The 1,153,433-nt window shown below is 41.3% G+C and overlaps 5 protein-coding genes, 4 long non-coding RNA genes, 3 other non-coding genes and 2 pseudogenes across 21 annotated transcripts; 6 read left to right on the top strand and 8 right to left on the bottom strand.

Annotated features, from left to right (window-relative positions):
• Positions 1-179,213: 179,213 nt before the first annotated feature.
• On the bottom strand, positions 179,214-211,440 carry C2H6orf118 (chromosome 2 C6orf118 homolog). Its single transcript, XM_063623559.1, has 10 exons — positions 211,384-211,440; positions 206,701-207,386; positions 205,512-205,634; positions 204,326-204,385; positions 202,873-202,997; positions 198,140-198,198; positions 193,899-194,080; positions 185,630-185,683; positions 183,996-184,096; positions 179,214-181,961 (listed from the first exon to the last, which is right to left on the bottom strand). The coding sequence occupies exons 1-9, from the start codon at positions 211,406-211,408 to the stop codon at positions 184,028-184,030; spliced, it is 1,383 nt and encodes a 460-aa protein (XP_063479629.1). The 5' UTR covers positions 211,409-211,440; the 3' UTR covers positions 179,214-181,961; positions 183,996-184,027.
• Positions 211,441-211,530: 90 nt separating this feature from the next.
• On the top strand, positions 211,531-214,430 carry LOC129476435 (uncharacterized). The gene is made up of 4 exons (XR_008654929.2): positions 211,531-211,772; positions 212,027-212,175; positions 212,832-213,141; positions 214,208-214,430. It is a non-coding gene; the product is annotated as an uncharacterized lncRNA (long non-coding RNA).
• A 17,628-nt stretch (positions 214,431-232,058) lies between these two features.
• PDE10A (phosphodiesterase 10A) lies at positions 232,059-899,529 on the bottom strand. 6 transcript variants are annotated; one of them, XM_055269337.2, is made up of 23 exons: positions 899,037-899,529; positions 616,737-616,871; positions 444,163-444,291; positions 381,440-381,468; positions 345,427-345,547; positions 344,116-344,165; positions 330,928-331,068; positions 328,989-329,144; positions 327,529-327,579; positions 326,399-326,457; positions 324,764-324,815; positions 314,577-314,719; positions 312,145-312,237; positions 309,455-309,641; positions 293,118-293,260; positions 291,977-292,060; positions 289,455-289,605; positions 285,121-285,276; positions 275,805-275,977; positions 244,588-244,699; positions 240,625-240,705; positions 237,814-237,902; positions 232,059-234,726 (listed from the first exon to the last, which is right to left on the bottom strand). In XM_055269337.2, the coding sequence occupies exons 2-23, from the start codon at positions 616,852-616,854 to the stop codon at positions 234,624-234,626; spliced, it is 2,421 nt and encodes an 806-aa protein (XP_055125312.1). In that variant the 5' UTR covers positions 616,855-616,871; positions 899,037-899,529; the 3' UTR covers positions 232,059-234,623. The 6 variants fall into 6 exon arrangements, with proteins under 6 accessions (XP_055125312.1, XP_055125330.1, XP_055125301.2 ...); XM_055269355.2 differs by lacking the exons at positions 616,737-616,871; positions 899,037-899,529 and adding exons at positions 481,129-481,256; positions 504,193-504,495; XM_055269326.2 differs by lacking the exons at positions 616,737-616,871; positions 899,037-899,529 and adding an exon at positions 567,727-568,582.
• Positions 574,536-597,229, top strand: LOC134733565 (ATP synthase subunit a-like). 2 transcript variants are annotated; one of them, XR_010117151.1, is made up of 2 exons: positions 574,536-587,358; positions 593,298-597,229. XR_010117151.1 is itself a non-coding variant. In XM_063623521.1 (2 exons), exon 2 carries the CDS (start codon positions 583,662-583,664, stop codon positions 584,643-584,645), a length of 984 nt encoding a protein of 327 aa, XP_063479591.1. In that variant the 5' UTR covers positions 574,536-580,813; positions 581,714-583,661; the 3' UTR covers positions 584,646-589,693. The 2 variants fall into 2 exon arrangements, 1 of the variants encoding a protein (XP_063479591.1); XM_063623521.1 differs by lacking the exon at positions 593,298-597,229 and having other exon boundaries at positions 574,536-580,813; positions 581,714-589,693.
• LOC129477811 (U6 spliceosomal RNA) lies at positions 623,555-623,658 on the bottom strand. Its single transcript, XR_008655998.1, has one exon. It is a non-coding gene; the product is annotated as a U6 spliceosomal RNA (small nuclear RNA).
• LOC134733566 (uncharacterized) lies at positions 683,306-697,493 on the bottom strand. The gene is made up of 2 exons (XR_010117154.1): positions 695,834-697,493; positions 683,306-694,419 (listed from the first exon to the last, which is right to left on the bottom strand). It is a non-coding gene; the product is annotated as an uncharacterized lncRNA (long non-coding RNA).
• Positions 802,882-805,196, bottom strand: LOC134733569 (uncharacterized). The gene is made up of 2 exons (XR_010117156.1): positions 803,814-805,196; positions 802,882-803,745 (listed from the first exon to the last, which is right to left on the bottom strand). It is a non-coding gene; the product is annotated as an uncharacterized lncRNA (long non-coding RNA).
• Positions 822,650-854,479, bottom strand: LOC129476421 (putative transcriptional regulator encoded by LINC00473; annotated as a pseudogene).
• A 330-nt stretch (positions 899,530-899,859) lies between the features above and the next one.
• Positions 899,860-906,896, top strand: LOC129476428 (putative uncharacterized protein FLJ36797). Its single transcript, XM_063623579.1, has 2 exons — positions 899,860-900,173; positions 906,186-906,896. Exons 1-2 carry the CDS (start codon positions 899,873-899,875, stop codon positions 906,257-906,259), a joined length of 375 nt encoding a protein of 124 aa, XP_063479649.1. The 5' UTR covers positions 899,860-899,872; the 3' UTR covers positions 906,260-906,896.
• Positions 906,897-972,219: 65,323 nt separating this feature from the next.
• On the top strand, positions 972,220-973,269 carry LOC129463527 (glyceraldehyde-3-phosphate dehydrogenase-like; annotated as a pseudogene).
• Positions 973,270-1,005,167: 31,898 nt separating this feature from the next.
• LOC129478161 (small nucleolar RNA SNORD45) lies at positions 1,005,168-1,005,239 on the top strand. Its single transcript, XR_008656316.2, has one exon. It is a non-coding gene; the product is annotated as a small nucleolar RNA SNORD45 (small nucleolar RNA).
• Positions 1,005,240-1,010,696: 5,457 nt separating this feature from the next.
• LOC134735909 (uncharacterized) lies at positions 1,010,697-1,015,853 on the bottom strand. The gene is made up of 2 exons (XR_010119498.1): positions 1,015,634-1,015,853; positions 1,010,697-1,010,929 (listed from the first exon to the last, which is right to left on the bottom strand). It is a non-coding gene; the product is annotated as an uncharacterized lncRNA (long non-coding RNA).
• Positions 1,015,854-1,053,786: 37,933 nt separating this feature from the next.
• On the bottom strand, positions 1,053,787-1,064,038 carry TBXT (T-box transcription factor T). Of its 4 annotated transcripts, none has more exons than XM_055244175.2 (8): positions 1,063,453-1,064,038; positions 1,062,659-1,062,923; positions 1,061,775-1,061,909; positions 1,060,872-1,060,933; positions 1,060,679-1,060,740; positions 1,058,649-1,058,822; positions 1,057,027-1,057,156; positions 1,053,787-1,054,818 (listed from the first exon to the last, which is right to left on the bottom strand). In XM_055244175.2, the coding sequence occupies exons 1-8, from the start codon at positions 1,064,016-1,064,018 to the stop codon at positions 1,054,545-1,054,547; spliced, it is 1,668 nt and encodes a 555-aa protein (XP_055100150.2). In that variant the 5' UTR covers positions 1,064,019-1,064,038; the 3' UTR covers positions 1,053,787-1,054,544. The 4 variants fall into 4 exon arrangements, with proteins under 4 accessions (XP_055100150.2, XP_055100144.2, XP_055100153.2 ...); XM_055244169.2 differs by having other exon boundaries at positions 1,058,649-1,058,825; XM_055244189.2 differs by lacking the exon at positions 1,053,787-1,054,818 and adding an exon at positions 1,056,385-1,056,413 and having other exon boundaries at positions 1,058,649-1,058,825.
• A 44,557-nt stretch (positions 1,064,039-1,108,595) lies between these two features.
• LOC129477690 (U6 spliceosomal RNA) lies at positions 1,108,596-1,108,699 on the top strand. The gene has a single exon (XR_008655884.2). It is a non-coding gene; the product is annotated as a U6 spliceosomal RNA (small nuclear RNA).
• Positions 1,108,700-1,153,433: the final 44,734 nt, after the last annotated feature.

Consider the following 1,153,433-nt stretch of genomic DNA (forward strand, 5'->3'; position numbering starts at 1 on the left):
GCAATTTCAGAAACAAATGAAAGAATGAGCGGCATATTGTAAGAGAATGGAGTGTAAGTGACAGTTCTTTTATTGCAGTCTACGGGAGCTGCCTGGTGATGTGAAGTCTGAAGGAAAAAGGAAGACCCCCAGGAAGGTACTCGGGCTCATTCCCTGTCAAGCCTCTCCTGGATAAAGTCAGGTCATATATACTGCAAAACAGTTTGGGAAATTATTCTCAATTATCCTTTCATTCTCTAAGTCCCTCCAAAAGGAAGGTGCTCCTTCCTGTCTTCAAAGATATCATTGAGTTAGCATTGAGCTAGGATTGTGCACGAATTAATTATGAGCAGAAATCCATGCTTGAGACTCAGAAAATGCAGGAAATGACTTGCTTTATAACAGGGAAAGAAAGAGCAATAAACTGACAGGAAGAGGGAGCCACAAAAGTCATCAAAGTGCAGTAGCAGCGCCAATGTCTGTAATTGAAGAGAATCTTTCCCAGGGAACATGTGTTGCAAGGAAAGGGTGAGCTGGAGCCACACAGGCTGTGGTTTAAATGAAAATACTTATTAGACAATCAAGTCAGTGAAATGGTCTTGACATGCCATGAAGTGCTTTGCTCCGGGCCTCTCCTTCAGGCTGAAGTTCACATTAGCCTTATGGTCACAAGAGCATGACTTCCATGGAGTGAAAATGCGCCAGAACAAGTCAGATTCCTACATGTTCTGTGTGTGTGAACCTGCACATGCTCATGAAGCTATGCCCGTAAAGATATAGCATGTTATATCTATACACACCAAACACACACACACACACACGCACACACACACACACTTTTTTTTTTTTTTTTTAGACAGAGTCTCACACTGTCACCCAGGCTGGAGTGCAGTGTTGCAATTTCGGCTCACTGCACCCTCCACCTCCTGGGTTCAAACGATTCTCCTGCCTCAGTCTCCCGAGTAGCTGGGATTGCAGGTGTGCGCCACCATGCCTGGCTAATTTTTGTATTTTTAGTAGAGACGAGGTTTCACCATGTTGGCCAGGCTGGTCTCGAATTCCTGACTTCAGGTGGTCCTCCCACCTCAGCCTCCCAAAGTGCTGAGATTTCAGGCGTGAGCCACCGCGCCCGGCTACACACATATATATTATGCATAGTATGTAATATAAATGGATTGAGAGATTGAGAGTTTACCTCTTTGGAGAGCTTCTGGTCAAGTTTGTGAAGCCTTGATATGGTTCAGAATAGTTTCCCTTCCACCAGAGTTTAAGGTGATTCATTAGGGAGACTAAAAATGTCTAATTTACTAAACAAGGTATTTGTTAAATACTCCTAAGTGTCAAGCACTGTGCTATGTACAAAGCACACAATGATGACAGGAGACAGATGAGGTCTCTGATCTTATGCAGCCCACTGTCTAGGGGGAAGTAAGTAATTATTAATCACATAAATAAGAGCTCAATTGCCTCAGTCATCAGTGCACAAATTAGAAAGGTGTCATAAACACACATAGTAGAAGTGTTTAACCTATGCAGGGAGATCAGCTAAGACCTCCTCAAAGAAATTAAGAAATTACCATGGAGGTGCAATCTGTACCATGAGAATAAATTTCCTAAGTGAAACAGGGTTTGGGTGGGAGGAAAAGGGGTAACAGTCGGGGGACTGCATGTTTAGGAGCCTAGTGAGGGACAAGGTGGAGTTTTGGGGTAGTGAAAGTTCAATGCAGAGCACAACACAGAGAATAATGTGAGATGGGACCATGGAGGTGGGGAGAGGACAGGCTGGCCAAGGCTTAGTAAAGCCATGGTACAGATTCTGGATGGCAGCCAATGAAGACTTTATAAAAAGTGAACTTAAACAGACTTGATGTTTGAAAAGAACGCTGGCTGCAATGTAGGAGACAAATTGGATAAGATTCAAAACCAGTTGCAGGAGAACAATTAGAGGGTGCCATAGGAATCAGAGGGTGAGGGACAAATATAGCTTGTCCTAGCAAAGAGGTGAAGAATGTAGGGGTCCAGTCAGGCTGGTGGGAAAAATTTTAGTTTCAATAGTCATGAACCCTGTTGGAAGGCCTGAGAGTTTGCATAACTTTGATAATAAATCTGGCTGAAGGCAGCCTAGTCCCCTTACTTTAGTTAAATAAATTAGAGTAGAAACAAAGGAATGTGGGGAGTTTATCTAACTAACTTGTTTACTCATGTGGTCTTAAGACTAACCATTGTTCTACTGTGAGTGCTTAATTGCATTCTACTCAGGAAGTCCACAATGTCAGTTACCCTCTAGTGGTGTTGACTCAAGCCTTTGTCAATTAATTTTTACTGAATAAATGCAAGTCTTGCTGGCTGGTCGTGGCCATGGTCACAACTGTTTACAGGACTCTGCATGGAGTCTGTAAGCAGCCTGGATGTTCAGCTGGACTGGCAAAGCAGACTATCTATGTGTCAGTGTATTTTATTCATTTGTTGTTGGGTCAGGGTCTGCAGGTCAGACCCCCACAAAGAAAATGGAAAGAAGAAGGCCTATTTTAATAAATTTAGAATTTACTTAAAGATAAACAGTTTCTTCCTCATTTTATTTCTCTCAAACACCAAGGCTTCAGAATATGCCTTTCTTTATTGATAAGATTTATGTAACTGTCCTTGATGGTGCAAATTCAGAGGCACCTACCTAATGTCAAACTCTCTGTTATATCACCATTTTCCAAACTACGTTCCACTCAGCAATTGTGTATCACAAAATATATGCACCATAAAAACAGTCCAGGTGATACAACCTTTGGGAAACTGCACAGTAAATCCCCCTTTGTATACAGAAAGCTTCAAGGTATCCTTCAGTAAAGCAAAATGCATTTGATCCAAAACCAGTTGTCTTTTGTTTGGTTGTTTGTTTTGGAAACCTTCATTATGCTTCTTGAAAACCCATGAATACAGTTTTGAAAATAGCACCATAATAATTTATCTCAAGTTCAATGAGATGGTGATTTAAAGTCTTAATTGCTACCCACTCTTTCTTAAATCTTCTTTAATAACACAAAAGGTTTATAAATGACTCTCAAAACTGTGAGAACTAGGGATTCACAACTTCTGTAGAGGGTGAATTGATGATAGCTAGCTTCATGGTTTCACATGCTTTCTCCAAATACAACACTGAAATTTCTCTTTCTGAGGAAAAAAAAATACACCTTACCATTTCAGTGACTACTTCCCACCTGTAACACTTGCTGTCTCAGTGAGCCCAGTGCTTGTTAAGCTATTAGCTGTGAGCTTGTCTGTTTTACAATGAATTTTCCACCAACAATATCACTAATAAACTCACTCCTTGAATTTCACTCCAACATCTCCAACTTCATAAAACGAATGAAAAACTTACTGAGGGGAAATAAGAAAATTTCAAGCTACAGGGAAAAAAATGCAACATTAAAATTTTTTTTCTCATCTTCTAAAGTGAAAAACTTTAAAAAGACAAAGTACCTATTTTTAAGCATGTTAAAGCTATTTACCTAACCAGGCAGCACAAAGAGATTTTCAGAGATTATTTCTTTAATTTTCACAGGCCTTAACAAAAAAAAAAAAAAGATTTTTTTTCCCCAAGTAGGGAAATACATGAATACATGACTCTTTTTTAAAAATCCAGTTTATAGAAAATGTTTACAAAAACTACTATTCTTTTCTCCCAGCAGCATTGTCTATTGACAATATTCCTTTGCAAATGGACTTATTTTCTTTATTCCATTTCAGAAAGCACCAACATATCAAAGGAGCTAAACACATACATTGCTTTGTTAGAACTGTCTCTCATTTTCTGCTTCTCAATGTTGGCTCCCATTTCCTGATGCTGAGCAATCTTTCAAGAAACACTTAGTGGGGAAGCAGTAATGGCAGGGAAGCAGTAATGGCAGGGAAGCAGTAATGGTGGGAAGCAGTAATGGCAGGGATAACAAGTACCAGCACAGACTGAGTTTCCTCTACAGTGCAGGCTTCACACACACACATAATCTCATTTCATCTTCACTATTAAGATTTAGAGTAGGTAATTTTTAACTATTCCCATTTCACAGATACGGAAACTTAGACTAAGACAAAATCCAATATAACTTCAAGATCACATGGCCAAGATTCTGACCCAGATCTGCCCACCTCATTCCTTCCTTGCCCAGCTTGTCCTTCCTCAACCTTCCAGTGTTGATAAAGACCCAACAGTGTATGAATTTATGCTTTTGGGTTTGTGTTTTTGTTTTTATTATTATTATTGGCCTGCAATCACATCATCAAACTCGCAAAATGATTTTATTACTTTTCTGTTATTTAAAATATATTTAGCATTGTTTTAATTTCAAATGTATTCAGCATCTGATTCCTGCCCTTTTTAACCACTGCTTTGCTGAGCCATTAAACATTTTTCCACACAGAATAAATTTCAAATACTACTCCATTGTCTTCTCTTTCTCTAAGAAGATATTTAATGAGTTTTTTTTTTAAATAAAAAGCTTTACAGAGAATCAAGTAATTACAACAAAGTAGCAAGAGGAGACAGACAAATTTCTATGCAGACAGAGACAGGTCCCCAGTGAAACCTGACCTTCAAGCCAAAGACAGTTTAAACCCTGAAAATTGAGCTTCCAGTTCTGAATAGAGTCTACGACCGGAGTGAAAACTTCTATTCCTGTTTGCCCACTCTTCACTCATTGGTTCTTTCTGAATAATGCTTTTTAACCAATCAAATATTCCCTTTTCCAAGGCTACCTATAGCCCACACCTCCTCATTCCAAACATATAAAAACCCTGCAATCAGCCTCACAGATGGCTACCCACTTTGGGTCCCCTTTTGCAGTTGAGAGCTTTCCCTCTTTCACTCAATAAACTTCTATTCTGCTTTGCTCGCTCTCTAGTGTCCACATACCTCATTCCTCTTGGTCATGGGACAAGAACCAGGAACCCACTGGACTGTGGGAACAAGAGAGCCGTAACACACCCCTGTTCACCGAGCTGTGAGTGATGGAAATAAAAGAGCTTGTAACATGCTCCCACTTGCAGAGCTACAGGAGTGAAGAGTTGTGACACTTCTGAGGGCCCAGATAATGGGACTTCCCAAACAAAAGCTATAAGACTCCTTGGGGTGCTGCAATTGCTGACATCTCTGAGTTTTTGGGTGCCATCATGTTCTCCTCATCTACATGCTGGCACCCAATGTGGATGCCCAGTGTGGCACTCACAGCATGCCTGGCTCAGCCACGGGCTAAGTTTGGAGCTGTGGTGGGCACAGGATCCAAGCGGGTGTGAGCTGAGCACAGTCTGCTGGGCCAAGTGGGCAGAGTGAGCCCAGTGGGCCCAAGAGAAGCCCTGGACAGAGGTCACTGTGGCCACAGGGATTTTTGGCTGGCAAAGTGGCACTGAAGGAATCCTGTGTCATTTCTGGGATCTTATCCGGGATCTGCAGAAGGGTAAGTGCAAACCTATGACTCTTTACTGTCATTCTGAGGCTTGTTGTCTTCAGATTTCTTTTTTCCAAAAGCAGGTGAAACACCAGGTCTCTGTCCCCCAGTTAAGATTGAGTAGTATGGCTGCCAGGTTTACAAGACTCAGAGGAGAGGTTTGCTGGGGAGGACTTTGTCAATACCCCATCACCCTTGGGTGTTGGGAATGTTGGCTTTGTTTCAATTCCGTTTCCTTTCATGGAGGTCCAGCTGTTACATGGGATCAGAATAAGGTCCTGGGACAACTGAAGGTATCTGGCCAAGGTCACACCTTGGTGTTATCCAAAGGCCGTCAGACCAGCTCCAGTCCCCAGCAACCTGTTATGGTGTTGGCACCAAGACTGACAATCTTTCATAGTGCATTTTCTTTCTTTTGAGAATGCCATGGCTGCTACCCCTCTTTACATACAATGTAAGAGTGTTGCTGCAAACCACAGAGATAATATTACTGGATAGAATAAGCACTTGGCTTAGTCATCTGAAGTGTAATTCAGAGCAGTATTGTTTCTGTCTATTCTTAGAAACAAAAAGATGTAACATTTAAGAGAGTTTTATTTCCCCGTTGAAGAAATCCGTTAGCATAGGGCAAGAGGCTACTTCACCCAGGTGCTTTCCCTCTTCACCATTTAAGTTGTTGTTGTTGTTGTTGTTTCCACCATGTCAGGAGTAAACATAGTTCGGCGAATACAGGAAGTTTTCTATATGAGGGATTTTTTTTTTCCTTTTGGCAGGGCATCTCATTAGGCCAGGTCCCCAACTCCCATGACTCCCTTTATCTCCTTTGCTTCAGGAGGATCTGGTTTCACAGCTTCATTACTCCATTGGTTTTTCCAAGCTTTGGTTTGGAGCCCTAAAAGCAAAACTAGATCTGAGGGACCCAGAGACAGTTGACAGAAAAAAGCTAGGGCACAGCATAAATGAGCGTGACTGTCCCTGTCGACTAGGCCTTCACTCTTCATAGGTGGAGGACTCATTCACATCCATGGCATAGATGAAGTCTAAGGAACCCAAAGGTCATGGGACCAGACAGTACTTTAGAGAACTTCCTGAAAATAGCCACCCCATTCTTTTAACATAGGGATTGGGAAGAGGCCCAAGACAGGAAAAGGAGGCACAAGAAAAAGGCAGAGGCTCTAATGGCCACCTGGCAGGCTTACAAACCCCAGAATCCCTGAGATGCACCTGTTAACTGCTGTACATGTGGCAAGCCAAGAAACTTTAGGAAGGATTGCCCAGGCAGCGTGATGAAGCCACATCGACCCTGCCCAATCTGCAATGGGCATCACTGGAGGGTTGACTGTCCTCAGAGACAGAGGTCACTAGGTAGCAGAACCAGTGTCCCAAATGGTCCAACAGGACTGATGGGTTCCAGGACTCCTCTCTCTGGCTCTGATGGTTCAGACCACCATTACCTTCCAGGATCCCAGAGTGATTCTGGAGGTCAAAGGGAGGAAGGTAGACCGCCTCCTGGATACCAGAGTGGCCATTTCAGTTCCTCCAATCCGGCCCTCCCCTCCTCCCTTAGCATGATTGTGAGGGGCATCTCAGAAAAGCCTTTAACCTGATATTTTTTCCAACCCCTTAGTTGTAGTTGGGGAGACCTCTTGTTTACTCATGGCTTTTAAATCATGCCTGAAAGCCCAACTCCTCTGCTAAGCAGGGATATTTTAGCTCATGTGGGAACCACCATTCTTATGGCTTCAGGACAGATTCTTTGTCTCCCCCTGGTGGAGACCAATATTAATCCAGATGTTTGGGCAATTCAAGGGAAATTTGGCCAAGCCACAACCGCCATACCAGTCTGCACCAACCTTCAGGATCCCATCTCCCTTCCTAACCAGAGATGATATCCCCTAAGACCAGAAGCTAGGAAAGAGCTAGAAGCCATCATTGATAACTTGAGGATGCAGGGCCTCCTCAAACCTTGCAACAGTGCTTGTAATACCCCAACATTTGTGGTACAGAACCCAATGGGAAATGGAGACTGGTCCAGGACCTCTGCCTCATTAAGGAGGCTGTGTTTTCAGTTCACCTGGTGGCTCCCAATTCTGTAACCACTAACTCAAATATCTGAGGGAACTAAATTGTTCATAGTCGTGGAGCTAAAGGATGCCCTTTTCTGTATACTGTTATACCCCAAATCCCAGTATTTGTTCATATTTAAGAATCTCTCCAACAAGAACACCCAGCTAACCTGGACGGTGTTATCTCAGGAATTCCAAGACAGCACCAAGAAAAAGGCAGAGGTTCTAACGGCCACCTGGCAGGCTTACAAACCCCAGAATCCCAAAGATGCACCTGTTAAGTGCTACACATGTGGCAAGAGTTTGGGCAGGAGTTGTCAAAAGGTCTCCCTGAGTTCCTTTATCCTTATCTATGTTAAAGTCTTATCTATGTTATGTTCCTTATCTATGTTAAAGTCTTACATATATAAGTGACATTACCCTTTGTGCCCCAACTGAGGAAATGAGGAAGTCTCTCAGGAGAACAGTAAGGTTCCTCTTAATTTTTTGGCTAACAGAGGATATAAGTTCTCAAAATATAAGGCTCAGCTCCATCAGATTTCAATGAAGTACCTAGGTCTAGTTTTGTCAGAAGGAACCAGGGAACTAGGTGAAGAAAGGATTAAGCCCATCTCCTCCTTTCCCCTCCCCAAAACCCCTGGCATTACAGGATTCTGCAGATTATGGATACCTCAGTATGGTGAAATAGCTCGTCCCTTATATCACCTAATGAAGGAGAGTCAGGCAGCTAAGACTGACTCCCTAATTTGGGAATCAGAAGCTAAAAGGGCCTTTGACCAATTGAAACAAGCCTTGCTTGAGGCACCAGCCCTTAGTCTTCCCACAGGGAAGACGTTCAATCTTTATGTATCGGAATGGAAGGGAATGGCCCTGGGAGTTATAACCCAGGCCTGAGGTCCAGCCCAGCAGCCTGTAGGCTACCTAAGCAAGGAGCTTGATTTGTCGTCTAAAGTATGGCTGGCCTGCCTCTGGATAGTTGCACTGGTAGCTTTGCTGGTGCCAGAGGATACTAAGTTAACTATCAATAACTTAACTGTTTATGCCCCACATAATGTGGCAGGACTGCTGTCTTCTAAGAGGAGTCTCTGGCTAATGGATAACCACCTCCTTAAATATCAAGTGCTGCTAGTAGAGGGATCTGAAGTCCAGTTAAGAAGCTATTCCTCCCTAAACCTTCTAGGGAAGAAGCTGGGGATGGGGAGCTTGAACATGAATGCAAATAGAGAATAGTGCAAACCTATGCAGCCAGGGAGGACCTCAAAGAAACCACCCAAGAGAAACCAGACTGGATTTTTTTAAATAAATGGTTGTTCTTTTGTAGAACAAGGGATTCATAAAACAGCATATGTAATAGTCACCCTGAATGGCACTACTGAGAGTGTGTTCTTCTCTCCTTGGTCACAAGTGCTCAACTAGCTGAGCTAATTGCCCTCATGAGGGTGCTTGAATTAAGCAAAGGAAAAGCAGTTAACATCTATACTGACTCTAAGTATGTTTTCCTAGTCCATCATGCCTATGCCACAATCTGGAAAGAGGGAACTAATGAGTCTCCCATTAAATACCATCAGGAAATTAACAGACTGTTATCCTTGGTTTTCCTTTCACAGGAAGTGGCAGTAATACATTGTAAAGGCTATCAAAAGGAGATAGATGAAATAGCTGAGGGGAATAAGTTGGCAGACCAAGCAGCTAAATCAGCAGCAAAAGGGACCCAGATTTCCAATCCGCTTGAGCCCCCTCTAATCTGGGAGGGCTCCATAAAAGAAATATAACCTCAATATTCTCCTGCAGAAATTAAATGGACCACCTCTTAGGGATACACCTTTCAGTCCTCAGGATGCCTGCAATCAGAGGATGGCCAATTTCATCTATCAGCCTCCAGCCAATGCTAAGTTCTTCAAGTCCTTCACCAAGTCTTCCACATGCATAAGGACAAAACTATCAATTGGCCCAAAGGTTGTTCTCATGTAAAATTCTGCTAACAATGGTCAAACAGGTCATTAATGCTTGTGAGACTTGATTTAAAAATAATCTCCTCAGTCAATGGTTTCTGCCCACCAGAACCCAAAGAATGGTAGGCTACCTGAAGGAAGACTGACAGATGGATTTCACACGTATCCCAAAGACAAGGGCCATCCAGTACCTCCTCGTATGGGTAGATACCTTCACTAACTGGGCAGAAGCATTTCCTTGTCAGGCAGATAAACCCTCTGAGGTGATAAAAGTTCTAATTAATGAGATGACCCCTCACTTATGACTCCCTAAGTACTTCCAGAGTAATGATGGCCCCTTGTTCAAGGTGGCTGTCACCCAGGGGGTCTCAAGGGTACTAGGCATACAATACCATCTTCATTGTATTTGGAGACCACAATCCTCGGGAAAGGTAGAAAAGAAAAATGATATTATTAAAAGGGATCTCAGAAAACTGTCTCAAGAGACTCATCGCCCCTGGATTACTCTTCTCCCGATAGCCCTACTGTTTGTTAGGAACACCCGTTCAAAGCTGGGTTTAAGTGCCTTTGAAATGTATGGATGGCCTTTTCTCACCAATATTTCTTGCTAGACCAAGAAACCTCTGATTTGATTAAACATATAACTTCTTGGCCCATTTCCAATGGGAACTGAAACAACAGTTGGAGGTCCAACACTGTGAACTAGGGTCACCCCCATTTAACTGAGGGGATTTAGTACTGGTAAAGCCCCATCCTTCTTTTTCCTTCTCTAGGTCCAGAGTAGGAGGGACCTTACACTGCACTTTGTTATACTCCTTTTCCAGTGAAGGTCACAAAAATAGATCATCAGATTATACTTGAATACAGGCCTGGGAAGCTGATGGAATTACCTGTTGACCCACAAGAGCCCCTGAAGCACCAGTGTGAGAAAATCAGAGACCTCAAGCTAAAGAACACAAAAGATAAATGTCAATAATTAACCTTCCATGGATGTCCTCTTTATAGTCTTGCCTACGCTTGCTGTTCTCATCTTTATTCTGTTCCTCATTGTAAGGTGTCTTTGCCAAGGACCACTTAATACCAAAGGCCTATGATATTATCTACTCCCTTAAACAGCTATCTCTCTTCTGAAGTTTAACTTCCCTTCCACATATGAAATTTAATATCTTTCATTGAGTGAAACAGCTCTGGCCACAACATTGTTTTCAGAATGGTTAGGCTATTTATTTCCTATTTCTGTTATCTTTGGCACTAGGTATTTTTCCTTTTAGCTCCTCTTTGTATAATACTCATATTTGGTTTATTCATAGTTAACCTCCTTGTAAGATTTGCTTCTTCTCACCTAGAGGCCATCACACTCCAAATGGTCATGCAAATGGAGCCTCAGATGATGGATTCTTTTTACCAGGGACCCTTAGATAGGCCTCTGAGAGAGACCTGACTGCCATTTTCCCAAACAATGCCTCTGTCAGCATGAAGCAGTGAGAGCAGTCCCCATTCCTATCCTAACAGCAGTTAGATGTACCTCTTCAGAGGGGGGATCATAGTGATAGGAAACAGACAGATTCCTAGGTATACAGGGATGGTTCCCTGGTGAAACCCAACCTTCGAGCCAAAGATAGTTTAAATCCTGAAAACCGAGCTGCTAGTTCCAGATAGAGTCCATGACTAGAGTGAGAACTTTACGTGTTTGCCCACTCTTTCCCAATTGGTTCTTTCTGAATAATGGTTTTAAACCAATTGAATGTTGCCTTTTCCAAGACTACCAACAGCTTGCACCTCCTCATTCCAAGCCTATAAAAACCCCAAACTCAGCCTTACAGATGGCTACCTGCTTTTGGTCCCCTCTCACAGCTGAGAGCTTTCCTTCTTTTACTCAATAAACTTCTATTTTGCCTTATTTGCTCTCCAGTGTCTGCATACCTCATTCCTCTTGGTCACAGGACAAGAACCTGGAACCCACTGAACTGTGGGAATGAGAGAACTATAACACACCCCCGTTTACCGAGCTTCAAGCAGTGGGAATAAAAGAGCTTGAAACATGCTTCCATTCGCCAAACTATGGGAGTGAAGAGCATGACACTTCTGGAAGCCCAGACCTCAGGACTTCCCAAGCAAGATCTGTAAAAAAGTGCTGGCATCTCCAGGTTTTGGGGAACCACCACGTTCCATCCATCTACACACTGGTACCCCGTGTGGAAGCTGCTCATGGCACACCCAGCTCAGCCATGGGCTGTGCATGGAGCCATGGTTGGTGTGGCATCCAGGCAGGCATGAGCTGAGCGCAGAGATTTCCAGCTGACAATACAGCACTGAAGAATTCCTGTTTCAATGGCAGGAAAGAGTTAATTAATTAACTCAGTAGATATTGAATAAACATCTCTTTTATCCAGGCACTGCCCTGGGCACTGCACATAAAATAGTAAAAAAGATCTACATTTTCTCTCAAGGAACTTGTAATGAAGTAAGAAAGGCTGACAAAAAAGGAGAAATTATAACGTGAAATTGTGCTACTGTCGATGAAAAGAGTCAAACTCTGTAATTTATTCTGAGCCAAAGATGAGTGACTATGACCGGTGACACAGCCCCCAGGAGGTCCTGAGAACATGTGCCCAAGGTGGTCGGGCATAGCTTGCTTTTATACATCTTAGGGAGACACGAGACTTTAATCAAATAATTTTAAGAAATACTTTGATTTGGTCCAGAAAAGTGGGACAATGTGAAACGGGGGGGGGGGGGGTGGGTTCCAGCTCACAGGTAGATTTAAAATTTTTCTGGTTGACAATTCATTAAGTTTATCTAAAGACCTGGAATCAAAAGAAAGAGATGTCTGTGTTCAGATAAGAGGTTGTGAAGACCAAAGTTCTTATTTGTTGAGGAAGACTTCAGGTAGCAGGCCTCAGAGATAATAGGTTGTAAAGCGATTCTAATCAGACTTAAAATCTGTGTTGATGTTAATACTGGAGATGTATAATGAGGCCTGTCAGAGCCCCCTTCCCATCATGGCCTGAACCAGTCTCTCAGGTTAAATTTTAAAAGGGTCCTGGCTGAGAAAGTCCATTCAGATGGTTGTGGGGGCCTTTGATATATACATATATTTTTTTTTTGAGATGGAGTCTTGCTCTGTCTCACAGGCTGGAGTGCAGTGGTGCAATCTCAGCTCACTGCAACCTCCTCCCGGGTTCACATGATTCTCCTGCTTCAGCCTCACAAGTTGCTGGGACTACAGGTGTATACCACCACGCCCAGCTAATTTTTGCATTTTTAGTAGAGATGGGGTTTCACTATGTTAGCCAGGCTTGTCTTGAACTCCTGACCTCATGATCTGCCCCCCTTGGCCTCCCAAAGTGCTGGGATTGCAGGCGTGAGCCACTGCGCCTGACCAGGGCTTTAGAATTTTAATTTTGGTTTACATTATCATAAGTAAGGGCAGGCGCTCTGGAATTTAAAAATTCCAAGTGAGCCTGTTTTGGAGAATCTGGAATAGCTACTGGAGGAAGTGATGCCTCATCTAAGAAAATGAGTAGAACTGAACCAAATTATTTGAGCAGTAAGAGTGTCCCCAGGAGGAGACAACGATGCATTGAAGGCCTATATGCAAAAGAGATACAGAGCTGGAATGCACAATGTGTGTGGAAATTTAATAAGTGTTTATAAATTTAAGCAGGGGCTTTGTTTGTTGTTTGTTTGTTTGTTTTTGGAGACAGAGTCTCACTCTGTAGCCCAAGGTGGAGTGCAGTGGTACCATCTCAGCTCACTGCAACCTCTGCCTCCCAGGTCCTGCTTCAAGCAATTCTCCTGCCTCAGCCTCCCGAGTAGGTGGGATTATAGGAACGCACCACCATGCCCAGCTAATTTTTGTATTTTCAGTAGAGATGGGGCTTCACCATGTTTGCCAGGCTGGTCTTGAACTCCTGACTTCGTGATCCACCCCTTTTGGCTTCCCAAAGTGCTGGGATTACAGTCATGAGCCACAGCGCCTGCAAAGCATGGACTTTTGACTCTGAGTTTAATTATAAATTTAAGCAGGGGCTTTGTTTATTGTTTGTTTGTTTGTTTTTGGAGAGAGAGTCTCACTCTGTAGCCCAAGGTGGAGTGCAGTGGTGCCATCTCAGCTCACTGCAACCTCTGTCTCCCGGGTCCTGGTTCAAGCAATTCTCCTCTTTATGCAAGGAAATTGCTTTTTAAGGAAGAGAATGACATGACAGAATGGCATAGAAAGGTGGCTTTTCAGCAGGGATAATAAATTGGGGATGATGAAATCTGAGGCTGGGATTTGAGTTAGAGGCTGTTGCTGCAGGAGGTGAAGTGTGGTCCAGTGTTGAATGTAGTGGGTTAGAAGTATCCGTGGGTCACACAAGTGGGGAAATTCAGTAAATCAGTATCCACAGAGGTCTGGAAAATCTATCCAACAAGAAAAAGATATATGCGAGAGAAATCAGCTTGGAAACAGTAATTTAGAGTATTGATATAGAAGAAATTAATAAATAATGTATAGATAGTAAAAAGAATGAGGCCCAGGACAAAAGCGACATGTACAGGACAGAAAAAGTGATTGCTATAAAGAAGACTCAGGAAGATGGGCAAGAAAAAAAACAAGAATAACATACCATGAAATTCAGGCTGGAAAGCATTTCAAGAAGATGAGAGCAGTCATCATTGCTACACTCTGTCTCGGAAGGTAAGAATAAAAATTGACACTTGTATTAAAAGATGAGGATGTTTGAGAGTAGAGAGGAGATGTGGAAGCCAGAATTTGCTAGAATAAGGAGAGAGGAAAGGGTGTTAGAATGCATAAAACACATAAAGACAACTGCATAAAGGACTTGGAATATAAATTGTAAGAGCTGGAGCAGCTAATGATTGAGATACAGAGTTGAGGGTTTTTAAGAGAATGAAGATATGTTAATGAATGTGAATTGCATGCTTGCATTATTCAATCACTGATAAGAGCTATTCAATTTCTAGGGAGAGAATGGAAAACACAGAGAGGGGAAAGATCAGGTGAGGGATGTCCCTGGGGGTGGGCGCAAGTGGATATTGGATCCAGAGACAAATAGGACAATCAGCTTTAGACAGGAGAGGGGACACCTCTTGTATTGTGACATAGACAAACGAAGAAAACTGTGGAAGACAGAGGCAGATATTTAAATTGGATAGCATGAAACAGAAGGATTTCTGATATTAATAGACTGCATTTTCTCTAAGCAGCGTGCAGCAGGTGGAAGAGAACTTTGAGGAAAGTGCAAAAGTTTACTAGAAAAAAAAATCAAAGCTGCTACAGTCCAATGCCCAGCTGAAAGTGGATATCAGGTGATCTGGGCATCAGATGCAACAAAAGCTGCACAGCAAGGGAGCTCAGGCCATTGGAAAAGAATGCTTATAGTGCTGGGCTAAAGTCTAAATAAGACTCCAAAGGAAATGAAGACAGGTGGAAGACTGACAAACCTGAAGAAAAAAATAGGGAACAGGGAGCTGGAGATCCTGAAAATCTAGATGAGCAACTTTACTAGGGAAGGTTTTGTGAGGGATCTTAAAATATAAGTGAAAATTGAATGAAAACCACCATCTGGGAAAGTCTGGAAACCCATAAGGTAGAATTTGATTGCATCACAATTTGACCATACAAGAGATACCAGGCTGGTGGGAAGACTCAGGGGGAAAAGACACTTGTGAGGTTGCCTCCAAGATCTCCAATGACTGGTGGGGCTATGGATCCCAGGAGATGATGAGAAGGAAGAATAGAAAGGATACAGTGTGTGCCTTGGCAAAGCCGAGGCTTTTTGTGTGTTTTGGGGAGTAGCTGTGTTTCACTTACTTTTTAAAGAAGTAATAGTTTGTATGTAGCAATCAGGCTGAAGGAAAATGCAGCCTCTCTGGAATTTGACACAGGTGAATGTGAGAAGCAATGAGTAACTGCCTCTGGGGGAGCCCTCCAGGTGTGGCAGGGTCCCCATGGCACAGCTGAGGCAGGTATTAAAAAAGCAGCATTAAGTCAAGGAGTCAAGATATCATGAGTTCAACTTGGTAGTAAGACACGTTTCGGCATAGAGAATTATTTGGAGATGGAGTTGGGCAGTAGGACATAGAGATGTGAGTAAGCAGAAAGAAGTACGGGGTGGAACTGTGGGGAATGAGAGGCAGCTGATGTGATGGTGGCTGAGGGTATGAGTGTAGGCAAAGTGAGATTACAGCAGTGGCCCCCAAACTTTTTGGCACCAGGGACCGGTTTCATGGAAGACAGTTTTTTCACAGACCCTGAGGAAGTTGGGGGAGGATGATTTGGGATGATTCAAGCACATTGCATTTACTGTGCACTGTATTTCTATGATTATTACACTGTAATGCACAATGAAATAATCCTGCAACTCACCATAATGTAGAATCGGTGGGAGTTCTCAGCTTGTTTTCCTGCAACTGGATGGTCCTAGCTGGGGGCGATGGGAGGCAGCGACAGATTATCAAGCATTAGATTCTCATAAGGAGCGTGCAATCTAGATCTCTCCCAAGCACAGTTCGCAATAGGATTTGCGCCCCTATGAGAATCTAATGCCGCTGCGGATCTGACAGGAAATGGAGCTCAGGTGGTCATGCAAGCTCTAGCGGGCGGGTTGTAAATATAGATGAAGCTCTGCTTGCTCACCTGCTGCCCCCCTCCTGCTGTGTGGCCCGGTTTTTAACAGGCCACCAATGGGTACCAGTCTGTGGGCGACGGGAGGGATCCCCTGGATTAGAGGACAGCAGGGTTTTCAATGTGATTCCTAAAGTCCCCAAGTCAATTCGTGAGAGTGAGAGGAGGCACTCAGGACCCCGAGAGAAGTCAGTTAGCCTGGATTGACTGACCTTTCTCAAATATCCTAGTCCTAGTAAGCAAGCCTGGACTGGAGTGGCATTTTCTGCAGTCCAAGACCTGTGGCCTCCAATGAAATGGACTATGGCATCTTTTAATGAAGATACATAGGCTGACACTTCTTTTGAATTCTTGCTTCTCAAAATTATTCCAACCTCCCTTCTTCTGAGGGCAGGCTCTTACTTAGTGATACCCATGCCACGAGGCCAACATAAATGAACACATCAACAGAGAGGATGTGAGCCCAGAGTCATGATGAGAAAGCCATGCTGGCCAAATGTGAGATGATCCACTGCACCACCATGACAGGTGAAGTGGAACAGGGAAAATGATATCATTTCTTTTAAGGGGAGTGATCTGTTTCAGTAACTGGATGATAAATTCACCAGATGTAAGAACCAAGGAATAGGAGTGGAGAACTGACTGAAGCTGCAGAGCTGAAAAGTGATCACAGTGTCCCATTTTCCACTTGTTCCCATTTTCTACCCCCTGTTCCACCATTGCACTCAGTTGCCCTCTTTTGACTTGTCATTTATCTATTCCCCATCACTGCCTTTTAAAAACAAGCTAGGGCACAGTGGCTCACGCCTGTAATCCCAGCACTTTGGGAGGCCATCCAGGCCAACATGGTGAAACTCCATCTCTACTAAAAATTCAAAAATTAGCTGGGCATGGTGGCATGCACCTGTAGTCCCAGCTATTGGGGAGGCTGAGGCAGGGGAATTGCTTGAATCCAGGAGGCAGAGGTTGCAGTGAGCTGAGATTGCACCACTGCCCTCCAGCCTGGTGACAGAGAGAGACTCCGTCTCAAAAGAAAAACAAAAATAAAACAAACAAACAAAAAACAAAAAAATCAAGCTATTTTATGTATACATATATATTAATCAAAACCCCATATTGTGCACCATAAATACATGCAATTTTTGTCAACTATGCCTCAAAAAAGTTGGAAAAATTTTAATTAACAAACCAAAACAAGCTATTTTTTTCACAGACTAATAAAACATTGAAGGTATTTCAGGTATCATTTAATAGGACATTACATTTTATACGTGAGAATGCTGACTTCAAGGGTCATTACGTGAATGTCACACAGGGATACATAGCCAAAACCAAAACTCATGTGTGCTAACTCCCAACACAGTACTCCTTTCAAATGCAGTCTAAATATTTTATCAATTTTTAAGTGTTGTAATTTTCCCTGATAATCAAGTCACATGTATCTATTATGTTTTAGAACAAAATTGTTGTCTATTTAATGCAAATAAGAGCTGTCCGTTAATTTTTCCAAAGTCTTTACTCAGTAACCAAGTCTTGATAGACGATTAGATCATTTTCTACATACAAAGTATTGTGTATATGTGTATATGCACATGTGCATGTGTAAGTTTTGGAGAGAAGAAGGAAATATGCTGGAGAAAAAGGGAAACATAATTTATAAATGCAAAATAAAAAGAGGACAAAGTCCCTAACCTCAAGGAACTTAAAATATTTTCAAGGAGATGCAATGTGAAATGACAGGACAATTACAAAACAATTTATCAAAATTACATAGAAAATATTGAATACATAAGCTTGAAGATGATGAAAGGTCAAGGAGTGATTCTAAATAACTTTGTTCCAAAAAGCAATATAAAAATCACTGCTAAGAAATCCTGCCTCTGGTCAGTAGCAGCCACATATAAATTAATCACAGAAAAACTTTAACGAAACTCATTCAATCTAACTTACTCTGGCATTACGCACCGTTCTCATAGGCTTCGGGTCCAGTTTGAACAGGAGAACAATATAGAGACTGTATTGTTTTCAGAGTCAAATAGTGTCTGTCCTTAAACTTCATGGACTTAATATCATTAATATCATTTGACCCCATTGTTCCTTGTGCTTTGGCTGTTACTTATTCTCCAATAAAGACTTTGTGTAATATGAGTCTCCTCCATCTAAACTTTTTTTTCTATTTATGTAATTCCTCCTAGATTGTTCTACAGTTTCAGCAATTATTTTCCAATAAGTTTTCTTTGACTTTTCATTGACTGTGGGCTTTAGGGAGGCATCACATATTTGCTTCCTGTATTTTTGAATATGCCTTCATCCCTCTTGTTTATCTTCATTATTTCCATTTCCTACCTACCCCACCCCGCATCCAGCTTCTAATTCTTTCTCAGGCCTCTGCCACAACCCCACTCTGTCTATCTTAACATTTCTCTTCTGGGCCTGGCACAGTGGCTTACGCCTGCTATCCCAGCACTTTGGGAGGCCAAGGCGGACGGATCACCTGAGGTCAGGAATTCAAGACCACCCTGGCAAACATGGTGAAATCCCATCTCTACTAAAAACACAAAAATTAGCCAGACGTGGTGGCAAATGCCTGTATTCCCAGCTACTTGGGAGGCTGAGGCAGGAGAATCACTTCAACCCGGGAGGTGGAGGTTGCAGTGAGCCAAGATCGCACCACTGCACTCCAGTTCGGCCTGGACAACAGGGTAAGAATCTGTTTCAAAAAAAAAAAAAGACTCTTCTAATCTTATTCTGCCTCTCCCTTTCCCTGTCCCACAGTTAGTCACCTCAATATTTTCCCCAGGTTTATTAAGGTATAATTGCCAAATAAAAATCATATAGATCTATGCTGTACAATGTAATATTTTGATATATATATACATTGTAAAGTCTAGACAAAGCAAATTAATATATTCAGTAACTCACATACTTAGTATTGTTTTATGGTGAGACTTGAACATCTATTCTCTAGCAATTTTCAAGGATCCAATGCATTGTTACAAACTATATTATTATTAACTGTAGTCGCCAAGCTGTACAATAGGTCTCCAGAATTAATTCCCCCTGTTGAACAGAAACTTCGTACCCTTTCACCAATATCTCCTCATTCTGCCCCCACTTTACCCCGGCCCCTGGCAATCACTATTCTATTCTCTGCTTCTATGAGTTCAACATTTTTCACTTCCACATATAAGCGAGATCATGCAGTGTTTGTCTTTCTGTGCCTAGCTGACTTCATTAATGTAATGTTCTCCAAGTTCACCTATGTTGTTGCAGATGGAAGAATTTCCTTCATTCTCAAGGCTGAATAGTATTCCGTTGTGTATATACCACATTTTCTTCATCAGTTCACCTGTCCATGGATACTTAGGTTGCTTCCATAGCTTCATTATTGTGAACAATGCCACAATGAACATTGGAGTGCAGCTATCTCTTCAACATATTGTTGAGAGGTGGTTTTAATTTGCATTTCCCTGATGATTAATGACACTGCATAATATCCCAAAGAATACACTCCACTTGTGTATATAATCTGAAAAATGGAAATATATACATTTCTTAACCATGTTGACTAAAGAAGAAATATCTTGTTGAGAGAGAAACATGCATGTTTAAGCACTTCACTATAAGAGGTTAATTACTCAAATGTTTCTACATTCAAGCCACTGCCCAAATCTACAATCTTAAATCATTATGTATGTATACAGTCATCCCTCCGTATCCGTGCTTCTTCCTCCATGGATTCAACCAACTGCAGAATTTACATTCCCACCAACGGTGCATAAGGGTTCCCATTTCTCCATATCCATGCCAGCGTTGTGTTTTGTTTTGTTTTGTTTTGTTTTTTATAAGAGTCATTCTGATGGAGTGAGATGGTATCTTGTGTGGTTTTGGCTTGCATTTCCCTAATGATTAGTGATGTTGAGCATTTTTCTTGGACATTTGTATGTCTTCTTTTGAGAAATATTTATGTCTTGTGCTCATTCTTTAACCAGGTTATTTTTTTTTTTTGCTACTAAGTTGTTTGAGTTTCTTGCATATCCTGAATACCAACCCCTCGTCAGATTGATAATTTCCAAATATTCACTTCCATTCTGTAGGTAGTCTCTTTACTCCATTGATAGTTTCCTATGTTTTTTGTGTAGAAGCTTTTTATTTTATGTAATCCCAGTTGTCTATTTTTGCTTTGGTTGCCTGTGCTTTTAGTTTTTTTCCCAAAATATCCTTGCCCAGACCAATGTCATGAAACATTTATCTTTTCTAATAGTACTTTTGTAGCTTTGGGTCTTACATTTAAGTCTTCGATCTATTTTAAGTTAATATTTTGTATGTGAGGAGAGATAGAAATCTACTTTCATTCTACTGCCTACGGATATCAGCTTTCCCAGCACCATTTTTTGAAGAGGATGTTTACTCTCTAATGCATGTTCTTGGTGTCTTTGTTGAAAATCAGTTGCCTGTAAATATGTGGATTCACTTCCAGGTTCTGTAGTCTGTTCTATTGGTCTATGTGTGCATTTTTATACCAATACAATGCTGTTTTGGCTACTGTAGACTTGCAATATATTTTAAAGTCAAGTAGTGTAACACTGACAGCTTTGTTCTTTTGTTTAATATTGCTTTGGATATTTGGTGTCTTTTGTAGTTCTATAGAAATTACATAAGTTTTTTTCTATTTCTGTGAAGATTGTCATTGGTACTTCAAAAGAGATTGCATTTAATCTGTAGTACAGTCATTTTAACAATACTAATTCTTCCAATCAATGAGAAGGGGATGTCTTTCTACTTGTTTGTGTTCTTTTCCATTTTTTTGTTTTATTGGTGTTTTGTAGGTTTTCTCATAGAGGTCTTTTACCTCCTCAGTTACATTTATTCCTAGGGTATTTTTTTGTAGCTATTGCAAATGGAATTACTCTCTTGACTTTTTTTCAGCTAGTTCATTACTATGTTGAATAAAAGTAGTGAGAGTGTAGCTACTGATTGTTGCATGTTGATTTCGTAATGAATTTTTTCCTCAGTTCTTAGTTTTTTGGTGGAGTCTTCAGGCTTTTCTATATATAAGATCATGTCATTTCTGAAGAAGAGCAATTTTACTTTCTCTTTTCCAATTTAAATGCTTTTTCTTTCTTTCTCTTGTCTGATTGCTCTAGCCTAGACTTCCAGTACTATGTTGAATAAGAGTGGTGAAAGTGGGCACTCCTGTCTTGCTTCAGTTCTTTGATGAAAGGCATTTAGCTATTCTCAATGTAGTACAATATTAGCTGGGGGTTTGTTATCTATGGCTTTCATTGTGTTGAGGTATGTTTCTTCTATACCTAATTTTTTGAGAGTTTTTATCATTAAGCAATGTTGGCTTTTATGTATGGTTTTTTAGTCACTATTTTGTTTAGTTCTGCTATGACTTTATTATTTCTTTTCTTCTATTAATTTTGCTTTTAACGTGTTCTGTTTTGTAGTCACTTGAGATGCACTATTAGGTTATTTATTTTAAATCTTTCTCATTTTCTGATGCAGACATTTATTGCTACAAACTTTCCTCTTAGCAGTGCGTTTGCTGTTGTGTTTGGTATGTTGTGTTTCAACTTTCATTTGTTTCAATAAATGTTTTTTATTTTCTTCTTAATTTCTGTATTGACCCAATGGTCATTGAGGAGCATTTTATTTAACTTCCTTGTATTTATATATTTTCCAAGTAAAATGGAAAAGTACATTTTTACATTTTCCCTTGTTATTAATTTCTAGTGTTCTTGTTATTCATTTTTAGTGTTATTTGCTTGTGGTCTCAGAAGATATTTGATATGATTTCAATTGTTAAAAGTTTGCTGAGATTTGCTTTGGGACCTAACATATGGTCTATCCTTCAGAATGTTCCACGTGCCAGTGAAAAGAAAGCATATTCTGCATCTGTGGATAAAATGTTCTGTAACTGTTAGGTCCATTTGGTCTAAAATGCAGTTTGAATTCAATGTATCTTTGTTGATTTTCTGTCTAGAGGGTCTGTCTAAAGCTGACAGTGTGGTGTTGAAGTTATCCATTATTATTGTATTGAATCTTCTCTCTCTCTTCTAAGATCTAATATTATTTGCTTTATAAATCTGGTGCTCTAGTGTTGGGTGCATATATATTTAGAGTTGTTATATCTTCCCAAATAGACCCCCTTATCATTCATCACTTCATTGTCTTTATTTATAGTTTTTTACTTAAAGTCTATTTTATCTGATGTAAGTATGGCTAATCCTACTCCTTTGGGTTTCCATGTTCAGGGACTATCTTTTTCCATTCCTTCACTCTTAGCTTTGCAACTCTGAAATTTTAAATATTTGGTTATTTTATGGTGTTCCACATGTCATGTAGGCTTTGTCCAGTTTTTCTCCTTTTTGTATTTTGTGTATTTGCTCTACCAATGAGTGTTACACTTTTGTGTGTTTTCATGATGGTAGAGATCATCCTTTTGTTTCATGTGTCTTTACAGGCAAAGTCAATTTCTTATAGGCAGCACATAATTTGAGTCATTTTTTTTTCAATGCTTTCAGCCCATCTGCACTTTTTAAGTGAAGTAATTTAATCCATTTGTATTTAAAATCACTATTAATAGGTGAAGACTTATTTTTGTCATTTCATTAACCACTTTTTGTTATTTTATATATCCTTTATTCCTTTCTTCCTCTCTTGTTGCTCATCATTGCAGTTTGGTGGTTTTCTGTGGTGGTAACACTAGACTCCGTTCTCTTCCTAATTTGCGTATTTGCTGTACCAATGAGTGTTATACTTTTGTGTGTTTTCATGATGGTAGATATCATCCTTTTGTTTCCAGATGTAGTTCTCCCTTATGCATTTCTTGTAGGCCAAGTTAGTGGTGAAAAAATCCCTCCATTTTTGCTTGTCTGGGAAAGGCTTTATTTCTTTTGCATTTTTCAGGGATAACTTTACTGGAGATAGTATTCTTGACCAGCAGGTTTTTTTTTTCTTTCTTTTTTTTTTTTTTTGGGGGGTAATCCTTCAGCACTTTGAACATACCATCCAATTCTCTCCTGGCCTGTGAGATCTATACTGAGAAATCTGCTGTTATTCTAATAGGGACTCCCTTATAGTTAAATTGATGCTTTTTTCTTGCTGTTTTTGAAATTCTCTCTGCATTTTGACAATTTGACTATAATGTGCCTTGAGAAGACCTTTTATTTGGGTATTGTTGAGTCTATTGGAGGATCTTTGAGCTTCCTGTGCCTAAATGTTTGTATCTCTTGCAAGACTTGGGAAGTTTTCAGCTATTATCTTTTACATAGATTTTCTGTCTTTAGCCATCTAGTCTCCTTTTGGAACTCTGAAAATTTAAATATTTGGTTATTTTGTGGTGTTCCACATGTCATGTAGGCTTTGTCCAGTTTTTCTTCTTTTTGTCTTTTGTTTATTTGTTTGTTTGACTGGGTTATTTCAAAGGATCTGCTTTGAAATTCAAAAAAATCTTCCCTCTGTTACACAGACTTTCCTTTTCACTGCTCCATTTGAATATCACTTCCTGGGTCTTATTTTTAAGTAAAATTTGAAGTAAAGTTGCTCAATTATTACATAAATTAAAGAGCTAAAACCATTTAAGAGTGCAGCAAAATCGATACTGCACAAATAAGCATGCTCATGCACACACACGCCCCCTAATCATGATAAAAGAATCACAAAGTATTATATAATAAGTGGCACACGTATGAATGGAAAGGTCTGGGTTTAGATGAAGAGAGGGTTATTTGAAAACGTATTGAGAGGAAACGCGGGAACAGTGAACTTTGTGCCTCATACCAGAGGCGGCAGCATTGAACCCCTTCACAGGCATCTCTACTTATTTTCTTCCTGGGACTCTCAGAAGTAGGGCTGACCCTTTTCCAGATGTAACATAATCTTTTCTTCCTCCACAGGAAAAAATAAAATAAAGCAGCAAAGCTACAACAAATCAAAAAAATCCACTACCAACAACAACACCAAAAACTATACAAAGGTCCTGAGTGACTCTGACTACAGGATATATTCTGAGAAATATCTTTATTTTTACTACTCTTCAGTTGGCTCAGTTCTACAATTTTTCGTCTTGTCTGCTTTCACACCCTTGGTATTATTCAACCAATATTTAATTTTAAATGAGAATTTGGCTAGGCAGACCATGGTGAGAGCTTACAGTTTCTGACTTCTAGCCCTCTGGCCTCTTTACAGAACTACACTAGTTAGTGATTTATAACAATAACACTACAGTGGTATAAATTATTTTATAAAGTAAAAACGATCATACCATAATATGTTTAATAAATCACTAAAATGTTGGCTTTTTCTGTTTAAAATTCATGCATTTCAAGATTACTTCTTGTCCAAAATGTTACACATATTTAAAATCTGATTGCCCTACCTAAATATTTAGGGAAGGTATAAATATAAAATAAAAATAATCCCGCCTGGCCACAGTGCCACCAGTTTTAACTGTAGAGGCAACACTGTTCAACACAAACATGAAACTCCTTGGCATATTATTGTCACAATGTGCCTGGAAATGATTCACAGAAACACGTGCAAATCTACCTCCATCTTTTCCATACTGTAGAGTATTCTTCAATGTGGATTCCCCGTGATACAGTTAACCAATGCCCTATTGAGGTGATTTGTTTTCACATTTTTGCTAGAGAAATGCTAGAGTAAGTATCTTTGAACATGCCTCTCTGCATACTTGGAAGCCTAGGAGCAGAATGTACAATTTTTATTGTTCTTTTATTTTTTCCAGGGCTTGATTCATTGTTTGACTGTATAGGCTTAAAGTGTTGGGGAATACACTAACAGTACAGATGAAATTTAAAAGTATACCACATCTGTACCTTTACATTGTGACAAGCACAAAAATTTGATAAAATATTCTTCTATTGGCCCATTTACAGAATAAGTCATTGACATCTCTGACAAATGTATGAAGTTCTAACATTTAAAAATATACAGGCAGAATATAGGAATTTACACTTGACTAAAAAAGCTTTGTGAGTTACAAATAAACACATCAAAAAATGCTCAAAACCATGAGTCATTAGAGAAATGTTAGTTAAAACACAATGAAGAACTAATACAAACTAATACACACCTATTCAAATGGCAAAAAATTAGAAGCAACTACAAAGGAAGTTTTAGGTAAAGATGTTTAACAACTGCAACTATTTTATATTGCTGTTGGAAACAAAATGGCACAAACACTTTAAAACACAGTAGAGCAGCTACTTCAAAAGATAAACATTCATATATTCTGTGAGGAAGGCATTGCACTATTAGATTTGAAGTCAAGAGAATGAGTGTATATATTCATAAAAAAGCCTATAAAATAATGGTCATAGCAGCTTCAATTGTAAAAGTCAAAAGCCCATATGACAATTAACAAAAATAGATTAACTGTGGTACATTCATTTTATAGAATACTACTCAGCAATAAACTGAATGAACTATTCACTCACATTGCAAAAGAGAATCTCAAAATAATTATATTGTATGAAAGAAATCAGACAAGAGTTAAATACATTCAGATTCTAGAGGAGGCAAATAATTCAACAGTAAAAGAAAGTAAAGCAATGGTTTCTTGGGGACATGGGGCTAGGGAGAATACAGAAAGAGCCATTTTAAAGGTATACAGGGTAACTCTGGGGGTAATTAATATGTTCCTTATTGTGATTGTGGTGACAGTTTCACTTGTGTGTATATATTTCTAATTTTATAAAATGGTATACATCAGAGCTATAGTTTATAATATGTCAGCTATCCTCCAATAAAACATTAAAATAATGTATTTCATATGAAAAAATCTAGATTTTCCATTTATTTTAGAAAAGAAAAGAATTTGGTAAACCCATATTCATTCCACCGTCTTTGTCCTCAACCTTAGCAGCAGAGACTAGAAAGCAATGAGGGCCATTTCCACCTGAGTCATCAGACAAGCTGTGCCACAAATGCCACTGCACTGAGTGGTGGAAGCTATTTTCCCTCCACCCCCATTTCTTGCCTCTGCAGCAATGCATTGAGGTGAATAGTCCATCCATACAGGCTGCAGTAACCCACAAAAGCCTTAGATTATTTGCTCTGCCACTAAGATTTAGCATAGGAGAGGTGCTGGTCTGGAGGTCCTGAAAACTTCTGCAAAACCTTCATCCTGTGGAGCCATGTTTATAGGAACATCTGTAGATGCACCTTCAGGATAGGCATCCTCACTCTAGTTTTCTATAGCCCAAGCTCCCTATTAACACTCCCAGTGTTTCTGTACAAAATATGATTTCCATCTGTACCCTGTAGGTCTTGTAGTCAATGAGCTCAGGCCATTCATGATTCTCTCCAAGGACTGGAAAGAGAGAATAGAGGTCTGTATGGGAACACAAGGGCTACTGATCAAACCCTGGAGAGCCAACAGCAGGTAGACCTAAGATGGCTTCAGCCACAAGCCCTGATGGCAACCAACATGGTAAAGTCCATGAACAAGCCAAAAATGGCAACACAGCTCCAGAGCTTCTGACATACCTAGCGCTCATAGAAAATCGTTCCATGTGGATAATTGCATGAATAGGATTCAACACCTGCCCAATATCTCTGTAATGAAGATAAGTTCCAGAGCTTCTCTCTGTTGTTAAGTCCAGTTGTTAGAAAAAAGAAGAGAGAACATTCTCTGCAATATAAGGTCTCTCACCAGTGGGAAATTTCTGGTGTTGAAAAAGTCAGGTCTTTGTCTAAAGGCTTTCCCATATTTGCTGCCTTTTAAAAGCCTCTCTGTTATTAGATTGGTGCAAAAGTAATGGGGGTTTTTGCCATTACTTTTAATGGAATTTGCATTACTTTTAATGGCAAAAACCACCATTACGTTTGCACCAACCTAATAGGTTGTGAAGTTTCTGGTGCTGAACAGATTAGACCTTTGACTGAATGCTCTGCCACATTCATGGTGGTCCTGAGAGCTGTATCTGTTTTGAACTTGTATCTATTTTTGTTGGCAGATGAGCTGGAAGCTGGTACTGAAAACTTCCCCACATTCGCTGCACTTATAAGTGCACATCCACCCATGTGAACCTTCAATGCTTAATGAAGTGTTTAAAGAATTTCCCACATTTGTTGTCTCCGTGTGGCCTTACTCCACGGTGGATTCTCCCATGTTTATGAGACTGGAGATGCAGCTAAAGAATTTCCCACATCATCTGCAGTCCTAAGACCTTTCTCCAGAGTGGATTCTCTGGTGCTGAACAAGTATGGATTTGTGGCCAGAGGCTTGCACATGTTCACGCACTTGTAATGCCTTTGTACAGTGGGAAAGGCCACCACACACTCAGTGCTCCTGTGTGACTTTCCCCTGTTGTGAGTGACTCAATGGCGGAGAAAGTCTGAGCTGGCAAGAAAGTCCTTTCCAGCCCCCACAAGCAAGAGGATTACTCTGACTTGCGGTCTGTGCACCTCTTTACAAACAGGGTCCTGCTCTCTTCACTTCCGATGGGCTTCCCTTCCTTCCACTGCACCTGTTGCTGGTTGAAGGTTTGCCTTGAACCAGAGTCCTCTTTCACATGCCCTACACACACATGGTTTCTTCATGGCCAGTGTTAGTACTACCCCTGCCTTGGTATTTATGGTACCAGAAGCTCATTCTAAAGAAACACCATGTTCACAACATAGTCTTCTAGTTCTCTGTTCCTAGCAAAAAAACTTCCGTGTAAGTGCCTTTCAGCAGAGCCTTGGCTGCTGGTAATGCATGACAGCTGTGCAATAGGATGAGTCCAGGTTCAGAAAACTCTGATTGCAACAATGCACAGGACCCCTGTGACTTCCACTATGACTGGAGTCATGTCTAATCTGTCAGTCATAAAGGATTCTTCTCTATGCAGTACCTAGAAGATGTATTGGGCAAATGCTTTAGGACAAATGACTCTTCACCAACCTGCCAGTTACCCAACAGGTAGCCCAGCTGTGTCTTGAGAACAGGACACCCTCGTGAGACCTGCACACCACAGATATCCAGCCTCACCCCTACCTAAGGGTGTCCTCTGGGTTAGCCGAAGCTGTCCCCACTCCTTTTGTATGAAGATAGCAGTCACACTCCAAATGGTCACAGACTTGGTCCTGGGGCAATTGTATGTGTGGAGAGAGCTAGTCAGGAGGCAGCAACCTAGGATTCCCGAGGGCCCAGCCCAATGCTGTCCCAGGCCTAAAAAGGCTTTGAGGCAGGTCCCATTGTAACCACCCAATGGGTTCTTTTTGTTTGCTTCTCAAATAGTGCCAATTTATCAAAAGATGGGTGAGCTAGGAAGGGGAACATCACACTCCGGGGACTGTTGTGGGGTTGGGGGAGGGGGGAGGGACAGCATTAGGAGATATACCTAATGCTAAATGATGAGTTAATGGGTGCAGGAAATCAACATGGCACATGGATACATATGTAACAAACCTGCACATTGTGCACATGTACCCTAAAACCTAAAGTATAATAAAAAAAAAAGAAAAAAGGAGGCACTTCCCACTGTCATCTAATATTTGAATAAAACTAATAATATCACAAAAAAAAAAAGATGGGTGATATGGTTTTGTTGTGCCCCCACCCAAATCTTATCTTGAATTGTAGCTCCCACAATTCCCACGTGTCATGGAAGGGACTTGGTGGGAGGTAACTGAATCAGGTGGGCAGGTCTTTCCTGTGTTGTTCTCATGATAGTGAATAAGTCTCACAAGATCTGATGGTTTTAGAAAGGGGAGTTTCCCTGCACAAGCTCTCTTCTCTTGTCTGCTGCCATGTGAGATGTGCTTTTCACCTTTTGCCATGATTGTGAGGCATTCCCAGCCACATGGAACGGTGAGTCCATTAAACCTCTTTCTTTTGTAAATAGCCCAGTCTGTGGTATGACTTTATCAGCAGTGTGAAAATGGACTAATACAAGGGGAATTGCAATAGAGAAAGAGCTTAATACACATAGAGTTGGCCAAAATGGAGACTGCAGTTTTATTATTACTCAAATCAGCCACCCTGAAAATTCGAAAAACTACTTTAAAGTTCATATGGAACCAAAAAAGAGCCCACATCGCCAAGTCAATCCTAAGCCAAAAGAACAAAGCTGGAGGCATCACACTACCTGACTTCAAACTATACTACAAGTCTACAGTAACCAAAACAGCATGGTACTGGTACCAAAACAGAGATATAGACCAATGGAACGGAACAGAGCCCTCAGAAATAATGCTGCATATCTACAACTATCTGATCTTTGACAAACCTGACAAAAACAAGAAATGGGGAAAGGATTCCCTATTTAATAAATAGTGCTGGGAAAACTGGCTAGCCATATGTAGAAAGCTGAAACTGGATCCCTTCCTTACACCTTATACAAAAATTAATTTAAGATGGATTAAAGACTTACATGTTAGACCTAAAACCATAAAAACCCCAGAAGAAAACCTAGGCAATACCATTCAGGGCATAGGCATGGGCAAGGACTTCATGTCTAAAACACCAAAAGCAATGGCAACAAAAGCCAAAATTGACAAATGGGATCTAATTAAACTAAAGAGCTTCTGCACAGCAAAAGAAACTACCATCAGAGTGAACAGGCAACCCACAGAATGGGAGAAAAATTTTGCAATCTACTCATCTGACAAAGGGCTAATATCCAGAATCTACAATGAACTTAAACAAATTTACAAGAAAAAAACAAACAACCCCATCAACAAGTGGGCGAAGGATATGAACAGACACTTCTCAAAAGAAGCCATTTTTGCAGCCAAAAGACACATGAAAAAATGCTCATCATCGCTGGCCGTCAGAGAAATGCAAATCAAAACCACAATGAGATACCATCTCACACCAGTTAGAATGGTGATCATTAAAAAGTCAGGAAACAACAGGTGCTGGAGAGGATGTGGAGAAATAGGAACACTTTTACACTGTTGGTGGGACTGTAAACTAGTTCAACCATTGTGGAAGTCAGTGTGGCGATTCCTCAAGGATCTAGAACTAGAAACACCATTTGACCCAGCCATCCCATTACTGGGTATATACCCAAAGGATTATAAATCATGCTGCTATAAAGACACATGCACACGTATGTTTATTGTGGCACTATTCACAATAGCAAAGACTTGGAACCGACCCAAATGTCCAACAATGATAGACTGGATTAAGAAAATGTGGCACATATACATCATGGAATACTATGCAGCCATAAAAAATGATGAGTTCATATCCTTTGTAGGGACATGGATGAAGCTAGAAACCATCATTCTCAGCAAACTATCACAAGGACAAAAAACCAAACACCACATATTCTCAGTCATAGGTGGGAATTGAACAATCAGAACACATGGACACAGGAAGGGGAACATCATATACTGGGGCCTGTTGTGGGGTGGTGGGAGGGGGGAGGGATAGCATTAGGAGATATACCTAATGTAAATGACGACCAACATGGCACATGTATACATATGTAACACACCTGCATGTTGTGCACATGTATCCTAAAACTTAAAAGTATAATAAAAAATTGTTTAAAAAAAGATAGTTTGGTAGGCAGGGGGCTAGGGAGGGGGAATGCTGATTTGTTGGTTTGGGAGGAGATCACAGAGAGTCAAAGCTGTCTTCTTGCTCTAAGTCAGTTCCTGGGTGGGTTCCACAAGACTAGAGGAGCCAGTTTACCAGTCTGGGTGGTGCCAGCTGATTCATCAGAATGCAGGGTCTGAAAAATCTCAAACACCAATCTTAGGTCTTACAACAGTGATGTTATCCATAGGAAAAATCAGGGAGGTTAGAAATCTTATCGCCTCTGGCTGCATGACTCCTGAACCATAATTTCTAATCTTGTGGCTAATTTGTTAGTTTTACAAAGGCAGTCTTGTCCCCAGGCAAGGAGGAGGTTTGTTTCAGGGTGGGGCTGTTATCACCATTGTTTTAAAGCTAAACTATAAACTAAATTCCTCCCAAAGTTAGTTTGACCTACTCTCAGGAATAAACAAGGGTAGCTTGGAGGTTAAAGGCAAGATGGAGCTGATTATGTCAGACCTCTTTTGCTGTCATAATTTCCTTATCATCTTTGCAAAAGCGATTTCACCATTCTCCAATTGTCCTTCCCTGCTTGGCCATGGAGCCGCACGGTTCCAGCAACTACACAGACAGACAACCCCACGCAACAGCTGAAAGCCTGAAAAAACCAAACGCCCTGCAAAAATGGAAAGCCCAAAAGGATGTTGCCGGAAGTCCTGCCCCCACCCATGGAGCCACAGCAAATACTCTTTTCCTGTAGCATACAGATATATTTTTAATTTTAAAGACTTTGTGCATTTGTGGCAACTTCATGATTACACATAAGATTTTTCAACTTGAAATAAAAATATAAAGAGAGTTGGATCTCCAAGCTAAAAAGATTTGTTTGGGAATAAATGAAGAAATAGGACTGCAGTCTGGTACATATGCACAGACTGGTTTGGTCTGTGGCTTGTCCTGAGAACAAAGGAAGTTTAGGATTTCCTTGGAGAGAAAGGGGGTTACACAAGTTGTTTTGGAAGAAAGCCTGCTGCCACCGGCAGCTTCTTACAAGTGTTGATTGGCAAGGGTTAAGAGTTGTTAGGTAAGACTTTCAATCTTGGCATTATAAGGCCCTTGTAGTACTGCACTGGGTTTGTGAGATTATGTGCCAGGCAAATGTTCTTGCATGAGTGGCTAGCTGTCATTGTGCTGCTAGCTGCTTTTGTGTGACCCAGGTAATAAGCTGCTGTTTGGAAACATATCTTGAGCTAGTTCCTGTTATCAGGCGAAGTGTGTTTGTGTGTGTTTGTGTGTGTGTGTGTTTGTGTGTGTGTGTGTGTGTGAGAGAGAGAGAGAGCCCTCTCTTCATGGTCTTCCTCAGCTCCATTTGCCAGAGTTTGACACGAGTGACTGTATTTCGAATCTTACAACTTTCACAGATTACATATATTTTAAGAAAGTTCCTACTTAAGCTAGATGAGCTTTCTCTTTCAGAGGTCCTGTGACAATTCGTAAATTTAATGTTCGCATTTAAATCTTACTTGCTTATTATGAGCATTGTTTCAAACATAGCCTACATAATATTCTTAATTAATCTTTTACTTACCTGAGATTTTCCAAAGAATTTTAATGTGTTACCTTTTCCATGTCCTTATCCTCTGCAACCTATACCTTACAATTCTTTTTCTTTTTCTTTTTATGGAGGTCTAAAGAAAGGGAAATTATCCAATACATTTATGTGCCTATAATAACATTTTGGTCAAAGGCAGACCACACATATGAGGTTGGTCACATAAGATTATAATTCTTTGTTTTTACTGTCCCTTTTCTATGGCTAGATGCACAAATACCATGTGTTACAATTGCCTGTAGTACTCAGTACAGTAACATGCAGTAAAGGTTTGGAACCTAGGAGCAATAGACTTTTCCATAGAGCCAATATGTGTAGTACGCTGTACCATCTAGGTTTTCAAAAGTACACTCTGTGATGTTTGCAAAGGACAAAATTGCCTAAAGACACATTTCTCAGAATGCATCCCCATCATTAAATGACCCCTGACTATATAGTATGATTTACCCAAAATGCATCAATAGTTTTAAAAACTAAGGTTTTCAAAAAAATTTGTTAAGTTGTTCAAGCTCAACTAATCTCCCCACCAAGAAAAGGGTGTTATATACCTTTCTTTAAGGAACTGCAGTGGCTTTTGTAAAACAGCACTCCTCACAAAAAGTTTCATTCCAAAATGGTTAAACCAGTGGTCCTCAACAAAATGTACCTTAGGGGGCACTCCCTGCTTCAGACTTATTAACTAATGATTCTTCCACGCTGAGAAAGGAGGTGAAGAATCAAAATTCCCTGAGGACATATGCAGTCTGAAACCCCACCTGGCTCTGATATTAATTCCCAAGAGATATCCCCATCTCCCCCATCTCTTATCCTTGCCAAAATCAACAGTTTGCACATTCATTAGGCAAATATATATTGCTCTCCTAATTTTCCCATACATATATAAAAATGAAGAAGATTTGGCCAGGCGTGGCAGCTTGTGCCTGTAATCCCAGCACTTTGAGAGGCCGAGGCTGGCATATCACAAGGTCAAGAGATTGAGACCACCCTGGCCAACATGGCGAAACCCCATCTCTACTAAAAATACAAAAATTGCCAGGCGCAGTGGCTCACGCCTCTAATCCCAGCACTTTGGGAGGCTGAGGCAGGTGGATCACGAGGTCAAGAGTTCAAAACCAGCAGGTCCAAGATGGTGAAACCCCATTTATAATAAAAATACAAAAATTAGCCTGGCATGGTGGCGGGCGCCTATAATCCCAGTTACTCTAGAGACTGAGGCGAAGAATTTCTTGAACCCAGGAGGCAGAGGTAACAGTGAGTGGAGATAGCGCCACCGCACTCCAGCCTGGGCAACAGAGAGACTCCGTTTCAAAAAAAAAAATACGTATATATATGTGTGTGTGTGTGTGTGTATATATGTACATATATACACATATATACATATATGTGTATATATTCATATGTATATATATATGTGTGTTGCCCTAGCATATAATCTGTGTGACCAACAGAAATGTATGATGTGTGAGCTGAGCACAGATCTGTGAGAGGCAGTACTAGATGTCCCATGGTGCCAGGTATGTGAACAATATTGGTCTATACCAATTTTCCCAGAGTGATTATTAAGTAGTTATTAATAATGTCCCTTTCACAAGTGTCCTGATTAGTAAAATTAATTGCATGGTCACCTTATCATAATAGAGAAGATTCTTACCTTTAATTTCAGACGGATCCTGCTTTGAACCCCTATTATTTTACTCACTCGATAGGTAAACTTGAGCCAGCTATTGAACTAGGCCTCCTGTATGGCAGAGGCATCTGACAGCCGTAAGTGAAGCATATCTCAAGAACAACTCCATGGTCTAAGAAGAGTATTGGTTCAAAGTTCTTAGCTAAGGAATCCAGGATTGGCCAATGTGGAGCTCCACTCCTTATCTATAAAGAAATACAAACCCCTCACCCATCCCATGGAACACAGGCCATGCAGGGGATCAAGGCTCTTTGTTTTGGGTTAAATGAAGGTTGCTAGGTGGAGGATGCTGTGTGAAAATGTTATATACACTGCATGCTTTAAACCAACAGCAATGGTGTTCCTGTCCAGCCCACCACCGTTAGACTGCCCTGTATGGAAGTACCCCCATTAAAACCTATCTCTCATCCACTGGGTGCTCTCTTTGGCCTCTAGGACACAGTGTTATTCCTACTGGAGTCAATAGGCAGTCTAGCATGACACCTCCATTTTCTGATCTTGAAATAACATATGTGCCTCATATGATTGTTACAAATGATCAATGAGATGGTATAAAACTTTTATGTTCATAATGTGATATCTTCTATATTAGTAAGTGGTAGCAGTTTTATGAAAGAACATTATAGATATCCACAGAAGTAACTTTTACACATTTTATGTATTAAAGTTAGTGAATAATAAGATGGGTGGCATAAACACCAAAAATATTAATCTATTTGCTGCCCTCAAATTTATTTTTGTTTAGGGTTCTTACTTTTATACAAAATCTGGTAGCTATTCAAAGCAAACTCTAGGAAAAGTCAGGGTTTCTAAAAGTTCAGTACTTCAATTTCTCCAAAATAGTTTTCATGTTATTAGCAGTAACTGATACCATTATAGAAAATTATAAGAGAAAAATAAGGATCTATGTCTTATTTTATTTTTACCTTTACCCTCAATATCACCAGGTATGTTGTAATTACTCAATTAATTTTTAAATAAATTAACTCGGATAATTGAGACCAAAAGATCAAATATGTACGTGAGAAAAACTTTCTAAGTACAACACTCATAAGCCTCATCTCAAGTGTAAGACACCTTCACACCCCCTCACGGTATTGCCTATCCCAATCTCCTCCCACTCTTACATTCATGGGATTAAGTGTTGCTAGAAAAAATTATTTGTAAAGGCTCAGATTTTTAATTACTATTCTTCCAGGTATTATTAGGGGTTGCATGTGCTATGCTTCCTCAGCACCTTACGAACCTTTAATACAGCACTTTCACATTGCATTTTAAATGTTCATGCTTCCTTCTGAGTATCATATTATGAGCTCCTTGAAGAATCATATTAGGTTTGGTTCATATTTTTATGCCCAGCAAATAGCACATTGTCAGTTCATCATAGGTGTGAAATAAAATACAAATGAATATTTGAAAAAGTGTATCGATAATTGCTTAGTGACACTTGAAAGTTTGCTTAAAAATTCAGATCACAAGAAATAGGCCAACATAGTATTCGAAGAGGCTCGATTAAGGATCCCTATTGTCTCCATAAGATTTGTAGCCTCTCAGATGTCAATAGCATGATCTGCCTATTGTAGGTTAAATTTCATGGTAAAATTGTACACAATGGTCTGCTGAGCCCTGTAAAGTTGACTGTAAAATGAACTTTTTTGCTAACTCAACTCTGTTCAGTGGGAGGACTGAGAAGGATCCCCTCTGGCACCAACTGCTTTAACACTAAATATCAGACGTACACCAGATGAATTTCAGAATAGAGTGTCCAGGTCAGGCAATCTACTTAAACTTTAATAGAAGTTAATTATTCATTGATCAAACTCATTTATATCTAATTAGAGTTTTCCTGCATTAGAAGGTACAAGGTAAAATGGTCTACGTTCCACTCCTTGGAAGAGAGTACCTGATGCAAAAATAAATGGAAAATGGTGACATTTGTGTGATACAAATACGTATTTGACAACTGAATTATCAACTTTAGGCCTAATCCATTTAGGTGACTTTGCTATGTAAATATCGTCTCCAAAATGCTTCCAGAATTTGGTAATTTTTGGAGCCAGAAGAACATAGCCTGTCAAGGAACAAAGCCTGTGTATGCTTAAAAGAAATCTCAGGGTCTGAATTTTATGTAGGTAACTATTTCCGTTTCATGAAGCATAATTAATTGTGCTCTTTACCATAAATATTTACGACAATAAAAATCTAAAATCTTGAGGCTTAGTATGGAAATGCCATTTTATAATCTATTTTTATGCCATTCTCTCTGACAGCCTACAAAATGGCAGGATTTTCTATGGAGTGGTAAAGACTGGATGCTTTTTGCTGGAAAAAGAACATATGTTTATGCTAAAAAAAGTTTCCCGTGCATTTTACTTTTAACTGTCATCAGTTACAACATGCTGCTTGAAATATGTTGCTTTCTTTTATGGAGTGTTTTCTAATATTGAACATATTTCAAATTGTAGATTTTTGCTTTGGGGATATAATTTCTTCTCTAAAGGCATATCTTTGAATGTTGTGTTCTTTTATGATAGCAAGATTGACAGTTTTATTTCCTAATACCATGCATCCTCAATTAAAACCACTGTGTGAAAATGTCTATTGCCATAAATAACCCATTATAAATACATTTCATATGAGTCCTAAGTTTCCAAGGCTAAATGTTAAATCTCTCTTTAAATCCATAAAATGCTTTCCAACTTTGTTATCATTTTTTATTCATCGTGATTACTATTAATCTAAGATTTTAGATGCAGTGTTCATGTTCAGTATACACAAAATGTCCCCACTCCCTGGACCTATAAATACGGTAAGTGGGTATGCTTTACACGCATGCTTTACTTTTTCTTGGGGAAAACAAAAGATTATTTCTTTAAATCAAATTTCTGGAAGGGATTTAGGCAGAACAGGACCTCCTCATGTTCACACATTACTGATTTGGGTATTTCATATATTTTGTATAGTTTTCTAGAATTAAACTGCACTATAATTGTCTGTTTATGTTTGTCTTCCCACCAAACTGGAAGATTTGTGTGTTACTTTTCTTTGTACCCAGAAACTAACAAAAACTCCTGTGCATAGAAAGCTTTCAATGTTTGTTTGTTGAATAAATAAAATAACAAATGAATGGATGGATGGATGTATTGATGGATGGATGGATGGATGAATGGACAGATGGATGGATGGATGGATGGATGGATGGATGGATGGATGGATGGATAGATGGATGGATGGATGGATGGATGGATGGATAGATGGATGGATGAACAGACGAATGGATGGATGGATGGATGGACGGATGGACGGACGGACGGACGGATGGATGGATGGATGGATGGGCAGATGGATTGATGGATGAATGGGCAGATGGATGGACAGACGGATGGACGGATGGATGAATAAGTGCATGAAGTTTCCACAACATGCCACCTGATGCCATTTGCATGTTAACCGACAGATATTGGGCCATCCAGCCCTATTGCCCTTTTGAAGATAAGTAATGGCCTAAAATTAACTTTTAAAGGATGTGACTATATGTGCTACTTGAAAACCTTCAGGGTATCTTCTGAAATCTTCCTTGAGCAACACAAAACACTTTCCCTGGAGGAGACAACCAGTCATTGTTGTTTCTCCTAATGAAGTTTTATAATCCTGAAGACAAGTAACTTTCCTGTACATAAGCACAAATTGCAATGCCAGAGAGTCATCAGCATTTTTTCGACATTGGTATCTAAATACACCAGAACTGGCCAGATAGGATTAATTACTTGAGGTTAAGAAAATGTCATGTTGGGGTCTTTCAAATGCTTATGAGCCACACAAGAGATATGGTTTCAAATGCACAGGAAAGATGCAGATCAAATCACTTAGCTCTCAGGTAGCCAATCTATTGGTCTGAAATCACTTCCGCTTATAGATGGAGACTGCACTACCTTAATGCCTTTCCTATACAATTATTTCTTCTTCACTGGACTCCAGATAAAAATAAAAGAGCTTTCAAATTGATACCAATGAGCCACAGTTTGCCTTATTTTATCATTAGTTCATTTTAAAGTTCCTTTTACCAGGGAACACAGACAACACCAACTTAGAATCCAGCCCGAGCTGCCTCCCTGAAGACGACAAGCAGGAAAGTTGTACAGTACTTTTCCCCCTTTTGAAAGCTAATCCACCTTATTTTGAAATAGTTTCAGCTTGTCTAATAGGCAGCATTAAAGAAAATATTTCCTTTTAGGGCTTTTTAAAAGACAAAAAGAATGTTAATTTTTAAAGATTTGGTAAAGAAAAGGAAAAGGACTTTCTTAACTAGAAAAGGATTAGATATTTAGGCTTTAAGGAAGAAACGCAAGTGCATAACGGCATGAAAGTTCCATCCTATCATGAGAATTGGCAATCAGTGCCCAATTTTGGAAGAAGTAAAGGCACAATAATTGGCAGCCACTGCAGATATTTTTCTTCGCCAGCTAACATCTCATGTATCTTTCGTTAAATGGATTAAAGCCAGCTGCTGTACATCCAAAAACAGAACTTTTTCACACAGAGAAGCAGAATGGTAATAGAGATGTTTACTCAGTATAAAAGAGACATGCACCACACTCGTGTTTATCACTAACATTTAGAAAATGTTTTTTATTATTAAAATTAACTGAGATTGACCTGTCAGGAATTTTCGAATAATTAAAGTATGAACACAAATACACTCTAACATGAGGCACAGTGGGAGGTGTCCAAAAAGCCCATCGGATGGTGCCCACTGGCACATGTGGAGGGGTGAGCACTGCTCCCATCCGGCCCTGTGCAGGCACAGAGGAAGGTCAAGCTGCTGCAGCCACTGACTTTTCACTAAGGATCCCTCTGGACATCCAAGTCGTCCATAAAAATACCAGCATCTCCACTTTCAAGGGCATGAGGGTTTAGATTATATTTTCACCGATTCTTAAAACTTCCGTTGAGGCTGCTTTTTAGATAAGTTCTTTTTCTTTTTAGCTTGTTCCCCGGTTTTAAATAAATGTAGTGTTTGCATTCCCTATGTGTTCTCCACTCCCCCCCAGCATTCCTCCAAGCCCAGAATATCCCCTGTGTGATATTCTTTGCTGGGAAATCCATGGACATCTTTAAAATAGTTGTTGAAAAGGAGGATTTCACTGACATTGTAGATGCTATGGGATAAACTGGGCAAAATTGCTAAATATTTTGCTAGTATAGGTCAAACAGCCATTTCAACAGCTAGAGATCATCATCCCTGTAAATTATCTGCTCTTCTTCCATTCCCGGTCATCTCATTCCATAAAGCAAAAAAGAAGTGAAACAGAAAATAACTCCATTGTGTCTTATGTCTTAAATGTGCTTTTAAAAAAGCGGTACGGTTGGAAGCATGTACTTCATACAGCCTAAAGTGGCCCTTTAATAGTATCAAGGAAATCGTATCATAGGTTTGACTGTCACCCTTAATTGGACATAATTATACTGTTGCCTTCTGATAAACACCAAGTTTTAAATTATTTTAAATATCTTTCGGAAAACTGTAATAATATGGCAAGGTCACTAGCATGTTATTCTTCCTAATCGCTTATTAGCCTTAACACAGTGAAAGACTCCCTTCTTCTGAACTTTCCACGGCAGCCCATGCTCAGGTAACTTTCCACTCTCCAGCTCTTTCTCCGTCTTCATTGATGATACGTTCTCTGTTTCACCATGAAACTTTGGCAACACTCAGCCCTCAGACCTCAGCCTTTCTCTTCTCACCCTGTGCTTTCACAACCCAAGCTTCCTTCTCCTTAAACCTGTCTCCTCAGTGCCCTCATCGAAGTAGATGAATCCTCTATCCACCCAGGTGCTTCCATAAGAAACTAGGTAGCCAGCAACAACATTCTCTCTCAGTTCAAGAAACTAAAAAAAAAAAAAAAAAAGAAACTAATAGATGTTCTCTCAAACCTGTCCAGACTCTGCCAGCTTCTAACTCTGCCAATTTGCCCCATGCACAGTTCTGCCCTACATCCTAATCCTCTCACCTGGATCATGACCATGGTCCCCAAATGACTTTCTGCAGCCGCCCCTGCTCTCCTGAATCTCCTCCCTGGATGCCATCCTCTCACTTGGCTGACCACCTTCCTCAGTAGTGTTGTTCACACTAGCATAAAATTTTCCAGAAACCAGACATTGCATCTTGATTCTACTCATCACATGTAGCTTGTATGTGTCAGGGGCACCCATCCAACACGTTCTCCAAGTCATCTGCCTATTCAGGTTTCTTTCACTCAGCTAACTGCACCTTTCCTGGCACCCTGGCCATCTGTGTTATACAGCTCAACTCTTTTGGTACATCCCTTAAAGCAATGCTATTGAATAATACTTGTCAATGATACATCATAATATAAAACAAACATTAAACTAACAGAATGCATTTGAGGCTGAAAACTGCCTACCCCACCAAAATCTTACTATTTTTCAATTCTTTCACCCCACTCATAATGGATGAAAAGGCAGGAGGATTCAGATCACATCTTCCCAATGGTCTTTGCTGCACCTTCTGGTTTCTAGTTCTAGGACTTCGTTTGATTCATTGGACCTTCCTTTTTTCCTTTTTGTCTTTTGTTGTTGTTTTAATGTAAAAGCATTGTATCATTCTTATTAGCAGCATTTTTTCTCTTTTTCAGGTATAAAAAAATGACGCATCTTGCAATCAGTGGAGTATTACGTAATAATCAAATACTGTAAATGCCCAGGTTTTAAAATTATTATTATCCTACTATTCTAAATACTTCAATGTTCTCTCTTTACACCATGTACATTTTCCCATAAAATTTGGTATCATTACTGTATATCAGAAAGTTAAAAATACTTCCATGATGCCACCTAAAATCCCTCACACTCAGATTACTCCAGTTGTCCTAAGAATATCTTATATGGTTTGTTTCTCCTTAACCAGCAGGCAATTAATTTACATGTATTGTATTTCACTATAAATGGTAATATTATTAATACTGTGTACCTGCTACTCACTAGAAAAATTATTTTAATAAAAAATATTTTATAGGCATTGTTGTCGATTTCATTCTCATCCTATTTTTGTCTTTTGGGCCTCATTTTAAAAATAACTTTATTGAAGCATGTTTTACACATCAGAAAATTCATCTATTTCAAGTAAAAATTCAATGACTTTTAGTAAATTTACCAAGTGGAATTATTTACTTAGGAGGGATCAACAGCTGACCTAAAGGGGGATTCAGATTGGTGAGGGGGTTCAGTATGACTGGGCTGTATCCCCAACACATGGTATAATATCAAGATTTGGGCTCTAGAGAGATAGGTAGAGTTAGAGACATAGAGCTGATAGAGATGGAGATAGAGTATTAGTCAGCGTTCTCTAGAAAGACAGAACTAATAGAATATATATATATATATGAGTTCATTAAGAAGTACTGACTCACATGATAACAAGGTGAAGTCCCACAATAGGCCATCTGCAAGCTGAGGAGCAAGGAAGCCAGTCAGAATCACAAAACCTCAAAAGTAGGGAATCTGACAGTGTAGACTTCAGTCTGTGGCTCAAGGCCTGAGAGCCCCTGGCAAACCACTGGTGTAAGTCCAAGAGTCCAAAAGCTGAAGAACTTAGAGACTGATGTTCGAGGGCAGGAAGCATCCAGTATGGGAGAAAGATGGATGCCAGAAGGCTCAGCAAGTCTAGTCCTTCCACGTTCTTCTGTCTGCTTTTTTTGTTTGTTTTTTTTTATGGAGTCTTGCTCTATCATCAGGCTGGAGGGCAGTGGTGTGATCTTGGCTCACTGCAAACTCTGCCTCCTGGGTTCAAGCAATTCTCCTCCCTCAGCCTCCCGAGTAGCTGGGACTCCTGGCGTGTGCCACCATGACCAGCTATTTTTTGTATTTTTCATAGAAACGGGGTTTCACCATGTTGGCCACCTTCTGCCTGCTTTTATTCTGCAGCTGATTAGATTGTGCCAACCCAGATTGAGAGTGGGTTTGCTTCTCCTAGTCCACTGACTCAAATGTTAATCTCCTTTGGCAACACCCTCACACACACGCCCAGGAACAATACTTTGCATCCTTCGATCCAATCAAGTTGATAGTCAATATTAACCATTAGAGATAGAGAGAGAGATAGAGACACAGAGAGAGAGAGATAGAGATAGAGATACACAGTTCCATCTCCTCTCTTTCCCTTCAGTGCTTGACTCATTTCCTTTGGTTATCTTTATTCTTAGGTAGCCTCCCTGAACATAGGATAATCTAGTTATCTTATGAACTTAGAAAACAAAAAAATCATTAATTGAACAAACATGCCATTATCAAAGGTCCTGAATTGGCCCAAAGTAAACAAAGTGCCCCTTCCTGAACTCTAATTGTCCAAGGTAGGGACAGGTGCCTATTCCTGGAGCTGGAGCATAATTGGACCAATCAAAGAACATGGACTGGGATGTAGGAGGTTGGTTCCGAAGGGAAAACAGGAGCTATTACCAGAAAAAGAAAAATTGGATGCTGGACAGGGAAAAATGGTGCCCTTCCACTACAATCCTCTGTATCAGAGCAGACAATCATTTTCTGGAAAGGTCCAAGTAGTGAGTATTTTAGGCTTTGATGACCATGCAGTCTGTGTCATAACTATTCAACTCTGCCACTACAGTGCAAAAGGAGCCATAGACACTATGTAAAGGAATGAGCATGGCCATGTTCCAAAACTACTTTATTTACAAAAACTTGCAGCAATCCCAGTTTGGCCCGCAAGCTGTGGTTTGACAATTCTTGCTCTATGTCATCAACAGCACTGCTATGATCTGAATATTTGTGTCATCCCAAAATTCATATGTTGAAATCTTAACCCCCAAGGTAATGGTATTAGAAGATGTGGGCTTTTGGATGTAATTGGAGCCCTAATAAAAGAGGTCCAAGGAAGTTCATTTACTCATTCCACTGTGGGACACAGAGAAAAGGCACCATCTGTCCACCAGAAAGTGGGCCCTCATCAAACATTGAATCTGCCAGTCCCTTAATCTAGGAATTCCCAGCCTCCAGACTAAGAAATAAATTCCTGTTGTTTATAAGCTTCCCAGTTTGTGGTATTTTGTTATAGCAGCCCAAAAGGACTAAGACAAGAACCCATATCCAGTGACAAGAGACATGGTTGTAGCTGTCTGCTAGACAGCCTGCCATATGCTTTTAAATAGTGTATCTTAGCCATATGGTGTTTTAAAAGCCAACTCAAAGTTCTCCTTCAAATATTATCAAGAAACTGAATTCCCACTAATGACCAGTTACTATGAATATAATAACAATGATAAATCTCAAATTAAAAGTACTATCAGAAGCTAATGGGAATTATAAAAATCTTTGTTTTTGTGATGATTTAAACACGACAAAAATTAGATGATATTGAAATAATCTAATATTTCATTGCAAATATTCATACTTCACTATAATTAAATTTCTGACAGTTGTTAAAATTGTCAAGCATCAGTATTTCTTTTATCTAGGCAAACCACATTTTTCCTGCCTTACTAAATAAGAAAGCTAATACTCATAGAGACAAATGAACAATTTTGTCCCTCACATCTAACATTTAAAATCAAATTTAATAACTCATATCTCTAAGACTTTTATAACAAAATTATAGTAGTAGAGTTGTTAAACTACATAAAACTCTAGAGTTCAAAAGTTGTTTAATTATGACAATAAATACAAATTTTTCATGGTCTGTTATTTGTTTTTTATAGCTTGAATGCATTTGCAAACATGATCTTTATTACGGTTTTTGTACTGGCACTACTTAATTATATTTTTACTATATTCATTTTTCATCTCCTCCTATATCTCTAAATTTAACTTTTATTGTATTGGTATCATAATTTGCCAAACATGCATGATGAACACCATTCCCAATCCACACAGTTTAGTTAAGTCCCTCCCAACATCTGTGTCATAATTATGTCAGTGTTTCTGATAACTTCTGTTAAATAAAAAACTTTAGACAAGTTACTTTTAGCAGTTTCTTTGAGCAAATAACGACTCATAAAGTGGGCAGCACCCTAACCAAGCAGAGGTCCAGATAGCTCCATTTAAGATTGTGGGCTGGTCGTATTTATAAACGGAAAAGGGAAGTGACATAGGAAAGCAGCTTGATTGGTAATAGTTCCAGCATTTGCCTTATATGGACATGGTCTGATCAGTTGGCAGACTGTAATTGGCTGAAGCTCAGCTGCTGTGATTAGCTGAAACTCAAATATTTGTTACAAAAATATACTGTTAAGTTAGCATTTCGTTTACATACTCAGGTTGCAGTTCACTATGTACAGAGGCAGCTTTACACCAAATTCAATTTAATTTAACACTTCCTGGATTATATCATTTGGATCTGTGTCCCTACCCAAATTTCGTATCAGACTGTAATCCTCAATGCTGGAGATGGGGCCTGGTGGGAGGAGATTCGATCATGGGGGCAGTTTCTAATTGTTTAGCACCATCCCACTAATGCTGTTCTCATTACTGAGTTCTCACAATAGCTGGTTGTTTAAAAGTGTATAGCACCTCCTCACCCTTCCTCTTGCTCTGGCATGAAGATGCCTGCTCCTACTTTGCCTTCCAACATGAGCAAAACTCCCCGAGGCCTCCCCAGTAGCAAATGGTTTCATGTTTTCTGTACAGCCTGTGGAACCATGTACAGAACCAATTAAACCACTCTTCTTTATAAATTACCCATTCTCAAGTATTACTTTATAATAGTGTAAGAATAAACTGATACAAAAAATTAGTACTGAGGAGTGGAGCATTCCTAAAAAGACACCTGAAAATGTGGAAGTGATGTTGGAACTGGGTAACAAGCAGAAGTTGGAAGAGTGTGGAGGGCTCAGAAGAAGACAGGAAGATGAGGGAAAATTTGGAACTTCCTAGAAACTTGTTAAGTTGTTTTGACCGAAATGCTGTTAGTGACATGGACAATGAAGTTCAGGCTGATTAGGTCTCAGATGGAGATGAGAAACTTATTGAGAACTGGAATAAAGGTAACTTTTGTTGTGGATTAGTCAAGAGCCTGGCTGCATGATTTCCTGCCTTTAGGAATCTCTGGAACTTTGAACTTGACAGTGATCATTTAGGGTATCTGGTGGAAGAAATTTCTAAGCAGCAAAGCATTCAAGATGTGACCTGGCTGCTTCTAACGGCCTGTGCTTATATGCATGAGCAAATAAATGGCCTGAAACTGGAACTTATATTTAACAAGGAAGCAGAGGGTAAATGTTTGGAAAAGTTGCAGCCCAGCCATGTGGCAGAAAATAAAAACCTGTTTTCAGGGGAAGAATTCAATCTGGCTGCAGAAATTTGCATAAGTAAAGATGAGCTGAATTTTAATAGCCAAGAGAATGGAGAGACCTCAAAGGCATTTCAGAAATCTTGGTGGCAGCTCTTCCCATCATATTTCCAGATGGCTAGGGAGGGAAGAATGGTTCTATGGGCCATCCCTAGGGCTCTACTGACCTGTGCAGCCTTGGGACATTGCTCCTGACATCCAGGCTATTCCAGCTTCAGCCTTGGCTAACTGGAGCCCAGGTACAACTAGGGCCACTGCTCCAGAGTGTGCAAGCCATAAGCCTTGGCAGCTTCCGCATGGTGTTAAGCCTATAGGTGGATAGAGTGCAAGATGTAAGGTTTGTTAGCCTCTGCCCAGATTTCACAGGATGTATGGAAAAGCCTGGATATTCAGGCTGAAGCCTGCTGCAGGGTCAGAGCCCTCATGGAAAGCATCTACTAGGGCAGTATAGGGGTGAAATGTGGGATTGGATTCCCCACAAAGAGTCCCCACTGGGACACTGTCTAGTGGAGCTGTGAGAAGAAGTCCACCATCCTCCAGACTACAGAATGGTAGATCCACTGGCAGCTTGCACCCTGTGCCTGGAAAAGCATAGTCATTCAATGCCAGCCCAAGAGAACAGCCATGGGGGCTGAACCCTGCAAAGTCACAGGGGTGTGTGGAGCTGCCCAAGGCTTTGGGAGCCCACCCCTTACATCAGCATGCCCTGGATGTGGGACATGAGTCAAAGGATGTCATTTTGAAGCTTTAAGATTTAATAACTGCCCTGTTGGGTTTAGGACTTGCACACAGCCTGTAGCCTCTTTCTTCTGGCCAATTTCTCACTTTTGGAATGGGATGGGAGTATTCACACAATGCTTATACCCTCATTGTATTTTGGAAGTAACTACCTTGTTTTTTTATTTTACGGGCTCATAGGCAGAAGGGACTAGCCTTGACTAAGATGAGAGCTTGTACTGTGGACTTTTGCGTTAATAATGGAATGAATTAAGACTTTGGGGGACAGTTGGGAAGGCATGATTGTATCTTGCAATATGAGAAGAACATGAGATTTTGGAGGGGACAGGGGCAGAATGATATGGTTTGGATCTGTGTCTCCACCCAAATCTCATGTCAAATTGTAATCCCCAGTGTTGGAGATAGGGTCTGGTAGAAGGCAATTGGGTGCTGTTTTTAATGGTTTAGCCATCTCCCTAGTGCTGTTCTTGCTATAGAGTTCTCAATATTTGGTTGTTTAAACGTGTGTAGCACCTCCCTACTCCTTCCTCTTGCTCTGGCCATGTGAAGTTCCTGCTCCCACTTTGTCTTCCACCATGAGTAAAACTCTCTGAGGCCTGCCCAGAAGCAGATGTTTCCAGGCTTCTTGTACAGACTGTGGAATCATGAGCCAATTAAATCTCTTTGCTTTATAAATTACCCAGACTCACATATCTCTTTATAGCAGTGCAAGAATGCACTGAAAAACTGGGACAGAAAATATCCCTCAGAATAAGGGAATTTCTTTTTTAGGTGACATTAAAAGACAAAAATGAAAGTGGCAATTTTGGTAAAATATGATCTTGTTTTCATGGGAATAGGGACAAAATAAACACTTTAATTTGCAAACAGAGTAGTGAGTTCTACCAGACAGATAAAGGCTCCAGTGAAGTTAAGTAATCTGGTCCAAATCAAACAGCTTATAGTGGAGTGAGTGTGTTTGTCTCTGACCTCAGGAACTACCCATCCTTTTATATCCTGTGGTCTGACCAACGTGTTAGTTATCTAAGTTGTGGAAAGTTGTTTTTCCTTTATTTTTATTTTGTAGAACTGTTGTATGCTATAATTAATACCCCAGAGAACATCAAGATTGTAGTTATTTGTGTTATGCGTATTTGGATAACTTCCTCACCCCTATAAAGTGGACACTCTTGCATGAATTCTTTGCTCCTGTGGAAAGCCTGGTGCAGAGATGTAGAGATGTTGGCATCCAGTTTTGCTTCTGGTCTTCACCAAATAACTGCTCAAGTTGGTAAGCTTTCCTGAAATTCAGTGATGTGGTTAGGCTTTGTTTCCCCACCCAAATCTCATCTTGAATTATAATCCTCACGTGTCGAGGGAGAAACCAGGGGGAGGTAATTGAATCATGGGGGTTGTTTCTGCCATGCTGTTCTCATGATAGTGAGTGAGTTCTTACAAGATCTGATGGTTTTATAGGAGTCCTTCCTGCCTCCTTGTGAAGAAGATGTCTTGCTTCCCCTTCACCATTAGCCATGATTGTAAGTTTCCTGAGGCCTCCGGGGCTATGCTGAACAGTGAGTTAATTAAACCTCTTTCCTTTATAAATTACCCAGTCTCAAGAAGTTCTTTACAGGAGTGTGAAAATAGACTTAATACACTGTTTCTTTTGTATCCCCTCTGTAGATTACATATGAAAAGTTCTGGATAAATAGTAGTTCATTTTTATTTGAAATTGTACCTTGTACGTAGCAGACAGGACAATGTGAGTAGTGTTATGAGGTACAAAGAAGCATAAGCCACGGTCTTTATAAACAGGAGGACTGCCAATTTAATTGAAGAAATGAGACACATAAACATGATATAAACAATGCTACCAATCACCATAAATTAATGATACAGTAGGTACCTCTGGACAGAGTTTTCCAAGGTGTGAAACAGAAATCCCTTTTGTGGGTCTACACAATCAAACCTGAACTCAAAAGCAAATCTAAAACTCTGGACACGGTAGACCCCACTTGACTATTCTAAATGCAGATTAGGATATTAAAAGTGCTGAGAAATCCTGTGGTAAAGAAATCTAATTAACTTCATATAAATCAGCAACTCCCAGTGTATTTGACCACTTATCCCTGTTTTAATGAAGAAAAAACATCATAAAACCCCAAGCCAAGTGTTCTTTAGACCATGTTTGTAAAATGCCACCCCAGAAGCTGCAGGTTGAGTGAGGGCCTGATGAATGGGCATGATGTTCCTGGGGAGGCAGAATACAATGGGAGAGGGTGAGAGGTAAGACAAGAAGCAGCCTTTCCAAGTCTGGGATGACACAGAGACTGTGGACTCTTAATAGGTGGAGTGACTCCCACACCCTCATGTCCATCAAAATTCCCATCCTGGTGTCTTCACTATGGTGGTTCTTCAATGTATATTTGATGAATTAACTTTGCATAATTAGAAAACTGAAATTCCTATTTGGAGGGTAGAGAGTAAACCAAACTGAGTACAGCAGAGAAGCAGAACTAAGGCTGGGAAGGAAAGGGAAGGAAAGATCCCAGAAGAACAGAAAATCAATACCTAGGGTTGGGCACGGTGGCTCATGCCTGTGATCTCAGCACTTTGGGAGGCCGAGGCCGGTGGATCACTTGAGGTCAAGAGTTCAAGACCAGCCTAGCCAACATGGCAAAACCCTGTGTCTACTAAAAATACAAAATAAGCCGGGCATGGGGCGGCGCATGCCTATAATCCCAGCTACTCAGGAGGCTGAGGCAAGAGAATCGCTGGAACCCGGGAGGCAGAGCTTGCAGCGAGCCAAGATCGTGCCACTGCACTCCAGCCTGTGTGACAGAAAGAGACTACATCACAAAAAAGAAAAAAAGAAAATCAATACCTAACTGAGAATAATGTGTGGGATCTGTGCTGCAGGTATTTCATACCCTGTCTCATTGAACTCTGACGATTACCTAAGGCAGAGAGGGATTATATTTAGAGAGAAAGACACAGGTAACAAAGAAAGGAAAGAAATTCTGCACAGCAAAGAAATAGAAATGACAAAGCAAAAGATGGCCGGTGGGGGCTGGAATCACATGCAGGCAAGAGTGCAAATGAAGGAGAGGGGAAGCAACTTCCTCCAGAAACATTATTACCAATGTTTAAAAACTGGTAAATTTTACTTTTCATAGCTCCAACAGACTCCAGATTTCTGAACTAGTTTATCTTACTATTTTCTTTTTCTTTTTTTTTTTTTTTTTGAGACGGAGTCTCGCTCTGTCGCCCAGGCTGGAGTGCAGTGGCGCGATCTCGGCTCACTGCAAGCTCCGCCTCCTGGGTTCACGCCATTCTCCTGCCTCAGCCTCTCTGAGTAGCTGCGACTACAGGCACCCGCCACCACGCCCGGCTAATTTTTTGTATTTTTAGTAGAGACGGGGTTTCACCGTGGTCTCGATCTCCTGACCTTGTGATCCGCCCGCCTCGGCCTCCCAAAGTGCTGGGATTACAAGCGTGAGCTACCGCGCCCGGCCTATCTTACTATTTTCTATAACATTAATAAGAATTATACATTTAGGATAATTACCATGGTTATTCTTTCCTTTTAAAAAAGATGTATGCTACTTCCTATTTTCTGACGTTCTGATACCTTCCCAGGTCTCTATTTTTGTACTCTAAAAATAATCTTCAGTAGTTGAATATGTTCCTTAGTTAATTCACCTGCAGCACTGCATTTAAAGCCATCTGGAACCACTAATTTTATTTTGTTTAAATTATCCACGTATGCTCTTAACTGAATTTCAACAGCAGGTATTTTCACAAAGTCTTTATTATTTTATAATTTTCCAGCATTGTATTTCTTTCCTTTCCAGCACTTTACAAGGAATGATTAAAGGCACTAGAAGAACAGAAGCTCTGTGAAATGTGCTACTTTGAGATGTCTCAATTTTAACAACAAATGTCAGTAAGATATGGTTGAAACAATAGATTTTCACTTGTTAATTTTCTGCCACATGCTCAATTAAAAGCATCTTCCAAGATTACTTTAAAAGCCCTCATTTTCAAATCAGCAGGATACTGATTTAATTTGCTTTGAAAGATATTTAATAAAGCACAGTCATAAACAATTATTTCAATATCTAATGGAGCACAGGTGGGCTTATAAGACTGGAAAGGGAAGCAGTGAAGACTTTATTCATAAAGGAGTGGGTCCTTTCCAGAATGATGTACACTAGGGGATTTAACCCCGTGCTCTCAGGTGCTGCCCAATCCTACTGTATTTGACTCCAGACACCAGGCTCCCATTGGAAGATCGACCTTCACCCAGTCTACACCATCCCTGACTCAGAAAAATTTAAAGAGCTCCAAAATCTAGCACTTGGTGTCTAATAAGTTTCACCTCAAAGTCCTCTCCAGTCTTGCAACCCAGTTTACTACCTGGCTTCTGTCTTTTTCCTTATGCCTATATTTTGTTTAAGTCAGCTTCGCAGTAACACTGGCCTTCTGGGACTAGGGTCCCATCTTGCTTTGAACATCTACCAACTGCCACAGCTTTCCTCTTGTCTACCTCGTATCTACCTGCACCTGGACTCTGCCTAAGATTGAGCTCCACTGTTTAAGGATAGACTTTCCCAATGTCCACTGCCTTTCTGTATAAACTTCTACGTGTCACTTGGTTTAGAGTCCTCACTATGTCCTTCTGCCTGCAGCTAGGACATCTCCCTACCTCATGTCGTCCACCACACTGGCTTTTTGGCTGAATTTATACTCACCAATTTTCCTATCCTTTGCAGTACATGTGCTAAGTGTACATTCACAGTCCCTCCAGATGGCCATGCCAGGGATCAAAGCTCTTTTGGTCCTGGTCTCTCACACTTTCGTTTATTTTAGTAACAACTTGGCCAGGTTGATATAGTCTGAGCTCTAAAATCATCTATGCTATCTAGATTAAAAAGCAGCTGACAAGGAGCAGCAAATGACCAGGAAGTGTGGTCACCACCATAAAGAATTTAGATTTTTCTCCTGAGAAATCTTTTCTATAAAAATATTGAGCAAAGAAAAAATAGAATATGATTTTTAAATGATGAAGACCCTGCAGGCAGCAACTGGTGAGTAATAGGTGCTCTCTCTCTTCCATGCCTTTCCTCTGCATTTTTGTTTCAATCTCCTCTAGCTTTCTTATCATGAACCACAGTTAAGATATTGTTTACTCAACCTCCTAGCTGTAATAGAAAAGAGAAATAAAATTCAGCAAAACTCGAATACTCTAGGAGGCGAGAAAGAGGTGAGACTAGAGGCAGAGAGGCCAGGATAATGGCTGGAACCTTGCATTTGGCAACAAATCAATTGATAACAAAAGCACAAGTAACAAAAGAAAAAATAGATAAATTAGACTTTATGAAAACTGAAAACTTTTGTGCATCAAGGGACATTTTCAAGAAAATAAAAGACAATCTACAGAATAGAGGACAGTATTCACAAATCATTTATCTAATAAGGGTCTAGTATCCAGAATATATAAAGAACTCATACATCTAAACAATAACAAAGACACAACCCAATTTAAAATAAACAAGGGACTCATATAAACATTTTTTCAAAGAAAAAGATATAAACGTCCAAGGAGCACATAAAAAGATGCTTACTATCATTAGTAATTAGGGAAATGCAAATCAAAACCACAGTGAGGTACCAGCTTATACCCACTAAGACAGCTCTAATAAACAGAATCAATCCTCATTTTAATTTGGAAAGCAGAAAGTAACAAGTGTTGAGGATGTGGAGAAAATGGAGCATTAATATATAATTGCTAGAATGTAAAATGATTCAGCAATGTGGAAAACAGTTTGGCAGTTCCTTAAAAAGTTAAACATAGAATTATCATATGATCCAGCAATTTCACTCTGAGGTAAAGACACCACCCCACCCTCTGCCAAAATTGAAAACAGATACTTAAACAAATACATGTAGATGCAATTTCATAGCAACAGTATTCACAATAGCTAAAAGATGGAAACAGCTCAAATGCCCAGCAATAGATGAATGGATTCACAAACTGTTGCATATAAATAAATTAAAATTGTATTCAAAGTCTAAAATAAATGAAGTCCTGATACATGCTACAATGTAGACAAACCTAGAAAATACTGTCCAGTGAAAGAAGCCAGACAAAAAAGCTCCCATATTGTTTACTTACATAGAAATATCCATAATAGATAAAGCATATCAATGGTAGGTAAATCTGCAGAGACAGAATGCAGATGGGTGGCTGCCAAGGCTAGAGGAAGGAAGAACAGGGAGTGACGGCTTAACAGGTATGGGGCTTCCTTTTGAGGTGATGAAAATGTTTCTGAACTAGATAAAGGTGATGATTGTACAATATTGTGACTGTAGTAAAGCCACTGAATTTCTTACTTTAAAAAGGTTATCTCCATTTCACTTCACATAGAAAGAAAATAACACTCAATTTTCCTCATTTCTATTATTGATCTGAGGCTCCATTTCTATTTGGTGATTAAAATATTAGATACACTCAACAACCGTTTGTGGTTTAAAGCTTGATGTCTTGTGATAGTCTTTTCAGGATTTTCAGGTTGATCTTTATTTAATCCATCGTTCTTTCAGTGATCCATTCACTTTTGCCTATCTTAGGGATGGCTCTCACCATATTAATATGGTGGGACTGGGGGGTGCGGGCAGTGTGGCTATACTTGCTTCTTCCCTGGTTATCATCTAACATCATTCATTATTGAAAGTATAAGTAATCTGTCCTCCCTGCTTGGATAATGTATGCTGATTACCCTGCTGGATGATGATGGGCCATTAACTGGCTCTGAGAGGTCCCAGAATCACCTCCATTCTTACACCCAGCTGAGTGGCTGCCCACAGCCTTAGCTGGGAGGAGGCCCTCACCTCACACACTCACAACCCGGCTTGGACACTCAGAGACATTTGGTTATTGTACATGCTACCCTTGGGCATGCAGAAAAAGTCAGGGCCATGTCTGTGTCCTTCCAGATGCTGGAAACACCAGGGTGTTACCACTCTTGCCCTTCCCTCCTGCTGTGCCCAGTGGAGAAACCTTCAGGGCTGCTGCTTTCAATGGTGGATCCACAGTTATGTTATTCAGGATTCTCCAGACAGACAGAACATGTGTGTGTGTGTGTGTGTGTGTGTGTGTGTGTGTGTAACACAGAGAGAGACAGAGATTGATTTTGAGAAATTGGCTGAAAACTGTGGGTGCTGACAAGTTTAAAATCTGTAGAGTAAGCTGGCAAGCTGGAGATTTAGTTAAGAGTGGATGTTACAGTCTATATTCCAAAGGCTAGAAATTCAGGTAGAATTTCCCTTTGGTGGTCTAGAGGTAGAATCCTTTCTTCTTCGACAAACATTAGCCTTTGCTTTTAAGGTTTTCAACTAAATAGATGATGCCTACTCACATTGTGGAGAATGATATGGTTTTACTTAAAGTCAAATGATTATAAATGTTGATCATATCTAAAACACTCTTTTACAGCAACATTCAGATGGGTGGTGGACCAAATAACTGGATACCATGTCCCGCCGAATTGAAATATAAAATTAAATATCACAGCCACATAGAGGGAACCTGGATCCTGACCTATGAGTCTGCCAAGCCAGCTCTGGACAGTCTACCTGTGGGCATTTGTATGAGGGAGAATGCAATTCTGCTGTATTGTGTCCATTATTTTTTCCTGTTACATTATTTTTTTGCCTGCATTCTAACGGATGTCTACTCCCTTATCCTTGTTACGGTAATTGGATACAGCATCCTGCCTCCCTTCTCCTGGGAAATCTAAGGGGCTAGAGAAAGAGAAGTGACTCCTAGTTCCCCTTTCATCTCCAAAATGTGTCATGCAAAACTCTTCTCTCTCTCTGACAGCCTGGAGTTCATTGGTATATTTAGCGTGTGGCCTGAAAAGCCTCTTCTAGTTCACAAGTTGTCTCCAGTCTCCTTGGTTTGCCATGGGCAGAGTGTGTCATCTGAGCTTCACTGGGATGTGCTGGTTGTGAGGAAGGAAGAGGAAACCGCACGTTTTTGTCTCAGGTGTTCAGGCCAATGCTCTCCAGGCCATCCTGCCACACTCTGTTCCATGCCAGCCACATTCACAGATGGAGGGACTCAGTATCATGATTCCAAACTCCCAGAGGAGCAAATTTGTTACCCCACATGGAGTTCTTGCCTGCTCCTGGTCCATATTCTTCTCCACAATGTGAGTAGTCATCATCTATTTAGTTGAACCAGGATCAGTTCTTGCCTGCAGCTGAGACAGGAAGGAAGGGGATACAGGGACCCCTCCACAGGGAGATGCAATTTTAGATCCCTAGTGCATGTGCAGATGTAAATCGCCTTTCTAAAATGACATACCAGTGTGCATGTGAGGGCACGTGCATGTAAGTTTGCAGGCGACAAAAACTAGGCAACTTCTTGACACTTTCTGAAGACCAGAAAATGACTTCCTGGGAATTATTGATAATGAAATTAGAAATGTGAACAGCAGGTTTGTACTCATAAAATAATATGCAGTGTAAGGATTTCTTATAACTATCTTTGCTAATCCTTAGTCAATTTTCCAGGAGAATAGAGATGAGGATGATTCTTCCTTTTTTCCTTGCATATTCTCTGTACCCACTCCTCCCTTACCCTGTATGTCTGCTCCTGACATCAGCATTCTTATTACTTGCTGCTCCAAGGTATTAACCTCACTTCATCCACTTGATCAAAGAATAGTCCTGGTAAAAAGTAATTTAACTCAGATGCTGTTGCCTCCCCTCATCGCGTGCTCTGCAAAGTGCTGGCTGCCACTTTACTAGTCAACAGAAATGACTGTGTATGGCTGTAGTTCTTTGCTCTGAGCCAGTATTTTCTGCCAAACTAGCAGCTTTCTCTGCCAGTATCGATCTTCTCTAGTTCATAGTGATGGGAGAAGGATATAAACCTTTTTTTTGTGGGAAGACTTACTGCTCATTGCAGTGGTAATGGAAAAATTATCCTACCCCCACCATTGAATATGTTTCATCATCCTTTTAATTTCAAATTGTATATTGAGTAGGGGAGTTTCTGTATCTGTAAAAGTCACATAGTGAGATGTTTAACTCTTCATTTATTAATTTAATAGATGATCTTATGCAGTTTCTATAGTTTGCATGTTTGTTCCACAAACCTCATGTTGAAATTTGATCCCCAATGTTGGAAGTGAGGCCTAATGAGAGGTGTCTAGGTTATGAGGGCGAGTCCCTCATGAGTAGATGAACGCCCTCTCTTTGGGGTGACTGAGTTCTCGCTCTCTTAGTTTCTGAGAGCTGGATGTTGAAAGGAGCCTGGCACCTCTCCCCTGACCTTTGCTGCCTCTCCCGCCATGTGGTCTCTGCACAGGCCAGCTCCCCTTCTCCTCCCACCATGAGTGGAAGCTTCCCGAGGCCTCGCCAGAAGCCAAGCAGATGCTGGTGCCATGCTTCCTGTACAGCCTGCAGAACCATGAGCCAAATAAACTTTTTTTCTTTATAATTCACGCAGTCTCAGGTATTTCCTTATAGGAACACAAGTGGACTAAGACAAGAGTCTTCCCTAAGCTTCACAGGGATGCAGAGTCAAGGGTTCTCTTTAGTAGCAAGGACCTTATTGACATAATTTTTCCCTCATTTTAAATTGAGTGTATTATCGATTATATATTATCATTTTCTAATGAATAAATAAATGAGACCAACTATAGCCAGCATCCAGACTCCACCACAGGGCCCTTTAGCAACTGAAGGCACCAAGGGCTCTTTGTCTGTCAGTGCCACCTGTGGTGGCCTCATCACTCTTGGTTTCTTGCCAACATAGCTGCCACATTTTTGCATTAAGTATCAGTCATGGCTCTGGCTGCGGACAGAAGATCCACTCAAATGGGATTACTAAAGTTTGATAAAGGGACCTTTTATAAAACTGTGTGGAAGTTAAAGAAAGCCAGCAAGGGATGGTGAGGCACCCTGTGACTTACAACAGTGGAAGCCTGTGTCACTCCGGACCTGATGGGGGGGATGTGGTTATCAGGACCTTGAGAGAGCCTTGTGCCTCTAAGAGACAGCTATAGAGACAGGCTGTGATGCAACCAGCCCTCCATGACCCTGCATGGAGGGGCCAGAGAGGGAAATGAACTCTGGGACCTTGGGCTCCAGTCTCCTCCTGGTGGGTCTCATCAGCCAAGCCCAGAGTGCCTCGCAGGGTGCCATGGATCTGGTCTATGCCGATCAGCCTCCTGAGGCTCAAAGCAGGGCACGGAAGGAGTAGAGAGTGCCTCAGGAGCAGCAAACAGAAATGCTGGGCACAGATGAGGGACGGCCATTTCAGCCAGGTCTCTGAGTCCTCCTGCACTGCCCTGCTGTCCGGATGATTCCCAGGCTCATTTATAGCTTCTCATCCATATCATAACGACCATGCTCCATGATGACCAAATCCCTCCTCACATGAAAAAACCAGTGGGGAGAAAAGATCAAAGCCAATAGGGTCTGCTCCTTCTCGTTGCTCCTTTAAAGAGTTGCTAAGGATGCCTAAAGATATGAGACTGACTCTTGGTCATGGTTCCATACCCAACTTCCAATTCTAGTGTTCAGTGACTATTATACAGTCACCAACTGTTTATTGAGATAATACATGAAAGAATAAATAAAAATGGTCTTTTCTCCCCAAAGTAGCTTCATCTACAGTAACTATATGTCTTAGAACTTCTATAACATCCTCATTTCAAATATTCTTACCCAGTGTTCCCATATAATTACAATTATATTTGATAGACCAAGTGTCCTGGTTGTCAGCTCTGAACACATAGTCACTGTAGCTATCCAGATCTGGTTTTAGCATGCCAAATATAGGTGCTGAGGGCAGAAATGGCAACTGATAGATTGCAGAGTTCATGTACTGGAGTTATCAATATCCTTGCTCAATGGCACGTTGTAATACACCAGCCCTGAAACCAATTTTGTGTGTTTAAATGAAAGTACAAAAATCAATTACTAGAGAAGGATTATTTTTGTATTGCAACCTCTTGCCTTCCAGAGTAATTCAAAAATCATTATAGACCACCATATTCAGAGAAACACACTTTTTTACCTCTTTCCTGACAGATTTACTCTTACAAAAAAAGGAGAACATGACAACCTGTTTATTGAAAGGTAAGGAATGTCTTTGTCTTACTGTTATTTCTACTTGAATCCACAGTGATTCTCTACTTCAATCATTACAAACTAAGTTGTCAAATATAGTCAGTTTAAAAGATAAGGAGAAACTAGCGTCCTCGTGCAGACTGTTATAAAACCATTTTTGTTTTATTAGTCACATTAGCATTCTATTGCCCTTTAAATGACACAAGTTCAAGAGCACAGCTGTATACATCCTGAAAATATTTCTTCTCATTAAACTAAAACATGAGGATACAATTTCCTAGGACATAGATGACAGAGAAACGGCAAAACAAGAATCAAAACAAGTTGGATACGATTACACATAAGAGGCTGGGTGATTTTCCAATCAAAGCTTTGCCACTGTTCTATCACTAAGCTAATCAGGAAAGGGTTTAATTTGTTTGTTAGCACTTGCTACTTTGCTTTTATCATATAAACCATAATTAGAAAAATGGAATTTATTCACTGAGGTGTGTTGAAATAGAAGTTGTGCCACTTCATTCTAAAGGAAGGATTCATGTCATAATGTATATGATATTCTTCTTTCAGAAGTGCTTGCTACTTGTGAACAAACTGGATATCATTTCCAAAGTTACATTATCATAGTTACAGAGAAGTGTGCATTGACCAAATCACCAATACCTCAAAACTCACAGTAAGCTAAAGCAGTCACAGTAGATTGATCTAAAAATTAGAATAGGAAAAGAGCAAAGAATAAATGAATTCTGATTTTTGTCAATGTCTCATATCCATGTTTTAGACCATGTAACATAAAGGCTAAAATGTAATTTTCACCAATATTCTCAATGATTTATCTCCAAGAACACACAAAAAGAAGATTTCTTGCTTTATCCTACTCTCCTTATCACAAATCTTGGCATTTTCTGCAATTTTAAATTCTTACTTCATCTTTGTTTTTTTCATCTATATCCAGGTTCTTTGAACTCGCCTTCCAAAATCCTTCTTTAAACTATCTTCTTTCATTTTTCCCATTTCTCGTGACTGTTCTGGTTTGTTATATATCCAGCTTACCTCCAGCCTTCCAGCTCTTTTCCCTGTCTTCTAATCCCTCCCTATTTTCTCTACTGCACTGTGATCAAAATTACCTCTATGACATGTAAATGCAGGTATGTGTTTCTCTTGATAAATAATACTCCACTTCTCACTGTTGTCTATAACAGTGATTCCCAGTGAGAAAATCTATTATATAATAAATTTAATTATATATAACAATATATTAATTATATATTATTATTATTAATTATATATGCAAATAATGTATAATTAATTATATGTAATATATAAATAATATATAACATTATATATTAATATTAAATATTATATTATACATATAAATATATTAATATTAAATAATATATAATAAAATGTACAATCAATATATTAATTATATATCATATATTATATATCAATAATGTATAATTAATATATTAATTATATATCATATATTATATATTAATAACATATGCTTAATATCTATATTATACATTTAGCTATCAGTCTACTGTTTTCCTCTCTGTCTGGGTTTGAATTTTTTGATATTAGGATAATACTAGCTTTATAGAATGAACTGCAAAGTATTTCCTCTTCTTCTATTTTTTGGGTAGCTTTTGAAAGATATGTATTAAATTTGCTTTAAATGTTTGTGGAATTCACCACTGAAACTATCTACGGCTGAGATTTTCCTTGTCGTAAGGTCCTTTTTTTTTTTTTTTTTTCTGAGACAGGGTCTCACTCTCTTGGCCAGGCTGGGCTCAAGCAATCCACCCACCTCAGCCTCCCAAAGTGCTATGATGACAGGTGTGAGCCTCCGTGCTCAGCCTGTTGTGACATTTTCATTTACTAATTCAATCTCCTTCTTATTATAGATCTCCTCTCATTATCAATTTCTTCTTGAGTCAGTGTTGGTAGTTTTCATCCTACTGAGAATCAGTTAATTTCATGTAATCTATCTAATCTGTCAGCATACTTTGTTCCTAGTACTACTCCTTTATAATCTTTCTCATTTCTGGAAGGTCAGTAGTGACGTCCCACCTTTCATTCCTGATTGTAGTAATTTGAGTATTCTCTCTTACTTTCTACACCAGCCTAGCTAAATGTCATTAATCTTGTTGGAGAAAAAAATAGTTAAAATGAAAAATAATGTATTTATGTAGTCTTCTGTATTTACCTGCGTTTTTTTTTTTTTTCTTTTGAGACGGAGTCTCGCTCCGTCGCCCAGGCTGGAGTACAGTGGCGCGATCTCCACTCACTGCAAGCTCCGCCTCCCGGTTACCTAAGTATTTACCTTTACTAGTGTAGTGCTCTTTGTTTATGTGGATTTGAATTACTGTTTTGAATCCTTTAATTTCAGCCTGCAAGACTCCCTGCAGAATTTCTTGTAGAGCAGGTTTACTAGTGACACATTTTCCCCATTTTTATTTATCTGGTTATTACTTAATTTCTTCTTGTTTTTTCAAAATAGTTTTGCTGAATCTAGAATTTTTAGTGGACTGTCTTTTTCTTTTTACACTTTGACTATGTAAACCCACTGCCTTCTGCCTTCCAAGGTTTCTAGTCATTTTTCTCTTGATACTTTCAAGGGTTTTTTGTTTTGTTTTGTTTTGTTTTGATTTTTATCTTTGACTGTTGACACTTTGGCTATGATATGTCAGGGTCTGGATCTCTTTGAGTTTATTTAACTTAGAGTTTATTGTACTTGATTTGTTCTACTTAGAATTTGAGTGTGTAGGTTAATATTCTTCATCAAATTTGAGAATTTTTTAAATGTTGTTTTTATCAAGTGCTCTTTCGGACTCTTTATCTTTCTCATGTTACTAGAATTCCTATTATGCATATGCTGATGTACTTGAGGGTGTCTCACAAGGCTCTGAAGCTCTGTTTATCTTTCTTCACTCTTTTTTCTTTACATTGCTCAGACTGTGTAATCTCTATTGACAGATCTTTGAGTTCACCAGTTTTCTCCTGCTAGTTCAAATCTGTTGCTCAGCCCATGTAGTGATGTCTTCATTTCAGTTATTTACTTTTCCTCTCCAAAATTTCTATTTGCTTCTTTTTTGTATATGTAATTTCCATCTCTTTATCACTATTTTCCACTTGGTGAGACGTTATTATCACACTGTGTTAATTCTTTAGATATTCTTTATGTACTAATCTGAGACCCCTTAAGGACATTTTTTCGTTGACTGCTTTTTTACTGCTAATGTGGCAAAATTTTGTTTCTTCTCATATCTCAAACTTTTTTGTTGGAACCTGGACATTTTAGTTAATATATTGTGACAATACTGGTATTAGATTCCTTCACACATATGCACACACCTAAGATCTGTTCCCATTGCTGGTTTTATTTTTCTTGCTGCAGCTTACTTGCTAGCTACTTTCCTATACTAAGTCTGTAGGTTCTATATATTGAAATATGCGGCAGTTGAATTCTCTGATTACCCTTTTCAAAAAATATACTTGTTCTTATTTTTAACACTAGCTTCCTAGGAATCACACCTGGATCACTATAATTTAGTGGCCAACCAATGATGGTTGGAAGACTTCCTTTTGTGTTGCGTATATGTCTTCTACCCTTTGCCAGTGGATGTGTATGGGAAGGCATGCCTGCAAACTTCACGCGGTTTACAAGACAGCCTTAGCTTTTACATCCTGCAGAGCATAACCTCAGTCAGCCAGAGGTGAGTGACTGGGACCTGCTCCTTTCCAGTGTCTTTCCTGGTCATGCCCCAACTCACGCCCACACATCCCTGCCCATGCATGCAGCCTTTTAAGTCACAGAGAATATTTCAGAGTGTTTCACAGTTCCGTGTTAGTGTCTAGGTTTCCTTTAACAAGCCCTCCCAGGGGCTTCTTTGCCTTCACTGAAATCACAGGCTTACACAACTGAGATATTGCCAGCAGCTTGCTATTATTTTGGTAGTGACCAATAAGATTAAACATTTAGACAAAATTAGAAAATGTCTAAAAACGCAAAACTTTTCAGGACATATTCAAATAAAAATAGAAAACCTGAATAGCACTACTATGATTAAAGTAAATAAACACACAATTAAAACTTTCTCAAAACAAAAACTCTGGTTCCAGAGAGCATTGCCAATGAATTCTTCAAATTTTTAAGGAAGAAATAAGGACAATCTCATACAAAGTCTTCTGAAGAATAGTAAACAAAATCTGAATCTTGACAACAAAACCTAAGAACATTAAAGAAAGGAAACTAAGATCAATATCACTCATGAACATAGATGCAAAATTCTAAACAACATATTAGCAAACTGAATCAAGAAGAAAATAAAAAGAGTAATACCTCAAGATATATTGAAATTATTCCAAAAGCAAGGTCATTTTAATATTGAGAATCAATATAATTCATCAAATCAATAAGTAGGGGAATTTATAAAATTAAATCAATACATTCAGAAAACATTTTTATAATATGCCTATGATAAAAATCTTTCGGCAAACTAGCAATAGAAAGTGATACATTAATCTGATAAAGTGTCTAAAAATACATCAGGAAAACACATTCAATAGCAAAATGTTGAGAGATTTCCCTCTGATGTGGAATATGTTAAAGGTTACCTACCAACAATATTATATACAAATCTTAGACAGTGGAGTAATGGAAGGAACAGAAATGAAATTATATGAATAAAAATAGCTTTTACATTGAGTTTTTAAAATTTGACTATGATGTATCTAGATCTACATCTCTTTGATTTTGTTCTACTTAGAGTTCATTCATAGAGATTGAATCTGTAGAATTCAAATTAAACTTGCGGAAGTAAATCTAAAATTATTTACAAGTATAACTGTGTATTGGAAAATTCAAAAGAACCTATAAATAATGTATTAGAATTAATAAGTATGTTTAGTGAGGTTGCTCTATCTAGGAACCTTGCTACAAATATAAAAATATAAAAGTAAAAATGCCAAATTTAAAAACATCTTTCATACCAGCAACAAACAATAACGAAATGTGAAAAGGTACCTATTCCCTTTTACCTTCTTTTCCTTCCTAGACAATTCACTACTAAAGCCGTCATGTATGGCAGAGCAATGTTGCTGTCTGCTTGGGGAAGGGGTGGCTTAGTGTGGAATCTGGGAACCAGAGCAGCAGGAGGAAGAAATAGGCCCATAGGAAGCATCCACCATGTGGCCTCAGGCCTATGCAGAGGAGGAGGCCTGGTGGGTGGCTCAGAGTACAAGTAAGGTGCAGAGGGTGTCCAAGCATTGTGGTGACATAAAGTGGGACATCAGAGCCCAGGTGGAGTAAACAGGTTAAGCAGAGAATCCAGGGAGACAGATAGGCTGGCCCATGAGGACCGAACCTGCAGGGACCCTAAATAGGATGAGGAAGGCATCCATGCAAAGGGTAAAGGATGCTGGGCAGAATGGGATATTAGTTACAGCTGGGGATGGACCGAATAAGTAAATCAATTCAAAAGAATGGCAGTGGGTTTTGTAATGTCACAAAATGAATGAACAAATATGGAAAAAGAGAAGAAAGCTAAAATAACACTGTAATGTTGGATCAGAATTAGAAATGTCAGTGTGTACTAATATATTTCAATCTATAAAGATAGAGATGTGCACACACACATATATACATACATGCATAAATAAATTTCTATGTATTCCCTAACTTTGTCCATTGCAGGCCTAGGAGTGGCCATATTCCCAGTGGTACACAGATCTTACATTATCAATATACATTTTAATACTATTAATATACATTTTAATACTATTATCTACAAAAAGGAACGATGGATCCTTGGATAAATGGCTGATTCTTAGGTCGGTGCAGGAGAAGTAAAAAATGTCCCAGGACTATCTTGTTATGTACTCTTGAAAGGAAAAAGGCACTCAAACAATGAATACATCAAAAGAGCCATTTTGAAGGTTATAACTGTTGGCCAAATTGAGGACAATTTGAGCATCAAAATAAGTTAAATAAGTAAATGGAATTCTAATCCATTAGGTAAAAGAGAAAACCATGAATCTCCAATGATGTGCATCTCTACATACATACAGACAAGGTATTTACCTCATTTGAAAACACCTCCCCACAGAAAACACTCATTAAGTAATTATTAAGGGAAAAAAGAATAACTTCACGTGGATAAGCCTGGCAGACACCACATTCATCAAGTAATCAAGGCAGTAATCATTAGTAATAGAACAAATCAAAACTGCAAGCCTCCTGATAGAATACAAGAGAACAACAGAGCATCACTACAGTTTCTTTTCCGATGAAATACGAATCCTGAATCCATTTCTGAAGAAATATCAGACAAATCCCAATGAGGAACATTCTACAAAACCACTGGGCCATGATCCACAAAAGTGCCAAGTTAATGAAAGTCAATGACTAAGGATCTCTTTCTGACAACTGAATGCGACATGTACATCTCAACTTGATTACTTTGCTATAGGATGTTATTGGGAGAACTAGACACGTAAATAGGATCTGAGGACTAAATATTATTACTATGCCAATGTTAGTTTTCTGATTTTGATAGCTGTAGGAGATTTTGTGTTTATGTAGGAGAACATCATTGTTCACAGGAAATGAACACTGAACTATTTAGGGATAATGGGACATCAGGTAAGCAAACTACTTTCACAAGGTTCTGAGAATAAAATATCTGTCTTTCAAACTTTTCTATAACTTTATTATCGATTCGAATGTTTTAAAAAATGAACAAAATACCAAAATAGCATTTTAAAATAATGTGTATCTCTATTAAAAATGGGCAAGACACTGTCATGTTAATCATGTCAATTTTCTATACAGAAAAATATATAACATCAATAAAATAAATGTAAATGGAAATATATGCAATGATGTTAGTTCTTTCCCATATTGTTAGGTAGATAACATGAAGCCCTAATAGAGTTTCCAGAAAATTAATATTTTGGTGGAAATTCACAAATTGTTTCCAGAATGTATATAAGTGAAAATGGCCAACATTAAGATAAGCTACTGGGTTTTGAGAAGTTTACGAAGTCATTGTAATTAAGAGAACACGTTACTGATACAAGGATAGATAGAAATATAATAGAACAGGGTAAGAGGCCAGAAACAGAGCCTCTTGTAAGTGGACACTTTTATTACAAGAAAGTTTGTACCACAGAGCAGTAGAGAAGGAGCAGTGTTTTCAAAAAATTATGCCCGGTCAACTGGATATCCACTTGGGGAAAAGCAAAATGACTCCTGGCTCACCACCAAGCAATCTGTACCTTGTGCATTGCCAATCTAAATGTGAGAGGAAAACCCTTCTTACAGAGCCCATTGAGCAGTGTTGCCCGATAGAACTTGCGTGGTGATGGAAATGCTTCACATCTGCACCCTCCAAGATGGTAGCCACAGCCATATACTGGTTTTGAGCATGTGAAATATGGCTAGTGTAACTCAACCACTGAATTTTTACTTTGTTTTTATTTTACCTCATTTATGTTTAAATATCCACGTGTGGCTAGTGGCTGCTATATTAAACAGTACTGTTCTAGATAATAATGGAAGAGAATATCTTTATGTCCTTGGGGTAGGCAGATATTTCTTGATAGAACACAAAAGTGTTTTCCATAAAGGAAAAAACTGGCAAATAAGAACTTCTTCTCATTAGAAGACATCATCAAGAAACTGAACGTAAACCAACACGTACGAGTTATTGCAACACACATAGCTAACAAGTTCTCAGTCCTGAATCAATCCCATAATCATTAGAAACTTACCAAAGAAAATGAGTGTGGAATTAATGGACAAATGGCTTGAACAAGCACTTCACAAAAAGGATAGCCAATGAAGTAGTGCTTTATATCAGTGTCATCAGGGCACTTCTAATTGAAACCACCATTAAATATCACTACACACTCACCAGAAAGGCTAAAATTTGTAAGACTCACAGGACATGTGGCAGGTATGTGAAATGACAGTTGCACTCCAGTGGTGGTAAATTGGAACCCACTTTATAAAACAGGTATTATCCACTAAAATTAAATGTATGCAAGCCTTATGAACAGCAATTCCACTCTAATGGATATGTCCAATGTAAACGCATGCACATGTGTGCCAAGAGTCTTCAGCAAGATGTGTAGAATGTTCCTCAACTTGGGTTTAGCTGATATTTTTTCATGACAAAAAAAATCATGGTATGTGGCAATAAACTGTGAAATACAATGAGTATTACAAAGTAATGAAAAAAAATCACTGCACACAACAACGTGAATAAAACCTACAAACATAATATTCAGTGACAGAACAAGATACAAAGGATACATTCAAACAGTTCCTTTGGTGTCATCTTCAAAACAGGTGGTACTTGCCCATCATAGTCAAGGAGGGGAGGGTATAACTATGAGAGGACCGGAAGGGGCCTCCAAAATGAGCAGAGCGTGCAGTTTCAGGCCTGGGTAGTGGATACCTGGGTTTCCTCCCACGTGATCATTCATTCAGATGCATGCTTATGATTGCTTACTGCCTTTTGGTTGGTTACACGGTAATACAAATTATAACATCATTACTGTAAATTCCTAATCATATATTTATAACATTTACATGCTGTGTGATTTCTTCCCATAAGCCAGCTATCCTAAGCCTAGTTTTATGACATTGCTACTCCTGCCAGTTTTTTCAAGAGCATGGTTGAATGTTTCCATGATCCTCAAAATTAATTCTTTTGAAATAAAAAATAAACTTGGTACTATGATTTCAGTGACGCTGAGAATATTACAACATTCCACAGTAATTCATTCATTTTTTTCCACAGAGAGTTTGACTCTGCACCCCCTAAAATAGTGGCAGGCACTGCTTTAAAAGAATGAAATGGCTTATTCTGTCAAATGGTGATTGAACCCATTTTAACTTTGCAGGATGAATTTTATGGTCCTGACAACTTTTATAAATGATTTCTGGGCTAAAATATTGAATTAGTATTATTATCCTTCAGTGTGTCATTAGATGTTTAATGAATGTTTTTAACACAGATAACAATGGACACTGTTATCCTGGTAGACATATAAAAGAAACCATTGTCTCACCACTTTAATGTGCTTCTTTACTTTAGTTCTCTTAAAATCCTTCCAAAAGAAAAATGTGTCTGCCTCTCTTCATTCTTCATGACTCTCCGGGGCTCGCATTAGTTGCTAATTGCAGTTTCCTGTTTTATCTCTTTTGGTCCACAGGGATCACAGACCTTTTTGTGACTTCTTCTCTGTAATACCAGCCATAACTTGTTATTTATTTTCAACATATATAATGTGCCACCACTGCCAAGGGAAAATTTCTCTTAGATGAAAAGATTTCCATAAAAATAGATGTTTGCATTTTAATTGTAGGCAATATGGCTACTCTTATCTATGCCAGAGCTAAAAAATAAAAACAACAAAATAAAAATGTGATAGGAAAAAAGGCTGAACCATAAGCTCATACACACTCTATCCTGGTGTAAGCTGCAATAACCAACCACGGCATGAGACATTAGCAGTGAGTTAGATCAAAATGATATTTTTTCTAACATTAATAGCTCAGAGTAGCCCTCATATAAAATCCAAAGACTTGAGTGTTTTTTGAATTATGATTTCTCTGGAAAACTTTGCCTTAAATTTCATTTGTGGCATTTTGAAATATATTCCAATGAAACCTGGAAAGAATTGTATTTTCTGCACACTTTCACACCTTCCCAGTCTTTCTCATTCCCTCTTGCTATACAACCTCCCTCTTGCTTACAAAATGGAATCTTTTTTTTTACAAATTAGGTATTTCTGGTCTATCAGAACAACAGATTTTTAAAAAATGAAAAGATATTTCCACTAAACAGCCCACTATTAATACAGTATAGAGAGTTTTGTCATACTTCAGAAACCTCACAAAAGAATTACCTGTTTCTCTTGTAAAAATTAATTGTGTCCTTTTGGTAGAGTTTCAACTTCCTGGAATAGCAAGAAAACCAACAAATCACTCCTTGGCAGAATTGTTCCTACATTGTGCCATCTGATACAATCCATTAATGCCATTGGAGAGCTGTCACAACCAGCACTTATGATGTGCATATTTGTGTGTGTTTTCTTTATATTTTAGAGGAAATAAGAAAAGGAATTTCTCCTCTTCTAATTAGTAAAAAATAAACAATATTTTCTTTGAATATTCTTCACACTTTGTTCCATCATTTGAAGTAAAGAAGTAGGAAAAAAATGTATATTTCTTGTAGTTTTTTTTTTTTTTTTTTTTTTTTTTTTTGAGACGGAGTCTCTCTCTGTCGCCCAGGCTGGAGTGGTGCGATCTCAGCTCACTGCAGGCTCCGCCTCAGGGTTCAGGCCACTCTCCTGCCTCAGCCTCCTGAGTAGCTGGGACTACAGGCGCCCGTTGCTGCACCTGGCTAATTTTTTTTTTTTTTTTTTTTTTTTTTTTTTGTAGTTTTAGTAGAGACGGGATTTCACCGTGTTAGCCAGGATGGTCTCGATCTCCTGACCTCGTGATCCACCTGCCTGGGCCTCCCAAAGTGCTGGGATTACAGGCGTGAGCCACCGCACCTGGCCTTCTTGTAGCATTTGTTAATGGAGACACTGGAATCATTGTGATTTCTATAGTGCACTGAGCTGAAGCTGTTAACGCACCACTCTAAACAGAAACTTTATATTTTTGCTTTTTTTCCTCTGCCATGTCTTTACTTCTCTGAATTTTCATACTTGGTAAAGTTGAAGAAGAAAAAGGAAAAGTAATTGCACCTGGAAGTTTATCTCTTTGCTGAATTTCTTTAGTTATTATTTCAGCTATTCGTGCTTTGAAAAAGAGTTTTCCTCCCACATGAAATGACTTTTCCATCTGCCTGAACTTCTGGAGATAAAAAGTGAAAAAAGTGCCACAGATTTCATAGCAGAACTGTAGTGTGGGGCCTGTGAGGCTCACGTGTGTAGGAAATAATGAGGCTTCTTTTGTTTTGTTTCTGTTTTTGTTGCTGCTGCTTTAGCACAATTGAATCCAAATAGAAAATAGAGATAAAAAAGGAAATGCAAGTCAAAGGTAATTGGGGGTTCACTTTGTGTCATGAGATATTTGTTAGCCCTTTTCCAAAGCTGATGTAATTGTTAGGTTTTTACCTGTCTGTTTAGTAAAAAGACACAAAAATAGTTGAAATAACAATAAGTTAACATTGATTTAAAATCCGGGTCCTTCAGTTGGAAATTCAGAAAGATTCCCTAGGACTCCTTATTTAGTGAAGATTTTTTAAATTTAAAAGTCTAGCCATTAATCTTTCTGAACATGACACTTTTCAGCCATGTCAGATTTTTCAGGCTGCCACTAAAGAAATCAAACAAGGGTCAGAACAAACACAGAAACTGTGAAAAGAAGAAAACCTATGCATTGCAATAGAGAATATCCAAAAGCTACAGCACCTGTTTTCCAGCTGGGACTTAGTTTTGCAATCTGAGTTTTATCAACAAGCCCAGCGATACCCAGGCTGCCAACAGAGATCTTCTGAAAGCAGAAAGAAACCAAAGTCTGCATGGGAATAATCTCAAGCTCTAAAATGAAATCTTAAACTCTATCAAGACATTTTAGCCTCTGAGTTTGTTTGTTTTTTTATTTTGTGTTTGAGAAACAAGACCATGCATTTTTCCTTACAGATGAAATTAGGCATGGCTGACCTCAGTGGGTAGCAACTGTGCCCTTCTTATCAAAAAAAAACTACATGTGCCAGGCACTAGCAGGCAAGAGGCTGCTCACTGTCATCTGGTAGATGATGGGATGGAAAGAACACGTCTGATTGGAAAGCCAGGCCGATATGCCAGTGCCTCAGCAATTATCATGCCCATCTGCTCCTTAGCTTCCAAGCTTCTGTGCCTACACCTATGCTCAGAGAGAGAGAGAGAGAGAGAGAGAAAAAGACAGAGAGAGAGACAGAGACAGAGAGAGACCCGTCAGGTATCTCACTGGCATTTAGTATACAGGAAATTTGAAGCTTCGGATATACCTTATATGAAATCAACCGGGGAAGGCCCTTTTAAAAAGCAGGGCTCCTTAATAGATATTAACTTAATGTGTATATTTCATTGTTTCTGAGCACTTCATATACTGGTGATCTCAACTCTGTGAAATATACTTATGTGGCATATTCAGAAGAAATTTCAATAATTACTCAGCTATCTTTTTTCCTACGCTTATCAAATTGCACATGATAGCTATTATCTGAACCTATTCTAGCTCATGTCTATGTTTATGGATATGATACAGAAAATTCACCAGCCAAAATTATTCAGGAAAACATCCCTGGGAAATTATCCAAGTTTATTCAATAGAAACTAATAATACATTCGAACAGTTTTTGAAATGCATAATATTTATAAAGAACTAAATATGTATATATTACATATATGAGTCAGTCATTCTAATCAGTAGCTAATTCACATATGTATCGAGCACTTATTTTGTGCAAGACCCTGTGAAAAATGCACTAGACATAAAATATAAGTAAAACTTGTTTCCTGCCTTCAAGGAACTCACATTGTAGCAGGAAAGATAAAGAAAATGCATTAACAACCCTAAAACATGATAGAATATAGCAAGATCAAGGAGTATGATGAGTGTATGGTGAATTTTAAGTGGAAAACCTATTCTGAATCACGCTTTAGGTTGGCACTTCAAAGGCTATGGTCAGGCGTGTTATAGGGTCCAATGATGCATAAAGAAAGGAAACCTAAGAATTTATCACTGCTACTCAAAAGGAATTTCCCAATAGGATAGATGAATGGAAATTGTACTTAGCTAGTAATAGAAATCCTTACTGTCCTTCCTTTAAAATGCAAAGAATGGGTTCATTTCATGTAACAAGTTGAATCTTTATTTTTCTAATTTCTAATTCATTTTTAATTAACATTTTTATGGCCATTTGAACAAAACTGGAGAAAGTGGTAAAATGAACCTATATCCCAATTTTTTAAATGTCTAAGACTTTTACCTCAATTCTTTCAATACACTGTCTACTGTGGTTTTGGAAAGGGAGCAAATCCAGACTATTTTAAAGCAAATTCAGACAACATGTCATTTTAACTGTTTGAAATGTGTGATGGCATTGGGTTGTTTTTCCTGTTGACTTTCCCACTGTTCTGAACTGAACTGTGTACCCACAAAATTCATATATGGATGCCCTAACCCCCAGTACCTTAGAATGTGACTTCATTTGGAGATAAGGCTTGAGTAGGTAATTAAGTTCAAATAGATAGATGATAAGGATGGGGGCTTAAACTAACATGACTGATGTCCTTATAAGAAAATGGAGATACCCCAGGGATGCCCAGATAAAAGGCCATGTAAGGACACACAGAGAAGGCATCCACCTGCAATCCCAGGAGAGAAATCTCAGGAGAAACCAACCCTGCTGGCACTTTGATCTTGATCTTGGACGTCCAGCCTCCAGAATGGAAGACAATAAATTTCTCTGTTTTAAAGTTATCCATCCTGTGGTATTTTGTTGTGGCAGCCCTGGCACATGAATACCCCTACATTCTGGATATGACATGTTTCTCTGTGCCCTGTATTTTCTGCTAACTGATTGTGGAAGATACTAAAGTGACCTCCAAGTGCAGTGATCACCCTGGCTGCCATGAGTAATGTTTGACAAAGGCTCATGGTTTTCCCCTTTTCTGGAGAACCACCCAGAGCCTGTAGAAGAACCCACTTCACACCTGTTGCCCTAAAGCCAATGACTGCCTGACATGGGGGCATAAAACACTGGCCCATTTGACCCACGGGTGGAGTGAAGGCAAGTCTCTGGTGTGATCCAATCCCCAGAGCACCGTGTGTTCAGCCAAGGTGCAGCTGTGGTTGAGAGTGGCTTACTCAGCTCTTGCCCCTGCCCTGTCTTGCTTCACAACCTCAACTTTTTCCTGAAGAGCAGCCTTTCAATAAGTCACATGCACTGTGTACTTTATTAGGAACTGCACTCTAAGGCAGCTGGTGACAGTGGAAGTCCTAAGACAAGACTCCCAGGTTGCAATTTTAGACTCAGATCCTAGACGGACCTGGAGGTAAGGAAGTGTCTGTGCCTGGCAGTAGCTGGAGCATGGACAGCACCTAGCAAGCACCCCTGTAATTGTTCAGGTTTCACCTGTTATCATCTGGAGGCCAATCTGCACAGAAGGTGTTTACCAGGAAATATCCATAGACCTGCTCTTGGAGTTTCTCTTGTCTTAAAAAAATATATGGGGGAAATGAAATTCTGAGGAGTGAGAGTTTGAGTGGATATTGCTAAGAGCTGTGGATTACTTAAAAAGAGTAAGCCACAGGGTCAGATTATTAATTACAATTTACAGCATAATGTGTAGGTCAGTAAACTTCCTTGACAGTATTTAAATAGATGATCACTCCTGCAGCCAGGGGCAAACAGAGATAAAAACCAAGCAGAGAACCTAATTTTAACAATGGAAAAACCCCAAAGGAGACTACACTAGTGGTCTTTGATGGCTTCTGTGCTTTCTGGCACAAAAAAGTTTCCAAAGCTTCTACTGCCCACAGACCTAGAATCAGCCATTACTGTAAGGAGCCCTCATCTCTTTCAGTGGAAAATGGTATTTCACATCTTCAATCTGGATTTAAGGCTACTCTGAATTTGGATGGGAGTGTAAGTCCAATAAAGTCAGACAAAATTAGTTATTTTTTTAAAAAATTTTTGCTTGTTAATGCAGAAGGGGAAGCAAACACATCCTTTTTCACATGGTAACAGCAAGGAGAAGTGCCAAGCAAAAGGGGGAAAAGCCCCCTATAAAAACATCAGATCTCATGAGAACTCACTCACTACCACAAGAACAACATGAGGGTAACGGCCACCATGATTAAATTACCTCCCACCGGCTCCTTCCCAGGACTCGTGGGGATTATGGGAACTAAAATTCAAGATGAGATTTGGATGGTGACACAGCCAAACCATATCATTCCACCCTGGGCCCCTCCCAAATCTCATGCCCTCACATTTTAAAACACAATCATGCCTTCAACAGTCCCCCAAAGTCTTAGCTCATTCCAGCATTAACCCAAAAGTCCAAGAGCAAAGTCTCATCTGAGACAAGGCAACCCCTTCTGCCTATAAGCCTGTAAAATCAAAAGCAATTTCATTAGTTCCTAGATACAATGTGGATACAGGCATTGGGTAAATATACCTGTTCCAAATGGGAGAAATTGGCCAAAACAAAGGTGCTATAGGCCCCATACAAGCCCAAAATCCAATAGGGCAGTCATTAAAACTTAAAGTTCCAAAATGATCTCATTTGACTCCATGTCTCATATCCAGGGCATGATGATGGAAGAGGGGGCTCCCATGATCTTGGGCAGCTCTGCCCCTGTGGCTTTGCAGGGTACAGCCTCCCTCCTGGCTGCTTTCATGGGCTGGCATTTAGTGTCTGTGGCTTTTCCAGATGCACAGTGCAAGCTGTCAGTGGATCTACCATTCTATGGTTTGGAGGACAATGGCCCTCTTTTCACAGCTCCACTAGGCAGTGCCCCAGTGGGGACCCTGTGTCGGCTCTGATCCCATATTTCCCTTCCACATTACCCTAGCAGAGGTTCTCCATGAGGGCTCTTCCCCTGCAGCAAACTTCTGCCTGGACATTCAGGCATTTCCATACATCTTCTGAAATCTAAAGGGAGGTTCCTAAAACCTCAATTCTTGACTTCTGTGCACTCACAGACTCAATACCACATGCAAGCTGCCACATGGGGCTCACATCATCTGAAGCAATGGTTGGAACTGTACATTGGCCACTTTTAGCCACAGCAGGAGGTGAAGCAGCTGGGACAGAGGCCATCATGCCCTAAGGCTGCATAGAGCAGCGGGGCCCTGGACCCAGAGCATTGAATCATTTTTCCCTCCTAGGCCTCCAGGCTTGTGATTGGAGGGGCTGCCATGAAGCTCTCTGACATGCTCTGGAGACATTTTCCCCATACTTTTGGTGATTAACACTCTGCTCCTTGTTGCTTATGCAAATTTCTGCAGCAGGCTTGAATTTCTCCCCAGAAAAAGGGTTTTTCTTTTCTTTCATATTTTTAGGCTGCAAATTTCCTGAACTTTTATTATCTGCATCCTCTTGAATGCTTTGTCACTTAGAAATTTCTCCTGTGAGATACCCTAAATAATCTCTCTCGAGTTCAATGTTCCACAGATATCTAGGGCAGATGCAAAATGCCACCAGTCTCTTTGCATAGCAAGAGTGACCTATACTCCAGTTCCAAAGTTCCTCATCTCCATCTGGGACCACCTACATCTGGACTTCGTTGTCCATATCACTATCAGCATTTTGGTAAAAGCCAGTCAAGGAAGTTGAAATTCCAAACTTTCCCACATTTTCCAAATGTGGAATTCCAAACTTTCCCACATTTTCCTATCTTTTTCTGAGCCCTCTAGACTGTTCCAACTTCTGCTCTTTACTCAGTTCCAAGTTCATTTCCATATTTTTGGGTATCTTTACAGCAGCACCCCACTCTTTGCTGTACCAATTTACTGTACTAGTCCATTCTCATGTTGCTGTGAAGAGATACCAGAGACTGGGTAATTTATAAAGAAAAGAGATTTAATTGACTCACAGTTCCACAGAGCTGAGGAGGCCTCAGGAAACTTACAATCATGGTAGAAGGAGAAGCAAACATGTCATTTTTCACATGGCAGCAGGAAGGAGAAATGTTGAGCAAAAGCGGGAAAAGCAACTTATAAAATCATCAGATCTTATAAGAACTCACTCACTATCATGAGAACAGCATGGAGTTAATCACTTGCATGATTCAATTACCACCCACCAGGTTCCTCCCATGATATGTGGGCATTCTGGGAACCACAATTCAAGATGAGATTTGGGTGGATACACAGCCAAACCATATCAGTATTGAAGCAGCATCATTTTCTGGGGTAATACTCAAGGATCGTTGTCTCACACCAAGGAAATCAGGGACACAGACACACAAGGAGTGAGGTTAGGAACAGAGGTTTAATAGTCATAAAAAAGAGAGAAGCTCTCTCCTACAGAGAGGGGTCCTGCGTGAATTTTCCAGTCCATGGCAAAATGCAAGGGGTTTTATAGACGAGCTTGAGGAGGCAGTGTCTGATTTTCATAGGGTATGAAAGATTGGTCAGTCCAGGTGTGCCATTTGCATGAGGTGCAAAAACTGGCCACCCACACCCTAATCTTTTATTATGCGGACTGGTTCTTTACCTGGCCAGTGCCCTACCCAAACCTCCTCATTCCCCACCCCATCTCACCACCACCAGCTTAGCACTGTGGACATAACCATCTGCCATTTCAAGAAATAGACTTATTTTTCTTAACAAACTTTATTTTTGATCACATGTTTAAAGTTTATTCACAGTTAAATTAATTCCTTTTTGTGAAAAAAATACATAATTTGTCAAATTAAGTTGTAATAAGTTATTTCTTAGTTACAGCTCTACTTAGCACTTTTAGTCTTCGTCTTTCTTTTAACTATAAGTAACTCACAACTCCCAATGTGTTTATGGGCCAGAAGTCAAGATAATTTTTAGATTTCTTAACTAAAGCTAGAAGACTGAAAATGAAGTTCAATCCTGGATCAATGTCCAGCAGCATCATATAACAGGAGGAAAACCTTGGGAAACTGACTCCAGCTAAAGTTTAAAAGACAAAAACCAAGACTTTAATATCCAAAAATTAAAGTGATGACACTCAATTTAAAGACACAACTTAGTAGACATGGGTGGGTTGACTATGTGTGTGTGTACCTGTGTACGCATGTGTGTATATGTACTTATGAGACAAAAGTACTCCAATTGTACAAAAATATCTATGTACACAACTGGATTTCTGTTGTAGATAATGATCAGATATTTACATAGGAAAGAGCTATTAATAAATTATTGATTTAGATGAGTAAGTTTATAGTATGTGGGTTTATTTCAAGGTGAATTTTTTTTAGGATTTAATTTTCTAACGAGAGGCATAAGACATTCAAGCAGTAGTTGGATTTCACACTTATTAAGAAATCCAATGTGTATAAAATGCATATATAATAAATTATACCTACGAACAGACGCTAATGAAAGAAACCAACACAACACCTGTTGTGTAAACAAACAATTTGCATTAGGAAATGAACCTCTGTGAAACATGTGTACTGGGCGGGTGATTGAGCAAAGGAACAGAAAAATTCACATGATTTTATTGCTCCTGGTTTCATCACTCTATTCTGAATTCCTGATGCTTTTTCTAGCTTAAGCTTATTCATCAAAGATTTGATAAGGTCCTACTATATGCTCTACTATATTAAGTGCTTTGAGGAAAATCCATATGAAAATTAGGTCCCTTCCCTCAAGAAGACTTTCACAAATTGCGATAATGCAAGGCAGATGCAATATGTGATACAGTGGAAGTACGTACAAAATACTAAGAATATAAATGCAGAGAGAGTGACATCAAAGGCATTCTATGAAGCTTAATATAGGAAGATTCACTGTGATGGGGGATTAAGGAGGGTTTTCAGAAAGATTTTACATGGAGTGAGTTCTTCAAGCTCAGACAGGATTGTAGGAAAGGATACTGCAGATAAAAAGGCAGAAAGAGCAAAATTATAGATTATGTTTAGGGAATGAAAAATGTTGCAGTATTACCAGCTTTTTTATGTCTATCTGTTCCCTATATTTTTTTTGTTACGAAATATTTCGCTTTCTGAATGTGTTTAGTAACTAGGGACCGTGAATTAAGGTTTTAATAAGGAATGAAACAGCAGAGGCCAGACTGTGAAAGATGGCAAAGGAAATCCGGGTAAGAATTTATTTTATCATGTAATAAGATAATATCAAAGTTCTTAGAACAGAGAGTAATTAGATCAAGGCTGCTTGGAGGCAGGGAGAAGATAAGGGAGTACTGCAAGCAGCTTAGATACCATCTCTGAGGTACAGCATTGCTGTCACACAGTGGGCATATAACCCCATGCCAGGACTGTGCCATGGACCACCCCTTAAATCCCCTCAACAGCCATGTGTCAGCAGGACTATAAGCATTAGCCCACTTTTCAGATGGAACTGAAGCACTAAGAGGATACTGAGGGGAAGAGAGAACAAGTTATCTGTTGGTCTAACATGATGAGCATATGTAGCTCATGCCTTCAAAACCTGTGCTGCTTCCAAGGGGAGATAAGTGATTATGAGCATCAAGGTCTAGTCAAATATTTGACCTTATGATCATGAGTTCCTCTAAATTGCCTCTCACCATATTTCCGTTAGCCACTTCACCAACCTCCAGTCCATCCTCATTATAACAAAAATTACCTCAGTCTCTCAGTGCTGGGTTGTTCTCCCCACCAAACTTCCCAGTGGAGGCACTGCTCATCATGCCATTGTTTGATTCACAGATCCTTACTGCCTTGATCTTTTTCCCCATGCCAACCCATCAAATCCATTCCCTTCACCCTCTCTGAACACGAGCGTGCCACTCTATGTAAAGGGCTATGAAAGTCTTCAATGTCCTGCAGACATCACTCAATCAATTGTTATTTCCTCAGTAGTAACTGAATGCTCAAAACTGTGCTAAAATAGAAAAAAAGAGAAATAAAACCTAAGAGGCCAGGCGTGGCGGCTCACGCCTGTAATCCTAACACTTTGGGAGGCGGAGGCGGGCAGATCACTTGAGGTCGGGAGTTCGAGACCAGCCTGACCAACATGGAGAACCCTGGTCTCTACTAAAAATACAAAACTAGCCAGGCATGGTGGTGCATGTCTGTAATCCCAGCTACTCAGGAGACTGAGGCAGGAAAATCGCTTGAACCTGGGAGGTGGAGGTTGCGGTGAGCGGAGATTGCACTCCAGGGCAACAAGAGTGAAACTCCATCTCAAAAAACAAACAAACAAACAAACGACAAAAAAAAAAAAACCCTAAGGAACAGATGTTGCCTTTTGAACAGTTTTATTCCATTCATTAGAAAGATAGCTATGTGTATTAATCTGTTCTTGTACTGCTATAAAGACATACCTGTGACTGGGTAATTTACAATGATAAGAGATTTAATTGACTCACTGTACTGCAGGCTGCACAGGAAGCATGGCTGGCGAGTCCTGAGGAAACTTTTAATCATGGCAGAAAGGGGAGGGGAAGCAGGCACATCTTCACATAGCTGGTTGAGGAGGAAAAGAGGGAGGGAAGAGGTGCCACACACTTTTAAACAACCAGATCTTGTGATAACACAATCACTAGCAGAAGAACAGCACCAAAAAGGAAATCTGCCCTGATAATCCAATCACTTCCCACTAGGCTCTACTTTCAACATTGGGGATTACAATCTGACATGAGATTTAGATGGGGACACAGACCAAACTATATCACTATGTAAGATGAGCACAAGAAGAAAGACAAATATGTCTCTGTGTGTGTCTTCATTCCTATGTGAGTTTCAACTGCCAAGCCTGTTCTCAAAGCCCTCTTCATTCATAAATGTCTGAACATTAACAGGATGTATACAGTGGGCAAATGAATATTTTGAATTCCTAAATAAAAGATTGTCGATAGATAAAGTCAACTCCAGATAGTAGATTCTACCTAGGCCTAAGACCAATATGGCTAGGTGCTATGAAATGTTAGAGTGAGGATAGAAGATATAGATGCAAATTGTTTAAGATGGAACATATGGAGTAATCTAGTGGTTAGAGACATCAAGAGAGGCGCTTCTTAAGTGTTTTCTGGAAACAAAGAAAAATTTAGGAGTTCTCTGAAGTATATGTTCTTTGCAAAAATATTTGTAATGCCTGGTCTGTTTTAAGCAAATTAATGGTAGCCTAATATTTCATCTCTCCCAAAAGAGTTAACTTTTATTCTAAGATAAACAATGAGCTTAACAATGTGAAGATGTGAAGACTGGGTTCAGTGGCTCATGCCTGTAATCCCAACACTTTGGGAGGCCAAGGCGGACAGATCCCTTGAGCCCAGGAGTTGGAAACCAGTCTGGGCAACATGACGAAATTTCATCTCTACTAAAGATACAAAAAGTTAGCCTGGCATGGTGGCACAGGCCTGTAGACCCAGCTACTCTGGAGTGTGAGGTGGGAGGATCACCTGAGCCTAGAGTCGAGACTGCAGTGAGCCATAATCTCACCATTATACGCCAGCCTGAGCAACAGGAGTGAGACCCTGCCTCAAAAAAAAAAAAAATGTGAAAAAGTCTGTCTTATATTTCTAAGTGTTTATGTGGATTTAAACTTGCTTAATCATTTCAAGCCCCACTTCAAATGGCAGATACTAGAGCTCTTCAGATTCACAGGTGTATCTCACCTCTTATATGTGGAAGAACTGAAGAAGGTCTCACACAACAATCACTCAGTAGGGAAGTAGAGGTCACAAAACTAAGGACAATCTAAAGACTGGCTTGTTGTTTAATAAGAAACACTAAAAGAATGTAGTATTGATATGAAAAACAATTCTCTCCTAATATTGGTTTTATCACTAAGCATCTCTAATATTTTCAGTACACACTTTCATACGGACTTTTTAAAGCCTTTGTATTTTTAGAACAGTTTTGGTTTCACAACAAAATTGAGAGGAAAGTACAGAATTATCCTATATACCCCCAAATGGACTTCTAAAAAGCCTAAATAAATTTTCTGTGTAGAAATTTCATAATTGAGTTAAATGGAAGGTATATCCCAGTCAGTATTCTTAGTTGCACACAGCATAATCCATTCCATATGCTTTTAACGGAAATGTTTTAAAGATATGAAAGTGGGCATAGAGGTTAACACAAAATAGAGAGTTCAGAATAGAGTCAAGAAATAAACTCAGACATGTATAATTGACAAAGTTTTGAAAATTTTGCCAAGATAAATGAATGTGTAAAAGAAAGCCTTTTCAACAAATGCTGCTGAAACATCTGGAGACATGTAAAAAAGAGAGACGGGAGGAGGAGAAGGAGGAAGAGGAAGAGGAGCAGGAGAAGGAGGGGGAGGGGGAGGAAGAGGAGAAGGAGGATGAAGGGAGGAAGGGAAGAAAGAAGGAAGAGAAGAAAGGAAATCTCAACTTTTGCCTTACTTCGTAATCTAATGTTAAAATGGATCATAGAACTAAATGTCAGACCTAAATCTATAACATTTTTAGACAAAAAGATAAAAATAATTTATGATTATGGGCTATGAATAAATTTCTAAGACAATAAGCAAAAAGCACAACACAAATGGTTGAAGATTTGATTTCCACAAATTTAAATATTTTGCTCTTTGACAATCATTTAAAAATGAAAAAGGCAGTCTGCATACGGAAGCAAATATCTTAAAGATAAATATTTAAATATAAATATTATTTCCAATAAATATCTTGTATCCAAAATATAGTATATAGAGAACTCTTACAACTCAGTGATAGAAGACAAACAACCGAACTGAAAAAAATGGGCCAAAGATTAAGACCTTTTTTCAAAGAAAATATACCAGTGTCTAATAAGCACAAGCTGCTCCACACCAGTAGTTATTAGGTAAATGCAAACTACAATTGCAGTGATACACCACTACATCTGCACTAGGATGGTTGAAAATAAAAACAGTGCCTGTATTATATGTTAGCAAAGATACGGAGCAACTGGAACTCTCATACATTGCTTGTGGTTATACTAAACAGTACAACACAACCATTTTGGAAAAGAGTTTGACATTTTCCTGTAGTGCTAAGCATTCATTTACTAAACTTATTTTTACACGAAGGCTATTCATAGTCACAAAAAAGTAAATGACCCAAAAGTCCATCAATAGGCAAAGGGACAAACAGAATGTGGTAAACCCATACAGTGGAATATTATTCAACAATAAAAAATAAAAACCTACGAAATAGAAAGCAACATGGAAAAAACTCAAAAACATTACAATAAGATATCATCAGACAAAATAGAATAGCAAAGTCATAGTGACAGAAAAGATATCAGTAGTTGCCAGGGGTGAGGGACATGTATAACTGAAAGGCACAGAAGGGAATGTTTGGATTGGTGAAAATGTTCTATATCATGATTATAGTGATAGTTATATGATCATAAATATCTACAAAAACTCGCTGAATTGTAACTAAAAATTTCTGGATCTTATTAAGAAATTCTGTAACTTCTGTAACTTACACCTCACTAAAGCTTAATTTACAAAAACAAAACACAAAGAAACACACACACACACACACACAAAGCCAAATCCATGATTTGAAAGAAATTTACCCATTTTTCCTGAAGATCTTTACTTGAAGCACAAAAAGAAGTATGCATTCAAACATAAATTAAATAATGTTTTTCAGAATGTTAAGAATAATTATGATTTAATCTATACTCTGAGTGTATCTAGAATTTCATTGTCCAGTATAGCAGCCACCAGTACCTTGGGGTCTATTTAAATTTAAATTAATTAACAATAAAAAGAAGTCAAAGGTCCTCAGTCATTCCCTGCACATGTCAAGAGTTCAATGGCCACTGCAGAAAGGTCTAATTGGATGGCACGCATCTAAAATGACTCTCAAGGAAAGCACTTTTTTTCCAGATCCAAATGGAAAAAGAGGTTAATTCTCCATTTTGTCCAGGCCTATACCAAATGTAATAAAAGCAGAAGTAGGTAGAACTAACCTATGTCGAGGCTAGGGGGTGGGAACTAAAATCTCTCCACATTTCATGTCTTTAGAGAGAGAGAAGTGATTGCTTCCGAGGTTTCTGGTTAGAACACAGGCAGGTAGTCATGGGAAGTAACCAATTCTGCCATGCAGTCTGACTAGAGTCCTGAGATGCAGGTCTATGGAGTTGTGAGCAGAGGGAATATGCAGGGAGACATGAAGGCAGAAGGAAGGGCAGGTTTGGCTGGATGCTTGCTATCCCCTCAAGCATCAGGATTCATTGTCTTCTCAGTAGAATTTCTCTATAGGCAAAAGATCGATTCCTTTCCGTTTATCTTTCTTTTTAAACCATGTGCGTGAGAACTATGGCATGCTCCTACCAGTGAAATGTGTGTTTACTGATGCTCAATTCAATGAGTTCATGGATAGGAATGCTAATTATATGAAAACAACATATCTCATACGGACTGTCCTTGGATTAAACATAAAAGCAGGCGCCAGTTCATAATAATCCTTCCCTTTGCGGCTTCTAATAGTTTCTACTATGTATTTCTGAAGTAAACTTTATGTGCAGTGATGATTTGAATGTTGATGTCTTGCCCTTTTATAGAATCTGTTTTCTAAATTTCTCATGATGTAAAGACTGAATATTCACATATTTTTCATTTCCGAATGTTGCAGCTTTTTCTAAAAATTGTTCAATAGTTATAATGCAGTTTTCTGCTTTAAAGAGACATATAAGATTATTATTGTGGAGAAATTCTGTGAAACAATAATATGTTATTGGGACATTTTAAAATTAAATATTTTATTCATTTTACTTCCCATGCATTCAAATTTCAAGTGGCGCTTCTTATAAGTCCTCCCATCATTTATGAGATGAAGCTGCCTCCGGGAAGACTGATATTTCTCAAGAGTTATTTATCAAGCCGTTGGGTGTGTTTTCCATTTTTATTGCTGGTCATGCTCTAATGCATCTGTAGAAGAGATAGCAAAATTGAAATTGGATGCATCCTATCTCTCCATGCCAGCTGAGAGCTGGCAACCTGGAAAAAAATTGTAGTATGTAACTCTCCCTCTTTTAAAGCAAAGACCAAAAGTATCTTAACTCCTGGGAAAAGATAGACTCCACCACCTATTTGCAAATGCTAGCAGGTCCAAACTTCTTAACATACCATTGAAGGACCTCGGATATCTGACTTCTACATAACTTTCTCAGCTCAACTCCCACTGTGTCACCAGCATTTCCTCAACATCCCCTTTTGTGTCCTATTTACTCTGCCTCTGAGTTGCTCCTCGTGCCGTACTCTCAACGATTTCCACCTCCACTTCTGCTCTGCCCATGGAATTTTTTCAGGATTAATCTTCAATAGTCTTATCTCTAATGAGTCTACTTAATAAATTAACAGAAATTGTCATAAAGGAATCATTTGCTAGTGAACCTATATTCAGTCATATATAATAGAGAATATCAGTTAATGCCCCTGAAAGATGATTTACTAAGCAAATGTTCTGTGCCATACACTTGCTTTCAGTCACAGGCAACAACAGTAACAATAAAATAATCAAAAATTGATTTTAAAAATAAAAGATTTATTTATCTCCCACAAATAGGAATACTCGGTGCGGGTTGACACAGTGGTTCAACAATATAAAGGGTTTGGGCTCCTTTTATCTTCCTGCTCTGATATTTTACTGTGGGACTGTGGTTCCTTTGGCAACAAAGTTCTAGTCCACCTCCACACATCTTTCTTATTCCAGGTAAGAAAAACAGGGAAAGGGAGGCAACCTTCAGAATGGTGGAATAAGAACCACTGAAAATATGCTTCTTCATGAAAGCAATGAGAACACCAGCAAAAATGGCAAATCAACATTTTAAGAACTCAGCAACATTAACACAATCTAGATGGGGAGGAGAAATCTGATTTCCTGAGTTGCCATATGATATGATTTAAAATTTCCCTTCTCGACAAAAAAAATACAAAACATGCAAAGAAATAGTACGTTATGACACACGTACAGGAAAAGCTAGTAAGTGGAAACTATCCCCGAGGAAGACCAAAGTTCAGGCTTACTAAAAAGGGACATTAAATCATCTGTTTCGAATATGTTCAAAATCTAAAAGCAACCATGTCTAAAAAACTAAAGTAAAATATAAGAGCAATGTTTCACTAAATAGAAATTATCTTTTAAGATAGGAAGTAGAAAAATGTACCAAATAGAAATTCTAGAGTTACGTACAATAACTTAAGTGAGATGTTTATTAGAGGCTCAACATTAGATTTGAGGTGGCAGAAGAAAAATCAGGGAACTTTAAGGTAAGTCCATCAATATTGTCCATGCTGAGGTACAAAACTAAGAAAGAATGGGAAAAAATGAACAGAACTCAGAGATATCTGTGAGACACCATTCAGTGTATCAAATGCACTTAATGGTAGTACTAGGAAAACAGGCAAGAAAAAAAGGGACAGACAGAATATTTAAAGAAATAATGTCCAAAAAAGTCACAAATTTGGTTAAAAAACCATCTGAACATCTGAACTTGGAGTTCAATAAACTCCAAGTGGAAAATATTCAGAGATCTTGACAAATCCACGTCATAATCAACCTGTCAAAGACAAAGAGAGAAACTTAAAGCAGCAAGAAAGAAGCAAATTGCCACGTACAAGATCGCTTCAAAAATATTAACAGCTGATATCTCATGGAGATCAGAAGATAATGGAATAATATACGCAAAGTGCTGAAAGGAAAAGAATGTGAACCAAGAATTCCTAATTCAGCAGATCTATTTTTCAGAATGAAGAAGAAATTAATACATTTCCAGATAAAACTGAGTTTGTTGCTAGCATGCATCTTTTAAGGAAATATTGAAGGGAATTCTTTAGCGTGAAATGAAAATACACCTAGACAGTAATTTAAATCCATCTAAATATATATGGTAAAGGCAACTATGTAGGTAAATACAAAAGACGGCATAAACAGACTTTTTGCTTGTAACTATTTTATCCTCTCATCTAATTCAAAAGACAACTGCACAAAATAATAATAAAATTGTTGATTAGTTTGTACCATATAACATTAAAATTGGTATTACAATAATATTACAGCAGAGAGTAAAATCTACAGGAGCAAAATTTTTGCATACTACCAAATTTAAATTGATATTAATAAAAACTAAAGTCTCATAAATTAAGATGCTAATTGTAACTCCCAGGGGAACCTATAGGAATTAATTCAAGAAATATATAACAGCAACAGGGGAATTAAACTGACACACTATAAAATAGCTAACTAACACCAAAAAAGACATTAATGGAGAAATAGAAAAACACAAAAGACATAAACTATACAGAAAACAAATAGTAATTACAATAATTGATTTTACATTACATTAGTAATTATATTAAAAGTAATTGGATTAAATACTTCATTTCTAGGACAGAGATTGGTAGAATGGATTAAAAGAAGATGATCCAACAACATGTCAAGAGGAGCACTTTAGATTTAAAGACACAAGTAGGTTAGAAGTAAATGTATGGAAAAATATATACCATGTATAGGGTAATGAAAGAGAGCCGGAGTGGCCAAATGAATATCTGAAAAAATATACTTTATTACCATTTTTTACTAGAGGAAAAAAGGAAATTACATAATAACAAGATTAATCCATCAGAGAGAAATAACAATTATAAACATATTTGTACCTGAGAATTGAGTCCCAAAATACATAAGGCAAAAACTAACAGAATTGAAGGGTGCAATAGATAATTCAGAGATAATAGTTGAAGACTTCTATCCCACTTTTAATAATAGCTAGAAAAACTAGACAGAAGATCAACAAACTAGAAAAAAGAAATTTTTTTCAGCAGTTTTTACTGGAGACATTTGGTATAAACATAATTATAATGAGTCTTGCTGTATTCCCAGGTTATAGATGGAAAATAAATAAATTACAACTTGCAAACAAATGACATCTATCAATAAGTAGTTTATATTCACTAACTATAAAATATGAGATGGTATAAGTCATTCAAAAGGAGCTCTGTAGAAAAAGTCATTAAATTATTTTATAAGTGGGTGTTTTGTTGCTTTTCACAATTTTGTTTGAAAAGGAGTTCAAGTTAAATTAACAAGTATTGAAAGAGAAAAATAGCTATCATATTACATGAACATGTAATTGACAAACAGATGTTGTTTCCACGTATGGAAAGAATATGACTTGAAAAACAGATTCTTATGACCAAAGAGCAGCTAGGAGTGTAAACAAAGAAGAAAACCAAGCTTGGCTTCACCTGCAAAAACTATTGGAAAACACGCAGCTCAACTGGATTCCAGAATAAATGATAAAACCAAGGAAAGGAAGACTTGCAAATCTGTTTAAACAATGAATATTCTGCTCTTAAAGTCATAGTTTCAATACATTTTGGTGTGTTTCCAAGATTTTTTTTTAATCCTAGGAATAGCAACTTTATGGTATATTTTTTGAGTTATTGCACATCTAAAAATGTCTTTAATGTTTTTCTGCATAAGAAGACAACTTCTCTGAGCATACACCTTTTGAATAACAGCCATTTACCACACGCACAAAAATGCTGACTATATCTTGACTGTCTTCTGAAACTAGGTGCAGAGGAAACCATGGAGGCCAACTTAAGTTTTCATACCTGTAAAATGTAAAATAGTCAGTCTTCTTTAACACCTACAGAATCTTTCTAAATTCTTTTAACTAAAAAGAAAAATACCATAGTGGGAAAGGCTGTGTGTATGTGTTGGGCGGTGGGAATATAAAAATTCCTGTACTTTCTGCCCAACTTTCCTATGAACCTAATGCTACTTTAATAAATAGAGTCCATTTAAAAAGAAAGAAGAAACTAGGGGTGGTGGCTCATGTCTGTAATCACAGCACTTTGGGAGGCTGAGATGGGAAGACTGCTTGACCCCAGGAGTTTGCAACCAGCCTGGGCAACACAGTGAGACTCCGTATCTACAAAATATAAAAAGGAAATTAGCTGGGCATTTTGACACAAGCTTACGGTCCCAACTACTTCAGAGGCTGAGGTGGGAGGATCACTTAAGCCCGGGAAGCTGAGGCTTGTGGCTTAGATCAGAGCCATGATTGTGCCACTGCACTCCAGCCTGGGTGATAGAGGAAGACTCTGTCTCAAAAAAGAAAGGAATGAAGAAAAAACATCTGCATGGATCTGAGAGTGAATCTCTTCCCACTTTTAACCCGAAAATCCAGTTATCATTTGGAGCTGACTCTTTCACATTGCCTTAATTGTACTTTTAAATTTTTAAAATTTCACTGCAACTCTTTAATTTTCATGCATCTCTGTATTACCCTACTGAGATTTCCAGCTTCTCTCTTCTTTTCTTATGCATTACCACCCTTGTTTCTTAGACTTCATTTTATCCTACAACCTATGGGGGAGGTTAAGCATTTTTCCACATTTTCTTCCTATTTATAGAAGACAACAGTTGCAAAGTTTGTTAGATTTCCTCTGTGACTCAAGGTGTCATTCACTTGCTGTGATGATTAATGTCATGTGTCATCTTGATTGGGAGACAGTATGTCCAGATATCTGGTTAAACGTTACTTCTGGGTGTGTCTGTGAGATGTTTCCAGAAGAATTTGAGTTGGTGGACTGAATAAAGCAGATGGCCCTTCCCAGTATTTTTGGGCATCATCCAACCCATTGGGGGCCTGAATAAAAGAAAAAGGCAGACAAAGGAGAACGGATTTGTCCTCCCTCTGCCTGCCTGCTTGAGCGAGGATACCAATCCTTTCCTGCTCTGAGCACTCCTGCTTCTCAGGCCTTCTGACCCAGACTGCAACTACACCGTTGACTCTCCAGTTCTCAGGCCTTCAAATTGCATAGCTGGCCTTTGTGGGTCTCCAGCTTGCACACAGCATATTGTGGGACTTCTCAGTCACTCTACATTACCATATGAGCCAATATCCTATAATAAATGTCTTGATTAGATAAATAGATAGATAGATAGATAGATAGCCTATTGGCTCTGTTTCTCTGGAAAGCTCTGGTTAATACACTTGCCCTTTTTGTATTTCATAGAAGGTGTTTGTTTGCTTGTTGTTAAAAAAAAAAAAAAAAAAAAAAAAAAAAAAAAAAAGCAAGCTCTAACCAGAATCATTGTTTCCCAACAGTCAATATATGTGGATTCCTTCTGAGGCATGCCGCAATCTCTTTGGTGTAATCAACATTCCTCCTTAGATACTCAGGTTGATGTGCATAATTTTGTCCTATTTACTAGTGTTTATAGACATTCATACATTTTGGCTTTGTTGGGCTATGGATGGATTTCTTAATAGTTTCAACCAACAAAGCACAAGACCAACCTCGGATTCCAGTATGCACTGCTATTAGGGTTCCTCCTGATTCCCCCATTCTTTGCAGTCCTTTGCCTGTGAAGTCAACGTTCTTCCCTCCACCCCACCTGCTTCATGCCTTGTTGTTGTCCACAAGTATGATTTTTCAAAGCAGATGATAGAGGTAAAAACACAGTAAGGAAGAGGAAAAGGCACTTTAATTGTATCAATAATCAGCACATGAAAATAATAGAAATGATCCCCTAGTCTTGGTGCTATTGATCTAGTTTCTCTAAGACTGATGGTATATAGTGGACAAAGGCCAAGTAACAACAATTCGTGGAAGAAATACAAATGGCTGATAGTAATATGTGGGAAACTCAATCTTAGTAGTAACCAGAGAAATGCACCTTAAAACAAGGGTACATTATATTTGTCTCTGATCTTAGCAAATATTTTAAAGTGAAAATAGTGATTGTGTGAATGCACATTGTTAGTGAGAGTGCAAATCAGTGAAGGGTTTTTAAAATTCTTACATCCTCAGAATCAGTAATTCTACTTCCAGGAATCTATTGTAAAGAAACTATAATAATAAAATGTGATTCACAACATTACTTATTAAAAAAACCAAGACACTAATAACAGGAAAATGGTTAAAATGAAATTTGGTGCAGTTCCTTTAGGTAATGTTTTTTTAAAAATTTTTAATATTTAAGAATGTTTGTTATATCATGTTAATCCAAAAAAAGATTCATAACTCTGTTATATACTCCGTATCATGCATAGGAATATCCAGTTTTGTTCTACACATATATTTTTATGTAGGCAAATTCTTCACCATATAAACATATTTAGATATGTGTCTTTGCATAGACAAATTATTAGAAATATAGAAATACTGTTTTTGTTATAATTTATAAACTTTTTTTTACTTTCTTCTATTTCTGATGGACTATGCTATGACATTTTTGTTTCTTTTAAATTTGGAATAGAAACAAGTAACATTGTAAAAATATATTTATTACTTTTAGAAAAATAATGGATTAACACGTCGATACAAAATTGGTTGGTTTTCTTTTTTTGCTTGCTTCCAATTGTTACTGGAACCTCAAAACATTACTGAGTCCATAGCACAGAATGAGACATAACCATGCTAACATAATGATAGAAAAAGAGGTAAAACAGTTGATTGACTCCACTGGTGAATCATGCTTAGAAGCTGCTCAAAGGAACTGTACTCTGTGTGATATGAATAAACTCAGAAGACACTCTGGAACCATTTATAGTACTGAAAGAAATACTTTATCAAGTGGTCTCCAATGTATGGACTAGATATGATTAATGATTCCCAACATTTACTAAGGTAAAAATGTCACAGATAAATAGACAGATGGATGGATGGATAGATAGGTAGATAGAGAAAGATAGATAGATAGATAGATAGATAGATAGATAGATAGATAATAGATATATAAAGCAGTTAAACTACAGACAGAACAAAAAAATTCAAGGTGAACATTTTATTTAGTTATTTGATTTATTGACTTATCACTATTATTCTATCTCTTCTAGAAAGAGAAGCAGGAATCAAAATTTCTGAAAATTCGCTCTCTGCTCATCATCTATGGGCACGCATTTTCAAAAGGTGTTCCAAAAAAATGAATACCTTATTGATTACTAGAAATTCAGCCTCAAACCTCTATAATCCCAGCCAACATGGTAATGTGGGTCAGAACAAGAAATCTTGATTTTCCCCTAGCTTAAAGCTCAGACAAAAAGAGATTAGGTGGCTTATTTCTTTCTTACTGTCTGCTGGGTCCACTGGGTTGATATTGCTTGGCTTTGTAACTCAGGGTTAGTGAAAAGAGGGATGGGAGATGTATTTTATCCCTGATTAAAGGAAATCCTGGCCCACATTTCATCAGCAACTCTATGGAAATGGAATACAGTAAAATATGAAGTTCTAAATCATAAAGAAAGTTAACAGGGACATGGAAAATCTGTATTCTAATCACTGGTCTTTTCCAACCAAAAGCACCACTTACTGATAGTAGGACCAGGTGTTTTCCAGATTCCTTGACCTGACTCTTCTTACCAGTGAAGAATGGGCAACTCATAACTCCCATTAGAGGTTAATGTTCTAGTTACAATCACCGACTACTTGGAGTCTTTCTTTTAAAATGAGTAAAACAGCTATGATTGTGTATTTTGTTATGTTCAAGGTATTACGCTTATTGACTTATGTTGTTATTTCAATTAATCCTATCAAAGCCCCAACACACAAAGTGCTATGAGTTCTCACCCCCACGTGTAAGATGAGGGGACTGAGGTTCCAACAGGGCCTCACAGCAGGAAGATACAGAGCTGGAATTCTCATCCAAATTTGTCCAAGCACAGAGCTTTGATTCTTCACACCTCTGCAACACTGCCTGGTGAACTCACTGATTTAACTAAATCATATTGTTTTAAAATCAGTGTAGACATCATCGTAGTGTGCTATGCTTTACTTCATTCCAGGTTTTTAGTATGAATTTTAAGATCAAAGATGCTCTAGGTATCTGTAATTAGATGTTATCTGCTCATGAATCTACTGTATAAACCCAGCATTTAAACTCAATCCCTCTCTAAAGTACACACATACCCACATGTAAGTAATGTCTGTGGTATACTTCTTTGAGATTTGGAGGCAGGAGTGTGTGTACAGCATTAAAACACAAAAGCTGACCCTCTGTTCTTGAAACCATCCCTTCTCTTTTGACTGAATTCTGCTGGTTCACATCCCACTCTGGTAGCTTCTTCTCCATCTTATCTTCTCCTAATTATGGCAATGATTCCCTAAATGATGGTATTTCTCAAGATTCAATAACTGTATCTGAGACTGCTAGCTGACCATCAACCATATTTTCTCATATTTTAGGGCACAGTCAGGCAACTTTTCCCAACTTCATGTCCAACCAGTGGAGATGACTCATCTCTTCCAGGTCAGACCCATAAGCACGTTCTATGCGTGATCCCCCATGCTCTTTACAGAGGTGTAGGCAAGCACAGTGACTCAGAGTGAATTTGAAAGTGGTAATGCTTTGGCAGCCTGGCCCAGGCCCCTGGATAAAATGCAAGACACAGAACTCCCTGCTTCTGCCCCCTCTGAATTGGACCCTATAAGTGAAATAGCTGCACTTTAGTTAGGAGTAGGCTGAGGCAGCCTTCCTGCACAGCATGACTCAGTGGGTTTGGAGCACAGGTGCACAATCCCACACATTATGTAACCATGCCATGTGAGGCACATTAAGTGATCAGCTCGTGCTTGGCTCGGAGCCACTGTTGCCTGTAAAAGGGATCATTACCCTGCTAACACTGTACATATGGCTCACTCATACCCAGAGAGAGTGAAGTCATGTCAAAACTGTCTATGATTCCTTGAGTGTTTTTCTAGCTACCCGCCACTCTCCCTCAGGCCTCAGTTAGAACCTGACAGACCCATAAGATTTGATTAGATGAGCAAGAAAGAAGTCACCTCTTTGTGAAACTAATGAAAATTGGGCATTTGTTGTTTTACAATCACTAGTCCGTATTAGCCAATATAGAAATCAGTATCTTGAAGTGGGTACTGCCCTAATGAAACTCTCAAATATGTGGCATTGTTTTAGCAGGCAGGAAGTAGGTGGCAAGGAAAAGTGATTCAGGCTGGAAAACTGGAAAGCCTGGTTATTCTATGGCAAAATACTTGGAAAACTGTCTTCTACATTAAAGTGGTAGGCAGATCAACTTTTAGCCAAGACTGTAGCTTTGGGGCATCAGGTGGAAAGAGTTAGAGCTTTGCTGCATTTGGTGACTTTAGGCTGCCATTAGCTTGGTATGAAATAAGCTTAGACAAAATGTAATGGTTTGGAAACAGAAATTAAAGTAAATATAGAATATCTGAATATAAGGGACCTTTGGGGTTAGAAAAGCCAAGTGCTTCTGGCTCCAAACAGAAGGAAATAAAACTGACGAGAGCCTTGAGCAACAAAGGCTTACAAGACTTCTCAGTTGAACCAAATGACTTGGACCTGCATTAAACACCAAGCCCCATTGCCAAGTCTGTTATTTAAGATAGCTTTAAAATAGCCACCAGTAAATTGAGAGAAAGAAGCATGTTAGGAGCAAGCAAACATAAAAGGCACGTGCAGGAATGAGCTTGGGCATGGCCCTTCCCCCATGGAACTGACTGGACTGGAAATAAATAGGTCAGAAACCCATCTGTTTCTGAGCAAAGGGTGTTGCCCAAGAAAACATGAGCCTGGTCCATGAAAGCCCTACAACTGTGAGGTAAGCCTTGAAACAACCTTCAGGAGCTAACATTGACCAAGCAGGAAGCATGCAGCAAGTGATTTAACTACAAGGAGAGCCCGCTCCCCACAGCTGACTTCAGTGTAGCCATGGAAAAGGAAAAGAAAAAGAAACCTCTCAAATGCACATCTATCTGATACTCATATAAAACAAATTATCCCCTTAAACATAGCAACTTTAAAAACAGACATTTATTACCTCACACAATTTCTGTGGGTTAAGAATCAAGGAGCAATTTAACCAGGGGATTCCAGCTCAGGATGCCCCAGGAGCTTGCAGTCTTTTGGTTGGCTGGGGCTGCCGTCAGCTAAAGGCTTGACTGGTGCTCCAAGATCAGCTTCCAAAGTGTCTCAATCTCGGGCCTAGCAGGTCAGTGCAGGTGGTTGGCAGAGGCATCGGTTTCTCACCAAGTGCACCTCTCCACTGGGCTGCTCATGCACCCCCATGACACAGCAGCCATTCTCCTCTACAGAGGGTGATCCAGGAGGGGTCAGGGTGGAAGTCACGTGCTGTCATTCCACAATATGCTACTATTTGCCCAGGCCGGCCCTGCCCCATGTGAGAGAGGACTACACAAAAGACTTGCATTAGGGCTGCTGAAACAGAAGACCACAGGGTGGGTGGCTTACAACCACATTCTATCACAGCTCTGGAGGCAGGAAGTCCAAAACCAAGTGTCATGGTGTTGGTCCATTCTGGGGGCTCTGCAGGACAACCTCTGCCATACTTCTCTCCTAGTATGTGTGGTTGCCAGCATTCCTGGGCCACCCTTGACCTCCCATCTCTGCCTCTGTCTTCACATGGCCTGCTCCTCTGTGTCTCTGTCTGTCTCCAAATCTCCCTCTATTTGTAGAAAACCAGTTAGTGAATTTACAGACCACCAAATCCAGTAGTACCTTATCTTAACTTGACTACGTCTGCAAAAACTCACTTTCCAAATAAAGTCACTGAGGTTCCAGGTGGACATGAATTTTGGAGGGACACTATTCAACTCCACACAGACCAGAACGCCAGTAGCTGCCTGTCATTTGGGGCCATCCCGGAGGCTCAGGACAACAGCTGTGACCTTTGGGCTTCTACTGTTGCTGCTTTCATTGTGGCAGTTAAGTTGTTATCCTACCTACACTATGCACTCCCCCCCTCCTTTCACCCCACAATTCCCCTTTGGCCATTCAGCCTATTCCTGTGGTTCCAACTTGCGCTACTGAGCTGATGTAATAACAAACAAACTGTCATTTTGAACGGCCTTCTGAGTTCCAAAACCACATTTTGATTGTCCTGATTAAAAGTGTGATGCAAAACTTTCCAAACCCTAGAGACATTTTCTAAACAGAATTTACCATCTAATCCCCATAGACACATAACAAGCTACACCCACTCAGATACATCATGAACGCCTCTCCCAACCCCCACGCCATCGATTATGAAATCCGCTCCTATCTCATTGCTGTCACTGCCCACATTCAAAACCAGAACCGGAGGCCCCTCCTTCAGCATCTGCCTGTTCCAAGCCTTTGCTACTGACAGTCCCCACCCCTGGGAGTGTTTGCACAAATATCGAGCAAAGTACAGTGCTTCTTTATTATAAAATACTCAGTAGTTTCCTATTTCAGACTTTTTGTACTGGTTTGTTAAAGCCCCACAATCTGATGAAGCTGTTTTTCCTAACATGATCAGCCCATTGCCTTTCTTTATTCAATGTGTTTCTTCTGCATGAATTGTCCTTCTTAATTCCTGCATCTTTAAAAATATCCCCCCAGTTCCATTTTCTTCAAGAAGCTATTCCAGGTCTCCACAGATAAAACTGGTCTCTCTCTTCCTTCACTCTCAGTGCTAGATCCTGCCTTACTTATTGTATATTTACATCAGAATGAAATTCTTAACACAGGTACCTGGATCCCTGATAATCTGTTGAGATTCTAGAGAAATAGGACAGATTCTTGGTCATCTTGTTGACTCTAGGGCCTGACAGAGGAGACCCTGCACATTGTAAGAGTTTGATAAATACTTCTTGAATACATGTAGAATAAACTACTATTGAGCTATTTTATATTCTAAAATGATATGAATTAAAAAACAAATATTTAATTAGATGCATTTTACTAGGAAAATGCAGCTAATGTGTTATTTCCTATCCTTTTCATTTTAAATGTTGTGAATGATCACCTCCTCAGTTTAAAACGTCAACAGTCAATTCAATGGTGAGAAAGAGAGAAAACAGCTTACTGTCCTATAATCAGAGGAAGATATTGATTCTAAATTTTCACAAAAAGCAATGTTTCTCAAAAGAAACTGAAAACTATTAAACAGGGGTTTGATCTGATTTAATCTGGTTACTTTTCTTCTAAAAATAATCATCGGTAGAAGATGTTTGGGGGATTACAGAAAGGGATGTGTTTCACTGGGTCTCTCTCAAGTTCCCCTTTTGCAAGTGGACCCACATCTCACAGAGTAAGATGTATTCTTTCCTTCATCCAAGGAGAACATTTTGGACCACACAACCTGAATGTATATCAGACACTGGCCCAGAGCAGAGACAGAGATGTTTTATTCATTTTCCCCGTTACATTTTTGCAGAAAAAAATATATTTTTTCACCAGAGCCAGAAGCCATAGCACTGGACTTGAACTATGAATTGGGGAAGTTCGTATGTGCAATTTACTTAACTGCCTGTGCTCTGTGACATTATATTCACAACTTTCTAGTTCCCAAAGCTATAAGAAATTTATCAACTCGTTAACTCACTGTCTTTTTTGCAGGCCAGAGTTCAAAGTAGAAACTAACTCTAAGGAACAATGGAAAAGAAGAGCTTCAAGAATTTGCAGTATTTTCTACAGAAAATGAGGGGTCCATGGGGACCACTGATGCTGCCATGGGTAAGCTTGTGGTCACTTACTCACACCTGATGTGTGGTCCTGGCCTGTGGGGTCACCTGAGCCACAATGGTCCTGGCAAAGTGGTTAACAGGATGTGGCTGGCAAGGTGGCTGTTGCCTCCCCTGGTGTCCGACACCCCCATCTGGGGCATCTGGGACCCTCACACTTGGCACCTGGCCCTCCCCTGACTCCCACCCAGGCCTGTCTCTCCAGGCTGCCACACACTGGGAGCTTTAGTCTCTCTGCAACAGGAGGCTCCCTACAGGCAGGACGTCTGACCCTTTCTTCACTGGCACCCCGGACAGCTAATTGTCAATGACAAGTCCAAAAGATTTACCATGAATGAAGGAACATGCACTGGCATGTCTGCTAAGGTGTAGTATTTCCTCGCTTATACCTGTGTGATGGTGGCTGTTTGTACCGGGAGCAGGGAGTGAGCATCTGTTAAAGAAAAAGCTATCTCCCTGCCCCAAACATGTTGACAGAGGGATACCTTGCTCTGGGAGATTTTCTTTCTTCCTCTTAAAAAACAATATGAAGAATATTTTTCTTCTTAAAAAATGCACAGAGAACAGTATTGCAAATAAAGAAAATATACCGCATGGTACTGGAGAGCTCAAATGTCATGAAAAGATACTTAGTAAATACACTTAGCAACATTAAATCAGCATTAGAATAACTATTACAGTAAAATAAAAATGTACCTAACAGAAAAGAATGGACCACCCTGGTAAGCCCATGAGGCACAAGCAGATGAAGAGTGCAAGATGTTCTAAGCGCTGGCCTTTAATGCTTAGAATTAAAACATGATGGGCACCTGGAGGGCACAGGTCTTAAGAAAGTCAATGAGTTTCTCAGTACTTTCAGGAAATATGTATTAAAGATCCCCCAAGAGAAATTCATATGTGCTGTAAGCCCAGCAATAAATGTACTTAGCACACGTGGAAATCAAGGCCATTCTGAAGAACTCCGTGACTTCTCATTTGTAGAAACACTGGGTGTAAATCAACAGTGCAGTAGATTTTCAGGGGAACCACAAGACCTTGAGTCCCTTTAGGGTAAACCCACTGGACATCCCTAGCAATCTCCATCCCCTGGATAACCACTGGCTTATTTCTTTGCTTTTTTATTGACTTGATAAAGAAATTTGATTGTGACTTCTCATTTGCAGAAACACTGGGTGTAAATCAACAGTGCAGTAGATTTTCAGGGGAACCACAAGACCTTGAGTCCCTTTAGGGTAAACCCACTGGACATCCCTAGCAATCTCCATCCCCAAGATAACCACTGGCTTCTTTCCTTGCTTTTTTATTGACTTGATATAGAAATTTGATTCTTATTTGGAAATCTGAAATCCAAGCTACTGGGTTATGAATTAAGTAGATGATTTTCTAAAGTGTCTGCTTTATATTCTATATAAATAGTAATGAATAAATAAATACAGTCTAATGTCTCAGCCAATGGAAGAATGTCTGCTACAGCCAGGGCCAGCTTCATGGAATAGAACTAGGAACAAACAAATGGCCTCTGAGATTTTCAGTATGTTTGCTGGTGAGAGATGTATAATTCTATAAACCATAGTTGGTTTGGGGTTTTGTTTTGTTTCACCTCCTTCTCCTCTCCCTCCTTCTCTTCGCCCTCCATATTTCCCTTCATCTCCCAGCTCCCCTCCGTTTTCAAGCCCGCTCCTAATGGAGCAGATGAGGAGGGTGAGTCCAGGCATCCAGGTTCTAACTGTGAGAGCAGGGCTGGGGTCTGGAATGATGAACGGTGGGTGCCGAGGCAGCTGAGAATTCCCCTTTACTGAGACCACCATGTGCCAGGCACTGGGCTGGGGTGTCCCATGCCTCATTTACCATATACAAACAGGAAGCTGAGAACCAAGTAACACAGATTACTTTAAGGAAACCTAAAGTCACAGCTAATCCTAATCCTAGGTCTTTGCTTCTGTATTCAGAGCCTGAGCACAGCTTTGATTCCTGAGTCTACCGCTTCCTAGCTGTGTGCCCTTGGGACATTTCCTCAACCACTGTGTGCTTCCTTGGGGATGATAGTGATAGCTACCTCAAGATTATTGTGAGGACTAAATGAGGCAATCCACGCAATGGGCAGTGATCTATCCATTTCTTCTAGTAGTCTATTAAAATCTCTCCTATGAAAGTAGATTTGTAAATGATTTTTATAATCCACCCTTCTTTTCCTGTTGCTTTAAATATTTTGAGGCCATGGTGTTACATAAATAAGGGACATGCTATTAATATCTTCTTAATTGCTTTTATCCCTAAGAAATGTCCTTCCTTGTCCTTCTTAATGCTTTTCACCGTAACTTTTTCATATAGCTAATTGAGCTTTCTTTAAGATGACGTCTTTGTGGTTTATCCTTTTGCCCTCACTATATTTTCTATCTTCTGTGTCTTTGTGTTTTAGGTAGATACTCTTGTAAACAACATACAGCCGGACTTTTAAAATGCAATCTGAAAATATTTGCCATTTAATAGATGAATTTTATAGATCGTTTAATTAGTTTAAATTATTAAATCTATTCCTAAGTATGTTATCTCTTTTGTTACTGCTGTAAATAAGGTATTCTCTTCCATTATATTCTAACTGGTTATTTTTTCTGCATATGAAAGCTATTGATTTTTGTGTGTAAAGTTTATATCCTATTACCCTGATTAATGATTTTATTGTTTGAGTTAGTTTTATTATTGCTTCTCTAGGGCTTTTTAAATATGCTATGATTTCACCTATTAATCATGGTTTTACTTCTTCTTTTGCTTCTGATTGTTCTCTTTTGCTCAATTTCATTGGTTTCCCATAACATGATTAATAGTAATAAAGACTGCAGGCATCCTTGCGTTGTTCCTGATCATGACAGGAATGCCTCTAGTCTCTCCATTAAGAATGTGGCTTTAAAAATGAGATGTTTGTATGTTATGATATTAAGGAAATATTCATCTACAGTATTTTTTGAAAGTTTTAAATAGAATGTGTGTTGAATTTTGGCAAAGTATTTTTAAACACATTTGGAGATCATCACGATTTTTCTTTTCAGACCCATTAATATGGGACATTATATTAATAGCTTCTCTAATTTTACATTAGACTTGCATAAATGCTATAAATTCCATTTAGTTGTGATGTAATTTTTGGTTAATGTGGTTCTCTGACCTGTGCACTAAATTATTATAATTAAGATTTTTGTATCAAAATTCATAAGCAACATTGATGTATATTTTCCTTTTCTTGTATTAATTGGTGTCAAAGTTAATCTTGACTTGTAAAATGAATGTAGAAGTTTGTACTCATTTTCTATGCCCTGAAATGACTTTTTTTTAAACTTTGGAATTATCTGTTTTGTTAATATTTTGGTAGAATTCCTCTGTGATAGCATCTGTGCCTGATTCATTTGTGTAAGATAATGCCTTGACAACTTTTTTCTTCTTCTATGGGAATTAATGTAAATTTTTTATTATTGAGATCAATTTTGACAAATTTTATTCTTTTAAAAATTACTTGCATACAGGTATAACAATGTCTTATAGTCTTTTAAATTCTCTCCATATCTATAGATATTTTGTATATTTATGTTTCATCTAATTTTTCTTCATGAACTTGGCCATAGATTTCTTTGTATCTTCAAAGAACCAAAATTTTGAACTATTAGTTGAATCTAGTATTTTCCTGTTCTATACCTCACTATTTTTTTCCTTTGCCTTTACTATTTTCTTATTGTGTTTTCATTTTGTTTACTTTGTTGTTCTTTGAATAACTTCTTATGTTGGAAATTTAACTCATTTATTTTCACTCTTTTGTTTTCACTGATAGAGAGCCATTTAAGGCTATGAATTTTCCTCTAGTCACTGCTTTGAATCTATCCCATTGATTCTCATATAATTATTATTATTTTCCAGAAATTCTGAAATTTCAAGTTATATTTCCCCTCTCTTCAAGAGTTGTTTAATAAAAGGTTTTAAATTTCCTTTGAAATAATTTTGGAAGTTTTGTTTTAATAATCCCTTTTAAAATTGTGTGGTTTTGTATGTGTTTTTATCAAAGAGTTTGGTTTATAATATATTTACTGTATGGAATTGACCAATGCTCTCCTGGTGATGAAATAATCAACATATATTTTTTGTGAATTGTCTCTGTGCAATTTTGTGAAAAGTATATTTCCTATTTTAAGGGTCTAGTATGATACAACAGATATAAAGATACATATAAAGATATATATACACACACACACACACATATCCACTTTACTCCAGAGGTTATTTTATATTCTTTATATTCATATTTATATGTGTACCTCACCCATCTTTTACCAAGAGCACTATGTTAAAGTTTTCTATTATTAATGCGTCTATATCTATTTATCCTTGCACCTACAGTTTCTGTTTTATCTGGTTAGTTGCTATTTGAAGCATAGTCATAACTGTTAAAGCCTCATTGAGAGTTTCAGCATTATAAATTCTTCTTGTTTTTGCCGTTTTTGCCCAAATTCTATTGTGTCTAAAATCAGAATTGTAACACCAATTTTCTCATTGTTTCCATTTGCCTAGTATATACTTTGCTCATCCCCTTGTTTTTAGTCTTTTTAAAATCAGTATGTTTTAGGTCTGTTTTTGTTTACAGTATGGCTTTCGGTTTACTTTATTTGCCACTGTGAAAATAATTTTCATTTAATATATGAGTTAACCCTATTCACCTTTTTTGATATTAGTCTCAAAACTGTCATGTAATTTTTTAATAATAACTGGTTTCATTATGTCATATTTACTGTTTCTTTTTTTATATGATGACACATGGTAATTATTTTAAAAATTCTTTAGGTATTTTTGGAAAGCTTATACTTTTGTTCTAGTTGTTAATGTATATTTACACCTTTTGTGATACCAGAGTTCTCTATTTTATTCTTGCTTAACCATCCACTATCTTGTCTGTGAATTTAAATAATATCCTTCGATTTACATCTATTTTCTATGTATTGATTAATGATCTCATTGTGCTTCCTTTTTGTCTCTTCCTTTACTTGCCATTTTTTGTTTCTGTCTTCTTTGTCTGAATGCATACATTCCTATTTTAATATAGCACAACAATTAAAAGTATCAAGTTATTACCATTAGTTCTATACTACAGATTTCCCAGTTACCTCTCCCTCAGTTGGGCAATGCACATCTTCTGGCAGCTGTCTGAGGAGGGCCCTGAGGCACTGAGTTCTCTGCGCTCTTGGGCACATTTAATGTTGTTCTTGTAAAGCCTTGATACTTGGGAAACAGCTTGGTTTTAAGCATGCATAATTCATTTAACCATATAAGTCATTTGTTACTTTTTTCTGAAGGTTCCAATGAATACTTTTTATTAGACTATGTTTCAAAATTAGTAATTTCCCTTCAATCTTTCCAGAAAAACAATATCATCTTTCAACTTATCAGTTGAAGTGTTTTTATTTTTTTCTAGAAAATTTACTTGGATTACCATTTTTAATATTGGTAGTTTTTCTTTATTTTGTGTTACTTCTTCAAGAGCTCCATTTATATCTATTTTGGACCATTTTTTCCTGTCTTCTGTTTCAGCCAGTTTCCCTCTGACCAACTTTACTTTTGTTTATTTTATTTTAATCTTCTTCATTGTTATCTGTCTTTCCACGATGTTCTTTATTAAATTTTCATTTTAATTATTTACCTTAAGGCCCCTAATAATTTTTCTCTTCACTTTGGAGATCGTTTTCATATTTTACTTCCATATTTTTCTTGATTTCTATTAACTTTGGTAAATATATGTATTTATATGTTATATATATGCATGTATGTACATTATATATATGAAAATTATATATATTCAGATTATATATACATATACACATACAGATTTTATATATGTATTGAGAGTTTTAATATATATTCAGATAATGTCTATTCAGGGCATATTTGTATATATTTAGCTTATATACATATAATTATGTTTGGAGTGTTTAGTCTGTTAGTTTTCTTCTGTTTCATGATGGCTTTGGAGGTGAAAGAATTTTCATCAGCGGAAATGTTATAATTTGCATTTTTTTAGAGAAGCTTTATATGAAGTTGCTTTGATTTTTTCCCACTCATAGGCATTTGTGGACAGGATTCCTGGTTCAAAAACCTCTTCTCCATCAGTTTAGTAAACCACGGTTTATTAAATGGTGATGCTGGTATTGGTAAAAGGGGAGAGGTTGGTGTGTTTTTTGTGTCTGCAAATTAGGCACTTCTTCCTATACCTTCTTTCTCTGCCTGACACATCTCCGACAGGTACCACTCCTTATCAATATGAATCTTTCCAAGAAGCAGTGTTTCCTGGAAGCTACAAAATCCAGTGCTGCTCACTTTTAAATTGCTACCCTGTAGCCACTCACAGCCCAACATTTAGCAGATTAGACTCAGGGTTGGAGTTTTCTTACAGTGATTGCTCTACACTTCATTTTAGTTTCTTACTCTTCTCTTCTATTTTTTCTGGAATCTCTAAAGCCTCACCTATCCTGTTCTCCAAAGTTAATGGCTTGCAATGGTGATGGACACTCCTTTGGAATTTGGTATTTACTTCTTTGCCTTTAGGTAATTGAAATGTTTTGTATTCTCTACCCTGAGCAATGAGGATGGTGGGGCCATGTGGGACTTAGACTCTTTTGTGACGGTGATATAGTTTCCTGGGAAGATTTTTGACAAATTCCAGTGCGGTTCATTGCCATTATCCACTGAAAACAATCCACTCATCTACTCCACCCCTTACAACATTTACTTCTGAAGAGTAGACATTCCCATTGCCATTCCTTTGTAGACAGTCTGCCTTTTCTTTTTGGTAGCTGCAGTTTTTTGATAATGTGCCTATGAGTAAAGTTGTTTTTATTTGTCATGAATGAGACTTTCTGTGCTTTTTCAAACTGAAGATTCATGTCTTTTTCCAAAAAATCCTAGCAAACTATTAGTCATCATATTTTAAAATATTACTTCTTCTGCATTACTTCATTATCTCTTTCTGTACCTTATTTGATACATGTTGGAACTTCAATTTCAATCCCAAGTGTCCTTTTTTTCTTGTTAGTAAAATTTCACTTCCTTTTTTCTACACTTGTTACCATGGCCATGCCAGTAATGCAGAACCATGGAAAACCATTACATTTCTGTCAGCAATTGCACTAATTTATTATGAGGAATTCGTAATGCAAGAAGATTAAAGGGTCATTTATTTCCAAAATAATCATTTTGTGTAAGATAATTTCAAGTGTTAGTGGCATCAGCACTTCTTCAAATCATACTGATATTACCTTCTATAGCTATCCATAAAACAACTCAGGAAAACATCAGTTAATACTGTTCATAACCCAGATGACAATATCATGCAAAGTCAGAGATTTAGGAAAATTGTTTTGGATTGGAGACAGCAATCTTATGTTTTCTCCTTACCCTGCCATTTCCTACTTATACAGTTTTAACAAATTCAATTAATTCTTTTCTTTGGTTTCTCTAATTCCTAAGTGGGGACAATTATTTCAATAGAATGAATATTGTAAGTGCCTGACACAATGCCTGAAACAAAATATTTTTGAATTTGAAGTACGGCGTCTGAAAAAATTAAATAATTGCCCTGTGTGATTCTTTTATTATCTTTAATTCATCAAACTTTTAAAATCCCTACACTGTACTGATGACACTAGGATATGCAAACATGGGCAGTGTTAGAACTCTGGGAATTTTAACACCATTGACCGCAACATAGTCATTTCACAAATGAAGAAAATGAAACAAAGTTAGTGGCAGAAAGAAAAAAAAAACAAAGCAGTGACAAGCCCAGGTTTCTTGAGTTCCTTCCTTGGCATTTTTTCCATTGCCCTACACTTCCCCAACCAGGCTGGCTGTGAAGGTTAATACTGTCAACTTGATTGGATTGAAGGATGCAAAATACTGATCCTAGGTGTCTGTTGAGGGTGTTGCCAAAGCAGGTTAACATTTGAGTCAGTGGGCTGGGAAAGGCAGACCTACCCTTAATCTGGGTGGGCACCATCTAATCAGCTGCCAGTGTGGCAAGAATATAAAGCAGGCAGAAAAACGTGAAGACTAGACTGGCTTAACCTCCCAGCTGAAACCTTTCTCCCATGCTGAAGGGTTCCTGCCCTCAAACATCAGACTTCAATTTCTTCAGCTTTGGCATTCGGACTGGCTTCCTTGCTCCTCAGCTTGCAGATGGCCTACTGTAAGACCTTATGATCATGTGAGTTAATATTCCTTAATAAACTCTTATATATATATGAGGATATATATATATGAGGAGATATATATACATGAGGATATATATATATATATGAGGAGATATATATATATGAGGACATATATATATATGAGGATATATATATATATGAGGACATATATATATATGAGGATATATATATATATGAGGACATATATATATATGAGGATATATATATATATGAGGACATATATATATATGAGGATATATATATATATGAGGACATATATATATATATATATATATGAGGACATATATATATATATATATATATATATATATATATGAGGACATATATATATATTCTATTAGTTCTGTCCCTCTAGAGAACCATAATACAGATTTTGGTACCAGGAGTGGTTCTAGAGGAACAGTTTTTTCTTTTTTTTTTTTTTTTTTTTTTGATACGGAGTCTCGCTCTGTCGCCCCCAGGCTGGAGTGCAGTGGCGCGATCTCGGCTCACTGCAAGCTCCACCTCCTGGGTTCATGCCATTCTCCTGCCTCAGCCTCCGGAGTAGCTGGGACCACAGGCGCCCGCTACCACGCCTGGCTAATTTTTTTGTGTGTGTATTTTTAGTAGAGACAGGGTTTCACCATGGTCTCGATCTCCTGACCTCGTGATCCGCCAGCCTCGGCCTCCCAAAGTGCTGGGATTACAGGTGTGAGCCACCGCGCCTGGCCAGGAACAGAATATTAAGGATGGAGTTCGTTCATTGTTTTTTGAGTTTCTGGATTTGGCCGCTTAATATGATTAGATCCAAAAATGCTAAGGACTCTAATTCTAATAGTATGGAGAACACTGATAGTCCTTGGCATCAACTGTTCATAGTTATGCAAAATGAATGCATTTGACACTCCTGATTCACTGCTTATGAGAAGCAAGGAGTTTAGTGACTCTATACATAATACCCTTGACTATATGTGGAGAACCAAGGAACATAATGAAGCTGGTTGGTTGCTCCTAAGTTCACTGGACAATGTGATGAAAGAAAATGATGAACCCAGGGATTCTAACTCTCAGCTTCAGAAACCAATACTGAGCTTCAAATCTGCTAAGATTGCCCCAAGTGAGAGTCTTATTTCCTGTAGAGAAAGAGCTGAAATTGTGGAAAAAGAGACACAAGCTCTTATCATGCAAATGGCTGACCTGCAATGAAAGGTGCATGCACAGCCCTGCCGGGTGTCTGCTGTTAAAGTGAGGGCATTTATTAGAAAAGAATGGGACCCTGTAACTTGGAATGGGGACGTGTGAGAGGACCCTGATGAAGCTGGGGACACTGAGTTTGTGAACTCTGATGAGTCTTTTTTGCCAGAAGGAACAGCTTCCCCTTCCCCAGCAGTGGCAACATCCCCTATCCAACCCGTGCTGCCATCAGCCTTTCCACCTTTGTTTGGGTAGCTAAACCCTGCACTGCCTAAGGCAACTGTGATGTCCTCCCCTGAGACAGTTGCCAGGCAAGATAATGTTGACTCTCCTCAGGAGCCACCCCCAACACCCCTGTTTGCTTCTAGACCTAACACTAGACTAAAGTCCTGGCAGACACCTAGAGGTGAGGTTGAGAGTGTGACCCATGAAGGGGTGCACTACACTTGAAAAGAACTGCTTGAGTTCCCTAATTTATATAAACAGAAATCTGGAGAACAGGCATGGGAATGGGTATTAAGGATGTGGGATAATGGTGGAAGGAACATAGAGTTGGATCAGGCTGAATTTATTGATTTGGGCCCACTAAGTAGGGACTCTGCATTTAATGTTGTAGCTTGGAGAGTTTAAAAAGGCTCTAATAGTTTATTTGCTTGGTTAGCTGAAATACGGATTAAGAAATGGCCCACCATGAGCAGACTAGAAATGTCTGATCTCCCTTGGTTTAATGTAGAGGAAGGGATCCAAAGGTTAGGGAGATTGGGATGGTGGAGTGGATTAGTCACGTTAGACCTACTCATCCCAGCTGGGAGGGTCCAGAAGATATACGCTTGACCAATGCCTTACAAAATAGATTTGTGAAGACAGCACCTGCATCTTTGAAGAGCCCTGTAATTGCTTTTCTCTGTATGTCAGATTTAACAGTGAGAACTGCAGTCGCTCAACTACAAAATTTAAATACAATGGAAATATCGGATCCTGAGGTGGCAGGGAGCAAATGGCAGCACTCAACCATCAAAGATAAGGAGGGCATAGCTACTGTAATCGACAGCAGAGGCATATCAGCAATCAGAATAGTCTGACTCACGCAGAGCTCTGACCCTGGCTAATTAATAACGGTGTTCCTAGAAGTGAAATTGATAGGAAGCCTACCGTATTCCTACTTAATTTATATAATCAGAAAACTTCAAGGTTGAATGGACAAATGACTAATTTGAATTATAAAAACAGAGAATCATGGCCTCTCAATCAGTTTCCAGACTTGAGCCAGTTTATAGACCCAGAACCCCTTGAATGAAAAGGAGGCTGGATCTCCTTGAGGAAGGACCCACTACACTACTGACATTTTATGCTGTTAATCTTTCTCCCATCCTTCCCCAAGGAGACTTCCGGTCTTTTACCAGGGTAACTGTGCACTGGGGAAAGGGAAATGATCAGACACTTTGGAGACAACTAGACAATGGCTCTGAGCTGACATCGATTCCTAAAGACCCAAAATGTCATTGTGACCCTCCAATTAAAGTAGGGGCTTATGGAAGTCAGGTAATTAATGGAGTTTTAGCTCAGGTCTGACTTACAGTGGGTCCCCAGACTCATCCTGTGGTCATTTCCCCAGTGCCAGAATGTGTAATTGGCATAGATATATTTAGCAGCTGGTAGAAACCCCACACTAGCCCAGAATAGGTACTCACCTTAAAAACCTAGAGTTTCAGGCCAGGCGCAGTGGCTCATGCCTGTAATCCCAGCACTCTGGGAGGCCAAGGTGGGTGTATCACTTGAGGTCAGGAGTTCGAGACCAGTCTGGTCAACATGGTGAAACCCTGTCTCTATTAAAAATACAAAAATTACCCAGGCATGGTGGTGCATGCCTGTAATCCCAGCTACTGAGGAGGCTGATGCAGGAGAATCACTTGAACTCAGGAGGTGGGGGTTGCAGTGAGCCGAGATTCCACCACTGTACTCCAACCTGAGCAACAGAGTGAGACTCTGCCTCAAAAAAAAAAAAAAAAAAAAAAAAAAAAAAAAAAAAAACCTAGTGTTTCAAAGTGGTTTTCCATGTATTATATTTTAAATATCAAATGGGTTTAATTCTTCTGTTGTCCTGATTTGCTTTATGAAATTCATGTAGGAAACATATATAAATGCTTAGTTGGTCCCCACATAAATATATGCCAAATTAGGAAGTATTCACCCTCATTAGCAAGAGCTGCCTGTAGAAATTCTACAAAAAAGGAAAGCCAGCAGATCTCCATTACATTTAAGAAGGAATATATTTCTTTTTTATTTTATTGTATCAAACTCACTGTTGCTGTCAATATCCTACTTCACTTTGAAACAGTAGCATTATTTTGAAAAGAGCACAGATTCTGCTAGTCTTCAAGCGAGAATGTGGTGGAGCCAAGGACGTGAAATGAGAATAGCTCTGTTCTTGTCTGTCAGAACATTTACGATTTTTACTATTATTCCTTTTCCTGCTTTAGAATCTCTCGCGCAGTTCTCCTCTCATTCCAACACAGATACTTCATGAATAGAAAATTAATGGGCAATAGATAAGAACCTGGTAATTTTGTGACTGTTAGGTGTAATATTAGAAGCCTGTAATTTAAAGCAATCACTGACTAAGTTTTCTAATTCATAAAGGGCAGGAAAAGAAAAGAGTGCATTGGTACTGATGGAATCTTTTTTAGTCCTCATTTGCTGTTGTCGATAGAAGACAGATTTCTGTTGTAAATATATGTCTTAACTATTAAAATATGCATGCATATTTAGTTAAGAATTAGTCATTAGTATAAAACTAGGGCACATAGACAGCAAAATGCTACAATATTGTAATGTAATTATAATATTGTAACCAAAGTTGAATGGAATGTTAGATTTTTCTGATCAGGAATGGTCCCAAAAAGCTGTTTTGTTTGACCTTCATATGCACTATGCCTAATTCGTTTTGTAGCAGGATCTTGTCTCCGGCTTCTGCTATAAAATGTTTCTCTTATTCTCAATTCTGGAGGATGAAGGGCATTTAACAAAAGCTCTGGGGAAACGATTTAAACTAATCCTGTCTTCCATAAGCCAGGCCAGCCGACTATAGCACAGAATGCCAATATACTAGTTTATAATGGTAATAAAACAGGCAATTTTTAAATGACCAGCATACCTATGCTTTATCTCTAAGGAAACCTATGACTCTGAAACAGACAAGAGACAGAATTGAGCATATTACTCAATACACACAAATGATAATTAACAAATATTGTGTTTTTGAAGATAATAAATAAGCATAAGTGTATATCTTTAAAGGGCATTTTTAAACATGCTCATAAAACATTGCCATGTAAAAAGAGAAACTGTAAGATATATTGGTGTTAAATTTCGTGATTGGACACACTGAAATGTCAACAGCAGACTGTTGTAAAAAAAAAAGCTTCATTAAAAAGAAAATATCTGAAAATCAAATAAAAAGAAGTTTATTAGTAAATTGTATGGAATCCCAGTAAAGATTAACCTAAAGCAAAAAAAATACCGTATTTTTCTCTTTATTTTTCCTATTTTTCCAACATCTCTGCCACCAAAACCGTGTAGGACATTGTATTCTGAAAAATTTGACACAGAACTACATGCTTCCCTTAAATTTGAGTATTCTTGGTATCTTACTGATATATTACCATCAGAGAAGTCTGTGAACAACCAAGAAGTTGAATCAAAAGTCATTTATATAATTAAATAGAAAATATTACTCTGGAAAAACCACAAATGCCTAGAACATACAGAAATACAATTTATTGAATAATATATCTTTGCCTCACTGATTTGAAGCACCATTTCAATATATATTTCACTCTCTTATATGTCAAAATCTTCATGAATCCGTGGTGTTTTGCATTTGTATCTTCTTAGTGCATTCCAGAACTGTGTAGGAACAGGGTATCTTACGGCTGCACTGGGGCAGCCTTATGAGTACTCCTGGGGCTGCCTAGACATCTGGTCCTGACCCTTCGCCAAAACAAGGATGAGATGGGAGGGCTAATGAGTTACAATGTGCTGTTCAACGTCTGAAATTTTCTTGGAGATGTGCACTGTTGGCTTGTTTACCTCGTTTAGGAATAAATTGATAGGTGATTTTCACCTACTTTAATTGGTCACACATTCTAGCATTAGCTGCATGTGCAGCAGGATACAAAAGATGCCTCAGGATTCCTCTGCCTGAACTCCCTGATGTCTACTTCTAGACTATAGATATTGCATTGGATTCTATTTCTCAGTAGTTTGTGAAGCAAATCCTGTGAAAGTGAGAAAGGATGGGGGCTTGGGTGGCAGCAGCTACACCTGAACAAGTGTGAACCACTTTATGATCATGATTACCTGTACTTTCTCCTGTTTGTTGCATTCTTTATCATTAAGTATGTGAGTGCTCTCTCTGGAGTTTGTGAGTCCTTTCAATTATCCTACCCTGAGTACCCCATGCAATGTTTTATAAGGCTGTGTCCCCATTATTAATTTACAACAAACAGCTTTCTTCTCATGCACTTCCACATTATGTACTTCAGAAACAGACTGGTCAAATTCTGAAAGGAAAAGCATGAAGACTTTGGTTGGAATTTTGCTAAATATATAGATAAAATTATTGAGTCAGAATCAACAACTTTACATTTCTCCCCTCCTTGCATGCCTTTCATTTCGAAGGAGAATGAGCACATATACAAGCATGAACAAGAAAAGCAATGCAACAGGGCATGCATGCAAGTAAGAATATGGAGAGGGAAATGCCGGCAGTTACAAAGACTAGAAATTTTCAGAAGAAATTGAAATCCTAAATAGACCAATAATGATTTTCAAAGTTAAATCAGTAATTTAAAAACCTACCAACAAAGAAAGACCTGGACCAGAAAGACTCATGGCCAAATTCTCCCAGACATACAAAGAGCTGTTACCAATCCTACTGAAAGTGTTACAAAAAATCAAGGAGGAGGGACTCTTTCCTAACTCATTTTATGAGGCCAGCCTCATTCTGTTACCAAAACCTGGCAGAAGCACAACAACAAAAAAAAGAAAACTTCAGGCCAATATCGCCGATGAACACAGATGTAAAAATCCTCAGCAAAATACTAGCAGACTAAACCCAGCAGCACATCAAAAAGCTAATCTACCATGATCAAGTAGGCTTTATTCCTTGGATGCAAGGCTGGTTCAACATATGAAAACTAGTAAATGTGATTCATCACACAAACAGAACTAAAACCAAAAACCACATGATCATCTCAATAGATGGAGAAAAGGCTTTCAATAAAATTCAACATCTCTTCATGTTAAAAACCCTCAACAAACTAGGCAGTGAAAGAACACACCTCAAAATGATGAGAGCCATCTAAAACAAACCCACAGACAACATCATACTGAATGGGCAAAAGCCGGAAGCATTCCCCTTGAGAACAGGAACAAGAAAAGGATACCCTCTCTTGCCACTCCCAGGGAACATAGTACTGAAAGTTCTAACCAGTGCAATCAGGCAAGAGAAAGAAATAAAAGGCACCCAAATAAGAAGAGATGAAGTCAAACCACCTCTCTTCACAGATAATAAGATTCTATATGTAGAAAACCCCTGAGTCTCTGTCCAAAAGCTCCTTGGACTAATAAACAACTTCAGTAAATTTTCAGGATACAAAATCAATGTAAGAAAAAAAAGTAGCATTTCTGTACACCAATAACATCCAAGCTGAGAACCAAATCAAGAACACAATCCCATTCACAATAACCAGAAGAAGAATAAAATACCTAAAAATACAGCCAATCAGAAATGTAACTAAAAAAAGTCTCTACAATAAGAATTATAAAATACTGTTGAAAGAAATCAGAGACAATAAAAACAAATGGGAAAGCATTCCATACTCATGGATAGGAAGAATCAGTATTGTAAAAATGGCTGTACTGCCCAAAGCACTTTGCAGATTCAATGCTGTTGCTATCAAACTACCAATGTTATTTTTCACAGAACTAGAAATGACTATTCTAAAAGTGATACGGAACCAAAAAAGAGCCTGAATAGCTAAAGCACTCCTAAACAAAAAGAACAAAGCCAGAGGTACCACACTACCCGATTTCCAACTATACTACATGGCTACATTAACTAAAACAGCACGTGACTGGTACAAAAACAAACAGGTAGACCAATGTAACACATTCAAGAAACCAAAGATAAAGCCATGCACCTATGACCAGCTGATCTTCAACAAGGTGGACAAAACAAGCAATGGGAAAATGACGCCCTATTCAATAAATGGTGCTGGGAGAACTGGCTAGCCATATGCAGAAGATGGAAACTGGACCCCTTCCTTTTGCCGTATACAAAATTCAACTCAAGATGGATTAAAGACTTAAATGTAAAACCTAATACTATAAAAACCTGGAAGAAAATCTAGGAAATACCATTCTAGACATAAAATCATAGGCAATGATTTTATGACGAAATCCCCAAAAGCAATTTCAACAAAAACAAAAATTTACAAGTGAGACCTAATTAAACTAAAGAGCTTCTGCACAACAGAAGAAACTATCAATAGAGTAAACAGACAACCTACAGAATAGGATTAAATGTTCACAAACTATACATCCAACAAATGAATCTGTAAGAACTTAAATCAACAAACAAAAAGTAAACAATCCCATTTTAAAAAATGGGCAAAGAACATAAATAGGGCTCTCAAAAGAAGGCATATATGCAGCCAATTAGCATATGAACAACTGCTCAACATCACTCATCACTAGAGAAATGCAAATCAAAACCACAATGAAGCACTATCTTACACCAGTCAGAATGGCTATTATTAAAAAGCCAAAAATAACAGATGCTAGTCAGCAAGGTTGCAGAGAAAAGGGTAACACTAATACACTGCTGGTGGGCGTGTAAATTGGTTCAGCCACTGTGGAAAACAGTTTTGAGATTTCTCAAAGAACTTAAAACAGAACTGTCATTCAACCCAGTAACCCCATTACTGGGTATATACCCAAAGGAATATAAATTGTTCTACCATAAAGACACATGCACTTGTATGTTCACTGAAACACTATTCACAATAGCAAAGATATGGAATCAACCAAGATGCCCATCAACAGTGGACTGGATAAAGAGAATGTGGTATATATGCACTATGGAATACTATACAGCCATAAAAAAGAATTAAATTATGTCCTTTGCAGCAACATGGATGCAGCTGGAGGCCATTATCCTAAGCAAATTAAAGCAGGAATGGAAAACCAAATACCACATGTTCTCGCTTGTAAGTGAGCACTAAACATTGAGAACAAATGGACACTAGGAGAGGAATGACACACACCAGGTCCTACTTGTGGGCGGAGGGTGGGGCAGGGGCAAAAAAACTACCTATCAGGTACTATGCTTACTACCCAGGTGATAAAATCATCTATACACCAAACCTCAGTGAACAGACAACCTACCCATGTGACAAATCTGCACATGTATCCCCCTGAAAGTAAAATAAAAGTTGGAGACAAAAAAAAGAGATAGGTGGTTTTAAGGAGGCTGCTGGATTATTTTAAAAGCTAACATTTATTAAATGCTTGCTACATGCCTGGAACTGTTATAACACTGCAGGCATTACTTGTTTAATCCTTACAACAATATATGGGGTATGAATAGATGATGATGATAGATAGATAGATAGATAGATAGATGACAGACAGATTGATACTTCTTTTTAGACAAGAAAACTGATGTCTGAGAAGGTAAGTAACTTGCTCATGGTCTGTGAGGAAAGGTAGGATTTAGACTCAGATAATGTATCCCCAGAGCTGGAGTTCTTAGCCATTAATCTAGACTTCCAAGCTAGACTTACTAGCTAATAGTAGCCCGGGACATGCAAAGTTAGCATGAAGTAATTAACAACAGAGACCCCGCATCTGTTGCACCACCACTTGCTTGTGCTGTTCATGGGAGGAGCAAGATTTCTAGATGAAATGATTTAATTGTTCAACAGGCAGTAGATGGTGATCCAAAGCAAAGACAAGTTTTAAGTCAACGTTCCCAATCAGGACATAATCCTACGTCACACACTCTGCTGAGTCCCATGTGGCAGAGAATACAGAGAGTAAATCAGCGCCATTCAGGGGACTCAGCACTGAGAGTGGACTTGAAGCCCCCCTGTCTAGGAGAGACGCTTTAGGGTGACTGCTGTGTACCCAGCCCTTTCAGCACATATTAGTATATTAGTCCGTTCTCATACCACTATAAAGAACTTCCCTGAGACTGGGTAATTTATAAAGGAAAGCAGTTTAATTGACTCATAGTTCCGCGTGGCTGGGGAAGCTTCAGGAAACTTACAATCGTGGCAGAAAAGCAGGCACCCTCTTCACAAGGCAGCAGGAGAGAGAGAAGAGAAAGCCAAGGGGGAATCATCATGGATCATGGATTGGATTGAATCATGGGTGTGGTTTCCCCTATGCTGTCCTCATGATAGTGAGTGAGTATTCATGAGATCTGGTGGTCCCTTATAGAATCATCACCTCGGCCAGGCGCGGTGGCTCACGCCTGAAATCCTGGCACTTTGGGAGGCTGAGGTGGGTGGATCAGGAAGTCAGGAGATGGAGACCATCCTGGCTAACATGGTGAAACCCTGTCTCTACTAAAAATACAAAAAATTAGCCGGGCACGTTGGCGGGCGCCTGTAGTCCCAGCTACTCTGGAGGCTGAGGCAGGAGAATGGCGTGAACCCGGGAGGTGGAGCTTGCAGTGAGCTGAGATCGCACCACTGCACTCCAGCCTTGGCGACAGAGTGAGACTCCGTCTCAAAAATAAATAAATAAATAAAGAACCATCACCTCCCTCCCTCCCTCCCTCAACACATGGGGATTACAGGTCCCTCCATCCACATGCAGGGATTGCCATTTGAGATGAGATTTGGGTGGGGACACAGCCAAACCATATCAATTAGAATCCAAACACCTTGACAGAAAACAGCTACTAAAACGGCATATCTAAGGGATTTTGAATATGCACCTATGCAAAGGCTAGAGATGTTCTCCAAGTTTATAAGGGCCCTGAAACTTCCGTGCATTGAGCATGTGTGGGGTGGCAGAGGGAAAGATCAGGGGAACATGAAAGAGACTGAACTGGACAAGAAGCGATGATTTTCCTGCATCAGTCAGGCAGAAACTGAGGAAAAGCAACAACTCATGCGTTATTATTAGGAGCAGGTGCACCCAAGCATATCTAACATCTGTAAAGAGACACCTCTGTCATTCTTAATCCAGAAAACAGGTTGTATCATGTTCAATAAGTGCTTTCTTTTCTTCAGGGGAAATCAGGCCTCGTCATATTTTTTTAAATGGTCTGGACTGGGTAGACTCTGCCTGTATAATTACAGTCAAAAGGTCAAAATTGTAGTGTCTCTTGTGGATAAGTCCAAGTTTTTTATAGACAGTTGCTCTATTCAGGCTAGATTGAATATCCCCAGCCAAAACCTTTACTACTTAAAGATTTAAAAAGCACCAGCCACAGGCAAAGGTAAGCTGCTTTGTGACTCAGCAAACTGGTCCAAATGTTCTCATCTCTGCTTCTGGAATCCAGATTTCTCGGGTTTAGAGAAGTCCTAATTAGCTGAACTTAATAACATGTACACAAATCTCCACTGCTGTGTAAGCCTCTTACAGCCTGAGGACAGAACATAATCTTACATACTCACTAATCTTATCCTACCATGGGCCTCCATCTCATTAGATGCAATTGCCCTGTATTGGTGGCCTGGCAGAAGGCAGGCGCTTGCTCTGTGTGAAGATTCCAGCCAGAGCCTGAATTATGCGAGCTGCTGGAAAGATGCTTTGGGAAAACAGCACATAGAACCGCTCTCATAATCCTCTCCCAGACTCAGTCACGTAGGCTAGGATTATCTACTGAGGAGTAAGATTTGGACCCATTTTCCCCTTGACTTACTTGTAAATACTCTGGATGTCTTCAGAGATTCTTTCTGTCTACACCTTCCTGGACATCTCCACTTGCTGTGATCCACCACCTGTGTCATCAGGATTCAGTGGCTTTGATGCCATATGGCAAGCTTGGGCCAAGGCATGACTAGGATTCTGGTCTCCTGCACTGAATGTGCACAGGTGTTCCAGTCCCAGCCTCCAGCTTAGAGGAACATATCCACAGTTTACCAAGCCCCAGTACTTCCCATTCTGTAGACTAGAAGGCCCATAGACAAAGAGACACAAGTTTACAGAAGGATTTTCCAACATTATGAATATCATAAGGTATTTTTGGCATTCCCTTTATTCCAAAAGAGAATCTCATTAGAACATTCCTTACTTTTATTTAATGAGGTCAAAAAGGAAAGCCGAATGGGCCTTATTTTTCACGTAAATTTATACATCAAATAGTCAGAGGACTAGAAAGAGCCTCAATTGTACTCAGTCCCCTTGCAGGCATGGGAGCTGCAAGGTGGGCCCAATGACCCCACCCACCATCACCGCACTGTGGCAGAAGTAATGGTGTGTCACTTCTGAAATTAGGTTATAGAAGACATGCTGATTCCGTCTTCTCTCTTTGTGTCTCTCTCTTTCACACAGACACACACATGCATGCATGTGCACACACACACACACACACACCTTTTCTCAGATCACTCATTCTAGGGGAAGCCAGATGCCAGGTGGTGAGCAGCCCCAGCCCCATGGAGAGGCCCACATGGTAAGCAACTGTGGCTCCTGCCAATAGCCCCGGGATCTTCCAGCCCCCTTAGGTCTTCAGGTGACTGAAGTCTCAGCCAACAGCTTGCCTGCCCACGAGAAACTGAGCCAGAAATGCCCAGCTATACCCAGAACCCCACTCTCACAAAATGTGAGAGACAATTCACGGGCATTGCCTTCAAGCTGCTAGGTTTTAGAGCAATGAGGTACCAACAGACACCTCGTACATCAGGCTTATGGGGAGTATAAGCAAGCCATCATCACACTCCATGTCATGCAGCATTTGCCCAATTAACTTTGCCGCTTTGATCTCCTTCACTCATTGTTCCCTGCCCAAATCCAAGAGTTCTGGGGGCCAAAGCACTAAGAAATATTAACAGTTAGTATTCTTCAGACACCTAAGATTACCTGGCAAAATGTATTGAATTGCCATGTTAAATTCTTCTAATTTAGATGTTTCTATAAATAGGATATCTTGCTTTTCAAAACAACCCAGCATTTGAACAGGTTTTAGTTAAGCACACCAGAACAGAATCAAAGACTGAAATTCTGCCACCTAAATATAATTCCAGAAACAGTAATTCCTAGATTGATGATGATATGGAACTAGACTTAAGACTTCAGGAGAACTGCTAGATTTTATTGTAGTTCATTCCTCCTGTGTAGAAAATACTAGTTAAGAGCCTTCCCCCAGAGAGTTGCATCTCACTTAAGTTATTGGTTAAGCTTATTCTTACTTTTGATATTCTCTGCTATGAAAACTAAACTGATAAGCCAAGATCTGAGAATTGGGGATAAACTAAAACCAGAATTAAGTCTTCAGTCAAGAGCTAACTCTCCTTCTCCCTCTTAAGAATGTAAAACAAAATAAAATCTAGCCAAAATGCTTAAAATTAACTCTATGCCATAAGACATGGCAGAGTTGGCCTGCCGCCACTAGAATGGCCTCGATGTGGCCATGTGGGGCCGCTTCTCCCAGCCAGGGTCTGTGTGCCTGCTTCTCTTTCACTGCTGCTCCTAGATGATGCCATGTGAACGTTCTAATTATAAAACCTATGTAGGTCAGTAGGCATTAAAACCCTTGTCTTTCTGGCTGGCCAGCATGTTCATTCTGTCACAGAAAAGAGATCAGACCAATTTGACAAGTCTTATTTTTCACAAAACTATGGCATTTTTGGAGGCTTTTAAACTCAATACTGATGTTTACAGACACAAAATTTTACCAATTTTTAACATTATAAATATATAAAATGTAAAATAGCAAAAGGTGGGGCAAAGGTGGTGCTTTTATGGAATGAATATAATGACCACATGATTTTTAAGAATTTTCCATTTTTATGCCTGGACTAGAAACAAAAGTTATTTTATATACAGATGATAGAGTTTTCTCCTCAAAGTATGATGGGCTATATTAGAATCACCAGCATCATATCCTTCTTAAGAGAAAAAAAAAAAAAACAGCAAGAACATGTTTTTCTAGGCCCCTCTGTTTTCTACAGTGACTAACAATTTCATCTTCAGAAAGTGCCTATAATTTGTAGGGTCTATACTATTTCAGAACCTCAGCACATACTAACTACAGTTGGCCCTTAAACAATGTGGAGTTGGGGATGCCAACCTCCCACATGCCGTCAAAAAGTCACATATAAGTTTTGATTCCCCCAAAGTTAACTATTAATAGCGTACTGTAGCCTGGAAGCCTTGCCTTTAACATAAACAATAAATTAATGCATATTTTATATGTTACATGTGTTGTATACTATATTCTTCCCATAAAGTAAGCTGGAGTAAAGAACCGGTTTTAAAAGTCATAAGGAAGAGAAAAATATTTGCTATTCATGAAGTGAAGGTGTATCATTGTAAAGGTCTTTATCCTCATCACCCTCACGTTGAGTAGGCTGAAGAGGAGGAGTTGGTCTCGCTGTGTCAGGAGTGGCAGGGGCAGAAGACACGCTGAATGTAGGTGCACCCACGCAATTCAAACCTATGTTGTTGAAGTGTCGACTGTATTTTAAAGCTACTAAAATAAACTTGTGAGATGCGGGCTCTGTGGCCACTGTGCTGTTTGCTATACAAAGTGATCTCAGTCTGTACCTCACACAGTTGTTCTATTCTAATGTTCCTTATTTAAAATTGGATAATCCCAGTATCCTTTCAGAAATGCAACCATTGAATGAACTGTGGACTACTTCACATCTTAGGACTCTCCTTGTCTTTGAGTCCCTGTGGCTTCATGTGAACCAAATTTTGCCAAGCTCATGCCTCCAATCTCTGCTTCATTTCAGAAACTCACTGAGTCAGTGACACGATTGTCAGCTTTGGTGAGCTGGTGGGGAAATGAAGATGGTAATGCGTGTAATGTATGAATTATAGGAAACCACTGGACATTAGATACTTTGGACAGGATAGCTAAGAAATGAAAAAATAATACCTTCAGGGAGAAAGTTGGAAATGGACAGGAAAAATCATATACAGTAGGTCCTCAAATAATGTTATTTCTTCAACATCCTTTTGTTATAACATTGATGATAAAAGAAATTGATTCTTGGCTGGGGCCTCTGTATGGAGTGAGCACATTCTCCCCAGGTCTGTGTGGGATCTCCTCCGGGTACTCTGGTTTCCCTCCACATCCCAAAGATGTGCCCATGAGATGAATTCACAAATCTATGTGGTCCCTGTTGGGGTGGGGGAGGGTGTATGTGGGTGGCCCTATGCTGCTAAGTTCTGGCCACCTATGACCCTGAATTGGAATAAGCGGGCTGAAAAATGAATGGATGAATGAAGTGAAACTATTGTCAATGAAAAATCATATAAAGTATATGATAATCATACAAATGCATGGTAATAAATGATCACGTGGTGATCCTGACATGTTTGTGATTTTTAGCTTTTGAACTGTGTGGTGGTCAGTGCTTCTTATGAATTTTGATTTACAAACATTTATTCTTTGATTTAACCCACCACCACTACGACCACTGTTACTCATTGCCTCACAGAAAATGAGGTAAATGTGTATCTTGCTTATTTTTATTAATTTTTCTTAAATGTATGCATAGGTTACAGGTATGTTAATGTCTAATATTAGAAGGGTTTGGGGTTTTACTTAGAAGTTTGGTGAAGTTTTGTACCCAGAAATATGCTGTAAAAACTTAATTCTTGTTGGTAAAAATTAGCGTATGATAAATTGGTTTGTTCTATGTGGTTTTGCTTAAGGTTGCAGTTCCAAGAACCTATTGACAGCATTAAATGAGGACTTAGCGTATGTACTTACTGTTTTCCCAATGTAAATGATACTGGACTTTTGGACCTACTATCAACTACCTTTGTTGTCTTAGAAAACTCACTTCGCTCACTGAAAACCATCTTCCTCGTTTTTGCAGTGCTGTCAGTCAATTTGCTCTCAAAAACGTGTTATGGTTTCTACGGACAGGTCTGAGAGCTGACAAATGATGGATAACCCATCTCTGGTCTTTTTATGGAAGAAAAGCAGCAGTGAATCCACTTTTCTCCCACTTTTTAGTGCTCTCTACTTCATGCCCTGCCATTTCCATAAAGATCTACCTTACTGGCCAGAACTAAGCTCGGCCCACCGTGACATTATTAATGTTAAAACAGACTCTCTTCCGATTAGCACAGCACATTGACAAAGCATTTGTGGGGCTGCTCCATGGCATTGCATCAAAAATCCTATCTATGCAAATTTACAACCTGCAGATTGACAAGACACTTTGTCTAACAGCTTCCTTATTTGTGTCCAGGAGCAGTCGGCCGATAAGGTGCATTGTCAAAGCTCCATTGAGACGCCTCAGGCTCCTCAAAGTGGGCAGCTTTTATTTTTTTATGGAGCACCGCACACAGATGAGTAATGAGTGATCTGAAGCGAACCAAGTGGGGTCATGTTCACGGCAACCTGGATCTTTCAACCAGCTGCTAAAACCATGGGTTGCATGTCACTCCTAGCACCAAGCAAACTGGATGGGCCTACTGGCTGTGCGTCATCTGGAGTCCTCAAATGAAGGATGACGATGAGAACATGACGCCATGCTCTGCGGTGTCCAACCTCTACAGGTGCACCATCACCACACAATTCAATAAAGTCTTTTGCATAAAAACATACATATGAAGATGATGTTGGGAATGTTGTGGTTGGTGACATACAAAGATGAAAGAGGCTGGGCACAGTGGCTCATGCCTGTAATCCCAGCACTTTGGGAGGCCAAGGCAGGTAGATCACCTGAGTTCAGGAGTTTGAGACCAGCCTGGCCAACAGGCAATATCCCATCTCTACTAAAATTACAAAAATTAGCTGGGCATGGTGGTACATGCCACTATTCCCAGCTTCTTGGAAGGCTGAGGCAGGAGAATCACTTGAACCTAGGAAGCAGAAGTTGCAGTGAGCCAAGATTGCATCACTGAACTCCAGCCTGGGTGACAGAGCGTGACTCTATGTCAAACAAAAAAAAAGATGAAATACAAACTATCATCTGTCATTTGGAAAGTTCAGAGAATTATGGGTTCTTAAGTGGAAAACACCTCACTTCACGAATCTGCATAAAATCCAGATTCAAATGCTGCTCAACCGACAACTGGGCCAGAATCTTTAGGGCACGGCACAGGACAAGCTCCCTGGTTAGCGTGTTAATCTGAGGGTCTGGGAAACAGTCTTAGAGAAGAGGAAAGGTGAGTTCCCGAGATGTTTTCCACCTAATAATCATTAATCAAGTAGCAAAGGTAAAGCCACAATGAAGGTCTCCTGATCTCAAACAAGTGGCTCTTGTTACTATTTTCTAGCAAACAGTGAACTGAAAGCCATGTGGGCCAACCACTCTCTCCTAGATATTCTAAAACACATTCCAAGACCTCAAAAATCCAGCAAAATACTGGGTACCAATATCAACTTTTGCCACCATAGAATTACTCATACAGAATTATAAAAAGACATAAGCTTCTATTGATTATTTTTTAAAATAAACAACTTGGTGGAAACTATTGCACTTCTAGGCTTCCCAGTAAGTAGACATCTATTCCCAATGCAAGATCTGAGCCAACTGAGAAATAAACAAAGAAGCAAATAGGTAGAAATCCAACATATCATATTTTAACTGATAAAATAATATTAAAGACTCTTCAGGCCATAGGATTACTAAGTTTAATTCACAGCATCAAGAGATGAACCCAACCAGCCATAGACAATAATGACCTGGAAGACTTTCCCATTATTTTTTGTTGCAATGGGGTTTCCTATATAAGGGCTAGCAAATTAGAGGAGCAAGGGAAAGACTGTGTCCAGCAAGCTGCCCACTCGTAAGGAGGAAACTGTGCCTTCCATGACAAATTCTGCCTTCCACCAAATTGCAAGGCAACTAAGGGCATTGCGACACCAGGAGTGTTTCTGTGAAAAAGGGTCCTCCGCATGGAGGGAAACTTCAGAAGTGGAAGGTAAATATTCCTTGTAACAAAACTCAGTTACTATCCCAAAAATATTGTTGAGAACTTTGTTCATTGCATTACATAGAATATAATTCTTTAGGAAAATATCTGGAGTAAATTCTTACCTGATATTAGCCCCAGATCAGTTTCAATTATAAATAATATGAACATATATAGTGAAAAATGAGGGAGAGAGAGAATTTGTCATATGAGCTGCCAGAATGTCTTAAAACTCACTCATAAAATTTATTCAGGCCTTAATAAATATATTTTTTGGCCGGGTGTGGTGGCTTACGCCTGTAATCCCAACACTTTGGGAAGCCAAGGGGGACGGATCATGAGGTCAGGAGATCAAGACCCTCTTGGCCAACATGGTGAAACTCGGTGTCTACTAAAAATACAAAAATTAGCTGAGTGTGGTGGTGCACACCTGTAGTCCCAGCTACTCAGCAGGCTGAGGCAGGAGAATTGCTTGAATCTGGGAGACGGAGGTTGCAGTGAGCCAAGATCATGCCACTGCACTCCAGCCTGGTGACAGAGCAAGACTCTGTCTCAAAAAACAAAAATAAATAAATACCTACATACGTACATTTTTCCACTTTTTTCTTGTCTGCAATTTGTTCCCATCTTCCTCCTCTTGCCATTTCTTTCTCCTCCTGTTCTTCTTCATCATTGTCCTCATCAAATCACTTAATATTCTCAAAAATCATCTACCCTTGACAGCTACTTGAAATGTTTTTAGTGACAAGGTGAAATACAAAATAAATAAATACTGAATTTACCTTCTAAAGCATCTCTACCATGACCATTAATCCAGCGAAGAGCATTTTCTAAGTGCTCAGGCACACAACGAAAGCGTTTCATCTTAAGAGCTCTAATTTTCCTTCAAAATCAAAGCAAACACGGAACTTTTCCTTCTGTAGTGAAATCATCATTGCACAAGGTAACCACTCTCCTCTCTTCATGTCCAAGATGTATGAGTCTGACATATCTTTCCCCAGCTCAGAGGTCTTTTGTGATGCCAGATGCCGATAAGGAACTTGTGCCTGGTGTTCACAGGCAGCACAACACAACACACCCTCCGCTGAACTGGCTGCTTCCACCTAAATCTCTTCCCACAAAATTCCCTTTTTGGTGATCATGAAATACACCTGCCATGCACCCTGCAGAGAAACTTGGGTCATTGTCCCAGAATTTTCATGATTCCCCACCCCTGAATGCTATAAATAACGTAAGTAAACAGCTGTGTCAACACAACCTAGGTAAGTTTTCAAAAATAAAAATGACAAGCTCTCCTCCTCTGTGTTTTAAGTAAGACTCTCCTAAGATGAGTACAGCAGAGAGCATTTCTTAATGGTCTCCTGAAGTTTTGATGCAATTGGTCTAGGACCATGTCTGGGAACCACTGCTATAGGCATCTGGCTTGTCATTTTTAATTAAAAAAGTAATACAAACCTCTGAGTATTTTTCATGTACATAATCATATTACCTGCAAATAAAGGGCTGTTTTCATTTCTTCACGATCTATATGGTTGTATTTCTTTTTCCTGCTTTATTGAGTTTAGCAATATCTCAAGAAAGACAGTCTACAAAAATCAAATATACTTCTGTATTTTACCAATAAATTTCGGTTTTAAAAAAATGGCAATTACAATAAATCTCAAGATATGAAATACTTAGGGATACATTTATGAAAATATATTTAGGATCTATACACTAAAAACTATGTAACACTGATAACAGTAATTAAAGAACTAAGTCAAAAAGAAATATTCCATATTAATGGGTTGGAAGCCTCAACATTGTTAAGTGGACAGTTCTCCCCAAGTTGATATATGAATTCAATATAACCAAAATAAAAATCTCAGCAGATACTTGCATATAAATAGACAAGCTGATTCTAAAATTTGCCAAAATACAAGGGACCTCCAATAGCCAAAGCAATTTTGTAAAATAACAAAGGTGGAGTACTCACACAAATTGATTTCAAGATTTACATAAAGCTAGAGTAATCAAGAAAGTGTGGTATTAACATAAAGATAGATCAATGGAATGGAATAGAGTGTAGACAACAGATATTCAACAAAGTTGCCATGGCTATTCCATGGAAAAGTACAGTCTCTTCAACAAATGGTGCTAGAATGATTGTACATCCATAGACCAAACAAAAATTAAATACCTTAAAAAAAAACTCAATCCTTGCCTCTCACTATCACATGATTAACTCAAAAGAGTGATCAATCCAATTGTAAAATGGAACTATAAAAAATCTGAAGAAAAACATTAGATTAGGCAAAGATTTCTTCGAAAACACAAAAAAGCATAAATAAAAAAAGAAAGAAAACGGATAGCTGAAAAAGTTTGCTCTTCAAAAGACACTCTTAAGAAAATAAAAGACGAGCCACAAATGGGAAGAAAATATTTTCAAAACCTGTATCTAGTAAAGGACTTATATCCAAAATATTTTTTAAAGTGTTACAAAAATTCCATGAGAAATAAAAACCCAATACAAAATAAGCTAAAGATCTGAACAAACATTTCACTAAATAAGAGATAAATGAAGATGGCAAATAAGCACATGAAAAGATGCTCAACATCATTAGCCATTAGTTAAATCTAATTTTGACTCAAGACTGCTATAGCTATTCAGGGTCTTTAGTGGCTTCGTATAAATATTAGAATTTTTTTTCCAATGTCTTTTTTAAAATTATTATACTTTAAGTTCTGGGATACATGTGCAGAATGGGCAGGTTTGTTACATAGGTATACACATGCCATGGAGGTTTGCTGCACCCATCAACCCATCACCTACATTAGGTATTTCTCCTAATGCTATCCCTCCCCTATCCCCCCACCCCCCGACAGGCCCCAGTGTGCGATGTTCCCCTCCCTGTGTCCATTTGTTTTCACTGTTCAACTCCCACTTATGAGTGAGAACATGTGGTGTTTTGTTTTCTGTATGTGTTAGTTTGCTGAGAATGATGGTTTCCAGCTTCATCCATGTCCCTGCAAAGGACAAGAACTCATCCTTTTTTATGGCTGCATTGTATTCCGTGGTGTATATGTGCCACATTTTCTTTATCCAGTCTATAATTGATGGGTATATTTGGGTTGGTTCCAAGCCTTGCTATTGTGAATAGTCCTGCAATAAATTTATTTCCAATTTCTGTAAAAAATGTCGTTAGTATTTTTATGAATGTTGCATTGAATCTATAAATCTCTTTACATAGTATGAACATTTAAAAAATATTAATTTTTCTAATGAACACAGGATATGTTTCCAATCATTTGTGTCTTCTTCTATTCCTTTCATCAGTGTCTTATAGTTTATAGTGTACAAATATTTCAACTCATTGGTTACATTTATTCTTAAGTATTTTATATTATTTTTCTGATGCAATGGTAAATGGGATCGTATTCTTGATTTCTTTTTGGATAGTCCATTATCAGTGTATAGAAATGCTACTGAGTTTGTAGGTTGATTTTATATTCTACAACTTTGCTTATTAGTTGTTAATATTTAATTATTAGTTATAACAGTTTTTGGTGGAATCTTTCAGGTTTTCTATACATAAGATTATATTGTCTGCAAATATGGAAAATTTATCACTTTCCAATGTGGATGACTTTTATTTCTTTTTCTTGCCTAATTGCTCTAGCTATGGCTTCCAGCACTATGTTGAATAGAAGTGGAGAGAGTGAACATCTTCGTCTTATTCCTGATCTTAGAGGAAAAGCTCTCTGCTTTTCACTATTGAGTATGATGTTAGCTGTGGACCTGTAATATATGGCATTTATTGTGTGAGGCACATTTCTTCTATACCTAATTTCTTGACATTTTTCATGAAAGGATGTTGTTTATCAGTAACTTTTAAGCCAACCCATCAAAATAAGGAAAGAATAGACTTTTAACAAATGGTTCTAAGACAACTGAATATCCTTGTTCAAAAGAATGAAGTTGGACCCCTTACTTGCATCATACACATAATGCGTAAATTTGTATGACCTTGATTTAAGCAAAGTTGTCATGTATATGACACAAGCAGCAAAAAATTATAGATGGACTTCATCAAAATTAAAAACTTTTGTTCATCAAAGAATACCATCAAAAAGGTGAAAAGATAACTCAGAGAATGGGAGAAAATGTTTGCAAACCATATATGTGATAAGGAACATGTATATAAAATATGTAAAGAACTCTTACAACTCCATAATAAAAAGACAAACAGTCCAATTAAAAATGGGCAAGGCATCTGAATGGACATTTCTTTAAAAATACATACACAATACATACATGGTCAATAAGCACAGAAAGAGATGCTGACTAGCATTGGTCACTAGGGAAGTGCAAATCAAAACCATAATGAGACACTACTTCACACCCACTAGGATGGACAAAATAAAAAAAATATAGACAATAACAAGTGTTGATGAGGATGTTCAACCCATGCCAATTATTTGTGGGATTGTAAAATGGTGCAGCAACTTTCAAAACAGTTTGGCAGTTCCTAAAAATGTTAAACATAGGCTAACCATTGAATCCAACTGTCTCAGTCTGGTTTGTGCTGCTACAGCAAATTATCTGAGGCTGGGTAATTAATAATGAAGAGAAATTTATTTGCTTACAGTTCTGGAAGCTAGAAATTTCAATATCAAGGTGCCAGCTCTGGTATAGGCCTTGTTGGCTACATACATCATCACATGCTGGAAGACGAGAAGGCAAGAAAGGGAAAAGATCAAAGTCACAGCCCCAAGCTCTTTTCGTAACCCACATTAATCCATTCGTGAGGGCTGAGCTCTCAAGACCCAAACACTTCCCCTTTGACCCCACCTGCCAATACTGTTGCATGGGGTATTGAGTTTCCAACATGTGCTTTTTGGGGGACACATTTAAATCACAGTACCAACTATTCCACCCCCAAATATATACCCAAAAGAAATAAACATACGTCTACACAGAAATGTGTATATAAATGTTCATAGCAGTATTCATTATAATATCCAAAAAGTGGAAATAATTCTAAGTGGTAACATGTATGCAATGGAATATTATTTGGCAATAAAAGGCATGAAGCACTGATACATGCTACAACCTGGATGACCCTGAACACATTATGCTAACTGAAAGAAGCCCATCACAAAAGACCACATACCAGATGATTCCATTTATGTGAAATATAAAGAGTAGGTAGATCCACAGAGCGGGAAAATGTGTACCAAAGGCTAGGGGCAGGTTCATGGGAGCGGCTGCTAATGAGCATAGGGTTTGGGTGGGGGCAATGAAAATGCTCTAAAATTAGATTGTAGTCATAGTTGCATAACGCATGAATACACTAAAATGTTTTATTGTACACTTTAAATGAGTGAGTTGCATGGTATATGGATTATATCTCATTATAACTATAGAAAAAGTTGTATGTGGTGCTTATTTTTATACTTTCCAGAATTTAGATTATGAAAAATAAAAGTAAAAGGGGCTGTCTACTCTCTGACCACCCTCATGCTATATGCTGTTCTGATTGTTCCTCCAGAGAGAATGAGAGACAGAAACAGAGACAGAGAAATGGATAGACAAAGGTGTAGGCAGATAATATGATGTAGATATTTACATGCAGATATAGAAATAAAATGTAAAGAATTTTGCTCATTCTTTACTATCCACTGCTGTCCAGATTTTGCCCTTTGTTCCTCATAATCTAGGTATGAGCTCCCCCTTCTCATGCAGACCCCAGCACACCTGCTGACTCCCCCAAAAAAACGCACGTGTGAAAAGCACTGGCCAAAAAGAAAACAAACATTACACAAATTTAGTGAAAAGCAGGGCAATGTTAACAACATAGAGGAGGCAATGTAAAGAAATAAAAAAGCCTTAGACATTTCTCTTGATCTAAAATCTCTCTATGCCCAACTATCACAAAAGGGAAAGGGACGATTTGAGAAAAAGGGACAAAAATGAGAAGGGGATTTTGTTTCTTATCATTCCTCTGTGGAGCACCCCCAGTTATGACCCCATTTTTAGATTTTCCCTTGAAAATTTAATTACCCATTTATTTTGAAATGCAGCCTCCCTCTTCCTTTGAAAACCAGATGACGGGGGACACCTGAAGATGTCCTTGTTCTTATTCATATTTATATCCACATTGCCCAAATATACGGGGCCCCAAAGTATCAAATCGTTGCTGAATGAATGTGTGAATGAATAAATGAATGTGTGGAAAGACTGTGTAATCTTAAAACAGTCAAAATAAAATAACCACTTGTCCATTTTCATGCTGCTGATGAAGACATATCCAAGACTGGACAATTTACAAAAGAAAAAGGTTTATTGGACTTACAGTTCCACATGACTGGGCAGGCCTCACAAACATGGAGGAAGGTGGCAGCAGGCAAAGAAGAGAAGAGAGCTTGTGCGGGGAAACCCCTGTTTTTATATAACCATCAGATCTCGTGAGACTTACTCACTATCATGAGAACATTCCAGGAAAGACATGCTCCAATGATTCCATTACCTCCCACTGGATCCCTCCCACAACACGTGGGAACTCAAGATGAGATTTGGGTGGGGACACAGCCAAACCATATCATCACTCTAGAGTGGAGAGTAAAACAATGACAGATTTTATATTGTTATTTCTACTAGTTTGACATGAGCTGGATAAAAAATATTTTCATAAGTAATGAACATTCATTGATTATCTCTTGAAAGTGGGAATCTATCATCCATTTTTTTTATATCCTCAGTATCTGATACAGTGTCTGGCCTATAGGAGGTACATAACAAATGTTTTTCAACTGAAGTACTACTTTATCTCAGTATCCCACGAAAATCGTGAAAACATTAAAGTCCAGATGGTCAGATGACCTCTGCTTGTAGAGGAAGATCCACATATTGTTAATGAAATACCCTTTGATAAAATACGAATTTTTCCTTGTGAATTAAGCAGATGCTCTCAGGTCAAAAACAGAGTGGGTACTTATTATTTCTGTCCTATAACAAGCTTTATTTTTATTGTTTAAAGTATCATGTCAATAGGTGGTGATGATCTAGCTGGAAATAAGACAAACATTAAAAGTTATTTTGGAAAAGAAGACAATTTACAGATTCTAAAAACTGAATACTTTTGTATCGTGTTTTTTAGGATGTTTATGATCATATATCTAAACAGTAAAAAAAAAATGTAGCATAAGAGAGACAAATACTTTTTAGTTTAACCCAATCTCCTCTAAATACATCATTTGTTTATTTTAGAATATGTTATCTTTATCCAGGGTTGTCCTCAGTAAAAACTGAGAAATAGGAAGACTGTACTTGAATAGAGGGAGCTGGGGTTTCCTGCTCCCTTCTTATGGTACCCGCACTGGAACAATCACTCACTAAGCCTGTCCTCTTCAAGGCTGGCCTCCTTCCATAAGCATGACATCTTGTGAACCTCATCCTTCTTTTCACTGCTTACTCATCCTCTGTCTCACCATTTAGGGACCTTCTAGGATTGCTTTGCTTTCCAAAATGATGACTAGCTTCTGCTTCGTGTTCAGACATCTTTTCAGAATAATGGCTCATATGTTATAACATGTTACTACATTATATAATATGGCATTACATTAAGTAGCTGCAATGCTTGCAATCACAGCAACAGTGCAGCCTCCTGCTATCATAAATCACATTTATTCAGCTTCTTTTAGAGCTGGTCCAGTGGCAAGAGGAAAAATTCCAGGAATAGAAAAAGTTGGAGAAAAACTCTTAAAACGATTGTCTGATATATGCTTCTTTAAACATTCTTTGACCCATGCAATGGTCAAACTCTTTTCTAAGATTTTGCATTTGCTTCATATTGGTGGTGGCTATAAGAAACTTTTTAATATGTGTCTCAAACAGTAGATATAAAGAAATTGAGTCAGAATTATTATCTGCAATAAAAGCAGTTCAGGGTGAGGAGGGCTCTGTAGCTGGTGAATATCGCAGCTGCCTGAGTAAGCACATGGGATAGCAAATTCCTTTAGAGACCTCCTAAAATGCTGTTATATCACATGGTGCATTTGTTCTTGTGACCAGGTCAGTTTTCAGTTCAAGTAATTATATTTTGTGGACCTAATATTCCTGATGCCATTTCAATTTTAGAATGTACTGTTGGCTTCTTCACCTTCAGGAAAACTCCTAGCAGACAGCTGTGCTGCACTGTTGACACCACAGGCTGCTCTTCATAACTGCAGTGCTCAGACAATGAGCGGTTCATCAAGACACAGGGACTGCTTTCCTTTGCAAGTCATACACATAGGAAATATGAATAATTGCCACCGGAAGAATTTGCTTCCATCTTATTTCTAAAGCAAAGCATTTTCTGTGTTTTCACTGTTTGTATACATTTGCTGTTTACTATATTAAAGTAGTTTATACTATAGCATGGGGGGGAAATTAATTGATAGAGATTTCAGCTTGGTTTTTGACCATCCAAGAATCTTAACTCAGACAGACATTTCATTTTTCTGAACTGGACATTCTGCAGAGATAAATGAAGACAGATGGCATCACCTCGAAGCTGGTTATCCTGATGAAAGATCTCAGGGAGTCGCAGCTGTAAGCAACTGTGACTCTTTGACATCTTACATGTAGACAGGTTTGGAGAGAGAAGGGAGGCAGCATGTTCACCCAGCTGCGACTCTGATATGAATTATGACAGCATTGCTGGGATTATTTTTTGCTTAAACTCTGCATCCCATTAGTTCTGATATGAAAAGCTGATCTTGTGACTGTAATGTATGCACTTTCTGCTGCCAGGAAAAAACACAGTCTGATTGAGCAAGGTAGAATCCAACACCATTCACTCAAATAATCTAAAACCCCGACCCTGATTGTGTCATGTCATGTATTTTAAGAATCCAGTCCAGGCTGTTACATCAAGTAATATCTAATCAACAGACAGTTAAAATAATGACAATGGGGCTATCTGAAAAAATAAAAGCCATTTGGCCCCTGTAACTGTCAGGCTATTAAAGTAGAAAATGAACGTCTGGGGTTGTTTTCCTGACACTGGAGAAACATTCCAATGGGCAATGATAAATTGGAAGGTGAGGGGGAAATCTCTTATCTCTACGTAGACTAAAAAGCACTTGACAACTGTTCGTACATTCTCTGTGTGCAGTCAGATAGAGTGCGCGATTGGTTTCCCTTGGAATCTTATACTGAGTGTTTTTGCCTCATCCTGAGTGAATATTTGCTCAGAGAGCCAAAATACCACAGATAAACACATGGAAATACATTTGTGTAAAAGATGGGGAGTCGACAAGAGTGAGGTCCTTTAGAAGGACTTAGGGAGAGGATTGGGAAAAACGGGGAGCACATTTTGTGGATGTTCTCGTGAATTATTTTTAATGGCCCAGACTGGGAACACTTTTGAATATATTAGGATGGACATTAAGTAGAACAGTCAATTTCTTTCAATACTGATGCAGTTTATCCATCACCATGTAGATGAGATTTCAGTGTGAAATGAATCATGAAAGTTAAAGTAAGTAACATATGGGATGTTAAAATTAATTATCATTCTACTCATTAGAGTGCATATAATGAACAAAATAGTCATTAAAATTATTTATCAAATTGAATACAGAAAATAAAATGCACATTTACTGGGTGATAATATTTTCATCAATGTTATCAATCAAAATATATGTCCTCTCTTTTGCCTAGAAAAGAGTAAAAATAACATAAATAGTATAAACCTCTGTTTCATCTATTAAATAAGAGTAACAATATTGTAGAGCACTGTCACGAAGATTAGACTAATTGGATTTATTCCAGGCATTTGTTTGGTGCCCTCTATGAGTGTTCCCTGTCTTGCGCCCTCCAGGAGACAGCATGGTCATTCCCACATCCTGAGAGCCTCCTGGTTCCTGCCATGGCACCCTGGCTAACCCTGACATGTGCAGGCGACTCTCTTACCCTCTCCTAAGATGGATTTGCTCAGTGACCAGATCTAAGCTGCCTTTTAAGAAACTGTGATATTAAACGTGTTAATCTGGTCTTCCCAGTCAGCATTTCTAATGAGGACAATGGGTTCCAAGCACTCCTCCTATGTTCTAAAGAGAAACACAAGCCACAGCAAACAGAGCACGGACAAGATGAAAAATCTCAAGCTCTTCTCATCCCGTGTTCAGGAGACTGATCAAGAAGGGAAGAAAAACACTGATGGTGAAGATTTTCATGGAGGGTGTTTTTAAGAGTACAGCATGTCCTCTGCCTCCACCCAGGCTAAGGTTGTATTCCTCCTAATCCAAACCAGGTGAAGGAGAGTATGGCCTTCATCCCATAAAATTTAAAAGACACATAGACTAAGTACCTGACCCTAATGAGAAAATATCTAAAAGCAACAGGTGGATAGAGCTATCTGTGATGAACAGCAAGAAAAGATGAATACCTTGACAGTGGCTGGCCAAGTGCCCCACATGGACCAGTATGGCTGCCATGGACAGTAGCCCATAAACTGTCTGCCATAAAGAGGCCATTTCAAACCACAGCCTTCCAGGGAGAGTTGACATCCACAGAAATGGTCCATGTGAAGTGGTCCTCAAGATGCAGAAGGTGAGAGGAGCTGTCACCTTGAGGAGCAGCAAGGGGATGAGCTGTCTTGAAAGGACCACAAGTACACCCTGCAAGGACTAAACACCAGAGCATCAATACCAGATTGCAAGGGCACCAGTCAACCAAGACTTTGACATTCTCAGAATTCTTCTCTCCCAATTCATAGCAAAAAGATAAAAGCAAACCATAGGTTCTTCCTCACTATAGGCTTCTGGGTCTGAGTCAGGCCAGAAGATACACTGTATAATAATCCACTTAAGTATTTTTAAACAGCAACTGTTGACTGGCTAACACTCCTGTGAGTCGGCAATTGGGGCAGATGCAGATGGGCTGCTCTTCTGGTCCTCTCTAGGCTCACTCGTGTACTAGTGCCCAGCTGCTGGGTCGGCTGGAGGCTTCTGGATCTTGCATGGTCTTGGCTGTGGTAGCGCCTCTCTCCTCCACACAGTCTCTCATCCTCCAGTGGGTAGCATTATGAGGGTTGGATAGTAACCTGGAAGTGCTGGCAGAAGCACACTTGGCCTCTTGCTTCCTGGACTCAGAACTGAAACAACCTCACCCCTGCTGCATTCCTTGAGTGAGAGTTAGTCACAGGGTCAAGCCCGATCCATGGGGTAGACAAACAGATGTTGTCTCTTCATCTCTTCATGGGAGGAGCTTTGAGATCACATTGCAGAGCCATGAATCCAGAACAGGCAATATTTGGGGCCACTCCTGACATCAGTACCATGGTTGCTGACGCATGGTGAACACTGTGAGAGAGACAAGCAAGGGCCTGACCATTTAGGGGTATGGGCCTGGGAAGGAGATGGAGTCTTTTTTCTAAGTGCAGTGGAAGCCACTCTATGTTAGTGTGATTTACAGTTTTGAAATATTACTTAGCGATGCTACATGGGGAGTAGGTTGCAAAAGGGCCAGAGCAGAAGCATAATGATAAGTTGAAAACAATTGCAGTGATACAGGCAATGTTTATTTGATGGTGTCTTGGATGAGCAGCCACAGAGCTGGAGAAAATTCAATTAAAGGAAATATTTTATAAGTAGAGCAAGAAATACTTTATAAAAAGACTCATAGGACTGGATGATGTATTCACTGTAGGAGGCTCTGGAAAGAGAGGAATCCAGGAGGATACCTAGAGCTTTATGTGCTGGGTAAGTTGTGGTATAATTCACTAAGAAGTGGGAAAGCAGGAAAGGAGATGTGGGTTTAGTAAAGCAATTCAATCCTCTTTTGTACATATTAAGTTCCTGATGTCTTTTATTCAAATAGCAATGCCAAGTAAGCAATTAAACTTATGTGTCTAGAGGTCATCGGAGTGTTTAGAACTAGAGTCATCAATATACTCATATTTTAAAACAGAAAATGTATTTGCTGACCCATGGAGAGAATTCAGATAGAGAATGAGGTCCAGACCAAACCTTATAAAAACCAAATATTCAGAGGTTGTCTAGAAGACAAGCCAGCACACGGGACTGAGGCGGACCCAGTGAACTCATCGGGCAGTCACAAATGAAAGGAAACTTTGGCACCGCTGACACATTGAGCAAGAAAGCACTTTTTTTGGGAGGACTCCCTGGCCTCTATACACCAGATGCAGGAGTACTTCCTTCACCATGAAGGAGAAGAAAAAAGTGTCTTTAGACATGGCCAAGGCACCCCTGGAGGACACAATTATAACCACTACTCTAGATGAAAGAAGTTGCCAACTGCATCAGACACTACTGAACAATCAACTGTGCAGTGATAAGAGGAGTGACCACAGGTTCTGGCCATATGGCCATCGTGTCCCCACAGAAGCTGCTTCAGTGTCACACTGAGAAAGGCAAGTGGATCAGACTGGGTTGCAGAGTGAGGAAGAGGTGAAGAACTGAAGATAAAAACATAGGCAGTTCTTTAGAAACAACTTGCTGTGACGGAGAGCAATTAGAGCTTTAGCTGGAAGGGCACTTGAGCTAAGGAAAGGGGCTTTTCAAGGGAGATGTTAGAACATATTCGCATCTGATGGGAATAATTCTGCAGAGAGGAATAATTAGTAGTTCAGGAGATTGTGAGTGGAATACAGAGTGCAAAGGTCCTGACCCTGGAGAAGCTCCTAACATGGGTAAAAGGGCAGGAACAGAGGCTTCAGGAGCTGCAAGCACTGCTGTGGCTCTGGTTGTGGTGAGATGACAGGGTCCCAGCAGACCACTGCTCACAGGGGACTTGTCTTTAAGAGGGGCCAGCTTCACTCTGAGAGGCTGAGTCTGCAATTCAAAGCTTTCTTCTAATTCTCTCCTTCTCCAGCTATATCTGCAGCAGTGCAACACGAACAGTATCTGTCCAAATGCACAAGTCATTTCTTTAACTAAGCTCTATGGTAGCTTTAAACAACTTTATTCAGAAACTTTCTGGGTTATTTTCCTCATGTTCGCAGTTCCCACCTTTACCTGCTGCCAGCCTTTCCCCTTTACAGGCATCCTCTCCTAATCCACCATCAAGCTGGTACTACCAGCCCACCTGAGTATTTCTCTTTTTTTCCTTCTAGTGAACAATGTTGACCGAAAGCTGATCAGGTTAGTATAATCTCCCATTTTACCCATACATTTCTTCATGCAATAGCCAACTTACAATTTAAATAGGTTAGAGAAAATGAAATAATAGGGATATTGTGTTTGCCAGGGCTCTCCAGGGAAAGAGAGCCCCTAGGATATCTGGAAAGAGGGTTATTGTAAGGAATTGGCTCCACACTTAGGGAGGCTTACAAGTCCCTCTATCTGCAGTTGGCAAGCTGGGGACCCAGGGCTCTCACTTCAGTTACAGCCTGAAGGCAGGAAGAACCAATGTCCCAGCTCATGGAAGGCAGTAGGAAGAATTCCCTGTTTCTCACAGGAGGTGAGCTTTTTTGATCTATTCAGGCCTTTGATGAATGAGGCCCACTACCATTGGGAAGGGCCATCTGCTTCACTCAGCCCATGGATTCAAACGTTCAACTCATCCAAAAGCTCCTTGACAGACCTACCTGGAATAACACCTGACCCAATGTCAAGGCACCCTATGGCTCAGTCAAGTTGACATAAAATTAACTATGACAGGCGTTATGGGAGAAAAGGAGCAAACTGGAAGGGAAACAAGCCCAGGAGTTGTCTTTCCTAGAGAGATGCCTCCCCTATTCAGTCACTGGTACCACCTGCTCAGAGCTTCACCTTTGCAATGGACCAATTGTTTACATCTGCCCCAAATTCCTATGTTGAAATTCTAACCCCCAAGTTTGATGATACAGGAGGTGAGGCCTTTTGGTGGTGATTAGGTCATGAATGGAATTAGTGCCCTCGGAGACCCCATGGAGCTTCCTCGCTCCTTTCCAGCATGTGAGGACACAGCCAAAAGAGGGACATCTATGAACCAGGAAGTGAGCTTGGCCAAAGTCCAAATCTACCAGCACCTTGATCTTGGACTTCCCAGGCTCCAGATAAATATCTGATGTTTACAGCCACCCAGTCTGTGGTGTTCCGTTACAGCAGTCCAGCTAGACCAAGACCCTGTGCAGGTCCAAGGCAGCACCACGTCAGGACAAAGATCCTGCTCAGGGCCCCTCCAGCCTCCATTCCTGACTTACTGTTCCATTCAAAATATTGCAGTGACTGCCTGTCAGTATATTATTATAATCTTATGAGCCTCTTCACATGCCTATAAGACTTATTCCACAGAAACTAATGCTTCTACTAATGTAATACATCAGGCAATAGCTATGACATGGACAATATCCCAAAGCAACAGGCATCTGGAAATATAACATCCAGAGTAAGTCAGAGAGGACCATGGGCCACCCTTCAGGGTCTATTCCACCTCCGTGTTTCTTTTTCTTTTTTTTTTAATATTTAAATATTTTACTGATTAAATAAGAAGCTTCTGACAAGAAAAGCAGTTATCACATTGACCAAGCTCATTGTCTAGATTTCCATATTACCAGAAATGTCCAGCTTTTTGGAATCCGGTAGTTTGTTTTCCCTTTGACAGAATTTCTCCAAAATAAGTAGTAGCTATGAGTAAATACATGAGTTTTGTGTTTATAATTTATTATAACATAATTAAAATCTTAATATATGAAAATGCTAATGTACAAACAATATGGTAAGTATTATATAGTCCCTATCCATACTAAGTAATGTAACATTGCCAATACAATTGAAAACACTTAAGCACTTTACCAAAAATCTTTCTGTTTGTTCTGGGTTAAACAGTAACTTAAATTTATATTTCATTATTTCCACATAGTTCCGTCTGTACTTACTAGGTATGTAGGTTTCTTTGATGAATATATAGTATTATTTTTAATGTTTCAATTATATGCAAATAAACTGTGTGTGTGTATTCTTTTGAATCTAGATTTTTTTATTATACTAGGATTATGAGATCCATCTCTGTTGAAAAAAAATGTAGTGTTGCACTAGCTCATTACTTTTTAATGAAACATACTATTTTAATGTATGAATACAACACAATATAGTCCTACACTCAGTTCGTGATCAATATTTGTGTAGTTTACAGTCATTATTATTACAGTCAATACTATTATGAATGTTCTTTTTTAAAAAATTCTTTACCTATTTTAGATAGTAGCTATTGTCTATTTTATGTGTTGCAAACGTTTTCTGATTTCTTTCTTAGTTTTACATTTTCTTGAGGAGCGCATTTCTTGGTGAATGTATACTATTAGTTTTTGTGTGGTCAAAGTAATCATTCTTATTTGTTACATTTTGCACTTTTTTTAAATCTTGTTGAAGAGAATTTTCCCTATTCTGAAGACGTATAGATGTAATTCTATATTTTTGCTTAAAAGTTAATTTTATGCTTATGTTGGTAATGATTTTTATATCTTGAATTGATTTTTATATCTTGAATATGTCAATATATTTTTTATTTCTTTCCATATTGATACAAGTCAAAACCACTGCTCAATGAAATAAAAGAGGATACAAACAAAAGGAAGAATATTCCACGCTCATGGGTTGGAAGAATCAATATCGTGAAAATGGCCATACTGCCCAAGGTAATTTATAGATTCAATGCTATCCCCATCAAGCTACCAATGACTTTCTTCACAGAATTGGAAAAAACTAAAGTTCATATGGAACCAAAAAAGAGCCTGCATCGCCAAGTCAATCCTAAGCCAAAAGAACAAAGCTGGAGGCATCACGCTACCCGACTTCAAACTATACTACAAGGCTACAGTAACCAAAACAGCATGGTACCAAAACAGAGACACAGATCAGTGGAACAGAGCAGAGCCCTCAGAAATAATGCCACATATCTACAACTATCTGATCTTTGACAAACCTGACAAAAACAAGCAATGGGGAAAGGATTCCCTATTTAATAAACAGTGCTGGGAAAACTGGCTAGCCATATGTTGAAAGCTGAAACTGGATCCCTTCCTCACACTTTATACAAAAATTAATTCAAGACGGATTAAAGACTTACATGTTAGACCTAAAACCATAAAAACCATAGAAGAAAACCTAGGCAATACCATTCAGGACATAGGCATGGGCAAGGACTTCATGTCTAAAACATCAAAAGCAATGGCAACAAAAGCCAAAATTGACAAATGGGATCTAATTAAACTAAAGAGCTTCTGCACAGCAAAAGAAACTACCATCAGAGTGAACAGGCAACCTACAAACTGGGAGAAAATTTTCGCAACCTACTCATCTGACAAAAGGCTAATAACCAGAATCTACAATGAACTCAAACAAATTTACAAGAAAAAACAAACAACCCCATCAAAAAGTGGGCGAAGGACATGAACAGACACTTCTCAAAAGAAGACATTTATGCAGCCAAAAAACACATGAAAAAATGCTCATCATCACTGGCCATCAGAGAAATGCAAATCAAAACCACAATGAGATACCATCTCACACCAGTCAGAATGGCAATCATTCAAAAGTCAGGAAACAACAGGTGCTGGAGAGGATGTGGAGAAATAGGAACACTTTTACACTGTTGGTGGGACTGTAAACTAGTTCAACCATTGTGGAAGTCAGTGTGGCGATTCCTCAGGGATCTAGAACTAGAAATACCATTTGACCCAGCCATCCCATTACTGGGTGTATGCCCAAAGGACTATAAATCATGCTGCTATAAAGACACATGCACAGGTATGTTTATTGCGGCACTATTCACAATAGCAAAGACTTGGAACCAACCCAAATGTCCAACAATGATAGACTGGATTAAGAAAATGTGGCACATATATACCATGGAATACTATGCAGCCATAAAAAAGGATGAGTTCATGTCCTTTGTAGGGACGTGGATGAAACTAGAAACCATCATTCTCAGTAAACTATTGCAAGGACAAAACAACAAACACCGCGTGTTCTCACTCATAGGTGGGAATTGAACAATGAGAACACATGGACACAGGAAGGGGAACATCACACTCCAGGGACTGTTGTGGGGTGGGGGGAGGGGGGAGGGACAGCATTAGGAGATATACCTAATGCTAAATGACGAGTTAATAGGTGCAGCACACCAACATGGCACATGGATACATATGTAACAAACCTGCACATTGTGCACATGTACCCTAAAACTTAAAGTATAATAATACTAAAAAAAAGAAAAAAAAAGAAAAGAAATTTAAAAAAATCAAGACTAGTTTTAGTACCATAATTGGACAATGGCAGTTAAAAATAATATTCCACAAAAATTTTATTTTCACATAGATATAAATATTTAAAATAATAATTTCTGGAAAAAATCCAGTAAAGTGTTAAAAAATACTACTACCAAATTGAATTCCTGCTCATGTTTAACAAAATGTTGCCAGTATTAGCAACTACAGAGAAACAAAAGAATGAAACGAAAAGTATTGGTATTGCAGAGGTCAAAAGAAAATGCCATTAGGAGTAGACAATATGATTGCCTATTGTTCACATACAAAATCCAAACACTTTTGATTATTTTAGGTTTAAGATTTAAATGCCCAGGAACAGGCTCATGCATGGATGGAAACTCTATATATGACAAAATAGTATTGCAGATCAGTGGGGAGAGGATGGACTATCCACCTCCGTGTTTCAAGTTTCATGTGGTCATGATGTGAGCATGTGTATGCGTGGTCATAGTCCTTAGCTCTGGGGTTAACCAGACCTCTTTTCTACCCACCTGTTCTGAACCATGGTCTTGTTCCCACCATGCTCATGAGAGTCCTTGTCTCATGACACTCTGGTTCCACTGATAAAACACAGACTCAGTTTGTTTAACAATCCATTTGGAAATAGTCCTTCAAGTGATTAATGACAGCCAACAATAAGCATAAGTCAAATTAAATGTCTCTTCAGTTCATAAAAATGAGGTTGAGAGTCACAGATATTCCTCCTCCACACCCAAGTCCCCTGGGACCTATAACCACCAGGTCACTTTTACCAGTGTTCCCACCAGGGAAGGGAACCCTGAAAATCAGTACTATATGTGATATGTTATTAATGCCACTGAAGATGGCTTTGCCACCTAAGCCACACTTCTTGCACTTTTTTTTGATCCACTCATAGTGTCATATTACGTATTTGGGTCATAGACATTTTCCTCTGTGAGAAACAAGCTGGTCTATGTTAGATGAAGACCGACAATCATGATAGTGTTACATTAGCCCATGTTCTATCCCAAAGTAGTTGATACCCTGAAAAGGGAAAAGGAGGAAAAGAGAATAGGTCCACATGCACATTTCAATGAGTTGTTCATTGCAAGTCCCCAGTCACCCTTCACTCCTCTCTCTCATTCCCACATCCAAACCATCCTTCCCTATTTTTTATGTATTTTTTCATAGCTATCATTGTCTTTTAACATACTATAATCTAACCAGGCACAGTGGCTCATGCCTGTAATCCCAGTACTTTGGGAGGCCAAGGTGGGCAGATCACGAGTTCAGGAGATCAACACCATCCTGGCTAACACGGTGAAACCCTGTCTCTACTAAAAATACAAAAAATTAGCTAGGCATGGTGGCACACACCTGTAGTCCCAGCTACTCGGGAGGCTGAGGCAGGAGAATGGTGTGAACCTGGAAGGCGGAGGTTGCAGTGAGCCAAGATGGTGCCACTGCACTCCAGCCTGGGTGACAGAGTGAGACTTCATCTCAAAAAAAAAAAAACAAAAAAAAAAACTATAATCTGAGTATATTATGTTTTCATCCCTTTGTGTCTTTAAGCCACTACCACTTCTATTAGCATATAGATTCCTGGAGGGCAGCATTGTCTCTCTATTCTCTTAGCTGATGAATCTCCCACAACAAGTACTGTGCTGGGAACACAATTACTTCTCCATATAGAGTTGATCAAATGAATGGACTGGATTTTTCTCAATGGGTAAACGTTTTTGGTGGAGAACAAGTAACAGACCAATTCATTCAGTCTCTCTTCTCTTAGAGAGAAGCAAGAAGGCCAAGGAATTTCTTCTCTTACACTCTTGTTTGCCTTGTCCCTTCTCTTAACTTCTCCCTTAACATTTGCTTCCAACTCTAGTTTGACTGGCTTTAGCCCAGCTGTCTCCTGAGGATCTATTTGCTACTGGTTTGTATTGGATGCAATTATGCTGCCTTTTAAAAATTATGGTTTCTGACCTTATACCCCATTTCTAACTCTTCCAAAATGTCTCTGTTTTATGTTACATTTTAATCCTCAATTCTCAGCACTGGCCTTTCATACCTTGTTCAAGTACGCCTGGAGACTTCATTCGACTTCACACAGCCTCGTGAGCACTTGAGTGGTAACGAGGGGTTTCTGCCATTCATCTTAGTTGAATCACAGCTAAGCCATAAAGCCATTTGGACTCATTACAAAACTTTTTTCTCCAACACTGAGTGGCACTGAACTGGTTATGAGCATGTCCTCACCCTGACCACATCATTACATGATTGCAATATCCTGAACAAACTCATTCTGCAGCACCATGGCCACATCCACAGAAGCAAGCATTGTAGCCCTGTGTGTAGACCATGCTGCACTGTGATGTCCTGAGCTCCCACTCAAGAACCTCTCCTGATTCAAACCTGGAAACACGCTGCTTCCCTACCTGACTGTCCGTCACTGATTTTCTTGGGTAAGTAGCTTTCAACTGCACTTGTGAGATAGAAAGAAACTAGAGATGATTTCTCCTCTGAAGACGGAACCCTTGGGATTGCAGACATCTCATTCTTACACACCATGTCAGCCCATATTTCCCACCCCTGCAAAGGACATTGCATATCATCTGCTACGTTAAAGTATCCCCTTTTTCTATCACGGTACAAAGAAATCTCAAAGAAAAAATATATACAGATTAGGAAAGTCACAGGTACTCATCTCATGCAACTTATTTCATCTAGATGGAAATGAACTCTTTCAAAGTCTTCCTTTTCAAATCTATCAGTCTACCATCACAGTGCCAAAGAGCTCTAGGAAATTAAAAAGATATTAAATGTGGCATTTGTCCTCAAGGCTCATACCCAGCGAAGAGAATATAGCATATTTTCATAAAAAGTTACCTTCTCATAAATATACAAGCTAATATACCATGACTCAGAGAAAAGAGAAGATGATCTTAGTCTAAAGTGACCAGGACAAGGACAAAGAGAATAGATGAGAGGGGGTCTGTGCCCTAAAAATCAGCTCAAATTGAACTGATAGAATGGAGGAAAGTGAGCATTCAGAGAACAACTGCAGAGTTAGGTAGCAGGATCAGTGGGCATTTGACACACAGCATATGGTTTCTTGAGGTCAGAGGGTTCATCAGTTCATTAATTAACCTATTAGTTCAATAAATGTACTGAATGTGTTAAATACAATAGATAACATGTTAATTGGGTACAAGAAACACAATTGTGAACCAAAAAGATAATTACTGCCCTCATGGAGCTGACATTTTAGGGGAAGAGACAGAAGCTAGACCACTTTGCTAATTAATAAATTATATCTTGTGTTAAGTAAGTGCTAGAAAGGGATGAAGCATGTTCTATAAAATTGGAGGGTGGCGGATGGGGGGACACTCCAAGAGGAGTGCTAGGAACAGCACTCTTGGACAGGGAACAGCAAATGTGAAATCTCTGGGGAGCGAAGAACTCTCTGTATCTTCATAATCACAGTAGACTGGTGTGGCTTGCATAAAGGAGATTTTTGTTTTCTTTCTTTCTCTCTGTTTCTCCCTTTCTCCCTTTCTCTCTTTCTCTCTTTCGTTTCTCTTGCTCTGTCACCCAGGCTGGAATGCAGTGACACAATCATGGCTTGTTGCAGCCTGACCTCCTGGGCTCAAGTGAGCCTTCTGCCTCAGCCTCCTGAGTAACTGGGACTATAGCATGCACATGTTGCCCAGGCTGGTCTCATACTGCTGGACTCAAAGGACCTTCCCTCCTTGGCCTCCCAAAGTGCTGGGATTACAGGGGTGATCCAGGACACCCAGCACCCTAGAGGAGGATTTGAGAAGCACGGAGTCCAGGGCAGCACCAGGCACAGCCCTGCCCCCTGCCAGAACGGGACTCACACGTGTTTTTATTCTAAGAGTAGTTGGAACACGTTGGACTATTGTAAGTCAGAAAGTGACATAATAAATGTGTATTTTAAAGAGATCATTCATGTTGATAAGTGAGGAATAGAATGGAGCAGCACAAATGGAAGTTAAGAAACCAGTCATGTGACTAGTGCCAAAATTTGGAGGACAGATGTGGACTTTTTGAGGTGGTTTCCAGAAAAAAGGCCACCATTTTGATGTTAGAAGTAATTCTTGACATTTCAGCATAAGACAAACCCTTTTATTTTTCTCAAGTGATACATCTGACTTTATTTGTAGACTCAGAGAAAGATCAAGTGGTGAGGGAGAATTTTCAGGTAAAAGAGAGACAAAAGGAAAAACTAAGAGAGTAAGATCTTAAAGAAGACAGAGATGCCAACTGGAAGGGTCAGCCTTTGAAAGGAGGATGCTTCCTGCTTTGAGAGGCTGGGAAAGGAAGACAGATATTGTCTGGCCAAGGAAAGAACATGTGAGTTTGCGGTATACCCAGGAACAAAGTTTCATGACTTTCATGCTGCAGGACTTCTATCCATTTTTTACCCGGCATCACTGGCCTGTGACAAGGGGGAGGCACCTGTGTTGTCAGAACATGCTAAGGGTCAACAGGCCAAGTCCATCAATAATTTGCAGAGGGTAATAGAATCAAATGCGGAGGATTGAAACAAGAAGGACTGTTAAGGGATAGTGATGGAATCACTTTCTGGAACCACAGAGGACAGCCAAGAGCTTGAGGACCTCTCTTCTCCATGTGTCTAAAAATGTGGAAAAGAGACGTCCTGTAGGAAGGAGTCTCCAAAGCATGATAGCAGCGTGGCCTGGCCAGGTTTGGATTGGAAGAGGAGCCAGAGCTACAAAGGGTAGACCTGAGATGCAAACAGAGCAGCTAACTCAAGGCCAGACTCTTTCCACAAGGAGACGGCGGGAAGAATTCATGCCTTGGGCAGTCTTTGTAGTCAGCGGGGATAAGTGAATTCAGGGACTTGCAAATGGTGTTAGTTTCAGAGCTTGTATGAGTAAAAGGAGAATTTAGCTACCAAAATTTATGAAATGGACTAATTCTAAATTTCTTTGAAAAATCGTCATAATTGCCTCCATAAGCTCTGACCAAGGTCACAGTTGGGTTACTCTGGCAAGGTAGAAAATAAGACAAAGCAACTAGGGGTTCCCAGAACCATGCTCCCAGCACAAGCTCTGTCGTCAGCAACACTCAAGTTCTTCTGAGTTCTCTCTCACCCTCAGTTCTCTAAGCCCTCTTCCCTTACATTTCTATACCCAACTTTACCATTCCCTAAGAAACGAGAGCTGGTACACCCCCTCTGGAGAGAAGCCAGATCCCAAAGCCCTCCCTGCCGGACGGTTGCAGTAGAAAAATAGCATATCTATGACTCAATTACATTGCATTGACCTGAAAACACAGTGATCTTGGGGAGAAGGACTTTTACTGAGGCCTTAGCTCATCAGCACTCTCAGTAAGGGGGAAATAAATGGGTTCCATTAAGATTTTTGAGCCAAAAAAAAAACCTTGCTGGGATAGTTTGGGCTTGACATTAAGGAAATTTCAGCTTAGAGGCACAACGCATCAAATGGAAGGTCTCCTCACATCCTCCCGGCGAGGGTTTTCAGGGTCAGAGTCCCATTTCAGCCTGGTTTACACTTTGTTTAAATCTTTTGCAGCCTCTTTTGAGCTTAGTCATTCTTATAATATTGCTATTTTTTCTTCATTCAATCTAAAATTGTGGCTTCTCTGAAATGATACAAGAGAGCTCCAAATCAGAATGCTACACAAGCAGTGTGGTGGTTTTGGCGGTATGTGGCTCTATTAAGTAGAGTCAATTTAGTACTGGATAAAGGAAAAGACTAAATTAGAATCGTGGTTGGCAGAAATAGTCTCCCATCTGGCAGTGTAATTACATACTACCTTGACCTGAACAGTCCTTGCTGTTCCAAGTACCAAGATTCCTTTGGAGAGGGGAAGAAAGAAAAATAGATCAAAGTTTAGAAAGTATATTATTTAGAATACATTCTATATCTTTTTGAGAAATAAGCTGCATACATCTGTTTTCTAATATGGTCCTCTCTTTTATAATTAAATGAAATTTCCAGTCACTTAATGAATGTGACCACTTTATAGCCAGGATAAACAGATGAGATCTGTGTGCTCATTTTCACCCATGACATCAGACACTATTGCAACTAGGACACTGATTCATACCCTCTTTGGCGTCCTCGTTCCTGAAGGTTTTTTTTTTTTTTTAAAGGGTCAGTCTTAGTTGCTGCTGACATGCGGCATTTTCAAAGACTCAGAGTGGTCTTTATTACAACCCTTGACTTCACCTTCTATGCCAACAGGAAATTTTATACAGCTGTAACCTCCTCATTAGAACAGTGCCAGGAAGTGGTTCTGGTGTGGTTTGATGTTGCCACCTACTGGCAAAATCGGTCCTGTTCGCCTTCTTGCTTTATTTATTTGTTTTTTTCTGTTCTAACACTCAGCATTGCCTCTAAATCCATAAAGATTTAGATTTTCTCTATCTACTTTAGAACTACAACAAGCTGGACTTATAATCCAAAAACATCACCATCTGAATCTCTGCAAACCAAAATCTTGCCACTTCGGGGTGAAATCATCAAGGCCAGGCGCGAACCTCACTTTTACTGTCAAATGCAGGATTGTCACATCTATTTGCAGTGTTCCCAGGCCCTGCCCCACATATCCCCTGAACCACTTGACAGCCAGGGCCTCGCCCCTCTCATCTCAGTCTCCAGGCTATCCCAACCATAACCAGACCCCGAACGAAGCCTTGTCATTCACCTCAAAGGGCTATTGCGCTCACAGGCAACCAAATCCATGGATTGCTTTTAAACAGAAAATGACACTGATTGTCACTTAATGTAACAAGTGCCTTATGTACATCTCATTGGAACTGCAAGCTCAAATTAGGCTGTCAGAATTTCACTCTTCTCAGTGCCTGTGTGTCAAGTGACGCAATTAGCTCTGGAGAATAAAGAAGAGGCTTGTCAGTGCGCTCGGAGCCTCTCTTCTCAGTCCTGTCCCTTCACACGGTGCCTGACTTAATTCAAGTTCTTTTCATGCTTGAAGGTGTGTGGTGTGTGTGTGTTACCCTTCAAACTTCAAAACGATCACACCACCAGGAAGAGTCGAGGTAAAATTGGTATATTTCTTATAAGGACCCAAATGCTTTTTTTTCCTTTTACTTCCCTTCTGCAAATGAGAATTTATCAAAGGCTGAGTCTTAGTTCTTTGTGAGTAAAACAAAGAATGCTGAAAAACAGATGTCAAATTCATGTCGAAATGGGAAGGGTCAAAGCTTCAGTAATAGTGACCTGGCACGACTAAATACCTACCCAACCTGATGGCTTCAGGACGACCGAGAGCAAGCTCTTCTCAGACGGCAGCAAAGCAGACATGTGTCTGTATTTAATGCTGAATGAGAATGAGGATCCCCTTGGTGCCGTGTCCTGCCTTCGACAGAAGTGAGTGTGACATCTGATGCTTTAGAGAACAGTTAGACACACACTAGTCCCCACTGAGCGCCTGGAACAGAACTAACCCAGTGGAGATGGGGTATGTTTTGGAAAAAACAAAGTACATCCACTCCTGCGATGAAAATTGGGATTTTTTTCTGATTCTAATCCCAAGGACTGCTAGCAAAACTCTTCCAATATTGGAGAAATGTGCACCACAGACAGGGCAGCAGACACAGGGCACAGGAAAGGGGCCCAGTGTTTCCCAGCCAGGGGCTGCAGTTGGGGCAGGGAGCTTTGGGGTGAGACTCAGATTCTGACCTCCCCACCCCAGCACATCCTTCCTTGTGAGTCTAGAGCACCAGAGAGGCCCTCAAACCAGCCCAGCCTGCACCTGCTCAGAGGGGCCACCATGGAGAAGCCTTGGGTGGGGACTGTGGTGGGGGCAAAGAAATCTTATATTCTGAATAAAGAATTTGAATTAAAACTCAGCAAGTATCACTTAATCTGATTGTTTCTTTTTTAGTTTGTAACATAAATGTTGAATAAATTTGTCCATTTCCCCCAGATTTCTGGAAGCCAGCACTGTGGAAGGAGCCCCTGTGGCCTTCGATTGCTCCCTGGATCTGCCTCCCATGGACCTGCCCAGCCGCAGGGGTCACAGACTCCCCTCACCACCATTTCACCCTGACCCTACAGGAAGCCACAGAAAGGCACCCAGGCAGGCTTCTCAGGGTTGGTGTGGGCATCTGCAGGGAGAGCAAGGCAGCAGGTGATTCAAGGCCACAGGGACACATAGCCCTGCAGGCAGTGCCAGCCACAAGAGGGATGGAGGAGTGGCCGGGGACAGAGAGATGCCACCCACAGGCCTGTCCCAGGGCACCTCAGAGAACACTCGGACTCCCCAGCGGGCAGTATCAATGGGTGGTCCATGAGTGGCGGGTGTACTGCGGTGAACCGGCCCCCAGTGAGACACCTTCCTGCCTCTGCTTCCCTCCTGGCCAGGACAGAGTGTGATGCCAACACTCTGTAGTTACTGTTGGCCCATTCAGGTAGCAGATGCTGCCTAATGGGCTCATGGGGCTGTGGTCCAGTGGGACCAAAATCTAAGCGATGTATTTAGTTCCAGCGAGAAACACCACCAGCATCCCCCTGCTCGGTCTGCCCTCTGCGGGCATCACTAGGCCCCAGTGTGGCAGAGAAAGGACTTCACCCCACATGGCCAGCCTTGCTTAAACGCCTTGAGAAAATAAACCCTGAAATTAGGTATAAAAAATTAGTTGTGCATATTGGCTTTTTTTTTTTTTTTTTTTTCCAGAACCATGAGAGTCTCAGGTACAAACAGAAAGGAGCGAAGGTTTCAGAATTCCTGACTTGGTTCTGGGAACAATGTAATCCATGCAGTTATCCAGGACACAAGGGCCACTGGCTATGAACAGCCTGTGCTCAGGGAAACCAAGCAAGATAAACTCAATGCACAGACACAGAGCAGGCCGTGCATAAGACAGAATAGACCGCGGGTCTCACCCTATGAAACCAAGTCACTCTAAGTTGATAAAATGGGGCATTACCCCATAAAATGTCTAAGTCATTATTTTCCATTTGGGGGTAGGTAGCCAATATTCTCTAGTATATTTCCGTTTTTACTACTTTTATTTTTTTTATTTGTACCTTTTAACAGCTTTGTTGAGGTATATTTAACATATAGAATACTGCATCTCTTTAAAGTGTACACTTTGATAATTTTGACAAGTTTTTATACTGCCATGTACAAGGTTTCCTTCTGCCTCTTTGAAATTCTTCCTTCCCATCCCTTCTGCTTCATCCCATCCCAAGCCAAGTGCAAATCTCCTTTCGATCATTATAGAGAAGTTTGCATTTTCTAGAATTTGATATCAATGAAACCAAGCAGTATATATACCTTTTTTGTTCAGCTTCTTTCACTCTGTGTAGTTAAGATTAATCCATTCTGTGGCATGCATCACTAGTTTATTCCTTTTTATTGCTGTGTAGTATTCCATTACGTGGATATATCACGTTTTGTTTATCTACTCAAGTATTAATGGACATTTGGCTTATTTTCCCAGTTTGGGACGACTGCAAATAAAGCTGCTATGGCCATTTGTGTATAATCTCTGTATGGATGTGTGCCTCTGGTTCTCTTGAGCAAATACATAGGAATAGAGTTTCTGGCTCATATGGAAAGTATATGTTAAAGTTTTTGAGGAACTGCCAAACTCTTTACCAAAGTGGCTGTGCCATTTTACAGTCACACCAGCAGGAGATGTGTGTTTAGGTCTCCACAGCCTGATCAAGTTGGCACAGCCATTCCTTTTCATGTTACACTTTCTAATAGTGTGTTTTACTGTGGTTTTAATCTGTATTTTCCCAAAGTCTAGCAGTGTTGAACATATTTTCGTGTGTTTATTTGCCATGGTTTCATTGATTTTTCTCAGTGATCAATGTCATAATCACACATAAGTAACACTTCTAGTTTTGCTATCACAGTTTGTCATTTATTTGCATATTCATCTGATACAGTTTGGCTGTGTTCCCACCCAAATCTCATCTCAAATTCTCACGTGTTGTGGGAGGGACCCAGTGAGAGGTAACTGAATCATGGGGGATGGGTCTTTTCTGTGCTGTTCTCAAAATAGTGAATAAGTCTCATGAGATCTGATGGTTTTAAAAAGAGGAGTTTCCCTGCACAAGTTCTCTCTCTCTTTGCCTACTGCTATCCATGTAAAATGTAACTTGCTCCTCCTTGCCTTCTGCCATGATTGTGAGGCCTCCCCAGCCATGTGGAACTGTAAGTCTGTTAAACCCTTTCCCCTTTATAAATTACCTGGTCTCAGGTATATCTGTATCAGCAGTGTGAAAATGGACTAATACAGTAAACTTGTACCAGTAGAGTGGGGCACTGCTAAAAACATACCCCAAAATGTGGAAGTGACTTTGGAATTGGGTAACAGACAGAGGTGGGAACAGTTCGGAGAGTTTAGAAGACAGAAAAATGTGAGAAAGTTTGGAACATCCTAGAGACTTGTTGAATGGCTCTGACAAAATGCTGATAATGATATGGACAATGAAATCCAAGCTGAGGTGGTCTCAGACAGAAATGAGTAACTTTTTGGGAACTGGAGCTAAGTTGACTCCTGTTACATTTTAGCAAAGAGTCTGGCGGCATTTTGCCCCTGGCCTAGGGATTTGTGAAACTTTGAACTTGAGAGATGATTTAGGGTATCTGGCAGAAGAAATTTCTAAGCAGCAAAGGATTCAAGAGATGACTTGGGTGCTATTAAAGGCATTCAGTTTTATAAGGGAAGCAGAACATAAAAGTTTGGAAAATTTGCAGCCTGACAATGTGATAGAAAAAAACTCCCATTTTCTAAGGAGAAATTTAAGCCAGCTGAAGAAATTTGCATAAATAACAAGGAGCTGAATTTTAATCCCCAGGACAATGGAGAAAATGTCTCCAGGGCATGTTACAGCAGCTCCTTCCATCACAGGCCCAGAGGCCTAGGAGGAAACAATGGTTTCATGGGCTGGGACCAGGGTCCATCTCCTCTGTGCAGTCTAGTGACTTGGTACCCTGCATTCCAGCCCCCTCAGCCATGGCTAAAAGAGGCCAAGGTACAGCTCAGACTTTTACTTCAGAGGTGGAAGCCCCAAGCCTTGGCAGCTTCCATGTGGTGTTGAGCCCACAGGTGCACAGAAGTCAAGAATTGAGGTTTGGGAACTTCCACCTAGATTTCAGAGGATCTATGGAATGCCTGGATGCCCAGGCAGAAGTTTGCTGCAGGGGTGGGGTGCTCATAGAGAACCTCTATTAGCGCAGTGCAGAAGGGAAATGTGGGGTTGGAGTCCCCACACAGTGCCCCTAGTGGGGCACTGCCTAGTAGAGCTGTGAAAAGAGGGCCACCATCCACCAGACCCCAGAACAGTAGATCCACTGACAGCTTGCACTGTGCATCTGGAAAAGCTGCAGACAGTGCCAGCCCATGAAAGCAGCTGGGAGAGGAGCTGTATCCTGCAAAGTCACAGGGTGGAGCTTCCCCAAACCATGGGAAACCACCTCTTGCATCAGTGTGACCCGGATGTGAGACATGGAGTCAAAGGAGATCATTTTGGAGCTTTAAGATTTGAGTGCCCTGCTGGATTTCAGACTTGCATGGGGCCAGTAACCTCTTTGTTTTGGCCAATTTCTCCCATTTGGAATGGCTGTATTTACCAAAGGTCTGTGCCCCCATTGTACCTAGGAAGTAACTAACTTGCTTTTGATTTCACAGGTTCATAGGCAGAAGGGACTTGCCTTGTCTCAGACGAAACTTTGGATTGTGGATTTTTGTGTTAATGCTGAAATGAGTTAAGACTTTGGGGGACTGTTGGGAAGGAATGATTGGCTTTGAAATGTGAGAACATGAGATTTGGGAGGGGCAATGGGAGGAATGATATGGTTTGGCTGTGTCCCCACTCAAATCTCATCTTGAATTCTCATATGTTGTGTGAGGGACCCAGTGAGAGATAATTAAATCACGGGGGCAAGTCTTTCCTGTGCTGTTCTCATGATAGTGTATACGTCTCATGAGATCTGATGATTGTATAAGGGGGAGTTTCCCCGCCCAAGCTATCTTCTCTTGTCTGCTGCCATATGAGATGTGCCTTTCACCTTCCATCATGATTGTGAGGTCTCCCCAGCCATGTGGAACTGTAAGTCCAATAATCCTCTTTCTTTTGTATATTGCCCAGTCTCGGGTATGTCTTTATCAGCAGCATGAAAATGGACCAATACCTGGTATGATTTTCTCCCAATCTCAATTATTTATGCATGGAAAACACAGCAAATTATTAATAATAAATCAATTGTAAGACAACCCTTCTGGGTAAAAATAAACCAAAATAAATTTTTAGAGTTCTATATCCAAATCCATTTGAGAGAAAAACTTTCCACACATCAATTAATTTATCAGCAAAGAAGTGCTTTCATTTGAGAAATCTATTTTTTATAATAGTCAATTTAATTGATAACCATTACTTTAAAATTATTGGTTAGAAAAGTTGAGCAACTTCTATACTGCACCTAACTTTAAAACTTACTTTCATAAATATAATCTCAAAGTTGTTAAAAAGTGTTTAATATAAATTTTATTTACTTTTATTTTAGATTCAGGGGGTACATGTGCAGGTTTGCTACATGGATATATTGTACAGTAGTGAGGTTTGGGCTTCAAGGGGACCCATTATCCAAATAGTGACCATTGTACCCAATAGATAATATTTCAATCCTCACTTCCCCCCAACTCTTTCCCTTTTTGGAGTCTCCACTGTCTGTGATCTCTTCTGTACGTCTATGTGTACCCATTGTTTAGTTAACACTTCTGAGAACATGTGGTATTTGGTTTTCTGCTTCTGAGTTATTTCACTTAAGATAATGGCCTCTAGCTCCATCCATGCTGCACAAAGGACATGATTTTATATTTTTATGGATAAGTAGTATTCAGTGGTGTATATATACCATATTTTCTTTATGGACACTTATGTTGATTCCATTGATGGAACTATTGATGGACACTTATGTTGAGTCCACGACTTTCCTATTGTGAATAGTACTGCAGTTAGCATACAACTGCAGGTGGCTTTGATATAACAACTTTTTTCCTTTGGGTAGATACCCAGTAGTGGAATTGGTGGATCAAATGGTAGTTCTATTTTTACTTCTTTGAGAAATCTCCATACTGTTTTCCATATTGTTTTTCAATCCATAGGAGATGTACTAATTTACATTCTCATCAACAGTGTGTAAGCATTCCTTTTTCTACACATGCTCACCAGCATCTGTTATTTTTTGACTTTTTAATAATAGCCATTCTAACTTTGGTAAGATGGCATCTCACTGTGGTTTTAATTTGCATTTCCCTGATGATTAGTAATGTTGAGCATTTTTTCATATGTTTGTTGGCCACTTGTATGTCTTCTTTTGAGAAATTTCTGTTCATGTTCTTTATCCACTCTTGAACAGGGTTACTTATTTTTTTCTTACTAATTCACGTTCCTTATAGATTCTGGATATTAGTCCTTTGTGGAATACATAGTTTGCAAATATTTTTCTCCCATTCTGTAGGCTGTCTGCTTACTCTGCGGATTGTTTCTTGTGCTGTGCAGAAGCTCTTTAATTTAATGAAGTGCCATTCATCTATTTTTGTTTTTGTTGAATTTGCTTTTGAGGTCTTAGTCATAATTATTTGTCTAGGTTGATGTCCAGAAGAGGTTTTCCTAGCTTTTATTCTAAGATTTTTATAGCTTCAGGTCTACATTTAAGTCTTTAATCCATTTTGATTTAATTTTTGTATATAGTGAGAGACAGAGGTCCAGTTTTATTTCTTCTGTTAGCCAGTTATCCCAGTACTATTTATTGACTAGGGAGTCTTCCACATTGCTTATTTTTGTTGACTTTGTCAAAGATCAGTTGGTTGTAGGTATGTTGCTTTATTTCTGGGTTCTTTATTCTGTTTCATTGATCTGAGTCCATTTTTGTACCAGTACCATTCTCTTTTGATTACTGTAGCCTTGTAGTATACTTTGAAGCCAAGTAACGTGATGCCTTTAGCTTTGTTCTTTTTGCTTATGATTGCTTTGGCTATTCATGCTCTTTTTTGGTTCCATATTAATTTTCTAAATGTTTTTTCTAATTCTGTGAAAAATTACGTTGGTAATCTAATAGGAATTGCATTGAATCTGTAGATTGTTTAGGGCAGTATGGTCATTTTAACAACATTAATTCTTGCAATCCATGAGCATGGGATTTTTTCCATTTGTTTGTGTCATCTTTGATTTTTTTTTTAAATCAGTGATTTGTAGTTTTCCTTGGTTAAATGCATTCCTAGGTATTTGTGTATGTGTATGGCTATCATAAAGGGATAGAATTCTTGATTTGGTTCTCAGCTTGAACAAGCTTGAACATTGTTGATGTATAAAACTGCAACTGACTTTTGCACATTAATTTTACATCCTGAAACTTTACTGAAGTCATTTATCAAGTCTAGGAGTCTGTTGGAGGAATCTCTAATACAGATTTTTTAAAAATACTTTCCTGACAATATTTATGCTTTATCTCACCAAAGTTAGCATTTTTACAGTGTTTAAGTGCTGCATTCTTTTTGTTTTGTTTCGTTTTGTGACGGAGTCTTGCTCTGCCACCCAGGCTGGAGTGCACTGGCACGATCTTGGCTCACTGCAAGCTCCGCCTCCCAGGTTCACGCCATTCTCCTGCCTCAGCCTCCCAAGTAGCTGGGACCACAGGTGCCCGCCACCATGCCTGGCTAATTTATTTTGTATTTTTAGTAGAGACGGGGTTTCACTGTATTAGCCAGGATGGTCTCGATCTCCTGACCTTGTGAGCCGCCTGCCTCGGCCTCCTAAGGATGCTGCATTTTATTATTCTTATTAACTGCAGTGTTTTCAAAGGCCAATTTTATCAGAATGTAAAAAGGATAAATAAGCAAATACTATTGGATAAACATTTGAATATATATGTATATAATGTATATATGTATGTGGGCGTGTGAGAGAAAGAGAAAGACAAAACAAGGTATGATTTCTTTTACAATAAATACCATTACAAATGCGTAAATCCAGCAAATGCAACTTTACACATTTGGAATTTTCTGTCACTACATTACACCATAAAAATAAATGCATTTTCCCCAGCCATACATAAAGTCAAATAGACATTCCTAGTTGTAAAACATTCCAATTATACCAATAATCTAAGAAGTCACAAATAATCACATTTCTGCAATATGCCTTTTGACTAATTATCAATCAATCAGCTGTCGTTTCTCTCATCCGAACATGCTACTTTAAAAGGTGTGTATTGAGAACGGTGTAAGATGTGCGTTTACTACGGCTAAATACTTTCATTATAGCCATGCAAAATTTTCTGGCAAACTAGAGAAATGAATTGTTCACAAATTTAAAAATAAAGAAGTTTTCACAGCAAAGCCTTGAGGCTATGATAGAAAAGGGGTTGTGTGAAAGGAGAGTCAGAGAACATGATTGAAAGCAAATAAGGTGAAGGGAAGAGAGGTCAATTAGGTGGAAACACACCTGTGGGAGGGGAGCCTTACAAAGAAAACTGTCCAAGTATATTTAGACAATTAGGCACACTGACTACTAAAGGGAATTTCCATCACTCAACTCTTCACTTAGAGGGCAATCCCTGCCCGCAGCCTATTTAACACCGTTTTTCATGCAGGACTACTGAAAGCCAGCTCTCACCGTGTGACTGGTCTTCACAGAGCCAAATACTTCAGGGGCATCTGATGATGAAGCTTTCTTCTCTAGAAGTTACCAAAAGCATGTGATAGCAAGACAGTTCCCCAAAACAGAAGAAAATAAAATACACAGAGAATACACCAAAACCAAATATTAATTAGATGTAAATGAAACATGAAAATATTAGAATAAAAGCTTCGGGTAACATTAGTATGCATTATCAAACTTACTAAATTGCTTTGTGGGCAATTATGCCTGGTCTAGTTGAAGAAATAAAATACTTTCTGCCATCAGGTTAAATAATTAAGAGACATAATTAATGTTTTTATAGAACAAATACAAAATTCCCTAAAACACTAATAGAGTATGAAGATCATGAGGGAGGTAAATCTATCATTGTCCATAAGCCTTTATTTTTAAATAGCTGAAACTTATTTTCTTTGACATCTCTTTAATGTCATTAAGTTTTTGTCTTTTGAATTCAACTCAGAAATATAGAAAGCTTAAGCCTTGGTTTATTGTTCATGTACATTACAGATAAAATTTGTGTCTAATTCTGGCTTACATTTTTGTCAGAGTCATTTTTTTAAAATTGCAGCAAATTTGGAAATACAGAAAATTAAGAAGAAAAAAAATTCACTTATAAGCCGTTGACTCAGAGATGAGAGTCTTACTTTCCAATAATTACATATTTTTAAAACCATGATTTATAGTTGCTTCTCAACATTTTATTGTATTTAAAAACAGAATTTACTTAATACACACCTTAAAAATGTTTTGTTGTATTTCAACACTATCCTTGCAATGTAAGTATGCCCATCTCCAATTGTTGTCACAAAAGAAATTCCTACAACTGAATTTACAGTCAAAGCTGTTCAGGTTTGAATATATATTGCAAATTGCTCTCCAGAAAATGTGTACTAATTTATATGGTCACCAGCAACATTTGAACATGCTCTTTTTAACACCTTACTAGTTGGCTTAATAAGATATCTTATATACTTATTGCTGCTATAGCTCCAAACTAAATATATTTACACCTATACTTGGAATGGCAAATGCATCGCACATGCCACCCCACTCCTCACAGAAGGAGAGATTTCTAATCAAGCACAAACAAAATCATCTGCTGTTGAAATGGAGCTCACCTTCCAAATCCTTCCCAAGATGATTGATTCTCTAGACAGCCACTCCCAATCAGTGTGAGTTGGTGCTAGGATGAAGCTATTCACCATCCCTGGTATTTGAGTCCTCAGTACTTCTCATGTGAGCTGCTCCCGCTCCTTTCGGAGACGAAGCTGTGAGTTGATGCAGCATGAATCAAGCTGCATTCACCTGCTGTCTGAACAACCTCCTCCCAATAGATCCCCTCTACTTCACCTGAAAACCCAGAGCTCAGTGGGACTTCAGGTTTTTCACTGGGCTGCCCATTCAGACCTGGCCTCCTTGACTGGTGCCCCATGCCCAGATCCGTTTGTTTAGTTGACAACACCTCCCCTGACTCAGTTACTATCACTACCAGAACTTGACCTTTTAGATAGGAATTAACTCTACCAGTTCACATTAGATATTATCTAGGATGAATGGCCTGATGTATTTATGTTTTAGGAAAGGATTCCAAGACCTCCTAGAAATAATAACTAATTACCAGTTCTATAATGTTTAGTCCCTGTTTGCATGGGTCTGGGAGATGTAAATACAGTAAGTGCCTAAGCTGTCCCTCGTCTCACTTAAGAACCGTCCTCTGCAGGACTGCTATCTATCAGGTCTGCCCTCTCTGGAACTGACTCTAAGGGCTGTTTGTGTCCTCCTGCTTGAGGTACATCTCCTGGTTGAGACAGACAAGACAAACACACATATAGGTATAATAGGCATATGACTACACTACGTGTATCATACTAAGTGCATCCAACATATTTGTAAGTACTTATACACATGCAAGCATAATTACCCAATTATGAAGCATCCGTAATGAATACCCTGGCATTAACTAGCAGTTCTTTCTTGTAAAAATAGGAAAACAATAATAAACATGCAGCTCCTAGGGCTTAGGGATTATGGCCCAGGTCCTCTCTCTAGCAGATGCTTCTGGTTCTACAACATCCTTTGGCTTCTCATCAGCTGTGAATCCCTTGAGGCTTTGCATGCCAGACAGTGCTGCTAGCGGGTTCACGCCAGTCCAAGATGGGTCAATTTCTTATGTTGGTGGGAATATAGCTCTAGAGAGCATTCGATCTTTGTGCCATGGGCACCAGCCACTCTGCAACCTTGAGTATCTACACAGTAACATCTCTCTCAACGTTTTCACCGAATTCCTCAAGACTCTAGCTTAATTGCAAAAGGTTTGGAAGCTTCAGCTTCAGCCACACTTCTCTCCATTGTCCTAGAACTCCAGGAACTGCTTCTGTCCAAAGAGGTCATGAAGTAGGGAGGGCGTGGAGGGGAGGTGTTTTTTTGCACAGGCTCACACAGTACCAGACTGTGTTTGTGCTGCTAATGCCACTGATTCCTGCTGTTGAAGTTGGGTCTGATGTTATCCACACACTTGTCAGCCCAGGATGATCCTACTGGTCCTACTGATCATCCAGAGATGCTCGCTCTGAGGTCTCAACAGTTAAGCCCAATTTCCTAGTGCTGCCAGGAGCTCCTTTTTGTTCCATGCAGAGCATTTCTCAGAGCAAAAGCGAGCTCTGGAAGGACAGGCCAGCATCAGACATCAAGCCCTCATCCCACAGAGGTAATGCGAGCTTCTCTTTCCTCTCTAGCGACCATACTCCAAGAAGTAGAACATCTTTTCTTTTAAATCCTCAAAAGCTAAAGTATTTGGCTGCACACCTGTTCACAGTCAATTGAAACAACTTGTCTTTCTCTTCCCTTCTAAGAAAAATCTATTCTCATCCCTAAAAGGGGGTTTCAGTCCAGGCTACATGTCAAGGATCTGGCATTCTCTCTGTAAATATAAGTACAAATTTAACCTTTGCAAGGGTGTCCCTTAGGTCAGGCACCCCACTACATTAGCATTAAAATTTAGTCTTTCAGATGCAAATGTAATTGTTTCTATTATCTATCGTTTTAGATAATTCACTTATTTGTTGCTCCCAAATTTGTAAAATATGTCCTCGTTAGGAGCTCTGTAAAGATCTCCAGAGAAAACACACCCTGAAGAATTCCTTCTACAAATCACTGTGGTGCTGTTCTAAGAAGTGGTATCTCTTTGTCTGTAACCTCACTGACTTGTGGTGACATGAATAGTAACTTCTTAGTTGAATAGCAGTTTTTCTCACTGGTGTTTCTTAAACCCACGTGCTATCAGATACCCACTTCCTGGCTGCAGGAGCTGAGGTTAAAAATTGCAGCTCATCGCTTTATTTTTTGTCTTTGTTGTGTGTTGTTGTTGTTTACTCTTTCAACATCCCCTTCCCTCTTGCATATGAGCTGGAGATGAATAACCTATTACCACGCAGTAGTTTCTGGAGCGGGGGCAGCACTGGCTGGCAGAGAGGAGCCGGGCTGCAGTTGCTGTCTGTTCCAGAGCCAGCAGGGGAAATAAGGCCCTACTATCTTTCGCCCTGTCCCTTCCGCTGCCCTCCCCTCTTCTTCGGGGTGGCAGCAGGTGTGAGGGAAAGAACTTTGGGAACAGCAAGCCAGTGATCGACGCATTCCAAAACAGAGTTTCCATTAGAATGCAGCCTCCTGAGGCAGGCACTGAAGTCCTAGGGACGACAGAAGCTCAGTGTCTATTGAATAAAGTTAGGATTGCGTGCATCTCAAAAATTCTCATTTTACAAACAATAGTGTCTGCTGAGGGCTGCCTGTCTTTCCACAGATATTTCCTGGGGAATTTGCTTGGTGTTTGAGGTGAAAAAAATAGGATTCTCACAGAAGCTCTCTGTGCACAGATATTCTAATGAAAAAGGCATGGCTGGGATCCCCGGTCGAATGGAAGGCCCACTGCTTCAGATAGCAGAACACAGTGAAGTTTGCCAGGCGCAACGTCAAACAATTGCTGTTAGGATCATAACAATATTCTAATGCTGTTAGGATCATAACAATATTCTAATATTGTTAGGATCTAGGGTGGAACATTTTAAAGTGATATAAAGCAGGCTGCCCTGCCATCTTGTGGCTAACACAGAGAAGAATTTCCTGTTCAAAATGGATACAAATCTGATCTTTATAGTTTGAGTGTCCATATTTCAAATGAAATGTTCCCAAGAATCAGAAGAGAGTGGCAGAGGCCTTCCACTTGGCCCAATTCAACCACCCCCAGTTCAACCACCCCAAGTGTCATCAGACACTTACCTAGAACTCGCAGTAAAAATTCATGAGACACATTCTGTTCATCAGATTTATTGATTCACATATTTCCAGCGTATATAGTTCAACAGCTTTTGGCAAATGCAAACAAAAATGTGACCACCACTACAAATAACAATTTCCTTCAATTCAAAAATTCCCCTCATGCCTTTGGCCATAAACTCTCACCCCCTGTGACAACACCCCTAACTTCTGGCCCATTTTGTTTCCTGTATGACTGCTCTAGAATTTTCTATAAGTTGAATCATACAATGTTTTCTCTTTGCTTCCTGACTTCCTTTACTCACCATAATGACTGTAAGATTTATCCATGTTGTTGTATCTTAAATGTTTATAATATTTCCTCGTTTAGATACATCACAATTAATCCTCGTCAGCTGAGGACACTTGGGTTGTTACAATTTGGGGCAAATATGAAAAAGTCATTCTGAATATTTGCATATGAGTCTTTGTGAGGACATTTATTTTTCTTCATTTCTGTTGGTAAATACCTATGAGGAAATTCACACGGTCATCTGAGCATATGCGTGTATGATAACTTTTTATGAAGCTGCCGCATCTTTTTTCACGGTGGTTGTATCATTTTATATTCCCCCAGCAATGTACAACTATTCCTGTTGCACCTTATCCATGGCAACACTTGGTAATATCAGTCTATATCATTTTAGCCGATAAGTACATGTGCTCTAATATCTCACTCTCAGTTTAATTTGCATTTCCCTGGTTAATAATGAGAAGCACCATTTCATATGTGCATTGGCTATATGTATATATAATATATATTAAATTTATATATACATGTACCTGCAATATTACCTTTTATGAGGTTTGTTCAAATCCTTTGCCTGTTATTTAATTTGCTAAATTTTCTTGTTATTATTGATTTATTGGACTTGTTTACATATTCTGAATATTAGTCCTTTGTGAGACATCTGTGTTGAGAGTCTTCTTCTCCCAGTCTATAGATTGTCATTTTATTTTAAACATTTAGGATTGTTATGTCATCTCTATGAACTGACTCCTTCATTGTTAGGAAATGCTTGTTATTAATTCCAGCAACAATCCTTATTTAAAATTAGGTTTTATCTTATATTAACATGGCCACTCCCAGCTTTCCTTTTATTTTTTTAATTATATTTTAAGTTCTAGGATACATGTGCACAACGTGCAGGTTTGATACATAGGTATACATGTGCCATGTTGGTTTGCTGCACCCATCAACTCATCACTTACATTAGTTATTTCTCCTAATGCTATCCCTCCCCCCTCCCCCACCCCATGACAGGCCCCAGTGTGTGATGTTCCCCTCCCTGTGTCCAAGTGTTCTCATTGTTCAGTTCCCAGCTATGAGTGAGAAAATGCGATGTTTGGTTTTCTGTCCTTGTGAGTTTGCTGAGAATGATGGTTTCCAGCTTCATCCATATCCCTGCAAAGGACATGAACTCATCTTTTTTTTATGGCTGTATAGTATTCCATGGTGTATATGTGCCACATTTTCTTAATCCAGTCTATCATTGTTGGACATTTGGGTTGGTTCCAAGTCTTTGCTGTTGTGAATAGTGCCGCAATAAACATACGTGTGCATGTGTCTTTATAGTAGCACGATTTATAATCCTTTGGGTATATACCCAGTAATGGGGTTGCTGGGTCACATAGTAATTCTAGTTCTAGATCCTTGAGGAATCTCCACACTGTCTTCCACAATGGTTGAACTAATTTACACTCCCACCAACAGTGTTAAAAGCATTCCTGTTTCTCCACATCCTCTCCAGCATCTGTTGTTTCCTGACTTTTTAATGATTGCCATTCTAGCTGGCGTGAGGTAGTATCTCATTATAGTTTAGGCAATACCATTCAGGACATAGGCATGGGCAAGGACTTCATGACTAAAACACCAAAAGCAATGGCAACAAAAGCCAAAATAGACAAATGCGTTCTAATTAAACTAAAGAGCTTCTGCACAGCAAAAGAAACTACCATCAGAGTGAACAGGCAACCTACAGAATGGGAGAAAATCTTTGCAATCTACCCATATGACAAAAGGCTAATATCCAGAATCTACAAAGAACTCAAACAAATTCACAAGAAAAAAACAACCCCATCAAAAAGTGGGCAAAGATATGAACAGACACTTCTCAAAAGACGACATTTATGCAGCCAACAGACACATGAAAAAATGCTCATCATCACTGGTCATCAGAGAAATGCAAATCAAATCCCAGCTTTCTTTTTAAAGTGTTTGCATGGGATGTCATCTTCCCATGTCTGTGTGTTTAAAGGGGGTCACTGGTAGATGACATTTGGTTGAGTCTTGCTCTATTTTAGGTCTTTCGATTGGACTGTTTGGGCCATATACATTTATTGTATTTTCTTTTTTGATGTAGTCAGGTTTACATCTACCATCCTGCTATTGGCTTTATAATTGTCCTATATGTTCTTTGTTGCTGTTTTGCTATTTTCTGTGCCTTTACGGGATTTATACTTTTTTACCTTCGTGTTTTACATTTTTAGTGGTGTCTCTATGGAATAAAATATACACCTTTATATAATCACACTCTACCTTCAGATAATATGATGCCACTTTGCTTACAGTGTAAAAGCCCTGAACGCAATATGCTTCCACTTCCCCCGTTATTTGAGCTCTTGTGCTTTTGAACTTCTGCAAATATGATAAACTCCATAGTATATTGCTACTATTTTTGCTTTAAACAGTTATCTTTTAAAGAGGAAAATACAAGAGAAAACGAAATGTTTTTTATTTAGTCAAACCGTCACCATTTCCAATGTTCCTTGTTCCTTTATATAGAAGCAATTTCCACCTAGTGTCACTTTCTTGACCCAAAGAACTTCCTTCTACATTTCATATATTGCAGCTGAGCAATAATGAGTACTTTTGTTTTTGTGTTTTTGAAAATATTTTTACTTTATGTAGAATACTAGATTGACAGGGTTATTTTTTCCTCAGCATTATCAGCATTTTTAAGATGCTAACTGTCTCCGGCTTGCATATTTTCTGTCGCTAAGTCTGTAACGGTTCATATATTTGGTCCTCTATGTCTTCTTCCCTCCAGCTCCTCATAAGATTTTCTCTTCCTCATTTATGTCAGGCAATGTTTTTAGCTTCATAAATCTGTGAATTTACGGCTTTCCTCATATTTTAACAACTTTTTACCACTAGTATTATTATTATTTTATTTATTCATTTATTTGAGATGGTGTCTTGCTCTGCCACCCAGGCTGGAGTGTAGTGGCACAATCTTGGCTCACTGCAACCTCCACCTCCCAAGTTCAAGTGATTCTCCTGCTTCAGCCTCCCAAGTAGCTGGGATTACAGACATGCACCACCATACCAGGCTAATTTTTGTATTTTGAGTGGAGAAGGGGTGTCACCATGTTGGCCAGGCTGGTCTCAAACCCCTGACAGGTGATGCACCCACCTCTGCCTCCCAAAGTGTTGGGATTATAGGCGTGAGCCACTGCACCCGGCCACCATTATTTCTTTGACTATCTTTTCTCCCCTCGTCTCCTCTGGTCTTTCAATTTTATGGATGTTAGACTGCTCACTACAATCGTCCAACACTGAGGTTCTGTTAAGGTTTCTTGTCTTAGTCTATTTCTGTATCTGCTTCTATTTCAATATTTTCTATTGCTCGTCATCAAGTTTATTGGTGTTTCATTTTGTTTACTATGCTGTCATTTCATCCACTGGCATACTCTTTTCCATCTTTATAAATAACATTGGGTTCCTTTTTATGCTTTTTATTTCTCTCCTCAATGTTTTGCTTTAATTTTATGAACATGTCTGTAATATTTATAATACCTATTTGAAGGTCCTTGTCATTTCTGGACCTGTGTTAACTGGTTTTTCTCCTTTAGGTCACAGTTTGCTGTTTCTTTACATGCTGATAACTTTCTACAGGATGCTGGACATTGTGACTGGTACATTACTATGTGTTTGGATTGTGTTTTCTCCCTTTTGGATGGGTTTTGTTTCCTCGTTTGTTTATTGTTATATTTTGTTCTGTTTTGTTTTGTTTTAACAGATAATTGCAAATCCAGCCAAGCCTCTTAAGTTTTATGATTCAGGAAAGTCAGCTCTAGAGTAGTCTTTACTTTCGGGCAATTTAGCCCTACTTCTAGGGTGGCACTGCTATATCAAGTGGTTGCCAATGGATGCAAAAGTGTTTATACTCAGCTGTGTGAGGTTTAGCTGTCTCCTGGCCCCAGCCCTGTGTGGGATATAAGAACCACCCGCATTGCAGCTCCCCAGCTATTGCTCTTCTTGTGGCTCCATAGAGTCCCACACTACCCATGTGGGCAGACTGGTATTCAGCACAGGCTCAAAGAGTCCCTGAGGTATGTTCCTGGAGCTGGTTCTCTGCATAACTCCCAACAATTCTGTACTGCATCCTGCAAATTTTAGCAACTCGTCTCCCCACCTACCAGTCACTGTGTCTTCAGCTTTGTAAGGTTATGGACTCGTGACCACCCTCTCTGCTCTGAGGACCATCTCTCTAGTTCCTTTCTCTCAGGGAACATCATACCACACTGTTGCTGAATATCTGAAAGCAGTTATTTCATAATTTTGTCCAATTTTTTATAGCAGAGGGGGTAACTCTAACTCCAGATTATCCATCAATTGATAAAAGTAGAATTTCCCTCAGAAGTTATCCTTTAATATTCAGTGAAAATCATTGTGTATTAGCTCCCTGTGGCACTGCAACGAATTTCCACAATCTTAGTTTAAAACAATGGAAATTTACTACCTACTGGTTCTGGAAGCCAGAGTCTGATGCAAAGAAGCTGGTAAGGTTATATTCCCTGCGGAGGCTTCAGGAGGGATTCTCTTACTCAGCCCTTCGAGCTTCTGGGATATATTGGCCTTCCTTGACTTGTGCCTGCCTCACATGGGGAAAGTTCTGAAAACCAGAACTTTCCGCTTAGATTCCAGTCTAACCTCCTAATTTAAAAATATGAATATTGAAGCCCAAAATTATGAAGTAGACATTCTTGTTTGGAAAGCAGATTAAATGCACAGATTCCCAGACGATACCATCAGAAACTCTGATTCAGTAACTTTGGACTAAGACGGGGGAATCTGAATTTTCCAAAATCCAAAAAAGATCCTGATGCAAGTAGCCAGTGAATCACACCGAGAAAGAGCATTCAAAGAGCTCTCACCTCGTCAGCAAACGAGGTAAACAACCAAGTCCACAAACCAAAGGAACATGATACAACCTCCAAGTAAAGAGCTTGTTAAACCTGCAAGTTCACTACCAATTCTTCTAGATTTTGCTACATTTTTTCGACTCCAAGAGCAGGAAATGATACAAAATTCTTTATAATACTTAATTCTAGCCTCTCTGGCAACATTATCGCTAGCGTTTCTGCTTGAATCCATACTGAGATGGACCCCGCCTTCTCTAAAGCTTGACTCCCCAGCAAGCTGATAAAATGGAAAGTTCTTGGCCCATATTTGAGGGTCTTTTGTACCTATAAACTCACCAAGAAATGAGGAAACTCTAGTTACAAGCATGTGAGCACTTTCTTCGTGAAAATTACCATCTTTAGGCTGATGAGGTTCTCTGAAATATCAACACACTCCTAGGTTCCCTACTGACGACAACTATAAAGTTGTCCCCAACACTTATTCTAGTCAGGAGCTTCACAGGGCGTATGTTCAGATATTCTAAGGGCTTTAAAGAGAGAAAAGTTGGGGCCAGGCGTGGTGGCCCACGCCTGTAATCCCAGCACTTTGGGAGGCGGAGGCAGGCGGATCACGAGGTCAGGAGATCGAGACCTTCCTGGCTAACACGGTGAAACCCCGTCTCTCCTAAAAATACAAAAAAATTAGCCGGGCGTGGTGGCGGGTGCCTGTAGTCCCAGCTACTCGGGAGGCTGAGGCAGGAGAATGGCATGAATGCAGAAGACGGGGCTTGCAGTGAGCCGAGATGCCACCATTGCACTCCAGCCTGGGTTACAGAGTGAGACTCTGTCTGAAAAAAAAAAAAAGGAATGTTGTCAATGTGGGAGTTATCCTCTTGGGAGTTCTTTAAGGATCATTGCATTGCAGCTGTGGAAATCAACTCTAGAGAGACATATGACATTTGAGAACTTACTAGACTCATAGTCCTAGAGACAGAGGCAGGGCACAACACCTAGGAAGAACTCCAGGGAGCGAGCTTGACCAAGCAGGTGGGAAACGTATGGACCTGTGTGTAAGGGTATTTAATGGGGGGCAGGGTGGAGCACACAAGCAAAAGGCTTGAAGGGATTTTATTGGTGTGTTTGAGTGTCACTAGGTCACAGCCAGGGGAGGACAGGAAGGGAAGGCTGTGATGGTGACCAGCCTTGTCCCACTGGTGCACCTGCTCTCCTGCGCCCGCTGCTTACAGCTCGCTTGTGGTGATGTTGAGGCATCAGGAAAATAGAAGATTTTAAAATCTACAGTACAAGAGGAGACAAATAAAATGTTCTTAATTCAGTAACTTGTCCTTGAAATCTTTTTTTTTTTTGTATTCCATCGATCAATAGAAAACAAGGGTGGGGGAGGGGGAGAAAAGCGGTATGCGGTGATGTTGAAAGTGGTTAAAGTATAATATCTGTGTGAAAGTTTAAATGACTTTTTGAGCCAAGGAGCAGCTGGAAAATGATTTTTGCCTGTGTGTCCTCAGAGCCAAAAACCATCAGTCAGTTTAATCAATCTAAATGAATTTTCAAAAGTCAAACTTGTTGTATTAGTCTGTTCTCACACTGCTATGAAGAAATACCCTAGAATGGGTAATTTATAAAGAAAAGAGGTTTAATTGACTCACAGTTCTGCATGGCTTGGGAGGCCTCAGGAAACTTACAATGACGGCAGAAGGCGCCTCTTCACAGGGTGGCAAGAGAGAGAGAATGAATACAAGCAGAGGAAAGGCCAGTTGCTTATAAAACCATCAGATCTTGTGAGAACTCACTCACTATCATTAGAACAGCATGGGGGAAACCACCCTCCATGATTCAGTTACCTCCACCTTGTGCCCCTTGACACCTGGGGATTATGTGGATTACAAATCAAGATGAGATTTAGGTGGGGTCACAAAGCCTAACCATAGCTCTGGTTAAAGGGAAAACCCGAGTGAATGCTAAAGTTTCTATTTGAACAGGTTAAATATTATAAAAACACACAAAAACCTAACATTAAAAGGTGAATGTGCAGAGTGATAAAAGAAATATTTCTTTTATCCATTGAAGAAAATGAAAAATACACAAAAATTTGGTTTGAAATCTTGTCATTCACATTTGAATCTAAAGAAGGTAATGTGGACTAAGCCATATTCATCACAGTGTGTAGCATATAGAAGGGTCTTAAATATTTGAACAACTCTATTGGGATAGACATGTTTTTCTGGAATAGAAAGACTCAGCTTTTAATAAAACAGTTTTATTATTATTATTACAGAATAAATGATGTAAAGAATCCATGAATATTAAAATAAGTTGCTGGGTGAAGTTTAATATTTCTGCTGAATTCTCTAAACTCCTAACCTGACAAAATTAATAGCAATAAATATACCAACTCACTTATATATCTATATACTGCATTTCATTTACACATGAGACTTAAGCCAATTTAAATAAAAATACATTGATTTGTCAAAAGTAAACAATAACTTAGGGGAAAACTTTTATCAAAAGTGTCATGTAGTTTACAGACATCTTATTATCATCTATGGATACTCAATTTCTCTTAAATCCTCTGTTCTGTTCCACCCCAAGCAATTACTTTTATTATCATTATCTCATTTGTATCACTTCAGTAGGGCACCACAAATGTATCACAGGAAAATTGAACAGAAATATTCATCTAAGAATATTCTCAGCAGTGATGAATTGCAGGAGCAGATCAACCCAACCCGTGGATCCCAAGGAACACCCTTGCCTGAGCTTTTCATTGATGTGCTCCCCTGAATTCCTAAGGGCTGTTACAAAAGCCTGAGAAGAGTTTCTGGAGGCTTCATATTCATCAAGAATACAACCAATTCTCAACAAATCAGAAATCTGTAAGTAAACAGAACTCCAAATCAATGCTGGATAATATTTAGGCTTTTGCATGATACAAATGGCTCGTGAAGATTTTCCAACACCTCAAGATTGTCTTTGTATAAATCACTCTTTTGACAAAGTATATCAGAAGCCATTAGTGCAGATTTACCACTGGATATATGACATAAGGAAGGAGGTCCTCTTCTACCTAGGATGCAGAAACCTGGAAAGTGTTCCTGCCATCCTAGCTAAGAGATAAAGCTAGATAACTTCCAAATGTAACTTTTTTCTTAACCCATCAGAGAGCTAGTTCACAGAGCAAGTAAGTAGCCTAAAATTGAAGGAACCACATGGCTCTCCAAGGACACGTGAGATAGAGTACTGACTCAACTGTAGCAGAGGACAGGAAGAAGTGATGCTGGAAACCACACTAGCAGACAGGAAAAATTCAGCAAAAAATTGTAAACATTCCTAACAGTCATGTGTGGGCAGGCATGAGATCACAGAGCCTCTAGAAGCCATGGACACAAGAGGAGGTAACACTGACTCAAACACTTTTCTTCACATATTTCCACTAGGTGCTCACAGAAAGGCTTCAGGTAGGGTTAGTTGCCAAAGAAGGCCCTCTGCAGTGGTACAGCCCTAAGGAGGTGTTGGTTTACTATTGCAAAAAGGCACAAAGTCACTCCTGGACTTTTCTTTCCTATGAAATAAAGGCTTTATGCCATTAGCAGAGGAGAAAAATGAATCACATCCAATATATTTATGATGATCCATTGCAGCTGGGGAAAGCGTAAAAGAAAAAGTCCTCTATCGTGGGAAAAGTGAAGAAACAACTCCTGGGTCCAATACACTAAAGCAATACAATAGATGTCTTCTATCATTAGAGGAGAAAAAGAAAATTCCTTTCATACAAGACCTTCCACAGTCACTGAGAAAGACCTCCAAGACATAGGGCCTGCCTAAGGCTGAGGCTACTCCAGGACAATAAGGGGATGCCCCTCTCCTATCTCTATCACCACGCTAGCAAGCACTGAGAAACAGATGACACAGTCTATCCCTGAAACAGCGACAAGAGAATGGAGAGAGATATTTGTATATTCCAAAAAGATATATTTAAGCCCTAACCCCAGTACATTTGAATGTGACCTCACTCAGAAATAGGATCTTTGGAGATGTGATCAAGTTGAGGTTACTGCATTCAAATAGGCTCTAATCCAATGACTGGTGTCTGTCTAAGATGAGAAAAATTTGGATGCAGACACAGAGTGAAGGACATCTTGTGAGGACACGGAGACAGAAGATAGCCATGTGAAGGTGGAGACAGAGACTGGAACAATGCTGCCACAGGCCAAGGAATGCCTGGGTCTATAAGAAGCTAGAAGAGGCACGGAGGGTTCTTCCTTGGAGATGTGAAAGAAACATGGTAACAAAAATTCTTTGTAATAGTCCATTTTTGCACTGCTATAAATAAATAACCTGAGAATGGGTAATTTATTTTTAAAAAAGGAGGTTTAATTGGCTGATGGTTCTGTGAAAAAAAGGTTTAATTGGCTGATGGTCCTGCAGGCTCCACAGAAAACATGCTGGGAAGGCCTAAGAAAACTTATTATGCAATCATGGCAGAAGACACAGGGGAATCATGTTGTCTTACATTGCCAGAGCAGGAGGAAGAGAGAGAGGGGGAGGTGCTACACACTTTTAAAAAAACAGATCTCATGATAACTTACCCACTATCACAAGAACAGCACCAACAGGGAAATCTGCCCCCATTAGCCAACCATCTCCCACCAACCATCACCTCCAACGTCAGGGATTACAATTTCATATGCAATTTGGGCAGGGACACAGACCCAAACCATATCAAAAGAAGAAATGTGTAAAGAAAAACATACATAATTGTCTTATTTTAAATACCTGTGACTATTTGTCTGTCTGGAGCAAACCCACCACTGGCTCATGTCCACCAACATGGCAAAGAAACCCGCACCAACGAACTGAGCTGAGGCCAAGGCCTCAGTGCTGAAGCTAGTGGCTCTTATCATAGGAAGAATGAAGTACACCTACTAGTTATTTTACCCCAGCTTTATTAAAGTATATAATAGATCAATTAAAATTGTATTCACAGTCATGCATCACATAAGGATGCTTCCGTCAAAGACAGACCATAAGATTATAATAGAACTGAAAACTTTCTAGCCTCTAGTACTGCACTAAGATTTTGGTGCAACATATGACCTGTTCTGTGTTTGGATATGTCTACATATACAAATACTTACCTTGTGTTACAACTGCCTACAGTATTCAGTACAGTAACATGCTGTACAGGTTTGTAGCTTAAGAGAAATAGGCTATACCATGGAGCCTAGGTGTGTAGTAGGCTATGACATTTCGGTTTGTGTCATTACAATCTATGATGATTGCACAATGACAAAATTGCCTAACAATGCATTTCTTAGAATGTATCCCTATTGTTAAGCAATGCATAACTGCATTTACAGTGTACAATGTGATGTCTTGATATATGTGTATACATTGTAAATTGATTAAGCTTTAATATATCCATCGCCTCATATATTTATCTTTTTTGTGGTAAGAACATTCAAGATCTGTGTTCTTGGCAATTTTTAAGTATACAATACATTATTAACAATGGATATCATGCTGCAAAATAGACCTCCAGAACACAGAGCCTGGGAGGTCGAGGCTGCAGTGAGCCATGATTGTGCCACTGCACTCCAGCCTGGGGGATAGGGTGAGATCCATCTCAAAGAAAAAAATTAAAATTAAAAATTAAAATTTATTTAAACTGCAGCAAACATGCTGTAGGTTAGATATTTAGAACAACGTTTCTAGAGAGAGGTGAACACACGTCCAAAAGAAATATTACCTTTCTTGGTGAAATTTAAGAATTTCTGAGGGTGTGGTGGAAGAAGGGATAAAAATACCAACATCAGAATATTCCTCTTGGTTAATTTCAGGACCGATCCACACAGATGCAGAAAGTCAAGCTTGATAACAGGCAGGAAAAAACATGCTTCTGAGAACCCTCCATACAGGGTGACAGAAGGCAGCACAGAGCCTGCGGCCAGAGGCCAAGCGGAACCAGGCAGGAGTCAGCGTCACTGTGCTCTCTGTTGAGCAACAAATACACTCTGCTCTAGGTGTGCTCCTTTTCAAGGAAGCTAATATATAAATCTGAATTTCAAACATATGCCAAATAATTTCTTCATTATTTTAAAATCTCATCCTTTTTTGTAGCAATAATAACAGTCTTGAGTTTAAACAGCTCTACACAGTGTCAGCAGCTCTGGACGATTCCTGTATTTTGTCAATGTTTGTTTCCCCAGCACTGGCCTACACACAGTCAGCACTCAGTCAAGTTTTGTGAATAAATGCTTGAGTGCATGAAATATTAACAATGTTCTTTCTGATCAGATTCTTGGGTGTGAGGAATGGAAATCCATCTGAACTGGCCTAAGCAAACAAAGGAAGGCTCTGCTGGCCAGAACTCAGACATCCAAGGCAGGGGCCATGTGAACTCAACCTGGTGGGGTCAGGAACCAAATTCCACCACCCAGAGGCCACATGGCATGTCCATCCCTTCCTTTCCTGCTTCTGATGGGCTCTCCTTCTTCACTGTAGGTGCAGATATGGCCAGCACCTACCCAGATCCCTCCCCTGACCCTGGATGCCATCTGCGTCTTGGCGGGCAGTTTCCACACTCTCCCCCTGTCCTGTGCCTCTCTGCCTGAGAGCTTTCCCAGCCACAGGGGCTTGCAGGCTCATGCAGGGGGATGGGAGTGATGTTGCACCCCCAGGAGCACTTCCTTACCTCCCCAGCCAGTGGAAGACAGGCATTGGTGGATAATTGCCTTGACTTCTGCTCTGCATGACGTGGTCATTCGGGGATGTCTTACACAGTCTCTCGAGGTGCCCCGGGGATCGCTGCAGTTATTGATGTCTTCAGAAGAACTGTCTCATCAGACTTGATCTTCAATTCATTATCTTGAGTTGTCGTTACCATCATTTCCAGTGTTGAAAGAGGGAGACTGGAAGCATCGAGGCAGCAGAACAGAGGCAAAGTCTCACACGGCTCAGTTTCCTCCCGAGACCCACAGCCCAGCCAGGCACACAGCTGGGGTTGGAAGGTCACACGTATCCGCTTTTGCTTCACTGATGGGAAGTTTCCATCAAACACCTGGGGTTCTTCCTTGTACTCTGGATATTGTGCCAGTGAGAGTCACCTTAACTCCAAAAGTCATGTGATTCACACGCCAAAGACACTTGAAAGTGAGTGAGTTACATGAGGACAAAATAAAAAGTCATTTATAGCCTCTCACATCAATAAAGAAAATACAATGGTCAAACAGGCTTATTAGAAATGTGAATAGCGGTGTTCTAAAAAAGAATAGCTAATATTTACATTTCCTAAGCAATTAGATGATAAATGTTCGTCCATTTTACTAGAGTGTAAAACAATTTTATATGTGTGCAAAATCCTTGATATTGGAAGAAATCAGTAAGAGATCAGTTTTACTTTGCTACTAAAAGAAACTTTTGCCACAATTTTATCATTTCTGCCAAAAATTCTAAGTTCAGTATGTGTTGAAAGCACAGGAAAATGTGTAGCAAACCATTGTCAGGAGCAGAGGGAAAACCTGAATTACCTTCAGTGAACCAAGAGGATTTGAAATGGAAAAGACCGTGAAGCAAATAATTACCTTCAAATAGATTTTAAATATGCAATTGCTTATAAGGGTGCAAGCATTTCAGAAAAGTCTAAGATTTGTTAAAAGAGAAGCCAATAAGAAATCCAAATAAAATGTATACAGTCATGCACTACATAATGACACCTTCGCCAATGACCGACCACATATTCAACGATGGTCCCATAAGGTTATAATGCTCTATTTCTACTCTACCTTTTCTATATTGAGATATGTTTAGATACACAAATACTTATCATTGCATTACAACTGCCTACAGTATTCAGTACAGTCACATAATGCACAGGTTTGTGCTAGGAGCAACAGGCTACACCATCCAGCCTAGCTGTGTGGTAGGCTGTACCACCTAGGTGTGTATAAGTACATGCTACGATGTTCACACACCCAGGAAATCACCTAATGACACTTTCCTCAGAATGAATCCCTATCTTTAATGGCTGGATTCAGAGATAGTTTTCTTAAAGCAAAAATGAAGTATCTGAAGTCACATCCAACATTTATTTTTGAGGAAGGATGGGCTAGATGGGAATCTCAGAGCCTGCCAGTAATGGCTAATTTTGTGTGTCCACTTAAGTGGGTGGCAGTGTGCGCAGCTAGATCCCTGGCTTAATCTTTCCAGGTGTGTCTGGAAGGGTGTTTCCCCAGAGGAGACTGACACTGAGTTGGTGGACTGAGGAAAGCAGATGGCCTCCAAGTGTGGGTAGGCCTTCAGCAATGCACCACCAGCCTGAACAGGAGAAAATAGCACTGAAAGGACAACTCCTCTCTGCCTGGGAACTTGAGCTGAGACATCTGTTTTCTCCGGTGCTCAGTGCTCCTGGATCTCAGGCCTCAGACTCTGCCTAGAATCTACACCATGGACCTTCTGGCTCCCAGGCCTTTGAACTACACTCCAGCTTTCCTGGGTCTCCAGCTTACATGTGACAGATCATGGGACTTCTCAGTGTCTGTTATTGTGTGATCCAATCCCTTGTAATAAATCTCTTTCTAAATAGATATAGATATAGATACAGATACAGATACCTCTAGAGACATATATGGAATCATTTCTTATTGGCTTGTGTTCTCTAGAGAACACTAATACAACACCCCTGCCCTAAATGTGCCTGCCCCACCCTGTGGGTGTAATTGGAGCTACGGTTAGAGTGGCATTCCTGTGGTTAAGACTTGATATCCCCTTTCTTTCCTCCACTCAGTCATCCAGTACAGACACATGCATTCCTCACCATAACAATGTAACACTGACTGAGTGACTTAGAAATTCATGCCCTTACAGTTCTGGAGGCTAGGAGTCCGAAATTAAGGTGCAGGTGGGGCCACGCTCTTGCTGAGGGTGCTGGGAAGGGATCAGGCTCCTAGCTTTGGGTATCTGTAGTGTGGCAGTGTCACTCCCATCATCACATGGCATCTGTGTCCTTTTTTATGAGGACAACAGTCATATTGGATTAGGGTCACCTTAATGAGTTCATCTTAACCTATCATCTACAAAGACTCTATTTCAAAAAAGAGGTCATCTTCTAAGATACTAGAAGTTAAGACTTCATCTTTTGAAGGGACACAATTCAAACCATAACAGTCACCAATGCATCAAGCATAGTGACGATGCTGAAGGTACACGTATGACTACTGTGGCCTCTTCCTCAAGTGGTTCCCCTCCTGTCCATCCAGGAGTCAGTGACACAGAAATTATATATATAAAATTTATAACTATATGAGTTTCCCAGAGGATAAAGGACTTTTGCAGAAGATGTGGACATCTGAGCTGACTCTTAAAGACAAAGCTTATTTAATGTAGCAAGAAACAAGGGAGAAGGGAAGAGTGTTTTGTAGGCTGAAAAACCTTCCCCTGTCAGGTCAATGACAGAAACTGCGGTTGTCTGTATGGCCAGGATGCTGGGTGCTGTGACAAAAAGATTGAGACAGGATGCACAGGGGAACTAAAAGGAAATGATGAACAGTTTTACCGAGAGTGGGTCAGTCCAGTGCTGCAGACGAGGCCGATGACAGCACCCATGGTTGGAAGTGAGGAAGGGGAACGACAATGACACCAAACACTCCTTAGGGGAAGTTTGCTAGTGAGGAGGAAGCAGTGAGGGGAAGAAGGTGCTTCAGGATGCTTTAGGCTCCAGGCAGTGAATGCCCCAACTCAACAGAGCTTAAGGGATGAGAAAACATCTCGTATAGTAGAAGACCAGAGGTAGGTGGCTTGGGGAGAACATGACGAGGGTCTTGCCTCAGTCTATGAGCTAGTCCCCTCCTTGTGCCCAGTTGGGCATGTCTACATCAGCTTCTAGACATCCTTCCTCATATCAGTTGCCTGAGAGTGGAGAGCAGCCACTAGGGCAGCCTGCCTCCCTGTCATCTGGAGGACTCCCTGTCATTCTAGAGCACTCCACTCCAAGCTATGCAATGAAAGCCTTCTCTTTGTCTGATTAATTCCTATTCTCATTCCTAGACCAATAAGAGGGGCTGGGGGAATACCCATGCCCAGCTTAAACCTGCGATCCTAACCAAATGCTGGGAAGGACGAGGTCAACACAGCCAGCTTAGTACATTAGAATAACTAGGGAAACTTGGCCATGCATGATGGTTCACACCTGTAATCCCAGCACTTTGGGGGGCCGAGGCAGGCAGATCACCTGAGGTCAGGAGTTTGAGACCAGCCTGGCCAACATGGTGAAACTACATCTCTACTAAAAATACAAAAATTAGTTGGGCGTGGTGGCGGGTGCCTGTAATCCCAGCTACTCGGGAGGCTGAGGTAGGAGAATCACTTGAACCCAGGAGGCAGAGGTGGCAGTGAACCTACATAAAGGAACTCCATCTCAAAAAAAAAAAAAAAGAAAATAACTAGGGAAACTTGTAAAAATTACTAGCACTGGCTGGGCACAGTGGCTCACACCTGTAATTCCGGCACTTTGGGAGGCCGAGGCAGGCAGATCACCTGAGGTCAGGAGTTTGAGACCAGCCTGGCCAACATGGTGAAACCCCATCTCCATTAAAAAATACAAAAAAATGAGCCAGACATGGTGGGGTGCAGCTGTGGTCCCAGCTGCTTGGGAGGCCGAGGCAGGAGAATTGCTTGAACCTGGGAGACAGAGGTTGCAGTGATTCATAATTGTGCCACTGCACTCCAGCCTGGGCAACAGAGTGAGACTTTGTCTCAAAAAAAATTGCTAGTATCCAGGCTCCACCAAATTCTTGATTTAATTTGCCTGAGTTGAGGCCCAGGCATACATATTTTTTTAGAAATTTCCCCCATGTCAGTCTAATGTGCAGATAAAATAGAGAACCACTGAATAGGGCTAATGTGGGCTCTACTCTTAAAGCCAGAGGGAAGGTCAGGTGCACTATGTTATGAGGCTATGATACAGGAGAGGTGGGTATTTGCTAAAATACATAAATATAAAATAATTTAACAACACAGATTCCTTTAGGCAGGCAGAAGTGAGTAACACACGCTGGGTAGGCAGCCAGTACTCTAGAAGGATAAAGCAAGGGAAGCTTGTGGTTTTCCTTACTCTGTAAGATGAAAACTTGGGCATGCCTGTAACTTAATAACTTAAGGGAAAAATACCTTGGGGAGAAGGAAGGAAAGGATAGAGTACAATCAGTGGGGCAAGGGAAATGTGGAATTCACATCAACATAAATGGGCTTAGAAGCCTGACTAATATATGTTTGGAGTCGCTTGCAAATACGGGATAGACTCTGAGATCAGGGAGGAGCTGCTGCTTAGCAACAGGAAGGCATCAGGCAGTGTGTTTGTTCGGTGGTGGGCCTTGGAGAGCAGATCTGCAAGGGCTTCTCTAACAGCAAGAGTTGTCATTCCCCCCGTCTGCGGGTAGTGCTTTTCTGCCGGATGGTTCTTCCTAGGCACACACGGTCCTGCATCATCAGAACATGGGAAAGCTATTCAGGGCGGCCTGCCTCTCACTATTCCTGGTAAGAAAGATGCAAGTACTAATCTATAACACACACTAGCAGCGCAATCTGGAAAAGACCTTGGAATTAATGTTGTCCTGTTAAACTTTGCAAGAAGAAAATCCGGGTTAAATGGCATGTCCATAGACCAAATCAAATGGTTTTTGAGGTTGCACCCACGAACATATCTTTGTATAATATATACTTTGAATGAATCAGACGGAAGAGATTTATACACATTTGAATATAAAACATATTTTATTTAAACACAACAATGAAAAGGCTGGACTGAGAGCCACAGCTTAGCAAACTTTGATGATAATGTATTAATTTTGGGTCAGGTCTCTACAACAATAATAAAGGGAGACTGTGAGGTCTTACAGCTTACTGTCAAAAAATAATTTATCTTCCTTAGAATTTAGTTGTTCATTTGTAAGTGGACCCAAGAGCCAACTAGATTATAGGACCAAATCCAAGTTAAGATCATATTTATTTAGAATACAAAACATAAAGTCATACTTGAACGTAAGTTTAACTTATTCTCACTAACTCTAAGTTCAAATTGGGTTTATAAAAGTATTTCACAAAAAAGATCATGGTGTTTGATTAAAGTTATCATTATTTCACTCCTTCTGATGATTTTATGTTTTTTATTACCATTTCGAATGAAAATATATTTATATATTGTGCTCCCAGTTATCTGAAAGAAATACATATTGGGTATGTTTGACTTAATAAATTATCCCTTGAGATGAAATATTAAATGCTCAGGAATATTTTTAGATTCTATGCAATTTTAAACATCAACTAAAACCTTTTGATGTTATTATGCTTCTATTCTGCTATTAACGCTTTATCCTTGAACATTTTTTCTTTTTTCATCTACTTAAAGGCCAGTGTGATAGTATGAACATTTACTAAACTCCAACTGCTCATTTCTTTTGTTCTTATTCTGTTTCCCACAATGCAGTGACAGGAGAGGGACCTACAGTATTTGGGTCAAGGTTTCCCTGTGTCCATCTATGCACACATCCCAGTAGATGCTCTGAAAGAGGACTTATTGAGGTGGGAGAATCACTTGAGCACAAGAGTTTGAAGCTGCAGTAAGCTATGATGGTGTCATTGAATTCTAGCCTGGGCAGTGGAGTGAGACCCTGTCTCGAGAAGGAGATGGAGAAGGAGAAGGAGGAGAGAAGGAAGGGAGGAAGGGAGGGAGGGAAAGAGGAAGGACACATTTACCCAAAAACAGACGAGACTTTGTAATAGGGCTTTGATTTAGAATCCACAAATGTATAGAACTGGTCTGATCAAAAACATTTTTCAATAAACACACATATATATGCACTATACATATATGTAATGTATGCATATATTCTAAAATATAATAAATACATGCATAATGTTACAAGTAGCTATATTTTCATTCTGATGAAAGAAGTATCCAAGAAGCGGTGCTAAGCAATTGCTTATTATTGAGAAAAGTTGACATGGGAACATATTAAACTATTGTTCAATGTGGCCAGATAATAAGGCCAGATATTTTATTTTTCTAAAATAATGTATTAACATACTAGAAAGGAAAAGACTGGCAGGAATAAGTAAACATGCCAAAATACGAATACAGACAGCTTCTGGGTAGACAGAATTATGGACATTTTTCTACTTTTTTACATCGTCGAGTGTTTTCCAAAATTTCTCAGAGGAGTTGGTGTTACTTTTATAGTGTTAAAATACACACTCTCAGAAAATAGTGTATCTATTCTGAAGTTTTATCTTTCCCCATCCAGGAAAACTCAACTTCCTTGTTTCTAAACTAGAGCAGTGTGGGACTAGGTGGAAACTGTGTTAGTTGCTTAATCCATTTTCAAATATTTTTCAAATGGCTTAATTTTATATTACAAGTGAATAACTATTGAGAGGATGAGGAGCTAAGACACGGACAGAGAGAAAATATTTGCAAAAGATATATCTGATGAAGGACTGTAACCCAAAATATATAAAGAACTCTTAAAATTCAACAATAAGGAATGAACAACCCAATTTTAAAATAGTCAATTATCTGAACAGATGTCTCACCAAAGAAGATACAGATGGCAAATAAGCATATGAAATGATGCTCAACATTATATGTTCTTAGGGGATTGCAAATTAAAATTAAAAGAACAATGAAATACCACTGCACACCTATTAGAATGGCCAAAATGTAAAAAAAAAAAAAAAAAAAAAGACAACATCAAATGCTGATGAGGAGGTGAGGCAACAGGAACACTCATTCATTGCTAATGGTAATGAGAAATGGCACATCCACTTTGTGAGACTGGTAGTTTCTTACAAACACACTCTTACCATATGATCCAGCAATCATAGTTCTTGGCATTTACTCAAAGGAATTAAAAGTTTATGTTCACACAAAAACCTGCATAAAATGTTTACATCAACTTTATTCATTATTGTCAAACCTTGGAAGCAACCAAGATGTCCTTCAATATGTGGATGGATGGATAAATTAACTGTAGCACATGCAGACAATGGAATATTATTCAGCGATAAAAAAGAAATGAGCTATTATACTATAAAAACACATGGAGGAAAAGAAAGTGCATGCAATTAAGCCAGAAAAGCCAATCTGAAAAGGCCACATATTGTATGATTCCAACTATGACATTCTCAAAGAGGTAAAACAGCAAAAAGAGAAGTGGTTACTAGCAGTTAGCAGAAAGGTGAGTAGGTGCGGCACAGAGGATTTCTAGGGCAATGAAACTCTTCCATTTGATGCTAACATGAAGGATACACGACATTATACATTTGTTCAAACCCACAGAATATACAACAAAGAGTGAACCTCAATGTAAACTATGGAGTTTGGCTGATGATAATGTGTCAATGTCGGTAGGTTAATCAGTTGTAACAAATGTTCCACTCTAATGGGGGACATTGATAGGGAGGCTGTGCTTACCTGGGGGTAGAGAATATATGTGAATTCTCTGTACTTTCCACTAAATTTTTCTGTGAACCCGAAACTCCTCTAAAAAATATCGTTTACTTTTAAAAGTAAATAGCTATATTTACAAATATAAACTATCCCTGACTGTGGGGACTTTAAATCATTGGTTTTAGTGCAAGGAATCATATGGAGACAGAGGAGAATCCTGGAGAATATTCTTGAGGATCTATGAAGGTGGTAGAGAAGGCATCAGAAGGAGCTTCAGTCTCTCTGGGAGCCTCTCTTGTCCCGTCCAGTAGAGCTGAACCTTCCAGATGCTGCTGCACTCACACTTACTCCACTAGAGCACTCGCCACGCCCACTCTGCTAATTTCCATATGCATTTGTTCCTCACTGGATGCTGGACCTTTTGAAGGAAGAGACCATGGTCCATGGATCATGGCCTCAAGGGTGCAAATAAGGGGGCTCTCTCTCTCTTTTTCTCTCATTGCTCTCTCTGTCTCTTTCTCATCTCTCTGTTTCTGTCTCTCCTCTCTCTCTCTTTCAGAAAGGAGAAGACTAGGAAAAGATACAAATAAAAATAACCGGAGGAAAGCCAAGAGCATGCTTTGCACGAACAGGTATTAAAACTGGGAAGGAGAGAGGAAAGGAAGAAGACAGAGAAGGACTGAAGGGTTAGGGGAGGAGGGAGAATAAGGGGAGGGCTTGAAGTGGGGCTCTTTTCCTGTGTATAAGTAGTAGTTATAGGACCATTTGTTGAAGAAAATATTTTTCCTTCCCCATGAAATTCTTTAGCACTGTTTTCAAAACATGGTTAGTCACATGTGGGCGAATCTATGTCTGGACTTTCTACTGTTTTGAGGATCTATCATTTTGCCAATAACACACTCTATTGATTAACTTTATGGTATATTTTGAAGTTGGGTAGGGTGTATACTTGATTCTTGTTTTTTTTTTTTTTTTTTTTTTTTTTGCCTTTCTAAGTGAATTTTAAAATTATTTTGTCAGTTTCTAGAAAAAAAAGTCACCTCCAAGATTTGTATATCTATGAGAGGAGCCAAGAGGAACTCTAGTAATAACTGAGCTATCCTTCCACCAGATGGATATGAGTGCGGCTCAGAACCAAATTTAATTTGATTTAAAAACAGAGCAACGTGGCATTTCTTGTGTTTCGTGGAGCAAATAATACTAACGACATTTTTCATGCTTCTCTTCCACAGTAGCCTCTCGAGCTGCATGAGCTCCAACCGGGGACCCCACACTGTTCCACCCCCCACTGTGCCTGCGGTCTCCTCTCAGTCTCAGCCTAGAGTGCACAGCTCTCTGTTGACAGACTGCCAAAGCGAAGGCTCAGAAAAGAAGGTTAGCTCTGAAAGGAAGATCTGTCCCTAGAGGGTAAGATGCCGTAAAGATGTTCTGTGGCTCTTTTTATTTTTAATAGGAGAAATTTAGATATCGTTACTCCAATGTGAAGGAATGAATGAAAAAGCAGAATCTCATGATCTAGGGAAACACTAACCTGCCGAGTGGAGGATTCTGAACAGGAGACAATAGGATGAGGAATTTAGGGAAGAGATTTGCCTTGGTAGGAGGCTTGCGGCTCCAGAGGCCACACAGGATGTCCTTAAGAGCAGCTGCCTGGAACCAGAGCGCTGCACTCAGCCTCTCAAAGTTCCACAACCTGAGGCAAGTTCTTCATCTCCCTGGGCCTCGGTTTCCTTGTGTGTGGAACTGGAATAATAATAGCACCTTGGCAGTGTCTTTAGAGCCGTGAGCATGGCACTGCGCGATTATGATCACGTTACTTGGAAAGTGCAAGGCAGGGGGCCCCTATGAATCTGGGGACAGATTACTGAGAGTGGAAGAGAAGGCACATAAGGAAGAGCACTCCTCTCAGATGGCCTCAGTGCTCGCCTTCCACAAAGTAAGAAGCAAGGTCAGTAGGGGAGAGTGAGGCTGCACAGTTGAGGTGGGGCCATGGAGGTGTCCCTTCAGTGAAGGACAAGTGAAAAGACCTCTCGTTTGCATCACTGGCCTCCTCTGACATCCTTTGTCTATGACCCCCTTCACCCGTGACCCTCACAGGGGACACATGTGATTTATGTTCAGTAGTAGTAAGGACTTGAGTCCACCTTGCTGGGCCACCTTTGATCACTGGGGCTTCAGCCCCCCATGGCTGGGCCAAAATGTTCTCCTCTGTAAAATCAGGACATGATTCTTCTGAGGGAAGAGCCAGCCAGATGCATCCAAGAGGTTCTAAAAGTTCTGAGACCTAGGAATGTATTACAGCTCTCCTATTCCTCCTGATGAATGCTGACACCCACTCACCAGATGGCTGGTCAGAATTACACATATAATCAGTTGTACGCCAGGCAGCTAAGCTGGGCAACCAGTCTGATCTAGTAGAGTGAAAACCTTCATATCCATAAGTACATCACAGCCCCACTAAGCAGGCACACACCTTAGAAAAAAAATGAGCTTTCTTTTGAAATCATAAACAGAACAAATTTCATCTTTCTTGTTGTTTTAAAGAAATAAAATAGCAACTAATACTGCACATCTGATATATTACTCACAGGGAAACAGATTTATGATTACTTAAGAAACTTAAATCCAATTGTCTAAATTGCTCTTATTCCACATAGAATTCAATCATTTGTATTTGCTGAATGCTACACAATGTAAATGTGCCAAGCTACATAGAATTAAAACGAAAAACCCATAAAACAAATGGTATGACACATACGGGCAGTCAGGCAATTAAAAATAGTTATTGAGTAGTGTATCTGTGATGTGCCAGAAAATTCACTGAAGAAAGAAAAAAATAGCTAACATATTTTAAGTTGCTCAGTTTTGAAGAAAAATTTAAATCCATTGAACATAGTATTTGCATTTCTATGACACCGAAACACTTTCAGTAGTTTGGGAGAAGTTCATCTGTAGTTTTAACAAACTGATCCTTTTGAGAATATAAATGGCATTAGATGCTGAGTCCCATTGCACACATAAACAGAGCATTATTTTAAAGTATGAACTTCAAAGAGATCAACCCTAAAATGCGAGTGTTAACATTACTAGTACGTCATTTTTAAGTGAGTTATGGATTATGTCCCTGGTATAGCACATTTACATTTAAAGTGGGATTTGAGTTAATTGGGCTTGGCTTCATATTTTAAGACAATATTTTAAGACAATCAGTATTGGTAATAAGCAAAGATATTGAATTAAAATGGTGAGATAAAATTTCATTTTAAAGCACCATTAAGGGTCTTCACAAATTAACTAAAAGCTCATGATTCCCTCCCAGTCCATGCTCTCTACCATCTCCTAAAATCAGCACCTCCCAAAGTCAGCTCCAATTCAGCGCTCAGACACAAAGCTCCAAGGCACCCTTGATTTTATGCTCTCACTCACACTTCAGACCCTGGCCAGCATGAGTCCTGCTCTTTCTGCCTTCTACTCCTTCTCCACCTTCAACTCCTGCTCCCGACAACTACTATCTCACCCGGCAGCTTCTCCCTTCCTGCTTCTTTTTTTTTTTGAGACAGTCTCACTCTGTCATCCAGGCTGGAGTGTAATGGTGCAATCTTGACTCACTGCAACCTCGGCTCACTGCAACCTCTGCTTCTCAGGTTCAAGCAATTCTCCTGCCTCAGCCTCCCAAATAGCTGGGATGACAGGCATCTGCCACCACGCCCAGCTAATTTTTGTATTTTTAGTAAAGACAGGGTTTCACCACGTTGGCCAGGCTGGTCTCAAACTCCTGGGCTCAAGTGATCTGCCCACCTCGGCCTCCAAAAGTGCTGAGATTACAGGCATGAGCCACCACGCACAGACCCCTTCCAGCTTCTATCTCTGTCTTTCATTTCTGTTCCTCTCCACTTACAATCAGTACCACCAACTCCTTCTCTCCTCCAGCTGATATCTCTACTTTCAACTCCTGCTCTCCCTACCTGTAATCTCCACCAGCACCATAAGACACACACACACACACACACACAAACACACACTAGCACCAGCACCAGCACCATAACCTCTATCTCTACCACCACTAACCCCACCCCCACCACACAGCAGTTCTTGGCCTGTAAAATTTCTAAAGCCCTGTCGTGAAGACACTGTCGGGGGCCCCCAGCAAGAAGCAGTCAGTGCTCCTTGGTTATTAAGCCCTGATGTGGCTCTGGATGAAGCCCCCTTTCCATTATCCTTGTCCCTGGGCTGGGCTTCTTTTGTCTCCCCCGGGACACATCTGAAATGGAAATGGGCCTTGGGGAATGCACCGCGGAGACATACAGATTCTTCAACTTCCTTCCTCCTCATCCTCACGGAAGGTCGGGGACCAAGGATTGTTTTAGGTTTTGAACAGTAATGGACTTTTCCTACCTTGATTTCCTTGGCAGTAGAACTCCGTCGAAAACTCGGTAGCCTTCCAGCCTCTTTGCTCGCCGTCAGCTCCATGTGTCCACAGCTCACTTAGCGAAGCTCTCAGATCTTTTTCTTTGCTTTCTCATTCCCATTTCTCATCTCTCACTCTTTTTTGTTTATTTGTTTGAGACAGACTCTCGCACTGTCGACTGAGCTGGAGTGCGGTGGTGCAATCTCGGCTCACTGCAACCTCTACCTCGCAGGTTCAAGCAATTCTCCTTGCCGCAGCCTCTCAAGGAGCTGGGATTACAGGCACCTGCCACCACACCCAGCTGATTTTTATTTATTTATTTTTTTTTTGTATTTTTAGTGGAGATGGGATTTCACATGTTGGACAGGCTGGTCTCAAACTCCTGACCTTGTGATCCGCCTGCCTCAGCCTCCCAAAGTGCTCAGATTACAGGCATGAACCACTGTGCCAGGCCCTCATCTCTCACTTTTAAGTCAAAGACACCCTCCCTAGGCTGCAGAGCTTTAATGGAAAGTCCCCACCTGTAATCTACTCTTTCAGACATTTAATCAGATTACAGGTATTTAAAAATCTCAACCCTTAAATCTGTGGGCTAAATGTAGTCAGTTTTTTTCACACTGAGAGATCCAAATTTCTGACTGTATTTTTTATTTCCTTTTAAAAATAAGCTGATCTGTCTGTATAAGCTCACCCTCTTTCTTATAATGCATTATCACAACGAACCCATATTGACCCAAACAAGCTACATGGTCCTGCTTAAGTGCAAGGGGGGGCTGGGCTATATTGGGAACCCACACACATACTCAGTGATCCACGCAGCTTGTTGTCAAATTACTTTGCTAAATGTCCTTATCAAGTCACATTTCTTCTGGCAGTAGGTAAAAGTTTGCCTATCTGCATTCTTCATGCTTTTTTGCTGTTGTTATTCTCACAGGTCTGTACAACAAACTTTAAGCTTCCTAAGGATTGGAACCATGTCTTCTTAATTTCAATACATCCAACTACTGGCAATCTGAAATATACTTGAATGTTAATATAATGAATGTTTATAAATAAATGAATAAATGGTAGGATTATGCATCTGTTTTTAGAGGAAAAATTCATGAGTTCCCAGAATGCACATATCAAAGCACCTGCCACAGGACTTTGATCTTGACAAAGCTTTACTATAACCCTCCTCAGATCTCTTGGAAAACTCTGCTTTCGTGACTTTAGCCAGAATAACAGCCAATGCAAAAAAAGTAATTTCCAGCCCCCTCACCTCCACCACAAATCCGTTTCAACTGTAATGCCTAAAGCTCCGTTAATATGGAATAACACACCCCTTTTGCCCAAAGCCCTGTTAATATGGAATAATGTACTCCCTTTGCCTAAAGTCCTGTTAATATAGAATAATATACCCCTTTTGCATAAAGCCCTGTTAATATGGAATAACGCACCCTTTTTGCCCAAAGTCCTGTTAATATGGAATAATGCACCCCTTTTGCCTAAAGCCCTGTTAATATGGAATAACACGCCCCTTTTCCCTCTATATCCAGCTCTTTTCTTTCAAACTGGAGACCCCCTGAACCTCTTGAGTATACGGCTCTCTCCTGTTTGGCAAGCTAATAAATTCAGCACTGTTTGTTTGATTTTAGTTCTAGTGGTCTTTATGCCACTGTTTGGCAATGCATACATTCATTTTCCTATATCCCTCCTGGTCATATAGGTAAATGATGCAGCATGATTTGGTGATAAAAGTTTAGTAACTGGGTCAGCCAAACTTGGGTTCAGATCCCAGCTCCATCGTTTACAAGGTAGTTGAAGCTAATCAATTCAGCACTTCATATATCAGTTCTCTCTCCTGTATGAGATGGTACCCAGTGGACATGAATAACCAATAGAAAGCAACTGGAACACAGAGAACTCAACGTACGCTAATAAAGTCCAGCTGATTTCTATATATGGGAAACATTTTCAGTAGCTGCCACAATTTTACCTCTAAAAGCAGAGCGAGTCATTCCTCAGGAAGAACTAATGGATCTTAAACAGAATCTGAGGAGCACACCTCCCTGACAATGACCTCCTGATCTGTAGAAAGCCAATCTCTCCCTCTCTCTTTCTCTCTATGTCTCTCACCTAAAACTCTACAAATTAGGATCGAATCCCTCATATGTGTACTTTACCACTTACATTTGATCTTCAAAATCACCCTATAGACCAGGCGTGGTGGCTCACCCCTGTAATCCCAGCACTTTGGGAGGCTAAGGTGGGAGGATCACTTGAGGTCAGGAGTTCAAGACCAGACTGGCCAACATGGTGAAACCGTGTCTCTACTAAAAATACAAAAATTAGCTGGGTGTGGTGGCACGCACCTGTGATCCCAGCTACTCAGGAGGCTGAATGAGGCAGGGGAATTGCTTGAACCGAGGAAGCAGAGGTTACAATGAGCCAAGATCGTGCCACCTGGGCGACAGAGCAAGACTGTCTCAAAGTAAAAAAAAAAAAAGTCCCCCTATATAGGATTGTCCAAAGGAATCAAGCTTGCATTTACTCTAGATGTTTAGACTAGTTCATAGGCAAAGTGGGAATAAATAAAAATCCTAAGTCACAACGTCGTCATCAGGATCACAATCGGCCAAGATAGATGCAGTACAAAACACAATGCTAGTGTAACGTTTCTGGAGCACTATATCATCTTCAATCAGTAAAGATTATTTAATTAAATGGAATTAATTAACTATCAAATTTTATTAAATGCATATATGTAAACCTGTGTTGGCAAATAAATAAATCTGAGCTGCATTCAAGCAGTGCTGAATTCCTTATTCTTAGCAAATAATCAAAAGTATTTTCCACAGTTGAACATTATTAAATGAAAGTAAAACATATGTTAAGAACTAGATTGTTGTAAATATGTATGCAACAGTAGAAACTAATCATGTGTATGCATGTGTGTATTTCAGTATCCTGAGTAGGATACATATACCACATTAATTTTACTAGAGATTAAAGCTGATGAAATGAAATGTATTTTTATGAATGTATATGCATCTCCAAATACCCATGCTACATACATGGAAGTTAAGAATTTTCACTGGCCGTTTGTTCAGCCGCTTGAGCGTTGTCTTCTGTTTCCTCTGATTTTACAAATTCCTTGATAAATTTCCAAAGGACCCTTAAAATACATAAGAAATGAATACCATAGGTTAGAAAAAAACACATTAAGCATGAAATAAAATTTCAAAATAAGCATTTTAGACACATTTACCCAAAAACAGACAAGATGAGACTTTGTAATCATTTACTTTTTTAAAACAGATATTTTGAGGGAGTTTTGGCCTTGAATGTAACAGATTCTCTAAATAGATAGATGGATTCCCCTGTAGCATATAGTGTGGCATGGGAAGTAGATGTACTATGAACATAATGATACACTTGAGTCCATTCACTTTCATTGCCAAGGCCATGGGAGGTGCTTCCCCAGTTTTATATTTGTAACTCTATTCCCTCTTTTTAAGAACACCCAACATGATATAAGGAACCACAAATCTTAGATCCACCTGTATGGCTCGCTCAGCACTCTATCCAATCCCTTTCTCCCATGGCTTTTTCTGCCCCATAAGCTGGAGAGTGGGGTGCTCTATGTTCTGGCCTCTCTTACAGCTGAGAGTGACCTTGGTCCATGGTGCTGGCCAATGAGATGTAGGGGGGAGCACCTGGAAAGAACTGTCCTTCCTGAATAAAATGGAAAGCCTCAAAATGAGAAGCTCTTTGTCATCTGTCATTCACCTTTCCCTTTCTTAATCCATGGAATGTGGACCCAGTTAATGCCTGAAGGCAGCCATATTGAGACCCTGAGGAGGCAGTTGCCACACTCAGAGGAAAGCAGGGAAGGAAGGTGAGGAGCCCTAGTTCCTGAATGATGTCTTTGAGCCCAAGCCACCTACACCTAAAAATCTTTTTCCTGTTGATGCAAATAAGCCTTTCCCTATTTAAATCATCATATGGTTTTCCATTGCTCTTAATAATACCAAATTCTGAGATTCAAACTAGAGTACCAACTCAAAGAAAAGCAACTGTGTGAAGTATAAGCTTATAATGTAAATAATAATGTTTATACCAATATTTTAAATTTAGTTATAAACAAATGATATAAATCAGCTACTTACTTTTAAAACTAGAATTTTCAGAGTAATATACGCATAGGAGTTTTCAAAGATTTAACGTCACTAAAAGCCATATAATTGGAGAAAATAAAGCCATGTGTTCCCACGTTCCTGATTCCTGCCCATGTGAATTCACCCTCACCTCCAGCTTTATCCAATAAATTCATTTATATATGACTAAATACAGTGCACAGATTGAGTTCTAAATATTAGACTGAGCGTTCCAAAGCACAGAAAAGAATGCAACATGTGTATTTAATGTAAGCATTCATGAGTGTGAACCCTTCAAAGGTCTGTCTAGTCTAATCTAGATTTAAATAACTGATCTTGAGAACAGCATGATACTGCTCTAGTTCTTTTATCATGATGTCAATACTTACTCCTGCCTCTCTTCACTGATCTTTCCTATGATCTGCTTCACATGGTTTTCAGTAACCTACAAAGAATTACGATCAGTTGGTCATGCTTATTACACAGGACAAGCAGGCACTAGAGTAAATATTTTTATTGGTAAACATTGATTCCCACACAAAAAAACTTACTTTTATTTTCTTCTTTAAAATCATATTTTCTGTTTCCAATTTTATAGCTTCATGCTGGAAGAGAAGTTGTTTTAAAAGCAATATACTTGGTTAAAATATTTGTTAACTATTTTTCTCTATTTAACAAGATTATGTGAATGATGTTATAATTTCAAGAGTACTCAATAACACACTACTTAAAAACAGATGAAGAAACGAAGCATAAAACGAAGGACAATTAATGAGAAGGAAAGATCCTGGTCCTCTGGGTAAAAAACTAGGAGAGGAGGAAATTGATGTTTCAAAATATCAGAAAATTTTAGGGAAATTCCAGAAGTGAAGAGTTCTTCACTTTTCAGAACTCATGATAGAATTTGTTAAGGGGCTGGAAAAATATAAAAATACAAATATCAATAAATCACATATATATCAGCAATAACCAATTATAAACTGTAAGGAGAATTTTTTAAATTACCAGTTATAATAGTAATACATCCCATAAACTCATAAGAGCAAACATAATTATCTTTCACCAAGTTATAAAAATAAATTAAATAAGTATAATATAATCCCAGATAGGAGTATTAATATTGTAAAGCTGTCACTTTCTCCCAAATGCATTTATAAATTTAAAATACCAAAAGTATTATTATCAGAACTTCAAAAATTAGTCAATAGTGTTAATGAAAATATACAGGATAATTGTGAACAAAATAATGATGGGCGGAGGGTATAAAGACTTGCTCTTTCAGATATTACATATGTTGAAAAGTATTAGCAATTGTAACAGTTAGGCTGAATGGGGTATCATTAAGAACCAAGACGGAGTTTCAATACTAAGTCTACTGCTTGCTAACTGTGACCTCAATCAAGTTACTTAGCATATTTGTGCTTCATTTCTGTACTTCAAAAAGAGGATTCATAATAGCAGCTACCTGTTAGGGTTGCTGCAAATTAAATGAAATTATATTTTTTAAATGTTCATAAAAGTGTCTGATACATTGTAAATCCTCAATACATTCAGCTCTTTTTTTTTTTCCTGGTTGGAAATGGTCTATTTGAAATCTAGAACCAGATACCAATTACATAATAGAATAACAATGGCAATTCTATTGTATTTTCCAGTATTTGAATTAAGCAGCCAAATATAAACAAGAAGTAGTTAAAGTAATATAAATTAGTGACATGAAATTTTCATAGGGAGTTTCCTATTTCTTAGATTTGATTTATCTAAAGAGGTTTTAATTATGAAAGAATAGTTTACATTGTTCTGACATTATATCATGCTTCAATATTTAAATTTAGAACCCATTACTGTTTTAAAATGCAATTATAAATTGATGCTTATCCTGAGGACATTTATTTTCTGAAAGAAATAAAGGAGATCAAACCCTAAACAAAAAACACGAAGAAAATCTGCAGGGAGGGGCCAAGATGGCCGACTAGAAGCAGCTGCTGTCAGCAGCTCCCACAGAGAAGAATGAAAATGGCAAGTGAATCCTACACCTTCAACTGAAGTACCCATGTTCTCTCACTGGGACTGACTAGGGGGTTGTCACGACCCACAGAGAGCAAGAAAAAGCAAGGTGAAGAGATGGCCCACCTGGGAGCCAGAAGGGGACCTTCCACTCCCAGCCAAGGGAGGCGGTGAGTGATTGTGTTACCCTGCCCAGGAAACCATGCTTTTTCCACAGATCTGTGCAACCTGCAAATCAGAAGATCCCCTCGTGAGCCCACACCATCAGGGTCTTGGGTCCCAAGCAGGGGTTTACGGACAGAATGTCTGCTGGCTCTGAAGAGTCTAGTCAGTCTGCACAAGGGGGATTCCCCTAAGCACAGTGCATCTGCTCCACCAAGGGGCAGCCAGAGTGCTTCGTTAAGCACTCCTGACTGGGTGAGACCTCCCAACAGGGCTCGCTAGACACCTTATACAAAAGCGTTTCTGTTGTAATCAGGTTGGTGCTCCTCTGGGACAAAGCTCCCAGAGGAAGGAGTCGGCAGCAATCTTTGCTGTTCTGCAGCCTCTATTTCTGACACCTCCAGGTGCTAGAGGGACCAAGCTGAATACAGTCTGAAGTGGACCCCCAGCAAACTGCAGCAGCCCTATGGAAGTGGGGCCTGTTAAAAAAGCAAACAAACAGAAAGCAACAACAACAACAATATCAACAAATGAGATCTCACCAAAACCCCATCCAAAGGTCAGCAGCCTCAAAGATCAAAGATAGATAAGTGCATGAAGATGAGAAAGAATTAATGCAAAATAGCTGAAAACTCAAAAAACCAGAGTGCCTCTTCTCCTCTAAATGATCTCAACACGTCTCCAGCAAGGACATACAACTGGGCTGAGGCTGAGAAGGATGAACTGACAGAATTAGACTTCAGAAGGTGGGCAATAACGAACTTCACTGAGCTAAAGGAGTATGTTATAATCCAATGCAGAGAAACTAAGAACCATGATAAAACATTATAGGAGCTGTTATCCAGAATAACCAGTTCAGAGAGAAACATAAATGACCTGATGGAGTTGAAAAACACAACTCAAGAAATTCACAATGCAACCACCAGTATCAATAGCCAAATAGACCAAGATTCTCCAATCTCAGAGCTTGAAGAATATCTTGCTGAGAAAAGAAAGGCAGACAAGATTAAAGAAAAAAGAATGAAAGGAATAAAAAAAGAAACCTCTGAGAACTATCGGATTATGTAAAAATACTGAAACTACCACTGAGTGGGGTACTTGAAAGAGATGGGGAGAATGAAACCAAGTTTGAAAACATACTTCAGTATTTCATCCAGGAGAACTTCCCCAACCTAGCAAGACAGGCCAACATTCAAATACAGGAAATCCAGAGAACTGCAGTCAAATACTCCATGAGAAGATTAACGCCAATATACATAATCATCAGATTCTCCAAGGTTGAAATGCAGGAAAAAAATGTAAGGGCAGCCAGAGAGAAAGGCCAGGTCACCTACAAAGGGAAACCCATCAGACTAACAGCATGCCTCCCAATGGAAACCTTACAAGCCAGAAGAGATTGGGGGTTAATACTTAAGATTCTTAAGGAAAATAACTTGCAACCCAGAATTTCATAACCAACCAAACTAAGCTTCATAAGCAAAGGATAAATAAAATCCTTTTCAGACAAGAAAATGCTGAGGGAATTTGTCACCACCAGGCCTGTCTTGCAAGAGCTCCTGAAGGAAACACTAATCATGCAAAGGAAAAACCATTACCAGCCACTACAAAAACACAAAGACCAATGACACTGTGAAGCAACTACATTAGCAGGTGTGCAAAATAACCAGCTAGCATCATGATGACAGGATCAAATTCACATATAACAATATTAACCTTAAACGTAAATGGGCTAAACGCCCCAATTAAAAGATACATAATGGCAAGCTGGATAAAGAGTCAAGACCCATCAGTGTGCTGTATTCAATAGATCCATCTCACATGCAAAGACACATATAGGCTCAAAATAAAGGAGTGGAGGATAACTTACCAAGCAAATGGAAATCATAAAGAGCAGGGGTTGCAATCCTACTTTCTGACAAAACACATTTTAAACCAACAAAGATAAAAAAAATACAAAGAGTGGCATTACATAATGGTAAAGGGTTCAATTGAACAAGAAGAGCTAACTATCCTAAATATATACACACCCAATATAGGAGCACCTAGATTCATAAAACAAGTTCTCAGGACCTACAAAGTCTCTAATAATAGTGGGAGACTTTAACACCCCACTGTCAATATTAAACAGATCATTGAGACAGAAAATTAACAAAGATATTCATGACTTGAAATCAGCTCAGAGCAAGTGGACCTGATCTACAGAGCTCTCCATTCCAAAACAACAGAATATGCATTCTTCTCAGTACCACATGGCACTTACTCTAAAGTCAATCACATAATTGGAAGTAAAACAGTCCTCAGCAAATGCAAAAGAATTGAAATCATAACAAACAGTCTCCTAGACCACATGCAATGGAATTAGAACTCAAGATTAAGAAACTCACTCAAAACCACACAACTACATGGAAATTGATCAACCTGCTCCTGAATGACTCCTGGATAAATAATAAAATTAAGGCAGAAATCAAGAAGCTCTTTGAAACTAATAAGAACAGACAACATACCAGAATCTCTGGGATGCAGCTAAAGCAGTGTTAAGAGGGAAATTTATAGCACTAAATGCCCACATCAGAAAGCTAGAAAGATCTCAAATCAATATATAACATCACAACTAAAAGAACTAGAGAACCAAGTGCAAACAAACCCCAAAGCAAGCAGAAGACAGGAAATAACCAAGATCATGGCAGAACTGAAGGAAATAGAGATACAAAAAAAACTTCAAAAAATCAGTGAATCTAGGAGATGGTTTTTTGAAAAACAATTAATAAAATAAATAGACCACTAGCTAGATTAATAAAGAAGAAAAGAGAGAAGAATCAAATAGACAAAATAAAAAATTATAAAGGGAATATCACCACTGACCGCACAGAAATACAAACAACCAACACAAAATGCTAAAACACCTCTATACAAATAAACTAGAAAATCTAGAATAAATGGATAAATTTCTGGACACATGCACCCTCCCAAGACTGAACCAGGAAGAAGTTGAGTCCCTGAATAGACCAATAATGAGTTCTGAAATTGAAGCAGTAATAAATAGTCCACAAACTAAAAAAAAAAAAAAAAGCCCAGACCAAATGGATTTACAGCTGAATTCTACCAGAGGTACAAACAGGAACTGGCACCATTTCTTCTGAAACGCTTCCAAATAATTGAAAAGGAGGGACTCCTTAACTCACTTTATGAGGCCCGCATCATCCTGGTACCAAAACCTGGAAAACATACAACAAAAAAGGAAAACTTCAGGCCAATACCTCTGATGAACATTAATGCAAAAATCCTCAACAGAATTCTGGCAAACCGAATCCAGCAGCACATCTAAAAGCTTATTCACCACAATCAAGTCAGCTTCACCCCCAAGATGCAAGACTGGTTTGACATACACAAATCGGTAAAATTTATCACATAAACAGAACTAAAGACAAAAACCACATGATTATCTGAATAGACACAGAAAAGGCCTTCTATAAAATTCAACATTCCTGCACGTTTAAAACTCTCAAAAAACTAGGTATTGATGAACATATCTCAAAATAGTAAGAGCCATTTATGACAAACCCACATCCAATATTATACTGACTGGGCAAAAGCTGGAAGCATTCCTCTTTAAAACTGGCATGCACAAGATAAGAATGCCCTCGCTCACCACTCCTATTCAACATAATATTGGGAGTTCTAGCCAGGGCAATCAGGCAAGAGAAAGAAATAAAGGGCATTGAAATAGGAAGAGAGGAAGTCGAATTGTCTCTGTTTGCAGATGACATGATTCTACATCTAGAAAATCCCACCATCTCAGCCCCAAAGCTTCTTAAGCTGATAAGCAACTTCAGCAAAGTCTCAGGATACAAAATCAATATGCAAAAATTGCAAGCATTCCTGTAAACAAACAACAGACAAGCAGAGAGCCCAATTATGAATGAACTCCCATTCACCATTGCCATAAAGAGAACAAAATATCTAGGAATATAGCCAACAAGAGAAGTGAAGTACCTCTTCAAGGAAAATTACAAACCACTACTCAAGGAAATCAGAGAGGACACAAATAAATGGAAAAACATTCCATGCTCATGAATAGGAAGAATCAATATCATGAAAATGGCAATACTTCCCAAAGTAGTTTATACATTCAATGCTATTCCCATTAAACTACCATTGACATTCTCCACATTACTAGAAAAGAAAACTATTTTAAATTTCATATGGAAACAAAAAAGATCCCCTATAGCCAACACAACACTAAGCCAAAAGAAGCAAGCTGGAGGCATCATGCTGCCTGACTTCAAACTATACTACAAGGCTACAGTGACCTAAACAGCATGGTACTCGTACAAAAAAACAGACATATAGACCAATGGAACAGAATAGAGAACTCAGAAATAAGACTGTACGCCTACAACCATCTGATCTTTGACAAACCTGACAAAAACAAGCAATGGGGAAAGGAGTCCCTATTAATAAATGGTGCTGGGATAACTGGCTAGCCGTATGCAGAAAAATGAAACTGGACCCCTCCCTTACACCTTATACAAAAAATAACTCAAGATAGGTTAAATACTTAAATGTAAAACCCAAAACTATAAAACCCTAGAAGAAAATCTAAGCAATACCATTCAGGATATAGGCATGGGCAAAGATTTCATGATGAAAACATGAAAAGCAATTGCAACAAAAGCAAAAATTGACAATGGGATCTAATTAAACTAAAGAGTTCTGCACAGCAAAAGAAACTATCATCAGAGCAAACAGACAACCCACAGAATGGGGGAAAATTTCTGCAATCTATTTATCTGGCAAATGTCTAATGTTCACAATCCACAAGGAACTTAAACAAATTTACAAGAAAAAACAAACAACCCCATTAAAAAATGGGCAAAGGACATGAACAGACACTTCTCAAAAGAAGACATACATGTGGCTAACAAGCATATGAAAGAAAGCTCAACATCACTGATCATCAGAGAAATGCAAATCAAAACCACAATGAGATACCATCTCACACCAGTCAGAATGGCAATTATTAAAATGTCAAGAAACAACAGATGCTGGCAAAGTTGTGGAGAAACAGGAATGCTTTTATGCTGTTGGTAGGAATGTAAATTAATTCAACCATTGTGGAAGACAGTGTGGCAATTCCTCAAAGATTTAGAACTCAAAATACCATTTGACCCAGCAAACCCAAATCCCTTTTGTATACACCCAAAGGAATATAAATCATTCTATTATAAAGATACATGCACATATATGTCCATTGCAGAACTATTCACAATAGCAAAGACATGGAATGAACCCAAATGCCCATCAAGGATAGACTAGATTTTTAAAATGTGGTACATATACACCATGGAACACTATGCAGCCATAAAAAGGAATGAGAACATGTCCTTTGCAGGGGCACGGATGGAACTGGAAGCCATTACCCTCAGCTAACTAACGCAGGAACAGAAAACCAAACACCACGTGTTCTCACTTATAAGTGGGAGCTGAACAATGAAAATACATGGACATGGGAAGGGGAACAACACACACTGGGGGCTGTCAGGGGGGTGAAGGGAGGTAAAACATCAGGAAAAATAGCTAATGCATGTTGGGCTTAATCCCTAGGTGACGCGATGATAGGTGCAGCAAATCACCATTGCATACATTTACCTGTGTAACAAACCTGCACATCCTGCACATGTACCCTGGAACTTAAAATAGAAAAAAATAAAAAATAAAATAAAATAAATAAATGTAAAAACTTAGCCTGTTAAAATAAGGCTAGAATCAGTACAATTATTTCATCCATTTCATCCAGTAATATGTCATTCTTACAACAGTAAACCATAGCGTTTCCTCTATATTTAAATAATTTTCTTCTAAAAGAGGGGTCAAAAAACTAATCCAGTCTGCACCTGTTTCTGTAAATAAAGTTTTATTGGCACACAGCCATGTCCCCTCTCCAAAAAAAAAAGAAAAAGAAAAAGAAAAAGAACATCCGAACATATGATTGGAAAAGAGAAAGAGATAATTTTTTCATAAAAAAGGTTGGACCACCAACACCTTTCTATATGCTCTATAATTCTACTAAAGAGAATACAAGTAGCGCTGGAAAAATATATTTAACTATAGAACCACAATAAAAAAAATCATGTATTTCTTATATACTCTACAACTGGAGGTTACACTGAGTTATATTCCACACAATTTAAAAGTATGTTTTTAAATTTTTTAACTTTTATGGATTTAAGGGTATGAGTGCAGTTGTATTACATGGATATATGTGTAATGGTGGGCTTTAGTGTACCACCACCCAAATAGTGTACCGTGTACCCAGTAGGTAGTATTTCATCCCTCATCCTCCTTCCACACTCCCACATTCTGGAGTCTTCAATGGCTATTATTCCACTCTGTATGTCCACGTTACTAAAAAAATTAGGTTTTGGCTATTAACAGAAATCTATAAAATTTTTTATCACTTTCCTTTTTTCTTATTTTGATGGATCTCTTAATTATTATGATTATTTGCTACAAACATTTTGAAATAAAAAGTATATTTGGGCCAAATTTTATGATTTTTTTACCCTATTACCAAGTCACATTACTTCATGTGTTTGCCAAGGTCTTCAAGCAAAAGAATAATGTAAATACTTAAATAAATAAGTTGCATACCTCTATGCTTTTAATCCTATTCTCAGTGATATCTGAAATTCCAGTATGAACCAAAGTTGTTTTAATTTCTTTTTCCAGAGCTTGTATCTCATCCCACTTACTGAGTATTTCACACCTCTTCTTTTCAACCTTCTCAATAAGAGTAAGTTGGTTTTCATCAATAATATGTTTCTCAGATGATTCTGGAAATATTTTTTAAAACAAAGTATTACCATGTTTAATATCTCAGTTATTATCAATAGCATTATGTATTATTAACAATATTATGTATGCTATAGTATATATAACTATAAAATATAATTCAAACTCGAAGCATGTCAATAAAAATAATCTGACCCAAGAATGAGGGTATTCCTCCTTTAATTCATTCCTCTAATCAACACATATTTGTTGAACACATTTTTGTGCAGACACCAGGCTAGGTAGAAAAGTTCAATGGTGAATTAGCCTTTTCCAGAGTGTGTGATTTAGCAGTGCAGACCAACAAGAAACAAAAAGAAAGTGACAGTGGCAGAGTAGAAGGTGCAACAGTAAGACAAAGCAAGACCATCAGACACAGCATGAGGAAGGCTCAAGGATGACTTTGCCAGAGAAGTGTGGCTAGGTTGAAACACAAAGGATAAAGAGAAGTTAGACAAGCAGAAAGGTTTTGAAAGGTTTTGGGTGGGAGCAGAAGACAGAATTTCGACATTGAGGGACAATGCTAGGAAGGAAACGGAGGGCAGATCTGAGATTTGTGACATATGTTAAGAAATCAGTCAAAGATGTTGAGGGCTTTTAATATGGGGAGAGACACAATCAGACAATGATCACTGTCTCCAGTGAAATTGTGTCCTGAAAGTGGATCAGACAGCACAAGACTAGAATCAGAAAGACCTGTTGGGAAGCTATGGCAATCATTCACACAGGTCGATCGGGTCAGGATATGTATTAGTCTGTTTCATGCTGCTGATAAAGACATACCTGAGACTGGGCAATTTACAAACAAAAGACACTTAATTGGACTTACAGTTCCACATGGCTGGGGAAGCCTCACAATCATGGCAGAAGGCAAGGAGGAGGAAGGTCCATCTTACATGGATGGCAGCAGCCAAAGACAGAATGAGAAATATGCAAAAGGGGAAACCCCTGATAAAACCATCAGATCTGGTGAAACTTATTCACTACCATGAGAACAGTATGGGGGAAACTGTCCTCATGATTCAATTATCTCCCACCAGGTCCATCCCACAACACATAGGAATTATGGGAGCTACAATTTAAGATGAGATTTGGGTGGGGACACAGAGCCAAACCATATCAGAACAGCACCCCCAGCATGAAGAGAAGTGAACAGCAACAACAACAAAAAAACTATTTAGGAAATAGAAAAAGAAAACAGACCATAGTAATTGACTAGATCTGGCAATGTAGAGAAGGCAATGTTAAGAAAATGTGGCACATATACACCATGGAATACTATGCAGCCATAAAAAATGATGAGTTCATGTCCTTTGTAGGGACATGGATGAAACTGGAAAACATCATTCTCAGTAAACTATCACAAGGACAAAAAACCAAACACCGCATGTTCTCACTCATAGGTGGGAATTGAACAATGAGAACTCACGGACACAGGAAGGAGAATATCACACTCCGGGGACTGTTGCGGGGTGGGGGTAGCGGGGAGGGACAGCATTAGGAGATATACCTAATGCTAAATGACGAGTTAATGGGTGCAGGAAATCAACATGGCACATGGATACATATGTAACAAACCTGCACATTGTGCACATGTACCCTAAAACCTAAAGTATAATAAAAATAAAAATAAAAAAAATAAGCCCTAGGTTTTAGCTCAGTTGTAGCTAGAAAGAAAACAATGAGTTCAATGAAGCATGGAGGTAAGAAAGAACTTGGTCTCAATCCCAACTTGGCCACTTATTTCAAGCTGTGTTGGAAGAGGTTGAGGGGTAGGAGAGTGAAAGTTGCCTGGCACATGTTTTATGGCTTTCATCTCCATGTGTTTGGTGATACCATCCATTGAAATAGCCAGGGGGATGCCAATTTAGAGAAGGAGATGATGAGTTTAATCTCGGACATGTTGAAATACCTATGGGACACTCAAGAGGCCACGTCTAATAGGCACTTGGATATACAGATCTCAAGCAAAAAACAGAAGGGTTTTTAGCAGGTAAAATAGATTTGGAATTTAAAAAAATGTTAACTCTTCCAAAGAGATGCTGGACTCCAAAGAATATCAACATTTAAGGAGTACAGAAAGGAAATGGAGACATCAAGTGATCCACTGCTAAGGCCAATTTGTCATCAATCAGCACAGTTATATACTAATTAGAATGGTGAGACTTAATTTTTTGAGAAAAAAAAACAATTACTACTTTTCGATGGGAACAAAGGAGTTAGAAATATTAATAACCCTTCCTTGTAGATAGTAAACAAGATGGAAGCAACTGCCATCATTCAACTTTGCCAAATTTGGGAGAGGAGAAACTTTGACATTAAAATTTGAAATTCAGGGAAATTAAGTAGGCACATGATGAGCTAGCTGAGGGGATAGAAATGGTCATAGTTAAGCTTCTACACAAACTGAAAGAAACTACAAAATAAAGTATTTGTTTTCCGCCTTAACCTAAGCTGAAGGTTTCAGCCCAAAACCATCAGCTGAGTTCAAAGAGGCAAAAAGGAGTGTCAAGCCAAAGAAGTGACCTCCACCTCACCCCTTTTCTACCCTCAAGACATAATTATAGGGAAAGACTGAGGTATGAAAATGGGGACATTCCACAGCAAATGTGTATGATTGGAGGAGCAGGCTCCTGAGATAGAAAGCTTTGGGAAAAGAATAAAGCAGGAAGAACGAGGGGCACCAGGTTTGTTCCATCGCAGTGAAAGAGTGATGGGAACAGTGGGCTAGGATCAAACACGAAGAAAGATTACTAGAGTTCTGGAAAGTTACGTCACTGCGTCTTATTTTTATTAATCTTTTCCATTTTTTTATTAGTGGCTAGCAGCAAAGCCCTTAAGTTTCTGCTTTTTTTGTTTTTTTGTTTTGTTTTTAAATCGTGGGCCTGTTTTAAGAGAAAGCAAGGAAACAGAAAACACCAAGCATCGGTCCTATCTCACGTCTGTGAGAGGAACCCTACAAAGAACGAACAACATGTTGGAAGAAGGAGGGAAGCAGGTGACCTCTGAGCCCTGAGAAGGGATGGAAGGAGAAGCAGAGTCAGCCCGGGACAGAGAACAGGCAGGACAAGGGGATGCAAATCAGGCGACAAGAAACCTGTGCAAGGACATCCAGCAGTGTTAACGGCACCTGTGCTGCTCATAGGTAGAAAAGAGGAAATAGGCAGAAGGGGGGAAAAGGCGGTAAAAGCACTCTGGCATGGATCTTTAAGGCCAAGCTCTATTAAGAATTTAAAACAGGAGGCCAGGCGCGGTGGCTCACGCTTGTAATCCCAGCACTTTGGGAGGCCGAGGTGGGCGGATCACGAGGTCAGGAGATCGAGACCATGGTGAAACCCCGTCTCTACTAAAAAAATACAAAAAATTAGCCGGGCGTGGTGGCGGGCGCCTGTAGTCCCAGCTACTCGGAGAGGCTGAGGCAGGAGAATGGCGTGAACCCGGGAGGCGGAGCTTGCAGTGAGCCGAGATTGCGCCACTGCACTCCAGCCTGGGCGACAGAGCGAGACTCTGCCTCAAAAAAAAAAAAAAAAAAAAAAAAAGAATTTAAAGGAGGATAGGCCTGTGAGCATATCCTACCAGACGCTGAGAAAAAAGTATCTAAAAACAGAGTATGAGTGAGTGTTTAACAGACTCTGAGGGAAAATGGCATTTCATTTAAAGTTGGAAAACAGTCAAGGTTAATGAGCAAGATACTTCAACTTATTTTTATCATTTAATTGCATTCTAAATTGTATACATTCAAAATAATTTTAATATCTATTTCGTAAAATGTTAATATCTATTTCATAAAATATTCATAAAATGTAATTAATTCCTCATGAAATGCATATTCTTCCTCACAAGTAATAATAAAAAGATGAAGAACAAACAGGCAGTGACCACCACGTGCCAGGCCCTGTGATCTTGGGTGATGTGGGTGAACACGTTGAATTCTCGCAACAAAACTCAGAGGGAGCATCAGCGTCTTCCGAGTTGACAGACAGGCAGCCAGGCTGCAGCAGCTGAAATAGTGAAGGTCACAGCAAAGCACCCATAAGGAAGGACATCATACAGACACCTGCCTGATCGTTCCTTTGCAGACTGCAGCAATGCCAGCTCCATCTCCAGTTCACTTCTGAGTCTACAATGTGAGGATAAACAATAGGGAAATATTAGATCCCCATTATATCTTTTTTCTTTTATCTGTGTTACACAAGTCTCTTATAGTTGAGAAATTAAAATAGATCTGCTTACTTTCTAACACAACAGATACTCTGAAGATATTTATTAAATGACTGCCTAAATCAGTCAAGTTAAACAGAATAAGACTTTCTTACCAAGATTGCATAAGCCTTTAAAGAGTTAGTTAATTTAAAATAAATGACTTCCTGTAGAATTTATTGGTATTTTTTGTTAATGGAATTGCTAAGAAGGCAAAAAAAATAAAAAATAAAAATAAAAAAAAGTAGCATTTTACACTCAGAGGCAAACAACATGTCAAGGGCTATGGAAGACTTTCCTGGTGCTGAAATACACTGCATCTTTCCTGTGTAGTATTATTCTGTGCAACCGATACAATTTACAAATTTCACTGTGTTTAAATTAAAAATAAAATACAAGAGGCCAGGCGTGGTGGCTCATGCCTGTAATCCCAGCACTTTGGGAGGCGGAGGTGGGTGGATCACGAGGTCAGGAGACCGAGACCATCCTGGCTAACACGGTGAAACCCCATCTCCACTAAAAATACAAAAAATTAGCTGGGTATGGTGGTGGGTGCCTGTAGTCCCAGCTACTTGGGAGGCTGAGGCAGGAGAATGGCATGAACCCGGGAGGCAGAGGTTGCAGTGAGCCAAGATCGTGCCACTGCACTCTAGCCTGGGAGACAGAGCCAGACTCCGTCTCTTAAAAATAAATAAATAAATAAATAAATAAGTAAATAATACAAGAAACTTTAAAAAAGAGAAAAAAACCTCTTTGTTTCCTCTGCTTGGTTCAGAGTAACCTACATCAACTATCTTATGTTTTATAGATATAAGAGAAAACAAAAAGGAGTCTAACAGGTATACATATTTTGAGGACAACACTGTGATTTGATTTAAAACATCAACATGCAAATAATTTAATGCCAAATGTCTACAAAGGGCCTAACAGTTTAAGATTTTTACATATATTAGTTCTTTTCATCACAGATTAAGAGAGAAATAGGGTGGTTATTATGACCCTCTATTTTAAGAAACCGGAGCCAGGCGTGGTGACTCATGCCTGTAATCCCAGCACTTTGAAGGGCCAAAGCAGGTGGATCACTTGAACCTAGGAGTTGGAGACCAGTTTGGGCAACATGGTGAAACCCCAGCTCTACTTAAAAAAAATACAAAAATTAGTCAGGTGTGGTGCCTGTGGTCCCAGCTACTTGGGAGGCTGAAGTGGGAGGATCCCTTGCGCCTGAGAGGTTGAAGCTGCAGTGAGCCTTGATCATGCCACTACACTCCAGCCTGGGCAACAGAGCAAGACCCTGTCTCAAAGAAAAAAAATTTAAGAAACTAGGGATTCAATGGATTAATAATAATGATGAAAGTCTTTTCAATATATATAGTAAGAAAGTTTTATTTCCAGAAAATTTTTACATATTATAGTTTGAAATATTACTTAGGTTTTTGTTCTATTGCTTTGTTTTTCTTCTTCAAGGACTTATTATACGTGAATTGGACATTATTTGCTTATGTTCTATGTCATCTACTTTTTCTGACTTTTTATTTCTGTATCTCATTTACATTCTTTTAAATATTTTTCTACTTTTTCCCAATGCCCCTTATTATATTTTCACTCAAAACTATTCTTCCTTGGGTATTTCAGAATTTAGTCTTGACCTATGATATAATTTTGACTTTTTCAACCATTTTTTTCCTTGGTTTTTTTTTTTTGTTTTTTTTTTTTGAGACGGAGTCTCGCTCTGTCGCCCAGGCTGGAGTGCAGTGGCGCAATCTCGGCTCACTGCAAGCTCTGCCTCCTGGGGTAACGCCATTCTCCTGCCTCAGCCTCTCCGAGTAGTCAGGACTACAGGCGCCCACCACCACGCCCGGCTAATTTTTTGTATTTTTAGTAGAGACGGGGTTTCACTGTGGTCTCGATCTCCTGACCTCGTGATCCTCCCGCCTCGGCCTCCCAAAGTGCTCCTTGGTTTTTATCTTGTTTTATTTCTTCTTTATTGTTGGTGATTTCTCTCCTTAGTTTTTAAATTTATGACTCAAGATTGTTTTCACGTCCTGAAGTGCTCTTTGGGAACATGTAATTTAGCTTGGAGTGCTGTGCTACAGTTTTCTTCTTGTTCAACTTTATTATTATCATTCCTTGGTAAGGCAGGGACTTTCATCAGGTAAATCATTTGGATTCTCATTTTCTGTTCTTTTCTCATAGTACTTTGTATAGACAAAGATTGTTTACACCTCTGCATTTTTGCAGGCTGGGCTAGTGATTTGGAGTAGTATGTGAGATTGCTAATTCACATGGATGCTTTTCCATCAGTGTGGCAATTTATGCTATTTTATTATTGATTTCTTGTTTTTTTGGTGGTGTTTTGGTTTCCTTCGATAGTCCTGGATACCTTGCTTGTTTAGAGGGGGAAAGGACAGTATGTAGAAGGGTTGTGTGCACCTTGATTTTCCTCTTTTTATGGGTTTCTAAACTTTCCTTTCTTGCTCCCTTTTGCCTTCATTGGACATTTCTAAAGGATGCTGCTCCCTTTCCTTTAACCCCCTTCTCACATGTATTATTACCATTTCAAAGTTGTTTTCTCACTTCTACCCTCTTCCAAGTAACCCCACCCCACCCCAGCACACCCCCACCATCATAGTCAGTGCTGCCATCAGCCCAGCAGTACAGCTGTGTGGCTTTCTCACTTACATGGATTCCACCTCTGGAAGTGGTTTTAGAAGAAGTTTAGGCCTCCTTCTAGCTCCACTGATCTCTTTCCCAAAACCTCACTTGCTCTCACAAACAAAGCTTTGCAGCAGGAACATGGAAACTGGCTCACGGCTACTGAATGTTTTCTTTTCTATTTTCAGTCATTTTTAAATTTTGGATGCATTTGCAATGAATTCAGTTTTTTGGTTTTTGTTTGTTTTATTTTGCCTTGGCATTCACTTCGAACAGAAGTTTAATTTTCTCACTCCAGAAGCAGGGTTCAGTCACCACTGCTTGACACAATTTCTCATGCGTCTCCTCCTCCCAGTGCCTCAAAATGGTCAGTCCAGCTATCTGCCTTAAACAACCACCTCCCAGTGATCATCCACTATGAGACAGTTAAATAAAACCTACTTTCCTCAACCCACTGACCCCCACACCCTGTATGGGCCATGAGGATATGCTGCAGTGACCCAGAAACCACTCTCCATCACAGTGCAACCCCACAGAACTCGTGCCTTCCTGCCCTAAACCCACTGATCAGAATTCCCTGTGGAAAACCTGCTTGGGTCCCACTCTAGACCCAAACAAAAGACTTGGTCCATCGGTCCTCACTCTCTCTTGCTCCCCTACCTGCTGGTGGAGCGAGTGTGTTTCAGGCAGCTCCCCACTTCCTACCACCCCTGAGAGGTATGCTGCCTTCTTTTCTCTGGGATCTGTAAGTAACAAATCTGCTATTTAATGTGCTTTGTTCTGTGGCCTTCTCTGTGCCTCACCTGATGGACACACTTTAATGTCACTTTTTACCAGCCAGGGCTCTCCTAGAGACTGGCTATCTTGGTAGGAATAAACTAGATACACACCAGACAACCACCACGAGGGTTTCTGCCAGTATAGTCAGGTTTCTTGTGAGAGGAATATCTGATCACAGGTCAGACAGTTGGACATTAAGCCTGAAGGCCAGGATGAAGACACATCACATGAAGGGTACCCTGAGAAGATCCTACACCAGCCCCACAAAGCCTTATCAGGGGAGGGCTAGAGTTCATAGCCACCCTTGTGAGAGAGACCTCAAGACCAAATTGGAGGCCAGGTGTGGTAGCTCATGCCTGTAATCCCAGCACTTTGGGAGGCCAAGATGGGTGGATCACTTGAGGTCAGGAGTTCAAGACCAGACTGGCCAACACAGTGAAACCCTGTCTCTACTAAAAATATAAAAATTAGCTGGGCATGGTGGTACACACCTGTAATCCCAGCTACTCAGGAGGCTTGAACCCGGGAGATGGAAGTTGCAATGAACTGAGATTACCCCACTGCACTCCAGCCTGGGCAACAGAGCAAGGCTCTATGAAAAAAAAAAAAGTACAAATTAGAGGAAAGAATACAACAGTTCTCTGTCTTCTAGTTACACTAGAAGCCAGATTTTGTGTTTTGGTTTTGTTTCTTGTTTTGTGCTCTTGAAGATATTTTGGATGTTGCAGATTTCCTTTAATCTTTTATCAAATCATACAAACAGTATGCCCTATCCAATTGTGATTTGACCCTGGAAAATGATACAGAGAGGTTATATTAGAAGAGCTTTGTAAGTTAAAAAACAATAAGGGCATTCATATAAGGTGTCTTAGATCTGCAGCCCTCTTGCCTATCAGTCTGTCTTCAGGGGACCACCAAAAAAGACAGGAAATTCCTTCAGAAACCTGCCCAAACTCCCCCCATGGACACACCATACTTAGCAGAATGTCTTAGTCACATAGGTGATGGCCTGTAGAAGTAGCCAGATGACAGGCATGATATTAGCAAAAGTAGCATGTTTTCAGCAACGCAGAAATCAATGTAACTGTAGGCTTGTCACGTCAGTTTCAGATCTTGTTACGGGAGAATCTAAACATGATCAGATCAGTCCCTCATGCCTCACCTGTCATTCTGCTCCAGAGCTGCTTTTGTGGCTCTCACGAGCATCCTCAGCTCCTCCCTGGCAAGATCCATGTCCGCTGTCTTCACCGGCCTCTGCCGTAGCGCCTTGAGTTGAGCCCGAACAGCCTAGGCAGGACCAGGCGCATGAGGTGAGACAAGCACACAGGGAGGGCAGGAGGACTCCCTTTCTTATTCGTCATTAATGTATTTTCAAGGTGCCCTGGGTTAACATATACATTCTAGTTAAAATAGGCACATTGGGAGGATTTAAGGGAGGGAGGGCCATTAGGGGAGGGATGGCCCATCAGTGAAGTTCCCGGTAAAATACCTTTTTCAGTATGTTAAAAGTTTATTTTTCTAAGAAATGGAAAGATGGTAGGGAATTTCCCTGTCGGCCTGTGTGGGGGGAAGGACGTGCTGGATAAAGTCCTGGAGGCACATTGTCAGTGGCACCGCAATCGTTTCTTTTATGTGAATGAGAAGCCATGTGAATGTGCTTGCCATCCGCAGATGTAAAGCAGTGCTTAAATGGGGAGCAACGGACATCTCTGCTTCTTAGGGGATGGGCTGCCAGGGTTACAGACACAGAAAGAGGCATCCAGGGCCCTGCTGGCCTGGGAATTTTTTCATGCTCACATTTGACCGAGATAGGGACGTATGCCACTTTTTGACTCAATCTCAAAACGTAAGGAACAAGGTAAACTCCCCACTGGAGGCTTTGCTTATTCTTGTAAAGACAAAGGCTGCTTCTGTGTTATGATAAGGCGCAGCACAAAGAAAATGGCACTCATATCTCATTTTACATGAAGAAGCAAACTAGAACTGATCTCCTTGCAATGCTGTGATCGTTTGCTCATGTACAAAAGAAGCCACTATCTTTCCTAATTTATGAAGTAAAATTAATCTTTAAAGTGTATCGAATTCAAAATACCAAAGTTATCTTAGCTACAGTGTTAGATTTTCTTAGGTCTTATAAGTGATAAAGTTATTCCTGCAGTATATTTTCTTATTTGACCAATCACATGTTTAACCCAACCCTGGAAGGGAACACCTGGAACGCTGTCACCCGTTAAACAAAGAGATCATGGGGTTTGAGTCAGCTTACAGCACACCAGCCGTCACAATGCATTCTCAGTGTTTTCGCCAGGATAATGGCTGGACAGTGGTTTTTGGAAATTACTGGCAGAGAACCATTTATATTCCCAATTTATATATAGATAGTTATGTCTCTTGTTTGGGAGTATAAATAATGCTATGCCAATGGAAAGGAAAGTTCTTTATCAATAATGTTATTAAGTCAGCATAAAGCTCATCTATAACAAAAAATATATCAGCTATTCTAAATTACGGGGCACACATGGGGCTTCTTGGATTCAGAAAGGTTTCCACTGCCCATGAAATACGAAGCTATGGATAATCAGGCTCTATTCAGGCTCTTTGCGATCGATCGTCACCTCGTACTGTGCTGCAGGCTGGGACTCCAGGAGTGTTGCCATGTAGCGTTCATATTCATCCTGCACAGAAACAAACAAAAAGTCCACTGGCCACGTGTGAGGAGGCCACAGCGCAGGCGTTTCATGTGTATAAATAATATGGAAGTCAAGAATGTTCATTTAGATCATTTCAGAAAAATATAAAATGTTCCTACAATGCATTAAATGGTATATGTGCTCACATTGATAAAATCACACCATCTTCGAAGCATCTTTCAGCATTAAGTATTGATTACCTCAGAATATCATAAAATACCATACAATAAAATATAAAATATTGATCACTTCAGAATGTCATAAAACACCTTGACACAAATACAACAAATTATCTCCTGCCATGCAGAAGCTCTGTGGATTTGGGTCCTACGGGCCTGCCAGGATGAGTTTCCCAGTGATGAGGCATCGCTGGAGAACAGGCCATCAGGTCTCCACTGTTAGGCAGTCCTTGTCATTAGGGAAATTAAAGAATAGCATGATCTTTAAGCTACATAATCTCAACTCAGGTTCCATATGAAGGTCATTGTCCTTTTTTTTTTTTTTTTTTTTGCAAACTCTGCCTCCCAGTTCAAGTGATTCTCCTGCCTCAGCCTCTGAGTAGCTGGGATTATAGGCACGTGCCACCATGCCCAGCTAATTTTTGTATTTTTAGAAGAGACGGGGTTTCATCATGTTGGCCAGGCTGGTCTTGAACTCCTGACCTAAAGTGATCTGCCTGTATCAGCCTCTCAAAGTGCTGGGAGTACAGGCACGAGCCACAGCACCCAAAAATCACTTTCATCATGAAATTACAACAAACCTATAATTCCATAAGGATTCATACGACATTACACATGTAATGTTAAATTATTAATTTATTAGAATTATAATTAAGTTATGTACAATTTATAAAAGGTTATGCATAATTAGGAAGATTTAGTGGGAAAATATAGGTTTGAGGAATGAGCTAACTGGGCGTTGATTCCACATGGCCCCTTACAATTTACGTGCCTGCAGGCAGATGACCTCGAGTCTCTGTGAGTGGTGGTCCCTGTCTGTAGAAGGGGGCCTGTGATACCTAGCAGAATTTCAGTGAGGCTGGAGATCATTCATGTACACAGAACGTCATGCAAGCTTCTCAACTGTTACGCTGAAGATGTATGTTTCTTACCTTAACTTTTTTCAAGAGATCACCAAATATCAAAGAACTGTTACAAATATCTTCAAAGACTTTTCCAAAGACGTGCAGTCTGTTGAACTGCTGAGGGCTGCACGTGCAAATTTTCCGGAGCTCCTGGAGGAAAAACAGAGTCAGCCCATTTCAGGGTGGCTTCATTTTTCTTCCAGAACCAAATTTCTCAGGAGTCAGGGAGGACACAGCTGCCATCACCCTGGCAAGTGGGCGGGGCGGCACAGGGGGCCAGTCTAGGGGTTCTGATCCCTCCCACAAGTTGCTGAGCTTCTTTGTTTCCCTGGTCGCCCAAGATTCGGGATTTTTAAAAAAATCTTTTCTTCTTTATTGACTCCCTTGCTCCCCCTGCTCAAGCATTCACTCTCCGCCTCCACAGCCCCCCAGGGCCCTTTCTCTTCCAACCCCAAGGCCTGGCTGCTTCCTGGGGGCCTGCTATTTTCTTCTCTTTCGTGCATCATCCCCATTTGGAGGTGATGCCTCCAGTCAGCTGTTCTCTGAGTCGGTGGCAGCCCACCGTAGATCTTCCCCTCACACCAGCACTTTCTGTACACACGTGCTGCCTGGCCTACCTCAGGGCGTGACAGTGCCCATCAGCTCTCCCTCTGCCCTCACCGTTCTTCCACCGTCAGCCAGGCAAGCCCTCTCTCAGACCCCTCTGCTGACCTAAGAACATCTGATTTACTGTTGCAGCCATATGGCCTCCAGTGCATCCGCGATGGGCCTCCCCCAGCTGACCAGTTCCCAGAAGGCGCCTTCCTTCATTTTACCCAAACTGTCCCCATTGAAGGTGCTAATGCTCTCGGCGCCTGGTACAGTGCTGCATTCTGCCTGGACATATAAGGGAAGCCTCAGAGGACGAGCCTCAGCTCACCGTCGTGGCTGTCCCTGACCCAGAGCACTGCACCCAGAGCACTGCACCAAGAGCACTGCACTGAGAACACAGCACCGAGAGCACTGCACAGAGAGCACTGAGCCAAGAGCGCTGCACCACGAGGTCTGCACCGAGAACACTGCTCCGAGAGCGATGTCCCGGCGCTCTGCCCCGAGAGCTCTGCCCCAGAGCTCTGCCCTGAGAGCACTGCACCGAGAGCACTGCCCCGAGAGCACTGCACCGAGAGCACTGCCCTGAGGGCTCTTCCTGAGACCACCGCAGGGCCGCCCTCCTCACCTGCTGCAGCTTTCTCTCGTGGCCCGCGGCCGCCTTGCTCCCAGTGAAGTCATTCTTCAGGAGATCTTGCTTGGCGAGTACTTCCTTCTGGAAACCCAGGAACATCCTGTACCTGTCTGCGTTGGTGGCTCCAGCCAGGTAGGAGCTGACATAGTGGTGCCCGTCCCTGGTGCCTCTGGACCCAGCCTCCTGGTACCGCAGCACCTTCAAGTCGGGCAGTCGGAGTTCTTCCCTCCTGCGCCATCCCGGAGGGCCGCGTCCGAGAGGGCCTCCTTTCTTTTCTTCCCTCCCCTCTCTGACAGCCTCCACTGGAAGGGAATCCTCCTCTGAAGTGTGGGAAAGAGAGGCCTGGGGGTTCAGGTACCTGAACAGCGGGGTGTCCTGGGCCTCACTGGGGACCAGCGCCGTGTGGATGGTGAAGTGAGCCAGGGCCTCCTTCATCCTCGCCACCTTCCCTGCGGGCGGCTCTCCCACCTCAGAAGCGCGCTCCCCCTTGGGCCGGTGGGCATTGGGCCAGTGCTGTAAGATCGTCTCGGGAGGCCGGTAGAGCTTGTTGGGGTTCAGGTGTCCAGAGATGTAGAGGTAGACGTCCTCCCGGTGGTCTTTCTGAAGGCGGTTCAGAAGTTTCTTCAGATTACACAGCGTCTTCACACCTGGCGTCTCGCAGTGCTTCCACTTCAGGTACACTGGTCAGAAAAGAAAAGGAGGCTCTTAGGGATCGCTCTTAGTTCCACAGTAAGTCAGCTGGCACACTGTCTGAGAGGGGTAACCCCTGCCCAAAAGAGGGTCTACAGAGAAACAGATGAACAGAGTACATGGCCCGGCCCTTAAAAGTCAAAGACACCCGTGCCCGGTCTAGTGTGCTGCTGCAGATGACAGAAGCCCAGACCCCCAGGATGCGCAAGCCAACCGGAAAGCTCAGGACCCTCCAAGCCAATAAGAACAAGACAGAATATCTTGATTTGGCAGAGTATTTCTTACAATATCAGCAAAGGCTCTGAGAGAAAAGTGTACAGTCTTAATTATAATTCTTAATGATGATGCTTAAAGATGTCTTCTTTAATGTATTTCACATGCCAGGGAATACAGAAAGGGTTTGGGGGGTATTCTCACTTAATGCTAAAATGTCTCAGCAGTCCCTAACTAAACCCCTCAATGACCAATGGTACATTCACCCCTTCCTGCACCATCCCCACAGAGCCAACCCCTAGGGCTGTTGAACCGCAGTTCCCTCCTCTGCAACATCAGAATCATCATCTCGATCCAAATTGTTGATTGACACCCAGATGGAACCACTTTTGGCAAAGAGGCACATGGCCTAGAAGAGATACTCCATAAATTCTACCCATTTTTGCTTCAGGTCTATAGTACAGATACCATGTTACTGAACACTTCAGATAGAACAAGAGCAGCCCAGATTTGCCCCCTTCATTTGCTGTTTTCTAACCTAAGAAGGAGAGTTTCTTTCTGGGACCCTGTGTACTGTGATGGCCAAAGGGCAGCAGGCCCATCCATACCCTCCTCAGAGAAACTTCCTCTGTCCATTGAGAAGAAAACCATCCTTCCGTGAGTCAACAGAGGCGACTGAATCCTGGAGCCAATATTTTCAGCAGAGGGATGCTAGAGAATCGCCGCTGTTGATCAGCTTAGTCCTTCAGAGCAGCCACTTAAGAAATGATTAACGGAACAAATTCTCCAAGACAACAATCATTGTAATTCATCAAAGGCATGAACACTCAAAGCTCTAAAAGGCACCTTGTACCAACTCTATGGACGATGGAAGAAGGAGGCGACTTCATTGCTGTTGTGTTATCCTTTGTTTATTTTATTTCCAAGAAGGATTTGAAGCCACCAGCAAGTCAATTGACACAATCATTTTCCCACTTCAAACGCTTTTTCTTTTGATTGTAGTAAGACCTGCTCCAGACAGAAGTGGAAACTTCTGTCTGCCACGTTCTTGTAATATATGCCATGAATCTCCATCATGGCAATAAATATTTTAATCATTTCCTATCTGAAAACATTGTGTGTGTGTGTGTGTGTGTGTATCCTGCCTCTCTGCCTGAGAGAGAAAACAAACAAAAAAATGAAAGTTTTAAGAATTTATTGGAAATTATGACTCTTTTACAAATGATCTGAAAACAAATTTGCTGTCAGTAAAACCAAACCAAGTTTTGAATGTGTATTGAATAGGAACGTGTAGTAATAGGTCTTAGGCTACATTTGGATTAATACATATTGCCAAAATTTAGTATTAAACATTTTTAAACAGAGGTTTTTTATTTGTTTGTTTCTTTGGAAATGTATCCATCCCCCCCCCCCCACCCCACCGACCCCAGAATAGGACAATAGGTCTTTAATGTCAAAATTACTACAACTCAGGCTGGGTGCAGTGACTCACGCCTGTAATCCCAGCACTTTGGGAGGCCAAGGCGGGTGGATCACTTGCGATCAGGAGTTTGAGACCAGCCTGGCCAACCTGGCAAAACCTTGTCTCTATAAAAAATACAGAAATTAGACAGGCATGGTGGTGGGCGCCTGTAATTGCAGATACTCAGAGACTGAGGCACCAAAATCGCTTGAACCCGGGAGGTGGAGGTTGCAGTGAGTCGAGATAGCACCACTGCACTCCAGCCTGGACGACAGAGTGAGACTCTACCTCAAAAAAAAAAAAAAATTTAAATCACTGTCCCATGTTGTCTGATCTCTGGGAAACTGAGAATCCCATGGAAATTCTCCTTAGTGTCGTTCTAGAACATTCATATTCCCTCTGCGTTTTTGCCCTCTGCCTTCTCTGCCCCTACCCTAAAGTCAGTGCACATTTTAAGAAATGTATTCCTGGAAAGACTTCCAAGAACAGAGCAAAAGGCCCAGACCCACAGGCTCCCTGCTGTGGAGAGCAGGAGCCTCCCTCGGGACAGGCCTGGCCAGTGGGGGTCTGTCCTCAAGTCCTGGGCTCCCCTCAGAGAACTCATTGCAGCACTCACAAAGAGCATCCATCACTCCCCTGTGTCCGTCCTACCAGCTGGAGAATCTTTTCAGACTCCACTGAGATTGCAATCTGGCCTTTCCTGAACCCATGGATAAACATCTGTTGTCTGCCCCACGCTGTACTGTGTGCTTCAGGCTTCAGGGGTGGGATAAATGTGAGCCCCCAGGAACCTGGAAATCCCACAGGGAGTGAGATGCAGACCCCGGGCTAGAGGGAACCTGAGCCCAAGGGAGAAGCACGTGCCTCACGTGGACTCTGTCTCAGGGTGAAATGTTTCGTTCAGAAGCAGAATGATGGGACCCAGAGCTGGCCACCCTGACGCCAGGCCAGGGAAAGGGGACTTTACCGGCTTAATTCAGGTGATGGGCCTTAAAATAAAATGATTAGTCTGGATGGTCAGGGCTCTAATCTAATCACATGAGCCCCTAAAAGCACAGAAGTTTCTCTGGCAGGAGTCAGAAAGGAGAGGTGGAAGAAAGGGGGTCAGGGAGGTTGCAAGGAAAGGAAGCTTCCAGGCTCGCTGGATCCCAGGTGGAAGCCACAGGCCAGACGGAAGGAGACTTCTTAGGGCCAGGGCCTCTGCTCACAACTGGCAATTCCCCCACCACAAGCGACAGGGTCAGGCCAGCAAGTCCACTGGGCCTGGAAGGGGTTCTTCCCCAGATCCCCTAGAAAGCAGCAGAACTGACCCTACCCTCGAGTCCAGCCTGGTGACAGCCTGAAGCTCTCTGTATACAAAGAAGAGAAAAGACAACTCCCCAAGGACTGAAAGACCCCTTTTTAAAATGACTCCCACTGTTTATTCCACAGCCGGTGTGCGGCATGCTGATTCAATCCCCACCACAGCCCAGGAGGTAGGCGCCATCCCATCCTCCTTTACAGACGAGGAAACTGAGGTTCAGGTGGTCAGATGGTCAGCTGCCTCCAAGACCATGCTCTCAACCTGCCCACTCACCTGTACATGAAGAGCACTAAATGCATTCTGACATCACACAACAAAATTTCTTTTAAATCATTTTCTTGTTGAGATTGCTTTGGTCAGTCTAACAAGTTTTCTCTCTGCCCAGATTTCGTCTGAATCAGTCGGTAGTCCTGTTTCAGTCCCAGCACATGGCGGGTGGTGGGAAAAGCGAAGGCTTCGAAGTCAAAAGGCCTGGGCTTACCTCCCCACAGACTCCCATTTGTAAAATCACATTAACAGCCCCAGCCTTCAGGGCCACGGAGACAAAAGAAAGGACTTCCAACTTGAATGTGGACGCGCTGAGCTTTGTGGCCATTTATAGGAGCGCGGAAAGGCAGCATGCCAGGGAATGCTCTGAAGTGCGGCTTTCTACAGTCACGCTCTGAACAGCCTGCAACCTGCCGCTTCGTCCTTCCTCCTCCTCCTCCTCCTCTTCAGGCTTCCAGAGACTCCAACACACGGCGCGTCGGTCCGCGCAGGTACATACTCGCGGGCTCCCACGCCCACACGGCCCTCACCCCCCACCTCTGTGCTTTGCGCGCTGGTTTCAGATTCCCTGAGGAGGCAGCACAACCCCAATCCAGTCCTCAGCCCTAGTGACCCTGGAGCCGGGGTGCAGCCCCCAGAAAAAGATTTTCACGTTTCAAATCGGTCTCCAGAAGCCCATCCCTCCACAATTGAACATCAAGCAAATCTCACAAGCCAGCAAGAGCCGCTCCAGGCCACTTACATTCAGGCTCCCGCTCCTCCGCCATCGCTTCCTTCCCTCCAGCTGCCTGGGCTGGGCTGTCGCCGTGGAAACCACAAACATTCTAAGCCCTCCTTGGCTTCCTTCGCTGCTGAGCAACCAGGCACAGCCCCTGCTGCGCAACCTCCCTCCAACCCCTCCCCTCTTCTGTGCCTTCTGGAACAGGGAGTATTGGTGTTCGCTTGCTTGTTTTACTTTTTAAAGGGAAACACTTTTCGTGATCTGAAAAATATCAAAGTATCCTCGCATTCCCTAATTCCTCTCCAAAGCCCAGGGGGCGAAAGATAACTGGTCTTCAGGCATCTGCTATAGAAATGTGCAGATTGGACAGTGCGTAACTCACCCAACTGTACCTGGAGATCCAGCACAGAGTAGGTGCCAGTCACGAAGTGATCATTTAGTCACTTTTTATTATTATCTATGTATTTTCTAGTGGGGAATTGAAATCCTGTGGGGTAATTTGCCCAAGGTCAGTTAGCAGAGAGTGGAATTGACAGATGTGTAAGTGTGCATCTGTATGACTGCGAAGTCCATCCTCTCTCCTCAGGCGATCCCGTGTGCCAAGGGAGGGAAAAGCTAAACCCTCTATCTTTGAAAACTGTAATTCTGTTGATATGTCTTGCAGCCAGTTAGAGAGTACTGGAAGGGCGATTCTACTGGTTCTTAGAGGTAACTTTGACACCAACCCTCACTACTTACAGCTCTGAAATGAGAAAGACAGTGATGCAGGCGTTACTGGTTGTGAGGATGGAATTACACGGTACTGTGAATGAGGTGGGCACGCAGTGTTTTTTGTTTCTTTGTTTCTGCTGATGCTGCCTATTAGTTCAAACTGCATCATTTTGTAATCCCAGCCCCATTTTGCAGACCCTGGTCAAAGTGAAATATTCCACGGGGGTCAGACCACGAGAAATATCCTGCCCAACCACCTGACTTTCTTATTATCCCCTGCCCGGCAAAGCCCCAGCTGAAGGAACATCCTCATCATATCCTCTGCTGGGCAAAGATCCAAGGAACATTCTATCACATTCCCCCCAAACCAGGAACATTCTATCACATTCCCCCCAAACCAGGAACATTCTATCACATTCCCCCCAAAACAGGAACATTCTATCACATGCCCCCCAAAACAGGAACATTCTATCATATGCCCCCCAAAACAAGAACATTCTATCAATGCCCCCCAAAACAGGAACATTCTATCACATGCCCCCCAAAACAAGAACATTCTATCAATGCCCCCCAAAACAGGAACATTCTATCACATCCCCCCAAAAACAGGGCCAAACCACTTTGCCATGGAACATCTTATCAACATCTTCTTGGGAAGCAGGCTATACCCACCAGGCCCCTCCCCCCCAGGCCTATAATTGCCCCAGCCTGTAAGCGGCAGTCAGCACTGGCATTAACCTAGTCCCCCATCTCTGCAGGTCTTAGGCTGGACATAGAACTGGAATCACTGGAGAGCTGCCAATTCTCTCTCTTTCTTTAACCCTCGCCTTCCCTTCCAAACAAAACACTGGACAGATACTTGAAACGTGAACATTCTGGAAACCAAGAAGCTGCCAGGACCCTCACCTGCTCAGGTGGCTTCATCACCAGGTGCATTGGAATTCCACCTGTGAAAAGGTCACCGGAGTGTTTACTGCTTGTCTCTCTGGAATGTGCATGGTAGTTAGGCATCTTAACTACGACAGAAAGGTCGACGTGAAGATGCCCAAGCTGCATAAGGATGTCTAGGTATGGGCTCCAGAGAGGAAACACTGTGTGCCTCTCACCTGCAGCTCATTATGAAATAGGCTCACATAGGCTCTGGAGAGGAAACACTGTGTGCCCCTCACCTGCAGCTCGTTATGAAATAGGCTCACACGGGCAGCAGTCCAGGTTTTTAGATAACCAACAATTAGAGATGAAGAAATGAGACTCTGTGCTCAGAATCCCTTAGTAAACTAGTCAGTTTCATAAGTTCTAAAATAGTCCATCGCTTCCACACTGCGCAGTCAGGCAGAGAGGTGACAATAGGTGTTCTCCACTTTTCCTTCACAGACGGTCAGGAGGGACAAAGGGCCCCTCTGCAGGCCTTGGGCGGGACAGTGATGAGGGGTGCATCCCACCGCGAGAGCTGCTCAGCTCTGGGGTTCAGCCTGTGCTACCCTCACTCCTGCTCCTTAGCACAGACATTACGTGGAATTGCAGAGTATTGGTTTTGATCAAAAGAAAATAATTTGTTTTTAGGGCCTCAGTTTCTCCCAAGTCATCCCTTATGGCAGAACACAAATGCAATTAAATTAATTCATCCACCCCTTACTTATATGCTATCAAGATCAGAAAGTCAATGATCAAATCAATATCAGGCCTTAAAAGCTCACTTGTGGCTCTCCTATTGCTAAATATTTCATCAAAGCAATTGAAGCAGAAACATGCTTAATGACAACATTATGAGCGTAATGAATTGATGTGCCAGAAACACACTGGATCTTCCTTGAGGCCAGACTTCTATGTAGAAATGGCCAAGAACTACTCAGCAGGCAATTTGTGCCTGCACATATTTCAGTGACTATGGCTGCTGTTTTGCTTATCCACTCCAGATAGCGCTTGAATACATCTTAAAACACTTGGCCACTGAATGCAACCCAAGGGTGAGGCCATTCTACCATCACAACTAATCCATGCATCCACCTGTCCTTTCATCCTACCCCTCATTCCAGAAAAAAAAATTAAAAATTAAAAATATTTGTCTACTATTGTTTCCAGAAAAAAAAAATTAAAAATTAAAAATATTTGTCTACTATTGTTTCTTTGCTAGGACTGCAGAAATGCATAATTAATTCCCTACTTTAAAAATGCTCGGTGGAGAGGAGACCACTGGGGAGTAAAATGCAGTGTGATGTGAGCAGCAGTGGAGATGGTCGTGGACCGGTAGAGGAAGGAGTGAAGGATTCTCATCTCATGGGCTGCGGAGGCTTCCAGAAAGACCAGCTGTTCCAGGCGTGCAGGATGGGCAAGCAGGAGTTCCTTGTCAATCATGGGGGAGGGTAGGGGAGCATCAGTCAGAAGAACTGATGGGTTCCAAAACGGAAGAGGTCACAAATAAGTGATTCCAGTGACTGCTTTTCAGCTATTAGAATCTGCCGTGCAAAAATGAACTGACTTGCAATAACTTAAAACATCTTTGTGCTTCCTAAGCTCTGGAGAAACTGAATGATGCTTTTAAGAAATTTTAGATAGACTGCAAAGCAAATGCTGGCCTGGCAGGAGGATGCGGGGTTGGGGGCGGGATGAGAATTCTTGAATGGGGCAGGGGCAGAGTCAGGAGGGAGTTTCAGTTTGGTCCTGAAAATGGCTGAAGAGTCATCAAGAGTCACTGAAAAATGTTTTACAGAGCGGGGTGTCATCACTTCTTTCTAGAGAGATGACTGTTGCTATACTTCATAGATAATGAAGGGAACAGTGCTAAGAGCCAAGAATGACATCTCCAGTTCTAGGCACGTAAGCAACGGTGGCTGGCAGTGACACTCCAAATTCTCCACCCTCCTCTTGATGTGTCAGGGAAAAGCCTCTCACCCATCCAAGGCCAAAGGGCTTTGCTCCTGGGCTCTCCTGCCCTCTTGCTTTTTCAAGGGCCCCGGTTCATTGGTCTGTTTTTCCATCTGTCTCTCTTTTCCTCTCCTCTCCTCTCCTCTCTCTCACTCTCGCCATCTCTCTCTTGCATCATTCATCTTTGCTTTTCTATAGGAACATTTCTATCAGAAAACCAACATGCTCATTTTTCTCATCTCAAAAACACATATAAACAAGAGCTTTGCACTGACTCTACCCCTCTCTAAGGCAGGTATTCCACACAACAGATCCAGGTCAGAGTCTGTCACAAGGAAGCTCTTGGCCGGCCTACCGAGGAGGAGGAAACACGAAGCTCTCGCTGCATCTGCGTTCTCTGTGAGGGGGCCTCCCACGGCACTGTTATCTGTGGCACAGGTGGGCTATTTCCACTTATCCCAAAGCTTCTCCTGTGGAGCCTGGATTTTGCCCTAAAGGTAATTTTCTGCAATATAGCTTCATGTTTGAGTGCAAAATAACTATAAGACTCTGGAAGTTTGAAAAATCGATGAAGAAATGGTGCAGTCCGAACACACCTCTTGAAGGGCTCCCTAACATCCCTTCCCCACCCCCACCTCCCCAGCAAGTCCCTTTCCTCCTGTGGAAAGTAAAACAAACTTCATTCAATGGCATTTGTGCATAAAAACTGCATTTCTTTATCTTCAAACTGTTGTTTATCACTCACCTACACCTGTTTCCAAAAGCTCCATTATTTTTTCAACTGTGAAAATGATTTGGGCATCTTGGGTCAAGACAGGAGACATCATGATTCCCTCACTAAGTGAGAGGTACGTGGGTCATGAAAGCCCCCAGCACATCCATACCCTCTGCTCACTCTCTTCAGAGACCACCCATCGACCAGCTGCTTATACGACTTCCCACAGACAGCCCGTGTAGACAAGAAAATTCACTCACACCATCTCTCCATCCTCTCTCTTCCACCATGACAGCGGGCCACTCCCACTTCCTCCACCTTGCTTTTTTGTCTTGGAAATCATTCTGTACCAGTGCATAAAGAGCACCTGACTTTTTACGTGGCTGGGCAGTGTTCCATCATGTGGCTCTACTAAGATTTATTCCGTCCACAGACCACTGATGGACGTATAGGCTCTTTCCATTCTTCTGCTATTAAATCCCACTCCTGGTCCTCCAGTCACTTCCTGCGTGTGTGAATCTGTAGGTAAACACAGAACTTGAGCACCTGGGGTGGAGTCGCTGAGTTTGTGCCCATGGGATGTTGAGAAAGAGCATCAAATGTTCTCAGAAGGGTTATTACAGTTTGCTCAATCCCAGCAGTAATGAGAGTGCCTGCTTCTCCACCTCTTCATTACCAGATGGCATTTTCAAACACAATGTCACCACACTGTCTGATCTTTGCCAATACAAGGTTGCCAACCAGATGTCAAGAGAGAAGGAAAATCTACAATGAAACTGTGAAGGAAAAAAAAAAAAACCCTAAGGTGTTATAAAAGTACTTTGTAAGTGCAGTGGTGAGTCTTAAACTATTTTACGTAAGATGACCAGGGAAGGCCTCTATTTGTTTCTTGTGGCTGCCATTATAAATAACCACAGACTTAGCAGCTTGAAAGAAACATCAATTTACTTTCTCACATTGCTGGAAGTCCAAAGTCTGAAATGGCTCTCACTGGCTAAAATCCAGGTGTGGGCAGTGGGCAGGGCTGCTTCCTCCTGGAGGCTACTGGGGAGAGTCCCCTTCCTTGCCTTTTTCAGCATCTAGAGGCCACCTGGTTCCTGGCTCCTGGGCCCTTCCTCCATCTGCAAAGCCAGTGAGGCTGGGAGAGTCTTTCTCACATCCCAGACACCCTCCTGCCTCTGTTTTCTCCTTTTTTTTTTTTTTTTTTTTTGCAATGGAGTCTCACTCTGTTGCCCAGGCTGGAGTATAGTGGCACGATCTTGGCTTGCTGCAACCTCTGCCTCCCAGATTCAAACGGTTCTCCTGCCTCAGGCTCCCAAGTAGCTGGGATTACAGGCATCCACCAGCACACCTGGCTAATTTTTGCATTTTTAATAGAGACAGGGTTTTGCCATGTTGGCCAGGCTGGTCTCGAACTCCTGACCTTGGGGGATCCGCCCACCTCAGCCTCCCAAAGTGCTGGGATTACAGGCGTGAACCACCGTACTTGGCCTGTTCTCTGTAAAAGGAGCCCTGTGATGGCACTGCTCCGGCCCAGATAGTGCAGGCTCATCTTCCTATTTTAAGCCCAGCTGATCAGCAGCCCTGGTCCCCCCTGCAGCCCCATATCTTCTCTGCCCAGTGACCTCATATCTTCACCAGTTCTGGGGATTAGAGTGTGGCGCTCTTTGACTGCAGCCTTCCACAGGAGGTGACAAAGAGCCAGAGGAAGAGAATTCTTGGCACCACGCTAGAGAATGTGGTGCAGACCTGACCCCCCTTTTCCAAAACTCGTGTGTGGCCTGACACTGGAGGTAGAGCATTGGCTAGGGATGGGGGAGATGGTTCAAATCATTGTCTGTTTTTTGTTGTTTGCATTTCATCGGTCTTATTTGTTTATGATTAGAGAGATCTGAGGGATCCCATGTTGAGGGAATGGGGCCAGTGGAGTGAAAAATGTTGAAAGTCTGGGAAACAGGCGACATTTGATTTCATGACTTGGTATGTGTCTAAAAGGTGTGTCTGGGCTGGGTGCGTTGGCTCACGCCTATAATCCCAGCATTTTGGGGGGCCAAGGCAGGTGGATCACTTGAACTCAGGAGTTCAAAAGCAGTCTGGGCAACATGGCAAAACCCCTACCAAAAGTAAAAAAAAATTAGCCAGGTGTGGTGGTGTGTGCCTGTGGTACCCAACTACTTGGGAGGCTAAGGCAGGAAGATTGCTTGAGCCTGGGAGGTGGAGGTTGCAGTGAGCCAAGATCACACCACTTCACTCCAGCCTGGGTGACAGAGCAAGACCTTGTCTCAATACATACATACATACATACATACATATATACATACATATAGAAGTAAATTTAAAACTAAAGAAATAGATAAAAGGTGTGTGTGACCTGCTCCAAGTGAATCTTGCCATAGACAAGGGGGAAAGAAATTCCCCGTTGCTGGGGAAGGTAAAAGCAAACCAGAAGTGGAGTAGTCCAGTTCCCCAGATGTTTTCCGGTCATCCCGATGTTAATGTAGTTCTCAGGAAAGCACACCTAAAAGTGAGGCTCATGTGCCTCCCGGGGGGTGCTGTTGAGGCACTGACCATGGGGCACACGGCCCTCTCCAGCCTGGCTTTGCAGAAACCAGAGGCCCTAGTATGATGTCCTTTGAATTTCCCTAGGGAGTGGAATTGACCGAGTGCAAATGCAGGGTGACCTCTGTGAGCTCACAGTGCAAACACATGAACCCCAGCATGGTCTGGCTGCAGAGTCTGTCTGATTTTCCAATCAAACCCACATCTGTGGGGAAACAAGACATGATTCCTGCCAACTGTTTTTCAAAATATTTGGAGTTGCTGATTATTTACTGTTTCTGGTTCTTGTTTCATATTGCTGATATTTTCATTGGCAACAAATGGTTGCTCACATTTCTAAAAATGAAATAATGGGAGGCCTATTGGTTCCTGAATACAAGGGCTAGAATGGAATGAATGACGCCTTCCCGGTAGTTGTCTGCTGCTTCCCACTTCCACAAGCGTTTCCAGTGAGGCTGAGAGTTGTTCCCTGCCCTTGAGAGCGGAGACCTTCCCCTTCCAGGGTAGATGGGTGGCCAAGGCTTGTCTTTCCCCCTGGGGATTTTCCCAACAGTGCGGCAGACAGAGGGATTTTCTGTGTGTAGAACCCAGGGTGAGGGAACATCGCTACTTTAATAAAAAAATAAAGCCAGAAGTTGTCTAAAAAGAACAAACTTGGTTGACTTTTTAAATTCTTAAGGTTAGGAAATGTGAGCTGTCGGGGGAGATCTGAAGTCCTGGTTACTGGCCACACACTGGGCTGGCAGGGGAGGGATGGCCTCTGGGAGACTTTCGGTGCTTCCTTGATCTCTCTGTGCCCTTTGCTCCCTTCTCAATGCAGCACCACAACCCAGAGTAGCCTCCATTGGCCGCCCTGCACTGTGCTGAGAAGAGTGCCACTCAACACCTGGAGGGTTCCGTCAATTCTTGCCTTCTAGCATTCCCCACATTTGTCTACACAAGCCTCCTCCCCACCCCACCCCACCTCCTCGGAGGCACAGAACTGATTGGAAGCATGCCTGGAGACACGCTAACGTTTATTCTCTCCACCCTCTTCCCCTAAATACAATGGCACCGACTTTGAGTGTTTTTGGGGAGGGGGTGGCACAGGATAATTTAAAGCCATTGTAATTTTTGCTTTGTCCACTCTGGGCTTCCCTTTTCGTTCCCAAATCCCAGAGGGGTTTATGACACAGGCAGAAAGCAGGCATTTGGAATGATTCTCCTTTCTTGTTCTTGGTGTTTGTTTTGGAAACTGAATGTCATTGACTGTATTGAAGGATTTACTCTGAGGGAAAAGGAGACACAGTGGCCTTTGAGAAGGGGAGGAGGGGAGGGGAGTCCAGCCCGGAAAGAGGACACCAGCGTGGACGGTGGACGGGGACTCCTGCCCCAGCAATGGTGCTGTGCTGGCCTGCCCTCCACGGGGGATCTGTCATCAGGACCCAGGCCAGGAGCAGCTTCTCAGGAATGCAGAGACGCCTTCCTTGAATGCTTGGAGCAAGCCTGAGAGTCTCCCAGGAACTGAAGGACGTCCTTGGAGATGAGTGGGATAAAAATTCCCACCACCTAGCAAAAACGGAGTCATCAGACTTGAGATCTGAAAATGAATTGAACATTTTTCCTCCACCTGGACTGTAGAGTATGGCTGATGCCCAGTACAAGTCCCATGTACTCTTCTTCCAAATAAGAGCAGCAGAGTGAGCGACCGTATGCCTGCCACCCAGGTGACAAAATTAATACTCCGATTTCCTTATCTGTCTCTCCGTCCACATTTTATGCTGAACTCTTTGAGTTGGTAGTAAAGTTATGAGTCTTTACCCCTAGATAATTCAGCACTCAGCAGGTCTACTAAAGTAAAGACATTCTCTTTCAAAACCACAGACCGTGGTTACTGAAGAAACCAAGTCATGACTTCTGTCTGCAGACACCTAGCAAATATTCCCAGTTCCCACTTTCCACAAAATTTCTTCTATAGCTGTGTTTTCAAATAAGAATCCATATATTTGGTTATTACCCCCTGTATTTATTTTTATTTTTTTAATTATACTTTAAGTTCTGGGATACATGTGCAGAACATGCATGTTTGTGACATAGGTATACATGTGCCATGGCGGTTTGCTGCACCCATCAACCCATCATCTAGGTTTCAAGCCCCGCACGCATTAGGTATTTGTTCTAAGTCTCTCCCTCCCCTTGCCCCCCACCCCCCGACAGGCCCCGGTGTGTGATGTTCCCCTCCCTGTGTCCATGTGTTCTCCTTGTTCAACTCCCATTTATGATTGAGAACATGCAGTGTTTGGTTTTCTGTTCCTGTGTTAGTTTGCTGAGAACGATAGTTTCCAGCTTCAACCATGTCCTTGCAAAGGACATGACTTCATTCGTTTTTATGGCTGTGTAGTACTCCATGGTGTATATGTGCCACATTTTTTTTATCCAGTCTGTCCCCCTTTTAACAACTTTCTTTATATACATACAATCCAGCCATCTACACTGCATGATGTACTGGTTTTCATGACAGTCACAGAGTCCTGCTCTTTTCACCTGAAACAGTCACACTTAAAAAATATATACATTGACAATTTTAAAAGTCCAGGCTGGTTGTCTTATACCCTGTCTACTTTTGGGATTTGTCTGATTATTTCATTCTGTGCTGTGGTTGAAATTATATTGATTGATTCTAAATCAATAAAATGGAAGTTTGGTCTGAGGTTCAGTTGGTTATAATTAGGTTGAATAGTTTGCTAACACTTCACAGGTGATTATCTGTTATTCCCACTGTTGAGGCAGGAGAATGGGGTCTGGAGGCAGGGAACATAAGGCCAGTTCACCCCCCCCTTAACTGTGACAGGAAATATCCTCTCCATAGGGTGTACACCACATAAATGGCTTTGTAACTTTACTTCATCCTCTTCATTTATATAAGGTGTACACCAGGAAACCAGTGGAAACCTCTAGAAAGTATTTAAACCCAAAACAATTCTGTAATGGGCTTCCAAGCCCCTGTGCTCAGGCCCACTCCCACCCTGTGGAATTGTGGAATGCCCTGTCATTTTCAATAAATCTCTGCTTCTTTTGCCTCATTCTTTCCTTGCTTTGTTTGTGCATTCTCATCAATTCTTTGTTCAAGAAGGCAAGAACCAGGACACCCTGCACTGATAACACTATCAGTGATGCAAAATTAGATCAGCTCACTCCTGAGGGGGTAGGCGGCCACCATGTCCTGTTAAAGGAACAGTAAGCTTTCCCCTTTACAATTAGCAGGGAGGCTGCAGGGTGACACATGACTCATGAAACTCCCCAGTTCCCTGAGCACCTGCCACCTCCATTCATGCTCCTTGCCTGAATCCTTAAGTCAAGGCAGTTTGTAAATGTCCATTTCTTCCATATTGATGACTATCATTTCTTCCATATTGTTGAGATGTCACGTCATTCTGAAAAACAGTTTTCCCTCATCAATCTGGTATGTAATCTCCTAAATCAGGAAATATTTTATTCTATAATTACTGCTTTTGAAGTAACGAATTGGTGTAGTAGTCACCTCTAAAACCACCTAATGAATGTATTCCTTCTTTTTATTTTGAACGTTATTATAAACATGGATTTCTTTTTTTAATGTAATATAAACAATCACAGTCATTCTTCGTCTTCATAGTTTTATTGAGAATGTATTCAACATATCATAAAATTCACCCTTTTAAAAGTGTACAATTTGTGGTTTCTGATCTATTCACAGAGATTTGTAGCCATCACCACTATCTAATTTTAGGACATTCTCATCACCCCAGAAAAAATCCCCTCCACATGCACAATCACCCCCAGCCCGAGCCCTGGGAACCATTCATCTACTTTTGTGTCTCTATGAATTTGCCTATTCTGGACATTTTACATAAATGTGGCCTTTTGTGACTGGCGTCTTTCACTGAACATTCATCCATGTGGTGGCATGTATCCATTATTCAGCTTTTTATAAATCACGTTCTATTGTATGGCTAGGCCACTTTTGAGTGTCCATTTACTCAGCCAATGGTCACTTAGATTCTTTCCATTTTTTACATGAGTAATGCTGTATGAACATTCTTGCAGAGGTTTTGGTGTGGATGTGTGAACATACGTTTTTATTTATCTTGGGTATATACCCTGGAGTGGAAGAGCTGGGTTATGTGGAAACTCGATTTTTAACATTTTAGGGAAAGGTTAAAAACTTTTCCAAAGTGATTGCACCATTTAGCAACCCCACGATGTATAAGGGTTGTAATAACTTCACATCCTCACCAAATTTGTTATTGTCTATCTTGTTTATTTTAGCCATCCCAGTGGGTGTGAAGTGGTATGTCACTGTGGTTTTGATTTGCATTTTTCCAATAACTAATGATGTTGAACACCTTTTCATGAGTTTACTGGCCATTTATGTATCTTCTTTGGAGAAAGGTCTATTCAAACCCTTTGTCAATTTTTTTAATGGGGTTATATGTCTGTGAGAGCTCTGTATATATTTTGGATATGAGTCCTTTATCACATAAAGGATTTGTAGATATTTCCTCCCCATCTATGAGCTGGCTTTTTACTTTTTGATGGGTTCCTTTAACTCACAAAGGATTTTAATTTTAATGAAGTTTGTCTTATTTATTCTCTTGTTGCTTGTAGCACTGTTGTCATAGCTAAGAAGTAGTTGCAGACCCTACGGTCACTTGGGCCAGGTTTCTGCTAAAATGCCATCTCATCCATCACAGGTGTCTATCACTGTCCATCAGCCTTTGTCCCTTCCCTTCTCCTATGTTTTTTCATTGCTGTTGCCATCGCCTGACAGTTTACATAATTATTGTATGTTCATCATCTGTCTTTCAATTCAAGAGCACACACTCTTTGACAGCAGGGTTTTAAATTCCTGTTGTGCATGGCTGGATGCCTGGTGGCTGGGATAGAGTGAGGCTTGTTATGTATTCCCCACAGCTGAGGAAATGATAGGCAGAGAAAAGAGAAGGCAACTGGCCCACAGGCAGACCTGCAGCACACAATGCCACCTCCTATGAAGCAAGGAAATTGGGCAGCTGGGCTTCTGCTAAACACATTGGAGGAATGCAAAAGCAGCCAAAAAAGGAAAAAAAACAAAGACAAAACAGACATCATTATTAAAGACCATGTGTCCAAGGAAGACTTTGTGAATTGAAAATTATTTTACGAATAACAGTAAGTATCCTGGCAGAAGAGAGAGGCATCCCTGGTGTGATGGTGAATTTCACACATCAACTTGACTGGACTACAGGGTGCCCAGAGATTTGGTTAAATATTATTCTGGGTGTGCCTGTGAGGGTGCCTTTGGATGAGATTAATGTTTGAATGAGTAATGTCTTTATCAGCTCAGACTGCTGTAACAAAAATACCATAAACAGAGTGGCTCATCAATTACAGAAATACATTTTTCATGGCTCCATTGGCTGGAAGCCAGAGGTCAGGATACCATCATTGTCTAGTGCCAGGGAGGGTCCACTTTTGGATTGCAGACATCTGACTTCTCCCTGTATCCACACATGACAGAAATAGAGTTAACTATCTCTCTGGCCTGCTCTTATGAGCTGTATTCCCATGACATAATTACCTTCCTAATGCTTCTCCTCCAAATACCATCGCATTGGGGATAACAGTTCAGCAAATGAATCTTTTTCAAAGGGATTACAAACACTCAGACCCTAACAGGTAGAACAAGTAATGCAGGTTGCCATCCCATGTACTGGGCCCCAGCCAGTCTGTTGGAGGCCTTGATAGAACAAAAGGAGGAACAGGAGACAGACAATCTGCTCTCTGCTGCAGCTCAGACATCACTCTTTTCTGGCTCTTGGACTGAAAGTCACACCATTGGCTCTCTGACTCTTAGGCCTTTGGACTCAGATTAGAACTTCTTCCTGCAGCTTTCCTGGGGCTCCTGTTCATAGATGGCAGATCATGAGACTCCTCAGCCTCTGTGACTGTGTGAGCCAATTCTTTATAATAAATCTCACTCTCTCTCTCTCCAGAAATCACAGACAATATATAGAGAGAGAAAGTAAGAGAAAGCTAATACACCTGGTTAGATCCAAATGGACCATGAAGGTTGATATGGTTTGGCTGCCTCCCCACCCAAATCTCATCTTGAATTGTAACTCCCACAATTCCCATGTGTTGTGGGAAGAACCTGGTGGGAGGTGATTGAATTATGGGGGCAGGTCTTTCCTGTGCTGTTCTTGTGATAGTGGATGAGTCTCAGAAGATCTGATGGTTTTAAAAACAGGAGTTCCCTGGAAAAGCTCTCTGTTTGCCTGCTGCCATCCATGTAAGATGTGACTTGCTCTTCCTTGCATTCTGCCATGATTGTGAGGCCTCCTCAGGCATGTGGAACTGTGAGTCCACTAAACCTTTTCCTGTATAAATTATTCAGTCTTGGGTATGTCTTTATTAGCAACGTGAAAACAGACTAATGCAAAGTTAATAGGCTGTTGAATCATTGGATAAGTGTAGCACTTTTCTTCTGAAGGAAAAGCAACTCTTACAAAAAAAATTAGCAATTCCTTTACTGAGGAAAAATTGGCCACTGATAATACATGAATAATAGCACCTTGTTGTGACTCAATACTGTAATGCATGTACTTACATATTAACTCTACAGTAAATTCTATGTCATTCCCATTGCATAGTCACCAGTCACAAGCTTCACGTTAAATAAATCGCTAAGCTACTAGAACCAAGAATGGGAGAGGCAGAATTGGCTACACTCATATAGCAAATATAGAATTCACTGGTCTCGAATGCAGGTGTAAAAAAAAAATTAACTACTTTTCTAGAACTTTATTTAATTTGCCTTGAATTCCTAATTTCTCTAATTTGCTTTGAATTCCTAATTTATTTAATGCAAGAAACTTAATTCGGTCATCATGTTCAGGTACATTCTCTAAACTCACTGCTTCTTGAATTCATTTAGGTTTTTAAATCATTTAAAAGCCTTTTCCCACATTCTTCTCCCGTTTTGGGTGTGAGTTCGGGGAGGTTGGAGGTTGAATGTGGACTCTGAAGCAGGAGTAAGTAAGGACCCTTGCTCTCCTGTGCTGCCCACATGACTGCCATTGTAAGGCCCTCGCTGGCTCCGGCCCCTGCCATCTGTCCTCACTGATGTACTCTGAGTCAGCCTGTGCTTATCTGGGCCAGTGTTCACTGAGGCAGTGTGACCCCATTGGACCTCAAACCCATGGCATTGGGGCCATGGAGAACTGGACCCCATGTCATAACCATGAGTTGGTTCCTTTTGGGGCCACTGCCTGCACAGAGCTGTCAGACTTGGTGCACCTGGTCACCTCTGCTCCTGGTCATTTCTGTCCCCTACCATGTTGGACTGTTCATGATGTTTGGGCTCTGAGCTCTAGGACAAAAGCAAGCACAAGGACCCTCTGGGTTAGTCTGTGCACCTGCTCTGGGGGTTTTCTGCCCTGTCTTTCTATCCCCATGGTTCCCACCTTGGGTGAGAGCAGGGCTGGGCCTCTTTTTGGAGACAGCCTGTTGTGAATTGCCTTCTTTCTCACATTCCTTCCTTCCTCAGTTCAGGCAACCCTCAGTCCTGGGGGCTCCTGAAAACATCTTGTTTAAGCCAGATTATTAGCTTGTAAATACGAAAACTTCTCCCAATACTTCATCTACTATGAACTTCCAAATTATATTTTGAGAAGCAAAAGTGGAATGCTATTTGTTTTTTTCTCTTACACTTCCTACTCTTGCACTCATCCACACAAGGAGTGAAGAGGAGCATTGCTCATGAGGAACTCGATGCTTTGGGACGAGGATCCTGACGGACAACTTGAATGTTTTATGTGCCTTACTTTAGTCAAGATGCAACCTTTACAAACAGGCACTGAAGCAAGGAGCATCTCAGGACATCATAGAGCTTACAGATGGAGTCTCAGAACCTCGGTGGGCTCAGGCACATACCCCTACATCCTCATTTACCAGCTACTGAATCGCTCTGCATTTCATTTTTCTGATTTTTAAAAGAGGGGCCCTATTACACATAAGTCATAGAATTGTTGTGAGATTGAGTTCAGATGAGTAGGACTCAAGAGTGCCTGCAAACAGTAAGTGCTCAATAGATGTTAACCTCTATTATTTCCACCTGGGCGGGGTGCACATCACAGCCGCATTTCATCATGCAGGGGGGTCAAGGGAGCACATTCAGGGGGCACATCACTGACTGGCAGAAACAGGCTCTCGAGTAGAGGAGATTCTCAAACTTATGTTTTCAAGAATGAACTGACCAAAGAGAAATCAGAGTGAAGTCACTCCAGTAGAGAGAATTGTATGTGACATTCTCTAAAGGACATGGGATGCTCAAGGAATGGTGTGACTTCCCCAGGACTGAGCCACAGGCCATGGGAGGTAGGAGGTCACCTGAGTGCCAGCTGAGGCACTTCAGCAACGTGTTATTCTGTAGTAAGGAAGGGCCCAGTAGCAGGCTGCTGGCACTTTTCTCAGGGGAGAATGTCAAGAATACAGCAGGCGCGTTAGCCAACTTATATTTTAAAGCAATTAAAAAAGATGAGGTTCAGCATGAGGAGGCATGATAGCCTTCTTCAATTAACTAGAAGATTGTCAGGTGCAAAGGAAGTGGACTTCTCTGTGTGGCTGCAAGTTCAGAACTAGCATGTTTGAATAAAAATCATAAAGCAACAGGTTTCAGCTCAACTTTGGACAGAACTTCCCGGCAACTACAGCTGTCAACCAGTGGTCTGGTTTGCCTCACGGTAGAATGTTTTCCAACTCAGGAGTGGTTTGTTGAAGGAGCATCTATCAGAAATGGCAAGTAAGGGATTTTGCATTGGCTGATGGGAGATTGTACCCATGACTCCTGAGTCCAATCCCTAACATTCCTGATTTCTCAGGCATAATCCAGTTATGCAGGAGACTTAGGAAACACTGTGGTCTGATATTTTGCTTTTTTTGATAATGCAAAGTAAAGCAGGTAAACATTTTCTTAGTGTATATGAATATGTTTGTGTACCTTAGTCATTCTGTATGTTAAAATGTTTGAATCTGTTTTCTTTTTAATAACTACTTACCATGCTTTAAGGTCATCCTTTTGAGCAGGAGTTCTAATTAGTGACATAGACATCAAAAAAGCTAGACATTATCTGAATGTATACAACTACCAGCTAAGAATTTGGAAGCTGATATTTCAAACAAATTCCTGATTTTATTTTCTAGTCACTATCCTTTGCTCTTCACTGCTGAGGAAACGTCTAGATCTGCCGTGGGAGGCGTCTTTTTATTTCTGATAGTGGGCAAAGGGTGTGGGAGAGGAAAAAGCTGTAGACATGCAGGGGCATGCTTCTGTTTGGTTTCTGTCTCAACAAGCTTAGTTTCCTCTTATGAGAATGGAATCAATTGCGGGTTTTTGAAATTAAAAATTGTAATGAAATATCTGAGATCTTCAGGTCTTTAAATGTGCTTTCTCTTCCACACTGCAGTAACTATGATCATGAAAGTAGTACTTACAGAAAGGCACAAGTGCACAGGAATCCATGGCTAAGTGACTTTGTCTTTGGCAAGATGAAGGTGTGAGGGCCAACCCTACAGAAACATGACATCCCGTCCTCTGCTTCTAATCTCTTCTCCTTCCGTTCTTTCCTTCCACACACTAAGTGCCTAATAAATGCTTGTTGAATAAACGTTTGTTTGATAAGTGTTGCTTTTGAGGATTCTTCTTGCATTAGGAAATACATGTGGTGGAGAAATTTTACTCTCCTCAACACTGTTGCATTACAGTTGATGGAAAAGTCAAAGGTATGCACAGTTGAGGATTCAAATTCAGATCAGCTTTACAGAGTGCCAATCTGCAACTTGAATTACTAAATAACTTTATGGATATATTAGCTCATGAAATTTATCTTTAGCACAGCATTTTGTTTCACAGGAAATGAATAACAAAAATCCTGTCTACCATATGTATAGCGCTATGCATCTGGAGGGCATTCCATTAGTAAGAATTTGGTATTGGAGAAGAATTCCTTTTCCTTCTAATTCACAAGGCTGTGGACACTCATATGTTTAGGCCTCTCACATTTAGCTGTAATATGTTTAAGGTTAGAGAGGATCAGGCGATAAAATTTAACTTTTTGGTCTTACACACATTTGCCTACTCATTTGATGGCAAGCAGAGATAGTCAAAATGAGAACATAATTTCTTTACACACAGTTTTAAAGATGAGACCATGAGTGTACTTACCACTGTGTACACAGTACGTGAGGTTTTAGCCCTGAACGTGTTCTTTCCTATAGCAGAAAGAATCCTAACACGCGCACATAAACACACACGCACCACTGTGTTTTGCCCAGCACTTCTCTTTTCAAGAGGGTGTGCTTTTAGTGAGTGTGCGTTTGCGTTGTTGCCGCAAAGACTCCCAGGGCCAGGGAAGCTCCCAGGGGGAGCCTGTGGGTTGGCACTCAGGGATGCTGGCTCAGTAACCTGAAGCCATCACTGCAGCACCACGGGCTCCCTACACAGTATCTGAATCTTTAAAATTACAGAATGGACTTAGAGTTAGTAAATCCTAACATTTAACATTTTATGTTGTCTTGCGCTGTCTGCTAGAAAATGGGTGAAGCAAACACAACATGTTAATTCAATGTAAACTTGGTGTTTTCTAGGCAAACAAGGCCTGGAGTGTTTTCAAATGACCTTTTGTGAAATGTCTATTATCTTCCCCACAAATGAGAGCAAGTGATATACGTGAAAGATATTTTAAAAACTCTGTATTCAATTATTCACACCAAAGGATATCCATTAAAATTATGAACATTTCTAAATATATTTCATGTATCATACATATATATATAATGTGTATAATTACATATCAACAAAAGAATTCTTGCTGCTTTAACCATGTAAGTAAAACAAAGATTTTGCAATATAACACTCATATATGCATATATACTGGCTGTTTGGATTATGAATTTATTTACAACTTGCCTAGATTATAATAAATGGTTACTGTTCTATTATACAAACATAACAGTAAATGTTTTTTAAATACAAAGACTGCAAATGAATACATGAAAAAATTACACACATGTACAATATTTATAATTTATAAATGCAAAGTTAAGACCTCTTTAAATTATTGCACTTGCGCATTTTACAAAGATTTTTGTCATACATATAAAATCATTTTTTAAAATTTACTAACATAAACTATGATAAGGTTAGATACTGTTAACTTGAAATTCTTTCTCCTTCCAATAGAGAGCCTATTAAAATTCTGGACACAGGTTCATTGACTCTGCAAGTCAGCTCTTTATGAGCATTGTATTTTTGATGGCATATAACCTGTATTACTCTCCAGTAGTTTTTGGTCAGCAAGATTATCAACAGCAAACTCTTAGATGCCTTAGCTACGTATGGATCTAGGACCTCTTTTGTTCATTTGTTCATGTAAAGAAAGCCATCTTGTCGTCTCAGAAAGAATGAAGATGCTGCATTTGTACAAATTTTGGTAACTATTTCACAGTGTGTTGGGCAAGCATGTGATTTCAAATAGGTAGGGGCATTGTATAGAAACACCTTCTCTGGGTAAATCTATTACACTCTCAACTTGCACACGAAATGAACACGTAGCATATACACCATACAACAGATCATATGGAAAATAGTATTCCTATTTATATAGGCTATTGGAGATACAGCATAGGACTGGGCATTAAGGTGACTAAAGAAAAAGACAAAGGCTGTAACATCCATGATATAATATTTCAGTTGGGCTAGAGTATTAGATAATACACTTTTAGAACTTAACTTACAATAGAAACAAAACCCTTCTACTTAAACTTCTGCAAATACACAGTACCTCAAAAACATCAGAGGAAAACTGAAATGTGTAAACTGACTTCCCTACTTAGTAAGCCCTGGATTCAGCTGTAAGTTTCCGCCTTGGTCCTGAGGTGACATTATCCTTTGCCTCACGGGGCCACACCTGGCCCTGTGTGCCATTGATGAGTCTTCTCCCACTTGCAGGAAAGAGCAGGTAGGCTCTGTACAGCTTTGCAAGCCCTGCTCTCCATTGCCGGGTCGAGAAGAGAAACATCAAGTGAGGACAGCACTGCTTCTTCGGATGTTAAATGTGTTTCTTGGGTAACATTAATGTCTTTCTCTTTGTTCTATCTTCTCAATTTAGAATCAGCACACCGTTGACACTTTGTAATTTTTTCTTGCTATTTTTATCATATAAAATTCATCCAATGCTACAGACAACCAAAATATTCCGTTGGAAAAAAGACAAAAAAGTGTGCACTGCATTGGATATTACTAATTTAAACAATATAAATGGTTAAAGAAGTCAGCAAAATGTGTATTGGCTAAATACTTATGCACATGTAAAAATCTCATGGCCATGCGCTGAAAGCATGGGGAAACTATAACGGATGACATACTTGGCTGATTTACATTTTACATAATTTAAAAATCAGATCAATACTTGCAATAGAAGAGATCCACTATAGTGACTAAATGAATATAGTCTTTAAAGAATTAAATCCTAAATAAAATCTGCAAAGTGTAGAAAGCAAACATATGTTTGAAATATGTAAAGAGAGAAGTGATTTTCAAAATCATGCTTAGGTACCTGAAACCCCCAAAAGTCACATCATAACCAATGTCACAGTTCTCTGAACAGTTCACTGGTTATAGTCACCAGGGTATATGTCAATGAAGTCAAATAAAGGACAGAAATCTGATGAGGAGAGAATGGTCCTATTCATTCAACTTGATAAAATGAATTGTGCGTTCCTGTAAATATTTTCAATTATACTTAAGCAGAAAAGCAAAATAATAAATATATGAATGAAGAAGTAAAATTGCAGTATTTAAAATAAAGGCACAGGCCAAGGCAGGTGAATAATTTAGTCCTATTAAAGCTCAAACCTTAATTTTGAGTTAAAAGACCAGAAACACAATACCCAAACCTAAACCTATTTAAAAAATCCAGGTATCTAAGGATTTATGCATCTATTTATATCCTGTACAAACATGTCTCGTATACACAAATATACCAATAAAGAAAAATTAACTGAGATTTTACAAAATGAAAAAAAAATCTAAAAAGCATGCCAAAAAAGAGGAAATCTAGTATTGAACACATCTAGTTTCCAATTAGTTGCTTTTGTTGTGGTGAGAACGAGTCACCTGGGGCACCACTGTAAACATCTGTACCTTCCTTTTCCATTAAAGAGTCAGGAATGGGAACGATTGTGTCTAATATTTTGGTCTCTTTTGCAAGATGGGTTTTTCATACACCTCTTAGAGAGAAGTACAGCTGGGAAATGGACCAGAGTCTCTGCCCTATTAATAGGGCTATTTTTTAGAATTAGTTTCCACATCCATTGTATTTCCTTTGACCCTTTTCTAATTAATTAATTCACATTGCCCGAATTCAATATTTCATGTTATTGGCAGGCATTTATGTTTCCAAGGACGTTTTTAGCTAAAAAAACATATTCACTGTGTCCAAAAGGATAATGGAATAATTGCATATGACCATAAAACTTGTCTATTATAAACCAACATAACCAATATAAGTGTCTGCAAATTGAATATCCGACATATGCTCATAGCGGGTTACTAAATTTATAGTGGGTGGAAAATTTGGCACAATACGCAATACGACCTTGATAGGAATTCATCAAAGCTGTTGTTAGTAAAAACCATCTCTTGGCTTCTGGTGTCACACTGTTCTTTTAAGAAAAGATCTGGGAAAAAGACAAGAAACACAACCCAAAAGTCTGTCTCCTAAACATCTAACAAAATACAAAAATACTCCTAACTGCATGTTTTCCAAAACAAATCATTAACTAAATATCACTGCATCCCGGGTCCTTTTATTTTAGGTAACTCTGTGATTACTAAGTAAATCTTACACATGGTAAAAGCAATACTGACAGTTTATATCAGAATACAGTCTTTCGTTCAAGCTGTGCTTCTATGATGACAATATTTCACAAGAAATTAACCAACCAGTAAATCCAATCACATTCCTTTGGGAAACTGTTCTAAATAGAGATTACATAATACACTTGACTACAACAAATTAAGAGAATTTTCTGTAATAACCTAAAAAAGTAAATGTAGCCATGAGATTCCTACCTCCATAATTATTTTCTATATTAAAAAACAGAATTCATACATTCTTTTAAAATTCTTGTAATTAAACAATGATCTTAAATAATATATCCCTTCCTGAAATTCAGTCTCCAAGTGAAATTAGACAACTAAATTAACTTTTGTGACTAAAGCTGTATTTGGTAGACTCCAGCTTCATAAATTTGTATGCAGAAAAATACATATCCTGTTCAAATTCAATTATATGAATACGCTAACACAAAAAATGACACTTTCTTGTCAACTGTCAAGTGATATGCATTTTCCAGCAAGAAAAATCACTGTTCTTACAGAATGGGAGAACGGGGCTGATTTATATTTTTTCCTACACGTTTGCTTCTCTCTTCCTCTCTTTCCTTCTGTCTCTCGTGTGTGTATGTGTATGTGTATCATATATACACATATGTATACGTTTACATACATGAGTGTGCATCCTATATACATCTATGTGTGTGTTCTACATATGTTACATCCATCCATATATATATGTGTGTGTATCTATCTAGCTTCAGTGGTATTTCTCTCTCTTTTGTTATTACATTTTACCTCATAGTGTATAATGAAAATAGCAAATGGAGCTCCACGTAGGGAAGATGGCAACTTTCAGAAGCCCACAAGAAAACTGAACACATAGTGTTAATTTTAAAATAAGAACAGTGTTTATGTAGAGCCAACCCTGCTACAACATAAATAAACCATGTTGTAGAAGCCTCTGATTTAATTCTGCACAAACCAGGCTCATATGAACAAAATGCCTATGGTAGTAAATATGTAGAAGCATATTTTTCGATTTTATTAAAAGTGATATTCCAGTTTCCTGCCACATGAAAAGTGAATAAGTTATTTGTTATGATTGGCCTGTCACTTCCTGAGTGAGTCTCTGTCTAATTCAGGTTAAAAATCTTTAAATTATTAATATGCACCAGAAGTGACTGCTTTATAATCTTTGTAGGAAGGGGTGCAGACTATTACTTTTGTATTTTTTAAAACGCTTACATTGTATAGTAATACTGGTCAACCAAAAAGCTGTATAGAAGAAACCATCGAAACCCACAGGCTTCTATGGAGTGATTTGATCGGTGAGAAGAGTAAAGAGAACAGAAAGAAGGTCCAATATGATTGTACTACTTTCTGCTCTGTTCCTGTGCTATGGGCAGAAAGCTCATGAAATATGACCGTGCAGCATGTGGAAACAGATAAATGGGAGGTGACTGCAGCAGGTCAGAGTAAAATTACAAAATACACATTTTATGGTTTGATGTTTAAAAGAGAAATGTATGGTATTTTAATTAAACAATGTTTAAAATAAACTTTTCATGGTGAATGAGAGTCTAAAATTCTGCAATGGCGTAAAGTGAAAATATAAAGGAATCATTATGAAAAATGTACCCTTCATATCCATAAGACTTGTCCATTAAAAAAATTACAATGCCTTGCTTTTATTTTGTTCTTTATGCAAAGGGTTCAGTAAAACTGCCAAGACAACAACAAAAACAATTTTAAAAACTGACATCTTTTGAACTGCTACTTGAAGTTCTGAGATTTATTGTAACGTATACCTCATCTCTTCTCAAAAGGACAGGAAGTCTACTTCTTTTAGTGTTAAATTGATTGATCTCAGCCCTTTAGTTTGAACTTAAAGAATTACGTTTAGTCTAACTAAATTCATGAAGCTCTGAAATAAGAGTTTGACGTTTTGCCATCATTTCTTACTCTGTAACCTCAATGACATTTGCCCTGAGGCTGTGGACTACAACTCAAGTTAATTACAAGTAGGTCGTACATGAACATTCACCATTCACAATACTAATGTGTAAAAATTCCTATTTATACCCAACAACATCAAAGCAACATTGATGTTAAAGCCCAAGTACAATACCATAATAGTACCATTTTAAACCCTTATTAGAAAGATACAATGGAAAAGTACCCCTTCTGAATAATTTTTGTCCACTTCCTTTAAGGCCTCAGCAATATTAGCCTATTAGAAAAGGCTGGTTTGCAAGTCAAATGGAGTCACTTGGCCAGCTGATTTCTGAACATGGGGGTGGTCCTGGTGCTCAGTGTCTATGATGCCTCACAGAAGAGACTGGCAGGAAGTCCTCTGCTTGACTTATTTACTTGATGTTACCTTCTTGAAGAGGTTTGCACCCCAGTTACCAGGTGTAGGTTCCCCCCACCCCCCCCAAAAAAAGGAAAAAATGTCAAAGAAGCAAGATGAGGATCTGTAGGTGGGACGGGACAGCGTGTCGGGGTGACCAGTACTCAATCTTCAGACGCAGCTGCCTTCTGAGCCACGGATGGGGATGAAATCCAGGTTGCAGTCTCCTCCCCTCGAATCACCTTCTCCCACTGACTGAGATTATCCCTAGGGATAAAAGATGCAGTTTCAGGAGAAGCCGAATAAAGGATTTCTGGACTTTGTCTTGAAAACTAAACGAAAACTAACCCAACAGTCCTGTGGCATAGCTCTGCACAACGGCATTGTGTGGGGCCCTGCGACATGCCTACCAGCATGATGTGGCCAGGCAGGCTCCTGTGATGGCTGTTCAGGAAAGAGATTCAGAGGCGCCAGGGGGTCAGGGGCACCTTGGTCCATCCGCCCTGGACTGCGAAAGCAGCAGAAATGCTAGGGCTCAGCATACGTCCTTTCTTAGAAAGAAGGATTAAGTTGAACAGGGAAAGAGCCCTAGGGTTTACTACTGAGAAATATGCAGGATCGTGCAAAGGAGGAGGTCCCAGAGCAGTAGGACACTTGGTGACGACACAGATCTTCCTACTGAGAAATGTCGACAGTGCGTCTCCCAGGAGGCCTAAACCTCATCATCTTACACTTGTTCTTATTCTGAACAGTGTGTCACATGTACAAAGTCATCCTAAGTTACACCTGGCACAAACTTCTGAAATTTTCTTGTTACAGTAAAACCGTGTTTGTGCTCTGGTAAGTCCTCACCGGAGGCAGTCTCATTTCTCGAGTCCTCTAATCTTTCTCTCTCAGTGTCGGTAGTTCAAGTGTCACAGGCATCGTAATCTTCTCTAACTGCATGATCACAACCACTGCACAACCATCTTACTCCACATGGCTACCCTGGCAGAACTCTTAGCCAAACCACTGCACAACCATCTTACTCCACACGGCTACCCCGGCAGAACTCTTAGCCAAACCACTGCACAACTATCTTACTCCACACGGCTACCCCGGCAGAACTCTTAGCCACATTCCTGTGTAAAGTCACATGGGAATCTTGGCATTGGGAAATACAAAACTCCTATGAGACACAGTTTTAAAATTCTCTCAAATGTCTTTTAGCAAACATGCTAAGACACATTCAGATAGACAAAACTGTAAAATATAACTGAAAAGTGTGGTCCTTTAACTTCTGTAACATATCATCAAGTTATCATTTTTCCAGACCCTAGAGACTTCCGATATATTGGAAAAAGCCATACACTAATTTTGGTACGTTTCCTTGGACACCGATGATACATCATAAACTTTTTAAGTGTTAATAAGATTAAAATGGCCTTTAAGAAGTTATGTGGTCCAGCCAAGTATACTGAAGCAGGAATGAGGCAGAGCTGCCCATACAGTGGACACTGTGTTCTCAGAGCCCCACAAGGAAGGCACCTCCATAGCTCCCTACGGTGCTGGGCACGCGCCTCCACAGCTCCCTACGGTGCTGGGCACGCGCCTCCACAGCTCCCTGCGGTGCTGGGCGCGTGCCTCCATAGCTTCCTACGGTGCTGGGCACGCACCTCCATAGCTCCCTACGGTGCTGGGCACGCGCCTCCACAGCTCCCTACGGTGCTGGGCACACGCAGCCAGCACTCATGCCCTGGCTTCCAAGTACCTGGCATAAAACACACAGGATTTCTGAACAGGAAAGGACTTTTGAAGATTGCTTAGTATTTGTTTAAACAACATCTTTGAATTTACACTGGTATTCCACTTTCTCTTTAATTTTGCATGCACTTTTATAACCTAATTCCCCTAAGAATGATCTGGCCTCACACCCCATATTGCCCATTATGACTTAGGCCTTTGTAATAAGGTAACATTTTAATAAACTAATCAGGGATTAAGGTCAATTAAGGCTCAACAAAACAAGGTGGGATGCTAAGTTTATCTCCACAGGAGCAGGGAGGAAGGAGAAATCATTTCTTAAATACTATATATATAAAATTGTTAATATTGCCTATTGGTCTTTTGTTGAAAAAAGCAGAAAAAAAATTTCAACAGCAGAAGATAAGAGTATATCAAGTTTCTGGTTTTGTGTAAAACTCTGGCCATTGTCTGTCCTCCGTCCTCCCACAGGGCATCCACTCCAACCCACCCGAGGCAGAGCTATGGCTAAGTAGTTAAAACATGGCCCGGAGCCAATTCACCTAAAAAAGACTCACATGCACAGCTGCTGGCTATAACCCTTTGACGTCCTCAGAGGGAATTTATAAAGTAAAATGAAAATCTTTAAAAATATCCAAGGTTCTTAACCGAGTTCACTCTTTAAAGAGGATAAGAATGGAATAGGGAGAAATATGAATCTAGAAGAGATAACGATGCTTAAATGTCTTTTTGGAAGGAGAAAAAGACTTAAAGAGGAAGCGCGGTTATCCAAAATTTAAGGTCCCCTTCTTCCATTTAAACAACAAACTGTGTGATCTAGTCAGCCTCTTCCTGCACAGGCATCCTCAACAGACACCACTGCCTTGTCTTTTTAAAAACAGCATTGGGCGGGTCCTCTGCAAAATAACAATAATAATAAAAACTTTCTCCTTTCTGGTGTATGAAGGACTTGATATGAATAGACACTCTCCACGTATACATAGTGTACTATATAGGGACATATTGTGGCTGTGTGAGTCATGAGAGCCAGGGGCCCCTCTTGCAGGACTGACTCCACGTGTCCCTTAGCAGAATGAGGCAGCCTGGCCAAGGGCTTTCTATCCCAGGCCTGAGGACCTCCAGGGACAAGGTCCCTTCAGCACAGATGCAGCTCTCATAAGGCTGGAAACCAAGCTGGCCTTGCGAGAACCACACACATGCCCTTTCTAACAGAAAGACCTGGTACCACACCCAGACTGAACGTGAGCGTTAAGAAAGCGAGAAGGGTCTCCCACACCGAGACAGAGGCCCTCCCAGTCACTCGGTCATCTGGGCCCTGACTGTGTCTGGCCCCAGCCCCCAGCCTGTTCCACTGTCCCTCTCTTCAGAGTGTGGCCAGAAGAAGCTACCCAAGCACCCAAGGTGCCTGAGGCTCGTCTTTGAGGAGAACTGAACCAAAGCGGAGAAGTCGTGGCCCTGGGGAAGCCAGGTAAGGAGGCCCCGAGCCCCTGAGCACAACTCCACACCTAGACAAACACACAGACCACAACACACTGGTGGAGTACAAAAATCCTACACAGATCTCAGTGTTTTTAGAAACAATATTGTTACAGCTGGAACCATAGTACATACCTGCATGCTTTCAGGAGAGGCTCCGTGGGAGGGAGGATCTGGGTAAGGGTTGTATAGCAGGGAATGGCCACGGCATTGTAGAACCCAAGCTGCCTCCGTGTGAAAACCACGGACAAGAAACAAAAGTGCACATTAGCAATTCTAGTGATATTTATATTTCTTAAGTGAATGTTCTGTTTCTGAGGCCTAATCATAAAATCACATGTTCTAGTTTTGCTGTATGTGATATTTGGGTTCCATGAATACTATTATAGACTGTATTTTAAAATGCATTAAAATGGATTCTAGAAATATAAAGATTAAAAACACATTATAAAGGTTAATACCTACTGAAATCTAAGACTCAAGTACATTAAATGACATTCCGCTAACAGATCAGTCAGTTGATCATTCAAGTCCCGTGGTATCTCCGGTCACCTTTAGTGCTTTCTTGCAGACACTTCAACGTACAGCCTGGTATTCTTTCGCACATATGGCTCTTTCCGCCCTCGTGCTCAGGTTTACAGCAGTGCTTTCTGCTTGTCTGCTACTCTTGGCTTTGGTGCCTTGTGTGGTGTCTCAATATTTTACTCATCCTCCCAGCCCTCTTATTGAACTAAAATAAGTGTCATTGGTTTTATCATAGCTCTTCCCATTTACTGTTTTTTCAATATATCATATTTCAAAGTTTAAAAATCTGTAATATTTTAAGCAATATATAAAGAATATTTTATTAGGAATTCTGGGTCACCTTGCAAATAAGACTGGCCTACTAAAGGCCAGACGTAAAAGATATGTGACTACTAGCCAGATAACACAGCTTGTCTAGTCATAAGTCACTGGCCAAGTGGCTGCATCATGTACAAGATAAATAGCTCTCTAGATGAGGTGACCCCAAATCACAGCTTACCAATTTCTCGAAAGTACTGAAATTCAGTGATATGCATCGAAGCATACAGAAGGATCAAATGTGTGTGGTTCCTTTTTGCTTTCTCCTGTTATAAAGTCTATCGTCACAGCACTCTTACTAGAATAGCGCCTGTGTTATTTCCATTTTTAACTTTATGGCTCATGCACAGACTTCCTTATTCTAATATTTAACAGATGTCATGGGGCAGAAGATCCCAGAAAAGATATTAATATTAGAAACTAGAGTATTTCATTATTATGGCAAATAATTTCACAGTCATCAACTATTTAGAAGCAATATGGTTGGTAAAATATGAACTGATCATAGAAATTTTCTTTAAACCTTTGTTAGGCTGTAAATGGAAATCAAACTATTCTAAAACAAACTATTATCTTAATTAAAAACACTAGAGCAAAACCCATATGCTGACAACATCAATGAGAAATTTCCAGCTATGCCATGCATTCTGTTGGGATGACTGTTAACTACTGGGAAGGAAAAAAATTTTAGATCCCTATCTTAAATAATACAACAAGATACATTCCAAAAAAGTTAATAAATCAAATGTAAAGTAATAAAGAAGAAACTAAAGAAAATATAGGCAAATATATTTACTCTCAAGATGGGAAAGAATTCAAATACAGTATGAAAAGCAGACACCAAACAGGAATGACTAACAGCTGTGACTCCATGTATGGGAAAATTCCATGAACAGTGGTAAAATGTGACAAAAACTGCAAAATACACCTGCAGTAAACATGATAGGTATTCAGGATCCGTTTCAAATCAAGAGGGAAAAGCGACCATGCCATCAGAAAACCTAGCCAGGGACATAAGTGGAGACGATGGCCATTCATTCAGCCTCTTTGTTGTGCTGGTGCCCTCTGTGAGCTGTGGACTTGCCTAAATTTTGTATAAATCAATTTTAAATAAAGTAGAGGAATTCGAGAACTTATCAAAAACTACCATCCTGTGGACTTTTTGAAACATTTTCTAAACTTATCCGTATCATAATTATTTGCCCACAACTTCCTTGTTATGCCATTAGAAGATGAGACAGTTAACGAAAGCCATACTCTCAGAAATACATTACACCACACATACACACATGCAAAATTAGCGAGGCACAAGACCTCTCAAAACATTCGAAAGTAAACATAAATTATGTAGTATGATCTGAAAAGAGGATAATTAATGTCAATTTATGTTGAGACAAAACACAAAATGTACTAAAATACTAAGCATTATTTGTCAAAAAAAAATGAACCTGAATCAAAATCGATAATGTAACTCTCCAAAAATATCTTTGTTTAGCCAATGACAAAATATTTTCTGCTTGTTAAAAATAAAACAATTCAAATTCATCCACCCCCTCTATTTCAAGTCAGAAAAGAAAGCCTATTTACTGCAATGGCATCTGTAGAAAGAAGTCGTGGCCAAGGTAGTATGAATTCTTTCAGTCCACAGAGATTTCCTAATCTTGGTCTTACTCCATCTAAATGGAGAAGGTTTCAAGTGGTTCTAGCTTCTGTCCTCTGAGCACTAAGTCCTTCCAGTCCACAAGGCAGCCAGACCCTCAGGATTCCTCACTGTGGCTTTTAGCCTTGGGACCAAAATCAGTGTTTGGAGTTGGCCGTCAAACCCAGATTAAGAGTATAAACTCTTTTAGAGTCTACTTTCCTGAGTGCCTTAGCAAGTGAAGGCTCATTTGACTAGATGATTATTCAGGGTACACAGTTTTTCTTTTTCTAGTTCTCAATCGTGTAAGATAAATTTCTGAAGTTTCTATATTAATCACCAGATCTGCCCAGAATAACCCATTCCCTTAATATATGATGACATGCTTTCCATTTATGTATGATTTTATGCCCACCTTAAACTATTTGGCTTTAGCAATTATAATTTACTTTAATAATTCATACCTGGCCTTGGGGGACTTCATCCTTCTTGTCTCTGTCCATCATAGGAATAGGCTGTATTCCCAATTTCTTCATTTCATCACCCTAAGATGAATGGGGAGAATATCATGCTTTCTCAAATTTCAAATTGCTATACTATTTTGATATTATTGAATTATTCCCTTTATTCATTAATTTTCTTCAAAACAAATAATGTTTGTGGTTGTTAACCCAAGAAAAATATATCAAAATAATGAAAAACTTAATGTATCATTATTTTGTACTTTATCCTGATTTTCTCCACTACTGAATTACCAGAAACCCAGCCATCATTACTGGTTTCATTTTGCAGAAGTTAGTAAATAAATGTTATAATAAGAGGAGATACAGTAAACCGTGAGGAGAAATAACAATAACAAGATATGGAATAACCTCCAGGCCCTTCTCTCTTTCAAATGATCTTCCAAGTGCATGGAACTCAGTGAAGTTTGGCTTTCCAGAAGAATATTTACAGAGGAAGATAAACAACAACAGTCGGCTAAAATGTGGTAGTAAAGATGCAGTACAACAAACTACACATATCATCTAATTTACAATTCTAGGTAATATTTACTAAAGATTCACTATGTTAGTTACTGAAGATTCACTTACAGTTACAGGTATAGTTACTAAACCTTCACTATGATGCAGGCACTGAGCTAAATAATTTGTAAATATTATTTCATTTAATCCTCATGAAATACTCTAGGATATGTTGTTCCCATTTTAAAGATTTTAGAAATTATCTTGCTTTTTATTTATTTGTTAAAGGTAAAACTTGTTACAATCTTCTTCCTTAAGATTTCCTAATATTTTTCCTAACTTCCCACTCTTCCCTCATATTCTTTATTATTTTAATAACGTTAGTCATGTTTTTAGAAATCAGAAGTACAGCCTAGAAACTTCCCAGACTTGCTAAAATAGGGTCTACAAACAAACTACTATAACCATAATTAGGTATTTTTATGTACAGGACCAAAGCACTTGTCCCGACAAAGCAAAGCCACTTCAAGCATAGCTGCTATTCCATTGTTACCACTTTAAACTTAGAATCAGTGGTCTCAAACTTTTTGCTTCTCTATCCAAAGTGAGTGAGACATACTAAGTCCCTTGCTCTCAAAGACTTGACAAGTCCAACAAGGAAACAGCTTTTTAAACAAACAATGATTTGAATATGTAATCGAAACAAAAACGCTGAAAAGGAAAAGAACCCAGTGCTACGGATCATGCCTCTAACGGAGGGCTGGGCCAACCTGAGGCTTTCACAGAATGCAGAGGGCAGGAGCATGCTCCAGGCAGAGACTGCAAGGAACAAAGACCTAAATGGCAGCTAGAGGCTGAGACATGGAATACGCCTGCAAAGGCATTGGGCAGGGGGCCAGCCACGTGGGGCTCTCCACACGGAGGTCGTGATTTTGGTCTGTATTACAACAGGAGAATCAGAAGCAGGGTACGGATGGAATCCAAATTATTATCATCCCTATCTCATAAACTGGCCTCAGGTTAAATACCAAGTGCCAAAGCGGAATTTTAATCTCAAGCAACCTGGCACCAAAGACCACATTATTAATTACTTTTGCACAAATTCTAAAAGGTAATGGCAACGAATTCAGTCAGAAAGTTGCAGTACTCAAGGCATGAGTTGGTGATGATCTGAAGAGGGGAATGATCGTGAGGATGGAGAGAAGAGACAGGACTTTATAGATACTGGGATCAACTGTCAGGACTTGGTGAATATATTCCTGCTTCTTCCTGTGGACTACTGAGGTTGGTGAAGGCTTACCTAAGAGCATGCAGAGAGCTGAATCATTATCTGTGGACTGAATAACCAGTGAATAATACAAAGGAAGAACATCTCCATTACATATCGGTCACATTTTGACATTAAATTCTCCAGCTTTTAATCCTGCACCTTCCTTTTGCTTTAAGTTGTCATTTAATGACTGCACGTTTTCTACATTCATCTAGAATATAGAAATCATATTACAGTCTATAGTTATGCCTTTCTCATAGTAATCCTGTACCTACACAAAACGTGCATTTTTAGTATGAGATAAAAAGATATTTCACAAACAGTGCAAGGTTTTTGCTCCTGCTGGCATAGCTGCAGTGATGGCTTCATGAATTTCCTTTTCTTTTTTTGCAGTGATCCTTACACGGGATTCATTTATGTTAAAATGTCAGCAACCACAGCTGCAGACTTCAATCTAGGGAATGTATCAAGCAACTCAACTTTTTCTTGTCATGTCATGACTTTTCTCTCTGCTTCTTGGGAGCACTTCCAGCATCCTAGTGTAACTCTGTATAGGTGCTATGGTGTTATGGAGGACTTACAGTATTGCACTAAACACAATGAAAAATATGCAAGAACCACAAGAGATCACTTTTTACTGTGATACACAATTTACTGGAGAGACGAATTGCTCAGAGACGATTAGCATCACAGAGTGTTTTAAACACAGCATTTTAAGTGGATACTTGAAACACTTGAGCTCACCACAACAGCAAAAGAAGGCTGCTGCAAAATTATTACAGGACTGCCGTATGTACTACAGTTAACTTTATGCAGTTACGATTTAACACGGCATCTGTTTGTTTACATTTCTCTCCACAGTCTACAACTGTGTATGTAAGTTTTGATAAATTTTAACTTATCATAGATTTTTGTGTATTTTATGGTAGTAAATGATAAAATTGACTAGCATCTACATATATTTTATGCACTTATGGCATACCTAAATTAAATTTTTTTATATTTCTAGGATATTTTGTTCTGTATTTTTGCCATAAATCTCCAAAAAATCTTCCAATATATTTACTGAAAAATCTCTACATATAAGTGGATCCACACAGTTCAAACCCGTGTTGTTCAAGGGTCAACTGTGCATCTAAATCAATCTTCCTACTTAAGTCTGATGGTAACTAGGTTCTGACACATACACAATAAAATAAAGAAAAAGCTCATGCGAGACCACGCATATGCGATGTATAAAGCATTCCGGAGAAGTCAATGCCAGGAGTATAATCAACTCAAGTCTGTGATCCTCATACAGTAAACATACTTTGGCTTTATTATTATGAAATAATTCAACGTGATAAACTTTTCCCACTAAACTTGTGGCTGAATGATTTGCTGTTTATGTTTTACATACATTCTTCTGTATGAATGAGATATACGACTGAATTATCAGCTGCTTTGTCCTCCAAATTTACTTTTACTTATTCAAACCAGAAGAGGTACTCAAAAGATTTATAGCTTTCTTCATAGAGTAATTTTTGAATATGCAAAGGCCTAGATATTCGTGACTCATTTGGATTGGAGAATTATATTCTACTTACTTACATACAATTCCATAAGCAAATTGAGTGGTACAATGCACATTATTGATAAATTAGATAAGTCAGTCAAGAAAAGGTGTTAATAAAAGTCATTTACGTGTTGTTTCAGGAGTATTATGAATGAATATTCCACACATTCTGCAGAACACATAATTTGCAGGTGAGCTATTGGTTATATTTACATATTCTCAATATCTATGGTGCAAAACAATTATTCTCCTGAATTTTTAACGGCAGGTGGATACATCCTGTATCATGGGACTCTCTGAGTACTTTGTCCAGTGCCTATCTAAAGTAGATGGCCAGTAATGTTTATTGAATGAACAAAAGATCAGCTGTTAAGTAAGATAACTGTTATACCACTGTTCAGTGAATAAGTTCCTAAACTCTTTCAGTTGAGCTCAGAGAATTAGACACATATGTAAGTAATACGTAAAAGAATGATCATTCTCTCTTTGTATCTGCATAACTGCTAAATCCTTCAGTATGTGATTCACCACAGTTTTCTGAAATAACTATCAACATGAACAACTAACGTATTCTTAGCAATTTATCCATACATTTAATTTCCTCTCACTATCTATGTCAATATAAGAATCAAGGACATACCTCAGCCCAGAATTCTGCATATATATCATTTGCCGTCAATTTTGTAACGGGCCACAGTTTTGTCACAGAACAAAGATCACAGGCAGTCATCATCAAACCAATTACACGGTCTCTAGAACACAACAATATAAGACTGGTCAGCATAGCATTTGCACATTTACAATAAGGACTAGAAAGACTTCTGTATTTCAGGAGTGAAGTTTAAGTATGTATTACTTCATTAAAGAGCACACAGAAGTGACAGCCAGGACAGTAAAATGGAATTAAAAATTAGTGTCATTTTCATCATAAGAACAAGAGTCACTTCTATCACAAGTCCCATGAGGAGTGCATCATATGTTCCTGTTGCCTCAATGCTACTGAAGAAATCAAATATAATGTAGGCTTTGGCTAGGCTGTCATCTAAATCCCCTGATACACTTTTATGGCTATGGACCAGGCTTTCATTTTCATTGAATTTTGGAAATTTAGAGTGGGAAGACGTCTTAAGAGAAAATCTATCCCAATCCTTTCATTTTATATTAGCAAAGTCTGAGGTGCACAGAAATGAAATGACTTTTCTAAAGGGACAGGAATTTGTGGCAAGGCCAGAGGAGGAGGTAGCTGTGCAACCTGGTTCCTCGCTCTCCCCGTGCAAGTGTGTGAGCTGGATGCAGCCTCCAAACACTGTGCTTCTCATTAGCAGATATTTCTTTTCAACACTAGCCTTTCAACCAAAATGACTTTTCCCTTTTCAGCTGCTTGCATTCATAACTGTGTGCTCCATGTCTGACTTTATTTTCTAAATATGGCTTGGTTTAATCTTTCCTCTTGAAGAAAAATAATAACTTTAAAAAAAATCAAAGACATATCCCCTACAATTTGAACACATTTGGTCTTGTGGCTACACTAAGTGAAGTCTATACTTAACAGAATAATTAAGTGGTAGTAATTAAGAAAGTTTAATGCACAACTTTAGCTTTTGTAAAGCAAATCACATAATTTTAAAAGACAAACTATCAACAAGGATATAAAAGTGTGTAATGAGTGAGACGATGCTCTTATTTCTAGCTCCTATCTCAATTCGAATGAGTTTAAGCAATCCCCTGCTGTTAACCACCGCCTTACCTCTTCCAGGTCCACATTCTCCGACTGCGGGCACAGTCCTGCCCTAGCTCCCGAGCCTGTCTTGACCCGGGCAGACAGCACATTAGGAGCATCTATCTGTCAATTTGGCAGAGACTCTGCTCTAGTAGTGCTCTTAGCACATCTTAGCTCAAGCTAAGATGTTTGGATACCTAGAATACCCTGATTCTTGTGATACCATCAGTCACAGAGTTCTTTATTTCCCATCAGCTCGCTTCCTTTAGCCCATTTAAGGAATCATCCGTTTTACCACCTTACTTTTTGTAAGAGCACATTTCAAGAGGGTATCAGATCTCTTACAGGTTAGACTAGGTCACTTTACAAACATTGGTTAGATTTACACATGCCCTTCCTGTAACCCAAACAGATGCTATGTGAAGATCCAAATCCCTTACGGTGGTCAGGGAAACTATAAGATTTTCTTAACGAGGTAGTTTCTAAGAACTTTGTGTCTTGAAGAATATTTATTTTCGGATTTGGACTTCTAAAGTAATGAATATATGACCTTTTATTTCAACAGGTAAATTCATTTAAACACAAATCAAATGTGAAAAACTACCGTTTACAAATATTTCATATGTTTAAAATAATTCAATCTCATTAATTTATATTCACCAAAATAATCAACGTATATCATGGTGAAATAATCTAATAAGGTTTATCTCAAAAAACTTTCATAAATCTGTAAAACAAAAGAAATGTCAATAGAATTGGGCATTATAAAACACATGAAAGCAATTTTCTCGCTGGAAATTATTCCCAACATAAAGTTGCCAATATAAGGATTGAAAGGATTATAAAACAGTTATTTAGATTTCACTGTCAAAATTACTTAGACAAAGCACAAAAAATAAAACAGATTAGAAATTTGGCATCAAATGTCTTTAATAAATATAATTACTCATTTTTTACTCCCAATTCCAAACCAGTTAGATGGCCATGGCTATACAGAAATATTAATCGGGATCAACATTTTATTTCTATCCATGAATGGAATATAGAACTGACTGCTAACCGGGGTAGATCCTTAACTCCAAATGTGCTTTAATAACCAATTGTGAAAGGGATCATGTTCATGCTAAGCCTCCTCTTGGTGTTAGCTCACATCACCTAGTCACTAAAAACAATGAAGGAGGAGCCCAATACGATGCCTACGATAAAACGATCCTTAGTCACATAATTTCAGAAGGTTTAACTACATTCATTTATCCTCAAAAGTTGTGAATGCCTGCATGTATCAGGCAGTTACAGCAAAGAACCTAATAGACCCTTTTCTCAGAGTAATAATGTTCTAGTAGGGCAAAGCAGACAGTCAACAGGTCAGAACTTCCATGAAGCAAGTGCTGGGTAAAAATAAATAAATAGATAGATAAATAAATAAATAAATAAATAAATCATACATACATACATACATACATACATACGTACATACATAAATAGAGGCTACCACATGAAGATCTGCGAGGAAGGTCCAGCAGAGAGGAGCACACGTGAAGTCCTAATGTGGAAATAAGCAAGGCAGGTTTGAGGAACAAAAAGAAATGCCATTCTGGCTGCGACACAGTGAGTGAGGTGAAACACGCAACGTAGTTAAGTTTGGAGAAACGTGCTGGAGACAAGATAGGAGTTTAGCTTTTATTCCAAGCTTGATGGTAAAATCTTGGTGGTTTTTCTCAGCAGAGTGGCCTGATACAGGTATTAAAGAGGATCACTCAGGTCTGCTGGGTGGAGATGACTTATAGACCTGTGAACGGGCAAGGGCAGGTTCGGAGTGATCACTTAGGAGAACACTGCAGTAGTTCAGATGAGAGGTGAGGGCAGCTTCAAGTACAGTGACAGTAGTGGGATAGGGGGAGTAGGAGGATTCCAGACATTAGAGGTAGAGCCAAATTCAAATTATTAACACCCGTAAGAGTTATAAAGACAAGGCATCTCTCTCTCCCGTCTTCATTTCCTTTTCCCTCCTTTCTCCCCGACTGCCATGTATTAATTATCCCAGATCAAGTGGAGCAGATAAAGAGCACAGGCTCTATCACAGGCGTGCAGATATTCCAACCTCAAAGAGGCAGGCACCTCTCCCCAGCGTGCATGTTTGCCTTCACAGTGCCATCCTATTTCAAGATTTTCTTCCCACATCAGAAGATCATGGAATCACAGAACTTCACCAAAGGAAGGCAAAACAGACCACACAGCCTGCAGTACTTCAGATGAGTTACTGATGGGCAAGAAGGAAGCCCAGCCCTCTCACACTGCCCACAATCCCACGCCACACACTCTGTAAACCTGGCCAGCCAAGGATATACTATTTTGTTGGAAAAGAAGAAACACCCATTCTCTAATTTTATAATGATTATTTGAAATTTCTTTTGAATTTCTGTATTCAAAAGTATACTGATGTATAAGCGAAGACCAGAATTATGTTATGAGGTAGTCTCAATTATAACTCTTTGAGTGGTTAAGTGTTATCAAGTGGTTAACTAAAAAGCAAACATGTGGGGGACGTACAGTGGATGTTTTGTTTAGAAGCTGTCATCTAGCCTCATTTTAATTATTTCGCTTTAAAATAAAGTAACACATAGAATTTGAAAAGAAACTAGGTTCAATTCTTTTTTTCTCTAAATTATCACCTTAAAGCTTTTTTTTAATCTTGCTTTTAAACTCATTTTCAAGGAGTTTTAAATCATTGGGTTGAGTAATTTAAATCATATCTGTAATAACTACTATACTTTCATCAAAATGTGACCTATTTTGACTAATTTAGTAAACATTAAACTAGCCTAAGGATAATACAGTTTTTCTAAAAGTATTATTTGAACAGCTGCATACTCAAAATCATAGAAAATATTTTAAAATCTTACTGTTTCCAATAACATAAATAACTTTCATATAAGTATAAACATGATATAGTAATTATCTCACTAAAATATACTTTAAGTTCTAAAATCTTAAGTTAATAAAACCCTAAATATGTTGCTTCTTTTAAAAATACATTTTTCCATTACAGAAATATGTTGCTTCTTTTAAAAATACATTTTTCTCCATTACAGAGAGAAAAAGAAATTATAAACGAATGGAAAATGAATCTTAGGTAAATGACTACCACAGAGGGAACTGCTGTTATTAAAGTTAATACCAGAGTATTATTCCTAGAGTTAACAACCTTTACATGGTCTCACAGAGTACCAGACATCACTTTAAACCAAATGGGAACATTAGTGATCTTGCTTTAGAATTTCAGTTCCCCACATTTCAGATTCTTCAGTTGAAACATGAAACATTCCTGGCAGAGGGAGGCCTTTATGCACTTACAGTCCTACAGCAGGTAAAGGCTGGAGGCTGCTGCCACATTTTGGAAATGCTAAAGAAACTACATCATTATATATATATATATATATATATATATATATATATATATCAGATCACACATCACATAGACACATTTGTTGTTCTTCAAAGCACACAGCAATAGCTATGTAAAAATATAGAACTTTTCAAGTTCTATTTCTGAATTATTTGAAGAATTAACAAAGAATTGTTTAAGTGTTTAATACCGTACCCTTTCTTTGACATGCATGTACATCTAAATTAAGAAAACACTTCAAGGCAAGTGGAGCAAAGGGATTGCTTTTGAAGGGTACAAATATTATCTGGGACTAAGAGAATAAACATTTTCATTTTAGAAAGATAACAAAAATAAGATAAATTATGATTTTTTAGGCCACCATTTCAAATTATGAAATTAGTGTTTAAGAAAGGCAATTTGTGTTTAAGAAAGGCAGCTCCTGCATGAAATACATGAAAGTAAAAATTTAAAAAACTACCAACAACTTCCGCATTTGTCATCTTAATACTTAAAAGGATACTTTTATCTGATATCATAGCCTAAAACGCACTATGGTCTTTTCTGAATTTGCTGAAATGGTTCTTAGGCAAGACTATACCTGGTTCTATTTAGCCATAATGAGACCATGCTTGCTAATTTCAACAAAAAACAATAATTCTACTTTTGCCTACCCTTGGCTTGAGTTCAGAGCTGGTTTCCAGACATGACATTTGCTTTTAGTTGTAGTCAGGAAAAGTGCTTTGAAGGGAAATTTCAGTGCAGAAATCAAGCAGTTCACAGATGATTGGTGGCCCTGCATTAAGTTTCCTCTCTCTCTCTTTTCTGTTACTAGCAAATCCTCTTTCATAAGCTAGAATTAAACTGTCTGATATAGTTGTCCCCCACCCAAATCTCATCTTGAACTGTAGTTCCTATAATCTCCACATGTTGTGGGAGGGACGAGGTGGAGATAATTGAATCATGCGGGCAGTTTCCCCCTTCCTGTTTTGTGATAGAGAGTTAGTTTTCACAAGAGCTGATGGTTTTATAAGGGGCTTCCCCCTTTGCTGGGCACTCATTTTTCTCTCTCCTGCTGCCACGTGAAGAAGGATGTGTTAGCTTCCCCTTCTGTCATAACAGTAAGTCTCCTGAGGCCTCCCCAGACATGAAGAACTGTGAGTCAATTAAACCTCTTTCCTTTATAAATTACCGGTCTTGGATATTTCTTCATAGCAGCATGAGAATAGACTAATACAGTAAATTGATACTGCAGAGAGTTGGGTGCTGCTATAAAGATCCATGAAACTGTGGAAGCGACTTTGGAACTCAGTAATAGGCAGACATAAGAAGAGTTTGGATGACTCAGAAGGCAGGAAAATGTGGGAAAGTTTGGAATTTCCTAGAGACTTGGACAACTCAGAAGACAGGAAGAAGTGGGAAGGTTTGAAACTTCCTAGAGACTTGTTGAATGGCTTTGACCAAAATGCTGACAGTGATAAGGACGGGGAAGTCCAGGCTGGTCCAGGTGGTCTCAGATGTAGATGAGGAACTTGTTGAGAACTGGAATAAAGGTCACTCTTGCTATGCAAAGAGACTGGTGGCATGTTGCCCCTGCCCTAGGGAACTGTGGAACTTTGAACTTGAGAGAGATGATTGAGGGTATCTGGTGGAAGAAATTTCTAAGTGGCAAAGCATTCAAGGGAAAGCAGAGCATAAAAGTTTGAAAAATGCGCTGTCTGATGATGCAGTAGAAAAGAAAAACCAATTTTCTGGGGAGAAATTCAAGCCAGCTGCAGAAATTTGCTTAAGTAACAAAGAACTGAGTGTTAATCACCAAGACAATGGGGATGTCTCCAGGGTATGTAAAAGACCTTCATGGCAGCTCCTCCCATCACAGGCCCAGAGGCCCAAGGGGGAAAAATGGTTTCGTGGGCCCCCCTGCTCTATGCAGTCTTGGGACATGGTGCCCTGTGTACCAGCTGCTTCAACTCCAGTGGTGACTAAAAGGGGCCAATGTATGGCTCAGACTGTTGTTTCAGTGGGTGCAAGCCCCAAGCCTTGGTGGCTTACATGTGGTGTTGGGCCTGAGGGTACACAGAAGTCAAGAATTGAGGTTTGGAAACCTCCACCTAGATTTTAGAGGATGTATGGAAAAGCCTGGATGTCCAGGCAGAAGTTTTCTGCAGGGCCAGAGCCCTCATGGATAACCCTGCTAGGGCAGTGTGAAAAGGAAATGTGGAGTCAGAGCACCCACACAGAGTTCCCATTGGGGCAGTGCCTTGTGGAGCTGTGAGAAGAGGGCCATTATCATCCAGATTCCAGAATGGCAGATCCACCTACAGCTTGCATCATGCACCTGGAAAAGCTGCAGACACTCAATGCCAGCCCATGCAAGCAGCCAGGAGGGTAACTGTATCCTGTAGAGCCAGAGGGGCAGAGCTTCCGAAGGCCGTGGGAGCCCACCTCTTGCATCAGCATGACCTGGATGTGAGACATGGAGTTGAAGTATATCATTTTGGAACTTTAAGGTTTAATGGCTGCCCTACTGGATTTCAGATTTGTATGGGGCATGTAACCCCTTTGTTTTGGCCAATTTCTCCCATTTGGAATGGCTATATTTCCCCAATGCCTGTACCTCCTTTGTATCTAGGAAGTAACTAACTTACTTCTGATTTTATAGGCTCATAGGTGGAAGGGACTTGTATCAGATGAGACTTTGGACTTGAACTTTTAACGCTGCAATTAGTTAAGAATTTGAGGGGCTGTTGGAAGTAGAGGATTGTGTTTTGAATTGTGAGGACATGAGATCTGGAAGGGGCCAGGGGCAGAATGATATGGTTTGGCTGTGTCCCCACCCAAATCCCATCTTGAATTGTAGTTCCCCTAACCCTCACTTGTCATGGGAGGGACCAGGTAGAGATAACTGAAACATGGGGGCAGTTTCCCCAATCCTGTTCTCATGATAGTGAGTTAGTTCTCACAAGAGCTGATGGTTTTATAAGGGGCTTCCCTCTTTGCTGAGCACTCATTCTTCTCCCTCCTACTGCCATGTGAAGGAGGACGTGTTTGCTTCCCCTTCCATCATGATTGTAAGTTTTCTGAGGCCTCCCTAGCCATGCTAAACTGTGAGTAAATTAAACCTCTTTTCTTTATAAATTACTCAGTCTCAGCTATGTCTTTATTAGCAGCATGAGAACGGACTAATACACTGTCTAATAATTGATTTCTAGGATCCCAAATTCACTTGTCAGTCTTTGCCATTTATAAAGTTTAAAAAAATTTATTACTAAGTGTAAGGTATTTGTGAAGTCTGCACTGTATGTCTTATGTAAACAAATTATTCATCTGCATTTGAAACACACATGACAACGACTTTCATACACAATTGGGCTTTGGTTGTTTCATTTTTAAAATAAAATATCATAAAAAATATCTAGTGTCTTTAATCACAGTTGTGGTCACAATGTCAATATGAGTAAATGACATAATAGCTAATGACATCATAGTAAATGTGAGGGGGAGGTGGTAAGGGCCACTGGTAAGGACAAAAGGTGGGAAGCAAGTGTCAGAAGATTAGGACTTCCAGCAAAAGTCAAGAGAATGTAACTCCAGAATGAATGAAACAAAGAATGAAATTAAAAAAAAAAAAATTACCAGGACAAAAAATGCCATCAAAGATATACATGAGTATATGACCACATGATACGCCTATAATTTGAATTACTTGCTATTTTGGATTATTTGTTTACTTGAGAAATATTTGCTGAACACCTACCATGTGCTAGGCACTGTCACAGTTATCCATATCTCTGGGCCTTACCACTACACAAAAGCCAGAATGTGACTCCTTCCATTACATGACATTCCATCATTGCAACAAGGATGGTATGCCACATAATTTAAGTTCAAGCCAATACAGTTTTGAGAGTAAAAGCCAGCACTGCTATGAATTATTTTAGCTCAACAGGTGTTAGCTGAGATTGATCGAGGCAACCTGTGGAGCATGGTCACTCTAATTTTAACACAAAATATCCATAAAATAAATAATGAAAATATAACATTTGAGAATTTTTTTTGAGATTGAGTCTCACTCTGTTGCCCAGACTGGAGTGCAGTGGTGTGATCTCAGCTTACTGCAACCTCTGCCTCCCAGGTTCAAGCAATTCTCCTGCCTCAGCCTCCCAAGTAGCTGGGATTATAGGTGCCTATAATTTAACCACACCCAGTTAAATTTTGTATTTTTAGCAGAGATGGGGTTTCACCATGTTAGCCAGGCTGGTCTCGAACTCCTGACCTCAAGTCATCCACCCACCTTGGCCTCCCAAAGTGCTGGGATTATAGGCGTGAACCACTGCACCCAGACAATTTGAGAATTATTCTAAAAATATTAACTTTAAGTATTAATTTTTCCACTAAATGAAAAAGCATTTACAAGTTGCACCTTTCTCTCTATCTACTTATGGTACAGAAATGCACTGATTCTTAATACAAATAAGGATGCCTGGCTCTATACATTAGGCAACTTCAGTTCTCAGGCCAAGTCTGCCATTTATTTCTTCAAATGAAATAAACACTCCTTCTGTGTTTTAGTATTAATTCTGGATAGAAAGGAAGAGGCCACTGACTGTCATCCATCAACTACCCAAGATAGTAATTATAATTGACATCTCCAAAAAAGATCACCTAAGAAATATTACCATATATTAGCTACAAAGTTTCAAACAATATCAGATAAATTGATCCACTAAAAGTATAAAACCAATGAAATTAAGTTGGATATTTACCAAGCTAATAAATAACAAGCATGTTAAAAGTTATAGTTCCATTTTTAACAAATGGTGCCAGAACAACTGGACATCTGCATGAAAAAATAAAACAATGCATCTAGACAGAGACCTTACAACCTTTAGAAAACTGAATTCAAAATGGATCACAACCTTAAATATAAAACACAAAACTGTAACACACACACACACACACACACACACACACACACACACACACATATATATATAATAACATAGAAGAAAAATCTAGTTCATCCAGAATTTGGTGATGACTTTTAAATACAACACAAAGGCATGATTCATGAAAGAATAAGCTAGACTTCATTAAAAATTAAAAATTTATGACCTGCAAAACATACTGCCAAAAGAGTAAAAAGGCAAGCCACAGACTGAGAGAAAACATTGGCAAAAGGCATATCTGATCAAAGACTGTTACCACAAATATACAAAGAACCCTCAAAATTCAACAATAAGAAAACAATATCCAAATATAAAAATAGGGCTAAAGACATGAACTGACACCTCACTAAAATATATATATAAAGATGGCAAATAAGTATGTGAAAAGATGGTCCACATCATATGTCATCATAAATATGCGGATTAAGACAATGAGATAACACTACACATCTATTAGAATGGCCAAGATCCAGAAAACTGACAATGCCCAATGCTGGATATGGAGCAAGAGGAATTCTCATTCATCACTGGTGGGAATGCAAAAAGGTACAGCCATTGTGGAAAACAGTCTGGTATATTTCATACAGAATTAGACATACTCTTATAATATGACTCAGTAATTATGCTCAGTATTTACCCAGAGGAGTTGGAAATTTATGCTTACACAAAAACCTGCACATGGATGTATAGGCAGCTTTACGAATAGTTGTCAAAACTCGGAAACAACAGTGGTGTCCTTTAGTAGATGAATGGGTAAATAAATGATGGTACATCCACCCAATGCAATATCATTCAATGCTAAAAAGAAATGAGCTATCAAGCCATGAAAAGACATGGAAGAAACTTAAATGCATATTACTTTGTGGAAAAAGCCAATTTGAAAGTCAAGTACTCTATGATTCCAACTATATGACATTCTGGAAAAGGCAATGGTATGAGGACTGTAAAAGGATCAGGGATTGCCAGGAGTTGCGGAGAGTGAGGAATGAATAGGCAGAGTACGAGGGATTTTTAGGGCAGTGGAATTCCTCCATATGATACTAAAATGGTGGATACATTTGTCCAAACCCATAGAATGTACATCATTAAGCCTGCATCCTAATATAAACTACAGATTTCAGGTGATAATGATGATTCAATGTTGGTTCATTAATTGTAATAAATGTACTAGTCTGCTGCAGGACACCAACAGTGGGGGAAGTTGTCCCTGTGTGGGGACCAGGATATAGAGGAACTCTACTTTCTACCCAATCTTTCTGTGAATCTAAAATTGCTTTAAGAAATAAAATTGGTTAATTTAAAAAAGAATTACAGTTTCAAATAAGATGGAAAATTGGTAGGCTAAGATAAATGCCCACATCAGAAATAACAGCTAAGTTCCAAAAGAAAAGATGAATTGGTAGTAAAGGCATGATGCCACACTGATAAGGAAAGGTAAATTGTATAGTAAAGAAAACCAGTCTGGAAGTGTATTTCTGGCTTAAGACCACATCTTAACAGAGAAAAAAATAATTTTGGAGAAGTATCCTTTTTGAATAGTATGGAGAAAACTCATCAGCCATCCTGAATAAAGAATAACCAGCAGTGGGGGAAAATGTCTATTGGATAACCACATTAGTCCTAAGGCCAACGACATCAGCTAAGAGCATACTTAATCTTGTTCCTTTTGAACATGAATTGTCCAAACAAGAAAATAAGGAGTTAAGATATAAAAGCCACTCCAAGCTGGAGATGGTATCTTCACATCTGTCCACCTAGGGAACATGGGAAGCAAACCCGAATCTTTGAAAAGGACAGGTGGAGGAGTCCACATCCTCGTTACAGGGGAAATGATGTCTGTGTTAACTTGAGTGTTATAAGGAGCTCTAGAAAACGGTGAGGGGAAGAGAAAGGTTTCCAATAGCCATGAGGGCATTTCTGCGCCAACGATAAAAGCCTTCCAGTGACCAAATTCTACATAGTCCATCTCCTACGACAGCAAAGAATGGCTTCTGTTAGGCAATTCCTTATATAATTAGCCATCACAGCAATGTAAATGTGTGAATTTTGAACTCATTATTAATTCTTAAGTAGATTATAACTTTACTCATTATAATGTAGAATTCTATGGATCGCTTCTATGACCTTATCAATTCCTAATCACCTCACAGTGAGACAAGATCTCACTTGGTGAATTAAGGATCATCCCGTATTAATCTTTTAATGATTTCATTTAAAGTGATACTGAGGTAATCGACATCTTATTTAAGAACAAAATACTTGAAACAAAATGCTTTGTATTTTATCACAGCAGATTTCTAGATCATACATTATTTTTTATACTTTAGGTTATGTTATATAGAATGAAATGCATAAATTTGAAGGATATTAGTGAGTATGAAAATATATGCAGTCTGTAATGACCACACCAGTGATGACAAGTAATGTTTTTAACACCCAGAAACCTCTCATTTTCTAGTCAATGTCCCTCATCTAACCCCAGCAACTGCCAGTTTAAATTCCAGCACAATCACTAACATTATTGTTTTGCCTGTTGTACAACTGCATTAAAATGGTTATCATATAGTAGTATGTAACTATTTTGCTCAAACTAACATTTGTGTGATTCAACCATGTTGTCTCATGATTCAGAGTTCATAACTTTAAAAATTGCTGAATAGTACAGTGTTCCATTGTTTAAATGTCCAAAGTTGTGTATCTAGCCCCTGTTGCTGGACATTTAGATTGCCTCCAGGTGGGATATACTAAGAGTAATGTTGCTATGAACATGTGTCCTAGACTGTGTGTGAAAGTACACTTTCATTCCTCTTGAATAAAAATACCTGAGAGTGAACTGCTAGAACACAGTGTAAGAACATGTTCAGCTTTATTAAAACAAAACAAAAAGTGTTTTCTAAAGCAGCTGTACAAATGCTATACTCCTACCACCAATATATGAGTATTTCAGCTGCTTGACATCCTTGCTGTATTAGTCCATTTTCACACTGCTATAAAGAACTACCTGAGACTGGGTAATTTATAAAGAAAAGAGGTTTAATTGACTCACAGTTCCACATGGCTGGGGAGGCCTCAGCAAACTTACAATCATGGCGAAGGTGAAAGGGAAGCAAGTATTATATGGCTGCAGGAGAGAGAGACCAAGCAAAGTGGGAGGTGCCACACACTTTCAAACAACCAGATCTGGGTGAGAATTCATTCACTATCATGAGAATGGCAAAGGGGAAATCTGCCCCCATGATTCAATCACCTCTCACCAGGCCCCTCCCTTGACACATGGAGATTACAATCCGAGATGAGATTTGGGTGGGGACACAGCCAAACCATATCACTTGCCAACAATTGATACTGTTGGACCTTGCAATTTTGGCCATTCTAGTGGGTGCATAATGGTATACCACCCTGGTTTTACCTTATGATTGGAGATGTTGAGAAAATTCCGTGTGTTTATTGGCTTTAAATTCTGTAAAAATCTTTCATACAAGTTTTTTCTTGGGTTGTTTTATTATTGACTTTACAAAGTTATATAATACCTTTGTCAAACATAAATACTGAGAATATTTTCTCATATTATGTGGCTTATCTTTTCATTTCCTTAAAGGTACCTTTTAAGGATCCTGTTTTTTAGCATGATGAAGTCTCATCTATCATTTATTTGTTTAAAGGTTCATCCATTTTTGTGCCTACCCTAAGGTCATGAAGATTTTCTCCCATGTCTTGTTTTAGAAATTTTATAATTTTAATTCTTATATTTAGGTCTATCATCCAACTGAAACTGGTAAAGAACCATTTGCAGAAAAGACAGTTGTTCATATACAAAAAAATAACTGATTTTTTAAAAAATGTTGACCACATAGCCTGTAAACTTGCTGAATTCGCTTATTAATTCTGGTACATTTTTTGGAGATGACTTAGGTGTTTTTCAGTCAATAGCATGTAATTTAAAAATAAAGTCAGATTTACTTTTTTCTTTCAAATCTTTATGCCTTTCATTTCTACTTCTTTCTATAATGCACTGGCTAGGACCTCCAATTCAGAGTACTACAGAAGTAGACAGAGGTGGTATTACTTAATATATGAACTATCATCACGGGGGCTATGATGTGTTCATATACTTTTTATGATATTAAAGAAGTTCCATTGTATTCCTAGTTTTCTGAGATTTTTGGCCCTCATAAATGGAGGTGTAATTTTGTCAGATGCTTTTTCTACACCTATTGTAATAATCATATGATGTCTCTTCTTTATTCTGTTGTGGTGAATTTTGCAAATGTTAAGCCAGTTTCCTAATCCTGCAATAAAATTCTTGTTATGACATACAATCTTGTTATCTGTGATCGAACATGTTATATACCTTGTTATGAATTTTACAGTTATACTTTTACAGTTATGTACTGTCGAGTTTTATAGTTAGATCCAAAGAGAATACTGAACTTGAATTTACTATTTTTGTAATGTTTTTGACAGACTTTGGTCATCAGGATTACTTAGCCTTCATAAAATAAGGTAGGAAATGGTTCTTGTCCTACTTTTGGAAAGCTTTTGTGCAAGATTGTTTGATAGCAACCCCTACATGAAGCTGTTGAGGCCTGGTCCTGAGGGATGGGTGGTTTGTTTGGTTTGTTTGTTTTAAGATTAGATTTCTTCAATGAAATATTCAGAGTTCTTTTTGATTCAAGTATAGTAAGCTGTATTTTTCAAAAAATTTATCCGGTTCATCTAAGTTTCAAATTTATTAGAATATTATTTATAATAATCTCTTATTATCCCTTTAATGTAATCTAAGTGCTATCCCCTCTTTCACTGTCAAGATTGGCAGTTGGTTTTAATATTTTCTTTTTTTTTCCTTAATTAGTCAGAATTGTATTCATTTTAATAGTCTTTTCAAACAACTACTGGCATTTCAAATCTTCCTTCTGTTGCTTGCTTTATGTTTTATTGCTCTCTTATCCAGATTATTTACTTCCCACAATTTGGGCTTTAATTTACTCTCCTTTATTCTAGCTGGTTAAGGATTTAAATCACTGATGAACATACACATTTAAAGTTATACATTTCCCTCTCAGCACTGTTTTAGCTGCATCCTACAGATTTTGATATAGTTTGTTTTCATTGTCATTCTGGTTGAGGTATTCTCGGACTTCCCATGGAGTGTCTCTTTTGACTCATGGGTTATTTAGAAGTATACTGTTTACTTTCCAAATGGTTGGAGTTTTCCAGATATCTTATCATTATTTTTAATTTAACTCCTCTGTGGTAAAATAATACCCCTATGACTTCAATCTTTTGAAATTTATTGACAAATTAGGTCACAATAGTGTTGTTTAGATCTTTGTTAGCCTTAGCGAACTTTTACATAGTTCTTCTGTAAGTTACTTAAGGAGGGATATAAAACTCTCCAACTAGGATTTTGGATTTGTTTACTTTTTAGTTCTGTGTCTTTTTGTTCATTTGTTTTGGAAGCTTTGTTATTAGGTGCATGTACATTCTGCATTTATTATGTCTTTTGTACATTGACCATTTCAGAGTAAACTTGACCTCTTCATATCTGGCAATGTTTCCTATCTTAAAGATTATTTTGTACAATTTTAATATAGGTACACCAGTTTTTTTTTTTAATGCTGTTGCCATGGTATATCTTTATCATTTGCTTTCAACAAATCTTTCTAGTTAAAGTGCATACCTCATAGACAACATGAAACTCGGTCTTGCTGTTTAGCTGGTCGGATCATTTCTGGCTAATTCAGATATTTAGTCTATGTATATTTAATTTAATTGTTGGTTTTATTAGGTTCAAATGTACCATCTTGGGATTTGTTTTCTATTTGTTGAATCTGTTTTTGCTCCTCTTGTCCTGCTTCCCTGTGGTTTTATCAAATGTACTTTTACTATTCAATATTTTTATCTACTTTCAAAAGCTATACAGTTTCGGTACATAAATATGCATATTACAATCCCCAGGGAAACTGTAAAAAGAGCAAATCTCTTTTTTTTTACTTTTTTTTACAGCTTCCCTGGGGATTATAATATGCATACTTATCTACTGAAAATTAATGTTCTTCCACTTAACACTTCACTCTACCCTTCACGAATGTAAGAAACTTGTAACTCTACAATACATAGAACTATAATTCTACATATTCTCATCCTTTGTGCTGTTTTCATATTTAATCACTACATATGATACAAACCCTATCTTACCCTAGTATTATTTTTGCTTGAACCACTCATTCGTTTTTTAGAAAAATAGAAGAAAAAGTAATCTGTTAATCTGTTCTATTTATCTACATATTTGCTACTTTACCTTCCTACAGACTGAAGTTTTCATCTGGTAATTCATCACTCTGAGGTTTTTCCTTGAGTATGTCATGTTATTCCTGTCTGCCGACAACATATTCTCCAAGCTTTTATTTATCACAAAAATGCCCTTATTTCAGCCTCCTTTTTTGAAGAATGTTTCTAATGGACATAGAATTTGGAACAGACAGTGCTTTGAATATGTCCATGTTTTTGCTCTCCATGATTTCTGGCAAGAAACACGCATCATGCGTAGTATTTTACCGTTTGTTATGTGTTGTTTCTCCCTGATATTTTATTATTCTCAAATTTCTTTTGGGCTCAATTTTATAATTTTCACTTCTCTGCTAAAATTCTGCATTTTTTCACTCCTTAAAATCAATTTTTGTTTAACACCTTGAACATATTTAGAGTCATTGATTTCCAGTCCTTCCCCGCTAATGCCACAATCTAAGTCATCTTGGGCTCTGTTTCTCCTGACTGCTTATGTCTTCTTGATTGTAGGTCCTATTTTCCTGCTTCTTTATATTTGCAGTAAAGGGCCAGATAGTAAATACTTTAATTTTGGTGGGCTACACGTAACATCTGTCACATATCTTTGTTTTCTGTTCTTTTTTGTTTACCAGTGGATTACAAATGTAAACTCATCCCAGTTTGTGGGCTGTGCACACAGACAGGGCACACCGATGTGGTCTGAGGCTTTAGGGTACCAACCCCTATTTCTGACAGTCCATTGTGAGAAATCTGGGTCATGATGTCTCCCTTTTGAGTTTCTTTCTTCCAGGCTGTTACTTCACTAGTGGATCTCCCCAATCCTGTGGAAGTTTGAGTTTAAGCTTTGGTTAGGAGAATCAAGTATTGTCTTTGTTCCACAGTGTGGTCCATACGCACGATATGGCTTTGCTGATACTCCATCCTGTGGTGTGGACAAGCTCTCTCTACTCTCGATGAGCTGAAAGTCTCTTTCCAGATCACTGTGTGATCCCTACTATCTCTATGGAACGCTTAACTCTGCACTCTGTGGCACTCTCAACTGCTCTGCTAGGGCCTGTGAAATTCCACCCCAGGTATGAGAAACTCAGGCCCAGCCACTGACCCGTGAGGAGCTTCTGCAGATTCTTGGCATCTCAGCACAATTCCCACATCTCCTGGTTTCTACCCAGTGCTGCTATAAGGCTCTGCTATCACTCCACTGCCCTGTCCCAGAGTCAGGAAATTGTCCACAATTGGATAAATGTGGGAGTTCATATGTTTCATTTCTCTCAAGGATTACAGTCCTTTATCACCTACAATCCAATGTCAGTTGCCTAGAGGTACTCCCATAAAGAGTGGACGTTGTAGTAAGAGGCAACTGGGAGGACATGGATGGATTTATTGGAGATACAGGCTCAACTGTAGTTTGGAAAGACTGCTGAGGAGAAACTGGGGAAGAGGTGGCTGGGAGGAGCCATCCGAGGGTCAGACAAATCTCAAATAACCCAGCGCTGGAAACGGGCCTCGAAAAGGCCCATATTTGACTGACTCTGTCTATAAAGCAATGTCTCCCCCGAACACCATTGTTGTAAACAATAAAGCCACCAGCTGATGGCTGTTGGAACTTAAGAGTAGGGTGTGGGTCAGGAAAAGAGACAGTCAAAGAGACATGCCAAAACCACTGTCCTTCCAGGTGACTGTGGGTACACCAACGCTGTCCCCTTTGAGGATCAACATCAAAGGCTTCATAATGGGGGGCTCATTACTTAAGGGAAAAAGACAATTTGTTTTCCCCCTAAGAACAGGAACAAGAAGAATGTCTGCTCTTGCCACTTATATTCAGCACAAGCCAGACAATTATCAAACAGAAGGAAAAGGCAAACAGATTAAAAGAGAATTGTATAACTATCTCTATTTGAAGATGATATAATCTTATGTGTGTACAGAGATGCCTAACCATTATAAGTAATAAATGCATTCATCAAGGTTTCAAGATACAAGATAAGCAGTACAAAAATCAATAAACAGGCCTAAAAGACATATACAGAGCAGTCCAACAAACAACAGCAGAATATATATTCTTTTTGAGTACAGATGGAACATCCCCCAGGCTAAATCAAATGTTAGGAAATAAAACAAGCCTCATTAGATTTAAAAGAATAAAAATAATATAAAATATATTCTTTGACCACAATGAAATCAAAAACAAAAAGAAACTCAGAATCTTCAAAAATTTATGGAAATTTAAAAACATATTCTCATACAACTATTATGTCCTAAATTGTGTCCCTCAAAGAGATATGTTGAAGTCCTGACAGTTCCTCAGAACGTGACCTTATATAGAAATAGTGTTCTTACAGACATAATTCGTTAAGATGAGGAAATATTGGAAAAGTGTGGGCCCTTAATACAATATGACTGGTGTCCTTATAGGAAGAGGAAAGTGATACAAAGAAGGAAGGACACCAGGGGAATACAGAGACACACAGGTATGTCATCACTCGCATGTGATGACAGAGGCAGAGAGAGATTGGAGTGATACACTCAGAGACTACAAATGCCTAAAGTTGCCAGTATCTGTTAAAAGGCAGGAGAGAAACATTGAACTTATTCTCCTTCTGAACCCTCCAGAAGGAACCAACGTTGCTGGTACCTTGATTTCAGACTTCTGGCCTTAAGAATTGTGAGAAAATAAATTTGTATTGTTTTAAGCCATCTGGTTTGTGGTATACTTTGTTACAGCAGTCCTAGAATATGAATACAATAATAAATGTATCAAAGAAGAAATTAAAAAGGAAATGTGAAAATCCCTTGAGATGTATGAAAATAAAGACACAATATATCAAAACTCATGGGATACAGTTAAACAGTATTTAGAGGAAAATTTAGAGCTATGATTGTCTATATTAAGAAAGAAGAAATAATTCAAATCAATAACCTAATCTACCTTAAGACATTGGAAAAGGAGGAGCTAACTAAAACTAAAGCAAACAGAAGTAAGCAAATAAAGATTACAAAAGAAATAAATGAAATATGGATGAGAAAAACATTAGAAAAAATCAATGATACCAAAAGCTGGTTATTTGAAAAGATCAACAAAACTGATAAACGTTTAAGCTAGACTGACCAAGAAAAGACAGAGAGGGAGAGGGAGAAAAAGAAAGACCATTCAACTTAATAAGGAACAGAAATGAAAAAGGGAACTTTACTACCGATCTTACAGAAATAAAAAGGATCATAAAGAACTACAATGAACAACTTATGCTAATCAAGTAGGCAACTTAGTTGAAAACAGACAAATTTCTAGAAAGAGACGAGTGACTAAATATGACATAAGAAGAAATAGTCAATGTGAATAGACCTATAACAAGTAAAAAGACTGAATTAGTAGTCAAAGGGAAAAATAATAACCACAAAGAAACATCTATACCCACATGACTTCACTGGTAAATTCTATCAAACATTTGAAGATGAATTAATAGAAATTCTTCATAAACTCTTCCAAAAAATAGTAGAGGAGGGAATACTTCCCAGCTAATTTCATGAGGTCAGTGTTACCCTGACACCAAAATAAGACAAATACCACAAAAAAGAAAAGTACAGACCAGTATAATTTATGAATACAGGCACTAACGTTCTCAACAAAATACTATCAAGCCAAATCCAGCAATATATAGAACAACTATACACCATTATTACCTGATATCTATCATAGGAATGCAAGGTTGGTTTAATACCTAAATATCAATTAATCTAATGCACCTGACTAACAGAATAAATAACAAAAACTGCTTGATAATCTCCATAGACACAGATAAAGCATATGACAAAATCCAACAGCCATTCACAATAAAAAAATAAACACTCAACCAACCAGAACTAGAAGGAAACTTCCTCAACCTGATAAAGTTCATCTATAAAATACCCATATCTAATATCATATTTAATGGTGAAAGACTAGATGCTTTCCCCTGAAATCAGAAAGAAGAAAAGGATGTCTTCTCTTGTCACTGATATTCAGCATAAGCCAAACCAATGATTAAATAAAAAGAAAGAAATGGGCTAGGCGCCATGACTCATGCCTGTAATCCCAGCACTTTGGGAGGCTGAGGCAGATAAACCATGAGGTCAGGAGTTCAAGACCAGCCTGGTCAAGATGGTGAAACCCTGTCTCTACTAAAAATACAAAAATTAGCCAGGCGTGGTGGCAGGTGCCTGTAATCCCAGCTACTCGGGAGGCTGAGGCAGGAGAATTGCTTGAACCCGGGGGAAGGAGGGTGCAGTGAGCTGAGATTGCGCCACTGTACACCAAGCCTGGGCAACTGAGTGAGATTCTGTCTCAAAAATAAATAAATAAATAAATAAATAAATAAATAAATAAATAAATGAAAAGAAAGAAAGAAATGAGATTCCGAATGCAATTGTTTGTACAACTATCTCTATTTGAAGACGACATGACCTTGTGTGCATATAGAGGAACCTAAGCAATGCACCAAAAAATTATTAGAAGAAATGAGTTAAGGTGTCAAGATGTAAGATCAGTAGTACAAAAATCAATTATTTCTACATACTAACAATAAACAATGTGAAAATAAAATTAACAAAATTCCATTTACAATATTATCAAAACAATAAAATCCTTAGTAATAAATTTAACAATAGAAGTACAAAATGTGGGCTTGAAAACTAGGAAACATTGTTGAAAAAAATTAAAGAACAAGTAATTAAATTGAAAAGCATCTCATATTCACAGACTTAATATTGTTAAGATGGCAATACTTCCAAAATTGATTTACAGATTCAACATTTTCTGCATCAGAATCCTAGCTAGCTTTTCTGTAGAAACTGACAAGGTCATTCACATGGAATTGCTAGAGACCCAGAATAGTGAAAACAATATCGGGAAAGAAGAGAGGAAGGAGCGATCAGAAACAGAAAAGCACTTACTGTTATTCTACATATTTGTAACTCTAGATAATACAAGTTTCTACAGATTGAATGTTTCTTTCCCCTAAAATTAATATGTTAAATCCTAATGCCCAATATGTTAGTATTTGGAGGTGGGACTTTTGGAAGGTGATTATGTCAAGAGGGTAGAGCCCACATGAATGGGATTAGTTCCCACATAACAGAAACCTCAGAGAGCTCCCACCCTTCTTCCATCAAGTGAGGTGGCAGCTAGAAGATGGCTCTCTAGGAACCAGAAAACAGGCCCTCACTCAAATTGAGACACTCAAACTGCCAGTAGCTTGATTCTGGAATACTCACACCCCAGAAATGTGAGAAGTAACCATTTATAAGCCACCCAGTCTACAGTATTTCGTTATAATAGCCTGAAGGGACTAAGACACACATATAATCTATAAAGAAAGAACACATTGATTTCTATGCCTGGGGTAGGGAAATTTGATTGGAAAAAGGTAAAGTGGTGGCAGACTTTTTTATACCTTTACTGTGACTCTGGTAAGTAGTTGCATTTGCCAAAACTTAAAATTAGTGTAATTATACCTAAATAAAGTTGCTTTAACAATCATCTTTTCTGTCTTGGCCAGGAAGAAAATATTGATCAACAATAAAATTTTAACTTAATAGTTATATTCTTTTTACAACAATCCAAAGAAGTCTCTAGGAACAAAATAAAAAATAAAAAACAAGCAAACATCCAAAGTATTTAGAAATTAGAAAATTACTTTGAAATAACCTCTACATCAACAATGAAACAAAAGCAGAAATAAATAATCTAAAAACTAAGGAAAAGTACTTCATCAAAACTTGCAAGGTATAGTTCAGTCAACACCCAGATTATAATACATATAATCTGATTATTTCATTAATATTCAATCAGAGAAACAAGAAAAAAATCCAGAAGTATAATGAAAGCACAAAGATAAAAGTTAAAATTAATGAAAGAACAGACAACAAATAAATGAAAAAATTTATAATAGTTTTATTAAAAAGGAGTAATTAAAAATTCCCAGGCAAGTTGGATTATATAAGAAAGGAAGAAATAAAAATATAAAACACTGAAAATTAGATATAAATACAAATTTAGTAATATCAAATTTTAAGTGAAAATAATCTGTGCATATATTTTTTATGAAGTTTTAAATCTCAAGGCAAAAGATAATTTTGTAGCATAATACACTGACCAAGAGATGGAATAAAGTGGCAAAAACAAAACAAATCCCCCAACCATAAAAGACACTGAAAGTTTGTTAAAGATTTTTCATTTAAAAAGGTGACAGGCTGGACACAATGGCTCATACCTGTAATCCCAGCACTTCGGGAGGCTGGGGTGGGAGGACCATTTGAGCCCCGGAGTTCAAGACCAGCACTGGCAACATAGTAAGACTCTGTCTCAATAAAATATCTCAACAAATAATAACAAAAAATGTAGCCAGGCATGATGGTGTTTGCCCATGGTCTCAGCTATTCAGCTACTTGAAAGACTGAGGTAGGAGGACCACTTGAACCTGGGAGCTCAAGCCTGCAGTGAGCTGTGGTTGTGCCACTGTACTCCAGCCTGGGGGACAGAGCAAAACCTGGTCTCAAAAAAGTGAATTAAATTAAAATTTAAAAGGTGACTGGATAGTTTCGCAAATGAGTAATTCCCAAAACGGTTAAATGAACCTTCCCAAAATGGTTAACATTAGTTATTTCAAGTCTTCCAGACCAGAAAGAAAGATCAATAGTTTATAGCAAATTATAATGTACAAAAAAGACAACTATATGTCAAAATTAATAGATTACATGCAAATATGCTAAAAAAGAAAATTTTATTTCCTCAGCCTATTAAAGAACTAATTCCATGGAAAAGTACAGTTCAAGAAATTAAGGAGTGGCACAAAATTGGAAAATTTAAAAACCTATTCATCAAATAAGAAATCAGTAACACTAAGAAATTAGAGAAAAACCTTCTATCCATGGAACATGGATACGGATAAACCTTATACATGATAAACATGATTTGTCAAGATACATCAAATACTACCTTAAAAATTAAAACTCTAAACTCATGTCTATTAAAGTCATGCACATATTAGATGTGCTTACTTTCTTCACAATAATCTAATATTGTGTTGTAAATTCTAGCTATGCAGTCAGATCAGAAAGCAAAATACATACAAACATCAGAAAAGTAGAACAAATTTTATTCATTTGTAGATGACATTACTATATATATACCTTAAAAAGCCAAGAGACTAAAATAAAACTTTTCAGCTGATAAAGAGTATATAATGAAATGGCTAGATACTAAACAAAGTTTTAAGATTCTGGTAATAATAGAATAATAATAATAAATTCTAGATAGAACTAAAAACAAATCTTGAAGATGCTGTCTAGTACCTAAAAACTGGCGTAAGTGGGAGATTTAAACGTTGAAAGGCAAGACCACGTTAGGTGAGATCCTTATTTACACAGCTCTTCTCCTAAGAGCATGTCATAAATACAGCCCAAAAGAAAGTCAGGGCCCACTGAGAAGGGAGAGTCCGGGGATGTCAGAGCACACACAAGTTGAGGAGAGAAATTCTAGAAAGCAGAGAGAACCACAGAAGTGGAAGTCCCCAAATTTGAATTCATACGAATCGTTGACAAAGGACACCAAGGCAAAAACAGAAACGGAACCACCCAACTAAAGCTTAAAGGAACATACTCATATATTTAGGATGATTCATGAGAAATGCAACTGGCCACTAGGATAAAAGTTAATTACCTTCAGAGAAAGACAACAGCATCCAGAAAGATAACGGAGCTTGTTGCCCATAATGTAGTATACGAATATAAAAAAATTACTAGCCATGTAAAGAAACTGAAAAATGTATGACACGGTCTAGAGTAAAATCAGTCAACAAGACAAACTCATAGAAAACCCAGAGAGTGAAAATTCAGACAACAATTTCTAAATAATGTACAGATATGCTAAAGAATCTTCAGGAAAATATATGTTTAGAAAAGATAGGTGAAGAGATGGGGAATTTCAGGAGAAACATAGCAGCTCTAAAAATGAACGAAAAGGAAATCCCAGAACTTGAAAATATTACATATGTATATATATATATATATATATATATATATATATATATACACACACATATATGTGTGTGTGTGTGTGTGCATCTGTATGTATTTTTAAAAAATCACTACATGAGGTTAACTACAGATTGAACAGAATATTAGGAAAAAAAACAGTGAGATTAGACAGATCACAACAAAATACACAAACCATTAACAGTGAAAAACCATACAGAGCCTTAATAACCTGTAACACAGTATAAAGGGGTCTAACAGAAGTGTCAGAGTCTCAGAAGAAAAGAGACATAATGGGGCAGAAAAAAACATCTGAAGAAATGTTAATGTTTGAAACTTCTCCAAACTACACTGAAATCAGCAGCCCACAGACCCAGAAACCTCAGAAGACACCAAGAAGAATGACTGTTCAAAAGCGGTCGGGGAAAAAGATCACAGTATCCAGAGGAGAACAACAACTGCTGACTTCTCCTCAGGAGGAAAAAAGACAGACAGAGGCCAGAAGACCATTTACTGACTTTCATGAAATGCTGAAAAAATAATCTGTCTACTAAGAACTCTAAGTCCAGTGAAAATATCTTTAAAAAGTGAAGCCACAATAAAGCCATTCTTAGATTAAAAAAAAAAAAATACCTCAAAGGATCTGCCGTCAACACACTGAGGGATGTTAAAGGAGGTTATTTGGGCTCAAATGAAATTATAGAAGTTGGAAATTTGGATCTACATTAATGAATTAAAAACAGAGGAAATGGTACACATGTGAAAAATATAAAAAGCTATTTTTCCTAAATTCTTTTCTTGTGTTTTTGAGATGAAGTCTTGCTCTGTTGCCCAGACTGGAGTGCAGTGGCATGATCTTGGCTCACTGCTACCTCTACCTCCTGGGTTCAAGCGATTTTCCTGCCTCAGCCTCCCGAGTAGCTGAGATTACAGGCACGCACCACCACACCTGGCTGATTTTTGTATTTCTACTACAGATGGGGTTTCCCCATGTTGGCTAGGCTGATCTCGAACTCCCGGCCTCAAGTGATCAGCCTGGCTTGGCATCCCAAAGTGCTGGGATTAAAGGTGTGAGCCACCACGCCCAGCCCATATTTCTTAAATTCTTTAATAATTGATTCATTATTTAATTTTAAATATTAGCAACCTATGTGGGGTGTATAACATATGTAGCAATAATAGCTACATATATAACTACAGCAGAAAAGACAAAAAGAGGTATAAATTGAATTATTTTTAAGTTTTTCACATTGAATAAAATGGAAATAATATTAATTCAAAGCGGACTGATAAAAATGCATACTGTAAACTCAGGAATAACCACTTGAAAATTTAAAACGGGTATAACAAGAAAAACCAAAAGAAGATATAGAATGAAATATCACTCCCCCAACACAAATAGCTCAAAATAGAAAATGGATAATTAGACAACTTACAAATGCAAATAGACTAAACAGTACATTAAAAAGCAGTGATTTCAAGTCTCCACTATTGCTGTTAATAAGACACACTTTCAATGCAAAGACACAGATGTTAAGACAGTAAAGAATTACAAAAGAATATGATATGTCAACAGTAAACATGAGAAAGCTTGTGTGGCTAATTTAGACACAGAAAATTTTAAGAACTATCAGCAGAAAAAAAGAACTTATTTCATAATGATGAGGGGGTAAATTATTGAGAAGACATAATAAATCTAAATGTGTAAGCACCAAATAACAGTTTCAAAACATATGAAGCAAAAATGACATATCTATGTAATTCATAATTTTAAATATGTTGGAAACTGTATTTCCGGTTAGGAATCAGAAAAATAACATTCACAAGTGAAGAAATCTGTAAAATAATCCATATAATTTTATCAAGAAAGCTATAGGAAGGATGTAAACTGTACAATTTTATTCATGACTACAGTCATGCCATGTTCTTAGAAGAGACAACATGCTTTCATTTTAAAGTGAGTCAATAAAAGTCATAAAACTGCAATTAAAATGTCAATGTAGATATTTTTAACTGAAAAAGTCTGAAGGACAATGTTCTTTTTATTTTTAAATATTAATGTTGAAGGAAGCAAAGGGTCATAAGGTCTATAATTTACGTTGAAATGGCACACTCCTCATTCCCCAGAAAGAAGCAAAGAAAACATGGTAAACTGTTGACAACTCTTGAATCTAGGTATGACTGTACATTTGATTATTTCTACTTTAATGTAAGTTTGAAATTTTTCTGAAGACATTTTTTATGAAGTGACAATTTTCATGAATTGAAAGTAAAGATTATTTGAGCAGGTATGTATGATACATTTCAACATATTTATATAATCAAAGCCGTATTACTGTAATTGAGGATTGGATAATTAGTAATAAATAATTTACAGGGTCTAAAGAATTATCCAAGTTTATGAGAAAATGTAATAAATTCAATTCAGGAAAAAACTGATTATTCGTTAATGGTATCAATTCATTCCATTAGAAATAAAGTTATGTTCATAAAAATATAACTCTAGAAGAATTAAAATCTAAATATAAAAATTAAATCTATAAAAATACATAAAGAAAACTTTAATTATTATTTGTTACTATGAGACTTGATTTCTTTAAAAGATAAAAAATTTGTCCTCCTGAAACTAAATCTGTTTTCAAAAGAAAATCTGAATAAGTTTTTTGAAAATCTAACGTAAAGAAATATCTGTAATATATAACAGAAAATTTTAATATCCTTAACAAAAATATAGAATAAAAGATGATATATAAAAAAGTAAACAATTCAACAAAATATAAGCAAAATTTATGAATAAATACACAGAAGAAAGAATAGTAAGTAATAAACAAACAGAAAAAAATCTTTAATACAGTGAGTGGTCAGAGAATGGCGTATTTACTGAGAAGGGGTTTGCACCTTTATGTTAGAAGGAGTGTGAATTTCTATAGCCTTTTCTGAGAATGTAATATATGTATAAATTGACGGCAATATATGTTCCAGGCATACATTGTTTTATTGCATTTTGCCTGATTGTGCTTCATAAATACCATGTTTTTGGTTTTTTTTTTTACAAACTGAAGTTTTGTGGCAACCTGTGTACAGCAATATCAGCACCATTTTTCCAACAGCAAGTGCTTACTTTGATTCTCTGTGTTACATTTTGCTAATTTTCAAAATATTTCAAATGTTCCCATTATTTTATTGTATCAGTCATGGTCATCTATGATCAGTGATCTTTGATGTTACCATTGTAACTATTTGTGGGTGCCATGAATCACACCCATATATGATGGTGAACTTAATTGATAAATGTTGTGTGTATTCAGACTGCTCCACCAACTGGCTGTTCCCCCATCTCCCTCCCTGTCCTTGAACATCCTTGTTCCCTAAAAGCAATAATATTAAAATTAGGCCAATTAGTAACTCTACAATGACCTCTAACTGTTCAAGTGAAAAAAAGTCATATGTCTCTCACTTTAAATCGAAAGCTAGAAGTGACTAAACTTAGGAAGGCACATCTAAAGCTGAGATAGGCTGAAAGCAAGGGCTCTTGGGCCAAACAGCCAAGTTGTGAATGCAAATAAAAAATTCTTCAAGGAAATTAAAAGTGCTACTCCAGTGAACACATGAGCACTTAAGTGTTCTTGATGATATGAAGAAAGTTTTAGTAATCTGGATAGAAGATCAAACCAGCCACAACATTCCCTTAAGCCAAAAGCTAATCCAGAGCAAGGCCTTAACTCTCTCCAATTCTGTGACGCCTGAGAGATGTGAAAAGGTTGCAGAAGGAAAGTTTGAAAGTAGCAGAGATTGGTTTGAGAGGTTTAAAGCAAGGTAAAAAGTGCAAGGTGAAGCAGCAAGTGCTGATGTAAAAGTTGCAGGTTATTCAGAAGATCTAACTAAGATAACGGATGGAGGTGGCTCAACTAAGTAACAGATTTTCAGTATAGACAAAACATCTATTAGAGACATCTAGGACTTTGATATCTAGAGAGGAGAAGTCAATGTCTAGCTCCAAAGCTTCAAAGGATGAGCTGACTCCTGTCAGGGGCTAATGTAGCTGGTGACATCAGGGTAAAGCCAATGATCATTTACCATTTCAAAAATTCTAGGGCCCTTAAGAATTATGCTAAGTCGATTCTGTCTGTGCTCTACAAATGGAACAACAAAGCCTCAATGACAGCACATTTGTTTAGAGCATGATATACTGAACATTTTAAGCCTACCATCAAAACTTACTGCTCAGAAAGAAAGGTCCCTTTCAAAATGTTACTGCTCATTGACAATGAACCAAGTCACTCAAGAGCTCTGATGGACATGCACAAGATTAATGTGTTTTCAAGCCTCTTCACACAACATCTATTCTGTAGCTAATGGATCAAAGCGTAATTTTGTCCTTCAAGTCCTATTATCTAAGAAATATGTCTTGTAAGAATATAGCTGTTACAGACAGTGATTCCTCCAATGAATGTGGGAAAGGTGAATTGAAAACCTTTTGGAAAAGATTCACCATTCTAGATGCCATTGAGAACACTGATGATTCACAGGAGGTAGTCAAAGCTTCAAGACTTCAGTAGAGGAAGACACTGCAGACGTGGTAGAAACTAGTGGAACCTGAAAATGATGACTGATGCAATCATCAGCAAACTTGAACAGATGAGGTGCTTCTTATGGATGAGCCAAGAAAGTTTCTTGAGATGAAATCTACTTCTGGTGAAGATGCTGTGAACATGGTTGAAATGTCAGCAAAGGGTTTAGAATATTCCATAAACTTGGTTGAGAAAGCAAGGGCAAGGTTTGAGAGGACTGACTCTAATGTTGAAGGAAGTTCTACTGCAGGTGAAATGCTATCAAACAGCGTCATAAGCTGCAGATAAATTTTCTGTGAAAGGAAGAGTCCACTGATGTGACAAACTTCACTCTTCATATTTTAAGAAATTGCCACATTCAGGCTGGGCACAGTGGCTCTTGCCGGTAATCCCAGTTACTCGGGAGGCTGAGGTGGGAGGACTGCTTGAGGCCAGGAGTTTGAGGCCAGCCTGGGCAACACAGCAATACCCTATCTCTGAAATAAGAAATGAAAAAAAATTAGCTGGACATGGCGGTGTGTGCCTGTAGTCCCAGCTACTCAGGAGGCTGAGGCAGGAGGATCCCTGGCACCCAGAAGTTTGAGGCTGCAGTGAGCTATGATGATGCCACTGCACGTTGACAGGCTGAACAAGACCCCATCTTTAAAAAAGAAGGAGAAGAAAACAAATTGCCACATGCATCCCTACCGTCCTACGATTTGCAACCACCACCCTGGTCAGAAGCCACCAGTACGGAGGCAAGACCCTCCACCAGTAAAAAGATGATGATTTGCTGAAGTCTTAGACGATCATTAGCATTTTTAAGCAATAAAGCATTTTTAAATTAAGGTATGCATGTTTTAGGTGTAATGTTATTGCATACTTAGTAGACTATATGGTGTACATACAACTTTTATATGCACTGGGAAACCAAAAAGTTTGTGTGACTTGCTTTATTATGAAATTTCTTTTACAATACATCTGAGTTATGCTTGAACATGTGTGTGAGTTATGCACACATGCACACACACTCCTCTACCTTTGAAAAATCACAGAAAAATGCATAAGATGACATTACATGAAATAGTTGATACTGGAATGCAGAAAAATAGAGTATTACTCTTTTTTTTATACCTCCACATTATTTGAATTATTAAAACGAACATGCATTGTCTTTCAATGCATGTTTCAATGCATATTTGTTTTAATTGCTTTTCAAGTTATATGTCAAAAATTATTTAAACATGCACCACTAACACATACGTACATGGGTACCAAAAGTGTTGTTATATTCAAGTAAATGTTTATATTTCCTATATTATAATAATCATTGTAATCATTCTGCTGAAAAGATTATATTCAAGAAACTGGATACTAGTTACATGATTCTTATTTACAACCCCAAAAGAAAAAAAAGAAAGTGCATGGGTTTCAGGAAACCAAGGGATATTTCATGAAGGCTCTATTTCCCTGATGTTCTGATTGCCATAAAAAAATACTGAACAAACACCTGTTTCTACATGTCTTGGAACAAGGACTACACACAACCTGTTGGAGACATAAAGACTGCAGACCACACTTCTCATTTGGGCTGAAGGAAAAGAAAGACATGCTAGAACACCCTAATTGATGTTTAGGGGATCTTCCCTGACACCATCTCTCTGTATGGTCCCAGAAGAGGCCCTGGCAATGTCCTCAGACTGTCATGTGTAAAAACAAGATATCTTTGTATTGTTTTTCTTAAATAAGGTATTCCCTAAATTGTATCAGTTTCAAGCTCTACGAAATCTGGATCTGTCCAGTTTGAAGGTAAGTTGAATCACAGATAACTGCTGCTTATCCAAAGGCATCAATATCATTGTACAAATGGTATTTATTCTTGAAGAGGTAAACTTTATTAGATATCTATAGTCATCTGTAAAACCAACATTTTATATTTGGTGTACCTGAGAGAATAGTGAATTGTTTCTAAGAACTTTAAAACAGTCTGTCCCAAAGAACAAAATGTAGGATCAGTACTTAATGAATCACAGAGGAGATATATAGAACACCTGAACAAAAAGTATAAATCCAAATTCAGCAAGACTGGCAAAGAAGCAGTAAGTAAGTGCTCACCAGCCTAGGGATAAAGATGTCCTCACTTAAGCAGAAGTTGGTCAGACATGCAAACAGGAACAGGAAAGCCACAGAAATAAAAGCTAGTGTTACCACTACAAACTGTCAAGGGGAGATGGCAGGTTAGCCAATGAACTTAGATCTAATATACAGATGGGTGAAGAGGTTCATAATGAACATACCTGACCTACTTCTGAATCCACTAGGCAAGACACCCACCCTCAAAAACAAAAGGGCATCAGACTAATGTAGCCTGATTCCATTAGGGTATCTAATTTATCTAATCCTCTTTGTTGTAATTCCATGTTCACCAAATAAACTTTCCATTGTTACTTGGCTTTCTACCCCATGGGATGCCAATATTCTGACCCTTGTGACTGCCTAATACAATTACAGATCAATAAAAGGATAAAAGGGGAGTCCAGTTTCTACACCAATCACATTAGCTTGCTTAATAGGACTGGATTCTGAAAATGGAATCCATTTTCATTTGCTCTTGAGTTTCTGAGGCCAATGGCCAGACCCTGAATGGTGATCAATGCAAGAAGGGACCTCCTGGAGAAACATCGTGCCAGCCTTTCCTTTGAAAGGTGCCAATCCCTGTGTGACTAGTGTAACTTCCAATCTGTATTTTAATTAACCTCACTAGACATTGTCAGCAATCTTGTCAAACAATAAAACATCTAAAGTAAATATAAACAAGATGTACATAAAATGAAAAACATGTAAATTTTTTACATTTCTTCTTTCAAATATGAGCTTACACCACATTACATTTCTTAAGTATCAATTTATTCCAGATAACACTTTCTGGGCTTCTAAGCTTTTAAAAATTATTTTTACCTATGTGATTGATTATTAAGGTTTAGCGATCCGGTCTGGTACATCTCTTCCAACTGTTTCCTGTTTCCAAAGTATAAAGCAAGGTCTGTGGCAATGATGGCTTTGCGGATGATCTCAAGCACCTGCTCATATTCACTGGAGCTCAGAGTGGAGAAGATATTGTGCCCTTCCAACTATGGAAAAAATACAAATAAAAACCACCAATAACAAGCACAAGCTCTAATCTTATGACATTTTCAGTTATTTGAAACTACATAGTCAGTCAATGACATTTGGCACCCTAATGAAAGGTTTTGGGGAAACAAAAGAATAGTTAGAAATGACTGATGAAAATAGCGTTTTGGTTTCTCTTTAAGCTACAGAAACAATGAAGCTACCACTTAAATAAACTTTTGCAACTATAATAACGTCATTTACTACCATAAAACCCCAGTGATTTAAATATATCTAGTTCTTAGATATTTCTAATAGTTAAAAAAACTTGAAAATGTAAAATATTTAAGTCAAAGACTTTTCCTCTTATGCTAATTAAAAACTTCAGTAATTTTTGTATTATACTAGAACCTTAACGGGCTTAAAAAGGCATCTATATCCTTGTCCACTTCAGGTTGTAACATCAAAACATGCTTAATAGATAGTAATATATTTCTCTGTATCCTAGAAGAAAATGTCCTACAACCTCAATAAAATGTTTATTCAAACACATTAAAAACTCTAAGGGTAAGAGTACCTTTCCCTACAACACAAATCACTGAAGCTATGACAATTCTAGGATCATCTTCGATTCTCAAGGGGGGTGGAAATGGCAGATCATCACCCTCAACAAGACCAGAGCATTGGTAATCTGGATTCTCTTCGCTCAGAATATCCTTCACGTATTAATCTTTAAAAAACTTTATAATAATTTCTTCCTGTGAATATTTTAAGGTTTTTATTTGTAATTGAGAAAAAAAAAGCCTTTGTTGAAACTAAAAAGTTTTGAGATAATTAAGATGCATTCAATTTGCAGATTCATCAATTATTTTGATATTATTTCATTATTGGTCAATATAGTACTACTCTAAGTTGATTTTCAATTAATTTCACTTTTCTTAATATACATTTATTGAGTTAAAGTACAGTAAAAACTTAACAATGATTGAAGTGTATTTCTTCACAAAATTAGACATCTCATTAAGACGCTGTTTCTTCATATTCTTAAATGAAACTGTACATGTACCATTTGTTTCCAATTATCAGAATAGTTCCATATTATTTGCTCTTAAAGTCTTAGAAGTATTTGAATTACTGTATGATAAATGCAGCAAATGGACTCAGGTCTAGTTATTTATTTTCCTGACAATAATAGTAGTAAGGCCTTACATTTGTAGACAGTTCTACAGCTTACAAAGCACTTTCAAACACATGACTTCACTTTCAAATTATAAAACTTATATTAGTTCAGAGTTCCCACATGGATTGTACATGAGATGCTATGAGATGAGCCGTTTGAGCACAGGCTGGTTACTGACCGATGGGGACAACGGGAGGTGACTCAAGCTTTGGGCTGGTGGCTGAACTCAATAATCATCCAAGCTCGACTCTCTTCAATTTTGTTGTAGAAAGTTACAAGAAGGAAATATTGATTCATCCTATGGTATCTGCTTTCCTTTGATGTGACCATAACTCAAGTGAAGCAGGTAGCCTCTGCATCAATACTGAATGCCTGTCACCTCTATGTCCCACTTCATGAACGTGTTTCAGCATGTCTGGCTGGTGCTCATGCACACATCTGCTGTCAGCAGGTCATGTGAAGGGAATCACAGCTGATAGCATTTTATGCTTCGTATTTGTATGCTTTACTCTCTTTATCACCAGTAATTATCACCATAATCTGTTAAATTATAGGATATAAAATATTCTAGTCTGCTGTTGACATTTAAAAAGAAATATCTCTAAAATAGGGTCTCCTTAGCCTGGGCTCTATAAATTCTGTAGGGGGACAAAAGAGTTATAAGCTCACTGCAATTCTACACACTGAATATATCATCTGTAAGCTCATGTTTTTATCAGAGTCCCAAAAGTGTCGACTGTCCCAAAACAAATTAAGATTTATTTTAAGGAATGTATATATTCTACTGACTACTTCAGAGTCATTACTTTTCAGTATTGGAGGAAACTAGGTGAAAAAGCTCCATAGAGGGCTTTTATAATGAAAAGGTCTAACTCATTTACTGTCCCCTTCAATAATTTACAAGAGTAAAGGGAATGCATGAATAAACAAAAAAATAAATGTTTCCCTTTTCTTTCTTTGAGACAGAGTCTCGCTCTGTCACCAGGCTGGAGTGGATCTCTGCTCACCACAGTCTCTGCTTCCTGGGTTCAAGCGATTCTCCTGCCTCAGCCTCCCGAGTAGCTGGGATTACAGGCACGCACCACCACACCTGGCTATTTTTTTTTTTTTCTGTATTTTTAGTAGAGATGGAGTTTCACCATGTTGGCGAGGATGCTCTTCGTCTCCTGACCTGTGATCCGCCTGCATCAGCCTCCCAAAGTGCTGGGATTACAGACGTGAGCCACCACGCCCGGCCATGTCTCCCTTTAAGAGAATCTAGCATTTTACTGCTACTCAACTAAAGAAAATAAGGGAGATACAAGCAGTGAAGCATAGCAGACAAACAATATCTTCTTTAAACCTCCAACCTCGCATTTGTTAACACATAATAAATCCTTATAATGCATCATAATACTTTTATACACCAATTGATAATTTTACTATAGTTACGTAGTTTGAAGTCTATGTTAATTCAAGCTAGTTGATTCCATTTTGCATAAATCAAGCAAGAAATAGTAGACTTTTTTTTTTTTTTTTTTTTTTTTTTTTTTTTTTTTTGAGACGGAGTCTCGCTGTCGCCCAGGCTGGAGTGCAGTGGCGCGATCTCGGCTCACTGCAGGCTCTGCCCCCCGGGGTTCATGCCATTCTCCTGCCTCAGCCTCCTGAGTAGCTGGGACTACAGGCACCCGCCACCTCGCCCGGCTAATTTTTTGTCTTTTTAGTAGAGACGGGGTTGAAATAGTAGACTTTTTATACCCAGCAATGTTTCTAAAACTTAACGTGGGTGAACAGCATATAATTCTTAACTCTATGGAAGCACACAGGTAGGCTCTGGTTGTATGTCAATGCTGTGGCTGAGATCTGGTATTAGAGAATGGAAACAATGTTGAAATTGGTGCTGATGCTGAAAGGTGACCCAGGGACTGCCTTGAATAGATGATGCTCAACACTCCTTCCAGCCCTTAAAGGCTGTTAGTATTCTGTCCACTGCTGGGGGATTAGGGAACCACTGCTTTTGGAAAAAAATGTCAACAATGCAACTAAGTGCATCAAACATTCATGACGGCAATGCCTTTAAAATATATATAATACTGATTTTGAAAGTTAATTACCTAGTACATCAAACCACATATTAGGAAGCATTATAGTACTGTAATTAAGAGCACAGATTTTGGAGCCAAATAGTTCTATCTTTTAATGTCACTCTGCCACTTATTAGTTAAGCGACAAATAGATTACTTAACCTCTTTGATGCATATTATTCTCATCTGTAAAATGAAAAAAAATTAATAATACATATCTCATGGGGATATAGTAAAAATAAACTGTATTAAAATATGTACAAAATATTTAAGTTTCTGGTTCATTGTAAGTACCCAATACATGATAAAATGATTACTATTATAATAGTGATGATTGATGATGATGATGATAATGATAAAATCTACCAGTACCACTTCCACAGTCAGCGTTAAAGGAAAGAGAGATGAAAAAACAAACAAATATATGTCTAAAAATGAATTTGATAGCCAAATACCTTTTCTATTCAGAACATAGGTGTAGAAAAGGACAGATTTAAACTAGCCACTTTGTCATATATTTTAGATTATCAGTACAGGTAGTGTTGAATATAAGCACAATAATTTTGCTATAATTGTAATATACAACAGCAAACTGTACCTAGTGCAGATGAATTGGAAGAACTCTCTAGCTGAGTCACAGAAATAGTGCTGCTATAAAGAGTGGTTAAGAAGTCACGGGATCCCAAAATGTTGGTATAAATAGATAACTTTCTGAAATATGATCACATTTCAAAAGCAACAGATAATTTAAGATTAGTGGAACATTAAGAAAATGTTCTCAATAATGAGAATAATCATTCCTAATTGGTCTGTTTTCTAAAATTTTGACTATTTTCAAAGTCAAAATGGGGTATTCAAAAAAGCCAAAAGAAAGAAAAAAGTCTAGTTTCAATGTTCAAAATAATCATTAATATCTCATGAGTAAACAGAATAAACTGATTTAATATTCCAGCAATAATGGTTCAATCACCATTACTAATTGTAAGCTAGTAAGTTTTAGGCAAGAAAACAAAGCTCACCTACATTCTTGGATGTAACTGTCCACACAAAACAGTCTGCTCACATGAAGGCATCCTGCTTGCCTTCTTCCCCTGCTCAGTGTCTCAGCTCTCTGCCCCACTGGACATAGCTACTCACTGCCCTCACATAAAGCTTCAGTTTCAGTCTCTGAGTGCTGGTTCTGCACACTCTGCATCTTCCCCTCCCCATGCTCTACCTTCACACTTCCACTTGTGCCCATATCAACAGCCCCAGAGGTGGGCCTGTGAGTCCAGAGGTGAAGAAGGGGCAGTGACTCTCCTCATCAGCTTCTAATTCAGAAGTGGGAAGCTAAGCTCACAAACAGAAAATTTCAATACAATGTTAAAAACAAAAAAACAAACAAAACACTAAAATGTATGTATGCTTGAGGTGCTCAGGCGCTATGTAGAAGGGGGCAGTGCTGTACCCCAGTGATGTGGGGATACATTCAAAGAATTTTACTGGGTGAGTTCACGCCTGAGTGGGGGGCCACAGAAAGGGTGTGGGATAATTACAAATAGAGAGAACTCGGCCACTGGCACAGAGTTAAGATACGGTCTGAAACTACAGAAGCACAGCAGATACTGTAGTCCTGGAACAGACAGGGGCCACTCACAAAAGACTTGTATATCCACTGAAAAAACAGGAAATTATTCCAGAGGCCCCGGAGAGCCACTAATGACTTTTAAACAGGAGAAAAACATATTCAGACATACACTTGGAGGACGGATTTGGGACACAAACACTTGGAGAAACAGTGATGGATAAGGAGGAAAAGGTGGAAAAACAGACAAAATACGATGAAGGCTGAAACTGGGATGTCAAGCAGGGACAGTGCTTGCCACTTGGGAGCTGTAGTGGTCAGAGGGGCCAGATTACCATTTACTAGAGACTCAAGTGAGTTTCCTCTCTGCTAAATGTCTACCATGACCTCTACACAGCAATGGGCCCCAAACACCACGAAAGCAATCCCGATGGCCAGCATTAAGACACAATGGGAAGCTCAGGGAAAGATTCGAGAATGCAGATTGACCTTCTCTGCAGATGCTCTTGTGTTTACCCTTACTTCATGACTTAATCTCTTCCCATTGCCCACTCAACACGGGATTATCTACGGCATCCCTATCACTGTGACCAAGCTCAAGGCAAGCTATGAGCAAACACACACTTCCTGCTTTTCTCTACCATGAGTAACATGTGTGTGTGTATGTGTGAGTGTGTGTGTGTGTGTGTGTGTGTGTGTTTGTAGGGAGAGACAGACAGAAAGGGGGCGATTGAACATTATCTTTTCAAGTCTATTGTATTATTCTCCTTGCTTGCTGTTGTCACTGTGTTAGCCAGCAGTACTCTTCTGAATGCCCTGCTTATCCAGGAGATACCACTGGCAGCCATACTGAAAGCTGGCACTCAGGTTGGCAAAACTGTAATAAGCAGCCACATATGCAACACACACCTGTGAAGATGCCTGATGGGGAACTATTTCCAACCCTCATACACAAAATTGCTTATGTTGTATCTGTCTGTGTGGCCAGAGGATGGGCAGTGCCATGCTCATACTCATCTGTGTGGCAATGCAGATCAAGAGAGCAATGGGAAAAGTCTTTTGTGGATAAACAGAAGTATCACAGGTATTCATATCATGAAACTATATATTGTTCTTATTTTAATGACTGCAAGTTGGAATTTTTAACTGTTACCTGAGGATAGCATCTTAATTAGTCAAGCTTACAGGCATCTTTTGATGAAACATAAAATCAGCAGGACTTGGTGGTAACAGGATGGAGGGATGGGAAGATAAAGCTAAAGAAGGGAAAAATGATGACTCTAAGGTCATCAGCCTGCATTCCTGGGTCAATGAGGTTGCCACCACAGAGATACAAAATACAAAAGGCACCTAAATAAGTATAATACCAAGCACAATTCGGGCCATACTGAATACAGGGTTCAAGTGCTTGGGCAGAAGTCCTATTGAGCACTAGGCAGAATTACACGAGTATGAGAGTCCTCAGGGTACCATTGTCAGTTAGAGCCACAGGTGTGCCAGGTGGTGGGCCAATGAGAAGAACAACGTAAGGGCAGAAGTCAGGGGACTCAGGCCTTCCTTACTCTGACTGTGAGTTCCAGAGGACAAGGATTTGTGGTTGTTCTGTTTATCACTATATCCCCAGTGCCTAAAACAGGTGTTGGCAAATAGAAGGTGCTCATTAAATATGTTTGTTATTAAACTGAATTTCAGGGACCAGTTAGATGAATCCGAAAAAACACTCAGAGAAGTACCATGAGGATTACTGCAAAATCAGCCAAGCGTGCAGAAATTTTCAGAAGAGGAAGGCACTCTTTCCTGAATATTCCTGCCCATGTAGATTGGGCTGTCTGTTTATGGCCCCAATATTATTTCTCTCTGGGCATAGCTCAAATTGAAGGGATTTGGTCAATCAAATATATAAATTTGTTTTCAAACTGGTAGAACTTTTCATCTGAATTTGCAGCAATCCCTAGTTCTTATTCCCAGCTTCTGTTTTTGCAATGTACCTAGTACCTTATTTTCTCTAAGTAAAACAAATTTGTCGTTATTATGACTTTACCAATGACTAAAATTCCAGCTCTAATATCTGAATTTATTCTCCCACACCTTTTTGAATGCCAACAGCTTACCTGTCTGAACTTAACTTACTGCCATGAGTTCCCGTTAGTAGTTCTGATCTTTTTTAGGAACACCACCTTAAGTAATCTGCAAGCCCCACATCGCTGAGGGTTTGCCAAAATGGAGGCAAACCACCCTAAACATCCATTTTTGATGGCAGCAACTGCGCCAAGTCTTCCTAGGGCTTAGGTGGACCTGGAGCTTCCCCATCCCCACCTGCCTTGATGTGACTGCTATATTACCAGGTTTATTTATTATTCTACTCAGGAGCAATAAACTTTGCAATCTGGCCTCCTTCAAAACTAATCCTATTATATTTAATACAGGCTTTCTAAAGAAACTCTATATTGGCTATTAAAATTCAGCTGTGATTAAACTGCTAGCAATGTTGTACTGTCAAATGCATGAATTCATTTAGGACATGGGACGCTAATTCAGTGACTCTTAATTATTTTTAAGTGAAGTCATCCTGATATTGTTTCTGGTGTTTATTCTTCTTAGACAAATAAATAGTCTCCAGCAATGAGTGAGGTCAAAGTAGACATTAGCTGTCATGAAGTTTTAGAATGTTCATCCATTTACAATAAGCATGTTTTACATATATGTGTAAATATATGTACACATACATATACACACACGCCTTTTATCCTGCTTAAATTTCTATGTGTGCGGCCGGGCACGGTGGCTTATGCCTGTAATCCCAGCACTTTGAGAGGCTAAGGCGGGCGGATCACAAGGTCAGGAGATTGAGACCATCCTGGCTGACACGGTGAAACCCCGTCTCTACTAAAAAAAAAAAAAATACAAAAATACAAAAAAAAAATTAGCCGGGCATGGTGGTGGGCACCTGTAGTAACAGCTACTAAGGAAGCTGAGGCAGGAGAATGGCGTGAACCCAGGAGGCAGGGCTTGCAGTGAGCCCAGATCGCACCACTGCACTCCAGCCTGGGGGACAGAGAGAGACTCTGTCTCAAAAAAAAAAAAATTTCTATGTATGCTTGTTTTATGCAGGTATGTATGTATCTATGTAAACATATGTCATTTAAAAAGGAAAGAGCTGGTGTCAAGCAAAATGATAGGGATGATGACTACACGTTGCTTTCAGGACTAAACTGAACCATGAGCAAGCTCAACATAAGCTACCTACTGGGGATGGCTTGAAAACGACTAAAATAGCTCCATATCTGAAATACTTTTCACTTCTACCCAGCAGGTAATTCGAAGAGCACCCGCCATCGAGTAAGGTGATCATTTACCTTCGTAGGCCTGAGGACATGAGACCTGGACAGTCAGTTTTGCTGGGTTTTAAAAAGGACTGGGCATGCGGTACTACCAATCATGTGGACAGTTAAGTCAAATGATGAGGCACTAAGAGAAGCCTTTGGGAAACTGAGGGGAGAAAAAAAAATCCTGGCATTTAGAGGAGGCCTGGCCTATTCAACAGAGAAAAACTGCACCAAGTGGCAAAGCTTTCCTGCTTCGCAACTTGCCTATGGCCAGTTACTGGCAGAGTCACTGCTGGCATTTTGCTATGACATCCTAAAAACTCAAAACCCTTTCCCTTAGACATATCATTGGAAGACCTAACAAGGATTTCTCTTCCTACGTAGAGGTGCTGACAGTGAGAGGAAAATATAGGGCCCACGATACTTAAGCTGAACCCAGATTATGTTTTTAAACATTGTTTGTGATAGGAATCAAATCACTATGATGTCATAGCTACTTGGATAAGATGAGTTTGAGAAAAATCATTTAAGAAAGAAGGAGCGCATATATCCCATGTTGAAGTGATGTCTGCGATTGTCTACATCAATTACCAAGAACATCTTAAATACAATAAAATAAACAAAACATACAGTGTAAAAAAAAAAGGCTACAATGCACTTAAAACCTTATATTTACCTAACTTTAAAGATGTGCTGTTCAATATCTTCTTGTTTAAGAATATGATAATCTATATAATTAATTGATTTAAACTATGTAAAACAAGTATTGCTTTAGGGTTACACGTACTTACTGATATAATATTTAAAAAACAAATGTGATTGCAAAATAGATGTATTCAAATTCTTTGTAAAGGATACCTTATGCAAAAAACACTATTATTTAATGATGACTATAAATATAAGGTTCTACAATAAAATGTAGCTGTTGCTTTTAAGGAAGCCATAATGATCTTCCTTTTCCACTTATGAAGTATCCCTATCTCCCAGACAGCCCTTCAGACTAAGCGGGAGACGGTGTGCGGTGACTCACCTGGAGGATGGACACGGTCTGGGAGAAGTGGTGCTGCTCCATGGTGGAAGTGGAGTAGAGAGCTGCCAGAGGGTGGTCGAATTTCTGCAGGTAGCTGTTACTGAAGCCCCTGTGGTCCAGGTCATGACACAGACACGCAATCAGCAGTCCTTTGCGCTTTAAAAAGTAATATGATGCAGAGATGTTCAAAACACAGAAACACACATGAGCAGACTTACCACTTACATTCATGTCACATTACTTTCTGGCATTAATATAGCACAAATACAGCATTCTGGCATAAAGAATCCTATACAAATAGAGCAAACCCTTAGGAATCTTTGAAATTCCAGATAATCTAACTCATTTGTAGCCCCTATCTTTGTTTCTCTGCTTATGAATCTGATAGTCAAATTATTTTTGAGTTTCTCTCTCAACTCTAGGAAAAGGTGCAGGAGGTAACAACTTAAAGGTATAAAGCAAATGTTTCAAAAAATTACAGATAAAGCAAATCTGCACAAGGAAAGAAAGGTCAGTTTCAGCAAAATCTATTCAATGTTAAATTCTAACAATGCTATTGCTATTATAAACAATAAATATGACAGGTAAATCATATCGCATGTAAAAATGGCAAATATATAGAAAAAAAGGCAGAGCAGGCTAAAGGAAATTAGAGGAAGTCAGGCTGAGTATGAAATAAACTAGGCAGGCACGCCTCATGAAAAGGCCAGGTGTGAGCAAAGACCTGAAACAGGGTAAGGAGAGAGGCAAGCGCAGTGTGGGAGAAGGGCAAGCAGGGCAGGGGGGCAGTGACAACATAAACTTGAAGGCAAATGTGCCCTGAGACTCGGAGGATCAGGAAGGTGGCTAGTGGGGTCGAGGGCAGGGGAGGTAGTCATCATACAAGGCTTATATTCTCAGTGATCTGGGGAACTATTATTACACGGTTTTTAGCAGAGCAGTGTTATCATCTTGCTTATATGTTTGCAAGATTATTCTGGCAACTGTGTTGAAAACAGACTCCAGGAAGGTAAGAGATCAGTGAGGAGGCTTCTAAAGTAATTGAGGCAAAATGTAATAGAGCTTTAGACCAGGATAGTAACAATGAAAGCTTCTATGGGGTGATTAAAGTCTGGATGCGTTTTGCAGGCAGAACCAACAGGATTTTTTGACTGTCAGAGTGTGAAAAGAAAGGAGATGAGGAGGGGTCAAGCATGACCTCAAATGTTTTGGCCTTAGAAGCTGTAATGATTTACCATCAACTGATATGGAAGAACTGCAGGTGGAACGGGTTTGAGGAGAGAGGTCAGGAGTTCATATTTAGACTGAGGCGAAGGAGTCTACTTGATAGTCAAGTGGAGATTTGACAAGTGGAGATTTTGTTTTGACAGGTAGCAGCTACTGAAGCCTCAAGGCCTGGAGATAGGCCTTTGCTAGAGAAATGAAACTGTCAGTGCCCATGTGACGTTTAAGGCCACATGACTGGCTGAGCTCACCAAGGCTGTAGTTTGAGGTCGGAGGAGGGTCAAGGTCTAAGCTCTCAAGTACTCCCAATTCTAAAATAAATCATCCAGTGGGCAATTAAATACTTGATAAAAATTGAAGGGAAGAAAGAATTCTATAGGTTAAATCCTATTACAACACATTTCATATGACAGTTTCTATTCTCTCATGAAGGGATTTTGAGTGGAATTCAGGTTATGCCAAACATTGCTTGAAAAGACTGAACTGTTTAAAGAATATTAAGAGACTCGATGTGTTAATAACAATCACAATCACAATTTTTATTTTGAAAGACAAATTATACCTGAAAAGGGGGAACACACTGCATGGTCTAAGTCTGAGGAAAGAGAAGGATTAAGAAAAAAAAACAACAACAAAACAAAAACAAACAAACAAAAAACCCCAAGGGAGGAACAGCTGGTGCATTCGCAGGAAAACCAAGAGTGCCCAATGTCTGGGAATTCAAGTGAAGACACTGAGCGCTGACCCTCGGATCTCGCAAGGTGCGGGTCACTGGTGACCTGGAGCAGGGCATTTTCTGGGGTATTAAGGTCAGAAGCTTGATCAGGGTTGTTTTCAGAAAGAATGCGAGGAGAGGATTTTGAAAGAGCCAATAGGGTAATGCTTACATGGGGTTTACTGCAAAGAAGAGCTAAGTAAGAAGGAGGGAGCTGAGAAGGGTGGCAGATCAGAGCATACTCTAAGATGGAAGTAAAAACCTGCATGCGTACATGCAGATGGCAACGATCCAGAAAAGAGGGGTGAAAGCATGATAATGGAGGAGACAGGAGTGGGAATCACTGGTAGGCAGTGTTCTCAAAGAGGTGGAGGCGACAGATACGATAAAGCAGAACGGTCAGCTCTGGAGAGGAGTGTGAAGGTTTAAGGAAGTGTGCAAGGCAGAGCCTGCTGAGGGCAGATGCGGACAGATGGGGGTGCTGCGATGGGAGTCAGCAGAAGTTCTCACAGGTGCATTTTTAGCGATATGCCTGCTTCTTTATCCTGATAATGCAGAACTGGTTTTTCCCGCCACATAATTGGAAGGGAAATCTCGCCAGTAACCCCTAACCCCATGAAGTATCATGTTAACAATCATACTTGCCTGGCATTCTTAAGATAACTGAATTAATTATGTTGTTAGTATCATTTTGTTTTGGGGTGGTTTCCATGTTTTATGCTGCTGTGTCATCATGATGTACCTGATAAAAAATCTCAAGAGTTTTACAATCTTGCACAATACGTAAAAGTTATCATCTTTCCAGTTTTTAAACTCATTTTTAAAATTGATGTGACTTTCAGTAGTTTTATTAAAGGTGTGCCAGAATCATACATCTGAAAATAATGTATAAAGAATCACCCTTGTTAAGCATTTCCCTTTAACAAGATCAAATGATAACTTCTAATAGTTCTGTTAGAGATTAAATTTCTTCTTTATGAAATATGTTTTAAATATTTACATATGTCATTTGGGGATTATTTTTCAGCCAAAACGATCTGATGTTTTGGGAAAATGCAATGATATAATTCCAGAAATGAATTAGGAACTTAAATGAGAGTCAGTATGTATCAACAAAGTTTTTCTCACTTATTGTTAAATTTTCAATTTTTTTGAATATAAATTACAATGCAACTTGAAAGTATAATTTCTATAGTTCTTAAACTCACAAGGTATGGCAAAATGGCAAAACAAGACAATGAAACTGCTTTCTTAAAAGGAACAGAATGGAGAAAATGTTGAAAGTCTCAACAATATGGGGTTCAATAAAAAAGGACTTTGTTAAACATGAAAAAAGGAGAGATTTCATCTGGATCTTTTGCCGGGAGGTGATAAATAATAAATTACTGATTAGGCTAAACTCCACTTGAGCTAAAGATTGCTTTAAAAAAGCAACAAAAACTAGAGGATAATTTTTTATTCTTTAAAATGCTACTGTTTTTTTCCTAGAATGTATCTTTTGAGTTTTCCACTCAGATTGTGAATTTGGTCCAATAGGATGGAAAAGGATAGGATGGACCTTCACAAGTACTAGATTCTAGTTTAAATGTGAATTTGAGAAAAGCACAATTTATTTATCACAAAGATGACAGCTCCTTTCTCTGGACAGTCATAGGTCCCCTAAAAGATGATACCAGTTTTTACAGAGGAGAGAAAGGAGGACTCCTTCTAAGGTGTGAGTAGACGCTACCAGGATCACTGTGGTCAGAGGGAGGGATATCCTTCAAAGTCGGGATTGTCCAGATGTAGAATCAGCATCCTTTGTGGCCAGGAGTCACTAAGCATTTAGCCTGGCTTTCAAGTAAGGGACTTTGACTGTGGTTGATGAATGCAAGTGGCCATCTCCAATTCTAACTCTGAGATTATGAAAGCTTTGGATATGTCACTAACTCCGGGTATTTAAAGTCAGGCAAATTAACTAAACGTTTCAGATCCTTTAGTTTCCTTATGCTAGAGGAGGTCAAAAACACTTACGTCTTCACAGTATTGAATTCTCTAGGTTCTCAAATAGGCAGGATACGTCTACATTATCCAGGGCATATAAGCAATGAATAAAATTCACTGTTTATATCCCTTCAGAACATTTAAGCTTTAATAGGGAAGACAGACTACAAAATTAGTGTTTCCTTGGGGGAGATTTTGATGAAGTTAAAATTTCTTTTATCTACATTTCTTATACAAAATAACATGCTAAATGCTTGGGTATGGGAGTCTAAAAATGGGCTGCTATTGATTTATTAAGCCAAAATTTGTCTTGGAATAACATGTCACAAATCCATGTCATTAATGTGCTCCCAACACACAGTATTAAATCCACGGAGGTTACAAGAAACAGCGGAAAAGAGTGCACACCCACCTCAAGGTCTGTGAAAAGCGTGTGATTGTTCTGAAGTATGGCATACATGCAGTGGGCTACAGTGACCGCATGCTTCCAGTTGTGATAAGGAACCCGCCGATAGTTCTTCTTCACAGACATAATAAAACGACACAACTTTTCAAGCTCAAAGCTGCATGGAAAAGAAATTGTTATGACCAAAACCAGTAGAGAAGCACTATGTTGTAGGAGAACTCCCTAGTTTAGGTACACATATGTCTGTACCCTTACACGTTTGCAACTCTAAAGATTTCCACCCTGACTGAATCCACGAGCATTGGAAACTCACTCACCAGTTCCTTTCCAGTTCTTAGCCAACAAGAAGTAAGAGAATAAAGACTCTTTTATGGTATCTGTTGTGATACAGTAACTGTCCCACCAGCAAGAAAATATCAGTAATAGTATACAGTCACCCGTCACCAGCCCTCATGCTCTTCTTTAGTTTTAAGTTCATTTCCTAAACCCCATGGTGCTCAAAAGACAACAACACAGCACCATCTTGCTAAAGGGCATTTTGAGCTAATATTTTCCAAAAAGAATATTCAGACTTGCAAACTGCAAATACGTATATCATGAGACTTTTCTAGAGTTACTATACTTTCAAAGTAATTCCAAAGTATTAAGTTTTATTATACACTCACATTATTAAGTCCCAAATGAGTATATCCAAATACTGACACAGCATATAAAATAATATGATGTATATTTTAATACATATATTGTTATACTATATTTTTATATATTTTATATTATTATGTACTTATTTAAGACCCTACAAACTCTCAAAATAGACTTGAGACAGCTTAAAACAATAGCATATATAAAACAAGGCTTTCTAAAATACCAAGGAGGTCAAGAATTCATAAAAACTTAAAAATATGTAACCTGTGTTTTTCTCCACTGAAAATTTTCAAATGTCTTTGAAGTATAAGGTATGGCATTTTAAGAATTCCAACTGGTCAAACTCTCAACTGCATTCTGAGAATTAACTGGAGTTAGGTATCCTATGCTCATCCTTTTGAAACACTAATTTATAAAAAGTCACAGATAGAAAAGACACAGACTTCAAGAAAAATGACAATTTAGTTCTAGAGAAACTAAGAGGCTCTATAAGACATTTAATTCCTAAATGAGTAAAAAAGAGCAAAAGAAAACTATTCCTTGCGATTAAACATTGTGTGTTTACACTGAAAAGGATCAGATATAAAGTCAGGAAAGGCCTCTAGGACAGGCCAAAGTGGGTGGGGAAAAGATTTGCAATGAAATGGTGCCATAATCAAATTACTGACAAAGTATCACACTTTGAATAAGAAGACATGTTTCTTTTCAATCTATTCTAATAGATATACGACATTAGGTTGAAAGTTGATGCTAAATTTACACATGGTATTCTAAACATTTATTATTATTATACTTTAAGTTCTGGGGTCCATGTGCAGAACGTGCAGGTTAGTTACATAGGTATACACGTGCCATGATGGCTTGCTGCACCCATCAACCCTTCATCTACATTTGCTATTTCTCCTAATGCTATCCCTCCCTTAGCCTCCCATCCCCCAACAGGCCCCAGTGTGTGATATTCCCCTCCCTATGTCCACATGTTCTCACTGTTCAACTCCCACTTATGAGAGAGAACATGTTGTGTTCGGTTTTCTGTCCTTGTGAGTTTGCTGAGAATGATGGTTTCCAGCTTCATCCATGTCCCTGCAAAGGACATGAACTCATCCTTTTTTATGGCTGCATAGTATTCCATGGTGTATATGTGCCACATTTTCTTTATCCAGTCTATCATTGATGGGCATTTGGGTTGGTTCCAAGTCTTTGCTATTATGAACAGTGCCACAATAAACATATGTGTGCACATGTCTTTATAGTAGAATGATTTATAATCCTTTGGGTATATACCCAGTAATGGGATTGCTGGGTCAAATGGTATTTCTAGTTCTAGATCCTTGAGGAATCACCATACTGTTTTATACAATGGTTGAACTAATTTACATTCACACAAACAGTGTAAAAGCACTGCTATTTCTCCACATCCTCTCCAGCATCTGTTGTTTCCTGACTCTTTAATGATCACCATACTAACTGGCGTGAGATGGTATCTCACTGTGGTTTTGATTTGCATTTCTCTAATGACCAGTGATGATGAGATTTTTTTCATATGTTTGTCAGCTGTATAAAATTCTTGCCAGTAGTAACCCCTGTCTCTTTCAGTTACGCAGCCAAAAGAAATTCTAGCCTCTGTTTTTATGAAAGATTTTTATATTTTTTAACCAGGCTACAACCATGTTGCTAGAGCCCCTACAGAGAATCTGAAAAGGCTGCGTATTTGTATAATAATCTCAGCCCTTTTTTATTGGAATATTTAGAAAAAAAGTAATTTATATATGCAATATTTAAAAATAATTATAAACAAAGATGGTGGTGAGGCATATATGTAGAAGGAGGAAGAGGTTATGTCACCCAATATTTCAAAAAGTAAATTTTAAAGTCATTCATACCAGGATGTCCCACAGGACCGATGAACCATGTAGACAAAAATTCCAGGCCACATGTTTTCAAAAGGACCAATGTCAAAGTGGAATCTGAAATTTTAAAAGGGCAGTTTATCATTAAATGTAATTAGAATAAACACAGTAAGTAAAGAAAAGCATTTAACTTTTTTGTACCAAGGAGCTAAAAAGACACTGGGAGCTCAGCCATCCCTTTTCCTGCCTTCTCAGCCACATCGCTCTGTTACTGAAAGATTTCCAGGAAGAAATTCAACATATTCCCTTAGAAATCTAGTCCAATATTTGAGTCATTGATTCATTTTCTATTAATCTGTTTAAAAATATGCTTCATTTGTTGTCAGAGAAATAAAAAGTACCAAAAGGTATATTACAAATATTAGATAAATATGAAATCATAGAAAAGGGGGGAAAAGTCTTTTCGGAAGTATTTTTGCAGTTGAAATTGTTCTATCTCCTATTTTAACTGAGATAACAATTTCACTAATAGAAACACCAAAGTTATTACCTATTTTTCATTTGCTAATTTAGTTACCAACATTAGACTTGAATAAACAGTATAGTATAATATTTACTATAATTTCAATTATAAGGCAAATATTAGCTCTAAGTCACTTCTGAAGGTTTCCTCTGCAGATAGTGTTGGCTTACACTTACAATGAACATACAAATTATCATAGGCCCTACCCTCTAGTAACTTAAATATATTAACATAGGATTAAAAAATACAGTATGAGAGTCAAACTATGACAGAATTCTTGAATTCAATTTGGAAGTTTAAATTTATCTGGAAATGAGAACTGTTTGATATCTTATGTTAAATGCCATTTTGAGTGTTAAATATTAAATGGTATAAAGTATGCAACAGACTAATGAGAAATGCTAACATTTAGGTTAACTCATTTTAAAACTGAGTTCAGGTTTTCTTTTTTAAGGTAATGAGATCTGGCCTTTATTTCCATATCCTATCATAATATCTGGAATCACTTCAGAAGGAGAAAATGGCAACACATGAAACTCCACATGTAATATGTGTATAATAATTGTGACTCTAATTCTATAATCTGTCTCACTTTAAGTTCAATTCAATTAAAAATGGTTCCTGAAGTAACTGACAGAGCAACATACTTACAATTCAATTTCTTTGCAGAGACGCACGGGAAGGGTGAATTGCATGAGGCCTTGCCACTCTTCTGCAGTACAAATGCTATGGTAGGACAGCTTTTCCATCGTTACCCGGTAAATGCACTCTGAGTGGCGAATTCTATGATACATCTAGAAGGCAAAAAAAAAAAAAAAAAACCCAAAATTAAAAGAATGTTTAAACTGTTTTGTCACTGAAGTTCAGAACTTGGTATTAAAGAATCAGAACTAAAATTAAAACCAAAGTGGATTTAGTATTATCCATATTTCCATATACACTGGGATGTGCACACATGACTTTGCAGATTCAAAAGAAATGATTTTTTAAAAAAATGATATCTCTGCTTTAAAAGTTTTTATCAGACATTATCTCTGGGTAATGAGATTACTTGGCATTTGTCTTCTTTAAAATGCTCTGTATTTCCGCATTTTTAAATAAAAATTAAACACATTCATTTTATTATCAGAAAATGAATATTAGTATTTTTAAAGATCATCGTAAGATCTAAAGTATTTCTCAATCTGTTACAACAAAAACTTTAATCACTGCATTTCACCTGTACATCAAATTCAACTTCCTTGGGAAGGTTTTATCATCATTTCCTTCTCTGGTTTTTAGTCTTGACTGTATATTTTTGCCATTCTTAACAGGACTGAATTTGGGGTGTTATTGGTGTTCCAGCAATGAACTCAAATGAGTAACACAGGTTTGCATTCGTCACTCATAGACTGTGTCTACAGAGTAAGCATATAAACTGGTAATTACATTAATCAAAAATGGATAGGTACATTTTGCCATCCTATCAAGTTGAAATCTTGTGTATCTGTATCTGTGTGCAAATGTTTTACAAATAATTATAAATTAATATGTGAGATGAAACAAAAACATGCAGTGGAGCCAAAGGAATGGGTCAATATTTATACTTGTGAATTATTAAATAAGTGAGATTAATTAGGAACCGTCTAAAGTAAATTAAGACTGAAAATGTGGTGACAAGCTAGAGTAGCTTTTGTAACATTTTGCATTTTTAAAATAACATTTTCTACAGGATAGTTCACCATCTATAGGTAAGACTATCCAGTCTACATAAAAATATAAATGAAGGCTGGGCAAGGTCACGCACCCTTGTAATCCCAGCACTTTTGGACACCCAGGTAGGTGGATCATCTGACGTTAGGAGTTCAAGACCAGCCTGGCCAACATGGCAAAAGCCTGTGTCTACTAAAAAATAGAAAAATCAGCTGGCTGCACGCCTGTATCTCAGCTACTTGGGAGGCTGAGACAGGAGAATCGCTTGAACCTGGGAGGTGGCGATTGCAGTGAGCGAAGATGGCGCCATTGCACTCTAGCCTGGGCGACAACAGTGAAACTCCATCTCAAAAAAAAAAAAAAAAAAAAAAAAAAGAATGAAGCTAAATGGGTCAAGAGTAAAGATACTTTATTTCATAATTTAAAAATATTTAGCTTCCTTCTTGGTGATCTCAAAGTCCTCTTGGTCCACACGTTACTAAAATGTTTGATTGTGAAAACCTTATCAGTAAACAAATTGTGGCAATACAAACCCAATGAATGAATACACAGTAATTGTGTGCACACAAACTGTGTTCATGTATTATCTATATACATAGAAATCAAAAACATTAAAATTAAGTGGGTATATTTTTAAATATTTTACTTACTAAATAAGTCTTTGTTCTTACTAAAAATTACATATTTTTAAATGAAAGTACTATATTTAAATGTCATTAATCATCAAATGCTTTCTTTAATACTTTTGGAGATGATTTAAGGGATGGTTCACTTTAATGTATTTCAGTATTTAGATTTTCAGTTATACTATTTGAGAAAAGTATTCCTTAAGAAGTATGTCGATCCAAATGGAATAAAGGTTGTATTGGCTGTGGCTAATGCCTATAATCCCAGCACTTTGGGAGGCAGAGGCAGGCAGCAAGACTAGCCTGGCCAACATGGCGAAACCCTGTCTCTACTAAAAACACAAAAAAATTAGACAGGCACGGCGGCACACACCTGTAATCCTAGCTACTGGGGAGGCTAAGGCATGAGAATCATTTGAACCAGGGAGGCAAGAGGTGGAGGTTTCAGTGAGCTGAGATTGCACTACTACACTTCAGCCTGGGCGACAGAGCAAGACACTCTCTCTCTCTCAAAAAAAAAAAAAAGGTTGTATTGGCTATTCTTAAACATGACACTTATATTTTTTGTTTCCTAACTACTAATATGTTTGGTTGAAATTCAAATGCATTTCCATTTTTATGTCAATCAGTTGACCCTGCAAACTAATCAGCCACGTTTTCATATATTATCAAAATGGGTTCAAAATCAATGAAAACTCTTTGTGGAGAAGATTTGTATCAGTTAAAACCTGCTTCATAAAACAAAATCATTAAAATTCAATTTTAAAGGTAGAGAGAAGGAAAGGGGGAATAAAGAACAGATTAAACACATAGAAAACAAATGGCAAGATGGCGGATTTACACCTAAACATAAAATGTGAATGGTCTCAACATCATGATTAGAAGTCAAAGACTGTCAGATTGAATAAAAAAGTATCGGCCAACTATATACTGCTTACAAGAATTCTACCTGAACTATAAAGACATAGAGTAAAATTAAAATGATGGAAAAGATATACTATTTAATACCAGTCAAAAGAAAGTTACGACTTTATTAATAATAACAGGCAAGGTTGATTTCAGAACAAAGATTATTACTAGGAATAAAGAAAATCATTTCAGATAACAAAAGGGTCAGGTCATCACAAGGATATAACAACCCTAAGTATTACACTACCTAATAAGATAGTTTTGGTATACATGAAGCAAACAATGACAGAACTGCAAAAAAACCAGACAAATAGAAAAATCCACAATTATAGTTAGAGATTTCACACCACCCTTTGAACTGAACTACTCATATATCAACCCAATCAAAATCCCAGTAGGCTTTTCTATAGGAAATTAAAAGGTGATTCTATAATTAATATGTCAATTCAAAGGACCTAGAATAGCCAAAATAACTCTGAAAACAAAGAATGAAGTTGAAGAAATTATACTGCCTAAATCCAATACTTATTATAAAGTTATAGTAACTAAAGCAGTGTGGTAGTGGCATCAAGGGGCACAAACAGATCAGTGGAACTAAATACAGAAAAAGGACCACACACACAGCTGATTTTCAGCAAGTCTGCAAAGGCGAGGCCGTAAAGAAAGGATAATGGATTCAGCAAGTGGTGTTGCAACAACCATATATCCAAGAGCAATACATAAATAAATAAATAAAAACTTTGACCCTTACCTTGTACCATATACAAATATTTACTCAAAATGAATATAGACTTAACTATAGAACCTAAAACTATAAAACTTCTAGAAAAAAAAAAACGGAGGAAAAATGTCTTAATGACCTTAGGTTAGGCAAGTATTTCTTCAATACAATGTTAAACATCATAATAAAAGGATAAACTGATCAACTGGACTTCTTCAGAGTTTAAAACTTTTGCTCTGAGAAAGAAACCATTAAGAGAATGAAAAGACAAGCCAAAGACTGGGAGCAAATATTTACAAATAATCTATCTGATAAATGAAAATGACTTGTATCCAGAATATATAAAGAGCTACTAAAAATCAATAAGAAAACAAACCACCACAAACAAAAGATGGACAAAAGATTTGAGAAGACACTTCACCAAAGATGGTGTACAGATGACAAATGTAGAAGAACTAGAACACATACCGTGATTTACGGAATGTAAAAGAGTACAATCACTTTGGTAAACAGTTTGATGGTCTCTTAAACAGTTACAGACCCCTCCCATGTTACCCACCACTGCACACATAAATCTTTACCCAAGTGAGATGAAAGTCTATGGCCACTTAAAGGCTTGTGCACCACCTGTTTGCTGTAGCTTTAGTGTAATAGCCAAAAACTGGAAATCACTCAAATATCTATCAACAAGTAAATAAATTAGTTATGGTATGTCCATACAATAAACTAAGTAATAAAGAGGAATTAACTGTTTACATACACAACACCACTAATGAATCACAAAATTATGTTAAGTGAAAAAAGCCAAATAATACAGATTATATAATTCCCTTTATACAAAATAATTCTAGAAAATGCAAAGTAATTTATAGTGACAGAAAGCAAATCAATGGTCACCTGAAGATGAGAAGGGTCAAAAGGAAGGGATTACTAAGGCTATATTTATTATCTTGATTATGTTGACGGTTTAATGGGTATGTGTGTATACTAAGTTGCATACTTTAAACAGTTGTACATTATTGTGTATCAATAAACCTCAGTGAAACTATTTTAAAAGTTTCTGCTCTGTCTTTTTGAGGGTATAGATGTCACAATTTGTATACATGACATATAAATTTCAGCAAAAAAGTCACATGACAATGAAAATGCTGGCAAAGATCTGTTTTCAAAGTGTTCTCTTCATAGCATGAATTTCTTTGGAAAGCAATTATTTTTTCATTCAGTGTTAATGTCACTGGAAACTTGAGGGTTCAGATTAAATGTTATTTCTCTGAATATATCTTCTAAATACTTTCATTTGTCATTAGAAGAAGTTAGCAAATTTGGAATCTTTGCCTTTTTATGAAAGAAGCATGTATACCTAATTTATTAAATGAACAACTGTACCAAGTATTTTGCTGCAAACGGCAAATCTGTGGGTAGCACAAATGAAAACGCATGAACATTTTGAAATCATCTTCATAACTGTGATTTTTTTTCCAATTGATTAAATAATCCTCCTTAGTAAAGTTGAGAAAGGTTTAGAAGCATAGGCTGGACACTGCTGTCACCTTTTCCTAGCTGCACAAGGCCCACTCTGTGAGAGGAGACTGTTTCCTGGACAAGACATGACCTTCTAGTGCATGAACTTTCTGAAAGCCCCATCCATGTATTAACAATCAACAAAAAAATTCTTTAATATCATTTACCCAAAAACATATCAAGACCTAAGTTCTCACATTTTCCTCATATATGTTAATGGAATGTCACTTGCTTTCCACTTTAGAGATGATAGCATAGATTCTGCTAGGGAAGTGAACCATCCACAGGATTTACTCAGTACTTACTGTAAATTGGTATTACCTGTAATTCAGTGCAATTCTATGGTAAAGATGTTAGTTAAGAGTAACTATACTAGGCGGTAAACTAACTGCTACTCTAGTCATTCATGCTATTGAGCGCTTATGCCAGGCAGTATGCTAAGTGTTTTGTATGCATTATTTCATGTAGGTCTCACAAAACTTCTGTAAGATTCCTTTTATTGTCATTTTATATGTTTATGACCTAAAATTAGAATAAATTTTATTTCTATTATTTTTATAATTTTTGATATCAATATATTGAAAATACGTAAAAATTTAAATTAAAATTTTTAGTCATTTATTTTTATATTTGTAATCAGTGTAGGTAAATAACACTAATTACAAGACAAAATTAAAATCACAGCACAAAATAATTAGTTTTAGAAAATTTTATATTTACTTCCCATTTTCTAAATGACGTTTAATATGAATAGTAGAAAATAATATAATCTAGGATTATTAGTAGATGATTTTATCATATTCATGCAAATTACTGAAGGTAGAAAACTATGTTGTCTTTCTAAGTGCATTTTGCATAAATTATTTGCCTATAACACTGCGTAAATAATCTTGGAGTCACTGCCCAAGTAGAAGAGAATTCTAGCAGAAAAAACTGCTGTTTGTCTAAAACTGAAATATATTTTGATGGCCTATCAGTCTTCGGCACGAGGATATTGAAAAGATGTATGTGCTAAAAAAACAAAACAATAAAGACAACCTGGAAACAGGACTGTAAGAGCATATCTACCATACATTAAAAATACATTCATTTGCATTTTATAAAATGGCATTCCTACTCAACTGGCATACAAAAATATTTAATTAGTGATTATTCAGAATGTTGTTCTTGGGGCCTATTTACACAATAACCCTCATTACACTTAGAAATGACTGTGTCTATGAGACACCCTAATATTTGTAATTAATGTTCATAGTAAACCTAGAGTCACTTCAGGGTCAGGCAACTCTTAGAAATTTAAACTCTGGAATCATCTACTTGGAACAAATCTCTTGTCCATCATTTACTAATTGTATACATTTAGGCTAATCATTTAATTCTCTGTTCCCAAGGATCTCATCTATAGACTAAGGACACTGTAGTACTTAGCCAAGAATGTAAAGTTCAATGGAATAACACTGGGAAAGGCTAAGAACAAGCACCGGCCAGTGACTGTGAAGCTCTCAGTGCTATCAGCAACCTTATCTTAGATGGGCATCAGCACTGTGTTGCCACACCATTTGGCTCTTTTGTTTGATTTTGGTGATAATCAAGAAGAGAGTCTACTTTTCTGTTGTGGCAGTGGTGCACTGAACTGGCTTGCAAGAGCCAATTATGCACATTTCTTCCCAACTCTGCATTCACTATGGCGCATGGGTAGCTTGAAATTGTCCATATTGAGGGAATGTACACCAGAGAAACAGGGAAACACACAAATCAGGACCATTCTGTTTTTAGAGACGTTGCTGTTAAACATTTACTGCACACCACCTGGTATTCTTTAAGATACAAGTAGTTTAACTTTGCGAACGCTTGAGATATAATAATTGTCCTACTATTATAAATTGTGCACTCTTTTCCCCTATTTAATTTACATTTAAAATCGAATTGACAAAATACTTATTAAACTACATATTTTATATATGTTTGTCAATAGCATTAAATAATATCATTAGTCAAATTAAATTGATTCTCTAAGCAAGTCCTAAAATCAAATACATACTCCACATACATATGGGGAACACTGAATAAGGTACCTGTTACCACCCTTCTACTCTACACTGCCATGAGATCCACTTTTTTAGCTCCCATAAGTGAGTCAGACATATGATATTTGCCTTTTTGTGCCTGGATAATTTTATTTAACCTAATGACCTTCAGTTTCATCCATGCTGCTGCAAGTTACATGATTTCATTCCTTTTTATGGCTGAATAATGTTCCATTGTGTATAATGTTGGTTAAGGGGTACAAAAATACAGTTGGATAAAAGGAATATGTTCTATTGTTTGATAGTACACTAGGAAAATTACACTTAACAATAATTTATTGTGTATTTCAAAATAGCTAGAAGATTCATAATGGTCTCAAAACAAAGAAAATATAAATATCTGAGGTGACAGATACCTCTGTCACACTGATATGATTAACACAGTCACAGGTACCAAACTATTCTACATACTCCCCAAATATGTACAACTATTATAAATCAATAAAAAGGAAATGCTGTGCTGTTTATTTCATAGCATAGAGCAGTGCTGCAGCAGACTAAAGAAATAACAGACCCATCACAGGGTGTGGCTTGAGGCTCCCGGATGTGAGGGGAAGGTCCATGCAGGATAAGACTTCCCTGTGGCTGCATGAGAAGAGGAGCTGAACTGAGAATTCCATAAGCAAAAAAGAAGCCTTGTCTCTACTTGGGGCTATGGGTAGAAAATAAATAGTCTCCATCCATTAAGAATATGGAAATCAAGCCTGAACATATGTAGTTGTAGTTTCCAAATTTATCCTAACATATTGCAGGAATTTCAAGCCAAAAACTTAACAGAAACAAAAACGTGGACCCAGATCACTGAAAGCCTGGGACATATGGAAAACATTACATATATCTGAGCATGAGGGTCTCTCACAAGGGAGCTAATCTGAGAGAAATTTGGGTAGGTAAACAAGTAAACGATGGCACGAAAAAAAATCTAAGAATGGAAAGATCAATAGATATTAGTACCCTCTACGGATTGAGCTAATGAAAAACACTTATTGAGAGATTTAAAATACACTGCTGCAAAAATACAGCATTTGGTATGTGACTTACCATGCTTGCACAACTATTCTAGTTTATGGAAACCACAGTACCAAAATGCAAAAACAAAACAAAACAAAAACTACAAAGATTTATTTCTGTTTCTTTCTTGGTAGAGTTATATCTTTGACCTAATCGTGGGTGGAAGTATTTAAAACACTTTCTTAAAGACAGGCCCAAGCACCTACTGTCTATGGCACCATAGAGAGTTCTTTCATGCTGAGGACTGCAAAGGTGACAATAGTTTTCTTTAACGTGTTTCAGTGGATTTGAAAGCACTGGGAACAAATGTTAAAAAAATATTTGTGTGTATTATGTTCCTGTGAAATAAGAGACAGCTGAATTTAGGAGAAAGTAGGGGCACTGGAAAAATGACTCTCCAGCTGTGTGCCCCAAATGCACCTCAGTGTACGGAAAACAACTGGTGTCCTAAGGTAGGAATACTGACTTCTCTCTTCCTCTGTAAGCTTAGAAGTTCCTTCTTAGGGCAGACATAAAAGGTACCTCTACAGGCTCTTCCTTGCTATTTTCCAGTAAATAAATGAAGCAAATCAAATTTTAATGAAAATCAACTTAGCCTGTGGAAACAACAAACCAGCTATATATTTAACAATGAACTGAAATTTTGTAAAATTGGCTGCAATGATAATTCATAAAATATAATGACTAATGTGAAAACAAAGGATGCAACCCTGAATGTCTGCTATGGACGATGCACTGTTCTAAGAGTTTATTCATATGGACTACGCACTGTTCTAAGAATTTATTCACATATCTCATTTTGCCCTAACAATAATCCTGGGGAATCAGTATTGTTTCCGTTTACCTGTTGAGGGAACTAAGGCTCAAGAACATAAGCTGACTTCCCCAAGGTCAGAATGTTGGAAAGTAATAGATCAGGTTGTAAAATGCATGTCTGCTTGATTTTAAGTTTTGAATCCCACTACACACACCTTGAGAACTCAAAAAGTAGGGAAAGAATGATTTGGAAGGGTGGAGGGCCTAGTGTCATAGCTGAAAGAGAGCTGCATCTACTGCAGAGCTGGTGTTTTTGGAAATGATACCTTTAAGGTCAAATAAAACTGGAAAATTGTCCTGTATTCAGTGCCAAAGAATATTTCAAATATATAAACATGGGACATGAAACCACCTAGGATGTAGGGTCCATTAATTCTTAATCTGTACCTAGCATCTAGGAGTGATTAATGCTTATGTGTGGAATGAATAAATGTCCATGTCAGTTATAAATTTTATAACCTTATAACCAAAAGAAGAAAAAAAGAAGACTGAACTCAGCTGAAATTAGTTATCTATAAACTTGTAGACTTGGAGAAGTATTAAACTTTTATTTTCATGTAACCCCAAAAATTCAGTTTAAGAATTGTTATTCATTAGTATCTAAGAGTATTCAAATTCAAGATGAGGGAAAAGGATATGTGTGTGTGTGTGTGTGTGTGTGTGTGTGTGTGTTTCTGTGTGTGATCATGTCACCACTAACAGGAGATAGTTGAATTTTAGGAGATAACTTTGTGACTCAATGCATTGGTATAAGATGTATTTTTGATATTTCTTAGAAAACTTTTCTTGGGAATATACACTACTCTTAAGGCAATAGTTCATCATCTATAATTACACATTTAATTTACATAATTCTCCTTGGAAGTTTGTCCTAAGTGTTAAAGTTGGTGTTAATCGATTCTAAACTCTTTGATTAATCCTATCTTTGCTCTACCATCTATATTACTTTATCTATGAAGTTCTGTTTTTTTTTTTTTTTTTTCTGAACTTTTCCCCCTCATTTCTGACAAAATTAACCTTACCGTCTGTGATGGTTAATTCTAAGTGTCAACTTGACTGGGTTAGAGGATGCTCGGATAGCAGGTAGAGCATGATGTCTGGGTGTTTCAGTGAGGGTATTTCTGGGAGACTGGCACTGGAATCAGCGCACCAAGTAGGGAAGATCTGCCCTTATCCAATGCAGTAGGGCACCATACAACTGGCTGAGGACTCAGACAGAACAGAAAGGCAAAGGGAAGGCAAAGTGTCTCTCTGTTCTAAAGCTGGGACACCTACCCTGTCCTTGAACATCAGATCTCCAGGATCTCTGGCCTTTGCAGTTTAACTTGCACCAGCTGCACCCCAGCCTCTCAAGCCTTTGGCCTCTGACTCAGGGTTACACCATCGGCTTCCCTGGTTGTGAGGCTTTCAGACTTGGACTGAGCTATGTTACTGGCTTTCCTGGTTCTCCAGCTTGCAGATAGCCTATTGGGGGACTTTTTAGCTTCCATAATCATATGAACCAATTTCCCTCCTAAGCCCTCGCTCATGTATCTATTCACCTATATATGTATCCTGTTGGTTCTGTTTCTCTGGAGAACCCTAATGCACCCTAATCCATATTTTATATATAAAATGTAAAAACACTTCGTAATAATTGTCCTCCCTGTAGGCAACCTTAGGACCTGAGGGAAGAACAATGTCAGAGAGAAGGCAGTACACTTAGTGAGCACGGGGACCAGTCTGCATGCATTCAAACCCTGGCTCTATCACGTACTTGCTACATGCCCCTGGGGAAATTATTTAAATTCTATACATCCATTTTTTTTCTTACAAAACGTGGAGATAATAATAACCACACTCATGGGATTGTTGGGAGAACATACAAAAAGAGATTTCGTATGTAAAGTGTCTAGAACAATGCCTGTCACACAATAAAGCCTTATATCAAATAAGAGTTGTTCTTATCATAGTCATCTTTATATCCACCATCTGGTATAAAAAAGATATGCAATACTTGGTGGTTGAATTCCGGAATGAATAAAGGTTCAACCACTTATTCATTTTGTCCCTAACCAACTAATTTCATTTTAATAGCAAATTTTGTTCATGCCCCTTTCATGTTAAATGTCTTTCCATCCAAAACAGAGCTAATCTGTTTTAAAAGATTTATTTTTCTAGGCAAAAGATGTAACTGATATTACTGTCCTGTTAGGTTTTCTGAGGCATATTAAATGGTTTCTTTAAAATCACAGTATAAATGAGTAAATTAATTGACTTGGATTCAAAAGATGTTTTCTGTTGATAGTACTTTCAAGTACGTTAGCTCAATAAATGAAAGAGAGATGTTGCCAATCAGAGACATTCCCCTTTAATTCAATAAAAGGAATGTATTCAAATATTTTTAAAGATGAAATAAAGAAAAATAAAGACATAATAAGCGTTAATATGGCCTATGTGCCCTGCTTCTTAGATAGGCTCTTAATCAAACAAGACCACAATAAAATATGTCATTACATTATCATGTTCAGTATTAGAAACAAGAATTTTCAGGTACAAAACATGCTTCTATTAGGGACATCATAATTTGTTCAAGAGCAGAAATATTTGAATTCCCCAAGATCAACACAATTAAAATGACAGTAACAGTCAACAATGAAAAAGCACTTCATTCTGCACAAAGATTTTTGATATTTATGATCTTGATCATTACTAATGCATGTTCTCTAGAAAGTAGAACATTCAGGAAAAGGCAGGGAACCCACAGATGTGATTGTTTGGGACAATGCATAATACAAGGTGCTTTTCCTAATTTTCATATGATGCTTGGGAAAAAAATGCTCAAAACAGCAAAGCGAAATTGCTAAAGAACAACCTCAAGCATCTCAGTGCCAGAGTGGTGACCAGAATTCGGGTCTTGGTCATTAGCAGTAGTTCGTGGCATCAACCTTTTCAAGTGGGTAAGGTTCTAGGGATCCCACTATAAAGAAACTAGATGCTGTCTTATTGAAACTAGCATAAATTTGGAGCTATTTTCTTTTGTTTTTTTATTTAGATGGATGCTTTCTTCAACAAGGCAAAAAATACCATTTTAAAGAAGACATGAGAACTGGTCTTTCTGAATTGGAACAAAGTTTTGAAATAAACCCAGCCACCAGTCTTCATCAGACTGGAAGGCCAGGGAGAAGAGGGAAGAAGGAATCATTATGAAGCTGTGGACTCAAATCTCTTCTTTTTGAGTTGAAAGCACTTCAAAAATAATATAATTTTTATAAGCTTTAGTAAGGACAAAAATACACTGCAGTTGAAAACTGAGGCCAGGTGTGGTGGCTCATGCTGTAATCCCAGCACTTTGGGAGGCCGAGGCAGGCGGATCACGACGTCAGGAGATCGAGACCATCCTGGCTAACACGGCAAAACCCCATCTCTACTAAAAATACAAAAAATTAGCCAGGTGTAGTGGCGGGCGCCTGTAGTCCCAGCTACTCGGGAGGTTGAGGCAGGAGAATGGTGTGAACCCGCGAGGCGCAGCTTGCAGCAAGCCGAGATGGCGCCACTGCACTCCAGTTTGGGCGATGGGGAGACTCCGTCTCAAAAAAAAAAAAAAAAAAAAAGGTAATAAATTCCACAGAGAGCTTACAGCTGCACTGCATATATTTTCAATGTATACCTTAAAGGTAATCAGCTTTGGCTGGGTGAGGTGGCTCACGCCTGTAATCCCAGCACTTTGGGAGGCCTGGGCAGGCGGATCACCTGAGGTCAGGAGTTCAAGAATAGCCTGGCCAATGTGGTGAAACCCCATCTCTACTAAAAATACAAAAATTAGCCGGGCATGGTAACGCATGCCTGTAATCCCAGCTACTCGGGAGCCTGAGGCAGGAGAATTGCTTAAACCCGGGAGGCGGAGTTGCAGTGAGCCAAGATGACGCAATTGCACTATAGCCTGGGTGACAAACAGTGAAACTCCATCTCAGAAAGAAAAGGTAACCAGCTTTGGTCCAGTGAGGGTGACTACCTGACAGAACTGCTGCTGCACATAGTACTTGTCACTGTTGGAGAAAAGCATTGTTGTGATGGGGTCTGAAGTGTTTAGAAAAATTATAATCATTTCCAGTAGTAACTAATACTAGTTATTTTACAAAAATTTTACCCTAAATGATTTAAATAAATAATCAATGTAAAAATGGAATGCCTAGTAACTTATTCACAACTTTTCAGAGGTTTTTTTTTTTGTTTTCTGTGTGGTTTAAACATGATTAAATCCAGGTATTATGATACCACAATTAGTGACTTAGAAAAGCATTTGCACCTGCTAGTCTAGTTCTTAATTTACGTATTCTTGAAAGTACACAACAATATTTCAAGGGATACATGGACAAATGAATAAATTTTAAGATAATCAATTTCCATATTCTTAACTTTCATACATATTCTTACTAAAAATGACTTTTTCCCACATCCCATTTTGAAACAGCCCTGTTATCAAATTGCTGTAATACAAAGGAGCAATATAAAATACTGGTTTTAATGAGGGCTAATAAGGTTTTCTGAAACTTTCCTAAAATATTAAAATTGAACTTCAGTAAATTCTCAACTGATAGCTCATTAAAATAATTTTTGGTGTCAGAATTATCAGTACTTTTTGGCATCTTAGCTCAGGTAGAATTAAGGGAAGTTGTGATAATAAAACTTTATTAATGGAAGCAATTCTTACAGCTTCCTTAAAAAATAAGAGGGACAAGTTGGAATAAGATTGATGCTGAATAGTGATAGCCACATTTCTCACTGTAACAAAAAAAGTTCCGAAGATGAAAATAAGATGGCTAGAGGGCATTCTGTGGTATTAGACCGGAGGTTAGGTATCGCAGAGAGAGAAAGAGAGAGAGAGAATTAATGGACATAGAGATTTACACATAAACTCTCTTCTAAAGAAGTCAGTGAGAAAGTGGGGGGAAGTTCCCATGGAGAAACCTGCAGACATGACCTTCAAAGTGCAGAAGGTTAACATGCTCAGTGATGAAGCACATGCCTGCTAACAGGATGCACTGAGGACACACCCGCACGTGAACTCATTGTCACAAATAAGACCTTCATATAATCATGAGGAAACACCAGACAAATCCAAATTAAGAAATATCCTAAAAAACAACAGATGTATACGCTTTAAAAATACCCAGGTCATGAGAGACAACACTAAGGAATGGTTCCAGATGAAAGGAGACTAAAGAGGTCTGCAGATGAGATAACAGTGCAGTACTTGTGATGGGTTAGACTGTGGCCCCCTTAAAATTCATGTATTAAAGCCTAACTCCCAGTACCTTAGAATGCGGCTGTATTTAGAGATAGGGCCTTTAAAGAGGTAAGTATGGTAAGAGGAGATTTAAAGTGTGGGTCCTAATCTGACGAGTGTCTTCATAAGAAGTCTAGGACACAGGCATGTATACAGAGACAGCAGAAACCATGTGAGGACACAGGCAGAAGGCAGCCATCTGCAAACCAAGGAAAGAGGCTTCAGGAGAAATACATCTTGATCTTGGACTTCCAGCCTCCAAAACTGTGAGAAAATAATCTCCTGTTGTTTAAGCCACCCAGTCTGTGATGTTTGTTACAGTGGCCCTAGCAAGCTAATACAGTACCAATGTTATTTTCTTGATTTTTAAATTACGCAGTGAAAAAATAAGATAAAGTCCTTGTTTTTAGAGAAAATACAAACTGAATCATTTAGGAGTTATGAGACATTACATCTGAAACATACTCTCATGTAGACTGGAGAAAGTATCTATGTAACAGAGAGAGAGAGAGGCAAAGAAAGTATATCAAAGCAAAAATGGCAAATATATTAACGTTTGGGGAATATGGATAAAGGTATACAGGGAACTTTATTTTTGCAACTTTTGCTTTTGTCTGAAATTATTTCAAAATGAAAAGTATAAAAAATTATGCTAAATCTAGTTTCATTTAACAATAAGGAAAATTCATGAACAGTTATATTAACTATTGTTGTTTTAAGATATAGGTATCTAAGAAAAAAGTTTTCAATATTTTTGTTTTTTATTTCTTGACATTTATCAAGATGTTATAATAGTTGATCTGATCACGTATGTAATAATACATAATACCACCACAATCCAAAATGAATTTTAACACTTATTATCCATGTTTTAGACATACCCATGTATTATCTTATAAATAGAAATTATCTTAGGATAATTAATAAAATAAAGCATAAAATATATTCAACTTTTGTTGGATAACAAATACATATTCAGAGAGTAAACATAATGCCAAATTTTCTCATCCTAAGATCTTGCTATTGTGTTTTTTAATATATTATAGTATGTATCAAGCTTCTATGGTACTTAAATTCCATTGGCTACATTCAAAAATGAAAAAAAGGCAATATTCCGAATAAACTAGAAATTACAATCTTTGTGACTTTTAAACTAAATGAGACAAGCATAAGCTGTCAACATTATTTATGAGAGACACACAGATACTAAAAATGTTTGAAGCAAAAGTGTTTGACAGCATTCCTAGTTTATTTCTGAGGAGCTATGTAACAGTAACTGTCCCCCAAAAGGGCACCAGGAATGCGTGAGGAAAGAGGACGGGTACTCTCACAAAATAGCACAAACTGAATTAAAAACGGTTACCCTCAGTCACCAGAAGGTAAGTTTTCCCAGTGTTTGTCCCTAGGTATTCTCCTAGGTACTCTCTTCTAAAGAAGTCAGTGAGAAAGTGGGGGGAAGTTCCCGTGGAGAAACCTGCAGACGGGACCTTTCAAGTGCAGAAGGTTAATACTCCTAGGTATTCTCCACTGTTCCTATGAGTTACACGGTTACTCCTATGAAATCCAGTCCTATTTCCAAAAAAGCAGTTTCTCTAATTGATTAAGGGGGCAACTGAATGTATGTTGATTTAACTCTATGAAAAGATCACCATACCAAAATTTTCCCTAACCTCAGAATTCTAGTAATATCACTAAAGGATTACTAGAGTTTACAGAATACTCAATGTTCCATTCATCTAAAATATAACAATGTAAAAGACAGACAATAAATTCCACTATTTTTAAAGTGAGACTTGAGAATCCACATTGAACTTCATTTTACCCTTCAGTGAACACGGTACAACTTTCATGAGGACTGAGTTAACACCTAGAATGCATCTGACATGGACAACCTGGTGCCTCATTTTTTGTCACAAACAGAACTTTCCTGGTAGGTGTCAAAACATGAGCTACGACTATACTTTTGTGTAAGGATCTCAAATGAATGCATTTGACAAACAGTCAAGGTTTAGGTAGCATTTTCTTTCTTCATTTCAGTAGATACCATTAAATATAAGACTGATGCCTGCACATTTTACATTTAGAGTAACTTCATTTTTCTTCTTAACAAATTCCCGCCTTGAAATAAACACTAACTACTAGGAGACTGTTATTTTTCCTTCCAGGGCATTTTATGACATTTTCTAAAACATGGACAATAAAGAATCACTTACTTTTCCTGGTTTGTAAAGGAAATATAAATGAAAAAAAAAAAAAAAACCCTTAAGCTGCTTTATGAAAAAGGTTCCAAATTAATATTGAGTAGTAAAAAATGGTATTTAATAAATGGTACTTACATTAGCACAGTGTAAGGCTAAAGCACAAAAGACGGCAAACATTTTGAAGTTGTTTTCATCTGTTTTAGAGAAGGCACTGCCACTGATTTTGTTGACCATCTGCACCACACCTATCACGCTGCCTCGGCTGACGATGGGCATGCACAGGATGTTCCGCGTGGTGTAGCCTGTGTACAAGTCTACTTCTCTGTGGGGTGACAGAACCGAAAATAACAACAACAACAACAAAAGAAAAAGGCAGAAGAAATACAGGACACAGTCGATCATAAATCTCCCCTCAATCTTTGCAATTTACATATGCTTCTATTACATATGACTGTAATGGCACTTTTAGCTTCTACATTCAGGGACAGTAACATTCCACAGAGTTTTATTAAAGCCTTTCCAAAAATATTCTAATCCGTTGGTTCTTTTGTCTCCAAGTGAGTTTTCTAGGATAGTCTCTAAGAGGCTTTCAGCTCATCATTTAAAGTATCCAGCATTACTAACAGACAAAAAAACGTGGATTCAGAGGAGAAATACAATTAAATTTGGTAAAATAACATAATCCTTTGAAGTTGATCATGTTTATGAGAGATGTAACTTGCTAAACCAACTTACAGAGTTTCCACTTTAAAAACTTAGAGCAGTGGTCAGCAAACTGCACCCAGGGGCCAAATCAGCCCTCTCCTGTTTGTAAGTAAAGTTGTATTGGAACACAGCCACACCATTCATTCACATATTGTCTGATTCTGCCATCACCCCACAAGGCTGAGCTGTGGACTTGTGACAAGGACATTAGTGCTTATAAATGCAAATATACTCACCATCTGATCCTTAATAGAAAAGGTTTGCTGACTCCTACTGTGAGGAAATGTCTTTGGAAAACAGGACTAAGTTGCATAGAAACAGCGACATAGCTAACGGGAGGTAGTTACACGGGAGTCTTCAGCGCCTGGCTTCTCTCATTTAGCATAAAGGTTTTTGAGATTCATCCATGTTGTTGCATGTCTTAGTGGTTAAGTCTTTTTTATTGGTGAGTTATACCTCTATTGAATGGACATATCGTATTTTGTTCATTCATTCCCAATTAATGGACAATATTATTTTTAATAGCCAGTTCGGGCAATTATAAATAATGCTGCTTTGAAGATTTGCATACAAGTCCTTGCAGCACCATATGTTTTCATTTTGCTTGTAGTAGTATCTAGAAGTGGAGCTGATTAGTGGACTGCACAGTAAGTGTTATGTTTAACTTTTCAAGAAACTGCAAACCTGTTTTCCCAAGCGGTTGTACCACTTTATACTCCCACCAACAATGTATGAGGGTACTCATTTCTTCACATCCTGGCCAATCTTTGCTAATGCCAATGTTTTAAAGTCACAGCCATTCAAGCTGGTCTTCAGTGAAGTCTCATGTCAATTACATTTATATTCCCCTCACTTCGAGCATTTTTCATGTGTTTAGTGATCAGTTGTATATCTCCTTTTGTGGACTGTCTGTTAAAATCATCTGCCCTTTGTATTGAATTGGGTTATCTTCTCATTGCTATGTTGAAAGAGTTTTTATGTATTAGATATAAGTATTTTGTCAGATACATGTTTTACAAATATTTTCTCCTAATCTGGTGCTTGCATTTTCATTTTCTTAATAGTCTGACTCATACATTTTTACATAAAGATTTGACATAAGGATAAGCAAATATATTTAATTTTTAACCACTAAATGATGAGTTTGGACTTTTGGAAAAAAATAAATTTTCAGTGTACCTTTAATTTATTGACAGTATATATTACTAGAATATTGCTATGTTTTTATATGAGTTGTGTATATTTGACATCAATTGATCAAATAACTGAATAAACTTCCTATTGCTTATGTTACTTGTCTCTTAAAGTAAACCACGAGTTGGAATTAACTAAACACTGCTGTCAAACTACTGTAAATATTACTCTCTAACAGTCACAGCACCAATCCTGAGACTTTCCATTTCTAGAGGTTTATTAAAATCAAATTACATAATTGGGTTTGCAACTCTCCAAAGAAAGTCAAAACAAAACAAAAAATCTTTATAAGCCATCCTAATATCCATCTTTAATAATATCCAATAAAAGATGCAACTTATTTAGTTACTTTGGGTCAGGTAAATTTTCCAGACCTTTTATGAATATTATCTGTGATCTTAAAACAACAGTAACAAAATTGGCATTATCACACCCATCTTAAAGATGAGGAAACTGAGGCTCAGAGAGATTAAGTAACTTATGCTAGGTCAGTTGAGAGCTAATAAATGACAGAACCGTGCTTCAAAGCTAGACCTACTCATCTCAAAAGTATGCAAATTTCTTACAATGTGTTGCAGCCTTTGAGCATATGCTTTGATGGAGAATATGTTCATTACAAAACCATGACCGTATAATGAAAAAAAATCCCACGGTAGCTCTATAAATTAAAACTTCTGCCTATCAGTTGTTTTTATAACATTCTAAACCCCTGTATCTAGATATCATTATACATTAGTGGATTAGAATCCAACATTTTATAAATATCTGAATATATTGACTTGATAGCAGAGTTGGTTCAAAGAAGAAAACTAAGGAAGAAACAACTGAATTGGGACACGGAGAACTCAGGCTCCGCGGAAGAGGTTTCAGCTGAGTGGAACATCACAGAAGAAATCAATGGAGTGTCGACGTCGGCTATTTCTTACCTGTTAAAGCGTGGGTCTGCATAGGCATCTGGAATGTTCAGGACTTCCCCTGTTCTTGCAACTTGGCCAGCAATTCCTTTCTCAATTGAAAATCTGCATATGTAAAAGAGAAGGACATGCTAATTAAAATATGGATGCTGTAGAATAATTCAAAAATATTCCATTGTTAATAATATTGAAAGCATTGTTTTACTTAAATGCATGTATTAATTTTACATTTACATATTCTAAATCACCCTATAAAATATGTAAAAATAAAGCAGAAAAACATTACACAGTAATAACCTGAGAACCTTAAAATATTAACTCACAAATTGAGATCAATCAACTAGCATCCTCCTGCTCTGAACAATAATAATCCCTTCTATTTGCAAAGTACCTTATAATTTACAAGATGCTTCAACGTAAATTTTTTTAGTGGATTCTGAATGAGGTGTGAACGAAGGCCTATATGGGTTCAGTAATTTGCCAACATTCATAAAATGTCAGTGGCACAAGGAAAACTGGAATGCTGGTCTCTACCACTGTGCTTTATACCACACATATAACCCAACTCACAGGTTACGTGTGAGCTTGAGATATTATACAGAACTGAATTTTATGGTGTTTGCAATTCAAGCACTATATAGAAATAACACAATGTACAACTTCTAGTATTTTTACCTAATTTGTTAAATTTTAAAATAATCAAAATACAAGGATTGTCTATTTTTTATATCTAATATTAGTATTTTTCCTTTGTAAAAATATTTTCATACTTGTATTTTTCTCATTACTATACTATCATCACACATGCACTCATTTCAAAACTTCCTTAATTAAAATGTCCACAAATCACAATATCTACATTTTACATAGTTCAAAAATAATTTCCATATTATTACATAGTCAACATTATAGGAAATCACCATTATTGAAATAAAGCTAGAGGACTATCAGAAAAACTCAAAAGATAGTTCACACAAAAGAGAATCTACTTAAAACACCAAAGAGTGAACCAAACACTGCATAAAACTCATGGTTGTCTTTTTCCTGGTTTTCTTGTGCTTTGAACAACATAAACATAATGAATTAGATTGCCATAAGCAAAGGGTATCAGAATCCATTTGATGATTTATGCTTGTTTGCGTTGGTCTGAGAGCAGTCTGAACTATAACTTTTGTTCATGTTCTCTGTGGTTTGCTATGTATGGTCAGTGGAAGCCATAATTAAGAAGCCGCCCTTACATAAATGGCTGCCATTAACCAGTCATCTGAGAGTTACAGTAAATCACACTCTGTTTTTCTTATGCTTATAAACACAGGCTTTAAAGTCGTTATTTTCAAAATTAAATCAATACCAGTAGTGTTAGGAAACACTCAAATCTTCAGCAAGAGAAATGACTTATCTAAGTGACTATATCCAGATGCTATACTGAGATCTAACAACAACAACAAAAAAAACCAACAACAAACAGACAAAAATGTTTTAAAGCCCAAGTACCAATACAGTGCCTATAAATCAGAGTTAAGGAATATGGAATATACAGGAAGCGCTGAGAGGCAGACAGTGGTGGGGCCCCATGGTGAGGCACACTTTGAGTTTCCTGGACATTAGTCTCCTTGTATGATAGACTGCCCAAATCAACAGCAATCCTTAATTAAGAAGACACAGTGTTTCACCCGAATGTTGTTATTACCAGACAACTTTATGGTGTTATACAGAAGATGAGTTAAACAAGACACATAAAGCAAAAGAAACGCAAATGTCTAAAATTATTTTCTCCGCTTCTGAATGTTAAGTTGATTCTTAAAGGTTTTGTCAGAGTGCTCCTTCTGTCGGTTTCCAGGTGTGGTATGAGCAAGCCCCCATGCCTCCACCAACAAAATCAACTCCATTCTGTTCATTTAAGTGACAATGGTTGCCACTTAAAAAAACAAAGACTTTAGTTTCAAGATGCAACACAAGTGTGCTATATGATTGATTAAAACAACTGGTCAGTCACAGAGTGTATTTAAGTCATCAAATATACCAGATCAATTTCTACTACCGTCTGGACTGTGAGACAGGCCACAGGTTGGGAAGACATAGGGGCCGAATTGGAAAAGCACACCTTTTCTCTTGGACATGGGAAAACCTGCAGATTCCAGGTGGAGTGTACCTTTACCTACCTGGGAGCACTAGAAAGTTTTTCCAACATGATTTCCAAAAGGACCGCCTCCGGAAGACGGCATTTCCAGGAGTGACGCTAAAGCTTCCTAGGCGCGGTTTCTCTGGCACTGACTGCAATGTCATTCCCAGAAGTACTACCTTCAGGAGGCGGGTCCTGGTGGGAATGATATCACAGTATGACAAGTATTGTCAGCATACCTGTGAATAGGCACAGAAAGATGGGTAACAGAACGCCTGCACATCTACCATAAGAGGACAGGACATTCTACTTCTAGCTGTACCTTATCTCTTTGGTCTTCTTGAAGACAGGTTTTCCTTCCTTTTCCTCTCCAATATCAAAAAGGTCTGAATATAACTCCTTGTTCTTATGGTCTACCTGGAAAAGTGCACAACGATCGGCATTCACCAGGTTTTTTGCATATATCTAAAGACAAATGACAAAATAAGAGTAAGACAATGAGAAATTCAAAGAACTTGCAGGTAAACTTTATCATAAAATAAGTATTCATTTCAGCTGTCCTATAATTGGTTGGTATTAGCATTATAAGTAAATAAATATACCAGTATATAAATATTATATATATATGATATAAAAGTCACTGTTACATGCTAATACTAACAGATCCCAACAGAATACACAGCAGATATGCATCCATACTGCCATGCTGGGGGGAAGCATATCAGTCGTGTATTCTGATACCAACTGACACTTCTGTTTTAGTTGGTAAGAAGCTGCTGGCCTATCTTCCCAGTGCCCTTCTGCCATCCAAGAATGGATGCCTTCCAGAACTTCTCAGGCCTTCCCTGGTGCCTGGCTCTGAGCCTCTGTCAGCACTACGACCAGCACTCATTCTGATTGGTTGATGTCTGTGATGCAGCAGTTGTAAAAACTATGAAATATAACCTCTAAGGAGATACATGGCTTTCATATTTGCATTAGCTGAATTTTATGTGATGTACTGTCTAATAAAAATTTGTACAGATTAAGTGTTTACTATGTGCCAGGCACATTTATATGAATTGATTTGCCTGCTCCTCACGATAACAATATTAACTCAGGAAAATTTTTTCCCATTTTACATATTAGGAAAATTGAGGCACTGAGAAGTAACTTGTCCCATTATTACATGAATAGTAAATGGTAACAGTATTTGAACTGATACTCGCTGTTCCCATGGCCCATGCTTTTATAACAAGTATGCTTTTTCCATTTCTAAATGGAAACCATGTATTCATTTCATCACTCATTTGTTCTTCCATTTCCTTCAACAAATATTTCTTCAATGCCTAACATATCCTACTGTCCTGAGTGGGTTGGGGCTACAGTTGCATCATTAACACAGTATTTACCTCTACTGAGAATTCTGGTAACTTCAACTATCCAGATCATAGCCATGAAATTATTCCTCGGAGAAAAAGAATTCATCCTTAGAGTAAAACAGCCAAGTCTCTGCAAGAGGAACCTTGCAGCCAGGGGAAAATATAGCATCTCATATAAAATGTATAGATTTGATAAAAATAAGTCTAAGTTAGGTAACTGTCTTCATCCTATTATACTATTACACGTTTGTGCTCACTGCTACTATAGAACTGTATTTATACACCCAACAAATACTGGCCATGCCCACTACGCAGGGACTGAGTATACTGCCTAGTATCAGGAGCTCTGGGCTACTTCTCACCTCCCTTAGCCTGTGAGCTATATAAACAGCAGAAACCACTTCTCTTTCCCCACCGTATTCCAAATGCCCAGAACAAGGCTGAGTTAGGGCCAGCTAAATTTTGTGGTCCAAACCCTGCCCCCTGCCTGTTAATGTAAATAACATTTTTATTGGGACATAGCCACGTGCATTCATTTCTGTACTTTTTATGGCTGCTACAACAGCAGAGTTGAGTAGCTGCAAGAGAGTACGGCCCACAAAGCGTAACAATTTACTATCTGGCCCTTTACAAAACAAAAAGTTTGCCAACCAACCCCTGGCTTAGAACATGTAAGATCTCCATAACCCAAAACTCTCAATAAATATTTGAGGAAAAATGAATGACATAAAGCCTGGGCGAGAGTGATGGGGCTGAGTCGTTGGCAAATACAGACGAATCACTCATCTAATTCACAAACCCATGAGATTTTAAATTATTAAGTAACAAGAATGATCCTGCATTATTAAACATTAAATTATATTCAGTGAAATTTGTATCTGTAGTGTTTGAGGTAATGTCAGTTGCTTAATAAATATTTTGGCATAAATATGTTAATATTTGTTTAAAATCTGGATCAAATGGACAAAGTTTCAGAAAATAAAATAAGCTTAGAAAGTGTTGAGAAATACAAATCCAACCAGAATCATAAAGATAATTCAAAAACTATCAAAAAATATTACCAAAAAAGGCACCAGCCTCAAATGGCTTTGAATATGAGTTCTTTAAAAATCTTCAACAAATTCCTGTACAATTTATACTGATCTACATTTAGAAAAGAACAATTTTTTTCCAGTTGTTTTTACAATATATGCTGTGTCACTGATACTGAGAACTGACAAAGAAATTATAAAAAAGAAAATCATAGACAGATTTACTTTTGAAACAGAAGAAAAGTTATAAATAAAAATTCAACCAAATCAAATTTAGCAATAATTAAACAAATATGACAATATTAAAAACAGAGTTTATTCTGAACTGTACAGTAGCATAAAGTCTATTACCATAATTCATAATAGCAACAAGACAAAGGAGAAAAATCTGCAAGATTATCGTCATGGTTGTCAAAAAGCATATGATGAGCCTGGGTGCAGTGGCTCATACCTGTAATCCCAGCACTTGGAGAGACTGAGGTGGGCCGATCTCTTGAGCCCAGGAGTTTGACACTAGCCTGGGCAACATGGCAGAACCCCTTCTCTACAAAAAATATAAAAATTAGTCGGGCATGGCAGCATCCATCTGAAGTCCCAGCTACTCAGGAGGCTGAGGTGGGAGGATTTCATAAGCCCAGGAGGCAAAGGCTGCAGTGAGCCATGACTGCACCACTGTATTCCAGCCTGTGTGACAGAGCAAGACCCGGTCTCAAAAACAAAAACATGTGATGCCATTCAGCAATCATTAATGATAAAAACTTTAGTAAAATGGAATAAAAGAATATATAGAAAACGTAATAACGTTTTCCTCAAAACAAGTCCATATTACACCAAACGGTAAAATAACAGAATCGCTGCCTTAAGATATTAAGGAACAAGACAAAGGTATGTTATCACAATGATTAGCATGCTGGTAGGCAAGAAAAAGATGTGAGGTATACATATTTGAAGAGATAAAAGTTTTTATTGTTTGAGGATAATGTTATTTCATCATATGTCAAAAAAATCAACTGACAATTTTAGGCAGTAAGAGGGCTTCTGTGGCCGGGTGCAGAGGCTCACGCTGTAATCCCAGCACTTTGGGAGGCCAAGGCCCTTGGATTGCTTGAGCTCAGGAGCTTGAGACCAGCCTGGGCAACATGGTAAAACCCTGTCTCTACTAAAAATACAAAAATTAGCTGTGCATGATGGCATGTGTCTGTTGTCCCAGCTACTTTTGGAAGGCTGAGGTCGGAGGATGGCTTGAGCCAGGGAGGCAGAGGTTGCAGTGAGCGGAGATCGTGCCACTGCACTCCAGCCAGGGTGACAAAGCCAGACCCTATCTAAAAAAAGAAAAAGAGGCTTCTGTTTTAAGATAAGCGTTTCTAAACATAATGTTTACCTTTTCACTCCCCCCAGATATTAAGGTTTAACTTTGAAATGACCCTCAGATGCTGAAAAGGAGTTAAAAATATCTAGACATGGCCGGGCGCGGTGGCTCAAGCCTGTAATCCCAGCACTTTGGGAGGCCGAGGCGGGCAGATCACGAGGTCAGGAGATCGAGACCATCCTGGCTAACACGGTGAAACCCTGTCTCTACTAAAAATACAAAAAATTAGCCGGGCGTGGTGGCGGGCGCCTGTAGTCCCAGCTACTCGGGAGGCTGAGGCAGGAGAATGGCGTGAACACGGAAGGCGGAGCTTGCAGTGAGCCGAGATCGCGCCACTGCACTCCAGCCTGGGGGACAGAGAAAGACTCCATCTCAAAAAAAAAAAAAAAAAAAATCTAGACATATTTTGATAATAATTATAAAGTCCAAGCATCAGAAGGTCACACACATACGCATACACACATATGCATACACACGTATGCATACACACATACGCATACACACATACGCATACACACATATGCATACGTTTACCTATAAGTGGAACAACACTCTTTATAGCAACAGTAGGTTTTAAATTCAGTTAAAATGTGTCTTCAAATTTCTAAGGAAAACTCACTTTAAGCTTAAATGTATTTACCAAGTCAAACTAGAATAAAGGAAAATAAAGATATTTAAGAAGGGTAAAGTACTCAGAAATGTACTATCTTTGAGCTATTTTAGAAAAGGAGATGGGCTCAAGCAAAAATGAAGAAATAGATAAATAAATTCAAGGACACATGGGAAGACTCGGGGTTCAAGAAAAAGTGAGGAGCAAAGAAACCATTAAAACTATACTGAAACTGTAACACTTGTTACTAAATGATATCTAAGAAATTACAGGCATCATCATGAAAAATTAATTTAAGAAACATGAAATATATAAAAATATTTATATGTCTAAAACTATGTAAGGGTAGTAGGTAAGAAGAGTAAAAAAAATAAGGAAACAAATGTGCTTCGTTTATTATCTTGTTGGTGAAGCGAGTGATATGATATAAACACTGATTATTTATTGATTTTGATATAAAATTTCATTTTAAACATAAGACGACAGCTGTCAGGGCTATTGCTACCATCATGTAAAGAGAAACTGCTTGAGAATAAGGACTACACAAAAGTAAGTTGAACTGAGAAACAGAGAAAGACCTATTCATGAAAAGATTATTTAAGCCCCCGTGTCCACTAATTATATAAGCCTGAACATTCAATGGCTTTTCAGCAGTCTGAGCCAGTAAATCCTCTATTTTATTATCTCACATTAATTTGAGTTAAGTAGTTGACGTTTTCAGATAAGAAAGGAAATATAAAGTACCTACAAATTTATAAAAATTGATTTGAAAATCTAATTATTTGATTCCCAACCAGCAGCTGAGCCACCTGGCTGCGGGACATCTGGAAATAAGTGCAGGTATGTTTGTTGGTTACGAGTTCTCACAAGCTAAAGATGCTGCAGATCTGCGGTGCCCAGGATAACACTGTGCCAGAGGGAACTGCTCTGCCCAAACGTCAGCATCAACCCATTGAGAAGCACTGACCTACATGAACTGATCACCTAGGAATTTAAGAATTACCCAGATTAGGCCGGGCGCGGTAGCTGACGCCTGTAATCCCAACACTTTGGGAGGCTGAGGCGGGTGGATCACAAGGTCAAGAGACTGAGACCATCCTGGCCAACATGGTGAAACCCCGTCTCTACTAAAAATACAAAAATTATGCAGGCGTGGTGGCTCGTGCCTGTAGTCCCAGCTACTCGAGAGGCTGAGGTAGGAGAATTGCTTGAACCTGGGAGGCAGAGGTAGCAGTGAGCTGAGATCATGCCACTGTACACTGTACTCCAGCCTTGAGACAGAGCGAGACTATGTCTCAGGGAAAAAAAAAAAAAAAATTACCCAGATTTGCTTGTCTGAAAATAATAAATCTTCTAGATTGTCAAAAAGTTCCTCGAAAAAGTCTAACCTCATTCCCCACTTGTTTCCTCTAATCCAGGGTTATCTTTTCAAAACACATACCTGATCTTGCACCTCTAGCTTACAAGCCTTAATTAAAAACTCCCTCCCAGGCCTGGGTGACTTGGCCCTTCCAGGGCCTTTCTACACAGAAGCACACTGTTCCCCCATCCCCTAAAGTAGAACCCTCTTTCCTCTTTGCCTGTGTAACTTCCGCACATCCACCAGACCAAAGTCACAGTATCAGGAAAGCTTGCCACAGCCTCCCCAGCTCTGTTAGATCCCATCACCAGCTTTCAGGGCACTGTCATGCTCCTTTATAGGCCTGACTCTGACTAGTTTCACAGTTATGTTGATATTTGGCTCACGTCTGTCGCCCCACAGAGTAAAACCTCAATGAGGACAGAGGCTGTGAAGGGTTTTGCTCACCATTTGATAACTCCAGTTACTATGTATTACAGGAATACAACAGATTCCCAAGAAACATTATAGCAGAAAAAAGTGAATGAAAACTTGAAGGATCCAATGTCATAGAAGAAATTGAAAAGAGAATCAGAGATCTACCCCTAATAAGACTCTAAAGGGGTCTTAGCTGATTTATATCAAACATTAAGGGAACAAATAACACGTATATTATTTAACCCACTTTAGTCCACAGAAAAGAACGGAACATTTCTTAGCTCATTTTATAAATGTAGCATAACCCAATACCAATATTACCCAAGGACAGAAATACAGAACCATTGAGTGATCTGATGTATGAATATAGATGCAAACTTGGAAATAAATATTAACAACCAACCCAGGAATAAAGAAAACATTACAACTAAACAGCCTTTATACCAGGAATGCAGGAGTGGTTCAACGCTGAGTAATAACACAATTGTCTACTCCAATCATTTTCAAATTGCTTATAAAAATGTGATAATACCCAACACCAAATCAGATGCAAACTCACAGAAAATTAGGAATAGAAGGAAATGTTTCAAAATTGATAAATTATACCTGCTGTGGACCCAAAACAAATATACATAGCAATGAAATGTAAGAAGTACACACATCAAGGAAAATAAATTTTTCTCCTATTGATACCTGTTGCTTCCATTCAACAGTGTTCATTAGGTTCCAGCTAATACATTAACAAACACAAAGAAATAAGTACTGTAAAAACTGGAAAAGAAGAACCACCAGAACCTCTACTACTGTGCATTATAAATCACTGTCTATCTTGAAAACTAAAGACTATAAACTGGAAAAACAAGTTAACTGTGGGGGACCATAATCAATACATTCAGTCAAGAAATTTTTTTTAAAAACTGAAAATAAGAAAATGTGTTTGGCTAGGAAGACATCATTTGCTGAAGATATCAATTCAAGTTTTCTCTAAATTTAAGGCAATTCCAATATAAATTATACCCCATAATGAACTGAGATTCATCACAGGAATGCAAGGTTACTTTAATATCCAAGAATCAATTGATGAAATATACACTATCAATAGAATTAAAAATAAAAACCATATGATCATCTACACTGATGCACAAAAATTATTTGACAAACCGTAACATACCTGCATGATAAAAACACTCAATAAACTAGGAAAAAAGGGAATTTCCTCAACCTGATAAAGGCCATCTATGAAAAACCCACAAAAAAAATCATATTTACTGGCAAAAAACTAAATGCTTCTCCCTTGAGATCAGGAATGAGATAAGAAAGTCCACACTTGCCACTTCTTTTCGGCTTTGTGCTGTAGGTTCTAGCCAGGGTAATTATGCCAGAAAAAGAAATAAAACACACCTGGATTAGAAAGTAGGGAGTAAAACTATCTCTAATCATAGAAGGCATGATCGTGTGTGTGTGTGTGTGTGTGTGTGTGTGTGTGTGTGTAACAGCAATCCACTAAGAAACTATTGAAACTAATCTATGAGTTCATCAAGCTTGCAGGATACATAATCAATGTATAAAAACCAATGTTGTTTCTACACATTTGCAGCATAAAATCAAAAAATAAAGAAAACAATTCCATTTATAATAGCATTAAAAAAATAAAATAGGAATAAATTGGCCAAAATAAAAGCAATACTTATTCTCAAAAAACATAAAACACTGTTGAAAAAAATTAAGATCTAGATAAATGGAAAAATACCTCACGTTCATGTATTAGAAGTCTTAATTGTCTTACAGTTGTTAAGATGGCAATACTTCAAATTGCTCTACAGATTCAACATAATTCCTATCAGCATTCCACCTGATTTCTTTGTAGAAATTGACCTGCTACTTCTAAAATTTAAATGTATTTGTTAGGTACCCAGAAGAGCTGAAAGAATCTTGAAAAGTTGGGGAACTCACACTTCCTAATTTCAAAACTTACTACAAAACCACAGTAATCAAGAAAGTGCACTGGCATTACCACAGACATATAGAGCAACACAATAGCATCGAGAGTCCAGAAAGAAAACGGCATTTTTTGTTCAACTGATGTGCTGGGGAAAACTTGATAGCTACATGGAAAAGAATGAAACTGGACCTTTACCAAACATCATATACAAAAACTAACTCAAAACACATCAAAGACCTAATATAAGAGTTAAAAACCCTACAACTCTTACAAGAAAATATCTGAGTACATTCTCATGATCTCAAATTTGGCTTAGATATAAAACCAAAAGCATAAACAGCAAAAGAAAAAATAGCTAAATTGGATTTCATCAAAATTAAAATCTCTTGTGCCTCAAAAGACACTATCAAGAAAGTGAAAACCTACCAAAATGGGAGAAAACATTAGCAAAGCAATTATGAGACAAGGGAGTTACAGCTAGAATATATGAAGAGCTCTTAACAAGTCAATAATAAAAATACAAAGAATTCAATTAAAAAGTGGTCAATGGCTCTGAATAGACATCTCTCCTAAGACAATATACATGTGGCCGATAAACACATGAAACGATACTCAACATCATTAGTCACCAGAGAAATACTAATCAAAACCACACTGAGATAGCACTTTACACCCACTATCATGAAAAAGTCGGATAATAATAAGTGTTGGTGAGGACGTGGAGAAATCAGAACTCTTGTGCACAGCTATTGGGAATGAAAAGTGGTGCAACTGCCATGGAAATTTTGGTAGGTCCTCAAAAAGTGAAACACAGAACTACTACATGACCCAGCAATTCCACTCCTAGGTATATACCCCAAACAATGGAAAACAGGCATTCAAACAAAAACCTGTAGAGGAATGTTCACAGCAGCACTACTTCCAAGAGCTAAGACATGGAAACAACCCAAATGTCCATCAACTGATGAATGGATTTTTTTAAATGTGGTAAGTATATCCATAAAATGGAATATTATTTGGTCATAAAAAGGAATGAGGTACTGACCCACGCACAATATGTATGATTTTGAAAACAGTATACTAGGTGAAAGAAGCCAGGCACAAAACGCTACATATTATGTGATTCTTTTCAGATAAAATGCCCAGAATTGGTAAACCCATGGAGAAAGAACGTAGACAATGGTTGCTTAGGGCTGGTGAGGCAAGGAGAAATAGGGGCATAAGGAAGTGATAAGCTAAGGAGATGATATCTAAAAGGGTATCAAGTTGCTTTATGAGGTAATGAAAATGTTCTAAAATTGATTGATGATAGTTGCACATATCCACGAATATACTAAAAACCACTGAACCGAACACTTTAAATGGATGAACTGTATAGTATGTAAATTACACTTCAATAAAGCCATTTTTAAAAGAAAATATTAATAACACAAAGAACGAGCAATAAGTGCTCCTTGTACCCCTGGCATAAGCTCAGTGTCAGTCTACATTATAGCTTTATATTTTTCTTAAAGCTATTCACTGATTTACAAATTCCTTCAGTTGTTTCATAACAAGAGAAGTTATTTTAATGTACAAGTATTTTATTTTTGTCTAGATAAAACCATAGAAATAACTTATCACATAAAGAATGTGCTGAAGTTAATAACCTGTGTTATTCTCTAATTACCTTTAGTAAACTTCCTGTCTCTACAAGATGTTGCACAAAGCACACTTCATATTTGTCTTTTACTATGTCAAATAAAAAAAACTTATCAGTATGCATCATAAAATCTCTAGATGAGAAAACTCTTTATTGCAGAAGAGTACTGTATTTTGAGATGGACCAGAAAAATGAGGAGAAAGAGCATTTATTAAAGCACATAACAGGGCACAAATGGTACCAAGAAGGCCTGGGCGTGCATGGCATCCACCCACACATTCTGACAACTAGAAGCCACTTCTGAAAGAAGTCTCACTAGAGACCTAAAAGTACTCAGTAGCATAGGGAAATATGCCTATAACTCTACGTCATACAGCTTTAGGCTCAAAAGTGCCCGATAGCCATCTAGGAGAGAGGAATAATTAAGACTAGAACTAAGTAGAAGGAACTTGAAGATCAGGAAAAAATCAACTGAGAATTCCCCACATATCCCATATGTAAGGGGTGTTTTGAAGAACATAAAAAGAAACCAAATGTCTTTTCTAAGTATAGCTCTCTATTAATAAAGAAAAGCTCTGAGATTTTTAAAAATGTTATTCAAACTTACTCCCCCAAAATTAACAGAAGTGACAAACAGATCAAGGTGAATTCCTAAGCCACCACGTTTTCGTCACATTAAAAGTGCCTGTGGATGAATAAGTTTAAATGTTATGCCATATATTAGCACCATGAGTCTAAGGGTTAAACAAAATCATACTCAGAACAAAAACAACCTACCATTATGTGTTCAAGCAGAGAATCTATTGCAACTATGTTATCAAAATATGTTCTGAAAAAAAGAAATATAAATCCTGTAAGTAATTTCATTAGTTCACAGTACACATTACACTTTGAATACATTTCCTGGTTTTGTTTACATTTAAATAAAAAACATAAAGATATATGTCATTTGATTTTTGTGCTTTGGTAAAAAAAAAAAATCAGTACTGTAATATTATTTTAAAGAGATAAATGAAACCTTATCATTGACCTCAGCATGAGGGCTCTATAATTCCAGAGAATGCAATCAGTATTTATTTTATTGATAAGTATCAGTGTAGAGAGAAAGTTTGTTGCATTTAACAAAGTACGCAGAAATAAAATTGCATCCACCATATTTAATATTTTCATTAATAACTCTGATCTAAAATAAAAATAGTTAAATGTGCTAAATCTCAATAGTTAAATATAAATTATCACTGAAAACTGGAGAAAGTTAGTATTTAAAGTGTACTGAGAAAGTAATGTAATTCATTTGAGAAGAAATGTCAGAATACAAGCAATGCTATGGATCTAATGACTTTATATGAGTATATATTCATTGTTATGAACGGCAAGTAAATGTTTCAGAAGCAAATAGTGCATATACTAAAATGTAAATCTGGAAAAAGATAAATCAATATGCATGTAATGTATGGAAAATGTAAAGAAGGACTCTTAAGATAGACCCCACTGGCTAGGTAGTGTTTAACCTAGTTGGCTTAGGTATCCAAGGGGAGCTTTTTCACTCCCATACTTCTTTAATTTTATTATTTCAAAAACTAAATGTAACATAAACTAGTAACTTCGAACTAATTAATGAGCATCAATAATAATTACTGATGCGTAAATTGTTAGGTGCATATACAGTGACATGTGAAACATAACATGTCATCGTTGTTGCTGGAGGCCACAGAGGAAAAACTATATTATTCCTTTAGTAAACTTGTAGGAGGACATGACCCTAAAGTTACCATAGCCCGGGGCATAGTTTAGATCTCAATGATTAATTATATGGGTCAGATATATAGACGAAGACTCCTGTAGTAAATAAAACCAATAAAAATACGTGATTTAATAAACATCTATTATATAATTGCTTCCACTGCCGGCCAAAGGGAGTTTTTCTAGGCCAAACCAGGGAAATATAACATTTTCTCGGAAATGATAACTGAGATACTACACATGGGAAAATTTAAATAATAATAATGATGATGTTTAATTTGTTGACATTGTTAGAGAAACCAAATAGGACTTTTTGGAAAACAATAAACCAGAATATTTTCCCTCCTACTGTAGCCAGTATTCTCCTGCACAAATAGAGATATTTAGTGTCTTTAACATATTCTAAGAGAGTCTATTTAGAAAACATACATCAAATTGAAAATTAACATCATCACATATATATCTGCAATCCTTCACTTTACAGTGAACGTGAATGAGAATATAACTCTACAATCCATAATATGATTAACTGTTCTTCCCAGACTACTTGTAAAGACGGGTCTTCAGTTATCAGCTGCAACAGACAATAGTCTATTTCTGCCACAGGCTGCCCTTAATTTAAACCATCGATTAATAAGAGCTACTACATCCCTAGAAATGAACACTTACTTTGATACGTCGAGTAGGAAATCATTCAATTCTGTCTGTTTGGCAAGGCCTCTGCATACCTACCATATAAAATAATAGCTACAATTATAAGAGATTTCTGCTTATTTAAAAATAAAACTTCCAGAATACTAATTGCCTTATTTATTGAAAGAAGGCCTAACACAATCACTTGGATTATAATGTAATAATAATATCAATAACCATTAATATTTACTGAACCCTTAAATGTGCTAAACATTGTTTTTAAGCACTTTGTATTTATTGTCTCAAGCACCACAAAATACTATAGGTTTGGAATTTACATTTCATAATGGGGCTATAAAGATGTTAAGAACCTTACTGAGGCTTCAGAATTGGTAAGTGATAGAAGCAGCATTCAGGTCTGGATAGTCTTCCCAAGTCCCTCTTTAGAACTACTTTACACTGTACTTCTAAAAACTGTAGTAGAGCACATATTCCACCTACATCTGATAATTCGAGTCCTTTCTACTCCTTCTATTATCCTACAGCTCGATTTTTCTTCCTAGCATACAGTTCCTCCCTCATCAACCTCAATTTGCTGAAACAGAAATAGAAAAATAAAACCACCACCAAAAAAATAAAAAGAGAGAAGGAGAAGATACAAAGAATGCTGTATTGCTACCATGTTCTTTAAAGTCTAACCACCAGTAAAACTATAAGTAGTTGGTGATTTTTAAATTAGATATCTTCAAGAGAACCAGATATCTTAAAGTTCGAACGTTTCATAGATCACTTAGAGAAAAATTTAATTTCGGAAATGGAATCATAAAAATATCAATGCAACTCCAGTAGGCGATTGTTCCTAGGTTTTCAGTGGAAAACAAGTACTACAGCAGGACATATGCCATTTATTGCATAAATTATATATGTGTTTATTTTATATATAGATATACATGTATATAAATGCACACACATATAATTGCAAAATATTTAAGGCAGGGAGTAAGTACATATAACTGACTAAGTTAAAATTTCTAGAAATAACGGGATATTCTAATATCCCAAAATAACACATGGGGTGACTTGACCTCTATTCCAGTCTTCAATGCCGCACTCTAAAAACCTCTTCTCCCTTAGAAAGCCCCTGCAAAAACACCCCAAAGACTCACCTGCACCTGATGTATTGCTACTGAAGCCCAGGCAAGATTTGCTGTTGCAACCTAAAAAAAAAAACGAGAAATACATACCTATAAGTAATAATGCATTTTATATATATATACACACACACACACACATATATATACTACATGTAGTCATCTCAACGAAGGACTGGGGCATACATGTATATGAAGAATTTTCTGAGATCACTGAGCTTTTGAACATTTTCCAAACACAAAGCACCAAATATTTACAAGGTTTTTCTTTTATATTTTCCCCTTCTATTTAAGTGACTTTAATGTTCTCTTGTTCATCTTAATTTTGGATAAAATGGAAAACAAACTGATTTTGTTAAGAGAGCTGTAGCCCAATGATTTTCACAAAATTATTGTTTTTCAGTTTAACAAAAATACTATTGAAAAGCAATCTAATGACCACTTTAAATAATGAAGTATTTCTAAAATGTAAAAATCATACATATATATTTATACACAAGCTAACAAGTTCCTCAAAATTACTAGCTATTCTACTTCTTTTATTATTCACTCATTCAGCAAATATTCATGAGTGTCTATTATGTACCAGGCACTATTCTAGGTGCTGGAGATACTGTAGTAAATAACAGAAATGGAGTAGCCTTCAGTGTACTTCAGGGAGAGGGACAAGAAATGAAATAAGTGTAGCATATAATAGATTAGATAGTGACAGGTGCTACAGAGAAAAAGCAGAAGAAGAGAGAAACATTGACTAGGAGCCATTCAAATGTACATGAAGTGTTCAGGGAGGGCCTTATAGAGAAGGCAACATTTAAGGAAATTCCAAAGGATGTGGCCATGAGGGGCATTAGTGGAGAGAAGAAAAAAATGCAAAGGCCTGAGTAAGTAGCCTGTCAGCCTTGCCTGAGGATCCAGTGTGGCTGGAGTGAGTGAGGGACAGGTGGGGTAGCAGGAGATGGGTTCATTCAGGCAAGTGGAGAGGAGTTAGGCCACTGAAGGAAACTGGTTTATACTGGATGTGATAAATGTATCATTTTAATATTTGTTTTTAGTATTAATGAGCCTATTCAGTGAATAGTGAATGGAACTCAAATGTATTTGACACTAGAGCCTTTTATTCAGGACATAAGCTAAGAAAAAGACATTTTAAAGAAGACATAAAGACAACCAGAGTGTGAAAAGTCTCCAAAGTCCTTCTACTACTTTCTATGACTCAGAGTACGGCATACCTTTTATTGTTATACTGGATTTTACTTAACAAAAGGACCATATTTCTTATGTAACCAGTTTCCTCTCTAAACAGAAACAGATTTTAAAAATCATTATTATTAGTATCAAAACACTGTTAAGCAAATTGCGATTTTAAATAATAATTCATGTATTTTCAGTTTAGTATTACTTAGCAATACTAACAAGCACCTTCAATGAGCTAGGTACAACTAAAAATTCTAACATGCAGCATTTAAAGGCCTCACCTCCTGGTGACTAAGACAGAAGGCTTCTTTGCCCCAGTGCCGATACAGCTCGAGAATACCAATCAAGTCACCAATTGCAGTCACAATTGGTAAGCAAAGAACAGACTGGATACGAGTCCCTGATTCCAGTCCAGTACCTCTTGGAAATCGTTCATCCTGAAAAATAAAAAGACGAAAAGACATAAATTTAGTGAAATGATCGTTAAGTGATGATTCTTATTTCTATCAGAAATTGCCATGATACTTGTAATTAATAATAAGCAGTACTTTTCAAAGGAAAAATAAATGATGATAGCCACCATAAATCTTAGGTAAGAAAATGCTTACTTTTTCATGGAACTTATACCCAAATACTGCTTTAATATTTATTTATCCTTATGCAGCATAAATTTAATGAATGAATGATGAATGTTAATTTCATATGATAATAATAAAAGTACTCATAAATGCTGGCATTTATTCATCATCTTATATGTGCCAGAACAGTCTTAGGGTGTTTACAGGTACAATGCCACAGAGAAAATTACTTCAAATGTAAACACTATGTGAAGAAAATTATATATAAACTTTTTTTCTATTTTTAAGCCTAGAGTAACACAAAAGTTATGTTAATAACAACCATTCTAATTGAATCTCAAAGGCCCATATTAAGTATTCAAATCATCTAATAATGATCAACTATTTATCATAAGAAATGAAATTGGTTCTTTGATTTTAATAATTTTCTAGCTTAGCAAATTTACTCAAAAGAAGTACAGGGAAATTGAATGAATTAATATCAAAAGCATCAATTCTATTTATTCAATTTCTACTGTCTGTAAGAAGCTATCAGGATGAATTAGAACTTCATGAAATAGTGTAACTCTGTACTTGGAATGTACAGATCTTTTGAAAGCTTACATACACAACAGAACATTTTCAAATGAGAACTTATACAGCATGGGCCCTCCTTCTCTCCTTCCCTCCGTTCCTCCCTTCTTTCCCTTCTCTCTTTCTGTCTCTTCCTTCCTTCCTCTAGCTACCAAATTTATTCAAGGTCATACAAATAATGGTGGAAAAAAAAATTAAAACCCAGGTTTCATGGCTCCTATTAGCACTTAGAGCAATTTTTTTACACCTGTGTACTTGTTACCTTTAAAGTCTATATTCCATGTCATAAAATTTCATTAAAATGTCCACATGTACTGTGGAAGACTAGACTGAGGGCTCCACTTTGTCTAGTTTCTCTGTATCTATGTCCTTGGTTAGTGATCTATACTGAGTCTGGGCCTGTCCACGTGATTTGCTCTGGCTAATGGGAAGGTAGTAAATTTCACGTAAGCAGAGGCTTGAAAACTCACTTGCATGTTTCCCACTACTTCTCTCAGACTCCTGCTACCTCACAAAAACATGCCAGGATAGCCTTACTGGAAGGGGGTGAAAGACACATGGAAAGCAGAGGGCATAAGAGGCCAGCCAGCACCTAACTGATGGCCAGCTGACCTCAGACGCATAGGCAAATCCAACTGACAGCAGTCCAGACCAGCAGAATAACCTAGTCCTTAGATTCATAAGAAATAACACGTGGCTACTGTATGATACCACTAAAACTTGAGGTAGTTTGTCATACAGCAATAGCTAACTCATTCATATGAGTCCTAGCAATATATGAAACATAAAACAGTAATTATTTAGTTTACATTAATATAAATATATACAGTATTTTTGTGTTTAACTGTACTGGCACGTGTTGAAATAAGAACTGTGCAAATTTAGATCTTAGTGGGTAAAGGGAATTTTCTGAGTACAAAAAATTAACTTATACATTAATATCTTGATCTGTAACTAGCTTTAGTGCTTTTTAAAATGAAACTATTTAAATTATAACATCAAAATGATATGCCATCTCTCTTAAATACTTTAGGTCAAAAATATCACACAGAGTCAAAAAGCCACTTACTCCAAGGATGTCTTCTACTAGCAATGTTTTCCTGGACTTGGCCACATAAGCAGAGACGGTGGTGCCCTGAGTGATGGGCCCAGCAGGGATGAGGCGGGGTTTTCCTTCCTTTATTCCAGGTGGTGTGAATATGCACAGGCTCTAGGGAGAAGAAAAGATGTTTTACAGACTTTCCTGTGCATGTGCATAGTACAAAAAGACATGTGAATCTTACTCAACAGTCATAATAAATCTGTGAGCCAATTAAAAGAAGAGTCATAAAATGAGGAAAGGTGCTTTGCCATGATCAAACCAGATTATCTAAAGTGAAACTATCTCACATTTCCAATTCACAAAAAATACACACTCAAATTTAAAACTTAAATGCATGTACAGGCACAGAAACACTCTTCAAATAGCCTCCTATTTTGATACATAGAAAATCATGACATGAGAAAAAATGCATCCTGTCATTGGGATCAAATTCTATCACACCACAAACACACACAGGGTCTAACCTCCCTACAGACTTGATACATGTTACCTGAGGATAGGATCAGTAGCTGCAAGTCAAGTGATTTGATTATATTTTTTCATTTTCATTAGAAATCTTCCCTTCTCAGAACCTTCTCTTTATAAGACTCACTCACATTACTTCGACTGCCTAGTTTATAAAATTGCACATTCAGAAAACTCTAGATGAAATTTGCTGTTCTCTGAGCAAAAATCTTGAAAAATCTGAGTGATCTTTCCCTTTCAAGTGACTGGGTGGGAAGGTAATGTCCTGAAACTATTTTAAAATAAATTGTTTTTTAAAAGTAGAATCAGTTATTTTGATGAAATCCAAACATATTTTTAAATTACTTTCTAGTAAATAAGAATTGCTACTTAAATCATGTAGAAATTTGGGGCAATATTTTGACATAATTGTGTCATGATTATCTACAAAATTTGAAAATATAAATTTCCCAGACTTCACTTTATTTTTATCTCATGTTGGATTACTCTAACAAAGAATGAAGGCCATTTGAAGCAATAAGTATTAGACAGCCCTTAACCTAAGCACCTTTCTACAATACTTGTTATTACTAAGGTAGTTCTAAGGATGAGACAGGTATATTTACTAACTTATCAGGTATGTGGTTTTTAAGCTTTGTAAAATTACAGAACTCTTTCTTTAAACATCTTTAAATCAAAAGAGAATGAACCCCATTAACTTGACTTAATAAACCCCATAAACTTGGTTTAATGAACAAGGAGGAAGGGAGAGAAAAGCAAAGCTTTGCTTTAACCCTGGGTGCTTTAAATTAATAACAATTATAAATGATTAGAAGCTAAGTTCAAAATACTTGTATTTCCAAGTATATCTACCTGTGCTTAAGTTGTATTTGCTATTAAGTACAATGTATGTGAAAAATTGATTTTAAGTAATTATTTTAAAAAGAACTAAGCTATTTAATATGTTTAAATAGAAAGTATACACTTACGGATTAAAAAATTATATATATGATGAATGACAGTTTCAACTTAGTTATTCTTTAAAAGGCTAGAAAAACCATTTTCTAGTTACTATAATTACATCAGGCACCAATATACACATGGCATAGAGTAAGACTATCATTAGATTCAGTATCTATCATTGTCCAAATACAATTCAGTTTTTCACCCTTTCTTAAGAGAGTGAGTAGAAAGGTAATTCAAGAACAAAAAGAAGAGATAAATGCAAGAAAAAAATTTTTAAATGTGGTATATTTAGAATGAAGAAAAATTAGAATTGACAACGATTTTCTCAAACTATAAGGAAGCAACTGTCCCTTTTCTGTACCAAAGACGGAACTGCAGGAAGTGAACATAAATTGAACTGAGTAGTTTAGATAACTCTTAAAGAAGAACAGGTCATCATAAAAACAGAAGGTGAACTCTGGAGCAAGCTTCCAACAGTAGCTCTGTATTTTTGTGGGGGGTATGGAGGGAGTCATAGTTTTTGGCTGCATTTGTTTGTTTGAAAATGTAAAACACACATCTTTTTTTTTATGATTTAGCCACAGGCCCTTTAAGGCTGAATTTAATCACATGTTCAAGTTATACATAGCTTCATAATCCCATAATAACAGACCATCTTATACATTCCTACATTATTAGATGATCATATATTCAGTATTATAAAATATGTATTGCTTCTGTGTAGGTTTCATACGACACAAAAGTAACAGATAAGCAAATACTGTACCCGAGAGTGTATGGAAAGCTCTTCTATTTATTATGCTTGCTGAAAATAAAAGGTTTAGAAGTCTTTCAACTACTTGCTAGAATATGAAAAACTTCTCTATGTAGTTAAAAAATAATTATCAAAAATCGAGTAATACTTTATAGTGGAAACTTTATACTTGTTTTCCTAATTAGCTCACGAGTTTTGTTCACATTAATCAAACAGAAATATTTCCAATGAGAGCTGAGGATAAATGCTAACAAAACATTGAATACCTTGTGATATGAAGGCCCAAAACTCCAGCAGAAGGGAAAATGAAGCCTAACCTCACAACACACACTTGTTTCTGACATGTTTTCATAGCTACACTTTCTCTCCTTTATATTAGTGGTTCCCTTCTCTGTTGTTTTTGTTTTGTTTGCCTCCAAACAATTTACCTGCAAAAGCTCCTTTTTAATATCTGTTTCTAATTGAGAAACAGTCACTGGTTGGAATCACATGTTTTGCAGAAGCATTTTTTTAAGTGATTTTTGCAGTTGAATGCATTGATAGGTAGCTACCTGTTACAAATATAAAAAGTCAGTAATGAACCTCTAAAATAGAGGTTGAATTTTACACATATTCAGGGCTAGGGAAACGTTAAATTAAACTCCCTTTATTCCACAGATACTGTCAAGTAGGAGGTCATGGACTGAATCATTATCATTTTCCCACTGATTGAACTGCCACCTTCATCATACACTTCATCCTCAAATACACTTTTTTTAATTTTTAACTTTTAATTTTTTTTTGAGACAGAGTTTCGCTCTTGTTGCCCAGGCTGGAGTGCAATGGTGTAATCCTGGCTCACTGCAACCTCTGCTTCCCGGGTTCAAGTGATTCTCCTGCCTCAACCTCCCGAGTAGCTAGGATTACAGGCATGTACCACCACGCCCAGCTAATTTTGTATTTTTAGTAGAGATGGGATTTCTCCATGTTGATCAGGCTGGTCTCGGACTCCCGACCTCAGGTGATCCACCCGCCTCAGCCTCCCAAAGTGCTGGGATTATAGGCGTGAGCCACCGTGCCTGGCCTATCCTTAAATATACTTGGGTCTGTTTCTGAATTCCCAATTCTGTATCATTAGGTTTACTTGTATACCATACTGTTTTAATTATTATGAAAGGTTTACAATACATTTTGTGATCTGGCAAGGCAAATCCTTAGTTCTTAGTATTTCAAAATAATCATGATTTATTTTATAAGCTATACACTTTGGCCTGGGCACAGTGACTCATGCTTATAATCCCAGGGCTTTTGGAGGCTGTGGCAGGAGGACTGCTTGAAACCAGGAGTTCAAGTTCAGCCTGGGCAACATAGTGAGACCCCACCTCTACAAAAAATTTAAAAATTAGCTGGGTGAGGTGGTGCATGCCTATAGCACTAGCTACTCAGGAGGCCGAGGTGGGAGAATCACTTTGCATTTCTCACTGGTGAAGTATCTACATGAATGCATTAATCATTAATAAATGATTAATGTAAATAAGTTCTAAAGACATTTACATAGGAAATAGGGACTTCATTTTTCAAAATCAATCAATATAATTGTTGACTTAAAGATTTAACTGGGATATTCAGATTAATAAATAAAAAACCTTATGCTACTTTCACAGAAGGATGAATGAAAACACCAGACATTATTTTAAGAAGTATTGAGCCTCTTATACATATATTTATAATACCAAATTTATCTATAATATCCAGTGTTGAACTGAGTCTCTAAGATTAATTCCTGCTCCACTATTGTATAAATATATGAAAACTTTAATTAGGACAAGCATCTTTTAGAGGCTAGAGATAAAAACCACAACTAAACGACAAGGAAAAACTTTAAAGTTTCAAACATTAGCCACCTCTATCATTTCCAAAGAAGAAAGTAATTGCCTTCAGGATAGCCACTTGACCAAAGGCTGCTGCAGTTCTTTAGTACTTGAGAGTTCTAGAGGTGATGGTGACCACTAGTCCCTCCACCTCTCAACTAGCATTGATGAGATTGCCCAAAGAGCAGAAAATCAATCCTATCAGAGGCCAGAAGTCCTAGGGGAGGAATCAGCTTTTAAATTTTTCTAAGAAACTCATTATGAAGTAGCTAATATTTTTGTGGTAACAGCAAATTTTTATATCTATTTCTAAAGTGAGATAATTTAAACTAGAAAAGATTGGGTGCACAAGTCATAATCAATAGGTTGGTTCAATAAAGGAATTAAAAAACATTCAAACTATAAAAATGTAAATTTTGGGAAATAAATAGATTTGGTCAAAAATGAACAAGAGAATAGACTCATACAATTTATAAAAACACCATCTTTTAATGAAATAGAAAAATACAATTCATTGATATCAGCCAAATAGATGTTTACTTCACTTGGTTAATACTTGCTTTCATCCTTCTTTCCATGCACAATTAAAACATCACTTTATTCATGAGACTTCATTTCAATGTTAAGACTTCAACTCACAACCAGTTAAATTTTAGAAACACTTTTTAAAAAGAAAAAAAAGTATTTAAGTTTACCAATAAGCTATTATCCTTTTAGACACTAGATGGCACTGGATAGTAAACAAATTTAGATCTACGTAGATGGCCGTTAAGTAAATAGTTCCCACATTTACCTGGAACTTGATATATGGATGACTAACTTTGTTTGCATAATTCTTAAAAATAAATCTGCTGAAGTTCACTGTGCACTTGAAAAAGGCAAACAATTACTATAAACTACCAGCTCTGGATACGAAGAATGCAGTATTTCTGGTGAATGTTTCACGTATACATACTGAAGGTAAAACTTAAGATTCTTTTGCTCTTCCATTTTTCCCAATTGTATCCCAAGTAACAAAACGGAAATGTGTTCTTCCCAGTATGTGGGTAATAAAAATCAAGTAACAAAGGGGCAGGAGGAAGCTATGTTCTTAAAAGAGGTATTGTACTATGGTGGAAAGAGCACAGCTGCTCTTTGTGGAAAGCACAGTAACTTTGGAATGGGAGCCTAGCCTTTAGTTTTTGACTAGCTGTGTGAACTCGGACTGTCATTACCCGTAAGAGACCTTGGCTACCTCATCACTAAAATGAAAAGATTAGATTAAAAAATTTGGAAGTGTCTCTTTTAGCTTTAACATTCTATGAATCTAGGACTCTAGAGTCATCTAGTTGCTCGTTTATAAATAAAAACAACAAGCAACTGCTTAACTAACTTATCAAACCTGTAAATTATGGAAAGGTTATTTTTAATATTATATATATATATAAAATCAATAAATTTACTTTTGAATTAAAAATTTTCAGGTATAAAGTACATAAGGTTTTCAGCTTTCACAAACAACTCTGATAGATAACAGTGGAAAACTATAAAGATAATATCATCAGGTATGTTATACACGTAACTAAGTATAGCCATACAGACAACAAAAGTTGAATTAAGCAAAAATTCAGTCATGAAAAAATTATTTTTTCCCAAAAAACATCTCAAGAGCACTTTTGTCTATAGCAGACATTGCTATGGGCCAGTATACAACATACGTTGTTTTCTTTGCTAACCCCAGATTTCTCAGAAATTGCTTCTTCTGCCCAAAAGACATCCTTTATTTTCCCCTCTCATCTACTAAGTGAGAGGTCTTAAATCCCCACTCAAATATTGTCTTCTCATCATCCAATCTGTTTTTATGTGCTGCAGCCCCATCAAATTCATGGTCACAGAGCCCTTGAGCTCCTCTCTGTTGGCACATAAAAATCATGTGCTGTAACTAGCTGTTGATTTTTCTATCTCCCCTACTGCTTGTACATTCTTTGATGTGAGAAATAATTTTGTTTTTGTATGCTCAGCAATTTAGCACAGTTTTTTGGTACTTAGCAGATGTTTTAAATGGTTTGTTAAACAAACAGCATTTATGGTGTAACATTTAACTAATGGAGGGTAAATGGTAAATTAAGGTTTATGAAGTTTAAGAATCTTGCCAAGTCACACAACTATTAATTACACAATTATTAAGTGGTGAAACAGAACTCACACAATCTAACTCCAGAAGCAAAATTATTTCAATGCTAAACTACTTACTGGGAAGTTTTCCTTTTTTCCTAAGTTCTGAAAAAGTATAATGAGCACAGGAATTCTCCTTCTTAAAGGGCTGCCCCAGTAGCAAATGCACAATGCAGGTACAGGAGCCCAAGCTGTCGGGCTCATCACTGTCTCCCCGGGTTAACATGGTGCCTGGTGATGACTGATGCCCAAAAACAGTCAGATGAATCAATGCCCTACTGGTTTGTAGAAAGGTGGTATTTCAACAGTGTCTTCAATTTCCTCCTTGGCTACTGGACTAATAAGTTTTCTATTATTATTTGTATTTAATAGGATAATTTATATTTTCCTTGAAAGCTGTTCATTTTTATCTAGGTTTTCACATTTGTTAGTAAAAATAATCCCTCATAATTTCTAATTTTCATTATATCTATTGTTTTGTTTTTAAATTATTAAACATATATAATTATGTTTCTCTTTTTTCGTCAGTTTAGTAAATGGTTTGTCTGTGTATTAGTCTGTTCTCACACTGCTAGAAAGAACTACCTGAGACTAGGTAATTTATGAATAAAAGAGGTTTAATTGACTCACAGTTCTGCAGGCTTAACAGGAAGCATGACTGTGAGGCCTCAGGAAACTTATAATCACGGCGGAAGGGAAAGGGGAAGCAAGGAACTTCTTCACATGGTGGCAGGAGAGGGAGTGCAAGATAGGAAGTGCCACACACTTTTTAAACCATCAGACCTCGTGAGAACACATTCACTATCATGAGAAAAGCAAGGGGGAAATCCGCCCTCATGATCCAGTCACCTCCCACCAGGTCCTTCCCTTGATATGTGGTGATTACAATTTGACATGAGATTTTGGTGGGGAAACAGAGTCAAACCATATCATTCTACCTCTGGCCTCTTCCAAATATCATGTCCCTCTCACATTTCAAGACCAATCAGGTCTTCCCCACAGTCCTTCAAAGTCTTAATTCCCTCCAGCATTAACTTGAAAGTCCAACTCTTTCAAGGTTGCAGTGAGCCAAGACTAGATCACTGCGCTCCAGCCTGGGTGACACAGCAAGTCTCTGTCTCAAAAAAGAACAAAAAAAAAAAGTCCAAGTCTAAAGTCTCATCTGAGACAATGCAAGGCCCTTCCACCTGTGAGCCTGTAAAATCACAAACAAGTTAGTTACTTGTCTGGGGTACAAGCATTGGGTAAATGCTCCCATTCCAAAAGGAAGAAACTGGCCCAAACAAACGGGGTACAGGCCCTGTACAAGTCCAGAACCCAGTAGGACAGTCATTAAATATGAAGACCCCAAAATAATCTCCTTTGACTCCATGTCTCACATCCAGTGCATGCTGATGCAAGGGGTGGGCTCCTAAGTCCACAGCCACAGCTCTGCCCCTGTGGTTCTGCAGGGTATGGCCCCTGCAGCTGCTTTCATGGGCTGGCGTTCAATGCCTGCTGCTAATCCAGGTGCACAGTGGAAGCTGTTGGTGGATCTACCATTCTAAGGTCTGGAGGACAGTGGCCCTCTTCTCACAGCTCCACTAGACAGTACCCCAGTAGGGACTCTGTGTGGGGGACCTATTCTCACATTTCTCCTCTGCACTGCACTAGCAGAGGTTCTGCATGAGGGCTCTGCCCCTGTAGCAGACTTCTGCCTGGATATCCAGGCATTTCTATCATCCTGAAATCTGGGTGGAGGCTCCCAAACTCTTGCCTTCTGCGTACCACAGCTAGAGCTGAAGTGACTGGGACACAGGACACCACGTTTGGAGCAGCAGGTCCTTGGGCTTGGTCCATGAAACCATTTTTCCTAGGCCTCTGGACCTGTGATGGGAGGGACCTGTGATCTCTTCACACAGAGATCTGCTGTGAAGATCTCTGAAATGTCCTGGAGACATTTCCCCTATTGTCTTGGTGATTAATATTTGGCTTCTCTTATGCAAATTTCTGCAGCCAGTGGCTTGAATTTCCCCACAGAAAATGGGTTTTTCCTTTCTACAACATGGTCAGGCTACAGACATTCTAAACTTTTATATTCTGCTTCCCTTTTAAACACAAAACCTTCTCTTTGTGAACAATATGTGCATGGCTAGGAGCAGCCAGGCCACATCTCCATCTGAGACCACCTCAGCCTGGACTTCACTATCCATATCACTATCAGCATTTTGGTCACAACCATTCAACAAGTCTTTTGGAAGTTTCAAACGTTCCTTCATCTTCCTGTCTTCTGAGCCCTCCAGTTTCCTTTGTTTTTAGTCATTATAGGAATCCCATGAAGAATTCTTAGACAGAAATTAAATACATTAAAGTTAGGGTCTAGCCCAGTAAAGAAAAGGAACCAAAAGTTGGTAAATCCTAACCTAATATACTGAGTTTAATACGTGTATTATTTGGATAAATAATAATGTATTGATAACCCCTTCTAAGTTGTTTTCTTGATCTCTCAATAATTAAAAATACTACTGTTTTTCTGTCCATTTTCTCCATTTTGCTTCAGAAACTTCAATGTGCCAGAATAAAAGACAGTTTGGTTTTTAACTTGATCTAATCTAATTTTTTTTCTTTTAACAGTTGGATCTTCTTTACAAGTAATTTTGTTATAATCACATAATGATTTCCACAATAACATTTTATGTTTTAATTTTAGTGCTTTTTGGTATTTAGTTTTGTTTTTATCTTCTGCTAAATGTTCTATGTGAAAAAACCACATAGAACTTTTTTCCTCTTTGCTTATATGAATGTACGTTTTTAAATTCTATTAGAACTTCTGACATATTTAAATGTTATTTAAGTTATATTTCTCATTACATCAATTTCAGAAATTTAATTATTTCTACTGACTGAGAAGAAATTCATACTTTAATAAGTGTAAAAAACTGTATAATTCTTTCATTTTTTTAACCCTTAGTATTTGTTGATATGGACAGAAAATTTTCTCAGTCTATTTGGGTTTTATTATAATTTTGTCACTAAAGTATATAATTTTTGCTGTGAAATTGAGTTATTTAAGAAAGACTTTCTTGCTATGATTCCAAATCGAGACAATTTTTTAAAGATTGATAATTATGTAGACTATGCTACCTTTCATGTGCAAAAGACGAAATACAAAAATATATACATGTATCTGCTTACCTATGCAAAAGATGTTTTATTTAATTTAATATGGTTAGTTATGTTTTAGAACTATATCTTCTATTGCCAGCGATACAGCAGATTAGATCATTTGGCTGACACTTTTGAAAAAACAATTTCGAATTTATTTAAAGGCTGCACAAAATATATTTTACCCATCTTTTATATTGCTTTGCTGGGCTGAGAAGAATGGAAGGAATCCACAGAAATCTAAAAGGAAGTAAATAAAGAACCGTGGGAGGTAACCAGATCCCAAAGCTGGCTTTCTCTTGAGGGAATTAACGTCATTAGTTAATTCCCTCAAGAGAAAAGACTGAATAGATTGATCTTCTCCCAGGAAAGCCACATGGAGAGTGGGAGACAGGAGAGAAAAGTTGGGACCTTTCTGTGAGGAAGTCTAAATAGAGACTCCTTTAGAGCGCCAGGATAGGCAACAGGCCAAACATTCATCTTAGGTTGAAGGACAAATACACTTTACCCCAGCAAAGAGGCTGCAAGGAAACCAGATTATTTTGAAATTAGTACTGGAGGGAAAATAACAATCTCCTCTGAGAAGTCATAATTGTGCATCATGTGGATTTGACTCTTGAAGCCATACTACTTTGTACCCTGAAAATTCATCTCAACCAGACAATTTAGTTTAAAATGGTTTTGGATTGGTAGTACCTTAAGTGACTAGCAGAAACAAATGCATGCCTATCTCCAAGAAAGGAACTAGAAAGGCACTTCTAACAATCCTTGAGAGTATCCATTTAAGAGTCACATGGAAGAACAGAATTCACAGTTAAGACAGCGAGAGAGAGAGAAAGGAAAAATAAAAAGAAAACCATAAAACACATAAGCAAAAAAGTCACCATCTGTCAGAGTTGGATGAAACAAAGCCCAAGAAACTGTAAATTCAAAAGAACATAGAAGAAGTATAGTTAATGTATTTCAAGAAATAAAAGACAAGTTTGAAATTATGTACAGGAAATGAACTATAATGAAAACCAAAAGAAATTTTAAAACAGTATCTTTATTTTAGTCAATATTCAGAGAGATAATTTATCAACCTGAACTCTTTATCTACCAAGGATATATTCCAAGGAGTGGGTGAAATGAAGCCAAATTCACACAAACACAAACTGAGAGTGCTTTCCATCAGCAGACTCTCGCTAAGGGAAATTCTAGAGGATGTATTTCAGATGGAAGAAAAATGATCCCAAATGGACGACTTGAGATACAAGAAGAAATGAAGAACAAAGAAAGTAGTAACCATGTAGATACCTCTAAAGAAACACTTGAGTGAACTTAAGACTTCTCAGCCAATGTCTTCTTCCTACCCACAGAAATCCCTGGGTTAAGGAATTAACAAGGGCTTAGCTATCTAGGTGGAATGCATAAAGGGCAAAATAGAGTGAGCAAAACACAGTAATTATCCCCAAAAATTATCCTCCCAGGCAGATAAGGTATCTGTCTTCATAAAGCTGACATTCTAGCAAGAAAGCCAGATAAACAAATAACCACTCAAATCACAGATACACATGTAATCACAGACTCAGTTATGTTCCATGAAGGAGACATATATAACATTGAGAAAGCAAAATACAGTGTCCAGTGGGATCTGACTTGGGAAGCTCAGAGACAGCTACAATTTTGCTATGTACCCTGCTGTTCATAGGGATATTAAGTTGAAGAAGACAGACTCAGTCCCTGAGATGCGGGAAAGAAAGAAGGCACAGGGAATCAGTGTCCCTAGAGAGAGGCATGCCCAGTAAATGGACTGACCTTAGGAGTTTAGAATAAGGAGCCAGAATAAAACTGAGAGGATATTGTACCAGTCCTTTAAGTTACTAAAGTAAAAGATAAGTAAAGATTAACTAATTCAAATTGATACATAAAATTACAATTTAGATACTGTAAATAGAAAAGTGTTTTGCTGAATCATAAGAGGAACTACTTCATTGAGGCCAATGTATAAAGAAGTCTGCAAATAAAGAAAAAAAAAAAAAAATTTTAAGCCAAGTGACTAAGAATGTGGGTTTTGTAACCTAAATCCAAGCCCTGCAAAGTAGGCATTTTGGGCTCCCATCCACCGTGGCCATAGGGTGCCTGCTGCCTGCACCTCTCAGTCTGCCCGCAGCTGTCTCTATTCTCTTTCCACAGGGCAGGAGAGACCATCCTGTAGAGGCAGCCTCAACTTCAGGGTGGTTATCACTTTTGTTCAGGTGAACGGCTAGAATTGCTGAGTCCAAGATACAGGTTTCAGCAAAGAATCTGCTGGGGCCCTCATGGGCCACATGCCCACCCCGATCTGAACTAGAGACCCGAGGGTAAGGGGCTGGATGTGAGCACAGCTACGTGGCCACACTGGGGGCTGCTGGAGGCGGCTCAGAAGGAGCAATGCGACGTGGACCACAACAGACTGCATTCCACACGTATCAGCCAATTAAAAAATAATGGCAAATTGTAGAATATTTTTCTAAAAGAAATTACTAACTTTTAATAAAAACTTCAACATTTTAAAAATAATGTTTAATGCACAGAAAAAAAGTAATATCCATTTGTTATTTTAGTAGCTTAGCCATTTTAGAATACTACCAGTGTCTAAAATATAGTTTATTTAGAAGTGGTAGTAATATCTGAATAATGCAAATTAATAAACATTCTTATTTGACTATTTATATGAAAGGCACTAGGAGAGGGGCTTGGGAAATACAAGAATGAACAAGAAAATGTCTTTGCCCTAAATAAGCCTTTAATTTTTGAGGTAACAAGCGTAATTTATTACAATACAAGGGAAAACAATGGCCATGGAAAGGAATAAGATGAGCTGTAAGTTAATTAAATCAGCCAATAAATATTTTTGTGCAACTATTTTCACACTTTGCAAAACTGTTATATTTAAGAGTCCTATTAAAAATCTCAGAATGCTTTTGTCTCTATTCCTAGTAACATTGTATATAATGTACATAATACATATTTTGATTACTCAAGAATACAGGCAGCATATTGCAAAAATACATTCCAAATCTAAGATAGCAATGCCTAACACATAAGAAACGGGAAGCAAAAATGTGTGAAATAAATTTATGAGGGAATTTATACATTAAACTTATGAATATTAGTATTATTGGCTCAGATTATGCTAAAATATGTATACTTTTTAATACTGTATCAAAAATCAAATGCCAGTAATTGAACATCTTGAAATACTTTTGAAAGTGCCTTTGTATGTTGCATTTTATGGTGGGCTGTGCTCCAGGTAAGTTAGACCAGAAACGCAGGATCCAGCCTGCTAGCAGAAGACTGGAACAGCCACAGCTGAGAATCCCCATTCCTTGCCCGGCCTGAGCCTACTACAGTAAGGCAGCTTAGGGATCTAGACGCAGAGCCTTAGGACTTTTAGAGTCATCGGCAAAAAACTTAAAAATCACCCAGAAAATGTTCAACTTTCTGTTCTCATTTAATTCTACTGCAGATCATGCGTAGGGAGGGTACAGGCATTCCTCTACAACATCCCAACTCACAGTGCCAAATACCTTTTGTACAAAACACTAAATCTAGAAATGCCATTTACAATGTAGGGTACCACAAACCAAAGCCAAAGGAAACACACACACACACACACACACACACACACAAGATTTTATGCCTAAATGTTGCCATGTCAGTAAAATCCTTCACTGGTAATAACGAAATATAGAAACAAAAAACAAAGTGAATTTAAATGAAAAGTACTTAATCATGAAATGTCTGTTGTTTATAACTTTTTTAGAGGAGCTTATGATATTTTCTTATCTAGAGCACCAAAATCTAAATTTAGATACTTACATTATTGCACTCTCCAAGGAAATACAGAGCAAATCCATCGGCTTTTGTGGCTGCCAAGTAATAAGAAAAGGAAGAAACTGAGCTCAGTGGGAGAATCTAACATGTACGCATTCTCTAGGGTGAGAGGCAGATGTGAGTCTTTCAAATTGATTTGTTAACAGAATCAATGGTCATGCAGCAAATGGAACAAAATCATTTATGACTTTACTTAATAGCATAATTAAAATATCCTCTACATTTTTCATCAGTGAGTATAAAATTTAAGATGATATGCTCAAATGCATATAGCAGTCAACATACTACATAGTAACATATTTGTTGAACTTTATTCATTATTATTGAATTTTTTTAAATTTGAGAATTGTGTTTAATTTTTTAAGTCTTTAAAATACCACAAGTGATATTTATAATATTAAATAACCAAAATAAGTATCAACCCAAAAAGCTGATGTATTCATCTATAATTGTCACTGAAGCAAACATAATTTAACTCACCTAAAATTGCCTCAGGGTCATCTGAAGGCAACTATAATAGTTAATAGCGTAAGTCTTGGAGGGACTGCCTCAATTAAACCCCTACTTAACTCCTTTTTACCTGTGTGACTTTGGGTAAGATGTTTAACCTCTCTGTTCTATAGCTTCCTCATCAATAAAATGGTGGTAATAATAAAAACAACCTCATGAGACCATAATAAAAATAAGTCGGTTAATGCATATAATATGCAGAGACAGGTGCCTAGCATATGGTTAAATACAAAATAAACATTATGGTTGGTATTATTTATATTTTTACTTTCAAATTAAAAAACAAAAGATACAATCATCACAGTGGGTATCCTTCTGAAAAATCATGTCCTAAAAACAAATGTATCCTTCTAAAATAGTACTTTTCTGATATAACTTACCCCATTCTGTTCACAACATAAACCATTTCTTAAACGGTATGTAAAATTGTCATTTACCCAAATAGATTTAAAATGCTTAGTCTCTCTTTAAAATTAATACATTTTATAAAGATGTGATTTAATTCAATAAAACTATGCTTTCCAAAGGAAACTAGGTGTTAATTAGAAGGCATAGTATATTACCTGTATATATCAGGCAGATACTTATTTGGGATTAGATAATTTAGAAAGTTTTAGGTTTGACTCACCTCTGGTAGTTTCATAATAAAATATTTTCACTTCAAATTTAGTCCAGAAATAGAAGTAAATATCAATGACTTTCATCTGCCTCTTAATATTTTTTTGCTGCTTTTTGTAAAAGAACCTTTGCCCAGTTTTTCTAAGAGGAATACAAAATGCTTCTTACCTATTTTAATGATGCTGCTCAGTTCATAGAGGAGCAGCTGGTTGTCTCCTCCTGTGTCCAACCGTTGTTCTATATAGCTGTTTAGTTCATATACAACTCCCTGCATATTCGTATCTTGGTACTTTGGATTAAACATAACAAAAATAAAAACAGCGTTTAAATAAAATATAATAAAAATTCCTTAGTCTGTGAAACACACTATTAATATATGTGACTTAATATACTAAGCTATTCATTATGCTTTTATAGCACATGATTTAAATATTATAATCTATTTTATAAAACAAGTAGATTGAAAATTAAAATTGCTATGACTATTTATTTATTTATTTTGAGACAGGGGCTGTCTCTGTTACCCAGGCTGGAATGCAGTGGCACTATCTCAGCTCACTGCAACCTCCACCTCCTGGGCTCAAGCCATCCTCCCACCTCAGCCTCCCAAGCGGCTGGGACTACAGGCACACACCACACCATGCCTGGCTAATTTTTATATTTTTTGTAGTGACAGGCTTTCACCATGTTGCCCACGCTGGTCTCAAAAACTCCTGGGCTCAAGTGATCCCTCTGCCTCAGACTCTCAAAGTGCTAGGATTGAAGGCATGAGCCACTGTGCCCAGCCAACTTCTTATTTAGCATTACCCACAGACTGCATCTATGCAGCCTATATATATTAAAATAGTAGGTGTTACAAATTTTAACTTTGTTTCTGAAGTTTTATATATATTAGGTAACTTGATTAGTAAAAATGATATCATACAAGAGCTTGCTGAGGGCACCTCTGAAAGATGCTAGAAAAGTCTGCTGCAGCCGCTGCACTGGGTGAAACAAGTGCCCTGTGTGCCACTCTAACTTTCCATTCCTTTCCATCTACATGGCTCCACCTTGGTCTGCTCTCATCCCTGCCACCATAGCAAGAGTAGACGCTTGCACTGCAGCCACTGTCCCCACAGCAGCAGCCCCACAGCATGTCCACAGCACAAGGCTTCATCACGGCACCAGTGACAACAGCAGATGGACAGGGAGATGTCAACCCCTACCCTGCTCTAGTTCAAGCTATACTGTGTCTTCTTTAAAGGAATAAAAAACAGTCCTCCAATAATCTCCCTGCTCCCAAACTTGTCTTACTAAACCTAGTCTCAAAACAACAGGCACTGTAAACTTGACATATAAAATTCTGTCTCTCCCTGGCTTAAAACACTCCTGGGGCTTCCTACTGCACTTGGAATAATAGACAAAAATGCCTCACACATTAACACACCACATGCTGCAAAGCATGGTTACTATCCAGCTCAAAACTTCATCTCACACCCCACTCCCTCTACCCTCACTGTCACAACCCTGACCATCTTTCTGCTTCTTGATCATTCAGATAACTTCCACTTCTAAAGGTCTATTACTTGCTGTTTTCTTGAGCACTGTACTCAATAAATATCTGTTGAATGAACAAGTAGGTAACCAACCAGTCAATGATTGGACAAATACCACTGACCATCCTGACAATGCACTAGAGTAGGCTCTCTTCTAGTCATCAGAGACCCTAGAACAGTGAAACAAACCATTAAAGATATTGTCTTCAATGAGCTCACATTCTAGTTGGAAGAGAATCAATATGTAAATAAGGCAGGTTTTTATATGAGAGCACCAACTTGGGTTCAGTATGCTAGTGCTAGGTTGGCTGAAATCTGTTCTCAAAAGTGGCCGATGCTCCATGAAGTTGAAACCTCAGAACTTCCCTGATATATATTCAAAGGCTTAGCAAGATTGGAATGCTAGATTTGGCTGATGATGGGAGACTAGTTTCGCAATCCCCTGGCTATGTCCTAGGGATGCCCCCCTTCACCAAGGCCATGAGAAATACATTTACAGGGGGATCCCTGGCATATGTGAATATATACCTGGCTCTGGTGCGGGCCAGGAATTAACGAGGGAACTGCTGCCATATGGCTGGGTTCCTTGAATTCACCCAGAAGATGGGACATTGATGTGGCAGAGGACAAACGGGAGCACTTAACATCCAGAGACAAGGTGGGTATTGTCAGCACAACCAACAGAAGCAAAGCTGCAGAGGAATTTGGTCACAGAAATATTCAGCATGGCTGGTTCATCACAGTTGCTATGGTTTGAACATTTCCTCCAAAGCTCATGTTTTGGAAACTTAACCCTCAGTACAACAGTGTTGAGTGGTGGGACCTTTAAAAGGCAGAGCCCTTGTGAATGGAATAATGATGTTATTGGGGGAGTGAATTAGTTATCACGGGAGTGGGGTCCTGATAAAAGATGACTTTGGTCCCCTTCCCTTCTCGCTCTTGTACATTCTCTCTTGCTCTTCTCCTTTCTGCCATGGGATGACACAGCAGTAACGCCCTCACCAAATGAAGTCCCCTCAACCCAGGACTTCCCAGCCTCCAAAATTGTAAGAAATAAATTTCTATTCTTTATAAATTACCTAGTCTCAGATACTCTACTACAGCAGCACAAAATGGACTAAAACAGAAAACTGGTACCAAGAAGTGGGGCTGTGGCAATAACAAATACCTAAAAATGCGGAAGTAGCTTTGGAACTGGGAAATGAGTAGAGGCAAAAGAACTTTGAGAAAATGGCTGTAAAGAACCTAGACTGCAATAAAGGAAGCATCAAGGGAAATTCTGGTGAGGGCTCAGAAAAAAAAACAGCTGTAGGGAGGGCCTTAACTTTCTTAGGAATTACTTAAGTGGTCACAATCAGAATGCTGATAGAAACATGGACAATAACGGCTATTCTGATGAGGTATCAGATGGAAATGAACAAGATACTGGCAACTGGAGTAAAAGCCGTCCTTATGAAGTTACAAAGAACTTGACGGATCTGTAGCCGTGCCCCAGGGCTATATAGAAAGCAGAACTTAAGGGCAATGAACTCAAGTATCTGGTGGCAGAAATTTCTAAGCAAAATAGTGAAGGATCTTCATGACTACTCTTAACTGCACATAGTAAGATGTGAGTAGACAGAATTTAAAGGTGGAATTTGTATTAAAAGGGAAGCAGAATGGAAAGATTTGGAAAATTTGCAGCCTGGATATGTTAAGTGTGAAAAGACATGTTTAGCAGAACAAACCAAGGGTTTGTGGGCAACTGACCATTTTCTAAAAACCTAAGTAAAGACAGAAAGTAGCAGGGTGCTATTCATCAAGACAATGGGAGAAAGACCATAAGGCTGCTTCAGAGATCTTGGAGGCCATCCCTCCCACCACAGGCTCAGAGCAGGGCCTTGAGGGCAAGGTTTCCAGAAGGTGTCCATGGAACCTCAGCTTTTGCTGCCCAGGCAACTTAGGACTCTACTCCCTGCATTCCTTCGCAATGTGAGCCCCAGCCATGGTTCAAGTGAGTTCAAGTGCAGCTCCTGCCACACCTCCAGAGGGCACAAACAGTAAGTCATAGTGTATCCACATAATACTAACTGCAAACTTGCAGGCTGCATGAGCTGCGGTGCTACAGCAGCCTCTACCTAGATTTCAAAGGATGTAGTAGACAGCCTGGGGCCCATGGACAAACTTGCTGCAGCAGTGGAGCCCACACAGAGAGCCCCCAGTAGGCCAATGCCTAGTGGAGCCCTGGGAGCAAGGCCATCTCAGAGACTCCAAAATGTAGAGTTACCAATGCAACTCCACAACTCTGTAGAAGCTCAGGCATGAGACACCAACCTGTGAGAGCTGAAGTGTGGGCTGGCCCCAGCAAAATCATAAGGGCAAGGATACTCAAGGCCTAGGGAGCCTAACCTCCACTCCAGTGTGCCCAGAATGGGAGAAATTGAGTCAAAGAAGATTATTCTCCAGCTTTAAAACTTAATGTTGTTTTCTCTGTTGAGTTTTGGACTTTTGGGACCAGTTGCCCCCTTTCTTGTCTATTTCTCCTTTTTGGAATGGGAATTTCAATCCTATGCCTGTTCTACCATTGAATTTTGGAAGTAGATGACTTGTTTTGATTTCACAGGCTCAAAGCTGGAGAAGGTTTGCTTCAGGACAAATTGTCCCTTGAGTGTCACTCATACCTGATTTAGATGAGACTCTGGACTGATGCTGCACAAGTTAAGAACTTTGAGACCATTGGAATGTAATTAATGTATACTACATGTTAAAAGGACACGAATTTTGGTGGCCAGGGGTGGACCGCTATGGTTTAAATGTATCTCCCAAAGTTTGTGTTAAAACTTAATCCCCAACGCAACAGTATGGAGAAGTGGGACCTTAAGAGGTGATTAGGTCATGATGGCCCTGTCTTCATAAATAGATCAATACCATTACTGGGGGAGTGAATTAATTATCTCAGCAGTGGGTTTTTGAATAAAAGGATCACAGTTTGGCCACCTTCCTCTCTCTCTAAAGCGTGATCTCTTGCCCTTCCACCTTCTGCCATGGGATGATGCAGCAGGAAGGTCCTTGCCAGATGCAGGCACCTTGACCTTGGGCTTCTCTGTCTCCAGAACTGTAAGAAATAAATTCATTTTATTTATAAATTTCCTAGTCTGTAGTATTCCGGTATAGCAACACAAAACAAAGATAACAGCGTCCCTGGAACTGAACAGTGCAGCCTATTGACATATTTTTTTCATTTGTCTAAACAGAAAAGTTGTGGCTTAAATGAACAAAAATCTGACTTGATGACCACAAGAGAAAGTAAGAATACTTCATTGAATTCCCAGACATGGGCCAATTCATAGGCCCAGAACTCCTTAAATAAGGAAAGAGAAAGCAAGGTCCCCTTGAAGAAGAATCCTACTATGCTGCCAAAAATTTATAGCATAGATCTTCCGCCTGCCTTTCCCAAAGAGGTCTGCAGCCATTTACCTGGGTGACTGAGTATTATGGGGGCAGGCAGAATTACTAGATTTGGGGGACTACTGGACATCAGCTCTACCCGACATTCTTTATTATTATTATTATTTTGAGACAGGGTCTAGCTCTGTTGCCCAGGCTAGAATGCAGCACTAATTATTAAGAGACCCAAACTCCAATGAGGTGTACCAATCAAAAGGGGCTCATGGAGATCAGGTGATCAATGAAGTTTTAGCTCAAGGTTTGACTCAAAAATGAGCCACAATGGGGTCTCCAACACACCCTCTGGTGACTGCAGTTTGGGAATACACTTCTGGAACAGACAGACTCAGCAGCAGACAGAACTCTGCACTGAAGGATCCCCATGTAGGAAGGGACTGAAGAAGTGAGACTTGGAGAAATCTGAGGGAAGAGCTTCCCAAGTAAAGAGAACAGGATAAATCAGTTAATTACTATGACCAAAAGCGCCGAAACAGAAACCTGCCAAGCAATTCTTAGGCTGCATTTCAAACTTCAAAAACTACTAACTTCTACTATTAGGCTTTTACCTGTGGTAGCCACTCCCTGCTCTCTCCCCAAGCACTGAGAGCCTCGGCTGTAGAAGAGGTTCTCTTAGGTGTGTGTATTCCCTTCTCACATCTGCTGCCTTCCTGGGCGGTGCCTAACATTTCTGAGGGCTGATTCCGCCTCGCATTAGCCTTGTGGGCCCTACTTGCTTTGTTGCACACTTGACCATGGTACGTCATTGGTCTCCAACTCAGTTTTGTGACTTTTCATTGCTAAAATGTAATCTTAACAGCCAAAACTTCTCAGTTATTTTCTAGCTCCAGATTTTTGTCCAAGTCTTGTTCTTACCCAGATACCTGTTGATAGGTATTTACATAATTACAGAATTTACATAAAAATCATGAACACTTGAAATTCTAATGACTCTAAAATATGACAGCATTGTTTGAGGTCACCAAAACTTATGTTATTTTCTTTATCATCTGTAACCAGATCCTATTCGAGCTATTTCAGGTTCTGAATAACTTCAGATAAAATATTCTACTCTATCATAGCCTCTCTTCCTTACTTATTCCACTTACTCCAACCACTACTTCTGTATTGCCTTTCCCCCGTAGTCTTTAAAAGGAGCTTCTATGAGAATGAAGCTAGCCTAAAAGAAAGCTGAGCCAAACAATAGTGAGAGACCTAAGTCATAATGATAGACTTTGAACACCTAGATCCAGGCAAGCAAAAGCTTCATGTTTAAAAATCACTAGATATTTCTTTTCAATAAACCAATACATTCTCTGAATTCTTCATTTTCCCCGTGGAAGAAAGGAGCATTAGCCAGCTTAAGGGGAGTTTTTAGTCATTCAGTCCCTACACAAATGATACACAGCTGACTCCTTCCTCTTAGCATATAATTCTGAGAACAGGCCCTTTAATAATGACCTGTGTGCAGTGCTGAGATCAATAACCAGCTGTTCTCCATCTCTTTTGGACAGGAAATGGGTTGTTACAAACAAGTGAGAACAAGAAGACATTCTGGGATGTGGACAGTTTATCATGAGGTTTCATTTCACGTCTCTGGGCTTTAGTTTTCTCATTTGTATAATAAGAAGGCTAAATTATACTGTCTGTAAAATGCTTTCCCTTTCCAACACTAAATTTCTAAGATAAGCTATGACCTAGGTTTTAAAATTTTGTCTTGTTTATATTAAGCTTCAAATTCTAATATTTAATCCAATAGAATGTTAGCACATCCTGTTTCCTTTTGTTGCTCATTATAACTGCAAAGATATTATGACAGCAAAATGTTTTTACTATAATTACTATTCTATATTGACATATTAACTCAAATATTAAAGGTCTATCTACATAGTTAACAAACCACTCAAACCATAATATACTGTAAAATGTAAAATTACATGCAAATGTATAAGAATAAGCAAAATTGTTATGTGGTTGTTAGCCTTGTGGTCATTCTTTTGTTTATCAGGACTGTTATGAAAGGCAAATCTGAGGAGGCAAATTACATGAATGTCAAATCACATACCTGTAAGACACTTCTATGGAAACCCCATGATAAAGGAATCAATTTCTATTCGACTGAATAAACATGAATTCTATGGCTTGACTAATAACAATTACAATAAGCATACTAATAAAGATGTTAAGAACTTGTATTTTTACAGCATTTTTAACTACATAAAGTTCTTTCATGCCTTTCCTAACAGAACCTACAACATGTTTATACTGGGCGTCACTGCAGCATTCGTAATTCAAGACCAGTTAAAATTCCAAAGTAGAGTAAGCTGGGAGCTACACAATTTCCCGAATCAAATTGGACACCACCATCTTCATATTCTGTTCCATGCTGATTTCATGCAGTACTTGCGTTTTATTTGAGTAACCACCCAAAACAACAGCTTCACAAAGACCTTAACGATAGAACTGTAGTGATCTAATATTAAAACTGAACTATGTCAAGCTAACATTGTCAAGCTATATGTGTGTATGTATATATATATAACATACATCAAGCTACATCAGGTTCTGTCCAACATATGCCACTGTGTTTCCCATGACATTTTAATATACTCTGAGTTACCCTTGTATATTTGCTGTGGTGCCTCAGGGCATTTGGAACACAGTTTGGGAACCAGGGGAAAGCCACACTCTTGCCTACGGGGAAATAATATTTTACAAAATAAAATGGTAATGAACAAATCAGTGTTAATCGTTGGTTCAGAAAGAAAGAAAAAGCTGGTTTAACTGGGAGGACAAATGTTCCCATGTCTGCTAAAATGAATGAGCTATGTAAACATGCATTAGACAGCTACTTAGCCAAAAAAGTTTAGAGGCAATTCAGTAATCACATGGAAAATGTGACCCCTGTTAGTCCCGAGAGTCTGTTATTCTATGAGGTGGCACCAACATATCTTGAAGGCCAACAATAAACAAGAAGCCATAATGAAACAAATGTTAAATTGGATAAATATTTAACAGCATAAAAAGGAGCTCCTCAGTTTCTAATATAAACTTCAATATTGGAAAAATATCTTCTCATCATTCTTTATATTATTATTTTCTTTTTATATTGTTTATAATGTTTTATTTTGACATAATTTCGATCTTACAGAAAACTGCAAGAATAGTACAACACCTTGTACACCTTTTACCCAGAACTACAGACTGTATCTCTGTCTCCCCCTAAAATTCCTATGCTGAAATCTTAACCCCCACTGTGATGCAATCAGGAGGTGGGAGCTTCAGGGGAGTGATGAGGTCAGGAGAATAGAGCCCTCATGAATGGGATTAGGGACTGGACACTTCCACCCTATGAGGGCACGGCAAGAAGACAGCTGCCTATTATCAGGAAGAGGGTCCTCAGCAGACCCCAAATCTGCCATCACCTTGATCTTGAACTTCACAGCTTCCAGAGTTGTAATTTCTGATGTTTATTACGCCACCAGTCTATGGGACTTTGTGACAGCAGCTAAACGAGGACACTAAGGTTTACCAGTAATTCAATTTGTCTTATTTGCCTTAGCATTCTATCAGTAAATTGTACCTATCAATCTTTCTGTCCACACATGGACATGCACAGGCACACACACACACACTCACACACACAGTTTTATAAATATGTTTTAATATTTTAAGAGCAAGTTGGTGTGCCCCTTTATTCCTAGACACTTCAGTGTGCATTTCCCAAGTAAAAGAACATTCCCTTACAAGTTAAATACAGTTACCATGATCAGAAAATTTAACATTTCTACAACAATATTAGCTAAATAAAAACCGACATTCACAGTTCACCTGTTGTCCCAAAAATGTCCTATAAAGGATTATGACCCCCCACCCATCTAAGTTCAAATCCCAGATCACATATGCTATTTAGGCATCACATTTCTTTAGCATCTTTCAGTGTACAACAGTTCCTCAGCCTGTCTTGTGTTTCTTGAACTTGATACTTTTGAAGAATATAGGCCAATTTTGACTTGTCTGATGTTTTCTAAAGATCAGATTGAGGTTCTGAATTTTTTTCAGCGAAACAATGAAGTGATGAAGCTAGAAAGCCATAATCCGAAGAAGAGTGAGCCTGCCTGGCTGCCTCCCTGACTTCCTCCATGTGAACATGGAATCAAAGACTTACCTTACACAACAGGGCACGATCCACTATTACTGTCATTAAATTTGATGCTCAAACTGGCCCAGTTTTGGTGAGCAGAAACCCCTTCAAGATAGCTCCTATATGCTTTTGACATGTCCTAATGATTCCTTCAACACTTCCTTACCTTTTTGTCACATACTTTGCCAGTCCTTGAATCAGCCATTTCTAATTCAAAGAAATCCCAGTTCCCTTTAGTAGAAAATGGCATTTAAAATCCAAGAGTTGAAGCTATATCACACTGCTGCCAATGCTTCTAACACATTAGATAGATAGATAGATAGATAGATAGATAGATAGATAGATAGATAATTATATATATATTATATATATATTATATATATAATGATTGCAGATTCGGCTGCTCAGGATATAGTATTGCAGTTATTAGCTTTCAACAATGCTAATCCCAATTGCCAGGCTGCTCTGCAACCTATCAGAGGGAAATGACATTTAGTCGATTATATCAAGGCCTGTGATGGTATCAGAGGTAATCTGCATAAAGCTACTCTGCTAGCACAGGCAATGGCAGGACTGAGAGTGGATAAATGAAATACTCTGTTTCCTGGAGCTTGTTTTAACTGTGGGAAGCGTGGTCATACTAAAAAAGCATGTAGAAAAAATCAGCGAGTCAGGCCGCCAGATAGGGGTAAAAAGAAAACTGCTGAGCCTGAAATATGTTCAAAATGTAAAAAAGGAAAACAATGGGCTAATCAGTGTCACTCTAAGTTTGATAAAGATGGGAACCCGATTTTGGGAAATGCCATGAGGGGCCCGTCCCGGGCCCCATTCTAAACCAGGGCATTTCCAGCTCAGGCCATTCCCTCACCCCATACAATGTCTGTCCCCTGCCACAGCCAGTAGTGCTGCAGTAGATTTATGCTGCACAAAAGCTGTGAGCCTTCTGCCTGGGGAACCCCCGCAAAAGGTCCCAACAGGAGTCTGTGGACCCTTGCCAGCGGGGACAATAGGATTACTTTTAGGAAAGTCTAGTTTAAGTTTAAAACGGGTACAAATACATACAGGAGTCATTGATTCAGATTACAATGCGGAAATTCAAGTTGTTGTATCTACTTCTGTTCCCTGGAAAGCAGAGCCAGGAGAGCGCATAGCACAGCTCCTGATTGTGCCGTATGTGGGAATGGGGAAAAGGGAAATTAAACAAACAGGAGGATTTGGAATCACAAACAAACAAGGCAAAGCAGCTTATTGGGTAAATCAAATTACTGATAAACGTCCTACTTGTGAAATAACTATTCAGGAAAAGAAATTTAAAGGTTTGGTAGATACAGGAGCAACATTTCAATCATTTCTCTACAGCACTGGCTGTCCGCTTGGCCAATTCAACCCGCTCAATTTAACATAGTTGGAGTTGGTAAAGCCCCTGAAGTATACCAAAGTAGCTCTATTTTGCATTGTGAAGGGCCCGATGGACAACCTGGGACTATTCAACAAATTATAACTTCTGCACCTATAAATTTATGGGGGAGAGATTTATGACAACAATGGGGAGCACAAGTTCTAATTCCAGAACAATGAGCCCTCATAATCAACATACAATGCATGAAATGAGGTATGTCCCTAGTATGAGACTAGAAAAAAATTTGCAAGGTTTGAAAAAACCACTTCAAGTAGAAAAACAAAGTTCCCGCCAAAGATTAGGAAATAATTTTTGATGACGGCCATTGTTAAACCTCCAGAACCTATACCTTTAAAATGGTGAACAGATAAGCCAATTTGGATACAACAACGGCCGCTGAGTAAAGAGAAACTGGAGGCTTTAGAGGAATTAGTTGCTGAACAATTAGAAAATGGGCACACAGCTCCAACAGCTTCCCCTTGGAATTCTCTAGTTTTCATAATTAAGAAAAAATCAGGTAAATAAAGAATGTTAAGTGACTTAAGAGCCATCAATTCAGTTATCCAACCTATGGGACCATCACAGCCAGGATTGCCTTCTCCTGCTGTAATTCCAAAAATTGGCCTTGAATAATTAGTCACAGATTTAAAAGACTGTTTCTTTACTATCCCTTTAGCTGAGCAAGACTGTAAATGGCTTGCATTACAATTCCTGCAGTAAACAACCTGCAGCCTGCTATGCATTTTCATTGTTATACAGATGGATCTAGTAATGGTAAAGCTTCTTATTCTGGCTCGAAAAGTAAAGTTTTCCAGACACCCTATACTTCAGCTCAAAAAGGGGAGCTTGTAGCTGTAATCGAGGTATTGACTGCTTTTGATATGCCTATTAATGTGATTTCTGATTCTTCATGCGTGGTTCATTCCACACAGTTAATTGAAAATGCTCAGTTACGATTTCATACAGATGATCAACTGATGACTTTATTTACCCAACTGCAAACAGCAGTTAGAAGTACAATGCACCCTTTTTACATCACTCACATTAGGGCTCATGTACCTCTTCCAGGACCTTTGACTGAAGGGAATCAAATGGCCGATCACCTAGTTGCTAATGCAATATCTAATGCTAGACACTTTCACAATTTAACCCGTGTTAATGCCTCTGGTCTCAAACGCAGATACAGCATCACCTGGAAAGAAGCTAAAAATATTATCCAATGATGCCCAACTTGCCAAATGGTGCATTCCTCAGCTTTCACAGGAGGAGCTAATCCTCGAGGACTGGAATCTAACTCTCTTTAGCAAATGGATGTCACCCGTGTTCCCTCGTTTGGGAGACTAGCTTATGTACGTGTATGTGTGGACACCTTTCCTCACTTTGGGCTACATGCCAATCAAGAGAGTCTTCTGCCTGTGTTAAATGTCACCTTTTGCAGTGTTTTGCGGTGATGGACATTCCAGCTTCTATTAAAACAGATAACGCCCCAGGCTATACTAGCCAAGCTCTAGCTACATTTTGCTCTATGTGGAATATTAAACACATTACTGGTATCCCATACAATTCTCAAGGACAAGCCATAGTGAAAAGAATGAATCTTTCCCTAAAACAGCAGTTGCAAAAGTGGGAAATAGAGAACCCCACAGATACAACTGAATCTAGCATTATTAACTTTAATTTTTTTGAGCCTGCCCAAAGGCCAGATGTTATCAGCAGCTGAACAGCATCTACAGAAACCAGATGCAAAGACAGAAGCAAAACAACAAATTTGGTGGAGAGACAGAATAACAAACAGTTGGGAAATAGGTAAAATAACTTGGGGTGGAGGTTATGCTTGTGTTTCTCCAGGGCCGAATCAACAGCCGATTTGGATGCCATCAAGACACCTAAAACCTTATCATGAGCAAGATGCCAAGGAAGAGATTCTGGGAGGATCCCGAGGACCCCCCTGTAGCAGCCAAGTCAAGACTGACGCTGAGGAGGATCCCAACTGTCATGAGCAACACTCATCAAACACAGCCACCCACCTAGGGACAGATCAAGAAGCTGTCACAGATGGTGGAAGAAAACCTGAGGGAAGCCGTACAACCAGTCACAACGAGTAATTTAATGGTAGCTATGATAGCAGTGATCACCATTGCCATGAGTATTCCTTCAACAAGGGCTGACACAGAGAACAATTATACTTATTGGGCATATTTATCAATCTTGGCTGGCAATAATGCCTAGATGTAATCACTCTATAACACAGTTACACATGCTTTCTGATCTCAGTATTTACCATAATAAATCTGCTACTATAATTGAGGCATATCACCCTCAAAAACCTTTTTGTAAACAGGATTGGACCCAGTTAGAAAAAATGAACATAATTGTTTAGTAAGATTGCATTGCAGAACAGGCAGAGGGGCTGCACAACGATTCCTATGGAATCATTATTGATTGGTCCCCTAAGGGGATGTTTAGCTTGAATTGCACCTCTCAGTCTGAGTGTCACAGCCACGCTATGTTCAGCTGATCTGAACAAAACAGTCAGATGGTAGAAATGGCAAAAATTACAGCAAAAGTTCCTATTATCTGGAACCATGGTGGTATAGTGGCACCTCAACCTCAAATGATATGGCTCGTTGTAGGAGGTAAACATAAGGATTTGTGGAAACTATTAATAGCTCTTAATAAGATCAAAATTTGGGAAAGAATAAAAAAGCATCTAGAAGGACACTCTACAAACTTGTTTTTGGATACAGCAAAATTAAAAGAACAAATATTTAAAGCATCCCAGGCACACCTGAGCTTAATGCAAGGAACTGGAGTGCTTAAAGGAGCTGCAGACAAATTAGCAGCTAGTAACCCATTAATATGGATAAAAACACTTGGAAGCTTTGTAATTTCAATGATGATTGTGCTTTTAATCTGTGTTGTTTGTCTTTGTATAGTCTGCAGATGTGGATCCTGACTCCTGCGAGAAGTAGCTCACCATCACAAGGCTGCCTTTGCTTTTATCGATTTGCAAATCAAATAAGGGGGACATGTTGGGAATAAGCCCCCCAAAATCTGACCATAAACTGGCCCCAAAACTGGCCATAAACAAAATCTCTGCAACACTGTGACATGTTCATGACGGCCATAAAGCCCACACTGGAAGGTTGTGGGTTTACCGGAATGAGGGCAAGGAACACCTGGCCCGCCCAGGGCGGAAAACCACTTAAAGGCATTCTTAAGCCACAAACAATAGCACGAAAGATCTGTGCCTTAAGGACATGCTCCTGCTGCAGATAACTAGCCCAACCTATTCCTTTAATTCGGTCCAGCCCTTCGTTTCCCATAAGGGATACTTTTAGTTAATTTAATATCTATAGAAACAATGCTAATGACTGGCTTGCTGTTAATAAATATGTGGGTAAATCTCTGTTCAGGGATCTCAGCTCTGAAGGCTGTAAGACCCCTGATTTCCCACTTTACACCTCCATATTTCTGTGTGTCTTTAATTCCTCTAGCACCGCTGGGTTAGGGTCTCCCCGACCGAGCTGGTCTTGGCATATATATATATATATATATATATATATATATATATATATACACACACATACACACACAAACCCACACATAGGTATGTGTAAGCTGATAATTGTCATTCTGCATGTATATGTCTACTTACATATATATATATATTAGGAGAGATGAAAAACCATGACTCATTTTGATACCTCTGGTTCCAACCAAACACTACAGTATACATTCCACTATTCCCTATTGCCATATTTGTAATTTACCTCACCCAACATGTGAAATCTGGCTGTCAATATCCTTAACATACTTATATATTTTCTCAAGTCTAGAATATACAGAGGTAGTTTCAGAATTGCGAAGCCATACCACTTCAAATAGTAAATGTATTACCTAGATGTTCATATTTTTTAGTTTTTTAGGTAAAATTTACACACACTGAAATATACAAATCTTAATGGTACTAGTGCATAAATCCTTGTAACATACATCCTACCAAGAAAGAACATTTCATCTCTTCATAAAGTCCCTCCCATAGTCTTTTCTAATCAATCCCTGTCCTCAAGGCAGCCACTCTTTTTGACTTTTCCCACCATAGATTAGTTTTGCCAGCTTTTGGAATTATTTGTAAATGGAATCATACAATATGTACTCTTTTGAACCTACTACACTGGCTCAACAGGACGCTGGGGCAATTCAGCCATGGTGCTATGTGTTTCAGGAGCATGTTCCTTTTCATTACTGGTAGCTTCCATTGTATTAATGTACTACAACTTGTTTATCTGTCGTACTATTGCTGGACATTTGGGATGTTTGTTTCCAGTTTTGAGCTATTATGAATAAAGCCTGCTATGACATTCTTATGGAAGTCTTTTTGTGAACACAGGTTTTCAATTGTCTTTAGCAAATTCAGAGTAAAATTCCTGGATTGCAAGAAAAATCTATGTTTAACTTTACAAGAAGGTGCCCCCCTTTTTTTCAATGCTTTATATTCTTAAGAATTGAGTTATCAAAATGATTTAGGCATTTTAAAGAAAAAGTTGTTAAAAATAAAGGTGATCTATATCACACAAATGGCACAGGCTAAAAATCTAATCATTCTGTAATGAGCAACTATAGTGACCCATGAAGGAAATCTGTGAGCTACACAGGTGTGGGTGGAAAAGCTTGGAGGTAACACAGAGGATGCCACTGATTCTTTGCAAATGCTTACTTTAAAAAATTTTAAAATCCTAAACAGTATATAAAGGGCCAGTAGATATTCACCCTGAGTCTATACTAGCACTATAGGGAAAAGAGAAAAAGCAGCCACCTTCACTTGTTCTACAGTGTAACTGAGCACAGAAGAAATGCTACACAGAGTTGTTTCAAAGGATTACAGCAGAGTAAATAAGGCACTGTATTAGTTCCTTCTCACGCTGCTATGAAGACATACCCGAGACTGGGTAATTTATAAAGAAAAGAGGTTTAGTTGACTTATAGTTCCACATGACTAGGGAGGCCTCAGGGAACTTACAATCATAGTGGAAGGTACCACGTCACAGAGCGGCAGGAGAGAGAATGAGTGCTGAGCAAAGGGGGAAGCCCCTTATAAAACCATCAAATCTTGTGAGAACTCACTCACTATCATGAGAATAAGGGGGAAACCGCCTCCATGATTCAATTATCTCCATCTGGTCAAGTCCTTGACACATGTGGATTATTACAATTCAAGGTGAGATTTGGGTGGGGACACAAAGCCAAACCATATCAGGTATGATTTAGGAGTAGCATAGTTCCGAAGTTTAGAGAATGCATCTTAAAGAATGCTAGCACAGATGACGGAAACTGCAGGAGGAGGTACTAAAAGAGAGGGTAGCAGAGGAACAAGCAGGGCATGAGGACAGAACGATCATGGCTGATTATCAGGACTGTCCCTGGACAATGAATTCATGTCAAAGTGGAAAGCACACGGGCAGGGATTCTGCAAATCAATGAGGCACTAATTTGAAAACACATCATTAGCTCAATTCAATAAAACAGAAATAATAAAAACTAATATTCCAAAAGAACATTATAATTTTCAAAGAGCTTTTTATAAATTAATGAATCTCATTTAGGACAAAAAGATTCACAAGATGAAAAGGGCTTTTCACACTAACAATTAAGTTTAGCGAAAAGGGATCCATGAGATAAAATAGTATTAAACCACTGACCGATACAGCAAACATTTTTTAAGATTGTTAGTAGAAAAGGATTAAGCATTCAAGGGCAGCTGAATAATGAGAAAATTAAGGGAAAGAAAAGACGTAGTTTAAGTACTTTACCCAACAGATGTATTTCTGAATGTCAGCACAGGCATACCTCATTTTGATTGTGCTTTGCTTTACAGCTCTTTGCAGATATTGCATGTTTTACAAATGGAAGGTGCATGGCAACCCTGCATCAAACAAGTCCATCAGCGCCACTTTTCCAACAGCCTGTGTTCATTTCATATCTCTATGTCACATTTTGTAATTCTCACTGTATTTCGAAACTTTTTCATTATTATTGTACCTGTTAAGGTGATCTACAGTCAGTGATATTTAATCATCTGTAACTATTCTCCCATCTCCCCTCCTCTCCTCGAACCTCCCTAATCCTGAGACAAAACAATGCTGAAATTAGACAAACCAATTAATAACTCTACAATGATCTCCAAGTGTTCAAGTGAAAGAAAGAGTCGCATGTCTCTCACTTTAAATCAAAAACTAGAAATAAGTAAACCTAGTGAGGAAGACACGTCAAAAGGCAAGACAGACCGAGAGCTGGGTCTCTCGCTCCAGTTAGTGAAGTTGTGAATGCAAAGAAAAAGTTCTTGAAGGAAACTAAAAGTGCTAATCTAAAGAACACATGAATAATAAGAAGAAACAGCCTTACTGCTAATATGGAGAAAGATTTGGTTGTCTGGATAGAAGATCAAACCAACTACAATATTCCCTTACAGCAAAGCGTAATACAGAGCCCTAGCTCCCTTCAATTAGAAGGCTGAGAGATGTGAGGAAGCTGCAGAAGAAAAGTTTGAAGCTAGTAGAGGTTACTTTATGAGGTTTAAAGAAAGAAGCCATCTTCATAACAGAGAAGTACAATGTGAGGCAGCAAGTACTGATGGAGAAGCTGCAGCAAGTTATCCAAAATATCTAGCTAAGATAATGGATGAAAGTGGCTATCCTAGACAGTAGATTTTCAAAGTAGAGAAAAACATTCTTACAACATTGAGGTGTCATCTAGGACCCTTATAGCTGGAGAGGAGAAATCAATGTCTGGCTTCAAAGTTTCAAAGAACAGGTGACTCCCTTATTAGTGACAAATGCAGCTAATGACTTTAAGTTGAAACTAAGGCTCAGTGATCATTGCAAAAATTCTAGGGCCCATAAGAATTATGCTAAATTGACTCTGCCTGTGTTCTAGAAATGCAAGAACAAAGGCGCAAGGACATCGCATCTGTTTTTGGCATAGTTTACTGAACATTTTAAGCCCATTGTTGAAACCTACTGCTCCAAGAAAATATTTCTTTCAAAATATTAGTGCTTGGCCAGGTGTGGTGGCTCATGCCTGCAATCCCACTTTCTATGCCTAGTGAAGATGCTATGAACATTTGTTGATATGATGACAAAGGATTTAGAATATTCTATAAACTTAGTTGATAAGGCAGAGACAAGGTTTGAAAGGACGAACCCCAATGTTCTACTGTGGGCAAAATGCTTTCAAACAGCACTGCATGCTGCAGAGAAATCTTCTATGAAAGGAAGAGTCTGCTGATGTGCCAAACTTTACTTTTGCCTTATTTTTAAAAATTGCCACAGCCACCCCAACCTTCAGCAACCACAATGCTGATACATCAGAAGCCATCGACATCTAGGCAAGAATCTCCCCCAGCAAAAAGATTACAACTCGCTGAAAGCTCAGATAATCTTTAGCATTTTTTAGCAATAAAGCCATATATAATTTTATTTATTTTGTTTTTTGAGACAGAGTCTCACTCTGTTGCCTAAGCTGGAGTGCAGTGGCATGGTCTCGGCTCACTGCAACCTCTGCCTCCCAGGTTCAAGTGATTCTCCTGCCTCAGCCTCCTGAGTAGCTGGGATTGCAGGTGCCTGCCACCATGCTAGGCTAATTTTTTTTTCTATTTTTTTTTTTTTTTGTAGAGATGGGGTTTCACCAAGTTGGCCAGGCTGGTCTTGAAGTCCTGACCTCGTGATCCACCTGCCTCGGCTTCCCAAGGAGCTGGGATTACAGGCGTCACCCACCACACCCAGGCATTATTTTTAATTAGTGAATGCACATTGCATTTTTAGACACAATGCTATTACACAATTTACAGGCTACAGTATAGTATAAACATAACTGGCCAGGCACGGTGGCTCATGCTTGTAATCCCAGCACTTTGGGAGGCCGAGGCAGGCGAATCACGAGGTCAGGAGATCGAGACCACGGTGAAACCCTGTCTCTACTAAAAATACAAAAAAATTAGCCAGGCGTGGTGGCAGGCGCCTGTAGTCTCAGCTACTCGGAGAGGCTGAGGCAGGAGAATGGCGTGAACCCGGGAGGCAGAGCTTACAGTGAGCCGAGATTGCGCCACTGCACTCCAGCCTGGGCAACAGAGTGAGACTCCATCTCAAAAAAAAAAAACAAAAAAAACATAACTTTATATGCACTGAGAAACCAAAAACTTCTTGTGACTCACTTTATTTTGATATTTGCTTTATTGGAACAGTCTGAAACTGAACCCACAATATCTTCTAGGTATGACTATATGTAAGGTTTTTAACAAATATTTATTTAGCAATGTGTCAAGCATTATCAGATGAGGCTACTATTCTCATGGAGTTTAAATCCTATTGGGGGAGGGGAACAGATAAACAAGAAATTATCAACTCGTGAAAACACTTACGACCAAAAAAGTATCTGATGCCTTTGTTGCCATCTTTAACAAACCACAATCTAGGTGTGATTGGATTTTATGCATAGCTACTCCATTACTGGATCGTTACTATATTCTTTTTTACACAATGAAGAAATGCTCCCCAAACAACCTTTAAACAGCCCTTGAATTTATGGACTAGGACCATCCATCTTTATGGGCCTAAAACAGCTCCTCTGTTGTACCAGTTTGCAAAATCTACAGTCTCGCATAGACTTGTGGCTGCCAAGAATGGTGTGGCAAAACAGGTGGTAATTTAAAGTCTTGCGAAAGAGGAATGTGTTTAGTTCCCGCTTTTAACATTTTTATCATAATCATTTGATATCATCTTTTAGATAAAATGACTCCTTGCCTACTAGCATAGTGAGTAATAAGATATGCGTCTTCTATGTATCATCTGCATCACTTTATTATTATGGAATCGGGAACAGACTTTAAAAGACAAATAGTTCATGTCTGTAATCTATTGTTAAGATTATGGGTTTTGCCTTAAGTACAAACAGATCACTGTCTTTAGCAAGCATTTCCTAGTATTTAAGGGGTCAATAGGAACTATTTCCATATAGCAGGATATTGTATTCAATTAGGTAGAGAAGTGTTTCACACTAATATGCTCAGGAAGCCAACACGCTTAGGAGTGATGCGCCACACGGGTTTCTGCGGTTGCTATGGCTGTAGATCATAAGGAGCAGCAAAGTTCCTGAAAAGAAATTCAGCTTAAAACAACCAATCCATAATTTATGCAAAGAATTTTTCTCTCCGGTTTTCACGAAACATAAATTTGAATGCCTGAAGATATTTCAACTTGTGTAATAAGGTGAATACGGACTTTTCTTGCAGTCTTCCTGTGGGGTTCTTCTTCATGAAGAATGAGTGATTTTTCTATCTGGGTGAGAAATTATTATCAAGAATGAGTGATTTTCCATCTGGGTGAAAAATTCTTATTGGGCTCTTTGATTTTCAAAGTTCAAAATGTCAGAATTTCACTTTATATTACTGGAACACTGTGTCTGTCAACTGGTTCCTCTGGCTTCTAAATCCCGTGTTGATAATCACGAAGATAGGATACCTGCCTGCACTCCAGGTATTTGTTTATAAGTATCATTTTGGACCATTCAAAGCCCACCACTTAGCCAAAGCCTGACTTCAAGAAAATTCTATTTAGGGTGCTGTAAAGAGACAGGCTTTCTATCAACTCCTCCACGTGCTTTCCCTTCTACCCTTGGGTCACATCACTTTAGCCCTGCGGTTTTCAGCAGGAGTGAGTGAGGGCATTGGTGTTTAGTCCATGTTTGCTGCTACAAAGGAATACCTGAGGCTAGGTAATTTATAAATACAAAAGGTTTATTTGGCTCACGGATCTGCTGGTGAGGGCTTCAGGCTGCTTCCACTCCTGGAGGAAGCAAAGGGGAACCAGTGTGGGCAGATATCACGTGACCACAGAGGAAGCAAGGGAGGGAGTGGAGTTTCAACCAGAGACTTGTTAGGGCCAAACAAACCATACACAAACCACAGCAATAGGTAACGAGAACTGACTCCAGGTAATTCTAACTTATGTCTAATCTAATCCAGCCTTCTGTACGGTCAACTGCACTTTTTGAACACTGAACCACATTATAATATTATGCTTTTGAAACTTCTTGAAAATTGCTGTAAATCAGATATATAAACTTATTTGCATTTTCATAAAATCCAGTATTAAAAACTTTGTCCTGAAAAAGACTGACTGGTGTCTTTCCCTTAGAGGATAAGTAAATCAACCTTGGTTTATACTTCACCTGATTAAAAATTAAAAGCCAGATTTTCTAGTCATTCATAGAAAAGTATTACCTCTTACGAATTGTTTTCTTTCTATTCTTCCTCTGTTGTACTTGGTTATGCTTGTTTTTCTGGTAATCAATTAGAAAACCTCTTTTTAAATGATATAGAAAGCAAAGCAATGGAAAGTGAGTAAATGGTAATTAGTTGTGAGGGAACAGGTAAAGCTGCAATAGGGAGGACTTGGGAGGCTGACGGGGCCTCTCTAAGCCCTTAAAGACTCTGTTTAGGCCATCCTCCCCTCTCTGTCCCATAGCATCAAACTTTCTCTCTCTACTGGATCATCTCCACAAATATATAAACATGTTGTCATGTATCCCATATTTTAAGAGAAAAAAACTAAAACAAAACCGGGGCTTTTTGTTGCCTCTTTATAGCTTTCCTATACGTTTACCACCTATTTCTCTCCTCTCTTTTCAGGTAAAACTCCATAAAACAATTGTATCTATTGCTGCCTACAATTTCTCTTCTCTCACAAACTCCAATTGCTCCAAGAAAACAGCTTATACTGAGGTCACCAATGACCTCACACTGCCAAACCCAAAGGTCAGCTCTCAGTCTTCCTTTCCCTTAGAACTCCAGCACCATTTGACATAGTTGATTGCTCTATTTTATTTTGAATAATTTTTTTTATTTAAAAGAAACATATGCCCCTGATTCTCTTCCCACCTCTTGTTTTCAGTCTTCCTTTCTACTTCTTCCTCCCTTAGAAGTCTCAGCCTTCTAAATGTTAGGTTCCAGGGTTGAGCCACACTCACCTGTCAAGTGATCTCATCTGGGTTCATGACTTTAGCTACTATCTGTATGTGGATGGTTCTTAAATCATCATATTACTAATGATCGCAAATTTATATCACTAACCCAGAACATTTTACCTAAACTCCAGTCTCATATATACAACTTACTACTTAACATCTCCCATTTGGAAATCTATTAGACATCTCCAACTTAGCACATTCAAAACTGATTGTCTGTTAGGAACTACCCCCTGAACACACACCCTGACCTGTCTGTCCTGCAGGCTCTCCCACGGAGGGCCTCCCAGCCTTCCACTGGCTCAGGCAAAACCCCGATGCCTCCTTTCTTCCCTCCGTTTTAATATCACGCATCTGGATTAATCAATAATTCTTGTTGGCCCTCCCTTCAAAATAAATACAGAATTCTATCAAACCCAAGCATTTTCCCCTACCTTCATTACCACCAGCTCGGTCCAATCTCTTATTAGACTTACTACACTAGCCTTCTACTTGCCAATCACCGTTGGCAATGAAAAACTCTTCTTTTAAAGTGCTGCTGAATTCATTTATGTAGGATTTCTGAACTTCTGTTTGCGCTAATAAAACTGGTTAACAGTCTCTTAATTTAATGCTTTTTTATCTTTTGTTTAATGCTCTAATTTTTATGAGAAAAATATTCCCTTTTGAGATGAGTTATTTTCCTAGCTTTTAAAGTGCACACTTCATATAATGTAAAAATTTTCTCCTCTTTAATGTTTGGTGGAATTATTCAGCAAAAGCTTTTGGGCCTCAGGTCGTTTTAGGTGGTCTTTTCCTAATTTGTTCAGATTTTTCACTATAGCAGTATATTCAGGTTTCTTAACTCTTCTTCAATTTTGATAATTTGTAATTTCCTCAAAATTGGCCATTTCATATACATTTTCAATTATATTAGTATATAGTATTTGCTATTCTCTATTTAATTATTCATAATCTCCCTGGTGTCCATATTTATATTCCCTTTCTCATTCTTAATGCCTATATTTTCTTTTTTCTTAAATAGATTGCCAAAGACAATCTATTTTATGGAATTGATCTATTTAAAGAACTATCTTTTGCATTATTAATCAAGTCTATATTTTAAATTTTGCTCCATTAATTTCTTCTCATATTTCATTAATTCATCCCCTGTGCTTTTTAAATTTGTTTTGGGTTTTCTAATAAATAATTGTAAGGACATAAATTTAAATCTTATTCTGGCTCTATCTCTCAGGTTTGGTAGACTTTATCCCCATTTTACATTGTGGTTTAAGAAGCCATTTTTAACAAGGATATCCAGGAATTGAACTTAGCTCTGCACCAAGCGGACCTAATAGACATTTACAGAACTCTCCACCCCAAATCAACATAATATACATTCTTTTCAGCACCACACCACACCTATTCCAAAATTGACCACATAGTTGGAAGTAAAGCACTTCTCAGCAAATGTAAAAGAACAGAAATTATAACAAACTGTCTCTCAGACCACAGTGCAATCAAACTAGAACTCAGGATTAAGAAACTCACTCAAAACCGCTCAACTACATGGAAACTGAACAACCTGCTCCTGAATGACTACTGGGTACATAGTAAAATGAAGGCAAAAATAAAGATGTTCTTTGAAACCAATGAGAACAAAGACACAACATACCAGAATCTCTGGGACACATTCAAAGCAGTGTGTAGAGGGAAATTTATAGCACTAAATGCCCACAAGAGAAAGCAGGAAAGATCCAAAATTGACACCCTAACATCACAATTAAAAGAACTAGAGAAGCAAGAGCAAACACATTCAAAAGCTAGCAGAAGGCAAGAAATAACTAAAATCAGAGCAGAACTGAACGAAATAGAGACACAAAAAACCCTTCAAAAAATCAATGAATCCAGGAGCTGGTTTTTTGAAAAGATCAACAAAATTGATAGACCGCTAGCAAGACTAATAAAGAAGAAAAGACAGAAGAATCAAATAGACGTAATAAAAAATGACAACGGGGATATCACCTCTGATCCCACAGAAATACAAACTACCATCAGAGAATACTATAAACACCTCTACGCAAATAAACTAGAAAATCTAGAAGAAATGGATAAATTCCTCAACACATACACTCTCCCAAGACTAAACCAGGAAGCAGTTGAATCTCTGAATAGACAAATAACAGGCTCTGAAATTGAGGCAATAATTAATAGCTTGCCAACCAAAAAAATTCCAGGACCAGATGGATTCACAGCCTAATTCTACCAGAGGTACAAAGAGGAGCTGATACCATTTCTTCTGAAACTATGAAACTATTCCAATCAATAGTAAAAGAGAGAATCCTCTCTAACTCATTTTATGAGGCCAGCATCATCCTGATACCAAAGCCTGGCAGAGATACAACAAAAAAAAACAGAATTTTAGAACAATATCTTTGATGAACATTGATGCAAAAATCCTCAATAAAATACTGGCAAACCGAATCCAGCAACACATCAAAAAGCTTATCCACCATGATCAAGTGGGCTTCATCCCTGGGATGCAAGGCTGGTTCAACATACGCAAATCAATAAACATAATCCAGCATATAAACAGAACCAAAGACAAAAACCACATGATTATCTCAATAGATGCAGAAAAGGCCTTTGACAAAATTCAACAACCCTTCATGCTAAAAACTCTCAATAAATTAGGTACTGATGGGACAGTATCTCAAAATAATAAGAGCTATCTATGACAAACCCACAGCCAATATCATACTGAATGGACAAAAACTGGAAGCATTCCCTTTGAAAACTGGCACAAGACAGGGATGCCCTCTCTCACCACTCCTATTCAACATAGTGCTGGAAGTTCTGGCCAGGGCAATCAGGCAGGAGAAGGAAAAAAGGGCATTCAATTAGGAAAAGAGGAAGTCAAATTGTCCCTGTTTGCAGATGACATGATTGTATATCTAGAAAACCCCATTGTCTCTGCCCAAAATCTCCCTAAGCTGATAAGCAACTTCAGCAAAGTCTCAGGATACAAAATCAATGTACAAAAATCACAAGCATTCTTACACACCAGTAAAAGACAAACAGAGAGCCAAACCATGAGTGAACTCCCATTCACAACTGCTTCAAAGAGAATAAAATACCCAGGAATCCAACTTACAAGGGATGTGAAGGACCTCTTCACGGAGAACTACAAACCACTGCTCAATGAAATAAAAGAGGATACAAACAAGTGGAAGAACATTCCATGCTCATGGGTTGGAAGAATCAATATCGTGAAAATGGCCATACCGCTGAAGGTAATTTACAGATTCAATGCCATCCCTATCAAGCTACCAATGACTTTCTTCACAGAATTAGAAAAAACTACTTTAAAGTTCATATGGAACCAAAAAAGGCCCGCATCACCAAGTCAATCCTAAGCCAAAATAACAAAGCTGTAGGCATCACACTACCTGACTTCAAACTATACTACAAGGCTACAGTAACCAAAACAGCATGGTACTGGTACCAAAACAGAGACATAGACCAATGGAACAGAACAGAGCCCTCAGAAATAATGTCACATATCTACAACTATCTGATCTTTGACAAACCTGACAAAAACAAGCAATGGGGAAAGGATTCCCTATTTAATAAATGGTGCTGGGAAAACTGGCTAGCCATATGTAGAAAGCTGAAACTGGATCCCTTCCTTTCACCTTATACGAAAATTAATTCAAGATGGATTAAAGACTTACATGTTAGACCTAAAACCATAAAAACCCTAGAAGAAAACCTAGGCAATACCATTCAGGACATAGGCATGGGCAAGGACTTCATGTCTAAAACATCAAAAGCAATGGCAACAAAAGCCAAAATTGACAAATGGTATCTAATTAAACTAAAGAGCTTCTGCACAGCAAAAGAAACCACCATCAGAGTGAACAGGCAACCTACGGAATGGGAGAAAATTTTTGCAACCTACTCATCTGACAAAGGGCTAATATCCAGAATCTACAATGAACTCAAACAAATTTACAAGAAAAAAACAAACAACCCCATCAAAAAGTGGGCAAAGGATATGAACAGGCACTTCTCAAAAGAAGACATTTATGCAGCCAAAAAACACATGAAAAAATGCCCATCATCACTGGCCATCAGAGAAATGCAAATCAAAACCACAATGAGATACCATCTCACACCACTTAGAATGGCAATCATTAAAAAGTCAGGAAACAACAGGTGCTGGAGAGGATGTGGAGAAATAGGAACACTTTTACACTGTTGGTGGGACTGTAAACTAGTTCAACCATTGTGGAAGTCAGTGTGGCGATTCCTCAGGGATCTAGAACTAGAAATACCATTTGACCCAGCCATCCCATTACTGGGTACATACCCAAAGGACTATAAATCATGCTGCTATAAAGACACATACACACGTATGTTTATTGTGGCACTATTCACAATAGCAAAGACTTGGAACCAACCCAAATGTCCAACAACGATAGACTAGATTAAGAAAATGTGGCACATATACACCATGGAATACTATGCAGCCATAAAAAATGATGAGTTCATGTCCTTTGCAGGGACATGGATGAAGCTGGAAACCATCATTCTCAGCAAACTATCGCAAGGACAAAAAACCAAACACCGCATGTTCTCACTCATAGGTGGGAATTGAACAATGAGAACACATGGACACAGGAAGGGGAACATCACACACCAGGGCCTGTTGTGGGGTGGGGGTAATGGGGAGGGATAGCATTAGGAGATATACCTAATGCTAAATGACAAGTTAATGGGTGCAGCACACCAACATGGCACATGGATACATACATAACAAACCTGCACGTTGTGCACATGTACCCTAAAACTTAAAGCATAATAATAATAATAATAAAATAAACATTCATATGGAAATAAAAGTAAAAAAAAAGCATGATAAGGAATAACAAAAGATGGGAAGGATAAGTTCAAATATATCAATAATTCCAATAAATGTGAACAAATTAAGTTCCTCTATTAAAAAAAGGCATTTTTCAAAAGGTCTTTCAGATTAGAATGGCAAATTAGGAATTCAAATCTAAGTGTCATTTACATTATACCAGAGAAGTTCTTTTGAATGTATAACACATAGAAGAAATAGAGATGCATTCTCGTAAAAGGAAATACAATTAGTTAACATATAGAAGTATGTGTATTTGCTTTAAATAAAAACATTAAAACAATGTCATACCACTTACACGTGAAAAGATATGTAATTGTTATTTTAATGGGACTACAATGAAACCTTCAACTATAATAGTAAATTAATTAAACCAACTTAACAGTGTGTGTTAAATGTCATAAATTAGTCATGTCCTTTGACCTAGTAACCCTGGATCCTAGCATTGTTCCTTAGGAAATATTTCGCAAGAATAAAACTGCTATATACACAACTAGTCCATGAAAAATTAAAAACAATCTAAATATCTACCAACAGAATGAAAAAGTAAAAAATTATCACACAGAAACTCAATGGGGCATTTTTAGTCACTAAAGATAATTTTAGACTGCATAAAATCATGAAACGCTTATAGCATTGTAAAAAACAGAAATCAAAATAATATGTGCATTGTAATTATTACCAAGTAAATATATGCATGTGAAGAAGACACTAGAAATAACCATTCCCAACTGATATAATTGACTGGACTAGAGTGGTTTCAACGTATCTCAGAGACATAGTCCTGATCTCTTGAAAATGCAAGTAGAAATGATTTTAACTGAATAAAAGTAGCTCTAAACAAAGCTGAGAGGAACAGGATCCAGGCCCAGGTTCTGGAAGTCGTCTTCAGAAGGTAAATTCCAGTGTGATACTCAACCCCAAATACAGAAATAAGAAGAGAGTCGATGGAAAGACATTTTGATACACAGAAAAACAAAACAACAAGGGCTTATATCACATAACCTCGGTCTTCTCAAAAATATAGAGGCCACTATAATTAGGAATGACGGAGACAAGGTGAGAGCTGACAATTAAGTGGAGAGAAAAAAATCTAGAACACCTGCCATGTAAAGAAATCTCATCCAGCCTGTATTTTGAAGCAAAGGAAAACACTGTAGCCAATCAGCCAAGAAAGCTCATATTTAATAGAAAAAATAAAATAACATAAATAATCACGAAAGCAACCATGTACTGGGAGTATCTTCTCTAACATGACTGCAATCTACTTTAAGAAAATTCTATTCATGGAATAATATATGCTTGCATAATAATTATCTGGTCAGTGGCTTAACAATTTCCACGAGGCTCAGGTACTCTTAATTTTCAAGTCATTCACTCAATTAAGGTAATGAACTGATTCATACAGAAACTCGGAAAATTCTAAATTCTATATTCAGTGACTGATTAGTCGTAGAGCATAATTATGATCACAACTAGTCAGATGTTGCCAAAGTTTCATTTGAAGTCACAGGATACAGTTGATTATGTTAATCCTCCTGTTTGGGGGAATGTCTTTTATAGAGTTCTCTCTTACTTTCTGAGAAGTGATACATTTGAAAGAGCTGAGGCAACAAAGCATTAGGTCTTCTGGTCTTCTGCAGCCATGAGGTTCTTAAGCAGTATTGTAAGAACAGATGCCAGTTAAGGAACTTCTACCAACTAGTCCCTCATGGCCCAACACTATAAAATATTTTAAGCAAAACAAACAAAAAAACCGAAGTTAAATTGCAAAGAAGAAATAACATACAAGATACAAATTGATAAGAGATCCGAATAGCAGGGAGACATTCCTGTGTGAAATCACCAAAACATTCCTTAAAGAAGTAATGTTCACATTCATATAAACTTTTTTCCTCCTATGTAAACTTAGCATAGCTCTTCCAGTTCAAATTTGTAGTAAAAACATTTTGAAGGAAAAATTTGAAAAACTACCAGAGTATTATGCTTATTACTGGGTGATGAAATAATCTGTACAATGACCCCCACCATTTACATGGGTAAATTGTGACATGCAATTTACCCATGTAACAAACCTGCACATGTAACCTCGATCTTAAAAGTCAGAAACAAGAAAAAAAAATCCACTTTACGCAATTTCTTGTTAGGCTAAATGAAGTTCTAATTCCACTGTTAGTATTTGTAAGTATTCAGACATACATCTAACATCCTAAATTTTTAATGACATTACTATTACAGAGAAGGATGGCTTCAGCCAAATAAAACTAGACTCTATAAGGAAAAATTTTAAATAAATGCCTGACATTGAGATCGAGAAAAGAGAAAAAACAAGAGATAGAGAAATAGAGCAAGTGAGTTTCTAAGTGTTTTTGGGCTACTGCTTTTTCGAGCTTCCATCGAACAACAGGAAAATTAAGCCCTACACATGCACCCGCATCCCTGGATCTCATCCCCTGCTACTCCACACATCTTCCAGGCTGGCCCACCTGCCCACTCTCCTGCTGCTGATCAATTCCTTCCACCGTGCCCTGGAACTCACTAGCATGTGGGAACCCCTTCCAATCTCAAACTCCTCTGAAAGAATCCATTTCTCACAGTTTTGCCTTAACCGAAACCCTCTTGCCCTCCTATAATACTGTTTCCTATAACAAAACTGATTATAACATAATATAAAATGAATCTGTAGAATATATGGTCATAAGTTTTAATAGATAATTCAGAAATTTCTTAAATGCAGTAACAAATTGTATAAATATGAAGAAAAGACTGGCTACACCAGGAAAAAATAAGTATTTTAAAGTTGACATCCTATGGAAATCTCCTCCTTCTCATAGGAAATAAACAAAGAAAAGTGAAAAACAAGGAGAAAAGCTGAATTAGTGAAGAAACTAGGCGACTACGGCTGCTGCATGCCATAAAATTCAAGACAATTTGGCTGCACATACCAGTGAAGCCAACTTGAAAACATTCACTAAGAACTTAATGAAAACGTCTCCTTCCCAAGAAAATTATACTGTTGCATCAAGTCCATAAAAAATATTCTGCGGGAGGTAATGACACAAGATCCCATTTAATATGCTGAGAGTTGGATGTGAATTCATGCTCATGTCTGCAACAGGACCCTGTGTTTAGAAACACATGGAATAGAAATCCAGAGAAACTTCATGATTCACTAACTGAATTGAGCATTTCTTTTGAAACTTGGCATACAGAAACACTAAATAAAATGGATACAGTCATACTGTTTACCATGCCGGGTTAAAAGGAAGACGAGATAAAGAAATATGGATTCCAGCGCATCAATTTGTTTCAACCAACCTAGAGAAAAATCAGTGTGATCAACTCCCCCTGTGAGAATGTCCACAACTCCAGTTTCCTCGGGGTTCCCCTCGGTCACTCCAGACTGAACTGGTGCCACCAACGCTCATTATCTAGCCCTCCAACACACTAAACAGGAGGATGCTAAGGACATTTACATGAATAGTAAACAGAGATAAGGATAATCTATTAATGAAGAGCAGACCTAACATCACTCAAGGACAAATACTTTAAAAAAAATCAGCAAACGACTCCTCAACATATAAGACAAAAAGAAGAAAAAAAAACAACCAAAAATATCCAAAGCGTTAATATTATACTAGAATACAGAGGATAGAAGCGAATTTGGGATGTCATGTGAGAAGGAAAATATGCAAAATGAATACAAGGAAAGTACCTGTTTTGCACTCTCAAGATAATTAAAGAATTAACAATGAGAGATTATCAATAGTATAATGAGACAGACTGAAATGAAGAAGAAACACCCAAAATACAGAAGTAACCTTTAATTTTAAAAGAGTCATGAATTTAAGCCGAACGAGAAACAGTAGAGAAGCTCAAGTCAATGACAAAGAGAATAAATCTGAGAGGTTCTAGAATGTGTAGTAAAAGAAGCAGGAAAGGAGAAAGACATGGGTATTTCCAGTGATCTTAAAGAGAATGAAATAAATGTGAAAGAACCGACGCACCAAGAAACAAGTGGCATAATACCCTGAACTAAAAAGGACTTTTAAAATGGTTGAGAAAGCTCACCACATACTAGGTTAAATTACTCAAAATTAAAGCATCTACATGACCTAGTGAAAGTAACAAATTCAAAGAGCAAATGAGACCCTTATAAATACACTCAGAAATGAAAAAGACAACATTTACTAAGAAAAAGGATCAGAATGGTCTCAGATTTCTCCTTGAAAACATTAACAAGAGTGTGATGAAAAATACTAGAGCATTTTGGGGGTAAAGTCTACACCCACGAATTCTAGACCTGGCTGGAATTTGGCATTTTCTAGCAACTCAGCATCCAAATACTCTTCCTATTCTGACATTTTTATCTCCCTGTTCTTGTCAGAAATCTTTTTGACTTAGGAGCTGAAACCACTTAAAAAGAGTAATAGTAATAATAAAATAAAGGAGTCATACTGTGGATTAGATGGGAACAAATGACCAACAGAGATCTGACTGACAGAGTATCCCTCAAATCTCCCCCAGCGGCATCATCTCTGACCAAGGCTCCTTCCTTCACTCACTCATATCTAGCCAAGATGGCTGCCTTGCTATGCCTCCAGGGATGTGCCAAGCACATTCGTGTCTCAGGGCCTTTGCACTTCCTGTACCATCTGCATGGAAAGCTCCTATCCAGTTCTCAGCATGGTTCACTCCTTCACTTCCCTTAGGTTTTTCCTCAAATGTGTTCCCAGTGAGCCTTGCCTGGCCCCACATCATCTACCCTGCCTCTTACTTTTCTGTCTCCACAGCACTCATTACCACTGAGCACAGTGCCTGTGTTATTTATTTTTACTGACTCTACCACACACTATGTAAATGCCATGAGCTCAGGGATTTCTGTCTAGTTTGTCCTCGAGATATCTCAAGAGCCTAGATGAACTGGGACTCACCTAATATTTGTTGATTGAATGACAATGACTGATTAGAAAAATATAGTAGGTTAAGATACACTAGTTTCAACAGCGCCTTTGACAAAATCTCACATTATTCTCATAGGTGACATTTCCACACTCAGCATTTCCTAGACGATAATTATTGTAAAGGGGGCACAGGAAAACAACTTGGAAAAAACACTCAAATTTGAGGCTTCAAAACACAGAGAAATAAATATGTTAGATAACAGAAATAAGACTGAGACTCATCTCAATAAGTCGAGATGGATCAAAAGATGGAATGAAGGTGAAATAAATGTACAGTCCTGCGGTTAAAATTCTAAAACAAAATCTGCTGACAAAGAAACTTTTTGGTCTCCTCTGACTTCACTGATTTCTCCTTTCGCTCCTCTGCTGACTTTCCCACATCTTCTCCACCACTCAACAAGTGGAGTGTCCAGTTTAGTGCCTGGGTCTTGACTCTTCACAGACCAGCTCTCTAAGAAGTGTCACCTACTCCCACAGCCTTAAACATCATTTATACACCATGAAATCCCAAGTGCATATCTCTACCTATGAACTTTTAATTTGACCATATATGCACTTGCTTTCTAAAACTCTCCAATTCCATATCTGATTCCTTAAACTTACTAATTTTCCAATCTCAATCAACCCCATTCCTCCTATAGTTTTCTCCATCACAGTAAAGAGAAATTTTATTCTATCAAGTGCTCAGACCAAAAAAGTTGGGAGTCATTACTGATTCCTCTCTTCTCACCCACCATATACAACTACAAACCAAAAATAAAACAGTACGTTCCCCGACTGACTGAAAGACCCTCCTCTTAGCCAAGGGCATTCCAAAGTAGACCTGAAAATCTAGCTCAGGCAATGATGGCAGGGAGGGGGTTGGACATGCTTCATTACAACCTTCTCCCTTTGAAATTCAGGCACAGCTGACCAGCATTAACACTAAAACAAGTTTTAAGACCGACGATAAACAGACTTTTTGTAGCTATAAGACATCAAACTCCAGCCTGACTCTAGTATAGTGGCATCACATGACAGCAGGCCCTGAAAGAACTTATAGTATTTTACCCCAAATATATTTCTTTGACATATGTTGAAATGGCCCTGCAAAGCTGTCTCCTGTGGGGAAAATCTACATTCTGTAGAGAAACCCTTTCCCTTTCCAGGTCTTTTCTCTGATCAGGAGAGTCTAAGAGTCTAGTAGCTGTTTAGGTCTGATAAGAGCTCTGAAACCTGCTACTTGGAGGCTTCATTTGCATGATAAAAGCTTGTCTCCAAAACCCTTACCTTAAGCCAGACATTCCTTTCTATTGATTCTAGGTCTTTGATAATAACTCTTTCAACCAATTGCCCATCAGAAAATTTTTGAATCCGACTATGACCTGGATGCTACCTGGCCCCCATGCTTCCAGCTGTCCCACCTTTCCAGACCAAACCAAGGGACATGTACTGAATGATATCTTATGTCTCCCTAAAATGTATAAAACCAAGCTGTAGCCCAACTATTCTGGACACATCTCAGAACCTCCTGAGGTTGTGTCATAGGCATGTCCTTAATCTTGTCAAAATCAGCTTCTAAGTAGACTGTAACAGGTCTTGGATACTTTTTGGTTTACCCTCCCATAAGCAAAGCCTGTCTGCTCTTTCTTCTACACCCAACCTCTGATCCTAGTTCGCCATTACAACCCTAATCCTAGACATCATCCTCCCCTGCCTACATTCCTAGACTACCACTGGGTCTGTTTCCACTCTTACTGTGTATACTCTAGATTCGACAGCTAGAAGACCTAAATACCCCCTATTCCATTCCAACCTTATTTCTTACTGGTCTCCACATGACTCACTCTGCTCCAGTCACAACGGCCTACCTCAGGGCCTCTGCAGTTGCTGTCTCCTCCTTCTGCTGATTCTCTCATTCCCTTCAGATTCCTGCTCAAATTTCACTTATGAAATTAACCTCTCCTGACCACTGTATATGTGCAATAAGCCAATAAGCACCCTCTGAACCACCATCACTCTCAAGCCCCTTATTCTGCTTTATTCTTCCATGTATTCATCATAGTATTTATCACTGCCTGATAGATGTACACAGACACAAACGCACATATACACATCATATGAATTTTCTGAACTGTTTCCACAACTCCCCTCTATACTATGAGAACCTGAATACGGTCGATTTTGCTCACCATTGGATCTACAGCACCTTAGAACAATGCCTGAAACACAAATGCTAAAAAAAATTGGTCACTGAATGACAGGTAAGAAGACAGGGAGACAAAGAGAAGAAAGGAAAATAGAGAAAAGGGAAGGGGAAGAGACCTAAGACCTACAGATCTGACTTCATGAAAAAATAATGATAGTTTACTCAAAGCTCAATAACCAGAAATGCAATGTAGTTTCTTTAAAAAACTAATTCTCCATTAAAACCGTATTGACAGATACATAGGTTTCAAACTAAGGTATCTGTCCCACCTCATTTTACCAGGGTCAAGACACAATTAGTCTGTAGTGTTAAGGTTGCAATGTTTTAAAGATATATTAATAATATATAGTTTGTCCAAAGACTGTCAACCCACATCTTAAGGAGGCATATGGAAAATAAAGTTTAGAAAATAAGATGTTTTACTAGAAAAGAAATAACATAACCCCTATACTCAAAGGGTTTGGATATGAAATAAAATCAAAACAAATACTGGAGAATGGCCATTTTGGGAGGCTGCTTGGTTCTAAATGAGAAAGTACTTCCTAAAAATTAGAACTGCCTAGGCTGGGCTCAGTGGCTCAAACCTGTAATCCCAGCACTTTGGGAGGCTGAGGTAGGAAGATCACTTGAGCCCAGGAGTTCAACATTAGCTTGGGCAACATGGAGAAATCCCATCTCTATTAAAAAAAAAAAAAAAAAAAAAAAAAAATTAGCTGGGCATGGTAGCACAGGCCTGCAGTCCCAGCTATTTAGGAGGCTGAGGTGGGAGAATCATCTGAACTCGGGCAGTCAAGGCTAAAGTGAGCTGACTGTCCCACTGCACTTCAGCCTGGGTGACGAACTGAGGCTTTGCCTCAATTAAAAAAAAAAAAAGTATATGAGAAAGAGAAAGGGGAAAGAAAAAACAAAACAAACAAACAAAAAACAGAACTGCCTGAGAGTGTAACCAGCACCTTTAGTGGAACTAAAGAGCATGCTTTCTGTCAGGGACGTGTCAGAACAGAAGCCCTCTGGCCAGTCACCACCTACCAAAAGGTCGCCCGAGGAATTTCTAAATCTGAATCTTTGTTGAAAATAGTGGCATACTATTTCATAAAGGAAACTCTGAATATTAGTCAAATAAGCATTGATCGAGATACGGGGTACGTTTTTTCAAAAAAAAAAACGTTACAGAGATCTTGGCAACTGATACCATTTCTAGGTTATCAGCTCACACCTTTAGTATTTCTCAATTAGAGATGCACTTTTCTCCAAATTTGGCATAATGTAAGAGAATCTTATAAATAATAGCAAAGAAAAATCACTACATATAGTTTCATCATTTTTTCTAATGGCCTTATAAAACAGTACGTGGTATTGTCGATGACACTGTGTGAACACATGGCAGCTTTGCCAATATCAACACTGTAATATTTTATAACTCTGCCAAAGTTCACTTTTCAGAGTCCCCATCTTATCCTCAAGCATCACTTTTTAGCATTTTCTGCTGCTCCTAGCAGCTGCCAAAATTCTAGGTTTACCCCTCTGTCACTTCCTGGTACCTTCTGAGCATCCAGACCAAGGAACTCCTCAATTGTGAGTTCCACAAATGTGAAATTAATAGCGAAGGCACCCAGTGAAACCCTGAGACTCACAGAAACCTCAAGAGAATCCTACATTGCTATGGACACAAGGAATTCTTCCCTCCCCTGTCTCCACACCCCCAGCCCCCAGCGCTGGCCCAGGTCATTTTAGAGATTTCTTTCTTCGGATGATAAAAAATAAAGGAATGTATCTGCATATGTGATTATATTAACAGTTTTTCAATTTACATCTTACAATAGAAACTGATCTCTAAGGTTGCATTAAGTTCCATTCGAACTGATTATTTTCAATATTTCATCCACACTTAAGACCTTTATCTGTGTAACACAGGAAAAACTAAGACATTTTTTTCCAAATGTAATCACTTATACTTTATAGCATAAACAGTATGCTAAACGCTTTCAGTACTCACCTGCCATAGTTTTTAAGCTTGCTAAGACTCTTAACCTTAACTAGGCCATGAAAACAGTACCTTTAATATTTATAAAATTTCTAAGCAATATCATGCTTTCAACACATGAGTTGTCATCTTTGGTTCTCCCAAAAACAAAGTGAAGGAACACAAAGGCAGAGGTTGGGCAGGTAGCGGACATGAGTAAAGCCAGCTACATGGAGGACTGGGGCTGCCTGGAAAGCATCATGTAGCTGAAGGCGGCTTCCACTTCCCGCCCTCGGAAGACTGCTGCCCTGTGAGAGTTACCTCACCTTCTGGTTCAAGGGAAGCCAGAAGTCCAATCTTTATATACAGAGTCTCAATTTCTAAATGTTGGCAACTGATTCAGAAAAGCCCATAGGCACGTGCAGCCGAACAAAATGCATCTGTGTGCCGTACTCAGTCTTGAGGCCTCCAATTTGCACCCTCTCTACTGACTTTATTCCATATAAATGAGTGAGACTTTGGAGAGGAAACTCAGTTTTTGCCATTATCTTTCTAATACTTTAATGTGTTAGAATACTGAAAGATAAAACACATCCATTTCCTATATTGTAGTAGTAGAAATAATATTCACATTACTTACCCTGCTGACTTCCTTAGGAGCCGATTCATCTGGGGATAGAGAAGGAAGAGGGAAAAACAAAATTAGAGACTGAGTAGGTTTCAAAATACGAAACATGTCATTTGCTTTCAATAAACTTGAAGGGTTTTCTGCAATGCTTCCTCTTATGAAATCTATGAATTTGATTTTTTAAAACTGTAAAGGTTGAACATAACAAATTACGAGTTAGGAAGTATACATTAATTTCACAGGGAAAATGAAATACCACCACCGCATTGCCTTTCTAGAGGTTCTAAAATGGATATGATATGCCTGCAAGAATAGCTACACTGGGGTATATTCAACTACACATACCTAAAGTGGGGTTTATAACACTTCAATATTCTACACAATACGACCCACATGAATATCCCAAATGACCTTTAACACTCGTGCTTCGAAGGTTCATTTCAGCAGACCTGGAGCTGGTGTGAGCTGTTCTGTTGAAACAAGAAATGTACCTGCATGGCACTCTGGTCAAGGCATGAAACATACCCATTAATAATAGTGCTGCTTTGTTCCATGTGTCTGAGGAGTTGTGGGGTTGTTTATACCAGCTTGTCAGCATTGCTGATTGGTAAAGTGAGACTGAGGTGGTTTGCACAGGGTCTAGGTGAGAATCCCTGGAAGGCTTTCCCACTGGGGCTGGCTACAGGCAAGAAAATGCCTGTGTGACCAACAGGGTGTAAAACAAGCTGGCAGATACCTCCTCTCGGTCCACTGGTTCCGAGTGTTGCACACACAGGTCATTGATTCTGACCTGTGAGAAAGTGTGTGTCCCTAAGAGGAGGGGCTACTGGAGCTCAGCCTGGCATCGACAGGCTCCTTGCTGTCTTTTTCCTGTAAGAAACTTTAGATCTGCAAGCACTGTCACTTTGGTTCCTGTGTCTTCTTGAGCAATCGAACCCTGTTGTCTGTCACCATCAGAACGAACTTAACTTACCAAAAATGGAATGTAGCTCAATGCTACAGGACAGTAGGTATTCAAATCAACAGTACCTAGTTTTTGTATTACTATATTAATACACACTTGCTCACATATTTTCTTATCATTGTTGCATAATGGTTAGAGTATGGCCTCTGACTTCCCTAAGAATGTAACACATGTAACAATTGTCATAGGAAAAATATCTTATCTTCTACATTGAAGTGGCACCATAGAAATATTTCATTTATTCTTCAACTCCTAATCCTCTCCTAAGCCTCTCTAAAGATGAGACTATTTAATCATTATAACAAATTTATTAACAGATTCTAAAGTTACAGAGTCATATGTGCTTTTAATTTTTTAAAGTTTTGATCTAAAATACTTAATGAGAATGTTTGAAAAAGTCAATTAAAAGGAGCAATGTGTGAACAGGTTTAATATCAAGACCGCATGGAGTCACCTGGCTATGACACTATGGAATTTTCTACCCTCTGCTAGTCACCACTACAGATCTGAAAATTAGTTCAAGGACAGTGTGAATGTCCAGACATCTGTAAATAAATGTTCCTTTGGCTTTTTCTCTTAGTCTTGCTTAGTTAGTACTTCTCAAACTTGAGTGTGCATAAGATAGCCTGTGACATGTGTTTACAAAATCAACAATTTTTTGCTTTATGGGCAATTTAAAGTATTTGAAAGAAAAAAATTTACCTCTGGCTGATTTCTGGCTTTTCACCTTAGGAGCTGATTTAAAAAATTATTGTCTCCAACTTAACACTCAATTTTAGTTCAATCAATGTTAAGTCTAGTATATTTAAGAACTATAGTATTCTACTTAACTGAGAAAATTAATGAACATAGTGGGATTTCCTGTGTAAGGGAACATTGCTTCCTGTTTCTTATAGTTGGAATTTTCATTTAGTTGAACTCTCTTGCCCAAGAAAAATGTAAGCATGTTGAAGACAGAAACTTTACTTTCTGTTCTAGAGTAGAGTTGCACTGTGGGAACACATATGGCATGGTGGCTCACGCCTGTAATCCTAGCACTCTGAGAGGCCGAGACAGACTGATCACGAGGTCAGATCGAGACCATCCTGGCTAACACAGTGAAGCCCCCTCTCTACTAAAAATACAAAAAATTAGCCGGGCATGGTGGCACATGCCTGTAATCCCAGTTACTCGGGAGGCTGAGGCAGGAGAATCACTTGAACCTGGGAGGCAGAGGTTGCAGTGAGCCAAGATCGCGCCACTGCACTCAGCCTGGGCGACAGAGTGAGACTCTGTCTCAAAAAAAAAAAAAAAAAAAAAAAACAAACCTTTGGAGTTTTCAAAAAATTAAAAAAAACGTGTACACCAAAAACACAGGCAATTGAAGGCCACCAACTTCATCAGATGTGTCTACACTGAGAGCATCCTTTTTTTTTTTTGAGATGGAGTTTCACTCTTGTTGCCCAGGCTGGAGTGCAATGGCACGATCTCAGCTTACTGCAATCTCTGCCTCCCGGGTTCAAGCAATTAGCCTGCCTCAGCCTCCTGAGTAGCTGGGACTGCAGGCGCCCACCACCATGCCTGACTAATTTTTTGTATTTTTAGTACAGACAGGGTTTCATCATGTTGGCCAGGCTGGTCTCGAACTCCTGACTTCAGATGATCCACCCTCCTCAGCCTCCCAAAGTGCAGGGATTACAGGCGTGAGCTACCATGCCCAGCCGAGAGCATCACTCTTAGTGGCTAACCGCGTTGCTGAAGCTAAGAGGCCCTTTACTGTTGGTGAAGAGTTGATCCTGCCTGCTGCTAAGGACATTTGTTGTCAACTTTTAGAAGAGGCTGCGGTTCAAAAGGTGGCAGGTGTTCCTCTTTCGGCTAGCACCGTAACTAGATGAATTAATGAAATAGCAGAGGATACTGAGACACAACAGTAAAAGGGGATTAGTGAATCACCGTGGCACACAATCCAGGTTGACGAGTCTATCGATGTTGACAGCAAGGCAACAATGCTTGTTAATGTGTGATATATTTTTCAGGGGGATGTGCATGAGGATATGTTATGTGCACTTTTGTTGCCAACCAACACCACAGCTGCAGAACTATTCTAGTCTGTGAATGATTACATATCAGAAAAACTAAATTGGTCATTTTGTGTTGGTATACACACGGTCAGAGCAGCTGCCATGACTGCACGGCTTTCTGGTTTCACTACTCAGGTCAAACAGGTCGCTTCTGTATATAAGTACTACATACTAAACGATTGTGCCGCTGGAGCTCCTTAGGTCGCTTCTGAGTGTGAGTCTATGCACTGTGTCATCCACAGAGAAATGCTGGCTAGCTGAAAAATGTCACGTGAACAACGTTTAGCAGAATGTGATTAAAATTATCAACCACATTAAAGTACATGCCCTTAACTCATGTCTGTTCGTGGAGCTCTGTGAGGAGATGGACGCAGAGCACACACATCTCATACACGGAAGTGAGATGCTTTCTAAAGATAGATTGCTGGCCAGAGTTTTGGAAACCACTCCAGAGATGTCTTTTAGAAAAAACGTCACCACTGGGAGCACATTTCAGTGACACAGAATGGGTTTCAAAACTTGCTTACTTGTGTGACCTATTTAACCTGTTCAATGAAATCAATCTGTCACTTCAGGGGAGAATGACAGCTGTGTTCAAGTTGGCAGATAAAGCAGCTGCATTCAAAGCCAAAGTGGAATTACGGGGGTGACAAGTGAACACTGGGATTTCTGACATGTTTCAAACATTAGCAGAGATTGTGAAAGAGATGGAGCCAGGGCCTTCTTTCCCGCAGCTGACACATGATCACCTACCCAATACTACCAACCACAAAAGAACCCCGAACTGGGAAGGAACGGATCCGCGACTCATTTGTGAATAAGCCCGGTAACCTGACTGTCTGTGCTAGAAGAGGATCAACTGCTTGAGATGGTAAATGACAGTGGCTTTAAAAATATGTTTGAGACAACTTCAAATCTCCATGTGTTCTGGATGAAAGTCCAGGTGGAACATCCTGAGGTTGCCACAAAAGCACTGAAAAGCCTGCTTCCATGTCCAACAACCTGTCTTTGTGAAGCAGGGTTTTCTGCAGCGACAGCGACCACAACGAGATTACAGAGTAGCCTGGACATAAGTGACACACTTCAGGTGTCACTGTCTCCCATCACCCCAGATGGGACTGTCTAGTTGCAGGAAAACAAGCTCAGGGCTTCCACTAATTCTACTTCATGGTGAGTTTTATCATTATTTCATTATATATTACAACGTAATAATAATATAAATAAAGCACACAATAAATGTAACATGCTGGAATCATCCTGAAACCACCCCCTCCGACCAGTCTGTGGAACATCTGTTTTCCACAAAACTGGTCCCTGGTGCCAAAAGGTTGGGAACCGCTGGTTTAGAGCATGGACTAAGGTTTGAAGCCCAAACCTGCAGTCACTAGCGATATTACATTGGGCAAGGTGCCTAACTTCTGCCACCTTACAAGTTCAAAGTGAAATAAGTTAACAATATAAATTGTTACTGAAAAACATTGTCCCTCCCCCAGCACAAAGGCCATTTTCAAGGTAACAGAGAGAGAATACTGCCCCCTCCCACTCATGCAGTTCATGACTCCTTGCAGATCTTACAGGAATTTCAGGTTAAGAACCCATGGTGTAGAATGTTCCCTTTTCCCTGTACACTTCCAGCACACACTCACAGTTGAAGTGCCAGAACAGCAATTCACTCAGATCAGCAACGAAGCTCTCTTTGAAATAAAAGGTTAGAGGAACATGGAAAAGAAGAAAATTGCCATGAATACCAAAATTTGAGGCACTGATGAGGAACAAATTGGCAAAAAAAAAAAGTTCCAGAGGACAGTAATTTTTATGCAGCACAGGGTTTTTATAAACATGTGTTTTTATTCAACAAATATTTACTGAGGAACCACTGTGTGCCAGGAACTTATCTCTGATCTCAATAAACTTGCATTCCAGAGGGATGAATAAATTAGGAAACAAATAGATGAAATAATTTCAGAAAATAAATGTCTATGCTTGTTAAAGAGAAATTTAATTTTTAGAGAAAGATAAAGCATCTTTGATCCAAACCTCATTTTAAGACCTTTTAAAAGCCTTAGCAAAAATGGTCTATGGGATTTCATAGCGCTAAGGGGATTTCATAGTAAGCACACCACTCACAGCAAGTACTTAATACTGTAACCTTCAAGGTAAGAAGTTAATTTTAAATATTTTATAAATCAAAATCTGGGAAAATTGTGGATAGGAGGCAGGCCTAACTTGCAGCTCCCACTTGGGTGGACAGGGCAGCCTGTGTAAACCCACATCGTAAACTTTAGCTCCAAGAACTACCACAGGAACATCCCAGGAAAGCCCAGAGAATCCACAGACTCTTTGTAGGGGGTGGATTGCAGCTGTGGCTCCTGGGACAGCCGGGGAACTGTGGGTTCACTTGCTTTCTCAGATGGAGGCTGGTACCCTGGGGCAAGTTCTCAGCCCTGCTCACCTGCTGTCTGGAAATAAACTCAGTGTGTTGCGAGGCATGGTGGGTGTGAGACCAGCCTTTCGGACTGCAGGCTCCATGGGAGCTGGGTGAGGCCTGTGGCTGCCGGCTTTACTCCACTTTTCTGGTGACCTATATGTCACAGCAGAGGCCCCCTGGGAACGTTAATTCCATTGGTCTAGGAACCACACTCCCATGCCCCACAGCAGTCACAGCAACCCCTGCCCAAGGAGAGTCTGAGATCAGACATGCCTAACCCTGCCTCCACCTGATGGTCTTTCTCTACCTGCCCTGGTAGCCAAAGACAAAGCCCACCCTGCCCGCCGCTGGAGAAACCTGAATATTTACCCAAAGGTGACCCTAGGGCAAGCTTGTCTTCTCACTCTACAACCTCAGCTGATGTACTCTTGACAGTGCCACCTCCTGGCTGGAGGACAACCAACACAAAACCAGCCCACTAAACAAAAACACAACCAAGGACCCTCACAGAGTCCATTTCACTCTCCGCTACCTCCACTGGAGCAGGTGCTGGTATCCACGGCTGAAAGACCTAAAGATGGATCACATCACAGGACTCTCTGCAGACACTCCCCAGAGACAAGCTGGAACCTAGTAGTTCTGCTGTGTGGCTAAATCCAGAAGATAAATAACAATTGTTGCAGTTCGGCTCTCAGGAGGCCCCATTCCTAGGGGAAGGGGAAGAAAATCGCATCAAGGGAGCACTCCACGGGACAAAAGAATCTGAACAGCAGCCCTTGAGTCCCAGACCTTCCCTCTGACACAGTCTACCCAAATGAGAAGGAACCAGAGAAACAATTCTGGTAATATGACAAAACAGGTTCTTTAACACCCCCAAAAGATCACACCAGCTCACCAGCAATGGATCTAAGCCAAGATGAAATCTCTGAATTGCCAGAAAAAGAATTCAGGTCGACTATTAAGCTAATTAAGGAGGCACCAGAGAAAGGTGAAATCCAACTTAAAGAAATAAAAAAAATGGCACAGGATATCAGTGGAAAAATCTCCAGTGAAATAGACAGCATAAATAAAAAACAATCACAACTTCCGGAAATGAAGGAGACACTTAGAGAATTGCAAAATGCACTGGAAAGTCTCAGCAACAGAATCAAACAAATAGAAGAACTCCAGAGCTCAAAGACAAGGCTTTCAAATTAACCCAATCTAACAAACGCAAAGAAAAAGGAATTTAATAAACGAACAAAGCCTCCAAGAAGTTTAAAATTATGTTAAACAACCAAACCTAAGAATAATTGGTGTTCCTGAGGAAGAAAATAAATCTAAGTTTGGAAAACATATTTGAGGGACCAATTGAGGAAAACTTCCCTAGCCTTGCTAGAGATCTAGACATCCAAATACAAGAAGGTCAAAGAACACCTGAGACATTCATTGCAAAAAGATCATTGCCTAGGCACATAGTCATCAGATTATCTACAGTCAAGATGAAGGAAAGAATCATAACAGCGATGAGGCAAAAGAAGCAGGTAACCTATAAAGAAAAACTTGTCAGGGGGCCGGGCGCGGTGGCTCACGCTTGTAATCCCAGCACTTTGGGAGGCCGAGGCGGGCGGATCACGAGGTCAGGAGATCGAGACCATGGTGAAACCCCGTCTCTACTACAAATACAAAAAATTAGCCGGGCATGGTGGCGGGCACCTGTAGTCCCAGCTACTCGGAGAGGCTGAGGCAGGAGAATGGCGTGAACCCGGGAGGCGGAGCTTGCAGTGAGCCGAGATTGCGCCACTGCACTCCAGCCTGGGCGACAGAGCGAGACTCCGTCTCAAAAAAAAAAAAAAAAAGAAAAACTTGTCAGACTAACAGCAGATTTCTCAGCAGAAACCCTACAGGCCAGAAGGGATTGGGATTCTATCTTTATCCTCCTTAAACAAAACAATTATCAGCCAAGAATTTTGTATCCAGTGAAACTAAGCTTCAAAAACAAAGGAAAGATACAGACTTTTTCAGACAAACAAATGCCAAGAGAATTCACCACTACCAAGCCAGCACTATGAGAACTGCTGTTAAAAGAAACTCTAAATCTTGAAACAAATCCTCAAAATACACCAAAACAGAACCTCTCTAAAGCCTAATCCTCACAGGACCTATAAAACAACACCACAATGAAAAAAACCCAAGGTATTCAATAAATAGCAGGGTGAATACAATAGCACCTCATATCTCAATACTAACATTGAATGTAAATGGCCTAAATGCTCCATTTAAAAGATACAGAATGGCAGAAGGGGTAAGAATTCACCAACCAAGGCTGGACGTGGTGGTTCATGCCAGTTTGGGACACCGAGACAGGTGGATCATTTGAGGACAGGAGTTCAAGACAAGCCTGGCCAACATGGGGAAACCCCATGTCTACTAAAAACACAAATATTAGCTGAGTGTGGTGGCATATACCTGTAATCTCAGCTACTCGAGAGGCCGAGGCATAAGAATTCCTTGAACCCGGCAAGTAGAGGCTGCAGTGACCCAAGATCACACCACTGAACTCCAGCCTGGGGTATAGAGCAGACCCAGTCCCCAAAAAATTAAAAAATAAATTCACCAACCAAGTATCTGCTCTCTTCAAGAGACTCACCTGACTCATAAGGACTCACATAAACTTACAGTAAAGGGGTGGAAAAAGATATTATGTGCAAATGGACACTAAAAGCAAGTGGCAGGAGTAGCTATTTTTACATCAGACAGGACAAACTTTAAAGCAACAGCAGTTAAGAAAGACAAAGAGGGACATTATATAATGATAAAAGAACTAGTCTAACAGAAAAATATCACAATCCTAAATATATATGCACCTAACACTAGAGCGCCCAAATTTATAAAAGACCTAAGAAATGAGATAGATAGCAACACAATAATAGTGGGGGCCTTCAATACTCTACTGACAGCACTAAACAGGTCATCAAGACAGAAAGTCAACAAAGAAACAATGGACTTAAACTATACCCTACAACAAATGGACTTAACAGATATTTGTAGAACATCCTAGCCAACAATTGCAGAATATACATTCTATTCATCAGCAAATGGAACATTCTCCAAGACAGACCATAAGATAGGCCACCAAACAAATCTCAACAAATTTAAGAAAATCAAATTTATACCAAGGACTCTCTCAGACCATAATGGAATAAAATTGGAAATCAACTCCAAAAGGGACCCTCAAAATCAGACAAATACAGAGAAGTTAAATAACCTGCTAATGAATGATCATTGGGTTTGAACTACACTATAATAGTGACACAATCTATCAAAACCTCTAGGATACAGCAGAAGTGGTGCTAAGAGAAAAGTCCACAGCATTAAGTGCCTACATCAAAAGTCTGAAAGAGCACAGGTAGACAATATAAGGTCACACCTCAAGGAGCTAAAGAAACAAGAACGAAACAAACCCAAACCCAGTAGAAGAAAAGAAATAAGCAAGATCAGAGCAGAACTAAATGAAATTGAAACAAAAAAAAACAAAGATAAATGAAACAAAAAGGTGGTTCTTTGAAAAGATACATAAAATCGAGAGACTGTTAGCAAGATTAACCAAGAAAAGAAGAGAGAAGATCCAAATAAGCTCAATAAGAAACAAAACGGGAGCTGTTACAAACAAACACCACACAAATACAAAGGATTATTCAAGGCTACTATGAACACCTTTATGCACATAAACTAGAAAACCTAGAGGAGATGGATAAATTCCTGGAAACATGCAACCCTCTCAGATTAAACCAGGAATAAATACAAACTCTGAACAGACTAATAACAAGCAGCGAGATTGAAATGGTAATTAAAAAGTTACCAACAAAAAAGTCCAGGACCAAATGGATTCATGGCTGAATTCTATCAGACATTAAAAGAAGAATTGGTACCAATCCTGTTGACACTATTCCACAAGATAGAGAAAGAGGGAATTCTCCCTAAATCATTCTGTGAAGCCAGTATCACCCTGATAGCAAACCCAGGAAAAAACATAACAACCAAAAACATAAAACTATAGACAAATATCCCTGGTGAACACAGATGCAAAAGTCCTAGCTAACCAAATCCAATAGCATGTTAAAATGATAATCCTCCATGATCAAGTGGGTTTCATAGCAGGGATGGTTTAACATTCACAAGTCAATAATGTGATACACCACATAAACAGAATCAAAAACAAAAATCACATGATCAACTCAATAGATGCAGAAAAAGCATTTGACAAAATCCAGCATCCCATTATGATTAAAACCCTCAGCAAAATTGGCATAAATGGGACATACCTTAAGGTAATAAAAGCCATCTATGACAAACCCACAGCCAACATTATACTGAATGTGAAAAACTGAAAGCATTCCTTCTGAGAACTGGAACAAAACAAGGATGCCCACTTTCACCAGTTCTGTTCAACATAGTACTGGAAGTCCTAGCCAGAGCAATCAAACAAAAGAAAGAAAGAGCATCTAAATTGGTAAAGAAGCCGTCAAACTGTCACCGTTTGGTGATGACATGATCGTATACCTAGAAAACTCTAAAGAGTCATCCAAAAATCTCCTAAAACTGGTAAATGAATTCAAGCAAAGTTTCAGGATACAAAATTAATGTACACAAATCAGTAGCCCTGCTATACACCAACAGCGACCAAGCTGAGACTCAAATCAAGAACTCAGCCCCTTTTATAATAGCTGCAAAAAAATAAAATACTTAGGAATATACTTAACCATGGAGGTGAAAGACCGCTACACGGAAAATTAGAAAACACTGCTGAAAGAAATCATAGACAATATAAACAAATGGAAACACGTCCCATGCTCATGGATGGGTAGAATCAATACTGTGAAAATGACCAGACTGCCAAAAGTAATCTACAAATTCAATGCACTTCTCATCAATATACCACCATCATTCTTCACAGAACTAGAAAAAAAAATCCTAAAATTCATATGGAATCAAAAAAGAGCCCGCATAGCCAAAGAAAGGCTACGCAAAAAGAGCAAATCTGGAGGCATCACATTACCCAACTTCAAACTATACTATAAGGCCAAAGTCCTCAAAACAGCATAGTACTGGTATAAAAATAGACCAACGCAAACAGAATAGAGAAACAAGAAATAAGGCCAAATACTTACTGTCAAGTGATTTTTGACACAGCAAACAAAAACATAAAGTGGGGAAAGAACACCCTATTCAACAAACGGTGCTGGGATAATTGTAGAAGAATGAAACTGGATCCTCATCTCTCATCTTATACAAAAATCAACTCAAGATGGATCAAAGACTTAAATCTAAGACCTGAAACCATAAAATTCTAGAAGATAACATTGGAAAAACCCTACTAGACACTGGCTTAGGCAAAGACTTCACGACCAAGAACCCAAAAGCAAAAATGCCACAAAAGCAAAGATAGATGGGACTTCCTTAAACTAATAAGCTTCTGCATAGCAAAAGAAATAATCAGCAGAATAAACAGACAACACACAGAGTGAGAGAAAATCTTTGCAATCTATACATCTGAGGAAGGACTAATATCCAGAATCTACAAGGAACTCAAATAAGCAAGAAAAAAAAAATCCCATCAAAAAGTGGGCTAAGGACATGAATAGACAATTCTCAAAAGAAGATACACAAATGGCCAAAAAACATGAAAAAATACTCAATATCACTAATTACCAGGCAACTGCAAATCAAAACCACAATGAGATGCCACCCTACTCCTGCAAGAATGGCCATAATAAAAAAATAAAAAAAATCACTGATGTTGGAGTGGATGTGGTGAAAAAGGAATACTCTTACACTGTTGGTGGGAATTTAAACTAGTATGACCTCTATAGAAAACAGTGTGGCGATTCCTTAAAGAACTAAAAGTAGATCTACCATTTGATCCAGCAATCCCATTCCTGGGTATTTACCCAGAAGAAAAGAAGTCATTATAGAAAAAAGATACTTGCACATGCATGTTTATAGAAGCACAATTTACAGTTGCAAAAATATGGAACCAGCCCAAAGGTCCATCAATCAATGAGTGGATAAAGAAAATGTGGGAGGTGTGTGTGTGTGTGTGTGTGTGTGTAATACACACAACAAACATAGTAGTATTCCATGGTGTGTGCATATATATATATATTTAACAAAGAAGAAATCCAGAATAAAGAAAGGTGATCATTTAATGCCTATATTAGAAATTAATATTGAAAACCATATTTTGCATTCCAAGTTCTAAATTGTGATTTTCATATGAACTAGCTACAAAGTTCCTGAGAATGTGTTTTGAACAATTTCTACTTTAATTGACTGATAATTTCCTTGAGGTTTAACATAGGGTCATTTTTACTAAATCTTCCCTGAATCAGTAGCCTGCTTTCTGTGCTCATTCCACAGGATGGGAAAGGAAATCTAAGTCACACACTGGTAGTATGGAGGCCTTTGCGACTGACTTCACTGCACCTCTATCCTTCAACACTATCCATCTCAATCTGCCTTTCAGACTGTAGTTACTTTAATATTTCTAAGTGAAGCACACGTATCTTCTCCTTATGGGGGATAAGTATTTCCATGAACATTCATAAACCACCATCTTTTTAATATCTATCCATATCTTAGGAGTTGAAGCAGCGCATTCAGCCTCCCACCACCCATTTCTAGCATCTCTAACAATTACGCAATCTTAACAATTCATCCACAAGTATTTACCAAAAGTCTACTTCATGCCAGACACTGAATAAATGTCTCCAATCAGACTGAAGAAAATGACTTAAATTTCATGGTTTTGAGAGAACCACAAACAAGAAAGCTTTTCAGACCTAGCCGGTGGTGGAAGCCACCCTGTAATCACGAGGGGCATCAACCTGAGATCAACAACAACCCAGCAAGGAAGACAGAGGGGAGACAGGAGGGGAAAGAGAGAGAAGGAGAGGGGGAGAGGGGGTGGAGGGGAAAGGGAGAGAGAAAGGGACGGGAAGGAGAAAAAGACGAAGGGAAAGAAATGAGAAATTGAGTCTTCAGAGACATTTCTAGCCAAATTAATCAGCCAACCTTGAAGCCTGCCTTACTTAGGGACTTTTTTAATATGCAAGATAGCTAATTTCCCTATTAAGTCAATTTTACCAGGTAAAACTAAAAACACTCAAGAGAGTACTTTTTTAAATGCAACGAAATGTTACAAGGATATTACTTTTACATCGTTAAATTAATACATTGTTATTTAAAATAAAATCTTGTAGAAAACTCTCATTCTTACAAAATAATAAATTCCTTTGCTCTAATCTGGTTTGACTCTATTTATCCAACTGGAATCTACAACACATAAGACTCTTTTCACTCAAATAAGGCTGGTTTCACTAGACTCTCCAATATGTTTTGCTCACTATTAACTCAAAATCCTTTTATCTTCAAATATTTACTGAGCACCTACTAAGTGCCTGTCGGAGTTGTTTATGCTTACAATATCTTGGAGAATAAAAAAGAGACAAGAATCCTTGTCTTCATGAAGCTGTATTCTACACGCAGGTGACTGTCAATAAACTTGATAAATAACTGTATCATACAGCAAGTTGGAAATGTTTGGTTGGGAGAATGCAGACCAGGATAAGGGGAATCGGAAGGCAATGTGGGAAGACAATAGGGAGCAGGATGCAGTATAATAGAGGGTGGTTGCGGCAGTCTCCTGGAGAAGGTGAACAAAAATAAACAAAGCAGCCATCCAGGAAGAAAACTCCAAGCAGAGGGATCAGCCTGCATAAAGACGTTGAGACGCAAGCGTGCCTGCCATACTCCTGCCACACTCCTGCCACAGAAGATGACCCCCTTATTTCCAAATACTAAGTCCTTCAAGACTCAGCTCAACTTCTAGTCTGTCTCAGAGGTCCTCTCAAGAGCAATAAGCCCACTGATCTCTCTTTTCTCAGAACTTTTCTGTGTTCTTTTCCTGTTAGGAAAGCAGAATATGACAGAAATAAGGAAGACAGGTTTGGAGTCAACAGATCTTTTTTCAAATCTCAGCTTCACTTACCAACCATACATGGGTTTCTTGACCTTTCCAAACATGCCTCCCTTATGTTTTTAAAATGAGATGATTTAGGATAATGTTAGGATTAAATGAGATATGGATAATTCTTACACAGAGAGAATGCTCAATAAATTGTTTTGTTCCTGTCCATTCAACTTAACATTAACTCTCTTCTGCCTTCCACTGATAGCCGGACACACGTGAAGGACTTAACTTCTTAACTAAATATAAATTTCTTGACAATAAGAGACCGCATCTAACATTTCTTTTACATTACTGAAAAATAAAATCATTCCAAATGATTCTGTGATGATTAAGACACAGATAATAATATTTTGCATACAGAACATTTTTATTTGGTCATGAAAAGAGTGCTAAAATGCTACAAATTGCTACTTTTAACCAGAGGTTTAAAATCTCTTTGTCTAACTATTAAATAGTTTCCAAAATCACTTTGTTTTTATTTTCATTCTTACTATATATGTTTTAAGCATCAAAAGCTAGGCGTTTGTGGAAGAACATGAGTCATGTAATCAAGAACCAGAGTACCATGTTAACTGATCTGCGCTAATAAACCCACTACTTTGCAGGGTTACTAATGACAACACGTGAAATAAACTACAAATCACTGGATGACTGGAAGATATAAATAACTACATACTTGTGATATTTTTCATCAGAAATAAAAAATGGGGGTTACATATAAGTTCACAAGCCATATCACAAAAAAAGGAAAATTAATCACTTTCTTCTCTGAGAGATTATAATGATTTTTAATAACTTGTTGTAATCATATTTTCTGACAGTGTTGTAGTATAATCTTTTGTACTTAATTATATATAAACAGAATGACACCACCCCATCCCATCACCGTCAGTGAGAGTAACACAAAGCTTTCCAATTCCATAAATGAAAAGCGATGACTTAAAAAGCCATAGTGTGAACTGCAGGTGTTCTTCTCCTATAGAAAATGTAACAACTTGTAAAGTGCCTTCCTTATATTTTATTTTATAGACATGAGAAATATGAATATATATACTAGTATAACTAATATTTACATATGATGATTTCCCTTTCTCTCATATCTAAAGGAAAATATCATATATAAATTGGATTTCACTTATCTAGGACATAAAAGCGAAGTTCAAGAAAGTCATCATGACATAATCACATACACATGACTCTTCCATGGTTTACTTCAAAGAACTTAGTCATCTCTAAATGATCTATAACTACGTTGATTCTGTAACTTGAATCTAGATGCTACCAGGCCCAGGAGTAAATGCAACCAAACTTAAGACTCACTGTCCGTCAGAAACCTGAGAAAATCTACCCCAGAGAGGCCAAGACATGGAATTTTTTGTTAAATTTATCTGAATTTATCTACTGATGCTTTAAGAGCTGTTAAAATATATAAACGTATCTATGATCACGACAGAAGAAACAAGTAAATGTAAACTCTGTCAACATTTGACGCAGTATTCACTGTCTTAACTTGGATATTCAATAATATCTCAAAATTCATCGTTTCAAGTGGCTATTTACAAACAGCTAAGAAACTTTAGAATTATGAATAAAAATTTACTAAGCCTTCCTAAAACTCTTACAATGTTTTGTGACTCTTTAGAAATATTTTTATTATGTTGCTTTAGTATTTAGGATGCGGGGAAATGAGAAGTCCAAAGCTTTCTTACTATATTTGTAACAATTTAGGCCAGGCACCATAGCTCACAGCTGTAATCCCAGCACTTTGGGAGCTACAGTGGGGAGGATAGCTTGAGACCAGGAGTTCGAAACCAGGTGGGGCAACATAATGAGACCCCCGTGTCTACAAAAATTAAAAAATAGCCAGGTGCAGTGGCATGTGCCTATATTCCTGGCTACTGAAGTGGCTGAAGCAGTAGGCTGTGGCGGGAGGATCACCTGAGCCCAGGAGTTCAAGGCTGCAGGGAGTCGTGATCCTGCCACTGTACTCCAGCCAGCGTGACAGAGCAAGACTCTGTCTCAAATAAATAAATAAATAAATAAATAAATAAATAAATAAATAAGTAAATAAATCAGTAACAGAGTAAGTGTTTAGCATCAAAGTGTGATCTGGTACTTTTCTGAGGTTGGAAAAAAAAAAAATCCCATAATGTATTGTTCACCTCCAGATTCTAGCAATTCTCTGAGGTGTACAAGATTCCATGAAATGTGGCTACCACACGTTACTCTATCAGCAGAGATCTTAACTGGAAAGTGTTAATAGTAGAAGATCTTGGCACTAAGTGGAATATAAACATTAAGAACTCAGAATGAAGTTTAAAGTTGCTGACTAAATTGTCTCATTTTGAATAATAAGCTGGGTCATGTGCTGTAAAAGTTCCTAGCTGTCTGCAAATCTATTACCTTACTTTTGAAAATATTTTTGTTATTATTAGAGTCCATGATTGCTCTAATTACTACTAACTTCATTGGTACATCTTAGAACTTCTAAAACTGTTCAAAGGAAAAATTAAAATAGCAGCTCTATTATGTCTGCATGTAGTAGTTTCACATTCATTCCACTTATTTGACATTAGATCAAATGTGCACTAGAGGAAATTTATAATATTAAGTCTCTTCTTGGTTTCTGTGAACACTGAAAATCACAAGACCAGAGTACTTTTCATTCAAAAAAAATTCTTAATGTCCACAGATAGGTAAAGATAATGAGTGGTTCTCTTTCTGCTTCAGACCATCTGACAAGGCAGGCAGAGGAAAAAAGCCAGGGGGAAGAGTCTGATCAGGCCAACAGCAGCCAGGGGAAGAGTCTGATCAGGAGACCAGGGGACCAGCAGCAGAGGGGGAGGTTGCTTACTCCACGGCAGTGAAGCCGATCCTGCCTCAAGTGCACTTACATCTCCTGAAGGAATGCAGCCTCACTACAAAATACGTACATGTACACTGGACATGCGTTTTATTTATTATCAATACCACTCAAAGAAATAAGAAGCCAGGTGAATGCTTAGAGCCCTTGAGACAAATACTAATAAAGACTAAGAATGGAAAAAAAATGAATAGTCCACAACGTTCAGCAACGTGGCTCTTGTTAACACAATCCTACTTCCTCAACATTTCTGTTGTATCAGTTAGAAAATTACAGCTCATGGACAATTCTGAATTAAGACTTTTTACCTAATTTAAAACTATTAGCAGCTTATAGCAGTGATCAATGAATATTCATCTCCCTTTGTCTATAGTTTGAAGTGACAAAACTTTATACTTTTAAAAAGGTAATTTTATCTGCATGTTGAAAGAAAACTATATATAGTATTAAAAATAATATTCCATTTTTGCTCATGAAGGATTAACTGCTACAGAAATTGCCTTCTAGTAATAAACAACTTTAGAAAATCAGAGGAAAATATGTGAAATGAAAGTTTTTAGACATTGAACACAAGGCAATGCAAGAGACTGATCCCAGTGATTAAACACATAGGGAAAAAAAGTCAATGTTCATTCGGGATAAAAGCTCACGGCAAACTAAAATTGAAGGAGATTTCCTTAACATGACAAAGAGAATCTGTAAAAAGTCTACAGGTAGCATCACACCTAATGGTGGAGATTAAATGCTTTCCTACTAAGATGGAGAACAAGGCAAGACCATCTGATCGCCCCACTCCTATTCAACAATATGTAATTCTACAATGCTGAATATACAAATTATATTCAACATTATTCAATATTCTCACCACTCCTTTTCAGTAAACTTTTAAAAACTGTATATACATACACACACATACATACAAATAACATAGTTTACATTATATATAGTAGATATTATTCTGTATCCAATATAGATTAAAAAGGAAAAAAAAACTATTCATAGATGGCATTGTGGGGAAAAGAGAGAGAGATCAGGCTGTTATTGTGTCTATGCAGAAAGAAGTAGACATAAGAGACTCCATTTTGTTCTGTACCAAGAAAAATTCTTCTGCCTTGAGATGCTGTTAATCTGTAACCCTAGCCCCAACCCTGTGCTCGCAGAGACATGTGCTGTGTTGACTCAAGGTTTAATGGACTCAGGACTATGCAGGATGTGCTTTGTTAAAAAAGTGCTTGTAGGCAGTATGCTTGTTAAAAGTAATCACCATTCTCTAACCTCAAGTACCCAGGGACACAATGCACTGCAGAAGGCCGCAGGCACCTCTGCCTAGGAAAGCCAGGTATTGTCCAAGGTTTCTCCCCATGTAATAGCCTCAGATATGGCCTCATGGGAAGGGAAAGACCTGACCGTCCCCCAGCCAACACCCAGCCAACACCCGTAAAGGGTCTGTGCCGAGGAAGATTAGTGAAAGAGGAAGGCCTCTTTGCAGTTGAGACAAGAGGAAGGCATCTGTCTCCTGCTCGACCCTGGGCAATACAATGTCTCAGTGTGAAACCCGGTTGTATGTTCTATTTACTGAGATAGGAGAAAACCACCTTAAGGCTGGAGGTAAGACATGCTAGCAGCAATACTGCTCTTTAATGCACCGAGATGTTTGTGTACGTGCACATCAAAGCACAGCACCTTTTCTTAAACTTATTTATGACACAGAGACCTTTGTTCACATGTCTTCCTGCTGACCCTCTCCCCACTATTACCCTATTGTCCTGCCACATCCCCCTCTCCAAGATGGTAGAGATAATGACCAATAAATACTGAGGGAACTCAGAGACCAGGCCGGCTCGGGTCCTCCATATGCTGAGCGCTGGTCCCCTGGGCCCACTTTTCTTTCTCTATACTTTGGGTCTGTGTCTCTTTTTTTTCTCAGTCTCTCATCCCACCTGATGAGAAACACCCACAGGTGTGGAGGGGCAGGCCGCTCCTTCATGGCATGAACACCTAGGTAAAAAGTTCTGAGGAGGCCAGGCATGGTGGCTCACGCCTGTAATCCCAGCACTTTGGGAGGCCCAGGCAGGTGGATCACGAAATCAGGAGATCGAGACCATCCTGGCTAACACGGTGAAACCCCGTCTCTACTAAAAATACAAAAAATTAGCCAGGTGTGGTGGCATGCACCTGTAGTCCCAGCTACTTGGGAGGCTACTCGGGAGGCTGAGGCAGGAGAATGGCGTGAACCCAGGAGGTGGGGCTTGCAGTGAGCAGAGATCACGCCACTGCACTCCAGCCTGGGTGAAAGAGCGAGACTCTGTCTCAAAAAAAAAAAAAAAAAAAAAAAAAAAGTCCTGAGGAATCTGCAAAAAACTACTAGAATGGATATGTGAGTTTAGTAAGGTCACAAAATGCAAGGTAAGAAAACTTCAAATCCTAAATAAATAGTTAAGGATACCCTGTCAAAGGATCAGAATTGTTATCAATTTTCCGCAAATGGATCTGTAGAGTAAATACAGGCAATTCAAAATCTCAACAGGCTTTCTTTCTGTCGAACTTGACAAGGTATCTGTAAAATATATATGATAATGCAAATGACCCAGATGAGCAATGTCAGTTTTTGAAAATAAATAAGTTGTAGAAGTTATGCTACATTCCAAGACTTCCTACACAGCTACATTCATCAAAACAGTGTGGTACTGACATAATGAGAGACATGTAAATCAATGAACCAAAACAGAATCTAGAAATAGACATATGCATATATGTGAATTTAGGCAAAGATACCAAAGTGATTCAATGAAGAAAGGATAATCGTTTTCAACAAATGGTGCTGGAAGAAATGGATATTCATAAACAAATTAACCCTTACCTCACACAATATATAAAGATTAATGTGAAATAAATAGATGCACATAGAAGGGTGAAAACTGTAAAACGTGTATAAGAAAATAGGAGAATATATTGAGTTAGGCAATGATTTCCTGCAGTAGACATAAAAGCCACAAATCATCAAAGAAAAAATTGATGGAACAGACTTTATCAAATTTAAATACTTTGGCTCTTCAAGAGACACCGTTGAGAAAATAAAAGCCACAGACTGGGAGAAAGTATTTTCAAAATATGTATCTGGCAAAAGACCTGTAACTAAAACACACAAAATTCTCTTACAACTCAATACTAAGAGGATGAATACTCAAATTTACAAAGCAGCAAAAGATTTGAATAGATTCTTCACAAAGGAAGATATAGAAATGAAAAACTCATTAAAATGTTTAACATTTTTAGTCATTAGGAAAATCTAAATTATAATAAAAAGAGATATCACCAAGTACCTATTAGAATGGAGAAAATTAAAAGAATGTGAAGCAGTAGGATTTTATAGTACACTGCTAAACGTGTGGTGTATCTGAATAATGGGATACTACTGAGTCAAGAAAATGAACAAAGTATTGATACACACAACCACCTATGCAAGTCCCACAAACATCATGCTAGGTGAGAGAAAGCAGACGCAAATGACTTCACACTACATGAGTGTCTTTACATGAAATTCTACGAACTGTAATGACAAAAGGCAGATCAGAGGTTGCCAGGAACTAGAGGAGGGTGGAGGGTGTAGGAGGGAACATTACCTGCAGAGAGGTATATGGGGACTTTCTGAGATGACAGAAACATTGATTGGGGTGGTAGTTACAGGATAATATACATTCATGAAAACTCATTAAACTATATAATTAAACTTGATCAGGTTTATTGTTATGTAAATTATACTTCAATAGAGCTGATTAAACAAAGAAACAAGAAAAGTGTGTCTTCTCCTTAGGCTTGAACTTGATGAGAAGCAAGCCCCACAATTTCTTTCTTCCATTCTTGGCTTGAGTTTCCATTCAAGATCCCATCTTGTCTAGGGTGTACTGGATCCACGCTTCAACACCAGCTGAGGGCAGCAGCAGGGGAGATGTTCACGTGTCCTTCATCCCCTCCATTCTTTTCATAGCCACAAACAACTTCAAGGTTATTCCTCCACATTTACTAAGTACTTCTCAACGTGACTAATATTATTCCTTTCCCTTAAAACCACCTCAAATCATTCTGCACAGCATCAACATCCACATGGAAGAATGCAGCGGGCTGGATGGCAAGCAAACCAAAGCAATCTGCACAGGGAATGATGGAGTTATGCCGGCAATAGGGAGTTTTAAGCAAAACTTAACGGGCCAGCAGGAACAACGAGAGTCCATGCAGAGGCCTGTTGGGCAAGGACAGCCACAGGTCTCTGCCCATCAAGAAATAACAGGCCTTGGAAACTTGGCACTAGATTCAATAAGAAGCCAGAGGATCGACATTGAAAAGCCAAAGCCTCCTTTTCTTCGCTACTGTGATGTTCCCTAGGTTTCCCAATATATCCACCTGTTCACTGGAATAAAGAAAAGTTAGAAAGAAGCCATTAAAGACAGGAACTCTTGGACCAGCCAACTCTGGAAAATAGTTTGGCGTTTTCTGAAATCCTAGTTTTAGATATTTACCTAAGACTAAGTATCTAAAAGACCAAATATCCAAAAGAAATGAAATTAATGCAAAAAAATAAGTAACTGAAAGATCTTTATGGATAAGATGGTTTTTCCACTAACAGTGGGAAATATAACCCAAAAGCAGAATAAGATTAGGTAATAAAATTATGTTATTTTGCATATCCAAGTCAATCTTGCTACTGTATTTCCACAAAGAAAGCCAAAATTATTGTCATAAAATTTTTTTTAGCATCTGTTAATTATAATCAATTACAAAAGTGAATTAAACATTTATTTGCAGAAAAGGCTGTATAATTCAAAAGCACAGCTACTTGTGGCTCTCTGAAAATCCATAAAACTGATGACAGGGAATAATTCTAGAATCCTACCAAACAGAAATAGATAAAACAGTTATAGCCTAAGGAGGAAGAATTTTTTTAGAATATTATTTTGGAAAACTTGAGAAGATAACCACTAAAGAGAGAAAAGAGGTCATATGGTTAAAGTAAACTGAATTAGAGCTCGGCATTGTCTTTTTATTAAAACTATAAAAAATATGTCTTTTATTAAAACTATAAAAAAATTAAACCGTGATAGCATTAAATATCCAGAATTGTTTAAAAATAAATTACAGCATCATTCACTTAGATAAATGATTGAATATTCTTCATCTCTAGTATGATCCTGGCCGAATATGCTGAGGTCTCTAAGACTCACTATGGTTCTCCAGCATAGCTGTAGCGACAGCAACAGCTTCTTGGGGCTTCAAGTCAATGTGCTTAGAGACAGCCATTTATTTATTATCAGAGAATCTAAAGCTTTTGGTATTGAACACTGAGATTTAAATTTTGCAGCTGATTTTTCAAATGTTTCTCAATAAGACTGGTTTTTATTTCCAACTAAGATTTTATGTGGAAACCTAATATATTAAATAGATTAAAAGAAATATGGTGGCAGATATCATAATTGGCTTAACATAAATTCCAGCCTCTTCTGGGAGCTCCCTTTTGTTCCACTTAGGCTGGAAAGCTAAAAACTACATTTTCAGATTTCCTGGCATCTTATCGTACTATTACTAAGGTGAGACTGAATTCAGAACTGAGTTAAGTGGGAAGAAAGGCAGGGCCTGCGGTTCCCACTTTCCTGAGGAGTATCAATCCACAGCCACCAGGTTCCTGTCGCCTGGGCTTCCTACAGACAAGGAGCAACTTCAGCAGTCACAGCCAATGATGTGAAATTCTGGGGCCTAAAAGCTTCTCTTGGTAGCTCTGCCTAGAGATGATCCCTTGAGTCCTTCTAATGATTTTCTATGTCACCTAATATGTTTCTTTCTACCTTCCATTGTTTTCTATTACCTATAACCAAACCCGAATATAAGTGTTTTATTAGTAAAAATGTACTTTAAATGTTATAAATTATGAAACATCTCATGATAAAGCCAACAAATAATAAAAAACACATTGCCTTACAAATTCAAAAGACTCCAGTTTAAAATGGCTCAAATATAGTTACAAATTTTTTTCTTTAAAAGTTAATAAATATGTAACTACTCACATTTCTTATAACCAGAAACATCCAAACATACAATAAGCCAACCACTGTATACCATTTTGGGATTAAATATACACTGATTCAACTTTCAAATAAAATGATGATGAGAGCCAAAATATTACTAATATGATACTTTTAAAAGAAGTTCAAATCAATATGCAGCTAGGTCACTGTAAGCTTTGCCTGAGTTCTGCATTAAAATGAGTTGAACTGACAGTATAAAGTTAACTGGTTGGCGGTCTCCAACATATTAAAACTTGGACCGGGTGCGGTGGCTCACGCCTGTAATCCCAGCACTTTGGGAGGCCGAGGCGGGTGGATCACGAGGTCAGGAGATCAAGACCATCCTGGCTAACACGGTGAAACCCCGTCTCTACTAAAAATACAAAAACAATTAGCCGGGCATAGTGGCGGGCGCCTGTAGTCCCAGCTACTTGGGAGGCTGAGGCAGGAGAATGGCGTGAACCCGGGAGGCGGAGCTTGCAGTGAGCCGAGATTGCGCCACTGCACTCCAGCCTGAGCGACAGAGGGAGACTCCGTCTCAAAAAAAAAAAAAAAAAACCAAACTTGGTACATTTAAGTATGTCTGTTGTCTTATTATAGCTAAAAACTGCCCAAAACTATTCTTTTGAGGCAAAGCCATAGAGCTTCTCTCAGAGAAAACAATATACATTTAAAAATCTTATACATAATCTCAGAAGGATCACATGAACACCAGTCTGATTTCACCATGATCAGGCTACAAATCGGCTGCATTCAAAAGCTGGTCAGTACACAAAGCATTTTAAATTCAGAATTCCAAGAAAAAGAAACATAAAATGCTTCAAATATTCTAAAAGCAACATGCATAAAAATATAAACAATAAAACAATACCAAATATATAGTGAAAAAAATAATATTACTTCTCTTATTTTTCAATTTTATTTTCTAATTCTATACTGCCTCCACTCATCGTAACCACTGGCAGCCAGTATTCCTGTCGGGAAAATGTCTTATCCCGCTTTTTTCCATTCCCATATTAACATAACTATATAAGTACTTTTGTTGGTTTCTTCCCCACTAAAATGGCACTGTACTATACTGTTATATTGCAGATTAATTTTGTCACTTAGAATTTCACAGACATTCCTTTCTACACCATAGAGCTCCAACTCAATTTTCTGAATACACGTATAACATTTCATACAATAAATATATCACAATTTATTCAATATTTCCCTTTAGATGGATATTTAGGTTGATTTCAGTATTCTATCTCTTTAAGCAATGTTGTGACAAATATTTTGGCATGTATATATTCAATATTCTCCCTACTTTAAAAATGTTGAATATTCTCCTAAAAGAAAAAAGTTACCAATGGGGTTACTTTTCTATAGAGGAGATTTTACATAATGTATAGTAGAAAATAAGTACAGATGAACAGTAATATTGGCTAAATAAGCATTTGTGGGCACATCCAACACATTTCCAAGTAACAGTGCCACGTCTGATGTGGTGAAAAGAAAAATTGTTCTTGAGAATATATCTTTGATTGAAAGGTAAGCAATCTCACCAAAACTTCTGGCACTCATAGGCTTTGCCTTGACACTTGGTTTCAAGGATTTTAGGCTAAAGTAAGGACATGTGCCTTATCTGTCATTCAAAAAAGTTATAAAATGATTCCACATATTCACAGCTTTTTATTTGTAGAGTATTTTTACTCACGCCAGCTATAAATAACACATTGGTTTCTCTGGTTCATTCTAGTACACTTGAAATACTGCCATGATAAAGACTTATCTCTTAGCCCTACCTTCCATTGCAATCTCTAATGTCTTTGTCCCAGAAGCACAGCCTCTCTGTTTTTCTTCTAATCAGTAATCATCAGCTCAGGAGGTATTGAGCAGTCTTTACCCCTTTAGTAATTGATGTTTAGAATTCATGCTTTTGAAAAGCACCACTTGGTGATTCTAGAAAGAATTTGGTTGGCTGAAACTACCTGCCACCCTGCTGCCTTACAACTAGGTTTTTATCTCTTGTTTCCCTACCCTGTACTTGTGTTTCATGCTGGAGTTGAAATTTTGTCCTACATCCCAACACGCTTGGTTAGGGCTCAGATATGTTGGGTAGTAACACTTACAAGGCTCTCAGTTCGGGCAGAAGTTATTCTGAGAGGAAGAGGTCCCACTCACTTGGTTCCTGCAGTCAAGGCTAGCTAGAGTTCAGTTTGGAGTAGACTGACTATACAGTAGTCCAGTACAAGGAGAAAGGGCTTTAGAAACCAGAGGACAAACTTGCCTGACTTCCTACTCCTTAGTTCTGTTGTGGGGATTAAATAAGCTAACACAGTACTTGTAAATTAATGCTCCTTTTCCCCTTATATGCACTCTTTGTGAGACTCCCACTATCATGATCCACCTGGAAGACAGACACCCCAGTGTCCAACTACACCAAGCCCAAGTCCAGTAAGTTTCTTCAAGAAGTTCTACGATCATCAGAGTTTCAGCCTATCTCCTGCCAGATTTGTCCAGATCCCTATTACTAACTTGAATGGCTCAAAAATCACATAATCACGTCTGAATGATTTTTAGCTCCCCTTTTTCTTTTTCCTTTCCACTTCATTTTTCAACTAAACACTTAACTACACACTTCTTGGGAATTATCAAGTTCTACTGATGGGCCCTATTGTTTTGAGGGCTTTCGGGGTAATACAAATATTTTAGGTTTTTAGTCTCAGAAAGGCTTTGAAAATCCTACACATATTTTAAAGTCTTATCAAGAAATTCTGAGGCTACATACAAAATGTCATCTAAAATGAAACAATGTTTTCTTCAGACTTCAAATAAACCACTTCAAAAAACAAAAGTACATATATTAAAACAAACCACTTGAATTTCAACTTATGTAGATATATTTCAAGGAATATTTCTACCCAAAGCCCAGAAGAGAGAGACTGTTCCGAAACTGAAAAGGAGTATTTTAAAAGGCCATTACTTGTATTTTCAAAAACAATTTTACGAATGTATACTTGACAAAACGACATGTACATATTTAAAGTTAAAAGGTTGCAAAGTTCACATACACATGTGAAACCACTGCCACAACTGAAATAACACACAAATCACCCCAAAAGTTTCCGCAGATCCATTATAATCCCTGCCAACTGCCATCCCAAGCAACCACTGATCTGTTTTCTGTCACTGTATATTTCACTGCATTGCCGAGAGGGTTGTATAAACAGAGTAGCACAGTACAGTCCTCTTTTCTGTCTGGTCTCCTTCACTCAGTGTAACTGTTTTGAGATTCATCCACACTGTTGCCTGTATCAATAATTTATTCTTTTTATTGAAGAGTAGCATTCATTTGCATGAATACACCACAGTTTATCCATTCACTTCTTGGTGGACCTGAGTTATTTCCAGTTTTATTCCTGTTTGAGTTTTTTGCATCAACATAGGCTTTCACTTATCTTCAGTAAATACCTTAGAGAGGAATGAATGGGGCTCATATGTTCAGTGTCTACATAACTTTTAAGAAACCGCCAAGCTATTCTCCAAACTGGTGAGGGCATTTTACATTCCCTCAATGTTTGAAAAGTCCAGGGCCTCCACATCCTTGACAACCCTTGGTATAGTAACTGTGTTTAATTTTAGCCACTGCAAGAAGTACGCAGTGATACCTCACTGCATTTTGTCATCAACAGTTTTACTGAGGATTAACTTACATACCATAAAGTTAACCAACTCTAAGTACACAAAATTCAGTGTTAGTATGTTTATACAGTTGTGAAGCTATCATAATAGTCCAGTTTTAAAACACTTCCATCCTCATCAAAGAAAGTTCCTCATAACCATTTACATTAAACCCCTGCCCATACAGAGAGCTCAGCAATCAGCGATGTGCTTCCCATCTGCACAGACTGATTTTTTTCTGGGCATTTCATATAAACAGAATCACATAATATATAGTCAACTACATCTGGTTTCTTCCACTTAGGACAAATTTACTCAGGTTCATCCATGTCAAAGCATATATGCATACTTCACTCTATTTTTTATTGTTTTCTTTTATTGATACATATTATTTTCAGTATTTATGAGGTATATGTAAGTATTTTTTACACACATAGAATGTGTCATGATCGAGTCAGGGTACACGAGTACTTATCATTTCTATGTCTTTGTAATATTTCAAGTCCTTTCTTCTGGCTACTTTATTCTTCTGCATATGGATATCCAATTTTCCCAGCACCATTTATTGAAGACGGTTGTCCTTTCCCCAACATATGTTCTTGGAACTTTTGTCGAAAATCAGTTGGCTATAAATATGTGAAATTATTTCTGAGTTCTTTATTCTGTTCCATTGTACAATTTGTCTATTTTTATACCAATACCATGCTGTCTGGATTACAATCGCCTGGTAATATAATATAAAGGCAGGGAGTGTGATGCCTCCAGTGTTGTTCTTTTTGCTCAGGATTGCTTTGGCTATTTTTTTGATTCCACACAAATTTTAGGATTTTTTTCTTTGCTTTTGTGAAAAATGACATTGGTACTTTGATAAGGATTGCATTGAATCTGTATATTGCTTTGGACAACATGCTCATTTTAATCATATTAATTATTTTGGTCTATGAGCATGGAATATCTTTCCATTTGTTTGGATCCTCTATCCTCTTCAATTTCTTTCTTTCAGTGTTTTGTAGTTTTCCTTATAGAGATCTTTCACCTCCTTGGTTAAATTTATTCTTAGGTATTATATTTAATATTTTACAGCTATTGTAAATGGGGTTGGCTTCTCGATTTCTTTTTCAGCTATTTCATTATTGGTGTATAAAACACTGCTGAGTTTTTGATTTTGTACCCTGCAACTATACTGTATTTGCTAATTAGCTCTACAAGTTTTCTGACAGTGTCTTTTGGTTTTCCTAAATATAAAGAGCATGTCATCTGCAAAAAGGGACAACCTGACTTTCTCTTTTCCAACTTGGATGCCTTTTATTTCTTTCTCTTGCTTGATGCTCTCTGGCTAAGACATTCAGTAGTATGTTGAATAGGAGTGGTGAAAGTGGGCAGCCTTGTCTTGTTCCAGGTCTTAGATGAAATGCTTTCAGCTTTCCCACATTCAGTATGATGTTAGCTGTGGGTCTGGCATACACAGTTTTTATTATTTTGAAATACATTCCTTCTATGCCTAGTTTGCTGTATTTTATTAAATGAGATGATCATACGGTTTTCGTCCTTCATTCAACTGATGTGAGGTATCACATATATTGGTTTGCATATCTTAAACCATCCTTGCATCTCTAGTATAAATTCCACTTGATTGTAGTGTATTACCTTTTTGACGTGCTGTTAAATTTAGTTTGCTAGTATTTTGTTAAGGATTTTTGCATCCATGTTTATCAGAGAGAGAGATACTGGCCTATAGTTTTCTTGTTTTGTGGTGTCCTTTTCTGGCTTATGTATCAGGGTAATGCTGGCCTTGTAGAATGAGTTGGGGAGAATTCCCTCCTCTTCAATTTCTTGGAATAGTGTGAGGAGGACTGGTATTGTTCATTATGTTTGGCAGAATTCAACAGTGAATCTATTGGGTCCTGAGCTTTTCTTTATTGGGAGACATTTTATTTCTGATTCAATCTTGCTACTAGTTATTGGTCTGTTCAGGTTTTCTCTTTCTTCCTGATTCAATCTTGGTAGAATGCATGCGGCCCGGAATTTATCCATTCCCTCTAGGTTTTCCAGTTCGTTGGTGTATAGTCGTGCATAATAGTTTCTGATGATCTTTTGTATTTCTGTGGTATCAGTTGGTTGTAATGTCTCCATTTTCATTTATGATTTTGTTTCTTTGGGTCTTCTCTCTTAGTCTAACTAACGGTTTACCATTTTTTTTTAACTTTTCCAAAAACCAACATTTTGTTTCACTGATCATTTAGTTATTTTTAGTCTTATAGTTTTTTAGTCTTTCACTTAGGTCTGTGGTGATATTTATTTCTGTGGTGATATTTATTAATTCTACTAATTCTGGATTTAGTTTATTCTTGCTTTTCTAGTTCCTTGCAGTGTATCATTAGATTGTTTATTTGAACTCCTACTTTTCTGATGTAGGTGTTTGTTGCTATTGTCTTCCCTGTTAGTACTGCTTTTGCTGTATACTACAGGTTTTGGTGTGTTGTGTTTCCATTTTCATTTGTTTCAAGAACTGTTTTGATTTTCATATTAATTTCTTCATTGACCCAATGGTTATTTGGGAGTATCTGGTTTAATTTCCATGCATTTGTATAGTTTCTAAAGTTTCTTTTTTTATTGATTTCAAGTTTTATTGTAGTCTGAGAAGATACTTGATTTCAAAATTTTTTAAATTTCTTGAGAATTGTTTTGTGGCCTAACATGGTATATCCTGAAGACTGTTCCATGTGCTGATGAGAAGAATGTGTATTCCGCAGTTGTCAGATAAAATGCTCTGTAAACCTTAGGTCCAGCTGATCTAAAGACCAGTTTAAACACAATGTTTATTTGGTGATTTTCTTCCTAGAGGATCTGTCTAATGCTGACTTCTGACAGGGTAATGTTGAAATTCCCCACTCTCATTGTATTGGAGTGTCTCGCTCTCTTTAGATCTAGTAATATTAGCTCTATGAACCTGGGTGCTCCAGTGTTGCATGCATAAATATTTAGAGTTATTATATCTTCTTGATGAACTGATCTCTTTATCATTCTATATGATCTTATTTGTTTTTCTTTATGGTTTTTTACTTAAAGTCTGTTTTATCTGATGTAAGTATAGCTACTCCTGCTAGCTTTTGGTTTCTATTTGAATTGAATATCTTTTTCCATCACTTTAGTTTCAGTCAATGTGTGTCTTTACAGGTGAAGTGCATTTCTTACAGGCAGCATATAGTTGGATCGTTTTGTTTTGTTTTGTTTTCCATTCAGCCAATCTATATTTTTTTCAGTAGAGAATTTAATCTATTCACATTGAAAGTTATTATTGCGTGGGAAGTTGTTATTTTCACATTGTTGTTTTCTGGTTGGTTGTATATTCTTTGTTCCTTTCTCTTCTCTTATTGTTTGTCACAGTGGTTTGGTGGTTTTCTGTAGCAGTTCCATTTGAGTCCTTTCTCTTTCTGATTTCTGTGTTTGCTTTACCAGTGAGTTTTATATTTTTATATGTTTTTATGATAGTAAATGTCATCTGTGCTTCCAGTTTAGGACTTCCTTGAACATTTCTTGTAGGACTGGCCTAGGAATGATGAATTCCCTCAGCTTTTGCTTGTCTTTGAAAGATGTTATTTCTCCTTCATTTGTGAAAGATAATTTTGCTGACAATAGTAATTATAGTAATAAATTATTATTTATTAATGGTAATAAAATAATAGTAGCCTAGGTTGACAGGTTTTAAAAACAATTCAGCACTTTGAATATATCATTCTACTCTCTCCTTCCCTGTTACCTTGGTCTTCTGCTGAGAAATCCATTATTAGTCTGACGGGGGTTGCAAATAGTATGCCATTATATGAATGTATCAAACTTATTTATTCACCAGTTGAGAGACATTTGAATTGTTTCCACTTTGGAGCTATACTGAATAATGCTGCTATGAAGATTCATATACATTTCTTGACGCAGGCATGTATTCCTCTCCCTTTGGTAGACTCTAAAGAGGAAAACTGATCAGTTGTATGTTAAGTATAACCTTTTAAGAAACAAATGGAAGAACATTCTATGCTCATGGGTTGGAAGACTCAATATTGTGAAAATGGCCATACTGCCCAAGGTAATTTATAGATTCAATGACATCCCCATCAAGCTATCAATGACTTTCTTCACAGAATTGGAAAAAACTACTTTAAAGTTCATATGGAACCAAAAAAGAGCCCGCATCGCCAAGTCAATCCTAACCCAAAACAACAAAGCTGGAGGCATCACGCTACCTGACTTCAAACTATACTACAAGGCTACAGTAACCAAAACAGCATGGTACTGGTACCAAAACAGAGATATACATCAATGGAACAGAACAGAACCCTTGGAAATAACGCCCCATATCTACAACTATCTGATCTTTGACAAACCTGACAAAAACAAGCAATGGGGAAACAATTCCCTATTTAATAAACGGTGCTGGGAAAACTGGCTAGCCATATGTAGAAAGCTGAAACTGGATCCCTTCCTTACACCTTATACGAAAATTAATTCAAGATGGATTAAAGACTTACATGTTAGACCTAAAACCATAAAAACCCTAGAAGAAAACCTAGGCATTACCATTCAGGACATAGGCATGGGCAAGGACTTCATGTCTAAAACACCAAAAGCAATGGCAACAAAAGCCAAAATTGACAAATGGGATCTAATTAAACTAAAGAGCTTCTGCACAGCAAAAGAAACCACCATCAGAATGAACAGGCAACCTACAGAATAGGAGAAAATTTTCGCAACCTACTCATCTGACAAAGGGCTAATATCCAGAATCTACAATGAACTCAAACAAATTTACAATAAAAAAACAAATAACCCCATCAAAAAGTGGGCGAAGGACATGAATAGACACTTCTCAAAAGAAGACATTTATGCAGCCAAAAGACACATGAAAAAATGCTCATCATCACTGGCCGTCAGAGAAATGCAAATCAAAACCACAATGAGATACCATCTCACACCACTTAGAATGGCAATCATTAAAAAGTCAGGAAACAACAGGTGCTGGAGAGGATCCGGAGATACAGAAACACTTTTACACTGTTGGTGGGACTGTAAACTAGTTCAACCATTGTGGAAGTCAGTGTGGCGATTCCTCAGGGATCTAGAACTAGAAATACCATTTGACCCAGCCATCCCATTACTGAGTATATACCCAAAGGATTATAAATCATGCTGCTATAAAGAAACATGCACACGTATGTTTATTGCGGCACTATTCACAATAGCAAAGACTTGGAACCAACCCAAATGTCCAACAATGATAGACTGGATTAAGAAAATGTGGCACACATACACCATGGAATACTATGCAGCCATAAAAAATGATGAGTTCATGTCCTTTGTAGGGACATGGATGAAACTGGAAACCATCATTCTCAGTAAACTATCGCAAGGACAAAAAAACAAACACCGCAAATTGAACAATGAGAACACATAGACACAGGAAGGGAAACATCACACTCCGGGGACTGTTGTGGGGTGGGGGGAAGGGGGAAGGATAGCATTAGGTAATATACCTAATGCTAAATGACGAGTTAATGCGTGCAGCATACCAACATGGCACATGTATACATACGTAACAAACCTGCACATTGTGCACATGTACCCTAAAACTTAAAGTATAATAAAATAAAAAAAAGAAACTGACAAACTTTTCTGAAATACGTGTACCATTTTACTTTCCCAAAAGTAATGTATAACGATTACCATTTCACCACATGCTCACCAACATCAGTTATTGTCCATTTTCTTATACTTATTTTAATGAGTACAGAGTAGTATCTCACTGCATTTCCATAATAACTAATGAGATTAAGCATCCTTTATTGGCCATTTATATATCCTCTTTGGGATCATTCATATTCAGATCTGCTGACTTTAAAAAAAATGGGTTGTCTTATTATTTTGTTTAAGCATCCTTTATATATTCTGGATACAATTTCTTAGTGAACTACAATTTACTGTCTTTTTAAAATTTTATGGACTGTCCTTTTGGCGGCACATATAAGAACTTCACCCCACCAAAGACCATACTTTTTTCTGAGAAATTTTAGAATTTAGCTCTTACAGTAAGGCATACGATTCATATTAAATTAATATAGCTTATGATATGACAGAAGGGTATACAGTCTTTATAGTTATTGTTGTTTATATAATGTGTAAATATATAATTGTTCCCTAACAACAATCCTTTCCAAAATCAGTTGTTTTGGCATCTTTGTTGAAAGTGAGTTGACTGTGTACAGATTTATTTCTGGACTCTCAGTTCTGTTTCATCAATTTGTATGCCTATCTTTGCAGTAGTACAGACTAACATACAATGTTTGTACAGTAATTTTTGAATCATGTGATGCAAATCCTTCATACTGAACTTCATTTTAAAATATTATTATGACTCTTCTAGGTCCTTTGCATTTCCATATGCATTTAAAAGTCAGATAATCAATTTCTATAAAAAGACCTGCAGGGATTTTGATAAGGACTTCATTGAAATTATAGATCAATTTGGGAAGAATTATTTTCCAGACAATTCATAAACAGTAAATCTGTCTTCATTCATTTCAATTTTCTTTAATTTCTTTCAGCAATGTTTCATAGTTTTCAGTTTGCAAATTTTGCACTTCTGCTAAATGTCTTCCTAAGTATTTTATTTTTTGATATTACTGTGAATTTTAATTTCTTTCAGACTGTTCATTTTTATGCAGAAATACTATTTATTTTTGTACATTGACCATGTATCCTGAGACCTTGCTAATTTATTCATTAGTTTCAGTAGTTTTTTGTGAGGTGTTTTGAATGTTCTCCATAAAGGATGCTGTCATTTGTAAAATACGTAAGACAGTTTTAGTTCTTCCTATCAAATCTGGATCCCTTTTTCTTTCCCCTTATTGCTCAAGTTAACAAGTGTCCTACTTTGCTGAGAATTTTTATCATGAATTTTTATTTTGTACTTTCACTGGTATGTTCTATTACATTAACTGATTCAGTAATACTAAACCAACTTTGTACTTCTGATATAAATCCCACTTGGCCATACTGCATCATCTTTTTTACATATTAGTGACATTGGTTTGCTAATTTTTTGAAAGGATTATTGCATTTATGTTCATGAACAACATTCATCTGTACTTTTCTTGTGATATCTTAGTTGGCTTTGATACTAGGTTAATACAAGACTCATAGAAGAAGTTGAAATGCTTTTCTTCCTTCTCTATTTTCTGAAAGAGTTTGTGATGGATTGGCATTATTCTTTTTAAGTATTTAATAAAATTCACCAGTACAGTGATCTGGAAGCCAGTGTTTGTTGTGGGAAGATGTTTAATTACTATAAGCCTATTTCAGTGTGTAAACCTGCTTGGTTTTACATTCTACTAGGACTCTTTCCAACGAGTGACCACCAGTGGGAGCTGTGAAGAGATGGGGACCTTCTCCAGTTTCCACTGCCCATGTGCTATCTTCAGCCAGAAACAGGTTTACCCCAATCTTGAATGAAATCTCAGGCTAGTAGAGCCTGGCCGGCCCTCCACTAGTTGCTGGCCCCCAAAATGCCATTGATGGGGAATGAGGTTATTGCTCATGACTCCAAGTTGAGTGAGTCCCTGGCAAGTGCAGAAGAGAAGCTGTCAGAACCTCTGTACCAACTTACTGGAGTCGGGGGTACCAGAAGTACCTCCAGGCCATAATACCACAATGCCCACAGTTTTTACTGCAGGTCAGCAGTTTTTAAAATATGAATGATTCTTGGATTGTGTATGCCTTTGAATGATGTCCAGAGCACTAAAATGGCTGTCTTTGTCCATATTTTCAACCTCATAATTGCCTTTTGGGGAGAGGATTTCCTGTTGTCTCCTTTTAGCTTTAGCTGGAAATCCTTTTATCCAAACTATTCATTTTTACTACATAGCAGCAATCTTCAATGTGTAGTTCACTGACCTCTGGGCTCCTAGACACCCTTTCAGAGGGCATGCAGATCAAAACTATTTTCAAAATACAACTAAGATGTTATCTGTCTTATTTATATTCTCTCAGGAGTGAACACTGTATTTTTCAGAAGCTACTTAATGCTTTGACAGCCCATGACATGTGTACTTTGCATTCTAATGTTTCTAAAATGTTTTTAAGGTCATAAGTTCACAGTTTAGGATATAAATATGTTAGTCTTCCGAGGTTAACTATGTTCTCAATACTTCTACAGTGCTTTCATTTGCTATATTTAGTTATACTTATTGTAATCTCTGCAATGTTATTAACATCCAATAAATAGTTATGTAAAATTCCAAATTTGCTTGTACTTACATAAAAACATAAAATGTATACTTTTATATAAAATTATTGGTTTAATATTATAATTATTTTATCATAAAATAAAATGTATAGTATACATATATATACATATATACGCTTTCTTCTTTTTTTTTGAGATGGAGTCTCACTCTGTCACCCAGGGTGGAGTGCAGTGGGACAATCTCGGCTCACTGCAACCCCCATCTCCCGAGTTCAAACGATTCTCCTGCCTCAGCCTCCCAAGTAGCTGGGACTACAGGCATGCGCCATCATGCTTGGCTAATTTTTGTATTTTTAGTAGAGATGGAGATTCACCATGTTGATCAGGCTGGTCTCAAACTCCTGACCTCATGATCTGCCCACCTCGGCTTCCCAAAGTGCTGGGATTACAGGCGTGAGCCAACGCGCCCAGCCTATTTTCTTGTATTTAAGATTGGATCATTGGCTTTAAAAGGGGGAGCTTAGTAAATTTATTTTCTTAACCCACTGCTGTTCTATTTATATTTTAAAATACTGAACAAGATAAAACTGACCTATCAGAAGATTCTCTGATTTATGGAAGGGAGCAATCTACTCCAAAGGAACTTGGTGAAACTGTAAATAAATAAAAATCTGCTAAAATATCATTTCCTTGGCTTTAAGAATTTATCTCATCATGCCTTAGGCAACAGAACATTTTCAAATAATATTTCGAATAGTTTCCTCCTATCTAAGGCCAGCCCCTTCACTTAGTGCTGTATCTTGTTCTCTTACCTGGTCAAGGCCATAGCTCCAGCAATCTCTTCTCTGTCTTCCATCAACAATTTTTCCCTCTCTATTGAAGCACCTCCCATAAGCATACAGTCTCTTAATACTCCCATGTTGAAAATAACAAAAATGTCACCTTCCATATGCCATTCCCTATCTCCTCTCCTTCAAAACAAACCTTAAAAGATTATGTATATGCTTCCTCTCTAAGTCCCCTCCTTAATTTATGAGTCATGGTATTCTTAATATATGAGTCACAGTATTCTCAAAGATACACGCACATCAAAAAGAGGCTCTCTTGCCCCTGTTTTTATGGACCCACATCATAGAACTTTCTACTACCACTGTACATAAAACCTTATTTGATAGCAGTATTTTGCCTAACAGAATAAAAGCCCTTAATGATCCGACACCACCTCACATGTTAAGCATACAAGGACAAATTATAAGCAGCCTTCATATTTCCAAAAAGTCATTTTTATAAATGGATAGACGAGTGAGGTTAACATGAAAGCTTCTGGGGCTTGTGACTAGGTCACTTGTTTTTCCTCATTATTTATCCAAACAAAATCACTAGGGAAAAATTTTTAACAAATAATCACAAATATCATGTTTTACTTTAAATTACATACATAATTACTCCCTTTAACCATGTTCTTACGAACGGCAACAAGGCCATATCAGAGTAAAATAAAACCTACCTTTAGACAATGTATCCTCGAATACTAAAAATGATTCACTGTGATAAGCAATATATAATTACTCTAAAGAACACAGCTTCCAATTAATATTAAGAACTATATTTTTAACATAATGTGCTAAAAAGTACAACCTTATATTCATCACATTACCATGAATCAAAAAAATCTCATTAAACACATTACAGTGCTTCTGAATTATTCAATCATTCTATCTTGATTCGTTAAATGGATATTTAATACACACCCCTTGTGTCAAACATTACATAAGATATTAGAAGCGTAGTGAATGCCTGGCAAGTTATGCCACCAACTGATTCTTCCTTTTAATTTAATTAGAAAACTAGTAAATAAAACACATGTCTATGAAATTGAAACTAGTAAAATAAATATGAATTAGATGACATTTTTCACAAATACATCTTATAAGTCTTAAATAGACTCAAAAGACTCACAGTCTCTATCAAAAATAAGATTTAGTTTATCATTCAAATTTCATCACAGACAAAAACATAAGACAAGATAGTTCAACACAACCAGTTGAAGCAATTAGGACCCAATATTTCCCATGAAGAGAAATCTCTCATTCTAAAGTATTATTTAAAATAGCATTAATATTATTCATAATTTCCCCAAAATTGGAAATAACCCAAATAGGCTTTAGAAAGTAATCAGATAAATTGTGGTACATCCATACAACAAAATACTACTCAGCAATAACAAGGAACACACAATTGGTACAGACGGCAACCCGGATGAATCTCAAAAAGGCTCGACACTGCATGATGTCGTTTACGTGACATTTGGGAAAAGACAAAACTATAGTGATCGCTAACACAGAAGTCATTGCCAAGGACGGGGTGAATGGAGGGCAGGATTATAAAGGACGGCACAAGAAAGTGCCATTCTTCATGCTGAGGTCAGTGGTGGTTACGGGAATCTACAAATGTGTTAAAATTCATAGAACTATACACGAGAAAAATACAAAGTCAATTATTTTTAATATATTAAGGTCGGGTTTTTAATATATACAGCTATCATTTTCTGAGTGATTCCACGTGTCCGGTGCTAATCCTTACATCATTCCTATGAAGTAGGTTTTATTCCCATTCTAGGTATGAGAAGCAAACTCAAGGAAGTTAAGGTTAAGCAATTAAATGGGGTTATTCAGCTAAATATTAAGTGGCAGATCCCAAATTCAATTTTAAAGTTGTCTGATTCCAAAGCCTGAACAAAATATTTTGCTAAACACTCTGATGTTGCTAGAAAACACTGACTTCTAAAAATCACAGCTTCGTTCAAATCCATAAATTATGAGAGCAGAACAAATTAATTAAGGACATTAAACAGAGGGCACAAATTAAAATGACCAAAAATGAGTAGGTAGGGTCAAATGAAGAGCAATCTTTACAGTAGGACCCTTCATCTGCAGTTTTACTTTCTGCAATTGCAGTTACCCACAGTCAACCACAATATTAAATGGAAAATTCCAGAAATAAATAATTCATAATTTTAAATTGTCCACCATTCCGAGTAGTACGATGAAATCTCACACTGGCCAGCTCCATTCTGCCCAGGACATGAATTTTCCCTTTGTCCAGAGTCTCCACGCTGCAGACGCTCCTGACCCTTTAGTCAGTAGCTGTCTGGCTTATGGGATCAACTGTCCTGGTATCCCAGTGTTTGTGTTCAAGTTGCCCTTACTTTACTTAAGAATGACTATAACGCACAACAGTAGTGATGCTGGCAATTCAGATACACCAAGAGGCCGTAAAGCACTTCCTTTAAGTGAAATGGTGAAAGTTCTCAACTTGATAAGGAAAGAAAAAAACAATTGTCTGCTGAGGTTGCTAAGATCAGCAGTAAGAACAAATCTTCTGTCCATGAAACCATGAAGAAGGAAAAATAAATCTGTGCTAGTTTGCCGTCCGACCTCAAACTACACAAGTTATAGCCGCAGCACAAGATAAGTGCTTCTCTAAGATGAGAAAGGCATTAACATGTGAGGGTGGAAGACATGTACAGAAACCAGTTCCAATTGATGGCAACAGGGTCTGGTATTACCTGTGGTTTCAGGCATCCACTGGGGTTCATGAAATGCGTATCAGTGCATACAGGGAAACTACTGTACTTACTGGAATGGAAAGGTTTTGAATAAAAAGAAAGATGAGGGTGAGACATTGTTAGCACATTTCTGTAATTTGTCATGGAACTATCATTTTAGTTGGATTTACAAAAAGAACATTTTCACATTGACATCAGTGGCATTTAAGAACAAGCTAGAATAGGGAACAAATATTTTTGCATTTGACAGAAGAAACAGGATCCTCATCTTCAATGAACGTATTGAATTCAAACTTATGATACACGGCTGATCGACTACCCCCAAGAGGAAGAATAAACAGACCCATGGTCTACGGGTTTTGAATAAATTCAGATATCATTAAACAAAAATCTAAAAGAGCTAGAATCTTAGGAGTTATAGAAATTACAACTTCTAAAACCAATGGCAACACTTTGTTTAAACAAACAAATATGAAAATGTCTATCTCATCCAGTGTAATAACTGAGAAATCTCATGGAAACTGAGATGAGGAGAGGAAAAAAAAAAAAAACATGTCAGAAGAAAAATGAGAAGGCTGAGCAAAGATTGAAGTCCTCCTGTGTACCATCATCTATTTCAACCTGTGGCTAGTAGCGAAACACTCCCTGCTGCTCAATTCGTTTAACTATTTGCCTTGCTTCATAGAACACGTGTTTGGCTTCATGCTAAAAGTATTCCCAGATATATGAAGAAAACAGAACAAACTCACCCCTTAGCTTTCTTTCAAGCTATGAAAGTGATTTCTGAAAATTCCTGAGGTGCCTATGATAACACGTGTGACTGTTGCTTAATACACATATTTATAGATTTTTAAGTTGAAGTGTAGAAAATTATGTGGCTCGACTTTTTCTGGTTTTCTTTTTAATATTCTCACCACTGGCTGGTGATGAACAGGGTAGGGAAGAAATGCCTAAGTCCTATCTGACAGTTACCTTTTTCAAAACACTCACCTACTTTTTGTATTGAGGCTCTACAGTTTTAAAAGTCTACTTCAAAAAATCAAGTAAGTGGAAAGGAACTCAGTGGTCTTCACTTTGCTTTTATTTCTCTTGAATCCAGACCTAAAACATATGAGCACCAAGCTGCCTTTTCAAGTTTTAAAATTCTGTTTGAAGTGACAATCACGATATCCCCAGAACCAATATCAATGCTAAATGGTAACACCATCAAGTTCCTTCTAGAAAGTAATTAAGTACTTCTTGACTTATATAGAGTTTCTTTTGTTTCTCATGGAAAGGAAGAATAGTTTGAAGCATGTTCTATCATAAAATTCCTAATAAACAGCCCCAATGTGATCTGAAAATTGTTTTAACTTCCAGGATGTGAGTAACATAAGCAATTTCATGTACCACTTCGACTTTTAAAAATAATCTCAATCCTACCAAATAAGTCATTTTATAAACCATAGAGAATGTTCTTGACATTAGTAATATGTATAACATCTGAGGAGGAGACTTGGAACTACTTCGTGCTTGACAGTTTGAACAAATTCCAAGGGGAGGGTGATGAAGGGGAGGGATGGGCATGCGGACAGCTACTACCCTGGGCACATAAGTGATTTGACAGAGCATCTAGGAGAGTACAGCCCTCAGATTTTTCAGATCAAGCACTAAGAACTTCCTAACTTCTAGGCCCAGAGCTAGTTATAGGCCAAATAGTGAAACAAGAGAAATGTTTCTTTTGAAGTCCTCAATGGCCCTTTAATCACTTAAAGTGAGTCTGTCGGTCAATTACTGAATTCATATATTCAACATTAACTGAGTTACTAGTTGGCCAGGAATTAAGAAACAAGATTGGAATATGACACACCTTTGTTCTCCAAGAGCCATCAGTGTATTGGGTGGACTGGACAATTACATCCCCAGAAACAGACCAGTGAGAAAAGGAAGCTTTCTCTAAAACCTCCCACTGTAGGAGCCCCCTTCAGGCTCTGGGAAGAGCCCTGGGACAGGCATACTGCATTTCATTGTGTTTTGCTTTATTGTGCTTCACAGATATTATGTTTTTTTAATAAATTGAAGGTTTGTGACACCCCGGCAGCAAGCAAGTCTATCAGCACCATTTTTCCGACAGCATCTGCTCACTTGGTGTCTGTGTGTCACATCTTGGTAATTTTCACAATATTCAGAATGCTTTTTCATCATTATATCTGTTATAGTGATCTGTAATCAGTGATCTTTGATGATATTATTGTCATTGTTTGGAGAGCTACAAACCATGAGATGGTGAACTTAATCGATAAATATTGTGTGTGTTTTGACTCCTCCACCAATCGGCCGTTCCCCCATCTCTCTCCCTCTCCTTGAGCCTCCCTATTCCCCGAGACACAACAGAATTTAAATTAGACCAACTAACAACCCTACAACGGCCTCAATGGCCTTCCTTTTGTTCAAGCAAAAGGAAGAGTCACATGTCTCTCACTTTAAATCAAAAGCAAGGAATAATTAAGCTTAGTGAGGAAGGCATGTCAAAAGCTGGGACAGGACTGAAGCTAGGCCTCTTGCACCAGTTAGCCACATTGTTAATGCAAAGGAAAAGCTCTTCAAGGAAATTAAAAGTTCTACTCCAGTGAACACATGAGTGATACAAAAGAGAAACAGCTTTATTGCTGATAGGAGAAAGTGTTAGTGATCTAAGATAGAAGATTAAATCAGCCACAATGGTCCCTCATGTCAAAGCCTATCTAGAACAAGGCTCTAATTCTCTTCAATTCTATGAAGGCTGAGAGAGGTTGTGAGGAAGCAGCAAAAGAAAAGTCTGAAGCTAGTAGAGGTTAGTTCATGAAGTTTAAGGAAAGATGCCATCTCCACAACATAAAAGCTCAATGTGAAGCAGCAAGAGCTGATATAGAAGCTGCAGGAAGTTACCCAGATGATCTAGCCAAGACGATTCACGAAGGTGACTACACCTGGTGCTTTCTGGCGCTATAAATTTGACTACTCATATAAGTGAGATCATATAATATTTGTCCGTTTGTAACTCGCTTATCTCACTGAGCATAATTTCCTCAAGGTTCAACCACGTTGTAGCATGTGTCAGAACTTTCTTCCTTTGTAAGGCTGAATAATATTTTACTCTATGACTAGATCCCATTTTGTTTATCCATTCTTCTGTTCATGGACACTTTTGTTGCTTCCACATTTGGCCGTGAACAGACCAACAATGAGTTCTGCAATTGAATTAGTAATAACAAAAAGCCTACCAACCACAGAAAAGGTCCTGTGTATGTGAATACAAAGCCAAATTCTAACAGATGTACAAATAAGAGCTAGTACCAATCCTAGTGAAACAATTCCAAAAAAATTCAAGGAGGAGGGACTGCTCCGTAACTCATTCTACAAAGACTACATCTCCCTGATAGCAAAATCTGGCAAAGACACAATGCAAAAAGAAAACTACAGTCCAATATCCCCAATGAACATAGATGGAAAAATCCTCAACAAAATACTAGCAACCCAAATCCAGCATCACACCACAAAGTTAACTCGCCACAATCAAGTAGGCTTTATTCCTGGGATGCAATGTTGGCTCAACATACGCAAATCCACATAAAAGACCACATAAAAAGGTCTTTTAAAATTTTCATCTCAATAAACATACAGAAAAGTTTCAATAAAATCCAACATCCTTTCATCATAAAAGTCCTCAACAAACGAGGCACTAGAAGAACATACCTCAAAGTAGTAAGAGCCATCTATAACAAATCCACAGCCAACATCATACTAGCAGGCAAAAGCTAGAAGCTTTTGCTTCTAGTTTAGTAACTGAAACAAGACAAGAATGTCCACTCTTATCACTCTTATTTAGCATAGTACTGGATAACCCAACCAGAGCAACTGGGCAAGAGAAAGAATTATAAAAGGCACCAAAATAGGAAAAGAAGTCAAATTATCTCTCATCACTGATGATATAATTCTATACGTAGAAAACCCTAAACAATCTACCAAAGGCTCCTAGAACTGATAAACGGCATCAATAAAATTTCAAGATATGAAATAAATGTACAAAAATTAATAGTGTTTCTATATACCAACAGTATTCAAACCAAGAGCCAAATCAAGAATGCAATCCCATTTACAATAGCCACAAAAACTAAAAAAATACCTAGGAATGCATCTAACTAAGGAAGTGAAAGATAGCTACAAAGAGAACTATGAAACGCTCAAAGAAAAGATTATATAACACAAAGAAATGGAAAAAACATTCTATGCTTATGAATTGAAAGAAACAATATCATTAAAATACCTTATCACCAAAGTAATCTAGAGATTCAATGCTATTCCCATCAAACTATCAACATCATTTTTCACAGAATTAGAAAAAAACTATTCTAAAATTCATATGGAACCACATTAAAGCCCAAATTGCCAAAACAATCCTAAGCAAAAAGAACATGGCTGGAAGCATCACACTATCCAATTTCAAACTACACAACAAGGCTACAGTAACCCAAACAGCATAGTACTGGTACAAAAACAGACACATAGAGCAATGAATAGAATAGAGAACACTTAAATAAAGCCACAAACCTATAGTAATCTGATCTTCAACAAAGTTGACAAAAATAAGCAATGGCGAAGGACTCCGTATTCAATAAATGAGGCTATATTAACTGGCTAGCTATATGCAGAAGAAAGAACCTAGACCCTAACCTATCACCAAATTTTAAAAATTAACCCAAGAGAGATTAAAGACTTAAATATAGTCTTTATATTTAAGACTATAGATGAAACTAAACTATAAAAATCCTCTAAGAACCCTAGGAAATACCCTTCTGAACATCAGACTTGGCAAATAATTTATGACTAAGTTTTCGAAAGGAATTGCAATAAAAACAAAAATTGACAAAAAACCTAACTAAAGAGCTCTGCACAGAAAAATAAACTATTAACAAACAGACCACTGTGATGGTTAATACTAAATGTCAACTTGATTGAAGGGTGCAAAATATTAATCCTGGGTGTGTCTGTGAGAGTGTTGTCAAAGGAGATTACCATTTGAGTCAGTGGGCTGGGGAAGACAGGCCCACGCTTAATAAGGTGGGCACCATCTAATCAGCTTCCAGCAAATATAAAGCAGGCAGAAAGACATGAAAAGGTGAGACTGGCCTAGCTTCCCAGCCTACATCTTTCTCCCATGCCAGATGCTTCCTGCCCTCGAACATCAGACTCCAAGTTATTCAGTTATGCTACTCAGACTGGCTTTCCTTGCTCCACAGCTGGCAGACGGCCTATTGCTGGACCTTGTGATCGTGTGAATTAATTCTTAATAAACTCCCCACTATGTATATATATTTTCTGTTAGTTCTGTCCCTCTAGAGAACCCTGACTAATACAGATTTCCGTACCAGGAGTTGTTCCAGAGGAACAGAATATTAAAAATGGAGTTCTTTCATTGTTTTTGGAGTTTCTGAAGTTGGCTGCTTACTACGATTAGACCCCAAAATGCTAAGGATTCTACTTCTAATAATATGGAGAACAGCGATAGTCTTTGGCATAACCTGTTTAGAGAATTATGCAAAATAAATGCATTTGACACTCCTGTTTCACCACTCGTAAGAGGCAAGGAGTTTAGTGACTCTATACATAATACCCTTGACTATATGTGGAGAACCAAGGAACATAATGAAGCTGGTTGGTTGCTCCTAAGTTCATTGGACAAAGTGATGAAAGAAAATGATGAACCCAGGGATTCTGTCTCCTGGCTTCAGAAGCAGATACTGAGCCTCAAATCTGCTAAGATTGCCCTGAGTCAGAGTCTTATCTCCTGCAGAGGAAGAGCTGAAATTGTGGAAAAACAGACACAAGCTCTTATCATGCGAGTGGCTGACCTCAATGAAAGATGCACGCACAGCCTCGCCAGCTGTCTGCTGTTAAAGTGAGGGCACTGATTGGAAAAGAATGGGACTCTGTAACTTGGAATGGGGATGTGTGGGTGTGGGAGGACCCTGAGGAAACTTGGGACACCGAGTTTGTCAACTCTGAACCTTTTTTGACAGAAGGAACAGCTTCCCCATCCCCAGTGGTGGCAACATCCCCTCCCTGACCCACACTGCCATCAGCCTTTCCACCTTTGTCTCAGGAGATAAACTCTGCACTGCCTGAGGCAACAATGATGGCCTCCCAAGGCAGCTGCCAGGCAAAATGATGTTGATTCTCCTCAGTAGCCACCCCCAATACTCATTTGCTTCTAGACCTATAATAGACTAAAGTCCCGGCAAGCCCCAGAGGTAAAGTTGAGAGTGTGACCCATGAGGAGGTGCACTACACTTGAACTGTTTGAGTTCTCTAATTTATATAAACGTAAATCTGGAGAACAGGTACGGGAATGGATATTAAGGGTATGGGATTATGGTGGAAGAAACATAAAATTGGATCAGGCTGAATGTATTGATTTGGGCCCACTAAGCAGGGAGTCTATTTTTAATGTTGCAGCTTGGGGAGTTAAAAAAGGTTCTAATAGTTTATATGTTTGGTTAGTTGAAATATGGATTAAAAAAATGGCCTACTATGACAAAGATGGAAATGCCTGATCTCCCTTGGGTTAATGTAGAGGAAGGGATCCAAAGGCTTAGGGAGATTAGGATGGTGGAGTGGATTAGACACTTTAGACCTGCTCATCCCAGCCTTGGAGGGGCCAGAAGATATACCCTTGACCAATTCCTTGCGAAATAGATTTGTGAGGGCAGCACCTGCATCTTTGAAGAGCCCTGTAATTGCTCTTCTCTGTACATCAAATCTAACAGTGGGAACCGCAGTCACTCAAATACCAAATTTAAATACAATGGAAATAGTTGGATCCCCAGGTGGCAGGGGCCAAGTGGCAGTACTCAACGTTTGAAGGCAAAGTAGGTGTAGATACTGTAATGGGCAGCAGAGACAAAACAGCAATCAGAATATTCTTACTTGTGGAGAGCTCTGGCATGGGCTAACTAATCATGGTGTTCCTAGAAGTGAAATTGATAGGAAGTCTACTGTATTCCTACTTAATTTTTCTAAGGAGAAAACTTCTAGGTCAAATGGACAAAAGAGTAATTTAAATTATAAAAACAGAGAATTATGGCCCCTCAATTAATTTCCAGACTTTAGCCAGTTTACAGACCCAGAACCCCTTGAATGAAGGGGAGGACAGGTCCCCTTGAAGAAGGACCCCACTATATTACCGACAGTTTATGCAGTGAATCTTTCTCTCATCCTACCCCAAGGAGACCTCCAGCCTTTTACCAAGGTAACTGTGTATTGGGGAAAGGAAATGATCAGACATTTTGGGTACTACTGAACACTGGCTCTGAGCTGATGTTGATTCCAGGGGACTCAAACATCACTGTGGTTCTCCAGTTAAAGTAGGGGCTTATGGAGGTCAGGTAATTAATGGAGTTTCAGCTCAGGTCTAACTTACATTGGGTCTAAGTGGGTCCCTGGACTCATCCTGTGGTCATTTCCCCAGTGTCAGAATGCACAATTGGCATAGATGTACTTAGCAGCTGGCAGAACCCCCACATTGGCTCCTTGGCTGGGAGGGTGAGGGCTATTATGGTGAGAAAGGTCAAATGGAAGCCATTAGAGCTGCTTCTACCTAGAAAAACAGTAAATCAAAAATAGTATCACATCCCTGGAGGGACTGCAGAGATTAGTGCCACCATCAAGGACTTGAAAGACTAGGGGTAATGATTCACACCACATCCCCGTTCAACTCTCCCATTTGGCCTGTGCAGAACTCAGACGGATCTTGGAGAATGACAGTGGATTATCATAAGCTTAACCAAGTGCTGACTCCAGTTGCAGCTGCTATACCAGATGTGGTTTCATTGCTTGAGCAAATTAACACATCTCCTGGTACCTGGTATGCAGCCATTGACTTTGCAAATGCCTTTTTCTCCATTCCTGTCCATAAGGCCCACCAGGAGCAATCTGCCTTCAGCTGGCAAAGCCAGCAATATACCTTTACTGTGTTACCTCAGGAGTACATCACCTCTCTGGCTTTGTGTCATAATCTTATTCGGAGAGACCTTGATCACCTCTTGCTTCTGTGAGATATCACACTGGTCCACTACATTGATGACATTATGCTGATTAGATCCAGTGAGCAAGAAGTAGCAAACACACTAGACTTATTGGTAAGACATTTGTGTGCCAGAGGATGGGAAATAAATCCGACTAAAATTCAGGGATCTTCTAACCTCAGTAAGATTTCTAGTGGTCCAGTGGACTGGGGCCTATCAAGATATTCCCTCCAAGGTGAAGAGTAAGTTGTTGCATTTGGCCCCTCCTACAACCAAGAAGGAGGCACAATGCCTAGTGGGCCTATTTGGATTTTGGAGCCAACACATTCCTCATTTGGTTGTGTTACTCCAGCCCATTTATTGAGTGACCCAAAAGGCTGCCAGTTCTGAGTGGAGTCCAGAACAGGAAAAGGCTCAGCAACAGGTCCAGGCTAACATGCAAGCTGCTCTGCCACTTGGACTACATGACCCAGCAGATCCAATGGTGCTTGAGGTGTCAGTGGTAGACAGGGATGCTGTGGAGCCTTTGGCAGGTCCCCACAGGTGAATCACAGTGGAGGCCTCTAGGATTTTGGAGCAAGGCCCTGCCATCTCCGCCAGATAACTACTCTCCTTTTGAGAGACAGCTATTGGCCTGGTACTGGGCTTTGGTGGAAACTGAATGTTTTGACTATGGGTCATCAAGTCATCACGTGACCTTAACTGCCTGTCATGAACTAGGTGCTTTCTGACCCATCTAGCCATAAAGTGGGTCATGCACAGCAGCATTCTATCATCAAATGAAAGTGGTATATACATGATCAGGCTCCAGCAGGTCCTGAAGGCACAAGTAAGTTACATGAAGAAGTGGCTAAAATGTCCATGGTCTCCACTCCTGCCATCTGCCTTCTCTTCCCCAGTCTGTACTGATGGCCTCATGGGGAGTTCCCTATGATCAGTTGACAGAAGAAGAGAAGGCTAGGACCTGGTTCACAGATGGATCTGCACAATATGCAGGCACCACCCAAAAGTGGATAGCTGAAGCACTACAGCCCTTTTCTAGGACATCCCTGAAGGACAGCGGTGAAGGGTAATCTTCCCAGTGGGCAAAACTCTGAGCAGTGCACCTGGTTGTGCACTTTGAATGAATGGAGAAATGGCCAGATGTGCAATTATATACGGATTCGTGGACTGTAACCAATGGTTTGGTTGGATGGTTGGGGACTTGGAAGAAGCATGATTGGAAAATTGGTGACAAAGAAATCTGGGGAAGAGGTATGTGGATGGAACTCTCTGAGTGGTCAAAAACTGTGAAGATATTTGTATGCCACATGAGTGCTCACCAATGGGTGACCTCAGCAAAGGAGGAGTTTAGTAATCAAGTGGATAGGATGAACCGTTCTGTGGACACCACTCAGCCTCTTTCCCCAGCCACCCCTGCCATCGCCCAACGGGCCAATGAACAAAGTGGCCATGGTGGCAGGGATGGAGGTTACGCATGGGCTCAGCAACATTGGACTGAGTGTCCGATTTGCCAGCAGCAGAGACCAACACTGGGCCCTTGATATGGCACCATTTCTCAGGGTGATCAGCTAGCTACCTGGTGGCAGGTTGATTATATTGGGCCTCTTCCATCATGGAAAGGGCAGAGGTTTGTCCTCAATGGAATAGACACTTACTCTGGATATAGGTTTGCCTATCCTGCATGCAATGCTTCTGCCAAGACTACTGTCCGTGGATTCACGGAATGCCTTATCCACCATCATGGTAATCCACACAGCATTGCCTCTGACCAAGGCACTCACTTTCTGGCTAAAGTAGTGCAGCAGTGGGCTGATGCTCATGGAATTCACTGGTCTTACCATGTTCCCCATCATCCTGAAGCAGCTGGATTGATAGAACAGTGGAATGGCCTTTTGAAGTCACAATTACAATACCAAGTAGGTGACAATATTTTGCAGGGCTGGGACAAAGTTCTCCAGAAGGCTGTGTATGCTCTGAATAAGTGTCCAATATATGGTACTGTTTCTCCCATATTCAGGATTAATGGATTCAGGAATCAAGGGGTGGAAGTGGAAGTGGCACCACTCACCATCACCCCTAGTGATCCATTAGCAAAATTTTTGCTTTCTGTTCCTGAGACATTACATTCTGCTGTCCTAGAGGTCTTACTTCCAGAGGAAGAAACACTGCCACCAGGACTCAAAACAACGATTCCATTAAACTGGAAGATTGCCACATGGACACTTTGGGCTCCTCCTACCTTTAAGTCAACAAGCTAAGAATGGAATTACAGTGTTGGCTTGGGTGACTGACCCAGACTATCAAGATGAAATCAGTCTATTACTCCACAACGAAGGTAAGGAAGAGTATGCATGGATTACAGGAGATCCGTTAGGGCGTCTCTTAGTATTACCATGCTCTGTGATTAAAGTCAATGGGAAACTACAAGCCCTGTGATTAAAGTCAATGAGAAACTACGATAGCCCAATCCAGGCAGGACTACAAATGGTCCAGACCCTTCAGGAATGAAGGTTTGGGTCACTCCACCAGGGAAGAAACCATGACCTGCTGAGGTGCTTGCTGAAGGCCAAGGAAATACAGAATGGGTAGTAGAAGAAGGTAGTCATCATACCAGCTACGACCACATGACCAGCGGCAGAAATGAGGACTGCAACTGTCATGAGTATTTCCTCCTCCTTTTGTTAAAAACATGATTGTGCATGTATACACTTGTACTAATATCTTACTTCATTTCCTTTTCTTTTATCATGTTACATAAGATTTACTGACTTCATATAGGCATTGAAGTATTGTTCACTTTATGGAATAGTATTTGGGTTGGGGATTGGTGCACCTCCTGTTGTACGAAGGATAGCTGTATTATGTTAGGCATAATTATGACCTTATTATTGTCTTTTTTTTTTTTTTTTTTGAGACGGAGTCTCGCTCTGTCGCCCAGGCTGGAGTGCAGTGGCGCAATCTCGGCTCACTGCAAGCTCCGCCTCCCGGGTTCACACCATTCTCCTGCCTCAGCCTCTCCGAGTAGCTGGGACTACAGGTGCCCGCCAGCACGCCCGGCTAATTTTTTTTATATTTTATTTGAACATTGCATATGATCGCAGGAGATGTGTATGGGTTCAAGTTGACAAGGGGTGGACTTGTGATGGTTTATACTGTCAATTTGATTGGATTGGAGGATGTGAAGTATTAATCCTGGGTGTGTCTGTGAGGGTGCTGCCAAAGGAGATTAACATTTGAGTTAGTGGGTTAGGGAAGGCAGACCCACCCTTAAGATGGTGGGCACCATCTAATCAGCTTCCAGCAAATATAATACAGGCAGAAAAACGTGAAAAGGTGAGACTGGCCTAGCCTCCCAGCCTACATCTTTCTCCCATGCTGGATGCTTCCTGCCCTGGAACATGGGACTCCAAGTTCTTCAGTTTTGGGACTCAGACTGGCTCTTCTTTCTCCTCAGCTTGCAGACAGCCTACTGTGGGAACTTGTGATTGTGTAAGTTAATACCTTAAGTAAAATCCCCTTTATATATATGTGTGTGTGTGTGTGTGTGTGTGTACACACACACACCCTATTAGTTCCGTCCCTCTAGAGACCCCTGAAACAACCACCAAGAAAATGGGAGACAATATTCACAAACTATGCATCCAAAAAAGGTCTAATAACCAGAATCTATAAAGAACTTAAACAAATCAACAAGCAAAAAAGAAATAACCACATTAAAAGTGGGCGAATGACATGAACAGAAAAACTACCTATTGAGTACTACACTAACTTCCTACTGAGTACTATGCTCACTACCTGGGTGATGGGATCAATTGTCAAACTTCAGCATCACACAATAGACCCATGTAAAACACCTGCACATGTACCCCCCTGAATCTAAAATAAAAGTTAAAATTTAAAAAAAGTTTCCAGCAAAACTTTATTCTTTGATGCTCCACAAACATTATATAGATATAAAAAGTTTTTGCTTCAATTTTAAAAATTTGAGCTACTGCATTAAGATATGTGTAAGTCATCAGTTGATACTGACACAACAAACCATCAAACAAGTGTGCTGATGTTTTGGAGAGGCATCAATCAACCAGGGAGACTGAAACTTCACTGATATTTTCAAACCAAACAATACTATGAAAATTCATTCAAAATATATATTATCAAATCTCCTTCAAACCTTTCAATAACTTGACATTGCTTGCAGCATGAAATCCTAAATCTTTATACACGTCCCAAAAGGCCTTGCATGACAGGTCCTTGACCACTTCTCCATCCTCCTCCTCTACATGGGAGCCTTTCCATCACTTCCTTCCTCTCCCTTCTATGTAGTCAACTCTAGTCATTCTTTGTGCCTTGGCTTAAATTCTAGTGTCTCAGGGAACCCCTTCCAAGCCCCCAGAGGAGAACACATACTCTAACTGCATGCACTCATTGTACATTGCCCTTTCCGTTTAGCACTTGTATAACTGATTTCAATAATTATGGTCTAATTAGTTGCTTACTATTTTTGCCCCATTGAGATTCAAAGCTCCATTATAGCTGAATCTGTGTCTAATGCTTAGCAAGCGTTACACGCATACTAGATATTTGGTAAAATTGAGGAAAATAAATTAATTTGTAAACCCAATGAGACCAAAACTTGAGCTGTGTGCTTTTCTATATTCCAGTTCAGCCATCAGCTTCCTATGTGACAATCTAAATGACTAATGATAATTTATTATTGAGGGGAAAAAAGGAAACCACCAATAATGGAGCATTCATAAATGTAGATTAAATGTTCATTATCCTTTGAACAAAAACAGAAGTTGGGGCAAAACCTTCAACAACAAAAAATTTCCAGATGCCTTTAAAATATTTTCCTATTTCTTTCCCATTAAAAAACAGTATTTACAAAAACAATACAAATGTACCTATAAATCCCACATCCAAAACAACCACAATCACATCTTTTATTGCATTTATGTGTTGATTATTATCTCACAGAAAAGAATTATATATAGTTCTGCAACTCACCATACTTTATTTAAGCTATCAATTAAATACCTAATTTTGAATATTTATGCTGTTTCTACTTTTCCTATTACAATCAATGTGGAACACCAACAGGCTAATATATGAAATGGGAATTAAAAGACAAAACCTTTTTCTTGCATTCTTAAAATAAGAAAAATAATTTCAAGATTTATAATCTGTAGCAAAACTACCTCATCGCATAGCACATCAAAATTACTGGTACAAAAATGAACAACAATTTAAAAACCCAAAAACTTTTTTAAAAAAAGGAGTAATGAACATATTCATTGTATCCAAACTGTTGTTTGAATTGAACTGTCATGCTAGCCAACTGGCTTTACACTAACCTCTGCTTTCCGTGAAACTGGCTTCTAATTTGAATTGTTTGTGCCAGCTCCTCCCGTCTCGGGGCTCTGGCAGAAAGTCAATCACAGGAGCTCTGCTTTCCTGCCTTTGCTCATGTTGCTCCTCAGCCCATGACAGCACCACATTTATTCTCCCATGTTTATTCTCCATAAGGAGAATAGATAGATTCTCCTTATCCATTACTAGATAAGCATAAATCTAGTATGTGCTTAACGCTTGCTAGGCATTAGACAGATTCAGCTATAATGGAGCTTTGAATCTAAATGGGGCAAAAATATTAAGCAACTAATTAGACCATAATTATTGAAATCAGTTATACAAGTGCTAAAAGGAAAGGGCAATGTACAATGAGTGCATGTAGTTAGAATATGTGATCACCTCTGGGGGTTTGGAAAGGGTTCCCTGAGACACTAGAATTTAAGCTGTGCCTGGAGCAGTAGTTCCCAAACTAGCAAGCATCACAATTACCTGGGGAGCTAGCCAAAACACGGACTTCCAGGCTCCTCCACCAGAGGTGCTGATTTATCTAAGTCTGGGGTGAGACCCAACCCATGACATTTCTAACTAGTTCCCAGGTGATGTTCATGTTACTGGTCTGGGGATCACACTAGAATCAGCGGCCTAGTTCAACAACTCCAAGAAAACACTTCCCAGTTTTCATGCCTCTTCATGACTTCAAGTCTCACAGTCTTGTCTTTATAAATCTACACCATCCCATTTAACACTTGATTACACACCTGAGTCACTGCTCTCTAAAGGTTTCATATATTCTTTCACCACAAAATAAGAAGTTTCTCAAGGTCAGTAGCACAAGAAATATTACTCTGGTGACACAAATTACTCAGGATACAGCAGATAGAGAGCATGGACTCAGTATCTCAGCCCAGTCAGAATGGCTAAAACTAAACAATGTGGATTCTTCCATCTCAAGCAAATTTAATTTATTTTAAAATTCATACTTGCTTAGCAAGTACACTGTACTGGATTTTTTCAAATGTATAGTCACAAAATATATTAAAATAACCTTATTCTTTGATGATGTGTTTATCTGACTTCCCCTATATGAAAGTGATCTTCTTGAGAGAAGCAAGTTTATACAATAATATGTCACTTACTGGTGAGATACAGTCTGAGAAACGCACTGTTGTAATTTCTCTGTTGTGAGAACAACATAGAGTGACTTGCACAAACATAGATGGTATAGCCTACTTCACCTAGGCTATAAGGCTGTATAGCCTATCTCTCCCAGGCTCCAAACCTGTACAGCATGTGACTGTACTGAATACTGTAGGTAGCTATAACACAATGGTAAGTATCTGTGTGTCTAAACATTATCTAAACATAGAAAAGGCACAGAAAAGATATGGCATTACAGTCTTATGGGACCATCTTCGTAGAGGTGGACTATATTATATTTCTTGTTCTCCAATTATACATTCATAGTGGATACTCAATAAATACTTGCTCACTGGCATACTAAATGACTAGCCAGAAAATGAACAGTACTGGCACATTCCAGGTACAACCCTCTCAAGTGGATGTTTCTAGAAATAATTATTCAACCTTAGGTCAAATAATTTAGATGACTATTAAATCTTCAGGAAGCTTTTAAGAAGCAGATTCTTTTTAACTGGGAAATGGTTTTGCCACTTATATTTCACAGGTTTTTAATTTGTTTTTAAAAATCACTTCAGAAATCAATCTAGTCTGCAACAAAGCTATTACATTTATTTGAATTAGTTTCATAATCTTTAATATTATTCGTGATAATATGACTTAATCTGCAAAATTATCAAAATCCAAATAAATTTGGTTGGACTACTACAGATCCTTGGTCAAAAGGCACAAATGATTTCCCTAACCTGGCCAAATACTCTCAGAAAGAATATATCAGACGAGAATAGGCAATTTTATGGTGGTATGCTCATAGACTAACTAAGAAAAAAGAAAGAACACTCAAACAAAACCAGACACGACAAAGGAGACATTTTAACAGATACCACAGAAATTTAAAGGATCATTAGAGACTGCTATAAACAAAGATATGCCAATAAGTTGGAAAGCCAAAAAGAAACAGATAAATTCCTAGACACACATAACCTGACACAACTGTACCAGGAAGAAATAGAAAACCTGAAGAGACCAATAACAAGTAACAAAATAGATGCAATAATAAAAACTCTTCCATAAAAAAAAAAAAAGTCCAGGACCTGACAGTTTCATTGATGAGTTTCACAAAATACTTAAAGAAGAACCAACCCTAATTCTATTCAAAGTATTTCAAAAAATTGAGGAGGAGAAAATACTGTCAAACTCATTCTATGAGGCCAGCATTATCCTGACTCCAAAATCAGACAAAAACACAACAGAAAAAAGAAAATTACAGGCCGGTATCACTAATGAACATAGACATAAAAATCCTCAACAAAATACTACAAAACTAAATTCCACAATACATTAAAAATCCATTCATCATAATTAAGTGGGATTCATATCTAAACATGTAAAGATGGTTTCAACATATGCAAATCAATAAACATGACATATCACATTAATAGAATCAGACAGAAAGCATATGATCATTTGAATAGATGCTGAAAAAGCATTCAATAAAATTCAACACTCCTTTATGATAAAAACGCTCAGCAAACTGGCTATAGAAGAAACATACCTCAAAACAGTAAAGGCCATATACAACAAACCTATAGCTAGCATGACACTGAACAGGGAAAACCTGAAGCCTTTTCTGTAAGATCTAACAAGACAAAGATGCCTGCCTTCACAACTTATTCAATACAGTACTGCAAGTCCTAGCCAGAGCAATTACACAAGAGAAAGAAATAAAGAGCATCTAATTGGAAAGGAAGAAGTCAAGCTGTCCTGGTTTTCGGATGACACGATCTTGTATTTCAAAAAACAGAAAGACCTTAGCAAAAAAAACTATTTGAACTGATACATGAATTCAGTAAAGTTGCAGAATACAAAATCAACATATGATAATCTGTAGCATTTCTATATGTCAAAAGCAAACAATCCAAAAATGAAATCAAGAAAGCAATCCCATGTACAATACCTACTAAAAAACCCCTGGGAATCTGCCTTTTAAAATATATATATATAGTTTTATATATATATATAGTTATATATATATGTAGTTTTATATATAGTTATATATGTAGTTATATATATAGTTTTATATATAGATATATATATATATATGTATATATATATATGATACATGTGTAGTTTTGTTACAGATACACTGCACAGTGGTGAGGTCTGGGATTTTAGCATAGCCATCACCCAAATACTGTAACCTGTACCCATTAACTAAATTCTAATTCCTTACTCTCCTCCCAACCTTCCACCCTTCCACATATCCAAGATCTATTATTCCACTCTCTATGTCCATGTGTACATATTATTTAACTCCTACTTATAAGTGAGAACATGCAATATGTGATTTCCATTTCTGAGTTATTTCATTTAAGATAATGGCTTCTACTTCCATCCATGTTGCTGCAAAAACATGATTTCATTATTTTCTATGGCTGAGTAGTATTCTATGGGGTGTGCGTGTGTGTGTGTGTCTGTGTGTGTGTGTACACACACATTTTCTTCGTCCAATCATCTGTTGATAAGCACTTAGATTGGTTCCATATTTTTGCTATTGTGACTAGTGCTGCAATAAACATACAAGCACAGGTATCTTTTTTTATATAATGATTTATTTTCCTAGGAATAAACTGGAGCAAAGAAGTGAAAGATACCTACAATTAAAACTATAAAACATTGATGAAAAAAATGAAAGCAAAAAAACATGGAATTATGCTCATGGATTGGAAGAATAATCATGTACTATTAAATGTCCATACTACCCAAAGCAATCTACAGATTCAATGCAATCTCTCTCAAAATAACATTGTTCACAGAAATAGACAAAACAATCTTAAAATTCATATAGAAACAACAAAAGACCCATAAAAGTCAAAGCAATTCTAAGCAAAAGGAACAAAGCTGGTGACATCACATTACCTGACCTCAAATTACACTATAAACCTATAGTAACCAAAACAGTACGGTACTAGCATATAAACAGACATACAGACCAAGAGAACAGAACACAGGTGGCAGAAATAAATCCATATTTTTTAGTCAACTCATTTTTGACAAGGGCGCCAAGAACATACAATGAGGAAAGGACAGTTAAGTCTTCTGGTGCTGGGAAAACTGGATATCCATATGCAGAAGAATGATAAAGTACACCCCTATCTCTCACCTTATACATAAATCAAAATGGATTAAATACTTAAATGTAAGACCTAAAACTAAGAAGCTACTAGAAAAAACATTGGGGAAATGCAACAGGGCATTGGTCTGGACAAAGATTTTTTTTAGTAAGACCTCAAAAGCACAGGCAACCAAAGCAAAAACTAACATGTGATCACCTCAAGCTTAAAAACTTCTGCAAGCAAACAAAGTGAAGAGACAACCTACAGAATAGGAGAAAATATCTGCTAACTATTCAACTGAGAAAAAATTAATAACCTGAATATATAAGGACCTCAAACAGATCAATAGTAAAAAAAAAAAAATCTGAGCAAAAAATTAGCAAAAGATCTGAATAGGTATTTCTCAAGAGGAGAAAGACATACAAATACCCAACAGGTATATGAAAAAATGCTCAATATCACTAATCATCAGGAAAATGCAAATCAAAACCACAGTGAGATATCGTCTTACCTCCGTTAAAATGACTATTGTCAAAAAAGACAGAAAACAACAAATGCTAGTGAAGAAAGGGGAATGCTCGTACACTATTGGTAGGAATGTAAATTACTACAGCCATTATGGAAAACAGTATGGAGGCTCCTCAAAAAACTAAAAAACAGAACTACCATAAAATACAGTGGTACTGCTGAGTATATATCTCAAAGAAAGGAAATCAGCATATCAAAGATATATCTGTCCTCTCATGTTTTTCCAGCACTATTCATAGTAGCCGAAATATGTAATCAACCTAAGCACCCATTCATGGGTGAATGGATAAAGAAAATGTGATATATACAAAACGAAATATTATTCAGCCACAAAAAATACAATCCTATCATTTGCAGCAACATGGATGGAACTAGAGTTCATTAAGTGAAATAAGCCAAGCACAGAAAGAGAAAAATTGCATGTTCTTACTCATATGTGAGAGGGTAGAAAATGGATCTCATGAAGGAAGAGTAGACTGGTAGTTACCAGAGGCTGGGAACACCAGTGAGAAGAAATTGTTAAGAGTGGTTGGTCAACAGGTACAAAATTACAGTTAGATAGAAGGAATAAGATCTAGTATTTGGTAGCACAATAGGGGGACCAATCATTAAACTTGAATAGTAGATTTGGGATATTCTCTACACAAAGAAATGATAAATGTTTGCAGTAGTGGATATCTCAATTACCCAGATTTGATTATTACATTGTATGCTTGTATCAAATATCACCTGTACCTCATAAATATGTATAATTACTATGTATTCACAATAATATATTCATAATTTTAAATTTTAAAATATGTAAATACCACAGATCCATCTTTATGATAATGTGAACACACAATTAACAGAAATAATGGAATATGCCAAATAACTCTTTATAGATGAATTCGTATCCACTTTATCTCCTTTCTAGTTAGCAGATGGTGGACTCATGTTTATTTATAATTCAGATCAAGACATTCAACACATTTTCTGGTTTCCATTACCAAAAAATATAAATAAAATATATGAAAATTCCATGTAAGAATGTTTCAACATTTGAGACCAAAAAATTGAAGGAAAAAGAGAAGAGTGTCCAAAATTAGGTTCTATGCAAACCATTTCAAAAATGTGGTTTTTTCTTATCATGAAAATATACTAATAGTTAATATATTATTTATTAGTATCCCACTTACTAAACCTTCCAACACTGCATGTTTTGGCAAAGTAATTTATGCCCCATTAATTTAATATCCTTGTTCCTTATATATACTAGCACAGAAACCATCTGTTACATATTAAACCATACAAATGCAATTTAATCTGAATTTTAGGCTATCAAATAGTAGGTTTAGGGGGCATAATTTAAATCCTACTTATTCTAAGAATAAAATATCTAACTGCTTTATTCGTATGAAAATCAAATCCCACTTCTAGAATCATTGAAAGGAGAAAAATATATACTAACTACATTATTTGAGAAAAAAAGAAAACTTCATTTATCTGTTGAAAAAAATTTAAGGTATCAGGCAGCACAAATATTTTCATTATTAATTATTTGAATGTATAGGTACAATGACAGTGATATGGTCTGCTATTGAATATTTTAGACATAATCATAGTAATAAAAATTACTGACCACAAAAGGTGGCATTCTACTTACAATTTTCAAATGACTGTGGGTTCATCAATCACCCTCTGGAATACTAAGTAACTTGCCTTTAAGAAAGTAATGTTACAATTACATTTGAGGTTTTTAAGAAATTAATCCACATATTTTCAATATTATTCTAGTACAAAAAGATGCCAAATATAGTCATGCTACCATCCACTTCTTCATGCACCCTTTCTAATACCACCATCACTGTCAACTCATAATTTTTTACATTAGGGGCCAAAAGGAGACACTGCTGATTATCAAGTAAGTCATGATTCTTCCTACATGTAACTGAAATACTGGAATGGCATTAGTGTTGGGAAATTGTTTTCCATTTTAGAATATTCTTATAAGAAATGCAAAACTATGGACCTTCATTATATCCTAATGTTTATTTAATAATATATTTATACTTTGTACAAACATAGATGTGTAAATGTTAAATCATTTAGTAATCTGAGTCTTGAAGGGTACCAGCTGGACCAAATTTACTGTCAAATTTACTTTGCATAAAAATATAACATTTAGTGGGCAATATATGACTAGATGATTTTCTTTTTTTTCCTAATTTTTTTCAAAATGAATGTACAGTCGTTTGATGAAACCTGTTTAAAACTCTGCTTCGAAGCTATATTTTCTTCTGAGGATGTATCGGCCTTAATGCTTTCTGAGGAAGTTTTTATATATTCCCTAAATAAGTACAACAAGTTATAAAATAAATAAATGCAATCTCTAATTTCCATATGTCACCAAAAAAATGGTGGTTTGGAATTTAGGTTCAGAGATCAACTTTTAAAAGGTAATTTTCCTCTCAACTGTAGATAGAATTTTATGTATCTGAAATGAAAATGTTATGAAAGCAATAAAATTAAACTGAAAATAAGAGTTAGAAAAAAAGACTCTGGAATTTAAATCTTTGGGGACTTGTCATGTTATACATTTCCCAAAGCCTCCTTCTATCTGTCAAAACAAAATAGACAGTAACTCGTCGTAATTGCCCCTTTCTCTATAAGACTTTCCCTGACAGGGAAACTACAAGCTTGGACTTTGCTTAAACTCACTGCCAGACCAACTAGAAGAAAGGAGTAAATGACAACTCCTTCCTTCTATTTGTAGACTGAGAACCCTTTAACAATTTAATAATGCCAGCCCCTAAACAGAACTTGCCACACAGTTTGCTGAATGAATGAAAACGCAAGGAATCTGTGGAATTAAAGTATGTGTTGGGTGGGAGCAGAGCCACACGGCGGTAAGCCCAGCACTCTGGGAGGCTGGGGTGTGGGGATCACTTGAGGTCAGGATTTGGAGACCAACCGGGCCAACATGTTGAAACCCTGTCTCTAATAAAAAAAAAATACAAATAGTAGCCAGGCGTGGTGGTGCGCACCTGTAATCCCAGCTACTCTGGAGGCTGAGGCAGGAGAATCTCTTGAACCTTGAAGCAGAGGCTGCAGTGAGCCGAGAGTGCACCACTGCACTCCAGCCTGGGCGACAGAGCAACACTTTGCTCAAACATCAATCAATCAATCAATGTATTCTATAATATCTTCCCTCAAGAGGCTATTAAATGAGTATGAGAGAGAGAAGCATAAAAATAGCTCTGTGTCCCTATAGTATTAGAAGCAAATGTAGCGGCCCTCAGGCTGTTTCACTTGGAGGTTTAGTATTTAACCCTCCCTAATTTATTCATTCATTCGAAAATGTGAGGAATACAAAAATTACTATGATGCACGCAGTTCATGCCTTCAAACTGATCTCACAGTGAGCGTCTTATGATTCTATCGAGATTCAGATGCTTGCCCCTTGGCAACTTCCCTTTGAAAGTTTAGCCAAATATAAATCCATTTGAAACAAAATAAAAATCCTGCTACAATACTCAAATCAAATATGGTCAGCGTTCACACTGCTTACAGTTGATTTTTTCTTTATCATTTTTGACTTATAATAATTGTACATATTTATGGGGTACAGTGTGTTACACGGTTTTATTTCATTTTCTTTTTTCTAAATGACAAAAAATGAAATAATTTAGATAGGCTTGTCTCATTTTCAACAAGCTATTCACCAATATCTTCGATCTGTCACAGTTGCTGTTCCTGGTTCCACTCATGGAATGAAAACACTCCCTGAAAATCCTCTCCACAAAAATTTTCTTCCTCAAAAAGTTTTCAGTGAAGCAACGTGGAAGGAGAATAAGGCATACTTGAGAACGGGACTTTCTTGTTTTGTTTGTTTGTTTTGTTTGTTTGTTTGTTTGAGACAGAGTCTCACTTGTTTGTTTGTTTGTTTGAGACAGAGTCTCACTCTGTTGCCCAGGCTGGAGTGCAGTGGTGTGATCTCTGCTCACTACAACCTCCACCTCCCAGGTTCAAGTGATTATTGTGCCTCAGCCTCGCAAGTAGCTGGGATTACAGGCATGCGCCACCATGCCTAGCTAATTTTTGTATTTTTAGTAGAGTCAGAGTTTCACCATGTTGGCCAGGCTGGTCTCGAACTCCTGACCTCAAGGGATCTTCCCACCTCGGCCTCCCAAAGTGTTGGGATTATAGGCATAAGCCACCACGTCCAGAGAACAGGACATTTTTTAAAGTAACAGGAAGAAAGGAAAGAAGGGAGGAAAGAATGAAGGGAGGAAGCCTGGTTTTTATATAGGCCTCAAAGGCCATGCTACAGAATTACACTGAACATGAAGCGGTATATGATGAGATACATTCTTTTGATAAACACGCTCAGAAGATAGGCTGAAGGGGGTCTTACTAGGCTGCACAGTAGAATGTAAGGTTCCTTTTTATCTACTTCCACTGCTTGTATCCCTGTTTACTACTGATGCATTCTGCTATGTGGTTCTATGTCTATTCCCACAACTAGATGGTAAACTCCAAGTCACATCTCACTCAGCCGCTTTCCACTGTCCCTAGCCTTCTGCAAGGTCAAATAAAAAACATATCCTTACAAGAAAAAAAAAAGTTAAGTGAGGAGGAGAATAACTGAGTAGGGTTTCAGTTACACACCGCTGGTCTTAATAATTATTTAACTCTTCTGTACATGTGTTCAATAAAGTATTATTTGATTAATATAGAAAAAGATTTGGGAGGTAGGAAATGACACACTGACATGTTTATAAAAATTCAAGAGTTAGTTTTTATAGCAGCACTACAATAGGTTCTAAGACCTGTATTCAATTTCATATCCCACAAAGACCATATATTCTTACACTATACTATTATCCCTCATTATATAGCAAGCTGAAATTTGCATCTTTATTTATCAAGTGCTTAAGCAAAGCTCAGCCACACTTTTGAAAGTGTCAAACATTTAAACTGTTTTCAAACGTTTGAGGTTTATAAAAACTAAATTATGCTATGTCAAGCTTTTTTTAAGGTTAGTCTTGATATTAAATGCCAAGATTGAGAAGACAATGCCTGTTTCTGATTTATTATTTCTCTTCTCCCCTCCCTCTCAATCCACACTTACAGGCATATACTTACAAACACATTCATATACACTTACTTTAAAAACTACTTCATATTTCAGCACAAAAAGCCTCATTTTAAAAAAAATTACCACTATAAAAAATGCATAACAAAATTTCAGAAACTTTAAAAATTAGTGAGGAATACTACCTATACTTCTAACACCATAACATTTTAATAACAATTATACATTTTTATTCATTGTTATTAGACATTTTAGAACTTTAAGATAATACCTTTTAACACTAATAAAATTTCCCCCAAATAGTATTTTTGTGTTTTTAATATAAAAGTTATACAACAAACCTGCTAGTTCTGTACATGTATCCCAGAACTTAAAGTATAATTTTAAAAAAGTAGAACAGTCAAAAACACATATAAAATTGTCACAATAAAAACAATATTCACAGAAATAAGTTTAGCCAAATATAAATCCATTTGAAACAAAATAAAAATTATACTACACTATTCAAATCAAACAATCCAATATATTAATATACATTCAATGAGGAAAAAATTATTTTTCCCATCCCCTTTGAGCCTCTAGTTCTTTATTCGTGAATATAACTGCTTCTTAAACAGTCTGCATTAAAAATACACGTTTCAGAGACAAAGAGAACAACATGCAAAGAGACTCCTACTGTAGAAAGCGACTTTGCAGAAAATTTAAACCACAATGTGCTTAAAATGCCAGGATCTCAGAAGTTAAAACAGTGGTTCTCCACTCCTTTTCTTATTTCATGAGAGTTTAGGTCAAAAAGATGTCCTTGTTCTTTTTTTTTTTTTTTTTTTGAGACGGAGTCTCGCTCTGTCGCCCAGGCTGGAGTGCAGTGGCACAATCTCGGCTCACTGCAAGCTCCGCCTCCCGGGTTCACGCCATTCTCCTGCCTCAGCCTCTCCGAGTAGCTGGGACTACAGGCGCCCGCCACCACGCCCGGATAATTTTTTGTATTTTTAGTAGAGACGGGGTTTCACCGTGTTAGCCAGGATGGTCTCCATCTCCTGACCTCGTGATCCGCCAGCCTCAGCCTCCCAAAGTGCTGGGATTACAGGCGTGAGCCACCGCGCCCGGCTGATATCCTTGTTCTTTTACTGACAGTTTACTGACGACAGATCTTCTAGAGTCTGAGTGTGAACGAAAGTCAAATGCCAAGTCTACAGTGCTTTCCCAATATAAAAATTGTTTTTATATTGGCTTGTTTTTGTAAAGGATTTATTTTTGTAAAAGACTTCCCTTTGTAAAATATAGTATCTTTGAAATATATACTATGAATAATGTTTATCTAATCACTAAAAATAATCCTTAAATAAAATCAATTATAATACTGACTTCTGCATTTTTCAATATGCTTGTATCTTAATCAACTGAATTCTCAAGATTTGCCAAATTTTTATTTTTAATTAGTCAAGGATCTTTCTTTTGTATTTATTTCTTCTCTAACTTAATCTTTTTAAATGGAATAACTGATAGAATTACAATGTTAATGTTTGTCTACTTTATATTTCACTCTCTAGAATATATTAAATGCGTGGTCTTTTGCCATAAGACAGAAAAAGTTGGTTTAAAATGAGATCCACATGAGATCTTACCTTCTGATTTGTTGTTCTTCCTCTTTAGCCATTTCTCTACTGTCTCTGCACTAACACTTTCAGATACAAATTCATCTAATACCTGGGGGTGAAGAGAAAGATATGCCTTCACTTTTTCATCTGTCAAACCTGTAAAAAAATTGAAAAGAATAAAATTCACCTATACAACATCTTCATATCAGTGAAAGGTATAATATCACAACACATTATGCTAAGACGCAGCAACCTCTCATCTAATGGAGAGAGGGCTGCAAAGAGCAGAAAGGGGAAGTTATTGCTTAATGGGTACAGGGTTTCTACTGGGAGTGACAGCAAAGTTTTCAAACTAGACAGGTGAATACTGCCCAACATTGGGAATATACATTATGCCACTAAATTGTATGCTTAAACCAGCATTTAAAATGGTTAAAACACCATTTTTCATATATATTTGTGTGTGTGTGTGTGTGTGTGTGTGTGTATGACCACAATAAAGAAGAAGGTAGTTAGTTTAGCAGTTTTAAACTACAGATATTACATCATGTTACATAGCTGTTTCTAACAATAAATTTCAGAGTTACATATGAACCAATGCCAAGATCCAATGCTGTACATTAAGGCTTACAGAGTACTTATTTTTTCGGTCTATAGTTACCGTAGATTCAGTGGTCAAAGCAAGTGAAACTCTAGCAAGAGTAGTAAACAGGAAAATCTAGCCCTGAAACATTATAGGTGCTAAAAATTGCTTAAAAAATAAATGAATAAATTATTATCTTTTATTGCCTTACAACACAAATCCTTCCTTTTTCTCAAAGGCATTAAACCCAGTGGTATAACTAATGTTCAGTTCAGAAAAATCTTGACATTTGTTCATTAATATTCTGTGTATGTAGTCAGTTTCACTGAAATACTTTTCATAGTCTAATGATAAGTACTGAATATACATAAGATTTTCAAACAAAGTATTTTCACATGTTTTCATATCTCACATATAAAGTGTATGTTTTCAATTTGGTGCTTTGTGCTGGTATGCCATTTCATTAAACAATCCCAAACACAAACAAGCTTTGAATAATTATCCTTCAGTGACAGAAATTATTTTTACTACTGTATCTTTTCTGTGAATTATTTGAATAAATTACCCTTTTTAGGGATGGTTAGGTTAAAAAAAAAGGCAATGAAAAATTGTACTCTGAGAAAGAAAAGAAGGAAAGGAAGCATATCTTTATGACTGCAGAGAGTAGGCTGTATGTTTTCCCAAACAGACAAAGTAGAGAATTCATATGTGTTAATTAATTCTGCTGGGAACTAAAGTCACAACTGTTGGGATTCTACAACAGAATGGCATAACTGAAAAGGAAAATGACTTTTTTCAATGAAATGGTAGTTAAATATTCAATTTAAACAAACACACACACACACACACACACACACACACAAATAGAGTTGTATAAGACAAATGAAAATAAGACCTCTGGCTATATTCACCCTGCAAAAGAGCCCCAGTGGTGTAAAATTCAGTTTAAGAAATTCTATAAAATGCTTAAGACAATTGACTCAATAAAGTAAGTAAGTGCTCTCCTGACACAGCAAATTATAGTCCCTAAAAACAAAAGGTGCAGGATACTACAGTAAGCTGATAGCATACTTGACCTTAGAGAAGATAGATAATGCAAATTTCATGCTCTCTTTAGGTCCTCCATATTCAATATTGATTCCTTCTTAAAATTTCTTTCTGCCACTCCCATGACACAAGGCTATAGAATTCTTATCCTAACTTTCTAATTGCTCTTGAATTCTGCTTTCTCTTCAACAATCCATAATGATGACACCAAAATCTAAATCAGGAATCTTAACATATTTTTAATCTCCAGTCTAGCTATTTTCCCATCACCTCAAGCTCCATCTTAAGTCAAAACTACATGAATTATCTCCTTCTCTCTTCTTCCCAAGGAGATTTTAACTCTTGGTTTTCCTTTTTGTGTTACTATTACTCTACATTTTCCCAGAAACTGAGGCTGAAAAATATAGTAATAACTGATTCACTCCTCTTTGTCATCTCATTTCATCTTAGTGCATTACCATAGAAGTCATATTTGCCAAATTACATGAGATAAAAGATATGCATCCAAAATAAACAAAAAAACACTCTTTAAACTCAACAATAAGAAAACAATCAACCCAACTAAAAAATGGGCCAAAGGCCACTTCAGTAAAAAAGATACAGATATGGCAATAAACATTTTAAAAGATGCTCATTTGTTAATCGTGAATTGAAGTTAAAACAAAAATGAGATGCTATTACACACCTATTAGAATGGCTAAAATTTAAAAAAAAACTGACAGCACCAATTGTTGGCATGGATGCAAAGCAACAAAAATTATCATTTAATCCTGATAAGGATGCAAAGTGCTACAGTGACTTTGAAAGACTGGCAGTTTCTTACAAAGCTAAATAGAGTCTTTCTGTATGACCCAAAAATCACACTAGTAAGCATTTACCCAATGGATATGAAGACTTATGTCCACACAAAAACCTGCATGTGAGTTTTTTTGGCAGCTTTACTCATAATCACCCAAAGCTGGAAGCAATCAAGATGTCCTTCAGTACGCAAATGGATAAATAAACTGTGATACATCCATATGATTAAATATTTCACACTAAAAAGAAACAGGCTAACAAGCCATGAAGTAACACGGATGAGTCTTAAATGCATATTGCTATGAGAAGAAAAGCCAGTCTAAAAAGGATACATATTATACAATTCCAACTATACAACACTGGAGAAAAGGCATAAGCTGTAGAGGTAGTAAAAAGATCAGTGACTACCAGGAGTTCAAGGGGAAAGGGCAAATTATGAATAGGTAAAGTACAGGGGATCTTTTAGGATGATGAAACTATTCTGTAAGACACTATAATGATGAATACATGACACTATGCATTTGCCAAAAATTCTGTAGAACTTCATAGCACAAAGAATAAACTATCATGTATGTAAATTTTTAAAAACTCAGTTACAAGGTCAGGGGGTCTTAGGATGGAAAGCATAATGCAACAAAAGAATCTAAATGTATTACACATGTAATATAAAACATATAAAACAACCTCCCTGAAGCGGGTGGCAGAGGATAAGGTGCTAACCTATATAACTTTGAAAATAAGTGGGGTCTGTGAGACTAAACGCAAAATAAACTGCACATAAGCACCACACTCTAGTTGATAAAGTTGTTGTCCCAAGAGCGTACAGTTTGACACTGGTCAAGTAAACAAATGAGTGGTAGACGGTGGGAACAAGATTTCTCAACGGTAGAGTGAGATGTTACAGATAAACAAAAGGAAGAGTTCAGAATGATCCATGTCATAATGAATTAAAGTTGGAGATATCAGTGAACTCTTGTATGACAATACAAATAAAAATGGTTACATACAGGAATATTGGTAGATACGTATATCTCATAAATACACACAAGTCTCACTTTGCTATGTTAGCTGAGAGGGCCTAGAAGCAACAATATCCCAGTATAATTGCATACATATAGCACCTAGAGCTTGGTTGCTACTATCAGTCTACAACAAAAGGAACCAAGACTCCATGAAGAAACAGCTAAATTTAGGATAAGAACAGAAAATACATAAGCTTCGAGTAGCTAATGATTTAAAATTTGCTACCAGTAAATCGCACAGACAGACAAATATAGATAACTATTCCAAAGTAATTGAGTATATTTGAATGAGTACATTTTAAAATATATCATTCCTGCTAATAAACTACATCCTTTCATCTACATAACATTTTGCCAGAGTGCAAACAGATAAAACTAATTAAACTGACTTTCATCTTCATTTCATTTTTCAACACCTGGCAGGAGTACTGATGAGCAGGGGCTGGTTAAAAGTAATAAATGATAGACGAGAAGCACACGGGTATTGATAGACTGAATGATCAGGGTAAGTTAGGAAAAGCTGATGAACTTCGTTAATTTTCGCAATGCAATTTGCAAGTGCCCATGGAAAATGTCATGAAGGCTTACGATCTAAACAAAACCAAACTGAAAAGCAAAGTGGTACATGTAGTGGTTAGATTTAACATTGACCTGAAGATATGTAACAAAAGGCATAATAAAGACCGATGAATATTTTAGTAAAGATAATTGCTTCTATGGCTAATAATTCAGCCAGCAACCTGAGGGGTAGATAAGAATTAACTTTATTTCCTTGCTGAGTAACCCTTTTAAAGAAATAGATAAACACCACATCAATATCTCTACTTCAACATTTTGACATTGAGCCATAGAGCAGTGATGAAAAGGACTGGCACCTTTGAGTTTCCATGGATAGCAATGCAAAATATCAGTAAAAATAAATAACATCAACAATGATACATTTTTATATCTTTATTTTTAAATACAGTAGCATTGAGGCTACTTTTCTTCTGTCTTCACAGAAATCTTACAAGCTTCTCATAACGTAACACATTATTATGCTACCCTTTTGGTGTTTGCTTTCTGCAAGCCACAAACTTAACTTTCTTTTTCAGATGAAGATTTTGCATATGTACGCATATGTATAAATATACATTTAAAAACTTTTATCAAACCACACAAAAAAATATAATGGTCCTATGTACTCAACAGCCAGCTTCAACAATCACAATTCATAGCCAATATTTTCCATCTCTACCACCTACTCGCCTCTGATATAATTTCAAAGCAAATCCAAGAAATTATTTTAATATATTAATATATTTCAATATGTATCTCCAAAAGATAAAACTATTCTAATCATAAATACTACCATCACACCTAAAGAGAAATTAGTATTTTTAATTTCATCAAAAATATCCAGGCTTTAAGTCTCTATTTTTTTTTTTTTTTTTTTTTTTTTTTTTTACAGCTTGTTGGGCTGAACTAGGACACAAGTAAATTCAACATGTTGCAGTAGTTTGGTATTTCATTTTTAAAATTATATTTAGGTCTCTTTGGTCCAATAATATTCCCCTCCATCTCTTACTTTCCCCCATTATAACTTATTTCTGAATAAAATAGGTTTTTAGTCCTATGGTTTACTTCAATCTGGATTTCTTCTGACTTTATCCCTGTGGGGTTTAGCATGTTCCTAAGCTCTCTACATTTCTTGAAAATTGACATTAGATCTCAAGGCCTGAAGAGATGTAGGTTCCGTGTGGGGGTACAGGCAATTTGGCCAGTGTTACTGCACACTTCCGTCAGAAGTTTTTTGTAATGTCAGCAGCATTAGTGGCTCTTGAATGATTAATTCAGTAGGGCTTGACAATGGTGATTTTCCTCATTCTATCATGCCTTCTTCATTTATTAGCTGAAATAATATGAAGAGAAACTTAGCTTCATCTACCATGTGGTTGTCCAGTGGGACAGTTCATCTAGATCAAACAAGACAAATGCTTAATTTGTTCCCCTTTGTTCACCAGTTTTGAAAATAATGAGTGGATACAGTAACATTCTCCCATGGATTAACAACTAAAAAATAACAGTATTACTAGGAAACCATATATTTGAATAAATTTGATCTGTTTCTTCCATTGTAACTATTGTCCTTAACTGGTGCTCAAATTGTCCCATCTTGCAGCCAGGTGGAGGAGCCTCTTCAAGCAGATTCAGTCATTCTGACAAGAACCTAGTAGATCTCAACAGCTTGCATCCTCTGCTAGTATGAGATATCTTAGGTTCCTCTTGTTCATTTTCTGCCCCAGATACAGATTCATACATATTTTTCTCAGGATCTCTAGTTCCTTTCAGTAAATAGAAGTATTTCAATTTCAGGAAAATGGAACTAGATTACATAATCATTCACTGTTCTATCACACAACAAACATATAAGTGGGTTTCTTTATCCTTTAAGATATATAACCACTACAAATATACAAGTTATTATGGTTTTTTCTGTTTTTGTTTTTGTTTGAGACAGAGTCTCTCTGTGTCACCCAGGCTGGAGGGCAGTGGCATGATCTCGGCTCACTGTAACCTCCACCTCCTGGGTTTATGGGAGTCTCCTGCCTCATCCTCCCGAGTAGCTGGGACTACAGGCACCCGCCAACACGCCGGCCAATTTTTTGTGTTTTTAGTAGAGATGGGGTTTCACCGTCTTAGCCAGGATGGTCTCGATCTCCTGACCTCATGATCCACCCACCCTGGCCTCCCAAAGTGCTGGGATTACAGACGTGAGCCACCGCGCCCGGCCGCATTATTATGTTTTAAAGTCACTTGAAATATTGAACTCTCTCGTGGCTATGTCACCAAATGAATGCAAATTAGATTCATTTCTGATATATCTTTAAATGTGTCTTTATGACAATATATTATCCTAATAAGCTAAAGCCTTTATTATTTCTGAAGTCTTATCACCTTAATATCTATAAAAATTATTTCCTTTAAAAGTCAGTTTCAAATCAGAGGCTAAAGAATTATTGTTTTACTCATTCTAAGAAATAATGTTAAATTAGTAATCACAGGTACTAAAGGATCTAATGTAAGAATTAGGAAAAAGCATTTTTCAGTATTAATTCTACCATTTTAATTGTGGAGAAAGATCCCAATTTTGTGTCTGTATTAATTTTAAAAACCAGTCAAAAGCATATGGCAAGTTATCCAATATACCATTCCTCCTCTCCCATCCCATTATGCCTCTCCCCCATGACACCTGAGTTCTGGTTCCTGCAATTCCATATCACAGTGCTTTTACATGCCCTAAAACAGGTCTTCCTCACCTTAAAAGAATTATTCTCTGCCACATTAGGTATCTTACCTCAAGCCCTCTGTCCTTCCTCAATCACAGAAAACGGAAAATATATTAAATTTCCATTATCTCACAGTAACTAAACTCAGCTAGGTTAGGAAAAACCTTTAAAAAAATTCTAAGGTATACGTAACCAATAATCTTTTATTTATTGTAATAATTATCTCAATTTTATAATTTCTTCTGTGCTTAGCCCAGATACAAACAATAAGTAAAATCATTGTCCGCTTCTTACAGTGTCAGCCCAACTGTAAGATAAATTTGGGGGAAAATACCACCATTTCATGCTATTAATCACTGAACTATAATAGTCCAGTTATCAAAGAACAGCTTGAACTGTGAGGGGGCTGAAATGCCTGTCATATGAGGAGTGGGTGAGTGAGTACAAATGATTAGGTTGAAGAACACAAGATTCTTGATGGGCATTGCTGTTTAATCTGAATGTTATTAAGTAAAACAGGTTAAGATATTTTTGGTTTATTCATTTCTTGTTTTCTTTTTTTCCATCCATAAACCCAGGGGGCAAAACTAGAATTAATAATTGAGGAAGTCAGATAACAATTCAACTTCAGGCAGAATGTTTAGGAAACAAGGCTTCTGTAACTGGAATGGGCTACATGAGCAGACAGTGCATCCTCCCACAATTGAAATGCTCAATGAAAGGAAAATCCAATAACTTTACAGAACTTTCACAGCGTGAGATGGTTTCATATTTTCCAAACACCAAGAGATAAGTATATATATGCATTTACGTTAAAAAAATCTTATTAGTTTCAAAAGACAATTCCAAAACATATACCAGAAGTAATAAACTTTCTTTATATTTCTGTATAAAATTGTAGAAACTTAATAACAAAATCTGTCAAGTTAAAAGAAAACGTATCTTGTGTCATACTAAGTAGTGTTATACCACCACACTGCCCAACAGCAATGCTCTTGTTAACTTGTGTGTGTGTTCTCCCAAACTGCATACAATTGCGCTAGGCTGTGTGCATATGCATCTATGTAAAACCTTCCTTTATTTGTCCAAAAGCAAATGAAGGTCAGCAGATGCATAACTTTAAAATCAGGGAAGTTTGCTTTCAGAATCCCAAAATTCAACTTTATACACCTCCTTCTCTGTATTTACCTCTCATGCATCTATACTACAACTGTTTCACCTCCTTCCCCACTAAAAAGATAAAACAGCTAATAGCATTTGTTAATAACAGTTGGCCTACTTTGAATGCTCTCTGCATATAAGACACTATGTTATACACGTTACACATACTAGCCCAGGTAAGCCTCGGAGAACTAAGTATGTGGCACACAGAAAATGTTCAAAATATTTACTTAATAAATGAATTATAATCCCCAAAATATATAATAGGAAAATGAAGCACAGAGAAGTTCAACAATTGTAGTAGTTTTCTATTGGCCACAGAAGCAATAATTAGGGTTGGAATGAAGACACAAGCCCAGGATGCCAGCTCTTAAGGCCAAACTTCCTTGTGTTTCTTTACACTTCCTCCTGTCTGAGGTTATTGCACTTTAACAGGAGTGTTATTGATCAGGGATAGCTCCAATTTGGAATTACAATTTACATATATTTACCAAATTATAAATTGAAATATCTGACTGCTGATCTCAGGCTTTGATAAAGAGATGGAAAGAAATCTTTGCAGCAGAAGCCCCCTGGAGACACAAGACTAATCTGAAAATAAGTCTAATTGGGGGTGGAAAGGGAGCGGTCAGTAGCAATGACGCCACTTAGCCCCATGCTTCGCCCATTTCATTCCTCCAGCGTGCCAAGCCCTTCCTTTCCTCTCTTCTTCCATGGTCTTCACCGCTATCTGCCCTCAATCCCCTCCTCTCTTACGGCTCAGTGAGACATTTAGCCAATTTAAAGGCAGTTTCACCAGAGCTACCTTCACTAACCACACACTCTCCACTCACTGCACTATACTCTCATTGTACCCTCCTCCTCTTACACTTCAAGACATTCATCACAAGCTGAAATTTCTTACTTATTAGTAGGAATTTATTAGACTTCAGCCTCTTCAGCTAGACTATAAACTCCATGATCTGTCTCATTCTCTACATAGCACAGTGCCTGGCTCTGGGCAGAAAAGGGGTTAACACAGCAGACCTGACAGTGCTCTCCTATGTAGAAAGGCTGCCTGCAAGGTCAGCCCTTGGCTGACATCAAGGACTTTGGCTCTGGGGGTGCTCCCAGTCAACAGTTAACTAAAGACCAGGCCACTGTGCCTAGACTGTGCATTTGTGCAAACAATATGGGTTCATGCTGAACATCTGCGTTCCTTCTGGGAGTCTGAAAGTTTAGAACACGCCAGGCAGAGGGTGTGGACCTGACCAACCCCCAATAAGAAAACTGGGAATTGAGTCTCTAACATGCTTCCCTGGTAGGTAACACTAGACAAACATTGTCAGATGTCACTGCTGGAGGAATGAAGGTATCCTCGGAAGCCTGTGCCAGGTCTCTCTTGGATTTCACCCAGTGCACCTCTTTCCTTTGCGGATTGTGCTTTGTATCCTTCGGCTCTCATCAAGCATAGCCTCGAGTACAACTACATGCCCAGTCCTGTGAGTACTTCCACAGCAAATCACCACACTGAGGGGTAATTCTGAGGACCCTAAACACAGAGACTGTCATCAGTTGAACTAATCAGTAATCCTTTGTCTTGTATGATTTCACAGAAGACTAAGAAGGGGGTTGTATAGGTTTGATTGCCGAAAACTGCCCAGTTCACAAGATCACAGACGGACCCACGAGGAATCCCAAATCCTACAGCAAGCACCGGAGCAAAAGACCCCTCCTCTCATAGCCTGCTGTGCCTACTTAAATTCCCATTCCTGCCCAAGCCTAGATGAGATTCTTTTCTTTCTCTTACTTCTATCTTCACTTTCCTCTTTTCATCTAAAGAGTTTAAATATGTAATATGTCACCCTTTACATAAAACTTCATGAACATAACAATTTATATAGCAGTTCTTTCTAACCACTTACTGATTAAGGGATAGATAGGCTCTAAATTTCTTTTTTTTTTTTGGGGGGGAGTGTTTTAAAGGCAAAGTCATTTATATGGAAATGAATGGAGGTTAACCAGGTGACAGATGTAAACAGTTTTCACTATCATTAAAATAACTTGAAAGTTTTGATAGAAACAAAGAGATGTTTCTTTAGATTTTGGTTAACTCGATAGACTAGTACTGACACCATCTTTAACCAAGAAGGAAAAACAGGAAGCAAACTAAAGACAAATGCCTTATAATAACTATCCTTGTCCCCAAATATATCACCTAAAATAATTTCTTTCCATCCAAGTACATTCCACTGAAAGAGAATTGGCCTGTGGCCTAGAAAGCAGTCATTTAATGAGCCTTGGTTTAATATACTGCCAGTATTCTGACCTACATAATTGATTACCTATTTCACGTGAATTAACAGCCTAAGGGATGCCTTAGCTGCAGAGAAGGTATTGTTTCCCACATTCATAATTTGCATTTATCAGAAGATAAATTCCATACTGCTGCATTTCTAAACCAAAGTGAAATTAATTACTTGCTTTCTTTCCTAAGAACACAAATGAAAGTTTCTTTTAACTGAGAAAGTCAACTACAAACTTGAGCTGCTCAAAGTGATAACATAAACATGAAAAACATTTTTTGATAGAACTATTAAGAGTAAGCTTAAACCCACCAAAATTTACCCTTTCTGTGACTCAGAAAACCTATCTCCACAGTGAAGTCTCAAATGGAGACAAGACATGCGGGCACAGGTTATGTTATATAAAGGATTTAGTGCTCCCATCCCTTTAGCATAAATATAGTTCCAGATCTACAGTAACTCGGGGGGGACTGGGGGTTCTGAGGCACCAGATGCTCAAATATAGGCTATTTTCCTTAAGAAAGTCACTTAAATGTCTTGAACAATACCTCGTAAGCATAGGCAACCAAAGTAAACATGGACAAATGGAATCACATCAAGTTAAAAAGCTTCTGCCCGGTCAAGGATACAATCAACAAAGTGAAGAGACAACCCATGGAATGGGAGAAAATATTTGCAAACTATTACTCTGACAAGGGATGAATAACCAGAGTATATAAAGAGCTCAAACAACTCTACAGGAAAAAAATCTAATAATCCAATCAAACAATGGCCAAAAGATTTAAATAGACATTTCCCAAAAGAAGACGTACAAATGGCAAACAGGAATATGAAAAGATGCTCAAAATTACTGATCATCAGAGAACGCAAATCAAAGCTACAATGAGACACCATCTCACCCCAGTTAAAATGACATATATTCAAAAGACAAGCAATAGCAAATGCCGGCGAGGATGTGCAGAAAAGGGAAACTTTGTACACTGTGGTGTGAACATAAATTAGTACAACCCCTATGGAGAACAGTTTAGAGGTCCCTCAAAAAGCTAAAAATTGAGCTACCATATGATCCAGCAATCCCACTGCTGGGTATATGCCCAAAAGAAAGGAAATCAGTATATCAATGAGATATCTGAACTCCTCTGTTTGTTGCAGCATTGTTTACAATAATAGCTAAGATTTGGAAGCAACCTACATATCCATCAACAGATGAACGGATAAAGAAAATGTGGTATATATACACAATGGAGTACTATTCAGCCATAAAAAGGAAGGAGAGCCTGTCTTCTGCAACAACATGGATGGAACGGGAGATCATTATGTTAAGTAAAATAAGCCAGGCACAGAAAGACAAACATCACATGTTCTTATTTATTTGTGGGATCTAAAAATTAAAATAGTTGAACTCATGAACACAATGAGTCAAAGGATGATTACCAGAGAGGCTAGGAAGGGTAGTAGGGGGCTAGGAGGAGGTAGGAATCGTTAAGGGGCACCAAAAAAATGAACAAGTGAATAAGACCTACTGTTTGATACCACATCAGGGTGACTATAGTCAATAATAACCTACCTGTACGTTTTAAAATAAAGAATGTAATTGGAGTGTTTGTAACTCAAAAGATAAAAGCTTGTGGGGATGGATACCCCATTCTCCATGATGTGCTTCTTTCACATTGCATGCCTGTATCAAAATATCTCACGTACCCCATACATATATACGCCTAGTATGTACCCACAACATTTAAAAAAAAATTTTTTTCAAAAGAAAGTCACTTAACCCTATAAGCCTCACTGTCCTCATAAACAAAAGATGGGCCCCAAAACAGTACCTACTCCATAGGGTTACAATCCATGCAAACATCTGAGCACATACTAAGTGACTGGTGACAGTTAATTCAATAACATCTATCTTCATCAAAACAGTAGCACCATTATATTAAGAAATATTATGAAATTAAGATTGTGAGAGAAATGCCTTCCTGTTAGAAAAGACCACGCTACTGTTTTAGATACAGTGATAATAAAATCTCTATTTACTTATATTTAAGAATATTTCATCTAGGTGTGTCTCAGAATAATTAATGGTTTAGACACATCCATGATGCTTATACTGAGAAGTATTAAATCCAGAAATTGTCTAGCTAGCCATCATATTAATTGGAATGTGTACCCAAACACTAACCTCAAAGATACCAAGACAGTCTAATGTGAGAGCTTCCAGGCAGAACCCACAGAGATGGGTGCCCAAGGCTAGATCCAGCCAATTTGCTACAAGGAACAAGCCAGAGGAATGTGAAGTCAAAGACAAGTACAGCTGACACTTGAACAACAGAGGTTTGAATTGCACTGGTCCTACGTGCTGATTTTTTCAATAACTATACTGGAAAACATTTTGGAGATTTTCAACAATTTGAAAAAAACTTGCAGACAAACTGCATAGCCTAGAAATAGTGAAAATTTTTAAGAAAAAAACAGGTATGTCATAAATGCGTAAAATATATGTAGAGACTATAAGTGTTAATAAACTTATGTTATTGATAAGGCTTTTCTGTCAACATTCAGCTATTTGTACTTAAGTTTTTAGGGAGGGAAAAGTTATATGCAGGATTGAGCTGGCGGGGTCAGTACCTCTAATCCCTGCATTATTCAAGGGTCAACTGCATAAAACAACACTCCACAGAGTGCTGGCGGTTAAGACCAGCTTAAGGCAAATATTCAAACTTGAGAGCTGAGCTTACACGAAACAGTCAACGAATCAAAACAGGGGTAAAAACAGGAAAAGAATAAGGGGCCAAGGGTTTGGTGAAAGTAATACAACGATGTCCAAGGCTTCTGCCTTGAAGACAGCTGCGATGGACACAGTTCCCTTCTTTGTACTGTGACATAGTTCAAATGGTTCTTGAGATGTGCTAGCTAATTTGGATTAAAGAGAACAATAGTCACTAACTTTGAAGGTAACAGATATGTTATTACATTGTATGATAACATTAACCAAATCACTAAGACCCAACTCTCTGTCACCTGAAAGTGAAAGGGAATTCTCAAGTGCTGGACAATAGCCATGAAATACAAGTAAGTTAATGCTAAGTAAATACATTCTGCACCTCAGCCACATACACACAATGAGCCTGTGGACAAGCGTATCAGCTACGAAAGGGCAAGTACAGCCTTGCCTGGGAGCCTAGAATCACTTTCCACGTTTAAAATAATACTTTAAAATCTATGACTGTCTACTGAGATTTTCAGTAAAGCCTTGATAAATCTTAAAGAAAAAAAAAAAATTCTGAGCCGGGTGCAGTGGCTCATGCCTGTAATCTCAGCACTTTGAGAGGCTGAGGTGGGTGGATCACCTGAGGTCAGGAGTTCGACACCAGCCTGGCCAAATAGGCAAAACCCTGTCTCTACTAAAAATACAAAAATTAGTCGGGTGTGGTGGCATGCGCCTGTCATTCCAGCTACTCGGGAGGCTGAGGCAGGAGAATCGCTTGAACACAGGAGACGGAGGTTGCAGTGAGTTGAGATCATGCCACTGCACTCTAGCCTGGGTGACAGAGCAAAACTCCATGTCGAAAAAAAACATTCTGATAAATACTCCCACAGAAATAAACCTTATAGTATCCACTGTTTTAAGAGAGATTAAAATACGTTAAAGAAGAAAGATAAGAAACTAGGTTTCCGGTAGTATAATTTAATCTGGTGAGAAAAGCAAAAAATGGAGAAAAGAGAGACCAAAGAAAGAAACCTACATACAGATTCACAATTAATAACCTTCATGATCACAGTTTCAACTGGGATTTAAAGAAAGCAAGAAGAATAACAACCATAATTTCTTATGGCCATTTAGTAAAATATTGTTTAAAATGAACATTATCATTTATTTAAAGACCTTAAAAATTATACTCTAAAAGTGAATGCCATATGTTAGGCATTCTATAAACTATTCCTTTCCACTTATCAAAATGCGTTTTTTAAAAATCATGATATTCATATACAGACTTGAAACAAAGAAAAATCAAAGAATATACAGGTTTTCTATATAAATAAGCTAAGTCATATTTTTTCTCTCTTTGCTAGCAAATATACCTTCTTAAAATGTTTGATTATCAATTCACCCGAGAATTTTTTTAGACTTCCTCTATAAAAGGATATTACTATTTATATTTCCCCAATGCAATGTAATTCATTTAAAAATACTGTGAAGTCTGACTATGAGTCAGCCATTATACTGTGTTTTAGGATGAATAAGGGAACCCAAAAAACAAAGACAAATAAAGATTAATAGTTAGATGGATAACCATGCTGCAAGGTCAATAAGGGTACAATTAACAGAAACATGAAGTATAGCTGATGCGCTTAATTTTAAATGTTGAGATTCTTTTTACTCAGTATGTGTTTACTGAGTGCCTACTATGAATCAGACATATCTTGATATGCAATATATAACAAACAATATGCCTAACCTATGGAGTGTGGCAATTCCTCAAGGATCTAGAACTAGAAATACCATTTGACCCAGCCATCCCATTACTGGGTATATACCCAAATGATTATAAATTATGCTGCTATAAAGACACATGCACACATATTTACTGCAGCACTATTCAAAATAGCAAAGACTTGGAACCAACTCAAATGTCCATCAGTGATAGACTGGATAAAGAAAATGTGGCACATATACACCATGGAATACTCTGCAGCCATAAAAGAGGATGAGTTCATGTCCTTTGTAGGGACATGGATGAAGCTGGAAACCATCATTCTCAGCAAACTATCACAAGGACAAAAAACCAAACACCGTATGTCCTCACTCATAGGTGGGAATTGAACAATGAGAACACTTGGACACAGGAAGGGGAACGCCACACCGGGGCCTCTTGTGGGGTGGGGGGACGGGGGAGGGATAGCATTAGGAGATATACCTAATATAAATGACGAGTTAATGGGTGCAGCACACCAACATGGCGCACGTATACATATGTAACAAACCTGCACGTTGTGCACATGTACCCTAGAACGTAAAGTATAATAAAAAAAAATTAAAAAAATAATGGAAGCACCATAACAGCTATTCAAATAAAATAAATAAATAAAATTCTCTTTAGTACCGGCTAAGCCTAGCCAACAGAAACTGGTGACAAATTATAAATAATGAAGCAGTGGGATATGTCAAAGGTGACTCCAAGTTTCTAGCTTAGGTAATTGACCAGGCAGTGATGCTAGAACATGATTAAAAATATAGAAGGTCGTGAAGGATTCATGGAAAAGACAATTGTTTTGGTTTGGGATCTGCTTAAATGTAGTTGCCCATGGGACGGCTATATGGTTATTTCTAATAAGAAGTAGGAAGTAAAAATGTACAGCCGAAAAGAAGAAAATTGGGGCTAAGTGGGATACATGTGGAAGTCATCCAATTTGATAATAGCTGAAGATGTACAAATGCATTATATTTCCCAGGAATATTGAATCGTATCCTATGTGGCAAAGAAAAAGTGAATTCTCATCTTTGTCCTATATTATTGGTTTAAATCATAAAAGAAAATTACATACTGTCTCAGTAGAAATATTTTTAATTCCTTCTAGAACAATTTGGAACATGTATGAGAATATTATTTTCAACGAGATTATACAGTAAGCCCATTAATAAATCCCTTCTTTATTCAAATCATCAAGATTGAAAACCACCAATAGAGTATCTCACAGGATAACGTTTTGTGGTAGGCAGAATTTGAAGACAGTCCCTGATATGGTTTGGCTCTGTGTCCCCACCCAAATCTCATCTTGAATTGTAGCTCCCATAATTCCCACGTGTTGCAGGGGGGACCCGGTGGGAGATAACTGAATCTTGGAGCCAGTTTCTCTAGTACTGTTCTCGTGGTAGTGACTATGTCTTACAAGATGTGATGGTTTCATAAGGGATTTCTACTTTCACTTCTCTTTCATTCTCTCTTGCCGCCGCCACGTAAAAAGTGCCTTTCACCTTCCACTACGATTGTGAGGCCTCCCAAGACGTGTGAAACTGTAAGTCCATTAAGCCTCTTTTTCTTCCCAGTCTCAGGTATGTCTTTACCAGCAGTGTGAAAATGAACTAATACAGTCCTCAAGACTTTTCCCTGATGTCCACACTCTGCATGATCTCCAGGACTGTGCGGATGTATTTTACTTCCACAATAGCACATGTTACGCTACAGGTTGGTCCTAAAATAGGAAGATTATCCAACTGGGCCTGGCCTAACCAAATGAGTCCTTTAAGAGCAGATAGTTTTCTCCTGTTGGTGGCAGAAGTTCACGATTCAAAGCACAAGAAAGATTTGAAGACTCGTTGCTGGCTTGAAGATGGAGAGCCATATGCTAAGAAATGTAGTCAACACCTAGGAGCTAAAGAGACCTCAAGCTGACAGCCAGTAAGAAAATGGGACCTTCAGTCCTACAACTACAAGAAACTAAATTCTGCCAATGACAAGAATCAGTTTGGGAGTGGAGCTTTCCCCAGAGCCTGCAGAAGAGAACTAAGTAAGGCCAACGCCTTTATTTCAGTCTTGCAATACTCTGAGCAAAGAAAATAGTTACACAGGGTCTACAGAACTGTGAGCCAATAAATGGTTGGTTTAAGTCACTAAATTTGTGGTAATTTGTTACGAGACAACAGAAAACTAATAAACCTTTACAAATTGAATTACTTTTATTATTAATCCAGTTAAGTAAAAAGAAACATATTTTCCAAACTATGTCACCCTTAACTAGTTAAGCAAAAACTAACTGCTGACAGTTGTCAAGTTGTAAACAATACTTTGTTTACTGTAGGCACAAGCCCAGGGGAGAACATCTATGCTTTTGTAAATCTCATATTGAATTGTGGCCCCAAGTGTTAGAGGTGGGGGCTGGTGAGAGGTGACTAGATTATGGGGGTGGTGTTTAATCGTTTAGCACCATCACCCTAGTGCTGTCTCGTGATAGAGTTCTCATGAGATCTGGTTGTTTAAAAGTGTATAGCACGGGCTGGGCACAGTGGCTCACACCTGTAATCCCAGCACTTTGGGAGGCTGAGGCAGGCAGATCACGAGGTCAGGAGATCGAGACCATCCTGGCTAACACGGTGAAACCCTGTCTCTACTAAAAATACAAAAAATTAGCCAGGCATGGTGGCATGCACCTGTAGCCCCAGCTACCTGGGAGGCTGAAGCAGAAGAATCGCTTGAACCCAGGAGGTGGAGGTTGCAGTTAGCCAAGATCAGGCCACTGCACTCCAGCCTGGGTGACAAGGCGAGACTCCGTCTCAAAAAAAAAAAAAAAAGTGTGTAGCAGTACCTCCTTCGCTCTTTCTCCTGCTGCCATGTGAAAACATGTTTGCTTCCCCTTTGCCTTCCACCATGATTGTAAGTTTCCTGAGGCTGACCAGCCATGCTTCCTGCACAGCCTCCAGAATTGTGAGTCAATTAAACCTCTTTTCTTCATAAATTACCGAGTCTCAGATAGTTCTTTACAGCAGTGTGGGAACAGACTAACACAAAAAGCATAGAGTTCAATGCAAAACTTGATTAAAATCATGTAAGCCAAAAGAATCACAAATGCACCATGAAAAAAGAGAAATAATAACAAAAACATAACATTTGTTGCTGTAAAAGGGTTGCATTACATTTTTTTCCAGCCTAACAAATTAATGTGTTTCGAGTGTTTTAAGATGTAAGTCTTAATTGTAAACTGAAATAACCAATAACCAGTTACTGGTCCTAAAATGGGAAGATTATCCAACTGGGCCTGGCCTATCCAAATGAGTCCTTTAAGAGCAGATAGTTTTCTCTTGTTGGTGCCAGAAGTTCATGATTCAAAGCACAAGAAAGATTTGAAGACTCATTGCTGGCTTGAAGATGAAGACATGAATACATCATATTTTTAAAAAATCTAAAGAACTACAGAGCTATCAAATTTTAGCATTATTATTTTTAATAGTTGCCAAATTGTAACCATTATTTATCAAATTCTGGTAGAGAAATAAGAGAAAGTTTTTTTAAATCATTAAATTTGAATTTCAGAAAATAAATGTTGGCCAGGTGTGGTAGCTCATGCCTATAATCCCAATACTTAGGGAGGCTGAGGCAGGAGGATCACTTCAGCACAGGAGTTCAAGACCCATCTGTGCAACACAGCAAGAAATGAAAGCATCTTCCTTGGGAGCAGAACTAAATGACTAGACCAGCATGATCATCATTAGTTTACTAGATATACTATATCTATGCATTATTTTAATAATTAAGACAATTACAATGTTAAGATAGTTCAAAAGATATAAACCAAATTCATATTTAAAGAGTATAATTTGTATTATGTATAAAATAGAATATAGCCTGTTATTAAATCTATATACCTGAAGTAATGAATTAGACTTAAGTAGACACAAAAGGTCTCAATTTTCCAACTATTTTACATGAAAACAAAGACACTAGTATTAGCTCTTCTCAAGATAATTTTCAGATGAATATTATTTAAACTACAACTTAAGACAAAGATGAAAAAATCTAGAGAATATCAAAAGAAAGTCCTAACCATTAAAAACAGCAACTAACAATTCTTCAAGACATGTTTGATTACTTTTTTTGTTTAGCATCTACATTCCCTAGTCCTACCACTTTCTTCTCACCTATGCGACAATCTGAGTCACAATTCTGTTTTCCAAGTTTCCTTGACACTGCACTGCTCCACTACTGCCCTGTACTGACCATGTCATAGTAGGTTAGCAGGGAGATGGTTCTCTTATCTACTAGGCCTAAAGATCTTTGAGGACAGGAGAATTGTCACAGTCAGATTAAATCATAAGTTCTCAGCTGGGAGAATCTTTAGTCCCCCAAGAGACATCTGGCAATGTCTGCTGACATAATGGGTTTTGGTTGTCATAAGAGAAAGGGGGTACCACTGACATATAGTGACATCTAGTGGGTAGAAGCCAGCGAGACTGCCCAACAACCTGTGGTGCACAGGAAAGCCTCCTACAGCAAAGAATTATCCACAGAAAGCATCAACGGTGCTCACGTTGAGAAATCCTGTTTTCAACAAGTGTTTGCTCATATAATGTGGAATTTATGAAGACAACAAAACTGTATAAAATACTGCAATTAGAATAATTTCAGTACTTATTATAAAAGTATGGCACATAAATTAAATATCCCACAACCAAATACAGGAAAAAAAGAAGGGGGAGGGGGAGGGGCAGGGGAGGGGCAAGGGAGGGGGAAAAAGCAAAAAAGAAAGAGAGGAAGGGAGAGAGGGAGGGAGGGAGGGAAGGAGGGAGGGAGGGAGGGAGGGAGGGAGGGAGGGAGGAAGGAAGGAAGGAAGGAAGGAAGGAAGGAAGGAAGGATTTAGTAATGAGATCAAGATGTTACTATACTATTGCACTGTAGGTAAATAAACTTAAGCAATTTGCTTCTAATTTCCAATTATACGGAAACCAGGGGCACAAGAAAGCATCGATGTTCAGCACTGACAAAGAAACTAAGTATAGACATCATTTCTTGGTACTGCCCCTTACAGCTGAATGTTTCTTGAGTGATACAGCCTTTCTTACCTATTTATCTAACCTATAAAATAAAAATTATACCTCTAACTCATGGCTTTCATGAGAATTAAACAATATATGCAAAAGACATAAACCATGGCTCAAAAATGGTAGATACAGCCGGGCACAGTGGCTCACGCCTGTAATCCCAGCACTTTGGGAGGCTGAGGCAGGCCTGATCACTTGAGGTCAGAAGTTTAAGACCAGACCGGCCAACATAGTGAAACCCTGTCTCTACTAAAAATACAAAAATTAGCCAGACATGGTGGTGTGCACCTGTAATCCCAGCTACTTGGGAGGCTGGGGCACAAGAATTGCTTGAACCCAGGAGGTTGAGGCTGCAGTGAGCCGAGATCACGCCACTGCACTCCAGTCTGGGCGACAGAGGGAGACTGTCTCAAAAAAAAAAAAAAAAAAAAAAAGGAGCTATAATGATGATACAAATGAAAACATACATGTACCTACAGATATAAACACAAACCCACCTTCCTCAGCCAGTCACCCCCTTCACCCTCTCCCACTGATCATGGTATTCAAAGAGAATAAACTATTATTTGTGATTTCAACAAAAGGATTAAGTTAATAAAAAATTGCTTAGCCACAAAACCCTTGGCTGGAATTTCTCTTCCCCTAAAATCCTCAATTCAAATACATATCCTTTAAAATAAATATTTAGAGTCAAGATTATTAACTAGTGGATTTCCAAGGACAGGTTTCCTGAGGAGTCCAAGACTGTTCCTCAAAGCAGAGCTGTTTAGAGAGTCAAGAAACATGAGAGCTGGTGCTTGCTCCTTATTAAGAAAAGACTGGGGATTGAAGGTAGAGAGGCACCCAAGGCTCTCTAGTCCTGCTGCCCGTCCTTAAGCCTACACAAACGCAAGAGGGAGAACAAGGACTGATAAGACCCCTTTTGACAATCTTAGTTAGACAACAATGAAATGTTGTTGAAAACATCTTCTTAATACAGAGATTACTAAGAAATGGTTGTTTTCAATCTTGCATTAAGCCAATTCAAACTTAATAAATGAAAATATCACCTATGGCCACCTGCCCTGGTATATTCCAAGACTACAGGACATAGTTATAGCTACCATAGACATGTTACTTCCTTGTCTAGTCCCATGCCCCAATGAAGAATTCCCATAACACATTTTATACTTCTATTTGTTTACATTTTATACAACGCCTCTCCCATTTTCTGAGAGTAAATTTCTATATTAGTGAATGCTAAGTAACTGACCTGGAGCTTGTCTGGCACCAAATACATCTTACTTTAAACATTTTATTTTCTGCTTATAAAATAGAAATAACAATAGATGAATCAAGGTTTCTTCCTGAAAGTGAGAAGTTAACTAACTATTCCTCTCCAATATTCTTAACTAAAGTGGAGCAAGAGAGTAAGTATAAATAGCTAGAACTGGGCTTATAATAAAAATCTGCCCAAAATGTGTCAAAAACTCTTCTGACATTACCACTGTAGTGTCAAAAGGGGAAGATATAGCATGGCATACATTGAGAAGTTAGGAATTCCCTTAAGGAAATGAAACTGATTAACAATATTGCAGGAGAAACACACAAAAACGTGTACTAAGGTCTTGCAAGACTACGGATAAGATCTACTGATAAGAATAATTTTACTGAATCAACCCAAATTCCAGATTGTAAAAATCAATATGTATAGAAATTCTGAGAATACTTTATCTGTGTAATTTCATTGCTCAATGGCACATATAAAATTATTATAGCTAAGAACCAATATGGAAAATGATGCCAAAGTCTTAGAAAAAGAAGAAAATCTGGAAATCACTAAATACTTCATTTTATAAATGAGGAACCCAAGGCCAAACAATGAGTCCAAAAAAGCTAGAGAGTAGACCAGATGCCCTATCTCTTACTGTAACATCATTTCTCCAAAAGAATTCTAAGTCTTTATTTTTCCATTAAAAAAAATTCTGGCGAGGCACAGTGGCTCAGGCCTGTAATCTCAGAACTTTGGGAGGCTGAGGTGGGCGGATCACGAGGTCAGGGGTTCAAGATCAGCCTGACCAACATGGTGAAACCCCGTCTCTAATAAAAATACAAAAATTAGCCAGGTGTGGTGCCACATACCTGCAAACCCAGCTACTCAGGAGGCTGAGGCAGGAGAATCACCTAAACCTAGGAGGCAGAGGTTGCAGTGAACCGTGATCATGCCACTGCACTCCAGCCTGGGCGACAGAGTGAAACTACGTCTTTAACTAAAAAAAAAAAAAAAAAATCCCTCCTGGCCCTTCTTCAGTCTGTTTGTGGCTTTCAAACAGAACGCTGAGTCCCACAGTGTTAGTGATGATCAAGACATGTCTTGAATCTAATGCTACAATACACTGATAGGTTAGTATAAACTCTCTGGTACAAAAGATTGCACAGAGGAAATATTTTGGACAGAACTAAAGATGTTTTTTAAATAATGAAATGTTTGCACCTCTTGAATAATCTATGGAATGCTTGTGTGGGAGAATTATAGTAATTCTCAATGCAATATATTCAAGCTTAAGAGAATAAGTAGAAATCAACTCAGGTCACTTTCAAAAAGCATTCAGAATAACAAAAAAAAAATGACAATGCAGAGAGTTCAAAGGGCCTATCCTTCCACAAAAACACCAAAAACCACGCTAAAACTGTCAAAATCAACTTGTCAGAACTCCAGAAAACAGTCCAACATTTCCAGCAACCAGGCAAATATTGAATCCAGAAACAGGCAACCTAAAAACAGTAGAAGACCTTTGCAGCATTTTAATCTCCCTTTGCCCCACTCCAACCCCCTGGTTCAGCAGCAGTCTTGAAGATGGCAGTCCACATTCCCAGCATGGGAACTTGGTCTCTAATTTCAGAGGGAACAGAGCAGATCTTGTTCTCAAAGAGTCTTGTTTTCTATTTTCATCCATCTGACATTAAGTATATGACTTTGCTTCACCTAACTCAGAACTCTCTCGGGAAGAAAGGTGGTTACATGGAAAGTGATCCTGATAACACTTCTGAGAGCAAAAGACTGCAGCTGAAGCCAACAACAGACATACTGAAACACTGGAAAGAAAAGCTTGGGAGAGATATTCTTTTAGGGGAAGTAAGGCATTGAAAGCTCTGGCATATACCAGAGAATTTAGAAAGCCACATGCATGCCCGGGGAAGGATACATGCTCAAGAAAGACCCGAGAAAATACTAAACCCTCAAATTCTTACCTCTGGCTGATGTTTAGCCTCAGTGAGAGAGCAGGAATTGGAGGCTATGGCAGAGCTGTGAAAAGCTTGGCTAAGCACTGAAGGCCTTCCCCAGCCCAGAGCCAATATGCAGAGATGGACGGATTATTTTACCTTTTATTTTTATTCCTTCCTTTTATGGCTCTAAATATTCAAGAAAATCTCTATCAACACACCAACTAAACAAATTTAAAATAACAGAGAGTTCAGATACCACACAGAACAAAGAATGCAATTAAGTAAGGTAGTTTATAAAACAGTCAACAAAAACAGATTAGAGAAAGTCACTAAACAATTAAACAACTACAACCCACAGTAAGAAACAAAAATAATAAAGAGGAGGAAAATTTGTTTTACAGAGCTGTAATATTCAAAATGTCAAGTTTGCAACATTTGCAACAGAAATCTATGAAGCATGCAAAGAAGATCGTATACACAATTCACCCACACACACAAAATGAACAGAAAGTGTCCCGGAGGAAGCACATATGGAACACACTAAAGACTTCAATCAGTTGTCTTAAATATACTCATAGAGTTAAAGGAAACCATGGACAAGAAGTTAAAGGAAACCAAGAGATTATTGTCTCAAAAATTGGGAATATCGATAAAGACACAGAAATTATAAAAGTAATCAAACAGAAATTCAGGTGCTGAACAGAAAAATAATTGATCTAAAAATCTCACTAGATAGTTTCAGCAGCAGATATGAGCAGGCAGAGGACTCACTTCAGCATTTTTTTTAAGACAGGTCTACTGGTGACAAATCCTTCACCTTTGATCTTGAAGGTAAGTACATGGAAACTATCCAGATGGACAAGCAGAAATTAAATACTGTGAATCTATACAGATGGACAAGCAGAAAGAAAAAAAGAATGAAGAAAAATAAACAGGGCCTAAAAGAACTATTGCATATAAACTATAAGTTTCCATAGAAGATCCAATTTAGATACTAAGACAAAAAACACGTAACAGGTTGAAATTGAGAGGATGAAAAAAGATATTCCAGACATATAATAACCAAAAAAGAGCTACATGTCTTAGCTAATGCAAAAGAACTATGGGATACCATCAAGCATATGCATAACAGGAATTCCTAGAAGGAGAGGAAAAAGAGAAAGGGGTAGAGAGATTATTGGAAAAAATAATGGCCAAAGAGTGCTAACTTTGATAAAGGACATTAATCTATACATCCTAGAAGGTTGATGAGCTCCAAGGAGGATAAATGCAAAGAGATCACCAACAACACATGTTATAATCAAACTGCTGAAATACAAAGACAAAAACAGAACCTTGAAGGCAGCAAGAGAGAAGCAACTCACCACATAAAAGGGAGCCTCAGTGAAATTACGATTAACAGCTGGTTTCTCAGAAGAAATTATGCAGGCCAAAGGCAACAGAATGAAATATTTAAAGTGTTCAAAGCAAACATAAATGCCAACCAAGAATTCTATATACAACAAAATTACCCTTTAAAATATAGGTAGAAATTAAGAAATGTGCAGATAAACAAACAGTGAGGGAGTTTGTCACCAATTGACCTGTCCTACAAGAAATGCTAAAGTGAGTCCTTCATGTAGAAAAGAAAGGACCATAGTAACTCAAAGCAATATTAAGAAATAAAGAACACTGATAAAAAAAAACAACTACACAGGCAGATACAAAATCCAGTATTACTGTATTTTGTTTGTAACTCCTCTTTTTATCCCTATGTGATTTACAACCAAAATGCATAAAACAAAAATTATAAGTCTCTGTTACTGAGCACAGATGTAAAAATATAATTTATCCACAAAATAAAAGAGGAGGAACAAAGTTGTATAGAAACAGAGTTTCTGTATACAGATGTTCCTCCACTTATAATGAGGTTACATGCCAATAAACACATTTGAAGTTGAAAATATCATAAATTGGAAATATGTTTTCAATTTATAAAAGGTTCAATTTACAGTGGGTTTATCCAAACATAGGCCCATCATAAGTCAAGAAGCATTCTGAATGTGTATCACTTTTGCACTGCTATAAAAAACACACATAATCAGTAAAACCACTGTGACTCAGGGACTATCTGTACTATTAATACTAAGTCGATATTAATTCAAAATAATTTGTTGAAAGTTTAACAGGTCAATTGTAATCTCCAGAGTAATCATTTTAAAAAAACCTAAAAGGAAATGAGAAACTAACAAAAACAATATGTTCAAAAACACACACACACACACACACACACAAAAGAAGGCATGTGGAGGAAACAGAGAACAAAAAGACATAAACATTTAAAAACAAAACAAAATGGCAGGGGTAACTCCATACTTACTGATTACTTCAAATGTAAATAGATTAAAATCTCCAACTAAAGAACAAAAAATTGGCATAATGGATTTTTGAAAAATAACTCAACTATATATTGTCTATAAAACATCCAATTTAGATACAAAGACAAAAATAGGTAATAGGCTGAAAGTGAGAGGATGGGAAAGATATTCCATTCATAAAGTAGCCAAAAGAGAGCTACAGGTCTTTGCTAATGCAATAAGATAAGAATAGAAAACTAAAGGTTTACAGTTTGGGAAGGAAGAAATAAAACTGTTCACAGATGACATGATTGTCTATATAGAAAATTTTTTTAAAAAATCAACAAAAGCTTCTTGGAACTAATAAGTGATTATACAAGATTTCCAGAATATGAGGTTAAAACACAAAAATCAGTATATTTCCTATATTCCCGGAATGAACAAGTAGATTTTGAAATTAAAAGCACAATATCATTTGCACTAGCACCCAAAAAATGAAATACTTGGGTATAAATCTAACAAAATATATATAAACTCTATATGAGAAAACCTACAAAACTCTGATGAAAAAAAACTCAAACAACTAAATATATGGATACATATTCCATGTTAATGGATAGGAAGACTCAATACTGTCAAGATGTCAGTTCTTCTACACTCAGTGCAATCAAAATAGAAATCCCAGGAAGTTATTTTGTGGTTACTGGAAAATTGATTAAAGTTTATATTGAGAGACAGAAGTCTCACAATAGCCAACACAATATTGTAAGAGAATAACGAAGTTGGAGGACTGACAATACCCAACTTCAAGACATACAATAAAGCTACAATAACCAAAACAGTGTGGTTATTAGGGAAATAATGGATACATGGATCAATGGAATAAAACAGCCTATAAACAGACCCAAATAAATATATAAAACTGATCTTTGTCAAAGGAGCAAACGCAATACAGTAGAGAAAAGATAATCTTTTCAACAAATAGTGCAGGATCAGCCGGACAGCCTCAGGACAGAAAACGAATACAGACACACACCTCAAACCAGTCGCAGAAATTAAATAAAAATGGATCATAGACTTAAATGTAAAACACAAAATGATAAAACCCCTAGAAAATAACATAGGAGAAAATCTAGATGATCTTGGGCATGTCGTTTACTTTTTAGAAGCAACACAAAGACAAGATCCATGAAAGAAAGAATTGGTAAGTTGTACTTCAGTAAAATTCAGATTTCCTGCTCTGCAAAAGAAACTCTCAAGAGAATAAAAAGACAAGCCACAGACTGGGAGAAAATATGTGCAAAACACATATCAGATAAAGACTTACCCAGAATAGACAAAGAACTCTAAAGCTCATTAATAAGAAAACAAACAACCTGATTATTAAAAGAAGTCCAAAACACTAACAGATACGTCATCAAAAAAGACATACAGCCGGGCGCGGTGGCTCACGCTTGTAATCCCAGCACTTTGGGAGGCCGAGGCAGGCAGATCACGAGGTCAGGAGATCGAGACCACAGTGAAACCCCGTCTCTACTAAAAATACAAAAAAATTAGCCAGGCGTGGTGGCGGGCGCCTGTAGTCCCAGCTACTCGGAGAGGCTGAGGCAGGAGAATGGCGTGAACCCGGGAGGCGGAGCTTGCAGTGAGCCGAGATTGCGCCACTGCACTCCAGCCTGGGCAACAGAGCGAGACTCCGTCTCAAAAAAAAAAAAAAAAAAAAGACATACAGATGAGCAAATGAAAAGATGCTCTATATTATATGTCATGAGGGAAATGCAAATTCAAACAACAGTGAGATACCATTACATACCTGTTTAAATGGCCAAAATCCAGAACACTGACAACACCAAATGCCAGCAAGAATGTGGAACAACAGGATCTCATTCACTGTTTGTGTGAATGTGAAATGGTACACTGGAAGACAGTTTGGCAGCTCTGGCAAAGGTAACAGTGTGGGTCAATGTCTGGAAATGAACGCCAGAAAACATAGGACAGGAAATCTCCAAGTAACTCAATTACACTGCAGAACATGATACCAAGGAGAAGCTTCTGGAGATAAAGTTATAGATAGAGCAAAGCCAGGACAAATCACAAAGTGCCTGATAAGTCATGAGTTGCTCTGTTCTAAAGGCAACCAACAGCTGCTAAAGGGCTTTGCTTAGGCATGACAGTGACATGATCATAATCATATTTTTAAAAAGCCAACTCAACTCTAGTAAGTGAAATATGAAAAAATGAGCAAGTCCAAATCCCAACCCTTACTGTCATACACTATTAGTAAGAGTCTATATTGATACAATCACATTGAAAAATTGTTTGGCAGCCATCTACCAAAAAATCAGAACACAGGCATATTCTATGACCCAGAAATTACACCCCTAAAAACGCATACTTAAGTCCATCAAAAGCCATATATATTATTACAATATTCAAGAAAGCACTATTTATGATAGCCAAAACATGGAAACTACCAAATATCCATCAACATTAGAACAGATAAATCACTTAGTATATTCACACAATGGAATATCGTACAATAATAAGAACAAACTATTCAGAACTGCATGGAATAATATGAGTGAAGTACACAAACAACGTTGAACAAAAGAAACCAGACACAAAAGATAAAAACTGCATGAGTCTATTTAAAGTTGGAAAAATGTCACTACCTGTAAGAAGTCAGAAAAGTGTTACCTTAAGGGGTTAGTAACTGGAAGGGGACACAACAGGGGCTTTCAGTATTATCTCTTATTTTTCAGTCAAGGAAGCCCAGATTCATAGGTAAAATTACTTACAACTAGTAAGTGGTGGAAATGGCATTCAAATCTATGCCTGATTTTTAAAAATACATAGCCATGGGCTAAAAATGACCTAGAGAAACTGTCAAAATGTTCTTCAACTAATGTTTATTGTCCTATGCCTTTATGCACAGCGACTCCACTGCTAATAGTGCCTTTTCTTCACTGATAAGTTCCCTGTAAACAGCTGCTTATTACTTCTACTATGAAACCCATTCCCAATCTCTCCCCATACACTTAACGGACTCAGTAACCAGGTGTTTCGTCTCTCTCAATACTTTTTTTAAAAAAATATATAATTTATCGAGTGCTTATTAGGTACCAGGCATTTTATTGGTCTTTTCCCAATAAAGATAACAGGCTTCCAGATATAAATAATCCAAGGTCACATGTCTAAAAAGTATTAAAACTAGAATCGAAATCAAAACTTTCTGAATGCAAATCCAAAGCTCCTTCTATTATATTATGTGTCCATCTTTCACCTTATCTTATTGCTGATAATCTATTTATCTGCTTTGATCTCAAGATTCTTATTTCTTTGGAAGCCAAGAGTCTCTACTTACCTTTATAACATCTGCCCTAAGCCAAGTGCCCAGCAAACAATAGGTACTCGACGAAGAATTTGTTTTTTTTTTTTTTTTGAGATGGAGTCTCGCTCTGTCTCCCAGGCTGGAGTGCAGTGGCACGATCTTGGTTCACTGCAAGCTCCACCTCCCCAGTTCACGCCATTCTCCTGCGTCAGCCTCCCGAGTAGCTGGGACTACAGGTGCCCACCACCACGCCTGGCTAATTTTTTGTATTTTTAGTAGAGACAGGGTTTCACCGTGTTAGCCAGGATGGTCTCGATCTCCTGACCTTGTGATCCGCCCACCTCGGCCTCCCAAAGTTCCGGGATTACAGGCGTGAGCCACCGCGCCTGGCTGGCATTTTTTTTAAAGAACTAAGTATAGTAGCCCCCACTCCTTATCCATGGTTTCACTTTCTGCAGTCTCAGTTAATCACACAGTCAACCACAGTCCAAAATATTAAATGGAAAATTCCAGAAGTAAACAACTCATAATTTTAAACTGTGCACTGCTTGAGTAGCATGATAAAATCTCACATGGTACAGCTCAGTCCCAACCAGGACATGAATTCTCCCTTTGTCCAGCGTCTCCATGCTGTAGACACTCCCAATCCCTCAGTCACTTTGTAGCCATCTTGCTTATCAGATCAACTGTCATGGTATCCCAGTGTCTGTGTTCAAGTCACCCTTATTTTACTTAATAATAACCCAAAGTGCAAGAGTAGTGATGCCGGCAATTCAGATGTGCCACAGAGAAGCCATAAAGTAGTTCCTTTAAGTTCAAAGGTGCAAGTTCTTGATTTAATAAGGAAAGAAAAAGCAAAGGTATGCTGAGCTTGCTAAGATCTGCTGTAAGAATAAATCTATCCAAGAAATTGTGAAGAAGGAAAGAGAAATGTATGCTAGTTTTGCTGTTGAAAATGTTATTGGTGAGAAAAATAAAAACACAGTATTCTGGAAAATCACAAAGTTTATACAGCTATGCTTGCTCGACAGAATAGCCATCAGTGACAAGTAGCTATTGGAGACTTGAAAAGTTGCTACTCCAAAGTGGGATGTGCTGTGAGTGTAAAATACATACTGGATTTCATAGACAACAGTACAAATGTAAGAATGTAACATATTTCATCAAATAATTCTTTAATAATCAGAAGCTAAAATTCTAATATTCTGGAATAAATTAAGTCCATTTTATTATTAAGTTAATTTCACTTACTTTTTTAAAGTGGCTACTAGAATATTTTAATTTACATCTGTCATCTTCACGTTATATTTCTGTTGAACAGCATTGTTGTAGGGGCCTTTTTTTCTCCTTACTCAAGGAAATGATCTAAATTGTCCCTAATTGAGACTATTAAAATGCACAGTGGAAACAGCCCATGTAACTGCCATAATTTGTCCTGGGTTCCACATGAAGAAATTAATTTATCATTCTTTCTTCTTTTGCATGAGTGTTGTAAGACTGTGTCAATATTCAAAGAACATATTCCAACCTTTCCAATGTGCTTAAAAATTAACCTTGATATCACCATTGTTTAAGTGACTGCTGTGGGTCTGAATGTTTGTGTCTTCCCAAAATTCTTACGTTCAAATTTGTAGTATAATATAATTATCTGTTTACCTTCACAGCCTGTGACAGTCTTCTCTCCGTTCAAACTGCTTGTTTCATGTCTCTTTATAGGAAATGTTCCTCTTGTCTTGTTAAACTCATACCCTCTTCTTAAATCTACTCCCAAAATTTGTTTTTTAACCAAGGAAGAATGCTTCACAGGAAATGTTACTCCCTACTCTCATTCCGGTTTACTGTTCCCTGTGTGTAGGCACTATCAATAAATGTTGAAGGAAACACAGAACTGCATAAAGCTGCATAAACCCACATATGTTCTTTGCTGTTAAGAGAAAAAGAAAAAAATTGAAAGTGCCAAAAGTGTTTGTTTTCTGGAGAGGAAAAAATTAAGCAGGAAAAACTTTCCAATGTAAGCTATACAAAAATTACCTGTTTTAACCAATGGGGAGCCAAGAAAAGTTAGGAAAGAAACTACAATGTACTTTCTTCTCTGTTATGGACTAAACTGTGTTCCTCCAAAATGTTGAAGTCCTAACCCCCAGTACCTCAGAATGTGACTCTGTGCGGAGAAGGGACCCTTAAGAAGATGATGAAGTAAAATGAGGCCCATAGGGTAAGTCCTTAATCCAATATGACTAGTATCCTAATGGCAGCCCTAGCAAACTAATGCTCTCCTTTCTGAAAAAAACGTATATTTAAAATCGTTTAAAAGGCAGAATGAATCTTTTAATAACTGGAAAAATATTGTGTCAAAAACAATAAGCATACAAAAACAAAAACCATCAATTTGATCTGATATCTAAAACAAGCAAATGTAGCACTACCGTGTCCCTAATGCTTAAATTTAGCTCAAGCCACTAGGAGAAACAATCATAATAAATGGACAGTCCTTGAGTAAGAATTAATACCGGTCCAACAGTGATATTTTCTCATATACTTTCAAAACATACACACTTGAATTTTACAATTCACATGATTTTGCTTTGTTAATATCAAGAAAACAGCATATTTCTTTTAAGCTGTATATTTTCAAAATCAAAACCAACCTTCTCAAACACTACTTAATTTTAAAAGAGGAAATAACTCAATTTTCTTTAATGATAAGCTGGCATCTCAACATAAAAGGGTCTGCCAGAAAATCAATGCTATATAAGACATACATCACTTTCTTAAGCATTGATATAAAGTCTTTCTCTGGTCTTTGAAGTAGAAACTACGTCTTATTCATCTGATCCTCAGCGCTAGTAATTACAGTCGATTATTATTAGTAGCATTACGTTCTATAAAGTCCACGCACACACTGAATCAGCAAATTCTTGACCAATGCTTGCTCCTAGTGGAAATACAAGGTTATGTTCCTAAAAGCCTTTGGTGACATTTCATCAACCAATCAATACATAACCTTACTCTGCACATGCACATGTCCACAAATGACAGTGAAAGCACTGTGAGGATTGGGGTTACAAATCAATTTTAGTGAGTAAACAAATGAGCAAATACAAAATTCAAAAATAATGAGAATCAACTATACTTTCACACACCAAGCATTCAACAAATGTTTCAGGATCAAATGAACAGATGGATGAAACCATTATCTTACTGAAGTGCTTTCATTACTTCTAGTAATTTCATTATTTTGATCCCATCTATGACACTTATATGACACTGAATCCGCCAGCTGTTTGCTAGCAGAATAGCAAGGTGAGTCTTTGGGAACCACATCTGTCCTCTGCCTTGCTTACCTTGCAAAAAAATTGATTTCATTATTTATTTTACTAGATCTTTGCTGACAAATATGAAAATACTGGAGAAGCATACACCATGAAATTCTGTTGGGAAACCTAGGAATTCAAGTCCTGCCAGTAGACTGGAACAAGAAATTACACACCACGTAGGCATCATCAATGAGATACTCTAAACATTCCTATGCTTGAGAGTCAGTATCACTGCTATGGATCATGTTATCTGAGTAGTCAGTATCACTGCTATGGATCACGTTATCTGAGTAGTCGGTATCACTGCTATGGATCATGTCATCTGAGTGAGACAGGCCAGAGTTCCTAAGACAGTTCTCTTCACATTTTGTTCTTGGAGAGATAGTTCTCTCATTTGTGACCTTAGCCATTTTCACACATTGTGATACCCTTTGGAAGCATTACACTTCACCTCTTAGGCAAACTGATTTTGCTTTTAAAAAGAAATCCCCATTCATAAGTGTTTAGTACCAGTTGACCTGTCTGTATTTATTTTCTCATAATCTACAGTCATGCTACACTGTTTGAAGCTGTGCTGCAAATACTTCAAAAGTTTCTATTCACTTGCTCACACTATAGCTGTTCCACTTCAGATCATTCATTACACAGCCCCCAACTTGCTATGCTGCTGTCAAACATCTTGTCCCTCCACTCTAACAGCTGCTAATTATTTCTTAACATTTAGGAGCCAAATTGTCCCTAGTGACTAAGAAATGCTATGAGTAGAAACACAGGCATCTAAGCTGTGCACCCTACTAACATGAACTTACTGCACAGAGCAGTGAAGCACAGAAGAATTGTTTCCGCTTATCTTTACATCAGAGAAAGATTTAAATATGTCACTTCCGCTTTCTTGAAAGTTTCATGTATGTCACCTATTACCTCTAAAACTCTAATTTCCTTTCCTAATACTTAATCCTTTCACGAGAGCAAGTTTAGTGCTCGAAGAAAGGTGGCATTATTATTCTGGTCTCTACGGCAGCATTTAATTTTAAACACAAAATTCTAATCTTCAAAGATGACTACCAAGGTACTCTTAGCTCTACCATTTACAGATTTACTGAAATACGTCACTTAACATTTCTATGCCTCAATTTCCTCATTTGGAAAATGGACATAATAATAATCTCTACACCTCATATATGAAAACTGCTTTTAAAAACTCAGAAAATATCAGCTCTTATTACCACCTAAGTATAAAAAAATTAGTTTATACCTAGTCAACAAAACATTCATCAAAAGATATAATATGATATTGTTATAAAGTGGTTTCTGCAAAATACTTTAATTCAAAAATGTCATTTTAACAATTCAGTGGCATTTCTAAATTCCTAAAACACTTTCTTTTGCTTCCTTGGTGACAAAAATGTAAACATTAAATAGTCACTCGGCTGCGTGCCGTGGCTCACTCCTGTAATCCCAGCACTTTGTGAAGCCAAGGCCAGAGGCTTGTTTGAGCCTTAGGAGTTTGAGACCAGCCTGAGCAACATGGTGAAACCCCGGAGGCTGAGGTGGGAGGATCACCTGAGCCCAGGGAGGTTGAAGCTGCAGTGAGCCATGATCGTGTCACTGCACTCCAGCCTGGGCGACAGAATGAGACCCTGTCTCAAACAAACAAACAAAAAAGCAGTCATCCTCAGGTTTACTTCCAGTATGTCTCACCGTTCTGTCTGTAGAGTGCTAATTGTAATCCACAATTCTCACTGCCAACTTTGTTCAACTAGCGTTCGTGTTAAAATTTCAAGTTTAGATGACAATGCAAAACTTGCTATATTTCACTAATCTGAGCTAATCTCATAATTAATGACTAAAAATTTTACATATAATATGTTAGGCTATTTAGATGTTCAGGTCTTTCATCCTGATATAGGCACCTTGGTCTGCCCTTTTCAACAAGGCAGCCATAAAATTATAGGTTTGTAATTATCTTCATTCTTTAGGACTTCATAAGGAGCCATTAAAATAGTTAAATGACATTTTATAGGATAATGTAGTGCACAGACTTTTCACTATGATGACAATTTGGTCATACAGCATGTTCTGATGTCTGGATTTTTTTTTACCAGTAGAGAGAGTGTGTTTGGCATATGCATTAGTAGATCACTACTAGTCTTGAACAGTTCCATCTCATGAATCTAACATTTTTCATATTTCAGTATAAATGCCAATAAGTAATTGAGATAAACAGCTTGTGAGGCATTAAATGTTACCGAAATGACCCTAGTCCACATTTGGCTTTCTCCGTCCTCATAGTTACTAAGACACGGTTCATTGTCCAAATACTGGTGACAGAGTTTAAGAGCTTATATGAGACATATTGAACTATGCCTTTCATCGAATTTGCCACACTTACTTTTTCACCAAAAAAATGCCAAATTCAAAGCCTTATAAGTGGCAGCGAACTGATCATAAAACATTATGTATAATGAATTGTATGTATTTTTGCTAGCAAACATTATTTCTGCCAAACAATTCAGAAATACCAAACCATTTAAACAGACAGGAATCTGGCCTACAGTCAAGAAAAGCAATAAAAAAAAAAAAAAAACCTCAATAGCTGCTTTTTCAAACAAAGAGTCTTTTCCCCTGCTCTGGCACAAAATTTGGGAAAAGAGCCAAGGTGCTACTTCTCGGCCCTCTGACATCAGGGGAAGACTGTGTGCGTCAGCCGGCCCAGTAGGGACCCCTGGCTTATGACAATGCACCATGTGCTTCTTATCTTATCAGCTTATAGTGCCTGGCACTTCAGCCATTACTGTGTGAACCCTGGAGGAAGGAAGGTGTTTGTAATTGTGAGAGTGTAGGTTAGAGTTGGGAGTGGAACAGGTTTTAGCAACTTATTAACAAAATAAACTGTTCAACATATGGCATTAATAATAATAAAAGCCTCTGCCTTCAAACTCAAACTTAAGAGAAAGTGAGTTTTTTTAAAGGGGTGTTCTAGCTGCATATGAGAACCACTTCCACTCCTACTTATGCAAATAAATGTCAAAGTTGTAGTTCCAGAACAGTGACTCCATTACATTCTTAAAAAAAAAAAAAAAAAAAAAAAGCAATTTGTTAGAAAATGTACGTGTGCCTCTTATATTAGCTCTACTAAAAATGGTGCTTGGGGATTGGGAATAGGTTAACTGCTTTCAAATGTTGACCAATATTTGCACCTCTAAACAAGGCAGGGGAGAGAGTTCCACCCACTCAGGCAAGTGGAGCTCAGTCACACTACTGGAGCCAGGATTGAGGGATTCAAAGAGAATTTGCTAAAGACAGAAACTGTCTCATAAAAACTATTTCACCTCAAAGTTAACTTTCAAAAAACCTATCCTTGACTTAAAAATCATTTTAAAACAACTTTAAAATATTCAGAGAAACGTCACACTTGCTATTTGAAAATTAATCTTGTCAATGTAATCAACACGTACATTCTGAATAACAAAAATAAGAGTTTTACTTACTAGTCTTGGCTCAGACTGTACATTAAAAAGCTCTTTGTTAAAAGTGAGAGTGCATTTATACCATGATTTACAACCATCTCAAACTAATACACCTCGTAAACTGTCATCCTGGTTATACAGCTAATAAAACAATAGATTTCTGATATTACATTATAACTGCTTATTATTCCCTCAAGCTTACCTGTTAAAACAGGATATGATTCATTTGCTCCCTGCTACTGCTCTGTGTGGGTTAGAGGTCATGCCGTTATAAACCATGAATAAGTAGAAAAATTATTTACTCCCTCTTGTGCCAAAATTCCCCTCTCTGAGGACACCATCCTATCCTTACACCTCATTCTTCCTTTCATTACTTTTGAGCCAGGTATTTGCCCTCAACTGTACACTGTGGTGACTGTTCATCTAATTTCTCTCCCATTTGAATTAACTTTGCCTCACCTCACTATTGAGTTTAAAGACCATTGCCAATTACTGCAATAACACCTCAGCAAGCACCACAGAATTCTTTGCTTAGTCCCACCCCACACTAGGTAAACCCAATCATTCGAGTTTTGTGACCTGCATTTCTAACCGGTTAGAGAAAAATGCAGTCATGTCAATTCTTTTCTGTCTCTTAGATGGCTCCCTATATTGATCCCACAGCTGCCGGACCAAGACTGTTCCATTGCTCCTAAGCATCCGGACACAGCATGATCACCCTGACACATGACCTAGCCTTTTGTTACTCAGAGGATCCTTTATTTTTCCTCTTCAATGTTTCTCTGAACCTCTACCCACTTTCTAGCTTCTCTCCTAACTCAGCTGGCTCTCTTTTTTGGTTCTTGATTCCTTCTTTTCTTTGCTCACTCAGTTATTTCCCCTTTATGTCTCACGTCTTCAAACTCTCCTTACCCCTTTTAATGTAAAGATTTCTAAGACACTCACACTTCCACCAATCCTGAAACATGATCAACAACAAAACGTCCTTCACACCTGGTAAACCCATCACACCTTCTATTTTCCTTTCACCATCACAGTCAAAAGAGTAGTCCGGTGCTTATTTTAATATCCTTAATTCTAATTCATGCGTTAATAATCACCCAATGATTTCATTCCCTATAACTGCACTAAAATCATTTTTTGGCTAAACCAACTTTCCAAATTGCTAAATATCATTACTTCAGTCTTCATCTCTCTTGGTCTCAGTAGTATCAGATATTGTTAACTAATCCCTTAGTTTCTTGGAAATTTCTCCTACATAACATGGTAAAGCAGGTCATTTAGCCAATAATCAATTTGCCTAAAGCAAATATGTAACCACCCTACGAAAAATAAAGGGAAAAATCACCCCACTAGAACATCACAGAAATCCTCAAAAGCCATTAAAACTAATCCATCCAGTATGAAACACTGTAAACTTTTCGGTGCAATGAAACCCTGCCAATGATACTGCAGGGGGCTTGACTGAAGGTTGGCACCAAAAAGAGTCAAGGTGTGAACAAAACAAAGTTTTCATCAATTGATAATTTTAATGAATTGGCAGATCAAAACAGAGCTATAGAGTACTAGTTTGCTTCCTGTCTATCTGAATGTCCCTTCGAAATTTCTTTTGCTGGCTTCGTGTCCTCTACTCACCTGTTAAATGCTGGGATTTCCTCTCTTCTATCCTCATTCTACATTCTTTTCCTTCAAAGTCTTCTCTACCCCCATCTCTTCAACTGTAACATCTCTGTGGATGACTTCTATATCTACACCATTAGCTTCTAAACAAAAACAAAACAAAAAAATCAAATAACTAACAGATAATTCTCAGCATGGCTACACCTTAACCTACTTGAATCTTCTCCCTCTTCTCCTTCTCCTCCATCTTTCATATCCCATCTCTTTAAGTGAAATCATCCTCCTCTTAATCATCTAAACTAAATATCCCAGTCATCCTCCAAATCCACCCTCTTCTTCAATCCCTAAATGCAAATCACTAATTTCTGTCAACAGTACCTTCACAGTGTTTCTGCCTCCTTTAAACCTTCTTCATTCCCACTGCTATTGCCTTTGTTCAGACAGTTAGCCATCATTTTCCCCTCTCAGGGAAGGTCACCATTTCCAGCTCAGAATAAACCCCAGTTTGCTACATCAGTCATGGTAATGCTCTCCTTCCCTGAAAGTCATTAGTTTAGCTCTCACACAGAAAAGTCCACTCTTCTTCCAATGTGCATATCAGGCCTACAGCCAACGAGCTGATCTTGCCACCATCAAAACAAAGTCCATTAGCAAAGTGGGAAGGGTAAAGAAGCAGATCCGAAGGGTGTGAGTAACTGAATCCATCAATCCTGGAGTTGCCCTTCCTCAAAGGCTCATGTTTTATGATGCCACTTTTCCCTATTGTCTAAGTAATCTGAAGCAGGTTTCTCTTACTTGCAGCCAAAAGGTGCTCTAACTGAACAGCCCCATGTCAGTGCACAGCCTTCTCCCTCAACTCGCCTTTCTGGTTTCAGGTCTCCTGATCAATCTTTCTTCACACTACTCTACTCTCAGAAGTACTCTCCTGGGGGACGCGGAATGATCCTTGGGCCCAAAAGTCTGTGACCAGCCCATGCCCAGCTGGCATTCCAAGACCTTCCAGGGCAGCACACAACACTCCATGCTCAAGAAACTCTGGGAAGTCTTCTAGGGCTTCAGCACAGCAGGAAGCTGGGACCACACAGCTACTGAACGGGCTGTAAAGGCCCCACACCCCCAAGGGCACAGGCGACCCCCATCTCTGGGTGCCAAGCCAAGGAGCTGCCAATGGGCTTTACACCCATGGTTCTGGAGTCCACCTGAGGCACTCATTCACCCCAGGTCCCCTCACTCTTGGAGCTCCCCACACATGGGCCCCCTGCTATGAGTCCCTGCCTCCCAGCCACCATCCACTTCAAGACTGGACTAGAGCGGCCCTCACGCAATCAGCAGCCACAGCGAAGGTGGCACATGACAGGTGGGCACAGGCACTTCTGATGACATCATGCCCACCCTAGAAACGCCGCCCACCCGCTTCCAGCCTGGGCTTCCTAGGATGGGTGGGAAATTTCCTGCAGCTAGGGAGGGCCCGAGACCTGAGTCCAGCAGCTAGAGGACACAACAGAAAATACACAAAACAAGAGAAACCCGGGAAACTCTCTAAACATGGGCCCTGCCGCTCCTTGCATCGGGTCACTTCTGTGCCATCTCCACAGGCCTCTGCTCGCCCTGGCTAGAGACAGGAACCAGGAGCACCCACTAGGTGAGCCACAACCTTGAGCTCAGTACAAGCAGGAAGTTCCTGCTTCATTCAATCCGGACTGACTTCAGGTAAATACAGGGGTCCCAATTGTGGGCCGAATCGCCCAGATGCTCAGGGCCGCCAGCCTCAGCCTAAGGGAAGCCCAGCATCTCTTTTAGTCCAACAGACAGCAGCTTTTCTTCTTCTTTGGATGGCTGCACTGTCAAGAGTTTTGTTTGAATTTTTTTTTTCTCCATGACAAATTAAGTCAAGATTTTGTAAGGGGAAACTTCTTACTCCTCCCCATGGTCCCTACCCTCCCTGCAAGAATCCAGAAGTATTGTTGACTGTTACAGATTCCCTTTTGTAAATGCTATAATGCAGTGAAACAACATGGTAGGGGCAAAGTCCAATTTAACCAAAAGAACAACAGTCTGTTTCAGATTTTTATTTAAAAAACTTGATTAGTTCCTCACTGTTCCAGAACAAAGATGAAAAACAGAGTATGGAAGCATCCACCATCTGGCCCCAAACAACCTTCATCTCCCGCTACTCTCCTCATTCCTACGGTCCTCAAGACTTCCCATAAAACCCACACCTATACCTCAACTCTTTCCTACTAAATGCATTTACCCTTTTTGGCCGCCAAACTCTTTTTCTGTTTTTTTCTTACATGGGATAATATAAAGTCAGTCTCTCCAATTTATTTCTACCCATTTCTGCCTTAGTGTCCCAACTGCCCAAAAGTCAATCACGCATGTATTGGGCCTCTGCTAAATAATGGTAAAATAAAACTACTGCTGCTTCCCTTAAGGGAAGACCAACCACAAACAGCTACAAATCAGTGGGATAAGAAGTATAATAACTACATGAGGTCTATAGGAAAAGGAAGAAAAGCAACAGACTAGGTGAGATACTAAGGTCAGAGAAGCTTCTCACAGACAAATGGACGCCCAAATTTAGCCTTGTAATCCACGAACAGACAAGATGGAAAGGGCATCCCAGACAGAAGGAACAGCACATACCCTCCCAAGAAGGCATGAAGGATCAACCTTTTAGGAAATTCAAAAATTATATATGATGAAAGGCATGTGGAAGAGGTGGAGGATAGCTGCTCAGAGTAAGCAAAGGCAGTTTAAGGATACTGTATGCCATGCTAAGGACTTCAGAATTTTATTTGTAGGTGGATGGAAACACGCAAGATTTAACCTTGAGAATGATATAAGCAGATGTGGATTTTAGAATGCTCTTAACTCCCATAGAAAGAAGTGATTGAAGCCAGGAATGCCCATTAGTCAGCCCCACTGCAGCAGTGCAGTTGAGAAACAGCAGCAGAATAAAACTGATAATTAAACAGCAGACTGACAAGACTAGATGACCAGTTACATGCACAATATTAGGGAGAATGATAGGGAAGATACAAGTCCTCCCTGACTCTTCACTGTCTCTCACACCTCACATCCATACCATTAAGCAGTCCTGTTGTTGCAAACTTCAGAATTCATCCAAAACCTAATCATGTTTCACCTTCCCAACAGTCAACACCATCAATTCAAGCCACTATCATCCTTCACCTGGCTACTCCAATAGCTTTCTAACTGGTTAACCTGCATGCATCTATAGTCTGGTCTCAATATAGCACCCTGTCAAAACATAAACTAGATCATGTTGCTGCTCTGCTAAAAACCCTCCAACATCCCCTCATCTCACACGGCGAAGGCCAAAGTCCTTACATGGCCTATCCCTCATGACCTCTCTGACCTTGCACAAACTAGGCATACATCCACATCCTGGCCTTTTCCCTGGCTTGTGCCTCTGCCTGTAATACTGTTCTTTCCTCAGGTGTCTACATCACATCTCCTACAAGCTACTGTTCAAAATGTCACCATCTCAAAGGAGAGCTACATGGTATTTAATATTGTTGTCTCCTAGCCCCCACTAGCCCAACTCCTGACCCTCCTCATTCTGTTCTACATCATTTTTCCTGTGGCACTCTAAACTTTCGAATATCCTACATAATTTACTTTTATTTGCTGTCCATTTCTTTTACTAGACTATATGAATCCACAAGGACAGGACTCTTCTGTTTTGTTCACTGATGTATCACAAGCACTTAGAACAGTGCCTGGTCAATAGTAGGTGCTCAATACATATTTAAATTAATGAATGTTTGAATAAATGAACCCAATACTTGGGGTCAGGAGACAGTCATGAGGAGGAATGGTTCGGGTATGTCTTCTGGAAATGAAACCTGAGCTGAGCCTTAATGAGAAGAAATTAAGCGAGCAAGTAAGTGGTCTGGAATTTTCAGAGATGACAGCATGAGAAGGTACTGATGCAAGAAGGGCATGGGACTACAAACAGTTTGATGTTGCCAGAGCTTAAATAAGAGGCAAAGAGGTAGAAATGAGGCTGGTTCTTGTCAATTAGTGAAAGGTCCTGATTATATTCCAACCCAAGTAAGTTTACTGTGAGTTTCTGAAACATCCATCAGCCTTTAGTGAGGACAATTAGTTTTAAGGAAAAAGTAATGTGCATATATAGGGTAATGTAGTTGAGAGATATTTTAAAAACATAACCAGCAGGACTTATTTAATGGACTGAATGTGGAGAGAGTAGTGAATGAGAATAAAGATAAGTACCAGCTTACCAGCTTTCAAACTCACATATACATGGTGTAATGAGAAAGAAGATGGTAAGTGTCCTACCCAATGAGAAAGAAGATGGTAGGTCTCCTACCCAATGAGAAAGAAGATGGTAAGTCTCCTACCCAATGAGAAAGAAGATGGTAAGTTCAATTTTTGACTTGTCAAATTATATAATTTTTAGCACATTAAGTTAGAAAAATTGGTGATAAAAATAAATATTAATTTCCTTTTTAGATCCATTATGGTGACACCATGGAGAAAATATGAGGTAAGAAAACCTGTCAACAGTTTCAATTCTAACTTTACCACTCATAAAAATATTCAGGTGTTAATTTAAATCTTTCCTTTCCAAAAGAATACTTTAGACCATTTAATACTAATTAGAACCTCACCATGCTTTGACAGAAGAACAGTGCTATGGACAGAATGTGTCCCCCCAAAATTCGTATGTTGAAGCCTTGATCCCCGGTGCAGTGGCATTTGGAGGCAGGGTCCTTGGGAGGTAATTAGGTCATGAGAGTACAGCCCTCACTGACAGGATTAGTGCCCTCACAAGAGCTGAGAGAGAGATTAGTGCCCTTATAAGGAATGAGAAACGGATGATTTGTCTCTCAAAACATTTCTCTTGTAAGAAGGCAGCCATCTGTCAACCAGGGAGAGGGCCCTCCCCAGGAACTGCATCAGCCAGCATCATGGTCTCTGACTTCCCAGCCCCCAGAACTGTGAGAAATAAATGTTTCAAAGTCACCCAGTGTGTGGTACTTGTTGGAGCAGCCCGAATTCACTAAGACAGATAAGCATAAGTATTTTGCTTAAAAGTATGATAAACAGAACAAAACAACTTCTCATCATGTGTTTCTGAGGCTCTTATAATTTGAGAATTTTGCTTTGATTATTCTGGTGGACAAAAGTGCTAAATCCTACTTGGACTGGGGATTAATATATTCTCTTTGGCACAAAGGATTTGAGTAGCCCTAAACTGATCTCATATTTAAAGCAGAGACTATGAATCAGTCAGTTGTTCTGAGAGGAACATTTGGACTAGAAGTCTAACAACAGGGTTCCTAGTTTTGATTATTTCATTTACTTGCCACCAAATGTGGTCTCCGTGATTTTCCTTATCTCTTTATCCGACTACATGCTTATCTGTATATTCAGTAACTATTTTTGAGCACCAACAACATGCTAGATACTAGAAATCTAGGCATGACAAGAACATGGTCCCTGCTTTTACTTAAGCAGGTAGACAATAAGAACAGCTGAAGATAAATAACATTAGCTACGCCTGACCCACTTATTTCCCAGGGATTTTATGAAGCTTAAACAAACTGAATTTTTTCAAAAATATACAGCTCCACACAGAAGTACAGTGCTAATATTTGAAGGCAGATATTCACCATAACAGCATATTTCTCTATGTAGGCTGTTTTGAGTAGTCACTATGGAGCTTCATGAGGTAAGTGGAAATACAGGGCCCAAAAATCAAAAGTCACAACCAATGGAAAAATAAAAACTGTACAGTGACAGCTTCTTCAGTATGCAGAAGCAAATCATTACAAGCATATGATTTCTATGTCGATTTAATAACAGGACTATATTTCAAATTAAGTACATTTTTCTAAGATACAGTTGTTCACATCAAATGATCTAATTGTCAAGTCTAAATAAAATAAATCTACCTGTGTTTAAATGAACAATGAAAACAACCAGTGAAATTTAAATTTAAGTGGAAGACTGTTAAGGAAAAAAAAACTGAATATAAAAATTTGACTCAACTCAAAGGAAAAAAAATAACTATATACCAAAAGGAATACCATGGATTCAAGGGTCATGAGAACAAACAAAAAAAAAACAGGTTTCACTCTTTGGGGATTTTTATTAGCTTGTCTTATTTTTTAATCAAGACAAGTATAGATGACTCTCTATTTATGAACTTTTATCTCTTGAAGTTCTTTATTTAGTTGTCCTTTTCAAATTGTTACACATTCAAAAATTAAAACAATATAAAATATATATATTGAGAAGTCTCATTCTCACCAGATTTCTCCCCAAGGAAACACACAAGTATGTTTTCCTGTGTGTCTTACCAGTATTTCTTCGTGCAGCAAATAACTCAAAATTTTTATAAATAGAAACAAAACACACCCATATTTGTCAACCACCAAGTACGGGCCTCCACAGCTGCTTGATCGATGCAAAGCTTTTCTGAGCCGGCTGCTTGTGACAGCATTAGTCTGAATCTGTTGAATGCCTACTATGTGCAGGGCAGTATACTAATCATTTTCCATTTACTAAATCATTTAATCTTCAAAATAATCCAGATAAATTATTCTTACTATCCTCATTTTACAGTAGAGGAAGGCGGATTAAGAAGTTAGGTCACTTGCCAAAGTTTACATAGCAAATGTGTACCTGAGCTATGTTTCAAAACAAATTAGTGTGCCTAAAAATCCTCTTTAATGTATATTCTCTACTACCTCTTCAGTCTTACTGCTTCTCCAAAGTTTGCAAGTAAAACAGTCAGATACTCTAGGAGGCCAAAAATCACTTCCCAAAAGATACCCACATCAAATCCCTGGAACCTGTAGAATATTGCCTTATGGCAAAAGATGAGATTATAGTTAAAGATCTTGAGAGGAGGAGTTTACCCTGTATTATCCAAGTGGGCCCTAAATGGTATCACTTCAAGGAATTCCACACAGCATTCCTTCTAGTCAAGGGACTTACTTCACAGCAAATGAGGTATGACAATGGACCCACGATCATGGAATTCACTGTTCAAACCATGTCCCCATATCCTGAAGCAGCTGGCTTGACAGAAATGAAAAGTGGTATTTGAAGTCTCAGCAGCAGGTAGGTGGGATACCTTGCAGGGCTGGGGCAATGTTCTGTGGGAGATTGTATGTGTCCTAAACTAGTGTCTAATGTATGATACCATTTCTCCCATAGCCAGGATTCATGGGTCCAGGAATCAAGGGTAGGGAGGAATAGGAATGGCACCCCTTAATATTACTCCTGGTGATTTACTACTAAAATGTTCACTTCCTGTTCCCACAACCTTATGCTCTGCTGGTCCTTAGCTTCGAAGGGAGAAATGTTTCTACCAGAAGACACAATGGCTGAATGAACTGGCAGTTGAGACTGCCACCCAGCCACTTGGGGCTCCTCAGGCCTCTAAATCAATAGGCAAAGTACTGGCTGGGGTGATTGATCCTGATTGCCAAGAGGAAATGGAGCCGCTACCATCGGGTAGTCTGGCTCCAGGCCCAAATCCTCTGTGTGATCTTTCAGGTCCAACAGAGGCAGTTACAAAGTTGTGCCTGTCATTAGCCCTTATGGAGAAAAGCTGACCCCACCACACAACATGCTTGGTGCACAGTCAGTGCACTGCAGTTTTCTGGAAGGAGGTGCAGTTGAAGACTCAGGCTTCCCTGACCCCTGGGCCAGCCATGCTCATACATGTATCTTCCTTCCTTGTCCAGGAACCTCCATTCAGCCGCCTTCTTACTGGAGGCCTGGAGGAGGTACTTTTCTTCCCTTTGATTTGGTACTTTCCCATACCTAGCCCCTCCCCCAGCCAACAGGCCCATAAAGAGGCAGGAGCCTTTTGTTTGAGACTTCCCAGCAGTGAAATGCACCCCTCATCTGAGCTGATCCACCTGACTCTCACCCAGTACCATTCTGCAGATGACAGCCAGCACCTCTGGGGAGCCAGCACCATTTTGTGTCTCTTGCTTATCCCAGCAAGTGAACAAAGGCTTAGTTATTCCTTTTGGTTTGGCCCCTTGTCCTAATCAACCACCTGGACACCTGGTTGCTTTTCGGCTACACAAAGGAGGTTAGGAAGAACGTGTCTGGAATGCAGAATACCCCTTAGGACATCTGCCATCATGCCCTGTGACTGAAGTCAATGGAAAACCAACAACCCCTTTCAGGCAGGACTGTTAATGACCCAGGCCCCCAGGAATGAGGGTCTGGGTCACCCTACAGGCAAATAACCCTGACCAACAGGCTGTGGTGCTCCCAGAGGGCAAAGGGAACATGGAGTGAGTAATGGAAGAAAGTAGCTATAAACACTATCTAGGACCAGTCAGTTTCAGAAATAAGGGCTGCAATGTTTATGAGTATTTCTTATTTTGTTATGAGTATGTGGGTATATAAATTTGTAAGCAATAATCTTTGCATTCTTCCTGCTCTTATCCCTTATCATCTAACATAAGATGCATGAATAACAGTGAACTTTACATCATGGTATTTAAGTTCCAGGATGTTAAGGAAAACAGTGAACACCAACCAGGAACTTTTGCATCCTCTTCTGGGGAAAGAGTTAACACATTTTTGGTTGTAAGTGAGATAGCTGCATTATGTCCTGTGGAAGTACGACTTTATGGGTGTCTTTATTTGGAGATTAGTCATAGTTTAAGAAGTATATGAGTGCCAAGTTTACAGGGGGTGATGGCCACTTTTATGTGGGAACTTGACTAGTCTAATATTCCCAGTAATTAATTCAAATATGAATCAAGGTGTTGCTGTGAAGGTATTTTGTAGATATGATTAGTAATCACAGCCCGTTGACTTTAAGGAGATTATCCTTGATAATCTGGGGGGGACCTACATGCAATCATACGTATCCTTAAAAGAGGGAGGCAGAGGAAGTTTTGAGGGAGAAGTGCACAGAGGAGAAGGGGGTGTGAAAATAGAGGCAGAGAAGAAAATGATGCTGCCACAAGCCAAGGAATGCCTGGAGCCACCAGAAGCTGGAATAGGCAGGAAAGGACTCTCCCTTTGAGCCTCTGGAGGGTGTGCAGCCCTGCCAATACCCTGATTCCAGACTTCTCTTCTCCAGAATGATGAGAGAATGCACTTCTGTTGTTTTAAGCCACAACGTTTGTGGCATTTGTCAGAGCAGCCACAGGAAACTAATATAGGTGCTTAACAATAAAACACAGTAAGAAAAGAAACTTTACCTGAGGAATGCGAGCCTGCTATAAATTATCAGACCCATGGAGGCATGAGAGTGAGGCAGCAGTCGCATCCCACCTCCCCCCTTGAGCTAAGTAATCAGCTCTTGAAGCTGCTTGCTATGTGAACTCTAGACCAGCTGCCGCCACAAGCAGCTATTAACTAACCAAGCAAGGCCACTCACTGGACACCATACCCCACACCCCACAGTTCACCAATGTACAGTCAATCACTGATCAATCTCATTTGTCTAACCAACGGGAATTCCTGACAAACAGCTGTATCAGCCCACTCCCTGTCCCTCTTCCTGCTTTGGAAAACCTGCTTCTGTCAAAGGCCTAACGGAGTTCATATCCAAGGTGACCTGGGTCTGAGTCTTCCAGGTTGCTGTCCTCTCACCTTGGCTCAAGTAATCTTTTTAAAATTGTATTTTGTGCCTCAACTTCCTTCTTCAGGTCAACAATATAATGAGAATCAAATAATATTATAGAGAAAGAATGAGATGGTACATGTTTCCATTAAGTTACTGCACAAGTAAAACTAGTTTTAAAAATTGAATTCTTATTCAGACACCAACTATTCAGACCCTCCCACTATGCCACAAAATATGAAACCCGTGACTCTTCAATATTTCCTTTCCCATTTTGCCATTTTCTCAGAGATCTGACCAGGTGGGGCAAATAGTCATGTCCCAGAAGAGAACTGATACTATATATTAAAAGGCCTAAATGAAGCAAATCTCTAATTAAAAATGTTAATAATATCCATAAGGGCCGAATGATAGTTTAAACCCCTGAAGCTATATAGAAATAATATTCTAAATCATACTACCATATTGTAGTTTACTAAGAAAACCACAAGTAAGGTCTAGAAGCCACCAAAATCCATGATTCTTAATACTTTAAGTGACTTTTCATAAGAATGTTAGTTGGCTTCAGAGGTTGAGATACCAACTCGCTTCCTTGATTTGAAATTTGACAGGAAACCAACATCTAGAACTTGGTAATGTTACCTACAGCAGTCTCTCTTAGATAGCTCTTTTATATTTGCCTTGAAAAAAAAAATGCTGAGCTAATGACAAAAGACAATCTTGGGGGACTTTGTCTGAAAATCTGAGGGTGGAGAATCAGCATATAAGCAAAACTTCAGGTGACAGCACCTTTGGAATCAGCACCTCGCAAACTGTGGGGCATCCATTCATGCTCTGGAGGATGTCGCCAGCCATCACAGAGGGTGACCAACTCTAAAGGATGACAGCAGGGGAAGTGGAAAAGGAGAGAGTAGAACGGCGCATGGAATGTGAGTTTCTGGAGGGCAGAGATTTTGTCCTGTTTGTTCTCATCATATCACCTGCATGTGGAACAAAGAAGACAGTAAATATCCGTGGAACAGGTCAATGCATAGAAAATGTGGGTGGAGGAATGAAAAAGAAGTAAAGACGGGAAGAACATAAACTTTCTGAAAGTATATACAGGGAGAAAGCAATTAGAACGATACAAGGAGAAAGTTACGTACCAAAACCCAGCTCTTGAATTGAAATTTAATACGTGTCTCACGCACAGCAGCAATTTATGGAAAACAAAATGAGTAATTTCCTTAGGTTCTCGGGTCCTAGATGGGGGTAAGTTATTTTTTGCTGTAAAATTTTAGCACATATTCCCTGAACAGACAAAGGAATTTCTCATTTAATTCATTGTTTCATCTTATTAGCACTAGAAGTACTGATAGAAAATTTCATCACTGCATGTTTCATTAAGTTAAAAGCAGAAGAAACCTAGCGATCAGCAAATTCCAGACCCACCCAATATTTGGGGGATTTCTCTAAATGTCAGATATGAATTTTTTTTTCCTATTTACCTGATTGATAGGATAGAAGAACTAAGGTATAAGGACTTTGGGAAGTTACTGTTAGAAAAAAAAATGCAACACATAATTTTCATATGTCTTCCAGGAAAGAACAACCATTATTTTTGGCCTTTTAAAATTCAAGCTGCAAACCACAGAGGTTAAATGAGGTTAAACACCTCATAAAGGTCCGTGCACACAGAAACATTCAGAAAACATTGCTGACAGATGACTGTCATTAGTATGGAGGGCTCAGAGATCTAGCAACCAAAACCAAGATTCATTACGATGCTCGCTTTAAATTTTGTTTTTGTTACCACTCCAATAAAACTAGATGACTCTATTCTATTTTAACTAGTATTAGCCTTTATAATTCCTTTATCATCAATAAGAAATGTATCTTTTGTTCTTAAGGTAATTTATAATGCTGGTAAATACCACTCTAAAAAATGGTATGTATAACTGTATGTCTATACCTTTCAAACTAAGTTATTCTTAAAACTGACACTAGGTGAAAATACTCTCCTTCCCCATCTTAATATTAGAAAAAAAAATTACCTTGGGGGTGGTAGTAAACTGTCAGAGAGTGAGGGAAATAAAGTGAGATTTTTTTTTCTTTTTCTTTTTTTTTTTTTTTTTGAGACGGAGTTTTGCTCTTTTTGCCCAGGCTGGAGTGCAATGGCATGATCTCGGCTCACTGCAACCTCCACCTCCTGGGTTCAAGCAATTCTCCTGCCTCAGCCTCCAGAGTAGCTGGGATTACAGTCATGTGCCACCATGCCCAGCTAATTTTTATATTTTTAGTGGAGATGGGGTTTCACCATGTTGGTCAGGCTGGTCTCGAACTCCCCACCTCAGGTGATCTGCCTGCCTTAGGCTCCCAAAGTGCTGGGATTACAGGTGTGAACCACCACTCCCAGCCTAAAGTGAGCTTTATGATTTTACTTTGTCCCCTGCTATCAAATCAGTACTTTCAGATATATTCCATAAAAAGGGGGAAAACCTATATTATTCTGCCATTTTAAGAAAATATGATGTTGTAGTTCATGAAATCCACATCTGAAATACTAGTACAGCGAAGAAAACATGGGCTCTGGGAGAAGACAGATGTGAGCTTGAATCTCTAAGCCGCCACTTATTAATGTAACCTCTCTCTGGACAATTTCCCTACCTACACTATGCAGTTTTTGTGAATGTTAAATAAGGCAATTAATGTTAAGACTCTGGCATAGCCCTAATACACAGGAAGTACTCAACATGTATTTAAAATAAATATTCATAAAAGATACTTAAAGAGTATCTTTCTTTTCCAAATATTCTACCACCCAATGAAAGCATTAAGAAACTAGTTCTTTTCAAATCAGCCATGGCCACAAAACTAACATATTTAACACAGATTAATGTATTGCCAACATATACAAGCTCACTTGTACATGTCTGTACAAACTGCTGAAGTCCAAAAAATAAAATTTCATCAACTGCAAACATACAGAGTGTACAAAATATTATAGGCCTTTAGATAGCTTCCAATTCTGTTTACAAGCAAGGTACAGGGGAAAAGTTAATTGGGTAAAACAACTTGAAATGACAATGAGTATCAGCTGTATAAGGTCTCATGCAGCCTGCTGTGTTCACCACGGCACTCAGCATGGATGGCCTCCACATGCTTGTGGAATAGAGAATATGAAATTTCCCCAATTTTAGTTGTTCTCTTAAAGGTTTATTACTTTATATTTAAAATGCATTGGTTAAAACTTAAAATAATGTTTCATTTCTTTATTATTTCATTTAGCTTTAAGTAAAATAAAGACAATCAAAAGTGAAAATGAACACTAGAACCTTTTTTTAAACTTTGAAAGTCAAGTTAATATTTTCTCAGGCTGGTTTGGGAGTACATGGGTATTCATTGATTCACATATTTTAAATTAATTACATGTATCTTCAGACACATAACAGTCCCTGGCATAGAGATTATTTTTGAATGGATAGAAAGAAGGAAGGAAAGGAGGCCTTCCTGGAGGAAGGGAAGAAAGGCAAATGGCTGTATGGCAAAAATTATAAATTTGAAAAAAGTGTCACAGACCGAAATTGTCTATATTCCAGGCTAAATAACTTATCTGCATATGGTATGAACTGCAGGTTAAGTAACAAGTTAGAAAGCAAGGGAACAGATTTTAAACAAGTCTAACCAACCAGCCACTAAAAAAAAAAAACATATACATTTAAAACTCTACCTTTAAACATAAATTTCATTTAAAGAAAATGTAAATCATTAAGAAAAATACTTCAAAAGGCAAACTGTTAAGTTTAAATATGCATACTATATTATTTCAGTTTTTATCACAAATTGAGATAAAAAGTACAAAGCACAGCAGACACTTCTGAATGTCACTTGAAAAATTTGGATTTTCAGTTGTACACATCTGAGGTTGAGGAAAGTTATTGGCAAAAACATTTCAGGAGTGTTTATGAAGACCAGAAAAGGTTCTGAGATAGAATCTAGAGGGCAGGTTAAGCTGATTTACAAGAAAGTAGTCATAAATAAGAGCCAATACTCATTGGGTATTCACATGTGTTTTTCACAAAAATTCTATAAGAATTAGTATTATTCCCTCCATTTTAGAGGACGAAACTGACGCAGAGGAAGGTTAAATAGCTAGCGACACAGCTAGTCTGTGGCAAAGCTCAATTAAAACCCAGGTGTCTGCTTCCAGAGTCCACTTGCAGTCACAAGAGTAGAAATACATACTGAATCAAGTTGAACCATAATGCAAATTCATAGCAAACATAAAGAGTACGTGCTTTTCAGTTTGACCCAACAAACACCTTTTGGGTGCTTATTATGTGCCAGGTGCAAAACTGTAGCCTCCTTTGTACTTCACGTAATTCTAAATTTACAATCTGTTTTGAGTAGACACTAAAAAATGACTTAAGTTGGCCGGGCGCAGTGGCTCACGCCTGTAATCTCAGCAGTTTGCAAGGCGGAGGCGGGTGGATCAGGAGATCAGCAGATCAAGACCATCCTGGCTAACACCGCGAAACCCCGTCTCTACTAAAAATACAAAAAATTAGCCGAGCATGGTGGCAGGCACCTGTAGTCCCAGCTACTCAGGAGGCTGAGGCAGGAGAATGGCGTGAACCCGGGAGGCAGAGCTTGCCGTTAGCTGAGATCATGCCACTGCAGTCCAGCCTGGGCGACAGAGAGAGACTCCATCTCAAAAACAGAAAAAAAAAGTTAGACATTTAAGTAAGTACAACAACCATGATGACATCATAGATATGTACGTAATTTCCCCTCAGCTAACGAAGTATTTAAATCAAAATAAATTAGAAAATGAGACGGAGTTGCTTTGCCCAGATACTTTCTCATTGTATTGTATTAGTCATTTGGATCATAAGAACAGCAAAGCAAGAGAAGAGGTATTTTTATTGGGAAAAAAAGGGGGCGCATAGGATGGCATGAAAGACAGGAAATCAAAAGATCACGTATAATTCATTGTAAATTTGGTAACATGGAAAAAAGTGAATTGTGTTGCAGCCATATCTATAAGTCGTAATGGCCAGCACAAAGGGGGCTTTTTCTTTCACAGCAAAAAAAAGTAGCCAAATGGATTTTAAGCATTTTCTCTGACAAGTATTTTCATTGTGCTTCTGTTATTCTTTGAAAACAGAAACTGGAATGAGGTTTAAGTTTTGCACTTGGAATGAAATTAGCATGACTGTATAGTTGGTGTCAATAAATAAAGTATTTGTTGACTGTTGGCTTTGCTGTACTCTGCTCTACTATTGTAAAATCTGTCAGTCCCGGCTGCCATCTCCCCTTCAAAACCCAAGTCTCCCAATTAAAAGAACCACAGCTGTATGGAATGGGTCACCAGAGATTTGAACCTCCACAAGCATTACTCACTGGTCCTGCCCTGCTCTGCAGTCTTCGTCAAAAGGCAATGTCAAGTTCACCTCCTACTTGGGACACCCAAAATGAAGAGCTTAAATAACTCTTCAAAACGTGTGTTTTTTTTTTGCTTTTTTGTTTTTTTAAGTTAAATTATCTGTTGAATGTATTTTAGCCCAATATAAATTAAGGATATAATCTACCTGGCATTGCCTTGAATGGGGTTCTATGCTGTTTACAAGAAGAAAGAAACTTAAAACTCCATAAAGCTGACCTATTCATTCATCAATGCTTTTTATTTAAAGGGCTGTATTATATGTCCATCCCAGAAAACCAAATATCCATTTTAAAACACAAATAGACAAAAATGCTATAGTAGCATACAAAAAACACTCCCTGCAGCATTGGTTTTAATTAAAATCCTTACATATATATGATAAACTTAAAAGTTTAAAATGTGCTAAGCTGGAGGCATCACACTCTCTGACTTCAAACTATACTACAAAGCTATAGTAACCAAAACAGCATGGTACTGATACCAAAACAGATATATATAGACCAATGGAACAGAACAGAGGCCTCAGAAATAACATCACACGTCTACAACCATCTGATCTTTGACAAACCTGACAAAAACAAGCAATGGGGAAAGGATTCCTTATTTAATAAATGGTGTTGGGAAAACTGGCTAGCCACATGCAGAAAACTAAGACTTTCCTTACACTTTATACAAAAATTAACTCAAGATGGATTAAAGGCTTAAAAGTAAGACCTAAAACCATACAAACCCTAGAAGAAAACCTAGGCAATATCATTCAGGACATAGGCATGAGCTAAGACTTCATGATTAAAACACCAAAAGCAAAGGCAACAAAAGCCAAATTGACAAATAGGATCTAATTAAACTGAAGAGCTTCTGCTCAGCAAAAGAAACTATCATCGGAGTTAAGAGGCAACCTACAGAATGGGAGAAAATTTTTGCAATCTGTCCATCTGACAAAGGGCTAATATCCAGAATCTACAAGGAATTTAAACAAATTTACACGAAAAAAACAACACCATCAAAAAGTAGGCAAAGGATATGAACAGACAATTCTCAAAAGAAGACATTTATGTGGCCAACAAACATATGAAAAAAAAGCCCATCATCACTCGTCATTAGAGAAATGCAAATCAAAACCACAATGAGATACCATCTCATGCCAGTTAAAATGGCCATCATTAAAAAGTCAGGAAACAACAGATGCTGAAGAGGATGTGGAGAAACAGGAACACTTTTACACTGTTGGTGGGAGTGTAAATTAATTCAACCGTTGTGGAAGACAGTGTAGTGATTCCTCAAGGACCTAGAACCAGAAATACCATTTGACCCAGCAATCTCATTACTGAGAATATACCCCAAGGATATAAGTCATTCTACTATAAAGACACATGCACACATATGTTTATTGCAGCACTGCTCACAATAGCAAAGAATTGGAAGCAAACCAAATGTCCATCGATGATAGACTGGATAAAGAAAATATGGCACATACACACCATGGAATACTATGCAGCCATAAAAAAGGGTGAGTTCATGTCCTTTGCAGGGATATGGATGAAGCTGGAAACCATCATTCTCAGCAAACTAACACAGGAACAGAAAACCAAACACTGCATGTTCTCACTCATAGGTGGGAACTGAACAATGAGAATGCATGGACACAGGGAGGGGAACATCACACACTGGGGCCTGCCAGGGGGTGGGGGTTAAGGGAGATAGCATTAGGAGAAATACCTAATGTAGATGACCGGTTGATGGGTGCTGCAAACCACCATGGTACATGTAAACCTATGTAACAAACCTGCACGTTCTGCACATGTATCCCAGAACTTAAAAGAATAATGGGGAAAAAAAAGTTCAAAATGTCCTGGCTAACAAAGTTGATGGCATGAGTCAGTATTCTGATATAATCAAAAGCAGCACAAATACGGGGTACTACAATAAACCTAAAAAAGGAGCCATCAGTGAAAATTGCGTATACTGACTACTCCATCAGCAAAATCTACACCTAATACTGAGACATTACGTTAGTTACATTTCAATTTATTTAAAGCCTTTCTAGTAAACCTTTATGTTTTATAATAAAAACATTTTGTTATAACTTGCTGAGATATTTGTAAATGATGATGTTCTAAACTATCCATCTTGTAATGACACTTACTAATATTATGAAGTATGTAGGTCATTCTGAGTATGTTAAGGATGCCAAATCCAGTCAAAATTCCAAAGACTGAAAACTATGCTCAGATTCCTTGTTCAGGCATAGTACACAATTATTGTAAGTGAGCTAAATAACCAATTTTTAATATTAACATTCTTAATCATACTAACCTATAATGTATAAGCTTTCTAATAATTACTTTCTATGCCAATTACTTTGTATAATATTGTTTTACAAAAATTAGGAAGAACCCTATGGTACTGGATTTGAATTGGAGATAGCATCATAACTCATCATTTAAATATACATTTCCTAGCTGTAGCCACCGTAAGAGCCTAGAAGGGATAACATCCAAGTTGCAATGAGCACATCTAGTGCTCAGGTCTTGGCTACTAAATACCATTCCCCACTGAACAGAACCAGAGTTCCTTGGAGAAGTGGCTGATTCCAGGTGTGAAATAGGAACATACAAAGTAAATAAGGGAAATGTTGTGCCAGGAGATCAAGTGTTTCCGAGGCTAATGAAGACATATGAAATACAGTACGAAAGGGTTTGAAAGAACGCATACTGGCCAAATCTGGGTAGTCTGAAGATCTGAAATAATAAATACAGCAACAGATTATAACACATTAAGTATAAAAAAGAATAGAAATGGTAACGTATTATAATACTGAATAGAGAAGGAATCCATGAGTCCTTAATGATACCCAAAGTGAAGCAGAACAAAAAAGTGGGAGCAGAGTGAGGGAAGCTCTTTTCTCTCAGAAGAATTCAAGCTGTAAATATAGATGGGATAGTAGAATTCATTCAAAAATCATCATTTCGTAAGCCCCAAAGCAATAATTCAGGCAAAGATCATCAATGAATAGTAAAACCACTCAATGATATGGTGTTGAGAAATATTATATTCATGAGATCTCAAAGTATCATTCCATGGATTACTCATCACAAAGGAGAAACGACACCTTTATGGTGGAAACATCTGGCAGACTCCATCTGAACCTAGTGAGCAAATTTAGCATCACCAAAAATAGAAAGGACATGCAACGCAATGGTAATTTGTGCCAAGCCAAAGAACCATATACTCACGTGCATAATGTTAAAAAGTACACTTAAAAGGATGGCAGGAGGTAAGTCTGGTGTGGCAAACAAGATCAGATCATGAATTATGATTATCCGCAATCTACAGGTGGAGAAACTGAAGTTCAGAGAAGTAACTTTGTCAAAGTCATGTATCTAGTGATTGGCAAAGCTGGAATTTGAACAAAGTGAGTCGATTCTGAAACCCAGATTCTTTGGACTGCAGGAGCCTGGCAATCCCAGCCATCACTGGGTTTAAGGCCCAGGTCCAGCCATGTGGAAATGGTTCCCTTAAGCCCTAGCCGGCTGCAGGGGCCAGCCCTGCAGCTCACCTGCCCTAGCCTCAGTCCGTCCTTTGCTAGCCTACTTGTCTCTGGATTAGTCCTCTCATGGGAGTCAAACTAACCTGCCTCCCCACCAAAGCTGGGCAACATCACTGTTACAGAAAAGATGGCTCGAAGCCTTTGGCTATATTATAGAGTTAAGAAAACTGGCTCAATTATCACACAGATGGACATCTGCAAAGTTAATAAAGACAGGCCTGTAGAACAATCAAAATTAAATTATTATCTTTCATTGTTCTAGTCCATTCAAATGAATGAAATTGAACATGTGACATACCCATGAAATGCTTGCCCATGTTCCATTATCAGGGCCTCAAATGAAAATCAGTCCTTATTTTAATCAACTTACACCCAGACTTCTGTAATAATATAGCCAAAAACCTACTCCGTATCTCCAACTAATACGTCTGTCTTGGTCCCTTCAGGCTGTAACAAAACACCTTAGACTGGATAATCTAGGAACAACAGAAACTTCTTTTTCACAGTTCTGAAGGCTGGAAGTCCAAGATCAAAGCACCAGTAGACTCAGCGTCTGGTGAAGGCCCCGTCTTCATAGATGAGTCCTTCTATGTGTCTGCACATGGCTGAAGGGGAAAGCAGCTCTTTGGGGCCTCTTATCAGAGCATTAATTAATCCCATTCTCAGGGGTGCAGCCCTCATGACCCAACCATCTCCCAAAGGCCCCACATTCTAATACCATCTACCTTGGTGATTATGTTCAACATATGAATTTGGGGGCTGGGGAGGACAAATATTCAGACCATAGAAACGGCCAAAACCAAACACCTAATACGGTATTGAGAAATATTATATTCACGAGATCTCAAAGTATCATTCCATGGATTACTCATCACAAAGAAGAAACGATACCTTTATGGTGGAGACATCTGGCAGACTCCAGATTTTCTTCCTAAACCTGATCCTCCATTGTTCCATCAAGGCTGAAACCCTGAAGCCATCATTGGCATCTTTCTCTCCCACCATATAGCTAATCCATCAGGAAATACTGTTGGCTGTACCCTGAAAAAGTATCCGCAATCCTTTCATTTCTCATCCAGTCTACTGGGACCACCATGGCCCCAGCCACCACCAGCCCTTGCCCGGTTTGGCCACTGGCCTCCTCAATCGTCTCCCTGTGTCTGCCCTTTTTCTCCTCCAGTCAGTTCTCAATACAGTAGCCACAGTGATCTTAGGAAGTCAGATCAGGTCACTTCTCTGCTTAAAACTCTTCAATGAACCAGATGATGCAGTGGTTTATACCTGTAATCCCAGCACCTCTGGTGGCTGAAGTGAGAGGATCACCTGAGTCCAGCAGTTCCAGACCATGCTGTGCAACCTAGCAAGACCCCTTCTCTACAAAAAATTTAAAAAATTAGTTGGGTGTGGTGGCACACACCTGTAGTCCCAGCTACTTGACAGGCTGAGGTGGGAGGACTGCTTGAGCCCAGTAGGTCGAGACTGCCGGGAGCCATGATTGCACCACTGCACTCAGCCTGGGCAACAGAGTGAGACCGTGTCACCAAAAAAAAAAAAAAAAAAAGGTAAGTGAATAAACAAACTCTTCAGTTTCTTCCTGTCTTACTCAGAGAGCAGAAAAAATCCTTCATGGGATCCTGAATATCCTAGGAGAACTTTGCTCTCCTTCTCTACTGACATGGCCGCCTTGCAGTGCCTCCAAATATGCCAGCCATATTCTGAGACTAAATTTTTGCAATTGCTCTTTCTTCCTTCTGCTTGAAACTTGTTACCAGCTGTCTGACTGCTCTAAATTTTTGCTCAAATTTTCCCTACTTGGTGCAGGCTTCCCTGCCCATGTTAATTAAAATGGTAACTGCCCTTCACTCCTTTTTCTTCTTAGCACTTATCAACAATCTGACACACCACATATTTTCCTAACTTATTTCTGTCTTACCCCTCCTCTGTTTTAATGCAGGTATCCTGGAGGAAAGTGATTTTATTTTAATCTATTCATTCACTGCTGTATTCCCAATTCCTGAAAAAGTTCTTGGCACATAGTAGACACCTGATATCTGTTACATAAATAAATACATGATAAACCCACACACACAGACCATGGATTAAGAAAATTCTCCCGTGGATTAAGTTTTTTAATAGTCACTTTCTTCTAATATAGAGTACTAAAAGCCAAATCAGGTTTTAATGGAGAACTAGTCACAAAATTATCTCAATTCTCAAATCGTATGTAGAAAAGTAAGCCAATGAGTCTTTGGCTGTATATGCACCCAAGCATTTTCCTATGTAAAACTCTGGTTTTGGCCACAAAAATGTTTTCTCCCTTTAGGCTATCCGGGTTGATGGTTGAAGTGACAGATGTATGATATTAATGTGACCAATAAATAGAAGGAAATACTCCCTCAAATATGTCCAAACGTAGCACGTAAATAAAGACTTACATGCATTTTATGGGCCAGAAAAAAACAAACCCACTTTAGAAACAGAATGACTACTTTACATGTCCCAGTTAATTCTTTTCCAGATAGCTTAATAGCTGTGGACAAGATCTCAGCAACATCAAACTGCAGCAGACAGGAGAAAAGCCGGATGATACCAGGTTTACTCACAGTTTTTGTTGTGTCCTTCATAGGCCCTTAAGTCCCACTTACATATAATGGATTGTAAATGGAAGGTAACACAAAAAAGACTATGAGGCTGGTAAAATGGAAAAGAAATGGCAACCTGAGGTCAGCTGTGTGTGACCCACGTGTAAGACTGAAGTAGAACTTGTCTCCTTGTGAACGAAACACTTAACGGCAACAAGAGCTCCACTAGCACAGGTCACGCTTTGGTCTCTGCTCACCTGAGGCACTCAATGCCACCAGTCAAGCCAACAAACCACTCACAACTCTAATTTTAAGAGAGTCTTTTTCCACTTACTTTTTGGTTGAGGGAAAAAAACCCAAACCTGTCAGTTTGCCGATTAGGTTTTACAATACCAACATACATTTTAGCAGTTATTTAAGTATATCTGAGAATGGTGGAACTTATTGTTACAAAAGTTTGGAAGTATACTTTACTAATAGTATTTAATTTCTTTTCTTCTTATTAACAGATCTCAGAGAGAGACAGAGAGCACCAACAATATCAAAGAGATCTTAAAAACAGAACGTTTAAGAGTCACATGCAACACATAAGCAATTTATTGTCAAGATTTCTTTCAAAAAGAGAAGAAAGGAAAGGCATTTTTTGCAAAACTGTCTTTAAAATTTTCCAAACTTAAAACACTTGTACAGAAGTTGTTCCATATCATGAAAATGGGAGTTCATACCTTCCTTTATAATCAGGGTACAAATGGTGTGGCCCCTACTGTGTGACCTTGGGCAATGGACTTATCCTAAGGCTCAGATCTGTAAAATGGTGATAATAATAGTATCAATCTTATAAGGATTATCATGAAGACTAATAAATATAATGCACATCAAATTCTTAATATGCCATCTGGAACATGGCAATTGATAAATGGTTCCTTGGGTTCTTCTATTAAGCTCATACAATAGGTAGAATCCCAAACTAATTTTCAGAGAAAAAGATCCATTACTCTTATAAATTTTCAAATAAATTAGGAAAATTTTAAACTAATAGCCTGGCACTGGGACCTAGAGGGACTGCTCTTGCCAGCCGCTGGGAGGCTGGCTATGGACCTGCCTTCTGTAAGATGATGGGACAGGGTCAGGACTTCCAGCTCCCCATACATGTCCAGTTCTCTCTATGGAATGCTCTCTTTTCTCTTTTCTACCCTACGCAGACTGCCTCTCCAGTCCTTCAGAAGAGGTGAGAAGCTGTCCTACTATTAGTACTTCCAGATCAGCCTTAACTGTAAGCTAGACATTCTCATATATTCTAATCTATCTCCCAATGGTAATTTCAGAATTGCCATAAGACAGTTGTGAAGGAATTTTAAAGGAAATAATCCTAATGAATTCTATGCCAACTCCTCTACTACGACTGCCAGCATTTCTGGCAAATAGTAAATGCTTTGCTGAAAACAAAAGCATACTAAAACAAGCAAACACAAAGAAGCAGACACAAAACGTAAGCCTTCACCTTTATAAGGCAAACAAATCTTTATGCACAGTCCTTGCTCAATTCAACTCACTCCCTCGCAATAGGTATGACTCTTTCTCTGTTGCACAAAGGCAGAGTGCCCGTATGGTTTTCTCTTCTTCAGTACTGCCCTTTCCAGCTTCCTTCTGATACATTTCAGTGTTAGTTTTCATTTTCTCACCAGTCTCTCTTCTGACTTCTTGGAGTAATGAAAAGTCAGAGGAACCCCTATACTCACTGTTGCCATCACTTAACCCAGGACAATTAGGAAAATATAAAGTATGCCTCAATTACATTTTAGTATCATAAAACTTCTTAGCCTCAGCGTCTTTAAACAGGCTTAACGGAATACCTCATAACAGTAAGAATTTAATAAATATTTTTGTTATTATCATATGAGCAAGCAAGCACCCTCCTCACCATATAATGTTGCCATACCAGTTAACCGTCAACTGCTGGGTCACAGGCAGGAGCGGGAGTGCGTCTCTGACCAACAGTACAGAGCTGGTGAGCCGGCCTCCACGGCCTCCTCCACAGCCCTCCTCCCCGGTTTGGCATCAGTTACGCAGACTCGCCTAGGAATGCAGTCTTGCACACATCCTTAGATTACTTTCTTTCTACCCGGAGGCAAAGGTGACACACTGATGGGGTCTCCCATTGCCCAACTCTCAGGCCTAGGATTGGCCAACTGCCCTCCCAACAGATTCCAACTGCTCAAGGCTGAGTGCAAGCTGTTCCCTCCGGCGCCACTGACATCACAGTCCGACCCGGGAATCCTCGCCACACCGCACCTCACACACCCCTCCCCAGCCAAAGGCTTTCATCTCTGTCAAATCAACACTTGCCACCCCAAATGAGAATCTGACACGTTATAATCACCTTCACTCCTCCTCTGAGGATCCCACGAACCACAGAAGACGCACTCGTTTTTCAGGGCTGCATGCTGGGGACACACTGCCAAAACAGCCTGCAGCCCTTCCAAGACGCTTACCACCCGAGAGAGGGAGAGTGGCCGGCCAGGGCAGGGCTCTGAAGGACGATTGTCCAGGAAAATGGAGTGAATGAGTTCTCTGTAAACTCAGGTTTGAAGCTCAGAGTCCAACTGAACCCAATGAGAAAGTGGGTTGTCTTTTGAGGACGCGTGCTTCTTTCTGTTCAAGAAACCAAATTGTATGTGTGTGGCTGCGCACACATATACACATACACATGTAAATGTTCTGACGTGTCCTTTTGTGTACAGGGTAGCATGTATTTCTTCCAGGTTCACTGCTGCACAGCCAAGCCTCTTCCTCTCTCCCTTTAACCCCAGCAGCATCTAGTCACCTTTCCGGCATTAACTTCCTCACTTCATGTTTCTCTGCGTCTCAATGATGTTCCCCACCGGCAGATTTACATCTGCTGCTTTCCTCATCAGCATTTCCCTCCCACAGTATGTGCTGTATAATGGCCTTGAGACTGCTTTATCAAGGACACAGAGTAATTGCCCTCAGCAGGACCTGAAGGACCTGCTAAACTCCTTTTAACTACTCTGGCATGATTGTATCAAGTCAAGTCAGACAGTGGTATTTTCAGAAACTGCTTCTGCTCTCTTCCCTCCATTCCTGACTCACAAATAAGCACCGAATTCTTTAAACACATCTGATGTTGGAAGCAAGATTAGCTAAGTCCAGTGGTCAAAGGTTTAAATATGTTATATGGTTTGGCTAGGTCCCCACCCAAGTCTCAACTTGAATTATATCTCCCAGAATTCCCAAGTGTTGTGGGTGGGACCCAGGGGGGTGGTAATTGAATCACGGGAGCTGGTCTTTCCTGTGCTACTCTCGTGATAAGAGAATAAGTCTCATGAAATCTGATGGGTTATCAGGGGTTCCGCTTTTGCTTCTTCCTCATTTTTCTTTTTGCTGCCACCATGTAAGAAGTGTCTTTCACCTCCTGCCATGATTCTGAGGCCTCCCCAGCCACGTGGAACTGAATTAAACCTCTTTTTCTTCCCAGTCTCTGGTATGCCTTTATCAGCAGTGTGAAAATGGACTAATATAATATGATTGAAGTATTTTTTTCTCTAGCTAGCCAAATATAATAATTACATTTTTAACAGTTTTATGTTACACATAATTTGCTAACATTTATTCAGTGCCTGCTGTGTACTATGCAGTGTTTTATGTGACTTAGCGGCATTGTAATATGAAATATACCAGCCCTGTGAGGTAGAGAAATGAAAGAATTGGTAGACTCCCATACTTTTAAGATCTAATTGCCCTGTCCTTTAAATTCCTTTCACAAGAGTAATTATTTTCAAGATTTCCTAGTCTTTAGATGCCACAGCCCCCTAAAGTTTTCGTGTTAAGAACTTGCTAACAGGTAACTACTTAGTGTTTCTCAAAATTTACATGGATTAATCAGGGAGGTTCTCTTCTGCTTTCTGAAGTTTTCATTTATTTGCTCTTAGGTACATTAAAGAATCATTAGGGTCCCTCATGCCTATCTAATTAATTAATTATAGTTTATAATTATACAGCCTCCTCTCAAAGTCCCTAAAGAGTCCCATAACGGAAGAGCCTCATCTACCACCGCAACATCTCATCCCACCCTGTCCTGTTGGCAATAATTATTGTTCTATGCCAGATGACAAAGAGCCATAGGAAAAATCCTTTTTGTAACCAATATATTTTAAAACAGAGACTAAGATCAGGATACACTAAGCAAAACAGGTTAATAAGATAAGTTTGTCCTTGGGTCAGAATCTTTTCATTCAGCCCTTTTCTTCCCTGTCCCACTGTCCGTTTCTCCTTTCACTAGCCCCCAGCCTCAGCATTCTCCATGGGCTTGGACAGTGACAGCAGAAAGTGAGGCCATAAATCAATCAAGTAAGGCATGCTGCAACCTCACGCAGAGGTTAACAAATGGCAGCAACAGGAAACAGGCCCTGCCGATCCCCACTGTCTCCCTCCTGTCTTCCTAGTTCTAATCCTGCCTTGGCCCACCCCAATCTTTCTCATGCCTCTTTCTCAACCAAGAGCCCTAGGAGGCAGCTATCAGCCCGTGCGAGTGGACTCTGGGGAACAATCCACATGTCTCCCTTCGGTCTCTCTCAGGGGAACTTCAATTCTAGAGAAAGAAATGTAGCACCAGAGTGCCCTTCCACATGTGCAATTTCAGTCACCGTAGAAACTGAGTGGGAACAACATTTTGGGGCAGGAGAATAGGCAGATATACCATGAAGCTAAGTTTCAGGGCCCAGAATGTGTACAGGCCCCTTCTGAGGTCCTGGGAATGACCTCGGCGATGAGTTCACATTATCACATTTTTGAGAAATTTGAAAAAGTAAGGTACTTTTGTATTCTTTTCCATAAATAGGGCACCCATATGATAAAAAGAGTGAGTCCCACAAAAATCCAGTGGTCCTAAATCATATCTTGTACAGGTGTGAGGCTCAGGAGGGTCTCACACCTCATGCCTACCTACTTGATGAGAGTTTATAAGTAGACAGCCTCCTCTCAAAGTCCCTAAAAACAAAGAGTCCTATCACTGAAGAGCCTCATCTACCACTGCAACATCTCATCCCATTCTGTCCTGTTGGCAATAAATTATTGTTCTATGCTACACAGACTACATAAAATCTAACCTAGTTTGTATTACATTTTCTTCATGTAACATCAGAGTTCTTTTCCCCGCAATACGAAAGCAAAATTAGGTTAAATTTTAGAAGAGGGAAAATAAGAAGTAAAAATAAATTTTATTTTAAAAAGAATAGAAAAAGTAGTTACTAATGATGCGCCTCCTTTTCAAATATATCTGGAACCAACTTTGGCAACCCATGGGCATCTTTTAGAAAATATATTGTCCAAAGACTCTGCATGAGTAAGTGTACAATAGGGGCCATGAAGCTCCTCCATACGATTCTGCCATCCAGCCATGCTGAGGAACCCCTGCAAGAGACGTCTGCAGTTGCATCCCCTAGCAACTCCTTAAAAATCACTGGTGCTTTATCATATTTTAGCATTGTCCTTTAGCGATATAAGGTCAAGGCCACTGTCACACACGTTAGTAAGCAGGAAACAGTGAAAACACAGAATCACAGAAATAACATTTAACAGCAAAAATGACACTTCTAACAACTCATTTTGTAGCTGAAAGGCACTGTAGTGAAAACATAGGAAATAGCCATAGAAAAGGCTTCTGAGTAACAGAGGAAAGGCTTCCAGAAGGCATTGGGTTCTTAAGATACATTGTTATTTCCTGAGGTACCCTTTAAGTTTCTCCTAAGTGGCTCAGATGAAGGCCCTGGCAGAGAATCTGGCAGGGGAGCAGTGTCCCAGTGAGGACTCTGGGGAGGGCCCATGCTCTGTGTCCTACGCGCAGAGCAACTTCACCACAGTCATGGATACAATGACCCCTAATGGTACTGAAAATGGAGAGAAAGGGGGCAAGTTCAATGACGTATGTGTTATTTCTGAAGTTGGTATTTTTTACAACAACAAAAAATTGGCACTATCTTAAATACTTATCCACTAGGGAACGGATGAATAAAAGATGGTATATGCACAACTGAATGCTCGCCCTCAATTTGCTGAAGCAGGAACTAAAACCACGGGACTGATTATGCAAACTGGAGCTATTTCCACTTGTTTAAGTCAATGCTTAAAAATCATGCTCTTTCTAGGACACATAGAAAGTGTAACAATCAAGATATGTACATAAAATATTTAGGATTAGCCAAAAAAAATACATAACAAAGAAATAGGGAGGCCTTCGTCTGCCACCAAGTCTAAAAATTAGGTTCCATCCTAACACTCATTTCTTCTCATTTGTAATCTTCATCAGCAAATGTATTTTATCAGTAAACTCTTAACAGTAAATCTGTTTATGACTATTCATTTGTCTTCGTGGGTCTGTAGTAAAGCGCTGGGAGGTTAGGGACCATTGTATCCCCAAGGATAATACGGCACCTGGCAATCAGCAGACCCCCCCCAATAAATGCTTCCAATAAGTGAATCATTGACAATAGTTTCAAGTACCATTCACATTTTGATACCCTACAAATACTCAGCCCCAGTTCATCCTTCTGGTCCAGCTGACTAGCTGACATCAGCCCCTTCTGGTCCAGCTGAGTAGGTGACATGCCCACGTGAGTGTCCACAAGCTACCTGAGAAACTACATGCGCAAGACTGCACTTGCTCTCTTTGTAAAAAACGTGTTACTATACTGTCAAAAGCATGCAGAGATAGCTACACAAGAGTGTCCTGGATAACATTACTTATAAAAGTAGATATAAAGTAGATATAAGTAGATATAAAGAAATAACCAGAAACATCCTACATGGAATGGGATACTACTTATCCTTTTACACTAAGGCGTAAAGCAGATCTCTTAGGTATTTCAGTGGAAAGCTGGAGGCGGCTTGCGCTGTTACTAAATCAAAAGGAAGCTGCTAAAGGTACCACTCTGTTTAAGATGATCATTACACATACATGTGGTTTTCAGTGTAGAGGAAAAAGCTAACAGGGTCATATGTGGGTGGTGGAATTTCTTAGCTTACTTTGAAGATTTTCCACATTGTTTGAGTTTTTAACCTGAATAATTCCTACACAGAAAACTTGACAGTTACAAAACAAAAAATAAAAAAATAAACTTTCTCTATTCTCAAGTTCTATTACAAACGACCCTCCAGTCACCACATTAGAAGTGTGGTAGCTCTCCTGAACCCCCTTCCTTGCCTCACTCTTTACATTTTACCACCGGAATATGTCTTATCAAATTTCATTGCTTCATTTTGCTCATACCTGTTCTCTTTCCATCTCCTCTGCCTGAATTTAAGCCTTCATCATCTCTCTCTACAGAGGTCCACCAGCTGGCTTCCTTCATCTGTGACTCCTGGCAATCCTTGACATTGCTTCCATGTTTCCAGAACCCATATTAAAAAACAAAACAAAACAACAACAAAAGAAAACAACAAGTCACAGCTCAGGATGAGCCCTTCCACTCTTTCTGAATGGCCTGTGCAGTTGCATTCAGGCGGCTGGGGCTGCCCGTGGCACCTGCACAGCACTTCTCCCACCATTTCTCCAACTGTGATCCGCACTGTTCTAAAAATAAGTTTCCTGGCAGGGCGCGGTGGCTCACACCTGTAATCCCAGCACTTTGGGAGGCCAAGGCAGGCGGATCACGAGGTCAGGAGATCGAGACCATCCTGGCTAACACAGTGAAACCCCGTCTCTACTAAAAATACAAAAAATTAGCTGGGCGAGGTAGCAGGTGCCTGTAGTCCCAGCTACTTGGGAGGCTGAGGCAGGAGAATGGTGTGAACCCCAGGGGGCGGAGCCTGCAGTGAGCCGAGATCGCGCCACTGCACTCCAGCCTGGGTGAAAGAGCGAGACTCCTTCTCAAAAAAAAAAAATTTCCTGTAGTTCTCAACGTTTCACAGTTTGTTCATGCTATTTCCTTTATCCTGAAATGTATTGCCCTTGTCGTCCAGTCAGAGTTAAAATTACTTCTGTTTAAGAACTCAAGTCAAACACCACCTCCTCCTCCATATAACTTTTCTGCTCCTTTTCCCTCAAGCAAGTTTCTGGCTCCTTCCTTTGTGCACTCGGTGAATCTTCCACTGAAGCAACACGGAAACCACTTGTTTAAGTCAATGCTTACAGATCATTTACTGTCATTTGTGGCAGGCTGTTGAGTGCCTAGGGCTTCAAATGCTTCGGTGCATGCAATGCTACTACTGTTTTCAGGTAGGTGGCCATGGACATCTTATAAAAGTTACAAATGTTCCCATTTTTGGAATAGAAGTCAGAAAGGTTGGAGAGTGGGGAGACAGACACTTGTCCAAGACCACATAATGAAAGAGACAGGTTTTGATTCTAAATCTTTCTAGCACCCACTGTGCTGTACAACCTTTATTAATATGTCATTGTACGCACTGGCTTGAATTTCTGTTTCTCCCTATAATATCCTTATTTTCTCATGGACAGGGATTATTTCTGATTCATCTTTTGATCCTCAGACCTAGTACAGAGCTAGGCACACAGCAGGTGCGTGGGGATGTTTGTTGACTAATGCAGCCAAGGGAGCTGGGGAGAGCGCAGTCATTAGGAGTCACACAGTCTGACCTTGAGCAAATTATTAACATCGTGAACAAGCAAAAAAAAAAAAAAAAAAACCAGAAATAAAGCACCAGGCACACAGTCTGGGACACAGCAAGTTCTCAAAAGTGCTACCAACAATTACAGTAACACTGAGGAAAGAGAAGCTCATAAGAGGGGCATGTGTCAGCCCGTCAGGGCTAAGTGTTGCTGAAATAATGAACTATCTCAGGATCTTAGTAACTGAAAACACACAGGATTTGTTTTTCACTCACTGTCCACATCCATGAAGTTCTGAGGAGTCTCCTTCCTCTACCTTGTTCTCACTCAGGAATGCAAGACCAAACACCATATGGAACAGCACTGGCTACCACGGCAGGGGATGGGAGCGTGGGAAAGTGAGCATCGCCTATTAAAGACTTCCACGAGTCAGTAACACACCTCGCTTCCTTCCACCTGCTATTGATCAAAGCAATTCACATCATCAACTTGCAATCTTACCTCATACCCAGGAGAAAAACCAGAAATACCACATCACTAATGACTATAGTGGGAACAGGGAAACATTTCTTAAGAGTAGGTAAGTGTACCAGGTACAGCAAGTAGGAGAAAGGCTTAGGGTAGGCACAAAAATTGTAAAAAAGGTCAACAGATAAAACAGTAAGTCAACTATGAGGAAAAGCATCTGCGGCTTTGTGTGACTGGACCATGGAGCGCGTGCAGTGCGTGCAGGAGCTTAGGTGGAAGAACAGGCTGAGTCAGGTTGTTAAGGACTTTTCTGCTCTATTACTAATCATAAGAGGGGTGGGAGCCCAGAGGATCAATATGATAATTGAATAGGATCACTCTGGCAACAACTTAGGGCTCTTCATATTCCAATATAATATATACATTTATCCTCATATACTTATTCTGTTGTTACCTTGTCATAATTATTGTCATGTTTTATCTATTTCCTTGCTTCCCAACTTCGACGTAGTTTTGTTAAAAATGCTTTCAGAATACTTATTTCACTTTTAAAAAGAACGTATTGAACTTGAAGAAATCCACTGACTGCAGGACCTAATGGTGCTAATGATGCACAGGTCTCCTCTGCACAATGAGCATGTACTACACACCCAACGCCTTGAGTTAATTTGGATAGCAATGCTTTAGCTGCAATTACAGCCATGCACAGCGTAATGATGTTTTGGTCAACAAGGGACCAAAGATATATGAGATGGTCCCATAATATTATAACAAAGCTTAAAAATATTGACTGATGACGCAGTAGCCTGTCTAATGGTATAGCACAACACATTACCTTTTTTATGTTCAGATATATTTGGCATACACAGATATATTTGGCATACACAAATATTTACCATTGGGTTACAGCTGCCTGCAGTATTCAGTACAGTGACATGCTCCATAGGGATTGTAGCCTAGGAGCAGTAGGCCACACACAGAGCCTAAGTGTGTGGCGGGCTGTACCATCTAGGTTTGTTAAGTACACTCAGTGATACTCACACAGTGAGGATGTCACCTAGTGATGCATGTCTCAGAAGGTATCCCCATCGTTACGCGACACATAACTGTATTTAAATACCAAGACAACAAGTTTCAGAGACTGACACTGGGCAGCTGCGGCGTGAATAGAGTTTCATGTATGTGACATGTGTCTCCAAATGGATAACATTTTGGAGATTCATTCGGTTTATAAGGATGAAATGCAGCGCATGTTTAACAGCATCAACTTTAGATAGCTCTACATCACCTGTGTATCTGCTACAATCCAGAATCCAGATCTGATGTTCAAGTGGGCCCTGAAATCCCCGTCAATGTCAGTGTCACCCTATCACACCCAAGTCTCCGGTCCTCAGCTGAGTTTGCAGAGCACAGAAGGGGAATGACCCACATGACTCTGAGCTGCATGATGAGATGATGCCACAATGTCTCTCCCAGGACTCATATTATTCTATGAACAGTTATTCTAATGCGAGTATTGCTTTTCTTGTATATATATATATTTTTTTTTTATTATTATACTTTAAGTTCTAGGGTACATGTGCACAATGTGCAGGTTTGTTACATATGTATACATGTGCCATGTTGGTGCGCTGCACCCATTAACTCGTCATTTACATTAGGTATATCTCCTAATGCTATCCCTACCCCCTCCCCCACCCCACAACAGGCCCTGGTGTGTGATGTTCCCCTTCCTGTGTCCATGTGTTCTCATTGTTCAATTCCCACCTATGAGTGAGAACATGTGGTGTTTGGTTTTTTGTCCTTGCAATAGTTTGCTGGGAATGATGGTTTCCAACTTCATCCTGTCCCTACAAAGGACATGAACTCATCATTTTTTATGGCTGCATAGTATTCCATGGTGTATATGTGCCACATTTTCTTAATCCAGTCTATCATTGTTGGACATTTGGATTGGTTCCAAGTCTTTGCTATTGTGAATAGTGCCACAATAAACATACATGTGATTGTGTCTTTATAGCAGCATGATTTATAATCCTTTCGGTATATACCCAGTAATGGGATGGCTGGGTCAAATGGTATTTCTAGTTCTAGATCCCTGAGGAATCGCCACACTGTCTTCCACAATGGTTGAACTGGTTTAAAGTCCCACCAACAGTGTAAAAGTGTTCCTGTTTCTCCACATCCTCTCCAGCATCTGTTGTTTCCTGACTTTTTAATGATTGCCATTCTAACTGGTGTGAGATGGTATCTCATTGTGGTTTTGATTTGCATTTCTCTGATAGCCAGTGATGGTGAGCATTTTTTCATGTGACTGTTGGCTACATAAATGTCTTCTTTTGAGAAGTGTCTGTTCATATCCTTTGCCCACTTTGTGATGGGGTTGTTTTTTTCTTGTAAATTTGTTTGAGTTTTTTGTAGATTCTTTGTAGATATTATCCCTTTGTCAGATGAGCAGATTGCAAAAATTTTCTCCCATTCTGTAGGTTGCCTGTTCACTCTGATGGTAGTTTCTTTTGCTGTGCAGAAACTCTTTAGTTTAATTAGATCCCATTTGTCAATTTTGGCTTTTGTTGCCATTGCTTTTGGTGTTTTAGACATGAAGTCCTTGCCCATGCCTATGTCCTGAATGGCATTGCCTAGGTTCTAAACACAATCCAGCATTTAAACAGAACCAAAGACAAAAACCACATGATTATCTCAACAGATGCAGAAAAGGCCTTTGACAAAATTCAACAACCCTTCATGCTAAAAACTCTCAATAAATTAGGTATTGATGGGACATCTCTCAAAATAATAAGAGCTATTTATGACAAACCACAGCCAATATCATACTGAATGGGCAAAAACTGGAAGCATTCCCTTTGAAAACTGGCACAAGACAGGGATGCCCTCTCTCACCACTCCTATTCAACACCGTGTTGGAAGTTCTGGCCAGGGCCATCAGGCAAGAGAAGGAAATAAAGGGCATTCGATTAGGAAAAGAGGAAGTCAAATTGTGCCTGTGTGCAGATGACATGATTGTATATCTAGAAAACCCCATTGTCTCTGCCCAAAATCTCCTCAAGCTGACAAGTAACTTCCGCAAAGTCTCAGGATACAAAATCAATGTGCAAAAATCACAAGCATTCTTATACACCAATAAGAGACAAACAGAGAGCCAAATCATGAGTGAACTCCCATTCACAATTGCTTCAAAGAGAATAAAATACCTAGGAATCCAACTTACAAGGGATGTGAAGGACCTCTTCATGGAGAACTACAAACCACTGCTCAATGAAATAAAACAGGATACAAAGAAATGGAAGAACATTCCATGCTCATGGGTAGGAAGAATCAATATTGTGAAAATGGCCATACTGCCCAAGGTAATTTATAGTTTCAATGCCATCCCCATCAAGCTACCAATGACTTTCTTCACAGAATTGGAAAAAACTACTTTAAAGCTCATATGGAACCAAAAAAGAGCCCGCATCGCCAAGTCAATCCTAAGCCAAAAGAACAAAGCTGGAGGCATCATGCTACCTGACTTCAAACTATACTACAAGGCCACAGTAACCAAAACAGCATGGTACTGGTACCAAAACAGAGATATAGACCAATGGAACAGAACAGAGCCCTCAGAAATAATACCACACATCTACAACTATCTGATCTTTGATAAACCTGACAAAAACAAGAAATGGGAAAACGGCCGGGCATGGTGGCTCATGCCTGTAATCCCAGCACTTTGGGAGGCCGAGGTGGGCGGATCACAAGGTCAGGAGATCGAGACCATGGTGAAACCCTGTCTCTACTAAAAATACAAAAAACTAGCTGGGCATGGTGGCAGGCGCCTGTAGTCCCAGCTACTTGCGAGGCTGAGGCAGGAGAATGGTGTGAACCCAGGAGGTGGAGCTTGCAGTGAGTTGAGATCGTGCCACTGCACTCTAGCCTGGGTGACAGAGCGAGACTCCGTCTCAAAAAAAAAAAAAAAAAAAAAAAAAAAAAAACAAAGAAATGGGGAAAGGATTCCCTATTTAACAAATGGCACTGGGAAAACTGGCTAGCGAATATTGCTTTTGCTCCCATAAATGATAACTTGTGGAACTTTTTAACACAATGCCCAGCTTGTAGGCAATGAACCCACTGTGGTGGCCAACCTCACGGACATCTCTCCTCTCCTTTAAATGCCTTAAGAAGTGGCCTTCAAAACTTTTCTGTATAAGTTCCACCTGTATGTATGAGAAACCATAAAACAACAGAAAGATCACACTGCAGAAAGAATCAGAAAATCTTTTTCTGGTTTAAGTCCCTGTTCTTAAATTCCCATGTGACCTTTAGCAAACAGCCTAAGTTCTCTGCAAATTACCTCACCTCAGCTCTCTTCTCTATAAAATAAGCAGCACTACTAGTCTACCTTAAAAGCCTTCCAGTCGGGAGAGTTGTGGGCCTACGTAAGCCTTAAAGCAAATCCTAATGCTATTCCTAGCCCTTGCTTCTGCTTGTCTCTCTCAAAATAGTGTTTCTTTCCACTGAATAAAATTCCAATATGTTTGTTTCTCAAATGATCCTTTTGACTGCAAGAAACAAAAGCCCAATTCATACTAACAAGCAAAAAAACAAAAGGTAATTTATTGACCCATGAAGGAGTCACCTGGACCTGTGGCAAACTGTGTATGAAAAGGAAATACATGATCGTTGTACTAAGCCATTGAGAATTTCGTAGCACTTGTTTCTGAATTAGAACCTCACCTGTCCTGACTGATAAGCTGACTTCCGTCCAGGACTGAAAACATACCCTCCCCTGCTTACCAACCACAGTGAAATGTGAGAACTGCTTCTCCGGGTGTCCTCCTGCCAGTCCTGAGGAAGGGCTCTGATGAGCCTTACCGTGGCAGAATCCCAGACCTCGATGAGTGGATATAACCATGTACCAGGGCCACACCGTGTGCCTTCCAAAACGGCAGGAGATCTGAGGCTGTGCCCAGAAGGGGCAGGGAAAGCTGAATGGAGTGTGAATAAGGAATAATGACTACCGTCCACAGAGAATTCTCTCTCTCTCAACTTAACCTCTGAGCAATCAATCGCCTGCTAGCCTATCAGTATCACTGCCATGACACATTTTCATTTCCTTCAAAACACACACGAAAATCCTTCATATACACGAATACAATTTTCTGTAAGAAAACCTGCCACAATGTTTGGATTAGAAAAATTATGTTTATTGTATACAACCATAAGTATAATGAAGATAATGTACTATTTAGGTTTGATCTCCTTCATTCAGAATCAACTCTCCTATTCAGCCAGTGAAGCAATTTACCAAATTCAATTGGAAAAGTATACTGTCACCAGTAATAACCTCAAACAACTTCATTGGTTACCAGTATTGGACACTACCTTTCCCTGCTTCTTTTACACACTTCACACATCCTCATCTCCCTTGTGCTGAAACACATATGTTACCCACATGCAAAAGACAACTCAAATTTCACTTACGGTTTAAAAAACATCACTGTATAGTGAGCAATCATTATTAACGACAAGTATCTCCAGAAGCCCATCCATGCTAAATTGCCTTTCATAAATGTTATCTAGAACAAATGAGATATATATTGCTCAGAGAATAAGAGAAAGTCTGTTTTTGATGGAAAACATTTGTTATTCTCCTATTACTCCAAACTATGGCAACCCTAGGGCAGGATCTTTTCTTTCATTCCCTTCCCCAACCCAACAAAATATAAGCAAACATCAGGAACGCTCTGCTCCTTAATCCCATACATTTTTAAAACAGTCCTCACATTAGAAAATGATGTGAAAAATAAACACAGATTTTTTTTTTTCTATTGAGACGGAGTCTCACTCTGTCACCTAGGCTGGAGTGCAGTGGTACCATCTCGGCTCACCACAGCCTCAGGTTCAAGCGATTCTCCTGCCTCAGCCTCCCTAGTAGCTGGGATTACAGGCGCCCGCCACCATGCCTGGCTAATTTTTGTATTTTCCAGTAGAGACAGGTTTTCGCCATGTTGGCCAGGCTGGTCTCAAAAGCCTGACCTCAGGTGATCTACTTGTTTTGCCTCCCAAAGTGCTGGGATTACCAGCGTGAGCCACTGTGCCCAGCCATATTTTTGTTTCATGTTGAGATGAATGCAAATTAAAGTATACTTCAAGAAACAATACCAAAATAATGCAAAACATCTCTTTTCCAGCAAGACAGTCTCGCCTCACCACATATCTTTCTTGAGTAACTATAAACATAACTATCAACACACCAAAAACCAAAATCTTACTGTTTTAACTAATAGGGCATAAATTCAAAAACGTGATTCATAAATAAGAACTACTAGTGAGTCCTTTATTAAATTTGCAGTCAGAAACAACGTTTATAGATGAAAATACATTCAAATTTGACACATCAAATATTTAAAACCTTGAACAGAAAAGGATAATTTCTCTTTAGAGGATAGTTTATTTTTTATTTTAACCAATTTTCCTTCGCATAGGCATACTTTAAACTAGAAAACAAATCCCTTATTTTGATTCTATCCCTTGTATTATATGATAAAACAAAAGGTTATGTTAGTTTTCCAATAGAAATTGCCTTTAAAAGAGTAATTCTATACTTTTTTGCATGTGTTCAGGTTTTTTTAATGTATCACATTCCATAATCCAGTATTCAATGGACCAAATACTTGATTATAATCAAGAAATTGCCTATTTGGGGACACGGAGGAAGCCATAGAATTTCAGAGGTTATAAAACACTATTATTTGGCCAGGAGTGATGGCTCACCCTGTAATCCCAGCACTTTGGGAGGTCAAGGTGGGCAGATTGCTTGAGCTCAGAAGTTCGAGACCAGCCTGGGCTACACGGCAAAACTCCGTCTCTACAAAAATACAAAAATTAGCCAGGCATGGTGGTATGCACCTACAGTCCCAGCTACTCCAGAAGCTAAGGTATGGGGGGATTCCTTGAGCCCAGGAGGTCGAGGCTGCAGTGAGCCAAGATTGCACCACTGCACTCCACCCCGGGTGACAGAGCGAGACCCCGTCTCAAAAAATAATAATAATAAAACACTATTTCTCAAAACTAAGTGTGAAATTACCCAAGCAATTGTCAATATGTAGCACTGAATTCCTCTTCTGAATAGCAATATAAAAGTTAAAGACAGAGTAATACTTTAATTAACAACTATACTCCAGCCCTTATTTCCCTCTCCATCTTCAGACTCCAACATTAACTGCTAATACCAACTTGCTGTCTCTTATCTGTCCAACAAATACTTCAAAATCTATTGACTCAAAACTGAACATCTCCCTCCCGAAACCAGCCCTTCCTTCCTTCTCCATTCCCCTTCTCGCTGACGGTCACGCATCATTCACCCACCTGCCCACACCCAAAACTGGAGGTCAGCCTGGGACACTGGCCCTGCTCCCACTTCTGCCGTGTGCAACCATTAAGCACCAAGTTGTGCTAATTATGTGGCTCAGACATTTCGCAAACATTTCCACTTACTTTGACCTCTTTTGTCAGTCACTAGTTTCTAAACACTTTGCTGGTTTAGTCCACCACTCTACTGACTATTCTCTGCCTTCTTCAGTTTTGTTCCTCAAAACCACTATTTGTAACGGCCAAAGTAATCCTTGTAATCTGCAAATTCAATGTTATTCCCCATACTCTCATCCTTAAAAAACTTTAGTCAATCCTCATCACTTTTGCATAAAGTCAAAACGGTTAATATGGCTCATAAAACCTCCAAAAATCTGACGCCTAAGTCACCTCTTCAGCTTCACCTCCAACCACTCACCTTCCTAGGATAACTCCAAGCACGCAGGTATTGATGTCCAGCTCCAGGAACACGCCATGCGTGCTTCTCACGTGTGTCCTCACATGCCACTTCCTCTTCTAGAACATCTACCCTCCTGCAATGCTATCTCCATCTCAGCCTGGTTAACTCTTACTTGTCATTTCAGCCTCACTTTAATATGATTAATTTCAGCAAAGGTTTTCCCCAACACAGCAAGTCTACATTAAGTGTTCTCATTGTATCCTCTCAGGATACCAGGACTATCTTTATTTTGTTCACTGTTGTATTTCCAGCATCTAGCAGAGTTCTTGGCACATAGTAGACACTCAGAAAAAATCAGAATGGCTGATTAAATGGCACAAAATGGAGAAAACATTTTAAAATCCTCAGACAGTCTCACTGACTCTACTGATCAAATAGAAGTAAGGAATGCTGAGTGTAGGAGGCATTCACTACAAAAAAAAAAAAAAAAAGTAATAAGAATCCAAGTGAAGTGTTAAACCCATTGGGCAGAATTTATAGAAATACATGTAAAATACGCCAGGCACGGTGGCTCATGCCTGTAATACTAGCACTCTGTGAGGCCAAGGCGGGCAGATCACGAGGTCAGGAGTTTGAGACCAGCCTGGCCAACATGGTAAAACCCCGTCTCTACTAAAAATACAAAAATTAGCCGGGTACAGTGGCGGGCAGCTGTAATTCTAGCTACTCGGGAGGCTGAGGCAGGAGAATCGCTTGAACCCAGGAGGCGGAGGTTGCAATGAGCTGAGATCACACTACTGCACTCCAGCCTGGGTGACAAAGGAAGACTCCATCTCAGAAAAAAAAAAAAAAAAGAAAAAAAAGAAAGAAAGAAAGAAAAGAAAAGAAATACATGTAAAATAATTTAATTCCATTCATTATTTTTAGATAAATCACATTTGATAAGTTTACTGAATCATAACAATTATGTACATCCTATCAATTTAAATGTCAGTTTTCTAGAAACACATTTTATTCAGATACTCTCAACAAACTCTGAAAAATATTTCTAATACCAAAGTGATGAAAATAAGTCTGCATTTTTCTACGTGTGACAAACAGAAGCAAAAGGCAAAGATGATCAGTTGATGATGAAAGCAATGGGATATTTTCACTTTATTGGGTTTTTTAAAAGAAGACACTTTTTAAATGATAAATCATTAGATCTGTGAGTCTGAGGTTCTTTTAAAAATGACATATTGAAATATTTAAAGAAAGTTTTATTTCAAAAGTCCCTTCTATAAAGTAATAATTTATTCATAATAATAAGTTATTTGGTCAGTTTAGATAGTTAATTTCACTGTTACTATTCAGTTTATTTTACTGAAATTCGCGTGTCTTTTCACACTCCCACTGCTTCTCTCAGCCGTCACACAGCATCCACTGTGAGCCTGCACCATGTCAGCCCTGCCTGTGGTCACTTTCATTTTCTGGTTCCTATGATCTAACCTCATGTTCTCATTGGGTTTGCAGCATTGCAGGGGAATGCATGAATCCACACCCTGAAGGCCAAAATGGAGGGAAATAAAGCTAAATCTATCTTTATTGATTCACATTCAACATTTTAACACCCTGATTTTTCACCCACACATTTGAATTTTCTTCCTTCAGTTTTATGCCCAATTTATAGTTTGCAAGTACTGACTTCCTAGTAAGTTGTTTCAACCTAATTCCTCTGTTTTCCTTTTCAAGTTCACAGAAGGCATTTTCCAAGTCTGTTGTGTTTCCGTCTCCTACTTGGCCCTATCCACATGACACAGGGTGCAAGGACACAGAATTAAACGTGAGCAGTAGCTGCCGGTGTATCTCCTTTCATACCCAGAATCCTACCAGGAACCAACTGATAAAACGATTCTGAAAATAAGAGCTCCCTGTGTGAGAAAGGGAGGAAACTTCCCTAACCATATTTAGCCAAGAAACCGTGTAAGTCCCCAGGGAGCAGTCTTCAGCAGCCATTGCATCATTTCATGAAGTAGCTGCTCCTTGGCAGGCAGTAGGAAAACACTTTTAAAAAAAATTCCACGTTTTCCTTCAAGTAGCTGTCACTCCTTTAGAAAAACGTTTTTTTTAGGCCTACAGCCTAAAGGAAGGGTGATCTTTCGTGGATTTTTCTAAAGTTTATGTTAGCCAGATTAAACAACGTACAGGTAATGCATATGGAGAAGCCGATATCACGTTAACGCCCTTGGCTTGGATGCAAAATTAATATCCTACAAGGAAATTATTACACAGCCGCTGAGTTTCAAAGACTAGCTTCTTCTAGCACAAATGAATTATCATATTCATAGACAACTTATTATAATCAGTTTTTCCTGAGCCCAACAACTCAAAATGCACTACAGTTTCCTACTCAAATAGATGAAAATTAGAGCTGATCTCTGTTCAATGAAGAGAAAGGCACACATGACGCTGTGCACCACCAGTTTTCACAAAACATTTAAAACTCTGCACCAAAATTTGAGAAGAGAGAATTTCTTGGTGTATTTTACTGAAAATAAATATATATTGTTGAATTACACTGGCAAACTTCTCTTGAATGCATGCAAAATGAGTCAATGCTATTTCTTTATTGGATGTCCAGAATCAAAGTTATGGGAAAACCTTCTAGAAAATATATCTTAATACTAGAGATATTCTCAATAATGAAAGAAAAGACTTACATTTCCTCAAATGCACAGTGCTTTCTCCCGTGTAGTTACCTTTAACATCCTTAAATGGAAATGCCAGGAGAAGCTCTGGGACAACAGTAACTACAAAAAAGCCCAAGTGTCCATTCATTCTTAGCGAAGGGTTACTTCCTGTCACCTGACCCATTAGACAAGTGACCCTTGCAAAGGCCACATACCCAAGTAAGCAATGCCTAAAAATCAGGAAGAGGGACGGCTTTAAGTGTTCCATCTACTGCAATGCCACGCCCTTAAGTTCAATATGAATTTAAAAAAATAAAAAATTGAGTTGGAGTCTCACTCTGTCACCTAGGCTGGAGTGCAGTGGCGGGATCTTGGCTCACGGCAACCTCACCTCCCAGGTTCAAGCGATTCTCCCACTTCAGCCTCTCAAGTAGCTGGGCAATACGAACAATTAAAATAAGCCTTTACATCTGATCAGCCATGAATATTAAATTATCAGTCAGTGTTAAAGTGGGGGAGGTGGGAGTAATGGAGACCTTGTTGGGGAGGTGCTTATTGGAAAGACTGCTGTTAGGGTGAACACTGATCCCAGTCTGCCCACTCGGGACTAAGGAGTTTGCCAGGACATGGAACTTGTGGTGCCAAGACCAGGAAAGTCCCAGTTGGTCAGTCCCAGCACGTAGATGTGACTAAATCACTGGGACTGAGCAAAGACAAAGGTTATCACACACAACATCAATCATAAGAGCAGGGTAAACCCAACTGACCTTCAGCTTTGAGGACACACATTTATTCCAACAGCTCTCAGTGGTAAAGTCAAATGTCAACAGTGAAATGATCACACCAAAATTAAGGCTTCTTTTCCCCCGAGCAGATTATACATATTAATTAAATGGTAGAGAAGTCGGGCACAGTGGCTCACTCCTGTAATCCCAGCTTAAGGCCAGGAGTTCAAAACCAGCCTGGGCAACATAGCAAGACTCCATCTCTAAAAGTGAGAAAAATTGTCCAATCAAAGAAGCAGAGAAGAATCTAGTGACATTGCTTCTCTGACAGCAAAAATAAGTCATTAAACTATATCTATATGTATTTAACATATGTATTATGTATACATTTTATGTGTGTTGTTTAAATGTATATTTGCTACATTGCTAAAAGCTCATGCATAAGAAACCCTCAATCCAACATAACTGTGTAGTAATGGGATTTTTTTCTTTTTTCTTTTTTTTACTCTGTGTTAATGTAATGAGAATTTAACTTCAGGCTACAAGGGTAATAAAGAAATGGGGAAAATTCACTCTCTTATAACAATTCCTAGGTCTAAAGACTAACAGCCTGACGCTGTCTCACACCCCAAACCGGCACATTCAACAATCATGAAAGAGGCATTTGGGAATTTCCAGAGGTGGCCACATGTCCACCATCTCCACCAGCCTTCCTGTTCTCCAGGCTGCAGTTCACACAGACATGGCCCGCCCACCTTCAGGAGAAACCAAGACATTAAGGAAACAATGGTCACCAGCCAGGAGCAGGACTTAACACAGCCCTTTACCATATGCAGGGCCTCAAAGAGGCGGTTCAGAGCCCCCCGGAAAAAAAATGTTTCAGGCCTCCAACAAGGGGGTAGTTGGTACTGACATGCAACAAAGTCAGCTCTGTCTCTCGTCCTCACTCCTGTCCCCTCCCTGTGTCCAGAAAGGGGTGATTTGTACAGCATCCCCTCCTCTTGTCAGAAACCTTGTTCACAAGAGAGTCGCAGCTAAAACTGTGAACTCACCAATGAAATGTGAGCGATGAAATGTGTTGAGAGAGCACATTAAATGAATGTTACATAGGTACTAAAAGAGCCCTAGGAGCATGGGCTGGCTGCGGGCGGGTCTCCCGTTCATATGAGAGAAGCGTGTAATCTAGTGTAGTGTAGTGTAGTGCAGTGCAGTGTATTCTAGTGTAGTGTAGTGTAGTCTAGTGTAGTCTAGTGTAGTGTAGTCTAGTGTAGTGTAGTGTAGTCTAGTGTAATCTAGTGTAGTGTAATCTATTGTAGTCTAGTGTAGTCTAGTGTAGTGGAGTGTAGTCTAGTGTAGTGTTGTGTAGTATAGTCTAGTGTAGTGTAGTCTAGTGGAGTCTAGTGTAGCGTAGCCTAGTGTAGTGTAGTCTAGTGTAGTGTAATCTAGTGTAGCGTAGTCTAGTGTAGTCTAGTGTAGCATAGTCTAGTGCAGTGTAGTATAGTCTAGTGTAGTGTAGTCTAGTGTAATGTAGTGCAGTCTAGTGTAGTGTAGTGCAGTCTAGTGTAGTCTACTGTAGTGTAGTGTAGTCTAGTGTAGTGTAGTATAGTGTAGTGTAGTGTCGCATAGTGTAGTCCAGTGAAGTCTAGTATGTAGTCTAGTGTAGTGTAGTGTAGTGTAGTCTAGTGTAGTGTAGTCTAGTCTAGTGTAGTCTACTGTAGTGTAGTCTAGTGTAGTCTAGTGTAGTATAGTCTAGTGTAGTGTCACATAGTGTAGTCTAGTGAAGTCTAGTATGTAGTCTAGTGTAGTGTAGTGTAGTCTAGTCTAGTGTAGTCTAGTGTACTGTAGTCTAGTGTAGTGTACTGTGGTCTAGTGTAGTGTAGTCTAGTGTAGTGTAGTCTAGTCTAGTGTAGTGTAGTGTAGTCTAGTGTACTGTAGTCTAGTGTAGTGTAGTGTAGTGTAGTGTAGTCTAGTGTAGTCTAGTGTAGTCTAGTGTAGTGTAGTATAGTATAGTCTAGTGTAGTATAGTCTAGTGTAGTGTAGTCTAGTGAAGTCTAGTGTAGCATAGTCTAGTGTAGTGTAGTCAGTGTAGTGTAGTGTAGTCCATATAGTCTAGTGTAGTGTAGTCTAGTGTAGTGTAGTCTAGTCTAGTGTAGTGTAGTGTAGTCTAGTGTAGTGTAGTGTAGTCTAGTGTAGTGTAGTATAGTATAGTCTAGTGTAGTATAGTCTAGTGTAGTGTAGTCTAGTGAAGTCTAGTGTAGCATAGTCTAGTGTAGTGTAGTCAGTGTAGTGTAGTGTAGTCCGTATAGTCTAGTGTAGTGTATTCTAGTGTAGTGTAGTCTAGTCTAGTGTAGTCTAGTGTACTGTAGTCTAGTGTAGTGTAGTGTAGTCTAGTGTAGTGTTGTGTAGTATAGTCTAGTGTAGTGTAGTCTAGTGTAGTGATTCGGTGTGTCATCTCAGGAATCAGACAACCCTGGGCCCTCACTCACATAGAGCGCCGTGGACAAGCTGCTTCCACCCACTGCCTTTTATAATGGCTACATGATCAGGCAGCTATAAACATTAGATGAGATGAGATATTTAACAGTGCCCAGTCAACGTTAACTTCTAATAACTGACTCTTAGAGACCCTGTAGTAAACTTAAAATCTCAACCTACAGTAATCCAGATTTCTATAGGGAAGGCTTCGTTTCAAGAAGCTGAGACTACATCTCCGTCTTTCCCTACTTACATGCTTCCCTCTCCTCCATTAATTGTATTATTTCCCTGTCAATTCCTGTCCTTTAGCTAATAAAGAAAAACTTGACAAGCCACTCCACTTCTGGGCGACGATACATTTTGCAATACCCAGAACCACTCTATATGCTCACAGGAGGATAACATCAAATAAAGCAATTTTTTGTTTTCTTCTGTGTCTCTCTCCCACCCCCACCCTGTCCAGGCAGTGTGTGCACTGCGCATGAGAAGGTGATGATGGGGGGTAGAAATGGCCGAAGAGATGCTTCTCATAAGTATCTGAGTAAAATATCTTGAGACATGTCGAAGCTGAGCAATTTCCCACCAGCCTTGCACTTAGAAAGACTATGAAGCATACCAGGGGGTCTGCAGTCAAGTCACGGTGGAAAACCTAGCTGTTCCCTTCTTTAGAAACAGCCGAGGAAATGGTGAAGCATTGTGCAGAGCCACTGAAGGATAAGGGAAGAGAGAAAAGGGTCAATAAGGGAATGGATGGGGTACACTGTGGGGTGGCGGAAGGCAGAGGATGAGGAAGGCAGGCCGCTACTTCACATGGTGGCGAGGATCATGGAAGAGCCCAGAACTCTTCTGGACTCCACCTTTGGTTCTAGAGCAGATTAAAACGGCAGAGTTGTGTCTGTCTCTCCAGACAAAGAGGGTAGAGAAGTCCGGGTGCAGTGGCTCACGCCTGTAATCCCAACCCTTTGGGAGGTCGAGGCAGGTAGATCACGAGGTCAAGAGATCAAGACCATCCTGACCAACATGGTGAAACCCCGTCTCTAGTAAAAATACAAAAGTTAGCCGGGCATGATGGCGTGCACCTGTAGTCCCAGCTACTCAGGAGGCTGAGACAGGGGAATCGCTTGAACCTGGGAGGCAGAGGTTGCAGTGAGCCGAGATCCTGCCACTGCACTCCAGCCTGGCAACAGAGCGAGACTCCGTCTCAAAAAAGAAAAAGAAAAAGAAAAAGAAAAAGGGTAGAGAAAGGGATAGCTGCTCACACTATTAGTCTTTACTCCAGTTCTAATTCTACATGTATTGTTCTGAGCATTTGAGAAAAAAAATTTAAATGACCCTAATCAAATTTCATCTGTTACTGATGAAAATTACACTGTAAAATGATACATTAAGTTCAGTATATTTTAAAGATACATTCAAAACATTTATAGAACTAAAAAAATGGAATTACGTTCAATGAATCCTCACAGAGCAAATTTAAGCTTTCAAAAAAAAACTAAGCTTCTTAAACTATTTAAAGCATTGCCTATAATGCTTATGATATAAAATTTAGAAAGTCAAACCTTTTCTTTCTGGAACTGAAAAGCCCCTTTCCCCTTCAAAATAGGATCTCTGACAGGCTGCATATGATCGAAATTGTCAGTAAAGAAACACAGAATTGGCCAGACACAGTGGCTCACGCCTGTAATCCCAACACTTTGGGAGACTGAGGCAGGTGGATCACAAGGTCAGGAGTTTGAGATAAGCTGGGCCAATATGGTGAAACCCCATCTCTGCTAACAATACAAAAATTGGCCGGGCGTGGTGGCTCACGCCTGTAATCCCAGCACTTTGGGAGGCCGAGGTGGACAGATCACAAGGTCAGGAGATTGAGACATCCTGGCTAACACAGTGAAACCCCGTCTCTACTAAAAATACAAAAAATTAGCCGGGTGTGGTGGCGGACGCCTGTAGTCCCAACTACTCTGGAGGCTGAGGCAGGAGAATGGCGTCAACCTGGGAGGCAGAGCTTGCAGTGAGCCGAGATCGCACCACTGCACTCCAGCCTCGGCCACACAGTAAGACTCCGTCTCAAAAAAAAAATACAAAAATTAGCCAGGCATGGTGACAGGCGCCTGTAGTCCCAGCTACTCAGGAGGCTGAGGCACGAGAATTGCTTGAACCTGGGAGGCAGAGGTTGCAGTGAGCCGAGATTGTGCCACTGAACTCCAGCCCTGGGTGACAGGGTGAGACTCTTATCTTAAAAAAAAAGGCCGGGCGTGGTGGCTCACGCTTGTAATCCCAGCACTTTGGGAGGCCAAGGCGGGCGGATCATGAAGTCAAGAGATCGAGACCACGGTGAAACCCCGTCCCTACTAAAAATACAAAAAAAATTAGCTGGGCGTGGTGGCGGGCGCCTGTAGTCCCAGCTACTCGGAGAGGCTGAGGCAGGAGAATGGCGTGAACCCGGGAGGCGGAGCTTGCAGTGAGCCGAGATTGCGACACTGCACTCCAGCCTGGGCGACAGAGCGAGACTGTGTCTCAAAAAAAAAAAAAAAAAAAAAAAAAAAAAAGAAGCAGAAGAAACACAGGATGTCATAAAGGACCAAATCCTTGGAACAAAAGTTTCTCCCTCACGTGGTATCACAGCCACTGCCTTCTCACTGTGTTGGTTAACTCTATGAGACAGCCAGGCTGGACCATGAGGCCCAGTTGTTTGGTCAAACACCAGTCTAGATGGTGCTGTAAAGGTATTTTTAAAATGTGATTAACATTTAAATCAGTGCACTCTGAGTAAAGCAGATTACCCTCCATAATGTGTCATCCAATCAGCTGCAGGCCTTTGGAGCAAACACTGAGATTTTCCCAAGAGGAAGAAATTCTCCTCGAGACTGAAACACAGAAACACTGGCTGAGGTTCCAGCCTGCTGCTCTGCAGAAATTCACACTCACGGCTGCAGCACAGCTCTCAGCCTGTTTCCAGACCTGCTGGCCTCCTCAACCACAGGAGCCAGTGCCTTGAAGTCAATCAAATAACCTCTCTCTCTCTGTCTCTGTATAGGTGTTTGTGAGTGTGTGTGTGCATGCGTGTGCATGTGTGTGTCACTTAATGGAAACGTGAGAAACGTGTTGCTAGTTGGTTCCATTGTTGTGTGAACATCACAGAGTGGACTTACACAAACCTACATGGTCCAGCCCACTCCACACCTAGGCTTTATGCTATAGCCTACTGCTTCCAGGCCACAAACCTGTACAGCATGGTACTGTACAGAATACTGTATAGACAACTGTAACCCAATGGTAAGGATATGTGTATCTAAACATATCTAAACACAGGAAAGGTCAGTAAAAATATGGTATTATAATCTTATGTGACCACCATCATATATGTGGGTCTGTTGTCGACCAAAACATCCTTATATAGTGGGTGATTGTGTATGTAGACATGCACACACACACACAAAGTGGGGCCATCAGAAAACAGGTTCTATGTAAAAGTTCATGCTAGAAAGAAACCCTGTAAAGAAAGAAACTTATTTTATCATCAATTTAGATGCCAAGGGACCCTGTCTTGTGCTCTGCCTTTGACAGAGTTTGGAAATCTCATGTTGAATTGTAATCCCCAATGCTGGAGGTGGGGCCCCATGGGAGGTGTTTGGACCATGGGAGCAGATCCCTCATGACTTTGTGCTGTCTTCATGATAGTGAGTTCTAGTGAGATCTGGTCATTTACAAGTGTGTGGCTCCTCCCCCCACCCTTACTCCTGCTCTTACAGGTGATGCACCTGCTCCCGCTTCACCTTCTGCCATGAGTGTAAACTTCTTGAGGCCTACTCAGGAGCTGAGCAGATGCCAGCATCATGCGTCCTGTACAGTCTGCAGACCCATGAGCCAATTAAACCTCTTTTATTTATAAATCACCCAGTCTCAGGTGTTTATTTATTTTTTGAGACAGGGTTATCCAGGCTGCAGTGGCATGATCTCAGCTCACTGCAACCTCTACTTCCTGGGTTCAAGTGATTCTCCTGCCTCAGCCTCCCGAGTAGCTGGGATTACAGGCACCTGCCACCATGCGCAGCTAATTTTTAGTAGAGACAGGGTTTCACCATGTCGTCCAGGCTGGTCTTGAGCCCCTGGCCACAAGTGATGCGCCTGCCATGGCCTCCCAAAGTGCTGGGATTACAGGCATGAGCCACCACACCCAGCCTCAGGTGTTTCTTTATAGCAATGCAAGAACAGCCTAATATAGTCTTTTAACCTATGACACAGGAATTCATGACAAAGGGAGAGAGAGAGAAAAAAAAAAAACAGAGAAACCTAAACATTCTGAAAATGCTATCAAGGGAAGCACATCTAAAACACAAACTTAAAACATAATACAAAATTATTCCTATGTTTTAAACTTACTTCAGGAAAGCAGGGCTTGTAGCTTGGGACTCTGCAGACCTCAATGCTAACACTGGCTAGGGTCACCAGTGGCCTTTCAGTTGTGGAATCCAATGGTGGGCTTTCCCTCCCCCTCCTCCCTCATGAGTGGGCATTCACCCCCTGACCAATACAGTCCTTTTAGAAACACTCTCTCTTCCTGACCCCAATCATGAATACGTCCCCAGGTTTTTCTCTCTAATTTATATTCTTTAACACCTCTGAAATACGTGTCTGTTCCAAAAACGCCAAAAGTCCTCCTTTCTAGCCTGGCCTCCTCCTCAGCAGCCGCATGCTTCTCTGGTTGCCGGCCAGACATCTCCATGAGGATTGCCTGCTGCCTCCCCAAACCCAAACTTGACAATGGGAAAGTGAATGCAGTGCTCTCTCCACAAGGCCAAGGCCTCCCCATCAAACTCTGCTTCTGTCACTCATTCAATCTGGTTCAAAGTCTTGGATCCTCCTTAACGTCCCCTTCTTCCTTGCCACCATATCAGATCAGGCTTTGAGTCATATCCATCCACCTCTCACAAGAGTTCCCACAAGAAGTGTCCCTCCTCTGGCCCAGGCCTCGTGGTCTCAGGCTGGCTCTCCTGGGCTGGCCCTGGCACACTCTCCGGCATCTGGTCTCTCTCGCTCCCCACCCAAACCATGCACATCAGTCTTCCTAGAACACTTATTGCTTCATGTCATTCCCTGATTCAAAACACTTTTATCTCAGTACACTCTTTATTTTCCAGGTTGATTTGAACATTCAAGTGTCAATCATGCTAGCAATGTTAGGCATTTAAGACTTTAAATTTCAAGAGAGAAAACTTTCAATGTAATTGGTCAGCTCTGATTGTCTCTTGCAGCATTTCTCTGTTTTTTTTTTTCCTTTTTCCTAAGCCCTCCTAAAACTTAACATTCTAACATAAACTAATTCCAGTTCAAAATTCCAGCCCCTAAGTCACTGAGGCTGATTCCCACGTTAGGAGTTTTAAGTCCTTATCTTGTATAAACGAATCGCTGAATGCAGCAAACTCTTCATTCACCCATTGGAAAACCTTCCCTGAGCAGCGACTCTGTACCAGACACTGCTGCAGGCCCTGGAAGCACAACAGTGAACAAAGCAAACCAGGTTCTTGCCTTCAACACGTTTATAGACAGGAAGTCAAGAAAGTAATATAATAAATATCACATGATCGTAAGTGCTTTGAAGAAAAATAAAGGTCAGTAAAATAAAGGTACAGAGCAGGTGACACAGGCAGGGGATGCCACTTCACATGAGTTAGTCTGCAGAGACCCGTTGGTAGGGAGACACTCCAGCAGTCCTGAACGCAGGAGGGCCTGAGCCTCAGGTATCTGGAGGAAGAGTTTGCTATGCAGAGTGTTCAGTTAGTACAAAGGCATCAAGGGGAAGTGTGTTGGGTGAGCTCCAAGTGCACAGAGAACAATGCACTTGACCCAGTGAGAGAGTGCCGGAGAGATGGCCGAGTGGCAGAGGAAGCCAGCCTTTTTCAGGGCAATGGGGAGGACTCTGGGTTTGACTCAGTCTGTGACAAGACCGCAGGGCCACAGAAGTGAGACAGCTGACTGGCCCTACGCAAGGCTCACTCCTGCTGCTGTGTGGAAGGAGACCAGCAAGGAGCAAGGCCAAGGCCGGGAGGTCAAGGATAGGCTGTCTCACTGGTCCAGGCATGGGCTGCGGGCAGAGCAGTGCAGGTGGCAAAAAGTGGGTGAAGCTGGAGTCCACAAGATTTGCCATCTGGTGGGGTGTGAAACTAAGAGTGGAGTCAAGAATGACCTCAAAGACTTGGACCTGAGCAAACGGAAGAATCGTGATGTCATTTTCAGAAATAAGGGAAGAAACACATTGAGGGCAGAAACTTAAGGTTTGGTTTTGAACAAGTCGGAGATACCTGACTGATATGGTTTGGCTGTGTCCCCACCCAAATCTCATCTTGAATTGTAGCTTCCACAATTCCCACCTGTCGTGGGAGGGACCTGGTGAGAGGTAATTGAATCATGAGGGTGGGTCTTTCCTGTGCTGTTCTCATGATAGTAAGTCTCACGAGATCTTATGGTTTTATAAGGGGAAGTCTCCCTGCACAAATTCTCTCTTGCTGCCATGTAAGAAGTGCCTTTCACCTTCTGCCATGATTGCGAGGCCTCTGCAGCCACGTGGAACTGTGAGACCAGTAAACCTCTTTTTCTTTATAAATTACCCAGTCTCAGGTATGTCTTTATCAACAGCGTGAAAACGGACTCACAACACTAACTTTCCATGAAAACACTGAATACACAGTTTAATATATGATTCCTTGAGTTCAGGGGGAAAGTAAAGTTTGCAGATCAACTTGTGAGTTATCAGTTTATAGACAAAGCTGTGGGACTAAGTGGGTAAAGAGAGAGGTTGGAGTCCTGAGCCTTGCAGCCTCCCAACATTTAGAGATTGAGAGGATGAAGTGGGGCAGCAAAGGACAAAAACCAACTCAAGAAGGGTCCTGGGGATCAAAGACACAGTTACCCAGGAAGGAGGGTGCAGCCAGCTTCATCACATGCTGCCAAGAGGAAATTCTTAGTTCTCTCCCTCGCATAAGAAAGTCTCTTAGATCAGGGAATCACGCTCAGGAAACCACACAAAAGTTGAAAATGAAAGTTTTCATGAAGGTGTTTATTCCAGATGTTTTCATTTTTGAAGATGTTAAGATTTCCATCCGCTGAGTATGTTCATTCTCTTATGTTTCAACATTAACACCTCCATTGTAGAAACATTGCAGATTATTGATGTTAACTCTAAGAGAACACTTTTAAATAAATCTTCCCAAATATAGCCATGTAGAAAATTTTCTGAGTTAATAAGTAACAGGAAATAACTATTTAAATAAGAGACTTTCAATAACCTAACAAAGAGAGATGATGTTTGGAATATACAATTTTTTGAAAGGGATAATTATTTCTTCTCGACAGAAAACACTTCTCCAATCTTTCATAGCTTACCTATAATACCATGGCTGAAACTATTAATGTGTTAGGAAAGAAGACTTTCTTACCATTCAGGATTAAGAGAGAAGGTAAAAGGCACTTTGTGATTTCCCTCCCTGGTGCGGCTCACTTTCATTCCCACCCACAGTGGTGAGAAGGGGAAAGCGAGGTGGGGCGGCAGGGGGACGTTGAAGGAGCTGGGGGTGGGGTGGACAGGGACAGTTAACAAACACAAAGGGTCATTCCAGAGGGTCCTATCTGGAGCATCAGGCATGGGCTCAGTAGCCCTTCTGGGTCCGTCTGGACCTGTGGATTTATGACACAGGCTTAGTTTAGACGTCTATAATTTTAGAAGAGAAGCAACACTTCAGATGGTGACCCAGCCTTGCCCCTGGAAAAGCCACAGTTCAGAGGCAGGAGAAAATGATATTCACTGACCTCTTTCACATCTCTAAATCTGTCCTTTCTGACAGGGAGGATTGGAAGTCCAGGTCACTTCCCATTGGTTCGAAAACTATCCAGTTGCCTTAAGTGCACAAAGAAGTTTTATTTGCGGCTTTATTTAAAATTCAAGTTATAGGGATGCTTTATTGTTTTGATACAAAACATTACCTATTTGTTGAAGGTCTCACAATGTAACATAATCTGTATGTAGCACACAGGCATAAGCCACCACACGTGGCCCTGTTATTCCCATCAGAAAACCAATGCCGGATATATTTTAAATGCATATTCTATTAATGATATATTTTGTTTTTATTTTGTTTCTATTAATACATAATTTTCCTTCAAGTATACTGTTCAACAATCACCATGCCATATGATTAATTCTTAGAAAGCAAATGGGAACTAAACAAAGATGATGCCAGATGGGCCTAAATATCCAAAAGCTGCCTAGGGCTATCACAGAAACCACAGAAGATGTAATTCCACACTATCAGATGCAGCGGGACATAGAGACCAAGCTCTGTGGACGCCCTGCTGCACCAAGCTGCCGTGACTTGGGGGGAGAGGGACAAACAGCCTGGGAAGTGGGAGTGTCATCTCCAGCTGCTGGCAGAGCAGAGTAATCAAACACCACACAAAACACCCAGTTTACAAACGGCAGAGATTTTCATTTTCATTTTCTAGCCAGAGACCTGTCCATACTTTAAGGTGTTAAATGGCGTATCACTAAATATCTTTATTTTCCAGCACACCCACTGTTTCCAAAACTCTGCAACAGGCAACTGTACCTATCAGAGCAAGACTCTGAAACCAGAATTCATCTGAATGAAATCTGAGAAGCCTCATTACCTATCACCAAGTCCAACCCATAAAGCTGAAGCCACTTACTGGCAAAGTTGCCTCTGTCTTGCATTTGAAAGCAATTTATTCTTACTTTACACATAACTGTGACGCCTTGGGGCTTACCTGGAATATAAACCAATGCCAGGGTACATCAGTATGAGAAACAAAAATGCCTGTGAATTATAACAATCTTAAATGATGAGAAGAGATATCATAAACTTAAACCATCAGTTGAAGTTTATGATATCAGTTTAAGAGATATTATAAACTTAAACCATCAGAAATTAACAGAATAATGCACAGTACCACTCCAGGATCGGCTTGCCTGGGTTTTGAAATTCGGTGTGCACTCAGGCCAATCTACTTAATTTCTCTGACATGTATTTTCTTAAATATTCAATGGAGATAATAGTTATTACCACCTCACAAGGATGTACTGAGGCTTAAATAAAATAATCCAGGCAAAAGGCTTAGCACAGTCCCTAAAATAGAGCGAGCATGCACTAATGTGATAGTTCTTTTCTTTTTTTTTCCTTTTTTCAGAGGTAGAGTCTTGCTCTGCTGCCCAGGCTAGAGTGCAGTGACACGATCACATAGCTCACGGTAGTCTCAAACTCCTGGTCTCAAGATACCCTCCAGCCTGAGCCTCCTAAGTAGCTGGGACTATAGGCACATGCCACCACACCCGGCAAATATTTTTATTTTTTAATATTTTTGTAGAGATAGGGTCTCGATATCCAGGCTTGCCTCAAGTGATTCTCTTGCCTCAACTTCTCAAAGTGCTGGGATTACAGGCTTGAGCCACTGCACATGGCCCTGTTATTTCCATCAGAAAAAGAATACCTGATATTAACTTGTTCTGATTGGGAAGTCAGAGAGGCACACATAATTCTTAAACAAAATTTTAAAGATTTCAACCCCAAATGGTTAATTTTTAAAGTGTAGTGCTTCAAGTGAAATTCACTATACGCTAATCTAAACCTCCAGATTTATAGATAATTGAGATTTTGCGATAGCATTTTTCATATAAAAAATGAATTATAATGCCTGAATATTCAAAATGCTGGGTTTTTTTAAATTTAGATATTGAAAAGACCCTTTAATTATCAGAGGGCAACAGATCCATGCATTTAAAAGCTAAGACTTTTGTCACAGTTGTCAGAATCCTTAATATCATGATTTTTATGGGTTTTTTTTTTAATACAGAGATAAATGACTTCACACTATTTCAGGATTTTTGATGTGTGAGTGGGTAGATGGTGTGGGAGGATATGATGACTAAGAGTTGAAGAAAAACTTTTGAAGAGTTCCTAAGTGTTGGAAAAGTTTAGCTGTGCCGTGTGTGAGGAGAAAATCCCTATATGAAGTTCAGCAGCAGCGAGCTCAGAGGGATAGGACCAAATCAAGTAACACTCATTACGCATTATTTGTTCTTCTTAGATACCCCGGTGGGGCAGAATTCGAATTCCAGAAAATAGTGTACCAATCCAAGGTATGACTTTAACAGCACACAGCTAAGGTTCTATAGAAAACACTTTTTCACCTAACCTGCAGCTTTTTAATATCCTCATACTGCATTTATACAGCCAGAAAAGAAGCCATTTGAATGACATTTTCAAATGTAAACTCTTTTGTTAGATATAAATTAGTTTATAAACTGTCCAAGTAGAGAATGAAGGAATATTAAAAACCTCTCTCTTTTTTTTTTTTAAACACGGTCTCACTTTGTCTCCCAGGCTGGAGGGCAGGAGTGCAATGGTGCCATCTCGGCTCATTGAAACCTCCACCTGCCAGGCTCAAGCCCAGCCTCCCGAGTAGCTAGGATTACAAGTGCACGCCACCACACCTGGCTAATTTTTGTATTTTTTGTAGAGACAAGTTTTCACCATATTCACCCAGGCTGGTCTTGAACTCATGGGCTCAGGTGATCTGCCTGCCTCAGCCTCCCACAGTGCTGGGATTACAGGCATAAGCCACCACACGCAGCCTTAAAAACTACTTTCAATTAGCCTAGTTTGAGTTATGAATTTTTGTTTTTTTAATTAAAGAACAGTAGAGAATTTTAATCAGCTGAGGAGTAGCAATTGCTTTCAATTAAAAACAAGAATAAATTGATATCATATTAAATTATTTTTACTGTACTAGTTTTTTGTGGTTTCAATTAAACGCCATTGTCAACAGAAAAATCTCATCCACAATTAGAAAAAATCATATGGGGGCCAGGCACAGTGGCTCTCGCCTGTAATCCCAGCACTTTGGGAGGCCGAGACGGGTGAACTGCACTGAGCTCAGGAGTTTAAGACCAGCCTGTGCAACATGATGAAACCCTGTCACTATAAAAATACACAAATTCGCCAGGCGTGGTAGCATGCACCTCTAATCCCAGCTACTCAGGAGGCTCAGGCTGGACAACCACTCGAGCCAGGGAAGCGGAGACTACAGTGAGCCAAGACTGCACCACTGCACTCCAGCCTGGGTGACAGAGTGAGACCCTGTCTCAACTTAAACAAACAAAAAAACTGTATATAGACCCAACACTTATCATCCACACTTCAAATTCCCTGAAAGCTTCATAACTTCAATATAAAAGCAGAGAATTCAAGCATGGTTATTTCAACACTGATCTGAATGTATTTAAAAACTGTAATTATGTCAAAAACAGATTTTAGAAATCCCATACCATTTAAAAGTAGAGAGACTTGATGGACTCACGCAAACTTGTCTCTGGGGTAGAGACAAGGCTCGTCTCAGACTACTCAGCATTGTTTACTTAGTACCTTTATTCTGACCACCATGGCTTATGCTGGTAGGACACGGCATATTTGGAAAAGAAAAATATTTGTACTGTAAATTCTTGGAGATACATATATTTGGCATTCTGTTGTTTAGATATAAATGAGGGAAAAGTGAAGTAACCTCACAAAAAAACATGATGATGGCATCTTGGAAAAAGATCAAAGGTCTAAGACTTTTTGACTTACTCAGAGCCTTCTGAGTAGGAAACATGGAGAATAAAGGAAATATTAGAGAGACTGAACAAAAGGGGCAGCTCCTCCAGAATCGGCTGGACGGAATGCTCTCTTGCTCTAAGGCCAAAGCTCTGCCTGGTTTTCCTGCAAATCAGACCAGTGTAGTGAATTTTATTCTAACAATAAACTAAATGTCAGGTGCCAAAAACAACTAGAATTATTGTTTTCCTGTGCAGTTGTGTATAAAGCCAGCTAACTATTTTCTTTTCATAAAATGAAGTAAAGTCTAATTTCAACTTAACCATATGGCATTTTACATTGCTCTCTGTTCATAATAATATTGAAGAAATAGGTTAATCTTATTCAATTTCATATGTTATTAAGATTATCACTTTGGTGTAGGATTCAATCCATAATCTTTAAAGAACAGGACTGATAACAATTGCAAATGACATAATATTAATTTTAACCTATCTCAGTGAGAATTGTTATATGTACACATGTATGTATACGACAATTGTTATACATAATTGTTAGATGCATATAAAATAAACCACTTTTAAAGAAAAGTAACTAAAGTTGCTAGGTTCAAATAAACATTCACATCATCCTCAGCATCTATCCTGAGAGTAGAGATGGGAGCATCAAGATATCCATCCCCTTAGCGTCTTCTAAGTGAGACAATTTGGACAAAAGTACATTGTAATCAGTGATTTCCTCCAAAAATGAAATGCTAAGTTATCTACATTACTACAGATTCAGTAAAATTAGTTTGTCATTATTTGTATGTCTCAATTAAAGAGTTTCAACATTTCTATTACATGGTTCAATTTGTCATTGCAGAATAAATGGATAAATAACATCATTATACAAATAAATCAGAACTCTCAGTAATTACCAAGAGTAAAGGGTAGAGAAACAAGGTTGCTAAACCTGTGCAGTATGCTACAGATGCCCATCAGATATTCTATCTCATACAAAACGTAAGTTTAACAGAAATACTCAGACACACAAAAATGGAAAATAACAACCACCCAAAGATAGTGCAGTGACATAACTGAAAAATATTTTTTTAAAGATACTGAGTCTAGGCCAGGCATGGTGGCTCATGCCTGTAATCCCAGCACTTTGGGAGGCCAAGGTGGGTGGATCACCTGAGGTCAGGAGTTTGAGACCGGCCTGACCAACATGGTGAAACTCTGTCTCTACTAAACACAAAAAATTAGCCGAGCATGGTGGCACATGCCTGTAATTTCAGCTACTTGGGAGGCTGAGGCAGGAGAATCACTTGAACCCAGGAGGCAGAGGTTGCAGTGAGCCAAGATTGCGCCACTGCACTCCAGCCTGAGTGATAGAGCGAGAGTTCATCTCAAAAAAAAAAAAAAGATATTGAGTCTGAGATTACAGGAAACAGGGAATGAACACCACCCTTTACCAGGAGGAAGCCACAGAAGCCGTCTTGGTTTTGAATCACAGGAAATTAAATTCTAGTTTGAGCTTCAAGCTGTTAAGAAAGCTCAGGTATGAGACTGTGACAGCGAACGTCAAATAATAGCCACAGAGAAAACCCCTGAGTCCAAACAGTGAGACCTTCTCTCTCCACTGAGAAGTTTCTTTAGGCTGTAATCTCTACCAACATCTTAAACTTCAGGGAATCATTGTGAAATGCACTGTTCTGAGCATGAGATGCCTGAAAAAGCAGAGCTATGTTCTGAATCTTACCAGGCAACAAGCAGCTGGGAGAACAGGACTTATCGCAATCCCTGCAGTTCAAAATAATCTAACAAAAAAAGAGATTACGACTTTGATCCACAAATTGGTAAATCTTGGTCAGCGAATTTCTGCCCAAATGATACAACCATGAAGGGTGAAGCGGCCATGGAGGAACCAGATCACAACGGACTGGTCGAATCTAATACCTTTCATCACAAGTATGGGAATGAGTGTTCCTTCGGGCACATGAACTTCTCAGGAAACATCAGCTACAGGGCATTTCCTACTGACATCTGTGGGAGATCATTTTGCCTGTTAGAGCTGTATACCCAAGAATTACGCAGATTTGCCAAGATGGGATGCCAGTTCTAGCTGAAATTCACAAGGCGTCCCTCCCAATGGAGGGGGCATGATTAAAACATCACCATCACCTGTGTATTTTTCAGCAACTCAATATGCTGGAATAGACTCCTTCACAACTTCTGGAAATAGCATACCATACTTCTGAGAAGAAAGAAAAGTCACTGTGTCAAAAAAAAAAAAAAAAAAAGAAAAGTAAAAAAAAGTAACAGCTTTTGATCTTGGTCTGATTGTAACTCTGCAGAATAGAGCAAATGCCTTTGGTTTAGACATCTGTAAGATGTAGACTCACTTCTCTACATCAAAACCAAGACACTATGCAGACTTTATATTTTTAAATCTTCAATGAGAGGCTTAAGCCATCAAGGAGAGATTCAAGAATCAATAATAAAGGGGCACAGGCTGGCACACCCGTTCAGTTTATGTCCCTGAAATGTGGCTCAGAAGTGGCCACTCTAAGTGATCTCTAGTAAAGATATCCTATACATTAACTTTTCTTTATAGCTACAGAAATTACAGACTAGAAAAAAACTGAAAAAACCCCTTGGAAGAGAGAAAGATGATGGAATAATTGAGGGGAAAAATGAAATCAAATAGCAAACATTTCAAAACCCAGCATGTATGTCTTCAAAGGAAACAGGGAAAGGTTGTCTAGAGGAGTATTAGAGAACAGGAATAGTCTATAATACATTTTTATTTCATTTTATTATGTTTTTGAGACAGAGTCTCACTCTGGTCACCCAGGCTGGAATGCAGTGGCACGATCTCAGCTCACTGCAACCTCTACCTCCCAGGTTCAAGTGATTCTCATGCCTCAGCCTCCCGAGCAGCTGTGACTACAGGTGTGCACCACCGCACTGGTCTAATTTTTTTTTTTTTTTGTATTTTTATAGAGATGAGGTTTCACCATGTTGGCCAGGCTGGTCTTGAGAATACTTTTATTTTTAAAAAATTCCTATTTTTCCATAATAGATATTTTTGAAGTGATATATATAACCTGAATCCTTATAAATTAAATTCAAATGTAAACAGACTCACGGGGTCTGCTATTTAAGAAAGTCCTATCAGAAAAACAATTCTTTTTCCAAAGTGTGTAATCTCCTGAGTGGTTCCGAAAGTCAAGAGTGCAACAGAATCACCTCGCGATGACTGACAGACTGCAGGGCCTCCCTCACAGCTTCTGTTTCAGTGCGTCTGGGGCAGGGTCCAGGAATTTGCGTTTTTAGTATAATTTCAGGCCATGCACTTTGAGAACCAATGTCTCTGATCAGCGGATCTGCAGGGTTTGCGGAATGCATGTGTCTGCAGCGGTGCCCACTGAAGATCGCGTGTGTGTGTGTGTGTGTGTGTGTGTGTGTGTGTGGAGCGTAATGGGTTGTTGAGGAGTGTATCTGTTGGTTTCTTGAGAGAACAGGCACAGCTGGGAGAGTGAGCCTGGGCTTTCTAGGAGACACCGAAAGCTGAACCTGAGTCCTGCAACTTTATTAGCTGTGTGGCTGGTTCCCCTTACGTAAAACAAGGATAACACACTCAGGATTGTATTCAATACCAAATAGATGAAGATTACTTACCTCCCCTTGTTCCAGAGAACATTTAAGAAAGTTTTCAAATATACGTAAACTACAGCGAGACAAAGATAGCATGCATTAAACTGAAATGAAAAAGAAGAAAGCAAACAAAAGGTAGGGAAGTAAAATAGAAGCAGGAAAGGAGATAACACAAAACACACGCCACAAAAGTGCCACACAGGCTAGGGAGAAGCCATAAATTTGACTGTAAACTTACTGACAATCAAGGTGAAAATTCGAACTGGTAATTTACAAAACTCAGTGCCCACAGAAAGAAAGTAACCACTTGTTCTGGAAAAAACAGAACTGTACTCCTGGTACTAAGAAAACGTGCACGTGCCCCAAGCGTCCGTCTTTCCTAACAAACTTTCTGTAGACACAATCTCATTCTGATGTCCCCAGAACCCATGCTTCACACTGGCTAGTTCCACGTGGCACGGTCCAGGTGGCTCCATGGGTCCCTGGCCTGTCTTCATTTAAGCATTTCTATAGCAATCATTGCTCTATTTTGCCTGGCACGTGGTTGGACTACTCCTCCTCCAGGTTGCCAATGAACTACACATCCATTTGCCTTGATCAATAATTAAGACGGGAGGTAGAGGGGATATTCCTTTAGTAAATTGAGTGGGCAACTCACACTCCTAGTAGCAGTCACTTCGCTATGACTGAGAGGCAGCCCAAGGGCTTCCTTTAGGTAGGCGCAGTATTCTCCGTGGAAAAATGTTTGGAATCACTCTAATTTAGAGATGATCAGGCAAGTATGATCCCAAAATAAAATGGCATTAAAAGGTACGTGCCTAACATAGAGATTGGATTGATAAAAGGCATCAGAAAAGGTTAACACCTCCCAAAGGAATATTATTTGTTATTTCATTGGTGGGGGTAGTGGTTATTATTGTTCATTTTGTAAGACTGAATACCAGCACCAGCTTAGTCTTGGCACAGGCAAAATGTCAGAGATGGGGTTAGTCTTCATGGTGCAAGTCAAGTGGGGTGTGAGTGTGTGTGGGTGTGTGTGTGTGCGTGCACACACGCACAACCATCACAGCGGATTTGGAATTATGCTATCCAAGCAAACAAGTGGGCACTTTAGAGTATATCTACTTTTAACTTATTCCAAAGAGATTTGTGGCAAATCTAAACATTTTCTTAGCTATGAATTTTATAAAATTTATTCAGAGGTTTCAAATAAGTACTTAAGACAGTTTCATGCACATAGAAATAAATGAGTAGGCCCATACAAATCAAAAGACCATCGTGAACACAGCATGATCTTTGGTTTGAGTAAGATATACCTTTTGGGGCATACAAGAATAAAGGTATCTTTAATAACGATTAAAGAAAAATTATTAATAAAAAATAAACAGGTAGACATATATTGCTTGATAGAAACAGAAGATTCCATTCTCTTAATAGAAAAATATTATACAGTGCACCATTACAGTAAGCTGCCTGTATGCAGTGTCTCAAAGAATAACATTTAAAATAACTGCAAATATCACAAGCTAAGTGTTATCATTATGTAAGCATTTTACTGTAATGGGAGCCATTCCCATGACCTCTGGGAAATCCCTTAGCTCTTGTTCTTTATTTTTATACCAATTTCAAATGCATAATTCTATCTGTAAACAGACATTTACATTTACATGCCCCTCTTGTTTGTCTAGGACATATGATGCATATTATCAAAGGAATCTCCTACTTCTTCGTCTTGGGTTAGGATAAACCCTGGGCAGTAGACCTCACATGCTCACCTCAACACACTTTATCCCATTAGCAAACACACAGCTAGTTCACTGGCTATGTGAAAAGTCCCTCCCATACACACACACACAGACACACACACACACACACTCTTCAAAACAAAGTTACAATAATTTTCTTAGGGGCAAAATTGAAGTAGAAATATAGAAATATGAATTGCCAAGTTACATTTATGAAATGCATAGTCTTTTTACTCATGTAGAATTTTGAGAATCAATCATTTAAAAGAAGCACTCTAATTTCATTACAATTTAACAGCTTTTCAAAAAACCTTCACAAGGAAGAATGCAGGCAAAACCAGCCCTTACAGGAAACCTCACATTCCAGACGTTCCACAGGCTGAGGCCCCAACTGTATCCCCAAGAACAGCTGCTGTCTGTTCCCCTCCAGCTTCCCACCCTAAATGCAATACTTATGGTTCACAAAAGGACATTTGCCACGCAAGCTATTATTTTGCAAAAACTGGATAGACTGTTTATGCATCTACCCGAACACATTTGTGAAGTACTAATTGGAGGTGCAGAAATGAGGCTCCTTTTGATGCCCTGTGTTTGCTTGTGTCAGGCATCTTTCCATCTGCTGTAGAAATGCTCTGCTTAGACCCTGCCACCCCTCCCCTCGGAAGGGCAAGTCATTTAACACCTCAAAGCCACTTTTAATATCTGTAAAATAAAGGGATATCAATAGCCTGCCTCTCTAACAAGACTGCCATGCCCACACCTGAGACGATTCATGTGAAAATTATCAGATTGTAAATGAAATCATCATGGAAATGAAAGAGCAGCTAATATGTATTCAGCCCACTGTCCTACAAACCTATTATTTAATTAATTTAACCCTTTGGACAGCTTGATGAACAAGGGTATTATTATTTTCATCCCATGTTATAAATGAACTGAGGTAAAAAGGATAGTTATGCAACAAACTTCTCACAGACTGTAAGACATGGGACCAGGATTTGAAGCTAGCTAGGGTGACCCCAGGACCAACGCACTTAACCAGCTTGCTCAGTGGAATGGCAAAGAATCACAGATCAAGGCTGAAGCAATAAAAAACAGTCAAAACCACCACCACCACCTATACCATACTAGGATGTGGCTTCCAGAATGTGGCCCTGATTCTGTCACCACACACGTCTCCTGCCAGAAAAGCCACTGCACCACCCAGGCCCTGCCTAGGTGTCCTTAACGTGCAAGGTTTGTACCTGACTGAATGACAGTGTCCAGCTTTATGGCAGACGGGTAACATACACAAGACTGTGGAAAATTTCTCACATTTGGCATGGGAAAAGAGAAAGACTACCCATGCAGGCAAAATTCATTCCATACATTTTGGAGAATGTCCTGTGTGTCGGGCAGCATAACAGGGTCACAAAAACAAAACCCCGCTTCGTTTCCAGGCATCATGTTAAGTGGCAAAAGGTTTTGCATCAACAGTGCAAGCTGCTTCTCATCCAAGGATTCAAAAAAGAAAGGCAAGGACAGGGGTCATCGACCCAGGACCCAAGTTTCCCCGGCACAGGCGGGGCGAGTCCTCCCAGATTTGTACTCAAGACTTTACGGAGCTATCACGGAATTCTCTGTGAAATGGTATTTACAATAAGGGCAGAACGCCAAAGCAGAAGGCAAAATCTGGCTTGCTTTTCCCCAGAGCCAAAGGATAATTTCTCAAAATATGCCTTGTCTTTATCTCTTGAAATGAGAAAATGCTTTCTAGCCTTCATTCACCACAATCCCATCTCCCATAGGTTTTTATTCCATTTCCCATCTCCTCCCTTCCTCCAGCCAGCCCTTGCCTGCCGTTAGCAGATGCTGTCAGTAACATCTCTTTTTAAATGGGTCAGAAATTCTCTGTGCTGGTGAAAGAGGCCAACTCAACGTGGTATCTGATCAGATTCAAAGATTATGCCTTTGTGAAATGCCTCATTGGAAAGCCTCTTACTTCCCACTTCCCACCACCCTCCTCCCACCAAAAAAGAAAAGAACACGTATTTTAACCCTTTCTGTTTGGCGATGATTCTACTATGCAACACATTCACCTTCCTTTTTATTTTCACTTCATACTTCAGATAACTTTTAAGCACAGTAAGGGTCAAAACTAAACGCAAATAAAAGCCAACTACAAATGGAGTTAACAAAGAGGAAGGACGGGAGGGAAGGCAAGAGACAGAGAGAAAGGGTGGAAGGAGTCGTTTTATATCAAAGCAAATATAGCTTTAAAATAAAAATAATTTAATTTTCTTATACCAATCCTTGCCATCGTGTTGCGTTCTGAAAGGATGCATGTAATACACATTCCTGTCTTCAGACCATCTGATTTGCACTGGATTTTGAGCTAGAACATTCAAACTTTGTATTTTATATTGCCACATCACTACACAGATAAATGCAAAGAAAATAAAATTTTAAAAAAAGATATACTATGAAATCTTAAACTTCATCATTAAAATACATACTAACCAAAACTGGTAAAAGTTAAGTTCGTCATCCCAAGGTTAAGTCGCCTACACAACACCCACATTGCATAATAAGGTATGTATTTAGTTGCCTACCTAGCAATCTAAAATAGAATATTCAAACAGCAATAGAAAGTTAACTACTATACTAAGGGAAAACTAGAGTCTTTAAGAACCTAGAACACACAATTACCTTTCAAACATTATATAACAATAAGGCTTATTAACATTTACATTCTGTGTCCTCCAGATTTTGTAATGATGCCCTAACAATGCTGATTTTTATAGTTTACAAAGTGCTTTCACATTTATTATTTCATCTTTGTCCTGATCAAATGGGAGGGAAGAAGGACGGGAGGGAAGGAAGGAGGGAGGGAGGGAGGGAGGGAGACAGAGAGAGAGAGAGAGGAAGGCAGGAAGGAAGGAAGGCAGGCAGGTGGCAGGAAGGAAGGAAGCTAGCTGGCTGTGTGATAGTAAAATTACCACCATTTTACAGATTAGGGAGACATTCAAAAGTTAAACAATTTGCCTAGGAGTCCACAACCAATGTATGGAGGAACCAAATTCAAACTATTCAATATTCAAACTCCAGTCAATTGACTGCAAGCATCACATTCATTACATCACACTCAGAAACCTTGTTTTTCAGTTTTCTGTTACGACTTTTCATCCTTACCTTCATTTGCACAATTTAAAACTCAGACTAGTTTTATTTTTAAAGAAAGCCATACCTATTATAATTCTCAACTGCAAAAAAATCAAGATAAAAAATGAAGAGAGGGCAGGGTGCGGTGGCTCACACCTGTAATCCCAGCACTTTGGGAGGCCGAGGCATGTGGATCACCTGAGGTGAGGAGTTCAAGACCATCCTGGCCAACATGGCAAAATCCCATCTCTACTAAAAATACAAAAAATCAGCCAGGCATGGTGATGGATGCCTGTAATCCCAGTTACTTGGGAGGCTGAAGCAAGAGAATTGCTTGAACACGGGTGGTAGAGGTTGCAAGGAGCCGAGGTCGCACCACTGCACTCCAGCCTAGGCAACAGAGCGAGACTCTGTCCCCCCCCAACAAAAAAAGAGAGAGACATAAAAATCAATCTATGGCCAGGTGGAGTGGCTCACGCCTGCAATCTCAACACTTTGGGAGGCCAAGAAGGGAGGACTGCTTGAGCCCAGGAGTTCTTGACCAGTCTGGGCAACATAGGGAGACCCTGTCTTCTACAGAGAATTTTAAAAATGAGCCAGGTGTGGCGGTGCACACCTGTGGTCCCGAGTACTCAGGAGGCTCAGGCAGGATGATCACCTGAGCCCAGGAGGTTGAGGCTGCAGTGAGCTGTGATTGCACCACTGCACTCAAGCCTGGGCCATGGAGCAAGATTCTGCCACAAAAAAAAAAAAAAAAAAAAAAAAAAATCTACACAACCTTGAATCGACTAAAGTTCTTAGAGTTGCATGCATGTAACTCTTTCCCATTAGGGTATAGAAATGCAGACTTAATTAATGTGAAATTTTTAACTGCTGAAAGGCTTTCAAAACAAAGATTCTAATGGTTTCTATTTACCAGTTTTTTAAAAATTCTTTGAAAATTGCCTGCCGTTTTGTTTCTGTTTAATTATTAAATACATAATAAAATTTTTTTTTACCATTTTCAAATCACCTATCACAACACATTATTTATTCAGCAAACAGATATATTAAACAAGTATATTCTTGGTCTGTAAGGTTTAAAAGTAAAAATTTCGTGTTACTTTATCAGCAAGATTACAAAATTTAAATAAGCTTACTCAGGTAACTCCAAAATGGGAAAGAAAACAGTTAACATTTTAGCTCAGAGAAAAAGAACATAAAAATTAAATAAAAATTAAGAAGAGCTCTTATGTAATAACCTGTTATTTACACACTGTTACAGACCATTGGCCATTAATAACTGCTGCAGTGTTCCTCTACTTCTTCCCTTCTAAACCTTCCTGTTCAGAAATGTGGAAACCACAACATATTCCTATCTGGATGTCAAGTGATTTCAAATGAAGTCTGATAAACTATGCAATGGTGTTGCTAGAAGATACAAATTCAGATAAAACACAGATTAAGTAAACAGCAGTTTATAAATTTGTCTATAAAATTACTTATGAAAATAGTTTATATAATTGGCCAAGAATAATATAACCCATCTATCAATAAGAAGTATGATAACTTTGCATTGGCTGTTACTTTGTCCTCAGCCAGCACCTACCAGGAAATATTCAGAATAGTTGCACACAGAACAAATATCACTTGTCTGATGTCACTATATAGTGACCATGCAGTCAGAAGAGCTGTCCTAAATCGGTGACCTCAGCACTCGGCCGTGGCCAGCCCTTCAGCTCCTTCCCGTCTTCAAGGCAAGCTGATCACAGCAATGTGGCTGTCTGCTTCACCTGACCACAGAAGAGGGATGTACCCAAGAGACTGACTACAGGAGGATGGCCAGGCTTGCTGAGCAGGCACGTGGGGGCCACTAAGGCGTGACTGATGCCCAGAGGTCAACAAAGAAAAAAGAAAAATGTTAAAAGTCATAAGAAAGGTTTTTTTAAATCTTTTATTTATCTTTAGAAAGATAAATAAAAATACCTAGAAATATGAGGTAGTTAACTAATTATCGCAGCAAACAGAACTATAAACCTCAGGAGTTCTTTAAAATACATTTCTCTATTATAAAACAATAATAACTGATGCTCATAAAGATAAAAGGTAAAATATCAGATGCACAACACTGTAAGAAGAGAAGGCATCACACATGTTTTAAAGGTTCATGTCTGAACTAACTGAAATCACTAAAAACAGGTGCTTTAAAAGTTACACTTCAGTAATCTGGCAAATGCTTCCCCAGCAATGCTGGCTCTCAGAGGCAGAGGTGGTGCCTCACCCATGATAACCCACAGTCAGAGCGGGCGCTCGCCACTCAGCAAATACTGGCAAATATTATTTAGAGCGCCTTGGGGGCAGGCCCTCCACTGAGACCCTGAGCACAGCTAGGGCAAAGCAGCCTGTCTCCTCCCTCGCTGCACTCACCGTGTGGTGATTCAAGTCTGTTCCTAGATGCCCTAGATGTTCCTGAGCCTCACTTTGCTTAGGATTCCTCTTCGGACTGTTATGAGAACCAAGGAAGATGAGGAATAGAAAGCAACCTTTGAAACTGAACACGGTCCCGTCTCTGGGAAGCAGCGTTGCGGTTCGTCTCAACTCTCCAGCCACCCTGTACCTCCCACAGCAGCCCTGCAGCCTCTGTCCTGCAGGCCACCAGCTGGAGTGGCAGAGGCATGGCTGGTAGGAATCTGGTTTGCTTTGCTGCCCATTCGGGGTGTGGAATCATGAACGTGTGTGTGTGTGATGTGCTCATTTCATCGGGGGTGTAACTTACTGCTTTGACTCTGGGAGGGTGGAATACCGTGATTCTGGAAAGCCACACCTGGAGTTAAAGATGTCTCCTACCCTTCAGGTCTCTGCACAAGCTGCCCATCCACCATAAATACCTGCTCTCCCACAGCCCCACATCCACAGGGGCTAACACAGTCTTTTCCTTCTCCTCTGTCTCTTCCTTGGGGAGATGTCCCTAGATGCCCCAGATGAATGTGGCTTCCTGTGCGTGTCTAGCATGTACATTTGTTCAGGTCAGCCTCAGCCACGAGGCATAGGCTCCCTGAGGTCATGGACATCCACCTGTGCACCACCGTATCGACACATAGGAGGCACCCAACAAAGGACTCAAGCTGTATTTAGGAGGGACACAGCCACATCAACGTGGAATTAAAATAAAGAAAATAATCCATTGCAGAGATTTTAGAGGGGTAGTGCTCTGCAAAGCACTGAGGTGTATATAGTCCCACATAATCATTCTGGTTACAACAGTGGTAGGGACTAGGTGGAAGTTGAAAGACTAGCCCCTGGAATCCCCTCTGATCTTGCTGAGGAGACTTATAAGATAGATCTCAAGTAAAATCATTTGTAGTCCTTATGCCTGTTGGCTGTACCTGTCCAGCCTTTATGCTTTCAGACACTCTCAGGTGGGTGAACACCATACAGCCCAGGTAATTCGCTCACATCCAGCGTGTTAATTCAGCTCTAAGGCGCCCTTTGCATTCACTCACTGTCCTGCGGCATACCTGTCAAAGAACGTGCGTCCCATCACACATTTTTAAGTTGCCATATAAAAATTGTATCACAAATTTAAACAGTCGCGAATGATGTATGTTCTCACATATTTTTTTTTTTTACGGCAAATATGCCTGGTACATATTTTTGTCAAAACCTGGAGCTGAGGAATAGTTCACTCAGTCCATGGACCCTGTCCACCAAACAACCTTCCTGAAAAGCCATTCTCCAGTGGCAAGTCAAATAGCTCAATCGGACCTAATTTCTGTCTGAAAAGGTTATTTTATAATTTAAATACATCATCTAACTTGCATCACTGTGACAATTTCTCATTTCTGAATTATAGTTCTAAGATAGATGGGAGGATGGATGGTGGGTAGATGTATGGGTGGATGCATAGGTAGGTGGGTGGATGGATAGATAGGTGAGTGAGTGGGTGGGTGGGTGGATGGGTGGGTGGGTGGATGGATGGATGGATGGATGGATGGATGGATGGATGGATGGAGAGATGAGTAGACAGACAGATGAATAGATGGTTGGTTGGATGGATGGACAGATGAGTATGTGGATGGAGCCTTGCCATGGGTTTACTGACTTGGTGAAATAAAGAGTCTCCCACATTCACAGATGCTCTCCTTACTTTGTTCTCCCCGAACGCTGCCCTAGGAACAGAGCCTTCTCAGAAGGGCTATCCCTTTCTTCTTTTGCAAATGGGAGAAAGTCAGTCGTGAAAACAGACAAGTGAAATAAGCCAGGCACAGAAAGACAAATACTGAATGACCTCGCTTATATTTGGAACTTTTAAAAGAATTCATTGAAGTAGAGAACAGAACGGTGATCACTAGAGGCTGGGACAGGCAGGGATGGGGAAAAGAAAGATCTTGGTCAAAGCATACAAAGTTTCCGTCAGAGAGGAGGAATAAGCTTTAGCTATCTATTGCACAGCATGGTTACCATGGTTAATAATGACTGACATCTTATACATTTAGAAATTGTTAGAAGAATAGATTTTTACACGTTCAAAAAACAATGATAAGTAGGTTAGGTGATAGATATGTTAATTCACCTGATTTAATCATTCCACAATGTATGCATACATCAAAGTATCACACTATACTTCACAAACGTATGCCATTACTAGTCAATTAAAATATATATTTTTAAAGGAAAGCTGAAAAGTACAACTGGCAGACCTATTGTCAGGTAGACATTCTCAGAAAAATTCATTTTTTTTCTTTTTTTCTGAGACAGAGTCTCGCTCTGTTGCCCAGGCTGGAGTGCAGTGGCGCGATCTTGGCTCACTGCAAGCTCCGCCTACCAGGTTCACACCATTCTCCTGCCTCGGCCTCCTGGGTAACTAGGACTACAGGCGCCCACCACCATGCCTGGCTAATTTTTTTGTATTTTTAGTAGAGACGGGGTTTCACCGTGTGTTAGCCAGGATGGTCTCGACCTCCTGACCTCGTGATCTGCGGGCCTCGGCCTCCCAAAGTGCTGGGATTACAGGCATGAGCCACCGTGCCCGGCCAGAAAAGTTCATTTTTAAGAGTCTCTGTGAAGATTTCTTTAAGTGATCTTTGCCCATGCATCCTCTTGGAAGTGGGTGTGCCCACAGGAAGCAGCCTGGGAGAAACCACCAGCACCTTTCTTCACATGTACGATGCCCAGAGGTAAGGGCAACAGGCAGGAATTGTGGAAGTACCTGTCACCCAGGGAAGGTGAAGGGAGATGCCAAATGTGGCGGATCTCTTGAAATTCCAATTCTTGATCACCCATCTTCTAACTGGCACTCACAACATATACATATATTGAAACATCACACTGCATGTACTTCATTCACCCACACAGGTACCTAAAAACAGCGTATTCTATGAAAACCCCTGTATGAAATGACTGTCTTAGAACAGGGGTAGCCTTCCCCTGTGGAAGGCCAGACGGCACGTGTTTCAGACTTTGTCAGCCCTACTGTCTCCCTGGCACTTGCTCTCTTCTGCCACTGCAGCTCAGAAGCATGGACGGGCATGAGCAAGGCCAGGGCAAGTGTGATTGTCTGGATTTACGTTGATCTCAAGGAAATCTGGGAACTTTAAAAATTAATGAGCGCTTTTTAAAGAATCATACACCTCAGACTTGGAAAGTAGAATAAAGAACATAAACGTCACCCTAATCATGTTAGCAGCAGAAGCCTCTGGCGCTTGGTACCACATCCTCTCAGCCTGCTTCTGGTTTCTGCCACAGCAGTGGTGGCCTGTCCCTAGTGAGGTCAGTCTCTCCGGAAGTGGTGGATCCTACTTCAGGCGCACATCTGAGCCTTGCTGCTTTCATCCAGCACCCCTGCCAGGGCCAGGAGAGCCCACTCGATTTCCAAAAGAAGCATCTGGGAGTGCACAGCGAGGGTGCGGCTGCCTTCTGTCCTCCTGAGCGGGGGCCTGCTGGAACCAAGTAGTAACTCGCCTTTTACTGGCTCTCCCTGCTTGCCCCGACCCCTTGCTTCACTCCCTACTCCTGCCTGCTGCAGTCACCTCTCAAATGAACCACCTGTCCTTATCTCAGGCTCTGCAGGCAAGGAAACCCAAATAGCAAACTGGAGTTCACAGCCATCTTTCTTCAAGGGAAACTGAGTATTTCAGAGAACCAATGGAATCAGAAGTAGGTCCTTAGGGTGAGTTTACAGACACACAAGCACATTAAATCTGGCAAAACCTTCACAGTCATTGACTGAGAGCTCCTGAAAAGTTCACTTCCTGGCTGGGCGTGGTGTCTCACGCCTGTAATCCCAGCACTTTGGGAGGCCGAGGTGGGCAGATTACCCGAGGTGAGGAGTTCGAGACCAGCCTGACCAACATGGTGAAACCCTATCTCTACTAAAAATACAAAAATTAGCTGGGTTTGGTGGTGTGCATCTGTAATCCCAGCTACTAGGGAGGCTGAGACAGGAGAATTGCTTGAACCTGGGAGGCAGAGGTTGCAGTGAGCTAAGATCATGCCACTGTACTCCAGCCTGGGCAGCAGAGCGAGACTCCATCTCAAAAAAAAAAAAAAAAGTTTACTTCCTTTAGCCAATTACTAATAACCACCAAAATAACTGCTAAACATGACTACAAATAGTTTCACATATTCCTCCACTTGAGGACAATGCCCTTATATAAGGTAGGAAACAAGTATAAAGGGAGGCAAAATAACCCAGCAAGACAAACAGCAGGTCAAATCCTAAAATAGGAGCACGCTTGCGCCTTCTCAGGGAAATGGGCCAGCCTGGCACAGACCAGGGAACAGTTCCACGGCAGCATCAGGAACGCGAGGGCAAAGGCCTCACTGCAGCTCTGTCCCCACCCCGGAGCGCAAGGACGTTCATTTATAGACCTTGTCATGAAGTCACAGCCTCTTTTAAAAATCAAAAGCAACATTTGAAGGATTTCTGGAAACGGCTCTCCATTTTCTCATCTCTTTTTATGTTGAAAACCTACGTGAAGCCTATCATACTTGAAATCAAAACTGATTATAAATATACGAGTTGGGCAATTCAAGAAAATTCCAAAGTATTATGACCTAAAACAAGTCTGCAATTTCTTCTGTGGAGGAAAAAGTATTTAATAAACTAGTCAATAAACTAACATTTGTTGAACATCCATTTTACAGATGAGAAAATTAGAGTGCTGAGAAATCACACAGAGCTGAGATTTGAGACCAATTCTTGCTCCAAAATACACGTCTCCAAGCGCCCCACACTGCTTCTCCTGACACCTTCGTTCAGCACACGCTCAGTGATTCCTGCAGGGCGCTGCTAATTGTCTGAGATGGAGAGCAGACCTCAAGCTTATGATGTCGAGGAAAGACAGGCAAGCAGGAGTCAACGGAAGCATCGCCACCCACCTGCTCCCCTGCTGCTCCCAACACAGTTCTGGGATGAGACACAGCACCTGGCCACAGTGCACAATGGACGCCTGCCTGGAATGTCTTTGAATGTTTATGAAATATTACCTACTGAGAGACAGAAGCCAACCGTTTTTGAGAAGTACACATGCCCCTCCGACAGTATTAAATAATTCCAGAAATATCGTAACATATAAAAGTGTAATTCCTCAAATTACTTGCAGAATTTTTAATTACAATTAGATAAAGTCTTGATAGCTTTGTTTCAGATAAAGGCAAACCAGACATAGAGGCTGTGTAAAGGCATTTGACACACAGCAGTCTCAAAATTTACCCAGAAGGAGATCATTGCTCATGATGGGCACATTCTCACCTTTCTTCAAGCTAGAGTAAATTAAATTACAAAAGAAAACTGTAATGCATGTATAGGACTAAGTCCACACACAGAGTTAAGAATACAGACCAACCATCTACAAAAGTCTAGAGTAAACAAATAACCAGTCACAGAGGGAAACCATACAAAGCAAATACAAGCTACAGTGTCCATGGCAGAGAGGGATGGCATCCTGGACAGGCTGCAGGCTCACCTAAGGCCACTCTGCCCCTGGAGCTGCCAGCAGCAGGGCCTTCCCACTCACCTCCAGCAGCAGGAGACCCGACAGCATCGTTCTGCTTTTACACAGGACCGAGTGAAGGCGAAACGCTCAGAGACAGGAGAGGGCAGAGGTGAATTCTTTTGGAGGTGCAGAAGTCCCATAAATGGGGAATGGGACTACAATAGCCTTTCAAAACATAGCTTCCCCTAAATGGAAGAAGCATTCTAATGACAATCCCTTTTTTTTTTTTAGTTCTTTTTCCAAAAATTCTTCCCTTTTATTTGCAACACATTTTCCTTTAATTTCTTGCCAAGAAAGTGGAATTGCTTGCGGACTCCAGCCATTTCCTGATATCAGTGTTTCCAGAAGCCGGACTTCCTGCAACTACAAAGAAACACCTTTCCCAGCCAAATGGATGCTCTCAGCAGCCTTTCTCTCCCTTTCCCAACTGAAGCCTCCTTGGACGTCACTTGTAGAGGCTGCCTTTTCGGAGAAGACTGTCTCAGAACCCCAGGAAACAATGGCTACGTGTCTCAGCACGTGCTCTCCTGAAGGCACTATTGCAAACACTTGCTATATATTATCTCATTTAATCTTCACCACAATCTTAACGACTGTAGCAAAAGAAACAACTGCAACACAGGGTCTCCTAATTAAGCACTCGGTTACAGTGCCTCCTTGGTGTTTAACAAATACAGGCACACACACATTTCTTTTTTTTTTCTTTTTTCTTTTTTTTTTTTTTTTGAGACGGTGTTTCACTCTCTCACCCAGGCTGGAGTGCAGTGGCGCAATCTCGGCTCACTGCAAGCTCCGCCTCCCGGGTTCACGCCATTCTCCTGCCTCAGCCTCCCCAGTAGCTGGGACTACAGGTGCCCGCCACCTCGCCCGGCTAATTTTTTGTATTTTTAGTAGAAACGGAGTTTCACCATGTAAGCCAGGATGGTCTGGATCTCCTGACCTCGTGATCCACCCGCCTCGGCCTCCCAAAGTGCTGGGATTACAGGCGTGAGCCACCACGCCCGGCCTTACATATGCATTTCTTAACATATCAGACCATCCACTGTTTCTTACTGAGAAGTCACAAAGCACAAGAAAACTACTGACACAGGCCAGCAGGATATCGATTAAAAAAAGAGCAATGGTGAATTACACCTCTTTCTACACAGGTGCCCTCTCTGAAGCTGATCTCCACCTAATAATAATGGCATTTAGAAAACGTTTAGGTCACCCCAAAACCTAGTACTGAATGCCTTATTCTATCAGCCATATGTAGTACTTTCCACCAGACTGCAACCCAGATACAAGAAGTCATAACAATTTTGAATCACAAACATTTTGCCGAAATACATTTAAAAATGGACCAACACAAAACAAATTCAAAAATCATACAGGAAAAAAATGGGCAGATTTCCTAATGATGGCCCTCACAAAAGGAACAGAACAGTTACACAACACAGCAAGTGCCAAAACTCTGCACGCACAGTCAGATCGCCTGAGAAATAAAATTAAACTAGGGCAGTAATATTATTCACAAGAAATAACCTTTCACATAAAGGCATTCCGGGTGGCTTGCAAAGCCCCTGAAGGATTTAAGTGCTCCACAGAGTGAAAGGACCGTGCAGCCACTTTCTCCCCACCCATCCCCATCCTTGTCCCCACCCCAGGAGCCACTCCAAGAAAAAGAGAGCAATCGCCACCAGGGTTTTCCCCAGAACAGTCCCCTGTGAGAAAGGGGTGCCTTGCAGAAAGAGAACTAGATGAGAGCACACTGACAGGCCTGTGCCTTTCAGAGACTTGGGTGTGCCCCAGGGGTTACCTGGAGAGACCTCACAAGGAGCTTGCAGCTCCAAGGAGAAGCTTGCAAGGGGAGTGAAGATGGAGGTTTAGAGGTCAGGAAAGGGTTCTCATAAAATCCAGTAACTTGGAAGGAAGTAGCAGCTAAAATAAAACCAAGGAGTGGACTAAAAGGAAATAATATTAAGTGATAAGACAAAGAAAGCTGTCACCATTAGAAGCAGAACACAGGAAAATAAGCAGGATGATATCCAAACCAAGGGGGAAGAGTCAGTGAGGGGACAGCAAAGAGGCCCGCTGAGACACTCACGGAGACAGCATGCGCCCTAAACCCCAAGGAAAACCAGGCAGGAGGGCAAACACGGCCATCTAAACAATTCACGTGTCCCCATGAAGGCCCAGCCAGAGGGAAGGCTTTGTCTCTCTTGCCCTGGGCAGAAAGCTTTCCCCAGGGCAGAGTTCTGGTCAGCCTACACCCCAAGCCCCGGTATAGAGCAGCTCCCACTCTGCCCTGCAAAGCTGCTGAGGAACAGGTGCAGGAGTGCCCACTGCCCCTGCTGTCCAGTCAAGTAATCAAATCCCTGTCACAACAGAATAACCTGTAATAAACTGCTAGGCCCCCCTTTAGCGGTGTCATTAAATGGCAATGTCACTTGAGGATACATTTGCACTCACTGGAGAAGCGCTAGTATCTAAAGCTCATGTTTCTACAACAAGGCATCTGGTTTCTTGCGAAAAAGTAGTGATTTCTACCAGATGAAACTGGCTGGGCGGCTCTCCAATGGTTTAAACAATAGTTCACATGTTAAGTATGAAACCATCAATTGCATCAGTTGAAAACTATATTAAAATAGAAGTGTTGTTTTCCACGTTCAAATCTGTGCATGACGTCAGAAAAGAGCTGGTAAGATAACCACGAGGGGTAGTGATGCGTGCAATTTTTTTAATATTCATCGTTTGACATTTTGGGATCTTGTGTAGGAGAAGTAAGTGGGAGGCCAGAGGAAGACAGAAATCAATCAGATTTTAGGGGCTGACAAATGAAACCACGATCCCAGGAGGAAGACCATAAAAACATGACCCCCTAATGAACACGGGAACAACAAAGACAATTCACCATGAATTCGATGCCACTTCAGTACCTTCTTGCTAATTCTGAAATTTAATTTTTGAATGGAAAATATTATTCAAAAATCAAAATGTATAAAACGGGGTAACACTGAAAAGTCTCCCCACAACTCTGGTTCTCCATCCCCCAGGACCCCTTCTCCCCTCCGCCTCCCTTCACTCCCCAGCAAGTGTTACATGAACAGTTTCTTGTGTTTCTTCCCAGATTGTTTATGCAATCACAAATACAAGTACACGCTTTTATCGTCCTTTCTAAGACAAAAATGTGTGTATCTGAGTGTGTGTGTGTGTGTGTGTATGTTTTTCACACCTTGCTTTTTTCACATAACAGTGTATCTTGAAGATCTGGACATTCGTTTTCACTGCTGGAAATGTTATTTAACCAGGCCCCCACTCGTAGATAGGCCATTAGATGGTTTCCAATGTCCTATTTCAAACAGTACTACACCATATTCGTATCTTGTTAAGTCACTTTGCCTATGTGTGAGTATATCTGAGTGATAAATATCTAGAAGCAGAATTATTGACTCAATGGTTACGTGCATTTTTTTTTTTTTTGAGACAGAGTCTCTCTCTGTCGCCAGGTTGGAGTGCAGTGGCGTGTGCAGTGGTGTGATCTCAGCTCACTGCAACCTCCGCCTCCTGGGTTCAAGCGATTCTCCTGCCTCAACCTCCTGAGTAGCTGGGACTACAGGTGCGTGCCACCGCGTCCAGCTAATTTTTGTATTTTTAGTAGAAATGAGTTTTCACCATGTTGGCCAGGATGGTCTCGATCTCTTGACCTCGTGATCCACCCACCTCGGCCTCCCAAAGTGCTGGGATTATAGGTGTGAGCCACCGCGCCCGGCCAACATACATTTTTAATATTGATGGATACTGCCAAATTGCCTTCCTCGGTAGCTACACCACTTGATACTACCACCAGGAAAGTACAGAAGCACCTGCCTCCTTGTGGACTTTCCAACAGTGTGTTATGAAGTTTATGAATATCTGCAAATGTCACAGGTGCCATTTTCACAGGTGTTATTTTCAACTGCACTGCTCTTACCGTGAATAAGGCTGAGCATCTTTTAATGTTTTTAAAGAGCCATTTACTTCCCTTTCGCTGTGATTTGTCTTGTTCATATGCTTTGACTATTTTTTATCAGGCTGTTCTTTTTTTTAGTCACGTCTAAGAGCTCCTTCCTTAATCATTTCTAGGAACTCTTTATATATATATTAAGAAGGTTAGCACTACGCTGTGATAGGAGCTTTAAGTGTTTTCTCTAGGGCCACAATTCAAGAACTACAGGGAGTTGTTAGCATGGTGTTGGAGCTTCTGGCATGCTATGGGACATGGAGAAAGATAGGTGGAGAGGCAGGAGAGGCACCAGGGCCTCGACAGGAACATGCTAAGACCTGGCTTACAGGATTTGGGGCAATACCGAGGTGTTTCGTTTTGTTTTTTGAATGTGGATTAACTTATCAATCTTTTCTTTACTTCTGGGTTTTGAGTCCCATTTAAAGGGTCTCCCCACTCCAAGGCTAGAAAGGAATTTCCTCATTTTTTTTCTTTTTATGATTTCCTTTTTTACATTTAGATATATAGATATATTTTACATTTACATAGACACATAAACATACATATATATGTACATATGTAATCCATTTGGAATTTATCCTGGAGGTGCTGTACATGGAATAATCTATTTTTATTTTTTTCTAGATGACTACCTAGTGTCCTCAAATCATGTACTCAGTAGTCTATCTTTGCTTCTCCTATATGAAATGACACTTTTACCATCCTTTAGATTCCGCCATGTGTCTGAGTTTGTTAACACTTTTCTGTTCTGTTGCATTCATTTGCCTACCTATCCACATGCCAGTACCACTGGTCTTCATTACTGAGGTTTTATAAGTAGATCTCTAATCTGCCTTTAAAAATTAGATATATTTAACCCTGAGAAGCAGAGTATAGTCCTAAAAGACATGATGACTGATTAGACAACTTCTGGTCCTGGGACACCAAGAAAATTTGAAATGTATATAACCTTGAGACACCAATACAATATGTAATTAGCACATCCAGGAAGCCGTAGTAACTAAGCTCTTTTTTGTTGTTGTTCATTTTGTCCTTTGAGGCAGGGTCTCCCTCTGTTGCCCAGGCTAGAGTGCAATGGTGTGATCATGGCTCAGTGCAGCCTCAACCTCCCGGGCTTTTTTTTTTTTTTTTTTTTTTAGAAACAAGGTCTCACTAAGTTGCCCAGGCTGATCTAGAACTCCTGGGCTCAAGCAATGCTCCCACCTCAGCCTCCCAAATTGCTAGGATTACCAGCAAGAGCCGCCTCGCCCAGCCTTCAAGCCCTTTTGAATATCACTTTAGATGTTTATTCCAGAAGCTACTAAAACTATAATACAGAAACACAAATTACATCCTATACAATAACTACAACTTGAATTCTATATTACCATGCCGTTTTTCCCATTCTGCACCAGCCTCCACCCGTCCCTGGACTGCAACTCTGCAGTTACCTGTTAGTCTCTTTTTTTCCAACAGAGTAAACTGCTCTTTATGCAAAACTGCTTCTTACACGGTACTTACCAACTTTTAAAAGGCCAAATACGCTTGTATTTTTATAAATAATTCATCATATTCAAACACGTCAGCCCTTCATAAGCAACACTTTCACTTTGCTATGTAGAAATGTTTTAATCAAAGTAAAAAGCTTTTTATCGCTGCCCCAGGAAATGAAGCTAAGGCATCCAGAACGCTCTAAACGCTTATCTCCCTCCTTCCCATCAACTCGAGGTGGCTGCTCCACGCCAAGCCATGCCCCAGCAGCTCGGGCATATGAACACGCTGTGTTCACAGTAGCTCAGAAGCCCTGGGTCACTGGTGCCAACTAGTGTATTTGGATTACATGAAAATATTATAAATGAAGCAAAAATGAAGTTTCAAGTCATGCCAGCAAAATTTTACAATCACATTATTTATTTCATTATTTCTTTCCCTTTAGGAAAATTAATATTTTAAAGGACGATTTCAATCATATTCCCTCACTTAAGCACCTTCACTATTTATTCATTCATTCAACTTGTTTTGCTTGGCAACGTGCTAGGCACTGAGGTCAGGAAAATGAATAAAACACGCTTCCCACCCGCAAGGAACACTTTGGCTAATGGGAGACAAACACGAAAGCAGACAATTGTAAGCACCAGCAGTGACGGAAGCACGGATGAGCGGACCATGACGAAGCCTAGGAAGATGCAGGGAAAAGGGGTTCCAGGGCACCGGTGGCAACCGAGAGGAAAGACTCCCAGTCAGGAGGATACCATGACACACGGCAGAAGCACCTGCCATGTGCTGAATCACACTGCAGGAAGTGGAGAGAGACACAGTGGAAAGGCCAGAGAGCTGCAGGGCCTGAGAGCTCCACAGGAGCGCAGAGGGACCTCCGTCTCCATCCCGGGGCACAGCTTTCCCCACCACGCGTGCCTCTACCAGCGGCTCTCCAGAACGCCCCTCATCAGGTCTGGATCCTTCATGAGCCAGCAACTCCAGGAAAGCAAGGCACAGCTCTGATGCAGATAGAAACCAACGAGCAGGAAACATGCGCTAAATACCTGCATGTCATGGTATCTCCCCACACCGTGCCCTCTGGCACCTCCCCACTCCTTCCCCCAACACAAAGCTGGACTCGGTGCGCAAGGAAGACCTGATCCACTGTGCCAGCTTTCTCCATCCCTTCTCCTCTGCACAAAGGCCCCCAGCCATGAGATCATCCTACTCCACGAGCCCTGACTTCTGGCTGCACATCTTGAGCCTGGCGCCTCTGTCTAGGCTCCCACCCCTCTCTGGAACCTTGCCCTCACTCAGCTCCACATATCAAATACTCTTCCGCCCTCAAGATACCACCCCAATTGGACTCTACGGGTCAACTTGCATCAAGATGAGTATCTGAATTGTGCATACCTTTGTGTTTAGTGTATTTTTTAAATGCAGAGTGTATGAACATTTACTCTGCCAGCCCTTACTCCGATCCCCCCTGCACACCGGTACTGCATGTCTTCCTAAACTATTAATTTAATGGCATCACTTTCCTTCTAAAACGTTCCCAGTCACTCCCGTCATCCTCCTCATTGTCCTGTTCCTAGCCTCCCAGTTCCAGTGTCAGCAAGGCTGGGCCATCCCCCGGCAGCTGGCCTCCCGCTCTCCCCAGCCCCACCCCTGCCTCCCCAGGCCCCGCTCTCCTCCTTGGCTCACTCTCCAGTGGCCACAGTGCTGTCCAGTTGAGAGAAATGGGGGTCAGAAGCTGGGGAGAGCACTGTGAATTCCACCTCCACAGCAGCCCCCATACTGGTTCCTTCCAAGGTTCCCTCTCTGGGGAAGAGGTTTCCTTCTAGTGTCCAAAGCCATCTCACGTCCCCCACATTCTACTCGTCCTGTCCTCTTTAAGGTTTGTTTCCACCCGTCTTCCTATTTCTTCAAGCTCCTTTTCTTCAGCAAATCAACATTCCCAAGTCAATTCTCCATGCAGAAAAAGGCGGCATCTACCTGCCCACAGCTGAGATTCAAACGGCCCCGTCTGCCATCCTCACCACTGGCATCAGATATTATCCATGCCACTCCACTGCAATCTCCCGACCGAGGCCAAGGACGACCTCCTGGCTGCTGGAACTCACCTGCTCTCTGGAGCATCTGGCCTCTTCCCTCTCGAGGCTCCGCTTCTGAACTCCAGGGCGTGCTACCTTCCATCTCAGGAACTCGCCGGGTCACTCCTCTCCAGGGTGCTCCATGGCTCTGCCTTCTTCTGTCCTATCCTCTGACTTCTGCTCGCTCCCACTATTCACTCCTGGTCTCCATTCACGACTGTGGCTTCAACGACTACCTTGGTGTTGCAGAGTCCAAATCTCTCTTTCTAATCCGGCTCATAGCACAGAATTCCAGAGGGCCGTCCGTTCGCGTGTCAAACTTCAGCCAGGCACTTACATTGCACCCAGCTATGGTTGATTAACCAACTCCGTCTGTATTTCCCTCAGAGCCAAAGTGTCACTGAGGCATCTATATACCGTCATTGGGGGCATCCAATCGCATGATTTTAGGTGCTGTGACTGCAGTTTCTATGCTGCAGTCTTGAACGATCCTTTGGATCAAATCCTCCCAGGTTTGTTTATCCAACTGCCTTCCTAGCATATGCATCTCAGACTGAACACCACCAAACGCCACGCCTGATTCCTTGCGTACCCCACGTGCTCCTCCTCCAGGCTTCCCATCCCAATCCCAGTGAACAGCCCCACCATTTAGCCAATCTTTCCAGGCAAAAACCCAGGCATAGATTCTTGATTCCTCTCTCTCCCTTGACTCCCCATATCCAGCCCACCTGCAGGTCTTAACACACGCCGCCTCCAAACACCTCCTGAACCACCGCGGCATTTTGCTTCTACTATCATCGCCGTGATCCAAGTTATCATTGCTCTTGTCTTCACTATGACAGTAGCCTCCACGGACTCCCTGTATCCACGACAGCTCTCTTGATTCATTCACCAAACTGCAGCCAGAATGAGCTTCTGAGATCATAAACCATGGATCACCCACCTGCTCAAAACCTCCCCAAAGCCTCTGCTTTCATGTGGAGTAAACTGCAGTTTTTTCCTCTGACTGACAAAGCCTTCATCCGGCCCATTTGTCACCTCACGTGCCACTGCCTGGCGGGCTCAGCTCCAGCAGCACGGCCGTCACCCCGCTCCTCTGCCTTGTGAGTCCCCTCTGCCTAGGGTGCTTTTCCCCTGACAACTGCAAGGCCAACGACAGCTTGTCATTCAGAGGCCATTTCTACTGCCCCCGTGAAGCGAGACCTGCACAGAGCAAGACAAGGAGCCACACAGCTGCACGGGCCACTCTCAGTGTGCATTCGCTGTGCAGCTCTCTCGGTATTTTTTGTTTCCCTGGCTGGTTCTTGTCTGCACCACCAGAGTGCGGGCACCATACAAGCAGAGATGATCCCTACCACCAAAGAGGCTGCTTAACACATAGTAGGTGCTCAATTCTCATACTTCCCATTCGGGTATCTCTTTGCTCTGGGCATGGAACTACTCCCATTCCAACCCCAACTCTTTCACACACACACACATACACACACACACACATACACACACACACACACACACAACTTTCCAATGCAGAAACTAAGGAGTCAGATTTCTCCTGCCTTATCCAACCAGCCACCCAGATGTGTAACTATTAACTGCTACCTCCTGCTTGTATCTCTCCCGACCATTCCCGTGCATGGCCCCATCTCTGGTCCAGCTCCTACCTCTTCTCATGTGCCGAGGACTCTGCCACCAAGATCAGCCCTCTCCCTCCAGTCACACAGAATCTCAGCTCCAGCACAGAGGGGATCCTTTCTACCCGTCTTCCACAGCTGTTTCTATACAGTCGTCTGAGGGGTCATTGTAAAGTATCCTTAGCTTAGCCTAAATAATCCTCTCTCCTGTCATCACCCGGGTCCTCAACCTACCACCTGTCCAGGCTGTTTTCCACCCTGCAACCTCAGAAGATCCCTTTCCTTTGGCCTCAGAAGGTCCTTCCCAGGCTTCTCTCAAAGCTAAGGTACTGCCTCTTCCCATCCTGTGAAACCTTTCCAGGACCTCCCAGTCAGAGGCCGTCTGGTTCTCACCGTCTGCAGAGCGTGTCTGTGGGTGAGCGTGTCTGTGAACTCTCATCCATCTCTTCTGTGAGCTGTGTGCTCCTCGAAATAACTGATTTTGTCTCATGCACCTCGGAATCTTAAGTCCGTAGAACAGAGGCTCATACAAAGGAAGCCTTCAAAGAGTGCTCATCGATTTATAGGTTTCTTGAAGACAGGCACCAGGTTTTGTTCTGTTTAGATTTATTTTGGCTTTCATCTTTGAATTTCCAACACAAGTATTTGAGTACCTTCTCTATGTGTGTCAGCCACTGTTAACAGTCTCAGGGAAACAACCAAAAAAGACACTGCCCTCAGGCTCTCACAGAGCTTCCTTTCCAGAGAGGGAAGGCAGACAATAAGCAGATAAGCCAGTAAGTGAGCAAGATAATTTCAGCAAGTGGTGAGTGCCACTAAGAACACGGGAGTACTGGATACCTTCTGCTTTCATTGCAAGATTAGGAGTTCCTCTGTCACTGTGGAGTTTTCCTTTAGACAGACTTAGAGAAATGATCAGCTGGAGGAGCCTAATTTACATTTTAAAAGGAAATTAAAATGTTTTGAATTACAACTAAGAGTTTTCCTTTTAAGGGAAAATATTCGTTTTACATGAAAATTATTTTTTCTCTCAGACTGCATCAGCTGTTTCGAAACAAACAAAAATTAACAATGTATTCGTTGGTGAAATGTGCACCACACTATGTTTAACCTGCTTTATAGTAAACAAAATCGTAATATTTGCTTGACTATTGATTGCACTGAGTTTTTTCCCTATTGGAGTGGAAAAAGTTTTACGTGCAGAAATGATCTAAAACTAATATACTGACTGGGATAGCAGATGACACCATCTTCTAATGTTTCTACTGCTTCTCATTTGAATTTTCTCATGCAGGTTTCTCAAAATTAAAAGTGCAATTTCTTGAAAGTAAGCATTAATAACCTAAAGAATCCTACCAGTCTAAACAGCTCTGCCCTTTGGCCTTAATTCCTTTCTGATTTCCCTACCAAAAAATAGGTCACCCTTCCACGGAGGACTGTGACACTCACGTCCACACCCTGGCTTTGCAGGAAGAAGTCAAGCCTTGCTTTGCTGGTCATTTTTGTAGGTGTCCATAGCTGTATTTCAAGTCCCTTGGGGGACCTGTTATCATTATTTTAATCTCCCTCAAACAATTTACACTCAGTAGGTACTCAACAAGTATCTGTGAGTTGGCTGTTGGCTGATTTAGACCCATTTCCACTGCTGAGTGTTGTTCTCGCATTCTTCTGCAACCTCAGTCTCCCTGAGCCCACAAACAGAAGTTAACAGCGAAGTCTAGTGTAGTTTGTACGTGTTAAACACATTTGCTCTTAAAAGAGATCATATTTATCTCAGTTTGTTCAAGTGTTGGTCACACAGTATCTTATGTCTCAAGAAACAGTAAGAGTGGTTACTGATGAGTGTTGAGCACATTTAAACTCCACAATTCCTGGGAGCATACACGTCTCCTGTTTTGAATATTTGGCAATCAACTGTAGTCTGAAGCTATCTGCAGTCTGCATTCACCATTTTTTTCCCATCTTATTTTCCTAACCTTCTCGGTATCCTCCTTGACCAGCCGGGGTTTCCTTTGTCTGTATCTCTTTATGTCATCAGAGTAGCTAACCAGGGAAACACAGAGAGGTGCGGGCGCATTGGTGGCTTCTGACTGTTCTTATCCACAGGCGTGCCTCAGAGTTCCTGACCTCTGCACGCCCTGCAGCCGTGTTGCATCAGGGCAGCCACACTGATCACCAGCGCAGACAACCTATGTTATCTTTTCTAGAAGACCAAATGCCACTCACACTGGTCTGTCCCACGTGACTCCTCCACTCTCCATTGCACAAGAGTTTTTCCTACTCCAATGGCAACTTTGCTCACAATGAAGTATGAAGCCGGGTGCCTGAGGAAGAGCCCAGAGATCAGCAACTAGAGGCAGATGGCAGGAGATGAGGTGAAGTCAGGAATGGACTGATAAGGGCAAGTAAGGGCACTGGGCATGGTGGCCACTGACCCCTGGGCATTAACATCAAACCTGCTTCTAGGGGACTCTGTCTCTATTACTGGATGGCAGAGTGGGAAGCTCCCACAGCAGCTTCATGGCTTCTACTAGGCTTCTTTCTTTCTTTCTGTCTCTGGGGCCTGGGTCCTGGCAGTAGCTCTTACTAAGTGTTGTTTGGTGCATGAGTGAGTGAACCAGACCAGCCGGTCAGTGTGAAGAGCCAAAACGCAGAGCTAAAATGGACAGAAGTGGAGCTGGTGTATCATACCCTCTACACATGATTTGCTTTTGATGGTAATAAAAATAAAACCAGCATTCATACAAACAGCAACTCGACAAAACAGCCTTTACACGACAACTTGCGTATCAGACCAATAGGAGATCAAACTGAAAGAAAAAAAAGTAATGACACTCAACAATTAGACACATTTGTATGCATTAGGGCATTTTTAAATTTTTACAGAATCTAGAAATTCTTTTTCAAAAGACCGGTTTTCTAAACGATACATATCAGAAAAAACTGTCAAACTTCGGTACTTTAGCAATTCAGACCAGTGGCTTGTCATGCAGGAACAGACAAAGACCCAAAAAGTAGAGATAAGAGTGTCAGAGCAGAAATTGGCTACTGTCTTTTAATAATCAATCTATCCCCTTCCCAAGCTTGAGTGAAGTGGGTCTGATAATTTTGTTTAAAAGTATCTTCTTGTTTACTACCTCAGTCATGTCCCAGATAAGACTGTCCTAACCTTTTGCTCCTGTTCAAGCCCAAAGCTACTGCTCAGGGCAGGGTGTGGGGCGAGGGGGCCGTTCTTGAGTGTTCCCTGATGAGTCTGGTTTCTCTGATGCACCAGCTTCTCCTAGCTGGGCTTTCTGCAGAGTAGACCCTTCTCCTCTCCAAGTATTGTCTTCCTAAAGGGAAAGCCTGCTAGGAATACCCAGAGGACTCCACCCTCTATCCAGAGCTGCGAATCTTTCTTCCCCTCCACAACATCCAGCAGGGCCCTGAACACACGAGCCAACAGCAGTTTCAGCAGCACCAACAGAAGCCCCATCATTTCAGGACCGTGGGCTTTTTCCAGAAGCCTACAATCCCGTGCCTCAGTAGTACCACCTTTCCCCCAGAGCAGTTTGTCACTGCAAGATAGAGCGTTCTTCAACCCCCCACCCCAAATCAAAGGTCAACTGAGAAAAGTAGATGTTTATTTTTTTTAAGAAACAATTCACAAGCCCACCAGTTAGGGGACCAGGAGGAACCCCGGTCCTAGACCAGGCCTATAGGCCGATGCCAACACCCCGGGAGAGCTGGTGGGGCCCCATCCTCTACCACCTTCAATGCATGGCCAAGGGGCACTTCAGAAAGGAAAAGTGCTTTTACTGACCACATCTCTGGCCAACAGAGAAGGCCACATGCTCTGTCCATGCACACCCATCTCCACACCCCTTCCCCACCTAGACTGCAGCGGGAGTGGGAGGCAGACACCTGGGGGAGGACTTAGGGGTCAGAGGACTTCGGGAGCATTGGGCCCGCGCCCCGCCAGCCAATAAAGTGCGAACAACGACTCGCTAGCCGGAGCCCGCACGGGTGTACCAGAGGCCTCTGACCACGCGGCCACCGTGGACTTGCCCGTGCCCGGGCAGCGGGGTTGCAAGGAGAGGCCGATCCCGGCGCGAATATGCTCGCCAGCCCGGGAGCTGCAACCCAAAGGTGCCTGAGCGGGCGGTGAGCCAGGACCAGCTTTGGCCGCAGGGAGGGGCTCGACCTCGGGTGCCCTGGAGACCCGGGTCGGCCAAAGCCTGGGAGTGAGCCGCAGTTGGGAGCGGGAAATCGAAACACCAATCCTGGAAGAGCGTCGGCCCCGGAGAAGGCGCCGCGGAAACGCGGCTCCTGAGCGAGGCGCAGACAAAGGCTCGGGTGCGCACGCGGTGGACGGTGGCTCCGGAGCCGCGCTCTGGGCCGCGGGAAGCCGCACCCGCCCCGACTGGCGCCAGAGTCGGCCGGGGGCCCATGGGCGCGACCTCCCGGACCAGGAGGTGCTCCTACCCGGCCCCGCCGCAGTCTTCCCGTCCTCACCCTGCTCCCCCTCCATACGCGACCGCGACGCCCCCCTCCTCTGCGCACCGGGCGCCTCCTCTTTCCTCACTGTCTCCCGCCTGCCAGGTTCCTTCTAGCGAACCCCTGCCTTGACTTTTCTGCTCAATCTTGTCCCCCACCCCCGTGACATGCCTTTCTGGCTCCTCTGCCCCAGCGCGCTCTCAGCCCCGCGCCCGCGGGTGGCGAGGAGGAGTGGCCACGCCACAGTGGGCCCGCGGGCGCATCCTGCGAGTCGGAGGCGGCGGCGCCTTTCTCTTCCACCCTAGCGACCTATTGTCCTTCCCTTTTCTCTACCAGCCCGGACCCCCAGAGAAGCCCGGGACCAACAGGACGCGGCCCGGGGTGGGGGTGCGTCCCCTGGGTGGAGATGCAACCGTTTCCACCCTGCCAGTCCATGCTCTGGATGCCGGTGACTGCGCGGGGTGGGAGGCCGGGCGCCCACTCCGAGTCCTGGAGAACGGCGGTGCCTTCACAGTTGGAAGCGCGGGGTTCCGAGGCCCTGGCCTCCCTCACCCCGGCTACAGGGACCCGGTGGGCTGGACCCCCAAGTGGAAGGAAGCGCGTCTGCTCCAGCCAAGTGGCCACAGGCTCAAGAGGGAGGAACCTAAGTGGTCACAAAGTTGAGTATAAATACGCGCCGGATGAGTGTGTCCAGAAAGGGCACGAGGGGCGGAGAAGCAGGCGGCAGGTCCCGCTCGCAACGTCCCAGCTCCCGCCGCCCTCCCGAGCCGCCCTTCCCCCGAGCGCACGCGGAGCCTGGGAAACCCCGGCGTCCCTGCGCGGCCGAACGCTCCCGCGCTCCGCCAGGGGCGCCGGCTCCTGCCCCTCCAGAGAAGCCCCCCGGGCGCTCCACGCCCCGGCACGGGCACCTCGCTCGACACCCGCTTCCCACCCAGCAGTCTAAGCCCCCCACCTGCCCCCAGGGGATGAGGAGCCGCCCCACCTCCGGGGAACGGGGAGCAGGCCACTTACTGGGGCTCAGGAAGCACTCGGTCAGCCTTCGGAAGCAGCTCGCATTATTAGAAGGTCCATCTTCCATGTCGGAGCCGAAGAGCAGCGCGGCCGCGGCGGCTAGGGCGAAGCTGGCGCCCTGGGGACGCCGCGGAGTTTGGCCGCCGCCGCCTGGGCCGGCGCCGGGGAAGCCGGGGGAGCCCGCGCGGCGGGCGGCCTGGCCAAGGGGGAGCCGGGGCGGCGGCGGCGGCGGCCGGGGACCGGCACGGGCTGGGAGCAGCAAGCCCTGGAGCGCAGGCGAGAGGAAGAGCCGCCGCCGCCCGCCGCCGCTGCCACCGCCGCCGCGGTGACTACTGCTGGTGGGGACGCTCAAGGGAGCTGCCTCTTGTCCTCCTCCTCCTCCTCCGCCAGCATCGCCGCCTCCTCCCGCCGCCGCCGCCGCTGCGCCCTCCCTTCCTGGGAGACGCACGGGGAGGTGAAAGGCAGATGAGGAGGGGAGAAAAGAGGGAGGGGGCGGCGGCCAGAAGTAAAAGGAAGATGGAGAGGAGGAGGGGACCCGGGAGGAGAAGGCGAGCGCCAAGGGAGCGCGGGCCGCGACCCAGCCGCAGCCGCCGCCGCGCGCAGAGAGGGCGCCGGGGCCCCCAGCGGGGCTGGGGCGGCCTGCGGAGGAGGGGGGCGGGCGCGGGGGCGCGGCGCGCTCCGCCCGGCCACGGCCAGGCCACTCGGGGGCCGGGCCCGGGCCCGCCGCACTCCCCCCGCCGGCCGCACTGCTCCGGGGTTCCGGGCGGAGTTTGCCGGGGCCGCAGCCCGGCTCGTCCCCGGCCGCTGGCAGGGGACCCTGGGGGCGGGGAGCAAGAGGCTCTTCGGGGCTGGCCATGGTTCCTCCCCGGGCCGCGGAGGGGGCAGGCCGCGGGCGGGAGGGGCGCGGCGGGCCGGCGCTCGGTGGGCTCCGCCCCCGTAGGACCTGCCCACCCCTGCCGGCCGCCCAAACCGCTGCCTGGTCCTCCTCTCCGGTCTTCGGTTTCCCTCCCAGTCTAGTCTTCACATTGTGCTCGGCTTGGGCTGCAGGAGGACCCGGGGCTGGGGGCCAGGCCCCGGCGACGGCGCCAGGCTACCCTCAGGCGCGCACAATCGGCGTCCTCCCGGGCCGGGGCGAGGGACGGCGGAGACCCTCCCTGCAGGCGTGGCGTGGTGTGTGCGCGCTCCGGCGGCTGAGTCTCGGCGGCTGCTCGAAAGCAGCGGAGAAAAGCGCCGCAGTGCCGATGCCCGTGGAGGCGGTGGTGGTGGCGGCGGCAGAAGACGCCCACTGGCGGAGCAGGCGCTCCCCACGCCGCCGCCGCCGCCTTCCGCGCCCACGTAGCGCGCCCCGTGGGACTCGGCCCCTGCGCCAGGCTCCCGCACCCGAGTGATCCGCTGCGCGTCGCCTGCACCCGGGGCCGGGGCGGGCGGACAGAGCAACCGCTGCGTGTCTGCCCTGCTTTGTCACATCTGGGTCCGGTGTTTTGGATTCTAAATCCTGAATCCTGCAGCTGCTCCAGCTGTGCGCTGCTGGGCGAGCCACGTCGGCCTGCCCGTTGCCCGAGCCAGGGAATCCTCCTGGTAGCGGGCTAGCAGCTCCGACCCAGCTGTGCTCAGTCAGAGTTCCCGGGAGAGAGTTCCAACTCGGACCTTTGGTTGGAGTTTAAATCAACTCACAGTGTTTCCCATAAACTAGGGTTTGAAATACGGTTCCTCCCCAGGACTCCCTTTTGGATACTTACTTTAAAACGAACTTCGTGTGCACAAGCCCAGTTTGCCTTGGTTGGGGTTAGAGAACGGAAAGGGCAAACTGTGGCCAAAAATGAGCAAGACTGTGCGATCATTGCCCCAAACCCTGAGACCGCCTTGCCATATGCGGCTCTCTTGGACACCCCCACCCCCTTCCGTAGCCATGAATCCAGGCAGTTGCCACTCAAGGGAAATGAGCCGCCCAATGGGCGCTCAGAACTAGGAGCCGCCAGAAGTTTGGGGAAGTTGGAGCGCAAGAGCTCACACAGATGCACAGGTGTCCGCGTTCGGGCAGGCACGCGCGGCGGGGCCACCATGGCGCGCTGGGTCCGAGGAGGGGCGGTGGCTGTGCTGTCCCACGGTGGCACGGGTTGTCCGGACTGCCTGGACGAGGTCACCTTCCCCGGAGTGGAGCACACGCGCCAAAGCTCAGCTTTCACGAAGGGCAAAACGGTCACCCAAGCGCCAGGCGTGCGCTACGGTGCAGCAACTGGGCTGACCCAGGGCCCTGGGCTCCCGGTGTGCGCCGGTCCCGGGGCCATTTCTCGCCCTCCACGTTTTCTTCTTTCTATCCAGTTTCACCTGTATTTTTATTTTGAAGCGTGCTCCAGATTCCTCACTAGTCAATGCTTTCCCCGACTCCCATCCAAACTCCCCACAATGGAAAATAACACTTTTGTATTTGCACCAAGCTGAGCAGTTGGGATGCGAAGGACGTGCTGGGGCTCCCCTCCCCCAGTAAAGTCCACAGACGTCTCCACGATTGCCGGGCGGATTCTGAGTGTCGCGTGTAACGGGCGTCAGACTTGGCACTCACTAGGTCAGAATCCCTACATTTGTGGAAGAAGAAAATGATTCCTGTGACCCTTACCTTAGGGGTGCTGCCCTTGTTTCTGAATTTTTTTCGGCACAGAAAAAACTACAATGGTTGAGCCAGGCTGCCGGCAGCCTCCCGGCTTGACGCTTCTCCGGCCGTGCAGACTCCACTCCGGTTACTTTGCTGCGAGTCCGGAGTTTGTGCTTTCGCGACTGGACCAGGCAGCAAGGGTCTGAGGGCTGCCCACACATTTAGGGAAGTCGAGTTTCTCCTCAAGTGTTTATTGTGTATTCCTTTACACGCAAAATTGTTTCTCCTTGTCATTTGTTTCTTTATTTGCATTTTGGAGTTCTTAAATCTATTTTTCAGTTCCAAGAAAATATACATTTAACTTGCCTATAAGCCCCCTTGCGGGCGCAGGAGACAGGGTGGGAAACACCAGATATTTGTCCTGGGAGTTCTTATTAAATCAGGAGGCAAACTTCAGAATTTTCATTAACCCTTTCCCAGAATCAACCTCCTGTTTACCTTTCCTCCTTTTCTCCAAGTGCTTGCTGGAAGGGACGTTTTCCTGGACAAATTAAAAATCACAAAGCATAACAACGGAAAAGAAAACAACTTGAGGATGGGGTTTACTGATTAGCTCTGAAATTTTCATACATGATCTCCCTCCTTCATACTGGTGTCCACGTTTGTTACTGTAAGTCTCGGAGGCATTCAGCCACTTTCTTTTCATCATGAACTTTGCTTAGTTGAAGACTTTAATGACAAAGGCGCAGACATACAGGGTCTGTCACTCACCCGTGCTCAGGTGCTGCTGCGCCTGGAGAACGCGCTGCTTGCGGATTCCTTTCCTTCCCTTTGAGTTTCTGTACTGATATATCAGAAGAAGGAGAGGGCTGTGACACTACACTTTTGTTACTCCAAACCTTTTGTGAATAAACGCACCGGCCCATAACGGAGGGAACACTGCATTCTGATAGTTCCCATAAAGGCTGCAATATAGTTACATGACAAAAGGTTATTATACTATAGCGCAATTTCAGCATACTGTCATTATTAGGAGAAGAGGAAGAGCGATGGCAGAAATTCACAATGTTGCAGTGCTCTTGGTAAAATAAACAATTTTCCTTACTTTCAGCTGAGGAAATTCCAAGCCCACGTTGCAAAGAAAAAAAAAATACAAACTAAAAGAATATTAAGAGGGTAGTTAACACCAGGTGCCAAAATAATGATGACCATCATTTTAAAAGAATATAAAACATTTGTCTGTGCCTTTTACCAAGGAAAATGATCAAGAGTTTTGTATCGCCAATGAAACTTTAAATTAGTGGACCTATACAACCATAAGTATATTTAAATTCTCCAAACATTCTTCTATATGTTGTTATTTTTAAATCAAGTTAATTCTATATTACTTTCAGTATTTATGCCTCACATTTATTTATAGAGGAAATACTACCTGCCTGATTGTTACTTAATTTGGATTTTATGTTCTTAAAAACATGCGTCTAGGTACAGCCTAAGAAATTTTTAAATGAGGATTTTCCTTTAAAAAGTATGAAATTTCTTCATGATAATTTAACCATGCACCCATTTTAATAACCTAAGAGCTAGGTTTATAACTAACATGGTTAATATTTTATGACCTTTTTGGTAAACATGCAAATCTGTGTCTTAAACTGATTTTATTTTACAACTGTGGATATTAGTGCTTACAGTTGTAAATTTCACATCATTGATTCTTGAAAACCCTGTTTCCTTTTTTAAATAATAACCTTTCTTTATGAATATATAAAAGCAAAGAAAACTAATGCACGTTCCCTTTACCGTGATTTTAATTTTTGTAACTTATTTAAAATGCATAGCGAAATAAATCATAAGCAAGTGTCTATTGTTCCCAAGCTCAATAAAATCATGTGAGTTTTACATGTCAGACTTTTTCCATTTAATAGCTAGCAAATTAATGTAAATGTCATTCAGGTGTGATGTGTCATATCACACAAACTCTCTCCATTCTAATAGGATACTTTATTTACTACCTAGTGTCATTAAAATGGAGTTCAGCTTCCAGGCATTTATTCACATCCTCCCGACCCCCCACCCCCACAGTCCCTCACTACAAGTTTTTAGTTTGTATTTCCAGGAAACTTCCTTCAATTTTTCTCATCCCCAATTCATCACAGCTCTGTTGTCTAGACTCCTGGAACTTATGTATTTTATCTGCACATATCAACAAGTTGGGGTAAGTCTCTTGTTAAGAAAGTTAACGCACATGTGATTTGCATTGGCAGCTCCATTTTAAACAGCTTGACATCAGGGAGACGCCTCTCCAACTATTCATAACATTTAATGAAGGCCAGCACACAATAGGCACTCAATAATTGCTGGCCTTCCTGTCACCTGAATGCCAGCTGATTACAAATTTCCGTTACTATTGATGTTAACACATCTTGCCCAAAGTAAGGGATAGCTTCTTACAGTGTTGTTACAGTCAAACCTAAAATAAGAGGCCATTATAATTCTGGTTTTAAAAATATTATGAAAGTCAATACTTCATAGGGGACAGCCTTGAAAACAGACCAAGATGATAAAAACAACTTTAGCTGCCACTAATATTCCTAGATCTTCAGTTTCAATTAAATTGTTTTTATTTATTTTTTATTTTTTATTTCCATTGGTTTTTGGGAAACAGGTGGGGGTTGCATGAGTAAGTTCTATGGTGGTGATTTGTGAGATTTTGGTGCACGCATTACCCAAGCAGTCTACCCTGAACCCAATTTGTAGTCTTTTATCCTTCACTCCCTTAAATTATTTTTATTAATTCCAACCAATTAATTGTAAAACAAATTGCAGTTGTATTATCACTTTATGTTATAAAGCAAGTAAAAACCAGTATAGGTTATATCATTATTTATTTAATAAACATCAGAATAGTTTTTAATTTTTAGATTAGAATTAGTTCTAATTTTAAACTGTAATTAAAATTAGTTTTTAATTAGAATATTTTTGATGATATGCAAATGGTTAAAACAATATTTCAAATAGGTGTGAAGATTCCATTCTATCTGAGAAAGGGGTTATGTGTCTTTCTTTTTTTTTTAAAGGCTTCTTTTCAATGGGAGAAACATGCGTTTCTTGATTAAAGTAAGACCCAAGTGGAGATTTTCACTAATCAAAAGAAAAACATCAATTATCTCCTGAAAATAAGCTCTGCATAATGGCTGTATGTAGCCATGAGGATACTGGTGTTAAAAAGTATTGCTGAGATTATATAATCTATACTAAGTTCTTAGGATAACCATGTGAATATTAACTCTATTATATAACACTGCTGTGTTATGACACAGAAGTATATTTCAAAGATGTTGCCATTAAAAAATATCAAGTCACTGTAGAAATCCATTGGCATTTGTAGAGTGCTGAAACAGTTTTCAGTTCTTAAAAACAGATGCAAGTTAGAACACAACAATGAGTTCTGTTTAAATAATCAACACTTTCACCAAACTTTTCCAGGTCAAATATATCAATTGTGTTTGAGACTGTGTTTTAAGAGTTAAATAAAAGCAGTGTGAGATAATTATATCTCAATAAGAATAATAAGCCTAAAATACAGAAAATACTTCTTTAAGAGAACTAAAGTCGGGTTTAAAGCTTTTAAATAGAAAGAGGTCATAGAGGGACATTCTGGATAAAAAGGGTTGTCTGGAGGCTGAAATTATAAAAGATGGTATACCCTGATTTCTATGGACACCTTTAGTACAAATGGGTATACAAGTCTTGCAAGGGTTGCCAAAATTGCCAGTGAGTTTATCTCACCATGATACTACCTCAGTGCCTACACGAATTACTATGTGATATTTGAAATGTGTATTGTTCATGTTGCTTGAAATAAGTAGCTCTTCATCTGTTACTCTGGAATCTTTTTCTTGTAAACATTTTAAATTTTGATAACCCAATTTTTATAATAGGCCTTGGCATGTATACAAGGGGTTTGATGCAGTTACAGGAGAAAGAAATGTTGTTGGCTCTTCCAGATTTATCTCAGAAGTAAGGATTAAAATGGTTCATTTAATCCAGAGACTTGGAGAACTGATTCCTTTCTCTTTACAGAGAAAGAAGGAGAATAAAAGAGAAAGAAAGGAAAGGAAGGAAGAAAGAAAGAAAAGAAAGAAAGAGAGAGAGAGAAAGAAAAGAAAAAGGAGGGAGGGAGGGAGGGAGGGAGGGAGGGAGGAAGGAAGGAAGGAAGGAAGGGAGGGAGGGGAAGGAAAGGAGGGAGGGAGGGAGGGAGGGAGGGTTCATTCACATGGGTGAAGTGTTCTGACATCAGATCTTGACTTTTGCACAGGTTTTAATGAGAAGACAATGCTTTTTGTCCCTGAGCTTCTCTTATTCAAGTGCAGAACAGAAAAAGGAGAGAGAAAGTTTGATGCAGGGATCAGGCCTCCTCAGCTGCTGATGCATCATGATAGAAGCACCGTGGCTTCTCAAGGACTGTAGGTTACAGAAGGCTCTGGTCTAGACTGAGTCAGGCCTGGTGGCTGGCACACAGAGTCTACCCGGTGTCTGCAAGAGCAGCCAATTGGGAGACGTAAGTAGAACTTTGTATATTAAATCTTTTGAAATGAACCCTTATGAGGAAAATAACTCACAGAAGCCAAAAGATGAGCGACCATGTTTTTTCAGCTGTGTTTGTTATCTATAGGGCTGATTAGTGAGCCAGAGACACCCAGCGCTAACTCTCAGACTGGGAGTTAAAGGAAGGGGAAGTTTAGAGGAGCAGCATATCTTCCATAATCCCGTGGCCATATTCATTTTATTTGGCTCAGAAATTGGGGTTTAATTACTTTGTGTTTACATGCTGCACTAATATTGCCATCATCAACAAAGGCAAGGTCAACGAAGGAGGATCTCCTCCCCCACTCCAGAGCTCCTTGGCACCGGCATGATTTTCCTGATGGTGAAAGACACATTTAAATAGTAATTGATAAGGGTTTTATTGTTTCCAAGTACAGTCAATGAGTACAGCATGGGAGCTAACCCTTGCAAGTCTCCTGAATTCAAATCACTGTCTCCTCACTTGACTCCAGGTATCCAGTTAGATTATGATGACTTACTGGTGGCATGAAAGCTTACTTTTCTCCTCCCTCCAACACTCCTATTTGTATAGAGATTTCCACTGGAAATTTCCAGAGATCTCTACCCGGGAATATTGTGCTTGTCCTGCCCTATACTTTCCTGATTTGAAACAGTCACAATAAATCTCAATTTTACTTTATACTTATTATAAGAAATTCATCTGCTGAGCCCAGAGAACCTCAGGCTGAAAGACACCACTAATGTAACAAGGCAAAATTCAAATTTAAAAAAGAATACACCAAGGCTAAGTGGCATTAAAGTATTTGTGGGTTTTGCTTTCCATGTCATACTGGTCATTTTGTAAAAGACCCAATAGGCCCCAGCCCAAGCATGTGCACTAGTGGTGAACGGACCAGAAGGGACACCTGGAAGGTTGCATTTGCAAGAAGCTGCACTACCTGGCAGGGAGCAGAAGAAATAATCCAGCCACACACCGATGGCTGAGGGCTCCTGGGGAATCAAAGAGAGAAAGCTTCCAGTGGGCAAATAACTTGCACATTCCATGTCGATTTTGTATATCCCTTCCTTCCCAAAACGACTGACAGCAGATCTCTGGTCCTTGTGTGAGCATCTTGATGCAAGGATTCAGCTTGTTTTATTGCATGTAGACTGACATAGCCCTAATCCACCTCTTAACACGAGTCACAAAGAAACGCATTTCAGCAAAATACAGGAAACAAAGGGTGGCTTTAAGACAATTATATCATAGTTACCATTGAGCTGCTGCTGCTTTTTTCCATCTGAAACATAAAGGCCTTCCCACAGGTACACTGAGAAATATAAAGGAACATCATTAACTTGGGTTCAACCCATTTGATCCTAAAAGTTTAGGCAAGATTAACATGTGCATTCTGAGCAATTCTCTTGCTTGATTAAAAACTTGGAGTTGAACAACTAAAACCAAACTAAGAATTACTGTAATTTTTATCTGATAATCTTATGTAATTGACAAATCATGATATAATCACCCTAATTTAAATATGAATACTTCCTATAAATGCCTTTTTCTTGCTTCTGGAGTTACCTAGAAGAAGTGGCATTGTGTCTGGGGAAATTGGTCTAGTTAGGAGGGGTAAACAGGGTTTAAGATTCCTGGGGTCTTGAAATATCCCAACCTGTTAGCATTATCCATACTTTCAGTGAAGAATGAAATGGATATAAATGTATTCAAACAAATTTAGAACTTAATTGGCAAAAGGACCCCTTAGATGGGTTAGTACGGTAGTCTCACAGTGTGCGAGAAGTGCTGATCATATTATCTTAGAGCTGCAAGTTGTCCCTGTTGATCACATTTCATTGCCTTCTCTCTAATTTTTGGAGTCTAACAAATGGCACTTTATACGTCTACAGACTAGGGTTATCTGACCCATCTTTCAGATCAGATTGTACTGGTAAAGAGTCTGATTTCCTAGGTTTTCAACATATCAATGTTAGACTCACCCTTTTTGGGTAAAACGTTCACTAATTTTTTTTTTTTTTAAGAATCAACAACAAATGATGCTTGCTACAAATTCCCAAAGTCTACTTGTTTTTGTAAATGTCATCTGGTGACAGGCTAGAGTGAAACCCTCTTCCGTTTTTTTAACTACCTTAATTAAGCTTTTCTAACCCTCTTCCCTGAGACAGGTAAACTTGGTGATTTTATTATTTTGGGAATATAGTAAGCACAACGACCCATGAGTGATCGCAGAGTGAGCATAACCCCTGAAGAGCCCAAATTCAGCCCAGGTGCCTCTGCCCATTTACTGCCCAGAACTGAGCATGAGCCCATTCACAGGGCCACTTAGGATTGGGGTCCACCCAGGAAGAGGAAGCCAGCTGCTCATGCTGCCACCTTCCCGTTGGCTGCTGTGTATATCTCTCCATGACTGTGTTCAGCATGACTGCACTCAAAGGACCCAATTAATTCACTTCCATCACTACTCGTAGAAGCCCTTAGAGGCAGCTTTAATAGCTAGGATTTAGGCTCGTTTTATAGATTTCGCACACATGGATTATAAAATGGATGAAAAGCAGCTAGATACACACACACACACATATATATATAGTGTGCTTTATATCCTATATATGTGTGTGTATACATATATACAGTGTGTGTGTGCTTTATTTCTGAGGCAGGATGTTTATATTCAGTAGTCACAGATTTCTGTATTTCTTAAAGTGAGATCATTTTATAGGGGCATCAGTTAAAATGCTTTCCCCATATAAAAGCAAGTTTACACATTAAATATCTCTATTTTATAGCGAAGTTATTAATATATGCCATCAAACTCTATCCCATCTGTTTTCAGTCAAACTGCATTACTTCAGTAACTGTAAAATACTGGTGAAGTCTTATCTTATGTTTTTGAAATCTGATTTAAGCAAATCTCATATAAACAAGTTTTCAGAAGAGAGATCAATACAGATACTCCCATGAACACTGAAAATTGTTCCTTTATTTACAACTTGATTTCATTGACAGTAAAGATTTCCACCGTTTATCGGAAACTCATTAATTACATAAAGGTATGCATTTCTCATATATACCTTACTGGTCAATGGTATAAGGCAAGCTCTTAAAGCCTAGCCAAAACCTTTAAGAATACAGACACTCCTCAATTTAGGACAAACACATCATAAGCTGAAAATATCCTAAGTCAAAATGCACTTAATACACCTAACCTAACAAACATCAGGGCTTAGCCTAGCCTGCCTTAAATGTGCTCAGAACATTACAGTTCGGCAAAACCACAAAGCCTATTTTATGATAAAGTGTTCAGTATCTCATATAACTTACTGAATACTGTCCTGAAAGTGAAAAACAATGGTTGGATAGTGATATGGTTTGGCTGTGTCCCCACCCAAATCTCATCTTGAATTGTAGCTCCCATAATTCCCTCATTTGTGGGAGCCACCCAGTGGGAGTTAATTGAATCATGAAAGCAGTTTCCCCCATACTGTCCTCATGGTAGTGCTAAGGGGACACCCCTTTGCTTGGCTGTCACACTTCTCTTGTCTGCCACTATGTGAGATGTGCCTTTCACCTTCTGCCATGATTCTGAGGCCCCCCCCAGCCACATGGAACCGTGAGTCCATTAAACCTCTTCTTTTGTAAATTGCCCAGTCTCAGGTATATCTTTATCAACATCATGAAAACGGACTAATACAGATGGGTACTCGAAGAACGGTTTCTACTGAATACCTATCATTTTCACGCCATCATAAAGTCAAACAAATCTTTAAGTTGAACCATCATAAGCTGGGAACCGTTTGTAATTCCAGCAATTCACTGTGACTGACTGCAGTTGCCAGTCCTTTTTGATTGTAAATGAATACTCCCCTCCACACCTTTGCCATGAATTAAATAAGGTAACAGCAGGGCCCACACCACTCCTAGCAGTTCAACCTAACTAACCACTTAAGTCTCAGACCTATCATATCTAGGTGAACTGACCCAGAAAGTAGTCACTAAATATGGTATAACTCTGAAGAAAATAAAATCAGTGAAAATTTCAACTTTTCAACAGCTAAACTAGATCGAAGAAAGAAAAAGGGATGTGCACTTTAGAACTAGATATGGCACAGATTCCCATGAATGCTTAACCCTTAGTGCATGTATATAGAATTCTATTTACAAAAGCCAACATGGTATTCAGTATACAGGTTCTTCCAGGAGTCCATAGCCCCACTCTGATATATACTATTCCAAAGTGAAAAAGCATAGCATGAAAGATTTTAATTGTTTTATTTTGTGTCACAGCAGATTTGGATTTATTGTAGCTTCTCTATTGGATTTGGAAAGGCGAGGGTTAAAACCCGGGTTTCCAGGATGGAGCCGGAGCTGCTGCCCCCTGTACCTAGGCAAGATGATCTCCGCAGACCTTCTTGCAGCCCTGTAATTCAGGCCTCTTCAGCCACTTCTGGTTTCAGAACATCAGTTTGTGTATTTATTTGTACTTTCCCTTATTTTACATGTTAGTTTTAGCGATACATTCTCTCTTCACACTTTCATGTTTTGTTTGAAATTTTTATCATGTGTATTCAGCTCCTTTATTTTTAGTCTTTCTTCTTTAATAGTGAAGGCATTTCTGCCAATACAGAGTTTTTCCCTGAGTTGAGCTTTTGGGGATTCCATAGGTTTTAAAATAAAATATTCCTTTCTTATATGTTTCTAAATTGTTTTAAATTTCAGTTTTAATATTCTCTTTGACCCACGGGTTATATAGAAGCATGTTTATGAATTTCCAAATAATAAAGAATATTCTCAGCCATATTATTAGTTTAGTTTAGTTTTGGATTGCAGTAAAATAATGTGACTTGAAAGATCTCTAATTTAAAATTTTTAAAAAGTGTTCCCATGTCCATAGATATGATCATATTTTATAAATGTTTCCCAGGAAAGAAAAACCTGAGCTTGTCAGAGGCACACAGAAACAAAGACTGTAGCCTTTGTTCTAGAGACTCACTGCCCAGGTTCAAATCTTGCCTTTACCCCTTTCCCATTCCACAGTTCCCCTGGACAAAATATAGACTTTTGCCGAACTTCATTTTCCATCTTTAAAATGGAAGCATGGAAACAATGGCCGTGTCTCCTCTTAGTGTTGCCGTGAGGATGACTAAGATTATGTGTATGGGAATGCCTCCAGTGGTCCCTGGCATGCAGCAGGCACTCAGCAGGAAAAGAAAAAAAAAAAAAAAAAAGGTGTGGTTCTGTCAGTCAGAACAGACCTGGCCTTAAATTCTAGATCTGCCACATCCCGGCTGCCCTTGGAAGTTACTTTCTATTCTGAGCTTCCTGATGGTGCGCAGTGGAGAGAAAGCGGAAGTGGCTGTGGGGGATTCAGATTGACGTGCGTGGGAACCACAAGACCACTGCCTGGCGTAGAGCAAATGCCCGCAAACGACTGGCTCCTGGTGTTTTTATGAGGACTATAAAATGAGAAAACGTAAAATGGCTCGCTAATGATCTTTTCGCCTAACTGACTATTCCTCAGGGACTGGCCAGGACAAAGGAACGCCAATGGGCTTATCCCAGAAGAAGGAGAGAAGCTGCTAGCAGCTCAAAATGCCTGAATTTGGATTACTTTTCCAAACAAGGGCACAGAGGCAGAATGTGTACATAGTCAGTTGCCTCTGAAAGTTGTAACACTCACTTCCAGCATCGACTTCCAGTTAGGAAGTTTTCCTGCTTTATGGATTCATCCCTTCCACAATTCTTAAAGCTGGAAGTTTTTGTTGTTGTTGTTTTCTGAGTGCCTCTTTCTTGTTCACTCTTAGACTCCACACTTCTCTCTGAGTCATTGCCTTGTCCATCCAGGTGCCCACAGCACACACCAACCCACTGCAAACAAGACCTTTTCTTCTGGGAGAAAGCATCAACATTTTCAAGCTTGAGTTTTCAGAGTAAGTCATCTTTGATGAGAAGGAGGTGAAGACATCAAGATAATTTAATACTAGAAAATCAATAGTTTTGTCTATGCCTATGCCTGTCCCAAAAGTCTGGCTACATTTACAATGTAAAATTGTTATTCTGAAAATAGGTAAATCTTACCTACTTTTTCCCAGCCTGAGATTTAAGTATCTGCTTTGTTTGTTTGTTTTTGTTGAACATGTGCTAAGCAGAAAGACCAAACCATAAAATTTTACATTTCATCCTTGGAAAATGTAAATAACATTGGACTGCATGCTGGAAGACTCACAGTGTTTATACATGCATGAGTCTATATAAAAGGGTTTATTTTTATTTGATAAAAATGAAGTATATTTTTCTCTAAGTATATTCTTGGTATTGAGAAAGAGAAAAAAGCTTTTAAAATATTAAATTCAAATTTTTCATAGAAGACTTGTGTTCTATATTTAAAGTAAGATCATTTAAAATAGATGTACAAATACTGTCATTGTATGTGTGTGTGGAGGCCTCCAGAGAAAATCTGAAAATGGAAAAGGACTCCTGGTCTTCCCAAATCATATCAGGCTAGAGAAACAAAACAGAAATGTTGCTGCTGAGGGATTTTGGGGTGACCTCAATGCCAAGCCTCATGCCATACTGGAAAATTATTCATTTATTTAGCAAATATTTAGTGTCTACTATGCACCAGGATTCTGGGTGCTTGGGATATGTAAGTCAACCAAAAAAGAGAAAAACTCCTGCTCCTATGAAACATATATGCTGGAACGGAAAATAAAAGGTAATAGGTTTCTCAAAGAACTAAAATAGAACTAATATTTGATCTAGTTACTGCATATCTACCCAAAGAACACCATTATATCAGGAAGATACCTAAACTTGTATGTTTATTGCAGGACTATTCACAATAGCAAAGATATGGAATCACCCTAAGTGTCCGTCAACTAATGATTGGATAAGGAAAGTGTTGTATATGTGGAAGACTCCTCAGCCATAAAAAGAAGGAAATCATGTTGTTTGCAGCACCAGGGGTGGAACTGGAGGCCATTATCTTAATTGAAACAACTCAAAACCAAGAAGTCAAGCACTGCATATTCTCACTCGGAAGTGTGAGCTAAAAACTGTGTACACATGGATGTACAGAGTGGAATCACAGGCTTTGGAGACACAGAGGAGTGGGAAAGTGGGAGGGAGGTGGGGGATAAGAAAATTGCCGATTGAGTACAATATACGCTATTTGGGCAATGGCCACACTAAAGTCCAGACTTCACCATTTCCATGTAACATGTAACATAACTGTAACGTGTAACATAACTGCACTTGTAGCCCTTCCATTTATAAAAGTAAACATTTTCAACAGTAAGAAATAGCATGAATCAGTTAACCTGGTCATGTGGGAAACAGGGCAGGTGCTGCAGAGGAAGAGGTGGGTCAGGGTGCTGGGCAGGTTGGAAAGGGCGTGGTCGGCTGGGGCCTCATTGAGAAGCTGATGTGTGAGCCCAGCTGGAAGGTGGTAAGGGAAGGGGTTCCAGGAGGAGCGGACAGCCGTGAGAGGGGTCCAAGGACATGCACCCAGGCCCGTGTGCCTGGAGTGGACTAGGAGGTGGGGGGTGACCCAGCCAGCTCATGGGCTGTTTAGGCCACTGACTTGGCTTCCCGTCTTCACAAAATGGCAAACATCAGTGACTCACATGATCTGACTTTTATTTTAAAGCTCACCCACATTTCACAGCTATTTTCCCTGACGTGATCTGGGAGGGCAGAGTGCCGTGGGACTGGCGAGCGCCTCCCTTCTTGCCTGTCGGCATGGACTTGAAACTGCAGGAGTGCATGGACTGAAGGACCACACAGACTCACGGCGTGGCTGGGGCCTCCAGGGCCAACTCCTCCTGCAGGACGGGTCCTCACTCATTCCCAAGAAATGAAACTATTCTGATAACGACTTTCCAAGAAAAAGTGCAAAATCTTGCTTGAATGATTCACTTCCTTCCTTCCTGTGATAGTTAATTTTATGTTTACTTGGCTGGGCCGCATGGCCTGTGGCTTGGTCAAATCCCAGTCTAGATGTTGCTGTGAAGGCATTTTGTAGATGAGATTAACGTTAGATCCGTCAACTTTCAGGAAAGCAGAGACCCTCCACGGTGTGGGTGGGCCTCATCCAATCAGTGGATGACTTCAAGAGAAAAAGGCTGAGGTCCTCTAAGGAAGAAGAAATCTGCTTCCCAACAGCCTTCAGACTCAAGCTGCAACACCAGCTCTTCCCTGGGCCTCCAGCCTGCCCTGCCTGCCCTGCAGCTTTTCCACATGCCAGCACAGTTGTATGAGCCAGTTCCTTAAAAGCTGTCTCTCTAGATATATATAGTCGCATACAGTCAGCCCTCCATATCCACGGACTCCACATTCCTGGATTCAACCAGCCTTGTTGGATTAAAATAATTAGAAATAAAATGTCTGTATTGAACACCTCAAGACCTTTTTCTTGTCACTATTTCCTAAAAAATGCAGTATTTACATAGCATTTACATCGTATTAGGTATTATAAGTAATTATAATGACAATTTAAAGTATACAGGAGGATGTGCATAGGTTATATGCAAATACTGCATCATTTTATATCAGGTACTTGAATGTTGGTGGACTGTGGTATCCATGAGAGGTCCTACAGAGCTCTGCCCCATGAGGGGACAGGTGCTGCAGAGGAAGAGGTGCGTCAGGGACACTGAATATATGTGCATTTGTGTTTATATGTGTAATGTGTTTGTGTGTGTGTGTGTGTAAGTTGGGTATATTTGTATATGCACGTGTTTGTATATATGTGTGGTGTGTGTGTGTGTCTGAGTGTATATGCATGTGCATATATGTGTATTTGTGTATGTGTGTTTTTGTACGTGTGTATTTGTATATCCGTGTGTGTTTGTATATCTGTGTGTTTTGTGTGTGTTTGTATACCCATGTGTGTTTATGTGTGTTTGTGTATGTGTAGCTGTGTGGGTGTTTGTATATGTGTGTGTGTTTGTGTATGTGTGTTTGTATATCTATGTGTGTGTATTAATATGTGTGTGTATTTCTGTGGGTGTGTTTGTGTTTGTGTATGTGTGTATGTGTGTGTCTCTGTGTGTATGTATGTGTGTGTCCGTGTGTCTGTGTATGTGTTTATGTTTGTGTGTTTGTGTGTGTTTGTATATCCGTGTGTGTGTCTCTATGTGTATATATGTGTATCTGTGTATGTGTGTGTGTCTCTGTGTGTATATGTGTCTTTGTGTGTCTGTGTGTCTCTTTGTGTGTGTGTATTATCTGTATGTGTCTGTGTATGAGTGGGTGTATGTGTGTGTGTCTGTGTATGTGTGTGTCTCTGTACGTCTTTGTGTGTGTGTGTTTGTATATCCCTGTGTGTGTGTTTGTGTGTGTCTCTCTGTGTGTGTATGTGTCTCTCTGTGTATATCTGTGTGTGTGTTTATATGTCCGTGTGTGTATGTGTTTAACTGTGTCTGTGTGTTTCTGTGTGTCTGTGTATGTGTGTGTATGTCTGTGTGTCTGTGTGTCTCTGTGTGTATGTGTATGTGTGTGTCTGTGTATGTATGTATGTGTGTATGTGTGTGTAGCTCTGTGTGTCTGTGTATGTCTATATCTGTGTATGTATATGTGGGTGTATGTGTGTATATGTGTGTGTATATGTGTGTGTATGTCTGTGTGTATGTGTGTATCTGTGCTTGTGTATGGATGTGTCTGTGTATGTGTGTGTCTGTGTATGTATGTGTGTCTCTGTGTGTGTGCAGGTGTGTGTGCATGTGTGTGAGTATCTTTCCTTCTGGTTGTTTCTCAGGATAACCCTGGCTACTACACTTCCCTATGATTCTTCCCCTGTTATGAAGCCACCACCTTTGTACTCAGACCTTCTTTTCTGTATTCTTGAAAAAAAAAAAATCCTTTTAAGAAGCGATAACATTTTGGTATTTCCTTTTAAATTTTAAACTGGAAGTGTGAAGGCTCAAATCCTCATAACCCCTTCATTGGATTTTACAATAAAGTTGTTAACCAGGCTCCCTGCTTCTATTCTGCCCGCCACTTGGAAACAGTTTTCCCTCCTTCCACTTCCCATGCCACCCGGTCCCCAGCCCGTGTCGCTGGCAGCATTCATCTCAAGCCTCTCCCCGCGCTGGATCACAACCTGCTTCTGCCCACACTCAGCATCTCCCTCTCTTTCTCTCTTTGTACTAACAAGTTTTGTGCATTCGCTCTTACCAAAAAAGAAAAAAATATCTTTTTGAATGATAAATGAGCATGCACATTCTTTTTAACATGTGGCAGAAATTCTATCCTAGCAACAGCCACCAAATCAACTGTCATCCAGCAAGGATCTCTGGTCTGTTTGCTTCTGGGAAGAGACTAGAAACAGGCAGACGCTTCCGATTAGTGTATGTTCAGGAATGCATTATTAGATGAAAGGAGATGGGAGGTTGTGTAGAAAAATCATCCCATTGAATTAATTCGTGTGGAGGTTCTGGATTCTCCTAAGGATATTTTGAAAACATACCACACATGACAGACATTTAAAGTACTCAACAAGTGGTCAGTTTAGGTAACTGTGGCACTGGGTGTTCAGGATAAGGGGTGCCCCATGGATCATCTCAGTTTATCTTCAGGACAACCTCATCAGGTAGGTAGGACAGGCCTCATCTGGATATCAGGTAAAGTGATTAGAAAAGAGTGAGAAAATATAGCTCTATTTAAGAACTAATGTCGGCAGATAAATGCTGGTTTAAACCCAGATAACCAGATCATTTCCTTCATGTTCTGTATGCTACAATGGATACTGGCAGAAAAACAGTAGGTTCTCAAAGTGGATAGCAAGAAGTTGGAAAGAACCTTCTTCCAAACTTCCTGCCAAGCCCAGAGGATTCTGGACTGGAAAGATGGCCTGGAAAGGGGAAATCTGGATTCTCACCGGCCCCTACCTCCCAGCCCTTGAGGAGGTGTGGCACCGCCCCCTCCTCCTGACAGGCCTCCTGGAGAGGCTGTGGTCAGGCCAGCCTGGCCCCACACTGTCACAGCACAGGAACGCCACAAAGCACTTCACAGTCCCCTTCAGGTCAAAGGCTGATCTCTTACGCTTCGGAAACATAGATACAGTTGGGCCTGTGAAGTTGCTGATTTTTAAGTGTTTGTGACCTACAGAAACGGTTCAAGCCTCATCTATCGCTGTGATGTCTTTCTCCTTTTAAGACAAAGGGCCACAAGATTTCCTGGGTACAATTTAGGAATGTGGGGAGAAGAGTGTGAAAAGTGGCATTTCTGGAATAGTCTTTATCTTATGGTCACCATGGATACTGCGGGTCCCCATGGTGGGCACTGCTGGCAACTGTGGGGCACCCAGGGTGGGTGCTGTTGAGTACTCTGGGACTCCCATGGTGGATATTGTTGAGTATTAGGGGTACCTATGGTGGGTGCTGCTGGTTATTATGAGGCACCCGTGGTAGGTGCTGTTGGGTGCTATGGGGTACCCACGGTGGGAACTGTTGGGTACTGTTGGGTACTGTGGGGTACCCATGTGGGTGCTACTGGGTATTTTTAGGTACACCATTGCAATTGAGATGGAAAAAGAAAACAGCCATGGATCATGAGCTCTCGTTTGTCTCCTAAGGAACTTAACATCTAATTGGGAAGTTGTGAAAAAAATAATCACCATGAAATTTCCTCTCCAATATTTTGGGGGTAATATCACAAAAAGAGATTTAAGGCAGAATTCAATATGTTGTAGGTTCTACAATTCAAGTGAGTTGCTGCCACAAAAGCAAGAAGGATCACCATTCAGCTGTGGCAACCTCCACGGAGGAAACAAGGGGGGAAATGACACGTCCTCCATTCTGCCGGAAGGCAAACTTCCAGCTACAACCGGAGGTACTTTCTCTGCAGGTAGGCACCTCTTGAGTGCAATGAGAACAAAAGATAAATGGAGTATTGTTTACATAAATGACCTTGAACTTGAGTCATAATCCACAGACAATTTTTAAGTAAAGATAAAGGAATCTTGGACAATTTCTACCACTGTGTAACACATATACACAAAAATGCATCCTTTTAAAAATACTCATTACCAGCCAGGAGCGGGGGCTCACATCTGTAATCCCAGCACTTCGGGAGGCTGAGGCGGGCGGATCACTTGAGGTCAAGAGTTCGAGACCAGCCTGGCCAACATGGTGAAACCCCGTTTCTACTAAAAATACAAAAATTAGCCGGGCGTGGTGGCAGGCGCCTGTAATCCCAGCTACTATCACTTGAACCCTGAAGGCGGAGGTTGCAGGGAGCCGAGGTTGCACCATTGCACTCCAGCCTGGGTGACAGAGTGAGACTCCATCCAAACAAACAAACAAAAAATACTCATTACCTTCTGCCTGCATTCATCTATTTCCCTTATATGTTTTAGGGTGGCCAGCTTGAAGAAAATGCTTTTATGTGCTAATATCTTTACATTGCTGAAGAGCCCATAACTCCAAAAACTCTCAAGTTACTTTGTAAATTGCATATGAAGACGTCCTAGAAAGTATGTATAGGAGGCTGTCCATCTTATCACAGTATAGACCAACTTTTGAATCTCCCTGTATGATGGCAATGCCCGTGTTTATGGAGCGCTGCAAGGGGTAGTTCACCTCATCCAAGATGCCTGTGTGGTACGTATCAGCATCCATCTGATTAAATCCCTCTTCCAGATGGTCAACAAATATAAGCCTGTTTCCTAATACTTAGTTTCATATGGCTATAGAAAAACAGACAAGTTGAAAAGAAAATTTCAAAATTACTCTTCTTAGGCATCAACCCTAACCTCAATAATTGTCTTGGGAAAATGTGTTTTGTTTGTGTGTGTCTGTGTGTGCGTGTGGGTCTGTGTGCATTTTCCCTTAAAGCAATGGTTCAGAACCATCTGGAGAACTTCTTAAAAACACACCTCCCCCTCCTCCGAGTTTCTGATTCGGTAGATCTGGAGTGGTGCTGAAAACCTGCATTTCTAACAACCTCCCAGGGAATACAGATGCTGCAGGTCTAGCACAAGGCTACCACTTCTTTGAAGCCATAAAGGAATCTACAACTATTTTATATAGTTTTTTCCTTTTTCTAAAAAAAGCAAATTGTGACCCAAGCCTGCATTTGTGATGAAGTGTTTTGAAATATACTGGCTGTTTACTCAAAATCACCACTTGTCTGTAGGTCACAGGCACTGTACCCTGAATGGGTCAGTTTTACAAACTGCTACGAGTTCTTCTAGTAAGTGAGCTGGCTGCTAGAGGAAGTGAGAAGCTTAGAGAGGCTCACTGAGATTCTAAGCCAACCTGATGGTGGTAGGGCCATTTGTATTAATGATAAATGAGTTTAATTTTTCTGAAATTATGTGTCATCATCAAAGGAGGGTAGGATGCCTCACAGAACAGTGGGTGAAATTTTGTTAACTATATTTCATACAGCTATCGTGAACGCCCTCTAAGTTGTCCTTGTTCTGGTTTTAACATGTTGATTTCCGACCAATCTATAAAAGTAGCCAACTGTATCTCTTACTAGAGACTGAAGGTTTTTATTCCCCAACCCCGAATTTATATCTTGTTTTTTTTTTAAGTTACATTCTCACTCTGTCACCCAGGCTGGAGTGCAGTGGCTGCGATTATGGCTCACTGCAGCCTCAACCACAGGGTTCAAGTGATCCTCCTGCCTCAACCCCCTGGGTAGTTGGGACCACAGACATGCACCACCACACACAGCTAATTTTTTATATTTTTGGTAGGGATGAGGTCTTGCCATGTTGCCCTGGTTGGTCTCAAACTCCTGAGTTCAAGCAATCCACCTGCCTCGGCTTCCCAAAGTGCTGAGATTACAGGTGTGAGCTGCTGTGCCCAGCCGCGAATTTACATCTTAAAATACTAACCCTGTATGTGATGGTATTAGGATGTAGGGCTTTTGGGAGGTGATAAGGTCATGAAGGTGGAGCCCTCATGAATGGGATTAGTGCCTTCATAAAGAGACGCCAGAGGCCCCCTTTGCCTCTCTGCCATGTGAGAACACTGTGAAAAGACGGCTGTCTACGAACCAGAAAGCCAGCCCTCACCAGACACCAAATCTGCCAGCCCCTTGATCTTGGACTTCCCAGCATCCAGAACCATGAAAAATGAATGTCTGTTGTTTATAACTCACCAAGTTCATGGCACTTTGTTATAGCAGCCTGAATAGACTCAGCCATCTATAGACCATATTTACCATCAACAGGGAACATGAAGATCATCACCAACAAAGATCTAGAATCTGCTGGTCATCGGCTCATACATCCCCACTTCCAGCACACTGTACCTGCACCTTCAGGTCTGCGTTAGCTACCCCTTTCATTTGCCCCCACAGACACCTAAACTTCTCTCCATCATGTCATTCAACTTGTGTTAAAATTGTCTGTTCATTGTGTCGTTCCCCCACCGAAATGTAAAAGTGCGTGTGGGCAGAGGCCAGGCCTGCATAGGCTGTTGCACCTTCAACATTCAGCACAGCTCCTAGCACATGGTGCATAATCACAAAATTATTTGTTGAATGAATGAACAGCAGGAAGGAAAGAAGACTGAAGAGGGAGAGAATAATTCAAAGGCTGAGTTCTCTGAAAGGGATTACCTTACAGAGGCCTGTGCAGCGCTCTCCAGTGAGGGGTGGAAGGATGCATTGAATAACAGCATGGGCAAAAAGAACACTATTCAGAACATACCAAAGGCCTTCGGGTGGGCATCAGAGACATGGGCTTCTAGGAAACTGCCCAGTCAATGAGAATCCCAGGAGAAGAAATCGGAAAGGACTCATTTAAACAACAACAAAAAGTGTGTGTGCAGACACATACACAGATGCTCAAGCACACAAACACACATGCACTCACACACGACTAAGACATCAACAAGCTATCTTTGCAGTCACCTTTGGCTACATATGCTGTGGGTGTGGGAGAGACGGGTTCATCTGGGATGTGTTTCATTTGAGATCTTGGTGAGGTCATTTTTGTTCCAGACAACTGAATATTAAGTGCCGTGTTTTATCACAGCTTTTTAAATGGCATGCCTTCCAAAGCATATCATAAACCTCTCTGACCGTGTGAGGTTGGCTTGCAATACAAGCCACAGTCTCCTGGAGGCCCCTGAGCTGCCAGGCTGAGCCTCACAAAGGAGGGCTGGAGAGTGCGGCAGTGCAGGGCAGTGAACCAAAGATAGTACCTTTGTACGTCACTGATTGAAAATGTCACTCATCAAGTTTTTCATTATATTTCTATTGCTTACTTTTCCCACACCTCTCCACGACTTCCATAACCCGTGTCCTAGGAACCCCCAGGCATCATCCTAGCCCTCTCAGTTCTGGCCACACCACCTCCTGGCTATTCCTCAGATATACCAGGTACTGAGATGGAAGCCTTGAGGCCTGAACACCTGCTGTTCCCTCTGTCTGGAAGGCTTTCTGCCTAGAGTCCCAAATTCTCCACCTCCTTCAGATTTTTCTCAGAACTCATGTTTGCAGTGAAGCCTTCCCAGACCACACTATTTAAAAGTACAAGGCTCTCTCCTCTCTACCCTTCCTATTTCCTCCCCTGCCTCCTTCTTCTCTGTAATGCTTATCAGCACCTGGCGTGCTCTATGTGTAATTATTTACTTCCTTGGTCTCCTCTCGCTAAGATCACTGAGGGCAGGGATGTTTGTATTTTGCTCACCGCTGTACCCCAGAACATAGGACTGCCTGGTGCATATGGACACACAATCAATAATTGTCCCAAAAATGTTTGTGTCTACTATGGATGGGCACCATTCCAGCCATGCACCTGGAGATCAATAAATATTTGTTCATAGAATAAGTGAACGAATTGATTTCTCCAAAATAATGCCTCAGGTCTCACACTGAAGCCGCCATCTCCTGGGTGGCTCCTTTCCTGTTTGGCAAGCTATGGTCAAGGCTGCCGTCACTGCTATGTGAGTTATACTGGCATTTCATTGGATGCATGGGCGACACCACCCATTATTTATGAGTCACCACACAGTGGCCCAGGCGCTGAGCTGCCTCTCGCCTTACTGTGCTACTTGTACTAGGTCTTCCAGTGGTGTGAGAAGGAGAAACTTCAAGAACCCGTATTTGGGTATTTTTGTGATATTTCCCCACAGGCCACATTCAAAGGTTACATGCATATAATGAATGCATGCAGTTTGACTTTTAACAAAACATATTTTTTAATGAAAATTACAATGAAAGTTCCGCATAGTGTTGGATAATTTTAAACTTCTTTCAAAATCTCCTCTGTCATGAATGGTCTCAAGATTTTGAATAATGCTGTGATCAACTGAACCAATAAAATAATTGTGAAAACCAGGAAGTGGACAATGAGATGTCGACTTGACTTCTTTAAAGTTATATGAATGGCCATCTAGAAATAGAATGCCTTTGTTAGCCCCAAGTAATACATCTGTCATTTCTGAAATTTTTTTTTATTAAATGTACCTGCTAGTATAAGAAATAGACTAAAAAAATCTCTGTGATATAAACTACCTTGCTCTTCAGAATCCTTAGATACCTTTGAGTATTCTCGGAGAGTCAATTTTCCTCTTCATCAAGGGTTTAATTTTATGAATACCTGACTCATCAACACAGGTAAGAATATAGTAAACAATCCTGCTTCTGTTTAAGTCTTGTAGCAACTGACTCATAGGTGCCTATTAACATAGACTTCAGAAAATTCACCAAAAGAGAACCATTTCATCAGCACCATAAAACAGATCAAAATGGTGGCTTGTGCAGATGAGTCAAACGGAAAGGCTATTAAATGCATCCTTCCGCTTGGGGCTTTATTCTGTGTGTATGTGTTTGGTGGTCAGCCTTCTTCTAAATGCTTCTTCTGCATTCTTCAGATTATGATTCCAAAGCAAACCAAGAGAAAATCAGACACACTGTTAACTGTGATTGAAATTAAATCAGGAAAGTCTGCCTGTTCTTCTGCATTGGCTCAGAGCCAGGAATCCCTGCCTTTTCTTTGGAGGAAATGTATTGTGCATGTTCCTGGCAGCTTCTCCATCACAGCCCACACTCCTCTTTTACCTGTGTACCCAACCATTGAAGGTGCACTTCCTCACTATGAGAAAAGCTCCACAGAGGACCATCCACGATGCCTGACTTGGGGGTGAGCCCAGCCAGATGCTGGCAAAATATACCCATGTCCTTGGAGGATGCTGGAGGGAGGAATGTTTTCAGATGCATTATATGGGCAAAGCGCCGAAGGTCACAATGTTCTCTGTGAACACTCTTACATTTTGATATACAAAATTTAAAAGTAGAATTTATAATATGACATGACTGATTCAGTGTTATACCAGATTTGTATGGACAAGTGGTAACAGAAGCCGTTAAGAAAAAAAATTAATAATAAAGAAATTACATCCATGAGCCTAATTGTGTTTGTGAATGAGGAAAGACATGGCCACTCTTCAGTATGAATATTGGTTCATTGGGAGATGGGTTGAAAATCACTGCAGTAGAATTCAGAGCTAGCTGCCCTTTAACCATTCTTCCCAATCTTAAATGTGCATGGACACACACACACACACACACACACACACACACACAGGCTGTGTCTTTAGCATGCAATGAGGTGCATCCATGACAGCGCTTGCTACACTCCAAAGTGTGGGTCCTGAGATGTGATGCATTCAGAGTCTCAACCTTCAGACTCTTGGGTATTTTGTGCTGGGGAATTGTGGGTGCCTAGGAAGTCTTTCCTGGTTGGATTTCCCTGTGCATCGGACTCTCCCTACACACCTTCTGCTTCGGCTTCCCGTTCTCCTCTTTGCAGCGCTTGTTGTTGTTGGATGTCTCTTTTCCTTTCCGCCTTCAGGTGTAACATCCTGTTGCTATTGCTCTGGTAGGAGCTGTGGCCGCACTCCCACAGACTAGTTTATGTGTTCTGATTTGAACACCACAGTGGGCACGGAAGTCTTGCAGGGGCAACGTTTAAAATCACATAGAAGAAAAGCAGAGCACACTTTCTAAAACAAAGAACCACAAGGTCATATGCATTTGTAGGAAGAAAAAATAGCAGTGTTTTCAATCAAATCATGAATTATGTTTGTATGGGTTCTTTCGTTTCCAACATTTTTTGGTAAGTGCATTTTATAAAACCCTTAGAGAGTGCAACAGCCATGAGCCATTTGGTTGAGAGCAGATACAAGAGCAGCTGCGTGACCGCCTCATTAGCCGGTCGGTCCTTAGGGGCATGAGCGGCATCACGTGCCAGCACCTCCGTGGCTCATTTGGGACCCTGGTCTTACCTAAACGTGTGAGCTGCAGAGCCACCTTCTCCATTAAATGCTATTATGTATGCTTCGGTAATGTTTGGGAAGATGTACAATAGCTTGATGTTAAGGAGAGTGACATGAATTATACTAGCTAAAACAATAGTTCTTTTAAATTACTTTTCAAATGTGTTCTGTTCAGATTGCTCTGCAGAAGAGCTGGGGAGAGACCTGTTAAAGTGTGATAAGTTTCAGCACATGGAAAACAACTGAGAGCATGGCTGCTTCCCCTCTCCCTCGCCTTCGTTTCCATCCGCCCACGCGGCCGCCTACACCCCCACTGCGCTCTGGCAGGAAGGGCCCCTCTGCCTGCGTCATGCCAGCCACGTCACCACCACAGCCGCTGGCAGCACAGCACCCAGAGGCACTGGGAGTTTCATATCCACGTGAGAAAGTTTCATATCCACATTACTTGGGAAGGTTTCTTAACTAGGAAATCAATGTCATCAAAGGGAAGGAAGCTACAGACGGTTCCTTAACATGAAGGTAAAGGGTCACTACACTGTATGCCAGTCGGGTAAGAACTGCAGGATCACAACATTGAGAACACCATGAGAAAAAGAGTTTCAGCTCTGAACTATTGCCCCATCTAGAGAGACAGACTTTAACTATTGTTTAACCAACTGGACTCTTCCACTAGTTCCATTAGCAAGGTGACTTTCAATGCTGACTCTCAGTATTTGAATAGTGTTACCAAGGGAGCAACCGAAAAATGATTCTTTCTACAAGCATACAATAGGAAGACCAACTAACATTTGTATAACGTGCCAAGCCTTACCTGTTCTACGCTGTTTTTATGCACTTCCTCTCACCCAATCCTATGGAATATTGCTATTGGCTGCACATCCCCAGTGCACAGCCGTAGATGCAGAGGCTCCTAGAGAGGCTTTTACTGTTTAAACAAACACTACATGGTGTTTACTCTTTGCCAGACATTATTTTAAGCGCTTCCCAAACTTTCACACATTTAGTCATCAAACAGCCTGGTGAGGTGGGGCCTGGAAGCTTGAGCACGCAGAGGTTGACGTGCTGTGGTCACAGTGGTCAGTGGTAAAGTTTGATGTGAACCAGATCGGCTCAACTGTGTGACTCCACGGCTCATGCCCGGAGCCCCTACCCGAGGCCAGCACACGCACACCCCAAATGGAGGGACCATATGGTGTTTTCTCACCTGAGACATGGAAAACATGCCACAGGTGCCACGTAGAGATACACATTTTCCTGTGGTAAAAGGGAGAATTCAAGGAGTTATGTCCAGCCTCTATCTCTTCCTCCTCTTATAATGATGCACTTTAAAAAATCTAAAGAGAATTGGTTTACATGCCTTTGAAACCAAGTCAAGAGAGCAAAAACACAAACTGAGGAATTCACTTGAACCTAATTTCAAATCCGAAGGTTCATCTCCACCCCTTCTAATATCGGACCGGTACTGGAATGGTTTCGTGGTATAATTGAAGAAGCCTCAGGGTATGTAGTGGGCAACTCAGGGGGCTTCCCTGGACTTGAAGCCAGAGCAGGAAGTTCCAGCTAGGAGCAATCTCCATGGGCCCAGTGGGGCTTCATGACATGGTGCTCAGGGATCGTGCTCTGATTCGCAACCATTTGGTGTGGTGGGCAGTGGAATGGACACATACTGATCTAGAAAGGTCTCCAGGACACATCATCAGTGGAAGAAAGCAAAGGGAAGAACAGTGACTATGTTATGCTACCTTTCGGGTAAGCAAAGAGAAGAATAATATATAGCCAACGTTTATAGGCATTGTATAAGGAAACTCTAAAAAGCCATCCAAAAAGTGGCCCTCTCTCCTCCTCCTCCCTTTGTGACTGTGTGTGTGACTGTATGAGTGTGTGTATCTGTGTGAGTGTGTGTGTGTACAGATGGAACTGTGGTGAAAGGTGGCAGGGTAGGAATGAGTCCTCCCAAAGCATGCCTCGTTATATTGTTTTTATTTCAAGTCATATAAATTAAAATTTTTCTTTAAATATTTTAAGTGATGTGTTAAGTGAAAAACAGAAGCAAAAGGAAAGCAACACCCTCCATTGGCACGGCTTATGTAGGATATAAATGGAATTCATGTAGAATTAATGTTGGCGTTAAAATGTCTTAGACCTGGGCTTTCCCTAAGTTCAATATAGGTCCAGTTACAATATAGGCTTTGCCTCCTGTTAGCTGTGTGACTTTGGTCAAGCCACATAACCCTTGTGGGGTTAAGTGGTAGTTCAACTTCAGTATCTTTAAAATGGATAAAAAAACACTAACTCCCAGTGTTGTTTCAAGGGTTAAATGTTCTTTTGTTTCCAACATTTTTGTGTGAGTGCTTTTTATGAATCCCCTAGAGAGTGCAAAATACGTCAGCCATTTGGTTCCCAGGGTTAAATGAGGTTAAATGGAGAAATTTCCCTGATACAGTTGGGATGTTTGTTCCCCCACATCTCATGAGGAAATGTGATCCCCAGTGTTGAAGGTGGGGCCTAATGGGAAGTGTTTGGGTCATGGGGGCAGATCCCGCATGAACGGCTTGGTGCTGTCCCTGTGGTGATAAGTGAGTTTTCGTTCTGTTACTTCATGTGAGATCTGATTGTTAAAAGGAGCCTGGCACCTTCCTCCCCTTCCCTCTTTCTCCCTCTCACTATGCGGCACACCAGTTCCCCTTCCTCTTCTGCCATGAGCGGAAGCTTCCTGAGGCCTCACCAGAAGCAGATGCTGGTGCCATGCTTCTTGTACAGCCTCCAGAACCATGAGCCGGATAAACCTCTTACCCAGTCTTGGGTATTCCTTTCATAGCAACACAAAATGGTCTAAGACAATCGCTAAAGTGTCCAGCCCATGGTACGAGCTTAATACATGAAGATACAGACTCAGAGACTGTTCATGCCCTCATGCAATGTCCAGTTCTGCCACTGGGTGAGTACAATGTGAGCACTCAGCATGTATCTGTGAGTCACTCATAGCTTTCCCAAATAAGTAAGATACTTTAGTTTCACCATTTTTTTTTTAACCAGACATTTTTAATGCAATTTATGATTTACTTGCTGGGCTATTTAACTATAGAACATAGAGTGTCTTATCAGGTAAGGCTCTGTCATTCTCTTTGGTCACACAGAGAATAGGGAGAAGCAGGATTTGAATCCAGGCTGTCTCATGCCATAGCTTATGATTCTTCTTCCATGTGCCACCTCCATCCACTTCAGTGTGAAATAGTTCCAGCCCGAACTCCACTCAGTCAACGCTGCAGGGACTGTTATTAATTTCCCAATAAGTTTTGAACTCATCCCATGGCCTCCAATCCTCTCCATGGTTTTCTTTCAATGAAAAAGAAATAGCCTTCAGCTTTGGGCTGCTCTTCACCTTTCTTCTGGTACATTTCTCTCAAATTCTTACGGCAAATGTTTTGATGGATTCCATTGCTCTCCCTGCCTGACATCTGGTCTCCCTGCCTTCAGCCTGGCTCTCCTCCAATTCCTTTTCCTTTATAAAGCAGACTGGCCTCTGGAAATGGCAACTCTGGTCATGCCCCTCCCTTGCTCAAAACCCTGCAATGACCCTCTCTGCTCTTGGAGGCAGGTCCAAACTTGATGATGTGTTGGTAGGATGGTGATAGGATGTTCATGGGGCTTCCAGCCTCCTCTCCCACACCTGCAGACTCCCCAGTGCACAGAATGCTCTCAGTCCCTTGAATGTGCTGGTACTTCTTGCCTCCAAGGCATTCACACGAGCTCTTACCAGGTGCTTCTGTTCCACCCACACCCCATTTCTATCTGGCATGAAGGTTAATTTCATGTGTTAACTTGACTGAGCCATGGGATGCCCAGATATTTCGTCAAACTTTATTCTGGGTATGTACGTGAGGCTGCTTCTGGAAAGACTAGTATTTGACTCTGTAGATTGAGTAAAGTGGTTGGCCTCCCTGGTGGGGGCCACTGCTCTCCTGCTTCTCAAGCCTCCAGACTTGGACTGGAACCTACAACACAAGCTTTCCTGGCTCTCCAGCTCTCTGACTGCAGATCTTGGGACTCGTCAGTGCCTGTGGTCACATAAGCCAATTCTTTACAGTAATACTCTCTCTCTCTCTCTCTCTCCCCCCCCCCCCACACACACACACACAGAGAGTCAGGCATCACATAACCACATTTGAGTCACTGATGAGCCACATACACAACAGTGACCTCATAAGTTTATAATACCATATTTTTACTGTACCTTTTCTATATTTCCACATCCTAGTTGCCTACAGATTCAGTAAAGTCACATGCCATGCAAGTTTGTAACCTAAGAGCAATAGGCCATACCATAGAGCCTGCATGTGTAGTGGGCTGTACCATCTAGCCGTGTGTAAGCACACTCTGTGATGTTCTTAGGCAACAAAATCGCCTGATAACACATTTCTCAGAATGCGTCTTCATCATTAAGTGATGTGTGACTGTACATGCGCCCATGCACGCATGCGCACGCACACACACACACACACACAGCATCGGTTCTGTTTCTCTGGAGAGTCCTAACTAATTCACTGGCCAACTCCTGCTGGTGCCTCAGTGCAGATGTCCCCAAGAGACCTTCTTGGAGCCTCCAAGCCTGTTCCTCCCAGGTGGCCATGCCTTCACCTCTCAGCTCAGCAGGCACCACTCAGCCCTGAGGCAGCCTGGCTGCATGTCCTGTGTCCCCGTCAGATAATAAACTCTGAGTGGGTGGAACTGCTGGTCCTGTTAACCATTTCATCTTATGCTTTTAACCCAAGCACTCAGTACATCCTTGTGGAATTGATGAACTGTATTAAACCCCTGACACTTTCTGGATGTGCACTGAATGAACTGATAAGCAGGCAGCTTATGTCATCCCTTGAATTCCTTACAATGAATCATCTCTTGAGTAGGCCCCTACCTCTTTGTCATTTTAAGTTAGAAGATTTGATTTTTTAAAGTATCTAATTAGTCACAGGGTTAACCCTCACCTGGTTCCTGGGCCAGTGAGTGCAGGGAGGCCATGCAGCGTGACAGGGAGGGTGGGGACGCCACAGGAAGGCGTGGGCTTATACCTCGCTCAGCCTCTCTGCTCTATCCACCCCTAAGGGGAGCGCTGATAAGTCCTATCCTCCATGGTGAGATTATAAAGGAGCCTGAGGCTGGGATCATGCACGCTAAATTCTCACTGTGTTCAGATCAGCAGATCTGCTGAGAGGGGTGGGTGAAGCCAGAGGAGCTGCAGGCTTTCCCACGTCTTCAGCATCACACATCGGGCCCTCCAGCCTCTACCCTACCATCATCATCATTTGTTCACTACCAGGACTTGCTTGCTGTAGCAGCACTGGGCTCTCAGCCTCTGGGACTCTGGCTCAGGAAGCTTAGCTTGTCTGTCCACATTGGGCCCATTTTACTCCCACAGTCACAGAATTCCAGGCCTCCTCTCTCCTGCTGGTCTTCGTGCCTGTCCTGTGGCTAAAGCCTACTGGTTAAATATATCAAGAGAAGAGTTTCACCTCAAACCATCAGTCAGAAAGCATTTTCTCGGCAGTAATGCATGCTGTACACAGACATGCCCTGCTAACCTTAGACAGCGGGTTTTATGTGAAGGGAGAAAATGTGATTTAGAAATTACTTATGCATTTTAAATCGTATTGTATCCACCTTTCCCTTCTTTCCTAATGGAATAAACACTCTTACACAGAGGGAAAGTATTGTCTAATACAACCAGGAAAAGTGGAATACTGTGCTTTTTTTCCAAATTCCGACTAAATCCGCAGTGGCTGTCCTGCAGAGATAATCCTACATCATTTTTAGATTTTGCAGGAAACTGTCCCTCCCTTATTTTTTAACATCAAAAAGAGGATAGAATCAGTCTAGATAACCATTAACAGCTTAAAAGATATATCAGTGATAGGTGTCACATTTTAATTTAAAAAAAATCATGATGTCCTCCAATTTGTTTGAAACATTGAATCTATGAATCCATTTACTGGATTTAGTGATTTGGGTTTCACTCTGGATGCTGTACAATGTTTATATCAGATGCTCATCTGCATTGTTTCAGATGAATAGGATGTGAAATCATTAGTTGAGTGAAACATTTGAAAGTGCACTGAGGCCAGGCGCGGTGGCTCACGCCTGTAATCCCAGCACTTTGGGAGGCCTAGGTGGGTGGATCACCCGAGGTCAGGAGTTCAAGATCAGCCTGGCCAACATGGCGAAACTCTGTCTCTACTAAAAATACAAAAATTTGCTGGGCGTGGTGGTGGATGCCTGTAGTCCCAGCTACTTGGGAGGCTAAGGCAGGAGAATGGCTTGAACCCGGGAGGCAGAGGTTGAGGTGAGCTGAGATGGCACCACTGCACTCCAGCTTGGGTGGCAGAGGGAGGCTCCATCAAAAAAAACAAAAACAACAACAACAACAAAAAACCAAGTGCACTGATTTTTAAAAAATATAAATAACAGACAAGCATAATTCTCCATGTTATCATCATGATGCTTTCTCCACTATTATTTTAAAACCTGCAACTATTGTTTAAGAGCTGTTCAGTAATTGGTGTTGAGAACCCGATTTGCTTAAACGATGTTCCCCAATCTGAAAGGATAGCACCGTGCTTCCCATATCTTGGCACCAATTACGTTCATCTCAGGGTTCATTTGTTTTCTGGGGCCAACTCATTTCAGGCAAAAAGGTCAAAAGCTAACTCATTCATGGGGCCTTCCTGAAACAGTTCTCAGGCTTCAAATAGTACCTGGTGTTCCCATAAACGGTCATACACAGTTTTAGAAGTTTTTTTTTTCCAGTTAATATGCAATGATAGGAAATCAACTTATTTTCTTTTTATAAAATTTATTCTGGATTTCATCATGTCTACTTTGAAGTAAACATTTTACTTTTAATGGGTACAAGTTGAAACATCTCACAAAACCACTCAACACTTATGTGCAAAAATGTTAGCTAATACATAATTCAAGGGACTGTAAGTGTAACATAATTTGGCATTGGTTCTATACCAAGCTTCCTTTCTTTGGGGGCAGTGCACACGTATATCTCATCATAAGTTAATTAGATGCAGAGACAAATTTACAAAATCAAAGACAGAGAATCCTTTTATTTTGTTTAACATCACCCTCAGCCTTATAATTAAACAATTCTCAGGCCATTATGCACCATGTTTAACTGCAGTGGCCATGGGACATGAGAGAGGGCAGCCTGCCTCAATTAGCACTGCTGTAACTGAAGTGGGGCGTAGGCGCAGCCAGCAACAGTGAGACAAGGGCGAACCATTCGGCATGGGGCAGAGCAGCGATCAGATGCACAAACATGGCATGGAATCCTGCAGGGCTAGCGTTTAGCATTCACTGCTCCTCAACTCTGAGTCCCAAAGTGTCTTATCACAGCCACAGGTGGGGCAGGAGAGCAGCAGGTGGGGTCGGGAGACCGGGACTCCCTCCATCTCTCTGCTACCTGAGCTGAGCTGCTTACCAGAGTGAACTCTGCTGCCTCATTTATAAAGAAGGCAGAGATCACATGCCATGCTCTCTTAAATTCCTGTCCAGCTGTAAGCTCCTATGTGTCAAAAAATTCACCCAGTAGCTTTTGTTTTATTTTTAAATTATCTGGGAAAGAGGATAGATGAGAAGGGAATGTTGATGGTAAAGAGAAAATGTAAAATTAGAACAAAATCAGGCTCCCGAACAAAACAGAAACAAAAAACAAAAGCAACTCATCGAGAGCGTTAACTCCCTAAAAACAGGGTAGTAACAAGTTGTCAGCTTCCTCATGTCTGCCGTAGCCTTCAATTCAGGCCATTATGGGATTTCTCCTCTCTCCCACTCCAGGAATAAATCTCTTATGTGAAAATGAAGTCAATGGAAAATTACATTTATTTTATAGCCACATTTCTCTAACACATTTCCCCCTGAAAGTAAACAATTTTCTATATAGAGATATAAGACTTATTTTCCGTAAGACAAACAATATGCATAATATTAACAGTGAGTAAATTAGAGACCAACTTCTGGCATGGCAGTGTAAGGAGCTCCTTGAAGTTGTTCCCCAGTGAGCCTGGTGAAAACTACCAAAAAAAAAAGCCACAGCCTCTGGAAATGGTAGAAGGAGCAAACAGCAAATGACAAAATCTCTTTTCAAGACAATCTATCAAAATCTGATAGGAATGGCGACAGTCTGTGGTATTTGAGCTAAGAATGCACCTCTGTTCGCTTCTCCCAGCTCAGGGAGGTGGGGAGTTCATGCCAAAGACTGCAACCAAGAGCACGGGGCCCTCCCCAGCACCCAGCTGCAGGACCGTCCTCCTTGGGAGGGGCAGGACTTCAGGGCTTCTCATCTTGTCCCCTAACCCCTCATGCCCTGCCACCTGTTGCTGAGGCTAAGTACCCGATGAGTGTGGTGAAAAACTTGGGGGTGGGGGAGAGGTGCAGGCTGTAAAACAGATAGCTCCTGTATCTTCGCAGAGTAACTGACTTGATGTGCAACACAGCCTGGAGAAGGTTAAACCTGAGGGCACTCTCAAGAATGGTGGAGTTGTGGTGAAAGGCAACTGGGCAGAGATATGTGCATCTACTGTAAAGACAGCCTAGATGGTAGGCTCCCTAGTCCACAAGGGAGAATCTGGGAATGAGACAGCTCGCAGGAGTCCTCTTGAGGTCAGAAAAAATATCGAACGTTGACCTTCGAAACTTTTCCTTCCGAGGAGCCAGAATTTGATGTTTGTAATGCAATTTATCCTTCAGGGCACTGTTGAAAGCACCGAGGGCAATCAGCCAGCAAGGCAGTTGGTGGGGTTGAACCTCTGTGCGAAGTCAAGGAAAGAGAGGAAGAGAATCCCACCAGTACTAATGTCACCCCAGGGTAACTGGCCACACCCAAAGCTATGCCTCTCAAGCAGCAACATCAGAGACATAACACTGTGTGTTGGGGTGGAGGAGCAGGGGAAGGAAGATGGATGTCACTAAAATAATCCAGCCAGTAACTAAGTGAATAAACAAAGCAATAAGAAGCCCTGGGGAGAAGAAGAGCAGTACCCAGAGCTGCTACAATATATTACAGTGGTCCTTTTTTATCCCAGCTTTTACTTTTCACAGTTTTGTTTACGTATGGTCAACCTCATTCTGAAAATACTGAATGAAAAATGCCAGGAATAAATGAATCATAAATTTTAAATCTCACACCATTCTGAGTAGTGTGATGAGATCTTGAACCCTCCTACTCTGTCCTGCCCAGGATGTGAATCACCCCCTTGTCCAGCATATCAATGGACACTACCTGCCCATTAGTTGCTTAGTAGCCCCTCTCTGTTGTCAGATTTAAAAAACATAGTATATGTAGGGTTTGGTACAATCTGTAGTTTTAGGGATGCACTGGGGGGTCTTGGAATGTGTCCCCCACAAGAAATGGGGGACTACTCTATCTGAAATGTTCAGTTTCAAGTGAACAACTATGAGATATGTAAGGAAACAGGAAAGTATGACCCATATACTGGGGAGAAAATGGCAACAAACAAAACGGCAACAGAAAATTGCATGTGAGAATGACCAAATGTCAGATTTAACATATTTCAAACTAGTCGTAAATATGTTCACACAACTAAACGAAACCATGATTAAAGAAGCAAAAAAGGTAATGTTGCATCAAGTAGAGAATATCAATAAAGAAAGATAAACTATGAAAAAGAGCCAAGAGGAAATTATTCAAGTACAAAGCACAATAACTAAAATAAAAATTTCAGCAGAAAGACTCATCGGTAAATATGAACTGGCAGAGGAAAGAATGCTCAAACCTGATTGATAGAGATGATGCTAGCTGAAGAACAGAGAGAAGAATAGAAAAAAGAAAAATAAACAGAGCCTCAGAGGAAAGAGAGCTGCCATTAAACATACCCAAATCCTAAATACATATCATGGAAGTACCAGAAATGAGGAAAAAGGTATTCAAATAAATAATGGCTGAAACTTCCCAAATTTACTCAAAAATGGTAACCATCCAGGAAGCTTAATGAACCCCAAGTAGAATAAACTCAAAGAGAATCAGGAAAAGACATGCCATAGAAAAATGCTTAAAGTCAAAGACAAGGGAACATTTTAAAAGGAAAGGAGAAAAATGATGCATCAAGAAAAGAACAGCTGACTTCCCAGCAGAAACAATGGAGGCCAGAAAGCCAAGTGGGATGAGATATTCAAAGTGTTGAAAGAAAAGGAAAGCTGTTAACATCTAGCAAAGCCGTAATACAAAACTAAAGGCAAAATAAATACCTTTTCAGACAAAGAAAAACATTCCATTTGGTGCTATCTGACCTGTCTTATGAGAAATACTAAAGGAAGTTTTTCAAGCTGAAAGGAAAGGCAAGACTGCAATTTGAGTTCATGTGAACAAACACAGACCACAACATATATGAAACTTGAAGACCTTGTGTTAAATGAAATAAGCCAGTTATAAATAGAAAAATACTATACAAGTTCATTTATATGAGGTTCCTAGAGTAGTCAAATTCATCAAGACAGAAGGTAGAATGGAGGTTTTCAGGGGCTGGGGGGATGGGGCAATTGGAAGTACTTAATGGGTGAGTTTCAGTTTGGGAAAATGAAAAAGCTCTGGAGATGGATGACGGTGATGGTTGCACAACAACATGAAGTACTTAATGCCACAGAACTGTGCAGTTAAATATAGGTAAAATGGTAAATTTATACTACGTATATTTAACTACAATTTTAAATATTAATTGCAACTACAGGAGAAAAGAAGAAAGAGCATTCCCGGTTTATTCATGTTACACAGTCACTGTTCCTCTGACAGTAGTGAGTATTAATTCCTGTCAACCCTAGAATGAGCACCTCAGAATGTTATTTTATTCCTCAGCCTTTGGATTTATGAAATCAATACCATGAAGTGAATCCCTCCTTTCTCTGCAACTTCTCATCTTCCTATTATTAAAACAAATGAACAAGCCATGTTTCCTGAATTTTAAATGCTATAAACATCTCCCATAAACCCTAGGGAGATTATTCAGTAATAATACTGAATTATACTGAATAATACTGAATTATACTGAATACTGCTAAGGCTGCTTGAGTTGAGGCAGTTACAGGAAAAGCAGGACCTCCTTGACTCAGGTTAGCAATGTCCTCTGTCTCTACAGAAATACTATGGTAAGCCTTACATTCTAATCCTTTTCCTAGTTATAAAATATGAAAACTGGAATAAATAACCCTAAGAAAGGCTAACACATAAGAAGAGAACAGGCAACGCAAGCTGGAGTCTTACATAGGGAGCACTGCTTGTAATCGTAAATGTGAGATGTGGCCTAGTATAGTGGAAAGAGCAAGGGTTTGAAATCAGACAAATAAAAAAATAGGGCAAAAAAATAATTAATGAAATTAAAATGCTACATTAGAAAATAACCACTCAATTCTTGGCCAGATGTGGTGGATCACGCCTGTAATCCCAGGACTTTGGGAGGCTGAGGTGGGTGGATCACCTGAGGTCAGGAGTTCAAGACCAGCCTGGCCAACATGTTGAAACCCCACCTCTACTAAAAATACAAAAATTAGCCAGACGTGGCGGCATGTGCTTGTAGTCCCAGCTACTCAAGAGGCTGAATTGTTTGAACCCAGGAGGCGGAGGTTGCAGTGAGCTGAGATCACTCCACTGCATTCCAGCAGGGGTGACAGAGTGAGACTTTGTCTCAAAAAAACCAACCAAACAAAAAAACAAAAATAAATGAATAAAATATTCACTTAATTCTAAAGAAAGTAGTAAAGGAGAAGTAGAAGGATAAAAGAGACATGAGATGTATAGAAAGCAAAATGTAAAATGGCAAACATAAATTCAATTATGTTAATAATAACATTAAGGCTGGGCGTGGTGGCTCACGCTTGTAATCCCAGCACTTTGGGAGGCCGAGGCGGGCGGATCACGAGGTCAGGAGATCGAGATCATGGTGAAACCCCGTCTCTAATAAAAATACAAAAAAATTAGCCGGGCGTGGTGGCGGGCGCCTGTAGTCCCAGCTACTCGGAGAGGCTGAGGCAGGAGAATGGCGTGAACCCGGGAGGCGGAGCTTGCAGTGAGCCGAGATCGCGCCACTGCACTCCAGCCTGGGTGACAGAGCGAGACCCCGTCTCAAAAAAAAAAAAAATAACATTAAAAGTAAATGGGTTAACAATTCATCAAAAGGCACAGATTGTCAGACTGAATAAAAAACATGGTCTAACTATGTGTTGCATACAAGAGATACACTTTAGATTTAAAGATACAAATATATTTAAGGTAAAAGGATGAAAAAGATATACCATAGTAAATATCAACCACAGGAAAGGTGAAGTGGCTGGATTAATGTCAGACAAAATAAGCTTTAATACAAAAAATGTTAGTAGGGATAAAGAGGGGGCATTTTATAATGATAAGTGGTTAATCCAACAGAAATATTTGACATTTATAAAGATATGCATTTAACAACAGAGCACCAAAATATATGAAACAAAACCTAATGAACATAAAAGGAGAAATAGAAAATTCAACAAAAATATGCAGGCTTCAATACCCTAATTTTAATAATGAGTAGAAAAATGAGACAGAAGATCAGATCAACAGGGAAATAGAAGACATGGATAACACTGTAAATAAACTGGACCTAATGGATTGCTATAGAACATTCCAACTAATAACAGAGTATACATCCTCAAGAGCTCTGGGGACATTCTCCAGGATAGACTATATGCTAGGCCATAAAAATAATCCCAATAAATGTAAAAGGATCAAAACAGTACAAAATATTTTCTCCAGCAACAATGGAATAAAATTGGAAATTACTAATGGAAAAATTTGGGAAATCCACAAATATGTGGAAATTAAACAACACATTCTTAAACAACCAATGGTTCAAAAATCAAAAAGAAAATCAGAAAATACCTTGAGATACGTAAAAATGAAGACATAGCATACCAAAACTTATGGGATGCAGCTAAAACAGTGCTTAAAGGGAAATTTACAGCTGTAAATACTTATATTAGTAAAGAAGAAAGATCTCAAATCAATAACCTAATTTTTCACCTTAAGACACAGGAAGAAGAAGAGCAAACAAAACCTAAATCCAGCAAAAAGAAGGAAATTATAGGTTAGAGTGGAAATTAATGAAATAGAGAAAATTAAAAATTAGAGAAAAAATAATGAAACAAAACACTGGTACACAAATGTTTATAGCAGCATATTTATAATAGCTAAAGGTAGAAGTAACCCAGATGTCCATCAATGGATGAATGGAGAGACAAAATGAAGTACTGATACACACTACAATGTGGATAAACCTTGAAAACATTATGCTCAGTGAAAGAAACCAGTCACAAGAGACCACATACTGGATGAGCCCATTCATGTGAAAGTCCAGAAGAGGAAAATCTATAAAGACAGAAGATGGTTGTGTAGGGATAAGAGGAAGGGGGTGGGGCAAGGGGCAGGGTAGGGATACAAGGAATGAGAGGTAAAGGGCATGGGGTGTCTTTTCAAAGTAATGAAACAGTTCTAAATTGATTGTGGTGATGGTTGCATATATGGATGAATATGTCAAAAACTATTAAATTGCACATTTCACATAGGCGAATTACATGGTATGTGAATGATATCTCAATAAATCGTTTTTTCAAAAATGATCTTGTCACTTGGAGGCTTCTGACAGTAGCGCCTATATTGTGCACGTGTTTCTTTTTACCGTTTTGCAGGTAATGTTATATAAGAGAGTTTGGGGGAAGGAAAATTGAAATGCCATTTATCACCCAATACATCGTGTAATTTGGGGACTGGAGAGAGGTAGTCACATCTGAACTACAGATTTGTTACAGAAGTATTGCCCCACAAGGCTACCTTCCATTTCTGAATAGCGTTTATGCAATTTACTAGATTCTTCATATCACTAGGCGGCCCTCCAGAGAAGAAGTTGACACTTAACATTTATGTGACTTTTTGTCTCAGATCTGGGATGAAGTTATCATGCTGGTGATTTTATAGGTACCAACGAGCAAAAGTAAGCCATTTGAAGTGTTTATTGATGCAGATTGGTTGGCAGCAGTGGTTGGGAAATTGTTGGATATTCAACTAACTATGTCTGATACCTGCATACCTGTGATACCTGGATTCCATCAGTGCTGCAATAAAAGGAAAAAGACAGAGATCCTATTTATAATGTTGAACTTTCTTGTGCCTAGTAGGTTATAATAACTTAGTTAAATGCCTGGCATATATAGAACAAGCAGATCAGCTACGCGGTGTCTGACTGTCCTATAAATAGACAAAAGTTATTTTGCTAAAACAAGACTCTGACTTCAGATGCCTGGCAGCAAATTCCTGGGTAAATAGGAAAGCCTGCAGAAGAGTGACCTGTCCAGGTGACAACTGATAGAAACCATCTGATGGTCTTGGGTGGCTACGTGCATTACCCAAGCATATACGTTTGTCTTCTGACTGTGTGCAGGACAAAAAACCAATGACACAATTTGCCACTGTCACTGTTCTTTATATTTTTTCAAGAGAATGCTGCACATGCTAGCCACTCAGTAGCACATGCTTGGACCGGGCCATTTTCTTTGATTTAACAACAACTGTTTTATTGAATTTCTAATATGTTCTGACATTGCACTAGGTGCTAAGGATACAGAAGTGAATAATATGGTTTCTGCCATCAAAAAAGCCACAATCTGGAAGAGGAAGGAGACAAACAGTTGCAGAACAGCAAGAGAAGTGAGAACCAGATAGCTTGGTGTCGTAAAGTGGGGGATGGTCTACATGTGTGTGTGCATGCGTGTATGTGTGTGTGCATGTATGTATGTTTGCATGTGTGTGTACACGTGTGTAGGTTTGCATGTGTGCATGTTTGCGTGTGTGTGCATGTGTTATGTTTGTGTGTTCGCGTGTGTGTGTTTGCATGTGTGTGTGCATGTGGTGTGTCTGGAGTGGGGGTTAGGGAAGGCTTCATAGACTTGAGATGAGTCTTGAAGAATGATGGCTACTGAAACGGAAGAGACAGTCAACAGGCAGAGGAACACTCCAGTGATACAGAGGAGATGATGGGTTGGGGAACAACACGCAGTCTGGTCCTGGACCCTGCAACTACAGGACAAGTGGGGAGGGCAGGAAGATGTGGCCAGGACGCAGGCAGGGCCAGGTCAGCTATGTTACACTATAATTACATTTTCCCGTAAGTGGCAAAACCATGTTTGAACCTCCGAAGGGTGGTGCCACCTCATCGTGGGGAAATTCAGAACATGCCCTGGGATGGCAGAGGGTCTGCCTCAAGAAGGACCAGCCCCAGCTGCAAAGAACTACAAAAGAAAACCACAGAAAGCAGAGAACAAGTACATTTGTAAAATATTAATTTTCTGAAAACACCCTGCCTCTTCTCCATTTCCTTCTGATACTGACCGCTGTAACTTACAACAGAACCAGACCTTGTTCCCCAGGTGCTGACATCAATGGGCTTCTCACCTGAGTGAGGCCCTCACAGCTGATCCTAAGGCCTTAATTATAATCTCCCACACATGAGCCAGGCAGCGTCCCTCATAACCTGGAGGAGAAACAGCCTTAACTGTGACAATCTCGTCCTTCCAAGGACATGTGGGCAGTCAAACCCCGCAAAGAAGAAGGAACAGTTCAGCAGCATTTCAGAAATCTATTTGAGTGACAAGAAGTGTACAATTAGGATCAACTAATTCTCCAGGAACAGTGGCAGCGGGTGGCCCATGTGTGAATGTACTAAACCGAGAAGCACCAGGAGATTCAGAGGAGGGAGGAGCAGAAAAGACGAAGACCCCACTCACTCCATGTGCCTGACTGCCAGCCCATCTGTCGCCCCTCCAGGTGACTGGAGTCTTCACCTCTTCCGAAGAAGAGATCCTGCAGTTCCCATGGTGCACTGCAAGGATGCTCTCTCATGATCTAATGTGCACTAGAACCATGTGAACGTGAGGCTCTGATGTTCACAGGAGCCAGGCCCTGTGATGTTCATCTGGGAGCCAAGAGCTGCCGTGGGAAAGGCTGAACACTGCCCCGGAGCAGATGGGTGGCGACCCACCACAGTGAGCTCCAGTGACCCAGATGTGGTGGGAGTCCCCTGCTCTTCCACTTACCCGTGTAATTCCAAGTCCATTTTCATAAAAATGATTCGGCATCTCTTAGAGGTAAAGTACGCACAGTTCACTCAAAGAACAAACTGCCTTTGGAGACGTAGAGGCTGCGTTGTGTTGCAAAGACCAGGTTCACAGGTTTGTTTGCAACCTTGTAAATAATTATTTTAATGACACAAAGTGGTAACAACTTTGTCTATTAGTGTACCTCAGCCTTTGCAGTCACCTGTGCTACACCTGGAGTGGGGTCCAGGACAGTGGTCCTGTTCCCTTCTCGAGAAGGACCATCTCAGGGCCCTGCAATCATAGCTTTAGATTCTGCCTGTCCTTTTCGTATAGGGAGTGGGAAAAAACATGCATGTCATTTCACCACGTTTTAGAGTTGTAAAAGGGTTTTGTGAGTAAAGCCATAAAAAGAACATGGAGATAAGTACCACTGGGCTCCTTTTGTCACTCACGCTTGCTGCTAATATATTTTCCTTCTTCGTTCATTCTGAAGAATGTTTATGCACAGGAGAGACGGTACACCAGCTCAAAGCCTCATAACTGAGTTCAAAAAATTGTTTTAGAAGTGCAACTAAAGGAACATGGAGAGTGATCTGATGCCCCCTTTTAAGAACACAGGTAAGAACCTACACATTTGAATGTTCAGAAACTGTCCAATTTGCAGATTTATTCCAAAGATTGCACTGTGCCTTGCTCTTTGCTCTGGAAATCTTGGCCTTAGGCCAAAAGCACTAAGCCGTGACCTGACCCTCCATGGGTCCTTCCATTTCCCTGCCTCCATCCTGTCTGTCCCCCCAGTAATCAGCTATGGGACAGCCAGGGCCGACAGACAGCCGCCTCCCCTTGTTCTCAAATCCTTCACGAGTCTCCACCGGGGGCTGGTACCACGGTAGAGAGGGTGCAGCTTTTCAGGTCACAAAGATGAATGGATGGAAGGATGAGCTGCAGGAGTAGCCAAGTCATGGAAAGTGCAGCTTCTAGCATTTTCTTTTCCCACACGTTTTTCAAGGCTGCCGTACACACGCCCAAACATACTCGCACTCGTTCACCAAGGAGGGAGTAAACTCAGCTGCAGCCGTGCCACGTACAACAGTATGTTGTATCCTAACAGAGAAACTCTGTATACGTTTGGGAACTGGCTCAAGTTCTCAGGCTCTGGGCCAGCAAAAACTGTGGGTGTTGTTGGCTGCGGTCCTTGAACAATACCCACAGCCAGATGATCAGACTCACACAATGGCAGCAGCTCTGGAGGGATCTGCCGGTGCTCCTTCAAAGAGAGAGGGGCCTGGGGATCAGGAAGGAAACCAAGGAGGAGCACGTGGGACACCCATGCAAATTACAATCCCAACCGGCAACACCGGTGCCCAACCCAGTACGGTAGGATATACTCAGCTGAGATAACTTCAGGAAAAATGCGCAGCAGGAATAATAGGGACCTAGATGTTGCTGCAGCCTTGTTTTTATTCTTATTTTTTTGGTATGGAGCCTCTTCCAAGAGGAGCTTACACAAAGTTCACACACATGATCCCATCTGTCACCACTGAAACTCCGTAGAGATGTTTCAGTTCTTCTCATCACACTTGCAAATACACCAATGTGTTGACCATTAAAACGAAAAGAAAAATCAGAGTCACCAACAACAAAAAATAAATAAATAAAATAAAATCTGTCGATTAAGTTTTGTGAACAGGTTTCACTGCACAGGAACTATCTCTTTTTGTGGATGTATGAGAAGATTGAGAAATTAAACGCAAAAAGAGATGCAAAAACAAACAGGCAAGCAAAACCATCTTTCCTGTTTTAGACTTGATCATTTTGTGCCTTTTGATCAAGGAGGGAAAAGGGCGTACTTAAACAAATAGCAAACTGACTCCATCCACAGTCCAAGATGGACCATTACGGTGTCTACCAGGGCTCCCCTCATTCACAGGAGAATTCGTACCACACTGCCTTCCACATCTTCCCCTGTTGTGTCCTCCCAGGAGTCATCCACTCTTCATTGCAGACCCTGCTGTCCCTGTTTGCCACGTCTCAAAGCACGAGCCTGTTCCCGCACAGGGTGCTTCTTGTGGTACCACCTGCCTCCAGCACGGCACACACACCCAGGGGACACCCGAGGACCAGCATGGAATGGGTGAAGCCTGGTTGGGGCAGGGCTCACTGAACCTGTTTGCTGGGGTTTGAATCCAAGTTGTCTCTACTCCTGAGACGGGTGAGGTTAAGACCAGGTAGAGGTCATCTCACCGGTACAGCTGGCTAGATTGCTTAAATCCCTCCGAAAGGAGCGCAGCCTTCCAGCGTGGCCTTGATGCCACTGCAGACTGCTCCAGCTGCCTGCAAATGCCACCCAGATGCCAGGGCCCCACTGGTGACTTCTGAGACAGTACCCAAAGGACGTGGGGCTCAGGAGTTCTTGTACAGCTTTCTAAGATATAGCCTTTGAAGCTAACGATAGTGGTTTAGACTTCAGTAAGCTCCCCATAGCACCTAGCTCGGTGCCTGATGCACCGCAGGTCTTCACAAAATACTGCAGTGGGAAGGCAAATTTCATGAATTCGAAACGTTATTCAAATAATTTGTGGTAACAGAATTGTGCTATGTCAAATATAATTGACAATAAATCGAGCTTCAGCTGGAAAATTATTCATACTACATAGCTTTTGGTTATAATTCTTTTGATTTTTATGGCTATGATAATTAGATAAAAGATAATTTTCATAAAAGGCAGAATATGAACTTTTTTAAAAAAAGATGCCATGAATTTAAAAATATTACAATCATCTGTGTGTTATTAAATAAAGCAAGCATTGGAAATTTTTAAATTTGCATTCAAAATATAACTTTCTCCTCCAAAAAGAGCTAAGATTGCTTATAATTATAACAGAAGTGTAAGAGAGAAGGGAAAATGGATTTACCCAAATTCTAAGCAGCCATAGTTCCTGTTGTGAGTAGTCAGTGGGGACAGTGACATGCACGTCCAACAACTTGGGGGAAAGAAAATGTGTGTTCTCTGAGAAGGGCGGCCACACTCCTAATGCATAGCTCTCACAGCACCAGTGACAGTAGCACACCCCAGGAACATGCAGAGGGAGTGCTGACATGGGGAAGCCGCTTCCAGAAATGCACATTCCAGGAGTGCTTGGCTTTGCAGTGTGGGACAAAGATGATCTGAGAGTCAAAAGCAAGTCACCAGAAAAATGTTCTCAATGTGGCAACATGAATATTTCAGTGATGTTACTGTGGTGTGGATAACATGTCCTTCAAGATAATTATCTCCCTTTGCCTTAATCCTATGTTCACTAAGCCAACTTCTGATGATGACGGTTTTGGCTTCCTAGATATCTCAGTATCAAGACACAGGTTTCCACGGGTCATGGACAGAAACATTCGGGTTGCTAGAATGAGATTATTGCCATTGTAAGTCAATCAATTTGTGTTCCGATGAATACATATTATTGAGGTTAATCAATAAAGCCAATTTCTGATCCTACATAGCTAAGGATAAGAATTGAACCAAAGTCAATCACTGTCCCTTCCTCCCTAGCCTGCCAATACTATCTTATTGACACCCCACGGCTTCAGCGTTAACATTTTCTCCTCATTAAATCTTCACAGTCTGTGACTAAATCAGCACATTTTGCTAGGAGCTTCCAAGTAGCCAAGACAAAAAAGGAAACTTGGAGAGTAATTTTCGTTACTTGATAAAAGGATCCTTTGTGAACTAATATTAGGAGATACTAAATTCTGTTTTAATTTACCATTCAGACTTCAGGGAGAAAAAGGCTTATGAATAACAGATTTATGTGGTTTCATTCAAAGAAAAGCGGATTTTTCAAAAGACTTTAAAAAAAGGAACACTATCCTTAGCCTTAATCCCAAGCCCATCCCTATCAGCATTCCATTAACAAAGGCAGGCACCGTCTTGTATTATGAAAGAAACAATAAGTGATTTTGAATTTACTTAAGCTTTTAGACAATGTTCACCCAGTAAGCCTATCTAAGAATGCTAGCATACAAAAATTATAATCCAAAAGTTTGTTTTTAAGTCAATTGCTTAAAACACAGGGACTATTTTCCCATAGAAACAGTCTCAAAATTATGGAAATTCCTGGGGGAAGCCCAGAAAACACTATTTGACCCTCGAATAGCTGGAATGGTGCTAACAGTGATCCTGATCAGACTCCTAGTTTTGGTACCTGGTCCTTGAGCCAGAGTCCAGCTGCTGCACCTCCCCCAGCCCCGCCCCGGTCCCCGGGGGATGGTAGTGGGCAGCTTGGTCCTCTTCTCTGCTAAGAACCAAGGGCTGAGGCTGCTCAGACTCTAGTTTGGGGCTCTGCACAGAGCAGGGTTTGCAGCTCACTCAGGGGCACTCAGAAGGCCTGCTTCCCTCTTCCACCTTCTGAGAGTCCAGCGTCTCTATCCCTCAGAGGCCTCACCTCAAGGTGTTGAGAAACCGCATTTTTAATTTCACTGAATCTTGGTTAACTTAACTACAGCAGCCACACGTGTCAGGTGGCTACCAATTGTGTAAGGCCATTTTCATTAGTTTTCACCCTGGAATTGGACATGCTTGCACTGTGTGTGTGTGAGTGTGTGACAGTGTGTGTGCGTGCATGTGTGAGCATGTGTTGTATGTGTGAGCATGTTTGTGTATATGTGAGCATATGTATGTAAGTGTATGTGAGCATGCATGTGAGTGTGTGAGACTGTGTGTGTGTGTATGAGTGTATGTGTGAGTGTGGGGGGGGACTGAGTGTGTGAAAGTGTGTGTGAGATTGTGTTTGTGTGTGTGTGTGTCCGCAGCTTCCTGGGTGCTCTTCTCCTTTAGGGGCTATTGAATACACAGCTCAGCAGCCCTTCCCTATGATCAACGCTGAACACAAAGGTGCCAGGTTTGCTCTTTAACCTCCTGCAGATAAGAGAAGATCTCCCCGTGCTGTCGGACTATCACCATGTGCGTCTCACAGGACTCAACCCATCTGCCCCGCCCTAGATTTTTAAAAACTCAACACAAACCAACACTCTTGACTTCTGCCTCCTTGCCAGCTATCCTTGCATTTCTCTGTTCTTTGAAACAGAACTTTCTGGAAGAATTGTCTGCACGTGCTGGCTCCACTCCTGCCCTCGCATTCGAAGCCCCGGGAGCTGTGCTGTCAGGCACTTCCTGCGGCCACACTGCAGAGCCCCGGTCAGGTCACCACCGACTCCACCTGCTTAACCCATGCAGGTCAGGTCACCAAGGACTCCACCTGCTTAACCCATGCCGTCTGTCCAGCATTTCTCACAGCTGCTCACTGACTCCTGGAGAGGCTTCCTGGCTTGGTTTCCGGCCGTCACACGGGGCCTCCCCGATCCCCCTCAGCCTCACTGTGCCCTGTTTGCTGAGGCTGCCCTCCCAAGGTGATCTCCTCCAGGAGGACTCGTTCATGCATCTTCCCAGGACCTACATTTGCATCTTCAGCTCCTGTCAGTGCCCTCTGCACCAGAACCCTGCATTTCATGTCCGCTCAGGGACTTCTGGACGGATATTTATCAGGCTCTGCACTCTCAGCACATCCCAAACACGGTTCTCAGTGCCTCCACCCCCACGCCTGCATCGTCCGTGTTCCTCCCCATGAGAACAAATAGGCCCAGGGCAAAAACACAAAGCAAAATGAAACAAACCCAGGAATGCGTCCTCGCATCCAATCTACCTGGCCGACGCACTCTCCCCACCACCCTCCTGCCCCATGCTGCCCTGCTCTGCCCCCACCCTCCACGCCATGCTCCCGCGTTCTCCCCCCACTCTCCATCCCCATGCTGCCATGCTGTCCTCCCACTCTCTCCCTCATGCTGCAGTGCTCTCCCGTCACTCTCCCCACCATGCTGTGGCGCTTTCCCCCCACTCTCCACCGCTATGCTGCCGTGCTCTCTCCCCAACCCCCAATGCTGCTGCCACCCTCCCTCCACTCTCCACCTCCATGCTGCCGTGCTCCCTCCCACTCCCCACCCCTGTGCTTTTGGGCTCCCTCCACTCTCCACCCCCAAGCTGCCGTGCTCTCCCCCACACTCTGCACCTCCATGCTGCTGTGCTCCCTCCACTCTACACCCCCAGGCTGCCTCTCTCCCCCGCCGCTCTCCACCCCCATGCTGCGGCTCTCCCCTGCCTCCACTCTCCACCCCCATGCTCCCGCACTGTCCCCCCACTCTCCACCCCCATGCTGCCAGGCTCTCCCTCTGCGAGCCGCAACCACGGCTCTTTCCTTCCTGGCATCTCTGCTTCCAGCCTCGCTGTCCTGCGGTCCCTTTCACAGAAGACTGAGTGGTCTTTGAAAACTACCTGTCGCATTGCTTCACTCTTTTGCTTCAAATTTTCCAAAGCTTTCCCAGCACTTGACGATCAAGACCTATCACCTCCAAGGACTGTAAGAACTTGCTGCTTCCAATCCCTGTGACCGCCTCACCTCTGCTTTCTCCTTGCCGGCTGCATTTAGGCCGTCTCACAGTTTTGCTCCGCCCTGAACATACCAGCTCAGACCTGCCTCAGTGCCTTGACGCCTGCTCTTCTCTACGCTGGACGCTCGCTGGAATCTTCACATGCACGCCCCTGTTTCTAATGGCGCCGCCACTCTGAGAGATGCCGCTTCTGCTCTAAGCCCGCACAGCACTGACCACTCTGAAGCTACAGAGCATGTTTGCTTCCTGAGTGCTTCTTCCTCAAGTAGAATATGAGCCTCTGGACACAAGGACTGTACCTTGGTCCTAATTGGATTACCAGGACAAAGCTACACATAGCAGGGGCAAAGACATATTTGTAGAAGAATGAACCCACCTCACCCCTTGCGTAGCGTTCTCACCTAAATGGAGCCCTCCACTGGCCAAGTGCAAAGTCCTTTTAGTTTTTGTGAATATATGAAAACAGACAACTAAGATATTACAATGTTTTCCTGTTACAGACACACCTAAATATGCAAACCGATCCCTTTTAAAGAGGGTCATCACTTTCTCTGCCTTAGAAACAGAGAAAAGCACTTTTGGTTTTGTATTTTAGAAAATTTGCTTCCAAAGTTCCAATAATCCCATTTCATAACATTTTTGAATAAATCAGGAACTTTTGGCTCAGTTCTTAGTTTAGCAATAAAAGTCATCAGATAAAAATAATGGAAATTATTTTCTCATTGAATGTGCCCTTGCTTGTGAGTAAGGGTGTTATCTTCATTGTGATATTAAATTACTAATTTGGCTGCTGTATTAATCAAGAAAGTACCCAACTGAACTTCAAAAAATAAAAGGGGAAAGACATACAAAGTGCTTAGAAAAATCACTTAAAACCATGTCTATATTCCTGGGCCCTGACCAAAAATACCCATGTTTTCCTAATCACAGGCAATTTTCTCAACTGCTTTGCCCATGAGGTCCCAGCTAAGAGCCATGAGAGAATGCCAGGAGGGGCAGACCATCCCCGCGGGAGGCGGAACGGCAGAGCGGGTTTCCTTTTTACCTGGCGCACTGCAGGGGTCCAGGGTGCCTTCTGCTGGGTCATCGCTCATCTGTGCCCGGGGGTCTGTCCCGCTCCTCAAAGCCAACAAAGCGGGTCCTTTGCTCCCACCTTTAAGCATGAAGGGGAGGCGGCTGGCTGGAGAGAACAACAGGGATATGACGTTAGCAGTAAGTTCTACTAAATACACCGTTAGAGTTGGGAGCAGGGGTCTTCTGAAAACCTCACCTTGGATGGATAATTTATAGAGGTAAGCGCCTGGGACTCCCATTGGCCCTTCAAGTTGGGCACTCTGGCACCGTTACAGACGGTGCGATTCAGCGTGCTGAAGGCAGCTGTGGTCTGGATGCCGTGCTGCACACGCAAACACAGGTCCTAACGCTTGATTCAGAGCCACGGAGACCAGAAACTCATGTTAGCTAGAACACCCTGCTTCTGGTCTTGTCTGGTGGACTCTGCGAGTTAGCTGTCTGGAGGGGGCCTTAAGTCACTCTCCATTTGGAGGTTTTCCTGAGGAGATTTCAGTTCAGCCTGCACTTTCCAGAGCCTCCAGCCAGGCCCAAACAGTGAGGAATGTGAGTGTGTGTGTCTCGGTAGGGTCAATGAGATGAAGGTAAGAGGAGAAACGAAGATGAAAAGTGAGACTCAGGAAGCCCCTTTAATACCTGCTGAGCTATGTTCAGCTCAGGCACAAGCCTGTTCAGAACAACCCAGGAATTGTGCTAATTCATTCATCAGACCAGCAAACCTCAAATGCATTTTTGTGACAGTCATGCCTGTGTTATATTGTCTGTACCTTAGTGTAAAATGCTTTAGCATAAACAGCGGGATGTAGGAGTGTGTTGGTTGGTTTTATTCTGCATCCTAGGGGTGATTGGTGACTACCTGGGGCAACCTGATCAGTGACATACTTCACAAGTGTTTAATATTTGAAAGAAACATCTAACTCTTGGACCCCGCAGGTGGCCACTGTGAATTCCTCACTGGTCTTTACTGCTGATGGGCCCTGGAAGGTTTGTAACCAGCAGAATGGATGTCCGTGTGGTTTTTCAGTGGTGAAGTGAGTGGAAGTCAAGGAAAGGGCACGGGCTGGAGGGTTCTGGGCCCCACCATGGTGGTGTGGAGGAGGAAAAGGGTTCTACGATTCTTCCTGGCACTGGGAGCTGTGCATGGAGGGGTGTGACATTGGTGGGACCCAGAGGTTAACTGGACACTGCTACTGGGATGATCCTGACCTGACTTGAAGAACCATTTCATGAAAAGTGATTAGCCGAATGCCCGAAGAGTAGGCTACTCATCAAATCTACAGCACGTGACGTGCGGCTTGCTGCCTGCTCCCCTCCTGATGTGTGCATGCGCTGTGGGGCTCATCTGAGACTTCCTTCACCTATAAGGTACCCCTGGGAGCCAGGTTACAGGAAGGGAGCTCTGTGCTGTTTGCTCAGCTCTAACTGCTGAGCCCCTTGGCCTCCCAGAGTGCTGGGATTACAGGCATGAGCCACCTTGCCCGGCCCGTTTTAACTTTCTTTAAAAATACATTGTAGATTTTTAGCTCCTCTTTGCAATCTGAAATGCTTTCTAGCGAGGCAAGGATGGGCTCAGGTTTCAGTTATCCAGTGCGAATTGCCATGGCCTTGGTCATTACAAAGAGAGAGTGCCGCACATGTGAACTCAAAGTCAGCGAGGCTTGAGAACCACTTTCTGGACCCACACCCTCAGGGTCCCAGCCTTGCAGTAGAACCATAAAGGAGCAGATCATGAGTGCCCGTGGTGTTCAGACTCTGGGGAATCCCTCCCTTCTAGCAGAACTCACACCTCCAGGGCACCCGCAGTGTGAATTTACACAAGTAAATGGAGGAACGACTGGGGAAATTTTCCTAGTTACCGTGCATTAGGGGGATGCTTGTTTCCACACGGAGTGACCAGTGACTAGAAGAAATAAAGCAACTACCTTCAGAAGTGATGTAGGGTTTAATTCCCACAGTGAGACAGTGGCACGTGGGGCTTAGCATTGTCCATTTTCACAATTGTGTCAGGAAGCTTGCTTGCACTACAGAGGATTATTAGATTGGGAACTACCCCATAAGATGCTCAGAAGAGCTGGCCTGTGTGTCTGGCGGCAAAGGCTTGGGACCAGGAGAGGAGGGAGGGTGGCTGACGGATAAGGTTTGACGACAAAGAAGATCATTGGAGGAAAGAAGACCAGACCTACCCCAAACACCGATGCTTTCTAAAAAATGTTCAATCCAGTCCTCTCTATCAGGAGAGAAACAGGACTTCTGTGTGTAGTGTGTCTGAGTGTAATTATCAACTGGTGTTTGCAGATCTCTGTATCTCTGTTCTTACACTTGGTACATTATCAACAGAAGGAAACTGAGGTCACAGAAGTTTGAAATGAAAGATTATATGACAATCAATTATAAATAATTTCTAAGTCCTATGTTAGCTATTAGAATGCTTTATTGCAGAGGAAGATTTTTGATACATCATAAGTATTTTGGATTGAAACGCATGTCATACATTACAAAATACTTTAAGTCTGCCTTACTGAGGTGTGGTTGATGCATACACTGCCCATGTATGGGGAGGGCACCTGTGTGAGCTCTACTACATGAATGTGCCTGTGAAACCATGACCACCACAACATTCTGAGTAATTAGCGTTGTGTGGAAACACAAACCAAAACCAGCAAAATGGCAGGGGTCCCCTAATGTGTATCTGCATTTGGAAACTCCTGGGTACCACTGGGCAGCTCAGTGTTCATGCCTCATACACAGAACCAAGCTCTGCGTGGGCAGTCAGGATTTCCTATTGATGCCCACCCCTGACCCGATGGGAGCCTGCAGAGGGGGTAGCGTGCCATAGCCACTCCTGCCCTCTGTGGGGAGAGCGGGGGACAGGAGTCATGGGTTTGCCATTTGTGAACCTCCAGGCCGCCAGTCCTGTGAGTCTGATCATGTACACTTCTGTCACATTTCTGTACATTTGAATGATTTCTGAATCTAAACACCAAAGCCAAGCTTTCTTTCCAAAATAAGAGGAATAGACAGAGATCGACACTCAGCTGCAGATAAAAATAAATTCAAGGCTGGTAGGTGATGTGCCACCCCCAGGGGCTGGGCTGGGGCAGCCAGGGGAGGGGATCCCCCTACTCGAATCCAGGCACAGCAACCCCATTCGTAGCCCATCCACAGGGGTGTCCCGGGGTTAGAGCCTGGAGGGTGCCAAGGAGTGAGTTTCAGTCAGGGAAACAGGAACCAAATTGCAAAGAAGATAAAAATCCATGAATCCCTGCCCTAAAGAAACAGGAGTCTGTGCAGCCAGTGGATGCAGCCCCAGAGTCTCAGGCAGGAGGACAGTGACTGTTCAGTGGACAAAGTGGTGGCCGATTGTGGCCCAGTCCCAACCCACAGCGACAGAAGAATGTGTTGAACCTGGGGACAATGGTCTGGGGCTCCACCACTAGGGCACACCCCCTTCCCCAGCCCAGGGCGAGTAGAACACCCCTCAGCGGGTAGTTCCCCTTGCTCTCTGCAAAGCCCCAAGGAGCACAAAGATCTGGTGTGAACTGAGAGCTCTGGGTGCACACAGCAGGGCAGGAGTGCCTGGGCAGGAACCCACGGGCCACGAGGGTGGAGTGTTGGCTCAGCCTGCAGGGACGGCTGCCCAGGGACCCCCGAGGGACGCTGCAGTGCAACAGGGCTCAGTGAGCAGGTGCAGCCGGCTCTGCTCACACTAACGTGGGCTGTGCACCCAGACAGGCCTGCGCCCTCATTCATTCGCAGCAGGTGGCGAGGCTTAGGGACATACGGGTGACACACAGGTCTGGGATAAACAATCATATTTTTATACAGATGAAAATCAGGATTTAAAAATGTTTAATAGTAAGATAAAAAACATTAGTCCTAGAACCGTACGCTGCCCACGTACTCAAAAATCAGCCAACAGAAATGGTGTGTGCGTCAGCTGAGCATTGTATAAATTTGATCCAATGTTGTATTTAGGTTTTTTATTTTCCCCAAATCGACCATCCAGCAGGTTCCAGGAATGCTGTGTTTTAGGTCAGAGAAAAGACCACATTCCCCCAAAGGAACCTGTAGGAAAGTAATAGATTCCAAGGGAATGAAGGGGAGAAGGAGGATGGAGAGGTGAAGGGAGATACGCACTCATGCACATGCATGTACACATGCACACACGTGAACACACGTGCACACACACAGACTCTCTCAGTGTGTGAGGGGCCGGCGCATGGATAATGGATCAGGTGGGTTGTCCAGGATAGAAGACGGCATATTACCTGCTGCACAGAAAGCAAAGGACCCTCAATCACTCGACAGTTGGGGGACGTCCCTCTTCCGGGCACCGTGGTCAGAAGGCAGGAGTTAGACCCTAATTTCCCATCTGTGTGTCCTCTCCTGTGGCATCACAAAAGTTACTGCTGCACAGTACTTTCTCCTCAGCTTTATTCTGTCCTACCAGACAGTCAGGTCTCCTCTTCTTATTTATACCCTGCCTGGGAACTTTACGTGATAGTGAATGCAGGCGTTTTGCCCACGGAAGCCTCCCCTCCAGCTCCTGCGCTAAGGTACCCCTTACACATTGAGGATAACCAATTAGAACGGAGCCATTCTGACAGAAAGACCGCCTCAGAGCGCGTTCTACCTTGCAGACTGGAAGAAGCCCAGGTGCCAGGGCTCAAACCCCAGCCCCAGCTGCAGAGTTCTCTGCTCTTGCAGTGAGAGGCCTTCTGGGTGCTAAGACAAAGAGCTCTGCGTTCCGAGTCTCCACAAAATTCACAAATTATTGACTCATAATTGATTTGCTGATGAAACACACAATATGATTGCTTTACAGCATCTTCCTCTCTTCTCTAACTTGCTCATGCATACTGCAGGGCCATGCAGAGAGGACACTTCAGGATTAAATGCAAGCCGCCTGGGCCTCCCAAGGAACTGGGATCCAACGTGAAGGATCTGAAACTGACTGCACACCTTATCTTCTAATAGGAAGGCAGAGGCAGTGGTATCATTTGTTGTAAGCATGCTTTAAAGGATTTGTTCTAAGAAAAAGATATTGGAGTTGATGATTAGCATCATCAGTGACTTGGGAGCAGTTTCAATGGAATACTGGAGAAACGAGCCTGTTTGAGAAGAGCAGACTGATGACAACATTTGGATGAAGGATTAAGAGTGTAAAGCCCTGAAGAAGAATGGAAGACCTTTATTTTCCCCCTGCATTCAGGAAAAAGGGGTCATGGGTGTGGATCAAGATAATTCTGTTATGAAGAAAAGCAAAGGAGAGGAGGAACTAAGGATGGCTCTGAGCATCTAAATGAAATGAAATGTCTAGGAACAAAAATCTTTTATTTGTAATGGCTATTCTTGATTTTTAAAGAAAATTACTTTTAAAATCACAGTAAGAACATACATAAAATTCATCATTGTAAGCACTTTAGAGTGTGGCATTAAGTACCTTCACACTGATCAGCCGTCACCACCGTCCATCTCCAGAACACTTTTCGTCTTGCCAAATGGAAACTGTGTCCCCATTAAACACTAATTTCCCATTCCTCTCCCCTCATTTTCTGAAAACCACTATTATACCTTCTGCTTCTATGCAATTGACTTCTCTAGGTGCGTCATGGAAGTGGAATCCACAGTATTTTTTTTTTATGTGACTGATTTATTTCACTTAGCACAATGTTCTTAAGATTCATCCATGAATCTTAAAAGAGGAAAAAGGAATTGTCTTCCTTTTTAAGGCTTAGTAATATTTCACTGGATGGGCACACTACAATCTGTGTATCCACTCCTCCACTGAGGGACACTTGACTTGCTTCTACCTCTGGGCTATTGTCATAATGCTGCTATAAAAATGTGTACAGGCCAGGCACAGTGGCTCACCCCTCTAATCACACCTTTTTGGGAGGCAAAGTGGGTGGATCGCCTGAAGTTAGGAGTTTGAGACCAGCCTGACCAATATGATGAAACCCTCTTTCTACTACAAACATTAGCTGGGCGTGGTGGCTTGTGCCTGTAATCCAAGCTACTCGGGAAGCAGAGACAGGAGAGTTGCTTGAACCTGGGAGGCGGAGGTTGTAGTGAGCCTAGATCACGCCACTGCACTCCAGCCTGGGCAACAGAGAGAGACTCTGTCTCAAAAAAAAAAAAAAGAAAGAAAAAAAAAGTGTTCAAATGTCATTTTGAGACCCTGCCTTCATTTTTTTGAGTATATATCCAGAAATGGAATTGCTGGATTATTCAGTAATTCTGTTTAATCTTTTGAAGGAATTGGCAACTGTTTCCTGCAATGGTTGCACTTTTACCTTCCCACCAGCAATGCACAAGGGTTCCAGTTTGTCTGTCTTTTATTTATTGGTTTGTTTCAATCACAGCCATCCTCATGGGTGGGGAGTGGTAATGTTTGGGGATGTCGAGCACCTATTCATGTGCTTGCTGGCCATCTGTATATCTTCTTTGGAGAAATGTCTACTCCAGTCCTTTGCCCATTCTGAATCAGGATGTTTGGGATTTTTTTGTGGCTGTTGAGTTGTAGGAATTCTTTACATAAGCTGCATAACAATCCCTTATCAGTTATATGACTTATAAATATTTTCTCCCATTCCGTGGGTTACCTTCTCACTCTGTTGATTGTGTCCTTTGATGCGCAAAAGCTTTTAATTTTGATAAAATCCACCTTATTGTTTTCTTTTGTTGCCTGTGCTTTTGATATCACATCAAATTCCCAAATTCAAAGTCTTGATGCTTTTTTCCTATGTTTTCTTCTGAGAGTTGCATAGTGGTCCGTTTCAAGTTATTTTTAAAAATGTGTCACACTTCATGAATTTGCATGTCAACCTTGTGCAGGGACCTGGTTAATCTCTCTGTAGTTCCAATTTTAGTAAATGTGCTGCTAGAGCGAGCACTAAAAGAAAATTCTTGAAAAAATACATTATCATAAATAGATGAAAATAAATTTTGTTTATAACACACTGTCCCAAATCCCCAGAAGAAACAAAGGGTTTATGCTTTAGAGAAACTAAACCAGAGGGACTCTGGACTCAGACACACTGTGTGTAGTGAACGGACGAGGGTCTAGATAGAATAGGATGCAATGAGAATCAACATATCTGACTGTGAAGCACTCCTCTCCCCCACCGATTGCCCCAACTTTCCCCCCTCGTCCTGTTCCTAGAATGCAGGCTTGTGTGTGTATACCTGAACCCCCACCTTTTCACCCCAGATGAGACACAGGAGAGCGTTTCCTGGGGAAGCTGAACTGTACAAAAGAAAAGACCTGTAGTTATTGAAGTTTGTCATCCCCTCCACCCCTCACCGGAGTTTCCAATCTGCATTTTAGTGCCTTGCTCTTACATAGGAAAGAATGGCTAAGGATAACAAGATAACCAAGGAGAGCTTCCAACAAGAATGACTGAGGCTAAAATAATGAACAGTAAAAGGAAACTTGGAAAGAGACCATACAGGGAGAAAAAAAGTTCTTAAAACTATAATATTCTCAGAGGAAAAAGAAAAGATATTGCATCCATGTTAAAAAAAAAAGAATGTTATAAAAGAAGCAAGTAAAGAACAATATAGGGGGTTTTGGAAATTGAAAATGGAATATTACAAATTTTAAAAACCAAAAGTTGGAAGTATAAAATTGAAGAAATTCCCCAGAAAATAGAACAAAACCAGCCAAAGGACAGAAAATATAAGGAAATTTGAGGATTAATTCAGCACAGAAAACAAAGCAACTGAGGAAAAGAAATTATTAAAGAAGTAACACAGGAAAATCATCTAGGGCTGAAGTCCAGCAGTCTCATGTTCAATGGCACAGCACACAATGGGGCAATGGATGGAAGAAGACTGGCCCAAGGCACGTCCCTGTGAAGCTCATTATCGGCAGGGATCCAAAACAGACCCCAAGAGTGTCCAGAAAGGGGAAAGCAGCCAGCAGGAAGAAAAGGGAAGAATAATGGTGTTCTATTTTTTAACAGCATTGTTGGACAGTAGGACACAGTGTAACAAAATGACAAGAATTCAAATGAAATATGATTTTCACCTGGAATTCTGTACTGGTTGAAAATGTTGTGATGGGATGCATTTTCAATCTAGTCTCAACAAAGGCAAAGCGTGAGATACTGGGAGCAGCAAAGGAACTTCCCAGAAGGAGGGTGACAGGAGGTCCCAGCACAACAAGTGTGTGACAGGTGTAGCCCGGGTGGGTGGTAGGGGAGACGTTCCAGGTGAAAGGTCATGGAGCTGATGGCACGCTTTAAAATATGTTTGGAATACAGTTGGAAACTCTACTGTCAGTTCTGGGACAGATCTGTGACAGCATTTGGGGAAAAATAGGTATAACTAAAAAACTAAGCACATGAAGAAACAAGACTAATATTAATTGCAGGGAAAAGACAAGTTGTACAGGAGAGAAAAATGGAATCCAAGTACCCTATTTGGCTCAGGCTTGAGAGATATTTACAGAGACCAAATAACTAACACCACACCTTTAGCCAATAATTGTGATCACATCACACAGAGTCCACAAGGGTGTGCAAAAAGTAAGGATCGGGGAGGAACTGCTGCGAGAATTTGGTTCCCTGTTCCGTAACAGGCACTCAATGGACAACGTCTAAAGAAACAAAGTAATTATTCACAAAATAGAGATGTATTATCTAGGAAAAAGAAAATAAATTTCTGAAACAGCAGAAATAAGAGGCTTGGAAGTGGCTGTTTCATGTGGAAATCAGAGGGATGGGGAGAGGGGCAGAGAGGGTGTTCCTGTATTTTGTTTTATGCATTTCAGTACTATTTATTTTTTTGATGGTCATATCTTACTTTGAGGTTTATCTATACTTTTCTGAATTGCAGCATGCCCTGCTATCAGAGTCACTGATAGTTTATAAAAGCCCCGATGTACAAATTAGGGAAAGTCAGAAGCAACCCCAGGCCAGCAGAGGGTTTGCTGAGAGCGGAATGGGCTGCACTTCAGTCCTGCTTGCCTCTTACACAGCGTACAACTGGCAACTGTGCACAGCTACAGCTGCCCTGCTCCCAAACCTAAAGAATAAAAAATCAGAAAGAAAAACCTGTCTGAATTCTCCTAAGATCAAGTCTTATATCATCAAATGTCCCTTGAGGTAGGTATTTTTGAACTTCTGATTTGGATGTGAACACTTGTTGGCTGAAATTAGCACCCATCAATCTACTGCCCTGAGAAGCATCCTTGAATGATACCCGGATAGGCGCGTATCCTTATGAGAGAAGGCTGGCCAGGCGTTTTAGGTGTTTTAGTCTGGTGTGAACCAATGTAATGTGATTGCTAGGAGGAGCGTTCTCTCAAACAAGTTTAGGATGAGCAGACAAAGACCAGTCTCCAGAAATGGAAGGTGGTCTCCACTCTATGTGGCTCTGGCCAGGCCATATATGGGCTATTGTTCTCAACTCAGAGGTCCTGAGGGTCTAAGGAGGTCCACTGACCATGTCCAAGAGGGAGTCTGCAATGTTCATGGATTTGGAAGTCACTTTAAATAAGAAAAAATGTTGAGGACGTATGGAAAGTTATGTGTAAATAGTGTTAGGCATTAAGAATGTTACGCAGAACAGTAATATATTGCACCTTTTTCAGGATTAAGGAGTTAGGTGGAGAAAAAGATCAAATCAGGATGAAGAAGGATTTACGAATTTCAGTTGTGGTATTGAAAGATAAAATGTGTTGTCTTGCAGCGTAGGGAGTAAAACCAGGCCACGGGGTGTGGCACAGGGTTTTCTTGACCTGGCTGAGAGCAACTTCCAGTGTGAAGTGTTTACGATTTAATGCGTTTATCCCTTCCCCTGAACCTTGAGCTGTGAAATTACATTTCAAAAAATCCTGGATTTTGGTGTTTGGTAACGAACGATTTCATCGTCAATCCAATTCATTACTTCTTAACTTGCAAAGTCTGTATTGCTTCTTATTTGCTTCAAGGTAAATGGATATTTTGAGGTATGAATAAAGACCCAAGAGAATTTCCTGAGAACTGTGCAGGAGACACTTTTTGTCATTCTTATTTCCTGTCCATACTCTTAAGTGCCACTTACAGACTGTGAGGCCGTAAGTGGTTCCAGATTCCATCAGTGGTCTACGATGAATGAAAAGGCAATCGAATCCAGATGCTTTTTCTGGTAAACAGTTCCTTTGTAGGAAAAATCAGCAGAACAAGAAGGATATTCATTGACTTCCCCTTAGACACTCATTCCCATTCGAGAGAGATCTTTATGCCTCTGCACCCAGTACCATTCGAGAGAGATCTTTATGCCTCTGCACCCAGTACCATTCGAGAGAGATCTTTATGCCTCTGCACCCAGTACCATTCGAGAGAGATCTTTATGCCTCTGCACCCAGTACCATTCGAGAGAGATCTTTATGCCTCTGCACCCAGTACCATTCGAGAGAGATCTTTATGCCTCTGCACCCAGTACCATTCGAGAGAGATCTTTATGCCTCTGCACCCAGTACCATTCGAGAGAGATCTTTATGCCTCTGCACCCAGTACCATTCGAGAGAGATCTTTATGCCTCTGCACCCAGTACCATTCGAGAGAGATCTTTATGCCTCTGCACCCAGTACCATTCGAGAGAGATCTTTATGCCTCTGCACCCAGTACCATTCGAGAGAGATCTTTATGCCTCTGCACCCAGTAATTGCTCAGTCTGCATTTGTACATTTACTATCTGTGCAAATATCACCTGTCTCATACCATATTTTAATTACTTAATTGATTGTAATGTTTTAAATGGCATAAAAATATATAGTCTAATAAAAAGTATACTGATATATAAATGAAGAGACGCTAAGACGGATAAGGTTCCTAAAGCTCCTAAATCTTTCCTCTCAGAACTACTTATTACAGTCTTGCCACATCTAGCTACAAATCATTGGTGCAGAAATGAAACACTTCATGGAATTACACTATTTTCAAAAGCTAAGGATTCCAAGGTGATTTCTTAAATATGCACTTAGCCACAAATTTGTATATTTATTCAAAAATGTATTTTTGCAAACATTTTCAAGTGGCACAGAATTATTTACGTGATGATGTCAGGTATTTCTACCTGATTAATCTCATCTTACTGTTAGATAAAATTCATGGAAATCTATGTGCAAAGCATGTCCAATGCTGTGATATAAACCAAATACGATGCAGATTCTTGGCTGCCTTCACCATTATCTGTGGAGCACAGAAGGCAGCCTCCTTTAACCCAGCACTGCTCCGTGGGTTTATAATGACAGCCCAAGTTTTAGAAGGTTAATTTCTACTCATATTTATGCTAGAACAATACCAAGTAAGAAAAGATACAGTAGTCCCCCCTTATCCACATGGGATACATGCCAAGACATCCAACGGATGCCTGAAACCATGGATAGCAACACATCCTGTGTATGCTATGTTTCTTCTTATACATATCTGTCTATGATCAAGTTTAATTTATAAATTAGGTGCAATGGGAGATTAACAACAATAACTCATAATAAAATAGAACAATTATAACAACACACGGTCATAAAAGTTATGTGAGCGCACTCTCTATCTCTCTCAAAATACCTTAATATTTTTGGATCGTAGGTGTCCGGGGTAACGGAAACCATGGAAAGTGAAACCTTGGATAAGGTGGGAGATTGTGGCTACTGTATTTGTGAAGTCTGGTAAAGACATGTATGTTAAGTTATATGAGGTCTGGAGTAGTTACTTCTACTGAGCCTGCTAAAACATCAGAGTGAACATTTTACCTTTTCAGGTAAAGCAACACAAGATCCTACTGATCTTATAAATCCTTAAATAAAATTTGTTCATATATATATACACACACATGCATACATATGTGTGTATATATATGTTAAGATATATATATATATATATATATATCTCACCCAGAATCTTAATTTGAACTATGTTTTTGTTTGGATTGAATATAATAGAAGTCCCACTCCATTCAATGTAACCAAAATGTGAACACACCAGAATGCCTACGCCTCGCCTGCCGATCTCCACTGACTCACAATCTAGCTGTGGCATGAGACAAACACACCGCTGATCATTTTACTGAGAACCGTGGTCACAGCCACACAGCCACATGCACTTGGAGGCACGAGGTGGGGAGTCTCCCAGACAGGCAAAGCCATGGAACTCTCACCTGGAGCAAAATCAGATTTCTGAGCTTTGCTCTTGGCAATCCCTGGTGATTTGCTGTCTCTCCCTTGGCCAGTTCCTTCTTTGCTTCCTCAGCCCTTTATTTTCTCAGTTGACTGGGAAGAGTGCTTGCCATAAATATAGAAAGATCTCCGAATCCTTTACATCTACAACGTGACTGTGCTGCAAAAAATAGTGCGGTTTCCTTGTCCTCGTTCACATGAAACCCTGTGTGTGACACTCGGTAGTGGGATTTGCTCCTGATGGCACAGGCAGGTCCGGCTGGAATTCCAACTTGTGTCTGCCATGCTCCCCAGCTTCTGCTGGGCTGTGTGAATTCCGCATTTCACCATCTTCAAAATAGAGCATGTTTTGCCATAGCTGCTACCAATTCTATACTTTAGTTCTGTACTTTAGAAATAGCAGGGAAATGAATAACCTCCGGCCTTTTCCAGAGAAGTGAGGTAGGACATGAATTTTAACTATCTCATTTTTAGCTCTGTTTATGACATGAATTCTGTTTCTGACTAGTTGCCTCCAATTGGATACCTAAACATTTTAAAGCCATTTGGGAGGTATGGGAACAAACAAGAAATAAAATAAAGGTTTGGGGCCGGGCGCGGTGGCTCACGCCTGTAATCCCAGCACTTTGGGAGTCTGAGGCGGGCGGATCACAAGGTCAGGAGATCGAGGCCATCCTGATTAACATGGTGAAACCCTATCTCTACTAAAAATACAAAAAATTAGCCAGGCGTGGTGGCAGGTGCCTGTAGTCCCAGCTACTGGGGAGACTGAGACAGGAGAATGGCATGAACCCGGGAGGCGGAGCTTGCAGTGAGCCAAGATCACACCACTGCACTCCAGCCTGGGTGACAGAGTGAGACTCCATCTCAAAAAAACAAAAAAAAAAAGATAAAAGTTTGGTTTTTTTTTTTTTTTTTTTTTAATTTTCCCTTGGGGGTCAGTCTACAAATTTTATTCAGATAATAAAAATTCCTCTGAGAGAAGCTGAAAAAATAAAAAGCTGATTTCACTGAGAAGTGTGCATCACAGGTTATGTAAGTGATTCCACAATCAGGGCTACTCCAGATTTCCAGTGTGCACTACAGTCTTCTAGTTAGTAGCATGCAATCCATCAAAATTAAGACAACAGGACGGAATATTAGTCAGTGAACCACCACATATAAATTACCCCATTTGTGTGCACAGACAGGGCACACACTGGGCATGTTTTATGCTTGACGTCTTTGCCCTTTACTTACTAGGAAAAATTGGAAAGTTTATTTAAACTCATAGAATCACAGATGATAGATTTGGAAAAGACAGTAGAAGTCAACTAGTCTAATCCCCTAGGGGCTCAGATTTTTTACCTATAACATGAGGTCATCAAATGCTTCCTGCTCTCTTTAGGGCCCTTTTGAGACTAAGAAGAGGATCACAGATGTGAAAGCATGTTGAGAAAATTAGGAGAGCTACACAAGTGCAAAATTAAATTATCGCTTCTATTTTCATCATTATGGTAGGCCTTCATACAGGTGGATAGCTGGACTCTCTGGAAATGGCTAGCTAAAATCAGGCTTGACCCCATGGCTTCACCATCTCCAGATTATTAGAGCTCCATTTTGAGATCCTCGTGGGCTTCGTCCCATCACTTAGACTTTGAATATGCCAAGTGTAATTTTGAAGTTTATTTTATCAGGCCTACCAGGCCCTTACAATTCTTCTAAGATAGGCTTACAAGAATAACTAATGGAAGTTTACCCAAAGTTTCTCATTTTCCCAGAAATGGCTGAAATCCAATGAGGTTTACTTATATGATCAGTAATAAGGTAGAAGGAGATACAGCCTGAATATCGCAGGAAGCAGTCAAGAGGTGAAACGTTTAGGAGTCGGGAGACTCCTGACCATTAATGGCAGCAGCATCAGCTTCCAGTGCATCTTTCTCACTACAGTAGAGGCAGGTTCCCCGGTCAGGGATGAGGACAGAGTCATAGTGGTGATATGGGAGGGGGGCTGGCAAGTGCTGGGTAGAGAAAGGCAGGGTCCCTGGCAAAGGCTCCACCCTCCGGCCTGTGCCCACAGACCTAGGTGAGAACAGGCATTTCTGTTTTCAGAACGATGTGGACACCAAGGGAAATTTGGCCGAGAGTGGTCAGAGGACAGTCTGGCTGCTGAGCAGCCTGACTCCAGGGGAAGACCACCTTCCCATTCCAGCCCCCTTCTGGCTCCCATCCATCTGCTGAGAGCCACTTCCACCACTCAGTAAAACCTTGGACTCATTCTCCAAGCCCATGTGTGATCCAATTTTTCTGGTACACTAAGGCAGGAACCCGGAATACAGAAAGCCCTCTGTCCCTGCAATAAGGCAGAGGGTCTAATTGAGCTATCACCAGCCACTGCAGATGGCAAAACAAAAAGAGTGCACTGTAACACACACCCACTGGGGCTTTGGAAGCTGTGAACACTCAACCTTAGAGGGTGCCATGGGGCCAGAGCCCAAACACGCCCCCCACAAGCTGCCCCTCTGTATACTCCCCCTAGGGGCATGAGCAGCAGGGCACCGTAGAAGCGAGCCACAACCCCATCACACACCCTGCAAGGGAGATAAGGGAACTTTTCCCGTTTCAGTGGGTCATGCTTTAGCCATCAGTTCCTGGCAGTCAGCACTTCTCAGAATAGGGGAGTCCCGTGGAGTCAGAGGTGAGGAACTGGATGTACTGAACCTAGAAGTTCCTGGCTGTCTCCTGATGCTCATTCTTCATAAAGTTGTTTTGTCTTATGTACTTACCAGGAAAACCAACCATTTCTACTTATTCCTCCCTCGCAGTCTTGACCTGGAAGTCACCTTTGCCTCCCTTTCCATCATCCCCCATGTTTCTGTTTCTACCTGTAAAGGCACATTCTTTCTGCCCCTAGCAAGCACAAGACGCATCCAGCTCGTCCTCCCAGCTCCGTGCCATCCTCGGCAAACTTTCAATGTTGCAGTTTCTTTATGTACCAGGTGAAGGAGCCCGCTGTGAGCTCCGTGGCTTTGAAGGATTCTGTCCATTTGGTGCAGTGCAGGACAGAAATGGAGTTCAGCTGGCACTACCCATGTCCTCCAGAGGCCTACGCTCATTACTAAGAGAATACGGTCTTAGAAATCAAAGCTCTACTTCCACTTGATTTAATACAGACAAGAACATAATATGTCGTATTCCTGTGCACAGGCAAGGCAGGGAAAGGCAGAGTCAAGGAGCTGTGTAGTTATGTTGGAGAGAGTTAAGGGGTTTCCGGGAGCAAGAGCTGATCCCACCAGAACGTCGGTTTGTGCAACAATGTCCCAGCTCTTGGAGGAACCAAGGGAGGATCCAGCAGTTCTTTATTCTCTAAAGCAAGCAAATAAATGAATTAGAAACATTTTACAGAAATTGGAAAGTACTAATGATGGGAAAAAATATACCCAGGAAACATTAAAGAATATTTTCCTGAGGAAAAGAATTATCCTCAGCATTTATATAAATAGCTTTAACATTTTACGTTAATAAGCATAGCTGGTTTTACAAGCAAGCAAAATAAATGGCTGCCTGGATGACAGAATTCAAGCTGTGTCAGCAAAACCCAATGAGAAGAGCACGGGTGCCGAGCACGGGGGGAGAGGAGAACCGCAATGCCCGCTCCCTCCAGTGGTCCACACCTCCTGAGGGGCACCGCCTACCGATGGGCCTGGGCCCGCATCCTTGTCTGTTCCTTTGTCGAGCAGGGAGAGTGTCCCATGGTTAGACCCCACCCAGCAGTGAGAACCGGCTTCCTGGGGCCGACCCGGCCCTCCCCGGCCATCTGCGGGCACCACGAAGACAGGCCATCTTCTGCGGTTCTCCCTCGCGGGATCGAACCCGCAGTTCGGCATCTTACCAGTGCAGTTGCCGACCACAGGAAAACAAGCACAGATCTCCCTTTGGGAAAAGTGTCCACTTCACTCGTGAACAAACTAAAGATGACAGAGAAGCTCAAACGTGTCCCAAACCAGCAAACAGAAAACAGCATAAAGGAAGATGGATGGGCCGAGCCAGGCCACCACAGAGACACCCTCGTGTCCACCCTCCTCACGTGGGGGGTTCCCTGGGACCAAGCAGGTGGGGATTCTCCTGCCCTGCACCCAGGCTGCTTCTTCCGCCCGGCATCTGTGCGTGGGCTGGTTCCCCACTGTGCGTTTACTCAGCTGCGATGACCACACAGGAGACACTGCCATGGGCCCGCTGAGGGCTGGCTTCAGACAGCAGCACTGACCACATGTGCTTAGTGACTCAGGACGGAGGCGACTCCTTGAGAATCCACACCATTTTCCTCCTTAGAATCACGCGTATAAAGACGGGCACCAGATTTCCCTTCGCTTGGGGTCACGCTTCTGGCTCACGAGCTTATGTGAGAGTCCAGTGTGCAGAGTTTGTGAGACAAATCCAGCCACCATCCCCTGCACGGTGTGGAAGCTGCTGGCTGAGGGAGAGAGAGGAGGCTTTCCAGGAGCCCGGGGCTTTTCAAAAGACAAGGCTGAATGCCTGTTCCTCCTTCCTCTCTCCGAACAGTGTTCTGAGGCCAGGAGGGAATCACTAAAAGAAAATCTACCCCCAAATGACATACAGCCCTAGAGAGGCCTCAGGGAGTGCACCAGCTCACGACTTCCTTCCCTAAGGCTGAAGCCACCAGTGCTCTCCAGAATTCAAGACGCCTATGGAAATTTGCAGGGAGTAGATAGGAGGAAGACGGCCAGGAGATCAAAGGTAATTTAAAAATGAATAAGTCATTGGCCTTCTTGTCCAATCACTTGATTCATTGCAAGAAAAAAATCCTGGTATATTTGTTTACTTAAAGAAACATAACGAATAATTGTGTTTCCAAAGAACAATGAAGACATTTTACTTTGTCTAGCTGCTTTTCATCTTACGCTGCTGAAATAGATAAAAATCTAAGGCTGCTTTGTAAGTTTGCAAAAGTGAGCATCAGGGGGAAAGGAAAAAGAGAAAGGAGTTTAGATGGTTGTGTTGTGTGTTTTTTGTTTGTTTGTTTTTGTGTTAAGAAAGACAAGTGGGTCTTGGTCTTTAGTAGAAAACTAGGAAAAAATCCAACAGTCTGAGCAAAAGCCACCCACCCCCAACATACACACCCTTTTCAGACAATGTTAGAGTGATGATATTGGGCAGCAGGCAGGAATTCTACTTGAGCACAATATTTTCCGATGTCCTCCTCCCAGAAATGAAATGTGTCTCTGACAGCACTGCCAGAGCAGGTAGGGCCGGCTCCTAGTCATGCTGCCCTTGGGTAAACATCGGGACTCTAACTTACACAGCTGCTTTTCTGTGCACCTTCAGAGCAGCTTCTGATGCAAAACCAGAAACGTGCAAACCTTCACCATCGTGCTGGAGTGAGGGCACACATTTCAATGGATTCATAACACTCAATTCTCCTCTCCCTTCAGTAGGGACATGCTGGTGCATGGCACTGATCCAATTCAAAGACTGGCTTTCCTGCTTCCATTTGGAGCTTGCCAGAAATAATACACATTTTGAAAAATGTGATGGTTTGAAGAAAAAGAATCTGTTTGCAATTCCAACTTCCCAATTATCACCATGCAAAAAACTACCACGCAAGATGGTAATATGAGAATGACTGCAAAATCATCAGAAGAATTGGGAGAGTGAAAAAGAAAGATGTCAGAATAATGACATGTTTTAGGCAAAAGTGCATTTTTAAGCCATTCAAAATGTAGATAAGACACACAAAAGTGTGGAATATTCCGATATAAGACACCAGGAAAGGTGGCCTCAGCCTCAGGGAGATTATGACCATACCCAAAGACACAGGCATCTGCAAATACAATTTAAACCATTTTCTGGGCCAAACAAGACTTGTCTATAGGGCTTGAGATGACCTCTGACTTCTCAGTTTTTGAGACTTTGCTTTACTGCCTAATTTATGTTATGTAAGAGTTATATATACACTTAATTGAAAAGAGGAGAAGTTGTCAGAATGAAATTAAGAAGAAATAGGAGGCCATGGTGGGAGGATTGCTTGAGCCCAGGAGCTCAAGGCTAGCCTGGGCAACATGGTGAGACCCTATCTCTACAAAATGCAACAAAAAACATGAGCCTGGAGTGGTGACATATTCCTGTGGTCCCAGCTACTTAGGAGGCTGAGGCAGGAGGATCTCTTGAGCTCAGGATGTTGAGGCTGCAATGATCCATGATCATGCTACTGCACTCCAGCCTGGGTGACAGAGGGAGACTCCATCTCAAAAAAAAAAAAGATTTCCAGGAAAATTTGATTGTTTTCAGTGAAATCGAATATCAACCTTTTTCAAATGGAGAAATCCCCAAAATATGGTAGAGATTTAATTTTTTTCTGCCCAATTCTATCCTCTAACTTAAATATATAAAGAGATTAAAATTTTTTGAATAAAGATATTTCGATAAATTACTTGAAGCAATCTTCTTAGACATGGAGAGTTGGAAATCTATTTTTAAAAGGATTATATTGGGAGATATTAAGGACAGCAATGAAATAATAAATAAGCACTACCTGCTCCTACCACTTGGGGGCAGCAACCCAAAACTCACCCAATTTGGGCACTTGGATGGGTGACCCTGGGCCCCAACCATAGGGATCCACAGCTCTGGTGGATTATTGCATTAATAGGAATCATTGTCTTCCTAAATCTTCTTTATAGGTATCATAAAGCCATATGCTTGGGGAGGCCCACAATACTAATTAATTTGCAGGTGAGCCTTTTAAACAATTATAAAACAGCAAGCTTTGAAAGTCCTTGTACCTATTTGCTATCAAATATTTCCTACAGTGGCTGTGGATTACTAGGCAGAAAAAAAAAATCCAACCCAGATTATTTTAAAGGGCAGAACCAGACTAGCTTCAGACTTTCAGATAACATTGCAAGCTGGAAGAGAATGGAGCAATTTCTGTTGTTTTTGATTGAAAAATTATCTATGCAGCCAGCCAAGCTATCTTTTGACTGCAACAGAAAGACTTTCATATATTTATATACATATATATCGCCAAGAAATATGTCACCTCTATATCAATCTTGAAAAAGATATATAAGAGATATCTTGGAGATATATACGTATATGAATACATATGTATTATCTATCTTGTATATCTATCTTGAAAAATATATACAAGTGACATATTTCTTGGAGATATATATGTATATAAATATATGAAAAGATGATCCCCTCTTCAAAAAAAAAGCCACTGAAAATAGAGGACTGGGTATAAAAACATGGTAGGGAGTTCTGAGACTAAGTGACAACAGAGCTAAGTGAAAATAGTTCCTTCACAGTATTTCCTCTGTCGTTTCTACTGAGAGTTCAACTTATTCTAACAGGCTGAATGTAAAGGCCATGTTTTCTCTGAAATCATTCCTTATCCTCAGTTCCCATGTCAAATAAATCACTTCCCCCATCCCACAGCATTTTCTCTATTATCCTGAATCATAGCATGCATACACAAATGCAAGCATATGTCCAATTTTAAAAGATGACAAGGCCCGGAGAGGTGATTCACGCCTGTAATCCCAGCACTTTGGGAGTTGGAGGTGGGTGGATCACTTGAGGTCAGGAGTTCGAGACCAGCCTGGCCAATGTGGTGAAACCCCGTCTCCACCAAAAATATAAAAAATTAACTGGGTGTGGTAGCGCATGCCTCTAATCCCAGCTACTCAGAAGGCTGAGGTAGGGGAATCGCTTGAACCTGGGAGGTGGAGGTTCCAGTGAGCCGAGATCATGCCACTACACTCCAGCCTGGGCAACAGAGTGAGATTCCATCAAAAAAAAAAAAAATCTGGGCCCGGTGGCTCACGCCTGCAATCCCAGCACTTTGGGAGGCCGAGGTGAGTGGATCACAAGGTCAGGAGTTCAAGCCCAGCCTGGCCAACATAGTGAAACCCCGTCTCTACTAAAAATACAAAAAAATTAGCCTGGCGTGGTGGTGGGCGCCTGTAATCCCAGCTACTCCGGAGGCTGAGGCAGGAGAATCGCTTGAACCGGGGAGGTGGAGGTTGCAGTGAGCCGAGATCGTGCCACTGCACTCCAGCCTGGGTGACAGTGAGACTCCGTCTCAAAAACAAAAAACAACAATTAAAAAATGACAATTGTACAGAACCCACGCCCCATGCCAGGCCGCGAAACTCTGCCGCATCCCAGAGCAGCCAGAGCTCCCTGTCCCTGCGGCCTCGTGGCCCCCGGAGGGAAGCACCATCTTGCGGCTGCTGGAGACTCGATAGAGAACATGATGGGCAAAAATGAGAGACAAGGAATCAGGAAACTCATGAGTCAAACACACTGAGCCCTGTACGGGGGAAAAGTGCCCTGTATGGGGAAAGTGCTATGGAAAAATGCGTGTAGGGGAGGGAAGTCGGAGCTCCAGGGGCAGGTTAAGGGCGGCCTGGGTGGAGAAGAAGACAATTGAACCTGAAGGAAACGAGGAGGAGGTCCTGTGAAAGTCTGCAGAGATTTTTTAATGATGGCCATTCTAACTGGTGTGAGATGGTATCTCACTGTGGTTTTGATTTGCATTTCTCTGATGGCCAGTGATGATGAGCATTTCTTCATGTGTTTTTTGGCTGCATAAATGTCTTCTTTTGAGAAGTGTCTGTTCATGTCCTCTGCCCACTTTTTGATGGGGTTGTTTGTTTTTTTCTTGTAAATTTGTTTGAGTTCATTGTAGATTCTGGATATTAGTCCTTTGTCAGATGAGTAGGTTGCAAAAATTTTCTCCCATTCTGTAGGTTGCCTGTTCACTCTGATGATAGTTTCTTTTGCTGTGCAGAAGCTCTTTAGTTTAATGAGATCCCATTTGTCGATTTTGGCTTTTGTTGCCATTGCTTTTGGTGTTTTAGACATGAAGTCCTTGCCCACGCCTATGTCCTGAATGGTATTGCCTAGGTTTTCTTGTAGGATTTTAATGGTTTTAGGTCTAACATATAAGTCTTCAATCCATCTTGAATTAATTTTTGTATAAGGTGTAAGGAAGGGATCCAGTTGCAGCTTTCTACATATGGCTAGCCAGTTTTCCCAGCACCATTTATTAAATAGGGAATCCTTTCCCCATTTCTTGTTTTTGTCAGGTTTGTCAAAGATCAGATAGTTGTAGCTATGCTGCATCATTTCTGAGGGCTCTGTTCTGTTCCATTGATCTATGTCTCTGTTGTGGTACCAGTACCATGCTGTTTTGGTTAAAAAATCAGGAAACAACAGGTGCTGGAGAGGATGTGGAGAAATAGGAACACTTTTACACTGTTGGTGGGACTGTAAACTAGTTCAACCATTGTGGAAGTCAGTGTGGCGATTCCTCAGGGATCTAGAACTAGAAATACCATTTGACCCAGCCATCCCATTACTGGGTATATACCCAAAGGACTATAAATCATGCTGCTATAAAGACACATGCACACATATGTTTATTGCGGCACTATTCACAATAGCAAAGAGTTGGAACCAACCCAAATGTCCAACAACGATAGACTGGATTAAGAAAATGTGGCACATATACACCATGGAATACTATGCAGCCATAAAAAATGATGAGTTCGTGTCCTTTGTAGGGACATGGATGAAACTGGAAAACATCATTCTCAGTAAACTATCGCAAGGACAAAAAACCAAACACCGCATGTTCTCACTCATAGGTGGGAATTGAACAATGAGAACTCATGGACACAGGAAGGGGAACATCACACTCTGGGGACTGTTGTGGGGTGGGGGGAGGGGGAGGGACAGCATTAGGAGATACACCTAATGCTAAATGACGAGTTAATGGGTACAGGAAATCAACATGGCACATGGATACATATGTAACAAACCTGCACATTGTGCACATGTACCCTAAAACCCTAAAGTATAATAAAAAAAAAGAAAGTCTGCAGAGAGAGTTCCAGGCAGAAGCACCCAGGAGAAAGGCCCGAGCTGCCGGCACGTTGGAGGAACGAGAGGTGCATCTGCGGCTGGAGCAGAATAGAAAGAGAAGAGTGAGGAAGGGGCAGCTTTCCAAGCTTGATTGATCCAGAAAATACTGCAGAGATGTTACGCATTCAGCTTCTGAGTGGCCACAGGCTAGATTGTTGACACTTTCTGTACTTCTGGGTTCTTACTTGCAGGAGGGAGACATTCCATAGGGTTGCCATGAGGCCTATGAGTTGAGGTATTAAAACACTTAGACTGATGCCTAGGACTTAGTGAGTGCTCCAGGAGAGTTAGTGAGTGTCCTCATATAAAGTTAGGTCAGCAGAAAATTCAAGATTTTATATTACATTTTCAATTGCCAACAAGAATCAAGGTAAGAAGTAGGCAAATAAAATGGCCTCTACATTTTTGGTAAAACTGCTAATAAGGATATGCCCATATTGTTCAGTTCCCTTTTTGTGAAACTCACAAAATTAACTCTAAACTTACTTTTGGCAGAGAATATTAGTGTTCTTTCATAAGAAAATTATGAGTGTACCCAGCCCTGTCACTGGATGCGCCACTGAATAAGCGCCCTTTCATTCAGAAGGAATTAGTGCGTACTGTTTTCTTTTTTGCCATGACCATCAGGAAGCTGAAGAGAGAATCCTTTGCTCAGCTGAAGCGAATGGATCTAAAGCTGGCTTTCTCACGAGAACTACCTGACCCTCCCTTCTATTATTGCATGCTTTGTTTCAATGCTTTACCACACAGGATTTTTATGATTTAAGCTAACTCAAAATGATAACCTGGCTGTCTTTAACCTATTTTGCCACCTCTCTTTCAGGATTCTGATGGTGTAGGTAGAAGTCAGGGCTGCAAGCTGAACTGCCTTAGAGGTGGGGCAGACCCTGGGGGCAGGTGGCCCAGCCACACAGATGTGCTGACTTCTAGAATCATCAGTGAGCACCGCGTGGACACAAATCTTGTCCTTTATCCAAGCTGTCCAAGAGTTGTGGCGGTACACAGTTGCAGCTGAGCGACCCCACGGGAGAGACACAGGCTAGACTGGAGCTTTACCAGTCACCACACAAAATCCAGCTCATCACGTCCACCCCATTGACTGAGCAGGCCAGTCCATTTCTAACCATGTCATTAACACGAGTGGGCTCATTGCTGAAGTTACACTCCTCACACTTTGCAAATTTGCAGATGAGGCAACTTGGATGGAACTGGGAAAGCAGGAAATGTTATTCCCTATTTGGTCCCAGCGTCACATCCAAAATCTCCCAACAGTAGCTCTGGAGTCTCCACCTGGCAGACGAGCGCCGTCTCAGTTCTGACTCCAGCTCTTCCCTCTTAGCATCTCCCCAGGGCTTTTCAGCCCCATTCTGGTAAGTGGCATCTGTCCACTGGCCACCAAGCACAGCTGGCCTCCACAGAGCCAGGGCTGTCCTTCGCGTGCTGGTTTCTTTCCCAGGACCTGGGCTGTGGCCTGGCTCTCAGGTCCCTGGTTCCTAGTGATAGTTCTCTGGGATGCCAGTTGCCTGTCTGGATGAATAACTACCACCTGCCCCAAATTCCAAAGGTTCTCGTTGCCAGTGGAGCCTGCATTGTTCCAGAAACGGCGTGTGTTTACATGCCCATTGCATTTCCAGTTGGCACTGTGGCTCCATTCGCTTCCCAGCAGCTTTCTGGCTCGATGGTCCTAGTAACCCTGTCCTCAGCCTGCAGAGAACCTCCCTAGCCATGTGCCACCCAGACCTGAGATACAACAAATAATCCAACATGGACCTATTGTATTAAAGGTATTCCCTGAAGAATATCTGCAGCAGGATTTGCTTTTCTTATATATCATTTTAGATTAGAAACAGCCTACCTGTGCTGGAGTAAGGGGGAAAGCCCCTTCCTATTTCCTGCTGCCCTTGTGTAAACCAGTAATTTGTGGTGTTATCCGATACTGTTTTCAGTGCTGCCACGCTTGAGCTGTCTGGTCTTCATTTTCCATGAAACAGACTTTTCTGCTAACAAAGTAGCTACCACAGTATGCAAAGGTGTTGTAAGGATAAATGGCAATGTCTATAAAGTGCTTGGAGTTCTCTGAATAAAAAGCACAGTAGAAGAATAGAGCATTAGCACGTTATTATTCTCATAAAGGGTGGGTGGAATTGCAAAGAGAAATCATGTCAAAGATGTAAGGGAACTTAAAAGTCTGAGACTTTAAAAGGCTGGGATTATTAAAACACCCAGTTGTTTGACAGGAGAAAATTAAACTGTTCTCTTGTCTCAAAAGACATAATGCCACTTTCTCATTACTTAATGCACCCCACAAGCTCTTCTTCCTGCACCAAGCTTCCACTGAAGTCAGGAAAGCTCTATCTATAAAGTTATTGTATAGGGACACTGTAAAGTGACAATCTTGTCTAGGAAGAAAAAAACTGGGCCTTTTGGTCAATATTAGCACCTCTAGTTATGGTTACACCTAGGATCCAAAATGCGACATCCCTACACTCAGACAATTTAAAATTTCTGCTTATAGAAATGGCATTTTGCTTCGTGTGTGCACGATGGGGACAGGGAGCTGAGCAGCTGCCTGGAACCGGGACTCCAGAAGGGCTCCATTCCCCAGGAAAAATGAAAGTAGAAGAAACCATCTGCTGGAAGAGAGAGACTGCAAAGGGCCATCTCTCCTCCTGGTCTCTTGGTTAAAGAAAAAGTGTTGATAAAAACACAATCCTCACACCTAACATGGATCTGAATCCCAAACTCATACAGTATCTTCATAGTGTGAGAACCCACACTGGGTGGGCTTCAGAGAGGTGACACGCCTGGGCCACCTCCAGGAACAGAGAAGAACATTGCCACCACCCAAGCTACACACATGCTTCTCACAGAAACAGACGTCAGGGTAAAAATGATGACCCAGAAGGAGAAGACACACAGGAGAGACCCTGAACCTACAACAAAATGAAGGTTAGCACTCCCAGAATTTCAGAAGCTAGAACAAGCAAAACATCTATAGGTATTTTTGAAGTTCTTAAAAAAGGATCCAAAACCATAATTTAAAAAAACTTTTGAAGCAAAGAACAGGCAGTTGTGAAAAAGAACCAAACAACAGTTTCTAGAAATAAAAATACAGTTACTAAAAATGAAGAATGAAATAAACAACATATTGGATAAAATTAATAAGAGAGAATTAGTGAATGGGAAGGTGGGACTGAGGCATCCCCAGAGTGTGGCCTTAGGGTAAGGAGCTAGAAAATACCAAAGTTAAGAGACATGGACGCAGAAGGAGAACCTCCAGCATATTCTTAATGGGAATACCAGAAGGAGAAAATAAGGAGAATGACAGAGATGATGTTTTCACAGAGCCAGTAACAGAGAATTTTAAAGATTGTTGAAAGATAAGAATGCTTAAATTGGTACAACATAAAAGGTGTAAACAGTATAAATGTGTTCATTCAGATTCTGTATTAGGATTATCCACAGAAACAGAACCAATAAGAAAGTAGATGATAGATAGATAGATAGATAGATAGATAGATAGATAGATAGATAATAGATAGGTAGGTAGATAAGTAGGTGGGTAAGTAGGTAGGTAGGTAGATAATAGGGAGGTAGACAGATAGGTAGGTAGATAGGTAGGTTTGTAGGTAGGTAGATAGGTTGGTAGGCCGGTTGGTAGATAAATAGGTAGGTAGGTAGGTAGATCAATAGGGAGATGATAGATAGATAGATAGATAGATAGATAGATAGATAGATAGATAGATTGGTAGGTAGGTAGACAGGTAGGTTGGTAGATAGGTAGATAGACAGGTGGGTGGGTAGGTAGGTAGGAAGATAGGTAGATAGTAGGTCAGTTGGTAGGTAGGTAGATAGGTAGGTTGGTAGGTAGATAGGTAGGTAGGTTGGTAGATAGATGAGTAGGTAGGTGGGTGGGTGGGTAGGTAGGTAGGAAGATAGATAGGTCAGTTGGTAGGTAGGTACATAGGTAGATAGGTAGGTAGTTTGGTAGATAGATAGGTAGGTAGATAGGTGGGTGGGTAGGTAAGTAGGAAGATAGGTAGATGAAGGTATTTATTATGAGGAATTGGCTCATCTGATTATGGAGGGTGGCAAGTTCAAGATCTATAGAAATGATGTCCCTGTTTGAGTCTGAGGGCTGGGAGCTGCTGTAGAACCAAGAAAAGCCAATGTCCAAGTTCAAAGGCCATCAGGTGGGGGAACTCTCTCTCACCTGGGGGATGGTCAGTTTTTTGTTCTGTTCAGGCCTTCATCTGACTGGATGAGGCCAATGCACATGGAGGGCAATCTGCCGTACTCATTCTACTTAAATCTCTTCCAAAATCACCCTCACAGAAACATGCAGACTTATGTGGAACCAAATATCTGGGCATCTCCTGCCCTGGCCCAGTCAATTTGACACATAAAATTAACTGTCACAGATTCCTTATTTGTGAAATTATGAATCATCAAAGACAAAGAGAAAATTTAAAAATCACCAGAGAAGAAAGACTATTTGAATCTGGGCCTACAGAGAGTCTTCTTCACCAATCAGAATAATATCTTCAAAGTTGTGAGGAAAAATAAGCATTAACATAGACTTTTTTTACGCTATTATTCAAGAGTAATGGCAAAATAATGACTATTACAGTAAGGGCAAGGGCTAAGAGAGTTTACAGTTCCTAAATCATAGTTGCAGGATGTTCATTAGTTACATAGAAGGCACTCTCAGAAAGAAGTAGGTGGCAAAAGTAACGGCTGCAAACATATGAGTAAATCTAAAGAAACTGTCAAAAAGGAACATCGTGACATCAGTATGATGGCAGAATAGGAGTCTCTCGTCCCCTCATAGATACATCCATTTGAACAACCATCCACATGCAAAAATGGCTTCATAATTGCTAAGGAATCCAGGTGAGAAATATAGCCCTTCTGTAGAGCACAGAAGTAGGTAGAGATGCATTAAAGAGGATAGGAAGGACAGTTTCACATGATGTCTCCCAAGCTCAGTGTCAAGAAAGATACTCCTCCTGGGGGAAGGAGAGTGAAGTGAGCACCAGCTTCACTGTGGACCCCAGCACCAGACTCACGCCACTGAACCCTGGTGCAAGGCTGGCCTCTCAAGCTCCAGCCCCAGGCTCTTTGACCAATGGATCAAAGAAGAAATCAAAAGGAAAATTTTTTAAATCTTAAGACAAAAATGGCAACACAACATACCTAACTTCTGGGACGCAGCAAGAGCATTCCTAGGAGGGAAGTTACCATGATAAATGCCTATGTTAAGAAAAAAGAAATACTTCAAATAAACAACCTCAACCTCACTTCACACTTCAAGGAACTAAAAAAGAACAAACTAAGCCCAAAGTTAGCAGATGGAAGGAAATAAAAGATCAGAGCAGAAATAAATGACACTGAGACTAGAAAAGCAATAGAAAAGATCAATGGATCTAAGAGTTAGCTTTTGAACAGTTAAGCAAAATTGACAAAACTTTAGTTGACTAACAAAAAAGAGCACACTCATATAAGCAAAATTATAAATGAAAGAGGAGACACTACATCCGATACTACAGAAATACAAAGGATTGTAAAAAACTATGATTAAAATTATATGTCAATAAATGGCATAACCTGAAACAATAGATAAGTTTCTAGAAACATACCACCTATCAAGGCTGAATCATGGAGAAATAGAAAATCTGAAAAGATCAGTGAGTAAGGAGATACAATCAGTAATCAAAAGTCTCCCAACCAAGAAAAGCCCAAGACCTCATGGCTTCATGGTAGAATTCTATCAAACATTTAAAGAATTAATGCCAAGCCTTCTCAAACTCTTCTGAAGAAGCAAAGATGAAGGAACACTTCCTAACCCATTTTATGAAGCCAACATTACTTTAATACCAAAGTCAGACAAGGATACTACAAGAAAAGAAAATTTTAGGCCAATATCCCCGATGAACATATGTGCAAAAATCCTTGACAAAATTAGTAGCACATTAAGAGGATTATTCACCATGATCAAGTGGGATTCACTCCAGGAATGCAATGAATTTCCGAGGAATTCAACATGTGCAAATCCATAAAGGTGATAAACTACATTAACAGAATGAAAGACAAAAAATATATGGTCATCTCAATAGATGCAAAAAAGCGTTTGACAAAATCCAGCATCAGCAAATTCAACATGAAAACAGTCTTCATGATAAAAGCTCTCAACAAGTTGGTATAGAAGAAATGTACCTCAACAAAATAAACCCACAACTAACATCACACTTAGTGGTGAAAGCAGAAAGATTTTCCTCTAAGATCACGAACAACACAAGGATGCCCACTCTGCCACTTCTATTCAACACAGTACTAGAAGTCCTAGCCAGAGCAAATTAGGCAAGAAAAAGGAATAAAAGGCATGCAGATTGAACAGGAAGAAGTAAAATTGTCTCTTTCTACAGATGACTTGATTTTTTATAAAGAAAACCCTAAAGACTACACAAGTAACACATTTAGAGCTAATAAACAGCTTCAGTAAAGTTGCAGATACAAAATCACCTAAAAAAATCAGTCCCACTTCTACACACTAACAACAAACCATCCAAAAGAGAAATTTAAAAAACAATTTCATTTACAATTGCATAAAAATATTCAGAAATATATTTAACCAGGGAGGTGAAAAATCTGTGCAATGAAAACTACAGAACATTGATAAAAGAAATGGGAGAGGATACAAATAAATGGAAAGATATCCTGTCTTCATAGACTGGAAGAATTAACGTTGTTAAAATATCCATATTACTCAAAGCTATCTACAGATTCAATGAAATCTTATGAAAATTCCAATGGCATTTTCCACAGAAATAGAACAAAAAATCCAAAATTCATATGGAATCACAGGACCCTGGATAGTCAAAGCAACCTTGATGAAGAAGAACAAAGCTGGAGGCACCATGCTACCTAATTTCAAAGTATTCTCCAAAACTATAGTAATTAAAAAAAAGTATGGTACTGGCATAAAAACAGGCTTATAAACCAATGGAACAGAGTAGACAGCCCAGAAATAAATCTACCCTTTTAAAATTAGTTGGTCTTCCACAAAGGTGCCAAGAACATACCATGGGAGAACGGACAGTGTCTTCAATAAATGGTGTCAGGAAAGCTGGATATTCACAGCCAGAAGAATGAAATTGGACCGTTGCCTCACACCATATACAAAAATCAACTCAAACTAGAGTAAAGACTTAAATGTAAGATCGGAAGCTGTGAAATTGCTAAAAGAAAACAGAGAAAAGGCTTTTGAAATTGGTCTGGGCTATGATTTTTTTTTCATATGACCCCAAAATCACAGACAACAAAACAAAAAAAAGTAAACAAATGGGATTACATCAAACAAAAAGGCCTCTGTGTAGCAAAGGAAGCACCTATGAAATGGGAGAAAGTAATTGCAAACCATAAATCCTATAAGGGGTCAATATCCACAATAGGTAAGGAACTCAGCCAAATGGCAAGAAAACATAACCTGCTTAAACATAGGCAAAGAACCTGAATAGACATTTCTCAGAAGACATACAATGGCCAGCAGTGTATGAAATAATGCTCAACATCTCTAATCATCAGGGAAATGCAAAGCTAAACCACAATGAGATATCGTCCCACCTGTTAATAGTTATTTATAAAAGACAAAAATTAGCAAGTATTGGCAAGGATGTGGCGAAAGGGAACCCCTGTCTGCTACTGGTGGGAATGTATATTGGTACAGCCATTACGAAAAACAATACAGAAGTTCCTCAAAGGACTGAAAATGGAATTACCACATGACCTGGCAATTCTACTGTTGGGTATACATATCTGAAGGACATAAAATCAGCACCTTGAAGAGATATCTGCACTCCCATTGCCCACTGTAGCAGGAGTCACAGTAGCTGTCATATGAAATGAACCTAAGTGTCAACAGACAGATGAATGGGTAAAGAAACTGTGATATATATTCACATATATGTATGTACATACACATATACAATAGAATACACACACACAAACACGCGCACACACACATATATATATACGTATGGAGAGAGAGAGAGAGAGATGGAGTTTCACTCTGTTGCCCAGGCTGGAGTGCAGTGGTGCGATCTCAGCTCACTGCAACCTCCGTCCCCTGGGTTCAAGTGATTCTCCTGCCTCAGCCTCCCAAGTAGCTGGGACTACAGGTGCATGCCACCACATGCCTAGCTAATTTTTTGTATTTTTAGTACAAACAGTTTTCACCATGTTAGCCAGGATGATCTCGATCTCCTGACCTCGTGATCCACCTGTCTTGCCCTCCCAAAGTGCTAGGATTACAAGTGTGAGCCACCACTCCTGGCCTATACGATGGAACATTATTCAGCCTTAAAAAAGAAGGAAATCCTGTCATTTGTGACAATATGGTGAACCTGCAGGATATTATGAACGTGAAATAAGCTGGGCACCAAAAGACAAATACTGCATCATCTCACTTATACATAGAATCTTAGAAAGTCAATCTCATAGAAGCAGAGATTGTAGAATCTTAAAAAGTCTCATAGAAGTAGAGAGTAGAATGGGGGTTGCTAGGGGCTGGAGGAGGAGAAGATGGGGAGATGTTGGTCAAAGTATACAAAGTTTCAGTCATGCTGACTGAATTTTTTTTTTTTTTTTTTTTGAGACGGAGTCTCGCTGCCGCCCAGGTTGGAGTGCAGTGGCGCGATCTCGGCTCACTGCGAGCTCCGCCTCCCGGGTTCACACCATTCTCCTGCCTCAGCCTCCTGAGTAGCTGGGACTACAGGCGCCCGCCACCTCGCCCGGCTAATTTTTTGTATTTTTAGTAGAGACGGGGTTTCACCGTGTTAGCCAGGAGCTGGCTGAATTTTTGTTTTAACTAACCAACAATAATTGTATTAATAATTACAATAATTATAATAATATCAATAATACCAATAATTATTGGTATTACTATTAATGGAAATTTCTCGAGATCTAATGTACAGTGTGGTGACTATAGTTAATAATACTGTCTTGTATACTTGAAATTTGCTTAAAGATTAAGTAGATCTTAAATGTTCTCACCACATACCTACAAAAAGGTAACTATATGAGGCACTGGATATGTTTGTTTATAAGCTTGACCGTGGTAATAATTTCACAGTATGAATGTATACCAAAACATTATTTTGTACATCTTAAAGATACACAAACCTTATTAATTATGCCTCATAATTGACAGAAAATAAACTGGCAAACATATATATATGTTTGAAAAATAATTGCCTGAAAAAAGAATTTATTAATCCACCTTTATTGGTCTTATTATTATTGCAATTATGTTTCGTTGGTTAAAATAAAAATATGGTAGCATTCCACATTTATTAGATGGATTAAAATTTTAAAGTCTGACAAGTCAAATGTTGACAAAGATCTGGATCATCCAAAACTGTTGGCAGAAGTTTAAATTATACAATTAATCTCAAGAGTGATTTGACTATCAGTAGTAAAGTTGAATATGAGCATACCCATCTGCCCAACGTTCTACTCCATGAATGATGCTTTTTAAAAAGCATGTCATTTTACAGCATTTAAAAATATGCACAGCATACTATATATTATACAGGGATATATACATATATAGTAAATTTTAAAATATGCATGCCAATGAAAGCTGCTAAATTCAGACTAGTGGCTCTTATTGAGAGGGAGGGAAAGAAATGAGATTGATTGTGGGCAAATAGCAAGATTTATTCATGTCTTTAATGATTTACTTTATGACAAAAATCTGCAAAGCATGACCTAAATTTACAAGATCACAAACAATAGGCAAAGGAATTTTCCCTAAAAATTGTATTTCAACTTTTCTGAAATTTCATTTGCAAAGATGACATATTGAGACAGCAAAATGCATAATGCAATTAGATGTCGGCAGCTAGGTGTGAAAGAACAGCAGGATTTAAATTAAGCCACAGGTGTTTTGGTACAGGTCATGACAATCATCACAGTCACTGCTGTTTATCGAATGCATAAGTACTCTATATGCATCATCTCATTTAATTATCACACCTACCTTACGGCTGTCATTTATTTCAGTTTTAGGGAAGGTAAAACTGAGGCTCAGAGAATTATGTGACAAAGCCTAAATTAAACTAGTCTGTGTGCCTTCAAAATCTGTGCTGACTTCTAAGTGCCACTGTGCCTCCTCCTAAGTCAGAATTGAAACCGGCCCCTTGCAGCCCTAGTGCAACAGTTAACATCTATCAAGTGCTCTTGCTGTTTCCCATCTTTTGCATATGTAATGTTTCTTTTTTTTTTTTTTTTTTTTTTTTTTTGAGACGGAGTCTCGTTCTGTCTCCCAGGCTGAAGTGCAGTGGCGCAATCTCGGCTCACCGCAAGCTCCACCTCCCGGGTTCACGCCATTCTCCTGCCTCAGCCTCTCCGAGTAGCTGGGACTACAGGCGCCCGCCACCACGCCCGGCTAATTTTTTTTGTATTTTTAGTAGAGACGGCGTTTCACCGTGGTCTCGATCTCCTGACCTCGTGATCCGCCCGCCTCGGCCTCCCAAAGTGCTGGGATTACAAGCGTGAGCCACCGCGCCTGGCCGTAATGTTTCTTAATCATTACATCGGCAATCATACAAATGGGGCACTGCTATGTACCCCATTTCATGACTGAAGAATGAAGCACAAAGCTGAGCAAAGTGTCCATGGGTGGAGTCATCCTGAGTCCCACCCAGGACATCTGATGCGAAATCCCCACTGCCCCGTTAGTGAAGGCTCTAACTCAGCAAGAAGAGACCTCACACAGAGACAGGAGCATGGCAGGTGGGCTCGGGTCACCGACTATATTTTTAAACAACCTCATGAGAAATGGAATTGAGTGTGTATCTAATGAGGATGACTCCAGCAGATGCGACTTAAATCTCTGGTCACTGGTTTGCAATCAGGTGAGCACAACAGTTCTCAGGGAAGTTCCTATCCCATAGATAAGTGGTCCCAGCTACCCTGCATCCATCCATCCATCACTGCCTGAGCCTCTCACCTGTGCTCTTCCACCCCGTGTCCCACTGCTGAGGAAGGGGTTCGTTTTCCCAGATCCACACAAAAAGCAGAGACTGCACGCAACACTGCTCGCTTGCAGTGCCCACGGGTGAATTAGGTGATTTGCTCTGAGCATCCAGCACTTGCAGCACTTGTTCAACTGATGCACCTCCTGATGAGCCTGGTCTTTTCATAGGGAAAAAGAAAAAGCTTTGGCACCAGCAGATTGTCTCAGAGCCTGGTGGCTGGCTCTTCCCAGGCGAGAGTGGCCCATAGCACCCCTACCCTGCCCTGTGTCTTAGCTGGCATTCATCGTTAGTGGAATCACTCATTCATTTCATAAGTATTGATCATGTACCTACTACGTGCTAATTACTATCCTAGGCCTTAGGGAGGAAGTCCCTCGTATTCCAGTGGAATTATTACATAAATGTTCCCAGATATGCCACTTTTTAAAACCTTTCCATTTGGGAATAATTTTAGATGTACAGAAGTGTTGCAAAAATAGTGCTTAGTGTTCCCATATGCCCATCACCTTCTTTCCTCTACTGTTAACATCTTACATAACCGTGGTACATTTATCAAAATTCAGAAATTAACATTTGTACAATACTAATAACTGAACTAGTCTTTATTTGGACGTCACTGTTTTTTAATGTTGAAAAACTTTGTTGAAAGCAGTTCTTAGGCATGCCTTTATCATACAAAGGCTGCCTTCATTTGCATCTCCGTCTGTAGAATCACTGAATGATAGCACTTAGAAGAAATCTGAGTCATCATCTTACTAGGTGTTTGGGCCGCAGTTTCTCAATCCATAAAATGGATCAATATAGTTATATATGTAGCACAAAGATGTACACACAGCAGATCCTAGATTGTCTATCAGTTTCCCCCTCTTCCTCTGACAGATAACACAGTGAGTGATTCACATCCTGACATAGATTCATGTACTGTGTTAGCATCAACCACAAAGCTAATGAAGTGAAGTCAGGAGTCAAAGCAAAATGTTCCGACTCCCTATCTATTCTACAATGAGAATGTTAGTAAATGGTACTATCTTCGTTTTATAGATTAAAAGACAGAGACTCTATGTGATCACACCACCTTTATTTTTACCTAAATGACTATCCCATATAGGACACGGACAGATGGAACAAGCTAGACTGCCTGTGTTTATCCGCACACAGGCAAACGGATGTGTGACGGGTAGGTACTTCAGCGGAGAGTGACTGACGTTGGAGAATGATTGATCACTTCCCCATCATGCCTCTTTTGTAAAATTGGGAGTTACAGGTAATCTATTTAAAAGGAATATTTTTTACAACCATTTAAAATTTTTTCTGTGAAAATGGCAGAAATAACTTAAGATGCTAGATTAATTACATATTTCTGAAACAATTTATTCATTTTTCTAAGTACAATTGCCTACGGAAAAGAAATTCTAAATTTGTCTACTTTTTATGGAGCCGACACCTTAAAACAGATAAGGCATAAAACTTGCATTTTCAACTCTATAATAAATAAGAACACGTAGTAAAGACTGTGCCAGTTTACACATTTTTGTATATGTGTACATAATTTCCTGATTTTTAGTCTTGCTAGTATTTCACTGAGTTGACACATCATTATTTGCATAAGACTTTTCATGTTTAATTCTAAATTGTTTTGAAGTTTGTTTGTATTATTGGTGATATAAATAATACTGATATTAATAGCTCTTTGAGATAAGTGGCTTATACACGTTTATAAAAAGCCCAGAGAGCTCATTTTTTTCATAAATTTGAAGGAAAATTTAATTTTTCTTCTTAAGTTTGAACTGAAAATTCACTGGGGAGTCATTATCTTGTTTATGGTGAACACTCATGTATTCCACAGAAGTACTGTTTTGACATGTTTGATTGCAAAGTGCTGACTCAGTCCCCTGGGGTGTTATGTGACACAGAGTAGACATACCATATCTCCTTTAAAACATTTTATTTTTTAATCCTGAAATCTGAAACATATCCAGCCCAGGGTTTTGAATATGGGATTGTGAATCAGTACTGCTTTAAAAAAAAAAACAAAAAAAAACCAAATTCTGAGTTACTTACGTTTGATAAGTTTCCAGTAGTGAGATTCCTGGCCTAAAGGGAACACATGTTTTTATTTAAAAGTATTCTTTTGATTTACGATACCATTAGTAATTTTTCAGGATGTGTATTTCCTTGCAGCCTCTCCAGCACTCAATTTCATTTTTAAAATAATGTCTGTTAGTCTTAACAGGATTAAAATAATAGCAGTTGGTATTTTAATTTGCTTTTACTTGGATAATAGCAAATTTAAGCATTTTTACAAATTATGGCTTCAAGAAAATAATTTCCTGACATCTGGGGCTCAGAGTTGTGGAAACCTCACATCACAGCTGCTTTATGTGATGTGTCCGGAATTTCTTCACTCATGTACCCACCATCTTTAGCTATTGTTAGCTACTTGTATTATCTGCCATATATATTGCCCCTTGCCCCTCACACTTATCACAAATATTTAACCTTTAGCTGTATTTTAGTTGTATTGGTTTTCATGGTACAAAAGTCAGGTCTTTTAGCTTTTACTTAATAAGCCCTTAAACAGCTCTGATTATTAGAAAACTATCAGTTCTGATAGTTAACTAATATCCTTTCAGAATGAATTAAAAATAATAACTTTACCATCGACTTGACTGAAAAAAACTAAATAAATTCATGACCCAGTTTGATTAGAAAACTCATTTCATTTTCAGTAAACCACTGGTTTATCATTAAATGTTTAATTTATAATATAAAATTTAGTCAGATAATGTCAAAACTCAAACTTGGCTTATTAACTTCAACTGATCTTGATGGTACCTTTCTCTGTTCCTTTTTTAAAGATTTTCACAACTCTGAGGTTTTGTCTTATGACATGCAATCCTCATAAGGACATGTACTTCTAAATTTGCTAAATGTTACCAAGTTTTGTTTAGATATATGTTTGTATGTTGTAAAAATGTTAAAACATGCAAGAGAATGATAAACACCAACAGAGGGGCAGGGTTACTCGTGGTGCAGAAGGATAGTGGTGAGATGAGGCAGGAATACACGATTGGGTTGTGTGTCATTCTTGAATGTTTTGCTCCTTTTTTATATCTTAAGCTGGATGGGAGTTACATGGACATTTGTTATACTATTCTTTGTATATTTCTGTATGTCTGAAATAATTAGCCATACATTTATGATGCTGACATACATGAATGGATACATGTATGCGTGCATTTTGTTGGGCCCTGCCACAAGCATCCCGGGAGCTAGAGAAAGGAATGACCTGAAAGGTACAAATACAGCTGTGTCCCTGAAGCTTTTCTAGCTCAGTAAATGAGAAAACATTCCTGATGACCAAAGAGATATAAATAGCATCGAAAAAATACCAGAAACAATTCTTTCATTTTTTTTTTTTTTTTTTTTTGAGACGGAGTCTCGCTCTGTCACCCAGGCTGGAGTGCAGTGGCGTGATCTCGGCTCACTGCAAGCTCCGCCTCCCGGGTTCACGCAGTTCTCCTGCCTCAGCCTCTCCGAGTAGCTGGGACTACAGGCGCCCGCCACCACGCCCGGCTAATTTTTTGTATTTTTAGTAGAGACGGGGTTTCACCGTGGTCTCGATCTCCTGACCTCGCGATCCGCCCGCCTCGGCCTCCCAAAGTGCTGGGATTACAAGCGTGAGCCACCGCGCCCGGCCAATTCTTTCATTTTTATAAGTACTACCATACTGTCCCACTGGATGTGGGTCAAGCTTGGAGTTGGTATTGACACTTACGTAGGGTACGTTTATTGACTCTTTCAAGATTCTATCAAAGATTATTTTGTGCCAGGTATTGCACAGAATCCTGGGAATAGCATTGAACAAGATGGTCAAACTCTCTGCCACCACGGTTCACATTCTTACATCAACAACAATTCACATAGGCCAGCCATGAAGCAGCTTTCTCCCGCAAACAACGCGGCAGGAGGGCTTTTCCCAGAGAAACAAATACCCATTCAGTAGTGAGGGTGTGTCCCGAGTGCCAGACCCCAAGACACAGCGGTGAACACAGGCGTTCCGTTCATGGTCCCTGAGTGCTTCTGTGCACGCACAGGGAAGAGCAGACCAGGCACGAAGAGCAGAGGGCCTCAAAGTAGCCATGGATGCCAAGGGCGGGCAAGTCACCAGGCTGACTCCTGGGTCAGTGGAACACTTCCATTTTGCCTGTGGCTGATGGAAGATTTAGGAGCTCGGCAAATTATCCGTATATTTGATTGCCATCTTTCAAAATATGGATATATATATAGAACTAATGAGTTATAGAAAATTGCAAGTTTTTGACATATCTGTAACACTATGAACTCTTGGAAAACCCACATGATTTTGGGATATTAATATATCACTGGCAATAATTTTCCTTTCAAAAGTGCTTCTTAAAAAATACAGTAGTTTTAAATAAGCGTTAAATGCAAAAAGTTTTATTACCTGATTATACATCTTGCTTTAGAGATTTTATATTCTTTTTTTCTGATGAGACGATGCTATATCTTAGTTGAATAAAACTTGGAAGATTTATAACAAAAGTTTAAAGAAGAAAAAGAAAAGTCCAAAACTACAACCAGAGAAAGTGGTTGATACTTTTACATATTTCCGTATCATCTTTTGTTTTAAAATAAATATTTTTTAAAATTTGAATTGTTTTTATGTAATTAAATCAACCTCAAAAATTAAAACTTTTTAAATGAATATGATTTTTAAGTTATAAAGAAACAGGCTTCCAAGCGAAGACGCCACGCTACACACAGAGGTTAGCCTCCAGCAGCTCACAAGGTTTGTAAACACTGGTATGGGGCACACGCCATGTTAAGTAGTGTTCAAAATGCCTGGTTCACATTGACTCAATCTTCACAATGACACTGTGAATTAGACACTGTTATTATCCCCATTTTATAGATGAAGAAAATGAGATAACATCACATTGCTAGTTAGTTAGTGGAGGAGCTGATATTTGAACTCAGGACTCAGGCAATTTGGCTGAAGTCTGTGCTGAAAATGATCAAGTTTTTTTTTTTTAATGGAATGTGTGAATACATCCACAGCATCAAAGAGAAAGAAAAGGGAGCCATCCGTACCTGAAGGCAGAAAGAAAATGAGCCGGTAGGTGGGTAGAACCCCAGAGGATGTGGCTGTCCGGCATGGGAGAGTGTTCTGCAGCATGCTGGGCAGCTGGGCAGGACCTGATGAAGGTCCAGGCAGAAGCCCACAAGCAGATGGAGGGAAGGAGGAGGGGGTTTGATTCAAGGTTTAGCAACCGATGCCTAGGTTGGCTCCTTGTTTGTTTCTCCTCTGATCTGTCCATCCCAATAAGAACAGAGCTCATGGGGCTCAGCATTTTCCATGGCAGAAAGATGGAGGACATTTCTCCAAAGAAGTTAAACTGTGGCAGGGACCTTCCAGACTATTGTTCCCGCAGCCAGTAGCCCCAACTGGTGCTCACTGACCCTCGAGGTAAGAGCTTGGTGGGGAAGTCCTACACGATCCACCACCTTCTAGGGAACATGCCTGCTCACAGGAGAGACCTGACAGAGAAACAGACTTAAAACCAGGGTAGAGAACCCACGTCAGACAGCCCAGAAAAAACATCCCGAGTCTTCTTTCTTAAATATGAATGTTTCGGTCCCCAAAATCCATTAGCATTTCATTGTCAATTCCTTTTTGATTATTTATGTTGGTTAGGTACTTGGAGCGCAGAAGAAGTGTTAAGAGATGGCTCTTTCCCTGAATATAAATACAAACAACCTGTAGAAAGTATGAAGTGCCAATTTACCTAAGGCTTCAGGAAGGAGGAAGAGTTTCAGTCTGGGTACTGTGTCTCCAGCAGCATCACATAAATGCAGAAGCGCACTCTCCTTAGCTTGGAATTGTAAAGGTTGCATTTTCCCCCTTTCAAATATTTTCCTGCCAACGTACTTCAGAATCCCTGGTTCTGCTAACGCTACTGTTATTTTAATGTCAAGGACATGATAGAAATATTTATGTTTTATTCTCTGTGCCAAAGGAAGTAGTTAAATATGTGGGCTGCAGAAGCAAACTGTTCACAGTAACACAGCTCCCAGTAGTTCCACAAAGGCAAGGATGGGGGCAGTCATCTGGAAAGGTGAGCACAAGCCTCACAGCAGAAAATCAGGCGAACAGAAAGGCACACAGTCCGTGAAGTTTCAAGGCGCTTAGTGTTCAAATCAGTGCCAAATTTTAGGAAGAAGTGTGTGTGTGTGCGCGTGCGTGTATGTGTGTGTGTGTGTGTGTGTGTGATTTCACCCTCCAGTGAAGACGCACCATAAACAGCAACTAGAATTATATGAACCTGTGGGACCATCTGGAGGCCACAGGGTTGAATTTCTAATGTATGCCACTCCCGCTGTGCAATTTGGGCAAGTTAACCTGTTTCAGGTTCCCTATATGTAAAATGAGGATAATAATGATATCAACCTTGTCAAATTGCTACTAATTTAATATTCTAATCTCTCATCTCTTTTAGAGTTAGAGGATTAAATAGAATTAATGCATGTTAATCAGTTAATCACATAAGAAGAGATTTTGGCACATACAAAGTACTTAAAGACATAGCTATCACCATCATCACCACCATTAACACTATCACAATCACCACCATCACCATCACCATCACCAACACCACCATCACTACCATCACTACTATCACCAACACCAACACCACCATCACTACCATCACTACTATCACCATCACCACCACCACCATCACTACCATCACTACTATCACCATCACCACCACCACCATCACTACCATCACTACTATCACCATCACCAACACCACCATCACTACCATCACTACTATCACCATCACCACCACCATTGTCACCATCACCACCATCATATCACCATCAACAACACCATCACCACCATCACCACCATCACCACCACCACCATTATTACCATCACCATCATCACCATCACCACCATCACCACCATCACCACCATCATCACCATCATCACCACCATCACCATTACCACCATCATCACCACCACCATTATTACCATCACCATCATCACCATCACCACCATCACCATCACCACCATCACCACCATCACCACCATCACCATCATCACCATCACCACCATCATCACCACCACCATCACCATCATCACCATTACCACCATCACCACCATCATCACCATCACCACCATCATCACCATTACCACCATCATCACCACCACCATTATTACCATCACCATCATCACCATCACCACCATCACCATTACCACCATCACCACCATCATCACCACCACCATCATCACCATCACCACCATCATCACCACCACCATCACCACCACCATCACCACCATCATCACCATCACCACCATCATCACCACCATCACCACCATCACCATCATCACCATCACCACCATCATCACCACCACCATCATCACCACCACCATCACCACCATCATCACCATCACCACCATCATCACCACCACCATCACCATCATCACCATTACCACCATCACCACCATCATCACCATCACCACCATCATCACCACCATCACCATCATCACCATCATCACCACCACCATTATTACCATCACCATCATCACCATCACCACCATCACCATCACCATCACCACCATCACCACCATCACCATCATCACCATCACCACCATCATCACCACCACCATCACCACCACCATCACCACCATCATCACCATCACCACCATCATCACCACCACCATCACCACCATCATCACCATCACCACCATCATCACCATTACCACCATCATCACCACCACCATTATTACCATCACCATCATCACCATCGCCACCATCATCACCACCATCACCACCATCACATCACCATCATCAACAACACCATCAACACCATCATCACCATCACCACCATCATCACCATCATCAACACCATCGACACCATCATCACCATCATCAACACCACCATCAACACCATCACCACCATCACATCACCATCATCAACAACACCATCAACACCATCATCACCATCACCACCATCATCACCATCATCAACACCATCGACACCATCATCACCATCATCAACACCACCATCAACACCATCACCACCATCACATCACCATCATCAACAACACCATCAACAACACCATCAACACCATCGACACCATCACCACTATCACATCACCATCATCAACAATGCCATCAACACCATCACCACTATCACATCACCATCATCAACAACACCATCAACACCATCATCACCATCACCACCACCATCACCATTACCACCATCATCTATGAGCTATTTCTACAATAAAGTTAGTAATGAACAATAAATCCAAATTAGGTAACTGTAAATGCTTCTAAAATATTGGTGAGGCCTCAGATATTTTGCTGTTGGATGCACCTTTTAATGCACCTCCATATTGACACACTTACACATTAATTCTGGCCACCCCCAAATCTAATTTTTTAAACTTTTATTGGTATATTAAAAACTATTTTGTCTTCTAAATTCCTGCATTTTAATATTTATCATTTCTGATACTAAATAGGCAAATCAAAATACCAGCTATTGATTCTGAAATGCCTCAAGTTTCCAAATCAAATTCTGTCTTATTCTTTCCTTAGCATTTATTAGCCACTCACAGTTCTTGAGGTTACATGGAGTAACTTTTCTCTCACATAACTTTGGTGACAAGGAAATAGACAATGCACCTCATGGAATGTGTTAGGTGAAGAATCTCAGATGTGGAGTTCCTGTTTTGATACTTCCTGGTCCTCACTCGCCTATTTAAGCTTCTCAGGGGCGGTTGAATAGGGGGCATGTGAGGCCTGAAGATATGAGGTGGGTATTGAAGACTCAGGAAGGTGTGGAGAGCAGTGAGGAGATGGGGACAGGGCAGAAGTGGAGAAGTGAGCAAGGCTTTGTTTGACTGGAGTGCAAAACGCAGACAGAGAAAGGAGTGAAGGCTGGGAGTCCTAGTTCACCAAGAGACCAGTGAGTGGACTTGAACTATTTAGGAAGAATTAGTTGAGTTTCATATGAAAAATCAAAGGGATTCCAAACAAAGGGGTCAGACATTGGCAAGTGAAAAGTGGAAAAGGATCCAGTCCTGGGAATCTCCATGGGCTCTCTCAAAAGTGCCAGCTCAGGGAGCAGGAGGCGGGGCTTCAGTTCCTGGGTACCTGGCCCCCTGGCTGCTGGTGAGGCCAGGCCAACTGGGCTGCCTAACAACCCCAGGATCTCCCACCTGAGACAACCACGTTGACACTAAGCCCGGACCTCAGACTTGTCAAGGGCGAATAAGGTGATTTCAATCGCCTCGTGAGTTCCACAGAGACCGCGGGAGTTTTTAATGGGGCCCACAGGAAGTACAAAGCACAGCCTGCACATTTTCTTCAGCTTCTGAGTGGAGTTCTTTGACTGTCATGAGGAGTTTTCCTTTTCTGATGCAGGTACTTTTTGTCTGTGTTTCTGTTGGCCAGTTCCATTTCAGACTCAATCTTTTGACTCACCTCCGAAATTCAAATTTTCCCACAATTCCCCTAAGTCTGACCTGCACAGAACGTGGTGTGAGGAGCGTGGAGACACAGAGGCACTGGCAGGCAGGGCCTCCTGCAGTGCCTGTGCTCAGGGTACACAGCAGGTCTGTTATTGTCCTAAGTGGCTGTTGGCAGGAGCAGGATGCTGAGATGACCCCCCTTCAGGTGTTACGGCAGGGAAAATATGACCCCTAGTGTGCCTTCACCAAGCCCTGTAGGGGCTCAAAGAAGAACACAGCAGGAGCTCAGGGGCAGGCATGAGCTGTGCTGTCTCCCGGGGGAAAGAAGAAGGGAGCCATGGCCTCAGTGGGTGCTGTTTTCACCTGCGGCTGCATTAGACGCTCACTGACATCACATTTCACAGGCGACCCAGAGTCACCACATACCAAGCACCTTTCCCACTGGCCTTTGGTGTTTTCTGCAGGCCCAGTTATACTTTGGCCCTTGGATTCTATGAGGCACCCCTACATCTTCATAAAACCTTCATCTTTTCTGCTTTTGCACCTTCAGAGTCAGTGTGGCAGGGAGTGTCTACAGTGGCTTCCCTGACCCCTGCCTCCAGGAGAGCATACCTGTGTGATCTCTCTCTGTAGCTGTGAGCTGGAACTGAGGGCAGCAAAAGTGAAGGAGCACCCCTTTGAGATGAGGCCATGAAGGACTGTGGCTCTGTGCTGCTCACATGCCTCCACTCCCCTTGGGGTGCCCTTGATGAAGCAGGCACCTGATTGGGAGCTGTCCTGTAGAGACGCCAAGGCAACCAGATAGAGGTAGGAGACTGGCAGGACTTCTTTTCTGGTCACAACTCTGCTGACCAAAACAGGATCTGATCTAGACAGGATGAAGTGAAGAAACCGGCCAAAACCAGCAGATGATGATAAAAGCAATCCCTCACTGCCCTGATTGCTCATCAGCATAAGACAGTCCCAGTAGTGCTATGACAATGTACAAATGCCATGGCAATGACTCAGAAGTTACCATCCCTTTCCTAGAAAGTTATAAATAACCCACCCCCTCAATTTGCATGCACCTGCCCCTTAATTTACATGTAATTGAAAGTGAGTAAATGGTCCAGGCACAGTGGCTCATGCCTGTAATCCCAGCACTTTGGGAGGCCAAGGCAGATGGATCACAAGGTCAGGAGATTGAGACCATCCTGGTTGACATGGTGAAACCCCATGTCTACTAAAAAGTAAAAATAAAAAAACTAGCTGGGCATGGTGGCGGGCACCTGTAGTCACAGCTACTCAGGAGGCTGAGGCAGGAGAATGGCGTGAACCCAGGGGCCGGAGCTTGCAATGAGCCAAGATCACGCCACTGCACTCCAGCCTGGGCAACAGAGCAAAAAAAAAAAAAAAAAAAAGTGGGTAAAAGTAGGTATAAAGAAAGACAGTTGCCTACAGCCTATGCACTGCTGAATGTGGGTACACTGTCTATCAGTTAGCCCTGCTCTGCAAGGAACAGTATCATCCAATAAAAGACTGCTGTCTAACACCACTGGCTTGAGTTCTTTCCTTGGTGAAGCCAAGGACCCTCTCAGGCTAAGCCCCAACTTTGGGGCTTGCCCATTCTGCATCAAAGTGAGCGAGCTGGCCTCCTGAGGATCCCAGGACCATGTGTCCAGTGGCAGTGAACCTGCGCTCCTGGCCCAGACACTGCAAGCTATGAACTGGGCCCCACTTTAAAGCACAAGATTTTGAGATAATTTGTTATGTTTGGGATAATTTGTTATATGTCATAACATATGTTACGTTATGAATTATACAGTAATTCTTCTACAATCATTTACTTCATTTTCTTAAATTAGTAAAACCCAAACATGTCAAACTGGGAAGAGACATAGTTTTAATTGGCAGTCCCTTTGCCAAACATTCCACATGAGGTATTCATCGTTAGGCCTCTCTCTGTTCATGAAACACCATGAAAAACCCAGAATAATGTCATATTGCAGAAGTTTACAAAATGCTCATGTATTCATTTCTTAGATTAGAACCCCTAAGGGAGCCTGTGAAGAAGGAAACGTTATGCAGAGGCTGACACATTGGGGTTATTCAACGTCAACATGGAGGTAAGGAAGTCACCTGCTAACAGATGCTGCTCGATGTATGAATTACATTTACCTGCAGACACTTGTCCTTCGATGCTTTTCTTTTCTTCTGGTGGGAAACTCATTACCAAAATTCTATCACATCAGAGAATTCCACGCCCATTTATGCTGCATCTATACATACACATTTTACAACGTATGCATGTATCTATGCATAGCTGTCAACTGTCTTTAAGATGACATTCATACTTTACTGAGAGTCCTGTTGTTAGCACTTGCCAGAAATGTTAATAGCGTTTTAATTTATTATCAATCAAATATTTTTAATGATACCTGAAACTACTCAGATTGAGGTAACCAAAACAGTTTAGCCATTAGAAATGCAACTTATAAGTTGATGTCATCTAGTGTTGAATTTTTAGCAAATTAAATAATGTGCTCTCAAGAGCAGTGCCCAGGGAGTCCATGGCAGGCCAAGCACTCTTCACAATGGTCCCTGTATGTACGTGGGTGGGGTCCACTTTCAGACTCCATTCAGCCAGCTGAGCCACTGCAGAACCCAGGACCAGGCTCCAACGAGAGGGCCAGACAAGGGGGCAGTGTTATCACAGTGGCCCTAAGGGAAGAATTTCATTTCATATTACAGAAGCTTTATGTGACTAGCCTTCCCTTTTTTCCCTAAGTCAGAATTTTAATTTTATTTTAAATAGAAATGTAAGAATGTTCAGGTTTTACTTTAAAAATAGACATCATTTTAATTTTAGTTTTTAGGGTTTTTTTTTTCCCACCACAGATGCTAACTTGCTTAAATTTAAACTAAATGACTTTCAATAATTTCTTATAGGCTGGAAATTTTGGATAACATCCTTTAAGTGACACTTCATTTAATTCACAGAAGTAAAGAATTCCTGGGAGTCTACAATGTTGTTATACTTAGAAATGCTAATGGTTACACACATTTTTTCCATATTGGAATGAGCATAGTAACAACTAGCTAGGAATAAGAAAACAGACAATAATTCTACAACCATGTACTTCATTTTCTTAAATTAGTAAAACTCAAACATGTCAAACTAGTAAGAGACATAGTTTTAATCGGCAGTCCCTTTGCCACACATGTAGACAAGGTATTCATCATTAGGCCTCTCTCTGCTCATGAAACACCATGAAAAGCCCAGGAGTTTTCGCAGGGCATGTGATTTATGAGCCAATGCAGTACTGCTCAAAGAGAAAACAAGCCACAAATAGCATTTGCTGTGTAGTTACCTGATGTGCATTTGATCACCTACAGCAGGTTTTTTCATTCAATACCTGAAAAATTGCCCTTTTTTGAGTATTTACTAACCTGTCTTTCCTTCTACCGCATACCGAGCTCCTGAAGGCACTGGGGCTTGCTCCCATTTGTACCCTGGAGCACACAGTAGGTGCTTACTAAGTGACTGTGGAACAGAACCTCTAATATTTTTGAAACACAGATTTGGAAACATCTTCCCAGAAAACAAACTACAACAAATCATTTCCCTGGTATGAAGGAATGAAGGTCAGTATTGCTAAACTGATACCATTACTACTAACTACACTTACTAACACTATAAATACTCATTACAGCATTTCAGCAAAGTTCTGCTGGAGACAAATATTGCCTTAGAAGCAGTTTTTGAAAAAAATAGATATACATTTTAGTATAATAGTTCTAGAGGTATAGGCAACCAAAAGTTTCTCTCTCTATATATATATATGTGTGTGTGTGTGTGTGTGTGTGTGTGTGTATACATATTTATGAATATAAAACAGTTATATTACTTAATTGGTTAAGAACATGGATTTTGGATTCAGAGAGCTACAACTCTACTCCATTTACCATGTGAATTTGGGAAAGTCACTTAACTTCCTAAAGCTTCAGTTCTCTCATCTATAAAATGATAATAGTAATAGTCCCTTATTGATTATGTTGTTCTAAGAATTAATTAGATAAAGCATCTAACGCACTTAGCTGATGATCCTTTTGGGGTCAAAAATAGAGATATTTCACTTCCATCTGAACATTTATCTTATATCAAATCATTTAATCAATCCAGAATTAGGACTTTTGGGACTCAATAAATAAACTTCTCTCAGTAGCCTGTATCTTTAATTTTATTGTGAGGTATTATAAAAATAGGTTTTTGTTTCAGTAACAAAAGTTTACATTTAAAACTGAAAAAAGCCTCAAGTATTAAAATAGTTTTATGGAGAGGGACACACTCTAAAGCTTCTCTGACACACCTTCTCTGAAGATGGACTTGTGTCATCTACTCATAGAAAACAGGGTGGAATTGGCACCTAGCAGCCCCAGGATGGCCTGTGACTGGAGGAGCATCAGAGCCCTGAGTCTGTGCTTTGCTGAAAGTGGCCTGAATGGTCATGAAAAAAACAAAACTTTTAATGAAGTCACCTAGTGGCAATTATTATTTCATGCTAATAGTTTCCCAACTCTCACCATATTGTAAAATAACGCTTGCACGTTATCAGTGTTAAAGAGCTAAATTAAAGCTGCTTGTAAGATTTGTAAAATAAACAGTTGCCCTGGGGAAATAAGGTCTTTGAAATGATCCTGCAGAGGGGCACCTGTTGGGCGAGTTTCTCCCTGTCCCTGTCCTTCTGTCTTCACTCAAACATATTACTATTAGAATCACTCTTGTCCTTAAAATACAGCACACAACTCTAGTCTTTATTATCAAATAAGCGTCAAAGCTGTTCTGTACCTAGTAACTTGGAGGAATGGCTGATCAACAGTGATTTAAACCAAGGAACAGTAGGGTTGGAATTGTTGCAAGACTGCAAAGGGAAAGAATTACAATGAGGGATGTCTGTAGGAAATGGAACAGGTAAAGAGGGGGCAGCTGATTTGGAAAAGAGGCAGGAGGCAGAGGCTGCTGCGTGACTAGGTGCAGCCCCTGCAGGTCACAGCAGAGAATCCGGTCCCCACTGCCGGAGTCGCACAGCTCCTGATAGGACTTGGGGGATAGTTCTGAAGAAAGCACAGAAGAAGTAGCAGGAAAATGTGTAATGAGGTGTCCGGCGCATATTTCCCCACAATTCTCCCTCTGCCTCTTCCTCCCTCCTGGAAGGCCGATTTTCCAATGCATGAGCTCCTGTCTGGTGTCAGGTTCCCGGGAAGACACTTGGACTCCTTCAGGACTCTTGGAGCCCGGCTGAGCGTCTTAAAGAAATCCCGCACTGAATGCAGCCCAAACAACTCAGACAATACCAGCAAATGAGGCTCTGGGAAGCACCAAAGATTAATTTGCAAAATTATTTGACAAAAATCATTTGATAAAAATTATTTGACAAAAAGGTAATGCTACAAATATTGGACAAATTATTTTTAAATTGTATTAAGAAAAAGATTGGCAAAGTCCTTTTGAGAAGATGGAGGAGTCCAGAAAGGCTTTTCTCCTATTAATTTCCTATTTTAAAAAATACCTCGTTTTTGAGAAGGGTATGCATTCACATTGTTCATAAATTTTTTTTAAATTATAAAAACTCATATATGAACAGTCTCCCCATTTATGTTTCCCATTCAGCATTATTACCCACCACCCCTAAAATAGCTAACCACTGTCACTATTTTCTTTCTAGATCCTTCCAGATTTTTATGAATGTACAAACACATATGAATATATACCTCACACTGCTATATCACTGTTTTGAGTCTGTGTATTTTTCTTTTAATATTGTATCTTTGAGACTTTTCCATTCATTTATAGACTTCATTCTTTTCGTAACTGCATGGATGGCCAATTTCATGTAACTAGTTCCATGTTGATGGACAATCAGTCTTTGCTATTGCGGACAGTCTCACACTGAATGTGCACATGAGGCAGGTTGTTTAAAGATATTCAAATCTTTCCAGTTTTCACGGGTATTGCCAAACTGTCCTCCATCAGCAATGTATAAAATGGGCCTGGTTTCTTAATATCCCACAAGCAGAATGTGTCATCAAATATTTGAATTTTGTCCAGTCTTATGTGAAAAATGGTATCTTAGTGAGAGAGAACGAGTATATTCCATATGTCATGTCCTTTGTTCTCCCTGACTCCGCTTTTTCCATTAGGATGTTATTATTTTTTTTCTGAGGCAGAGTCTCGCTCTGTCGCCCAGGCTGCAGTGCAGTGGCAAGATCTCAGTTCACTGCAACCTCCACCTCCTGGGTTCAAGCGATTCTCCTGCCTCATCCTCCCAGTAGCTGGGATTACAGGTGCCCTGCCACCTCACCCAGCTAATTTTTGTATTTTTAGTAGACACGGGGTTTCACCATGTTGGCCAGTCTGGTCTCGAACCCCTGACCTCATGATCTGCCTGCCTCGGCCTCCCAAAGTGCTGGGATTGCAGGTGAGCACCGCGCCCAGCCTAGGATGCTAGTCTTTTTCTTGCTGGTTTCTGGGAGGTGTGGTACAAGCTGCAGTTTTTTTTTTTTCATTTCAGTCATTGCCTTTTACTTTTGTTTATCATGTGCTGGCTATGAACACTTTGGTTTTTTTTAGTCAAATATGTATTAATCATACTTTTATGTCTTCTGAATTTTGAAATATACTTAGAAAGACCATTTCTATGCTGACTTTATAAAATAATTCTTTTTTTTCTAGTATCTTTATGGTTTCCTATTTTCCATTTAAATGTTTTATTCATTTAAAATGTGTACTGGGGTATGGCATAAGGTGTTGATCCACTTTTCTAGATGACACTAATATGCATTTATTAACTAGTCCATTCAAATATACAAACTTCTTCTGTGTATTTGTATCTATTTCTGGACTTTCTAATCTGTTGCATTGATTTATATGTCTATAGTATGTCTTTGTGATTCTGTTTTAATTACTGAGGTTTTATAAGATGTTTTAATGTCTAGTAGGGCAATTTTCAACTTATTTATTTTGCCATATGACCTTTGGAGTCACCCTGTCCAGTTAAAAATAATTTTTATGTTTATTAGAACGATGACATAATTTAGAGAGAATTGACAACTTTACAAAGTTGATTTTTTTCTGAAAATATGATATTGTGTTTCATTTATAATTTTTTAAAGTATACACTAACAAAATTCCAAGCTTATTTGAGGTCTCCAGAGACAAAAATCTATATAAATGACAGGAAATTAAAGTATCCATATGTATTATTTCTTTGATGAACATATATTCTTCACCAGAACTGTCATTAGTAACAGTAAGTGGAAGGTTATGATTGATGCTAAATTATCTTAACTTTTTCTTGAGATTAAAAACTTAAAATTAGGCTTTAGGTTTTCCTGACTTGATTTTTCCATTAAAAAATACCAGGCTGGGTGCAGTGGCTCACGCCTGTAATCCCAGCACTTTGGGAGACTGAGGCGGATCACGATGTCAGGAGTTACAGACCAGCCTGGCCAACATGGTGAAGCCCCATCTCTATTAAAAATGCAAAAATTAGCCAGGCGTTCTGGCGCATGCCTGTAATCCCAGCTACTTGGGAGGCTGAGGCAGGAGAATTGCGGTAGCCCAGGAGGCAGAAGTTGCAGTGAGCTGAGATCGTGCCACTGCACTCCAGCCGGGGTGACAAAGTAAGAGTCTGTCTTGAAAAAAGAATAAAGATGAAGAAAGAAAGAAGAAGAAGAAGAAGAGGAAGAGGAAGAAGAAGGGGAGGAGGAGGAGGAGGAGGAAGAAGAAGAGGAGGAGGAAGAAGAAGAGGAAGAAGAGGAGGAAGAGGAAGAAAGAAGGAGAAGGAAAGAGAAGGAGCAGAAAGAGGAGAAGGAGAAGGAGGAGAAGGAGGAGGAGAAGGAGGAGAAGAAGAAGGAGGAGAAGGAGGAGGAGGAAGGGGAGGAGGAGGAGGAGGAGGAGGAGGAGGAGGAGGAGGAGAAAAAACCCAGGATTTAATGAGGCTAACTCTAAAAAGATTCTTCCATTCTCAACATTGTTGCAAAATCTTGTGTGCACAGTCTCCACTTAAATGGCTTACAGAGATGCGTGTTCATTTTTGCTTTGAAATTGCAATTCTTCTCCTTATCATGTTGTGAAGTGTTGAAAAGCATGCATTTGCTTACCGAAAAATGAAAACATATCAGATATGCTTAATTATTTGTAAATGTAGGCATCTGAGGAGACAAGGCGATTTGAGGCCACGCTGTCAGCCAAATACTAGTGATGTCCGTGGGTCAGTGTCCACATCCCACAGCCGGGAAGCAGTCCTGCTCCGTGCCCATAGCAGGGGTCCTAGGAGCTATGAGATCCGCTACTTTAAACAGTTTTTTTGAGATAATATGGGGGACTCTTCTGGGAGAGGTCCAAAACTACATTTTAAAAAGATGGTACACGGGATGAAGTGTTTTATGTACTCTTGGGAAGGTATTTTTAATAACCTCGGACGGGTTTTATAAGTTTCCTGAGCCACATCCTAACAGAGAGATGAGCTTAGTGACACAGGGCAAGTACAAGGCCAGGGACAGCGTTGGGAGAACATTCTGAATCTCTCAGTGGAGCTCTCATCGCCTTGAGGTGGAACCAGTCCAGGCGAGGACCTGCCCACTTTCACGGGGCCAGGTCATCAGTCTGGCATCCATCAGGGCGGGCTGCCTGATTTGCTTTGCTTTTCTCTGATGGAAAGAAGGAACAGGCTCTCTGAGACCCCACAGAGCCCACAGTTTGTCTCTTTCTACACTGAACTATGGCTCCAAGGCACAAGTCCACTCTCCACGTGAAGAAAGGAATATTAAGGCTTAGCACACTGCAGTGAATAACATCATTGGTAGATTTCTGAGGACAACTTCCAACCAATGATATTTTTTCATCCATAGGATAGATTATGTCATAACAGCATCTGAAAGGACTTTCCCTAAAGGTGAGCTAATCCAACCTCCTCGGTGAAAACATGGAAAACCCCACCCGAAGTAGTTTACAGGGAGGCACAGGCATTTGGGCTCTGGGCCTATATGGTGGATTTTTTCCTACTGTCATACTTTTCTCATTACTTTTAATAAATCATGTTTGAAGTGGGCTGAAGAGTGAGCTCTAAAACTTGTCTAGTAAGTAGTATTATTTCATGTTTCTTTTCCACTCCATTCCACATACAATTATTTTTAACTCAGTTGCATGTAGTTAAAATCAATGTACTGAACCAGTGTCAGTATTGCTTTTAAAACTTTGCACATAAAGTCAAATCTGGTTCTACAATAAAATGGATAGAATTTAATGCCAGGACTCTTCTCCAGAAATAATTGTTTTCTTTGCAAAAGAGAGCAAAGACATCTCTGGAATTATTTCATGTTCTCCTCTTACCCTGTAGCGTTGATACAGCAAAAGTACACCACCACGAAGGTTTTTCATCTTAATTACAGTGAAGTTGAGATTTAATGGATTATTCCGACACTATCTGGCAGCCTAGAATTGAAAGTGACTTGAAGGCTGGCCAACCTCTCCCGCCGGCTCCTGGGTCATTTACTGCAGCCACTGAAAAACCAAACACGTGACTCCTCACATAGTGGAGGCCACTTAAAACTCCTCTCCAAGCTAATTTTTCCCAAAGATGGAATTGGCAGCTCAACCAATGCCAACATTGACGAATAAATGTATGGTTGTTACATTTCTGCCCTCTCAGCTGTTTATCAGCATCGTTCAGCTTCTGATTCCTCTGCTAGATCTGCTACTGGCCATACAGGATTTTAATCTATTTCTTTGCTTTTTAAGTTGTTTAATTTTAATTTATTTTTAGAGAAAGAGTCTCAGTCTACTGGCCAGGCTAGAGGCCGGTGGTGCAATCATAGCTCATTCTAACCTCAAACTCCTGGACTGAAGCAATCCTCCCACCTCAGCCTCCTGAGCAGCTGGCACTATGCACCACCACCAGAGGAGCAACACCATGCCCGGCAAATTTTTAAATTTTTCTTTTGTACAGACAATCTCGCTATGTTGCCCAGGCTGGTCAAAAATTCCTGGCCTCAAGCAATCTTCCTGCCTTGGCCTCCCAAAGCACTGGGATTGCAGGCATGAGCAGCCATGCCAGCTTCCTTGCTTTTTTTGGTAGTCATTTTTCGTTCACTTTTCACTGTCAAGTTCCAAGTTTCTTAGGAATATTTTTTTCTAAATCAAGCTTTATTTCTGGGAAGAGGCTTATTACATACAAACAGGCCACCTACAATGCAGTGTCTTTTCCATCTATTTTTGAATATTAAACAGCAAAATGATAGCATGTGTATCCCAGCCAGTGCAGAGATGCTAATGATACTAAAGTAACTCCGTACGATGATGATGACTGTAGTTGACATTCTGTGGGCATTGCCACGTGCCAGGTGCCACCCTTAGTGCAGGCCCACCCTAAGCAGGTTCCATCGCAGGCATCACTTTGTTCTTGTCCTGGATCCTGCCCTGAATTTCCAAAAGGAATTTATTTATATTCTGGTAGATGCTCTCTTCAGGAAAATGAATTTTAATTTTTTTCCTTAATTTCAAATTGTGAAATTTAACTTGAAAACATGCAGTTTTGTACAAATTAACTCTTTTTTAACCCCTTGGTCACATCTTAGATTAGAAGTAGTTGTGTCTTTTCAGCATTCATGCTAACAGAAGGCTTCCCCTCTGACCTTGGCATAAAGCATCCACTCTGACCTTGACCTTGGCACCAAGTATCTGCTCTGACCTTGGGATTGTTTGCTTCCTTCCTCCCTCCACCTCTATCCCCTCTTTCTTCTCTTCTTGCCCCCCTCCCTTCTTTCTACAGGCAGTTATTACTCAGTTCAGCTGCCATACTTTAAGAAGAGAAAATCAAGGTCTGACCAAGCTAATACGCTTAGTTTACACAGATGTTTAGCAGATTGGACCAGATTTTCTTATTTCCTTCTGTGTGCTTTTATCATAACACCAGGTAAGAGGTTTTCAGCAAATATTTGTCGAATGGGTGAATGAATAACTTGTGTGTGCTCAGCATTTTGCTGGATGCATTCAAAAGAATAAAATACAGAGATCCTGCTTGCTAGAGCAGAGGAAAATTAAGGGCTAACACTGGCTGAACTTCTACATTGTACCTGGTGTTCTACTGAGGTCATCTCATTTGATCCTTTGATGTGGGCACTAATATTTTCATTTTAAAGATGAGAAAATCGAGTTCGTAGAAATTAAGTGACTTGTCCCAGGCCCCACACACAGCTGGTGGTGTTAGGGAAGGGATTTGAGTTGTGCGCTTGAAATTTGTAGCAGCTCCAACTGCTTCAAATCCTCTTCCTGGTCTTCCCTTAAAAAGAGCTACATTCAAGCTAGAAGAGAGGACTGAAAGTGGAAGAAGGTAATAGGAAACTGAGACAGCCAAGTATAAAGAGGCCCTGAGAACCTCTGACCAGCTTACACACTGGGAGAACGGGGTGGAGCCTTGCGAAGTTCGCACCATTTGCAGCCCGGAGGGGCCTGGCCTCTCCCGTTTCTGGGTGGTAACCTGGGTTCAATCTGAGGCGGGAAACCCGCTAGCAGGACTCTCACTTTGTTGGGAGTCACTGTTTCTCTTTCCTTTCCTTTTTTCCCAATAAATTCCATTTTTTCTAACCCTTCAATGTGTCTCATCTTCAATGTGAGCCTAATCTTTCCTGGCCGTGTGACAAGAACCCTAAGGAGAAAGTTCTACAACAAAATGAGGCTAAATATCCTACTATCCTACTGTTGATAGAGAATTAAAATGCTTAGGAAATTCAGGCACACAAAATAAATTGGCGTGCACCTTGGGAATATTGAAAGTGACTAAGTCCATGCTCAGTTGACACAGATTTTTCTTTCCTTCCTGAACATCAGTCCAGCAGCCCTTCCATGCGGGTCACCCACAAGATGTCTGCTGGGCCCATGAATTTTTTGCAGGGACATTTTTCAATTTTCCTTCATTTTTGCTTGATACAGAAGCCTGGCTTTTTCTTTAAATTTAGAATGATCGATGTGAAGTTAAGACATCATGTCACAAATAAATATTGTAAAAATAAATTGACAAAGGAGGCTCAATTATTATAATTACAGTTCTAGTTAAACTCATAAAATACAAAAAGCTTAGTGTTTTGATGCAAATAATTAATATAAATTACAAATTATCTTTTAAATGAAAATTTATTATATATACTTTAATTAATATTATATTAAAAGAAATGTCACTTTTCAAAGAACAACGATATGTAAAATAATAATATTAATATTTAGACAATACTTCCCTATGTACAGCTGGAACTACCTTCTACAAGAAGTAACTATGTAACTAGTGAGTGATATTCTCTGTAATTATTCTTAATGGAAATGCCTGTGAAACTGGCCCTATTGTCCCATAGAACTGATGTTTATGGTTTCTTTTGAATAAACATCAGATATTTACTCTTCCAGTCTTAAAACTCAACAAAGTTCCCTTTGTCTTATATGAGAAAGGGTTTCTCAGAAAACCAACCATCGGTCCTCCCAGAGTATCAAAAGCTGAAACTCACCAGATTGCTACATCTGAACAATGAAATGCCAGACCACTCATCAGTCATGACTGCCTATCCAGCTACCTACTTCCTATCGACAAACTTCTCTCCCCTACGTCTCCCTAATTCTGGATTTCCTGCATTTCTTCCCTGCTATGTAAACCCCTGATTTTAGTTGGTCAGGGAGATGGATTTGAGACTGATCTCCCATCTCTTTGCCTTCAGCCTTCTTTGCCTTATTAAAGCCTTCTTCCCTGGCAATACATGTTGTCTGAGTGATTGGCTTTCTGTGCAGCAAGCAGCAGGACCTAGACCAAACCCCTAGCATTTCAGTAACACCCAGAATGGTCTTTCTAAGTAACGCTTTTTAAAAGGCTCATTACAACTTACTGTACATCAGTGTTCTTTAGATTTCAGGAATATTAAAAAAAAAAAAAAAAAAGCCAGATGGTAGTGGGCAAGGGAGGAGACAAGATTGCCAATATTAAATGTGGTAGACCTATTCTGTAATTATATTTTACAATCACATTATACAATTATGGATACAATAGATCACTACAAATTAAGTGAATTATAACACAGATATGTAATAAGGCCAATCAAATAAATATAGCTCTATAAAAATTTCGTCTACTTTTCTTTTCTTAAGTTACCACAGACTGGTAAAACCTTTATTGCTAACAAACAATTGTTCACTTTTCTCTGCGACATATATTTGGCTTTCTCTGGCTCATCTCTGGAATGGTGTTCTATGCAGTTCTACCCAAACACCAGGTGCCTGTCCCTTCTGCTTCACACATTCAAGGACTTAAATTCTCCAAACACACGTGCACACACACACGTACAGATAGAGAATAGGAGGAAGAAAAAAAAAAAGAAAAAAACTCTCTCACTCAACAACAACTTTCAAAAGCCCTGGAACAAGGAAAAAGGAAATTATTTATGCTGGAAATTGGCCACAGACTAATACATGTCTTGGGGCAGAATTGTGTGATTCACTGACCCATGTGAGTAGGACTTATAAGACTGCAGCTGGAGCGTTTCCACCATTTCTGATGGAGGGAGACGGAACTCATGTCCCACATCTGATGTCTGTGTCTGCGTGTGAATGGCTGCCCTCATTTGTATCATGTAACTTTTTCATCAACCTTCTGTGGTGCCCCTGCTCGCCTCGTTTTCTCCTTTCTTTAAGGACATCACCATGGTGTTTTGACTGACATGCCCTCCATGATGTTCCTTTTATGTTTGAGATTCCGTGTTTGTTTGTTTGTTTTTGAAATGGAGTCTTACTCTGTCACCCAGGCTGGAGTGCAGTGGCATGATCTTGGCTCACGGCAACCTCCGCCTCCCGGGTTCTAGCGATTCTCGTGCCTCAGCCTTCCCAGTAGCTGGGACTACAGGCGCCTGCCACCATGCCCAGCTAATTTTTGTATTTTTAGTAGAGACACAGTTTCGTCATGTTGGCCAGGCTGGTCTCGAACTCCTGACCTCAGGTGATCTGCCTGCCTTGGCCTCCCAAAGTGCTAGGATTACAGGTGTGAGCCACTGTGCCCAGCCTTGAGATTCTGTTTAAATATTTTATTTCACTTGTCCTTTCATATGTTTCCATCATGTATGCCTAATCTGATCATGAGGTTTTAGACAGCAGCATCTGGTCATGCTGATGCAGCTTTGTATTAGATACAACACATTGAACAGCACAAGTATTTAAATGTTTGTGCATTCTTATTTAGCCTGTGAGCAACCAGCATAGGAAGCTTTTCGTACACAGTAATTGCTACCTCGTATTGAATGCTTACTGGGTTCCAGGTGTGTTCTCAGCAATGCACTTAGAGTAATTCATTTAATCTTGACAACAATCATAAGGCATAAGTTATTATTATCCCCATTTTGTTATTTCTCACTTTACACATGAAGAAACAACTTTGAGATCCCTGAGCTGGGAAGTGGTGGAATGAGTAGGAGGCTTGACATAAAACACTGCCTTTACATCACAAAATTCAATTCAATAGAGATGGCAGGGTTAGCACCAGGAGAATCCCAAGCTCCACTCCTGGTAACAGCAATGCAGTAGAGGGATGAGGCTCTTGGCTCTACCTGGGCAGACCTAGGGCCTGAGTCCACGCTCTGACACTTGGCTATTGCTCTTGGGTGTGTTACTCATCATCTTGAATCTCAGTTTTACCATCTGGACAATAAGGATAGTATTAGTGCTTTCCTCATATGCACTCCAAAAATGAGAGCTATTATTATAAACCTATTTAGAAAATCACACTGGTTTTTAATATATCCTAGTGTTAAAAATCTGCTTGCAAAAAATCAAACAGCATAGACAGGGCAATACTCCGTGATTATTCTCCCTATTGGGAAGATCTACAAAAGTGTAGATGTAGGTTTTGTCATATTCCATCGCAATTACTTTAAACAGTGAAGCGACTGGTTGAAAACTTTCCATTTCTAGCTTCTAAAAAATCTAGTGCTTTTTTTCCCCCTAAAACATGTCCTCTAAAACCCTGAGAAAATATTTTTAAGGACAGAGTCAGTAAAATACAAACAGGTAGAGAACAGCACAGCGAAGGCCTCTTGGTTCCTAACTCTTCTCAGCTTGTTAGTTCCCACCGTCCCCTCAGCCCCTGCTCCATGAGAATGCTCTGGGCAAGTGTCAAGTGACTGTTGGTGAGAGAACGAGGTAACCCACCGGGTATGATGATCAGAACCATGAGAATAGGGTTATTTCTAGCTGCTTTTGCATATCCTGTGTATCGTAGGGCTTTTGCTCACATTTACTTGAAATAAAGCGTTTAGGCTGGAAAGAGGAAGCTTTCGATCGCAAAAGATTCAGCCTTTTATATGATTATCTCATGAAGTTACATATTGCTTGTAAGGCCCTAGCAGTAATTCCATTCATTTTAAAGTTTGACATGTCTTATCCTCACCGTTAATTTGGCACAGAAGCCAAGGTTTAGTGCCTAATTGAAAACCTCCGTACGAAGTTTAGACAATGAACTGGAAACCCTATCAGAAAATCTGAAGCCTTTTACAGATTAAGGTCAATATTCCATGGGATTGTTTTGCTTTTGCAAACTGGTCAAGTTCCTTTGTTTTTAATGCCCTCGCTTTTATTGTTTATTAGTTATGTGGAAAACACACGTTCAGGCGGTGTCTGCAGGCTTGGATTTTGTATAAGCCAGGAAATGAAGTCAGCAGACCCGCAGGCTCAGCAGTGATTCAAAGCTCTCCTTCCTGAGAGAAGCAGGCACTTCAGGGGTATTTAAAGAGAAATGCAAAGACAGTGACAAAGAAATTGTAATAAATGTGTTTAGTAGTTTGCCACGTACTTAGAACCATTCCATTTATGTAAAACTTTGGAGGCATGAAAATTCTAGGTGGTACAGAGCTTTTTTATATCAATAGCCATTTGAAGATTATATAACAGAAGATTTTGACTAAAAGAGATGCTAACTACTTGAGTCTTTCAAACTTTCCATTGTTTTATAATTGAATTTTCTGGCCCACAAATAACAGGCTCAACTTCTCATTTATACCTTTAGCTAAAATGAACAGAGATGCTTTCTTGTGCTTCTATATTAAAAAATGGGCTTTTGGATTTTGCTACTAGCCTTTCACTTGGACACTTGTTCTAATCAGATTTGTGGTTTTTGCTTTGCCTTAAGTTCCCTAAAAGACTGGGTCAGGTGGCACTGAAAAAAAGTACTTATCGTTAGACTAGGGGATTAAAGAGAGCAACCAAGAGTTATGTTTATGGAAACGTATACTTGTTTTAAAAATATTTGAGATTTAATACACATACCATAAAATTCATCCTTTAAAAGTACACAATTCAGGGGTTTTTAGTATCTTCACAAGGCTGTGCAATCATCACCACTCTGTAATTCAAGAACATTTTCATAACCCCCAAGGGGAACTCCACATCCATTAGCAGCCACTCTCCATTCCTCCTGCACCCTGTCCCTGGCAACCACTAGCCTCCTTTCTGTCTCTATAGTTTGCCTTCATATTCCATGCACTTCATATCAGTAGAATCAAGCAATATGTGGACCTCTTTGACTGGCTTCTCTCTTTTAGCATAATGTTCTCAAGAGTCATCCATGCTGTGGCTTGTGTCAGAATTTCATTCCTTTTTATGTTGGAATAGTATTCCATTCTATGGATAGATTTTGTTTATCTACTCGTTATTTGATAGACATTTGGATTGTTTTCCACTTTGGACTATTATTAGTAATGCTGCCACGAACATTCAAATCCTGGTGTCTGTGTGAATATATCTTGTGGATATATCTAGTAGTGGAATTGCTGGGTCATTCACTCTTCTCTCTGTTTAATTTTTTGAGGAATTGCAAAACTGTTTTCCAAAGTGGCTGCACCATTTTTACATTCTCACTGCAATGCATGAAGGTCCTAATTTCTCCACATCTTTGCCAGCACACCTTGTTGTCTGCGTTTTTTTTTTTTTAAACCATCCTAGTGGTGGTAGAGTGGGATCTAATTGTGGTTTTGATTTGTATTTCCCTGAAGACTGATGATGTTGAGCATTTTTTCATGTGCCTATTGGCCATTTGTACGTCTTCTTTAGAGCAATGTCTATTCAGATCCTTTGCACATTTTTTGTAAATTGGGTTATTTGCCTTTTTATTGTTGAGTTGTAAAAGCTCTTTATATATTTTGTATACTAGACCCATATCAGATAGATGATTTGCTAGTATTTTCTCCCATCCTGTGGGTTGCTTTTTCACTTTCTTGATCGCATCCTTGGCTTTTAATTTGGATGAAGTCCAGTTTGTCGATTTTTTTTTTCTGTTATTGCTTATGCTTTCAGTGTCATATCTAAGAAACTATTGGGCAATCTGAGATCCTGAAGATACACACATAGGTTTTGTTCTAAGAGTTTTAGTTTTAGATTTTACATTTAGGCCTTTGATCTATTTTGAGTAACTTTTGTGTGAAATGTAAAGTAGTAATTTATTTTAAGTGTCCTTCACTTAAAATAAATGGTCCTTAGAATTTTTCCCATTTATAGGGAAATCAAAGATTATCCAATATTTTTAATAGCATTTGAACACCTACAGGAAGAATCCTATCATATAGTATCTCTAAGCACTTTTGAAGTTTAATGTGTAATTTTTTTTAAAAAATTAGGATAATCTAGGGTTGGAAATTCAAAGAATACTAGGAAGAAAGGCAGGAAATCAAGATTGGCCTCTTAAATCACTTTTCCCTGAATGTCATTTAAGGGCATTTAACTTTGTAACTCCACCCAAAGCAGCACTGCCCCTAAATTTGAGTCAAATCTTGCAGTATTAAATAAGAGGAACTTGGTGATCGTAATCATCTTTGTTATTCTCTAACTTTCCTCTCTTTGTCTAAAAGAAAGCCAAGCAAAATGGACCAGAGCATCGAGCTCTGCAAAGTCAATTATTTACACTTTAAAGTGAAAATGGTAAAACGTGTGCCTACTTTCAAAATGTGAAGTTTTTATGACTAGTCTATATTCTATTCTACAGGGAACATACATGAAACTGCATCTTTGCTCTTATTACACTTTACAAAGTGTATCAGAAGCTTTTCCATTTCAACTCTGCTTATGAAATATGCATATTCTAGACCAACACTGTCCATTAGAATTTCCTGTGGGGATGGAATGTTCTAGTATGGTGCTGTCCAGATCAGTGGTCATTAGCCACATAGAGCCATTGAGTACTTGCTGCATGGCTGGGACAGCCGAGGAACTAAATTTTTCTTGTCATCTAACTTTAATTAAGTTAAACTTAAATAACCACATGTAGCTGGTGGCTGCTGTGTTGGACAGCACAGCTTTACAGTGACTCTGTGTTACCTGGTAGACAGTAATTTGCTTAAAACAATGACAATAACAACACGAACTATAGAGTAGATAGTCTATTGAAATTATAACCTATTTTCAAAAATAGTGAAAAGTTGGGGTATAGCTCTTGGGGCAATTTGTGTTGGTTAATTTAAACAGTGATGCATATTGCTAGAATCACTTCCTCTTTGTCTGCCAAAGAAAAGAATGTATGCAGACTTCTGACTGCACACATCCTACACTCTGCCAAGCACGGAACTAAAATTCAACAAAAGTTTAATTGCTAATAGTTTTTTTCTACCCTGTGAAAATCTTGGAAAGCACAAAATCATGGAAATGACATGCAGATAGAAATGGAAAACATTAGCAAAATTGCCCACGAACAAAGGCACAGCGTCTGGCATCTAAACCAAAATTATTAGGCATTTTACAACATGGAATAGAGCAGAGAGAGGGCATTGGTGCTCCATTTTGAGAACTAAGCTGCCCACTTACCTGGCAAGTTAGCCTTAGTGAGTTTCTGTGTACAATACAAATACAATAAATTATATAATATAATATCTGAAGACTTGGAAGAGACTCTTAGATATAACTTACAGCTATAAATACCACCCTTAATCCATTAGGTAATTTTCATTTTCTTTTATAAATGTAATTCCTGAAAAGGGAAGTATTAACATCTCAAGACAGATGTACTAACATCTCAAGAAAACAGATGCTCTGCTCTAAGAAAATCCTGGCAAGAGCTAGCTTCTGTCTCTAGTCCTAAGTACAGAAGTGCAAATATTACCAAATGAAAACAAACAAATGAAAGTAAATCTAATGCAAAGGTGCAAAAAAAAAAAAAAAAAAAAGGAGTTAGGTCTTCTCAGGACTACATATGAGTTCCATGAAGTTTCTCTTACAGTGAATCAAAAAGCATCAGATCAAATGATGTCACATTTCCCAGTACTCTGCAACTTAGGAATTGTAGAATAATATCTTTTTTTAAAAAAAGGAAGAAAGAAGAAGAAAGAAAGGAAGGAAGGAAGGAAGGAAGGAAGGAAGGAAGGAAGGAAGGAAGGAAGGAAGGGAGGGAGAGAGAGAGAGAGAGAAAAGAAATCAGACAAGCAGAAAGGTGTTAAAAGTCTCCCTCCTGACTTCCACCCTCCATATCCACTTCATAAATAAAACATTTTTCTTTAGCTCCTTCCAGGATGTTCTCTGTATATAGGGTCTTTTATGTATAGGAGGTAATCTTTTATTTCAAGAAGTGATGCAAATTGTAAGAACTTGGAGACTTGCCCTGAAATTCCACCCCAGAAACACTGGAGCCAGCCTGGACTGCTACTTGCCTTCCTTCGCATCACCCCGCAGCCCTCCATTCTGCCTGGGGAGCGACTCGAGAACGCCTCCATCCTCCCGGGAGAGTCATCTGCCAGGCTCAGGCCTCATTATCTCTGCTCTAAAAATGGGCATTAACCTTCAAGCTGGTCTCTAAACCCAGTGAGATCTCTAAAACACAGGTGTGTCATTTCACTCTCGAACCATTTGAAGTCAAGACTTCACCCACAGGAGAAAAGAGCACTTGGAGGCTTCGCTGGCCTGTCCTCAGGTGCCCCCGGGGCCACCTTGCACGTGAGCACACTGCGCCTCCATCCGGCCATCATCCCCCCATTCATCCTGTAAACGGTATCTTTTCTGGGACCCCTCCTGTCCTTCTGGCTCCCAGCCACCATTCCCCGGTGGGACGAAGCTCCATCCCTCTTTGCCCACAGTGACAGTTACCGCCATTGCAGGACTGGATTTAGAGAATGAGGCTCTGAGGGCAGAGCCCATGTTTTGTTCATATTTTTATGTGTTGTGCCTTGAGCAACCAATGGCTGAAAGAAAGGGCACCAAATAGTCTCTGCTTCTGTTTATTAAATCATAAAGAGATGCAGAGAGCCTACCGTGGGCGCTATGGAATTATATAGTTTTTTAAAAAGTGAAATCTGGACCGACTTCATTTTGTTTCCTTATGTAGAACCCTGCGGGCCCAGAAACAAGTTCTGGTTGGACTCCACCTAATGACACAGGGTATCAACCTCTCAACCACACAGAGACACTGCCCTGTGAAGTGTCCTTCCAGCTCGGGTCCCCTGCTCACATGAGCCCTACAGACATTTGCATCGTTCCAGTAGAACCAGAGTCACCCAGAGCTCACACGGCCAACAACCAGGTTCTGATCTGGAGGAAAGACCCAAAGAGAAGACACCCAGGAAGGACACAGAAAATCAAACTTCTTTCCTCAAAGCGCACATTCCTCAACAATTCTCTAAGTAAACTAAGTAACACATTTGCAAAAATGGCCAGAAAAATCCACTCCAAAATCCTTAGTTCACCTCTGTCAAATCTCCAGTTTAACAAGAAAAAAAAAAAAAAAAAAAAAAAAAAAAGCAAGCAAAACAAAAAGCAAAAATAAAAAGCCCTTCCATGTCTTCAAGTCATTCAGGCTTTAGGTTGGAAGCTGGATGGCAGGATTGGGAAATTGGGGGACTATCTCACCTCTGCCTACATGAGAACTAACCACAGCGACATTTTGGATGAATGCTAGGTCGCCTGTGGGGCGGATGAGCCACCCTGGCCTACGTGGTGTGATGCACAGCTGGCTGCATGAGGGGAAGACAGGCCAGAGAGACAGCGGGGCACCGGAGGGTTCTGGCTGGGGTGGGGGTTGGTCTTCCCTTGGCCAGCTCATCAGCACTTACCCCCCTTGCTGCTCCACCTGAAGGTCAGTCTTTCCACCGCCCTGTCTTTTGCTGCTTGAAATGCTTCTTTAAAAGATTCACCTTAAAAATTCATATTTCCGTGGAACTAAAATAGTGTTTAACTCTGATAATACCTTATTTAAACAATACAAAGTGGTTTTAGCCCCACCAGCAAGTACAAAGAATAAAGCATTGTGTTTTTGAAGAAAGCCTGACAAGGAAACTACAGTATTGACAAAAACTGAACATTATGGGGATTCTCTTCAGTGTTGAAATGGGATGCATTGTCAGTTATTAAACGCAACAGGCTAAATGCTAGATTTTTACTACATGAGAGAGTAAAGCCCTAAATTCTTAAGGCTTATATAGTAAAGTCCTAAAAAATTGAAGGAGAAATCCTGACACTTTCCCTCCTCCTTCCAAGCCCCACTGTTTCCTAGCGCCTGTTGTAGACATCACCTCCAACGTTCTCCATGTGGCGTCCTGGGGCCTCCGTGCTGTGGCCTTCTCTCCTCTCCCGTGTCCAGGGCCCGCGTTGCCATGGGGTCATTATCAGCTCCCAGGGCCAGTTGCCCAACCTGGGCTATCTCCTCATCTGTACAAATGAGGCCTGGGTGGCCTCCAGGGTCTTCCTAACCCTACGATCCGCAATGATGATTATTGTCATTGTATATTTTAATTGGTACTTTATTTTCCAAATAAATCTAGCTGAGAAAACAAATTTAGGGGCAGAAGTGAGGAAAGTTTATGCTTGTTGATTTGGGGGCGGGGTGGGGGAGCAAGGAAGAGATAGAGTGAAAAATCTGAAAGACAGAATAGTATAGAAGCAGCAACAATGTAGCATTTGGAAGTACACATTAGGAAATGGACTAAGAGCCTCCACTCCCTGCGAAATGCAGTGACTCCTGGCTGGGCATCCTTTTCGTAGAAATCAGTTACCAGTGAGTGTTTAAAATATAATCCATAGATAATTGATTCTTTCAACAAACTCATTTTTACCATTTCCTTATGCTAAATTATTTTTAAAAAATAGACTGCCAAAATGATCTGTGAAGCAAGGATCCCTTTGAATTTTCATTTTCTATTCAGATTTAAATTAAAGAGCTTTTACTTATTCCTACTCCAACAGCACAAACCATGATCTTAAAATACGCACATCCGTATCTGGTCGCTTCCAACTTTGGCAGAAGAAATAATCATTTCTTGTTCTTGTCAGTATCATTTCTCTTGTTTATTTATTGGGGAAATGCATGTTGACATTATGATCCTCTTAGATGTTTCCACATCTGAAATAATGTTCAACAGAAAGTTTTCCTGAAAATACGGCCAATGACTATTTTACTTCCAGAAAGGGCTTGTTTTGTATTCTTATGGAACTCGCTTAAACAATGAATTTGCTATACAGGTTCTATTTGAAATGTTGCTCTATATCTCATGTTAACAACTTGAACCCTATTGCTTCATTATTTTTCCATATTCTCCAATAAAAGTATAAGCTTAAAAATATATAATTTACAAATACTTAATTTTTCTTTCCACAACACAAATTTCAGAAAAGTCCAGATCTTCAAGTTCAGTTATTTTGACCAAGATACAGCCAAGAACAAAAAATAAAGACAAACAAGGCCCCTGACTCAAGCGCATGCAATAAACGAATTCACTATTGAGAAAAGATGAGTTTGGGCTAATTAGTTTATTGTCAAAATTTCCAGATAACAGTCTATCAAGAATTAGGAAAGAGAGAGTTTCCTGAGTCTCTACCACTGATGAAAGGAGAAAAGAATGGCTGTCAGTGTGATGAAAAGTAAACGGACAGAAAAACTGTAAAATCTAGACAGAAGAACTCAAAACCGTAGGGTGTCATTTACAGTAGTGAAAAATAGCCCTGAACCCTGAAAATTGTAAAAGTAACATGTCTTACAACTATCATATGATTCAAACAAGTATTTCAACTTTTTTTTTCTTCTAAAGCTGAGATGCTTTTAAGACACTATTTCAGAAAGACTTCCATCCAAACTTTTCAATTTAAAAAAGATCTGACATTTCAATTGTCTGGAAAATTCACTTACGTGTGACACTAGCCTCTTTAAGAAGCCCCAGTAACGAGAAGCCTTTCACATTAAAACACTAGCTCCCTCTGAAAGCCAAATAGGAAAAAAAAAAAAAGTAAAATAAAAAGTCAATATAAAGTTAAAGAACTTCTAAAAATGGGAAGATAAAATGAATGTGACTTGAAAGTGATTATCTTAACATTTGTGCCTTCTTTTCATTTTAATTCCATTCTGAAAATGACTATTAAATAACAAGACTGCTAGGAATAGATTTGCAATAATAGAAATTACATTTCAAGATAATTTTGACAGGAGGAAACAAATTGCAGGGACATGTAGAAATAAATATGTATTTTATGTGTATCTTAAAAATACATAAAAGGACTAAATATTGCCTTGAATATATGTATATATAATAAAAATATATAATAAAAATGTATATATAATATATAAATATGTATAGATATTTATTACCTATGTATTTATTTATTACATATTATATATAATATATATACAAATATATAAAACAAAACATATGCATATTTTATATACCATATGTATATAGTATATAATATATAAAATAAATGACCTGGAAAAGAACTACGAAATTTGCTAGCTGATAGTTACTGCTTCTGGAGAGGAAGGAAGGGCTAGGATGCTGAATTAGATCTCTGATGTTACCAAGATTATTTTCTTGTTTACTCGAACAGAGTGGCAGCTAATGTGACAAAATTATAGTTCCTCATTCTGGGTGGCTGGAATAGAGCTCTCATTTTTATTACTTTTTTTTTTTTTTTTTTAGTTTTTTGTCTCTGTCACAGTCCTAAAAAAAATTCCCCAAGCGCTCACCAGCATGAAAGCACTAACTCTGACCACGATATGGAGGAACAATGATTTGAAGACCTTTGAAAGGCAAGCAACTTGACATGGGACATCTTTCTAGATCATCGTTTGGAAGAGAACCATCAGGACGAGCCCAGGGGTCCTGTGAAACGCTGTTGGCCTGGGCAAGGAGGGAACTGGTGCTCATCACTGGCCCTTCTCAGAAACAATCCGCTCTGTCCAAGTGCAATATGAGTATTTCCAGCTGACCATGGGGAAACTTGTTTTCTAGTTTATCCCAGCAACATTATCAAGAAAATAGTCAATGGAGTCAGCAAATGCAAACCTCTGGAAAACATTTCAGAGGACTGGCTTGTTGCTACAACAAGAATGGTGATACCATAATCACCATTGTGGAGCGGATGCCAGGTAGCATTGCCAACCTCTTCAGAATAATTGACATTTTTCTAACATGCAGAGTGGCCATAACAACCACTTCAGCTGCACAATAGCCTCCACCGTAACACTTCCTTAGCAACCGCTTAACACCGTGACTTTGAAATCATCCGCTATTTTGGCAGCAGGATGAATATTTGCTGGTCGTGAACTTTTCAAAGGTCATCAGCTGGAAACAAGCCTGCCCACTTCCTTTGCCCACCCCGCCACTGCCTGTCGTACCCATCCATCACAGGACATAATGCTTAAGCACTTAAGGAAAAGATAATGCGCCGCTTACATTTTCCTAATGGGACAATAAATCTTATTTTGGGGATGTTGGGGGAAAAACGTCCTAGTGTTACTGACCCATGTTTTATTAACCTGTCTCCAATTAACAGAAAGGATGACACTAATTGAAAACAAACCATTTTGCTTAAGCAATTAATCTTTTTCGGTTTATCTTTTAAAGCCAGTTATTAAAATACACCTATAAAGCTCATAAGTAGCAAAAATACACACTTAATTGATACTAAACTTGGAACTTGTATTAGAGCTCAAAACTTACACTTAATTTTCAGTGAGAAAAAATGGCCAGTAACTGAATTACTTCCAGAAAGTGAATGTTTCATATTCTTATGGAACTCAACTTGAATAATAAATTTAATCAGCTTCAACATTGCCAAAGTCTTCAAGTGATTTTATTCGATTGGCATGTTCAAGAAGAAATAGGAGAAAGTAACCAATAGTATTGAGCTGCTTTTATTTATTATTTTCAAACATCCCATTTGATGAGAAAAAATAGCCAAACTGTTTCTTCACAAGTATTTTTAGCTATGAAATTCACACTAATTTAAATAAACTTATTTTTAGATTGACTATGGTTAATTATATAAATCAAGTAGCTTTTCCTTATTAATTATGCATATGTATAACACATTTAAACTTTTCTAAAGTAAAAAAGGGTTACAAGTGTAAGAAAATTGAAGAACATTAATACATAGTATTTTTGCTTCCCTTTTCTCCTAGTGGGTTACAGTAACATCCAAGTAGATTCAACAAGTTCAGAAGTTGATACAATCATTGGCCATTTTTGCTTATTTTGATTAAATCAAAGCACTGCAGTAAAAGAAGGCAAATGAATGTTTCATTAAAAAATTGCTTGCTTTCACTCTAATGCCTTACAGAGCTGGGAGCTGTTTTTGATACGCATATGCCGATCATTCACAGTAACTGACCTTAGTAATGGCATTCATCACTTTAGATTTGCAGAACACTCTCCAAAGTTCACAAAAGTTTCTCACGTATTATGCTCTTCAACACAGTGCTGCGACTGAACCACCTCCCACCCTCTCCTCTCTCCTTCACTTCCTCCCTCCTTTCTCTTACCATCCCTCCTGGGCACTGCATTCAGCCCTGACAGAAATCAAGGCGATCTGGTCCTTGACCCTTGAGAAGCTCAGTGAGGGCCACAGAGCAGAGAGGAGGGTGGCAAGGCAAATGCCATTCTGTTTTAGAGATGGTGCGACTGAGGCCCAGGGAGGGTGAAACCCTTGCCTAAGTGAGACCACATCAGCCTCAGGACTGAAATTGCCTGCCTGCTTTCCAGGAAGCTTTTCTCTTCCTGGAAATTGCACAGACACGTGCAACAAAATTACACATGCATGTTTGTTGTGTCATGTTCCTCTTCGTCTTCACTTTAAAACTGAGAAGGAGGGAATTGTGAAGTGAGGGTGAGGAGAATCTGGCCCTGCTTCCCTGTGATCTTCAAAGCCAGTATTAATACCTGGCACTCCATGCTGGTCTACTGAGAACAGCATCCCAGACGAATCTCAGCTTTGCTCTGTGGGGCTGGCATTGGTAGGGGCGGGGCAGAGTAGCTGAGCAGAGGAGATGAGACAGTCACCTGGATGGAAAGCGGATTTGAGTTGCATTTGGGTGGCAAGAACACTTCTTTTCTAGAATGTTTATTTGAAGTGGCTTTGAGGGCGAACAGACAAAGATCACGGGAGCATCGGGGTGCAGTGGGCTGAGCACTCTGAGGGGCCAGGTGAATGATTCTTCTCTTCTTTGGTGGTGGTTAGGTTTTCCTATAGGACCATTTCCCAAGGAACTGGCCCTAATAAGGGCACTCAACAAAAACCCTGATGATTCCACACATGTGAAAACAGAGGGAAGCTCGTCTTTGCAGTCAGTAGTGGCCCATCTCTAGGAAGGACAGACAGACTCTGAGTTATTATCCTAAGCAAGATGGTCAAACAGTGAACTCTGTTAAATACGTGAACGTCTCTCCTGTGGCCATCAAACCCTCTTGAGGGGAAAATGCCGGCTGAGCAAAACCACTCTGAAGCCAAATGGACAGATAAGATCGGAGGCTGCCCTCCCCCAGGGTATTTACATTCAATTGTCAATTATGGAATATTTAAAACATACAAAACAATCTACATCTAACACACAGAGGTACATCATAAAGCATCATAACGGATCACTCGTGAGCCAGTCATCAAGTCTGGAATTGGAAGGTTACCTACCGACACCATGGTGTCTGCTGGCCTGCTCCTCCCAACACTGCCTCCTGCCTCTGCCCCCTAGAGGGCCTCCATCACTGAAATTTTGGGTTAATCATTACCTCCTTTAAAAAAATAGTTTTAGTACATATATATGTGTCTATCTCAAGAATGATACACTGCTTACCTTTGCTTGGTTTGGGGTTTAAATTAAAAAGGCTATGTTTGTTTGTTTTCATGTTTGCTACATGTTTATTTTCAATTTTTAATTTTTATTATTTTTTTTTTTGAGACGGAGTCTCACTCTGTCGCCCAGGCTGGAGCACAGTGGCAGGGTCTCGGTTCACTACAAGCTCCACCTCCCGGGTTCACGCCATTCTCCTGCCTCTCCCGAGTAGCTGGGACTACAGGCACCCACCACCACGCCCAGCTAATTTTTTGTATTTTTAGTAGAGACGGGGTTTCACCATGTTAGCCAGGATGGTCTCGATCTCCTGACCTCGTGATCCACCCGTCTCGGCCTCCCGAAGTGCTGGGATTACAGGCGTGAGCCACTGCGCCTGGCCTACATGTTTATTTGGATTCAGTATTTTGTTTCTAAAATTCATCCATGCACTATAGTATGTAGGCACAGCCATCTTCACTTCTGTATAATATTCCATTTTTCTCTATAATGACTTCTGGGCTGTCTCCAAAGCTGCTCTGGACTTCCCCGAGCACAGTTCCTGGTGCCCAGATGCATGCAAGTTTCTATAATGAACACACATAGGAGTGGAGTTGCTGCCCCTGGGCTACACAAGTGTTTTGCTTTACTGAATACACAGTGCCTGATTGTTCTCCAAAGCTGTTGAGGCAATTTACTTTGCCATCAATAACGGGTAAGGATTTCCATTATCTATATCCTCACCAACTTTTAAATTGTATTGCTGTAGTTTAAACTTATGTTTGTAAGGAGGTTGAGCATCTTTTCATATTGCCACTGACCACTGGAGTTTTTTCCTCTACGAAATTCTTGCTTGTACTTGTTGCCCAATTTTTTTAATTAAAATTTTTTAAATTAGATTGTCATTTTTAGAAATTGATTTTAAGAGTCCTTTATGTATTCTAGGTCCAAATCCTTTGTTGGTTATTGGTGTTGCAAGTGTCTTTTCCCAATATGTGTCTTGCCATTTCACCTTTTTAATGCTATTATTTAATGAGCAGAAGTTCTTAATTGTAATAGGGTCAAATTTAACGATAATTTCCTTTGTGGGTAATGCTTTTAGTTCTTAAGATATTATTTCATTCCCAGAATCACAAAGGTATTCACTTGTCGTTTTGGAGTTTTAATATATTGTCTTCCACACAATCTATTAGGAATTGATGGTGTGAGGTAGTGATACAAATTTTTGTTTTTTTCCCTATGCGTAACAAAGTTCCCCAAACCTTCCTTGAATGCCCTCCTTCTTTTCCAGGTGACATGCAAGGGCCTTTTCACTTCAACAGAAAAACAAGTCATTGTTTAGTTTAAAATAATGGAAAATCATTGTGTAGTGAATGATTGTGTGTGTTCACACTTGCACATGTGTGTATAAATGTCATTTTTTTCTAAGTAAAGGAGATTTCCCCGCATCCCCAAAGTCACATCGCTTCAGCAGCTTCCTGTTAGATCTACTCTGCATCAAGCCCTACGTGGGGTTTTCATTTGTCATTGCAAAGCGGCCGTACTCTGCTGCAATTAATTCCCCTTCCAACAAATGTATTTTAATGCCTTTTAAAAGTCATAAAATGTTACTTGCTTTTAAAATATTGTTTAATTATTTGGGGTGGTGGCTACAAAGTTGCTTGCATTTTCTGGAATTTTCTGCACACATTCTTGATCTCAGGCAAACTAGCGGACAGGGTTCTGGGCCCCTGGCAGAGCTGAATTCGTGTTTGACTGCTGTGATGCAGCTCCTGTCTCTCAGGGGCACCCTGCACCTCCTGCTGCCTGTCCCTGACTCTTCTTCCCACGTGGCCACGGCAGCTGCTTCTCCCCTTCCTCCTCCTCAGGTTTGCCAGGGAAGGAGGCTTTGCTGCCCTCCCACCCACTGCTGCCAACCCACTCTTCAATTCACTCCGATGGGCCACGAATGTTTGGAGAGCATCTGTTGAGTGCCTAGCCCTGCTGGTGTCTTAAGACAAAAACACCTGTTCTTGCCTCAAGTCTAAATGTGTTACTGCCTTTTCTATACTCCCCCCCCTATACTTAGTTTTTCCCTTCTCAGATTATTTACGTTTGTATCTTTAAGTGGTACAAGTTTGAATTCAATTGGCTAATACCTTGAGTTCTTCTAAGAGGACTGAAATTTAATAAATAAAAATACTAATGTCTAGTAAAAACTTTTTGCCTAATCATTTAGTGTAAAAATGCAATAAAACAGAATACTCTTTAATATTCCAAAAGGCCAGTCATTTTCTTTCAAACAATTGAACATTTTCATATTTAATGAATGCCAGTATGTAATTAATACAGATTATAACAATTATCTTCACACAATATCAAAATAGGTGTATCATAAGAGAACAGATAATAAGTCTTTAATGTGATTAATTGGTAAATGCTCTGTGTATTCCAAATGATACATAAAAGCCTGTTTTATGGAGAATAAAAATACTTATAAAAGTGGTAGGTGGAAGTGATAAAGTAAAATATCACAGCCTTGCAGACGACCAACAAATGCTCCATCAGATCCTGTGTTCTCAGGACGATTAAGAGCAAACTTGACAAGCCTGGAAGGCAGATTCCTCTCTCCTCCATCCCCCAGTGTTTACCAAAGTTCACCCTGCAAGAAAGCATCATCTAGGAGGTTTGGACCATCTTTGCACTTTTTCTAATTACCAAGTCCTTACACGATAAATAACGATTGGGCTTATGTTTATGCAAGCTTCATCTTCCCGCATTGGTGCCAGCTGTTGGCCTTGAATTTGCCTGAGGTCTGACCCTCTCAACGCTTCTGTTGTATTCAGTATAGTGTGTGTCCTTCAACCCAGCATTTTCTTCGTGATTGTTTAACTTTTTGGATCTCTTTGGTATCTGAATGCTGGATGGTTCAGTTCTAGGCTTTCTCGTTCCCTTTTTTGGTGCATTTGGCTCCCAGGCTGGTGCTATGGTGTGGGTATGGTTGGCTTTTCCCTGCCAAGCCCATGATGAAATTTGGTCCCCAATGTGGTAGTGTTGGGAGCTGAGGCCTAGTGGGAGGTGTTGGAATCACTGATGCAGATCCCTCGTGAACGGCCTGGTGCTGTTCTCATGGTAGTGAGGTCTCACTCTGGCGAGACTGAATTAGTTCTCCAGGAAATGGAATAGTCCCATGAGAGTGGTTTGTTACAAAGCCAGGAGGCCCCTCCGGTCTTCTCTTTGATCGTGTCCACTTACACTTTGACCTTCTCTGCCATGTTATGACGCAGCACCACAAAAGCCCTTGCCTTGCCAGAACCAAGGGCCATGGCCTTGAGCTGCCCAGCCTGCAGAACTGTGACCTAAATCCACCTATTTTTTTTTTTAAATAAATACCCCGCCTCAGGTATTGTTATGGCCACACTGTACAGACTAAGACACTGGGGATCAGGTTAAGTGAACCAGATGAAATGCAAAGAGATGTAGAGAGAAAAAATCATGTTCTCCATCCAGGGATTTACAGGTAGAGAAAGTACACACCAACTAACTGCCACACGCGGTGAGTGCCGGGTACATGCTTGTGGTTGGGCAGAATGATGCCCCAACAAAAATGTTCACATCCAAATCTCTGGAACCTATGACTATGTTACCTCACATGGCAAAAGAGACTTTGCAGATGTGATTGATTAACTTAGGGATCTAGAGATGGGAGGCTACCCTGGATGATCTTGGTGGGCCCCAGGTAATCACAAAGGTGGAGACAGCAGAGGTAGGAAGAGGAAAACTTGTCTACAGGAGAGGAGGTCAGGGTGATGCTAAGTAAGAGGAACTCAATCTGCTGTTGCTGGCTTGGAAGATGGAGCAGGACCACAAGCCCAGGAATGTGGACGGCCTCAAGAAGCTGGAGAAGTGGGGAGATGGATGCTTCCCTGAAGCCTCCAGAAGGAGCCAGCCCTGCCGATACCTCGAGTTTAGCCCAGTGAGACCTGTGTTGATCTTCTAACTTAGAGACTGTAAAATAATGAATTTACATTGTTTTAGGTTACAACATTTTTGGTTGTGACATCAGCCACAGCAAAGTAAGACAATGACCCAGATAGTAAAGGTAAAAACGTCCAAGGAAGGGAAAAGTACCCAAGAATATGAGAATGAGTATAGTTGATTTACTGCCTAAGTGTAATCTGGAAGTTCTAATTAAAGTATGTTCACCTTGAATTCCTTAAATCAAAAGTTTCTTAATAGTTCAAAAATCTAATCACAAAGTTAGTGTGTAGCTCAGTAACAGGACGAAGTCATGTGAACTGCTGACAAGTTAATTGTCCTCTGGGATTTTACTGTCATCCTCCTCAGGAATTTGATTTATTGCTTCAGAGAAAGAATTGCTGATTTAAGTCTGCTCACAGGCATTGCTGTAGACGAGCCTCCTCCCTTACTTCAGTTTACAGGCATTTATTGGGCCATCTTCACCGTAAATCACTCTCAAACCTCGTCAGAGTCCACAGCAGGGCCAAGGCATGGGAAACCTGATTACCTGTATCACCAACTGCCTAAAAAATAGGCTGAGTCCATGGCAGTTCTGATGTGTATGAGGGCTGCATCCAGAGTTGGAGATCAGTGTGGTTTCACTATGTTTCATCTGACCTTCAGAGATGAACACTGGACTCAACTATTCAACCCTCCCCTGACGTTTTCTCTGGAACTTGGAACTCTGCTAACACAATCCATCGTATTTCCCCTGGGTCCATGTATAACGTAGTATTCATCATAAACTAATTCTAAAACGAAGACGCCTATTCCAAAGAACATCAAGAACTACGTCTTACCGTGTGCCCATCCAGCAGACAAGCCTTTGCAGATGCATGGTGACTTAATGGGTACGGGATGTGGGGAGCAGGAAATTGTACAATCAGATTTCAAAACTGCAGTTCCATTTCTGTATGGGAACCGTGTGTGATTTTTTAAATGCTGCTGCATATGAAGGAAAGAAGAAAAGCCACCTATGCACAAATAGAGATGTTTGTGTGGTGTTTTCACGTGACCACGGCTTCCTAACACTTGCTTTGTGGTCCTCTCTGTTGCTCTACATGTACTTCCTCGCTTATAAATTCACGAGTATGTGACTCACATACTCTATAGAATTTTGTGGTCTGTGAAGGCAGTAACATTCTTTGGCTACTTAGCCATCTAAAATAGTGCTGAAAATACTTTACTCAGTTAGCAAGTGTTTACTGAGTAGATGCTATGCCTGAAGCCCCTTACTAGGGCTGCTAAAGTAATAATGGAGGGCACCTCATCACACTTGTCAAGTGCACAGCCAGGGGCCTGTTATAGAATATAATACAAATGACCGTTACAGTCATCATTTTACTCATATTTTTGGCATATGTGTCTTATCAGATCTACTAAGATACAGTCTTTTAAAGGTGAGGACCAGGTCTTTTAGATTTTTATCCCCCACCATAGCATATAAGGTGGCATGTTTTTACCCATGCATACCATTTCTATAGAAGGAATGAATAAAATTAGGGAACAGAAATGAGTACACTTAAAAAGAGGCCACTCCTAGAGATTGGGAACTTTTATCTATTTGATGATTCTCTTTTTATTAAAGTAGTGGTGGACATTTTTCACAGAAGAGAGGATGTTTTCTTCTGAAAGGAAACGAGTCACAAACATAGAATGAAAACATCAACACCTGTAATATCATCAGTTTAGAGAAATCTCACATTCAGAGCTAAGGTATCACAGAATGAGTGCTTTACAAACCCTTACCAGCCATTACTAGCCCTGTGTAAGAACTGTGACAAACACTGAGATCTAGGAGCAGCCGATAGAGCCCATCTATGTCAACACCATTCATTCCAGAGAAGAGGAAACTAGAACAAGTGAGGTTACGTGACTTGCCACGTTCCTAGTGCAAGGTAGCTTGAAAGCCAGGAGTAACCTAGGTTTGAGAAATAAATGGACTGCTGTCCAAGAAGAAAGTGAAAAGCGGTTATGAAAAGTTGTCTGCCTTGGCCGGGCGCGATGGCTCACACCTGTAATCCCAGCACTTTGGGAGGCCAAGGTGGGCAGATCAGGAGATCAGGAGTTCGAGACCAGCCTGGCCATCATGGTGAAACCCTGTCTCTACTAAAAATACAAAAATTAGCTGGGCATTGTGGTGTGCACCTGTCGTCCCAGCTACACCGGAGGCTGAGGCAGGAGAATCGCTTGAACCTGGGAGGTGGAGAGGTTGCAGTGAGCCGAGATCACACTACTGCACACCAGCCTGGGCGACAATGCGAGACTCTCTCTCGAGAAAAAAAAAAAAAAAAGAAAGACAAAGAAAAGGTGTCTGCCTCTAACTCATTGGACGTGTAGCATCCACCCACTTCAGCCATCCTAACCTCAACCATCGCCTCCCATGAGCACCTCCTTGGCATTTACCTGGTCCTGTCCACCTTTCTGCTTAACTTCCTGCTTGTTTGCTTAGCTTAGCACTTGACTTTCTGTTTAACTTGACTTCCTAAGTCTTTTCTTCTGTTTTTCTATTTTTAGCCCTTTGCACTAAGGGACCTTAGGACAATTGAAGAAATTTGAATGTTAAATTTCAGAACTTGAATATGGTAGAAGGTAGGATAACAGACTACTCATATTGTTTCTATTTTAAGGGCAGTTAAATGTAAACAATAGCAAGTAATGCCAAATTGCTTATTTAAATGCACACTCAAAAATTATCATCCAAACAGCACCCTTCTGATGGACAGCCGGTGTCTCTGATCACTTTTGCTTTTATTTTCTCCTTTTCCATGCAGGTCCCATTCGCTGGTTAGAGGGTAGGAAAACTATGGGTATTGGGACAGCCAGAGACACTGAGACAAGATAGATGGAATTCAGTGGCATCCGTAATAGGGTTTGCATGGGAAACTGTATATTCAAGCTGGGATGAAGACAGGTGGAGGCTACTGTGGGGATGGAATCCCTTAGCTGGTCCAGTTCCATTAAGACGGGATCAGAATGGTAAGGGGGAATTTGGGCTGAGACTTTTCAGTACTGACAGAGCTCCTGGGGAATTGGTTTTCACAGAGAAGGCCAGGAACCAATGCTGTCCTTTATCCTGCAAAGTGTCAAAGGTTCTCTTCTATCACAAGGTCCTAGAGCTAAAAGGATAGATCGTCATGGATTGGAGAATTACAACTCTGTGAGAGAATCCTCTGGGAGTTTCAAAGAGATGAATTCTTTCATCGCTGCTTTGCCTTTTACAAGTCCCAGGGCACTGGACAAGGTGTGCATCTCGAAGAGCCTCAGTCACCTGATCTAGGAAATGGACTTAGGGTCCTTGCCTCCTGGTGTTGCTGTGATCATTGGAGAGAGATTATTCACATGAAGTGCCTAACCCAATGCTTGACATGTCCCAGCTACTCAGTAAATACTAGTAGTTATTCTCATGTTTCCCCATCTACTCCTTTTCTAGACTATGGACAGAATTTCTGAAAAAGCAGGGACTAACATCTGAATGCTCTTTGAGTCAATAGTTTTATCTTGCTGGTAAAATAAAGCTTAGATTTTAACTCAAGAGGGTGCTTGATTAGCATCATAGATGTCCTCAGAAAGACAGTTAGACTTAGCCAAAAAAGTCTCAGTGCTAAGAAAATATTATTATTGCTGTTGTTATTGTTATGCTTTTATGTGTTAAACCAAATTCTTATCCACTTGGCATTATCAAAATTTAACAGCCTCTAAATCCATTGTCCTATGAAAAAATAAGAACCTTTTATCAAACTTCTGCGCCTTGTAAAATAGTCGTGGTGCTAAATCAAAGTAATTCAGATGTCTTCCAAAAACAAAAACAATTCTTTTTATTCGGGAATAAAAGAAAATTAAAGATGAAGTGAGACTTCTAGTCAGTGGTTCCCAAATGGAGCTGCATGTTAGCATCGCCTGGGAGCTTTCAGAAACGGATTCTTAATCATATTTTCACACACCTCAACACAGATTCTGTATTTCAACAAGGTGATTCCGATGTGCAAACAGGTCTGAAGGCCTGTGATAGAGTTCAGAATAAGTATCTTTAAAATAATGCGTTTCTCATTCAAATGTTTATAATACTTCCATAATTTGTTTTGAAACTGCTTTAGTAACTTAAATTAGTGGCCACCATATTCCTCATTAATGTCATTCAACAATATTCACAATGAGTTGCGACTTCCTAAAATACAGACCTGAACGATGTATTCCAGAATAACGTTTTAGCTACATAATCGATTTATTGAGTCTGCTGCATAGAGGAAACAGGTTATTTAAGACCTAATCTCAGCATTTAACAGAGTGCACATCTGATGGGAGTGACAATTTCACACATAGAGAAAAGCCCCTGATACATTCTAAATCAGACAGCGTACACTGTGAGTGTCCCAGAAGTTCAAAGGAGGGGCGACCCCAGGTGGAGGGAGACCTGGCATAGCACAGGGTTGGCTGTGCTTCTAAACCCACTAAGCGCTGTATGAAAAGAGTAATTAGCAAACGCAAATTCAGCTTGGGGACACACCAACGTTCTTTTCCCAAACATCACTAACTCATTTTGAAGACAAAGTAAACTTAACTTGGGTTAGTATCAAAATAATTTAAATGTACACGTGAGGGGTAAAGAAGCATTTCTCCTTCACAGAAAGAAGACTTATTTTCCACATTACTGTTTATGGAAAAACTGGGAGGTCATCTTCCTGCAGCTTTTATAAAACAAAGATGACACATGGGCTGTTTTGCATTAACGAGGCTGATGACTCTCACCACACGGCACTTCAACTTGTTGTTCCCTGATTTCCACAATGTCCTATGGAACTGATATCAGAGTTCTTGTTATCAGAAAAAAAGAAATAGAGGAACTTCTCTATTCCTGAAATGAGAATACTAGAGCAACTCTAAATGGATGAACTTGTGAGTCATAAAAACTTGATTATAAAACTGGACATTTATAGCTATCTTTCCTTTTTGAATATTTTTTGATATGTACTAATGATTTTCTTATTTAAGATTAGGTTACTAATTTCAAATCTTCACATATAACAATAATGGCAACTATATTAGTAATCATTCTACAGTTTAAATTAGTGTTTATTAACATTTCTTTGCTTCATTCTAGAAAGTATAAGTGAGTAATTAAATATATTCTTTAGTGGCAAATTTTTCTCAGTGGGTATTTTCAAATTCAATTTAATGAATAAGACCTCACAGTTGATGGCATAAAATGAATAAAATGTAAGCTCTCTCTTAAAGAAGCGAGTAAAATTTAATAAATTCCCCAAGTAGAAGTACTATAGGTTAAAATGATCATTAAATTACTAATAGCCATTATAAATAACCCATATAAAAACAAGAGAATTTCTAGAGACAAAAGACCCACAAGTTTCTGAGTGTTAATGAATTGTGAATGCTTTACAAGAAATGAAATGATAATGTTTTTCAGCATGAAGAACTGGGGATTGGATACTAGTAATGATGGTGTTCCAGGCTGGGTGAGGGCCCATCCTGCTGCTCTGGCCTGGTGAGCATGTAGAAAAATGCACCCAAATTACTGAAAGTATGAATAAATGATGTAAGGGATGGATAAGCAATTGGATGGGGACAGAGCATCATTTTCACCATCTCTCCTTTATGCCAGAAGCCATAAAAAGTCCCCCAAATAAGAGACAAGCATAGCCGTCTGTAACAGTATTAGGAGACATACAGAATTAGAGTTTTACAGAATGCCACTTCGTAGGAGTAATTACTCAGCAAAGTTAGTTATCTAACTACCTTTAACCATCACTTTTTTCTTATTCAGTAATTCATCCATTCAATAAAACTCATTGAACATATCCTGTATGCCAGGCAACCTGCAAGTATCCTATTTGGAGAGAAGGTTTATTAATCAGAAGGGCGGCTAATAGTTTACCATCCACCCCACTGCAAAGTCAATCTGGAGCATTAGAGATGAGGACTAAAATCATCTGAGAATCAGTTTTTTGATCTGAAACCATAGGAATAAATATTTTAAAAGCTCTTTCAACACTTCTTGACCCAGAAGTTCTATAACTTGTTTGCTATATTATAGCACAATCTAGCATAAATAAGAGACCACCTTCATATTCCTCAATGAGAGTGTGATGTATAGACATTCATTTAAATCTGTATTTATTAATATTACACAATCTGTCTTTACTAAGATGGAAAGCCATCCTTGTTATATTAACTGAAAATGCGGGTTATAACTGTATGGATTATTCCACATGTTGGTAGCCACATGCAACATGTATAGTGTATATCTACATATATTACGTGTAGAATAAAATGTAACCTTTGTGTGGTGAGGTTACATAACCCTTTCAAGAGTATACTTCTGGCCGGGTGCGGTGGCTCACACCCGTAATCCCAGCAATTTGGGAGGCCGAGGTGGGCGGATCACCTGAGGTCGGGAGTTCGAGGCCACCCTGACCAACATGGAGAAACCCCATCTCTACTAAAAATACAAAATTATCTGGGCATGGTGGTGAGCACCGGGAGGCTGAGGCAGGATAATCGCTTGAACCCAGGAGGCGGAGGTTTGCTATGAGCCGAGATCACACCATTGCACTCCAGCCTGAGCCACAAGAATGAAACTCTGTCTCAAAAAAAAAGAAAAAAGAAAAAAAAAAAGAGTATACTTCTTTCCTAAGAAGGTATTCTATTTCCTCAGCTTCCGTTGGCTTTCAGGGGATATTTAATCTAACAATCCTGAAATTCATCTCATTATCCTGTCCTCATCATTGAAGAAAGAATTCAGAACTATTGCTAATTCTAGAAGAAATAAGTCAGTTTTTCCAAATTAAAGCAAGATGGTTATTTAAAAGTTTTATTTTTTATTCCATAATCTATTATTTAGACTGTTACTTTCTATGCAGCCATTTTTGCAGGTTTGAATGAGGGAGAAAACCTAAGGTAGATGCCTTAGGTATTCAGTGGAGACAAGCAGGACAAATGGAAGCCAAGTGCATGCACCACCCCCAGTGCGTGCACCATCCCCAGTGCGTGCACCACCCCCAGTGCATGCACCATCCCCAGTGCATGCACCATCCCCAGTGCATGCACCATCCCCAGGAGAGGAGGCGGGAAGAGGGAGGGAGAGAGGTGGTGGAAAAGGCAATGATGGGACAGCTCCTGGTGGTGGCCACAAGGCTGCTTTTCTGGCTGAGTGGGGAAGGAGGCCAAGGGAGGTGCAGAGCATCCTCTGCGGGGGCTGGAGGTGAAGATGGCCATGTGGCAGTGACCCTGACACAGAGGCTGAGACTGTAGGGTCTGCAGTTCAGGGTTGAGGCAGTGCCAAGTACCACATCACAGACAAATGCTGGTGGATCACTACAGGCAGAAGTTAATAATTTTTTTACATTTAAATTTAAAATATAGAATTTGTTAAACACATTCTGTTTCATAATAATCCTCCAGTAAATAAAAATGTAGTCAGATTTGTACAAACATATTAGAACTTCACAAGTCTTAAACTTTGCCAGAGGTCGCCAAACTTAGCAATTATTTTAATATGGGAGCACCTTTGATCAATTCATCAAGCATAATTTTAACTCACATTTAGCGTTAAAATCAGCTGTGAAGCCTATACATGTATAAATTCGTTAATTGTTCCTGGGGGCCCGAATGTACAATGAATAAGTTTACATTATTTTATATGTTATTTTATTCCTGGCCACTAGTGATTTTAATCAAGATATACTTTGGTTAAAATAATAATTACATAAGAAAACAGCAAATACTAATTGCATGGATTGTTGTCTGGAATATGTTAATCCAGCAACATCCAGAAGGATGGGTTTTCCCACACCAGAATGAACTCTCGTGATAACAAATGCTGTGCGGTCACTAGAGTTTGCCTTTGCTTTCAGTCATTGAAAATGTTAACTCTCAGTTCTTTTATTACTTGCCAAAGACATGCTTTATCTTACTTTTCTCCTTTAGGTTCTCAGGCACTTTTTTTGCATATATGGAAAAAATATATATGGTTTACTCATGATCACTATAATATTGATAATTTGACCCTGGTAATTTAAACTGATAATCAAATTGTTCATGTTTGTGGATAAGAAAGAGACGGGATGGTGTGGAGAGGGAGGGAGAGGAAGAGAAAGAGAAAGGCCACATTTGGGGAACTGTCAATTTTCAAACTGTATGATCTACTGGCAAAGAGGAAGGCTCACTCTGAAGATATGCAAACTAATTTTCAGGGTCGCTATGTCAGTACTTTTATTACCACATTGTTAAAATGTAATTCTTGCATATTTCTATAAATATTCAGAGATTTTTCTAACTTCTAGTAAAATACTTTGTGGCTAAACATGTCTTTCTTTAATGGGAAGAAGTAAGGAAGGCATCGTATTCATCCAATGTTGGAAGCACAATATTGATTTTCATAATTTTATTTATAGGTGTTTTTTCTAGTTCCATGCTCAATAAGATTCAGGAGAAAGAGAGGAGGTAGAAAGGAAATACACGTCAGAAAAGATTTCTGACTACTACATGGAATATGCCCTGAAAACAACAGTGCTCTGTTTGCACACTTGTCTGGGGGAGGAAGTCTCTTTTTAGATTGTTCCTGAGTTAATCTAAGAAAGTTTGGATAAATATAAAATTGTAATAAGCCAATAAGCGGAATCCATAGCATTTTGTCATTAAAAGTAATAAATTCTATGTGTGGCAGAGGTGAATTCTTATCTTCTCGGCGGTGGACAGGGCAGGGGTAAGTTACCCAGAGACATGGCTCATTCTGACACTGGACAGTTTATCAGATGTCTCTGGGGATGTTTCCTAATAGGCTATGCTGAGACCCCGTCGGCCGTCTCTGCCTATGGGAGTTCTTGCTGTCATTCACTGTGGAGGCCTGCTTTTCTCATGTCCCAAGAAGGTCACATGGGGTCATTTTTGGCTGGAAAGTGTGTGGATTGAGCACACCGTGTCCTGTTATGTGTCTTGCACCCTACTAGCTTTTACAACTTTTCCTAACATTTTTATTTGATTGACAGGAGTACTTAATGTGAGATCTACCCTCTTAACATTTTAAGAATACAATGCATTACTGTTGACTATACCTGCACAGTTGTACAGCAGGCCTGCGGAGCTTACTTTTGCATAACTTAAATTTTATGCCCACTGATCAGTAACTCCTTATTTCTCCCACCCCTTAACCTCAGCAACCAACTCCTGGGCTCAAACAATCCTCCCGCCTCAGCTTCCTAAGTAGCTGAAACTACAGGTGCATACCAACATGAGCAGCTATTTTTTTTTTTTTTAATTTTTTTGCAGAGATCTCGCTATGTTGTCCAGGCTGATCTCAAACTCCTCTTCTCAAGCTATCCTCCCACCTTGGCCTCCGGAAGCATTGGAAGGGCAAGGTGGGAGGACAGCTTGAGGTTTTTTGATTCTATGAATCTGTTTTAGATTTATCACACCAGTGAGATCACGCAGGATTTGTCTTTCTGTGTCCTTCAGGTTCACCTATGCTGCCACATATTGCAGAATGTCCTTCTTCTTAAGGCTGAACCACAGTCCGTGGCATGTAAATACGCCACAATTTCTTTATCTACCTGTTGATGGACATTTGGGTTGTCTCTGCATCTTGTCTATTGTGAACGGTGCTGCCATGGTCCTCTGACTTATTTTAATGTTTATTTTCCATGGTAAATGCCCCTGTGTTTTCCAACTTCCCCAATTTCTGTTCACTTTCTGAGACACCTGACGTGACACTGCTGGGTCTTTTGATGTCACAAGCTGCCCCCTGGCTTAGGAGACACGGCTCGTTTCTAGGGAAGGACGAAGAGCAACGCAGTCTCACAGCTCTGTGGCCTTCACCTTCCCAGCTCTGCAGTGGCTCGTGCTGCCTGACCAAGAGTCTCCGCCAGGTCAGCTTGACGTTCCTTTCCCAGTTCAAACTTACTATTTAGGAAAAGCGTTTCTTGGGCTTTGCTAGCTTGTAGGGACAGCGTGAGAAGAATCTCTTTAATCACACTCCAATGATACACATTTTTAGGGACTTCCTTGAAACCCACATAATCCTGTCTACTTGCCTTGGGGTACGAAGTCAGCTCTGCGCAACGCACATACAAGACCCTCAGCATCGGCTGTGAAACCACGATGATGTTCTGCTGTGGCAGATGGAATCAATCGGCTGGTCCTGCATCAGGCCCCCGCACGCAGCCTGGCCTGCCTGCTGGTCATGGCTCCTGCCCGACGTCGTGGTTCTTCAGTGTCTAGAGGGAGGCACCCTCAGTCATGCACCCGCATTCCCGCACCTGCTGCTTCTCGGGCCTGCAATGTTCTCCCCTGCCCCACTTGCCCTCATCCACCAAAGGCAAACGTGAAACTTGAGCAAACAACTACCAACCAGGCCGGGTTTTCATCCCTAAGATGAATCACTGTCGAGCAGAAGGACATCGCTAACGATGTCCTCTGGATGGAGCAGGACGCAGGCTGCGGAGGGCCAGAGCGTCTCCTGTAAGGCAGCAGGAAGGAACAAAGTTGATCAGCGTCACCGCCGCCGCCCCGAGCAGGTGCTCTGCCGCCGCCAGAGGGCCCGGGGTAGCCAAAGCTACAAGTCACCTCGGGTCTCACTGGGCTCCTCTTCTCAGGGCACTTGGTTCCCTGGCTCACTGTCTCCTTCAAATGCTTCCGTTTGTCTCCAGGATGCCACTCTGTTTGGCTGGCACCTTTTTTCTTTCCAGTCTCCCCAGTCTCCGCTGCAGGATTCCTCTCCTTCCCCAGATTCCGCCGGGTTCAGTCCTGGGTGATTCCTCCAGTGCTGTGCCTTGAAGGCGGTCCCGACGCTGACCACACCCAGGTTATGTCTCCAGCCCAGTCCTCTCTTCAAGTCCAGACTCCGGTACCCAAAGACTCACCCCATTTCCAATGGGATGTCCAACACGCCTATCCAACCTAACACGGTTAAAAGGTTTGTAGGCGATTGTTGTGGCATCCAGTATTCACTCAGTCAATAGATTTTACTGACAAATACATATTTAGAGGTCTTAAGTGTTTCTTCTATTTTCTCTGCTGGGACTCTCTCATGGAGTGAAACGTCTCCCAGCCTTTCCTGTCTGGTGGGGTCAAGGCCGGCGGGTACAGTGGTGCTGGGGTGGGGGGTGGCTGTTCTCAGTTCCCTTCAGTCCCCTTAAGAATTACCTCTCCATTTCATAATGCAGATTCAAATGCTCAAAAATAGCACAATGTGTATGAAAAGACAGAAAGGAAGCCTTCACACCGTTTCATACAACAGACTCTGAAGACTGTCTTCGGGCCAAGCATTGAAACTGTGCTTTATGTGGAAGTTCATCACCGAAGGCACTGAGGTTCGGGCTGAGAATTATTACCAAATGCATGAGCCAAACTACCACAAGCCTTCTTTCTATCTGCCCCCTTTCTTTTTATTTTTCTTTTTTGTATTTTAATTGTAAGAAGTCCTGGGCCTTATAAGAAAAGAAATAATTCAATATGATGAAGATAAAATTCCATTTACAGATTCCAAAATCCTGTCATCAGAAAAAAATATATATAATGCAAGCTCTTATTAGCAGAAGGTATTTTGCCAAGCAGAGGGCATTCCGGACAGTGGGAGACCCTGTGAGTCCTCTTCCTGCCGCCTGAGACCCAGGGCCGGGGAACGTGGGGCACAACTGCACAGCTGACGGTGGGCTCCCTGAAATCTCCCTGCAATCCCAGCTGACACAACCCGTGCTCTCCACACCCCCAGCTTTCCATGACAAGACTCACAGCAGAGCAAGCAATCGGGGCTCACACTGGCCTCTGCTGCATCGCCGGGGGTCTCCCTGCAAAGCCCTGTCACTGTGACCTTATGGAGTGTCTCGGCCAAGTGGTGGCATTTAGATAAACACACAGGGGCTGGCATTGCCACTTTTCCTTTGGCATGTAGTTCTGTGATATTCAAAACGAATACAGACCATCGTACAAAGATTTCTGCATCAAAATTCATCGGAGGACAAGGAGATGTGCGCACAATGACAGTAACTTGCATTTGTTAGATGCTTATAATGGGCCAGGTACTGGGATTGGCACTTCACCCAAATTATCTGGTTTAATCTTCACAAAAATTCTGTAAAATATGTATTATGTTTCTTTTACAGCCCTAAAACCAGCCTCACAAAAATTAATGTCAGTCCAGTCTCAAAGCTAGTAGCAAGCAAAGAGAGACAGGATTCAAAACTCGAGCCATTTGACTGCATGCTCCAGCCTCCTGTTTATTGTGATGCAACATGGTTCTACTCAGGCATACACACACTCACACGTGCTCACACTCACACACACACTGCACACTCATACACTCCCTCCCACACTCATGCTCACACACACTCACACACACTCATCACACAACCATACACTCCCACACACACGCTCACACTCACACACTCATCACACAACCATACACTCCCATACTCACACACTCACTGACACTGACACGCACACTCATGCACTCCCCCACACTCACACATGCTCATTACACACAAGGTCATTTACACACTCACACATTCCTTCACACACTCATCAAACACACATTCACTCACACATACACTCACATACACATGTATCTCACACAACCCACACCCTCACACACATTCACACACTCAATAACTCACACACTCACAGGAATATTTTCTCATTTCACCCACACAAAAAAAAACAGTAATTTTGAAACAATTAGATTCCCTGAGAATTGATGTCTCTTTGACACAATCATACTTTAAAAGGCAGGTCTTAAGTGAAGGGATGACTTTATCGTTTAATTTTATAAATAGTTGGGCGTAAGTAAAACTTTCTTGAATAGGAACTTACAGTACTGATGAGAAAGATCCACAGGACTGTTAATGAATAAACATGAATGTGCCTATTGTTTTGTGCTGCACACAATCCTATTATAGAAAAAAATTCAAATTATATAGATACTCTATTATAAAAGAAAACCTTATGTGACATGGGCTTATTTTAGGGCTCTGTCAAAACAGAGCTGTCACTTTAATGTCAAAAAAGGGAGTGAATTTTCTGCATCTACCTACCCCAGTCTTCCCAGCAATGGCTCCTGTCATCTTCAGGGACCTGAACTGACTTTTCTGGAGGTGGCTCTGAAGAGACTAGAACAAGCACCACCTCTGGAGGGAAACTTGCAAACATCTTTTTCCTTCCCTTTCTCTCTTCTCTACTTTTCTGTGTTCTTCCTCCTGGAAATTCCCTAACATTTCCTGCTCTGTTTAATCAGTTGGCCATTGAGCCGTCTGCAAGCGTTTTCCTTTCTAGCAATGACTTTGCTGCTGAGACCCTCATCCACTGTCGTGGTGCCCAGCATGAGTGATGGGAGCTACACACAGGTCTTTACAGCACATCACTTGGGACTGGTATAAAAATGGGTCAAGGGCTGGGCGTGGTGGCTCACACCTGTAGTCCCAGCAATTTGGGAGGCTGAGGTGGGCAGATCACCTGAGGTCAGGAATTCGAGATCAGCCTGGCCAACATGGTGAAACCCCATCTCTACTAAAAATAAAAAATAAAAATAAAAAAAAAGCAGGCGTAGTGGTGGGTGTTGTAATTCCAGTTACTCGGGAGGCTGAGGCAGGAGAAACTCTTGAACTCGGGAGGTGGAAGCTGCAGTGAGCCAAGATCGTGCTATTGCACTCCAGCCTGGGCAACAAGAGAAAAACTTCATCTCAAAAAAAAAAAAAAAAAAACAACAAAGTCAAGGCTCTCAACTTAATGTAGTGGCCTGATTCTAATTCATTCATCACTCTCCTACTCCTGAAGACATTCTTACTGGCAGTGACCTTGGTATACAGATGAGGTCAAAAAGAATACCACCTTACAGTCCTCTCCACCCTCCATACCTCCTCAGACTGTCCTGTGGATTAGAACTGCAGTTATAATACGCACAATGGTTGGGTTTTTTAAAAGCTTTTCTTTTCTCAATGCTCATCTGAAGTCTTTGCTCATGAAAAGTCTCTGAATTCAACACAGGAAGATTTTGTAGCTAGAATGCATTTGCACATCTTTTCTTTTCTTTTCTTTTTTTTTTTTTTTTGAGATGGAGTCTCACTCTGTTGCCCAGGCTGGAGTGCAGTGGCGCAATCTCGGCTCACTGCCAGCTCCGCCTCCTGGGTTCACGCCATTCTCCTCCCTCAGCCTCCTGAGTAGCTGGGACTACAGGCACCCGCCACCACACTCAGCTAATTTTTTGTAGTTTTCAGTAGAGATGGGGTTTCACCGTGTTAGCCAGGATGGTCTCTATCTCCTGACCTCGTGATCCGCCTGCCTCGGCCCCCTAAAGTGCTGGGATTATAGGCCTGAGGCACCGCACCTGGCCTGCACATCTTTTCTCAATTAATCAGTCACTGGGAAAAGACATTTCCTTACATCTTCTTGGTCATTTGCTTTCTTATCTTGATCTTATTTTGGTTTCCCCAAAATGGCAGAGCCAAGACAGAGACAGCTGTCTTGCCCAGGGTAACAAAAATTAGCTGAGTGTGGTGGCGGGTGCCTGTAGTCCCAGCTACTCAGGAGGCTGAGGGAGGAGAATGGCGTGAACCCAGGAGGCGGAGCTGGCAGTGAGCCGAGATTGCGCCACTGCACTCCAGCCTGGGCAACAGAGTGAGACTCCATCTCAAAAAAAAAAAAAAAAAGAAAAGAAAAGGGTAACATTTGGGGGATGTATATAAATCAATATGGTTATGTGTAAGCATCAGTTATGGAATTACCACTACAGAGGTCAGTGATAAATAATATTTTCTTCCTTTCACATCCATTTCACAAAATAATAATAATTCTCCAATGTCATCTACAATCAACTCTCCTCAATGATTCCCATATACCTATTATTCAAGCTTTTATTTTTGTTATTCCAAACCAAGACCCAATCCAGGTGCATGCACTGCATTTTAGTTGCTATGTGCCTTGGGTTTCAAATAGTCTATAAAGCCTCACACCAGCCCCAGCCCCACTTTCCCCCTCATTTTCAAGACATTGACAATGGGAAGACAGCAGGGCAATTCTGTGGGATGTTCCACTTTCTGGATTTACTGATTGTTTCTTTCCTAATGGTACCACTTAACTTATTCTTCTATCTCCTGTATTTCCTGTATCCCGGAAGTTAGGTATAAATAGAATAACCCTATACTTGATCCACACTGGAATACTTTGAGAGTGAATGGAGTCTTACCAATAATTGTACCCAAATAACAGGTAAAAAACAGGACTATCCTAGCAAATGGGTGCAAGTGACCCTTGGTTTAATGGCTTAGTCACATTCAGGTGATGGAGTTCAGATGATGTGTTGAGCAAGGACACTCCACGTGTTTCTGTGTAGCCCATGGTGTCTCCCACCAGACATACTACTGTGATGCTAAGTTTGATTAACTGGCTAATAGCAATCCTTCAGTCTCTCTATTGTGTAGGTATGGTTTTGTCATTTGCAATCAACAAGAGTTTTAGAATCCATTGGTAATCCTTGTAAAATCTATTATTTACTGGGAGGCTAAAAAACGATTATTTTTCTAAAGCTATCATTTATTCTACATATATGAATGTGGATTTTTTCATAATAAAAAGCTTTCCCTTATTACCCAAGGTAAACTTCAGTTCCTCCTAAAAGACAGAATCAATTATTCTCTTTAATTCACAATATTCAGAACTAGGACTTGAAATAATCATCATTTCATATAGTGGAGCAATGAGGTTTCTCTCCTCTTAGTATTACAATACTACTGTCTCAAGAGTATTTGTTCAATATTTTACAATTATTTCTAGTCATTATTCTTTTTGATGGAAAGCAAATTTTTAATATGGTCATAAGTTTAGGTATACTATAGCCTGAAAACTTAGGAAATGATGAAAGCATTGTCATCAGTTTTAAAATGAAAGTAGTTATATTTATAATATATTCCTAATCTTTGTCTTGAAATAACGGAAGGCAAACCTTACATGTACACAGCAAATGTCTCTTGTTTCTAAGCAGAGAACAGAAATGTCCTAAAAGGACCATGGCTAGATTCATTCATTATGAGTTTTTTTGTTGTTTTATTTTCTCTACTTTGATAGAACATAATTATTCTGAGAATATAGGAGATTAGATAGAACAACAGAGGTGGCCAATTCAGGTCGCTTTCTAAGTTAAAGGTTTATAAAGTTAGTAATTTTGCCATTTGTTTTCATTCAATTGAAGAAATGTTTATTGAAGGGCTGCAGTGTGCTACTCTTTAAAACATACTTGAATATATTTAATAAATCAGGATACTTGGTTGGCAAATCGTATTAGCTTTTAATGCTTAAGATCTTACTAGTACTACATTTCTCAAAAATAATATCACCATCAAGACCAATTATAAATACACACGAAAGTTCCTAATTGTATTCTGCCTATTTGCTTTAATGAGAAATGAATAAAGGTAAATTTTGTAAAATTGGGCCCTTCTGAGAGAAAATCGAGATGAAAAGTGTAACAGAGGCATTATGGGGAAAAAGGATAGGAACTCTGCAGGGCCTTCTGAAGGTTTGCTGTGTTCCCGTTGCAAGACCCACTGGGTCCCAGTGCTAAGTCATTCCGTCCTTCTGTCAGGATGTGGCCACTGTGCTCATCCCAGACCACACAGAAAGACAGGATTCAAACATTTTTATATCCACAGAACCTGCAACCATTGTCCAAAGTTTTGAAACAGCATTTAACTCCTAAAACGGTGCCTAAAGGCAGGAGTGTGGTTGAGGAGAGAAGAATCATGAATCTCCCACCAAGGGTGAAACTGCCTCATATTTAATAGAAAAATCTGGAAATCTTCACATGAAAAGATAATGTTTTAATGATATTAATCATCAAAGTTAAATTTAAACCAATCACACACACACACATATTAGACAGAGTCTCACTCTATTACCCAGACTGGAGTGCAGTGGCATGATCTCAGCTCACTGCAACCTCCCAGGTTCAGGCGATTCTCGTGCCTCAGCTTCCTGAGTAGCTGGGATTACGGGCACATGCCACCATGCCAGGCTAATTTTGGTGTTTTTTGTAGAGATGGGGTTTCACCATGTTGGCCAGGCTGGTCTGGAACTCCTGACCTCAAGTGATCCGCCTGCTTTGGCCTCCCAAAGTGTTGGGATTATAGGCATGAGTCACTGTACCCGGCCCCAATCAAATACTAAGAGGTATTTAATCCAAATGAAGATGCGATTATTAATGATAAAAATTGAAGACAACAGGTTCCATGGAAACATCAGCCACTCCAATTTAAATTCTGGCTAAGCAGCAACAGCAACAACACTCCAAAGCTGGGATTCCCATGGTGGCCAGCAAAGCCCACCCCTGATGTGGAGCTCAAATCTGGCTTCCGGAGTGAATGAAAACCAGTGAAAGAAAAACCAGTGAATGAAAAAAACAGATGGAGGAAGAGGGCAGGTCTATATACCCCACTGGTTTTTACCTCTTCCTTTGCTAGAGGAGCAGAGATTAGAGGTCATTTTTCTTTTTTACAATTTTTAAAATCAATTTTGAAGGGCATTTTTTTTTTGTCCTGCTTCTTGGTAACAGCTTACTTCATCTTATTATTTGCCCCTCACTTAAAAAGCAAGTAACAATAAAGTTCTTTCACTACGGAGGGATTTTCCCTAGAAGAGCTTGCAAATGCATTTTGTTTTGGATTGTCTACTGTATGGAATCGATTGTATCTCAGGCCATAAGGCACTGTTTCATCCACGGTGAATTAGTTCAGCCATTTAATGAATACGCATCAAGCTTCTATGTGCACAGTATCACACCAGATTTTCACAGTTTCCAATCATCTTCTTAAGTAGACGCTGTCTACTTAAACTTTAACTGTCTTCAGAAATTTTTTAGACTTATAACAAATGAGTTTAGCAAACTCTCCTGGGTCTGATCACCTTCCTCCCTCTTTTGCAGATATTGTCATTCTTACCAAGTGGACCATCGTAACTCTGGGGAACATACACACTGAAATTCTTTGTGTGTGAAACCCTACAATCAGCATGCTTTTCTTACTGCTCTGCTTGGCCCACGCTTTCTGCAGTTAACCAGGTCATCTGGATAGCGTGGGCCTGCAGCTCCCCTGGGACGTCTGTCAGGCAATTCCTGTTTTCTTTCTTATGAGCACATATTAAAGATAAATAGTGGAAACCCTGGAATTTTAAATTTCCCCAGAAGTACATTTCAGTCTCTCCTTGTTTGACAGTGAGACCCGTGGCACCTTCTTTCTGAGCTGATGTGCTCAGAACTGAGGATTTATAGTTTCATAAAACTAGGTTAAGGAACATTTTCTAAAAGCGAAGATACTCATGCAATTCCCCAAGCAAGGAGGTGTCATTCTGCTGAGCCGTGAACAACAGCAGGAAAAAGGAGAGCTTAGATGTTCTTTTCATCATGATTGTCGGGGGCTGAGAAAGGCTCGTTCTACTAATGGGCCATGGTATATCTCAGGACCCTGGGACTGTCCACCTATAAAGGTGTAAGGAAATTGGGGATTTTTACACTGTGTTGGAAAGGCCTCCATGTGAGATGTGCACACAGGAAGGGCAGCTGGAGGGTCAGGGAGCATCGGCTGGAACTGCGGCCAGCTTTGCAGAGGTGTGAGCGTCCCTCTGGCCCCAGTACATCAGGCCAAGTACCACAGGAAATGCCATCCAGTGTGGTCAGCGAGGCTCGGAGCCTTTCCAGAATCTGGTTACAGCAATGATAGACCTACGGAGCCTGAGGGCCCTTGGAAACCCAAAGTCCCACCCCCCGACTTTAAGGTTGTGATTTATGCTCTGGACACATGGTGTCTAGCATAACATCATTCAGCGAAGTGAAGCAACTCGTCCATGGTCAAACCATCAATTGATGGGCAAGGTATGACTACAAAGCAGATCCCATTTGGTGCCCCTAGAGCATGGAAGTGGTTAGTAATAATGATTCTCCACGTCTGAAGACTGTATTACCATTTAAAATCCATTTAGAGGGCAGCATCCAGCCAGAGAGGGCACAGAGGAGACACTCTTATGGTAATAAGGAGGCCACTGCACTCTGAGAGTTGAAATTCCTTTCGAAACAGAGCTGGGACTAGGGTCTCCATCACCTGGCTCCTGGTCTGGAGCTAGAGGTCCCACCCCAGATAAAAGGCTGATTATGAAGGCGTTCATTCTTAGTAGTCAGATGGTCTGCTTAGATCTTATAAACTACTCTGCATCATCAGAGCTTCCTGAATTGTTCTCTGAAATCCTGTAACCAGATGTTTCCATCTGCAGCGAACTTGCTCATGTCAGTGTCCATAGTAGAGACCCATCTACATCCACATCACTGTCATGAACAGCATTGCAAAGGCATCACCCTCTCTTCCCATGCACAGGTTCACTTTGCCTTGGCTTAAGAGTTCACAGAGGCCGGGCGCAGTGGCTCATGCCTGTAATCCCAGCACTTTGGGAGGCCGAGGCGGGCGGATCACGAGGTCAGGAGATCGAGATCATCCTGGCTAACACGGTGAAACCCCGTCTCTACTAAAAATACAAAAAAAAAAAAAATTAGCCGGGCGAGGTGGCGGGTGCCTGTAGTCCCAGTTACGCAGGAGGCTGAGGCAGGAGAATGGCGTGAACCCCGGGGGACAGAGCCTGCAGTGAGCCGAGATCACGCCACTGCACTCCAGCCTGGGTGAAAGAGCAAGACTCCTTCTCAAAAAAAAAAAAAAAAAAAAAAAAAAAAAAGAATTCACAGATCAGGCCAGGCATGGTGGCTCATGCCTGTAAACCCAACATTTTGGGAGGCTGAGGCAGGTGGATCATTTGAGGACAGGAGTTCAAGACCAGCCTGCCCAACATGGCTAAACCCCATCTCTACTAAAAATAACAAAAATTAGCAAGGTATAGTGGTACATGCCTGTAATTCCAGCTACTTGGGAGGCTGAGGCACGAGAATCGTTTGAACTCAGGAGGCAGAGGTTGTGGTGAGCCAAGATTGTGCCACTGCACTCCAGCCTGGGTGACAGCATGAGACTGTGTGTCAAGAAAAAAAATTATCCACAGATCAACATTTTATCTTGCCATAATGGACTTGCTGTATTATTAGGACATGTTCATTGCTCAAGTCAAAGATCCAAGCGACACCACGTTTAAACCCTTTTCAAGGTAAATCAACACCATGTTTCTAGTTAATTCTCAGTATATGTTTTTCTGTAGAGCTACATGGACAGTTGGTTCTAAGATTGAGGCTTTGAGCTTTTCATGTTTTCCTTATTAAACATCAAAATGAAGGCCTTTCAGGATTGAGAGAGTGGTGCGGGAGAGAAAGAGGTTGTTGGTTCCAGCATCCTACCAATGACTGCATGAAATAAGACCACTGCTCCAACCGGGGACCCATTATATGCCAAAGGTGAACGCTCAGGGACCAGCAATGGAGATGGGCACACAGACAACAGGCAGCCACGCGTTTTTAAAAGGCAAAATGTAAAGGCCTGGAACTTCTGTCGTAAAGTGAGGAGGGATGGATGCAGCTGATTTGCATAGCCACCCATAACTGAGCAAAAAGATTTGTGTGACGTGAGTCCAAAAGTCATAAACAGTGACAAGGGCTACAGGATGATGAGGCTTGGGCTGAGTGTCTTCTCCTCTCTCCCTGGCTTTGATAAGCAGCCATCCAGCCAGTTGCCTGCCTTTGGTCTCTCTTCCTCTTATCCATTTGCACACTCCAGTGAGGTTCACTTTCTTCCCACATGACTTCTGCTCTACACTCAGCAGCTGGGATTGGCCCTCCCATGCTTCATCCATCAGACCTGATCCCAACCCAAGGCTGCATGAATATCCCCCAGCATTCTTCAACACTTCACAACTTTGTCACACCTCTATAGTCACTGGACTGAAATAACCATTAGCTGAACTCCCATACCATGTCCTCATGTGGATATGAAGATGATGAAGTGAAACCCTCTGCCTCCAGAGAGATGCAAGCATGCAAACACAGGTACTACAATTTGCCTTGGGAAGAGCTACCGCAAAGTGGTGGAGCAGAGACAGGCTGCGTGCGGCCTGGAGCTTATGCAACCACGGGGGCCCTCCTGAAGAAAAATGTTACCAAATTATGAAGGTAAATGTGCAGCCCTAAAGCTCAGACTTTATCAGCTTCCTGGACAACCTGGTCCATTCCACACATATGGGGTCTGCAAGGTGGATGTCTTTGATACCTACCTCTGTCTCCTTACTTTCAATCAAAAGCATTTGGTTTGATATGTTGTACCTTGAATCCCCTCTCCCTATCCAAATTCTACCAACTGTACCTATTTGCCTCAATTTCTTCATAAATTCATTCCTGATCGCATGGTTTTCACTTAGGTCCCTCTTAAGTGCCTTGCTGTAGCATTTTTAGTGATCACGTACCACATACAGCAACTTGTACACTTTTTCAGTTGTTTCCGGTTAGATTTATTTTGGCAAATAAATTACGAGTTCCCAGATGTCAGGGCTTTGTTTTATGATCCAGATACCATGGTGTCTGGCATAATATTGATACATTGCTGATAATTAAATCTTGCTTGAGTCATAGATGGAAGGAATGATTGAACTTGACAATTCAATCCTTTGAAGCCAATGCTTGGTAGAACCAAGGGGCATAATTTTTATTGTGCCTCTGGTCTTACCAGATAAGTCATCTCTGAATATAAACTGGTACCCTTCCCAAATTCAACATTTGGACACAAATTCTCTGGAATTACATCTTTGCTCTTTTCATTCTATATATGCTCCCTGAGTGGTTTCCATTCCTATCATGTTTTCAACTTGTTCATATGTGTCGAAGACCCTCAAATGTATATTTCTGGCCCAGAACTTTCCCCTGAGCTCCCAGTTTACATATTTAGCTGCACTTTTGTGTCTCCATGTCCCCAAGGAGCCTGTACTTAAAATGCACCCATGACTAAATACAGGAGGGCACTAGTGGGAAAGAAAAAACTTAAGAGACAAATGCAAACCATGTTCGTGTCTATGTCCCAGTATTAAATGATAGGCTCCTTGCAGGTAGAAATGAGTCATGTTCATCTTTCTGTGCCCAGCTTGTAACCTAGCCTGGAACAAGGTGGGAATTTAGTAAGTCTGAGTGACTGCGTGAACAAGTGATGTCTCTGAGACAATTCCTATAGTGAATTGCTAAAAATAAATATGGTATTTAGGACAATCACATAAAGTCTTCTTTGGCCATACACTTTGCCATGTTTTATTCACAAGAGGTCTGTGGAGGAGATGTGTACCCAACCTTCCTTGTATACTTTTCCATACATGCAGGCACAGTTAGAGAATTCACAGAATCTTCCATCTTCCCACCTGGAAACTACTTTGTGAAGGCGGGACAAGGTGTGCTTTACGTTGGTCTCATCATCTGCCTCCCTCCCCATCTCCCGCACCCCAGCTCATCTGGGCCTTCTCAGGGCATCTGAATTTGCCTGCCATGGAACCAGTCTGGTGGCCTCTATTTTTCTTAATGAGCGAGCCATCATTTTTGATAGCACAAATTGCAAGGTGGATGCTTTTGAAGAAGGAAGTAATGAATGAAAGAGGGGAAGGAACCCGTCCTTAACCAAGATCTAGTCTTCAATTTAATTCCACTTTAGAAGTGAACAACACATAGGTTTAAAAAGTTAAATACTAAGACATCATAGAGATAGGTGTATTTGGGGGGTGGGCTGATGGGCAGATTGATAGGGAAGATTCAAGAAAAAATATTTTATCAAAACAATGACCCATCTTATATTCAAAGGTCCTCAAATTGTAGTATTTTTTTCCAAATCCACGTTAAAATGTTGACAGCTGCTACAGGAATGTGCTTCAAATTCCATTGCGATATTATAATTTTTCCACTTTTGAGCATTCATTTGCTTCGTTTGTTTTGTTTTGTTTTTGGCCTTATGCTGGCTGAGAAAACAAGAATGTTCACGTCCTTGTATTGGGCGGTGGGGAGGGGGACCAATTAGAAGGGGAATCAAATGTTTGGCGCGAACCACAGAAACGAGGCCAGGAAGAAGAGGTCCTGGTGAAGTGGCTGCAGGTTAGTTTCCTCTGAGCAGCCAAGGAGCCCCGGAGTTTGGAAACCTGGGGCCTTGGAAACCCGGGGGCCTTGGCCTGCAGGCGGGGCTGGTGGGATCAGAGCGTGTGGTCGCGAAGGGGAAGAGCAGAGGCACCGGCTCGGCTGCAGGTGGGAGGGTGTCCGGGTGAGGGGTGAGCGCGGGGTCGGGGAGCAGCGGCGGGGGACTGGGCGACGGCCCCGGGGCGCGGGCGGAGACTGACAGGCGTGGGCGGCGACAGCTGCAGCTCCGAAGCTCCCAGCGTGGAGTCACGCGCCAGCGCGCGGAGGGGAGTGGGGCGTGGGGCAAGCAGAGGGGCGCAGGGAGGGGAGCATGGAGGGACGTGGGGAGCATGGAGGGACGTGGGGAGCATGGAGGGACGTGGGGCCCACGGAGGGACGGCGGGGCCTGGAGCGAGCATAGGGGCGCACCGAGGGGCGGCTGGGCGTGGGGCGAGCACAGGGGCGCACGGAGAGGATCATGGAGGGACATGGGGCGCACGGCGCACGGAGGGGCAGCGGGGCCTGGGGCGAGCAGAGGGGCGTACGGAGGGGAGCATGGAGGGATGTGGGGCGCGCGGAGGGGCGGCGGGGCGTGGGACGCGCGGTTCTTCCTCGCCAAGTTGGAGAGGCCTCGGGTCGCAGAGCACCACTGTGTGCCCGGGACGAAGCCTACCCTGGAGGCAGCGGCTCCGAGGGACGCCGGAAGGAGAGGCCGCCTTCCTCAGGGTCCCCGCCTGCACCTGCGGGCTGGCAGATCCAGGGCGTCGCTTCTCTCCCTGGGCCCCGGAGGGAGGCGGAAGAAGGCGCAGGTGCGAAGGATAAAAAACCAAAACCAAATCCAAATGCAAGTCAGTGATGTTTGAAAGTGGGAAAGCCCGCAGTGGAGGACAAAGGGCCCTCTTCTAGCCGCGCCACGGGCCTGATGTCCCTTTCTCCACCAAGAGCCCCCGTTTCCAGACCCACCCCACCTTCGCCATTATTTACCCCAGCCACTTCCCCGACCCTCGGCCTCCTTCAACTCTATGTACAGGTATATTTAAAACGTTTTGCAAGGCGAGAGGGGAGAGAACGGGCCCTCAGTGGCCTGAGATAGACGCCGAGTCAGGGCCCCCTCTGGATCTCCCCAGTTCACTGGCTGGTCTTCAGTTCATCAAGATGAACTCTCAGAGGTAAAAGACTGCTGCCTTTCTATGATTCATATCCAGTTCGGGGCCAGAAAGCGGGTGGATGAGGACAGGCTCGAGGAGGAGCCGGGCTGATGGATCTGGGTGGTTGCTCTGGCCCCGTTCCTGGGAACCCCACAGAGTGCACACAAGACGCCATCTCCCTGAGCCAGTTCCAACCTCTAAGGAAGAATCCTCTTGTGTATCTCAGGCTCCTTAAAGAGGCGAATGAGAAAGCGCCTGCTTCCTCAGTCCCTGCTATATAGGCAAAGTCCTGGCAAAATGACTTGTAGTTGCTTGACTATTAAAAAAAAAAAATCAAACAGCTAAGAACATCTTTTTCTGGACCTCATTCTCTATCTATACATTCCAGGCCAGAGGGCACGCAGGCAGTTTTCTAAACCACGTCAGAGACACAGCCACACGTCTACAGGAGTCAGTCAACGTGGTTGTGCTCTTTTGTGTAAGGCAAACTCTTCATCTTGGGTGTGTAAATATGGAAACCCCCGACAGAGAATGACTCCCACACGGGACCCGCCTGTCACTGTCTATTCACGTGGCACGTTTGTCCAAGGCTCCCCGTTCTCCATCATGTAGGGCTGGCTGCTCCATCAGGGGTAGGTGACTCACCCTAGTTTTGCCACCAGATAGGAATGGGACCTGGCCCTGTCCTAGCCTTGGTGGCCCCTGTTTGAAGCTCCCCGTCCTCAACTATTTCACACTGTGCTGCGCGGCCTGTGCCCTGTCTCCACAGTTTCTGAGCCTCTGGCTCCTTTTGCCTTTGGTGAACTGGCCTCACTCCTGGGATGTGCTGTTCTGGGAGCTTCCTGTGCACGGACTCTCCTATTGCATCTCTTCAGCTGCTTCCTGCACATGCCACATGGCTCTGCTGAGCACCACCCCCAGGCTCTTCTTTAGACTTTGATGGGGTCCCCTTCAGTGCAGCCAATGTGAGTTGCTCCCCTAATCTCTCAAGGGAACCAGGGACCTGTGTTTAAACAGTGTGGGCACAGATGTCAAGGACCTCACACACTGAGGAGAGATCATCTGGAGAACCAGAATCAGCCACTTCAGGTATTGGAGTTCATTTCGTCAGTTTGAAAGGCAGGTTGGTCATAAAGTAGCAGGAATCTTTAACATTGAAGGGCTTAACTTATACCCTTACCATGTTATGTCTTTGCACTCAGTGAGCACATCGGTGTGGTGCCATAGGCTGTTGTGGGGCCCATTCTCAACTGGCCAGAAACAGGGGTAATGTCATATTGTGCAAGTTCTCAATCTTCATCACATGGAGTTCTTTTGGACCAGCGTATGATTTTGCTTCTTAAGTCATTTCTCTGTCTACATGTGAGAGAAGACCTGAGATGGAGAGCTGAGTGCACATTCCTTCAGTGGACTACTCATTTTTTAACTTGTGCTTTTGATTCTTTTTCTCAAAGAGAAAAATACTCCACAGTGTTCATAAGTCAGATATGCAGATGTGGGCACGCCTGCATATTTTCCTTTTTAGATACTAGTAGAATGCTCATTGATGGTATCAGGAGATGATTCCTCTGTTGGGATCTTCACTACATTAAATAGAAGGCAATCTCTTACGTTTCCATGAAGCTAAGATGTCAACTCAATAAACAGATGCAGGGCTCCAGGCATCACTCCTGAGTTCAGCCTTTCTGCCCCGCCCACAGCACAGCACAGCACACCAGGATTATAACCCGAGCTCCCACAGGAAGGCAGTGAGGACAGCAGGTTCGTCCTGCAGTAGAAAGGGAAGGTTGAGAGCCTGGGGGCCAGGATGGCGTGAGGTTAAGTGAGAATTGTGGCTAATGGAAATGTTGACCATAAATTGGAAAGAAGAAAAGGACAAGTTCAACGTCAACCTCCTGTTTATCTAGAGCTTTAGAAACATTTGAAAAGAACATGCTTTAACTCCCACAAGTCCTCTTAGAAATTCAGATTCAAGCTGAAGACGCCAAAGAAATTGGCTTGCGGGAGGCAATGGTTCACCTAACGGAAAGGTCACCACCCTTGGGCTCTGGAAGTCGGCAACGATAACTTTTTCAGTTTGGCCTGAGTTTGATTGTTTTTGGAGTTAGGTACGCCTTGTGCCTGTTTCCATATGTGTCTATAAAGCTACAGTCTGTTTTCTTCTACCATGAAATCCAGTGTGCTAGTGTGTGGACAACTGAGAATTTCTGCAAGATAGAGAGGAAGAAGCACACAGTGTGAAAAAAGGATTCCTATTTCAGTCCCTTTGGGAAGCCTTTCAGTGAAGGCACAGGGGTCTCGCTGTGTGCAGCTGAATTTCTACAGCCTCATGTGCTCTGCTTCTGTTTTCTCTTTCTCCTCCTTCCTTTGGAGTTGCATCGTGGGACTGTTCCAGGCTCCCTTTCTAGTCATACTTCCTGGGAAAACCTTCAGAAAGTATTCATCTCAGATCACCCTGGACAATTTGCTGAGGGTCAGTCCCGAGCGTGGACACAGCTTGTGAGCATGTGATCTTTAATGTGATGAATTATGTCTTTAATGGTTGTCAGTCCCTCTGGTCCTCCTCCCAGAAGTCACATCCATCTGCTGAACTGGCTCTCTGCTCCCCTGGTTCAACAAGTCAAGGAGTGAGTGAAGCGATTCATGCAGACAGCGGGTGATGTCACAGGAGGAGTGGTGGCCAGGGAGCATGGTGACCTGGGCCCAGCCCTAATTCCGCCCTAACTGGGCAGCTCTAGGGAGGTCTTTTCGATGTCCTGAGCCCCAGCTGTCTTCTCTGGAAAATGCAAAAAGTTAGATGAGATGATCTCTCATTTCCAGCTTGTGATTCTATCCTGTTTTCTCTCTTACTGGAATTATGCTCTGTGGCGGGAGAGGAATTATCCGTGTCACATCTCATAGCTTACATTTTTTGGCACTTGCTATTCTGCACAACTCAAAGTCCCTGGCAGAGCAGAGAGTGTTTAATGTTTACTTGCCAAAGGCAATCAAAACATGAAGCCATCATTTAAGTCAGTTGACTTATTCTATGGCATATGCATGGGTCAAAATGGAACATAACGTTGAATCCCTTTGAAAATGCTCTTCTCAATTTAAAATGATGAAGGCTGTGTATTAAAATGGCAGGGTGGAATTTTTCTCTCATGTGAAGTAAAAGAGATCTTTCCTTGCTAATTATTCTTTGACATGTTACTGACAATGTGGACAGTAAATATAATCAGAGAATTCTACATCAAACATTTTGCTCCTGTTGGGCACCATTAAGGAGGTAAATAACCCCTGTCAGTAGATTGTCCTAAGTTTGAACACATATAGACTTTTGAAACACATTGTTTCAGCCTATGAATTATTTTCTCCAGGACTAAAATGTAAGTGTACACAGCTCAGGTAGCAGAGAACCACATTCTCTGAGGCCCTAGGACCTGCGATGCTAGTGAGAAAATTAAGCTTGTTCTTCCCTAAGAGGCAGAAACACTGGTGCCCCCTTTCATCCTCTGCAGTCCCAGACTAAGCTGGGTGCAGCCCTGGCTGCCCTGGCTCTGGTTGTTCCCTGTCCCTGCCCTCTCCAGTCAGTCCTTCTCCCTGGTGCAACTTGACCATGTCACTCTCCTTCAGGGTCAAGTTCAAGTCCCCAAGATTTGGAAGCAAGGCTCTTCCTTGCTGGGCTTTGCATTCTCCTCACACTGCTCCTTTGTTTTCCCTCCACTCAGCATGCTTTGGAGCCCTGTGCTGTGTCCTCTGAGGCACCCCTAGTGGCCTGTGCACACCTCCTTCTTGATGACCCCCCTACCCACACTGCAAGGATGGCTTGATTGCCCATTTGCCTCTAGCCTGTCAATTCCTGGAGGTGAGTGCATTGAGTTTTCTGACTGGCCAATGCAGGGCCTCACTCCACTTCTGGCTCCAAAAAGCCTAGTGAGTGCTTAGTGAACAAACCTAATGAGTAAAAAATGATGCTTCAGGTCCACTTGTTAACATTTGTAGGAAAAGAAAGTCACACTGCATGGTCCCTTTCCAGCCCTCCTAGCGGGTGAAAGGCACATGGAAGGCATATTAGCATCAGCCCTGGAACAGGCAGCATCAGGGCTCACAACACAATGCACAGCCTATGGAATGAATTTCCCACATTAGCTGAAAGCCCACAAACACTTCCAAAACACACAAAACCCCAAAGCCCGGACCTGACTATCTTTCCTTGCATGATAAATTCGCTCTGTGCAATGTGATGGAATATGCTGGCGGAATATGCAGAGCGCTTGGCAGGCAGGCCTTCCTCCCGGCTCTCAGGAGGATCCTCTCTGAGACCCAGGGGCATCCGTCACCACCACCACCCCAAAGATGAGGATTTCCACATCAACATTTCTGAGACAAAGACTTGGCAAGCCAGGTGGTTCCGGAGAGGTGAACTGGTGTTGATCCCCCGGGAGCTCTCTGTTTCAAGAACACTGCATTCTGGCCGGGGAGGAGAGAGCACCACCCTCGGTCTGCCCTTGCTGTCTGGAGTCATCATCCCGACTGGGCTGCTTTCATCTTTGAAGAAAATGTCCAAAGTAGAATCTGATCTGTTGAATGGTGGGGTGTGGTAACTTTCTGAGTATTCCACAAATGTGGCCTCTCTTCTGCAGGAGAAAACCAGAACTAGGCTCCCCTCCTCACTGGTTCTTCTTCCTCCTGGGTTACCCATGCTCTGGAAGCCTGGCATTCACCCTGCTTAGTTCACCTCACCATCACATCCTCAGAGCACTCAGCTTCATGGGCCAACTGTAACATCCCTGTCCATAATTCCTAACACAGACATATGCCATGTGCCATGTCCCCAGCCACTTATGCTCTCTGCAGGATTCTGCTGGATGGTTGAACACCTCTGGCACCAAACTCCCTTCTTCTCTTTCAGTCACTTGGCAGAGGTTCAGCCTACCCTATAAGCTTCCTCTTCCCCTGCCTTCCTCTCCCCAGGATGCCCTCGTGCTCTGCTAGCTCAGTCTCTTCCCTCTGGAAGTTCTCTCACTGTAAACCCCCACCCCTTCCCTGTTTTTTTGGGGCTTTACCTTGTGGACTCTAATTGCTGTGGGATGGCTGTTGGTCTTTCTGCTCAAGTCTGTCTTTCCTAACACCACTTTGGGAACTGCTACTAGTTTAATCTTTCTAAGGTGTTTTCTTCATTTAGTATTTTCCATTTTTCTAATTAAAAAAAGAAAACAGGCCGGATGTGGTGGCTCACACCTGTAATCTTAGCACTTTGGGAGGCCGAGGCTGGCGGATCACAAGGTTAGGAGTTTGAGACCAGCCTGGCCAACATGGTGAAACCCCATCTCTACTAAAAATACAAAAATTAGCTGGGTGTGGTGGCATGTACCTGTAGTCCCTGCTACTTGGGAGGCTGAGGCAGGAGAATCGCTTGAACCCAGGAGGCAGAGGTTGCAGTGAGCCGAGATTGCACCACTGCACTCCAGCCTGGGTGGCAGAGCAAGACTCCATCTCAAAAAAGCAAACACAAAAACAAACATACAAAAAAAGCGCTTCCTAGAAGCTAGTGTCTGAACAGCTTAGACTGGAACTGAAGATACTGGTAGTTACATCATCTCTGCAGCCCTCCCTTCCACCTTTATCAGTCTTCATTCAGGCCAAGCTGGCCTCTGCAGAGTCTCAGGGAATACGGGTCCTGTCCCCAGGCCCTTGCCTGAGCTATGCTCCCCACCCTTCTCTCTTTCCCCTGGATAAACAGCATTATTCTAGAAAGCCCACTGTGCTTCTTATGTCCTTTCTATCCCTTCCCTGGGCCACTCATTGCTGCTGCTCTCCTGCTCCCTGACTGTTTCTATTTCCCGTCTGGGTCCTGTTGGACTCCAGGAGGATAAGACAGACTTCGGCCTCCCTGTGAGAGAGTGTGCAGCTGAGCAGTGAGGTAGTGGCTCACCAACGGGCTCTGCTTAGCTCCTGCTCCTGAGGTGGGGAGGGGGGCTCCATCCTGTCTCAGCTGCTAAGTTTGTTCTGAGTTGAAATGATCTGGTGTATCACTCCCTCACCACTTCTGTTGACTCATTTCTTTTAATTTTGCTTTATGCTGATGGTGTGTCTGGTCTCCACAAGCCAGTGTCTTTTACTTTTTATTTTTTTATTTTTTTGAGACGGAGTCTCGCCCTGTCCCCCAGGCTGGAGTGCAGTGGTGTGATCTTGGCTCACTGCAACCTCCGCTTCCCGGGTTCAAGCAGTTCTCCCACCTAGCCTCTTGAGTAGCTGGGATTACAGGCACACACCACCACGCCCGGCTAATTATTTGTATTTTTAGTAGAGATGGGGTTTCATCACATTGGCCGGGATGGTCTTGATCTCCTGACCTCATGATCTGCCCACCTTGGCCTCCCAAAATGTTGGGATTACAGGCGTGAGCCACCCCACCTAGCCAAGCCAGTGTCTTTATAATAAACCACTTCATGTTCTTTCAGAAAGTAGGAAGGTAGACGTGTGTCACACTCCTGCCATCTTCTTACTTTCTGTCCACTCAGATATTGTATTACGTCTGCAGTAGGCACCAAATGAGTATTTTTAAAAGGATAAGATTATATTGTCCAGACAAGAATGTTATTTCTAATATCCAGTTTCAGTGTTTAAACAAAAAATGAGTTTTAATAACTTCAGCAAAATTTCTCAGTGGTTAAGCAAGGAATATCAAAGAACTTGGAGGCCAAAAAAAAGTGTCCTCTCATTATCTTAAAACTCTAGGTGAATAGGAAAACTGACTTTTTCACACTGACTGCATAGTCATGGACTATAAGCTTGAAGCCAGTCAATCAATGGAGCTATTTTAAGAACGGGTAGTGACTTTCTCAAAAGTTTGGAGTTGCTTTGGTAAAGCTTGAGGTAACAGCACTATCATTAATCATGGTGTGGTGAAATATAAGTTAGACATCTAACATTTTAAAAAGAGAAATGTTTGAAATTTTGTGTGTTCTCCAGATATTACCACTTATTAAGGTACAACTTATTGATCACCTAGAGATTCTTTATTTTCATGTCTACTCTCTAACAACCTACAAAAATGGTAAGTACAGTTATCTTCATCATACAAAAAAGGAAATTGACCCCGAGAGAGCTTAAGTAACTGCTCTCCTGTAAATTGGGAGTCTGTGGTGAGGGAGGGGGAATTAGATCAGGTTTTATGGACTAGAAATCCTGGGCTTATTCTAGTACTCTGCAAAGCACCCACCCCTAATTTCTAAACCTAGCACCCACCCCTAATTTCTAAACCTAGTGGTTTCTGTGTCTGCTTAGAATTTGGAGGAATGTCTTGATGATCAAGTTAATAAAACCATTATTTCACTTAGTGCAAAGTAGCGGTAGGCAGTGCACTTGAGCGTTCTATACATGCTTGTCCTTTGCTGCTCTCATGTCTGAAGGGAGAAGCTGGGGCTCAGAGAGGTTAAGGAAATGGCTAGCTTAGAGTCATGCTAGACCTTGGTCTAGATGAGCCTTTAAACTAGATGTCCTTGCTCTCTAGAGTATGGTTTGAAAATTTTAAGCAGGTTGTGTTTAAAAATAATCTCATGCTAGCCTGCTAACCTTATATTTTTGAGGAAGTTTGAATCAGTTCTGTAGACTGGCAGAGGGGAAAGACACATGAAACCCGGAAGGAGCATTTACTGAGAACCTCATGGGAACCCCATATGTTATGGAGACATGGAGATGTGACCGTATGCTACTGTCATCTGGAGGTGACCTAGTGAGTTTTCCAAATCAGGTCATAAAGAGGAAAGAAAAACATTGACGATCCTACATCCTAGGCCCTTCCTGACTTCTGACATCGCTGTTCAGCCCACACTCACAGTAGTGATGTTTTCCTTGAGTATTTAAAGATGACAATGCATGTGAAGACAATCTGTAAACTGTAAGGTAATATATAAATCTGACCTGTTCATAGCACAATAAACACAGCAAGCAAATAAACTCCATTAAATGTAATTTTAATTTATTCAGTGGAAAACAACAAAATTGATTCAAAAGTCAAAGACCTAAGAGAAGATAAATCCAAACTCTATAAAACCTTGATTGATGCTAATCGCAGACAAAAAAAAGGAAAAAATAGTCTGACCGTCATAGACACTCATTGAGATGGGTCACCTACAAGTACTAGAGCCACAGTGTTGTGCAAACCTGCATTTCCTAGAGTGTATTTCTTAGGCTATTAATAGGCATTAGATGAAAAAAGGATTATTTGGGCAAATACAATTTGGAAACAAGGAGTTAACCAAACTGATAGATTTTGCTATTGCTGGGATTCTCCGCATCTGTTATCTCAACGTCAACTGTCATCTCTAGAGTAGGGCGGATGAAGCAAACAGATTTGAGTTGATACAAAGGTGTCAAGGATGTTATGAAATACATGGTATATTAATTACCATTTCGAAACGCAGCACATTCTGAATTTGGAAACACATGGGGCCAGGGGAGTTCTGGATATGGGGCTGTGGACCTGCAGGTGGGGGAATGTGTGATCCAGTGCTGGAAGGAGCCGCGCAGTAAGGCTTCCTGGGTTCTCAGTGCCGTGCTCCTGCCTCAGCACCCGGCTGTTCGTATCACTCCACGACTCCACGCCCTCCACTGCCTGTAACATGGGGCAAAAACGATCCCAGCTCCTTGCTCCACACAAGGCCATTATGAACATCACGTGAAATTAGAGATAAGCAAACCTCCAAAACGATTCATACATTTTTGGAAATTTTTTATCCTAAAGTTATTGTTTTTTCTTTCTTTCTTTCTCCACTCAGAGAAAGACAAGGAATCATTTACTTTTGATAAATTATTTCATGGCCATTTCCCCCATGACTTCATATTCTTGAAATTCTGATTCACTAAATATCAATTTAAAAATTTCTAACTCCTTGATATACAAGTACAATAAAGTAGAAATCAGAATGTAAAATTTGTAAGAAACCTCTTCGTATAGTCACATTCCTCAATTTGGTGTTCTTATTTTCTATAATCAAAAGAAGAAACAAAGAAGAGCCAACCCCATCTGGAAAATTATTATAGTCAAATGAACAATAGTTCAGCCTACCACAAAGAGAGAGAGAAGGCCTTTAATTCCTTGGGTTCTCAAGACGTCACTCTGCGGCATATGCCCAGGCGAGCTGTGCATCAGTTCTGTTCCTCTGCTTGTGCCTCAAGAGTCTGGCATCAGATGGTAATTGACAAACCAAATACTGATTTATCCCCAGATGATCTTTGGCCCCAGAGAGATGAATGAGTCACACAATGAAAGCAGACTCTCTACGTGCATGTATTATTGAAAAGGGAGACGGGGAGTTTAAAAAATGTCTGTGATTTTAATTCCGGTTGCCTGTTCAAACAAAGCAATAAACACTGTCAAGGTCAATGTTACTTGCAGAAATAGAGGAGCCAGAGAGGCTCTCTTTCATCATCATGCACGCCAGTGCCCTGGGCCCAGCTCCTTAAACACTGAATGTGCTCAATATAGATACCTGTTGGCCAAATGAGTCAATCAGTTGACAATAGCCAAAAAACGCCACAACTCTTCCCTATTGTCCCAGTACAATGTGCAGAGTTCACTGTGTTTTTCTTCTTGTGGGGCAGGCATTTCAACTGGGTTTTGAAATATTTTCATGGAAATCCAAGTTTCAGGTTGGGAGAGGTCAAGCACGAACAGTTTAGTTCCTGATTAACCCATCATTTGACACTGTGGTGTAGAAAAAGAGGTCCCAGAGAGAAGAGACAACAAAGTCACCCGTGTTGATGGGGTAATGAAGGGTGGAAGGAGAGACATCATGAATCCTGAGTTACCTGAATACCACTCAAGGACTCAGACATTGTGAAAGGATTCAGCTCGGATGAAGAGGCAGAACTGCATGGGGTTGGCGAAGGTGGATGGCCAATGAGGAAGAGAAAACCTAAAAGACGGTGCTGAGGTCCTAGCCATGTGACCTCATCTCTTTTTTTCTGGTTTTCCCCCCATGGCTTCATAGAGGGAAGTCCTATGAAGGCTCTCCAACGTAAAGTTCCATTGCACTTGGTCATGGACTATTGGAAGTACTTTCTTTTTTAAATAGTTGCTTCCACTAGCCCATTCTGGTCCCTTTTGTGCTGTATTTGGGGGACAGCTGTGGTCCAGGGTGTGGAAGGGATGGTTGGTTCAGGGAAACCTGAGTCCCTGCAACTGAGTTGCCTTGTGACACGATTGTCCCTTCTTGCCCCTACTCCAGGCTCATATTTTCTTTTTTTTTTTTCTTTTTCGTTTTTTTTTTTTTTTTTTTTTGAGACAGAGTCTGGCTCTGTCTCCCAGGCTGGAGTGCAGCGGCGCGATCTCGGCTCACTACAAGCTCCGCCTCCTGGGTTCAAGCCATTCTCTTGCCTCAGCCTCTGGAGTAGCTGGGACTACAGGCGCCTGCCACTATGCCCGGCTAATTTTTTGTATTTTTAGTGGAGACGGGGTTTCACCATGTTAGCCAGGATGGTCTCGATCTCCTGACCTCGTGATCTGCCCGCCTCGGCCTCCCAAAGTGCTGGGATTACAGGCATGAGCCACCGCGCCTGGCCCAGGCTCATATTTTCTAAAGCTGCCCATCCCCAGATAATAACCAACTCCTGATAAAGAAACTTGAATAACCATTTGGCTAATATTTATTGATTGATCATTCACTACATCCTCACTCTGCTAGTTCCCATAAGGGATTCTATTTAAAGGGACTCATGCCATCTCTGGGCTTATGAAGCCTGATGTCTGTTGAGAGAAAGGCCACAGAGCAGTAGTTAGGAGCACGTGCTCTGGAGCAGGATCTGGGTTTGCTTGGGTTTGAAAGCCATCTCCTCCCCTTACAGCCAATAAGAATGGGGGCCTTGCTTCAGTTTTCTTAGTAATGATGTGAGGATTAAATGATTGAATACCTGGAAAGTTCTTAGAACACTGCCTGGCAAATATTAAGCACTGCATTAAGTGTTTTCTAAATAAATACACATAGTGCAGTCAAATAACAATGAAAGCAATAGAATCTAGTGATAAAGCTGAGACTACAGGCCAACACCACCACAGAGTGCCCTGGGGGCTCAGACGGTGGAAAGAGGGAGGAGGACACATCTCATGGCCCTGGGAAACGGGTTCCAGAGGGGGAAGGGACTGTAGAACTTTTTACTGGGGAAGCGTTGGGCATAAGGGTGACAGTGGAGGAGTGCAGGCAGGAAGGAAGCCTCTAAGGGGATGATGGGTGCGGCGCACTTAAGAGCAGGAGAGGCTGGGAGAAGCAATGGAGCCATAGTTAGAATCCTTCTGGGTGCAAAGGGTTGGAACCTAATATCACCCAGTGTTAGGGGGAAGAAAAGGATGTCCAGAAGCCTAGAGGGAAAAGCCAATGACCATGCTCAGGAAGGTCAGAATCATTGGGAATTGGAATGAGGAAGTCAGAGCCACCCATGGTGTCTCTCCATCTCCTGCTCCTGCTGCTCTCTGCTTGCCAGTCACATCTTTCTTCTCCCAGCAGGCCAGAGCCCTTTATGTAGAGGGATAAGGATTACTATTAGCTCTGCATCTCAGTCCGACAGCTTCTGCTACAAAAGAGTGCTATCCTGGGAATAAACGTCCTGGGAAAGACATTCACTGGCCCCATAGAGTCAAGTGTCCATCCCTAGCTTCTACAGCAGCCCTGGCTTGCAACGAGGGGAGGGCCGCAGGGTTGGGGAGGACAGCTCCCAGAAGAAGAGTTGGTTCAGGGCATCCAATTCAGAGACACCCCCCAACATACACACGCCTCCCATGTAATAATCTGAGAGAATGCTGAGTACAAGTTTGGGTTGGGTGGTTGAGCATCAGACAGGCAATGTGGTGTACCCCCGACCGTAGGTGTCTTGACATGTTTCTACACCCTAGATGTAGTTAAACTGTAGAATGAGTCAACGCATACATGGATGGCTGATCTCTGCAACAAAGCCCTGCCATGTCATGTGAGCCGAGCAGGGTGGCAGGGGGAGCAGAATTGGAAAACCCTGCCTTTGGAAGTAGGACAACTGGATTGTAGCTTTGACTGTCAATGAGTTTAGAAAAATAACAAACTCTGAACTCCAGTTTCCTGACCTGTGAAACAACATATGCACTGCTGATTTTCTCACAGGGATTTGGTGGCAAACAAGGTCCTACGCATCCAATTTTTAAGTGTGGTAGAATGTTAATATTTGCAAGACAAAGGGTAGAGCAAGCCTATCTGACCCTACCTGCCTCACGTCCTAGAAGTAACATGTCCCAGCTGTTGATCAGTTGCAAGGTACTGACATTGCACATCATACTTCACACACGGTGGCATGTAGCTCTCATACCTGCTCTATGAGCAAAGCATGCCAAGTCCCACTGTGTAGATAGAATGCTCAGTTGTGATGAGGCTGCCCCAGATGTTGAAAGGACACAGATCCTGCTCTCACTGTCCCTCTCGTTTATTGCAAGCTTTCATCTGCTCTCTCAGTGTCACACGCACCCATCTTCATCCCATTCCATCTCCTCCTCCTTATTCACCCACCTTTCCCCACTGACTCCCTTCCCAAAGTGATGAAGGAGGCCGAGAAATAGAAGAACAGTGACACTAAACTTAAAACCATGTTAAGTGTTTGCGAATCTGGCTACCTAGGTTGGCTTCCTCTGTGTTAGTGGGTGGGTAACAACGGTGAAATGAAATGCGACTCTGTGGGGAGTTGTAAGGAAAGTCAGTCTTTAAATTCAAGCATGCTTCAATCCAGGGGAAGGCTGAGCACATGCAAATACTAAAAGCAAAATGCAAGCTGGTTTATGTAGAAAAAAATTCACAAATCCACTAGTTGTGGTTTGCCCTTAGATCAGAGATGTGAAGAGAGTCCCTAATCAGTTTGCCTGTGGGAAATGGGAGAATGAACTTCAAATACTTAAAATACAAGCAAGAACATTATTTTATGAATGGCTGCCACAATGGAGGCAATTTTTGATGAATATCTCACATGGGTGCCAAAATCTAAAGGGCTTCCAAAGGTGATTGATAAATGTTCTCACAAATTTATTTGCAGCAAACCCATAGCAAATGATGAAAACTTCCTTCAAAGTGGTAGATAGAAGAGTATTAAACCCTGCTTACTTCAGCTGTGTTAGACAGTACACAGCTGTAGTATGTTTAGCAGGTGTTGGGTTTCAAATTAATCTTAACTCTTTAGGAATGATAAATTAACTAATTTGTTTATTTATAGGTCTAAAATATCAATTCAATGTATATAAAGTGTAAGGGGTTGAACATGAAGCTTGAAGTGTGGCCAAAAATATGTACCTTTCTTTCTGTGCGTCTATGAAGCCTCCGTCTAAGCTTGAGTCCTGTGTGCCCACTGGCTGTTGGATCCTTCAGGCATCTCAAACTCAGTATTTCCAAAACCAGTTTTCAAAACCGAGTTCATCTCTGCACCTGCTTCCTCATCTGCTCCCTCACCTGCACTTCCAGCATCCTGAGCCCAGTCAGCACACGTTGGGATAATTTTTGACTCCTGCCCTCTCCGTCCACACTTCAGCAGTTGCCAAGCCTCATGACTTCTGCCTCTTAAGTATTTCTCCTTTCTTTAAAATCCCCACTTCCCCTGTGAGATTCAGACACTCATCCTCAGCTCCTGTTGCCTGATGCAGTTGCCTATCCCACCTCCTGCACTGTTCCATTTCATGCAATCCATCCTCCAGACGGCCACCGGCACTACTCTCGGAGACATCCTTGCACCCTGCACGTGCTGCCCTCTGACTGCAGGGTGCTGGCAGAAGAGTGGTCATTGACTTGTCCTTCAGGCCTCATCCACTGCCGTGACCCCCACCCCGAGTTGCCCGACACAGTCAGGTAGAGCTGGTTGCTCCTCCCCTGGGTTCCGTGGTGTTTGACCGAAACCTTTGCCAAGGCTCTCAGTGTGCTGGATTTCACTGACTTTGCACCACGTCCTCCTCACCCACCCTCCCGCTGTGAGCACCTTCAGGTCAGGATCTGAAACCTGCTGCAGTGCCTACAACAGTGCCTGCCACACAGTGGGTCTCAAGAAAGCTTTCTTTAAATGAATACATGGATGAATGATGGACTGAAATAATCAAATTACTACATTGTTGAATGTTATTCAGCTCTATTTGTATTTAATAATCAGTGGTTAATATGAAATTCAGTAACACAAGGGCACTATTTTTCAAAATCTGTTGTTAAACTCCTTAAACTCAAGTTAGTAATATAAAATTTGGGAGAAATTTTTAAAAATGAAATATATTTGAATGCTACAAATTATATTTGCTAAAATGTAAGTCTGTTACTACAAACGCAACCATTTAAAGTGACTTAGAAAAATGTTTCTGATACACTAAGATATAGGTTATAAGAGCCTATGTGATTTGAATCCATGATTGTTTGAAAAAGATACAAATGAATGAACTGCACAGATCTACAGCAAAAGGTTCTAACAGAATTATTATCACTGATGTAGAACTAAGGGCAGTTTTTATTTTCAGTTTTGCTTATTCATATTTCAAAAATCTCCTGTAGTGAATATGTATTAATTCCTAAGGAAAAGAAGAATAGGAATCTTTTCTAAGTTTCTCCCCCAGATCAGCGGGATCACTTCAGAAATTCACCTTAAATAGTCATTTGTTTCCTCTCCTTTCTCCCTATACTTTCTGAGTTCTATATTTCTCTTCATGATTCCAATAAATGAGTTTTATCATTTAATCTCTAATTAAATGTGAACCTTGAATCTTCCTGCTTTATCCAAGTTTGGGTTTGTAATCAGGTGAAGACAATTCCTGTGGCTTAGCACATCCTGGAAAGAAGCCTGTACTCAGCATGAACCCAGGCCCCCCAGCATCTGGTCCTCCTGCAGGCAGGCAGGGTTTCCCGAAATGCTTCATATGCACAAGAAACTACCTCACCATGAAGGAAGCTGAAGGACAGACTCCTGAACCTCAGGTATACCCCTCATTCGCCAGCCCACATTTTCAGGTCACCTCTCCGTGAAAACATTCTTTCATAGCTGGCTACATTTTGTCCAAAGTAATTCCTTTACTAGTCGTAATAGCCATTGCAGTCACATTTGATAGCCTTAAAATTTGGGTAAATATTAAGATCTGGTGATTGGAGGACATAAATTTAAGACAGGCTATCATAATTTGGAATCAATACACCTTATCATATTATTCCATTAACTTAAATCAAATGAATTGTGCTGTCAGCATTTTAACCTCAGAGACCACTCAAAGATGGCCAAAAGCTATTCATTAAGTGCTAATCAACTTAACCAGATAAAGGCCAAATATGTATCACAGGTAGCCTTGTAAATCTACCCAAGTTTTCGACAGTTGGAAAGTAATAGGACTATATAATTCCCTCAGATGTTAGTGCACTCTAAGCCTGCAGTGTAAAGAAATGTTTAACAAGTGGCTTTTGTACAGAACACACTCTTGGAACTAGCTTCTTAAGCGGGGGAAATTAGTGTTGGAGGGAAAATGCTTAATTTCTAACTATGTGTGTTAGAAATTATGACCCAGGAAACAAACCTCAGTGCTCCCATCATTTCTAAAACTTTCACCCAACTTCCAGGAGGCCTATTAAATTAGGAATTTCTACAATAAAGCCATCCACCCTCAAGGTGATTATAAACATACTCATATGAAACATAAGTATTGGCCACATCTAGCAGAACTGCAGTGAGATCATTTGAAAAATGACTTTTTTTTATTTATTTAGGTTTTAGGGTACATGTGCACAATGTGCAGGTTTGTTACACCTAATGCTAAATGACGAGTTAATGGGTGCAGAAAAATGACTTCTTATTCCACTAATTCTGTTGTACTGGGTTAATTAGTAACTCACGGTGCCAGTGAGCCCCTTGGAAGGTCCTTCCTGTTGATTAGTGCCTCTCTTCCTTTCTCCTGTGCCCCCTCCCACTAGACTGTAAGACCCTTTGGAGAATTTGGGCATTGTTGGTCATTTTGTCACCAGGCTCTTGCACAATGCAAGTCACAAAGTAGATGCTCAATAAATTGTTGAATAAACAGTACCACTGAAAACTATTTTTGAAAATAATCTGATGTTTCATTCAGCCTTCCAGCAACTGGTGAGTGAGTGAACCATCCAGAATATCTGGTTTTTGGTTTCTTTTCCTACTGTGGGAATCTCAGATGACTGGCATTGTCCTTCCTTCACTGACAACAGGACCTAGAGACTGCCTTTCATCAGCCTCCCCACCACCCCACTGCAGGCAGGCCTTGAGTCTGCAGTGAGTCTGTTCAGAGAGGCAGAAGGATACCTGGAATGAAGACATGCACTTCCTTTTCCATTGCAGAAACCACAGGAGAACAAACGAAAGAAACCCATGAAAAACTGGGGAAGGCTCTTGCCATGTTTATTCATTTGCTTTCAGAAAAGTCAAACAGGGCACAGCTTTACACCTTCTAAGTGAAGTATTTAGCCTGGTACAAATCATTGGCAGCTCAGTGGGAACACCTATTTGGAAGAGATAGTAAGTGCTCAACAAACACTTGAAGAAGCAAGCGAAGTTGTCAATTTAGACAGCTTAATTTATAACCCGTCTTACAAACTCATAAAACATCTCCCTATCTTTCTCTCTTCCTCGGAAACATACATTGCATGTTGATAAAGTAATGAAATAGCGTGGGGACCAGGGCTGCGGTGGGGCAGTGGCTGCCCACAGCTAATACCGTTCGGCAAATAGAAGACAGCGGTTGCCTCCTGCTCAATTGGAAGGACGTGGAGCAGCAGCCACTGATCAGAGACTAAGAAGCTGCAGCTCTGCACAGTGGATGCCGGCCTGGATTCAGAACTCTGGCTGATGGTGCTGAAAGAGTGTAGAAATAGCCTCAAAACCCTCACACTCCACTTCCCTCAGTGCCTGTTGACAACCTGACCTTTCCTTCCCTTTCCCCCTTCAGAACAAAAACTGAAAATCATGATTGTGACAACAGAGTAAGACAGTGAAATCACCTCAGTGATGAAGCATTTGATATTTTAATTACTGATAATTATGATACTGCAGAAGAATATAAGAGATGTCATTTATTTAAATGTAGGAGACAAGTTTAAATGATGCTCCTGTGTTCAACTTGTTTATAATTATTATTTTGAGACAGAGTCTTGATCTGTCATGCAGGCTGGAGTGCAGTGGTGTGATCTCGGCTCACTGCAACCTCTGCCTCCTGGGTTCAAGCAATTCTCCTGTCTCAGCCTCCCAAGTAGCTGGTATTACAGGCGTGCACCAAGATGCCTGGCTGTGTTTTGTGGGTTTTGTTTTGTTTTTGTATTTTTAGTAGATACAGGGTTTCACCATGTTGGCCAGGCTCGTCTCAAACTCCTGGGCTCAAGTGATCTGCCCATCTCGGCCTCCCAAAGTGCTGGGATTACAGGTGTGAGCCACCATGCTCGGCATTGTCTATAATTTTTTAATAGACCCATGGTCAGTTAACTGAATTGAGTGAGGTGCCGTTTTTTTTTCCCTGCCTTGTAATTAGAAGTGGTTACATTTCTGTTCTGAAGGATGAGAAGGATGAGTCGTGGCATCGTCAGCCCTGAAACAAGATGACCTCAGAAAGGGCAACTTGAAGACTGACAGTGCTCTGAGTTTGAAGTTTCTGAACTCGGCAAACACTTTTCCTGTTAATCTCACACCTACAAACTTAAATAAAATCGTGAGTTGCTTAGCAACAGGGACATGTTCTGAGAAATGTGTCCTTTGGCGGTTGTATCCTTGTGCGAACATAACAGAGTGCATTTACACACACCTGGATGGCACAGCCCACCACACACCTGGATGGCACAGCCCACCACACACCTGGATGACACAGCCCAACACACACCTGGATGGCACAGCCCAACACACACCTGGATAACACAGCCCACCACACACATGGATGGCACAGCCCACCACACACCTGGATGGCACAGCCCACCACACACCTGGATGGCACAGCCCACCACACACCTGGATGGCACAGCCCACCACACACATGGATGGCACAGTCCACCACACACATGGATGGCACAGCCCACCACACACCTGGATGGCACAGCCCACCACACACCTGGATGGCACAGCCCACCACACACCTGGATGGCGCAGCCCACCACACACCTGGATGGCACAGCCCACCACACACCTGGGCTGGATGGTGTAGCCCATTGCTCCTAGGCTGCAAACCCAGGAGCTAAATACTGTTCCAAATACTGTAGGCAGTTGTAACACAATGGTATTTGTGTATCTAAACATAGAAAAGGTATAGTAAAAATAGGGTATAAGCTTAAAAAAAAAAAAAAAAGAGTGCACCGGTAAAAGACACTTATCACAAATGGAGCAAGTTGCTCTGGGTGAGTGATGAGTGAGTGGTGAGTGAGGGTGAAGGCCTCAGACACGGCTGTGGACTACTGTGGACTTTATCAACATTATACACTTAGGCTGCAAGAAACTTAAAATATTTCTTTCTTCAATAAGAAAAGTTAAACTTAGCTTACTGTGTAACTTTTTAACTTTATAATTTTATTTTTTTGAGACGCAGTCTTGCTGTCTCCCAGGCTGGAGTGCAGTGGCGCGATCTCGGCTCACTGCAAGCTCCGCCTCCCAGGTTCACGCCGTTCTCCTGCCTCAGCCTCCAGAGTAGCTGGGACTACAGGCACCTGCCACCACGCCCGGCTAATTTTTTGTATTTTTACTAGAGATGGGGTTTCACCGTGTTAGCCAGGATGATCTTGATCTCCTGACCTCGTGATCCACCCGCCTTGGCCTCCCAAAGTGCTGGGATTACAGGAGTGAGCCACTGCACCTGGCCTATAATTTTTTTAACTTTTGGGCCCTTGTCCAAAAGAGTCCAAACACTTAGCTTAAAATACAAGCATGCTGTACCAAAATATTTTCTTTTTTTTTTTTTTTTGAGACGGAGTCTCGCCCTGTGGCCCAGGCTGGAGTGCAGTGGCGCAATCTCGGCTCACTGCAAGCTCCGCCTCCCGGGTTCACACCATTCTCCTGCCTCAGCCTCCCGAGTAGCTGGGACTACAGGCGCCCGCCACCACGCCCGGCTAATTTTTTTTGTATTTTTAGTAGAGACAGGGTTTCACCGTGGTCTCGATCTCCTGACCTCGTGATCCGCCCGCCTTGGCCTCCCAAAGTGCTGGGATTACAGGCGTGAGCCACCGCGCCCGGCCTTTCCAAAATATTTTCTTTCTTTGTATTTTTATTCTATAAGCTTTTTTCTATTTTTAATTTAAAAAAAAAACTTATTAAATGTTTTTGCGAAAAACTAAGACACACACACAGCCTAGGCCTACACAGGGTCAGGATGATCCGTATCACTGTCTCCTACCTCCACCTCCTGTCCCACTGGAAGGTCTTCAGGGACAATGACACGCATGGAGCTGTCATCTCCTGTGACAGCTTTGCATTCTTCTGGATGCCTCCTGGGGCTGCTTTATAGTTAACTTTACATATATATATATATGAACTTTAATTATAAATATTATATATAAATATATGTATACTTTATGCATATATTCAATATATATAAATATGTATGTAGAAGAAGCACCCTCTAGCAATTAAAGTATAGTAAATACAAATCAGTAACAGAATCATTTATTGTCAGTATCAAGTATTATGCATTGTATAGACTGAGATGTGCTGGCATCACAGTTGGTTTGTTTACACCAGTATCACTACAAACACGAGTAATACATTGCGCTGTGACGTTAAGAAGACTGCGACGTCACTGGGTGATAGGAGTTTTCCAGCTCCATAATCATCTTACAGGACAGCTGTCATTGAACAAAATGTCATTGTATGACATGTGACAGTATTTATGCTTTAAATATGTATGTATTTCAGTATGTCCTAATTTGCAGAGGGCAATACTTTTTATTGCTACATAAAAAAGTTTCATTGGTTTGCCTAGTTTAAAAATCCCAAAGGTTTTGAATTCAGACATGCATGGGTGAAATCTGTGATTCTGCTGCTTAAATGCTTTGTGACCCTTACAAAGTTATTTAATGTCCTGGTGACTCAGTCAAATGCCTCTTCCATGGGAGTGTAGGGATGCATCATGAGACATCATGCAGAGAGTGCCTGGCACATAGTAGGTGTTTGTAAATCACAGCTGTCTTCACCTATAATAAATTATATTCATTAAAACTTGTATTCACTAAAACTTCTTAATAGCCATTCAGTTTTCAAAAAAATTGTCACGTTTAAATTGATAAAGATGAAAAAAACAAAAATTCATCAAAAAGTTCAATCCCCAAATATCAGATAGCATGCTGAAGTTTTCAATGAGTTTCTGAGTGGGGTAATGTGGACTCAAGTAGCTTTTGCTTTGGGCAACAATTATACAATTGCTGCGTAACTCACACACTACAAATGGATTTTACTCATAACCTGTGTTTACCTCACCATTGGTCTTCTTTGTCCTGATCTTCTAATGCTTATTCATCTAATCTATCAAACGTTTATGATCCCAATGAAGCAGAAATCACTTTATTTCAGTTTTCACCTTGGAACAAAGAATGTGCTGTTATTTGTGTTTGCAGGTGACAACCTGGCTCACAGACCTTTGTTAACATGGCAGCATCACCAAGGTAGTTGGTGCCATCTTGATGTTTCTTGGAAAAAGTTTTTTGGCAGCTTCATGTCATGTTTTTCTTTCAGGACAATCTATTGTATATTTCTTATGGAAAAAAATCATTTTAATTTCCTTCTCACCCACTGAATCTTTTGAACACTGTTGCATTGTATTTGAAAGGAGTGCATTTGGCCAGGCGTGGTGGCTCACACCTGTAATCCCAGCACTTTGGGAGGCTGAGGCAGGTGGATCACCTAAGGTCAGGAGTTTGAGACCAGCCTGGCCAACATGGTGAAACTCCATGTCTACTAAAAAAAAAAAAAAAAAAATACAAAAAATTAGCTGGGCATGGTGGTGGGCACCTGTAATCTCAGCTACTCAGGAGGCTGAGACAGAGAACTTCTTGAACCCAGGAGGTGGAGGTTGCAGTAAGCCAAGATTGCACCACTGCACTCCAGCCTGGGCAACAGAGCAAGACTCCATCTCAAAAAAAAAAAAAAAAGAAAGAAAGAAAGAAAAAAAAGAAACGGGTGCATTTGTTAAAGGGTTTGGGGTGAGCTCCCGTTCCTGATGTGAGCAGGGCTCTGCCTTGCTCAAACTTCCTCACACAAGCCCGGGGGTGTGTCCGGATGAGGAAGCCGAGGTCTGTGGTGGTCAAGTGGGTCTTTTTCATTCCTCATGGCAAAGTGGTTTTTAATTGCACCATAAAGGATGGCATGATCTGAGGGCCTCATTAAGTCATTACTCATGCTAGCAGGCCTCAAGCTGTGTGGTCCCCAAACTCCAATTTAGATCCCTGAAATACGGCCCAGTCCTGCTGCGGTTCCTTGACATTTGAGGAAAGAAACCCTAATGCTGAGTGTCCTCCAGCTTGTCCCTTGTGCTGAGTCTACAAAAGGCTCCCTCTGGGCCCCTCCACCCATCTGGGCGGCCACAAGACAAAGACCAACAAAAGCCAACTGCCCAAAGGTTGGGTGGAGGCCCTGGGGAAGAGAGCAAGACTGCAGTTACCCAGCTTCCAAGGAGGTCAGTGCCTGACTCCAGCCATGGCTCCTGTGCCTTGGGAGTCCCCCTGGGGGTTATCTGTCCTTCAGCAGTAGGAGTGGGAGAGTCTGAACCTGCCTCTGCCCACAGCCTGTGTGAATCCTCAACCCAAAACTTCCAGGCAGCATCAGCCACTCCCAACTTTCTTTCCATCACTCCTTACCCGGCTTCCCCGTTTTCTTATGAGGACCTTCCATACAAATTAATGATAATGAGAAACTCTCTTTTTTTCCTCAAAAGTCCTAAAATATTACAGTCATAATTTTGATTAGTAATAGTTTCAAAAGAAAAAGAAACATTCCAAAAAGTCTTCTCAAGCTCCTAAGACACCCCCTGTGACCTCAGTTCCAGTTCTTTATCATGCCAGGATGGCAGAACAGCTTTCTGTGTCCCAGCCTCAGCTTGGACACTTCCAGCTTTTCTCCTAACCTTGTCCCTGGGATTGTATTTCTTGATCACAGAGTTGACACAATGTCCTTGCCTTTTATTTTCCTTAATAAATCTCATCCCTGTAGACTCCAGGTGACCTGGGCTCATAATTGAGTACAGTGGCAGGATGGCCACGATGTCCCCCTGTCTCGATGTCCCTCTGTCCCCATGTCCCTGTCTTCATGTCCCTCTGTCCCTGCATCCTTCTGTCCCCATGTCCCTGTGTCCCTCTCTCCTCGTGTCCTCTGTCCCTGCATCCCTCTGTCCTCATGTCCCCATGTCCCTCTGTCCTGGTATCCCTCTATCCTTGCGTTCCTTTGTCCCTGTGTCTCTCTGTCCCCATGTCCCTCTGTCCCCACGTCCCTCCGTCCCTGTGTCCCCCTGTCCCAGTGTTCCTCTGCCCCTGTGTCCCTCTGTCCCGGTCTCTCTCTTCCACACTCCCGCCACGCCCCCAGGTACGTAACCGCAGCCCAGTCCTCTTGGTTCTGCTGGATGTGCGGTTGGGAGGGGAGATGCACAGAGGGAGGCTAGGGGGGCAGGGAGGAGAGACGGGAGGGGTGCTGGGGACACGGAGGGACAGGAGATGGCACTGAGGGGCACAGAGAGAGAGAGGACAAAGTGGGTCATGGGGTGGGCGCAGGAGGGGTGAGTCCAGGGGGAAGGGGCAGGGAGGTAGGAAGTGGGGACAGAGGGACATCAGGAAGGGCACGGAGGGGACAGGTAGGGGCCAATAACTTGCCTGGGTGACACCGGCCGCACAGCCTCGGCTGTCCCCTGACCAGGACGTGGCCCGCCGGGTAGGGCACGGGGAATGTCGGGGCCCACCCGGGAGAGCCTGACTTCCTGCAGGCCCGCCGCAGTCTAGACGCTTCCCCTATTGTGCCCTCAGGTGGAGCGCGAAGGCCAAGCTCAGTCTGACCCAGGAACCACCAGGTCCCCAGCAAAACACAGGGAAGGGTCAAAGCCCTGACGTCCCCCCCCAGAACCCACACCCATTCGCGGCGGCCCGCTAGGGAGGTGCAGGGGTGACGCGGGGCGGGGGCACCCGGTGTCCAGCTCAAGACCTGTGCGGGGACAGGAGGTGCCCGGTGACGGCGCCAAGCTCCACCCCGAACTCTCCCAGAAGAACTCCTCCCAGTAATTCCTGGGAATTTGGTGGTCTCTCCGATTCAACAAAACGAACCGAGTATCCTCGTCCCTCACTGCTGCCTCCCGCAAAACGCCAAGGAAACCAAAGCTAAACCCACCTACCTACAGAAACATACCTTACGTGGTTGCAAGTGCACTGGTATGCTGGTGGTTGTTAAAAATTGAGAGGATGGTACTACTGAACATACATTATGTATTTCAATTCTTGGCTTTAAATCTGTTTTCTTTTGAATGCATTTTTTATTGCAATAGATTTTTGGGAACAGGTGGTGTTTGGTTACATGAATAAGTTATAAGTTATTTAGTGGTGATTTCTGAGATTTTGGTCACCCGTCACCCAAGCAGTGCACGCTGCACCCAATATGTTGTCTTGTATCCCTTGCCCCCCTCCCGCATTTTCCTTTGAGTCCCCAAAGTCCATTGTATCATTCTTATGCCTTTGCATCCTCATGGCTTAGCTCCCACATATAAGTGAGAACATACAATGTTTGCTTTTCCATTCCTGAGTTACTTCACTTAGAATAATGATCTCCAATTCCATCCAGCAAGAAAAACTGACTCTTCATTAACTGCTGGCACCAAGGAATCTGTTCTAGACTAGCACAGGAGGAGTAAATGTCATCTCAATGACGCTCAGGCCAGGAGCCTACTCCTGGATTACCCATTTGCAGAAGAAAAATGATCAAAATGAGGACCAAGATGTGGAACCCTAACAAGAGAGAAATAATTCTAGAGAAAAAGGTTGGTTCTAAGGCATAGTTCTTTGTTAGTAACAATGTAATTAGAACTGTGAATTATTCCTGAATATACTAAACACCTACTGTTACAGGCTAGACCTGCAGTAGGTATGAAATGTACACAGAGGAAGAGTAAACTCCTTGCTGAGAAGAATGTCAAAGTCCAGGGGATAAAAGGTATTCAATGCCAATTTGAGAATAAGCTAGATCTGAAAAATAGTTGTATTATCTAGGGGTGTTGAGACAGAAATGTTTATTCACGTGTACTCACATATGTGCATTAACTCTGAACAGTAGATGTTAGTATTCCCATTTATGAAGAGATTGAAGTTCTAAGGAATGAGGTAAAATTCGCAAGGTTGCACAGCTGGATAAGCTGCAGTTTGAAAATTCGATCACAGTCTCCTTAAAGCTGTTCTTTTTTGAGGAGATCTTGCTGAAGCCTGAACTGAAACATGAGCAGCCGTCACCAGCATCCCGAGGGAAGCAGAGCCCACTGCGGGCAGTGGAGGCCTTATGCCCCCACCCTCAATGCTCCATCAGAGTTCTCTGTTCTCTTCCTGCCCTCAAACCTCTCCTGACTTGTTCTTGCCTGGTATTTATTTAACAAAGAAGAAAGCTTTCAGTGTGCAAGAAGAACAAAGGCTAATTTAAGGTAACACGGCAGCATTAATGAAGTCAAGCTAGTTAATCAGTAAAGTATTGTAAAAAATAGCATCTATCTTAGATCCTGCCTCCATTCCACTTTGATTGGGCTGGTGCTGGTCAGGGGTCACCCTGAAGATGAAGTGTTGTGGTCCCCACCAAAAGAGAAAAGGTACAGAATGAGAAGACGGGGGGTAAGAAATGGCCCCAGCTTCATTCCCAGGCTGCTGGGGCGCTCCCAGTGTCCTTTTGATAGTGGCAGGCCCTAAGGATGCTCTCCAGTGCATCAGAGCCCATGTGCAGGCCACTCTGCCTCCCTGATGTCGCTGTTCCCCCAGTGGAGCTGCCCTGGGCACGGCTGCTGGATTTTCAGATGCCCAGTGCTGAGTCTTCCTCCATTTGTCCCTGGTAACCATTAAGGGGTTCATGATCTCATCAGACATGCAGTCCCACTATAAGGCAAGCACTGTGCCACAGGATGCACAGTTAGAACCTTAAAACATTCTGTAATTCAATCTCTGATGGAAACAATACTGGTAAGTCAAGCTTAATTGGTTCCAGTGGCAGCCTTGAGAAGCTTTCACAGATCCCCTTCCATGAGGATGTCCTAAGATGAGGCCCCTGTCCTGCAGAGGAGCATGTTTTCACCATCAGGAACTGGACATGTGAAATGTGGTGCCTAAAGTCAGATACCTACACATGCAGCAGCCACCATCAAGTACCTCTGTGTGAGGGTAAATGGCAGACCATCCCAGCAAAAGTGATCGGATCTCTCGATAAACTGCCGGTCCCATCTAACTGAGAGATCCTACTCTCAAGTTTCCGAACTCTTACTTTTCCCCAATGCTTCCTCCGCTGGCTGACCTTGTATCTGCCATGGAGGAGATGTTTCTCCAGCAAATGAAAGACGTCCCTTATCAGACACGGCTGGGCTCTCCCCCACCTCTCAGCAGCAGCCTTGCGCTGCCTAACACCAGGGCTGCCAGGCAACAGCGCCGGAAGAAAGGTGAGCTGTACTACGTTAGCAGGTACCCACATTCAGGGAAGAAACGTACAGCACAGACAACTGTACACAGGCGAAATTAAATTTCGGGTCTGTGTCTGTGGCAGCGGCAATAAACTGAAATTTCAGATAGCTCCTCAAATATTCTGGAAATCTTATTGAACAAATGAGTATCAACATGAAGACATGAAGATTCAGTATCTTGCGAGCAATTCTGGGGTCAAAAATGCTGTTTCAAGGTTGGAGGTGAAAAGCAAAACTTATTGACAAGCTATAATGAAAACAGGAGAATCAGTGTGCCCTACTGCTTGTATCATTTCCTCCATGAAGTGCCTAGGGGAGGCCTCACAAAGGCGCCCCTGTCCCGCACCGTCTCCAGACAGGCGCGCAGCTACCACCCACCGCTTTCCTTTGCGTGGGAGCTGCGCTACCTAAACACTGGAGAACCAAGCCAAACAGTGACAGTCCTCCTCAGTCAGTGATGCGCTAATATTCTCCTCTAGAATACATTCCAAAGCCAGGCTTTCTGGTCCCTTCCGAAACAACTCAAATGGCTTCCAGCCTCTGCCTCCACATGAGGATCTCAGCGGGGATCTCAGGTGGATTTTAGATGATGGGTTTGCCACGTGCCAAGGAGTGGGGAGCAGCCTGCCCTCCAGCCCCGGCAGGAGCAGCGTGCACACTTGGAGTTACCCACGAGACCAGACGCTGAAACGCTGCATCTTAGGAAGTGGGACCTAGGCCTCCAGGTCCTGTTGGTGTTTATGTCTTGTCCTTCCATGGATTATGAAGGGGAGATGTTCTGTCTCCTTTGTGAAGGGACAATCTAAGCACCTAACACCCCTATAAGCAAATAAATGCAGAGGTAATTAAACTTCAATTCTCCCCCATTTCTTGTGCCAATAACACACGCTCTTTCAGAGTCAAACTGATGTGAATGGATAATTCCAATGAAATCCAAAAGCTGATTTTAAAGGTGTTGGAGCTTTAACATCCATGATTGCATCAGACCTAAACAACCAACTCTAAACTTTGAGGAGTCATAGGAAAGCACTTCCACTTTTCTCTGAAAAACCCCCAGAGGCCAATGATCCTACTGGGAACCACATGACATTTTCTCTACATAAGATAGCTTAAAATAACTTTTAAACAGAGTCCTGTCTCAACAAAGTCATCCCTCCCTTCTGGTAAGAAAGGATTGCCAGGCCGGGCGCGGTGGCTCAAGCCTGTAATCCCAGCACTTTGGGAGGCCAAGGTGGGTGGCTCACGAGGTCAGGAGATCAAGACCATGGTGAAACCCCATCTCTACTAAAAATACAAAAAACTAGCTGGGCGTGGTGGTGGGCGCCTGTAGCCCCAGGTACTTGGGAGGCTGAGGCAGGAAAATGGTGTGAACCCAGGAGGTGGAGCTTGCAGTGGGCCGAGATCGCACCACTGCACTCCAGCCTGGGCGACAGAGTGAGACTCTGACTCAAAAAAAAAAAAAAAAAAAAGAAAAGAAAAGGAAAAGAAAAAGAAAGGATTGCCCCGGATAAGAATTCACACTAAAATTTCCTTTTCATATTTTATATCTTTCTGTATTCTTAAAAATTGCAGGAGTCTTTTTTTTTCTTTTCTTTTCTTTGAGACGGAGTCTCGCTCTCTCACCCAGGCTGGAGTGCAGTGGCGCGATCTCGGCTCACTGCAAGCTCCGCCTCCCGGGTTCATGCCATTCTCCTGCCTCAGCCTCATCGAGTAGCTGGGACTACGGACTACAGTCGCCCACCACCACGCCCGGCTAATTTTTTCTATTTTTCAGTAGAGACGGGGTTTCACCATGATAGCCAGGATGGTCTTGATCTCCTGACCTCATGATCCACCCACCTCGGCCTCCCAAAGTGCTGGGATTACAGGCGTGAACCACCGCGCCCGGCCACAGGAATCATTTCCTTAGTAAAAGACTCCACCCGCCCCCTCTTCCCCCCCGCCTTTTTAATACTGTTTTCTTGGATACTTATTAACACTTCATATTCTGCCTTTCTTTTGTGCTTCTCAATTCTCCCCCTTACCTCTTCTACTCCTCCAGACGTCCTATTGTTTTGTTTGTTTTTGTTTTTACTTAAAGACAAATGCAAACAAACAAACAAAAAACACAGAAACCTCCAACCACAGGGCCAATAGGAAGTCAGAAGAGACATCAAAGGACTATTGCAATGAGACATCATGGAAGTTACAAAAGTGAATGTATTTTTCAGTATCTTTAGTTTATACCCTAGGAAAGTCTCTAGTATTTTGTTTTAGAATATATGTATACATATAAATATTTTATATATAACTTATATGTATGTTTAAAGTCCAAATGGAAAATACTTAGTTCCTGTCACAGGCAACAGCAACTTCCTCGGCGGGAGATATAAGTAGTGGTGGGAGGTGGAGAGGAACATTCTGGAGGAAGGAACGAAACAGCTGCTCTCATTCAACCTCTTAATTTAACCCAAGAGGAAACTTTGACTCCAAGAGGTTAACTACCTTGTCCAAGTTATCAAGTAAATTATTTATGGAGCTGGACTTAGAATTCTGATTTAAAAAAAAAAAATTGGTGTGTGTTTTTCTTTTACTTAGGATTTTTGGAAGCACATTGAGTGGGGACCTCATTTTAGACAGAATGGAAGCACATTTGTCAGGAGGGCCCTTCTGCTCCTCCGGGCCTCCGGCTTCTCAGCCAACCCCAGGAACCCCACTTCGAGCTCCGCTGCCTTCTCCGTGGCCCTAAACAACCCGCAGTATCAGCGTTCCCACCCACTCTTCATCAAAGCCGTTTCCTCGGTGTGGATGAGCCCAGCTAGGAAACGGGAACAAAGTTTTGAAAATGTCACTGGCAATGACGGACACACTTAATTCTGGTTAAACTGGCAATGACTGACACACTCAATTCTGGTTAAGGTGGGAAATTTACATTTCAAGAGGCTTTTGATAGAGTTTAATTGGCAGAATGTGTTGGAGACATTTTATGGTGAGAAAACACGGTCTCCACCCCTCACATATTCCGGGTTAACTCCTCCCTGCAGAATTGAAATTCACAACACTGAGGTTGGCGAGGACTCTTTCATAAGGCGCAATCCCAGCCCTGCCTGGTCCATGTCTAATGTCAGAGTGAGGGTGCCACGCACCCATCACCTGTGTGAGGTATTCTGAGCTGGAAAAACAATTAACACCATCAAGAATCGTAACCGATTCGAATAATCTGCTCATTCTGATTTTTACAGTCCTGTAACATCTTTATTCTCCTATTTGGTTATAGGATTTTCAGTTTATAAAATGACATTCATGGATGTCCCTGTGGCTTCTCTTCTCAGGACATTAAGCAATGAAATTCAAGTGATCTTTGAAAGAAATACAGGAGGTTTTTTTCTCTTTATTGTGTGGGGTTCAGAGGTCCTTGACAAGGAGCAAGAGGCAATTTGTCCAGCCTCAATTATGATTCACCAGCCTGGATAAACTGCAATATACAAACGTGAACACATTTATCTTCATTAACTCCCTACTGTTCTAGGTGTAGTGGGGTGGGAAGGCTAATCTCCTACCCTGGGTAGGAAATATGGAGAGGGCCCAGAGAAGGCACCTGCCCTTTGCAGGCATGGAAAACAATGGGCCCTTCCAGGGCCTCAGGCAAAGAGCTTCTCCCAGGTGCTGCATTCAGCAAGAAGCGACACCACCTGTGCATGGCCCAGGGCATAGCAGGCAACCAGCTGCGGGCTGGAGGAGCAGGCAGTGCCCCATAGCCCATCAAGCAGTTCCTTCCGCATGAGGCAGGCACAAATTCCTGGAGGGAGCAGCTGCTCTGCCAACCAGGCTGAGCACAGCCACGGGCAGCAATTCTTCTCGACTAAAGATGTTCTTGTCCCATTTCATCATGCACACCTGGATTGGCAATGGCAGGAAAGACCAGCCCTGGGAAGGTTCTGACTTCCATTCCAGGTAAGAGTTGGTAAAGATCAGGTAGGAAAGGTGCAGGCATGAGAAGAAGGTGGTCCCAAACTAGGAGCTGAAGTCACGTGGAGGAAATGCCATCAGCCAAAAGGTCTAGCCGAGACCTGATTCCAACGTCTTCCTGCTAAGATCAGGTAATTCACTGCAGTCTGCCTAGCAGACAGTGGCTGGAGACCTAGTCATGTGAGTGCCCCCAGCAGCACATACCTGAGAGGACAGTGTAGCCACTGGAGCGACGGAACAGAAAAGGAATAAGTGCTTTGTCCCACTTGCAAGGGGCTCACAGAGAGTGAGCTGGAAGGAGCTTAGGGACTTCAGGTGTAGGTGTGGCAACACCTGGGACCACACGGAGCCCTCCCCAGTTACCCAGGCAGAACACCTGCCCTGCAGACACCTCAACCAGTCGGGGCCAGGTACCCAGGTGACACTCAGGTCCAGAAATGCAGTGGGACTCACCAGATGCTGGGTAGACTAACAATCACAGTGTATTGCCAGGACTGGAAGCCACACTTTCCAAACTGGCAGTCCCAGCCCTTTCTACTCTACACAGCACTGCTGAAGCAAGCACAGAGGAGAAATCTAAGTCTGTGCAGCCTGGGCGCGACACTGGCTAGTGGCCGCGTGGCTGAGCTGGTGCCCCTGTCTTTTGTATCCTTCCCGCCTGGGAGGGGGTGAAACGATCAGAGCCCAGGTGTGTTCAGTTTAGTGGAACAAACATTTCAAATGGTGAAGAGCAGCAGGGGCTTGGAAGGCACAGATCTGGAATCCCAGCTCAACTTCTTTCCACAAGCCACAGGACCAAGAGCAAGTATTTGCCTCGCTCTGCCACAAAACTTCTCAGCACAATGGATCCCTCCCCTACTCAGCACCAGGTGGCTGGTCTTGGCTCTGTCCTGGAGGCAGTGACTCCAGGTGAACGAGAGTGGCTGCTATCCCGAGACTCACATCTAGACAGCGAGACAGAGTCAACAGGGGATGTGTGAAGAGTGGCCAGGCATCGTGCCAGCTGGCAGGGAAGGCAGCCATGTGGAGCCATGATAAGTACCAGTTCCTACAAACGCCTACAGCAGAGCTGGGGATGCAGAAGGGAGAGGAGTTAGCTTCCTTCGGCTCAGTGCACCGGCAGGGGTAGGAGCCAGGGCTCCAGGTGGAGAGGCCGAGCCAGGGCTCCAGGTGGAGAGGCCGAGCCAGGGCTCCAGGTGGAGAGGCCCAGCCAGGGCTTGGGAGCTCAGGGGCCAGGGGGTGTCGGCAGATGCTGACCAAGTCAGAGTCCAGTTTTTGGAGCACTTGTGGGCTGCAGATGTCATTCAGGGGGAGGCAGTGCACAGAGGGCAGTTGGCAAGGACACAGTGCAGAGAGAGGTGGGGAAGGGCCGTCCTCGGATGTGTCAGAAACTCTGCAGGTCACCACAAGGCTGGATCCTGATGGGCAACTCCCATACCTCCAGCCCCAGAGACCTGCAATCTATGATATTTTAGCAATGACAAAACTGAGCCTTTAAAACAAATATATTTTTCTTTGCTCTGGCCTCACTTTCTCACTCAAATGTCTTGAGATATTCCTTTAAAAGGATGGGCTTTGGCAGATGTGCCAGCCCAGGCTGCCCTGGGCCCATTCCGCTGGTCACTGTCCAACAATTTTCCTTTATATCCTGATCTTTCTCCCTCAGGCCACTGGCATCCAGGGTGCATTCTGCTCCTGAGGCCAAGGCGAGGACAGCACTGCCCACGCCCCCTGTGCTCGCCGGCTCTGCTGCACGAGCTTCCTTCCTCCCTGCTGGTCTAAGCTCGTGGACGCCCACACAGCCCCAGGGAAGCCTCCTTGTAGGATTGGGGCTGATGTCTCACAGCCCTTCCAGGGAGGGCTTTGCAGCTGGCGCAGTTTCCTTACACCCTGTTTCCTGGGCTGGTGTGAGAGGACCCTGCAGGACTGAGAGACTGGAGCTCCCGCCAATGCACCCGGAGAACAGGGAGCCCCTGGAGCTGGGCTGCCAGCTCAGAACGGCCTTGGCACAGCCAGCAGCGTACAGGAGGAGGGGAGCGTTTCCTGGGGCAGGGCCGGGCTGAGCAGGAGGAAGGGCAAAGCCAGGAAGAGTAAGTTGAGCCATGAGAAATTATCATTTTTGTAGGTCAGAAAATCTTCCAGTATTAGCACTTTGCTCTAGTTCAGCCTCGCCCCAGGATGTCTCCCCTGTTTGGACAAGCTGCTGTCTCCCAGCTGGACTTGTCTTCTTCTGAAGCATGGCCTTCTATTGGGGAAAACATCTATCTTGTCACAGTGCTCAAACATTTTGCCCAATCTAAAACACTTTCCCTGTTTTCTCTGCCTGTCCAAAGCCTCCGTCTTCCAAGCTGGCAGGAGCCAAGTTTCCTGGCGAGCTATGGGTGCTCTGTGCTTGCTGTCACTGTTCTGACTAGTGAGAAGCAAGACTCAGAGTGGACTGTAGATTGTCCAAGGCTACACCAGGCCTCTTCCTACGATGTCACAACCCTACACACAGGTCTCATTGAACAGATAACTATTTTCTGAAACATTTGAGGGTACTTCTACCTTTCTTCCAAGTGACAAGAGTCTAGCACCCACTATGTTTGTTTTTGAAAAGTTCCGACTGGCGCATGTCGGCACAGCCCCTCTTAGGGGCCTTTCTGAGCTGCTAACCCCATGGGGCAAGCCCTTCGGCCTCCATGACTATCTGCGGATACTCCAGCGGTCAGGCAGCTCTTCTCTTCTAAACAATGTGCTCTTTCTGCTTCTGATTAATTCTTACAATATTGATTACTTTATAATTAATCACATGCTAGCATTTATCTATGTACCAGGTTGTCTTCCAGACGGATCATTGAGAGAATCCTGCCTGGGGGCAGTGACCTCTGCGGTCAGTGATATCCGGGGACCAAGCTGAGAAATGACAGGTTCAGACTGGCTTAGCTCTCAAGGGCACACTGTCCTCCTGGAGCTGAAAGTGGGGGGTCAGAAGGGGAAGAGGAAAACTCGCCTCCCATGGTAACTCTGAATTCCCCCAAAGCTTAAGAGTAATACAAACTCCAAATCAGGAAATTAGAGGCCCAGAGAAATGAAATACTGTAAGAAAGAACAAGATTATAATGCTTACTAGGAACATAACTAACATGCTTCAAGCTGTAATTCTGAGACAATATTATTGGCATAGCCACGTATGGCTGCAGAGTTAAAATCGTCTATTCTTTCCTCTAAGTTTTTTTCCCTTTTCATTTATTAATTTTCTTCCTTTCTGTGCTTTCAAACATTCCTTTACCTGCTGCATCATAAACTATGTTGGCTCTATGTTTAATCTTTTGCCCAAGTTTTTAGCTTAAAAATGTATGTAAACATTAGCTGCCAGAGGTTCTTTTAGAAAAAATGGATTCATCTAGGTTACACCTCACTAATTATGAATGATGTTTAACTCAAGGAGTCCTAAGTTCCTCTCAGTAATCTGCTGATTTATATCTCCCCTGTTTTTTTTTGTGGGGGGGGCGGTGGGGGAACAGAGTCTCACTCTGTCACCCAGGCTGGAGTGCAGTGGCGCGATCTCGGCTCACTGCAAGCTCCGCCTCCCGGGTTCATGCCATTCTCCTGCCTCAGCCTCCTGAGTAGCTGGGACAACAGGCGCCTGTCACCACTCCTGGCTAATTTTTTGTATTTTTAGTAGAGACGGGGTTTCACCGTGTTAGCCAGGATGGTCTCGATCTCCTGACCTCGTGATCCACCTGCCTCGGCCTCCCAAAGTGCTGGGATTACAGGTGTGAGCCACCTATATCTCTCCTGCTTTTAAAAGCAGTGACTTGCTAGTAACTCAGGAAAGAGAGGAAGTTAGAGAACTAGAAACGTACAAGCTTCCTTCTGCCTGTGAACTAGAAAGGCGAGCAAATGATATAAACCTACTGTAATTGTAGGGTTTGAGTAACATTATAAAACAATTCCGTTCCCTTCCCTCAACTCATAACCTCTCGTAAACCCTTTGGGGAAATAACTTTTCACTTTAAAATCATACCATCCCATTCACCATTTCCTGCAGTTACTGAAAAGCCCATATTAATGAAATTCCTTTTGGCCAAAATGAAGTGAAGCCAGGAAATAATACATATAAACTAGGGTTTTCTAAGATTTTTTTTGACCTTTGTTTTTCTTTATGTAAGACAAATTCAGGTTTTTTATTGACATAATATTTTTCTACTTTTTAACTGAGATATAATTTACAAGCCACAAAATTGACCCTTTAAAATGTACAATCCAGTGGTTTTTAGTATATTTTCAAGATTGTGCAACAATAACCACTGTCTAATTCCAAAACATTTCCATCAGCTCCAAAAGAAATCCCGTACTCATTTTCAGCCACTCCCCATTTCTCCTCCCCCAGCCCTGAGCAGCCACTACTTTCAAGACAATTTGTTTTAATTTGGTAAGCATTTCTTCAGGGAATATTTTTGTTGCATTGGATGGGAGGGTTTAGAAGACCTGAGCTCTAATTAATTCCAGCTGTGACTTCCTACCTGTGTGATCTCAGGCAAATCACTGAAACATTTTCTTCCTCTCTCTCCTCATCTGCAAATGATGAATGTCAAAGGGCAGAATGTCTGCTATTTGTTCCATTCCATCCAGGGTTTCCAAAGTCTAGATTGGTGGCTGGCACTACCTGTGATCTGAAGGCCAGCCTCCCTCTGCCCTTGTCCGTTTTCTGGGCCTGGTTTCCAGGACGTTCCATGATACTTGTCAGATAGCTGATGTCCTTCCAATAAGTTCCTTCTCTGCTTCTGAGGTGGCTTCTATGATTTGCAATCAGGAACCGTGACTGGTGTATGGAATGAATGAAAATATATGACATTTGTGGCTGTCCACATGTTTGTGGATTTTCTGGGTTAGTAATCCTTTCCTGGTTTGATAGGACTAGTTCAATGAAAGGAATATTTCTAAAAAGTCCAGAAACTCTTTTTCTGTACGCCAAACTCTATCACTAACTTACTAATGTGACCTTGAATGAGTCATTTTGACACCCACCTTCCTCACAAGGGTGTTGATAAAATTGATGAGTTAATATTCAAAAGTACTTTATGCTTTAAATAGTGTCTTTCAGCAGAGGTGCTCAAAGAATTATAATCACTACAGCTGCACAATAAATTATAAAGAGATTCCTTAAGAACTATCATATTTATCTCAAACTTTTAATGAGAAATTGACTACAGTTGTAAATTTTCCCTTCAGCAAGTGGTCAAGATGTTTAAGTTTAAAAAATTGGTAAAAAGAAACTTACATTAAAATGTAAATTAGATTTCTTCTTTTCCCAATTCTATTCCCAATAGATTGACTGACCACACAACATCTTTACAACTTCTGGAGAGTTCCAGTCCCCAATTCCTATAAACAATTCTGAAAGATGAGAGAGTGCTCTCTATGTAAGTCCACAGTGGGAACTGAAATAGTTTCCTCAGCCTGGTTCAAGGGCTCTCTCTATTTCTCTAAATTGCTCCATCCTCATCACCGCCATCCCCATTTCCATCCTGATGTCCGTGTCCATCTCCATCCCCATCTCTATCTTCATCCTCATCTCCATCCCCATCTCAAACCTCATCTTCATTCTTGTCATCTTCATCCCTGTCTCCCTCCCCATCTGCATCTCTGTCTCCATCCCCATCCCCTTCTCCAGCTCCATCCGCATCTCCAATCTCATCTCCATTCTTATCATCTCCATCCCTGTCTCCATTCCCATCTGCACCTCTGTCTCCATCCCCATTCCCATATCCAACTCCATCCCCATCTCCAACCTCATCTCCATTCTTATCTTCACTTCCATCCCCATCTACATCTCTGTCTTCATCCCCATCCCCATCTCCAATTCCATCCCATCTCCAACTCAATTCCCATCTTTATTCTCATCTGCATCTCTATCTCCATTCCCATCCGCAACTCCATCCCCATCTCCAGCCCCATCTGCATCTCTCTCCATCCCCATCCCTATCTCCAACTGCATCTCCATCTTCATCCTCATCTGCATCTCCATCTCCATCCCCATCTCCAACCTCATCTCCATTCTTATCATCTCCATCCCTGTCTCCATCTCCATCCCCATCTCCAACCTCATCTCTATTCTTATCATCTCCATCCCTGTCTCCATCTCCATCTCCATCCCCATCTCCAACCTCATCTCTATTCTTATCATCTCCATCCCTGTCTCCATCTCCATCTCCATCCCCATCTCCAACCTCATCTCTATTCTTATCATCTCCATCCCTGTCTCCATCTCCATCACCATCTCCAGCTCCATCCCCATCTCCAACCTCATCTCCATTCTTATCTTCATCTCCATCCTCATCTGCATCTCTGTCTTCATCCCTATCCTCATCCCCATCCTATCTCCAATTCATCCCATCTCCAACTCAATTCCCATCTTCATCCTCATCTGCATCTCTATCTCCATCCCCATCTTCATCTCTCTCTCCATCCCCATCTGCATCTCCAGCCCTATCTCCAACCTTGTCTCCATTCCTTTCTTCATCTTCATTTCCATCCCCATCTGCATCTCTGTCTCCATCTCCATCCCCATTCCAACTCTATTCCCATTCCCATCTCCACCTGCATGTCCATCTCCATCTTCACCTCCATCCCCACCTTCTTCCCCATCCCCATCCCCATCCCCAACTCTCTCTATCCCCATGCTCATCTCCATCCTCATCTCCATTCCCATCTTCATCTTCATCCCAATTTCCATCCTCATCTTTATCCGCATCCACATCCCCACCTCCACCCTTATCTACATTCCTGTCTCCATCCCCAGCTCCATCTTTATCTCCCTCACACAGGTACCTGCAATCAGTCCAGGCATACTGGAGTGGGTTTCCTTGTCTTGAGCTTAGAAACCACCTCTCAGCAACAAGAGCATTGGAAATCATGCATTTTAAATTTTACTTAGCAAGAATTTCCTTTTGCTCCATTCTAGAGCTGATCCATTTTTCCCTAAAATGTTGCTTACTTGCCCTTTCCTCAGCAATCACTTCTAGTCATTAACATATAAGAAAAAGCAGATGTCCCTCAAGAACAGCAGTTGCACATGACTGGGCACTTGAAGGCACTGGCTCACCTCACAAATTACACCATCTCCCAAGCTACCAAAACTGCAGGAGATGAATGTGGGAAGACTCAGAGAAGCTCTGTGTGTCTTTAAGATGCACACTTGCCGTTCTAGTGTACTGTAGGACACAGCACTCGAAATGGTTACCTTGACTGTCCATTTCTATTGATAGAGGAATTTTAACACACTCTTATTTTTTGTCTACTTTTTAGTAAAAGACAAAGTAAAGGACCAACATACTAATATATTACATGCAATATAAAATGTGTACTAAAATTAGAAATGTAAGTGTAATATAAAAATAACTGTTCAGAGATATTCTCAGATTTTCTTTTCGCTCCCCAGCAAGGGTCCGTGAACACGCCCGGGGGCTCAGCACCCCATTTTGGAGATGGCCCTTCTAGAACTGAATTTGGAAATTATCTGTCTACATTGTCTCTTAATAGACGATTCAAAATTCAGTTATTTTTAACTGAATTTAAAACCAACAAGTTTTATTCACCTTTGTTGACAAGCTCTCAGCATGGTACTTTGCCAATAATAGGTGCCAGTCAATTAATTTAAGGACTTTGAATGGTTGTCTCTTCAATTTACTTTTGACTTTCAATCTACTTTTGGAGTGCCATCACTGCAAAACCCAGTTTAATCTTGTTTGTCTAGCTCACTGGTAAAAATCAATACATTGATTCAGGGCAGAGCTGAGAACAGGGCAGGCCCTCCCAAAAGTACCTTCTCCTGCTGGGTGCCCACTTCGCCACACCAAATTTCATGGACCCATTGTTTCTAGATGGCTCCAAAGGGCCCGTGGAGATTGGCCCTGTGGCCATTGCTGACCAGGGTGGTTTTTTCTGACCTGCTGGCTTCTTGGTGTGGATGCTGCAGTTGGGGCCAGCTTGGGCATGCAGCCGCCTCCTTCACTGTCTCCCAGCGCACACACTGTTGCTGGCTCTGAGCAGTGGGCACTTAAAGTTAGCTCCAGCTCCGTGAGAAGGTGATGGCTGCTTGCTCTCTGAACAGTTGAAACAGTTCCATGTGGAGGCTGTGTCTCCCATCCCGGGGGTTCAAAACAACCCTAACCTTAAGTCATCACTCTGGTTGGTGGGCACTTGCTAGGGTCATCCTGGCTCTGGGGTGGAGGAAAAAGACCCCATGGGGGAGAAGTCCATTGTGACAGTGCTTCTTGGCCTAAGAAAGCTGCATATGTCTTGCACAAGAGGAAGAGGACAGCTCCAGAATAAATGAGTGACTTTGAGCTCAAAGACTCCTCTCTAGCTTCTCCAGGTGAAGATTTTAATGGCCAGAGCAGAGTGGGGCTTCAGTTATCTCAACTATGAACATGATGTAAATTATGCCAGGAGTTTTTCATTTTTATTGTGATTTTTGCTCAACCTGAACTGCTAAGTAATATTGCTGTTTCTCAACACTCCCCACTTCTGCAGAGCTCCTTTAGAAAAAAAAACTCTGATAGAATAAAAAAAGGAAAAATACATATGTACAAGTTGGAAAAAGGTTTTATAGATGGGCTTAACCAGGTGAATTGTGTAATATAACCATGGTTCTTCCCCCTAAAATTATGTATACTTGATAGCTTAACCTAAACAAAATCTTAATGGGTTTGTCTTTGACATATTAAAAACTTGAAAGATAATGTTATACATTTTTTTAAATGTTAAGATTGTCATGATCAATCAACCAGACAAAAGCCAGGTAATTCAGAGCTACAGATAACAGCGTTGATCGCTCTAGTTTCATCCAGGCTGGTGATAAAACTGCATGACTTCCATTAAATAAGCCACTTAGTGCCACAAATGTACCCATTAGAGTCCCTCAACAGTTCTGTAATTACTGTTATATGGAGCTTGGCAGTTAGGCCTTTGCATATGCTAAAGAAACGTAGGCATTCATATTTAAATCCAGCTCCCTTGCGTGCTGCGGCAGCCCAGCACCCACTGACTGTAACTTTTCAAGTGAGTTAAATGAGTAACAGAGCAAACGCAAGCTCACTTTGGAAATTCATCCAGGCCTCCTCCTCGAAGGGAGTATGGGACTGCTGATGCTTTCCATGCTCGTTTTAGTGATGTTTGCTGCAATACATCAGCGATTATTGTGGGCCGAGGACTGTCATAAGCACTGTGCCCAGATCATTTCGTTTTTATCCTCATCACTATCTCACTCAGCACAGAGAGGTGAAATAACTTGCCGATAATCACACAGCAAGTTAGTGGTGGAAGAGGCAAGAGTCATGCCTCCGAAGTTACAGGCTACACCATGCAGTTAAAACAGACGTGGAACGAGAGCATCCCCCTTCTCTGGCTCCTGCCCTGACCCTGAGTTAGCCTCGGACTAGCCTCGTGCAGTTTATTCCACTTCTTCAATAAAACTGGAATCACAACATCTGCCTTGTCTACCTGAAAGTGCTGTGAAGATTGGAGAGAGCTTTGAAAATTAAGATCCGGCGCACAAATCTGGGTTGTTCTTAGAGGTGAAGAAGGCTGTAGCACAAATACACCATGAGGCCCCACTGTGCTCAGCCCACCTGAGAGCGTAGGGTCAGCCAGCGCCCAGCCCCTGAGAAGGAAGTGCCTTTGAGCAAGGGTGAGAAGACCAGGTCGCAGGTCCCATCTAAGGCTACAAGCCGCGGTGCTGGGTGAGTGCAATGGACTGCACAGCAACACAGTCTGGGGTGTGAAGATGCCCTATAGGCTCACAAGGTGGCCCTGAAAGGGTGGAGTGGATTCTGGACAGAGTGGAAGCGCAGCGGAGGGCATCCCAGAGCGGACACACACACAGGCATGCACCAGCCTCCCCAAGTGCAGGAGCCAAGTTCCCTTCAGGAAGAGGGAGTGGCTTAGTCCATCACCTCGGCTGCAACAATATACCCTAGGCTCGGTAATTGATACACCTCGGCTACAACGATATACTCTAGGCTCGGTAATTGATACACCTCGGCTACAACGATATACTCTAGGCTCGGTAATTTGTAAACAACAGAAATGTATTGCTGACAGTTCTGGAGTCTGCAAGTCCAAAAGCAGGGCCCCTGCCTGTCTGATGAGGGCCTGTTCCTCATAAATGGGGCCTGCTGGCTGTGTCCTCAATGGTAGAAGGGATGGACAGGCTCCCTGAAGCCTCCTTTCCAGGGATGCCAACGCCATCCCTGAGGGCAGAGCCCCCATGCCTTCATCACCCTGCCAAGGCCCACCTCTTCCTATCACCACAATGGGGACTGGGTTTCAACATGAATTTGGGGGACACATTCAGGCCACAGCAGAGAGGGGAATGTTGGCGCGACAGGTGCAGAGAAAATAAGCCCATACTAGAGAGGGAAGCCTGAGCCTATCCTGGAGGGGCAGGGCAGTCACTGAAGGTTTTATCTGAGGAGCAAAGGCTCAAGTCGGTGCCTAAAGAGAGACCTGTGCGGGTGGCACTGAGCCAACCTGAAAGCCTGAAGCCCACACCTGGAGCAGCAGGAGCACCTCTGGGAGAGGCAGCTCTGACCCCGCCGTGGCAGACAGGCCTCCAGAGCACGGCACAGGTTCTGAAATGCTGCCTCCCAAGGGAGGCGGGTGTGGGGTACCTGGCAGGTGGGATGTACTTTGGAAAAGGGGACCAAGCCAACTTTTGTTTTAGTGTGAGATTTTCTGAAACTATCATCCCCCTGGAGGAGGGTACAAGCAAATTTGTCCCTGGGGCTGGAGCACTGCAGGGGGCCATGGTTTGGGCTGTAGAGTTGGAAGTCATTCTCATCAAGGTCACTGTTAATGTCAGAGGGCCTCAGAATACTGAAAAGATGAGAAGCAGAACCAAGGAGAGAGGAAAGCTGACCTGTTCCGTGTCCAGATTCAAGTTCTGTAAGCGCACTCACAGCAAGCTTTTCTCATGAAAACTTATCTCGAAGGCTTCAGAGAAAAGTGTGTTGCATAATATGCAAATTGATAATTGGTGAAATTTAATAGGGAGCACCTAAGGTGTTCTAAGTCACTCCAGTCTCTGTTTTCAAAAATGAACAGGCAGTACTTAACACCCTCTAATTGAACCTGAGCTTGGAAATGTCTTATGAGTTACTGTAATTCTAGAATGTTAAGTTCTTTATGTAAAAGTTAACTTAAAAGTTCAATATGTTTTAAAACCCCAAGTCAGAACAGAAATAGTTTTTAAACCTATTCATTTTGACCTAATAAACTTTATCCTATTTTCACTATTTTTCCCGATGCTTATTTTTACTCTTTAATCATAATTTAAGGAGGTTGAAAAGAATTATATTAAAGAAATAACAGCATGATAATACCAGCATCATTGGGTAGAGGAAGGAGTCCTAACCTTCAGTATAAACCCTGCCTGGGAGCTGGTTAAAATACTAACTCATAGGTCCCTGCCTGCCTGTGTTGTGACCAAGTAGCTCCTTTCAAAAGAAACACAAAAAGCGATTCTCATGAACCCTTGGACACACTTTTGGACAGACTGCTGTATATTCTCAGTTTTGTATTTATGGAAGTATTCGCTATTATGCTTATTAGCATCAAGGGAGCTTATTTAAGAGCTACATAAAGAAGTGATATAATTCTGAACATAAAAACTTCTGCTGATTTAAAGAGTTCTTATTGTTTACTTGATGGGCTATGAGATCTGAGAGTCATTGCATTGGGCTGTAAACCAAGCTCCCTTCTGAGATCAGGGCATGTGATGAAAAACGGTTTCAATATTACAGGGTCTGATCCACCAAGCTTCCAGTGAACTCCAGACATGAAAGTGGGAGTTACAGATTTAAAATTCATGTGATGTGGGGTTAGCAACAAGTGTTTTTACTTAAAAAATTATCACAAATGGCAATCTAACTGAATAGAAAGGAAAAAATAGCATCCTTACATGTTTTTCTACAATTTACAGCAAAATGTCGAAGGTCAAGGTTATGATGGCTGCCTTCATGCAATTCTAAATGAGGGCAGTTCATAGGAGAGAACTCCACAAACCACATTCTCAGGGGAAAAGAAGGTAAAATTTGAGCAAATGTGAGAAAGAATTGAGAGGAAAACCCACTTATGTGGGAAAATAGTGCTAGTGCTAATCAGTCCTCTTGGAATCTACAGGATATGTTGAAACAGCTACGGTCAGGCCAGAGAGAGTGGTGTTTCTCCTTTAAGCATAAAGCTTGCTTGTGGGACATTATTTATGTGCTGTTAAACCTCATAAGGAAAATATTAAAGCTATCTGGAATCAACTGAACATAGGAAACAAGCATTAAATTGTACCATTTGACATACAGCTTCCTTTGGTGCATAAATCTGCCAACATCTGCAAAATATGTACATGATTTATTATATTCTCTTTGGTATGTTTAATAAGATTGTAAATCTGACCAATGCCTAGGTATGAGACCTCCAAACTTTCACTAATTAAATAGGAATGTCTCCATGATAAAAAAACAAAATGAAAAAACCCACTGCCTTGTCTGTATAATGCAGCGATTTTAAGAGTGGGTAAAGAAAGAAAAAAAGGTGTCTGAATTTGGGAAGTAGGCAGGCGGGCAGGTTGTTGCTTTAGGGCAGTTTACAGAATGCATGAGAGCCTACAATCAATTTTTGTCATCTTTTTGGCGATGCTTATGGGATCGACCAGAAACGGACTCTTTGTGCCTTGCAGGTCAAGAGCTGTTAATGCCCCCATGCAGATCAGACATTTAAAGTAGATACGATCACTTCACCTACAAGCCTGGGGACAGCTGTGCCCGGTGGAATAGGGGCCATGAGCCACACCTTGTGCTTTGTAGACCCAGGAAGCCCTGCCAAGTTTCCAGAGAAGCCTGTAATTATCATTTCAGCCCCTCCATCGGAAGTACCGAGGTGCAGTGCAGTTGCGGTGAGTAAATAAAGTTGTGTCGCTGAGGAAATTGTCCTTAAAAGAGAAATCCTCCCATGTGGCAAACACGCAGTCCTAGAGAGCGTGGGCGGCCACACGACCCGGCGTGAAGGCAGGCGTGAGCCTCGGTCCAGGCGCCAGGAAGGATGTTAGAGTTAGCGGCTCTGCGTGCTTTCATTTTTCTTTGCATCCCCTCAGCCCTTCTCATCACAGTGTGCACCATCAGGCCACAAGCCCTTGCTGAACCTACTTTCAATTCAAAAAGGAAGGCCAGACAATCCTCTGAGGAATCCGAAAAAGGAGAGCTGTTTCTCCTTTAAGCGGTTTGTGGAAGGAGGAAATATGAGCAATTGACATAAACAATTTGGAAACCAAATAAAAGCAAAACTGGATGAGAAGTGAAAGCCGCAAGCCCTGTGGGAGTGAAGCTGAGCTAGCGTCCCTTCGTTTCTCCCTTTCCTGGGGAAGGAAACCCGGACACCTGAAAAAGCTGTTCTCTTCATTTGAGGGGCTGCAGCTTCTCTCACGAAGTTCTCAGCATTCCTTTTAGGTGCCGTACATGGTGTTTCTACTTCTGAAAGCTTTTCCAACTGGGTACAGAGGGAAAATACCGCGGCAGAAATCTCTGGCCTTTGGGTGGGACGACTCCTGCAAGACACACTAAGTTAGGACGTGTTTATTTTCAGAAGGTGGCAGGACACTTTGCCAACACCAGTGCCCCTTGTTTTGACAGCATTTTCCCAAGTAACTGATTATGTTCCTCTTCTACCATACACACCTAATCACAGTAGATAGAGCCAGACAGGCTGAAATTCACTTGCTACCCTTCAGCTCCTAGGACGTGGCTGAGTTAGTCCTGAGGAGTTGCGGTTTACAGAGAGGCAGCGGCAACACTCGGGCAGGGAACTGAAGAAAAGCGCCCATGGGTACCCGGAGCTTCGCAGAGCTCTCAACAAGAATCAGGGTGACTGTAAGAGCAGAGACATTCTGCAAGCTGATGGTGGCTGTAATTAAGCTCACGCAAGCGGCTATACGTTACTGAAAGTTGATGGCTTCTGATTTATTAGCTACACATGTGTAATAAGAACATTTGTCTGCATTGTTTAACACAGGACACAGATAACGCTTCCACGGCCCAGAGTGTGCAAAACTCACTGCTTTGCATGACAGCGATCTACAAGACGATTACAAACATGTTAACATAGAAGCATGTACAGAACATGCAGGGAGGTAACCTGGTGAGCCGGCCACGGGGCCATCATCTAAACAAGAGTTTAGAACACTCATATGCTAATGAGCTGAATTCTGCAAACGCACAGTCCTGCCTCTGACGTCATTTCTGATAACGTCTTGCTTTGAAGCAAGCCAACTCCCACAGTGTAAGCCAGCAGATTTTTTGTTTGTGGGTTGGTTGGGTTTTTGTTTTTGGCAACAGTTAAGGGAACTAAATGATTTTTGCAGTCCTCAAAGAGATAAGAATAAAATTAACTTAAATCTGAACCATTAAGATGTGAATTGCTTTGAGCCTAAACAAATTTCCCTGAACCTAAATGCTGCTTTCATTTCACTGGATCTTTGGGTTACACATTATTGCATTCAATGGAAATTTGCATTTCAATAGCATAGGTCACATGTGCTACTGTCTCAGGGACCTTTCAGAAGGGATGTACAGTGCCAGTTAGCAAAATATCCTGTTTATTTATCCCACTGGCCTGCCATATATTGCCACATTGAGTTTTGCCCAGAGCCACTGATTAAATTTCCATATGCTAGCTATTTTATTTCTTTTTTCTCAGGTTCAAGTTTGGGAAATAAAATAAAATAAACACACCACACAGAAAAATCAACCCACAGAAGCAGCCCATTCTTGCTCTTGACGCATTCATTCTACAAGCATTTACTGAGCGCCTCCTATGTGGCGGGAACTGTTCTGCGCACTGGGACCAGGAGGACGAGCGACATGGGCCACATTCCCTGTCCCCCACGCAGCTGCCATTTGGGGAGTCAGTCACCAGAGGGTAACTTGGAGGGTGTGCTCCACGGGGCAGTGGCATCAGGAGTGCCTGTGCGTGCGGAGGAGGCGTGGAGTGGCTTGTTACTTTACATCGGGCTGTTAGGGAAGGTTTTCCAGAGAAGGCAGCCTTCGAACAAAGTGGCTCTGGACAATAGATCTTTGGCCCCTGATTAAATTTCCATACGCTATTAATTGGATTCCTTTTTTCTTGGGGTCAAGCTTAAGAAATAAACACACCATGCAGGAAACATCAGCCCACAGAACAGCCCTGGCATGAAAGTTGTGGGGGGAGGGTGGTGATGCTCCACTATACACTCCTCCTGGAAGCCTCAAGCCCATATGGCCCCGAGGTTGGCAGAACAATGCCCCCCCCCCTCACCCAAGGGTATCCAGGTCCTAATTTCCAGAACAGGGAAGATGTCACCTTGCTGTTCCAGAGGAACAGTAGCCGGGGGAATCAAGGTTGGTTAATCAGCGACTTCAAGATAGGGCTGAGGGAGGAAGGGTCAGCCTGCCTTTCCCAGGGGGGCCCGACGGGATCTGATGAGGGCACGGTGGAGCAGGAGAGAATCTGTGACGTGAGGAATTCTCACCCAGAACCTCTGGAAGGAGCCAGCCTGTGAAAGGCACTGCTGCCCTGTGACCTCCAGAACTGTAAGGTGATAACTGTGTCCGTTTGTGACGATTTGTTGCCACTGCAATAGGAGAGGAATACAAACACCACCGCCTTTATCCAGGCCACACTTCGACCAATGCACACATCATGAATCGTGAAAAACACATTTTGATTTTAACTTAGAAATTCTAATACACAAATTTTCTATTTTTATTATTTTATTGTTATCGCTCCTAGCAATGAGTTTCATCTAATAGACGTTTTTCACTGTTGTAATGACACAGGAGGTCTTTAGACATTTTATTAAAGACATAACACATTCGGAACTAGTAAAACAATATTTTAAAAGAATATTATTTATGAGGCCCTAAGCCTATGAAAAACATAGCTGTTACCGAACCCGTGTTTAAATCCACCTTTTTCTGTCTCTGCGGTATCATCCAGCCCGCTTTCGGGGGTTGTTGGAATCGGGGATTACAACTGAAATGTCTAAGAAGGCCAGGCAAATGTTAACAGTGAGGGGGCAGGTGCGGCATCCGCCCCTTGGGAGTAATTATCCCTCCGCTGGGAAATATGTTCCTTTCTGTTCTGACATATGTTGGTCTCCTGGTTCGGCATTTTGCAATTTTGAGAAAAATACACCCCATGTATTCCATTCCCTGCCTAACCCAGTTCAATTTCTTCTTCTAAATTCTACTGCCAAGGAAACAACTTCACACCATCTCGGTGCCAGGGAGCTCAGAGGAAGTGGGGAGGCTGTGAGAGCCGGGGGCCCAGGGCCCTTGAAGCCGGTCGCTTCTGAACAAATCAAGCTAGCGGTGGCCAGATGGGGCGGGGATTTTTCTGAATGACTACAGTTTGTCAGTTGTTCTTTCAAGTAAAAATGGTGTTTCAGGAAAAAAAAAAATTGGCTGGTTCAACCTGCACTTCAAAAGTTGCACAAGTGTTCTCCTCCCAATCTCTGCAACTCAGTAAGCAGCCCACGTACTTTCTGGGAACTTCCCTTTTAATCACACGGAATCTTGAAGACAGACACATGAGCATCAAAGTTTAACAAAATCAATCATTTTCCTGCTTCCCCAAGGCTTCAATAAGAAGTACTTTCTAGGTACTTCCCTTTTAATCACATGGAATCTTGAAGAGAGATACACGAGCATCGAAGTTTAACAAAATCGATCCTCTTCCTGCTACCCCAAGGACACTCCTGTGTGAAACCCTGCTGTTCCGTGTCTCCTACGAGAACAGGCTGCTGGGCCAGGCGCTGACAGCTCGCCCGGTGGAGCCGCCACCTGGACTCCGGAAGGCGCCAAGGCTTCAGCCCTCATGTGCTCTTAGATCATTCGTGCAAATATCATCACAGCAAAAGAGGCAAATAACGTCTTGGCATTTTTATGCAAAGATTTTTGACCTTCGAAGCCCGCGGAAAGTGCGTGGGACTCTCAGGGTCCGTGGAACACATTTGTAGAACAGAAATCAGGGAAAAGCTAAGCCTCTTGTTCCCCAGGAATTCTTTCAACGGTGTTTTATCATCAATAGCTGAGGAGTACATTGTACCCCTCACACACGGTGAAACCATATAAAGGTTAACTAACTTTAGTTATATGCTCTTTCCTATGAATACAATATGTTCTCAAATTAAATAATTCTTTCAACGGTGTTTTATCATCAATAGCTGAGGAGTACATTGTACCCCTCACACACGGTGAAACCATATAAAGGTTAACTAACTTTAGTTATATGCTCTTTCCTATGAATACAATATGTTCTCAAATTAAATTCAGAATGGGATCCATTCTGTTTTGCAAGAGACCGAGGAGCGACGCTGGCAGCTGGGTGCCCCCTGCTGGCCAGTCTGGGAAGTGGCTGGCTGGGAAGGCAGAGCTCCGACTTCCCTAAGCTTAACACAGGGCGTGAATGGTCCAGCTCTTTTCATAGAGTCCCCTTAAGAAGCATATTCAAGATTTTTCAACCACATAATTCATTTAATTTCAATAATTTACTTTTCAATAATTAAAATGTTTTTTAAAGAATCAAGATTATTTTTAGATTGAAATATGATTAAAAATATTTGGTGACATTAAATTTTCTGTAGTGCATCCAGGCATCTCATTAGGTAACTTAAAAGCAAAAACCAAAAGTAGCATCTATGTTGTTTATCCTCATCAGCCACCGGAGGTTCGATCAGACAGTCTTACTGTGCTTGAGAGCATAGACTCTGCCTGCGTGTGTAGGAAGAGAAAGAAAGGGAACAGGTAGAATCGAGTAAGAGAAAATAGACTGCTGAAAGAAAACTTTCTGCTTACACATAAGACAACTTTCTGCCTATATCTCTACCTAGGATAGATAATTATCATGATCACATATTCAAACAGGGGCTTGCTATGCAAATGCCTTACCAGTGATCAAATTCTTTAAAGAGTTATTCAGGTTTTGGACAAATTTGCATTGATGACCCATCACAATATAGAGAAAAGCAATTGAACTGCTTCATACGTATTGATTTGGAATTGACTTGATTCCATCAGTTACCAGCTGTTATTCTGAATATTCTCCAAATGGTTCTGCCCACTTGAAAAATATACCTGGAGCCTTCCTTAACATTCCCAGTTACTCATCTATGTATATTTTACAAATGGGCATCCATCTCAGGCATTAACTGAGCACGTATTACGTGCTAGACACTGTGCCAGGCTTTGGAAAGGGCCAAAGGTTAACAAGGTGTATTTCCAGTCCTGATAAAACTTTACTATCTAGTTATCCCTCAGTCGTTCCAATATGAGGTGGGCTATTGTAGGTCCTCTGAATAGATTACTTTGGGGGTTCAGGAAGGGGAAAGCTTCATCATGCAGGAAGTGAGATTTGAGTTAGTTCTTGCAGATTGTTGTGATAGTAACAGGCAGAAATGGGCGAGTGGGGTAGTCTATATTGAAAAAGCAAGTGAAAAAAAGCCTTGGGTCAGGGATGTCCTGGATGTATTCTGAAAGTGAGAATAATAAAGTATACATTAAAAAAATACAGGCTGGGCACAGTGGCTCATGCCTGTAATCCCAGCACTTTAGGAGGCTGAGGTAGGAGGATTGCTTCAGGCCAAGAGTTCAAGACCAACTTGGGCAACATGGTGAAACCCCACCTCTACAAAATTAAAGCTATATGTATAGATATGGATATATAACAGGAATTGAGAAAAATAGATTCATATTAATAAGAGGAATAATAACATCTGCAATATTTCTTCAAGAATCCACATTCTGCTTAATAACAGCTGGTGCATAATCCAAGCCAGTTTTCACAATGGCTTTTCCCCCCTTCCTCTTTTTTCTCCGAAAGAAGAAAGTCCCATCTCTCTGGTTGAGTTCTGGTAGGGGCCAGCTGGTGCTGGGAGGTTCTCTTAGAGGCCTGTGAGGCCCTCCATGTGCTCAGCCAATGAGCAGCTCCTGTTCTTGAGGTTGGATGGTTTCATGTAGAAGAGAGTGGCAAGTTGATTCCTTATCTGACTTTGCAAAGTACATCTAAAGTGCATGACAGCATGTGGACGTAGTTTCAAAATACACCCAATCATATGTCCTCAATGCTGGTGAGTAAGGAAATCATCTCAGGCCTCATGGTTGGCCTTATTGAAAAATCTGTGATGCATTCATTGAACCCCAAAGTGAACATTTTTGCTGTTTCATCCTTAGTAAGCTTAAGCCATTCAAGATGCTGAATGAATTACTGAGATAAATCACTTGAAATCATAGAAATGGACCTTTCTGGCATGATCTGTGTCATGAGAACAATTTTTAAATCTTCCTGTGAACAGAGTCGTAGGACTGCCTTTCCCACTGCTGGCCCACCATGTGGAGAAGCACCCTGTGAGCAAGGTGCCTGTTTTGTCATGGAGAGGGATGGTGAGATGGCCTTGGTGGCATTACTTCACTGTACAGTGAACCCTGCTCCATGCGGGTGAGATGCAGCTGCAGCTGCTGACTTCCTGGCAAATCCTCTGTGCACAGGAGCTGCTCCTGATCTAACACATTTTTCTGAGCTCCATCCTAGCTCATGGCTCATTCATTGCATTCAAACCCCCTGCTTCTGAGACATGGGTGTGCAGTTGCAAAGGAACAGACGTGGTAACGCACTCTGCCTCCTGTGATCTGGTTTATTCTCTGCACGTTTGTGACTTCATCAAATACCTGCTAGTGGATGCCCAATGATCATACCTGCTTTTCCACATGTTTGTGTTTGCATGTGTGAAACACAACAGAGGCAGGTGACGACGATTTCTTCCAGTCGCTCATTTTGCATCTTCTCTGAACACAGTATCTGCCATCGACCCGGAGTCTGCGTTTATCAACTTCTCCACAGTCCTGGAGCGGGTACCTCCTTCTGCAACTGAGGACGAGGCCTCTGCTATTGAGTGGTGCCTTTCAGGTTCTCACGGTTGCTTTTCTTTTCATGTAAAGCTAGCCATTTCACATTGGAAAACATCCCTCTATGTTTGTTCTGGAAACATTCACTTGCTTTGTCTGGAAGGCCACTGTGTTTGGATGCCAGTTACATAAAGGATTTGATGATGAAAAGTCTCATTAAGGACTAGGAATTAATGGATCATCAAGAAAATCCAGTTTCAAAAATTTATATTTTCTATTAAAACACATCTGCTTTCAGCTACTTGTCCAAAACCATCCTGTGTGCAGGTTCTCATTCATCTTTATATCAGAGTCATTCACGATTTCCATTCAGGATATTATTTTGTATATTATAGTGAGTTCATATATGCATCCCAAGATTGCTTTCACCTGTGAGGAATCATGCTTGTGCCACTAATTCATTTTACAGTGAATTAGTGATTACAAAGAAACCACAATGCCAATGACTTCGCTAATTTAACGGGTGATAGAACATAACACACAATGACAAAAAACGAACTTCCCCAATCAACCACGTTTTAGCAGAAAAAAAACAATGAATGTAATTCTGATAACCCTTCTATAACTTTTAGGAACGTAGCAATCATTCAGAAAGTAAATTTCTGTGAATAGGGCACTAGGTCTTTCAGTCAAACAGTGAAATGTCTGCACCCAAACTGCTTTCCTACCTGTCCTCCGAAACTGCGCAGGCACCCAACCGCCGAGAAGGCAACCAGGGACTGCTCCTGGGTCGCAGATGGCTCTGGGAGCCACCACCGTGGCGGGGAGGCTCTGGGGACTAGAGGAGGCAGAGGCTTTGGTGGGAAGCCAAGGCCGTGATGCGAGGCGTGGTGGTGAGCAGGCTGCGCTGGACCCAGACGGACGCGCGGGGTCCCAGGGAAGAGCCCAGGCAGTGGGAGGCCCGTGGGCGGTGAGACCCTCCCGTGCCAAGGGCGCAGCGCAGCGCTGGCTGGGGCCGACGGGGCGCACGGGCGGACGGTGATGAACCCGGAGACCCGGGAGCCAGTCTGGGCTGCAGCAGCCTTTGCCTGGACGTCAGGGTGGAGCTCGGGGGTCGCCCCTGCGCCGGGTGACGGAGGAGAAAGGGACCCGCAGGAAGCAGGAGGGAGCGCCTGGCACAGGGACCCAGAGACTCGAGCAGTGTCCCTGTGAGGCCGGAAGGAGGGAAAGGCAAGACCAGTTGCGTTTTGGAAATTGCTGCTGTGAGGCGCAAGACGTTCTCAGGCTCTGCTGCGAGCCCCCAGGACGTCCCCCGGTGTCCACCTCCGGGAGGCTCGCGCGCCCAGGCAAGGAGCCCTGAGGGGCGGCCTCAAGGACCGCCCCGCTGAGCTCCCAGGGGCGGCGCAGAGGGAGCCCGGGGGTCCCCAGCTCTGGCCCAGCTCTGGTCTTGTCTTGCTGGAGGCGAGGGGAGCCGGTGGCGAAGGTGCAGGAGCGGGCTTGGCCCCAGCCATCTCTGAGGAGGGTAGGCCGAGCCGAGCCCCACAGAAGCCCCAGAGGCCTGGCCTGAGCCCGGGAGGGACGCGGGGTCCGGGAGGAGGGCGGCGGCCCAGGGCAGAGCGACTGGAGGAGCGCATGGCGCGCCAGGTAGGGCAGGGCGGCCCGTGGCCTTGGCGGCGCCCACTCCTGGCGGGGCTGGGTCAGGCACAAAATCGCAGAAGCACACAGAAGAGCGGCCTGCGGGTCCCAGGGGATGAGGGAAGGTTTGTGAGTCGGCTGCGCCCCTGCCTGGAGAGGCAGGCCCAGTTCAGGCGCGGGGGAAGAGGAATGAATGAATGAATGAATGAATGAATGAATGAAGAGGGAATGAGGACGGGCCAGCCCTGAACACCCAGTAGGTAATGGCCAGGGAGGTAAATCAAGTCCTGGGAGAAGCTGAGGACTAACCTCAGACCCGCCGAGACCCTTGCCCACGGGGCCCACAGCAGCTACCCCAGGGCAGCCACGTTCACCGGGCAGCCCCGGGACCCAGAAGGAATGAACGGATGCGGATGGGTGGAGCAGGTGCTGCTGAGGGCACCAGCCTTCAAGGGGACTCATAGGTTGGGGGGGGGCTCATGGGCACTGCCTCCTGTGGATCACCTGGTAGCCTTGGGTGCCAGGGTGAAGGCCGCCCACGGTCAGGCCGCGGACTGTGGTCTGCGCAGACGTGGCCGGGGCTGCAGGGTGGACGCGGGTCTGCCCGGCCTGAGATCGCCCCGGCCCCCTAACAGTCATTGGCCGCCTCTTCTGCTTGACAGCTGCACACCCCCACGCAGCCCTGGTTCATGTGGAGAGTATTTGGGGCACAGTTCCACCAGAGGTTAACATCCACTTTCCTCAAGAAAGAGGAACAGAAACCAAGAATAACCAGAATTTCTGAAGGCCTCCTGGAAACCGGGAATTCCAGCTTCCCAGTTCCAAGGATAAAAGTTGGCAACGAATCCCTTAAGTGGTGGCCATGAACACACCTAAAACTTCCAAACGGACACCGAGGAGCCCCCCACGGGTGAGCCTTTGCAATGTGAAAATATGAATAAGAGCACGTCAGGCTGTTCTTATCGGGGCGGCTTTTCAGGTCCAATGGGCACAGCAGCCACTGTGCATGGAGGAAACATCAGAAGTGTCAGGAAGCCCCACTTTCTTTCTTTCCGCCACATTTTCTGTGTGAAATGTTTCTACTGATTTAATACCAGCAGACCTTTCAAATGGGAATATGTATTGGTATCTTATTCCACTAAATTCTATGTGAAACTTTCTTTACTTCATGACTCATCAGAGATTGATGAGGGGCCAGGACTCAGCCTTGCAAGATGGCCAGGCTCGGGCATCTAGGAGTCCCTGGCTAGGAAGGAGCCTCAAGGCCTCCGATGCAGGGGCTCCCTGAGGGCTGGGCTCTTGTGGAAATTGTGCTGGAGAGGAGGACTGATGCTTAGACCCAGTGGATCTAAATCTCTGAAGAAAGGGCCTGGAAACCCTTGTTTTCAAGCTCCCAGGTATTTCTGTACACAGCTGGGACCAGGGAAAGAACTCAAGCCCTCATCTAGATAATGCCTTCATCACAGGGCCGCACCACCCCCCGCCTGACTCTATGGTGTCACCAGCCCTTCTGGTAGAAGGTTCTCCCTGGCACGGAGCTGCATCTGTCTCCATTTAGCATTCAACCCTGGGTCCTGGTTCTCTTTCCAGCAGCCAAGAGAATGAAGCTTTACACTTGGCCTGGAATTCCTGTCTGTGTGACTTTTTGATGTTGTCCATGAAGGCTTTGTGATTGATAAAGACTAGTTGTAGCTGTTTCCATTCTGTAAATATACATGCAATGTATTAAAATGACACATTTAGGAACTCTGAGTTTTAAAGATCAACTTACAGAACATTTTTACACTATTATACACGTTGTTAGTTAAACATTCAAGAAGTCTTTGGTTCGTGTTCCCCCTCATTGAAATTGAGTCAACTGAATTTCCTTAAACAATCAGTCATATGTACAAACTTAGTTAGGTTTCCGTTGACACTTCATGGTACGTTCATAAATTTTCTCTGTTTTCCTGTTAAGCATTTCAAGTGCCCAGGCTGGAAGCAGTACCTGTCCAAGAACCTCCAGCCACTCCAGTGGATTAAAGAATTCGACTCTGGGATGTGGTGAATCTCAAGTTCTGCTAATACTCAAAAACTTTTTAGACCTTCCAACTAAAAATCACACTCACGATTCAAAATAAATTACCCAGCTGAAAGAATGACAGGTTTCTTCCATCAGTCTCTAAATTTATCAAATTCATCACCCAAGATGCGCAGACCTGGTCCCTAAAGTTAATGCAAAAGTGTTAAGATGATGGGATTGATTAAGTCCCTCACCTTGTTCTTTAGTTCTAAGCCTTCCAGGAGCTAAGTGAGTACTTACCCACCAAGAGAACGCTTAGCATCTGAAAGGGGTTGAGTTTGCCATCCCAGGAGAATTGGCTTTAACGTCCCAGGAAACCTAAGACTCCACCTCAGTCGGCTGAGTACGCATATTGGCCAGAGAGTTTTGACCCGGACCTGAACCCCAGGAGGACTGGGACTTTCTTATAGCAAACCATGACCTTTCAGCCACCTCTGCTGCCGGCCAACATTTCACTGAAGGTTTCCATTCCTTCCACAATGCTCAGATTCTTCTGTGGGGTCAGAGAGAGGAGAGTACCTCTTATAAGGTCTTGCACAACATTTCATCCACTGTTTTCTCTCCTGAGCGCATGCCAAGTGCAGAGAACTGCAAATCCTACACTAGTAATGGGTCCCCATTGTGGAAGCTGCCCCCTGTTGAGGACACCGGCATCCTTTGAGGTTGCATAAGCCCATACTGGAGGAGGGAGTGGCTTATGCAGAAGCTGAGGACAAGGCACTTTGAAAGGAGATTGTCCTTCTTTGGAGTCCTGTTCTTGCCTTTGCAATGTGATTTCAACAGTTCTGTGTGTGTGTGTGTGTGTGTGTGTGTGTGTGTGTGTGTGTAAAGAATGATTTTTCAGGGCAACAAAAACAGATTAGGGCAATGCATCATGAGCACCTCTTGCCAATTTACTAACAGAGGATGTCTGTATCACTGCAGTGGGATCTTAGGGTGCCTCCCTGTTTTATGCCTGGAAAAACAAACACAACATGCACAATTACAAACAAAAACACTAGGGTCGGCATTGCCAAAACTTTCACTGATAACTTCTTTTTCCAGCTGTATTGTTTGTGCACACATGCAAACATATTTGTCCTGTTTGTTTGGAAATAGGAATGGAGATAGAACATAGAATGCAAGTAATCTTACTTATAAGCATTTTGCTCAGGATTTCTTAAACTTCCATGAGTACTACTGTTTAGTAAAACAATTTATTGCTTAGTAGGTGCTATTAATTTTAAATAAATTGAGTTTTATATTTCATATTTTAAATTGCATTCATTCATTCACTGGTATTTTTAGGGGGGAGTTACAAACACACATAAAGAGACTTAGAACATTCTTCCTAGATCATCTACTGAAACTGCCCCCTCCAGCTTTCCTCAGGCCCTCAGCCCAGGTCTGTCCCCTGTGCTGTTTTGAGGGAGTGCTCCCGACTAAGAAGCCCCTGAGGGGAGGCACTGCGAACTGAGACCTTCTGCTCTGCAGTAACCAGGTAGGGAGGGAGTTGCTTCCTGGCATTTTGATTATGAGAACCATGAGTTTAAACCTGATGCCTTCAACCAACTGTGACTTCACCACTGAGTTGCAGCAAGGGTTTCATCTTGACATGAACAATCCCTGGGGGTGAGTGCTCCATCACTCCTCCCCATCTCTCAGGATTGCCCCCAAGGTCCACAGCAGATAAAATCACACCAGAAAACGTATCCACCTCATCTGATGTGGACTTCTGGGACAATCCTGAGTGACTGCTCACAACAGGGAATACATTCTCAGCTGATTTTTTGAAGGCATGTGTGGTGCCCTAGAAGACATTCAATTCAGCATTGACTCCCATCAGTGAAGGCTCTTAAGGGAGATGCTCCTCCTTGTGGCCATTTAAATCCATGTTTCCCGGGGGTACTCCCTGGACCTGGAAGGCTGAGCTCATCTGCAGTGTTTGTTTAGAAATGGAAAATTCCAGGTCTCAGTCCAGAAATACTCTTTGAGGGTAGAATCTTACTTTTAAATAAAGCACTTCTTCAGTACGGTGATGTTTAAACATCACTACTGTAAAACAAACAAACAAACTACAGCTGATGTTCATTGTTCAAGGTAGTTCTGTTCTGTAAACTCACTGCAAACACTGAATTCACAAATACTGAACCATTGACCTTAGGGGAAATATAAGATTAGGTTCCTGGGAGCCTCTGGACACAAGATTTTCATTCACTGATCAAAACAAAACTTAATTTTATGTGTGTTTCTGTTTAAAGACACTTTATTTTCCATCCAGTGCTGATTCATGAACACTGAAACTCACGCCAGGATGAAGGTCCTCTACCACGTGGATTTTTTCCATGGGGCAGAGCACACTAGACAGCGCATCAGCACTGTGATTGGAGGCTTTTTTCAAAGAAAAGTTTTGGTAAAATATACATAACACAAATTTACCATGAAGTACATTCACATTGGTGTTGTGCTTAACATACATGATCCATCACCACCTGCAGAACTTTATCATCAGAAACCCTGCCCCACTCAACAACAGTCCCTGCTCCTCCTTCCCTTGGGGGCCACTTTATTTATTTATTTTTTACACTTACTGGTTTATTATAAAGGATATTACAAAGGGTGTAGATGGAGAGATGCAGAGGGCCAAGCAAGTGGGAAAGTGTGTGGTGCTTCCCTGCCTTCTCTGGGCACGCCACCCACCAGGAGCCGCCATGTGTTCAGCTACCTGGAAGCTCTCCAAATCCAATCCTTTTGGATTTGTAGAGAAGCTTTTTTAAAATTTTTTTCTCCAAGTTTTTATTGTGGTAAAATACATATTACATAGTATGTATTATCTCTTTTATGTTCTATTTTTTTATTTCCATAGGTTTTGGGGGAACAGGTGGTATTTGGTTACATGAGTAAGTTCTTTACCATCAATCAACGAGTGAATAAACAAACTGTGATAAACAGTTTGTTTATTCACTCGTTGATTGATGGTAAAGAATACTATATATATATATATATATATATATATATATATATATATATGAGGATGCAAAGGCATAAGAACGATGCAACGGACTTTGGGGACTCAGGGGTAAAGAGTGGGAAAGGGCGGAGGGATAAAAGGCTACAAACTGGGTCCAGTGTATACTGCTTCGGTGCACCAAAACCTTGGGGACCAATTTAAACAGTTAAATCCCCAATAAAAACACAAAAACGTGGCTGGGCGCGGTGGCTCAGGCCTGTAATCCCAGCACTTTGGGAGGCTGAGGTGAGTGGATCACATGAGGTTGGGAGATTGAGATCAGCCTGACCAACATGGAGAAACCCCGTCTCTACTAAAAATGCAAAATTAGCCGGGCGTGGTGGCGTATGCCTGTAATCCCAGCTACTTGGGAGGCTGAGGCAGGAGAATCGCTTGAACCCGGGAGGCAGAGGTTGCGGTGAGCCGAGATCATGCCATTGCACTCCAGCCTGGGCAACAAGAGTGAAACTCCATCTCAAAACAAACAAACAAACACAAAAACGTGGAGGACATGGCACGAGATACCCTGGGCAAAGGGCCCTTGTTTACAGTGTGAGCTGGAACAGGGACGCAGAGCTGCAACTGTTGCACCTCAGGTCAGGACTCTCACAGTTTTCACTTCTGGTTTCCTGTTTTTGCTCATGTCCACAAAAGAGCAAAAGCAATGGCAGTGTTGATTTTGGGGTTACAAATACATCTTAGCAAGTAGGCGAATTTGCAAATACAGAACCTGTGAGTAACAAGGGAGCTGCCGTGTATTGATTTGTTTGCTGAGAAGAGGTTCCCTAATCAGGATGGGTGCTGGACCTGAGAGCAAACTCACAAGGGAGTCAGTCTGCACTAACCCGAGTCCCTGACCAATGCACACAGAGGACCTGAAGGGCTCCTGCACCCATTGCTGCAGGCACATCAGGGGCCTCTGTATGGTAACAGCTTAAAAACATTCACTTTTGCACATCACAGGTCAGAGTCCTGGGCCATCCTGGCAGGGATGATTCACCCATTTGTCTGCCCAGCTTGCTTTTCATTCACTTAGCACATGTTGACAGGTCAACATAGACTGGGCTTTGAGGATAGTTAAGGGGTACACGGAATACATCTAACAGGGCTTTGTTTCCACAAAGAGAAATCAGGCCCATACTGCAACCCACCAACTGGAAAGAGCATTGATTTGGCTGATGACGTCAAGAGTTCTTCAACCTAATCAGCTCTGACTCCTGGAAGAGAAAGCTGGAGTGCACAGATGGATGAATGTATTCGCTAGTTCAATCAACATCTATTGAGTGTCTGGGATTGCCAGGTGCCAGGAACACTGCTGTGAATGCATGACAAACCTTCCTGCCCTCTTAAGGCTGACATTCCAGTGGGAAGGCAATGAACAGATAGTAAAACAAGCACACAGCCTGTCCTCTGGTGGGGGCGCTATGGAGGCAACAAAGTAGGGGATAGGGATGGAGGGGGTGTGGTGTCAGGTGCTGGAGGAGAGGCAGGGTCCAGGAGAGGAGGGTGTGGACATAAATGGGGGACGAGGGCCCCAGTAGGGTCTCCTAGGGCAGGCTGCAGTCAGCAGCTTTTCCTGAGCGAAGGGGAGCCACTGAAGGCTCTGAGCAAGCAGAGAATGGTGTGATCCAACAGCGGTTGCAGGAGGACAGACGGGAGTTGGCTGGGAAGGGGAGCAGAGACCGAAAGACCAGAGGGGGCAACTGCAGTCCTCCAGGCAAGGGAAGGGGGTGACTGGGGTCAGCATGGGAGCCGAGGGGCTGTGAGAAATTAGGGGATCTGGGATAGAGTTTGATGGCAGAGGTGACAAGGATGTGCCACTCCAGAAACAGGAGCAAGTGCCTCCTCTCCAGATGCATATTTCCATAGGCAGACAAAAATCAATTGCACACCTCAAATAGACAGAAAGGGTTGTTGTTGCCTGCTTTAAGAAAAATCTTAGATTCCTGCCCTTCAGACTCTGACCAGGCAACTCTCAGGAAAGACTCCCCAAAGCTTCCATGTGGTGTGACCCACATGCAGTGCAGTCACATCCTGAGGTCTGTGGCTCTGAGTCTCCTTCCAGCGGCCACTGTGATGGGGCCAGGACCCCTGCGCTCCCCTGCTACACCCATTCCCACATTCCCATGGAAAGAGAAATTTGCGATTGATAAAGAATCAGAGAATAACGAGGTAATATCTTTCAGTATTAACTCAGATACATGATTTCATATCATAAAAATTTCCCTAAAGCACGTAAAAATAATTCAGTGATTTTCCTCCAGTTACCTTGTAAATATGTTGTAAGTTGTTTTAAACGTCACAAATTCACAGGTGGCATGAAACCAGGGAAGGTTTCATGTCCAAGCCAATTTGAGGTGGAGAGAGGAAGACTATAAATAGGATGCTTTGCAAACTTAGTGTGGATAATTCTTATTTGAAATGCAGCACATATTTACACATTTGTCTTGAAAATAGGTTCACAAGTTAAGAGACTGTGGATGCCCTTATGTACCAGTGCATGGCCACATCTGGTCAACTCAACCACGCTTAACAGTCTAAAGGGTGATGATGAGGCTGAAGTCACAGAAATTCACTACTGAAAACCCAGAAGAGCAGTAAATAGAATCCTGATGAATTCAGGACCACACTAACAGGTGCACTAAGGGCAAGTGATTCAAAGAACACTGAGTTAGAACGTCAACAGAGGCAGTCTCACTTTTTTTTTTTTTTTTTTGAGACAGAGTCTTCCTCTGTCACCCAGCCTGGAGTGCAGTGGCACCATCTCGGCTCGCTGCAACCTCCTCCTCCCGGGTTCAAGCAATTCTCCTGCCTTAGCCTCTCAAGTAGCTGGGACTACAGGCATACAGCACCACGCCCAGCTAATTTTTTGTATTTTTAGTACAGATGGGATTTTACCATGTTGGCCAGGCTGGTCTGGAACTCCTGGCGTCAAGTGATCTGCCCCCCTTTGCTTCCCAAAGTATTGGGATTATAGGCGTGGGCTGCCGCACCCAGCCCAGTTGTACATATTTTAACTTTGATTTACAATTCTTGAATTGGAGTAACCCTGAATAATCTCTACAGTGCCTTTCAGTCACATACATATTTAAACTCAAAAAATTCCATGCCAATTGCCTATAACAGGAAATCAAAACTGACTGTGTTTGGGAGCAGTTTGTGGCCTCTCAGGAGGAGCTGCCGACCACACCTTGAGGACCTTTGCTCCAGGTGGTGTAGGTTGTTCTGCATTTCATTGTCTTCTGGCTTTTATGCGTTTAGCTTTCATTTGGGGTTGCTCTAAGAAACAGGATTCTGAAACTCATACTGAGTTTACTGGGGCAAAGTGAAGGATACTCCCCATTTATTATTCTGTGAGCCTTAAATGAGGCCCCACGTGAAAAATTATTTTTGGAGCAAAATCCTGTAAAACAGGTTTTATGTCACTAGAAAGAAGCATTCAACCCCTTCTGACGATATAAACTAGATAACTGCAATTTTTTGTCAAAAAGACAAAAAATTACAAATGTTGGTGAGGATGCAAAGAAAAGGAAACTCTCATACACTCTTAGTAGGAATGCAAATTAGTACAACCATTTGGAAAACAATATGGAAGTTCCACAAAAGACTAAAAATAGAATGACCATACTATCCAGCAATTCCACTACTGGGTATTTATCCGAAGGAAAGGAAATCAGTATATCAAAGGGATGCCTGCATCCCTGTGTTTCCTGCAGCACAACTCACAATAGCCAAGATATGGAATCAATATAAGTGCCCATGAGAGGATAAACGGAAAAAGAAAATGTGGTATATATACACAATGGAATATTATTCAGCCATAAAAAAACAAAATCTTGCCATTTGTAGCAATACAGATGGAATGGGAGGTCATTATATTAAGTGAAACAAGCCAGGCACAGAAAGCAAAATATCATGTTCTCACTCATGTGGGAGCTAAAAATGTTGATCTCATGGAGATACACAGTAGAATGATTGTCATCAGAGGCTGGGAAAGGCAGTGGCAATGGGAGATGAAGAGAAGTTGACTAATGGGCACACATGCGCAGTTACACAGGAGGAAGAAGTTCTAGTGTTCGGTGGTAGAGTGACGATAGTTAACAACAATTTATTGCATATTTCAAACTAGCTAGAAGAGAAGATTTGAAATGATACACAAAGAAATGATAGATGTTTGAGGTGATGGATATTCTAAATACCCTGATTTGGTCATTACACAGTGTACACATGTATTGAAAAATCACATCTACCCCATAAATATGTACAATTACTATGTATCAAGAAAAGATAAAAAGGAATGAATTATTGATATAGGATGGATGAATCTTGCAAATATTGTGCTGAATAAAAGCTTTATACAAATAAAAAATGTGTGCTTTACTTTTTAAACTAGAACAAAAAACAAGAAAAGCTACAGATGTTTTGGACATGAAGGGATGAAGTGGTGGGGATGAGTCCCGGTGAGACAGCACTCCCGATGTGACCTGGTGAGGTGAATGCAGGGGGACAGGAGAGAGGATTCCATGGAGGGGAACTCTGGTCCTTCAAATGGCTGATTAGGTGGCACCAATTTTTTCAAGAGAAAACATTCAGCAGGAAACATTTTGAGGCAACTATCTAGAGTAAGACTAGTTTAGGAGAAGCTGAATTTGAGGTACCCTAGTGCTTTAAAGGGAGATGTCTGGTGAAAGTCAAGTTTATGGAGAATTGGCAGTGGGTGGGTTTGCATGCACTCCCAGGCAGGGTAAGTGCCCGGAAGAACACCCAGAGGCAGAACCTCAGGGCAGCATGTGCCAACCCCAGGGGTGATGACTGAGGGTGGGCTGGAGCAAAGGGAGATAGCAGCCTGGAGGGGAGTGCTTTGATCCTGGGGGTGGGGGTATGCTGTGCCTGTGAAGCCTGGAGAAACAGGAGCGTTTGGGAAAGGGCAAGAGGAGACAAGATCGAAGGTGGAAATCAAGGTATTTTCAAGAAAATGACAGACTGACTCAGTGAAGCTTTTCACTGGAGACCAATAAATCTGGAAAACTCAGCTGGGCCAAGATTGTGGAGGTGCTGAGTGTCAGAAGCGTTGCCTTGTACTCATCAGGGACTCGCTGTGTTCAATTGGATGCATTTTTGCCTTTGCAAGGTCTCAATTGAGGGTGGCCACAGAGCCAGTTGGAGCATGCCTTTATGAAACGACTTAGTACATGTTTCTGTTGGTGTCATTTTCCTGTTAGTCTTATCAATGTTACTGTATTTGTAACATGTATATTTTATTTGTAAGGATTCTACATCCCACGCGTTTAATAAATTAAAGGAAATAAAACGTTTCTAAATCAGTAGCCAGAAACCCCACCGAGAAATACTGCCTTTATTAACCTTGTAGCAAGGAGACTCCTCCCTTTTAGTGACTGAATATACCCCCATTGTCACATGTGGTGGGTGTGGAGGTGCTGATGCCCACTGAACATGTTGGTGGGTCCAGAGGACGTGTCTTGGCTGCCCCTTCAGCATTATCCTCTTCCTTCTAGACAGCACTCCAGGCTTTCCCCAGTGCAGTGTGGGGGGAATTGTCCCTGTGCAGGCTGCAGGGGTGGGCTCCCTCCTGACCGAACACAATGAGTGCAATTGTTCCTTTGGCAGCCATGATTGCTCAGGGTGGGCAGAAGGACAGGAAGCGAATTCTGGCCAAAAAGATGAGGGGAGCTTTGTGGTTTTTTTGGTTTTTTTGTTTTTTTTTTTTTTTTAACAAAAAGCAATTTATTTGATATGGGAGATTTCACTAGGAAAGTGATGAGTGCAGCTGAAACCCCACAAATACTCAAAGCAGCCCTTTGCTGGGACAAAAGCCCATATCCTGAGACCACAGAACACTAATAGGGGATCAGTAACCACCACCAACACTACTCCGTGAGTCAGGTGAACGCTACGTGCTTGTGGACATCCCCAGTGAAACCCGGACTCTGTGGCATTGAATCCAGGTGATTCCAGGAGCCAGATGTCTCAGGTGACACCAGGCTTCTGCTCTGAAGGAGAAGCTATGCTTGCTGAGGGTAACGCCAATGTGGGAGGCAGATGCCTTCACATCCTTCACGTGATGAAAAATGGAGACTTCCAACCTCTCTTTGGCCAGGTTGCTCCTGGGCCTCAGCCTCCTGGCAGGGGAAGCCAGAATGCTCGGGGGAGCAGCCAGATCCCCCCAAACCTCCAGGCTTCCTGCGCTGAGGCATGAGTCTCCAGCTTGAATCCAATACTCAGGAAAGATGATGTCAAAATCACCTCCTCTGTTTAAAATCTCTGTCCCTCAAACACCAACGCTTTGAATTCCTTAAATGGCGAGTTCTCAACATATCCAAAAACAAAAATACTACTACTAGGACATTTTGGGGAAGCAGAACAAAACCCTGACAGCAATGCAGAGAGGTCATTCCCTGGGTTCCTGGCTCCCCTGCTAACTTGCTCTGCAGGGAAGGTCCATCAGCCTCTCTCTTGTTTTCTTTTGAACATCTGCAAAACAGTGATAATTTGTAATTTCATATTATAAATTCAGAGTTTGAAAGGCAACTGTTTTCTTTAATTCGACTTTCTCTGCGAGACAGCAACACCTGCTGATCTCATTTTAAAAACTGAGCTTTGTATTACAGATAGCCTTTAAAGATTTTTTTCTTAACTTAAAAAAACTTATTTGGGTTTAAGCTCAGTATTTGAATTTGACTAAGATTTTTGCTATCAAGGCATATGTTTTTAAAAGAGATGTGAAGGATGCATTTTAAAACTTAGATGCAAAAAAATTGCCCTTTTTAATTTGAATGAAAAAATACGCTATTCCTTTTTTATTTTGCTCCAACTCACTAAAACACATACTGGGAAGGAAAATGTACAAATATCTGAAAATAAGTTATTTGTTTACTACTGGGATTTTTTAAAAAATTAATCATTTAAGAATTTAAAGTATGTACACGTTTTAAGACTCTGTTAAAAATCCTGCTGCTTCTTCCATAAATGGAAAACACAACACAAATATAGATTTCTATTATTACCACTCTTCTCTAAGGGACAAAGGCTGAAGCTTTGTCCTCCAAGTCCCAGCAAACAACATTTTGTGAGAAAATGAAGCATTATGCTAGTATTGTAAGGACAAAGCAGTCAGGAGATGAAAACAGCCAGAACTGATCACTGCTCAGGAGACAGGGGAGAAGAAGCCATAAAAATTGTAGCACTAATTACAGCTCACATGCAGATCTCAAGTTTCCCAGTTAGCATTGCTTTTTCTCGTTTTGCCTTCATGAAACCCTGTTTTTCAAATATGGAGACAGATTCAAATTTGGGAGCCATCACTAATGGAGCTACCTGCTTCTGGGGGAAAAAAAAAAAAAAAAGGACAGATTTTTCCTTGGTAGCCTGCCACTCATATGGAGAAAGAGAACTTATTTTGCATTAGAAAAAAAAATATTTAGCCAGAGTAAGCAGGGTACCTTGATTCTCAGATCTAAGGTTCAGTTTGTGAGACACGCTAAGTGGGGCATGAATTTATTCTATGATTTCTTTTCCTGTGCAAGATAAGAAGAATGACATAACTAGGTTTAAAATATTATCAGAAATGATCATTAGATGACTACAAAACAGTTTTAAAATCAATAAGTGTTACACAAATAATGGTGCTTATTGATGAATGTTAAATAGTATGTGTTTTCTATGTCCTCCCCTATTATTTTGCAAATGTCTGCACAGTTCAAATTATTCACAACTGAAATTGGGAAGTGGAAGAAGAATTAAAATATATTTCAAGTCCACTAAAAAATTCCATCAAATTGTCAGCGATGTGTCCCATATCCAGTATGGCGTAGTGGGTCTGCACTGAAATGTCATCATTCCTTCTGGTAGCAGACATCAAATTCCCAAAGGCAATTTATAGCCTTATTTGCTTCCTCACTTCTCCAGGGCTCAAAAAGACAAGGAACTTAATCTGAGAAAGGACACTGGGTCAGTAGGGACCCAGTTATTTGTTCTAAGTTAATATGGAACTAGAAGTCAGTTTCCTAGAGAGGAACAGAAAGTGGAAAAACATATATTTGAAGCAAAGAAATGTGCACAATTTTAAAGACTAATACAAAAAGGTGATTGAGTGCAGTTATTAAGAAACGTTTGGGGGATTGTTGATGTGTGCTGGGGACAGCTGCCTTGGGTTCATCTTCTAGTAAATAAATCTGTCTCCTTCAATTCTCCCCCAGAGAGTTGGTTTAGGACAAACTTGGGCATGTGCTTTTCCTACCAGGAGGATAACATCAGGAGAGGTGGCTATACTGCGTCTGTCATAGTTGACATAAATGGACTACAGTATGAACATCAAAACCCTGATCTCTTATGAAATACCATGGAAACTCATGGAAATGCCACCTTGGTCATACTTGGTCATCTTCATGACCAGTTCTGCTAGACTAACCCTTGGTATACTGTAGGTGTGCAATAGTTTTGATTGCTGCCCAGCTTTACGCAGGGGCATTTAATAGTCATTAGGGACATTTTAAGCACTTCAGAGGGAATTACTTATCAGCCCGAAAATAATTTCAATTTTAAATGCCTATTGATTAACACAAGACAAAACCATTAATTGTATAAGTTTTTACTCAGGGAAACATTCAAGTCCAGAACTGGCCCAAGCACTAATTTTCAGACCTTCTTGAGAGTATACATTTAGTTCCCTTTTCTATACCTGTCATCACTGAACCAAAACATTCACTGTGATTTTTTTTATTTTTGATTTCTGATGACTTATTTTCTTTTACTGTTTTTTTTGTGTGTATGTTTGTTTAAAAACACGGAGATATTTAATCCTACCAGATGTTTGATAATTGTTGTGCCTTCTTCCTCTATTGGTTTTTAAGCATAGGGTTTTGACTTTGGAGAAATTAATTGACTTGTTTATGGGAAAATAGCTGTGAAGGTCAGAGCAGGGATTAGGGCATGGTATTCCTGATAAAAAGCCCATGACTGTTTCTACTACATCATAGTTGCATAAAGTGGCTTTTTAAAGAAGCTTTTATGGATAACATGAGGCAGGTCTATGCATCTGGCAGCCACAGTCAGAATTTAAAATGAGTCTTACACATTTGAAAATTGTTTTGGAACTTGTGAATTAATGAATGCCACAAACGTTTATGATGTGACTGATCCATGCCAAGTGTCAGGACATACACTGGGGCTTCTAGGACCGTTAACAACAGCCTGGGTTTCCTGAGGCTGCAAGACCAGCAAGAAAGGGGTATACTTAGCAAAGAGTTCAGAAAATATTACATTAAAAAAAGCAAAACCAGCCTGTGATAAACTCATCATAGCTATTATCAAATGAAGAAAGAAAAGAAAATCTAAACCTTACTTAATCCAGATGCTGGCTTTTTTAAAATAAAGAAGTGTGTCATACTAATCCGAAGACCAGTTAATCTACTTATTAAAGGAAACCTAGGGTAATGAATTAGACTAAAGTCTCAAACAGTGCAACTCCTAGGCACCTGAAGAAATCAACAAAAATGGGGAAAAGAGTCTTTGGAATGGCTTTTCATTCTGACTATTCCCATGCAGAAACTGAAAAACCCAGAAATCAGGGTTTTGGTAGCAAAACAAATGAAGACATTACTCCTCAATATTTTCTATTAGATTCTTTTTCTCCCCAAAGTTCAAAGTTACCACTGCATGGGATATTACTTGTTGGGGACCTTCAACGGTTAAAAACCTGCAGCCTCCCAGTTCTCTTTAAGAGTGGCTGCCAAGCCTCCGTGCGTCATGGAGCGGAAAGCCTGCAAACGATCATAACATCCCAGTGAGAATTGTTTGGAGACTAAACTTGGTGCTGCAATCTGTCTGCTGGCCATTCGGAAATCACAGTTTGAGTTAGCTTTGCTCCCAGATCCAGCCGAAGTCCTGAATCCAGCAAAGGGAGGAGCAGCTGTAAGAAAACAAATTCCGACCGAACTGCACCATCCACAGAATTTCTAAGTAGTCACGCTGAAAGTCAGCCTGCTGTATATAAGCAAATACTGTGGATTCGAAATTTATATTTGAAGCATCTGCATTTAGAGCACTAATAACCTGGATTCTGTAGCAAGCATGCCTGTTGTTTTTAGTTTGAGGGGAAAAAAAAAGTAATTATTACTTTTGCTTCTTCCTGAAGGCACTATCCGCTTTTAGAATGAAGAATTGTTTTGGCACAAGTGTGGGTCTCAAAACTTACTCAGTGACAAGCCCCATCATTTAGTCTCCTTTCAGAAATGAAGCATTTCTTCCTCTTCTGGTTTTGCTCTTGTGATAAATTCTACATAGGATTTGATGCATTTGGACACCATAGCCCTCTTAGGTTCCTGCCAGTCTTCCCTTCCTCACCTTCCTATCTCCCCAAGTGCAACTGCATTTAAAATGTTTTCCCAGCTGGCCTTCTCCTCATTCTCATTACTACTGCTTTCCTCTGGGACAGCCATTCTTCATGGGAGAGTGGCCACAGGTCTATATGTCAGCCTGCCCCATTCAGTTGTTGCTAAAATTCTCTTCTCACTTCCAAATATCCTTTTGATTAATTGACAAAAAATTGTATAGATACACATATATACACAACTTTTACATGCGTGTACAGCACGGTGTTTTGAAATATGCATAATTGTGAAATGGTTCAATTGAGCTCACTAATATGCATTACCTCACATATTTATAAATAATGTGATACTTAAAAACATCTTATCTTAATGTGATTTTTTAATAAAAAATCACATTTGAAATTATAATCCTTTAAAGAGCCCAAATGAAAACCTGCCTACTCTACCTCTTCACAAAACTGTAACAAAATTAAATATAATAATAACTAACATTCTCGAAGAGCTTTCTATTGGCCAATCCCTGAGCTAAATGCTTTATATCTTATAAAAGCATTCTGCACCAAACAACACTCTGAGGAAGGCGAGATTATTATTTACATTTTATGAAAAAGGGAAACAAAGGCTCAGAGAGACTAAGTCATTTTCCTAAAACCACACTCTGAGTAAGTGACGGAGCCTGGACTCAAACACGGGTCTTTCCAGAGAAAAGCACATGCACTTATGCAGCACCCTCCACTGCACAGAGATAAACAGATTGACGATCAAGGGGCCAAATAACTGAAGATACCACTTCATTTAAAGATACTTAGCAGAAACAAAAGTCCACCTTGAATTCTAGTTGGAGAGACTCCATGAGACACCACTGCCCTGTTTACTACCCCAAACCTGCCACATTTTATAAAATCAGATTGGAAACCAAACCATAGATGCCTCTAGTCTTACATGAACAGCAAGAAGCAGTAGCTTCAGAAGTCATGCATGGTCATTAGATTTATGTAACTGTGTTAAGAGGAAGCGTTAAGTCGCCAGAAAACGAACTATCATCAGGGATTATTTTTAACACTGCTACTTATAGGGTCAGTAAACAGTAAGTAACAGTAGTAAAACACTGCTACTTATAGGGTCAGTAAACAAGTAAAGCATCAGCTTTGAAGCATCAATCACTTCCCTACTATCCAGTCAACATCATCCTCACTTAAAGTGATGTTCCTAAAATAGTGTAGAAGCCTCGATGATAAGGACAAGAAATGTGGATGTGACATAAGTAGACATCTTGAAGAAACAGTCACTTGATTTTCTGGTTTAAAGAGATGTTGTGGGAGACAGAATCATGGCTCCCCAAAGACATCCACGTCTTCATCCTCAGAACCTGTGAATATGGAGCTTTACAGTGAAACAGGAACATTGCAGGTATGATGAGCAGTCCTGAGACAGGGAGATGATCCTGAATTATCCAGGCGGGCCCTTATAAGAAGAGTCACATTGGTCAAGGCAGATAAGGGAGATGTAGCAATGGAGGCAGACGTCAGAGTGATAGCTTTTGAAGATGGAGGAAGGGGCCATGAGCCAAGGAATGAAGGCAGCCTCGAGAAGTAGAAAAGGCAAGAAAACAGATTCTCCCTGGAACCACCAGAAGGAAGATGGTCTGCTGACATCTTGATTTTAGCCCGGTAAGACCCATTTCAGATTGCTGACCTCTAGAACTGCCCAAATAATAAATTCACACTGTTTGAAGTGACTGAGTTCATAGTGATTTGTTACAGCAGCAAAAGACACTGATACAGATGTCAGTCTGAAATTTGGGGGTGCGACTGACCTGGATATAATGTCTCCCAGCATCTTTTACAGGTTTAGAGGCACCTGCTAAATTAGGACAGAAAATTGCATTGTTTATAATTTGACTAATTCGGACAATTATTCCTGTAGGTATTTAAAGGTATAATATTCCTACAATGGTCACCAATGTATTAATTGAATTTTATCTTTTAATTGGTGGATTTTATCAAATTTGCTAATGGAGTTCAAGCTGCTGGACTTTCAAAATCTTAGCTTTGCTGTAGTTTGAGCAATTTTGGGGGACCAGCAAAATACTTGGCAGCAGAGAACCCCATCAACATCCAACCTCTGCGTCTGTTGTCGCCTGACTGACCTCTCTCTGGGTCTTTGTGTCTGCACATGGCCTTCTTTTGAGGACACCCATCCTGTTGGATTAGACCCACCCCAATCAAATATGACCTCATTTAACTTAATTACATTAGCAAGGTCCCTAGAGCCATCCCTTGCTATCTTCAGGGGATTGGTTCCAGGACCCCCTACAGATATCAAAATCCTCAGATGCTCAAGTTGCTGATGTAAAATGGTGTAGTGTTTGCACAACCTACACACATCCTCCTGTGTACTTTAAATCGTCTTGAGATTACTCATAATACCTAATTCTAATACCTAATGTAAATGCTGTGAAAGCAGTTGTTATACTTACCATTTTATTTATATGATATTTTGTCATAGTTTTTAGAAATTTTGTAATCTTTTCCATCCGTGGTTGGTAGAATGGGTGGATGTGAAAATCACTGATATGAAGGGGCCAACCATGTCTCCACATTAGGTCACATTTACAGCTTCTCGGTGGACATGAATTCTCGGGAGCGGGGACACTCTTTAACCCAGTAAAGTTGGGAAATTTGTCCTAACAAACTTGTCTCCATTATGATCCATGAAGCCCATAAAAGCCAGTGGTGGAAGAAACAGAAATTATTACCTATTGGAAAGTAAAGCTCCAGAAAGAGAATAATTTGTAGAGGTTTCCAGGGAAGCATTTCTTTTTCTTCGTAAGAGGAGGCCTGTGCAGCACTTGGGGGCTGTGAGCCCAGGTGCTTGAGTCAGGTCAGTCCTCCTAACCACTCTGTCAGATGGCATCTTTGGGCTATTTGGCCTCCTAATAGTCCTTTGGAAGTAGGTGTAGAGTCAGTTAACTTTCTACATTGTTTTATGCTCAACAATAATGTATTTGAATTAGATTCCTATAAGTATTGCCATGGTATAAATTTGCCCTGTTCAAATTACTGTGTAGTTTCTCTGTCTGATTGGATCCAGACTGATAGGGAATTGGTACTAGGAGTGGGGTTTGAATCTATGTGGACATCTGTTCCTGTTTATGATTAGGTTGTATTTGCTTTCAGAATTCAAAATGCAAGGATGTTGGGCCAGAAGCTGGATGCAGAGAAGTGTCTTCTCATTTTGCCCTGAACACCTCCGGTTTTTAATGAGATTCTTTTTTCTGACCATATATTTTTCTACCCAAATGAGCCCTTATACACTTTTGAAAGTATAGAGTCCTTTATTTATTCATCTACTCCATCCCCATGTTCTTCTGCCTCAACCTTGGCCAGGGCCTTTGGTGTGCTGTGATGCCATTTTTCTCTGATATTAAGTGTTACTAGTTTCCAATCATAAAATCATACCATGTGAAGACTTTTCACTGGAAACAGGCTCAGCTGGCAGCTGGTTAAGTTTGGCAAAATGCTACAAGTAATTTATCAAACCTTCTGGGCCCAGGAAAACCCAAGGCATTCTTTTTTGCCAAGCACTCTTTCCTCCTAGTTGTTAAATCCATGTGCATTTCAAGGGAAATTTAATCCATATGTTTCTCATTCCTTTACACTTAACTCATCATTTTGTCATTTCATAAGAGCTTTTGATGGTTAAGAAGCCTTCTGTGTAGTTTCATAAGCTTTTCTTTTTGTTCTTTAAACCACACAAACCACGTTTTTGAACAAAAAAGAAAAATGGTAAACAAAACCAGACTTTGAAAAGACTGGTTGTATATTCAGAATCCGTAAGAAGTTGAAATGGGTTCTAGGCTTCTCTGATGCGTTTCACCTTCTTTACTAAACCAGGACACCAGGCAATGCTTTGGCTAATAGGAATGGAAATGTTCAATTAATTTCAAAATGTCAGCCCTTCAAAACCAGAAATGTTTAAATAAATAACATCTAAACTCCATCCTTCGAGACAGTAAAACACTCTGTAAATATAAACAAATCACATCTTTACAAGTAGTTTTCTAGCTGAGGACATAGCAACAAGCAATTTCTTTTCTTTTTGAGATGGAGTCTTGCTCTGTCGCCAGGGTGGAGTGCAATGGTGGGATCTCGGCTCACTGCAGCCTCCACCTCCTGGGTTCAAGTGATTCCCCTGCCTCAGCCTCCTGAGGATTAGCTGGGACTACAGGTGCGCACCACCATGCCCAGCTCATTTTTTTTTTTTTTTTTTTAGAGGTGGGGTTTCACCATGTTGGCCAGGATGGTCTCGATCTCTTGAACTTATGATCCGCCTGCCCACTCCCAAAGTCCTGGGCTCACAGGTGTGAGCCACTGAGCCCAGCCCAAGCAATTTCTTTAGGTCAGCCTCCCCCAGGTAACATTTGACTAAATACACAGAGTGAAGGAAATAATGACTGCACTAATCCAAGAATCTGTAAGTGGATTATTTCTTCTCACTCCGACGATTCAACTGCCCCATCAAACATACATATGTTTTTCTCTTACTGTGGCAAAAATACAAATCACTTGAAAAAACATTGCCCATGACATTATTTGTACCTTATGCAAAGTGTGCCGCCCAGGCAGAAGGAATTAATGAATGATTCACATGACCTGCTGCCTGATGACATTACTGATGGCAGCTGCCACACACCAGCACCTCCTCTCATGCATCCTCTCATTTCATCAGACACCAGTCACATAGAAATCGGCCCTCTGGCCCAAAGAACCACTGATCTAAGTGAAAGTTCAAGCGTGAAATAAACTGAAATACGTGGCAGATTGATTTCCACTCCATGGCCATCCCCGACCTAGTCAGAAGAGTAACCCTTGATTCTCATGTTCGCATGACCCATCTCTCATGGAACTTCTTCAGTTTTATTAGACTTACTTGTTGATACGTCTGTCTGAGCAGCTAGACTGTGTGTTCCCCAAGGATATCTCTGTACTTTCCTAAACCTGGTGTCCAAGGCAGTGTCTAGCACATCATAGCATGATATTGGTGTTGTATGAATGAATAAATAAAAATTGATCATTAATACCATTGTGTATTATAAAACCAAGCATAAAAGTAAGTCATAAAATATGTCTAATTTAAAAGGATCTAGACCTCAGGTAGGTGTATATCAAGTATTCCTGCCACTGGCTTAAAAAGGATAACAAGACCTTCTGCTAAGTTTCCACCTGCATTTTTATTTAGGTTCAGCATGGCCATGAGTTGTAGACTCAATGGTGTTTTGCTGAAAACTGAGGACAACCTTCAAAATCATACAAGGACGGCAGCATTTCCACACAGTATTAGCAAATGTGTGTTGAGAAGTACACATGGTCTTCTATCATTCATGGCACATGTATCTTCCAAAATCTTTTTTAGCTACTTAGTAAGTACTAGAAAAGATCACTCAGAAAAAAAAAAATAATAATAGCCTCCCTCCTGGCAAACTCTGATGGTGGCTATGAAACTGTCTCCCAGTGTGTTTCCAGGGCCTCTAGAATTTTTTGGTGCTTTGCTTTATCGCATCCCTGTTCTCAACCCCAGAAGCCAAGCTACAGAAGAAAAGAAAACTCACCCATCACAATTAGAAATTAAAAGAAGGATTCGCGCCGGGTGTGGTGGCTCACGCCTGTAATCCCAGCACTTTGGGAGGCGGAGGTGGGCAGATTGCTTGAGGTCAGGAGTTTGAGACTAGCTTGGCCAAAATGGTGAAACCCCATCTCTACTAAAAATACAAAAATTAGTTGGGTGCAGTGGCGCCCGCCTGTAGTCCCAGCTATTCAGGAGGCTGAGGCAGGAGAATTGCTTGAACCTGGGAAGCAGAGGTTGCAGTGAGCCAAGGTAGTGCCACTGCACTCCAGATTGGGCGATAGAGCAAGACTGTGTCGAAAAAAAAAAAAAAGAAGAAGAAGAAGAAGAAGAAGAAGAAGAAGAAGAAGAAGAAGAAGAAGAAGAAGAAGAAGAAGAAGAAGGATTTGTCAGATGCAGTGGCTCACACCTGAAATCCCAGCACTTTGGGAGACTAAGGTGGGCAGATCACTTGAGGTCAGGAGTTCAAGACCAGCCTGGCCAACATGGCAAAACCTTGTCTCTACTAAGAATACAAAAATTAGCCCAGAATGGTGACAGCTGCCTGTAATTCCAGCTACTCGGAGGCTGAGGGAGGAGAATTGCTTGAACCCAGTTGGTGGGAGGCAGTGAGCTGAGACCACGCCACTGCACTCCAGCCTTGACGACAAATTGAGACTCCGTCTCAAAAAACAAAAAATTAGGGGTGGGGCCAAGATGGCCGAATAGGAACAGCTCCGGTCTCCAGCTCCCAGCCCGAGCGACACAGAAGACTGGTGATTTCTGCATTTCTGCTTGAGGTACCTGTTTCATCTCACTAGGGAGTGCCAAACAGTGGGTGCAGGACAGTCGGTGAAGCGCACTGTGCGCCAGCCGAAGCAGGGCGAGGCACTGCCTCACTCGGGAAGCGCAAGGGGTCAGGGAGTTCCCTTTCCTAGTCAAAGAAAGGGGTAACAGACGGCACCTGGAAAATCGGGTCAGTCCCACCCTCATACTGCGCTTTCCCAACGGGCCTGGAAAACGGCACACTAGGAGATTGTATCCCGCACCTGGCTCGGAGGGTCCTATGCCCACGGAGTCTCCCTGGTTGCTAGCACAGCAGCCTGAGATCAAGCTGCAAGGCGGCAGCAAGGCTGGGGGAGGGGCGCCCGCCATTGCCCAGGCTTGCTTAGGTACACAAAGCAGCCAGGAAGCTCGAACTGGGTGGAGCCCACCACAGCTCAAAGAGGCCTGCCTGCCTCTGTAGGCTCCACCTCTGGGGGCAGGGCACAGACAAACAAAAAGTCAGCAGGAATCTCCAGAGACTTAAATGTCCCTGTCTGACTGACAGCTTTGAAGAGAGTAGTGGTTCTCCCAGCACACAGCTGGAGATCTGAGAACGGACAGACTGCCTCCTAAAGTGGGTCCCTCACCCCTGAGCAGCCTAACTGGGAGGCACCCCCCCAGTAGGGAAAGACTGACACCTCACTGGGCCGGTCACTCCTCTGAGACAAAACTTCCAGAGCAACTATCAGACAGCTGAATTTGTGGTCTCACGAAAATCCGCTGTTCTGCAGCCACCGCTGCTGACACCCAGCCAAACAGGGTCTGGAGTGGACCTCTAGTAAACTCCAACAGACCTGCAGCTAAGGGTCCTGTCTGGTAGAAGGAAAACTAACAAACAGAAAGGACATCCACACCAAAAACCCATCTGTACATCACCATCATCAAAGCCCAAAAGTAGATAAAACCGCAAAGATGGGGAAAAAACAGAGCAGAAAAACTGGAAACTCTAAAAAGCAGAGCACCTCTCCTCCTCCAAAGGAACGCAGTTCCTCACCAGCAACGGAACAAAGCTGGATGGAGGATGACTTTGACGAGTTGAGAGAAGAAGGCTTCAGACGATCAAACTACTCTGAGCTACGGGAGGAAATTCAAAACAATAGCAAAGAAGTTAAAAACTTTGAAAAAAAATTAGAAGAATGGATAACTAGAATAACCAATGGAGAGAAGGGCTTAAAGGAGATGATGGAGCTGAAAGCCAAGTTTCGAGAACTACGTGAAGATTGCAGAAGCCTCAGTAGCAGATGCGATCAACTGGAAGAAAGGGTATCGCTGATGGAAGATGAAATGAATGAAATGAAGCGAGAAGGGAAGTCTAGAGAAAAAAGAATAAAAAGAAATGAACAAAGCCTCCAAGAAATTTGGGACTATGTGAAACGACCAAACCTACGTCTGATTGGTGTACCTGAAAATGACGGGGAGAATGGAACCAAATTGGAAAACACTCTGCAAGATATTATCCAGGAGAACTTCCCCAATCTAGCAAGGCAGGCCAACGTTCAGATTCAGGAAATACAGAGAACGCCACAAAGATACTCCTCGAGAAGAGCAACTCCAAGACACATAATTGTCAGATTCACCAAAGTTGAAATGAAGGAAAAAATGTTAAGGGCAGCCAGAGAGAAAGGTCGGGTTACCCACAAAGGGAAGCCCATCAGACTAACAGCTGATCTCTCAGCAGAAACTCTACAAGCCAGAAGAGAGTGGGGGCCGATATTCAACATTCTTAAAGAAAAGAACTTTCAACCCAGAATTTCCTATCCAGCCAAACTAAGCTTCATAAGTGAAGGAGAAATAAAATACTTTACAGACAAGCAAACGCTGAGTGATTTTGTCACCACCAGGCCTGCCCTAAAAGAGCTCCTGAAGGAAGCACTAAACATGGAAAGGAACAATCGGTACCAGCCACTGCAAAAACATGCCAAATTGTAAAGACCATCGAGGCTAGGAAGAAACTTCATCAACTAACGAGCAAAATAACCAACTAACATCATAATGACAGGATCAGATTCACACATAACAATATTAACGTTAAATGTAAATGGGCTAAATGCTCCAATTAAAAGACACAGACTGGCAAACTGGATAAGGAGTCAGGACCCATCAGTGTGCTGTATTCAGGAAACCCATCTCACGTGCAGAGACACACATAGACTCAAAATAAAGGGATGGAGGAAGATCTATCAAGCAAACGGAAAACAAAAAAAGGCAGGGGTTGCAATCCTAGTCTCTGATAAAATAGACTTTAAACCAATAAAGATCAAAAGAGACAAAGAAGGCCATTACATAATGGTAAAGGGATCAATTCAACAAGAAGAGCTAACTATCCTAAATATATATGCACCCAACATAGGAGCACCCAGATTCATAAAGCAAGTCCTGAGTGACCTACAAAGAGACTTAGACTCCCACACAATAATAATGGGAGACTTTAACACCCCACTGTCAACATTAGACAGATCAACGAGATAGAAAGTTAACAAGGATATCCAGGAATTGAACTCAGCTCTGCAAAAAGTGGACCTAATAGACATCTACAGAACTCTCCACCCCAAATCAACAGAATATACATTTTTTTCAGCACCACACCACACCTATTCCAAAATTGACCACATAGTTGGAAGTAAAGCTCTCCTCAGCAAATGTAAAAGAACAGAAATTATAACAAACTGTCTCTCAGACCACAGTGCAATCAAACTAGAACTCAGGATTAAAAAACTCACTCAAAACCGCCCAACTACATGGAAACTGAACAACCTGCTCCTGAATGACTATTGGGTACATAATGAAATGAAGACAGAAATGAAGATGTTCTTTGAAACCAATGAGAACAAAGACACAACATACCAGAATCTCTGGGACACATTCAAAGCAGTGTGTAGAGGGAAATTTATAGCACTAAATGCCCACAAGAGAAAGCAGGAAAGATCCAAAATTGACACCCTAACATCACAATTAAAAGAACTAGAAAAGCAAGAGCAAACACATTCAAAAGCTAGCAGAAAGCTAGAAATAACTAAAATCAGAGCAGAACTGAAGGAAATAGAGACACAAAAAACCCTTCAAAAAATTAATGAATCCAGGAGCTGGTTTTTTGAAAAGATCAACAAAATTGATGGACCGCTAGCAAGACTAATAAAGAAGAAAAGAGAGAAGAATCAAATAGATGCAATAAAAAACGAAAAAGGGGATATCACCACCGATCCCACAGAAATACAATCTACCATCAGAGAATACTACAAACACCTCTATGCAAATAAACTAGAAAATCTAGAAGAAATGGATAAATTCCTCAACAAATACACCCTCCCAAGACTAAATCAGGAAGAAGTCGAATCTCTGAATAGACCAATAACAGGTTCTTAAATTGTGGCAATAATCAATAGCTTACCAACCAAAAAGAGTCCAGGACCTGATGGATTCACAGCTGAATTCTACCAGAGGTACAAGGAGGAACTGGTACCATTCCTTCTGAAACTATTCCAATCGATAGAAAAAGAGGGAATCCTCCCTAACACATTTTATGAAGCCAGCATCGTCCTGATACCAAAGCCAGGCAGAGACACAACCAAAAAAGAGAATTTTAGACCAATATCCTTGATGAACATTGATGCAAAAATCCTCAATAAAATACTGGCAAACCGAATCCAGCAGCACATCAAAAAGCTTATACACCATGATCAAGTGGGCTTCATCCCTGGGATGCAAGGCTGGTTCAACATACGCAAATCAATAAATGTAATCCAGCATATAAACAGAACCAAAGACAAAAACCACATGATTATCTCAATAGATGCAGAAAAGGCCTTTGACAAAATTCAACAACCCTTCATGCTAAAAACTCTCAATAAATTAGGTATTGATGGGATGTATCTCAAAATAATAAGAGCTATCTACGACAAACCCACAGCCAATATCATACTGAATGGGCAAAAACTGGAAGCATTCCCTCTGAAAACTGGCACAAGACAGGGATGCCCTCTCTCACCACTCCTATTCAACATAGTGTTGGAAGTTCTGGCCAGGGCAATCAGGCAGGAGAAGGAAATAAAGGGTATTCAATTAGGAAAAGAGGAAGTCAAACTGTCCCTGTTTGCAGATGACATGATTGTATATCTAGAAAATCCCATTGTCTCAGCCCAAAATCTCCTTAAGCTGATTAGCAACTTCAGCAAAGTCTCAGGATACAAAATCAATGTACAAAAATCACAAGCATTCTTGTACACCAATCACAGACAAACAGAGAGCCAAATCATGAGTGAACTCCCATTCACAATTGCTTCAAAGAGAATAAAATACCTAGGAATCCAACTTACAAGGGATGTGAAGGACCTCTTCAAGGAGAACTACAAACCACTGCTCAATGAAATAAAAGAGGATACAAACAAATGGAAGAACATTCCATGCTCATGGGTTGGAAGAATCAATATCGTGAAAATGGCCATACTGCCCAAAGTAATTTATAGATTCAATGCCATCCCCATCAAGCTACCAATGACTTTCTTCACAGAATTGGAAAAAACTACTTTAAAGTTCATATGGAACCAAAAAAGAGCCCACATCGCCAAGTCAATCCTAAGCCAAAAGAACAAAGCTGGAGGCATCACGCTACCTGACTTCAAACTATACTACAAGGCCACAGTAACCAAACAGCATGGTACTGGTACCATAACAGAGTTATAGATCAATGGAACAGAACAGAGCCCTCAGAAATGATGCCGCATGTCTACAACTATCTGATCTTTGACAAACCTGACAAAAACAAGAAATGGGGAAAGGATTCCCTATTTAATAAATGGTGCTGGGAAAACTGGCTAGCCATATGTAGAAAGCTGAAACTGGATCCCTTCCTTACACCTCATACAAAAATTAATTCAAGATGGATTAAAGACTTAAATGTTAGACCTAAAACCATTAAAATCCTACAAGAAAACCTAGGCAATACCATTCAGGACATAGGCGTGGGCAAGGACTTCATGTCTAAAACACCAAAAGCAATGGCAACAAAAGCCAAAATTGACAAATGGGATCTAATTAAACTAAAGAGCTTCTGCACAGCAAAAGAAACTACCATCAGAGTGAACAGGCAACCTACAGAATGGGAGAAAATTTTTGCAACCTACTCATCTGACAAAGGGCTAATATCCAGAATCTACAATGAACTCAAACAAATTTACAAGAAAAAAACAAACAACCCCGTCAAAAAGTGGGCAAAGGACATGAACAGACACTTCTCAAAAGAAGACATTTATGCAGCCAAAAAACACATGAAGAAATGCTCATCATCACTGGCCATCAGAGAAATGCAAATCAAAACCACAGTGAGATACCATCTCACACCAGTTAGAATGGCCATCATTAAAAAATCAGGAAACAACAGGTGCTGGAGAGGATGTGGAGAAATAGGAACACTTTTACACTGTTGGTGGGACTGTAAACTAGTTCAACCATTGTGGAAGTCAGTGTGGCGATTCCTCAGGGATCTAGAACTAGAAATACCATTTGACCCAGCCATCCCATTACTGGGTATATACCCAAAGGTCTATAAATCATGCTGCTATAAAGACACATGCACACGTATGTTTATTGCGGCACTATTCACAATAGCAAAGACTTGGAACCAACCCAAATGTCCAACAACGATAGACTGGATTAAGAAAATGTGGCACATATACACCATGGAATACTATGCAGCCATAAAAAATGATGAGTTCATGTCCTTTGTAGGGACATGGATGAAACTGGAAAACATCATTCTCAGTAAACTATCGCAAGGACAAAAAACCAAACACCGCATGTTCTCACTCATAGGTGGGAATTGAACAATGAGAACTCATGGACACAGGAAGGGGAACATCACATTCCGGGGACTGTTGGGGGGTGGGGGGAGGGAGGAGGGACAGCATTAGGAGATATACCTAATGCTAAATGACGAGTTAATGGGTGCAGGAAATCAACATGGCACATGGATACATATGTAACAAACCTGCACATTGTGCACATGTACCCTAAAACCTAAAGTATAATAAATAAATGAAAAAAAAAAAATTAAAAATAAAAATAAAAATAAAATCTCCCCCACCAAAGGAGGGTGAGGGGATTTTCAGTTTCTGGAAACCTTATGTGCATTCAGGCAGGAAGGCCGGCTGAGGGGTCTAGGGGGCAGCAGCAGGAGTGGCAGAGGCCTGGCTAGGAGGCGGGCTTGCTGGGACCCTCGCACACCCCACTGAGATGCTTTGAGCCTGAGAGCAACACGAGGAGGTGTCTGATCCCAGCAATCCCAGCTTCGGTTTTGAACAGTCAGCATTGATCTACTCTAAGCCGCCCATACAGAACTCAAGCTAAAGAGACACAGGCCTAAATGACAGGCCACGCCCCACCACCTTGCTCAATAAGCTCAAATAAGCTCGGAACCTAGGTCTCAGGGACTCAGCTTGGTCCTTGAGGGGAGGTCCTCGAGGGGAAGCCAGGTATGGAGACTCCGGAGAGAAAGCCCACCAGCACCCAGGGCATCTGTGTGCCTGAAGCCATCCTCCTACCACCTCGAGCACAGATTTCAAAGCAGGTGGAGGAAGGTGATGGGAGGGTGTGCGGAGAAGGAGGGAGGAGAAGGAGGGAGGCGTGTTTAAACAGGAGGTCACCCACAGTCCCAATGGCACAGGCATCGGGGACCGAAGGAAGAGCCACTGTCTCAAGAAATAAAAATTGTGCTTTGGGGCACACGTGGTGTCTGCTGGGAGACTGCAAAGGCAAGGGTGGGGGACAGGAAGTCAGGGAAGTTTAGAGGCACACATTTTAAAAACGGTGTTCCTTCCCCAAAGCTTTACAAAACTGTGATTGAATAAAAGCATCTTTCATCGACGTCTGATGCCCAGATTTGACTCCCATCTTAGTTACTACTTAAAGAACCACAGGAATGCAGGTCCTGGACGGCAGCTGGAGGAAGGCCCTCCTGGGACACAGATGGTTCAGTGACTCACTCAAAGTCCCAGAACCCGCGAGTGGCAGAGTTGAAATCAGAAGCCATGGGTCCCTTACTGTCCTACCTTCCACACCTGTCTCCCCCCTGAAACTCCCAACTATACTATTTTTTAAAGCCATACATAATTTCAATCAATTTATATCACATGGGTTTGTTCGACTCAAACACAGAAACTTAAAGTTGATATAAACTATTCAATCCTGATATGACTGAAATGAATTTTATGTAAAACATCCTTGCAGACAAAGAGGAACACAGAAATGAACTCAAATCAAGTGTAATTGATCTCCTTTTGATAACAACCACAATAATGGGTCAGATTAATTGAACACTGCAATGAGCGAGGCTTTAAGAAAATTATAAACATCTTCAGCTGTGAGGGCTTCAGGGCTAATTGGACACAACACAGCAATAATTTAGGGGAAGGAAATAAACACAGAGGGAGGGAAGAAGGGAGCAGTGGCGGTGCGCGTAATTGCAAGGCTGTGTGGGTTTAACTACAGAATTTCGCCTAGACTGCGGTGCGGCCTTCATGTGCACGCCCCTGCCGCCGTTTACCACCAGGTGGCAGCGTAGACCAAGTAAGGAAGCCGGCCCACCCAGGGCTGGGAACCACAGGGGTGTGCTTTGTGGCTTTCAGACTAAGATTCCAAATGCATGTTATGTCTCTTTTTAAATTCGATTTGAAACGCAGGTGTATTAGTCTATCACACTGCTTTAAAGGACTACAGGAGACTGGGTAATTTATAAAGAAAAGACTCACAGTTCTGCATGGCAGGGGAGGCCTCAGGAAACTTACAATCATGGCAGAAGGCAAACGGGAAGCGGGCACCTTCTTCACGAGGTGGCAGAAGCGAGAGAGAAGCAAAGGAGAAGCGCCACAATTTAAAACCGTCAGATCTCATGAGAACTTCACTATCACGAGAACAGCATCAGGGAAACTGCCCCCGTGATCCAATCACCTCCCGCCAGGTGTCTCCCCTGACACAGGAGGATTACAATTCAAGATGAGATTTGGGTGGAGACACAGAGGCAAACCATATCAGTGGGTGAGGATGAGGTGGGAACGGCAGCAAAGTGAAGCTCTCCCCCTTCCTGTGAGCAGGAGGCCTGCGGATGAACAGAGGTGCGGATCTCACTGAAGACAGCTCTGCTCAATGCTGGCTGAAAGGTGGGGGAGGGAAGTCCTGGTTGTCTAAAGCTGCTGGGCAGATCCAGCGCGTCCTTCACTCTTGTTTGCCTTTATTGGATGCCTTTGACACATGGGCAATGCCAAATGAACAATTATGTTCTGTGTTCCTCTTTTAGAGCTGCACATCTGGCATATGTGTAGACATGTGTACACATGTGTGTGTTGGAAGGGAGGACAGAAAGTCTCAATAAAATAACCTGTTATGCTCTTTTGGCTAAAGATAGAGAGACTTTACAGATAAGTAAGTTTAAATATGGGATTTTATATACCTTATATAACTTTAGATGTCTATGTATGTGTATTCATCTCCTCGATAAATATTGTCTATCATAAGTTGTACACTATGCCAAGAAAACTGTAAACATACATAAAATTTCATTTATTTTTGGAATCATTGTAGTATGAAAACTCTTGCCACAAAACATTCTAAAAATGTTAGGTAAAGTTTTTCAGAAACCCTATTATGGGCATAGCTGAATTTATCAGGGATGTTATAAGTGGAATGTGGATCCCAGCAGGCCCTGGAGTCCTGGAGCCCTGGAGCCCTGGAGCCCTGGAACCCTGGAGCCCTGGAGCCCTGGAACCCTGGAGCCCTGGAGCCCTGGAATCCTGGAATACTGGAGCCCTGGAGCCCTGGAAATCCTCGAGCCCTGGAGCCCTGGAGTCTGGAGCCCTGGAGCCCTGGAGTCTGGAGCCCTGGAGCCCTGGAGTCTGGAGCCCTGGAGCCCTGGAGCCCTGGAGTCTGGAGCCCTGGAGCCCTGGAGCCCTGGAGCCCTGGAGCCCTGGAGTCTGGAGCCCTGGAGCCCTGGAGCCCTGAAGCCCTGGAGTCTGGAGCCTGGGAGCCCTGGAGCCCTGGAGTCCTGGAGCCCTGGAGCCCTGGAGCCCTGGAGCCCTGGAATCTGGAGTCCTGGAGCCCTGGAGCCCTGGAATCTGGAGTCCTGGAGCCCTGGAGCCCTGGAGCCCTGGAGTCTGGAGCCCTGGAGCCCTGGAGTCCTGGAGCCCTGGAGCCCTGGATTCCTGGGCCCTGGAGTCCTGGAAATCCTCCAGCCCTGGAACCCTGAAGCCCTGGAGCCAGAAGCCCTGGAGCCCTGCAGCCCTGAAGCCAGGAGAAGCCCAAAAGTGCTTGCTGCTCCTGATGGGTTTGCTGAGCACACAGAAGTCAGAAGACAGCCTGGGGCCTGCCTGTGCAAAGTGAGTACAGGAACAGGACTCTCACACAAAGCCAGAATCCAGAAGATGCTCAGTGAGAGTTGAAGAAGAAGAAATCAGAAGGAAACAAAATGGAAACTTCTTGGCCTTGCTTTTTTGAAGGGAAAATATGTCCCATCAAGAATCTGTATCACATGTTGGCTTGGTTTGGGGTTCAGATTTACTCTGTGAGCACAGACTAACCAAGGCCATTGTTCTAAGTCTTGTCAGACTGGTAGCACCAAGAGGTGTCTGAAAAAAATCAAATGAAGATCCTCTCTGGAGGAACGTATCTTTCTCTAGTATCTCACGGAACTTCCACAGATAAAATCACACTAAGCATGAGCTCACACTGGGAAGCATGATGCCAACCTGAGTGACAGTAAGTGGAAACAACAGACAGGAGAATCTGTCACTGGAATACTTTGGAAATGGAAATACCAGATATAGAATACAATGGAGTTTTAAATAAATAAATAAATTTCCTATAGTAAGAGGACAAAAACATGAAAACATGATCAAGATACAGAAACTATTTTAAAGGATTGGGGAGATTTATAAGATCTACAAAAGAAAAGAAAAATCAATGAATGAGTTAAACAGCAGGTTAGACACAGCTGAAGAGAAATTAGTGAACTGAAAGATGAGCATGAACCTTCTTCTCCCACCATCAGGGTTCTACAATCCCACCCATTTCTGCCCCACACTCAACAGCCTTACTAACACTACCTGCCTTGAATCTATCTGGACAATCTCATTTTGCCTTATCTGTGTTTATACCAGTCACCAGAAGAACCCCCAGATTCTTGGGTTCTCCTTCATCCCTGGGCTCTTTCTCCATATCACCTCTGCATATTCCCTGTTTTGTCCTTCTCTGCCCTCCCCAACTTCTGAAGCCATGTCATTTTGTAATGTAGAATGCACAGATTGACAAGTTTCCATCATTAACCTTCCTCCTGAACCTTTTCTTCACTTTGATGCTGTAGGTGAGCCAGGTTCTTCACAGGGGACAGAATTGCCCCTGCAGTCCTCTCAGCCAGCAGCGTTCCCAGGCCTTCTCTTCTCGTAACTCTTCCAGTGACTAAGACCAATATGCTTGGAGTTATCTGGAAAAACTCTTGCATTCTGAACTCATATCCAACCCATCATCAAATCATGTTGGTTCTACCTTCAAGATACATCCAGAGTCTGACATTTTCTCACCAGTCTCACTTTTATCTTTATTTTACAAGCCAGCATTAAAGTTCACTCTGATTATCTGATTGGCCTTCCCATGCCTACATTCAGCCCTTTACACTAATGGGAGCCAGAGTGATCATTTTTAAATGCCAATGACATCATTACTTCTCTGAACAATTACAAGCAGTGGAAAAGACAAAGCTCTTTCAATGGCTCACTGGGCCCTACCTGATCTGCCTCCTCTTTGCATTTCTGACCTCACCCTGTTCCATTCCCTCTCCTCATCAATTTCCCTTCAGTCATGCTGGCCTCTTTGTTTCTGAGACGTGCTAGGGATGCTCGCTCCTTAAGGTCTTTGCACTGGCTGTTCCCTCTGCCTGAGACCAGTTATTTATATGCCTAATTCACACGCCTTCTGACAGTCTTGGCTCCAACTTACTTTTTCAAAGAGGTTACCTTGATCACCTTTGCTCACCCCTCCATCCCAGCATTCCCAAACCACACACCTGGCTTTACCTTTTTCAGTTTAGTACAGCTCATTACCTTCCAATCTTCCATTTCATTTACCTATGCTTGCTTTTCTTTTTTTTTTTCTTGTTTTTTTTTTTTATGGAGTCTCACTTTGTCACCAGCCTGGAGTGCAGTGGCGTGATCTCAGCTCACTGCAATCTCTGCCTCACAGGTTTAAGCGATTCCCCTGCCTCAGCCTCCTGAGTAGCTGGGACTACAAACGTGCACCAACACGCCCGGGTAGTTTTTTGTATTTTAGTAGAGACAGGATTTCACCATGTTGGCCAGGGTGGTGTCGATCTCCTGACCTCATGCTCCACCCGCCTCAGCCTCCTAAAGTGCTGAGATTACAGGTGTGAGCCACCACACCTGGCCTGCTTTTTTTCGGTTGCCTATTGCCTTCTGTGGGAATGTAAATTCTATCAAGGCCGGGATTTTTATTTGTTGTGTTTGTGGATGTTTTCCAAGTGCCTTGAACAGTGTCCGGCTCAGAGCAATCATTCCAAAAATGCATGAGCCTAAGAAATGCAGAACATTGAAAAGCATGGTGAGAGTTACGGAGGATAAAGTGATAGGTCGAACACACATTTAATTAGAGTTCCAGAAGGATAGGAATTCACTAGTTGAGTATTTGAAAGACATCAGTTTTCAGATTTAGAAAATATAATGAACCTTGGCCAAATACATAGATAATTCAAACATCCACACCTGTGAACATGGCAGAGCTCAGGCAGTCAATCAAAAGTCCTGCAATCACAGCCATCTATTTACCTTAGTTTTTAAAATTCCTGATCTTGCATACTTTCTGTGCATCTTTTACGAACTGAGTATCAATACTGCCTATGGGTTACCCAAGAGAATCCAAAGACAGAACTTAAAAACTAAGAAGTAACATTTTGTTGGGAAGCATTGAGCTTTAGAGGACCACAAACCGTGGTAGTATCTAATATTTTTGCTGCTACCCCTAGAACCACATTTTTGCCCCTTGGGATTGATATCATGCAGGCTCTATGGTGTAAATCATGGTGTCATGCTGCCTATGGAGGAATATGGACCGCAGGTGCCAGCAGGAAGGAGAGAAAGCCTTAGTTAGATAATGAATTATTTGCACACATTGTTACTTCTACAAAATGCGCTGTTGCTAGTTGTTTCCCAGTCTGCACTCTCATACGCAACACCTCCCTAAGCAAGGACGTTCTCAGTCTTCTTGGTGAACTGTGCCAGCTTCCAAAGGAGAAAAGCCATTGGCTCTGCCACACCATCGGGTTCACGGGGGAATATCTCCAGGCTTACATCTGCACTCAGGGAACCCAGCAAGCTTTCTGATGGAGTTGCCATCATTGAGGGGATATATTAGAGCTGCTAACTCCATCCAGGCACACGTTAGAAAATGAGCATAAACTGGAGCTTCCCTAGGCTTCTCCTGTTCTTGGCAGCAAAAAAATACCAATCTCAGAAATCCTCCTTCTGTTGCCCTTCAAGTGTCCTCCATGACAGGACTGTGACTCTACTCGGAAACTCTATGGACCCTCTAGACTAACACAGCACAGGAAGATTTCCTGCAGGAAACCCGAGAGGCTGAGGACTGCAGCAATCATTTCCCCACTCACTCACTCCTCCCTCCTCCCTCATTCCTCCCTCCTCCCTCCTTCCTCCCTCCTCCCTCCTTCCTCCCTCCCTCACTCCTCCCTCCTCCCTCTCTCACTCCTCACTCCTCCCTCCCTCACTCCTCCCTCCTCCCTCCTTCCTCCTCCCTCACTCCTCCCTCCTCCCTCACTCCTCCCTCACTCACTCCTCACTCATCCCTCACTCACTCCTCACTCCTCCCTCTCTCACTCCTCCCTCACTCACTCCTCCCTCACTCCCTCCTCCCTCCTCCCTCACTCCTCACTCCTCCATCACTCCTCACTCCTCACTCCTCCCTCCTTCCTCTCTCCCTCACTCCTCATTCCTCCCTCACTCACTCCTCCCTCCTCCCTCACTCACTCCTCCCTCCTCCCTCCCTCCTTCCTCCCTCCCTCACTTCTCATTCCTCCCTCCCTCACTCCTCCCTCCTCCCTCACTCACTCCTCACTCCTCCCTCCTCCCTCACTCACTCCTCACTCCTCCCTCCTCCCTCCCTCCTTCATCCCTCACTCCTCACTCCTCCCTGACTCCTCACTCCTCCCTCCCTCCTTCCTCCCTCCCTCACTCCTCCCTCCTGCCTCACTCCTCACTCCTCCCTCACTCCTCCTCCCTCTCTCCCTCTTCCCTCCTCCCTCCTCCCTCCTTCCCTCCTCCCTCCCTCACTCCTCATTCCTCCCTCACTTCTCACTCCTCCCTCTCTCATTCCTAACTCCTCATTGACTCCTCCCTCACTCCTCCCTCACCCCCCCCCACTCCTCACTCCTCCCTCACTCCTCACTTTCTCCCTCACTCCTCCCTCATCCTGTGTAACTTTAGCTGAATGTCATTTAGAGTCATTTAGACAGAAACTAGGGTCTCTGTGTTGTCATCATGCAAATAAAAAGTCACCCCCAAACTCCCCACGTGCGGAGCCTACTGTTTCTCTCTTTCCCACTTGATGGCAGCAATCACTGGAAAGACCACACTGCGGAGGAAGACAGGAAGGTGGCCTGACCTTGTCAATAGCTTTTACTTTTTTAAGATGGAAAGTGTTCGCTAGATAGTCAAGAGAGAGAAGGATGACAAACAATAAATCACTGCCCTCTGCGACAGTGGCTTTAGCTGTTTAACTCATGCCTTAAATCCTCAATTTTTTATCCTCCTGAGTATGTGTGGACCTCATTAGAAGCTGCTGAGTTTGTCAGCACCCACTGACCCTCTCCTTATGACAAAAACATTACCCGCCAGAGTTACAAGTCATTCTTCTTCCTCTAGGCAGGTAGAGAAAGCCCCCATTGTGTCCCTACATTTCTCAGTGGGTCCCAGGTAGGCGCAAAGACGTTCCTGCTTTTCCCTGAGAAATTACAGCGTTAGAAAGGTGAAGGACAGAACAGGCTCCCGGTGAGAGGGTTAAAGGAACAGATACGGGTTTGGCGGCCATATAAGGCCAGTAGGTCTTTATCACTTTATACAGAGCTCCTTCTGGAAGCGAAGAGCTGTTCTAACTTTCAAGTTACAAAAGAAACAAAGGCTGTAATTTCTGTCTTACTAAAGGGATCCGTACTGTGGTTCCAGCGCAGGACAGGTCTGAGCAGTGTTTTAGGTTTTCTCATTATCCCCTGCCCAGGTTGGTCTCCACTCTCTCAAATTCTACAAGATAACAAATGATTTTTCCCACAACCTTACAACCTAGTAGACTGCCTTTTTAAAACAGAAAGATCCTGAACATTTTGTGAGACTCGTGGTTGAAGCCCGTAGAGAGGATTTTGAGCCCTCTGTGCATTCTGATCACGTTGTCACCCATTGCGTTCCTTGAAGGGTTGGAATTTCTGTCCAGTGTTGCAGATTTTTCAAAGGGCCTTTCCAAACATCTGGAAAGTAGCTTTCATTTATGTCAATTCTACATGTAAATGATATCATTCTGTATTTGCATCTCATTTGGGATTTGCTGGCTCACGTAATGGTTAAGTTCATGTAACTGATAAGCTTCAGCAGTGGATTGGTCTGAGGCTCAGGTGTCACCAGGGCCCAGGTGTTCTTTGTCACTCAGCCCTGTTACCATTTCCCTGCATTTGGGGGTGAGTTGTCCCCGAGTGGTTGCTGCTACAGAGTCAGATCTCCCAGCCTCCCAGGTTCAGCCAGGGAGAACCAGCCCCTCAGAGTCCTGGAAACCTCATGGTAACCTCACCAGGGGTCTCTGATGGGGCCCCTGTCCAGCCTGGGACACTGGCTGCAACCTGACCTCAAGAGCGTGCTGCCTGTCCCTGCCACCAGGGGACTAGGTGGCTGCAGGTCCTGGTCACAGTCCTACTCCAGGCTGCCGTAGGAGACTAGAACAAGGGATCCTGGTGGGATCCCTTGTTGTTGTTATTGTTATTCTTGTTCCTTCCTATTTTTCTTTCTTCTTCGTTGACTGGAAATAAAATTCAAGGCGTCTGTAATGTAATTCTAGGTTAGTTAATCAGAGGTCACATAGCTGAAACAGTAGTTACAGCGTGTCTCATCTCTATTCCGGCAACAAAAGGCATGACCCTTATTTCTGGTTATTAATAACCTTCTTGATCACCCCCGTAATCACAGACTCTGAATGGGGTTTCTTGTGCTTGTATGGAGAAAACACCTTGGACTTTTTTTTTTTTTTTTTTTTAATGTGATGGAGTTTTGCAGCTGCCAGTATTCACCCATCGGAAGTCCTAGTAAAACTCGATTCTCCCCCACTGACCATACATGATCCAAGCATAAAATATCCATGAGGGAGGTGAAGAAGGAAAAAATATTTATACATGTTCTGAACAGAAGCTGCTGGACTTTTGCCCACAGAAACTTTCAGTTCCAAAGAAAATTCCAGTGGTAACTTCTTGTTACCACTGTGATGGAGGGAGATGGGAGTTGAAGGTGCAAAGCAGGAGCCTTCCTGGACCATGAGGTGAGAGTTCGAGTGACACAGGAGGAGGTCATGGACAACAGTCCACAAGGGACCACTCCAGAGAAGGCTGGACTCACCCCTCTTCATTCCCCAGCACTCTCTGACCAAAGTGGACATGGCCACAGAGAATCTACTGACCTTCCACATCAGACCACCGCAGGGCTGCTCCGCCCAGTGCCCTCAGTGGCAAGAAAAGCCAAGGGAATGCTGAGCCTGGCCACCGCGTGTGAGCCCTGTGACTGTCTGTCCTTACCAGGAGGTGTCATGGCAGCTGGCATGCTGGAGGTATGGCAGCCTCCCCAAGGCATGGGTACATGCGCTCTCCTTGGACTCCCAGCTGTGGTGTCCCTTCTGCAGGGCTTAGAGCTCCATGTTTGTGTTCCCAGCTCCTCTGTCCCCTGTGAGTGGCCGTGTCTCCCTCCGCTGCCCTGACTCACCATCACCTTTGCTGCTCAGCAGCCCACTCTGAAGCATGTCTCTCAGCCTCTTGCACTGGGAGTGTCATGCCTCACCCTCCCCAGGAATAGTGGGGGGAATTGCACTGTTGTCTCCATCAAGTAAAAAGGGTCTTGGGCAATCATTCTGTCCAAGGGAAGGCTGACCATGAACTTGTTGTCTCCATCAAGTAAAAAGGGTCTTGGGCAATCATTCTGTCCAAGGGAAGGCTGACCATGAACTTGAGGGGAATCGAGGCATTAAGCAGGGAGTTCTAGAAGGTCTGTGGCTCCCTCAGCTCCTACCCTTTCTGACCCATGCGAGCACTGGCACCGCACAACCTCCTCTTCTTGTTGTTCTGGGATGGTCTCATGTTCACACCTGCTGTCTCCCCAGTTAGGATTTAAACTTTTATGGGGTGGAATAGACACATGCATGAAAGGAGTTGATGTTTCATTTCAATAGTTACACATTTACAAAAAGGTTGCAAAAATTATATAAAGCATTCCCATGTATCCTTCACCCAGCCTCCTGAAATAATACATAACCACAGCGCAGTTATCAAAATCAGGAAATATGCATCGCTACAGCAATTTTAATGACTGTATAGTCACTCTTCAGATTTTGCCCCTTGCCCTGCGAATGCCCTTTTTTTGGTCCACATTAAATTTAGTTGCTTGGCTTTCCTAGAAAAGTTGCTGTCTTGACCACTTACTATGTGTTAGGCACTCTCCTAAGTTAGGCTGTTTCATGCTTCTCATTTTGTTCTCACAGTCTTGTTAGTTAGGATTCTATTTATTGTCGACATTTAACCAGAATGTGAATATAGTTTAAGATAGCTCTAATGGCTGGAATGAGGCTCAGAGAAGTTAATTAACTTGACGGAGGAAACACAGCCAGTAAACGGCAGCACTAGCCTTTGAAGCAGATGTGTCTGCTTGGGAGGGAGGCTGAACTTCTCACTCATGCATCTACACAGCAGGGCAGCTAGGGCTCTGGTCACCCCATCCCACATTCCTAATGCCTTTCCTTTCCCAGATACCCACATATTCGTATATTCTCAAGTGCCCAGCAGCCTGCTAAATATATAGCAGGGGTTCAGTAAAGGTTTCTAGTGGGATTGAACAGTCCAGGTATTTGATAGAACTTAAGTGGAGTTTGAATTGCAACAACATTTTTTTTTTTTTTAGCTTTTGGCTTCCAAGATGGTGCCATGTTAGCTCTTTGAATTTATTTCTCAGTAACGAACACAGGGTGCTTAGTTGACCCAGTCATTGCTTTCAGGTCAAAGTTGGCAATGAAGATTCTTTATCTGTGGCTGGAACTCTCTTAGTGCAGACCAAGTGATGTGTTCATGGCCCTGGGCACCTTGTCTCCCCTCGTTGCTCTTCCTGGCATGTCCATCAAGGACCAGTGGTGCATTTGCAGCATTTCCTGGATGACTAAAGTTTCAAAAGAGTGCTCAGAGAATAAAATATGGCTTGATTGAGTGTTTGTTCAATATGACAGCTGATTTAGGAACTACATTCCCAAAGAGTGCTTTCCGAAAGACAGCCGTCTGTGGAGGAATATCATACATCTCTCCTGTGACATGGTAGCAGGTTTTTCAGTGATTTGGTGAAGCCTGAGAAGATATGTTGATCCAATCTGCAGATGACAAATTTATGAGATGGCGCTAACGCGAAAAATGACAGACTCAAACTACAGAAGGCCTCGACAGGCCAGGACACTTGGCTGAAACCACAAGATGAAATTAAACAGACATATAAGTCAAGGCCTGCATTCAGGCTCCAAAAAATCAATTGCACAAGTGGTGGAGAGGGAAAACCTAGATTTATAGCCCTTCGTGTGCAAAAGATGTGGGAGGGAGTTTTAATAGACCACAAACTCAACGGGGAACCAAGAGCAGTTCTGGCTCCTGGAGAAGGACCACAACCCTGTACTACATTCCCCGAGGATGTGCACATGGAGAAGATAAGCAGTCTTCCCACCAAGCACAGGGCTGGCCACATAGCACCTTGAGGATTCTTCTCAATTCAAAGGGTCACCTTTTAGGATGGAAACTTAGAAAATGCATATAAATATGTGTTCATATTATGTTATAATATTATGCGATAATATTATTTATAGTATATTTGTTCAAAGCTGCAAGCTGTCCTAAAACTGATACCACAAGAAATAAAAACCTTTCAAGAGGTCCCCATTAGCCAGAGCAGTGGCTCTCTACCCGGGTTAAGTATTAGAAACCCATGGAGCTTTAAACGTTTCATATCCTAGAATGACTGATTCAGTACGTTTGGGTAGAATCTGATGTCTGCATATTCAAAAGCTTTTCAGGTAGTTCTGATAAATAGCCAGGACTGAGAGCCACTGGCCTAAGGAACACAGTCTGAACTACTCAGCCTGGCTCAGTACAGGTTTGCCTCTTAACCATCCTTCCTACCTAATGTCCACTGTCCTCTTGTTGAGGGTTGAATTTTGTCCCTGTAAAAGATATGTTAAACTCCTAACTGCAGTGCTTGAGAATGCCAGTTTATTTGGAAATAGGGTCTTTGCAGATGTGAGGATGAGGTCATACTCCATCAGGGATACGTCCGGTACAACAGGTGTCCTTATAAGAAGAGGAGACAGACATGAGGAGAAGGCCATGGAGATACAGAGACACAGATGCAGAGGACGGCCACCCTGTGAAGACGTGGGCAGAGAAGCCCCAAGTCAAGGACTGCCTGTGGCCACCAGAAGCTGGGAGAGGTGAGGAAGGATCCTCCATGGGGGCTTTGGAGAGAACACAGCCCTGCCCCCACCTCAATCTCAGACTTCTGGCCTCCATAACTGAGAGGGAACGTTTCTGTTGCTTTAAGCCACCTGGCTGTGGCCCTTTGTCACAGCAGCCCTGGGAAATGAATCACCCTCTTCATAAAGTCCTCACTCCGTAAGACAAAGGCCTTCCTTATCCCTTTCCCTGTCCTGGCCTTTGCCACAGTCCTCTCAGACTTGCGAAGCCTGCACGTGCCGAAGTCCTGACCCCACCCCTAGTTCCTGCTCTCATGCATGTCTTTCCTGAATTACCAAAACCTCCTGCTCCCGTGGGTGGCTAGAGTGTTGCCTGTGAGGGCCTCGGTGTCCTCAGCACTTTCATTCCGGGCTCCTCAGTCCTGTCAATGGTGGAGATGATGAATTGTCCACCAGAGCCATCCTCCCCCGGTCCTGGCTTCTGGACACACGAGCAGATTGCACAATCCCACCTCCAGGGATTTGACTGTTTCTGCCACAGAAACAGAAACAAGCGTGGTGTGCACCATGCCCAGGCCTCTGCACCCACTGGCTGGATTCGACTCTCCCAGCTGAGCCTCGACATGGCAGAGACCCAGCTTCAACTGCAGAAGCAAAGGCCACATCCTGCCTGGGCTATGGTGAGAACAGGACGGGAAGGAACTGGGCTTTGATAACCCTCTGGCGCACAGCCCAGCACCCACCCAAACACCTCCCGGACCAGCACTGCGTCTTGCTGGAGCTGTCCTCTTGTCGGGACTCTGTCGAAGCCATTTCACCTTGTCCCAGCTAATATAACAGATCTTTTCGTCCTACTAAACTGTGAGATATTGAGGACAGTTTCCATGGCTGTCATTTTAGTAACTGAAACACCTAGCACAATGCTTTATATGTAATACATATTCAGTATTTTTTTTTTTTTTTTTTTTTTTTTTGGAGATAGGGTCTTGCTCTGTCGCCTAGGCTGGAGTGCAGTGGCATGATCTTGGCTCACTGCAACCTCCACCTCCCGGGTTCAAGTGATTCTCATGCCTCAGCCTCCCAAGCAGCTGGGATTACAGGTGCCCACCACAACATGCCAGCTAATTTTTTTTTCTTTTTTTTGAGACGTAGTCTCGCTCTGTCGCCCAGGCTGGAGTGCAGTGGCACGATCTTGGCTCACCGCAAGTTCCGCCTCCCGGGTTCATGCCATTCTCCTGCCTCAGCCTCCCGAGTAGCTGAGACTACAGGCACCTGCCACCACGCCCGGCTAATTTTTTGTATTTTTAGTAGAGACGGGGTTTCACCATGTTAGCCAGGATGGTCTCGATCTCCTGACCTCGTGATCCACCTATCTTGGCCTCCCAAAGTGCTGGGATTACATGCGTGAGCCACCACACCCAGCCAACACGTGGCTAATTTTTGTATTTTTAGTAGAGATGGGGTTTCACTATGTTGGTCAGGCTGGTCTTGAACTCCAGACCTCAAGTGATCCACCCATCTCGGTCTCTCAAAGTGCTGGGATTACATGCATGAGCCACCACACCTGGCCTTAGTAAATATTTTAAGTGCCTGGAAAATCATGAGAATCCTTATAGAGGAGACAGCTAACAAGAGATTTCATAGCCATCTTGAGGCACTCAACAGTCTGTTGGGCAAAAATATGGGCAATTCTTATGGTTGTAGAACTGAAAAAAAATATGGAAAAGCAAACAGAATTTCCTGGTGTCCAAGCACTAAACAAACTGCCTGGAGAAAAGGTGAACCTGCAGTGTTTGGAAGTGCTTTGGTGGAAACAGTGGCCACGTGGCCAGGGTCCTGGCAGTGGAGTTTAGAGGAGAGTTTCTAAATGATCACAGAAATTGGGGAGGCCCTTGTATGTAGACTGTCTTTAAAGACTTGAGGCTGGATGAAACACCAGGGGCGGGATGCCATACGGGGAAAAAGAATTGGAAAGAAATGACCTGAGGACAGAGTCTGGGAGTGGGCGCCATCCAGTATTTGTGGGGTGGGTTAGATAGGGAGGGTCCTAGGGAGGGTCCCAGGGAGGAGAATGATAGCGTCTTGAGGTGCAGGCGCCCCCAGGGAGTGGGGTCCCTGGAGGGGAAGGGATGGCTGTGGCACACTGCTGAGGGGTAAGGATTGGATTTGAGCATGTGCTGATCTCGGCAGGAGCTGTTTCGATGATGGGATCATGGCAGGGGAGTGAGAAGGATGAGACCCGCCCCCCAGCCCTCCTGCCCCAACTCCAGGCTTCTTGCTTTGCTTCCTGCCCTGGAGTGGCCTGTTCATCTTGGAGTTCCGACGTGTCATTTGGGAATCCTGGCACACACTGCAGGTGAGCTCAGGATGTGCCTGTGGGTGCCTTTTCTCCCCCAGTGAGATGCAGGATAATGGCTTCCCAGTACATCCCCAGAAGCCTCACAGTAGCTACTGGAGGGCTTCATTTCCAGAAATGCTGTGCTTTCCTCCAGCTGCTTAGGCTAAAACCTTGGAGTCTTCCTTAACTCCTACCTCTCACCTCATGTCCACCCAGTAGTAGAACCTGCAGGCTCTACCACCATCAGGCGCCCCGTGCCGTCCTTTCCGGCCGCTCCCATCAGCCCCTGTCACTCACCCCCTTGTACAAGCTGCTTCCCACATCGAGGCCAGGGCTCCCCTCTGTCTCCCCCTCCTACCTTGCCCTGGGAGGGTCTACTCCCCCTCTACCCCCCATGAGTTGCCATCTGCCAGAAATGGGAGTCCAGTCTTCTTAGTGCTGTGCCCAGATCCCCCTGCTGCCTCCTATCTCCTTCACAGCGATAAACTAAGCTCTCACTGTTTTTACACTGAGAAGGTGGCTGCTGTAGATTCTGTAGCAACTTCTAGGACACCAGAGCTCCACCTCAACCAGAATAGGAGCTCCTGACTGCCTGGGAATGAAACATACAACGCAGCACCTGGTATAGCCTGGTGAGCGAGCACAGCCTCGGGTCATGGTGCCAAGGTGCCAGGCACCACCCTTTAGGTCTCGAAGTCCATATTGGAACTCCAAGATGAACAGGCCACTCCAGGGCACAGAGCAAAGCAAGAAACCTGGAGACTGGGGATCTCTTCCTCGTCACTCCCGTGCTGTGATCCCACCATCAAAACAGCTCCTGTGGAGATCAGCATGTGGTCAAATCCAATCCTCACCCCCCAGCCTTGTGCCACAGCTGTCCCTTACCTCCTGGGAATCCCACACCCTGAGGGCGTCTACACCTCAGGACGCTCTCATTCTCCTCCCTGGGACCCTCCCAACCTCCCCTCCCCTAAACACTGGACGGCACCTGCTCCCAGACTCAGCCCTCAGGTCATTCCTCTCCATTCTTTGTCTCCTTATGGCATGGCAGGGCTGGAAGGCCTCCCACGACCTGGCTGCTGCCTCCTCCCTGCTCCATCCCAACGCACTGCCTTCCTCACTCGGCCACGTGCTGCTGTCCCTACGGCAGCCTCAGGGTCTCTGCCTTTCAAGAAGGTTCTTCCTCCAGATGTCTGCGTGCATCATTCCCCCATTTCTTTTGGTCTCTTCTCAAAAGTCATCTGATCCCAAGGCCTTCGGGGACCCCATCGAGGCCTCCCGGCAGCTCCTGCCTTCACTTGTTGGTTTTGTCTTTTTCCCATGGAGGCAATGTGAGTTCCATGGGGACAGGGGATTTGTTCATTTGTGCATCTTTCCCTGGCATCCAGAAGAGTGTCTGGCATAACAATGAGACCAGCAACTTTTGTGGTACGAATGCAAACATACTGGTTAATTTGGGGGATGATCCTCATTCAGTAATTGCCAGAATCTAGGTATTTTATTGTTGAAAGATACTTCTGGTAGCAACTTAAAGAAAAGATACTTCTGGTAGCAACTTAAAGAAAAGGTACTTCTGGTAGCAACTTAAAGAAAAGGTACTTCTGGTAGCAACTTAAAGAAAAGGTACTTCTGGTAGCAAGTTAAAGAAAAACTGTTGAGATCATAGTACTCTTTCCCACACTTTGACTAGAGTTGACATTTAATAAGATCAGAGCCATCACACTAATATTCAGCCATTGTTTTCACATATTCCCTGAGTATTGACTGAGAGTCACTGGGCCAGAGGATGGGCTAGGGGCTGGGATGTACAGTGGTGAATGGAGACTGTCATTGCGCCTACCTTCCTTGGCTTCCAGGCTAGTGGGCAGAGAGATGTTTTGCAAAAATCACAAAAATACGCTTATAATTACACATTCAGGTGAGTGCTATGCAGAAGCAGCACAGGCATGCTGAACGACTGACTGAACATGGAATCCTTTCTAAAGCAGTCACATTCAATCTGAGCCCTAAAGGGAGGTGCCTGGGGCCTTGGCACCCGTGACCCAAAGCTGTGTGCGCTGGCCCGGCTGTACCAGGTGCTGCGTCCTGGGGTTCATTCCTGGGCTGTCAGTAACTCCTACCCTGGCTAAGGCAGAGCTCTGCTCTCCTGGGAGTTGCTACAGAATCAACTGCAGCCACCTTCTTGGTGTAAAAATAGCCTCTCCCTCTGCTTACGGAGTTGGGTTGCTCAGCAACCTGTTTTTTCCCTTTTCTTTTTGAATCTCCCCATACACTGATTTTCACTGGCCCTTCAGAGATCCACTGAGGAGGGCTGATTGGCCAGGGATATCTGATGGGTCCTGCTGCCAGGAGCCAAGGAGGCCATGAGGCCAGGGGAGGCAAGCGAGGCTCCCACAGGTTCGCTGGTGCCCTCACAGCCTCAGCGACATCTAGTGGGCCTTCCTGCCCCTGGCCCTGTGAGGGCGATGGGGGCTGAAAGAGAGGGGCAGGGAGATGTGCTCTCTGTTCTAGAGACACGTGGAGGTCTGTCCAGTCAGATCATTCAAAAATAAAGACATCTGGGTGGGGCGCAGTGGCTCATGCCTGTAATCCCAGCACTTTGGGAGGTCGAGGCAGGCAGATCACTTGAGGTCAGGCGTTCAAGACTATCCTAACCAACATGGAGAAACTCTGTCTCTACTAAAAATACAAAAATTAGCTGGGCATGATGTCAGGTGCCAGTAATCTCAGCTACTCCAGAGGCTGAGGCAGGAGAATGGCTTGAACCCAGGAGGTGGAGGTTGCAGTGAGCTGAGATCACACCACTGCACTCCAGCCTCAGTGACAGAGCGAGACTCTGTCTCAAAAAAACTAAAAATAAAAATAAAAATAAAAGACATCTGACCAGTGGGCACACATCATCTCCCTCTCTCTCTTTTGTCCCTCTCTGTCTCTCTCTTTCTCTGTCTGTCTGTCTCCAACCCCCATGTGTACATACACCTAGTTGTAAAGAAGGAGAGATTGTAGTTGAACACCTTTCTTCCAAACCCAGTGAGTACTGGTTATAATTGGTTGGTAACAGAGAAAGGATTTCAGGACAAATCAGAGACAAAGTTTACTTCTCCCTTCTAGGCTCCAGCTCGAGGCCAAATTCAATAATCAATCTATAAAGGATAACTGCAGGCTTCACATCTATCCAACATACTCTCACAGTTCCTGGATGCCACTGTGACAATTACACAGCAAAATATACGATGTTCCCTGAACTAACCAAACAAATGAAAACAGGCCCCTGACTGAAGCCAGGAGCAAGTTTGTGTTTAAAACCAGACCTGGGCACCCTCTTCATGAGCAAAAGGCCTAGTTGTAGGTCACGGTCACGTGCACAGCCAGTAATAGGAGAGGGAGAGCCCAGGCTGCGTGGGACAAAGCACTGTAGACAGCAGCACGTTCCACCTCGGCCTCCACGTGGACACATCCACTGAATTCTCCACGAACAGGCTTTGATGATTCCACAACGAAGCATTCACCCACTTGGAAGCCCCTCATCTATCAGGACCCGGCCCTGTTTCTGTGGCGTCTCCAGCTCCCGGCTCGACGCCCGGCAGGAACTCAGTGCTCCCCCAAGGCTAGCTAAACAAATGAACTTCCACGGCACGCGGCAAAAAGGGGCACCTCTCCTGTTATGCCCAGCTCCACACCAGTATGTCTTCAATTCACTTTCTACAGTTATTCACCTAAAGTATTAAAAATGACCATTCTCTCCTCTGTTTTAAAACAGCCAGTGGCGCCTGCAGCACAGAGAACAAAGCCCAGGTCCTCATCAGGGCTCCGGGTCTCACGTGGGCTGCCTCTACCTCCCCTGCTCCCCTGCCTCGCATCTGGCTGCTCAGGCCTTGTTACAAAATGCCCCTCATGGCCGGGCGCGGTGGTTCATGCCTGTAATCCCAGCACTTTGGGAGGCTGAGGCAGGCAGATCAGCTGAGGTCGGGAGTTCGAGACCAGCCTGACCAACATGGAGAAACTCTGTCTCTACTAAAAATACAAAATTAGCCAGGCGTGGTGGCACATGCCTGTAATCCCAGCTACTCAGGAGGCTGAGGCAGGAGAATCACTTGAACTTGGGAGGCAGAGGTTATGGTGAGCTGAGATTGCACCATTGCACTAGCCTGGGCAACAAGAGTGAAACTCCGTCTCAAAAAAAAAAAAAAAAAAAAAAAAAAAAAGAAGATTTTATTTTTCTCATTTTCTTTGTTCATCTCATTTATTTGTCCCCATGACTAAGCCCAGCCCTGTCACATAAAATTATCCAACAGACATTAGCTGATCTGATATGCACGATTGAGGTCAGAGTATCCAGAGATATTTACTCACTCCATTGTCCAAGTTGCTTTTCAAACAGTCCCAGTCCATTATTAACTATTGATCACCTTTGTTCCTACCTCATTTGTGTGAGCTGTAGGAAATCGTGGTCAATAATTATTTCCAAATTGAATAAAAACAAAGACAAATTTTGTATATGTATATGCAATCTATACATAGGACTGCATGGATCACATATGCAGATTACATTTCTGTCTGACAAGCTCATGGTCTTCTCGGAATCTTTGTTCAGAAAAGCCCACCCCATATTGACTGACTGCACATCCACTCCTCTGGCCACAGCCCTTGTTTCTCAGAGATCTGCAAACAGATGCCATGATTTGAACCTTTGCTTCCTCAGCTGGATTTATGTAATGCAAACATGAGCAAGCAGCAAGCCGGTTGCCGTGCAGTGAGTGTTTTCCTTTGATTGGTGTTTCTGGATTCAAGGTCAAATGATCAGTTGACTGTTTTTTATCCCAGTTGGTGGGTTGCTTTTGGCATCACATGCATAGGCGGTGCACCCTGAAATACTTCCTCTCTTTGCTCTTGCTTGATATGGTGTGAACTCCCAATACTCCCTCACAGAACTGGCTCTCTTCGGCATTCCTTATTTCAAAGAATGGTTATCTGTGGCAGCGCTGACTCGCTGACCACTGGAATTTGTGAGCCCATCTAAAGAAGGAAGTTCTAGGAAGTGGCTACCCACCAGCAGTGATATTTCCTCGCCATCCTTCCCATTCCAGGTGTGGCCCACGGGCTGTTCTTGCCAGTGGAATGTAAGTGGAGGTATCAGCATTGTTTCTGGGCCAAGATTGAAGGGCAGATATGTCTTCTCCACACTCATCATCCTTCCACAGTCTGGACACAGATAACAGTGAGTCCCTGGAGAAGGCGAGGCTGCAGAAGAAAAGGTCTTGGGTACATGAGGGAAAGCTGCCCAGACCAGGAACACACATTTTATACTGTTATGTGAACCAGAAATAACTTCTGTTGTGTTTGAGCCTTTTATATGTGGCCTATTTGTTACAGCAGCCAGCATTACTGTTACTAACACTACAAATTGAGCAAGATAGAAACACGGAAGTCACTGCTGACACTTTTTTCCTCGTCTCCTACATTTAACTCTTTTTCAAGTCCTGTTGCTTTACTTCCTAATTAAAATTGAGGGATGATAAAGGAGAGTAATAGGATGTTTGTAAGTTAGGTGGGGTTCGGTTTTTACAGAATTTTGTAAGGAGTTCGAATTTTTATTCTTCTGCATTGGGAGCTCATTGGAGAATATTAATTAATGGTGTTTCATATGGTTTCAGTTTTTAAAAAACTTTTTCTGCCTGCTTTGACTACACTGTAGTGGAACAAGGAGGAAGGCTAATTTTCTTAGAAGTTGAACTAGTTTAGTACTAGCGAAGATGGAGGAAAGTAGATGAATTTAGGATTCATTTTGGAAGTAAAGTTGATAGAACTTCTTTAGGGTTTGAATGTGATGGGTAAAGGGAAGTGAGAGATCAATAATGAGAGAGTTTTGGTTGGAGTTTGGGGCCACATATTGAGACTAGGAGACAGAAAAGACAATTGGAGGAAGGCAAATAAGATTTCTCCTTTGGACACATTGAGTTTGAGGTTTCAATAAGACATCCATGTGCATAGGTCCAGGAAACTGTTGTATAACAGGCAGCTACTCATTGGAAGTTGGAAGGATAAAAGGTGGAGGTAACATTTTGGGAATTATTTTCATAAAGAAGGTGATTAAAGCCATTACTTTGGATGAGATCACCTGGGGAGAAAGTGTAGATACAAAAAAAGGCTGACTACTCCAACATTTAGCAACAGAGAAGATGGAGAATAGCCAGGAGGAAACAGGAGGATGAGACATCCTAGGAACCAAGGGAAGAGGGTGCTTTAAGGTAGAAGCAGTCACCTATGGAAAAGAAGAGGGCATCAAGAAGAAGGCAGAGAAATGGCCACTGGATTTAGCAAGAAGGAGGCCCCTGGGGACCATAACAAGGATAGCTTCATTGGAGCGGAGAGATGGAAGCCTGGTTGCAATGGGCCAAGGAGAGAATCTCAGCTGAGGAAGTGGGGATGGAAACATTGGTTTCAAGGGGAACAGAGGAGTAAGGCAGTAACTGGAGAGAATTATAGGACGTAGGAGGGTTGTTATGCCAAAGATGAAAGATATGAGAGAATTTTTAATGCTGAAGGGAATGGCCAAGTATAAAGGGAATAATTGGTGGTATAGTAAAGAGCAGGGTAATTTCAAGACAAAGTCTTTGAGAAGAGAGAGGGGACGGAATCCGAAGCAGCAGTGGAGGGGCTGGTCTGTGTTGGGGTGAGACCATCGCATCTGCCTTTGGGGAAGGGAGATGTGGAGACCTCCATGGGTCTGGATGGGCCTACATTGGGAAAGAGAAAAGGAAGTCTCTATGATTGATCCTATTTTTGCAATAAACAATGAAGAGCGGTCATTGGCCAAGAGTAAAAAGAAACTTAAGAATCAACCCATACAGGAAATTAATACCTAATTTCTTAGACTATAAATATAATCACTAACTTTAATTTTTCAAAATAAAGTCTCACTCAATATTTTTTCTCTCTTTATGGTACAATATTTTCCCCTCATTTGGGTCAAATCCTTCTAAGGAGGGTTTTCTAGGCAGCAAGTTTTTTTGGAGGGCAAGGATCTCCTATACTTTAGAATATTAAACAAACAAATGTAAATGTAAGAAAAGTGTTCTTTTTATATTTGACATTTCTCTGAGTTAGAATGTCTCAGTTTCCATTAATTTCATTTGCTGTTTTTGTGTTCGCGTAGTACTGCATTTGTGGATAACCATGGAATCTTACTCAGAAAGATTCAAATCCAGTGTGAGTCACATTCAACTCTACTTCTTTTTATCAGCAGCATAAAATTGGTCACATTCAACTCTACTTCTTTTTATCAGCAGCATAAAACTGGTCACATTCAAAGACTTTCATTGAACAATGTCTACCAAAAGTAATTTGTCTACTAATTAATAGATTTGAGTTTTCTTTGTTATTTTAGCTCTTGTGTCATATTTGCCTAAATTCTTTTATCATTTTTAGATATTTCATGTCTTTCATTATTTAATAATTATGAGCTTTTGTGTCATAGAATTTGTTATTTACTGTATACAAGGAAACATCACCACTCTCCAGTCTCCAAACTACCATAGACGTAGATGTTTGTAAAGAATCGTTATGCAGAGCCAAAGCCATTCAACTACATAAAGTGATTTCTTTAACTTTACAAAAGTAATCTTTTCATACCAAAACCTTACTAATTTCAACCAATTCAGGAAATTTACTTCAAATATTGGAGAAATGAAATTTTGTATTATAAATAAATGAAATTTTATTATATTTATGTCTACAAAGTCTATGTACAGATTGTTTAAATTAGTAGACAATATTAAATTGTTATTCCTAGCCTAAGTTTACATACATGCAATTAAAAGCCATTCAACCCTTAAAAATCTCGTTCTTTTATATGTGTTCATCTTTCTTTAATAATCACTAAGAATCTTGTCCATATCTATTAATTTCACTAACAAACACTTTTTATTAACTGTCGATAGCATGGTTATACTTGTAAGGAGTCTAAAACACATATGTATATACATATATGAATTTAAAGATCAAAAATACATAGGTTTATATATTTTAAATTGCCATTTACATGGTAATTTTAAAAATTCTTTCTTTTTCTCTAATTATCTGCAGTAAGCATATAATACTTTTTTAACTGAAAAAAAAAAAACAAACAGCCTCCAGAGAATGAGAGTGACTATTAAACACTTGCGAGGCTGAAGATTCATAAAATCCAAATATTAATGATGCTGGCCTGGAGCTGGAAAGGCTGCACGCAGCAGTGACAGCACGTGGGGTTTTCCAAACGCCAGGTTTAAAAACAAAGCAGTGATAACCTTACCTAGTTCTAGACACAAATCTAATCATAAAAGTAATAGTATACGTTCTTGTAATTCGGAAAAGATGTGTTATTTTATAAAACAATTTTTTCTTCTTTCTTTGTTTCTTTTTACCTTCCCTTTTTCTCCTTCCCTCCCTTCCTCCCTTCCTCCCTTCCTTCCTCCCTTCCTTCCTTCCTCCCTCCCTCCTTTCCCTTCATCCCCTCCCTTCCTTCCTCCCTCCCTCCCTTCCTCCTTCCCTCCCTCTCTCCTTCCTTTCTTCCCTCCCTCCTTCACTCCTTCCTTCCTCCCTCCCTCCCCTCCCCCTTCCCTCGTTCCCTTCCCTTCCCTTTCCTTCATTCCTTCCTTCCTTCCTTCCTCCCTTCCTCCTTTTCTTCCTTCCTTCCTTCCCCCCTTCCTTCTTTCCCCACATGAGACTGGTGGCAAAGCCAGTCATCTTGGAATAGTGGACTCCTGGAGAAGAGCTTAAAGTCACATAAGACCCTTCTTTGTCACAAAGTGCTTCGGCCAGTACTGCTCCAAGGGCACTGTGGAAAGGAGGAAGCTCTCCATTTAGCTTTCACAGCATAAAACCATTTCACACTTTTCCCAGCCTTCTATGAACTCACGTCCTGGGATCCTTTCTCCCTTCTCCACCACTTGCCTTCTGCAAGGACCTGTCCTAGAACCCATGGTGCCAAAGCCACTCGAATGACAGGGGTGATGCACTTGGCCTTCAAGGTCATGTAGGGCAATGTTTTTCAAACTCCAGGTCTCAAACCAATAATCAGCCATGAAATTAACTTGGTGGGTCCCAAGCTGGACTTTTTATAATGAAATAATAGATAATGGCTTCAGAAAGTCAGATTAGGACAAAGCAAGGTGAAAGAATGGAAATAATGGGAAGGTGAGGTGGAAGAAACATCTGGGAAGGGGTCCTCTGGCAGGTGCCAAAGAATGCACACATGGGGAGGAAAAGGAATCCATGGAACAGAGAAAGCCTGGAATAGGAGAGGTGCTTAGGAAAGAGAACCCTTACGCTGCCTAAAGGTCAGATCCTTTCCCTTAGGATCAGGAGTTCTAAGAAGCACTGAAGGAGCCCAGTCCCGGGGTTGCAAAAAGTAAAGAGACTATTGCTAAGAGAGGTGAAGTAACGTGACCAAAGTCACATGGTATATCGGAGTCCAGGTAAGTAAATTAATATCCAAGACGGCCTTCGCTCCTGGGTTGCAGAAGGAAGGAATGCAGTGTTCACAGCCCTGTCCTTGCTGGACAGGTCTTGTGAGGTAGGGCTCTGTCTTGGGACTTCAACCCTTTCTTTATGGACCAGGCAATCACAGTGCAGGGTCTTGTGTTAGGAGGACCCCTCTGCATATTTTCAACTAGGTTTTGAACTCATCAGGACAAGCAGCCTTCTTGGCTTATACGTAGCAGGAGACTATTCATGGTGATGAGGCCAAACCCCTGGCTGCAAGGCACAAGGCTCCATCGCCCAGAGTCCCGGTGCAGTGCAGGCCTGCGGCCATGGTTGTAGGATTCACTGGTCCTGGGTGAGAGATTCAGGATCCGGGCCATCACCACATCTTTTTCCCCAGAGGTGGGTAACACTGTTCCCAGTGCGGAAGGCCAGGGGCATAAGTATATGCTAGAGGCTGAGGTGTGAGGGGTGAGTGAGAGCCTCCCTCCGAGAGAGCAGTTGCACTTCCCGGGAGCCTCGCGTTGCTGGAACTGGAATCAGGTGCGAGTCACTTCAGAGACACTCTCCGTGCACTGCACAGCGGGAGCCGCACTCTCTCTCTGCAGACTCTGCAAAGGGGAGCCCTGAGGTTTGGGCTGAGAGTCACTGGCCGCCCTGAAGTTCGTGGCCTCAGCTTCTTTTCCCCCTCATCATCCTGCTCCTCAGGCAGGTGTCAGGGGTTCGCGTGCTGCCCAGACCTGAGTGCCATCGTGGTTCGTGGAATCCAGCAAGTAGGAGGAACAAAGCACCCTGCAGGAGGAGCGGACGCCCCAGACCAGTGATGGGCCTCCCTGCAGCAGTGCGGAAAGGACCGTGGAACAGCCCAGAGCAGCACAGATGAGGGCTGAGGCCATGCCCAGGGCAGCATGGGTGAGGGCTGAGGCCATGCCTGGACACCTCTGGCTCTGCAAAATAGTTTGTTCAGAGGCAGAGAGAAAATTGTAGTCAGCTCTTAGAGAGAACAGACTTCAGTCATTGCTACTTAAACCAACGAAAGAACTAACAAAAAACTACACCTCAAGACTTAGGACAACATTGGAAACCCAGAGAAGAAGAGGGTGGACTTTAAACAGGTGTCGTTCTGGAGTCAAGTCAGGAACTGAGGAATATGTTTCCAAAAACCCGGAGGAACCTCTTATTTCAGCAAATGCTTGGGAGAGGAGGAGCAAGAACACTTTGAAAAGTAAGGCTAGTTTTGCAGCCCAGAATAATCTTCACAAAAATTATTACGAGGAAGCAAGGGGAATGGAAATGAAGCCACAGGACGGAGTCGGGCTCTGTCCCTGTTTGCAGAGAGCCAGCGAGGGCTGCCACGCAGGACTTCACACACCCGAGAAGGCTGGGCCTTGTGTCTTGTTTTGTTTCTTCTTAGAGAATGAGGAAGTGCCTCCCAAAGGAGACAGTCCATAAACAATACCCACAATGGCAGTCTAAAATGTCTTGGGCTACCGTTGGGTTGGAGAAACATGGAGAAAAGAGAAAGGGGCTTTAAGTTATCACAGAGTACTCAATTTTGCTGGGAGCTGCTTATTCTAAATGTGGGTTCCATTCACAGCAGCAGAGGATACCAAAGAGAATCCACATCCAACCCAGCACGGGGGCCGGGAACCTTGAATGCACAGGCTGGGTGCAATAACACCAAGGCAAGTCTAGTGAAGGCTGGAGGTGTCCCCCTGCCAATTCCGTGTTGTATCCTCAGAGGAGGGGGCACTTCAGATGCCACTTTTCCAGAGGGAAGGCAGCCTGCCAAGATAGACCTCTTCCCAGAACGTGGGGACTCCAGCATCCCAGTCAGTGAATGGGATGTGTCTTTTCACTGAGTAGTAGATCTCCAGGGTGGAGCCTTGTCAAGAGGTGTGTTTTCCATGGCACCCTAGAACAGCTGAAACCAGAAAGCTGCTCTGTGGTGAATCTCCTTGCATTTCTCACCTGCCATCTTCCTCCACCCACCACACACTGTCCACTGCAGCCTGTGAACTTAAGGACACCTCAGAAGTGGGCCACCTCCTAGAAACTCGGCTTTTCCTTAGAAAGCAGTTGTTTGTATTGTGGGTTGATCCAGTGGACACATTTTGGGTTTGGAGTTGTGTGTCCAAAATGGCAATGAAGATCTGGAGAAAGGTGCTTCTCTGTAGAAAGCCGTGTCTTGGTAATTCATGGAAATGTTGAAAAAAAACTGGAACGCAAAAGTCAAACTTGGTTTAATTGATTTGAGAGGAATTGAAGGCGCCACATCAGTCCAGGGAAAAGGAACTGCACTGCAGACTTTGAAGAGCCTGACTTTACACACTCCCAGGGCCCCTGGCTGGGGCTGTGCCACACAAAGGAAGAAAGGAGGGAAAGAGAGAGGCCGCGAAGTTACCTTGGGTTTTGAGTACTCTGTGGGCAGGTCTTGAGCCGGCAATGGGAGCCACTTAGATAAGAAATTGTAAAAAGTTACAGCACATTTTTATATTGCTCGCTGTGTTAGTTGCTGTCCATTGGACTTGGACACCGTAGCTTAGGGCAAATAGGAGATACAATAGAAAATGGCTTCCTGTTTTTACGCATCTTATGGCTGCAGGATAATAATTGAAGCAATGGCCTGATACGTCATAGAGGTGGCTGAGAGTGACATAAACAAGGCATTTATAGTAGGGTTTGAGGGATGTAACTGGCTGCCCCATTGGTTCCAGACGGAAGCATCAGAAAGCGAATTGCTCCTCCCCGGGTGGTGCCAGGCCTGCAGGCAGCTTCTCACCTGCCCCTCTTGCCTTGCACAAGGGCTTCCCAAGGGTGAGAACTGTCCCTCTTCTGGCTTCTCACTTAGCTCAGAGCCAAATGCCTTAGACCAGCCTTCATGGCCTGTGGGTGCTCATCTCCCAAGCCCACCTTGACAAATCTCCCCCCACTCGCTTCTCTCCTACCACCCAACTCCTTGCTGTTCCACCAAACCCAAACCTCCCCTCCAAAGGGCTCCTTTGCTCTTCCTTCCTTCCTTCCTTCCTTCTCTCTACAATGCCCTCTCCCTGAGTCTCAACAAGGCTTGCTCCCACATCAAACACCTGCCCCCATCACTCTCAACATATTTTTAAAAATAGATGTATCTTGTTTATTTTCTCTTTTCTCCTCTAGAATGCAAGGCTCAGGGATTTTACTCTAGTTTGTTCTTTGTTGTATCCCCAGTGCCTAGAATAGTGCCTGGCATAAAGTAAATGCTCAATAAACACATGTGGCATGAATGATGCAATGTGATGACATGCAGCAATCATATCTGGGTGCGGAGACATAGAGATGGGGCTGACCAGTGTTAAGCAGGACTCAAGAGAGTGCTGAGGCTTTAATGAATAGGATGCTAGTGACAAGGTAGACAAGATGGCCAGAAAACTCAGGCAGTCAGAAAACAGTGCCTGGATCTGTTTACATTCCAACTCCCTCCCTGACGAACAGATGGGAATGTTGTGATGGCTCATCAGATAGTCAAACCGCATCTAAATAAACTGCTGACAAATCTGCAAAGTACAGTGCTTTCTGTTTGGAAGATTCACAAGGCAACTCATATATATAGTGTCGTGCCAGTTTAAAAACAATACTGCCAGAATAAAAACTATAATTGAAAGTTTCTTTTAATAACATCTTGGGGGTGTTAAAAGCAAGAGATTTTTTAAAAGTCTAATTTAGTTCTACAAAGGGGATAAAGCTTTAGCTCCCAGTAAAATGAATTTACTTCCTCAATTTCTCCATTTCCACCCCACCCTCAATATACTATAAAATCCTATAACTAAACTGGAGTTAAAAATGCAAACAAAATTTCCAAAGTATGTGAATAAAATCTAATGTGTATTTAGAGTGTTGTACTTTGCAAAGCCAATGAGAAAGAATGTTGACTTTGGAATCAAGCCCACCTGGGTTTGAATCGCAGCTCAGCTTCATCGCAGCTATTCTAAGCCATGGTTTCAGCATCTGATCAATGGGGATCCTGATATGCACGGTCAGAGATATGATGGGACTGGCAAGCACTGGGACTGGTCTAGTAAGTATTTAATAGAGTGCCCAGCACACAGCCCGTGCTCCCAAGTGGCAGCTAACAATCTATACTTTTTCAGGTACAAACAAACAAACAGCCGGGCGCGGTGGCTCACGCCTGTAATCCCAGCACTTTGGGAGGCCGAGGCAGGCGGATCACGAGGTCAGGAGATCGAGACCATCCTGGCTAACACGGTGAAACCCTGTCTCTATTAAAAATACAAAAAATTAGCCGGGCGAGGTGGCGGGCGCCTGTAGTCCCAGCTACGCTGGAGGCTGAGGCAGGAGAATGGCGCGAACCCCCGGTGGGCGGAGCCTGCAGTGAGCCAAGATTGCGCCACTGCACTCCAGCCTGGGTGAAAGAGCGAGACTCCGTCTCAAAAAAAAAAAAAAAAGACAAACAAACAAAAAACCCCCACACACAAAAACGGCCTGACTAATCCTGGTGCTAGGACAGAATTTCTAAGAATCACAATGCTATTTTTAGTTTGGTGCAAAAGTAATGGCGGTTTTTGCCATTACTTTTGTACCAACCTAATAATACAACTCAAAAATTATCATAACTTAAAAAACCCAAAACATCAACGTGAGTAATCAAAAAACTCTTCTCCAAAATAATGCTTTGTATTAATACTAGTAATGGAGAACATTAAAAACAATTTATTGCATTGTTCTGTGAATAATTCTCCAAAGGGCAGCATTCCTAAAATGGCAAAGATGTTACAGAACTCCAAATCAGTTTCTCAAAATTACAAAATTAGAAAACAAATTTTAAATAAAGAACTTCAGAGCCATAGAATTCCCCCAAACAAACTATGTACTTATGTCATTCTATTGATGAGGAACTTGAATCCCAACTTCCATCTGGTCATACAGGCAGGTCTTGAAGGGTAACTCCTCACTGCTAATCCAGTAACTCCCATCTACACTGTCGCTGGGGCAGCCACTAAAACAGAGAAGGATAAGCCACCGAAAAGGGCAGCACACCCTTCAACATGAGGCTTTGCCCCACTTCCATTCCCTGACATCAGCATTTCTGCATTTCAGTCATTCGGTGGGTATGGATGGCCCACCAGGTTCCAAGAACTGCCCCCAGGCATCTCTGTGTCCAAGACCCTTAGCTTGCCTTCAGGCCTACCCCCAAGAGGGACTGAAGCACCTGCAGACATGCACCAGAGGGGCACAGAGCCAGCACCCAAAAGGCCTGGGAGAGGGCATTCATTTCCAAGGCGCTGTCAGGAGGAAGCTTTTGAGGGCCAGGAAGTGTGCGTTTTCCTCTGGGAGATGGCTGCCCTTCACCTTCTGTTCACTACCAGATCTTCAGGTGGATATGAAGAATCTTTAGAGAGGGAAGTCTAAATATATATATATATCTTTCTCTCCATCTATCTCTCTTTTCATCTATCTGTCTCTATCTCTATTATCTGTTTATCATCTCTATCAATCATCTATCATCTATAAATCATCTATTATTTATCATCTATCTGTCATTTGTCTATAACCTATTATCTATCTAACGCTCTTTCTCTATCATCTATCTGTCTATCATCTATCCATCTATCGATCACCTATCTACACACACACACACACACACACACATATATATACATACATACATATATACACACAGGCATTCAGTTGACCTCACTGGTTATGGTTCACATTTGTGAAGGCATCTACTCACAAAATATATCAGTAACTCCCACATTAACACCCGCAATGTTGTGCTTGTTTCTGAGTGTGTGCGGAGAGGGAAAGAGTCCAAGTCTTGATGGGAGCGTTCCCAGCTGAGGGTGGACAAGGCAACGCTCCACCTTCTTGTTTCAGCCCATTCTGTAAATGTGTCCTTTCTGCAGTCTACACAGTGCTACAGTTTTTGCATTTTCTTGCCTTTCGTGGTTGATTTTTCAGCCTACAATGGCCTAAGCACAGTGCTGAAGTGCTTTCTAGTGTCGCAAGTCATGAGACTGCTGTGATGTGCCTTATGGAGAAAACAGATGTTAGAGGAATTGTGTTCATGCTTGAGTATTGGGGCTATTGGTGGTGAGTTTGATGTTAATGAACCAATAACATAAATTAAATAAGATGCCTTTAAATAGAAATACACAAAAAGTAAGGCTGTGTATTACTCAGTGGATAAATGTGACCAGAGGGTCACAGGAAGTGAACCCTGTATGTCCAGTACAATCAACTCTTTAGTATTGGCTAAGCATCTGTTTATTATTGGCTAATGCAGTGTACATGGCAACTTTATAAAACAACTATCTCAAGTAACAAGAATCGCCTGTATAAATGTGTACACATATATATACGTGTTGAACATCTCTAATTTGAAAGTTCAAAATGCTCTAAAATCTGAAACATTTTGAGCGCTGTTACAAGCCTGCAAGTAGAGAATTACACACCTGACCTCATGTGATGGGTGTACAAGATTATCTGAATTATTACATAAAACTACCTCAGGCTATGTGCAGGAAATATATATGAAACATAAATAAGTGTTATGTTTAGACTTGGATCCCATCCCCGAGACATTTCATTATGTATATGCAAATATTCTAAAATCTGAAAAAATCCGAAATCCTAGACACTTCTGGTCCCAAGCGTGTTGAATAAGGACACTCAACTTGTACACACACACACACACACACACACACACACACACACACAGTCATCCCTCAGTATTCATGGGAGTTCCAGGACCTCCTACAGATACCAAAATCTTCAGATGTTCAAGTCCCTGATATAAAATGGTGTAGTGTTTGCATATGGCCTACGCACATCCTCCTGTGTACTTTGAATCATCTCTAGATTACTTACAATATCTAACACAATGTAAATGCTATGTAAATAATTATTACACTAGATTTTAATTTTTTTATTATTTTTATTGTTGTATTGTTATTTTTTTTTGAAATATTCTCAGTCCGAGGTTGCTTGAATCCAAGGATGCAGGACTGACATTTATGGACCCGACTTCACACACACATCTATGTATGTATGAACATGGAAACACACATGGGGGGACATGGCATGTGGCTTGGGTCACGGTTTCATAAAAGGAGACTCTCATGATTCTGTAACCTGAGGGGTGAAACCAGGAGTTCTCAGGAGATGGCCAGTGATGGCTAGAAGAACTATAGCAAAGACATGTGCATAAACCAATCATCAGTGCTGCAAGGTCAAGGTCACACATGTGTGAGACAAGCCATCCAGCAAATCTATGGTTCTTGCAGTTTTGCAAAGAGATTTTATCTTTTCCTCCTAACAACTCTGACTTCATGCGGCCTGCACAAGTTCCAGGACATAAGGGTTTCTTGAATGCAGCTAAAGGGTAATGTTTTTCCAAAAAATTTCAATATTCTAAATATCTTAAGTGTCACAAATTATTTGTCTCCAAATAGTTTACATTAACAAACTTTAAATACTAATATTTTAATCAAAACAGCCACCCCTACATACACACCTCCTTTGGCTTGCAGTATAGCAAAAAGGGAGGCATTTCCAACTGTCAACATTTTGAAGCTGTGTTATCATACAGCTTTGCAGTTCCCATAGCAACATGTTCCATTGCCTAGGTGATGGTGATCTTATGATGTCACTAATGAGTTAAACTAACTTAGAAGACAGACAGACATTTCCTCCTGGGTACACCCACAGCTTAAAGTTGCCCTCCAAGACTTATAGGGTTAATGTACCAAAGTGTAGCTTCATTGGGAGTTATGAGCACATCTCATAAACATAATTCCAGGGGTTCGCCTGTGATGACATCATTCCTCTTCACAAGGTTTATGGATATCCACCAAGTTGCCCCTCACATTATCCTATGGAGACTTTTCCCAGCTGAGGAACAGATGCTGAAACAGAGACACAACCACTTGGGGGAAACATGCAACAGCTGTATGAAGGTGTCGAGGGGAGGGAAAAATGAAAGTGTCAAGGGATGTTGTCACCAACTCAGATAGAATGGGTCACTAGAAAAAATGGATGAGCAACATGAACCATCCTCGGGCAGTTCTTCCTTTCCCAAACCAAGTGATTTTCAAAAGGCAGGAAGATTTTCCCGTTTCAGTTTCCTTCTGTCTATATTTCAGTGAGTTTGTCATCTCATAAATGAAGGTGTCACACACAGGCAAAGATGTGTGGAAGAGGTAGTCACAGAAGTGTGGGGTATCTTAAAGTATGTTTAAGACCAGAAACTTAAAATTGGAAAGGGGATTCCGGTCCCGTATTCTCTCCCAATTCCTCTTACAACTGGTCTGTTTGAATGGCAGATACGGTACAGGATGTTTCTAAAGCAAAAGTGAAATTTAGAAGATGGGATGCTATTCCGCTGGTTTCAAGGCACAGAATCACTGTCCCATGCACATTTTACTTCCAAAATCATCAAATAGCATTTAGGCACTTTGTAATTAACCCAAAGGGGCCTTTCAACAAATAGCATGCATGGAGCTCTAACTTGCAAACGTGCAATTAGAGTGTATTCAAAACCAATTTTCTTTCATGAATGGAAAATGCGTCATCAAACTGCTTGTGTACAACTAGAAGTGTGATAACCTGGCTCATTGGCCCTGTCCAAATATGAGATTAGACAAGTTCAAGGCTGATTCTGGGGAGCAAGGCAACAGAAGGCTGTGACAAGGTCCCTTTCCTCAAATTGTAACGATTTTTCAAAAATTGAACAGAAGTAATTTAAGCATAAACCAAAAAATAAAATAAAATATTAAAACCTGATACAGACCACGTTCTCCACACGAATGCTACAATGAGCAGTTACAGATCACGGAGGACCACAGTGTGTGTGGAGGGAGTGGCTGTTACACCTGCTGTCACATGCCACAATGCAGCCCACGGTCTCTCTGCACCAGAGAAGCAGTAACACAACAGGACAGGGGAAGGGGTAGGCTCCTCCCCTGCTGGGAGAGGAGCTGGGCCTCTGCATTACTGTCTTCCTTGCTCTCTGTTTCCAGTGACCAGATGAGCCGGTAAAGACCCAGTGGACCCAGTGAGCACCCCTGGGCATTGCACACAAAATCAGAACCATACAAGGCCGTGTCATTTGACCTTGGTCCAGGGTCCTCTGCTTTTGCTTTCCAAAGAGCCAAGAGAATGGTTACAAAATCATGGCCGTGTATGTGCACACCTCAAGGCTTCTTTACTTTCCTGCTTTTTCTGACACATCACTCAGGATACTTCAACTCTGGGGTTCAAATGTAGGACCAACTTTGGCATTTTGGTAATTATTCCTTTTACTTCCTTTTGGTTATGCTTCTGAGACAACCAAAGTCTGAGTCTAAAGTGTTATGAATCGACCAGAAAAGGAAATTTGATATGGAGGTATCCCTCAAAATACTAACTTCAGCCATGTCATTAAGTCTAGATGCTGCACTTTAAATTTAGATGTAAACAACAGCAATCAATGAGTAATTGCATTGGCACGAGGTGGCCGTGTTAACATTGCTATGGGAACATTAATTTCAGAATGTGTAATGATTCCATTTTAAATATTCTTTTAAAACGTTGTCAGCAATTGTCAGAACTGATGCCAGTTCCTAATTTGAAATCTGTTGATCCAAACTTGTTTCTGCAAAACCTGCCAGTACCGAAAGGTAAAATGTCTGTCAGTATCATGAAACTTCATGACCTAATTCCAAGTTCAGTTCCACACATTCTTCTCTGCTGTAACTGGATCAGTAAGAACTCAGATTCAGGACAGAACCATCCCAGGGCAGTTCTTCCTTTCCCAAACCAAGTGATTGCCAAAATGCAGGAAGATTTGCCCATTTCAGTTTTCTTCTGCCAATATTTCAGTGAGTTTGTCATATCATAAATGAAGGTCATTTATGAGATGGCAGTAAGGTCAGCCCTTATTGCTGCTGTGTCTTACGGGACAACACTGCATGACAAATGACAAGACCTAATGACAAAGGAGCAAAGAAAATGGCACTGCTCCTCTCTTTTGCCATCTTCTCCCGCTTGGAGCCAGCTCCACATGCATACTAAACTTTCATTTATTTCATTGATTGATTGATTGTGCTGCTGCATGGCTCTGGGTCAAAAGATTGTAAAAATAAATAAACAAAACAAAGCAAAAAACGGATTCCTTTTGGTCTTCAGCAATGACCAAAAATTCTGTCTCTTTTATGTGGCAGTCACACTTGCTCTGTGGGATAAGGGCCACCCTTATTGTCATTAGAGCAAAGGAAACTCCACGCCGTCTGTTTCCCCACTGTGGGCCACCTCCCATTCCACCATACGTAGCACTCTCTCCCTCGTCCAGGCCCCATGCCAGTGGGGTTTTCTGTGTTGGAGGCAGCAGAATACCCAATGAAAAGTGGCTTAGATCGCTGGAATTCCACGTTTCTCCTAAGACCTGTTGGGGTTGGGTAGTTCCAGGATTGGTCATCTCAGCAGCTCAAAAATGTCAGAGCTCCAGGTCAGCTTTTCTGAAATTCCTTTGGATTTCCTTCCACGATGGCAACAGGGAGCAGTCGTTGCCAGCTCCAAACTCACTCCCGCCCACACGCAGACCCAGGGAGCAAGAGGGAGGTTCACCGCTCCTGAACCTCTTTGCATTTTAAAGAAAACCCTTCCCTAGGTGCCCGTAGCGGACATCTCTTCCTGCTCCCAGGCCAGGGCTGAGCCACAGGCGCACAGTGGTCTCACTGCACCAAGAGCATGGCCATGGCTGACTTAAAGCAACTAGAACTCAACCCCGGACTGGAAGGCACACATCACCTCCATCATCCAGGACACATGGGAGCTAATCTGGACAAGGTTGGGATCCTGCAGGGGAAAGAACCAGGGAGATAAAACGGTGGGGAAATTGTGCACTCCAGGCACCCCACAAATGCCCCGCTCCTCAGGGGTGCCGAAATGGATGCTTTACTTCTAAGTCAGAAGCGGGGCAAATTTAGGGAAAAAACGTTGGCCTCTACAAGCGCAGATCAGTATGCTATCTAGCTTCCTAAAATGGTCAAAAGACGACATTAACTGAATAAAGTAAAAGAAGAATAAAAAGGCAGCCAGGTGCTTTGTGCGGCGGAGCCCACCGGAGGCTGGGCAGTGGTGAGTCCGGACCCAGGAAGCACACCAGGCTAGGCTTTCCCCAATGCCCCCTGCGTCACCATCACCTCATCCTACAGGCCCAGCTTAGCCGCCACCTACTCTTCTGCATCCCAGAGCCCCTCGGGGGTTCTCTGAGCCGGTGATGCTGGATCGCCTCTGACTCCCTCTTTTCTTGCTGAGGCCCGAAGTGCAGGGCCCAGACTCCCTGTTCCTCCTGCTGCCCTGTGGTTCCAGCCACTGGCACGCTGTCTTATCCCCCACAAATGGTTGATAAATACCGGACGTCCACTAAAATCAGCCTTAGTATTCCAGAAGTGAAAATAATTCTGTAACTCAACAATTCCAGAGTGATGTAAAAAATAAAGAGAGTAAATTTGGTATCTCATTTAGAAACGGTAGAAATTTTTTAACCACAATGGTCTCATCATGTATAGAATTCTGTAGTAGGTTACAGCAAACATGGATGTATTTTTGTTTTGTTTTGTTTTGTTTTAATAGACTTTATTTTTTAAGAGCCAGGTTCACAGCAAAATTGAGTGGAAAGTACAACGAGTTTTCATATGTGCCCTCCCTCTCCAGAGTGTATTTTGAAATTACCAACAGTATTTGAAAATATGGGTAATACAAATATAACACACGTTTTCAGACTTTAAAGAAAGTTAACATTATACTTGCCTTATTTTCAAACCAGAATATACCTTAAACCACCATTTAATTTATATTGAATTGAGATTTAATGCTATAGGTACTTAAATGATTGTAAAGTTGTGTGGAAATCCTTCTCTCCAAACAATAATTATTTAAGCAGCCAACAGTTCAACTGAGATTTACGACTATTTTCACAGAATTGCTTGAATGATAAACTGATTTTTGTATTTAAGTTATTGCCTTTTAAAAACAGATTTTGATATTGCCGTTTTGTATATGTGCCTAGAGTAGCTCATAAAGCACATTCGTTGACATTCTTGAAACCAGTTTGGCTATGTTTTCAGATATTAGAAACACATTTCCAAGAAAATTGCCCAAGCGGACCTCATTTCTCCTGCACAGGTTTCACCTCTGGAGCAGGAGTAGGTGAAGCCCTCCTCCTCACGGGGGTTTCAGTGTGGACCCCTGGGAAGTTAATACTACTAGTGAATGACACAAACTTTCAGATTGTCTTTGCGGATGTGTTTGCGACCTGGTGATGAGCTACAGAGGACTGTTTTTAATGGCAGATGATGGGAAATCTGCTCTCACCAAATGGCAAAAGCATAAATGCAAATCACATTTGTCTGGGGAGAGCTTTGCACCCACAGACTCAGTACATTGTCAGGGCGTAGAAGCTGATTCTATTCTTGAATAAACATAGAGAAGATAAAGGAGGTCCTGAATCTTCCACACTTACCCATGTAATGATTAAATCTTTCCCTTCCTTTTAGCTTCATCAGCAAGTCAAGCTGGTTTCATGCCTTCATGGAATTCTTCCAAGATGGCAAGTGGATCATTAGGTCCTTGTTCTGTCACCATTTCCCATTACAAATATGATGTCTACCCACCAAAAATAGGAATGTATGCACTGTCTATTGGGGCAGGGCACTCTGTGTGGCCTCACTGGGCCCACCACATGGGGACTGGCTATGCGGGCACTACATGCCATGAGCATATGTACTCATGGCTGAGCTGCCCCAGGCCCACCTCCATCTAGGAGATAACCTTGTGGCTTAGTTAACAGCAAGATCTTGGTATTCCACAGACCACGTTTCTCCTATCAGCCCAATCTTTCCACTCTCTAGCCTGGAGTCAGCAAACTTTTTCTGTTAAGGCCGAGTAGTGAAACGTTTAGGCTTTACATGGCACATAAAGTCTGCTGTATCCTCCTTCTTGTTCTTGTTCTTCCTCCTCTCCCTCCTTTCCTTTCTTTTTCTATTTACAGCCCTTTGAGCATATGAAAAACATTCTGAGCTTGTGGCCTCTGCAGAAATAGGCCGTGGCCTGGATGGGCCTGCTGTCTGCAGTTTGCCAACCCAAGCAAACCATTCTAGCTTATCTTTTGCAGTCCTGTTTTAAGAGCTATAATTATTTCTTTGCTCTTTATTCTGATCCTCCCAATTTTCTCTGAACTTTATTGTGCACATGAAAGCAAATACAAAGCTCCAGTAGAAGTCAGACGGAAGCAGAACGTGCCCTTCTTGATAATTTTCAGGTGCATTTTGTTAATGAGGATACCTCACTGGTGCCCACCCTTCATATTCCTTAGAGTCTCTGATTTTTTTTTTTGGTATGGCTTATGCCATTTCATATTGTTAGACATATTCTAGTCACCCTAAATCACTACAATACTCTAGTCAGCAAACTACTGTTTCCTTGCTGCCTGTTTCATAAAGAAAGTTGTATTTAAATGCAGCCACACTTATCTGGTTACAAATTTTTTTGGATACGTATTTCTGTGGTTGTTTTTGCTCTACAATGGCAGAGCTGAGTATTTACATTAGAACCGTATGGTCCATAATTACTAAAAAATTTCTGCTGGTCCTTTACAGACCCCTGATCAAAACTACAAACCATGATCAAGGACATACATTTAGTGTATTATCCACTTTGCAAAATTACAGTTTATCTACCTTCACTCAGGTGTTCTTGCCCTTACTCCTTCTTTCAAAAATTTAAACCCATCATCTTCTACATGAGTAGCACTTTGTTAATCTGGAGAAAGAAATAGGTTGTAGTAAAATGATCCAGTTATCTTTAAGAATGAGACCATTGGTCTTATACTGTGGCATAAATACTTTGAGTGACAATCAAGATGCTTATCTTCTAAGACTGGGCTTACACACACACACACTCATACCTGCTTACTATACATTTCAGGACAAATATAAAAGTCAGCAGTGAGCCATACTTAACTCTTCTATTTTGAAATTAATAAGAAAATTTTGATGTTTTCACTGCTTCTTTCTGTGCCCATACCTCCCTGGTATCTTTCTACCTCAATCTTTCTATTTTTTTCCTGAAATGCTATTATTTGTTTGTTCACTTACTTGCTTCACTCTGAATAACACACTAGACTATATTCCATGGGTTAGGGATTTTTATCTTCTACCACTGTATCTCCATTATATGTTCCTGGACCACAGTAGATAATAAATAGCAGTTAAATAAATTCATTCTTATGACACAAATAGCACCCTCTCCGATCTCAGTGTGATCTCCTCCAAAATTTGTTTGGCGGAAAGAATCTTAAGTGCTCACAAAAATGTGAAAATACTCTAAAGGCTCATTTTGTCATGGCTCCAAAGGTCTTGACTCATCCTCCTGATGTGCACCCAGGCCCCAGAAATAGGGGGAGCTTGTTGAGGGATGGAAGGGCTGAATGACCCGCCTACTGACTTTCAGGTCTGTGTACCAAAGCAGCGTGGGATTACGAATTTCCCCAGTGCCAGCCATACCCCTGACTGTGTTCTGGATTATCTCCAATAACTGGGAGTTCAAAGCCAGGGTCACTAGGTTTCAGCTGCCGGTAGACTGCATAGAAACAGACTTCACTTTGGAGGAATGTGCATCTTAGATGGCCAGTTTGAAGGGCACAGAGAAAACAACCTGTTCTTGTTGGAGGTGGTGGTTTATTTATTCAGCAAATATTTATCAAATACATAGGTAGGGATATCAGGGAACAAAAATGACAATCATCCCTGCCCTTGTGGAACTTACTTTCTAGAGGCTGAGAGTAAGGCCAGATAATAAACAGTAACATCATAAATTTTAGAATCATTTGGTGTGTTAGAAGATGATCCATGCTATGGATAAAAGAACAGGAGAAGAAAGATCAGGAGTCCTCGGGATACAGGCTGACATTTACACAGGCTGGGCCAGCTAAGCTTATGAAGAAGGGTAACATTTGGGCACAGATCGAAAGGGGTGCGGCAGTGACACCTGGCAAGAGGTTGTTCCAAGCAAAGGGAGCTCCTATGCAATGGTCTGTGATGAGAGAGGGCTTGGTGCATTCCAGCATGAGCATGGAAACCCGCTGCCAACACAGTGAGCCCATGGGAGAATTGCAGGAAGTGGGTGCAGAAGGGCAGGGCTACACCACGTAGGGCCTTGTGGGCCCTTGAAAGAGACTGGCTTTCCCTTTGAGAGAGACAGGGAGCACTGATGAGCTCTGGGCTGGGGAGTGAAATCAAACTAATGTCACGAATGGATCGCTCCTGCCACTGCTGGGATTAGACTGCAGGGTAGAAGCTGAGGGGCCAGTTGAGAGAAGCAAGCCAGGTGCATGAGGTCGGTGCGATAAATCAGGCTGGGTAGACGTGGAAATAGTGAGACGTGAGAAGCTTCTAGATATATCTTGAAGATTATTGGGCCAGTAGGATTTTCTGAATAGATCAGATATTGCGTGTGAGAGAAAGGAGTCAAAGACAACCTCAAGATTTTTGGGCTGTGCAACAGAAAGCATGGAATCTCCATCAACTGAGATGGGAAGGCTGAGATTAAGAAAAAAATATACAATTTCCAATATCATTGAGTAAGTTTGGTCTTGATTGCCATCAGATTACCCCAAGACAGTGGGACTCCTGTGACCAAGCCCAACCACTTGGCTGCACACAGAGTCTAATGAGTGGGCAGGGTCACCCCATCAAAGCCAGACCTTCCCTTGCTGTCCGCTCCTCTTACACAAAGTGGTACAAGCACAGCTGAGGTACGCGGCAGATGGCTCTTGCTGGTGCTACTTGGCTGAGGTTACATGTCTTAAAGTTAAGAAGCAAAACAATAAACAAAGGGATGTTTAATGTTTTCATAGTTCAGATATTCATATGGAAAGTGACTCATTTCCTTTTTTCAAAAAACCTAGGACAATCTGTTTGCTCTAGAACTGGTCAAACAATGACCTCCTTTTTTAATAATAGTAAAACTCCTCAGGGTGGCATTCTGAAAAAGCATGTGGGAGGTTATGAGAATGTAAAGGTTAACCTTAAGTAACCCAGACCAGTCCCATGAGCTCCACACGTGAGTCAGAGTCGGAAAGAAAAGTGCCCCGCAGATAGCGCTGTCCATTTGTAGATAGATCTGCTCACAGATGTTTTCTCAATCTTGGAAACATTCGGCTGAGTCCACTGAGTGGCTAAGAAAAGGGTTCTGTCAGGGTTGCATGCAAAGATAGCCTAGGCCACCTTCCGGGGGATCCCCCCCTCCATGAGTCCACATTGTGAAATGAGGATCCCAGCGAATTCCAAAGTCTACACAGAGGATGACTCTACCTCCAAGCCCTGAGATTAACGTAGGTCAAAGTAGACACCTTCCAGACAACAAAATAGGAAAACACCCCAGCCCACTGAAATGGGTACTATTCACAAAGCACTCTAAGGTGGAGAAAGGAAACCAAGATGCTCTGCTAAAGCTTGGTGAGATGGGAGCAGAGATGAACAATGCAAACAAAAATGGCCTTCGCTCCTAATTAGGAAGTCACAAACATGATGTGTCTTTTTACATGGTTAGACAAAAGTATTACAAAAGCAAAGGGCTTGCTTTTATCAACATAGTTACTGACCAATGTTAAGCATAACTATCCCTGGGAAATAGACTTTCAAAGTACAGACAATTTCTTAAGACAAAACTCTGTGCATGTCTGCTAGAAAGAGAACAAGGCCTATTCCAGGTATTCAGAGCAGTGACCACATCATGGCAGGTGGCAAAGTCCTGCTAGAATGATATGTGTACCATTGATAGCACTGTCGATATGTAGATACATTAGCTCACAAATATTTTGGAACAGGGCCCTGAACAATGCCAAGACAGGCTGGGCTGCAGCGGTGCCCCCTCCTTAGTTCTGTGGCAGCCAGAGAAGGCTCCTGGCTGTGGTTGGGAGGTGACGGAATAGTCAGAGCATGTGAGTCCTTCATAAAGAGAGTTCGTACTGGCAGCCTTCTTAACAAGAGGACCCATTGCTGGTTAGGATGCGTTTACAAGATTATCTCAATGAACATGGGAAGAGGCTCAGGAAACAGTTACACAATTTGGGATTAAACTCCTAATATATAACTATTACCACTTTAAAATTAACTGTGTTTTTTTTTAAAGAAAATTGCACAAATTTAACTGGAAATTTGTGTCAATTCATTTTTCAGAGAAAATATAAAATGCATTCTACCCTTGAAAGTGATTTTTAGTTCTCAAACTTCAGCTTTAGAAAGAATAAGACCAGCTTTTGCCTGTAATCCCAACATGTTGGGAAACAAAGGCAGGAGGATTGCTGGAGGCCAGGGATTCAAGACCAGCCTGGGCAACATAGCGAGACCTCACTTCTACAACAACAATAACAATAATGACATAACAAAACTTTAGCTAGTTGTAGATACAGAGTATGCTATCACATAAGGAACATCTGAATTGGATAGAAGATCTCCCTCTGTGGGTATAACTCATTGTTTCCATGTTGGATAGAAGATCTCTGTCTGTGTGTACAATTCATGGTTTCCAAGTTGGATAAAAGATCTCTCTCTGTGTGTCCAACTCGTGGCTTACATATTGGATAGAAGATCTCCCTCTAGGCGTACAACTCATGGTTTCCGTTTTGGATAGAACATCTGCCTCTGTGGTAGAATTCATGGTCTCCATGTTGGATAGAAGATCTCCCTCTGTATGTACAGTTCATGGTTTCTATGTTGGATGGAATATCTCCCTCTGTCTGTACAATTCATGGTTTCCATGTTGGATAGAACATCTGCTTCTGTGGTACAATTCATGGTTTCCATGTGGATAGAAGATCTCCCTCTGTGGTACAATTCATGGTTTCCATGTTGCATAGAAGATCTCCCACAGCACGACGAGCACCAGAGAATACTAGTGGTGGGGGCAGGGGTGGGCCAGCATCCTGTAGTAAAGAGGCAAAGATTCTCCTGAAACAAAAACCCTATCCGAGCAACCTTATGCAAAAAGGACCTCAACCAAATCCTCACACCTTATATGGAAATTAACCCAAAATGGATCACAAACTTAAATGTAAAACATAAAAGTTATTAGAAAACATTTAGAAGAAAGCATAGGAGAAGATCTTTGGGACCTAGGGCCAGGCACAGTTCTTAGATTGGACATCAAAGGCATGACTCATTAAAGAGAAAATTGATAAGCTGGACCGTATCAAAATTAAAAACATGTGCTGTGCAAAAGTCTCTGAAGAGATTGAAGAGGCAAGCTACAGACAGAGGAAATGTTGGCACACCCCATATCCACCACGCTCTTGAATCTAGACCCTATAATGAATTCTCAAAATTTAATAGGAAAAATGAAATGGGCCAAAGACATAAATAGCTGCTTTGTTGAAGAGGACAAATGGCAAATAAGCACATTAGAAGAACTTTAACACCATCAGCCATTAGAAAATGCAGATTAAAACCTCAATGAGATATCACTATACACCTGTCACAAGAGAAAAAATAAAAAACACTAGCAATAACACCAAATGGTGGTGGGGTGAAGAGAAACTAGATCACTCGTACATTGCTGGTGGGAATGTAAAATGATACAGCCACTCTGGAAAATAGTTTCTTACGAAACAAACCATGCACTTACCCTAAGACTCAGTAATTCCACCCCTGGACAGCTATGCCAGAGAAATAAAGGCTTATGTTTACACAGAAACCTGTACACAAATGTTCATAGAAGCGTTTCTTGTAATAATAAAAAACACTGGAAATAAACCAAGTATCTTTCAATGGGTGAATGGCTAAACAAACTGGTATGTCCACACCATTAAATACTACTCAGTGACAAACACACAGCTTGGATTACTCTCCAGAGAATTATGCTGAATATAGAAAGCAAATCTCAAAAGACTACATAGTGTATGATCATTTTAATAACATTCTTGAAATAACAAACTATTGAGAGGGAGAATTAAAAAACAGATTAGTGGTTGTCAGAGGATCATGATGGGAGATAAAAGCATTGGCTGTGGCTGTTTGAGGTCAGCAGGATGGAGACTAGTGATAGAATTGTGTTGTATATTGACTATGCCAGTGGTAGTCAAACAATGCTTCATGTCTGATAAAACCACATAGAACTAAATACACACAAATGAGTGCAAGAAACATTTGGGAAATCTGAATATGGTGGATGGATTGTATCAATGCCAATATGTTGATTGTCATATCAGACTAGTTACACAAGATGCTGCCATTGGGGGGAACTGCATGAAGGGTATATGAGGCTGTGTATTATTTTTTACAATTGCATAAAAATCTTCAATTTTCTTAAAATAAAATTTTAAAAAATCTTATTCAACAGAAAATATGCAGTGTACTTGTTTCTCTCTCTGGGACCCCAGTTTTCCAGCTGTTTTCTGCCTGGAGCAACCCTGGCAAGGTGAGGTGAATGAAGGACCAGCAATAGTGGCTGATGGTGACATCTTTGATTTCTTCTGCAGGTGAGGCCCCAAGCCAAGGCAGGACCTGAGATGTTCACTGATAAAGCCAGTTCTAGTAAGAAGCCATCCATCCTTGCTTGGAGCTGTAAACCACCCCTTCTTTCCTGGCAACAAACACCCTTTAGCCAATTAATCTAGAACTAAATATGTATGTGTCCTTTAATGTTGAGAAAACTCTCCTGTTTTGGCTTTTTCCATAGTATTTGTGTCCATGTCTAAATTCTCAGAGGCAAAAGTTCTATTTTAAATGGAAAAGTCAAACAAAAGAACAAAATGTTCGATTGACCTTTAAAGACTTAGAGTTTACAGTTAATTTGGAAACCCTAGCGGTTAGATTGGACACACCCTATGTTCACACTCTCCCTGTGTGTCCCTGCACTGGATGACAGGAAGAGAAAAACAAGCCAGGCTTCCAGCCACCGGCAATTAGAGCACAGCATCCAACCTGAGAAAAATCAGACTTTCCACCCAATCCCACCCAATGCTCAGCATCAAAGACGTGTCAGACAGGCTGGGCTCCACTATCCTTGGATGACTTCATGGGTCACTGCAAAGATCTTTAAGCCTCAGAGCTACCAAAGGTAATTCTGTTTTATAATGAAGATGTTGTACTTTACTTCAAAAAGAGTGTCGTTTTCTAATGGAAATATGTTGCATTTCTATAGATTTTGCAGTTGCATTTAAAAGACTTGGGCTGGGCGGGAGAGGGGTTTCTTGGAGTTTACTTACTATAGAAACAAACTTATGGAAGCATGTTAAGATTCATTAAAAAGCACATGCTATGTTCTCACTTATAAGTGTGAGTTGAACAATGAATACACATGGACACAGGGAAGGTAACATCACACACTGGGGCCTGTTGGGGGGTGGGGGGCTAGGGGAGGGATAGTATTAGGAGAAATACCTGAGGTAGATGACAGGTTGCTGCATGCAGCAAACCACCATGGCCCAAGTAACAAACCTGCACATCCTGCACATGTACCCCAGAAAGTAAAGTATAATTTTAAAAAAGCACATGCTAGCCCTTAAACTACCTGGAATTCATCCTGAGAAAATAGTGAAGTGTGGCTATCAGGATTTAGCCATAAGGATATTAGTTACACTGCTGTTAGAAACAGCCTAAAAGCCAACAACAGATTGGTTAAATTATTTACAATTATATATCAGAATGATCATATAAAACTATTAAATTGATATGGAAAGATAATCACAATAAAGTAAGATTTTTAAAAGGCAGTTTTTTAACAACCGAACATTATTTATGGAAATAATATAAATGTATAAATGACTATGCAGAAAGTTCGAAGAATATACACAAAGGTATTTTATGTGTTGGTCTGTGGGTAGAATTGGGGAAGTCTTGTATTTTCTCTTGCTTATATGTCTGTATTTTCTCATTTTTCTTTCATGAATATTATTAATATGAGAATGATATATATATACATATAGTTTTTTGTTTGTTTGTTTTTGAGACAGAGGAGTCTCGCTCTGTTGCCCAGGCTGGAGTGCAGTGGCACCATCTCGGCTAACTGTAGCCTCCACCTCTTGGGTTCAAGCAATTCTGCCTAAGCCCCCCAAGTATCTGGGACTATAGGTGTGTGCCACCATGCCCGGCTAATTTTTATATTTTTAGTAGAGACGGGGTTTCACCATATTGGCTAGGCTGGTCTTGAACTCCTAACCTTAAGTGATCTGCCTGCCCTCGCCTCCCAAAGTGATGGGATTACAGGCATGAGCCACCACGCCAGGCTGAGAATGATATATATTTTTAAATTATGTTATTTTATATATAATTTCATATGTACTGTTTATATGTAATTAAACATATTTAATATTTATATGTAATATTTATATATAATTATATATATGCTATGTATACACTATATACATTTAAAGTAAGTATGTTAAAGCCCTAGCTTCATCACACTCAGAAGTAGGTAAAAAGGGGGAAAACATGGGTCCTGCATGGGCGTCCTCAAAGGTACCTCTTTAGAGGTATTCCCTGGAGTTGGCGATGAGAACTTAAAGTTACCCTGTATAAGAATCATTCTTATTTGCACTGTGAGTGGATTGACCAGAGGATGAGAATAAAAGGGGGTTCATGAAACCCACATGAGGCCGAGGGAAGAGTCAGTCCTACATGGTTTCTGCACAACCTGCTGGACCCACTCCAGGATCCCAGGGAGCCCTCAGGTCAGCACATGCTCAGACACCCACTGTTTAACCGCCAGGCATGTGGTGTGAGCTGCTCAGCCCCTCATGCTCGACTTGATCTGGTCCTCCAACCTTGCTATTCGTCTGGAATGAAAAAATAGTGTGTTCTCAAAAGGCCATGGCAGAGAAAAAGGAGACATTTCCTGAAAAGCATCCACTCTACAGGAAATAAAAGTCAAAGCTGTCTTCATATTTGAAACCTGGTGGTGCCAACATCCCGGCTGCTGGTGGCTGACGTCTGGAGCACTTCTGACTCCCTCACATCCCCTCTCAACCCAGCACACATCACTTAGTGCCTCCTTCTGAGTGCTGGGACCTATGGTGGGCTCTAGGAGCTCAGAGAAGAATGCAATTTTTTCTCAACAAGCAATTGCTCAGCCCCAACTCCACTGTGTGTCCCTGAAATGTACTCACGGAAATGAATGAGAATGAGACAGGATCCTTTGGTTGAGAAGTTTCCAGTGCAGTCTTGCTGGGATGAGAAACAAAGAACTAAATCGTGGTGCATGTTAGAGCCATGTGGGTCTCCTTTCTATCTGAGCTCTTCCCCCAGAAGCTGTGTGTCCTTGGGCAAGTCAATCAGCCTCTTGGAGCTTCTGACTCCTCGTCTCTAAAATGAGACCTCCTGCACAGAGGGTTGTTTGGAGGACAAAACTCATGGCCAGGCATACAATAGCACTCACCAAGAAATTAATTCAGTCCACAGCCTCACATGTGGTGGGCATTCAGTAAACTGTGAATGACGTGGTTGGTGCAGAAAACAAAAGAACTAAAACGAGATGCTTGTAAAGCACGCAGGAGTCCTCGAATGCAGGTCAGATCTGAGGATGGTGTGGGAGGTGGCTGGACGTGGGGAAGGATCGAACATGGGGTTGTGCTTTTTCTCTCCTCAGATGTGTTTGTTTGCTGCTGAGAAAGGCAGAGTGGATACCTAGGCAGGGAATATTATTTCTCTTGCCCTGGCGTTCTGGACTCGTTCCATACATGTGATGGAATGATACAACATTGCTGTGAAGGCCGTCAGAAACATTATAACCACTCAGGTTGGGCCAGGCTGCCCACGGGACCTGGAGTGACCACTGTGTGGGGCTGGAAGCCGCGACATCCTATGTGTCCCATGCCCCAGCTAGCAGCCCCTTGTGTGCAGCGCCTTCAGCGCTGCTGGAAAATCATGAAGTCAAAAGCATATTTTCTCAGAAGGATCCATTCCTACCATATTTGGATAAACAGAGCCAACTTCACTGTCCCTAGCAACATCCCATGACCGCGTCTGCACAGGAAAATCTGACCCAGCTTGTGGCATGGGCACTGCAGTTGCCCATCACCTAGCACCGGGCTGGGTCAGAGCTGCTGTCGCCTAGGTGGGAAGAGAGTGCTCCCTAATGACCAGGCAACATCACTCCAGGCGTGAGGGCAGCAGGTGGGAAGAGAGTGCTCCCTAATGACCAGGCACATATAACTCCAGGTGTGAAGGTGGCAGGTGGGAAAAGAATGCTCCCTAATGACCAGGCAACATCACTGCAGGCGTGAGGGCGGCAGGTGAGAAGGTTCACAGATCCCTGAGCCACTGATGAATGAAGAAAATGGTTTCTTCTCCATGTTCACCAGGAAGCCTAGAGAGTTATGAGGAGGAAGAGCATTCATAGCCCTTTTCACCTCCATGGAGCTGCCAAGGATGCCAGCAGGGGTCTTCATGAATAAAAGAAGTTAGGGACAAGTGGCCCAAGAGAAGAGAGAGGGTGTGGGTGGCCACCAAGCAGACAGGAAGGAAACACTTGAATTTCCTTCCTCTGCATGTGTTCTTTGGGTCTGTGGACGTGACCAACTGGATCAGAGGAGAAAACAGAGAAATAAGGAGAGAAAATCAACAATGTGTTGTTTCCCTGCTGAACTCACAGTCCACAGAGTTGCCTCGAGTTTCACAAGTCAGACTTTTTCCTTAAGTTTTGTTTTCTTCAAAAGATACTCAAGGTCTGCCTTCATCAACATTCCAATAAGCCACGCCACGCACGCCTTGCCCAAAGGCTGCTGATGAAAACGCTGGCTGTGCATGGAAGGAAGTGGCAGAAAGAAAGATTCCTATTCTTCCATAAAGCAACTTACTTGCATTCAGAACATTTCAAGTGAAAAATCCTGAGCACTTTAATTGCCCATGTTAACGAGGGCCGAGGCTGTGAGGGCTGGAGCTGCGGGGAAGGTTCCTGGCTCACTGACACACAGGGAGCATCACCATGGCTCTTTGCAGGATCAGGAACTGGCATTTCAGCCTGGCGCAGCCTGGAACATGGGAAGCCACCGTGGTGCTGATGAAACTGAGGGAACCGCAGGGAGAACCAGCCAGCCCCGTGAAATATGGTGAGACAGCACGAAGCATTGGTGATGCCTGTTAGGAACCTTCCCATGCCCCTGCACCTCTGCAATATCAGATGGGGACCTCGCGCATTTCAAATATGACTTGATTGTAGAAAATGATTGGTTCATCTCCTCTTCCATCCACTTTCCCACGGTGGTCTCCTTCCATCCTTCAGGCCTCTGCTCAAGTGCGACCACTTCAGGAGTCTTTCTTGCCAGCCTAGCTAGGGAAGAAGCTCTGACTGGCACTCATGAGCCCTTGCTCTGTTCCTTGGCTGCACTCATTATTATTTGACATCCTATTTATTCATGTACCTCCTCAGTGTCTGTTCACAAGAATACATACCACGTCTGTCTACAATAGTAACTGGTGTATAATAGGTGTTCAACACATATTTATTGAAAGACAAAAAGGAATAAAGGGGCCATGGACTGCACCAGAGTGAATGGACCCTAGTGTTTGTGCTTGTTTGCACACTTGTCCTATACTCACACTTCATTCCACAAAGGATTCGAGGCAGAACTAATTCTGTGATTTGCCATAAAATTGTATTGAGTGCCTATTATTTGCAGATGTGAACATGAAAGAAGGTGGGAGAAATAGTGCTGGCGTTTAAGGTTTTGAAGTGCTTTTCTATGGGCAGCACCAGTTCCTTGCAGCCTTCCAGAGTCGCAGCTGACATTTGTATTCCTTGTCTCATACCTCTGGGAGAAGGCAAGGGTCTATGTGGAAAAGGTTATACATGAAATGGCTGTATTGTAAAGAAACAAAATAAAACAAAGACCCAGGTCTCCTAGGGGCTGTCTCCCCAACAGTCACTTCTCCTCCTTTCAAAGCGTGGCTGTGATCCCTTGTGTGGGGCCCTCCTCCTACACCCAGAGGAAAAAGCTCCAGGAGGTTGTTGAGAAGCAGGAATGAGAGAGAACAGAGGTTGAGCTGGACCACCAGGAGGCCACACCCTGTGGCTCTCATCAATGGCATGTGGTAGATGACAGAAAGGTTAGAGTCCGCTCATGAGGCAGGTGAGTGGAGGCACAGCACAGCCTTGGCAAGTGCAGGTGAACAGTCACAAAAGCAGAAACCATCAAGCTAGTGCCGGTCACAGGAAATGCAGCTCCACACAGGGAACCATATACTGCCCACTGAAGTAGTCCTCAAAGCCCAGGAAGTCCAGATCTTCCTGCCCTCTGTCTTTGGTGGAGACTCATGAGAAATACCAGCCTAGGAATGGCACCAGCATCAAGTCTTAAGGTTAATAAGACTTTTTAACTTTGTTACATTTTTTATCTGCGTTCTTAAAAGTTGGAACAGAATAATAGTGTGGACAGCCAAAGTTTTTGACATGTGAGAGCTAGATTTTTTTTTTTCAAGATGAAGTTTTGCTCTCATTGCCCAGGCTAGAGTGCGATGGTGCAATCAGAGCTCACTGCAACCTCCGCCTCCTGAGTTCAAGCAATTTTCCGGTCTCAGCCTCCCAAGTAGCTGGGATTACAGGCATGTGCCACCATGCCTAGCTAATTTTTGTATTTTTAGTAAAGACAGGGTTTCACCATGTTGGTCAGGCTGGTCTCGAGCTCCTGACCTCAAGTGATCCACCTGCCTCAGCCTCCCAAAGTTCTGAAATTACAGGCATGAGCCACCACACCCAGCCTAATTTTTGTATTTTTAGTAGAGACAGTGTTTCACCATGTTGGTCAGGCTGGTCTCAAACTCCTGATCTCAGGTGATCTGCCTGCATCAGCCTCCCAAAGTGCTGGGATTACAGGCATGAGCCACCGCGCCCGGCCTGAGCTGAACTTTTTGAGGGATAACTGGTTTTGAGTTTCCATGGGGCGTAGCCTTTAAAGACTCGATGTTGGTGCAAGAGCAGGTGGATGGCAGGTTGCCCCGCTCCAGGCATTTCCATCCACAGCCCCTCCAAGGAGACCAGGCAGAGTTCACCCAGGGCTGGGGAAGAGGCAGGACCAAAGAGGAGGGAGAGAGCCAGGCAGCAGTGGGCTCCTGAGAGAGGCCTCTGCCCTGGGCTGATTCCTGGTCTGGGGAGGCTACCGGAGATGACAAACCCCTCCCCAGGTTTGTGGATCTGAAGACATTAGGAGTCTTCCTTGGGGAGCACACAGGAGGCAGCAAGTCTTGCGGTAAAGTCCCCTCTACCTGTGTGGTTGGGCAGCAGATGAAGGAAAAATGGCTTTACGGGGTGTCTAGACATGAGGAGATCCGAAACAGTCCCTGTGTTTTCAGCGGGCACCAGGCAAGGAGGAGAAGGTAAAACGTCACAGTTTCCAGAGAGGGAAGAGAATTGGCTGAGAAAAGCTCGACAGACCCACAGGAGAGAGAAACTAAAACCTACTTCTCTTTTTAAGCACCTTGCCTGGTAGCTAGTATAGCACACATCCATTCATTAATAAATGTGGATATTACCAGGGAATTCTAGTTTTTCTCATTTTAGACTTGGGGAGGACAAATGAGCTCAAGCCAGTCGATCTTTTATATTATGCCCTAAAAAATATATGCCCACTTCTAAGGAAAAAATTAAAAAAGCATTGCTTCTCATTTTTTTACATAAATTTATATAAATTCACATGGGAAGCAGAGACCTGAAAATTCATTTTCAAATATACATAATGAAAGGCATTCCCCCTGAGGAACCTCTCCCTGGTTAAAGAATTGTCAGCAGAATGCTTCTGTGTTTTTACAGCGCAAGTTTCATAGAATATACAGATCTTTTGGTACAGGATTTTTAGGCTAGCATTTGTGTAGGAAAAAAAAATTATACACAACAAAAATGTAACACAACATTCCGGAATAAGGAAACATAGAGGGAGACATCTCAGGCTGCCTTCCAAGTGTAGCTGGGAGCAGGTCAGAACCAAAACAGCTGCTTTGATGGGCACCTTGGGGCCAACCACAGGCACAGCACAGCAATAGGGGTTTGTGAACATAAATTCTGGGACAAAAGCATAGCTCCAGTTTGCAATTTTTCATTTTGAAACATCAATTCCCTTTTTTTTTTTTTTTGGACGGAGTCTCACTGCGACGCCCAGGCTGAGTGTAGTGGTGCCATCTCAGCTCACTGCAACCTCTGCTTCCCAGGTTCAAGCAATTCTCCTGCCTCAGCCTCTCGAGTAGCTGGGATTACAGGCATGCACCACCATGCCTGGCTGATCTTTTTTTTTTTTTTTTTTTTTTTTTTTTTGTATTTTTAGTGGAGAAGGGGTTTTACCATGTTGGCCAGCCTGATTTTGAGCTCCTGACCTCGAGCTCCTGACCTCAAGTGATCTGCCCACCTTGGCCTCCCAAAGTGCTGGGATTACAGGTGTGAGCTACTGCACTCAGCCTCAATCACCTCTTTTGAAGATCTATCATCACATTACTCCTCAGAGATCTTTAGCTGCACCAAAATGGCAAATATAGAATAGTCATTGCCTTGAGTTTGAATCTGATATTTTGCCTGAAAGTTTGGCTTCATCCTTCAACTTGTCTACACCACCATCAATTTTCAAACTAGTGACAAAAAAAAAAAAAAAAACCTCTGGATCCATCTTTCTCTATAATCTTTATTTTCCTCGGTCCCATTAAAAAAACTAATTTTGCATTTATTATATCTTGCTTTACTGCAGGCACCTCTAAACTACCATAAACAAGGGGTCACTGAAACGAAGACTTAACTGAAAGCAAAGAAAGCATACTCTACCCAGTATCCTGCTTTCCCAGATACTTACCCAGTTCTTAGGATGGCAAAATTTTCATCTGTGGCTTTTGTTCCACCCCACCACTCTCTGCAATGCCATGGATGGGCTCCCAATGTGGTTTACACCACATTGGATGACACTACTACTAATAATATCTTGCTTTTGGATAGAAATGTAAGTGTGAGAAACACTTTCATACACATTGGCACATTTAGTCTCACATTTAGTGTCAACTGTCAACTGTGAGGTCGGCAGGAATGGTACTATCATTTCCATTATTAATGCGAAGAACACATATCCAAGCATGTGAAAAATAGCAAATTTGGGGCTCAAAAAGATTCCTAAGTGTTAGGCACTGCTTCCACGAAGTTACAAAGAATGTAGTTATCAGACGTAGTTCCTTCCCCCAAGAAGTTCACAGTCTAGTGCTGGATATAGATTTGTAAACCAGCAAGTGTAATACAGTATGGAAAGGGCCCACCAGATACATAGGAAGTTGCATAGGAAAAGGCACAACAAACTCTATCAGCAAGAGAGAGCTGTGGAAAACCTTATAAAGGAGGCCATCTTTGGGTTCTTTGAAGAATGAGAAGACTCTAAATAGTGTAGGAAAGAAAAATAGAAGTAGGACAAAGTGATTCCAAGGAAGAAAATGTGTGTGCAAAGGCACAGAGATAATCAAAGAACTGGAAGTCTGTGCACAGCAGATGGCACTAGATGACGAAGGGCACAGAGGACTTTGACTTTGTCTTATAGCAAGTGGTAAGCCACTAAAGGATTTAACCAGGGGAAAGACAGGATCAAATTTGAATTCAAAAACATTTTGAAAGTAGAGAGGAGGATAGATTTCTAAGGAAGAGAGAGATTGTGGGCAAAATCCCAGGCAAGAAATGATTCTGGACTAAAATTAAGGCAAGGATAGCAGGAATGGAGGAGAGGGGATATGTTTGAGAGAACTTTCACTGGGAGAACAAACGTAGGGTTCATGTGCTAGAAACTTAAATCCCAATGCAACAGTGTTGAGAGGCAGAATCTTTAAGAGGTTATTAGGTCATGAGGGCTCTGCCCTTATGAATAGATTAATGCCACTATATCAGGGGTGTGTTAGTGATTTTGGAAGGGGGTCCTGAGAAAAAGGATGAATTTTGCCCTCTTGTTGTCTCTTTTGTGCTCTTGCTATGTGATGCCTTCCACCGTGGGATGACACAGCAAGAAGGTTCTCACAAGACATGGCCCCTCACTCTTGGACTTCTCAGCCTCCAGAACTGTGAGCCAAATAATTTCTATTGTTGATAAATCACCATGTCTATGATATTTTGTTACAGCAGCACAAAACAAACTAAGACCATTGTCGTTTGGATATAGGTGATGCATGTAAGGAAGAATTCTGGATGGATTCCAGATTTTAAACTCATCAAAGTTGGATGATGGTAATAACTTTAATAATGAGGGAAAGAAGCAGATGGGTCAGGGAGTGCAGGGAGTGGGGAAGAGCAGGAATCAGAAAGAGGAGGTAACATGTTCAGTTTTGAGCAGTCCTTGTACACAGAGCCTCTGATGTATTCATGCAGAACTGGTGACGTCTGAGCTGGAGATATGAAATCCATTTTACTGATGCCAGAGGGAGGAATGTGATGAACCATGGAGAGAATATGGAGTAAGCAGTAACAGATAGGAAAGGATGTGGATATCACCCTCATTTAAGATCGGCAGAAATAAAGCAAGATAATGAATGCAGAGAGGGAGAAAGACAACAGGAGAAAATGTTTTCAAGGAATCCAAGAAATATTTTTGAGAAGGAAGAAGAAGAAAGAACAGAGGGTCATGAAGGTCAAATGCTACACCCATGTGTTAGCCAGATCTGGCACCAGAAGACAGCTGTGTCCCTGCCACTGGCTGTGTCTATTGTGTGGTGGGGGGAGCTGCCAGGCAGGGTGGTGGGAATGGGAATGAATGCAAACAATGGGAGACAAGGAGAATTTTGCCTGTGAAAAGAAAGGAGAGAGAGGTGATTACAACCCAGGAAGATGGTGATTCTTAAATGTTAATGTAGGAGCAAGATTTGACCATATTGGCAAATGAAGGGCAGCCAACAATGATGGAGAATGAGTAGAGACTTACTGGGGAGCCTCACTTTTCCCCAATATTCTCTCTTTTTAACCCAATAGTGTGAATCATCGCCACTCTTCTAAGATCATCTCCCATCAGTCCTTTCATGGTTGAACTGAGAAAGGGCATTTGTGCTTTGGAAGGAATGTGCAAGTAGAATAAGACCTTTGCTGTGAGGATGGTTTGCTTAGGGTTAAATGCAGCTTATATTGTTGGGAACTTGTTTGTACAAATTTTGGAAGACCATTTGCTTGCGCTGAGACTAAGTTCTTCCTCTATGTAGTTCAGGGGTGACCATGACAATTTTTTTGCCCCCAAACAGGCAGTTCTGCCTGCATCCTATGTAGCATCCCAGAGGTCTTAGACACTCCTTGAGGGCTGGAGGAAAGCCAAGCCCTGTAACCCACTGGGCCTGGCCAGCAAGCTCCACGTGCCATTGCCACTTGTCTAATCCTGAATATGGAAGGGTTCAGGTGGCACCTACTTGAAACTTAATAAGACTTTTGTTTACTTTTTTCCCCCAAAGTACAAGACAAGAAGACATTAGCTATCCTACAGATTTTAACTATCTTCTTCTATTTAGCTTCTATTAATTCTCGGAGTAACTTTTCTCCTAAGTCAGTGAATGGTGAGATTTTCACATTCTCTTAAAACAACTTTGCACTGGAATTCAGTTTCATATTGCATCCAACATAAACTTACATATTTAAAAAAGCAACCTGTTCTTAATAGAACCTTTCTTATTTTTATATCACTGAATATTTTTACAACTTAGAAATATTTATTGAAAGAGTTGGTACATGTCTTGACATCTTTATAGGCTAGACAGTGCTTGGCACATAGTAGGACTGAATAAATATTTGTTGAATGAATGAAGAGTAAACAGAATAAATTAACAGTGAACATTTTGGCCACTAGAGAAAAACAGGCTGAGAAAGAGCTGTTGTCAGTTTCACAAAACCTGTCAAGAGCAGCAAATCACAATTAAACACAAAACACACACAGACACTATCCAGTTCTATAAACAGGAGGCAATTAAGGACCTACAAACTGACCTTCTCATAAATGCTAACCAAACTAATCTTGTTCATTTCAGAGATTCTTACCTGTCAAAGCCTAAATTCAGTGCTCTGCAAACCAGTTCCTCCTGTATGAAGCCTGATAATAAATGTTAACAAAAATCCAGATATCAGCACAGACCCCACATCACAGGAGGGTCTTCTGAAAATCTCTCCCACTTCCTTTCCTCTGCAAAGACTTCAGAAGCCAAAAGCTGGACTGTCAATATCAAAAGTCTAAATATATTGCATTTTACCCTCCCCAGCAAGCCAAACAGCTTTGCAAACAGAGCAATGAGCTTTGGCATTCTCGAAGCACAACTGTGAACACAGCAGTAACTCAAGGTAAAACAACCTTGTGAAACAGTTCACCAACAGAGCAGCTTGTGGGCAACCAGAGCAGCTCTGTCACCCGAGGCAAACACTGCTTCACAAAGCCGTAGCGTGGAGTCCATTGACAACTGTGAGCGTCTCTGAATAAGTTGTGTAAATATGGTTGTCTCCAACTAGAATAAAGGCAACATCCACTCATATCTCTTGTTGTTTTCATTCTGTTTATAGCCTATCCATGTTATACATGCAATTTTTAAATGAAATCATGCAATAAAACAAGAATTTGGCTGGAATGGTACTAATCTTGGATGAGTTTCAGCTGAGGGTGCCAAGGGCCCCTGTGCTCACTGGACAACGGGGCCCTTATCCTTGGGATTCAAGTCAGGTCCCCATGTGAACCCCAGAAAACCCACTCGGGGCTTCCTTCAGTGAGGGGGCCCTGGCTGATGTCTTCGCAAACACTGCGCCCTGGGCACTTTTCAAGTGCTTACTCAAGAAATCGATTTAAAGAAGTCCTGTAGTGAGGAGTCCAGTGACCAACAACATCAAAACTAAAACAAAAACGAAACAACACACACACACACACACACACACACACTACATATAATCAGGTTGATGACCTCAATATGTGTTTGGAAGGGCAGGTTAAATGAAATTGCAGATAATAAAATTCTATTTGGAGACTAGAAATAAAATTCTATTTGGAGAAATAAAATCTTTAGTAAATTGGACATATGGGCAACAATATTTTTTGCAGCACTGTTTATAGCATCAAAAAACTGGAAATAACATAAGTGCCCATCAATAGGAGAATGGCTGAATAAAATATAGTGTTGCTACACCTCTACACCGCAGAATATTATGCAGCCAGCACAAAGAATTAATTAGAATATACCAGTTGACTCAGTGAGATTTCTAGGAAGTGCTATTGATTAATCCAAGATACAGGAAATATGTATAATATCCTTCTTTTGTAAGACAAACCATAACCCAAAATCTATGTATACATACATGTTAACAAGTATCCTTTTCTCTCCAAAACCTCTTGTTCTTGCATTCAGATAGCAAGTGCAGATGGTGAAATTGTATAGGGCGAGGGGTACCTGCGTGTGTGCAAGTCTATGTCGATGCATTTATGTCTGTAAATCAGTAAGCAGCATTATGCAATTCCACATTTTTACATTTTTTAAAATGTTTGCATAGACACATATAACAAATTTCTAAATACAATTTTATAAAGGAAGAAATGAAACAGGTGAACTGCTATAAATTTTTTGGACTTTTACATTTCATTATTTGTAAATTTCGTTTCAATAGTTTACTTTTATTTCAATGGTTTTTGGTTACATGGACAAGTTCTTTAGTGATGATTTTTCAGATTTTGGTGTACTTGTCACCCTGCTTTAAATGAATATGACTTGGGTTCTTCTGACATTTTTATTCCTGTAAAATAAACAGTGTCTGCACATCGTTAATTAGAAAAGTGTTCGACACAGGGTGTGGATTGCATTGTCCTCAGAAAACCCGTCAAAAGGAGGTGCAGGTAAGGAAATGATGTTCCTAGAAGTGCAGTCACTTTTTTAAGCTTACACAACTCCTAGCCTGCAGGACTGGATTTGTAACCTGAGGCTGCCTGACTCCAAACCCTTTTGGCTACTCACTGGAGCCTCCCAAAGTCCTTGTTTTTGTCTCTGCCTTAAGACCTCCGTGGAGAATCCCGCACAACCAAGCTCCAGCAACGGAAGCATTCTTTGCAGCTGATCACTTTGATTTCTCCAGTTACCACCCACCCCAAGTTCTTGGGCAGCAGAAGAGGTCATAGGGCTCTCAGCTGTCAACAATCCCACATCTGTGTGATGGGGGCAATGGGTAAACCTTACACCGTGGCAATGACTAAGCCTTTAAATTGGAGCGTCCCCAAAACTGAGCACATGAGCCTTGCTTTATTATTCCAGAATTTTTTACTAGGTGTCTGCTTTGAATTCAGAATAAAGATTCTTTCAGCAATATGTTGTAGTGTCTTCAGTACATTTCCAGGCTATAGCACGTAGACTCAAATTTGTATTAAACTGGATCTTTGCAGACAGGGTTGGCTCAAATAAACGTGGAAAAAAGGAACACTGTGTTAAAACACATGCAGTGGAAACTAATCAAGGGCGCATACAGACACGGGCAGCAACTTGCCAACAACCAGGCCGAGCATAAAGTAGTATCAAGGAAAATCACCCAACACTGTTTCATGTTAGAAGGTGGAACCGCCTGGAAACAACATGCCCTCTCGGAAAGTTCCCGCCATGCTCGGGCGCAGTTTTTCATCGTGATGCATCTCCCGGCGCAGCCTGGCGCTCTGCGGTCTCCGCTTCTGTTCACACGGGCAGCGTTGGTGCACGTGGAAGTGCAATCACGGTGCTCACGTTCGCGTGTCCTCGGCTGCCTGGAGCCCATAGAGCACTCCTTTCTGGGGGTGCTTCCTCTTTCCTGGGAGCGTTCTGTCCTGTGCCTCCCTCTCCAGGGCGCCTCTCCAGGGCGCCTGCCTGCGCCATCCAACCGCAGCCGACAGTTCCATTTTTAAAAGGTCTTGAATAAAGTGAAATGTGATTAGTTGTGCGAAATGAACCAATGATATGCACAATGCAGCAGCCTTTATCACTGATGAAATCCAGAAATAAAGGTAATTTTCTCCAACTTTTGGTGCTATAGTAGCCGTGTTTCTATGAAAAACACTGATAGAACTTAAATTGTTTCATCTGCATAGTGCCTTTAGAAGAAACATAACCCACCAACAACTTCAGGACGGCTGCACGCACACTTCAACACTTCTTGGTGTAGAGCACAGTAGGGGAGGCAATACAGAGAGATAAGAGCTCAGACTCTGAAGTCTGTCCGGGATTTGTGCTCACATCTCACACTTGTTACTCTGACCTTAGGCAAGTTATTGATACTTCTAGGTTCCATTTCCTTGAATAAATGGGGTACAGTAACATTTACACACCCCATAGGGTTGTTGAAAGGATTAGACCAGATGATACCAGTAGAATACTTAGAACGATGGCTGGCAGATGGGAGTGCTTAGCAATTCATTGATACTACATCCGAGGAGAAAAAATTGACTCGGGCCTTTCTGAAATCAATAAAAATCTGTTTCTGTGGCTGTTAAGACCTTGTCTTAAAGAGGTGCAGAGACTCCCTCCATGAACTCTCTGTCTAAACCAGACAGACTCCAGTCATTTGAAAACACTCCCTGCCTCTTGGCCTTCCCACAGAGCCCACCTGACATCATTTGGATATTCGTCCCCACCCAAATCTCATGTTGAATTTTAATCTGCAATGTTGGAGGTGGGGCCCAGTGGGGGATGTTGGGATCATGGAGGTGGATCCCTCATGGCTTGGTGCTATCTTCCTGACAGAATTCTCACGAGATTTGGTCACTTAAAAGTGTGTAGCACCTCCCTCCCTGACTCTGTCTTGCTCCTGCTTTTGCCATGTGATATGCCTGCTCTCCCTTTGCCTTCTGCCATGATTGTAAGCTTCCTGAGGCCTCCCTAAAAACTGAACAGATGCCAGCACCATGCTTCCTGTACAGCATGCAGAGTTGTGAGTCAATTAAACCTCTTTTCTTTATAAATTTCCCAGTCTCAAGTGTTTCTTTATAGCAATGGAAGAATGGCCTAATGCACCACCTTTCACCTGCAGAGCCATCCCCCATCTCCTGCCATTTCACCATTTCTTTAAGAGCAGACCCAAAGATTCCCCATCACCAAGGTCTTCCCTGGGCACTTCAGGGGCAGAAGCCACCTGGGTTGCACCTGGCTTCAGTCATTGTTCCTATCCACATAGCCATCATCTCATGATGTCATCTGGACAGTGATTCCTGGATGTGACTCTGCCCCTCAGGCATGATTGGCAAGCACCTTCAAAACGTGCACATTTGGGGTTTTCTCATAAAAACTTTTTTCAATAAATGTCCGTTACTGCCTCATTTATTAAATATTCCGGCTAGGGCTGCCAACAGCCACGCTGTAGTATATCATATGTGTGCTGGGGTAGTAGGGGAATTAAAAATGCCAGTTTATGATTTTATATATGTATGTATATATATATATATAAATATATATATGTGCACACATACACACACACACACCCTTTCACAAAATAAAGACTCCCTGAAGCTTGTTATTGTTCCCTGTTTTGTGTCTGCCTTGAAGATTGTTACTAAGGATGTTAATAATTTGTGACACATCATCTTTAGTGCCTTTTTGCACCCACATAAGGAGGCTGTCGAGGGAGATGTGTTCGGTGTGTGCCCACCTGTGCTCGCTGCCACCCACTGTGGACAGTGGGCCCTGCCATGTGTGCCTGCTGGGGCTCGCTGCTCTGCCCCTGCTCTGCCCTCACTCTCAGGCCCCTGCTCACCTTCCCTTGCTTTGTCTGCTCCCAGTTTCAGCTTATTCCATGCAAATCCCACTGGACCTCTTCTTGGGAAAAGTACTGCTAATTCTGATCATTTATTAGGCACTATTATATACCAACCTACATAAATTGCTTTAACCTCGACAGTGTGCCGGTAGGTATTTACAACAAGGCCCCCCAGGAGGAAAGCCCTGGTTTATGGTGTTTGCCAATTCCACGGTGTAACTACAGCCCAGTCTGCTAGAACATTTCCTCTGAAAATGAGGATTTGTTCCACTGTGATTGGTAAATTAGGGAACAATTTGAGTGTCATGTCAATGTCGGTTTGCTCAGGCACCATTTTGTTGCTCAGAAGCCAGGTGAATGCAGTAGGAAGGATGGATCTCACACACATGCATTTCATCAGGACAAGGAGCCACACCCACTCACACCTGCTATCTCAACCCTCTGTAGGATTTTAGATAACTCTTGTATTAGTCAGCGTGCTCCAGAAGCCTGGGGAGAAACAGAACCCAGGAAGAGGAAGGGAAATGGGGCAGTGGGGCAGGGGAGGCAAGAGAGGAGAGAGAGAGAGGAAAGAAGGAAGGAAGGAAGGAAGGAAGGAAGGAAGGAAGGAAGGAAGGAAGGAAGGAAACAAAGAAAGAAATAGAAAGAAAGAAAAAGAAAGAAAGAAAGAAAGGAAAGAAAGAAAGAAAGGAAAGAAAGAAAGAAAGAAAGAAAGAAAGAAAGAAAGAAAGAAAGAAAGAAAGAAGAAAGAAAGGAGTATATAGATCTATTGAACACGATATTTATGATGGGAATGGCTCATGCAATTACGGAGGCTAGCAAGTCCCATGATCTGTTGCCTACACACTGGAGAACTGATGCTGTGACTCAGTCTGAGTCCAAAGGCCTGAGAACCAGAGAGTCGGTGGTGTAAAACTCTTAAGTCTGAGGTCAAAGGCCTGAGAACCTGGGAAGCCACTGGCATAAGTACAGAGTCCAAAGGTCTGAAAACCTAGAGAACCTGGTGTTTCAGGGCTGGAGAAGATGAATGTCTCAGATCATACAAAGATAATTCACTCAAATTCACCCTTCCTCCACCTTTTCAGTCTATTGGAGACTTCAGTGAGTCAGGTGACGCCTGCCATGTTGGTGAAGAAGGATCTTCTTTACTCAGTGTTTAAATTCAAATGCTAATCTCTTCTGGAAACATCCTCACAGACGCACCCAGAAATAGTAATTTTCCAGCAATCTGGGCACCATCTAACCCAGTCAAGATGACACCTAAAATTATCCATCACATACTCCTACCAGCAGTTCAAAACAACATGAGCTACAGCCCTTCCTGCCACCAACTGGCTGCATAGCTCTGTGCCTTCCCTTCTGTATTAGTCTGTTCTCACACTGCTAATAAAGACATACCCAAGACTGGGTAATTTATAAAGGAAATAGGTTTAATTGACTCACAGTTCTGCATGGTTGGGGAAGCCTCAGGAAACTTACAATCATGGTGAAAGGGGAAGCAAATGCTTCCTTCTTCACATGGCAGCAGCAAGAATAAGTGCTTAACAAAAAGGGGAGAAATCCCCTCTTAAAACCATCAGATTTCATGAGAACTCACTCACTAGTGGGAGAACAGCATGAAGGTAACCACCTCCATAATTCAATTATCTCCCACTGGCTCCCTCCCAGGACACATGGAGATTATTCAAGATGAGACTTGGGTGGGGACACAGCCAAACCATATCACCTTCTCTTTAATTTGCCCTCTTGAATCTCAGCTATTTTGTATTTTTCCTCTGGTTTTCTGTTCTTTTTCTCTTGGGAACTCTTTGGTTCCCTTCCTCTTGCAGACAGGGAGGTGGACATGGTAGGCCCCCAGACATGGGACACTCATTTCTACAAGCAAACTTCAGGTCTTTCTCAAGGTGATCTTTTCAAAGTGACGTCTTTACTGCAGTATTTAAGGATTTCTTAATGAGTCAAAATGTATAACTATGTGTGCTACCATTTTTATTCGGTTCCTCACCTTTTATTATTTGTCACTAATAAAGTTTTTGAATGTTGTGTCTCTAACCCCATTTTCCCATAAGCCCTACAGTTTTTAATGTAGAAATACATACATTACATTAGAGCAGAACTAACTGCCTGTGGTATGCTGGGGCCCGCTCACATTCACATACTCTTGCTTGAAAGAGCTGGTTGGATTCCCAACTCTGTGTTTAGTGATGTCATATAAATACTGCAGTAAAGATGTCACTGTGCAAAGAAAATTTTTGAAAAAAAATCTTCTATACTTAAAGAGGACACGGTCCTTTTATGAAAAGTCTGTGTGAAGTGAAAATCTTCTGTGCTCAGAGGGCTTCACTTTCTAGTTTTGCCAGCTGGTATGACCTTGAGTGTGGCAGTGACCTTGGGTGTGGGAGCCAACTCATGTTGGCCCCTGTGACCCCCATTTCTTGGTGTTCACACCCTTCATGTTGCACGTGGCGTTTGGTCTGTGTGACCAACAGAACACAGTAGAAGTGAGAGTGTGTCACTTTGAGACCAGGCTCTAAAGACATTGCAGCTTCTGACTTGGTTGCTTGTTTGCTCCTTGGGCCACCTGCTTTGGGGAGGGCTAGCCTCCACATTGTGTGGGTCTCCTGACAACAGCCATGTGCCATGAGCCACCTTAGAAGCAGTTCCTCCAGTGCCAGTAAAACTTCATATGATGTAACAACAGCCAGCGTCTGGACTGGAATCTCGTAAGAGACTCTGAGACACAGCCACACAGCTAAGCCACTCTTGACTTCCTAACCCTCAGAAACTATGAGAAACAATATATGCTTGTTTGTGTAAGCCAGTAAATTTTGGGGTAATTTGTTGCTATGGTCTTCGTCCTTGTGTCCCCCCACCCCAATTTATATGCTTAAATCTTAAACTCCAAGGTGATAGTATTAGGAGGTGGGGTCTTTTGGGGGGTGATTAGGTCACGAGGGTATAGCCTTCATGAATAAGATTGGTGGCCTTATAAAAGAAACCCCATTGAGCTTGTTTGCCCATTCCACCATATGAAAACACAGTAGGGAGGTGCCATCTACAAACCAGGAAGAGAAACTGCCAGCACCTTGATCTTGGACTTCCCAGCCTGCAGGACTCTGAGAAATAGATTTCTGTTGTTTATAGTATTTGACTATAGCAGCCTGACTAGACTAAGACATTTGCTATGGAGCAATAGATAACTAATAGAGTCACTAAGCCATCTAGTTCTCTATATACATATGGCAAACAGGTACAATAATGCTCGCTCTGTCTACTTCATAGATAATTAAAGCAAGTGGGGAAATGTGTGTGATTGCATTTTGGCAACTGTAAAAATGCCATGTAGCCATAATGTCGTTTAGTTGATTGTTTCCTTTGCTGTGCAGAAGCTTTTTAGTTTGAAGTAATCCCATTTGTCTATTTTTGCTTTTGTTGCCTGTGCTTTTGGGGTCATAACCAAAAAAAATCATTGCCTAGACCAATGTCATACAGCTTTTCCCCTACATTGGTCACAGGTTAGGAAGGTTCAATGAGACAGAAGGAATAAGCTAAAGAGAGCTATTGCAAAACATGGTGACTATAGTTAATAAGAATACATTGTCGGCCAGGCTCAGTGGCTCACACCTGTAATCCCAGCACTTTGGGAGACTGACGCGGGTGGATCACGAGGTCAGGAGATCGAGACCATCTTGGCTAACACAGTGAAACTCCCTCTCTACTAAAAATAACAAACATTAGCCGGGTGTGCTGGCACGCGCCTGTAGTCCTAGCTACTAGGGTGGCTGAGGCAGGAGAATGGCGTGAACCCGGGAGGCAGAGCTTGCAGTGAGCCGACATCGTGCCACTGCACTCCAGCCTGGGGTGACAGAGCAAGAATCCATCTCAAAAAAAAAAAAAAAGAATATATTGTCTTCTTAAAAAATGCTAAGAGAGTAGATTTTAAGTGTTCTCACCACAAAATGACAACTCTGTGCAGTTATGCATGTTAATTAGCTTGATTTAGCCATTCCACAATGTATATATATTTCAAAACATCATGTTGCACATAATAAATACATAAAACTACCTGGGCATTTAAAAAAACTAATAAATATATCATTCAGGCCTTACTACATGACCTTCATATGATCAGAAATTTAATAATTAAAATACCATGTCTCTACCATCTGGAAATTAGTGCAGTAAACACATTATTGAATATAATTCAGATATTTTCTATCTATATATACATATGCATACCTAAAATGAAATTATTTTTTACGTATAATTTTATAACCTTTTTTTTGAGTTAATAAACTCTAGGTTTCCATTTCAATGAATCTTCATCTTATATAATACCTAGTCCATGTTCAAATTTACTCGTTTGCTCCAAACATTTTCTTTAGCTGGCTTAACCATTCAGGACCCAGTCAAGGGCCATTTGTTGTACCTTGTTGCCTTCCTTAAGTTGCTCCTAATCTACCACAGCTTCTTTATCAATGACATGCAGTCATTGATGAAGACCATATTTCATCTTCTGGAAGCATGTCTGGGTATTTTCTCATGGAGTCACTTTGTCTTTTCCTCTATCTCCCATATTTCCTGTAAGCTGAGAGTCAGATCTAAAGGTTTATAAATTCAAATTAGACACTTGGGATTAGATTACATCTTAAGTGATGCTGTGTACATAAAGCCTGGTTGACCGGCCATTGCTGATGCTAAAGTTGACCGTGGGTTAAGAGATGGAACATATAATCCTTCCATTGTACAGCTACTTTTTCTCCCTTAGATCAATGTCTAGATCTGCATTAACTACGTATCTAATGTTGATTTTTCTAATTCTATCATTTATTCTATATTATTGATGGCCTTTTTTTCTTTTAAAATAGAGCTTTCTCTCATCAACTCAGCTGTCTCATTATCCCCAGTGCAGTTCATATTGGAAAGAGAAGGTAAATAATTATTGCCCTCCAGTGTCAAATTCTTAATGTAATGAGTTGGTTTAGTAGTCATCCCAAGTTGTGGCATAAACTTATTTTCCTAGCTTTTGCTTTTTGAGTTTCATTTTGGACTCATGTATTTTTATTGATTCAATGTGCATTAATACGCTATAACCACTGCTACTTTTGATGTCGAAATTGTCATACTTTTGGCCAATGGGAAGGGGCTTCTCTTTGCACAATCGTATTAGTTTTTGACAGCTTCCTTGCTTCCTGACACAGCAAGACATCACTTACCCCCGACCTGGAATCATCCATCTCACCAATTAAGTACGGCCTTTTGGAAGGGCAGCATTAGGTAATGTCCTATCAAACAGACTGGAAAGGCGTAAGTTTCTACTTTATTTTCAGAATATTATATATAAATTACAGGGACTAGGAGAAAACTTTGCCAAATCAGAATTCGACCTGAATCTTGACAATGGACTTTTCTGATGCAAAGAATCATATATATATATATATATATATATATATATATATATATATATAGAGAGAGAGAGAGAGAGAGAGAGAGAGAGAGTCTGTGTGTGTGTCTGTCAATAGACAAGAGATATCTAAATTACAAAGTCTTCTTCCACTTAATAAAAGTAAGACCAAAATAAGACCTTGAGACCTGAACCAAGATTTTTATTATCAAGTGCACGTGGAGAGACCTCAGGATAGGTAGAAAAAGTTCCCACCATCAGGCAAAGAAAGTATAAAGCTCTGTCAACAGAGAACAAGAGAAGAGTACACCGCCAGGAGAAAGAGTTCTTGATTCTCCCTTCCTGGGGAAGAGGTTCCACCTCTCAGTAGTGGGTGTGGCGGGGATGGAGGCAGAACTAAGTCAGAGAACAGAGGCGCGTGCACCTACCTCCCACCGGGAAGGCTCTGGGAGGAGACCTCATGGAGTGCTCTGCACCAAGGTGATGTTCTACCTCAAAGGAGAAATGGCAGTGTGGCCTTCAGGCAGAATGCTCTCCTGTGTTTCCAGCAACAGAAGTTCCCGAATACTCCTGCTGACAAAGGTAGCTGAGAGCTGAGGCCCATCAAGGAACCATCAAGGTGAGAAACAAGGTGATTTCAGAGCCAAGATTGCTGTGGATGGACAGTCTAAGCCAGGGGCCAGGTGAGGGACTTGCTTGAATCCTACATAAATGCCAAGGTGGGACAAAGCAAGCTACAGAGGGGACTTCCGCCTTGGCCATGCCTAGGGGAGTGGCTAAGCTGGCCCCACAGCAGTAGGTACAGGGAGAACTGAGGCCTTGGCCCAGAGTCCTGGTGAGAGAAGCGATGCCACCACATGAGGTCAGGTACATGCAACAGAACGTGACAGCCTCGATTATGTGTGGTCCCTGGTCCTGACTCCAGGAAGCCATCGCATCTGTCTTGCCACCGGACACCTACTTTGGAAGAAGGAGCAAACAGGAAATGGCCCTAGTAAATAACTGAGTTTTGAGGTGATGGATTCAGAAACTCCATTTTTCAAAAAGAAATAGTTTCAGTCCAGAAAAGGTTGTTACCTTTAACTAAGAAAAATGTTATTTTTTCTTCCACCATCAATGGGAATATAGGCTCCATGGCAAGATGAAATCAGTTAAACATCATGATTAAGCCATATTGGTCACGCTAACCCATTTGAGACGAGTTATCTTTTAAACCCACCTAGTACACAGTACGATGCAATTCAGAATGCTTGTTATTACGATTTCCTGGTTCTTCAACTCTCTTGAGTCTTAGTGCACGGGCTGGAGGAGGTGCCCATGGCAGATGCCCTGGAAGGGGTCGGCAGCATGGCTCAAACAGCAACACAAACTTGTGCAACACGTTGGATGATGACTGGGTAGACCACCGCAGACCTTATGGAGTGCCATCTCCCATTGACCATCCCCCACATGAAGAACTACTTGAAAATAAAAACGTAGGAGATCTCTTTAGAACTCTATTAATATCATATACATGTTATGCATTCATTATGAGCTGCAGGTTACATAATGAGGTGTCTGAAAAATGTTTAGGAGGAGGCATAGTACATAAAAGTATTCTGTCATGGTTTATCATCAGTGTCCAGAAATTCACCAAAAAATGGAAAAATGAACACATCCAAAGATGAATAAAATGATCATCTGTAGTTATCGCATGAGTTTCAATATCATTCTGGCTATTTTTGTTGATGATAGGAAGTAAAATGACCCCGGGGGAAAAATGAGAAAATAAAAAACTAAAATTTTATTTAATTATAATAAGAGCTAAAGCATGAGGAGGAACAAGAATATTGATATAAGAGGCATCTTTTAAAAATAATTATTATTTTGCATGGGTTTAGTCCAGCCTCTTGTTTTTGCTTTGTCCTGATTAAGCTGACTGCTTTACCATTGTTAGGTTATCTCCCTTAGAAGATGAAGTCAGATTGACTTGAAAATATGGCCTATTTCTTTTATATATTTCAAATGTCTAAAATAAATTTGAATGTATCCTGTGACCTGAATAGGAGATCCCAAAAAATAATACAATATTTATCCTTCTGGCATACACAAAAGTACAGTCTTTGTTAAATGTTTTAACGGGCTTTTATAGCTTGATAGCCATAACTTTTTTATCCAACAAGATTCACTCACAGTAACATGGTCTAGAGCAGCATTTAGCATTTTCTATTTGCACACTGAGAGCTTCTGGAATTTTTAGCTTCTGATTTCTATCAAAAGAATGAGAGAGGAGCTTGCTTCCCTGGAACCCTGCATAGGGTGTGAGAGTGATGCACCTGTTCCCTAGGAAGGACACCGGGCGGGAGCTCCAGCACAGAAGGCTTTGCCAGCTCTGCTTAGAACCTTCTTCCTCGCACACAGAGTGCTTTCTGCAAGTGGGCGTTCACAGGAGACTCCAAATACCTGTGCAGACCAGGTCCGCTCGGATGCAGAAGGCGGCCTTCCAGTCAGGAGAACAGCAGCCGCCAGCCCAGGAGTGGGTCCCCATGGATGAGGAGGACCAATTTAAGTTACAGCAGTCTTCAGCTGAGCCTTGGAAATCTAAAGCACTAAAAAAAGGGAGATCTGCTTAGAGGATGGTGTGTATCCTGAGCTGGCTGAATCCCCAGACATGAACCAGGGCTACACACAAACAAAAGTCATGTGAAAAATTAATAAAATAATGTAAAACTAGAGTACATGTTGGGGGATCTGATCTCTCATCCTGATTTAATAAAGAACCTGTGTCCTCTTTGAAAAGATCCTGATATCTTTGGACATTACACTTTCCTACATTGTTTGGAATGATAAAAATGTGGGTTATCTTGGTTCTTACATATTGTATCATTTTATGCCAACTTTAAGCTCTAGAAATCAGTTTGTGGGATTGGCAAAGGCCATGGAGGTCTTTCTCAAGGTTGAAATAAGCCACACGGTTTAAGGATGTTGGCTGCGGGGGGGATCTGAAAAACTACCTCCAAACTGATAAAAAGTCACATTAGATTTGCCAGTTCTGTAAAGCAACACATTAGATCACAGTCAACAGACACACTCACGTCAGTATATTAAACATCATCTCCAACATTGTTTTACGTCTTCTACTTGAGTATTATCTGTGCATCCTTTTGTTCATTTTTGAGCCTTGTAGAACTTCAGTTCAGGTTGATCTGCTCTGTCAAGCTTTGTTCTGCCCAACCTGAGATCCCTTCCTGGTGGTATTTTCTGATCTATCAGCTAAAAGCCCTCCTTTCCGTGTCCAGCATCCTTCAGTTGAATTGCCACAGCTGCTTGGTTGATTTCCCTACCTACAGTCGATTGCCCCTCCCACTGGTCCTGAAGCAGAGCTACATCCAGCTTCTTCCGCACCACTCATGACGTAGGGTGAATTTCCAACTAGACCCTTATGCGCAAGGTCCTCTTCCATCTGGCTCCAACCTTCCTTTCTCACTCGGTCTCCTAACACTGACTCCCCCATTTAGATGCATCTGTTCTCCGTTCTCCAGCACTGTCTGCCTGCCGTTTCTTCTAGTTTAATTATTTAGTCTCCTCTCCCACTGCCCTCAATTCCCCAAATCCAGGTGCAGGTACATCTTCTCCATGCAAGTGGTAACCTGGCTCTTTTAATACATGGTCCTTCTTCCATTTATTCATTCAACAAGCTTTTACTGGGACCCTACAAAGGGCCCAGCCCTGTTCTAGCTAAAAACTAGCCAAAACTCTTCAACTGGCATTTTATCATACACTTGCTCTGGTCATTTATAATAAATAGTTGACATTCATCATGAAATTACTATGCCAGGGGAGGTAAGTACTTCCCAACATGTGCATCTCGTGCTTGCAATAGCCTCCTGAAATAGGTGCTGTTATTATCCTCAAGTCCTCACGCAAAGTAACGAGGCAGAGACATTAAATGACTTTCCCAGGTTGTGCATCTAATACTTGCCCAGCTAGGATTCAATGTCAGCATTCTGGTTCCAGAACGTGTCTCAGCCAGCAAGCTGCTGTGCACCCACCAGCAGCCCCCATGGCCTCTGCCAGAAACCATGCCAGGGACTTGATTCCTTCACCTGTGCCTGTCTTCACTCCCCAACTTTACTAGAGCCCACATCTCTCACGGAGCATAACTATACAGCTCCTAAAGAAACCATGTGTACATTGCATATTATCTTGGTTAGCTTTTGCCAAAATCAGGTGTTTGAACCCGATAATGAAGCCACCACAGGAACTTGATATGTTGCATGGTCTGTGGGAAAAACACCAGAAAATGACACCGTTCCTTAGTTGTACACACACACATTTGCAAATTCAATTCTAAAACGTGCAGACTCTATTAGTGTTGATTCTTAAATATGACTGCTGAAATAAAAATGTCAACATTTACTTTTCTTCTTTTAAGAAATGGAGAAAACTCATGGGAGAACTAAGAAATCTGGGAGAGGCAGGAAACCACACCCCTTCAACTCCCCGCCTGGGCAGAGAGAAAGGGCTCCGCACGGGATGGAAAGCACAGCTGCCCTGACCAGCCTGGCCTCACGGCCCAGGCCCAGAATCCTCCACATCCTCCAACCACCACGGCTCACATGGGCTTCATCGTCCTTCACACTGGGCTCCATCCACTCTGCTTAAGTAAATCTTTCACAGATATTTCCTCAGCCACTTACTATTTTTACAAGAGAAAAACAAAGGCCACAGTGCATTCCTAACCAAAAGTAGTTATGGGTTTTCCATCCTCTCATGAGTGTGAAACTGCCCAGCGGCCTCCCTCAGGTCCTACCTGAAAATTATGTTTTAAGTCCAGCATTAGAGGAAATTCTGAAGTGAAGCAGGGAGACTCGTAAAATGAAAATCCGTGTTTGAGCTTGCTGCTGAGCTCCCTTTTTGTGTCTTTTGACGCTTGCTGATAAACTTCTCTGCATTAGAGTTTGCACTTAGGACTTGCTCTATGACTTGGGACCTCACTGCCTCTGTTCTTACAGAGGCACTTTCAAACCATCTAGTTAATAGCACTCCCTTCCTACCCCTTCCAATATCTGAGGAATTAAATATTGTTTTCTAAAATAGTAATATTTATTACCGAAAGAAATAAAAGAAATTTGAGGGCTGTTTAATATTTCTTTTAAAAATTTGGCCAGGCACAGTGGCTCACACCTGTAATCCCAGCATTTTGGGAGGCCGAGGCAGGCGAATTACCTGAGGTCAGGAGTTCAAGACTAACCTGACCAACATGGTGAAACCCCATCTCTACTAAAAATACAAAAATTAGCCGGGTCTGATGGCGCACACCTATAATCCCAGCTACTCGGGAAGCTGAGGCAGGAGAATTGCTTGAACCCAGGAAGTGGAGGTTGCACCAAGACGAGATTGTGCCACTGCGCTCCAGCCTGGGTGACAGAACGAGACTTCGTCTCAAAAAAAAAAAAAAAAAATAGATTTCTATTTTTTAGAGAAGTTTTAAGTTTACAGAACATTGAGCAGACAGTACAGAGTCCTCCCATCCCCGGTATCCTCTGCTATCTGCGTCTTGCACTAGTGTGGCACATCTGTTACAAGTGATGCACCAATACTGACACATTGTTATTTACTAAAGTGCGTAGCTTATATCAGAGTTGGTTCCTTGTGTTGTATAGTTCTACAGTAGTTCTATGCACTTTACCCAGTACATAGTGACCTGTATCCACCATTCGAGTAACATGCAAAATTGTTGCATTGTCCTCAAATTCCCCCGTGCCCCACCTATTCATCTCTCCATCCTCCCGAGCCTCTGGCAGCCACTGATCTTTTTAACGTCTCCATAGTTTCGTCTTTTCCAGAAACCAATATAGCTGGAATCATGGCCTTTCCAGATTGCTTCTTTCACTAAGTAATGTGTATTTGGGGTTTCCTGCTGTCTTTTCCTGACGATAGCTCATTTCTTTGTAATACTGGATAATATTCCACTGTGTGGAACGACCAGTTTGTTTATCCATTCACCTAACCAAGCGTATCCTGGTTGCTTTCAGTTTGGGGCAATTATAAATAAAGCTGCTATAAACATAATTTTGAAGATTTTTGTATGGAAAGATGAAAATTTTTAACAATTTTTAAAAGAAAATATTATAGTAGATGGTGCTTCTGACATTACCACTCTTGTGAGGTACTGATATTGCTAAGATTAAGTTGTCAGACCTGAATATAAATGTGGTGGCTGCATAATAACTGCCGCATGTCTTCAAGATCACACACACTCACATGGACACTTGGTTTGGTTCCAGACATTCACAGTTTAACATCTACCTACAGATAGGAAGCCCTCAGCTTCCTGAAGTCCATCAGTTAGGAACACAAAACTCAACTAGCAGAGCCTAAAACAGGGTTAGGGTTTGTTTTGCTAAGATAACAAGAAAGGACAGAGGCAGCTGCCAGCATTGTCATCAAAGGCACAGGGTCTCTCTGTCCTCCCTCCCCACCACCTGTGCCGACTCCAGCTTCATCTTGGCTGCGTCTCAGTTGCAAGGTGGGCACAGCAGCAGGTAGGCCAAGCAGCCCACCAGGGGTCACACCAGGAGGCCTTACAAGAAGGCTCAGGGTTTCTGGAAGCTTCTATACAGCCTTGGCTTTCTATCTCACTAGCTGGGCCCTGTCCCATGGCCACCTCTGTGTGCAGGGGAGGCTGAACAGGCCAGCATTTCTTTCTTCAAAGTTCACAGGCAGAGACAAGCAAGGGAGAAGGTCATGAAGAAGGATTGTTGAATTAGCTAAAGCAACAGGCTTTGTTATTGCAGGGAATTAACAGCAGTAAGCAAAAAACTCAACAAACTCAACGTAGCTCCAGCCTGGCCCATTCCAACCTGCCTTACACCTCCACAATGATCTCCTCCCTGCCCACGTTGGGACCTGGCCATTAAGGACTTTGAGAATGGTCACTGTTTCTGTGACAGCTCCTCTGCTGCCATCACGGCCTCTATGCCACCACTGCTCCACGCGAGTAGAAAGGAGCCCAAGAGAGCTCGCACTCACCCTGGGGCTACAATCCCCAAGTTCTCCCCATAGCCTGAGGGTCAAGGTCGTGCTCGGTGTATAGGCTTGGAGGTGCACAGAGGATAGAGAAGGCAAAGTTCATTTTAATGGCATCCCTCTTTTATTTTCCACTCCATTACTTTAATCATTATCTCTCACTTGGATCTTTGCGGTAACTTCCAAACTGTCTCTTCTTCAGTCTCCCTGTATACAGTGTTTCTCCAACAACTTCCAGATGAGGCTTCCTGAAACGTGGAAGTGACTGGTCCCTTATTTGCTCACAAACCTTTGCCACCTCCCGTAAAGCCTAACATGGGAGCTTAGCATCTACCTCTACCATCTGCCTGTTACCATTCTGCTGTTCCCATTACCCATAATCTTCTTCTTACAAAGCCCACCATTTCAATTCAGGAAATTCACAAAGCCAGATACTAATCCACATTGGAAAATCTTAATATGGGACACATATGGAAGTATTTTAAATGCAAGTACAGAAGTTATTTCTTCATACTTTAGAAATTATTGACAAAAAAAAAAAACAACTATGCAAGACCAGAGAATTTAAAGAACTTAAATTCTAGTAACGTGTTAACTAGTAGTGCAAACAGGATACTATGACAAATGAGAAGTTAAAAGCTGCCAATACCTGCACCTATATTTTGGAAGTATAACATAACTACCAAAGGTAAAACAACATAAAACATAAAAATATACATTTGATTCATATAAAAATTCCTAAAGCTATACAGAAGATGCATATTGTGTGTTTTGTTTTGCTACAATTTCTGAGCATATTCTTAACATTGATGCCTCAACTGGCACGTCTATAAAATGGGCACATCTGTAAACTGCCTGAACAGAAGACTGGGAGATAGACTGGGAAAATTGTCAAGGGTCCTTTCAACTTTAAAATGTCTGATACTATTCGATTTTTAAAAAATAAAACAGTGCATTACATGAATTAGTAAAATTCATGTCATAATAGTAGCATCTTATTTTCAGCAATTTCTACTTAACTCTTAACTAATCTACATTGTGCAAATGTAGAGCCCGGAGAGCAGGGTACCCTATTAGCATGAGAAATAACCCAAATACTATTATTTATTTCTCCACTTTTTTTAAGAGTTCAAGAGAAGGAATCAATGCCTGTGGCAATTTCTCTTCATCTTGTTGAATCCTTTTCTAAAACCCTATTTAGGTGACTTGATTTTTGTGGTTTCTTATGGTTTAATTCTTCCAAGTGGGTCTAACAGTGTTTAATCTACTAGTATCTCTAAAAACTGAACAGGAATGATGAAAGTCACATAAGAAAAGCAAATTAATACAGAAATTCAACTTGGTTGACTTGCAAAATCCCATAAAATTCACCTGCAGGATCCAAATTTTCTTTTAATTTCTGTCAGTAAGAAAAGTTATTCTTCAAACAAATGTGAGAAATACTCAGGTCTTTTTAGTTAAACTTGTGACAAGATTTACCAGATCCTGCCTTTTCCTATGGTTCTCATTTTAAAAGCATAACTATTAATACAAGGAGCTGGTGAGCTGCGGGATTTCTCTCTGACATGTCTCTGACATGTGGAGCACAGGAACAGATGTGTCTACCATGGTATGGAATCCGAATCGTGTCATAGAATTGAAAGGCAAGTGGGATCTTAAGACCTGGCCATAGGCAGATGATGGTGTATTTCCAAATAAACCTTTACTTAAGGAGCTATTAACTGCATGGGTCACAATTCCACCTCCACCCTCTCAGAGCATTTGAAGGAGTGGGGCCAGCCCAGGGGTTCATGGATAAGTCATAATCAGCACAGGAGGTGGGCCAGGAGCACACCCTACAGCTGCTGGCCAGGCTTTGGGGGAGGAGCATTTGCAAAGCCAGAAAAATGACCTCCTGGCTATTAGTGCAGGAGACCTGTGCCAGATATGAGGGTGGGGGTGAGAAATTCTTCCTAACACCTTCACCTAAAAGCCACTTAACAGACTCATTCAAAGAGCACAGGGCCCAGCCCAGTAGGCTCATGACTATAATCCCAGCACTTTGGAAGGCCAAAGTGGAAGGATCACTTGAGACCAGGAGTTTGAGACCAGCCTGGGCAACGTATTGAGACCCCATCTCTACAAAAATTTAAAAAATTAGTCAGGCTTGGTGGCACATGTCTGTAGTCCCAGCTACTTGGGAGGCTAAGGTGAGAGAATCGCTTGACCCCAAGAGTTCAAGATGACAGTAAGCTGTGATTGTGCAGCTGCACTCCAGCCTGGGCAACAGAGGGACCTATCTCTAAAAAAATACAGAAAACAAAAATCCCAAAACCAAAAAATATATATGATTAATAGTAATTACAACTAACGTTTTCTGACCTCTCCCTCTGCCAGCCGTTGTGCTAAGTTCTTCACAAGAATGACTTTATTTGTGCAATTTGACTGCAGAGCCCATGGGAGTCCAGCTCCAAACCACTTTGCTCAATAGCCTCCTTATTAATGAAGGTGCTGTGCTTGGGCATCATGAAGACAAAATATGTCCCATGTGTAAGAAATAACCCCCAGCCTCTAAAAGCTTAAAATATTTGGAAGGAGGCAGAAATGTTCAGACATGAATAATAATACTAAGAAAGAACCACCTTTAAAATAGAGTTGTTCTATCTCAATTTGAAACAATTATGTTTGGGGGAGTCTGAATGAGGTCCATGCCTCCATGGAGGCCCTGGCTGAAAATCCACCTCCTTCTTTCAATTCTACACCTCTCAGGGCTGGAGAGCAAGTGGTGGTTCCCCAGCAGTGGGCAGTGGGTTTGATCTCAAGCATGATCTTAAAGATCTTTCTCAGCTTCCATTCCAGGAGAAAATTATTGAGACATATTTCTGATCCTTCCCAGAATGAGAACTCACACAGATGGTCTCCCACTTAGCAAGAGAGACAAAACATGGGATCCACTGGTTTAATGAGTAGAGACCCAGCGTCTCGAGGAACAATCTGCCACAGTCTGTGAGCAGGACCTTCCAAGCTTCAATGTCCTGGGCTCCTCCACCCACAAAAGACAGCAAAGCCCGCCAGGCAGGAGGGCTGAACATGCAGGTGCCCAGGAGCAAAATACAAAATGACCCGAATGGGAAAGAAAAGCCAAAACCAGCAGTTACAAATAATTACCACTTGGCCTACAATTTCAAAAGAAAGTCGGAGAATCACTTGAACCCAGGAGGTGGAGGTTGCAGTGAGCTGAGATCACGCCATTGCACTCTAGCCTGGGCAACAAAGAGAGAAAATGAACGAAAGAAAGAAAGGAAGAAAGAAAGAAAGAAAGAAAGAAAGAAAGAAAGAAAGAAAGAAAGAAAGAAAGAAGGAAGAGGGGGAGAGAGAGGGAGGGAGGGAGGGAGGAAGGAAAGAAGGAAGGAAGGAAGGAAGGAAGGAAGGAAGGAAGGAAGGAAGGAAAGAAGGAAGGAAATGAAAGGAAAGGAAGGGAAAGAAGGAAAGAAGGAAGGAAGGAAGGAAGGAAGGAAGGAAGGAAGGAAGGAAGGAAGGAAGGAAGGAAAGAAGGAAGGAAATGAAAGGAAAGGAAGGGAAAGAAGGAAAGAAGGAAGGAAGGAAGGAAGGAAGGAAGGAAGGAAGGAAGGAAGGAAGGAAAGAGAGAGAGAGAGAAAGAAAGAAAGAAAGAAAGAAAGAAAGAAAGAAAGAAAGAAAGAAAGAAAGAAAGAGAAAGAAAGAAAGAAGAAAGCAAGCCAGCCATGCCTCCCAACTCATGTCTGGAGGGCTTTCAACATCACTCATCACTTTCAATATTCCACACCCTCCGGCAATGCTTCCTCCCCTCTTGCTTCTGCCCAAAAGACACATGGAAAGCAATGGAAGCTGCCGTGTTAGCTCATCACTTTCAATATTCCAGTTGCCCTGGAAAACTGGAGGCCATAGTGCTTGAGGGCCAGCTACAGAAAAGGCAGAAAATGCACAGCTTCAGCGTCAGGGTCCTTCTAACCAGGCTGAGAACTGGACCAGCAGCAAGATTGGGTGGTAATGGGGCTCAGTTTCCTTCTGAACATAGCCGAGTTTGAAGCTCAACACTTCAGCCCCAGGCTGTTCTTGGCAAACATTGTACATGTATATTAGAGTGAAAAGTCTGCAATATGTCCTGTGGATGTGGAAGCCAAGGTGAGGCCATTCCTAAAAAATGTTCAGCTCCTCATTTCCAAGCAATGGTTTCCATATTGGCAGCAAGAGGCGATTTCCTCTTTGAGCTGGATGGGGTGGAGATGCGAGGAGGCAAGCGAGGGAGGGCAAATGGGGAGGAAAGAAGAGAGGTCATTGCAAAGTCCTGGCTTTTATTTCTTGCGCTAATGCTTTTGTGAACATATAGGAAAAGTCATGGAGTTTGGCTGTAAAAAACAGTGAGCCATTTATCCACTGCCCTCCCTATGACAAGTATTATATACCAATTATATATGGATTGAATCAGAGATACATGATCATCTAGTTTCTGCATTCATTTCAGGAGACTGGATATCTTTGGAATATTTGTGGAAGTCAGCTTAAAAATTGTTTCCCTGGATAATGTTCCATCCACACCCTCTGTTTCTGGAGAAAATAGCAGGAAGGGAGTAGTTAAAGCTGCGGGTGAGAGAAGACTTGAGCCTGACCCCCAGGGGAGGCTCTTCTGCTTGGTGAGACCTCCCAAGTGGGGTCTGCAGAGGGCCCTCTCTCCCACTCTCCTGCTTCCCAGGTGCCTGCTTCCTGGCAGAGAGACCTCACCTGGGGAGGGGCAACTTAGGAGGGTCACCCTGGAGAGCTGCCAGCTCAAAAGCTCAGGCACCAAACACCATGACCTCTCCCCACTTCCACTGAAATCAGTGAGGGGAACACACCCAGAGGCGACTTCCTGCAGCTCTCCCTGCCTCCCTTTATCTACAGTTGGCTGCACCAGCCACAGCAAGGGACAATCCAGCAAAAGGTTAGCCACTGGGATGAAAGACAGACAGCAAACCCAACACATAGAACCAAGGTACAGCCATCCAAAATTAAAATGGGGATTTGATACAATTAAACATGGTCCACCTAGAGAGAACATGAGCTGCTGTACCTCAAAAGCCATTAAGGAGGTTAAGGAGCAAGAACAGATAAAATCAATGAGAATCGATAAAGACCATAGTAAAGAAAACTAGAATTCTGAAAATAAAAAATAGTGAAGGCTGAGTAGCATAGAAAGAGCAAATTAATGTGGTGATAGTTGTTACAAAGGAATTTTCCTGGAACACAGCACAAAGTTGTCAAAGAACACCCGGTAAAGACGTGGAAAAAGCGTGAAGACATGCAGAAGCACGTGGAGGCCCGATCCGACCCTCATCCACGGGATTCCAGGCCGAGGAAAGAGACAGGATGGAACACAGCACATTCACAGATGGCATCATGTCTTCCCAGAACTGAGGAAAGCTCCACTGAATTCCAAATACACTAAGGTTGGAAGGCTACCCCTAGACGTGTTGTCATTAAATTTTAGTACATCAAGGACAAAGACAAGCCCGTTGTCTTGAAAGGAGGAGAGCAGGGGACAGCTAGAAAGGGTTGCAGAATCCAGAGAATTTGTGAGGATGTCAGCAGTTAGCGCAGACCTGTACAGCAAGGAACGTGAGTCAGTAACTTGAAAGAAAATGCAGATATGAGGGCGCTGGAATCGCCAATGACCCAGGGGCATTGAGGAGATGGAGAAGCTGAGCATAGAGCAGAGACAGACCCGATCCTCAGGCAGGGAGGGGGGTGGGAAGGCAGAGGAGCACCAGTAATAATGTGAGTGAGTGTCTGATGGCCGAGAAGACAGATGGGCAGGGAGTGAGGGAGGCAGCTCTGCGCTGGCCCCCAGGAGTGGGGCCAGAGCTAACACTGCAGCCTCCATTGCTTGTGATGTGTCCTTGGGCAGAAGCAAGAGGGGAGGAAGCATTGCCGGAGAGTGTGGCAGAACGCATAAGGGGACCTGGGCTGGGTCAGGCCATGTTCAGCTCTGGGCCAGGAGCATGGGGTCACTGATCCCCTCCCAGCCTGTCCATCTCCAGTCCGAGGCCAGGCTTGTGGTGGGAGGGTGGGGGCGGGGTGCAGAGGACCTTGCTGTGGATGCAGTTGCTGAGAGCCCTAAAGCTTAGTTCTCTCTTTAAAAGCTGTCACTTAAAAGCTTTACACCCTCTGAATTTCAGTCCCACAAAACAAATAGGATGGCACCACATAGCATGATGGCCTTGCTTCAAGTCCTCGTGCTGAGATCACAAGCTGGGCAACTTCAAGCAAGTTGTTAACCTTTCTTCTCTGTAGAATGGGATAATGCTTCCTACAGTCCTGTCCTACTTCAGAAGGAAGCCAGGATGAAATGTGATCACGTGGAAATGCTAAGCCCGCCTTAGTGGGTTTCATTACCATGCGGTGGTGAATGGCATCATAGACAGTGGATGCGGTGAGGGCGGGATCACTGTTGGCTACCCATGAGATTAAAATGCTTTACCCATGATGTCAGCGAGGGCTCCACAACCAATGAGCCTCCACTTACCCCTTGTTTGGTTTGCAAGTTCCCTCCACAAGCTTGGAAAGCTGTGCCATCACAGTGACAGGTCACCTGCAGAACTCATGGCCCCTCCAAACTGCTGCCTCCGACTTGATGGAAGTTTCCCAGACTGTACGGTATGGTGTCATCTCAGGCTCTTCAGAGCCCCAGAACAACACCACGATTCTTAGGGAAGACGTGCCCACTTCAGAGCAAAACCTCAGAGCCCCTCAGTGATTTCTCCTTTCCAGAAATCCATAATATTCTTCTTAGCCAAGATCCACTCCTCTATCTGGGCACAACCTGCAGTAAAATGTGGTTTGTGGGCAATGAAGGAAGGACATCAACCCAAGTCACCAACTGGTGTGACTTTTACTGAGCATTATTTGCCAATCCCTACCTAGGCACTTTGCATGTGTAATTTCAAATCCTTACAGCTCTAGGGTCTAGTATTATTCCCTTGATAGTCCTAGGTAGATAGAAACACGAGGAAATCGAGGCTCAGAAAGTAAATTGCCCAAGGTTGCCTGGCTCATATGATGCTGCTGAGATTGGAACCCAGTTTATTTACCCCCATGGGCAACACTGCCTCTGTACGTGGTGCATATCACAAAGAAAACTGACCAGATATCTATATATTGCTTGGGTTATGGCCTTTAATCCATATCACAGGACTCAGAGACCTCAGGGGCCACACTATGGGGGAGCTGGCCATTTGCTCACTGTCAGACCTACTTGGTGACCAGTGGGTGGGAATGATGATGGACCCAAAGGTGAGCGGCTACTGGACTGGTCCAACCTGGCTGCCTGATTGAGCAGTTGCACTTCTTGTCTTCAGGAACTTAGACGTCCACCATGGAATCATTTTCACCATTTGGCTATTCATTCAGCTTCGCTCGGCTGCAGAATTCAGGTGAGAATGCACATTCTGACAAAGTCATGGAGAAATACGTTTCCGTGGGGCCCTGGGACAGGATGTGCTAAGGTCCAAGTTCATGTTTTTCCCAGACTCTGACAACGTGCTGTGGAATGTCAGCCATGCACATCTTGGTCCATTTTATAATGTGTCTTCAGGACATCAGTCAGGATTTAAGCTCCCAGACGGGCTGTGGTGACGTCATATCTAGGCCCAAACTAACCAGTAGAGGCGAGAGATTAACTGTCCTCATTATTACCTTTATAAATTCTGGTTCATAAAACCAATAAGACACCCAGGCAGGAATGGCAGGACCATAATCACTCTCCTTGGGTGAATAAGGTCCATTTGCTTTTGACCAGACTTCTGTGCCCTCACCAGATGCACAGGTTAATAGTCAGCAGATTAACCTGTGGCTTAGGTGCCATACATTGAACCTGATTATTTTATGAGTTAACATATGAAGCAAGCATGCATACGTGAGTGCACACACACGTGTGCATGGTTGTAATTGCTATGACAACTAGCCAGTCTTACAAAAATATCAACCTATTTGGGATGGAAATTTGTCATATGTTAAGACAGAAGAACGTATGACTAATGTGTTGAACGAAGAATGCAATTTTTCCATCCTTTGAAATAAAAATTTTTCAAGACATGAATCAAGATTTGTGTTAGATCTCCCCACGCCCTAATATATATCACATACGCATATATACACTTACACAAGAGAAGAGCAAATATGTTTTTAATCTCCCATCCAGGGAAGCTCAAAATCTCTGTGAAACAAATCTGTCTTATTTACTAATGACTTACATCTGAATAATGCTTCACAGTTTTCAAAACCTCTTCTCCAGCACTCACTCACTGGATACTTACGCAGGCCTAGTAGGTGCTGCTATCCTCATCTTTACAGGAGATGAGCTGATATTTTAAAAAGTGGCGTGAAGCAAGTAGTTCCAGGAGGGAATGCCTGCTGTTTGGCCTTCTAGCCATGTGGCCTGCTACAGTTGTCTAATATCTTTGGATCATAATTTCCTCATCTAAAATGGGAGGACAGCATCTACCCCAGTGGACTGTGGTGAGAGTTTTTCAGAAAGTACCCAGTATGTGTTTGAAAGTGGACAAGTTATTTTATTAATAAAGAAATGGGCCCAGAGAAGTTGGGTGACCGACAGAAGGCAGCAGCATGGGGGCGGCCACATTTGTCCTGAGAAAAGCCCCAGCTCCTTCCTCTCTTGGCCCCACCATCTGTCCCCTCTTGCTGGAAGGTGGTACCCCCTGCTGGCACATCCTTCTTGACCACTCGGGCTGTGCTCCGTCTCCTCCTCTGAGCTGTGGCCATCCCTCCTTGGGCCTCTGTTCCAGCTTGGGCCAGGCAGCCCTCTCACCTGCCAAATTCTGACTCACAGCCCCTGGTCTACTGCACCTTATCGAGGTTGGAAGGAAGGAAGGGCAAGAATCTGTCAGCTAAGGTGTCAGCGGCAACATCAAAGCTCTTTGCTTTCCCGGCAGGTGATACCCATGCAATCAAAAACAGTGATTCTTTGTTTAAAATGTACGGATGCAAAGGCTTCTCTCAGCTCTCTCATTATTTTCTCTCCTTTATTGCCAAGAAATTATTCATTTTAGGTATACACTCTCCCTAGAAAATTTAACCCACTTCTTCATTATCAGCCTGAAGGCAACAAGGAGCAACTTGTCAAGGTTTACCCCAAATAACTCCTGCTCCCTTGTCCTCCCTAAGCCAAGCAGCTGCAGCTTAGCATCCGGCTCCTTACAAGCCAGAAGAGGACTCAGACTCGGTCAACCGCCAGCTCCTCATTTCACAGACACCAAAAGTGAGGTGTGGAGTGCTAAGAAACACTCAACTACTCTTTTATTGTTCATAGGACTTATTTTTTTATCACTATAATTGTTTTTCTCCTATTCTCTTTTGTGTCATTGCCAGCTTTACCACACTGTTTTTAAAATGTGGAGATGAAATCTGGGTGTAATGGTCTGAAATAGTCATCAGTTTTTAAAAGGTGCCCAGCCAATTCTACTTAGGGATGCTAGTGGAATTTACCGTGAGATGAGTCATGATCTCTCTCATCATCTTCATCAGCAATGGAACGCTTGCTATGTGCCAGCAAGCATCCTAGGCACACAGGCATCAGACTTTGTAAGTCCTGGTCCCTGTTATCCAGCAGTGCCCACTTTAGAAGGAGATGGCCATGTAAATACATAATTACTGGAGATTACTAGAGAGATGTGTACATGAAATAACAGCTAAAATATTCCTTAAACATTGTTTTGGCGCTGGGTACACAGATGGACCCACGTAATGATGAGAAAGGTGCATAAGGAGCTATAAAGACGGGAGTGAGACCCTGCGTGAGAAAATCAAGGAGCACTTTATAAAGAAGACACGACCATGCTTGTTAAAGGAGGAGGAGAAGCTCAGCAGGCAGACAGGAGAAGGAAGGATACCAGAGGAGAGAGGCATCAAGCCTGCAGTTGGGTGGGAGTGGCAAATGGCCAGGTGATGGGGTCGGGGCAAATAAAGGGGCCTTTGGCCAAACTTGACCCTGACGGCCATCCAGGTGCCTTACAGGGCACAATATGGATGTGATATATTTTAGAAGAAGCAATAGAGAGATTATATTTTAAACATGTGATCATACAAGGGGAAACCAGAGTTGTCCAAGTGAGAGATGGTGAGGACTGGAATTAAGGCAACCACAGCGGGGAAGAGGTAGGTGCCCCAAGGAGAGGGATGGTGAGGAGATGGGATTTGCGCAACTGTCCAGAAAAGTGATGGCCCCAAGTTTCCGGGTTGGGTAGCATTCTGAATGGTGTGGCCATCTCCCGATACAGAGGAGACACTGGTGGGGCAGACACAAGGTGAACTGTGCTCTTGATGAGTCTGGGGTATAAATCGGGGGTAGGGGCAGGCGTACAACAGGGCACTGAACACGGGAATATGCAGCTGAAGATAACTCCGGAGTGAAAAGCACCACAGTTCTGTCAAAATGAAGGTGAGACTGAATTCCAATCTAGATCCTAAGGTTTTCCTGGGATTTGATATCCTACAACTTCACACTCCTGCCCTAATACTGGAATCCTTACCCTTGTATTTCTTTGTCACTCAGCACACTGCTGGCCATTATGCTGCTCGGGAAATATAAAATTCTATAGTGGCTTTGGGTTTATCCTTGCAACCAAAAAACTGTGTCTACATTTAGAAACGTCTGGGCCTACGCGAGTCTGAGTTTGATCATAAATACTAATACAGAGCCATGTGCTGACTTTTCAACACTCTCCACAAGGTAATATGTAGCTGGGGCTCTGCCTGATTGTAGCCAACAGCACCGAAGACAGCCCAGGAGCTGCTGAGTAAACTGGAATGAGCCACGGTGGATGTTACGGAGGCTTCTGATCCTTTTGTGGGGTTTGGTCATAGCTACATAAAACATTCAGTAAACTGTATTATCGGGGGTGAACTGTGAATCCTGTTCCATTGTATTTAATACATAGATTTAGGGGTAATCACCATCATCGGAAAACATCACTAAACACCTCCACACACATCTTCCTTCAGATCAGAGAACTACAAAGTTGGGACTGCATCTTCCAAGTGATTGTAATCTAACACATTTGAATTTCGATAATGCCTCCTCGAAAACCAAGTGGTTGAGGAAGCAGTGGGGATGGAGAGATGCAATGTCTGCAGAAACAGTGGAAAAGTGGCCTCCCCACAGGGCTCATAATGGAGCTTAGGAAAGTCAGGTCACTGTGAGTTACTTTTAAAGGCTGTAGACCCCTTGTTTCCTATGCTCTTCACAGAGAGAGCGTTCAGATTCGGAGGTGAGCCTTTTCCAGCCCAGTGTAAATTCACGCTCATTTTTGCATTGCATTTTGCCTGCTGACCATGTGTCTCGCTGTAGCCTACTGCATGTTCTTATGTCTGTGACCATTACTCGACTGTGGGCCCTGGACGTGAGGGACAACACACAGTGTTCCAGGCCTCGCAGCCCAGCTCATGGAAGATGCTTAAAAAATAACTGGGTGGGAAGCCCACTTGCTTTTTTGTCATCATGCAGTGAATATTGAGTCCACTCCTTTGCCTCATGGACTCAGAAACAACTCTTCACAATTTAACAAGCATCCATTGAGTCCTTGGTACAATTTTTGCAAAGCCTTGTTCTCATGGCAAGATGCAAAGAGAATAAACAAGCATTGTCCCTGGCCTCACAGTGTATGAACTAAGTAAAGGAGGTGAAGCTTTTCCCCAAATAATAATGCATGTATTTGTTTCATTGTGGTTATTCATGTGTTTATATTCTGATTTTATGCCAAAAGAGATTTCAGGTAGCTTACAAAACTGCACACAATAAGTGAAGAGAAAATAAAATATAAAATAAATAGATGAAAACATCTACACAAAGGAGAAAGAGGGAGGAAAAACAAGATGAAATTGGAAATGAGGGTAATACACTAAGTCGTTGCCATAAGATCCTCTAAATTTTTTAAAGAAGAGGCAGAAATTTGACGCTAAGCTTCTAGAAATGAGCGAGAAGAGGGAACTACAATTATCTGGGGTACCAAGTGCTCACCATATATGGAAGGGTACAACTGATTCCTAGAGATGCCCTGGACTTTGATTCTCACCCCTATGCCTGTGTCAGACCCTGCAATATTTCAGAAAAAGGGAATCTTGACTCTAAACAAATAAATACAAATTATTGGCCAGGCACAGTGGTTCACACCTGTAATCTTAACTTTGGGAGGCCGAGGCAGGTGGATCACCTGACCTCAGGAGTTCCAGACCAGCCTGGCCATCATGGTGAAACCCCATCTCTACCAAAAATACAAACATAAGCCAGCTGTGGTGATGCATGCCTGTAATCCCAGCTCCTTGGGAGGCTGAGGCAAGAGAATCACTTGAAACCAGAGGCAAAGGTTGCAGTGAGCCAAGACTGTGCCACTGCACTCCAGCCTGGGCAACAGGAGCACAAAACTCTGTCTCAAAAAAAATTTGTTTAACTGTCAGAAATTTTGAACACCATTCGTATCAATCGTTTTTTCCTAAACGATCGAAAATCATTTCAAAAACAAATACTGCATAAGGAAAAGATGATTTGAATAAAGAAATAGCATCTGTACATGAGAGATGCAGGACAGAAAATAGAGAAGTGTCTCAGGCATTTTCCTTGGGCAGTACACATCTATCTTTTAATTCTTAGACATGGGCTTCAATCATGCTTTTGAGATAGCCCCGTGATTGCTCTATGACTATTTTCCCAGTCTCTAATCAACTTTCATGAATTTATACATAGGAGAAGTGATTCCCATGTTTCATTTGATGTGTAAATAGATGGGTAGGTGTTTTCACCACAAACTCTGCTTCCTCTTGGGTTTCACAATAGCACTCCCCAAAATTGCACTCTGCTAAACTTCCTGTAAGACATCACACCTCTGTTAATATTAAACACACACAGAGCAGTTCTGGTGTCGATGCTGAGCCGTGAAGCATCGCACAGAAAGATGTCCAAGGTTAGGAGACAATGTGGGTGAAAGACACTGATCGTCGTACAAAATATGTAGGGAAGTGGCACAGAAAGGTTGGTATTAGGTGAGTTGGTTGGTGGCAGTGCCCCTCCTCCGTCAGGGAATGACAGAGACGCCTGCTCTTAGGAGAGTATTGGAGAAACCAGGAGAAGATGATTCATCAAGAGGCATGATATTAGCGAGGGGTATTGTGCAGGATTCACCAGCATGCCGATGCAAAATGTCAGGTTTAAATGAAACCAACGCAGGTCATTGTATTCTACACAGTATTGACATCAACCCCATCGGACTGTGGTGGATGGTGTCACTCACATTTGCTATAAGACAAGCAGCTCGCCTTAGTGCCATTTTAAAACAATGTCACCGTGAAGCCACCACTACCACCCACTATCACAATGGGGGTCTCTTACCCACATGGATTTCTAGAAAATGGGCCAAACATTTTCAACATGCTGATTTTCTTTTGACCAAGGAGGAACAAAATCAGACATGCAGCTCCAAAACGTTCACCATGTGAGGCATCATGACTCAGAGAGAGAGAGAGATTTCATGTGATTCTTTAAGTGACCTACCCTGACCAAGTGACATGGAAAACTTCAGTTGTGTCTAACTGGGGCTTACTTGTAAACAAGGGATTTTAAAATGTTTTGAAGATGATTAATAGATCAAAAAGGAAAATGTAAGATTATATCTATGAGCAAAAAAGACATGTGATAAATTTTTATCTCTAACATCTACTCTTGATTTAAAGGAAAATGATCAGTAAAGTCCTGAGGCAAAGACAGAGAAGGCAGAAGGCAGAGCCTGTAGGGCCCCACTGACCACGCTGTGGGCTTGAACCTGCACCCTGTGGTCAATGGGAATCCATCTTAAGGTTGAATTCAGGACTCTGTTGGTACCAGGTTTGCACTTAAGAATCATCACCCTGATGAAACCTCCCTGTCTCTACCCAGAGCCAGCACTATGATGAGTGAAAAACAAAAGAAGCATTCCCATAAAGTCTTCATCATTGTCCTCATTTAATGACATTCTGGAAGCATTTGACAATGCCATCAGATGAGAAAGATATGAGGTGTAATGTTTGGAAAAGGAAAGTAAAATTACCCTCCTGCAAATCATGTTATGAACAACTACCTGAGGTACCTGAGAAAATAATATGAAGAATAAATGTAAGTAACAGGAATCAATAAGATGGTGGAGTACAGATTAGCTTCCAAACTTCCTCTTCTTCTTCCTCTTCCCCTGACAAGATAAGCAGCTCTGCCAAGGATAGAGGAGGGTGGTGGTGGCTCAGGTGTCACAGCCTGGAGAGGGTAGGGACAGTGTCCTCACTGGGGAGGGGGTGGCAGCGGTTATGGGATATTGGCTACACCCAGACAATTGTTCAAATAAGACACAGCTGTAGCTATAGCGATGGAGGAGAAGAGAGGTACAAATACTAACAAGGAGAAACTAGAAGTAGCCCAGTGGTACTGGCTGAAATGAAGGTGTTGATATGAATTCCTGGTTTTGAATATATTAAGTTGGTGCAAAAGTAATTGTGGTTTTTGGCAAAAACCACAATTACTTTTGCACCAACCTAATAGATTAAATACAGAAAAAAATACAGCTATAAATGCATTTGTGTATGTATATATGTCTCATCTCTAAACAGAGACAGATCGAGATAGAGATGTATACATCGAAAGACACAGAAGCCACCCTGAAGGAGCTCCCACTGCCCAAACCTGGGACAATTTAAGCTTGAAAATAAATTAAATAATGTGTTATAAACCACTGAATAAAATAGGAAACCATAGGTCCATACTCATGTAAATCAGCAAGTGAATAATTGAAGAAGTTTGGAGAAAAAGAAAATGTTTACATGATTTCAGAGTAGCTACTCCCAAATTCCTTCATAATGACAAAGGAAAAGAGTGTAATTTTACAGTGGAGACTGTTGGAAGACACTAATTTAGCTAGTGACCAAGTGGTCAGAGTAAACACCGTCAGTAATAGGACAAATGGACACAGCATCATTTTTATGATATTTCCCCCAGCAGGCATCACTTCGATCTAACCATGAGTATATACCAAAACAGACTCAAACCAAGAGACAATCTTTAAATCATTTGCTCAAAATCTTCAAAAACACAAGTCATGGAAGCCCACGAAAGACTGAGAAGTTGCTCCAGACTGAAGGAAACCAAAGAGACAAATGCTATGTGTGGTTCTGGAACAGATCTTTTTGCTATCGAAGATGTTATTAGAACAACTGACAAAACCTGAACGGGATTTGAAGATTAGATGGTAGAGATGTATCACGATTATTTTCCTGATTTTGGTAGTTGTAAGGTGATCAATGTAAGAGAATGTCTTGGTGTGTAGAAAACGCACACTAAATTATTGGGGGTAATGGTTCAGAAAAAAAATATTTCTACTGTACATGCAGCTTTTCTGTAAGTTTGAGATCATTTCAATATTTAAATATCTGTTTTTAAAAATATCCATAATGGTTATCGTATACAAAAAAAAACCATTTAAAATATTTAATAGAAGAAATGACTCCATTTATAAGTTCAGTAAAAAGGTAAACATAGCTAAAAATAAACTTAGAGGAAAGAAGCCATATCTAGATGAAGAAAACTTTGAAACACTACTGAATTAAACAAAAGATTTATTTCTTATTATATATCTTTTTGTCTTTTGAATTTTTGCCAATTGCATTTATTTTTTATTTTAGAATAAATGAATAGAATTACAACAACAAAAACAGTGCATTGGAGAAAGCATTATCAGAACATGAATTGGACCCTATTATTTTGATAATGAAAAAAAATTTTTTCAGCCTGGCACAGTAACTCACGCCTGTAATCCCAGCACTTTGGGAGGCCAAGGCAGGTGGATTACCTGAGATCAGGAATTCGAGACCCAGACTGGCCAACATGGCAAAGCCCCGTCTCTACTAAAAATACAAAAATTAGGCCGGGCGCGGTGGCTCACGCTTGTAATCCCAGCACTTTGGGAGGCCGAGGTGGGCGGATCACGAGGTCAGGAGATCGAGACCACGGTGAAACCCCGTCTCTACTAAAAATACAAAAAATTAGCCGGGCGTGGTGGCGGGCGCCTGTAGTCCCAGCTACTTGGAGAGGCTGAGGCAGGAGAATGGCGTGAACCCGGGAGGAGGAGGTTGCAGTGAGCCGAGATTGCGCCACTGCACTCCAGCCTGGGCGACAGAGCGAGACTCCGTCTCAAAAAAAAAAAAAAAAAAAAAAAATACAAAAATTAGATGGGTGTGGTGGCTGGCACCTGTAATCCCAATTACTCGGGAGGCTGAGGCAGGAGAATCTCTTGAACCTGGGAGGCAGAGGTTGCAGTGAGCCTAGATTGCACCATTGCACTCCAGCCTAGGCAACAGAGGGAGACAAAAAAAAAAAGAAACTTCCAATTTGCTTTTTGAACCTAGTAGAAGTTGTTATAAAGAAATCGCTGTTAAGTTTTTTTTTTAAACGGCACAGAAATGGATTCTGATTGTTAAATACATGATTGAACATGATGGTGACCCCTCATTGACTCGTGAGCACCTCAAGCTGGAAGTTCGAGGCCATCCATGATTCAATTCAGTCAAGCTTAGGAGAAATGATTCACTCCCTTCCAGAAACCTCTGCAACACACTGGACGACCTCACTTAAGGGCTCATGCCACACATTCTTACCTTCCTATAAGACTGAAAATTCCTTCAGGGCTGGGAAAATAAACTCGTGCCCATCACCCATTGCCACTCTCCGGGTGTTTGCACACAGGAAACATGTGACTGTGTGACTCTACGTTTCATTTTCATTTCTCTCTTGGTCCAGACTCAGGCCCAGACTTCCAAAAGTGCCTTTCCAATGAAGAATCAAGTTTTACGTATGTATTTTACTGAAGATGGGAGAAAAAGAAGAAGCAAAACAATAGTAATTTACTGCTTCTGATTTTTAAAAAGAGAATGGAAAAGTTTAAATCTTCAGGCCTGGGATTGGAAGCAGTACTGCAAACCACAACCATTCCAGACATTTCCAAAGATAACTTGGCATTAATTTTGAAAACTGGCATTTTGGCAGCCACAGAGCTTTTATTTATTTATTTTATTATTTTTACCTCTACACCTATCAAATCTAGACCACCCAGATTTCACTCTTGAAGGAGAAAATAAAGAACTGTATGTACCCATGGTGTTGACTTGGGCTTAACTTTAAACCTGTTAAAGTATAGAATAAGGAGTGATACCTGACACAGTAGCAATCACGGCAAAAATAACAGAGGCTGCAGTCCAGCCTCCTGGGGTGTGAGGGGGTGAAAGAAAAGGTACACGCTGTAACAAAGGAAGCCTGAAAGAATCTCACTTAAAGAAAATACATAATTACTCCCCAAGCGCATTGGAATAAGGATTGAGAATTAGGTGTGAAAAGTTTTAAGAGCATAAAAATGATTTTAGAAAGGAGAGTGCACCTTTCACTCTGTGGTAGAAGGTGGGGAACATTCTGTTCTGCTGGCCGGGATGGAGCTGCTGGGAAGTGAGAACTTCCAGTACCAGCAGGGCGGCCACCTGCGCAGGTGGACAGGGATTCTGCCCCTGGGTCCTCCACACTCTCTGCCGGCCACGGGCACCCAGTATGGCTCTCTTGTCTTCCTCTCCTCTCACCCCACCCTGCCAGGTGGTATGACCTATGGCTGAGATGTGTCCCAGTCTCTGTCACGAAAAAAAATTATTTGTGAAACACCTACTCTACTTGTTCCCTGAAGAATAACTGAGACAAAGACTTGGTTGTGCCCTTAAAACGTGTTCAATCCAGCTGGGGAGCCAAGATGCACACAAGCACCTTTAGACAATGTCAGCCAGCAGGGACAGTGATGACAGGAGGCTCCAGTGGCACTGAGGCTCGGGTGCTGAGATGGGGGTGCGTGCCCCTTCAGTGAACAAAGGCGGCTGAGAGCCCTTTAAGGGACAACCCTTCATCCAAAGCAACTGGCTTCAATTAACTAAATAATTTATTATTTTTCGCCAAGAGGCCAGAACAATTCTGGCACTGGTGCTCTGTTTATTGTGACCAAGATACCTGTAAAATATGGTCTCGGCCAGGGATTTTATTACTGTTTTCACTCACAATAAAAAATGTGTTTGACAAGAGTACCAAATACACACACAAGTCCCTGTACACCACCAGCTCATTCCCCTCTCCCCTCCATTCCCACCCTCTCTCCTTCTCTCTTCTCCCCTTCCCCTCCCCCTCTCCCTCCCCTTCTCTTCCATTCCGTTCAGCTGCTTAAAAACATAGTTAGGGCTCCCTAAAAATAAATAGATTTCATGGCTCACAAATAGGTTGCTAGCCATAATTCAGAAAACACTGGTTGAGCCCAATCCAAAATGTGATGGAGGCTGGGCATGGTGGTTCATGCCTGTAATCCCAGCATTTTAGAAGGCCGAGATCACATGAGGTCAGGAGTTCGAGACCAGCCTGGCCAACAAGGCAAAACCCTGCCTCTGATAAAAATGTAAAAATTAGCCAGGCGTGGTGGCAGATGCCTGTAATCCCAGCTACTTGGGAGGCAGGAGAACCACTTGAACCCAGGAGGTGGAGGTGGCAGTGAGCCAAGACTGCGTCATTGCACTCCAGCCTGGGTGAAAAGAGTGAAATTCCGCCTCAAAAAAAAATGAAAAAATGAAAATAAAATTAAAAAGTTATGGAATTGAGGTCTCTTAGGATCCCTGCATATGTTTTGTGAGTGAAAGATAAAAGGAAGTTTTATTGAAGTTAGTTGAGATTGACTAAGGAATGTATTACATTAACAAAAGCTTAAAGTCTTTTTTATGAAAAAAAAAAAAAAGTTCTGAAGACTCAGTTGTTCCTGGCAGTCTGAAGATGCCTGTGATCACTGAAGAGGCCCCAGGGAAGAGGCAGACAGATGAGAAGCACCGCAGCGTGGGCCCCAGACTGGCCCATCCCGAACAAGGGGTGAGGTCAGGACTTCGCAGGAGTATCCAGACAGATGTGAAATGGTTGGACGGCAGCAGTGTTCACTTATGAATATAGTAACATGGCTTTGCATGTAAAGTTTTATTATTCCTTTATCACAATTCATCTTCTTTGATACTTGGGCAATTTCTTTCTTCAATAACATGTAGAATTTCGTAACAAAACTAAAGCATTTTGCATAAAAATCACCCACCTTGTGCACCAGTCATTGTCTGAAGCAAGATAGTTTTATCCTTATATTTTCTATCGTCTACAAAGTACTACTTGAATCAGTCCATTAAATTATTAAATACATGTTAAATAATGCTAAACATATCAATTGCAAGTTTGAAATTGCCTTCTCATACTGTATACTGATATCACTAGTAGCTAGAGGAGAGCTTCTTATCAATGCAGATATGTAGAGTTTTATTTCTTTACATCTTTCCTCCTCTTTCATCCATACTTTTTTGACAAGTGGCAACTTTCACAAATGTATGTCTCTATTCCATCAGAAAATGGTCATGGGCCTTCTACACAAATAGTGACTCCAACAACTGCAAGAATGTGCATGAAACAAATCTCTTCTCTATAATTCTTCAGGCTAATGGGAGAAAGAAGGATCTAAAAATGACTGGAACAATCCTCATGCACCAGGGGGTATAGTAAGCGCCTGGCACACCACCCAGAGCCCTGGAGTCCTGGAGGAAAAAAACCTGTCTGCCCCTCGTGGAGATGGCCATGCTTCCTGGAGAAGGTAGAAATTCACAAGGGCCTCCAAGGATGCTTAAGGCCTACACAAAGAGATAGTGGAGAATGGGAGTTCTGGAAGAGAAGATATCATAAGCAATAATTAAAAGTAAGTATCAATTTTGCTGAATGATAAAGAGTGCAGAATCTGATGGACATAAGATATTAAGACTTTACCAGTTGATAGAGCATTGCACATCTATTTTACATCTCATTGGTACCTTCGCTGGGACCACAGTATGCTAGATTCTATTGCTGAAGGAGAACATTTGTACTAAATTTTACTAGACAATTAAAGAAACATTGGCAAGTTCCCTACAGCCAGCAAGGACAGCAATGAGAGGGATCTGGCAGGAGAAACAGAGGGTGACTGTCATGCCTCGATGCACAGTTTTCTCTTGAACTTTCTTCTAGGAACACACCTGCCCTATCTATAGAAATGGGAGTGTCTGCCTTTGGGATATTTTGGCTGGGTTAACCGGGACAAGGTATTCTTTCCTGGCTGTGCAGGGATTGTGAGGGTGTGACCTTGAGCTGCCCTTCCTCTCATTATCTGGGAGAACAATGGAGGCGGGAGAAGGAGCCCGGGTCCAGACCCTGGAGGTGGCTGCTTTCCGTATACTCCTCTGCCGTGGCCTCTCCCCAGGACTTGCTGATAAACCACCGCCTTTCACTTAACTTTATTCTCTTTGCCTGTTGCCACTTGCAACTGAGACTGACTGAGAGCCGGGAGGCATTCAGGCTATCTGGGGAGCTCTTCTAAAAGTCCCCCTTAGCCTTTTTCTATAAAGCATTTGATTCACCCTAACTCAAGAGAAAAGTTCCATTAAAAAGACAATTTATTCCAGATGCAGTGGCTCATGCCTGTAATCCCAGCATTTTGGGAGACAGAAGTGGGTGATTAGTTGGGCTCAAGAGTTCGAGACCAGCCTGGGAAACATAGCGAGATCTCATCTCTACTAAAAAAATTTTTTAAAGGGGAACTCAATCATTTAGTCACACATTCATTCAACAAAGTTTAAGAGCACTTAACATTTGCCAGGCTTTAGTCCAATTGCTAGAGGTACACAGGAAGAAAGCACAAAGAAGTTTCCAACTTTAATGAGAATATATTTTCATGGGGAGAGGCAGACAATAAAAGTGAGCAAAATAAGAAATCATCAGATGACACTTTGTTGTATGAGTTAAACAAAACACCGTCACTATGACTAGCAAGCCTATGCCTGTTCTTGAGACACCATGTGCCCAGCACTTAGCTTCGTGGATACTTGGCACATTTTTGATGCCTAGAATAGAATGGAATAGAAATATTTGGTAGTAGGGACACAGGATAACCCTCATTGATTTTCCTTTTTCAGTTCAAAGTCTAACTTGTTTTTTAACGACATTGCATGTGGGTAGAGCTGTTCCCAGCACCTCTCTTGGATTTAATGAAATCTTGTAATTGACAACATTTCACTTCCATGTTGTAATTCTTTTGCATTGTATTTTAGACAATCAAATAATGATGATCTTACAAATCTTAGAATCAGAGACTGAACAACAAAAATGGGAGTAAGTAGGGCAAATAAAGAACCTGCTATTAAGCATAGAGGGATATGGATAAAATTAGCATGTTGTCAGTTAGTTATAGATTTTTCTTGTATGCCATGACAAACTTATCTTCTCTATATACATTTTGACATTCATAATGAAGCTAAAAAAGACTCCTTTTAAGTTACTGTTATGTGGATATGTTAATTATTATTATTATCATGTAAGATAACAGCTGATGTTGACTCAGCCCCAGTGATTTTAGGCTGAATCACTAAAATCTGTTGGGCCCTGAGTAAAACCAGGCCTCTCACCATCTTTGTAATCTTTACCTAAATCTCAAGCCACAGGTGATACCACATTGAAAACAGGAGACTAGGCTGTGGCTACAATCAAAATGTTCCAATTCACTTCAAGTTAAGAAAAAAATGGCTTCAATATAGCTCAAAGCCAAGAGTTTGCTAACCCTTGGGGGTAGGGTGATTTGCCTTGAATCGCAGCATATTCCTACCTGGAGACACCAGAGCCTTTGCCAATGTTTCAAAGAATATTCCAGAACCTGAGTCTTCCTGGACTCACCCAACTCTGGCTACCACTTCACACTCACTCACTCTGGTTTATGCCACCAAAGCCCATATGTGAAACTCAGACCCTTCATGGGTTTTTCATTTACAAAGCCTCTCTGAATCACTCAAGAATTTGGTAAACTTCACAGAGCACTAGACTCACACAGAGAGTCACGTCTTCCACCACACACCACACCAGCTCACAATAACTGACAGCTGTTCCTGGGCTCTGCAGTCCCCACCAGCCACCCTGCAGCAGGGCCCTCCTCGGGCTGTGTGCCACGCCATCCTCCTGTCCCCACCTTCCCCACACGCTCTCCTGGAGCAACCAAACCCTGTGCACCGGAAGCCTTGGAATCGCACCCGCTGCTGTCAGCACACATCGAAGTGTTGTCCTAAACAGATAGTTCCCTTGGTGAGAGATAGGCTGGAGCCAAATGTGAAGATAACTGAAAGTTCTCTATCTTGTTACAGAACCTGTTACTTTAAAATGAGATTTATTATTCTGTGGCAAGAAGATGACATAAAGTTGCACTTGTCCCTTTCTACTTCACAGTTAGTCTGGGCCAGCCCCAGATAAGACCAGCAAGTGGATGTCATTATGCCACATTGATGCAGAAAAATAAAGAAGGTGGGAAATCAAAATCACAATAGCACGAAAAAGCAGTTTGGGAAAGATAGCAGATTCCTTCTCTTCTTGAGCTGAACTTACGGACTTTCCTAGGCAGAGATTCCTCAATCTGGTAAGCCTTTCTCAAACAGAAGTAAAGAAATCCACACTACCAGCAAACTGTACCTCAGGAGATGGTATAACTTGGTGACGGTCCATCTTTCTTCTTAATACCGTCTCCTTCAGGGTCCTCAAAGCAAGCACAATACACCACTTAAATGAACAAGCACCAAATTCAACATCCATGGTAGAGAGGGATAATTATATTTGTGAGTCAAAATTAAGCACAGACTTCTATTATGGGTAAAATCTAGTTCATTTATCAAGATTCTATATCTGAATTTTAAGTGTTCCCATGAAGGCACCTGAATTTTTTATGAATATAAGGTTTGTGATATTCAGATGTATTTATAGAAAATCAAACACCTTCATTGATGAGTTCCAATGACTAATAAAGAACATTAAACAAATTATTAAAATAAAAAGTGGTCTATAGGATTTGTGCCTCAAATAAATGAGGGTCTATGTCCACTAAAGGCACGTATAAAAATGTTGCATAGCAGTTTTATTTGCAGTAGCCCCAAAGTTGAAACTACTCAAATGTCCATCAATAGTAGAAAAAACAAGTAAATTGTGGAATAGTGATACAACAGAATATTACTTAGCACTTAAAAAGAGCAAGCTACTGCAACAATGAAGCTGAATCCCACAGACTGAAGTTTGACTAAAAGAACCCAGGTAACGAAGATGTGCTTTTCCATTCCTACAGTAGAGTCCCAGAGCAGGCAAACGAATTGATGACAGAGGTCAGAACGGTGAACAATGGTTACCTGTGGGAAGGGACCTGATGAGGCAAGGGGCACAGGAAGCCTTCTGGAATGCTGGAAATGGCTTAATCTTGGTGTTTATTTATGTTAAAATCCACTGAGCTCTTCCCGTAAAATTCACCTAAGCTGTTGAGCTCAGAAAGGGCCCTTTCTAAAATCATTACACCTCAATGAAAAAGAAAAATATTGGCATGTAAACAAAATCCAAATTTATATAATTATGAATTGATATTAAATTAAGGATTTTGGTTGTCAACATTTTGCACCTTTAGGCAGACATTTTGCCATGGCATAAGGGAAGAATAAGCAGAGTTTATTGCTATTTCTCTTTACAGTGGAGATGTCTGGCAGAAATTTTCTTAACCAAGCAATCAAACTTAATGTCACCACGACAGGACCTGCTGACATCAGGTGCTTTCTAATGGGATGCATGGAGAATGGCACAGTGCCACCTGTGTGGTATCTTTGTCCAAAATATTTAACTTGAGTCTAATCACTAAGAAGCATCATATGAATCCAAATTTGGGATTTCTGAAAGATAAGTGGCCTAGATGCTTCAAAAATGTCAATGTCATGGAGTTTTTTTAGATTTAAAAAAATGACAATTCAACGTATGTGTGATTCCCGATTGGATCCTGGATTGAGAAACTAGCCAGGCTATTATTGGGGACATTTGAATATGTGCTCCCACTAGATAATAACATTATATCAATGTTAAGCATTCTTAGTATGGGTGTTGAATTGTGGTCATGTACAGGAATATCTTGTCTTAGAAAATAAATCTAAAGTATTTAGATTATCAAAATGTTTATAAATAACTCTGAAGTACTTCAGCGAAGAATAATAATAATTATGTGTGCCAGAGAAGAATAAGAAAAGGAGGAGGAGGTGGAGGAGGAGAAAAAGAAAATGTCGCAAAATGTTTGTGATGGGTATTCCATGAGAGTGAGATGGACCTCCCACCCAAACTTTCATTCAGATGTCAACTCTGATGACACACGCACCAAGAGGACATGAAACGGTTTACTGCTCAGCGTGAGGCTTTCTATGCAGAGGAGGGCCAGCTCCCAGTGTGTCTGAAAAAGGCTTGAAAGCAGGGATACAGGCTTGGGGCCTGCTGTGGTTGGCAGCTGGAGCTGGGTAAGGGTTCTTGTTCATTGGCCAAGGTTTCTGTGGGCTGAACTCCCCATTAGCACCAAGGGAAGGAGCATGTGGGCTTTCTCCCCAGGTGGCCCAGGTACGAGGCAGAAGGGGAAGGGGAACATGTTTCTACTTCTCTCTCCCCCATCCAGACCAGGCATGAGCACCTTAAAATTATGTCCCGAGGAAAAATGCTTTTACAAATATGTGCTGCTGTGGCCTGTTTAATCTCATAGCAGATTTTATTTCATGAATAAAAAACTTATACAACTCAATATAAATATAGTCATTTACAAGTAGAAATACTATAGTTTCTATTAAATAAGATACTTGTTAATTCAAATTGCCTCACTTACAAAAACATTCATGATTTCACTCAACAAGAAATGCTGGCATGCCCATTAGGTGCCAGGCACACTGGTAGGGGCAGGGACAAAACAGGGGACAAGGCAGGGGTTATCAGCTCCCACATGGTGAAATGTCACAGTTAAGACACCACCACTCGCACTCTTTGAGAGCCAACATTCTGACTGACAAATTTAGGAATCTCTAAATACATAAAATGTGCGAAAGTCACAACACTCAGAGTTACCATTGTGGTTATCTGAGAATTCAAGAGTAATACATATACCAATTATAGTTTTCATAAATCTCTTCAGAAAGAACATTCGTGTCCTATTTTAAAATAATACCCATTTTAAAATAACACAATTCATTCTCTGTCATTACTTAAATTCCTCAATGTTTATTCTACAGCAAAATCACAAACCTGCGCCTATGTATTGTTGCTGAGATGGATGTAATGCAACACTGCTCATCCCAACATCCACCTTAAGCAGAGAGCAGGAGAAGAAAGAAAGTTGTCTTATAAATCCTAAAATCCATCGTAGGTGTAATCACCCTACATCTGGGACTTTCTACATTTCAAATGCTCTATCCCACCGTTTTGAGGAATATGCTTATATTTACCAAATATCCCAACTTGGGATTTTCAAAATGTAGTGTCTGTACTCATGACAGATCAAACTGCATAAGAAAATTACAGCAGGTATGGGCAAATAGCCTTCGGTAGAGTCGAAACCGTTATCATTTCTTTGACTCAACTTCCATATCTAGGAATTTACCAACATATACACGTATACATGTGTTGAAAAAGTACTGTGTGGTTGCTTATGAAAGCTTTATTTATTTATAAAAGCAAGAGACTAGTATTTTGAATGTCATTCAATAGAGTTTAGTTAAATCAATTACGGCACATTGTACCACGGAATATTATACAGGCAACGAAGGTAGTTTTATGTATGCTGATACATTTCCAAGATACAGGTAAGTGGATAAAGGAAAGTATAAGGAGAACAGTTTAACAGGATACTTGTGTCTGTATATGAAAGGGATGTTACATATATCATTCTGTATGTGCTCAGGAAATTTCTGGTTGGCTTCATAAGAACCAGGGTCACGTAGGTGACATTTGGGGTTGGAGGAGGACTTACAGTACATCTTCTCATGACCATTGACTACTGTTGCCATGTGTGTATAATATATATGCATGTACCTATATGATATATGCAATATATCATATCAAGATATTGGTCATTGTGATTGCTACCTTGTATTCATCAAGGAAGGAAAGGGAAAGTCAAAGAGCTCTTAAGAATTTCATGTCACGGTTGAGCAGTTCTTTTTATTAAAAGTGCTCCTCCTGCTAACAGGTGAAGATAATTCCTGCTTGCCTGAGAAACATTTGTTCCATCTGTATTATTTAAGCTAGCCATAGAAGTGACAGGAGGTGGCATTGTTACATAACTTTCGCCTCTGTTTATTTGCAATTCTGTTTTCCCCTGGAGGGGAGGGGCAGGTGCATGTTTGTTGGGGAGGAAGAGTTGGCAAACAGGAATATAAATGTAGGTAAATATAGGCCATTTACAACATAAAGAAGAGTCCCTGCTGTACTCTAGATCAAAAGGTGCTCTACATTATTGAACTGTGTTGCTCAGAGCTTTTGCCAGTTCTAAAAAGAGAGTATCCTCCCAGTTAGTGGCTTCTCAAATAATGCAGTTTTTAGGTAACTTCCTCTCCCCACCCTTTCAGATTAATAACTACTCCTCATTTGGTTCCTTTGTGAGTTATCATTTAGATTGGAGTCCAGTTATGGTTTAAGTTCATTTCTTCCCAAAGTCATAATCAAAGTCACAGAAATTGGACCACCAAGGCCATCTAATTCAACCTGAGGGGAGGAGAGAGGCACATAGGGGTGACTTTGTCTTTCAGATATCGGTCATTTTCTTTCCCACTTGAATCAAAAAGGCAGGGGCAGGTCCAAAGATGAGTGAGGACTAAGGCCTCTATTCCATTCTGCAGGCTTCATTCTTGAGCTCCTTTTCTCCTCAAAGTCCCCTCCTTCACCTTCTTTGGCCCACTGCATGGTAATGGCCTTTTTGGTTTGAAGCCAAAGAAACTAACACAAGAACTTTAAAAAATGTCTAAACGATAACCGCCTTTGCCATCAAACTTCTGTAAAAATGCATGCTTGTATGACTGTTTGTTTGTCTTTAACATTGATTTCCTCTTCCGAGGGTCATGCCCATTTTTTAATATCAATGATGTAAATCACCCTTTGAGAGATATTTTTGTAAGCTATTTTAGAAATAGGCAATCTGAGCAATTCTATTAGAAACATTAGTCTGTTGGAAAGATCAATCCAGCTGATGGTGGGGGTTAGGTAGATATAGGTCAGTTAACAACATACACATTCACTTTTAACTAGTTTTAGAGACATAAAATTGATGCTACTTCCTATGCCCAGCTTCAGGCTCTCCCAATGCTAACTACCCATTATTAATACAGGAAAGCTACAAAATCCCGGTGTTATTGTAATATCAGAGAGGTAGAGGTATGTGGTGATTGAAAACCATATGTTCACTCAGTCACTGATTCATCTGACCACATAATAGCTACCCGTATTTCACTATGGCTCAAGAAATTCAAGGAATGCGTGAGTCGGTCTTGCCCAAATGTCCCCTAGATTCATTCAGTCCCAGAGTCTCCCCTTTGGGTGGTTTTAAGCACCACCAAGGCAAGAACCCAGAAAACTGGGCTGGGGAGGATCCTAACCAATTTCATCCAAAACAGAAACGACTTACTTTTAAAACACTCGTGAGATTAATGTAATGTAATAATATACCACTTACGTAATTCCCTAATCTAAAACCATCTTGAAAGACATGGAGGTTAAAACTAGAAGACAAAGCAAGATAGTCCAATTAGGGTGACATTGGGGAGAGGGGAGAAAAGAGATGGATTTCAGAGAACCTATAGGTACTAGGAGAACAGGTTTCTAACTACAGCATAACTGGAAAAATAGAGTTAGTATTACTTCCTCATTGTATAGTAACTAATAAGATATCTTGTGATTAAACCAAACTCTTTAAGTAAATACTAATTCTTTGAAAACAGACTAATATAAAAAGAATGTGAAGAGAACGAAAAAAATTTTGAAGTGCTTTCTTATTAGTTATAAGATCAATAAATACAATTATTCAGGGTTTTCATCAAAGAGTCCTCCCAGACAGCTTTCCACATGTCCATTCAGTTATAATCAACCAAACATTGTAACACAATCTTATGTCCAAGTTCAAAGCAATTAAGAAAACAAGAAACAAAACAAAACAAAACAAAAATTGTCATTGGCATGGTCCATTTGTACACCAATTTTCTTTAAGTTACAAAGGAAAAATGTTTATAAGTTTAACATTTTATGTTAATATCTTCCTCAGTATAGACTGCACACATGTTGGACACGGAGCCAGCTGCTGCCCATAAGAGGAATGTATCCTAATCACAATTTTACAGACACACACACACACACACACACAGACACACACACACACACACGAGTACACGTGTCAAATAACTTCAATGGACATCCAAAGAAACATTCAGTCTAAGCTAGGATATTGTACTTCATCTTTCATTTTAGCTAGTCAAATTAAGCAGGCTGGATCTACTAAGGTCAGGGAGGAAACCAAAACCATCTGAGTGTGTACACAATGACCCATTTACTATCCTACATTCATCAGTATAAGGAATCTTCTAAAGAGAAACTATTAACAATACAGGGGCCACACAGCACAATAGCCAGGAAGTATCAGCACAGGACCTGAAATGAGCACTTAGCAGTTGTGGCCAGAGACCACGAGCACTCTGGCATGGATTGGTGGTAGGGAAGGACGTGAACAGGACCAAAGGGCTTTAGTTCTCATGTTCAAAGTTCCCACCATACTCCTCTCTAGGCAGCCTATATGCCTATCAGCTATTTAAAACTTCAAGTCAAACCAGCCTGCCAACAGGCCATCTTAAAATCATTGACTACCACTGAAAGTTAATTTCCAGTTGCCTTCATTTCATACGTGCTATAATATACTCTCAATGGTTGAAATGAGCAAACACATGAACCTTCCAAGTTGTTGGAACTTAAAAGATGACCCCTCTGATGTTCCATCCAGGTCAGCAACACCAATATATATACTTTTCTCTGTTTTGCAGTGTGTGTACAGTCAAATTTGGCTTAGAGGCCCAAAGGGGTAAAAACCAACAGCACTGACTTTGACAGGCAGAGAAAATGCAGTTTCTTAATCACGGGTAAGGGGTTATGTGTCATGAACAGCTGTCACTCAAACACTGCCAGCTACCTGGCCTCCCGGTTTCCCATTGCGAAAGCGTGCACAGCCGTGTATTCATATAGCCATATACCACAGACATCCACCAGAAATGCACAGATGTGCTCCCGCCACTGCAGGCATGGGCCGTGGTTTCCATTTCCCAAAGAAATATATTCCCAACTCCATGGTAGTGGAGTGTTCACCCCTCAATGGTTTCTACAGTTATATATTCTCAGACAATTACCAAGTAGCATTTTTAGTTGCCAAATACAAAGGATACAATAAAATCTTTAGACATTTTTATGCTAAACAAAATTGTACAATAAATCTTTTTGAAATTATGATAATCTCTGAGTACTATGGATATAGGTACTTACTGTTAACTAGTTTGACTTGCAAAATATTCTCTGTAGACTCATATTACCTGGGGAATGTGGGAATTACTTGCTACTGGTAGTACAGACTTCCATAGATTTTTTAAAATCCTAATACCAAATATTTCCATCAAAAAGATGAAAAATGTTTGCTGAAATACAATTCTTATTTCTTTTCATAGCTGGCAGTCATACATTTATTAATTATTAAAATAGCATTAAAAATATTGGGGTTGTTATTTATCATAATAATGGTTTCAGTTCCGATAGACTTCATCTGCTCTTAACCAAAAGAAAAGCCTATGTACCTTTACAGAGCGACCCGAGGTCAACACCAAATACCGCGTACGGAGCTGATGAATTTGCCAGACACTCATGGTGATACTGAATTATTTCCCCCAAAGATGGAAAAATACAACCATACAAATAAAGTCACCTGCAGTACTTGAATTTCTTACCAAATGCCATTTTTTTTTCAGTAAAAGTAACTTAAGAAATGCCCTAGCTTTGCTCTAAAATCATAACTGAGCAGAGAAAGTCAAAGCCTGCAGTTACTGAAATACCCCTTTTGAGGTAAGCGGTGGGATTCTTCTCAACTCCTTCCAGTGTAACCAAAATGCACTTTCCAGGCATGGCCGGAACCCGTCCTTTGTTTGGAAACGGACGCGAGCCATGCCGAAGGTTCCCAGTGCACACAAAGACTCCTGTTTTCTGGGTGGAAGGACTTCTGTGACTTGGAGTTTCTTGTGACGTCAAAGGAGAAGAGCCACTGCCTCCATTTTGGAGACAGGAGCCCAAGCCAGTCTCTCTGGATACTCTGCCCAGCTCGGCCCCTGCCACAGCCCAGGCCACAGAGCTGGGCTGCAGGAAGGAATCGGTCACACAAACAACCCCTCTACCTAGCTGCCTACCTATCCAGATTCAGATTCCCCCCAACATGCCTGTTCACCTAATTTTCCACAGCTTAGCCAACAACAAAACATCTCCATCTGGTTCATTTTTCCTTTGCATTTTAACTGCAGCCCAGAAAAAGCCTGACTAGTTCATTGGGGCCTACTTTAAACCAAATCCAGAAAGCTTTAAGGGAAATAAAAGGTGTCTGCCTGGGTTTCTTTTATGTGGAAATCAGATATCCAAGTATCACTTGTGTTTCCATAGGAAATTTTCCATCTTCAGTTTTTCATTGGTGTTATTCTAGGCAAAGAAGTACCCAACTGCTTTCACCACCACGTCTCTCCTTGAAATCACAGCACATCACCCCATTTGCTTCAAAAACCTCACCTCCAACTTCAGGAGGCGGCACAGGGCCCTGCCTGTGCAGAGGATGAAGATTTCACATGACGCAGCCCTAAGCATCCCTGGACTGGAGAAGCATGGAAGAAGTAAACGTCCCTCCCTGCTGTCCCTCATCAGCAACGAGCCCGAGGGGGATCTCACCGGCACCCCCGCCCTCTGGACACAGGTGTCCTGCACACAGACATTCATGTAGGCTCTCCATCCCCAGTACAGTGTGTCCACACCAATGCACATGACAGCCAGGCAGGCATGAGGGAAAATAGTCAGCTGTCCCCAATCAATACCTCTTGGCCTCTTCTCTTCCCACCCCACCCTCCCTTCTTCCCCACACAGCTTCAGGTCCACGCAGATCTGGGTCTCCAGCATTATCTAATCGGCTCACTCCCACCCCACTCCCCGTATCCTGAAGAAACACGTAAAATCCCATCTGTGGGGGAAAAGTCTACTCAAGTTGTCTTGCTATAGGGAGCTCTGATGAAGCGTGGCGAGGGCATTCCTGCGGAGGGATCTCAACTCCCAAACGTCTTCCTGCATGTGCTCCTGTTCCTTTTTCTCCTCCCCCTCCCCGCCCCCTACCTTGCTCCTCGCTGCTGTCCCCAAACCAGGCAGTGGGTTCCTCCTCTGGGAGCTGGGGTTCTCCGCCACCTCCTCCACCCTCGAGGGCTTTGCGTTTCTTCGACATCTCTGCCCAGGGCTGGGGATTTGGGGGTTTGCTTTCCCCACCCCCTGGCCCTCCCCCCTCGGAGAGGAGAGTGAAGGTGGGGTTAGATGGAGGGGAGGGGGTTAGGTGCAGAGGAAAGGGGTGGGGAGAAGAGACCAGAGAGGGAGATGGCAGAGATTGCTGCTTCAGGAGGGGAAGGGACTTGGGGTGGCAGGAAAGGCAGAGGGGCAGGGACTCAGTGCAGAAATTCTACAATCCGGTCCATCAATGTAGCCCTACGTCTAGGAGACTGTTTGCTGGTGTTGCGCCTCTCTCTCTCTCTCTCTCTCTGCCTCTCCCTCTCTCAGTCTCTCTTCCTCTCTCTCTCTCCTTCCTCCTTCCTCCTTTTCCTTCAACTAGAAGGGTAGGCCGAGAGGGGAGGAGAGATCAAACCAGAAAGGAGAGGCTCCTTGGGTGCCTCAGCGGATTTCTTCCCCATTTGGGGGGCGATGGGGTGGGGTGCTGTGAGGACTCCTGGTCCTGTCTAGCTACGAAGGAGTGGTGTCTTATGGCTGGGCTGGGCTTGGCTTGGGGGGAGGGGGGCGGGACAGTGTTTGCAGTGTTTGTTGAGGATGCGATTTCAATGGGTTGCAAGGAAAATTGGGTGGGATGAAGAAAATAAAATGCTGCAGAATGCAATCTAGTGATGCTTTCAGGTGCTGGGGACTCCGGACCCCCTCCTCCCCTATGACATCACAGGATCTTTTGCAAAAGAGACTGGGGGAGGTGGGGGGAGAGAAGAGAGTGGCGGCAGAGGCAGGATCAAAACAGCAGGGGGTCCTGTCCCCACTGAGAACTGGAGAAGGGCGGCTGGCTCGGGAGGAAGGAAGTTGCGGTGTACACACCATCCCTTCTCCAGGCCGCCTCGGGAGGCACCTGCGGGTCTGGCGCGGCAGCCGCTGCGGTTTGCAGCTGGCGCGCAGCCCTCGCTGGGAACTTGGAGCTCTCAAACTCCTCGGATCAAGCGTTAGCCCCCAGGCTGTCAGTTGGCGCTGGGGCGGGCGGCAGTCTCTCCCCTCCTCTGCAAACCCGTGAGTCTTCGGCTTTATAAACTCCCTTTTCTTCTTTCTGGAGTCCACTCATCACCCTTTCCCCCAAACAGTCACGTCCACAAACACAACACACCACACACGCGCACACGTTTTCTTATTGCCAAAAAGGGTAGAGGGAAAGGACAGGAAGTTTTTTTAAGTACAGGCACACACACACACAAAGATCGGGACTAAGTTTTTCTGGACTCTCAAGGGTTAAATAATAGGTAAAAGGAACTGTCAACTTACCCGCCAAAGTATGCTGACGCGCATATCTGCTTTCCGCTTCATTTCGAGTTCATAAATTCAAAAAAGAGAGTGAGAGAAAGAAAAAGAAAAAAAAAAAAAAGGCAAGGCGCCGGGAGCACAGTGGGTCCAGGGTTCCATGGAGAACTGCGCAAAACAAGTTGCCAAGAAAGCCCGCTGGCCAAGTTCGGGACCTGTCCACCACGCTCGCGCGCTCCGCTCAGCAGGCATATTCCAAAGGCTTGGGGCACTCTGCGGTGCGCGCCGATCTTCTCGCAAAAGGCGAGTGTGTGGGGTTCCTCCTTCCCTCCTTTCCATCTGGGGGTCTCGGGGAAAGCTGCACCCAGCGCCTTGGGCGCCCATGAAGACCAATCCATCTCAGCTCAAGCTCCCAGCCGCAGCAACTTCGGACTCAGACCTCTCTGTCTAGAACATGAGTGCTTGTGTGTGCGCGTGTGTGTGTGTGTGTGTGTGTGTGTGTGTGTCCGAGTGCACTTGACATTTGGGGGTGCATGTGCTCTCAGGAACGACTCTCCCAGCTGCCCGGAACTTAGAGAGTTTCCCTTTAAGCCGGAGATGCTGCTCGGACACCCCCCCCCGCGTCCAACAGGAGGCGATGACGTCTGTAGCCTCGTTGCCAGAACAGTCCCCAGGCTGCCGCTGCCGTTCATTGACAGGAGCGGGCGCTCGGACGTCAGCAGCCGGACCTTTGGCAAGGCTGCTCCCGCGGAGACGGCTCCCACCCCCGCACCTGCCAACCCGCCCCCCCCGGGGGGTGGTCACGAAATCAAAGCCACCAGAGGAGGGGGCCGGGGAGGTGCTGGGGCTGGGGGAGGGGGATGAGTCGGATCTGCCCTCTTTGTCCTGGAGCACCGGAGTATATAAATAGTGCAGTCTCCAGCCAGACTCTCTCCCAGCCTTGCACGCCCCCGCAGTCCCCCCAACCCGACCCCCGCCCCTTGTCACTACGTGTGGGGCTCGCTCTGCCTGGAGGGAGGCTGGGGTGCGGGGAAGCAGGGAGTGCAAACAGACATTGGTTCTCGTTCCTCTTCCCATTCATAGATTTCGGTTGGAGTCCCAGGGCCGCCGCGCCCGGAGTCGCAATGAATGGATGGATGCCCCGCGCGCTGGGACCACCAGGTCTGCAGAGATGTCGCCGGCGCTAGGGGCGCTCCTCCCGCATGGGGATAGGCGCCCTCGCCTAGGCGCAGTGTGGGGGGACCCCAAAAGACCCTTAAGAGGCCAAAGGCCTGCTCTCCCCCTTCTCCCCAACACACACCAGGGGTCTTTTCTGCCCCGGAGAAGTTGGGACGCAAAACGTAGGGAACTGCGCTCAGTCTCCGCACCATGAAGAGTCCAGATGGGGACCGAGACCAGGGCCATCCCGCAGCACGGACGGTAGCAACAGAGAGGGGAGCGCCCACGTGGCGCAACGCTGTGGCTGAAGCCAAGCCTGTCGCCTCCCCCTGAGTCCGCTGGCGGCCCAGGACCTCGCGCTCTCCCTTCCTGAGCACCCAGGGATGCACTGCGCAGGGAAGGAGGGCACGGCGGGAGGGTGTGTGCAGGGGACTGCTGCGCGGATTCCCCACCCGAACCCGGCTCGTGGGGAATCCGTGGGCTTGCACTCGCCAGAAAGAGCTGCTGCAGGAGCCGCCAGATGGTGAGGCCCGTTCCCGACCCTGGGTGGGAGGAACTTAAAGGACTGAGTTCTGAGGCACCAGGCACAGGGCGCAGCTTCATAAATGCACCCAAAAGCTTCCATGGACAGACGGCACAGCTGTCGCTGAAGTGAACCTAAGGAAGTTTGCTACCCCAAGACCCCCAAGACCCGGGCTCCGGGCCAGGTGACAACAGACGCCTGGGAGTGTGGTGACACCTGTGCAGAGCCCCTGGTGGTTCAACCTGTCCGAGAAGGTTGCAAGAAGATGCCACTGTCTTAGCTTTCTCCCCTAGTGCTCATGCCCCAGAAAAGGCCCTGGGGCACTAGATCCCAACCCCTTGTGCCATGAGAGGGAAGTCTGCATAACTGCGTGGGCACTCCCCCCTAAATCGTCTCCTGGGTCCTTCCCATTATGCACACACATAATGTCATTTCTCCGTGGAAAAATAAATAAGAACTTTCTTGACTCTCCACCTTCTCCCTCCATCTCTACCCAGGTTCTCTGTTTCCCTTTACAACAGAATGCAGCTGTCTAGATGGTGGCTCTGGTCTCTCTCCTTTCTCTGGGTGTTGAATGGTTCCAAAACACTTTCTTAAGAGTTCTACTTCTGCTGTCCTGCAATATCTCACTTTTACTGAGGTCACCATTCAACCCAAAACTCTCTATCCAAGAGTCCATTCTTAGACATCTTAGATGACTTACCTACTGCAGTGGAGAGAATTCTTCATTCCTGCCTCCTTAGAACACAACCTTGACTCGGCTTTCCAGACACTCTACTCTGCTGATTTGTGTCCCACCTTTCTGGACATTCCCCCTTAGTCACATTTGCTGAACTCCTCATCTCCCCACTGTCTTCATGTTGCAGTGTCCCAAGGCTCATCCGTGGACCTTTTATTTTCCATCACTCCCTGCTCCCTTGGTGATCTCGCTCAGCCTCGTGGGTTTAAATCTGAATACTAATGACGCTTGCACATATATATTTAGCCCAGACCCCTCTCCTAAACTCTAGATACATGTGTCTAGCTACCAGCTCCACTGGGGCATCTAGAAGATATCTGAAACCTAACATGGCTATTACTGAGCTGTCGGTTTTACCCCCATCACAAACCCACTCTTCCCACAGTTTTTCCACCTTGGTGAATGGAAAGCCCACACCCATCATGTCTGGGTTATAGCTGTTGCCACCTCCCTCAGCTCTCACTCTGCCCACGCCTCCTTCACTCTATTCTCAGCCACATGGGCCTTCCTAGAACCCACCAGGCACCCTCCCAACTCAGAGCCTTTGCAGCTGCTGATTCCTCTCCAGGAACTCCTCCGCCCAATGTCCTGAATATCTGCAGGGCACATTCTCTTCCTCTCACATTTTTTCCTCTTGCACCTCTTCAAGAAGCCTCCAGAGTCCACCCCACCACGCACTGCTACACCACCTCTCCCAGCACTTATTCCCGCCTTTCTTTGCTTTACTTCCTCCATGCATTGCTTGTGGTTGACTTATCTGCCTTGTTTAGTCTATTTTCCCAGTAAAATGTCAGCTTCCTAATGGCAGGAATTTTGCCTTTGCTTATAATTGCATAAAAACTACATAACCTCATCAAACTTTCTTTATCTCTCACCACACATTCAGGAGTTGCCTGATTCATCTCTTAGAACATAAAAGAAAGTGAGCTTGGAGGTTGGCAAAGGCCATTTCTCTGCCATAGTGATCTCTCACATTAAATATGTGTGTGTGTGCTTGTGTGTGTGTGTGGGTATCTGCCCAAGACGACTGTCACATCTCTGGTGATTCCTGAGAAATGCAATCTCTCTACCTTCCTCACTTTCTTGTTCAATCCTTTCTTTGCCTTCCCCTTTTTCTTTCTTTTCTCTCCATTAGTCTTCTTTTCTTTTCTGCCTTAAGCCTCCCATGGGCACCAAGGGGCATGCCCACCTAGCCCTTGGCCACCACGGAAGTAAAGGGGACCTTCAGGCTTACCTGTGTTCTCAAAGCCACCTGCTCCTTCCCATCCATCCTGTTTCAATGCATTCACATCCCTTCTCATCAGCAAGTAAATATATCCCTGTTTCTGGAGCTTTGGAGTACCCAAATTAGATGTCAAACATTTGAGTCATTTAATAACTGCTGAGCTCTAGGGCTCCAGAATGAAGTCCTGGGATCTCCCCTCAAGGCTGTCCTAATCCAGCAGAGGAGGGGGCAGGCACACTATCAAGGCGTCAAGGTGCTGACGAGGGCATTGATGAAGGTAGCCAGTGCGACGAGGGCGCTGATGAAGGCAGCCAGCACGATGAGGGCTCTGGTGAAGGCAGCCAGTGCGCGAGGGCGCTGGTGGAGGCAGCCAGTGCGCGAGGGCGCTGGTGGAGGCAGTCAGCCAGTGCGACGAGGGCACTGATGAAGGCAGCCAGTGCAGGAGTTCCTGGAGCCCAGGTCACTGGAAAGGTGGGAGAGAGGACCACAGGGGGAGCTGCATCCGAGATGGGTTTGCAGGCCTTGGGGGAGCTCCACAGTGGAGGCAGCTGTGCAAGCCCCAGAGGCAGGAGTGAGTGGGATGGTTGGAACGCTGGGCATCAGGGTGGTTTGGGTGCCAGTGCCAGGATGGAGGGTGAACAGACAATGAAGTGCCTTCAGCCTATGCTGAAGAGTTGAGCCTGCATCCTGAAGGGCTTTATGAAAGAGATAAAATGATGTCCTACATGTTTGAGTCGGAAAGTTGATGAGGTGATCAGAAGGAGGTGAAATCAGAGGCAGGAGGAACAGCTACAAAAGGCTATTCCAGGGTAAGGCGCTAAAGGAGATGAGTTGGCCATGTGGGGAGAGAGGATGTGGAGGCCCACACTTCCAGTGCACGTGTAACTGCCCGCCTTCTGCAGAAGGACCTGAAAATAAGTTAGACTTTGCTAAGGATTACAGGGTCATTGGTGTCGAGGGGGCAGATGCTGCTTCATGCCAGCCCTCTTAGCTGGGCACCAATTGGTGGTATGAGTGCAGTTTATAATCTGTCACCTATCCTGCACATCTGGAAATTCCATGTCACCAACTTAACCTGAACAGATCAATGTCAAAGGAGCTTAGATGAAGACTCATGAGAGATTGATGTAGAAGCCAGAAGCCACCTTGTTACTCTACAGTGGGCAATTAGTCTTTGCGAGCACTAGAATACGCTTTTCCTTTCCTCTGGCCACCTCTACCCATATCAAAGTTATAACTGATCAAATTACAGGGCAAATTTCATCTAAGCTATGGTAAGGGTAATACATTTGTCATGTGAGCCTAGGAAATGCAGTGCAATTCTCTAAGGATGCTTCCCCAATTCATTCCATGCAGGTGTCCACTTGACCGTCAGTGGCCTTGCTTCCTCATCCCTGTGTTACTGCTTCCACAATGACCCCATAAGACCTTAAGGAGTTCTTTAAGAACAAAAATGCCCTGTGCAAGGCTTCAGCACTTCTGACCTGTGGACAGCCTTAGCTTTAGTGTGAGAGCTGCTTCGCATAGTCAGACCTTTTCATTTTCCCTTTTCTTGGAAGGGCATTTTTAGGTTCTTCTCATTCTGAGAAGAAGAGAGACCTTCAGATAAATAGAGTGTTAATTCTGTCCACTTCCAAGGAACAGTGCAGAAAAAATGAGCAAAACCAAAGTAGCTTACAGACTACAAGAACTCACCATTAGACAAACTGATACTTCCCTCATGCTGTAGTCTGAATGTGCCAACCAAAACTCATGTGTTTGAAACTTAATCCCTGTCTCAACAACGTTGGAAGGTGGGGCCTAGTGAGAGGTTTAGGTCCTGATGGCTCTGCCTTCATTAACAAATGGACAGCACTATAAAAAGGGCTTAAGGAGAGGGTTAATCCATTCTGCCTCCTTCTGCCATGTGGTGAGGAGCAAGAAAGCCCTCACCAGAGGCTGGCAACAACTTGATCTTGGACTTCCCAGCCTCCCTAACCATGAGAAATACATTTCTGTGCTTTATAAATTACTCAGTCTGAGGTATTCTGTTATAGCAGCACAAAACAGACTAAGACACCCCATTACATTGACCAAATGAGCACAACAATTTCTATACGTAAAAAAATTTCTAACTTATGGGAAACTATTTTAAAATAAGTACAGGAAACACAGAAAGTCTGGAAGAAGCTTACTTAAAGTTGCAAATGGGTTAGAGCTAAAAACATTCAGAATGTAATCATTGATTTTTAGAGCTACAAGAAACAGTAAGTTACCTAAGAAGGCTAATTCTCCAGCCCCCAAATACTCTGTTATAAATGAGGAAAAGGAGGGCAAATAATATGACATAGAACATTTGTTGCAGGCCTTGAAGTAACTTTTTTGGGAAGAAGGACATTATAGCTATACATTATGCTTGGTTTTTAAACTAATCATATAATTGCAGAAATATTATGTCATATCTGTTCTTCTTCCATAAGTGGCATAGTTTAGTTATTCTATATATGTTCATTTATTTAAATTCCATCACCCACAGTTTTATTCTTTTATTTGGAAATAATTCCAAATTTACAGAAAAGTTGCAAGAATAAAAATAATACCCAAAACACCCATAACACCTGTTACCCAGATTCACCTCTTGTTAGCATCTTATCCCACTTAGTCTATCACGTGCACCCTCATCCTTTGCTTTATAAAGAAGCTAAAGGTGACTTATGTATCTGTAGGTCCTTGACCCCCAAAGGCTTCAGTGCATACTTCCTATAAGAGAATTTCTTATATAGATACAGTACTGGTTTCAACAGTACTAAATTAACATCATTACTACAATGCTTTTATCTAATCTATCACCCATATCCCAGTTTTGTCAATTGATGCAATAATGTCTTTTATGATGTTCTCCCCATCCTCCTGTCCCACAGAGCATACAGTCTAGGGCTCAAGGATGGCATTTATCTGCCCTATTTCTTATAGCCCTTCAATCTGGAGAATTTCTGGAATTTTTCTTTGTCTTTTATGACATAGACAATTTTGAAGAATACAGAACCTCCTCTCATTGTTTTTTTTTTTGAGACACGGTCTCGCTGTGTCACTCAAGCTGGAGTGCAGCGGTGCAATCTCAGCTCACTGCATCTTCAACCTGCATGGCTCAAGGGATCCTTCAAACTCAGCCTGCCAAGTAGCTGGGACGACAGCCCTGTGCCACCATGCCCAGCTAATTTTTTTTTTACTTTTTGGTAGATCTGGGGTTTTGCCATGTTGCCCAGGCTGGTCTTGAACTCCTGAGCTCAAGCAATCCTCCCACCTCAGGCTCCCAAAGTGCTGGGATTATAGGCATGAACCACCATGCCTGGCATCTTCCTTCTATTTTTAATAAAACATTTCTCAGCATGGGTTAGGTTCTGCCATCTCAGCTGGACTGCTATGGAGGTGTGCTGGTGTCTGTTTCAGAATTTCATATCTGGAGGCACTTATGTCCCATGGGTGATGTGAATTCTCATTGAGGCATGATCTGACTTTCCCATTGTATGATTACTCTTTTTGTTTCAGGTACAACCAATAAGCAGCCTTTGAGCAGCCGAGAAGAAAAGGCGAGTATCCTGCTCCTCAACTCAGTTCCCTAACTCAGCACCCACTCCTGACTCCTGCTTGGTCTACTCCTGCCTTGGTGATGTTCAAGCTCAGTACTTCTTCCACATCAGCCGTCGGGCAGGCAAAAACACTTCCTTATGCCTCAGTGACTAACGTCTGTACCTATTTATTCATAGCACAAGTATCTTGGACTCATGAATTCCCATATTTAATCGCTCATAATTCATTCCTTTATATGTTATTTTGATGTTCATATTTGATCCATTAAAAGGGCCAATGAGAGTCCCCTCAACCTGGCTCCTGCATCCTGATGGCATGCCCCCATCACTTCTAAATACTTCCTTACTTTCTGGCTTAATAAGATGCTTTGGGCTCATTTGTACCTACTTTGTTCCAGACCCTGGGGTCAGCCATTTCTCAAAAGAACACTGGTTCCTTTTAACGGAATTATAGACCAAGACACAGGTACTACGTGTGCTCATTGCTGCTGGGACATCTTTTCCTCCTGGCCCTTGCAGCAGACAGATCTAAGCAATAAGTGCATGTACATGCATGCACACATACACACACAAACACATACATGTGCACATATACATACATGTACTTATTTTAGAAATCAGGAGCCATTAATTTGTCTATGTCTCTTTCATCACAGTGAAATCCCTGGTTCCCCAAAACAGCAATGTATTTACTCACTTGCTGAATCCTATAGTGCATCTAAAATAGTTTCCTAATTGCTTGCCCATGCCACCACAACAAAACACACTACTAAATAAAGGTCAGGATGTGTTCGCAACTCCTCCCCCTAATTTCTTTCACCACTCAGCACAGAATCTGGAGGATCTATAGCTAAACTCTGTGTTCATCATTATTTGTATTTGTCCTTTCTAGTCGATTTCCCTTTTATTGCCCTTCACTGGCAACATGGTTGAGCTCATTTGTTTAAATTTCCTTTCAGTTTTAGGGCTTTTCTCTCTTTCCATTCTTACTGATTTAATTTTATTGTTTGAATATTTTTTGAATATGCCTTCAAAAGCCAAAACTACACTTTAAGAAATACAGGCAGAAGAGTCCTTCCCGCTGTATTCCTTCCACTCCATCTCCCTCCCACCCCCAGACTCTGTAGGAAGCAAATTTCATTGTATTCAGGTTTATCTGAATTTCGTCTCCTGTTGTAAAGGTGAGCAAGTAAAAACTTATTTTCTTATTTTCTCTTTTTGCTTCATACAACTCAGTGTACTATATATGCTCTTTTGCAATTTGCTGCTTTCACCTAATAATATTTTCTAGAAATCACTCCATATCAGTTTATCAGTATCATTCTCATCCTTTTTTCAACAGCTGTGTAGAACTCTACAGTGTGTATGTACCACAGTTCATTCAGCCAGTATCCTGTGCTTGACCATTTAGCTAATTTCCAATATTCTACAGTTACAAATAACACTGCAATTAGTTACTTTGCACACTTATATTTAGGTAATTTCTAATATTTCACAATTACAAATAATGCTGCAATGAGTTACTTTACACATGTAGATGTTTATTCTATGACAGGTATAACTTCATGGTATAGACCTAGAAGCAGGTTTGCTGGAGCACAGGTAACTGCAAACAGTTTTATTAGATACTGTGAAATTATTCTTCAAAGGTTTTGTACCAGTTTCTAATTTACCAATCATTTTCTTTTTTAAAGAACAATAAATAAAACTTCCAAAGGGTGATAGATCTGTATATTAGTCTGTTCTCCTATTGCTGTGTGGAACTACCTGAGACTGGATAATTTATGCAGAAAAGAAGTTTAATTGACTCAGTGTTCCACAGGCTGAACAGGAAGCATGACTGGGGAGGCCTCAGGAAACTTAACGATCATGGCAGAAGGTGAAGGGGAAGCAGGCACATCCTCACATGGTGGAGCAGGAGAGAGAGAGCAAAGGGGGGAGTACTACATACTTTTACAAAAGTAGATCTTGTGAGAACTCACTCACTATCACTAGAACAGCAACGGGGAAGTCGGCCCCCATGATCCAATTACCCCCCCTCAGGCCCCTCCTCCAACACTGAAGATTACCATTCAACAGGAGATTTGGGTGGGAATACGGAGCCAAACCCTATCAATCTGCATTAATTTAAAAATATTTAATGCATTTTAAGGAAGTAATTTGGTTCTCCCAGCTGGAATGGTTAGGATCTAAGGCCTACTTTACCCTCAGGCAATTTGGGCTCTGGTGAACTTGAGAGTATAGAATACAAAAGCGCGTTTCTATAATACTGGTCTACTAAACTCAGCATATACATTTTCCATCTGGTATCCTCCATATTATATAATAAAATATACTAGAAATAGCCCGGGTGCAGTGGCTCATGCCTGTAATCCCAACACTTGGGGAGGCCAAGGCAGGCAGATCACCTGAGGTGAGAAGTTCGAGACCAGCCTGGCCAACATGATGAAACCCAGTCTGTACTAAAAATACAAAAATTAGCCAGGTATGGTAGTGTGTTCCTGCGATCCCAGCTACTAGCGAGGCTGAGGCAAGAAAATCACTTGAATGCGAGAGGTGGAAGTTGCAGAGAGCAGAGATTGTGCCACTGTACTCCAGCCTGGGAAACAGAGCGAGATTTCATCTATCTATCTATTGATCTATCTATCTATGAAATAAATTGATTAGAACCAAATGTGATTTCTGTTCTCAATTCTGACATGTTCTTGTTCGGTGAATTTGGGAAAGTCATTTAATGCTACTAAGCCTCTGTTTCCTTGTCTGTAAAAGGGCGGAAAATAATAATTTTCATAATTACATAATGAGTTTAAGAATCAAGTGTGTGTCATTTATAGGCATAATCACAAAGTTCTATCTATCTATCTATCTATCTGTCATCTATCCATATCTCCGTATGTCTATATTCTTTGAAACATCTCCCTTTCAAGATAGTGAGAAGATAAAAAAATTTAACCGAAATTTAGGAAGCCTGGGTTTTTTTGTTCATTTTTATCCTAACCACTGTAAACTCACTGTTTAATTCTAGAAATGTTATTTCACCTTTCTGAATCTTCTACATCTATAAAATGAAAAGGCTAAACTGATTGATCTGTAAGATTCTTTATGGTCCTATAACATTTTGATTCTTCATGTAACCTATGTTAGGTTGGTGGTGAGTGCACTAAGAGAGGGGAAAAGAATTTCACTCCCCCTGTTTGAAGATCCTCAGTAAGAAATAAATTATTTAAAAATGAAACTAAAAAAAGAGAACTAGTACAGCTCCCTAAAGTCATTTTGAAGATCATGTTTTCCATCTAGGAGGTGTGAGACCAGCCACCTTTGATTCAGTGGAAAGTATTTAGATTTTTTTCTTGCATTTCCATAAGATCTCGAATTTTTTAGTGTAATTTTTGAGTTTGGAATCTCGACATTTTGAATTTTGGGTGTAGTTGGCTAACAAACAGAGGCTGAAAAGGAAGAAAGGAAGGGAGGGAGGAAAGAAGGGTGGGAGAGGAGAAGAAAAAGGAAGAAAGAAAGAAGAAAGGAAGATAAAAGAGAGAGAAAGAAAAAGAAAGAAAGGGAGAGAGAGAGAGAAAGAGAGAAAGAGACAGAAAAGAAAGAGAGAAAGGGAGAGAGAGAAAGCAAAGAAGGAAGGAAGGAGGGAGAAAGAAGAGGAGAGGATATTACATATGTCCACTCCTAACATGTTCTATGCTCAACTCAGCGACCAGGAAATAAAAGGGAATCCTCCCCCTGGTAGGAGGGAAATGAAGAGTGCAGGTGGAAAGGAAAGAGAATGTATCAATACGGCTGATGTGTACTTTATAAAATTTACCTCCATCAAGGACTTTGAAGCTCTGATTCTAAAAGGGCTTTGTCTCCTGGAAGAGGATCGGCCTGGCTATGCTGGCCAAGTCTGTCGAGTCCATGTCACTGTTCCCTGGGTGAGGTAGTGCCCGGTCTCTTGCTTTAAGGCCCCTGCGGTATTTCACTCACAGCCCCTGGGATGTAGGACTGACACAATCTCCAACCCCAGCCAGGCCCCGATGCCATCCTGCTTTCTCATTCGTTGTTCCAGGGGCTCCTGTGAAAGCCTCCTTGTGCTTCCCACCCTTTCCCCACCCTGGAAGCCACCAAGGTCGAGTGTGCCTTTGTCTTCCACCTGCCTCCATTCCTTTGCAGATGCTGCATCACTGTCCTCAGCCAGGCATCACTCGAGCCCTCCTTCTCTCCACTGCCAGTGGCTGGCATTAGGCCCGTCTCATTTTCTTCCACTGAGACCCCACGGAGGCCACCTGACATGTCCCCTTCCTCAGTTTTCCCTCTGTCCCAGCTTTCATTATAACTGTATGAAATGGAAATATGAGCAGCTTAACAGCATCCAGAAACTCTCCTCAGGACACAGCCCCAGTCCAGGTGAGCCCAGGGAGCCCTTCAGGACGGGCCCCTGCCTGCTCTTCCAGCTCTGTCCTCCTCCACTAGCCATGGCCTCCTTCTTCTCCAGTCACACAAACACCTGGAGCTCCCAGCATGCCAGCTCCTTCATGCTTCTCTCTTTCACTGATGCTCAGTCCTCTGCCAGGACATCCTGCCTGGGCTCCTTTCCCAGGCCAAGGTCTGCCGGGCTGGCTGTGCTCCCTTGGCGGTGCTCCACTCCACTTGCTCCTGGAAGCTCTCACCCTCTGTCCTCCACCTTAGGAGGAAGCTGGATAGCTCCTCAGAATAACCTATGCCAGGGCACACTTTATCCGATTGTATTATGGCAGTCGGGGGGTGTGTGTGTGGTGCCTGCGTGTGCCTGTGTGTGGTAAGAGATGTGATCTAGAACAGAAACCCTAGCCTCTTGTTCTCACAGAACAGTGCGTTCTGAAAGGAGGTGGTTGCTGCTGCCAGTCAGAGGCCCAGCAACGCCAGAGCCGGCCCTTTGGCAGTGCCATTGGCCCTCTTCCTCCCACTGTTCCTTTCATGGACAAGATTCCCTGTGGAGATCCAGGTGCCATTTTGTGTCCAAGGCATGAAAATGAGGGAAGAGAGGTTGACATCAACCGACATCGTTGCTGAGGTCGTCAGGAAAAATAAAACCTTTTCCACAAACCTCCAGCAGACGGCTCACACCTCATCGGCCGGGACTGCGTCACAGACCACCTCTGCCCACAAGAGCAGAAGGTTAATGTGACTGTGTCATGTGGGCAAAGCATGCAGCCCCCCGCCAACAGAACCAGGGATCTGTTAGAAAGGAGAAGGGAGAACGGAACTTGGAAATGCCATCACTCAGCTTTCTCCCTGAACCCCACTACAGGTCAATGTCCCTCCCTGCTGTCAATCTCCAGCATTTGGCAGGCTCCTGGCTCACAAATCAAAATCAGGCAGAAGTCAAGGGGGCTTCTGGGTTATCACTTAAGTTTTCATCTGCCTTAGCATGAATAACATGAATAAATACAGTAGGTGCTGTGCTCGTCATACTGAACATGTTTTGATTTGGTATAAAGTATTTTGTTCAACTACTTCCATTTTCTTGTGAGATTTCACTCTTGTCCCCCATTAGTGACTACAGATTTGGGCCAATTTGTGAAAAAAAGAGCTATTATATATCGAAACATCTTGACTTTAGAATAGTAACTGATATGCAGTAACAGAGACAGCACTGATCTATTAGAGGCCAAATGTCTTTAAGGAACACACAAGAGTTGTTAAAAAAAAAAAAAAAAAAAAAAGGTAAAAGAATTGCTAGGCCCAACTAAATGCCAACATAAAAAAGTGTCTTCTTATAAATTACAAAATGCAGAATTTTGCTCAAAGTTAAATTGGACAGCCTATGTTCAACTATGTACGCTTTGGGAATAAATTTTTTTTATATGTAGGCAGCACATACTAGTGAGCTGCACTGAAAATCGGAGCTGTTTGGGAACGTGCTTCGCTGCTGTTTCTTATCAAGTGTTCGTCCTCCAACTCTTCCTCCCCCGTGCTATCTGTGACAATGAACACGAGGGTTTCCTTATGTGAAAAATAAATAATATCGCAATGAAAGTTGTGAAGTTTCTTCTCTCAGATTTGAGGCATTTCTCAATACACTAAGACTTTAAATTGTAGGGATTCTCTTGCAAATCTGGAATTTTCCATAGAGAAATGCTAAGATTTTGACTAATGTACAAGTAAAAGAACATGCTGGCACGGCATGCAACCCATTTATAATTTGATCTTTGATCCAAAATTTTTTTTGATTACTTCTTTTGGTAGCCATAGCAATATTAAAAAAAAACATAAACATATACAATGAATGCTGTAAGAGAATTATTATGGCATATATGTGCACATGTTCAGCTTGAACAAAGATCAAAGATGGAAAATCTTATATAACCGTGTATCTGAGGAAATGGTATACAAATCGAGGAAGGGTTGCAATGAACATCTTTAATTTATTTCAACGTCGCTAAGTCTCTGTTTAAAAAAAAATTGCTTGCATCTAACAATTGTCTTTTATATCTTGAGACCCAATTATCTTAAATACATTCTGAGAATAGCTAATAAAATATTTCAACAGCAAGTAATTGTAAAAGGAAACGACATAATTAGCAGTGTTCATAGATGATAGAAAATGGGAAACATGCTGCATATGGGTTGAAAAATGAAGAAGCAGAAAGAAAATCAGAAGTGTGGCCAGTTATTGCAGCAGCCCATAGGACAAGACTGTAGGGTCAACCCTGGTCCTAGTCCTCAGCTTCGTAGTAGCCATCACTGGGAATAAAGAGTGGGAATCTGAATTCGGACCTACAAGTAAGCGCTCTCCTGTTGCCTGGTGTAGCTCAGCCTAAGGGCCTAGGATCCCTTTCTGTCATTGTTGAGTTATAGAAAGCACACTTCCTGAGCATTGCCCACGTGCTGGGCACCTGAAAGCAAACAGCACAGCCAGTGCCCGCCAGAGTTTGCAGGGTTGGGGGCTGGGAAGACAGGGACAGAGCGAAGGGAATAATATATAAGTCAATACATAACTACAAGTCGTAATATGTGCTGGGAAGGAAAATTACACCATGTAATCAGATCACAATAAAGCTGTGTGTTTGGGGTTGGGATGGAAAATAGGAAGAGAAGGTTTCTTTGAAGTAACGTTTCTGGTAGAGCCTCAGAACAGTATGAGCCGCAGCCAGGAGGGAGGTGAGGGGAAGGAGGACCTAGGTGGAGGGAGCAGCATGTGAGGTTGCTCAGGACAGAAAGAGCCTTCTGGAGACTGAGAGACAGGGAGGTGCACAAGGCAGCAAGGGAAGGAAAGGAGCAGATAACATGGGGCCTTGGGATCGACACTCAGACTTGGGTTTATCCTAAGGCAGTGGGTGGTCATCAAAGAGTTTTAAGCAAGAAGGGGACAATTTGCTCTCTCTTTTGCAAAAGGCCAGCAGTTTCCCTTCTCCCCTAGCCATGCAATCCATCCCACATTGCAGGCTTTTAGAAGGACAGTAAACTGAGAATGCATGGCTGTCTCCTGGCCCTGCACCAAAATCTAGAAAATGAGAAAACACATTTTTAAAACAATGTTTAATTATGGCTGCACTCAAAGTGGGAGACAGTGAGGACTCTGGAGAGGCCAAGCCAGTGGGAATGAGAAGGGAATCAGAGGATGGGGAAGAATGGGGGAGTTGGAGGGGGTGAAGGGAGACCAATAGGGAAGCTGTTGGTGTGGTGGAGATCCTTCACAAAACCCACCTTCCCCTCTGCGCCCAAACAATTAGAGCCCAACACAGGCCATGTATTTCCCAGGCTCCTTTGCAGTTAGATGTGGCCAGCATGGGTTGCCTTTGCTTGAATAATGGGAGTGAAGTTGCTTGGCCCCTGCCCAAGCCCAACTAGGCTTGTACCCTCCTTCCTCTCTTTGCAGCCTGGTAAGCCAGGACAAGTGCAGCCTTGGAAACCCGGGCTCCCAGGACTCAGGACTGTAACACAGGCAACAACTCCCTTTGTCATTGAGTCATTTTTTTGTGGGGTCACTCGTTACAGCAGCAGAGCCTTTCTTGCTGACTAATGAGAGCAGAGGAGCAGCCAGGCCTGCATCCTCCTCACCCCCAGTGGTGCCTTCATGGCAGGAACCTGGAATAACCACTGTGTCTAGGCTCAAGTGTGCTCAGGGCAGGGCTCCTGGTGGTGAGTGATGCTCGGGATGGAGAGCCCGGCTGCAGAGACCCCCCAGCTGGGGAGCACATCTCATTCACCCAGGGCTGGCTATGTGATTTGCAGGGCCCAGTGCAAAATGAAAATGCAGGGCCCCTTATTCAAAAACAATTCAGAATTTCAAAAAGGTGACAAGCCCGAGACACTACTGAGTGAAAGTTCCTAAGAGACCACACAGGCCAAGGCCCAGGACACAGGCCTGTCCCACCCCCTGCTATCCTGAAACAATGAGCTCCTGCCTGTGCAGCTGCCCCATCCCCCAGCAGGCTGCACCCAGGAGCCTGTGAATGTCCATGGCCTCAGCTGCAAAGAGGAGCCCTGAATCGAGGTTCACACTCATTGGAGGAGCATCACCAGTATGACAGGAGGGACCAAAAACCCTCCTTCAAAAAGCATAACTCACTCAGGGGAAAAGGGAGATAGCAGAGCAACCTCCCCAGGACTCTAGGAGGGGATCAAAGCCACTAAAAAAAAAAAAAAAAAAAAAAAAAAAGAAGAAGAAAAAGTCACACAGGAGAGCCTTAATTTCTACCCTGAATATTTATAAATTGTGCGCAAACTGGCTTAAATGACTCTGAGTTCCCATAAGCACTATTCCTTAATATAAAATCATAAACTAGAACAGGTTCCTTAGTGTGGTAGACAGAAAGATGGCCCCAGGATGTCCATGTCCTAATCCCCACAGCCTGTGACTGTCACCTGACATTGCAAAGGGGATTTTTGCGGATGTCAAGGGCATGGAGCTTGAGACGGAGAGGCCAACCTAAATGATCCAGGTGAGCCTGCCCAATTTAATCTTGTGAATCCTGAAAAGAGGAGTTCCTCCCTCAGCTGTTCAGAGGGAGAGGGAGCCTGGCAGGCTCTGACCATGGAGGAAGGGGCTATAAGCAGAGGAATGCAGGCAGGGGCCAGGAGAGGGATTCTCCGAGAGCCTCCGGGAGAACAGAGCCTGCCCACACCTTCATTTCAGTTTACACTTCTGACCTGCAGAATTGTAAGATCATAAATCATAGATTTTTGCAGTTCTAAGCTACCACATTTGTCGTAATTTATTACAGCAGCAATAGAAAACTAATACACTTTGGTTAGCAGTAACCAAAAACACTGAAATTACTTTTCTTCACAAAATCCATTCTATGTTCGGCAGTGCACGTGGTGAGGCACTATCGAAGGGAAAAGCCAAATGATGTAAGAATGTAGTCTGCTCCCCCAAATTCTCAAATAGACAGGGTGATCTTTTTAAAAATGTAAATGAGCAGCCTGGCGCGGTGGCTTATGCCTGTAATCCCAGCACTTTGGGAGGCCGAGGTGGGCGGATCACGAGGTCAGGAGATCGAGACCATCCTGGCTAACACAGTGAAACCCCGTTTCTACTAAAAATACAAAAAATTAGCCGGACGAGGTGGCGGGCGCCTGTAGTCCCAGCTACCGGGGAGGCTGAGGCAGGAGAATGGCATGAACCCCCGGTGGGTGGAGCCTGCAGTGAGCCGAGATCACGCCACTGCACTCCAGCCTGGGCGACAGCGAGACTCTGTCTCAAAAAAAAAAAACAAAAAAAAACAAGAAAAAAAAATGTAAATGAGCAAGAGAGCCCTAGTGGGTTTTGGTATCTTATCTCACTTTGTTTTTAAGGAGGCAGAGGGTCCATTTCAAGCTGGGGGTGCCTGAGGGTGCTAACACCATGCCTGGGGGTGCTATTCCCAGAAGGCAATTTGAAGAGGAAACCTGAGTGAAGTATCTGTGCTAACAGACATTCATGTTTGTTTCTTTGTTTTGTTGTGGTTATATATATGTGTGTGTGTGTGTGTGCACGTGTGTGTATACACACATATATATGTATATATATAAAATATATATCATATAAATTTTCCATTGTCGCCATCTTTAAGGATACAATTCAGTGGCATTGATTAAATTCATGATGTTGTGATATGAGCACCATGATCTATTTCCAACACTTTTCGTCATCCCCAACAGAACAATATTCTACCTATTCAAGGATAACTCCCGACACCCCTCCCCCAGCTCCTTACGACCACCACTCTACTTCCTGTCTCTATGAATTTGTCTACTCCAGGGACTTCATGTAAGTGGAATGCTGCAGGGTTTGTCCTTCTGTGACTGGCTTGTTTCACTGAGCACAATGTTCTTATCCATGTTTCGGCACGGGTCAGTGCTCCCTTCCTTAAGGCTAATGCTCCATTGCATGGATGCACCATGTTTTGTGTATTCATTCATCGGTTGAGGGGCACTGGGCTGGCCCCTCGTCTGGGCTATGGTGAATACTGGTGCGCAAGCATCAGACATTCCCGTTTTTAGTTCCAGGGACATGGGGTGCCTTCTGCCCCAGAGGGGTTGAAAGCTCCATGTCCCTGGGAAATTATGAATGGCACATCTCCCTCCCCAAGTGGATGTAGCGTAGCGGGATTGATGGGGGAAGTTTAGGCACTGGCTGATTAAAACGTTTATAGAATGACTTATGGACTTGGAATTGCGGGGTTGGACGTACTTGCGTTTTTTAGTTTTTTTGATAATTAGTAGTGGTATTTTAAGGCCTGTTTTTTGTTTATCAGTCTCTCTAATTCCTTCTTGATCTCGCTACATTTCGAGTAGACGTGTAAAATGCTGGAGGGCTGAATCAGGCCTAGCCGATACAATTACTTTTCTAGTGTCCTTAGGAGGACATCTTGCCAGTCATTCTGCTCTGAGACTGTGAGAAAACCACTGGTCTGGAACCCCAGATGTTCTATGCAGTCCTTGGCTTGTTTTGCCTGGATATCAGAAGCAGCATTTGTGCGCGGGCCCAGCAGTGGCATGTGTCCCTGCACCATCTTCGGGGCTGGCCCGGGGCCCAGGTCCTCCTACTGCCCGGGAGCAGTGGCCGCAGCTCCAGGGTGAGGCTTGGCTCTGTCCACGGAGAACCACGCGTGGGTGCAGGCACGGGGCCTTGGATCACACTTGCGCACTCCGAGCACAGCGCATTACTCTTTTTTTCCTGCCCAGATGACTTTTTAAATAGAAAAATAACCCTGACTCTAGCATGTTCTCAGCCCGTGAACAATGGGTACTTGCTGGACAAGGGGCGGCAGCGGGTCCTGTCTGCAGGCAGCTTGGGCCTGTGGGGAGGTTCCAGTGACTGCAACTCCCCGGGGGCTCGGAACACAGGACCCCAGGCTCCCAGCCCTACCTCCTTCCTTGGAGGGAAGGGAGGGCTGTGACCCCCTTCCTAGGGGGCTGTGAACTGCCCCCTCCCAGGTCCCTCCCTCTTTCACTCTCCCCTAGGAGGACTAAGGGTCCACACGGGCAGGGGGATCACATAAGGTGGCACCGTCACTACAGAGGGGTGCAGGGTTGCAGTAGCGGGGGCTGGGGTGCCTGGGGGACTCGAGGAGTGGCAGGAGCCGTGCGGGGGCGAGTGCAGTGGTGCGTGGGGGTCGCGGGGATGGCGACAGCGGGGGCGGGAGCTGAAAAGGCGCGGGGGTGGCTAGGGGACCCTGCGCCGGAGCTGCCGGCCCTCGCGCGCCCCTCGCGGGCCCCCTGGGCCGCCAGCCCGCCCGCGGCTGCTGCCGTCAGAGCTGCCTGCGTCAATGCTGCTGGGTGACACACACAGCTTTTTTTCTTCTGCTCCTTTTTCTCAATGAGAGGAGCCTAATGGGATTTTTATTATCAGACTCATAAATCAAACCGTTAGGCCGTCAAGTCTGGCACGTGGACAACACCCCCACCCCCCGCGGCAAACGGAGAGGGCTAGAGCTGCGTTTTCCCCTTTTCAAGAAAACCTTCAAATATTTTATCTTTATATTTTGAAAATCGCAGTAATGCACAGAGCTCGGCTTGCTGTGGCTGGTGCAGCTCTACAGGGATGCAGAGCTGGTCCTCCCGTTCCTTGGAAATGGTTTTGCAAAGTTGTTGGTTTTGCAAACAATAAAAGAGTAAAAAATGGGGTTTGCAGGCAAATCGGTTGGTTAGAGGGAACCCACAGATATTTCAAGCTACTGCAACACAAATCGATTAAACATTGTATCAGAGGGGGTTGTGGGCACAGACTTTGGAGCAGCCCTGCCCTGATGCTTGTGCTACTGACACAAAACAAAACCCCAGCTATGAATGCAAATCAAGGAGCAAAGACGTCAGCAACTAAGGCGATCTGGAGCGCTAGGAATCCTGAAAGCTTCTGCATTCTCATGGCTACTTGCGTGCAGATATCTAATAAGATAAATCGGCACTGGTGTATCTAATTAATGGTTGTCCTCCAACAAGCCACGGGATAGCACTTATTAGCCATGGGAGGTGGGAAGCCAGGTTAACCTCCAAAGGAATCTCAGTGCAGCCCCTTCCTCATTTTGGTCAGAGACTCAACCAGAGTGTGGAAGCGGAGCAAAGTCAAAGGGGGTCCAGGGACTAAGGCGTTGGGGCAAGGACCCTTGGAGAGGGAGGTCCCAGCTTCCAGAGTTGGACACAGAAAAATATGTTCCACCTCTTGGGAATTGCCTCTTGTGCACAGCCATATATATTTAGGGGGTCAACTACAGGGGACTGTGAAGGGTCTGCAAGCCCGTCATCTGGTCACTCTGAAGCCAGGTCTCCAGAGCTTCCCTGATGAAATTGTCCTGCCTGTGATGGGGGAGTGTTCCCGGAACCTTTGGGACAGCCTCTGCTGGCTCAGATCAAAACTTCACAGAGCTCAAGACATGGTCTTCAATTAAAAGCCTGGACCACATGTCAGGTGGGCAGAGGGCTACCGCTTTAGGGTAAAGTGGCTACAAGGAGAGTGGCCTGATATTTTGCATATATTCATGATCATTTTAATTTCCTCTTCCCAGCCTGTGTCCTGCATTTCCCCAGATGTCTTCAAAGGACATATATGATGCCCGGGAGCAGAGTTGTTGGGTCTGTTCTTTCTAATTCCAGACCTTTCTGGTCTTGAGTCATGGTTTTCTCAGGGTCCAGTGAAAATAGCAGCTCTTGGAGCTGCAGACCCAGGCTGGGAGCTGCCGCGGGGGCACACCTGTCTGCCTGTAGCCACCGCCTAGGATCACTGCCCTGCGCAGTTGGACAGCTTCCACGCCTCATCTAGTTCTCACTGCATTCTTATAGCAGGACAAGTTCTCTGGATTTGTGTGAACTTTTTAAATAAGAGTTAATAAGTCAATGATTGCCAGATGAGAGAGGCAGCCTATGTGTTTTTAAGAAGCATCAAACCCGCCCCCCCCCACCCCCATATTCTTCCACCCCAGCAAAGAAGGAGCCAGGAAGGCACTGCAAGCGGGAAGGGGTTGGGGGGGCCGGGAGGATCCGTGAGAAAAAAGACGAATATTTGCATCTTCACTTGTGTGCCTCATTTGGGGTGACCCGTGGGTGCAAAGGATGATGCATTTTATACTGAACATGGTCATGGTACTGGCAATTTTGGGGTGCGCAATGAAAAAGAAATTGGCATGAGCATATCTGACTTTAAGACACGATTTCAAATATAACTTCCGTCATTCACGTCTAGACCCATATTTTGATATGAGTAATAACTATGCTAAGCAAAAGTAGATTAGGTGCAACAAATATAAGACCTGTATTCCCATGTTGATTGATGGACTTCAGTGGAATATTTCATTTTAGCAACCGATATATTGCATAAATGAGTTAACATTGGTCCCATTGCAAAATGATTTTTTATACAAAATTAGAGAGGCTGACATAAGGAATGCTGCTAGAAAATTAGCTCACTTTTTACATCCAAGGAGGTGAAATGATACACTGTGGAAATTTGTACAAATAAGAGAAGTGGATGGACGTCGATGTCAGTGGGGAGAAACGAGAGGCCAGGTCCCGTTTTGAGGAGAGGAGACGCGCCCAGGAGGGGGCGGAGGAGCGGGTCGCGCCGCTGACATTCACCAAGGACAGGATGGGGTGGGCGCCTGCCGGTGGCCGACTCCGCCCCTGCCTCTCAGGGGTGCGCGTCATCAGCGCAGCGGCGGATCCTGGCCCGGGGAGCCACCAGCCCACCCTCGCGCCCAGGAGCCGGACTCTGAGAGGTCCACCTGGTGGAGAGACACGAGGGAGCCGTGCAGACAGGGGCTGCTCCAGTGGAGAGCCCGGGAAGCCTGCCGGGCGGGTCCCGGGACAGAGCAGTGACCGTCCGCGTCCCGCGTAGCGCTGCCCCCAGGAGAGGAAAAGCCATCGGAGGTTGTGCTGTGTGCGTTCTCCAAGAGGGAAGCTCAGTATGCGCACTCCCTTCGTCTCCTTAAGGAGGACTGCACAGTGTGTGTGTATGTGTGTGTGTGTGAGTGCGCGCGCGCGCTCATGTGTGTGTCTGTGTGTGCATGTGTGTATGTGTGTGTGCATGTGTGTGTGCGTATATGCGTGCGTGTGTGTGTTTGTGGCACGCGCACATACGTAAGCACACCCCCGGTACATAGAAACTCACAGAAACATACGGTAATCCTGTATAAAAATTATGAGTCTAGAAAACATGTACTGCCCGTCATTTTTCTTGACTGTCTCTGTGCCTTCTAGATATTTCGGTGTCCTCTGCGTGCTTCATTTTTATCAGACTTCTGGGTGTGTGCAGGGAGGGAACGCAGGCGCGGAACGCAGGCTCGGAAGATGTAATTTGTGCATTAGGAAGCCTCCGCTCGAGCGCCACTGACGTCTGCACCTCCGCGCTTGGCTCTGCTGCAATACATCAGACTGATGGCATGATCACTGCAGCTTTGCTGTAATATATGTGCACTGCTGGTTAGGAAAATCCTCAGCCATACCGTGACTCTAGCTAGCTAGTCGATGTATTTTAATTTTATTAATTGAAAGGAAGGACTAAGGAAGGAAAAGAATGCAAAGGAAACATGAAAAGATTTTACAAATTTTTAAATGCTTATTTTTCCAGATGGAAGGTTGAGACAGTACGAATAGAGACTTCATAACTGCAGATGCTGATGCTTTTACTAAATGAACAGCCAAATTCAGTTCTGTGAAATTGCGTCGTATTTCTTTTCCAGAAGACATAAATCTTTTGATTGTTCTACTTCTCTTTGTATATTATTACTGTTTAAAAATTTGAGGAAAAAATAATGTGATGTCAATTCTTAGATTTCATCCCTCTCAATTATTTTTGCAGGGCCTCATCACTTTCAGTGTGATGACATTTGCTTTTTAGTGTATTGTCTTGTGTTGAGGTCATGGGAGAGATGAATGAGGCAGGAAGATCGTTACAAGTGAACCATAATTAATATTTACATAGTTCTCACAGGTTGGCAGGCAGCCCCCTAGAGTGCTGATTTGCTGGCAAGCTGCCAGGGTCACCCTGCAGGGGCACCGGGCAGGCCTAGAAGTAACTGTAGATTCCACTTTGAGAACTTGTCACTGGGCCTGGGTATCCCAACATTAATGCTCTTGCATGAGTAGAAGCAGCAGAATGTCCTGGGACCTCAAGGAGGGTTTGGGGGTGGCAATGCCAACATGGGGAAACCACTGTAGAAGGAAAATGGTGGGGTTCTATCTTGAGACAGCATTAGCACCTGACAGGGAGTGGATGTTATGACAGTTTGCTAGGGTTGCCCTAACAAAGTCCTACAAAGCTGGGAGGCTCAAAACAAAAGAAACATCTTCTCTTACACTCTGAAGCCTGGAAATCTGAAATGAAGGTGTCAGCAGGGCCAGGCTCCCTCTGAGACCCTGGGTGGATTCCCTCCAGCTTCTTCCAGCTCCTGGTCCTGGCCAGCCATCCTGGCGTTCCTTGGCTCGCAGCTCATCACTAATCCCTGCCTCTGCTGTCAAGGCTGTCTTCTTCCTGAGTGTCTCTCTGACTCTTGTCCTCTTCTTAAGGGGACACCAGTTATATTGGATTGGGACCTGCCCAGATGACCTCATCTTAACTTGATACATCTGCAGAGACCTTATTTTATAAATAAGGTCATATGGACAGATGCCCATCTTTTCAAAGGACACAATAGGACCCACAACAGATGTTTTGGGATTGTACCTCTGCCTCAGTCAATGAGGAACTTGTCCTGAGTTTCTCAAAAGAGGTGATGAAGAGTAACAGAGGGAACTGGGCCAGAGTTTCCACACCGTCTAGCCTTACAGTGTTCCATGGCTGATGGCATTAACAGCTCAGCATTAGCAGCTGGAGGGAAAGCTGACGGGAGCCAGACCGGAGGGGCGTCGACAGGGCAGATCTGCAGTGGTGAGGGTGGCTCTCGGGCCGCCAAGAAAAACACTAGGAGCTGCAGGGCCCATGCCAGGGGAAGGAAGGGATGTTGTGGATCCTTAGGGCCTAGTGTTCCCCCAGATGGGGACCCCAGCCCACTGCTTTTCTTGTACCCGTTTCTCCTGTCCTTCTTCAGTGACGAGATCTGGGGAAGCAAGAATGGAGGTCCACATAATGAAGCACCAAATTAATGGAAGGGATTGTGGATTTACCGAATCTTTCATTTCAGCCCTATGTGTGATGCATCGTGTCGGGACTTCACAGGTAGCTACGATGGGTGTTAGCTTATAATAATAACTCACAGTTAAAGCACAGCCAGGCCAGTGATTTCCAGCTGTATTCCCCAGGATCCTAGCGCTCAAACCAAAATATTACAAAACTGAGGGAACACTGTCAAAAATAAACACTTCGTCTTTTTCAATTCTGAATTTTGTAAGGAGTTTCATTTGGGGAAAGGATTGAACACATTAAATAATACATTTATCAATTCAACAAATACGTGGGCCGGGCACAGTGGCTCACGCCTGTAATCCCAGCTATTTGGGAGGCCGAGGTGGGTGGGTCACCTGAGGTCAGGAGTTCGAGACCAGCCTGGCCAACATGGTGAAACCCCATCTCTACTAAAAATACAAAAAATTAACCAGGTGTTGTAGTGCACGCCTGTAATCCGAGCTACTAGGTAGGCTGAGGCAGGAGAATTGCTTGAACCTGGGAGGCAGAGGTTGCAGTGAGCTGAGATTGCGCCACTGCACTCTAGCCTGGGTGACAGAGCAAGATACTATCTCAAAAAAAAAAAAAAAAAAAAAAATGTAGACCCTGTGCTTCAGGTACTACTAGGATATATATACCCACAAAAGAAATTAATAGTAATTCCTGCAAGCGTGGAACTACCATTCTATTGGGTGAGCAGCATAGAATTAATGACAATAAATGAGAAAAATAGGTACTACAATGATAGAAGGTGACCTCTGGCTCTGAGAAAAAGCAAACACAGCAGGATGGTGGGCTATGAGGGCAGGCTCCATGGAGACGAGGCATTCAGCAAGAGTTGGAACTGGTGAAGGAGTTCGTAATGTGGTGTCTGTGTAAAGAAGGTTCTGGGCCCAGGGATGAGCTGCTGTGATGGCTTGATGGTGAGAGTATGCCCAGCGTGTTGGAGAAACGGCAAGGAGGCCAGAGAGGCCGAGACACAGGGGGCAAGAAGTAGAGGCCAGCAGCCGAGGCAAATAGCAAGCCCTGCAGGTGCTTGCAAGGATTTTGGATTTTACTCTGAGTGAAAAGGAGGGCCAGCCATTCCTTGGTGGTGCAAAGCGTGACATGGTATGACACACATTATAGAAGGATATCTCTGACCACAGGGAAGAAAATGGACTGGAGGGGCAGGTAGGAAGCAGGGAGACCCAGGAGGAGGCTACTGCAGGAATCCAAGTGAGGCATGATGTTTGCTCAGAGCAAGGCAGTAGCAATGGGAATGGTAAAATGATGTCATATTCTGAGTCTATTTTGAATATGAAGCTAATGGGATGTCTTATAGGGCATCACGAAATAGAGGAGTCGGGAATGACTTTGAAGAAATGAAAGCTAAGCTTGAACATTTTTCTAGTCCGTTTGGGCAGCTACAACAAATACTTTAGAGCGGGTAATTTATAAACAACAGATATTGCTCACAGTTCTGGAGACTGAGAAGTCTATGATCAAGGCACCAGCAGGTTCGAGGTCTGGTAGGGCCTCTTTGCTTCATAGATGGTGCCTGTTGCTCTGTCCTCACATGGCAGATGAAATGGAAGGGAAAAACAGGCTCTCTCAAGCCTCTTTCTAAGGGCACTAACCCGATTATAAGCACCTCGCCAAGTCCCAACCACTTAATACCATCACTTTGAGGGTTAGGATTTCAACATATGAATTTGAGAGGGCCACATACATTCAGACCATAGCAAACATTTTAGCAAGGAACTGAACAATATGAAAAGTAACACACTGCTGGACACAATGACTGACGTCTGTAATCCCTGTGCTTTGGGAGGCTGAAGCAGGAGGATCACTTGAAGGCAGGAGTTTGAGACTAGCCTAGGCAATATTACAGATCCTGTGTCTACAAAAATTTTTCTTAAAAATTAGCTGGACATGGTGGTGTGTGCCTGTGGTCCCAGCTACTCCGGAGGCTGAGGCGGGAGGATCTCTGGAGCCCAGGATCAAGGTTGCAGTGAGCTATGATTGTGCCACTGCACCCCAGCCTGGATGACAGAGCCAGACCCTGTCTCTAAAATAATAAATAAATAATTTTAACAGTAACACGTTAATTTGAAAATGAACCAAAAGTCTATTCTAGATTTGGAAAATGCCATAATCAAAAGTAAGAAGCCAGTGGATGAGTCTAAAGTTTAAAGCCAATGCGCAGACACAGTGAAAGAGAAATTATTCAACAAGAAAGTGCATCAGGATAAACTACTCAGACTAGAACACATCGTGACCAAATATGGGGAATATCACAAAACATAAGAGATATTAAAAGGGTCTAAATTGGTTTACTAAAAATGCCAGTAAGACTGAAATTATCAAATAAGATAGAGGCAACAATTGAAGAGATAACGGCTAATAATTTCCCAGAACTGATGAAAAATCAACTCACAGATTCAGAAAGCCCGCTGAATGTTTAGCAGGATAAATAAAAAGATATCCTGACCTAAACACATCATACAAAAAGAGAGTAGGCAGAGTTGAAAAAAATTAACTATCTCCAACGAAGAAAACACTGACTGACAAATTCTCAAAAAATGAGAAAGGAAGCCTGAAGACAGAGGATGGACATCGTCAAAGAAGGTGCTGAAATAATGGCCAATACTCAATAATGAAGTGAAAGAAAGACATTGTCATTCAAACAGTGACTGAAATGGTTTATCATCACAGACTCACACTAAGGGACCTTCTAGAAAATGGGACTATGTTATCATTGGAATGTGGTGCCTGAGCTACCTTGTTTGGTACAGATTCCCCCCAGATTTCCACCTTAGCAAAGGAAAAGGACCCTAGATGAGAGGCAAAGATGCTGGAAGGTAAAGCAAATAAAGAAATATATGAGTATGTCTAAGCTAACTTTCACTTTATAGTACAAAAACAATAATGTATTTTGAGTTTAAAATACAGCATTAAAACTCATCAAGATAATACTATGCAAGTTGAGATCAGGGTAAATGAAATTAAAAGTATCGTTAAGGTCCATTTGAGTGTCTGGGCAAGGATAAAGCTATTGATTAGCATAAGGGTATGATTAGATATGGATGCATTCTGTTTTATCATAAGGAACACTTGAAGGTGGAAACCTTTAAGTGGGAAATATGGATACTTTCAATTTGCTTTCAAAGGCATCCACCCAGAGGTATTATTTAAATATTACTCCATGCATCCTTAACTACTCTCAGACTAAAGGATGCTGTTGTCAAGTTGCAATAAAAAATCTTGTTTAGAATGATTTTTTTTCTGTAGTTGGGTTTTGACGGCATTGGCCAGTTCCACAGTACATGGGACGATGTTATCATTGGGAAGTGGGACACGAGCTACCTTGTTTAGTACAGACTCCTCCCACATTTCCAGCAATCATCCTTGATGCAGTCTTTCCCCAGTATCTCAGTAGTTGTGTATGATATTGTAGTCTTATGCACCTAGATTGCTCCTTTATAAGAAGCCCCATAATGTGCCAATGTTTATTTGTAAAATACTGAACATCTGCTTCTGTTGGGCTTTTCTTTCAGTAACTCTTCAGAGAATTCTGTTTGGCCTTTTTAAACTTAACTTTTTGTTTTATATATAGATGCCACCACCAGAGTTTTGGTGATTTCATTGCTGTATTACCTAGTGCATCTCTGCAAATAACATTCTCTGACTTTAGCATTTTACCACTGATTTGGCTACAAAACTGATGACAGCATATGAAAAGATCATACTTCCAAATAAAGCTGGTGAAACTTTTGGCCTTAATTTCTTTAGAACCACTTTCCTCAATATCGTTACATTTACACTATACTACCACATTTAGGAAAGATTCACTGGACTTGATAACTAACAAACAACAAAAACAAAAGGCTAGCAAACCTGATTCTACCATCAATACATTGGGGAAAAAAAAGAAATACGAATTTTACTTCTCTAATCTAGATAATAATATAAAGTATAAATTTAAAAATTTGGCTTGGTTAATGTGATGGTTAATATTGAGTGTCAACTTGATTGAATTGAAGGATGCAAACTATTGTTCCTGAGTGTGTCTGCTGCCAGCTGCCAAAGGAGATTAACATTTGAATAAGTGGACTGAGAAAGGCAGACCCACTCTCAATCTATTGGAGCCAGCATGGCTAGAATAAAGCTGACTGGCTGAGTCTTCCAGCCTTCATCTTTCTCCGGTGCTGGACGCTTCCTGCCCTCGAACATCAGACTCCAAGTTCTTCAGCTGTTGGACTCTAGGACTTACACAAGTGGTTTGCCAGGGGCCCTTGAGCCTTTGGCCACAGACTGAAGGCTGCACTGTGGTCTTCCCTACTTTTGAGGTTTTGGGACTCGGACTGATCCACCACTGGCTTCCTTACTCCTCAACTTGCAGATGGCCTACAGTGGGACTTTACCTTATGATGGTGTGAGTCAATTCTTCTTAATAAACTCCCTTTCCCATATACATATGTTCTATTAGTTCTGCGCCTCTAGAGAACCCTGACTAATACAATTAAGATTAAAGTCATTGTAAAAATAAAAGTTATAAGAGAAAATAAATGCTCAAATATTCTTAGATTTTTATATACTATTTAGTTGCTGTTGACTGATTAACCTTAAAATACCATACACAGTACATGTTTCTATTGCACCTGATTAGTTCACAACTAGGAAGCCAGGCTAAAAAATAACTTATCAGAGATATTAGGGACTGCACAATGCATGAGTGACATATTTCACAGTTCAATTCCAGGTAAGTTAATTGCCTACTTAAAGAACCCAATAACCTTCAGAAAAGCAAAACAGAATCCAGAGCTGAAGGAACATATTATCTATATCTGGTTTTGATGATGTGTTGAACAGAGCAGAGAAAAACTTCAACGCAAGCATTGTAAACAAGTTCACGGAATTAAAACAAAATGTAAAATCAGTGAAGTAACAGACAATCTCAACACAGAAATGGAAACTATTAACAACGGAAATCCTAGGACTGACAAGAATGATAACTAAAACAAAATCAAAACAGCACATGAGAAATGACAGGAAAAAAACCCCAATGAATTTAAAGAAAAATCATTAGAAATTATCCAACCTGAAGAACAGTCATAAAAGACTGAAGATAAATGGATAAAGTCCCACGGATTTCTGGGACAAAATCAAATGTACATAGGTGTGATTGTATTCCCAGAAAAAACAGACAAATACAAAACGGTTAAAAAAATTACTGGAAAATATAATAGCCAAAAACTTCTTAGATTTGAGAAAGAAAAACAAAATATTAAATCGTACATCCAAGAAGCACACCAAACCCCAAGTAAGACAAACGCAACTCACAAAGACATGTCATAGTCAAACGGCTGAAAGAAAAAGCCAAAGAGAAAATATTAAATTAGCAAGGGTAAATAACCCATCACGTACAGTGGGAAAATAATACAGTCAATGACTAACTTCTCATCAGAAACAAGGGAGGCCAGAAGACATTGGAATAACTTATTCTAAGGGTCGAAATAAAATACAGACTACTAAGAATTGCATATATAACGAAACTCTCCATCAAACATGAAGGTGAAAAAAAGACATTTCTAAATAAAAACTGAGAGAATCTGCTAATAGAATACCAATGGTGTAACAAATTCTAGAATAAATTACTCAGGCTAAAATAACACCAGATGATAATTATTTAGTAAATATAAAAGATAAGAATGGTGTGTGTGTTTAAGAGCATGTGTTTCTCTTCATTTCTTTGAAAGACATATATTTAAAAAGCAGTTAATCACTGTATTGTTAAGGTTATAAAGTGGATAGAGGCTTTATATATGACAATATTAGCACAAAGGAGATAGTAGGGATTCTACTATATTGGCACGAAGTTTCTATATTTTACTAGAGCAAGGTCAATGTGAAATTACAGGCTATTTGATTTATGCAAATTGCATATTTTAATCCCTAGAAAAAGTACTAAAATAATAACACAAAATATAGAAAAATTTCAATAAATGTATTAAGATTATATATTACAAATGATGTTTAACACACACACAAAAACAGGAAAAGCAAAACTAAATGAGATAGACCAAAAACAAACAGAAAAGTGGCAGATCTAAATACAAACATATTAATTCTTGCATTGAATGTAAATGGCCTAAATACTCTAGTCAAATGGCAGAGATTATCAGACTGGATATAATAGGAAGATCCAATTGTATGTGTTCTACAAGAGATGCACTTCAAATTTAAACACACACATACACACACAGAGAGTAGAAAAAGACACACTATGTAAACAGTAAGCCTAAGAAAGCTGGAATGACATTAAAGCCAGACAATACAGAATATAAAACTAGGACTATTATTAGAGATTATAAAATATACAAACAGGAGTGGAAGTCAATTTAGCCAAACTGGTTCTTTGAAAAAAAATCACGTGAAATTGATAAACATTTACCTAAACTGATGAAAGAAAAGGAAAATAATTAAGATATTATCAATACCAGAAATGAAAAAGGAGTACCACTACAGATTCTACAGACATTAAAAGGATGACAAAGGCATATTATAAACAACCCTACACCAACAAATTTGATGATTTTTATAAAATAGAAAAATTCTTTGAAAGACATAAATAATCAAAGTTGACACTAACAGATTTATTCTGTGACATGTCAGGAACGATTTCCAGGTAAAAATAACAAAATAAAAGGACCACTTGTGAGAATTTCAAGTTCTCAAATAAATGAACTAAAAATTAAGCAAAATAAATTTGATTCTACATGAAGTAGAAGATTTGAATAGATCTATAACATGTAAGTTGAATTAATTATTTAAAATCTTTCCACAAAGAAAACTCTGATTCTGAATGGCTTCATCATTGATTCTATCAAACAATTAAGAAAGAAATAATACCACTCTTATATAGCTCTTGTATAAAACTGAAGAGAAAGGAACACTTCTAATATCAATAGTGTGTGTTCTCTCTCTTCTCTCCGACTTTCACACTCAAACACAAACACTCAAACACTCTCATATACTAAATATTAGTATATTTGCACTATAGGTGCAAAATCCTTTAAAAATAATAAGCACTTCCAATTTCTGGTCCGATGTGTAAGTAGCTTAGAAATCCTACCAACAAATAAAGAACTGAACAAATTGAAAAATCAACAATTCTTCTTAGGTCCATCAGAGAATTTAAGTGAAATTGCAGGGCAGTTTGCTTCCCCACAGTTTGGAGAGATAGACAAATGCATACAGAAATCACAACTTACTAGAGCAGAAACTTCATGGGAACTAGTGCTGTTAAGAAAAACTGTATTATGAATGAGATGCTGGAGGCTCACTGTGGACAAGTTTGAGAGTTAAGAACTCCAGGGGCGCCAGTCATAGAGGGCCTTCACACTTTTGTGAGTTTTATCTCCAGGGGACCCACCAGGTCATCACAATGAATATCGCACCCGAATGCTTTCTACCCAGGGCAGGGAAAAGCAAGAATGCTCTTTCTAACCATTTCTACTTAACATTTTGCCGGAGGTCCAAGCCAATGCACTCAGGCAAGTAAATTAAAGTTATACAGATTTTTAAAAAGAACCCTTTATTCTCAGAAAACATGATTGTATACTTAGAAAATTCTACGATGTTGACAAAAAAATCTTCTGGACCTAATAAGTAACTATTTCAAAGCTGTAGGTTACTTGTATTTTGAGAGTCCCCAGCTAAATTGGGGTTCCAGGGCATCTGGAAACTGTGCCCTAATGGGAAATGAAGGGGAACTGGACAGTGTTTTCAGGGTGCCTTTCACACGGCCCTGTTACCTGGCAGAGAGCCTAATGTCCAGCCGTTCTGCCCGTTACTAACGGGATCCCTCACATGGGAAGCTTGTTTATTCTGGCAAACGCCCTGTGGCTCTTGTCTGACCAGTGTCCAGTTTATGCCTGCCCTGGGCTCTTGTCTGATTAGTGTCCAGTTGCTCTGGTGCTGGAAGCCTAACCTTCTGTTCTCCCCGGTGTCCAGGGAAAATCCCAGCCTGGGGCAGCCCCGAGTTCTTTCTTCAGATGGAAGGTGCAAACTCAATTCACCACCACAATAAGAAACAAGTTCAAAGATTTTACTTACAGATCCTGGGCAGGGAGGATGTAATGAGTCAAGAGTGCAGTCCTCCATCCCCAGGTCATGCCAGGAAGGAATGGAGGGCCAGGCAGAGAGAAAGGAAAGCCTGTGGCAATCAGCAGTATCTATAAGGGAATAGGGTGTGGATCACTTTAAGATTACCGGCAAATGCCTGATTAGTTTGTTTAAAGCAAACAGCGGGAAAGTGGGAGCCCAGTCTGCTAGGCTGGAGAGATGCCTCTAAGTTCTCATCTCCAGCCACCGGCTTAAGCCATTTGGGTGTGGTATAGAACGGAAACTGTGCCAGGGTTAGCTGAGTCCTTCCTCTGGATGAGAAAGTTAAATTTGCATTCAAAATGGATGCCAAGGAAACATAAAAATTGTAAGAATTCATTACAATCTGGTCAATATAAGAAATCAAATGCATTTTTGTATACTAACTGAACATTTGGAAAATGAAATTTTTTAAAATCCATGATTACAATAGCAAAAAAAAAGCATGCAAAAATGTGCAAGACTTGAACACTGAAAATTACAGACTACTTTTGAGAGGACTCAAAGAATACCTCCTTTATATGTATGTTCTTGGATTGGTAAATTCAATATCGAGATGTTGAGGGAGACATAATCAGGCCATAGCAATGGATAAATCTCAAAAACATTCCGTGTTGCCACAGAAGCCTGACCCAACAAAGTCCAAAGTGTATGATTCCATTATCAAAAATGCTAGAGAGGCGCATTCCACCCACCAAAAGCCGACCCATCCTCACCCGAAGTGGAGAGCTGATTGGAGTGGAACTTTCTGGGGCCAGGATATTCTATAACTGGATTTTGGTGTGGTTATGTGTCCGGAATTGGTGGGTTCTTGGTCTCACTGACTTCAAAAATGAAGCCGCGGACCCTCGCGGTGAGTGTTACAGCTCTTAAGGTGGCACGTCTGGAGTTTGTTCCTTCTGATGTTCGGATGTGTTCGGAGTTTCTTCCTTCTGGTGGGTCCGCGGTCTCGCTGGCTCAGGAGTGAAGCTGCAGACCTTCGCGGTGAGTGAGCTTTTAAGGCAGCGCGTCTGGAGTTGTTCGTTCCTCCCGGTGGGCTCCTGGTCTCGCTGGCTTCAGGAGTGAAGTTGCAGACCTCGGAGGTGAGTGTTACAGCTCATAAAGGCAGTATGGACCCAAAGAGTGAGCAGTAGCAAGATTTATTGCAAAGAGCGAAAGAACAAAGCATCCACAGTGTGGAAGGGGACCCGAGCGAGTTGCTACTGCTGGCTCGGGCAGCTGCTTTTATTCTCTTATCTGCCCCCCCCACCCCCTTCCTGCTGATTGGTAGAGCCCAGTGGTCTGGTTTGACAGGGCGCTGATTGGTGCATTTACAATCGCTGAGCTAGACGCAAAGGTTCTCCACGGCCCCACTAGATTAACTAGATACAGAGTGTGGACATAAAGGTTCTCCAAGGCCCCACCAGAGCAGCCAGATACAGAGTGTCGATTGGTGCATTCACAGACCCTGAGCTAGACACAGGGAGCTGATTGGTGTATTTACAATCCCTTAGCTAGACATAAAGTTTCTCCACATCTCCACCAGACTCAGGAGCCCAGCTGGCTTCACTCAGTGGATACCGCACGGGGGCTGCAGGTGGAGCTGCGTGCTAGTCCCGTGCCGTGCGCTCGCACTCCTCAGCCCTTGGGTGGTCGATGGGACTGGGCGGCGCCGTGGAGCAGGGGGTGGCGGTCGTCCAGGAGGCTCGGGCCGCACAGGAGCCCATGGAGGAGGTAGGAGGCTCAGGCATGGCGGGCTGCAGGTCCCGAGCCCTGCCACGAGGGAAGGCAGCTAAGGCCCCGCGAGAAATCGAGCGCAGCGCTGGTGGGCTGGCACTGCTGGGGGACCCAGTACACCCTCCGCAGCCGCTGGCCCGGGTGCTAAGCCCCTCACTGCCCGGGGCCGGCAGGGCCGGCCGGCTGCTCCGAGTGCTGGGCCCGCCAAGCCCACGCCCACCCGGAACTCCAGCTGGCCCGCAAGCACCGCGCAGCCCCGGTTCCCGCTGACGCCTCCCCCTCCACACCTCCCTGCAAGCTGAGGGAGCCGGCTCCGGCCTTGGCCAGCCCAGAAAAGGGGCTCTCACAGGGCAGCGGCGGGCTGAAGGGCTCCTCAAGTGCCGCCAAAGTGGGAGCCCAGGCAGAGGAGGTGCCGAGAGCGAGCGAGGGCTGTGAGGACTGCCAGCATGCTGTCACCTCTCAGTTACACTGAAGTAGACTTTCGTCAAAACTAATTCAAATATACACTTCAGTGGGGCGTGTTTCCATGTGTGCAAATTATATTTTCCCAAAGTTAAACTCAAGTTGATGGACTTATTTTGAAAAGAAAATAAGTGATGGTAAACAGCCTGAGTCACGAAGCCAGGCTCTAAGTAACGTGCCAGGTGGCATGCCTTCGGGCCAGTAAGGGCATGCTTCTGGGAGGGCTGGCCCAAGGCCAGGGCAGCCTAGTACTGGGTACTTCAACTGGAAGTGCTTGAAAGAAAACATTGCAGGCTCTTCCAGGTCACACTGAAATCATTCTCCAATAAAAGAGAAGGGAGACACCAGTTAGCTGGCAGCCAGAGGACCCCGTCCTCATCCTAGTTCTCTGTCCTATGCCTTCTACTTGGCACTATGCAGATTTTAGGAGAAATGAAATAGAAAGGCCATGGAGAGCAAAGCATTGGTGTGGGGCCTGTTTCTCCCCATCCCTCAGCCGCACACCGGAGTCTGCCCCTTGCTTGGGGACCCCTCCCAGCTGTGAGCCCCAGAGGCTGGTAAGGAGTCTACCCGTTCCGTGCTCTGCCAGCCCAGCATCCCCTCTGAGGCTAAGCTGGCCCAGCTGCCCCTGCTTCCATATCCCTTCTCTTTCATCATAGCATTGGGTAGAGTCATAAAGACCTCAAGCCACTAAAGAGCAAACATATTCAAACTTTGCCACAGCCCACATTAAATACAATTAAATATATATGGGTTGAGTTAAATTGCACATAACCAATTGCCATGTTATATTTTGTGGTAATTTAGTTAAACATTTATTTATTTCAAGTTTTCCCACCCACAAATTAGAACCAACTTTTTTTCCAATGTAGGTTCCTAAAAACCTCAAAAACTCAGGGATAGCAGAGCTTCTCTACCGACCATGCCTCATCTGGAAAATGGAAAATGGTCTTTCCTTGCCACATACAGGCCTCTGGCTGCCTGCTTAGCCTTTTTTTTTTTTTTTTTTTTTTTTTTGAAAGCTTCGACTTCATTGAAACGAAGCTCCTGTGAAGAGAGCCAGAGAGCTGTGGGGCGTGGGCGGAGGTGTGGGGGGGGGGCGTGTTCTCCAGCCCTGGCTGCACACACCTGTGCTGATGAGCAGCCTCAGCCCCTGCTCCCAGCGTAGACAGACGGCTGGGGACCCACTGCATGCAAAGGAAGAGTCCAAGGCTCTGCTTTCTAACCAGTGCCCCGGCAGTGCTGTGGTCTTAGGCTGGGCTCCTTCCAGGCAGACTCCTGCCTCCAGGCTGAGCTCCTGCCTCCCCCTGGCTTCTCACTTACTTAACTGAGGAAGGGCTCCCAGGGGAAGCTGCCAGGGAGTAGGGAGCAGGAAAGGCCAGGAGGGGAGTGAAGTCAAGATGTGAGAGCAGCTGGAGATTCGCTCTGGCCTGGCTCAAGGGGAGGCTTGGAACCAGCAACCCACCTCAAGGCTGGTCCTGCCTGGAGGCAGAGTCTGAGAGCTCTCAGACCCCGCTGGGCAATTCTCCCCAGAAGTGCAGCTCTAAGCCATTCACATGGTCACTCACAGGTGCCCTGGGCTAGTAAAGGGGACGTGAACACCCACAGCGCCTACTCCCCAGAGCTGCAGATGTGAAGACCACACTGTGAGGAGAGCTCTGGTTCCTAAAGCCAGTTCTTAGATGGCCGCCACACCAAGTACGGACCTTCTACCGCTACAGATTCCCAGGAACCACCCCCAAGGCAAAGGTAATTTCTAGGCGCTTCCCCGGGGTTCCAATTGCAGTGAAGTTTGAGATGCACTAAATTTTAGCTGGTGTTTCACGGGCTCTGACTCTTGCCCACGAATGAGTGTCTGCATGGTGTTTCTCACCACCCCTTGCTCTGCCATGCCCAGGCTAGCTACCAGGTGGAGCATGCAGGCTCCACTCCACACTGTTGCCTTCAGTGGGGTGCTGCCCACCATCGCACATCCCTGTCATAGCTGGGTGCTGGAGCCACATTCCCAATGCCCCCGAGAACCCGAGAGCCAGAGTTTTTGGTTGCATGGAGACCGTCTCTCCCCTTTGTAATACATTTTGTAAAGCAGAGATTGTGTGAGCCTAAATGGTGCAGTTTTAGTGAAACATCTTTTGGGGTCTTTATCAGACAAAGGCAGATGTGATCCTGGAGAGGTAAGGGGGCGCATTTATCCAAGTGACAATGTTCTCAGCATTTCCCACACCTCCTGCGATGTAAGGTCTTAGCACCAGGTCAGTCTCTCTAGGGAGGCTCCTCATGCAAATAAATTCCTGGCAGCCTCCAGGCTGGGTCCTCAGACATCCCCAGATAGATGTGGATCCTCAAGCTTCGGTGAGAAAGTCAAAGAAATTGATTCTGTTCCTTTCCTGGGTTCAGGAGGTGACCATGAGTAAATCCCTCATCTTCCTCCCTCTCATACTTTTCTCCAGAAAGAACAACTTCCTATAACACATCGAGTGTTAGTCATGGTTGCTTTAGGACAGGAAGATTGTGTGTGTGTGTGTGTGTGCACGCGCGCGTGCAGGCGCATGTGTGCTTTTTACTTTATACATCTTTATATGCTCCAAATTGTCTACAATGAAAGAAAGTGAGCTTCTATCTCTGCAGGCAGTGGGCACATCGAGATGGTTTGTAGAGTGGGCAGTAGAGATGGTTTCTAATCGCAAGGTGGGCGAAAAGAGGCAGAAGCCAAATATTTCTTGGCGTCCATACTGAGGGGCGTGTGAGTTAAGTCTCGTGAACACTCCTCTTTGAAACCTTTCCACGTGTGAATGAAAAATTAAGAGCTTGGGCACTGAGAGGTCTTGTAAAAATGTTTTCCTGCATTCAGCCTGCTACATTTGCTATAGAAAACAAGCATAATGAAAACCTCAGGGCTTCGTGTGAGCTGTTAAGACATCATCTCTACATTGATCATTATTCCCCTAAAATGAAATGTCTTGTCTGATAGGAATTATCTGTTTATTATACTGTTGAATATCCCACAAGCTACATGTGGTTTCTCCTGAAATTCTCAGTGGGAAGATCAGAAAAGCAGAGCAGGAATTGGTTTCAGGCATTTTCCAAATTCCTATAAAATGCTCGGGTTGGGTTTAATGCTGGTTACTTCATCTGCAGTAACTCAAAGTGCAGGTCTGTTTTTCACAGGTGGATTTTATAAGCAGGTCTGAGTAACAAGATAAGAAGTGCAGATTTAACTCTTACCCTATTAATCTTGTCATTGCAGACACCAAGTTGGATGTGTAAGATTTTAAGAAATTGAGAATTTGTAGTTTAGCTGTCTTCTCTGATCCCAAATCTGATGGCTAATAATATTCTTCTGCCACTTCTTGCTGGAGATAAAAAGCCCAGGGAGTGTTCTTAGATAACAACAAATTATCCCCCACGGATAGACAGAAAAGAGGCAGTAGAGTATCAGGGAAGGAGGACGTGGCTAAGAGGGCTGACTGGGGATGGCATCTTCCCTCTATCGCTCACCAGCTGTGGGCTTCCGTGTACGTCACATCATGGTTGAAGGTGTGGATTACAACAAACCGAGTCCCCTTCCCACTTCTAAAATCCCACTCTTATCTTGAGAATGTTATTTCTTTATTGATGGAAAATAGAAAATAAAATTCAACTAAAAAGGTCAGAGTTTTATTTAAAAAAAGCAGGCAACTGTAACAAATGTGGAAATAAAATATAATATCTGACTCATCTAGATCTAGATCCTTTCCTTAAACCCTAAAACAGATGCCTGCAATGTGTAAACAATCCAACATTTACACATAGAAAAGAATCCTAAAGTTAGAATAATGAAAAAAATGTAATCCCTGCAGGACCTTAAATTTATACTGAGCTGGATGCCGAGAGACAATTCTGCAGTGGTCTTTTGGGTTTCTGAATGTCTTGCACACGAGACACTGACAGCCTTGGTTCTGAACTACCTTTTCAAGGATGTTTGTGTAGAAACTCCTTCCTGGGCGATGGGTAGGCATGCCTACTGCCCACTGTAATAGAGTCCCCCTCGGGGCAAATGACACGCATGCCCATTGTAAACGCGTGACATTTCCTAAATCAGGGTTCTGCTCCTGTATTGCAAATAATGGCAAGTTAATTCTCTTGTCTTGGTTTCTGGGATTTGAGTTGTGGGGGATGAGCTGCTGGCTACCTAGAATGCTGTAAGAAACTGTCATTCCTCAGCGAGCATCCGTGGAAATGCGCAGGCTGGTTTGTGAGCCTGCAAGTAGGGAAAGTCCCAGACCCTTCACCCTTCTTGACTGAAAGTTGAATTTTCACAGCACACCTCTGGGAATCACTGAAATTACAGCCATAATGATTCATAGGTTTCCTTTTCCTCATAAGTTTTCAAATCGCAGTGCCCTTGTGAGACTGATGCTGTATGTTGTTTAACACTTTGATCCTTCACCTCCTGATTTATAAAATATAGATAATGGTATCGTCCTCATAGGAGCTTTGCCTGTGATGTCACACGTGGGAACACCCAGATGGCACCTGGATATTACAGTCACCCCATTTTCATTTGTGGACTTTGAATTTGAAATGTCATAAAAATTTATATTAATGATCACACTGGGAAAAAGAGACTAGATTTACCCTTCAACCTAGAAAACTAAAAAGTTGAAAAACGTACATTTCTCATTTAAAAATGAGTTTAAAAGCTGTTGATTGCTTAAAGCAAAAATAATACAATATATTGTGAAGTTAACAACTTATGAAAAAGGAAAATATCTCAGAATACAAGCAAAAAGGACAAAGAGAGAGAAAATGAGAGTAAATTACTTTAAGTTTCTTCCATATGCCTAATATCATACTGTCATAACAACATACTATAACATACTTGATGCTATTGCAAGGTAGATTTGGTAAATTTAAGATAAATAAGATATAATAGGTGCTCTCAGAGCAACTGTGCATATACACAAAAGCTATATGGCTAATAAACCAATTATGGCAATATAATTAAATTCTTAAAAACAAGTCAAGGTAAAAGAAGACAGGAAAAGAGAGGAATAGTGAAATAACAGATGGAACAAATGAAGAATAAATAACAAGATAGTAGATTTAAACCCAAACATATTGATAACCAGAGTAAATGTAAATGGTCTACATCAGTTATTTCTACCAAGGGTCAGATAGTATAAACAGTTATGCTTGCATGCAATGTAACCTGTGCTGCTGCAATAGCAGCAATATATAATACATATTTATAATATATAATTTATATATAATATATAATACATATTTATAATATATGTTATATAATTTATAAATGTTATTTATTAATATGTATTTATAAATATATTTCTAATCAAAATATATACTTATAATATATTTATATATTATATATTATATATTTATATTACATTATATCAAAATATTATATGTATATATGTATGTGTATATATTATATGTAATATATTATTACATAATATATTATATAATATGTAATATTAATATAACATAATATATTTATGTTATATTAATTATATATTATTTGTATATTACTTATATAATTATATATTATGTAATATTAATATATTACATAATATATAAATATATTATGTAATATTCATATATTACATATAATATATACACATGCATATATACATATAATATTTTGATATAATGTAATATAAATATATAATATATAATATATTTTGATATAATGTAATATAAATATATTACATATTTATATAGTATGTTGTATTAATATAACAATATATTTATATATTATGTGATATATTAATATAACCATATATTTATATATTATGTTATATTAATATATTACATAATATATTTATATATGGTTATATTAATATATCACATAATATATTTATATATTACGTGATATTAATATATCACGTAATATATTTATATATTATATTAATATCACATAATATATAAATATATTAATATTAATATATCACATAATATATTTATATATTGTTATATTCATATATCACATAATATATTTATATATTATGTGATATTAATATATCATAATATATAAATATATCACATAATATATAAATATCTTATTAATATATAAACATATTAATAATATATGAATATATTTATGTTATATATAATAGAAATACATAATATATGATATTTATATATTTATATTATGTATAAATATATTATGTATTATATTTATGATATATTTAAATATATTTATATCATCATATATCATATTTATATACAGAAAAATATATAATATAATTTATATAAATATGTATGTATGATATATAATAATTATATATAATATACATTATAAGTTTATATTAGTTATAAATTATACATAATATATTAAATATATAATTATATATTAGAATTAAATATAAATATATAATTCTGCTGTTATAAAAAGTCAGTTATAGTTATAAATATATTTATAATATATATTCATAAATATATATTATAAATATATTTATATAAATATACTTATAATGTATATTTATATATTGTATATATTTATATCTTTATATATTATATAAATATATGTATATAAAATTAAATATATAACTATAAATATAAATAAATATATTACATAACATAAATATATGTAAATATATAATTTAATATATAAATACATTTATTAAATATATTTAATAATAAATATATGTAAATATATGTAAATGTATTATAAAATATATTTATATAATATAATTATATAACAATATAATTGTGCTGTTGTAAATATATCAGTTATAGACATTTCACAAAGGAATAGACAAGTCTATGTTTTCATAAAACTTATTTATGCAACCAGGTGGCAGGATGTGGCCCAGGGGCCATAGTTTGCCGAGTTCTAGTCTAAATAGTGTAGTCAAAAAGCAAATCAAAACATCTATCTAGCTGGAGAGATAGTGATATGTAAATAAAGACACTGAGAGGCTAATAGTAAAATATTGGGAAAAAAACATGCATTATTAGAACACCAATCAAAAGAATGCTGAAGTGGCAAGGTTAACATTAGACAAAGTAGATTTCAGAGCAAAGAATTTTACTGTGAATACAGATCATTTTTTAATGATATAGGAGTCAATTCATCATAAAAACATAATAATGCTAAATTGGTATGCACTTAACCGGTTTTCAAACTTCTTGAGGCAAAAACTGATAAAACAAAAAAGTATATAAATTCCAAGTATAAATGGAGCTTGCAACTCATCTCTCTCAATAATTAATAGAACAAAGAGGCAAAAGAGTAATAAAGTTAGAAGACTTGAGAAGCACTAAATGTCGACTCGTCTTCATTGGTATCGGGAAAACCACCCCCAGTTGCAAACTACACATTTATTTCAAGTCCATATGGAACATTTACCAAGACAGAGCACACCCAGGGCCAGAAAAATAAGTGTCCATAATTTAGGAGAGATGAAATTATACAAATCATATTCTCTGAACAAAATGGAATTAAATTAGAAGTCAGTAACAGAAATATATTATGTGGTAAATCCTCCAAATAGTTGGAAATTGAATAATACTCTTCTAAATTCTAATTTCTCTGCATATGAAATCAAAAGGGAAATTAAGAAGTATTTTGATTATGATAAAAATATAAAAACAGCATATCAAAATGTGTGAGATGCAGCTAAAACAGTGCTTAAAGGAAAATTTATAACATCAAATGCTTATAGTAGAAAAAAAAAATGTTTCTAATCAACTACTGAAACTTATATATTAAGAAAACTAAGTAATGGGTTAGGGCTTCTGGTAGGGGAGAGAGAGAAGCTCAACAAATCCCCTTCCCCCGCCAAAAAACCCCAGTGACATTGTATGTAACTATTTAAAAAGAAAAAAAAAAAAACACTAATTTCAGGGCCCTGGAAATTGGCCTGAAGCACACAACAAATTTAGAAGATGTGATTCATGAAAACTTGTGGAACTTCAGGTCAGACAGTGGAAGACCCTAGGATTTCTGCCTGCGCCTGACCCCATCCCTTCCTAGTTCTGTTGGTGGGGTGGTTCTACCAGTTTGGGGCTCGTCCTAGAAACCAGTAAACTTTGCTGCCAGAGGGAGCTAACTTGATTTGGAGTAGAATGCAAAACAAACAAACAACAAAATCCTACCCCCAGTGACATTGTCAGTAACAGCAGCCATCTCAGTGGCAAACACTGAGGAAGATGAGGTTGCAGTCCTGATTGGGACAAGAAACAGAGCAGCAGACTAGCCAGAAAATTAACCATGTCCAGGAAATGAGACTGCTTAGATACCATTGATCAGCCACATGGAGAGACTGGAGAGAGCCTGAGCTGCCCACTGGCTGGCCATGAGCCTGCACAGATACATACACAGAGGAGATGCAGCAGGGCCCGGCTGAAAGATCAAGCCAGGACAGACTTGGAAGTTGCCTGAACTTGGAACACTCCCCGAACCACATACTGACCCATTGGCTCAGGCTGTTTGAGCATAGCCTCTTGGCAATCAATCATTGGCTGAACACTAAGCTATGCAGACACACGGGTGACCCCTAGAAACCATACTTAAAAATGAAAACAAGAATTTAAAAACTGAGCAGAGACATCAGTGGTCACACACTATAGGGGAAACAGACCTCATAAATTTACTCTACACAAGTACTAAACAAACAAAAAATAGCAACAGCTGTATAACCTACAAGGAGAACAATCAGAATTCATAGTTGCTAAATTATATATATGAATATATACATTTATTTATCTAAATATTGGATAAGTCTATCGTATTTTTTAAACTGCACAGTTTTCAACCAGAAAATTATGGAACAAACAAGGAAACAGTAAAATTTGATCCATACTCGAGGTAAAAAGCCATCAACAGCTATATTTTTCAACTCCAGAATTTCTATTTGATACTTTTTAATAATTTCAAATCTTATTCGTTAGCATGAGTTTTAAATGCTCTTCATATCAATTCCTTATCGGTTACACTTTACAAATAGATTCTCCCAGTTTTGGGTTCATCTTCACTTTCTTAATTTTAACATAATGATATTCTCTTATTTTTTCTTTTTAGAGGTTGTGTCAGTCAGGTGGAGTTAGTAAAAAAAAACAATGCACAAGAGGTGGTTCTGCAGAGAGAGGTTTAAGAGGGGAACTTGTTACAAAGGGTTCGAAGAGCTAAAAAGACCATGAGGATGGCAGGACAACCCAGAGGTCAGCAACGTGGAAGTCCACCAATATCCCCAGGCCTGGGGAACAAAGGAGGGTATGATGTTACCAAAGCCCAGGAATCAGGAGCACCTGCAGAGGATCTCCTGCAAAAGTGACACCTTGGAGGATACACAGCCCTTCCCCAGACACCACTAGAAGCTGAGAAAGGAGGAAATGCACTGGATTCTCTTTTTCCCTTCAAGTGTCTGCCGGTGCCTTCTATTGGCTCAACTTACGTGGAAGTCAGAGATCAGGGAGCCTGGGAAATTAGTTTCCAGTGTCATCCCTCTGAGCTACAGAGCAGAACTTGGAAAGAGGAGGGAACTGATCTGAGAGAAAACAGGCAAGGGACTGGGACAGAGAATTAAAGTCTTGCTTTTAACATTTAAGTTCTTAATCCCTCTGGAGTAGATTTTTGTTTATGGTGTAAGGTATGGATCAAATTTCATTTTTCTTCCATATCAACAACTAATTGTCCCAGTTACATTGAAAGTTAACATGCAGATACTGATATGGTTTGGCTGTGTCGCCACCCAAATCTCATCTAGAATTATAGTTCCCATAATCCCTATGTGTGGTGGCAGGGAGCTGGTAAAGTAATTGAATTATGGGGGCAGTTTCCCCCATGCTACTCTCATGATAGTGAGTAAGTTCTCATGAGAGCTGATGGTTTTTAAGTGGCTCCCCGCTTTCCTCTGCTCTCATTCTTCTCCTTCCTGCCACTATGTGAAGAAGGATGTGTTTGCTTCCCCTTCTGCCATGATTGTAAGTTTCCTGAGGCCTCCTCAGCCCTGTGGAACTGTGAGTCAATTAAATCTCTTTCCTTTATAAATTACCCGGTCTCAGGTATGTCCTTATAGTAGCATGAGTATGGACTAATAGAAATACATATCTTTCTAGACTCTCAATTAAATTATTTATTAAATACAAAACTATGGTTTCTTAAAATAAATGAAAAACTTAACCTTAAAATGAATCTCAAAATTATTCAAATTTTGGTTAAAAATATAATTTTAAGAATTAAACTTTATACAAATTAGCAACTCTTGATTGCCAAAAACTCTGTTTCCCCTCTAGACATGGAGAGAATATTTGGAGCACAAAGACATCAATATTTTTTAAAACAAATATGTCATTGTCTTTTATATCCCTACTGTCCTTCACAGAATTGTGCAAATACAGAAAGTATTTATTTTTGTAAGAGATGAGGAAAAAACCTACAGGGCAGGGTGCAGTGGCTCACATCTCTGATCCCAGCACTTTGAGAGACTAAGGTAGGAGGATTGCTTAAGGCTATGAGCTCAACATCGGCCTGGGTAACATAGTGAGACCCTGTCTCTACAAAAAATAAAAATAGCCGGGCACAGTGGTACGTGCCTATAGTCCCAGCTACTTGGGAAGCTGAGGTAGGAGAATCACTTGAGTGTGGGAGGTCAAGAGGCTTCATAAGCTGTGACTGCACCACTTCACTCCAGCCTGGGTGACAGAGAGAGACCCTGTCACCAAAAAAAGAGAGAGAGACAGAGAAAGAAAGAAAAGAAAAGAAAAAGAAAAACCTACATTCACTGGAAAAGTTTTGCCCCATAGAAAAGTCTATGCAGTCTCAGCTTCTTATCCCCCATAACACTTTCTCCTTAGGATGTTTTATTGTCTTGAAAGAGTTTTGAATGCTAAGGATTTGCTGTGATCGAGACAAGCTTCCTTCTACTTCTTCAGATTATTTGGTCCTTCTATATTTCACAGTTTAAACCAGTTTTGGAAAAACCAGCTATTGAGGAACAAGGATTCAAAGCAGGAAAGACATCAGAGAGACCAGGGCTACATGGTGCAAAGGAATGGGCACCTACCATTGGGGGTCTGCGTGGTAGGCAGGGTCCTGGCTTCCTTCATAGACCCAGCAGCTGTGGATGTTCTGCTTTCAGTATCTCAGAGCCTTGTTTCTAGAGAACTAACTTGAGTGTCCTAAGCTTGTTTTATGAGCCAATTAAGAACAGTAGCAGAGTCATTGCTGGTTATATTTCTGTCCTTGAATAAAATAGACATTACTCCCATTTGTCTATGTTTCTTCCATTCTTTGTGGTCTGAGATAAACCAACGTATTCACTAACATTTCAACCAAAAACTAGTAATAGAAAACTCGAAAGCACCATACCATTCTCAGATGTCTCACTTTTATGTTTGAGAGTTATATTGCTTGTGCGAATTAAGTTTATATTAAAAGCTTCCTGTGGCATAGGTTCTGAAAATAACTTTTGGATGTGAGAGAACATCTAGTCATTTATCTAATAACTATTTATTGAGTATCTACTATGCTCCTTCTGAAACCTTCTCAACTTATTGAGTACTTACTATGTTGTTTCTGTTTAATTTTTAGGGAGAATTCTTTCTTATCTCTTCCAGCTTCTGGGGTTTGCTGGCAACCTTTGGTGTTTCTTAGCCTGTAGAAGCATCACCCTAACTTCTGCTCCCAGCATTATATGGCTGTCCTCTCCCTGTGTGTCTCTGTGTCTTCACATGCCATCTCTCTTAAAAGGACACCAGATATATTGGGTTAAGGGCCCATCTGACTCCAGGGGACTTCATCTTAAGTAATTACATCTGCAGCAACCCTATTTCCAAATAAGGTAATCTTTTGAGGTACTTGATGTTAGGACTTCGACATATCTTTTGGAGGGCCACAGTTCAACTCACAACGCCAAGGTCTGGAAGGATGAAAATGAATAAAATATGTGTAGTATGTTTTATGTTATTAATTTATTTTTTATTTCAATAGGTTGTTTAGGGAGCAGATGGTGTTTGGTTGCATGAATAAGTTCTTTAGTGGTGATTTATGAGACTTTGATGCACCCATCACATGAGCAATGTACATTATACCCAATGTGTAGTCTTTTATCCCTCACTCCACTCTCACCCTTTTCCCCCGAGTCCCCAAATTCCGATGTATCATTCTTATGCCTTTGTGTCCTCATAGCTTAGCTCCCACTTATGAGTGAGAACATACAATGTTTAGCTTTTCATTCCTGAGTTACGTCTCATAGAATAATAGTCTTCAATTACATCCAGGTGGCTGTGAATGCCATTATTTCATTCCTTTTTATGGCTGAGTAGTATTCCATGGTATATATATATACTATATTTTCTTTATCCACTCATTGATTGATGGGCATTTGGGCTTGTTCCATATTTTTGCAATTGCAAATTGTGCTGCTGTAAACATGCATGTACAAATATCTTTTTTGTATAATGACCTCTTGTCTTCTGGGTGGATAGCAAGTAGTAGGATTGCTGGATCAAACAGTAGATCTACCTTTAGTTGTTAAAGGAATCTCCACATTGTTTTCCATAGTGGTTGTAATAGTATACATTCCCACCAACAGTGTAAAAGTGTTCCCTTTTCACCACATCCACACCAAGATCTATTTTTTTTTATTATGGCCATTCTTGCAAGAGTAGGGTGGTATCACATTGTGGTTTTGATTTGCGTTTCCCTGATTATTAGTGATGTTGAGCATTTTTTCATATGCTCATTGGCCATTTGTGTTTCTTCCTATGAGAACTGTCTATTCATGTCCTTAGCCCACTTTTTGATGGTATTGTCTATTTTTTTTCTTGTTGATTTGTTTGAGTTCATATTTGATGGGAGTTGCATTGAATTTGCAGATTGTTTTTGGCAGTATGGTCAGTTTCACAATATTGATTCTACCCATCCATGAGCATGGGATGTGTTTCCATTTGTTTGTGTCTTCTGTGATTTCTTTCAGCAGTGTTTTGTAGAGGTCTTTCATCTTTTTGGTTAGGTATATTTGTAAGTATTTTATTTTTTAGCAGCTATTGTAAAAGGGGTTGAGTTCTTGATTTGATTCTTAGCTTGGTCACTGTTGGTGTATAGAACGGCTACTGATTTGTGTACATTAATTTTGTATCCTGAAACTTTGCTGAATTCATTTACCAGTTCTGGGAGCTTTTTGGAGGGGTCTTTAGGGTTTTCTAGGTATACAATCATATCATCAGCAAACAGCAGGAGTTGGGCTTCCTCTACCAATTTGGACACCCTTTATTTTTTTCTCTTGTCTGATTGCTATGGCTAGGACTTCCAGTATTATGTTGAATAGAAGTGGTGAAAGCGGGCATCTTTGTCTTGTTCCATTTCTCAGGGAGAATGCTTTCAACTTTCCCCTGTTCAGTATAATGTTGGCTGTGGGTTTGTCATAGTTGGCTTTTATTATCTTCAGGTATGTTCTTTCTATGCCAATTTTGCTAACGGTTTTAATTATAAAGTGATGCTGGATTTTGGCAAATGCTTTTTCCACATCTATTGAGATAATCATGTAATTTTTTTTTATTCTGTTTATGTGGTGTATCACATTTATTGACTTGTGTATGTTAAACCATTCCTGCTTCCCCGGTATGCAAACCCATTTGATCATGGTGGATTATCTTTTTGATATGCTGTTGGATTTGGTTTACTAGTATTTTGTGGAGGATTTTTGCATCTACGTTCATCAGGGATTTTGGTCTATAGGTTTCTTTTTTTCTTATGTCCTTCCCTGGTTTTGGTATTAGGGTGATACTGACTTCATAGAATGATTTAGGGAGGATTCCCTCTTTCTCTATCTTTTGGAATAGTGTCAATCATATTGGTACTAATTCTTCTTTGAATGTCTGATAGAATTCAGCTGTGAATCCATCTGGTCCAGACTTTTTTTTGTTGGTAATTTTTTAAATTACCATTTCAATCTTGCTGCTTGTTATTGATCTGTTCAGAGTTTCTAATCTTCCTGGCTTAATCTAGGAGGGTTGTATATTTCCAGGAATTTATCCATCTCCTCTAAGTTTTCTAGCTTATACGCATAAAGGTGTTCATAGTAGCCTTAAATAATCTTTTGTATTTCTGTGTTATCAGTTGTAATATCTCCTGTTTCATTTCTAATTGAGCTTGTTTGAATCTTCTCTCTTCCTGGTTAATCGTGCAAATGGTCTATCAATTTTATTTATCTTTTCAAATAACCAGTTTTTTGTTTCATTTATCTTTTGTAATGTTTTTTCTTGTTTCAATTTAATTTAGTTCTGCTCTGATCTTTGTTATATCTTTTCTTCTGCTAGGTTTGGATTTGAATGTATTTTGTTTCTCCAGTTCCATGAGGTGTGACCTTAAGTTGTCTATTTGAGCTCTTTTAGACTTTTTGATGTAGGCATTTAATGCTATGAACTTTCCTCTTAGCACCACTTTTGCTGTATCCCAGAGGTTCTGATAGGCTATGTCGCTATTATCATTCAGTTTAGAAGAATTTTTAAAAAGAATTTTTTAATTTCCATCTAGATTTCATTGTTAACCCAACAATCATCAGTAGCAGGTTATTTAATTTCCATGTATTCTGCATGGTTTTGAGGGATTTTTTTTGGAGTTGATTTCCAATTTTATTACACTGTGGTCTGACAGAGTACTTGATATAATTTTGATTTTCTTAAATTTACTGACTTGTTTTGTGGCCCATTACATAGTCTATCTTGGAGTAGGTTCTATGTGCTGATGAATAGAATGTATATTCTGCAGTTTTTGGGTAGAATGTTCTGTAATTATGTTAAGTCCATTTTTTTGTAGGGTGTAGTTTAAGTCTATTGTTTCTTTGTTGATTTCCTGTCTTGATGACCTGCCTAGTGCTGTCAGTGGAGTATTGAAGTCCCCCACTATTATTGTGTTGCTGTCTATCTCATTTCTTAGGTCTAGTAGTAATTGTTTTGTAAATGTGGGAGTTCTGGTGTTGGGTGCATTTGTATTTAGAATTTTGATATTTTCCTGTTGGAGTAGTTCTTTTATCATTAATGTTGCTCTTTGTCTTTTTTAACTACTGTTGCTTTAAAGTTTGTTTTGCCTGATATAAGAATAGCTACTCCTGCTCACTTTTGGTGTCCATTTGCATGGAACATCTTTTCTCACCCCTTTACTTTAAGTACGTTGTGAGGCCTTATGTGTTAAGTGAGTCTCCTGAAGACAGAAGACTGCACCACATTGCAGCAGAGGTTCTCAATTTACTTGCTTATAATAGTACTTATGATGTTATTTGAGGAATAAAAGTTGTACATTTTATGTTATTACATAAAAAATATTTTATTTCTTTCATTGTTTTCTGTTTAAAATGTCCTTCCTTATCCAATAGTTTAAAATATTCTGTTACTTTTCTAGTTTACATCAATTATTTTTATACTTAATTTCTTTAATCCAGATTATATTAATTTTGATACACTTAGTGAGATACAGCTCTAAAAAGTTTTTTGAATAAAGAATTTTTCCAGCAATATATGCTGAATAATCAACCCTTACCCATTGGTTTGATATAAACTTCATGTATGCCATCCACCTTTTCCATCACAGCATTTAACACATTAATAAATAGTTACCTTAAGGTTGTCTAGCAGGCCCCCAAGCATGAAAACGAAGGAAAACCCTGAGTTCCTTCAAGGGAAATTCCAGGTATCTAGCTAGCCCTGAGAAGTAAGGAAGTAACTTGATAAGCAAGGTAGCCTAAAACAATAGTCAAGGAAGTTAGACTCTAGAGATGTTTGCTTTCCCTATGGAAACTGAAGATAGCATCTTAACATATGTCCTTGAGTTGTCTTTCAGAAACCCGGATCCCTACCAAGGACCCCCTGCCCACCCACTGGCACATAGACCTCAGATAAGAGGGAACTGAAGACTGAACTCTGACCACTGCTCTTTGTTCTAAATTTCGTCCTGAGGGACCCATAAGCCAGAGCTGAGGTTCTTTTCTAGTGACCCCACATTTTTAAACAAAGCTTCTCTTTCTTAACCAATTGCAAATCAGAAAATATTTGAATCGACCCAAGACCTATAAGCCCCTACTTCAAGACATCTTGCCCCTCTTAGGCCAAAACCAATGTATACCCTCCATGTATCAATTTACAATTTTGCCTGTAGCTTCTTCCTTCCTGAACTTTACGCATGCCTTTAAAAGTCCTAACCTGCAAGCCATTGGGGAAGGTGGGATATGAGCATTAGCCACTTGGTCCTCCCTGTTTGGTGCCCTGCAGATAAATGATTTCCTCTCTGCCTCTGCAAAACCTCTGTGTGGATATCTGGTTTTACTGCACCAGGTGAGGAGATCCAGTTTGGTTGTTTAACAGTTTCCTCTTCTGGGTTATCTGAGTCCAGTTTTGTTGATTGCTGTATCTCTTGAAAAATATTAAACTTGCTCTATTTTGTATTTCATAATCTTCTTAAAGAAAATTGTCTTATGTCAAAACTGAATACTGGACACTGTATGAAAGAGTAGACTTCTTTTGTGCTAGAGACCCCTCCAGCCATTCCAAAAGGACCCACTAGCCCATGCTTTAATAATTTGATGAAATTTTGGTGATTTCTCCTTATACTTTTTGTGAACAACTCTTTCTCCTGTGCTACGCTAAAGGGAAACACTCCACCTCTCCTGGGAGCACTTTGTCAGTCTTTGGAATCTGGATTACTTGGCAACCTTGCAAAGATAGCTGTCAGCTTGACAATAAGCTCAAGAGAAGTTATGATTCTGCAGATTATCCAGGTTCTTCTTATTACTAAGGTGAGAATGGCAATCTTTACAACTTTCTACCTCCTGTGTGGAAACGTGTTTCTAGGACAGATATCTAAAAGTGGAAAAACTGGGTCACATGACATGCATAGTTTTCATAGGCAGAAAAAAACCTCATAATTTGAATGTCTATGTGTATTCTTTCCCCAGTAATAACACCTTTAACTGAAAACTTATCAAAGTTATTTTTCTTGCTCCCTCAACAACATGTGAGGGGACCCTTGTTTTCTGGTATACACAGAGGACACTGTCCTGGGAGAGCCCGGAGAAGTGACTGTTCAGTCTAAAAAGAAGCTTAGCATCTAAGGAAAAAGACTCAAGAGAAACTGGAAAAAGTGCTGACAATAAAGGGTTTAGCGGAGAAATTCTTTTTTTCTTTTTCCTGGTGAACTGCATAGAGAATTTCCTTTTCCTAGGTCCCCAGTAAGGTCCCCAATAAGGACTTGTCTTCCATCTCCTGTATATCAGACATGTTTGAGGCAGTCTTTCTCAAATTCTTTCTCATTAAATTACTTTAAGAAGATTGATGACTGCAGAAACTGTTTTTCTAAAACAACTACAGATATGAGAACGCTTGCATTGTTTTAGAAGTAAGGGTCAATTAAGCAATGGGTCTGATAGGTCCTTTTCCGTGTCTAATGCTAGAGATGTTCTACCCTCGTAGGTCAGCGGCAGAACTGAAAGTACAAAAGGGACAGCCGGAGAGTCTCGGATCCATCCGCATGTCTTGGTACATGCGTTTCCCACCAGCCGCCCCCAAAAAAGACCAGGGAAGCGGATTTGATATTTAAAATTGAGAAGGACTTAGGGCACTGTGGTAGCAATATAAAGACTAATGCCTACCTGTTATAAAAGGAATGGTGAGGGCTGAGCGCTGTGGCTCACGTCTGTAATCCCAGCACTTTGGGAGGCGGAGGCAGGTGGATCACCTGAGGTCAGGAGTTGCAGACAAGCCTGACTAATATGGTGAAACCCCGTCTCTACTAAAATACAGAAATTACCCGGGTATGGTGGCACGTACCTGTAGTCCCAGCTACTCTGGAGGCTGAGACAGGAGAATCGCTTGAACCTGGGAGGTGGAGGTTGCATTGAGCCGATATTGCACCACTCCACTCCAGCCTGGGTGACAGAGTGAGGCGCCTTCTCAAAAATAAAATAAATAAAAAATAAAAGGAATGGTGAGGAAAGGAATGAGTCGAACGAAACTCACGCATGATAAACCCTAAAATCCTACGTGTTTTCCACAGGGCGTTTCCTGTGATGCAACTTGGTTCCACTGAGAGGGAAAGAAATCTAAATAACAGGAGTAAAAGTCAGGGAGATGAGGAGGGGTGGAGAGGCTGGGGAGGGAGGGAGTGAAGAGAAGTGAGGAGAGGAGGGGGCTGCCATGACTGGTACTTGGAGGAGCTGCTTGTTTTCTTTAGACTTTGTTTACGTGGTCTGTAAAATGAAGCTGCTGGACCCTATCATGTTGAAGATTCTTTCCTCCTTTAAGATTGCATTTCCTCTTTGTTTTAGATTAAGCTAAAGTAAGCCCATGCTGTTGTGTCACGGTGAATTACCGTTTTGGTAACCAGGTCTAAGACACTGGGCATCATCTACCACACCAAGAATCTGAAGTCCTGGGCAGTGAAACTTGGAGAGATATTGGGTGTCTTTTCATGGGGATTCAGTAAAATGCTGAAATCTGAACTGGAGGCTGCCTGTAAGGATCTTCCTTTTCTCAGGACAGAAAACAACCTAAACATATTCTCCTTCATCCTCGATTTTCCCAAAAGCAAAAGGCTTTTAATAGAAATTCTTAAAATCCACCATAAAATGGCAAGGTATGTTTCATGTCCATTAAATTTTGTTTGGAAGGGGAAGAAACTTTTTCTTCAGCATTTGTCAGAACGTTAGAACTGTGCAACTTGAGGCTAAAACAAAAATGTCAAATTTTGAAATGTAAGGAGTGTAAATCACTAGTTATGGTATTAGTAACAATGATAATCATGGCTGACCTAACAGAAGTCTCAATAACTTGAGAATTTTCAAGTAATTATCTATTTATTATCTTAATGTTTTCTCATCAAATCCCTGTGGGGAAATGGGCTAGGTGATTACATTCTACAGATGTAAAGGAAGGAAGTGGGGCCCAAGGTGGTGGTGATCTAGGACCAGACTCAAGACATGCTTCCCAGTCCGGGGCTTTGTTCCCCAGACCAAATGTCATCAAGTAATGAGGCAGTTGCCACTGGGTAGGTGTGGCTAGAATCCACTGGGGCAATACAGGCCCCTCCCAGGACATGTAGTTAGTTGTTTCCTCAATTTCCCTGCAGCTTTTTGTCTTACTTTTCTTCTTTTTATCTTTTCTTCTTGTCTTGATTTTCTATTTAGTTCATGGGATGTCCAGGGCTCAGTATTTCTAATGTCTAGCACGGAGTGCCACAGATAGAAGTTGTCCTGTAAATATTTGTTGAATGACAGTTTAACTAAATGAACAGATAATTGAATGTTTATTGTAGCTCTGGAGCTATACAGAGAACCTGTTGTGTCTCAGTCATATTATTTTATTTTATTTATATAATTGAACATTAGACAATATATACAATATTATCCTCTTCATTTATTTATATCCGGAAAGGGTAAATAGGCAGAAGCACATGAACACAGCACAAAAATGAAAGCTCATTGAGCATTTTTCAAGCACCAAGTTCTAGTGCTCTTGAAATGCATTATTTCATTTAATCCTCATAAACATTTTATATAGGTAGGGTTCCTAGTGGCTACTCACAGGGACCAAAGGCTAGTGCATAGAAATGGAATATTTTGGATGCCTCTCATGCATCCTATAAAATTGGTGTTAGAGGATTAGAGGACAAGGCTCAGGCAATGAGGAGAGGGAAGTTAAGTTATAGGGCACAGCTCACAGTCATCTCCAAGAGCCATCTGGTTAGGACTCCCCGCTACTGACTCTACACTGCCTAAGCTGCCCCAGCCACGTCCAACAACCTCCCAACTCTCCTCTCTTCTTTATAACACTCCCTTGGGATCAATGTCCTGGAAGGTCAGCTGATTAGTTAAACTTCAGTCATACTCTCATGTCTTAGCTGCTGGGGCTGCAGGGAGAAGGTTGATTTGTCACCTTGGGCTTCCCTCCAGTGGGAGGTGGGTCACCTTCCATCAAGCCTCCCACTATGAGACATTGGTCTCCAACAGGATTCATGTCCTGGGCAGGGGAAAAATAGACTAAGTTGATTACATGTAGGTACTATTTTTATTCACATGTTAGAGATGAGGAAATCTAGGCTCAGAGATGTTCTGTAATTTATCCAAGGCCGCACAGCTATTAAGTTGGTACTGCAAGGTTAAGTGATGAGCAAAGGCACAAGGCACAGGGGATGAGTATGTTCTGCCTTTTTATTAACCAGTTAGCTCATTCAACAAAATATAAGTTGAGTCATTATTTTGTGCCAAGAAGTGTTCTAGATGATGCAATATGATGGTGAGCTGTCTTCTTCTATAGTGGTCCTTATCCTCTTGGTGCCTATGATCTAGCAGAGATGCAGACATCAACATAGAACTATGAAATAAAGTATACAATTACCAATTTGTTAAGTAAGATTAAGAACAAAAATACAGAATACAATAAGAGAACCTACATTGGATGTTGGGTCATTAAGTTCTCTGAGAGAGGAGATTTTATCTATATAGGAGTTAGCCAGAAGAAAAACAGGAGAAATAGTGTCCCAGATAATTCACTGTACTCAGAAACCTGGGGGAGGAGGGAGCTTGATGCGTTCAACATGACTGCATTCTTGTCTATATGTTTTATAAATGATTTTAACTAGAGCCAATTTGCTGACTTGACAAGTTAAACTTGTCATATGTACAAAGCCAGAGTAAACATGTGTAATTAAATGAAGACTGGGATTATGGATCATTGATTATTTCATGGCATGATGCATTCCTAAATTCTGAGTTTAAAAAAAAAATTAATAATCAAAAATCCCCTGAAATAAGTAATAAAATCTCTCCAAATGATGAGGAAAGCCGTGTGTCTGCAATTTCCCATGAAAGGCCTCTAAACTCTGGCCTCAGTGAAATCAATCACTCTCCTGAAGTTGTCCTCAAATGTGCAGGGATTTTTTTGATGCCAGTGTGCAGGCCAGGAATGCAAAGAAGAAAGAGGCAGACCTCTGAAAGTTATGAATTTCATCTTATAAATAAAAAGATTATCTCACACAACCCTCTGATGTGATGACACAGGGAGAAGCAACTGCCTTGGAGATGGTCACTTGCTATTCCCAATGTCGACAGCTTGAACTTCTGCGTGTCTTTAAGAAATGCAAACACTATGCATATAATGGGTCCCAAAAAAATCCACCTCCTGTGAGCCAAGTTGGAAGGGCAGGAAGCAAGTATGTGTTAACTTTACAGAAATAGCATGTTTATATAAGAAAGTGATTTCTGCAGCCTAGTCCAAACACACTGCAGCTCCGGAGATGAGCAATCCTTAGGAAGTTTCAAGTCCATTGTTAGTGTATGAGTCAGGTTAGCTTTGGTCATGCTAATGTGACAACGAGCTCCCATAGCTAAGTGGCTGGAAAGAACAGTATTAATTTCCTGCTCATGCTTCATGTTCATTGTGGGTAGAAAGTCTTTATTCATTGTGGTCTTTTAAGAACCAGACTGAGGGCTCCCATGAAGATGTGCTTCCACCATAGCCAAGGGAGGGATTGTGCCCTGGTTTTTAAGACTTCCTCCTTGAGGTGTCTCTTAGCCAAGCAAGCCACATGGTTATTCTTAACTTCAAAGTGGGTGGAAAGTGCAGCTCCACCTACTGTACCTGGCAAGAGAGGAGAACTGGAATATTCATGAATCAATCTGATGAGAAGCCCAGAGCAAATGAAGATATCCGTCTAGGCCTAGACAGACATTGTAGGGCCTCAAGAGTATCACCAACAGTCACAGTGAAGCCTTTGCTCTGTCCTCCGCTGTGTTCTGTGTATCAGCCAGGATCCAGTCCAGAAAACAGAAATTAAGTACTTCAGCTCTAGAGGAAATTGATTAGTGATACAGTGTTGGAAGAACTGAAAGAGGAAAAGGGAGGAGAAGGTTGGAAGATATAAATGAACAAGTGATTCCCAGAGGCCACAAAGCTAATGCCCCTGGGATGGAGTCCCCGAGCCCACGACTGCCCTGCATTGTTGGAGATGCTGTCACAGTTGGTTCTGGATGTGCCACTGAAATGCCACCATACCAAGGGCTGAAACTGTCACCAACAATGTTGACACAGCTGCACAGCTTCCATTGGCAGAACTTGAATGCTGTCTGCAGATTAGATAGCAGTGTCATTTCATTTCTTGGTGCTAATGGTTCCTTTGTGGTTATGTAGGACAATTTACCCATATTTTAAAAATACACACTGAAGTGTTAGTGGGAAACAGAACATCATTTTGGCAAATTACTCTCAAGAGATTCAACTGAAAAAAATCCTTTGTATTTTCTTAGTTGCAACTTATTTGTGAGTTTGAGATTATTCCATTTTTTTCAATTTAGAAGTCAAGCATAAGACCACTAGTGGGTCACCTGAGCAACAAACATATTCTTTTTTTCTTCCCCCATGTAAAGTGACAGGCCCAGCTCTTCTGAAAGTCAGTCCATTGCCCAAGCCAACATGAGTCCTCTTTCCTTGCCTGCTGGTCTCTTGACACAAGGATCCTGAACTGACTGGGCAAGAGCCATAGCCTGAAATCTAATGGGACTCTTATTGTGTCTCCACATGGAAATATGGAAACATTTGCCCTCTGAGAACCAGGACCTCTAGAATTGCAAAACCTAAAGTTGAAAGCACACATCATCCTTGGGTGATTGATTGGGACATTCATTGGGTTCTCTGTGGTGATGTGAGGCAACACTTCGTTCTCTTCCACCCCCTTGTTTCCTAGACCCATATATCACACTTGGAAACATAGCACCACATAACAGTTATTGATTAAGGCAGAGACTGTCAGTAATAATGATGCTTCTCTTACCATTGCATTTTTTATTTTTTTAAATCAAAAAATAATTGCATGTAGTTTACATGCAATAAAATTCAGCAGTTTAAGTGTAAAATTGAGTGTTATCATGGCACAGAATTTTATTACCTCAAAAGGTTCCCTCATATCACTTTTCATTCTGTGCACTCCCACAAACCTGGGCCATGGCAACCATTAATCTGATCTCTGTCCCTACAGTTTAGCTTCTCCTAGAATTTCACAAAAAAAGAATCATACAGTATGCCATCTTTCATATTTGGCTTATTTGACTTTGCATACTGCTTTGAGATTCAGCCATATTGTTGTGTATATCACACAATATGTGACATGCTCCTTTTTACTCCCTGATAGTATTCTGTGACATGCATTTGCCACAATTTATTTATAATAACCCTGAAATTAGGTAGCACAATTCCTTCAGCTTTGTCATAAATTTTCAAAACTGTCTTGGATGTTCTAGGTCCTTTGCATTTGCAAATACAGTTTAAAATCAGCTTGTCGATTTCTATAAAAATGCCTGCTGGGATTTTTATTGGGATTGCATTGAAGATATACGTCAGTTTGGAGCAAGGAAACATCCTGATAGTATTGATTTCTCTATTCCATGAGTATGGTATCTCTCTACATTTATTTGGTCTTCGATCATTTTCAATAATGTTGGTTTGTTTTTTTTTAGTTTACGGTATAGACTTCTTCAATGTATTTTGTTAAATTTATCCCCAATATTCCATGTTTTTGATGCTCTTGTAAATGGTATTGCTTAAATTTTAATTTCCAATCAATCACTGCTAGTACATAGAAATATGTGAATTCTGTGTATTGATTATGGACCTGCCAGCTTGCTAAAATCATTTAACAGTTCTAGTAGTTTTACATAAATTCCTAGGAATTTTTCTATGTAGACAACATGTAGTATGTGGATAAGTTCAACTTTAATTTTGCCTTTTCAATCTGTATGCTTTTATTTCTTTTCCTTGCCTTGTGGCATTGTGTAGGATCTCTAATATGACCTTGAATAGAAGTGACAAAAGTGAACATTCTTGCCTGGTTTCAGATCTTAAGGGGGAAAGCATGCAGTCTTTTGACACTACATATAATGTTGGCTGTAGGCTTTTTAATGATGTACTTTATCCTGTTGATAAAATTTATTTATATGCCTTGTTTTCCAAGAACTTATCAAAAATGAATGCTGAATTTTGTCCAATGTCTTTCCTGTATCTGTTGAGATGATCTTATGGTGATTCCCTTTCGGTCTGTTGATGTGGTCAATTACTTTGGTTAGTTTTCAAATGTTAAATCAACCCTTATTATCATTAGATTATACCCACGTATTTATGATGTATTATTTTTTATATTAGGCAGGATTTGTTCTATAAATATTTTCTTATAGATATTCACATCTCTGATAATGAGATATATTAATCTACTTTTGATATTATGGTCATATGACCTCATAAATTGAGTTGGGAAGTATTACATCTTTTTTTTTCCTGAAAGGGTTTATGTACAATCGGTACTATTTCTTCCCTAAGTGTATGATAGACTTCACCAATGAAGTTATCTGAGCCTGGAGGGTTTCATTTGTTTGTTGGAACATTTTAATTAGAATTCAATTGCTTTGTTGATATAGTGCTATTTGGATTATTCATTTCTTCTTAAGTTTGCTAGTTCATGTCTTTAATGAATACATCTATTTCATCTACACTAACATATTCATTTCTGTGAAATAAAGTGGTCCATAATATTTGCTTATTATCCTCTCAATGCTAACAATCTGTAGTGATGGTCCTCTCTTTTATCTGACTTTGGTAAATTTTGTCTTTCCAATTTTACTCTGATCAGTCTGATTATAGTTCATTAATTTTATTGACTTTTTCAAATAACACAGTTCTGATTTATTGATTTTTCTTTACTGGTTTTTCTGTTTTCTATTTCATTGATTTATTTATTTTTAATATTTTTTCCTTCATCTTGCAAAGGTTTAATTTATTCTTTCTTTCTTTCTTTTTTCTTTCTTCCTTTCTTTTCATTCTGTCGCCTAAGCTAGAGTGCAGTGGCGCAATATCGCCTCACTGCAGCCTCAGCCTCCTGGGTTCAAGTGATTCTCATCTCAGCCTCCCAAGTAACTGGGATTACAGGCATGCACCACCATGCCTGGCTAATTTTTTTACTTTTAGTAGAGACAGCGTTTCACCATGTTCATCAGGCTGGTTTTGAACTCTCGACCTCAGGTGATCCACCGGCCTCGGCCTCCCAAAGTGCTGGGATTACAGGTGTGAGCCACTGAGCCTGGCCTGATTTCTAGTTGTGAAGGAAGAATATATATTTATGCTTTCAGGCCTCTTAAGTTGATTTAGCGGATTTCCTTTACAGCCCAGAATATAATCTATCTTGATAAATATTTGTACTTGAAAATAATGTGTTGTCTGCTGTATTGGATGAGTGTGTTAAAATGTCAATTACAGCAAGTTGTATGATAGTTGTAGCAGGCTGAATAACAGCTCATAACCATATCCAGGTCCTAATCCCTGGAACCTATGAATGTTCCCTTATAGAATATCAGGAACTTTGAAGACATGGTTAAATTAAGGACTTTGACATAAGGAGATTATCTTGGATTATCTGAGCCCTAAATGTAATCATAGGAATCCTTGTAAGAGTCAGGAACAGAGAGATTGGCAAACAGAAGGAAAAGGCTATATGAAGACAGCAGAGAGAGATGTGAAGATGATACCCTGCTAGTCTTGAAGATGAAGAAAGGAATACTGAGCCAAGGAATGCAAAGAATGCAGCTTTAGAAAGTGGAAAAGGCAAGGAAATGAATGCTCCCTAGAGCCTCCGAGGGAGGTAGTCCTGCTAACACCTTGGTCTCAGCCTAGTGAAACTCATTTCAGAATTCTGACCTCCAGAAATCTAAGACAATAATTTTTAAAAACTATTTATTTGGAAATCATTATAGGTTCAAAGGAAATTGGAAAGATAGTACAGAGATCATTTGTATACTTCCCCAGCTTCCCCCAGTGGTTATGTCTTGAATAATGTAATACAATAGCAATTGTGTAATACAATACAATATACAATATGTCTTATAGAATACAGTACAATAGCAAAACCAGGAAATTGGCACACGTATAGTTTTATTTCTGTGTCATTTTACCACATGTGTAGATTCACATAACCACCACCACCACATCCAAGATACAGAACTATGAGGCCAGTCTAGGCAACATAGCAAGACTCTTATCTCTACAAAAATAAATAAATGAATAAAAATTTAAAAGTAGCTAGGCATGGTGGCACGTGCCTGTAAGTCCCAGCTGTCCTGGAGACTGAAGCAGGAGGATGGCTTGAATCCAGGAATCCGAGGCTGCAGTGAGCGATGTTCCTACTACCACAGTCTAGCCTGAGTAAAAGGGCAAGACCCTGTCTCAAAAAGTAAAAATAAAAATAAAGAAGAAGATTTAAAAAAAGATACACAATTATTCCATGAATCGCCACAAAGATCTTCCTTATACTGCCCCTTATGGTCACATCCATCCCCTTCTTCCTACCCTCCCAAACCCCCCACCATCCCTAACCCCGGCAGTCACTAACTTGTTGACCATCTCTTGGCCAATTGATTTTTTTAATACTTTATTTTTTAGGGCAGTTTTAGGTTCACAGAAAAATTGAAATGAAGATACAGAGAGTTCCCATATTTTCCCTGCCCCACACATGTATAGCCTCCTGCATTATCAACATCCCCCGCCAGAGTGGCACACTTGTGACAGCTGATGAAACTAATTTGCCGTGTTTTAAATGGCCAAGTTTGTAGTGATTTGTTATAGCAGCCATGGGAAACTAGCACAATAATGTTGTTCAAATCATCTACATCCTGACTCATATTTATTTCATTACTGAGGGAGAAATGTAGATGTTTCCAACTAAAACTTTAGATGTGGGTTCTTTTCTTCCTTCCAGTTCTATTTGTTCTTGCTTTATGTATTTTGTACCTTTGTTATTTGTACCCCTGTTAACACATTTTAGACTATCATGTTCTCTTGATGAATTTCTCCTTTCCTTGTTGTAAAATGTTGATTTTTGTCTCCGATAATATTACTTGTCCTGATATTTACTTTGACTGTCATTAAGATAGCCATTCAAACTTTCTTTTGATTAGTGTTTTCATGAGATATTATTTTCATCCTTTTCCTTTTAATTTGTGGTTTTATATCTAAAATGGGTTTCTTATAGACAGCCTATAGTTATATCTTGCTTTTATATCCAGTCTGACAGTCTCTGACATTTAATTTTAGCATTTAGGCCATTTTTATTTCATGTAATTATCAACATGGATAGATTGAAAATGACCACTTTGCTGTCTATTTTCTATCTGTCCTATCTCCTCTCTGTTCCTTTCAGATTAAATGAGTTTTGTTAATAATTTCATTTTATTTTCACTATTGGCTTGTTAGCTATACTTTTCTGTGTTTTTTTTTTTTGTAGTTGCTCTAGGATTTACAACATATGCATTGAACTCACAATCTACGTTCAAATAACATTATCTTACCTTATGGACTACATAAGAACCCAACAACAGTCTACTTACATTAAATCCTTCTGTTCTTTGGGCCATTCTTTTCATACATTTTACTTCTCCATATGTTATACATCCTTCAATGTATTATTGTTAGTTTTGCTTTAAGCCATCAATTATATTTTAAAGAAATAAAAATAAGAAAAAGTTTACATATGTTTACCTATTTACCATTTGGGATACTCTTTATTTCTTTGTTTAGATCAACTCTGTATCTGGAACTATTTTTCTTTTGCTTGAAAATTTTCTTTTAAGATTTCTTGAATTTCTGCTCTGCTTATTATAAATTCTATCATCTTGTTTCTCTGAAAAAAAAGTTTTTAACTTTAATTTTTGAAAAATTACTTTTACTCTTAATTTTTTCTAATTATTTTAACTTTATTTTAATAGTTTTAAATTATTTTCACAATTCCATTGTTTTCTGGCTTGCATAGTTTCTGATAAGAAGTCTGATGTCATCCTTAACATAATTCTCCTGTGTGCAATGTTTTATTTTTCTGGCTACTGGTAAGATTTTCTCCTTACCTCTGGTTTTTAGCAATTTAATAATAACATATCTTGCCATGGCTTTGTTTGGTTTTCTTTTCTTCTTACTTTTTGTTTTCTTTCTTGGTTGCTTCGAGCTCACTGGATTTCTGGAATTTGTAGGTTTAAAGTTTTTCTTAAATTTGTAAATTGTTTTGCCATTATTTTTTTAAATACTTTTTATTCTCCCTCCCTGCCTAAACTGCTTGATATTTTTCATTGGCCGGTGATGCTCTGCTCATCATTTTTCAGCTTTTTAATTCTCTGTGTGTTTCAGTTTAAATAGTTTCTATTGCTGTGTTCTCAAGTTTACTGTTTTTTAATACCAGCAGGATGTAGCATTAATCCCATCCAATATATAATGAATTTCATATATTGAATTTTTACCTCTAGAGTTCAGTTTTGATTTTTTTAATATCTTCTATTTCTACATCATGTTCATATTGACCTCCACCTTCATGGTTGTATGCAGTATATTTGTAATATCTTTTAAGTCTCCTTTTCTGATAGTTCCATCTCTTTTTACTTCTAGTTCTGTTTCTATTTATTTGTTTTCCTGATTATGACTCATATTTTCCTGTTTTTTGCCTACCAGTTAGCTTTATATTATCTCCTGGATATCATCCATTTTAAATTGTTGTTTTCTGGATTTTATTCTATTTTTCTAAAAACTGTTGAATTTTTTTCATTTATAAAATTACAATTAGTTGTATCCTTTTGACGCTATCTTTAAAGCTGAATTAGAGTAAGTCCAGAACAGTCTTTAATCTAGGGCTGAAATATAGCCCCAGTATTAAAGTGGGGCCCTTATGAAGATCTGTCTGATGCCTCATGTATTAAGAGGTCTTTCAGTCTCGTTAGTGGGTACATTAACTAGTCCAAGTCCTGTGAGAGCTACAAAAATTGTAGTATGTACTCTTTTTATTGGCCATTGTTCTGATTTTGGCCATAGGTAATTGCCTTTCATGTATGTACAGATCGGTATTCACTCAATGACCCAGGGGAACCCCTCTGCAAATCTCTGAAACTCTTACTTTCTCTCTGTAATTCCATCATTTCTTATATTTTGCACATGCACATTCTAGCCTCCTTGATCTTCCTGAAGTTCAATATATGTCTCCTAAAGTTGGTATGACTCCAGGCTCTCATTGGTTTTTCCTCCCTGCCTTGCAGTCTGGGAACTGCCTCCAGACCATGTGCTGAGGCAATCACAGAGCTCACTTCATTTGTCTCCCTTCTTTCTGGGATCTCATTCCTACCCTGCCTGTGGTCCAGTGTCTGTAAACCATGGTTTTATGTATTTTATCTGTTCTTATAGTTATTAAAGTAGAAGGATAAATGCAGTCCCTGTTACTTTATCTGGGCTAGAAGTGGAAGTTCCTTGCACATTCTATATTAATAGAGTAAATAGGGTGTCCTATGGGCATTCCTCAAAACATAGTCAGTTTGTGGGTTTTCTGGACTTAGGGTGTATATTCACTTGTGACCACTTTTCTAAGATCTCTCCCTTCACCATCTACCATGGAAGTTCTGGGATTCCTATTTCACTTAATAGAAAAAGCAATCACCTCCAAAGTCCCAAGTCAGCCTGGCTTTATGTTTGCATTATCTTCCAGAGTTCTTGCCAGGGTATTAAATTTTGTCTAGGGGGAAAGAGCTCCTGCGAAAGTATAAGATTAGCAGGGAGACACTCATGGGAAAGAAAATAGGTAGGCGACTGTATCTGATCGCTTTTTGAACATATTTATAAATGGACCTCCTGATAATTACATTTTCCAGAAGAGTCCTCATCTATTGAAGGATGTTGGCTTAACATAAACCTAGAAGCTATGGATTTATGGTGCATAGTTCCTTGAAAAATGTCACATAAGCCATGCAACTATCTATCTGGGTATAAAATGGAGATATTTCCTAACATCCAATGCCTCCTGTTGTGTGAAATAACCCTCACCTCACTCAGAGGCCTCACCTACTACTCTGGCCAGCACCACATGGAAATGTGACCTGAGGAGACTCATTTGACCTAGCAGACCCTTCCCTGGTTTGCACAGGCCACAGGACCCACCAGAAGGTATTTTCTTGATCTTGTTGCTCCTCTTTGTGCACACATTGCCTCTATTGTTTTGGCAAGCTCAGCACGTCATCATGACTTCAATAGGATTTGGCCCTTGATATTTGCCTCATTCCCAGAAGAAGAAGATGAAGCTTTTCATTGCTGAGGCCTCAGCCCATCCTCTGGTGAGCCCTGGAACTGGGTTGATTCTCCTGATACTTACCAAACTGAACTCAAGAGGTTCGAACTTGTACCCACATCAGTCAGGCACTGGCTGTGCTTCTCCTTAAGGCAAGTGGTTCGCTGTGGTCATGGGTGATAGCCAATGAAAAGTGCAGCCATGAGCCAGCAGCAACAGATATTCCCAGCAGCACTTCAGTGGTCTTGGTGCAGCACCGAAGTATCCACAACATTATTCCATTTGATTTTTTAAAATTCTAGTTAAGAATCACTAACTTGTAAAAACCAAATTGGTCATGACCTGGAGATGAAAAAATACTGCTTAGTTCATGCTTAGGGATTTAGCTCCTGGCCCTGGGCTTAGCACACAGTAGGTGACAGAATAAGCCTTTAATCCCTACTTCTGCTGATGGAAACATCTCTCTAGTAACTCCGGCCAAAAACATCAGGTTATGCTTAACACATCTTTTTCTCTCACATCTCACATTCTTTCCTTCACCTTGTCCAGTTGATGCCACCTTCAAGATGCAATATATTCAGAGTCTGGACCTTCTTTCCCTTCTCTGCTGCTGCCCTGTAAATCGGATCACCCCACTCTGGCTTCTCTGCTTAAAACTCTCTGATCGTTCTCCATTTTATTCTGAGTAAAGGATAAGGCTTTACAATGGCCTCAGGTTCTGATGGGTTTTCTCAGCGCTCTCCCTGATCCCGTCTCCCGCTTTTCTGCCCTGGCTCCCTGCTACAGCAACACTGCCCTTCACTGTTGAATCCCCTGAGTGTGGTTCAGCCATGGGGCATTTGCAGCAGCTGCTCCCCTGCTGGAGAGCTCTTCCTTCGAATGTCTGCTCAGCTCAGTCCTTCACCTTCTTCAAGTCGTTGCCCAAATAACTATCTCCCAAGGAGACCAATACTCTATACCATTCTGTTAAAATTGCCACCTGTCTCCCAGCCCCCCAACACCTCTTCCAAATACTCTCACACTGCTTTTTTTAAAACACTGTTCCCATCTTAGACTAAACAATTTTACTTATTTATGTCTATTTTCTTATTTCCTGTCTCCTCTACTAGGCTATCAGTCCCATGGGTGCAAGGAGTTCTGTTTGTTTTCTTTTGTGGCACTGAGTTTGTTCCAGTGCCTAGAACATGGCCTGGCCCACAGAAAGCGCCCAATAATTATTGGCTGGATCCATCGATGACTGACTTCGAGTCTAGGTGGCTGAGCTTTAAGTTCCCCTTTCTCCAAATGTTATTCCCAGTTTTAAAAAATCTCCTGATTCTGCTCCATATACTGAGTGTCATATTCTTGAGCCCTACGATATGAACTTACAAAATAATTTATTTTCAAAAGCTGTTAACTCATTTATCTGATTACTAAATTCAAATCTGATTTACAATTATAAATTCTTCTGGCTTACATAAATGACAAAAATGAATTCAGGAAACTATCCTTTCTCATAGGAGTTTAATCTCCAAGGCTTCTGCTAGCACTGAAAACAGTCTGTGATTCTAAGAGTCAATTCACTCCCCATGGCCATATCCAAATATTTTAACACCAATTCCACAGCCTGCACAGTTGGCCGGCCCAGCTGGTCTGCAGAATCTGGGGGAGGCTCATGGCAGGCTGACGTCAATTGGCAGAGCCCAGTCTGGAAGGAGCTCCCAGTCAGCCTACTCCCACACGCTCCTCTCTCTTCCATCCAGTGTTATCAACTCACTTTTCCTTCTCAGTATTCAAATTCATCTTCCACAATTTTCTCCATAAAGAAATCTGTGGCCTTTACAGAGTCTTTGGTCATGTTATTCTCAACCTATAACCATACCAACAGAAAATATAGGAATTAAGTGTGAATTATTCTAATTGATACTTTTAGTTATATTTTTATTTCTCAATATATTAATGTTAATTTCTGTAAATGTCTGAATGGACTCTGTTATGGTTTTACATTTCTTTATCCAAAAGGAAGATGAAGATGTTTGCACAGAAGAGCTGCCCAAGCAGTACAAAGCAATTGATTACAGACATGGTGACAATTGATTTACCAATTCTCTTTACTTGCATGCCAAGGTCTGTGAATTAATCTTTTGTTTTGCAGTTTGTGTGTGAAGATGAATCATTACCTCAGTTAGGCTCATTAAACAGTACACCTCTTTGCCACTATAGTGTGCAAGTAAATCAAATAGAAAAATTCCGTAACAAAACTAGTGGTATTTTTGTATACAATTGGGTGGAAAAAACAAAATGAGTACAATTCATGATATAAATAGAAAATGTTTTCTGCAAATAAAAAATCTCATTTATGCTAGCATTTACTGTAATCTGAAATTTCTCCTGTTTTGTTGGCGATCTAATGTAATGATAGGATATGAGAGCCATTCTACATCTCCAAAAATAGAAGCAGAAAAAGGAAGAGCGAAAAACCACATTGCTGACCAGGCCGAGTTCTGAGTCCTTACGTTCTCAGCCTTTCTGTGCTGCTAAAGTATGGAATATCCCACCTGTAGGAAGTATTTTGCCCATATTCTAAATGACAACTTGACACCTTTCAATTTCTCCTTCAATTTCCTCATATTCCCTCATGCTCACTCTATTCTTGGAATTTGACAGATATTTACTAATTTTTAACTTGGATATACAATTAATATCTTCCCTAACTTCTCCTGTCGTCTTCTCTCCTGTAAATACAGCAGGTGATTAGGGGCTTCCCCTGGACCTCACCTCCCCTCTGTGCTTATTCAGCCCCGTTTGGTTCTCAGCCTGCAAGGACACTTGCATCAAACCTTCATTTCTTTGAAGTCTCTGACTTAAATCAGCCTCTCTCTCGTTCCTCCCTTCTGCATTCCTTTAAAAAAATACTGACCTCAATTCTCTCACATTTATCCACTCCCCAGTTATATCCGGTTGGAAAAGGAACTGGAGCGCATACAATTCTTAGAGCATTAATTTGAATGGTATTTATTAGGCTCACAGAGTGCAGAGTAGTCAGCCAGGCCCCTCTGTTATCATCTCAAACCTGATGAATGCACCTTCTGTTTCTAATTCCTCCCGCTCTCTCTTGAGCTCTAGAAATTCTGACTCACTGAAACATTTTTCACAGAAACAACTCCACAGCTTCCAGCAGCTTCTCTTCATCCAAATCGTGTCTGCACATCACCACGTGGCTCTGTCAGAAAATGTGTCTGTCAGTGAAAGTTTATACACAGCCACATTTTCCCATTAATTTTCATTTTCTTTTTTTTTCTTCCTTTCTTTCTTTTTTATTTTTTTTCTTTTTGAGAGGAGTTGCTCTATTGGCCAGGCTGGAGTGCAGTGACACAATCTCGCCTCACTGCAGCCTCCACCTCCTGGGCTCAAGTGATTCTCCTTTCAGCCTCTCAAGTAACTGGGATTACAGGCACCTGCCACCACACCCGGCTAATTTTTGTGTTTTTAGTAGAGACGAGGTTTCACCATGCTGGGCAGGCTGGTCTCAAATTCCTCACCTTAAATGATCCACCCGCCTCAGCTTCCCAGAGTGTTGGGATTATAGGCATGAGCCACCGTGCCTGGCCTAATTTCCATTTTCATTTCAAACATGCACTCCTATGGAAAGAAAAAGTACATGAAGGTATAGTAAAAATTATATTAACAATCATAAAATTTACCTGTTAGTACATTTGATATTTTAAAATTTACAATTCTTGTCTATGAATGGAAACCATGTCTATATAGGGTGGATATTTGTATGACTGGGTGTATCCATGAGGTCAGAATACTAATTGATGGAACAATACTGCGTGGAAGGTGGTCTCTAGTGGAATGCCACAGAGTTTCCAATATAGTCTTAGAAATGAGTGTTGAAAGATAATGGTCTGCTGGTCACATTCATTCAGACAGAAAACTCTGATAGACAGTAAAAATGTAGGTTGAATTAAAAACAAGCAAACAACAACAACAAAAACCCAAGCCTCAGCAGTCTGAAATGATGGTCTAAGTCCAATACCAGTACTTAACAGTGCTTTATAACTAAAGGATTTTGTAATTTAGAGACTTTGAAATTTCCCAGGAATTTCTAGCATAATCCACTGAGCAAAAACCTAAGTGAGTCTGCTCTTGGACCACATTAAAAGAAGTTCAAGAAGCAAGGGATATGTTAATTCCAACATACTCACCCAGAACTGTGGCAGGGTCTGTTGGCTCACTGTCGGAGGGCATTGGCCAACTCATAGGTCCAGGTGTGAGCAAACAGGATGAGGGAAAGGTTAAAGAAGCTGGTGATGTTCAGCTTAATGCTGTCTTCAAATAATTAAGGATTTTAATGTAGTAAAAGGAATAGGCTTTTATCTCCAGTGTCAGTACAGCCTGATGCTGGAATCGCCACACTGTCTTCCACAATGTTTGAAATAATTTATATTCCTGCCAACAGTGTAAAAGAGTTCCTGTTTCTCCACAGCCTCACCAGCATCTGTTGTTTCTTGACTTTTTAATAATCACCATTCTGACTGGTGTGAGATGGTATTGCGTTTGGTTTGGATTTCCATTTCTCTAATGATCCGTGTTGTTGAACTTTTTTTTAAATGTTTGTTGGCCTCATAAACATCTTCTTTTGAGAAGTGTGTGTTCATGTCCTTTGCCCAGTTTTTAATGGTGTTGTTTGTTTTATTCTTGTAAATTTGTTTAAGCTTCTTGTAGATTCTGGATATTAGACTTTTGTCAGATGGATAGATTGCAAACATTTTCTCCCATTCTGTAGGTTGTCTCTTCACTCTGATGATAGTTTCTTTTGTTGTGCAGAAGCTCTATAGTTGAATTAGATCCCAGTTGTCAATTTTTGCTTTTGTTGCAGTTGCTTTTGATATTTTCACCATGATATCTTTGTGCTGGTATCGCCTAGATTTTCTTCTAGGGTTTGTATAGGTTTGGGTTTTACACTTAAGTCTTTAATCCATCTTGAGTTAATTTTTGTATAAGGTATGAGGAAAGGGTTCTGTTTCAATTTTCTGCATATGGCTAGCCAGTTCTCCCAGCACTATTTATTAAACAGAGACTCCTTTCCCCATTGCTTGTTTTTGTCAGATTTGTCAAAGATCAGATGTTTGTAGATGTGTGGTCTTATTTCTGAGTTCTTTATTCTGTTCCATTGATATATGTGTCTGTTTTTGTACCAGTACAATGCTGGTTTGGTTACTGTAGCCTTGTGGTATAGTTTGAAGTCAGGTAGTGTGATGCCTCCAGATTTGTTCTTTTTGCTTACAAGTGTCTGGGCTATATGGGCTTTTTTGGTTCCATATGAATTGTAAAGTAGTTTTTTCTAATTATATGAAGAATGTCAATGGTAATTTAATGGGAATAGCATTGAATCTATAAATTACTTTGGGCAGTGTGGCCATTTTCATGATATTGATTCTTCCTGTCCATGAGCATAGAATGTTTTTCCACTTGTTTGTGTGCTAATTTCCTTGAGCAGTGGTTTGTAGTTCTCTTTGAAGAGGTCCTTCGCTTCCCTTGTTAGCTGTATTCCTAGTTATTTTAGTCTCTTTGTAGCAATTGTGAATGGGAGTTCATTCATGATTTGGCTCTCTGCTTGTCTGTTGTTGGTATGCAGCAATGCTTGCAATTTTTGCACATTGATTCTGTATCCTGAGACTTTGCTGAAGTTGCTGATCAGCTTAAGAAGATTTTTGCTGACATGATGGGGTTTTTCTAGATATAGGATCATGTCATCTGCAAACAGAGACAGTTTGACCTCTTCTTTTCCTATTCAAATACCTTTATTTCTTTTTCTTGCCTGATTGCACTGGCCAGAACTTCCAATACTATGTTGAACAGGAGTGGTGAGGCAGGGCATCCTTGTCTTGTGCTGGTTTTCAAGGGGGACATTCCCATTTCAAACATGAGAAATAGGAAAGAAGAAAAGAGTAGCAGTTCGTAAGCATGTTCAAAATCCATTAGGGCAAACAATACTACATCTCAAGGCTTGAGAATAATCTTTGTTTGATTCTGTGTCCTGCTATCTGGACTCAGTGATGGTGGGGAGGTTTGGGATTGGGCCCCAGCACTTTAGCCTTATTCTAACAGCTTTGTTGGGCTCAGTCCACCCTGCAGCTCTCACAGGTTGGAGTCTTGTGTCTTTCACTCTCCTATGCTGGTGTTTCACAATGGTAGCTCTACAGGTCTAGAGTCTCAGGGGTGGCTCTGACCCCACAGCTCCACTAGGCATTGTCCTAGTGAGGACTCTCTGTGGCAGCTTAGGCCCAACAGTTCCTCTGGTCATTGCTCTAGTGGGGGCTGTCTGTGGTTGTTCCATCCCTGCGACATCTCTGTCTGGTCCCCAAGCCTGTTTGCAACATTCTTTGAATTCTAGCTGGTGGAAGCCATGCTGCCACAGCTCATGCATTCTATGAATCTGCAAAACTAGCACCATGTGGCCATGGCCAAGGTTTACTGGTGCACGCTCTGCAGCTGTGGCCCAAGCTACATCTGGGCCTGCTTTACCAACAGCTTGAATCGCTAAAGAGCACTGTTCCTGAATGCCAAAAGTAGAGACTTAAGGTGACCTTCGGTTGGGAACTTCAAGTTCCTGAAGGCACTCTAGGCCTCTCTTTTGCCATTTTCCTTGCCCCGGGTTTTGGCACTCTGGACCTGGGATAAGAGGGTCAGTACTGGTGGTCTCTGAAGTACCTTTGGGGTCATTCTTCCATTGTCCTGATGAATAGCCTTGGCTTCATTCTGTTCATACTAATCTCCTTATCAAATGGCCACTTGGCCACAGCCTTGATTTCCTCACCTGAAAATGTTCTTTCATTCTCTATTAGGATCAAGCTGAGAATCCTTCAGATCTCTAAATTCTGTTTCCCTTTTAATTATAAATTCTATCATTAAATCATTTCTTTCTTCTCGTATTTTCCCACATACAGTTAAAGGAAGCCATGAAATATTATGAGTATTTTACTGAGTAGATATTTCTTCTGCCAGACATCCTAATTCATCACCCTCTACTTCTGCCTTTCATGAAGTCCTAGGACATGACCACAATTCAACCAAGTTTTTTGTCACTTTATAACAAGGATGGCCTTTTCTCTAGTTTTCAATACCTTGTTCTTTATTTCCATCTGAGACTTCATCAGAATTGCCGTTACCATTCATATTTCTACCAACATTCTGATCACATCTATTTAGAGATTATCTAAGTAATCTCTAGGAAGTTTCAGACTTTCCCTACAGCTCTCATCTTTTAAGCCCTCACCAGAATCATTCTTGATGCTCATTTTCAGCAATACAGTCTTTTTCTAATCTGCTGCTCCAAATTCTTCCAGCCTCTGCCCATTATCCAGTTCCAAAGCTACTTCCCCATTTTCAAGTGTTTGTTATAGAAACAGTCCCAGTCTCTATACCAATTTCTGTCTTAGTCCACTCTGTGCTGCTGTAACAGAACAGCTGGGACTGGGTAATTTATAATGAACAGAAATTTATTGGCTCACAGATTTGGAGACTGGTAAGTCCAGTATCAAGATGCAGGCAAGGGCCTTCTTGCTGTTTCATCACCTGGGGGAATGCAAGATGGCAAGGAAGATCAAAGGGGGGCTAAACTTCTCATTCTTTTATAAAAACAACAATTCCACCAATTACTAGGGAGCCTTCGTGGCCTAGTAATGTCTTAAAGTTTTCACATCTTAATACTGTTACAAATAGTCTTGTCTTAAAGGTTCCACATCTTAATACTGTTACAAAGGCAACTAAATTTTAACAAGAGTTTTGAAGGGAACAAACGTTTACATGACAGCAACTTCTATCATTGCCTCCTTGATCAGTTGAAGGAAATCCTATCTATGCCAGATACTGAGGGTTTTGGATATTACAAACATCTTCCTTCTGATCTGTCAACTTTGACTGTAACACCATTAGAATGTAATAAATTCATCAATTTTTTTGCCTAAAGATTGTGTTTTTGAGATTTGATTTAAGAAATTTGTCCCCAGCTCTACGTCACAAAGATAATCCTTGATATAGTTTGGATATTTGTCCCCACTCAAATCTCATGCTGAATTATAACCTCCAGTGCTGGAGGTGGGGCCTGGCAGGAGGTGGTCAGGTCATAGGGGCAGGCCCTTGTGGCTTGGTGCTGTCTTCCTGATGGTGAGTTCTAATGAGATCTGGTCATGTAAAAACATGTGGCACCTCCGCCCACTGTCTCTCTCACTTGCTCCTGCTTTTGCCATGTGATGTTCCTGCTCCCTCTTTACCCTCTGCCATGATTGTAAACTTCCTAAGGCCTCCCTAGAAGCTGAGCAGATGCCAGCACCAAGCTTCCTGTACAGCCTACAGAACTGTGAGCCAATTAAACCTCTTTTCTTTATAAATTTCCCAGTCTCAAGTTTCTTGATAGCAATGCAAGAACAGCCTAACATAATCCTCTACATTATCTTGTATGAACTTTAGAGTTTAGTCTGGCACATTTATGTATTTAATCCAGTTGAAGCGCACTTTTGAGTATGGTATTAAGTAGAAATTCTCTCATATTTTTCTCCATATAGTGAGCCAATTTTCCAAACACCGTCTACTGAATAATCTACTTTTGTTCACTTGGGTTGCCAGGTTTATTATATACTAAATGCCTGTATAAATACAGGAATCTGTCCTTAATATATTATTCCACTGGATTATTTATCTGCTCTTGGTAAAATACAAATTCTTTAAAATCTTAACACTATAGTATGTCTTCATAGACTGGTAGGGCAGGTCTCATCTATTGGTGCTTCTATTTCAAATTGTACTTACTTTTATGTGGACCTGTAAGCTTTCATATTAATATTATGGTAACATATTTTCCTTCCTCAAAAAAATTCAACTGGAATTTGTATTGAATTGCGTTTAAGTCATACTTTGATTTGGGAAAAACCAGCATCTTTATAATACAAATATGTCCCATCTAAGAGCATGGGTTGTCTCTCTATTGAACTTTCTGTGTCACTCATTAACTTTTTTTTCAGCTCTTTCCTCCTCCAATTCAGCAGACAGCCACATCTTCTCTCGCATAGCCAGCCACATCCCTGAGACACCATGGTGAAGGTGAAGGTCGGAGTCAACGGATTTGGTCGTATTGGGTGCCTGGTCAGCAGGGCTACTTTTAACTCTGGTAAAGTGGATATTATCACCATCAGTGACCCCTTCATTGATCTTAATTACATGGTCTACATGTTCCAGTATGATTCCACCCATGGCAAATTCCATGGCACCATCAAGGCTGAGAACAGGAAGCTTGTCATCAGTGGAAATCCCATCACCATCTTCCAGGAGCAAGATCCCTCCAAAATCAAATGGGGCAATGCTGGTGCTGAGTACATCATGGAGCCCACTGGCATCTTTACCACCATGGAGAAGGCTGGGGCTCACTTGCAGGGATGAGCCAAATGGGTCATCATCTCTGCCCCCTCTGCTGATGCCCCCATGTTCATAATGGGCGTGAACCATGAGAAGTATGACAACAGCCTCAAGATCGCCAGCAATGCCTCCTGTACCACCAACTGCTTAGCGCCCCTGGCCAGGGTCCTCCATGACAACTTTGGTATCGTGGAAGGACTCATGACCACAGTCCACGCCATCACTGCCACCCAGAAGACTGTGGATGGCCCCTCTGGGAAACTGTGGCATGACGATGGTGGGACTCTCCAGAACATCATCCCTGCCTCTAGTGGCACTGACAAGGCTGTGGGCAAGGTCATCCCTGAGCTGAACGGGAAGCTCACTGGCATGGCCTTCTGTGTCCCCACTGCCAACGTGTCAGTCATGGACCTGACCTACCATCTGGAAAAACCTACCAAATATGATGGCATCAAGAAGGTGGTGAAGGAGGCATCAGAGGGCCCCCTCTAGGGCATCGTGGGCTACAACACCAAGCACCAGGTTGTCTCCTTTGACTTCAACAGCGACACCCATTCTTCCATCTTTGATGTTGGGGCCGGCATTGCCGTCAACAATGACTTTGTCAAGCTGATTTCCTGGTATGACAATGAATTTGGCTACAGCAACAGGGTGGTGGACCTCATGGCCCACAAGGCCTCCAAGGAGTAAGACCCCTGAACCACCAGCCCCAGTGACAGCACAAGAGGAAAAGAGAGGCCCTCACTGCTGCGGAGTCCCTGCCAGACTCAGTCCCCCACCACAGTGGGAATCTCCCCTCCTCACAGTTTCCATGCAGACCCCCTGAAGAGGGAGGGGCCTAGGGAGGCCCACCTTGTCTTGTACCATCAATAAAGTCCTCTGTGCTCAGCCAAAAAAATAAATAAATTTTTTTTCTATAAAGTTTCTATGGATTAATGATTAATTCTTAAATATTCTAGTTTTGACTGGTATTTGGAATAATATTTTATTATTATTCCTAGTTTGTATTGTCAGTGTAGAAGATATCAAGATTTCTTAAGTTGTTCTTATCTAAAAATTTTGTTCAATTCTCTTATTAGTTCTAATAGTTGGAAGTCTTTTTGGACAGATGATTATATTATCTGCAAATAATAACAGTTTTATCTCCTTTCAAGTCTTACCTCTCCTACTTATTCTTTTTTCCTTATAGAATTGGTCACTAGCTTACATACAAACATTAATAGGAGTGATGGTGGGCATCTTTACATCATTTACAATTTCAGGGAAAATATTTAAAATGCCCCTAATCTGTGTAACGTTTAACATCACTTTTAGAGTAGACAACTTTAAGAAATTGAAGAAGTTCCTTTCTATTTCCAGTTAACGAGTTTTATTAAACTTTTCAAACAGCTAAAAATGCAGTACAGCAGACAGCCTTCTACAAAATTTCCATGATGACAAGTAGTGTGGAATATAATAGAGGCATGAACAAAATATTTAAATGTGGATAGTCATGTGAATATTCTTATATAAATCTGCCTTTATTCAGGAAAAAAGTCCTTTTCTAAGCTCCTTATAATTCACCTTTCTGTCTTGTTTTAATGAGAATTGCTGCAATTGAAACTTTTGATTGACCAAGATTTCAGAGGGGCTGTTGGCTTTTCCTTTGTCTTTACCACCCATTAGATATTTGTTGTGATCAATGAGCAGACTAAAGAAGGTTCAAACTAAAGTTTTATTATTAACGTGAGAGACAACATTGATATGGATGGTTTTCAGCATAAATACTTATCTTACTCGTATGTACTAGGTAACTGATATACACATGAGGAGTGCCTAATAGGGTCTGGCTCTGTGTTGCCACCCAAATCTCATCTTGAATGGTAATCTGAATTGTAATCCCCACTTGTTGGCAGAGGGACCTGTGGGAGGTGATTAGAGAGATCATGGGGGTGGTTCCCCCATGCTGTTCTCATGATAGTGAGTGAGTTCTCATGAGATCTGATGATTTCATAAGAGGCTTTCCCCACCTTTGCTTGGCACTTCTCTCTCCTGCCACCACGTGAAGAAGGACATGTTTGCTTCCCCTTCTACTGTGATTATAAGTTTCCTGAGATCTCCCCAGCCATGCAGAACTGTGAGTCAACTAAACCTTTTTCTTTTATAAATTCCCCAGTCTTGGGCAGTTCTTTATAGCAGCGTGAGAACAGACTAATACAGTGCCTGCCCTGGGAAGAAGCCAGCACAGAGGAAAATCAGACATAAATAACAGAACCAGAGATGGATTTTTTTGTTTGAACAATTGCTTCTTATGTCCAGTCATGCTACAAAAGCCAGTAAACATAGATTGATCTGTACTAATTTTTATTTGTGCATTCCTTGTACTGTAATAGTCTTAGGACTATTTCTGTTATAAAGCAAACTATTGGAAAGCTTTTCATCGTATCTACTATTCTCTGAAATAATATATAGGGCACAATAATTTTCTTTACATTTTTGAAATTATTTGCATAAAACTACCTAGTATTGGTGAATTTTGAAAATTTCTTCTATGATTGATTACAAGTACAAAGACCAGGCAAGGTGTTTTCTGAAGTGGAGCAGTTTTGAGGGTAAAAATGAATGCTAACCAGGTGGATGCAAAGAAAACAGATATAAAACAATATACTCCTAGACAAACCAGGGGATATTGTGGATTTTGGCAAGAAAAGGGTTAGCTGCTGCTCTGCAACCTGTTCTTTCTCTCAGAGACCCACGGAAGATAAAGAAACATTGAAGAAACCACCTGGTCAAATCTCCTTGTAAAGATATGAATCAGATTTCTTCATATTTACTTATGGAAAGATAATGGAGCATCCTCAACTATAGAATGCTTTTAGCAGGCTGTCCCTGGTCTACCTAGGTAAGTAAGCACAGGATTTATAGATTTATATTGCAATGGGGCCCCTGGAAAATGTTAATGTCGAATGTGTAATTATCATAGTATAAAATGGAGATGTATTCATGATTGAAATCCTTTCTTTGTGAAAGCAATGCCCAGCATGTGACTAGAGCTTTACATGATAAATCTTGGCAATTAAGAACTTGTGATCACACTGGTGGTCTTAGTATTCTTGCTTCAACAGAGCCTTGTGATTATCTGTGCCTTTTGAATCACTAGCAAAGCTTCATAAGGGTACAATTTATGATTTTTTTATAAGTCTGATTTGACAATTTGACATAATTTTCTAATTTTCTTATTAGGGAGTTGTGCAGAATATATGCTTATAATTTTCCAATCTCTTCTCTACCTTTGCTTATATAGCCGTCCCTAATCCTAACATAATGTACTTGAGCCTTTCTTATTTCCTTGATTGTCTTTGCCTTTAGAATTCTGCCTGCCACAATTGCATACATAATGACACAGATGTAATGCCATTTTACCCATAAATACTTCAGTGTGCATTTTCTAAAAGCAAGTACATTATCTTATGTAACCACAGTCCAATTATTAAAATCAAGAACGAACCTTGATAGAGTACTGGTATCTAATCGACAGACCTTTTCCAAATGTTGCCAGGTGTTCCACTAACTCTCTCTATAGGGAAACTAACAACAGGCAGGCTTCCAGTCCAGGCTGCAGACCAGGATCTCATGCTGTGCCTGGCTGTCTTGTTTCGTCAGCCTCTATTAATTGGAAACATCTCCTTGGTCTTTGTCTTTCACAACCTTGATTTTTTAAAGAGTGTATGGCCAAAAATCACAAGCATTCTTGTACACCAATCACAGACAAACAGAGAGCCAAATCATGAGTGAATTCCCATTCACAATTGCTTCAAAGAGAATAAAATACCTAGGAATCCAACTTACAAGGGATGTGAAGGACCTCTTCAAGGAGAACTACAAACCACTGCTCAATGAAATGAAAGAGGATACAAACAAATGGAAGAACATTCCATGCTCATGGGTTGGAAGAATCAATATCATGAAAATGGCTATACTGCCCAAGGTAATTTATAGATTCAATGCCATCCCCATCAAGCTACCAATGACTTTCTTCACAGAATTGGAAAAAACTACTTTAAAGTTCATATGGAACCAAAAAAGAGCCCGCATCACCAAGTCAATCCTAAGCCAAAAGAACAAAGCTGGAGGCATCACGCTACCTGACTTCAAACTATACTACAAGGCTACAGTAACCAAAACAGCATGGTACTGGTACCACGACAGAGACATAGATCAATGGGACAGAACAGAGCCCTCAGAAATGATGCCGCATATCTACAACTATCTGATCTTTGACAAACCTGACAAAAACAAGCAATGGGGAAAGGATTCCCTATTTAATAAATGGTGCTTGGAAAACTGGCTAGCCATATGTAGAAAGCTGAAACTGGATCCCTTCCTTACACCTTATACAAAAATTAATTCAAGATGGATTAAAGACTTAAATGTTAGACCTAAAACCATTAAAATCCTACAAGAAAACCTAGGCAATACCATTCAGGACATAGGCGTGGGCAAGGACTTCATGTCTAAAACACCAAAAGCAATGAAACAAAAGCCAAAATTGACAAATGGGATCTAATTAAACTAAAGAGCTTCTGCACAGCAAAAGAAACTACCATCAGAGTGAACAGGCCACCTACAGAATGGGAGAAAATTTTTGCAACCTACTCATCTGACAAAGGGCTAATATCCAGAATCTACAATGAACTCAAACAAAGTTACAAGAAAAAAACAAACAACCCCATCAAAAAGTGGGCAAAGGACATGAACAGACACTTCTCAAAAGAAGACATTTATGCAGCCAAAAAACACATGAAGAAATGCTCATCATCACTGGCCATCAGAGAAATGCAAATCAAAACCACAGTGAGATACCATCTCACACCAGTTAGAATGGCCATCATTAAAAAATCAGGAAACAACAGGTGCTGGAGAGGATGTGGAGAAATAGGAACACTTGTACACTGTTGGTGGGACTGTAAACTAGTTCAACCATTGTGGAAGTCAGTGTGGCGATTCCTCAGGGATCTAGAACTAGAAATACCATTTGACCCAGCCATTCCATTACTGGGTATATACCCAAAGGACTATAAATTATGCTGCTATAAAGACACATGCACACGTATGTTTATTGCGGCACTATTCACAATAGCAAAGAGTTGGAACCAACCCAAATGTCCAACAACGATAGACTGGATTAAGAAAATGTGGCACATATACACCATGGAATACTATGCAGCCATAAAAAATGATGAGTTCATGTCCTTTGTAGGGACATGGATGAAACTGGAAAACATCATTCTCAGTAAACTATCGCAAAGACAAAAAAAAAAAAACACCGCATGTTCTCACTCATAGGTGGGAATTGAACAATGAGAACTCATGGACACAGGAAGGGGAACATCACACTCCGGGGACTGTTGCCGGGTGGTGCGGGGGAGGGGGGGGAGGGACAGCATTAGGAGATATACCTAATGCTAAATGACGAGTTAATGGGTGCAGGAAATCAACATGGCACATGGATACATATGTAACAAACCTGCACATTGTGCACATGTACCCTAAAACCTAAAGTATAATAAAAAAAAAGTGTATGGCCTATACAGTTTTTCAAAAGACGCTTCTTAAACAACGTGCTGGACTTGAAGGAGAATTTACCTAGGATCAGTTTCGTTAGAACCATTCACTCCTATTGAAAGACAGAGAAGGCCCTACAAACGACAGGCACAAATAAAAATGATAAAAGGAAAATATTAAAATTATACAATAAAAAATGCAAGGTTTTTATTTTTGTTTGCTTTATTTACTGTTAAACATTCGGATCAAAATAACTTCCTGAAATAGCAACATAAAAATCTGAGTAAGCATGTCACTATGAAGAAAAAATTGTATTTTCTAAGAACAAATTTTTCTTCTCAGCTCCTTTTTATTTGATGTTGATCAAAACATACAGTTGACAACTTAGAAGATAAAAGAAAATTTTATACCTGAACACATGCACACCCGTTACTTTATGTTTAATAGAGGAATGGGATAGGTGTTGGGGGATAATCAAAGACTAGAAAAAAAACAGTCAGAAGATGGTGCAACCAACTCACGCTCTCCCATCAGTGGATATACTACTCTCCATGCACACCTAGCTCTGAAAAAAATAGCAAGTTGTTCATTTGCTTGTGTTGTGGTGCTTTGGGTTTTTACTAGACACCTTTGACTAGCATGGAGTGTAGTAATCTTATCTGCATTCTCTGTTTCCACATGTGCTGTTTCCTGGAATTGCTGGTTTGATCCTACTGGAATTTGATCTAACATAATTGATTCTTCTTCAGGCTCCTTGATTTCTTTTGCGGCACATTCTCTTTATAGTCAATCCCACCATAAAAGCATCTTGCCCACTACCTTCAAGTAAACAGTATCATGGTTTTCCATCCTACCTCCCTCCTTTGGCTTAGTTCCCACCCCACTCATCATGGGACTCTCCCCAGGAGCTCCTTCACTGTGAGACTCCCTCAACTTGCAGTCGTGCACACAGGGTCTGCACCAGGGATGCAGAAAACAGGGCGGTGCCTCTTGTGCGCTTTCCAATGTGTTTGTGTATTTATTGCACTTTTCTTTCTAGTGTATCAGATGCTAAAAACATCTGTTTCTTGAATGCTGAAATATTTCCATGGATGTAGTCACTTTGAGGGTACAAATCTCCACTGTATATGTGTGTATCTACATCATCATCCTTATTAGTCACAGTATTTAGACCCTCAATCAGTTAGTTTATCTCTGTCTCCCAGAGTTTGGGAGGAGTGCCAAATGTACCACCACACTCCAGTTTGTTTCCTCTTGTTCTGTCTTCGTGAGTGAGCCCTCTCAATGCACATTCAACTTCTTTTCCAGAAACTCTTCTTACAATTACCTCAGATTCATTTGATTTTGTTTTCTTCATTAAGTTGGTTCTTCTCTCTCTATGCCCATGTTTATTAACTAAGCTCTCATCTTTCTTTCCACTTCCCCCGGATTTCCACGAGCTTTCCAAGGGCGTCCTCCGCAGTCCCTACTAGCTGCCCCACAGTGTCAGTCTCCTCCCTGCTTCTATCATGCGTTGCAAGAATGTGATTGTGCTTTCAACTGCTGTAACCCTTTCTTGGGAGTTCATTGCAGATTGTAAAATCTGATATTTTATTTTTACCTCATTGTCTTTCTTTTTAACTAAATTTGTTCTTTCCAAAAACTTTCTTGCTCTTGACTCAAATGGGATTTGTCTTCTCCTATATACAATACAAAACTTTTAAAATATCTCTGTTGAATCTTGAGTACATCATTTTTAGATATGTCTACACTTTACCCTTCAGCCACACACACACACACACACACACACACACACACACACACTCCTGAATCCTGTTGCCAGCGAAATCACCTTCCCTCTGCACACCCAGCAGGCAGGTGACTGTGCAGAGCCAACGCCTGGCTTCTTCCCACGTCACCTGGTGCAGCCCTGCTGCTCCCACTCACGCAGTCCTGGGAGGCTGCACCAGGGGCACCTTGAGAACACACGCCCCGTGTGCTCTCTTCACCGCCGACTGGAGGGGTCATCAGGAGCAGATGTGGTGACAGAACCCAGCATCTTCATTCCTTTTCAAGTGGCATCTTTCTTTTCTTTTTTTTTCTTTTTTTTTTTTTTTGACGGAGTCTCGCTTTGTCTCCCAGGCTGGAGTGCAGTGGCGCGATCTCAGCTCACTGCAAGCTCCGCCTCCCGGGTTCACGCCATTCTCCTGCCTCAGCCTCCCGTGTAGCTGGAACTACAGGAGCCCGCTACCACGCCCGGCTAATTTTTTGGTATTTTTAGTAGAGACGGGATTTCATCATGTTAGCCAGGATGGTCTCGATCTCCTGACGCCGTGAACCACCCACCTCAGCCTCCCGAAGAGCTGGGATTACAGGCTTGAGGCACCGCTCCCGGCCGAAGTAAGGCTTCTTAATTGACTTCCATCTACTTGGCAATTATTCAAGATTTCTCACCGACACTAAGTATAGGTCATCTGCTAGCTGTCACCTGGGCCAGTGCCCTCACACTTGTCACAGAGCGGGGCTGGGCTTGTGAGAGTCACTTGCATGCCTTTCTGGGACCCCCATGGAGGGATGTTAGGCCATATTCATTCACTACTCGCCTCTTTCCTGCTCTGTTTTCCATCCTCCATTCAGGCTATGATGCCTTTGGCTAACCAGGGACAGGTGGAGGAGCCATTCTTCCAGGTGCTCAGCTGACACCCGGGAGACCACTGGGCTTCCGACGCAGGAAACGGCGTCCCCTGAGGCAGAAGCGATGGCTGGGGCGATTTCCACTCACGAGTCCCACAGCGTCTGAGGTGCCAGGAGGCCCTGGTGTCCTCCAGCAGAAACACTGTGGGTGTCGTGGGTGAGTTATCACAGAAAGCATAGTGAGATGTATGGATATAGTTTTTTAATTTCATGTGATTTCCGAAGAGAGGAAAACAAAGCCATCAATTAGGGGGTTCATAAACAAGTCTCCAGAAAGGAATCTGACCAAGAGTTTCCCAAATTCTTACTTTAAGTTTTCATCTTCTTCCGTATCTTTTTCTAGAAATTGAGAAATATCTGCTGTTAGCCTGGTGACATTTTTAAACCCCAGAACAAGTGCAGCTTCCTTTCATTCAGGAACTAACTTGTTTATCAAACTGACACGGAACATGAGCAAGAACCACTATCTGGGGCTAAGAGGCGTAATTCCCCTCGAGTCCTGAAACTGCTCTGGACATGTCCTAAGTGATCCAGAATTTATGGGCTTGAGTGCTGGGGTTCACTGTGGTAAGGACGCCTGAGGACCGGTAGAGGGCCTCAGTCTCTTCTTGCACCTTTCTTTGTTAAGCAAGAACCATTGGTATCAGTGCCAAAGCTGAACAAATGTCCAATCAACTTCTGAATTTAAAATGAACTCAGAGAGCATGGCTGCCTCTGGAAGGACGGGGTCTGGGAGGCCACAGCTCAGGCTAACCTCATGTCCCCAAATGCTTGCCTGGTTCTCTTTCTACCAAGACATAAAAATAAAACCCTTCTGTAATTTTTCCACATTTTTTCGCTATAAAATAGTGGCCATCTACATGCCTGCTTTATGCAGTTTTCTAGAAGTGCTTCATATCTACAAAATTTTTAGGATTTTGACACAAACTAAAAATTTCAACAAAACCATTATTTTAAAAATAAGCCATTTCTTTGTTTTTTCCTCTTTACCTAAAAAGCAATCTCAGATATGCATTCTTAAGCAATTTCTAAATGCATCTATGTGGTACTATGAAGTACTGTCAAACTGAGGATATTTATTAAAATCATAAATACATAAGTTTGTGAAAGCTAAAAATTTCAGTCACCAAGCACTTTTTCTCACAAATTTTTCTAAGCAAAACATCTGTAGCTGAAATAACCAGAATCGCATGTATTTCCAAATTTTGTAAACATCTCCAATTTCCTGGATTTCTTCTCCTCTGGTATTTGAGAACCAACTCTTTATGAGAACACACGAAAATGCTGAATGTGGCAGGCATACAAATCGTCTCAGCTTACGGAATTTAACCTGAGTATTATATATTTCAGAACCATATGGAAATAACTAGCTTAACAAATATTACACATTCTACAATTTCAGCATTTGCACATGTAAAGGGATCGGAACTAACTATTGAAGCTCTTGGGAAACTCTTGTCTGTTGAGTAATTTATTGCATGGAAAGCATCCACACAGCCAAGAACAATTTACTGAACCAGAAATCCAGAGGCTGTTTATAAAACTGTATTATAAATCCCAATGATAATAGATACATTTTAAAGGCTTTTTTGGTGATTTGGCTCACAGTTTCAGTGGTGTGCAAAGCAAATAACATACTACCACTGTTGGATTTTTGGTTAGGCAGAAGACCCGACTTTTTCTGTGTCAACATAGATATGGACGTAGTATGGAATTTCCCTGGGATAGTCTAGGTGGAGCTGCTACAAGATGTGGCAGAGTGGGCCAGGCGCGGTGGCTCACGCTTGTAATCCCAGCACTTTGGGAGGCTGAGGCGGGCGGATCACGAGGTCAGGAGATCGAGACCACGGTGAAACCCCGTCTCTACTAAAAAATACAAAAAAAAAAATTAGCCGGGCGTGATGGCGGGCGCCTGTAGTCCCAGCTACTCAGAGAGGCTGAGGCAGGAGAATGGCGTGAACCCGGGAGGCGGAGCTTGCAGTGAGCCGAGATCGCGCCACTGCACTCCAGCCTGGGCGACAGAGTGAGACTCTGTCTCAAAAAAAAAAAAAAAAAAAAAAAAAAAAAAAAGATGTGGCAGAGTGATAGACAAGAAGCCAACAGCTGCTATTAGTAGTGGAAAAAGAACACTCACACTTCTTAGCGATGTGAGAGATAGATCATGTGTAAACTACATTCAGCAAAAACTACAATCACTCAGTCGGTCATCCTACTGTTATGGGATGCTTGGGGTGTTGCTTTTTTGACTGGAAACCTCTGTGGCTGGTGGCACCTTTGCCTGAGTTTTGCTGAGGCCCACTCGGCCTGGCAGGCTGTGCTCAGCTCACACTACCAGCCTGGGTCCCACACCTGCCAAGGGCAAGCCAGGCATGGAGCAGTGAGGGGTGTGTGAGCAATCAAGCATGGGGTCTGCCCATGGGGCACAGTCAGGCACTCTGGCTGCTGCAGCAGAGTGGGCAGCTTCATGTGCTGGCATGGGTGCCAGCTCTCTGCAAGGCTGCAGCTGGACTAGGTGCACCACAAGCAGCTTCCACAGGTGCCACTAGGGAATGCAGTGGTGCCCAGAAGCCTGGAGACCACAGGGCCCCAAAGAGGGAGTCACAGCCCTGGTTTAAGGAGCTCCCAAGTCTGGGCTCCCTGAAGGGCCACAGCTCTTCTTTTCTTTTCTTCACCCACAACATGGCGAGCAAAGGGTGTGTTTCAGCCCTGTTTGTGTTATAGCTCTTTCAGCCCTGCCATTCAGCTGGTCCAAAGTTCTTGTTCTGCATCCAGGAAGAACTAGGTATGCAAACAGGTGGAAGGTGAGCAAGGTGAAGAAGAGCTTTATTGAGTGACAGAATAGCTCAGAAGAAACCCTGGAGAGGGTAGCTCCTCTCTGCAGCTGGTCATTCCCATGTTTGCTCAGTTGTGGCTGAGCCTGGAGCTTTTATGGGCCTCAGGGGTGGAAGTACTTGCTGATTGGTCCATGGACAGCCATGCGTGGTGTGGGAAAAGCAGTACAAAGTTCCCACTCCAGTCTGCAGGACCAGCAGCCCAGCCTCCAGTCTTCAGTCTCTCCCTGGCCTGAAGGTGGTGCTTCACCAGGGACCTGTCCCCTTCTACCCAAGAACTTGTCTGCCTCTTGCTGCCTTTCATGGCACCCAGGCTGTAGGTGCCAAGGGGCACCTGTAGGCCAGTGCCAAGCTGCCCTCCACATTCCCTCAGCTTCTCTCCTATGCTCATTGGCACCCTAAATGCCAAGGGGGCTGAGGAGGCATGGAGCTGGCTCTGTGGAACCAGAGGCCCGAGTCTGCAGCCAGGATTTGGGTGGCGGCAGCTGCACCCAAGGAGCTCCTGCCCCACCAACTTGGAAGGGGTGGGGTTCCCACTTGTCTCTGGCTCCTGCCAGCTCTACAGAGTGTGCAGCCCTGGCCAGGCCTCTCTGCTGCAGCCAGTGTGATGGTAGCAGCTGCTCAAGACCAGCTACCACTGCTCGAGACAGGCCACCACTGCCATCACTACAATATTTCTTACGCAATAATTATGAGTCAAGCATTTAGGTTGAGAGGTGAGGAATGAAAACAGGGAGCACAGGAGAAGGAGTACCTGTCTCTTTCTTAGAGTTACAAAAACTTCACGAAGGTTCTCCACCATCTTTGAACTGTTACTTGAAAAGCAATTAAACATTTCTAGGTGGCCAAGCAAGAGGAGAACATCTCTGGCACAAAAGTGACTTTTAAAGCACACCCTAGGACAGTTGAAGACATTAAACAGTTAATAGGCAAGGAACATGTATAATAAAGCATTTACCATGTCTAAGAAATTACACAAGGAGTTATAAGAACAAAAGGACAAAGAAAAGATACACATATCATTGGAAATGACTAATAGGAATGTAAGGACATCAGACAATAGGAGAGAAAACATAAAATAAAAGAATGCAGCCAGTACTCAAAATATATATCATATATTTCCGAAGACTTGGAAACTGGGCACTGTACTTGCAACCAGCCGAAGAAAAGAGGAAAAACAATCTATTACCCAACTGGCAATGCAAAAGAAAAAAAAAGTTTTTTTTTTAAAAACACTGGTTGTTCCAGAGAAGCACAGATTAATTTAACTAAGCCCTGACATATATTTCTCCAGAACATAGCGATGATCCCCTGTGGCATAGTAAACAAGGTACATAACAACATTAGCACTGTAAGAAAAGCTTGTATGGAAAATGGTGCCCTTTACTGTCAATTTAAAGCTCAATAACCAAAACACATTTTAGTAAATTAAATTCTATTTGGGGTCAAATTAATGCAACCCAAGGCATTTCTCTTTCCCAGGAAGGAGTTCAGGGGCAGTATCCAAAGACAGATTCAAAGTTTTCCTCAGAAAGTAATTCTGGATTGATTACAACACAGAGAATGGCCAAGGTGATTTTAGCTTAGTAAACTGGACAAACTCACAAAGCCCAGTTTGGGTTCCAAGACCAGCTAGAATGGAGATTTGGTTCAAGGTTGCTTGCACTGGCCTTCCTACCAGACCAACAAATGAGCAGTGCAGAGAATTCATGACCGGCCAAGAATACAACTGTGTGGATGAGTGCATTCCTAATCCCTCTTTAGTTGCTCACTAAGAAGCAGCTGAAGTCTGACACCATGTAAAGAGGAGTGTCTAGGCTGATGGAGAGACCACGTGGAGAAAAAATATTTGGCCAGCTGTCAGCAATGACAGCCATTCCAACAGAAGCACCAAATATGTGAGTGAAGTCATCTCACAACCACATGAGTAACACCAAGTGAAGTGAACAGAACTGTCCAGCTGAGCCCCATCCATACCACAGAACGTGACCAATGGTTATTGCTTTCAGCACTGAGTTATGGGCTAGTTTGCCAAATAGCATTACATTACTAAAATAGCTCCACACTTGGGAAAAATTTAAAACACATGCATTCAAACACCTTCTAAGACTCCCCCTCCCCCAAAGTCCATAAAAAGCAATAAAACACCTCATATGGAGCATCATTTCTTCCTGATTGACTAAATAAATCAAAGGATTATATAGGCTATTACCTCTCAATTGGTTAAACGCTAAAGAACATCATGGTTATTTATGGCTAACAGGATCAAAAAGTGCTTCCAACAACTGTACAAAACATCCCCAACAAAACATATACATCCACCAAAAATGAGAGTCTTGCTTTTGAAAAAATTGCTCTTAATTCCTTCTCCTGGGTTTTGTGTAGAGCCCCTAAATAAATCAAAAAGCTAGAAGTGTGGGTGGAAGAGAGTATGGGAAGAGAAGTTCTGTCTAGGTATAAAAAGCATCATGAACAAGGCCTGGAGCTACCTGGAAGTGTCCATGCTCCAGGACAATGTAGCCTTGTGGAGGACAGAGTAACAGGGCTGGAGGCATGGTTGGAACTGTGGCAGAGAACAACACCTCTGTAGCTGTTTCTAGAGCCACTGTAACAAACTATCACAACCTGAATGGCTTGAACAAGAGAAATGTATTGTCTCACTGCTCTAGAGGCCGGAAGTTCAAAATCAAGGTGTCCGCAGGGTCATGCTCTTTCTGGAGGCTCCAGGGGAGGATCCTTCCTGCCTCTTCCAGCTTCTGGTGTTGCTGGAAATCCTTGGTGATTCTTGGTGTGTAGCTGCATCTCTCCAACCTCTGCCCCCACTGCCAAATGTGCTCTCCCAGTATGTTTCTGTGTCTTTGCCTGGGGTGCCCCTCTGTATGTCTGTGTCTCATCTCCCTCTTCTTACAAGAACACCAGTCACTGGATCAGGACCCACCCTAATCCAGTATGACCTCACCATATCTTGACTGATTATACCTCAAAAACCCTATTTCAAATAAGGTCTCATTCTAAGGGTCATGGTGAACATGAATTTTTGAGGGATACTTTTGAAACCAGTACAATCTTCAATTGCAAGTGCAGGTGCTTGGACTTTTTCAGCATACAACCACCCCATTGGAGCCTGAGAGTTCAGTGAATTGCTGCAATGGAGAGGACGATGTCTGGACCTTACATGAATCGAGGGATGACCCTGACCCTCCTTTCATGATCAGAGATATTTAAGGTTTGCTGTTCGACTCTCTTGTGTGTAATGTGTGTAATTTTCTCCCTAATTAGAATGTTCCTGAGGGGCTGTGACCTACATTTTTTTTGTCAATGTATTATACAGTAAGTATTTTTTGACATGAAACATTTTGAGAGGAGTGAAAGGAAACCAGGAATAGAACAACATGTATTGAGTCCCCACTGTCAAGCATGATTCATACATTATCTTATTAGGCATCATTAGGCTCCTCTGAAAGAGGAGAAAATGGATGAATACAGAAGCTTTGAGGCTGCCCCAGGCCATGCACAAATACAGGGTTTGAATGTTTAACGCACCCTTAGGGGACCCAGCACGTGCACCATAACCGCATTTAACAAATAAGACTCCAAAGTGTTGTGGGAGGGATCAGTGTGGCCACAGGCTATGAATTTTATCTCTTTTAGAGTATTTCAAGAAAAGCTATTAGATGCTGGATTTCCTTTCCTTTCAAATTATTTTTGGTTACTAGATTGTACTTCTATAAATGCAAGTGGCCCACATGGGCACCAGAATTAAAAAGTTATGAACATAAAATATAGACACATTAAAATTCTGTAAGAAAAGACTATTTAGTAGAAATTTGTATCTTTTTTCCTTCCTCATATTTTTCTGAATTTCTAAATCAACACTTCTATAACAGAAAAAATAAACACCAAAAATAAAAATTAGGAAGAAGAATTTTGACTTTGGCATTTTAGGCCAGGACTTGAATACCAACTTCACATTGACTGGCTAAGTGACTTGTATGACATCACTATCATCTTGGCCCATATCTATAAAAACGGATGAAAATATCATCTAATTGTCAAGACTGTTGAGACTCAAATTAGGTCTTGAAGTTTCAAGTGCCTCACGTGGAGTAAAAGACATCACACGTGGCACGCATGCATGGAGCTACCACATCCTTTCTCTCCCTGAGCAGCGAGTCAGCTGCCGGTAGATGTGACCGCGGCTCAGTAGTGTCCAAGATGCTCCTTGCACACCCCAATGCAACACTGTCCACAGCCAACGCCTTGTTTGCAAGTCAGTCTCCCACTAGAGTATTAGTCGCTATAAGCAGACTGCATATTCATCCTGTGCGAACATCCCCCAGAACAGCTCCCAGCATGTGGTAGGACTCAATATATTTTGAATTCATAAACCAATTAATATTAACAACATGGTCTTATCAATTTTAAGAAACACGAACATTTTAGAAGCATAGACCTTTTCTTTAATACTATTTCACAGTTTGGAATCTTAACAATGCATTTAAAATGCAGCCCTCTAAATTTGGGGAGGAAGGTGTCACAGGACTGATATCTCTGAACTAAAAGGATCAAGATATTTAAATAGAAAAACGAGCAAAATATAGGAAAAAAATGTGAAGACATGAAAAGAAGAAAAATTAACTTTTGACTAGCTCTTCTACCTGGAGATAGTCTGGAGTCCTGAAACACACATACTACGTGAACTCCATGCTTCAATTATCTTAGAAAACATCAAAAGTTTCCTTCATGCCACATTGCCATAAGTGGAGTTTGCAGTGTGGTTTGTTAGTTTTTAAACAGCCCAATAAGTCAATGCCCATACCGCATAGTTTGCTGAAACTTACACACTTGTTTAGAGTAATGGACAGTGCAGATTTTAAGGCACCAACTAAAAATGAAGCCATGGCAAATATACCAAACAAGCTCCTTAGGCTTAGAATTCTTCACCAAGTAGTTACATTACCCACTTGAATTATATTTTTAAATTCTGTATAAGTTAATCTCTAAAATAGTAAAGATTAATATAAGGATTTCAAATTTTCAGAGTGCTACCATGGCAAAGGGTCCTGCTGCTTGTATCCTTACAAAAGTGCGTGAGTTTCCGCCGGGCACCGTGGCTCATGCCTGTAATCCCAGCACTTTGGGAGGCCGAGGCAGGTAGATCATCTGAGCTCAGGAGTTCAAGACCAGCCTAGCCAACATGGCAAAACCTCATCTCTACTAAAAATACAAAAATTTGCTGGGCGTAGTGGCAGGCGCCTGTAATCCCTGAGGCCTCATGCCTCAACCTACACTGGAGGCTGAGGCATGAGAATCACTTGAACCCAGGAGGTGGAGGTTGCAGTGAGCCAAGATCATGCCACTGCACGCCAGCCTGGGGGATAGAGGGAGACTGTCACAAAAAAAAAAAAAAAAAAAAGTGCATGAGTTTCCTTTGCTGTGCAGAAGCTTTATAGTTTCATATCATCCCATTTGCTCATTTTTGCTTTTGTTGACAGTGCTTTTGACATCTTATTCATAAAATATTTTCCCAGTCCAATTTTCTGAAGCATTTTACCTATGTATTCTTCCAGTGGTTTTAGTTTCAGGTCTTACATTTAGGCCTTTGATCCATTTTGAGTTAGTTTTTGTACAGGGTGAGAGATGGGGGTCTAGTTTCATTCTCCTGCATGTGGGTATGCAGGTTTACCTGGCATTTAATGAAAAGACTGTCCTTTCCTCAATGAGTATTCTTGGAACCTTTGTCAAAAATCAGTTGGCTATAGACACATGGATTAACTTCTTGGTTCTTTATTCTGTTCCATTGGTCTATGTGTCTGTTTTTAGGCCAGTACCATGCTATTTTGGTTTCTACAGCTTTGTAGTATATTTTGAAGTCAGGTAGTGTGATGCTTCCAGCTTTGTTCTTTTTGCTTAGGATTGCTTTGGCTCTTCAGGCTTTTTTTGTGGTTCCATTCAAATTTTAGATTTTTTTTTCTATTTCTGTGAAGTATGCCATTGTTATTCTGATAAGGATTGCACTAACTCTGCAGATTGCTTTGGGTAGTATTGTCTTTTTGATAATATTAATGCCTCCAATTCAAGAGCATGGGATGTCTTTCCATTTGTATCCTTTTGAATTTCTTTCGTCAGTGTTTTGTAGTTTTCCTTGTAGAGGTCATTTTCACCTCCTTGGTTAATTTGTTCCTAGGGATTTTATTTTTTATAGCTATTTTAAATAGGATTACCTTCTTGATTTTTTGTTTGTTTGTTTGTTTGTTTTGAGACAGAGTCTCCCTGGAGTGCAGTGGTGCAATCTCGGCTCACTGCAACCTCCGCCTCCTGGGTTCAAGCGATTCTCCTATCTCAGCCTCCTGAGTAACTGGGACTACAGGTGGCCACCACCATGCCTGGCTAATTTTTTTTTGTATTTTTAGTAGAAACAGGCTTTCACCATGTTGGTCAGGATGGTCTCGATCTCCTGACCTCATGATTCACCCACCTTGGCCTCCCAAAGTGCTGGGATTACAGGCATGAGCCACCACGCCCAGCCTTGATTTCTTTTTCAGCTAGCTTATTGTTCATGTATAGCAACACTTCTGATTTTTGTATATTCATTTTGTATCCTGCAATCAACAGACTGAAAACACAGCCTACAGTATGGGAGAAAATATTTGGAATTTACACATCCAACAGGGGGTTAATATCCAGACAGGGGGTTAATATCCAGAATATACAAGGAGCTCAAGCATCTCAACAGTAATAAAACAATTAATCCAATTTAAAAGTGGGCAAATGAGCTGAACAAACATTTCTCAAAAGAAGACATACAGATAGCCAACAAATGTATTTTAAAATGTTCAACATCAGTAATCATCATGGAAATGCAAATCAAAACCACAATGAGATATCATCTCACCCCAGTTAGGATGGCTGTTATCAAAAAGACAAAAAACAGCAAATGCTGGCAAGAATGCGAAGCAAAGAAAACTCTCATACACTGTTGATGAAAATGTAAACCAGTGCAACCCCTATGGAGAACAGTATGGAGGTTTCTCAACAAACTACAAATAAAACAACCTTATGATCTAGCAATCCCACTACTGGGCATTTGCCCAAAGGAAAGAAAATCAGTATATTGAAGAGCTATCTGCACCCTCATGTTTATTACAGCACTATTCAATAGCCGAGATATGGAACTGACCTAGGTGTCCATCAACAGATGAATGGATAAAGAAAATGTGGCATATATCCACAATGGGATACTATTGAGCCATAACAAACAATAAAATCCTGTGATTTGGAGCAACATGGATGAGCCTGAAGGGCATTATGTTAAATGAAATAAGCGGGGAACGGAAGATTAAACACCACATGTTCTCACTCATATGTGGAAGCCAAAAAAAAAAAGTGCCTCTCACAGAAGCAAAAAGTAGAACAGAGGATGCTAGAGGCTGGGAAGAATGGAGGGAGGAAGGGTGGGGGAGATTTGTTAAAGGACACAAAATCATAGCTAGACAGGAGGAATAAGTCCGAGTGTTCTATGCCACTGCAGGATGACCAGAGTTAACAGTCATAGCTTCAAATAGCTGGAAGAGGATGTCGAATGTTCCCAACATGAAGAAATGATAAATGTTTGAGATGATGGATATGCCAATTACCCTGATCTGATCCCTTTATATTATACATCAAAGCATGACTGTGTACCCATGAATATGTACAATTACTATTTGCCGATTAAGAAAATAGACAAAATTTAAAAAGTTCATGAGTTGCTGTTTCCTATGCATGTATAATACACATGTACATATAAACATACAACATACATATACATGTGCATATATGTACACAATGTACATATACAGTCAGCCCTCTGTATTCAAAGTTTCCACATCCATGAATTTGGATGTGCAGATCAAAAAAATTAATAATAACAATGCAACAATAAGAAATAATGTGAATTTAAAAAACAATACAACGTAAAAACTATTTACATAGCACTCACATTGTGTTAGCTATTATAAGTAATCTAGAGATTATTTAAAATATACAAGAGGATGTACATAGGTTACATGCAAATGCTACATGACTTTGTATCAGGACCTTGAGCACCTGTGGATTTTGGTATCTGCAAGGAGTGCTGAAGCCAGTCCCCTGCAGATACTGAGGGATGACTGCATATATACAACATACACATATGTTTGCATGTACATATGCATATCCAGTGTAATTGTACGTATGCTATGTAAGTATACATATGCAGATACAGACACATTTATTCTCAGACTTCCAAAGTCAATAGATAGAATTTTGTTTTCAGTCATGCCACATTCTCTGTATTGAAAGGGGGAATTAGATTTAATACTGCTTAGTAGCAATGGAGTAACACACCCATCTGATTTTTTTAAGATGGCGTTTTTACCTGTATCAAGCATTTTTTTAAAAATCTAACTGCTATTAAACATGCAATATATTCTGCCCTTACATTTTTCAGCCATACCTCATATTCATAAATGGGCAGATTCTATAGCTGACAGGAAAGTGACAGATCATTCAAAACATACACTTTAAAAACAAGTGATTCTACAGACCTGCTGCTTATGAATTAGACAGGCAAGCCACTTATCCTACATAAATTTGTTTATGCATCTGTAAATTTAGAATAGCAAGTGCTGACTTCCAGAATAAGGGTTAGAAACAATAATGAATATGTGAGCAATTTCTAAATTTTAAGGGTATTTACAAACACAGGCATTTTATTATAAATGCTAGTCCTGGAAAATTGATGTCATGTTTGTTATGGGACTTCTATTACCTCAAAGTCCTTTCCACGTCCTATCCTAAATCGAAGAGCCTCCACTAATATGTCTTCCCGAACCTTCTATTTTTCTCTTTTTCTTTCTCGTCTGCATCTGTTTCTAACAGATGATGAAAGCCTTACATCTCTTTAAGAATTCTGCTGGGCTGCTTAGCAGGCTCCTCTGACCAATTTTATTGACTGTTGAGACAGATTTGAAAAAATCTGAGTTTTAGAATCAATATTTTAAAACGCAGTACCTTTCCAAAACTTTGTAAGCTGGCCCATAGCTATTATGGTTGATAAAGTGCTGACTCACACCTTTTTTGTGGAAGAAAGAAGGCCGTATGTTTTAAGAGACACAGCCATTAGATTTTTTCGTAAATGTAGGTGGAATTTCCACTTGGAAAAGTAAATACCTCCAGCATCCCCCTAAACCAATCATTTCATATAACTGGCTATTTTTACAAGACTCCAAATACATATTCAGGGCCAATTTAGAGGTGAAAACCTGCGATTGTTCAAACCATTTGATTGCTTTTTCTTTTAAGGAGAATTAAGGCAGAGAAAGCTGCTCTGTCCCAAGCTCAGGTGGGATGCCATGCTCAGGGCAGGCTCTTTAGGAGGACCCCATGCCTGCCACAGCTGCCAACAGGGAGCACGCAAAACAGGTCATCCAACAGCCACATTTCAGGGAATCAGGGGCTCACTGGCGGTTTCCAGACTGTTCTGTGCTCTCACAAAAAGAAACACAAACCAACTCACTGTGGATTCGAGCCAGTCAAAGATACGCTTCCAAGAGCCAGAGAAAGGCAATGAGGTGATGGCAGGACTTCCAGCGGTGCCACAGCTGGGCGTGCGCTCACTTACCAGCTTGCATACTGCCTGGGTATTGTTTATGGCCATTGCTTTTCTATGTGAACACATGATGAAGATTGATGTAAATCTATGTCAACCATATAATCTAATAAAGCAGGAGCTGTGTTTTATTAAAAAATAATAAAATTAAAGTACTTTATGTCTAGGGATAAGCTCATGATCTTGGGAGGAAATATATTTTCCCAGTGCCTCAATTTCTTAGTCCATGAAATGGGTGACAAGATACCATGATGTTATAAGGTGTTGTAAGACAGAAAAAAATTAAAAATTCAAATTTAATTGTCTTACAAATCACCTGAGTGTCTTGTTGAAAAGTAGGTTCTGATTCAGCAGGTCTGGGGTGAGATCAGATATTCTGCTCCTCTAACCAGCGCCCTGATGATGCTGACGCTGTATTCTGGGGATCACATGGTGAGCAGCAGGGAGATAGAGGAGAACGCTATTCCTAGGCAGCATGGTGTGTTAGGCTTCCTAGGGTTGCCTAGACAGATAAATTGAAGAAAAAGAACTTTACGGTGAAATATAATCCAAATGCCAAAAGGACTATCAAAAGGCAAAGTGCATTAAAATATTTTATTAGAAACAAGATAGAACAATGGGAAGACTCGAGTAATTGTTTCCAGTCTACTTTCAATGTGTTTCCTGATGACCGACATCCAGCTCATTCCTCCTGGCTCAGTTCATCTAGTAAGGACTAAGCAGAGGTGTGTTATTCACACCTATTTAGATGCTGTGCCCCGCATTGTCGAGCACAGCCCTCATTTTAAATTTCTGCCTCATCGCTCCTTTTAGCACATTCTATCGGATCATAAATCCTTAGTTTTGGTTCAGAAAACATGACCACTATGTTAGTTTAGGCTGTCTCACTGCTCTAACAGCTACAGTTTGTCTTATGCTGGCTGGTGTCGAGTTGGGGCTACACACTGTCCTTCAGGGCCCAGCTCTCTTCTTTCTAGTGGCTCTGCTGTTCCCTACAGTCTCAAGTTCCTTGGGTCCTCTGCATTTGGGTGATGTTTTAGAGACCAGGCCTGAAAGTGTCAGACATTGCCTTGTCTCCTGGTGGGAGCCCAGCTCCATGACTCCCCTGACTGCAGGCACGCAGAGCCAGACACAGGGCCAGGAGGGAAGGAAACAGCATTCTCTCTGCCCAGCTGCCCAGTTAGCACTAGGTGGATTATTAACTCTCTGAACAATGAAGAACACACTGGACTTGAAGAGTGAGTCCCAACAGGGAAGGGAAGGGACGGCAGTGGAACATGAGCTCGAGACAGGCTCTAAGCTGGGCCTTGGGACCCATCTCCTGCTCAGGGAAAGGGGGTCTTTGGAGAACCGTTAGCTCCCTCAGACCAAATGCATTCCCACCACAGCTGAAAGGCCTCTCAGGAACTAGAGCAGCCCACGAGTGAGGCCCAGGAAGGGGAGTACAGGACAGTCTGCAGATATAGGGAGTCTCAGGTGCAGCTCAGACCTTAGGAATCTGAATATTCCCCAAGGCCCATTCCACTCCATCCATGCCTGATGAAAACACTCCGCTTCTTGATGAGGAAGGAATCATTACCCAGGGCCCAACTAGACTGCCCCCAGGGGTGTGTGTGGGGGGGGTGGGGGGTGAGTGTGGTTGTGTGTGTATTGTGTGGGGGAGTGTGGTTGTGTGCAGGGTGTGTGGTTCTGTGTGTGGTGTGTGTGATGTGTGTGGTTGTGTGGGGGGTTGTGTTTGTGTGCGGGGGGTGTGTGTCATGTGGAGGGGTGTCGTTGTATGTGGAGTGTTTGTGTTGTGTGTGGTTTGTGTGTGTGTGTTGTATGTGATGGTGTGTGGTTGGGTATGGGATGTGTGTGTGTTGTGTGTTGTGGTGTGTGGTTGTGTATGGGATGTGTGTGTGGTTTGTGTGTGTGGTTGTGTGTGTGTGTGGTTGTGTGTGTGGTTGTGTGTGGGGGTGTGTGTGGTTGTGTGTGGGTGTGTGTGGTCGTGTGTGGGGGTGTGTGTGGTTGTGTGTGTGTGTCCGGGAATGGCAGGAGAGGGTGGTCACAGTTAATGTATATGTTACACTCAGAGAAGACTCTTAACCATCAAGGCTCAATTATTTTTCAAACTCTAAATGCAGAAAATGTAGCCATATGGAAAAATTGGTTGATGACAACAAAATGGGTTGTTTTGTTGTTGTTGTTGTTGTTGTTTTGTAGTTTGGTAGATCATCTCTACCTGGCTGAGTATTGTTCAAACCGCCTCCTGAGCCTCACCCATGGACTGTTGTAGCTCCTGGAAGGCCACGTGGCTAGAGCTGGAATGGATTTGGCCCAAGAGAGCTAAAGGTTCTCCAAAGAGAATCTTTGTCACAGATGTGTTCCTTTAGCACCAACTTACATGACATGGCTTTCGGGTCAAATGTAAGTGACAGTGACTGGTCTGTGCCTCCCACAGGGTTCCCACCATCTGCTTAGGTTTTAAGGTGAAACTGATTCTAATGATGTTTTCAGTCTGTGTGGTTTTGTGTGTGAAACTAAAGGCTTGCTCTAAAAAAGTACGTGGGCAGGCTAATGATGATTTTGTCTCTGAGTTTGAAGGAATTCAACCAGTGGACGGAGGGAAAGTCCTCATTGTAGAAATCAAATTTATATCCCAAGGAAAGTCAGCCTCTTTTTGGAAAATCTCAGGTAACATCCAAAATTTAGAAAATGGTTTGACCACAAACAGACACCACATGGAAACCTAGGAGCAGTCAAAAGACCTGGCAGCCTCCATCTGAGGTACGTGGCTTTGTTCCTTTGTCACCACAGAGCTACCTGCCCAGGGGGCCTTCCCCACTCTCTAACAGCTGAGGGGAAGCACAGACCACCCTGAGATGTAGCTCTCAGATTTGCATATTTTTGTTTGACAAATATTTGGAATTATCCTTTTTTAATTTGAATGTCTCTTCATAACAAAGACAGGCCTAGAAAAAATTGATGGGTCAAGAGAGTGGTATAGATTAAAAAGATAAAAAGTACCCAGTTGCAGTTCTTTTGTTTGCCAGAGAAAGAAGGAGGAAAGGGAGGCACGGAGGGTGAGAGGAATTGGGAGTACAGATATGTTTTCTAAAGGGCACCCAAAAATGACACACACGCAACCCTAATCATGGGTTTATGTATAAAGTACCTTAGAATTAAGTCAGAGTCACTGTAGACTTGGAAAAGTATTCAAGGGGAAATTTAAAATGCATTCACCTCAAACTTTTGTTAGTATATTTGAAGCTATTCCACTTTAAAACTTGCCATACATTCCCATCTCAAATAACCAAAGGACTTTCAGTCTGCTGAAGGTTCTATTTCAGGTCCTCTAGTTTCCACCACAGTCTTCCACTGAAGTCTGCAGAAGCTCCTTCAGTCAGTGGCCTGGAAAACAGTATGAACCCAAGTGTGCCTGTCTCTCCTTTACTCTGATCTTTCTCACTCCTGTCGCACACGGTAGCAGCAGCACCCAGCCCCAGTGCACTCTGCTGGGGGAGCAGAGGGTGAAGCATAAGCAAGACTAGGGTGTTTCTCCTTCTTCCCTGCCACCACCATTGCTGAGAAAACTTGTAGGGATGTGCCCATCCCAAATGTTCATAAAATGCTCTCACATTTATAGGGCAGGCCCCTGTGTGGAAGATGAGGAAAAAATACTGGAGTTGAAGAAACTGGCTCTGAATCCTGCTTTCCAAGTTACAACTTTGGGCAAGTTATTTAACCTCTTTAAAACTCAGTTTCTTAATTGGTAAAAGGGGCATTATCACAGTTCATTCAGCATTGCATTGAGATTTAGCGAGCTGGTTGTCAACAGCAGATAATCAATTGCATCCATGTATTATGTCCCATCACAGACACATTCTCAAGGACAGCGGCTCTGTGATCACCCTGGCCCTCTACTGCATTAGAAATTTCTATATTTCTTTTTTTGTTGTTGTTTTTTTAGACAGAGTCTTGCTCTGTTGCCCAGGCTGGAGTGCAGGGGTGCGATCTCGGCTCAATGCAACCTCCACCTCCCTGGTTCAAGCAATTCCCCTGCCTCACCCTCCCAAGTAGCTGGGATTACAGGCACACGCCACTACGCCCAGCTAATTCTTTTGTATTTTTAGTAGAGATCGGGTTTCACCATGTTGGTCAGACCGGTCTTGAACTCCTGACCTTGGGCAATCCATCTGCCTTGGCCTCCCAAAGTGCTGGGATTACAGGCATGAACCACTGCATCTGGCCAGAAATTTCTCTGTTTCTAATGAATGATTCCCGTCAAGACAAAGTCAATCTCCAGTATATCTCTGTTTAAAACTCTGTACCTTGATTTTACCCCCCGTTTCTGTTTTCTTCATAGACAAACTATCTTAGTCCATTTTGCATTGCTATAACAGAATACCACAGACCACCACAATAGTTTAAAAGCAAAAGAACTGTACTTCTCACAGTTCTGGAGGCTGGGAAGTCTAAGAGCATGGCACTGGCATCTTGTGAGAGCCTCTTGCTACATCGTAACACGGCAGAGGCCATCACAAGGCAAAAGGGGAAGAGGGTGACTGTTAGCTCAGGCCTCCCTTCCTTAAAAAGCCATTAATCCCATCATAGGGGCTCCACCCTGATGACCTCATCTAATCCTAATTACCTCCCAAAGGCCCCACCTGCAATCAACACATGAATTTGGAGATTACATTTTCAACACATGAAATTTGGGGAATACATTCAAACCATAGCACAGCTTTTCAAAGATTTATCTACAAATGCTGCCTTCATTTTTACCACTGATTCATTTCTCTTCATCCTTTAGTTTAGCTTTCACCCCCAATATGCCACTTGTCATGCATAACCTCCATTTTATCAAATTTCTGTCCTGATCTTACCTCAGGTAGCAGTCTTCATAGCTGAGACTCCATCCTAAAAACACCATCCTTTCTGGCTTCTGCCATTTTGCTCTATTCTGGGTTTCCTTTCACCTGGATAGTTATCCTCCTCTGTCTTCTTGGTGAGATTCTCCTCCCTTTTTGAACCCTAAATATTTTGTGATCCTAAGCTTTCTCATTTTTCCTAGGAATTTAATTATCATCTTTATGCCGTGAACTCTAATGTTAATCTCTAGCCCAGACTTCCTTCCAAGCTTCAAACTTTTATATCCAACTGATGTGATATCACAGCCATCTCAAACTCAACATTTCTGAAAAGAAACTCTTTGAAATGTACAGCCAGTACCCAGACCCCTCCTCAGTCCACAGGGCACCATTCATTCAGTTAAACCTAGCCATTGCACACGAATTCCCCCTTTGTTTTCAGGTTCACATCCAATTCCAAGCAAACCTGGTCAATCAACTTCCTGAATGATCCCAATCCTCCTGGTTCTGTCTCCAGGTGTCCAACGTGTCCTCTCATCTTTCATGGAGATGAATGCCAACACCCAACAGGTCTTTCCGTACCTACTACTGCGTCTTAGCCCCTTCAGTTAACCTCTTTTTCTTTCCTGAAAATCACTCAATGATTTCCCAAATTTCTTATCATGACCTTTACGACCCTACATGTCTTACAGGTTTTTACCTGTCTTACCTCTCTAACCTCATCATAATCTACCCTTTCCCTCAACTCACTCACATGACATTTAGATGGTTCCTAGAATATGCCACATATGCTACATTTTTTTTTTTTAACTGAAGGGTTCTTCATACAAGCTGTTTCCTCTGTCTGGATTTCTCTTATCCAAACAATTTGTATGACTAGCCTTTTTCATGCTTTGTGTCTAAGAAAACATCACACTCTATGAAGTTAGTTCTATCTCCCACATTCTATAATGACAGCCTTGTTTCTTTGCTCTAGAGCAAGTTCTGTTAGCGTTGGGCTCAGTCTGTCTTGTTTAACATTGTGCCCAGCACCTAGCACAATGCCTGACACATAGTAGGTCCTTAATAAATATTTGAAGAGTAGATAAAAATTATTATATTTAATAATAAAACTTGCACTGCCTACTTCATAGGGTAAGGAAAATCAAACAGAACATGTTATTGGAAAATACTTTGTAATTGTAATACAATTAAAGTAAAAGATATTAACATTTTACCTACTATGCATATATATTGGTACATTTCAATATATGTGATATCCATAAAGGCCATTGATAGTTTTTAAAGGAGCACATATGTATATTTTTTAAAAATCCTCTTCAGCAAGTTAACTTTAAGTGCTAATATCATTAATATGGGAGCATGTTTTTATTTATCTAAAATTATATCTATTTACGTTCTGGTAAGCTGTGTTTTGCCAGTTGGAATGCTTTTGTCTGTAAGTAACAAAAAAACTACCATCAAAGCAACAACAATAACAACTTGACTCAAGCCGACTTAAAGTCTAAAATAATAAGGGGCTTTATAATCTCACATAACAAGAATGCCAGAGGTAGGTGTACTGCAGGGTTGGTAAACACGGTCCCTCAGAGAGCTCATCTGAGGCTCAGGGTCTTGGATGGACATATCTCTGCACTCTGCTATCCTTAGACAAAGACTCTCCTTGCCTCAGGCTCCTCTGAGCCCGCTCTTGGCTGATGGTACAGACGAAGGTGGTGGCAATGCATATAGGGGAAATTGAGAGTTTTAAGATATCTTTTAAAGCTTGAAACCACAAAACTGACTGAGAATAGGGTGACGGGAAAAGGGAGGAGTCAGGGCTGACCATCTAGTTTGAGAAACTGGGTTTTTGATTGGTGATGCCACTTACTGAGATGGGGAGGAAGCAGTTTGGGAGGAGGAATCAGGAGTTCCATTTTAGACAGGTTACATTTGAGTTGCCTGTGAAACGTCCAGTAAGAGGTGTTCCTAAGATGATGTAATATTCAGACTTCATTTCAAAAGAAATATCTGAGTTAGGGATATAGTTGGAGTCCTCAATTTGCAAATGACATTTATAGCTCCGGGAATGAATGAAGTCACCTAAGGAAAGAGTACTGCTAAAGAATGGAATGTGGTTAAAGAAGGCAAATGATTTCTTTCTGTTTTTAATTTAGCTTTTATTTTAAGTTCGGGGGTACATGTGTTATAGAGGTAAATTTGTCTCATAGGGGATTTTTTGTACAGATTATTTCCTCACCCAGGTATTAAGCCTAGTATCCAATAGTTAGTTTTCCTGATCTTTCCCTCCTTCCACCCTCCACCCTACAATAGGCCCCAGTGTGTGTTGTTCCCCTCCATGTGTCCATGTTTTCTCATCATTTAGCTCCCTCTTACAGGTAAGAACATGCAGTATTTGGTTTTCTGTTCCTGCATTAGTTTGCTAAGGATAATGCCCTGCAGCTCCATCCATGTTCCTGAAAAGGACATGATCTCATTCTTTTGTATGGCTGCATAGCAGTCTATGATGTATATATAGCATATTCTCTGTATCCAGTCTACTAATGATGCACAGTTACGTTGATTCCATGCTTTTGCTATTGTGAGTAGTGCTGCAGTGAATATATATGTGCATGTGTCTTTACAATAGAATGATTTATACTGCTTTGGGCAGTATGGCCATTTTAACGATATTGATTCTTCCCATCCATGAGCATGGAATGTTTTTCCATTTGTGTCATCTCTGATTTCTTTGAGCAGTGTTTTGTAGTTGTCCTTGTAGAGATCTTTCACCTTCCTGGTTAGTTGTATTCCTAGGTATTTTATTTTGTGTGTGTGTGGCAGTTGTGAATGGGAGTTTGCTCCTGATTTGGCTCTCAGCTTGACTGTTGTTGGTGTATAGAAATGTTAGTGATTTTTGCACATGAATTTTGTATCCTGAGAATTTGCTGAAGTTGTTTATCAGCTGTAGGAGCTTTTGGGCCAAGACTATGGGGGTTTTATAGATAAAGATCATGTCGTCTGCAAACAGGGATAGTTTGGCTTTCTCTCTTCCTTTTTGGGTGTAATTTACTTCTTTCTCTTGCCTGATTGCCCTGGCTAACACTTCTAATACTATGTTGAATAGGAGTGGTAAAAGAAGGCATCTTTGCCTTGTGCCAGTTTTCAACGGGAATGCTTCCAGCTTTTGTCCATTCAGTATGATGTTGGTTGTGGGTTTGTCATAGATGACTCTTATTATTTTGAGGTTTGTTCCTTCAATACATAGTTTATTGAGAGTTTTTAACATGAAGGGGTGTTGAATTTTTTTGAAAGCCTTTTCTGCATGTATTGAGGTAATCATGTGTTTTTTGTCTTTAGTTGTGTTTATGTGATGAATCACATTTCTTGATTTGCCTATGTTGAACACTGCAATCTTGCATCCCAGGGATAAAGCCTAGTTGATCATGGTGGATAAACTTTTTGATGTGCTACTGGGTTTGGTTTACCAGTATTTTGTTGAAGATTTTTGCATCAATGTTCATCAAGGATATTAGCCTGAAGTTTTCTTTTCTTTGTTGTGTCTCTGCCAGATTTTGGTATCAGGATAATGCTGGCCCATAGAATGATTTAGGGATGAATCCCTCCTGCTCAGTTCTTTTAGAATAGTTTCTGCAGGAATGGCACCAGCTCTTCTTTGTACATCTGGTAGAATTCAGCTGTGAATCCATCTGGTCCTGGGCTTTTCTTGGTTGGCAGGCTATTTGTCACCAATCAATTTCAGACCTTATTATTGGTCTGTTCAGGGATTCAGTTTCTTCCTGGTTCTTCTTGGGAGGTGTATGTGTCCAGGAATTTATCTATTTCTTCTGGATTTTTTAGTTTATGTGCATAGAGGTGTTCATAATATTCTTTGACTGTTATTTTTGTATTTCTGTAAGGTCAGTGGTAATATCCCTCTTGTTTCTGATTATGTTTATTTAAATCTTCTCTCTTTTCTTCTTTATTAACCTAGCTAGTGATCTATCCACTTTATTAATTTAAAAAAAAAACAGCTCCTGGATTTATTGATCTTTCGAGTGGTTTTTCTTGTCCCAATTTCTTTCAGTTCACCTCTGATTTTGGTTATTTCTTGTCTTGGAGGCAGATGATTTCTTATGGAGGTGAATATTTGCTTATGTAAGTTCTAGCCTTCTAGGGACCCCATTTCTACATATCTGTCCGAGAGAAATGAAAAGCTTATCTTTAACTGAAAAACCTGGACATGCGTGTTTATGGCAACATTATTCATAATTACTCCAAACTGGAAGCAACAGAAATGAGGCCAAATCTGGAGGCTTTATCAGACCGTTATGATCCACTAACCTCTCGTCGTGCGGAAGACCGTGTGTTACTCTCACCTCTGCACCCAAGGGATCGCATTGTGCAGTGGAGATCACAACTGCCCCATGGAGGCAGAGATTAAGAAGATAGGCAGAACATGCATTGTCACTCCCAGAAGGGTGGTTGTTTATAAATCTGAAACCAAACTATTAAATAACAACAGCTGTAGGGCTGCTCTTAACCAATAACATAACGAAAATATCCCCAGTTATTCTGACCAAGGTCTGCACAGAGTCAGCACTAGAATTCTCATGCAATCCCACTAGAAAATACTGGATAAGCTTTTCTACTAAAATGTTAGGGAATTTGAGAAACAGTCACATCACATACTTAACAGAGTACAGTTCAACAAACTCCGCCTATCTTCATCACACATTTTAAAACCGAATTATGTCTGCAACTCCTTTCTGTAAAACAAATACTTTCTTTTTTCTTTTTTTTCTTTTCTTTCTTTTTTTTTTTTTTTTTTTTTTTGAGACAGAGTATCCCCCTGTCGCCCAAGCTGGAGTGCAGTGGCGCCATCTCGGCTCACTGCAACCTCCGCCTCCCAAGTTCAAGCAATTCCCTACCTCCGCCTCCCGACCAGCTGGGATTACAGTGACGCACCACCACGCCCGGCTAATTTTTGTATTTTCGGCCGAGACGGGGTTTCACCATCTTGGCCAGGCTGCTGTTTAACTCCTGACCTCGTGATCCACCCACCTCGGCCTCCCGAGGTGCTGGGATTACAGGCATGAGCCACCGCGCCCGGCCAAAACAAACACTTTTACGACAATTGAAAAATAGAAGTTTCCAATTCAATTTTGCAACTAAAAAATAATAATAATGTGGTGGCTTCATGTTAAACTTTGGAAAAAGCCAGGGAAGTTGCTTGCTCTGGTGAATATATTCTGTAGAACCTTAAGGCTGTTCGCAGCGTACACCAAGACTTCCCAGGCAAGTCGGGGCTCCGTCTGGCGGCTGCTCCGGATGGCTGCTCCGGATGGCTGCTCCGGGATTGTGCGGACCTCCAAGCTACACAGTCTCAAACCAGCAGAAGCCAGCAGGAACCTGCCTTAGATGTGGTAAATGATCTAGCTAAGCGCCATGGACAGAGAGAGTTGCAAGAAAAATGGTGGCATAAAGTAACTGATCCTAAGATTTCACCTACGAATTGACTCCTTGCAGGGAATGAGACAACACAACTTCTCCCATAGGCCTGGTGGTCAGAGAGGCTGGATCAAGAATCTCCATAGCCCAGCGAGAAGCCACGCGAATACACCCCTGTGTGGGTATCCGTGGCCTGGCAGCCTGCAGAATTCCTGGGCCAGAGACGTCCTCATCCTGTTGGAATATCCAGGTATCACCACTCCAAATGTCCTCATCTTCCTGGAACTCCTCTTTTTCTCCTAACATTCCTCTAAATGAAATTCCATATCTGCTACAACACAGAAAGAGAGGAGGAACAAGAAAAACTAGTGATCCACTAACAAGAAGGCCCTGGAGCCGCTCGATGTTTAATCTTCTCAAGGGGTGAGAATGTGTCTCGTACTTATCAGCATCTGAAACGCAGCCCTCACTAATGGCTCAGTTTCACTGGACGTACTCCCAGGATCATAGATGGCAGCCGGCGAAGGCAGAGAGGGCGGAAATGTCTCACTAGGCTGACTTGAAGTGAGGCCTACCCATTGCCTCCTTTGCATGTGTTTAAGTATTAAAAGAATCTAGTCATTTGCCCATAAAAGATAATCAAACAAGAAAACAAAGGTGTATGTGCAAAGATTTGAATCTTAGCTTTATTTGAAATAACAGAAAATTGGAAGTCAATTCATGTCCATCAGCGTGGGGCTGGCCACCTGCCGGTGGGTTACATCCCTGGAGGGAAATGACCCAACCATGGAGAGAATGATGTTCACTGATGGCCCTGGCGTGGCAAGACCTCAATGGCGTATTGCATCATGAAGAAAGCTGCCCCACAAAGTGAGATGCGATTGACGTTGATGTGTCTGTACCTGTGCAAAGGGAAATTTGGGAAAGGAAGTTTACTGAAGTGTTAACAATGGGTTACAAGTTTTGAAGTGATTTTAATTTCTTTTTTTAAGTTTCTGTTAGGCTGGGATTTTCCCCATAGATATGCATCATCTATGTCAGCAGTCCCCAACCTTTTGGGCACCAGGACAGTTTTCGTGAAAGACAATTTTTCCATGGACCAGGAGTGGGAGGGACGATTTCAGGATGACTCAAGCACATTATGTTTATCATTAGATTCTCACAAGGAGCATGCAAGCTAGATCCCTTGCATGCCCAGTTCACAATAGGGTTCAGGCTCCTATGAGAATCTGATGCTGCCACTGGTCTGACAGGAGGTGGAGCTCAGCTTCGCTCACTTGCCCCACCACTCACCTCCTGCTGTGCAGCCCAGTTCCTAACAGGCCACAGACCAGTACCAGTCTGTCACCTGGGGGTTGGGGATCCCTGATTTTTGTAATTGGAAGTAAAGTTGTTCTCATTACTTTAAAATAAAGACAGTACCATCGTTATAAAGTATTCTCTAAGTGCAATTGTAGGGAAAAGTTCTGCTGAAAACTCTAGGGATGGTTAGTCGTTTTAGGGAAATACGGGGAACTAGATGGATTCTGGTTTTTATTTATCTTCCTTCAAAACAGCTACTAGTAATCTGCAGAAAAGATGCATGGGAAATAAACCAGGAAAACTGAGCCCAAAGTGAGGTGCAAAGGTTCTAAAAGGATCAGTGGTCAATGATGTCGTGGCATGTATTAGCTGAATCCAAAGTTGATGTGAGTTCCAAAATTATACTGAGACTTTGGGGGAAAACAAAGGCTCAGCTATGCTCATCCATCGTATTTCAGTTTCTTCATCAGTTCCTTGAGTGGCCACCACTTCTACTGTGATAAGTCACCACTGACCTAGGCCAGTGCTCTGTTCTTGTCGCAGTTACAAGGTGAGCTTTCTTTAAAAGATTATTTGACTAACAATTGGCCTCACCCATTTGATTGTGAGCTTCGTGAACACATGCATCATTTCCTTTTTTTCGAGACAGAGTCTCACTCTATCGGCCAGGCTGCAGTGCAGTGGCACAATCTTGGCTCACTGCAACCTCCACCTCCCGGATTCAGGTGATCCATCCACCTCAGCCTCCTGAGGAGCTGGGACTACAGGTGAGGGTCACCATTCCTAGCTGATTTTTGTATTTTCTGTAGAGACAGTGTTTCATCAAATGATCCACCTGTCTTGGCCTCCCATAGTGCTAAGATTATAGGCATGAGCCACCATGCCCAGCTATTTTTATTTTTATTTAGTTTTTGCTAATAATTTAATCCTTGGTGGCTGACACATATTAGGGGCTCAGAACAAGTTTGAGTAAAAAAGCACTGCAGTATGAGCTTAAAAATAATTATAACACTTGGACTGTGGAAACACAAATTACCTTACCGATCTGAAAATTGCATTTTGTACTTTTTGCTTTAATTGCATATTTTGAAAAAAGAAATGCCTCATAATTTTTCCTTGACTGTTATTTCATTTTCTTTATTCCTCAAAGATACTGTAGACATTGGAGGAAACACCAGAGCCCATACAGGGATGGTTGATTGTGAGAAAAGGTAAGACAAGTCTCTCTATTTGAAACCCTGAAACTTTTGTGAGAAAAGGTAAGACAAGTAAGTCTCTCTATCTGAAACCCTGAAACTTTGGTTTAAAAACAAATTTTTTAAAAAATGGTGGAGGATGAGGTAAGGTTTCAGGTCAGCAGTAGTAAAATTCTCTTTTCCACTAAGGGCACTTTATTCAGAGTCTGCTTAAAATGTGAGAGGGCATCACACACATTAATAATGAATAATTCCATTTCCTTTCTTTTTTAAGTGATTTACAAGAAACTTGTTGCATAGATTTTTTTAAAATCAACCAAATGCCCTTGAAGTGTAATGGTTGTTTACTAGAAAGCATAATTACTGAAAATGTTGGGCTGCATTAATAGAGGCATGTTGGTCAGATTATGGAAGGTCATGATCCCTCTATAAGAATCGCAACTTTGAATATTTGTTATTTCTTAATTTTTGCAACAACTGTGAAAGGCAAATAACTAAGGGGGCCCTGAATCCTAGTTGTTAGAGGAACAGGCATCCCTCAGCTTTGTGACCTTGGGAAATCCTTTCACCAGCTCCATAGAGTTGTTAATAGAAGAATTCCTGAGCTGATACATAAAAAGCACTTACTTCGTGTAGGGCTGAGACTTAATAAACAATAAATAGCAGCAATCATTTGATTATCTGACAAGCGAGAAACATAGATTCCTTTCCTTATGTGACTTGTCCAAGATCCCACAATTGGAAGAAGTTGAGCCAGGGCTGAAATCCAGGCTCAGCTCTGTTTTAAATTCCAAGTCCCTTCTTCACTCACTTCTCAGCTTCCTTTTCCCTCGATCTTGCCATAGTAACGTCCCAGACAGACCTTTGCTTTGCCAAGATCTGATGTTGACATAATACCCCATGCTATCCCCAGGCTTCTTCCTTGAGAGATTGAATGTTTCCATGTCTCCAGTAGTCACTTACATCTCCCTGACAATCTACTCTGCTAAGTACATTGCTTGCAAAATACTTAAACAACAAACAAACAAATATGCAGATAAACACACCTTTGCACCTTCCTGCCAGCTCATCATCCAGGTCTATCTTGTTCCTTTGCCGCATGCACAAGTTAACGAAGAGCAGGCCCCTGTCTACCCCCTGCACCATCCTCTCTCTCTTCAGCCCTCGCAGCCTGGCTCTAACCTTCCTTTGTGTGGAAACCCAGGGGTCCGGTGACCATTGCTATAGCTGAGGCATTGCTCTGTCTTCTGTTTGTCAACCTTGACATCACCAAGAACCTCTAAGCACCCCCAAGCCTGCTGCCCTGGGCTTCGTGACTCCATTTCTTGCCTTCCTGCCTCACTCCAGCTTTGCCAACTTGTTTGCTTTCTTTTCTTGACTCTTCTTCCTACTCTCTCCAGACTGGCTCAATTTCTTTTAAGAAATCAGAGAATTGCAGAATCATAAGAAATCTAAAAAGTTATCTGGTTCAATAGCGATCCACTGTCTCCTCCACTGCCACCAGTATCTCTGGCTGGTGCCACTCTAGGCCCTGCAGTGCTGGCGGGGGGCTCTCCCTGCCCCGTATGCCCATCAGCGCACCTTTATGTGGCTGCCGATGTCGGGGAGCGCCCATTCATTCCATCCACACTGCCTTCCCACGGCTCCTTTTACTCTGCCCTGTGAGACCCTCCCTGGCCCCTGCACCATCACCCCAGACTCTGAAGGCTCTCACCTCTCCCTGATCTCCCCCTACAACCCTGAGGTTTCCTCTCTCCAGATAACAGCCCAGTTTCTTCACCTGAAATTCAGTAAATATGCTTTCTTTTTCTCCACTTTCCTGTCACTGCACCCATTCCAATTTACCCATCCGTAAACTCGGAATTTTGCTTGCCTCAAAGAATCTGCACACAATACAGCAGAGTGCTCACCACTCCAGTTCTGGAGCAGACACAGGTGGAGGTGGGTCCTCAGCTGGAATGAGGTCCCAGGAGCTAAGTTATTGGGTAGCTAATGCGGAAAAGTAGTGTTCTACCTAACATAGAATAGATCGATGATGACAAACTGATGGCCGGCTGGCTGGCTGACTGACTGCTTAGGTGGCTGACTGGAAGGCTGGCTGGATGGATGGATAAATATGGATGGATAGATATGGATGGATGGATGGATAGATGCATGGATGGATGGATATGGATAGATGGATGGATGGATGGATATGGATAGATGGATGGATGGATGGATATGGGTAGATGGATGGATGGATATGGATAGATGGATGGATAGATATGGATGGATGGATGGATGGATGGATGGGGGGATGGATATATAGATAGGTAGATAGATATATAGATAGAATGGATTCATACATAAGAAACAATGTCAGAATCACAGATAGGCAAAATAAGTTGTTTACTGAAGTGTGCAGAAAGCTGACCAGAAGCAGTAAATGTGAGTTTGAACCTGGGTGCCCCACATGGGCGTGGAGTTTGTCCCACTGCAGTTATGAGTAAGATGTGAGGGGCAGTCACTTCTTGTCGTCCTGACCACGTGGTTGTGCCATGTCTTGGTCCAGGTCTCTGCTTCTCCATCTGTTTTTCTCAAACCCTTTACCACACTCTGAAATTATCCCTTTTGACTTCCTTTTTTTTTTTTTCTATACCCCAAGGCCACTCCTGGGAAGGCAATTGTCTTGTTCACAGTAGTAGCACAGTACCTGGCATGTAGTAGCAGCTCAGTGAGTATTGGTTGGGCCTGTCAGCGGTTTAATAAATTGATATATTCTGTGCACACACACAGGAGGGTGCACTAACACAGCGAAATTAAAAATGCAAAGGCATAAGCAGCTTTGCTGGTGTTGTTACGCCATCGTGTGGCCTTTTTGACTATTGCAGCTACAGGCTCATGGCTGTATTTATACCTTTAGGGTAATACCGGTTTGCCTCGTTTGCAGGTGGGATGAAGTCAGAGGCTGATAGGATTTACTGCACTCACCTGCTTCTCTTGTACCTATCTTGCTATCCTTGTGCTCTCATTAGAACTGATGTTTCTCGAGGTGCACGTTTGGCTTCTGCTTTTCTCATTGTGAAGTATTTGTTGATCCATTACACCTGGCTGCAAATGACTACTAATTCCAAATCTCAATCCCTAAGTTCACATTCCTCATATCAGCATTTAAAGTGACAAAGCTCTCTAAACACTGCTTCAGCTGCATCCCACAGATTTTAATATGTTGGATTTTTGTTGTCATGCATATCAAAATATTTGCTACTTTCCCTTTGATTTCATTTTTGGCCTATGAACTATTTAGAAGTGTGTTCTTTAATTGTCAGATATTTAAAGGGTTTTTCTAGATATCTTGTTAACTAATTTCTAAATAAATTCCGTTGTGTTCAGAAAATATACTTTGCAGGACTTCAGTGCTTTTAATGAGACTTGTTTTATGTCCACCCGCTTGTCTGTGTTAGCAAATGTATTATGTGCATTGGAAAAAAAATGTATATTCTGCAGTTGCTGAATGTAGCGTTCCATACATAGCAATGAGATACAAGTGGTTGGTTGTGTTGTTCAGATCATCCCTGTCTTTACTGACTTTTTGTCAATTTGTTCTATCAATTGCAGAAAGAGATATATTAAAAAATTCTTAGCTATAATTGTGAAGTTGTCAGTATTTTCTAGTTCTTTTCATTTTGCTTTGTGTATCTAAGGCTGTGTATTAAGCACATACACAGCAATTAACAATAGTTAATTGCTAAATCTTCTTGATGAATTGTCACTTTATGATTATGATAATGAAATGTCTCTAGTAATGCTCTGATACTACATTTGCCACTCAGCCTTTTTTATCCATGTCATTTGCTCATGGTATGTCTTTTCTGGTCCATTTCTTTTTGAACCTACCTTTGTCTTTATATTTAAAGCATGTCTTTTTCTTTCTTTCTTTTTTCTTTCTTTCTTTTTTTGAGACGGAGTCTCACTCTGTTGCCCAGCACTCACTGCAACCTCTGCCTCCAGGGTTCAAGTGATTCTCATTCTCCTGTTTCAGCCTCCCAAGTAGCTGGGATTACAGGCACCTGCCACCAGGCCCAGCTAATTTTTGTATTTTTAGTAGAGATGGGGTTTTACCACTTTGCTCAGGCTGGTCTTGAACTCCTGACCTCAGATGATCCACCAGCCTTGGCCTCCCAAAGTGCTGGGATTACAGGTGTGAGCCACTGCACCCGGCCTAAAGCTTGTCTCTTGTAGTCAGCATATAGTATGCTATTGTTTTTTATCCCTACCAACAATCTCTGGCTTTTGATTAGCATGTTTAGACTATTAACATTTACTGTAAGTACGAATGTGGTTGGTTTAAGTCTTCCATTTTATTACTTATTTTCCATTTGTTCCCTCTGTTTTTGTTTCTTGGATCCCCATTTCCTCCTTCCTTTTGGATAATTTAATTTTTTTAGTATTTCATTTTAATTCATCTATGGGCTTTTCAGCTACATCCTATACATGTTTTAGTGTTTGCTCTGTAGGTTAAAATATACATACCTAATTTTTCACATTTGACTTAGAGTTAACTTGTCTCACTTTAAGTAAAACAAAGAAAACTTGCAGACATACTGGACCCTCTACCACTACCACCCACATTGATCTGTGTGCTATAGATGTCATAGATTATGTCTACACACATTGAAAACCCCACCAGGCAGTATTATAATTTTTGCTTTTAATAGTCATAAGTATTTGAGAGAAGTTCAGAGGAAAAAAAATATTATCCTAGCTATTTATCATTGACTTCCCTTTATTACTCAAAAGCCAAGTTTCTCTCAAGTGTCATTTTTCTGCAGCATGAAGAACTTCATTTTGCATTTCTTGTAGAGTGGGTCTTCAGGTGATGTTTTCTTATTTTCTTTCATCTGAGAATATCTTGACATTGCTTTATTCCTGAATTCCATAGAGAGAGAGAGAGAGAGAGAGAGAATGAGAAAGAGTCTCACTCTGTTGCCCAGGCTGGAGTGCAGTGGCACAATCTCGGCTCACTGCAACCTCTGCCTCCCAGGTTCAAGTGATTCTCATGCCTCAGCCTCCCAAGTAGCTGGGATTACAAGTGTGCACCAACACACCTGGCTCATTTTTGTATTTTTAGTAGAGACGGGGTTTTGCCATGGTGGCCAGACTGGTCTCAAACTCCTAGCCTCAAGTGATCCACCTGCCTCAGCCTCCCAAAGTGCTGTTAAAATCCTTTGGCCACTTAAAAAAATGGGCTACCTTTTATTGTTGAGTTGTTAGAGTTCTTCATATATTTTAGATACAAATCTCTTATGCAGTACATGATTTGCAGATGTTTCTCCCATTTTTCCGTGTTTTTGGTGATGTCTTTGGATGCCTAATGTTTTAAATTTTAATGAAGTACAATTTATTTTATTTTATTTTTTGCTGTTGTTACTTGTGCTTTTGGTGCCATATCTAAGAAAACATTCCCAAAGCATGAGCCACCATGCTTGTCCCTGAAGGATATTTTTGCTCAATATAGAATTCTGGATTGACAGCTGTTTTCGTTCAGTAAATATGTTGTTTTAACATCTTCTGGTCTTCACAGTTCCTAATGTGACATCTAATCATTCAAATTATTATCTCCCTGGATGTGCCATTTTTCTCTAGTTGCTTTAAAGAATTTTTCTTTATATTTGGCTTTCAACAATTTGATTATAATTGTTTTCCTTGAGTATATCTTTCACCAAATTGGGAACATTTTTAGCCATTATTTCTTCAAATGTTTTTCCTGCACCAATCTCTTTTTCTGATCCTCGAGAACTTCAGTGACACATATTTTAGATCTTTTGACATTTGCTTATTGTTTCCTGCATTTTGTCATTTTTTTCAATAATGTTTCTCTTTGTCCTTCAGATTGGATTATTTTTATTGTTTTACCTTTAGATTCTCTGACACTTTATTCTGTTTTCTCCATTCTGCCATTGAACTCATCCAGTGTATTTTTAACTTTGGTTTATTTGTTTTTCAGGTCTAAGTTTTTATTTTGGCTCTTTTTAATAATTTCTATTTTTTCCTGTGCTCACTCCTATCATTCTGATTATTCCAGTTGTATTTACCATTACTTTATAAAGCATAGTGACAATAGTTGCTATAAAGTCCTGGTCTAATAATGTTAACATCTGTACATCTTGGGGTTGACATCTGTTTATTGTTTTTTTACTTGAAAATTAGTCACATTTTTTTCTAATTCTGTGTATAAAATTTTGGATTGTTTAATAGATATTTGAATGATACATTGATTCTGAGTCCCATTACAATCCTCTGAAGAACATTGATGCTTTTATTTTAATAGGCATTTAGCCCAGTTAGATTCTGACCACAAACTTAGTCTTTAGTCTTGTTTACTTACGGGCAGAGTTTCTAATCTCAGTTTCATTCTCAAATATTTTGTTATGCTTCTTTGGATCTGTTCTGCCATTCACAGCTAAGACCTAACAACAAGATTGTCTAAGTTCAAAAGCAACGTTAGAAATCCCCTTCTTTGGCTTTTTTGTCCAAACTGGTATTGCCATCTCGGACAACTATGATATTAAACAATTGTATTTATTGTTTTGACAAATGCTCTGAGGATAGGGTTATCACCACTGAGAAAGCTCTGCATCAGAGCAATTAAAGGTAAGTTCTGTGAATGGGTCTTTTCCACGGAGCTGCCTGATGGACTAGACGTTTACAACTCTCTTGGTTGCTTCCAAACTTTGGCAATTATTTTAAAAATGGGGCTCTAAGCATTTGTGGGCAGGTTGTTGTGTGGACGTTTTGTGGAGCAGAGAGGGGCAAGGTTCCTACGCATGACTGTGTAACTATTTTCCTGTCAAGTTTTAAAATTAAGCCTCTGGACAAAACACAAAAGGTAACTACTTACGGACTCTGAAAAGTCACAAAATCAGGTGAATTGTGAAGGGGAGTAAAAAGTTGAGGAAACTACATGAAATTAAGTACATTTTCTGATTAATTTTAACAAGGATGTCAAGGCAATAAAATGGGGAAAAATGTATCTTTTCCACAGATGATGCTGAGAAAATAAGATACCAGCATCTAAAAGAATGAAGTTGGAAACTTCCTCACACCACACACAAAAATCAACTCAAAATGTATCTAAAATCAACATGTAAGAGGCAAACATATAAAACTCTTAGAAGAAACTATAGGAATAACTCTTCATGACCTTGAGTTGGGCAATGTTTTCTTAGATATGGCACCAAAAGCACAAGTAACAACAGCAAAAAATAAATAAATAAATAAATTGTACTTCATTAAAATTTAAAACATTAGGCATCCAAAGACATCACCAAAAACATGGAAAGACAACCTATAAAATGGGAGAAACATTTGCAAATCATATACTGCATAAGAAATTTGTATCTAGAATATATGAAGAACTCTAACAACTCAACAACAAAAGGTAACCCATTTTTTTAAGTGGCCAAAGGATTTTAACAGGCATTTCTCCAAATAAAATATAGAAACAGCCAATGAGCATATGCAAAATTAATCAATAAGGATGTGCAAACAAAACCATAATTATATACTGCTTCACATCTGCTAGGATGACTAAAAAAGTTTTTAAGACAATAACAATTGTTGGTGAGGATATAGATAAATTAAAACCCTCATGCATTGCTGAAGGGATTGTAAAATGATGCAGCAACTTTGGAAGCATTTTGGCAGTTCTTCAAAACATTAAATATGCAGTCACTATATGACCCAGTAATTCTTCTCTTAAGAATATATTCAAGAGAAATGAAAATAAACATCTACATAAAAAGTTGTGTGCAAATGTTTATAGCAGCATTATTCCAAAAAGCCAAAAGGTAGAAACAACCAAAATGTCCATTGGAGGGTGAATGGGAAAAGAAAACCTGGAATCCATACAGTGAAATGGAAAACAAAAAGGAATGAAATACTCATACGCACTGCAACTTGGATGAATTTTGAAAACATTACGTTAAGTGAGAAAAGCCAATGACAAAGTACCACACACTGTAAGATTCCATTTATTTAAAATGTCCAGAATAGACAACTCTATAAACATAGAAGACAGGTTTGTGGTTTCCAGGGGATAAGGGAAGATGGAATGGGGAGTGATTGCTAGTGTGTATGAAGTGATGAAAATATCCTAGCTAGCATTAGATAGCAGTGCTGGGTGCACAACCTTGAATATACTAAAAACCATTGAATTGAACATGTAAAGAGGGTTAATGTATTGTATGTGAATATTATCTCAATAAAGCAGTTATTTTTCACCTATCGGAATGATAATGTCTAGTGGTGGTGCTGATGAGAGTGTGAGTAAGAAGGTATTCTGTATGCTGAAATGGGTTGTGCAAATTGGTACAACCTCTTTCAGGGTCAATTTTGTAGTTTTTTTTTAAGTGTAATATGCATATACCCTTTGGCCCAGAATTTCAAATTCTAGGAAAATATTCTACTAGTAAAATTCATATATGTACACAGTAAAGATTTGGTAGATCTTCATGTGTTAATATAAAATGATCTATAAGATATTTTATTGGGCTGTAAATATTTGAATAAAGTCTATACAATAGATCTTATTCTAATTTTTGAATAAGGTCTATAATACTTTTCCAATGTTAATTTCCAGATTTTGATTGCTATCGCATGATTGTATGAGTTGTTAATATGAAGGTAAGCTGGTGAAGGATATATGGGAACTCTGCTATTTTTGTATATCTAAGATTATGCAATATAAAGCTAAAATACCATAATAACTTTGGTAAAAATATGTATGTTGTGAAAATACAGCTATTTGAATGAAAACGAGCATCCAATTCAAGAGAATGGTTTCCTGCCCATCCTGAGTGGGGAGAATAGAATGAGAGAGGTGTACAGTAGTGATTTCAGCTATACTTGCAATATTTCACTTTTTAAACTTCATCATATATAGTCAGGTGTTTGTTACATAATTCTTTGAAATTTTCATACAAAAGGAAAGTACCCACACACACAAAAGGCAATAAAAATTGTTGCAACCAATGTCGTGAGTCTGCGAATACCTGGAATCCATCTAAGGTCCCATGATTAAAGCTGCTGCTTTGAAAAACTTGGCAGTGTTAGTACCTTCATTTGCTGCACAAACGCACATTTTACTTCACTGCTGATGGATCCAAAGGGGAAAATATTCCTGCTAGGATGCTGTTCTGTCACTGGATGGAAGGCAAGGGAGTCTGAGAGTGTAGAGAAAGAAAGAAAATCCTTCAACGACTGTGTGTTCCGTGACTAGAGCCATTCTCATTTTTACAGGGAGACGCCATCTGCCCATTCAGGAATGAGTGGTGAGACTCTCTCCTTGGGCTCTGCACACCACCGCGAACATTTTGTCAGCACGGGTGACTCATAGCTTACACGGAAAACAGTAGCCTGTCCCTAGCAACCGCACATCGTCTTTTTCCCAGACATTTCCAATTTCTCTGCACTCCTATGGAGACTGTTATTTTCTTCTTGCTTCACTCTTTGTGTGACATAAGACAGAAATCTACACAGCTCTTCCACACCATGGGTGTATATGGACTGAACCAGAATAACAGCAAATAAACCGTGGTGGACCCAGGTACTGGAAATAGCCAGACCGCTTACCTTAAGGGAAAATGTACCAGGAATATCCTTAGTGTCCAGCCAGCTTTTATGAACTGCTTTTTGGTCTCCAAAGGATGGGAACTGGTGGTGGGCCAAGCAGCCTCAGGTGAATGTGGCCTCCTGGTTCTCGATGCTGATACTGATCTGGCAGTAAAACCCTGTGAGGGAGCGCGATGGCTAGGAACAGCCGATTTGCAGATGAATGAGAATAAACGGGAGAAAGTGGAGGCTTTTCCAGCCAGTGTTCTTTAACAATGATCCTCACTGATTCGCTGCCACACACACGTCAGTCCTCGCCTCAAGATGAGCATTTTGCACACAGCGGATTCCTCTCTCCTGTTGACGTCCTCTCTCTCGTCTCAGTTTATCAACTACTTTTTCCCTTCCAATGGCCTTTCCCTTTCTCTCCTGTGCCGGCGGCTCCTTTCCTCTCTCTGATCTGCAAACGTGAGCCCTCTTTACTGCACAGCCTCAGATTCCGCCTAAGAGATTCACCCATTCTTTGACTTTATGGCCCATTTATGTCTCAGTGATTCCCGAATGTGTATATCCAACTCAGGCCTCTTTAAGTGATTACTTTACAAATCCATCTGAAAATCACACAGCTACATCCAACTTCACACATCTAAAATTGTCTCGTTCTAGCCCCAAATATGTTCTCCTCTCGCGTTCTCTCTCTCGGCGACTGGTGCCTCCATCTCCCTCCTTGCTCCCAACAGACATGGTGTCATTCTTCACACCCCACGTCGTCCCTCTCCTCATCCCTCTCATATCTTGTTCCTTTTTTGCAGCGGCGCCCCTCTGCTGGAGTGTCTGGCCCCACGGCAGGCAGAAGGAGCTTCGCTTCCTGAGTATCCTGAACAAAGAGTTCAGCTGGAGGTGGAGCCGCCAGTGTCACTTTACCAAGGAGAACAGAGAGCCACAGCTGCCTCCATGGCAGCGATACCTCCAGGTCACTGGGGCTGCAGAGAAATGGCTGTCCCTGAGCTGCGGGACATTTGCACATTTGCAGTAGGAAGTGCAGAGGGCTTCATGCCGGAGAGCTGCTGAGGGAGCCAGGGGCAATTCTTGGGGCAAGTGGGGATTCCAAGAGCCATGGACCTGTGTTATCCCTGAGCTCAGCACCTCCAGTGCTTTCCTCAAGGCGGCAGGCCTCGGGAGCCCATGCTGCAGTTGTTTCTCTAGTTACTTCCATCCATTTTCCACCTCCTCCCCTTAGGTAGGAAGTCTTGCCAGAGTCACAGCTGTGTGAAAAGTGCCACCTTCCTGAAACAGCTGAGTCAAGTCAGTCTTCTCATGACTTCATGTCTAATCCCCCACATTTCTAATAGGAATGAAGGAGGGTAAACCATTTAGAAATAAAACATAAAGATTTATTTGCATGATGTCTCCGTGAAACAGCTCCTTGGACTGTCTGTGGGAGGAAGAATGTTGCAGGAAGAGGACATGGCATGAACCGGCAAGGTTTTCCCCAAAATTCCAAGGGACACTGTGGGGCACAGAACTGGAAGTCAGGCAGCTGAGTCCTGGCTAGGAAGCAGTGGGACGTGACACCTGCCAAGTCTGAAGGGAGAGAAAGGAGGCCACAGGGCAGGGCAGCCAAGAAGCAGGCCGGACTCTCAGCCTCAGGAGCCCTTCAGGAAGGGGACTTCGTGGGTCTCCAGGGTCTGCCAGCATGAGGGGCTGTGCCAGGCTGCACTCCTAGGGGCTCAGGGACCAAGCCCTTGTGTCACCAGAATGTTCAGACACGCTGCTGAATCAATATCTTCTGAAGGGGAACTCTAGACTTATAGAAGTGGGAGATCAGGATGACAGATATTAATTATCTGTTAATTAATATTAATTATGCCCCTCTAGTGAGCAAATTCTGAGAAAGGTGTTTTCCTCATTGGCAAAATGGTTTAGGAAGCCCTTGACAAGGTTGTAATAGGAATTAAAAATATGTGTGAACATATGTACCTGAATATGTATAGTATGTATGTGAATCGTGAGTATATATATATCGATATGTCGATGTATATTGTGCATGTATACACATATAAATGTGTCTATATATATGTGTATGTATATGTCTATTAGAATGCATATGTATATTGTGTGTCTGTACTTACTTGTATATGTGTGTATGTATGTGTGTATATAAATGTGTATATGTGTATATATAGTGCTTTCTACATATATAATATATTAATATGTATGTCTGTATATATACATAAATGAGTATGTATGTGTGTGTACATGTATGGTGTATTTATATGTGTTTATATGTATGTATATGAGTAGATGTATTGTGTATATATACATAAATACACAAATGTGTGCATATATATGAATATGTATGTGTGCATGTATACCTCTACTGATATGTAAATGTGTGTATACATATATGAATATGTACACCTATGTATATGTATATAAATGTGTATATGTTTGTATGTATATGTACATGAATACATATATGTATGTGTTTGTGTGTATATGTGTATACGTATATAAATGTGTAAGTGTATTTGTGTATTTGTGAATATGTATATGGGCATACATATATGAACATGTATGTATGTGCATACATGTAATGATGTGTATATGTCAAGTGACCATCACATGACCACATCTTCATCCCCTTCTCCAGACAGCCAAACCCATCACCCACAGCCCTGCAGGCACAGACGGCTCTCCCAGAGCCCCTCCCTGAGACATTAGGCCCTGAGGAGGCTTCAGCATCCAGTAATGAGCATGCTAACCTCTGTGGAGAAGGAGAGCTGCCAGGGTGCCCGAGTGGCCCAGTGTGAACTGACTACCCACCTACCCTGTGGATGATCATAACTCATCCTCTCCTCCACACACCCCAGTCCACTTGGTAATCCCAGGTCATCCCAGGTCATCACCACCTAGACCCTCATCTCTAATTGTTCCATGCGTTTCCCGATCTGACCCTATTTACCACCCTCTCAAACTCTTCCACTGCACATCTGCACTTGACAAGGTTGTAATAGGAATTAAAAATATGTGTGAACATATGTATGTGAATATGTATAGTATGTATGTGAATCGTGAGTATATATATATAAATGTCAATGTATATTGTGCATGTATACATATACAAATGTGTCTATGTATACATGTGTATAATAAGTACTTTTGAATAAATTTTTAATAAAACTTTTAAAGAAATTTTTAATAAAAGTTTTATTGTAGTGTAAGTAACATAGAACAAAGTGAATATATTTAAATTGCACAATTTTAGTCTGATGTATGTGTACTCCTGTGAAGTTGTCATCACAAATCCAGAAAATGAACACACCCATCACACCTAGCATTTCCTCGTACCCCTCAATGCATCTCTCCCTCCCAGCCTCTCATCCTGCAAGTGATTTCAGATGTGGTTTCTTAACTGAATATTAGTTTGTATTTTACATAATTTTATATAATTATAATAATACACTGTACTTTTTACTGTCTGGCTTCTTATACTTAGCATAATTATTGTGAGATTATTCAGTGTGGTGGCATGTATCAATAGTTTGCTTCTTTTTATTACTGAGCAGTATTCCATTGTGTGGATATACCAAAAGATACTTACCCTTTCACCTGCTGAGAAACATTTGGGCTATTTTCAGTTGTGGCTATGACAAAGCCTCTTTGAACATTTGTGTGCCAACATTTCTATGTAATAAAATTTTCATTTCTCTTGAGTAAATATCTAGGCATGGAAAGCCTGGGCCATATGATAGATATCTCTAATTTTTTTCGAAAAATACCAAACCTTTTCCAAAGTAGATGGACAATTTTACATTGCTACTGCCAGTATGTGAGACTGGTGCTCCACACTTTGCCAACACTTAGTATGATTAGTCTTTTTAATTTTAGCTATTATGGTAGGTGTTTAGTGGTTTCTCATTGTAGTTTCAGTTTGCATTTTCATATTATTAATTATGTTGAGCATATTTTCATTTTCTTGTTATCTAGTATATCTTGTGAAGTGTGTTAAAATCTTTTACCATATTTTGATTGTTTTCTTAAAATTTAGTAGTGAGAGTTTCCTACATATTGTGTGTAGGTACAAGCCCTTTGTTGTATATATATTTTATAAATATTTTCTCCTAGTCTGTTGCTTGCCTTTTTATGTTCATAACAGTGTGTTTTAAAAAGCAAAAGTTTTAATTTTAAGGAAGTCAAATTTATTGAGTTTTTTGGATTCTATAGTTGTGGCTTGGAGGTCCTTTAAAAAATATACTTGCCAAATCCAATCTCACTAAGATTTTCTTCTCTGTTTTCTTCTGGAAGTTTTATAGCTTTTCTATTACATTTTGGCCTATGACCTATTTCCAGTTGATGTTTTAAATGGTGAGAGGTAAGGGTCTATGTTTTGGGTCAGTCTGTTTTTCATTTGGCTATCCAATTGTCCCAAAACCATTTGTCGATGAGATTATTCTTGAGTTGCTTTGATCACTTTGTCAAAAATCAATAGAGCATAGGCGTGTGGATCTATTTCTGCACTTTCTAGTTAGTTGATCTCTTTTTCTATCTTTATGCCAACACCACACCGCTTTGATTAATGTAGTTCTAAAATATAGCTGGGCATGGTGGTACATGCCTGTAGTTTCAGCTACAGGAAGGAGAATCACTTCAGCCCAGGAGTTCAAAACTACAGTGGGCTATGACAGCACCTCTGAATAGATGCTGCACTCCAGCCTGGGCAACATAGCGAGAATCCATCTCTAAACAAAATAATAATGACAATAATAAAATATGTCTTGAAATCATACAGGACAGGTTTTCCAACTTTATTCTTTTTCAAAGTTATTTTGGCTATATTAGGTTGTTTGCATTTCCAATTAGGTTTTAGAATTAGCTTCTTAACATCTGTCAAAAAAAGACTGCTGGGATTTGATTGGAGTAGACTTGAATCTATAGATCAATTTGAAGGGAAATGACATCTTAATAATATTGTCTTCTAATTAATAAACATAATACATCTCTTCATGTATCTAAATCTTCTTTTACTTTTCTTAGGAATGCTTTGCAGCAAGATATTACAAATAAGATAAGTGCCCACAAGTAAGTAATATAAATTATAATGCATGATGTTATATCAGGTGAGAGACATATATTACTAGGTAAAATGGAAAACCCAAATTACAGCAGATTAAACAGATTGAATTTTGATTTTCTCTGATGTAGAAGTCTTGAAGGAGACAGTTCAAGGCTTATATGAAAGATCCATGATGGTGTCAGGGGCCCAGGTCCTTCTGTATTTCTTGTCTGTCAACCTGACCATATGACTTCCATTCATGGTCAAAGACACTGCTCAAACTATTATCAATTCATCCACAATACAGACAGAAATTCAGAAGAGGGTGATGGGTGGGAGGAAAACTGCTTAAAACACAGTGGGAGAAGTTTAGAACTCAATTAAGAAAAGCAAGCAAAGTGGGAAAGAATAATCATTTAAAGAAGTAAAGGTAAAAGGGATGCATTCAACTGACATGCCAAGAAGCTCCAACAGATGCAGAATGGATATTCCCAAAGGGAGAACGAAGATCACAGAACAGAACATCAAGCTATAAATTGTAAAGAAATAAGCTGCAAGTTATAAATAAAGAAACAAATGCTTGTTCTTTAGATAGAAAAGTCCACTGTAACCATTTAAAAATTGACAGGGAACAATCCACAAATTACTGAGAGAAGTTACTGAGAAGCAATGGCAAAGAAAAAAACCTTTTGACATCCAGACAAAACAGGCTAAGTCACCTGTAAGAGAAGAATACCTGTGGCCCCGGGATGATTCCTAGCAGCATTCCTTTCCACACGTCAGCTGAGCAATGTCTACAGATTCTCAAAGAGGAAGAAAATTCAGCATGCAGCCAGTGAATTTTTCTGTTCAGCTAAATTGTTGTTTAAGTGTAAAGGGATAAAATATAAAGTATAAACAGATAGTAATAGATAGTAATAAAAGTAATGGCCTAAAGAAAATACAAATGTCCAGTTTACTAAGCCTATACACATAAAACAATAAAAACAGAGATTAGTCTAGTGAAAAACAAGTTGTAAATAAGCAATAAAAATAGTAAATGTAAGTAAAAGTCATGAAAAAATGAATACTAAGAATATCTTTCACAACAATAAATGCAATTGAACTAATCTCATATTTCAAAGAAAGTCTCTCAAACTGGATCAAAAGGCAAAACCATATATGTGCAATTTCTTAAGAAATGCTTAAAATAGAACATACCTGAGAAACTGGTAACAGGAGTTTCAACTGAAGAATAGGATCACAGTTTGAAATGAGACAAGAATTTTTTGCCCCACAAATTATACTATATATTAAAAGATCTTAATTTTTATGTTTTCACGACCAGGAAGATACTCCCAGGCATTAGTGGGGCCTATCTGGGAAAGGGGTTTAAATTCAAATTATTTTTAAAACACAGTGTGATGAAACCCAATATTTTTGCAGGTCAGAAACACAGGGCAAGAGTTTCTAATCCTGATGTTGTTACTTAAAAGAAAAAAGTTTTCACATAGGAGGCAAAGGAAGTCAAGTGCCGTTGTAGTAGTGTGGGCTGTGAATTCCCAAGGCCATGTGAAGGTTTTTGGAGGAACTAGGACAAGAAAGGGCTGTGAAGAATGGGTAGAGGTGGGCAGCCAAGGATAGTGGAGGCAGATAGAGCAGCAGGGCCTTGCATCCTGGTTGTTGAAATTCAATGTGTGTCCATCCTATTACAGTGAGAGCTTCCTATCATTAACTCTGCAGCTGCCACTGCACTTTATACTTAGAAAAACATGTCATAGGCAATCATCATGTCATGGACAATCATCACACTTTGGATTCAGGTGAGTGCAAATTCAACCCCAAGCAATGACTGCAACCATTGCAGCCAAATTCAACCTCCAACCAATGGCTGCAGACAGAACACAGCTTAATTGTTAGCTCATAACAAATAAGCTGTTTGGCTTCTCCCAAATATATGAAGATATGGGAACTATTGAGGGCAATACATCTATATTGTGGTGTGTATTTTTAGAACTTCATATATGCCATTCATAGTTGCCATAGAATTCAGGCTGGAGGAAAGGCTTCAGCCCAGGTGCTGGTCAGGCATCCCCTCTCCATGCCCTGTGCCCTACCTCATCCGCCCTCACTATGTCTTTACATTCGCTCTCCATCAATTCAATTTTTGGGAAGGTTTTTCTTTAATCTGATACAGCATCCAAAATAAGGTGGCAGAACAGGAGAACCACTATTTGCTTGTGGATAGTTACCTTTGCAAGCCATGGAACCATCTATTTGCCTTAGGTGCCCTCAGGTCAGACCCATGAACTTCATGAATAGCCAAGCCTGCAAGAACACACACACTGCCTGTTTGCCTCATCAGGAGGGAATGTGCTCAGAGTTAGGACTGCAATAAGGAAGATTCATATATCACCCTCGCCTTGACATTCTTGATCTAAGGCCACCCCACAACCCCAGCACAATGATTAAAACTGCCAGTTGCATCTAATTAAAAGTAGTGGGACCTAAGAGCTGCTCTGGAAACATATGGAAAACTCATCTTAATGACCACTAACTAGCTGCATTTTCTTTCTGAAAGTTCCATCCAAACTCTTTATGAAATGTCACCATGACATGGGGCAAAATATTCACACCAATGCCAGATTTGTTCTGATGAGAGAATCTTATATCCACCCAACTTTCAATTAGCCAGACAGAAAGCACTATGTGAGCACTGGGGGACTTTGGCCTCACATCTCATAAACAGAACACAGCCCAGCCTACAGCGCTGGGCGGCAGAACTACCCCTATGGTGCTGGCACCTGGGCTGAACACTCACAGAGAAACCAGCGGTCAAAATCCTGTGGCTACACCTACATGAAGTTGGAAAGTTCTCCAGGAAATATGATTCTATCACATCTTCAGAATACTTAAAATCTTTTCAGTGAAGTTCAATGTCATCCACCGGAAATTGTTTTCAAATGTGTTACCCATGACATTAATTTATGATGATGAAGAAATGATGTCTTTTCAGAATAGTATTTTAAACCTAGATGTGTGTTAAGTTTTAAGCAGTGGAGTCAGGTGTCATGCTGTCTGAAACATATATTGTCACATTGTAAGGAGTGGTATTGTTTAAGAATAGTGTAGAAATGATGCTAAAATAATCCAGATGAACCCAACAATGTAACTTTGATTTGGTCACACTAGTGGTGAGAGACCATGGTAGGCAGTAACTAGCTGTGAATATCCTGGGCATGACGCACAGGAACATCCATGGACTTTTGAAACAGAGTTGCCTGGGCCTTAATTTCCACATTCCGCTGGTTATGTAAGTGAGACAGGCATCCGAAACCTTAAGCTCCAGGCTGACCATGAACGTAGAGCTTCCAACACCTATCCCATCAAGGTTGTTGTGGTGAAAAATAGCTATGGGAAGACATTTCATGGCATAAAATCAATCTGTTGATTTTCCTCTTTCCTCCCTACTTTTCTGAAGTTCACATCTGGAATTTTGGGATATGCTGTCTCCTAGAGGCCCCACTGTTTCTGCTCTATAAAAATGCACATAGTAACAGCACCTGTCTCAATGGGTTGCTGAAGAGATAAAGTAAGAATGCATTATTAGAGACAATCCCCGGCATAGACTGAGCCTTTCGATGCTGGCTATGATCATCATGCTTGGTCAAGGTCCTGGCAGATTTTTTAAAGAGTCCATATCTATAACAGAAATAGAATATGAAGATGTGGCAGAAAAATTTGGAAAGATACAGGAGATAAGTTAGTAAGGGAGAAACAAAGGGGAAAATATTCATTTTATGAAAAGAAACTGAACTAAATAGGAGCAAGGCATAGAGAGCACGGGAGGAACGTGCCCGGGGCAGTGGCTCACACCTTCAGCACTTTGGGAGGCCGAGGAGGGAGGATCACTTGAGTTCAGGAGTTTGAGACTAGCTTGGGCAACATGGTGAAACCTTGTTGCTACAAAATGAAAATTTAAAAATTATCTGGGCATGGTAATGCGTGCCTGTAGCCCCAGCTACTCAGGAACGTGAGGTGAGAGGATCGCCTGAACCCAGGAATCAAAGCTGCAGTGAGCCGTGATCTCACCATGGCACTCTAGCCTGGTAGACAGAGGGCGACCCTGTCTCAAAAAAAAAAAAAAAAAAAAAAAAAAAAAAGCAGAACTTATATGAGCACATTTAATGTACTTATCCATTATAGTGCTAATGCAAAAATGAAACATGGTATACGAAACAACTCATTAAGACTCAGGCCATCACGCTAATAAATTTCTTACAAAACTTATATACACACAGTGGCCATGTTTTCAAACCAAAAACTGAAGCACACAGTTAAGCATACAATTTGACTTCTGATCGTACAGTAAACTAAAAATTATAATAAATACTTAGCATTTCATGAGTGCTTACAATGTTCTTAATGCAAGACTTTTTAATGCAACTTCTTGCTTTTTAATACTTTCAATATAGTTGTGCTCTTTTGAAAAAGACAAAACCAGGTTATTTCTAACTAAAATAATCTGTATGTTCTTTAATTTAATCTCAATATATTGAATAACAATATGCAATCATATCCTATGCAATTTAGTTCACAAAATATTGCTTTTTGGATATGGTTTTGAGAATATGCAAAGTTCTCAAACCATTTTCCCCAGTGTGAAAGTAAAGTTAGGCCAAGTCGCATGAACAGCAGTTGTATTTCTATAGGAGACATTCTACAAAGAAATCACACATAAGTTGGCTCAAACTGTAGTTAATTATCCATGTCAAAAATAAATCCTCAAGAGACTATTAAGATGTGCCACTTTCTTTAAAAACATGTACCTTTTAATTAGAATACACATGACCTCCCGTTTCTCATTCCATCTTCCATCCATCACTCAGACCCAAGGAATTTTCCTCAGTGCCGTCTGAATGCTGTGTTGTCCTGGTGAGCACATTCTCCCACATAGGTGAGGAATGGCGTGTATTTCCAGCACTTGGCCTCTAAGAACAGAGCACACAGCAACCAGCATGGAAGGGGACTCCGCCTGCAGTCAGGGAGCAAAGCAAAAGCACCCCTCAAAGAAGTCAGAGCCAAATGAGGCCCAGCGTGTGCTCGCTCTAGGGCAACTCTTGATTCGTACCAGAGGGAGGTCTTCACTCTGTGTTTGGGGCAGTGCTTTCTTGTCTCTGTCATACAAGCCTGCAAAAACAATGTTAGCAAAACCCTGATCTTTAACAGGAAAGTAGCATGACCAAATATTTCCAGAGAAATCTTACGTGCTTGCTGTAAGGGAAATTGCCTGATCGAATGTCATATAGTCAGGAATACTCTAGAACCGCGGTCCTCAACCTTTTTGGCATCAGGGACTAGTTCCGTGGCTGACAACTTTTCCACAGACTGGGGAGGAGGGGATGGTTTCAGGATGATTCAAGGGCATTACACTTATTGTGCACTTTATTTATTTATTTATTTTTATTTTTTTAAGACAGCATTTCCTTCTGTTGCCCAGGCTGGACCACAGTGATGCGATCTCCGCTCACTGCAACCTCCTCCTCCCGGGTTCACACGAGTCTCCTGACTTAGCCTCCTGAGTAGCTGAGACTGCAGGTATGCACCACCAAGGCTGGCTAATTTTTGTATTTTTAGTAGAGACAGGGTTTCATCATATTGGCCAGGCTGGTCTCGAACTCCTGACTTCAAAGTGATCTGCCTGCCTCGGCCTCCCGAAGTGCTGGGAGTACAGGTGTGTGTGCTTCATTTCTATTATTATTACATTATAATATATAATAAAATAACTATACAATGGTGATGTGTATCAGTGATGTAGAATCAATGCGAGCCCTGAGCTTGTTTTCCTGCAACTAGACAGTCCCGTGTGGGGTGACGGGAGACAGTGACACCTGAAGTGTGTCACTTATGTCCAGGCTACTCTGTAATCTCGTTGTGGTCGCTGTCACTGCGGAAAACCCTGCTTCACAAAGACAGGTTGTTGGACATGGAAGCAGACTTTTCAGTGCTTTTGTGGCAACTTCAGGATGTTCCACCTGGACTTTCATCCAGAACACATGGAGATTTGAAGTTGTCTCAAACATATTTTTAAAGCCACTGTCATTTACCATCTCAAGCAGTTGATCCTCTTCTAGCACAGACAGTCAGGTTACCGGGCTTATTCACAAATGAGTCGCGGATCCGTTCCTTCCCAGTTTGGGGTTCTTTTGTGGTTGGTAGTATTGGGTAGGTGATCATGTGTCAGCTGCGGGAAAGAAGGCCCTGGCTCCATCTCTTTCACAATCTCTGCTAATGTTTGAAACATGTCAGAAATCCCAGTGTTCACTTGTCACCCCCGTAATTCCACTTTGGCTTTGAATGCAGCTGTTTTATCTGCCGACTTGAACACAGCTGTCATTCTCCCCTGAAGTGACAGATTGATTTCATTGAACAGGTTAAATAGGTCACACAAGTAAGCAAGTTTTGAAACCCATTCTGTGTCACTGAAATGTGCTGCCAGTGGTGACTGTTTTTCTAAAAGAAATCTCTGGATTCTAAAAGAATCTCCTAATTCAAAAACTATGGCCAGCAATCTACCTTTAGAAAGCATCTCACTTCTGTGTATGAGAAAGTGTGTGTGCTCTGCATCGATCTACTCACAGAGCTGCATGAACAGACATGAGTTAAGGGCATGTACTTTAATGTGGTTGACAATTTTAATCACATCATGCAAAATGTTGTTAAGTTCAGGGGGCGTTTTTTGGCTAGCCAGCATTTCTCTGTGGCTGACACAGTGTGTAGACTCACATTCAGAAGCAACTCCTTTGACCCAAGTAGTGAAACCAGAAAGCCGTCCAGTGATGGCAGCCACTCCATCCATGCATATACTGACACAAAATGACCCATTTAGTTTTCCCGATATGTAATCATTCAAACACTTGAGTAGTTCTGCAGCTGGGGTGTTGATTGGCAACAAAAGAGCACATAACGTATCCTCATGCACATCCTTTTGAAAAATATATCACACATAAACAAGGATTATTGCCTTGCCGTCAACATCGGTACTCATCAACCTGGATTGTGTCCCACGGTGACTCATGACTCCTCTCTAACAATTGTGCCTCAATATCTTCTGCTATTTCATCAATTCCTCTAGTTACAGTGCTAGACGAAAGAGGAACACTTGCCACCTTTTGAACTGCAGCCTTTCCTAAAAGTTCACAACAAATGTCCTTAGCAGCAGGCAGGATCAACTCTTCACCAGCAGTAAAGGGCTTCTTAGCTTCAGCATTGTGGTTAGCCACTAAGAGTGATGCTCTCAGTGCAGACACATTTGATGAAGTGATGGCCTTCAATAATTGCTTCTGTTTTTTGTGTTCACATTTTCTTCTTTTGAAAACTCCAAAGACTTGTCTTTTAATGCAGGATACTTGGTCTCCATGTGGTGAAGCAGTTTTGAAGGTTTCATGGCTTTATTGGATAGCCAGTCGCCATATATTATAAAAAGTAGACTCGGAGAATGTGAATCACCTGTTGCAATGAACCTGTAATTTAAGTAGGACTCTTGGTATTTTCTTTGAAATGCAGCTTTCTTTTTGTTGGCAGTCTTAGAGTCTTCTGCTGTCTCATCATTGGGTCTTTCTTCCTTTTCAAAGAAGCTCTCTAGTGACATTTATTTTTTACTCATTTTGGCTAGGGTTAGCTTGTGGGCTTACCAAAACTGTGACTGAGACAAGTGTGCAGTGTGGGAAAGAGGCAGGAACAGAAATGGTCAATAAAGTAATAGGCAAGCCATGCACAGACTAAAATAAGTGTCAGATTCTGATTTAAAGCTGCCACCAGATGCAGCTGTGCAATTGAAGTGCATCAGCTCACTTGCCACTGTAAAGCCTGTGACCAGAGGCAGCTTAATAGTCACTTACCACTCACCAATAGGGATATGAGTCTTGCAATTGACGTATTATGGTCTCTGTGCAGGGAAACCTCTCTGCTAATGTTAATCTGTATTTGCAGCCACTCCAGCACTAGCATTACTGCCTCAGCTCCACCTCAGGTCATCAGGCATTAGTTAGATTCTCATAAGGAGCGTGCAACCTAGATCCCTCGCATGTGCAGTTCACAATAGGATTTGCGCTCATGTGAGAATCTAGTGCCACCGTTGATCTGACAGGAGGCGGAGCTCAGGCAGTAATGTGAGTAATGAGGAGTGGCTGTAAATAGGGATGAAGCTTCACTCACTCGCCTGCCACTCACCTTCTGCTGTGCCGCCTGGTTCCTAACAGGCCGCGGACCAGTACTGGTCTGTGGCCCAGGGGTTGCGGACCCCTTCTCTAAAAGCCCTATAGGGGCTGCAGGAAATTATTTTGAGAGCAGGGTCATTAAAGAAATCTATCTCTACAGTTCAAGTAATTAACTTTCAAGCCATTTTTGTCTGCTTTTCTATTTTTCCTTTCAGTTCTTTCCATCCTTGCTTCATGTTCATTGAAGCTCTGTTTTTTTGGTACATGCACATTTAGGATTGCTCTATCCTTTTGGTGGATTGACCCTTTCATGGTTAGTGGTGGTAAATCTGTATGAGTCTGCAGCAACCTCGATTTCTGCCTCCTTGGAAGAAAGAATTTGACCGAGGGGCACAGGGCAGAGGGAGAGACCACCGAGGCAAGTTTTAGAGCAGAAATGAACACTTATTACAACATTTTAGGGCAGGAACAAAAGTAAAGTACACTTGGAAGAGGACCAGGTGGGCAACTTGAGAGATCAAGTGCCCGGTTTGACCTTTGACATGGGGATTTTATAGGCTGGCATGCTTCCGGGGTCTTGCATCCCTTCTCCCCTGATTCTTCCCTTGGGGTGGGCTGTCTGCCTGTGCAGTGGCTGCCAGCTCCTGGGAAGGGGCCGCATGCACAGTGTGTTTACTGGAGTTGTACACATGCTCACTTGAGGCATTTTTCTCTTACCAGTCGAGTGTTCCTAGAGGAAGATCATATGCCTGTTAAACTTCATCATTTTGCTTCTTAGTGCGCATGCTTGAGCCCACTGGCCCAAGTCCTGAGATCTTATCGGGAAGCTGCTGATCACTGGCTTCAGGTATTTTCTATTGGGAGTCGGCCTTTCGCTGGTGCCGGCTATGACCAATTATTGCTTTAGAGAGACAGTTAACAATGACCTGACCATCCCCTGATGCTCTCCTGACATTCCTGGTGTTGGCAGGGGGGGTCTTCTGCCCTGCTCATGCCTGACTAGCTACCTACTAAAACATAACTGACGATCCCATACAAGCTGACTTCTCCAAGGGCTGAAGGGCCAGGTAGTGTGGGCTTGACCAGGGACAAGGTGCTAATTGTCGGGGGGGGTTAATTTTTTATATGCTGTAGCAGATGCCTCTCTCCATACCCACATCATCCAATGTCTGCACCTGAAGGGGAGAACAGTTATAACAGTTTTTTAATGTAGAAAAAGACATATCACTAAAAATGCTATTAATCCAAAGGGGCCAACAGAAATGTTTTGGAGCTCCTCTTACAGAGTATGAGACACAGTGACAGAGGCAGCTTTCCCCGAACGTGCTGGCCACTTTCTCTTTAGCACAGTGGTGGCCCCAGGCCGGGGCAGCTGCAGTGAGCAGCTCCAGTGCAGCCGGAAGACACTATGGATGTCACACTCGGCAGAAAAGGCAGCTCCCTCAGGTTTTTGTGACTGAAAAATCCCAGAGGTCTTCAGGTGTTCATGTTCTGTGTATCACCACAGGCTGCACCTGCCTATGTGCGCCCAGAGGGAACGGGTGAGGCCTGGAGTCCAGCGCGCGCCTCACCGCCCATCCTGCCTGATGCGTCCTTCCAGAGCACATCCTCCTTCTATGACGACAACGGTTCCCTCCAGGGTAAAGGCAGGCCCAGAGACATCTGTCCATGGTGAAAGGACACTGCCCAGAGAACTTGCAAAAATACGATAGAGAAACTGTGAGGCTGGAATCCGACATAAACCCTGAGAATGAGCATTGGTGTTCTCTGGGTGATGGCTCTGAGGAACCCCAGAAACTCAGGCTGCACAGTCAGCAAAGCACAAGAAAGCCAGGCTGGCATGCGGGCTGCTGTGTGCAGGCCACATGCTAAATTATATATTTCAGGAAGAAGTCCTACCGAGTTTCAGGAAAAAAAGTGATTATCAGAACTTTAAAAATCAAGATGTGCTATTACAAATGAGGACATACACAAAAGAACCATCTTGGAAAGAACAAGTGTGCACAGAGGCATGGGATGACACAGCACCACGAGCCACTGTCCATCTCCCCATCTGCAGAGGAGACGCACAGGCGCAGACACATGTGCACAGACAGCTGGAGAGCAAGTCCTGCCAGTGTGAAGCACGGCCTTGTCTCCTTCTTACAATCACCGGTCAGGGAAAAAAAAAAAAAAAACAAAAAAACTCACTTCGTTTAAAGATGAGCAGTGAAAAAGTAACCAGCTCAGGATATAATTTGATAGAGGAGTAGCGCATAAGATTTTTTCTTCTGGTTTTAATAAAAAATCAAGTTGCTCAAAACTATTGATTTTAAACTACCAAGAAAAAGAAAGAGATAAGCTATAAGATGATAATGTTTTTGGCAGCCCATCAGATTTCTGAGGATAAAAGATACATAAATAAACCAAACTCCAGAAAGTGACAAGCCATTCACAGGAGTGAAGACCACAGGCACACTCTTATCCACAGCAGAATGACAAAAATGAAATGGCTGGAGGCCAGGAGAAACTGGCCACATGTTTGCATATGCAGGTAAGTGGGTGACCAGCTGGCTTCCCTGTGGCTGGAGTCACCGGCAATGCTGCACCCAGCCTTCAAGCATTTCCCAGAGGCCTCTGTGGAGCCCTTCACTGAGGACTGAGGGATAAAGCTGGGAGCAGGGCCTGGGAGACAGGATGCATTCCCCAGAGCCCTGCTGAGTCTCACGCAGGTGCAGAGAACCAGTCTCAGAAAACAGGAGACAGAGTGGAAGCCCGAGTGGAGCCCCTCCTAGGCCTCCAGACAATGCCAGGCAACGGCTCGGAAACACAGACAGGGCCTGGAACCATGCCTGTGTCAACACCCTTGGCTCTGCTGATTGTCCGTCAAAATATTTCAGCACATGGTGAACTGAGCCAAGCTACAACTGCAGCAAACCCAGACCCCATTCACCTGTGGATCAGGGCAATAGACCTGCCCTTCTGCAGCCTGGCAGAATCCAGCTCACCCCTCTCTGCAGCAAATCCAGACCCCACTCACTGCAAATCAGGGTGATGGACCCGCCCTTCTGCAGCCTGGCAAAATCCAGCTCACCCCTCTCTGCAGGAAAGTATCATCTACTTCACTCTTAACTATTCCTTTCTACAAGAATACCCAACAAAAATCAAACGTGATGAAACATGAAAAAGCAAGGCAATGTGACCCATGTAAAATAGGAAACAGGCAAAAGAAGGGGACTCAGAAATTGTAAGGACTCGGAGACTCTGAAAGGACTCCGATAAAAATGCGAAGTATCCAGTGGAAAAAAGTAGATAGTGTGTAAAGAAACAGCAACATTGAACACGCAGATGAACGCTAGAAATTAGAACTAACTAGAAATGCCAGAGACTGAAACTATGGTGTCAGTAATAATTCATGCACGCACTTAAGAGCAAGTTGGATGCTGCCAAGAAAAGAATTGATAAAGACAGGCAATGAAAATTATTCAAATGGAATAAAAAGAGTGGAGGAGAATGATACAAGAGTACCCACATTTTGGGGGAAAATATATCAAATAGTCTAACTTGAATTGAGAGTATCCTGGAGGAAGAGGAGAGATGTAATGCACCAGGGGAAATGTATCAAGGGGTAGTGACTAAGAACTTTCCAAAATTGGTGAAAAACGCTAAGCCCTGGATATAAAATCCCCAGCAAACACTGAGCAGAATAATTAGAAGAAAAATAAACAAGAAAAATAAATCTAACAACATCATTGTAAATCTGCTAAAAACCAAAAGATGAATAACAGATCTTAAAAGCCATCATAGAAAAAGATATCTACAATACATCTACTTCCCTAGGTCTATTGTATCTAGGGCAGTAGCAATGTGAATGATGCCTGACTTCTTACCAGCAACAATGGATGCCAGAAGACGAGAGAATGACCAAAACACAGAGTTCCACACTCAAAGGGAATATTATACAAAATTGAAAGAGAAATAAAAATAATGACTGGACAACGGCTAAGAGAATTAATCTCCGGCAAATCCATCCTACGAGAAATACTAAAAGAAAGTTTTCAAATGGAATACCAGATCTGAGGGAAAATAAAATTACCATAAAGGGTAAATATAATATTATATCATGCATTGATTGTTTAAACCAAAAATAATTACAATTTTGTAGGATATATATATATATATATCCTACATATATATACACACACTCATATATGTGTGTTTATATCATATGTAAATGTAAAATATAAGACAGAAAGACACAAGGAGCCATGATGAGAATAAATAGAATTATACTGTTGTAGGATCCACAGGTCATTTGTGAAGTAGTATAATTCTATTTGAAGGTAAATATAATGACTTAAATATAAATATAATAAACACAGAGCAGCCAATAAATAATAACCCAAAGAGGTATGACTAAAAAGTATATGTAACAGATAAAAAATGGCATACTAAAAAGTATTTGACTTGTTCAATTGTTTAAAAAAGACAGAAAAGGAAAGAAACTGGGAGAAAGAATGAGAGGGATAAATAAAATTATATCCCAGCACAGAAGACATAAAACGTACCATGTCAATAACAACACGAATTATAAATGGACTAGACACTCCAGGTAAATGACAGTGATTCTCAGGCAGGTAAAGTAGCAAGACTCAACTTCAAACTCTTTATAAAAAATGTATTTTAATTGTTAAGACACTGGTTGAAAGTAAAAGGTCTTAAAAAAAGATGTATCATGCAAATTATGCATAATAAAGTGGTGTGGTTATTTTACTATCAGAAAAAAAGTAAACTTCAGGACAAGGAATCCTACTAGAGATTCAGCAACACAGTTTATAATGTTAAAAGGATCGATGTATCAAAAAGACAAAAATATGCAAAGTACGTATGCACCTAAAAACAGAGCTTCAAAAGTCATAGGACAAAATATAAACAGAACTAAAAGGAGAAATAAACAAATTAATTGTTAGAGTTATAAATTTTAATGTTTCTTTTCCTGTAATTAATGTAACAAATATACATAAAATCAGTATTGCTTTGGAAGATTTCAACACTGTAGACGAACTTGAAGTAATTGGCACATATAGAGTCCTCCTCCCAATAGCTGCAGAAGACAAGTCCTTTCCAAGTGTACATAAAACTTTCGTGAAGATCAATCATATGACGGGTCATAAAAAGTCTCAGCAAGTATCAAATATTTGAAATAATTCTGAGCATATTCTCTGTTTTTCTTGTGTGTGTGCTGTAAGGAAGGGGTCCAGCATCATAATTTTGCAGGTGGATACTGAGCACCATTTGTTGAAAAAATGATTTTTCTCCATTGATATGCTTTGGCACCATTTTCTTACATCAATTGGCCATGAAAGTATGTGTTTCACTTCTGGACTTTCAATTGTGTTCCATAGATCTATATTTATATCCTCACTTCAATAAGATACTGTCTTGATTATTGTAGCTTTGTTCTAAGTTTTGGAATCAGGAAGTGTGAGTCCTTCAACTTTGTACTTTTTCAAGAATACTTTGGTTTTTCTGGTTTCCTTGCATATTCATATGAATTTTACAATCAGCTTATGCATTTTTTGAAAGAGCCAGCTGGGATTTTTATGGGGATTGAATTGATCTTTAGATCACTTTAGGAAGTATTGCCATCTTAACAATATTGTCTTCTAATCCGTGAACATTAAATGTCTTTCCATTTATTTAGGTCTTTTTTAATTTCCTTGAAGGATGTTTTATAGCCTCAGAGGACAAGTTTTACACTTGTTTTTAAGACTGTATTCCTCGATGTTTATTGTTTTTAATGCTATTGTAAATAGAATTTTTTCCTTGATTTCATTTTCAAATTGTTCACTGCTGGTGTATAGAAAAAAGGATTTCTATATTTTGATCTCATAACCCACAACTTGCTGAATATATTAGTTCTGATAGTTTTTTATGTGTGTGAATTCCTTATGATTTTCTATATACAAGGTCATGTTATCTGTGAATATAGAGAGTTTTACTCCTTCCCTTTCATTCTGGATGCACTTTATTTCTTCTCCTTGTTTGACTGCTGTAGCTAGAATTTCCAGTGTAATGATGAATAAAAGTGGTAAGAAGAGACATCCTTGTCTTTTTACTGACCATAGGGGCAAAGCATTTAGTGTTTCAAAGTTAAATATAATGTTAGATGTGGGTTTTTAAATAAATGTCCATTATCAGATTTTTAAGAATCAACAAAATAAATATGAGACCTTGTCTCAAAAAAAAAAGAAAAAAAAAGTCCAAGACCAGATGGATTCACAGAAGAATTCTACCAGATATTCAAATAATTGGTACCAATTCTATTGATACTATTCCACAAGATAAAGAGGGAACCCTCCCTAAATCATTCAATGAAGCCAGTATCACCCTAATACTAAAACCAGGAAAGGACATAACCAAAAAAAAACTACAAATCAATATCCCTGATTAACAAAATACTAGCTAGCTGAATTCAACAACATATCAAAAAGATAATCCACCATGATCAAGTGGGTTTTATACCAGGGATGCAGGGATGGTTTAACATATGCAAATCAATAAATGTGATACACCACATAAACAGAATTAAAAACAAAAATCACATGATCATCTCAATAGATGCAGAAAAAGCATTTGACAAAATTCAGCATCGCTTTATGATTAAAACTCTCAACAAAATCGGCATACAAGGGACATACTTCAATATAATAAAGGCTATCTATGACAGACCCACAGCCAACATAATACTGAATGGGGAAAAGTTAAAAGCATTCCCTCTGAGAACTGGAACAAGACAAGGATGCCCACTCCTCTTCAACATAGAACTCGAAGTCCTAGCCAGAGCAATCAGACAAGAGAAAGAAATAAAGGGCATCCAAATCGGTAAAGAGGAAGTCAAACTGGCTGTTTGCTGACAATATGATCGTTTACCTAGAAAACCCTAAAGACTCCTCCAGAAAGCTCCTAGAACTGATAAAAGAATTCCCACTACTGGGTATCTACCCAGAGAAAAAGAAGTCATTATACAAAAAAGATACTTGCACACACATATTTATAGCAGCACAATTCACAATTGCAAAAACGTGGAACCAACCCAAATGCCCATCAAGCAACAAGTGGATAAAGAAACTGTGGTATATATATATGATTGAATACTATTCAGCCATAAAGAGGAATGAGTTAATGGCATTCACAGTGAAATGGATAGAATTGGAGACTATCATTCTAAGTGAGGTAACTCAGGAATGGAAAACCAAACACCGTATGTTCTCACTTTTAAGTGGGAACTAAGCTATGAGGATGCAAAGGCATAAGAATGACACAATGGACTCTGGGGATGCCAGGGAAGCTGTAGGAGGGGAGTGAGGGATAAAAGACTACAAATAGGGTGCAGTGTACACTGCTTGGGTGATAGGTGCACCAAAATCTCACAGATCAATGCTAAAGAACTTGTGTAACCAAACACCACCTGCTCCCCAATAACCTATGGAAATAAAAAAATAAAATAATAATAAAATAAAATCCCTAATTATTTTAGCTGTATGTATGCTAATGAATGAATATTAAGTATGAATTTTTTTATTTGAAGGAAGGCATTTTTTTTTTTTTCAGACAGAGTCTCACTGTGTCACCCAGGCTGCAGTGCAGTGGCATGATCTCAGCTCACTGCAACTTCCACTTCCTGGTTTCAAGCAATTCTCCTGTCTCAGCCTCCCGAGTAGCTGGGACTACAGGCCCATGCCGCCATGCTGGGCTAATTTCTTCTGTATTTTAGTAGAGACAGGGTTTCACTGTGTTGCCCAGGCTGGTCTCAAACTCCTGAGCTCAGGCAATCCTCCTGTCTCGGCCTCCCAAAGTGCTGGAATTATAGGTGTGAGCCACCATGCCCGGCCTGAAGGCATTTTATAACCTCTTTATTCTAAAATGTTAGTACTTAGGTCTGTGCAGAAATTGCAACCTTTACAACTATAAAAACTTATTATCAAAATCTTACCAGCCAATTTAACAAATGTCCAAGAAAGCATAAAATTTAAAAAATTATTTGAAGTGGCAGGCAAGCAGAAATACACCTCAGCCCTAGGTCTAGAGCATCATCGTACCTCACATAAAAGATGGCGGTAGCCTCCTGGCTCTGTCCCCTGCTGCTGCTCCCCTACAACAAGACACTCTTAAAACACAGTCTGTTTTGCAGGGGAGGGGAAGGCAAATCCAATTTCGTCTCCCCTGGAACATGGTGTTAGTGCATGCAGTGCAAAATGCAAACGCTCGACGGGCCTGCGAGGGTGCGCAGGGCCACTCTTCTCACCCCCCACTTCTCCTCCATCTCCCCCTTTTTACTCTCCGCGCTCTGTCCATGTTAGCCTTCTGATTCCTTGAGTACAACAAGTGATTCCTCCTTTCGAAGTCCTTCCGTGTGCAGTCCATGCCCTGGAGATGCTTGCACAGGTCTTCAGGTTTCTGGCTCTTTCTGACCTTCATGTTTTGGCTTCAAGGTCGACTCCCCAGGAAAGCATTTTCTGACAACATTCATTCAAGTGCTCCCCATCCAAGTTGCTCTTTTTCCCAAGACATTGCTTATTTTCGGGGTAACACTTATCATAATCTGAATGTATCTCCTTTTAAAAACTTTTTTCTGTTGAGTGTGGGTTACCTCCGCTAAAGAGCAAGTGCCAAGACGACGCAATGAGGTTTCACCCATCCGTGTTCCTCACCACCGCACGCCTAATGCCAATCCAAGCACATAATGAGTGTTCAGTACGTGCTCGTGAAAGCGGGGGAGGGAGGGACAGTGACAGCAGCAGCACGTGAAGGTTTGGGGGGTGAACGCATTTGCAGCTGGTGCTCTGCGGGGCCTACATGCTGCTCTCGTGCCTCTATTCCCCATGCAGACCTACAGCATTTTGCATCTGCCACATGACATCAACACAAGTCACCCTCACCCCCACCACCTGCCTCTTCCTCCAGCCACCACCTCCCACTTGGCATCCGGTCCTGGGTTTTGTAAGGCTAGGCTAAGCCATTCTTCCTCTGTTACCAGGTATGCTGGCTGCCCCTCGAGAGTTTACCAGCTCACAGAGATCTTCTTCCTCGTAGAATTGCAGAGCCACATCTGTACCTGCTCAGACCCTCCATGGTGAGATCAGGAAGTGCACCTGAGTGTGGGCTTTGCGCTCAGCCTGCTCCACTGACAAGTGTACACAGGACTTTGCACAGGACAGCTCACTTCTCCACACCTCCAGGTTCTTTTCCATAGATATGGGATAGGTTTCTGAAGAGGTTGAATTCACATATGTAAGGCACTTAGAACAGTGACACAGAAATAATAAGTAGCCAAAATGATAACTGGTTTTGTGTCCCAGGAATTTAACCTGGCATTCAGATCAAACAGTTTGTTTCTGCAGGTGACTAGAACCAGTGATACACGTTTGAGCTCTGAGAAGTGAGCACCTTCTACCATGGTGATTCTTCATGGGATTTATTGGAGGGAAGTGTTGGGACCTTTACGATGCTTTGGAATTGTCCAATTGTCCTTTTGTTGGGCATCTGGAGGTTTTAGCACCTGGGCCAATGCAAGTCCCAGTGAGCCAGCAGGAACCCTTTCTCTCTTAAGTGGAAGACGGCAACCATGATGGGGTGGGATGGGAGAACTTCCACCCCAAGAACCTTCTCGGGCAGATCAACTTTAGGAAAGAATATACGTGGAAGTTGAGGATTTGGAAAAATGTTTTCTCATTAAAACTTTCAGCTGGGTGTGGTGGCTCATGTCTATAATCCCAGCACTTTGAGAGGCTGGCAGACAACCTGAAGTCAGGAGTTCAAGACCAGCCTGGCCAACATAGCAAAACCCTGTCTCCACTAAAACTACAAAAATTAGCCAGGCGTGGTGGCACGCACCCATAATCCCAGTTACTTGGAAGGCAGAAGCAGGAGAATCACTTGAACCCAGGAGGCAGAGACTGCAGTGAGCTGAGATCCTGCCACTGCACTCCAGCCTGGGCAGGAGGGCGAGGCTCCATCTCAAAAGAAAAAAACAAAAACAAAAAACAAAAAACAAAAAAAAGCCATTCACCAGAGAAAGCCACTCTGCAGAGAAAAATGGGTGTGTGTCCCCTATTCTAGTTCTTCTCTCAGGGATAAAACATAATGCTAGGACCCCCTTCTCATTCAAATGCGCAAGAGACATCCTGGCTCCTCACATAACAGCATCAAGCTTTAAGTTTTGTTCTGTTTTGTTTGCGTTGTTTGTTTTCTAAGGGATTTTTCTATCCACATTAATAAATATCTTTGTAATTCAAAATTTTTCCTCCTTGTTTTTAGAAGGAAGTTTTATTTTAATAATAATGTTTATTAACACAAGTCCTCTATAATCAGTAGTGTACAGTAATTGCAGGTTGAAATGAAAGAAAGAATAAATGAAGGATAGGTTTTCCTTTTATAAGTGCTTTTTAAATGTTTCATTGAGGTGTAATTGATATACAAATAATGGCACATGTTTAATGTCTACATTTCAATGAGTTTGGACATATGCCTACATCCATGATACCATCACCAAATCAAGGTATTAAACATCTCCATCTGCTCAAAATTGTTCTTGTATTGCTTTGTACTTTTTAAATTTTATATAGTATATTTTAATTACATTTGAAATCTTTTATCAAATACATGACTTGCACTAATTAGAACTTAAACACAATATTTTTAAATTATACACATCAACAGCTATATGAAGATATCACTTCACCTAAGGGTATTCATTTGTGATGGGTAAAAATTACTATTGTACTTGGAAATGAATTATTTGACTCAAAGTTACACAGTTTAAGGTAAATGGTATTATCATTTCTAAACAATTAACTCCAAATATTCTCACTGAATTCCATAAGAGGAGTGTAATTCTTGTCCCATTGATGTAGGGCTGGGCCACGTGACTTTCTTTGGCTAACAGAACAAGAGTGAAAACAAAAGTGGAAGCCTGCCAGGTCTAAGAAGCTCGGTGAGTTCCTGCCAGCTCCACAGCCCCCACCTTCCACCCTGAGAGCTGTGCCCAGATTAGTGTGGTCGGGAAGCCTGGGGCTCCGGTGAAAAGACCCATAGCCTGAACTTAGACTGATATGGTTTGGCTGTGTCCCCACCTAAATCTTACCTTGAATTGTAATAATCCCCACATGTCAAGGGAGGAGCCAGGTGGAGGTAATTGAATTGTAGGGGCAGTTTCCCCCATAGTGTTCTCATGGTAGTGGATCAGTCTCACAAGATCTGATTGTTTTATAAAGGGGAGTTCCCCTGCACAAGCTCTCCTGCCTGCAGCCATGTAAGACATGATTTTGCTCCTCCTTCGCCTTCTGCCATGATTGAGAGGCTTCCCCAGCCATGTGAATCTGTGAGTCAACTAAACTTCTTTCCTTTATAAATTACCCTGTCTCAGGTATGTCTTTATTAGCAACGTGAGAATAGATGAATATGTAGACCCACCCTGCTTGGAGCAGAGCCACAGACCACAACCTGTAGCCACTGCCATGCCATGTGAGGGAGAGAGAAATATTTTTTTCATAAGCTCTAGAGCAAGCTTGTCCAACCTGCGACCTGCAGGTTGCATGTGGCCCAGGACAGCTTTGAATGCAGCCCAACACAAATTTGTAAACTTTCTTAAAACGTTATGAGATTTATGCATGGACTTTTTTTTTTTTTTTTTTTTTTTAGCTCATCAGCTATCATTAGTGTTAGTGTATTTCATGTGTGGCCCAAGACAATTCTTCTTCTTACAATGTGGCCCAGGGAAGCCACAAGATTGGACACCTCTGCTCTAGAGATTTAGAGGTTGTTTGTTACCCAGCATTATCCTAATGAAAACCAGTCAACACAGCTTAAGGGTAGAATTTGGTTTTACAAAGCTAGGAAACTGTAAGCAATATAAAACTCACTAGAAATTCAGAGGCACATGAATTATTTATCTAAATGAAATACTCTCCCTGTAGAGTCATTGTCAGTGATAGGGGGTACATAGAGGCTCAATAAGAGACAAGTGTTTGTACAAGATGTCAAATATGGCATACTAGCATCAGGGGACACCATCCCCCTACTCAAGTGCAAGTTCAGGCTCTGTTCTTAGAAGCAGAGTGAAAGAGGGTATCCACCAAAGTGATTTCCTCATTCCTTAGGGGTGGATTATTTGCTCCTTCTGAGAAGGAGACAAGAAATATCAGAGTAAAGTTCTTCCTGAGATAAGGCTCTGAACAGATTGGTATGGTCTTCTAGGTCCAAAAGTTATCTGCTGTTGAGACATGGAGGCTCCCCATAACCCCAAACCTAAGTAAATGAAGACCAAAAAAAGAAAATCTCAAAATTACATTGAATGAGACACAGAAGACTTGATGACTCACAGGTAACAGAACCGGCCCAGGGCTGGATCGAGTATCTTAGCTGTCTCCACAGGGGCCACTTATTGGTGCATCTTTTGGATTTAAAGAAAGAGACAATGTATTCGTGTATGTCAGTGGAAGATGGAGTGCCCTCATCACTCACACCAGGTAGATCAAAAGAAGCATTTTAGTTACTATTATTCAATGAGGTAGAACTGGGACCTTGAACAGAGGCAGATGATTGTCTATCTAAGAGCCACCTCGAACCAGGCAGAGGCCAGTCAACAGGTTCACTCCATAATTGGCTTTTGACTGAAGGTGAGAAGACTTGTGATGATTGTGTCCATCCACAGTGGTGAGCTGTGTGTCCCTACACTTAAGAACATGATGTGCGTCTTGCATTAGAAGACCTCTCAAAGGAACAATTTGATGATCAGATCTTTCCAAATTGGTTTTCAGTCTCTGGTCTCTGAAATATTGCTGTCTCTTGACTGGATTAATTTCTGGCTTGAGTAATTTCTCAATTGGTTTCTGGCTTCCTCTGCCCCGCACTAACTCTTTCTTGCAGCATGAGCCACAGACTAGTAATCATAAGCTCTTATTAAAATAAGTACCTGATTTTTTAAAGTCCCTTTTATGAAATGTGTTGGAGACACATTTTTTATTTCTGTCTATCTCTTACAAGCTTCTGCTCTTCCTCTTCCACTCGCAACCTGGATACTCAGCTGCTTTTTCAGAGGCAGCACCATCTGCTCATAGAATTCATTGGGAAACTCATTTTTCAGGTACAGGTGTTGCCATGCACTCTCCAGGTGAGCTTTTATCAATTGACCCATGTAGTGGTTAATATTAAGTGTCAACTTGATTGGATTGAAGGATGCAAAGTATTGTTCCTGGGTGCGTCTGTGAGGGTGTTGCCAAAGGAGATTAACATTTGAGTCAGTGAACTGGGAGAGGCTGACCCACTCTCAATCTGAGTGGGCACCATCTAATCAGCTGCCAGCATAAAAACAGGAATGGAAAGAGCAGACTGGCTGAGTCTCCTGGCCTTCATCTTTCTCCCATACTGGATGCTTCCTGCCCTTGAACATCAGACCCCAAGTTCTTCAGCTTTCAGACTCTTGGACCTACACCAGTGGTTTGCCAGGGGCTCTTGGACCTTTGGCCACAGACTGAAGGCTGCACTGTCAGCTTCCCTACTTTTGAAGTTTTGGGACTTGGACTGGCTTCCTTGCTCCTCAGCTTGCAGACAGTCTGTTGTGGGACTTCACATTGTGATGGTGTGAGTCAATTCTCCTTAATAAACTCCCTTTCACGTATACATCTATCCTATGCATCCTGTCCCTCCAGGGAAACCTGACTAATACAACCCCGACTAATACAACTCCGAACAAGGTTCACATTGCTTTTGCCTAACTGAATCCTTTCCTCACTTGGCTTTGTTTACACATTTTCTTAGCATGTGTTGTTAATACAGGTTGAGCTAGAAAATATTTGTTACTTTTTCTTCTCCAACTTTTATTTTCTCATTCCAGTGATCAGCTGGCTCTCCACTGCTAATATATTCCATTGCTTGCTTGTTTTTTATTAGTTATGTTCCTGCCCTGAGAATCAAAATTGGTCACAATCCGTTTTCACTCCCAGTGTAAGTGAAATCTTCTGCATCTTCCTAAGTCACCTGATAGCATCTGCTCCGTGTTTTAGCTCTGTATGGAGCTCACCCAGCCTTCTGCTCTTAGTAGCAACTGCCCTTTGCAATCTGTCATTGCCTTTATGCCCAGAGGAGTTGATAATTTGAACATCCTTTCTTTGAATTCATTAAGATACTTTTACTTCTTTAGTTTTTTCTTTTTTTTTTTTTTTTTTGAGACGGAGTCTTGCTCTGTCACCCAGGCTGAAGTGCAGTAGCACGATCTTGGTTCACTGCAACCTCCTCCTCCCAGATTCAAGTGATTCTTTTGCCTCAGCCTCCCGAGCAGCTGGGACTACAGGTGCACGCCACCACACCCGGCTAATTTTTGTATTTTTAGTAGAGACAGGGTTTCACCACGTTGGCCAGGATCATCTTGATCTCCTGACCTCGTGATCCACCTGCCTTGGCCTCCCAAAGTGCTGGGATTACAGGCGTGAGCCACTGCACCCAACCTACTAAAATTATTTAGTTTTAAATAATTCTTTGTAGACTCATAACATGTCTGTATATTTCTGGCTTTCCAGCATGGTGGCATCTTTATTAGCTATTGAATCTTACATTCAAAGGCCAGCACATTTTCAAGAGTTTCAGAATGTTTTCTTCAAGTCCTGTGCCTTGCATCCAAAGACAAGCTCAAACTTGAGAGTCATCAGAATCATCTTTAATTTCTAGATCCCTCGTAGCTTTTTTATTTATTCTATGTTTTGTTAATATTCTAACCTTTAACATCAGGTGGTTTCAGTCTCAATGGCTCTTCTCTATTTTGAGGCCATCTTCTGGAGTCTCTAATATAACATGGAGTTGAAGGTAGGGCTGTTTCCAACATTTTGAAATCCTCTTCAAACACTTTCATTCTCACAATATCTACTTCTGTGTTCTCTGGTGGCCCTTTCTTCTTCTGGTATGATACAATCTTCTTTTTCTTTGTCCACTGTTGATCAAAATTTCGGGTGAATTATTGAAAAGATGCACCTTCTTTTTTTAACAATAAAGTAGCTCTTTTTATTCACTTTGATTTGGATCATTGGAAATATTCAAAAATAAATAAAACAGAAAGGGGCTAAGGACAGTGGGATCTTGCTAACGTCATTCAAATGCATCCTGATCAATGCCCAGCTGTGGAACAACATGGACAATAGCGAGCGGGAATAGAAAGCAAATTCTAAAACACCAACAGTCCAACACACAAGACCTCATGGAAGAGAAAGTGCTCAAGAAACCTTGGCTTTGAAGGGGATTCCATGAAGGGAAGTAACTGTGCAGGAGGAAGAGAATGAACGCATGATCACCCTAATATGCAGTGGCAGGAAGGCCCTGATGCAGGCTAATGTTAAAGCTGACATCCCACAGGTCAGGATGTACAGATACACCGTCTTACTAAATAGATTTTACAGCATTTTTCATTTGGCCTAGCAGTAGCCAATGAGACAAATCGCTCCACTGAAAAGTGCTTATTCTGAGCAAAGCAGATACATTTTCTAACAGTTCCCAGCTCCTGACCGGAACCTGGCATCATCTCTGCTAAATCTGGGTGACCAAGCAGTAAAAAGCCAGTCTGAGACTCGGCCAGTAATACCCACCTGGCTCACCCGCTTGCATAACCTCAACTTTGGTCTGTGATAGGTAATGATTCTCTCTTTGGGGGAAATGTTGAGATTCCAAGTAATTCTTGCATTGGGGTGAGGAGCGGCAGCTCCAGCTCCTGCCTCTCTTCTGCCTTCCTGCCCACTTTCATCACAAGCTCAGCTGAGGCAATGTTGAGAATTGAGAAAACTCCTGTTTCCATATGAGGGTAGATGCTTACTGCACACCCCCTAACATGGGTAGCTCAGAAAACACCCAACAGCTGATGGGACTCTCAGGCCCCATGGTTGCCTGGGTGGGCAGTGGTGGGATCACGTCCACACGATTTTTAGGAGACTTTTGTCCAGCTGGAAGGGTTTTCAATAAACCACCATAAAACATCAGAGGTCTTGGCAAAGGTTGTTTCCGTCTCAATCTTTATTTTGTCTTTATCCTGAAACCACATCATTCTGGCAGTTCTCTAGATTTGATCTTTGTCCCCTGTCTATACAGACTGAAGACAGGAAATTGTTTTGTTTTCCCAGCAGGTTCTGGAATCTCTAAATTCCCTCTCAATATTGACACTTCCTTCCTGAGCTCATGTCTATCTTGTAGGTCTTTGCCTTATGCAGCTGAGCAGAGCCTGGTTGCACTCGCAGTGCTCTGCATGGGAGCACCTCGCCTAAGTTGGCAAGTTCATGATGTACACTTCCCCTCTCCTCCCGGTTACTGCAGGTAAACAGCTTTCTCATATGGTTCATATGGGTGGCCATTCTCTTAGATTTAAACCAGTTCCCTTGCCTCGCATCAGATATCCCAAAGCCAATGCCACTTGTTTTCGGTTTTGGCTGCGTTCTTGCTCCACTTACAGGTACCAATTTCTGTAACAGTTTGCTTTTGCTGCATAACAAACCACCATAAAATCTTAGTGGCATAAAACAGTGTTCCTGGGGCTGCAGGTGTCTGGGAAGTGGTGTTGCACTGTGGTTCTGCTTCGATGCCTCCACTCCACGTGTGTACCCTCTGGGCCCAGAATGAAAGGACATTCACTCCTGGGGAGGGTCTCATGAAGGCCATAGAAGCAAGGGGCAGGGAGGACACGGAAGGCCTTTTAAACCTAGTCTCAGAACTAGCACATTGTCCACTTTTGCTAACGTTCTAATGGCCAAACCAGGTCACATGGCAAACCAGGAGAAGTGAAGAAGTGGAAAAGCAGGCTCTGTTTTTTGAGGGAGAAACTGAACAGTTACACGGTAAAGGGCATGGATACAGGAAAGAGCAAAGAATGAGGGCCAATAGTGCCAGCCGTCACGGTATTCACTCTCGGAAACAATTAATTACAGCATTGGGCTTAAAATCCAGGATCTCATGATCTATATCAGGCCTGGGTGAAGCTCCTTTTGATCCAGAGGCCTGTTCTGCCCCCAACACCTAACATAAAAAGCCAGTGATCACTCCCATCTGAAAAGTGAGAGAACCGGAGATGCCTCACAGTTACCAACCCCACTGGGCAGATGTTGCCAGGCCCCCTGCTCTGGAGGTAGGAACCTGCCTCACCTAAGCCTAGGTTCAGCATCCCGGCATTTGGCTCCCAAACCCATTGTTCCTGCTTGACCTGCTTTGCTCCTGGCTGCATTCTGTGCCCTGAAATCTAGTTTTTCTGTTATTAACATAGATACTCTGGCTTTCTTTTGACTGCTGTTAGCATGGCACATCTTTTTCCATCATCTTACTTTTAATCTATTTGTGGTTCTCTCTCTCTCTCTCTCTCTCTATATATATATATATATATATATATATTTTTTTTTTTTTTTTTTTTTTTTTGATACAGAGTCTCACTCTGTCGCCCAGGCTGGAGTGCAGTGGCACGGTTTCAGCTCACTGCAAACTTCACCTCCCGGGTTCAAGCGATTCTCCTGCCTCAGCCTCCCAAGTAGCTGGGATTACTGGCATGCGCCACCACACCCAGCTAATTTTTGTATTTTTAGTGGAGACATGGTTTCGCCATATTGGCCAGGCTGGTCTCAAACCCCTGACCTTAGGTGATCGGCCCACCTCAGCCTCCCAAAGTGCTGGGATTACAGGTGTGAGCCATTGCACCCCACCTGTGGTTATTTATTTATTTCATTTTATTTTAAGACAGGGTCTCACTCAGCTGCCCAGGCTAGAGTGTAGTGAGGCAATCACTGCCTACTGCACCCTTGACCTCCTTGGTTCAAGCAATCCTGCCACCTCAGCCTCCTGCGTAGCTGAGACCACAGGCATGCTAATTTTTTTTTTTTTTTTTTTGTAGAGACAGGGTCTCCCTGTGTTGCCCAGGCTGGTCTTGAACTCCAGAGCTCAAGTGATCCTCCTGTGTCAGCCTCCCAAAGTGCTGGGATTACTGGAGTGAGCTACCATGCTCAGCCCTGTGCTTTTGTAAGATTTAAACTGCATTTGTTGTAAGGAGCATATAATTGGATCTTTTTTTAAAAAAAAATTATATCTGACCATCTATATCTTTTATTTGGAATGTTTAGACCATTTACACTTACTGTGATTATTGATATGACTAAATTTTTGTTTGTTTGTTTTTTGTTTGTTTGTTTTTGAGACGGAGTCTCGCTCTATCACCCATGCTGGAGTGCAGTGGCCGATCTCGGCTCACTGCAAGCTCCGCCTCCCAGGTTCACGCCATTCTCCTGCCTCAGCCTCCCGAGTAGCTGGGACTACAGGCACCCGCCACCATGTCAGGCTACTTTTTTGTATTTTTAGTAGAGACGGGGTTTCACTGTGTTAGTCAGGATCGTCTCGAACTCCTGACCTCGTGATCTGCCCACCTCGGCCTCCCAAAGTGCTGGGATTACAGGCATGAGCCACCATGCCCAGCCTGTTTGTTTTTTATTCTTTCAGTATTTTTTAGAGACAGTCTTGCTTTATTCCCCGGGCTGGTCTCAAACTCTTGGCTTCAAGCGATTCTCCTGCCTCAGCCTCCCAAAGTGCCGGGATTTCAGGCATGAGCCACGATGCCCAGCCATGGCTAAGTTTAAAATTACCATCTTGCTATTTGTTTTCCAATTGTCCCATCTTTTTATTTGCTTTTTCCTCTTATTCTGCCTTCTTCGAACTGAATATTTTTTATGATTGTATTTTATCTCCTTTGTTGTCTTTGTTATTTTAATTGTTGCTTTAGAGATTATAGCAGACATCTTTAACTTATCACAGTCTACCTTCAAGTCACATTATACCACTTGACGTATGATATAATACATATAGTGTAATGTAGAGTGTAATACCTTACAATATCATCGTTTCATTTCTCCCCAACCCTACAGCTATTTCTACTATATATTTGCTTAAACACATGTCATAAACCCACAATGCATCGTCATTATTTTTGCTGAACAGTCAATTATTTTTTAGAGAGATTTAAAGAATAAAAAAAGCATTTTCCAATTCCTTTCTCTGGTGCTTATGTCGAAGGTTAATTAGTTTCTTCATGTCCCCCCAATCCCTCTTCCTGTTTAACTTGATGCATGGATGTTATGTATTGCTTGCCCAAAAGTTTGCCTTCATGAACTTCTTTATATTTCTTTGATGACAGAATTGAAGGGATGTTTCGTCACCATTGTTGGTACTTGAGAGGAAATAATAATATCTATGCCATTTGTCTTTTTATTCCTTTCAATAAACTATCATGGGAGCAAAAGTCTCAACCTTTGTTCTGATATAATTTGATGACTTAGCCTTTTAGTTTGCCTGGAAAATTTTTAGATAAACTGCAATATTATCCATGAGGGTACATACTGTCTATTTCTGTCTAGGATAAACTCAAAACCCATGCAATTGTGCAAAATCATCATTATACACCCATTATTTTGTAGGAATTCACTCTCAAGTGTTAATCAAGTTATTCTTAATTGTAGTGAACATAAACTATTTTACCAAAACACTTGGATGTTATTACTGTAAGAGCTCTTATACTTATTTGTTTTGTCTACTGACATATGTATAAGTCCAAAGTAACAAGTGTTGTTGTTTATGACGATTAAACTACTAATGAATGCCAAGAGTTAACATTGCAGTTGTCTTTTGTGTGACCATCTGTAGCAATTAGCTTTTCTGTATAATGGAAACTAAAACCAACAGAATTTTCTGTCCCTGTTTTAAGCAGTATGAAACTAGGATTGATTTTCCCTGTTTATGTTAAATACTGAAATCATGCATTAAAAAAAATAGCTGCTTGCTGCAGGACATACTTTGCACCTGGCAGCTGAAACTGGGCCAGCTGAAATAGCTTCTCATCAAGACTCACCCCAGGACCCCACCCACTGTAGCCTCCACTCCAGAGCTGATGTCCTAAACTCCACCAAATACCAACTGATTCTCCGCCTTGCAGTATCTGATTAAATTGTATCACCTAGGTCAAACCTGTAAAAACCTTTTCCTGTTTTCCCTTGTTTTAGACACAACTATAACGATAGAGCGATGTTATCCTTTCCTGTCTAATAAAATTAGCTTTGTTTGATGAACAGGCTTTCCTGGAAGACGGCAATTGACCAGAGAACCACAATAACTGAGTGGCATATAATAGTAAGCTTTTATTTTGCTGATGTGTGTGCAAATAATGGGTTGGCTTTACCCTCCAGGTATTTAGATAATGGCTAACCTCAATGGTAGACTCACCTTTACGTTAAATATGCATAGCCTCAAGTACTGTTTTATATAATGATACCTTTAGGGGGTAATGATACGTTTAGAGGGTTTCCTAAAAGAAAGTATAGGAAATTTAAATCTTACAGACAAAACTTGACATTTTGTTTATTGTACAAGTCTCTAAAGGGATAAAAGGATGTCATCTCTGTATTTTCAGTTCTATATCCTACAATGCCTCATTGTTACAAAGATGAAACACAATCACTTTTAAAGGATTTGAGTTTAGAAAGTTGATTTACCAATAATTGGCTTACATGAATACATATCAAGGAAGAAAATTCCCAAACTGAGAAATATTAAATTTTTGCAGTCTCATTATATGATAATTGTATAACTATTCATTTCTTTGGAATTACTGTTTTTTTTGGTTTTTTTTTTTTTTGAGACGCCTGTCACCCAGGCTGGAGTTCAGTGGCACAATCATGGCACTGCTGCCTGGACCTCCTAGGCTCAAGTGGTCCTCTCACCTCAGTCTCTGAGTAACTGGGACCACAGATGTCCTATCACACCTGGCTAATTAAATATATATATATATTGTAGAGCTGAGGTCTTGCCATGTTGCTCAGTCTGGTCTCAAACTCCTGGGCTCAAGCAATCCTCCCACCTCGGCTTCCCAAAGTGCTGGGAATAAAGGTGTGTGCCTCCATGCCCAGCTTAGCCTCTTCTTTTTAATGATAAGAAAGATATTAGAATAATAAGCATAAATATAAGAAAAATAAGCTTTTATTCTCAAAACTAGTGCTTTGGAAATTGTGGAGGAGCTTTAATATCAAATCACTCATATTTCTCGGTAGGTTGTCATAATAAGTGAAGTATCTATATTATACAGCACCATAATTTTCCTGTTTAGTAATATACAAGACTTTCTAAAATATAATAGTATGCTAGAAAATAGATTTGGGGTTTTACAATGGTTAAGTTTATGTGTCAAGTTGACTGGCCTAAAAAATGCCCAGATAATTGGTAAGAGAGTATTTCTAGGTGTCTGTGAGGGCATTTCTGGAAGAGGTTAGTACTGAATTTGTATACAGAGTGAACATCCCCTTCACTAGTGTGGGTGAGCAGCTTCCAGTCTATTGAGGGCCATTTAGCACAAAAGGGCAGAGGACGGCTGAGTTCGCTGTCTCTGCCTGAGCGGAGCCGTTGTCTTTGCCCGCACTCAGACACTGCACACCTGCTTCTCAGGCCTTTCAGCTTGGACTCATCATGCTGACAGCTTTCCTGGCTGCCCAGCTTGCAGACAGCAGATGGTGGGACTTACTGGCCTCCATAATTGCATGAGCCAATTCTCATCATAAACCTCTCCATATGTAGAAATATGAACATAAGTACAAATATATAGTATCTATCTCCTATTTGTTCTGTTTTTCTGAAGAACCCTAACACAGTCGTGGATCTCTTTAACTTCCTATTAGCTTCTAGTTTTAATGATTAGGCTGTTTTAAACCTGATTATAAGTAAACTGTCTTAATCTTTGTACAGATGCCATATATTGATTTGCCCATATTCCTAACTAAGAATATATTCTTCAAAATTCACCTTTTAAATGCACGATTCAAATTTTTTTTTTCTTGGCTGGGTGAGGTGGCTCACACCTGTAACTCCAGCCCTTTGGGAGGCTGAGGCAGGTGCATCACTTGAGCTCAGGAGTTCAAGACAAGCCTGGGCAATATAGTGAAACCCCATCTCTACAAAAAAATACAAAAATCAGCTGGGCATGGTGGTGCGCGCCTGTAGTCCAAGCTATTCTGGAGGCTGAGGTGGGAGGATCGCTTGAGCCTGGGAAGTGGAGGCTGCAGTGAGCCAAGATCACACCACGGCCCTCCAGCCTAGGTGACTGGAGTAAGACTCTGTCTCAAAAAAAAAAAAAAATAGTCTTTCTAGAAAGCATAATTCCTATATATCACTACTATCTCTTCTCAGAGGAAAATACATATAATAAAAGGATCAGAGGCCAGGATCAGTGGCTCACACCTATAATCCCAAGCACTTTGGAAGTCCGAGGCGGTAGCATAACTTAAGCATAGGAGTTCGAGACCAGCCTGAGCAACATGGTGAGGCCCCCATCTCTACAAAAAAAAAAAAAAAAAAATTAACCAGATATGGTGGTGGTACCCATAGTCCCAGCTACTTGGAAAGCTGAAGTGGGAGGATCGCTTGAACCCAGGAGCTCTAGGATGCAGTGAACTATGATCAGGCCTCTGCACTCCAGCCTTGGGAACAGAACGAGACCCGGTCACAAAAACAATAAAAAAAAAAAAAAAAAAAGGATGAGGTCACAGATGTTAAAATAGTTGCAGGCTTAAAGATCACTCCCACCTTACATATTGGTCAATTCCACTGAAACGCCAAACACTTGGTGCTCAGATTGTATAATTCCATGTTAAAGAGTGAACTAAATATTTTTTGGTCATGGGTAGTTCAGCACTTACTTGAATGTTAGGATAATTCAGAGGAATTTCCCAACAGGCTTGAGAGATGTGCATTCCAAATTGGGGCAGGTGGCCTGAGAGCTGACATGAGTTTCTCATGTGCAGCAGCATCTTGTTATTTATTGTAAGGGCTTCATAAACAGAGCTGGGTTTACGAGGAGCCTTATGGGCTCAGAATCTTAACTGTGATGTCTAACTCTCTAAGATTGTATCTTTGTTTTTTTTTTTTTCCTTTTTTCTAGATGGAGTTTTTTCTCTTGTTGCCCAGGCTGGAGTGCAATGGCGCGTTCTTGGCTCACTGCAACCTCCACCTCCCAGGTTCAAGTGATTCTCCTGCCTCAGCCTCCCAAGTAGCTGGGATTACAGGCATGCGCCACCACTCCCAGCTAAGTTTGTATTTTTAGTAGACAGTTTTCTCCATGTTGATCAGACTGGTCTCGAACTCCCAACCTCAGGTGATCTGCCTGCCTTGGCCTCCCAAAGTGCTAGGATTACAGGCATGAGCCACCGCGCCTGGCAATTATTTATTTCTTATAACCACCCTGATGGTTAAGCATTTTCTTCCTCCATTTTTACAGTTCAGAAAATTGAAGTTTGGGAGTAGATAACTTTCCTACGGTCTCACAGCAAGTCAGCCAAATGAACACCAAAATCCAGGCCGTTTATACCAAATTCCAGGCTCTTTCCAGTATACAGCTGCCACTGCCCACATTGCATAACCAGAAAGACCCTGTTTGAATTATTAAAATGTTAATTCCTAGAATTTGAACTCTGGGACACCTTTAGAAACTCAAACTCTCAAGTTGTCATCTATCTTCCACATGTGAAAATGGTCTTCCCCCCAACCTCAGAGCTTAAGGTCCCAGGGGAGGGGCATGTGATTCAGTCTCCCCACAGCCCCCACAGTGGGGCCATGTTCCTCAGTTGTACGCTTCAGCTGCCCAAGTTCAGTCGACAACGTTTTCCTCTTATTCCCACACTATTAGCATCACTGACGTCCACAAAGGGGCCAGCACTGGAACAGACCCTGAAAATACAAAACCCAGGCAGTCAGGGTCATGGAGATGGACAAAGGTTCAGTGAGGTGGTGGATTGTGCAGAGGGAATCACCGGACACTGGGATCACAGGGTGGCACGGCCTGCCCTTAACCCCTTCCCAAATGTCCCCCAGCCCTCCTCCAGCAGAACCAGCACCTATGCAATTAGAAGCCACAGTCCAGATGGCTGGAACTAGTTCTACTTCCCAACACTACCTGGACAGTGTGTTTACTCAGTATGTTCTCCCAAAATACATCAATCAGTCTCCCGATTTGAGGGTATTGCCAAATGAGTAGTAGTAAAACCAAGAAAAACTTTTAAATGATTATTTACAATAAGCACATCCCGCTTGGAAAGCAGGCACAAATGATGCTAAAAAGCTAGCTATTTACACTTCAGTTCTGGGTTTATACTCAATAAAGCAAAAGCAAACAAACAAACAAAACACCAGTTTGTCCTAGAACTGTTAAGTGGAGTCTAAAGAAGTCAGAGTTGGACAAGTGGTAAAGTTAGCAACGCTGACCTGGAGAAAACAACGTTTGCTACGCCTGTGGACAATTTCAACCCCCCAAGCCTTTTAGCTGAACCATTAATGTCTATGTTGCTAGTATATTCACAATGCCGCTTTGACACGCCTGCATTACTAACCCAGCTCTAACCTACTGGCCACCTGTAACTTGGAATACTAAGGAATACTAAGGTGTACTTGGAAAACTAAGGAATACAAAGTTTGGAATACTAAGCTGGAAGTAGGGTCAACATTAAGGACTCTGCCACTAGATGGAGAAATTGTCCCAATCTAGTGCCATTGCAGTTGTGTTTTGCTTTTGAGAAAAAGCAGCGGGAAAGATATTTATAAATGCCATTTTGTTCAAAGTGCTATGGTAACCACACTTTACATTGACAAATGATAACTTTTTATCCGTTTATTTTATGTACAGTACTTTAGCTTGAATAGGGTGGACATCCCATATTCATCTTGATGACATCAGTATGTTCTAGGTTTTGTCTTTACCCACATCATCCATGAATCAATGTTGAGTAAATCTCTTAAAAATTCCTCAACATCTTGTAAATTGCTGTGGCAATTAGCATTAAGTCTGTGCAAATTTCACTTCCAGGTTTGCAACTGATTAGATACAATATTAAAGTTCTTAATAGATTAAAATGCGTTTTGGGGATAAGGTCTTTACACCAGCTAAAATAAACAGTAAATACTCACAAAAGGAGGGGCTTGACTAATAACTGGACCAATCACAGTTTGCATATTGCATTTATTTTGCAGAAAATGCTTTCTGCTGATTGTCTTTGGCTACTTTGTCAAAAGAAAAATATGAAACAGTTATAGTTTAACACACGAGATTAGCTACATATGCTTAAAATACACACATTCTAGCGGGCAGAGCAGTCAAATTTTCAATTCAGCTAAAACCTGCTGTCCTCAACTATGATTTTATTCTGTCCTTAACAGCTCAACTCTAACTACTTGAAAGCAACAAGGAAGATGAAGAGTGTGCTTTTTATCTCACTAAAGTAGGACCGGTGGAGTTTACAAATTCTGGTGTGCCAAAGTTGCCAATACACTGTATGAGAAATAAACCAAAAGAAGTTTCTGGACCCTGGCAAACATTTTTTCACTGTCAATCAGGTTGGGCCAACTGCATCATCTCCACAGGTGGGTTCACCTGTAAGCCACTTGGGACAGCACCGCTACTGCAGGTGTGAGCAAGGGATGCTGGGGCTCTGGGGTACAGCGCCGTTGTGTTCCTCCACTGCTTTGAAAAGGAAGTTACTGAGGCTGCATTTCCTTCCTTAACCCGTGAGACTGCCACTGGGTACCTAGTAGGTCAATCCAGTCACCACTGGCTGCCACGACAAAAAGTCACTGTATCTTTCGGGACCTGGGCCTTGCTGCTTCACATGGAAGGCGGCGACACAGGTGTCCATGAGGCTATGAGGCGGCCTTGGGCTGCAGCGTCGTACTGGCTGTCCACGATGTCTGTGGCCGCGGCCGCCCCTTCGTACAGTGGGGATCCCGAGGAAGAGGGCGCCGAGACCGGATGGGTGAGGGGTGCGTAGTGCGCGGGGGAGCCCCGGAAGAACTGGGCCCCCAGCCCGTTGGATGCGGCTGCTGCCTGGGAGCCCGGGGTGACAGCGCCGTTGCTCACAGACCACAGGCTGGGGTACTGACTGCAACAGAAAGACACCAGTGAGCAGGGCCTGGGCAGGGGCTGCAGGCCAGCTAAGGACGGAAAAACACACCGGAAATCCCATTCGGAGTGACTGTAATATGACAGTTTTTTTCTTTCAAACAGGTCATTTTCTCCAAATTATTAAAGGACTCACAAGCGCATTCTGTGATGTATAGAAGTTATTGTTGTATCTATTAATAAGAAACAAAATCATCAGGAAGATGACTGGAAAGATTATTCACATATTCAGAGCTCATGAAAGAGTGCTGTTAAGTTTCACTACGAAAGACTCAGACCAGGCCAGCCGCAGTGGGTGACGCCTGTAATCCCAGTACTCTGGGAGGCCAAGGCAGGTGGATCACCTGAGGTCAGGAGTTCAAGACCAGCCTGACCAACATGGTGAAACCCCGTCTCTACTAAATACAAAAAATTGACTGGGCATGGTGGCGCATGCCTGTAATCCCAGCTACTTGGGAGGCTGAGGCAGGAGAATCGCTTGAACCCAGGAGGCAGATGTTGCAGTGAGCTGGGATTGCACCATTGCACTCCAGTCTGGGCAAGAAGAGCGAAACTCCGTCAAACAAACAAACAAAACAGAAAAGAAAGACTCAGACCAGTAGTTTTGCACTCTCATTCAGAATAAAACTTTTCAGATATTCTCAATCAAAAGTTACTGAGGATGGGCTTAAGTACACATGTTTTTATCTAGCACACCCCACCCCCACCACTGCAGTAATCTCATGATGAAGACCACCAGCCTTTCCTCAAACACTAAGCAGCAGACATTGCTTAGAGTAACTCCAGTACAGACACAATTCCCTGCACTTTGTCCTGTTCAGTACATAGGTGTGCTTGCATGGTGCCTGGCAGCAAGAAAAGCACCTGGCAGTCAGACTAGGAAGCCATTCCCAGTTCCGCCTTTACCTAGCTGTATCACAATACACTTTGCCCGAGACTACTTATAGGCTGTGTTTCTCAAGGCATAAAATGAGGAAGGTGGAAATGACTATTGAATTCTCCAGTCTAAGCACATGGAAGTGGATAGTATTCAATTATGGTAAGATTTTATTTTGGGAAATAACCTTGTCTTTCTATAAGTGAATAATGAGACCTTCTGTGGTATCAACATACTGTTTTAAACAAGTCTCAGTTAATCGAGGCAGATTTTTACGCCATTTTACAAATGAAAGCTTCAGGTTCTAAGATGCCCAATTAGAGCCACACTGAGACCCTTGGGTGGGGCCTCTGTCAGCAGCTCGCAGTGTGCGGGTCATCTGATCGGGTGCAGGCTTCTGGGGCGATGCTCCTGGAGGCCATGAAAGCTTCACTTGTTTACGCATCGTTGCTCTGTTTCTAACTGCAGGCAACTGAATTCTCATTACGAAGGAACTGTTTTCTAGACAAGAATTAAGATCGCAGGCATATTTTGGTATTCTAGAAAATGAAGTGCACTGCCTTTGAGGTCAAGATCACTGAATTCCAGGCTCGCTCTGCTGTGAGCTGGTCCAATCATTTAATATCTGTGGCCCTCCTTCCTCCCTGGAAAATGAGCGTTGACTTCTAGCTTTGGTATTTTAGGTTTTTATATTCATCCTATGAAGAAATGTAAGACATTTACCAGCCTGCTTGATTTGTAAGCCTTTTTCCCTCTGCATAACAAAATAGTCATCATTGTTTACCAGTTACCTGGCATATATATTAAAGACTTCCAGCCTGTATCCATAGAAAAGCCAATAAATTCATTTCCAGGTTCCGAAACGATCTCTTTAAGCTCTACCTACTGACCCCAACAACCCTGTAGGAGACGGGCCGAGGCTGGGTTTTTTTTTTTACTACCTTCCTTTTATATGTGAGGAAACTGAGGCTCAGAGAGGCTAAGAGACCTGTCCATCACGTGAACCAGTAAGTGGCAGAACCAGGATGGGGACCCTGGTTTCATTCAGGGATGGGATAGCGCAGCTCCCATTCCACACCTGGGTTGTAAAGGAGCCCAGTTCTTCCAGCGAACAGACTGCAAACAGGAACTCGGCAGTCATGTCACCTGCAATCCCTGGGCATAGCTGGATAATAAAGAATTCTAAATAAAGACCCAACCACCCACAGGGACCGAGGAGAATAAGGACTAAGGGCCCATAGGAATGGAAACAGCATGAGTCACAGGCAGAGCTCCCAGGATGCTTTGCACCACGTCCTAGACATACATTACCTGGAGCTGGTAGGTGGGCTGGCATTGTGGCTCACGGGGAGCATGCTGGGATGGGCAGGCATTCCAAGGCTGGACCAATTGTCATGGGATTGCAGCATGGATAAACATGCAGGTGAGTTGTCAGAATAGGCTAAGGGGGGAAGGTAAGAAAGTGCAATTATAGATGGTGTCTTCCAAGAACAACAAAGTACAGTGAAATATCACCAGTAACTGAAGCTACGTAACACTGAAAACAAAATGTACATGGGATATTAACTGTAGAAAACAATCCATTCGTCTACTTACGTGGTTATCAGGGGCAAGATTTATTGCCAAATGTATGTATTTGAAAACACACCCTGGTAAACCCAAGCTTTTTCCCTTATCATCATATCAGTAGATGCCCTGTAGACACTGAATCTTACAATCACTGGCTTGGAATTACTTATCTTTAAAAATAAATATAACTTTACCCTGCCTTTTTTCCAGTGATTACTTCACAAGAATGGGCGATAGAAACCATTACTCCAGGCAAAATTAGAAATAAGATCTTCCTGCCTCGGAGTCTAGCCTCTGGTTGAACAAGTCCCAGTGACTTCCTAACCCAATAAGGTCCTTTCATTTCAAATCAGCTTTAATTGCTTAATTGTTTTATGGTGTTCTTTAGCTATTTTCCTTCTTTTGGAGCCAGACAAAATTAAGTCTAGACATATACAGTGTTATAGAGAGAATTAGGCCAGGGGATCTTTATGGTCTATCCCACTGTTCCTAATATTGGAGCATGCATCGGAATGGCCTGGAGGGCTTTTTAAAGCACACCGGCCGGGCGCGGTGGCTCACGCCTGCAATCCCAGCACTTTAGGAGGCCGAGGCGGGCGGATCACGAGGTCAGGAGATTGAGACCATCCTGGCTAACACGGTGAAACCCCATCTCTACTAAAAATACAAAAAAATTAGCCGGGCGTGGTGGCGGGCGCCTGTAGTCCCAGTTCCTTGGGAGGCTGAGGCAGGAGAATGGCGTGAACCCGAGAGGCGGAGCTTGCAGTGAGCCCAGATCGCGCCACTGCACTGGAGCATGGGCGACAGAGCGAGACTCCGTCTCAAAAAAAAAAAAAAAAAAAAAGCACACATTGCTGGGTCCCACTGAGAGCTGCTGCCTGTCAGTCTGGAGTGGGGCCTGAGGCCGTGCCCACTCTCGGCTGGTGCTGAGGCTCTGGCCTGGGCACCGCATTTGGAGAATCACTGGTGTAGTCAGGAATTCTTGAGGCTGGCTGCCCCATCATTGTCACTTTAGAGAGGTTCATAAAACACTCAAACCTGGGCTCTCCTTCTAAGGATCGACCACGGTTCTGTGGAGAGGCCCAGGAATCTGTCATTTTCAAAACCTGGAGCACCAGCTCTAAGGCCCGTGCAAGGATGCAAGCCTCTGATCTGGGTCTCCGTGGTTGCTCCACCAGCGGCGGCAGTGGCGTAGACATAAATCGAAGATCTTCTCTTGAGCTACTAAAAAACTGGGCTTGGGTGTGGATTCCAGAAAACCGTCTCTTTTTTTTTTTTAGATTCTAGACCCCTGCAGAATGCCTTTCCCAAAGTGGTCTTGCAGCCACCCACCAACCCCTGGCAGAATGAGGCTTAGGACTCACTTGGAGAATTGTTCCGATGAGCATAGGGGCTGGGGTAGGGTGAGGACCGGTGGCTCCTCAGGGCTGGGTACCTGTCACAGCCGTGCGTGGAGGGGAGGGAGAGGGCACCTCCAAACTGAGGATGAGGATTTGCAGGTGGACACAGGGTGCTGGTACCAGGAAGAAGCCACCCCCCTGCTGTGAGAAAAGAGAGTGCTGAGTAACCTGCATTAGTGCTCCCTCCGTCACTCCAGAGAGCAGAGCCCAGGCCAGGGACTCTCCCTCCGTCACTCCAGAGAGCAGAGCCCAGGCCAGGGACTTCCCACCTTCCCCTCAGGGGCCCCTGATGGAGGAAGCACCCTGAGTGTCCCATACTTAGGACACAGTCTGCCTCACCAGACATCTGAGGCCATCAGCCCCACACTCACTACCACAGGTAACCCAAGGCTTCCAATCCTATGTGTACCTGAGTAAACCCAGGAGCCTGGCCTCAGGCAACCTAAGCTGTTTCCTCCTGAGAATCCTCTGGATTGCTTTGAGATCTACTATTCCCCAAGGCAGGTCAGCTTTCCTCCACTGAGCATGAATACAATGTAACCACAGGCAGAGAACAAGTGAGAGACGCTGAGAGAGGTGGGGTGGTGCTTAGACAAGGGTGCCCTCCCCTTCTCCTCCTGCCACCCACAGAGATTTGGGAGCTGCCTTCCTAGCTGGGGGTAGACCCCTTTACTGCTCACTCTCCTGGTTTAAGCTCCCTCCATTCTCCCCAGGAGAATCAGAAAGTGCTTCCAAGACTCCCCTTCCTTCCTCTAAAACTACAATTTCTTCTCCACTCATTTTTTTCTCCTCTGAGACTGGGAGTTTCATTCTGTCACCCAGGCTGGAGTGCAGTGGTGTCATCTTGGCTCATTGCAATCTCCGCCTCTCAGGTTCAAGCGATTCTCCTGCCTCAGCCTCCCAAGTAGCTGGGATTACAGTCGCCCACCACCATGCCTGAAAATTTTTGTATTTTTATTAGAGATGGGGTTTCACCATATTGTCCATGCTGGTCTCTAACTCCCTGACCTCAAATGATCCATCCAACTTGGCCTCCCAAAGTGCTGGGATTACAGGCATGAGCCACCGTGCCCGTCCTCTTCTACACTCTTTAAGCTTTGTTGTTTTGATTGAGAAAAAGCAATCCCTAGTGGGACAACTACTGTGGCTTCCATTTCCAAACTACTAACAATTCTCCAGGCAGCACTGAAAGGAAGGGTGCAGACGTGCCCTCGCTGCCCAGCCGGCCCTGGCCAGAGCAGTGGCTTACTCTACTCAAGTGACTGCCCTTCTGGTTGTTCAATCAGCCTAGGAAATGATGAAAAATCTACAGAATAGAAAATCCCTGTGTAAGGAGGAGTGTGCCCTGTTGATTCATCCAGCCTCTTGACCAGCCATCGCTACTGCGTTCATTGTTTAACATCTCCAAGTCCCTTCCCCGGCTGGAGAGGACGCACTAGGGTGAGACAGAGCATTTCTCCCAACAGATGCTGCCATATAATCCTCTATGCTGCACTCTAACTCCTGGAACTCCTAGAGGGAGCTAGACTTAAATCCAACTCTCTCATCCTCAGAGCCACAGGAGCTAGTGAGACATTCCTAGAACCAAAGGGCTAAGGAAAAATTTTGTTCCTAAGCATCATTGGAAAGATGGCTCTTCAGCCATTAACAAAAGCCTCAAAGAGGATGTAATGAGCTAGATTCTCCTGTTGCCTAATACAGGAGAGTTCAAACACCCAGCCAGGTCTCAATGATCCACCCCAGGCATGGTGGCAGCTGCCTCAGAGCAAAACAAAAGCACCCAGGAGAGTATCCACAGCCCCGATTAGAGCAGAGGTTAGATGGGCAACACAGCTTCAACATCACAGGGCCAAGAGCCTTGCACGGCAAAAAGGCAATCTTACATCCCAGGCACACCCAGAAATGCCCTTGTCTTCTCCATCTCCACTTCCCAGCTCTCAGCAAGTCTAGTCCTGATGACGCAGAATGACATGACAGAGTGCAACAAACCGTACATTGGGAGTACCCAGGTTGCTGGCTGTCTCCGGGTTCCTCCATCATCTCTTTGTGATCACTTCTATCAAAAAACAACAAAAGGTATATAGAATTTTCAAAAATAAGGAAATTCAGAAAAGAGTATGTGCAGCAATATTTCATCTTTCTGCATACTTCTTTGCCCAAGGATATTTATAGTTAGAATTCTCTCACCTTTCCTTTGCATCAAGGAAAGCTTTTGCAAATGGATTGTACTTAATTTTAAGAGCTGTGATCTGAAAAACAAGAAATTGCATTTACTAGCATATTCCCTATTAGCCAGGGGAGTTAATTTGGCACCAAGAAATTGAGAAATGCCAGTACCACTTTTAAATATTCAAATATAATCAGACTTCTTTCCACATATAGTTTTCTACTTGGAACTGAAAATAGCTGAGTAATTGTACAGAGTAGCACGCTTATGACAAATTTTCAATGTCAATGTTCTGAGTGGGATGCACAATAAATTTAACCTACTACTAACAATGTTCCATGTGTATAAATCAGAAATGGCTGAAAACACAAGCTGAGGCTGCCTAGGAAATAGAGACCTGGAAGTTCTAGTTTTTGGTCAACGTCAACACCAACAATGTATCCAACTAATCTCCAATTTGCAGTACTTTGGGGTTGGGCTTAGGCATATTTACAGACACCTATGCAGTAGCTTGTATCTAGTTGAGTCTTCACACTGCAGAGATTTGAGGGGTTGCCCCCCACCCTTTGGGGAAGACTTCCAAGGAAGGACATGCCCGTCTCTCACTCATGTGTTGTTCTCAAGAAATTCTCACACCATTTAACCTGAATGCTTTTTGGATCTTTTCATTTTGAGCACTGAGAAGTTGTTTCTAGTTTTAAACACTTTTATGGAGAATTTAAGGGGAAAATGTTTGAATGGGGACTTATTTTAAACAGTTCTCTCCTGTGCTTCCATTTCAAGTTCCGGAATATTATTTGAAAGGGCAAGAAGCCTTCCTCTCAGTGCGGGTTAGCGCGTCTCCCCGCTCCTCCAGAATCTCCACGGAGCAGCACACCACACCGCAGCACACTGGGAAAGCAATCCCCCTCTGTCCTTCTCACCTCCTCGTTCTGATAAGCAGTCACCGCTATGAACTGGGTCTCAGGGAAGCAGTGGCTGGTGATCATGCGCTGTGGACCCCCAACTCTCACTATGTGGATTCGAGGCTCATACTTATGCAAGGAGTTCAGCATGATCTGAGGGAGACAGATACAGGATTGGTGGCACTGAAAGGCCTGCGTTAAAACAGCAAAACATCCATTTCTCCAGGATGCAGAAAGTCCTCTGGATCCCAAGAAAGTGTCTCTGCTGTTGAGGGAAGTGGGGTTCCACCAGGGGAGGCTTCTCCGCGGTTTCTATGTGCTATTCCCACAGCTTGTTTGGAAAAGGGATGTGAGATGCTACACACCATTAAAAGCAATGAATGCTCATCACAAAATCCTTTCACCTGGTGGAATAAAGTACTAAGGCTTTCAGGAAGGCTATAGACATTTTTAAAAGCCTGAGCTTGTTTGCAGTTTGCCTAACCTGGGGTCTGCCAGGAACAATCCCCGACTAAAGAATGTTCTTTAGAAAAGCACGATTTTGCAAGTTTGTTCCGACTCCACGCAGTAAGTACTGTGGAGCATGTTTAAATTTAAATGCGACTTTGCCATCAAGGCTGATATCTTTTCCACCCCTAGGAGAGTTTAGGGCTAGACACGGAAGTTCCCCCAAAGCTCCAGACCTTCAAAGGGGAGTGCTCCCGCTCCCCGTTCGCCATGCGTGGATGTTACCAGCTTAGTATAAACAGCGCTAAAGGCCTTATTAGAGAAGGCTGTGGCAGTTTCTCCAGGGCGGACTTCGCCTCCCGTTCAAGCAGCGTCCCTTCCCACAACCCCCGTGCATTAGGCGCAGCGCGGCCCCTCCTCGCTGGTCCCAGACCTGGCAGCCTCCGCACACCTACCTGGCCCCCTCCGTTGAGCTTGTTGGTGAGCTTGACTTTGCTGAAGGAGACGGGAGCCTTCATCCAGTGGGCCCCGAAGTTGGGCGAGTCCGGGTGGATGTAGACGCAGCTGGGGGCCTGCGGCTCCGGCTTGCCCCCCGGCACCCATTCCCCGTTCACGTACTTCCAGCGATGATTGTCCGCCGCCACGAAGTCCAGCAGGAAGGAGTACATGGCGTTGGGGTCCAGGCCAGACACGTTCACCTTCAGTACCGGAAACATCCTCCTGGAAAACACGGGGCGGGCGCAGGAAGACCCCGACACTGACCAGGTTGGCCGGAGGCAGAAGCTGGGCACAGAGGCCTCAGTTATTTCGGGGCACAGAGGAGCCCCCTGGGGAACGTCCGAGGGTGACTCCCAAGCTCCCCCTTCCCTGAGCCCTACCAGGTCCAGGGGGGCCTCCTCACCATCTCCATGGCCTCGGGAGGCAGGGGAGGAGAGGACCTGGCGAAGAGTTTCAGTGCTGGAGGCCACATCCCGCGGGGACAGGCGGGGACCAGGGCGCGCCTCGCGGGTCCCGGGATGTCTCCGTGGTCGGGACCCCGGGGAGCGCGTTCCTCCTCCCCAAGCTTCCGCGGAGAAAGCCCCAGAAGAGGGGCTTGTGGAAATGCACTCGAGGGAGTTAACCAGAGCGGGAACAAACACAAAGCCCTCCTCCAGGAGAAAAAGGGTTCGACCTCCGGGAACTTGCCAGGACCCCACGCTGCCCAGGCGCTGGAGAGCGCGGCGCGCGCCGGCTCCGGACGCGCACCCACCTGCCGTTCTTGGTCACGATCATCTCGTTGGTGAGCTCCTTGAAGCGCAGCCACAGCTCGCTCTCCTCCAGGCCCACGCGCAGTTCGCGCTCGGTGGGGTCGCCCTTCTCGCTGCCCGCCTGCAGCTCGCTCTCCACGGCGCTCAGCAGGTGGTCCACTCGGTACTGCAGGCTCTTTCCCGCGCTCTCGGTGCTGGGGGAGCTCATCCTCCCGTCCGGCTCCCCTCCCCGCCGTCCCCGAAGCCCAGACTCGCTACCTGAGATCCACCTTCCCCGCTCTTGGCCGCCGCCCTTCCGAGAAAAGGGGCCCCTTGGACCGAGACCTGCGACGGCTCCCGGGTCCCGGCACAGACCCGGGAGGAGGGCGCGGACCAAGACTTGGGGGGAGGGGACGGGGGCAGAGGGGTGGGGAGAAGTTATTCCACTTGAACTCCCCAAGGCTCTACTAGTGTAGGTCTCTGGGGACCGAAATTCGGCGCCCTCCCCATAAATAGAGCCGCGGCGGCAGCGCTGGGGGGCTCGGCGGATTGGGCCGCTCACGCTTTGAAGTGCCGAGCAGCCGCCCATTGGCGGAGAGCGGCCATATCAGACCCAGCCGGGCGGGTCTGGGAGGCCGGGGGCCAACAGTGGGCTCCCGCACGCCTGTTTCATGTAAATCCTGGGCCCCAGCCCTGCGAGCCCCGGCCCAGCCCCTACACCCCCGCCCTTCCCCAAATGTTTGCACCTCCATCAAAGCGGAGGGGCAAGCCCCGGAGGAAGGTAAGCTGGACGCCCCAGCAGGCCCCAGCCCGCACTTGCGCGAGGGGCGGCCCGGCAGCCTGCGATGCTCCCTGATTCCCGCGCGCGGGGTCCTGCTCGCTTTTCTAGCGCGCCCGGATCCCGCAGCCGCGCCAGCCTGGAACGTTCGCGCGGCCTCACCTGTCCCCCCTCCGGGCGCGCCTCCCTCCCCTTTCAGAGACCAGTGCATTTGGCCAGGCTTGGATGCGCCGCGCTCGTCTCGCCGCACTAGTGCTGTTCTCGCGCCTCCGATGCCTCAACTCTCCAGTCTGGCAGCTTCCGGTGCACCTGTCCCCACACGTCCCTCGCCCACGGAGCCCCAGACGGCGTCACGAACACCCAGGATCGTGGATCAGCCCGCCCCGGCGTCGGGTGTCCCCGCGGCTCTCATCATCTGGAAAAGGAAGGTCCGCGCGCAGAGAGGGAAATGGACGGAAATAAGCAAAAGCAAAACGACCCCTTCTGGGAAGTGTCCTCCTCGCTCTCATAAAAACAGGACTTGATGCCGAGGTCTGCGCGCGCATCGAGTGTGCCAGGCGTGTGCCTGGTTTCTGCTGTGTCATTGCTTTCGCGGAAGGTGGGAGAGGGTCGGGGCTGGCGGGGTGGTCCCGGCTAGAGGGACTCGGGGCTCTTTACCCGCCCGGCCCAGCGCCAAGCGGTGTCGGCAGCGGTTGTTTTATTACCTTTCGGTGAGAACTTCCGCGAGGAGAGCGAAGGAGAGGTGACAATGAGCAGGAAATAGTTCAGTGGGGTCTCTTTAAACAGTAACATTCCTCCTAAAACGGGAGCCCAGGAAGGGGGAAGGAGGCAGAAGCTCCCCCTTCCAAGGCCTGGCTTTGCGCTTCTGCACACCTCGCCCGTTCGCTGGACGAGGGCCTGGGGTAGCAGCCTCTGTTTCCCGGTCTCCTGAGCGGGCACCCCAGCCCCAGCCCCAGCCCCTCTAGAGAAAGCCAGCGCATCGGGTGGGGCAGCGGGTTCAGAGGAGTCTTGCGCCCTAGCAAGCGGGCTTTCCCGCGGACATAGTATCTGCGCCCTGCGCTGTCTCCCCTGCCCCCTGCCCCCTGCCCCTCGCCCAGCCGGGATCGCTCCAGGGTCGGGAATTGCTGGGGAATCCGCCGGAGGGATCCCCGCCCAGGACTCGAGGGATCGACCCGCCTCGCGGTATGCGGAGGGCTTCCAGGAGCCAGTCCCGGGGAAGGGTGCCTGCCGCCCGTGGGGGACAGGGCTCCTTCTCTCCCTTCTCCAACTTACGCCGACGAGTCAGGAAGCCGGGGCGTCTTGTCCGGGTCGGCATTTCTCAGTGTCTTTTGATGTCTGGGATGCATGGATATTCCCAGGGGGCTGACCCGAGGGGGGAAGTTTCCTTCTGGAAAGAGGCACCAAAAGGACCTCATTTGCTCCCGACGCCGGACGCTCCTGACAAGCCTTCACTGGCCCATCGGGCCCTGGGCTTTGGGGGAGAGCGTGGTGCGTGTCACTCTCCTTACTCCGGGTATTAAAATGTCTAAGGGTTCATCGCTTTGGCCCAAGGCCTCCCGAGGATAGGATAAAAGGGAAAAGTGGAGGGGAGGTGAAGGAGGAGCGAGGGTGGGTCCCAGGCAGTTGAGGGCCCCGGAACCCCAGGCGCGAGAGCGAAACCTCTCCTGCGGCTTCAGGGCAAAGGAGTCCAGAAGGCCGGATCCCTCCCCTGCGCCCGGACGGCGTCGCCGCTTTTCCCACAGTCGGGAAGCGCCAAAGGAGACCGGAGGGTTTAACAGATCGCTCTAAAACTGTTCCAAACAGGAGGGGCACTGCCAAATAAGAATACAACTTCAGCAGGAAAGAATATTCCGTTTCTAACATGCGTAATAAAATTTCTACTCTCCAGAGAGAATGTCTGAAGCATTGAAGAGTACGACCCAGGAATTGAGCCACCCAAGTCGGAGGAGGTAGAGGTTGGAAGTCACCGACTTTGGCCAGCACTTGTGTAGTGTCACCTGTCTTCACTTTCTAACGTTTATTTTTCCTCCCCTTTCTGTGGCTGATTTTCTGATCTTTGTTCCTCGGTTCCCAGGACCAGGCCCACTCCCTCCGCCTTTTCAGCGAAGGCTGCAGTGCATGACAGTTTACAGCCAAAAACTTCCTCCAGCCCGGCTATAAAGAATTCCCAGTTAATAACAATGCGCTTCCTTGGGAGGAAAGAGGGGCTGAGGCGCCGCCAGCTGTTTCGCTCCCAGGGTCTATCTCTCCTTGGGAAGCCCACAATTCAGAGAAAAACAAGACAAAGCCTTATGGCTGGGCCTCAGGATGCAACTGTCCCATCGAAAACGTGCTTGAAACAGTTTATAAGAAAACACACACACACACCCCACTCGACTCCCAGAGAGGCAGTTTTCCTGGGCCCAATCCGTTCTGAAAAAGGAAAGCCATTTATCTTTAGGAGCAGGCAACAATGAAGCTGTAACAGGCTCAAGGAGGGGTGGAGGACAGCCTCGCGTGACTCTTACCCCACACTCTAGTCCCTTTCTTTCTGCAAGAAAAAAAATGAATTTCTTTTCTGATTATATATGTATCTGTCTTCATATATATGTAGAACAGTCACCCACAGTATCTGTGGGGGATTGGTTCCAGGACCTACAAAGATGGCAGAATCCAGGGATGCCCTAGTCCCTTGGCATGGTATTTGCATATAACCTATGGACTTCCTCCATGAACTATAAATCACTTCTGGATTACTTATAATACCTAATACAATGTAAACGCTATGCAAATAGTAGTTATACTGTATTGTTTTTTATTTGTATAATTTTTATTCTTTGATTCTTGGGGAGAGGGAGTTTGGAATGTTTTCTGTCAATTCAACCAACCGCGGATATGGAACCTGTGGCTCCGGAGGGCTGGCTGTATGTTTATCTCTCTCTATGTATATAAATGCTAACCTCAAGGACTAAGCAATGTTCATATTTTGGGGTGTGTTCCGTGTCTTTTTTTCATTTTGTTCTTCTCATGAGCTCCTTCTCCCACACTGACTAAGTGGACTGAATGCAAACAGTCACAAGTTCTACATTAGAGATAACAGCCGTGTTTCATGGCCAATAATTCTGCCACCAATTGGTTTATTTGTCTCTCTCATTAAAAGAAACCCAGTGGCTTTTGTTATTGCTTTCAAAAGTGTGTAACATAATTCTTCAGAGTCTTTACCATTGAAAAATATTTAAAGCCCATTGGGTTGTTTGGGGTTGTTGTGGTTTTGTGGGAAAGAGCAGAGACTTGGTTTTTTAAAGTCTTCCTCTCAGGACTAGGATCCCACCCTGTGCACAGCCGGCCCCTCCCTGCTGCTCTAGCGAGAAGGCTTTGTAATGTGCTCCCTGATCTGCAGGGAGGCAGCGGCCATGTGGGGTGGACACAGGGACTACTGTCGGCCTCAGGCTGCATCTCAAAACCAGATCCCATCCAAGCTATTTTTTCGGAGTCAGTGGGCTTTGTCACACATGACAGTGTGTGGTTGTTTTAGTGACAGGAGTTCACACATTAACAACAAACCAACCTGCCCAGTTGAATGTTTGGGAATGTGACAATCACAGACATTTCTCCTTAAAACTCTAGGCTTCAGCTCCTATCTCTTTGGAATTCAAGGTTCTAGAGGAGTAATCGGTGGGCTGCTGGATTTTGATCTCTTCCTCGGTAGAGAAGGGTAGCTTGAGTTTTTCTGCCCGGAAACTTAATTTTTTCAGTCCCTTGTGGATGATAAGTTTCTTGGCGATATGTTTCAGTGGGAATCTGCTGATTTTGCTTGGCATGCAGGAAAAGCCCTTTCCAACTCAACAAGTCTCTTTAGTTCTGATTGGTGTGATGGTGAGTACTGTTTCCACTTCAGGAGTTATCTGTACTTCCAAATCTGAGGATCCTTGCCTATTCTCCCTCCTCCTCCCCCTGTGTTGTTTCAGCTCTTAGATCTTTCTGCATATATTAAATGGCTTGTGAAATGTTTTTTCGACACCACTCTGTCAATTTCCCTCCATGTCACTTTTGGTTTTTACTGCCTCCAATGCAGATTTTATTTCTCTGTTGTAGCCTCAGTTTTCTGGTAATCCTTATTTCCTCCACATCCCTTGTCATCTTATTCCATGGCCTTCTTTCTAGAGCAGACTTTTTGCTCCTTAATGTCCTGTTTCTGTTTCTTAGAGGCCACGGTTCTCTGCATCTTCTGGTGCTCATGGTTTATTTTTTCCCATGTGTCTTCTGAATAATCGCTCTCCTCACTTCCCTTTCAGCCTTTTCTGGGAGTCTCCACCGTCTTTTCTTTTCCTTCCTCCCCCTCTTACATAGAAGTGACTGCCCAGCATGCCTTCTGCAGGGCTGCACTCTCAGGGGCTCTGGAGGGATGCCCCTTTCGTGGCCACCTTGGGAAGACAGAGGTGTGGAGCCTGCCTTATTCAGGGTGAAACCAGCCCTTGACTCCTGGCAGAGACTCAGCAGGCCTTTGCTGAGCGGCTGCGTTGGCAACATGGAAATGCAGTAACATGTCTATCTAAAAAGAAGCAGTAGCACTGTACTCAGATCCACTGGACATATATGCTGCTGAGCACTTTCATCATGAACAAAACATCAATCCTTCACTTTTACTAAAATGCAGGATGCCTCTGAACCTCCAAGGGCCTTTCTCTAGTAACCTGCTCATTGATTCAAATAGTCAGGTGTTTTGGAGAGAGTAAAGGAAGGGTTTCCTGTGAAAATTGTGTATTAAATGAGACCTTAAGAATTACTACAAGTGAGCTATTCCTAGGGAGGCTTGAAGATGAGGGGGCAGGAACATGCTTGCAGGCTGAAAATGACTCCAGTAATCATGACTGGGGACCCCCATGCAATCGTTTAATTCATATTTATGTACCTGTGTATGTCATACTACTGGAAATATTCTTTCTCCCTCCTCTACAACTAATTCTGAAAAATCCTATTTTGGCCCTGAATAAAATATCTGGCAGAAAAGAATGTTGGAAATAAATGCGGGTAGATGTACAGACACACGTACTCTGGCTGGACCAGCTCCAACTTCCATAATCACCATTTAGCAGGAAAGGTTGACATGATGTCCCTAATCAGAACATGCTGTGCTCACTTTTTTGAAGGGATCCCCAGGGCAGGCAGGCTCTGAGCTCTGCACCAGGGCCTGACACTTGCCAGAGGAAGCAGGGATGGGAGGAACCAGCAGGAGCTCCCCAGAGGCGGCTGGGGAGAGGAGAGGGGTGGGGCTTGGCCCCAGACAGTCCAGGGAGGTAGCTCTTCCTGTTGAAGAACAAGGGTACTCAGGAAGGCCCAGTGGCGCTGCAGGACCTACAGAGCCCCTGGGCACATGAGGAAGGAGAGACTACAAGGTTTATAAAGTGTCTGAATCTGGAGCAAACTTGAGATCAATAAACTGAGAGAAAGACAGTCTCATCTGAATGACAGTAGAGACTCAAAAGTCACAATCGCCTACGTAATAATAACAAGTGGGATGTCATGGCAGGAGGGGTGAGGCCTGGCAGGAAATGTTAGGTGAGACCAAGTGCTGAGTATGTGGTGAGGGAACATAAACTAGAAGGAGATGAGATCAAACAGGGGCGGAAATGGATGGGATTGCAATACCCTCAAGGGAACAGGCAGGAGGAATTCTAGAAGAGACTTGCAATAATTCTGGAAATGGAGCACTTTAGAGGGTTCCTATAGAAATTCCCATCAATACTGTAGGCAAAGACAATGAACCAAAAAAATGTGATTGAATTATAAGAATACTTTGAAAGGACTGTTGAAGGCTAGTGGAAAAAATGGAAGACAAGGGCAGAACAGAGCTGAAATCTGCAGAAGGACCTGTCAGTGGCGGGAGAGAGGGGAGGAGGCTGCAGCCTGGAGGTAATGGGAGGACCAGGGTGAGAGACAGAAGCTCAATGGGAAGCTAGGGCTGAGGCTGCCATGGGGGCGGGGAGTAAAGGGCTGTCCTCCCTACAGATCAAGTACCAGACTGATAGTAAAAATGGGACAAAGGGGAAGGACTTAGCACACCTGTGAGAACAGATTCAGAATCAGTGGTTCCCACCACAGGGACTCGCACACCTCAGAGCAGAAAAGCCCATTTGGAAATTAGAATTAGCACGTTCTACGACCGACACTCACAGCTCCAAGGTGACAACCTGTCCCAGCCCCAGAACCCTAGAAGGAGCTGACATTCACTGGCGCCTATTATGTGCGAGGAATTGTGCACACACTATCATTTAGGCATTGACGGGAGGTAGTATTCCCTCTTGTATATACAAGGCAACCCAGAGAAAGGAGTAAAAAAATGGAGTAGCATTTTGATTTCTGATTTGTCTTATTAAACACAGGTTATTTCCACTAGACTAGGTTAAATATGTGAGAAGTAGAAGCAAAGTATGTGAAAAGTAGAAACAAGGTTTTTTCTTTCACCCACCATATTCATACAACCACGTATGAAAGGAATCTGGTGTGCTTGCACTCAAGTGTGAGTGTTTGGAAAAGGGAGGTGGTGGGGAAACTAGTTGACTTTAACTACACTACTTTTGAAATCTAAAAAAAAGTTTAGTCATCTGAAAGACAATAATAGGAGCTGGGGAAGAAAATCCCACCACGTAAATAACTTCTAATCCAGGCTGAGATGCTGAACTATAACCACAGGTATGGAAACCAGAGAGAAAAACAGATGCCAAACAATGCTTAAGCCTAAACACATTATCCTGAGTTTCCAAAGAACCCCGTGAAGTCAGTACTGTTATCCCCTCCTTAAAAAAAAAAAGGTCATAATAAAAGGAAATGTACATCAGAGAGGTGAAGAAGTTTGCCCAAGGTTACAGTTAGTGTGGAACTAGAATTCCAAGTTACGCTAATGGACTATGGTAATTCCAAAACAAGAGTAGGAAGACAAGGATTAACTCCTTGTATGATTACCAGCTCATGTATAACATTCGAACATGGCTGACTTCAGGAGCTGGATTTAGAAAGAAACCCGTATCAAGGTTATCACTACAGTGCTTCACTTGAGTGTTAGAGGGATTAAGATGAGAGGCAAAGAAAGGAAAACAGGGGGGTGCCATAGGAACTTTGTGCAGTGCTGCCTGGAGAGGTTTGAATGCACAGCACATATTTTCACATATTTCTCATGTTTGTGGGAAAGCAAAATTGTGTTAAGATGACCAAACCTAATTGAAACCTTGAAACTTAAAAATGTGAGAATTTTATTATTACAACAGGAAATACATATAGTGAAACATCAGTTGGCTGGTTGGCTAGAGTGCAGGACTAAAGATCAGGTAAATCGTGCCCTTAAAATGTGAAAACCCTGTGATATCTTTAGCCCGAGTTTCTTTCACAATTTATAAGGTAGGAGTGTTGGCTCCATACAAAGATTTGTGAAGGTTAAAAAATTAGTTCTGAGTGTTGTTTTCAGCTATATCCTGAAGTAAGGAATGGTCCCCCTAAAATACATTGGTTCACTGCCTGCCTGGCATAGAACCGCAGGCTTATTTTTTGAGTCTTTTATAAGAAGGTGCTTCAATTAACAGACCTGCAGAGGATGGAGGTCATCAGTATCTTCTTCACTCTCAAAGTGTGCTTCCGGGAACACCTTCCCTGAGAAAGGTGCACTGAATGATGAGCGCTCAGCTATTTCCATCATCCTTAGCTTCAAAACCTATGTCCAGTCTAGAAAATTATTTTCTTTTTATTTGAGATCACATCTCACTTTGCTACCAAGGCTGGAGCTGGAGTGCTGTAGCCCAGTCATAGCTCACTGCAGCCTCAGCCTCCAGGGCTCAAGCGATGCTCCTGCCTCAGCCTCCCAAGTTGCTAGGACCGCTATATCTGGCTAATTTTTTATTTTTTGTAGAAACAGGCTCTCGCTATGTTGCCCAGGCTCATCTTGAACCCCTGGGCTCAAGTGATCCTCCTGCCTCAGCCTCTCAAAGTGCTGGGATTACAGGGGTGAACCGCTGCACCCAGGCAAGAAAATTCTTTATAAGTATTTTGGCTTCCATCTCCATTTGTTCTTTCATTATAAATAGGTTTGAAAAATTTTCTGTGTTCTTTTGAAAACATTAATGTATGTATATCTCTCTGGGAGTTCAAAATATTGTCAAAGGATTATATTCTACTTAGGCTATTTTCTTAAGTCTTTTCTCGTCTTCTGATCACATGGGGAGGAGGAAAAGTAACAACCTTTTCTTTTTAAAAAAAAAATACATGCCTATGATAGCAATAACCCACCAGGTGTCACAGTAGGCATTTAGTAATTGCCAATGGAATGGAAGAATACATGACTAAATTTTTAGTGACTCCTAGCTCCGTCCCCATAGCTCATTAACTTTTTAATTTTCCCAAGTGCCCTTACAATTCAGTCCACAGGAATATGTAATATTGAAGATTACAATTCAATTTTTGTTGTGATTTGATGCAGGAGGGGATTTATTCTGGCTGCTGTGTTGAGAATGACAGGGACAAGACTGGAGGTAGGAAACCTAACTGGGCCGCTGCAGCAATTAGAGTAAGACATGTCATCTCCTTGGCCCAGTGAGGTGGGCAGGGAGAAGGGGTCGAACCCTAGGTAAACTTCAAAGGTGGAGCCCACAGGGTTTGCTGGACAGGTTGGATATGGAGGGTTGAGAGCCATAGCCACGTGGAGGGGCCCATTAGGCCGTGGGATCTCCTGGCACTCAGGGTTGAGGTCCGAGCTGTTGATACATTCAGGAGTTGGCAGGACAGGAGTGGTATGGAGTCATGGAACTGGGTGAGCTCACCAGCGGAGGGCTCACACCTGCATTTCCAGTCACAGGTCTAATGTGAGCCTACAGAGCTTTTAAGGTTGTCCAAAAATCACCTCGGCCTACTTTAGAAATAAGGATCATAGGGCTGGGTGCGGTGGCTCACGCCTATAATCCTAGCACTTTGGAAGGCCAAGGCAGGTGGGTCATGAGGTCAGGCGTTCGAGACCAGCCTGGCCAACGTGGTGAAACCCCATCTCTATTAAAAATACAAAAATTAGCTAGGTGTGGTGGTGCGTGCCTGTAATCCCAGCTACCCAGGAGGCTGAGGCACGAGAATCACTTGAACCTGAGAGGTGGATGTTGCAGTGAGCTGAGATCAGGCCACTGCACTCCAGCCTGGGCAACAGAGCGAGATTCAAAAATAAAAAAAAATAATAAAATTAAATTAAAAGAAATAAGGATCATAAACCTGGGAGCCAGAATTTCTTCCTGTGGAAATCTAGAGCCTTGACTGGTCATAACCAGGTAGTAGTGTGGCCGGAATTGGTGGGTTCTTGGTCTCACTGACTTCAAGAATGAAGCCGCGGACCCTCGCGGTGAGTGTTACAGCTCTTAAGGTGGCACGTCTGGAGTTTGTTCCTTCTGATCTTCAGATGTGTTCGGAGTTTCTTCCTTCTGGTGGGTTCGCGGTCTCGCTGGCTCAGGAGTGAAGCTGCAGACCTTCGCGGTGAGTGTTACAGCTCTTAAGGTGGCGCGTCTGGAGTTGTTCATTCCTCCCGGTGGGCTCGTGGTCTCGCTGGCTTCAGGAGTGAAGCTGCAGACCTTCACGGTGAGTGTTACAGCTCATAAAAACAGCGTGGACCCAAACAGTGAGCAGTAGCAAGATTTATTGCAAAGAGTGAAAGAACAAAGCTTCCACAGTGTGGAAGGGGACCCGAGCAGGTTGCTACTGCTGGCTCGGGCAGCTGCTTTTATTCTCTTATCTGGCCCCCACCCACGTCCTGCTGATTGGTAGAGCCCAGTGATCTGTTTTGACAGGGCGCTGATTGGTGCGTGTACAATCCCTGAGCTAGACACAAAGGTTCTCCACGTCCCCACTAGATTAACTAGATACAGAGTCGATACAAAGGTTCTCCAAGGCCCCACCAGAGCAGCTAGATACAGAGTGTCGATTGGTGCATTCACAGACCCTGAGCTAGACACAGGGTGCTGATTGGTGTGTCCACAAACCCTGAGCTAGATACAGAGTGCCGATTGGTGTATCTACAATCCCTAAGCTAGACATAAAGTTTCTCCAAGGCCCCACCAGGGCAGCTAGATACAGAGTGTCGATTGGTGCATTCACAGACCCTGAGCTAGACACAGGGTGCTGATTGGTGTATTTACAATCCCTGAGCTAGACATAAAGGTTCTCCACATCTCCACCAGACTCAGGAGCCCAGCTGGCTTCACTCAGTGGATACCGCACGGGGGCTGCAGGTGGAGCTGCCTGCTAGTCCCGTGCCGTGCGCTCGCACTCCTCAGCCCTTGGGTGGTCGATGGGACTGGGCGGCGCCGTGGAGCAGGGGGTGGCGCTCATCGGGGAGGCTCGGGCCGCACAGGAGCCCACGGAGGGGGTGGGAGGCTCAGGCATGGCGGGCTGCAGGTCCCGAGCCCTGCCCCGTGGGAAGGCAGCTAAGGTCCCGTGATAAATCGAGCGCAGCGCTGGTGGGCTGGCACTGCTGGGGGACCCAGTACACCCTCCGCAGCCGCTGGCCAGGGTGCTAAGCCCCTCACTGCCCGGGGCCTGCAGGGCCGGCCGGCTGCTCCGAGTGCGGGGCCCGCCAAGCCCACGCCCACCCGGAACTCCAGCTGGCCCGCAAGCGCCGCGCGCAGCCCCGGTTCCCGCTGACGCCTCCCCCTCCACACCTCCCTGCAAGCTGAGGGAGCCGGCTCCGGCCTTGGCCAGCCCAGAAAAGGGGCTCCCACAGTGCAGCGGCGGGCTGAAGGGCTCCTCAAGTGCCGCCAAAGTGGGAGCCCAGGTAGAGGAGGCCCCGAGAGCGAGCGAGGGCTGTGAGGACTGCCAGCATGCTGTCACCTCTCAGCAGCACTGGAGGTAAACCAGGGGGATGTAACTCAGATCCTCAAGGAAGGCAGAGTAGGAGGAGGGGAAGCTGGAAGGGCCTGGGTTCGAGCGCGTTAAGAAAATTATCCCAGTCATCAAGGACTTTCACAACCTTCTCATGCGGTGATCTGATGGCTTGTTTAGAGATGAGGAAACCAAGGCACTGGCTGCTTCACTTCTTCCCATGTTACCAGGGAATGAAATGTAACCCACAGCCTGTCTGGCCAGCTGGAAACTTGGGGCCTGCTCTTTCCTCCCCTGGATATATTGAGAAGAGACCAGAATCTTATCTAAAAGGGGCAGGTTTTAAGGTTGAATTGAAGTATGTGGCTCAAATATCTTTAAAATTGTATTTGCTTACAAAGAAAATATGTTTTTGTGCATGGCATTTTGTAATAAACCCAGTACAACTAAGCTTTCCTCTAGCTTTTACCTTGCACTAGATGAAGTTGTTGACTTGCATTTTGGTAAAAAGTTTATATATTTTTGTTTTGTTTCTGGCTAAACATTTATAGTTGAATTCACCTGAGTTATTTATAGTTGAATTCACCTGAGTTGAACTCACCTGAGTTGAATTCATATGAGCTCTATGGCCCTTATTACTGTAATAAGCCATCATTTTTGAACAATAGCCTCACATTTTCTTGGTGGAGAGTACTAAAATTTAGAGATTAGATTGAAATTAACAGTGGTCCGAATTAGTAGATATTTACCAGTTATTAACAGTTAACAATTATTAGAGGCATCATGTCTTTTCAGACATCCTTTGTTCCCCCTTTCTTAACCAAAATGATTTTTGCCCCAATCTGTTGATTCTAATTGGACAGTCAAGGGGGTCTTGCCACCCAAGTCTTGATCTGAGATCAACATTGTGTAGGGAAGCTGAAGTCCTAATAAAATTAAATTAGTCTTTAATTAACTGACTACTTATTAGTGCCTACTCATCCAGACTCCCATTCCCAAAACTAATTTCCATCCTCCCCCATCACACCCATGGCACCTCTTCCCACACTGTGTGAGGGCATCATTATGTGGGTCCCCCCTCAACTGATTGTCATACATGTAACATATTAGACATGTTATTTGAAAATTAAAAACATATTTATATGCTATTAAAGGAGTTTGTTTAAGAAATAAGGCAAATGAGTAACTGGCCTCACCATTCTCTTCCGATGCTAGAAGGGAGTGAGCATGGTACTGTGACTGAGGATGCGGTTACTGAAAGCGGGGCTGTGACAGGCTCCTGGGAAGTGAAATTTGATGCAAAGGTAGCCTTCCAGTTCACCCCCAGGAAAGCTGTCACAGAGCTCACAAAACAGAATAGCTCACCAGCCGAACTGAGATCCTCAAATCACAAAGTTTACTGTATCCATTTAAACCACATAGTGAGCAGCAAAGGAACAGAGGTGGGGCCGGTCAGCACACCTGCGTGGAAGGTCCTCACTTCCTCATTTCTGCACCATCCGCACTTTCTGGCTCTCGGCTGCACGAGCCTTCCCTGCGAAAGGCATGGGCATGTAGACCAGACCAGAGGGTGATGGTTAGAAAATAGTGTAATGAACACATGGACAATATTGCTCCATCTGTCTCCCCACCTTAATCATCCCCACCCCCAGATGACTTTAGAGGGATTCCTGGACATCTCTCAATCTATAAAGGAAGCACTGCAGTATCCCTAAAACCTAGGATTATTATGTATCCCTAAAACCTAGGATTATTTTTGGTTAAACATAACCATAATACCATTATCACACCTAAAAATAATAAACAAGACCTCCTTAATGTCATCAAAAACTAGCCAGTGTCCAAATTTTCCTATTTGTCTCATAGATTCATGAGAAAATTATTATATCTTCTGATGTCCATGTGCAAAAGTTCCTGTAGGTGAATATAAACCTAGAAGGAAAATTTCTAGGTAGTGTCCATCTTCAGTATTTTTAGAATATGCTGAATTGTTTTCCAAAGAGATTGCACTAATTTTATATTCTAGTAACATTGAGGAAGGGATCCCCTGGCTTTGCATCCTAGCCAATACTCGACATTGTCAGATTTTAAGAGGTGTTCCAGTGTGAGGCATATAAAAAAGGATGTCATGGTTTTAAATCACATTTTTCCAATTTTCCAACAAAATCTTTTTGAGTATGCCATGGAATTTTTTTAAAAAATTACAGGAGTTTTTCTACAATGCCAATACTAATCATTTGTCAGTTTTATGAGTAGAAAAACATTCTCCTACTTTGTGACTGGTCTTTTCACTTCCTTGATGATGTCCTTTGTGACCAGAGATTCACAATGTAATATGATCACATTTATCACAGTTTTCCTTTCCATTTTATGCTCTTTGTGACTTTATCTGAAAGAGCCATTTCCACCCCCAGGATAGTCTTCCATATTCTTAATATGGTATAGCTCTACATGTATACGTTTCAGACTCTAGTCCACCTAGCATTGACTTCCGTGCCTAAGACGAGATAGAGATCCAATTTCAGTAGAGAAAACCAGTCAACTCTGCATCACTGATTGAATCATCCATTGCTTCACCAAAGATCAGCAATAAATCTGACATAAATCATTTCCGCATCCGATTCTGGGCTATCTGATTCTGGGCTTCCTATTCTAATTCATTGATACTTTTTTCTGTCCCATTTTGAGTGCTATATAGCTTTAAATTAGGGCTTGATATCATGTAGGATATCACCACTTACTATCATGTCTTATCTATTACAGATCTTTGCTCTTCTATGTAAATTTAAGAATTCACTTGTCACGTTCCATGAAAAATTATTAAAATTGCATTAAATCTCAAGATCATACTGGAGAACTGACACCTTTTCAACATATAGGATTTCTACCCATGAAGGTGGCACCTCTGCTTATTTGGGTCTTTTTAAAAATGTCTCTTAATAATGCTTAATAACTTTCTCCATGAAGGGCTTGCAAACATTTTTCCAAATTTATTCCTAGATAATTTTTATTGCTACCATAAATTGAAACTTTTCTTTTTCCCAAGGAGTCTTGCTCTGTTGCCCAAGCTGGAGTGCAATGGTGCGATCTCAGCTCACTGCAACCTCTGCCTCCTGGGTTCAAGCGATTCTCCTGCCTCAGCCAACCAAGTAGCTGGGATTACAGGCTCCTGCCGCCACACCTGACTAATTTTTTGTATTTTTAGTAGAGATGGGGTTTCACCATGTTGACTAGGCTGGTCTCGAACTGCTGACCTCAAGTGATCCACCCGCCTTGACCTCCCAAAGTGTTGGGATTACAGGCGTGAGCCACCGCACCCGGCCGAATGGCAACTTTTTTTTTTGAAGTGGAGTATCACACTGTCGCCTAGGCCAGAGTGCAGTGGCAGAATCTCGGCTCACTGCAACCTCTGCCTCCCAGGTTCAAGGGATTTTTCTTGCCTCAGCCTCCTGAGTAGCTGGGATTACAGGCACACACCACCACGCCTGGCTAATTTTTTTGTATTTTTAGTATAGATGGGGTTTCACCATGTTGGTCAGGCTGGTCTCGAACTCCTGACCTCGTGATCCACCCGCCTTGGCCTCCCAAAGTGCTGGGATTACAGGCATGAGCCACCACACCTGGCCAAATGACAACTTTTTAAGTGAAAGCTTTTTATTTTCCCTCAGAAAAATATTTATTTATTTGTATTATTTTTAAAAACTTTTATTTTAGGTTCAGGGGTACATGTGCAGGTTTGTTACATAAGTTAACTTATGTCATGGGGGCTGGGCACAGTGGCTCATGCCTGTAATCCCAACCCCCTTTGGGAGGCTGGGGCTGGTGGGTCACCTGAGGTCAGGAGTTCAAAACCAGCCTGGCCAACATGGTGAAACCCCATCTATACTAAAAATACAAAAATTAGCTGGACTTGGTGGTGGGCGCCTATAATCCCAGCTACTTGGGAGGCTGAGGCAAGAGAATCGCTTGAATCCGGGAGGCAGAGGTTGCAGTGAGCTGAGATCACACCATTGCCTGGGTAACAAGAGCAAAACGGTGTCTCAAAACAATAAATAAATAAATAAATAAATAAATAAATAAATAAATAAATAAATAAATAAAACTATGTCATCGGGGTTTGCTGTACAGATTATTTTTATCTGTTCCTCTCCTTCTTCCTACCCTCCACTCTCAAGTAGACCCCAGTGTCTGTTCCTCTCTTTGCGTCCAGAGTTCTCATCATTTAGCTCCCACTTATAAGTAAGAGCGTACACCGTTTGGCTTTCTGTTTCTGCATTAGTTTGCTAAGGATAATGACCTCCAGCTCCATCTATGTTCCTACGAAGGACATGATATCATTCTTTTTTGTGGCTGCATAGTACTCTATGGTGTACATGTACTATGCTTTCTTTATCCAATCTGTCACTGATGGGCATCTAGTTTGATTCCATGTCTTTGCTATTATGAATAGTGCTTCAGTGAACATACATGTGGATGTGTCTATGGTAGAATGATTTATATTCCTTTGGGTATATACCCAGTATTGGGATAGCTAGGTTACATGGTAGTTCTCTTTTTAGCTCTTTGAGGAATCACCACCCTACTTTCCACAATGGCTGAACTAATTTACACTCCTACCACCACTGTATAAGCGTGACCTTTTCTCTGCAACCTTGTCAGCATCTGTTGTTCTTTGACTTTTTTTTTTTTTTTTTTGGAGACAGAGTCTCAGTCTGTCACCAGGCTGGAATGCAGTGGCATGATCTCTGCTCACTGCAACCTCCTCCTCCCTGGTTCATGTGATTCTCCTGCCTCAGCCTCCCAAGTTGCTGGGACTACAGGCACGTGCCACCACGCCCAGCTAATTTTTGTATTTTTAGTAGAGATGGGGTTTCACCATGTTGACCAGGATGGTCTCCATCTCCTGACCTCAGGATCTGCCCCCCTCAGCCTCCCAAAGTGCTGGGATTACAAGCGTGAGTGACATTGCCTGGCATTTTTTGACTTTTTAGTAATAGCCATTCTGACTGGTGTGAAATGGCATCTCATCGTGGCTTTGATTTGCATCTCTCTAATGATCACTGATATTGAACTTTTTTTTCATATGCTTGTTGGCTGCATGTATGTGTTCCTTTGAAAAGTGTCTGTTCATGTCTTCTGCCCACTTTTTAATATGGTTGTTTGTTTTTTTCTTGTAAATTTGTTTAAGTTTCTTATAGATGCTGGATATTAGACCTTTGTCAGATGCATAGTTTGCAAAAATTTTCTCTTATTATGTAAGTTGTTTACTCCTTTGCTGTGCAGAAGCTCTTTAGTTAAATTAGATCCCATTTGTCAATATTTGCTTTTGTTGCAATTGCTTTTGGTGTCTTCATCATGAAATCTTTGTCAGTTCCTATGTCCGGAATAGTATTGCCTAGGTTGTCTTCTAGGATTTTTATAGTTTTGGGTTTTACAATAAATAAATCGCAACTTTTTAAAAACTATAACTTTTTTGTAATGTTTATGTAAACACTTTTATAAAATTTCATTGTACAGCAAACGTATGTAGGTAACCACAACCCAGGTCAAGAAACAGCACATTCCCAACACTCCGGAAGTTCCCTTCCCAATCACAAACCCTTTCAAAGTTAACCATTTTCCAGGAAATTATGACAGTTACTTCCTTGCTTTTCTGTATTGTTTTACAAGCTGACATCCATAAGATAAATCATTCAATTTTGCTTCTTTTTGAACTTTCATTAAGATCACAGGTTGCATTCTTTTGGGTCCATGTCATTCTATTCAACATTATGATTGTGAGGTATGTGAGAGTCATTGGCATCTTCATTCACTTTCATTGCCGTATAGGGTTTTATTATCTGAAATTTCCATAACTTATCCATTCTGCTGTTGATGGACACTGGATGGGTTCCAGAGTGTGACTGTAATAAACAGTGCTGCTCTGAATGTTAGTTGTCTCTTGGTGCATATAGAAGCCTGCAAGGGATGTGCCTAGGGTGGAATTGCAGCATTCCAGGCTGTTCTATGCCCCATTAGGAGATAATGCCAATGGCTTTCCAAAGCAATGATGCTAATTTACACCTGCGGTGTTTGAGAATTCCAGTTGCCCTACATCCCTTGAAGCGCTTGGTATTGTCCATCTTTTTTCATTTTAGACATTCTGGTCAGTATGATGATATGTCATCGGGATTTTGTTTGCGCTTCTGGTAAATAAAGCAGCTGAGCACATCTGCAGGTTCATTGGCCGTTTAGTCATCTCCCTTTCCACACTTCCTGTTCAAACCTCCTTTGCTTTTCTCTATTGAGTTGTTTCTTCATATTATTTTTTGTAGGAGTTCTTTTGTATTTTGGATACAAGCCAGTTGTCAGCTATAAATGTTGTATTTATTTTATCCTGCTCTGTCTTACCTTTTAATTAACTCGGAGATGTCTTTTGACAAAAAAGTAGTTTTAATTTAATGTAGTCTAATGTATTAATATTTTTCTTAATGCTAAATGATTGTTGTTCCCGGTTTATGAACTCTTTCTCTATATTGGCAGAATAAAGTTATTTCCTATATTATATTTTAAAAGCTCTACCCTTTCGGAGGCCAAGGTAGGCAGATCACCAGAGGTCAGGAGTTCAAGACCAGCCTGCCCAACATAGTGAAACTCTGTCTCCACAAAAATACAAAAATTACCTGGGCTTGGTGGTGAGTGCCTGTAATCCCAGCTACTTGGGAGGCCGAGGCAGGAGAATCACTTGAACCAGGGAGGTGGAGGTTGCAGTGAGCCGAGATTGTGCCATTGCACTCCAGCCTGGGCGACAGAGTAAGACTCCATCTCAAAAACAAAAAAAGGAAAGACTTCCAACACTAAACCAGGAAGAAGCTGAAACTCTGAATAGACCAATAACAGGTTCTGAAATTGAGGCAATAATTAATATCCTACCAACCAAAAATGGCCCAGGACCAGATGGATTCACAGCCAAATTCTACCAGAGGTAAAAAGAGGAGCTGGTACCATTCCTTCTGAAAGTATTTCAATCAATAAAAAAAGAGGGAATCCTCCCTAACTCATTTTACGAGGCTAGCATCACCCTGATACCAAAGCATGTTAGACACACAGCAACAAAAAAAGAGAATTTTAGGCCAATATGCCTGAGGAACATCGATGTGAAAATCCTCAGTAAAATACTGGCAAACCGAATCCAGCAGCAAGTCAAAAAGCTTATCCACCAGGATCAAGTCGGCTTCATCCCTGGGACGTAAGGCTGGTTCAACATACACAAATCAATAAACGTAATCCATCACATAAACAGAACCACTGACAAAATCCACATGATCATCTCAATAGATGCAGAAAAGGCCATTGACAAAATTCAACAGCCCTTCATGCTAAAAACTCTCAATAAACTAGGTATTGATAGAATGTCTTTCAAAATAATAAGAGCTATTTATGACAAACCCACAGCCAATATCATACTGAATGGGCAAAAACTGAAGCATTCCCTTTGAAAACAGGCACAAGACAAGGATGCCCTCTCTCACCACTCCTATTCAACATAGTGTTGGAAGTTCTGCCTAGGGCAATCAGGCAAAGAAAGAAAGATCATTCAATTAGGAAAAGAGGAAGTTAAATTGTCTCCGTTTGCAGATGACATGATTGTATATTTAGAAAATCCCATTGTCTCAGCCCAAAATCTCCTTAAGCTGATAAGCAACTTCAGCAAAGTCTCAGGATACAAAATCAATGTGCAAAAATTACAAGCATTCCTACACACCAATAATAGACAGAGAGCCAAATCATGAATGAACTCCCATTCACAATTGCTTCAAAGAGAATAAAATACCTAGGAATGCAACTTACAAGGGATGTGAAGGACCTCTTCAAGGAGAATACAAACCACTGCTCAACGAAATAAAAGAGGACACAAACAAATGCAAGAACATTCCATGCTCATGGATAGGAAGAATCAATATCGTGAAAATGACCATATTGCCCAAGGTAATTTATAGACTCAATGCTATCCCCATCAAGCTACAACTGACTTTCTTCACAGAATTGGAAATAACTACTGTAAAGTTCATATGGAACCAAAAAAGTGACTGCATAGCTAAGACAATCCTAAGCCAAAAGAACAAAGCTGGAAGCATCATGCTACCTGACTTCAAACTATACTACAAGGCTACAGTAACCAAAACAGCATGGTACTGGTACCAAAACAGATGTATAGACGAATGAAACAGAACAGAGGCCACAGAAATAACACCACACATCTACAACCAACTGATCTTTCACAAACCTGTCAAAAAGAAGCAATGGGTAAAGGATTCCCTATTTAATAAATGGTGCTGGGAAAACTGGCTAGCCATATGTAGAAAGCTGAAACTGGATCTCTTCCTTACACCGTATACAAAAATTAACTCAAGATGGATTAAAGACTTAAATGTAAGACCTAACACCATAAAAACACTAGAAGAAAACCTAGGCAATACCATTCAGGACATAGGCATGGGCAAAGACTTCATGACTAAAGCACCAAAAGCAATGGCAACAAAAGTCAAAATAGAAAAATGGGATCTAATTAAACTAAAGAGCTTCTGCATAGCAAAAGAAACTACCATCAGAGTGAACAGGCAACCTACAGAGAAAATCTTTGCAATCTACCCTTCTGACAAAGGGCTAATATCCAGAATCTACAAAGAACTTAAACAAATTTACAAGAAAAAAAACCCCAACAAAAAGTGGGCAAAGGATATGAACAGACACTTCTCAAAATAAGACATCTATGCAGCCAACAGACATATGAAAAAATGCTCATTATCACTGGTCATCAGAGAAATGCAAATCAAAAGCACAATGAGATACCATCTCATGACAGTTAGAATGGCGATCACTTTTCAGTCAGAAACAACAGATGCTGGAGAGGATGTGAAGAAATAGGAACGCTTTTACACTGTTGGTGGGAGTGTAAACTAGCTCAACCATTGTGGAAGACAATGTGGTGATTCCTCAAGGATCTAGAACTAGAAATACCATTTGACCTAGCCATCCCATTACTGGGTATATACCCAAAGGATTATAAATCATGTACTATAAACACAAATACACACATATGTTTATTGCGGCACTATTCACAATAGCAAAGACTTGGAACCAACCCAAATGTCCATCAATGATAGACTGGATTAAGAAAATGTGACACATATACACCATGGAATACTATGCAGCCATAAAAAAGATGAGTTCATATCCTTTGCAGGGACATGGATGAAGGTGGAAACCATCATTCTCAGCAAACTGTCACAAGGACAGAAAACAAAACACTTCATGTTCTCTTTTTTTTTTTTTTTTTTTTTTTTTTTTGTGACAGAGTCTTGCTCTGTCGCCCAGCCTGGAGTGCAATGGTGCGATCTCTGCTCACTGCAACCTCCGCCCCCTGGGCTCAAGTGATTCTCCTGTCTCAGCCTCCCGAATAACTGGGATTACAGGCACCCACCACCATGCCTGGCTAATTTTTGTATTTTTAGTAGGGACAGGGTTTCACCATGTTGGCCAGGCTGGTCTGGAACTCCTCACCTCAAGTGATCCACCTGCCTCGGCCTCCCAAATTGCTGGGATTACATGCGTGAGCCACCATGCCCAGCCAAAACACTGCATGTTCTCACTCATAGATGGGAGTTGAACAAAGAGAACACATGGACACAGGGCGGATAACATCACACACCAGGGCCTGTTGGGGTTGGGGGGAGGGGGGAGGGATAGCATTAGGAGAAATACCTAATGTAAATGATGAGTCGATGGGTGCAGCAAACCAACATGGCACATGTATACCTATGTAACAAACCAGCACGTTGTGCACATGTGCCCTAGAACTTAAAGTGTAATAATAAAAAAGGAAAGCTCTACCATTTTACTTTTAACATTTAGATCTACACTCCATATAGAATTGATTTGTGTTATTTTTTTCACCTAATTGTATGCAGTTCTCCCAGAATCTCCCAGGTATTGAAGAGATTGTCTTTTACTGTAAATTTTGTCCATAAATGTGGGGGTCTTCTTGTGTGCCCTTTATTTACTCATTTTGTCTTTTCCGGGCCTATTGTTATAGCATTCTCATAACTGATAGAACATTAGGCTTTCCTACTCTGCCTCCTCTTTCTCTAAACCCCTCTCGTGTGTGGTATCACCTTGTTTCTCGGTGCTGTATTTCAGATCATTTCTTTTGCTCTATCATGATTCTATCTTCAGGTTTGCCTGATCTATTGTTCAGCCCACTCACTGAATATTTACTTTCATTTATTTTATTTTTCCACTCTAAAAGCTCTATTTCATTCTTTTTCAAGCATCCTTGATTCGTTTTCATAGTTTCCTAATATTTACAATTTAGAACTTCATTTTAAAATTTATTTAACTGTATTAATAATACTTACTGCATTTTCTGTGTCTGATAATTTCCATTATCCAAATTCGTTGTGAGTCTGATTTTACTGACCCTTATTTCTCTTGGTTCTGGGTTTCTACAAGAAGAAAAGTCACATTTATAATAAAAATATCAATGAAGTACCATGTTAATACATACTTATTTACTTGATGCCATCATTGCTTATCATAACTTTCAATTCAAGAGAAAGAAAGCTGCCATTTCATTATTTGGGGGGAACTTCAGCATTTTCTTATCCTTTTCATCTAGTGACGATACCATAGTTGAATTCTTTTTTTTTTTAGACAAAGTCTTGCTCCGTCACCCAGGCTGGAGTGCAGTGGCACAATCTCGACTCCCTGCAACCTCTGCCTCCTGGGTTCAAGCAATTCTCCTGCCTCAGCCTCCGACTAGCTGTCACTACAGGCACGTGCCACCATGCCTGGCTAATTTTTTAGTAGAGTGTTTACTAGTATTTAGTAGAGTATTTGCTAGTATTTTTAGTAGAGACGGGGTTTCACCGTGTTAGCTAGGACCTTGTGATTCGTCCGCCTTGGCTTCCCAAAGTGCTGAGATTACAGGCGTGAGCCACCGTGCCCTGCTGAATTCTTAATCTACACAGTTGACTCCATATTGATTTACTGTCTTAGACTACTAGAATGAATAAAAAGAATATATAAGAATATATATATATATATATACACCCACACATATATATAGATATTCCTTATATATGTGTTCCTTTTACATATATATACTAATTCCCTGGTAAGAGTAGTGGGTGGTACTTACCCCTGGCACTTCACCTTCAGAGTTTATAAGGCAAAGTGCCAGGGGGATGTACCACCCACTACCTCTTACTAGGGAATTAGGAAATAATTCACAGCCCTCCAACTCCTGCCATTATCACTGGATTTCCATATTTCTGTCTCTGGGCTGCTGGCCCATCTACTTCTGAAGGCCCGGAAGCCCAGTGACCTCCCTCACTCAGCTGCTCCAAGCCAGAAATCCTGCCCTCTGTGTCCCGCTCTGGCCAAGCCTCCCATCCTGCCAGCACCCTGCCGCACTTCTCCCACTTGAATTTGTTCTTTGATCTCAGGGAGTTCCACATCCTCCATCCCTCTGGGCAGAGAAAAGGCAGGAGCCATCCACAACACGAAGTGTCAGAACTGCTTGTTCCAGGGACAGGGGAGCTGCAGTCATCCCAGGAGAAGGAGGTTCACCCCTCCTGTGATCTACAAAAAGAGAGAGGCTTCTCTTCAAGATTGTATTTAAGTTTTTTTTTTTTCTATTCTTTTCTAACATCGTACAAGGATGTTAATATCAATTCATTTTTTTCTGCAAATATAAGGTTTGTCCACTTCATTCAACTTCGCGGCATTAACCTTTTTTGGATTACAGATCTCCTTAAGAATTTAACTTTAAAAAACACACCAGGGGCCGGGCGCGGTGGCTCACGCCTGTAACCCCAGCACTTTGGGAGGCCGAGACGGGTGGATCACAAGGTCAGGAGATCCAGACCATCCTGGCTAACACGGTGAAACCCCGTCTCTACTAAAAATACAAAAAATTAGCCGGGCGTGGTGGCGGGCGCCTGTAGTCCCAGCTACTCGGGAGGCTGAGGCAGGAGAATGGCGTGAATCCGGGAAGCGGAGCTTGCAGTGAGCCGAGGTCACGCCACTGCACTCCAGCCTGGGCGACAGAGCGGAGACTCCGTCTCAAAAAAAAAAAAAAAACACACCAGGGAGTCCCTCTCCAATAAAATCACGTGTACATAATTGTAGACAACATATTTTAAGGGGTTTACCCCTCAACTTCATGAATCTTAAGCACCCCGATCTATTATAACTTTGCCAACAGGTACCACATTCAGTGGGCTCTCTGAAGACTTTTACTTGTAACTTTTTCACGGAGCTTACATTTACATTTAGCAATATTCCTACCTCCTTTCCTGATCATGTGACTCCACAAGGCTATTTTTTTTTCTTTTTTTTTTTTTTTTTTTTTTGAAATGGAGTTTCGCTCTTGTTGCCCAGGCTGGAGTGCAATGGCGCGATCTCAACTCACTGCAACCTCCTTCTCCCGAGTTCAAGTTATTCTCCTGCCTCAGCCTCCCGAGTAGCTGGGATTACAGGCATGTGCCACCATACTGGGTTAATTTTGTATTTTTAGTAGAGGCAGGGTTTCACCATGTTGACCAGGCTGGTCTCGAACTCCCGACCTCAGGTGATCTGCCCGCCTCGGCCTCCCAAAGTGCTAGGATTACAGCGTGAGCCACTGTGCCTGGCCCACAAGGCTATTTTAACTCAAACTGGAACTTGTGAACACTGGCGAAATTATGGAAACATTTTTTGAGATTTTGAAAATAGAGTATATACAATTTTGATGAGCATTTTATACTCAATAATTCTGTTCTGGAGGATATCTTGAGATCACAGATATTGGCTAAAGAAAAGAGCCTCTGCTTCTGGCAAGAGACACTAATCTACACCAAAATCAGTTATGAGATAAATGAAAACACATCCTTGTTAACAAAGATGTGTGTCTGTATGTGTGTGCGGGTAGGATAAAAACAATCTCTCTTGCAACTTGCATGACAATCCAGAATAGTGACTGATGCATTTACATAGGCTGTATGGGTTGGCTTAAAGTTAATGTCTATAAAACATTATAAATTGATAGAATTGGGGGCTATCCTGGAAACAGGAGCTATGCAGCAATTCCCTGGACAAAATTCAGGCGGAGTTCTGCCTTCAGCTTTGGAGCCACATCAGCGTGCCCGGACGAACAACATCCATCCCATTTCCAGAGGGCAGAAGTCAGTGCTGCCCTGAGATGGAGAAGAGCTTCCAACCCCTTACTAGTCATGGCCAGCAGCGAACATGGGGTCTCTGCAGGCCGCTCCAGAACCCAGTTTTCCTGGGCTTTGTAAAGGTCACCTGCCGTGCACTGCATATTTATGAGCAGAGACTATGAGAGGTACATTTTAAGATGCAAGATAATTTAATTAAACTATTAACTTGGCCGGCTTAGGCCTGTAATCCTTGCACTTTGGGAGGCCGAGGCAGGTAGATCACTTGACATCAGGAGTTCGAGACCAGCATGGCCGACATGGTGAAATATCATCTCTACTAAAAATACAAAAATTAGCCAAGTGTGGTGGTGCGCACCTGTAATCCTAGCTACTTGGGAGGCTGAGGCAGGAGAATCGCTTGAACCCAGGAGACAGAGGTTGCAGTGATCCAAGATCGCACCACTGCACTCCAGCCTGGGTGACAGAGTGAGACACTGTCTAAAAACTAAATAAATAAATAAATAAAAACATTAACTGTTCATTTCACTCAACCTGGAAAGGACTCCAAATAGAAAAGCAGGTGCTGACAAGCCTGAACCCTGGTGTTTTTACTATGCCACATCAAACTGGGCTAATGCTAAACATGGCTGTCCACAAACTCACTTTGCATGTGACCAGAGAACAGGCTGCATCTGGATCTCCCCCTAGCTGGAGGCAGGCACACCAAATGATGCAGCTTTGGGTCAATTTCAGCACTAGATGACAAATGACATCTACTTCTTGAATGTGAGTTTGCAAACCCTGAATTGGATACTCCGTGTGATTTTGTGTCCAGAACACAGGGAGGCCGTGGTGGTCACAGAGGGAGCGTGGGCTTCAGTGCCAAGCCTGTGTGATGCCCAACTCAGCCGAGGACCCGCTGGGGCCTGCAGCCTCCATCTCCCCTTCTCTATGGAGTTATTGGTCACAAATGTGAGGTGCCTGGCACAGGTGCTCTGTCATAAGTACGCTACTTAACAACTGCTACCTAAATGGATGTAACTTACTTTGTGCAAAGAACTCAACATTCCAAGAGCCCGTACCAGGCCAGGCGTTCTGTCAAGCACCTTACTCACATTACTGAATGTAATCCTCCCAGCAAGCCCAGGAGCAGGTATCACTGTATCCACCACACAAAGGAGAAGACTGAGGCCAAGCTGGGCTGAGGCACGCAGGCCGTCAGGAAAGCGGATGCTGCAGGCCAGGCATGCTGACCAGAGAAGCTAGAATGCTCCTCTGATTCACTGTGAGAAGAGGAGGAGCGGGATTTATCTCGTGGAAGAAAACCTGAGCTAGAAGCAGGTGATACCGTGGGGAGCAGCACAGCCCTTGGCCCTCCCAGGGCTCCCAACATGGGCAGAGGGTGGTGGTGACAGAGTAGATGAGCAGCCATATTCAGTGCCACCAGGGAAGGAAAATGTGATGGGGACATGAACGGCCTCGGGGAGCCCAGAGCTGACATCCCCTCCCCTACGGGCATCCAGAAAGGGTTGCAGAAGGTGGTGTGGGGCTGGCTGAGGCCTGCAGATGGAAACTGCCAGACCAAATCTGGAATTCAGGTTTCTTAGTTCCCAACTCTTTCTACCTTTCCCCTGCTAAATTCTTCTCAAACACTGTAGTGTGAGGGTTTGTTGTTGTTGTTGTTTTGCAAGTATTTCTCATTTCTTTCTTTCTTTTTTTTTTTTTACTACTCACATGCCACATAGGGCCTCTTTGTGTCTTCTTGTCTTCTGATGAGAATCTCTGTTTTCCTGGCCAGGCTCTTGAATTGTAAGAAGTCGAGGGGTTGGGCATGGTGGCTCATGCCTGTATATAATCCCAGCACTTTGGGAGGCCAAGGTGGGCGGATCACTTGAGGCCAGGAGTTCAAGACCAGCCTGGCCAACATAGTGAAACCCCATATCACTAAAAATACAAAAATCAGCTGGACATGGCGGCGCATGCCTGTAATCCCAGCTACTCGGGAGGCTGAGGCAGGAGAATCACTTGAACCCAGAAGGCAGAGGTTGCAGTGAGCCGAGATCATGCCACTGGACTCCAGCCTGGGTGACACAGCAAGACTCCGTCTCAAAAAAAAAAAAAAAAGAAGTTGAGGGGAAGCAGTGCTGGAGGCTGTGGGCAGCCGGGCTTCTGTCCCTGTCTCCCTGGGCTGGACTGCACCCTGCCAGTGTTGGCGTGGGATGTGCACTGCAGCTTTGGGAAGCAAAGGCTACTTTCACATTTGTTGTTTTCGTTATATTCAGAATATGAAAATTAATTTTTAAAACAAAATGTGGTAAAGTTGGACTAGTGATGATTATTAAAATGTGTATTTATACATAAAATTATTTGCTATTTTGGAAAATAGTACCTTATTGCCAAGAAATACCAGTTAGACCCCCTATGATCGTGTCTGTGAGTTCATCCCCCTTGGATGCCGATCGTGGGGTGGCTTTGCCAGGTGACACCCACCATGGAGACCGAGGATAAAGGGAGGGAACCCAGGCACAGAAAGGTGGTGGTGGTTCTGGTTTTGTTCTGTCTTTAAGGCAGATTCAATGTTAGATCTTTATTTCTCTAAAACCAAAACTGACTTCTCTGTCCTCTGGCCACCTCCACGTCAAGATCCAGAATTAAATCACCTCCACATCAAGATCCAGTTGAGTGCAAATGGACTGGACCTTTCTGAATCCTACGTGGTAGCCACTGTCTACTGATGGCTTTTCTGTCTCCATAGAAACTCAGGTTATAAAGTCCAGTGCTACCTAGTGGGGAAACGCCAGACACTCACAATTCCAGCTCTCCGACTCCACATCCCCCATGCCCCAAATCTAGATCTAAGGAAGGACAAGGCCTCACTTGTGCTGCTCCTGACCCACCGGACTCTGGCCAGACCTCCAGCTCTGCCCTCTTCATCCACATCTGCAAACCAGCCGCTCCCCTCCGCAGTTGGCTGGGGGTAGCACCAAACAGAGAAAAGCAAACACAGGAGAAAGCTGTCGGGCTCAGCACTCCTTGAATACACAGTGGCTGTTGTTATAATGTCCTCAATATTTTTTCTTGCTGGAATCCTTGGGCAGGGATTCATCTTGAGAGAAGGAGAATGAACAAATCCCCCCGCATCGCAGGCCGCGTGCGTTCTTGCACGTGTGCCTTGTATGGATCAAGTACGAGGCACATTAAAACCCACCTATTATTAGAGCCACAGAAACTGTATTTTCCTTTTACTCTGGAAGAGAATTACAAATAAAGCCTGGCATCTAACGGGTCTAAACCCAAGAAGCCGGGAGCTGAAGGAGCACCCTCTGTGGAAGCAGATGCCTCCCGGACCAGGTTAAGGTTTCAGTGCCCGCTCTGCTGCTCACGAACTGTGAGCATGAATGTGCCTCCCTAGCCTCTCTGAGCCTCAGTTTTCTGATCTGCAATATGTGACAATGATTAGTTACTCACAGGGCTAAAGGTGAAGTGACATCACTTTTATGTAGAAGTTCGCAGCTTGCCTGGAACACACAGGCACTCAGTAGTGCCTAGTTCTCTTAATGCTAATAAAAGATACAACTTCAGTGCACAGTGTCCCCTCCCCTCCCCCACCTACATCGTGGGGACAGAGGCCAGGAGGCTGTGCCCCACAGGGAATTCCCTTCAGATCTCATCCAGCTCTGGAGGCCAGGGGAGTGCAGGTTACCGGTGGGCCTTGTCCCAGGTCGAATTATTGCCCTCTGGTGACAGTCACAAGGAGGTCTCTCTGCTAACACTGCAGTGACAGCTTCCCTGCACTCCCTCACTTGGTTCTCACGACAGCTCTGTGTGGACATGAAGTCATTCTTGTCCTTGCTGGTTCACTTTTGAGGCTACAGGCTCTAGAGCCAATAAATGAATGTCTGACGCTCCCCAGCTGGGCTGACAGCAGAGCCATCAGGGACTCTGAGGAGGGCTGTGAGGTGCCCAAAGGGCCACAGAGCAGCAGGTCGGGGCTGATTCCCCATCATGTGGGGGCAAGACAGGTGCCCCGCAGCCCTGCAGGCCATTTGTCTCTGTACACACCACACAGCAAGCACCAAGGCAGAAACAAACACACAGTCATCTTATCAGCTCCTAGGAACAGCCGCTGACAAATTGCTTTTCCTGGGAAAGCACTCAGGCCTATAGGAGGAGACGCAGTAATCAGAGGAAATGGTACCTACCGCCGAGGCACTTCTAGTTCTCAAACAGCTAAAGAATGTAATTCAAGGAAGGTAATTTCAGCCCCAGTTTCTGCAGGAGTTGGTGAGTGAAGGCCAGAGATCCAGGAAGGCTTCCTGGAGGAAGTGATGGGGTAGCAGAAAAGAGGAAGGGGAAGTAAAGGGAGTGGGCCAGACCTAGTTGAGCCAAGTTGCCTGTCTTATTTGAGGGGAAGTGAAGTGGGGAAAGGAAGCGAGCACAGATTTTAGCTGGAATAGTAGAGGGAATGCAGTCTGGTGTGCACGGAGGCCTTCTGAAATGGTGTCTTCATGCCATGAGTGCTTTGGCATGGTTGTGAGCCTGGCCTGGCCCAGCAGGAAGGAGGACTTTTCCCTGTTTGCTATCTCTGAACCTCTCAGAGTGGCTGCCTTCTCAGGTCCTCCCTAGCAGGGAGCCCCAAAGCCAGGCTCTTCCAAAGGCAAGGGGCCCTGGCAACTCCCCACTGGCCAGGCCTGGTGGGCTTGCAGTGACCCCCGAGAGCTTTGCAGACCCCTGTCCTCGGACGCTCAGCAGGGAGGTTCAGGGTCAGCCCGGTCACTGTCTGTTTGGTCCAGGAATTGAAGCCCCTCACTGTGCGGAGAGGAGCATCCACAGGTTTCAAGGCTTCTGTTCACCCCTCAGTCTGCAAAATAAACAGACCTGTATAAATTCTGAGGTTGGCTGCAGACATGTCAACTGTTCTGAAGACACTTTGTTTTCCAAAAGAGTTTTTCTCGGTCATCTCCATGTCTGAGAATCCTAGATCTTCGTGTCTCTATACACACACTGTAAGAAAATGTAATGTGCATCCATCGTCTCACACATTTGTCATTTCCTTGCTTTGGAGACATTCAATATCATCTGTTTAGCTGTTTGATACTATACAATGCATTATCATTAACTACAGTCATCCTACAGCAGCAGAGAGCGCTGATCACTATACATTATATGTATTGAAACATCACCATGTACCCCATGGTGAATAAGTACAATTATTATTTTTCAATTACAAAATATAATTTATAAAGAAGAAAACGCAATGCACATCCATCATCTCAAACATCTGTCATTTCTTTGTGTTGGAGACATTCAGCGTCCTCTGTTAAGCTGTTTGACGCTATATTCTATATTATTGTTAACTGTAGCCATCCTACAGCCACAGACAGCACTGATCACTATGTATGTATCGAAACATCGCCATGTACCCCATGAATACGTATAACTATTATTTGTCAAATATTAATAAAAAGTACAATTAAAAAAATGCAATACAAACTAAAGGGAAAAGAGCAAACAGGATTTTTGAAAACTTGTTCTTCCATCTTTTTAAACTTAAAATTTGTAATTTTTATTAGCTACAAAACTAAATAGGATGTTTCCTAATCATGTAAATTAAATGCCATAAACTACTTCAAATAACTCCATGCCACCTGGAAGGAGCCTTACCTTCACTGAAGGTTAAGCACTAAGCTACTTGGAGATTATCCTTGGACTGGCCACATACGTTCCACCTGTCGTCTCCTTTCGTGTGTGAGAAATATATATGGATTGGCTGAAGGAAAAGAAGACCTAGACCATCAGCATTTCGATCCAGTCCTGCTGTGTTTCTGTAATTACTTGGATTGGTTTAATCCAAACAAAGAGAATATTTTGAAGATGCTCAGTGAAATTCTGATGGAAAGGATGGCTGGCCAAGAGAGACTCTCCGATCCCCAGGAGCTGCCACACGCAGGATCCCCAGGAGCTGCCACACGCAGGATCCAGGCTCCCGTGGGAAAGCCTCAGGACCAGGGGCGGCATTTGCATTTCCGAGGCCAGAACACACTTTTCCTATATGTTGCCATTTCCCCAACTATTCAAGCTGATTAAAGGATGCTAGAAAATTACTTAAGCCCTTAAATTGCAAGAACAAAGGCTTGGTTTCTCTTTTCAACCAAAACCGCACGGCTGCCTGATTCAAATGCTAATAGCCGGGGCCTGAATTGGTCACTAAATGAGAGAGACACCTCTCCCTGCAAATGACCACAAAGCCACTCCTTTGCAGCGAGAATCTGCAGGATTCTCCCAGTTGGACGTTCTGTTAAATTGCTCCATGGGAAGCATCCTCGCGGTGGGCTGGTTGATTTCTGGAGAAGAATGCCTTCTATCTGGCCAGGGCTGACTCTGGAGGAGCTAGGAACCACCCATCTCCCTTGTTGCAGAGCCAAGCGGACATTCCAGCAGATCTGGCACAGTTTTCAAATTCTTTGTTGAGGAAAAAGGCCCCAGTTTTAGAGCTGGTTGCCACCATCTCAACTCATCCTAATTTCAAAATGGCTCTAAAGACAGAATGTGGTTTCTCAGCTCCTTACCACCCCATCTCCACACCTCCCTTTGTACCCCACAGTCCTTCTACCTGGTGGGTGGGTCCCGCCCGCCACTGACCAGATCCCCACTCCCTGGCTTGCTTCACCAACCCCCAGCTCATGCAAGTGGGCTTGGGGCCAGATGAAGGAAGTTCGAGTCCGAACTCTCCCATGTAGGGAGTGACCTCTGGCCAAGTACTGGGCTCTGTCCACCTGGGTACACTGTGGACCTGTTCAGTATCAGGGGAATAGGGAGGCCAGTGTTCACACAGCTGCAGTAAAGGTATACACAGACTATATGGGATTTGGAGTCAGCAGGCCAGAGGGTGAATTTTACCTCCTTCACCATCCTGACTCTGACCAGACTACATCCCATGCTGAGCCTGAACTTCCTTCTCTGTAACATTGCAAAAGTAACAGTACCTATCTTGTGAGGTTTTGCTGAGTGTTAGACGGTATACAAGTATACTATGTATAAGGCAGCAGGGACCATGCCTGGTGTGCCCAAGATTAGTGGATGGAGCTCCCGTAGGCGTGCCGTTAGGGTAGACAGTGGAGAGGTTTTGAAATGTCTCTCCTCAATCTCTATTCCTCTCTTTTGCCATTATTACAGTATGTCTTTCTAATGTTAAGTTTTGGATTTTTCTTATCTACCAATTATGCAATTGCGCTCATTATTGACTCTGCACCTACAGCCCAGCCCAGTGTGGTATTGGAAATGCAGTGTCACTGCTCAGGGAGTGATACAGTCCACGCTCTGTTGGCAGGTGCATTCCTGAGAGTTATTTCTAGTCTGTCAGTACATGCATATTTGGTAGGGGCAATGCTAATTTTCAGTTGACATGAGTAATATAATTTGTCGGTTTCTAGTCCTGAGGGAATTGTTCTTGATTCTCAAAGATGATGTCCCCTTTTCTCTCACCTCTACTTTCTGCTTCCTAAATTCCTTGACAGTCTCAAAGGGCAGGGGTTACTGTTGTTTACTTTTTACATTTACATTATGCCTGGTTCTTTCCTATTGATTAGACATATGTCCTTCCTTTACTGGGAAGTAGTTTTAATACCATTTTATAGAATAGCATTTCCTTAATATATCTAATATGAAAGACTGTGAATATGACTATACAAAGTTGTATTTAAAATAGATTAAGAGCTAGGCACGGTGGCTCACGCCCGTAATCCCAGCACTTTGGGAGGCCGAGGCAGGCAGATCACCTGAGGTCAGGAGTTCAGGACCAGCCTGGTCAACATGGCAAAACCCTGTCTCTACTAAAAATACAAATATTAACCAGGCATGGTGGTAGGCACCTGTAATCCCAGCTACTCAGGAGGCTGAGGCAGGAGGATCGCTTGAACCCGGGAGGTGGAGGTTGCAGTGAGCTGAGATCACGCCATTGCACTCCAGTTTGGGCAACAAGAGTGAAACTCCATCTCAAAAAAAAAATAACAATATAAAAAAAAGATTAAGATATGTTTTAGAGCTGGGCGTGGTGGCACACACCTGTAATCCCAGCACTTTGGGAGGCTGAGGCTGGTGGATCACAAGGTCAAGAGATCGAGACCATCCTGGCCAACATGGCGAAACCCCATCTCTACTAAAAATACAACAATTAACTGGGCATTGTAGCATGTGCCTGTAGTCCCAGCTACTCGGGAGGCTAAGGCAAGAGAATTGCTTCAACCAAAGAGATCGTGCCACTGCACTCCAGCCTGGCAACAGAGCAAGACTCCATCTCACAAAAAAAAAAAAAAAAAAAAAGATATGTTTTAGAAAGGAACTTACCTTCTGAAGAATTCCATATTACAAGGAGATAGAACACATCTGATATAAGCATCAAAGATTGATTTTGCTTTGGGAATCTTTCTCATCTGATTTACAAATAATCTTGTTCTGAAAGAAATATTTAATATAAAAAATGTTTTACGTTCCTATCTTAACCTCTGCTTTTTGAAAAATGTTTTACATTCATATCTTAACCTCTGCAGCTAGAATTTAAGATTGCCAAGGATGAGAATTTTAACCTCTTTATATTGCCAACGTGCAAATGCATGTATTGCAATTGTACAGTAGGTGCATACTGTAAAATTTTCCATGATGATGACATTTAGCACGTATTCTCCCCAGCTGACATTTATGATGCTTTGACTTGACCTCTGCCTTGACTTTCCAGTGTCAATTGGTCAAGAAGGTAAAGCTCCCACCACTGGAAATCAAGATGTCAGATAGAGCACTAGATACCTAAGCTAAGACTGGTAAAAAAGAGATGGATGTTGTCTTAGCATAACACAATGAAAGATGGTATTATGTACAGTATTTAAAATAATATTTTAAAGATTCAAAAATAGTGCCATAAATTATGTCATTCTAAATTTTAAAAATGAGGAGAAAATAATTTTAAAATACATAAAGGTAGCTTAAAAGCGAAAATAAAACCCAATTGCATTCCAAGTAATAGAGTGTTAGGTTAGAGAAAATTTCAAACAGATGAAAGTTAACCAGGAAACAACTAGGAATATAAAACTAAGGGAAAATGAAAGGGCAAACTGGAGTGGTGGCTCACGCCTGTGATCCCAGCACTTTGGGAGACTGAGGCAGGAGGATTGCTTGAGCCCAGGAGTTCAAGACAAGCCCGGGCAACATGGCAAAACCCCATCTCCATAAAAAATGCAAACAATTAGCTAGGCATTTGTGGCACGCATCTGTAGTCCCAGCTACTTGGGAGGCTGAGGTGGGAGGATCACTTGAGCCTGGGAGGCAAAGGTTGCAGTGAGCCAAGATCACACTACTGCACTCTGGCCTCGGTGACAGAGTGAGACCCTGTCTCAATAAAAAAGGAAAAAAAATGAAAGGGCTAAGAGAATGATTGTGTAGCAGAAAATTCTGAGACCACCCCAAGGTCTGTGATGAGGAAACCATTATAGATAAATCCAAATGCGTTCTCATTTGGTGCTGCAAAGGATCAGTCCTATGATCAGGAACCATCTTTTCATTTAAGCCAGAAGTAATTTCACTTAAACGAGATGTAACTGGGCCACCAATAGTCGTGGGCAGGTTACTTAAGTCAGGATTTCCCAGACTCACCTAATCATCAGAATCAAAGGAATGACATGAGAAGTGTGATAAAAATACAGGCTTCTGCGTCCCAACCGGACCCCCTAAATCAAAATCTTAGGGGAAAGCCCTGGGCGCTGTGTGTTTTTCTCAAGTGCGCAGGTGATTGCTATGGTGTAGCCCATTTGAGGGACACTCTATAGTGGAGTATGGGTTGGGAAGAGCAACTGGAAATAAACAGAGACTGGGATATCTTACAGACAGCCCCAAAACATGCACCCAATTTACCATCGGATTCTTTGCTTGGTGAATAGGATTTAAAGCTAGACTGTATTAGTTATATGACAGGATTTGTTTCATCGATGAAATGCCTCCGTGTGCGTCTGTGTGTGTGTGTGTGTGTGTGTTTCCAGTTAATCCAGTTAGAGTGGTGGTTGTAACCTGGTCCCTAGATTTCTAAATACTTATGTTTATAGAATTTTATGGTCAAAATGAGTCCCTACCAAGAGCATCTTGTCAAACTCCCTCCTTGTCCACTGAAGAGCTGTGTGCTGTTTAAGTTGGTATATCCCTGTGTTTATGAGTACACATTTAACGGTGGGAGAATTCTGCAGCCTCCATGGGTCACCTAGAGCCTGATTAATAAAGTAAGCCAAGTCCAGTTGTAGTTTTCGTAATCCAGGACAGTAAGTCCCTGGAGGAAGATCTGTCCATTAAATTCCATGAGTTTCAGGAATTCGCACGGACCCTAAGATGCTCCAATATTAATAAGGTGACACACTGATCCCTGACATGCTCTTGGAAGATGAAACCAGGCACAGCTGGCTTTGTGACTTGTTTTTCAGGTTAGTAAAGATCACTCCTGGCTTTTACTAACATTCACCCAGTGCCTCAGCCGGGCTCCACTACTATTACCACGATGAAGAAAGCGGGATCTGCTTCCTTTCTTTTCTTCTCCACTGTCGATTCTTCTGAGTTTCACTCTGAAATTCCAACACCTCGGGCCTTCTCTCAGGCTCACAGCGGCTCCATCAGTCAGGGCGTCTAAAGACCCTGTGGGTGGGGGAGGAAGGAATGGAGCCACAGAGACCCTGCGGAAATGATTGGGGAGCCCCGAGCAGCTCACCCTCCCTGTCCTTTGGGAGGTTTTTCTGCAGTTTCTCACTGTTGACACTTTTTTTCCTCTATGAGTCAAGAAAGAAGGCCTTTAGAGGGAAATGAGACAGATCTTTTTACAAATATTCTTCATTACCACGCTTTATTCATTCTATCAGCCAAGTGTGTTCCTCCAATTTTTCACTACAATTTTAAAAGTAGAAAACATACCCTATTGTTTTGCACTATTGGGGCCCATCCAGAGAGAAGGTGCAAGGTCCCCACTGGACTTCAAGGCTAAGATTCCGAGTGCAGCCGGAGTGGCCAGAAACCAAGTGTCAGTGAGAGCTCCCAGTCCCAGCTGTGAGGCGTGGCCCCATTGCTTCCCTAGCCGGCTTCTGTTCTTTTTTTTTTTTTTGGATACAGAGTCTTGCTTTGTCGTTCAGGCTGGAGTGCAATGGCGTGATCTCTGCTCACTGCAACGTCCACCTCCCAGGTTTAAGCGATTCTCCTGCCTCAGCCTCGCACGTAGCTGGGATTACAGGTGCGTGCCAGCACGCCCGGCTAATTTTTTTGTATTTTTAGTAGAGATGGGGTTTCGTCATGTTGGCCAGGCTGGTCTTGAACTCCTGACCTCAAGTGATCCACCCACCTCAGCCTCCCAAAGTGCCTGGGATTACAGGCGAGTCACCGTGCCTGGCCTGGGGATTTCCGTTCTTCATCTCCTCTCAGATTTGCCCATACTCTTTTCCTTCAGTCATCTCTGAGAGAAAACCCAGAGGTCCTTCATGGCTGGCTCAACTCACCATCACTCAGGACAGCAGGGCCTTGCAGTCTGTTGCACCGTGGAGATGCACGGATGCCTGTATGGGCGAGTGGAGTTGTTCTGGATGGAAATCCCAGGCCAGCTCTTTACCTGTGACTGTGATAAGTGACAGCTCAGAGCCTCCTAAGCCTCGTCAATACAGTAAGGACCACAACACTTAATCCACTGTAAGGATGAAGACAGTCTGCAGAAAACTTGGCACATAGTGGGAATTTCATACGCTTTAGCTGGTTAAAGAGAATTGACCATTTCTGCCTTTCAATTTCTCAGGAGTCCCTTTTCAGGGAGGCTGGCTGCCTAATTTGGCCCGTCTACCTCCATGCCTCCTCCTATAGCCATGCCCTCGGTGCCAGTTAGGCCAGCCTGACTTCTGTTCTCTGCAAGCGGCAGGCTTACTCCCACCTGAGGTTTTGCACGGGGTCTCCCTGGCCTGGGCCACTCTTCCATCTGATGCTACCACAGTTGGGTACTCTGACCTCTCTTTAATGCCCCTTTCACAAATCTAAGCCACCCAGGGACAACAGATAAGGAAAATGGAGTGAAAGCCTCACCACAGATGATGGTGCAGTGCTGAGAAGCAGCAGATTCGAGACAGACAGAGACCAGGAGGCGCTGAATGGAAAAAAGGAACAGAGGAGACAAGAACATGCAGACGGAACAACATGGGATTTGCACAGGCACACGACAAACACAAAATGCACAGCGGACATGCGGCTGCTGGGGGGAAGGCCGGTATGGGAACAAGAGGGGGTGTGTGCATCAAACAAGGCAGAAAAAAATGCAGCCCCTGGTCACTAGGCATCGCTTCATCCTGTTAAATTCCCCAAAATAGCATGTATCGCTGTCAAACATGAGCATCAGGATTTTTATCCAAACAGGAAAATTTTCTGTTCTTTTAGTCCCAAGTATATGGAGCACACTTATAAATTAGGACATTATGACAGGCTCTGTGTAAAAATGGGAAGCGAATCTCTCAATATGTATTTAGTAAAATTAAAGGTACATTGAATCTACTAAAGAAAAAAAAACACTTAAGCCTGGGAAATTATCTTTGTGTTTTTTCCTAAGTGATTATTATTAGACACCAGAATAGCACCAAACTGGAAAAAATCTCACGATTGAAATATCTCAGAAACGACATTTCAATATATAAAGGAGACATCAATTTTAAGTGACAAGTAAGGAGAAATTTGGAAACAGAACATACAATTTAAGATTAAGTCTTTCAAAATAATAAGCAGCACTCTAAAACTGAAATCAAGAACGATTTTCATGACTATTTGAATTTTTTTAAATTAATTTTGGTGTTTTTTTTTGAGACAGGGTCTCACTGTGTTGCCCAGGCTGCAGTGAAGTGGCATTATCGCAGCTCACTGCAGCCTCAAGCTCCTGGGCTCAAGTCATCCTTCTGCCTCAGTCTCCCAAGTAGCTGGGACTACAGGTATGCACCATGACATCTGGCTAATTTTTTAGTTTTTGTAGAGACGGAATCTCGATATGTGGCCCAGGCTGGCCTCAAGTAATCCTCCTGCCTCAGCCTCGCAAAGTGCTGGGATTACAGGCATGAGCCACGACACCCGGCCTAAATATTTCTCAAAAATAAACCAAGAATGATTTTCAAGGCCTAAGAAAAAGACATGGCACTGATGAGATCTTGAAGACTTTTATTAAAAGTAATAAGCATAATTCATTCACCCAAAACTGACAGTGGAAAATCTGAATGTTTCAAGTAAGTAGAGGAAATTCCCCCAAATGAAGAGGGGATGACAGAGTCCTGAAGTTAGCTCCTGGATACCTTCAACGGCAGACACTGGAGAATTATTTACAAGAGGGCTCGACAGGCCTGCAGGTAAAACAAACAAAGCAAAACAAACTGAAACGAGAATAAACGTCAACACAGGCATTCTGAAAAGCGCAGCCAGGCTCTCTCCCCCAAGCCCAGCAGGAGCTCCAACCCCAGCTGCCATCGTTCCTTGCACTCCGTAGCAGCGTTGCTATTACTAACACTTACAGGATCTTCAAAATCTTCCTCCTGGCAACCGATGTGAAGTCACCACCAGGCCCAGAAAGTGGCTGTGACTCTCCCCTGGTGGCCAACACTGCTAGCTGCTGACCTAACCTCCGTTACCCATCCTCTTCCTCACTACCAGGCCCGCAGTACTGCTGTGGGGTATAAGGTGAGCAGCTGAAGAAAATGCATTTTTCCAGCCCCCTTGTGAGATGGGGTGGCCCTATGACCACGCTCTGGTCAGCAGAATGTCAGTGAAGCTTTTGGGTGGAGATTCCAGAAGCTTCCTGAGAATAGGGCTGGCGGGATGGGCAGGGATCCCCTCTGTCCCAGGCCCTCTACCGCAGAGGTAGTATGAGGTCAGGAGCAGGAAGTCCCCGCCAGCACCAGGCAAGAGCGAGCAGCACCATGGGGTCCCCAAGCCAGCCAGGGACTCTCAGCGACCGGAGAGAAAGGCAAGCCCTGCGTTCTCGCAGGTGACTCTTTTCTGGAGGCGGTTTCGGTTTTGCGGTGCTGAATCCAGTTCTGTAAGGGAAGAAAAAGTTATTTCCTCACCCATTGCTAGGTTTATGGCTGAGACACCTATCATAAAAGACAGATAAACAAGAGAAAAGCAGGCGAATTTATTTTATTGTATGTAATTTTTACACGACATAAGCACCTTTAGATATGAAGACCAAAAGGCACAGGGAGGCCTGTGTATCTTTAGGCTAAGCTTGATGGAGAGAGGACAGTGGGGGAAAAGGGTGAGTACACAGAGCGGGTGTCACCTGATGGCAGTGAACTGCGCGAATATGCAAGGTGCCAGATTTCAGGGTCTTGTGTCCCAAACCCCATTAGTGTCTAACTCAGTGTGGATATAACCGCTGGGACGCCAGCAAGGGTCTCTTTGGAAATTGCCAGAGCGCGCCACCGCCTCTGCCGAGTCACTGGGCTTCTGTGTTATGATGGATGCTGTATTTGTCATCCACCATTTGTGGTGTGTTGTAAAGCACCACAAACTGGGTGCCTTTAGACAACAGAAATTTGTTCCCTTACAGTTCTGGATCCCTGAAGTCTGACATCACGGTATCGGCAGGGCCGTGCTACCTCCTGGGAAGCTTCCCTCCCCTCTTCCCTCTTCTGGCATTGCTGGTGCGTCAGCCCAGTCTCCACCTCTGTCTTCACACAGCCATGACCCCATGTGTCTCTCCTCCTCTTCAGATGTCCTTCAGTAAGGACATCAGTCATGTTGGATTAAGACCTACCCTGCTGACCTCATCCTAGCTCACATCTCGATGTCATCTGCAAAAATCCTATTTCCAAAGAAGGCCACTTCACAGGCCCCAGGACTTAGGATTTTAATGTATCTTTTGCAACAAACACCTGAGCGAAATTTCTTGCAACACACACCTTGGTTTAATGTTCTTGAACTAATCCACTGGCCTCCGGGACTCAGGCATAGCTCTTTGGGCCTCTCAAACTGGCCTGATGTCCTGGGACCAAATTTGCACTGTGCCTAATCTTGGGCTGAGAATTTTTGCCAGAAAGCTCTGGTCTCTCATGCACCAGGCAGGCCCATCCTTCCAGTCCTCCAGGCAAAGCGAATCTGAACTGTGTTAGTTCTAGGCTGTGCCAAGTCCAGGCTCCCTGAGGTTTCTACGCTGCCTTTATATTTATAGATCTTTAAAAAAAAAAAAAAAAAGATAGGGTTTCTGGTATGGTTTGGCTGTGTTCCCACCCGTATCTCATCTTGAATTGTAGCTCCCATCACGCCCACATGTTGTGGGAGGGACTTGGTAAGAGATAATTGTATCACGGGGCAGTTCCCCCGTACTGTTCTCATGGCAGTGGGTAAGTCTCACGAGATCTGATGGTTTTCTACGAGGAAAACGCTTTTGCTTGGTCCTCATTCTCTCTTGTCTGCTGCTATGTAAGGCATGCCTTTCGCCTTCCACTAGGATTGTGAGGCCTCCCCAGCCGTGTGGAACTGTGAGTCCATTAAACTTCTCTTTCTTTTCACCAACAGGGTGAAAACAGACTAATACAGTTTCTCGCCGCTTCCCTGAAGACCCACCAGTGTCAGAGGAAGGCGAGCTCACAGCCCAGCGCACCTGGGACTCAGCTCACTCCAAGGGTAAAAAATCTCTTTGAAGTCACATGTTTTACTCAAAAATTTCGTTAACTTTCCTTTTACTGCTTAAAGTACTTGTGTTTGCTTCCTTGTTGGAAGAATGGTTTTTTGAGCATATCTTCAGGTGCAGTCAATGCCCAGGAATTGCGCATTACCCGCTCTTGAAGGGCACCTTTCTCCTCAGTCCCTGGGAGTGCTTCCCCTGCTTGAGAAGCACAGGTCTTTCCTGTTAGGGGTTAGGGTTAGGGTTAAGCCCTCGTGTCCCATCCTGGATTTGATCTCTACCACCCTGTGGAATGACAAGAAGTCTATTTCATTTAAAAAAAAAAAAAAAGTTAAACAGCTTTCAAAAGTAAAAAATATATATATATATTATTATTTTAATTTCTGAAACAATTTTTATAACAACTGTTCCAGTTTGTATTCCCATGGGAAACATACGAGAGTTTTGGTTGCTCCACATCCTTATTAGCACTCGGTATTGTGAGGTTTGGGTTTTTTGTGATGCGAGTCATTCAGCTAGGTGTACGGTGTTAGGCCATTTTTATTTTAATTTGCATTCACCAGTGAAAATTGATTTTGAGCATCTTTTTATTTGCCATCCATATGTTTTCTTTGGTGAAGTGTCTGTTCAGTTCTTTGCCTGTTTTTTTTTTTTTTTTTTTGAGACGGGGTCTCACTCTTTCGCCCAGCCCGGAGTGCAGTGGCGCAATCTCGGCTCACTGCAAGCTCCGCCTCCCGGGTTCACGCCATTCTCCTGCCTCAGCCCCCCGAGTAGCTGGGACTACAGGCGCCCGCCACTGTGCCCGGCTAATTTTTTGTATTTTTAGTAGAGACAGGGTTTCACCGTGTTAACCAGGATGGTCTCGATCTCCTGACCTCGTGATCCGCCCGCCTCGGCCTCCCAAAGTGCTGGGATTACAGGCGTGAGCCACCGCACCCGACCCTGAAACAATTTTTAAATTAAAAAAATTTTTTAAAATAAATTGGGTTTTTGTCCCCCATTTCTGGCACACAGCCCCTAAACGCCTTTCCTGTGTGTCAGGGCTGTCTTTGGTGTTGGCCAGGAGCCCCTTCCCATCACACCTGAGTGCCTGCCAACAAAGTAAGCAAGGCTGGGTCCTGGGACAGCCTCAGGATGGGGTGGGCATGAGAAAGACCATGCCAGTAGAGGGTGGGAACTTTCAGCCTCACCCACCTGCCTCTGGGAAAGGGGATAGGAGTGCTGGTAATCAACCTCTATAAAATCTCTTAATAACTGTATTTGATGAGCTTCCAGGTTAGTGAACGTATCCAGGTGCCAGGAGGGTGGCACCCCCCAATTGCTGCACTCAGGACCTTTCAGACCTTACCCTGCATATTCCCCACCTGACTGTTCATCGGTGTCTTTTATAACAGGGGCCCCAACCCCCTGGCCACAGACCTGTACCAGTCTGTGTCCTGTTGGGAACCAGGCTGCACAGCAGGAGGTGAGCGACTGGCAAAGCTGCCTGTGTATTTACAGTCACTCCCTATCACTTGCATTATCCCCTGAGCTCCGCCTCCTGCCAGGTCAGCAGCAGCATTAGATTCTCATAGGAGCGTGAAACCTATTGTGAACTACACGCGCGAGGGATCCAGGTTGCCCGCTCCTCATGAGAATCTAATGCCTGATGATCTGTCACTGTCTCCCGTCACCCCCAGAGAGGACCATCTAGTTGCAGGAAAACAAGCTCAGGGCTCCCACTGATTCTACATTATGGTGATTGTATCATTATTTCATTATATATTACAATGTAATGGCAATAGAAATAAAGTGCACAATCATTGTAATCTGCTTGAATCATCCCAAAACCATCCCCCTGACCCCAGTCTGTGGAAAAATTGTTTCCCATGAAACTGGTCCCTCGTGGCCAAAAAGGCTGGGGATCGCTGCTTTATAATATTCTTTATGGTAAACCTGTAAACATAAAAAGAATGTTTCCCTGAGTTCTTCAGCCATTCTAGCAAATTATGGAACCCTAAAAGAAGGTTATGGGAACCCCCAATTTACTATCTGTTGGTCAGAAATACCGTGGATGATTGGCATCTGTAAAGGGGGCAGTCCTGGGGTCTAAGCCCTTAGCTTATAGGTCTGCTGCTAACTTCAGGTAGAGAGTGTCAGAATTGAATAGAATTGTGGCAGCCACCTGGCTTTGGAGAATTAATCAGTGTGGAAAGAACCCTCACATGTGGGGTTAAGGGTGTTGTGTGTGAGAACGTAGAGAAAGATGTGTGATTCCCCATAGCCCAGGGTGTAGATGCTGCTGTTCTCATCCTGTAGATGCTAAACAAAGCAGAGGGGCTACAGAAGGGAGGTATGGAAGATATTTGGAGCTGGGACTAAAGGCAGTTACCCTCGTCCTGATAATCTTGCCGAGGCCTCTGTTGACAGCTACTCCCCACTGAAAAAGATGCCTGTGATCCTTGGACCCAGGAACCACAGATGTCTGATTCTTTTGCTGCTAGCAGAAGTAAGCTCAATCAAGGATAAGTCGTTGGTTCAGGGAATAAAAGGATGTGTTATTACAGGGCTGCAGAACACATTCCAAACTGAAGCTATTTTAATAGTCAAATTGGTTCAATGGCTATTTACACTGAGTATGGGATTAGCCATCTTGGCTAAGAACAGCAGTGTCCCATCAGAACTTAAAAAGTTATATTCTGGGCCTGGCGCGGTGGCTCACACCTGTAATCCCAGCACTTTGGAGGCCGAGGCAGGTAGATCACTTGAGCTCAGGAGTTTGAGACCAGCCTGGGCAACATGGCAAAACCCTTTCTTTACAAAAAGTACAGAAAAATTAGCTGGGCGTGGTGGTGCATGCCTGTAGTCCCAGCTACTTGGAGGGCTGAGGCGGAAGGATCACTTGAGCCCTGGAGGTCGAGGCCCCAGTGAGACGAGATCGCACCATTGCACTCCAGCCTGTTAACAAAATGAGAAAAAAAAAAAAGTTATATTCTGAAAAATCTTGAATCTTTTACTTTCATGTTTTTAACTTTGTTTCCCTCTACTGTGGCCCTTATAATACTCTATTATAATTATGTATCATAATTGTAGTCACCAATTTTATGCAAATTTTTAAGTTAAGTTTTGCGCTGCTTTTTTTTTCTTTATTTCTTCCAAAAAAAAACAAAACAAAACTGGGATACATGTGCAGAATGTGAAGGTTTGTTATATGGGTATATGTGTGCCGTGGTGGTTTGCTGCACCTATTGACCCATCCTCTAAGTCCCCTCCCCTCACCCCCTACCCCCCACCCCCCAACAGGCCCTGGTGTGTGTTGTTCTGCTGTCTGTGTCCATGTGTTCTTAATGTCCAACTCCCACTTATGAGTGAGAACATGCGGTGTTTGGTTTTCTGTTCCTGTGTTAGTTTGCTGAGAATGATGGTTTCCAGCTTCATCCATGTCCCTGCAAAGGACATGATCTCATTCTATTTTATGGCTGCATAGTATTCCATGGTGTCTGTACCACATTTTCTTTATCCAGTCTATCATTGATGGGCATTTGAGTTGGTTCCATGTCTTTGCTATTGTAAATAGTGCTGCAATAAACATAAATGTGCATGTGTCTTTGTAGTAGAATGACTTATATTTTGGGAGGTATATACCCGGTAATGTGATTGCTAGGTCAAATGGTATTTCTGTTTCTAGATCCTTGAGGAATAACCATACTGTCTTCCACAATGGTTGAACTAATTTACATTCCTACCAACAGTGTAAAAGTGTTCCTATTTCTCCACAGCCTCACCAGCATCTGTTGTTTCCTGACTTCTTAATAATCAGCATTCTGACAGGCATGAGGTGGTATCTCACTGTGGTTTTGATTTCATTTCTCTAATAATCAGTGATGTTGAGTTTTATTTCATATGTTTTTCGGCCACGTAAATGTCTTCTTTTGAGAAGTGTCTGTTCGTATCATTTGCCCACTTTTTGATGGAGTTTTTTTTTTTTCTTGTAAATTTGTTTAAGTTCCTTGTAGATTCTGGATATTAGACATTTGTCAGATAGATAGATTGCAAATTTTTCTCCCATTCTGTAGGATCCCTGTTCACTCTGATGATAGTTTCTTTTGCTGTGCAGAAACTCTTTAGTTTAATTAAATCCCATTTGTCAATTTTGGCTTTTGTTGCAATTGCTTTTGGCATTTTTGTCATGAAGTCTTGCCCATGCCTATGTCCTAAATGGTATTGCCTAGGTTTTTTTCTAGGATTTTGATGGTTTTGGATTTTACATTTAAGTCTTTAACCCATCTCGACTTCATTTTTATGTAAGGTGTGAGGAAGGGATCCAGTTTCACTTTTCTGCATATGGCCAGCTAGTTTTCCCAGCATCATTTACTGAATAGGAGATCCTTTCCCCATTGCTTGTTTTTGTCAGGTTTGTCGAAGATCAGATGGTTGTAGATGTGTGGTGTTATTTCTGAGGGCTCTGTTCTGACCCATTGGTCTATATCTCTGTTTTGGTACCAGTACCATGCTGTTTTGGTTACTGTAGCTTTGTAATACAGTTGGAAGTCAGGTAGTGTGATGCCTCCAGCTTTGTTCTTTTGGCTTAGGATTGTCTTGGCAATGCAGGCTCAGATGAAGAGACATTAACTTGCTTTTGAAAATGAGTCTATATCATTAAAAATTTCTAAATTCCAAGTTCTATGGTGAGAAAGAGACTCAGTCAATAACAGTTATTTAAGTATTCAAAAAGCTATTGGCAGGATGACTTTGGCAACATTTAGACTAAAATTGAAACGATGCAGAGAAAATTAACATGGCCCCTGCACAAAGGTGACACAGAAATTCATGAATTGTTTAATTTTTTTTTCTGAATAGAAAAAAGCAATCTGGACTGAATTGCATTCCTCTAAAAATTCATATGTTGAAACTCTAACCCCCGATGTGACTGTATTTCTTGATAGGGCCTGTAAATGGGTTGTTAGGTAAAATGGGGTCATGAGGGTAGAGCCCTAATCCAGGAGGATTGTTGTTTTTTATGAGAAAAGGAAGAGATACCAGCGACACACTTGCATAGAGAAAAGGCCATGTGAGGACACAGCAAGAACGCAGCCGTCTGCACCCTGAGAAGAGAGGCCCGCGAGAAACACTCCTGTTGGCACCTTGATCTTGGACTTTCAGCCCACAGAACTGTGCAAAAATCCATTTCTGCTGTTTAAGCTGCCAGCCTGTGGTATGTTGTTATGGCAGTCTTACCAGGCTGACACACTGGGTGAAAATAGAGGTAAAAGCAATAGACTCACCTTCTCAAGAGTTTCTTAAATCATATTTGATGGCTGAAACAAAACTAACAACGTATGATGCAGTGCTTAATGTAAAATACTTAGGAACATTTTATTTAAAAAATAGGAAGTGTCAAGGGGCCTAAATGGAAGTAAACATTCAATACTTCACTCAAAGTGGTACAATTTTTATGAGGAGGCTATGATAAGTTACATCTATACGTATGTATATGTGTGTGTGCATACATATATGTATATATATAGAGAGAGAGAGCGAGAGAGAGAGAGAGAGAAAGAGAGAGAGAGAGAGAGTACAATCACCAGGAGGACAATATAAGGTGATATGATTTTTAAATACATGAATAAAGTAGAATGGAATTCTAGAAAATGCTGAGGCAATCTACAGGAAGAAAAGGAAAAGGAAGTGAGAAACAGAAAACAAGTAATACAGTGAAAGACTTAAACCCTAAGTATCAATTCTAATCTAAATCCATCAGTTCAATGACAGAGATTGGCAAAAATAGAAATACACTACCCAACTATGTGCCATCTACACATGTTGGTGGCTCACGCCTGTAATTCCAGCACTTTGGGAACCGAGGCAAGCAGATCACTTGAGAGCAGGAGTTCGAGACCAGCCTGGCCAACATGGTGTAACCCTGTGTCTACCAAAAATACAAAAATTAGCCAAGCATGGTGGTGTGCGCCTGTAGTCCCACCTACTCGGGAGGCTGAGGCAGGAGAATTGCATGAGGGCAGAGGTTGCAGTGAGTCAAGATCATGCCACTGCACTCCAGCCTGAGTGACAGAGTGAGACTCCGTCTTAGAAAAAAAAAAAAAAAAAGGAAATAACTGAAAGGAAAACTAGACAAACTCGCAATTATAGTTGGAGACTTCATCACTTCTCTTTCAGCAACTGATAGAACTATTTAACAGAAAATTGGCAAGGATAAAGAACTGAACAATACTGTCAGTCAGCATGATTTGTAGAGCATTCCACCACAAGATAGCAGAATACACATTGTTTTCAAACATCCATGAATGTTTACCAAGATAGACCATATCCTAGATGATTTTTAAAAATCAATGAATTTGAAAGAATTAAAATTATACAAAGTATGTTTTCTGGTCATAAGAGAATCATACTAGAAATCAATACAGAAAGACAAAGGAAAATCTTTAAATATGTGAAAAGTAACCAACATGCTCCTAAATAATTAAACATCAAAAAGTAAATCTCAGAAGAAATCTGAAAATATATTGAACTGAATAATAATGAAAACAAAATGTGTCAAAATTTGTGAGATGCAGCTAAAGCAGTGCTAAAAGGAAAATTTATGACATATATAAATGTCATATATACGCATATGTATATGAAAAGAGGAAAAGTCTGAAATCATTTCTCTAAGTTTCTACCTCACAAAACTAGAAAAAGAAGAGCAAACTAAACACAAAGCAAGCAAAAGGAAAGAAATAATGAAGATAGAATAACTCAATAAAATTGAAAACAGGAAAGGAATAGAAAAAATCAGTGAAACAAAAAGCAGTTCTTTAAAAAATATCTCAAAAAATCTATAAGTCTCTAGCAAGACTTACAAAAATAAAAAAAAAAAACCATAAATCACCAAGGTCAGACAAAAAATCACCAATAAAACAGGGAATATCAGTACAGATCAATCCTTCAATCATTAAAACAATATTAAAGAATAATATTAACAAAAGATAGTTAGACCTTATAAGTGAATTCAGTAAAGCTGCAGAATACAAAATAACAAAAATCAATTGTGCTTCTATACACAAAGAATGAACTATCTGAAAAAGAAATTAGGAAAGCAATTCCATTCACAACAGCAACAAAAAGAATAAAATAGGAATACACTTAACCAAAGACATGAAAAACTTGACACTGAAAATTATAAAACAATGATGAAGAAAATTAAAGAAGACACAGATAAATGGAAAGACATGCTGTGTCCATGGACTAAAAATTGAAAAAATTAGTATTGTCAAAATGTTCACACTACCCAAAGAGATCTGATTCAATGCAATCCCTATTAAAACTCCAACGGCCTTTTTTTATAGATATAGAGGAACAAACCTAAAATCTGTAAGGAACCACAAAAGACTCTAAAGAAGTAAATCTATCTTGAGCAAGTAAGATAAAACTGGAGGCATTACACTACCTGACTTCAAAATATATAAGACAGCTATAGTAATCAAAATAGCATGGCACTGGCATAAAAACAGTCAACTAGACCAATGGAACAGAATAGAGAGCCTAGAAACAAATCTATGCATCTGAGCCGGGCGCAGTGGCTCACGCCTGTAATCCCAGCACTTTGGGAGGCTGAGGCGGGTGGATCACGAGGTCAGGAGATCGAGACCACGGTGAAACCCCGTCTCTACTAAAAATACAAAAAAAATTAGCCGGGCATGGTGGCGGGCGCCTGTAGTCCCAGCTACTCGGAGAGGCTGAGGCAGGAGAATGGCGTGAACCCGGGAGGCAGAGCTTGCAGTGAGCCGAGATTGCGCCACTGCACTCCAGCCTGGGTGACAGAGCAAGACTCCGTCTCAAAAAAAAAAAAAAAAAAAAAAAAAAAAAAAAAAAAAAAAAAAATCTATGCATCTGTGGGTCAATTGATATTTAACAAGAGTGCCAAAAACACACAATGGGGAAATAATAGTCTCTTCAATAAATACTGTTGGGAAAGCTGGATATTCATATGCAGAAGAATGGAAGTGGGCTTTTTCTCATACCATATGCAAAAATCAACTGAAAATAGATTAAAGACTTAAACATAAGTCCTGAAATCATAAAACTACTAAAAGAAAACATAATGGAAAAGTTTCTTGACATTGGTCTGAGTAATTGTTTTGTGGATATGACACAAAAAGGACAGGCAATAAAAGCAAAAATAAGCCAGTGGGATTGTGTAAAATGAAAAGCTTCTGCACAGCAAAGAAAACAATCCACAGAACAAAAAAACAACCTACAGAGCGGGAGAAAATATTTGCAAACCATATATCTAATAAGGGGCTAATATTCAAAATATACAAGAAACTCAAACAACCCAATAGCAAACAAATGAACAAGCAAAACAAATAACCCAATTAAACAATGGGATAAGGCACTGAGTAGATATTTCTCAGAAGACGACATACAAATGGCCAACAGGTATATGAAAGTGATGAAAGTGTGCTCAACATCACTAATTTTCAGGGAAATGCACATCAAAATCACAAAAAGATATCACCTTACACCTCACAAAAGATAATGTGTTGGTGAGAATATGGAAAATAGGGAACCATTATGCATAGTTTGTAATGTAAATTGATATAGCCACTATAAAAAACAGTGTGAAGTTCCCTAAAAAATTATAAATAAGGCCAGGCATGGTGGCTCACACCTGTAATCCCAGCACTTTGGGAGGCTGAGATGGGCGGATCACCTGAAGTCAGGAGCTCGAGACCAACCTGTCCAAAATGGTGCAACCCTGTCTCTACTAAGGCATGGTGGTGGGCACCTGTAATCCCAGCTACTTGGGAGGCTGAGGCAGGAGAATCACTTGAACCCTGGAGGCGGAGGTTGCAGTGAGCTGAGATCGTGCCACTGCACTCCAGCCTGGGTGATTAGAGCGAAACTCCATCTCAAAAAAAAAATTATAAATAAGAACTAGCATGTGATCCAGCAATTAAATTACTAGGTACTTATCCAAAGGAAGTGAAATCAGTGTCTCAAAGAGTTGTTGCACCCCCATGTTTATTGCAGCATTATTCTCAACAGCCAAAATATGGAAACAATCTTATCTCTTATCATTTGTCCACTGATAAATGAATAGATAAAGAAGACATGGGTATATTAATATACAGTGGAATATTATTCAGCTTTAAAAAGGAAGGAAATCTTGCCATTTGTGACAACATGCATGAACCTGGAGGGCATTCATTATGCTAAGTAAAATAAGTCAGACACAGAAAAACAAATGCTGCATCATCTCACATGTGCAATCTGAAAAATTGGAACTCATGAAAGCACAGAATAAGATGGTGGTTGACAAGGGTTGGAGGGGAAGGATGGGGAAATGTTGGTCAAAGGGTACAAAGGTTCAGTTATGCAGGATGAATACACTCTGAAGATCCAATGTACACCATGGTAACTACAGTTAGCAATACTGTGTTGTATACTTGAAGTTTACTGAAAGAGTTTATCTCATCTGGGTGCAGTGGCTCATGCCTGTAATCCCAGTACTTTGGGAGGCTGAGGCAGGCAGATCACCTGAAGTCAGGAGTTCAAGACCAGCCTGGAAAACATGGTGAAACCCTGTCTCTACTAAAAATACAAAAAATTAGCTGGGTGTGATGATGGGTGCCTGTAATCCCAGCTACTGAGGAGGCTGAGGCAGGAGAATTGCTTGAACCCAGGAGGCGGAGGTTGCAGTGAGCTGAGATGGCACCATTGCACTCCAGCCTGGGCAACAAGAGCAAAACTCTGTCTCAAAAAAAAAAAAAAAAAAAAAACAAAGTTGATCTTAAATGTTCTCACCACATGCACACACACTCAAATCATAACTATGTAAGGTGATGAGTAAGTTAGCTTAAATGTAATCGTTTCACAATTATACATAAATCAAAACATGTTGTACACCTTAAAGATATATAATTTTTACTTGTCAAGTATACCTCATAAAGCCAGAAAAAACTAAAATGATAGTAAGGGAATACTACAACTTTTAAATCATAAATTTGACAACTTAGAAGTAGAGGAGGGGGAAGAGGAAGAAGAAGAGGAAAGAAAGGCCGTAGAGACTGGAAAGGAAAATATGACTGTTTCCAGTACAGACGACATGATTGTCTATAGAGCAGAACTCAAGCAACCTACATAAAAACCTTTCAGAACTAGTAAAAGAGCTCAGTAAGATTGCCGGACCCAAGATCAGTACATAAAAGTCTAATGCATTTCTATTCTAAAAATGAACAGGTAGAAATACAAACAAATCATTTACAATTGTTCCAAAGAAAATGAAACCTTATGTCTAAATCTAGAAACACATATACAGATTCTGTATGCTGAAAATTACCAAATGCTGATAAAAGAAATCAAAGAGGGCCTAAATAGTTGGAAAGACTTAACTATACTCATGGATTATAAGAGTCAACTTATTAAAGATGGCAATTTTCCACACATTGATCCATATATATGATGTGATCCGTATCAAAATTCTAGCCAAATTTTTGTAAACATAGACAAGATTATTCTAAAATTTATATGGACCGGGCTTGGTGGCTCACACCTGTAATCCCAGTGCTTTGAGAGGCCAAGTTGGGAGGATCACTTGGGCCCAGGAGTTCGAGACTAGCCTGGCAATATAGTTAGACCCTGCCTTCATAAAAAATAAAATAAAATAATTAGCCAAGGCTGGGTGCAGTGGCTCATGCCTGTAATCCCAGCACTTTGGGAGGCCAAAGTGGGCAGATCACTTGAGGTCAGGAGTTTGAGACCAGCCTGGCCAATATGGTGAAGCCCCATTTCTACTAAAAATACAAAAATTAGACAGACGTGGTGCTGCACACCTGTAGTCCCAGCTACTCAGGAGGCTGAGGCAGGAGAATCTCTTGAACCCAGGAGGCAGAGGTTGCAGTGAGCCAAGATCATCCCACTGCACTCCAGCCTGTATGATAGAGCTAGGACTCTGTCTCAAGAATAACAATAATGATAAAAATAGTAATAAATAATTAGCCGAATATGTGGCAAACACCTGTAGTCCCAGCTTACTCGGTAGGCTGAAATGGGAGGATTTCTTGAGCCCAGAAGGTTGAGGCTGCAGTGCTACTGCACTAAAGCCTGGGCACAGAATGAGACCCTGTCTCAAAACTAACTAAATAAATGAAATTTATATAGAAAAGAAAAGGACCAGAACAGGCAAAAGGAAATTGAAAATGAAGAGTAAAATGGGAGACTCACTCTTCCCAATGTTAGAGCTTACTATATAACTACAGTATTTAAGACTGTGTGATACACATGGATCGATGGAACAGATCAGAGAGGCCAGAAACAAACCTACCAAATACGCCCAACTGACTTTTTACAAAGATGCAAAAGCAATTCAATGGAGATGGGATAGACTTTTTCACAAATAGTTCTTGAGCAAATTAACGATCATAGAGGATGTTCATTTGCTCAAGAACTATTTGAGCAAAAATGCCATTTTGAGCCATGTTCAAAAAATGAACATCTCTCAACAAAATATTAAGATAATAAAAGAATATATATAAAATTTTTTATACATTCAAATGATATATAACAATGTATACATTGTATAAAAAGAATTATACACTAAGTGGGATTTATCCAAAGTATGCAAAGCTGTTTAATATTCAAAAAACAATTAATGCAATCCATCTCATCAACAAATTAGAAAAGAAAATCTCTTTCTTTATCAGTAGATGCAATAGATGAAAAAAAAAATTCTGACAAAATACAAAACCCATTTATGAACATTTAAAACACTCTCAGCAAACTACAAATAAAAGGGAACCCCCTCAACTTGATGAAGAACATCTACAAAAGAGCTACAGCTAATATCATACTTAATGGTGAGAAGCTAGATGCTTTCCCCATAAAGGCAAGGAGGTCCCCTCATACCACTCTTCGCCAACATTGTAATAGAAATTCTAACTAATGCAACAAAGCAAGAAAAGGAAGCTATACAGATAAGGAAAGACGAGATAAAACTGTCTCTGTTCACAGATGATATGATTGTCTATGTAGAAAATCCCAAAGAATTGACAAAAATATTCCTGGAACTGCATAATAAGTGATTATATTAGAATTTCTGAATGTAAGATTAATATAGGAAAGTCAATTGCTTTTTTACATACCAGCAATGAACAATTGAAGTTTGAAGTTAAAAACATAATAATAGTTAATTATAACATAATGCCATTTACAGTAGCACCCACAATAAAAGGAGGAGGAGTAAGAGGGGAAGTAGGAAGATAAAGGGGAATAGGAGGAGAAGGACAGCAACAATTTAGAAATAAATCTTACAAAATATGTGCAAGATTTATATGAGGAAAACTACAAAACTCTGATTAAACCCAAGAAGATTTGAATAAATGGAAAGATATTCCACATTCATTGATAGGAAGACTCAACATTGCAAAGATGTGATTTCTTCCCAAATATATCTATGCCAACGTAATCCCAATCAAGCCCCAGCAAGTTATTTGGTGAATATCAAAAAACTGAATCTAAAGTTTATACAGAAAGACAAAACACCCAGAACAGCCAACACAAAGTCGAAGAACAAAAGTGAGAGAACCAACACCACCTGATATAAAGGTGTACTGTAGAGCTAGAATAATTAAGGTAATATGGTACTGGTGAAGGAATAGACAAGTAGATCAAAGGCACAGAATAATGAGCCCACAAATAGACCCACACAAATGGAGGCAACTGATCTTTGACAAAGGAGCGAAAACAATTCAATGGGAAAAGATCAGATTTTTCAAAAGATGGTGCTAGAACAACTGAATACCTGCTAAACGCACACACATACACAAACAAAAACTAATCTAGGCCTTACACCTTTTAAAAGCGTAACTCCAAATTGACTGTAGACCTCAATGTAAAACGCAAAATTACGAAACTTCTAGAATATAACAGCAGAAAACTCTAGGTGACCTTGGGTTTGGGTTTGGCAATGAATTGTTAGATACAACATCAAACGCATCAACCATGAGAGAAAAAAAAATGTTAAGTTTGACTTCATTAAAATTAACCTTTTCTCTGAGAAAGACATTGTTAAGAGAATGAAGAGACAGGCCACAGATTGGGGGAAAGTCTTAGCAAAACACATATCTGATAAAAGAACATATATACAAAATATATAATCAACTCTTAAAACTCAACAATAAGAAAAGAAACAACCCACCTAAGAAATGGGCAAAGGATAGTAATAGACACCTCACCAAAGCAGGTATGTAGGTGGTAAATAAGCATATGAAAAGATGTTCACCATCACATGTCACTAAGGAATTTCAAAGTAAAACAACAAGATGCCACTACACATCTATTGAAAGGTCAAAACAAAAATCCAAAACAAACAAAAAACCTGAAAATACCAAATGCTGGTGAGGATGTGGAGCAATAGGAACTCTCATTCATTGATGATGGAATGCAAAATGGTACAGACACTTTGGAAGAGTTTACAGTATCATATGAAGTTAAACATAGTGTTACTATAAAATCCAGCAATTGTGCTTCTAGATATTTAGCCAACTGAGTTGAAACCTATGCTCACAAAAAACCTGCATGCAAATGCTTGTAACAGCTTTATTCATAATTGCCAAAAACTGGAAGCAACCATAATGTCTTTCAAATGGTAAATGAATAAGCAAACTGTGGAACATCTGTGCAATGGAACATTATGCAGCACTAAAAGAAAGGAGGTATCAAGTCACAGAAAGACATGGAGGAAACTGAAATGCATATTACTACGTGAAGAAAGCCAGTCCAAAAAAGCTACATACATACAGTATGATTGCAACTATATGACATTCTGGAAAAGGCAAAACTGTGGTTGCCGGGGTCTTTATGGGGAGAGAGGGATTAATAGAGCACAGATAATTTTCAGGGCAGTGAAAACTGGATACATTACATTATGTATTTTTAAAACCCACAGAATGAACAACACAGTGAACCCTAAAGTGAACTATGGACTTTAGTTCATAATAAATAAAGTGTCAAGGCCAGGTGTGGTGACTCACACTTGGTATCCCAGCTTGTCACTAGGATTCACTTTTGAGAAGCTGAGGTAGGAGGATTATTTGAGGCCAGGAGTTCGAGGCTGCAGTAAGCTATAATCACACCACTGCACTCCAGCCTGGGCAACACAGTGAGACCCCATCTTTAAAAAGCAAATAAATAAACAAAAAGTGTGTAAAAATCAAGTGTGATAATTTTATCTTTACCTTGAAGGGTCTGAATTAGGTTTTTATTTTAAACTACCTGCAAGGTAGCAGTCCAGTAGTCATTTGTTATCATAGAAAAGTTCAGCACATTCGAAGCAACTCTCATAATAGAGTGTGGAATTCATGTGTAATTTGAAATCTTCCAAGCGGTCTGTGTAGAGGTAACCGGTCACCTCTGTATGGTACAAGACTGTCATGGCCACAGCCCATTTTATGAAGCATGCCATTATGACAGTGCTGCTATATTTAAAAGGGCTTTTCTTTGTTCAGTTACCCATATTAATTGCATTCTACAGCATTCATCCACTCCTCTGTTCAACTTATTTTGCCAAGCTTAGCTTTGAAGGACATGGTGCATTACTGTCACATGTGATGTCATGTCTAGAACCTTACCCACCATCAGTGTTTCATTTTTGCCAAAGCCGTTGCTACATTACTGTTTAACTTTTACTGATTTTCTTTTTTTTTTTTTTTTTTTTTGAGACAGAGTATCGCTCTGTCACCCAGGCTGGAGTGCAGTGGCGCCATCTCAGCTCACCGCAAGCTATGCCTCCCAGGTTCACGCCATTCTCCTGCCTCAGCCTCCCGAGCAACTGGGACCACAGGCACCCGCCACCATGCGCTAATTTTTTGTATTTTTAGTAGAGACGGGGTTTCACCGTGTTAGCCAGGATGGTCTCGATCTCCTGACCTCCTGACCTCGTGATCTGCCCTCCTCAGCCTCCCAAAGTGCTGGGATTACAGGCGTGAGCCACTGCACCCAGCCTCTGATTTTCTTTAAATTGCTTTTAAAATAAAGAAGTTATTTACTTTTGAGAATATACCTTTATTGAATACACACGTGGGTGATATTCAAAATACTGGAAAGCTGGCATTGCACAGGCATCTGAGTGCTCAGAAGCTGGCAGCCCTGGGGTGCAGAAGCCACCCTTCACAGGTGGGTTTGGAGTGGGTTGGGTGGTCAAGGTGGAAGAGGCTTTCTCAGAGCAGTGGCTGCTCACTGACCCACACAGACGTGTGTGAAAGTGTTGACCACAGCTATGGTGGCACCCACACATACATACTAATGGTCACTCTTAGGTAAATACAGATTTCAATATTGAAACTGATTCTGGTGAATACATGAACCAAGACCTATTCGAATATCTAAACTTTATGTGTACTATAAAACAATATTCACACATTGTAAATTTAAGTACTCATTTCTTCAAACCTTCAGCAAGGTTTCCTAAATGTCACCTAACAACATATGCTTTAAGAATACATTTAAGCTTATTGCTTTGATATTTTCTGCATATTATTGTGGTAATTTTCTTTTTTATTTTTCTTTTTTTTTTGAGACAGAGTCTTGCTCTGTTGCCCAGGCTGGAGTGCAGTGGCGCTATCTTGGCTCACTGCAAGCTCCACCTCCCGGGTTCACCCCATTCTCCTGCCTCAGCCTCCCGACTAGCTAGGACTACAGGCACCGGCCACCATGCCTGGCTAATTTTTTGTATTTTTAGTAGAGACGGGGTTTCACCGTGTTAGCCAGGATGGTCTCTATCTCCTGACCTTGTGATCCGCCCACCTCGGCCTCCCAAAGTGCTGGGATTACAGGCGTGAGCCACCACGCCCGGCCTTATTGTGGTTATTTTCATCTCAGCAGAAGGACAGTGTTTTCCAAATGATACATGATTTTTAACCTTTCTCTATTAAGACAGAAACTTCACAAAAGAGGCCTCCAAATGATCCTTATTAAGTTTAGTAAATTTTTGTAAAGTATCCAATGCAGCAACGCATGATCTTAAATGTCACTGAGAAGTGTAGGAGTTAGTTTGAAAGTTTCTAATGCTTCATTTTTTTGTTCTTTTCTTTGTTATTTTTGTTTTAGATTCAGGGGGCCTGCATGCAGGTTAGTTACAAGCATATATTGTGTGATGCTGAGGTTTGGGCTCCTGTTGATCCCATCGCCCAGATAGGAAGGTGTTCAGCCCGTCTCCCTGTTGGGGACCCCAGTGTCTATTGTTCCTAGGCTCGCTTATAAGTAGGAGCTAAACACTGAACACTTGGTACAGTGAGCATCACTGCTTCATTGTGAATGCCTTGCCAGGTCACACACTCATTAGCTACTTTCTCCAGGCTCTGGTACACTTGGAAAAGTTTGTCCAATTTGGAGAGCAGGATGTAAATTCATTTTTGGCTTCAGCAGTTTTGCCATTTCCCTTTTTCTCCTGGCTTAGCCTTGACTGGATGGGCATTTCAGGCCAGCTTTTCAAGACCTCATTCGTGGTCCCCCAGGATCTGCCTCTGCCATTTCTCCGAGGTTGCCTGCTGGTTTTGCCTCATGAGCAGCCCATGGGTAGGCGTCATCTGCAGTAAACTGCGGTTTGGCTCAGGAAGCTAAAGTGAGAGATGTGAGCACAAGCCGCCCCACAGGTGCCCTCAGGGTACCCCCTTTACCGCAACTCGCCCATGAGGCCTGGGCCCCAGGCAGCCTTGAGAAGGCCCTGCCAACATGCACAGTGTCGCAGCAGTGTGTGCTGTCTGTCCGCTTTTCAAAAATTACAGCATAGGGCTTTTCTCATACTCTTAGTAAATATTAGCGTTCATAACTTATTCGGGATTGTTTTTGTTAAAGAGAACCCCCAAAGCTGTAAAAGCTCCAGGCCCCACAGAGCCCAGCTTTGCCTGATGCATGGAACACTGAGTTGCCGGGTCGGCCTGCATAAGAAATATTAGTTAGGCTTAACTTCTTTTTCGTTCTTAGAAAACAAAATGAAGAGAAGTTTTCTCCCTCCCCTATATGGGTGAGTTTGTGCACCTTATCTTGAAGGACACTGACTTGAATTTCAGGATTTTATTGCCCTTGGTAGGGGAAGAAGTTCTATGCAAGCCTCAATCACAACAGGTGGCCAGCCCGCTCTGAACCCGGAAACCAGATAACAGCTCCCGCAACAATAAACACCTGCAGATGAGGTGCCGTCGGACAGGCGTCTCGGCGGACCTGCTTGGTTTTTGTTTTGTTTTGTTTTGTGTTTGTTTTGTTTGTTTGTTTGTTTGTTTATTTGAGACAGAGTCTCCCAGGCTGGAGTGCAGTGGCGCAATCTCGGCTCACTGCAACCTCCACCTCCCGGGCTCAAGCGATTCTCCTGCCTCAGCCTCCCGAGTAGATAGGATTGCAGGCACCTGCCACCATGCCCGGCTTAATTTTTGTATTTTCAGTGGAGATAGGGTTTCACCGTGTTAGCCAGGATGGTCTCAATCTCCTGACCTCATGATCCGCCTGCCTCAGCCTCCCAAAGCGGGACCTGCCTGTTTTGAGGGGGGTACAAAAGGAACACAAATGATCTGTCCTGTAGCAGTTTGCAGCTGGCTAGGAAGATGAAGCACCAGGTCAAAGCACCAGGAGGCCGACTGCAGCAAAGGCCAACTAGAGTGGTGTGGAGTAGAGAGGAAGGGCCTCTGGGGATTAAGGGAAGGTGGAACCCGGTGGTAGACACTTTGGGTGGTCTTTGAAGAAATGCTTTGAAGAGTTGAGGGGGAAAAAAAGGATAGGATACACGATGGGGGAAGAGATCATGAAAGCCTAAAATACAAGTGCCCTAGTCCGAAGATGGGGAAGAGACTGCCGGCTGGAAAGGCTGAGCAGAGAGGGCGAATGTGAATGTCCCATCCCAGGACTTGACCTTGCCCAGCAGGAAACGGGGTGGCCTTTGAGTGGGTGTAGACTGTCCGGCAATGTTACAGGAAGATCCGTCTCCTGGTGGTGTGCAAGGTGCTGCGGGGGAAAGGTGATGAGTTAGGAGTGGTTCTAATGACATCTACGAGGCGGATGGGAGTCAGGGTCAGCGAGACCACAAAGAAGCAAGATATGTCCCTACCCCCCAACTCCAGCCAAACCTCAAATGTATACAATCCGGCCTTTTGCAGAAAATGCTTGCAAAGCCCTGGAACATACCAGTACAAAGTCCCAGGTCTGATAGTAACTGCTGATTCAAATTAACCAGTGAATCACTTAAACATTTTGTTTCTTTAAAGTATGTTTTTCCTCCTAGTGGACACAGCTGACTTGGTGACCCAGTGCCTGGCCCTTTCAAGTCGGTTTCCTTAATCAAACCAAACAGATAAGTGGGGAGGAGCAGGGGTGAAGAGAGCAGCCCCAGCCCAGGGCCTCCTGCTGTTCCAGCAGGGACACGCCCCCCCACCCCCCATCCCCCCAGGGATCAAAGAGAGCCTGGCTCTCCTGCACGCTCTCCACAGGGGAGAAAAACGCCTAATGTAATTAAAAATACCCTGCAATTTGGTATGATCTGAAGCTGTGACATTTTGTTACCAAGGATTAAGGCTTATGGAAAGCAGTTGACTCACCACCAATTTAGAAGATCCTGAATGTTGAACCTTCTCTGTAAAGAACTCACTATCTGGTGTCTGCTGGAATGTTTTCTCAGATCTACTCACTTCCGTGTCTAGAAACCATTTTCAAGGGGGAAGACATGGCATTTCCTTTCCACGTCAAATGCCGTTGACCCAAGGCTGAAAAATTTCACTCAACAAACAGTGTGATCCCATTTGATCAATGAAAAGAATAGGAAAAAGGAAAGAAATATGGAAACATGCACATTGATGGCCAGTCTTACGTGTCAGGCTGTACGTTACATGCCTTGATCACATTTATTCATTCCATAAACTATTTCTTGAGCCTCGGCTCAGACTGTGCCAGCCACGTGGGCCTGTAGGAAGCACTGCCGGGCAGGATTCCCACCTTGGCAGAGCCCACCATTCACCACCAGGGAAACAGATGTTGATCCAGTGACCACAGAAATACATCTGCAGCTACAACTGGGCAGGTGCTACTGGGGAAAGGGACTTACCTCATCCCTGAGAACCTGTAATACGAGAGAGATTCACCATTTATCAGGAGGTAGAAAATGCTTCTCCAGGAGTATAAGGCCTGAGCCAACCTCTGCACGATGAGGAGGGTTTGCTGGGTGCAAGACGGAGAAGGGAGTCTGGGAAGAGTCCGGGTGGGGGGAGGAGGTGCAGGTGGCTCTTTATGAGAGGGGGCAGGGCCCCTGAGATAAGAGCTGGGACACGACAGAGGCAGACCACACTGGGTAGACTGTGTCCGTCACACTCGGGATTTTGATCTTTATCTTAAGAGCACTCAGAAGGCACTAAAATATCTTGAGAAGGACGCTGACATGAGCATAGATGTGCTTTGAAATTATTACCCTAACAGATGTGAAGGACCTCTTCAAGGAGAACTACAAACCACTGCTCAACCAAATAAAAGAGGACACAAACAAATGGAAAAACATTCCATGCTCATGGACAGGAAGAATCAATATCATGAAAATGGCCATACTGCCCAAGGTAATTTATAGATTCAATGCTACCCCCATCAAGCTACCAATGACTTTCTTCACAGAATTGGAAAAAACTATTTTAAAGTTCATATGGAACCAAAAAAGAGCCCGCATCGCCAAGTCAATCCTAAGCCAAAAGAACAAAGCTGGAGGCATCACGCTACCTGACTTCCAACTGTACTACAAGGCTACAGTAACCAAAACAGCATGGTACTGGTACCAAAACAGAGATATAGACCAATGGGTCAGAACAGAGCCCTCAGAAATAATACCACACATCTACAACCATCTGATCTTCAACAAACCTGACAAAAACAAGAAATGGGAAAAGGATTCCCTATTTAATAAATGGTGCTGGGAAAACTGGCTAGCCATATGTAGAAAGCTGAAACTGAATCCCTTCCTTACACCTTATACAAAACTTAATTCAAGATGGATTGAAGACTTAAATGTTAGACCTAAAACCATAAAAAACCTAAAAGAAAACATAGGCAATACCATTCAGGACATAGGCGTGGGCAAGGACTTCATGACTAAAACACCAAAAGCAATGGCAACAAAAGCCAAAATAGACAAATGGAATCTAATTAAACTAAAGAGCTTCTGCACAGCAAAAGAAACTACCGTCAGAGTGAACAGGCAACCTACAGAATGGGAGAAAAATTTTACAATCTACCCACCTGACAAAGGGCTAATATCCAGAATCTACAAAGAACTTAAACAAATTTACAAGAAAAAATCAAACAACCCCATCAAAAAGTGGGCAAAGAATATAAACAGACATTTCTCAAAAGAAGATATTTATGCAGCCAACAGACACATGAAAAAATGCTCATGATAACTGGCAATCAGAGAAGTGCCAATCAAAACCACAATGAGATACCATCTGACACCATTTAGAATGGCGATCATTAAAAAGTCAGGAAACAACAGGTGCTGGAGAGGATGTGGAGAAATAGGAACACTTTTACACTGTTGGTAGGACTGTAAACTAGTTCAACCATTGTGGAAGACAGTGTGGCGATTCCTCACGGATCTAGAACTAGAAATACCATTTGACCCAGCCATCCCATTACTGGGTATATACCCAAAGGACTATAAATCATGCTGCTGTAAAGACACATGCACACGTATGTTTATTGTGCCACTATTCACAACAGCAAAGACTTGGAACCAACCCGAATGTCCATCAATGATAGACTGGATTAAGAAAATGTGGCACATATACACCATGGAATACTATGCAGCCACAAAAAAGGATGAGTTCATGTCCTTTGTAGGGACATGGATGAAGCTGGAAACCATCATTCTGAGCAAACTATCGCAAGGACAGAAAACCAAACACCAAATCTTCTCACTCATAGGTAGGAATTGAACAATGAGAACACTTGGACGCAGGATGGGGAACATCACACACGGGGGCCTGTCATGGGGTAGGGGAGGGGGGAGGGATAGCATTAGGAGACATACCTAATGTAAATGACGAGTTAATGGGTGCAGCACACCAACATGGCGCATGTATACATATGTAACAAACCTGCCCTTTGTGCACATGTACCCTAGAACTTAAAGTATAATAATAATAACAAAAAGAAATTATTATCCTAACAAAAAACTAATGTAAGAAGACAAAGAAGGGAGGCAGTGAGGCCAGGAGAGGTCCGCATGGTGAAGGATGAGGGCTGCCCCCCACCTAGTGAGGGTGGGGAGGGACAGACGCCCATGCACCCAAAGCTATTGGCTGTTGGGGAGACGAGCAACAAGTGCAGGAGTGGATCAGGGAGTGAGGAGAGGGTGAAGGAAGAGATCATTCCCAGGTGACAGCTTGCATGATATTCCCTTTATAGCACCATGTCTAATCCTCCCCAACCTTGTCCTCTGAGCCTTGCAGAGCACATGCCGAAACAGTAAGGGGGACTATGCTCCCTGACCACCTCCCAGCCTCCAGGGGCTCCTCTCACTCTGCAGGCTGTGTTTCTCACCTAAGCCACACTGGCCCTCAGGACCCCCAGGACTCCCCTTGAAATACACAGATAAGTGCTCAGGCAGGCTAAGCTGCAGGACCTGTGCCTTGCGTGTGGCTCTGTGGCTCAGCATCCTCCAAATTGATACTCATTAGGGGTCGTCCCTGCTGATCCCAGCTAAAGCCAAGTATATTTGTAATCGTAATTTCAGATTGTAACACAATATTTATATAATCTGGTAAAATATGACTGTGGAAGGGGGTGATTCCTTCCAAATAAACCAAAAAACCATGCTGTTTTTGGAAAAAGTGATAACGGTAAGTCACCTAACAGACCACCAACAAATTGAGTGGAGGTGAGAGAACTGAAAAAGCTTGAGAAGCAATCTCTGCTCAGCCCGGGTTGTGGGGGAGTGGAAGTAATAATGTAATAGAATCGACTGCAGACAGTCCACTTGGGGTCTGCTCTTTCCCAGCTCCTCTGGATCACACTCTACATTCCCAAGTCCATTTGGGTCTTGTTTTGTGCTTTCTGTTTGGTTCACATGATCTCCGTGGCAGTATCACAGTATCTGATAGGGCAAATCCATCCTGGTTGCTCTTCTAGATGTGGAATTCACATCTTAAATAGCACTCTTTGATTTTGGTTGATTAAGTAGAGGGAACCTATAGATTTATGGTCCAAATTATAGCAGCACAATTTATAGAGCCATCTGGCTTGGCTAGTAGGCAGTTAATATTAGAAATGATTGATTCTGGCAGCCTTTCATATAAACATGTTTAAAGCTAAATCTATGATCATGCATTCATCCAACAAGTTTTTCATGAAAAGCCAAGGCTTTTCCATTGAGTTTGGGTCTGCTGATTAGAGTTTTGTGGGTTTTCTTGCATCCTTAAAACCTTTAGAAGATACCTTACTCTTCAACTCGGCAGTGACAAGGGTATACTGGCAGGTATATTGGCAGTTCTAGTTCTAAATTTTCATCTCATTATGCTCTTACAGAATAATTTCCATAAGGTTTTACCTGGCACAAGAATCGGCATTCCATTGGGAGGACATCCCTGCACCCCACCCCATGCTGGGATCCCCAGCGTCCCCTGCATGGCTCTTTCCTTGTCTGGTCCTGTGTTCTGAGTTTGCTAGTCTCCTCCTCAGTCAGGCTGTAAGCACCTAGCCCACGGGCACGATGTCCTGTACTATTCCCAGCCTATCATACAACTGCTTTCACACCACAAGTGCTCATTACATATTTAAGTAATGAATGTCCCTGCCATTCATAGCTATTACTATGAATAACTATTGTTAGGAGTATCGTAAGAATGACTTGGGACCGAAGTCCAGTAGCCTGGAGTTCCCTCCATGTTCTGTTTTACAGTCAGGAAGGATAATCCATATTTTACCTGCCGGTGCCGTTCAGTAGGAATTCCTGCAGCGATCCAGACTTTCTTTGCCCACTCTCTCCAATGCAGTGGCCACTAGATGCACGTGGCTATGGAGGACTTGAAATGTGGCTACTGCAACTGAGGAATTAAAGTTATACCTAACTGTATCGAATTTAAACTTACAGAGTCACATGTGACTAGTGGCCACAGCCTTGGGCAGAAGGGATCTAGACTAATTGCCTTGTTTTCCAAGTGGGAAAACCGGGTCCCAGGCAGTTAGATGATTAGTTTAGTTTTACAACTAAATAGTCAGAGACCATCAAACACTCCAATAATGATATCATGAGGATCTGTGGGTTGGTTACTGGGGTTAATTTGTACCCTACAAGGAAAGATACAAAGTATTTATGCTTCTTTTAATACGTTTGAAGAAAAAAAATGAGACGATTATAAGGTTCTTTCTAAACTTTATGCTGGCCTGGAAACGGCCTTTCAGAATGCCCCGAGTTCCCGTTTTCGAATGGACATCAGAGATTTTAAATTTGTTCCATATTGTCTATATTTCATTAAACAGAAAGTCAAGACCATTGTTAAAATAAGTTTGGAAATCACAAAGCTGTCAAATATGAGGACAGTGTAGTTTGTGCTGTGTAGTTTGAAGGAAATCTTTCATGCTTTGATCACGTGCGTAGTTCAAACTGGAGACTCAAGTCGCATAATCCAGCGAGATCGCCTGGAGAATGAACAATATCAGATGCACACACAATCCTCCAGGACATTTCATGCTAAACTATGTGAAAGTGGCAGAATAACTAAAAATCTTGGAGTCTTCTTTTAAACTAAAAGAGAAAAACCTGAAAGCAACGTGGAAAGAAAAAGCATTCGTTGGAGATTAAAATTCGGATGTGAAATTGAGAGGAAAATGTTAACACCACAGTTTCCCTTCATGTCCTTATCATTGCTTTAGGAGAAAAGCAAGAAAATGTAAGAAGAAAATGTGTGGGGAAGATGCAGGAAGGACACGTGGTGGTGGCTTTGCACAGTTTCACCTTCAACTTGAATGGAGAGCACTCTGTGTATGTGTGTGTTATTTACAGATACACATCTGTATTGGCCTTAAGTGTAGCACCCTCAGTTAAAATAACCCATTTCTCATCACAAAGTTACGCTGAAACCAGGAAAACCTTGGAGAGATGGTATGAAAATGCTGAGAACCCGGCAGACCTGAGTGTTCCGAGGTGCGTCTTTCCTTGTAAAGTTGGCCCATAGCTGCTGTCAACATACCTGGGACACCAATTTAAAAAGGAAAAAGGAAGTGGTCAAAGTCATGCTTTTTGCAGACTTCAAAGGTGATCCCTCCCTCCCCCTCTTTACATTTTACTGTCTGGGAGCTGACGGGTCTGCAGCTGTTGGCAGAAGCTGGGCGTCAAACCTGCCTCCTCACGGCCCATAAAACTGCAGCGGGAACCGGAGCAGGTGTGGGCGGGGCGGGCAGGACGCCCTTCAGGGTCTCCCTGACACCCCATGCTGTGTGGGTGGGGGGAGGGAGGCTCGTGGGGGCTTCCCTGTGGGGGCTTCCCTGTGGGGTCCTCCGTTTCCACAGCCAGGGCGTTGGGGTAGCTGCCCACCCAGTTGCTGAGGGACCTGAGGCCTCTGCAGCACAAGTCCACCAAGACTTGGACCCCCAAAGGAGGACCGCGGAGAAGCCAAAGTAACCCAGACACTTGGTAATCCACGTTTTGGGTGTTTTGTTGTTTGTTTTATAAGCCTTAAACAGCAGCAAGTACTAGAACAAAACACCCCTACAATCTACAAGTCCGGGTTCTTTTCCTCTTCAAACTGGGAGAAAGAAATACAAAATCAGACGTGTTTTCAAAGATGTCAGATATCTATTGGCATTTAATAGTAAGAATGCGATACATTTGCCCTTTTTCTTTTCTTCATGCGATAGAACAAATCAATAGTTTTAGAATGCCTATTAGTCGATTGTAATGAAAAGTTGCAAATCACAGCTTATTATGGCTTCTTGTTTTGTGCCAGTATTTTAGAAGGGAAAAAACAGAAAAACAATTTACTTAAAGCAATCTTAAAAATGTTTTTTTTTTTAAGTTACACTCATTGAGAAATACACACACTTCTTTAAAGAAATGGAAAAGCAAGCGGAAGTGGCCTTTTTGCAAAAGACAGAAAGAGGGAAGAGGGAAAGGACCATCCAGGTCTGAAGAGCAAGGGAATCAGGCCTGCAACATTTATGAAGCCCCACTGTGTGCCAAGTAGTGGGTGCTTCACGGCATTGGGGCAGGAGGGGAGGTAGGCGTGAGAGCAGTGAAGGAAAAAAAATGAAAGAAATATTAAAAGTCCTGTTTTGTTTTGTTTTTTCCCTCAAGGGTATTACTTTATAATGGAGATGCCCAACAAATAAACACAAAATGGACTTAAATACATTTTTAAAATCAGCAGCCGATAATTTATTTTATACTCTTCAATTATTTTCACTCTTTACTATTATGTTTGCATGAAACATAACACTGCTTATCGAGGTCATAATTTCGATGATTGTTTCTATCGGGTTCCATACTTTAAAATCTGCAGAAAACTGATGGGGGTTGGGGTTTGGTGACCCCTAAGAACATTTCTACTAAGATTGATAGAAAACACGGCCGGACGCTGTGGTTCAAGCCTGTAATCCCAGCACTTTGGGAGGCGGAGGAGGGTGGATCACGAAGTCAGGAGATTGAGGCCATCCTGGCTAACACGGTGAAACCCCGTCTCTACTAAAAATACAAAAAAATTAGCCAGGTGTGGTGGCGGGCGCCTGTAGTCCCAGCTACTTGGGAGGCTGAGGCAGGAGAATGGCATGGACCCAGGAGGTGGAGCTTGCAGTAAGCCGAGATCACACCACTACACTCCAGCCTGGGAGACAGAGCCAGACTCCATCTAAAAATAAAAAAATAAACACACACACACACACACACACACACACACACACACACACACACACACCCCACCATTCGGAATTGAAGTAACCCTTTCAATACTGTAGAATTAGATGAAATTTTAAAATGCTATCATCTGGTAAACTTTTCTGAGAATCTACCATATGTCAGGCATTGGCTAGGATTGTGACATGTAAGGATTAAACATAAAATAGAATGTAGTTTAAACAGAAGCATGTACGATTATAAAGAAGATGGCTTTGGTATTTCAGATTCCAAAAGACACATGACTTGTTTCAATTTATTTTCCTATAATTTAAGTCCAGAAAAGAGAATCACAAAGCTAATATCCACAAAGATTAGAGGTCTGAAAACCACATTCTAGTGGCCAAATCTGTGACTTTATATGTTTTTTAAGTTGTTTAAAAGAAAAAAGGAAAGAAAGAAGAAGATCAACGACAGAGACCGAATGTGGCCTTCAAAGTCTATAATGACGGCTCTTTAGCCCTTTCCAGGAAATGTTTGCCTAGATTATAAGAACAACTAAAACAACGCCACACTTCAGCACATTCTTCTCTTCTTCTTCTCCAAGTTTTCAGAGTGTCAGATATTTTGGGGTTCTCTATTTAATTTAAGTTAATTTTAAACTTATTTCAGAATTCCTGGCTTAGTATTTATTATGGAGTGTATTTCTTAATGAAGAAATCAGTATATTACACATTTCAACAGTATTCAAACTATTGATTTCTGAAACCTCTCTGTGACCACTTTCCAATGCTAAACTTTTCCTACCCAAATATTTTTACACGGTTAAAATAACATATATTGGGTAATCCACATTCTTAAGGATCATGGTTTCTAATTGCAGTCAAGTCATTACGATTGTTTCATTTGGAGACAAGACTAGTTTTCTGGTATAACTGAAGACAGGGCTTTAATCAGCAAAATTGTAATACTAGCCCATAAAATTATGCATGTGCACTCTAATAAAATATATGGTTAAGCAAAATTTCATATTATGTCAATTTCTACAAGGAATAAACAGTGCAGCCACTTTGATGTCCACAGATCAATCTACGTGCTCGTCTTTTGATCAGTTATTTGGATACAGTAAACTACTCATACGCTGAAATTGGAATTTTCAGAATTTTTACTTCATACATCCTACATTACTTTTAAGCATATTTAGAATGAATGGAAATGTATACATCATAAGAAATTCAGGCAAAACAAATCAGCCTGGATTTATTTAATGCATACAAGAGAATCTAAGAAAAGAAAATCACACCAGAAAATTTATTTTGTATTTTCCTCATTTTATTGATTGATTATATGTTTGCTCAACATAAACATAACAAAAGCATGTTTTCTTGGAACTAGGCAAAATAAAAGTTTGATCCTTGATCTAAGCAGAGGATACAGTTAGTTCCTAAAACCAATGACTCCATTTGGCTTGTGCCCATTTGAGGTCATTAATGCCATTTGTACTACACAGGGCCGCAGCCTCATCTCCCAGCTGGCTGGATCCAGCAGAGACAGGCAGGAGACATATATTACAACTTACCTCCAGGACCAGTTGGATCTGATTAAGTGCGTTTTTCCTGCTACAATTAGGCAACTGCAGGTAAAACCCCCAACTAAAGTTATACAACAACAATAACAACCCGTGTTGTTTCTAAATCTGCATAACTGCAGGCAATTTTGTCAGCTACAACTGTACATTTTCCAAAGTATATGTCTTCCAATCCCTCGGCATAGAACTTAGTAAGACAAATCCCTATAGCCCGGTGGATTCTGCCCAGTTGCAAAGTTCCGGGACAGACATGCTTCAAAATAGACATAGGTAATGGTTCACAGAAGATTAGTGGAATATTTGAGGACAAAGGAGGTTTACAGGTTTCCTTCAGTGTTCCAGGCCATTTGGGAAAAAGATATATTGAGGCGCGTGAACGTAACTTTCTTTCATTTAAAATAAAAAGGCTTAAGTGAGAATGGTGCCTTCTACCTTGAAGGGCCAAGCAGCTGACCTCCCTCTCAGCAAGAGCTTTCTGTCCGTGGAGCCTGGGCTGCGAGCCACCCCAGGAAGGAGACGCTGAGATGCTGAAGTCCTGCGTGAGATCTGACTTGACGGCATCCCTCTGTGACTCACCAACCAAGCTCACATCCCACTCCCATAGGAAAGAATAAAACTGTGCAGGGATCCAGGGGATGTAAAGCTATTTTTCAAATTATGAAACACAGAAAGTGGCTGTGTCATCTGAATACTGCGTTTATGCTGAAGAACGACAAAATTATAAGCAGAGACGCAGTGTCATGTTCTCTATTATTTTCACTTCTTTACTTCATATTCCTACCAGAAATTCCAAATTTAACATCACTATCATTTTTTAAAATGAAATAATTTGGAGATAGAAGAAAGGAAGAGATCCTGTTTAATGAGTGGTGAGTTTGTGAGAGGAGCTTTATATAACTTAATTTGATTCGCTGAACTCTTCACTAACCCTGTGGAGTGGGAATTATTGCTCCCATTTTAAGGAGGAGAAAATGGAAACGTGGAGAAATAGACTTACCCGAGGTTTGCAACAAATAGTTGAGAGAACCAGGATAAAAACTCACATCTGGCTGACTCAGAATCACTTGAAAATATTGCATGTCACAGTTTAAATATTTTCCAATAAAGCTAAGAAAGTAAAGTGCTTTGAGGCATAATTGTGAATATCCTATAAGCAGTAAATAAGCTTTACAAAGTATATTTTTTCCTACTTCTCTGTTCATATCTTGATTGAATCGAATCAATATTTTGACCATTCATGATGGGGGAGAATGTGTCTGAGCAGTCACTAACCTCTCTGAGAAATGCAGTAATAAATCTGCAGTTCCCACAGAGAGGTCCCACAGTGTCATTAACAATAGTAACAGCTGGCCGGGCGCAGTGACTCACACCTGTAATCCCAGCATTTTGGGAGACCAAGGCAGGCAGATCATGAAGTCAGGAGTTTGAGACCAGCTTGACCTACATGGTGAAACCCCATTTCTACTAAAAATACAAAAATTAGCTGAACGTGGTGGCGCACGCCTGTAATCCTAGCTACTCAGGAAGCTGAGGCAGGAGAATCACTTGAACCCGGGAGGCAGATGTTGTAGTGAGCAGAGATTGTGCCACTGCACTCCAGCCTGGGCAACAGAGCGAGACTCCATTTCTAATAATAATAATAACAACTTTACATTTATAAGACGTTGCCCCACGTATTATCACATGCCGTTCTCATAGCCCAGTTTGGTGGTTAGGACTTCATTCGTTCATTCACCCATTGTACATTAGATATTTATTTCATTCCTACGAACTCAGCCTAGGACTGTGCAGGCCTTCGGAAGGGAGAGATAAAAAGATCTATTTCTAGCCTAAAGCCACTCACTGTCTTGTATGAGGGCCACTGATGAAATGAAAACACGAGGTAAGTGAAGACACTCTCCACGTTGAAAATACATTACCTAATCAGTATTCTCAAAGGAAAACAAAGTATTTGACACGTAGAGCCCACCAGTTTTGAGACATGGTAATAGGTACTTGTTTTTCCTTCATTATATAGCCTTTATTCCTTCCATTTTAATACCCATAAATTGGTTCTAATATCGCTCATGAAAAGTGTATTAGGTAGAGAGGTTAGTTATTTCTCTCAAGTCACCAAAATGTTCTTCATGGCAAAGGATAAAGGTTTCCTGAAATGGACCTTTTTTTTTTTTTTTTTTTTGAGATGGAGTCTGGCTCTGTCTCCCAGGCTGGAGTGCAGTGGCACGATCTCAGCTCACTGCCAGCTCTGCCTCCCGGGTTCAGGCCATTCTCCTGCCCCAGCCTCCTGAGTAGCTGGGACTACAGGCGCCCGCCACCACGCCTGGCTAATTGTTTGTATTTTTAGTAGAGACGGGGTTTCACTGTGTTAGCCAGGATGGTCTCGATCTCCTGACCTCGTGATCCGCCCTCCTCAGCCTCCCAAAGTGCTGGGATTACAGGCGTGAGCCACTGCGCCCGTCCTTGAAATGGACCCTTTAACCTGACCCACCCCCTCCCCCCAAAAAAATAAAATAAAAAGGAAGTGAACTTTCAGCGATTATCCTTGAAAGTCACACGTTCTCACAAATACGCCTGTAGATGGTGCTGTACTGAGCATTATCTTTAGAATGCAATGACCAATGGAAACGTGCCCTGTTTCCAGCACAGTAGAGTGACCACATCCTCTTACTTTGGGCATGAGCTGTGCTCAGAAAACGTGTCATGTGAACAAAAGCATCAGACTGGGGTGGGGGAGGAGGTCATCTCCCTTCTTGGAGCTGATCAATGCAGGCACTGGAACCAGTGGTGAGGGTCGCAGTAACCCCGTTTCTACCCAGGTGATCATCGTGGCGCGTCTCGGGAGTGGGATCCAGTCTGAAGAATCCTCGTCCCTGAGAAGTTTTAAATCTAGAAGCTGATGATCAGGGCTGGCGCTGAAGAGTGTGTGGGGGTAGAAAGAGGGAGGACGCTGCTTGGGGAAAACTGAACGAATGTAAAATAATGTGGATTGCCGAGGCGAGAGAGGCCTTCACCTGGCCAACCATAAGAAGTACGGATGCTTGGGACAGAGGAGTCCCAGCTGCCAGGCTGAGCCCAGGGGCGCGTGCCTGGCTGCGGATGGCCAGCCTGGGTGGCTGTGGAAGGAGATCAGTGAAGTCCACTGGGCCAGTGCTCATGTCCTGTTCAAAACCTCAGTTGTGTCTGAGAGAACTTCAGAGAAGAGCAAGGATTTCACTGGTGGATCCACTCCGGAGGGTGTGTGGAAGAGGTGGGGTGAGAGCAGCTGAAGGGCAGACCTAGGCAGGTAGAGATGGGAATGGGTACAGTAGAGGCAGAGACTGCGTGGGAAATGCAGGAACTCCTGGGGGGGGTTAGGGGTGGTCAGAGGAACTCCCCCTGCCCAACCTCCCACCCTCCCCCCCGCCCCCCCCCCCCGGCCCGCCACCGCAGTGGAGCTGGGAGATTTGTTCCATCGCCACAGGACAGAAGGTCTTGAATGCTAGGTTTGTCTATGTCCTTAAACGGCCTTAATTTATCTTATGCTCATGATTCTGAAGATGACAACAAGGTGAGGTCACCTTCGTCATTCAAAAACTGCATGTAATAAAATAAAATAAAAAGCATAGCCAAGGAAATTAAGATTCCCTAGAAAACTCCCTAATCTTTTCATTACTTCATCAAATGTTTCTTGAATGGCGGGACCTTTTCTAGACTGGGGATATATTAGTAGAAATAAACACTAAAGAAGATAAATAAATAAAACGTGAATTACATTAGATAGTGATAAGTGCTAAGAAAGGAAAGTGGGGCAGCAGAAGGCACTGCAGGCTGCGGAGAGTGTGGAGGTGGCATGGATGAGCTGCAGGTGCTAGGCAGTCTGAGCCTTTTCTGCAAAGACCCCAGGAATTGAGAGGTTAGCGGGGGGCTTCTGGGGAAGGGACTCCAGATAAGGGGTGCAGGTGCAAAGGCCCCGGGCTGGAAGCACGCCCAGGGCTCCGAGGTGCAAGGGGGCTGCTGTAGCAGGGCAGAGAGAACAAGGAAAGACAGCTAAGGGGGACGAGGCTGTGCGGCCTGGAAATAAGAAGCTGGGGCCCAGGCACAGAGACAGTTGCCAGGTCACCTGAGGAGGGGCGAACGCCGTGTTTCTAACTGCAGCTCGGCACCATTGTAGACTTACTTCTGCTTTTCTTACACAATAAGGAAATCGGGTTCCTTCCTAGTCACAAAGGGACTTAGGAAGTTTGTTTTTGGAAGTCACAGATGTGGCAAAACCCTCTTGAGGCCCTCCGTCCTTGGGGGAAGACAGACTCCGGGAGGAAATGCGTGGGCGGGGATTCCACAGGGACAGTGAGACCCTAGGGTCCCCATCACTGATGCAGCACATGAGGGGGTCCCCTCAAGCAGCCCAAGCCGGCCTAGGTTGGGGGGTTTCTCCAAACACAGACCCTGAAACAATGAATTTTCTCAGGTACCAGCACCCAGGGCGGCGGGCCCTGAAAATGCTGGGTAGGGACCGAGACACCCCTCAACTTCCCGCGCCTTGGCTCAGCCCTGATGAGGTGAAGGAGGAAAGCAGGGTTGGAGGCCACTTAAGAGCCCTTCTCTCAGCGAGGGGAGGCCCAATGTGGCTCTCGTGGGCTCTCTGAGATTTGAGAGTAGGAGCTAAGAGCAGTGTGGCATGGAGGAGATCATAAAAGGATCCAGAAAAGGTGGCCTGTCCTCTTGTCGTCATCAGAATCGCCAGGTCCTGGGGGAGTCCTTAAGCTCCCTAAAATCTGCATTTTGGCTACTCAGGAGGCTGAGGCAGAAGAATAGCTTGAACCCGGGAGGCAGAGGTTGCAGTGAGCCGAGATGGTGCTGCTGCACTCCAGCCTGGACGACAGAGTGAGACACTGTCTCAAAAAAAAAAAAAAAAAAAAAATCCACATTTTGGTCTTTTACCTAGAAAAGCCAAGTCTGGTTAACAGAAATGGAAGTGTCTTAGGAATTGCCTAACCAACCGCAAGTGCATTTGGCAAAATGGAATCAACTGGAAACCTGAAGTGAAGTAACTCGAAGTATTTACAAGCCAAGGCGAATGTTCAAAGGGAAGCTCAGACACAAAGAACAGATGGCGGATGAGAAAGCCAGAGAAGAGTGCATTTTGCCAACACCCACAAAATGCAGATTTTTTAAGTGCCTTGAAGGCTGTTTATGGTCTGAGCACCCAGGAATCTACGCCCTTAAGCTCCAGGGACAGAAGAAACTTGCTTGAAGTGTGGTCACTGCATACTGGAAGGGATGATGGTCTGTCCTCTCCCCAGGGAATCCTATTTTTCATGAAAACCTCACCTCTGTCTATCTTTTACGCCAGTCAGACCCTTTCCACCTTTTTAAAATAGAATGAAAAAGAGAGGAAGCTATAAACAACGGATGATCCGCCTGCTGAAATCACAAGGAAAATGTGAAGAGGGCCACCTCTCTCCTCTCTCTTCCCAGGGGTTTGCCTAAACCCTTAGGGACCTTGTGGCTACATAAATTTCTTTAAATATCCAATTGCAGGAGCTCCTGAAAGAGTGCTGCATTGTTTACCTTGCAGGACATCTTCGCAGAAATAGTTCTAACCTTTTTTGTACATTTAGTGAAGAGTGTTAGTACAGGTTGAAGGACGCCTACGGTGAAATGAAGGAAAATAGAAACAGAATTGTTGGTAGTCAACCAGAGAGGAAATAGACAGACAGAATGTATTTTCATGGAAATGTTCTCATTAGCTCTTATTTCTGATCCTTTAGATACTTTCTTATATTGGAATGTTTTGTTGAAAAACAGTGAAATCAAATGCAGGCACATTATCACATTTAAAAGCCGATCCACTGCTTCTTCTGAAATTCAAATCAAGTTTTCGTATAATAGACTCTTAAAAATTACCAAAATTTAGTCACTTGAGAAGCTGGCTTATCTGTTTCTCTCTCACAGAATCTCTTTAGGTGTCTGTTGTAAAAAACACGAATGAATGTTTTTTAATGGATGGATGGATGGGAGGATGGGTGGATGGGTGATGTGTGAATAACACTCTCACATATAGAACAATATCCCCTCCAAATAGGAAAGACACCAATAATACGCAAGCAGTTTCATCTTCATAGAGAAAAGACATTCCCATACACAACCTCAGTATCACAGAGGTTAATTACGTGGTGTAAGTTAATTGTACACAAACATACAATTAACGTCTTAGGAAAGAAAGCTATTTTTCACCGCATTCAGTCCCAGTTTAATCATCGAGGTGAAGGCCGGGCGCGGTGGCTCACGCTTGTAATCCCAGCACTTTGGGAGGCCGAGGCGGGGCGGATCACGAGGTCAGGAGATCGAGACCACGGTGAAACCCCGTCTCTACTAAAAATACAAAAAAAAAAATTAGCCGGGCCTGGTGGCGGGCGCCTGTAGTCCCAGCTACTCGGAGAGGCTGAGGCGGGAGAATGGCGTGAACCCGGGAGGTGGAGCTTGCAGTGAGCCGAGATTGCGCCACTGCACTCCAGCCTGGGCGACAGAGCGAGACCCCGTCTTAAAAAAAAAAAAAAGTCATCGAGTTGATAAATACCCTTAGGAATTCAAAGCCACAGTGCAGAGTCTATGTCCCTGCCCCTGAGAGGTGGCTGCAAAGGTTCTTCTTGATTGAGGCAGACAGAAGATTGGTTCTGGGCAGGACCCCTGGGCCTGTAAACAACAAGATCAAATGCTCCGTTCTGAGGATAGGGGAGCTTCCAGATCCTGGTTGGGATGCACCTCACTGCAATTCACAAAAATAAAACACCTATTTGGAGGTATTATTACGTATTTCCACATGTCTGGAATTAAAGATGTATTTTACATATATATTTGGTGATTGATACAACTTTTTTCCAATTGAATAAATATAGTCTGTATATCTGTCTAGAGTCTCAGCATATAACAAATGCCTACAAATAATAGATACCCAAAAGGTGCTGTTATTTTGTACCAATTTTAGAGAAGTTATCTTAGGTTCTTGAAAATTTCCTTATACATGGATATTAGTGATTGACAATATTTGTAAAACAGCACTAAGTAAACAAAAACCATTTGATTTATTGCTTCTGAATATCTAGGTATGCTTTCAGAACAGCTGACTTGTCAAAATAGGGAGGGACAGGCTGTCAATAGATTAGAAACGTATTAGAAAAGTTGAACGAATATGTACAATTTCAGTTTCATTCAAAACTAGGCAAAGTCAAATTAGTCTATATTTAATATAACTGTAATTGTTTTGCCTTTTCATTTCTGAAATTCAAAAGGTTCTGATTCCCAATAGATTAATAACATATTATTTTCACTTACATTTAAGGAAAATGAGTATTTCAGCATTAACTATCCACCAAAAACAAATGCGTGGTGTAACTGAGTTGAATGACCAAAACTTCACTGCTAAACTCTAAAGGCTTCAAAACTGTGAAAAATAAATAAAAATGAAAATTTAAAAGATGTGAAAAATAAAAAGAAGTGAAGAATGTCCAGATAAAAGAATCTTCCAAAACAATCTTCCTACCATTTCTTTTTTTTTTCCGACTAAGTTTTATTGTATGCTGCTGCTAGTGTATATAAAACAATTACCCTTGTGAAATAGAAATTCATGGAAATTCAGAGAGGTAGGTGTTAAGGACTGACCAAAAGAGAAGTTTGTATATTATGGCACATGTGTTACAGGGGTCAGCTTTTGTACAGGCTTCAAATTTAGCTCTCTTTCAAATATTCAGTCGATCATAAGAAGTGGTTTGGGAAACTTTTGAAAGATTCATTTTACTACAAAAAGGAACAGAATTTCTGGGTCTGAAAGGATTTGTATTTGAAGATATTCCAGTCAGCAGAGGGTCATGTTGAGCATTCTGCAGACAGAATTGTTTCAAGTCTGCAGCTGCCTGGGAAACTTTAACACGGTTGAGTTCAGCCTCCAGCCGGAGCTGTTGAACCACTTTCTTCATAGCGGTGACACTGGAGGAAGCGGACATGGTGCATGTGAGGGCTGGGCCGATTCGTGGGTTGCTGGGTCATGGGTCATAGGGGCCAGACAGTGGAGAGCATTCTCACATTCCTACCATGGGCTGGATGTTTCGAAAGCAGGCAGAAATTCTTATTCCTAGCATCCTAGACCCAGTGTTACCATAGCTTGTTTTTTCCTTCCATCGTTACTGAAAACATTTGTAGATATCCCTTCCATAGGAAAAATGAAGGACTCCTCCCTCCAAATTAAGGGCCTTGTTACTGAAGAAAGTCAGAGAGGGATGGGAAGGGACAGACCGACGGACAATTAGAGACAGGGAGAGACGGAGAAAGACAGAGGGAAAGAGAGAGAGATGCACAGACTGAAAGAGAGAGACAGAGTGGGGAGGTGGAGAGCGGGAGAGAGAGAGAAAGAGAAAGGGAGGAAGGCGAAAGGGCGGGGAGGGAGGGAGGGAAGCGGCCAGAGGCCCTCTGAAGCCATCTTGACATAGTCGAGTCCCCCCAGCTCACAGCAGAGTGCGCCCCGTGATCCAGCCCTGGGAGAACAGACCCTCCCCTTGAGCCCCAGCCACCCCTTCAATACACAGTGCTGTTGTCCGTCACCACCAGGCTTCCGGGCCTGCTGTTACAGAGCAGGAGAGAACTGATGCCCGCAGTTGCTCCAGGCCTTGTCCTAGGACAAGACTACTTGGTGTGTGCTGGGGAGAAGGGGTGGCAGAGACAACGAATTCAACAAGAGGCAAGCCTGGCCTGGGCCTGGGTAGGCATAGATGTGGTGAGAAGTGGGAGGAGAGTGGGAGAGAGGTGCAGACAGGTATGGCAGTGTGGTTCGTGTACGTAAATAAATGTGCAGAGCCTATCGATGGCTTTCCCTGCGTGTCTCTGCAAGGAGGGCCCACATGAGTTGCTGACAAATGGCCTGATGAGAAAAAGACGAGCCACGGACTAAACCAGCCGTACAACTTGACAGCTCAACTTTACTTCCGCGAAAGAAGCGGCACAAATGTGGCTCAGACCCCACTGTCAGCAGGTGCACAGCCCTCAGAGTCAGGAGGCGACTTGTTCTCTTGAGAGCTGTGAGGTGTCACCTGTTACCTGAGAGCTCACAGGTAATTAGGAATTCCTTACAACCCCATGCACAGGGCCTGAGATCCTAGGGCAGGCAGGAAGGAGGCTTCCCATGGCAGAAAGGAAAGGCCACTCTTCATGATGCTTCCAGAGTCATCCAGCAGTCTCTTGGAAATGAATGCTGGTCTCAGTTTCTTTTTACAAAACTGGCAGTGGGTTCAGTTTCTTCCTCCCATGCTCAAGAGACAATTTCTATGGGCTTGCCCCTTCTGCCCACAGAGAAGCCTCAGCATGAGAAGGGAGGGGCCGTTAGGTGGGTGTGTTGGGAACTTCTATCTGTGAACAGCTGCCAAATCCCAGACCCATTTCTGATTGTCCTGGGTTCTCCTGCTGGGATGGCCCTGCTCCTACTTACGTAGGTGGCCAGGTTTGCTGAAGTCACAGGGAGCTGTCAGAAGAAGAGAGACTTTTCCCAGCAAGCCCCTGCTGCCCCCTCCTCACATCTCTTGGTCAAACTCTGGGGACCCAGAACCACAGTGCACACTTCCAGGCAACTCCACCTGCCTCTCTGGGGAGCATCGGTCATTCATCCCGAATCCTTCATTCATTCAAGGAATCTTTATTGAGCGCCTTCTACGTGCCCAGCAACACTCTGCTCACTTGATATCTGAAAAGAGTTTGTCTGTATGAAGAGTTGGAAAACTGCAGTCAAACCCTGGCTTTCACATGAGCGGGTCTGTAAAATTATCCAGCATGCTGTGTTCATCCCAAAACCACCCTGCGAGGTCCCTGAGCCTCTCACAAACTCCCTTTTAAGAAACTTCTTCTCTTCTATGATTTATAAAATGATTTTTAGCTGGGCGCTGTGGCTCACACCTGTAATCCCAGCACTTTAGGAGGCTGAGGCGGGTGGATCACTTGAGGTCTGGAGTTCGAGACCAGCCTGGCCGACATGGCAAAACCCTGTCTCTACTAAAAATACAAAAATTAGCTGGGTGTGGTGGCAGGCATCTGTAATCCCAGCTACTCAGCAGGCTGAGGCAGGAGAATGGCTTGAGCCCAGGAGATGGAGGTTGCAGGGAGCCGAGATTGTGCCACTGCACTCCAGCCTGGGCAACAGAGTGAGACTCCGTCTCAAAAAAAGGAAAAAAAAAATTTAAGTGCTTTATTTTCCTTTCCAATCCTTTTTCCTCCCCTCCTGCCCACCTTTCTCTTTCTCTTCTCCTCATTCTCCTTTGCTCTCTTGCAGCAGTGTCCATGCAGCTCCTGTCCAGTGCCAGTTCTGAAGCACACAGTGCAAAGATTAAGAAGATGGGTCTCACTGATTGGGAGTAGAGTATAGCATCTGCAGAGAAGGCCACGGAAGTCCTCCGCAAAGTGTCCAAGTGTCCTCTAAACATTAGCCACTGTTGTTATTAATAAAGGAATTTAAGACTGGAAAGACCTCTGGAGGATTCAGGAGTCCAGGGGCCTGTATTACACAGAAGAGCTGAGAGGGTGATTCGCACACCCATTAAGACGAGTCTCCTCCCTCATCCTCCCGACGCTGGGTCCATAAGAGGTGCTCCCGAGCGGTTTTACCCCGTAGTCCACAGGCTTAGAGTTGGTGCTGAGGTAGCCAGGGTCGGCCCTAGTGCAGAGTAGAGCAGCTTAATTTCAGATGAATTTTTCAGTGGCCATCGCTCACTAAGTGCCTGGACAGGTCAAATCGTTTTCCACTTGTGAACAAGCATCTCAAAGCCAGTCCCCCCACAGCTGACTGGCAGGGGTGCTCTGCCGTCCATGGCATTGAGGACACAGCAAAGGGAAGGCAACCAGAGGGTCTGGGAGGGGCCGCCCAGGCTGCTGTGCAACATGAAGAAGGATCGCTTTTGGAAACAAGCCCTCGTGTGAATTATTTAAAGTCAGGCAGCCTACTATTAGCAGATCTAAAGGGGGAACTCCTAGCAATTAATTAAATCCTGATTTTTGACCCCCTGAGCTGGGCTAGTGCCTGTAGGGCAACAGTGCTCAAACTTCAGGCTGTGTCGGAATAACCCTGAGAGCTTGTTAAAAAGCAGACTGCTGGGCCCCAGGCCCAGAGTTTCTGGTTCAGTAGGTCTGGGGTGGGCCTGGAAATGTGCACTTCTGGCAAGTTTCAGGGGCTTCTGCTGATCCTGGATCAGTGTATCACACAGGACCGATAGATTATTGTCCCTGATTATGGTGAATAATATGGCCCGAAACACTTAAGAAACCTCAAATTTTCTCCAACTAGCACATCTATGTACCTAATTACCCATGTGTTGTCTCTCTGTGTGTGAGGCCACATGCTCTTCAAGAAGACAGGTGAGTGGAGACCAAGACACAGAGGAGCTGCTATGACCGCAACTGCACCCACCTTGCAGAAAGCGCAAAGCTTCACTTTACAGCAAAAATGCCAGCAATCTCCTCTCAGACTTTCAGAGCAGTTCCCAAATAGGTAAGAGCAGGACCCTTCTGTCTGCGAAAGGCAGATCTATGCCTACACCTTATTTGGCAACACAGAAGTATCAATAAGATAATTGTAAGTATTTAGAGAATGATCAAAAGTGCCCTCCCAGTAGTAGTTCAACAAAGAGCCCAAAATCTGACTTTGAAGGAGTCATTTCCACAGTGGACAGATGTTTGGTTTTTTGTGCCCAACCAAATCTCGTGTTTCCACTGGCAGTGCCACTGAAATGCATGAGTTTCTGGAAGGTGAGACGCAGCCACTCCTGTGGGACCCATGCTGCCCTGGCCAAGTTGCTCACAGTCCACGAAATCTGGCTTCCACATCTCAAGGGGATTCTCTCCAGGATTGTTTGAAGTTCAAGTAATTCCGCAGATCCAACGCTTATTGGTTAAATTTCATCCAGCACCTCATGACAGCGGCTGAAGTCACATTAACTTCAACCACATCAGTGACAGAAGCCACAGCCTTGTGCTGCTGCATGGCTTTAGACAGAAACCATGAAACCGCACTGGCAAAAAGAGTAAAACTGTCCGCACTGAGTCCGCAGACAGGTGCGTGAACCTAAGAGGGGCTGGCCCCGTTCCGCTCGCTCTTTCTATTTTTCTTTCATTTTCTCCATTGTCATTTCTCCAAAGCAGGGCTGTCCACGCTTCATTGTCTTGCCTGTTGACAAATGGTTAAAGCAATTGCCTTACATTCATTTTAGATTTAATTTCCAGTGGCACTTTTCCTTTTCATGTTAAAGTCTTGCCTCATTTCAGTTTATTTTTTCCTCACCTTTTTGTGAACAATCTCCTCCTTCAGTCAGCTCTGGACTAACGAGGTTGGACCAAAGATCTGTTTGCTTGGTGCAGGAAAACCACACAGGAGGCCCACGGCCTGCCCCGAGGCCGGCCCACATGAAAGCCCCGGGGCTTCCTCACAGTTTGCTGTGAGCTGCACCAACTCTCCTGGAGTGTGAAACCAATTTCCAAATTCACCTGAGGGTCCTTCTGCAGGAAGGTTTTTGGTGAAAATATTTAGAATGTAGCAAACAGCAATGATCAGAAGGGTCTTTCAGATTTGAAAGTCACTTCATCTTCATTGTATTAATAAGTATTGATACTGGAATGGGTGGGCTCACAGTTACTGGTCACAAAGAAGAGCTTCTACGTGCCCCTGTATGATTTTGTGTTCTTCACTGTGTGGGTGGTGCAGCACATGGGCAGGTCTGAGCATTTTGGAGACAAGCTAGGTTTGGAGACAGGATCCACGCTGCTAACTGGATTCTCCTGGGCCAGAGTGTTACTGGAGAGTCCCGTTTCCATTTCATCTGTGAACTGAGTTTGCTAAAAAATGGTGGATATTTCACAGGCTTTGTGTGAAAATTGAGATAATCTGTGAGCAATTCTTGAAACAACATGATAAATACTCAGTGTTATTATTTTAGTGATCTGCCTTTAGCCGGGCTCAGTGTATCACACAGGACCTAGAAATTATCGTCCTAGCCCCTAGCTCGTTGCTTTGACATGAGGTAAGAACTATTTTCCTCCTTATTCCACTGTTTTATGTAGGACACTTTGTCTTTTTCGTTTGTTCCCTACAGATTTTTTTCATAGCACTAACTATTACAGATTGATCCCTGTAAAATAAGTCTTATTTAAATTTGGCTGTGGGCTTTTTAAATATAAGATCATGTGAACATCTCATAAAAACTCTAACACTGAAAACTGTAGCATCACACATTAACGAGCACTTACGCTCACACAGCGGCTTCCGGTTTAGGGACTCGGCTAACATCCCAGTCGTCTTCTGAGTAGGGGGTTTCTATATAGCGTGCTTGTTTCTCACATTGTGTGGTTTTATTTTTCTAGTTGCTTTTTCTATTTAGATTATTACACATTTTGAATTGGAAGAAACATTACAGCCCACCTAGGTGAACCTTCATCACAAGACCAAAATCCTTTTGTGGGGGAGAGGAGGGAGCCTCCAGTTTAGGGTTACACACGTCCAAGCTACCAGGGCTCAGCCTGGACCCAGGATACACCCTGAGTCCCTTTTTAAAAAATCTCCCTTGTGCTGGGCACGGTGGTTCACGACTGTAATCCCAGCACTTTGGGAAGCCGAGGCGGGTGGATCACTTGAGGTCAGAAGTTCAAGACCAGCTTGGTCAACATGGTGAAACCTCGTTTCTACTAGAAATACAAAAATTAGCCAGGCACGGTGGCGCACACCTGTAATCCCAACTACTAGGGAGGCTGAAGTGGGAGAATCGCTGGAACCCAGAAGGGGGAGGTTGCAGTGAGCCAAGATTGTGCCACTGCACTCCAGCCTGGGCTACAGAGTGAGACTCTGTCTCAAAAAAAGTAAAAAAAAAAAAAAATTCCCTTGCATTGAACCGAACTTTAACTTCTTTGTAAATTATTCCCATTGGCCTTATTTCTGGTCTCTGATGCTACCTAGAATAAATATGAAGTATAGTTATTGGAATATTTATTGCCTTAGCTCAGGCTACTGTAACACAATTTCACATGCTGGGTGGCTTAAACAACAGAAATTTATTTTCTCACAGCTCTGGAGGCTGGAAGTCCAAGGTCAGGATGCCAGCATGGTTGAGTTCCGACGAGGGCCTCCTCCCGGCTGGCAGTCAGCAGAGAACATCAGTCCCCTGTAGGGCCTCCCTCATGATCTCACTGAACCTTGTCACTGCCCAAAGGTGACCTCCAAATACCACCACATTGAAGATTAGGTCTTCGACATTGAAAGACCTAATTTTGGGGATGAGAAGGACACCGTGCAGTCCACAGCAGAATAGGCAATAAAACATGAAATAAGTATAAAATCCACATGCAAACCCCAGGTATTTCAGGCCACTTACACCTCCCCTTAGACCTTTCTTTCCAGGCTGAGATACACCTGCTTTAGTCTTTACTATGCGACAGCTTCTAGAGCTTTACCACCCAGCTGAGCTTTCATTCTTAAAAAGGACTACAGTTTTCATCCTTGTTTTGAAACCTTCATGAAATCCCATAAGTTGTCCACCAAAATCTATCCCATTCTTGCTAGCACTAAATACTTTTATATTTATATACCTATGGACAAATAAACTGATTTCAGTTCTTTGAATACAGAGGGATAAACAAAAACAACACCAAAAATGCTTTAAAGTCTGATTTTTACAGAGATAATAAAGATGAGGATTTCTTTCAAAAGCTTCGTATTTCTAACACTATGGGAGAAAACCACGTTTCCTAGCTTAATATGTAAGATTTATTTTGATTCAAAAGTGTTAACTGGAACTTCTGCCTCTACAGTCACAGCAGCATTTTGTCTTCTCTCTAGAGAACGCTGCACATCTGTAAATGAAACTTTCAGCCACGTTCAACCATCGGACAGACTGCCCCCACCAAATACCGCCCTGTCTAGCAAATTGAGAACGACACCCCACATTCTTTTTTTTTTTTTTTGACGGAGTCTCACTCCGTCGCCCAGGCTGGAGTGCAGTGGCACGATCTCTGCTCACTGCAAGCTCCGCCTCCCGGGTTCACGCCATTCTCCTGCCTCAGCCTCCCGAGTAGCTGGGACTACAGGCGCCTGCCACCACGCCCGGCTAATTTTTTGTATTTTTAGCAGAGACGAGGTTTCACCATGTTGGCCAGGCTGGTCTCAAACTCCTGACCTCAGGTGATCCACCCTCTTCGGCCTCCCAAAGTGCTGAGATTACAGGCTTGAGTCATCTCGCCCAGCCCCTACTAAGTGTTTAAATACTTACATCTTCTCAGGAAGTTAGCAGTTCATGTCATTAGTTATTTAAGAAATTTGCAAGTTTGAACAAAATTTCTTTAGGAATTTTTTTTTTTTTTTTTTTTTGAGGCAGTCTTGCTCTGTCGCCCAGCCTGGAGTACAGTGGCGCCATCTCCGCTCACTGCAACCTCCACCTCCCGGGTTCAAGCTGTTCTCTGCCTCAGCCTCCTGAGTAGCTGGGACTACAGGCGCCTGCCACCATGTCAGGCTAATTTTTGTATTTTCAGTAAAAACGGGATTTCACCATCTCGGCCAGGCTGGTCTTGAACTCCCGACCTCGTGTTCCACCCGCCTCGGCCTCCCAAAGTGCTGGGATTACAGGCGTGAGCCACCACGCCCGGCCGTTTTAGGAATTTTATGACAGCAGCACTTTACCAATATGTGGAGCAGCATGAAAGATAATATGGCCTGGAAAGGCCAGAACTTAAGTAAGAGCAGTGAATCTTTGAGAAGTGAGCCCAGAATATTTGTTCAGGAAATTAACATGAATGCATAAGGAGTAAAGATTGTGGGCCGGGCGCGGTGGCTCAAGCCTGTAATCCCAGCACTTTGGGAGGCCGAGGCGGGCAGATCACGAGGTCAGGAGATCGAGACCACCCTGGCTAACACGGTGAAACCCCGTCTCTACTAAAAATACAAAAAAATTAGCGGGGCGTGTCGGCGGGCGCCTGTAGTCCCAGCTACTCGGGAGGCTGAGGCAGGAGAATGGCGTGAACCCGGGAGGCGGGGCTTGCAGTGAGGCGAGATCGCGCCACTGCACTCCAACCTGGGGGACAGAGCAAGACTCCGTCTCAAAAAAAAAAAAAAAAAAAAAAAGAGTAAAGATTGTGCTACCTACAAGTACTCTGCCTCAGCATTTTGCAAAGAGAAAAAGGTGTGAAATCAGCTTATTGTGTTCACCTCTGCACCGACATGGCTTAGCTTTGTGCCTGGCCAGAGTCAACATTTAATAAACATTTATACATGAATCTAAGACGATTTTATCATAGAATACTACAAACCTAGTGAAGGGAGCGTTTATTTATCAAACTCCACAGAATTCCTATGTGAGTCACCTGAAATATCAATTTATCTAAAACGCCACAAGCCACTCAATGAGAGAACGAGTCATTCATTCTATTAAATGGAGTTGGTCTGAGTTTCATTGACTGTCAAACTATAGGTATCTCATACTTAAAAAATAATTTAATAATTTAATAATAATTTTAAAACTATGCTCCCCTAAAAGTAAATGATTCTGCTGGGATGAAACCAGTGTGTGACTTTATGAGTTGTTCTATGACTTGATAGAGTGAGTTTAACTTCCGAAATTCCTTGCAGCCTTACTTTAAAATCTCACGTTCTCAAATACTAGAAGACTTTTGGAGAATCCCGGGTTTTTTTTTTTTTCATTTTTTTTTTTTTTGGCCATATATCATATGTATTTGTGCACAGTTCTTAGCAAAAGGTAAATGTTCAACATTTGTTCAAATGAATTTATTCACTTTGGTGAGAGAGACAGCCCGAGCTTGTAACTCCCTGAGGAAAAAAAATGTGTAGTTTTTTCTCACTCTGAACTGTAATTCTTAGTGATTATAGTTATCATTGATTTGGGGACACTAAAGGAAAATATCTAACATATAAGCACTATTTTTCAGTGCTTATTTTATTAAAACCCAAGATATTAAAAATCAACCCAGTTTTACAGTCATTATAAGAGAGCTGTTCTATAATATTAACCCAAATGTAAGACAGATAATATCACTTCCCAGAACTAATTGCTAAAAAGTTAAAACATTTATAAAAAACCCACAATAAAAAAAATGAGAAATATACAGACTTCTAAATTTTGTATTCTGGAGCTTGTCTTTGATTTCTGTTCCACAAGCTTCGTTTTGAATCAGCTTCCATAAATCTTCATAGTCACTCATATTTTTCGAGATTCCACATTTGTTCAATTTATTTTGCAACCCTATACTCTTACTTTCAAAGAGAATGAGAGTGTGTGTGTGTGTGTGTGTGTGTGTGTGTGTGTGTGTGTGTGTGTGATTTAAAATTTAATATCTTGTTTCAAACCAGCAGTGTAACCGCTGGATAACTTGCAGCCAGCCAGTCAGGAAACGGTTATTTTCAACAGTAATTGACACCAAAAAAGTAACACCACATCTCTGAAAATCTCTAAGGGTTCATATATATTTTAAAAATTAAAGGGAACAATCAAGTCAGACAGACTGTTCCTTTTAAGCTAAGTAGTCATACCTGGGAGTTAATATAAGGGGAATTCTTGGTGGGAGGGAGGATGATAGAAGAGAGAAGGGGGCTTTATAGAGGGGGAAGAAAAGGTTTGAGGACATTGAGAGGAAGTAGATAAACATACCTTTCCCTTAAAATTCAATTTCTAATTTTACCTTCCTTTGGCATGGAGACTCCAGAACATTCTTACACTATACAAACCAATTGTCATATGGGAATATGCTGCTTGTGATAATAAACCACGTATTTGCCAGTTTCGTGGAAAACAGACATGAACGCTTTTCAATATAATTTCATCTCCTAGGCAATGGAGCGCACGTGACTGACTACCTGATAGCTGGAGAGTTGCCTCAGAACAGTGAGCCTAGAGGCGCCCTCTAATTTACCCGAGGGTTTATAAGGTGAGGGTCACACTCGCCATTTTCCTTTGGGGAAGAATAGAATCAGGGATGCACAGGATTCTCTAAAGATTGAGGGGCCGGGCGCGGTGGCTCACGCTTGTAATCCCAGCACTTTGGGAGGCCGAGGTGGGCGGATCACGAGGTCAGGAGATCGAGACCACGGTGAAACCCCGTCTCTACTAAAAAATACAAAAAATTAGCCAGACGTGGTGGCGGGCGCCTGTAGTCCCAGCTACTCGGAGAGGCTGAGGCAGGAGAATGGCGTGAACCCGGGAGGCAGAGCTTGCAGTGAGCCGAGATTGCGCCACTGCACTCCAGCCTGGGCGACAGAGCGAGACTCCGTCTCAAAAAAAAAAAAAAAAAAAAAAAAAAAAAAAAAAAAAAGATTGAGGGAAATTTTTTGGATGATGAAAATGTAGCGTCATCAGCAGAAATCAGACTTTTTTTCAGTCTAACTTCTACAGCAGGTCCTCATCGCTGTGACCCAGGGAGGCGGCGCCTCCGAGGCGGGTCCGTGCCACCTCCCTCTGCAGGAAGAGCCTTCAGCGCCCCAGGGCCGTTCGCAGGGCTCTTCCCAAAACAAAATAAAATGAAACGGAGGTTTTCCTGAGCTTCATCGTCAATCCGAGCGGACCCCCGGGAGGTGCAGCGGGCTCGGGGGCACGGTGTTCGGGTGGTAGAATTTCCAAAGTCCTGAGAGGCTGACGGGGCAGGTATTGCTCCCGCCGCCCCTTGGGCAAGGGACCTCCCGGAGCAAAGGCTGGGGGGCCCAGGCTCCCAGTTCTGGGGTCGTCCTGATGGCAGTGTGGCCCCTAGACCACGGGGCGGCTACAGTGACTGTCCGGGGGCGTCTGGGCCAAGGCCGCCGGTCCCACCAGGCGGACACAAGCGCTGCGCACGGGCTGGGGGCTCCGCACAGGGAGGTTCGGCCAGACCCGGAAGGGCCTAACAGCAAGGAGAGAGAGCCGGACGCCGTGGCTCAGGCCTGGAACCCCAGCGCTTTGGGAGGCCGAAGCGGGAGAGTCGCTTGAGGCCAGGAGTTCGAGACCAGCCTGAGCAACACGGGGAAACCCCGTCTCTACAAAAAAAAATTGTTTTAATTAGGCTGGCGCAGTGGCTCACATCTACTGGGGAGGCTGAAGCAGGAGGATCGCTTGAGCTCGGAAGGTCGAGGCTGCAGTGAGCTAGGATTGCGCCACTGAGCTCCAGTCCCCGGCGACAGAGTGAGAAACTGTCTCGAAAAAAAAGAAGAGGAATGAAAAAGAAAACCAGAGCGAGAAAGTGCGGCCAGCCCGGGCTCAGGAGCTGGGTGGGAAACAAAGCCGCCAGTAAATGACAAGTAAACACGCAGCCGCGGGAAGCCACTGGGCGGAGCGGGCGCTAATGAGCGCTCAGCGGGGCCGCCACGCCCGCGCGGACACCGAGCGGAGGCGCCTTCCCCTGCGCCCGGCTGTGTAGCCCGAAGCCCGGCGGCCGCCACCCCAGGGAGAAAGCTCCGGTGAGGGGAGCAGACGCTGGAACCCGTGGTCTCGCCCTCTGCTCTCTACCGGCTGGGGACTTGGGTAGCTCCCAGGCAAAGGCCCTCAGGGGTCTCCGCCCGGGGGGCCCCACCTGCCTTGTGACGGCTGAGATGTGCGCGTCCCACCCACTTTCCAAGGCGCCTTTGAAGTCGTTTCTCATTAAAAACAATCTTTTTGAATAACCAAATGTTCCTTTGGCGCCCTCCAATTTTATTTTATTGTAATCCATTGAGTTGTATTTGTTTTTCTGAATCCGCTTCCTAGGAAAGCGGCCCCTCTCATTTTAAACCGTTCTCAGGTGGTTTTTCTGGAAGCAGCAGTGGTTTCTCCAGCAAGGATTAACTCCTTGCCTTTTCCCGTCTAAAATTCTGAAGATACCTGACAGCTCGTTTTAATTCTGCAAACGACAGTGCTTCCTCCGGGGTGTAGATTCGGGCTCCCACGGCTGCCGCCTGGGGCAAGTGCGTCTCCCCAGGCGCCCACGCGGCCTCGCGCGCTCCGGGCAGCGTCGCCCCCAGCCAGCCCCGCCTGCCCAGAGAGGGCCAGTCCTGTTCTGGGTCCCGAGGGCCTCGGGCACCCCACAGGCTCCTTCCTCCCGGGGTTTCCCAGCAGACCACACACAGAGATGCGCTCCGGAACTTAGGGAACCATGTAAAGGAACTTCCAACAGGACTGTGCCTTTTATGCGTGTTTATCTTAAGCATTTTAGGAAGCAAGTGGCAAAGTGCTTTAAAAGTAAAACTTAGAACATCTACACTAGCTGTTTGTGCAAACGAGTATTTGCTAAGCATTACCCGAGACCTGAGAATTGTTTCTTTATGATTTACTTATATGTGATAAGTTCCCTTTGTAGAAAGAGACTATATCTAATCATAAATATATCGTCATAGGTACAAGGATAAAATTTAAGAAGAGAGGACTACAGATCACTTTAACGCTAAAGGGAATTGTAGTGAAGCATGGGTGTTTTCCCATTAAGGTGACTTTCTTCTGGTGTGTGTGTGTGTGTGTGTGTGTGTGTGTGTGTGTTTTGTGCCTTTATGTTTCTATCAGTTTGTCTTTCCCAGTGAAAATTAATTCAAATATGTCTTCACCGGTATGTTTCAAGTGTTGTGCACTGAACATTGAATCAGAATAATTTGATTAAGGTTCAATGATAAAACCACTCTGTCTCACTGACTTTAATTAAACTGGAATCTGAAAAACATGCATTCAATATAGTGGCCATTATTTTTAGTTCTAAACAAACATTTTTTGTTTTAAGCCAATACTTTTAGTTCTAAACCAACAAACATTTTTGGTTGGTTTAGTTCTAAACCAACGTGTTGAAAGCCTGGGAGGTTTCCGCATTGTCCAGAGTAAGAATGCTTGCACTGACTTCCCGGAATGCGCAGCACCAGACCCTCAACCTTAAAAGAAGTTCCATTCTTCTCCACTTCTCTCTTCTCCCCAGGACCCATGACTTTACACTTCAGTATTTCTGCAGGGCGCACAGTTCACTGAGAGGTAAGTCAAAGTCAAGAACCACTGGAAGACCATGAAAATTTCATTCTTGTGGGCAATTTTAACTCTTAACTGTTACAAATGATAGTATCTGCGTACAAGATCTTCTATATACCAGATTCAGTCACCACATTTTGACTCTTTTTCACATCAATATACTTCCCACATGAACTCAAAAAGAAATCTATAAATGTAAAATTATTTTAGAGATATTTCTTAGACTATGACAAATTATCCAAAACTTGAAAAAAGTTAAAAAGATAGATGGCAATTCTTGTTGATGCCAGATAGAGGCATTGTTTAGCAGGCATCTGTGGATTTTCTATATAGGTGAATATATTTGGTAGGACTCATCGCTTACTATTGATTAAAGATTAAAGACTTATGGGAAGTTATATGTTGAACATTAATCCATTAGAGATGCAGATTTCTGTCCAGGAGAAAAGATAGCCCTAAAGGTTATGGCTTATTGTCTTTTAGGACACTAACTTGTTTTGTATCTATGAACAAATTCATTTCAGTGTTTCTCTGACCATTCACTGTGTAAATGTTCATACCTCCCATTCTCATTTGAACCAGTCTTCACATCTAATTTATCCCCTTATTAACTTATTAAAGTTGAACTTATTAAAATTTTAACTTATTTAACTGAATTTAACTTATTAAAGTTGAATTTAACTTTAATAAGTTGAATTAATGCAATTGCTCAGTAAACATTAATTTAATTGAAGCTCATTCTTATCCAGTATAAATATAAAATGCAAGGTTCTTTGTGACACAAATATTTTTAGAAACAATAAGAAATAATGTAGCTGGCTGGCTCATACCTCTAATCCCAACACTTTGGGAGGCCCAGGCAGGAGGATCACTTGAGCCCAGGAGTTCCAGACCAGCCTTGGCAACATTGTGACACTCCATCTCTACAAGAAAAAAATTTTTTAATTTAAAAAATTATTCAGATGTGGTGGCATGCGCCTGTGGTCCCAGCTACTTGGGAGGCTGAGGGGGAAGATCTTTTGAGTCCAGGAGGTCAAGGCTGCGTGAGCTATGATTGTGCCTCTGAACTCTAACCTGGGAGACAGAGTGAGACCCTGTCTCAAAAAAAAAAAAAAAGGAAGGAAGGAAGAGAGAGAAGCAAACAACTGGCAATACTAGCAATATAAAAGTGATTTGTTTTGTATTTGTATGATATT

This window comes from Symphalangus syndactylus, chromosome 2, assembly GCF_028878055.3.
Source record: "Symphalangus syndactylus isolate Jambi chromosome 2, NHGRI_mSymSyn1-v2.1_pri, whole genome shotgun sequence".
Taxonomy (NCBI): domain Eukaryota; kingdom Metazoa; phylum Chordata; class Mammalia; order Primates; family Hylobatidae; genus Symphalangus; species Symphalangus syndactylus.

Excerpts from the sequence above, each read along its gene's own strand:
- LOC129476428 (XM_063623579.1), top strand. The coding sequence starts at position 899,873 with ATGAGTCGGATCTGCCCTCTTTGTCCTGGAGCACCGGAGTATATAAAT. Across the intron at positions 900,174-906,185 it reads CCGCGCGCTGGGACCACCAG|GTACAACCAATAAGCAGCCT; the intron begins GTCTGCAGAGAT and ends TTTTTGTTTCAG.
- PDE10A (XM_055269326.2), bottom strand. The coding sequence starts at position 568,582 with ATGGCCAGCCCCGAAGAGCCTCTTGCTCCCCGCCCCCAGGGTCCCCTG. Across the intron at positions 309,642-312,144 it reads GCAGACCCACGCTTTAACAG|AGAAGTAGACTTGTACACAG; the intron begins GTAAGAAATAGC and ends GTCACCCCACAG. Across the intron at positions 237,903-240,624 it reads ATGAAGTCCCCCAAGGCCAG|CTTGGGTTCTACAATGCCGT; the intron begins GTATGAATTATT and ends ACACGGAGGCAG.
- C2H6orf118 (XM_063623559.1), bottom strand. The coding sequence starts at position 211,408 with ATGGCGGAGGAGCGGGAGCCTGAAT. Across the intron at positions 202,998-204,325 it reads AGCCTGCAGCACAGTACGAG|GCTGTTCGGGCTCAACTCAA; the intron begins GTGACGATCGAT and ends GGTCCTGCCTAG. Across the intron at positions 194,081-198,139 it reads GTCTGCAAAGGAACGATCAG|AATCATCTGAGAAACATATT; the intron begins GCAGGTGTCTGT and ends AAATATTTCCAG.
- LOC134733565 (XM_063623521.1), top strand. The coding sequence starts at position 583,662 with ATGCATGTGCATATATGTGTATTTGTGTATGTGTGTTTTTGTACGTGT.
- TBXT (XM_055244169.2), bottom strand. The coding sequence starts at position 1,064,018 with ATGGGCGGCTGCTCGGCACTTCAAAGCGTGAGCGGCCCAATCCGCCGA. Across the intron at positions 1,061,910-1,062,658 it reads AGCTCAACGGAGGGGGCCAG|ATCATGCTGAACTCCTTGCA; the intron begins GTAGGTGTGCGG and ends TGTCTCCCTCAG. Across the intron at positions 1,057,157-1,058,648 it reads TCATCGGAACAATTCTCCAA|CCTATTCTGACAACTCACCT; the intron begins GTGAGTCCTAAG and ends TTCCCCCCTTAG.